The 1153433-nt window shown below is 38.1% G+C and overlaps 3 protein-coding genes across 4 annotated transcripts; 1 reads left to right on the forward strand and 2 right to left on the reverse strand.

Annotated features, from left to right (window-relative positions):
- The first annotated feature begins 174164 nt into the window (after nucleotides 1-174164).
- Nucleotides 174165-176310, forward strand: LOC147004727 (RNA-binding protein EWS-like). Its single transcript, XM_085838166.1, is given in 4 exon segments — nucleotides 174165-174646; nucleotides 174648-175475; nucleotides 175599-175809; nucleotides 175861-176310. Coding segments are annotated over 4 exon segments (1788 nt in total). The 5' UTR covers nucleotides 174165-174181; the 3' UTR covers nucleotides 176145-176310.
- A 176705-nt stretch (nucleotides 176311-353015) lies between these two features.
- LOC110287339 (uncharacterized) lies at nucleotides 353016-353688 on the reverse strand. The gene is made up of 2 exons (XM_021153988.2): nucleotides 353528-353688; nucleotides 353016-353371 (listed from the first exon to the last, which is right to left on the reverse strand). Exons 1-2 carry the CDS (start codon nucleotides 353630-353632, stop codon nucleotides 353138-353140), a joined length of 339 nt encoding a protein of 112 aa, XP_021009647.1. The 5' UTR covers nucleotides 353633-353688; the 3' UTR covers nucleotides 353016-353137.
- An 80958-nt stretch (nucleotides 353689-434646) lies between these two features.
- On the reverse strand, nucleotides 434647-928925 carry Aff2 (ALF transcription elongation factor 2). Of its 2 annotated transcripts, none has more exons than XM_021152989.3 (20): nucleotides 928541-928925; nucleotides 778822-778942; nucleotides 748855-749715; nucleotides 618559-618603; nucleotides 584892-584928; nucleotides 584558-584591; nucleotides 540449-540545; nucleotides 524433-524470; nucleotides 478024-478183; nucleotides 474274-475263; nucleotides 468575-468696; nucleotides 465065-465284; nucleotides 457140-457441; nucleotides 456598-456661; nucleotides 453213-453349; nucleotides 449736-449807; nucleotides 449273-449366; nucleotides 447056-447108; nucleotides 442343-442533; nucleotides 434647-438729 (listed from the first exon to the last, which is right to left on the reverse strand). In XM_021152989.3, the coding sequence occupies exons 1-20, from the start codon at nucleotides 928585-928587 to the stop codon at nucleotides 438608-438610; spliced, it is 3807 nt and encodes a 1268-aa protein (XP_021008648.1). In that variant the 5' UTR covers nucleotides 928588-928925; the 3' UTR covers nucleotides 434647-438607. The 2 variants fall into 2 exon arrangements, with proteins under 2 accessions (XP_021008648.1, XP_021008647.1); XM_021152988.3 differs by having other exon boundaries at nucleotides 778810-778942.
- Nucleotides 928926-1153433: the final 224508 nt, after the last annotated feature.

The following is a 1153433-nucleotide window of genomic DNA, read 5'->3' on the forward strand; positions in this document are numbered from 1 at the left end:
TGAGTGAACTACATTTCCTGTATCCATTCTTCTGTTCTGGGATATCTGTTTTTTTTTTTTTTCCAGCTTCGGGCTATCACAAATAAGGCCGCTACGAACATAGTGAACATGTGCCCCTGTGGCATGGTGGGGCATCTTTTGGGTGTATTCCCAAGAGTGATATAGCTGGGTCTTCAGGTAGATCTATTTCAATTTTCTGAGGAACCTCCAGCTTGATTTCCAGAGTGGTTGTACCAGTTTGCAATCCCACCAGCAATGGAGGAGTGTTCCTCTTTCTCTACATCCTCTCCAACATGTGCTGTCACCTGAAGTTTTGATCTTAGCCATTCTGATTGGTGTAAAGTGGAATCTCAGGGTCATTTTGATTTGCATTTCTCTGATCACTAAGTACTTTGAACATTTCTTTGGGTGCTTCACAGCCATTTGAGATTCCTCGGTTGTGAATTCTGGGTTTAATTATATTGGGAACTAGAAAATATCATCCTGAGTGACATAACCCAATCACAAAAGAACACACATGGTATGTACTCATTGATAAGTGAATATTAGCCCAGAATTTTTTTTGATTGGGTTGTTTGGTTTTTAGGTGGTTAGCTTCTTAAGTTTCTTATATATTTTTAATACTAGCCCTCTATCAGATGTGGGGTTAGTGAAGTTTTTTCCCCAATCTGTAGGTTGCCGATTTGTCTTATTGACTATGTCCTTTGCCTTACAGAAGCTTTCCAGTGTCATGAGGTCCCAGTTATCAATTGTTGATCTTAGAGAATGAGCCATTGGAGTTCTGTTTAGGAAATTCCCCCTGTGCCAATGAGTTCAAGGCTGTTTTCAAGGACTCAAAGGGAGGGACCTTAGATGAAATGGTCTGACAGTAGGGAGAGGGAACTTATAGAGCCCACCTCCCACAGGAAGACAGGACATCAAGTGAGGGATGGGGTTCCCATCCCACAGTCACTCCTTTGACCCATAATTGTTACTGTCCGAAAGAATTACAGGGATGGAAATGGAGAGGAGCCTGAGGAAAAGAAGGTCCAGCAACAGGCCCAAAGTGGGATCCAGCTCAAGGGGTGGTCCTGAGGCCTGACACTATTATTAAGGATATGGAGAGCTTACAAAAAGGGACCTAGCATGACCACACTCCAGAAGACCCCACAAGCAGCTGAAAGAGTCAGATGCAGATATCTGCACCCAACCAATGGACAGAAGCAGCTGACCCCTGTTGTTGAATTAGGGAAGGCTGAAAGAAGCTGAGGAGAAGGGTGACTACTCCTCCCTGTAGGAGGACCAGTAGTCTCAATTGATCTGGACCCCCGAGATCTCTCAAACACTGGACCACCAAACAGACAGCATATACCAGTTGATATGAGGCCACCAACACACATACAGTAGAAGACTTTTGGGTCTGTGTTCATTCGAAAATGATGCACCTAACCCTTAAGAGACTGGAGGCCCCAGGGAGTTTAGAGGTCAGGTGGGGTGGGGGATAGGGGCATCCACATGAAGATGGGGTTAGTTGGAGAGGAGGTGTGGGATGTGGAGCAGTCAGAGGGTGGATGGGAGGGGTGAGGAATGGAATATGGAATGTAAAAAAATTAAAAATTAAACAAAGAAATACAAACTATAGACATATTTGAATAAATATGACTTTACTAAAAATTAGTGAAGTAATTTTTAGAATGAATGAACTTGAGGCTAGAGAGATGGCTTAGAGGTTACAAGCATGCATTGCGTTTGCAAAGAACTCTAGTTTGATGCCAAGCACCCATGCTAAGTGGCTCACAAATATCTGTTAAGTAATTTTTTTTTAGAGAATAAAATAAAATGGATCAATTCTACTGTGTAAATTACATATCAATGAAACCATTAAACAAATACAAATGATCCTGAAGCTATTCTCCTTGAGCCAGTTTCTAGAATTATGGAAAAAAATCAAGGAAGTTTACAATTTGCAGTGTCCAAGTCTGCTAATATCTAGCTTTCTTGTGATAATTTAGATAGTGCCCCCTGACACTCAATCAGCATAACTGAAGTAATCTTGCAGCAGCTTCTGACTTGACTGACCAAGCTATATTTAAAAAAATCTACCACCTTCCTACTATTGTATCATTAAAACCTACATAGCACTATTCCAACTCAAGTGTAAAAACAGTTGAAGCACCATGTAATGTGCCAGTCATAAGGCATGCACATCCTAAGGCCGGGCTGCAGTTTCTGTTCAGTGTAGTCTTTGGTTTTTACTTTCCAGTTGTCAGTCTGTAAAGCTGGCAGTCTGGGGAGCTCTATGTGATAAAGCTCATTTTCTATTGCCTCTATAGAATGTTTATTTCTTTCCATCACCCAGACAGCCTACGCAATCTATAGTATAATTTTATTCTGTCACAGAGCTATCTTCAAAACAATAATGTTTAATGTAGCCACTAAGTGTTCAACATAGTTGAAATTTGTGTATATGGCAGAAGGCTGGGGAGAAGCTATTTTTCAAGCATATACAAATAACAGAACATCTGCAGCCCTTTACCGGGAGAACCTGTTTGCTTTTATTCTGTAGGAGTTTGGAATTAGATCCAGAGAGAACAGTTGAAAAATTTACATTGGAACGAACCAAAATATTCCATAAGGTAAAGTGGGGAAGGCTGAGATGAAATGGAAATTCTCTTTAATGACAAAATGGGTGCTTTCTGCAGCCAGCAGCAGGCATTGCAGGTGCAGGAGACCCAGAGGAGGATGCCAGGTCTTTTCTGTTGCCAATGCAACAAACTGATACTGCTGTTTTCTAGTAAAAATGCCTCCTAGTAAATAGGAGACTTGGTTGTAGGAAAGAATATGCTGGCTTTAGGAAAATCAGCACATACTGTAATCTGAAAACCAAGGGACCTTTATAGGCTGCTTTCTGTTTTGGTAGAGCTATACTGTCTAGTGAAGCAGCTACTAGTCACGTTACACTGTAGAATAGAATTAAAATGAAACAAAATGAAAAATTTACTTTCCCTGTCACATTTGCCAGATTTCAAGTGCCCAGTGCCCACGTGAATTTAGTGGCTACCATTATGAATAGTGTAGACTGAAAACTTGGTCATTGTGAACAGTGTACACAGCAAATTTCATTATCTCTGCAAGCTTCTTTTATTATTCTGCACAGTGCTCTCTCATCTTGGACACTGAAAAATGCTGCTTGGCATTTTGGCTTTACTCTTTTACAAGCAGGGGAACTGTATTTGGTGAAAAATATCCATTTGTGGGATTGCATTTGGGCTAAACTTGTTATTTAGAATGTAGCTCCTAGGACTTGCCCAGACTGCACACTCAGGCCCCAGTTCTCAAACTTGGCTGATTTTAAAATACCAATGGCAAGTCAAGAAAGCGACCACCAGGATTGTGGTGGTTTTGGGGTACAAGGCATTGGGATTTTCTTTGTCTATTTTATTGACTTTAGAAAAGATTTTACTTTTACTATAGACTCAACTGTATAGAAACTGTTGAAAAGCCAGTAGAGAATTCTCATAAATCTTAGCCTCAGTTTACCCTTATTGCTAACATCTGGCATTGTAGCACCTTGTCACAGTTACTAAAGTAATCCTAATAAATTGTTATTACTACCATATACTCCAGATTTTCTTAATTTCTACCTGTTATGATTTTCCTTTCCCAGGACAGATACCTGTTTATTCAGCATACCTCTTTTGGCTTCTTTTGGATGAAACAGTTTCTACATTTCCTTGTCGTTGATGGTCATGAGCGTTTTGAGGACTGATAGTACTCTGTAGAATAACCTTCACTGTGGCTTTTCTGACACTTTTCTCATTAGTTTGAAGCTGTGGATTGAGACGAGTGTTGCAGAAGTAAAATGCCACTTTCCCTCACATCATTCAAAGGAACACAAGTCACTATGATCCAGCTCTGTTCATACAACATGGAGTCCTGTCGCGTCCACTCTTGACCAGCAAGAACGACACGACCACCAGTCCTTCTAACAGCAGTTTATTCAGTCCTGTTTCTTCTTGTTTATATCTCCCCCCCGAGCCCTGGGCCTCTCACTCTTAAATACTCTCAGTTCTTATCCATGCATAGCAGGCCACGCCACCTCACCAGGCACGCAGCTTCAGCTAATCAGGGCAGCAGGGGCATATCTCCATCAAAATGGATTTACCAGTATCCTGGTACACCTGCACAGCTCTCAAGATGTTTGTGGTTTATATGAGGAAGTCAGCTGCAGTCCTTGGCACCTTTGGGACTGCCGCCACACCCGATCCTCACAGAGTCGTTGTTGCTTTCTCTACCCTGAGTCATTGTATGTTCTTCCCTTTTCATGCTGACTTTTTGGGAGAAAGCCACTGTCTCTAGAAGACAAACAAGAATTATTCTCCACTTCTTTGAGGGGAAATCATCTATACAAATTACTTGATTTTCCTGTGAGAGCGACTTGTTTCCTCTCCCATTCATTTACTAAATCATTTGTTTTATAAATACAAACTCATTGGAAATTCATTTTATGCACTGAGATGTATTCTCATAACTAATTGCTTATTTTATCACTCAAATTCCATACTTCTGTATTGTGAATCATTTAAATTAACATTTATCCTTTTGGAATACCTCACCAATGTAAATGAGGATTTTGAACCCTTTTTTACGTTAGGTTGCTACAAATTATCATATCCAGACCAGTTTTACCAAGGAGCCTCAGTTTTCTCAGGTGGAGAACTGTAGGGCACATGGGAACTTGTTTCCAAATAGGTATAAGAAGTAGTGAATTTGAGTGAGCTCAGATCCCAGGAATATCAGAGACTGGCAGGAGTACAACTATTTCCTACATGTCTCTGTACCTGTTCTAGAACATTTAACCATGTCACTCAACTGAGGACCATGGGCACTGGGTCTTGTAGCATAAACATCTGGAGTTCTCCATGCTAATGAGGTATCTATATAGGCCCTGAGTGTTCAGCCAATGGGCTTCTCTTCCTTGAGCATTCTGTCCTGCAAAAGGTATTTAATTCCTGGTTCATCCTGAATAAAGTGTATACATTCACACCCACTAAACCACATTAAATAAACCAGTATGAACAAGCAAGGATTTTCTCTTCATTAAGGATCTCAGTAGGGAAGGCCTCCCTCTTAAAGACTTGCACCTAAAACTCCCAAGGAAGGCTTTCTCCAGCCCCTCCATACTCTCTGCACTCACTCTGAATCAGATTGGTTATGCCTGGCCAGGGCTCTGATTTCCCCTTCTGCAAGGCAGGTGGATGATCTAAGGGGAAGCATGGACCAGGGAGACTGGGATCCTGCTATTTCTCATTTTGGTATGACAAAGGAAAACACAGTCTGTGGACCACCATTACAGACTTCATTCTTCAACCCCTAAGCAGCATGCTGGTGGTTGGTGCTTCCGGCAACCCAGGGGCAAGGCAGGACACAGTAAGGTAGAGAATAACAGTTGAGGTCATGATCTAGACACTGTTTGTTGCTACTAGAGTGTCATTGCTTCTAGATTAGATATCTTAACTGAAAGAAAAAAAAGAGAAACATTTGAGTATATAATAACCCCATATCAAACACATTCATACACATTTTTTATGTATTGAGCTGAACATGAGTCCCTATTGTTGTTCTCAATTCTCCATTACCACACATCTTCTCTTGGTCATCGTCATTGTATACCCTCACATCAGCCATGAGTAAGCTGGTTTCTATCACATACCTCCATATAACTGGTTACTTCTACAGTATATGCATAACAGTATTAGAGTTGTTAATCCACGTCCCTGTGGCAAATACATGCATCAACTAGAGTATATTGCTTACATACAGTTCTTACTATCTTTGTCTTACCAACTAAACTCTAAGTACTTCTTTTAAAACTTACTTAGATCAACCACTTTCTCCTGACCCCTGTTTAGTAAACTTGTTTTATGTATGTGAAATGAAGTCATTTCCATATGCATTTCATTTAAATATATTAGAGCTTATAAATTATTCCTTGAACTTACATAAAACTCATTTTTTATAAAGTTCTATAGGTTTTGAAAAACAACTAGTATTACGTATCCATCATTACAGTGTTATTGGAGATACTTTTGCTTTCCTAAAGGATCCCCCATATTCACCATCTAACTCTTTCTCATCCTAAATTTTTGGAACCCATTAAGCTTCCTTCTGTATAGTTTTACCTTTTATAGAATTTTGTATAAATACAGTTTCTCAGTAGATAGATGCTTCAAATGGACTTCTTTCTGTTAGAAAATATATTTAATATTCGCATACATCTTTTATGCTTGCAGAGTTCATTTACATTTACTACTGAGTAGTAGTTTCTTACTGATGGATATGCCAGTTTTCTGGTTTGGGTGACTGTACATACAGCTTCTGTGAACATTCACACACTGTCTTTTGTTTGGACATACATTTTCTTTTCTTCCTTTTTTCTTTGCATCCCAACTACTACCCCACCCCTTGTGGTCTGCCCCTCAAAAATTTCCTTTCTCACCTCCCTCCCCTTCTCCTGTGAGAGGGTGGGGCTCCTCCCGTATCCCCTCTCCCCCACAGTGGTGCATTGATTCTTTGCAGCTGCCAAGGATGAGGGGTGGGGGTGGGGGTGGGGGACAGGGAGAGTCAATCTCTAGGAAGTCCTGGAGACCTGGGATAGGGGAGGCTCCCAGGATTCAATGTGGGTTACCTTAGCTGAGCTGCCTAACAGTGAACATATATTTTCAAATCAGTTGAATAAGGACCTAGGAGGTCAATTACTAGATTTAATGAAAAAGTTTGTATAGCATTGTAAGAAACTACCAAACTTCAAAAGAGGTTGTAACATTTTGAATTATTAATTAATTAGTTAATTAATTAATGAACATCTCATTGCAGTTTCCTCTTCACTCTCCCCTAGTCCTTCCCTCTACTCTTCCTTTCCCCACACCTTCCAGTCCTCCCTTTCTTCTCACATGAAGAATAAGCTGCACATCTGTTACATATGTGTAGGGGACTAGGTCCAGCCCATGCATGCTCTTTGGTTGGTGTCTTATTCTCTGTCAGCCTCCATGGGCACAGCATAGTTGATTTTGTAGGTTTTATTCTGCTGTCCTTGTCCTGTCTGGCTCCTTGAGTCCATCTTTCTCCTCTTGCATAGAATTCCCCAAGCTCTGACTAATGTTTGGCTGTGTGTCTCAGCATCAGTTTCCATCAGTTGCTGGGTGACACCTGTATGATGACAGTTATGCTAGGCTCCTGTCTGCAAGTATAGCAGAATATTATTAATAGTGTCATGAGTGGGCTCTCTTTCTCATGCCATGGGTCTCAAGTTGGGCCAGTCATTGGTTGACCATTCTCTCAATTTCTGCTCCATCTTTATCCCTACATATCTTGTAGTCAGGAAAAATTGCAGCTGGGTTGTTGTACCTATTCCTCCATTGGAAGACTTGCCTGGTTGTAGGAAGTGGGCATTTAAGGTTCCATATCACCTACTGCTAGGAGTCTTGGGTCACCCTCATAAAATGCTGGGAGTTTCCACTGTACTAGTTTTCTAGATTGTCCTAGAGAGTCCCACTTCCAATTCCAACCACCTCTCCTTCCATCTACCCCAAACTTGATCCCTCCTGTTCCCCTCTCAACCCCCTGTCCCACCTTATTACCTCCCTTTATTCAGCCACCATGTCTATTTTATTTCCTTTTGTTAGTGATATTCAAGCATCCTCCCTTCAGCTTTCCTTAATACATAGCTTCTTTGGGTCTGTGGATTGTGGCATGGTTAAACAGTATTTCATGGCTAATATCCACCTATAAGTGAGTACATAGAATGCTTGTATTTCTGGGAATGAGTTACCTCACTAAGGATGATATTTTCTTTTTCTTTTTCTTTTTCTTTTTCTTTTTCTTTTCTTTTTTTTGGATTTTGGTTTTTCAAGACAGGATTTCTCTGTATAGCCCTGGCTGTCCTGGAACTCACTTTGTAGACCAGGCTGACCTCAAACTCAGAAATCCGCCTGCCTCTGCCTCCCAGGTGCTGGGATTAAAGGCATGCGCCACCACCACCCGGCAGGATGATACTTTGTAGTCCCATCCATTTGCCTGCAAATTTCATAATATTATTGTTTTTAATAGCTGAATAGTATTCTATTGTATATATTAACCATATTTTCTTTATCCATTCTTCTATTGAGGGACATCCGGGTTGTTTCCAGTTTCTAGCTATTATAAATAAAGCTGCTATGAACATAGATAAACAAGTGTCCTTGTGGTATAGGGGGACATATTTTGGGTATATGCCCTGGAGTGGTATAGCTGGGTCTTGAGGTAGAACTATTCCAAGTTTTCGAAGAAACTGCAAAATTTATTTCCAGAGTGGTAGTACAAGTGTGCACTCCCACCAGCAATGGAGCAGTGTTTCCCTTGCTCCATATTCTCACCAGCAAGTTCTGTCACTAGAGGGTTTTTTGTTTTTAATAATTTTTTAAAATCTATTTATTTATTTTTACACTCCATATTTTATTCCCCCACTCCCCATCGACCCTCCTACTGCTCCACATCCCATACTTCCTCCCCACCCCACTCTGTCTCCACGTGGATGTCCCCACTCCCCACCCCACCTGACCTCTAAACTCCCTGGGGCATCCAGGCTCTTGAGGGTTAAGTGCATCATCTCTGAATGAACACAGAACCAGAAGTCCTCTACTGTATTTGTGTTGGGGGCCTCATATCAGGTGGTGTATGCTGCCTTGTTTGTGGTTCAGTGTTTGGGAGATTTCTGGGTTCCAGATTAATTGAGTCTGCTGGTCTTCTTACAAGGTCACCCTCCTCCTCAGCTTCTTCCAGCTTTTCCCTAATTCAACAACAGGGGTCAACTACTTCTGTCCATTGGTTGGGTGCAAATATTTGCATCTGACTCTTTCAGCTGCTTGTTGGGTCTTCTGGAGTGCAGTCATGGTAGGTCCCTTTTTGTGAGCTCACAATAGCCTCACTAATAGTGTCAGGCCTTGGGATCTCCCACTGAGCTGGATCCCACTGTGGGCCTGTTGCTGGACCTTCTTTTTCTCAGGTTCTTCTCTATTTCCATCCCTGTAAGTCTTTCAGACAGGAAGAATTATGGGCCAGAGTTGTGATTTGTTTGTTTTATGTAAGTACACTGTCACAGACTTAATATACACCAGAAGAGGTCATCAGATCCCATTGCAGATGGTTGGGAGACACCATGTGGTAATTGATCAGGACCTCTGGAAGAGCAGTCAGTGTTCTTAACCACTGAGCCATTTCTCCAGCTCTTGGGTTTTTTTTTTTTTTTTAATTTTACCTATTCTGATGGGTGTAAGATGGAATCTCAGGATTGTTTTGATTTGCATTTCCCAGGGTGTTTAATTTTTCTTTAAGCGCTTCTCAGCCATTCAGCATTTTCTCTGTTGAATTCTATGATTATCTCTGTACCCCAGGCATACAGATTTTTTTGAAGTAATACCTCATGATTCTTTCAATTTTCTAGATGTCTTGTTATTATGACCCCCCTTTTCTGATTTTGTTAATTTAGATATTCTGTTTCTGCTTTTTACTTAGCTTGGCTAAGAGTTTGTTTGTCTTGTTGCTTTTCTCAAAGAACCAACTCTGCTTCATTGTTTCTTTGTATTGTTCTCTTTGTTTCTAATTTACTGATTTTTAGCTCTGAGTTTGATTATTTCCTGCCATCTACTGCTCTTGGGTGTGTTTGTTTCTTTTTGTTCTACAGTTTTCAGGAGCTCTGTTAAGTTGCTAGGACAGTCCTTTATGAAGGCACTTGCTGCTATCAATTTTCCTCTTAGCACTGCTTTCATTGTGTCCCATAAGTTTGGATATATTGTACATTCCTTTTCACTGAATTCTAGAATGTCTTACATTTCTTTCATTATTTCTTCCCTGATCCAGTGGTTATTAAGTAGAGAGCTGTTTAGTTTCCATCAGTGTGTAGGCTTTCTGTTGTTTCTGTTGTTGTTGAAGCCCAGCTTTAATCCAAGATGGTCTGATAAGATCCAGGGAGTTATTTAAATTTTCTTGTATCTGTTGAATTATTTTGTGACTCAGTATAATGCTCAATTTTGGAGAAGGTTCCATGAGATGCTGAGAAGAAAGGATGTTCTTTTGTGTTTGAATGAAATGGTCTGTAGATATCTGTTAGGTCCATTTGATTCATAACATCTGTTAGTTTCATTTTTTCTCTGTTTAGTGTCTGTCTGAATGTCCTGTCAATTAGTAAGAGTGGAATGTTTAGGTCTCCCACTATCAATGTGTGATTTATGCTTCAGTAATGTTTCTTTTATGAATGTAGATGCCCTTGCATGTAGGACATAGATATTCAGAGTTTAGAGTTCATCTTGGTAGATTTTTTCATTTGATGAGAATGAAGTGTCTTTCCCCATCTCTTTTGATTACATTTGTTTGAAAGTCTATTTTATTAAATATTGGAGTGGCTACCCCAGCTTGCTTCTTCAGTCTGTTTGTTTGGAAAACAGTTTTCCAATTCTTTATCTGAGGTCAAGTCTATCTTTATTGCTGAGGTGTGTTTCTTTTATGCAATAGAATGATAGATCCTGTGTTTTTGCATCCATTCTGTTAGTCTGAGTCTTTTTATTGGGGAACTGAGTTCATTGATGTTGAGCGATATAATAACCAGTGGTTATTAATTCCTGTTATTTTGCTGGTGGTGGTGAAGTGTGTGGGTCTCTCTCTCTCTCTCTCTCTCTCTCTCTCTCTCTCTCTCTGTGTGTGTGTGTGTGTATGCTTCCTCTTTTTGGTTTTTTGGTTTTTGGTTTTTTGGTGTGGAATTATTTTTTCCTGTGTTTTCTTGGGTATAGTTAACTTCCTTTGGTTGGAGTTTTTCTTCTAGTATATTCTGTAGGACTGTGTTTGTGGATAGATATTCTTTAAATTTATTTTGTCATGGAATATCTTGTTTTCTTCATAAATGGTGATTGACAATTTTGCTGGAAATAGTTGTCTGGGCTGACATCTGTGGTCTCTTAGGATCTACAAAACATCTGTTCAGGACATTCTGACTTTAATAGTCTCTGTTGAGAAGACAGGTGTAATTCTGATAGGTCTGCTTTTATATGTTACTTTGTCTTTCTCCCTTGCAACTTTTAATATTTTTTCTTTTCTTTTTTGCAATTTAGTGTTTTGATTCTTAAGTGTTAGTATTATTTTCTTTTCTGGTCTAGTATATTTGATGTTCTGTAAGCTTCTTATATGTTTATAGGCATCTGTTTCTTTAGGTTGGGGAAAGTCTCTTGTATGATTTTGTTGAAGATATTGTCTAGGCCTTTGAGATAGAAATCTTCACCTTCTCCTATTTCTAGTATTCTTAGTTTTGGTCTTTTCTTAGTGTACTAGATTTCCTGGATGTTTTGTGTCATGAACTTTTGAGATTAAACATTTTTTTTGACTGATATATCATTTTTTTTCTGTTGTATCTTCTATGCCTGAGATTCTCTTTTCCTTTTTTTTTTTTTTTTTTTTTTTTGATTGTCTTGGTGATACTTTTGTCTATCGTTCCTGTTTTCTTACCTAGGTGTTCCAGCTCCAGGATTTCTTTTCCTGTATTTTGTTAAGGAATTTAATCATTTCTCTTTAAAAGCCTCTATCATCTTCATAAGATTGGCTTTAAATGTACCACATTTTCTGTATCCATTCCTCTGTTGAGGGACATCTGGGTTCTTTCCAGCATCTGGTTATCATAAATAAGGCTACTATGAACATAGTGGAGCATGTGTCCTTATTACAAGTTGGAGCATCTTCTGGGTATATGCCCAGGAGTGGTATTGCTGCATCTTCCTGTAGTACTATGTCCAATTTTCTAAAGAACTGCCAGACTGATTTCCAGAGTGGTTCATCCAGCTTGCAATCCCACCAACAATGGAGGAGTGTTCCTCTTTCTCCATAACCTGGCCAGCATCTGCTATCACCTGAGTTTTTTTTTTTTTTTTTTTTTATCTTAGCCATTCTGACTGGTATGAGGTGGCATCTCAGGGTTGCTTTGATTTGCATTTCCCTGATGATTAAGGATGTTGAACTTTTTTTTTTTTTTTTTTTTGGTGCTTCTCAGACATTCGATATTCCTCAGTTGAGAATTCTTTGTTTAGCTCTGTACCCCATTTTTAATAGGGTTATTTGGGTTTTTGGCATCTAACTTCTTGAGTTCTTTGTATATATTGGATATTAGCCCTATATCAATGGAGTGCTACTCAGCTATTGAAAACAATGAATTTATGAAATTCTTAGGCAAATGGATGGATCTGGAGGATATCAACCTAAGTGAGGTAACCCAGTCACAAAAGAACACACATGATATGCACTCACTGATAAGTGAATATTATTCCAGAAGCCCAGAATATCCAAGATACAATTTACAAAACACATGAAACTCAAGAAGAAGGAAGACCAAAGTGTGGATACTTTGTTCCTTCTTAGAAGGGGGAACAAAATACTCATGGAAGGTGTCTTAGTCAGGGTTTCTATTCCTGCACAAACATCATGACCAAGAAGCAAGTTGGGGAGGAAAGGGTTTATTCAGCTTACACTTCCATACTGCTGTTCATCACCAAAGGAAGTCAGGACTGGAACTCAAGCAGGTCAGAAAGCAGGAGCTGATGCAGAGGCCATGGAGGGATGTTCTTTACTGGCTTGCCTCTCCTGGCTTGCTCAGCCTACTCTCTTATAGAACCCAAGACTACTAGCCCAGGGATGGTCCCACCCACAAAGGGCCTTTCCCCTTTGATCACTAATTGAGAAAATGCCTTACAGTTGGATCTCATGGAGGCATTTCCTCAACTGAAGCTCCTTTCTCTGTGATAACTCCAGCTGTGTCAAGTTGACACAAAAATAGCCAGTACAATTGACCCCTTGTCAACTTGACACACAAACACAAAACTAGTAAGCCTCAACCCTTACATTCTTATTCATCCCCAAGATCTAAATAACTTTAAAAGCCCCACAGTCTTTACATATTCTTAAAATTTCAATCTCTTTAAAATATCCATCTCTTTTAAAATCCAAAGTCTTTTTACAATTAAAAGTCTCTCAACTGTGGGCTCCACTAAAACAGTTTCTTCCTTCAAGAGCGAAAATATCAGGGCACAGTCACAATCAAAGCAAAAATCATTCTCCAACCGTCCAACGTCTGGGATCCAACTCACGATCTTCTGGGCTCCTCCAAGGGCTTGGGTCACTTCTCCAGCCATGCCCTTTGTAGCACACACATCGTCCTCTGGGCTCCAGATGCCTGTACTCCACTGCTGCTGCTGCTCTTGGTGGTCATCTCATGGTACTGGCATCTCCAAAACACTGCATGACCCCTTCAGTCCTGGGCCTTCAATTACAACTGAGGCTGCACCTTCACCAATGGCCTTCCATGGCCTCTCACAGTGCCGAGCCTGAGCTGCTGTGTGACCCCTTCATGCCTTCAAAACCAGTACCACCTGGGTGACCCTTACACATTACCAAGTCCCACTGCAGAAGGAGTACAACCTTGCCTATCTCTGGAACACAGCCTCTTTGTGCTTTCAGAAAACACTTCCCAGAAGATGTCACCTCAACGATGCTGGTCTCTTCTTAATCACCGCTAATTTCTTAGCTCCAGCTAACCAGCATCAATAGTCCCAGTAATGCAAAGTGTTTGCTTTAGTAGTTCTGGTATCTTGTTAATCACAGCTGATTCTTCAGCCCCAGCTAACCAGAACTACAAAATCTTCACAATCAAAACAGCAATGGCCCTGAAAAGAGTCTTTAATTTTCCCCCTGAAATTTCACAAACCAGGCCTCCATCTTCTGCACTGTTCTTAGCATTATCTTCCAAGCTCCTACACAACATCTGACAGAGCTCTTAACAACGAATGGATCTTCAAGCCCAAAGTTCCAAAGTCCTTCCACAGTCCTCCCCAAAACATGGTCAGGTTGTCACAGGAATACCCCACTCCCAGTACCAATTTGTCTTAGTCAGGGTTTCTATTCCTGCACAAACATCATGACCAAGAAGCAAGTTGGGGAGGAAAGGGTTTATTCAGCTTACACTTCCATACTGCTGTTCATCACCAAAGGAAGTCAGGACTGGAACTCAAGCAGGTCAGAAAGCAGGAGCTGATGCAGAGGCCATGGAGGGATGTTCTTTACTGGCTTGCCTCTCCTGGCTTGCTCAGCCTACTCTCTTATAGAACCCAAGACTACTAGCCCAGGGATGGTCCCACCCACAAAGGGCCTTTCCCCTTTGATCACTAATTGAGAAAATGCCTTACAGTTGGATCTCATGGAGGCATTTCCTCAACTGAAGCTCCTTTCTCTGTGATAACTCCAGCTGTGTCAAGTTGACACAAAAATAGCCAGTACAGAAGGAGATATGGAGACAAAGTTTGGAGCAGAGACTGAAGAATGACCATCTAGAGACTGTCCCACCTGGGGATCCATCCCATAAATGACCATCAAAACCAGACACTATTGTGGATTCCAACAAGTGCTTGCTGACAGGAGCCTGATATAGCTGTTTCCTGAGAGGCTCTGCCAGTGCCTCACAAATACAGAAGTGGATGCTCACATCCATGGATGGAGTACAGGGTCCCTAATGGAATACCTAGAGAAAGTACCCAAGGAGCTGAAGGGGTTTGCAGCTCCATAGGTGGAACATCAGTATGAACTAACCAGTACCCCCAGAGCTCCCTGGGACTAAACCACCAATCGAAGAAAACACATGGTGGGGCTCATGGCTCTAGCTATGTATGTATCAGAGGATGGCCTAGTCAGTCAGAGGCCCGGGGCAAGGAAGCAGGAGTGGGTGGGTTTGTGAGCAGGAGGAGGGGGGAAGGGATAGGAGATTTTCAGAGGGGAAACTAGGAAAGGGGATAACATTTGAAATGTAAATAAAGAAAATATCTAATTAAAAAAAAAGATTGGCTTTAACATCATTTTCTTGTGGATCAGCTGTGTTTGCATATCCAGGGCTAACTCTAGTGAGGTAGTTGGACTGTGGTGGTGCCATGTTGCCATTGCTCATGTTGATTATATTAAGCTGGACTTTAGTTATCTTGTTGTCCCTGGTCCTGGCTGGCCTCTAGGAATGCACTTAGAGTTGTGTGCCAGGAAATGGAGTGCAGGGGAGTAGGTGTGCTTTATTTTAGAGGGACTTGGCTTGGACTGGATAGGGAGGGGGGTGTTTTACTTGGTTGCTCCTGGTACTGGTAGGCTTACAGGAATGCAGGCAATGCTGAGAGCCAGAGAATATTGTGCAGGGGAAAGGGCAGCATTTGCTGCTGCTGGGTGTGTCTTAAGGGTACTTGGAAGGCAAGGATCCTGGGGTAGGGTCCTACCAGGGGCTAGCAGAGCTCTGGGAGTGTAGGCAGAGCAGTGGGCCAGAAAATAGGGCATACAGGGGACAAAGCACAGCTCACCACTTCTGGGTTTGCCCTGGGGGACCTGGACAGCCGGGGATTTCGGCAAATTTTTAAAATTTCTACCACTAATGAATCATTTTTTTTTCCCCTCTGAGAGAGAACCTCCCAGTATTGCTCAGCCTAGCCTTGAACTCATCATGATTTTTTTTCTTTTTCCAGCCTCTTGTATGTTTGGATTACAGCTGTTTTTCAACATTCATAGCTTGAATGTCAGTTCTTATCAGTGATAAATTGTTGGTGTTTAGATCTCATTCTGATGCTTGTAGTTTTTGAAATCTTAATTCTTTTGATATATAATTTACATAATGTTTATTTTTACATTTTATGGTATAATTCGGTAAATGTTGATATATTTATGTATGTACCTGTGCAAATGTAACCATAGTGATAACATAAGCATTTCATTCCTCTGTCCTGCACTACCATATGTTGAATTTAAAGCTTAATAAAAATGGAAATGTGGCATGTTTTCTTTTTGTGTTTTAACATGTAGAAAACCTTTTTGGCAGTTCGTTAATTTTGTTGTATGGATCAGTAATCACTTATTTCAAACCTTTGTCTTTTCAGTAACATTTTATTAGCATATACTAATTGTAGAAAGTAAAGGGTTTCATTATGACATTTCCATCCATGCATGTAATGAACTGGCTTTGGACTCATATCTTCCTGCTGCCTCTCCTTTCTCCCTTTTTCTTCCACATTCCTAGGAGTCCCCGTTTGTTTTCCTGTCTGTCTTTGTCCCATGTATTAAAAATATGACAGAAAACATGAAGTGATTTTGTTTAGGTGAATAAGGTTATATTTAATTTCATCCATTTTCCTTCAAATGAAATAGTTTCATCCTTCTTTATGGCTGAAAATATTATTGTATGTAGTTTTAAAATGTGTTTTAAATATTTTTATTTTATGTGTATTAAAGTCTCCCTGCATATTTATCTGTGCACTACATACATGCCTGATGTCCACAGAGGCCATAAGACAATGCCACTTCCCATAGAACTAGAGTTACATCTGCTTGTGAGCAGCCATGTAGATTCCTCTACAAGAACAGCAAATTCTCTTAACTCCTCAGTTATCCCTTCAGTTACAATCAATTTTTTTCATCTTTTCATTCATTAATGGACACTTTGGTGATTGCATTAGATATTTTGAATATTAAGCTATTTTTTGTAATATTGTAAATATTTTTTGTAATTGTTTAGAAGTAGTATGGTAGAATCATATGGAAGTTCTATTCTTAATTTCTCAGGAACTTCCAAACTGACTTCTGTAATAGTTGAAATGATTTATATCCCTACTTGGGGAAATAATAATATGGGTCCTCTTTCCCTGAATTTTCACCAACATTGACATTTGTTTTCTTGATGGTAATCATTCTGTATGTGATAAGATGGGATCTTAATATACTTTAATTTATGTTTAGTTTATGGTGGCTAAGGATATAAAACATTTTCATGTATTTATTAGCAACTTGTACTTTTTCATTTGAAAGTGTCTATTCATTTTTACATTGTCCTTTTTATTGTGGATTCTTGTTCTTCTTTTATCTATTTTTTATATTTTAATATGCTTTTTCAATATTAAATCTCAGCTGGATTAATATCTGGGCAAGTTTTTTTCTCCTCATTTTAAGGCTATGCATTTAGTATATTGATTATTGGTGTTTTTTTTCTCTGCACAAGCTTTTAATTTTAGTTACTTGCTATTCTATTGGTCAATTATTTGATTTCCTAAAATATTGGAGGTCTGGTGATAAATCTTTGCCTTTGCTTGGATCTTGAAGTGTTTTTCTTATGCATCCCTCTAATAGTTTAAAGTTGCAGGTCTTATATTAAGTAAGGTCTTTAGTGTATTTTGAGTTGAATTTTGTATAGGGAGAGAGATAGAGATCTAGTTTTAGTCTTCCATGTATAGATACCTAGTTTTCCCAACATCACTGGTTGGAGAGGTTATCTTTTTCAGTGTATTTTGCCATTTTTGTCAAAAATCAGATGTTTGTGACTGTTTGAGATGATTTCTGCCTCTTTTACTCAATTCTATTACTCAACATAACTGTTTTTATGTTGCATATTTCTTAGTATGGCTTTTCCCCTTTTTTATTGGATATTTTATGCATTTACATTTCAAATGTTATCCCCTTTCCTGGTTTCTCCCATCCCATTCCCCCCTGCTTCTGGAGGATGCCCACCCCCACTCCCATGGCTTTTAAGGTGGTTTATAGTCAGGAGTATCTTGGTGAGTCTTTTAGGCCTGTACGAAGGATTTGTGTAGCTGGTTATATGGTAGATTCACTTTTAGATTTAACAGAAAATTGGCCTTTAGTTTTCTTTTCTTGTTGTTACTCATTTTACTTTTTTATCATGGTAAATATAGCCTCACTGAATGAGTATAGAAATGTTTCTGACATTTCCATTTTGTGGGATAGTTTTGAGGAGGCTCAGAATGAATATATCTTTAAAGATTGGCTAGAATTCAGATTATTGAGATAATACAGTTCTGAACTCATGGGAAAATTGTTTTTATCATTTCTAAACATGTTGCTTGTTATTGATATGTTTAGCTTAAAAATCTTCTTGCTTTAATATATGGGACATATTTTCAAAATATTACTTAATTGTTATCTGGATTTCAGTAGTATAATTTTGTCCCTTTAAATTAATATTTTAAATCAAAATATAAAGAAATGAATTTTAATGTCATTTTCAGACATATATGCCATTGCAATTTGTCTTAGTCATCCACATCCTTGTTTGTCCTATTGGCTCTGACCCTTCCTGGTGGTTCCTTCTTGGTCCTGAGTTAGTTCTTCCTGTCATCCTCCTTTACTCTCATCTTTCCCTTAATATCTTTCTATTCCCACTCTAACCTTCAGTACCAACACATGCACACACACACACACACACACACACACACACACACACACACACTCACTCATGTGTGTTTGTATAAGTGTAGACTCAGCACATAAAGGAATGTGTCTTTCTATCGTATTTTACTTAACATAGTAATTTGAATTTATATCCATTTTTGTACAAATTTCAGGATGGTATTTTTTATTTATGTCTCAACAATGCATTGTGTATTAACTACATTTTCTTTTTTAGCCTTTTCCTGATGAACTATATAGGATGGTTCCATTTGCTGGCTTTTGTGAATAAAGTAGCTGTAGCAATAAATATGCTGGTATATCTACAGTATGTTGACTTAGAGTCCTTTAGGTATATACTGGAATAACAAGTAGTGTAGTTGGATCATATGAAGGTTCTAGTTCAGATAATTTTTTAGGTATCCCCACAGTGGCTTAAGTAGTGGCTATACAGTTTGCACCTCCACAAGTAGTATAGAAGAGTTCCTCTTTACTTACTTCACCAGTACCTATTATTTTTTTCCTTGGTTATCGCCACAGTAATTTAAATGAGATGGTCTCCAAGCAGGTTTAATTTGAATTTGTCTAATGGAAGGAGTGAAGGGAAGGGAAACTGCAGTTGGGATTATTGTATGAGAGAAGAATAAATAAAAGAGCTACTGAACACTGTTAAAATTTTTATTGGCCATTTTTACTTCTTTTTAAGATGGTCTCTTCAGATCAATATGCCACTTATTGATTAGATGATCTTTTAATTTTTTTCTATCCATTACATGTGCTAGAAATTAATATCCTGTTGGATGTTTTAGTAGATAAAAGTGTTTTTCCAATCCATAGGATATCTCTGAATTCTTGTAATTGTTTTCTGTTGTGCAGAACTTCTTTTATCTTTATTATCTCATGGGATCCCATTTGTATATTCCTGGCATTATTTTGTTTGCTACTAGAATCCTTTGCAGGATATACTTGCTTATGCCTATATCTTGGAATATGTTTTAGTTGCTCAAAAATTTCAAGTTTGACATCAAAGTTATTAATCCATCTTGAATTCAACTTTGTGTAGGGTGAAAGACATGAATCTAATTTCATTTGTATGCATATAGATATCCAGTTTTCCTTTTCCAGTGTTTTTTTTTTCTTTCATTGAAAATTAGATGGCTGTAGCGTTATGGGTTCACATCTGGGTCTTCTATTTCATTACTATATCTATCTGCTTTTCTCTCAATGACATACAGTTTTTTTTTTTTTTTACAATGGTTCTATAGTGAAGTTTGAGATAATGTGTCGGATAACTACTAAATCTTTCTGATTTCTGTGGCTATCAGGACTTTTTTGTGCATATGTATGACATTTGGGATTGTATCAAGTTCTAAGGTAAAACACGTTAGAATTTTGATGGGAAATGTATTTAAATCACATTGGGGCATAGAACTATTTTTTTTTTGTAATTTTAATTCTGCCAATCTATGAGCATAAGAAGCATGATGGTTATTATTCATTTTCATCCTTAACATGGTTTAGAATCATTTAGGACAGAAACTTCTAAGCATGTCTATGAGATGTATCTAACTTAGGTTAATTGAAATAAGAAGACCCAATTTAACTTTGGGTATCATGGACTGGGGAAAAAGGAGAAAGGGCACTGAATACTGTCATTCATTGTACTTTGCTTCTTGTCTACAGATACAATGTGACAGTTGCTTCAAGCCCCTGTTGTCATGGCTTTCATACCATGATGTTTACACTGAAAAGGTGTAATAGGAAGATTGAAGGGGAAGAACTAGAGGGATACAAAGAAAAGCAGCAAAATAGGAAGTTCTGAAACATTTACTTTGTATTCTTGAACCTTGGAGGAATGCTATGTTGTGTTTCTGGACTCTTACCTTTTCTATGGCTAATGTTGCCTTTCATTATGTATTGAGTAAGTGCCCCAGATCCCTCAGAGCAGCTTTATTTTAGTACCTTCTGTGTACCAGGTGCCTGTGGTTGTAGTTTATGGTTTGACCCCCCCCCCGAGACTTTCCAGTGGGCTCATAACCACTCATAACTCAAGTTCTAGGGTATCAAATGTTCTTTTCTGACCTCCGAGGATACTAGACATGCATGTGATACACATATACATACAGGTAATACACATGCAGGAAGAACAAAATAAATACATATAAAAGAAGCTAACAAGGTAATTTTGACCCCAACTTAATTTGGGGTTACTATAGGTTTAATAATGAATAGCTGGGCGGTGGTGGCGCATACCTTTCATCCCAGCACTTGGGAGGCAGAGGCAGGCAGATTTCTGAATTCGAGGCCAGCCTGGTCTACAAAGTGAGTTCCGGGACAGCCAGGGCTATACAGAGAAACCCTATCTCAAAAAAAAATACAAAAGAAAATAATGAAGAAATATGAACATGAATGAAGAGTTAGTAAATGAAACATGGGCAATTTATCAGTGGCTGCAGAAGGAAATGATTTAATCTCCCCTAGCAACAATTTCCAATTGTACCTCAGGGAGGGGTGAAGCAGTATGAGACACTCCCCCATTCTGTTGACTGTTGACAGGCTCCAACTTGTGAAGGTTTTGTGACTTTAGCCATAGCTGCGTTGAATTCATCAGTATCATTGCCATGTCATGTCCAGAAGACAATACTTGACAGAAGTTTTCCTTATCATTCATTCTTTCCATTCTTTGTTGTTTCTCCTCTATGATGTTTTCTGGGATTTGGAGAGGGTTATATAGAGATCCCATTTATGGCTTAGCACTCAACAGATAGAGGGTTTTGGCATTTTGACCAGTTTGGAGTCACTGCATTAACTACTACCCACTGCAAAAAAAAAAAAAAATATGCTTCTGTGACCAGTGCTGAGAGCAGCACTAATCTATTGGTATCATCTCATAGACATTTAAAAAGGAGTTTAGCAACATGTCCATTTAGCAAACCAACAGAAATAAGTCCTATTTAGGGACTTTGACCTCCCCAGCTTTGAGCTTTTGATTAGATTTACAATATATAATTCTCTTCTGTGGACCAGGCCTGAAATCCAATCAGAAGGAGTTGGTTGCCCCCATGATCTTCATGCTGCTGTTGTACTTCTGGGTACAGATTGTCTTCCATGTTGGTATTGTGTATTACACAGGGTTAACAGCTGGTTAAGACTATTGGTATATTTTCTTCCTTGCCAGCCTACATAGCATCTTCTAGCACACTGAAAGCTATGCACCATGGAGGAAGGTTTCTGGTTTTAATATTTAGTTCTGGTCAGTACCTAAGAGTAATAACAATATTCCATAATATTTTGAGGGCCTCTTCTGTCTTCTTGACCATATCTTGTCAGGAAAGGACTCCACACTTGTCAAAGAGACTTAATAAAACAGCATCTGGAAGCATCCTTATATATCCATAAAATATACTTCTGTGTGTTCAAGTTATTTTTATTTTCCATATAATTTTAAATCAGCCTATAAAGAAGTAGACTTCCATGTTGCTTTTTCATAGTTCCTTAGTTTGGACCACATCCGTCACCAATCCAGAAAATGCCCACAGGGCTGACTACAGTCCAATCTGGTGGGGTCATTTTTCTCAGTTGAGATTCTCTTTTCCAAAATGATTATACTTTGTGTCAAATTGACATACAAACTAGCCAGCACAGCATTCATGTCTTTTCTTCTCGAAATAATGTCTTTTGAGCTAGTTTTTCCTATTTTCTGTGTTTTATAAACCTGATTATGATATATAGTGGTGCATTTTGTATGGTTAGTCTGGAAAATTTTAGGAATAATGTTCACCTGTTATTAAATAAAAATCTCTTTGATAAGTGTGGAGATTTTTCCTGATGTCAGGAAGATACCTGAGTCCCTCAAAATATAGGATATTTATTTATATCATTTTTCAAATTATCAACTGTATAATTTGTATGCTTTTATTTGTGTAACTCTAAAACATCTGTATTAAAATACTTGACTTTGTCAAGTTAGATTATGTGGAATATTGTCATTGTTTATAGAATTCTGGGATTTATCTTATTTGTCAAGAATGTATTCAGTGACCTTCTTTCTGAGGACAATTAGACCCCTGTACTCAAATGTTTTCTTTCTTGTTTCCCTTCTAGTCTACTATTATCCTCTTAGCCATTACCATAGAGTGTTTATTATAATTTTTTGATTAATTTTCCCTTTGTTGTATGTGCTTTAATAAGTAACACTGAGTTGTTTAGCAATTTAAGACATATTTGCTGTTAGTCACTTCCCCATCTGCTCACATACTGCTTTTTGTGCTATTTATATGTCTATATACTTGAGTATAAATGTTTTCTTAATAATGTGAAGATTAAATTTATTATACACACCCACATTGGGAAACTTAGAAAATAACAGAACAATGAAAACCAAAAAATGTAAATTATCTTCATTTCCTAGCCCCAGTTAGAGGCAAATGCCATAAACTGTTCAATATATCTTACTTACAGATACCTTTTATCATAATTGCTCACTTAAATTTTTCTTATTAGTATATATTAATCATACATAATACTTGGTACCATTTTGATATTTTCATGCATGTTTATAATGGATTTTGATCATATTCATCACCCATTTCCTTCTTTTGTTCTTTTCTCACTCCTGCTGATTCCCTTCCTCTTTACAACTAGTCCCTTTTCAATTTTCATGCCTTCTTATTTTTGAAAAATTAATGAGTTTCATTAGGGTTGCTTATAGGACTGCTTCCTTATTGAGCAACATCTATCTCTTATGATACACTGAAAATGTTTCCATTTTTAAATGTTACATTTTATTTGCTTAAAACATGCATAAAATTTTTATTATATTTCAGGAATAATTCTAAGTGCTTTAAAATGTTAACTCACATCTATATCTATGTTACAAATGTCCCCTTTTGGTCAGAAAAGGAAACTGGGACATAGGTTAAATAATCCTCTCATTGTTCTATGGTTACCTTTGTAAATCATGGAGCTGAATTCAAGCTCAGCAGTCTAAACTGTGTGTGTGTGTGTGTGTGTGTGTGTATGAAGTCCTGAGTGAATGCTTATTGTTCACATGAGGATAGCCACATCAAGGACCCCAGTATCTCAGGCCCATGGTAATGGTTAGGTTCCTTCCTTGGGTCAGGTTCAGGGGAATTACAAAGCCTTCTTTTTGTCTGATAATACATGCTGACAGTATGTCCAGGAAAGTATCAACTACAGTTTTCTCCACCAGGATAACGGTAGCCTGAGACAGGTCCCCTACAGAAACTGCCTATTGAGAGTAAATCCTTGTTCAGCTGTATGTAATAATCACATTGAGTTTCTGGACTGCTGGTACCTCTCCATCTGAGCACATGCCCCACCTGATCCCAGATCTTCTATAACTATGTCTATTGTTTCTTCATTCACTGTCTCCCTAGTCTAGTGAGTTCCAAGTCAGGTAGGAGGTGGCTCTAAGTCATTATTTTACTTTGTGGTTCAGATATAATATTGTGGTTGGAATACTTTTACCAAGGGTAAAATTTATAAAGCCCAGTAGGAGTCTCCATTGTCCTATAATTTATAAACTCATTTTTAACTTATTTTTTTAATTCATAAACTTCTTTTCCTTTCCTCACACATCATTGATTTCTCTTTAGTTGCATAGTCCACTCTGTTCAGTCTTGACTGGGCAATAAATCTGAAGATGGGGGTAGAATCGATAGCAATTCTTTGTTCCACAGCTTTGTTCTCACAGACCTGGTAAACTTGAGGTAGTACAAGACTTTATCATGACAAACTATTTGCTGTTTCCTGGAGTTTGGACTTAAAAACAAAACAAAACAAAATAAAACTCAGCATTGAGACTAGAACCCCATGGCCTTGTATGTGATTTGCAAGCACTCTACCAGTATGCCATACCCCCAGCACTCTACCAGTATGCCATACCTCCCTTGTAGCCCACCACCCACCAGAGGGATTAGAAAAGAAAGGATACAGTGGGGACGTGAACCTGTTTAGAAAGGTTCTTTGGAGCAACTCCCATCTGTGTTGTCTGGAAATCAGCAATTCAGTCCAAAGTTTAGCAGCGACAGCTCAATCCACTTGCAAACACTTCACTGATAGACCAGCAGTTCAGTTCAGTAGAGTCAGGTTAGCAACAGCAGACACAGAACTAAGCAGAGACAGTCAGGCCTCAGTCTTGGTTCAAGTCACCAGAAGGGACCAGAAATGATGCCAAGAGAAGTTCGAGGCTGTGCCTTTCTCAGGGAAGCAAAGATCAGGGAAGACTCACAAGCATTGCACTGCTACCTCTATAAGCAAACCTAGCTCAGCCTCCATCACTGTCTATTGAGTCCTATTTATACCCTCAGAACATCATGTGTCCTTCATGTGCCTTGATTCTTCAAGGGTCTTGCCTCAGCAAGTGCATCTGTCTCAGCTGACATCACTCTGCCAATCAACTGGAGCCTGCAGAATCAGCAAGAAGCTGCGGCACATCACCAGAAGTTTGTGTGTGTGTGTGTGTGTGTGTGAGCGTGTGCATTTTTTCTATGGAGTCTTGACAAATGCAGTTCAATTACTCAGTGTAAGGCAGACCAATACATGCATGTTGTTAGCAAAGAATCTTTCATCACGTGTTCTTTCATGTGCTTGCTTTAGCAGAACATCCTTTCTCCTGTGTCTGCTTCAGCCAAATGTTCCTTCATATGTTTGCTCCAGCAAACACCATCCAACTGACTTTACAAAGAACCCTTAAGTTCCCAGCTTAATACAGTTTAGTACTTTAAAAAACACTAAATAATAAATATATGAATGTATAAAGTTTTCCACACACTACCAGTTACAGAACATTGGACCAGAATGGTGCAGGGTTATGGAGAATGTGTTGAGGGAGTTTCAACCTTGAGTAACTCAAACATGAGGACAGCAGGAGGTGGTTATCTCTCCCCCCCGCAACATGGCCATAAAGCCAGTTCTCTAACTGTTGGAGAACCCTGCTATTAAGGTCAAAGCCCCCCATATTCAAATGGTTTTCTGAGCTTGTCACAAAATGGAGGATTTCCTTTTCTCAGCAGGGCTTCTCTTTCTCTGCCCGACCTTGTCTGGAGAGTGTCCCTGCGCACAGGTGCCTCACCTTATCTGAATAATGACGTTTTGCAGAACTCTCTGCAAACACTGCATAACTCAGCACACAAGTCCCACTCTGGCTTCCTGTCTGCATGATAATTAGGTACTATGTTGTGACCAATTAGCCCTTTCCACCAGGACCCTTAAAAGCCCTTATATACCCTTATTTCTGGAACAATAACTTAAGAGTTGTCTCACTGTAGTGATCTGGTCTCTGGATGTCCTTCTGTCACACTGACAGCAGTCTAAACCCTGCCAGTGGCTTTTGCTCCCTTCTTCCTCTCTGACTGTGGCCAATGACCTCTGAGGAGAAGGGAGACCCAGACCCCACCATCAACCGCAGTAAGAATTTGTTACCCTAATGCTTATTACAGAAAAGGTATAACTGCACCTAAAAATTTCACTATTCATTGTGTCACTGTGCCGTACATTGTGTCATTGTGCTATATTGTGAGCATCCATAGAATCCAATGCTCATTAGGAAAAAAATGATAAAAATGTACCAACTGACAATTTTTGAACTTGTATCAATACATTTGTTTTTACTGGAAGGGATGTTTTATCACTGACATTGTCCAGAGTTTTTGAGGCATGATAATGGCAAAAGCAGAGTGAATATATATATATATATATATATATATATATATATATATATATAAAGAATTTGTTACCCTGCCAATTACCAGGCTTCACTCCTTGTTTGACCTTATAAGGGTGTTTTGGACACCAAAGTATGTAGATAGGTTAGATAGGTACTCAGCCTGTGATGAAGCATCTTCCAACACCCTACCCTGGCCAATGGTACATGGCCATACATTCTTTTTCTCAGAGATCTTGGCCACATCCCAAGGGGCATAAATACCCCTTCCCCATAATAAATGAACCATTCATCCCAAGCTGTTCCCAGGTATGCTCATTGCCTGTGCACTCACCACACACTGAAATTATGCACTTCATTCACCCCCACCAGGCTTTCTCTCCCTTGAAGTGGAGATTTCTGATTTCTCTGGAATCTCAGTTATGTCATATGATGTTTTGCTGGGGGCAATCAGGTGAAAGGATGTTTTGCTGAAGCAGCCATGTGCGAGGACATATGATGTTTATAAAGAACATAAATATGACCCCATAGACTGAGGGAGGAGGCTCTGGCATTGGTTAGCCAATGCCACCTTGCTCTGCCCCACTAGTCTTCGCTGACAATGCTCATGTATTGGTCTGCCTTGTATCATGTTGCTGATCTTTGTTTGGCATGACTTCATAGACAGTAACTCTCCAAGGATCTTCTCATGATATTCTGGTGGGTTCTTGCCACTTCAGCAGATTGGGGCTGATTGGCAGAACCTTGTGGTTTCTTCTGGATCGAACTGCCATTGCTGATTCATGAATGGAGATTGCTGAGTGGACTGGACTGCAGATGCTGACTCACATTGGTGTTTTGCTAAAGGACTGGACTGCTGACAACAAAGATTATAATCACCCCAAAGAGCTATTTCTAAACAGGTCCACATCCCCCTTTGCCTTATTAACTCTCTCTCTTTTTTTTTTCTACCTGTGGTGGGTGATGGGCTAGAAGGGAAATGGAATCATTCAAGAACCTTTATTAAAGTAGGTTTTGAAAAAATCTAAGTCTATACTCCCTCCAGTCCAGCTCTGTGCTCAACAGGTCTAGATGCCCCAAGAGGGAAGGAAGCAGATGTAGTGCAGAGTGGCAACAGAGTAGATGCTCTTATAATTTATACATCTAGCTGAAATGTTAATCTATATCAATCTCTCAACTCTCTAGTACTATGTTGTCTATATAAATGGAGGACTCATGACATATGATTTGAGATGGAATCTCTGTGACTTGTTGAAGATGTAATGTTTACTATGATGCTGTCATTTCTAAGATGCTTGAGATTTTTATTTATTTAAGATTCAGTAGTATACTTAATCTTAGGTCAGATGTTTGCTGTATTTATATCAATTATTTGCAAGGACACAGTTTTCCAGAGCAATGATCCATGACTTGTATTTAATGTGGATAGTGCATAAATCACAATATTTAGTGTCCCAAATCTGCTCCATGAATTTGTGTTTGCAAATCATTCATTAGAATGTTGTCTGTTACTGTATGGATATGAAATGTACCCTATAGAGTGATGTGTTTGAACACTTGGTTCTCATCTTGTGATGTTATTTCTAGAAGATTATGAAACATTTAGGAGGTAGAGCCTTGATGGAGGAAATATATTCTTGGTTGTGGGGGACACTTTGAGGTTTTATGTCCTGGCCCTACTTGCTGAGTGAAGAAACAATGTGACCATATATTTCTCTTCTTCTGCTACCATGTTTTCACTGCTTGTTGCCATCTCTTTCCCACCATGATGGATTCTATATTTCTGGAACTGTGAGGCAAAATCAACCTTTTCTCCATTAGGTTGATTTTGACAGGGTATTTTATCACAGAGACAGAAATGAAACTAATATAGAGTCAAACCTATTCATCAAGTGAATTTGGCAGCATAGAATCAACAATGGATAATGCTTACAGCAAAGCAATCCATTAAAGAACTAGTCATTTGGAGAATGACAATCTCATGTATTTCTTGAAACATGATTCCTGATGGAATAATGAAGTGCCTCATTCTTAGATCCAGAAGAGTTTGAAAAACAACAACTTTTTTTAAGTTCTCTCTCTAAAAGACTCAATGGGATCAAGTACAAATTTGGTCCCATTTGAGATGATATAAAATTAGTTGGGCCAGCTGGTTCAATATGCCTCTTTTTACAGGATGGGCCAACCAAACACTTACCAAAAATTCTTTCTTTGTCGAAGTAACCCTCGATAGAACTATATGTACCTCTTAATTGTTGCTTAGCAGCTTAATTCAAAGCCACTTAGCTGCTTTCTTTCCTTAAGATTATTGCTACATGGATGGTTAGCATGTCAATGAATTGGTGTGTATAAAGTATATATATAGTTATGCAAGAACTGTCTTTCATGGTTAAACAGATGACTTAATCTTATTATGCTTCTAAAATCATTCTTACATTCTGATATAAGGAACAAGAGAGTGACAATTCAATGAGCAACTGAGCTTGCTTGGCCTTTAGCAGTTTCCTTAGAAAGTGTAGGAGGGCATAGCATATTTCCTGGTTACATGCATTTGAGAGACCATTCTTGAAATTCCTTATATTGAATGATTGTAATCAGCTTTGTAACTGAGCAAATCTCCAACTCCACTGTATTAATACATTAATTATATTAATTAATACTGTAATTAATACTCCACTGTATTTATTATTAAAAGCAAATAATAACTTCTGAGTGAGTTTTACAAAAGCCGTGTTCTTTTAGATACTGCTATTAATGGAATATGCTAGGAATAGTTTAGATTAGTAATTCTGGAAGTATTAATCTCCACTCAACATCATATATACCTTCTTAATGTGTTTTATTGACTATATTAGCAAACAGCTGTCCAAGAAATTATCAAGATACTGATTTTTAAGCCAGATACCTTTTGTGTAAACAAAGTACTTTTTGTTATTACTTGAAGATTTTACATTATGTATTCATTGTAATTGGTATTGTGTTACATAAGGGCATTTTTACACACATATATATTACATGTTTATTCTTCTCACTCCTGTATTTCTTCCCACTCTTATTAGTCTTCTTAGCTTCCTTAGACAGTTTTGCTTATATTTTCATCTTAAAAGCATATACTATTTGTTTATCTCTCTATATAAACCATATATTAAAGAAAGTATGATGTTTATCTTTCCGAGCATGGATTAATTTATTTAATATGATTATCTCTAGTTGCTTATAATTTGCATATGCCAGAAAGATTTTGCTGAAGGGACCCTGTTATAGCTGTCTCGTATGAGGCTATGCCAGAGCCTGGCAAATACAGAAGTGGATGCTCACAGTCATCTATAAGATGGAACACAGGGCCCCCAATGGAGAAGCTAGAGAAAGCACCCAAGGAGCTGAAGGGGTCTGCAGCCCTATAAGTGGAACAACAATATGAACTAACCAGTACCCCCAGAGCTTATATCTCTAGCTGCATATGGAGCAGAGGATGGCCTAGTCAGCCATCACTGGGAAGAGAGGCCCCTTGGTATTGCAAACTTTATATGCCCCAGTACAGGGGAATGTCAAGGCCAAGAAGTGGGAGTGGGTGAGTAGGGGAGCAGGGCAGAGGGAGGGTATAGGAAACTTTTGGGATAGCATTTGAAATGTATATCATGAAAATATCTAATAAAAAATAATTAAATAAATAAAAAATTTCAGCAAATGACATAAACTTTCTTTTTCTTTATGGATAATATGTTTCCATTATATATGCATATATTTTCTTTACCCAATCCTCTGTTGTAGACTCTCGATTGACTCAAGCTGTTGAGAATAGTACTGTGATAATCATTGGTGTACAAGAATCTCTTGTGAAATGCTTACTTGGAGTCCTTTGGGTAAATGCCCAGGAGTGGTATAGCTGGGTCACATAGTAATTCTCTATTAGTTTTCCTGTGGAACTTCCACACTGATTTTCCTAGTGGCTGTACTATTTTACAGTCCCAGAAACAATGTAAAAATGTTCCCTTTTGTCCATATCCCCATGAGCACTGTTATTTGTTTTCCTAATGTTTACTGTTCTGCCTTGGGTGCTCTGGAATCTCACTGTCATTTTAATTTGTCCAGCAAATTAAATGCCCTCTGAATTTCTGGAAAACATGAATAATGAAGTCAATAGGTAGAATTTGGGATTGATTTATGCTGAGAAATGATTGCTTTTGTCTACTGTTTTTGTATGGGGAGAACTCATTATGAAATTGTCTTTATACAGTGAAGTGGAGTTAATAATATTTATTGGTTGTAACAGAAAGCGGATGCACTCGTGTTGAAGGAACATTGCTATGGAGCATCACATAGAAAGTTCATTTATCTTGCATGTGGAGATCTGGGCCTTGGGTTGGTTTTGTCTCTATTGTCTCTATCTGAAACTCCTTTATGTTGTACACTAGCACAAATTTACCATCAGTGAGGGAACATAATTGGTACATATCTCTGTCTCCTAAAGTGTTGGGAGGAAGAAACTGTCAGGGCTCGCTGGGGCGAATGTGCTCCTGTAGAATGATTTTAAAAATTAAAAGAGAATCAGAAATGTTTATCAAGCTAAGATTCTGTCATTGCATAGGCCAGGTGTGAAGACAGATTCAGAATGCAAAAGGAGATGGTTTCAGAGTTCTGGAACATCTATGGTGAAGGACCTATATGCTTGGGCCTACAGTATGTTACTGAGCAAACATCATCTGGTACAATCCCCTTTCTAAGAAGATAGGCATTTTAATTTTTCCAAAGACAATATTGGGATTGCTTAAGATCACTAAAGAAGTTTAGAGATAGACTAGAACCCTGGGGTCCTGACACCTAGACAGCTGCCTTTACTGTCTAAAATCTGCTGCTAGCCTTGATTATGCTACAGCTCTGAGCAGATAGAACCTTCCACATGTCTTCCAGAAATAGCTCCCGGCCCCCCTTTCCATTCTGAATAAAACAAATTAATGCTAGCCAAATAGGTAGGTACTTGTGGGATTTAGTCACCTGAAGGGTGTGTGTTTACTCTGCCCTTGTGTCTATATATATACACAACTTGGTAGATTTTGAAATAGATGGTTAGTAGAAACTGGCCAAGCCTAGAGAAATATACCTAGTCAGTGGTCCCTAGGACTAATTTTGTTTATTCTCATGAACTACAGCTCCATAAAAGCTTTATTTGATTTAGGTAATGCTCAAAGTTCCTATAGCTTTGTATATAGCTAATGCTCATGAACTGTGAGCAGATGTAAAACAAATGATCAAGATGAACATTATTATTTTTTTAAAGCTGATACTTTATTGAATAAAGAGTGCATGGTTTTGAGCTATTGAGTCAACTTCTACCCTGCTTTCAGGTGACTTCTATGGAACTTTCACTTATTCCTCCATCAAATTTCCCTGAAAAGAGATTTGGCCAACATTTTGGGATACCAAACAGAGCTGATAACTGTGAAGATTAGGAATCTCTGCCACATTAATATATCTTATTATTCTCAGTGAAGAGAGTGACAGTCACTGTGCAGGAAGATACTGTTCATTTTTAATTAATTGCTTGTTGCCAAGTTGAGGCTTTATGTAACGAAGAAGATTCAGGTAGCATGTTCATTTCCTCCTTAAAACTTGACCACAGCAATATTTCTGGAGGACATTTAATACCTTTAATTATCAGTCTACACAAACTTTTCTGCTAGTGGCTACATGATTCATAAGATTTTACAGTTGGGTGCCCTTATCTACCACATGTTATTTGTATGACAGGATAGATAAAAAATGGGGTGCCCTCATTTGCTATAATTTTCTGGAATATTTCAAAGGTTCTCTTCTCTTATGCTTTCTAAAGAAAAATAAAAATCCATGAAGAGATGAATGAGTCTTAATGTTAAATTTCAAGTTTGAAAATGTGACCATTAGAATATGTATTATATATTATATCTATATCTCTATATCTATATCTATCTATCTATCTATCTATCTATCTATCTATCTATCTATCTATCTATGTATATTAGGAATGTTTAGGGGGCTAGAGAGATGGCTTGTTTCTCTTCTAGAGTAAGTGAGTTTACTTTCCAAAACCCACATTTGACCTACTCATGACCTAGCTTCAAGGGATTGAACATCCTCCTCTGGCCTCTGTAGGCATCTGGCCACATATAACATTCATAAACACATGCACATGTACACACACATGCACACACATACACACCTTTTATAAAAAAGAAAGATTTAATGCTTAGCTTTATTTAAACTAGATAAGGAATCTTTGAAAGTATTGGTATACTTTTGTAGCGTTGACATACTTTTATACTTAATATATTTGCTTTTGTTTTCTGACTTTTCTAGATAGCCATAAGAAGTTATGTTTAACTATTATCTGTTCATTTACTATAAAACCATACATAAATATTTTTAGTGGTGTTGTAGCAATTTTCTTTGAATAGCAATATTCCATCTAGGAAGGAGGGAGGGGGCATATGAGACCCAGGAAGTAAACAATTCACAAGTCTCAAGAAACTCCTCTATAACTGCCTTCTTCCTACTGTTGGGTGTTTCATCTAAGGTCCCTTCCTTTGAGTCCTGGGAGTCTCTCACCTAGCAGGTCTCTGGTGCATTCTGGGTGTCCCCCAACCTCCTAGTTGCTGAGGTTACCTGGTTACATTCTTTCTGCTGGCCCTCTGGCCTCAGTCCTTTTCCCTCATCCTATACCAGATCAGGTTCCCTTCTCCCCTCCACTCTCCCTCCACCCTGTCCACTTTCCCTCCCAAGTCCCTTCCTCCCTTCCCATTTGTGATTGCTTTCTTCTTTCTCCCAAGTGGAACTGAGGTTTTTTCAGTTGGACATTTAAGCTTGTTGAGCTTTTTGAATTCCGTGGACGGTATCTTGGATTTTCTGTACCTCCCCCCCTTTTTTTGGCTAATATTCACTTATTAGTGAGTACATACCATGCATGTCCTTTTGGGTCTGAGTTACTTGACTCAGGATGATATTTCCTAGTTCCATCCATGTCAGGATTTTCTCATTCTTAATAGCTGAATAGTATTCCACTGTGTAAATGAACCACATTTTCTGTATCCATTTTTCTGACGTGGGACATCTAGGTTGTTTAGAGCTTCTGGCTATGAACATAGTGGAACATGTGCCCCTGTGGCATGGTGGGGCATCGTTTGGGTATATTCCCAGGAGTGGAATAGCTGGGTCTTTAGGTAATACTATTTCTAATTTTCTGGGGAACCTCCAGATTGATTTCCAGAGTGGTTGCACTTGATTGCAATCCCACCAGCAATGGAGGAGTGTTCTTTCTCCACATCATCTCCAACATGTGTTGTCAACTGATTTTTTGATCTTAGCCATACTGATTGGTGTAAGGTGGAATCTCAGGGTCCTTTTGATTTGCATTCCTCTGATCACTAAGGACATTGAACATTTCTTCAGGTGCTTTTCAACCATTCAAGATTCCTCAGTTGTGAATTCTAGGCTTAAATCTGTACCCCAGTTTTGATTGGGTTGTTTGGCTTTTTGGTGATTAATTTATTGAGTTCTTTATATATTTTAGATATTAACTCTCTATCGGATGTGTGGTTAGTGAAGACTTTTTCCCAATCTGTAGGCTGCCAATTTGTCTTACCGACTATGCCCTTTGCCTTACAGAATCTTTCCAGTTTCATGAGATCCCATTTATCAATTGTTGATCTTAGAGCATGAGCCATTGGAGTTCTGTTTAGGAAATTTCCCCCTGTGCCAATGAGTTCAAGGCTCTTTCCCACTTTCTCTTCTATTAGATTCAGTGTGTATGTTTTTTATGTTGAGGTCCTTGATCCACGTGAACTTGAGCTTTGTACGAGGTGAAAATATGGATCTATTTTCATTCTTTTACATACAGACAGCCAGTTAGACCAGCACCATTTATTGAAGATGCTTTCTCAGCACCCAAGGAGCTGAAGGGGTCTGCAACCCTATAGGTGGAACAACAATATGAACTAACCAGTACCCCCAGAGCTCATATCTCTAGCTGCATATGGAGCAGAAGATGGCCTAGTCGGCCATCACTGGGAAGAGAGGCCCCTTGGTATTGCAAATTTTATATGCCCCAATACAGGGGAATGCCAGGGCCAAGAAGCGGGAGTGGGTGGGGAGGGAAGAAGGGTGGAGGTAGGGTATAGGGAACATTCGGGATAGCATTTGAAATGTACATAAAGAAAATATCTAATAAAAATAAATTTAAAAAAGAAGATGCTTTCTCTTTCCATTGTATATTTTTGGCATCTTTGTCAAAGATCAAGTGACCATAAGTGTGTGGTTTTATTCTGGGACTTCAATTCTATTCCATTGATTAACATGTCTGTCTCTGTACCAATACCATGCATGTTTTTTGTTGTTGTTGTTGTTTTTTGTTTGTTTGTTTGTTTTATCACTACTGCTCTGTAGAAAAGCTTGACATCAGGGATGATGATTTCCCCAGCTGTTCTTTTATTGTGAAGAATTGTTTTTGCTTTCCAGATGAATTTGAGAATTTCTCTTTCCATGTCTTTGAAGAATTGTGCTGGGATTTTGATGGAGATTACATTGAATTTATAGATTGTCTTTGGTAGGACAGCCATTTTTACTGTTAATTCTTCCAATCCATGAGCATGGGAAGTCTCTCCATTTTCTGAGATCTTCTTCCATTTCTTTCTTGAGAGACTTGAAGTTATTTTCATACAGGTCTTTCAGTTGTTTTGTTAGTTACCCCAAGATATTTTTTACAATTTGGAGCTATGGTGAAGGTAGTTGTTTCCCTAATTTCTTTCTCAGCCTCTTTATCCTTTGTATAAAGGAAGGCTACTGATTTATTTGAGTTAATTTTATATATGGCCACTTTGCTGAGGTTATTTATCAGCTGGAGAAATTCTCTGGTAGAATTTTTAGGGTTGCTTATGTATACTATCATATAATCTGCAAATAGTGATACCTTTATTTCTTTTTTACCAATTTGTATTCCCTTGATCTATTTTTTCTTGTCTTATTGTTCTAGCTAACACTTTGAGTACTATATTGAATAGATATGGTGAGAGTGGGCATCCTGTCTTGTCCATGATTTCAGTGGGATTGTTTCAAGTATGTCTCCATTTAATTTGATATTGGCTGTTGCAGTAAATTGATTTTATAATGTTTAGGTATGGGCCTTGAAGTCCTGATCTCTCCATTTTAACATGAAGTTATATTTTGTCAAATGCTTTTTCTGCATCTAAGGAGGTGATCATGTGATTTTTTGAGTTTGTTTATATAGTGGATTACTTTAATGAATTTTCTTATTTTAAACCAACCTTGCATCCCTGGGATGAAGCCTACTTGATCGTGGTGAATGATGGCTTTGATGTGTTCTTGAATTTGGTTTGTAAGAATTTTATTGAGTATTTTTGCATCGATATTCATAAGTGAGATTGGTCTGAAATTCTCTTTTTTGGTTGGGTCCTTGTGTGGTTTCAGTGTCAGAGTAACTGTGGCTTCATAGAATGAGTTAGGTAGTGTTCCTTCAGTTTCTATTTTATGGAATGGTTTGAGGAAAATTGGTATCAGGTCTTCTTTGAAGGTTTGGTAGAATTCTTCACTAAATCCATCTGGCCCTGGGCTATTTGGGGTTGGGAGATTTTTAATGAGTTCTTTTATTTCCTTGTGTGATATGGGCATATTTAGATACTTTACCTGCTCTTGATTTAACTTTGTTATGTGGCATCTGTCTAGAAAACCATCCATTTCATCTAGATTTTCCAGTTTTGTTGAGTATAGACTTTTATAGTATGATCTGATGTTTTTTTTTTTTTTTTTTTTTTTTTTTAATTTCCTCCGTTTCTGTTGTTATCCTTTTTCATTTCTGATTTTATGAATTTGGATCCTGCCTCTTGGCCCTTTAGTTAGTTTGGCTAGGAGTTTATCTTTCAAAGAACCAACTTTTGGTATTGTTTTCTTTGTTTCTATTTGGTTGATTTTGGTACTGAGTTTGACTATTTCCTGCCTTCTATGCTTCTTGGGTGAGTTTGCTTCTTTTTGTTCTAGGACTCTCAGGTGTGCTGTTAAGTTGTTAGTGTAAAATCTCTCCATTTTCTTTACCAGAGTACTTAGTGCTATGAATTTTCCTCTTAGCCCTGCTTTCATTGCGTCCCATAAATTTGGATATGATGTGTCAACGTTTTCATTCAATTCCAGGAAGTCTTTTATTTCTTTCTTTATTTCTTCCCTGACCAAGTTATTATTGAGTGAAGAGTTGTTCAGTTTCCACGTGTATGTGGAATTTCTGTAATTTTTGCTGTTATTTAAGACCAACCTTAGGCCATGGTGAATTCATAGGATGCATGGTATTATTTGAATCTTCTTCTATCTGTTGAGGATTGTTTTGTGACCAATTATAAGGTAGATTTTGGAGAAGGTACCATGAGGTGCTGAGAAGAAGATTTTTGTTTGTTTGTTTGTTTTGTTTTAGGGTGAAATGTTCTGTAGACATCTGTTAAACCCATTTGGTTCATAACCTCTCTTAGTTTCACTGTGTCTCTGTTTAGTTTCTGTTTCAATGACCTGTCAATTGGTGAGAGTGGGGTGATGAAATCTTCCACTATTATTGTGTGGGGTTCAATGTGTGTTTTGGGTTTTAGTAAAGTTTCTTTTATGAATTTGGGTGCTCTTGCATTTGGGGCAGAGATGTTCAGAATTGAGATTTTTCTTGGTGGATTTTCCCCTTGATGAATATGAAGTGTCCTTCTTCATCACACTTGATAGCTGTTTTATTGGATATTAGGATGGCAACTCCTGCTTGTTTCCTGGGACCATTTGCTTGGAAGATCTTTTTCCATCTTTTACTCTGAGATAGTGCCTGTCTTTGTTGTTGAGGTGTGTTTCTTGTATGCAGCAAAATGTTGGATCTTGTTTTTGTATCCAGTCTGTTAGTTTATGTCTTTTTATAGGGGAGTTGAGTCCATTAATATTGAGAGGTATTAAAGAGAGATGACTTTTGGTTCCTGATATGTTTGTTTTTGTAGGTGGCTTTATGTGCTTGTGGCTCTCTGCTTTTGACTTTGTTGTGAGATGCTTGATATCTTGTCCTTTCTTTCGTTCAGGCATCTTCCTTATGTTGGAGTTTTCCTTCTAGGATCCTCTGTAGGACTAGGTTGGCAGATATATAGTGTTTGAATTTGGTTTTGTCCTGGAATATTTTGGTTTCTCCATCTATGTTGATTGAGAGTTTTGCTGGGTATAGTAGCCTGGGCTGGTGTTTGTGTTCTCTAAGAGTCTGCATGACCTCTGACCAGGCTCTTCTGGCTTTAATAGTCTCTGTTGAAAAGTTTGGTGTAATTCAGATAGGTCTACCTTTGTATGTTACTTGGCCTTTTCCCCTTACAGTGTTTAATATTCTTTCTTTGCTCTGTACACTTTCTTTGCTCTATACATTTAATGTTTAACAATTATGTGACGAGAGGATTTCCTTTTCTGGTCCCATCTTTCTTTCTTTCTTTCTTTCTTTCTTTCTTTCTTTCTTTCTTTCTTTCTTTCTTTCTTCCTTCCTTCCTTCCTTCCTTCCTTCCTTCCTTCCTTCCTTCCTTCCTTCCTTCCTTTCTTTCTTTCTTTCTTTTTCTTTTTTCTTTTTTTTTTTTTTGGCGTTCTATAGGCTTCTTGTACCTTTATGCCCATCTCTTTCTTTAAGTTGTGGAAGTTTTCATCTGTGATTTTGTTGAAGACATTTTCAGGCCTTTTGATCTGGCAATCTTTGTTCTCCTCTATTCAGATTATTCTTAGATTTGGTCTTTTCATTGTGTCCAGAATTTCCTGGACGCTTTGGGTTAGGAGAATTTTATGTTTTGAATTTTCTTTTTTGAGACTTGTGTCAATCTCTTCTTTGATATCTTCTACACCTGAGATTCTCTTCTATCTCTTATATTCTGTTGGTCATACTTTCATCCGTAATTCCTGACCTCTTTTCTAGGTTTTCCATTTCCAGGTTTGCCTCCATTTATGTTTTCTTTGTTATTTCTACTTCCACTTTTAGATCTTGGATCGATTTATTCAATTCCTTCACCTGTTTACCTGTGTTTTCCTGTATTTCTTTCAGTGAGTTATTGATATCCTTTTTTTGTTTGTTTGTTTGTTTGTTTTTGTGTTTACGAGACAGGGTTTTTCTGTATAGCCCTGGCTGTCCTTGAACTCACTTTGTAGACTAGGCTGGCCTCAAACTCAGAAATCCGCCTGCCTCTGCCTCCCAAGTGTTGGGATTAAAGGTGTGTGCCACCAACGCCCAGATATTGATATCCTTAAAGGACTCTATTATCTTCATGAGATAGGATTTTAGGACAGATTCTTGATTTTCAGGTGTGTTGGTGTATTCAGGGCTTGATGTGGTGGGAAAACTGGGTTCTGATGATGCCCGCATATTTTGGCTTCTGTTGCTTATGGTCTTGTTCTTGCCTTTCACCATCTGGATATCCCTGGTGTTTGTTGACTGGGTGACTGTATGGAGTCTGCCTCTTTTGTCCCTGGGTTGCTTCAGGACTCTTGGTAGGTTTGTGGCCCTGGTTGTATCAGGCCCTTCCAACTGGGGGCTTTTCATGGGGACAGAGAAGCTGCTGTTCTGTTGCCCTGGCTGCAGTAGATCTCCTGGGAGGCCTTCAGACTGTTGAGTCTTCAGTGGAGCAGTCAAGCTGTTGTCCAACTGCTCTGAGAGCAGGGGATCCTCAACTACTCTGAGTGCCTCAACTGCTCTGAGTGCAGTAGGTTCTCAACTGCTCAACTGCTCTGAGTGCAGTGGGTCCAACTGCTCTGAGTACAGCAGGTCCTATAGGATGGATTGTGATATGGAGGATTCATGGGAGCAGACCAGCAGCAAGAACCAGGCAGAAGGGGTGCAGGGGAAGGAAGAAAGGGGAGTGGTATTCTGGAGGGCAAGGGTTTTGGTGGATGATGGGTTCAGAGCTCCCAGCAGCAGCTCCAGGACTTGGGGGTGGGTGTGGGTATCCTACCTACTGCTCTGAGTGCAGAGAGTCCTCTAGGATATGGAGTCTTCATGGGAGCAGAGCAACCAGGAGTCTGCCCAGTAGCAAGGAACAGTCAGAAGGGCTACTTTATTACTTTCAACTATATTTTTGTATATTTACACATGAGTGCAGATATCTCAAGAGGCTAGTGTTGTGTTTCAGATCCCCTGGAGCAGGAGTTCCAGGTACTTGTGGGCTATTTTATGTCAGTGCTGGGAATCAAACTTGTATCTTCTTCAGGAGCAGTGCACATTCTTAACTGCTGAGCCATTTTTTTCTAGGTCCCAGAGGAGATGTTTTATAAAGAGAAAACAACAGGCTCATTATTTCCTAAGGTCTAGACACAATGAGACGTAGAGCTTCTAGTGCAGTGCAGCTGGAAGAAGATTCTCTAGCTTTACATACAGTTGCTTTAAGATATCTGTTTTTCTTGGAAGTGCAAAATATTACTGTGATTTTCATAAGTCCTCCTATGTCTTAGCAGTGCTGCAGAGAGACTAAGGTGCTATTAACTCATGTCTTCTGTTGTGAACAATAAGTCCGCACCATGTGTTTTCATGGGTCTCTACTGAGCAAAGCTGACTAATTTGGTGTTGAACTTAGTACATACTTACCTCTTGTTGTACTTATTCTCCTCCTTATCTTGGCATAGCCCTTAAGTGTATTTTGAGATGTGACATCCACAAAATGTGCTTGTGTGCAATCCTAAAAGCAGTTTCTTTGGCCAATTTTCCTTAGATTTCCTTACCCATTTCTTCCTTTCTGTACTATTTCATGACAAATGTTTTCTTAAATTACAGCTGATAAATTATCATTTTGTTAAATAATTATTTCATTTAAGTAAGATTACTGTGACTCTGGAACTATTTTGTAGTAATTGGAGTCAGAAAATATGATGAAAAATCATTTTGAGGCTAGAACAACAAAATACATTTTATTTCAGTATTTCTTTTTTTTTATTTTTTTCTTTTTTTGTTTTTTTTAATTTTTAATATTTTTATTACATATTTTCCTCAATTACATTTCCAATGCTATCCCAAAAGTCCCCCATAGCGCCCCCCACTTCCCTACCCACCCATTCCCATTCTTTTGGCCCTGGCATTCCCCTATATTGGGGCATATAAAGTTTGCAAGTCCAATGGGCCTCTCTTTCCATTGATGGCCGACTAGGTCATCTTTCAATACATATGAAGCTAGAGACAAGAGCTCCGGGGTTCTGGTTAGTACATCATGTTGTTCCAACAATAGGGTTGCAGATCCCTTTAGCTCCTTGGGTACTTTCTCTAGCTTCTCCATTGGGAGCCCTGTGATCCATCCAATAGCTGACTGTGAGCATCCACTCCTGTGTTTGCTAGGCCCCGGTATCGTCTCACAAGAGACAGCTATATTTGGGTCCTTTCAGCAAAATCTTGCTAGTGTATGCAATGGTGTCAGCGTTTAGAAGCTGATTATGGGATGGATCCCTGGATACGGCAGTCTCTAAATGGTCCATCCTTTCATCACAGCTACGAACTTTGTCTCCGTAACTCCTTCCCTGGGTGTTTTGTTCCCAATTCTAAGAAGGTGCACAGTGTCCACACTTTGGTCTTCATTCTTCTTGAGTTTCATGCGTTTAGCAAATTGTATCTTATATCTTGGGTATCCTAAGTTTTGGGCTAATATCCACTTATCAGTGAATACATATTGTGTGAGTTCTTTTGTGATTGTGTTACTTCACTCAAGATGATGCCCTCCAGGTCCATCCATTTGGCTAGGAATTTCATAAATTCATTCTTTTTAATAGCTGAGTAGTACTCCATTGTGGAAATGTACCATAATTTCTGTATCCATTCCTCTGTTGAGGGACATCTGGGTTCTTTCCAGCTTCTGGCTATTATAAATAGGGCTGCTATGAACATAGTGGAGCATGTGTCCTTTTTACCGGTTGGGACATCTTCTGGATATATGCCCAGAAGAGGTATTGCTGGATCCTCCGGTAGTACTATGTCCAATTTTCTGAGGAACCGCCAGACTGATTTCCAGAGTGGTTGTACAAGCTTGCAATCCCACCAACAATGGAGGAGTGTTCCTCTTTCTCCACATCCTCGCCAGCATCTGCTGTCACCTGAATTTTTGATCTTAGCCATTCTGACTGGTGTGAGGTGGAATCTCAGGGTTGTTTTGATTTGCATTTCCCTGATGATTAAGGATGTTGAATATTTTTTCAGGTGCTTCTCTGCCATTCGGTATTCCTCAGGTGAGAATTCTTTGTTCATTTCTGAGCCCCATTTTTTAATGGGGTTATTTGACTTTCTGGAGTCCACCTTCTTGAATTCTTTATATATATTGGATATTAGTCCCTTATCTGATTTAGGATAGGTGAAGATCCTTTCCCAATCTATTGGTTTTTTTGTCTTATTGATGGTGTCTTTAGCCTTGCAGAAGCTTTGTAGTTTCATGAGGTCCCACTTGTCAATTCTCGATCTTATAGCACAAGCCATTACTGTTCTATTCAGGAATTTTTCCCCTGTGCCCATATCTTCAAGGCTTTTCCCCACTTTGTCCTCTATAAGTTTCAGTGTCTCTGGTTTTATGTGAAGTTCCTTGATCCACTTAGACTTGACCTTAGTACAAGGAGATAGGAATGGATCGATTCGCATTCTTCTACATGATAACAACCAGTTGTGCCAGCACCATTTGTTGAAAATGCTGTCTTTCTTCCACTGGATGTTTTTAGCTCCCTTGTCGAAGATCAAGTGACCATAGGTGTGTGGGTTCATTTCTGGGTCTTCAATTCTATTCCATTGGTCTATTTGTCTGTCACTATACCAGTACCATGCAGTTTTTATCACAATTGCTCTGTAGTAGAGCTTTAGGTCCGGCATGGTGATTCCACCAGAGGTTCTTTTATCCTTGAGAAGAGTTTTTGCTATCCTAGGTTTTTTGTTATTCCAGATGAATTTGCAGATTGCACTTTCTAATTCGTTGAAGAATTGATTTGGAATTTTGATGGGGATTGCATTGAATCTGTAGATTGCTTTTGGCAAGATAGCCATTTTTACAATGTTGATCCTGCCAATCCATGAGCATGGGAGATCTTTCCATCTTCTGAGATCTTCTATAATTTCTTTCTTGAGAGACTTGAAGTTTTTATTATACAGATCTTTCACTTCCTTAGTTAGAGTCACACCAAGATATTTTATATTATTTGTGACTATTGAGAAGGGTGTTGTTTCCCTAATTTCTTTCTCAGCCTGTTTATTCTTTGTGTAGTGAAAGGCCATTGATTTGTTTGAGTTAATTTTATATCCAGCTACTTCACCGAAGCTGTTTATCAGGCTTAGGAGTTCTCTGGTGGAATTTTTAGGGTCACTTATATAAACTATCATATCATCTGCAAAGAGTGAAATTTTGACTTCTTCTTTTCCAATTTGTATCCCTTTGATCTCCTTTTGTTGTCGAATTGCTCTGGCTAGGACTTCCAGTACAATGTTGAATAGGTATGGAGAAAGTGGACAGCCTTGTCTAGTCCCTGATTTTAGAGGGATTGCTTCAAGCTTCTCACCATTTACTTTGATGTTGGCTACTGGTTTGCTGTAGATTGCTTTTATCATGTTTAGGTATGGGCCTTGAATTCCTGATCTTTCCAAGACTTTTATCATGAATGGGTGTTGGATCTTGTCAAATGCTTTTTCAGCATCTAACGAGATGACCATGTGGTTTTTGTCTTTGAGTTTTTTTATATACTGGATTATGTTGATGGATTTCTGTATATTGAACCATCCCTGCATCCCTGGGATGAAACCTACTTGGTCAGGATGGATGATTGTTTTGATGTGTTCTTGGATTCGGTTAGCAAGAACTTTATTGAGTATTTTTGCATCAATATTCATAAGGGATATTGGTCTGAAGTTTTCTATCTTTGTTGGGTCTTTTTGTGGTTTAGGTATCAGAGTAATTGTGGCTTCATAGAATGAGTTGGGTAGAGTACCTTCTGTTTCTATTTTGTGGAATAGTTTGTGAAGAACTGGGATTAGATCTTCTTTGAAGGTCTGATAGAACTCTGCACTAAACCCATCTGGTCCTGGGCTTTTTTTAGTTGGGAGACTATTAATGACTACTTCTATTTCTTTGAGGGATATAGGGCTGTTTAGATCATTAACCTGATCTTGATTCAACTTTGGTACCTGGTATCTGTCTAGGAACTTCTCCATTTCATCCAGGTTCTCCAGTTTTGTTGAGTATAGCCTTTGGTAGAAGGATCTGATGGTGTTTTGGATGTCTTCAGGATCTGTTGTTATGTCTCCTTTTTCATTTCTGATTTTGTTAATTAGGATGCTTTCCCTGTGCCCTCTAGTGAGTCTGGTTAAGGGTTTATCTATCTTGTTGATTTTCTCAAAGGACCAGCTCCTTGATTGGTTGATTCTTTGAATAGTTTTTCTTGTTTCCACTTGGTTGATTTCGCCCCTGAGTTGGATTATTTCCTGCCATCTACTCCTCTTGGGTGAATTTGCTTCCTTTTGTTCTAGCGCTTTTAGGTGTGTTGTCAAGCTGCTAATGTGTGCTCTCTCTAGTTTCCTTTTGGAGGCACCCAGAGCTATGAGTTTTCCTCTTAGAAATGCTTTCATTGTGTCCCATAAGTTTGGGTATGTTGTGGCTTCATTTTCATTGAACTCTAAAAAGTCCTTAATTTCTTTCTTTATTCCTTCCTTGACCAAGGTATCATTGAGAAGAGTGTTGTTCAGTTTCCACGTGAAGGTTGGCTTTCTATTATTTATTTTGTTATTGAAGATCAGCCTTAGTCCATGGTGATCTGATAGGATGCATGGGACAATTTCAATATTTTTGTATCTGTTGAGGCCTGTTTTGTGACCAATTATGTGGTCAATTTTGGAGAAGGTACCATGAGGTACTGAGAAGAAGGTATATCCTTTTGTTTTAGGATAGAATGTTCTGTAGATATCTGCCAGATCCATTTGATTCATAATTTCTCTTAGTTTCTCTGTGTCCCTGTTTAGTTTCTGTTTCCATGATCTGTCCATTGGTGAAAGTGGTGTGTTGAAGTCTCCCACTATTATTGTATGAGGTGCAATGTGTGCTTTGAGATTTACTAAAGTTTCTTTAATGAATGTGGCTGCCTTTGTATTTGGAGCATAGATATTCAGGATTGATAGTTCCTCTTGGAGGATTTTACCTTTGATGAGTATGAAGTGTCCCTCCCTGTCTTTTTTAATGACTTTGGGTTGGAAGTCAATCTTATCAGATATTAGAAAGGCTACTCCAGCTTGTTTCTTCATACCATTTGCTTGGAAAATTGTTTTCCAGCCTTTCATTCTGAGGTAGTGTCTATCTTTTTCTCTGAGATGAGTTTCCTGTAATCAGCAAAATGTTGGGTCTTGTTTGTATAGCCAGTTTGTTAGTCTATGTCTTTTTATCGGGGAGTTGAGTCCATTGATATTAAGAGATATTAAGGAAAAGTAATTGTTGTTTCCTGTTATTTTTGTTGTTAAAGTTGGCATTCTGTTCTTGTGGCTGTCTTCTTTTAGGTTTGTTGAGGGATTACCTTCTTGTTGTTTCTAGGGCGTGGTTCCTGTCCTTGTATTGGTTTTTTTCTGTTATTATCCTTTGAAGGGCTGGATTCGTGGAGAGATAATGTGTGAATTTGGTTTTGTCGTGGAATACTTTGGTTTCTCCATCTATGGTAATTGAGAGTTTTGCTGGGTATAGTAGCCTGGGCTGGAATTTGTGTTCTTTTAGTGTCTGTATAACATCCGTCCAGGATCTTCTGGCTTTCATAGTCTCTGGTGAAAAATCTGGTGTAATTCTGATAGGCTTGCCTTTATATGTTACTTGGCCTTTTTCTCTTACTGCTTTTAGTATTCTATCTTTATTTAGAGCATTTGTTGTTCTGATTATTATGTGTCGGGAGGTATTTCTTTTCTGGTCCAGTCTATTTGGAGTTCTGTAGGCTTCTTGTATGTTCATGGGCATCTCTTTCTTTAGATTTGGGAAGTTTTCTTCTATAATTTTGTTGAAGATGTTTGCTGGTCCTTTGAGTTGAAAATCTTCATTCTCATCCACTCCTATTATCCGTAGGTTTGGTCTTCTCATTGTGTCCTGTATTTCTTGGATGTTTTGAGTTAGGATCTTTTTGCATTTTACATTTTCCTTGATTGTTGTGCCGATGTTCTCTATGGAATCTTCTGCACCTGAGATTCTCTCTTCCATCTCTTGTATTCTGTTGCTGATGCTCGTATCTATGGTTCCAGATTTCTTTCCTAGGGTTTCTATCTCCAGTGTTGCCTCATTTTGGGTTTTCTTTATTGTGTCTAATTCCCTTTTTAGGTCAAGTATGGTTTTGTTCCTTTCCATCATCTGTTTGGATGTGTTTTCCTGTTTTTCATTAAGGACTTCTACCTGTTTGATTATGTTATCCTGTTTTTCTTTAAGGATTTGTAACTCTTTAGCAGTGTTCTCCTGCAATTCTTTAAGGGATTTTTGTGCTTCCTCTTTATTGTCTTCTACCTGTTTACCAGTGTTCCTTTGTATTTCATTAAGTGTGTTATTAAAGTCCTTCTTGAAGTCCTCTACCATCATCAGGAGATATGCTTTTATATCCGTGTCTAGCTTTTCCGGTGTGTTGGGGTGCCCTGGACTGGGCGAAGTGGGGGTGCTGGGTTCTGATGATGGTGAGTGGTCTTGGTTTCTGTTAGTAAGATTATTACGTTTACCTTTCGCCATCTGGTAATCTCTGGGGTTAGTTGTTATCGTTGTCACTGTTTAAAGATTGGAGCAGAAGCTGTGTTCCACTCACCAGCACTCTCAAAATCCTTTGGCGGGGGTCGTGGGTAGCTGGCAGTACCCCGGTGCTGGTCCAGCCGGAAGAGGCCTGCGGTCCTACTCAGGCCGGTTTTCTGCTTCCCCAACTAATGCAGTCTCAGGTCCCACGCACAATTGGATTGGAGCAGAAGCTGTGTTCCACTCTCCAGAAGTCTCAAGATCCTGTGGAGGGTGTTGTGTGTAGCTGGCGAGTGTCAGCAGACCCTGCACCCTAGCTATGCTGGTGCTTTTCTGACAGGAAGAGGCTTGTGGCCCTATGTAGGCCGGATTTCTCCCTCCCCAACCAAAGCAGTCTCAGGTCCCGCGCGATTGGACTGGAGCAGAAGCTGTGTTCCACTCACCAGCAGTCTCAAAATCCTGTGGCGGGGGTCGTGGGCAGCTGGCGGGTGTCAGCCGACCCTGCGCTCTAGCTACCCAGGTGCTGATCAGGCCGGATGAGGCCTGTGGCCCTACTCTGGCCGGTTTCTGCTTCCCTAACTAATGCAGTCTCAGGTCCCGCGTGCCTATTTCAGTATTTCTTTTGTTTAAATGGTATTATAGACGTCTGAGTCTAATAATTATTCTGACAAGTCAAAAGCATTTGATTCTATCAGGTTTTATGAACCCTTCTGCCCTTTAGTTGTAATTAGCTAAGACTTCTACTTCTATTAGATGAGTCTTTGGACTTTGTGATCTTACTATGTCCTGTGTATTCCACCTTGTTGTTGGGTGTCTACAATCCACTAGTTGACAAACTAAATCAGTGTTCGTTATGGATTGAATTATATGGGCCACGAGAATACTGAAATCAAATGTAGCTCCTGCCCACTAGGAACTCATGATCCATCTGTAGGGATGACTGCAAATTATGCAAATGTTTTTTTTTTTGTATTCTTGGATGGAAGTATAGTAAATAATCCTGAGTGAGGTAACCCAATCACAAAAGAACTCACACAATATGCACTCACTGATAAGTGGATATTAGCCGAGAAACTTAGAATACACAAGACATAAGATACAATTTGCAAAACACATGAAACTCAAGAAGAATGACGACCAAAGTGTGGACACTTTCCCCCTTCTTAGAATTGGGAACAAAACACCTATGGAAGGAGCTACAGAGACAAAGCTTGGAGCTGAGATGAAAGGATGGACAATCTAGAGACTGCTATACCCAGGGATCTATCCCATAATCATCTTCCAAATGCTGATACCATTGCATACACAAGCAAGATTTTGCTGAAAGGACCCAGATATAGCTGTCTCTTGTGAGGCTATCCTGGGGCCTAACAAACACAGAAGTGGATGCTCACAGTCAGCTATTGGATGGATCACAGGGCCCCCAATGGAGGAGCTAGAGAAAGTACCCAAGGAGCTGGGGGGATCTGCAACCATATAGGTGGAACAACAATTAAAACTAACCGGTACCCCCCGGAGCTCGTGTCTCTAGCTGCATATGTATCAGAAGATGGCCTACTCAGCCATCAGTGGGAAGAGAGCCCCCTTGGTCTTGCAAACTTTATATCTCTCAGTACAGGGGAACGCCAGGGCCAAGAAGTGGGAGTAGGGGGAGGGGAGTGGGAGGAAGGGTATGGGGGACTTTGGGGATAGCATTGGAAATGTGAATGAAGAAAATACCTAATAAATTTAAAAAAAAAAGAAGTTCACACCAATGGGGAAAAAAAGAGCCAAAGACCATTGGAGCCAGGGGTTTGAAACTCAGAAGCCTACAGTGGGCACAAAGATAGCGTGTAAAGATAGTGAGAGACTGGTGACATGACTTAACGGATCTGATACTGAGTTTGCAAAATCCATGAAAAATCCTGAGTGCAAAGGTTCTTTCCTGTCTTCCAGCACTGGGGATGCAGTGTATCCAGCACTTCTGAAAACACTGTAAATACTGAAGCACAGGACTTCTACAAGTGAGCCTGTGAGGGACATTTAATATTCAAATAGAAACAATAATCATGGCAGGTGAAGAAATGGATGCCAAATAAAGTTAGAAATAGGTTATTTCCATGGCTATGATAAAGTGAAGTGAAGTGAAATTAGGTGATACTAGACAAAGGATTGCTAAAACTGTATTTATTTCTTTAACAACCACTGGCATTTTAGTGACAGTATTGTCTGCCAGCTAGGTTCTGTGTAAAGTTGTAGATAGAACAGGCTCAAGATGAAAAGAATGCCAATAATTTTCTTTCTTTCTTTCTTTTTTTAATTGGGTATTTATTTCGTTTACATTTCCAATGCTATCCCAAAGTCCCCCACACACTCCCTCACCCACTCCCCCACCCACCTACTCCCCCTTCTTGGCCCTGTCGTTCCCCTGTACTGAGACATATAAAGTTTGAACAACGAATAGGCCTCTCTTTCCACCGATGGCCAACTAGGCCATCTTCTGATTCATATACAGCTAGAGACACGAGCTTGGGGGGGGTTACTGGTTAGTTCATTTTGTTGTTCCACCAGTAGGATTGCAGATCCCTTTATCTCCTTGGGTACTTTCTCTAGCTCCTCGAGGCATTGGGGGCCCTGTGATCCATCCAATAGGTGACTGTGAGCACCCACTTCTGTGTTTGCTAGACACCGGCATAGTCTCACAAGAGACAGCTCTATCTGGGTCCTTTCAGCAAAATCTTGCTAGTGTATGCAATGGTGTCAGCGTTTGGAACCTGATTATGGGATGGATCCCCAGATATGGGAGTCTCTAGATTGTCTATCCTTTCGTCTCAGCTCCAAACTTTGTCTCTGTAACTCCTTCCATGGGTGATTTGTTCCCAATTTTAAGAAGGGGCAAAGTGTACACACTTTGGTCTTTGTTCTTCTTGAGTTTCATGCGTTTAGCCAATTGTATCCTATATCTAGGGTATTCTAAGTTTCTGGGCTAATATCCATTTATCAGTGAGTATATATTGTGTGAGTTCCTTTGTGATTGGGTTACCTCACTCAGGATGATGCCCTCTAGGTCCATCCATTTGCCTAGGAATTTCATAAATTCATTCTTTTTAATAGCTGAGTAGTACTCCACTGTGTAAATGTACCACATTTTCTGTATCCTTTCCTCTGTGAGGGGCATGTGGGTTCTTTCCAGATTCTGGCTATTATAAATAAGGCTGCTATGAACATAGTGGAGCATGTGTCCTTCTTACGGGTTGGAACATTTTCTGGATATATGCCCAGGAGAGGTATTGCGGGATCCTCCAGTAGTAATATGTCCAATTTTCTGAGGAACTGCCAGACTGACTTCCAGAATGGTTGTACAGGCTTGCATTCCCACCAACAATGGAGGAGTGTTCCTCTTTCTCCACATCCTTGCCAGCATCAGCTGTCACCTAAATTTTTGATCTTAGCCATTCTGACTGGTGTGAGGTGGAATCTCAGGGTTGTTTTGATTTGCATTTCCCTGATGATTAAGGATGTTGAACATTTTTTCAGGTGCTTCTCAGCCATTCGGTATTCCTCAGGTGAGAATTCTTGGTTTAGCTCTGAGCCCCATTTCTTAATGGGGTTATTTGATTTTCTGGAGTCCACCTTCTTGAGTTTTTTATATATATTGGATATTAGTCCCCTATCTGATTTAGGATAGATAAAGATCCTTTCCCAATTTGTTGGTGGTCTTTTTGTCTTATTGACAGTGTCTTTTGCCTTGCAGAAGCTTTGCAACTTTATGAGGTCCCATTTGTTGATTCTTGATCTTACAGCACAAGCCATTGCTGTTCTATTCAGGAATTTTTTGCCTGTACCCATATCTTGGAGGCTTTTCCCTACTTTATCCTCTATAAGTTTCAGTGACTCTGGTTTTATGTGGAGTTCCTTAATCCACTTAGATTTAACCTTAGTACAAGGAGATAGGAATGGATAAATTTACATTTTTCTACATGATAACAGCCAGTTGTGCCAGCACCATTTGTTGAAAATGCTGTCTTTTTTCCACTGGATGGTTTTAGCTCCCTTGTTGAAGATCAAGTGACCATAGGTGGTGGGTTCATTTCTGGGTCTTCAATTCTATTCCATTGGTCTACTTGTCTGTTGCTATACCAGTACCATGCAGTTTTTAATCACAATTGCTCTGTAGTACAGCTTTAGGTCAGGCATGGTGATTCCACCAGAGGTTCTTTTATCCTTGAGAAGAGTTTTTGCTATCCTAGGTTTTTTGTTATTCCAGATGAATTTGCAGATTGCCCTTTCTAATTCATTGAAGAATTGAGTTTGAATTTTGAGGGGATTGCATTGAATCTGTAGATTGCTTTTGGTAAGATAGCCATTTTTACTATATTGATCCTGCCAATCCATGAGCATGGGAGATCTTTCCATTTTCTGAGAACTTCTTTAATTTCTTTCTTCAGAGACTTGAATTTCTTATCATACAGATCTTTCACTGCGTTACTTAGAGTCACGCCAAGCTATTTTATATTATTTGTGACTATTGAGAAGGGGACTGTACCTTAATTTCTTTCTCAGCCTGTTTATCCTTTGTGTACAGAAAGGCCTTTGACTTGTTTGAGTTAATTTTATATCCAGATACTTCAATGAAGCTGTTTATCTGGCTTAGGAGTTCTCTGGTGGAAATTTTAGGGTCACTCATATATACTACTATATCATCTGCAAAAAGTGATATTTTGATTTCTTCCTTCCCAATTTGAATCCACTTGATCTCCTTTTGTTGTCGAATTGCTCTGGCTAGGACTTCAAGTACAATGTTGAATAGGTAGGGAGAAAGTGGGCAGCTTTGTCTAGTCCCTGATTTTAGTGGGATTGCTTCCTGCTTCTCACCATTTACTTTGATGTTGTTGACTAGTTTGCTGTAGATTGCTTTTATCATGTTTAGGTATGGGCCTTGAATTCCTGATCTTTCCAAGACCTTTATCATGAATGGGTGTTGGATTTTGTCAAATGCTTTCTCTGCATCTAACGAGATGATCATGTGGTTTTTGTCTTTGAGTTTGTTTATATACTGGATTATGTTGATGGATTTCTGTATATTGAACCATCCCTGCATCCCTGGGATGAAACCTACTTGGTCAGGATGGATGATTGTTTGGATGTGTTCTTGGATTCGGTTAGTGAGAACTTTATTGAGGATTTTTGCATCGATATTCATAAGGGAAATTGGTCTGAACTTCTCTATCTTTGTTGGGTCTTTTTGTGGTTAAAGTATCAGAGTAATTGTGGCTTCATAGAATGAGTTGGTTGGTGTACCTTCTGTTTCTATTTTGTGGAATAGTTTGTGCAGAACTGGGATTAGATCTTCTTTGAAGGTCTGATAGAACTCTGCACTAAACCCATCTTGTCCTGGGCTTTTTTTAGTTGGGAGACTATTAATGACTGCTTCTATTTCTTTAGGGGATATAGGACTGTTTTAGATCATTAACCTGATCTTGATTTAACTTTGGTACCTTGTATCTGTCTAGAAATTTGTCCATTTTGTCCAGGTTTTCCAGTTTTGTTGAGTTTTGCCTTTTGTAGAAGGACCTGATGGTGTTTTGGATTTCTTCAGGATCTGTTGTTATGTCTCCCTTTTCATTTCTGATTTTGTTAATTAGGATGCTTTTCCTGTGCCCTCTAGTGAGTCTGGTTAAGGGTTTATCTATCTTGTTGATTTTCTCAAAGAACCATCTCCTAGTTTGGTTGATTCTTTGATTAATTCTTCTTGTTTCCAATTGGTTGATTTCGCCCCTCACTTTGATTTTTTCCCTCCTTACACTCCTCTTGGGTTGGTAAAGATCTTTCCCCTATCTGTTGGTTGTCATCTTGTTCTTTTGACAGTGTCCTTTGCCTTACAGAAGCCTTGCAATTTTTTGAGGTCCCATTTGTCAATTCTTGATCTTACAGCATAAGCTATTGGTGTTCTCTTAAGGAAAATTTCCCCTGTGCCCATGTGCTCTAGGGTCTTCCCTACTTTCTCTTCTATTAGTTTCAGTGTATGTGGTTATATGTGGAGGTCCTTGATCCACTAGGACTTGAGCTTTGTACAAGGAGATAAGAATGGAAATCGATTTGCATTTTTCTACATGCTGACTGAAAGTTGAGGCAGCACCATTTGTTGAAAATGTTGTTTTTTTCCCCACTGGTTGGTTTTTAGCTCCTTTGTCAAAGAGCAAGTGACCATAGGTGTGTGGGTTCATTTCTGTGTCTTCAATTCTATTCCATTGATCTATCTGCCTGTCAGTGTACCAATACCATGCAGGTTTTCTTTTAATTATTATTTTTTTTAATCACAATTGCTCTGTAGTAGAGCTTGAGGTCAGGGATGATAATTCCACCTGAAGTTATTTTATAGATTTCTTATATGGATTGAGTGGCACTTCTGAATCATGGCTTCATGTGAAATGAATGGTTCAGATATTGGCAGCTCCTGGAGTCTTGAACCCACTTCCCGTTAGGGGGGTTGCTATAGCTTCCTGGAAAGAGGTTGGAGAAACCAAACAGCACCTTTACAAATGGAGGCCCACAGTTTTAGTGGATAATCTAGTTTTTGATTAAAGAGTCATGATGAATAATGACACCACTGTGAATATGACCAATGGTATGGACCTCTGAAGCAAGTATTCTTAGAAATTTCCTAGGAACACCAAATAATTCATTGCAGAAGATCTGTATTCTCAACAAGGCTTTGAAGATTTTCAGGTTCTCTGTGGTCTAACTCTCCTATGTTGGATCTTCATTGAGAACACTGGTGTATGAGAGACAGAGAAATAGGAGGAGGGAGGGAGAGAGAAAGATTTGCATGTGGAATCTAGGATTATTAGTGATCTGTACTTCAGAGATAGTGAAAACAGCCTCCATTCTTAGCACAGCATCCTGGAAACAAGTATAGATTCTAGAGATAGATTAACTTGGTCCTAGATCTAGCTCTGCTGCTTATGAACTGTGCCTCTTGGGGTAAACCAGTACATACCCTCTATGTGTCTTAGTTAGCAGTTATATCTAACTCAAGGATTTGTAATGAAGATTAAATGAACTAATATTGTAAATGCTCAAAGACAGTGTTTAGAATATCAATTGTAATGTTTGGCAGTTAATTTTTGACTGTTCCCTTCGTTTTTATAGTCTGTTCTTACCATGTTAACAGTTTATGTGCTAGTTGGGTTCTATAGAGGAAAGAATCAATATATTTACTAAGAATGGATTGGCTTATGTGACTATAGGGACTAAGAAGGGCGATTGGTCTGTTGTCTGTAAGCTGAAAGCCCAGGAAAGCCAGTCACGTAGTTGAAGTTTAGGCTCCAAGGCTTGTTAAGTCTCAATCTGAGGTCAAAACCGTGAGAACCAACAATTCTAATGTCCATGGCAGTGGATGCTTAGCAAAGTTCTAGCAGAGAGAATAAAACTCATCCTTCCTCTGTCATTTTATTTTATTTTATTTTATTTTATTTTATTTTATTTTATTTGTTTTGTTTTGTTTTGTTTTCTAGCTGAACTAGATAGGATTAGGTGATGCTCATCCAGATTGCAGGGGGCCATCCACTTTATTGAGTTCACCAATGCAAATGATAAGCTCTTCCAAATAAAAAACTTATAAACACACCTAGAAATAATGTTTTACTAATTATCTGAAAATCTCTTAGTACAGTCAAATTGACACATTCAACTATTACTAATCAACTCTTTATCAATTAGGCATCTATATGCATTTCCTTAAATCACACTTAACACCTGAATCAACAGTAACAAGGCAATAGTTAGTTCCTATCTGAGTCATACAAGTATCTTATATGTAGCTGAAAAACACTAATCTCTTCTCCAGAAGAAGGGATAACATCTTTAGTGTTTTACATTCTCTAACATCCTTTAACTTAAATATTGTGACTTACAACTTAATATCTCTTAAGTTGTGATATAAAGTTAGTCTATCACATGTTAACTGATAGAGAATAAGAGAGGAGAGGAAACAAAGCTGTTTTCTTAGTATACATACATGCTCAGAAGCATTCATGGACAAAGGAAGAGAAAATGTTCATGACTATCACAGTACCCATTTCTGTAAGCCTCCTTGTAGCTGGTATTTATACTACCTTTTCTCTTTCACCCATTTTGTGTTCCTGGTGCCTATAGAAATCACTTTAGCATGTTGTGGGTTTTTTTTTTTTAACCTGGTGGAATGACCCAAACTTTACTCTGAGGTTCTATGCTATTTGTCATCCTGTCTGGTTTGCCATGTGATTTTCCAGTGATTAATCTGAGGGCATTAATGATGTCATTAAGGATCCTTTGCACTCAGGACCCACTGTCTTGTATTTCTACTGTGAAGTGAAGTGGTAATCCCTGGAACCCTTATTTTGGACCAGTAATCCCATGGGGTCCCTAGAGTGGCCTAGGGTGATCTAACTCCTTGTTTAATTGAATTGTAGCTGTATTTCCTAGAGAAGGCCTTCTTCCTCTGAAACTATGAACTCTAGGCCAGCAGAGTATAGTTTCAAGAACAGGAAACAAAATGTTTGCTAGAAAATCATGTACACACTGATTCAAAGACAAAACATTATATGTATATTATATTATATTTTATTATGTATATAAAAGAATACACTCACATACAAACAAACACATATGTACGTGCACATCTCTCTCTCTCTCTCTCTCTCTCTCTCTCTCTCTCTCTCTCTCTCTCTCTCTCTCTCTCTGTGTAATTCTAGAGAACCTATCCCAGTCCTACAAAGTATTGCCATCTTTTTGTCATTGTAATTGAGGCTTCTAAAGACCACTCTATAGTGCTTCTGCATGGCTGATAATATGCTAAAACCTACTCAGTCCAGAAGCATAGACTAATTTTTGTATTTCTGTTGCTATTGAGTCTTTTGTTCATCATAAGCAGAGCTGTGTGGGCCATCATAATGTTAAGTCAGTCATTTTATCAGTCCATGTGATGCCATTTTTGTCAGAAGCATGACATGCAGAGAAGGCAAATACATGTCCTATTCAAATAAGGACACAATGCTGATGCTCTTATGATGAAAGCACTTTAACATAATTTACCTACTACCAGATAGTCTGCATACCACCCCAAGTAATGGAATAAGGATGAATTAATTGATGCTAGAGGGGTGAAAGTAAGTATTGTACTAGCTCCTGCAATGGGTTTCCTCATTACAGAAGGCTAGACTGCCATCTCTTAGGAGTATGTAAGTCCAAGTGTCCCAGCCTTTGAGACATTATGCATTTAATTTTTGCATGAGTTCGTAGTGCAAATGATGTGTGAAGTAAGTTCTGAATTTTTGTCACAGTGCAAAATTGTGAAAATCTGGGGGAAATAGCTAAACTGAACAAGCCTTTCCCAAGTCACTATTGGGGAAAAATAATTCCATTAGAAGTGCTAAATGAGGATCATAATGAGATATCCAAAGTCTTGCCAAGTGAATTTAATCACTTTCTGATCCCAACAGCCACACAATTCAACTCCTTCTTAGCATAATTAAGCAAGTGACAATGAGGATACTATTCTAAGACATTGTAATGAGATGCTGAGGGGCCTGAATTCCTATTAAATATTTATTAGATATGCAAGTTCTTTAATAGCTAGAAACAATAGAAAAGGAAATTTCGTTAAGTGAGGTCCATTTCCTTTGAACTTAAACTGCTAAAACTAGAAGCTGCTGGATCACTATTTGTAGTCACCTTTATCTTTCTGGCCTGAAGACTTGGCTAGATTCTATAGTTATAAAACTCCTACGTGAATAGAAGACATCATGAAAGAGACCTTGAGGGTGATGGCATTTTCAGGCTAGGTAATAAAGAAGGAAAGAAGTAGTGAGGTACTAGATTGGAGGTTAGTGTGAGATTTGCAGTCTGCCCAGAACTCATGTTTGAATTTGAGTTACAAATTTAGGAGTGTGTGTGTGTGTGTGTGTGTGTGTGTGTGTGTGAGAGAGAGAGAGAGAGAGAGAGAGAGAGAGAGAGAGAGAGAGAGAGAGAGAGAGAGAGAGGGTGTGACTTTAAATTACTCAGAGCATTGCTCTATACCTACATTCTACTGTACTTTATAAACTAGGAGTGACAGTTAATATATGTAGCCTCAGCTAAACCCAGATGATGTGGTAGAAGGATTGTTTGAATCCAGGAGCTGCGGACCAGCCTAGGCAGCATATTCTGACCCCTTTCTTCCCCTCCCTCCAAATATAAATGGCTTTATTCATAGCTACTTTACAGAATTATTTTGAGAGCTGAATTCAATAATGGTCCTGAAAATGCCTTAGAAAATGGAAAGCACTGTAAACACAGACTAGCGGTTCACTAAATCTTTTAATCCCTAAAGGGGAAATCTCTCCTGGTGCTAGCAAGTTCTTCACAAAATTCTAGCACCTAATTCAGTTGTCACTCAAGGAGAAAACATGTGGAGTTGGCTGGAAGATTGCAGTTCTATTGCACATTGAAAGGACAGCTAGCACACTTACAATGTTCAAGATCATATTTCTTTCCTAACTAAACTTTAATCAGCATGAAAATAAGATGTAGGCCATGTTCAGTGAGTTCTGTGAGTGTTGTCTTTGGCAATGGGAGCCTACTGTCAGTTTGCTGAGAGCAACCTTTTCTGTTGGCATTAGCCAAAGTTGTTTGGGGGGGGGATCCCTGAGACACCCCCCCACACACACACTTGGAAAACAACTTAGTTGAATGCAATCTAGTCCTGCCACTGGAAGCCTTGCCTGGCTACAAGAGATGGCCTATTGTGTTTCTATATCTAAAATTATTAGGAGTCTTCATTAGGATCATATTCATAGATTCCAGGGAGTTTCCTCTACACCAGATTTCTGAACCAACCTTCCAAAACTCTGCCACCTCAACTACAACCATCTTTGCCTACAGTTTCACCCTTGGCCTCACCTCCCCCATTACGTGGTTGACTCTCCCCTTCTATTCCCAATCCACCCATAAAACCTATTTCCCCATCCCAGGGAGAGAGCCATGTCCCCCCACCCATAGACTGCTCCACTTTACCTAACTTCTTTGGGTCTATGGGTTGTAACATAGTTATCATTTACTTAAATGCTAATCTCTACTTATAAGTGAATACATACCAAATTTATCTTTCTGGTCTGGATTACGTCACTCAGGATGATTTTTTTCTAGTTTTATCAATTTGCCCGCAAATTTCATGATGTCATTTTTAACAGCTGAGTAATATTCTATTGTATAATGTATCACATTTTTAAAAAACTCATTCTTCCATTTTGGGACAGCTAGGTTGTTTACAGTTTCTGGATGTTATGAATAAAACTGCAGTGAACATGGTTGAATAAGTGTCCTCGTGGTAGGATGGAAAATCCTTTTATTATATGCTCAGGAGTGGTATAGCTGAGTCTTGAGGTAGATGGAGTCACATTTTTCTGAGGAACCACCATATTGATTTATATACTGGCTATACAAAGTTTTTACTCATACTTACAATAAACCAGTGTTCTTTGTGCTTCACATTCTTGCCAGCATGAGCTGTCACGTGTGTTATTGAACTTAGCCACCCTGACAGATATAAGATGGTGTCTCAAAGTACTTTTGATTTTCATTTCCCCAATGGCTAACAATGCTGAATATTTCTTTAAGTGTTTCTCAGCCATTGGAGTTTTCTCTACTGACAATTTTCTGTTTAGGTTTGTAACCAGTTTTTAAGTTGTATCATTTAGGTTTTTGATATCTAGTTTATTGAGTTCTTTACATATTTTAGGTATTAGCCCTCTGTCATGTATGGAGTTGGTAAAAGTCTTGTCCACGCTATAGGGTGCTGCTTTGTCCAATTGATGGTCCATTGCCTTATAGAATATTTTCAGTTTTAAGTTGTCCCATTTATTAATTGTTGATTTTACCACTATTGATGCTCTGCTTGCTCTCTCTCTCTCTCTCTCTCTCTCTCTCTCTCTCTCTCTCTCTCTCTCTCTCTCTGTCTCTCTCTCTCTCCCTCCCTCCCTCCTTCCCTCCCTCCCTCCTTCCTTCCCATCCCCTTCCTTCCTTCCTTCCTTCCTTCCTTCCTTCCTTCCTTCCTTCCTTTCTTTCTTTCTTTCTTTCTTTCTTTCTTTCTTTCTTTCTCAGATTTAACAATTTGACTTCTGTAGCCATTTCTTCTATCGTATCTTCCACACCAAAAATTCTTTATTCCATCTGTATTCTGTTCATGAAGATTTCCTCTGTAGTTTCTGTTCAAATCCTAAATTTCTCATTTCCAGGATTATTTCAGTTTTGGTTTTCTTTGCTGTTTCTATTTCCATTTTTAGGTATTAAATAGTTTCAATAATTTTCTTCAACTGTTTGCTTGTGTTTTCTTGGATTTCTTTAAGAGATTTATTCATTTTCTCTAACTTGTTGGGAATGATTTTTCTGGATTTCTTTAAGGGATTTATTCTTTTCTTCTTCAAGGACCTATATCACCTTGATAAATGCTGTTTTCTGGGCTTTTTCCTGTATTTCAAGTATCTTGGAATAGTTAGGGCCTGCTCTAGTATGATAACTGGGTTCTGGTTGAGCCATGCCCGTGTTGTTATGGATTGTATTCTTATGCTGGACTCTAGGCATTATATGTCTAGGTGCTAATTATTTGGTTTGTTTTTGTTGGGTGGGTGTTTCATTCCTTGGTTTCTCTTTCCTTTCTGGCATTTTGGAAAGTGTGGATTACTCTATATTGTGTTTCTCTGGCCTGTTCATCTGCTGCCTTCACAGGGATTGCCTGCTGGTGTTGGAGGCTATGATACTGGAATGAATTGAAGGAAGGAAGGTTGGAAGAGGTTTTGGGATCTGTTGGGGAATGAGGTCAGTGAACAATGGAGACAACAGCTGGTTTTCTGTTACAAAGCTTAAAATAAGACTGGAAATGAGGGTTAATATAAGGGGCAGCAGGGAAGGCATAGGTCTACCTTTAGACTACTTGCTGTCCTGAGATAAGGGGGGATTGGCATATTAGGGGCATATTAGGGGGTGCCTGCTGGGGTTGGGATCTGGGAGAAAGCAATAAGTAGGAAGAAGAAGATTAGAGGTGGGAAATTCTGTGGGATCCATAGGATATGGGGGAGAAGGGGTGTGGGGGGGGAGGGAAGACTGCCACAGGTGTTTTGCTGCAAAGGTTGGGATGAGCCTGGGGGAGTGGGACTGGAGAGATAGAGAGGGAAGAGAAGGTCTTTGGACAGTCTACCTATTTTTCCTGCAGGTGTGGCCTGTGGGTTAGCTGAGAATGACTGCTAGATTTGGGGGCTGGGAAAAAGTAAGGAATTGGTGAGGGGAAGGAAAAAGAAGAAGGAAGAAGAAGAAGGAGGAAGGAAAAAGGAAGAAGAAGGGGAGGAAGGGGAGGAGGAGGAAGAGAAGAAGAAGAAGAAGAAGAAGAAGAAGAAGAAGAAGAAGAAGAAGAAGAAGAAGAAGAAGAAGAAGAAGAAGCACCAGCAGCAGCAGCAAGAGGAGGAGGAGGAGGAGAAGCAGAAGCAGCAGAAGCAGAAGAAGCAGAAGCAGAAGCAGAAGCAGAGGAAGAAGAAGAAGAAGAAGAAGAAGAAGAAGAAGAAGAAGAAGAAGAAGAAGAAGAAGAAGAAGAAGAAGAAGAAGAAGAAGGAGAAGAAGAAGAAGAGGAAGAAGAAGAAGAAGAAGAAGAAGAAGAAGAAGAAGAAGAAGAAGAAGAAGAAGAAGAAGAAGAAGAAGAAGAAGAAGAAGAAGGAGAAGAAGAAGAAGAGGAAGAAGAAGAAGAAGAAGAAGAAGAAGAAGAAGAAGAAGAAGAAGAAGAAGAAGAAGAAGAAGAAGAAGAAGAAGAAGAAGAAGCACCAGCAGCAGCAGCAGCAAGAGGAGGAGGAGGAGGAGAAGCAGAAGCAGCAGAAGCAGAAGAAGCAGAAGCAGAAGCAGAAGCAGAGGAAGAAGAAGAAGAAGAAGAAGAAGAAGAAGAAGAAGAAGAAGAAGAAGAAGAAGAAGAAGAAGAAGAAGAAGAAGAAGAAGAAGAAGAAGAAGAAGGAGAAGAAGAAGAAGAGGAAGAAGAAGAAGAAGAAGAAGAAGAAGAAGAAGAAGAAGAAGAAGAAGAAGAAGAAGAAGAAGAAGAAGAAGAAGAAAAGATATGTGGTATTCACAGGCTATGGGAACAAAGGAGGGGTGGGACAGCATCACTTATACACAAGGTCTTATTGTCCTGATAATTTTCAAGTTCTGGATAAAAGTGACAGCTAAGGGCCATAGAAATTTCCAGAATTTGACTATAATAACGTTTCTTTCTATTAAAGAAGAAGCTGGCTATGATGTAAGCTAAGGTTAAGTTTGAATTCAGGTGAAGGAATTTCAAGTCTATAAAGGGGATGTGGATCAAAATTGTGAGTAATCTTTATTGTGAGTAACCTTCCAAGCTGAGGGAATTTGGTTTCAGAAACCATTGCCAATGCCCATACATATAGAAACAGGCTAGCAACAGGAGACCATGTCCTAAATTAGGTGATCTGTTCAGAATATGGGATGTATCAGCATCCTTGGGTCCCTGGAACTGGAGACTTAACCCAACTTAGATGGGAGAAAGGGCTATGGAAGACATGCAGGTTCATTCCAGTGTAATCAAATGTACATTTCCTTGCTTTCTATGTGACCTTACATGAATTGCTTACAGATATAGCTGACACAATCATCTTGTAAGAAAGAATGGAAGAAACGTTTTTCTTAGATAGATGATGAATGCTTAGGATTTCCTCTTGTCTGTAATTAGATGCCTAATAGTTTAGCTTTTCACACAGCACCTAAGTTTTTCTATGTGCCATGCACCTGACAGCGCACAATGCGTATTCACATGTCTTTCAGTTGGGTTGTCAACACTGCTGCTTTGTCCAGGATCATGCTCTTCATTTTATAGATGAGGAAATGTTGGTTAACATATTTGCTTATGGTAACCTAGTCTGAAGTAGCACAGCTACACTTTTAACTTTTAGCCATTATTTTAGTTACTAACACAATTTCTCTCTCATTAGTTAGTTTTCTATTGAGTCATTTATTTACTTACTCCCCCAGCTTTCTTGACATGTAATTAACAAATTATACACACACACACACACACACACACATACACACACACACACACACACACACACACACATATATATATATATGTATATTTATGTATATATATGTATGTATGTATGTACTGGGGCTGCACATTGTAAAATTTCATTTTGTAGTTTAAACATTGGCCCTGTGATATTCAGTGTCTTTCTGTAAAATCGCCACTGCTGCCATCTCTCATTGTGAGCCATAACATATAACCATGTTTGGGGTGTTCTCTATGAACCCTTAAAACGCTAAGAATTATGGCTGTACAAATATTGGGTTTTAACAATTGTGCTTCACACTTAAACCTTTGGGACAGAAGAATAATAAAACAGTTCATTAAAATATTTAGATCAACTGACAGTAGCAATAATTAAATAGTACTAATAGTGTCAAACTGCATTTTAGATTACGATGAACACCAAGGTTATTTTAGGAAAAAAGTATCTTCATTCTTTTAGGAAAAGAGCCTCTGTAGGTAATTGATGGCAGGAGCCAAAGCATTTGGCACAGCTCAAGGACTCTCATGGTAGGATTCTCCGTCTCCTGAGAACCCAAGAGTAGGAGGTCCCAAGAGACAAAACTTTCTAATGAAGATCTTTTCGATCTTGCAGTAATCCTTTTGATATTTAGATGTTGCAGGGCTCCAAGCAGGTACCAAAAGGCTGGAGGAAGTCTGCAAACATTTCTTTACTGCGCAAGTCATAGATTGTCCCACACTGGTGCTAAAGAGAATACCAACCTTTCTACTCTAGAGAGGCTACTGAGAGATGGATATGAGTTGGAACTTGAAATCTTGTGAGTTGATCCTATAACAAGTTACACTGGCCTCTGAGAGATTGTTAACTGGAGCATGTAGTTGGGAGTGCCTCATGGCTAGAAGAGGTTGACTCATGAACACTGTGACCTCATGCTCTACTCTAGATTCTTGCCTCCTGAATCTTGCATTTAGTTTTTAGTATCACCTTGTTATTGTTTGAACGTGAAATATTCTCTAAAAAGGATCATTTATTGAAGATTTGGTCCCTTATACAGACAGTATTCAGAGGTGGGACTTTGAGAATGTGGTTATATAATGAGAGTCCTGTCTTCCTCAGTGGATCAACTCATTGAATTAAAAATGTGAATAGCCTTATTGAGATAAAACTATGAAAAGTATGCCCTAGATGTAGTAAGTTGGCTACTGGGGATATACCTTGTTTCTTACTCCTTTCTGACATTGTTTTTACTACTTTGCTAACATAAAATGAACAGTTTTTAGCACACGCCTTCTGCCATAAGGTTATACCTCACTTTATACCCAAGGTACTGAAATTGTGGGCCTGTGGAATCAAAACACTGAAACCATGAGCCAAAATAAATGTCTTTCTTTAAATTATTTAATTCAGATATTAGCACAATTATGAAAAGCTGAGTGATACTAATATGTATTATGTTATATTATATTATAATACATTGCATACAGATTTATATATTATCTGATTTCTTTATTCAGTTCAAGGAAGCATATGTATCTCCTGCTATCTGACATGCTTGTAAGAGAGCACTTTTGAAATTACGCTCATTTTATCACTGCATTTTAGTAAGAAATATGATAAAAATCAAGTATCACAAAGGGTTTTAAAATAAAATACAGTATTTCTATGTCATATCTTTTCCAAGTCCTATCCTGCTCCCCTAAGGTGTAGATACCACAAATTACTATATATGTGGGTTTATGATCTTTTAACTATTTTAAGCATTGTCTATTGACTCATTGCAATAGATTAGCAAAAGAATTATGGATATTACATCTCAGATCCTGGGAATAGTCACCTTCCTAGGTGACCCCCAATGAACCTTACTTTCTGAAATTCATATTTCTGTGTAATTCACTCCCACATTGTACTAGTGTGCCAAGATTGGACCATGTGACTAGCAGCATATGGTTGAAGTGACACTATGCCACTTCTGAAGTTAGTTTTTATTAAACATACTTAGATTCCACAGTGATATCTCATTTTAGCTTCTGTGAAATCGGTTGTCAGGTCTTGACTCCAAAACAGTCCTGTGGAGAACTAAAATATAAGAAGAAACTTTTAGCTGGCAGTCTGGCTAAAATATAAGAAGACTTTTAGTTGGCAGTCTGCAAGGCACTAAGGTTTCAACAAATATACATGAGAATTAACTACACTATTAGACAAGGTGTCACAGCATTAGGACGGTTTAAAACCACTGCCTTACTATATTATAAATATCTTCCAGTCTCCCATTTGTTTTTTTCTCAGACATGAAACCCATTCTCTACTTTTAATTTTTTTTATTAGATATTTTCTTCATTTACATTTCAAATGCTATCCCCTTTCCTAGTTTCCTCCTCTCCGAAAGTACCCTATGCCCTCCCCCCACCCTGCTCCCCAATCCACCCACTCCAACTTCCTGGCCCCTGCATTCCCCTGTACTGGGACATATAATCTTTGAAAGACCAAGGGCCTCTTCTCCCATTGATGGGCAACTAGGCCATCCTCTGCTACATATGCAACTAGAGACACAAGCTCTGGGGGATATTGGTTAGTTCATATTGTTGTTCCTCCAATGGGTTGCAGACACCTTTAGCTCCTTGGGTACTTTTTTTAGCTCCTTCATTGGGGGTCCTGTGGTCCATCCAATAGATGACTGTGAGCATCCACTTCTATATTTGCCAGGTACTATCATAGCCTCACAAGAGACAGCTATATCAGGGTCTTGTCAGCAAAATCTTGCTGGCATATGCAATAGTGTCTGGGTTTGGTGGTTGTTTATGGATGGACCTCCAAGTGGGGCAGTCTCTGGATGGTCCTTCCTTCAGTCTCAGCTCTGAACTTTGTCTCTGTAACTCCTTCTATGGGTATTTTATTCCCCTTTCTAAGAAGGATCAAAGTATCCACACTTTCGTCTTCCTTCTTAAGTTTCATGTGTTTTGCAAATTGTATCTTTGTTATTCTGAGCTTCTGGGCTAGTATCCACTTATCAGTGAGTGCATTATCATGTGTGTTCTTTTGTGACTGGGTTACCTCACTCAGATCCATCCATTTGTCTAAAAATTTCATAAATTCATTGTTTTTAATAGCTGTGTAGTACTCCATTGTGTAAATGTCTCACATTTTCTGTATCCATTCCTCTGTTGAGGGACATTTCGGTTCTTTCCAGCTTGTTGCTATTATAAATAAGGCTTCTATGAACATAGTGGAGCATGTGTCCTTATTATAAGTTGGAGCATATTCTGGGTATATGCCCAGGAGTGGTATTGCTGGGTCCTCAGGTAGTACTATGTCCAATTTTCTGAGGAACTGCCAGACTGATTTCCAGAGTGGTTGTACCAGCTTGCAATCCCACCAGCAATGGAGGAGTGTTCCTCTTTCTCCACATCCTCACCAGAATCTGCTGTCACCTGAGTTTTTGATCTTAGCCATTCTGACTGGTGTGAGGTGGAATCTCAGGGTTGTTTTGATTTGCATTTCCCTGATGATTAAGGATGTTGAACATTTTTTAGGTGCTTCTCAGCCTTAGCTGAGAATTCTTTGATTAGCTCTGTACCCCATTTTTAAAAATAGGGTTATTTGGTTTTCTAGAGTCCAACTTCTTGAGTTCTTTATACATATTGGATATTAGCCCCTATCATATTTAGGTTTGGTAAAGATCTTTTCGCTATCTGTTGGTTGCCCTTTTGTCTTATTGACAATGTTCTTTGCCTTACAGAATCTTCGCAATTTTATGAAGTCTCATTTGTTGATTCTTGATCTTACAGCACAAGCCCTTGGTACCCAGGGAGCCGAAGGAGTTTGCAGCCCCATAGGAGGAACAACAATATGAACTAACCACTAACCCCAGAGCTCCCTGGGACTAAACCACCAATCAAAGAAAACACATGGAAGAACTCGTGGCTCTAGCTGCATATGTAGCAGAGGATGGCCTAGTCGGGCATCAATGGGAGGAGAGGCCCTTGGTCCTGTGAATGTTCTATGTTGCAGTATAGGGGAATGCCAGGGCCAGGAAGCAGGAATGGGTGGGTTGGGGAGCAGGGGGAGGTGGGAGGGGATAAGGGATTTTTGGAGGGGAAACTAGGAAAGGGGATAACATTTGAAATGTAAATAAAGAAAATATCTTTAAAAAAATAAAAAAGAAAAAAGGGACCATGTTCCAGCTCCAGGAAGCAGCAGAACTCAGCAGCTTCAACCATGTGTCTCTGGCTTACAGTTAAGAGGAGAAGGAAATTACAGGGACAATTGATGCTGGTTAGCTGGAGCTAAGAAATTAGTAGTGATTAAGAAGAGACCAGCATCACTGAGGTAAAATCTTCTGGGAAGTCTTCTAAAGAAGCTTTGTTCCAGACATAGCCAAGATTGTGCCTCATGTGTGGCTGTACTTGGTAATGTGTAAGAGCCACTCAGATTGTACTGGTTTTAAAACCATGAAGGGGTCATGAAGAACAGCTGAGGCTTGGCACTGTGAGAGGCCAAGGAAGGCCATTGGTGAAGGTACAACCTCAAATGCAGTTGATGGCCTAGAACTGAAGGAGTCATGCAAAAGATTTGAGGCCTGGAACCATGAAGAGAGCCTATGAGAGGCTATTGGTGAAGCCTAGTTGTAGTGGAAGACCACAGTGTATTGGAGATGCCCGTACCATGGGATGATCACTAAGAACAGCAGCAGCAGGGAACTGGATCAACCTGAGCTTAGAGTGCTACAGAAGACAGAGCTGGAGAGGTGATGCCAGCCCTTTGGAAAAACCCAGAAGATCTTGTGTTGGTCACAGACATTGAAATAATAAGCTCTAACACTGAAGTTGCCTTAGAGACACTAGGATGTTCAAGGTGCCAGAGTCATGGTCTGTCTGCTGAGGAAAGCTGCTAACAGGGAGTGGCACCAGCCCAGGAGGAAGTTTGTTGCAGTCCATAAAGATGAAAATTGAGTTGGAGATCTGAAGACCACCTTGATATCAGACATGGAGATGCAGTGTTTGGAGTTTGCCCATCTGGTTTCCTGTCTTGCTTTGGGAATTATAGTTAAGTGACTGGATGAATCTCAGAAGTGACTTTGAACTTTGGACTTTTTTTTTTTTTTTTTTTTTTTGGTTTTTCAAGACAGGGTTTCTCTGTAGAGCCCTGGCTGTCCTGGAACTCACTTTGTAGACCAGGCTGGCCTCAAACTCAGAAATCCTCCTGCCTCTGCCTCCCAAGTGCTGGGATTAAAGGAATGTGCTACCACTGACCACTGCCCAGCGAACTTTAGACTTTTAACATTGTTGAGACTGCTATAAACTACAGAGACTTTTGAAGTTGGACTAAATATATTTTTGCATTAAGCTATGTTTAGGTGTGGCCCCCTTGACTCATATGTTTGAACAAGCCTATGGGGGTCAGTGAGTGGAATGTGATGGTTTGCTCAGCCTAGGGAGTAGCGCTATTAGGAGGTGTGGCCCTGTTGGAGTAGGTGTTTCACTGTGGGTGTGGGCTTTAAGATCCTCATCCTAGCTGCCTGAAAGTTAGTATTCTACTAGCAGCCTTCAGGTGAAGATGTAGATCTCTAGCTCCTCCTGCACCCTGTCTGCCTGGATGCTGCCATGCTCCTACCTTGATGATAATGGACTGAACCTCTGAGCCTGTAAGCCAGCCATAATGAAATGTTGTTCTTTATAAGAGTTGCCTTGGTCATGGTGTCTGTTCACAGCAGTAAAACCCTAACTAAAACAGTATCACTCTCATTTTTCATTTTTATATCTTTTTTTTAAGTTTATAACCAATAAGTCCAATTATTGCTGCCCAAATGAACATGAATTTAGCACTGCTCCCTAGAATATGGGCAATCGATGAGATGAAACTTCCTTGAAGAAAACTGACTCTTTCTTCCTCAGTAGCTGTCTACTACCACTGTCTCTCAATTAGGGGTGGAGCTTTATGAGGCCTTCCCTCATCACACTGAACTTTTGACTGATTTGATCCTGTTCAGACAACCATAGCTACTGAAAATTCATGATTGCCGCAGCCCTGTCAATGTCCAAAGACCTATTTTACAAGAATCCTTCCTGACATCTGGTAATCTTTCTGTCTCCTCTTCCAAGATGCTCCCTGTGCCTTGAGTTGAGAGTGATATAGATGTCTCATTTGGAACTGTACACTCTACAACCAGTTATTCTCTGCCCTTTGACTAGTACTGACCATCGACTATAAGACACTTCTTTGATGAGAGGTGAAAGCTCTACTAATCTATGGATCTAAGAAAAAGGAGATAGAAGGCAACTTGATGCTATGCTATTATATCAGAATAAGATAAGTAAGTTCTCCCTTATGGGCCTAGTTCTGCTCCTGCCTTTGGGGGGGGGGTGTTTCAGACACCATTGTGTACTGGGGCAGGGATGAAAGGAAGTAAGCTTCTGTGGGCAGGGTGGGTTAGCAGAAACTCTGTTGGTTTGAGTGCCAGAGAGAAATAGCCTTTTCTAAGACTGTTTTTAGTTTTATGGCTCTCTTTATTTGGGGGTAATAAAAATAAGGACTATATAAACCTTGCAGAGTTGGTAAGGGTCTTCCGGGTGAGTGCATATTGTTGGTTGGTACTGAGATGCTGGGAAGGCTTCATTTGCATGAAGAGGAATTCTAGATGGTTGCTGGACATGTCCTTATAGGGAGAGAAGAAGTTAAACCTGTAATTTGGCCACCAGGCTCTGTGACTACCTCAATGGTGCATGGTGAGGATTGCAAGGATATGTGTATTCGATCATGCAGGCCCAGAACAGGGACAGAGTGATCTCTACTTACTCTTGCCAGTCTCAAGATGAGATTTTTCTGTGGTTGAAGAGGTCTGGACCTTACCCTTGCTCTGGACTGGCTGCCTCAGGAACATGGCTTTCCGGCCCCACACACCCCCCTTTTGTTTTATAGAAGGGAGGTGTCATTGTAGTCATCAGCTTCTATGTTGGGAACAGTTTGGTATTGAACCAGAAACTTATTGGCAGTGATTTTTGTGATGCTATTTCTCTGCCATTTTAGAAATTGGACAAGGCAGGGTTTCAGGAGGAGTAGGGCTCCAATAGTTAGTATGGGGCCAAATAGGGGAAGAAGTCAAGCTACCAGACTCCCTTATGGTGTTTGACCTCCACCGCCACAGGTTTGTGACCAGGTTTGTATTATTTTAGGAATGAACTTCCTTCTGTGGAGCAGGCCTTAAATCCAATCAGAAATCTGTTGATTAGTCTAATAGCATTCATGATACTATTGTACCCATGCACATATATTGACAGATCAGTCATTACTATAACTCTCAGTTCACAGCTGGGTAAGAATATTGATGGCTTTTCTTCCTTAGCAGCCTGAATAGCACCATCTGGTAGTATGGACAACAGGGAGGGTGAAATCTTCCAGGTTAGTACCAAGTCTCAAGAACAAAACATGTGATGCATTTAGCAATAGAGTTTTTCCATCAAGTTCTCATGGATGATCAAGAATGATGACAAAACACTATTGTTGGAGTGTCTGGAAGTTATTTCTAAGACCAACACCTCACAGCAGTGAGTCTTAACTTTCCTAATGCTATAACACTTTAATACAGTTCATGTTGTGGTGATCCCCCAACCATAAAATTATTTTGTTGCTATTTAGTGATTTCATAAACATTAATTTTGCTACTATTATTAATCATAATATAAATATCTGATATGCAGGACATCTGATATATGACCCCTGTGAAAGGGTCATTTGACACCCCCCAAAGGAGTTCTGACACACCAGTTGATAACCTTTGATTTAGTCCATTTCCTTGTCTAGGAATGTCCTTCTTTAAATTGAGATTCCAAGAGGCGCCCCATTATTTCTTGTAGTATTTTTGATAACTGTACTCATTTGTTTGCTCTATGGTATTTATCACAATTCAGAACCACACCTAGCCCTTGTTCTTGTTGTCTCTACTTCTATACGCTAAGCTATACAAAGGAAGAAATCATGTTTAATTTTATCAACTATTTTTCATTTTTAATTTGGATTACAAATTGGAAAATTATAGCTGCATATATTTATGTAGTAAGAAGTAGTGTTATGATTTAAAAATACTAATTGAAAAAGGAATAAACCAATTACCACATCTACCACTTCAAAATCCATCTATGTATCCTTTAGTCTAGAAAAATAAGAAGGGAATCTAAATATTTTGTCAAGGGACAGAGACACTAAATACTGTTTTAAGTAAGTAGGGGATGTGGTATAGTTGCTAAAAGATTGAATCTGTCTCCATATGCTAAATACATTCAAATTAATATCATGGGTACATTTTATCTTGCGTGGACCTATGTGATTTATAAGGGAATGCTGAAATACTTGCTAGACAGCGTGTTAGTCAGGTCTAGTGCTGTATTTTTCAACTTTCTTAAATATAGTACCTTTAATTTGGTTCCTCATGTTGTGGTGACCACCAACATAAAACTATTTTCATGGCTAGTTCATGACTGTAATTTTGCTACTCTTATGAATTATAATGTAAACTCTGTATTTTTAATGATTTTAGACAACCCCTGGGAAAGGGTCTTTCCTCTGTCTTACAGAGAGGTTCTTGAAGGGGTTTGCAGCCCCATAGGAGGAACAACAATATGAACAAACAGTACACCCCAGAGCTTCCAGGGACTAAACCACCAACCAAAGAAAACACATGATGGGACTCTTGGCTCCAGCTGCATATGTAGCAGAGGATGGCCTAGTTAGGCATCAATGGGAGGAGAGGCCCTTAGTCCTGTGAAGATTATATGCCCTAGTGTAGGGGAATGCCGGGGCCAGGAAGCAGGAGTGGGTGGGTTGGTGAGCAGGGGGAGGGGGAGGAGATAGGGGGTTTTTGGAAAGAGGATAACCATAGAGGATAACATTTCAAATGTAAATAAAGAAAATATCTAATAAAGAAAAAATTGACTTCCCATTGTATAGGATGAGAATAATGTAGATTCTTTTCCTTTTCCTTGTTCTTTAAGCTACCTCTCTTTTTTACTAGGTAGACCTCTATTTTTAAAATTATTAGGAATTTATGATCCACAAATCTAGAGAACCGTATGACAAACCTCTACATATTCTCTAATCTGCTTTGATAATTATCAGCCAGTTAGTTTTGTTAGATCTCTCCTATATTGTTTTAAAGCCAAGTTTAGGATATTGAATCATGTGCTCTGTATCATGACATTTCCCAGCATAACAACACTGTTGTAAACCAAATTAAATCAAGTAAGTGTAAAGATACTAGTAATTTCTTATTCTATTATTATAAAATATCTGGTTGACGTTCAGATTTTTGTCATGAACATTTGTGCACACACACACATATACACAATGCAGTTTTCTTCAATTGAATTAAATTCATTATTTTTCCTTCAGATTTTTTTTTAAAACTGTAAGAACACTGACCATATTTTTACCTTCATAATTTATTTGCTGGAGAAATCAAGTGCACTTCCACTAGAAATTCTCAAAATATGGACTTTTCTGTTCAAATCTCTATTGTATAGATGAAGATGTTAACTTGCCCTTTATATTTATTAGTTGATGCTTAAATCTATAGTTTAGATCTGGTTCAAATTAGATTTGGTTGAAGATGAGAATAATATGTAGCAGGTGATTTTGATTAACCCTTTCAGAGTCACATCATATCTAGAATTTTTTTTACAGTAGCAATAATTATTGCTCAAAACCTAAATATATTACTTTACTTGGGGGTCATAATATGGCAATACTCTAATTCTAATTACAACTTCAATAAAGAGAAATTTCTTTCTGTTATTCTATTGCTCTGTGTTATAATTTACATATAAATACAGAACATTGCCTGACCCACTTTGTTTTTGATTTTTGTTTTTATTCGAGACAGGGTTACTCTTGTAGCTCTGATTGTCCTGGAACTCAGTTCTGTAGACCAGGCTGGCTTTGAACTCAGAAATCAACCTGCCTCTGCCTCCCAAGTGCTGGGATTAAAGGCATGTGCCACCACTGCCCGGCTGCCTGACTCACTTTAATTACAAAATAAAAGAGAAATAAATTGGTTCTGTATCATCATGAAATTGACCAGTTTTTAAAATATTAAAATGATAGATTTAAACATGTGTGATATGTATCCTCTATCATGGTTACTACATTTCTTATACTCCAGTTGTTTCATGTATGGCCAGCATGTTGATCATTGATTCATTTTGCTCTGTTCAGAGTTCCTTGATAGTGAGCGTCTTTACTACGTGAATGAACAACATGCTCTAGAGTTATCTTGTATACTACCTTCCCTAGACCTGGAACCAACCATTCCTCTAGGAATCCCTTGTTTCTTTATAAGAAATGGTATTTCATAACCATAAGCTACATTTTAAAAATGTTTCTTTACTAGATTAATCATTGTTTTGGGAAAATTTCAGTATAAGAGCCAGGAAATTTATTTTTGTACCAATTCAAATTCAGGGATATAGGGTGCTTATGTAACTTCTGTCTTGCATTTGTATCTCCTTACTTCCATACTATAAATCAGTTTTCAAAGCCACAGAGGATGGTAAAATAAAGAAATCACACAATTTTCTTTTATATATATATATATATATTTTTAAATATTTTTATTACGTATTTTCCTCAATTACATTTCCAATGCTATCCCAAAAGTCCCCCATACCCTCCCCCCCCAGTCCCCTACCCACCCATTCCCACTTTTTGGCCCTGGTGTTCCCCTGTACTGGGGCATATAAAGTTTGCAAGTCCAATGGGCCTTTCTTTCCAGTGATGGCCGACTAGGCCATCTTTTGATACATATGCAGCTTGAGTCAAGAGCTCCGGGGTACTGGTTAGTTCATAATGTTGTTGCACCTACAGGGTTGCAGATCTCTATAGCTCCTTGGATACTTTCGCTAGCTCCTCCACTGGGGGCCCTGTGATCCATCCAATAGCTGACTGTGAGCATCCACTTCTGTGTTTGCTAGGCCCCGGCATAGTCTCACAAGAGACAGCTATCTATTTCTTTTAACAACTGCTTTAGAATAAGAGTACAAATGCTACTACCACCAATGACTACTAATAACAATTTGAAATTTTGATAGCTTTTTTTGTTCTTAAAACAAATCTCTCTATAGATATAGTATCAAATTACTGTGCTCAGATTTCATACAGAAAAGTTTCTACCTGCTACCTACTACTTATACAAATTATTCTTTTATAGGTAATATTATGTAACTGTGTTTTGGTATTTCTTTTTCTTTTATTTATTTTTAATGTCCTAACACATCTTTTATTTGTTTATAATGATATAATAAACATACAAAATAATGAATTTATGACATTTTCATGAATGTATATGATTGTGATTTGGTTCTATTTGCCTCTATCACCCTAATTTTCCTCCTCCCTCTTCCCTCGTCCCACTGGTCATCCCATCATCACTTTATTGTTTATATATGTATATTAAGCTCAATTACTTGTCAGAAATTCTACATTGTGATTGTTTTCTCTCCTATCATCCATTCTTGGTCTCAATTTCTCCTGTCTTTCTATCCATTTCTCCCCAAATAATTTTCTTATCATATATACATATGTATAATTTATATATGAGGAAAAATATAAAATTTCTCTCTTTTGAGTCTGGTTTATTTCAGTTAGTATGACTATCTATAGCTCTATCATTTTTTTCTGATAATGACATCACTTCATTTTTAATGGATGAATAAAACTCAAGTTTGATTATGTTATAATTACCACATTTTCATTATTCATCGGTTGATTATCATCTAGGTTAATTCTATTTCCTGGCTATTGTGAATAGGACAGTAATAGAGATATGCAAGTATTTCTGTATATTATGAATTGCCTATAAAATTATGAATATACCTATACATGTTAATTTAGATTTCTTGACTTACATAAATAAGAATGGTATGTATGTATGTATGTATATATGTATTATGCATGTATTTCTATATTTTTCATCATTGTGTCTATGCTGTAAGTACCTAGATTTGATATCGTGTCAGGGAAAAAAGTAAAGACTTTTTTTTTTGCTAATATTGTCAGATTTTCATTAGAGGGGTTGTATCTTGTATCCACACAGAATTGATAACATTTCCATAGCCCAGATTCCAATTACCTTCCAATGTCTTGCTTTGGCAACACACAGTTATTCTAGGCCTGATCTGCTCCCTGCCCCGTATCCCTGCATATCACTTGTGCTCTTTTTCTTGTATCCTCTATTCTGGCTTTGTTTGGCTACAGAGAAAGAAATGAGTAGGTGGTTGACATTTTCTATGTGTAAACTGAAAAAAAAAAAAAAAAACAATGACATGAACTCCAGAATATTTTCTGCTTCCTAGTAGAGGAGTTTTACTTTCTTGGTTCTTGATCTCTAGGTCTGTTGTCTTCACATGGTTATTCCATCAATTAGAGCTCTTCTAGATATTGGCTATGGGAAAGTCAAATTAATACATAATTCATTTTTATTACAAATTATTTTAATGTACTTAAAATTATGAATGTACCTACAAATCTTTATAATATTTCTGTAACATAAGATTAAAACTTATAGGACCTTAAACTTACCAAATACATGTGATCTTTTTAGAAAAGACATAAAATTACAAATTGAAAATTATGTGTACTGCTTCCCACCCCAAAGGCCTGCTCAACTCTACTTAGACTTGCCTTTCCTGTGACTCCACCTAGGTCTGTTCCTTCCCACCAGAATCTCTAGGACTTCTCTCTCCTATTAATAAAGTATGCTTATATTCTCTCCACCCTAGAGGAATTCTATCTCCTCTGTCATCTTTCTTCTCTGAGTTTCTGGGTATGAATTTCTCTGTATAACCCCATAGGACTCTCCAAAGTTACCACATCTCATGTCCAAGTGCTAACAGTCTACCACGATTCTCTAGACTCTTCCCCATAGTGTAGTCATATACACTCCTTCCCACACTCTAAGTGGCTTGTTTCTCTTGAGTCTCAATTCCTAATATGTATATGCAGGCCCTGTGTCTTCTGACCCCATAGGCCTCCTGATCACACACCTATATTTTTACCAAGATCTCCTGTTTCCACCTGCCAGTTGACCAGAGCTTACTCAAGATGTAGCAACCAGACTTGAATATCCATTCCAGAAGGTATCTGAGGGTAGGGCCAGCAAGGATGTACCAACTCTTGGAGAGTGTTTATCCATTCAGATAGCAGAGGACTTTCAAAGGAAGAATAGAGATTCTGTATTGTTCAAAAGTACTTTCCTGAAAGAAAACATTGTCTCAATCTTCTAATTCAGTCCTCTCCTGAAAATTACACATGACCACACTGAAATAAGAAGGTGATTTGAGCTAGAGAGAGAGAGAGAGAGAGAGAGAGAGAGAGAGAGAGAGAGAGAGAGAGCTAACAAACTACGTCAGATTCACAACTCTAAGCACACAGGCATCCTCCACAGTGAATACTCCTACAGTAATAGACCTAACTGAGAATGGCCTGGAAAATCTTGCAGACAAAGAATTTAAAAAGAATCATTGTAACTATGTGCAAAGAAGACAAAAAGGGAGCTGAATGAAATAAGGAAGTTAATCCAGGATACAAAAATAGAATTCAATGAAGAAATAGAATTGCCCAAGAACAGCCAAAGGGAAATGATGCTGGAAATGAAAAAAATCAACAAAATACAAACCTCAGCATGGAGCCTTCCAACACAATGGATCTTGTGCAAAACTGTCTCAGGGCTGGAAAGACAAAATAGAGGAATTGGATCACTCACTAAAATGTCAATGGATAATTTTTAAAAATGAAATGAATATGAGAGATCATTGGGAAACAACAAAAATACCTAACCATTCAATTATGGGAAGAAAAGAAGAATACTATAGCAAATGCATGCATATTCTCAATAGATGATTTCCCAAACCTAGAGAAAGAGTAACAAGAGGCCCACAGAACCTAAGCAAATATACAGGACAAGAAAAGAAACTCCTTATGACATATTGTAGTTAAAACATTAAAAGTATAATATACAAAGGGATTTGAAAGATTGAAGAAAGAAATGTCAACTCACTTTAAAAAGGCAAGTCTAATCAGAATAACATTTGATTGTTTGGCAGACACTTTTAAAGCTAGAGGGGCCTGGAAACACATATTTCAAGTTCTGAAAGACCAGAACTGCCAACCCAGAATGTCATACGCAGTACAGATAGCTACTTAAAAGAAAAATAAAAGCTTCCCATGATTAAAAAAAAAAACCGATTAAAGGAACTGATGACCACTAAGCCATTTCTATAGAGGATATTTGTTGTTGGTTTGAGATGGCCCCATAGGCTCATATATGTGACTATATGGACCCTAGTTGGTCAAGATCTTTGGAAAGGATTAGGTGCTGTGGCCTTATTGGAGGAGGTGTTCTAGTAAGTGTAGGTTCTGAGGTTTTAAAATCCAAGCCATTTCCAGTAAGCTCTACATGCCTCCTACTTACAAATTAAGATATGAGCTTTCAGCTACTGCTATAGTGTCAATTGTGGGATATTGTAATAATATATTGTTATTTTCAAATTAATAGCTGTAAAATTATTTTTTAAAAGTTCAAGATTTGAAATTACTGATATGATAGATTATTGGGCATTATTTATTGGTTGTTTATATTTTTAATTCAGTATGTTTCTGCTTTAATTTTAATAATTAACATTCTGCAACCATTATAAATTAAAACATTGAATTGAGAGTGAGGATAAAAATTGTCTATACGTCATCATTGTAAAGACTATGGAAGATAAAGATAGTTTAAATTCAGAGAGGGAGAGAGGGAGGAAGGGAGAAGGGAGGGAAAGAGGAAGAGAGAGAGAGAGAGAGAGAGAGAGAGAGAGAGAGAGAGAGAGAGAGAGAGAGAGAGAGAGATTCAACAGTTTTGTTTTTTGTTTTCAAAACCTGTCTATTCCACTCTGGAAATCATTATCTGACAATCAGTTTTAGTCTTATCTCTTTGGGATTTTTCTGATTTGCATATAGCAGAGAAATTCTTATCTAAATTTTCAGACGAGAATTTTATGAGCCCTCTCTGAAAGATTTTATGACCATTTTGAAACAATCTTAATAAAGTAGATATCTCTGGGAGAAGTTATATATCTCATAAACAGGCAGCTAGTTTTACATTTTTATCTGAATAATTATATTTAAACAATCGATTCATAAAGATAATGGACACTTATTGATTTAAAGAAATCAATGAATTAAAATTGTCTTCTTAATTTATTTTTATGAGAAAATTGACTTAGATATACCTGTTCTTTCCTTTTAATGATTATCATGCTGTGAGGTTTTTACAGTTGTAATGGGCATGTGATTTTATAATCATAATCATAATAATGACTTATAGCATCCTCAATACACTGCTCTGTTACTCACATTAAAATCAATAGCAAGCTCTCTTGGCTTCCCCTCCATAACATAGCTATCACTTTTCTCTCTATTGTATCTGCCATTCTGTCAAGCCACTGTCATCTTTCCTGTCATAGCTGTAGTTCTTGATGGTGCCCTGATTCTGCCTCCCCCATAAGTCTCTTCCATGTGTAATAATTAAGGCAAGCCTCTTAAAATATAAGCTACATTTCATTACTTAAGCAGAAAAAGTTGAGCAGTGCTCCTGTAGGTCCAGATTGAAAGGATGGTCCTTAGAGGACTTGTCTAACAATTACCTGAAGCATTTGTTTACCTGGGCTCTGCTCAAGATCTACTTATTAAACATGTGTCTATATAACACAGAATATTTCATTTTATTTTTTAATATATTTTAATTGAAGTAGAATTTTATCACCACCTTCCTTTCTCCCTTTCCTCTACCCAGCCCTTCCCAGTTATCCCCCTTGAATCTCTCCAATACCCCAACTTTTGAGATAACCTATCTTTAATTGGATATATATATATATATATATATATTATGTTTACATTTTTATTGGTGGTGTGTATATGGTTTTGAAGAGTGACCACTACGCAGAGGACAACAAATAAGGGGGCTCTTCCTGGGATGGGCTAAATCCCCTTTTCACAAAAGTTAGTTTTCTGTTTTTTTTTTTTCTAGAGTAGGGATGTCACAAAATTTTTCACTTTCATATTCACATGTCCATTGATATTGCCATTTTTATGGCCTGGTTTATGGAGCCATCTCTAGAAAAGACTGTTTAACATTCCCAGGTATACTGTCACTTACAATCTTTGATCTCATTCTAAGATGATTTTTCATGCTGTCTGAGTAGTGACTGTAATGTAGTATCCATTGTAACTGTGCTTTCAGGATCTGTTGTTCTCTGTATTGTTCACAGTTGTGATTTTCTGTGGTGGTCTCTATTCACTGTACAGAGAAGCTCCTTTGATGAGGTGTGGTAACTACATTTATCTGTGGGTATAAAAATACGATTTAGAATGTAGTTAAAAAGTTTGCTGGTCTAGCAAAGTGGTCGTAGTAGATCATTTTCGATGTTCCATAACCTTACTAGCCATGAGAAGTTGAGTTTTCTGTACCGGGCATGATTTCCCTTCTGTTGAGTGTTAAGTATTATTAGATATCTGTTAGCTGCCACGAACATGTGAGTGACTCTTCTTGTACTTTTTTTTTTCAAATTTTTATTAGGTATTTTCTTTATTTACATTTCAAATGCTATACTGAAAGTCCCCTATACCCCCCTCCCTACTCTGCTACACACGCACTCCCACTTCTTGGCCCTGGTGTTTCCCCTGTACTGGGGCATATAAAGTTTGAAGATCAAGGGGCCTCTCTTCCCAATGATGGCCAACTAGGCCATCTTCTGATACATATGCAGCTAGAGACACGAGCTCTGGGGGGGGGGGGGTACTGCGTAGTTCATAATGTTGTCCCACCTATAGGGCTGCAGATCCCTTTAGCTCCTTGGGTACTTTCTCTAGCTCCTCCATTGGGGGCCCTGTGATCCATCCAATAGCTGACTGTGAGCATCCACTTTTGTGTTTGCTAGGCCCCAGCATAGTCTCACAAGAGACAGCTGTAACAGGGTCCTTTAAGCAAAATCTTGCTGGCATATTCAAAAGTGTCTGTGTTTGGTGGCTGATTATGGGATGGATCCCTGGGTGGGGCATTCTCTGGATGGTCCACCCTTTTGTCTCAGCTCCAAACTTTGTCTCTGTAACTCCTTCCATGGGTATTTTGTTCCGAATTCTAAGAAGTGGTGAAGTGTTCACACTTTGGTCTTTGTTCTTTTTGAGTTTCATGTGTTTTGCAGATTGTATCTTGTATCTTGGGTATTCTAAGTTTCTGGACTAATATCCACTTATCAGTGAGTACATATCATGTGAGTTCTTTTGTGATTGGGTTACCTCACTCAAGATGATAACCTCCAGATCCATCCACTTGCCTAGGAATACATAAATTCATTGTTTTTAATAGCTGAGTAGTACTCCATTGTGAAATGTACCACATTTTCTGTATCCATTCCTCTGTTGAGGGACATCTGGGTTCTTTCCAGCTTCTGGCTATTATAAATAAGGCTGCTATGAACATAGTGGAGCTTGTAGAATTCTCAACTGAGGAATATAGAATGGCTGAGAAGCACCTGAAAAAATGTTCAACATCCTTAATCATCAGGGAAATGCAAATCAAAAGAACCCTGAGATTCCACCTCACACCAGTCAGAATGGCTAAGATCAAAAATTCAGGTGACAGCAGATGCTGGCGAGGATGTGGAGAAAGAGGAACACTCCTCCATTGTTGGTGGGATTGCAAGCTTGTACAACCACTCTGGAAATCAGTTTGGCAGTTCCTCAGAAAATTGGACATAGCACTACCGGAGGATCCAGCAATACCTCTCCTGGGCATATATCCAGAAGATGTTCCAACAGCTACATGCTCCACTATGTTCATAGCAGCCTTATTGTACTTTTTAAAAATATTTTTATTACATCTTTTCCTCAATTACATTTCCAATGCTATCCCAAAAGTCCCCCACACCCTCCCCCCCATTTCCCTACCCACCCATTCCTATTTTTTTTGGCCCTGCCGTTCCCCTGTACTTGGGCATACAAAGTTTGCATGTCCAATGGGCCTCTCTTTCCAGTGATGGCTGATTAGACCATCTTTTGATACATATGCAGCTAGAGTCAAGAGCTCTGGGGTACTGGGTAGTTCATAATGTTGTTCCACCCATAGGGTTGCAGATCCCTTCAGTTCCTTGGGTATTTTCTCCAGCTCCTCCATTGGGGGCCCTGTGATCCATCCACTAGCTGCCTGTGAGCATCCACTTCTGTGTTTGCCAGGCCCTGGCACAGTCTCACAAGAGACAGCTATATCTGGGTCCTTTCAGCAAAATCTTGCTAGTGTATACAATGGTGTCAGCGTTTGGAAGCTGATTATGGGGTGGATCCCTGGATACAGCAGTCTCTAGATGGTCCATCCTTTCATACAGCTCCAAACTTTGTCTCTGTAACTCCTTCCATGGGTGTTCTGTTCCCAATTCTAAGGAGGGGCATAGTGTCCACACTTCAGTCTTCATTCGTCTTGAGTTTCATGTGTTTGGCAAACTGTATCTTATATCTTCGGTATCCTAAGTTTTGGGCTAATATCCACTTATCAGTGAGTACATATTGTGTGAGTCCCTTTGAGATTGTGTTACCTCACTCAGGATGATGCCCTCCCGGTCCATCCATTTGGCTATGAATTTCATAAATTCATTCTTTTTAATAGCTGAGTAGTACTCCATTGTGTAAATGTACCACATTTTCTTTATCCATTCCTCTGTTGAGGGGCATCTGGGTTCTTTCCAGCTTCTGGCTATTATAAGCTATGAACATAGTGGAGCATGTTCTTCTTACCGGTTGGGACATCTTCTGGATATATGTCCAGGAGAGGTATTGCTGAATCCTCCAGTAGTACTATGTCCAATTTTCTAAGGAACCTCCAGATTGATTTCCAGAGTGGTTGTACAAGCTTGCAATCCCACCAACAATGGAGGAGTGTTCCTCTTTCTCCACATCCTCGCCAGCATCTGCTGTCACCTGAATTTTTGGTCTTAGCCATTCTGACTGGTGTGAGGTGGAATCTCAAGGTTGTTTTGATTTGCATTTCTCTGATGATTAAGGATGTTGAACATTTTTTCAGGTGCTTCTCTGCCATTCAGTATTCCTCAGGTGAGAATTCTTTGTTCAGTTCTGAGCCCCATTTTTTAATGGGGCTATTTGATTTTCTAGAGTCCACCTTCTTGAGTTCTTTATATATATTGGATATTAGTCCCTTATCTGATTTAGGATAGGTAAAGATCCTTTCCCAATCTGTGGGTGGTCTTTTTGTCTTATTGACGGTGTCTTTTGCCTTGCAGAAGCTTTGCAGTTTCATGAGGTCCCATTTGTCAATTCTCGAACTTACAGCACAAGCCATTGCCGTTCTAATCAGGAATCTTTCACCTGTGCCTATATCTTCAAGGCTTTTCCCCATTTTCTCCTCTATAAGTTTCAGTGTCTCTGGTTTTATGTGAAGTTCCTTGATCCACTTAGATTTGACCTTAGTACAAGGAGATAGGAATGGATCAATTTCCATTCTTCTACATGAAAACAATCAGTTGTGCCAGCATCATTTGTTGAAAATGCTGTCTTTCTTCCACTGGATGGTTTTAGCTCCCTTGTCAAAGATCAGGTGACCATAGTTGTGTGGGTTCATTTCTGGGTCTTCAATTCTATTCCATTGGTCTACTTGTCTGTCACTATACCAGTACCATGCAGTTTTTATCACAGTTGCTCTGTAGCAAAGCTTTAGGTCAGGCATGGTGATTCCACCAGAGGTTCTTTTATCCTTGAGAAGAGTTTTTGCTATCCTAGGTTTTTTGTTATTCCAGATGAATTTGCAGATTGCTCTTTCTAATTCGTTGAAGAATTGAGTTGGAATTTTGATGGGGATTGCATTGAATCTGTAGATTGCTTTTGGCAAGATAGCCATTTTTACAATGTTGATCCTGCCAATCCATGAGCATGGGAGATCTTTCCATCTTCTGAGGTCTTCTTTAATTTCTTTCTTGAGAGACTTGAAGTTTTTATTATACAGATCTTTCACTTCCTGAGTTAGAGTCACGCCAAGATATTTTATATTATTTGTGACTATTGAGAAGGGTGTTGTTTCCCTAATTTCTTTCTCAGCCTGTTTATTCTTTGTGTAGAGAAAGGCCATTGACTTGTTTGAGTTAATTTTATATCCAGCTACTTCACCGAAGCTGTTTATCAGGTTTAGGAGTTCTCCGGTGGAATTTTTAGGGTCATTTATATATACTATCATATCATCTGTAAAAAGTGATATTTTGACTTCATCTTTTCCAATTTGTATCCCCTTGATCTCCTTTATTGTCGAATTGCTCTGGCTAGGACTTCAAGTACAATGCTGAATAGGTATGGGGAGAGTGGACAGCCTTGTCTAGTCCTTGATTTTAGTGGGATTTCTTCTCACTATTTATTTTGATGTTGGCTACTGGTTTGCTGTAGATTGCTTTTATCATGTTTAGGTATGGGCCTTGAATTCCTGATCTTTCCAAGACTTTTATCATGAATGGGTGATGGATGCCTTGAATTCCTGATCTTTCCAAGACTTTTATCATGAATGGGTGTTGGATTTTGTCAAATGCTTTTTCCGCATCTAATGAGATGATAATGTGGTTTTTGTCTTTGAGTTTGTTTTTATAATGGATTATGTTGATGGATTTCCGTATATTAAACCATCCCTGCATCCCTGGAATAAAACCTACTTGGTCAGGATGGATGATTGCTTTAATGTGTTCTTGGATTCGGTTAGCAAGAACTTTATTCAGGATATTTGCATCAATATTCATAAGGGAAATTGGTCTGAAGTTCTCTATCTTTCTTGGATCTTTCAGTGGTTTAGGTATCAGAGTAATTGTGGCTTCATAGAATGAGTTGGGTAGAGTTCTTTCTACTTCTATTTTGTGGAATAGTTTGTGCAGAACTGGAATTAGATCTTCTTTGAAGGTCTGGTAGAACTCTGCACTAAACCCATCTGGTCCTGGGCTTTTATTTGGCTGGGAGACTATTAATGACTGCTTCTATTTCTTTAGGGGATATGGGACTGTTTAGCTCGTTAACTTGATCCTGATTTAACTTTGGTACCTGGTATCTGTCCAGAAATTTGTCCATTTCGTCCAGGTTTTCAAATTTTGTTGAGTATAGCCTTTTGTAGAAGGATCTGATGGTGTTTTGTATTTCTTCAGGATCTGTTGTTATGTCTCCCTATTCATTTCTGATTTTGTTAATTATGATGTTGTCCCTGTGCCCTCTAGTGAGTCTAGCTAAAGGTTTATCTATCTTGTTGATTTTCTCAAAGAACCAACACCTCGTTTGGTTAATTCTTTGAATAGTTCTTCTTGTTTCCACTTGGTTGATTTCACCCCTGAGTTTGAATATTTCCTGCTGTCTACTCCTCTTTGTTGAATTTTCTTCCTTTTTTTCTAGATCTTTAAATGTGTTGTCAAGCTGCTACTGTGTGCTCTCTCCCGTTTCTTTTTGGAGGCACTCAGAGCTATGAGTTTCCCTCTTAGAAATGCTTTCATTGTGTCCCATAGCTTTGGATATGTTGTGGCTTCATTTTCATTAAACTCTAAAAAGTCTTTAATTTCTTTCTTTATTCCATTCTTGACCAAGGTATCATTGAGAAGAGTGTTATCCAGTTTCTGCGTGAATGTTGGCTTTCCATTATTTATGTTGTTATTGAAGATCATCCTTAGTCCATGGTGGTCTGATAGGATGCATGGGACAATTTCAATATTTTTGTATCTGTTGAGGCCTGTTTTGTGACCAATTATATGGTCAATTTTGGAGAAGGTCCCGTGAGGTGCTGAGAAGAAGGCATATGCTTTTGTTTTAGGATAAAATGTTTTGTAGATATCTGTTAAGTCCATTTGATTCATAACTTCTGTTAGTTTCACTGTGTCCCTGTTTAGTTTCTGTTTCCATGATCTGTCCATTAATGAAAGTGGTGTGTTGAAGTATCCCACTATTATTGTGTGAGGTGCAATGTATGCTTTGAGCTTTACTAAAGTGTCTTTAATGAATGTGGCTGCCCTTGCATTTGGGGCATAGATATTCAGAATTGATAGTTCCTCTTGGAGGATTTTACCTTTGATGAGTATGAAGTGTCCCTTCTTGTCTTTTTTGATAACTTTGGGTTGGAAGTCGATTGTATTCGATATCAGAATGGCTACTCCAGCTTATTTCTTTAGACCATTTGCTTGGAAAATTTTTTTCCAGCCTTTCACTCTGAGGTAGTGTCTGTCTTTTTCCCTGAGATGGGTTTCCTGTAAGCAGCAGAATGTTGGGTCCTGTTTGTGTAGCCAGTCTGTTAGTCTATGTCTTTTTATTGGGGAGTTGAGTCCATTGATATTAAGAGACATTAAGGAAAAGTAATAGTTGTTTCCTTTTATTTTTGTTATTAGAGTTGGAATTCTGTTCTTGTGGCAGTCTTCTTTTAGGTTCGTTGAGGGATTACTTTCTTGCTTTTTCTAGGGCGTGATTTCTGTTCTTGTATTGTTTTTTTTTTTTTTTTTTCTGTTTTTATCCTTTGAAGGGCTGGATTCATGGAAAGATAATGTGTGAATTTGGTTTTGTCGTGGAATACTTTGGTTTCTCCATCTATGGTAATTGAGTGTTTGGCCAGGTATATTAACCTCGGCTGGCATTTGTGTTCTCTTAGTGTCTGTATAACATCTGTCCAGGCTCTTCTGGCTTTCATAGTCTCTGGTGAAAAATCTGGTGTAATTCTGATAGGCCTGCCTTTATATGTTACTTGACCTTTCTCCCTTACTGCTTTTAATATTCTATCTTTATTTAGTGCATTTGTTGTTCTGATTATTATGTGTCGGGAAGAATTTCTTTTCTGGTCCAATCTATTTGGAGTTCTGTAGGCTTCTTGTATGATCATGGGCATCTCTTTCTTTAGGACTGGGAAGTTTTCTTCTATTATTTTGTTGAAGATATTTGCTGGCCCTTTAAGTTGAAAATGTTCATTCTCATCAACTCCTATTATCAGTAGGTTTGGTCTTCTCATTGTGTCCTGGATTTCCTGGATGTTTTGAGTTAGGATCCTTTTGCATTTTGTATTTTCTTTGATTTTTGTGCTGATGTTCTCTATGGAATCTTCTGCACCTGAGGTTCTCTCTTCCATCTCTTGTATTCTGTTGCTGATACTCTCATCTATGGTTCCAGATTTCTTTCCTAGGTTTTCTATCTCCAGTGTTGCCTCACTTTGGGTTTTCTTTATTGTGTTTACTTCCCTTTTTAGGTCTAGTATGGTTTTGTTCATTTCCATCACCTGTTTGGATGTGTTTTCCTGTTTTTCTTTAAGGACTTCTACCAGTTTGGTTGTGTTTTCCTGTTTTTCTTTAAGGACCTATAACTCTTTAGCAGTGCTCTCCTGTATTTCTTTAAGTGAGTTATGAAAGTCCTTCTTGATGTCCTCTACCATCATCATGAGATATGCTTTTAAATCTGGGTATAGATTTTCGGTTGTGTTGGGGTGCCCAGGACTAGGTGGTGTGGGAATGCTGCATTCTAATGATGGTGAGTGGTCTTGATTTCTGTTAGTAGGATTCTTACATTTGCCTTTTGCCATCTGGTAAATTCTGAAGCTAGCTGTTATAGTTGTCTCTGGTTAGAGCTTGTTCCTCAGGTGACTCTGTTAGCCTCTATCAGCAGACCTGGGAGGCTGGCTCTCTCCTTAGTTTCAGTGGTCAGAGTATTCTCTGTAGGCAAGCTCTATTCTTGCAGGGAAGGTCCCCAGATATCTGGTGTTCCAACCTGCCTCCTGGCAGAAGTTGTGTTCCACTCACCAGAGGTCTTAGGATCCCATGGTGAATCCTGTGTGGGTCCTTGCGGGTGTCCGGAGACTCCACTCGTAAGGCACCCCAGAGCTCGAGTGGACTGGAAGGGACTTGTGCCCCAGCTCAGGCTGGGTTGCCTGCTTCCCTAGTTAATGCAGTCTTCCGTCCCGCACGATTGGATTGGAGCAGACGCTGTGTTCCACTCACCAGAGGTCTTAGGATCCCGTGGGGAATCCTGTGCGGGTCCTTGTGGGTTTCCGGAGATTCCTCTGGCACGGCACCCCGGTGCTGGAGTGGACCGGAAGGCCCTTATTGTACTTTTATAGGTATGGTATCATGCTGATAATTATCATGACTCAAAGGTATTGTTTTGTGTAGGACTGTTTAATCCCTCCCTTTGTCAGCTTGTATTATGTTTTCTGAAACCATGGACATTAAACTGCAGGAAGAGACTTTCAGGCTAGATTCAGCTTTCGTCATCTGAGTCCTATGTCCTATGTGGTATTATTCTAGTATTTAACATTCTGAGAACACTCATTGATAAAAGTGGACCATTCTAAGGATTCAATGAGAGCATTGGTCAAAAGAGTAATATATGAAAGACCTTAAAAATTAATCTTCATTCAGTGAAGAGACTTGGAATTCTGGGACCTGATCACTGAGGACTCTTTCTACCAGGCCAAATGTTTCAAAATTCACCATGCTAATAGAATGCAGTCCAGTTTTGACAAGTCCGTATAACTTGACAGACAAGATTAGAAATGGCCCCAATTGGTAATGTAAACTACCAGAATAAACTAAGCAAATATTATAAAATAATATTATATAATATAATACTGACAGGTGAAGGCATTGTTTCTGTTCCCTTGGAGCTTAAAGTCCCCTCTCTTTAATAATCTAGTTTTCCTGTCACCAAATAAATGCCTTACTCTTCTATCCTTTTTGTACCAACGATGGCTTCTGGTATCTGTGAAAGAAGTCTTAGCGTTACTTGTTCAGTTAAAGATACTTTTCTTTCTAGATAAATATACACTGTGATTTTTAAATCACTACCCACAGCATGCTTTTAAATGTAATATTTATTTTTTGTTCCACATCCCATCGTCTCTTCCAATGTACTTGAAATCACATTCTTTCTCATAACAGGAATGCAGATAGGATATTTGTCCCCATGCCCAGAATAGTAGCTATTTATAAAGCATTAAAAGGAAAGGAATAAGGTAGCAGGGAATGCTATCATGTTATTTGAAAACCATTTGATTTGTTTTTATTCACTACCATGTGTCCAAGCTGGCTCCAAACTTTGGTTCTGGAATATGTTTGTATTTCTGCATGATTTCAGCACATTAACAATACCTACCTTTTTAAAAACATAAGATAAACACCAACCTCATAGAGCCAGAGCCTATTTTCTGTCTGTAGTTTCCAAGATTGAATCATGGTGCTATAAATATGAATACCTCTATTAAGAAATGCACACAGACCAAAATGCTCTGTAGAGCAACTAATGAGATCTTAATAGCTCTGAGCTCTGGGAGCTCTGTGGCCTATCTGGGCTCCATCTTAGACAACTACCTTCAGATCCAACAGCATCCTGAGACAGTAAGATGGAAAGACTTGAAGATCTGTTTTCTCCTAGTCAAGATTTTATGAGTGGTGGGAAAAGGAAGGAAGTTTTCAGTGCCTAATTAATTTATTTTAGAATTAGTTAACATAAATATGTTCATGAATATGTACAGCTGGGTTTGAGACTGTGGGCATTGAGGGGCAAAGGGAATGAGCCCCATCTTTCCTCATTTCAAAAATGCAGAGACTTCTTATGTGACAGAGTCTCTGTCACTGCTTTGCCTTTAATGGAGTGAGCAGATTGCAGGAAGAATATGATGCTGCTCAGTAAATTGAATGACTTTATGAAGATAAATGTTTCCCTTCCGAGGCTCCTTCTTGTCAGAATACATTTAATACTGCCATTCCTTTGAGAACAAAATTCCTGTAGCACTTTGCAGCATATTAACATGTTTTTCTCACCACATGAAATTGCACTTCAAGCAAGAAATAATAATGTTTCTGCCTCCCCTTGTACATTTTTATTACTGCCAATGAATAGGAGTAAATTAACGATTATGGCTAACATTATTCATGGGGACAAATTCCTAACTCATTTTACAGAGAATAATAAATAACTGAATGAATAAGATGCCTTTAATTTCACATGTGAGTTATCGAAGATTCCTCAGAGTAACTGGAGAGAGGCCATCATGTTTATACGCAACATGCAAATATGCATCCATCGCTTACTATCACAGGCTATGCCATGTAATAGTCATAACCCTTCTTTGATTGTGTGGGACTGAATTCCAATTCATTGATTACGTATAGCTATATAAAACACACTCTAATTATACAGCAGAAGAAGTATATTTAGCCTTTACAAATTCTAGATACAATTTTGGTCCAGGTATTTATTGCTTCATTCCACGAACAACCTGAAGACTGGGCAAATCTTGTTCCTGTTAATGAAATTACAAAGCAAATTCCATTCTAATGGAAACTGCCATGCCTGGCCAGTGGCTTTTTAACTTGGAACAGCCTCCAAAACATCCACATTCCAACACAATGACATAATTTGAACACCTTCTTCCCTGTTCTAATGGAATTGTTGCTGTGCCATAAATTGTCAAGGACTTGAAAGGTACAGGTGGCCAAGGTAATAGGGAACAGAGTAGAATACATACCCTTTTGGGATAGTCTACATAATGACCTTCCCAGATCTCCATCCATGTCTGTACTGACACATCTGTACCCTCCCTGCCAGATATCTGTGCTAAGGTGCAGGAGAAAAAGCTGAAGGATTTATAGCCTCACTGGAAGGACACATACTGCCCGGTATTTGTGGTTGGCTGTATAAACAGTGATAGAAGCTGCACCTCTGTGGGGTATGTTAGGTTGTGAGGGAAAATGAACAGCAGCTTGCAGTAACAAAGGAAGGGCAGGGCAAGAAGGCATTCCAGGCAGGCATACACTAGAAATAGGTATACATGGGAAGGAGTGTGCTATGAGTGCTAGGGAAGAGGGCTAAGAGGGGACTCTTCTGTATGAATGGTGCTGAAGAATTCTTGTGGGAGTGGGCATAAAACCAACTGTCTTTAAGAATGCTTGGATGTAAGAAGAGAGGACTGTAGTTCCTCTGAACCCTGAGAAACTAGCAGAATATTTACATAGATGACTGACCTAATAACATACATGGGTATTTTGAGACAGGCTCTTTCTTATCCCATGTTAGCTTTAAGTCTAGCTGAGGATGACCTTGAAATTTGAAATTGCTGCCTCTACCTTCCCAGAACTGGGATTACAGGTTACCCCAGCAATATTTTCCCCCTCTGCTGTTTTCCCCTCGTCCTCTCTTTTCTTTCTTTTCATGCTAGGAATTGAAATAAGGACCTTGTTATGGCTAGGTAAGTCTTTTATGACTAAGCCAAACTACCAACCCTATATTAGAATAATTTTATGTATTTATTATTTATTTATTTTTTCCTTTTCTCTTTAAAAAATATTGCAGACATCCAGTTAGACCAGGATCATTTGCTTTCTTTTTTTCCCATTGCATGGCTTTCCCTTATTTGTCAAAAATCAAGTGCTTATAGTTGTGAGGGTTTATTTCTGGGTCTTCAATTCAATTCCATTGACAAAGGTGTCTGTCTCTGTACCAATAACATGTAGTTTTTATCACTATTGCTCTGTAGTACAGCTTGAAGTCAGGGATGGTGATTCCCTCCCCCACCCCCAGAAGTTCTTTTATTGTTCAAGATTGCTTTGGCTATCCTGGGGTTTTTTGTTTTTTTTTTCATATGAAGTTGAGAATAGCTCTTTCATGGTCTATAAAGAATTGGTTGGAATTTTGATGGGGATTGCATTGAATCTGTAACTTGCTTTTGGTAAGATGGCCATTTTCACAATGTTAATCCTACATATCCATGAGCATGGGAGATCTTTCTATCTTCTGATATCTTCTTTAATTTTTTTTCTTCAGCTGGAGATATGGCTCAGGGGCTAAGAGCACTAACTGTTCTTCCAGAGGTCCTGAGTTCAATTCCCAGCAACCTCATGGTGGCTCACAACCATCTTTAACAGTGATTCAATACTCTGTTCTGATATGTCTGAAGGCAGCTGTAGTGTACTCATATAATTTCTTTCTTCCGGCACTTGAAGGTCTTGTCATACTGATCTTTCACGTGCTTGGTTAGCGTTACTCCAAGATATTTTATATTATTCCTGGCTATTGTAAAGGTTGTTATTTTCCTAATATCTTTCTTGGCCTATTTATCATTTGTATAAAGGAAGGCTACTGATTTTGTGGTGTTTTTTGGTTGTTGTTTTTTGTTTGTTTGTTTTTTTAGTTATTTTTTTATCCAGCTACTTCGCTGAAGAAGTTTATCAGCTGTAGGAATTCTCTGGTAGACTTTTTGGGGTCATGCATGTATATTATCATATCATCTGTGAATAATGGTACTTTAACTTCTTCTTTTCCTATTTGAATACCCTTGATCTCCTTTAGCTGTCTTATTGTCTAGCAAGAACTTCAAATATTATATTGAAGAGATAAAGAGAGAGTGGGCAGCGTTATCTTGTTCCTGATTTTAGTGGAATTGCTTTAAGTTTTTCTCCATTGAATTTAATGTTGGCTATTAGCTTGCTGTATATATCTGCTAAGTCCTTTTGATTCATAACTTCAGTTAGTTTTATTATTTCTCCGTTTATTTTCTGTCTTGATGAACTGTCCATTAATGAGAGCTGGGTGTTGAAGTTTCCCACTATAATGTGTGATTTAAGTTTTACTGTTCTCTTGGTGGATTTTTCCTATGATAAGCACGAAGAATATTTCCCTGTTTCTTTTGAATACTTGGATTGAAAGTCTAATTTATTACATGTTAGAATGGGTCTTCTATGGTCTAGAGAGGTGGTAAGAACATTGAGTGCTCTCCTAGAGTTCCTGAGTTCAAATCCCAGCACCCACATGGTGGCTCACAACCATTTGTGACAGGATCTGACGCCTTCTTTTGATGTGTCTGAAGGCAACGACTCTGTACTCACATTTGTAAAATAAAAAAAAATGTTTTTAGAAAAAGAGAAATAATGTGTCCTCTACCTTGCTTCGTGGGTCCCTTTACTTTGAAAATCTTTTTTCTATCCCTTTATTGTGAGGTAATGTCTTTCTTGTTAGGATGTGGGTTTTTTTTTTTTTTTTAATTTGGTAGAATGATGGATCCTATTTCTGCATCCATTCTGTTAGCCTTTGTCTTTTTATTGGGGGATAATCCCATTGATGTTGAGAAATATTAATGGCTAATGATTGTTAATTTCTGTTATTTTGATGTTGGGGCTGCATATGTGCGTATGCATTAGCGTGTGTGTTGTATGTGTGTGTGTGTTTGTGTTTTTCTTCTCTTTTTGTTTTAATACTGTGATTTTTTTTATTTCGTATGCTTTCTTGAATGTAGTTAGCCTTATTAGGTTGGATTTTTCTTTCTAGTATTCTATTTAGGACTGGGATAGTGTAAACATTTTATTTAATTAGGGTTTTGTCATGGTATATCTTGATTTCTACATCTATAGTGATTGAAAATTCTGTTGGGTATAGTAGTCTTGCTTTACCCCTGTGGTCTCTTAGGGTGTGCAAGATATCTGCCCAGGGCCTTTGGCTTTTAGGGTCTCTGTTGAGAAGTCAGGTATAATTCTGATAGGTGTGATTTCTTATGTTACGTGGCCTTTTTTTTTCCCTTGCAGTTTTTAATATTCTTTCTTTGTTCTGTACATTCATGCTTTGATTATTATATGGCAGGAGGATTTTCTTCTCTGGTCCATTTTTTTGGTGTTCTGTAAGCTTCTTGTACATTTATAGGAATCTCTTTCTTTAGGTTAGAGAAATTTTCTTCTATGGTTTGTTGATGTTTTCTGGGCCTTTGATCTGAGAATATTCTCCTGTTCCTATTATTCTTAGTTTTGATCATTTCATAGTGTTCCGAAGTTCCCAGATGTTTTGTGTCATGAACACCAGATTTTTTTTTTCATTTTCTTTGACTGATGTATCAATTTCTTCTATGGTATTTTTCACACCTGAGATTCTCTCTTCCATCTCTTGTATTCTTTTGGTGATGTTTGTGTCTGTCGTTCCTGTTCTTTTTCCTAGGTTTTCCATCTCCAGGATTGCCTCAGTTTGTGTTTTCTTTATTGCTTCTATTTCTGCTTTCAGTTCTTGGACAGTTTTATTTATATTTTTCACCTGTTTGATTGTATTTTTCTTTTTTCTTTATTTTTATTCATTTCCTCTTTAAAAGCCTCTACCTGTTTGAATGTATTTTCCTGAATTTCTTTAAGGGATATATTAATTTCCTTTAAAGTCCTCTGTCATCTTTATATTTGGAAATAAGATCATCTTCTTGTTATTAAGTTTTATTAGGCTATCCAGTGCTTGCTGTAGCTGGATACCTGGGCTCTGGTGGTGCAGTATTGTCCTGGGTCTTATTGATTGTATTCTTATGCTGTTCTTTATGCATTTGTTTCCCTAGGTGTTGGCTGGACGATCCTGATGCCAGGAGGACTCCTCAGAAAGGCACAGGTAACCTTGGGCCAGACAATGGAGGTTAGGGAACCAGACTTTGCTGGCTGTGCCTCAGGTGGACCCAACTGGTAAGGGATTGGTAGAGCAATGTTTCTATCTGGTTGTTCTTGGAACCCTACAGTTATCCATTGCTCTCTTTCAAATTCATGGCCTCTTTTACTTTAGTTATTGTTTTACACACACACACACACACACACAAATACATACATAAATATTGAACAAGTAGGCTGGTGCTAAATGGCAGTTGGGTGTAAAATCTGTGTCATATCAAACAGAAATAGGGGAATTAGAAAATATGAGGTTTATAAATTTGCAATGAACGTAATTGCATGCCCATTCAGTCCATGGTTGAAATGAATTGAATTGTGGTGGAGTAGTCCTTTTATGTCAACATTACACATGATATAGTTTTTGGTTTTGTGGAAATGTAAGTTAGACATTTAAATTTAATAATATGTAGCAAATTTAAAGGTTTTAAAGAAAAATACCCGTGGAAAATGCCTTTTAAGATTCAGAATGTCATTAATGTCATTCAGTGTCCAAGAAACTTAATACTCAATATCAAAAGTCTTTTTCAATATCTTCAGCCTTGTTTTGTTATTATTGGTTTGTATCAAAGGCACAGATGCTAGTTCTGTGGTCAAGGGTCATTTCATACAAGCTCCTACTTGACTGTCCTGTTGATCAAGCCCTATGCCAGGTCCCAGAGTGCTAGAGATAGAACAAGTATGATGGATGAGAACTAGTTACAGAATAAGTTTCAGTCACAGCAAAGGTGGGCCTTTCTAGTCTGTTTTCTACTTCTTTTATTTTATTTTATATTTTTAAAATCATTTTATTCGTATGAGTGTTTGCTTGCATGGGTGTATTGCACATAGTATGTGCAGTGTACAGAGAGGCCAGAAAAGGGCACGTGAGGCAACATGTCAGTGCTGGGAACTGAACCTATGTCCTCTGTAAGACTGGTACATTCTTTACCTCTGAACCATCTCTCTAGCCCTATTATCTTTATGTTAATATTCCAATCTCACCTAACATTCCAGCCAGTAGAAGACTGTGGAATGTTTCCATATAAACATCCTAATCTCTTTAGGAAGGCTGTCCAATTGCCAGAGAGTCACTTTAATGGGAATTACCTCCTATTCTTTAGAACCAATCACCTTGTACCCCATGTAAATTTTTCCTTGGATTTCTCCTCTATATTTGCCATGTGAGGTCCCTTGTGAGAATATTTTTAAGGGCAGCCATCATACTTGATTTGTCTTCAGAGCTCTGGGACCTGGCAAATGGCTTGATCAAGTGGACAAGTATAACTGAGGAGATTTTAAGAGGAAAACAAGACACATCACATGGTGTATTGTCATGATTATGTCAGTAGATTTTGTCAGTGCAATTTTCTTTTGCTAAGTGTAGTCTTCAACTCTAAAGTGTCCACTGCTAAGTGTCATTTGAATCAGCAGGATTGACCTGCCAGAAAAAGACTAGTTGGTTTCCCTTATTTTCAGAGAAACCCCCTGGGGATTGCTGCTTGGTAGACTTGGTAATTTCCTCAGGGGATCAATAGCTCATCACTTTGTTGTGTCCAGCAGTGTCAGGTACTTTAAAACAGTTCCCAGCTTCCAACATTGTTATCACATCTGTGTTTTCAAGTCACTTATACACACACACACACACACACCTATATCTAAATATTCTTATGTGTCTGATAATGCCTTAAAATTAAGGCACCCATGTCTTTTCAATATTATATTTGTTTTTGTTTATTAATTAATACTAGATGATGATTTTAAAACTATGAGAAACAGACAATATTTTAATAGCTATATATACAAAATATACCTATGATATTTTGATTTTTGTCTCCTTTCCCAGACAGGTTTTTTCTTACCATGTCACCTTGGACATGCTGTGGCATGTTGAAACTTCTTTATTGAATGATTTTTAAAATTTCATAGCTGCATCAATATTTTTGTGCAGGACTGCATGAGACATAGCTCTTACAACCTGAACTGTAGAACAAAAGAAATAATTTTGTCTGTGGAAGGATGTCCCATGGATATTTGGACCAACTGTGCTTCAGTAGAATTATTTAATAAAAGGACTCCTGCAGACTACCTGTCTTCTTGTTAACTCTTTATCTCCTTAGTCTAACATGTTGTACTTAGGCCTGACTTTTATTCCTTTCCAAGACAATATATTCTTTTTCTCTTAGGAAACTCATTGTTTAAATATTTATTGGCTATGTAATGTACTGTGTGGTAGGGTTTGTTCTAGGTGACAGGATATGAACTCAGATTAATTAAATTAAGATGTTTCTGGGTTGAAAAATAAGATCTTGTTAACATTGGGAAATCTTCTCCCCATCCACTTGTCATATTCCCTATTCTGTAGGTCACTACTTTGTCATTATGTTATCCCCATCCCATCCTCATTATAAGCTAAATATCCTCTGGTTCTCATGCCACCTTTTCCAAGCATTGTTCTGCTGTCTGTATAATACCATTTGACTTATCTGTGTTGTCTTTAATAAATGACTCTCTTGTCTCTATCTTGCTTTTAACTATGTCCTTTGTGTTCTGAATATAGGTTTTTATAGGATGGGTTCTTTTTTCTTAATTTATTTTTTTTTAATTAGGTACCCAAAAAGTAACAGAAAGAGACACAGATACAGGTGTAAATATGGATGTACAGATGACATTTATATCTCATAAAACATCAGTATTGTTTGTATATACTATAGAAAATATGTGACATTTATCCTATAACTATCTAACATCTATATATCATCTGCCTAGTTACATAGTCATCTACATGGAATTGGCTTCTGTAAGTATCAGAGTTAGCTTAAGATCTCAAAATATTATCTCCATCCATCCATCCATCCATCCATCCACCCACCCATCCATCCTTCTATCCACCCTCTTATCTACAAGAAATTCTATCTTTTCATATACCTACAGCAAATAAGTATCAGGATAAGCTAAATTTGTCCAACATCTGTAGACCAGAGTCTTGAAGAGAAATTCAGAAAACAGTCTAGAGCTGCAGACACTGACTGAAACTCATATCCACTGGCAACTATATGAGGAAAGTAGTCACCAGCATATGAAATTCTGTGGAATGAGCTATTTGAGATTTCTTCCTAAGGGAAATATCAGAATCCATTAGGGGCTCATTTCACTAGGTAATTCCCATCAAGAGTAATCTCTCTTGGATTAATTTAAGTAACTGATTAGGGAATTTAATTATGCCTGAAAAATACCATTCACCATGCCACCTAGATTAATGTTTGTTTGAATAAATGGGTACAATAGGAGCACCTTACAAGTCTGCTGCATCAAAAAGCATCCTGGTGCTCAATAAATGATGGTTGGGGGAAAGCTCAGTTATTGCTGCAATGAGTATGATTATTTCTGCATTGAGGCAGATCAATGAAACTGCAAAATCATGGAGTCACCGGAGTGTGAAGAAAACCATAGTATATAGAGTCATTTCTCATAAACTCTTCTCGCCCCCAGCTCTGCAATAAGAAGTGACACAAGGCCAAATGGCCAAATTCTTAATCTAATCTCTCCAGCTTCCAGGGTCAAATCCCATTTCATCTGCTGGTCTATTGGGGAACATCTGTCACATCTGAGTAGGAACTTAGGGACATCTAGTGTATGCCCATATTCTTGTACCTCTGCCACTTGGGTTCTGCCTACTGAATGTCTTCTCCAGCACATGTGCTCCCTTTTGACCTATAAAGCCTTTTATGGGAATTACCGTGACCTCATGTGTCTAAGACTACTGTTTCTAAGAGAGCTTAAGCCAGAGCACTGGGTCTCTATCTATGTAAGCTTTCATGCATGTGCTATCTCTTGTTTATTTTTGGCCTCATCTTTTTATCTACATTGGACAGTGAGCTCTGAGAAGGTGGACACAGTATCCTATACTTCTTCATGTCCTCCCCTGAAAGCCTGCATAGAGCAGCTGCTTGACAAATCCAAGAAGCCTTGAAATAAAACAAAGACTTTAAAATAAGCCACCCTCACTCCTTAAGCTGCTTTATTCTGTATCACATGTTCAAATGAAAGACAATTTGTCTTCTAATTAGCTTCTAATGAATTGCACTTGACCTTTGAGCTCTATTTCCAACCTTGAGAGCACACAGTGAATGTGTAAATTCCAAAGCTTGATTTAATAATAAAAGTCACTTGCATTTGTCTAGCATTTTGCAGTCTTCAAATTACCTTGCCTTCCTTTCCCTTATTAGGATTATGGGGTAGACAGAGATCTACCCAACAGCAGAGACAAGGAAACATAATCAGGCAAGTCAAAGGTCCAGCACTGGGATTATTGAGATCATAGGAGGCAAACCAGAGAGTCCAGAGGGGGTGTCAGGAACATGAGATCCAACATGCTTTCTTAAAAGAGAACATGATAACTTACCAGGCAAAAGGAAATATTAATCATTAAGAGTAATGGAAAGTTTAGTTTGGAAACTTTGTGTGGAATGAAAGCAAGTCCCTTATCCTGTTCTTTCGATTTTCTGTAAGTGAGGTCCCTTTGGGACATTTCTCAGTGCTCACTGGGACCTTGGAAGACATTTCCCAATATTTTTCAAAACCAATTTGTGTGTTTTCTGACAGTAGTGCTCTAATTTGCCTGTGGCAACTTCCCTTTCAGTTCTTGGCTCCTGCCATAAATTATTTGACATGTTTTCTTAGAAAATGGCAAGGCTGGGATACAGGGAATGTAACTAGTGAGAGAGAAAAACAATAGTTCTGTTCATCAAACCATTAATAGCAGTCTATTGGTTCATGCACTTACTTGATGATTGGTTTTCATTTTGTAATTTATCACTAGATATCTGTAACTCTACAATGGTATTTAGGGGTAAATAAAGAAGAAGGTGCCATCATTATCTTGATTTTAGAGATATCATAAATGGATTGGCAATCAAGGATTAGGTTTGTCTCTTTTTGTCATGATGGAACCTTGTGGGCAGAGAGGCTCCATAGTTACTTCCCCTTACTTTGTGATGTCCTCCTCAGCTTCAGCCTTGTTTCACTTTCTCCCAAAGACTTATCAGATTACTCAGTCCTCTTCTGAGCCAGCAGGGCCATAGATCACCTACCTGCAGTATGTCATGAAGGATGGGTTCCTATGCACCTTGTGGCTTCTTACAGCTAATGGTCACATGAAACTGGCAGAGCTATGCCTTTTATGTTCATTGTGTAGTCAAGGAGCCTGAGGTACAAGGTGTTGCATATTATGTTCAATGTGACACAGACAGTGTACATGGTACAACTTCTGTGACCTATTTTTGTAGCCCATTTCCTCTTTTGCTCACAGCCTATGCCATGTCTGTGACAGAAGAGGATCTGTGAGTGTTCATTGATGTGTCCTCGATGCCAACTCCTGGCTTTGTGCCTGGAAGTAGATTTATCCAAAAAAAAAAATTAGTCAATGGGAGAAACATAAATTTATCCAGAAAGGGAAAAGTTTGCTGGCGAGCACTTTTGTAGACAATCTGCCAGGTAGAATTGGTGTAACTTTAAGTGATTTTGGAAACATATATTTGCCATATAGCCAGACTCTTGGTCCCAAAGCAGATCACATCTCTACTGGGAGGATTGGGGAGCAATAAAAATCTGGCCTCTTAATTTGACTCTGTTTTGCCTAAGCCTCATGTTACACCATTCATTTAGTCATGTCAAATTCTAAACCACAAGTATGGTGTTGTTATGGTCATTTAAGACATTGAAAACTACCTGCTATCTTGCTTGCATCCATTGTACTCTTGGCCCACATTCAGACACTGGCCCAGCCATAAGTTTGTACAGTGTTTTACTTCTTGTTCAGCATATTTCATTACTGGTTCTTTAAAAAAGTTTTCATTCATGTTAATTAACTGTGTCTAATAATGGCTCTCATTATAGACATTTTCATATTTACCTTATCCATTATCTTCTCTTGGCACCCTCTCCTCAGCCATATTTCTGTAAGCAACTGTAATTTAACTCATTGGAACAGACATGTGCATGTGCACATCCACCCCCCACCCAGAGTGGGGATGGGGATAGAAAGAGAGAGGGGAAAAGAAGGGAGGGACAAAGAGAGTCTTTTTAAATGGAAAAAAGGTGAATTTTACAAAGGCAGTTGCCAAGTGTGATTCAGTGTTTGCTCCTCCTTGAGTCTGTAGCCCTGACAACAGTAAACCATAGACATTTTTTTTTTTTTTTTTTTTTTTTTTTGCCAGCAAGGGATATGGGGCAGATGGTGTACTTCTATATTGGTAGCACTGGAGAGGTCACTGAAAGTCCTTTTGTCCAATAATTTCAAGCAAGTATGCTGTAAGTGTGTGCATTGCTTTGTGCAAAGGCCCATGTGTTGGGGGTATGGTTGGATGGGAAACCAGGGGTAAGGAGAAAAGTTGCATGAGTAATTCATTAGGGACTCAGTGGCCAGAATTGTGGTGTCCTGTGTGCCTTGGTACTTGGTAACCCCTAAACAAAGATAAGGATGTGATGGACATAGCTGGCAGTCCTGAATATGAGGGTTTTCTTTCATGGGAATTGACTCAATGACCTGCATCAGTTAAAAAAATAAATAAATAAAATTAAAAAACCAACCTTCTTCCTTTAGCACAACTCTAAGTCTTGTACCAGGCGAAAATTTCCAGACACTGGTAGAATTCCAAAACAAATCTGAGCTGGCCCCATGAGGGCTTTCACCCTAGAGAAGGTCACCTTTGCAGATTTCTGTACAACAAGCTTTGATGACTGGTGAAAAGCAAACAGAAAAGTAGGACAGAAAAATATTTGCATCTGCTACATTTGTCACACAAATCACAGACCCTCTCTGTTTAAAGAGAGATCAGAACCAGGCTTGCTGAATGACTCTCAGGGAATGAATGGGATGATTTAAGCACATAGGCATCTGGTTTATTTTATGTTTAGTGTTTTTCGGAAGATTTGTAGTACTGGGAATGAAGAGTGCACAAACGCTCGTGGAAGGAAGAGAAAGCTTCAGAACCTCTAGGGAGCATGCAAAGGTAGCCATCAGAGGCTATATAGTTTAAAGGAGCCCATACCTTGGCAGGGTGCCAGGCTCCATCTGGAATTGTTAGCAGAGATAATGATGATGTACTGTTATGAGTGCCTACTGTATACTAGGTTCCATAGTGACCATTTTACATGTGTAATTCTCATTAATTTACTCTGTGAACCTCTGCACTAATGTCATCTGATTCAACTCATGGATAAGAAGCCTAGGCTGAGAGAGTTAAACTGTTTCTTAGGATACATATATACATAAGATGTGGAGCCAGGGTTCAAAATTCTCAGTATGAAAGGAGTTGAATGAGTATATTTTTGCAACACCTCACTCACTAGTATGACATCCTTTACTATGTAAATGAATGCAAATTTGAGAGTTAGTTCTACAAAATAGAAGCTGTGTGATGTTGGCAAGTGGTTTAACTTCTCTGAGTCTCTAGTTGTTTTACTGAAAACGTATTTGCACTTCTTCATAGGATGAATGCAGACTACAAAAAAAGTGAAAGAAAAAGAAAAAGAAAGAAAGAGAGAAAGAAAGAAAGTAAGCAAACAAGCAACAATCTTTTGGGGCTGGTTAAGTGCTCTGTGCATGACAAGTAGGAGAGGTGGTTCCAGGCCCAGGACTCCATAAAATCATAGGAGGAGAGGTCAGGCAGGATTCCAGAAGCCTGTGTTCCCTCTATAGCAAGGATGGTGCAGGTCAGAATCTGTGAGATTGAAGCAATGGCCCTTAGAGACCATATGCTCTCAGCCATGACTGAAGAGGAGGTAACCAGGACCTAGAGAAAGGGGAAGGACCTTTCTAAAGCTCACAGACAAGGAGATTGCTCATTTACCTAACTCCAACAGGAAGTATTCCTTTCAGTGTAGAATTGCATAGTTCTAGTCTCACTGAACTGCATGCATGCATAATAATCAGTTCATAAATTATTACAATGCAAACTGAAAGATAAATGGTCATGGCATTTGTTAATACTGTAAACATCATTTGTTGGCAAACGATAAGCTTTGCTGATGCCCTAATGTATGTATTAGCAGAACAATGCACCACAAAATGTTAACATCTGTCGACACAGTACAAACAATTATAAGTAACTTTCTTCTAATGTAAAAATTATACAATAACAAAAGGTATGGTTGTGAATTAATATGATACAGAGCCTGGTTTATGTGTTCAGAGGCATAAATAATAATTTTACACAGAAAGCCAGCAAAAGTTCTTTTAAGCTCTGCTTTGTTAAATATGACTCTCTGACACCAAATACAAGAGAAAGTCAGGGAATTGAGATGGTTATTAAATCTGACCTTGATCAGATTTTTATTATGTCAGAAAAAAATGGTTCTTAAGAGAGAGAGTTGTCATGGGATTAGAGTCCATCTACAGCGAGATGTTTCCATGGCAACAAATCAAACACCATTTCCTCTGACTCCAGTCTCCTGCTTCAGAAGTATGAACTTAGCATTGAATAATTAGAGTGAGACACAGTAATGTTGTGTAAAGACAAAAAAAGACAGACAGAAAGAAAAGAAACAGAAGAATCAATCTGGAGGCAGTGAATTATTTTTAAATGGCAATTAACCCCATCAATGTGACTGTCTGCAGCTCAGGCTGGCCATGGCAGGTCCCATGTAGGCATTTGGTTTTACAAATTGAAATCACAATGTTTTGTTATACACTACCTTAATAAAAATCTGAAGCTGAACCATAATCCTACCTGAATTAATGAAGACTGCAATTATGGATAACACCGTAATAGAAATTCATAGCTGTGTTTGAGGCTGCAGTGGGTGGTAGCATGTGATTCTGTACCTGAATTCTCCTCATGTTTGAGGGATCTAAAAACATACTTTATGCTGGTGCATGGTTAGTGTCCCACAACCAATGAGCTATCTAAATTCATAGGCTCCAATGTCACACTCCTAAAATCTTGGTTGAAAGCTAAACTGGTGCATACAAAGGCACTTAGAACTTAGGGAGCTTTGCTTGGCTTACCATACTGTCATCTAATTGCTTTAAGAGTATATTGTTCTTCCTTCGGAAATGTCAGGAAATGCATTTGAGGTGCTCATCTGGCGAGGGGCATCTGATGTTCTCTGCTGGGTTGTGTTTTTCTCCAGATGTTTCCCATTTCTTTCAGAAATGTTTCCTACCCACAGGGTGAGATGAAAATCCAAGATCTGCATTTGTGCCAGGAGAACATGTTGTCTTTCCTGTGTCACCCAAGTCATAATGACTGTACTCATCAACAAAGCAAATGTGTCTCATGAAGTCTGTTTCTATAAAAATTCTTGGGGCCCTGGATGTTCCCCAAACACTGATTCATTTCTGAAACTCTTTTATCCCATTTGGGTCTCACCCAATTCACTGTCAGAGACCCATCTACTGAAGTACCCCCTTCACCTTCCATAATAATGTCTAGCTGTGTGAACGTTGAAAAATATTTATGCTGATTTTTGTACACATCAAAGAAATACTGCATAATTAGGCATTTGGAAAAGAAGAACACTAACTTTGAGAGTAATAGTAAAATGCCTTGCTTGTGGCCTAGCCTGAAAGGCTAAACTGGGCTTGTTTTAAAGTAATTTATCTGTTCTTTGCTTGTATTTATTTCAAGGATTTCATTGTCCCTAGCTCTTTGTGCAAACAAGATACAAATTTGTGCTGTTATTATAGATGAAAGAGCCCTGGAAACGTAAAAATAGGAAGCAAGGGAATATCCACCAAGCTTATTATTCCTGCATTTCTTCATCCATTACATATATACAGTGTAGTCACACCTATAAAGTATCCTGAGGTGTTAATCCACACAGGAGTGTAAATTACAGAGTTAACAGAGCATGTTGCTCTCCCATTTGAAGGCTAAAGAATGCTTAAAAAGACTCATTCTCAAAAATGAATATTTCTACCCATCATGTTTAATTGGATAGAAGTGTTAGACTGGCTTATTAGTGGGACCAAGTAAGAGATAATGTATGAGAAGTATTTAATGGTTTATATAATGATGAAATATAATGATGAGTTCATGCTCTTCATTTTCTACACATACTGAGAGAATGCAAACCTAGAGATTCTTTAGCATAATACCCCTCCACACCCCTACTATGGTTGACTGGTGATCAGATAGTAGAAACTGAAGGATTAAATCTTGCCTGTACTTCATCTGGGTTCAGTTATCCCATCTTTAAAATGGTGTTAATGGTGTCTCCCCATCAGGTTTTTGCCAAAAACACAGAAGAGAAAATACAGTGTACCTAGTGTGGGACTTGCCATAGAGCTACATGCATGTTAAGAAGAATACTGATACATTAATTGTCAATTTCATTTTCTTTTTAGACCCTAAAATGAGGGTATAGTTGAGGAATATCAGTTGATGGGTTTAGGCAGATTATTTATATGTCAGCGTAAAATGGGTAGCTTATAAAAAGGCATTGTGTTGGTATGGCATTTAGGAAGAGAAGACAAACATTGATCCCATCTTCACTTTAAAATTTTCTCATTGCCTGGAATGTCTTACACACAAACAGTTAGGTGCTATTTTTTTTTAAATGGAACAGCTACTCACTTAGGTTCCTGGCCTCTTACATTTGAACAGCTTCATGATTTCTTTTATTCCAGGACATGTTAAAAGCTGTCTCTATGTTAATGGTGAAATAGTTACTTTAGGTCCATTCTAGTGCTTTTAATAATAGTCAACAGTTAGAAAGGTGACAAATGAAAGTGTCCCCAAATGAGTAGTGTGTCACAGGTCTTTCATAGGAAACATTTGCAAATGGCTAAAACTGACAAGCATCTTGGCACAGGGGTCAGTTGGCTCTGAAGGATAGAGGATATGATTTTGGAGAACATATGATCTCCTGGAATCATTAGCAGGAGCTAAATATATGAGCACTTCTCCTGAGTAACAAACAACTTCTGGAACTCTGCTCTACCGTAGTGTCTCCAAAATAAATCAACAAAGCTTAGACACTGGTCTCTAAATACTTCCCTCATTTACCTTCTAAGAACTCAAATTTGGATGTCTTGTCATCTGTTAATATTAATCAAGGGTACAAGAATCAACCATGTCAGCCGGGTGTGGTGGTGCACGCCTTTAATCCCAGCGCTCGGGAGGCAGAGGCAGAGTCAGAGGCAGAGGCAGGCAGATTTCTGAGTTTGAGGCCAGCCTGGTCTACAAAGTGAGTTCCAGGACCACCAGGGCTATGCAGAGAAACCCTGTCTCAAACAAACAAACAAACAAACAAACAAACAAACAAACAAACAAACAAAAACAAGAGAGAGAGAGGGGGGAGAGAGGGAGGGGGAGAGAGAGAGAGAGAGAGAGAGAGAGAGAGAGAGAGAGAGAGAGAGAGAATCAAACATGTCCTTCACCTTTGCCCTTGTCCACCACATCATCAATAAATGTAAGAATGTGTCTGCATTACTACACATAGTAGGCTTTTACTTCATGTCCATGTATGTTTTCTCCCCTATGTGGAGCAAAAATGGCACTGAGATACTGGGGAATTTGTTTCCCACAACAGGCTTTAAAGCAGTATCAAATTATTATAGATGGGAAGATACAATTTTTACAAAGCTCATCCTGGGTGTTCCTTCTTTGAAGCAAGGCAGTGCCTTTAGGAGGACAGTGTTGACAATACTAAGGGACTATGTAGGCTAGGCAACTACTCTACTATCTTTGTAGCATGGTCAGCAGGCTGGCATGTTGGAAGGAAGGTTCAACAGAAGGAAGAACATTGAGGTTGAATATTCTAATGATCTCTAAGTTTCATAAGATGCCGGGAACTGAACGTCAGGTTGTTTCTAGTTCACTGCATGCCCTGGGTTGAGTAATGTCCTACTCTTTGGACAATACACTCTCTATATAAGGTTGATAAGACTTGCATTGATGTTTTAAAATTCAGTTGCATTATTCTACTGAGAATCATAGTTTAGGAGCTGAGGGCCACATGTTCTACTAATGTATCAGAAGGAAAATGACTGGTTTAGTGTTGAAAGAGCAGCATTTTGAAAGAGGATTTGGCTGAATATTATGGCCATGTTGTTCTACCTGCCTGTGAGTGCATGAGGATGGGAAGAAGAGGGCCAGAGTTACTGTTTCACCATGGCTACTGCAGTAACTCTAGTTACCCATGCTTTAGTATCAGGAGTCATTTCATTTAACCTCTTTACTGATAATCCAAAGAAAGAGGAACAGGGAAATTGCCGAGGGTCATGCAGGAGGCATGACAAATGGCTTTACAACTCATAAAATGCAGCCCACTGGTTAGCACAGCCACATGGGTAGGCCTCGATGTAGCATGATTCGAGGACCACATGTCCTGAGGACTTCATGCTGTTATGGAGTTCTGTTCTGCTTGCTGCCCTCACATCCCTCTTAATCTAAGAATTGTATGAAAGCTCTAAGTGACTTCCAGCCCCTCACAATAGTGCTTGATCTCTTTCAGGCATTGCTGCTGGAGCAGATTTATGATTCAGTCACCACCCTAGGAAAGAACTTAGAGATATAGATTGTCAGAAATGACTGTCACTCTTAGAAGGCATTTGGAAAAATAGAATTGTTAGTGAAGCTAGGTTGAGATGCTTTTACTACTGGCTCTGATGTAAAACTTCTTAAGGACCAGTATGAAGTTCAGAAAGGCACACTCTTATTAGTTAAACTAGGGAGGTTTTATGGTCAGGGAACAAGAACAATGACAGCACTGGCCGATGCCACTCTCACTGAGGCTGGGCTGGTGATAATTGATTTCTTATACCCATTCTTGCTTCAGCTTCCTGTATGATTTAACAAGAATTGCTGATGAATACATATGCACTCCTAGGATTTAAAGTATATATGATAAGATTACTTTTAACGATAAAATAATTAATCCTTTCTTTATGACCACAAATTGCTGTCTGCAAGTAAGAGAAAGTGACTGAGAAAACTAAGTTGCTTGCTCATACTTTGTTAATCTCTAAGAAGTTGCTTAGTTAGGAATGTGTGTGGGTTCTTGGGAATAATTTGTTTTCTTTACCTGTACTATCTAATATTATTTCTTGTAAAGGTGTTGGGAAACATATTGTTTTTTCATAGTTATTCACTAAGAAAAGTAGAATGCAATCACATTGTAATCTTATACTGCTTGAAAGATTTTGAGATATATAAGCTATTTAAGAAAAAATAAAGTTGTTAGAACTTTATTCCATTCATCAAATATGTATGTATGTATATGCGTAAAGTTTGTGTGTATATGTGCATATGTGTATATGTGGGTATATGTATATGTGTGAAGTACTAGGAGACTGCTTACTGGAGCTTTGTTCCAGTTCTATGTGTGAATGCATATATGTCTGTCTGTATGCATATGTGTATGTATCTATAGGTCTGAAGTTATTAGAGTCTGCTTTTTGCTTCCACCACTTTGTGTATGTGTATGTTTAGGAATTTTCTCTGTTTCCTTTTCTTACCGTTCAGCCCCTAAGAGTTAAAAGTTCGGAGTTTTTCACTGGCCATAGGGAGTGCCAGCCCCAGCGAATCAAGCTTTGTCCCCTCAGAGAAAGGTCTGCTGAGTAACTTCTCTAATCACTGGCTGCCATAGGTTGCAGCCTCTGTTGGCTGCTCTCTGGACTGACCTCGGTCAGTCGCTCTTAGTGCTGATCCCACTCAGACTTCACACCTCGCTGCCAGCCTCAGTTTGCCCCCACCCCACCCCAGATGTCAAAGCAACTCTTTCGTATTCCTGACATTTTTTTGGACAGGAAATAAAGAAGATGTAGGCAAGAGATAGTAAAGCAGTCAGAGATGTCTTCTCTATAACCTAAGAAGGCACAGGAGTACTTGTGACTTCTTTATGTTTATTGATGACCCGTGGCTCCAAAATAAGGGAGTTTGCTGGATTCCTATCACCCATTACCTGTGGATCTGGCCCTCAAGGAGACTGAACCTAAAATGTTTTCTAGACATGGAGAAAAAAACTGGTGAATTCTCAGGGCTTTAGGAACTTTGAGCAAATCCTCCATGGAGTGCTAAGGGGGTGGTTAAAAATATATCTGTCTGCAAGTCTTATCTTCCATGCACCTATACACCTCAGTGATGTTGTACCAAGTTCTGAATGACAGCTGTCTAGATTTTGGAGTCAAACAGCCAATATGTCCATTTCTTTTTCCTGAGGCCCTGTATTGGGTAGGCCTCTGAGAGTGGGTACTATGCACAATGGATATGGCAAGATATAGAAGTGTTTGTACTCTCAGCACTGGCATACAATAAGTCTTAATCTGAAATGCCTATTTGCCAGTCACTAGCCCCCCTCCAATCTACTACCCAAGACAAAACTACCTAATATCCAAGGTACTGAAGGTTTCTTGTGCACTGGGGAAGATATAGTCACATGGGGACACATGCTACCATTTAGTCCTTCTTAATATGTCAACTACTACAAGTTAAGATGGTATCTACTGGCCACTCTTGGCTTTTTTGTTGGTCTAGTTGCAAGCATCTTAAAGAACTATGTGATTTTTGGTTGGTGACGTTCACAGACACCAGACAGCATAGTCTCTGGATCTTGATCATACACGTCAAACCTTCTGTGAAACCTTTTTCTATCCTGTACAGATGGAGTTTGTGGAATATGTGGTTGAGGAGCAAGTCGAGGGTAGGGTGCAATAAGATAGCCTGTTCTCCATGGCTTACCCCTTCCAGTACAAGAGCCAACCACAAAGATTAGTTCATCAAATAAAATAGATAAATGGTTTAGGGTAATAGAGTAATAATGATTATATTGCTCCAATAATAAAAATATAGATGATCTTGGCACCTTCCCGGCCAGAGATAGGTGTCTGCCCGGCCGGAAGGGCTTTGCTTCAGAATCAGTGGGAGCCATCGTGGATCCGGGACTCCACTGAAAGTAGTACAGGTGAGAGTGTGCACTACAGAAGCTAACAGCTTCTGGGACAGGCCAAAGCAACACAGCTTCTGGGACAGGTCCTGTTTTGGGCCTTCTTCTTTGGCCAGGAGGAGGTCCAAACACCAGATATCTGTGCACCTTCCCTGTAAGAGGAGAGCTTGCCTGCAGACAGAGCTCTGACCACTGACACTCAGAGGAGAGAGCTAGTCTCCCAGGTCTGCTGATAGAGGCTAACAGAATCACCAGAGGAACAATCTCTAACCAGAGACAACTATAACAACTAACTCCAGAGATTACCAGATGGCGAAAGGTAAACGTAAGAATCTTATTAACAGAAACCAAGACCACTCACCATCATCAGAACCCAGCACTCCCACTTCGCCCAGTCCAGGGCACCCCAACACACGCGAAAAGCTAGACCCAGATTTAAAAGCATATCTCATGATGATGGTAGAGGACATCAAGAAGAACTTTGATAGCTCACTTAAAGAAATACAGAAGAACACTGCTAAACAGGTATAAGACCTTAAAGAGGAAGCACAAAAATCCCTTAAAGAATTGCAAGAAAACACAATCAAACAGGTGATGGAATTGAATAAAACCATCCAAGACCTAAAAAGGGAAGTAGACACAATAAAGAAAACCCAAAGTGAGGCAACGCTGGAGATAGAAAACCTAGGAAAGAAATCTGGAACCATCAGCAATAGAATATAAGAGATGGAAGAGAGAATCTCAGGTGCAGAAGATTCCACAGAGAACATCTGCACAAAAATCAAAGGAAATGGAAAATGAAAAAAGACCCTAACTCAAAGCATCCAGGAAATACAGGACACAATGAGAAGACCAAACCTACATATAATAAGAGTAGATGAGAATGAAGATTTTCAACTCAAAGCAAATATCTTCAACAAAATTATAGAAGAAAACTTCCCAAACCTAAAGAAAGAGATGCCCATGAACATATAAGAAGCCTACAGAACTCCAAATAGACTGGACCAGAAAAGAAATTCCTCACGACACATAATAATCAGAACAACAAATGCACTAAATAAAGATAGAATATTAAAAACAGTAAGGGAAAAAGGTCAAGTAACATATAAAGGCAAGCCTATCAGAATTACACCAGATTTTTCACCAGAGACTATGAAAGCCAGAAGAGCCTGGACAGATGTTATACAGACACTAAGATAACACAAATGCCAGCCCAGGCTACTATACCCAGCCAAGCTTTCAATTACCTTAGATAGAGAAACAAAAGTATTCCAAGACAGAACCAAGTTCACACATTATCTTTCCAGGAATCCTGCCCTTCAAAGAAAAATAACAGAAAAAACCAATACAAGGACGGAAAACACGTCTTAGAAAAAGGAAGAAGGTAATCCCTCAACATACCTAAAAGAAGACAGCCACAAGAACAGAATGCCAACTTTAACAACAAAAATAATAGTAAGCAACAATTACTTTTCCTTAATATCTCTTAATATCAATGGACTCAACTCCCCAATAAAAAGACATAGACTAACAGACTGGCTACACAAACAGGACCCAACATTTTCCTGCTTACAGGAAACTCATCTCAGGGGAAAAGACAGACACTACCTCAGAATGAAAGGCTGGAAAAAATTTCCCAAGCAAATGGTCTGAAGAAACAAGCTGGAGTAGCCATTGTAATATTGAATAAAATTCACTTCCAACCCAAAGTCATCAAAAAAGACAAGGAGGAGCACTTCATACTCATCAAAGGTAAAATCTTCCAAGAGGAACTCTCAATTCTGAATATCTATGCTCCAAATGCAAGGGCAGCCACATTCTTTAAAGACACTTTAGTAAAGCTCAAAGCACACATTGCACCTCACACAATAATAGTGGGAGACTTCAACACACCACTTTCACCAATGGACAAATCATGGAAACATAAACTAAACAGGGACACAGTGAAACTAACAGAAGTTATGAAACAAATGGATCTGACAGATATCTACAGAACATTTTATCCTAAAACAAAAGGATATACCTTCTTCTCAGCACCTCACGGTACCTTCTCCAAAATTGACCACATAATTGGTCACAAAACAAGCCTCAACATATAAAAAAATATTGAAATTGTCCCATGCATCCTATCATATCACCATGGACTGAGGCTTATCTTCAACAACAAAATAAATAATGGAAAACCAACATTCCCATGGAAACTGAACAACACTCTTCTCAATGATAACTTGGTCAAGGAAGGAATAAAGAAAGAAATTAAGGACTTTTTGGAGTTTAATGAAAATGAAGCCACAACATACCCAAACTTATGGGACACAATGAAAGCATTTCTAAGAGGGAAACTCATAGCTCTGGGTGCCTCCAAAAAGAAACTAGAGAGAGCACAGATTAGCAGCTTGACAACACACCTAAAAGCTCTAGAACAAAAGGAAGCAAATTCACCCAAGAGGAGTAGACAGCAGGAAATAATCAAACTCAGGGGTGAAATCAACCAAGTGGAAACAAGAAGAACTATTCAAAGAATTAACCAAAGGAGGTGTTGGTTCTTTGAGAAAATCAACAAGATAGATAAACCCATAGCCAGACACAATAGAGGACACAGGGAAAGCATCCAAATTAAGAAAATCAGAAATAAAAAGGGAGACATAATAACAGATCCTGAAGAAATCCAAAACACCATCAGATCCTTCTACAAAAGACTATATTCAACAAAATTGGAGACCTGGATAAATTGGACAAGTTTCTAGACAGATACCAGGTACCAAAGTTGAATCAAGATCAGGTTAAGGATCTAAACAGTCCTATATCCCCTAAAGAAATAGAAGCAGTCATTAATAGTCTCCCAACTAAAAAAAGCCCAGGACCAGATGGGTTTAGTGCAGAGTTCTATCAGTCCTTCAAAGAAGATCTAATCCCAGTTCTTCACAAACTATACCACAAAATATAAACCGAAAGTACGCTACCCAACTCATTCTATGAAGCCACAATTACTCTGATACCTAAACCACAAAAAGACCCAACAAAGATAGAGAACTTCAGACCAATTTCCCTTATGAATATAGATGCAAAAATCCTCAATAAAGTTCTCGCTAACCGAATCCAAGAACATATCCATACTGTCATCCATCCTGACCAAGTAGATTTCATCCTAGGGATGCAGGGATGGTTCAATACACAGAAATCCATCAACGTAATCCAGTATATAAACAAACTCATAGACAAAAACCACATGATCATCTTGTTAGATGTGGAGAAAGCATTTGACAAAATCCAACACCCATTCATGATAAAAGTCTTGGAAAGATCAGGAATTCAATGCACATACCTAAACATGATAAAAGCAATCTACAGCAAACCAGTAGCCAACATCAAAGTAAATGGTGAGAAGCTGGAAGCAATCCCACTAAAATCAGAGACTAGACAAAGCTGCCCACTCTCTCCCTACATATTCAACATTGTATTTGAAGTCTTAGCCAGAGCAATTCGACAACAAAAGGAGATCAAGGGGATACAAATTGGAAAGGAAGAAGTCAAAATATCACTTTTTGCAGATGATATGATAGTATATATAAGTGACCCTAAACATTCCACCAGAGAACACCTATACGTGATAAACAGCTTCAGTGAAGTAGCTGGATATAAAATTAACTCAAAGAAGTCAATGACCTTTCTGTACACAAAGGATAACCAGGCTGAGAAAGAAATTAGGGAAACAACACCCTTCCAATAGTCACAAATAATATAAAATACCTTGGCGTGACTCTAACTAAGGAAGTGAAAGTTCTGTATGATAAGAACTTCAAGTCTGTGAAGAAAGAAATTAAAGAAAATCCCAGAAGATTGAAAGATCTCCCATGCTCATGGATTGGCAGGATCAATATAGTAAAAATGTCTATCTTGCCAAAAGCAACCTACTGATTCAATGCAATCCCTATCAAAATTTTAACTCAATTCTTCAACGAATTAGAAAGGGCAATCAGCAGATTCATCTATAATAACAAAAAACCTAGGATAGCAGAAACTCTTCTAAAGGATAAAAGAACCTCTGGTGGAATCACCATGCATGTCCTAAAGCTGTACTACAGAGCAATTGTGATAAAAACTGCATGGTACTGGTATAGTGACAGACAAGTAGACCAATGGAATAGAATCGAAGACCCAGAAATGAACCCACACACCTATGGTCACTTGATCTTTGACAAGGAAGCTAAAATCATCCAGTGGAAAAAAGACAGCATTTTAAACAAATGGTGCTGGCACAACTGGCAGTTATCATGTAGAAGAATGTGAATTGATCCATTCCTATCTTGTTGTACTAAGGTCAAATCTAAGTGGATTATGAAACTCTACATAAAACCAGAGACACTGAAACTTATAGAGGAGAAAGTAGGGAAAATCCTTGAAGATATGGGTACAGGGGAAAAATTCCTGAATAGAACAACAAAGGCTTGTGCTGTAAGATCGAGAATTGATAAATGGGACCTCATAAAGTTGCAAAGCTTCTGCAAGGCAAAAGACACAGTCAATAAGACAAAAAGACCACCAACCGATTGGGAAAGGATCTTTATGTATCCTAAATCAGATAGGGGACTAATATCCAAATATATAAAGAACTCAAGAAGGTGGACTCCAGAAAATCAAATAACCCCATTAAAAATGGGGCTCAGAGCTGAACAAAGAATTCTCATCTGAGGCATACCGAATGGCTGAGAAGCACCTGAAAAAATGTTCAACATCCTTAATCACCAGGGAAATGCAAATCAAAACAACCCTGAGATTCCACCTCACACCAGTCAGAATGGCTAAGATCAAAATTTCAGGTGATAGCACATGCTGGCCAGGATGTTTAGAAAGAGGAACACTCCTCCATTGTTGGTGGGATTGCAAGCTTGTACAACCACTCTGGAAATCAGTTTGGTAGTTCCTCAGAAAATTGGACACAGTATTACTGGCGGATCTCGCAATACCTCTCCTGGGCATATATCCAGAAGATATTCCAATCGGTAAGATGGACACATGCTCCACTATGTTCATACCAGCCTTATTTATAATAGCCAGAAGCTGGAAGGAACCCAGATGCCCCTCAACAGAGGATTGGATACAGAAAATGTGGTACATTTACACAATGGAGTATTACTCAGCTATTAAAAAGAATGAATTTATGAAATTCTTAGCCAAATGGATGGACTTGGAGGGCATCATCCTGAGTGAGGTAACCAGATCACAAAGGAACTCACACAATATATATTCACTGATATGTGGATATTAGCCCAAACCTTAGGATACCCAAGATATACGATACAATTTGCTAAATGCATGAAACTCAAGAAGAATGAAGACCAAAGTGTGGACACTGTACCCCGTCTTAGAATTGGGAACAAAACACCCATGGAAGGAGTTACAGAGACAAAGTTTGTAGCTGTGACAAAGGATGGACCATCTAGAGACTGCAGTATCCAGGGATCCATCCCATAATCAGCTTCCAAACATTGACACCATTGCATACACTAACAAGATTTTGCTGAAAGGACCCAGATATAGCTATCTCTTGTGAGACTATGCCGGGGTCTAGCAAATACAGAAGTGGATGCTCACAGTCAGCTATTGGATGGATCATAGGGCCCCCAATGGAGGAGCTAGAGAAAGTACCCAAGGACCTAAAGGGATCTGCAACCCTATAGGTGGAACAACAATATGAAGTAACTAGTTCCCCCCTGGAGCTCATGTCTCTAGTTGCATATGAATCAGAAAATGGCCTTGTTGGCCGCCATTGGAAAGAGAGGCCCATTGGTTGTGCAAACTTTATATGCCTCAGTACAGGGGATCGACAGGGCCAAGAAGTGGGAGTGGGTGGGTGGGGGAGTGGGTGGGGTAGCGTGGGGGGGAATTTTTGATAGCATTGGAAACGTAAGTGAAATAAATACCCAATAAAAAATTTAAAAAAAGAAAGAAAATATATAGACGTGTTGCACATATACATTGATCATATAGGAACATTAGGTCTGTCAGCAGGAGCACTGGGAAAAGACCTGCTGAAGTGCCCTGGATTCTATGGCAGGAGAACAGCCATCTTGAAGAACCTCAGTGTTCCAGGGAAATCTTCATTTGGAGAGCTCACTGTTTTACACACTCAAGCAAAATAAGACATCTTCATTGACCTTAAATGAGTACATCCCAATATGCACATAACTTGTACATTCATAGGACATATTTAGGACAGCCTTGGGAGGCTCTTATGTCACTAGGAGAAGCAAAACTAAAGGTTCAAGAAGTGCAGATCAGCAAGTGGCCCTGTGTTTGGATCCTTTGTGATATAACCCTATGCAGACATTACATGGTGTTTCCAAGCCCTACTAATAGATGAGGGGCCTGCCAGGAATCCAGGCCTCAGGTTAACCATAGTGTTCATGGTTTTTTCTGCCTTTAGACTTTTGCTCTCATGATGATTTCTGACAGATGTCCTGCTGCCTTTCCTATTGCTTTTTATCAAAGCCTTACTCTGCCAAAAGACCTTCTTATATGACATTTCTTCTGGAGACCATTCATCTACCATTTTTAACTTTCCTTTCTATGTAAATTAATATTATCCTATATTCTATAACTCTTTAAGACCTTGGCAGTTCTATTTGGAAATTTCCCACTGTGTCAGGGCCCTATCTCCTTTATTACACTCTCCACTTTTTGTACGTGAGTACCATGCTTGCCTTGTCTCTAGAATTCTCTACGCACTGACCTGGCTCTACTTAGAGTATAGTATATAATATGATGAACTCTAATTTGAACTTAGTGACTCAAACTCGGGCTGATGGGAGGGGGCTGGGATGGTGTCATTTGTAGTACTTTATTTTCATCCTGTTACCTGGCATGAAACCTGTACATTCTGGTGGAAATACAGCATGGCCAAGCTGTTTTTAGCTAAGCCAGTCCTTTGCTACTGCTTCTTTGAAGAAATAATTGCAAGACTTACACCCTTTTTAGGGTAGGCTTTCATATGTTCTGTGCCACGTCTGTTATATAAATGATTGACAACATGGATTCATGGTTTAATGAAAGGTAGTGTCTCAAGACCTTTTTTTTTTTTTTTTTTTTTTTTTTTTTTTTTTTTTTTTTTTAATTCTGGGGATCTTTGCAAGGTCCAAAACAATTTGACTGTATAAACTCACTGCACTCTATTATTAGAAGGTTCACAGAAAACAAGTAGCCTATCTCTTGCAGTACAATATTTAACAGTACAGGAAATGTATAGGGTCATATAGCAAACCTATGGTATGGTGACTAGAAACACAGGGTCTTTAACTTTGTTCCTTTATCCTGCCTCTGCTTGCTGATCACTCTGCTGGTCAGCCACCATCAAGAATTTATGTGGACTGTTGGGGAGATGTCTATCAAAGGGACTTGGATGTCTTGGGTTCATAAAATTAATAAATTCCTTTCTAATATTTCTATATAACCAATACAATAGGTGAAATCATACATACATATATAGGCAGTTTATCACATTTTATAACTGACTGATATAGAATACAATTTTAATATGTGAAACAAATTGTTACAAATAACTCACTGGATTGTATATTTGATTAAGTGTACATATTGGGAAGAGAGTTAGAATTCTAAGATGGCAGAGCACAATGAAAGAAGCTTCATGGCCAAAATTCTGACTGCTGTCATTGTAGATATGTCTGCAACAAGACTGGAACACTTGGATGATTTTATAGCCTCTACAGACTAGAGCAACCCCTTGGAGCTGCTTTGCACGACATCTACTAATAACAGGCACTTGCTTTCATTCACTCTTTCATTTGTTGAAGCGACCATTAGGTACATGCCGAGCTATGAATGAGGACAGCTACTGCCATGTGAAATCCTCCTTTCTTTAAGCCTGCCTGTGAAATGGTACTGTTCCAGTTACTCCTAAAGACAAAATTCTGTACCTTAAAGGGGCCATTGTAGTGTTATTTATAGCAGTAGTCTGTAGATAGTATGTGAACACGACTGCTGAAATCAGTCAGGGACATTATTAACAGATTATATAGCAATTATAACAGTTGGCTGTGAAGATATGTACAAACATAGAAAATGCTTATGGTCAGTTTAATAGTAGTTTATACAAAGCAGGACTGTCTGGTGCACTGGCATACTCAATAAAAGAAAGTGAGTACCTTGGAAAAGAGCCTGAGCACAGATTCTTCACGATGGAAATGATGACTCGGTTTTAGGGAATGATTCTGAATACTCCCACCTATTTTCCCAATTCAATAGGACATTGCCCAAGTGATTTAAAGGGAAACAAAGCCCAATGTCTGCAATCCACAGACTATAGTGCAGTTTTGGTGTTCTGCCAGCAGATGGAGATGCCCCACTTTCTGTTTTCCAGAAGGCAAGTTCCAGAAGGAAAGCTTTAGTATCTGTCAGAAGGTCTTGCAGATTTTCTGCGTTTTAATTCAAATATCCAGTTATGATTTTTTCCAGTACCCAATGAACCCTGAAAGTTATTTTTGATCAGGCTACATGGCTCCAAGGGAGCAGATCCAAGTTTTATAGGACCTGTAGGGAGCCTCTTTGAGAAAAACAGTTCAAAGTTACAAATGCAAAATTAGATACTGATCTTTGAAAAGGATTTCTGTGAAGATGGCCCATTTAGCCGAGTCTTCATTACTTTCCAAATAATCAATCAATTGCTGGTTTTATACAGTCTTGCCTAACAATGATAGGCATTGCCATGGAAAGTTCTCTGTGGAATTGGACATGTTCATTCCTATCAGGCATTGGTAAACAGTTGTCTTTCTTGATCTTTTCAACATAATGACTAATGTCAGATACATACTCAGTGAATGTCAAATGAGAGGAAACAGACACATAGTAGCAGCCAGGGTAGGACATGAACCTACCTTGTCTAGAAGGGGGAGTTTGATAATGATGCCTCTTTACCTGATTCTTCCTAGACCTCCTCTGGCTATCTGGGTGGCAATGACCCCAAGCAATATTCTGTTATACTTTTAACCTCATAGCTGCCTGATTCAATTAATCTCCAGCTCCCATGAGTTCTGCATTGTGGAGTCTTATTTGTACAAAGGGTTGGACAGCTTAAAAACCACATAAAACATGAAATATGTAGAAGGTATTTTTCTTCAAATTAGGCTTAAATTCAAATTGAAATTGAGATTGATACAGACAAATGGTCAGATATTTTTCAATTTTATTTAATCTTCTCTCATATATTATTATATCTAGACTGCAGTTTCTTTTCTCTCCATTCCTTCCAGCTCACTTTCTCTTCTTCCTCAGATCTTGTAACTTGATGTGACTTATTTGTTTGAGAATCAGTCATATCTTTAATTTACATAAATTGTCCTGTTTCACTTCAATCCTATGTTATATACACAGGTTTATCTAGTATCCCCTAATGCTCATTAATTCTAAACCTTGGCTATTTTATTCTTATCTTTTTATCCATATGACTAGTCTCCTCCCTTCTCACACCCATGGCATCTCCATGTAACAATATGCCACACATTTGTTCTATTCTGTGTTGATCAGCCAACATTGATATTTGGCTTTTATGATTTTTATAACATTTCTAGTGATAATCTATACTGAATAAATTCTTCATTGTTTCATTGTTCTGATTCCCTCTGTATTTAATCTAAGGAAGGCACACACACATACACACACACACAGAGAAAGAGAGAGAGAGAGAGAGAGAGAGAGAGAGAGAGACAGACAGAGACAGAGACAGAGAGACAGAGACAGAGACACAGAGACAGAGACACAGAAACCATAAATTTGATTTTTACTTACATAACTATCCAGACTAATCCCAGATGGGGAGAGAAATTTCGTCATAAGTCATTCAGAAGTCTGTGCTAAATAATTTTTGGCTTTAACAAAAACAGTTAAAAACATTTTGTGTTAACATGGCTATCTCCAACATGTCAAGCAGAATAAAGAAGCAAGCAGAATGCATGTTTGTATTTGTAATGAATTGGGCATCAAACTGGCATACCTTGTGCTCTTTTTTTCACTATGCAGTTGTAGGATGGTCTTGAATTCTTGATCCTTTTTGCCTCTATTTCTGAGTGCTGGGATTATAGGTATGCACCCCTGCACCTATTTTATTTTATAGGGCACAGGGATCAAACCTGGTGTCTTGTGCATGCCAGGCAATGACTCTACCAGCTGAGCTGAACCCCAAGCACTGCTTGTCTTCAGATTTTATCAGCTCAGTCTCAATTACATGGCTGTGTAAAATCACAAGGGGGTGGCTGGGTAATGTTTTACTGGATATAAAAGAAAAATAAATAGAATAGTCAACATGAATTATATAATCTGTTGCATCAAATACAGTACAGCAGGCATTAGATATTCGTCAAAGTCTCATCAGACATTAATTTTTAATATTTTAGAGCAAGTGTATCTTTATTTTTCTCTCTGAAACCAACTTTATAAAAATGACAAAAACAACATTCATTTTGAAATTAAAATGAGGAAATAATGAATCATGAATCACACAGCTAATATTGGTGATATGTATGGTCAAAAATATAATGAAGGTATAGTGATTTTACTAGAGAATAAATATCTTTACAGATCTGGGAGACAACTAGTAGTGCACAAGATTCTATGGAATTAGCAATTTACTGTAAGGGGAAATTGGCAAACATTTGCTGGAGATATAAGATCTGGGTGAATGCATGGCTGTATAAATCTTCCCTAAATATTCCCGAATATAATAAATTGACAGGTGGAATTGAGATGACACAAGAGAACACTCACAGATACTGTATCAATGTAAACTTGCAGCATGTGGGAGAAAAACTGTAGGTGTTAAGCAGCTCTGTAGCAGCCATTCTTCGTGAGCAAAAAGGAAAAGAAAAAAATGTATTCTCTGTATCACACACAAAGCACTCACTGATAAGTGGACATTAGCCCAGAAACTTAGAATACCCAAGATACAAGATACAATTTGCAAAAGACATGAAACTCAAGAAGAACTAAGACCAAAGTGTGGACACTTTGCCCCTTCTTAGAATTGGGAATAAAACACCCATGGAAGGAGTTACAGAGACAAAGTTTGGAGCTGAGACAAAAGAATGGACCATCTAGACATTGCCACACCCAGGGATCCATCCCATAATCAGCCTCCAAACTCTGACACCATTGCATATGCCAGCAAGATTTTGCTGAAAGGACCCTGATATATCTGTCTCTTGTGACGCTATGCTGGTGCCTGGCAAATACAGAAGTGGATGCTCACAGTCAGCTATTGGATGGAACAAAGCGCCCCTAATGAAGGAGCTAGAGAAAGTACCCAAGGAGCTACAGGGAACCCTATAGGTGGAACAACAATATGAACTAACCAGTACCCCGGAGCTCTTGTCTCTAGCTGCATATGTATCAGAAGATGGCCTAGTCGGCCATCATTGGAAAGAGAGGACCATTGGTCTTGCAAACTTTATATGCCTTAGTACAGGGGAACGCCAGGGCCAAGAAGTGGGAGTGAGTGGGTAGGGGAGTGGGGGGGGAGGGTATGGGGGACTTTTGGGATAGCATTGGAAATGTAAACGAAGAACATACCTAATAAATAAAAAAATGCATACAAAAAAGAAAAAAAGAAAACACACCTTGCTATCTTCTCCTGTAAAACTATGAATTTTAGAGTATTTTACTAAGAATCAAAGATTTTCTGCTATCCCATGTCATTGCCCTGGCCCCTCTTTTACAATATATTGTTGATACATCTGGACTAAAAGATTTTTGCTCACTCAAGGATGACTACTAATGAAAGAGGGCAAAGATATCTATGTAAAAACACCGTGAAATTGTGACAAATAATAGGATATAGAAGATAAACTAAGCTTATATAATATTAATATTTTAACGTTACATTGACAAAAATTATGATCTGATATTGATTAAACAACTCAACAAAACTGTCTCTTGTGAATTATGAGTCTAATGAAGAAAATATCAGGAAAATATAAAAATGAGTTTTCTGTTTTATATACAAAGTGGATAACAAATTAAAATTATTACAGAGCTTGTCACTAAATTATAAATAATGGTGTCTGACAAAGTACCATCAGATTTACTGAAGCACCAGTAAGGACTGGTAGAAATAGATGACAATCTTTAGATAATTGAAGAAAATGAAACAGAAATTCTAAAAATGATTGGAGAAAATTATAGAAAGCAAAGTAGAGATAATGTAAGCATATATGTATTTCCTTTTAGAAAAAATTAAGTTACAAAAATATTAGAAAATATGTTAAAAACAATATTAAGGGAGAATTGAATATGAATTTTAAAGGGTACACTATATCTTATGGAATTAAGATTAGTAATCATGAATCCAATTGCGCGCGGGACCTGAGACTGCATTAGTTAGGGAAGCAGAAACCGGCCTGAGTAGGGCCACAGGCCTCATCCGGCCAGATCAGCGCAGGGGTAGCTGGAGCCCAGGGTTGCCTGACACCCGCCAGCTACCCACGACCCCCACCGCAGGATTTTGGGACTGCTGGTGAGTGGAACACAGCTTCTGCTCCAGTCCAATCACGCGGGACCTGAGACTGCTCTGGTTGGGGAGAGAGAAATCCGGCCTACATAGGCCCACAAGCCTCATCTGGTCAGAAAAGCACCGGGGCAGCTGGGGCGCAGGGTCTGCTGACACTCTCCAGCTACCCACAACACCCGCCACAGGATCTTAAGACTTCTGGTGAGTGGAACACAGCTTCTGCTCCAATCCAATTGCGCACGGGACCTGAGACTGCATTAGTTAGGGAAGCAGAAACCAGCCTGAGTAGGGCCACAGGCCTCATCCGGCGGGATCAGCGCAGGGGTAGCTGGAGCACAGGGTTGCCTGACACCCACCAGCTACCCACGACCCCCGCCGCAGGATTTTGGGACTGCTGGTGAGTGGAACACAGCTTCTGCTCCAATCTTTAAACAGTGACAACGATAACAACTAACCCTAGAGATTACCAGATGGCGAAAGGTAAACGTAATAATCTTACTAACAGAAACCAAGACCACTCACCATCATCAGAACCCAGCACCCCCACTTCGCCCAGTCCAGGGCACCCCAACACACCGGAAAAGCTAGACACGGATCTAAAAGCATATCTCCTGATGATGGTAGAGGACTTCAAGAAGGACTTTAATAACACACTTAAAGAAATACAGGAGAACAATGCTAAACAGGCAGAAGACACTAAAGAGGAAGCACAAAAATCCCTTAAAGAATTGCAGGAGAACACTGCTAAAGAGTTACAAATCCTTAAAGAAAAACAGGATAACATAATCAAACAGGTAGAAGTCCTTACAGAAAAACAGGAAAACACATCCAAACAGATGATGGAAATGAACAAAACCATACTAGACCTAAAAAGGGAAGTAGACACAATAAAGAAAACCCAAAATGAGGCAACACTGGAGATAGAAACCCTAGGAAAGAAATCTGGAACCATAGTTACCAGCATCAGCAACAGAATACAAGAGATGGAAGAGAGAATCTCAGGTGCAGAAGATTCCATAGAGAACATCGGCACAACAATCAAGGAAAATGTAAAATGCAAAAAGATCCTAACTCAAAACATCCAAGAAATACAGGACACAATGAGAAGACCAAACCTACGGATAATAGGAGTGGATGAGAATGAAGATTTTCAACTCAAAGGACCAGCAAACATCTTCAACAAAATTATAGAAGAAAACTTCCCAAATCTAAAGAAAGAGATGCCCATGAACATACAAGAAGCCTACAGAACTCCAAATAGACTGGACCAGAAAAGAAAAACCTCCCGACACATAATAATCAGAACAACAAATGCTCTAAATAAAGATAGAATACTAAAAGCAGTAAGAGAAAAAGGCCAAGTAACATATAAAGGCAAGCCTATCAGAATTACACCAGATTTTTCACCAGAGACTATGAAAGCCAGAAGATCCTGGACGGATGTTATACAGACACTAAAAGAACACAAACTCCAGCCCAGGCTACTATACCCAGCCAAACTATCAATTAACATAGATGGAGAAACCAAAGTATTCCATGACAAAACCAAATTCACACATTATCTCTCCACGAATCCAGCCCTTCAAAGGATAATAACAGAAAAAAACCAATACAAGGACAGGAACCACGCCCTAGAAACAACAAGAAGGTAATCCCTCAACAAACCTAAAAGAAGACAGCCACAAGAACAAAATGCCAACTTTAACAACAAAAATAACAGGAAACAACAATTACTTTTCCTTAATATCTCTTAATATCAATGGACTCAACTCCCCGATAAAAAGACATAGGCTAACAAACTGGCTACACAAACAAGACCCAACATTTTGCTGCTTACAGGAAACTCATCTCAGAGAAAAGGATAGACACTACCTCAGAATGAAAGGCTGGAAAACAATTTTCCAAGCAAATGGCATGAAGAAACAAGCTGGAGTAGCCATTCTAATATCTGATAAGATTGACTTCCAACCCAAAGTCATTAAAAAAGACAGGGAGGGACACTTCATACTCATCAAAGGTAAAATCTTCCAAGAGGAACTATCAATCCTGAATATCTATGCTCCAAATACAAAGGCAGCCACATTCATTAAAGAAACTTTAGTAAATCTCAAAGCACACATTGCACCTCATACAATAATAGTGGGTGACTTCAACACACCACTTTCACCAATGGACAGATCATGGAAACAGAAACTAAACAGGGACACAGAAAAACTAAGAGAAATTATGAATCAAATGGATCTGGCAGATATCTACAGAACATTCTATCCTAAAACAAAAGGATATACCTTCTTCTCAGCACCTCATGGTACCTTCTCCAAAATTGACCACATAATTGGTCACAAAACAGGCCTCAACAGATACAAAAATATTGAAATTGTCCCATGCATCCTATCAGATCACCATGGACTAAGGCTGATCTTCAATAACAAAATAAATAATAGAAAGCCAACATTCACGTGGAAACTGAACAACACTCTTCTCAATGATACCTTGGTCAAGGAAGGAATGAAGAAAGAAATTAAGGACTTTTTAGAGTTCAATGAAAATGAAGCCACAACATACCCAAACTTATGGGACGCAATGAAAGCATTTCTAAGAGGAAAACTCATAGCTCTGAGTGCCTCCAAAAGGAAACTAGAGAGAACACACATTAGCAGCTTGACAACACACCTAAAAGCACTAGAACAAAAGGAAGCAAATTCACCCAAGAGGAGTAGATGGCAGGAAATAATCAAACTCAGGGGCGAAATAAACCAAGTGGAAACAAGAAAAACTATTCAAAGAATCAACCAATCAAGGAGCTGGTTCTTTGAGAAAATCAACAAGATAGATAAACCCTTAGCCAGACTCACTAGAGGGCACAGGGAAAGCATCCTAATTAACAAAATCAGAAATGAAAAAGGAGACATAACAACAGATCCTGAAGACATCCAAAACACCATCAGATCCTTCTACCAAAGGCTATACTCAACAAAACTGGAGAACCTGGATGAAATGGAGAAGTTCCTAGACAGATACCAGGTACCAAAGTTGAATCAAGATCAGGTTAATGATCTAAACAGCCCTATATCCCCCAAAGAAATAGAAGCAGTCATTAATAGTCTCCCAACTAAAAAAAGCCCAGGACCAGATGGGTTTAGTGCAGAGTTCTATCAGACCTTCAAAGAAGATCTAATCCCAGTTCTTCACAAACTATTCCACAAAATAGAAACAGAAGGTACTCTACCCAACTCATTCTATGAAGCCACAATTACTCTGATACCTAAACCACAAAAAGACCCAACAAAGATAGAAAACTTCAGACCAATATCCCTTATGAATATTGATGCAAAAATCCTCAATAAAGTTCTTGATAACCGAATCCAAGAACACATCAAAACAATCATCCATCCTGACCAAGTAGGTTTCATCCCAGGGATGCAGGGATGGTTCAATATACGGAAATCCATCAACGTAATCCAGTATATAAACAAACTCAAAGACAAAAACCACATGGTCATCTCGTTAGATGCAGAAAAAGCATTTGACAAGATCCAACACCCATTCATGATAAAAGTCTTGGAAAGATCAGGAATTCAAGGCCCATACCTAAACATGATAAAAGCAATCTACAGCAAACCAGTAGCCAACATCAAAGTAAATGGTCAGAAGCTTGAAGCAATCCCTCTAAAATCAGGGACTAGACAAGGCTGTCCACTTTCTCCATACCTATTCAACATTGTACTTGAAGTCCTAGCCAGAGCAATTCGACAACAAAAGGAGATCAAAGGGATACAAATTGGAAAAGATGAAGGCAAAATATCACTTTTTGCAGATGATATGATAGTATATATAAGTGACCCTAAAAATTCCACCAGAGAACTCCTAAGCCTGATAAACAGCTTCGGTGAAGTAGCTGGATATAAAATTAACTCAAACAAATCAATGGCCTTTCTCTACACAAAGAATAAACAGGCTGAGAAAGAAATTAGGGAAACAACACCCTTCTCAATAGTCACAAATAATATAAAATATCTTGGCGTGACTCTAACTAAGGAAGTGAAAGATCTGTATAATAAAAACTTCAAGTCTCTGAAGAAAGAAATTCTAGAAGATCTCAGAAGATGGAAAGATCTCCCATGCTCATGGATTGGCAGGATCAACATTGTAAAAATGGCTATCTTGCCAAAAGCAATCTACAGATTCAATGCAATCCCCATCAAAATTCCAAATCAATTCTTCAACGAATTAGAAAGTGCAATCTGCAAATTTATCTGGAATAACAAAAAACCTAGGATAGCAAAAACTCTTCTCAAGGATAAAAGAACCTCTGGTGGAATCACCATGCCGGACCTAAAGCTCTACTACAGAGCAATTGTGATAAAAACTGCATGGTACTGGTATAGTGACAGACAAATAGACCAATGGAATAGAATTGAAGACCCAGAAATGAACCCACACACCTATGGTCACTTGATCTTCGACAAGGGAGCTAAAAACATCCAGTGGAAGAAAATAGCATTTTCAACAAATGGTTCTGGCACAACTGGTTGTTAACATGTAGAAGAATGCGAATCGATCCATTCCTATCTCCTTGTACTAAGATCAAGTCTAAGTGGATCAAGGAACTTCACATAAAACCAGAGACACTGAAACTTATAGAGGAGAAAGTGGGGAAAAGCCTTGAAGATATGGGCACAGGGGAAAAATTCCTGAATAGAACAGTAATGGCTTGTGCTGTAAGATCGAGAATTGACAAGTGGGACCTCATGAAACTACAAAGCTTCTGCAAGGCTAAAGACACCATCAATAAGACAAAAAAACCACCAACAGATTGGGAAAGGATCTTCACCTATCCTAAATCAGATAAGGGACTAATATCCAATATATATAAAGAACTCAAGAAGGTGGACTCCAGAAAGTCAAATAACCCCATTAAAAAATGGGGCTCAAAACTGAACAAAGAATTCTCACCTGAGGAATACCGAATGGCAGAGAAACACCTGAAAAAATGTTCAACATCCTTAATCATCAGGGAAATGCAAATCAAAACAACCCTGAGATTCCACCTCACACCAGCCAGAATGGCTAAGATCAAAAATTCAGGTGACAGCAGATGCTGGCGAGGATGTGGAGAAAGAGGAACACTCCTCCATTGTTGGTGGGATTGCAAGCTTGTACAACCACTCTGGAAATCAGTCTGGCGGTTCCTCAGAAAATTGGACATAGTACTACCGGAGGATCCAGCAATACCTCTCCTGGGCATATATCCAGAAGATGTCCAAACCGGTAAAAAGGACACATGCTCCACTATGTTCATAGCAGCCCTATTTATAATAGCCAGAAGCTGGAAAGAACCCAGATGTCCCTCAACAGAGGAATGGATACAGAAATTATGGTACATTTACACAATGGAGTACTACTCAGCTATTAAAAAGAATGAATTTATGAAATTCCTAGCCAAATGGATGGACCTGGAGGGCATCATCTTGAGTGAAATAACACAATCACAAAGGAACTCACACAATATGTACTCACTGATAAGTGGATATTAGCCCAAAACTTAGGATACCCAAGATATAAGATACAATTTGATAAATGCATGAAACTCAAGAAGAATGAAGACCAAAGTGTGGACACTGTGCACCTTCTTAGAATTGGGAACAAAACACCCAGGGAAGGAGTTACAGAGACAAAGTTCGTAGCTGTGTTGAAAGGATGGACCATTTAGAGACTGCTGTATCCAGGGATCCATCCCATAATCAGCTTCTAAACGCTGACACCATTGCATACACTAGCAAGATTTTGCTGAAAGGACCCAAATATAGCTGTCTCTTGTGAGACGATGCCGGGGCCTAGCAAACACAGGAGTGGATGTTCACAGTCAGCTATTGGATGTATCACAGGGCTCCCAATGGAGAAGCTAGAGAAAGTACCCAAGGAGCTAAAGGGATCTGCAACCCTATTGTTGGAACAACATGATGTACTAACCAGAACCCCGGAGCTCTTGTCTTTAGCTGCATATGTATCGAAAGATGGCCTAGTCGGCCATCAATGGAAAGAGAGGCCCATTGGACTTGCAAACTTTATATGCCCCAATATAGGGGAATGCCAGGGCCAAAAGAATGGGAATGGGTGGGTAGGGAAGTGGGGGGCGCTATGGGGGACTTTTGGGATAGCATTGGAAATGTAATTGAGGAAAATATGTAATAAAAATATTAAAAATAAAAAAAAAAACAATATGTAATTCTAAACTAAAAAAAAAAGATTAGTAATTATTTAATATGATCTAGTACAGCTTCCTCAATTTTGTAGAAAGAAAGTAATTTGTGAGTATCAAGACAAAAATGATCAAACAACATAGAACCATAAAGTAAAAACACAGGCTAGCTATAATGACAAGATACACTGTAAAATTTGCATCAAATTTATCATTCAAATAATGAAGGAATATAAAAATACAAACTAATTTAGCTGTAGATATTCACAACAGTAAAAAATAATTAATTGTCCAGGATTTACCATATGAACATGGTATATAATAACCTTAATGTTTAAATCTACTTAATTTATACCTAATCAATAAGGCAAACATTTCAAGGACTCATGGAATAATAACAAGGATAGAGGATATAATTCAAAAGTGAAACACTTTCTGTTTTCCTTTCTTTTAATTGGATACTTTAGTTGTTTGCATTTCAAATGTTATCCATTTTCCTCCTTTCTCCTCTGCAAACCCTATCCCATCCCCTCACTTACCTTGCTTCTATGAAGTTGCTCCCCAACACAAATACTCCTGCCTCTCCACCCTAGGATTCCTCTACACTGGGGCATCAAGCCTTCACAGGACCAAAGGCCATTGATGCCAGATAAGGCCCTCTCAACTCCTACAGTCCTTCCCCATCTCCTCTATTGGGGTCTCTTTGCTCAGTCCAATGGTTGGCTGCAAGCATCCTCATCTGTATTGTTCAGGATCTAGCATAACCTCTCAGGAGACAACTATATCGGGTTCCTGTCAGCAAGCACTTCTTGGCATCAGCATTATGTCTGAATTTCATGTGCTCATGTGGGATGCATCCCCAGGTGAGGCAGTCTCTGGGTGGTCTCTGTTTCACACTTTGTCCCTGTATTTCCTTTAGACAGGAGTAATTCTGGGTTAAAATTTTGGAGATGGGTGTGTGGCCCCTTCTCTTAACATAGGGAGGGGGCATGCCTAACCTCTGGATATGGTCTCAACAGGTTCTCCCTCCCCTTTGTGGGGTATTTCAACTAATGTCATCCCCGTGGGTTCTCAGAGTCTCTTCCTTTTCTGGCATCTGGAACTTTCTGGTTGCTGCCCCCAGTTCTCCTTTCCCCATGCCTACACACCTCCGTTCAATTTCCTGACCCTCTGTACATCTCCTCCATCTCTTCTTTGGTCTTCCTTCCTCTTGAGCTTCATGTGGTTCATGAGTTGTATCATGAGTATTCTGTACCTTTTGCCTAATATGCACCTATCAGTGAGTATATACTATGTGTGTTCTTTTGTGACTGAGGATGATATTTTCTAGATCCATCCATTTGCCTGTGCATTTCATGAAGTCATTGTTTTTAATAGCTGAGTAGTACTCCATTGTGTAAATGTACCACATTTTCTGTATCCATTCTGCTGTTGAAGGACATCTGGGTTGTTTCCAGCTTCTGGCTGTTATTAAATATGGCTGCTATGAACACAGTGTCCTTGTTATATGTTGGAGCATCTTCTGGATATATGCCCAGGAGTAGTATAGCAGGGTCCTCAGGTAGTACTATGTCCAATTTTCTGAGGAACTGCCAGACTGATTTCCAGAGTATTTGTACCAGCTTGCAATCAATCCCACCAGCAATGGAGGAGCGTTCCTCTTTCTCCACATCCTCACCAGCATCTGCTGTCACCTGAATTTTTGATCTTAGTCATTCTGACTGGTGTGAGGTGGAATCTCAGGGTTGTTTTGATTTACATTTCCCTGATGACTAAGAATGTTGAACATTTTGCTAGGTGCTTCTTGGCCATTTGAATTTACTCAGTTGAGAATTCTTTGTTTAGCTCTTTCCCCCATTTTTTGATAGGGTTATTCACTCTGTTGGTCTATGTCTTTTTATTGGGTAATTGAGTCCATTGAAGTTAAGAGGTATTAAGGAATAGTGGTTGTTGCTTTCTGTTTTTTTTAATTTTTTTATTTTTTTGGTTTGGTTTTGTTTGGTTTTTCGAGACAGGGTTTCTCTGTGTAGCCCTGGCTGTCCTGGAACTCACTATGTAGACCAGCCTGGCCTCGAACTCAGAAATCCACCTGCCTCTGCCTCCCAAGTGCTGGGATTAAAGGCATGTGCCACCACCGCCAGGTGCTTTCTGTTATTTTTTATGTTATTTTTATGCTTATGTGACTATCTTCTTTTAGGTTTGTTGAAAGAAGATTATTTTCTTGCTTTTTCTAGGGTATAGTTTCCCTCTTTGTGTTGGTGTTTTACATCTATTATCCTTTGTAGGGATGGATTTGTGGAAAGATACTGTATAAAGATATTGTATAAATTTGTTTTTGTCATGGGATATCTTGGTTTCTCTATCTATGAGTTTTGCTGGGTAGGCATTTGTGTTCTCTTAGGGTCTGTATAACTTCTGCCCAGAACCTTCTGGCCTTCATAGTCTCTGGTGAGAAGTCTGGTGTAATTCTGATATGTCTGCCTTTATATGTTACTTGTCCTTTCCCCCTTACTGCTTTTTAATATTCTTTCTTTGTTTTGTGCATTGTTTGTTTTGATTATTATGTGACAGGAGGAATTTCTTTTCTGGTCCAATCTATCTGGACTTCTTTAGGCTTCTTGCATGTTTATGGGCATCTCTTTCTTTAGGTTAGGGAAGTTTTCTTTTATAATTTTTTTTTTGTGTGTGTGTTTTCTCTTTAAGGGCATCTAGCTTTTTACCAGTGTTTTCCTGTATTTCTTTAAGGGAGTCATTTATGTCCTTTTAAAAGTCCTCTATCATCATCATGAGATGTAGTTTTAAATCATAGTCTTGCTTTTCTAATGTGTTTGGTTATCCAGGGCTTACTGTGGTGGGAGAACTGGGTTCTGATGATGCCAAGTAGCCTTGGTTTCTGTTGCTTATGTTCTTGTACTTGTCTCTCACAATCTGGTTATCTGTGTTGTTAGTTGGTCTTACTGTCTCTGACTGCAGCTTGTCCCTCCTGTAAACCTGTGTGCCTACACTCCTGGGAGACCAGCTTTCTCTGTGAGGAATTTGGGTATGGAGAACTGTGGCACGGGGTCAGCTCTGGGGTACAGACTGAAACTGGAAGGATCCTGTCCCAGGCTGCTCTTGGTTCCTGTGCCCTGATGGCTCTGGGTGGGTCCCTCTTGGGCCAGGAATTTGATAAGAATTTGTGGTCTCACCTGTGCTCTCAGGTGTGTCAGCGCTCCTGGGTGACCAGCTCAATCTGGTGAGATTTGGGTGTGAAGAGCTGTGGCACAGGGTCAGCTTCTGGTAGAGATGGAATCTGGAAGTCTGGCTGCTCTTTCAGATCTGGGTTCAATTCCTAGTACCTCTATGAAACACTCTTGAAAGCAAAACTTAGTGTTATTCTTACTCTTTGGAGAAAACAGGGAATGCATTTCCTAGAATCAGCAAGGAGCTTTGGTTCATTTAGTCCCATGACAGGAAGTCTCCTGAGACTGAAGAGACAGAAAAGGGAGGGACCATTTGTCTACCGAAGGAGTATAAGTAAACATGGACAAATGAGAGCACTGTAATAGCATTGTAGTGATGTTGTGGGAACCATCAATTTCTGTACTTAGGCTTGAGGATTCCATGTCTACATTTCAGAATCTATGGTGCTGGTTGCCTAACTCACTGCATATATTTTTCCACACTCATTTAATATTTAAGCACCTAGTTTCATTTTATAGAATCAATCTAGATTTATGAATGCAAAGGAAAATTAAATTCAACTTCTAACAATCAAAATTTAATCAAAAGATTAGCAGGAACAAGACCAAGATGCCTAGTTTTATCACTTTTATTCAATGTAGTATTGGAAGTCCTTATCAAAGAAATCTGACAAGATAATAAAAAGATTTCTAAACTAGAAAGGAGGAAGCCCACTTGTCATCACATGATGAATATATATATATATATATATATATATATATATATATATATATATCTTAGCAAGACAAAGATAACAAGGAATGGTAAGAATTCAGAGAATTACCAGTATTGGTAGAAATCTACATTATCATTCCTATTGTGAGAAATAGTGTTAAGGCTCTCAAATATTGAAAATACAACTGCCAATGTAATACATCAATCCTACTAGCTGCAAAGGACAATGTATCAAAGAGACTTTCATACTTTTATGTTTGTTTTAAAACTTCTATATTTATTTTAAAACTATTCACTATAGCCAAGAAATGTAAGTAGTGTGTGTCTATCAAATGATGAATGACTATAGGAACACGTGTGCACATGTACACACACACACACACACACACACACACACACACGAACTCTTTTTGGCCATAAAAAGATTAAGTTCTGTCATTTGTGCTAAAGTGGATGAAACTGGAGAACACTATGTCACATAATACAAACCAGACTTAAAAAAAAATAATACTACATGATTGCTTACACATATGGAATCCTAAAAGGTTGATCTCATAAAACTTAAGGGTAGAAACATTGTTAAACCACAGTAAGAAAGAAATAGATATTGGGAAAAGTTGAGTAACAGGTATTGAATATCTAGGAAGAACGATAAATACTGTGTTCTCTCACTCAGTATTATGACTGATGACTATGTTTATTATATTTCAAAAAACCAAGGAGATATTTAAATGCTTTTATCATAAAGAAATGATAAATGTCTGAGGAAACAATGTTCTCAATATAATGTAAACATTTACATAATATATTATCTAACACCCACTTAATAATATTGTAAAGCATATTAGTGTGCTACTCTTTCTCAAATTCTTTTTTAAGTTCAGTTATGAAATAGTAAGCTTCTATATTGGCTTCTCCTGGCCCCATTGTGAGAACTTGCTCTCCATCTTCCCCCTTGTTTTTCCCTGTAATCCCACTCCTTCCTGCTTAAGTCTTTCTGCCTCTAGGGTTACACATCCAGGTCTGCAGTTCTCAATGATTGTTTTACCTCTACTCTCATGCCCCCTCCCTTAACACACCCTGAAGACCTCTTTCTACTTTCCCGGCTTCCATTTGTTCTTTAGATTAACTACACAAAGTAAAAGATTTGAAGCTATGATCCGCCTTGAGAGAGAACATTCAGCCTTTGTCTTTCTGAGCCTAAGTTAAAGTATTTAGGTATACTTGAAATACTTACAAAAATCCAGTAAAAATCTTTTAATAAAAATAAAAAAAAAGAGCCAGGCATGGTGGCACACGCCTTTAATCACAGCACTCAGGAGGCAGAGGCAGGTGGATTTTTGAGTTCGGGGCCAGCCTGGTCTACAAAGTGAATTCCAGGACAGCCAGGGCTATACAGAGAAACCCTGTCTTGAAAAACAAACAAACAAACAAACAAAACAAAACACCAGTCAGGTGCTACTGTATAAATTTTTTTTTCTATTTTAATAGTATTTTTTACTTTATTTTTTATTGGGTATTTATTTCATTTACATTTTCAATGCTGTCCCAAAAGTCCCCCACACGCTCCCCCACCCACCTACTCCCACTTCTTGGCCCTGGCGTTCCCCTGTACTGAGGCATATAAAGTTTGCATGACCAATGGGCCTCTCTTTCCACCGATGGCCAACTAGGCCATCTTCTGATTCATATGCAGCTAGAGACATGAGCTCAGGGGTGGGGGTGGGGGTAACTGGTTAGTTCATATTGTTGTTCCACCTATAGGATTGCAGATCCCTTCAGCTCCTTGGGTACTTTCTCTAGCTCCTCCATTGGGGGCCCTGTGATCCATCCAATAGCTGACTGTGTATAAATAACTTCTCTTTTCACAGTTCAAAAGCAGAGAATGACAGCTTTTTTCCCCTATAAATACAGATAGTACATATTTTATCTTTATAGACCACAGTAGTCTGTTTTATGATTACTTAATTATTCTACTGTAACCCCATGGCATCCAGAAATGATATGTAGATGATAGGTATGGTTATTTAAAATGTTGTAGAGAAAATGAAAGCAGCTAATGGCATGCATGTACGCCTTGGACCATAGTTTAGTGATTCCTGATGAAGAACAGAGTGAGAAAAGAAGGTGATTAAGAAAAGAAGAATGAACTTAATGAGAATTCTGCAAACTTCTTTGTGGGAAACTGTTGAAGGACATGAAACTTGGAATAAATGAAAAGACATTAAGATAGGATGGCTCTACATTAATATGCAATTTCAAAGTGTAAAATAAATATAAAGAATAGCTATACCATTTACACACAAGCAAAAAGTAATATGTAAACCACATTTATCTACCTTCAAACCAACCAACCAGCCAACCGAACAACCAAAAACAAAAAGCAAGACAAAAACCGACTTAAAGTACAAAGCCAGTAAAAAAAAATCATTGACAAGTTGGCCAAACAGACCATCTGACATCCACAAGGTAAAAGAAAAAGGCAGCATCTAGTTCCTCTTTAGACCACAGAAGCATTATTATCATCAAAAATAGACCCTTCAAACACACACAAAGTCACAGAAGACACTCAAGTACTCTTTAAATCAAGGGGATATAAAGAAGAATTAGAAACATTGCCCTAATTTGTGCTGGCAAGCTCAAGCCCATGAGAGATAATAATGCTAATAGTACAACAGTGCCTATGGAGTGTGTTTGGTATGCCTTCCATGGTTTGCAAATATGAACTTAACTTCTCATGGGAATTTGATGCCAAAGCTCTTATTATTATCCACTGAATGAGAAAATGGTGAGAGTAAGAAAGCGCACTAAAGGAAGAAAAGAATTGTGGACAAAATTCAGATTTAAAAGTGGAGGACATCTTGAGTACTATGAATTACTGTTTCTTCTCCACACCTCTCTATAAGCAACTGGGATAGGGTGAACTGGGTAGCCTGCAATGGCAATTGATCATAGAAGGACATGGAATTAGAAGCAGAAATCTTACTTTGGAGAGCAGCTGAGGTTTCTTACCTGCCCACAAACCAGTCATATACATGGCCAGAAATCAGAGGCTCTTGTCTCAGGACATTGCTCTCCCTCAGCCTGTAATGTTCTGCCAGATGACTATACAACTCTTTCTATTACTTCCTTTACATCTACAGCAAACTGCCACCTTATTGGTAAAACCATTCATCTTCTTGCCATTTTAAATAGGAGCTTGGCATGCCCTTCCTTTCATGAAAAATTTACTCATAGGGCTTCTTTAGTGGGACAGAAGCAATAAGCGATATTTAGTTGTGCTATAACCTACCTATAAAATAGCAAGTTAAAAATTCATCTGTAGATCCACAGTCAATAAACCTACCATGAAGAAAAAATGACAAGTCAAACTTTTTAAGTCCTACTTTTCTCAAGTTATAATGAGGTTATACCCAAACAAACAATAAAAGCTGAAAATCCAAGTAAGAAGCCAGTACAAGATATAGTCCATGAGCTCCCATGGTCTGTTATCAGCACATGGCAGCCTAGGAAAGCTAGTGGTTAGTTGCAGACAAAGCCTGAAGCTCAAAGAACCAGAGCGGGGGGAGGGGGACTTAAATTTTGGTGTAATTTATAGACCTGAAAACCAGTATTGACTATGTTTCATTGTAGGAATTCATGCTGCAATTTTGTTTTATCTGAATATTTAACAGATTGATAATGTCTACTCACCTCAGGGGAGGAAAAATGTCCTTTTAAAATAATTAATTTTATTCTTGTCTTGTACATTAACTCTAGACCTCAGGTTTCCTTTCTTCTACTCATCCAGGTCCCTACCCTACCTCTGCTCTGCCTCAGATCCACTCCTCCATTTCCCTTTTAAAAAAATGAGCACACCTCCCAGGGATATTAGCCAAACTCAGCATAACAAAATACACTAAGACTAGGTACAAACCCTTATCTTAAGGTTTCAAGAGGCAACCCAGTGCTAGGAAAGGGGTCCAAAAAGCAGGCACAAGAGTCAGGGACAACCCCCATCCCACTGTTGTAAATTTCCAAAGAAACTCAAGCTACACAACCATAACATATATGAAGAGGGCCTATGTCAGTCCCACGTAGGCCCTCTGGTTATCTGTTTGATCTCTGAGTCCCTATGAGCCCAGGTTAGTTTATTCTGTGGGTTTCATTGTGTTATTGATACCTCTTCCTCCTTTTCTTCTGCAGAGTTAAAGCTCCACTTAATGTTTGGCTGTAGGTCTCTGCATATGTTCCTATCAGTTTCTTGATGAAACCTCTCTCATGACAATTAGGATAAGCAGTTATCTTTAAGTAGAGCATAATCTTACTTACCCAGTCTACTGGTTTAAATGTTGAAGTTTCCCAACAACATCTTTATAAACACACCCAGAAATTATTTTTAACCAACCACCTTAGCCCTTAACCCAGTCAAACTGAAGCTTAAAACTATTGTATGTTTCATTACACTAGACATCATAGTTGCATCATTAATGCCTAAAACAGTGCCTGACACACAAGAGGTTAAAAAAGTGATAGAGAATTTTCAGAAGAGAAAATGCAAGTGAATGCTCTTTTAAAGAAATTATCTGGTTACTTAATAGTGTATAGAATACATTTAATAACTATGTGGCACAGCTTTTATATTGATTTTATTGGTGCCATGTATTTTCACTGGATAGCGATACTGCAATTGATTTAATGGGTCTTCTATTAATGAATCTTTACATTGTTTTCCACAGTATGCTATTACAATACTAATGTACCAGTGAAGAAATGTTGATGATTTCAATAAATTAAGCTAGGAAAACTGAGTATTCCAATGTGGAAAAGATGACTAGTTCCTATTGCCTCACTGCAATAAGAAGTTAACTTAAAATGGATCATTACCTTAGATGTAAAACTATTTTATAAACTCTAAAATAACTAGAATAAAAACTTAAAAGAAAAAAATTGACCTTGGGCTACTCAAATTGTTTAGGTGTGACCCTAAAAGCACGAGCCAAAAAAGAATAAAGGGAAACAAGACTCCATCATAATTGAAAACTTATAGTTCGAGACATCCAGCACCCTCCCAGCCTGAGGACAGTGGTCTGCCCTGCACGGAGCCCTCTACCTCAGGGGCAGGGAGCGCCATCTTGGCTCCGGGACTCCACTGAACTTAGGAACTTAGTCTGCACTGGTGAGAGTGTGCACCACAGAGGCAGACGGCTTCTGGGACAGGCGGGAGCCACAGAGCCGCTGAGGCAGCACCCTTTTGGGGCCGCAAACACCAGGCACCCTAGCAGCCTGAGGACAGTGGTGCACCCTGAACGGGAGCACTCTGCCTCAGGGGCAGGGAGCGCCATCTTGGTTCCCGGACTCCGCCAAATTTAGGAACTTAGTCTGCACAGGTGAGAGTGTGCATCACAGAAGCTGACAGCATCTGTGACCTGTCAAAGCAACACAGCATCTGGGAAAGGTCCTGTTTTGGGCCTTCTTCTTCGGCCAGAAGGAGGTCTAAACACCAGATATCTGTACACCTTCCCTGTGAGAGGAGAGCTTGCCAGCAGGGAGTGCTCTAACCACTGAAACTCAGAGGAGAGAGCCTGTCTCCCAGGTCGGCTGATAGACGGTAATCAGAATCACCAGAAGAACAATCTCTAAACAGAGACAACTATAACAACTAACTCCAGAGATTACCAGATGGCGAAAGGTAAACGTAAGAATCTTACTAACAGAAACCAAGACCACTCACCATCATCAGAACCCAGCACTCCCACTTCGCCCAGTCCAGGGCACCCCGACACACCTGAAAAGCTAGACCTGGATTTAAAAGCATATCTCATGATGATGGTAGAGGACATCAAGAAGGACTTTAATAACTCACTTAGAGAATTACAGGAGAACATTGCTAAAGAGTTACAAGTCCTTAAAGAAAAACAGGAAAACACATCCAAACAGATGATGGAAATGAACAAAACCATACTAGACCTAAAAAGGGAAGTAGACACAATAAAGAAAACCCAAAGTGAGGCAATGCTGGAGATAGAAACCCTAGGAAAGAAATCTGGAACCATAGATGCGAGCATCAGCAACAGAATACAAGAGATGGAAGAGAGAATCTCAGGTGCAGAAGATTCCATAGAGAACATCGGCACAACAATCAAGGAAAATGTAAAATGCAAAAAGATCCTAACTCAAAACATCCAGGAAATCCAGGACACAATGAGAAGACCAAACCTACGGATAATAGGAGTGGATGAGAATGAAAATTTTCAAATCAAAGGACCAGCAAACATCTTCAACAAAATTATAGAAGAAAACTTCCCAAATCTAAAGAAAGAGATGCCCATGAACATACAAGAAGCCTACAGAACTCCAAATAGACTGGACCAGAAAAGAAATACCTCCGGACACATAATAATCAGAACAACAAATGCACTAAATGAAGATAGAATACTAAAAGCAGTAAGAGAAAAAGGCCAATTAACATATAAAGGCAAGACTATCAGAATTACACCAGAGACTCTGAAAGCAGGAAGATCCTGGACAGATGTTATACAGACACTAAAAGAACACAAACTCCAGCCCAGACTACTATACCCAGCCAAACTCTCAATTAACATAGATGGAGAAACCAAAGTATTCCACGACAAAACCAAATTCACACATTATCTTTCCACGAATCCAGCCCTTCAAAGGATAATAACAGAGAAAAACCAATACAAGTACTGGAACCATGCCCTAGGGGAAAAAAAAAAAGAAGGTAATCCCTCAACAAACCTAAAAGAAGACAGCCACAAGAACAGAATGCCAACTTTAACAACAAAAATAACAGGAAGCAACAATTACTTTTCCTTAATATCTCTTAATATAAATGGACTCAACTCACTAATGAACAGACATAGACTAACAAACTGGCTACACAAACAAGACCCAACATTTTGCTGCTTACAGGAAACTCATCTCAGAGAAAAAGATAGACACTACCTCAGAATGAAAGGCTGGAAAACAATTTTCCAAGCAAATGGTATGAAGAAACAAGCTGGAGTAGCCATTCTAATATCTGATAAGATTGACTTCCAACCCAAAGTCATCAAAAAAGACAGGGAGGGGCACTACATACTCATCAAAGGTAAAAACCTCCAAGAGGAACTATCAATTCTGAATATCTATGCTCCAAATACAAAGGCAGCCACATTCATTAAAGAAACTTTAGTAAAGCTCAAAGCACACATTGTACCTCACACATTAATAGTGGGAGACTTCAACACACCACTTTCACCAATGGACAGATCATAGAAACAGAAACTAAACAGTGATACAGTGAAACTAACAGAAGTTATGAATCAAATGGATCTGGCAGATATCTACAGAACATTTTATCCTAAAACAAAAGGATATACCTTCTTCTCAGCACCTCATGGTACCTTCTCCAAAATTGACCACATAATTGGTCACAAAACAGGCCTCAACAGATACAAAAATATTGAAATTGTCCCATGCATCCTGTCAGATCACCATGGACTAAAGCTGATCTTCAATAACAAAATAAATTATAGAAAGCCAACATTCACGTGGAAACTGAACAACACTCTTCTCAATGATACCTTGGTCAAGGAAGGAATAAAGAAAGAAATTAAGTACTTTTTAGAGTTCAATGAATATGAAGCCACAACATACCCAAACTTATGGGACACAATGAAAGCATTTCTAAGAGGAAAACTCATAGCTCTGGGTGCCTCCAAAAAGAAACTAGAGAGAGCACACATTAGCAGCTTGACAACACACCTAAAAGCTCTAGAACAAAAGGAAGCAAATTCACCCAAGAGGAGTAGACGGCAGGAAATAATCAAACTCAGGGGCGAAATCAACCAAGTGGAAACAAGAAGAACTATTCAAAGAATCAACCAATCAAGGAGCTGGTTCTTTGAGAAAATCAACAAGATAGATTAACCCTTAGCCAGACTCACTAGAGGGCACAGGGAAAGCATTCTAATTAACAAAATCAGAAATGAAAAAGGAGACATAACAACAGATCCTGAAGACATCCAAAACACCATCAGATCCTTCCACCAAAGGCTATACTCAACAAAACTGGAGAACCTAGATGAAATGGAGAATTTTCTAGGTTCCAGGTACCAAAGTTGAATCAAGATCAGGTTAATGATTTAAACAGCCCTATATCCCCCAAAGAAATAGAAGCAGTCATTAATAGTTTCCCAACCAAAAAAACCCCCAGGACCAGATAGGTTTAGTGCAGAGTTCTATCAGACCTTCAAAGAAGATCTAATCCCAGTTCTTCACAAACTATTCCACAAAATAGAAACAGAAGGTACTCTACCCAACTCATTCTATGAAGCCACAATTACTCTGATACCTAATCCACAAAAAGACCCAACAAAGATAGAAAACTTCAGACCAATATCCCTTATGAATATTGATGCAAAAATCCTCAATAAAGTTCTTGATAACCGACTCCAAGAACACATCAAAACAATCATCCATCCTGACCAAGTAGGTTTCATCCCAGGGATGCAGGGATGGTTCAATATACGGAAATCCATCAACGTAATCCATGATATAAACAAACTCAAAGACAAAAACCACATGATCATCTCATTAGATGCGGAAAAAGCAAAGACAGCATTTTCAAAAAATGGTGCTGGCACAACTGGTTGTTATCATGTAGAAGAATGCGAATCGATCCATTCCTATCTCCTTGTACTAAGGTCAAGTCTAAGTGGATCAAGGAACTTCACACAAAACCAGAGACACTGAAACTTATAGAGGAGAAAGTGGGGAAAAGCCTTGAAGATATGGGCACAGGGGAAAAAATCTTGAATGGAACAGCAATGGCTTGTGCTGTAAGATCGAGAATTGACAAGTGGGACCTCATGAAACTGCAAAGCTTCTGCAAGGCAAAAGACACCATCAATAAGACAAAAAAAAAAAAAACCACCAACAGAGTGGGAACGGATCTTTACCTATCCTAAATCAGATAGGGGACTAATATCCAATATATATAAAGAACTCAAAAAGGTGGACTCCAGAAAAATCAAATAACCCCATTAAAAAATGGGGCTCAGAACTGAACAAAGAATTCTCACCTGAGGAATACCGAATGGCAGAGAAGCACCTGAAAAAATGTTCAACATCCTTAATCATCAGGGAAATGCAAATGAAAACAACCCTGAGATTCTACCTCACACCAGTCAGAATGACTAAGATCAAAAATTCAGGTGACAGCAGATGCTGGCGAGGATGTGGAGAAAGAGAAACACTCCTCTATTGTTGGTGGGATTGCAAGCTTGTACAATCACTCTGGAAATCAGTCTGGTGGTTCCTCAGAAAATTGGACATAGTACTACCGGAGGATCCAGCAATACCTCTCCTGGGCATATATCCAGAAGATGTCCCAACCAGTAAGAAGGACACATGCTCCACTATGTTCATAGCAGCCTTATTTATAATAGCCAGAAGCTTGAAAGAACACAGATGCCCCTCAACAGAGGAATGGATACAGAAATTATGGTACATTTACACAATGGAGTACTACTCAGCTATTAAAAAGAATGAATTTATGAAATTCCTAGCCAAATGGACGGACCTGGAGGTCATCATCTTGAGTGAGGTAACACAATCACAAAGGAACTCACATAATATGTATTCACTGATAAGTGGATATTAGCCCAAAACTTAGGATACCCAAGATATAAGATACAATTTACTAAACGCATGAAACTGAAGAAGAATGAAGACCAAAGTGTGGACACTGTGCCCCTTCTTAGAATTGAGAACAAAATGCCCATGTAAGGAGTTACAAAGCAAAGTTTGGAGCTGTGATGAAAGGATGGACCATCTAGAGACTGCCATATCCAGGGATCCATCCCATAATCAGCTTCCAAACGCTGACACCATTGCATACACTAGGAAGATTTTGCTGAAAAGACCCAGATATAGCTGCCTCTTGTGAGACTATGCCGGGGCCTAGCAAACACAGAAGTGGATGCTCACAGTCAGCTATTTTATGAATCACAGGGCTCCCAATGGAGAATCTAGAGAAAGTACCGAAGGAGTTAAAGGGATCTGCAACCCTATAGTGGGAACAACATGATGAGCTTACCAGTACCCCGGAGCTCTTGTCTCTAGCTGCATATGTATCTAAAGATGGCCTAGTCGGCCATCACTGGAAAGAGAGGCCCATTGGACTTGCAAACTTCATATGCCCCAATACAGGGGAATGCCAGGGCCAAAAGAATGGGAATGTGTGGGTAGGGAAGTGGGTGGAGGTATGGGGGACTTTTTGGATAGCATTGGAAATGTAATTGAGGAAAATACGTAATAAAAAAATAATTAAAAAAAAAAAGAAAAAAAAAGTATGTTTGGGTTGCAGGACTGGAAAGGCCATTTAGTGGCTGTGGTTGGAATAAGGATGGTGCCTATAGGCCCGTATATTTGAACGCTTAGTCATTAGGGAGTGGCGCTGTTTGAGAAAGATTGGGAGTGGTGGTTTTGGAAGTGTGCCTCTGGAGGTGGGCCTTGCGGTTTCAAAAGCCCACACTTGGCCTGCCTGTGAATCAGGATGTAACTCTGTCACTGTTCCAGTACTATGCGTGCTGCCATTCCCCCTCCATGCTCCCACCATTGTGATAATGGACTAACCTCTCAAATTGTAAGCAAGCCCACAATTAAATGTTTTAGTTTATAAGAAAAAAAAAACTTATAGTTCATTCAAAGGGCATTCTTATCTTTCATTTCTATATTTCCTTTTTTTGTGGCTTCTATATGATCTGACAGGTATAATTTGATTTTCTTTTTCTTTATTAGGTAGTTTCTTCATTTACATTGCAAATGCTATCCCCTTTCCTAGTTTCCTCTCTGAAAGACCCCTATACCCTCCCTCCTCCCCCTGCTCCCCAACCTACCCACTACCACTTCCTAGCCCTGGCATTCCCCTCTACTGGGGCATATAAGAAATGTTTATTCAACAAAAAGGAAATAGTATTGTGATTGAAATTTACTCAAATGCATTTGGTTTTTAAAGAAAGAATTGTATTGTGTCTACAGAAATCATTTTACTTTTTTTATTGAAATCCAAATAATATGACAAATGATTTTGAGGTTTCAGATGAAGTTTTGATACATGTTGTGGCATGCTGTTGTTTACAGTAATTAGATGGTACACTCTGTCCAAAAATAAAGCTGGAAAAGAGGGTTTTTGAAAACAAACAAACAAACAAACAAACACCCAAAGTGCATTCTTTAAAGAATTAAAAGGCAGAGGGGTTATTTGTAAAACATATTCATAATAAATGTCTCATAACTAGAAAATATAAAGAGCTCTGAAATATATGTAATAAAAAACAATGAGACAATTTGTAAAACACATGAAACTGAAGAAGAACTAAGCCCAAAGTGTGGACACTTTGCCCCTTCTTAGAATTGGAAACAATCACCCATGGAAGGACTTACAGAGACAAAGTTTGGCGCTGAGACAAAAGGATGGATCATCTAGAGACTGCCATATCCAGGGATCCATCCCATAATTAGCCTCCAAACGATGACACCATTGCATACACTAGCAAGAGTTTGCTGAAAGGACCCTGATATAGCTGTCTCTTGTGAGACTAGGCAGGGGCCTAGCAAACACAGAAGTGGATGCTCACATTCAGCTATTGGATGGATCACAGGGCCCCCAATGGAGGAGCTAGAGAAAGTATCCAAGGAGCTAAAGAGATCTGCAACCCTGTATGTGCAACAACGTTATGAACTAACCAGTACCCCGGAGCTCTTGACTCTAGCTGCATATGTATCAAAAGATGGCCTAGTTGGCCATCACTAGAAAGAGAGGCCCATTGGACATGCAAACTTTATATGCCCTAGTACATGGGAACGCCAGGGCCAAAAATTGGAATGGGTGGGTAGGGGAGTGGGGGGGAGGGTATGGGGGACTTTTGGGATAGCATTGGAAATGTAAATGAGGAAAATACCTAATAAAAAATGTAAAAATACCACACACACACACACAAAAACAAAACAATGAGTTGTCTCTAGGTAGGCAAGTTTCTTATTTTTAATTATGTGTATATGGATGTGTGTCTGAGTGTGGGTTGTGCACTTACAGGCAGCACCTAGAGAGACTTCTTGGCATTGGGTCCAGTGAATCTGGAGTTACAAGCAATGTGAGGATCCTGATGTGGGTGCTAGAATATAAACTTGGGTCCTCAAGGAATATCAGAGCACACTCTTAATCACTAAGCAGTCTTTCTGCCCCCCTACCTTTATTTCTCAATGGGCTCCATGTTTAGAGTTCCTAGAGAGCTGTTGCAAACACTTATCCACCTTTCAACATGTACATACTAAATATCCGTCCTGGGTCAAAATGTATTCAAGTGAAGGTGATTCAGCACTAGGTAAAAACAATTATGAACTATCTGTTTTTATTCAAGAAGATAGGCTTAAACAAATACATATTTTGATATGTAATAGTCATAGCCATAGGCAAAGTCTTCTAGGCAATTATTTCTTTAGCATTTTCTATAACCAATGAGGAGACATAGGGACCTAGTAACATGAAATATCCACAGGAATATAAAGACAATGTGTCCCTGTCTTCATTTATCAGAGGTGGTTTATGGTACTCATCCTTTGAGTGTAGTCTTCAGAATCCCTGGCTGCCAAAGGAAGCATAGTTTGGGAACAGTAAACTTAAGCCATAGTTTACTTCACTGTGTTTAAAAACCATAAAATGATAAAACATATCCATATTCTTCTATAAACAATAATCAAAGATTCATGAAGTGACACAGGATCTGGTATTTCAATCTTTCATTTGATACCTTTTAGTTTATCCTCACTGTTAGATATATCCTCCACATTAGGCAATGCTATCATCTAGATGATTCACAAAATGCTAAAGATCCAAAGTAGAGGTGTGATTTGGTGGTACAGTGATTGCCTAGCATATGTAGGTCCCTGGATTCTATTCCGTGTTCAACATTAAATAGCAAGATCCATTTAATTCTACCCTCTTATATTCACTTTGAACCCAACCCTTATCTCATTTATGGAAGTAGAAACATCATTTCTGCCATAGATCTTTTTTGTAGTTTTAACAGAATTCCCAAGGGTGGGCAATATACAACTAAATAATTTTATTTGAGAAACAGTATCTGCCTTTTTTCTAGTGAGTGTCTTTTGTGGCTTCATAACATGTCAGAAAACAGAAGAGTAAATCAATATGTACAAACAGAGCACAAGGGACTACTCCTGGTTATAAACCATTTTTACAGTAAGTCAGCCTGGTGAGAGCTGTGCTAATCTCCATTACAACCTTATCACTTCCTTAAAGTTCCACCACCTCTCAACACTGTCATACTGGAGACCAAAGTTCACCATGGGTTTTAGAGAAGAGCAATTATATTCAAATCAGAGACTTTTCATTTGTGCATGTCTTTAGTTTTTCCTTTTTCTTTATCACTTAGTAGCCAGGAAATATATTAAAGCTAATTAACATTCTCTTGGAATTTCAAGTAGATACTACCAAGGTAAAAGGAAGAGGTAGTGAAGATATCATCGGTCTTTGGGGGTAGGCACTGCATATGGTACGTGACTAAGAAAGCATTGGTGTTAAAAATCTGCCCATTCTATCTTGCCAAAAGCAATCTACAGATTCAATGCAATCCCCATCAAAATTCCAACTCAATTCTTCAACGAATTAGAAAGGGCAATCTGCAAATTCATCTGGAACAACAAAAAACCTAGGATAGCAAAAACTCTTCTCAAGGATAAAAGAAACTCTGGTGGAATCACCATGCCTGACCTAAAGCTGTACTACAGAGCAATTGTGATAAAAACTGCATGATACTGGTATAACAACAGACAAGTAGACCAATGGAATAGAATTGAAGACCCTGAGATGAACCCACACACCTATGGTCACTTGATCTTTGACAAGGGAGCAAAAACCATCCAGTGGAAAAAAGCATTTTAAACAAATGGTGCTGGCACAACTGGCGGTTATCATGTAGAAGAATGCGAATTGATCCATTCCTATCTCATTGTACTAAGGTAAAATCTAAATGGATTAAGGAACTCCACATAAAACCAGAGACACTGAAACTTATAGAGGAGAAAGTAGGGAAAAGCCTCGAAGATATGGGTAAAGGGGAAAAATTCCTGAAGAGAAACAGCAAAGGCTTGTACTGTAAGATCGAGAATCAGTAAATGGGACCTCATAAAGTTGCAAAGCTTCTGCAAGGCAAAAGACACCGCCAATAAGACAAAAAGACCACCAAGAGATTGGGAAAAGATCTTTACCTATCCTAAATCAGATAGGGGACTAATATCCAATATATATAAAGAACTCAAGAAGGTGGACCCCAAAAATCAAATAACCCCATTAAAAATGGGGCTCAGAACTGAACAAAGAATTCTCACCTGAGGAATACCAAATGGCAGAGAAGCACCTGAAAAAATGTTCAACATCCTTAATCATCAGGGAAATGCAAATGAAAACAACCCTGAGATTCCACCTCACACCAGTCAGAATGGCTAACATCAAAAATTCAGGTGACAGCAGATGCTGGCAAGGATGTGGAGAAAGAGGAACACTCCTTTATTGTTGGTGGGATTGCAAGCTTGTACAACCACTCTGGAAATCAGTTTGGCGGTTCCTCAGAAAATTGGACATAATATTACCAGAGGATCCAGCAATACCTCTCCTGGGCATATATCCAAAAGATGTTCCAACCGGTAAGAAGGACACATGCTCCACTATGTTCATAGCAGCCTTATTTATAGTAGCCAGAAACTTGAAAGAACCTAGATAACCCTCAACAGAGGAATGGATACAGAAAATGTGGTACATTTACAAAATGGAGTACTACTCAGCTATTAAAAAGAATGAATTTATGAAATTCTTAGCCAAATGGATGGACCTGGAGGGCATCATCCTGAGTGAGGTAACCCAAACACAAAGGAACTCACACAATATGTACTCACTGATAAGTGGATATTAGCCCAGAAACTTAGGATACCCAAGATATAAGATAGAATTTGTTAAACGCATGAAACTCAAGAAGAATGAAGACCAAAGTGTGGACACTGTGCCCCTTCTTAGAATTGGGATCAAAACACCCATGGAAGGAGTTACAGAGACAAAGTTTGGAGCTGTGACGAAAGGATGGACTATCTAAAGACTGCTATATCCAGGGATCCATCCCATAATCAGCTTCCAAATGCTGACACCATTGCATACACTAGCAAGATTTTGCTGAAAGGACCCAGATATAGCTGTCTCTTGTGAGACTATGCCGGGGCCTAGCAAACACAGAAGTGGATGCTCACAGTCAGCTATTGGATGGATCACAGGGCCCCCAATGGAGGAGCTAGAGAAAGTACCCAAGGAGCTAAAGAGATCTGCAACCCTATAGGTGGAACAACATTATGAACTAACCAGCACCCCAGAGCTCTTGATTCTAGCTGTATCAAAAGTTGGCCTAGTCGGCCATCAGTGGAAAGAGAGGCCCATTGGACTTGCAAACTTTATATGCCCCAGTACAGGAGAACGCCAGGGCCAAAAAGTGGGAGTGGGTGGGTAGGGGAGTGGGGGGGGATGCATTGGGGACTTTTTGGATAGCATTGGAAATGTAAATGAGGAAAATACCTAATAAAAAAAGGAAAAAAAATAAATAAAAAGAAAAAAATGCCCGTTGGTTTTGGCATTGATTAAAATATTCTAAATTCACATAGATTTGAGATTGCAGGATTCTGTGATTATATCAAACAGCAGTGAATTAAATGGAAAAATACATGAACCATTTTATATGAATTTAATCTTTATTTAAAATTTTACTAGAAATTTATGATGTTTCTCTTCTACTTAATCTTTAAGAATATTGCTAATGTGTTGAATAAAACTTGCATTGCTCATTAAAATAAATCTATGGTGTTGGTGACACTCTGATAGCACTTTACAAATGTTAGAACTTATTCCAAAGTATTGAAAACACTGGTTGCTAACCACCAACCAAAGAGTACACATAGAGGGACCCATGGCTCCATCTGCATATGTAGCAGAGGATGGCCTTGTTGGACATCAGTGGGAGGAGAGGCCCTTGGTCCTGAGAAGGCTCTATGCCCCAGTGTAAGGGAATGCCAGGACAGGGAAGTGGGAGTGTGGGGGTTGGTGAGCAGGGAGAGGGTGATGGGATAGGGGGTTTTCGAAGGGGAAACCAGGAAAGGGGATAACATTAGAAATGTAAAAAAAGAAAATATCTAATAAAAAAAGAAAGAAAACACTGGGTGCATGGCTCCTGAGGCTGCTATCCAAGAGCAGGAATAACTTCTGTTTTACTGACTTCTGGAGAATATCCAATCTAAAGAACAGAACAATTACAAGAGAAACCTCTTCACCCCAGTTACAGCAAGGGGCCCACTCCAACTAATCTCTGTGATGGTATTCTTTTCAATACTGGGAATCATATCCAGAGCCTCACTACATACCAGGTACATGCCCACTAGTGAACCAGATCCTCTTCATTGTTTGGAGGCAGGGTATATGTAGCCTAGGCTAGCCTTGAATTTATAATCCTCTGACCCAAGCTTCCTAAGTCCTGAGATTTTAAGCGTGAGCCATTACATATGACAGTTTTGATTATACTAGCAAAGATTGTTAATAAATATAGGGGAAATTTTTATCAGTCAATGGGTATAGAATATCTGTCTGGTAAATAGGATCTCTTCCTTGGACATCTGTCTGTATAAGGAACCATATCATTGAACTAGTATATCTCTGTGTTATAAACAAGCAATTATTGTTAGAATATTGTTACTTCTCATCACTTCTGGCCGTTGTCCTTTATTTTTCCCACATATTTACCAATATCTTTAGTACATAGTAAATGCTACATAAATATTCAAAGGTAATATGCTAAGGGAAGAATGGAGTGGGTGCAATGATGGGGAAAAGGAGGGAGAGGCAGGATAGTTGGGAGAGATGTTTAGAGAGAGGGAAGAAGGGATATGGGAAACTTGTTAATGGATAGCATCAGAATTTGGACCACAGAGTTGTCAGATTCCTACTGTAATCAAGCACCTGTCTTTCCCAAAAGGGCACTGAAGAACCCTTCCTGTGAAACTCCTCTTCCTTGATGCCAGACAGCTGCACAGTATCACTGCTCCATTTTACAGGTGAGAAAATCAGATGCCATGCCATAAAATAAAATTCCACTAGATGAGCTTTCTGCAATTGATGCCCATGTTGTGGTGTTGGCAAGGATGCCTATCTTTCTGAACACTCCATTGTCCTTGTCTTATTCTCTTTGTTAGTCACAACTTTTCAGTGTACTGAGTTGTGGATACCATCTCCGTGAGCTCTCAGAACATGTTGACTGACTAGCTAAATTATGCTATTGATATTGGCTTAATTAATACTAATGACTTATTATGAGAATTGCAGATATATATTCATATCTAGAAAGTGTCAGTGACAAGAGAATTAAGGTGTCAGTTTTCATAAAACATGAACAAAAATCTCCTCAGGGTAACTGGAGACAGTTACCTCCTCACTCAGAAAAGAAAATGTCCTTGAATTATATTGGTGCATGCCAGTGAATCATGAATCTCTAGTTTTATTCAGTCTGAGATGAATCTGATGATAGTTAAATGTCACTTTTTACAGCAGCTACACAGTTTTAAGTGAGAAGATTACAAGAAGGATGTAGATCCAGAATGCATGGAGCAGTGCTGTGGATGATTGGTAGCATAACCAGATATCCATAGGTAATATATATTGAGGTAGATGAATGTATACATTAGCATCCTGGGGTTAATTTCACTCTGCAGATAATTAACATGCCATTATTTGGGAAATAAATGTTTCTGCAGTTAAAATAAACATATTTAATTAGCAAAGACAGTCCTGAAGTGGGAAATGAATATACTAATGAAATAAATGGTTGTATAAACTGTTTATATTCCTAAAAGCTAAATACACTGCCTTTAGTTTATTTGTAGGGGAGTTAGATCTAAGGTTGTGAGAACTCATTGATAGGAGCCTGAACTGTCCAGCATGTGCCTTGTGGCAAGCTGCAGATCAGGATTACCCAATCTGTCTGATACTATGTGCTTTTGATCACTGACAGTTCTGCCATGGCTCAATAGTTGATGTTGTCATATGATAAATATATTGCTCTCATGATTACTGAGTTCTGTTCTCAACTGTCTACTAGGTATTTCTACTAGTCTGGCAGCTGAGACCTCCAGTTTACCTCATCAAGTTAAAACTTTGATTTCCTGTTTTGCCAATCTTCTGCAGCCACTTCTGCAGAACACTATTCTGTGGATCTTCTGTTCATTTTTCTGCACATCCTGAGTCCCTTTTGATTTTGGATTTCCTTCCATTCCTACTCATACTCTCTAGCTCTCTATCCTTTCCTTGACACCTTGATCTGCTCTGCATCCCATAATTCTTTTCCACTTCTGCTAATTTCATCCCTTCAATTTTTTTTCTAAATTATATTTTTTCATGACAATTAACCATATGCTCTAAATCTCTTCTTTGTTCCCTTGTCCTTGAATCTTTTGTCCATTTAGTCTGTTACACACTGCTGCCAGGGTGATTGCAGATCCAGTGTTGATCTTATCACCCATAGACTAACAGCTTTTATGAAGTAAAGATGTAGTTCAAATTGATATTAGGATATAGCCCAAATATTTTAAACAATTAATCTAAGTAATTCCCTAATCTGGTCCCCAAGTTCTCTCATTCCTTTGTCCCTGATTCCTGGCTTCTATTTACCTCTGCATACACAGATGGGCTCTCCACTATATTCCAGGGCAACCCCCAAGCATTTCAGTGTCAATGCTTTTGTTCAGACTATTGCTTTGTCATGGGATGATGGGTTCCATGTGTTTATAACCTTGCCTTACAACAGAGGCTGTGGGTGTTTATGGCCATGGATCCTGAGAAGGAATCACTATTACCTATCTACTTCTTATCCAGTTCAGTCAATGTTCACCTACTGGTGCCCCATCAGTAGATGAGGCTAGTAGTGGAGATAGGTGAGGTGAGAGAAGATACCTTTCCAAGTGAAGCAATTCTAGGAGCTTGTATTGAAGATTGAAATTTTCTTTCATTCTACACTTTCCCATACTCCAGTGTTCTTAAATGTAACAGAGGAATGATTCTACCATTATTTCTACCTACTGAATTTAAGACTTTTGCTCCATAGCTCACATTTTTGACTGGTACTTACAGAAAAGTGAGGTAGATCTGCCTGTTCACAGCTAGCATAGGAAAAGTAATTTTCTCATTATTCCCAGGAACAACTCCTATGTTACGTCTTCTCAATCTCACGCTATCACTCTGAGTCTCCTGCTTCACATTAATCTGTGACATTTGCAGACAAAACAGCTGTTCATGTGATTATCCCTCCCCCGGCCCCCATCTCCCACACACAGTTGGATCCTAGCAGCTGAGGTGTAGACTACAGGAAAATTCCAAGAGAGATTCTCTAACTCCCAGATTTCACTGGTGCAGCTAAGCAAGCAAATGACAAAAAATATTGAACACCATCATGGTCAGAGGCTTAGCCTGTGGAAGAGTCCCTTCAAAGTCAAATTGAAGACAGAAATTAGGGTTCAGTGGAATTCATGTATTATATAAATATTTATTAAGCAACAGTGAAATACCAGTTAGTAAATATAAGATGGGATGAAACTGTGAAAAAATAAACATGACTTTTCATGGCACTTATGTCAAATTATCAAGTCTTCACAGTTCCACCTCATGAATAACTGAAGTCCATAACACTACTTATCCCCACTCATTCATTCATCGTGTCAGCGAAGATTTATTGTGTACTTGCTTTTCTGGAACTTAGAATCTAATTAGGAAGACAGATGTCAACCTCATTTAATAAGCATTTTAGACATCCTCAAATAAAAGTCTGTTCAGAGTATACCTTAAGGACTCAAAATGGGGAAATGTCAGAGTTGTCTCCCCTTTCAGGGTCAGTGCTAGCCACAATCAGCAGTCTTGACAGATGAGAAGGTACCCTTCAAGTGCTCAGGAGGCAGGAAAGGCAATGTGGTAATTCAGAGAACAGCCACTGTTTCCAAATGACTGAAAGATAAAGCACATGGTAGCTTTGACTTTTGTCATCTAAATAGACTGAGCTACAGTGTTACCATTTGAGCTGGATGAATTTCTGGAAGAGATGATTTCGCAATGAAAACACAGTATATAAAATATACACAGTATGAACTCAGTTTTGTAATACAGTGGTCAGCTACCTTAAATGTGTGTGTTTTCAAGCAGTTGCATACTTGTGCCAATAAATAAAGGTGAATAAGACTATCTGAGTATGTAGAAAATATTGGAGCAATACAATATGATTGTTGGTATGTTCTTTGATAAATGAGGAGGCAGAAGGAGGAGGAACAATACTAACCAAGTATTATGTCAGTTCTTTGGGGCTGAGAGAAAGGGATTTGAGTTTGGTGCTACCCTATGCTATACAATGTGTTTAAGTCCAGCTTAGGCTACAAAGCATGATCTATCCTGTCTAAATGAAACAAAGCAAAACCTAACTAATTGAGGCAGAAAGATTGTAACCAGAGGCAATGGATGACATCATGTAAATAGTGTCTTCAAAACATAACAGGACTGACACATGTATGAACTCATAGATCAAGGTAGATCATAGATAGGGCCTACATAGTTCCAAGAAAGATTGGGTCCCATCATTGAGATGGGTAAATAGACACACGCCTTCATCCCTATCAAAGAAGTTATCTACCATTGACAACGTCTTGCAAATGAAAAATTAGTTTTCTCCAGGGAAGTCTCACTGGGCATATAAACCACACTTAAGGGTAGGACTCATGCCCAGCAGTAGAAGGCCAACACAAAACAAACTCAGTGGTATATTTGTAGATATTCTAATATTATTTGGGCATTTTAAAAAAGTTACTGGTATTTTGCTTTGTTTTGTTGGTGTGTTTGTGTGTATGTATGTGTGTGTGTGTGTGTGTGTGCATTCATGTGTGCATGTGTATGTGCTTCTGTGCTTTTCTTTTAAAAATTATTTTATTTATATTTTCTAAAAAGAAAGAGAAATTAAGTTATGGAATTGGATGAATAGGGATGTGGAGAAGATCTTGATGAAGAGGGATAGGAATCCATGATCAGAACATATTGTAGGAAAAGATATATTTTCATGAAAAACAGCAGAATAACAGCAGGAAAGAGGGCATTAAGGAGGAAGTATGTGTCAGTTGGATAATACTAGGGATTGTGAATGAGTGAACATATGCAAGAGAGTTGCTTGTAATGGATTGTAATGATGTAACAAAGCCTCCGAAATTAAAATTCTTTCTGAAAATTCTGTTCAGAGAGTGAAGACAGTATTCTATGGGTGCCTTGAGGCTGGAACAAGGACTATCTCTGTGTTCACATTGGCAAACTCCTATTCCATCTCTGTAAAGTTGTGACACCATTGTGAGCAATGCAGAGATTGACTAAAAATCTCTGTCTTCCCAGAATAGCCTAAACTGTGATTCCATGTGTCTATATCTGTATACAGTATGTCATTTTAGTTCAGTGTGGGTGAACATTTAGACCCAGAGTCAGGTTTTGTGGAGAGGGGCTCCAGTAACAGCAGCAGGGATTGTTATGAACCTGACTTCCTGTCCCCAAATGATATGGTTAAGATTAGCTATTCAAAGCCTTGTGTTGGAAAGAGTTTACCATAAGTGTGGTGGTGCTTGCCAGAGTTGAGTGTACTGGAGTTAGGGATATGCTTGGGCTCCTTCCTCTAAGAAGCTTGCAGAAAACCGGCTTTTAAACACTTACTGCTAACCAACAGGGGCTTATGATTACTTGTATTAGGACAATTTGAGTTCAGGGTTCTAGATTAGTTAACTGCTGATTAGCTGGGGCCTTCCAGTGCCTGCCTCTGTTTTGTCACATGTAAAATGGACATAGCTATAGACTCCTTTATGAGTCATTGTTTCATAATTCTGTGTTTTTTCCCTTCTGCTCCTTATTTTTATAAAATCACTCTTGTCATCACTGTGGTGAGTTAATGAACTAATACATGAGCATTGATTAGGACAGAGCTTTGTATATAGTAAGTACTCCATAAATTTTGGCTAAAAAATAGAAATAATGAACAATTTAGACTTGAGGTTCTGCCACTGCTTTGTAATTAGACCTAGAAGAAAGAAAATGAGAACAGCATTTACTCAGTTCATTGTAAGCACTGTTCCTCACAGCCTTTGACGACAGCTGTATTGCTGTTATGTCTATTGTACAAGTATATTCGGCAAGGCTTAGTGATGTGTGTATGTGTGTGGGGGGAACTGAGTGATGTCAGATAGCTAGCAAGAGGCAGAGATAAGATGGAATTCTGGCTTCATGCTAAGGCTTCTTTTGATTGACTTAATTCACATACAAATGGTACCTCAAATACCTTCCTTCCTTTCAGTCACATTTCATATTCACAATGACAGAGAAATGAATACTGCAAAAATGCTTAGTGGATGCTGAAGGGAAACTCTTGAAGGATTTACTGTCTTTTCTACTTTCTTTTGGTTCTTGGACCTGAAATGAAGCTGTGGCTTTCTTCTGCACAGAAAAATCTGCACAGACCTGAATATATAAAGTTTTGTGGAGTGTTTCTTGACATCTGCTGATGTTTTGAAGCCCTCATTTTGCACTCTGCCTTAGATAATGTTCCTAGATGGGGAAAGAAGAGTCTCCTGCCTTAAGAGGCTTGCAGCTGTCCCTTACTGTGCTCTTTTATTCACTTTTACCTTCTAGCAACTTGTATTTCAGAGACAGACACTTTAAAGAGCCAATATACTCAGGATGTCCTTCTTTGGATGTAGAAACACAGGAACTGAGAAAGGCAATTATCTATCTTGGTGCCACGGGTGAACTGCCATATAAGAAGAGGGTGATGACAGCTACTGCCTATAAATCTTTGCTCATGATCTGCTGTGTTACCTGCATGAGCTTATTATAGCATTGCTTCTAGTGTGGCTCTCCTTATTTATGAGCCCTGTACAGATATTAGAAAATATTCCAAAGCCTTCCTAAACTATCTGGAGAGGGATTCACAAAGTCCTTGTGAGGATTTCTGTTTTATACATGTCCCTGTGATGTGTGGCTGGCCTACAGAAGTGAGTTCTTATTTTTCTTTCTCCACCATTTCTCCATTAGAAAATAGTGACTGGTCACCAACAGAGGGAATACACCCTAGTCTACAATGGTGGGGACTTTGAAATATATACCTCTCTAGATTTGACTGGAAAGAAATATAAATAGATTTCTGGATACTCACAATTTGTGAGATGTTGGACAAATATATAGAGGACCCAAGACTCTCCCTTTCAGGGAGAGATTACAACTGAGCAGGCACCCTGGAAGACTAGATAGAATAAAAATACTAAGAGAAGAAACTTCTGGAAATCAGGGGCTAGTTAATCCCACATGAAAAAAAATAGTAGGAAACGTAAGACCCAATCAGCATCCCTATAAATCTGGTGTTAAGCCCTTGGATGGCACTGGAAATGTTGACTCAACCTTTATTGAGTTAATGGGGGAACATAAGGTGTTCAAATCATATAACGTAGGCTACACAATGATGATGTCTGCAGTTCCCTTTCACTCTAGATGTCTATGATCCCATTTGATATCTGTCTCTGAGCCTACCTGTTTAATTACCTGAAAGCAGAAGCATGCAGATTCCTGGACCTCTCCACATTTATGAGTTCTGTATCTGCATTCTACCAATCTGGGATAAAATATTAGGGATAAATTTGTATCAGTATTGGACACATACAGACCTTTTTCTTATCATTTTTACCTAACCAATACAGCATAACAACTATGTGCATAACTGCTTATATTGCATAGGTACCTGAGAAACGATTTGAAGTATAATATACGGAAGGGAATGAAGAGAATATTTCCAAATATTACACTATTTAATATAAATGACATAAGGCTCTCTATGCAAAGTCTCTTCAGTGATTATGAAAACAAGCCTTCATGTATATGAAGGATAAAGGATGGCAATACTTTCTACTTAGTTAACAATTGCCTATTTGTTACCCTCCTTCTTTACAGTCAGGCAAAACAATAAATAAACACAAGCTGAACCATGTATCCTGGTCTCAGGGGCTATCCTTTGGGGAACACTTTTCAGGAATGGTTACTGCCATTCTCAGCTCCTGTATGTCTGCATGTCATGATGAGAGAAGTGTTAGGGGTAAGGGCAGAGGTTGAGCTGTCCTTGCCCAGGCTAGCCTATTTAGACATGCAGCCACTGGGACTTATCCCATTCATGATAAAGCCAACCTGCATTAACACCGTAGGCCACCCACACAGTTCTGTCAGAGGCTGACTGTGTCACCTTAGTGGGGCTGCTGGAGCAGCCTTCCTGGCCCTCCCCCTTTCAGCTAACACTAATGAAAGCTCTCTGGGAAACTAAGCTCAAGGCTAGAGGAGGTCATTCTAAAATAACCTAAGGAAGTTCTTTGAAGATATCACTGCCATGACAGATAAAGGAAACTCGGGGGCTATAGTATGCTTAGATTTTAAAAAGCATCTGACAGTGTTCAGCATCAGAGATGAATGAGGGAGGTAGAGGGTAATAGGAGAGGCTGTCAGAGGGTGTGAAAGTTGAATTAAAAATAGCATTTGGCTGGCCCTTTCGTAAGTATCTTTGAGAGCTCTTTCTCATGAAATGGCTCACGCCTCACCCAGTTTCTCTTGAGCCATGATCCCCCATGAATCTCCTCATTAAGACTGCTCCCTGGGTATGATATTTCATTGTTGATCTTTACAGTTGTTATTTAGTACAATAGCCATAATAGGGATGTTACATGATATCAAACTCTGGTGTCCAATAAATGTTTTCTTCCCCCAGTACCTTTCAAGCATGTAATTGGCATAACCCAACAGATGCTCTCTGGGGCACGACTTCTTAAAAGCCATAGTAGAGTGGGTTCTTGCACAGAAAGATACCTCATGTGACTTTATTCTCCTAGTTACTGAGAAATGTTTCTTTACCTGGATGAATGTAGAAGAGCAGGGCTGGAGTTGTGGCATTATCAGTTGCTAGCTATGTGTCCTGCAACAAATCTCTCCCCTAGCTGACCTTCCTCATCTGCTGATTGATAGGGTCTGCAGCTCCTTTTCACTCCATGCTCCCATCCTCAAGTTTCTCTCTGAGCCTATCTGCTTAAATCACCTGAAGGTAAAAGCATATAGATTTCTGGGCCCCTCCCTAGAAGGTGGAGCCAGAATCTTCAGTGGGTAGGGATTAGAAATCTGTTTGTCTAGCTAGATGCACAGGTGATTCTTATTCTTATTGTTCTCACTTGTGGAGGTTTCCAGTCTTGGGAGCAATGTGATTCAGTCAGTCAACAGGAGCAGTTAGGCAGACCTTTCAATGGACCACACAGGCAGGAGGAGAAACATAAAGGTCTAATGACTCTTCAGATTCATTTCTTTGTTCTTGTTCTTTGAACAGTGTCTAGCTTAGAGCAGGTCAACAAAATGTTTTTGGTATTTGAGTAGCTCTACAAATCTCTTGCATTGTCTAAAATAGTGTTAAACACCAATTTCAAATGGTACAGGCTGGCAGCTTCCATATGCCTTCACCCACCCTGGCAGTGTGGTTTCTTGACTCTGAGAGTTTCTTCTCAGTTTTAGATTGGATCAGCTGGAATTGTCCACAGGCAATTCTGATTATTAAACCGGTAAGGAATATGTTGTTAAAGAATCCATCTGAGTGTGAAAAAATGCTCTTTGCATCTCTCAGGCTTCTGGTTGTTATATAACAATATTCTTAGAAGCAGAAACAACCAGGCAACATGTTTCACAGTTTCATCTCCAGCAGTTCCATTTTTGCCTAGAAGGGGTTCATAAATACAATTGCCATCAGCTCAATGGGCTCCTTTGAGAATGTGCTGATGATAATCATTATCAAGACAATGTATGTATGACATCTGACATTTATTGGGCAGGTTTATTAGGTACAAAGCTCTGTCCTGGGCATGTTCACAAATACAGTGTGAGATATGCTCTCTAAAAGTCTTATATCACACCACTATGGCATAAGTACAGTTGTTCACAGGTAACCATTGGGGATTGTTTTCAAAACGTCTCAGATATTAATATCTGCAGATGTCCAAATCTTTTAAATAAAATGACACAATATTTGTGAAAAACATATGCAGATACCACCCCTCTATATTTTATATCTTCTCCAGATCACTTATTACACTTAATACAATCTCTGTGCTTAGTTAATAGTGACTGTAGTACATTGTTTAGGAAATTCAGAAAAATATGCTCATAGTCCATTAAATGGAATTTTTTCTAAGTAAAAAAATCACTGATTAGTTTAACTCAGGGATCAACTCTCATTCATTATTATATATGAGCTTATACAGTAACATATATATGATCACTTTATATATAGCAAATACACACACACATACACACACAAATGTATGTACTCGTGGGAATGTAAAATCTCTTCCTTCATGCCATGCTCATGTATATCAGCTCACCCAAACAGTTACAAGAAAGCATATACACATAAAATATATACATATTTCTTTCTGCCATAATAGCATGCATATAAACATGTACAGTATCACCATCCTATGCACTCAATTGTATACAGTTTTCCACACAGAAACATATCTCATTAATATGCTGACTTACACATATATGTATATTTATGATCATTTACCCATATACACACAAGCATACACCATACATAGATTGACTATTACTCATACACTCTCAAACATGAATTTACTACTACAATCATACATGTATATGTATATAACTCATATATTGTATTCAACACACACACAAACATATGTAGCCCTTTACAGCAACTCTCAAACACATATATGTATATTTCCGATCATAACCTTAGTTTCTAACAACATACATGCAGTTTTAGACTATTTTAGCCATATACTCACACAATTAAGTTGAACATCCCACAATATTCATCACAGAAATTTATTTCCATTAATCAGAATCAACATAAATGCACATAAATACTTCCCTTATCTACATACTCAAGTAATATACTTGCACACACCCATTCCACTCTAGCACAAATACCTATATAAATGTATGCATACATACTTCTCATTCATACATAAAAAGTATGACATCATCCATGCCCTCATATTCACATGCACATACAAATACACACACACACACATATATATATATATCTTCATATATATATATATATATATACTTTTCCCACAATTCCTTCTCACTCATATGCATACTCTCATTTACACGTACATGAACAAGAAAACACAACATACATTCACAGATTCTTTTTCTCACATGTATCAATACTTTTACATAGCATCTCTTACATAAACTCATACACAAATACACATACATTTTGTACACGTTTGAGACTTTAGTATTTGTAAGGAATTTCCCATACTTCTCCAAAGACACTCATTTCCTTCTGGGTGTTTGTAGGTTCCAAGCTGAGAAGGACAGTATTGTGCAGATAGTGAACTGGGGTTCTCATCCTTCCTCTTTCCTCCTTAGCAAGCACAGGTGATATTTTTGTATGCATCCTGCTGGTGGAGACAGAGGCATATGGCACATCATTGACTATTCAGGTTAGAGCTTGAAGACTAGCCTTCTCACTCTTCCATTTCCATGTAGAGGTTGCTTAGGGCAACAAGTTTCCCCTTCTTTACTTCAGGATGCTAAAAGAGAGTGAGTAACTTGCCATGTTCTTACATTTCTATTTTTAATTACAACTAACTAGGGACCAAAGTGAAACATTTTAGCAATTTAATCTTAGTGTAAAATGGTGTATTTTCAGTTCATTAACTAAAACGGAAATCAAGTGGCTTATCAAAGGTTCAGTTTCACATTTGCATATGGCTCTGGGATTCATGAAGCAGGATTTTCAAAAGCTATAAAACCCCACAACTGTCTCTGGGGATGACTGGCTCTATCATTTTGACTGCAACATTAGAAAATGACATTTGGATGTTAAGTATAATGAGTGTGCTTTCAGCCCTCATCTTTGACATAGACTAACTGAATCTGCAAAGCTAGCTGCATCATATGTCTGTTAAAAAGAAATAAGAGGAAGCTTTAGCTGTGTATTAGTTATCCACTACTGCATAAAAAGTTCACCTCCAAACTTAGTGGCTTATCTTACAGTTTGTATGGAGCAGTCAGATGGATACAGAGTATCTGGGGCCTTCTAGTTCAATGCTTTCAAAAAGTTGTAGTCACGATAGTAGCTGGAGTTGCAGCCATCTCAAGGCCTTACTGACAAGGACCATGTCAAATGGTTATTAGAAACAGAAACCTGCCCAAGTATATGAGGGTGGGATATAAAAAGGCATTCCTATTCAAAGATTGCATTGGGAGCCACCTTGGAGGCCAATTTGTATATTCTTTGCTATAAGGCATGAGAAGGCCTGAGGAAAAAAGGCATCTTCAAAGGTAGATGATAAATATAGTTTTCTAGCTCCCTGTTCAGATTTTTCTCCCTTTTCTCCTGCCAGAACTTCTCTCCATATTCCAAAAGGCCAATGATTTGTTTATGAGAACACAACCTTAATTATTTTTGATCTCCTTAAAAATCTTATGTAGTAAAGGGAGATTGTCTTAGTTATGATTCTATTGTTCTGACGAGACATTATGACAAAGGTAACTTACAGAAGAAAGAGTTTAATGAGGGAAGGGGTTCACATTCAGAGGCTGAATTCATGATGATGGTAGCAAGGTGTATAGCAGCAGGCAGGTAGGCAGGCAGACATGGTATTGTACCTGTAGTTGAGAACCTCCATCTATTTCTACAAGTAGGACACCCACACACACCCCCTGACACACACACACACACACACACACACACACAGAGAGAGAGAGAGAGAGAGAGAGAGAGAGAGAGAGAGAGAGAGAGAGAGAGAGAGAGAGTTGGGGCAGGGGGAACAGTAACTGGGAATGGATTGAGAGTTTTGAAATCTCAAATCCCAATCCTTGTGATGTTTCCCCTCCTGCAAAGTCACATCTCCTAGTCTTTCCCAAACAGTTCAACAAATATATGAGCCAATGAGGCCAGTCTCATGCAACCACCACAGAGACAAATTCAGAGAAAACAGGAGGATACACATGTATTGGGAATTTCGGCTTCTATGAAAAACAGAAATATTATAAGAATATGTTTTCATTTTAACTCCAGGTGTGGGTATGGGTCTACTTCATATTGTCCACAGCAGCTGGCTATGATTTGCCTCGTGCTCTAGTAGGGGTGTGATATTGCCAGCTGGAGATAGTTTCTACAAGTGTGACATTTGGAATTTAAGGAATCTTCAGAGGATATATAAATGCTAGGACCCTGAGAGGTGTGTACATATGGGTGATATATTCATTGTTGGTTAGGTTTGTTAAGTAGTCCTGTACAAAGAAGAAACAACAAAAAGAAATTAGATATCCTGATACTAAATATCAAACTTGCCCCAAGGATCTTGATGACCCTAATCACCAGGAAATAGTCTAATGATAAAATTGCCCCTTTCCCCTTATTCTTTTCTTTCTCCTACCCAGTGTTAGGGACTTGAAATCGTGGGAAAGGGGCAGAGAAGAGTGGAAGAAAAAAGAACCCACAAAGTACCAAAGACAGACTATACACACTAGCTTGTTATGAAGAGAGAGAGAGAGAGAGAGAGAGAGAGAGAGAGAGAGAGAGAGAGAGAGAGAGAGAGAGAGAGAAGTTTTCAAAAATTAAATGCCACACCAGGACAGGACAGAATTGAAGATTGGACATCATGAAAGGTGACTGGGGGCTTCTTTCTGGATTTAGAAGGAAGAGGTTGGGGAACTCATTACCTGAAAGTTAGAGATGTAGATGTAAAATAATGTCCTTGAAGGTTATTTTACTAAATGTGATAGAGTGTATTCCCCCACCCCTGGTTACTTTGGATCCTAGTCAACATTCTCAAATCTTTATTGACTCTTTAAAACATTCTGAAGTTGGATGTGTTATTCTTTCACAGAAACATGGCATGCTGACATGGGCTTCAGGGTGATGTTACTTTATTCTACTTTTGGAGTACTCTGTTTCGCAGTTTGTTTTGAGATTCAAAAGTTAACTATTGGTCCATCCATTCTCATGGCTTGACCTAGTATGGTCATAGATGAGATGTTTTTGAAGATGTTTCATGATTCACTTGTATCCAAACATTTCCATGGAACACCTATTATGTGCCAAATGTTTTGCTAAGCCATTTACAGAGGAAACAGATGGCACAGAAACACCTCTTCTTCCTAGGAATATAAGAAATGGGAAAAGATTCTCAGATATGAGCCCAAATAACAAGAACAGAAGAATACTGTGGCATGTACCAAAACACAGGGTTAGATAAAGCAATGGTTAGATTTTGAGGCAAAGGCAAAATGCTTAAATGACCGTAAGCAAGGAGAGCACACATAATTTTCTTAGGGATAGTTAGTGAAGCAAGCTTCCAGGACAATAGCGTGCTATAAACAAGTGCGAGTATATCCCAGGAACCTGGGATTCCTAGTACGGTTAAGGTGTAGAGTCCATACTTGCATGTGTTAATACAATGGTTAATAGTTGTACAAGTAGGTAGTACTGCCATCCAAAAAACCTTGAAGAGAACAGTGACATGCTTAGAGGGTCTTTGGAAGTTTTTTGTTTGTTTGCTTTGTTTTGTTCGTTTTAAAAATAGAACCACCTGTATTTTGGTGGGAAAATATCTGTTAACTGTCGACTATGCCAGAGTTATAGTTATGATCTGAGTGAGAGATAATAGGTATCTGGATCAAAGTAGTTGAGTGAGGAGTGGGGAGCAAAGACATGATGGGGCAGCATAATCTCACTCTGCTGCTTTAGGAGTCGGTGGCAGATCAAACACGCAAAAGTCAAGAAGTAAAGGTTCTCTTTAAGTATGTGCACATGTAAGAAAGTAGTGGCAAACAGATGAGCAGAGGGCTTGAGTAGAAATAGTCAGAGGTCCAGGTAGTTAACCAGCCTTATTAGGGCAGTGATGCATATAGCCTTGACTGATTTAGTTTGTAAATAAATGAAATATCCACTTTAAATTCTGAGTAAATGTAAAATCAATTCTCTAAGAATTAGAAGCAGCATAATTGTGGGATATACTTACACTGAACTATTACTTGTCATTCATCTACAATTCAATTTTTTAAAATATTTTTTCCTGAATCCTCCCTGATATGAAATCAGCCATGTATCTTTAGGAAGGGACAGTTTAAAATAGCAGTTTAACTACATGGGCTTTGCCTGGTGTTAGACTAGCTGAATTCAAATCCAGTTTCCACTGCTTATTGGTTGTATGACCTTGATAAAGTGGTTCAATGTCCCAGAAAACTCATCTAGAAATTGGGAAGATTGACTTCTTTCTTGACCACCTACCCGGGTGAAACAGCAGCATGCAGCAGTGCTTTGAAACCCACAGGGCATCGTGAGGCACAGTAATGATCCCTAAAGTAGATGAATAACGTTGGCCTCATTAAGAAGCCTGCAGGTTGGTGTGGGATTTGGGGGCTCTAATTAATTCTAAATATCAAATAGTAAGCTGCAGCTTTTCTCTTTCTTTCTTTTGGAAGCTGGCAGGAGTGGGGCGGGCAGGCATTGTCCATGCACCCACCTCGGAGATTTCATCATGTCCTAAGGAGAAATATTCTCTAAACAGCTTGCACTTAATTTCCCTGTAGCTGCCAAGCTGCTGAAACCAGAGCCTCGGGTCCTCCTGGGTACCTGTGTAATTGTCACATTGGCATTCCCCAAATCCATTTCTGCTCTGCAGCTGCCGAGTGCTGGCTGGGGGAGGAGTGAGGAGACTAAGTTCTGAACACATCTCTCTGAAGGGGCAAGGCCCTCTATGCAGGCAGGGCTGTCATAGAACACAGGGATAAGACAGGCACCAGAATCGATCACAGACAGGCATTTGAATGGAATTTGAGGGAAAGGCCATATTTATCAGGAAACAAATAGAAGGGTGGCAGGTTCAGCACAAAAAGTGTATGTCATTGTGATTTCCCTCCAAAGCGGGACAAGCACTTCAAGGCAACCTGAATGACAGCAAGAAGCCAAATTATTACAATTCATATCCCATTTATTGCTTGAGAAATGGAGCAGTCAGTGGAAAGCCAACTCCAAAACAGTGCCACAAAACTCAGAGTAACTAGGCAGATACAAAATCCTTTACATTAAAATTCTCTGAATTCATACCTGCCAAACTCTCTCTCTCACTCTCTCTCTCTCTCTCTCTCTCTCTCTCTCTCTCTCTCTCTCTCTCTCTCTCTCTCTCTGTGTGTGTGTGTGTGTGTATCTGTGTATTGAGGAAAGGGCTATTTGTTTCCTGTGGTACATTCACATAGGAATGTGAGGAATTTTCCTTTTTTGCAGTACTGTGACTTCTCTGCTCTTTAGATTACCTTGGTGATCTGTTCTGGGCTGAAGCATGGGTACTTCTCATTTCACATGCTAAAATTTTGACCCTCTGTATTTCTTATTGTGACTATTTGGATGTGATGCCTTGGAAAAGGTAAAATGAACTCCTAAGAGCAGGCTTTAATCCCATCTTCTGGTACCCTTCTAAGAAAAGATTTGCCCAAAAAAAGTGCACACAGGGAAAAAAATGTGTGGATTCAGGGAGAATAAGCCAAGTCTAGTTCAAGGAGAGAGATCTCAGAAAAACTCATTTTAAGATTTTTAGTTTTGAGATGTGGGAGGAAAAATGAGTATCTAGTGTCTGAACCTCCCAGACAATGGCACTTTGATATGGCAGTCTTACCTCTAAGGCATGGCCCTAGGTGATAAGGGCCATCTATGTTGGCCTCTTTCTAGTAAATTTCTTCCTTTGTAATACAATTTTTATTATATGATTATTGGAGATATTCATGTGTTTTGTTAAATGTATCTATTCTCTTTTCAGCATAATACACACACGTGCATATATATGCATACGTAGTTATATATATATATATATATATATATATATATATATATATATATATATCAAAGGCATGCCTATTTTACCATTATCTAAAGAGGAAATAGGGAATAAGGAGAGATAAGAGTCATCAAGTAAAATGTATATGTGTATATTGTTTAGAACTCCAATCTACACAAATATTAGAAAATATTGTCTATATAATAATAAAGATAAGATTGCTTTGTGTAACATCTATCATATATTTCAAAACTATAGATTTGGTTTTCTTGATCATCTATACATTAGGAATAAAGAGGGAAAAAGCCCATGGATATTTTATACTCATCTATGTGGAGCTTTCTGGTTTCTTATTACAATACACCTTCAAGTAGAAACTTGTGAACCATATAAAGGAAGTAGAGACCTTTTAAAACACCAATTCTTAGTGGTGGCAGGCTTATGTCAGGAAGCATCTAAACTGTTGAATAAAGACAGGCATGATCATGGACTCATAATTGTATCTAGAACTTTCTGGGGAAGGAGTTTAACTTTAAAACATTTATAGATGTATTTTGAAGCTCAATGTAGAATATTTTTTCAGTGAGATTAGTTGCTTCCTTTGAGAAAGTATTAAGAACTAAGTCATGATCAACTTTGAAATCTATGACAGGAAATGGCACTCTATCAAAGGGTTTCTTATATAAGGGAACCTGACCTGAAGTATGTTCTTCCTCTCTCTAGATACATCCAAAAGGAAAAATCCAGTCAAGACAAAAGACTTAAAAATCTTTGTCTTCAGTAGCAATCTTTGCATGTGTACTCAGAGAGCTGCCACAATATGAGTCAAACATCAATGCCAGTATCACGGGAAACACCATGACAGCACCTTCCCCTCTCATTCTGTGCTTAAATACATGTTTTCACTTTGTAAAAAAAAAAAAAATCTTTGCCTTCAATTGGAGTAAGGACAGGTGATGGAAGATAAGGGAATAGAGATGGAGAGTAAAGTATTTTCCGATTTATTTATTAGTTTAGTTCCGACCCCCTGACTACCTGCTCTTAGTTTAAAATTCATTTTTATTTTTAATTAAAATATCATTGTAAGAAACATGCATAAAAACATACAAAAGCAAAAAACCAAAACAAACAAACAAAACAGCAATAAAACAAAAGAAAAAACCTTGCTTAAACAAAGCAAAATAAAACAAAAAGTCCTCAAAAATATCATGGACTTGGAGCAAGCCAGGGAAAGGGTCAAGACCAAAATACATTGCATGAAAAAAATCCTCAATAAAAAAAATATAATTATTTCATTTCTCTTCCTTTCTTCGCTTTGTCCCTTCTCGTGTATTCCCCCTAAATTCATGGCCTCTTTTCCTTTAATTGTTATTGTTTTACACACACACACACACACACACACACACACACACACACACACACACCCTTCACACAGAAATTTATAAATCCTCATAGTGTTGCTTGTAATTATTGGATTTCAGAGCTGACCATTTGATACTGGATAACCAATTAAGAGGCTCAACCCTGGGGAGGACTAATTTTTCCAGATCTCAGCATTCCTTAGTTATTTCTTTGTCTATAGGTGGGACAGCATGAGATTCCCCCCTTCCACATTGGTATTGTCATTGTTCGGTTCTTTTTAAGGCAGTCATTATTAAATTAAGGATGAGACTTCCCTATCATTTCTAGGAAATCTCACAGCAGTTTCTCTGGTCCTCTGTCTTACAGTCCTCAATCTCTTGCACAGTGTTCCCTGAGTCTTAGCTGTAGGGTTTGTGATATAGATGTGTCCATGGGAGCCGGGCATCCTATAATCCATCGTTCATTGATTTTTTGATAAATTCTAATGTTCTGGAATTGTCAGACTGTTGCAAAGAGAAGATTTTGGTGAGGAGTGAGAGCTATACTTATCTGTGGGCATAAGTGTAAGTATTTTGAAAACACTTATGAGTTGTGCTTTAGTTTAGTAAAGTGGTGACAGTAGGCTCTCCTCTAAGAGCCATGACCTCACAACCGCTAGATAGCTGGGTAAGTTTCCAGTACCAGGCATAATTTCCCTCTTCTTGGCCTTAAATCCAATTAAGCAGCTATTCATTACTGCGAATGTGTGAGTGTCACTACTCTACCCTTAAAAGATATCTTACCATGCTGGTCATTGAGATACATAGGATAGACTACTGATTGCTTCCCTCCTTTGGCTGCTTCCATAGCACCTTCTAGTACCATGAAAGCTAATCCTCACCAGACTTTCAGGTTGTTTACAGCTTGGATCATCTTAGTTTTGCATCCAAAGTACCTGGTGTCTACAGCAACAGGCACCACTTTCACCTTCTGGGGAACAGCCAAAGGCAACACCAAAACATTATTTTGTTTTGCAGATCTCTTGGACTCTCCTGATCAACAACTCAAAAGGTGGTTTCTCATGTCTGGTACTAGGGTTTTGTTAGATAGCCTATGGTTTACAAGGAGAGCATTGTTTTCCAAGTGGAAAAACATTATTTAAACTGAATATATATATGTATATATATGTATATATATATATGTATATGTATACATATACATATATATACACATATATATGTATAATTTTAGGTAAATATAAAGTAATGTAATTTCCCTATGAATTTAAAAAAGAAACATCCTTAGTATGGAATTTATGTGAGTACTACATTGTATTTTCGTATCTGTCTCTCTCCCCTCCAGGTGCTCCCATGAAAGTCCAATTTCCTCTCAAATTTATGACCTCTTCTTTAATTATTGTAGTTACTCATAGCATTTAAGTGCAACCCACTGAGTCCATTTACTGTTGTTCTATGTACTTAGGTCTGAACACTTGAGATTGGATAACCTATCCAGGAGCTTCAGCCCTAGAAAAGACCTGTTGTCCCCCTCTCAGAAGCCATTAATTCCCCACCCACATTGGCATGCCAAATGTTGTTGTCATTGTGTAGGTTTTATTTGGGCAATAATATTTGTGAGATTTCATGAGCACAGCCATGCCCCATCATCTAACTCACTGCAGACATCCTAGTCTTATGGTTCTTACTGTTTTTTTTTCTTCCCCAAAGATCTCTGAGCTTTTATTGGTGTTATCGATGTATCGAATGGGGCTGAGCCCCCTGTGGTCAGTTATTCTCTGTATTTTGAGTAGTTGTAGATTTTTGTGATAGTCTTTGTCTGCTGCAAAAGGGAGCTTCTGTTATGATGGATGAGAGCTATATTTATCTATGAGTATAAAGATAAATATTTATAATGCAGTTAGAATTATAGTTCTTTAGGAGAGTGTCAGTCATAGGTTCTTCTCTAGGGTCTGTGACTCACCCGCCAAGGGTATACTGGGGCATAAATTCCCTTCTGTTGAATTGGCCTTAAGTCCAATTACTTAGCTGTTAGTTATCTGCAAGATAGAAGTACCACTATTTTACCCTCAGGGACATCTTGCTATGGCAGTCATTGTTGTGGCTCAGGCTCAATAGCTGGTTAGGACTATTGATTGCTTTTGTTTATTGACAGCTTGCATAGCACTTTCTAACACTAGGGAAGCTATTCATCAGAAAAAAAATGCTTCTAGGTCAGACTTGGTTTGATTTCTTCAAGCCCTATGTCCAAAGTATATGGTATCTTCAACGATAGGATCTTACCTTCAAGTTCCGGGAGGCAACTGTTTGGGAGTTCATTGAACTCTTCTGAGCAACAACTTGAAGGAAGTTTTCTCATGCCTATTTTCCATGCTGGGCACTGAATTATATATATATATATATGCATACATATATAGTGTATGTGTATAATATTTTGAGCAAACTAGAATATGTTTTTCTGGTGTTTTCAAACATTGTTAGTCTTCTCTTTCTATCCTTCTTCCCTCCTCCAAGTTACCCTTCCCTTTTCCCAATTTCTTCTTCATGGTACTTGTGTCCTGGTGTCCTGTGATGTGGAGTCCTTTTTATTTCCATGGTTTCTGCAGTTACTTCAGGTTATATAACCACAGCAAAAACTTTAGTCCTAAGGTCTACAAATAAGAGAGAACATGGAATAATTAGTCTTTCTGGGTCTGGGTTACCTTACTTGGTAAAATATTCAAGAGAACAAATGACTCAATTGGAAATAGATTGAATCTTAACAGAGTTCTCAAAAGAAGAAAAGAATGCTAAGAACTATCTTAAAACATTGTTCAATACTCTTAGAAATTAAGCAAATACAAATAAAAAATACTTTGAGATTTTCTTACACGAGTCAGAATAGCTAATGATGATGATGATGATGATGAAAATAATAATTTGAAATGACAAACAACTGACAGTGAATGGTGGCAAGCATGCAGGGAAAGGGGAATCCTTATTCACTGTGGGAATACAACCACTCTCAAAAATCAATATGGAGAATTCTCAAAAAGCTTAAAGTGATTCTACAATATTACCCAGCGAGAGCATTCTTTGGCATCTACCTCCTACTTCAGAAGTACATAATACTCAACCATGTTTACTTCATAATAGCTAGGAAATGGAAATAGCCTAAAAAATCCCTCAACTGCTAAGTGGGTAATGAAAATGTGATATGCACACACACAATTGAATATTATTCAGATGTGAAGAAAAATGAAATTATGAATTTTTCAGGTAAATGGAGCCTTCACTATTATACCATAGTAGAAGAGCTAATTTGTTTTTGCCACATTTCTCCAATATATTGAAGATGGTAACCTGTAGAACAGAGTGTAGAGAAGGTTGACTAGCTATTCATGTATCCTGTTTTCTCTACCTATGCTCACAGTAAGACTACACTTCTGACCCTCCCCCATTGTTGTCATATGGCTTGTTTCCAGCTAGTTAAATGTGAGCAAAAGTGACATTGTGCCACTTCTAAGCCTGAATAAGAAGTCTTTTGGATTACTCTCCAAACTGTTTAATCTTCTTTAGAGACCGTGCAAGCTCTGGAAGACTGTAGCATGTGGTAGTAATTGCTGAATGTTTGCAGTATTCCAAGATTGTTGTTTAGTGCCAGAGATGTGGCAATGGGTAAATCAGGCATGGTTGCTTGCTCATGTATAAGAATGCTGGTAATGGTGAGGGATAAACAATAGGTAAATGGTTGTACAAATATAAAGACAATTTTAGCTCTGGAAATCACTAAGACAGAAAAGCACATGATATGAAAATGATGTGGTCTATTCTGTAGATGAAGGGATTTTATGGATGGTGCTATGGTTTGTGCCTCCCCAAAAGCACATGTGTTGGAGGCTTGATAACCAGGGTGATTTTGGAAAATAGTACAACCTTTATGGGTATGGGGGACTTGTGGTATAGCATTGGAAATGTAAATGAGCTAAATACCTAATAAAAATGGAAAAAAAAGAAGTATAAGTTAATGGGAGGTGTGAATTGAGCTAACTTTTGTAAGTACTTTTGTTTGATCTGGGACAACTCACTGTACTGGATGGTTTTGTGTGTCAACTTGACACAAGCTGAAGTTATCACAGAGAAAGGAGCTTCAGTTGAGGAAATGCCTCCATAAGATCCAGTTCTAAGGCATTTTCTCAATTAGTGATCAAGGGAGGAGGGTCCATATGGGTGGTGCCATTCCTGGGCTGATAGTCTTGGGTTCTATAAGAAAGCAAGCCGAGCAAGCCAGGGAAAGCAAGCCAATGAGAAACATCCCTCCATGGCCCCTGCTCAGCTCCTGCTTCCTGATCTGCTTGAGTTCCAGTCCTGACTTCCTTTAGTGATGAACAGCAATGTGGAAGTGTAAGCTGAATAAACCCTTTCCTCCCCAATTTACTTCTTGGTCATGATGTTTTGTGAAAGAATAGAAACCCTGACTAAGACACTCACTGAATATTTTTCACATTTATTTTTGAGATTATAATAGCAACATTCCTCTCTTCTCTCTCCTCTCTCCACATCCCCCATCTACCCCTCCCAACTCTCCTTCGAATTAATTACCTCTTTTTCACTAATTGTTATTGTATGCAAATATATTCCTAAGTATAATCTTCTCAGCCTGTATTTTTTTTTTTTTTGGAGAAGATTTCTATATAAACAGCAAGCCTGGAGTCATCCTATGTTTCTTTTTATTATGCTACAACTCAGTTGTTTGTACATATGCATGTGCTCACACCATACATATGTACTCAAGGTGATACAATCAAGGAGTGGCCTTCACCACGGAGCCTGTACAACACAATGTAAACTGGAGTTCCCCAAAGTATAAGCTAAACAAACTACTTTCTCTTTATAAAGTACTTGCTTCAGGTGATTGACTAGAGTGATAACATGCTTAAAAGAATGACAATGACAATAGAGTTCATATATCAAGTATGTGTTGGTATTGGGAAGCAAGTATGGAAGTGTAGGGAGAAGAGCCTTTCAGAGAAGAATAAACAGCATATATATCAAACTAAAAGAGCTAGGGTAGGGGCTGGAGAGATGGTTCAGTGGTTAAGAGCACTGACTGCTCTTCCAGGGGTCTTGAATTCAATTCCCAGCAACCACATGGTGGCTCACAACAATGTGTAATGGAAACAGATGTGTTCTGGTGTGTCTGAAGAGAGCAACAGTGTACGTAATACATACATACATACATACATACATACATACATACATACATACATACAAATAAATAAATAAATAAATAAATAAATAAATAAATAAATAAATAAATAAATATCTAGGGTAGATGTGGAAACTTCTAAGCTATAGTAAGCACTTAATTAGTTGAAAACTTTCTCAATCTCTTTTTGAAGTAGAATCTCTTGTTCATCACTATAAACAAGCTGCAGAAGGGTCTTTAGCCACACTTTGTATTACAGAGATTCTAAGTCAGAGACAAACACAAATGTGGTGAGACAAAACTTTCTGAAGTTATCCCTTGGCATTGTCAGGGTACCATATTAATAATAAACAGAAACTCTTCATTTGGAGCTATTGCAGTTTGTTATATCAGAGCCTGCCCAATGATTATTGATACTAAAAGCCTCAATGGTGTACTATAGTATGCTTTAATAACCTAAATCCATGGGATATTGACAGCATTGACAATAATGATGTCATCTGTCAGGAAGTAAAATAACTGCAGTGCTGCTGCAGCACAGTAACAATGGAAGTTGTAAACTTGACAATGGGAATTAGTTCATTTTCTTTTTTATATAACAGATGTTGTTTGACCTAGAAGAAGGAATAATATTATAGAATTGTTATCAGTCTGAAAGAAAAATAAATATGTCTAAAAATAAAATACAAATAGCAGCTGCTTGAATTGTCTTCCCAATATATCAGAGTTGACAGCGTTTTCTTTTTCAATTGAGTTGGTATTTTCAAGGAGGCATTTGGAGAATAAGATTTTTTAAAGAGCACGTTTACCATTTGTTGCATTTGACCCTTTGCCACCAGGAGGTTTACCAATCTCAGTTTGTTTATAGGTATGGCATAATAATATGTAGATCGTGGGCTGTAGGGAACCTGATTCAAAAGACATAGCATTCATGACATGACTTAATTTTGCTTCTCTTTTTCCTCACTGTGCAACAGTCTCTCAACTTATCCCTGCCAAGATTTTTGATTCATATATAATGACATAATTGTACTCCTGTTGTCCCCTGCAATGGAATCTACTGTTACCCATGAATTTCAGACTTGTGTCTTCTCCTATCTCCCAAGATTATATTGACAGGACTAGACAACTATAAACACCTCATGGCATTTCTAGGCTGGGTCCTATCGCTTAGCCCGCAGGAAGTATTTATTCTTTAAGTAGTTCTTGACTGCTTCAAGCTTTCTTCTAAAATATCCTGAGCCTCAGTGGGTAGTCAGTCACAGCTTCCCTGTCACCAAGGATGGCTTGCTCTTTCGGGTCCTGCTGCTAGCTTTTGCCTTCTTGGGACTCTTGTTAGCAGCAATTTCCTTACTCACATCTGAGATTACTTTCCCCTCTGGAAACATCTGGGTGAATGCAGATACAGAAAGTTATTGTTATACAGAAGGCATTTGCTGTGACATACAGCTCTTAAAATACCTCTAGAATGTATGTATTTTCTAATAATCCTAAATTCAGCATAGCACCACATCTTGCCTGAATTATTTCTCCCATTGTTGTATGTGCACCATCTCTGATTTCTAAATTCACCTTCTAGAAACAGTTTCTAGGTCATTTCTAGAATGGAAATCTAGCCATGTACTGCACTGACTGAATGAAACCTTTCAATAACTTTTCCTTGCTGAGATGATAACTCAAATGTGCATGGTTTTGCTGTTAATTTGCTGCCTGTTTCTGTAGTCTCATTTCTTTCTTATTCACCATCCATCAGAATAATGTTGGTTTAAAAAAAAAGATTAAACATTTACTGTTCTTACATACCTCCAAGATTTTGACCCTGTGTTGTGCCTGTGTAAACTCTCCACCTCATCTCTTTTGCCTTTGTTGAGAAATAGTATCGTGACTGTTTTGCACTGAATAATGGAATACTCTGTGTTATTGCTTGAAGTCCTGAGTGTAAGCTGAATACACTTCAGTCCAGACTTAGATACATTTATTTAGGTTTTTGTTTAAAATATTTAAAGTTCAAATGGGTGTATGCACACATAGAAACTAGCCTCAACTCTAAAATACATTTCTTTTTTTTGTAATTTTTAATATTTTTATTACGTATTTTCCTCAATTACATTTCCAATGCTATCCCCAAAGTCCCCCATACTCTCCCCGCCACTTCCTTACCCACCCATTCCCACTTTTTTGGCCCTGGCGTTCCCCTGTATTGGGGCATATGAAGTTTGTGTGTCCAATGGGCCTCTCTTTCCAGTGATGGGCGACTAGGCCATCTTCTGATACATATGCAGCTAGAGTCAAGAGCTCCGGGGTACTGGTTGTAATATTAAACTACAAAGTCTAACTTTCATTGTGAGTACACATTGGCAGAATGCCATTTTCCCCCCATGTTTGCTAGGTTCATTTGTTAGGATCACTGCCACATTCTAAAAGGTCATCTTCCTAATAATCCTTTGTGTAACTTGCCAGAATATTTAGTGCTTTTTATTTCTCTGGGCTTTAGCCCAGTTTTGGGGAGACGTGTGGGAATTAAATGAGAGAAGATTTTGTCTCACTGTGTTTGGTAGTCAATTCAGGCCTGAGTTAGACCCTGCAGAACATTATGAAACACCACTTCTCCTTCATCAGGATCAGAACTAGGCATTTCTTTGATTTTATTTTATAGTCCACTTCAGCTAGGGAGCCTGGTACCATTCTTTTTTTTTTTTTTTTTCTTTTTTCAATTTTTTATTAGGTATTTTCTTCATTTACATTTCAAATGCTATATCGAAAGTTCCCTATACCCTCCCCACGCCCTGCTCCCCTACCACCCACTCCTGCTTCCTGGCCCTGGTGTTCCCCTACACTGGAACATATAAAGTTTGCAAGTCCAATGGGCCTCTCTTTCCAGTGATGGCCAACTAAGACATCTTTTGATACATATGCAGCTAGAGTCAAGAGCTCCGGGGTACTGGTTAGTTCATAATGTTGTTCCACCTTTAGGGTTGCAGATCCCTTTAGCTCCTTGGGTACTTTCTCTAGCTTCTCCATTGGGAGCCCTGTGATCCATCCAATAGCTAACTGTGAGCATCCACTTATGTGTTTGCTAGGCCCTGGAATATTCTCACAAGAGACAGCTATATCAGGGTCCTTTCAGCAAAATCTTGCTAGTGTATGCAATGGTGTCAGCGTTTGGAGGCTGATTATGGGATGGATCCCTGGATATGGCAGTCTCTAGATGGTCCATCCTTTTGTCTCAGCTCCAAACTTTGTCTCTCTAACTCCTTCCATGGGTGTTTTGTTCCCAGTTCTAAGAAGGGGCAAAGTGTCCACACTTTGGTCTTCGTTCTTCTTGAGTTTCATGTGTTTTGCAAATTGTAACTTATATCTTGGGTATTCTAAGTTTCTGGGCTAATATCCACTTATCAGTGAGTACATATCATGTGAGTTATTTTGAGTTTGGGTTACCTCACTCAGGATGATACCCTCCATATCCATCCATTTGCCTAGGAATTTCATAAATTCATTGTTTTTACACTTTCTCTTATGTTAGCACAGAACCTGTGCTTACTGCCATCACTACACTGGTTTTACGAAATTTCAAATAGGTGTGGCTGCATGTGTCCCTGCTACCTTGAGATCACATTTTGGGCCATCACTAGATCCTGACTGCTTTATTATGGTCCTATGCATTAAATAATGAATACATGGCTTCTTCTCAGTGGATTACAAGCTTGTCCACTATTGTGGGTACAGAGAATAGTTATTGCATCAGTGGAGAAAAAATAATGAGGGTGCAACTTCAAGGTTTTTCAACAAATTGTCCACCCCCTATGTCTGACCAGTACCCCTGGTACTTCTTTCTTCCTTATGAAAATAAGAAAATATACAGAAATGATGAGCTTTGGTTGCTTATTTTAGTGAAAAGTAGAAGATCTGTTTAGGAAATGTGAATTTTTAGGCTTTTTTTCTCCCACCAAAATGTCTTCACAAGCAGACTGGTCTCTGGGGTAATTGACACGGAACAAGATTGCTGTGACAATTTTACCTTCCAGAGCAGGTGAAAAACAGGTACAATCTATTCTTGTTTTATACAAATGTGCTGACCTCCACCTCTGCCTTTGGCCTACCCAATCACAGAAGTGATTCACTTGTCATTCATTTGTCTCTCTACTCTTGGGATTTGCAGAGAGAGGCATGCACATTTGATTGCTAGCCCAATTGCTAAAAAGGCCCCATTCTCAAGCTGTACTTGGAGGCCTATGTACTAGGTGGCTCAGTTTAATCAGTGAGCTGTAGCTTTGGTGTAAGAGGGAGGGAAGCATTGATACATGTTAAGCCCATCTCAGGTAAACCTGCAGCATGCTTCTGGGATATAGGGCTGGGAAAGAATGGTCAGTACTGCAGGGTATGTCTTTTGTTAGCTGCATTGATCTTTATGCTACAAACATTAACCCTAGTATATATGGTATATTTTCTGTGCCAGTGTGGCCAGATGTGCTGTGTTTGTTTTACTCTCTGTTCTCAGTAACTCTTCTTATCTCTACACCACACCTTCACAATCTGTAACCCTTCATTTTTCTAAAAGGAAGGTCCTGTTTCCTTGCTACTTGGGATCTGGAAACAGCAAATTCTCCTAAGCACCTACAATATTGGCCAGTATCTGAGTTGTCTGGAGCTCCAGTGACACTGGAAGCTGCTGGTAGTCTTGAATTGGGGGCAGCATGCCCTTCCATGGTTTTTGTAGATCATCTTCCCTGTCCACCAGTGAAGCCTACAGAGGACATACTTTTAGGTCAAGTTCACCTTTACTTTTGAGATGAAGAGACTTGATAGCTTGGCCTTCTATATCAAAGTGAGATGGAATCTTTCAATATATTCTATGTATTATATATTCTGTTTTCAACAGTCAGGCTCATTATCTGAAAGAATTTTACAGTATTGTGGGGGAAGAGTTGTGCCATCATAATGTCGAGAGTGCCAAATGAAAGGCCTATAGCTTTCTAGTATTGAACAGAATTGTCTTAGTTTGTGGGCCCAGAATCTGCACTAATCATGATCTTCCTTTGTGGAGCTAGAAGTGTTTGACCTGGATCTATAGATAATTATACAGTTGCCAGAAAACCAGAGATGCTGCCCACAGATTTTCTCCTCTCTCTGTTCCCTCAGACCCAAGCCTCAAGGCTCATCCCCAGCACTGCAACAAAACACTACTTGCTGCCTTCCCTTCCCTTGCCCACATCTCCAGTGGATCTCACAGAACATTCCTTTCTAACCTCCTTCTCCATAGTCAATGCTGTATTCTAGCTCCAATTCCAGCAGCAGGCAGTTCAAGCTAAACCACAGGCCACACATGCCAGGAAAGATGATAGGCTGCCCACATACCTGATTTCTGCCAGTTCACCAAGAACTAATCCCTTAGTCTCCTTCCTAGAATTGCAACAGAACACCTGTGGCAACCTTCTTTGCCCTTCTACTCCTATCTTCTGTGGATCCCTTATAGCCTCCTTAACCCCACTTGTTGCTTTGTTTTAGATTCCCAACTCTCTTAGGCAACCCCTGCTCATGCAAGGTCTGCTCCTTTCAGGGCAATAAGTAGACTGAAAGCAGACCCGTACCTCTCCTACTACTCCTGAGATCCAATCCCTGCAATCTTCTTCCCAGTTCTAGAGCTGGAAAACTGCTGTGGTCTTCATTTTCTCACTGACCACACCCACAACAGACCACAAAGACCTTGTCCTCCAACCTTCCTTCCCCCAACTCATCCTAGTGTCCCAACCTCCAACATCAGCAGGCATTCATTGTGAACACAGCACATGAGCAGCTTAGAAAAAGTGGGCAACATGGAGCAATCGTACTCTCTGAAAATCTAGAGAAGAAATAAACACCAAGAAACAAAACACCCACCCAACAAATACAAATCCAGAAAGCATCACCTAGATCTATAATCATCACAAACCAAGATACTTAGCATAAAAACACAGTGACAGTGAGAACAGACAGACGTTGAGAGAACGAGGAGGAAGGCGAGAAAATGGCGTCCACGGATTACAGTACCTATAGTCAAGCTGTAGTCCAGCAGGGCTACAGTGCTTACACCGCCCAGCCAACTCAAGGATATGCACAGACCACCCAGGCATATGGGCAACAAAGCTATGGAACCTATGGACAGCCTACTGATGTCAGCTATACTCAGGCTCAGACCACTGCCACCTATGGGCAGACTGCACATGCAACTTCTTATGGACAGCCTCCCACTGGTTATACCACTCCAACTGCCCCCCAGGCATACAGCCAGCCTGTGCAAGGATATGGCACTGGTGCTTATGACACCACCACTGCTACAGTCACCACAACGCAGGCCTCTTACGCAGCTCAGACTGCATATGGCACCCAGCCTGCATACCCCACTTATGGCCAGCAGCCAACAGCCACCGCACCTACCAGACCACAGGATGGTAACAAGCCTGCTGAGACTAGTCAACCTCAATCTAGCACAGGGGGGTTATAACCAACCCAGCCTAGGATATGGACAGAGTAACTACGGCTATCCCCAGGTACCTGGGAGCTACCCAATGCAGCCAGTCACCGCACCTCCATCTTATCTTCCTACCAGCTACTTCTCTTCACAGCCGACTAGTTACGATCAGAGCAGTTACTCTCAGCAGAACACCTATGGGCAGCCGAGCAGCTATGGACAGCAGAGTAGCTATGGTCAACAAAGCAGCTATGGGCAGCAGCCTCCTACTAGTTACCCCCCTCAGGCTGGATCCTACAGCCAGGCTCCAAGTCAATATAGCCAACAGAGCAGCAGCTACGGGCAGCAGAGGTCATTCCGACAGGACCACCCCAGTAGCATGGGTGTTTATGGGCAGGAGTCTGGAGGATTTTCCGGACCAGGAGAAAACCGGAGCTTGAGTGGCCCTGATAACCGGGGCAGGGGAAGAGGGGTGTTTGATTGTGGAGGCATGAGCAGAGGTGGGCGGGGAGGAGGATGTGGTGGAATGGGCAGCGCTGGAGAGCGAGGTGGCTTCAATAAGCCTGGTGGACCCATGGATGAAGGACCAGATCTTGATCTAGGCCTTCCTATAGACCCTGATGACGACTCTGACAACAGTGCAGTTTATGTGCAAGGATTAAGTGACAATGTGACTCTGGATGACCTGGCAGACTTCTTTAAGCAGTGTGGGGTTGTCAAGATGAACAAGAGAACTGGACAACCCATGATCCATATCTACCTGGATAAGGAGACAGGAAAGCCTAAAGGTGACGCCACAGTGTCCTATGAAGATCCACCAACTACCAAGGCTGCCGTGGAATGGTTTGATGGGAAAGATTTTCAAGGAAGCAAACTTAAAGTTTCTCTTGCCCGAAAGAAGCCTCCAATGAACAGCATGAGGGGAGGCATGCCACCTCGTGAGGGTTGAGGGATGCCACCACCACTTCGTGGAGGTCCTGGTGGCCCAGGAGGCCCTGGAGGACCCCTGGGTCGCATGGGAGGCCGTGGAGGAGACAGAGGAGTCTTCCCTCCAAGAGGGCCCTGAGGCTCCAGAGGAAACCCCTCTGGAGGAGAAAATGTCCAGCACCGAGCTGGAGACTGGCAGTGTCCCAATCCGGGCTGTGGAAACCAGAACTTCGCTTGGAGAACAGAATGCAACCAGTGTAAGGCCCCTAAGCCTGAGGGCTTCCTCCCGCCACCCTTTCCACCTCCAGGTGGTGATCGTGGCCCTGGTGGCATGCGAGGAGGAAGAGGAGGACTCATGGACCGTGGTGGTCCCGGAGGAATGTTCAGAGGTGGCAGAGGTGGAGACAGAGGAGGCTTCCGAGGTGGCCGTGGAATGGACCGAGGTGGCTTTGGTGGAGGAAGACGAGGTGGTCCTGGGGGGCCTCCTGGACCTTTAATGGAACAGATGGGAGGAAGAAGAGGCGGCCATGGAGGACCTGGGAAAATGGATAAAGGCGAGCACCGTCAGGAATGCAGAGACCGGCCCTACTAGAGACCTGCAGAGCTGCATTGATGACCAGATTTATTTTTAAACCAGAAAATGTTTTAAATTTATAATTCCATATTTATAATGTTGGCAACAACATTATGATTATTCCTTGTCTGTACTTTAGTATTTTCACCATTTGTGAAGAAACATTAAAACAAGTTAAATAGTAGTGTGCTGAGGTTTTTGTTGTTGTTGTTGTTGTTGTTTTTGGATTTGTTTTGTTCTTTTTTTTTTTCCTTTTTAAGATGGTTGTTTTAAGACTTAACAATGGGAACCCCTTGTGAGCATGCTCAGTATCATTGTGGAGAACCAAGAGGTTCTCTAATTGTAACAATGTTCATGGTTGTGATTTTTTTTTTAAATAAAATTCCAAATGTTTATATACTGTCAAAAAAAAAAAAAAAACAAAAAAAAAAACACAGTGACATCGAGGTCTGAAGGAGACACCTTCAGAGCCCAGCTACCCTACCACAGGAAACCCAAATATTCCAACATAACTGAAACAAACGAACAAGACAGTAGAAGTCTCTACAGATGAAGTGAATAAGTCTCTTAAAGAAATCATAAGCTATATCAGGGTCCTTTCAGCAAACGCTTGCTAGTGAATGCAATGGTGTCATCGTTTGGAGGCTAATTCTCTAGATGGTCCATCCTAGACTAGGCCGGGGCCTAGCAAACACATAAGTGGATGCTCACAGTCACCTATTGGATGGATCACAGGGCCCCCAGTGGAGGAGCTAGAGAAAGTATCCAAGGAGCTAAAGAGATCTGCAACCCTGTAGGTGCAACAACATTATGAACTAACCAGTACCCTGGAGCTCTTGACTCTAGCTGCATATGTATCAAAAGATGGCCTAGTCGGCCATCACTGGAAAGAGAAGCCCATTGGACACCCAAACTTTATATGCCCCAGTACAGGGGAACGCCAGGGCCAAAAATGGGAATGGGTGGGTAGGGAAGTGTGTGTGGGGGAAGGTATGGAGGACTTTTGGAATAGCATTGGAAATGTAATTGAGGAAAATATGTAATAAAAAAATCATAAGCAAAAAAATTAGTGGAAATGAATGAAAATTTAAAGAAATACAAGAAAACAGAAATAAACAGTTGAAGGAAACAAATTAAAAAAAATGTTCAAGACTGAAAAATGGAAATAGAATCACTTAAAACAAACAAACAAACAAACAAACCCAAACTGGAGAAATTCTGAAAATGACAAATTTAGGAACTCAAACAGAAATGACAGAGGAAAGCCTTATCAACAGCATACAGGAGATGGAAGAGAAGATCTCAGTCGATGAAGATTCGATAGGACACATGGAAAATGTTAAGTCCCCAAATCTCCTGACACAAAAGAATCCAGGAAATCTGCAACACAATGAAAAGAGCAAACCTAAGAATAATAGGTATAAAGAAGGAGGAGAAACTCAGTTCAAAGGTCCAGGCAGTGTCTTCAACAAAATCATAAAAGTAAGCACAGCAAGAAGGAGTAAATGTCATACTTAAACTGAGGACTAAAATCAAATAGAAACAAAGAGAACAATACAAAGAATCAAGAAAACAAAGAGTTGGTTCATTGAGAAAATCAACAAGATAGAGAAACTCTTATCCAAAGTAACTATAACACAGAGAGAATACCCAAATTAAAAAAATATATATCAGAAAAGAAAATGAAGGAATATAACAACATATACTGAAATGTAGAGAATCTTAAGGACATACTTTTAAAACCTATTCTAGGTAAGTTGGAAATTCTAAGACAAATGACTAATTTTCTCAATAGGTCCACTAACCAGAGTTAAATCAAGATCAGATGAACATTTTAAACAGATCTATAACTCCTAGTGAAATAGAAGAAGTCATTAAAAGTCTCTGAACCAAAAGAAAGCCCAGGGCCAGATGTTTTAGCATAGAATTCTAATAGACTTTTTTTAAAAAAATTATAATTAGATATTTCTTCATTTACATTTCAAATGCTATCCCCTTTCCTACTTTCCTCTCCAAAAGTCCCCTATACCCTCCCCCAGCCCTGTACCCCAACCCACCCACTCCTGCTTCCTGGTCCTAACATTCCCCTGTACTGGGGCATATAATCTTCCCAAGACCAATGGTCTCTTCTCCCATTGATGGCTGATTAGGCCATCTTCTGCTACATATGCAACTAGAGAGACAAGTTCTGGAAGGTACTGGTTAGTTCATATTGTTGTTCCTCCTATAGGGTTGCAAACCCCTTTAGCTCCATGGGTACTTTCTCTAGCTCCTTCATTGGGGGTCCTGTGTTCCATCCAATAGATGACTGTGAGGATCCACTTCTGTATTTGCCAGGCACTGACATAGCCTCGCAAGAGATAGCTATATCAGGGTCCTGTCAGCAAAATCTTGCTGGAATATGCAAGAGTGTCTGGGTTTGGTGGTTATATAGGAGATGGATCTCCGGGTGGGACAGTCTCTAGATGGTCCTTTCTTCCATCTCAGCTCCGAACTTTGTCTTTGTAACTCCTTCCATGGGTATTTTGTTCCCCATTCTAGGAAGGAATAAAATATCCACCCTCTGGTCTTCCTTCTTGAGTTTCATGTGTTTTGCAAATTGTATTTTGGTTAGTCTAAGTTTCTGGGTTAATATCCACTTATCAGTGAGTGCATATCATGTGTGTTCTTTTGTGATTGGGTTACCTCACTCAGGATGATATCCTCCAGATCCATCCATTTACCTATGAATTTCATAATTTCATTGTTTTTAATAGACGAGTAGTACTTCATTATGTAAATATATCACATTTTCTGTATTCATTCCTCTATTGAGGGACATCTGAGTTCATTCCAGCTTCTGGCTATTATAAATAAGACTACTATGAACATAGTGGAGCATGTGTCCTTATTACAAATTGGAACATCTTCTGGGTATATGCCCAGAAGAGGTATTACTGGGTCTTCCAGTAGTAGTATGTCCAATTTTCTGAGAAAACTCCAGACTGACTTCCAGAGTGGTTTTACAAGCTTGCAATCCCACCAACAATGGAGGAGTGTTCCTCTTTCTCCACATCCTCGCCAGCATCTGCTGTCACCTGAATTTTTGATGTTAGCCATTCTGACTGGTGTGAGGTGGAATCTCAAGGTTGTTTTGATTTGCATTTCCCCAGTGATTAAGGATGTTGAACATTTTTAAAGGTGCTTCTCAGCCATTCGGTATTTCTCAGTTGAGAATTCTTTATTTAGCTCTGTACCCCATATTTTAATGGGGTTATTTGATTTTCTGGAGTCCAGATCCTTAAGTTCTTTATATATATTGGATGTTAGTCCCCTATCTGATTTAGGATTAGTAAAGATCCTCTCCTAATCTGTTGGTAGCCTTTTTGTCTTATTGACAGTGTATTTTGCCTTAAAGAAGCTTTGCAATTTTATGAAGTCCCATTTGTTAATCCTTGATCTTACAGCACAAGCCATTGCATTTCTGTCCAGGAATTTTTTCCCTATGCCCCTATCTTTGAGGCTTCTCTCCACTTTTTCCTCTATAAGTTTCAGTGTCTCTGGTTTTATGTGGAGTTCCTTGATCAACTTAGACTTGAGCTTTGTACAAGGATATAAGAATGCATCAGTTCGCATTCTTCTGCACTACAACCATCAGTTGTGCTATCACCATTTGTTGAAAATGCTTTTTTTCACTGGATGTTTTTAGCTTCCTTGTCAAAGATCAAGTGACCATAGGTGTGTGGGTTCATTTCTGGGTCTTCAATTCTATTCCATCAATCTACCTGTTGGTCACTATACCAGTACCATGCAGTTTTGTTTTTTTTTTTTAATCATAATTGCTCTGTAGTGCAGCTTTAGGTCAGGTATGGTGATTCCACCAGTGGTTCTTTATTGTTGAGAATAATTTTTGCTATCCTAGGTTTTTTGTTATTACAGATGAATTTGCACATTGTCATTTCTAACTCGGTGAAGAATTGAATTGGAATTATGATGGGGATTGCATCGAATCTGTAGATTGCTTTTGGCAAGATAGCCATTTTTACTATATTAACGTTGCCAATCCATGAGCATGGGAGATCATTCCATCTTCTGAGATCTTTGATTTCTTTCTTCAGAGACTTGAAGTTCTTATCACACAGATCTTTCACTTCCTTAGTTAGATTCACAGCAAGGTATTTTATATTATTTATGATTATTTTTAAGGGTGTTGTTCCCCTAATTTCTTTCTCAGCCTGTTTATTCTTTGTGTAAATGAAGGCTACTGATTTGTTTGAGTTAATTTTATATCCAGCTACTTCACTGAAGCTGTTTATCAGGTTTAGGAGTTCCCTGGTGGAATTTTTAGGGTCACTTATATATACTATCATATCACCTGCAAACAGTGATATTTTGACTTCTTTCTTTCCAATTTTTATCCATTTGATCTCCTTTTGTTGTCAAATTGCTCTGGCTAAGACTTCAAGTACTATATTGAATAGGTAGGGAGAAAGTGGGCAACGTTGTCTAGTCCCTGATTTTAGTGGGATTGCTTCAAGTTTCTCTCCATTTAGTTTGTTGTTGGTTTCTGGTTTGCAGTATCTTGCTTTTATTATGTTTAGGTATGGGCCTTGAATTCCTGATCTTTCCAAGACTTTTATCATGAATGGGTGTTGGATTTTGTCAAATGTTTCTCTGCATCTAACAAGATGATCATGTGGCTTTTGTCTTTGAGTTTGTTTATATAGTGGATTATGTTGATGGATTTCCATATATTAAACCATCCCTGCATCCCTGGAATGAAGCCTACTTGATCATGATGGATGATCGTTTTGATGTGTTCTTGGATTCAGTTATCAAGAATTTTATTAAGGATATTTGAATCGATATTCTTAAGGGAAATTGGTCTGAAGTTCTCTTTCTGTGTTGAGTCTTTATGTGGTTTAGGTATCAGAGTTATTGTGGCATCATAGAATGATTGGGTAGAGTACCTTTTGTTTCTATTTTGTGGAATAGTTTAAGGGGAATTGGAATTATGTCTTCTTTGATGGCCTGATAGATCTCTGAAATAGCTTGTGCAGAACTAGAATTAGATGTTCTTTGAGGGTCTGGTAGAACTCTGCACTAAACCCATCTGGTCCTGGTCCTTTTTTGGTTGGGAGACTATTAATGACTGCTTCTACTTCTTTAGGGGATATGGGACTGTTTAGATCGTTAACTTGATCCTGATTTAACTTTGGTACCTGGTATCTGTCTAGAAATTTGTCCATTTCGTCCAGGTTTTCCAGTTTTGTTGAGTATAGCCTTTTTTAGAAGAATCTGATGGTGTTTTACATTTCTTCAGGATCTGTTGTTATGTCTCCCTTTTCATTTCTGATTTTGTTAATTAGGATGTTGTCCCTGTGCCCTCTAGTGAGTCTAGCTAAGTGTCCCTCCTTGTCTTTTTTGATAACTTTGGGTTGGAATTCGATTTTAATCCATATTAGAATGGCTACTCCAGGTTGTTTCTTCAGACCATTTGCTTGGAAAATTGTTTTCCAGCCTTTCACTCTGAGGTAGTGTCTGTCTTTTTCCCTGAGATGGGTTTCCTGTAAGCAGCAGAATGTTGGGTACTGTTTGTGTAGCCAGTCTGTTAGTCTATGTCTTTTTATTGGGGAGTTGAGTCCATTGATATTAAGAGATATTAAGGAAAAGTTATTGTTGCTTCATTTTATTTTTGTTGTTAGAGTTGACATTCTGTTCTTGTGGCTTTCTTCTTTTTGTTTTGTTGAGGGATTACTTTCTTGCTTTTTCTAGGGTGTGATTTCCATTCTTGTATTGGTTTTTTTTTCTGTTATTATCCTTTGAAGGGCTGGATTCATGGAAAGATAATGTGTGAATTTGGTTTTGTCGTGGAATACTTTGGTTTCTCCATCTTTGGTAATTGAGAGTTTGGCTGGGTATAGCAGCCTGGGGTGGCATTTGTGTTCTCTTAGTGTCTGTATAACATCTGTCCAGGCTCTTCTGGCTTTCATAGTCTCTGGTGAAAAGTCTGGTGTAATTCTGATAGGCCTGCCCTTATATTTTAATTGACCTTTTTCCCTTACTGCTTTTAATATTCTCTCTTTATTTTGTGCATTTGTTGTTCTGATTATTATGTGTCAGGAGGAATTTCTTTTCTGGTCCAGTCTATTTGGAGTTCTGTAGGCTTCTTGTATGTTCACGGGCATCTCTTTCTTTATGTTTGGGAAGTTTTCTTCTATAATTTTGTTGACGATATTCGCTGGCCCTTTAAGTTGAAAATCTTCATTCTTATCAACTCCTATTATCTGTAGGTTTGGTCTTCTCATTGTGTCCTGTATTTCCTGGATATTTTGAGTTAGGATCCTTTTGCATTTTGTATTTTCTTTGATTGTTGTGCCGATGTTCTCTATGGAATCTTCCGCACCTGAAATTCTCTCTTCCATCTCTTGTATTCTGTTGCTGATGTTCGCATCTATGGTTCCAGATTTCTTCCCTAGGGTTTCTATCTCCAGCGTTGCCTCATTTTGGGTTTTCTTTATTGTGTCTACTTCCCTTTTTAGGTCTAGTATGGTTTTGTTCATTTCCATCACCGGTTTGGATGTGTTTTCCTGTTTTTCTTTAAGGACTTCTAACTCTTTGGTTGTGTTTTCCTGTTTTTCTTTAAGGACTTGTAACTCTTTAGCAGTGTTCTCCTGTATTTCTTTAAGTGAGTTATTAAAGTCCTTCTTGATGTCCTCTACCGTCATCATGAGATATGCTTTTAAATCCGGGTCTAGCTTTTCAGCTGTGTTGAGGTATCCAGTACTAGATGGGGTGGGAGTGCAGTGTTCTGATGATGGTGAGTGGTCTTGATTTCTGTTAGTAGGATTCTTACATTTACCTTTCGCCATCTGGTAATCTCTGGAGTTAGTTGTTATAGTTGTCTCTGGTTAGAGCTTTTTCCTCAGGTGATTATGTTTGCCTCTATCAGCAGACCTGTGAAACTAGCTCTATCCTTAGTTTCAGTGGTCAGAGTACTCTCTGTAGGCAAGCTCTCCTCTTGCAGGGAAGGTGCCCAGATATCTGGTGTTCGAACCTGCTTCCTGGCAGAAGTTGTGTTCCACACACCAGAGGTCTTAAGATCCCATGGAGGGTCCTGTGAGAAACTTGGGGGTGTCCAGAAACTCAGCGCACAAGGAACCCCAGTGCTGGAGTGGACCAGAAGGGACTTGTGTCCCTAATCAGGCTGGGTTATATGTTTCCCTAGTTAATGCAGTCTCAGGTCCCGCGTGATTGGATTGGAGCAGATGCTCTGTTCCATGCACCAGAGGTCTTAGGATCACGTGGGGCATCCTGTGTGGGTCCTTATGGGTGTCCGGAGACTCCCTGGGCCAGGAACCCAGGTGCTGCAGTTGACCGGAAGGTGGTCGGATGTCCGGAGCCCAAAAAGGGCGCTGCATCAGAAGCTCTGTGGCTCCCACCTGCCCCTGAAGCTGTCTGCTTCTGTGTGCACACTCTCACCTGTACTACTTTTTGGCGGAGTCCCAGAACCAAGATGGCTGCCGCCTTTCCTGAGGCAAATACCTTCCGGGCTGGGTGGACAGCTGTCCTCTGGCCAGGGAGGTGGTTGGAGGTCTGGAGCCCCAAACAGGCGCTGCCTCAGAAGCTCTGTGGCTCCTGCCTGTCCCAGAAGCTGTCCGCTTCTGTGTGCACACTCTCCCCTGTGCAGACTACTTTTTGGTGGAGTCCCGAGACCAAGATGGCTCCCACCATTCCTCTGGTCTTCTCCTTGTGTCCTGGATTTACTGGATGTTTTGAGTTAGGATCTTTTTGCATTTTGAATTTTCTTTGATTGTTGTGTCCATGTTCTCTATGGAATCTTCTGCTTCTGAAATTCTCTCTTCCATCTCTTGAATTCTGTTGCTGATGTTTCCTGATTTCTTCCTTAGGGTTTTTATGTCCAGAGTTGTCTCCCTTTGGGTTTTCTTTATTGTTTCTACTTCCATGTTCAATTCCATCACCTGTTTGGTTGTGTTTTCCTGTAATTCTTTAAGGGATTTCTCTGTTTCTTCTTTAAGAACTTCTATCTGGAAGATATGGGTACAGGGGAAAAATTCCTGAATAGAACAGCAATGGCTTATGCTGTGAGATGGAGAATCAATAAATGGGACCTCATAAAATTGCAAAGCTTCTGCAAGGCAAAAGACACCGTCAATAGGACAAAAAGACCACCAACACATTGGGAAAGGATCTTTACCTATCCCAAATCAGATAGGGGACTAATATACAATATATATAAAGAACTTAAGAAGGTAGACTCCAGAAAATCAAATAACCCCATTAAAAAATGGGGCTCAGAACTGAACAAAGAATTCTCACCTGAGGAATACCGAATGTCAGAGAAGCACCTGAAAAAATATTTAACATCCTTAATCATCAGGGAAATGCAAATCAAAACAACCCTGAGATTCCACCTCACACCAGTCAGAATGGCTAACATCAAAAATTCAGGTGACAGCTGATGCTGGCGAGGATGTGGAGAAAGAGGAACACTCCTCCATTGTTGGTGGGATTGCAAGCTTGTACAACCACTCTGGAAATCAGTCTGGCGGTTCCTCAGAAAATTGGACATAGTACTACTGGAGAAACCAGCAACACCTCTCCTGGGCATATATCCAGAAGATGTGCCAACTGGTAAGAAGGACACATGCTCCACTATGTTCATAGCAGCCTTATTTATAATAGCCAGAAGCTGGAAAGAACCCAGATGCCCCTCAACAGAGGAATGGATACAGAAAATGTGGTACATTTATACAATGGAGTACTACTCAGCTATTAAAAAGAATGCATTTATGAAATTCCTAGGCAAATGGATGGACCTGGAGGGCATCATCCTGAGTAAGTTAACCCAATCACAAAGGAACTCGCACAATATGTACTCACTGATAAGTGGATATTAGCCCAGAAACTTAGGATACCCAAGATATAAGATACAATTTGCTAAACGCATGAAATTCAAGAAGAACGAAGACCAAAGTGTGGACACTTTGCCCCTTCTTAGAAATGGGAACAAAACACCCATGGAAGGAGTTACAGAGACAAAGTTTGGAGCTGTGATAAAAGGATGGACCATCTAGTGATTGCCATATGCAGGGATCCATCCCATAATCAGCTTCCAAACGCTGACACCATTGCATACACTAGCAAGATTTTGCTGAAAGGACCCAGATATAGCTGTCTCTTGTGAGACTATGCCGGGGCCTAGCAAACACAGAAGTGGATGATCACAGTCAGCTATTGGATGGATCTCATGGCCCCCAATGGAGGAGCTAGAGAAATTACCCAAGGAGCTAAAGGGAACTGCAACCCTATAGGTGGAACAACAATATGAACTAACCAGTACCCCGGAGCTCTTGTCTCTAGCTGCATATGTATCAAAAGATGGCCTAGTCGGCCATCACTGGAAAGAGAGGCCCATTGGACTTGCAAACTTTATATGCCCCAGTACAGGGGAACGCCAGGGCCAAAAGGGGGGAGTGGGTGGGTAGGGGAGTGGGGGTGGGTGGGTATGGGGGACTTTTGGGATAGCATTGGAAATGTAAATGAGGAAAATACCTAATTTTAAAAAAAAGAACTTCTACCTATTTAGCAGTGTTTTCTTGTAATTCTTTAAGCATTTTTTGTTCTTCCTCTTTGAGGCCTTCTACTTGTTTAGCCGTGTTCTCCTGTATTCCTTTATGTGAGTTATTAATGTCCTTTTTAAAATCCTCTATCAGCATCATGAGATATGATTTTAAATCTGAATCTTGCTTTTCAGGTGTGTTGGGGTATCCAGGATTCGCTGTGGTGGGCATGCTGGGTTCTGATGATGCTGAATTGTCTTGCTTTCTGCTAGTAAGATTGTTATGTTTGCCTTTCACCATCTGATAATCTCTGGTGTTAGTTTTTACTGCTGTCTCTGGCTGGAGCTTGTTCCTCCTGTGATTCTGTTAGCCTCTGTCAGCACTCCTGGGAGTCCAACTCTCTCTTGAGTCTCAGTGGTCAGAGCACTCTCTGCAGGCAAGTGCTCAGAGGTCTGGAGCTCAGCTCTGCTTCCTGGATGAAGGTGCAGGCCCAAAAGTGACCCTGTTCCAGAAGGTATGTTGCTTCTACTGCCTGTGTGCTCTCCAGTGCAGACTGGTCTCTTTGGGACCCAGGGTACAAGTTGGTAATCTCACCTGGTCCCATGGACAGAGAGACCTCAACCTGTCTGTTTTATGTCAATAACATAGAGCTCTCTGTTAGTGCTTGAAATCAGAGATCATGATACATCCAGACGGTTTTTTTTTTTAATTGTGCAGCATTGTTTTAAGTATCCTGTGTTTTTTTTTTCTTCTTCTTTTTTTAACATATGAAGTTGAGAATTGTTCTTTCAGTGGATATAAACAATTGTGTTGGAATTTTGATGGGAATCCCATTGAATCTGTAGATTGCTTTCAATAAGATGGTCATTACTATGTTAATCCTACCAATCCAGGAACATGGGAGATCTTTCTATCTTCTGATGTTTACTTTAGTTTCATCATTCATAGACTTGAAGATATTGTCATACAGATCTTTCACTTGCTTGGTTCTCATTGCACAAAGATATTTTTTGTTATTTGTGGCTATTTTGAAGGGTATTTCCCTAAATTTTTTCTCAGCCCATTTATCATTTGTATATAGCAGGCTACTGATTTCTTTGTGTTAATTTTGTATCCACCCATGTTGCTGAATTTGTCTATCAGCTGTAGGAGTTACTTGGTAGAATATTTGAGGTTACTGATGTCTCCTATTATATGTGAATAATGACACTTTGCCTTCTTCCTTTTCAAGGTATCTCCTTGATCTCTTCTGTTCTCTTATTGCTCTAGCTAGAAATTCACGGACTATATTGAATAGATAGGAAGAGAGTGGTCAGCCTTGTCTTGTTTCTGATTTTAGTAGAATTTTATTTTAGTGTTTTATGGGAATCCTCACTATGAGAATGAATGGGTCTCTCATTTTTTTCTTCTGAGCTTTTCCTCCTATTGAGTCTCAGTGTCCACCTTAGATATGAAAGTTTTGCTTCATCTTGCTATATTTTATTTTATCATGTTTGGTTGTTATCTCTTAGAAGCCTATTATTTTCTAGCGAGAGAAATAAATGGAGTGAATCTGGAGGTGGAGAGGTGGGGAGAAACTGTGAGGAAAATAAGTGGTGCAAAACTATAATCAGGATGTATTGTATGTCATATCAATTTTTAATGAATGAAAAAGTTAATTCTACAGAAACAAAGAGCATACATTGCAAGTAAGGATGGTTAAATGGTGCAGCTTTATAATTCTCTAGTTCCTCAGAACATTATATAATCATCTCCAGCATTAGTGACATCCCTCTATCATCCCAGAACTCATCAGGATGAAAGCTGGAAACGTGGCAAAATCTAAGGACATCCTTGACTACATTTAAAGTTGTAGTTTTAGATTCATAGCACAATTAAATGTAATTATATAGAATTCCCACGAGCACTTTGACAGGACATATTTGCAGCCCCTCTCATTATCAACATTCTACATCAGAGTGTGTGTATGTACACATGGTTATTTACCACAATGATATATCACTAGCATTCAAACTCCGTAAGTTACATTAGGGTTTATTCTTGCTAGCATGTATTCTCTGGGCTTGGTCGAGTTATAATGATGTGCATTTGAAAATGTGGTACATTTACACAATGAAGTACTACTCAGCTATTAAAAACAATGAATTCATGAAATTCTTAGACAAATGGATAGATCTGGAGGAAATCATCCTGAGTGAGGTAAACCAATCACAAAAGAACACATATGACATGCACTCACTTATAAGTGAATATTAGCCCAGAAGCTCAGAATACCCAAGATACAATTTGCAAAACACATGAAACTCAAGAAGAAGGAAGACCAAAGTGTGGATACTCCAATCCTTCTTAGAAGGGGGAACATAATACCCGTGGAAGGAGTTACAGAGACAAAGTGTGGAGCAAAGACTGAAGGAAAGACCATCCAGAAATTGCCCCACCTGGGGATTCATCCCATAAACAACCACCAAACCCAGACACTATTGCAGATGCCAACAAGAGCTTGCTGACAAGAGCATGATATAGCTGTCTCCTGAGAGGCTCTGCCAGTGCCTGACAAATACAGAAGTGGATGCTCACAGTCTTCCATTAGATGGAGCACAGGGACCCAATGAAGGAGCTAGAGAAAGTACCCAAGGAGCTTAAGAGGTTTTCAGCCCCCTAGGGGGAACAACAATATGAACTAACCAGTAACCTCAGAGCTCCTTGAGACTAAACCAACAATCAAAGAAAACACATGGAGGGACTCATGGCTGTAGCTGCATAAGTAGCAGAGGATAGCCTAGTCGGTCATCAATGGAAGGAGAGGCCCTTTGTCCTGTGAAGGTTCTATGTCCCAGTATAGGGGAATGCCTGGGCCAGGAATCAGGAGTGGGGAGTTGGGGAGCAAGGGGAGGAGGGAGAAGATAGGTGATTTTCGGAGGGGGAACTAGGAAAGGGGATAACATTTGTTTTTTTTTTTTTTATTTTTTTATTTGGTACCTATTTCATTTACATTTACAATGCTATCCCAAAAGTCTCCCACCCGCTCCCCAACCCACTCCCCCCCCCACTCCCACTTATTGGCCTTGTCGTTCCCCTGTACTGAGGCAGATAAAGTTTGCATGACCAATGGGCCTCTCTTTCCACTGATGGCCCACTAGGCCATCTTCTGCTACATATGCAGCTAGAGACACGAGCTCTGGGGGTACTGGGTAGTTCATATTGTTGTTCAATCTATAGGGTTGCAGATCCCTTTAGCTCCTTGGTTACTTTCTCTAGCTCCTCCATTGGGGGCCCTGTGAGCCATCCAATAGCTGACTGTGAGCATCCACTTCTGTGTTTGCTAGGCCCCGGTATAGTCTCACAAGAGATAGCTCTATCTGGGTCCTTTCAGCAAAATCTTGCTAGTGTATGTAATGATGTCAGCGTTTGGAGGCTGATTATGGGATGGATCCCGGGATATGGCAGTCTCTAGATGGTCCATTTGAAATGTAAATAGAGAAAATATCTAATAAAAATGATGTGCCTCCAATATATATTAAAAAAAAACAGTAGTTTCACTGTCATAAAAATATATCTTGTACATATTCATTCCATTGAAGGAATAACATTTGATTATTTTAAAGTATATTATGGAACAATAGTAACAAATCAAAACAGACACACAGTTTTTGAGTTGAAAAAGCTTAATAGTAAGAAGAAATATGATTTAAAAATATGCTAAAGATCTCAAGAGACATTTCGTGGACTAAGATGGAAATGACCAACACATATATGGACAATGCTCAACCCCATTAATCATTAAAGACAGGCAAATAAAAACATAATGAGTTATCACAAATAGAATGGCAAAGATAATATAACCAGGAATGGTACTGATGTAGACAAAGAAGGTTTTTATGTGCTGGTGGTATCTATGTTAATTACCATTAAGAAAGTATGAGGTGTTTATCAAAAATTGAAAACTGGAACTCCTTGCTGAGTATGCACCCAAATAATAATAAAATCAACATGTTGAAAAAAACACTTGCACTCTTGGGTTATTTGCAGTAGCCAGAGTATGGGATCAACCTAAATATCCATCAGTAGATTAATGGGTAAATAATGAATGAATCTGAACACAAGCTTGCCAGCAGCTAAGCACATATGCATTCTTTTCTCTTGACTATGCATGCCACTAGCTACATCAAGCTCTTGTCACTGTGACTTGCCCACAGTGATGGGCTAAAACTTGAAATTGTAAACTAAAATGGAAACTAAAGCATTTCTCCTGCTACTTTAATTTTTAAGTTATATTTATTATATTATTTATTATATTTATTTGCAGTGTGTGTGTGTGTGTGTGTGTGTGTATACATATATGTCAAGCTCTAAGGATAATTTGTGGAAGTGAGTTTTCTCCTTTTACCATGTGTAGTCTAGAAATCAAATTAGATCATCAGGCTGGTAGCAAAAGGCCTTATCTACTGAAACATTTCATGATCCCCTAGCTGTTTTGCCAGATTATTTTATCATAGCAACATAAAAAATACTGGAACAGTTGTTGAAAGATAATATTAGTGGTGGGTACCATGTGTGATTCTGGTAAGTGGAGCTAAGTGGTAGGGCACTTCTGAAAGTAGAGTTCCAAGGTCAAGGAAAAAACAAGACTGAAATGTGGCTGCATATTTATGGGGAAAGGGAGGGAACAGGAGCCAAAGCTAGAGATGCAATTCAGTGAGAAGAGGAAGGAAGATCTATGAGTAGAACGAAGTAATTCTGCACGATCTGGAGACAGACTGCTTGAACTTTGTTTCTTAATCTGTTGCTTTATCAGCTTATGATCTCCAGAAAATTAGTGTTCCTAAGCTTCAGTTTCTCTAATATTACTAAAACTTACTTAAAGACTAAATAAGTGAATATACAAAAGATACCTGTTACTTAGCAGTATATGCTAGCCATTAGTATAGCTATACACTAAATATTAGTTTTAGTTTAGTAAAACTTATAATACTTAAAAATTATCTTCAGGTGAGGACAGCTGGGTACCATGCCCTTGCCCTGCCCCCTGGGAACCAGGATCATGTCTGTGGCACATGTATATGGGTCTGTGCTGCTTCTAGGGGCCATGTCAAAGCCTTTGGGTTGGGTCACCACCAGGGGCCATGTTGATAAGGGTGGTCTAAGCTGCCACCTGAGACCATGGTGATGTCTGGATCCTTGCTGTCACCAAGGGACACATATGTATCTAAGTCTCTGTTGCAGTTAGGGTCTGTGTTGATGATCATGGTCCAGTTTGTCCCCAGAGGCCATGGAGAAGTCTGTAGTTTGTGCATCAATGTTGATGTCCGTAGGTCATATTGCTGTCAGGGGCCATAATGATCTGAGTGGCCTGCACTGCCACCTGAGGACATGGTAATGTCTGGGCTCAGGCTGCTACTGGAGCTCATGCCTAACTCTATTGGTCCTGGTGCAGCTAAGGTCTGTGTTGATGTCCTTTGTCAATGTTTCCACCAAAGACCATGTCTGTGGTTTGCACTACAGCCTCAAAACATGTTACTGTCCATAGGTCATGCTGCCACTGGGGGGCATATTGATGTGGGTGGTCTACCACTGCTACCTGAGGTCATGGTGGGTCCTTGGTTGGGGCAGCCTCCGAGGGGCTTGTCTGGGTCCACAGTCCTACTGCAGCAAGGGCCATATTCATTGTATACGCTATTGCTAGAAACTGAGGGAAGGGAGGATCATAATCTGCTTTCCTGATGACTGAAGAGCAAGGGGGCTCCTTTTGCAAGAGCATATGACCTATAATAAAATGACAAGTAGTGTGTACTATCCACATCTTTTATTTTCTTTATTCTTATGTAACACACAAGACAGTGACCTAGAGGGGTGATGAAGCCACTTTGGAGGCTTAGATAGACAGATATCCCCACACATGAGCTTCTGGCTGAACATGGAATATGAAAGTGGGGGAACTGAATGGGTGGTACTCACAGCAGAGAGCTTCTGCCTGGGAGCTGCTTCCACAGAGATGATAGTTCATAGGATTAGCCATCTGAAAGAGTAAATAAAGGATATTCAATGTTAATTTGTGAAAGGATTTATTTGTCTGACTTCATTTATTTTGTATGATTTGATTTCACAATGTTTGAACATGTTTATGACAGACAAGGCTAGAATCAACACCTGCTTTAGTTTATGAGATATATAATTGATTTGGATGGTCAAGTGAGTTTGATTGGTCGAAATGGGATAACATGGTTCCATTTGAATGCTGCAATCTTCACAAATGCTGAAAAACAATTATGTGTCCAGAAATCCGCTTCTAGTCTCATAAAAATTAGCAAATGGACAACTGCTACATCCTGGCCACAAAACAACAAAGCACAAAGCATAACAACTTGCTAAGCTGAGAAAAAAAAAACATGCATGGCTTGCCAAGATATACAGATTTGACAGCATGACTTTTAAAAGATTATTCTAAGTATTTGGCCTGAAACCATCAGAATTTGAAATATTAGAAGATCTATCTAAAAACTGTTCCTGACAGTCCCTTTAAAGTTCTATAAACTGGTTTAGAGCACCTTGCCAATTGACCACAAATTTTACAGCCAATGAAAACCCCCAATGAACCAATGAACCCCCCCCTCCCGACCATCTCAGCAAGAGCTTAATTTGTCAAGATTTGGAATTGCTTAGAGCCAGACCACTCTGAGATGGCATTGTCCTTTATTTTTCCTGCTGCATACAGCAGTTGGAATGTGTGTGAGCTGAAAGATTGTTTAATGTTCTCAGACAAGATATGCTGGAAAATTGCCCTTTCTGGGAACTGAAGAAGTATAGAAATGTGAATGGACATGATCTCCATTCTGTTTCTGATTCTATTCATTAGTATCTTTATATATGAATTTAGAAGTCTATAGCAAGTTATCTATGCTTTGCCTCCTGTGCATAATGGATCAGAAGTTCAAAGACAAATATGATATGATTTGTTTTAGAAGTTCATAATTTAACATTAAGTTTAAACACACACATATGCATATATGGTAATAGAACTAGAGTCTAGAATTTGATACAATAGTATGGTATTTTTCACCATTAAGTTCTTCATTTGTTAATTAAGGCATATGAATGGGTGATATGACTTGTAACTGGTAAATGAGTCCTTTGATTCAGCACAATGGCTTTAACATTTGTCCAAAGTGATTTTATACAGCAGCTCATGGATTTTTGTTGCTGAATGTTATTTCAGTGCTTGATGGTATTACATTTTGTTTATATATTGTTCTGGTTAGTGTTAACAGTCAACTTGATACAGCCTAGAATCATGAGGGAAAAGACTCAGATGAGGAATTTTTTAGATCAGACTGGCCTACAGAAATTTCTGTGGGAATTGCCAACTGTGGGTATCACCATCCCAAAGCTGGTGATATTGGGCTGCATAAGAAAGCTAGGTAACTAAGCATGAGCATATGAGCAAGCTACTAATCAGCATTCTCCATGGTACCATCCTTGTCTATGAAGTAAGTTACTTGGTCAGAGATGATGCTTTATGGGATAGCAGCCAGACCTGCTTTCAAGTTCCTTCACTGAGTCCCTTCTGTGACTTGCCTAAGAGATGGACTGTGATCTGAAATTGGAAGCAGAATAAAACCGTTCCTTCTGTGAGTTGCTTTTGGTGGGGATATCTTATCATAGCAATAAAAGTGAAACTAGAACATCCATTAAGGTATACAAAGACATTTGGGTTGCTTTCAAATTGGGGGCTATTTTGAACAAAGCTAATATGAGCATGGAGAAGCTTTTGTGAAATATTTTTTATTAGATATTTTCTTTATTTACATTTCAAATGTTATTTCCTTTCCTGGTTTCTCCTCCAAAACCCCCTACCCCCTCCTCCTCCCCCTGCTCACCAACCCACCCACTCCCACTTTCTGGCCCTGGTATTCCCCTATACTGGGGCATATAACATTCACAGGACCAAGGGCCTATAGAGCAGCTTTGTATGAATTCAAGTTTTAATTGCTTTGGAAAAAATGACCAAGAGTGCAAATGGTAGATCCTGAGGTTAGTATATGTTTACCTGTTTCCAGACTGGCATTTTATTTTATTCTTTTTCTTCATTAATTTGTTTATTTATGCACTTTATAGCCTGCTCACAGCACCTTTTCCTCTTTTCTCAGTCCCACTCTTGTGCTCCTCCCCCAACTACCCCCTCTCCTGCTCCTTGGAGAAGGGGAATTCCCCCATGGGTGCTCATACATCATGCTACATCAAGTCACAGCAGGACTAAGCAATCCTCTCCCACTGAGACCATACAAGGCAGTGCATGCTCTTTGGTTTGTGATTTTGTCTCTGTGAGGCCCCATGGCCCCAGGTTAATTAGCTCTGTAGGTCTCCTTGTGGTGTCCTTGATCCTTCCTGCTCCCTCAATCCTTCCTCCCACTCTTCCACAAGACTCCCCAACTCTGCCAGATGTTTGGCTGTGGGTCTCTGCATCTGTTTCCATCAGCTGCTGGATGAAGCTACTCAGATGACAGTTATGCTAGTCCTGTCTGCAAGCATAGCAGAGTATCATTAATAGTGTCAGCAACTGGTATTGCCCATGGAATGGGTCTCAAGTTGGGCCCGTCATTGGTTGGCCATTCCTTCAGTCTCTCCTCAGTCTTTATCCATGTGCATGGTATAGGCAGGACAAATTTGGGGTTGAAGGTTTTGTGGGTGGGTTAATGCCCCCTCCCTCCAATGGATGTTCTACCTGCCTATATGAAGTGGACTCCTCAGGATCCACATCGTCTGCTGATAGTACTCTCAACTAGGGTCACCCCCAAATACTCCCAGGAGTATATCTTGTCTCAGAACTGTCCTCCACTAATTTTATCTCTCCCAGCCCTTCCCCTTCCCCACACCTGATCTCTCCTATGTTTTCCTCCCCACCCCCTTTCCCATCCAGTTCCCTCACTCCAACTACTTCAGATGTTTATTTTATTTCCACTTCCTGAGTGAGAGTCAAGTGTTCTCCCTTGGGCCCTCCTTGATATTTAGCTTCTTTGGGTCTATGGAGTGTACTATGGTTATCCTATACTTTGTGGCTAATGTTCACTTATAATTACATACCATGCATGTCTTTCTGGGTCTGGGTTACCTCACTCAGGATGATCTTTTCTAGTTCCATCCATTTGCCTACAAATTTCATGATGTCATTGTTTTTAATAGCTGAGTAGTATTCCATTCTGTAAATGAACCACATTTTCTTTATCCATTCTTCTGTCGAGGGATACGTAGGTTGTTCCCAGCTTCTGACTATTACGAATAAAGCTGCTATGAACATAGTTAGGCAAGTGTCCTTGTGGAATGGTGGAACATCTTTTGGGTATATTCTGATAAACACCTTCAGAAAAGTGGCTGAATATAACATTAACTAAAAAAGAAGAAAATCAGTGGCTCTCCTTTATACAAAAGATAAATGGGCCAAAAAAGAAATTAGGGAAATAAGACCCTTCAAAATAGCCACAAGTAATATAAAACATCTTGGTGAAACTCTAACCAGACACGTGAAATACCTGTATAACAAGCATAACAGAGTATCACTAATAGTGTCAGTGATTGGTCCCTAAAGAAAGAAATTGAAGATGATCTCAGAAGATAGAAAGATCTCCCATGCTCATGGATGGGAAGTGTTAACATAGTAAAAATGTCCATCTTACCAAAAGCAATCTGCAGGTCCAATGCCATTCCCATCAAAATTTCAGCACAGTCCTTTAAAGACCTTGACAGAGCAATTTGAGACTTCATATGAAAAAAAAAAATAAAAAAAAAACCAACCAACTAACCAATCAACCAATCAAACAAACAAAACCACTACCACCTCCACCCAGGAGAGCTAAAACAATCCTGTACAATAAAAAGACTTCTGTATGTATCACCATCCCCGAATTCAAGCTGTCCTACAGAGAAAGAGTAGTAAACACTGCATGATATTGGAAAACAACAACAACAAAAAACCAGACAGATTAAATAAAAAAACTCAGATATAAAACCATGCACCAACATTTTCCACTGGTTTGTCCTTTCAAAGTAAAAGTCATAATCCTTATAAGGGCTGACAAAGCTCTCCCTGCTCTTGCCATTTATTACCTACATGACTTCATCTGGCATCACCCTTACTCCTTCTATTTCAATCACAGTGTACTCTGTTGTTCCTTATAGACCCATGCCAGGGCACATACTTGATTTCATCCTCCTAACTGTTGTGGTTTTACTCAGAGACTCCCTTAGACATTCTATTTAAACTGTAATCTTTCCTCTTTCTACTCTAATTTTACTTTTCAGCATTATTCTTTACCACTATACTCTTCACTAACTACCACACTGTTCAATTCCCCTATTAAACTTGTTGTCTTTCCATATCCACACTAGAAAAGAAAAGAAAAACTCCCATACAAGCTGGGATAAGGGGATCATAGATTTGATAATCTATCAAACTGCCAAAATTTTAGTAACTCCTCAAAATATTTTTGAGGAATAACAAATTAATAATTATCTTTGATTCCTTGACAAACTACTAATTACTGCTAAAATTACTATTTATCAAAGGTCTGACACTATATGTAGTATATGTATATTATATAATTTAATTAACCAAACATCATTATAATGTAAATTCTATTATCAACATTTTATAGAATAATACATTTACCATTAGGAATAATACAAAGTGAGAAGAGAGGCAATAATGTAAGATTTGTTAAATAGGTATTTCAGTTCAATATTCTAAGATCTTATTTGTCTCTATTTTATTTCATTCGTGGTTATCTATAAAATAGTTATCATTTTTCTTTTTTTTCCAATGGGAGTCTAAAAGATTTGCAATGAGTTGAATGAGGTTACATGAATTGTTAAAAGGAGCTGTGTGATTTAAATCCAGATAGTAAACATCAAGGCCCAGGCTCTTATCTCTGTGATCTCTGGTGTGATGTCAAGAAGGAACAAGAATGATGATGACTCTTAGGTTTCTGGCCAATTACTGAGGTGGATAAGAGTGGGAGAGGAACAGAAGTGGAACACTTAAAACTCTAGAGCCTACTTTTGCCTATGAAAGATTTAAGATACTTGTGAGACATCCAAAGGGGGATAGAAAGAGAACAGTTTATGCAAGTCTGAAGTTTAGTGGTAATGTCTGGACTAGAATATCAATTTGGAAGCCACGGGGATAGAGTTGGTATTTAAAGCAGTGGGGATGTATATTATCACAGCCTCTGGTGTATTGTTGGTATGAACAGATGTACTATAGATAAAGCCTGAGTGGAGAAAGAATAAATCCCAAATGCATGAGTGAAGTTGCCTCTTGAGAAAAGCATAGGCCAGCCTGCAGGTGATACTGTAGCTACTTCCATGCTGAGTTGGTTATAGATCCTCTGTGTCAACATTGAAAAGCACCTCCCCATTATTTCTAGTCTACTTTTGGGAGCTGTGGTCTGAGTTATCTCCATCACAGTTCCTGTTAAAACCCAGAGGAAGCCATTGATATTAAAGAGTGTCAATTTCAGGCCATTCTACATTTTCAAAGCTGTTTCTCTACTTCATACCAGAGCACTAGGGAGCTACAGACCTGGTCTGTATCATTCTGCTCTCAGTGGAAATGCTTTCCCAGAACTATAGTTTAACATTATACATTTGGATTTTCCTGAGTGTCTCCATAATAGACACCATATGTAGGATATCAGTACATTTCTTAAGTAACATTCCCTCTAAGTATACTATCCATCCATTATTTTGTGTTAGTCCCCTGAAGCAAAGATCTAAGTAGAAATTTTTGTTAGAATACTGAAATAAGAAACAGGTCATTTCTCTTGATAGAATTGTCTACTTGCATCTGTAAGATGATGAAGTGTCTCTAGTCTGTTACTTGTCTGTCCTTGCTTAGTCTTTCAGGAACTACAGAGTGAAATCATATTTACTTTTAGGTTTCTTTTTATTTGAGTCAATAGTCATAAATTGAAGGCAAAACATCACCTACAGATGAGTTGTGGTCAACTAGTGTTGTGTTTTAAAACTCTCTTGTAGCTTTTGGGACTAGAAAAGCTCCATAGTTTCATGAGGTTTCCATCTTCCACTAGCCTTAAACAGTCTGATTCACCCATTTGTGTAACCTGCCTGACTTCTGTAGGTATCATAGTTCAGAATATCTGACTCAGGTCTTCTCATAGAATCATCTGTCCTCCTCTTAACTCCTTAGTCATACTGGCACCTATATTTTCTCTCTTGTTTAAACTGTTTTGATTTCCTTCTATTTGTGTTACATTTAAACTGTATGGAATGTTTCTGGAAAAGTAGATGGTATGTGATGATATAAAAACATTCATAGTCTCTCCATATACTACTGTAAGAATAGTTGTGTCAGAGTATCTATTTCTGTCATGTTATGAGTGAAATTGTGTTGGAATTTATATTAATACTCAGTCAGAATGTGTCTTTGTAGTTCAAGATTATCCAGAGAGCATATGAGATATGGGAGCCCATTTCTGTCAGAGGATGACAAGAAGGTGATCAGGCAATAGATAAGCATGAAGCATATTCTTCTTAAGGATTCTATAATGAAGCTGGAGATGGAAGATTGGGATTGGGGAATAGCTTGAGGGAAATACTATGCCTTCTAAAATGTTCAGTTAAACATGTTGACAAGCACTTCATGGTGAATCACCTCGTGTTTCTCTCTTGTTTTCTATAACTATCCTCAACTCTAAGCTATATAACCAGGTTAGCTCATTCGTATGTCACTGCTTTGTGTGTGTGTACATACATATTTTATTTTTAATTTTGAACTTATACCATTTTATTTCCTTTAGAATGACCAGAACTGCTTAAACCAAAAGACTGAAGAACAAACTTGCCCGCATTTCAACATTTGTTCCAGTAAGTTAGATCTCTTTATTGTGCCACCCTCTGTATTTCTCGAAGACCTCTTTCTCAATTTATTGCAATTATCAAATCTCTTTTCCCACATTTTTTAATTAGATATTTTCTTCATTTACATTTCAAATGCTATCCCAAAAGTCCCCTATACCCTCCCCCCGTATCTCACCTTAGAAGGCAAGAAAAGAGAAGATTGCTATCAAATTAGGGAATATTGTGAAGTGGATAGTAAAGAGCTTTTGGATTAGGAGGCTAAAGGGAGGCTTTAGAATGACTGGCGAGTGATTGATCTCTTTTCTTTCTGGTTACTAGGGATCAGTGGTGGATATCTTTATAACATGTACCCTGCCTACCTCATGAATGTCTTTGAAGTGGCAGGTACAAACAGTTCAGTGTTGGTTGATAATTTTTTTATTACATATGGTCTAAATATCTGAAAATTTCTGCCCACATTCTAGCTGGATGCCTTAAATTATAGAGAAACTGCAGCCTCAAGAAGAATGGATTTCATTGTTGCATCTCTCAAAATATTGATTGTTTCTTCTATCCAATTAAAGCCTGGATTATGTAGTGCTAAGATGATTAGACATAGTATAGAAAAGATCTGAAGTGAAGATTCAATTTCTCCTCACATGAACTTGGGGAAATCATGTTGTCTTTCTGAACCTTCACCTGCCAATTTTGAGAAAAAAAGTGATTGGCTTATGTTTTTCATATCTGATCCTACTTCATAGATGGTCTTAAGGATTATGCAAGAGTATATATGAACATTATCTTCTGTTTATAGCACACAAAAGAAGCTCAACAATACTGAGTTATAATGCTTTAAATATATATTTTACTATTACTTTGGGAATCTAGAGACTGCATTCCTTTTCTTCACAGTATTCTATAAAATAACTGAAAAACTGTCTGTTAAAAGCCATTACTGCACCAGCTAAAAGCCTGGCCACCTCAAGGCTTGCCCATGCTGTGAGTTGAGATCCTTTTCTCTGATTACCCATCTCTGTATTTACTTTATTTTATCAAAGCAATCCTGAAAGTGTAGTGCCTAGTCAGGGGTCTCTGTACACCATGCATGTGAACCAGCCATGATTATTTAGCCCTACTTAAGAGACATCCATTCTACTGAGTCCTCATTGCCTTGTTGAAAAGCTCTTCAGCTGTATTATGTCCTGATAGCAAAGACAATGTCCTGAATTCTCTAGAGAAAGACCACTTGCCAGCATATTTTTAATTTTAATACTTCAATTATCCTCTAGTGCCTTTTTATGGTTGCCATCACTTTCTGCTAATTTCTTGATTATTCTGCCTAGGCAATAGTTGAAGCCAATCTTCTCCTGAACTCCCCATTTTCATATTCCTTAACTGTAATTAGCTTTTATCAGACTCCAGATATTTCTTGTCATAATCCAGTTTTCAAATTACAGACTTACTGGAAAATGAAGCAGCCGTTGTCCTAAGCAGTCCAGGATGGTGGTCCTGAGATGTGCTATTCACTCGTGGAAATTTGGCTTTTAAACTATTCAGTCCCTAACAGGGTGAAAGGTTGGTGGGAAAGCCCAAGTAATATAGACTAGGCTAGTCTCTCCTATCTTTGCCTCTCAGGTATACCCAAGGCAAGAAGTATCATTATCTATCAGAATGAAAATAACACCTATCTCAACTCCCTCACGTTTTTGTTGTTGTTGTTGTTGTTTTTTTGTGGAATCAAAAACTAATTGATGAAATTTTGAAAATGCAAATTCTGTATTTATGCCAGGTTTGCACGGCCATTAATTTTCTTTTTTTTTTTTAATTAGGTAATTTCCTCAATTACATTTCCAATGCTATCCAAAAAGTCCCCAATACACTACCCCCCAGTTCCCCACCCAACCACCCCCACCCCTTGGCCCTGGCATTCCCCTGTACTGGGGCATATAAAGTTGGCAAGTCCAATGGGACTCTCTTTCCAGTGATGGCCTACTAGGCCATCTTTTGATACAAATGCAGCTAGAGACAAGAGCTCTGGGGTACTGGTTAGTTCATAATAATGATCCACCTATGGGGTTGCAGTTCCCTTTAGCTCCTTGGGTACTTTCTCTAGCTCCTCCATTGGGGGCCCTGTGAACCATCCAATAGCTGACTGTGAGTATCCACTTCTGTGTTTGTTAGGCCCCAGCATTGTCTCACAAGAGATAGCTATATCTGGGTCCTTTCAGCAAAATCTTGCTAGTGTATGCAATGGTGTCACCATTTGGAAGCTGATTATGGGATGGATCCCTGGATATGGCAGTCTTTAGATGGTCCATCCTTTCTTCACAGCTCCAAACTTTATCTCTGTAACTCTTTCCATGGGTGTTTTGTTCCCAATTCCAAGAAGGGGCACAGTGTCCACACTTTGTTCTTCGTTCTTCTTGAGTTTCATGTGTTTAACAAATTGTATCTTATATCTTGGGTATCCTAAGTTTTTGGGCTAATATCCACTTATCAGTGAGTACATATTGTGTGAGTTCCTTTGTGAATATGTTACCTCACTCAGAATGATGCCCTCCAGATCCATCCATTTGCCTAGGAATTTCATAAATACATTCCTTTTAATAGCTGAGTAGTACTCCATTGTGTAAATGTACCACATTTTCTGTATCCATTCCTCTGTTGAGGGGCATCTGGGTTCTTTCCAGCTTCTGGCTATTATAAATAAGGCTGCTATGAACATAGTGGAGCATGTGTCCTTCTTACCGGTTGGAACATCTTCAGGATATATGCCCAGGAGAGGTATTGCTGGATCCTCCAGTAGCATTATGTCCAATTTACTGAGGAACCGCCAAACTGATTTCCAGAGTGGTTGTACCAGCTTGCAATCCCACCAACAATGAAGGAGTGTTCCTCTTTCTCCACATCCTCGCCAGCATCTGCTGTCACCTGAATTTTTGATGTTAGCCATTCTGACTGGTGTGAGGTGGAATCTCAGGGTTGTTTTCATTTGCATTTCCCTGAGGATTAAGGATGTTGAACATTTTTTCAGGTGCTTCTCTGCCATTCGGTATTCCTCAGATGAGAATTCTTTGTTCAGTTCTGAGCCCCATTTTTTAACGGGGTTATTTGATTTTCTGGAGTCCACCTTCTTGAGTTCCTTATATATATTGGATATTAGTCCCCTATCTGATTTAGGATAGGTAAAGATCCTTTCCCAATCTGTTGGTGGTCTTTTTGTCTTATTGACAGTGTCTTTTGCCTTGCAGAAGCTTTGCAACTTTATGAGATCTCATTTATCGATTCTCGATCTTACAGTGCAAGCCTTTGCTGTTCTATTCAGGAATTTTTCCCCTGTACCCATATCTTCGATGCTTTTCCCTACTTTCTCCTCTATAAGTTTCAGTGTCTCTGGTTTTAGGTGGAGTTCCTTAATCCACTTAGATTTGACCTTGGTACAAGGAGATAGGAATGGATCGATTCTCATTCTTCTACATGATAACCGCCAGTTGTGCCAGCACCATTTGTTGAAAATGCTGTCTTTTTTCCACTGGATGGTTTTTGCTCCCTTGTCAAAGATCAAGTGACCATAGGTATGTGGGTTGATCTCAGGGTCTTCAATTCTGTTCCATTGGTCTACTTGTCTGTCATTATACCAGTACCATGCAGTTTTTATCACAATTGCTCTGTAGTACAGCTTTAGGTCAGGCATGGTGATTCCTCCAGAGGTTCTTTTATCCTTGAGAAGGGTTTTTGCTATCCTAGGTTTTTTGTTGTTCCAGATGAATTTGCAGATTGCCCTTTCTAATTCGTTGAAGAATTGAGTTGGAATTTTGATGGGGATTGCATTGAATCTGTAGATTGCTTTTGGCAAGATAGCCATTTTTACAATGTTGATCCTGCCAATCCATGAGCATGGGAGGTTTTTCCATCTTCTGAGATCTTCTTTAATTTCTTTCTTCAGGGACTTGAAGTTCTTGTCATACAGATATTTCACTTCCTTAGTTAGAGTCACGCCAAGGTATTTTATATTGTTTGTGACTATTGAGAAGGGTGTTGTTTCCCTAATTTCCTTCTCTGCTTGTTTATCCTTTGTGTACAGAAAGGCCATTGACTTGCTTGAGTTAATTTTATATCCAGCTACTTCACCGAAGCTATTTATCAGGATTAGGAGTTCTCTGGTGGAATATTTAGGGTCACTTATGTATACTATCATATCATCTGCAAAAAGCTATATTTTGACTTCTTCTTTTCTGATTTGTATCCCCTTGATCTCCTTTTGTTGTCTAATTGCTCTGGCTAGGACTTCAAGTACAATGTTGAATAGGTAGGGAGAGAGTGGGCAGCCTTGTCTAGTCCCTGATTTTAGTGGGATTGCTTCCAGCTTCTCACCATTTACTTTGATGTTGGCAACTGGTTTGCTGTATATTGCTTTTATCATGGTTAGGTATGGGCCTTGAATTCCTGATCTTTCCAAGACTTTTATCATGAATGGGTGTTGGATTTTGTCAAATGCTTTTTCAGCATCTAACGAGATGATCATGTGGTTTTTGTCTTTGAGTTTGTTTATATAATGGATTACATTGATGGATTTTCGTATATTGAACCATCCTTGCATCCCTGGGATGAATCCTACTTGGGCAGGATGGATGATTGTTTTGATGTGTTCATGAATTCGGTTAGCGAGAACTTTATTGAGGATTTTTGCATCAATATTCATAAGGGAAATTGGTCTGAAGTTCTCTATTTTTGTTGGGTCTTTATGTGGTTTAGGTATCAGAGTAATTGTGGCTTCATAGAATGAGTTGGGTAGAGTACCTTCTGATTCTATTTTGTGGAATAGTTTGTGAAGAACTGGGATTAGTTCTTCTTTGAAGGTTTGATAGAACTCTGCACTAAACCCATCTGGTCCTGGGCTTTTCTTGGTTGGGAGACTATTAATGACTGCTTCTATTTCTTTAGGGGATATGGGACTGTTTAGATCATTATCCTGATCTTGATTTAACTTTGGTACCTGGTATCTGTCTAGAAATTTGTCCATTTCATCCAGGTTCTCCAGTTTTGTTGAGTATAGCCTTTTGTAGAAGGATCTGATGGTATTTTGGATTTCTTTAGGGTCTGTTGTTATGTCTCCCTTTTCATTTCTGATTTTGTTAATTAGAATACTTTCCCTATGCCCTCTAGTGAGTCTGGCTAAGGGTTTATCTATCTTGTTGATTTTCTCAAAGAACCAGCTCCTCGATTGGTTGATTTTTTGAATTGTTCTTCTTGTTTCCACTTGGTTGATTTCACCCCTGAGTTTGTTTATTTCTTGCCGCCTACTCCTCTTGGGTGAATTTGCTTCCTTTTGTTCTAGAGCTTTTAGGTGTGTTGTCAAGCTGCTAATGTGTGCTCTCTCTAGTTTCTTTTTGGAGGCACTCAGAGCTATGAGTTTTCCTCTTAGAAATGCTTTCAGTGTGTCCTATAAGTTTGGGTATGTTGTGGCTTCATTTTCATTAAACTCCAGAAAGTCCTTAATTTCTTTCTTTATTCCTTCCTTGACCAAGGTATCATTGAGAAGAGTGTTGTTTAGTTTCCATGTGTGTGTTGGCTTTCTATTATTTATTTTGTTATTGAAGATCAGTCTTAGTCCATGGTGATCTGATAGGGTGCATGGGACAATTTCAATATTTTTGTATATATTGAGGCTTGTTTTGTGACCAATTATGTGGTCAATTTTGGAGAAGGTACCGTGAGGTGCTGAGAAGAAGGTATATCCTTTCGTTTTAGGATAAAATGTTCTGTAGATATCTGTCAGATCCATTTGTTTCATAAACTCTGTTAGTTTCACTGTGTCCCTGTTTAGTTTCTGTTTCCATGATCTGTCCATTGGTGAAAGTGGTGTGTTGAAGTCTCCCACTATTATTGTGTGAGGTGCAATGTGTGCTTTGAGCTTTACTAAAGTATCTTTAATGAATGAGGCTGCCCTTGTATTTGGCGCATAGATATTCAGAATTGATAGTTCCTCTTGGAGGATTTTACCTTTGATGAGAATGAAGTGCCCTTCCTTGTCTTTTTTGATGACTTTGGGTTGGAAGTCAATCTTATCAGATATTATAATGGCTACTCCAGCTTGTTTCTTCCTACCATTTGCTTGGAAAATTGTTTTCCAGCCTTTCATTCTGAGGTAGTGTCTATCTTTTTCTCTGAGATGAGTTTCCTGTAAGCAGCAAAATGTTGGGTCCTGTTTCTGTAGCCAGCCTGTTAGTCTGTCTTTTTATTGGGGAGTTGAGTCCATTGATATTAAGAGATATTAGGGAGAAGTAATTGTTGCTTCCTTTTATTTTTGTTGTTAGAGTTGGTGTTCTGCTTTTGTGGCTGTCTTCTTTTAGGTTTGTTGAGGGATTACCTTCTTGCTTTTTCTATGATGTGGTTTCCGTCCTTGTATTGGTTTTTTTCTGTTATTATCCTTTGAAGTGCTGGATTCATGGAAAGATAATGTGTGAATTTGGTTTTGTTGTGGAATACTTTGGTTTCTCCATCTATGGTAATTGAGAGTTTGGCTGGGTATAGTAGCCTGGGCTGGAAATTGTGTTCTCTTAGTTTCTGTATAACATCTGTCCAGGCCCTTCTGGCTTTCATAGTCTCTGGTGAAAAATCCGGTGTAATTCTGATATGCTTGCCTTTATATGTTACTTGACCTTTTTCCCTTACTGCTTTTAGTATTCTGTCTTTATTTAGTGCATTTGTTGTTCTGATTATTATGTGTCGGAAGGAATTTCTTTTCTGGTCCAGTCTATTTGGAGTTCTGTAAGCTTCTTGTATGTTCATGGGCATCTCTTTCTTTAGGTTTGGGAAGTTTTCTTCTATAATTTTGTTGAATATATTTGCTGGTCCTTTGAGTTGAAAATCTTCATTCTCATCCACTCCTATTATCCATAGGTTTGGTCTTCTCATTTTGTCCTGGATTTCCTGGATATTTTGAGTTAGGATCTTTTTGGACTTTGTATTTTCTTTGATTGTCGTGCCGATGTTCTCTATGGAGTCTTCTGCACCTGAGATTCTCTCTTCCATCTCTTATATTCTGTTGCTGATGCTCGTATCTATGGTTCCAGATTTCTTTCCTAGTGTTTCTATCTCCAGTGTTGCCTCAATTTGGGTTTTCTTCATTGTTTCTACTTCCCTTTTTAGGTCTTGGATGGTTTTATTTAATTCCATCACCTGTTTGGTCTGGCTTTCCTGCAATTCTTTAATGGATTTTTGTGCTTCCTCTTTAATGTCTTCTACCTGTTTAGCAGTGTTCTTCTGCAACTCTTTAAGGGATTTTTGTGCTTCCTCTTTAATGTCTTCTACCTGTTTAGCAGTGTTCTTTTGTATTTCTTTAAGTGTGTTATTAAAGTCCTTCTTGATGTCCTCTACCATCATCATGAGATATGCTTTTAGAACCGGGTCTAGCTTTTCAGGTGTGTTGGGGTGCCCTGGACTGGGCGAAGTTGAGTGCTGGGTTCTGATAATGGTGAGTGGTCTTGGTTTCTGTTACTAAGATTCTTACATTTACCTTTCGTCATCTGGTAATCTCTGGGATTATTTGTTATTGTTGTCACTGTTTAAAGATTGGAGCAGAAGCTGTGTTCCACTCACCAGAAGTCTTAAGATCCTGTGGCAGGTGTTGTGGGTAGCTGGCGAGTGTCAGCTGACCCTGCGCCCTAGCTACTCCGGTGCTGGTCTGACCAGAAGAGGCTTGTGGCCCTACTTAGGCCGGATTTCTGCCTCCCCAACCAAAGCAGTCTCAGGTCCCGCGTGATTGGACTGGAGCAGAAGCTGTGTTCCACTCACCAGAAGTCTCAAAATCCTGTGGCGGGTGTCCTGGTTTAGCTGGCGGGTGTCAGCAGACCCTGCGCTCTAGCTACCCAGGTGCTGGTCAGACCCGAAGAGGCTTGTGGCCCTACTCAGGCCGGTTTTCTGCTTCCCTAACTAATGCAGTCTCAGGTCCCGCGTACTTGGATTGGAGCAGAAGCTGTGTTCCACTCACCAGAAGTCTTAAGATCCTGTGGCGGGTGTTGTGGGTAGCTGGCGAGTGTCAGCCGACCCTGCGCCCTAGCTACTCCGGGCCATTAATTTTCTTCACCATTATTATTAACAATTATTTTTACTAAATATACAAAAGCCTTATATCATTATGCTTTCTCCTCCTCCCCCATTCCTGCTGAAATACTTTTCATTTCATGTCATCTAGATTATTAAAGGTACTGTATATCTAGGCTCTGCATGTTAGAGAGGGCATTCAATATATTTCTTTTCCATGCATATCCTCCTTTTTAAGCCTCTCTTTAGATCCATTTCTCCTCCACAGTTCCCATTTTATTTCCACATTTTAAGAGAAAATATGATATTTGTCTTTTTTGACCCAGGCTCATTTTGACTGCAACAAACTCCTGCATCAGATTGATTGACTATAATTTTTGGCATAAAAACAAACCAGTATCCATGAAGTCTAGCCTTGGATTCAGAAGGTCTATATCTGCTCTAGAATGTTATTGTGTGTCTAGGCTTTGACAGACTCCCTTGGCTAGATCTTCCTCTTCAGCCTTCTCTTTACCAGACTTGCCTTACTAGTATTCTTGATGTAATGACTTGATTTCTCATACTTCTATTGACCTAAAAGTGTTTAACCTTCTACTTGCCTCAAACAAGGTGGAACTACTCCTAACATGTACAGAGGTCAAGCTCCAGTTGTCTCTTTCCCATTTCAATTGCCTTATTTCTCTGTCTACTCCACCAGTGTGAAACCCTGGCCAATGCTCTGTCCAGTATAACTCTCCATCACTATAATTTGGTTTCATTATAGCTGTGAGCATCATTTCAAAACTTCCGTGTAACATATTTATAGCATATAATAACTTATGTTCTCTCAAATATACTTACTATATTTCTAGTACTTTTTATGACTAGCTATAATGTTAATTTCTAATAAAAGTTTTTAGTAATGCAATATGAAATTACCCTTGCCTGTCCATAAGCTGGGCAAACACCACTTGATGGTTCTAATAGGACTAAGAAGACAAGCACAGTATCCCCAAATCTATTCTCTATTTTTATTTTTAGTCAGACTCATACAAAATAGGTTGATTTTAGTGACACACTCAGGGTCTCTTGTCTTCAGGAGAGTTGTCTAGATCGTTACAAATGCTAGTATATGCCTGTAAATGGTCTGCACCACGGAGATAGATCTAAGTTATATTTTCTGTTTGTTTTTTTTTTTAATACCATCTGCAACTGGTTTTCCTTTAGTGGTATTTTCTTCTGTTCACTGCAAATCTAGCCAGTGTAAAAATCTTTGAGGTTAAAAACAGTGCAAAACAATAAAAATTTAAGGGAAAAATGAGATTCTGGCTCAGAGAATGAACACGTGGAAGGCATTCCACAGCCCCAGCTACTTTGAGTCATACAACTTGGCCTTTAGCAGTGTCCATGAGTTGTGATGCATCAACTTCCCCATAGTTTCCCAGTGGATTTTCCCCCCAATCCAGAATCTGGTTAGAGGAAAATTGTAGGTCTATAATGCTCATGGCTCAAATTGGAAGGTTAAATTTTGTGCCAGGTTCTCATGACAATGCCTTGCATTTGCAGTTCTTGGAGGCAAGTGAATTGAGATTCGTAAGTCCCAGAGGAATTCTTAGAGCTTCAGGTAATTCTGAGATTCTTGGATGCTAAATAGTAATGCATGTTACATATCCTACTTCAGAATCCATTATTTATGCAAAATGAAGTTCTTGGTAAAGCAGAAGGAATGTTATCATACAATCAGTATTTTTCCCTGTGGTTCTTTCATGGCTGGTAACATATAGAATTTCTCCTTAAACTCAGATTCAAGTTCTAACTTAATTTACACATTATTGAAAACATTACAGAGCATAAATCAGTTCAATTTTTAAAGTTCCTATATGATATTTTGAGAGCAGCCAAATCTCCCTGCTTGTCTGGACTCTTTCCCACCCCTGCCATAGTTCGTGGCAGGCTAAATAACTGTGGAGAAAAAGCAGGTTTTCAGCTGCAGCTCAGATTACTCTGTCACCCTTCCTGCGTGGCAGACAGGCCCCTGCTGACATGGGGAATGAAGACAAGAAAATTACTTCATTATAGTGTGTCCCGATCAATTACAAACATCTAGGAGTTGGGTCCGTCCATCTGCTGCTCTGGCCTGGCCCTAGACACAGCTCTAGGTTATGAAAACAAGGATTATATTGCTTTGCCTCTCTACCCCCCAGGGATTAGCAAGTGAGAGGTTTTCAAATCCCTGTACAGCACAGTTCTTCTGCAGTATGTTTTTCTTGAAATCAGTGTTTTCAAACAGGGAGGCCTTTGGAAATCATCTAATTTACTGCTTCACATCCCAAAGTTTCAGAGAAGACAAAAGGCACTCGCTTGAGGTCAAAGTATTAGTTGATTTTAGAGTCAAGTCTTGATCCTGAAGATCACATCAGGTTTGGACTATTGGAACCTAAGGGATAGTAGTGAGTGTTTTATTTGCTCAGTAAACTCTCTTCCAGTATCTGAATCATGAGAGATCACATATTGTTCAGTTTGTGATTAGGCTAGAGGTCCTGACTTCTAGATGGCTCTAGGTTGAGGTCAGATGTCTCCTGGTCATTCACAATATTAAGCAGATTATTTAACAAGCCATGGAGTTATGATTTCATAAGCCATGAAACATTATTTTAGTCAGGACTCTAAGGGGTAAAGTGATGTACTAGAGGCCACAAATTGTTAGCTAGTACACTTGGAATAATTAGTCATGACTTCAAAGTATGACTTTTATAACTAGAGTGTTATGAAAATCTACTCTTCCTTATATGCAATCCTTGGATTAGATGTTGTTCAAATTTTAAGCATTTCAAATTTCAAAAAATGGATATATTGTGTGTGTGTGACAGAGAGAGAGAGAGAGAGAGAGAGAGAGAGAGAGAGAGAGAGAATTTCTAATAAAAGAAATGATGTTTCTGTAGTGATACATAGAACCATTGACATCATGTAGGAGAAATAATTTGCGGCAAAATGAGGCAGAGAAAAAAAAAAACTCCATGCTCAGAGCTACTTCAGTTTCAACAGCAAAGATAGTTGTCTCAGTACCTATGTTGCCATTTATTATACTGGGTCTCATGTGTCTTTCTGCCTCTTGGTTCTTAAAGTTGCTGCCAAGCTGTGGCCACCATTACTTTGTGCCTTAGAGTTGTAATAGTCTCTATATGGAAGACAGGGTGACAATGGTCCTCTCTTAAAGGTTTGAGACTGGTTGGCATTACAGAGGGCTTTGTGATCTTCCCTATGTTGAAGTATATATATATATATATATATATATATATATATATACCATTTCCCCAAATTCTATAATGTTCCTCTAGAGAATCATTTAGCCTATGCCTAAGAGTTTCAGTTGTCAAACATGTGTTTTATTATTGGATAAAAATATATTGGCTGGTGAGATGGCTCAGTGGGTAAGAGCACCCGACTGCTCTTCCGAAGGTCCAGAGTTCAAATCCCAGCAACCACATGGTGGCTCACAACCACCCGAAATGCGATCTGATGCCCTCTTCTGGTGTGTCTGAAGACAGCTACAGTGTACTTACATATAGTAAATAAATAAATCTTTAAAAATATATATATATATATATATATATATATATATATATATATGATTCAGGTTGCTCTTTGACCATTGTGTCACCACTGACTAAGAGTTTATTTGGAGTCAGGGAGTTTGCCATATACAAATTATATGACTGCTATAATACAAGAAAAAAAGACAATCAAGATGATCATCCAAAGAAGCCCTCTCTGTGGTAAGATGGGAATGGAAGTGGAGAGATAGCTGACATAAGGCAGTCAAAGTCCAATCTTGACTTTGAAGCACAGATCATGTTTGGACCTTTGGATCCTTTCATGGTATCTCAAGAGCCCGTCACACCTGAACTATTAACTGCTTTAAAATGATGTCTTTTGCATCCAACATATTAGCTGGATTTTTCTGTCTGAGGTCATAGTAGTTCATTGTTGAAATGTCTATTTTTTTCTTGTGCCACATTTTGTCTAAGTTTTCAGTGGAGTAGCAGCTAAATGAGCACTGTGCTTCTGTTCTCTCTCCACATAGGAAGTCCTGCATAAAATGGAATAATTTTTCTAAGATCATTAGTCCAGCTTATGCAAAACCAAAACATGATTTTCTTGTCCTCTCTAGTACATTTGTAGCCTCATTAGTACATCACCAAGCACACATACTGCACTTTTACTGTTGTCAATATACTTGATGTCAATATAGTTATAGTTTTAGCATAATAATTATTACATGACATATATAAAGGGATTATCTTTCCCAAGCTATAGCCTAGGAAACTAAAGTCTGGAAGAGTTAAGGGATTTGTCCAAAATTTGACTGGTCAATTTCGACTATGGTATGAATCTGACTCTGAAGGTCCTTTCACTCTTTTGTTTCATTGTGCAGTTTGGGACATCTGTCTCTGTTCTACAATGGCTGAAGAAGTCTGGCTCTGGTCAATGCATATAATAGCTGGATTCATTCCACAGTGTCTTAGAACCATAAGCTTCCTATTATGAATGTGGATACATGTATGCCATGGCTATTATATGGAGAACATAGGATGGCATTTGGGTTTAGTCATCTCTTTCTACCTTGTTTGAGGCAGAATTTCTTTATTTTCACCTTCTGTGGATTCCCAATTAGCTGTCTGCATCCATGTCAGAATTCTGGAGCCTCTATCTCTTGCATGCCAGAGGAACTGGTTTGACAAATTTGTTCTACTACACCTTGATTTTTATGGGTTCTGGGGATCTCAATTCCTCATGTTTGTGTGTAAGTGCTCTATCCGCTCATCCATCTCTCTAGTCCTGTTATTATTATTACTATTATTGTTATTATTATTATAGCAGCAATTTCAAACTTTGTACAAAATTACCTTGTATTCTGACCTCTTTCTCCTATCTCCTGGAGACTGAGGAAGATTACAGATGTGCACCACTATGCCTAACTCATCACATCCTACTGAGAATTAGAAAATAGTAAGGTTATTCCAATATAAAGGCCAAAGAAATAGAGGGTAGAGCAATATGGATATCATTACTAAAGCAGAAATAGCAAACCCCATCCCTTTTGCCTTTTTGTTTTATCTCAGCTCTTCTGGTTTCCATAATGCCCACTCACACCTGTAAAGATAATCTTGTGACTAGGTCTATTGCTTTAAATTTCAATCTATTAAAAAAGACCCTCATAGGTACAGTAGAGATCTTGAGATAATTTTGTAACAGTATTTGGATATCCTTTAGCCCATTCAATTTGGCCCATCCAATTAAGGCCCCTAGTTGTTTTTGCTTATGGCATTGTATAGAAGATATTTTGAGCCAAACATGTAAAATTTAAATTACCATAGTGTCAAATTAACTTTTATAAAGAGGATGCTTGTTTATATTATCACTAACATAAAAGAGTCATTTCTCCTGTCCCTATACCAGAATCAGTTATAATACAGCTTCATGTTTAGCTTATCTGATAAGTTACATTTATTTTCTGTATGTTTCTATATCTATGAATAAAACTGAACGTATTTTTATGCTCACTTTAGGATGACTATCTTTTTATGTACTGCAGTTGTTGGGTTAAGATAATAAATTTTATGAGAAAGGTGGAAGATATCATGTAAAAGTGGTATTTGGGTCACTTCATTCTCTGTGCTGCTTCCAGGACTTTGGCATTCGTCACTGGGCTGGGACAAGAAAGTAGGCTTAGACAAGGATAACAGTGACTACGGGGCTTTGTTTACTAATTTGCTGAATTATTTCCTCATGTGATCCTTTTGCTTATTACTCAGTTTAATTACTTTCTTGTGTGATCTCCTTGTTTACTACTTCGCTTGATGCCTTTGTCTTTGATCTAACAACTGACCATGTGTTTTGGATGTACCTAGAATGATATAAAAGCAGGCTGGAGGGAAATGAAGCTGCTTCAGACTCAGTACGGGCTGGAATCATCTTATACTTTTGGATAACTCTTTTTCTTTTTCAATCCTCACTCCCTTGCTTGAGACCCTGTTGACTGACTGAGCTGGTTTGTTTAGCCTGAGAAGGATATTACTCAACTAAGGCAGCCTGTGCATGCTGCTCTTCTGTCACAGCACCACATATAGGCCAGTTCTTCCCTCTCTGATCCCAAGTGGCAGGTAGGAATGCAAGAGTTATATTAAATAAGATTTAACTAAGAACCCATAGAAGTTATCTAAAGTTACTGTGAAACTATGGACAAGTTGTTAATATTTTTATAATCAACTCATTGTTTTGTGGAATGGCAAGACATGAATGAGTGTTCTCACTTTGGAATGTTCTTATAATTACGGTAGTCAGAAGAAATACAAGAGGCTCAGTTACATTTAAATTTCAAATGCATAACAAATAAGTTAATATGTGTATGTTCAAAGTATGTATTATCCTAATCTATTTTTTTTTTTTGCTAAATTTGGCAACTATAGTAATAGTGCCAGCTTTTCAAATACAATTGTATTCCCATGTTGGTTTCCCTGAGACTCTGACTTCTCTTCTGAAAATGGGACAAAGTGTATCAAAAGGTTGTTAATAGGGATGCAATGGGACAATGATAACAATACTTCTGAATATTAGATTGTAGTATCAGTCTTTATATACAGTATTAGTGAATGCATAGTGTGGTACATGTACATCTAGTATCATAGAGGAATGTGCCTCTCCTTTTCTTTGCCCTTTCCATTCTTTGGGAAGTATTTAGAAATCAGTAGATTACACATTCATTGAAGGCTGCAGTGTCATACAATGAGTTGTCAGTATTCTGTCCAATACAAATACAGCAATGTTTGATATTTTGTACTAAATAAGCACTTAGGTTTAAATATATCTCTTTCTGTTAAACCGATATTTTAAAGAAAAAGTCTGCACGGGGTAATTATTTTCCTCAAAGAGTGCCAGAAATACATTGCGGCCTCCTTCCTGCTTAGCAGTGTGTAGTAATAAAAGGTCTATCACCCTCAGAATGCTTATTATGGTGACAAATCACTAGGAAAGGGGGGAATGATTTAGTACCTGCTCAATCCCATTTATTCAGATCCTGCACATTCCAAATCTGGGACAAGCTGCCCTGTTTGGAGGGCAAGTGGGAAGTAGTGGTTTGGAGGGAACAGTACTGGGTCAGTTTTCCACCTGGATATCATTTCCAAATTGCAGTTAAGTAATTAAATTTTTTTATTACTGAAGTTTGATCATCTCCCTCCCACTACCACCTCTCCCCAAATAGGAATTCTCTTGTCTTCCCATCCAAGTAAGCCCTGCTATAACTTTAAGAGCATGAAAGCAAACGTGAGGAGGAGGTCAGTGTGCAGGGCAGCCAGCAGGTTTGATGTGTCAGTGGGTAAATGATGGGATCACATCTGGAACAGTTTGGTGAATAAATAAAACGTGAAAGCTCATATATCACTGCCCACCTTCCGATCTGTAAGGGAAAGAGCAAAGAAATTCTCTAATGACCTTGTAAAGCACATAAAAGATATTGAATAAACTCTAGAAACTTTGTGGCTAAAAGTGTCCATATTAAGTAATGGACTTCAGAGTGGAAAAAAGCTTGAAATATAGGAGGAATCTTCCTCATAACGTGGTATTTTATTTTATGTTATTTATTTGTCCATGCTTGTATAACTCTAAGTAATGTAATTCAGATTTTAACTCAGTGTTGTGGTAACCTTCTTCCTTCTGATATGTTCCCAGAGGAGTTTTATATTTACCCCTAGGGAAGGCTATTTTTGATCGTTACAGTGTTGACTGCTGTATTTTGCTATCTCCAGGCACCATTAACTTTTTGATAATTCCAGTGCCATTAACATTAAGATATTTTTGAGATAAGATGTAAAGGAAATTCCATATTCCACATGTGAGTCAGGATTAAAGTCCAGCATCCTCAGGACATATTTAGGAAGGGGTTGAGGGCTGACAGTGGCATGTCCCAGCTCTGTCAAGGAACTTTCATATTAATACCATTTACTTAAAAAGATCATCTATGTGAATTTCATAATACACATCTAATTGTCGAGCAGGTAGTTCCTTGGCCATTGCCTCAGAAGCTCCTAACTTTCTGTGTGGCCTCAAGAAAAGCCACTTCTTTCCTTCCCTCTATTATCTCAGTTCTGGCTGCTGAAAACAGGAGAATTTTCTTATGGTATTGAGTGACAAAGAGAAGTAATGCTCTTCCCCAATTCCCTTGGTGATGATACAAGAGAAGAGACTGTTGAAACATAAATTTGCTATTTCCTATCATTGAAAAAAAACATGCAAAACAAAAACAACCACATATTACCAGGCAGTTCTGTGGATAGAAGTGTTAATTGAGAACAATGGTCATATTTCAATCAGTACAATTCAGAATTGTTAATTCCAGTTGGTATATTGTGTAATATCTTACCTAATGTTACATTTATTGGACCACTGTTGTTTCATGACAAGTCTGAAGACAAGTGGGGCCAGCCACCTACCTTCTCTGTCTCTATTCCCAGCTACTGACTGCCTTAAGGCAACTTGCAAGCCACCTACCACTTCACTCTCCCCAGTTGTTGCTGTGGGGCTACTTCTTGGCAGTAATCTCTATCCTCACTGAGGATAGAGATAAATGTCCCAGGAAACTAGTTCTGGCCTTTTGAAGAGGAGAGTGTGACTTTATTGTTTCCCTCTAATTTCATTCCTCCAAACCTTAGAAAAATGACTGACTTGGAGGTGAATGTTCTGACTGGCAGGTCTCTTCTTAGTTGATGTGGAAGGATTCAACAATGTTACAATGAGGCTCATGGTCATGGCTTTTAGTAGTTTTTCTTTTGTATGTATTGAACACATCTGCAAATACTCAGTTAAAGATGTAATTAGGCAGTTTTTCCTTAAATAACAGATGGTCAGTAAGTCCTATAATTGTACCAAAACTTGAGTATTTACAGGTGTATTCTGGCTATCACCAGCACTGGACTGCCTTGGGAACCACAGTAAAACCCAGATTGAAAATTTGGCAGGGGTAAGTTAATGAAATACTCTTCAGTTACCATGTTGCCTATTTTCTGTACTTTCAAATGGGAAACATTTATAATCCTTTCCAAGCACATTTTGTCACTCTGTGGTCCCAGAAATTGTGTGTCCCAGAAGTCCTGGAATGGGAGCCTGCATTCTGATGCTGGTTCATGGAGTTGTGGTCCAAGTAGTAAAAGACAGTTCTCTGAATTTCAAAAGAATTGTGGCTGGGACAAGATCTCCTCTTGTATGTTAGCCGTTATGGACTCATTAGGATCCCCCATTTGTGTTTACTTGGGAAGCAGGATAAAGTTGGAGTCCAACTGTGGGGTGCACTGATTTTGAGGTCCATATTTGGGTTTGGTAGTCATCAAGCATTTGATTTAGGAGACAGTATTGTTCGTCTGAAACTGTTAGGCAATAAGAGAGAGGGGCAGGGAGAGGAGAGAGGGGAGAGAAGGGAGGGAGGGGAGAGGAGAGAGAATAGGAGAGGGGAGGGGAGAGGGGAGAGGAGAGGGGAGATGGGAGACAGGAGAGAGGAGAGGGGGAAGAGAGGAGAGGAGAGGGGAAAGGGGAGAGGAGAGAGGGGAGAGGGGAGAGAGGGGAGAGGGGAAAGAGGAGAAGGGGAGAGAGGAGAGAAAGGGAGATCTAGATTGAAATTCTACCCCTGTTTCTGACAGCTTTGTTACCTTGGATAAGGCATATGCTTTTTTTTTTTTTTAACTTGTTATCAGAAGTGGAGGTAAAACTGTCTTTCATACTGAGCTATAGAGATTGAGATGATTTTTGTAATGTTTTGTGTACACTGAACTATGGTACCATTCTTTATACACAGCCATCCCTTTCTCTTTTACAGGGACTGTGATTTCATATTGACCCCGTAAATATGTCTTCTATATGGAAATGATAATGTTTCTGTCCAGATGAGGAAATGATGTAAAGAAAGGTACATATTCATATGATTGCATACATAGATATCTATGTGTTAAACTAAGTCATAAACAAGACATCATTTATTAAATTAAAAATAAATTGAAGATTTCTGGCTATCAGATAGGAAGAAATATTCTCTGAGCTTTAAATTAGTCCCATGGCAATGTACTTGTTCTTAGTGTGACTGAATATGATGTCTAGACTCAGAAAAGAAGGAAATGATAGTAAGTGGCAGGATGACGATATTGGTAAGATTAGTTCTGTAAACATACAGACTTTAGTGCATTCTTCCCATGTACCTCAAAATGAGCAACAATGCTAGAAATCCTTTAACGAGTTATATTGGTGTCATGTTCTTTCCACACACCAGGGGCTTTGTTCCTTGCCTTTTCCTTATACATTGAAGACTAGAACTCAGCCCATACAGAGACATATATGACTGAGGATATTCGGCATATATGAATGAGGGGCTGCTAGACTGTTCAGGGGGGTTTCATGTTGATTAAGTGATGGTACTCTTTCCTTGAGATAAACCCATAATTGGCATATGATTTAGAAAGGTGGCAGGGCCAAAGAAATGGCTCAGCAGGTTAAGGTGTCTGATAATATGCCTGATATCCTGGGTTTGATCTTTGAGACCCACTCAAAATAAACAAAACATTTAGAAAATCCCTGAACTGTACTTTTATGTTGATAAGTGTCTGTGAAACTGTTCAATTCTGGAAGGTAATCTGTGTAGAATAAGAATGCTGCTTAATTTTGGAAAAGTGATCTTACTTTAAACAGTGACCTAGTATCTGAAATATATGGTGAAATCTACAGGCCACATTATAAAACCTTTAAATGGATAATATAAAATATATGTCATGAAAATGGAAATCAATCTGTTTGAAAAATATTTATAGAAAGTTTTACACAAACTGGTGTTATACTAACACATATATCTTTACGAATAATTTATAAACAAGAGCTTTCATTTGAGAGTAGTAGTTATATGTGACATTTTGACATATGTTCAGCAACTCTAATTTGATTTGCAAATATTTCTGTTACTATATTCTGTTACAAGTACTATTCCCACTTGTTTTACCCAGGAGAGACATTGAGACATTTCCCTCCAATATCTTAGCATCATGATAAAATACCAGATAATCTTATTCTCTTAATTCGTTCTATTAGATACACCACGCAAAATTAGTGGGTATTTTTGAGAAAAAAACCCACAAAGTATAGCATACTCATGTGTTAATTTCCCGTAAACCTGCAAAACAAGCAATAAAATTTCAGTCTTCGTTTTTTTGGGGACAAAACATGGAAATTGAGGTAAGTGGTGATATGACTGATGGATTTTTTTTTATAGATGTCACAAAATTGCTTTTTTTGAAATAAAGAAGAATATCTTCCAAAATTATGATATTTACTTTTAGATCTGGATGCCAATGATACACATTTGTTTGTTTTTATAAAGCATAAAAACATAAGAAATATTGTCTCTAGTAAGAAGCATTGGATTTGTTAGCACATAGATATTAAGGAAAACTGTGTACTTAAGAGGGATCCATCCTATAATCAGCCTCCAAACGATGACACCATTGCATACACTAGGGTCCTTGAGGAAAGGACCCTGATATAGCTGTCTCTTGTGAGACTATGCCGGGGCCTAGCAAACACATAAGTGGATGCTCACAGTCAGCTATCGGATGGATCACAGGGCCCCCAATGGAGGAGCTAGAAAAAGTATCTAAGGAGCTAAAGAGATCTGCAACCCTGTAGGTGCAACAACATGATGAACTAACCAGTACCCCAGAGCTCCTGACTCTAGCTGCATATGTATCAAAAGATGGCCTAGTCGGACATCACTGGAAAGAGAGGCCCATTGGACTTGCAAACTTTATATGCCCCAGTACAGGGGAATGCCAGGGCCAAAAAGTGGGAATGGGTGGGTAGGGGAGTGGGGGGAGGGTATGGGGGACTTTGGGGATAGCATTGGAAATGTAAACGAGGAAAATATGTAATAAAAATATTAAAAAAGAGAGATGAGACTATTTTTTGATGTCTTCTGGTTTTTAAAAGTCTTAGTTGCTTACGTGGGCTGCTGAGTAAGGGGTTTGCAAGTTTGAGATCAGCCTGTGTCTTCTATCACAAAACAAAAGGTCTCAGGTGCATGCTCTTCTATATCAGAGAAGGCTTGTCAAATATACATGTGTCTAGTCTTGAATTCCTGGATTTGGGAGACTCAGACTCGATTACACATTGTCTGACTTCCCAGGTAGATTGCTATGGCCCATAGGTCATAGTCTTCCTTTTCCCAGGAGAAAAAGACTGATCTGACCTTAGCATGATAGTCATTGTCACCGAAACCATTCTAGACCTTAAACTATGGCTTCCACTCACCCACAGGGCCAGCTACCTAAAACATGTTTCTCCTAACACCATGTGGGCTTATTGCTTTTCAGAAAAATGGTATCTTCAGAGTCCCTTGGGTTTGAAGCAGCAGAGAAACATGTTTCATGCATACTCAGATTTCTCACAGCAGCAGGGGGATTGATGGAAATATGGCCAATCAGATCAAATCTGCTTCTCTTAAAAAATATGACTGGGAAGGAGAAGGATTATGCTCACGAGAACCATACTTGTTATGTTCTGTTACAGTGGAAACATTGTCTTGGTCAGGGGTCTATTTCTTAAAACATTCCCAGAACTTTAAATTTTGAAAGCAAGTAAAAGGGGGAAGGAAAGTTTCCTGTTAAATTCTGCCAAGGCAAACACATGGCCCATCCCCTAGAAACTAGAAATCATAGGATCTCACAGACAGTCCCATGGGGATCATCACAGGCCCAAAATGAAAACCAATTGTTCATGCAGAATGTGAGAATATGAAAAGCAAATGTGGTACTTTCCCCCAATGCCTGCTGACCTTGATTGAGATGATTTATTAAAGCACCAGCTAGGGGACAAAACTGATTTTAGCAACTGGCTAATTTCATGTTTATTTGTTGATAAATAAGTCAATCCCAGACAAAGTGTACTTATCATATTCTATGAAGGTTTCATTTATGGAGGAATAAACATCAGTCATTTAAAATATTTGGTTGAGTTCAAAACAAATCTTCTGTTGCTGTCTGTGGCTGGATGTCAGAATTATATGAACTAATTTCCACAAGGCACACCCCCTTAGAAAAGTGACTTTGGAAAAGTATTTCTCAGGAGAGTTATGCTCAAGTAGTTATCCTCTAAAAGGAACCATTCCAAATGACATTCCTATTCTAATATGCCTAGTAATCGGGCTAATTAATCAACCAATGTTCCTCATCTCAAATTGAACTATAGTTTCTAACTAGAATCATCTTTGCCTATTGGGAACTGATTGCTAAAAGAATGACATGGTCACCACATTTTATGACAGTCATTGTAATTCTTACTGGTCACAGGCTTTGCAGAATCCTTGCTTATGTTGTTACTGCTTGTTGATACCAAAACAGTAACATAACTACTGTGAAGGCTGATTCCCTCCTAAACCCTGTTTTCTGACATGAATATTGTGGGAGACTGTGGTTGCCAGAAATTTATTTATTTATTTTTTACCTCTTAAAAACTTTAGTCCTTTTGCATAATATTAAATACTTGTTACAGTTTCCACACCTTCCTTTCTTCCAAGCTGCAGCACTGCCATCCATTCACTTCCTTTTGTTTCTCTTGAAACATGGGCAGTCCTTCCAAAGATACCAAACAAATATGGGACATCAAGTTGCAGGACTACTGGCCATCACCCCTCCTGTTAAGGCTGGACAAGGCATCCCAGTAGGAGGAAAAGAGTTCCAAAAGCAGTCAAAAGTGTCAGAAACAGCCCCTGAGCTCACTGTGCACACAAGTAGACCAATGTACACAACCATAACATACATGCAGACTAGCCTAGGTCAGACCCATGTAGGCTTTCTAATTGTTGATTTAGTTTCTGTGAGACCCTATGAGCTGAAGTTAGTTGATTCTGTGACCCCCCCTCAGACTCCCTTACTCCTGAACTCCATCTAATGTTTGGCTGTGAGTCTTTGCATTTGTTCAATCAGTTATTGAATGAAGGCTCTCTGATGACAATTATGTTATGCTTCTATCTATGACTATAGCAGGATATCATCAGGGATCATTTCATATATATTGTTGGTCCTGTTTGGTTCTATCCTGGGTTTCTGGGTTATCCAGCCTCTGGTTCCTGACTCTTCCAGCAGTGTCAGGGGTGAGCTCCCTCTTGTGACATGGCTCTCAAGCTGAACTTGTCAATGGTTAGCTACCCTCACAATTCTGTGCCACCTTTACTCCAGCATACCTTACAGGCAGAACAAATTATAGGCTTAAGGTTTTGCGGTTGGATTGGTGTCCCAATCTGTCCACTGGAAGCCTTTCCTGTTACAGGAGATGGCTGGTTCATGTAATGAATCTCCCATTATTAGGAATCTTAGCTAGGGTCACTCTCCTAGATTCCTGGGAGTTTCCATTGCACTAGATTTCTAGCTCATCCTTAGATGCCCAAAACTCTCAATTCGAGTTGTTTCTCCCAGTACTCTCCCCCTCCATCCTCCCCACATCTGATCCCTCCTGTTCCTTTCTACACCTGCCACTAGTCCTTTGGAGATAGCTATTCTATTTGCTCTTCCCAGAGAGATTCACATGTTCTCATTTGAGTCCTCCCCCCAAGACCTGTATGAGAAGAACTTCAAGTATTTGAACAAAGAAACAGAAGATATCAGAAGATGAAAAGATCTCCTGTGCTCATGGACTGGTGTGATTATCACTGAAAAAAAAATGGTCATCTTACCTAAAACAATCAACAGATTCTATGTAATCCCCATTAAAATTCCAATACAATTTTTACAAACCTTGAAAGAACAATACTCAACTTCATATGAAAAATAAACGAACAAAAAATAGGATAGCTAAAACAATACTGTTAAATGAAAGATTCTAGAGGTATCACCATTCCAGATTTCAAGTTGTACTGCATAGGTATAGTAATAAAAATGTATGATATTGACATAAAAATGAGACAAGCTAATCAATGGAATCAAATTAAAGGCCCAAACGAAAATCCACACACCTGGAAAACCAATTTTTGATAAAATGGCCAAAATTATGCAATGGGAAAAAGACAGCAGCTTCAACAAAAATGCTAGTCTACCTGGATGTCAGCATGTAGAAGAATGCAACTAGAGACATATCTACTACCTGTTGCAGGAAATATTAGTGGACTGGCAAGTTTCTGTGCTACCACTGGCAACTCTCTGCCCCAGCACAGTCCTGCTACTTCTGTCTCCAGCTTTGCCCCTGCAGTGACTGGTCAAGTTATTCCCAGCTCCAGTTTGTGTGTCTGTGGAGCAGCTAGTTACTTCTCAGCCCTAAACTCCTGTGGTCAGCACTCCCACATTCCAGTAATCCAATAAAACAACACTCTCGAAGATTATACTTAACCAGTCATATAAAATCAATAAATTCTCAATTCATAAAATGCCCATACAATAACTTCTGTGCCAACTGATAATAATACAAGCTGCCCACCTAGATTAGACAATTTACCCCAATCATTTTATCCCTATATGATAACATATCTACCTGTGGCTATTTAAAGCCATGCTGGTTCTGGATCATCCTGTCCATCTGCCTCCATCTTGGCTCTTTCTTCTCTCTCCCCCAAGGTGTTCTCTCTCTCCCTCCTCCCTCCTCCTCCTCCTCCTCCTCCTCCTCCTCCTCCTTCTCTCCCTCTCTCCCTCTCTTCCACTCTCTCTGTCTCCCTCTCCCTCTCTCCAACACTTAGCTCCACTTTCATTTTCCTAATCCAATCACAGGCCTCCTGCTGCAATAATATTTTAATGTTTTTGGGCAGGGAAAATCCTGCCATAATCACCTTACATAAAACTCATGTTCAAGTTCATCAAAGACAAAATGAAACCAGATATACTAAACATGATAGAAGAGAATATGAGGAATACCCTTGAAAGCATTGGCACAGGAGAAAATTTCTTCAACAGAATACTAATAATGCAGTCACTATGATCAACAATTAATAAATGGGACATCATGAACCTGAAAAGTTTCTATAAGGCAATGACACAGTCAATATTGTAAAAGTAGCTTTTATTTGCCAGATGTAAAAGTCATCTCAGAGGCTTACTGCTGAACAGGCTCACCTTTTCTATTTCTTTCTGAACTGTTGCTGGCTAGTTCAACTCAGCTGTTCTGGGACAAATTCCTCTCCAAGCTGACTGATTCAAACTGGCTTCTTTCAGCTTCTGAGAGACTTGTTCTGCTTGCCCTCAAACTAACTCTGACAATTTGTTCTAATCTTCTGGCTCTTTCTCATTCTCTGGCTTATCCTGCCTTCACCTTTGTATAGTTTGTTCTCTCTGCAACCTGTCCCTGTAAACTTTCCTGGTAAAAACTGCCTCTGAACTCTACAAACTGAACTGCCACAAACTCAACTCCATTGCACTACCTATCAACTGCCTCTTTCTCCTTTTGCTGCTTTTAAGTAGCCTTTCTTTCATGTCTGTTCTTGTAAGAGTTGGACTTATCCTATCTCTGACTCATTCTGTCAAATATTTCTCTGATTGTCTCTTCATCTCTCAAACATCATTGTTTAGGATTAAAGGTGTGTAGAAAGGGAATGTTTATATTTTAGCAAGAGGAATTAAAGGTTTATCATTTCAGCCAGATCACACAGACCTGTAAGGTCTTTGGATATTATCCCTTGCCAGAGCAGCCATAATGCCACATTAAAATTTTTCTACACAGTAGGACAAAATGGCAGCTTATAGAATGGGAAAAGAATTTTCACCAACCCCACATCTGATAGAGGGCTAGATTCCAAAATATATAAATAACTCAAGAAATTAGACATCAACAAACCAAATAATCCAAATAAAAATTATGGTACAGCTCTAAACTGAATGTTCACCAGAGGAATCTCAAATGGCTAAGAAACCCTTAAAGAGCTGAAGGGGTCTGCAACCCTATTGGTGGAACAACAATATGAACTAACCAGTACCCCCAGAGCTCATGGCTCTAGCTGCATATGTATCAGAAGATGGCCTAGTCGGCCATCATTGGGAAGAATGGCCCCTTGGTATTGAAAACTTTATATACCCCAGTACAGGGGAATGCCAGGGCCAAGAAGTGGGAGTGGGTGGATAGGGGAGCAGGGCGGGGAAGGGGAGGGTATAGGAAACTTTCAGGATAGCATTTGAAATGTACATAAAGAAAATATCTAATAAAAAATGTTCAGCATCCTTAGCCATCAAGGAAATGCAAATCAAAACTATTTTAATATTCCATCTTACAATTACCAGAATGGCTAAGGCCAAATCACAAGTGACATCACATTCTGGTCAGCATGTTGAGGAAGGGGAACTCTCCCCCACTGCAGCCAGACACTTTAAGAAGAGACAGCGGAAAAAAAAAAAAAAGAAGAAGAAGAAGAAGAAGAAGAAGAGACAGTGAAGAACACTGCTTACTGGCTTGCTTCTTTATACAACATGGACCTGTTTCTCACTCGGGTGTGACAGTGTCCATAGTGGGCTGTGCCCTCCCATGTCTCATTAATAAATAAAATTCCCATAGACCAATTGGATGGAGACAATTTCTCAACTGAGCTTACTTATTCCCAAGTGATTAGTTTATATGAAGTTGATAAAGACTAAGCAACACACCTGTCTTGTCCCAGGAAATGCCCTTCCCTTAGTAAATAGAAAAGATCTGCATATTTCTTAAAATAGTTTCAAACTACTCTAAGTGTAGTATTTAGAGGAAAGCCACATCTTCTCTTATTTTCACCAAAGCTATAAACTTTGTTGAAGACTTCCTCCCATTGCAATTGTATATCCAATGATTTCTAATAGACTACAGCACATTAAGATGAGGGCCTAGGAGGAGAAACAGACTCAGAGAAGAGAAAGGTCTTACTGAAGATTTGACAGCAAGTCAGATGCAGAGATGGGGTTGGACTCCTAGCCTGTCTTCATGTCCTTTCCCCATTCTCCTAAACTATTTCTCATCCATATGAGAATACAGAAATTTTGCCCAGCTTGTCTGTGCAAGGTAAAAAGCCATCATATCTTTGCCTCTAAACTCACCCCTATCAACCAAGTATACCAGTATTTAGCTAACATCCTTTTTACAATCCTTAATAATTTGATAATTTGTATATTTTTATATTATGGAGTGTGGATTGAAGATTTTTCTTACATACCTTTTTTAAGATTATCATGCTTATAGACTGAAGAGTTATGTACAGGCTGTTTGTTCCATGGCAGTTGGTCCTTCAAGTAGATGTTCTTTTATATCATCCATATTCAATTATTCCCACTGACTAGGCATAAAGTTTATTATTTTCTTATTTTGACAAAATAACCTCTGTGTTCTATCTACTGTCTCCTTTCTACCATCCTTGCCTTTTAGCATCATTAGATATCTCTGACAATTTTCATACAGCAAGTCTTCCCTCTTCAGCCTCTGGAGGCTGAAGCAATCATTCAAAAGTATACTCTTCATCTCTACAGTAGATATGTATTGGAAGATTCTTTGTTTTCCTAACAATGACCACACTAGAGTATTCATTAGGACAAAAAGGGAACAAGAAACATGGTCGTTTTGTTTACGAATTTTGTAACAAAGTTTCTATACTTCATGAATTGACTATTGGTGAATAAGAGTTGATCAGTTTGATCATAGCTATTTGTTAATTATATTAATATTCTATACCTAGCTCTGTGGAGTCAATGAGCATGAGAGATGAAGTACCTTCCTTAGGTAAGCTTCCTGATTATGGATGAGACTAGAGAGTAACAAATGAAAACATGTGGAAAGTGTCACTATAGGTCATATAGATGATGTAAGAAAATGGATTTATCTATATTTGGGGCCAAGTGGCATTCAAACTGAAATATGTATGAGCTTCATGAGCACAGTAGAAAGGAGATATTTAAGATAGAAAAAACTGCATATAAGATAGTTTCAGTGTCAGAGATTGCATTGAAGGACCCACGATAAAGGATTTAGAGCAGCAAGGTGTAGAAAGATATGAAACTGAGGAAATTTCCATATTACAGTCTGGTCATTATAAAACTTAAAATGGGATGAGAATTTGACCAGAGACAAGGAGCAAAATTATGGAGTATTATAAGTAAGGATGTGACAGTGTCAGATGGACCTATAATCAGCTCAACTCCTGTTGTATTCTTCACATGGTTTGTTTGAGTGACTGTGCATGCTCCCTGGGTCAACATGTTGGTGACCACCTTTGTTCTATGAGCTAACTTCCTGATCTTTAATGTAGCTACTATTTGGCTTTCTTTCCTTTCTTTTTCTTTTTCTTTTCTTTTCTTTTTCTGTTTCTTTATTTCTTTCATTGAAAATATTTTTTTGTTATACAATGTATTCTGCTAATGGTTTCTCATCCCTCTGTACCTTCCAATTCCTCTCCACTTTATGTACCATTCAGATACACCCATTTTCTGTCTCTTGTTAGAAATCAACAAATATATAAGGTAGTATAAGATAATATGATAAAGCTGGGTGTGGTGGCTCATGCCTTTAATCCCAGCACTCGGGAGGCAGAGGGAGGCAGATTTCTGAGTTCGAGGCCAGCCTGGTCTACAAAGTGAGTTCCAGGACAGCCAGGGCTATACAGTGAAACCCTGTCTCGAAAAACCAAAAAAAAAAAAAATGATAAAACAGAACCAAACCAATCAGAAAAGTACAAAACAAACAGAAAATAAAACAAGATAAAGTACAACAAACAGATACAAGCATAGATACCCACTCATTCACACAGTTGGACATCCCACACATGAACTGGAAATCAAAATAAATATGCATGGACCAGTGGGTTAGTAAATTAATAAATAAATGTGAAAATTAAAAAAAATCCCTGACATGATGCTATGATACAAGAAATCTCCAAAGATGCTGTTGAGTTTGTTTTCATTGGCTATTTACTGCTAGACATGTAGCTTACCATTAAGAGTAGATTTTTTTCCAGTGAGAGTACCTTAGAGAAAACTAATTTTTTTATTTGCAACTGGTTGTCAATTGTGGATAGATTCAGGGTTAGCAATGGGGACATCATGGTTTCTTTTAAGTGGAGAGATCATTTACCTCCACTTTACCTGGTCTTTTCTAATGATTCAGCTTTAAAGAAGCTGCTTTCCTATGGTTGTATTTGATGAGATTCTGCTCCACAATGAAATATTATGGCTTCTACCTTCTTAGTTTGTCTTTCTTCCAGAGTAGTGCATGGCCCAAGCTGCATTCAGCTTTTTCCTTTACTTTTTATTTTTTAATCTTCTAATTCTGATTACCTCAGACTTGCCTATTAATGAAAACTTTAACGGTGTCAGTTCTATCTACTGACTGCATTTCCAGATTTGTGATTGTCTGGATATCTTTGTTATTTGTTTCCATATTCAATTGGACAGTTTTGATTTGTTCTCTTTGGGCAAGGATGTTGCTTTGTGGTGTTTAGAAATTGTCTTTCCATTTATCCTGTCTTCTCAATAAGTGCTCTGGGCAATATTCATAGCAATTTTCATAGTTACATTGAAAAATATTCACTGCCCAGACCTCACTCTATATTTTATTTTGGTTTTTGTAGGGGCACAAAGCAAAATTGATGGTCCAGAAACACAGAGTTGTGGTGGGATTGCTTTGGCTCCTGAAAGCCTTGCTGGCAGAAAGCCTGACTTTGGCCATTAACAATCAGCAGAGGCTCTTATAGTCCTTGAGTTTAAAGTTTTCTGGTAATATAAAAAACACAAACCATTAAAATATACTTATTGTTGTCACCTGTATAGAAAAGCTTCAGGAAGAGCTAGACCACTCAGTAGTGGTGAGAGTGGTTTGATGCATTTTAGTACATCCACTTAAGATACCACACAGCCTTCAGAATTATATTGATAATATAGCAGGAGGCAGATCAGTCCATGATAAGTGCAAGGAGTAAGCTATGAATTTATATGCACAATAATCATAGGTGGGAAAGCTCAGTGGATTTATGGAGTAGAGCAGAAATAGAATATAAAAATGAACACAATTATCAGCCAAATGCCCAATACATTACAGCTGTGAGGTATTCCATGCATACTTTTTCATTTACTACTTACAACAATGCTGAGAGTTCAGCAATACCATAATACATATTCTGCAGATGAGTTCAACTGAAGCTCAGTGAAGCTAAGTAGCTACAGATCACATTTCTAGGGAAAGGAAGACTCAAGAACCAATAACTGAGTGTCTCCCAACTGTGATTTTATTTGACTCACTCACTAATAAAAGAACTAGTATATTATTTTGCTTTCGCTTTTTATCATGGTGTAATTCCACTCATTATGAAAACATGGAATAATAGAAAAAACAAGAATATTTTAATTTTGATTTAATTTTAATGTAAATTTTGATTTTTTTCCTCATCTCTTTTGAATAAGTTTTTCTAACCTGTATACATCTAGTGATTAAATATATAAGCCCTTAGTATAAACCAGGAAGGAAGGAAAGAAGGGAGGACAGAGAAGGAAGGAGACAAAAAGGGAGGGAGGGAGAGAGGAGGAGAAGATAGAAAGTAAGAGGTACAGGAAGGTGGAGAAAACTTTACCACATGAACTCTTTTAGAAATACTTGGCAATTTTGGATGGACTTTCCACCCCAACTTTTGTCCTGGGTATTCTGTTCCTTCTTTGTTCCATTTTCCCATGACTAGTTTTACTCTCATAGTTGTTAGGAATACACAATCTCTTGTGCACTTAACACTACTACAACCATACAAATACATGCCTATTGTTGTCTTCCATGTTTAGCTCATATTTGAGTGGTCATATATCCTCAGTTGGTCGTAGGATTTTATGCACGCCTTCCCTATACATGCTGGCGTTTGGTCTGGCTTTATCAATAGGAATTAGTTTAATGCTATGCTCATTTAGCAAAACAAAATTGGTAGGTTTTTCACTATAGCCTATGATCTGTCTAGCCATAGTTCTTTAACCTATAATGGTATTAGATATGGGTTTTACCTTGTAGATGGAACCTTAAATCCAACCACAAAGTGATGTTCATGTCACCAGAGCACCAATGTATTCATCATTCTATACCAGTTATTGCAGTTTCCAAGCTTCATAGCTTGGAGAGATTGGTGATCACTTTTTTCCTTTCAACATTGTGCATAGCACCTTCTAGTAGTTTGAGATAGCTATCCAGTAGGTATAAAAGTTTCAGGTTAGTATCACCTTGATTTCTACATGTTTTATGGTTTAAGTATGTGATATCTTTAGCAATAGAGTCTTAATCATCAAGTTATGGAGAATACCCAATAACGTTGACAGTAATTTTGTAATGTTTGAGGATCTATGGGACATCATTGGCCAACAACTCCAAAAGAAATATTTCGGGGCAGCTGGGGCGCAGGGTCTGCTGACACTCGCCAGCTACCCACAACACCCGCCACAGGATCTTAAGACTTCTGGTGAGTGGAGCACAGCTTCTGCTCCAATCCAATTGCGCGGGACCTGAGACTGCATTAGTTAGGGAAGCAGAAACCGGCCTGAGTAGGACCACAGGCCTCATCCGGCTGGATCAGCGCCAGGGTAGCGGGAGCGCAGGGTTGCCTGACACCCGCCAGCTACCCACGACCCCCGCCGCAGGATTTTGGGACTGCTGGTGAGTGGAACACAGCTTCTGCTCCAATCCAATTGCGCGGGACCTGAGACTGCATTAGTTAGGGAAGCAGAAACCGGCCTGAGTAGGGCCACAGGCCTCACCCGGCCGGATCAGCGCCAGGGTAGCGGGAGCGCAGGGTTGCTTGACACCCGCCAGCTACCCAAGACCCCCGCCGCAGGATTTTGGGACTGCTTGTGAGTGGAACACAGCTTCTGCTCCAGTCCAATCACGCGGGACCTGAGACTGCTCTGGTTGGGGAGAGAGAAATCCGGCCTACATAGGGCCACAACCCTCTTCCGGTCAGAAAAGCACCTGTGCAGCTGGGGCGCAGGGTCAGCTGACACTCACCAGCTACCCACAACACCCACCACAGGATCTTAAGACTTCTGGAGAGTGGAACACAGCTTCTGCTCCAATCCAATTGCACGGGACCAGAGACTGCATTAGTTAGGGAAGCAGAAAAACGGCCTGAGTAGGACCACAGGCCTCTTCCGGCTGGACCAGCACCGGGGTACCGTCAGCTACCCACGACCCCCGCCGCAGGATTTAGAGACTGCTGGTGAGTGGAACACAGCTTCTGCTCCAATCTTTAAATAGTGACAACGATAACAACTAACCCCAGAGATTACCAGATGGCGAAAGGTAAACGTAATAATCTTAATAACAGGAACCAAGACCACTCACCATCATCAGAACCCAGCACCCCCACTTCGCCCAGTCCAGGGCACCCCAACACACCGGAAAAGCTAGACACGGATTTAAAAGCATATCTCCTGATGATGATAGAGGACTTCAAGAAGGACTTTAATAACACACTTAAAGAAATGCAGGAGAACACTGATAAAAAGGCAGAAGACAATAAAGAGGAAGCACAAAAATCCCTTAAAGAATTGCAGGAGAACACTGCTAAAGAGTTACAAATCCTTAAAGAAAAACATGATAACATAATCAAACAGGTAGAAGTCCTTACAGAAAAACAGGAAAACACATCCAAACAGATGATGGAAATGAACAAAACCATACTAGACCTAAAAAGGGAAGTAGACACAATAAAGAAAACCCAAAATGAGGCAACACTGGAGATAGAAACCCTAGGAAAGAAATCTGGAACCATAGATACGAGCATCAGCAACAGAATACAAGAGATGGAAGAGAGAATCTCAGGTGCAGAAGATTCCATAGAGAACATCGGCACAACAATCAAGGAAAATGTAAAATGCAAAAAGATCCTAACTCAAAACATCCAAGAAATACAGGACATAATGAGAAGACCAAACCTACGGATAATAGGAGTGGATGAGAATGAAGATTTTCAACTCAAAGGACCAGCAAACATCTTCAACAAAATTATAGAAGAAAACTTCCCAAATCTAAAGAAAGAGATGCCCATGAACATACAAGAAGCCTACAGAACTCCAAATAGACTGGACCAGAAAAGAAATACCTCCCGACACATAATAATCAGAGCAACAAATGCTCTAAATAAAGATAGAATACTAAAAGCAGTAAGAGAAAAAGGCCAAGTAACATATAAAGGCAAGCCTATCAGAATTACACCAGACTTTTCACCAGAGACTATGAAAGCCAGAAGATCCTGGACGGATGTTATACAGACACTAAAAGAACACAAATTCCAGCCCAGGCTACTATACCCAGCCAAACTCTCAATTAACATAGATGGAGAAACCAAAGTATTCCACGACAAAACCAAATTCACACATTATCTCTCCACGAATCCAGCCCTTCAAAGGATAATAACAGAAAAAAACCAATACAAGGACAGGAACCACGCCCTAGAAACAACAAGAAGGTAATCCCTCAACAAACCTAAAAGAAGACAGCCACAAGAACAAAATGCCAACTTTAACATCAAAAATAACAGGAAACAACAATTACTTTTCCTTAATATCTCTTAATATCAATGGACTCAACTCCCCGATAAAAAGACATAGACTAACAAACTGGCTACACAAACAAGACCCAACATTTTGCTGCTTACAGGAAACTCATCTCAGAGAAAAGGATAGACACTACCTCAGAATGAAAGGCTGGAAAACAGTTTTCCAAGCAAATGGCATGAAGAAACAAGCTGGAGTAGCCATTCTAATATCTGATAAGATTGACTTCCAATCCAAAGTCATTAAAAAAGACAGGGAGGGACACTTCATACTCATCAAAGGTAAAATCCTCCAAGAGGAACTATCAATCCTGAATATCTATGCTCCAAATACAAAGGCAGCCACATTCATTAAAGAAACTTTAGTAAAGCTCAAAGCACACATTGCACCTCATACAATAATAGTGGGAGACTTCAACACACCACTTTCACCAATGGACAGATCATGGAAACAGAAACTAAACAGGGACACAGTGAAACTAACAGAAATTATGAATCAAATGGATCTGGCAGATATCTACAGAACATTCTATCCTAAAACAAAAGGATATACCTTCTTCTCAGCCCCTCATGGTACCTTCTCCAAAATTGACCACATAATTGGTCACAAAACAGGCCTCAACAGATATAAAAATATTGAAATTGTCCCATGCATCCTATCAGATCACCATGGACTAAGGCTGATCTTCAATAACAAAATAAATAATAGAAAGCCAACCTTCACGTGGAAACTGAACAACACTCTTCTCAATGATACCTTGGTCAAGGAAGGAATAAAGAAAGAAATTAAGGACTTTTTAGAGTTCAATGAAAATGAAGCCACAACATACCCAAACTTATGGGACGCAATGAAAGCATTTTTAAGAGGAAAACTCATAGCTCTGAGTGCCTCCAAAAGGAAACTAGAGAGAGCACACATTAGCAGCTTGACAACACACCTAAAAGCACTAGAACAAAAGGAAGCAAATTCACCCAAGAGGAGTAGACGGCAGGAAATAATCAAACTCAGGGGTGAAATCAACCAAGTGGAAACAAGAAAAACTATTCAAAGAATCAACCAATCAAGGAGCTGGTTCTTTGAGAAAATCAACAAGATAGATAAACCCTTAGCCAGACTCACTAGAGGGCACAGGGAAAGCATCCTAATTAACAAAATCAGAAATGAAAAAGGAGACATAACAACAGATCCTGAAGACATCCAAAACACCATCAGATCCTTCTACCAAAGGCTATACTCAACAAAACTGGAGAACCTGGATGAAATGGACAAGTTCCTAGACAGATACCAGGTACCAAAGCTGAATCAAGATCAGGTTAATGATCTAAACAGCCCTATATCCCCCAAAGAAATAGAAGCAGTCATTAATAGTCTCCCAACTAAAAAAAGCCCAGGACCAGATGGGTTTAGTGCAGAGTTCTATCAGACCTTTAAAGAAGATCTAATCCCAGTTCTTCACAAACTATTCCACAAAATAGAAACAGAAGGTACTCTACCCAACTCATTCTATGAAGCCACAATTACTCTGATACCTAAACCACAAAAAGACCCAACAAAGATAGAAAACTTCAGACCAATATCCCTTATGAATATTGATGCAAAAATCCTCAATAAAGTTCTTGCTAACAGAATCCAAGAACACATCAAAACAATCATCCATCCTGACCAAGTAGGTTTCATCCCAGGGATGCAGGGATGGTTCAATATACGGAAATCCATCAACGTAATCCAGTATATAAACAAACTCAAAGACAAAAACCACATGGTCATCTCCTTAGATGCGGAAAAAGCATTTGACAAGATCCAACACCCATTCATGATAAAAGTCTTGGAAAGATCAGGAATTCAAGGCCCATACCTAAACATGATAAAAGCAATCTACAGCAAACCAGTAGCCAACATCAAAGTAAATGGTGAGAAGCTTGAAGCAATCCCTCTAAAATCAGGGACTAGACAAGGCTGTCCACTTTCTCCATACCTATTCAACATTGTACTTGAAGTCCTAGCCAGAGCAATTCGACAACAAAAGGAGATCAAAGGGATACAAATTGGAAAAGATGAAGTCAAAATATCACTTTTTGCAGATGATATGATAGTATATATAAGTGACCCTAAAAATTCCACCAGAGAACTCCTAAGCCTGATAAACAGCTTCGGTGAAGTAGCTGGATATAAAATTAACTCAAACAAATCAATGGCCTTTCTCTACACAAAGAATAAACAGGCTGAGAAAGAAATTAGGGAAACAACACCCTTCTCAATAGTCACAAATAATATAAAATATCTTGGCGTGACTCTAACTAAGGAAGTGAAAGATCTGTATAATAAAAACTTCAAGTCTCTGAAGAAAGAAATTATAGAAGATCTCAGAAGATGGAAAGATCTCCCATGCTCATGGATTGGCAGGATCAACATTGTAAAAATGGCTATCTTGCCAAAAGCAATCTACAGATTCAATGCAATCCCCATCAAAATTCCAAATCAATTCTTCAACGAATTAGAAAGTGCAATCTGCAAATTCATCTGGAATAACAAAAAACCTAGGATAGCAAAAACTCTCCTCAAGGATAAAAGAACCTCTGGTGGAATCACCATGCCGGACCTAAAGCTCTACTACAGAGCAATTGTGATAAAAACTGCATGGTACTGGTATAGTGACAGACAAATAGACCAATGGAATAGAATTGAAGACCCAGAAATGAATCCACACACCTATGGTCACTTGATCTTCGACAAGGGAGCTAAAAACATCCAGTGGAAGAAAGACAGCATTTTCAACAAATGGTGCTGGCACAACTGGTTGTTAACATGTAGAAGAATGCGAATCGATCCATTCCTATCTCCTTGTACTAAGGTCAAGTCTAAGTGGATCAAGGAACTTCACATAAAACCAGAGACACTGAAACTTATAGAGGAGAAAGTGGGGAAAAGCCTTGAAGATATGGGCACAGGGGAAAAATTCCTGAATAGAACAGTAATGGCTTGTGCTGTAAGATCGAGAATTGACAAGTGGGACCTCATGAAACTACAAAGCTTCTGCAAGGCTAAAGACACCATCAATAAGACAAAAAAACCACCAACAGATTGGGAAAGGATCTTCACCTATCCTAAATCAGATAAGGGACTAATATCCAATATATATAAAGAACTCAAGAAGGTGGACTCCAGAAAGTCAAATAACCCCATTAAAAAATGGGGCTCAGAACTGAACAAAGAATTCTCACCTGAGGAATACCGAATGGCAGAGAAGCACCTGAAAAAATGTTCAACATCCTTAATCATCAGGGAAATGCAAATCAAAACAACCCTGAGATTCCACCTCACACCAGTCAGAATGGCTAAGATCAAAAATTCAGGTGACAGCAGATGCTGGCGAGGATGTGGAGAAAGTGGAACACTCCTCCATTGTTGGTGGGATTGCAAGCTTGTACAACCACTCTGGAAATCAGTCTGGCGGTTCCTCAGAAAATTGGACATAGTACTACCGGAGGATCCAGCAATACCTCTCCTGGGCATATATCCAGAAGATGTCCCAACCGGTAAAAAGGACACATGCTCCACTATGTTCATAGCAGCCCTATTTATAATAGCCAGAAGCTGGAAAGAACCCAGATGTCCCTCAACAGAGGAATGGATACAGAAATTATGGTACATTTACACAATGGAGTACTACTCAGCTATTAAAAAGAATGAATTTATGAAATTCCTAGCCAAATGGATGGACCTGGAGGGCATCATCTTGAGTGAAGTAACACAATCACAAAAGATCTCACACAATATGTATTCATTGATAAGTGGATATTAGCCCAAAACTTAGGATACCCAAGATATAAGATACAATTTGATAAACGCATGAAACTCAAGAAGAATGAAGACCAAAGTGTGGACATTGTGCACCTTCTTAGAATTGGGAACAAAACACCCAGGGAAGGAGTTACAGAGACAAAGTTCGTAGCTGTGATGAAAGGATGGACCATTTAGAGACTGCTGTATCCAGGGATCCGTCCCATAATCAGCTTCTAAACGCTGACACCATTGCATACACTAGGAAGATCTTGCTGAAAGGACCCAAATATAGCTGTCTCTTGTGAGACGATGCCGGGGCCTAGCAAACACAGGAGTGGATGTTCACAGTCAGCTATTGGATGTATCACAGGGCTCCCAATGGAGAAGCTAGAGAAAGTACCCAAGGAGCTAAAGGGATCTGCAACCCTATTGTTGGAACAACATGATGTACTAACCAGAACCCTGGAGCTCTTGTCTCTAGCTGCATATGTATGGAAAGATGGCCTAGTCGGCCATCAATGGAAAGAGAGACCCATTGGACTTGCAAACTTTATATGCCCCAATATAGGGGAATGCCAGGGCCAAAAGAATGGGAATGGGTGGGTAGGGAAGTGGGGGGCGCTATGGGGGACTTTTGGGATAGTATTGGAAATGTAATTGAGGAAAATATGTAATAAAAATATTAAAAAAAAAAAAAAAAGAAATATTTCTGGCACTGGGCCTTTTGCTTTTAATCCTTGGTATTTAGTAGGGGTGTTTGTTGCTTATTATAGAGTATCTTAGTCACTGTTCTATTGCTGTGAAGAGACACCATGACCAAGGCAACTCTTATAAAAGAAATCATCTATCTGGAGGCTCACTCCTTACATTTTCAGAGACTTAGTCCATTATCACTATTGTGGGAAGTATGGTGACAGGCAGGCAGGAATAATGCTAAAGAAGTAGCTGAGAGTTACATCCTGATCCATGAGCAAAGATATATATATATATATATATATATATATATATATATATATATATATATATATACATACATATATATGAACACTTAGACCTGGCATACCTAGCTGTAAAGTCACAACCTACCCATAGTTACATACTTCCTGTAACAAGTCCACACCTTCTCTATCAAGGCCACACCTCCTAACTCTGTTCCTTTCAAATAGTGCCACTCCCTGGTGATTAATCATTTAAATACATGATCCTATGAAATCATTCTTATTCAAACCACCACACAGGGCAAATCCATTTTAATCCTATCTATCTATCTATCTATCTATCTATCTATCTATCTATATGTATGTATGTTTATATATGTTTATATGTATCTTTTTATGATAATATATTTCTATATGGACTTTTGAAAGGTCTTTATTTATTAATCTCTCTATTACATTCTCAAATCTGCCCTTCCACTAGTAACCTAATTTAACTATTTCTTTTTTTTTTCATTATTCCCCTTTAATCTTTTATACCACTGTGTTCCATCTACTGTTCCTTAAAAGGGACCTCATGGCCCTTTACTAATTTCCTCACCTCTGTGGATATTTCAAATGAAACACACTGTTATTTAGAGAGTGTCAAGGCCATTGTATATATGCTATTTTGAGTTGAGATTCTATACTTCTAGTCAATGCAGGCTAAAGAGTCAGCTGAGATTAACAAGAGACTAGCATCTTTGAAGTGAAACCTTAGTGTTACTATGACTATTGATACTTGTTAGCAATGATTAAGAGCACACCAGCATCACTGAAGTGAAATCTGGGAAGTATTTCCTAAAAGTAAGCACACAGAAGCTGTCAAGCTTGTTACCTGAACTGGCAGCTGAACTTGGTAGTGTAAGACTCACCCAGATGGTATTGGTTTTGAAGACATGGAAGGGTCATGGAGAGCATCTGAGGCTTGGAACTGGGAGAGACCAGGAGAAACCATTAGCAATGATGCAGCCTCAGTAGCAGCTGAAAGCTCAGGACTGAATGGGTCATACAAAATAGTCAAAGCTTGACACTGTGAGAGGCTAGGAGAAGCTATTGGTGAAAGTGCAGCCCAGTTGCAACAAGAGACCCCAGCATTCTGGAGGTACCAGTATTACAGGATTACCATAAAGTACAGCATCAGTGGTGGAATGGAGCTAATGGGAGCTGAGAAAAGTTGTGTGTGCTACAGAGGGCAGCTCCAGAGTGACCCAAACTCTTTGGGTGAGTCAAGAAATTAATATTTCTCAGATATTGGACTTTGAGTTATTTACACAGTTGCAGTTTGGTTTTGGTTTAGGTCAGATTGTGACTATACCCTGGTTCTTCTCTCTTGAAATAAAAAAGTATTTAACTTACTTTTGATTTCACAAGACTTCAAAGTTGGGAGACTATATCTTTAAGGAGATTTTAGGTTTCAAAAGGGACTTTGGATTTTTAAAGAGTTTGAGTCACTCCATTGGAGAACTTTATGTTAATTAAAAATAATCCAAGTAGGGAACAAACATTTTCCAGTATCACTACTACATTCAATGCTTTTGAAAAATTGACCTCATAGAAGTTGAGCATAGACTAATGGTTACTAGAGGCTGAGTGGAAGAGCAGACAATGGCAAGAAACTGATCAGTAGGCACTGTTGTTGTTACATAGGAGGAAGAATTTCTTGCAGTGTGTGACTCTAGATAATGAGTGTACATATATTTAAAAAGCTAGAGGAAAGCAATTTGAACAATTTCCCATAGAGAAATGATAAATGTTTCTGTAAGCATATTTACCATGATTTCTACATTATGTTATATACATGTGCATTGAAATATCACATGGTATTCCATAAATATATAGTTTTCTCCATTATTTATTTATTCATTTTGTAGTCTGATATCTTCCCCTCCCTCCTCTTCTCCATGTCCCATCTTTACACCCCTCCTCCTATTCCCCATCCTGAGGTGCAAGGGTTGCATGGGTACCCATGTACCCTGGTACAGTAAGTGACAGAAGCAAAAAGTGTATCCTCTTCCACTGAGGCCAGACAAGGCAGCTCAGCTATAGAAAAGTGATTCAAAGGTCCACAACAGAGACAGTCCCCGCTCCGATTGTTAAGAGACTCACATGAAAAGCAAGATGCAAATCTGCTACTTATGTCTAAGTGGTCTAGGTCCAGCCCAGGCATGCTCCTTGGTTGGTAGTTCAGTCTCTGTGAGCCCCCATGGGCCCAGATTAGTTGACTCTGTAGGTCTTCTTCTGGTGTCCTTGACTTCTCTGGCTCACTCATTCCTTCCTCCTCAAGCTCCCCCTATTGTTTGGCTGTGTGTCTCTGCATCTGTTTCCTTTGGCTGCTAGATGAAGTCTCTCAGGAGACAGATGAGCTAGGTTGCTGTCTCAAGCACAACAGAATATCATTAATAGTGTCAAGAGTTGGCTCTCTCCCATGGGATGGGCTCAAGTTGGGGCAATCATTGGTTGGCTGTTCCCTCAGTCTCTGCTTCATCTCCATCCCTGTACTTCTTGTAGGCAGAACATATTTTGGGTAGAAGGTTTTGTGGGCAGGTTGTTGTCCTTATCCCTCCACTGGAAGTCCTTCCTGGCTACAGGGTGGCCTCTTCAGGCTCTGGGAGAGAGAATTGAAATCAGTGAAGTGGAGTCAGCTCTGAGATGGGGGAGACTCCCAGGAATGTTTGGGGGTGACCCTATCTGAGGCTTCTAGCAGCAGGATCCTGAATATGAACAGTTTTAAAATAAGCTGTAAGTAAATATAGCCATAAACTCTGAACCTCAAATGCCTGTGTTTGTCTTTAAATAGCAAAAGTCCACAAATTCAAGTAGAACACATAGAAGTTAAGTGTTTAGAGGAAAAAAAATTCCCTGATATCTGGAGGTTGGCTCATTACTTATTCATAGTTAGACCTTGGTGTTATGTTAGAAGAATTTCACATTGCACCAACTTACTATAAGGCCATTCTGTAGCTCCAAATCTTAGCATAATGAAAAGCAAGAATATTGTCTTCAAAACCACCCAATGAATCCAATATCCAATTATCCGGGTAACTGTGCCAGCTTTCTACGGTTACTATTTTTGTTATTTATTTATTTATTTATTTATTTATTTAAGTTTTTCTGTTGTTCTTTTTCAAGACAAGGTTTCTCTATGTGGCCCCTATTCTTTTGAAACTCCTTCTGTAGAACAGGATGATGGCATTGAACTCAGAGGTCTTACTGCCTCTTGCCTACCATTTTCTGGCAGTAAAGGCATGCAACACCACACTGGCTCTGGGAAAATTGACAGTATTAGCCTTTCCAGAGCCTGTCTGCTCTTCCCTGAGGCACTTGGAAGCACAGGAAGCAGACCCTTCCCACATGGCCTTCCCAAGGCCCTTACTCCATTATTACCCCAGTCTCACTCTCTATCTAGAACACCTTCCTGTGACTGATAGCAGCAGCTATCAGGGAAAAGAATCAGTGTTGGAACCAGTTTGCTGGCTTTGGTTCCCAGCATGTTTCATCCAAACCCATGTGGCTTCTATTAGAGCCACTTTCTTTATTTAAATTCAGTTGTTTTTCTTTTTTTTGGTTCTTTATAAAAAGTTATCATAAACATTGTTAGGATTAGGGCTGGTGAGATGGCTCAGCGGGTCCTGAGTTCGAATCCCACCAACCACATGGTGGCTCAAAACCATCCTTAACGAGATCTGACGCCCTCTTCTGGAGTGTCTGAAGACAGCTACAGTGTACTTACATATAATAAATAAATAAATAAATAAATAAATCTTTAAAAAAACCAAAAAACATTGTTAGGATTAATTATGACCTTTGCAAACATGTATAGCATTTTTATTTGTTCTATTCATCCTTCCTACAGTACCACTACACATCTTCCCTGCTTCCTCTTCCTGGTCCCTTTCATACCTCAAATAGCTCTCTTCTGTTTTCATGTCGCATTACCTTCTGTTTACTTCCTTCCTTGAAATCTTTCTCACTGTTCCTGTTCTACTTTCACAACTTACACACCAAACACACACACACACACACACACACACACACACACACACTCATAAACTCTCCACATGTGTGAGAAACCATGCTGTATTTGTCTTTCTGAGTCTGGCTTATTTCACTTAATTGCCTTTCATTCTACTCATTTCCAAGAAAATGTCATGATTTCACTTGTATTTATCACTAAAGAAATTCTAGTGTGTGTATTCCACATCTTTATCTAATTATCTTTCATGGAAATAAGACCAGTTTCAGTTCTTACCTATTATAATAAATAGTAAAGGCATTTTGATTCACAGTCCTCTGGGTATGGGACCAGAGCTGGTATAGCTTGATATATATGCTAGTTTAACCAGTACTATATAAAGCTTTCCTCTTTCCTCACATCCTCTTCAGCAGTTATTTTTTAATATGAGAAACTTTCAAAAATATTTAATTTGCATTTCCTTGATGTATAACAACGTTTAACACTTTTTCAAATATTTACTGACGATTCATATTCTTTTGACAACTTTTTATTGAGTCCCTTAGCCCATGTATTGATTGGATGATTTGTTTTATTCACATTCAAATTATATCATTCTTTAATACCTTGTCTGATGTGTTATTGGCAAAGATTTCCCCATTCTATCTCTTCACTCTGGTGACTCTTCCTTTATTGTACAGAAGCTTTTAAATTTTTATATTAGGCCTTTATTCAATTCTTTGTATAATTTCTTGTTGCTATTTGGGTCCTTTTCAGAAACTGCTTACTTATATATGTGTCTTGAACTTGTTGAGGTTTTTTTTTTTTTTCTTTTACTGTTTTATGTATTTTTCTCTAGTGGTTTCAAGTTTTAGGGTCTTAATGTCTTTGATACATTGTGGATTGTTCTTTATATATGATGAGAAATAATGATTCTGTGCATTGAGCTTTCACTACTTTGTGCCTTAATAATTGTTATTTCTTGCTTTTCGCTAGTTTGGGCTTTGGCTTGTTCTTGGTTTCCTAAATGATCTGAGTCCATATTTTGCTTCTTTGAGATTTCCCTGTTTTCTTTTCTTTATTTCTTTAAGGTTATATACTTTCCTGTCAGAACTGCTTCAACTGTATCCCAAAGCTTATCCTTTCATTTTCAGTTTATTCTAGGAATTTTATGCCCCATTTTTTCAGTAACTCAGTCATTATGCAAGAGTATATTCTTTGTGTAAGTGTGGTTTCTCTTCCTATTAGTTTCTAGTCTTATTCCATTAGACTGATAATGCACAAGAAGGTATCTTGATGACTTGTATTTGTTAAGACTTGCTTTATGGCATAGATAAAGTAATGTCTATTTTAGAGAAGGTTCACAGTCTACCAAGAGCTTGTATTCTATATGTGCAGAATGGCATCGTCTACAGATATTTGTTAAGGCCATTTGATTTTTAATATGATTTAACCCTGGAGTTTATTGATTTTGAATTTTGATAACCTATCTAAATGTGCATTCACACACCTTTATTGTATCTGTACTTGTCACAGTTTCTATGCCTTCTAGGATTTTTCTAGTTTATAATTTGAAACATTATGGGTTCATTCCTAGATGTTCTTTGCTAGTGTGTTTTTCTCAGGAAGTCTATTATTGGATGGACTCTAATGATCGGGACTGTCTTTCTTCATATAAGGCATTCTTTAATGTATCTTCTATACTTTTGGCATTATATAATCAACTGCCTTAGTGTTTGTTTGGCTGCCTATTTCCCAATTTTTTAATCAAATTTAAATGATAGGTTTACTGGATAAAGTGATTTTGGTTGGGAGTTATTTTGGAGGCATTAAATATATTGCCCCATGCTTTCATGGCTTATAGGATTGCTGGTGAGAGGTCTCATGCTATTTCTATATTTTTGCCTTTGTACAGAATTGCCTTGGTTTCTTTCTGTTTCTGTTATAAAATGTCATAATTAAAAAAGAAAAACAACTTAAAGATGAAATGGTTTGTTTGGTGACAGTTAAAGGCCAAAGTATATCATGGTTGAGAAGTTATAGCAACAGGAGCTTGTCACAATGAACCCACAGTCAAGAAGCAGAGAGCAGTGTATGCCTCTTAGTACTCAGTTTGTCTTCTCCATTTATATAGTCCAGTATTCCATCCATGGAATAGTGCCACTCATAGTGTCTTGAACTTTCCACCTCAACTATTTCCCACCAGCATGTCCAGAGGTCCTTCTCCCAGGTGATTCCAGAATCTGTTAAATTAATAATTAAGAATAACTAATCATCAGCACAAGTTTGTGTTTTCCCTTATAATTTTTTAACATTATTTATTTGCTTTACATTTTTGGCATTTGTTCATAACATACCATGGAGAATTTGTTCTCTAGTTATGTATAGAGAGACTTAAATGCATTATATGTGGTTATCCAGTTCTTATTTTAGATATGTTCACTAGAAAATATCTGTTGACATTCTATTGAATGCAGTCCTATGTCTTTAGTGTTCCTCTCAACTGCTTTATCTGTCCAATAGATTCCTGAATTTTTTTCTCTTCACTATGTCTCAGCATTCTTGGATATCATGTTTATGTTCACTTGTGATTTATTTGATGATTAAATTTATAATAGTATTTTCTTAATATTGTCAGGCATGCTTGCTAGTCTTTCTTCTCTTTCTCATATGCATTGCTGTTCCTTTCTACTTTGATTTATATCTTCAAGTTCAGGTCCTGAATATCCCCAGTGTTTCTCATCAGGAAGTTAGAGACAATATGTACCTGCTTTATAAGATTGCTGTAGAGATTATATTTGATGGAAACTGTCATTTTTTATTCTGATGCAATAATTTTATAGTTATCTTAGTAAGAGCATCAGGAAAATGGAAACAGTGTTAGAGTCACTTGGTTTAGCTGGCAAGTATTTATACTACTTTAATGAATGTCTTCTATTTCTTTAATCTTAGTCAATGGTTGAGACATTCTTGTTTTGGCCATAGTTGCTGGTTTTCTCTAGACATGTTTACCTCAGAGCAGTGTAGGGTACTAAAGCACCAAACATAGAAATCTGTGGATTTATCAACAGTCAAAAGCTGGTGGTTTTTTAAAGAATTTAATTGCCCATTCTTATGATGAAGATGATGATGTGGGAAAAGTAATATGACTCAGTTCCTAGAATGCTGGCATAGCATGCATAACATCCTTGGTTTGATTCTCTGTAGTAAATGCAAAGCAACAGTGATGATGCATGAATATAACCCAAGCAATAGGGAGTGGAAAGGCAGGAGAATCTAATATTCAACAGTATTCAAGGCCAGTCTCAACTACGTGATGCCCTGTCTCAAAAACGAAAACAAAAACATCCAAGGTCTTAATTTTTATAGCATTAAAATGAAAGCATCCACACATGACATTTTAAAATATTTGGTTTTTATTTAATAATGACAAACTGTTGCCTGTTTTAGCTTCTTGACTAGGAGGAAAGAGTTGGGCAGCATGCGTGCCTCATTTGCTATGGTGATCTCTGCTCTCCAGAGAACATTTTTTTGTATATGTATATAAAAAGGAGAAATATAAAAACAGCTTTTAGTAACTATCTATTGTTTTTTTTTTCAAGTAATAACTATGATGTCAACTGGTAAAGCATGAGTTGAAAGTTACTGGTGTTTTATAGACTGGAATGGCAAACATTGTTTTAAATTGTTACGAAGTTTTAAACTTCAAAATATTGTGCAATATATTATCACTCAAATAATACTATCCTAGAGCAATTACTACAAATAACCCCCCATACATTTCCTGAATTAAAATGTACCAGTAAATTAGAAGCATATTTATACCCTGCTCCTTCCTCCTAGCCTTGGTACTAACCCTTCTTCTTAATTTGCATTAAACATTCCTTTGTTTTTCTGTTCAGCATTTCTGATATTTCATGCATCTACGAGCACTAAATTTTTTGATCGTTTTCTATTTGAATGTTAAATGAAATCCCCCCCCCCGAATTTCTATTAAATGCTTCTTTTATTCATCTTGTCTTTTTGGAGATGTCCTATGCTGCTGTTTACTTTGATAGTTTGTCCTTCTTTTTTTAATTTTCAAATTTTTTACAAGATATTTTCTTTATTTACATTTCAAATGTTATTCCCTTTACTGGTTTCCCCCATGAAAATCCCCTGCCCCCTCCTCCCACCCCCTGCTCACCAACCCACCCACTTCTGCTTCCCTGTCCTGGCATTTCCCTACACTGGGGCATAGAACCTTCACAGGATCAAGGGCCTCTCCTCCCATTGATGACCAACTAGGCAATCCTCTGCTATATATGCGGCTGGAGCCATGAGTCCCTCCATGTGTACTCTTTGGTTGGTGGTTTAGTCCCTGGAGCTCTGGGGGTACTGATTAGTTCATATTGTTGTTCCTCCTATGGGGCTGCAAACCCCTTTAGCTCCTCCATTGGGAACCCTGTGCTCAGTCCAATGGATGGCTGAGAGCATCCACTTCTGTATTTGTCAGGCATTGGCAGAGCCTCTCAGGAGCCAGCTACATTGGGCTCCTGTCAGCAAGCACTTGTTGGCATCCTCAATAGTGTCTGGGTTTGGTAACTGTATATTGGATCCATCTCCAGGTGGAGCAGTCTCTGGATAGCCTCTCCTTCAGTCTCTGTGCCACAATTTGTCTCTGTATCTCCTAGCATGGGTAATTTGTTCCCCATTCTAAGAAGGTATGAAGTATCTAAACTTTGGTTTTCCTTCTTGAACTTCCTGTGGTCTCTGAATTGTATCTTGGCTATTCAGAACTTCTAGGCTAATAACTACTTATCAGTGATTGCATACCATGTGTGTTCTTTTGTGATTGTGTTATCTCACTCAGGATGATATTTTCTAGTTCCATCCATTTGCCTAAGAATTTCCTGAAGTCATTGTTTTTAATTTCTGGGTAGTACCCCATTGTGTAAATTACTACATTTTCTGTATCTATTCTTCTGTTGAGGGACATCTGGGTTGTTTCCAGCTTCTAACTGTGATAAATCCAGTTGCCATGAACACAGTGGAACACATGTCCTTGTTATATGTTGGAGCATCTTTCAGATATATGCCCAGGAGTGGTATACCTAGGTCCTCAGGTAGTACTATGTCCAATTCTCTGAGTAACCACCAAACTGATTTCCAGAGTGGTTTTACCAGCTTGCAATCTCACCAGCAATGGAGGAGTGTTCCTTTTTCTCCACACCCTTGGCAGCATCTGCTGTCACCTGAGTTTTTGATCTTAGCTATTCTGACTGGTGTGAGGTGGGATCTCAGGGTTGTTTTGATTTGCATTTCCCTAAGGATGACTTAGGATGTTGAACATTTCTTTAGGTGTTCAGCCATTCAAATTTCCTCAGTTGAGAATTCTTTCTTTAGCTCTGTACTCCATTTTTAAAATATGGTTATTTGATTCTCTGTAGTCTAAGTTCTTGATTTATTTGTATATATTGAATATTAGCCCTCTGTCAGATGTAGGATTGGTAAAGATCTTTTCCCAATCTGTTGGTTGCCATTTTGTCCTATTGACAGTGTCCTTTTCCTCACAGAAGCTTTGCAATTTTATGAGGTCCCATTTGTCAACTCTTGATCTTAGAGCATAAGCTATTGGTTTTTTGTTCAGGAAAATTTCCCCTGTGCCTATGTGCTCAAGGCCCTTCCCTGCTTTCTCTTCTATTATTTTCAGTGTATCTGGTTTTATGTAGAGATCCTTGATAGTTTGTCCTTCTTCTATGTGACAGTATCCTCCTTGAGAATTTTGCCTCACACGGTGTGTGAAGTCAGCACAGGGCAAACCATGATGCAGCTAATTTATCATATGAATAAACTATAATTCATATATTCATTGTACTAGTAAGAAGCCATTTGGTTATTTTCAGTTTAGGTCTTTTTGGTGTGCTCTTGTGAGTATTTTGGATGATAGGTCTTATAGTACAAGTGTTTGTAGGAAAAATAAGAGTATAATTGCTGAATGACAGAGTATATTGGGTTCAGATCTTCAAGTATTGTGAGTCAAATGAGGAATGGTTCCCATAGGCTGTGTCATTTCAATACTTGGTCCTCAGTTGTTGGTGATATTTTTGGAGAGCTCTAAGAAGTGCATCATTGCTAATATATATATATATATATATATATATATATATATATATATATCTCACTATGGTCAGGCTTTGAGACCTTACCACCTCACTCCATTTCCAGTTCATTCTTTCTGACTCCTGCTTACAGTTGGAGATGTGAGATCTCAGCTCTCTGCTCCAGCTACTGTGACTGTTGCTTGCTGTTAAGCCTTTCCAGCATGATGGGACTACTCTCACCTCCCTGCAAGCATTAATCTATAGAAAGCTGCCTTTAGCCATGGTGTTCTACTAGAGCAACAAAAAAGTAACTAATAGAGCAAAAAATGTATATAATAATATATATTTTCCAATATGTTTGTTCTTTTCTTGCCTCCAGGTAACAAAAGATTTGAATATACAAAGGATTTTAGAAAAAAATCCTGTGAGTACTAAAAGTGAGGTGTATAAAAGTAGAAGCCTTTAATGTACCTTAACGCAGGCCTGGTCTTGTGAAAATAGAGAAGTTTAATAGCACATTTTTATTCCTGACAGTAGAGTAGCATAACCATGCTACTTCTACCAGAAAAATATGGATGTTGCTGGTTTTCAGCATCATCCTGACAATACTGTCAGACTTTTTTTTTTTCTTTTGGTTTTTCGAGGCAGGGTTCCTCTGTATAGCCCTGGCTGTCCTGGAACTCACTCTGTAGACCAGGCAGGCCTCGAACTCAGAAATCTGCCTGCCTCTGCCTCTCGAGTGCTGGGATTAAAGGTGTGTGCCACCACTGCCCAGCTATTGTCAGACTTTTAAAATGTGCACTAATGTCTTGTATGTGAAATGATATAGCATTGTATTTTTAATTTTCATGAATTATTTAAATTATCATCCAGTATAATCCGTTTAATTATGGAATTTTACTATGTTTGTGCCATACATAGTCCTAAGTTGTTCTTTTTGCCCTCTGCTGTGCCTCGTGTCCTCTTGTGGTGTCTTTCCTTTTTGACTTCATGTCACATATATTTCATTATCCTTTCTTCACTTTCTCTCAAGAACTCATCATCCTCTTTCATAAACCATTTCTAGTTTCATGACCTTCACACACACACACACACACACACACACACCAATACACATTCACACATACATATGTTTATTGAATTCTTTTGTAAAGTTTTTTTCTCTGGAATTAAAATATTTTTGTAATTGATTTATAAGAGCCTACCATGTGTTTTGGGTAGTAATGATTTATAAATAATATATGTTATGAATAGTTTTACTATACTTATACCCCTTTTCCTAATATGCGTTTACATATTTTTATAAGTTAAATATGGAGTTCCATGTATTTGATTTCCTAATCATTTTCATATAGCTTGTGTCTTTTTAAAATTGTACATTTTACCCACTTAGAGATTCTAGTGCTCTAATACTAATGTCTTTATCAAACCTTGGATACTTTTAGAGATCACATTTAGGCCTTTCCTCTGCCTAGGGCATTTTTTAGTATGCTCTGAAACAGGTATTCAATTTTAGAACTTCGATCATGTGAATAACTATCATGTCAATGCTATACTTATTAAATTGTATTCCTCCACATGGCACAGAGAGCTTGTTGTGTCTTGTAGCATTTTAGTATATGTGAGATTTGCATTTGTGAATCTCTATTCTGTTTCAGTAATACATTTACACCATATCAGTTTTACACTCACATATTTTAACTTAAATTGTGCCTTGATATTAACTGGTAAATCTCCCATTACCTGTTCATTTTTATGAATGTAGACTATGTTAAGAAATTTGCTCATTTTATAAAATGTTGAAGTTTAGTTTTATTTTCCCTGAGGGAAAAGTTTAGAGTTTTTACTTGAATTACTATGAATCTACATATCAATTTAGAAAGAATTAAATCATTACAATATTCAGACTTTTTACCCAAGAAAATAATCCACTTTATTACTTACTTTGCCTAAATGTGTTTAAATTAAATTTCTCCATAAACAATTTATATTTTTCCTTAGTGCTTTCAGGTTAGAGTTTTAAAAACCAATTGCACTGTTAAGATTATTTAGGAAATCATAGTGTTTTTACTTATATAACTGAAAACTATGAATATTTATTATAGCTAACATTAGGATGCATTCCATTTTTAACATGGAGTTTCTTTACATTGTAGCACAAGATTCATTAGAGCTCCACATGTAGCACAGGCTTGCCTCCAATGAGTAATGTCTCTGTTTCAGTCCAAATGCTAGAATTACAAGTATATGCTCTAACACATTCCATTTATAGATAGTAATAGTTTAGTCACACAATTTTAAGTCATCTGTGCAGTGCAATGTACAATGCAGTCCTCATTAAAAGACCATTGAGGATACAGTGAGATTATTTAGTGAAGATGCTTGCTTCTAAGTCTGATGATCTGAGTTCAATCCCTAGAACATACACACAGTGAAAAACAAAAACAACTCCTGAAAGTTATACATCTTACCTTCTTCCTCTTACCTTACCTGCTATGACACATAGATACTGTGACACTCATACTCGTGTATGTCTGTGTGTGCACACACATACTTACAAGTAAATAGATGTAATTAAAAATAGCAATGGTATTTTTTACAGAAGTATGAAAAATACTAAAAATCACACAGAAGGACTAAAGACTTCCCAATAGCCAAAACAATGTTACATGTAAATAGCTGTGCTAGAGACATTGTTATTACTGATTTCACAACATGCTGCAAAACCATAGTGACCAAAACAGCATAGACCAACAAAACAGAAGAAAGATCTTAGAAATAAATCTATACATCCAGAGCCTACTGATTTACAGTAAACATATTAAGAATGGATAAAACTATTGTAAGAGTGAAATGACTGTGAAGGCTGCTGCAACGTAGTATCTTTTTACACAATAGGGCTAGTGCACCAATGAACTCTCAATAGCTGTGGTTGCTCATATAACACACAAGACCATAACCAGTCATCACACCAGCATCGATGAGAAGGGCTCACAAAGTCCCACCTCTAGTTGTAGAGATAAAGGCAGTTGCAGCTACTAAGAGACAGAGAATTCATTTGGGACAAGTCACATATTAGGTTAGCTATGTTCCAGTGGTCAGTACTACATGCATGTGAGTACAGACAACACTAATTAGACTCAAATAGAGATATATATGTATGTGTGTGTTCATATGTGGATATAAGTATATACATGTATATACACATAAAGATGATATATACTTATTAGTATATATCAGACATATGTGTGTGTGTAAATTATATATAATTAGAAGCTAAAAAGAGTGGTTCCGGTACTCCACCGAAAGTAGTCTGCACAGTTGAGAATGTGCACTACAGATGCTAACAGCTTCTGGGACAGGTGGAGCCACAGAACTTCTGAGGCAGCGCCCTTTTCAGGCTCCAGACATCTGGCCACCTTCCCGGCCAGAGGACAGGTGTCTGCCCGGCCCGGTAGGGCTTTGCCTCAGCATCAGTGGGAGCCATCTTGGTACCAGGACTCCGCCTAAAGTAGTCTGCACAGGTGAGAGTGTGGACTACAGAAGCTAACAGCTTCTGTGACAGGCCAAAGCAACACAGCTTCTGGGAAAGGTCCTGTTTTGGCCTTCATCATTGGCCAGGAGGGAGGTCTGAATGCCAGATATCTGTGCACCTTCCCTGTAAGAGGAGAGCTTGCCTGCAGAGAGTGCTCTGACCACTGAAACTCAGAGGAGAGATCTAGTCTCCCAGGTCTGCTGATAGAGGGTAACAGAATCACCAGAGGAACAATCTCTAAACAGAGACAACTATAACAACTAACTCCATCATCAGAACCCAGCACTCCCACTTCGCCCAGTCCAGGGCACCCCAACACACCCGAAAAGATAGACATGGATTTAAAAGCATATCTCATGATGATGGTAGAGGACATCAAGATGGACTTTAATAACTCACTTAAAGAAATACAGGAGAACACTGCTAAACAGGTAGAAGACCTTAAAGAGGAAGCACAAAAATCCCTTAAAGAATTGGAGGAAAACACAACCAAACAGGTGATGGAATTGAATAAAACCATCCAAGACATAAAAAGGGAAGTAGACACAATAAAGAAAACCCAAAGTGAGGCAACGCTGGAGATAGAAATTCTAGGAAAGAAATCTGGAACCATAGATGCGAGCGTCAGCAAAAGAATACATGAGATGGAAGAGAGAATCTCAGGTGCAGAAGATTCCATAGAGAACATCGGCACAACAATCAAAGAAAATGGAAAATGAAAAATGAACCTAACTCAAAACATCCAGGAAATCCAGGACACAATGAGAAGACCAAACCTACTGATAATAAGAATAGATGAAAATGAAGATTTTCAACTCAGAGGACCAGCAAACATCTTCAACAAAATTATAGAAGAAAACCTTCCAAACCTAAAGAAAGAGATGCCCATGAACATACAAGAAGCCTACAGAACTCCAAATAGACTGGACCAGAAATTCCTCCCTACACATAATAATCAGAACAACAAATGCATAAATAAAGATAGAATATTAAAAGCAGTAAGGGAAAAAGGTCAAGTAACATATAAAGGCAGGCCTATCAGAAATACACCAGATTATTCACCAGAGACTATGAAAGCCAGAAGAGCCTGGACAGATGTTATACAGACCCTAAGAGAACACAAATGCCAGCTCAGGTTACTATACCCAGCCAAACTTTCAATTACCTTAGATGGAGAAATGAAAGTATTCCATGAGAGAACCAAATTCACACATTATCTTTACACAAATCCAGCCCTTCAAAGGATAATAACAGAAAAAAAAAAACCCGAATACAAGGACAGAAACCATGTCCTAGAAAAACCAACGAGGTAATCCCTCAACAAACCAAAAAGAAGACAGCCACAAGAACAGAATGCCAACTTTGACAACAAAAGTAATAGGAAGCAATAATTACTTTTCCTTAATATCTCTTAATATCAATGGACTCAACTCCCCAATAAAAAGACATAGACTAACAGACTGGCTACAGAAACAGGACCCAACATTTTGCTGCTTACAGGAAACTCATCTCAGGGCAAAAGATGGACACTACCTCAGAATGAAAGGCTAGAAAACAATTTTCCAAGCAAATTGTCTGAAGAATCAAGCTGGAGTAGGCATTCTAATATCTAATAAAATCCACTTCCAACCAAAGTCATCAAAAAAGATAAGGAGGAGCACTTCATTCTCATCAAAGGTATAATCTTCTAAGAGGAACTATCAATCCTGAATATCTATGCTCCAAATACAAGGGTAGCCACATTCATTAAAGAAACTTTAGTAAAGCTCAAAGCACACATTGCACCTCACATAATAATAGTGTGAGACTTCAACACACCACTTTCACCAATGGACAGATCATGGAAACAGAAACTAAATGGGGACACAGTGAAACTAACAGAAGTTATGAAACAAATGAATCTAACAGATATCTACAGAACATTTTATCCTAAAACAAAAGTATATAACTTCTTCTCAGCACCTCATGGGACCTTCTCCAAAAATGACCACATAATTGGTCACAAAACAAGCCTCAACATATACAAAAATATTGAAATTGTCCCATGCATCCTATCAGATCACCATGGACTAAGGCTGATCTTCAACAACAAAATAAATAATAGAAAGCCAACATTCACATGGAAACTGAACAACACTCTTCTCAATGATACCTTGGTCAAGGAAGGAATAAAGAAAGAAATTAAGGACTTTTTAGAGTTTAATGAAAATGAAGCCACAACATACCCAAACTTATGGGACACATGAAAGCATATCTAAGAGGAAAACTCATAGCTCTGAGTGCCTTCAAAAAGAAACTAGAGAGAGCACAAATTAACAGCTTGACAACACACCTAAAAGCTCTAGAACAAAAGAAAGCAAATCCACCCAAGAGGAGTAGATGGCAGGAAATAATCAAACTCAGGGGCGAAATCAACCAAGTGGAATCAAGAAGAGCTATTCAAAGAATCAACCAATCGAGGAGCTGGTTCTTTGAGAAAAACAACAAGATAGATAAACCCTTAGCCAGACTCACTAGAGGGCACAAGGAAAGCATCCTAATTAACAAAATCAGAAATGAAAATGGAGACATAACAACAGAATCTGAGGAAATCCAAAACACCATCAGATCCTTCTACAAAAGGCTATACTCAACAAAACTGGAGAACCTGGATGAAATGGAGAAGTTTCTAGACAGATACCAGTTACCAAAGTTAAATCAAGATCAGGTTAATGATCTAAACAGTCCTAATATCCCCTAAAGAAATAGAAGCAGTCATTAATAGTCTCCCCCCCCCCCCAAAAAAAAAAGGCCAGGACCAGATGGGTTTAGTGCAGAGTTCTATCAAACCTTCAAAGAAGATCTAATCCCAGTTCTTCACAAACTATTCCACAAAATAGAAACAGAAGGTACTCTACCCAACTCATTCTATGAAGCCACAATTACTCTGATACCTAAACCACAAAAAGACCCAACAAAAATAGAGAACTTCAGAACAATTTTCCTTATGAATATTGATGCAAAAATCCTCAATAAAGTTCTTGATAACCGAATTCAAGAACACATCAAAACAATCATCCATCCTGACCAAGTAGGTTTCATCCCAGGGATGCAGAGATGGTTCAATATATGGAAATCCGTCAACGTAATCCAGTAAATAAACAAACTCAAAGACAAAAACCACATGATCATCTTGTTAGATGCAGAGAAAGCATTTGACAAAATCCAACACCCATTCATGATAAAAGTCTTGGAAAGATCAGGAATTCAAGGCCCATACTCAAACATGATAAAAAGCAATCTACAGCAAACCACTAGCCAACATCAAAGTAAATGGTGAGAAGCTGGAAGCAATCCCACTAAATTCAGGGACTAGACAAGGCTGCCCACTTTCTCCCTACCTATTCAACATTGTGCTTGAACTCCTAGCCAGAGCAATTAGACAACAAAAGGAGATCAGGGGGATACAAATTGGAAAGGAAGAAGTCAAAATATCACTTTTTGCAGATGATATGATAGTATATATAAGTGACCCTAAAAATTCCACCAGAGAACTCCTAAGCCTAATAAACAGTTTCAATGAAGTAGCTGGATATAAAATTAACTCAAACAAGTCAATGGCATTTTTGTACACAAAGGTTAAACAGACTGAGAAAGAAATTTGAGAAACAACACTCTTCACAATAGTCCCAAATGTTACACAATAATCCCAAATGTTATAAAATACCTTGCCGTAACTCTAACTAAGGAAGTGAAAGATCTGCATGAAAATAATTTCAAGTCCCTGAAGAAAGAATTTAAAGAAGATTTCAGAAGATGGAAAGATCTCTCATGCTCATGGATTGGCAGGATCACTAGAGTAAAAAGGGCTACCTTGCCAAAAGCAATCTACAGATTCAATGCAATCCCCATCAAAATTCCAACTCAATTCTTCAAGGAATTGAAAGGGCAATCTGCAAATTCATCTGAAATAACAAAAAACCTAGGATAGCAAAAACTCTTCTCAAGTATAAAAGAACCTATGGTGGAATCACCATGACTGACCTAAAGCTGTACTACAGAGCAATTGTGATAAAAGCTGCCTGATACTGGTATAGAGACAGACAAGTAGACCAATGGAACCAAATTGAAGACCCAGAAATGAACCCACACACCTATGGTCACTTGATCTTTGACAAGGGAGCTAAAACCATCTAGTGGAAAAAAGACAGCATTTTAAACAAATGGTGCTGGCACAACTGGCAGTTATCATGTAGAAGAATGCGAATTGATTCATTCCTATCTCCTTGTACTAAGGTCAAATCTAAGTGGATTAAGGAACTCCACATAAAACCAGAGACACTGAAACTTATAGAAGAGAAAGTAGGGAAAAGCCTCCAAGATATGGTGTACTGGTTAGTTTTGTGTCAACTTGACACAGCTGGAGTTATCACAGAGAAAGGACCTTCAGTTGAGGAAATGCCTCCATGAGATCCAACTGTAAGGCATTTTCTCAATTAGTGATCAAGGGGGAAAGGCCCCTTGTGGGTGGGACCATCTCTGGGCTGGTAGTCTTGGGTTCTATAAGAGAGCAGGCTGAGCAAGCCAGGGGAGGCAAGCCAGTAAAGAACATCCCTCCATGGCCTCTGTATCAGCTCCTGCTCCCTGACCTGTCTGAGTTCCAGTCCTGACTTCCTTTGGTGATGAACAGCAGCATGGAAGTGTAAGCCGAATAAACCCTTTCCTCCCCAACTTGCTTCTTGGTCATGATGTTTGTGCAGGAATAGAAACCCTGACTAAGACAGATTGGTACCAGCAGAGTGGGGTATTCCTGTGACAACCTGACCATGTTTTGGGGAGGACTGTGGAAGGACTTTGGAACTTTGGGCTTGAAGATCCATTCGTTGTTAAGAGCTCTGTCAGATGTTGTGTAGGAGCTTGGAAGATAATGCTGAGAACAGTGCAGAAGATGGAGGCCTGGTTTGTGAAATTTCAGAGGGAAAATTAAAGACTCTCTTCAGGGCCATTGCTGTTTTTATTGTGAAGATTTTGTAGTTCTGGTTAGCTGGGGCTGAAGAATCAGCTGTGATTAACAAGATACCAGAACTACTAAAGCAAAAACTTTGCAATACTGGGACTATTGATGCTGGTTAGCTGGAGCTAAGAAATTAGCGGTGATTAAGAAGAGACCAGCATCGGTGAGGTGACATCTTCTGGGAAGTGTTTTCTGAAAGCACAAAGAGGCTGTGTTCCAGAGATAGGCAAGGTTGTACTCCTTCTGCAGTGGGACTTGGTAATGTGTAAGAGTCACCCAGGTGGTACTGGTTTTGAAGGCATGAAGGGGTCACACAGCAGCTCAGGTTCCGCACTGTGAGAGGCCATGGAAGGCCATTGGTGAAGGTGCAGCCCCAGTTGTAATTGAAGGCCCAGGACTGAAGGGGTCACGCAGTGTTTTGGAGATGCCAGTACCACGAGATGACCACCAAGAGCAGCAGCAGCAGTGGAGTACAGGCATCTGGAGCCCAGAGGACGACGTGTGTGCTACAAAGGGCATGGCTGGAGAAGTGACCCAAGCCCTTGGAGGAGCCCAGAAGATCGTGAGTTGGATCCCAGACGTTGGACGGTTGGAGATTGATTTTTGCTTATGATTGTGACTGTGCCCTGATATTTTCCCTCTTGAAGGAAGAAACTGTTTTAGTGGAGCCCACAGTTAAGAGACTTTTAATTGTAAAAAAGACTTTGAATTTTAAAGAGATTGAAATTTTAAGAATATGTAAAGACTGTGGGACTTTTAAAGTTGTTTAGATCTTGGGGATGAATAAGAATGTAAGGGTTGAGGCTTACTAGTGATGTGTTTGTGTGTCAAGTTGACAAGGGGTCAATTGTACTGGTTAGTTTTGTGTCAACTTGACACAGCTGGAGTTATCACAGAGAAAGGACCTTCAGTTGAGGAAATGCCTCCATGAGATCCAACTGTAAGGCATTTTCTCAATTAGTGATCAAGGAGGAAAGGCCCCTTGTGGGTGGGACCATCTCTGGGCTGGTAGTCTTGGGTTCTATAAGAGAGCAGGCTGAGCAAGCCAGGGGAGGCAAGCCAGTAAAGAATATCCCTCCATGGCCTCTGTATCAGCTCCTGCTCCCTGACCTGTCTGAGTTCCAGTCCTGACTTCCTTTGGTGATGAACAGCAGCATGGAAGTGTAAGCCGAATAAACCCTTTCCTCCCCAACTTGCTTCTTGGTCATGATGTTTGTGCAGGAATAGAAACCCTAACTAAGACATATGGGTACAGGGGAAAAATTCCTGAATAGAACAGCAATGGCTTGTGCTGTAAGATTGAGAATCAACAAATGGAACCTAATAAAGTTGCAAAGTTTCTGCAAGGCAAAAGACACCGTCAATAAGACAAAAAGACCACCAACAGATTGGGGAGGGATCTTTACCTATCTTAACTCAGATAGGGGACTAATATCAAATATATATAAAGAACTCAAGAAGGTGGACTCCAGAAAATCAAATATCCCCATTAAAAATGGGGCTCAGAGCTGAACAAAGACTTCTCACCTGAGCAATACCGAATGGCAGAGAAGCACCTCAAAAAATGTTCAACATCCTTAATCATCAGGGAAATGCAAATCAAAAGAACCCTGAGATTCCACCTCACACCAGTCAGATTTGCTACTATCAAAAACTCAGGTGACAGCAGATGCTGGCAAGGATGTGGAGAAAGAGGAACACTCCTCCATTGTTGGTGGGATTGCAAGCTGGTACTACCACTCTGGAAATCAGTCTGGCAGTTCTTCAGAAAATTGGACATAGTACTACTGGAGGATCCCGCAATACCTCTCCTGGGCATATATCCAGAAGATGTTCCAACTGGTAAGAAGGACACATGCTCCACTATGTTCATAGCAGCCTTATTTATAATAGCCAGAATCTGGAAAGAACCCAGATGCCCCTCAGCAGAGTAATGGATACAGAAAATGTAGTAAATTTACACAATGTAGTACTACTCAGCTATGAAAAAGAATGAATTTATGAAATTCCTAGGCAAATGGATGGACCTAGAGGGCATAATCCTGAGTGAGGTAACCCAATCACAAAAGAACTCACACAATATGTACTCACTGATAAGTGGATATTAGCCCAAAAACTTAGAATACCCAAGATATAAGATACAATTTGCAAAACACAGGAAACTCAAGAAGAATGAAGACCAAAGTGTGGACACTTTGCCCCTTCTTAGAATTGGGAACAAAACACCCATGGAAGGAGTTATAGAGACAAAGTTTGGAGCTGAGATGAAAGGATGGACCATCTAGAGACTGCCATATCCGGGGATCCATCCCATAATCAGCTTCCAAACGCTGACACCATTGCATACACTAGCAAGATTTTGCTGAAAGGACCCAGATAGAGCTGTCTCTTTTGTGACTATGCCGGGGCCTAGCAAACACAGAAGTGGATGTTCACAGTCAGCTATTGGATGGATCACACGGCCCCCAATGGAGGAGCTCGAGAAAGTACCCAAGGAGCTAAAGGGATCTGCAATCCTGTAGGTGGAACAACAATATGAACTAACCAGTAAGCCCCCCCCCCCCAGCCTGTGTCTCTAGCTGCATATGTATCAGAAGATGGCCTAGTTGGCCATCAGTAGAAAGAGAGGCCCATTGGTCGTGCAAACTTTATATGCCTCAGTACAGAGTAACGCCAGGGCCAAGAAGTAGGAGTGGGGGAGTGGGGGAGTGGGTGGGGGAGCGTGTGAGGCACTTTTGGAATAACATTGGAAATGTAAATGAAATAAATACCCAATTAAAAAAAGATTCTTAGCCTTTGAGTTAGAGTTTTTTTTTTTTTTTTTTTCTATGTGAGAGAAAGTTGGCACTGGAATGAGTCACATGGGTATAAGCATTGTATCCTTGAGACAAAGAAAGTGGGCTCTGAGTTCACCTGCTGTGGAAAAAGACAAGATGGCTGCTCTGAGTCAGAGAGCCAGATAATGGAGGCTGCCTACATCTTGGAGCAGATATTGATTAAACCTTAAATTTATAAAATTGGGATTATTTGCTAAAAGCAAATAGATTTGCTAAAAGAATAGATTTGTATACAGATTTTGTCCAAATCACGTAGGGAATTTCTCCCATGGTAAAGAACTAGGATAGGGAAAATTCGTCACTGACTCCAAGTAAGGAGGACAGTAATAATTACCTGCTATGAACAGGTATTAATTAATAAACGTCTGTGGCTCCAGGTAGAGAGCCCAACAGATAAATGGTATAACAGGATGGCTGCTCTAGGCAGAGTGCTTAACAAGTAAAAACTACCTGCTTCCTATAGGCAGATATTAGTGAAAGTTTGAATTAATTACTTTAAAGATGGTATAGAGATATACTGCTCTAATAAATCTTACAGGATACTCAAATTCTGTCTAACATGGGAATTTTGGGTTTAAATTCTTGTTTGACCAGCTGTCTGCTTATAAGCAGGTATAGATAGAAGTGTGAATCAATTGTTTTAAAGATGCTATAATAAGGTCTGCAAGATAACTAACTCATACTCTCTAAAGTGGGCTTCACGGGAATTTCGGGTTATTATCCTACATGGCAAAATAGAAAAGGCCTAAGAATAGGCACATACAGTATTTAATTTACTTTATTTGTTTTGAATTGTTTTAATTTTCAGCATAGGTATTATTTTGAGTTTTGTGATTATATTGCTCCTCTGGGAGAGAGGTAAAAAATAAAGGTTTTTCTGGTTACTGGCTCAAGGATATGCTGATTTGGGAGAAAGGTTTTTTATCTTTGCAGTTTTCAGAAAAGGTGATTAGCATCTATACACCTTCCACAGTACTATGGATCAGATTTGATAGAGGGAGACCCCCAGAGGACTAGATTCCAGAGAGTCAAACAAAAAAGTTTTCTTGATGATGCTAAAATTTTGTTTTTGAGATTTGTAAATTACAGAATAAACAGCCTTGGTGAGTCTCATTGTCTTCAGACATGCTGAATTGACCTTCTTGAACTCCTGATGTCTTGGACTTTCAGCCAGATCCAGTCAGGACACAGACATCAGAGACTAACATAGTCGTTGGTGTGGCCTTCTTAAGACCAACCAACTCTCCCATTTTCCCTATCCTTCCCCTCCTCTTCAAAGGTATCTCAATGCCCATATTCAGGTTGAAAAAATTATGAAGAGTTGTTGTCCCAGTTTCCTGGGCTTTGGGACTATAGTTATTCTAAGGTTACCTTTCTGATGAATTTAGAAATGGTCATAATTGGAACAGGGATTTGGTAGAAATCTTTACAATAGTTACTAAATTGAAGTCATAATTTCTTATTTTGGTAGAAAATTCATTTTGATGCTAAAATCAAGATTTTCATTGGTATAAATTACTTATATTGATACAAAAAATTTAAGGTTTGGACAAGGTTCGGACCCTGTTTTTCTATAAATGCCATTACAAACTGATCTGAGATGTTTAAGTCTGTGAGTTAAGGGCCAAATAGCAAACTCATGGCTCTGAGATTATTGTTATGGTGTTTTCAGATTTAATTATAAATAGCTGAGAGTAGTTAATGGACAACAGTCCAGGTTACTTCACATAGATAGTTGGTTTTCAAAAATGTCAGAAAGCCACAGAATGTGACATTTAATGTTATTTATTCATTTGTTGTTGAGACAAATCTGCTCCTAACAGCTTCTGATTCATGAATTCAGAGAAGCAGCTGAGCATCTATACCTCCAAGTGAGGTAGTACATTGTGGCTAGGTGGTCACTGGGCAGAAATTGCCTATCTGTCCTGCACACCTGTACAGTTCTTGAGAGGAACACGTTTCAGGATAGGACAGCTCAGTTCTGCAGATACAAAATAAGCGAGTCCTTAATAATTCCCATTTTTCAAGGTCTGTCAGATTATCCCTGAGCCATAAGACTGAAGAGTGATGCTCTAACTTACTGACTTACTCTGGACATATAGGTAGGCAGCTGTCTCTACAACTTGTCTCAGTTCTGGAAGCTGTCTGTGTTAGGCTTCCTATATTTTCAGATGTTAGTCATGCTCAGGTTTCTGACGGGGTTGAAAGACTACTTATAGTCTCATAGTCAACCCAGGTTATTTAACATTGAGAGAACATATTTGAGAAGATAGTTTTCAGACAGTATACAAAGCTAAACCAGGACATAACAGATATGGGTTTAAGTTTGGATAGATGAGAGAGGATTCTATTTAATTGCAGACGATGGACTGGATGTTAGGTGTATCTTATACTTTATAATTTATAAAATGGTAATAGTTGTGCTCAACTTATATTTTGGAGAAAAGTTTTTTTTATTTGTACAGAAAGAATGAAATGTAGCAGAATTTTCCCCAATTAAATGAAATATTAATGCAACAAGCAGCATGTGATTGGACAGGGAAAAGGGAGGTAGGGCTAAGAGTTTTAGAGACAGGGACAGGAAGAAGGGAGAGGGAAAGGAAGGAAGATGGAGGAAAAGAAAGATGATTCAGAATTCACGTGGTTTTAAATAACCACAGGTGGCTATGCATAACATATAAGGGATGGATAATTACAGGACTATTTGTCTTATCTAAGTGGGCAATTTATATCAATATTAATTAGCTCTGAGTAAAATTGTGTAGACATATTGTGGGGTGAGAATTTACTGATATAAATCTGACTTATAATTTACAAGCCTCTAGAGTTTTGATTTTACAGGGTTACTGGGATTTGGGACCGCTGACCACGGGGTGGACTATGAATGTGAGCAGAATCTGAACTGCTATCGGTGGTTGCATGGGGCAAGCCATGGAGGCAGCCAGGGTCACCGGGGCAGGGAGTAGCTGGGTATAGGTAGTGATGGTGCATTTTTACAAACATTTCCCGCAACACTATACCACTCAAAAAGTAGTTTCCTTACCCTTTACAGTCAGTGGGAGCAGATATCATGGATTTCCACATGGTTTCTGGAGACAGCATAGACCATAGACATCCACATGGTCTCTGATGGCACATGCCATGGATCTTAGGGTGGTCTCTGGTGGCAGTACAGATCACAAGCATCAACACAGCCCTCTGCTGTAGCGTGGGCTATGGACACCATCATGGTCCTTAGCAGCAGTATGGCCTACGGACATCAACAGGGCTTCAGGTGAGAGCAGAGATCATGTGCATCCATATGGTCACAGACATCATCATGGCCTCTGGATGCTATAGGACCAAAGACATCCACATGAACCTCTGGCTTCAATATGGCCTGGGGCAGTGGACCACAGGAGACAATGTGCCCTCTAGGGGCAGCACAGGCCAGAGGGTTCTGTCGAGAAGGTCCAGTCCAGAAATTGAACTATATTTCATCTCAGACATCCTATCATTGCTCAGAACCAAAGTGATTGTGCAGCTGGGCAGCGTGTTGGGAGGCTGAGTCTGTGCAACCTTCAGGCTGCTACACACCACCCTGTTTGCCTTACTCAGCAATGACCTATTCGTCTGCCACATCCACTACCGCTTTCTCTTCAAGTCTCTAGTTCCACCTCTCTCCATCAAGTACTCACTGCTCTACTTGGTTTCTTCATCTTTTCCATCTCTCCATCACATATTCATTTATAGTAGTAGCATCAGAAACTAGTGTGTTACTTAATATACATTTTGCCCAAACTGCTTGACCTGCAAATATTAATCGCTGAGTCATTGGTCTGGTTCAAGATTTCTGGTTTCTGAAGTACCATAAATACTTGACTATTGCTGAGACTCATTACTGATATCCTACCATTGCCTAGAGTTAAGGTGATGTTGCACCTACACAAGTGCTGAGGCCCTGTACCAGGCTACTACACATCTCCCTGCCATCAGGGCAAGTAGCCCTGTGGGTCATCTGCATGACCATTGTACTTGCAGCCCACTGGTTGAGATGCAGCAGCAAAGGGTATGGATTCATCATTCTCCACCCACAGGGCCATGTGCCAGCATCATTCTTTCCAGTTTTGTGAGTCCATCGTTTCTTTTTAAATTTATTTACAGTCCAAATATTGTCCCCCCCTCAGTCCCCCACAAAGAATTTTCACCCCATTCCACTGCCTTTTGCCTTTGGGACAGTGCTCCACCCTGCCATTATCCCGATTCCCTGGCACATCAAGTCTCCACAAGATTAGACGCATCCTCTCCCACTAAGGCCAGACAAGGCAGTCTGTGCTACATATGTGCTGAGGGCCCTGGATCAGTTCATGTATGCTCTTTGGTTGGTGGCTTAGTCTCTGGGAGCTTCGAGGAGTCCAGATTAATTGACACTGTTGTTCTTCCTGTGGGGTTGCCATCCACTTCAGCTCCTTCAGTCCTTCCCTAACTTTTCTATAGGGGTCCCTGGGCTCAGTCCAATGGTTGGCTTTAAGTATCTGCATCTGGCTCAGTCAGCTGCTGGTAGAGCCTCTCAGAGGACAGACATTCTAGGCTCCTGTCTGCAAGCACAACATGACATCATTAATAGTGTCAGGGTTTGGTGCCTGCCCATAGGATGGATCCTAAGGTGGGCTGTTCACTGGATGGCCTTTCCTTCAATCTCTGCTCCATTTTTATCCCTGCATTTCTTTTAGACAGGAACAATTCTGGGTGCATGGTATGTACTCATTGATAAGTGAGTCTACCTTTAAAATGCGTCTCCCCATAAGATTTGCCTCCCCACCACCACCACATTAGTTGTTCCAAAGCTACTGTGGGCTATACAAACTCATTTTCTGTGCTGAATTAACCTTCAGAGTCTCCATGGATCTCTCAGACTTCTGTGAGCTCTACTTATTAACATTTGTCAAAGATTTCATAAGACATGATATTGTATCCAATAAAGAACCTAATTTCATGATGATAAAAAGGGGCACATTCATTAAGAGCACATAAGAATGCTAAGTATGAGCCTAGTAACCATTGCAAAACTCAAGCAAGAGAAAGAAATTTCAAAGAGAAGTTACACAATTCATAGTTATATATTTCAACATTCCTATGTCAATAACTGACAGAGCCAGTAGACAGAAAATCACTTTGATTATTGGGGTTTGAATAGCACTCTCATCTAATCTAACCTAATTGACATTTATAAAGCTTTATACTCCATGACAACAAAATACAGATTCTTCTTCAGTGTACACAGAATACTTAACAAGGTAAATCATAATATTAGGTCATGAGTTTCAACCATTTAAATTATGTTGTCTGACAAGAACAGAACTAAATTAGAAATCTGTGGTAGAAATAGAACTGGAAAAATCTTCAGCAATGTGAAAGTAAATAATATCCTCCTACATAGCTGATGGGTTACAGATCAAACAAAGGATTATGAGACACATGGAGTTGGTAAGGATATTACATAAAAGGGTTTTAGATAAAGTTATAGTAGAACCTAAACATAAATATATAAGCATTAGAAAAAGTCATTGTGAATTAAATTAGTCTGAATATTGAAAAAGTAAACTAAGAGAATCTAGCAGAACTAAAATCAAGCAGAAAAATTAGAACAATAATGCCTGAATAAGAAATTAGAGAAATAGAAAAGAATAATATTAAACTGAAATGGTTCTTTGAGGCTGGTAAAATGAATAAGATCCTAGCCAGCTGATGGGTCAAAAGAAAAATGATTAATTAGGAATGACAAAGGTGACAAACATTCAAAGTTCTATTCTCAAAATACAATGGCTTGTTTAAAAAAAAAACTATAGATAATATAAACAACACAATGTATATTAAACAAATGGAATTTCTTTCTGTGTTTTTATTATTGTTATTATTAGTGTGTGTGTGTGTGTGTGTGTGTGCATATTCAATATGGGGTGGCATATAAAAGTCTGAAAAAGTGCGGGGAGGAGTTTCTTTCCTTCTATTTTGTGCTCTGGGGATTGAACTGAATTCTTGAGGCTTGCATGCCAAATATTTTTACCTGCTGAGTCATTTTCCTGGTCCCAAATGGAGTTTATAGTTAGTAATTTGTTAAGATTTAGAAAGAAAATGCTTGAGCTGGAGATGGAATTTAGTCGCATAGTATTTGTCTAATCTTTAGCGCCATACTATAAAAACAAATCTAACAAGGAAAAAAAATAGATACAAAATGTCCCCTGAGAGGTTACTTGCTAAGGACTTGAAACCTTTAGAAGGTGGTTCAACCTTTTAGATGTGGGGTGTGCTGGAAGGAACTAAGTTACTGTGGCAATTCCCACCCCTCTCCTTCCTTCCCCCTCTCTCCCTCTCTCATTTCTACTTTGCTTTTCCTTTCTTTCTTCTTTTCTCTTTTCCCTACTTTCTCAAATTGGTATGTTAATGTGATATACTCCAGACTAGAAATTCATGACCCTCCTGCTTCATCCCTTTAAGTACTGAGATTACAAGTTGCATGAGCCAGGCCCAGCCTACAAAATGTGTGAAAACCATATAATAGTAATTTGTATGAACTCTTTAAAAAATTGAAGAGGGACTAAATACTTTCTAACATATTTAAATGATATGAAAATTATCCCAATGACAAAACCTAACAGGTATTACAAATGAAATTAAACATTATCTGTTGCATGTAAAATGCACAAATTTTAGTCATATTCTCAGCAAATTTGGTCAAAAATTATATAAAATTGTAATACATTGAGACAAGCTGAAATCCTAGAATTAGTCTAACATCTAAAAAACAGACATATGCTAATGAGATATTAAAAAATTATTACCTCATTACATGCATAAGAAGCAACTGACCAACTGGTTTGCTAAATCTATATATAGTAAAGTGGAGGTTTTCACTGGTATAACAAGAAAAGTAAGAAAAATGAAAGGTAACTAGATGTAAAATGGAAATTTGAATCTTTATTTTCCCATGTTTTTGTGGGAATGGAATCCATGTAAATGGTCTTAGAACTAAAATGTGAATTTAAGAGATGCAAGATGCATGTGCAAAGATTCGTGACAGTACTTTGCAGTAGTAAAGACAAACCAAATTGGAGCAAAAAAAAAAAAAAGCAGTATTGTTTATGATAGCATCAGAAATATATGGGATTACATTTTGCAAAACATGAAAAACCAATTTGGGTATATTGTCATCATAACAATATTAAGCCCTCTAGTAGTTTCCATTTCTTTTGTTCCTTAATTTCTTTTCACAATGCACTCCAGTTTTCACAGTACATGTTCTGAAATCCTTTTGTTAGATTTATTCCTAAGTATTTCATTCTTCTTTATACTATTTAGAAATGGAATTTCTTAATTTCATTTTCCCATTGTTCATTGCTCATGTAGAAAATACAATTGGTTTTTGTATATTGATACTGTACTCTACAAAATTACTAAGGCATTTATTATCTCTAATAGTTTTTTATGTTGATTCCTTTCAGTTTTCTGTATGTAAAATCCTTTTATGTTCAAACAAGGGGAGTTTTCGTTTCATTTCTTCTACTCCTTTCTATTTTTTCTTTTTCTTTTTCCTTTTTTTTTTTTTTTTTTTTTGGTTTTTCGAGACAGGGTTTCTCTGTGTAGCCCTGGCTGTCCTGGAACTCATTCTGTAGACCAGGCTGGCCTTGAACTCAGAAATCCGCCTGCCTCTGCCTCCCAAGTGCTGGGATTAAAGGCGTGCGCCACCACACTCGGCCCTTCTACTCCTTTCTAGATGCAATCCTCATCCAATGTGGGATAGAAGTAGGGATAGTAAGCATACTTGCATTGTACTTGATCTAAGAAGAAAATTATTGCTTCTCAACATTATGGACAATAATACCTGGGTTCTTTATGGATAGATTTTTATTACGGTGATGAAGCCCCATTATATCCCAAGTGTCTTGAGAATATTTTTTCACAAAATGTACTATATTTCACATTTTACTCTACTACTCAATTCATACACTGAAATTCTAACTCACAGTGTAATGATATTAAGAGACTGACTTTTGGGAAAGCAATTTAGTCACAATAGTATAGCTCACTTGTCCCTTGATAAAAGAAAATTTAGTTTCCTTTTTAATTAGATATTTTATTTATTTATATTTCAGATATTATCTTCTTTCCTGGTTTCCCCTCTGAAAACCCCCATCACCTCCCCCCTCCCCCTGCTCACCAACTCACCCACTCCTGCTTCCCTGTTCTGGCATTCCCCTATACTGGGGCATAGAGCCTTCATAGGACCAAGGGCCTCTCCTTCCATTAATGACCCACTAGGCCATCCTCTGCTACATATGCAGCTGGAGCCATGAGTCCCACCATGTGTACTCTTCAATAGGTGGTTTAGTCTCTGGAATCTCTGGGGGTACTGGTTGGTTCATATTGTTGCTCCTCCTATGGACCTGCAAGCTCCTTCAGCCTCGTTGGTCCTTTCTCTAGCTCCACAATTGGGGACCCTGTGCTCAGTCCAATGTTTGGCTAAGAGCATCTTCCTCTGTATTTGTCAGGCACTGGCAGAATCTCTCAGGAGACAGCTATATTAGGCTCCTGTCAGCAAGCTCTTGTTGGCATCCACAGTAGTGTCTGGATTTGGTGTCTGCAGATGGGATGGATCTCCAGATGGGACAGTTTCTGGATGGCCTTTCCTTCAGTTTCTGCTCCACAATTTGTCTCTGTATCTCCTCCTGTGGGTATATTATTCCCCCTTCTAAGAAGGACAAAAGCATCCACACTTTGGTCTTCCTTCTTCTTGAGCTTCATGTGGTCTGTGAATTGTATCTTAGGTATTCTGAGCTTCTGGGCTAATATCCACTTATCAGTGAGTGCATGTCATGTGTGTTCTTTTGTGATTGGGTTACCTCACTCAGGATGATATTTTCTAGTTCCATCCATTTGACTAAGAATTTCAAAAATTCATTGATTTTAATAGCTGAGTAGTACTCCATTATGTAAATGTACCACAATTTCTGTATCCATTCCTCTGTTGAGGGACATCTGTTTTTTTCCAGCTTCTGGCTATTATAAATAAGGCTGCTATGAACATAGTGGAGCATGTGTCCTTATTACTTGTTGGAACATCTTTTGGGTATATGCCTAGGAGAGGTATACCTGGGTCCTCAGGTTGTACTATATCCAATTTTCTGAGGAACCACCAAACTGATTTCCAGAGTGGTTGTATCAGCTTGCAATCCCACCAGCAATGGAGGATTTTTCTTCTTTCTCCACATCCTTGCCAGCATCTGTCACCTGATTTTTGATCTTAGCCATTCTAACTGGTATGAGGTGAAATCTCAGGGTTGTTTTGATTTGCATTTCTCTGTTGACTCAGGATGTTGAACATTTCTTTAGGTGCTTCTCAGCCCAGGATAGGGAAATCTATTCTCAACAATAAAAGAATTTCTGGCAGAATCACCATCCCTGACCTCAAGGTGTATTACAGAGCAATAGTGATAAAACAAACAAACAAACAAATAACCAAACTGCATGGTATTGATACAGTTGACAGGCAGGTAGATAAATGGATTAGAATTGAAAACCCAGAAATGAACCCACATACCTATGGTCACTTCATCTTTGACAAAGGAGCTAAAACCATCCAGTGTGGGGGGGGGGAAGACAGCATTTTTCAACAAATGGTATTGGCTCAACTGGCAGTTAGCATGTAAAAGAATGCAAATGGATCCAATCTTATCTCTTTGTACAAAGCTCAGGTTCAAGTGGATCAAGGACTTCCACATAAAACCAGATTCACCGAAAGTAATAAAAAAGAAAGTGGGGATGATCCTCGAGCACATAGGCACAGGGGTAAATTTCCTGAACAGAACACCAGTAGCTTATGCTCTAAGATCAAGAATTGACAAATGGGACCTCATAAAATTGCAAAGCTTCTGTAAGGCATAGGACACTTTCAATAAGACAAAATGGCAACCAACAGATTGGGAACATACCTTTACCAATCCTAAACCTGATAGAGGGCTAATATATATATATATATATATATATATATATATATATATATATATATATATATTCAAGAAGTTAGACTCCAGAGAACCAAATAAATGTATTCAAAATGGTGTACAGAGCTAAACAAAGAATTCTCAACGGAAGAATACTGAAAGACTGAGAAGCACCTGAGTTTCTTTTTACTATGTAAAGCTGAGAATGCTCAATGAGAAGATGGCAGTGTGCAACTAGAAGATCCCTTGTGTGAATTCTACTGTACAGTTATTCATATATTGTAGTTTCAAACATATGTTTTTCCAGGAAGAAACACATTTATTGTTTATAAGCTACTTAATATGTGGGGTTTTGTTATAGCAAACCAAAACTTTTAAAATATAAGATTTTTTGCTTTTTTTTTTAACCTAGTGGGGTCCTATGTCTATGTAGATGACTGTGATTTTCTTTGTTTATTATATTGCTAGGTGTATTACATTGATTTGAAGTGTGCTGTGCACTCCTTTAAGTCATCATTATTGGTTGTGCTTTGCAATTTTTTCTATATGCTGCTTTATTAGGTTTACTAGCATTTTCTGTAATTCTTCTATCTACATTTTTCTGGTTATGTATCATCTACTCTCCCTCATACATGTCACTTCACTTGCTGTCTGAATTTCCTCACCCCTTATTCTCCTTTCAGCACACTGTCACAATCATGCTACTGTACTGAAACTGTCTTTGACAAGATTATCTTTAGGCTAAGGTGTTTAAATCCAAGAAATAATTTTCAGCCCTTGTATTACTTGATTTCTCACCTGCTGGACAGAGCTGACTACATTGTCTCTGGAAATGTTTTCTTTCTTGAATGATTATTACACTACACCATTCTTCTTTCCCTCTTATATTAACGGTTGAATTTCTTCAACTAATTTTTGACAACTCTAGTTTGTTTTAGTTTTCTTTAATAACTATGTAGCTACTTGAGAATTTTGTACAATGTGCTTTGATCACATACACTCTCTCTCCTTCACCAGAAATTCACCCACTTTGCCATTCTTGCATCTGTCATTCCTGTAGCTCCCAGGGTTCATAGCTGGGTCGATTGCTGATTATTTCTTTTCCTCCAGTCGTGTGCACAGCATCTTCCTTGACTATGAAAGCTAGCAAATAGTCATGAGGCTTCCAGGTTAGTATCAGCTTCATTACTACATGTTTTATGACCCAAGTTTGTTAGGGCTTCAGTGATAGAGTCTTGGTTCTTGAAAGTAAACAAGAGCATTATCTATAACATGTATTGTTTGTGGGAGTTTATGGTACTTCAGTGGCTAACAACTCCAAGAAAAATAACTAATTTCTGGCAAAGGGATTTTAAAAATGTGTCTACAGTGTCTTGTAGTAGCCTTGTTGCCTGGTTATAGGGTAAATTCATTTTAACTATGTGTGTGTTTGTGTGTGTGAGAGAGAGGGGGGCAGGAAGGAAGGGAGGGAGGGAGGGAGGGAGGGAGGGAGAGAGAGAGAGAGAGAGAGAGAGAGAGAGAGAGAGAGAGAGAGAGAGAGAGATGGATGTCTATCCTGGAACTCACTATGTCAAACAGAGTAGCCTTGAACTAGATTCACTTGGCTCTGCCTTCCTAGTTCTGGGATTAAAGGCATGAACCACCTCATCCTGCAATTTTTAAAATTAAAATACAATTACAACATTTTCTCCCTTCCCTTGCCAGCATACATTCCCTCCCATGTTTCTCCTTACCTCACAAGTTGATTGCCTCTTTATTGTTTTCTCTATTAAAATGAATTTATTCATGTTTACTCTGGAAGTATATGTAATACAACATTGATTGCTTAACATTTTTTAAGAGTTTCATTTTTTCCACATTTTTATTAGATATTTTCTTCATTTACATTTCAAATGCTACCCCAAAAGTCCCCTATACCCCCCCTTTGCTCCCCTACCCACCCACACCCACTTCTTGGCCCTGGCGTTCCCATGCACTGGGGCATATAAAGTTTGCACGACCAATGGGCCTCTCTTCCCAATGATGGCCGACTAGGCCATCTTCTGCTACATATGCAGCTAGAGACACGAGCTCCAGGGGGTACTGGTTAGTTCATATTGTTGTTCCACCTATAGGGTTGCAGACCCCTTCAGCTCTTGGGTACCCTCTCTAGCTCTTACATTGGGAGCCTGTGCTCTATCCTATAGATGACTGTGAGCATCCACTTCTGCATTTGCCAGGCACTGGCAAAACCCCACAGGAGACAGCTACATCAGGGTCCCTTCAGCAAAATCTTGCTGGTGCATGCAATAGTGTCCACGCTTGATGGCTGACCATGGGATGGATCCCCAGGTGAGGCAGTCTCGGGATGGTCCATCCCCTCATCCCAGCTCTTCCAAACTTTGTCTCTGATTGTCTCTTTATTATTCTCTCTCTCTCTCTCTCTCTCTCTCTCTCTCACACACACACACACAAACACATATACACACACACAAACTGCTAAGTCTGGTTAGCCTTGTTTGTGTATATATTTTCAGGACTAACCACTTGATATTGGATAAAAATTACTTAGGGGACTCATCTCTGGGGAAGTCTAATTTTCTCCTTCGCAGAACTCCTAAGAGAATTTTCTTCTGCATAGCATGCTTATTGGTGTTGTCACTTTTTGTGTCTTCTTCAGGAAGCCATATTGTTGTGGTATTCATGCCATTTCAGGCAGACACAATCTCACAGCAGACTTCCTGGTACTCTGGCTCTTATAATCTTTTCTCTTACTTCCCCAACATACCCCAAGCATTAAGTGTTCCAGATACTTCTACTATAGCTGGGCACCTTGAGATCAATTATTCACTGCATTTTGACCACTTCTATTTTTTGTAATGGTCTTCAGCTGCAAAGAGACCCTTCTTTGATGAGTGGTGAAAGTTACACTTATCTATGGTATAAGTATAAGTTTCAGAATGCAATTAGGAACTATGTTGGTCTAGTAAAGTAGCAGTGCTAGATATTCTTCTAAGATCTATGATCTCACTAGCAGCAGTACTTGGCTAGATTTTTAGTACTAGCCATGATTTCCTTTCTGTTGAGCAGACCTTAAGTCCAATTAGAGAGCTGTTGGCTACCATTAAGATGTAATTGCGCATATTGCACTTTTGGGTATATCTATGGTGATGGTCATTGCTATGGTTCATAGGCATCCGAGATAGATCACTATAGATCTATTGATCGTTTTTTTACCATTGGCTGCTTGCATAGCACCTATAATATTTTGAAAGTTAGACTTGAAACTTCTGAGACATGTCGAAAGCGTGTGATGTCTTCATCAATAAGTACTTAACTTTCAGCCTCTGGAAGGCAACTGTTGGAAACCACAATAGCCTATATTATTTTGAGAGTCTCTTGAACTTCCCTGACCAACAACATTAAAGGAGGTTTCTCACATCTGTTTCTGTTTTCTTTGATAGATACATATACTGGCTGGTTTTGTGTATCAACTTGACACAAGCTGGAGTTATCACAGGGAAAGGAACTTCAGTTGAGAAAATGCCTCCATGAGATCCAGCTGTGGGGCATTTTTTCAATTAGTGATCAAGCGGGGAGGGCCCCTTGTGGGTGGTACCATCTCTGGGCTGGTAGTCTTGGGTTCTATAAGAAAGCAAGCCAGGGGACGCAAGCCAGTAAGAAATATCCCTCCATGGCCTCTGCATCAGCTCCTGCTTCTAGACTTGCTTGAGTTCCAGTCCTGACTTCCTTTAGTGATGAACAGCAACTTGGAAGTGTAAGCCAAATAAACCCTTTCCTCCACAACTTGCTTCTTGTACATGATATTTTGTGCAGGAAAAGAAACCCTGACTAAGACAAATTGTTACCAGCATAGTGGGGTATTCCTATGACAACCTGACCATGTTTTGGGGAGGACTGTGGAAGGACTTTGGAACTTTGAGGCAGAAGATCCATTTGATGTTAAGAGCTGTGTAAAATCTTGTGTAGGAGCTTGGAAGATAAAGTTGAGAACAGTGGAGAAGATGGAGGCCTGGCTTGTGAAATTTCAGAGGAAAGATTGAGGACTCTTATCAGTGCCATTGTTATTTTGATTGTGAATATTTTGTGGTTTTGGTTAGCTGGGGCTGAAGAATCAGATGTGATTAACAAAATACCAAAATGACTAAAGCGAAAACTTTGCATTACTGGGACTATTTATGCTGGTTAGCTGGAGCTAAGAAATTAGCAGTGACTAAGAAGAGACTAGCATCATTGAGGTGACATCTTCTAGGAAATATTTTCTGAGAGCACAGAGGCTGTGTTCTAGAGATAGACATGGTTGTACCTTGTGCTGTGGCTGGACTTGGTAATGTGTAAGAGTCACCCAGGTGTTACTGGTTTTGAAGGCATGAAAGGGTCATGAAGAGCAGCTGAGGCTGGGCACTGTGAGAGGCTATGGAAGGACATTGGTGAAGGTGCAGCCTCAGTTGCAATTGAATACTCAGGACTGAAAGGGTTCATGCAAAGGTATTGAGGCTTGGCACTATGAAGAGAGCCTATGAGAGGCTATTGGTGAAGTCTAGTTGCAGTGTTTTGGAGATTTCAGTGCCATGAGATGACCACCAAAAGCAACAGCAGCAGTGGAGTCCAGGCAGCTGGATCCTAGAAGACAAACCATGTGCTACAAAGGGCAGGGCTGGAGAAGTGACTCAAACCCTTGGAGGAGCCTAGAAGATGGTGAGTGGATCCCAGACATGAGACAGTTGGAGTTTGATTTTGCTTTTGATTGTGACTGTGCCCTGATAATTTTCCCTCTTGAAGTAAGAAGTTATTTTAGTGGAGCCCACAGTTAAGAGACTGGATTTTTAAAAGACATTGAATTTTAAAAGATATTGTGTATTTTTAAGGGATTGAAACTTTTAATATGTAAAGACTGTGGGACTTTTAAAGTTATTGAGATTTGGGGGATGAATAAGAAAGTAAGGGTTTCCTTTCCTCTGTTGAGGGGCATCTGGGTTCTTTCCAGCTTCTGGCTATTATAGATAAGGCTGCTATGAACATAGTGTAGCATGTCCTTCTTACCGGTTGGGACATCTTCTGGATATATGCCCAGGAGAGGTATTGCGGGATCCTCCAGTAGTACTATGTCCAATTTTCTGAGGAACCACCAGACTGATTTTCAGAGTGGTTGTACAAGCTTGCAATCCCACCAACAATGGAGGAGTGTTCCTCTTTCTCCACATCCTTGCCAGCATCTGCTGTCACCTGAATTTTTGATCTTAGCTATTCTGACTGGTGTGAGGTGAAATCTCAGGGTTGTTCAACAGAGGAATGGAAACAGAAAAATGTGGTACATTTACACAATGGAGTACTACTCAGCTATTAAAAAGAATGAATTTATGAAATTCCTAGGCAAATGGATGAACCTGGAGGGCATCATCCTGAGTTGAGGTAACCCAATCACAAAAGAACTCACACAATATGTACTCACTGATAAGTGGATATTAGCCCAGAAACTTAGAATACCCAAGATTTAAGATACAATTTGCAAAACACAGGAAACTCAAGAAGAACGAAGACCAAAGTGTGGACACTTTGCCCCTTCTTAGAATTGGGAACAAAACACCCATGAAAGGAGTTACAGAGACAAAGTTTGGAGCTGAGATGAAAGGATGGACCATCTAGAGACTGCCATATCCGGGGATCCATCCCATAATCAGCTTCCAAACGCTGACACCATTGCATACACTAGCAAGATTTTGCTGAAAGGACCCAGATATAGCTGTCTCTTGTGAGACTATGCCGGGGCCTAGCAAACACAGAAGTGGATGCTTACAGTCAGCTATTGGATGGATAACAGGGCCCCCAATGGAGGAGGTAAAGGGATCTGCAACCCTATAGGTAGAACAACAATATGAACTAACCAGTACCCCCCAGGGCTCATGTCTCTAGCTGCATATGTATCAGAAGATGGCCTAGTCGGCCATCAATGGGAAGAGAGACCCATTGGTAGTGCAAACTTTATATGCCCCAGTACAGGGGAACGCCAGGGCCAAAAAGTGGGAGTGGGTGGGTGGGGGATTTTTGGGATAGCATTGGAAATGTAAATGAAATAAATACCTTATTAAAAAAATCTTGGGAAAAAAAGAAAGTAAGGGTTGAGGCTTACTAGTGATGTGTTTGTGTGTCAAGTTGACAAGGGGTCAATTGTACTGGCTGGTTTTGTGTGTCAACTTGACACAAGTTGGAGTTATCACAGAGAAAGGAGCTTCAGTTGGGGAAATGCCTCCATGAGATCAAGCTGTAAGGCATTTTCTCAATTAGTGATCAATGGGGGAGGGCCCCTTGTGGGTGGGACCATCTCTGGGCTGTAGTCTTGGGTTCTATAAGAAAGCAAGCTGAGCAAGCCAAGGGAAGCAAGCCAGTAAGCAACATCCCTCCATGTCGTCCGCATCAGCTCCTGCTTCCTGACCTGCTTGAGTTCCAGTCCTGACTTCCCTTAGTGATGAACAGCAATGTGGAAGTGTAAACTGAATAAACCCTTTCCTCCCCAACTTGCTTTTTCGACATAATATTTTTTGCAGGAATAGAAACCCTGACTAAGACATTACAATAAATATTATAATATTTATAAAATTATAAATATAAATATTATGGTTCTTTTGGAAAGCAATATAATCCCAAGCAACATGACATATATATATGCAGTAAATATAAAATAATAATTCTTTAAGGCTTTCCTATGCATTATTGGTATTATTTATCTTCTGGCCTCTTTCTCTTCTTCCCAGTTACTACTCCCTCCATATATACAATGAAATATTATTTAGTTGCAAAGAAACCCAAAACCATGAAATTTACAGGGAAATGAATGAGGAGGAGAATATGAGATTTTTATATTTGTAATGCTTATTATTAAAATTATATATTTAGCCTGATTGTTCACCCCTTAGTTGAATCTAATTACTCCTAAAATGAAAATAAAAACAAAACAAAGTTCATATGCATGGTAGATACATGGCCTGATCAGTAAAGTTCCAGCCACATAAGAATGAGGCAGCCTGCAGAGCATTTTTGGAGTTAGTGATTGATGGGGGGTAGAGCCCAGCCTGTTGTGGGTGATACCACTCCTGGCAATGTGGTCCTGGATTCTATAAGAAAGCACGTTGAGCAAACCATGGAAAGCAATCTAGTAAGCAATACCCATTTATGGCTTTTGCATCAGTGCCTGCCTTCAGGTTCCTTCCTAGTTGAAGTTCTGTCATACTTCCTTCATTGATAGACTATGATATGGAAGTGTATCCAAATAAATACTTCCCTCCACAAGTTGCTTTTGGTTATGGTGTTTCATCACAGCAATAGGAACCCTAAGTAAGACACAAGTTGGTACCCAGACAGTGGGGCATTGCTGTGACAGAACTGACCATGTTGTTTTGGGAAGGATTGTGGAAGGAATTTGGAACTTTGGACTAGAAAATCCATTGAATATTAACAGTGCAGATGATGGAGGCTTAGCCTCTTAAGTTTTAGAGGGAAGCAAAGACTCCAATGGGGCCTTTTTGTGAAGCATCTGTGCTGTTTGGCCAGCTGGTGCTGAAGAATCAGCTCTGATTACCAGAACCACTAAAGTACAACCTTTGTTTTACTAGGACAATTGATGTTGGTCACCTGGAGTTGGGAAATTAGCAGTGATTAAAAAGAGAATAGCATCACTGAGGTTAAATCATTTGGAAACTGTTTCCTGAAAGTCAGCACACAGAAGCTGTGTTCCAGAAATGGCTAAGGTTGTACTGCATGCTGGCAGCTGAACTTGGTAGTTTTAAAAACAAAAACTCAGGTGGCACTGGTTTTGAAGGCATGACAGGGTCATGGAGAGCAGCTGAGTGTTTGCACTTAGGTCAGAAAAGGCAATTTTGAAAGTATATTTTCAGTAGCATTTGAAGGCCTAGAACTGACAGGGGTCATGCAGAGAAGTTGAAGCTTGGCACAATGAAGAGTCCAGGAAAGGATATTGGTGAAAGTATAACTGTTGTAGGGTAGAGCACAGCATTTTGGAGATGTCAGTATTATGGGATGACCACCAAGAACAGCAGCATCAGTGGAGTGGAGTCAGCCAGAGCTTAGAAGACAAGCTGTGTGTGCTGTAAAGGGTGGAGCTGGAAAAGTAATCTAAGTCTCTATGGGATCCCAGAAGATGAGTGGATCCCCGACACTGTATAATTTGTTACTCACACTGTTTTGAGTTGGGGTTTTGCTTTGATATGATTGTAACTGTGCTCTCGTTCTTCCTTCTTGAAGTAAGAGGGTATTAACTTAATTTTAATTTTCATAGGAGCCACAATTGAGACATTTTGAATTTTTAAAAGATACTTTGGATTTTCAGAGACTGGTTATTTTAAAGAAACTGAACTTTTAATGTGCTTGAATATTTTAAGACTGTGACAGTTTTAAAGTTATTAATGTTTCTAATGTGTGATCTTGGGGATGAATGAGAAAACAAAGCTTGTCACTTAACAATGTCATACTTGTGTGTCAAGTTGACAAGGGGCCAACTGTGCTAGCTAGTTTTATGTCAGCTTGACACAAGGCAGAGTCATTTGGGAACAGGGAATTCTAAGTGAGAAAATGCTCCCATCAGATTGGCCTGTGGGCAAGCCTTTGGTGAGTTTTCTTGATTGATGATTGATGTGAGAGAGCCCAGCTCATTGTGGGAAGTGCCACCCTGGGCTGGTGGTCCTGAATTCTGTAGGAAATCAGGCTGGACAAGCCACAGAAGTAGGCCAGTAAGCAGTACTCCTCCATAGTCTGTTTATTACCCCCTGTCTCCAGGTTCCTGCCCTGTTTTGAGCTCTTGTCCTGATGTCCTTTGATGATGAACAGTGCTGTGGGAGAATAAGCTAAATAAACTCTTTCTTCCCCCAAGTTGCATTGCTAGCAGTATTTTATCATAGCAATAGTAACCCTGAGACAAGGACCCAAGTTCAGATATCCATCACACACTAAAAAGCCAAATGCAATGTGTTGACATGTGCCTATAATTTTGGCATAGGGGAAACAAAGAGAGGATCACTTGTGGTTGCTGGCCAGCCTGTCTAGCTGGATTGGTCCGCTCCAGAGTCAGTGATTGGCCCTGTAAGGTGGCCTAATGCCAAGAAGGCCAGCAGTGGATGTTAGTAACATACAGTGTGAATTTACTTTACTATCATAGGTTTTTGGTGGTATTTCCCAGTGAACCTCAGCGAATCTTCCTTTGCCACATAACTTTTTGAGGAAAGAATTTCAATGCATTCATTAGTTAGTTTCTAAAAAGTAAAATAGGAGACCTCGTACAGTTGCCTGGAAAGCAACAACAATGACCAGTGATGACAATTCAGTCTTGAACCCATTCCTACAGATATGAGGCCTCTGACAGGTGCTCTTGGGGGCTAGGCTATTTATTCCTGTGATACTTTCAGAAGACAGAATTCAGCCTCAGAGTGCTATGCCATCCAGCCTAGAAAAATATTTATCTCTTGGCACCCCAGTTCTCAAAGTATGGGTGTGATTTATTGTTAATGATGCTCCTATTATAATCTGTCATTTTCTTGGCCATTGTACTTGAAAGCTTCTCTGAGTCACTGCCCTGCATCTGAATCTCTCCAGACACTCCTCTGGGATGAATTAAACATTGATGGTCTTTAGGCCATGAACTTTTTGCTTCTCTGTTCCAGTAGTGATATTTCACAGATTTGGGGGTCAAGTCCATTAATCAGCTGATGTCTGATGATCTTGGCAGGATCTAGCACAGCTAAGAATAAGAAAACTGTGTAATGATGTAGTCAGAGGAGTAATTAATGCTAAAGAAATGACCTTCTTCATATTTTTGAGACATGTGCTGTTTGAGGTTAGTGATGCATTGGTAATTGTTGCTTTGGAGATAATATACACTGTGTGCCTGGATCTTTGATAAGATAGGAAAGACCAGAAGATTAGGGTGTCATCTTGATGGTGACTCTTTCCATGTGCCAGAATGCTTGCCTGGCAGTGGGTCCAGAGCTTTGCTGCAAGTTGATTGACGATCAAGGCATCAGTGCTTTGTACGTTTCCCGAGGGGAAATCCTATTAGTGCCTGTACTCCTTTTAAATGCCAGGCACAAACTGTTGTCTTTTCCACGTATTATTCAGTAAATGTTTGAGACTAACATCACCAGGTAGATGCTTTTTCTTCTTGTTTAGCTAGTACTTTTTAAAATTTAATTTTGTCTTTTACTTATTTATTTTTATATCCCAATCACTGCTCCACTCCCAGTCACTCCCTCAAGAAAGTCATTTCCTATCCATGGTTAAAGAAAAATTATACAGTCATACCAGCAGATAGAGAAAAATGAAAAAAAAAAATCAACAACCATTTAGGCTTAACCTCAACAAACTAAGAATGAAAAGGAAGAAACTCCTTTAACTTAAGGGTTTTAAGACAAGAATGTTGAGAACAGGGCAGACAATGGAGGCCTGGCTTCTGCAGTTTTAGAGGGAAGCAAAGATTCCTATGGGACCTTTTGTGTCAAGTTATCTGTGCTGTTTGGTCAGTTGGTGCTGAAGAATCAGCTCTGATTAACAAACTACCAGAACCACTAAAGTATAACCTTTGTTATACTAGGATAATTGATGCTGGTCACCTGGAGTTGGGAAATTAGCAGTGATTAAGAAGAGAATAGCATCACTGAGGTTAAATCTTTTGGAAACTGTTTCCTGAAAGTCAGCACACAGAAGCTGTGTTTCAGAAATGGCTAAAGTTGTACCTTGTGCTGATAGCTGAACTCAGTCGTGTGATATTTTTTCCTACTCTTTTGAATATTGTGCTGAAAGTCTTAGGAAATATGATAAAATGAGAAAAGAAAATGAATCTATAAGAGTGGAAAGGAAACAATAATTGTCTTCCTTTGCAGAGGTCTGATTGTCTATGTAGACAATCTAAAAGAATGAACAAAATGCTTATAACTAAGGGGTTGTAGAACATAGTGTTGATATAAACACTCAACCATTTTCCTATGTATCAATAATGTAAAAATAGAACTTAACACTAAAACACATTGATTATTTTATAGTCGCTCACATTATATACATGTCTTATATATACAAGTTCAATATGAGATATTGAATATAGTGAAATACTCAGTACGTATGTGTGCTCCATGCACAGGAAGACTTAATATTGTCAACGTGTTAGTTCTTCCCAATATTGTATGCTCAAAATGGCCTCAAGCAAAGTTTGAATGAGTGATTTTTTTTTTTTTAGGCTTTCAAAATACTGAATCTACAGTTGTTATGGAAAGACTAAAACTCCAGGATAATGTGATAAATTATAATACAAAGTATATAAATTGAATAACATTTTCAGACAAGTTATACTATCCAACTTCAAGGCTTACAATAAAATTAGAGTTATTCAGATAATGTGATATTTTAAAAGTGAGACCAACAGATCAATGGAGCAGAACACAGAACCCATAATAACATATATACACACTACACTCATACATGTGTATATGTTCAACTGTTTTTTTATGAGTTCAAAGGCACTACAATATGACAAAGATAATATTATCAAGAACTACTACTTGAAAAGATTAATGTCTTCATGTCAAGAAACAAATCTAGATACTGACCCCGTACTTCTCACAAAACATTAGTCCAAAATGTATATGATAGACCTGCATGCCAAATTATATAGCCATGTTGGAACACTGGACAGATTGTTTTAAAATTAACTATTATTGTCACTGTGATACCCAGTGAACCAGTTCAAACAAAATGTGTGTGTGTGTGTGTGTGTGTGTGTGTGTGTGTGATTTTTTCTTATGGACATTCATTTACCCAACCAAAGTAAAAATGAGTGTTCATAGGCGGGAAAAATCATATACACAAACAAATATTTTTGGCACTTTTGTTTAAAGATGTAATTTTTAAAACAATCAATGTATCTTTCAGTAGTTACATGAATAGTATATTCAGATTATGTGCTATTATTCAGTACTAAAAAGAAATGAGCCAAATAAAAGAATCAGATTAGTTGAGAATCAATGGAAGAATGGACAAAGAAAATAGGGTATATTTGCACAGAGGAACTTTACTCAACCATAAAGAATGAAATTTTGTTATTTACAGGGGAAAAGTGGTTGGAACAAGAGAGCATCATTTTAAGTGAAATGAGCCAGGCCCATAAAGACATCAAAACAAAAGAAAAACATGGTGATTTTTGAGAAGTGGGGATTGCTTTGAGTCAGACAAGAGGGAATCTTTGCTTTGGGCATATCCTACACTCTAGGGCAGAGGAGACATCTGCAGGAGGATGCCTGCCCTAGAGAGGTGGTACCTTGCATCAGGCCATTAGTGGGTGGCTTACACTAGTCATAGCCACCACATTGTACCTGCTCCCAAAGTCCAGCTGCCTTCCTGTTCATATGTATGTGCAGTGTGAACTACGCTGACATGCTTATAAACTTCCAGTAAGGTTTCCATTTGGGGACAGTTCACAGTGTTGAGGTCACCTTGACAGTGTAGGGATGTAGAAGGAGAAGAGGAAAATGAGATGGATGGGATAAAGAGTGATAAAATGGGTGAATATGATCAAAGTCCATTATATGCATGTATGAAAATGTTAAAATTAGATGTTTTTTCAGAAGTGGGAGGGGGAATAAAAGAGGGTAACAGGGTGAATATATTCATGATGTATTGCCTACATATGTGAAATTGTTAAAAAAAAAAGGTATTGGAAATGAAAAGTATAAAAATACACTGCTACTTTTGTGGCTGGATGAACACCATATCTGAGGTTTTCTGAAGGTAATCTTATTTTCTAAGAGCATGAAAGACTCTTATTAAGCCTTTGGAAATGTAAGTTTGAAAAGTTCAGGTTAGACTTGATTTTGATTTTGAAATAGTAAACATAGCTGGGCAATGGTGGCACATTCCTTTAATCCCAACACTTGGGAGGCAGAGGCAGACAGATTTCTGAGTTCAAGGCCAGTGTGGTCTACAGAGTGAGTTCCAGGACAGCCAGGGCTACATAAAGAAATCCTGTCTCAAAAAAAAAAAATTTAAAAACCCAAAGGAAATAGAAAACATATTGAAAACATCAAAAATTCTATTGTAGTAACTTTTTGTTTACACACATGTATATTTGTATAGATTTGTGCATATAGATGCACATTTGTAGAGGGCAGAGATTATCCTTGGGTACTGTTCTTCATGAGATATGCACATTATTGTTTTTGAAACAGGGTTTCTCACATTTTTTTGAAACTCACCAATTAGGCTAGACAGGGTTGCCAGTGAACACTAGGTATCTGCCTCTTTATGTATCTCTCTAGAGCTGGAATTATAAATTTATAACATCGTGCATGGCTTTTTAATTTTTGTTTCATTTATTTTTGAGATGATAATATAATTAGATAAGTGCCCTTCCCTTTTTCTCTCTCTAAACCCTCCATATGATCCTCCTTGTTCTCTTCCAAATTCCTAGCTTCTGGTTCCGGTCCTGAGTATCAAATTCACATGTTATGCTTGCATAGCAAACAGTTTATCAACTGAATGATCTTGCCAGATCTTATTTTTTTTTATCAAATATATTTAGTGACAAGTTTGACTATAGAGATTTTGTATTTGATCATATTCATACCCTATTTTTGTCTCTTGTTCCCTTTCCTCTCCTCCCAATCCTCTTCCTCTTTCCAGCTATCTCCCTACTTCTGCAACCACTACTTACAGATTCTTAGAAAGGATACGGGCCTCTTGAGCCCTTCTAACCTGGTGAAACTTAACTATCTTTAAATCCTCTGGGAGGAATGGGGGGGCATAATGAGCGATTTCCCAATCCCTGACAGTGCTGATGGGCTCAGTCTTATGCTGGCCTTGTGCAGGCTCTCAGGAAATCAGGGAGTCTTTAGTAATCAAATAAATTAGGAATAGATTTAGGAGGAAGCTTGACGAACATTTTATTACAGTTTCATAGTAAAAAGGGAGGCCAATCAAACTATCAATCTTGGTTGCTGCCTTGAATAAGGAGATGGAGAAGGGAAAGAGCGAAAGCCCATGTTCTTTTACAATACAGCTTGGGAAGCAGTGATATCATGGGCGCTAAGTGGAGAGCACAGAGCTTCAGAGAATGCTGAGGATGGCCTAGAACATTGAGGAAAAGAATGCCTAGGCTTTGGTCAGTATCTGGAAGAAGGAACCCAAAAAGAAGAAAATGGAAAAGGTAGGCTTTTCAGTTAGGTTTTAGAAAAATAAGTAGACCATCTACTGTAAAAATCAGACTTTAGGGAAACTCACAGTAACACTAGTCTATGGATATAAACACCAAAATATTTAGAAGGTAATTTGATAGGGACTTCATATCATTTTAACTAAACAATTATGACTTACACAGCCAGATGTTGACAGTTCTAGTGGTGAATTCTTTGGAAGAGACCTCAAGTCCAATGAGAAAGTATTTGGTTACCTTCATAACAGTCTTGGCCTCTATTCTAGCATTTCCCTTGCCAGGTGATAATGTTGCATTCATTCCCATAAGGCTCCATACTTAAGATCGTTTGTGCCAGTTCTTTCCAAGCAGTCTGCATAGACTTCCTAGCATTATGTATATAAGCCAGCAGAGGGGAAGTTTCCAGTTTAATTCCAACTGCACTTCTCTTTGTCTTATGACAAAAGCATGCATTGTCTTTAGCAATGGTGTCTTATGTGTAATTCTAGTAGGGAACATTGAGTAGGTACTGATTGTTTTGAGAGCCTTGGGAAATGCTGACTATACTTTCTTTAATCTATCCATCTGTCATTTAATACCCAGGTTGATTCCATTTCTTAGCTACAGGGAATAATACTGCAACAAGCATTTGAGGGAAGAAATTAATTTGACATACTGATTTTCCTTTTAACATGTACCCTTTAGTAGTATAGTTGAATCATATTATAGTTTCATGAGAAACTTCAATATTCTTTTACTTTTCAACATTTATTTAGATCTGTCATCTGCCAATTTAAAAAAAAATATGTTTTTCTTTTAGAATTTTTTACAATGTATTTTGATCACATTCACCCATTAACAAAAACAAACAAACAAACAAAAACTAGCCCAATTTGTGTTATCTATATACTCACTGGAACATGGTCAAACTCTCAGTGGCCTGCCCCTTAAATAGTACTGAGTCTATCTCTTCCTGTACCCCAGCCAGGAGCCATCAGTTGTGTAGTACTTGTCAGTATCCCCATCACAGGTTTTTAAAAGAGTTCTCATCAGTGGCTGCTTCCTGTCTAGGCTGTTACATACTGGGAGATGGGGTGGGGTGGGGTGGGGGTTATCACAAGCCTTTCATGTACCTCCCTTTCAATCATTGATGTCACAGCAGAAACAGGCTCCTCTCTCGTCACAGACAGCAGTGGGAGCAAGGATCATGGGCCTCTATATGGTTTCTGCAGAAGGCACCCTGAACAATGTTAACATGGTCTCAAGTAGCAATACAGACAGGCCAAGATCCATATTATCTCACCACCACCACGCCAGGAGGCAGTATAAGCAACAGATATCAGCATGGATTCAGGCTGCAGCACAGACCCTAAATATCTGCATGGCCTTCTGTGGCTACAAAGGCCATGGATATCAAAACAGAACCCTGCTACAGTAGGAGCACAGACCCAAAAATAGTTCTTGGTGGCAGGATGCACCTGGCTATCACCAAGGTCTCAGGTTAATATGAACAATATGGTCCCCATTGGCAGCATGGCCTACAGATGTAAACTTGGCTTCTGGCTGCAGCACAGACCATAGATATCTGCATAGCCCTTGGTGGTAACATGGGCTACAGACATAACTCCAGTAAGACCTCCTGGTGAAACAGATATGGTCTGTGTTGACTTCTGTTGTGCCCCTTGGCTCATTTCCACTATCTCTCTTGTTCAAGTTTGCTGAGAGCATGCAGTCAGGATTGCTGAGAGCTTATATGTGTGACTACCCTGTTGAATTCAGAAAACAGGTTTCTTGAAGTCATCTACCACCTCTGACTCTTGCATAATCTTTGTACACCCTCTTCTAGGAATATTCCTGAGCCTTGGGAGGTGAATGTTCTATGTGTGTCCCATTTGGTGCTGAGCACTCGGCAGTCTCTTATTCTGTGCCCTTTCATTAGTGGTGGGGGACATAAACTTTCAAAAGAGTTACATCAATAATGTAAAGGATGTGCTCTAGCTGCATTCATATCAGAATTTCTTCTGTTTTGTCTGTTTAATAATAACTATTCTTATTTGTTTGACATGCTTTTTCATTATGATTTTAATAGGCATTCCCATAATTATTTAAAACATTGACTAATTTCTTTTCATTGTTTTTTGGGGGGCACATAACACAAGGCATAACACCCTACTTTCTCTCTTCCACAGATCTACTCTTCTGTTTCCAAAAAAAAGCAGTCCTCCCTGCCTAATTTCTACTTTTATTTTTTTTCACACAACTATCTTTAATATTAGAATTTCACAGACAAATTACATATTTATACTTTTCTTTCTAAACTCAACTGAATATCTCAGCTAATATAACTGGCAAACAATACTGTTTATTCATTAGACATTAGAGACATGTATTGAGTCTTTTCCTTCTAATAGATTATTTAATTCTTTTTTTTTTAATTTATTTTTTATTAGGTATTTTCCTCGTTTACATTTTCAATGCTATCCCAAAAGTCCCCCATACCCACCCACCCAATCCCCTAGCCACCCACTCCCCCTTTTTGGCCCTGGGGTTCCCCTGTACTGTGGCATATAAAGTTTGCAAGTCCAATGGGCTTCTCTTTGCAGTGATGGCCGACTAGGCCATCTTTTGATACATATGCAGCTAGAGACAAGAGCACCGGGGTACTGGTTAGTTCATATTGTTGTTCCACCTATAGGGTTGCAGTTCCCTTTAGCTCCTTGGGCAATTTCTCTAGCTCCTCCATTGGGGGCCATGTGATCCATCCAATAGCTGACTGTGATCATCCACTTCTGTGTTTGCTAGGCCCCGGCATAGTCTCACAAGAGACAGCTATATCTGGGTCCTTTCAGCAAAATCTTGCTAGTGTATGCAATGGTGTCAGCATTTGGAAGCTGATTATGGGATGGATCCCTGCATATGGCAATCACTAGATGGTCCATCCTTTTGTCACAGCTCCAAATTTTGTCTGTGTAACTCCTTCCATGGGTGTTTTGTTCCCATTTCTAAGAAGGGGCAAAGTGTCCACACTTTGGTCTTCGTTCTTCTTGAATTTCATGCGTTTAGCAAATTGTATCTTATATCTTGGGTATCCTAAGTTTCTGGGCTAATATCCACTTATCAGTGAGTACATATTGTGCGAGTTCCTTTGTGATTGGGTTACCTCACTCAGCATGATGCCCTCCAGGTCCATCCATTTGCCTAGGAATTTCATAAATTCATTTTTTAATAGCTGAGTAGTACTCCAATGTGTAAATGTACTACATTTTCTGTATCCATTCCTCTGTTGAGGGGTATCTGGGTTCTTTCCAGCTCTGGCTATTAAAAATAAGGCTGCTATGAACATAGTGGAGCATGTGTCCTTCTTACCGGTTGGGACATCTTCTGGATATATGCCCAGCAGAGGATAGGGGACTAATATCCAATATATATAAAGAACTCAAGAAGGTGGACTCCAGAAAATCAAATAACCCCATTAAAAAAATGGGGCTCAGAGCTGAACAAAGAATTCTCACCTGAGGAATACCGAATGGCTGAGAAGCACCTGAAAAAATGTTCAACATCCTTAATCATCAGGGAAATGCAAATCAAAACAACCCTGAGATTCCACTTCACTCCAGTCAGAATGGCTAAGATCAAAAATTCAGGTGACAGCAGATGCTGGTGAGGATGTGGAGAAAGAGGAACACTCCTCCATTGTTGGTGGGATTGCAAGCTTGTACAACCACTCTGGAAATCAGTCTGGCGGTTCCTCAGAAAATTGGACATAATTTCTACTTTTAAATAGTTTTTGTTGTCGTTGTTGTTGCTATTGAGTTGAGTTCTTTCTATATTGTGGGTGTTAATCACTTTACAAATGGACAATTTGCAAATATGTTTCCCATTCTGTAAGTGACCTCTTCCCTCTGTTAACTGTTCTTTTGCTGTGCAGGAGTTTTTCATTTGATATGGTCTTACCAGTTAATTTTGCCTTTTAAAAGTGTTTCTGGAAGTCTTGTTAAAAATGTTTGTCAAGGTCAATGCCCTGGAGTGTTTCCTTGCCTTTTCCTTGAGGTTCTCATCTTGAAGTGTTGTATTAAGTGACTTTGCATATATAGATAGGCCAGAGATAGAGGTCTAGATTTTTCTTCTACATATGAACATGTCAGTTTCCCCAATACTGAAATATGAAATATCAATAAGATGGGATTAAATCCAATGACCACAAATAGGTGAATGGATAAACTGAATATCATATGTATATACAATGTATTTTATTCAGCTCTAAAGACAAATAAAATATGCCATTTTCAGAAAAATGAATGGAACTGGAGTTAATCATGTTAACAGAAATAAACTATAATTTTCTCTTTCTCCTCTCTCATACACATAGCAGGCAAGTAGAAGGGAAGCCACTTAGGAAATAAAAGAATCAGGAGGAGGAGAAAGGGAGAAAACCATGGAACTAAGGCTGAATATAAGCAAAATACAAAGCTCTGAAGAAGTTATAATGAAGCTCATTATTGTATACAAGAACTATATTAATAAAAGAAAAAACAGAAAAATAAGTTTTTTTTTTAAACGTAAAGAAAAGGCATCTCTTTTGCTGTGGATGTTCCTGCTGCTTTATTAAAACCAGTTGAATATAAATATACAGATATATTTCTGGGTTCTCAATAATTTTTCATTGGCCTATATGTCTGTTTTTAGGCTAGAATCTTGCTTTTTGGATTGCTATAGCTGTGTAGTTCACTTAAAACTAAGGTATTTGGAGTTTTCTTGTTTGTTTTATATATTTTGTAACTCCTTTCATGGGTATTTTGTTCCCTATTCTAGGGAGGAATGAAGTATCTACCCTTTGGTCTTCCTTCTTCTTGATGTTCTTGTGCTTTACAAATTGTATCTTAGTTATTTAGGTTTCTGGGCTAATATCCACTTACCAGTTAGTGCAAATCAAGTGACTTCTTTTGTGATTGGGTTACCTCACTCAGGATAATGTTTTCTAGTTCCATCCATTTGCCAAATAACTTCATGAATTCATCATTTTTAATCACTGAGTAGTATTTCATTGTGTAAATGCACCGCATTTTCTGTATCCATTCCTCTGTTGAGGTACCTCTGGGTTCTTTCCAGCTTCTGGCTATTATAAACATCACTGCTATGAACATAGTGGAGCATGTGTCCTTATTACATGTTGGAGCATCTTCTGGGTATGTGCCCAAGAGTGGTATTGCTGGGCCTTCAGGTAGTACTATGACCAATTTTCTGAGAAAATGCCATACTGACTTCCAGGGTGCTTGTAGCAGCTTGCAATCCCACCAGCAATGGAGGACTGCTCCTCTTTCTCTACATCCTTGCTAACATCTGCTGTCACCTGAGTTTCTGATCTTAGCCATTCTGACTGGTGTGAGATGGAATCTCAGGGTTGTTTTGATTTGCATTTCCCTGATGACTAGGGATGTTGAACATTTCTTTAGGTGCTTCTTAGCCATTCGAATTTCATCAGTTGAAGAATTCTTTCTTTAGCTCTGTACCCCATTATTTAGTAGGGTTATTTGGTTCTCTAGAGTCTAACTTCTTGAATTCTTTGTATATATTGAATATTAGCCCTCTCTCGGATGTAGGGTTGGTAAAGATCTTTTCCCAATCAGTTGATTGCCATTTTGTTTTATTGACAGTTTCCTTTGCCTTACAGAAACTTTGCAATTTTAGTCTCATTTGTCAATTCTTGATCTTAGGACACAAGCCATTGGTGTTCTGTTCAGGAAAATTTCCCCTGTGCCCATATCTTCGAGGCTTTCCCCACTTTCTCCTCTATAAGTTTCAGTGTATCTGGTTTTATGTGGAGTTTCTTGATCCACTTAGACTTGAGTTTTGAAAAAGGAGATAAGAATGGATTGATTTGCATTCTTCTACATGCTGACCACCAGTCAAACCAGCACCATTATTGAAAATGCTGTCTTTTTTTTCCACTGGATGGTTTTAGCTCCTTTGTCAAAGATCAAGTGACCATAGTTGTGTGGGTTCATTTCTGGGTCTTCAATTCTATTCCACTGATCTATCTGTCTGTCACTGAACCAGTACCATACAGTTTTTTTTAATCACAATTGCTCTGTAGTACAGCTTGAGGTCAGAGATGGTGACTCCACTAGAGGTTCTTTTATTGTTGAGAATAGTTTTTGCTATCCTAGGATTTTTGTTATTCCAGATTAATTTGCAAAATTTCCTTTCTAACTCAGTGAAGAATTGAGTTGGAATTTTGATAGGGATTGCATTGAATCTGTAGATAGCTTTCGGCAAGATGGCCATTTTGACTATGTTAATCCTCCCAATTCATGAGCATGGGGAATCTTTCCATCTTCTGAGATCTTCTTCGATTTCTTTCTTCAGCGACTTGAAGTTCTTACCATACAGATCTTTCACTTCCTTAGTTAAGAGACACACCAACTTATATTATTTGTGATTATTGTGAAGGGTGTTATTTCCCTAATTTCTTTCTCAGCCTGTTTATCCCTTGTGTTGGCCATTGATTTGTTTGAGTTAATTTTATATTCAGCTACTTTGCTGAACTTGCTTATCAGCTTTAGGTATTCTGTGGTGGAATTTTGGGGGTCACTTAAGTATGCTATCATATCATCTGCAAATAGTGATATTTTGAGTTCTTCCTTTCCAATTTGTATCCCTTTGACATCCTTTTGTTGTCTAATTGCTCTGGCTAGGACTTTGAGTACTATATTGAAAAGATAGGGAGAGCATCGACAGCCTTGTCTAGTCCTTGATTTTAGTGGGATTATTTCAAGTTTCTCCTTATTTAATTTGATGTTGGCTACTGGTTTACTGTATATTGCTTTTATTATGTTTAGTTATGGGCCTTGAATTCCTGATCTTTCCATGTCTTTTAACATGAAGGGATGTTGGATTTTGTCAAATGCTTTCTCAGCATCTAATGGGATGATTATGTGTTTTTTTTTTCCTTTGAGTTTGTTTATGTAGTGGATTACATTGATGGATTTCCATATACTGTACCTTCCCTGCATGCCTGGGATGAAGCCTACTTGATCATGATAGATGATGGTTTTACTATGTTCTTGGATTTGGTTGATGAGAATTTTATTGAGTATTTTTGCACTGATATTCATAAGGGAAACTGGTCTGAAGTTCTCTTTCTTTGTTGGGTCTTCATGTGGTTTAGGTATCAGAGTAATTGTGCCTTCATAGAACAAATTGGGTAGAGTACCTGCTGGTTCTATTTTGTGGAATAGTTTGAGGAGTATTGGTATTAGGTCTTCTTTGAAGGTCTGATAGAACTCTGCACTAAACCCATCTGTTCCTAGGCTTTTGTGGTTGGAAGACTATTAAGGATTCCTTCTATTTCTTTAGGGGTCATTGGACTGTTTAGATCTGATCATTTATATGATCCTAATTTTACTTTGGTACCTGGAATCTGTTTAGAAAATTGTCCATTTCATTCAGATTTTCCAGTTTTGTTGAATATAGGCTTTCGTATTACAATTAAATGAATTTTTTTCAATTTCTTCAGTTTCTGTTGTTCTATCTCCCTTTTCATTTCTGATTTTGTTGATTTGGATACTGTCTCTGTGCCCTCTGGTTAGTTTGGCTAAGGGTTTATCTATGTTGTTGATTTTCTTAAAGAACCAGCTCCTGGTTTGGATGACTCTTTGAATAGTTCCTTTTGTTTCTACTTGGTTGATTTTAGCTCTGAGTTTGATTATTTCCTGCCACCTACTCCTCTTGGGTGTATTTGCTTCCTTTTGTTCTAAAGCTTTCAAATGTGCTGTCAAGCTGCTAATGTATGTTCTCTCCAGTTTCCTTTTGAGGCACTCAGAACTATGAGTTTTCCTCTTAGCACTGCTTTCATTGTGTCCCATAAGTTTTGGTATGTTGTAGCTTCATTTTCATTAAATTCTGAAAGTCTTTAATGTCTTTATTTCTTCCTTGATCAAGTTATCATTTATTAGAGCGTTTTTCAGCTTCCACTTGTATGTGGGCTTTCTATTATTTTTGTTGCTATTGAAGAACAGTCTTAGTCTGTGATGATCTGATAGGATGCATTGGATTACTTCAGTCTTCTTGTATCTGTTGAGGCCTGTTTTGTGACCAATTATTTGGTCAGTTTTGGAGAAGGTACCCTGAGGTGCTGAGAACAAGTTATATTCTTTTGTTTTAGGATGAAATGTTCTATAGATATCTGTTAAATCTGTTGGTTTCATAACTTCTGTTATTTTCACTGTGTATTTATTATCTGTTTTCATGATCTGTTCATTGTTGAGAGTGGGATGTTGAAGTCTCCCACTATTATTGTGTGAGGTGCAATGTGAGCTTTAGTAAAGTTTCTTTTGTAAATGTGGGTACCCTTGCATTTGGAGCATAGATGTGCAGAATTGAGAGTTCATCTTGGAAGATTTTACCTTTGATGAGTATGAAGTGTCACTCCCTATCTTTTTTTATATCTTTAGGATGAAAGTCAATTTTATTTGATATTAGAATGGCTACCCAGCTTGTTTCTTGGGAGCATTTGCTTGGAAAATTGTTTTCTAGCCTTTTACTCTGAGGAAGTGTCTGTCTTTTTCACTGAGGTAGGTTTCCTGTATGCAACAAAATATTGGGTCCTGTTTACATTTCCAGTCTGTTAGTCTATGTCTTTTTATTGGGAAATTGAATCCATTGTTATTAAGAGATGTTAAGGTGATTGTTGCTTCCTGTTATTCTTGTTAGAGGTTGAATTATGTTTATGTGGCTATCTTCTTTTTGGTTTATTAAAAGATTATTTTCTTGATTTTTCTAGGGGCTAGTTTCTGTCCTTGTGTTGGAGTTTCCCCTTTATTATCCTTTGAAGGGCTGGATTTGTGGAAAGATATTGTAGAAATTTGTTTTTGTCATGGAATATCTTGGTTTCCCTGTCTATGGTCATTGAGAAATTTGCTGGGTGTAGTAGCCTTGGCCGGCATTTTTGTTCTCTTAGGGTCTATATAACATCTGCCCAGAATCTTCTTCCTTTCATAGTCTCTTGTGAGAAATCTGGTGTAATTCTGATAGGTCAGCCTTTATATGTTACTTGACTATTTCCCTTACTGCTTTTAATATTCTTTCTTTGTTTTGTGCAATTGTTGTTTTATTATGTGATGGGAGAAATTTCTTTTCTGGTCCAATATATTTGGAGTTCTGAAGACTTCTTGTATATTCATGGGCATCTCTTTCTTTAGGTCAGGGAAGTTTTCTTCTATAATTTTGTTTGAAGATATTTACTGGCCCTTTAAGTTAGGAATCTTCACTCTTTTCTATACCTATTATTCTTAGGTTCTCTCTTCTGTCTCTTGTATTCTATTGGTGATGCTATAACTCCTGCCCTCTTTCCTAGGTTTTCTATCTCCAGAGTTGTCACCCTTGGTGATTTCTTTATTATTTCTACTTCCATTTCTAGATCCTGGATGATTCTGTTAAATTCCTTTACCTGTTTGGTTGTGTTTTCCTGTAATTCTTTTCTTTTTTTTTTTTTTTTAGGTTGTTTCGAGACAGGGTTTCTCTGTATAGCCCTGGCTGTCCTGGAACTCACTTTGTAGACCAGGCTGGCCTTGAACTCAGAAATCTGCCTGCCTCTGCCTCCTGAGTGCTGAGATTAAAGGTGTCTGCCTTGTATCTCTTTAAAGAATGTTTGTGCTTCCTCTTTAAGGGTTTCTAGCTGTTTACCTGTGTTCTCCTGAATTTCTTTAATGGTGTTATTTACATCCTTCTTAAAATCCTCTATCATAATCATGAGATGTTATTTTAAATCCAAATCTTGTTTTTCTGGTGTGTCCATGTATCCAGAACTTGCTGTTGGGGGAGAACTGGGTTCTGATGATGCCAAGTAGCCTTGGTTTCTGTTGTTAAGTTCCTGTGCTTACCTTTCATCATCTGGTTATCTCTGGTGTTAGTTGGTCTTGCTGTCTCTGGCTTGAGCTTGTACCTCCTGCAGTTCTGTAAGCCTATGTAAACACTCCTGGGAGATCAGCTCTCCCCTGGCAGAACCTGTGCACAGAAGGTTGTGGAACATCCCCAGCTCCCCAGTGCAGATGGGAGCAGGAAAGACCCTATCCCAAATGCTCCACCACTCCTGCAGCCTGTGTTCTCCTGGCTGGTCCTGCCTTAGACAGTCACTCCTGCCTTAGACAGTCACCTAAGAGAAAATAGTGATCTCACCTCTGAGTCAGGGAGTCAGAGCACTTTCTGGATACCAGCTTTTCCCTGGCAGGACCCTACACAAAGGACTGTGGTACAGCCCCAGCTCCTGGGTGCAGATGGAGGCAGAAAGGACCCTGTTCCAGCTGTTCCGCTGCTCCTGTGGCCTGTGCGCTCCTGGCTGGTTCCACCTTAAACGGTCCCCTGAGTGGAAATGGCAATCTCTCCTCCTCTGTGTGCTCTTATGAAAATTGTCTGGTATCATTAGAATGAGGGAAGAATGATTCAGGATTGTTTTTGAGACATGAGTGGTAGATGTCATGTACATTGATTCTTCCTTTATACAGGCCATTGTGAATCTCTATGCTCTGCATCATGTCTACCACATCAAGCACTTTGTAGAAATAACTTGTTTTATTTTATTCATTTTAATCCTTCTTGGAACAGAAGCAATTTAGCCACCTTTACTAAATTTGAATTCATGTGTCACGTGAGATTATGGGAATTGGCTAAGTATGTCTGAAGTATCTAGTATAGAATATCAAAAAGATAGATTGAAACTTCGAAATAGATGTGGATGCTCACAGCCAACCATTGGACTGAACACAGGGACCACAATAGAGGTGTTAGAAGAAGGACTTAAGGAGCTGTAGGGGCCTTATCTGGCATCAATGGGAGGGGAGGTCCTTGGTCCTGTGAAGACTTGATGCCCCAGCGAGAGGAATGATAGGGCAGTGAGGTGGGATTCGGTAGGTGGGTGGGGTAAGGTGGGGATGGGACAGGGGATTTGCAGAGGGGACTTCAGGAAAGAGGATAACATTTGAAATGTAAATAAATAAAATAACATAAAATAAAATTTATTTTTATAAAAAGACATAAACTATTATCTAGAAAATTCAGGCATACCTTGCCATATTCAAACTCCATGAGTTCAAGTTTAAAGTCATCCATATCTAATAGTCATAGGTATGAAGAATCAGCAGAGACAATCTGACATCTTCATTTTTACATTTACATGATAATTAGTTTGACTGAGGGAACATTTTATACTTTATACATATATCAAGATGTAACATTTAATAAGGATGGAAGTAAAATATTTTATGATGGCCTTTTTAAAGCAAATATTTGAAAATATAAATTTTTTAATAGGAAGTTTCCACACAACACTATGATTATAAAATTAAAGTGGATTAGAGTTAACTAGAGTTAGCAATAATGGCAATAATTGTAATAATATTTATACAATGTCCAGAAGTATTCCCAGTGCTCAACAAATATGGACTAACTATAAATATAAAGTTACAAGATTAACAGCATTTCAGTGAAGTGATTTTCTTATCTTCATTTAATACATGATAAATACCAGAGACAAGGAGTGGTAACTTACGTCAAAACTCAAACTGTGAGTGAATAGAAGTTAGAAATTGACTCAGCTTGTTTGATTCTCACCTCAGGAGTTAAACTCACCACCACTACACTACTCTATAATAACATCATTACAATTTACAACCATTGAGTTTTAACAAGAGCTTTATTATATAAAAACTGACTTCTATCTGCCCTCCTTTTTACCAGAACCTGATAAATAATGAATTAATTAATGCAATTCTCCGTTTTCTTTCCAAAACTATTATTTATTAAACATCCTTTTGATTTAACTATAACTTTCACATGTTTCTTTTCCTGATTCTAACATATTTTCTTATATTTATTGCCATATATTTATTATTCACTTTGATGAAATGCAGCATTAAGAAAGCCCAAAGTGACTTCTATATAAACTTTTGGAGTCCAAGAAAGCATACCTGAAAATTAGTTTGTTTTTTGCCTCTATTCACAGAAGCTTGTTTGACTGAGGATATGTAATTATTTCATTATCTCATGATCTTCTAATATTTAATATTATTGATATAAAGTCTTGTATGAATCTAGTTGTTGTTCTATATGTAACTTATGATAGTATTTAGTGCTTTTTTTCTTTATTATCAGAGTATGAACATTTAACCAGTAGGGTGTGTGTGTGTGTGTGTATCTGTTTGTGTGTATTTGTGTATCTTTTGCATTTCTTTTCATGCTTGTCAACCTATTATAGCTGAAATTTCATATGTTTCCTTGACCCTGGAATTATATTCTCTCATCTTAAATTATTTTTCCCAATGTATTATCTTTCTCATGTCCTCTTCTAGAACTTTTACTGGAGACAGAGTCACAATTAATTACCCAACATTCATTCTGGCATCTCTGTAGCTACTTTTATCTATTGCTCATAAGCTTGGATACCCACTCTGGGTTTTTTAGTTCATTTTTTCCTAGGAATTTCATAGCACTCTGTTCTACTTGTAGTAATTTTCCTTTGTCTTTTATTAGCACTGCTTTGCATTTCTTATTTTCCCTTATCACATGTTTTCTGTGTTTTTAGTGATACTTCCTATAGCTCCTCTTCATTTGGCCTCTTTTCTTCTTTTCTATTCTGGCTCATTAATTCTCCTTATTTACTAAGGACCTGCTATCTTAAGTCAGAACTCCACATATTCTTTGGTCTTACAGTAGAGTATATCATTTATGCTGTGTTGTAACCACTGGGGGATTATTAGGCATATTAAATATAAGAAACACATACACATAACAATCATAGATGTTATTAAGTTGCTCCCCATGTATTTTCACACAATTTGAAATTCTGAAAGCAGTTTGGTATGTGTTGTTATGCAGACAGTTTGGGGATTTATATCCTACACCGAAAGAGCTCCAGAGGCAGCAATATGTAGCCTCTGGAGAGTGGGGCAAGTTCATTCTAGGTATTTCAGACTCATTATTGGAAAGGAGATGTACACTAGAGGCTATACTGCTCCAGGGGCCGTATTAATTTATATTATTGCTCTCTCCATTGTGCCCTAGCCATACTATGTTTGTTAATGAAGAATGGGGAAAATAACCCATTATTCAGGGAGAATGTACTCATTATTCTCTCATCGTTATTTTTGCCATTATATATATATATATATACATACATGCATATACATATATGCATATACATATGTATATGTGTATATATACATATATATACATGTGTATGTATATATGTATATGCATATATGTATATGTGTGTATATATTTCATATATATATATATGAAATTTTAAACAAAGGCACATTGTGGATTGTGGAGGAATTTCAATCCAGCAACATGGCTACTCTGGCAAGGGATCAAATCCAAAGAATTTCTAGGTCTGTGTGATATGACTGGAATGTAGAAAACACCTTTAATACCAGGAGGCAGAGGCAAGCAGATCTCTGAGTTCAGGGCCAGCCTAGTAGAGAGCACATTCCAGGTAAAGAAAAGCTTAGGTCCAGGTATGGCTGTACTGCCTTTAATCCTAGCACTCAGGAGACAGAGACATGGAGGTATCTGGGTTCTGTTTAGTCATTTCAGTTCAGTGAGGGGAGTTCAGTCACTTCTGTTCAGTTCATGGAATTCAGAGGAAGGTTGTTCATGCAGAGCAATCAGTGAGATAAGCCAGATTGAATCAGTCAGTTTGGAGAGTTTAGGCCAAAACAGTGGAGTTGAACCAGCCAGCCAGAGTTCATAAAGAACTAGAAACAGTGAGCTTATTCTGCAGTAAGCCGCCAAGATGACAATTACGTCTGGCCAATAAAGCATAGTTTTATAGTAGATACAAGCAGAAAGCCAGCCACATACATGAATTCTTTCTTCAGTAATGGTTGAAAATAGTTTTATCTACTAGTAAAAACCACCTAATCAGTGCTTGCATGGTCATTCTTTTAAGTGTTTGTATTTTATAATCTTTCATTTCTAGTATAACCTACTATGATGTTCATTGTAGATGAGAAAACTGAAGCTCAGGTCATTGCGTTGTTGTATTCCTCCAGCTGGTGGCATCAGAGCTAGAAATCCAGGCAGTTGAATTCAACTAAGTCTTGGCATACTACCTCCTTGTGGCATTATTCTACATCACCTTTTCACATGACCTTGAGCCTTGGTCTGGAGCACTTTCAATTGAAACCAGGGTCTCTGGAAGCATGGTTTATAAATGCTCACCTTCATCTTTTATCAGCCTATCCCATGAAGTCAAAGCACTAGTCAGATGTGGACCAATGCAGCCTCGTTCAGTGGAATGTTTACTGCAATAAAGATGTCTTGTATGAAATATTGTATGGATTCAGTTATAAATTCTCCTCATAAAAATCTGTAATGGTTAGAAACAATTTCTGAATTTAATATCATTAATAAGGAAATAGTCATTTAACCAATGCTATACTGTCATTTAGAAAAGATATGACTACCTTTATCTATTGATTTATGGACCATACATTCATGTATGCACTACTTTTTAACTCTGTCACACACCTCATAAAGTGAACAGGGCCAATTCACAAATGATGAAGCAGTTTTCTCCCTTCCCAGAGGGACTCTCTTTCCTGCTGAACAGATGCAGTGCTTTAAACCCCACAGACCATCTCTTATGCATTCACTTTGGGCTGGGGTAATATTTTCCAGGTTGCATTCAAAATTTTAGTTGTGTTTTTAAAGAGTGACCTGCTATATTAACAAGTGGGTGATACAATTCTTAAAATAGAAACATGTCTTTTTGGATAAATTCTGCCATATCTTAGCTAAGTATACATGTTCCTGGAGAACACAATTTGATTTTTCTGTATTTTGTGCTTAATTTTTTCATCACTTCATTTCTCTTTATCGTCTATATGATTTTTAATTTCACATCTCCCTTATTTGAGAATTACAATAATATATGTTCTGGGGAATAACAATAATCATTCAGATAATACATCTGGTCTTACTGAGGGACAAAATGTGCAGGATATGGTGTGTGTGTCTGTGTGTGTGTGTGTTTCTGTGTGTGTGTGTTGAATAAGATGGTTTCCTACAAATTCTGGTCAATATTGGATGGAAAAACAATAAACTTTATGCTTTAATTATCTGGAAAAGGCCGTCACTATGCATCAGTCATATTTATAGATTAGAAACTGGGGAGGAAAAGGTCCCTAGCCTGGAAAAGGTTAAAATAGATTGGAACCAAAAGAATATGGCTAAAGGAGGTTTTTTTTTCCCTTTGAGACTTAAATAAACTGAAAAAACCTGCCCTTCACTTAGATGGATTGAATCCAGGTTTTCTCTTAAAAAAAAAAAAAGAAAAGAAAAAGAAAAGAAAAGAAATTGGAGACCTTCACCTCAAATAGCAAAGGTCTCATATTGAGCCTTGTGTAGGTGGGATCAGGTTTCCCTACTTGCAAACAAGATTGAATTGGAAACCAGCCTGAACTGATCCCCTATCCCCATTCCACCTCCTACCCCCATTTGGAACTTAACCCAAGCAATAATGTCAAAGTTTCAAATCTTAAGTACAACTAAGCTATCATAGCCTTCCCCCAGCAAGAGAAAACGGTGTGCTCCCAATCATTTTTAAAAATAGAGCCAGCTAAAATAATCTTGAACTTGAATTTGCAATCCACTAAGTAGATAGAGTATTGTGTCAGTTTCACCTTCCAAAAAAAAAAATGTGTTTGAGTTCATTGGGTACATGGTTTTCATCTGTATTGGTCTGAATAAAAAGAATTCAGATTCGGAAATGAGAGAATTTTATTCAACAGGGTGGGGGAAGGGCAGACCTACTTTCAGTGTGTGTGTGTGTGTGTGTGTGTGTGTGTGTGTTATACAGACAGTGTGTACAGAACAGGGATAGTGTGATACACATTAAATCACTTACAATCAAGTTAAAATTGACAACAAAATAACTTGTCACTTAGCCTTTAATTTTAGCAGAAGCTAATTATATAGTCGAGGGGGTACTCTCTCTTACATGTTTACTATGCAAACACTACATTTTAATGCCTTCCCATGCAGCACAAAATGTTCATTTATCCAGCACTCAACTGCCACGACAAAAACCACTTTGGTACAAAATTTCCTGAGGGACACTCCCTACGACAAACATCATGGTGATTACCTCATGTTTTTAGCATCTGGAAGGCACATGAAAATTTTCCAACATGAAATAAGCCTTGGGGCTTGGGTGCAATAAGTGATTTGCTAAGTGAGTTTAACTGTTCAATCTATGTGACTACAATGTTGGTACAATTGTGTGCCATATTCGGCTTTTCTCTTTCCTATTCATTGCTCTTGGTGAACTCCGTGTAGCTATGTTTGTTCTCAAGAAATATGTTATCTTGGATTTGTATTAATCTGCCTTCAAAAGTTTGACTTTCTTTTGTGGAGGCTAAATGTCTTAACAAGCAGAGCACAAAGCTGGTGAAAATAGAAACATACAGAACAGAAGGATTCAGGTTGAAAATGAGCAACAATTGGATCCCACTTTAAAGTGGAATTTGAAATATGAGGTGGTATTTGCTTGTGGATGGGGGTGGGAGATTAATCTTCTCCAAGTTTCAAATTAAAAGGGTTACTTGCAGTAAAGAAAGGTTCAAGGAAAACAAACTCAAACTGCCATAAATGTGAAGCAAAAATATTCTGAGTAGTAATGAGAGACATTTGGAAGTAATAGTGGTGTGTGCTTCCTGAGCCTTGGTTGATTCTACAAAAGCAACCCTTTCCTCTTTTTTTCTAAGACTAAGCCTTTTGAACTTTCCTAACTCTATTCATTTGTGTTGATCCAGTTTTTCAAGGCTAAAAAGGCTGTCTGGGTGAAACTGACACTCATTTCTAGGCATAGATTATGTTTCCTAAGCGAATTACTGTTTTCCTGATTCCTCTCCACTGTTCTTCCTCACTGATGAGTCATTACACTGTGGGTTACCACTTTAGGTCATCCAAGAAAGTCTCCATACATCACTAAGACCAATATCTGTCACGTTTGAATGGCCCTTGTTTTGAAGCCTGTGATCTGTTGTTGGGATAGTCAGCACCCTTTGACCTTTATGGTGTAACTCCTTCTATAAGACTGCCTGTGTAGCTTTAGACTCTTGATTAGACAGAGTGATTAAATCTCCCGGATATGTTCACTTACATTTAATGTTTTTGGACATTAATTTTAATGCTCACTAAGTGATTTGCCTTGATAAGGTGTTAAGTGACCTAAACAGATAGAAAATAGCCCAGGGACATAAAGCAGTCCCTGTGTGTATGTGTGGGTGGGTTGGGTGGGGGTGTCACTGTTACAGTTTGCATCTATTTTCACTTTAGGAGGCTCCTGACTTCTTGGTTTCTGGAAAGGTTGTGAGTGAGTGGCAGCATAATGTGAAAGGGCAAAGTGACGGCCAAATGTGTGAGCATAATTCACAGTACAGACCTCAGAAATTATTGGGAGAAACATTTCATTTCTGAAAATAAATCTGGTTTGCTACTAAAATAACAAAAGCAATTCCCCTAAAGCAAAGCAATTCCATACATGATTATTTCTTTTCATGGCCAATGCCAAAGAAAGCAATAGACCATTTTTAATCTCCAAAATTGGCATGGTTTCTGTGACTTGCTTTTCAGAGACAAGGATTTCATATTCAGCTCATGACTGAGCCTGTGGTACCTGAAAATCACATCTCAAGATGAAAATGTCAATTGATCCTCAATAACTAGTGGTGCTAGAGAAAAAGTAAATTTTAATCTGTGATAGCTCTGCTTCCTGAAGTCATTATGATGCCATCAATATATATTAAAATGCATGTTAAAATAAAGATCACCAAGAAAATATTTTAATTCCTATTTAACAAGATCAGAATCAATCCCATAAGAGCCAATAATGAGCTTGGTGTGATCTAGCTAATGAAATCTACTAATTTGACAAATTCTAGGAAAGGACCCTCAACTAATTACTATGAACTTTTTTCACATCATAAACTTCTTTCAGAAGAAAAAGTTAATAAGGCATTCCCATTTCCAACTTAGAATAGGTTTTACAGTTATCTAAACACAACTTAAGTTTTCTAAATCTATGATAATAGTATATGGGAAGTAGATCATGGGCCTGTTTGGTACTCATTTGTGATTAGGTTCTAATGTTACCAACAATGGAAAATGTAGGATTATTACAGAAAGTAGTATATAAAACAAGTGTGATAACTAAAAATAGTGTCTAAAGGATAAATGTGATCTCTCTCTCTCACACACACACAGAAATAGAGGGAGGGGAGGGGGAGAGAGGGGGGACAACTAATTGTATGGTAGAGTTAACATTAGAATTTGGTGTGAATTCAACTGTCATGAAGCCAAAATGAAGGAAAAGCAAGTTAACAGAATTACCCACTTTGAGCAAAGGGGTGAAGGAATGGAAGTTGATGGTATATGGAACAAATGCAGAAGGAGGCTAGAGTAACCTAGTCATCAAAGGGATTGTGTAATGTAAGACTGGGAGAGTAATTTGAAGGATAGCCCCAGACTAACCTTGAAAGGCCTAGCTAAAGAAAAAGTCAGTTGTAACTTTCACAGCCATTTCCTCCTCCAAATTATGGTCAAATTCAGTCAGAGGATAAAGATTAGCAAGACATAAGGTAACCTGTTAGGGTAACATGTTTTTAATTTAGTAGTTATTATTAATAGGGATAGATGTACCCTAAAACAAGTTCCTACTCTGTTATATATTTTACTTTAGCAGAGATTTAAATTATCAGTTTATGTTTTTTTCTGTAACAAAATGTTGACAAAACGAACTGCCAACTAATGTTTTTTTCACAGTTGTACTGTCAAACAAATATTCATTCAGTATGCCCTCATTTCATGTGGCATGCATTCATTTGCCAGGTCTTGGGATTAAAAATAGCTGAAGTTGTAGAAAGTAATAAAAACATGCCTTATACCTCAAGGAGATCACCTAATGTATGGGCAGGAAGTAGAGCACTCATTCCTACATGGAAGTTAGTGTGTATGGTGAGGGAGGGGTTTCCAGGTTAATGTAAGTGTGCCAGCAAGGTAGAAAAATATGGCATATGTTTGCGTAGGATGAAGATTCTCATATGGAGGAAAACATGACCTGGATCTTATCCCTGTGAGAATAGTGCTTCAACATGTGTAAAAGCATTTATGAAGAGAGAGCATCAAGCTGCCATAGCAAGAAGGCCCAAATGAATGTTCAGCCCTGCTGAGTCAAGACCTGTATAGTTTAGAGAGGTCATAGATGATACCCATGAGATCTTTGAGGTTGGATGAGAGTAAAGGTAAGACAGAATTGGGTGAAAGTGAAGCCCAGCATTGTAAAAAGCAAAGCACATAGCTTTACTTTTATCTGGAAGCAAGATTCATCCTCCTATGCATTATCAACTGCCCAATGAGGGATAGGAACACAGACTTATAGAAGACATTGTTACTGATGTCAATTTCATAATGGGTTGAATCAATCACCAACCTCTACTTAGTGCTAAGTATTCTGTAGAAGACCACCTCTTCCATATGCACATGGCTACAGAGTGATGACTAACGGTCAGATTTACTGTGAAAATGGGGTCATGAACTCGGTGCTTTTTCTCTTTTCCAGTTTACTCACCACATACCTCAGACTGTGTTCTGTTTCCCCAACCCTGCTCCCTCAGCCACCACAGGGGAACTGATGCCAGTCTCTGCTCAGTGTTTGGTTGCAGTTCTAACTAATTGCAAGTGGCAGAACTGAGATTGGGTCTTGAATGCTCAGAAACACATCAGTTATTTGATGAAGTAGGTAGAATTAAGTGTTGGACATTTGTGACCTTGTCTGCAAGGAAGTTTGTAAAAGCAGGCCTTGTATCTGTTGGTGAAAGTGGCCACCAAGAGTTTTTTCTTGCTGCATCTGCTCTTGACCTAAATGAAAAGTTAGGCAACAATTAAAAACAATTACAGTCCCAGCCAAGTGGATTTTCTGAGGTTGGGACTGAGGCCTGTTGATATAGAGGGGTACTCTCCAAGATTTAAGCAAGACCAACAAGTATAGAAGGGTCACTGTGCTGTTTTTTTCAAGTGTCACCTTGAAGTCACACTGACAACATTTAGAATTAAACCTTTTCTTACGGATTTACTAAGGATAATTGTTACATACAATAACAAATTGTTGTTATGTTGTTCTATCCCAGCATCAATTTCTGAATTGGAACAGGTGTTTATATCACTCAGACAATTTCACATGATCCATGTAAATGGCAAGGAAGCAGGTTGTCCACATCACATATTTGTAGTAGATGAGAAGTGGACAGTCCTTGACTTTGCTATTCTTACTCATTGAGCACTTATGATGGTTACATAGTTATGCACAGTATTTAATGATCAAAACAGCATTTTGAGGCAAGCAGTTTTACTTTTACAGTGAAGAAATATGAAAAAGCCTCAAAGAAGCAACTGTTTTGTAATCATATTCCCATTACATCAAGTTCATATAGAAAGTCACTATTTTAGTATAATAATTTAAAAAGCTTTAAATATTTCTGTCTACTCCCATCATAATATTTAATTTGCATTCTTGCCATGTTGTGGCTAGAGACAGAGATTACCTTACCATCTAAAATGCATGGATTGCCATCACCTTCATTGTTTTGTTTCTTGCCTCCCAAACTGATTTTCTTATCCTCCTTAACTGGTGCTTTATTATTATTTTTTTATTTTTATTTTTATTTGCAAGACTAATACTGTCCCGAGGAGAGAGTAGAACAGTAAAAAGGGGCCAAGAGGAAGAACTTTGGAAACCAGGGAATTTTGGAGTTCTTGCTCTGGGTAGAGGGATTTCATGGAGGGGAGACGGTGTCACTGTGAAAAAGTATTGGTCTTGATAGACTTCTGTACATATTCTCTGCTATCCTATCCTGTTTTTGCCCAATTCCCATATTTACTTTCTATTTCCACTTGTAAACAATAATTTAGTCTCTTAGTAAATATCCAGACAAAAAAAGACCTCTGACAAATAAGCAGAGAACTTGTTGGAAAGAAAGAGCCAAAAACACCACACAGAACTCAACCTGGAACACCTATTCTTTTAATCATTGTGCTTTAGCCAATTGAGTTAAATTAGCCTACACATCACAACTTACCCTAACACTTACTTGTTTCTTTGCATCAAACTCCGAATGAATGGATCTGATCCTTGGGTATGCTGTAGTCAGAACTATGGACTGAAAAGGTTCAAATGTTAAATGGTTTATTCTTTGCTGGAAGCATCTTTTGAAAAGGAAAAATGTTGGTAATGTTTGCATCTATGACTCCTGATCTCTTTCCTAGGTATTTCTATCTCCAGGGTTGTCTCCCTTTGTGATTTCTTTATTATTTGTATTTCCATTTTTAGATCTTGGATGGTTTTATTCAATTCCTTCACTTGCTTGGTTGTGTTTTCCTGTAACTCTTTAAGGGATTTTTGTGCTTCCTCTTTAAGGGCTGTTTACCTGTTTACCTGTGTTCTCCTGAATTTAAGGGAGTTATTTACTTCCTTCTTAAAGTCCTCTATCATCATCATGAGATGTGATTTTTAAATCCAAATCTTGCTTTTCCAGTATGATGGTGTATTCAGGACTTCTTGTCGTGGGAGAACTGGTCTCTGATGGTGCCAAGTAGCCTTGATTTCTGTTGCTTAATTTCTTGAGCTTGCCTCTCACCATATGGTTATCTCTAGTGATACCTGCCCTTGCTGTCTCTGACTGTTCAAAGCCTGTTTCTCCCGTGATCCTGGTTGTGTCAGAACTCCTCAGAGTTCAGCTGTCTGTGTGATTCTGTGATCCTGGGATCCAGGGATCCTGAGATCTTGGGTGTGTCAGAGCTCCTGGGAGTCAAGCTGCCTCTGGGATCCTGAAATCCTGGAGTGACCAAGCTCCTGAAATCCTGTTGTGCCAGAGCTCCTGGGAGTCAACCTTTCTCTGGGTGTTGCAGGTATATGTGGGAAGCCAGAGGCCTGGGTTTGCTCTGTGCACAGGTGCCAGCTGGAAGGAACCCACGCCTCCTCTGGCTGGGCAGTGATTTGTGTTTCCCTGGTTCCTGTGGGGGCCCAGTTAATCTGGGTGCTGGGAAAGATGTTGTGGCCTCAACTATGATCTTGAGTGTGTCAGAGTTCCAGTGCTCCTGGGTGTATCCGATCTCCTGAAAATGGAGCTTCCTCTGTGATCCTGTGATCCTGGGTATTTTAGAGCACTCGGGAGTCGGTCTTCCTCTGGATGCTGTGGGACTGAGTGTGGAGCCAGAGCTCAATGTCTCACAGGGTACAGGTTCAGACCAGAAGGAACCCATGCCACTGGCTAGGTGGAAGTTCCTGGGTCCCTGGATCCTAGGGGACCCAGTTACTCCGGGTGTTCGGGCAGATGTGGCTTCTCCTGTGATCTTGGGCTTTTCAGAGCACCTGGGAGTTGGGCTCCCTCTGGGTATTGTAAGAATGGTTGCAGAGCCAGTGTCCTAGGTCTGCTCCCAAAGGGAGTTTTAGAAGGGCGTTGAGCCTGAGAAACATTGTTAAAATGATCCCTCCAATGTAAGTGGTCCTAGATAACTAGCTGTTTTGTTGGGAGAGGGACCCTTCCATGAATTCTTTGCCCTCATGATGTAATTGCCTTCCACAGTTCCCACCTTTTACCACCTCACATAGGAGATTAATATTTCAATTAAAATTCTGAGGAACTGTAAACACTGAGATAATAGCAGTTAGGAAACAAGACGATTTCTGAAAAAAAAATATATCTGGTACATTTTCTGTGATGGAATTATTGCAAGGCAGACTAGGTAATGGCAAACAGAAAAGAGGGTGACAATTAATTTGGGGTGAGTCAGAAAATGGAACAGTCACCCCTGGCTATGAGAAACAGAGGAGACTTCATAGAGGAATTGACCTCTGTACTGTGTCTGGATAGATTAGCGAAGGTTGGGATGCATATGCATAGGGTAGGAGCACAATGGATTAGATAGTGGAAACAGCTGAAACAAACAACTGTGGCATAGGCATCTGTTAGGTACATTGGGAAACAGCAAGTAGCTAAGCAGTAGGAGAGGCTGAACAGCAGCAAAGTGGAAATATCATATGCTAGAGTGTCTGAATCTTCAGGAGGGGTGGCATCAAATGCTTGAACAAAGCCGTGGAACTCTTGGGCAAGCAGTGTGAATTCTTTTAAGCTTTCATGATTCAAATGAGAAGAAAGACAAATAAACAGAGCAGAATTTCAGGCTAGGAGCTTTACTATACATTCTACTGAGTGGAAGAGCATGGGAGAGGATCTGTACACTACCTCAACAAAAGATAATGAGGTGCTGAGAATAAGAAAGCACAGAGACAAGTGAGTAGATGAAAATTTACATGAGACAGACACAAAGCAGAAGTGTGGTGACTCATGACTGTAACTTCGACATTCTGTGAGCATGAATCACAAGGATCATGCATGTTCAAAGTCAGCTATGGTTTCATAGTAAGTTCTTGACCAGTGTGAAATATAGAATGAGACTATGTCTCAATTGCAGCAGCTCATTCCAAACAAAGACAGAGAAGCCATAGAATACAGTGGTGGAGTAAGAAAACACAGAGAATAAAGGCAAGGAAAGAGATAGCTATGATTTCAGGCATGTGGTCAGCAGAAAGGGTAGGATGTTATGCTGGAGTGGAACGAGGCACAAATGTAATACATAAGAGCCTTGTGCCTGTACAAGTTGGCTTCTACTACTTAATGGGAAACAACAAGCTATTAACACTTGGGTGAATAAATCGACTAATGTGGGCTAGCATTTTCATTTTCAGAGCCCCAGTTGTTCTACCACTGATGATATTCTAGATAAAATGCACATGATCTCAGTGCTCCCTAGGCTTTAACATACACTGTGAACATAATTCTGCATCTTTAAATGAACATAAAGCACTTTCTCACCTCTGGCCTTGTCTTGGTTCCATTGTTAATATGATAGGCCCAGTAAAATGCTGTCAGAGCAACATGAAAGATATTGTCAGAAATGGTTGGGGGAAATGTGTGAAGGAAAGAGGTATTTCCTTTGTCTTCATGTAACTCTTTAAAACCTGTGAAAGTAGCAAGATGACTGTATTCTTCAATGAGCCTTTGATAAGGCATTAGGAAGCTGGCATGGTATCTCTTGATGGGCCATTACTACCTGCTTTGGATGCTGAGGACTTTCATCCACTGCAGAGTATATTAATGAGGCAGGAAAGGCCTATCGGAGAAATGAAACCATCATCTAAGCATGCCTTTTTGCTTTGTTAATCATCCCTTCTTTCTTTTTTCTCCTTTACATTTCAAAAGTTGGTCTGAGTACAGTGGAGCCTGCTGGGGTTTCAGGAATAAGAAACATACACTATTGGCTCCCACTGGGCTTTACTGAAGATTTTTTTTTCCTAGCACATGCCGGGTACAGTCATTTTGATGTTTGCCACTGGGTTGCTTTTCCAGGTGCTTCCCTCCCCTTTTTTCTTGGGCTCCAAAAGGTAAATGAGGAGTCTGTGGCCACATTTAGCAATTGGAATAGAAACAATGGCTTCTCAAAAGGGATGCCCACAGAACAGCGGTTTGGAAGGTAGTTGTGCTGGCATTTCTGGGAGCAAGGAGAGTAGAGCTGTGCCTGGCGCATTGCTTCAATCAACAGAGCTTTGCCAGCATTCAGGAGACTTTTAACTGCAAGCCTCTGTATTTATTTTATATGAAAGGGGCAAGAAAAGAAGTCAGGATCATTCCTCAGATGCAAGTCACTAGGAGGCCCTGCCTGTCTTCTGCACAGAAGTCTGTGTTAATCCGTAAAAAATTGATTTATGTCACTGCCAGTTATGTGCTCATGTGGAGACGGGAGCAGGCCCCATGGAGATGAAGGGCTGCTCTTCATGTGATATTCCTCTGTGAACTTAGCACAGAATTGTCCTCATCTCCTCATCTCCCTTTGGAGAAAGACAGAGTCTAGGTGTGTTCAGGAATAGTGTTTGCTTAATGATGCACTTAATGAAAGTCTTTGATCAATGATAATTTGTGGGTTTTGAGTAGAGAAGGCCTGAAAAGTACAATCATTTAGCTGGTAACTATTTTCTCGGGCAGGAGAGTGTGTAAATCAATGCTTCATGTCTAGCAATCTAAAATAACATGACAAAAATATCTGGATGGCTAAATGCTAGATAGACCAAAGCTGTGGACAAAGCTGAGTAGGGGTGTGTAAACCAAAGTGATAGTTGACAAAGTCGAGATGAAAAGTGGGACAGAGGAACAGTTTGTGACATGATCCTAAGGAGAAAATTGTGCAGCAAGTACACTTATACTTACCGGAATCAACACGTTTGGAAACAAAGATAAAAAGGAACAATGTGGAGATCAAAACAAAAATTAAATTGTCTATAAAGAAGACATGGAAATGGGAAAGTGGAGCAGTAGCAGGAGGGGAATTGCTGTGGCAAGGAGAAACACTGGAGTAGAAGAAGAACGAGAGGAATGATCCCTAACAGTAACCCAGCAGGGCTTCTCCATGAGATGGGTGCAGAAAGGAACTATGATCCCAGCCCAAGGCCTGATTGCCACTTCTACTTGACAGAGAATCCTCTGTTTCTTAACCTCAAAGGACCATGTGGTGCACAGACAATGTGGCATCTTCCCATCAGCTACACAAGCTTGCTATGTTCTCTATTCTCTGGCACCTAGGAGACTGCCCTCCCTTTGCATTCTGCAGTTTGCATTCTGTCCTTCGCAATACAAAACAATCACTCCCTCTTTCTGTCCTTTTGAAATCCAGAATCACAGTGTGAAACCTGCATTTTGGAATGCCATACACTGATTCCAATACAGCTTTGCTATGAGTAATGTGGCCACCCCACATGGGAGTCACTGACCTACCGCATCTTCAAAAGGATAGAAAGAGGCAATTAATATGAAATTTTATTGTCAGATTAAATAAAAAGCTACAAGGTAATGAATTTCACTGTGATGTTTTGTAACTACACACACATACACATACATATGTATATCAGCACACTTACTCTTAGTTTAGGCTTCACGCTTTCTCAGTCCTACTAACTCATCTGGCTATCCCTCTTCTCCTAAGTACCCATGTGACATACTCCATTACCTTCTCTTATTCCATTTATCTTTCATTAGTCCTCTCCTTCCCCTCTCATAGTCCCCTTTATAATTTCAGGTCCTATTTACAGTCATCCAGATTCCACATAAGAAATAAACCATGCACAATGAGTTCCTGGCAAGTATGGGCTATAAATGGAGCCCTGTCATTACACAAACGAGGGAGAGGGAGGGAAAGAAAAGAAAAGAAAAGAAAACAAGGAAACCAAATCAGCTTATACCAAGAGCCCTTGCTTGCTCCATCCTCAGCCTCGAAATCTAGATTTCTCTAAAACTCTATTCCACATGTCACAAAGAGCTCTAGCTAGATCCACTGTGTATATCTGTAAAGGAATAGGAATGATAGAATGAATCTATGTGCATGTGTATATGTATATTTATTGTTGTTAATGCATGTGTGTGTGTATATATACATATATATTCCTAAGTACAATCTGCTCCATCTGTATAAGGTTATTTGTATGTATGTTTTCAGAGCTGACATTTGGTATTGGAGAAACAACTGCTGTGTTCCTCCCTAGAGACGACTACTATCCTACTGTCAGCAGTCCTTCATTGCTATAGGTCTATGTCTAGGGTCGATTAGCCCTGGATTTGTCCTTCTAATCCACTTTAGCATGTCTATCATGTTGGTGAGAATGAAAAAATATATGATTAGGGAGGCAAATCAGGGTAATCAATCCTAGACATACATATGTATGTATACACACACACACACACACACACACACACACACATATATATATATATATATATATATATATATATATATATATATATAAAGTTCTGACATTCCTAGGAGACACAATCATACAGTGTATTAGTTAGGGTTCTCTAGAGCAGTGGTTCTCAACTTTCCTTATGCTGCGACCCCTTAATATAGTTCCTCATGTAGTGGTGGCTCCTAAATATAAAACTATTTTTGTTGCTACTTCATAAGCACAATTTTGCTACTGTTATGAATAATGTTGTAGATAACTGATATATGACCCATATCAAAGCGTTGCTTGTCCCTCAAAGGAGTCAGCATCCACAGGTTGAGATGTTCCATAGGGACAGAATGTGTTAATTTAATTTATTAGAGTGGCTAACAGGCTGTGGTCCAGATAGCCAAACATAGGCTCTCTTCTAGCAGAACAAATGGGAATCCAGCAGTTGTTTAGTTCATAAGGGTGAATGTCTCAGCCAGCTGTTAGTGAAAGTTAGACATCCAAAGAAGTAGGTGCTGCTAATGCCAGAGAAGCAAGAGGGAGGGCAAGCAAAGAGAAAATACTTTCTTTTCCATTTTATTATATAGGTTGCTGGAAAAAAAAGCATGACCCAGATTAAGGATGGATCTTCCTACTACCACAGATTCAGATTGCAGGTGATCTTTCCACTTTGATTATTCATTTAAAAAAATTGCCACAAGTATTACCCAGCCACTTGGGTTTTAGCTATAGTCAAATTGACAACCGAGATTAGCCATAACAGCACCTAAAAAAACCTGTCATATTATTTTTCAAAATATTCTTTTCTCTGATATAGAATAGCTGTAACTATTAATGGGACAGAGTGAAACAACTACAAGCATGCAATAAGCAGCAATCATTTCAGGTTAATTGGCACAATCAGTATCTCAGATATCTGTCATTTCTTTGAACTAAGAACTTTCAAAACTATGCAATTAATTAGTGTTAATATCACGTTCACTATGGAATATAGGACATTAGACGATATTGCTACTATCAGCATTGTTTTTAGAGTTGCCAGCAATTCTAGTCAGGTACAAATAATTAAAGATGGAGAACCTGCAGAGCAGAGAGAGAGAGAGGAAAAGTGTTGCATATGGCTGTAGTTTAAAGAATGAGTCATATTTTGTAACTACTGGGTTTGAACTCTAAAGTAGTGATGTTTCTTATTCATTTAAGTCTCTCTTCCTCTCTTTATCTAGACAGTCTCAAGTATTGTAAACTGGCCTTGTCCGAGTTAGGGTTTTATTGCTATGAAGAGACACCATGACCAAAAAGCAAGTTGGGGAGGAAAAGGTTTATTTAGCTTACACTTCCAGATCATAATTCATTATTATAGGACGTCAGGACAGGAATTCAAGCAGGACTGAAACATGGAAGGAGAAGCTGAAGCAGAGTCTATGGAGGGATGCTGCTTACTAGCTTATTTCCCATGGCTTCCTCACCTTACACCCTTATAGAACCCAGGACCACCAGCCCAGGAATGACATCATCCACAATGGGCTGGATCTTCCTCTATTGGTCACTAACTGAGAAAATTTTTTACAGCTGGATCACATGGAGGCATTTCTTCAACCGAGGCTCCTTTCCCTCTGGTGACTCTAGCTTGTGTCAAGTTGACACACAAAAATCATCCAATGGAGGTCTCAAACTTACTCTGGAGCCACGGATGGCCTTGAATTCTTGGTCATTCTGCTTCCACCTCTCTAGTGTTGAGATGCTATATTTGTGCCAGTATATCCCACTTTCATCTACTTGAACTAGGACTAGGCTGAAATATGTTTGGGCTTGATCTGGAAATTAAAGGTTAGATAAACACAAGAATTTTGTTACCCATTTATTCTATCAAGTAGAAAATGAAGCCCTAAATATTTCTATACAATAGAACTATTGTTTGTAATAACTCTTTTTAACATGTTCCTGTAAATATAAATTCCACTGTTTTAATTTTTATAAGGTTTCCTTATTTTGTAAAATATGTTTTAGAAAAACAAACAAAATTAAAAACAAAACAAAACATTGTTTAAAAGAGAAGAATTTTGTTACCCAAAGGCAAAAGTGCTATGTCTCATGTCTACACTGGGTATATAGGAATGACATAGGAGCTAGGCCTATCATCTTGCTCAGAAAAGTCTGCAGTTGCAGACCTTTAATGATTGTGTAAATTAGAAAAAATATCATTGCGGTTGGCTCAGCAAGTAAAGGCATTTGCTGCCAAGCCTGGGCCTGAGTTTCATCCTGGTATCCCACATGGTAGAAGGAAATAACTCACTTTCCAAAGTTGTTCTCTAGACCTTACACATGTAAACACACACATTCACAAGCATGATAAATAAGTAAATAAATGTAATTTTAAAACTCACAAAATTGTGAGCAGCAAAGCAAAAAAAATCATTAAAAAATGTTTTTTGTTTAGCATGTTGCCTCTTACATGGGTGAACCTCCCTTTCCTAAGCCATATAAGAAAGGTGGTGATAATCTTTGTTTTTAAGAGTTCTCATGAAGTTTAAATGCATAGCAATGCCATTGTAAAGAGAGAATGCAAATATACAGAGAATCCCTGTTAGTTGATGTGATAAAAAGCCCAGAGAACAGATATATAATCCCCAAAGAAGAAATGGAATTATACAAATCCTTCCCCCACTGTGAGTTCCCCTCAAGCAAAGTTCTAGTGCACATAGCTTTATCTCTGTATACTTTGCCAGAAATACCCCCATGTGAGTATACGTGAGTCAGTCCTGATAAAGAAGGGGGCAAAGGAAAGGAAGAAGAGGTAAATGAGTATCAAAGCAGAAGTAGAGGCTAGGTTATTGAAAAGGACCTGGAGAATATATGGGAAGACAATAACATGACTGTTAAAAATCACAGTACCTACTTAAAAATCCCATTGCCTTAACATATTGCTTGCTTATGCTACATCTAATACAATTAAAAAGTCAGTCCATTCTGTTTGAAATAAAAGCAACAAAGGCAGAAAGCCTTTGTAGAATCTGACAAGACAGAGGGAGTAAGATTGCCTGTAAATAATTTGGAATAAAAATGAATGAGTTATTTTCCCCATTACATTCAGACCAATTTAACTACACACACACACACACACACACACACACACAGAGGAATGTCAATACATGTGGCATTTACTTTCCAAGTGACAAAAATATTTGAATCTATCGCAAGATTTTATTTATATTTGTTGTTTTGTTGTGTGGGGCACATGTGGAGATCTGAGGACAATGTGTAGGAATCACTTGCTTCCTTCTACCACATTTCTACCATACCCCGGAAGTTTGAACTTTGGTTGTCGATTGATGGCAATTGTCTTCATCTGCTTACCCATTGTGTGGGCTTTTATTCTTTACAAAACAAATGATTGTACATACAAAAGCAAGAAACATTGGTTTGAAGATGTCAGTGACAAAAGTTAATCTATTCTTTGGGGTGGATGTCTGAAATTTTGGGAAAGGCCTAGAAGGTTGAAGTTAATCACATGATTTTAGATAAGATGACATTTCTTTTGCATTGGCCTATTTGTGTATGTGAACATTTGTTTGCATACATGCTGCATAATATACAGGGAAGGTCAGAGGACAATTTGAGGGAGTTTGTTTTCTCCTTCTGTCTTAGTGTTCCCAAGATTGAACTCAGTTGCAAGGCTTGGCAGCAGGTGCTCTTCATCCACAGCTATTTAAGGTCAAGAAAGTTTGTGAACTTACAAATATGCAAACGCAGAAAAATACATTTATTTTCCTTTTTAAAATAATATTTAACAAAGCAAACAAAATGAACAAAATATAGAAACTTTTCCTTGGCCTGCTTGGAGGGTAAGATCAAGGGAACTAATCTCATTATATGCAAGTTTTAGTGATCTGTCTTAACTACTTTACTCTTGTGAAAGTAGAAGGAATTGCTGAACATTTTCTGCATTTTCTGTTGTCTCACAAGACCATCTTGGAAGTAAAGCCTGTCAGCTGCTGACTTCAGCATATGCATAGACAATTTTGATGGCTAATTTTATATGTCACCTTCTTTGAATCAGAGAATCTCTAGATAGCTGACAAAATATTATTTCATGTGTATTTTGTATTTGGGGAGTGTTTCTGTAATAGAGAAATATTTGAATCAGTAAATTGAATAATGAAAACAGACCTTTTCTGTGTGAGTTAGCACTATCAAATCTATAGTACACAGAGGTGGGAGAAGGATGAATTTGTTCTTTGCTTGAGCTGGGATATCCATCCTTTCTTATCCTTAGATAGCAGAAGCTTAGGATATCAGATACTTTGAGTCAGACATGGATCTTCATGTTTGGATTACACCGACTTCACAAATTGTCTTAAAACTGTATTTTGATGGCATATTATAGCATTCATTTGCTCCTGTAACTTTATAGTCCGATACCTCATACATTCCTACATCTTTGCATATCTTGCCATTTGGTTATCTGAGAAACTCTAATATATATGTCATCAAAGTTTGTGGTTGATGAAATATTGTTCAATTAATAAAAGATATCAATATTTGAGTCTTAGAAATGTCTCAAACAGATGGAATTGAGAGTGAGATATGTCTAAATTTTAGGGACCTGATTTATGGTTGATACTTTAATGCCAGATCATGATTTAAGATTGAAATAGCATATATTAACACTTTGAACTTGGTGGCAAATGAGGGATAGATTTTTGAATTAATGCTTGGCAAATATCACTGACATGAAAAGCCCACTTGTACCCATTCTCATGGGTCCCTTGCTCTAATGAGCACTACTGAAGAGATTATTTATAAAAATGTATGAATTTTTAGAGTGTCACTAGGATGATTAAAATTATATATAATTCCCCTTCGTGGGTAAAAACTTCCTGTAATGGCAAAGTTAAATTCTTAGTACAATTAAAACTAAAAATTAAAAATGCTACCATGGCTAGTTTTAATTTTGTGGTTGCAAAATTGATGACAGGGAACTCTGGCATAAAATAAGATGCCATGAGCACAGTCTACCCCATCTCTCCTACTTAATACAGACATAACCTTTCTAACCTACTTAGGACATTGAAAAGCAAATAGTAGAAAATTGAAGAGGAAAACTCAAATGAAAATACCAGAAACTGGTGGTAACTCTGCCATTTTTACCTCTGACACTAGTCTCCATCCCTGAGCACATTATAACCCAGAACTAAAGCTGGACTTCAGAAACCTAGTTTTTATTTAGAAAGCAGTAAGCTAAATGAGAAAAAAACATGGAGAGAAAGTAGCGAAATTTACCAGTTCAGTTGTTTTTTCCTCATTCTTTTTAATTCTTACCACCTTAGGAAGATAAAGGTAGTGGTGGTGCTGATGACAGTGATAGTAGCAGAGCTGCAGACACCTAAATTCTGAGAAAGAAAACTCTCACTTATTCTAAAGGGGCTCTGTACTGGCTAGTTTTGTGTCAACTTGACACAGCTGGAGTTATCACAGAGAAAGGAGCTTCAGTTGAGGAAATGCCTCCATGAGATCCAACTGTAAGGCACTTTCTCAATTAGTGATCAAGGGGGAAAGGCCCCTTGTGGGTGGTGCCATCTCTGGGCTGGTAATCTTGGTTCTATAAGAGAGTAGGCTGAGCAAGCCAGGGGAAACAAGCCAGTAAAGAACATCCCTCCATGGCTTCTGCATCAGCTCCTGGTTCCTGACCTGCTTGAGTTCCAGTCCTGACTTTCTTGGTGATAAACAGCAATGTGGAAAACGTAAGCTGAATAAACCCTTTCCTCCCCAACCTGCTACTTGGTCATGATGTTTATGCAGGAATAGAAACCCTGACTAAGACAGGCTTTATAGACACTGGAATCTAATAAATTGAGAAAAAATATGATTCAGGTGAAATTAGAAAAAAACTGTTTTTTAAATACATGTAAAATTTGAAAGTAAGAAATATAGTACTGCTTTGTTTAGTTTTAAATGGGGTAAGAGAAAGAGGCAGCCTAGTAAGATTTTTTACACTCTTCTGAGATGGAAATCTATTAGTTCTCAAGAAACTGAAAATTTAAATAAGTATGTTGATCACTAAAAAGAAAGTATATAATCAAAACCATGAATGATAAATTAGCATGCAATGATAGTGACATGAATAACCCTGAAAGGGAAAGAAGAGTAAAAACAAATGAAAAAAATACGAAAAACTTGACTATAAAAATTCCAGATAAAACAAAATAAATGTTACACTAGAAACCAGATCTGTCTAAAGTTACATTAAATGCAAATAATTTGAGCACCAATTAAAATATAAAATAAATATAAAGTATAAAATAAAAGGATAGTTTGTTCCTCCTTAGTATGGGGAACAAAATACCCATGGAAGGAGTTACAGAGACAAAGTTTGGAGCTGAGACAAAAGGATGGAACATCCAGAGACTACCCCACCCAGGGATCCATCCCATAATCAGCCCGCAAAGCAGACACTATTGCATTTGCCAGCAAGATATTCTTGAAGGGTCCCTGAAATATCTTTCTTGTGTGAGGCTATGCCAGTGCCTGGCAAACACAGAAGTGGATGCTGACAGTCATCTATTGGATGGATCACAGGGCCCCCAATGGAGGAGCTAGAGAAAGTAACCAAGGAGCTGAAGGGGTCTGTAACACTATAGGTGGAACAACAATATGAATTAACCAGTACCCCCAGAGCTCGTGTCTCTAGCTGCATATGTAGCAGAAGATGGCCTAGTCGGCCATCAGTGGAAAGAGAGGCCCCTTGGTCTTGCAAACTTTATATGCCCCAGTACAGGGGAATGCCAGGGCCAAGAAGTAGGAGTGAGTGGGTAGGGGAGCAGGGCAGGGGGAGGGTATAGGGGACTTTCGGGATACCATTTGAAATGTAAATGAAGAAAATATCTAATAAAAAAGTAAATGTTACACTAGAAGCCAGATTTGTCTACAGTTACATTAAATGCAAATAATTTGAACACTAATTAAAATATAAAACTTGTCAGAATAAGCTTAATCTACAGGACCCAGTTATAGGCTGTACATAGCAAAGTTACTTGAAATATAATGACCAACTCCATGAAAAGTAAAAGCATGAAAAAAATCTGTCATCCATCATTAACCAAATGAAAGTTCAAGATGATAAATGAATATCGTATTCATTTGAATGTCAAGCAAAGGAAATTATCAAGGATAAAGAGAACTGTTAAAAAGTAGTAGAAAAGTTTACTTGCCAAGGAGAAATGCAGATAGAGCATATACACTGACAATAGAGATTTGTAATACAGGAATCAAACCATGAGAGGACTGATAAGTTGACAAACTTGTGTAAATTGGGGTTTTAACTCTCTCCTCTACCAGGAACTGGTAGAATTGGAAGACAAAATAATTGTTGAAGATAATCAAGGTAGTCAAGAACTGAATGATGACATCAATCAAAATGTATTGACTGACTGACTCTCCAGCCTGTAAGGCATATGGCTACTCTTTATAGATGCACACAGAGTATTGAGCACAATAGATGAAATTCCAGATTGTAAAACAAATCTTACCAATTTTGAAGGGATGGAATCATACAGAATACGTTCTCTAACCACAAAACTCTCTGTGCTACAAAACAATGAGTGGAACATGAGTACAAAAATATTCCAAATGCTTGGAAATTGGACAGTATACTATTAAATTATTAATGAATGAAGGATAAAGTACTGAAAAAATGTAATTTGAACAGAAATGTAACTGAAGGACTATAGCTCTATGATAAATAAATTGTTTAGTCTGCACAAACACAGAGGTTAGATCTCCAAAACTACCACCAAAACCAAAGTCAAATCTTGTGAAATGGAGCTGAAGTATAGATTACAGTAAAATCTGAAATTTTCTCATGTAAAAATACAATGTGAGAGATGTCTCATGTCAATAATACAAAGTCTCACCTTGTCACACACATGTAAAAATAAAGATATATGTGTGTGTGTGTCCCCAAAAATCTGTAATAGGGCAATTAAAAGTCTGTAATTAAAAAATAGGGCAATAAAAATATTTTAAAAAATTAAAAAAATAGGGCAATAAAAGTCTGTAGTTGGGCAATAGGATGCTCTTGATCAACAGGATAGCATTACTTGAAAGTGAAGACTTTATGAGCTCAGAAGAGGGTTGTTCTTGATAGGATTATGAGTCTTCACTCTCTCCTTCTCTCTCTGTATGACTGGCTTGAAGTGTGACTGGTTCCTATATGAGCTTGTGTCATGATAAGTGATTATTCTCCGTCACCACCACAATTGAGTCAGTGCCCGTGCCATGCCTGGGAACCACTAAAACTGTGAGAAAATTCCCCATTGTATCTTTTTAAATTAGTTGTCTCATGTATTTCATTATAGTTCCATAAAGCTGATTATACATACATTCATATAGAATGTTCACCTCCAAGAAAATTAAATTGATATAGCAAAACATTTACACTTATTATAAAAATAGGACAGTAAATATAAAAGTTCTAAACAAAATGCCATGTTCATGCATTAAGGGTGTTAATTCTTCCTTAACTGAGTTTTTAATGTAACAGAATTCCAATACAATGGTAGAAAAGGCTTTTAAAAAAATAGCAGATTTTGTTTGTTTGTTTGTTTGTTTGTTTGTTTTGTTTTTCAAGACAGGGTTTCTCTGTATAGCCCTGGCTGTTCTGAAATTCACTCTGTAGACCAGACTGGCCTCGAACTCAGAAATCTGCCTGCCTCTTCCTTCAGAGGGCTGGGATTAAAGGCATGCACCACCACACCTGGCAAAAGCAGATATTTTTGTAAATAGACTAAAATCTGTAAAGAAAGCATGTATGCTATAAAGACATTTCCAGACAGAAATCCCTCAGCATCCTCGCCCTATCTTATTTAAATAACAATCAAATGGACAGTGTAGGAGTGGCTGATGGAAGATGTAGGAATGGCTCAGCAGGACAGAACACACAAGAAAAAGGGACTTTCATACAATTATAGCCAGTTGAATTTTTAAAACTGAATTTATTGAGGTATAATTCATATGAATGAAATTCACCCATGTTGTATATATTTTAGTAAATCTGATCATTTGTAAAATTTAGAAAGTTTTTATTACTTTAATAAAATATCTCAATCCTAAGCAGCCAATTTACTTTTCTTTAGATTTTTCTTTTTCTGGTCGTTTTTTATAAATAGTATACTTTAATAGCTTTGGGGGCTTACTGATTTTATTTCGCATCTTACACTTAAAACAATATGCTTAGCCAATTTTATTGAATACTCACTCACTTTATGAAAGACATGACAAACTAGGTTCCCAGTGACCCATAAGAGACATAAATATTATGGTTCAGTGGGTAAAACAAAGTAACCACAAAATGATACGAATAAATTCATAATTTCAACTGAATATTCTAATGATCTGGTAATAGGACTGGAAGTCAAGGCAAAGCTTCTTTGAGGAAGTCGCATATAACTCAAAGTAAAAACTAGTAAACTCAACTCAATACAGAGCAGAACATGTCATATAGACGGAATGGGCTTTCCCCATTTAGTCAGAGGAGACATATTGTTATAAGTTTCTGAGAAAATATTCAGAGAAGAAAGAAGGATTCTGAGACACCAGCCTAGGACAAAAGATATTTTCAGGTTATATTAGATCTATTGGAAAACCAATAGGAAACCACTGAAGTACCTTAAACAGGTTGTGGAGGGAAGGTGAGTGATATCACACATTTGATTAGGAACACACGTTCTCACTGCAGTGCAAGGAATGAATTGAGAGTGTCACCAAGAACAACAGGAAACCAGTTAGGGGGTCTTCTGAACTTTATGTGTTCCTTTGGGATCTATACTGCATGCAAAATGGGTCTCAGAGAATGGTCAGCTGTCACATACTAACCTTTAGGGTGCATTTTCCAAAGTCATCTAGCATGGTTGATTGAGGGAAAAAATAGTGTATACATCCAGGATAAGAAAAAAAATCACAAGCCCTTTTACATGTTATTGGTGTGAATGCAAAATTGGTACATTAACTCTGGGATACAGGATTTGCAATGCTTTATGAAGTCAAATCCTTACTGACATGGAGTAGAGGGGAACAGATTTTTCCTTGGGTAATGTTAAATGTTAAACACCATTAAACACATGCTGGATGCTAAGAGGTAAGGTAACACCAGGCAAATGTTAAACACCATTAAACTATGTTAAATTCACTAGTAGTGTTAAGACCCAGTTCTTTACACTTCTGTTGTGTTCATTTTCATGTAAATAAGCAAAGATGTTGGAGTTGGGGCAGTCAAACTAGTTAGCAGCTGTTAAATTTTCCTTCCTGCCCCTGCTGCCTTAAGCACGTGCCTATTAGTCTATCAGTCAAGTGGGCCACCTTTAAGCACCACTATCCCCTAATACTCCAAGAACCCTGACACAGCTGTAGAGTGATTCACAGTAGATTGTCTTTGCTCCTGAGTGCATAGCTTCATCTAGGATTGCTTCAAATAGTTAGTAACAGACACTTTGTTATAAACCTCAATTAACTGTCACAAGGCAGTCATTTCTCCTGAGGCCAGAGAGTAAACACTTTTTTTTATTAGATATTTTCTTCATTTACATTTCAAATGATATCCCCAAAGCCCTCTTACCACCCCTCCCCAACCCACCCACTCCCACTTCCTGGCCCAGGCATTCCCCTGTACTGGGACATATGATCTTTGTAAGACCAAGGGCCTCTCCTCCCATTGATGGCTGACTAGGCCATCCTCTGCTACATATGCAACTAGAGACACAAGCTCTGGGGGTACTGGTTAGTTCATATTACTGTTCCTCCTATAGGGTTGCAGACCCCTTCAGCTCCTTGGGTACTTTCTCTAGCTCCTTCATTAAGGGTCCTGTTTTCCATCCAACAGATGACTGTGAGCATCCACTTCTGTATTTGTCAGGCACTGGCATTGCCTCACAAGGGAGAGCTATGTGAGGGTCCTGTCATCAAAATCTTTCTGGCATATGCAATAGTGTCTGAGTTTGGTGGTTGTATGTGGGATGGATCCCAGGGGTGGAGCAGTCTCTGGATGGTCCTTCCTTCCATCTCAGCTCTGAACTTTGTAACTCCTTCCATGGGTATTTTGTTCCCCATACTAAGAAGGAGCGAAGTATCCACACTTTTCCCAACTAGTCTAGCAGAAAGACTAGACTTGCCGGATGCTAAGAGGTAAGGTAACACTGACTCCAATTTCAATGTTTGTGATTGTTTCTAAGGGATGAGGTTGTGATTGGCTCAAACAAACCACTTGTTTTGTTCCAAAACAGTGGCTGTGGGCCATGATTGGTTCAAATGAATGACTGGTATTGGTCAAAACATGTGGTTATAATTATTCCAAACAAAAGGATGTTACAGGTCAATGCAAGTATCTCAGACTCTGGCTGAGAGGTTGTGATGGTTAGTGTTAATTGTCAATTTGACAGGACCTGGAATTACTTACTAGACATGCCACCAGGGGTACCTGTAAGAGGCTATATTGATTAGGTTAATTGAATGTGAAGAAACACAGGAAAGTGGGCAGCATCGTTTCCTGGGATTGAGTCCCAGGCTGTACAGAAAAGGAGTGCTAACACTGCTCTCTTTCTACCTATAGGTGCAATCTTACCAGCTGCTGCAGTTTCCTGTTGCCTTGACTTCTTCCCAGCCATGATAGACTAGTCCTGCAAACTGTGAGCTGAAATAAATTCTCCTTTCCTTAAGTTGCTTTTGTTGAAATATTTCACCTCAGTGACAGGAAAAGGAACCTAATACAGAGCTGTCCCACTGGGACCTGATAACAGAGGTCTATGAAAGGAGGGCTGCAGTGAGATAGAGTACTATTTTTTTTTATTACGTATTTTCCTCAATTACATTTCCAATGCTATCCCAAAAGTCCCCCATACCCCCCCCACTTCCCTACCCACCCATTATTGGCTACCACTTCTGGCTGCCCACTGCTGCCACTTACTGCTTGCTAAGCACTGATGGAAGTGAGATCTGTCAGAGAAGAGCACTTGAGCATCCCCTTGCCTACTCACAATTTTATTCAGGTAGTGTTAAAGAACCCTCAGTTAGTTGATGGGTGACATTACTAAATATTATTTAGTCAGCTCTGTTCTTAGAGAATGGAAAACAACCTTTTGTAAAACAAACAAACAAACAAACAAGCAAACAAACAAAAACCTGCACAGCACATGGTGATTGTATGAGTATATTTATAATCACCAAAGGCCAGAAAAAAACAAAGATCATTCAATGAGCTATTAGTTAAGCAAATTATAGTATAATTATACAGTATAATACTAATACTACACAGCTATAAAATGGGAATCTGATTGTGAAACAGGTTTGGGTGAATTTCAAAGTCATGTTGAATGAAAGAAGCAAATACCAAAATATTATCTACAGTATGATCATTTACAAAAACAATACTGCTGTAGGGATAGTGACCAAAGAGTGATAGTCAGGGATTGGGTAAACTAGAGCAGGAGCCAGGCAGGGAGTGATATCATTAAAAAATTGAAAGAAGGGAGAATTTTTAATGAAGTGGTATATCTTTCAATATCCTGATTTTAGTTACACAGATTTCTATGTTAAATTTCTTATATTATTTTAAAAAACAAAGTAAGACATTGGGTATGTGAATAAGCTGAAATAGAGATCTTGAAACTCAAGTGACAAAAGGGTGACGATGGCTGTTTATATGATAGTTATTACCAGAAAGAATAGCTTGTTCATTATTTTAATTTTGTTAGTGATTTCAAATCTTCTACTGTAAAAATAATGGTCATCAACCTCTTTGGGATATTTTCAATAAACTTGGAGTAGACTTTGATAAAAACCATCCTGAGGACTCTAAGAGAGGCTATATGATGCTCAGTGTCCCAGAAACCAGAGCATATGTCTCTCAGAACATGAACTGATATGTAGCTCAAACTACCACTTTTCTTCCCAGAATCTTTAAACAGATATGTATGTCTTTTTCTCAGGGTTCCAGTCCTTGCTATTAGTCTCCTCCTGGAACACAGAATTACACCCTGTTGGCTTATTCACAGCCCTGCCAGAAAGCATCCTGCTTAATAGCAGGTAAACACAGTTGCCTGACTATAGCTGCTTCCTTATCAGAGGACCAGATTTCAGAGCAAATTAATAATATCGAATGATAAGCATTGCTATTTTTTAAGTCCAATTACATGCTATAAAATGGGCCTAAAATATGACTTTCTTTCCTGATGAAAGTCTTAATTAAAGTGATGCATTTTAACATACTTCTGCTACATGACATAAATTATTTCTTGGCACCTCAATTTTTGTACCCTTCCCTTTAATAATCTTTCCCATGCAGTGTTAAAGGAGAAAATTGGTGATTAATAAAGGGGTGAACAGGTGGCTACACTGCTTCTAAAGCATTAGCAGTATAATAATTTCTTAATTATTATTATAGTCTGTAAGGGATTAAATACACGCTGATACATTTCTTTCTACTTCTGGTGCCCACTAGCTACTGGAATTCTGTTTCAGTTCCAATAATTAATGGGAAATGAGGTATCTCTATCCATTTTCTTCCTCCTCTTTTAGTCTCTTAAGTAACCATCGTGTCACATTTGTGATGCAAATGCTGCAGCAGTCCATGGAATTTTCAGCAATATGGGAGACTGCCTCTCAGAAAGCCTTGAAGAACTTTTGGGAAATTAACATTTTACTCCCAAAAGCGGAATTTTCTCTATGCCTTTGAAAGAAGCAGATGAAAGCTGCGTAATTGCTCTGTTTTCATCAAGGTGAAGGAACCAATGAAACATTCAATGTATCAGACAATGGAGGGGAGAATAAGCTTGTCTTTCCGTAGGCGGCTGCTGTCTGTGAAAGGGTGCTAAATGTACAATTAGACACAGAGTACCTGCCATCTCTGTAATAACCACCCACTTTGTGGGATAAGTGCCCTGCCTGTCCAGATAAGGCTTGTGTTTGATTAAGGGAATCATTCAGTGTAAATGCTGGCCCTTGTAGCCAATCAAAGCCAGAGTCAGTCTATCCATTATAGACCTGTCAATCATGTCTATTTGCTTATTAAAGTTCCTTTAGTGAGCCCAGTGGCTTCCCTTTGGTATGCTAAGTAGCCCCAAACCTTGCTAACATCTTAGAGTGAAGTCACAGGCCTTTGAATGACTCTGGAAGAGTCTACAGGCCTTTCCCAATTTACCATTGCATTTTGTTCCAAAAGTTTGTTTGTAAATCAGTTGTTTGGAAGTTGAGAAGCATTTTTCCCATGGAAACAATGTTACAAATGGTGGGAAGTTTCCCAGACCAGTCCACAAAAGCCTATTTAACCGAGAAGATGGCTGGACTATGAAGCCTATTGCACTGGGGAGCCAGCCACCATCAAGATGACTGTTTCTATGGGAAAATGCTCACTGAAGCTAATTGTGGATGCCAATAGCAATTTCCCAGCCATGTCTAGCCTCTGGCAGCTGGAGTCAGGACAACCTATATCCCTCTTTCCTTCAGACTAGTAAGATGGGAAGATGGAAAATCCTGTGGGAATCAAAGAGCCAGGGTATAGGAGGGGTGGGGGTTGGGCAAGAGATTTCTGAAGAGAATTGAGTGGACAGATTAACAAATAGCAATGGGTGGCTAGATAAACTGCACTTTCTGATAAAGATATATTCAATAGAATTAGAATATAACCTTTGAAAGTATTTCTTTCTTGGAAATGTCTCTTTTAGCTGTATCCTGATATTACAATTTGAATGTGAAATGTCTCCCCGACAGGCTCATGCATTTCACCACTTGATCCCTGATTAGTGGCACTATTGGGAAGAGATTAGAAAGGTATCACTGAGAACAGGGGGTCATAAATGTTATACACAGCCTTGTTTTGGTTTCCTTTTCTGCAGCTGTAATAAAATACTATGACAAAACTAACTTGAGGAAGAAAGAATTAATTATGACTCACAGCCAAAGGTTCTATCATGATGAAGAAGGCAAGGTAGCAGGAACATGAAGCAGCTAATCCATTGTGTCAACAATCAGGAAGCAGAAAACAGATGGATGCACACTGCTGCTCAGCTTCCTTCACTTATAACGAATTGCAGACTTGACTGATTGTGTCTTTGGTTGGCTATATAGGCTTCTTAAATAGTTCGAGGTCCCAAGCAGTGAAGGATGCCACTCATACTCATCAGCAGGTCTTCCCACCTCAATTAAAACAATCAAGATAATCACTCACAGGCATGCCTACAAGTCTAGTCCTTGGCTGATACTAGATTCTATGACGTTGATAATCCTATCACAGAACCCTACTTCTAACCCAACCTCTTTCTCTCTGCTTCCTGGTCCACAGAGCCACCATGAGTCCCAGCCACAGGTTTCCCCCACTATAAATTCTATCAAGCTTTCCTTGCCACAATTGACTGCACTCTCAAGCTGTAAGCCAAGATAAATTCTTCTCCCTTAAGAATTTTCTCCAACATTTTGTCACAGTAATAGGAAAGTAACTAATATACCCACATGATGGCTAGGGTGACTTAAAGCAACTGTGGGCCTCATGGAAATAGTTGAGGATAGACCTTCTGAGATTCAGCCACTCAATTCTCACACACTGTCCATAACTAATAACTCTGGTTATTAATATTAAGTAAACCATATTCCAAATTATTATTCCCAGATTCCAAAAGAAGGGCATATTTAAAGTGTCAAATAATGTGCAATTATTTTTTGGAATCACCACACATATTCAGAGGTAGAAGTCTCAAGTCTGCTATAGACAAAATTGGTCATTACTGAATTTAGAACTTAGGCTATTGGCTATATAATTTGTAGAGAACACCTGAAAAAACAAGTGCCAGGTTAATGGGTAGACTGAAAGAGCATCACATACTATTGTATGAGATGTGTTTGCATGTGTGTATGTGGGGGGGTGACTCATACAGCCATCAATGACCCATCAATGATATGTAACTGGCAAATGACAAGACAGCATAAAACTCAGAGTAAGTTGTTGTTTAGGTAGGGTCCCTAGGCTGAAGTATAATTGTGTCACATGTAAAAAAGGCTATTTTATCTTGGGAAGATTTTGTTTTGTTTTAAGTCTTGAGTGACTGTGTTGCCTAAAAGGGTCCTACTATATTTCTCTTAGTTCAAATAAAGCTGTTAGATGTACAAAATTTACTTTCAATGGTATGAGATGATAATTTTTGATTGTCAGAGAGGTTAGAGAAGATGCTTTATTTGTGAGTAATTCTTTGATCATCTAGGAAGTAGAATTTAGCGATTATGCTGCTTGCTTGCATTACTGCCAAAGAAAAACTATTTCAGAGTTTGTCTGTTGTTCCTTTGTGAGTAAGCTGCACAGATTACTCTGACTTTCTTTGTTGTTTGTTTGTTTGTTTTTATTTTGTTGTTTTTCTGTCTTTACTGTATAGTGTGATGGGTTTGCATGATTTTTTCTTTCTTTATCCCATGTTTTGCCATCTCTGTGTTTCTTCATCCTTCTATGTCTTCCTCTGTCTCTTTGAGACTTTATCTTTTTCTCTCTTTTTCTACACACACACACACACACACACACACACACACACACACACACAGAGTATGGGGATCCTCAGATCAATGTACTTGTATATTAAAAAACTGTACAGTTTTCTACTCAATAAGTCTTTAAATAAGCAGTTGTTCCTGTCTCTGTACTCTTTCTTTTGGATTATAGTAAAATGAAATTTATACATTATTTTTTTCTTTACTTTTCTTTTATTGAATATTTTCTTTATTTACATTTTAAATGTTGTCCCCTGTCCCAGGATCCCCCTGGAAGCCCCTACAATATCTCCCATCCCTCTGCTTCTATGAGGATGTTCCCACACCTACCCACACATTCCCACCTCCCAGCCCTCAAATTCCCCTACACTGGGGCATCCAGCCTTCATTGGACCAAGGGTTTCTTTTCCCATTGATGCCCAACAAGGCCATCCTTGGCTAAATATGCACCTGGAACCATGGGTCCTTCCATGAGTACTCTTGGGTTGATTGTTTAGTCCCTGGGAGTTGGTTGTTTAGTCCCTGTGAACTCTGGGGGGTCTGGTTGGTTGATATTGTAGTTCTTCCTATGAGGTTGCAAACCTTTTCAGCCCCTTCAGTCCCTTGTCTAATTCCTCCATTGGGGACCCTCTTGGGGACCACGTGCTCAGTCCAATGGTTGGCTGAGAGCATTTGCCTCTCTGTATTTGTCAGGTTCTGACAGAGCCTCTCAGGAGACAGCTATATTAGGCCCCTGTCAGCAAAGTACTTCTTGGCACACACAATAGTGTTTGGGTTTGGTGAATGTATATAGGATGGATCCCCAGGTGGGACAGTCTCTGGATGACCTTTCCTTCAGTCTCTGCTCCACACTTTGTCTCCATATTTTCTCCTGTGAGTATTTTGTTCCACTTTCTAAGAAAGACTGAACCACCCACACTTTGGTCTTCTTCTTGAGGTTCTGTGAATTGTATCTTAAGTACTCCAAGCTTTTGGGCTAATATCCATTAATCAGTGAGTGCATACCATGTATGCTCTTTTGTGATTGTATTACCTCACTCAGGATGATATTTTCTAGTTCCATGCATTTGTGTAAGAATTTCATAAATTCATTGATTTTAATAGCTGAGTAGTACTCCATTGTGTAAATGTACCACATTTTCTGTATCCATTCCTCTGTTGAAGGATATCTGGGTTCTTTCCAGCTTCTGACTCTTATAAATAAGGCTGCTATGAACATGTGTCCTTGTTATATATTGGAGGATTTTTGGGGTATATGCCCAGGAGTGGTATAGCTGGGTCTTCAGGTAATACTATATCCAATTTTCTGAGGAACTGCCAGACTGATTTCCAGAGTGGTTGTACCAGCTTGCACTCTCACCAGCAATGGAGGAGAATTCCTCTTTCTCCACATTCTTGTCAGCATCTGCTATCACCTGAGCTTTTTATCTAGCCATTCTGACTGGTGTGAGAATCTCAGGGTTGTTTTGATTTGCATTTCCCTGACTAAGAATGTTGAACATTTTTTTTTAGATGCTTCTCTGCCATTCAATATTCCTCTGCTGTGAATTTTTTGTTTAGCCCATTTTAATAGGGTTATTTGATTCTCTATAGTCTAACTTCTTGAGTTCTTTGTATATGTTGGATATTAGCCCTCTATCTGATGTAGGATTAGTAAAGAAAGACCTTTCCCAATCTGTTGGTTGCCATTTTGTCCTATTGACAGTGTCCTTTGCCTTATAGAAGCTTTGCAATTTTCTGAGTTCCCATTTATCAATTCTTGTTCTTAGAGCATAAGCCATTGGTGTTCTGTTCAGGAAATTTTCCCTTGTGCCCATGTGTTCCAGGCTCTTCCCTACTTTCTCCTCTATTAGTTTCAGTGTATCTGGTTTTATGTGGAGGTCCTTGATCCACTTGGACTTGAACTTTTTACAAGGAGATAAGAATGGATCAATTTGCATTCTTCTACATGCTAACTGCCAGTTGAACCAGCACCATTTGTTGAAAATGCTGTCTTTTTTCCACTGGATGGTTTTAGCTCCTTTGTCAAAATCAAGTGACCATAGATGTGTGGGTTCATTTCTGGGTCTTCAATTCTATTCCATTGATCTACCTGCCTGTCACTGTATCAATACCGTGCAGTTGTTTATTTGTTTGTTTGTTTGGTTTTTTTTTGTTGTTGTTCTTTATCACTATTGCTCTGTAATACAGCTTGAGGTCAGGGATGGTGGTTCACCCAGAAGATCTTTTATTGTTGAAAATAGTTTTCACTATCTTGGGTTTTTTGTTATACCAAATGAATTTGCAAATTGCCCTTTCTAACTTTATGAAGAATTCAGTTGGAATTTTGATAGGGATTGCACTGAATCTGTAGATTGCTTTTGGCAAAATGGCCATTTTTACTATATTAATCCTGACAATCCATGATCTTTCCCTCTTCTGGGGTCTTCTTTGAGTTCTTTCTTCAGAGATTTGAAATTCTTGTCATACAGAACTTTCATTTGCTTGGTTAGAGTCACCCATAGGTATTTTATATTATTTGGGACTATTGTGAAGGTTGTCCTTTTCTCTATTTTCTTTCTCAGTCAGTTTTTCCTTTGAATAGAGTAAGGCTATTGATTTGTTTGAGTTAATTTTATATCCAGCCACTTTGCTGAAGTTGTTTATCAGGTTTAAGAGTTTTCTAGTGGAATATTTAGGGTCACTTAAATGTACTATCATATAATCTGGAATATTTAGGGTCACTTAAATGTACTATCATATAAACTGCTAATAGTGTTATTTTAACTTCTTTTCCAATTTGTATCCCTTTGACCTCCTTTTGTAGTCTAATTGCTCTAGCGTGAACTTCAATTACTATATTGAATACATAGGGTGATAGTGGGAAGCCTTGTCTAGTCCCTGATTTTAGTGGGATTGCTTCCAGCTTCTCTCCATTTAGTATGATTTTGGCTACTGGTTTGCTGTATATTGCTTTTATTATGTTTATGTATGGGCCTTGAGTTCCTTATCTTTGCAAGGCTTTTAACATGAAGGGATATTACATTTTTTCAAAATCATTTTAGGCATATAATGAAATTCCCATGTGTTTTTTTTCTTTGAATTTGTTTATGTAGTGGAATATGTTGGTGGATTTCCATGTATTGAACCATCCCTGCATCCCCAAGATGAAACCTACTTGATCATGGTGAATGATCATTTTGATGTATTATGGGATTCAGTTTTTGAAAGTCTTCTTGCATATTTTTGCATCGATGTTCATAAGGGAATCTGGTCTGAAGTTCTCTTTCTTTGATGGGTCTTTGTGTGATTTAGTTATAAGCTTAATTGTGCCTTCATAGAATGAATTGAACAGTTTCTTTCTGTTTCTATTTCGTGGAATAGTTTGAAGAGTATTGGTATTAGGTCTTCTTTGAAGGCCTGATAGAACTCTGCACTAACACCATCTGGTTCTGGGTTTTTTTTTTTGGTTAGGAGACTTTTAATGACGCTTCTATCTTTATTAGGGGTTATGATCCTGATTTAAGTTTACCACCTGATATCTGTCTATAAAATTGTCCATTTCCTCTAAATTTTCTGATTTGGTTGAGTATAGGCTTTTGTAGTAGGATCTGATGATTTTCTTGGATTTCCTAGGTTTTTGGTGGTATGTCTCAGTTTTCATTTCTGATTTTGTTGATTTGGATACTGTCTCTGTGCTCTCTGGCTAGTTTGGCTAAGGGTTTATCTATCTTGTTGATTTTTTCAAATAACCAGCTCCTGTTTTGGTTGATTTCTTTGTATTGTTGTTTTTGTTTCTACTTGGTTGATTTTGCCCCCGAGTTTGATTATTTCCTGCAGTCTACTCCTCTTGGGTGTTTTTGCTTCTTTTTGTTCTAGAGCTTTCATGTGTGCTGCCAAGCTGCTAATGTATGTTCTCTCCAGTTTTGTTTTTGAGGCACTCAGAGCTATGAGTTTCCTCTTAGCATTGCTTTCATTGTGTCCCATAAGTTTGGGTATGTTGTGCCTTCATATTCATTAAATTCTAAAAGTCTTTAACTTCTTTCTTCATTTCTTAATTGACCAAGTTATCATTCAGTAGAGTATTTTTCAGCTTCCATATGTATTGAAGTCCAGCCTGACCTGTAGTGATCTAGAATGTATTATTTCAACTTTCTTGTACCTGTAGTGGCTTGTTTTGTTTGTTTGTTTGTTTGTTTGTTTGTTTGTTTTGACTGATTATAAGGTCAGTTTTGGAGAAGGTAAAATGAGGTGCTGAGAAGAAGATATATTCTTTTGTTTTAGGATGAAATATTCTATAGCTATCTTTTAAATCCATTTGGCTTATAACTTCTGTTATTTTCACTGTGTCTCCATTTAGTTTCTGTTTCCATGATCTATCCATAGAAGAGAGTAGTGTGTTGAAGTCTCCCACTATTATTGTGTGAGGTGCAATGTGTGCTTTGAACTTTAGTAAAGTTTCTTTTATGAATGTGGGTGCCCTTGCATTTGGAGCAGAGATGTTCAGATTTGAGAGTTCATCTTAGTAGATTTTTCCTTTGATGTGTATGAAGTGTCCTTCCTTATCTTTTTTTGATAACTTTTGGTTGAAAGTCATTTTTATTCAGTATTAGATTGGCTACTCCAGCTTGTTTTGGGGGACCATTTGCTTGGAGAATTGTTTTCTAGCCTTTTACTCTGAGGTAGTGTCTGTCTTTTTCACTGAGGTACATTTTTTGTATGCAGCAAAATTCTCGGTCCTGTTTATGTATCCAGTCTGTTAGTCTAATATCTTTTTATTCGGGAATTGAGTCTATTGTTGTTAAGGAAACGCTGTTATTACTTCCTGTTATTTTTGTTGTTAGAGGTGGAATTATGTTTGTGTGGCTATCTTCTTTTAGATTTGTTATAAGAAGATAGTTTTCTTGCTTTTTCTAGCATTTACTTTCCCTCCTTGTGTTGGAGTTTTCCATCTATTATTCTTTGTAGGCCTGGATTTGTGGAAAGATATTGTGTAAATTTGTTTTCGTCATGGAATATCTTGGTTTCTCCATCTATGTTAATTGAGGGTTTTGCTGGGTATAGTAGCCTGGGCTGGCATTTGTGTTCCTTTAGGGCCTGTATAACATCTGCCCAGGATCTTCTAGCTTTCATAGTCTCTGGTGAGAAGTCTGGTGTAATTCTGATAGGTCTGCCTTTATATGTTACTCAACCTTTTTCCCTTACTGCTTTTAATAATCTTTGTTTGTTTTGTGAATTTGGTGTTTTGATTATTATGTGACAGGAGGAATTTTTTTCTGGTCCAGTCTATTTGGAGTTCTGTAGGCTTCTTGTATGTTTATGGGCATCTCTTTCTTTAGGTTAGGGAAGTTTTCTTCTATAATTTGCTAAAGATATTTACTGGTCCTTTAACTTGGGGATCTTAACTCTCCTCTATACCTATTATCCTTAGGTTTGGTCTTCTCATTGTGTCCTGGATTTCCTGGATGATTTTGGTTAGGATCTTTTTGCATTTCAAATTTTCTTTGATTTTTGTGTTAGTGTTTTCTATGGTATCTTCTGCACCTGAGATTCTCTCTTCTGTCTCTTGTATTCTGTTGGTGATGCCTTCATCTATGACCTCTGATCTCTTTCGTAGGTTTTCTAACTCCAGGGTTGTCTCCCTTTGTGATTTCTTTATTGTTTCTATTTCTATTTTTAGATCCTGGATGGTTTTGTTCAATTCCTTCACCTGTTTGGTTGTGTTTTCCTGTAATTCTTTAAGGGATTTTGTGTTTCCTCTTTAAGTGCTTCTTTGTTTACCTGTGTTCTCCTGTATTTTTTTAAGGGAGTTATTTATGTCCTTCTTAAAGTCCTCTATCATCATCATGAGAAGTAATTTTAGATTTGAATCTTCCTTCTCTGGTGTGATGGTGGTGTATCCAGGACTTGCTATGGTGGGACAATTATTGTTCTCACGATGCCAAGTAACCTTGGTTTCTACTGCTTATTTTCTTATGCTTGCCTCTCATGGTCTGGTTATCTCGGGTGCTCTGCCCTCACTGTTTCTGACTGGACCCTGTTTCTCCTGTGATCCTGGTTGTTTCAGAACTCCTCAGAGTCCAGCTGTCTTTGTGATTCTGGGATCCAGGGATCCTGAGATCCTGAGATCCTGAGATCCTGAGATCCTGAGATCCTGGGTATGTCAGAGCTCCTGGGAGTCAAGCTGCCTCTGGGATCTTGAAATTCTGGTGTGACCAAGTTCCTGATATCCTGTGATCCTGGGTATGTTAAAGCATCTATGATCTTGGGTGTGTTAGAGCACCTGGGAGTCAAGCTTCTTCAGGGTATTGTCAGACTGGGTGCTGAGCTACCATGCAACTGCTAGGGCACTGGCTCAGAATGGAAGGAACCCATACCACTGGCTGGGTGAGATTCCTTTGTTCCTAGACCCTGCTGGTCCCAGTTACTTCCAGTGTTGGGGCAGATGTTGTGGCCTCCTCACCTATGATCCTGGACATGTTAGAGCACCTGAGTGTTGAGTGTTCTCTGTTTGTTTTGGGACTGTGTGTAGAGCTAGAGCCCAAGGTCTAGGCTCAGGGCACCATCTCAGACAGAAAGGTTATGTATTATTTTCATGCTAGTTTCCTCCATCTCTGGGATTTTTTCTTCATTTACTTTTTCATGCTATTTTTTAGATTTTCTAAAAATATTTTATATTAATTTATGCTTGTGTGCTTAGATGTCATGCTTCACTTGTTTAAGTCTTAGGACAACTTGTGGGAGCCAATTCTCTCTTGTGAATTTCAGGGTTCCAATTCAGGTGCACCATTTCTTTTATGCTACAAAACATTGAAATTCATGCATAGTGAGTCATTTATAGTATATAATATGAAGAGTACTTTGAGTTGAACACTGGAGGTTTACTCAAATTCTGTAGATCATGTCTTTAGTAACTACTAGAATACTGACATCATAAAAAAAAAAAAAAAGGATTGATTGTCAGCAGATAATAAGCCAAAAGAGAAGCCAAAATTAGGTCCTGGAAACTTGAGGCTCTAATTAACCTTTAAAAGATTATTGTATTCTCCCTATTGTGGGCTTGAAAAGTTCAAGTTTTCCATTCATTGATAAGGGTATATAATTGGAAGCCTGTATAATTCTTGGGCCCTTCAACCATGATTTTAAAATCAATTATGCTAGTTGTTTTCATTATCACTCTGAAAAAAATACCTTTGTGAAAACTTGTAAGAAGGGAAAGGTTTATTTGAGCTCATAGTTTAGAGAATGCAGTTCATAATAACTGGAAAGGCAGGGAGGATAGCACAGTTCCATATCTGGTAACCAGATCTCATGAACCATTCTTGTTCCTATCTTAGCAAAAGGGGAAGTAGAGATCTTAGAGACCATAACCAGAAGAGAATGGTGTCTTCAAGGGTTCCTTGGGGTAATCTATAGTCAGCCATCTAGGATCCATGTTCCAATGGTTCTACAGTTTTCTAAAGCAATGGCAACATTTATGGACCAAGTCTTCAAACAAGTCTACAAGGGACATTTTATATTCATACTATGACTCTAGCCTGTGAATTACCATCAAATAAGCAATGATAGATACTTTTTGAAATTTAAGGTCAAAATATTGTGGGGAGATGTTAGTCCTCCTTCTCTACATATTTATTATTCCCTTTCACTTCTCTGAACATAAAAAATTTCATAATCAAAATTCCCTATTATATCCTTGTCTTAGTTAGGGTTTTAATGCTGTGAACAGACACCATGACCAAAGCAAGTCTTATAAATGACAACATTTAATTGGGGCTGGCTTATAGGTTCAGAGATTCAGCCCATTGTCATCAAGGCAGAAACACTGCAGCATCCAGGCAGGCATGCTGCAAGAGGAGCTGAGGGTTCTACATCTTCATCTGGAGGAAGCCAGGAACAGACTGGACACCTTCAGACTGCTAGGAGGAAGATCCCCAAACTCACCCCCACAGTGACACACTTCCTCTAACAAGGCCACAACTTCTACTAGTGCCACTCCCTGGAATGACCATATGCAAACCATCACAATCCTGCATTATAAAACTCTTCATTTCCAGGTTTATTTCCCAGAATTCCAGTCAAATATAGGTCACATTTCAGAGGGTTTAAGTAGGTGTGATGGTTTGTATATCCTTGGACCAGGGAGTGGCACCATCTGGAGGTGTGACCTTGTTGGAAGAAGTTAGACCTGGTTGGAATGGGTGTGTCACTGTGGGTGTGGGCATAAGATCCTCACCCTAGTTGCCTGGAAGTCAGTCTTCCACTAGCATCCTTTAGATGAAACCATAGAACTCTCAGCTTCTCCTGCGCCATACCTGCCTAGATACTGCCATGCTTCTACCTTGATGATAATGGACTGAACCTCTGAACCTGTAAGCCAGCCCCAATTAAATGTTGGTTTTTTTATAAGACTTGCCTTGATCATGGTGTCTGTTCAGAGCAGTAAAACCCTAACTAAGACAGTAGGTATTCAGATAGATCACTCAATAGTAATTTTATGGATTTTTCTAACTAGTTACCCATCCCACAGCCATACTTAAAGAACCTTGGTCAGACGTTCATGAGTCCCAGTCTTCTTATGAAGTAACTAAATGGAGGTTGGTAATGAATAATAGCCAGCATATGATGCTCCATGATTTCTACTCCTCAAAGGGCTTGGATGGTTTTCCCTACTCACAAAGCCAACCTTAAATCATAAATGCTGCTTGTTTGTGATCCTGGCAAAATTGTATAGGAGACTATCAATCTTTTATTAAGTCTGATTTGTATCTTTCCCTATCATATATTAATCATGCCCTGCCTTGTAAATTTTAGAGAGAGCCATAAAACAAGAGATATTCTAGTAATATTGAGTCAAATATCTATTGGCACCCTTCTATGTGTTAAAGGAGCATTAAGGACACAGTCATTGGTGAACTAGCCCCACTCTGTGGCACTATATTTTAGGAAGAGAGATAAATAATAATCTATTAAAATGTAAAGAGATGGTGGCAGGTATCTATAAGGCAATATCTATAAAGTGATTACTAGTAATTTACTAATATAGGGTTATATAACAGAAAATCACCATGAGTGAGAGCAAGGGTAAGAAGGAAAGGGAGAGCAAGTGTTTTATGTGCTTTATGAAATAAGTTGAGCATATAAGAAATTCACTAGGGCTTGATCTCAGAATTGGTGTGAGATGGTAGGAAAGAAGAAGAAAGGAAATGGGCAAAGGGAAAAGTTAAGCTCTGATCATTCTTCAGCCATGGATTCATCTGAGTTCATCAGAAGACAGACACCCCTTGTGAGGTCTTCTGTGTTGTAGCCAGGAGATGAACATTTTTACACTCATATTTACTTGTTGTTGAATGAAAGTTTTTATAGGAAAGTGATGATTACAAGTATGGGCACTTCTTTCCAGGAAAAGGCAATTTTCAGTTAATTAACCACTGAAAGCTATGAGCCTAGTAACTTCTCTAGAAACTAGGGGAGTAAATCCTTCAGTCAAAAAAGCTTTGGTTAGGGAATCCTAACTACATAGATGCAATTTGTTCATATAATAGAAGGAACAGTTTCAGAGCTCTTGGGGTTACATTTTCTGAGGATTATTTCGAAGAGGGAAGCTAATAGTGCAAACTGTATTCCCCACTCCTGTAGCTATTCTTCAGGATTCAATTGGCATTGTCCATCTCTTTCATGTAGCTTCTTTTCTAGCGTCTTCTTGCCCTCAGCTAATGCCTCTACTGGTTTTGATGACTTCACAAACAGGTGACAAGCCTGAGATCCTGATCTCTGAAGTGTCCAAAATCCTAGGTACCATTATATTTACAGATCAAACTAGCTCTTGTAAATTGAAAATAAAGATTGGGCAACCAACTGGGCTATCAAAGTTGCACACAAATTATTTCCTATCTTTATTGGGTGATGTTTTCCTTTGTGTTTCCTTATGGTTGGAACCAATCCCTTCCTATTAGCACACAGTCACTCTTCTTGACTACTTATTCCATTGAACATGAATCAGGATGTGTCTAGGCTGCATTTTCATTTTATACTTCAATAAAAGAAATCTTTCTGTGCCTCTAGCAAAAGTGTTTTTCTTTTGATCTTGTTTTTTTCTCAAAACAAGGTAAGGTCTCAGTATGTCACCTGGGCTGGCTTTAGTTTTCCAGTCCCCCTCACTCAGCTTCCTAAGTGATGAAACTATGGATATGTGACACCATGCCTGGCTATATTTCCCCTTTGAGAATCCTGACCTCTATACTAACGGATACAAAAAAAAAAAAAAAAAAAAAAAAAAAAACAAACATAAAATCTTCCAGACATCACTATCTTCATAAAATAGGAAATAGGTTCTTCCAGAAGGGACACTTATACCTTTATCCTTTGAGTTTATATCCAATGTATTGTATTTTTCAGGCACATAACAAACACTACATACAGGTCTTAATATATAATGAACACTACATGCTGGAAGAAAGCCAAAGGAATCATCTTTGAGCTGTGTATTCCACTGTACTTGCAAGGGCCTGTACTATCACTGTTAGGTGGGCACCTTTCAGCTAGTGTGGATGTGTTAAGACAAATGGGCTCTATAGAATGATAGAGCAACTCATCTACTACGAAGTAACATTAGTTCGGCACAATATTACGTACAGTCTCATGTCAGTGAATCAAACATTCTTATGCTCTCTGAGAGCATTTCTGGAAAATATGTTATTCTTATGAAAATTAATCACTTGTTTAATGATTCACTCTCTCTATTTAGAAAAATTCCAAAGTTGTTTTGCTACCAAGTCATTGGTTATTTGCACAGGGTATCATTGAAGACTGCGGGTCTCTTTCTCTCAAGTTACATATTCTAGTATAGCAGCAGCTCAGCCTTGGTGAGTGGGAACCAGCTGCCTGTACCCTGGACTGCTTGCTGCCTGCCCCTACCTGCCCTTGGGGGTTTGGAATGAGGTGGCACAGAATCAAGGGCACAGACTCTGAGAGCAGGTGCAAGGTCTGGACACTGCTGCAAGCTCTTTTGATACCCTTCACCTGTGCTCCATTGGTCCCAAGAAAGTATCTCTTCTAAACAACAGTTCCCAATTAGCTGAAATTGTCTGCATCAGCAATCCTGGGTCTCTCAGGCAGTCTTCAATTAGGTCCCCCTGCAGGAGATGCCTTTGCAGCTGTGTAGCCCCTGGTGTTTTCATAGAGGTATAACCAGTCAAATGTGTTTTAGTTCTCTACCAATCCTTGTATTACTTTAAACCTCAGAATATTTTCTTTTTTGCATAAAACAATTGGCCAAATGCATCACTGGACTAATTTACTTTCACAGTTGTCTTTTAAGGTCACCCCTGAATGAGCTAAAGTACAGCCATGGTCAATTTTTAACTTGCATCCACATATGAGTCAACTCATCTGCGAAATAGTCTTGATTTCTCCTTTTATATAAGCTTCTTTTATAATGAATCTGGTTAGGCACCTAACCTGATGGACTAAAAGAATACAGCCCCAACTCCACGATCCCTTAATGACTACTATCAAACACTTCTTTTCTACCAAAAGCTGAAGAGCATGCAAGGTTCTACTTTATATTTAAGAGGTTGAATAATTACCCAATATACATGCTATCGTCCTGTGCTTTCAACCCCATACTTGTTTATAGTGATTCTACTGTTTGAGCTTGCCATAAACCCAAAAGACATAAAAGTGAAATGTGAAAACCTATGAAAACCAAAAGAATTATGACCCAATATATGCTTGTTTTTATATTGCCTATCTGAATGACTAGCATTTCTACCTTGATCAATGTGGATTCTTTTGTTTTTATATAGTTATGAGACTTATACTAAGTGTTTTCAGTGTTCTTGCTAGGATGCTACTCCTGTGTTTTTTATGAGTGCTCCTATAATAATATCATTTATACAACCCTATGCTCTGCTTCTCCTGATTCTCTGATGCAGTATTGTGAAAGGTGAGTTACATGTTTACTGACCTAGATAGTTGGTTTATTCTAAATCCAGCATCTGGCTTGAGGTTAAGTCCCATTCCTTCCACAGGAGCCAGCCAGGCACTGTTGGGGCATAATTTCACTATTAGACCCTTACCTAGAAAGGGAGGTGCATAAAGGCTGATTCTGATGTGGCACATGTCAGTTTAGAGGAGTTACTTTGCACCATCCTTCAGAATGGAAGGAACATTTGTGGCAAAGACTGAAGTATAATGAATGTATCAATGGAAGGAGAGGTCCTTTGTCCTATGAAGGCTCGATAGATGCTCGAGTGTAGGAAAACTGAGGGTGGGGAGGTGGGAGTGGGTGGGTGTATAGAGGAACATCCTCATATAAGCAGGGGGAGGGAGGATGTGATAGGGTGTTTCGGGAGGGAGGGAAGCTGGGTAAGGGGATAACATTTGAAATGTAAATAAAAAAATAACCAATAAAAAATAAAAATAAATTAAGCATTAAAAAAAGACTGCAGTATATCCACAGATGCAGAAGGCTTAGGTGAGGACCGACCATTCCGTATTTGAGGGTATGCAACGCTAGGTATTCATTACCTATGATGTGGTATTCCATCCCGTTTCATTTAGATACCTGGCTTTTACCTCATAGGATTGGGAGTTTAAGCTTCATTGGAGTTCTCTCTTTGTTGGTTAGATGATTAATTTCTAGGCCTGGGCAGCTTTCTCTCCTTCCTGAATGCAGGAGACAAATTCCAAGTTTTCATTTATAAGAGAGGCTGTCCAGACTTCACACTTATCTTCTGATGCTGATTAACTCATTGTCTTTTGTTTCATATCAGCAAAGCACCAGTCATAATTTATAAAGCTCCCTATTTCTATTCTTCCTCATGAATTCCCTTCCCAATCAATGTGTTGTATCTCCGTTTCACATGTAAAAATGTTAACAATGAATTGTCCGTTTTATAGATTCTTGTGCTACCTCTCCAGTGAAGAGAGTCTCAGTGCCAGTTACATGGCAGATGGTCCAGCTTCAGGATGTCATGCTAATGATTGCCTTTTCAGTCTACTACTGCCAAGATTAGCAGTTTGAGTTAGTTTGGGCTCTGAGATGGAAGGAGTATACGAGAATGTTATCAATGAATGCTGTTAGGATCAACATCTATGGAAAAAAAAGAAAGGAATCTGGATTGGTCAGAGAATTGGGACTGTTACTAGTTCTCATGCTAGGCTTTAGTCTGCCCTTGGGAATTACCAGATCTGAGAAATCCTTGACAGTTCCCCATGTTTCAGGGAGGTGGCTGTGTCCTTAAACTTTACCCATAATGAGCTATTGGATATAGACGATCATTGGAAATATACAGTTTTTCCAGCCAAGGTCAGGTGCCAACAGGTTTCCAAACAGCTACAGAAATGAGCTTTTCAGTTTCTTAAGGCAAATTTAAATAGAAGAGCAAAGCATTCACATGGAAGGTGCCTTTGTATAAGATTACCTAACAAGTTGGTGAAGTCTTTTAAAGGAGTCCTGGATATCAAGAAGGAAGCAGTACTGTGCATGTTTTCAGAAAGAGTGGCTTAATTATGAAGTCTCAGATCTCCGAGGAAGAGGAAATGCAATTTATATAAAGAACTGAAAGGTCAATGGTTGACACATTATGTGAAGAGAAAAGGAGTACACTATGATTAACCGTGGAACAGGGACTTGTCAGGCAGTAACAAAACTTTGTTTTCTTCCCAATGGAGTGGGTGGATCTTAGAGGCCTTTCAGCAGGAGATAATATATGGTTAGATTGACTGATTGATTGATTGAGACACTGTAGCACTGGATATTGCTATGTAGACCTGGTTGGCCTTGAATTCACAGGTATCCTCCTGCCCCTGCCTCCTTCCCAACTGTGCTAGACTTGTTTTTATTAAGATAGTAATAGACACAGTGTTAGGAATAGTCCAGTTAGCCCTAATTTTTTCTGTGCTTTAGAATAACCTGAGGAATCATTACAATGTATTGTTGTCTGGCTCCCGTTTTTAGACTTTCTTTAGTCTGAAGTTGTGTGGAGGTCACCACAACTATGGAAGTCAACACAACATTGGAAACTGTGTTAAAGGGTCACAGCATTAAGAAGGTTGAGAATCACTGTGACTAGACAGTGAGAGAGAGCAAACTAGGAATAGTATGGACATTTGGACATTTGCAATGCCCCCAGCCATACACCTTTACAAACAAGGCCCAATTTCCTAATTGTTCCTAAATAGTTCCTGCAACTCGAGATTGAACATTCAAATACATGAGCCTATGGGAGCCATTCTCATTCAAGCCACCACAGTGAATAAATCACTTGTTCTATAAGGACCGGAGTTCAGATCCCTCAAACCCCACATATAAAAGTGGCCATAAAACATGTGAGTTTAATGGCTAGGTTCACTTGTCCTAATCTGTGATTTGTAGGCCAGTTAAAAAAGTATTAACCAGTCTTTTGTGTATTTATATATGACTTTTACCTGTGTGATCTTTTTAGACATATTTTTCCCAATTTTTCTTATTTACTTTCCCTACATTTTAAAAATGAAATTTACTTTTAAATTTAGAACATAGAACCACATGTCTTCATGGTGTGTCATGTAATGCTTCATAATGTTGGAAGTTGCATTGTGACTAAGACTAAATGTGCCTACCTCTTCAAACTTGTATTATTTGTCATAAAGATCTTCAAAACCTTTTTCTAACTGTTAAAAGACATAAAGCAACATTGTTATCAAGAGTTACCCTAAGCCGGACAGTGGTGGCACATGCCTTTAATCCCAGCACTTGGGAGGTAGAGGCAGGCGGATTTCTGAGTTCAAGGACAGCCTGATCTACAAAGTGATTTCCAGGACAGCCAGGGCTACACAGAGAAACACTGTCAAAAAAAAAAAAAAAAAAAAAAAAAAAAAAAAAAAAAAAAAAAAAAAGAGTTACCCTATCCTGCAACAATGTATAACAGCTTGTTTATTGCTATCTGCAACTCAGACCCCACTGATTACTTTCAAACCTACCCTACTGACCTCACTCTCTTCAGACTCTGACCACTAATAGTCTCCCTTTAAGTATTCAATGCACTGTATTTCTATTAGTAAGATTGTTGTGCATCAAGTTATGTGGGGCACGATTAACCAGATATTTACTCAAAATTGTTTTGGACTTACCTATGAAGATATGTTTTGGTGAGTTTAACATTGAAATCAAAGGAATTTGAGTAAAGAAAATTGTCCTCCAGAATACAGGTGGGCCTATCTAATCAGCTGAAAGCATAGATGGAGGACAAAACAGACAGGTATCCTCTAAGAATTAACAAAAATAATGCCTCACCAGCCAACTACTTACAATTCTACAGAAGACTACATTCACACTCAAATATTAACTCTCCTGATCTATAGGCTGTCTATAAACACTGAAACATTTTAACTTCCAACATGAGCCTGTTTTGTAACAGTAAATATATCTGTATAGAAATGTGTATACTTTCTGTTATTCCTGTTTCTTTGGAGAATGCTTTTATGGTATTCTTTATTTGCTATAGGTTGCTCTACCTTATCCAAAGTTAGAATAAGAAAAGTTCTCCCCGTGTAGAAACATATTATTGTTCCCTTGGGGGCCTTATTGTTTCATTTAAAATGTATCCTCTAGACCAGGAGCTACATATATTCAAATACTAAACTCATTGTCTTTTAGCTGTATGCTCTGAGATGAACTTATTTTGAATATGGGTTAAAAGTCAAAAGGGCCTCACACAGTGCCCATGAAGAGTGAGTGAGTTAGGATCTTTAAGAACATGCACAGCCCATAGTAGGTTCTGTGAACTATTTAGAATGTTTATAGTTGGGCAGTAAACTGAGTGCTGGGGCAGAGGCAGTGAAATTAACTGAGCCAGCTCACATCCTAAACTAGGCAGTACTACTACTTAAAAATCCTTTGCTACCTGTAGACAGGAATTAATTAAATGCATAAATTAATAAAAATACCAAATAAAAGCTCCCTCGATGATTCTAATGTTTAATAAAATTTAGGAAAATATGCAGTAGATCAGAGAGGCCAAGAGCAAAAACTGGAAGACCAATTAAAGAGGCTATAATAGGATTCTAGGCAAGAGATAGTGTCAGCACAGGCAAGCAGAATGTTACCAGTGGTAGTTAGAATCAGTCATTCTTGGCCACATTGCTGACCTCTTCCTCCTCCACTATAACACCGATGCTTCTTTTAGTGCAGCTCCTGAATTAACCAAGGTTGTTTATGTTTGCACTTGTTCTGCCATCTATTTGGACTCCTTGCACCACATCTTTGGAAGGCTCTCTCCCCGGCACATGCACTTGTGACTGGAAAACCATCTTTGCAGCGGCATTTCCTTTCAGAGTAGTTTTACCCCCAGCTCCACTTGTTTGATCCCTAGACCTCATACCCTCATGTTGGTACAATAATATCTCGTCACTTCCTGATATTTTATGTCCTCCTGCTCCCTATCACAAACTCAAGTGGAAACTTCAGGAGCAGTATGGTTTTTGTTTTGTTTTCTTTTCTTTTCTCCATCGTGTTCACCCTCTCTCCTCTGTTTCAAGATTGGATGTGTACCCATTATCTGGGAAGCTTCTGGCATCCCTGCTCGCTGATATGATGAGATTTATCACCATCACTGCAGCGCTCTTCATGTATGTGTTCCAGTGCCATGTAAACCAGAAGGATGAGATGACGAATGAGTGTGTCACGCCTGAGGTTAATTGATGTTCCTGGTCTGCCTCTGTTCATGCTCCCATCTTTCATCTCAACACTCCGAGCCCTGATTCTCTTCCCTTTGGCCTTGGGTGCCTGTATGTTTATCTAAAGTATATTGATATAGATTAGAGCCTTTCAGAGCCATATCCATAACTAAATGTTGACACCCAACCTGATTAAATTTTGATTCACTCAGTAATTCTAGGATACAATTTCTTCTAATCAGTGTCTATGTGCTGGAATTCCTGACTTAGGTCTGCTCTATGGCATCTAGTTTTTATACTGTTTGTTTATACATTTCACCTCCTGAGACTACCATAGAACTATGTGTGACTTCTTGTGTTTATAAGCTTAAGACAAGTGATGAAACCATTTCTCAAGTCACCTTATGAGTCAAGAGGAAATTGGACATTTACTGAGGTTCTGTGTGTGTGTGTGTGTGTGTGTGTGTGTGTGTTTTGTGTGTGTGCTAGACACTGTTAGGTGGTGATATATGCTATTCATCTAGTTTCCTAAAGACTCTGTGACTTACATGCCATTTACAAATGAATAAAATGAAATTTAGGGAGATGGAATAATCTGCTGCAAGTTTCACAACTAAGAAGTTGTAGCATCTTTGGACCTTGAAAAATGCATATTTAGCAAATATGTTTAAAATGCTTTACAAATAAGAGCAGATGATACATAAAGCTGGGGTCAGCCAGTATCTAATCCCAGACTCCATTCATATAAGAAAATATCTGGAGAAGCACTAAGATCGTGTAGCAGTGACATTAAGGAGGTCTTTGTTTTGTACATACAGATAAATTATATTTGCAGGAGCTATACATTTTGCTTGCCACATAGTAATGGAAAAACTGGAATGGCTAAAATTCAGATTAGATTAGATTTTAAATTCTGTTTTTATTCCAGCATTTATAATAAAAATATCCTCTATGGATATTTGAAAAATTAGGCATGTATGTGATGATTACCAAATATTTATATATTGCACAATTGTTAATTTTGGAGTGTTATTATTTATCCCAATTATATAGGGGAGGATACAAGGCCTCACCATGACAGAGTGAGAAAACTAGTGAGAATTGGACTTTCAACCTCAGCACACTTGGATCCCTAATTGTGACCAGTGTATCTCATTTATTCATCTTGTGTTAAACATTTGGCATAAATTCTAAAGATGCTAAAAAAAAAAAGCATGGTTTTACAGAATGAGGAATATTGGTCCAGAGCTCAAATCAATTGGGTTCCTTTCTTTGAGCCTCACTGGCCATATTTCTCTGCTACCCTACCACAATATCAAAAGATAATCAAGTGACATTTGATGAATGAGATCAGTCAAGTATGTTCTTCTTCTGTAATTCTGGGCCCTTCTTTCATCAGACATTAGTAACCAACCATACTACTAGCCATACTAAGAATTGTGGGCCCCACACTGTACAGAACTGAGCAGTCCAGTGGTGGAACCCAAGGCCCTGTGAAGTACATTGAGTATCTGATTACCTCTAGTTTGTGTGTAAATATTCTCACCCTCAGGGTGGTAGTCAACAGTCATAGAAGACATGGTCTCTATGGAGTGAGTAGGTCAAACATGGAGTTTACGACTCATAAATGAAGCTCACTCAAGAGAACACACTCACTTTTTTGCCAATAGGATACTAAGACATTATTCTGTAACACAAAAGGGGTCAAACCAGAATGTTATCATGTTGGCAACCTGATTTTAGCCTGCAAGCCTTCAGAGCACACTGAAGTCATTTATATTGTTTATAAGCTACACCATCTGAGGAATTTTATTATGGAAGCTAAAATGGACAAGAGTGGCTTCATAGTTCATTACTAGTCCCTCTGCTTGTGCCTCTCTCTACCCATGGTTTGACAAAGGCCTATAAAGTACTTTCAGTTGTGTTAAAAGGCACAAAAATTCAAGTGGCTTTTAGATATGTTGCTAGACAAAGTCATAATGTTCTCATTAAAATAAGGAGTAGTATAGCCTAATACATGATGAAAATGGTAAAATTAGAAAGGTGCTAGAGACTAGCCTGGGTTTTCTTTTCCTTGGTTGTTGAATGTCATTAGCATAATAGAAACCTATTGCAACCAGATGTGCAACAACTGCTGGTATCACTCCAAATAATTGATTATCATTCAGTTACAGTAAAAAAGAAACATACTATGAAACTTACCTCCTTACTTTGAAGTATACAGTATAGGGTTAAGCAATTATTATTGAGTAGCAGATTTTGGAAGTATTTTATCACATCAGGCACTGATGCTCACATGCCTTTTCTCCCTGTGAGTTTGACTACTTTAGATGTTATATGGGCATATTTTCCATTATTTACCTTTTGTAATTAGCTGATTTCATTTATTATAATTTCCTTTAGGCTTACCCATGTTGTAACATGACAGAGTTTGCTTCCTTTAAAGGCTGAAAGGTATTCTTCTGTGTATATTGTATTAATTTCATTTCTGTTCCTGTCACTAAAGTATGTCACAGAAAAAATTAAAAGGAGGATCACAATTGTAGAGGCTTTCAGTCCACCACTGCAGGGCAAGCATGGCAGAGCACTTTTATTAAAGTGGAAATTTCTGTTTTCTTGTATCTGTGCAATTGGAGTGCAAGACTGAGACATTTCAGCTCACAGCAGACCAGAAAACACAGAGAGCAGGCTGGAACTTGGAGTGCATAATTGTTAAAGACCTGACCCTGATGTCCTACTTATGCCAGCCTGTCACAACTCCCCCAAGCTCCCACACCTTTTATAATAGCACCACAAGATGGAAGGCTGTTGTTTACTTCAGGCTACAGGCTATAAGTTACATTTCAAATTCAAACCATACCATACAAATGACAGATTTTTCTTTATCCTTCTACTCATTTATCTGGTGATAAACATTTTAGATTGTGTATACTTTTAATGATGTTACAATAAATACCTATCAATTCCATGTTCTATGGATTAATATACAGAAGTAGGATTATAAGGATCAAATTATAATTCCCTGTTTAATAGTTTGGGGCAAAACTTCACAATGTTTTGTGAAATGACTGCACCAATTTACATTCTAACCAATAGAGTACAGGGATTACCTTTTAGCCACAGCCTCATTAATAGTTATCTTCTGTTTAATTTTATGCTTTTTATGCAGTCTTTGTAACAAGTGTGAGATAAAATAGCTTTTAAATCACATCTTAATGTCGCATTTTTGGTGTAGGCGTGGGCCTCTATCCTTGCAGAGAAGAACTTTCAAACATCAGTACAAGCATCACAAGATGTAGAGGCTTTGTTTGTTTTTGACAGGAAATTGTATTTGGCTTTCTGTGTTCTCAGTTTGAAGCATATTTGTTTAACAGGAAGCATGTGTACTTATTCATGATTAGAATCTGTTGCACTACAGAAAATTCATGACTTTTGAGAGTTAGTATGTCTGATGAGAGAAAATTTAGATGAAGACTGGGCATAGCTACTAATCCAGCCTACATTAGAGATCATTGATGACTGAAAGCTGTCAGTCTTCTCAATTTAGAAGACTTGTTCTTATTAAGTGTAAATGGTGAAATTAAAGATTCACAAACTAGCCAGGGGACAAATAATAGAAGAAGGATTAAAGCACCTCCAAATTTGACCACTGCCATCTTTTACATGGCAGATGGGCTGATACAGCATTAGCTGAGAGCAAGCTTTAATCTATGTCCTATGAGATCAAGGCCCTCACACTATGTGCCATCAATAAAGGATCAGAATGTAATTTAGCTAGTGTTCTTAAGAGCACTGCCTGAAATGTAAATAAAGAAAATATCAAAAAAAAAAAAAAAAGCAATGCCACATGTCAGAATTGGAGTGCCTGCCATAGTATTTATGTTACCACTGCACAGCCCATTTATTATTATGGTTCAGTTAGAAACACTAAGAATAGGCAAAATCTATTTTGTACCCAATTTACCAAGTTATTTTTCAATCCATTCCTAAAACTGCCAAAGTACGAGAAGGTGTGGGCATGCTGGCGTGGTTTGGAATGGCTGGGCTGCAAGCCACTTAGGAAGAGCACTCCACTACTCACCCTAATCTTTAGAGGAAGCTTAACAGAGGAAAAGGTGATACAAAAGACACTCCTGTGTAAAGTCCTATCAGGCACAAAATGCCCCTTTTCTTTAGTTTCTACTCAGAGACTCTAAAAGGAATATATGATGTAGTTTCTTTTCTGCTTGGCAGGCAAGAGATTATTAAAGGAGGGATGAAAGGAGCAGGTCTGTTGTGCCTTCAGTTTACCATCTTCCAGAATATGGGCTCTCCATGTTGGAAATCAATTTTATCAGATCTTCACGTCTATTGGAGTACATAGAGAAAAGCAGGGTTTCCAAAAAATGTCTATCTGTTTCAGCAGATCTTTTTATGGGAAGAAAGTGAAGTTTCATCTTATAAGCATATTTTGCTTATCACCTTTTCTTCATGTGAACATTTGAGGCAAAATCTCATCCAGTTGTTGTCAAATCCATTACAATTATAAAAGGTCAAAAGGACATCTTGATGTTCTGACAATGTCCAAAGCTTTTCTTTCCACCTGGAGGGAAAGAACAACAGCAAGCTCTGTGGGTCATGGCTTTATTTCAGAACTTAGAAGTCAAGAGTATTCAAAAACTTCAACTCTAGCAAGTAACCCATATTGACTATTAGAGGGATAGCCTGTGTTTTAAAATATTGGTTTAATTGTCAAGTGAAGGAACTAGATCCATATGAGAGTTCCATATGCTAGCAAGAGGCTCTAGCCACTAATTTCTTAGTTTGGTATGCATACCAGATTTGGAAACTGCAGTGACCCTGCAAGAAGACCTGCTGGAAGTGTCCTGTGTAACATACATTTGTTTTTTTCTCTGTGTCTTCATGTGGTCTCCATGTGAGGTAGAAGTCATGCAATTGCTTGCATCTGAGAAGTAGCACTGCAATAAGAGTCACAACATTTTACTTAGCATTCTAACCCTTACTATAGGAATTCTGATGTCAGATGCCTGAGAGAAAAGACAAAACCCATTACATAATACGGAAGGCTACCATAAATGAAACCCTGACTCTTATTTAAAACATTATTACAAATGCCAGGATTGCAACGGAAGATTTCTGAAAAGAGTTATTAGAGCCATCTAAGATATTGGACCCCTCTGTGCTTGTGTATGACATGTATGGTGATGGAATCATTTCTGGCTATATTTAAGTTTTCAGTTATTACAGGAGATACAGTGTATTCATGTCTTATCCATATAACATACTAGATAGGATGGGTTTCTGGAAATGGAGGAAAGGCATGGTGGGCCTCACCTCAGGTCTTCTGCTCTTAACAAAAAGCCAACAGTATTGTGTGTCCTCACCTGAGAATCCAAACATTTTGTTTACTGAGGTTTCCAAGTATGTGCAACGAAGCATTCATTTCTGAGGTCTGCTGTTTGCTCACCCAAGATGCATTGCACTACTTAAACATTTAGAAGGCAGAATAAAACAGATCAGGGAAGATGAAAAAATATTGGAACATTGGGGAAAATATTTGTAGCTCAGAGAAATGTGAAATATTTACAGCTTAGAAAGCTGTTATTTATGTTTGAAGACTTTGAAGAATTTTTGGAAACAGTATTCTAAAACCTAATATAAAAATATGAAAAAAGAATCTAGAAGGTAACTCATAAAACAAATATTGAATTACTCTTTACCCATGTTAAACATTTATTTATTCTTTCATTTTGTGGATGTGTATGTGTGAGCAAAGTGTCATGGTTTGTATGTAGAAGAAGACAATTTGCAGGACTCAGTTATCTCCATCGACTGTTTGGGCTCTACATATCAAACTCAGATCATAACTCTTGGAGGTAGATACTTTAACCCACTATGCCCTCACACTGGCCACATTTACCCATATTAAAGTTGTTTGGAGTCAGTGAGAAGGTTCAGTGGGTTAAGGTGACTGCCTCCAAGCATGACCATATGAATTCCTTCCCTCAGAGGGAGCCACATGACCGGAGGTAGAGAATGACTCCCACATATTGTTCTCTGATCCCCATTGTGCTGTGTGTGCCCCTGTACATACTAGCATGCACAAAAATGAAACAAAAATAAAGTTGTTTAATATTATTAAACTAAGTACAACAAACTGAATATCTATATTTCTCTGATAGATAAGGAGATTGTAATAGAAAGTGAAGCTATTGTGACTATTTTGGGGGGAAATGCTGAATCTTTCATGGGTGGATTAGTACTCTTATAAAATATGGCACATAGTGTTCTCTATCCACTTCCAGCATGTGAAACACAGTGAAATGTAATATCTTTACACCAGGAGACTCCAAATCTGCTAGTGACTTGGTCTCAAATAGGACATACTTCTACCAGTGAAACAATTTCTGTTGTTTACCAGTCACCCAGTTTATGACTTTGTTGTGCAACCCAAGATTCAAAATGGAAATTTAAAACCTATCTCGAGGAAGAGAAATTGTCTTAAAATGGACAGACTTTAGAATTAGGTAAGAACATTAAAGTACTATAAGTGCATTTCACATGTTAGAAGACTTTTTAGTAGAGTTATAGAAAATCAGAAGGAACATGTACTTATAGAGATGAAAACTACAGTGTCTATGATAAGGAATGCAATGTGTGGGATTAATAATCAATTATACATGACAGAAAGGTCTGTATTTGAAGCTATACCAGAAGAGCTATATCCAATGTAACATTGTATAGGAGTCGCTCACTCTGATCAGGCTTATGAGAGGTTTATTCTGGGAATTTAGGGTTGTTTAACCATTTGAATATCAATCAGTGCATAAAAAAGCACTCCAAGCAGAGACATTTATCAGGTGATGAATACAAGGGGCTTTCTCCAGTCAGATAAAGCAGAAGCATACATGGTAGTGAGAAGTCAAAGCTTAGTCAGAATTTTTTAACCTATATTTTCTCACCAATTGAAAACACAACATTCCAAAATGAAGGAAGTATTTCTGTACATTTCCTTCTCAACAGAACACATTTTCTACAATACTCATAAATTTTATAAATGCTCAGAAAATAAACATAGTCCAAAAACACTTTTATTGATGCTCTTACAAGGAATTACTAATATAAAATATAAGAAAATAAAATCATAGCCAAAACCACTTTTACAGTTTAAAAATCCCACAAGTTACAGAAACTCCAATGGAAGAGTTAGGGGAAGGACTGAAGAAGCTAAAGGGGATTGTAACCCCATAGGAAGAACAACATCAACCAACCAGACTGCCCCCCAGAGCTCCCAGGGACTAAACCACCAACCAAAGAGTACACATGGAGAGACCCATGGCTCCAGCCTCTTATGTAGCAGAGGATGGCCTTGTTGGACATCAATGGAATGAGAGGCCCTTGGTCCTGTGAAGGTAGAGGAAAGCCAAGGCAGGGAGGCAGGAGTGGTTGAGTGGAGGATAGAGGGGTTGCGGAGTGGAATTCAGGAAGGGGATAACATTTGAAATATAAATAAATAAAATAACCAATAAAAATGAAAATCCTACATGTAATGGGAATACTTTTGCTTGCTTTTGTAGTAAATGTTTTTTCCCCTCACATAAATATTCTGTTCCATTTCCCTTTCTACTCCTCCCAGTTCCTCCCCACCACCACTCTCATCCAGATCAACTACTTTTCTGTCTCTCATGTCTGGAGCAACTTGGTATCTATCTCTTGGGTGGGGAGGGGCACCAAACCCTGACACTATTACTGATTCCATGTTCTGCTTACAGACAGGAGCCTAGCATGGCTGTCCTCTGAGAGGTTCTACCAGCAGCTGACTGAGACAGATGCAGATACTCACATCCAACCAATAGATAGAAGTTGGGGGCCCATGTGGTTGAATTAGGGAAAGGCTGGAAGAAGCTGAGGAGAAAGGTGACCCCACAGAAAGACCAGCAGTCTCAACTAACCCAGAGAGATCTTTCAGACACAACACTACCAACCAGGCAGCATACAGCATCTGGTCCAAGGTCCAATGACACATATAAAGCAGAGGACTGTCTGGTCTGGCCTCAGTGGGAGAAGATGCACTTAATTCTTGAGAGACTTGAGGCCTCAGGAAAGGGGGAGGAGTGGTAGTGGGGGAACACCCTCTCCAAGGCAATTGGAGAGGAAGAACAGGATGAGGAACTGTGGGAAGGGTTCGGGAAGGGGGAGCAATGACTAGAATGTAAATTAATAAAATAAATTTTAAAAACTCAGGCTTGTTAAGGACAGTAATAAAACCAAATATAATAAGAAAACAAAGACTAACACATTGGAATTAAACAAAACAAGCAGAAGGAAAAGATGTCCAGAGAAGGTGTTCTCAATTCCTTTTAGCTCTTAACACATTCTGCCTTCTCTTCTGTTGGGTTCCCTGACCTCTGAGAGGAGAGATTTGATCTTTAGAACTGTGTGTTCCTAGGTCTCTTACTCTTTTGTATGTGTTCTCATTTGCTGCAGGAGGAAGCTTCTCTAATGATGGCTGAGCAATGTGCTGAGTGATAGATAAGTATAGCAAAATGTCATTAGAGTCATTTTATTGACTTTTTTTAAAGAACAGTAGAATTTGGTTTTACCCTAAGTCCCTGGACTATCTAGTTTCATGTTTTGGGTCACCCCAGCACTGTTAGGTATGGGTTCCATATTGTAGAGTAGGCCATATGCCAAATATGATGTTTTGTTACTCACAGCATTGAAGATCAAGGGCTTTGTAGCTACGTTTCATTTTTACTTTTCTCTTTTGGTATCATGCAGAGTACCTTCCTATACCAAAGATGCTAGGAAGATATCTACGTAGGCATGATATCTACTTTTCTATATACAGTGATTTGTGTGGTATTGTCTTCAGCAACGGGTCCTTCCTGAATGGTTCTTAATTGAAGAAAGATGTCATATCAGCACAGATTGAAACATCAATACAGAAAAAAGGATCCAGCCAGGGCTGTCTTTCTCTGGGCTGTCATAGTCCTGCCATTATTTAGAATGTGGTTTCCATGTGAGATGCCTTTGTATCCTACCTCAACTTAAGGCCTGTAGGCTAGAAATGTGCATACAGAAGCCACCACTGCCTATTCCCAGCAAGAGGAACAATGAGGGAAGGAGGTAGTGAGTCCTATCAGCCAGGGCTGGACCACTGCACAACAGGGCACATGATCTCACTTCCTGAATATAACCAGTTTTTAGAAGGAAAATCACTGAAACATACTAAGGCAAAATATACTTATTCATATATGAAATAACACAAATCACAGCAAACATTCAGAATTTAGACCAACGGAAGACTGGGGGTGGTATTTAATCACTAGCATCCTTTGGTGTTAAACACTGTGAGGAAGATGGGCATAATAATAGCAGGGCCACTTTCTTCTGCTCTGTTCAGATCACAAAATTCTCCAGAGAGCATCTGCCAAGTGCAGTCCATGTTCACTGTTCCCATGCTCTGTAAGCCATGCCCCACTCTGAGCTGCTTAATGACAAAGTGGGTTAGAGCCGCACCAAACCCCATCATTGTGTCTTTGTGGTAGATTTCAGTGGGCTGAGGAGGCTGCTGGGTTTGAGGGCAGTTCATTCTTTCCATCTCAGGATCAGCTGGTTGCCAGCTGAGGTCACTGCCAGCTGAGGCCACCACTGCCAGCTGAGGTCACTGTCTACCTTTTGTGCAAGAGTTGTCGTTGTACATGTGATACATATACCTCTCTCCATCTGGGTTTCTCGACCTCCTACTGGTCCAACCTGTAAGGGGAAGTTTGTGTGTATTGCCATGCTGTGACTAAATCCTTATTGTTAGCCTTCCTACTCAGATGGGAAGGTGTCTTGGGACTCAGAAGCCCAGAAACCACAGCTCTGAGGGGGAGAAGGTCTACCTGCTGTAGAAATTATTTAATCCGTACCTGGGGTTTGTACCCTGCCTTAGACCAATTATTTCCTGGATAAAAGACACACACCCCCAACCTTTATATTTATACCAAGCCTTAAACAGCACAAGGGCTGGGCAGATGACTACCCTCTATACTGTTAGAATCAACTTTCCTATCGATAACCTGAGTTATTACTTAGTATGTTTCACCTGGGCTGATCTTAACTACAGTTGGCCAGCCCTCAGGGCCATGTTTTTATGACTCCCAATCCATGGAGCCTTCCCTTCCTCCTCCTCCAACTTCTTTGTTTTATCATGGTTCTTCTCTGACCCCAAGCCCAGGAAACCTAAACCCCACCTGTGTCTCTTTTGCCTAGCTATTGGCTGTTGGCATCTTTATTTTCCAATCAGAAATAATTTGAGGGCCGAGTCAGTCTTTTGAGCCTATGTACAGACGCTAGGCATTGGCATTCCAGTAGACAGTAAGACCAAACCTCAACATAGCCGAATGAAAGGGCACCCTGAGACACAGCAGCCCAGGAACCACACAGCTCTGAGGTGGGACAGTGTCTCAATGGAAAAGGCATCCTGAGACACAGGGGCCCAGGAACCTTACAGCTCTGAGGTGGGACGGTGTCCCAATGGAAGGGCATCCTGAGACACAGGGGCCCAGGAACCTTACAGCTCTGAGAGGAAGCCTCCTCAGCAGAGGCCCTGCAGCTCCCAGGGAGTGTGTCCCCAGCTGAGCTGAGCAGATGAGGAGCTCAAGTCTGCCCCTTCTCTTTGCTTCTTCCCTTTTTCTCTTCACTGCTTCTTGTCTTCTTCAATGAGAGAGTCACAGCAGGCAGCAAGTCTCATGAAAGAGATTTATTGGATTTATTGTTCCTGGCTGTGGAGTCATGGATCCAGGAGTGGCTGCCTATTCTTCCAAGAGGGAGCAGACAGCAGGCAATTGGACAAAGGCCATTGCTTATTATATAGGGGTTGTTGCTGCATGGCACTGTCTAAGGTAGAGATTTCCAGGGTGAGAGGGTTGGTGGGATTTCAAGTACTGAGATTGGGGGAGCTCAGGGATTGACGGGCTTTTCTGTTCAGGGATTGGTAGGTTTCTGTGAGAAGTTCAGGGATTGGTGGGTTTTAGTATTCAGGGATTGATGACTTTTGTTCAGACTTTCACCTAAAACTACCATAATCTGGGGAGGGTCCTGTTGGGGGCTGGAGATGGACTTTGTGGCAGGTACAGAGGCTGGAAACACAGTTATGAGAATTAGGGAGGTCTGGGAAGCAGGTCCTGCCTGCTGGAGCTCTTCAGGCCTGGCCTCTTTCCTGCCTTGAGGGTTTACAAAGTTTACAAAGTATACAAAGTTTACAAAGGGCTTCCATTGAAGGAAAAGCCTTTCCTGCCTCTTAAGTGGCCTGAATAACCAACACTTAGCTCCTACATCTGGTTCACCTTAGACCTTCAATCTCAGAGGACCTGCCTCCTTCTCTTCCTATATGTTTGTATCCTGCTCCACACTCTGCAAATGCTCCACCCTTCCCAACCACCCACCTTCCTTGTCCTCCCCATTTCTATTCCATTTCCCCTCCTACCCATACCCCCTAATCCTCCTTCCCTCCTGCTCTCACACCCTTCCTAGCCTGACCCTTCCCTATTCTCCACTCCCCTGGCTCCCATCAGAGAACACAGAGACAGGCAATCACTCCTAAGAGCTTGATTTTATTTCATCATCTGACCACCAGGGGCTGCAAAGTTGCTGTCTTCACAGTTGCCTACTGGTCAGGGTGGAGACCTCTGGATGCTGATAGGTGTTTCTGAGGTCTCTGTCCTCCATCCTGCTTCACTGGCTATCCAGGTCATAGCTTGTGGTGCTGCTGGTACTGCTGTCCTCGCTCTTGTCAAGATCATACTGTACATCCTGGTTAGGCTTCTCATTTACGCGATGGTAAAGGCATAATCTTTGTGGTTTTATTTCTTTCTTCACCTTAACCAAGGGGGTCTGAGCTCTTGGGGGGAGTGGCTTTTTCACAATGGCTTGATTGAATATGTTCATAAACACTGGTTTCTTAGTTACCTGGAAGGAGATCACAGGGAGGGATTGGCTTGGAGAAAGAAAGTGGAGATGGGGAGGAAACAGGAGCTCATGGGAAGAGGGGTGAGGTCTCTGGGTGAGTGTGCTGTGAGGACAAGGTAGGGAAACTAGACAAGGACTAGAGGTGGAGCAGCTCACCTTGACATTATATTTGAATTTCTCATCCTTCTTCACAGCTTGGGTGGTGGCACTTTTTGATTCAGCCATGTGATATTCTTGTAACTTTGTATTTATTAACCCCATTTCGGTGTTTTACTAGAATTTAGCCAGGACCTTCAGACCCTTTACTGAAATTTCTCTTGCTGGATAAGGAGTAGCCCTGCCCTTGCATTGTTTGGTCAGGAAGCCACGCCCCTACCTAGTCTAGCCCTGGTGGGTGGGGGAAGGGCTTAAAAGGCACAGAGTACCAATTTGTTGGCCCTATGGGGAAGTATGGGCTAGGTGGTCTGGTTAAGAGAAGAGAAGCATTTCCTTAGCCTCCTAGGGTCTTCCATACTGCCCTGCCCACCCTTTCTCACTTCCCCAAGTGAATTTAGGAGGGAGACAGGGCAAAGAGAGAGTGTTCCTCTCTACATTTCCCATACACATGAGAGTCAGTGGTGTATTCCGTGTTCTCCTGCTCTTCCTTATTCCGTCCCTCTGGTGTGTGTGTGTGTGTGTGTGTGTGTGTGTGTGTGTGTGTGTGTGTTAAAGTGAATGTACTTCTCTGTGGAGATGCGCTTCCGTGCCTTTCCCTTGACATTCTCTCTGGCGTACCTCTATTGCCTCATGTAGTCTGCTTATGATTCCTTGGTTTTTGTTTTCCAGTGAAAACTCATTGCTTTTATCATGTCACTATGGGTAGACTCTCTGCATTGGGACTCCTATTCTTATTTCAAGTCTGAGGGTCATGTTAGTGCCCTACAAGATTTGGGATTTGTGGTGTGTTTGGGGAAGGAGATGGTAGTGAGCTGAAGCAAATATTCACATGCCAGAAGTTGGCCATGCTGGAAATTGTGAGTGAAGACTAATGTGCATTCACGGGGAAGAGGTTTGCACAAGCAGAGGTGCATGGGCCTCCGGGGTAACAGTGTTCTCCACCTGTGCCAGTAGGAACCAGGGTCTTTTCTTGCTAAATTTTATTGCTCTCTGTTGACATCCTACCTTCCTTAGAGCCCTTCTCACAATTGAGACACTGGTGGATTTAGTTTTATGAATAGCTCTAACAGGTTTCTTTTTTCCTCCGTAGAGAACAGTGTAATCTTATCTTACTCATGTATCACCCAGTATATAGACTCAGTCTCCCATTCACCTTTTCATCCCAGTAGAAAATGGGTCAGCTACAGGCACTATATTACTGAATATCTAGCATGTTCAGCTGCCTGAGGTCTTCACCTTTGTGAGTATTTTGTGTGTACTCACTTTCAGTATGTCCTCCTGGCATGCTCAGCCAGCTTTCTTAAAGCACCTGAGAGAGAGAGAGCTTTAGTACAGGGGTGGCACTGGTCACAATAAGCTGGGCTCTTCCACATCACTCAGCAGTCAAGAAAATGTACCACAGACCATTTTTGTAGAAGCATTTTCTGAATTGTCTTTTCTTCCAAAATGACTCTGGCTATGTGAAGATAACATAAAACTAGCCATCACGGATGGTGGAGCACGCCTTTAATCCCAGCACTCGGGAGGCAGAGGCAGGCGGATTTCTGGTCCAGCCTGGTCTACAAAGTGAGTTCCAGGACAGCCAGGGCTACACAAAGAAACCCTGTCTCGAAAAACCAAAAAAAAAAAAAAAAAAAAAAGAAAAAACCTAGCCATCACATGAAACATCCAGAAACCATTCTAGTACTTGCCACACATAGAATGAAGTTAAAAACTGTCTCCTGAGAGGCACTGCCAACAATTGACCAATTCAGATGCAGATGCTTACAGACAACCATTGGACTGAGCATGGGGACCCCCAATGCAGGAGATAGAGAAAGGACTGAAGGAACTGAAGGAACTGAAGGGGTTTGCAACCCCACAGGAAGAACAAAAATATCAATTAACGAGACCCCCGAGAGTTCCCAGGGACTAAACCACCAACCAAAGAGTATACATGGAGGGACCCATGGCTCTAGCTGCATATGTAGCAGAGGATGGCTTTATCTGGCATCAATAGGAGGGGAGCCCCTTGGTTCTCTGGATGTTTGATGACCCAGCATAGGGGAATGCTAGGGTGGCGATATGGGGGTGGGTGAGTGGGAGGGGGTGCACCCTCATAGAAGCAGGGGAAGGGGAGGTGATAGGATATTTGCAGAGGGGAAACCTGGAAAGGGGAAAACATTGAAATGTAAATCAATAAAATAACCAATAAAAACGAGTAAGGAAGACACAAGGAACATCTGAGCATGGTACAATTCTTGTGTTTGATACTCCAGCAGTAGATTAATAATACTGTCAAAATTCACAAAAATTACAGCATAGGGTATGAATATTAAACTAACCTAAAATAATCACTTATGGAATTCTGCATTTTGATTAGAAGAATATGATACAAATGCTTATTGTGTTTATCTCTTTTCCTTGACTAGTTTGGTGGGAGGCTGTTGACTTCAGTGACTTTGAAAACGAGTAGAATCTTAAATATAATAACAAAATGAACTGTGCATAAGCACAGTGTACTACTTGGTTGTTTTCCACGGTATGGGGTCAGAGTCCAGACATGTTAGATAGACATTTTAAAAATAAGTTAATAGATAGAGAGTAGAGGGAATTACATTTTCTCACTGTTGATGCGGGAAGAACTTTGAAAGCAAGCTAGAATGACCATCATGGTCTATGTTTGAGCCATAGACGACAGCAAGAATATGTGTAGCTTTATGTGTATACATACACATATGTTACACCTTATGCCTGGATAGATATAGAGAATGTTACTGTACTAAGTATATATATCAGTTTTAAGACAGAATTATGTTACCTTTTAATTTTTTTTTCTGAGAAAGACTAAAAACAGTAACAGTTCCATAGCAGCATAGATTACCCAGGACATGGTTTCTAGTACTGTTTTGCAATGAAAGAAATTTGAGATCCTTAACAAAATAGTGGATTACAGTTCTGGAGAAGGAAATATAGAAGATGAGCATAGAGCATCTCCTAAGGAAAGAAAAGAAGAAAGTGATTAGAAAACAAAAGGAAGAAAACATATCAATGTAACCTGAACAGTGGCAAGACAGAAACAAATTGATTAACAAAATGCATAAAATAATATTAGGCTAGAACTCAAGCAAAAAACAAAACAAAACAAAAAACCTAAAATCCATGGTGATAAAAACAAACAGTTGGAAGAGTAAGTAAATGCAAACAGACAAATCTTATATATGAAATTAGAATAATTTATGCAAATATATATTCAAGTGTGAGGAGCGGGTGTGGCTGCAGCCCCAAGATGGTGCCCAGGACTGCTGCCAAGTCTTATGACTGGCACCTGACTTCCTCATATCCCTCAAGATAGCCACATACCTTGAGCTGCATTGTGCAGATGCACCACGACATAAGATCGGATGATGTGACGAATGTAGTCCTGAGCCAATGAACTGTGCCTACGTAGACTGGGGTGAGGGGGAGTGGGCTGGAGGGGATAAAGGGGGGTGGCCGAGAAAGGTCGGGGCATTCTTTTTCCTGCACATTGTGAAGTTCCTGAATAAACTGCTTTGAGAAGGACATCAGTTTCGTTGCTTCTTTTCTGCTCTTCTTTTCTGCTGGTCAGAGATGGTAGCGACAAGTGGTGGAACACTTACGGGGACGTGACTAGTCCAGAACTCTCAGCAGTCAGGGTAGCCAGCTGGAAAACTCCCAGGTAAGTGGGACGATTCAAGTTCTCGGTTAGAGACTATTAGGTTCCTGGATTAGGGACTATTGAGGTTCTCAGAGTGAGACAAAGTTACACACACATATAGTGCAGTGATCCAAAAATTAAAAGAAAAGCAATTGGTTGTAGCCCCGGAAAAGGTTCAGAAAGGAAAAGTGGTGAATTATTTAGGAACAAAAATTGATAGTCAAGTATCTCCCCAGAAAATTCAGATTTGGACGGATAATTTGAGGACATTGAATGATTTTCAAAAGCTATTGGGGGATATACAGTGGGTACATCCCTATTTGGGCCTAACCAACAAACAATTACAACCATTATATGATATTTTACCAGGAGATATAGAATTAAATTCTCCCCAGCAGCTTACTGATTCTGCCCGAGTAGCATTAAGTTTGGTCTAAAAGGGTATTCAAACAGCAGCATTAAAGAGAAGAGATCTGTTCAGTCCTATTATTTTGTGCATCCTGCCCTTGGAGACCCAGCCTACTGGAGTCCTCTGGCAGGGCGCCCCTTTGTTAAGGATACATCCCAAGATTTCACCTGTAAACATCTTGTCTTATTACCTTGCCTCGGTAGCACAATTGGCCTTGATTGGCCTACAACAATGTATTCAATATTTTGGCATTCCCCCTCAGGAATTGATTATTCCATATAATATGAAGCAAATAGAAGTATTATCAGCTACTGTTGATGATTGGGCAATTTTGAGATGTAGCTTTATGGGAAAGATGGATAATCATTTCCCTAAGGTTCCCATTTTGCAGCTGATTAAAGTTCATCCAGTTGTTTTTCCACGAATTACTTCTTGAGTGCCATTGCCTGATGCCCCTTTAATTTTTACAGATGGGTCTAAGACAGACTGTGGAGCATATTTGGTCCATGGCTCCACGCCAGTAACTTTACGGTTTCCCCCTGCTTCTCCCCAAGTTATTGAGTTGCACATTGTTATAAACGTTTTTGAATTGTATTCTGAATCTTTTAATTTAATTTCAGATAGTCAGTATGTGGATAATTCGTTAGCAGTGCTGGAAGTGGTGGGGAAGGTGAATTTTCGATCCACTATAGGGAATTTGTTAAATAAATTGCAATCCTTAATTTTAAATAGGAGTTCTCCGTTTTTTGTCCAACACATTTGAGCTCATACAGGTTTGCCTGGCCCTTTAGCAGAGGGCAATGATTTGGTTGATAAAGCTGCTAGAGCTGCTTCTGCCTTTTTGATTCAAACACCTGTAGAACTGACTCGTGAATTTCATTCACAGTTTCATGTGAATTCCAAAACACTTTCTTCTCAATTTCATATTACTAGAGCAGAGTCAAGGGATATTGTTATGGCTTTCAAAGCCTATGTCCCCGTATTGCCTCAGGCGAGTGTGGGTGTAAACCCTTGCAGACTGCTTGCCCTCCACATTTGGCAAATGGATGTGTCTCATGTTTCAGAATTTGGTAAAGTGCAATTTGTTCATGTTTCTGTAGATACAGCCTCTGGGGTGTTGTTTGCCTCCCTGAATACTGGTGAAAAGGCATGCCATGTCATTGCCCATTGCTTTGAGGCATGGGGTGCATGGGGTCAGCCCAGAGAGCTTAAGACTGATAATGGACCTGCTTATACTTCAGCTTCTTTTGTTTCCTTTTGTAAAATGATAGGTGTCCACTTGGTGCACGGTATACCCTACAATCCTCAGGGCCAGCGCATCATTGAAAGATCCCATCGCACTCTGAAAGGGTGTCTAATAAAACAGAAAGGGAGAGTAGCCTCTGGCGCTACTCCTAGGGAGAGATTAGCCATTGCTCTCTTTACCTTGAATTTTTTGAATAAAGATAAAAATGATTTGCTGCAGAACGGTTTGCCAATCCCGAGGCATTCTACAAAAGCACAGTCATGTGGAAGGATGTTCTGAGTGGATGATGGCATGGGCCCGAACCTGTGTTGGTCTGGGCAAGAGGGTCTGTTTGTGTGTTTCCACAGGATCATCGCCAGCTGCTGTGGGTTCTGGAGCGATTGACGAGGGTAGTTCAAGATGGATGGAGGTGCCCTGATGAAGCTGCTCCTGGGGGTGATGATACTGCCTGTAGTGATGACTGAAGATCTACGATGGGCCCCCTTTTGTAGGGGTGTTCGAGATTCACTGCCCCCATGGACTGGCTGCTAGTCCAGGAAAGCTGGGTGGGCCGTGAAAAAATATTTTACCTTTTCCCCTTATATTAGTACCAGTCATAATCAAACATTTTCAGGGTTTATTTGGACTTATCAAAATCCAGTCCAGAGAGGGGCAAGCAATCCCTTTAATGTTTGGCTGCTGTGTGGGATAAATTGGAAGTTGTACAAATCTTTCTCCTTTGAGTGTGTTGATGGGTGGGGTGTAGGGAAATGCTAGCTTTTATTGGAATGGATCTGTATCATTTGAGTCTTCTGTTATTCAATTTGCTTATGGGAAGAATGTATTCTTTAAAGCCACGCCTGTATGTGTTTGGCCTCCTTTAGTATTTTTAGTTTATAATGGTAGTTATTTTGATGATGTTGTAGAAGGTAAGGAGGATAGTTGTTTTTATAGTATGTGTTGGAATGCTTCTATGTTTTCTTTAGCTATTGTGACCAGAATGCCTAGAGTTGTACCATGGCCTGTGCAGATTCCTTCGGTTATGACCTTGTTTAGACCCAAAAGGGATTTTGGGATAGTCCATATCAATTCCACTCAGGTGGAGGTATCCGTGGTGGAAGGACTTGCAAATTGGATTGCCACCGCTATGTCACACCTAAAGGAATGGGCCAGTATTGATGGATTGGCACTGTGCTGCATGCTCATCAGTGTCCTGGCCTTTTGGTGCATCTGCCGCATGCAACATCGCCATTGCAGGGCTCAAGTTCTGTTGATACAAGCCTTTGCAGATGTGGAGATGGGACAATCTCCTCAATTGTGGCTTGGCATGCTAGGGAAGTAGTCAATGACAGGTAAGACTCCCTGGATGTGTTACCAACCTAAGACAGGGATCAGACCACTGCTGTCTGTCTCCCGATGACAGGTAAGGAGCATTGTTGCAGGGGGCAACCTAAGACAGGCATTCTCTCTGCCAATTTAAAGAATAAGGGGGAGATGTGAGGAGCGGGTGTGGCTGTGGCCCCAAGATGGTGCCCAGGACTGCTGCCAAATCTTGTGACTGGCACCTGACTTCCTCATATCCCTCAAGATAGCCATGTAACTTGAGTTGAATTGCACAGATGCACCACAACATAAGATCGGATGATGTGACGAATGTAGCCCTGAGCCAATGAACTGTGCCTACGTGGACTGGGGTAAGGGGGAGTGGACTGGAGGGAATAAAGGGGGTGGCCGAGAGAGGTCGGGCATTTTTTTTCCTGCACATTGTGAAGTTCCTGAATAAACTGCCTTGAGAAGGACATCGGTTTCATAGCTTCTTTTCTGCTGGTCGGAGACGGTAGCGACATTCAATTAACTAAAACATTGACTCCCCACTCATTAATGTTGTCCTTTTAAAAATGTCTTTCTTATGTAGAATATGTGTGTTTGTGGTGGTGGGAATAATGGAAGAATGAGTTTTGTTGTGGTGGAAAACCCTGATAGACACTGCTTCAGCCAGGTAATCGAGGGGAACATGAACAGCAACATGTCCTTCTGAGAGCTGATTCCATTGACAAGGTATAAAGAAAACAGAACTTTTCCTCCATGATCTTCTTTCTCAAAAACTTGTAAGTCCAATCTGATTGTAAGAAAAAAGATATTAGACAAATTCTAGTCAAGGGTCATTTAACAAACTTTCTGAATTACTTCTCAAAACTGCCAAAGTTGTTACAAGGGAGTCAGTTCTCTCAAAGCCAAGAAGAACCTAAGCAGACAAGAGTACTGAGTGCATCGCTTCTCGGCCTTTTGGCTAAGATCAAGTGAAGAGTACTGAATGCAATCTTGCATGGGGTCCTGCTAATTAGAGTAAAACTAAGGATAATGGAAAAAGTCTGCACTTAAATGATAACAGTGTATTGATAGTAACTCATTCATTGTGACAATTGTGTCACATTAATATTAACCATAGGGGACATTTTTGTGAAGTGCATGAGTACTATTTTTACTATGTAATTTACTCCTAGAACTGTCTACTCCATTAATATTATGCTACTCTGAAAACCCACCTGCTAACTAAAAGAAGCAGTGTGAAATATGCTCAGGATATACTGATGGACTTGGTAGATAAAATAATGGATTGGGCACAAGGTTAGTAGTGTAAAAGGCAGCTTCAATTTTTGGCTGGATTTGCTTAAAGTCACAAAGGGCAACATTGAGATGAATTGTTTAGAAGTGAATTCTGTGATCATTAGATATATCCAGGTAAATAAAACACTTCAGATATGCCACCCCATGTATAGAGATCCTGGTTAGATTAATCTGTGCATGACCCTGCTACCTCTGTCCTATTTACAATACTCATTGGAAAAAAATTAATTTTCATTTTTAAGGCAAAAGAAGAGTTTGTACAGAAAGAGGAGAGAGAGGGAGAGAGGGAGAGAGGGAGAGAGGGAGAGAGGGAGAGAGAGAGAGAGAGAGAGAGAGAGAGAGAGAGAGAGAGAGAGAGAGAGAGAGAAAGAGAAAATGAATAAACAAAAACTTCAGAAGATAGACCTGGTGACTTACACATATGGAAGCTAACATGTAGAAGGAGGTGGCATCCACATGAATATCTAGGCTATCATGGCCTCTGTAATGAGTTTGAAGTCATCATGGTCTATATAGCAAGATCTGTTCTCAAAACTACAAAACAACCAATCAAACAAAAGAGATAATAAATTCTAACAAATTCTGTATAAATCTAAATTTCAAAAAGCACTCCACAGATATAGCTGTTGCAAATCTAATTTCTCCATTTGAATGTTACTGAGATGAGAGAAGACCACCAAGGTTTTGGAGATTTAAAATGATTATTTGAATAATGTTGAAGTTTATACAAAAGAAACTAAGAATTACAAACATATCTTTTTGTTTTGTTTTTGTTTTTTGTTTTGTTTTTCGAGACAGGGTTTCTCTGTGTAGTCCTGGCTGTCCTGGAACTCACTTTGTAGACCAGGCTGGCCTTGAACTCAGAAATCTGCCTGTCTCTGCCTCCCAAGTACTGGGATTAAAGGCGTCTGCCACCACTGCCCAGCACAAACATATCTTTCTAAGTCTGTATAGCCCCTGTTTTTCTCATTTCTGAGTTAAAGGAAGCAGAGAAGCCATTTTTTGCATGTTGATCAATAGAAATGAAGATTCTGTTTCTGAATATAGTTATTCATGTATAGCTTGCATTCTTTCCCCAGGAAGGAAGCAAGGAAACTACCCCCAGCACGTGGCCTTTCAGACCTGTGGTCTTTCTTCACTACCTGTGGTCATTGTGTGAGTAACAGAGTGATTGATTCTTCGCCTCTAGGACCCCCTTTCTAGGCCATTACTTGAGTTGCCACAGGATAAAGGATGGAAAAGGGTCAAGCCAAGCTTTTCTAAGCAAATGTCTTCCAAGTATTATCTTTCTCTTTCATTGTCCCTTCAAAAACTTAGTAGAGTCATCACTTATCACAACCTATTGCCATCCTTGCTCATATTTCTTACAGGTTTACTGTAGGCACCTTCTAATTGCAGGTGAAAAAACTGAAACTACCAAGTGAATGGTGGGCCATGATGATATACTAGCAGGTGTGGTGGCAAGAGGATAAAAAATAATGTGAAGTCATATTTCTTGATCGCAGATTTTTGTGTATTAGGGACCCAGGACAGAATATTCGTTATAACCCCAGTTTGCATCTGGGAGCTAACTAGGTGATTAGAAGAATAACAGAAATTCAAGAACATCCTGGTCTGCATTCTCTGTAGTTTGAGAGTAAATGTAGTAGACAAGGTCAGTATATTTGTATTTTCTCCCTAACTCAAAATGGGCAGTAGATGAGAGAGAAAATTATTTCAGTCAGTTATTTGGAAAAAAAAAGCCTAATTATGATTGTTTTTATTTTTATTTTCAGGTGATTTTATTGGCACTTAGACAGCCTGAGGTCTACAAGCCTATAATTATCCAGAAAACAGATAAGTCGGTGTTTTCCTTAATTATACAAGAAAAAAAGGGGAAGGGAATTGTGGAGGGTTTTATTTCAGGCTGAATTTTTATCCAATCTAAACTGCCTAAAATTCCAAGCCATTGCCAGGCCTGTGGACTTAGCAGTCTGAGTTTTTCTATTTGATTTTTGCCTTCTACATCAACTACCAAACCAAATGGAACTGGGAATTACCGCACCCACTTTATAAGCCAATTTGTATTATAAAACATTTGATTACTTAAATCTTTTTTCATGGAAGACACGAATACTTTACCTTTTTGTACTGAAAAATGCCATTGAGCTGCTCAGCCACTGCCATTTGCTTTTGCTGCCATAAAATCCTGATTCAATGAAAATGGCACGAAATTGGTCTTAAAAGATGATTATATATCTCAGCTGAATTTTGTATCGTCTTCACTTTGTACAGTTATATCACTACTTAGTAGGCATTCAAATGGAAAAGGGTATTTATCAAGTGAAGGCAAATCAAGTTATATGCTAATTTGGCAAAAGTAAATTTGTTTTTTATGGTAAGTGCATGCATAAGTCATGTATTTTGAGACAATATACAATTACAAAACCACAAATTTTATGGAAGTTTAAAATGTCCACCCTTGTAGAAATAATTTCTAATTTTAGATAGGGAAAGATACTAAGTAGTCCAGGCTATGGAAGGGCCAAGATCCCATCAAGTCAGTCAACCTGAGAAGGCTGCATGAGCACTTCCTCTTGCTGATAGGCCTCAGACTATGCACATCTCAGTGGTTACCATGATTGTCATGAGTAGATCATCTGTTTCAAGATTCTTGAGTAAATCTTACTGTTATTGTGTCTAATGAAAGAAGGCAAATTCCTATTTTTGTTAACAATCATCACCAAAAGAGAAAGAATAAATAAATAAAAGATGGAGTTCTGTGGAAGATAAAACAATAGCCTCTTCTCTAGAACCTGTAAATGTTACATGTGAATAACATGACTGTGTGTGTAGTGTGTTTTAGCTCAATGAACCTTGCAAATAGTATTATATAATTAAAGATCTTCAGATGGGACAATTATCCTAGATTGTCCTTCCTTGTAATTGCATATATTCTAGCTTATTTTCAATTGCTCTAACAGAAAACTGTAGATGGAATAATCCACAGGGATTCAAAGCCAATTCAAGATTCTTAAGGGTACAATGACCAAGAGCAAGGTATCAGTAATATTTTTGCAGAAGGATCTGTTTCTTGCTGTATCACACAACATGACAGAGAGGGGATCACATGGCAAGATAGAGCAAGCATGTCCCAAAGAGCTGAATTTTAACAATATAGCTTCCACTAGTATGGGCCATTCATCCAGTGATGCATGAATGGCCCCACCTTTAAACAGAAAAAAACTGTAAGTGTGAGGGTTAAGTATTATAGTGCATGACATTGTGGGTACACATTCAAGCAATTTCTTAATTTTTAAACTGTTGTCCCAAATAGCTGATGGACAAAGATACACATGTGCATATGCCTGCATGCACACATGTGCCCCCCCCTTATAAAGAGAAAATAGACAAGAGGACATCTATAATATGCAATTAGTGTCATTTTCAGAAATATTACTTAAGTGAAGTTTCCTTTTTCTGAAAAAAATCATGTTAGAAACTCTTTTGTTAAGATGTTTATATGTGTGGTTGGACTATACATTCTTTAGTCACTGAGACATCCTAATCTAATATGTAGCAAGAGTCTAAAAGCTAATCAATAATGGAACACAGATCTGCCTATGGAAATATCCAGGCCTCCTAGTAGAGGAAGCTGCACAAGACAGCAAGCCTCCAAAGGCAGTTTCAACTTGATATTTATTTTATGATGATTCAACTCTATGTGTAATTCTTTGTATTGTCACTTCCAATTAGTTTTGGAACAAAAACGCCAGGGAAATGAGTTACTCATTTCAAAAAATGCATTCATATTTGATAAATAGCTTACAGATTAGAGAGAAGATGTTTACTGAAACCAGGATTCAAAGCTTTTTTTCTGGCAATCAGAATAAACCACTAGATTAAGAATGACAAATCTGCATTGCCCAGATCATCTGAAGGTAATTGGACAGGGTTAGGCTGAGTTGTCTATGGAAGCAAGAGTGTTTTAACATGTTTGTGCCTCATATACAGCTCTGAGAAGGCTGCAGCCATTTCTTAGCTCCATGTTCAATCATAGACCAAGGGGAATAAAGAGTAAACAAGGGTCTCTTCTGATTTAATGGACAAGACTCGCCTTCCACTTTCAGCATCCTGTGTGTATATTACTTAATTGCTGAAAGTTTTTTTTTCCCCCGAGTTCTTAATTCCTTTCCCACTTCTATGGTACCGTGCAGGCTTGGAAACTCAGAACATTGTGTGTGTGTGTTCTATGCTCTGGGTCCTATAAAATGAAATATCTCACATTATCTGTGTGTTCTTTATTAATAATATGTTCTATTATTTGACATAAATACTTGTTGAAAAATTAGCATGTTTTATTCACTCATTCATTCTTCATTCTCGCACATACTCCAGACATTCTTTTTGTTAATCAGTTTATTTATTTGTAAATATGGAGAATAGTTATAGCCTAATCACTTCTTAAAGATTTCACTTACTAATGTTACAATGACAATTAAAATTCAAGATCAGTTTTGGAAAAAACATTCAAACTATAGCGATCATTTGAACACCCAAATAATCCTAATATGGGGGATGCTGGTATGAAGCCATATTATTTCTCCAAATAAACTGGTATGGGCTGACATATATTGGTCTGGCTGGTACAAAGTTGAACAGTTCTCTGAGGGGGGAGTGAAGATGATTGTAGGAAAGATAGAAAAAAAGGTCCAAGAGACAGATAATGGGAGGGCTGCAGGTCATTACTTCTCCAGTAGCAAGTGTATTTCTCACAGGCTTCTTATAATTTAGTACCATGGGAAGCAAAGACACAAGCTAACAAAAACAATTTGATGAAATATACACATAAGACATTTGTTCCAATCAAAAAAAAAAAAATCCTGTATTCTTTCCAGCATGGTCAGTAGAATCTTCAGCCCCTCACCTTGAGCCTCAAGTGTACTTCCTCTTATCATTCCATGCCTCAGCAGGCTGGGCAGTCTGCCAACAGACCCTGAGCTGCCTTGACTCTACCTGGCATTCTCTCTCTCCTCTCCTCTCCTCTCCTCTCCTCTCCTCTCCTCTCCTCTCCTCTCCTCTCCTCTCCTCTCCTCTCCTCTCCTCTCCTCTCTCTCTTTCAGAGAAGCTGGCAAATGGCTCCTGACACTGAGGGAAACCACGGTTTAGTCCAGGCAAGAAATTGTAGAAAAGCAAAAATGATCTGAAGTCTGTAATAATGTTAGAATGTCCCACCAACCAGAGTATACATGGGCCAGTCCATGGCTTCTACTATTTATGTAGCAGAGGACTGTCTCATGTAGCATCAGTAGGAGGAGAGTCACTTAGTCCTGTGGAGGCAGGATGCCCCAGTGTAGGGGGTTGCTAGAGGGATGAGGTGGGAGTGGATGGGTGGGTGGAGGAGCACCCTCTTAGAGGCAAAGGGGAGAGGGATGGAATGAAGGGTGCATGAAGAGGGACTGGAGAGGGGGATAACATTTGAAATGTGAAAAGATAAAATGATTAATAAAAAATATGTCTGGAGTAGGTGAGTGAATGAAGAATGAATGAATGTTCAAGAACTGTGAGAAAATGTATTTCTGTGCTTTATAAACTACTTCTATCAGGTAGTAGATTACAGCAGTGCAAGATAAATCTAAAGAACTGCAGGGGCTGCATTTTTAGCTGTGGCATACAGAAAATATCCAGACCTCTTTGAATATCTAGTTCATTGAATTGTTGTATTTAATGAGCGAAAACATGTAAAGAATGTGTCTGCCATTGTTTGCTATGTCTTCCATGTGACAATATTTTTAAATGAGATGTTAGTTTAAATTATTTGACAAAATTAAGAAATAAATAGTAGTTAAGATTGGATTCCTTTTAGGCACAACTTGGAGTCTATGCTAGCTAGTAGGTCTATTATATGCCCATGTACTGCCTTTATATATTTACAGTCAACTAATCCAACTGGTGTGGAGATAATAATTCCTTAAGGAAGAAGCATTCTCTATATCATGCAGATGATGCAAAAGAAATCTGGGTTTTTGAAGTACTTTTTCTAACATCTGCTGCTATCCATGTTTATTGAAAGCTTCTAAGTGGCCAGCAGTATGGGTAGTGGGAAGACTGACTACAGTGTAGTTTGAGCCATATTCCTGTGTTCAAATAGTGTTACGTCCTCTTGTATCCTCAGAAGCTTATTGTATTGATTGAACTATGTTCAAATATAATGACATTTTCATAAAATATTGGACACATTCATTAATGAACAGCATATTTAGATAGCAATAGCAAAAATATATTATGGTCTTAATTCTATGCACCGTGATTTGTGCTTTACACACATCATCTCCTTGTTTCTTCACAAGAACACCATGAGCCTGATATTTTTCTTATTCTGTATATTAGGAAATAGTAGTAGGAAGATGAATTATTTTGAAATCACATTATCACTAAGTAGAAGACTGGGGATTTGAAACCTGGGTTTCTAGATACCCAGATTCCCCAGCTTCTACATACTACTGTCTTTCTCAGTGGCACTACATGGTTTCTAAGGACAAGGCTCAAACAGAGGTTTTCTCATAATATCATCCCATTGACAGATGTATCCAGTAGAAGATCTAGACAAAGCCTGCCTTTGTGAAGTACACAAACCTCCTGGGGATCCATTCAATGCCAAAGAACTTTTGAGTAGTCCTCCTCCTTAGCAAATAAATCTCATTGTTGGTAAGCACTGAGGCATTCCAGTTTTACTCTATGAGGCTATTCTCTGCCTTTCAGGGGGAATTGACCATTTAACATGCATACCATAGGTTCTTCTTTTCAACTTAAATGGGAACACAGTAGCTTCCATGTTAAGTCCCTGCTACAAAACTCTGATGACCTCTAGCTCTCACCGTAGATCATGTAGATATTAAGCACATTGATCATTGTGCTGGGGATGTTGCCTTCCCAACTAAGCAGTTGGTATGTCATGTTATTAATAATATGTTAATTGGAGGGAAAGTCTTCTATAAATACAAAAAGGTCAAAATGAGATTTATATGTGGCTTCCAGCTTTATCTTATTGTCACTCCATGCTTTGTTTAGAAATCAAATTAGCATTAGTCTGAACATAGAAAGATCCAGCAGGATCCATTAATACTGGCGGGATCACTGCAAACCTTATGAGTCTGTGTTTGATTAGGATTATAGTATATTATAAGTAGTTATATTTATGCTTTAAAATGTGGTATGTTTATTAAAAAATTAGCATCTTAAGTATTCCAAGTTTATAGTGCTGTAGTATTAAGTCTTGTTACAGAACCAGTCTGCAGAACATTCCCATCTTGCAAAACTGAAATCCACCAAGCAATAATATGCATTTAGCCCTACCAATAATTCCTATAACTCATCATTATGAATGTGCCTGTCCTAAGGACTCCATAGAAACAGAAATCTGCTGTATTTTGTCCCAAAATTTGCCTAGTGTAATGTTCTTAAGGTTGATCCATACTGTATTATATGACAGATTTTCCTTCTTTTTGAGTTTCAAATAATATTATACTTGTAGATAGACATTTTATTTATGGGTCAAAAGACATTTGGGTCACTTCCACCTCTTGGCTATTGTAAGTAATACAGCTATAAACATGGCTATGCAAATATCTCTTTGACATTCTGTTTCTTGTGGCTATCTACTCACAGGACTGAGATTGCAAATTAATGTAGCAGTTGCATTTTGTAAACGTTTTTAAGGAACTTAAAAACTTAAACACTGTACCATTTCATATATTTTCATTGACAAAATAGAAATTTCAGTTTTGCTGTATCCCCTTTATCATCTGAGGTTTCCTATTTAATGGGTAGCAACCATCCTACTAAGTATGAAAGTGCTTTTATAGTTTCAAATTGTATCCTTATAATAATTTCTTATACACTTTACAGGTAAAAATGACTTATCTTATACAGTATTATGGAAACAATAAGGAACAACATACTCCATATACTTAGTAGCAGTTACTTAGTAGCACTAAGTAAACTTATTAGCATTTAGAGATTTGGAATCATAGAGAAAATAACCTTAGTAGTGGCTTACTTCAAACTTCATGTGTATTACGGAAGTCCTCACTTTGATGTACTTTATAAATTATCTAAAAGGAAGCAACAACTTTCACTTCTGTGGGCATAGTATTATACTATTATTTATATCTGCATTGTGTAGTATGTGACTACCTTCAACTAATTATTTACCTATTCAAACAGTACTTTTCACTCTGTACCTCTGACCAAATATTCAGTAATGGTCTCTTCAATTGATCTTAGGGCACCGAGAATATATGTGTGTGTGTGTGTGTGTGTGTGTGTGTGTGTGTGTGTGTATGGAATCTGGTGTCATAATGCTAAGGTTCGACCTGTACTTAATGTTGTAATTTGGTTTATGACCTTGGGCAAACTATTCCCTTTATAGCTGGAGTTCAGTTTTTTCTCTGTTAAATAAAGATTATAGCATCAGCTTCATAACTTTGTTTTGAGAAATAAATTAGTTAACCTTTGAAAAAGTTTGCCCAAGTATTTATAATAGTGTCTGAAGCATAATAGAAACTCAGATATTTTAACTCTTGGTGTAGCTATATGGACTGCTATTACTATTTTACATTTCATTAAAGTTATATGTCCTAAGTAGTGTATCCTAGCTTTACTTTGTCCTAGCTTCCAGTATCTACCTTTAAAATATGTCAATTCATAGACTATTGAAACCTGATAGTTTATGTCCTTGGTATTTGTGTTTAATGGTTCAGGAATACAGACTTCTGAATTAATACTCCTGAGTGTTTTACAAGATTGATTTTGTTGAACTTAGAAAAAATCTGGGTATGCTAGAAGATAACCTTTGCATTCTCTCAAAAATAAGACATAACTTTATTTAAATTCTGTATGTAATGAGGCAACAATGGAACTAGTTAGCACAGGCTAACAAATAAAAAGCCCAGTACCAGAAATGAGTTGCTCTTTAGGACATGTTGGCCAGTGAGGTCTCATAGATACTCAAAAACAATACGGGCTATTGGTAATGCTTTTAGTTATTGTAAATAATTTTATGGAGACAGCTTCTGGGACAGGCGGGAGCCACAGAGCCGCTGAGGCAGCACCCTTTTGGGGCCACAGACATCCGGCACCCTCCCAGTCGGAGGACAGTGACCTGCCCTGCAGGGAGCGCCATCTTGGCTCCGGGACTCCTCCGAGCTTAGTCTCTACAGGTCAGAGTGGGGACCACGGGGGCAGACGGCTTCTGGGACAGGCAGGAGCCACAGAGCCGCTGAGGCAGCACCCTTTTGGGGCCGCAGACTTCCGGCACCCTCCCAGCCGGAGGACAGAGACCTGCCCTGCAGAGAGTGCCATCTTGGCTCCGGGACTCCGCCGAACTTAGTCTACAGGTCAGAGTGGGGACCACAGAGGCAGACAGCTTCTGGGACAGGCGGGAGCCACAGAGCCGCTGAGGCAGCACCCTTTTGGGGCCCGCAGACTTCCGGCACCCTCCCAGTCGGAGGACAGTGACCTGCCCTGCAGGGAGCGCCATCTTGGCTCCGGGACTCCGCCAAGCTTAGTCTCTACAGGTCAGAGTGGGGACCACGGGGGCAGACGGCTTCTGGGACAGGCAGGAGCCACAGAGCCGCTGAGGCAGCACCCTTTTGGGGCCACAGACTTCCAGCACCCTCCCAGCCGGAGGACAGAGACCTGCCCTGCAGAGAGTGCCATCTTGGCTCCGGGTCTCCGCCGAACTTAGTCTACAGGTCAGAGTGGGGACCACAGAGGCAGACAGCTTCTGGGACAGGCGGGAGCCACAGAGCCGCTGAGGCAGCACCCTTTTGGGGCCGCAGACTTCCGGCACCCTCCCAGTCGGAGGACAGTGACCTGCCCTGCAGGGAGCGCCATCTTGGCTCCGGGACTCCGCCGAGCTTAGTCTCTACAGGTCAGAGTGGGGACCACGGGGGCAGACGGCTTCTGGGACAGGCAGGAGCCACAGAGCCGCTGAGGCAGCACCCTTTTGGGGCCGCAGACTTCCGGCACCCTCCCAACCGGAGGACAGAGACCTGCCCTGCAGAGAGTGCCATCTTGGCTCCGGGACTCCGCTGAACTTAGTCTACAGGTTAGAGTGAGGACCACAGAGGCAGACAGCTTCTGGGACAGGCGGGAGCCACAGAGCCGCTGAGGCAGCACCCTTTTGGGGCCGCAGACATCCGGCACCCTCCCAGTCGGAGGACAGTGACCTGCCCTGCAGGGAACGCCATCTTGGCTCCGGGACTCCACCGAGCTTAGTCTCTACAGGTCAGAGTGGGGACCACGGGGGCAGACGGCTTCTGGGACAGGCGGGAGCCACAGAGCTGCTGAGGCAGCACCCTTTAGGGGCCGCAGACATCCGGCACCCTCCCAGTCGGAGGACAGTGACCTGCCCTGCAGGGAGCGCCATCTTGGCTCCGGGACTCCGCCGAACTTAGTCTGTACAGGTCAGAGTGAGGACCACAGAGGCAGACAGCTTCTGGGACAGGCGGGAGCCACAGAACCGCTGAGGCAGCACCCTTTTGGGGCCGCAGACATCCGACACCCTCCCAGCCGGAGAACAGTGACCTGCCCTGCAGGGAGCGCCATCTTGGCTCCGGGACTCCGCCGAACTTAGTCTGTACAGGTCTGCTGACAGAGGATACTCAGAATCCCCAGAAGAACAACCTCTGAACAAGACTATACCTCTGGACTATAACAACTCCAGAGATTACCAGATGGCGAGAGGTAAAGGTAAGAATCTTACTAACAGAAACCAAGACCACTCACCATCATCAGGACCCAGCACTCCCACTTCGCCCAGTCCAGGGCACCCCAACACACCTGAAAAACTAGACCTGGATTTAAAAGCATATCTCATGATGATGGTAGAGGACATCAAGAAGGACTTTAAAGAACTACAGGAGAACATGGCTAAAGAGTTACAAGTCCTTAAAGAAAAACAGGAAAACACAACCAAACTGGTAGAAGTCCTTAAAGAGAAACAGGAAAACACATCCAATCAGATGATGGAAATGAACAAAACCATACTAGACCTAAAAAGGGAAGTAGACACAATAAAGAAAACCCAAAATGAGGCAACACTGGAGATAGAAACCCTAGGAAAGAAATCTGGAACCATAGATGCAAGCATCAGCAACAGAATACAAGAGATGGAAGAGAGAATCTGAGGTGCAGAAGATTCCATAGAGAACATGGGCACAACAATCAAGGAAAATGGAAAATGCAAAAAGATCCTAACTCAAAACATCCAGGAAATACAGGACACAATGAGAAGACCAAACCTACGGATAATAGGAGTGGATGAGAATGAAGATTTTCAACTCAAAGGACCAGCAAACATCTTCAACAAAATTATAGAAGAAAACTTCCCAAATCTAAAGAAAGAGATGCCCATGAATATACAAGAAGCCTACAGAACTCCAAATAGGCTGGACCAGAAAAGAAATACCTCCCGACACATAATAATCAGAACAACAAATGCACTAAATAAAGATAGAATACTAAAAGCAGTAAGAGAAAAAGGCCAAGTAACATATAAAGGCAAGCCTATCAGAATTACACCAGATTTTTCACCAGAGACTATGAAAGCTAGAAGATCCTGGACAGATGTTATACAGACACTAAAAGAACACAAATTCCAGCCCAAGCTACTATACCCAGCCAAACTCTCAATTAACATAGATGGAGAAACCAAAGTATTCCAAGACAAAGCCAAATTCACACATTATCTCTCCACGAATCCAGCCCTTCAAAGGATAATAACAGAAAAAAACCAATACAAGGACAGGAACCACGCCCTAGAAACAACAAGAAGGTAATCCCTCAACAAACCTAAAAGAAGAAAGCCACAAGAACAGAATGCCAACTTTAACAACAAAAATAACAGGAAACAACAATTACTTTTCCTTAATATCTCTTAATATCAATGGACTCAACTCCCCGATAAAAAGACATAGACTAACAAACAGGCTACACAAACAAGACCCAACATTTTGCTTCTTACAAGAAACTCATCTCAGAGAAAAAGATAGACACTACCTCAGAATGAAAGGCTGGAAAACAATTTTCCAAGCAAATGGTCTGAAGAAACAAGCTGGAGTAGCCATTCTAATATCAGATAAGATTGACTTCCAACCCAAAGTCATCAAAAAAGACAGGGAGGGGCACTTCATACTCATCAAAGGTAAAATCCTCCAAGAGGAACTATCAATCCTGAATATCTATGCTCCAAATACAAAGGCAGCCTCATTCATTAAAGAAACTTTAGTAAATCTCAAAGCACACATTGCACCTCATACAATAATAGTGGGAGACTTCAACACACCACTTTCACCAATGGACAGATCATGGAAACAGAAACTAAACAGGGACACAGTGAAACTAACAGAAGTTATGGATCAAATGGATCTGGCAGATATCTACAGAACATTTTACCCTAAAACAAAAGGATACACCTTCTTCTCAGCACCTCATGGTACCTTCTCCAAAATTGACCACGTAATTGGGCACAAAATAGGACTCAACAGATACAAAAACATTGAAATTGTCCCATGCATCCTATCAGATCACCATGGACTAAGGCTGATCTTCAATAACAAAATAAATAATAGAAAGCCAACCTTCACGTGGAAACTGAACAACACTCTTCTCAATGATACCTTGGTCAAGGAAGGAATAAAGAAAGAAATTAAGGACTTTTTACAGTTCAATGAAAATGAAGCCACAACATACCCAAACTTATGGGACGCAATGAAAGCATTTCTAAGAGGAAAACTCATAGCTCTGAGTGCCTCCAAAAGGAAACTAGAAAGAGCACACATTAGCAGCTTGACAACACACCTAAAAGCACTAGAACAAAAGGAAGCAAATTCACCCAAGAGGAGTAGACGGCAGGAAATAATCAAACTCAGGGGTGAAATCAACCAAGTGGAAACAAGAAAAACTATTCAAAGAATCAACCAATCAAGGAGCTGGTTCTTTGAGAAAATCAACAAGATAGATAAACCCTTAGCCAGACTCACTAGAGGGCACAGGGAAAGCATCCTAATTAACAAAATCAGAAATGAAAAAGGAGACATAACAACAGATCCTGAAGACATCCAAAACACCATCAGATCCTTCTACCAAAGGCTATACTCAACAAAACTGGAGAACCTGGATGAAATGGAGAAGTTCCTAGACAGATACCAGGTACCAAAGTTGAATCAAGATCAGGTTAATGATCTAAACAGCCCTATATCCCCCAAAGAAATAGAAGCAGTCATTAATAGTCTCCCAACCAAAAAAAGCCCAGGACCAGATGGGTTTAGTGCAGAGTTCTATCAGACCTTCAAAGAAGATCTAATCCCAGTTCTTCACAAACTATTCCACAAAATAGAAACAGAAGGTACTCTACCCAACTCATTCTATGAAGCCACAATTACTCTGATACCTAAACCACAAAAAGACCCAACAAAGATAGAAAACTTCAGACCAATATCCCTTATGAATATTGATGCAAAAATCCTCAATAAAATTCTTGCTAACCGAATCCAAGAACACATCAAAACAATCATCCATCCTGACCAAGTAGGTTTCATCCCAGGGATGCAGGGATGGTTCAATATACGGAAATCCATCAACATAATCCAGTATATAAACAAACTCAAAGACAAAAACCACATGGTCATCTCGTTAGATGCGGAAAAAGCATTTGACAAGATCCAACACCCATTCATGATAAAAGTCTTGGAAAGATCAGGAATTCAAGGCCCATACCTAAACATGATAAAAGCAATCTACAGCAAACCAGTAGCCAACATCAAAGTAAATGGTGAGAAGCTTGAAGCCATCCCTCTAAAATCAGGGACTAGACAAGGCTGTCCACTTTCTCCATACCTATTCAACATTGTACTTGAAGTCCTAGCCAGAGCAATTCGACAACAAAAGGAGATCAAAGGGATACAAATTGGAAAAGATGAAGTCAAAATATCACTTTTTGCAGATGATATGATAGTATATATAAGTGACCCTAAAAATTCCACCAGAGAACTCCTAAGCCTGATAAACAGCTTCGGTGAAGTAGCTGGATATAAAATTAACTCAAACAAATCAATGGCCTTTCTCTACACAAAGAATAAACAGGCTGAGAAAGAAATTAGGGAAACAATACCCTTCTCAATAGTCACAAATAATATAAAATATCTTGGCGTGACTCTAACTAAGGAAGTGAAAGATCTGTATAATAAAAACTTCAAGTCTCTGAAGAAAGAAATTATAGAAGATCTCAGAAGATGGAAAGATCTCCCATGCTCATGGATTGGCAGGATCAACATTGTAAAAATGGCTATCTTGCCAAAAGCAATCTACAGATTCAATGCAATCCCCATCAAAATTCCAACTCAATTCTTCAACGAATTAGAAAGTGCAATCTGCAAATTCATCTGGAATAACAAAAAACCTAGGATAGCAAAAACTCTTCTCAAGGATAAAAGAACCTCTGGTGGAATCACCATGCCGGACCTAAAGCTCTACTACAGAGCAATTGTGATAAAAACTGCATGGTACTGGTATAGTGACAGACAAATAGACCAATGGAATAGAATTGAAGACCCAGAAATGAACCCACACACCTATGGTCACTTGATCTTCGACAAGGGAGCTAAAAACATCCAGTGGAAGAAAGACAGCATTTTCAACAAATGGTGCTGGCACAACTGGTTGTTAACATGTAGAAGAATGCGAATCGATCCATTCCTATCTCCTTGTACTAAGGTCAAGTCTAAGTGGATCAAGGAACTTCACATAAAACCAGAGACACTGAAACTTATAGAGGAGAAAGTGGGGAAAAGCCTTGAAGATATGGGCACAGGGGAAAAATTCCTGAATAGAACAGTAATGGCTTGTGCTGTAAGATCGAGAATTGACAAGTGGGACCTCATGAAACTACAAAGCTTCTGCAAGGCTAAAGACACCATCAATAAGACAAAAAAACCACCAACAGATTGGGAAAGGATCTTCACCTATCCTAAATCAGATAAGGGACTAATATCCAATATATATAAAGAACTCAAGAAGGTGGACTCCAGAAAGTCAAATAACCCCATTAAAAAATGGGGCTCAGGACTGAACAAAGAATTCTTGCCTGAGGAATACCGAATGGCAGAGAAACACCTGAAAAAATGTTCAACATCCTTAATCATCAGGGAAATGCAAATCAAAACAACCCTGAGATTCCACCTCACACCAGTCAGAATGGCTAAGATCAAAAATTCAGGTGACAGCAGTTGCTGGCGAGGATGTGGAGAAAGAGGAACACTCCTCCATTGTTGGTGGGATTGCAAGCTTGTACAACCACTCTGGAAATCAGTCTGGCGGTTCCTCAGAAAATTGGACATAGTACTACCGGAGGATCCAGCAATACCTCTCCTGGGCATATATCCAGAAGATGTCCCAACCGGTAAAAAGGACACATGTTCCACTATGTTCATAGCAGCCCTATTTATAATAGCCAGAAGCTGGAAAGAACCCAGATGTCCCTCAACAGAGGAATGGATACAGAAATTATGGTACATTTACACAATGGAGTACTACTCAGCTATTAAAAAGAATGAATTTATGAAATTCCTAGCCAAATGGATGGACCTGGAGGGCATCATCTTGAGTGAAGTAACACAATCACAAAAGAACTCACACAATATGTATTCACTGATAAGTGGATATTAGCCCAAAACTTAGGATACCCAAGATTTAAGATACAATTTGCTAAACGCATGAAACTCAAGAAGAATGAAGACCAAAGTGTGGACACTGTGCACCTTCTCAGAATTGGGAACAAAACACCCAGGGAAGGAGTTACAGAGACAAAGTTCGTAGCGGTGATGAAAGGATGGACCATTTAGAGACTGCCGTACCCAGGGATCCATCCCATAATCAACTTCTAAACGCTGACACCATTGCATACACTAGCAAGATTTTGCTGAAAGGACCCAAATATAGCTGTCTCTTGTGAGACGATGCTGGGGCCTAGCAAACACAGGAGTGGATGTTCACAGTCAGCTATTGGATGTATCACAGGGCTCCCAATGGAGAAGCTAGAGAAAGTACCCAAGGAGCTAAAGGGATCTGCAACCCTATTGTTGGAACAACATGATGTTCTAACCAGAACCCCGGAGCTCTTGTCTCTAGCTGCATATGTATCGAAAGATGGCCTAGTTGGCCATCAATGGAAAGAGAGGCCCATTGGACTTGCAAACTTTATATGCCCCAATATAGGGGAATGCCAGGGCCAAAAGAATGGGAATGGGTGGGTAGGGAAGTGGGGGGCGCTATGGGGGACTTTTGGGATAGCATAGGAAATGTAATTGAGGAAAATATGTAATAAAAATATTAAAAAAAAAAAGATATTAAACCGAATCCACAAACTAATCACAAACACGTTTGGCTTATAACATTCCCAAGCTGGCTTTATTTTGTAATGATTTTTTTCTCCTCAAGTGTGAACAATTGTTCAATCTTCTAGAATTAATACCATGTGAACTACAAAACAAACAAACAAAAAAAAAAACAGTTTTTTTTTTTTAGAAAGGCCATATGCATTGTGTTCGGCCCAGACCCATCTTTGATTGCCTGGGAGTCTAGGGCTCTTCCAACCTTTCTGCTGCCCAAATCACATGTCTCTGTGCAAGAGTTTCTAATAAATTGCTTTTTCCACAAAAAAAAAAAAATAATTTTATGGTAAGAGTTTCTTGAAGAGTTACCAGATATTTGAGTCGTAAAACTTGGAGAAATCAAGCTGGTACTCACCTGGAAGCTTCATCCCTACTGACTAGCTTTCATAATGCTAGATGATGCTGTGCACCCAGCTGGATAATTAACGTAATACTTAACCATCTTACTCAACTGTGAACCCTGCAAGCTATAGTATTGAATGGTCTTTTAAGGAATACCCATTGGTACAGTAGTGGCACAGAGTACATGGGAGCAACCAACCACTTTCTGATTAGATTTAAGTCTCACACCATAAGTTGAAATCCATACCAGGCACTGTTATCAGGGCATAAAATTGTGGCTAGACAGATCATAGGCCCTATAGGAAGATCTACTATGATTCCACTAAATCATCATAGAATTAACCTGATGCCTAATGACATATTATTTACCAATAGTAATCTCTTAACCCTCATCAGAAACATTACTTTTTGTGGTTTATGGCAATTAACACAGAGACCCACAACAGGTCAAAGTGCAGAGAAAAAGAGACTGTAGAATGTTCAGCCCTGAGTGAGTTATCTTCATAGTACATATTATCCTCTAAAGGCTCAGGGTTCATTGTGGTAGAAGCGGTAGAAATATTGTAAGATCCATAAGTGGTAGATGACTACAAGAAAACAATATTAGAGGGGTTGTTTGGCCCCACCTTGCTCTCTTTAAGCTGTCTTGCTCTCTATCTCTCCTTCTCTCTCTCTTTCCCTTCCTAACTCCCTCTCTCTAAGCTTTTACCTTTCTTACTCTCTAGCCTTTCTTCTCTCTCTCTTCCCCCTTCTCTCCTTGTGGCCATGGCCAGCCTGTCCCTCTCTTTCTACCTTCTCTCCTTTCTCCCTGCCTTTCTACAATAAAGCTCTAAAGCCATAGACTGTCTCTGATCATGAAGGCCCTCTGTGCTTGACCAATAGGATAGGCTTTCTCCTCCCCCCAGAAGGCCTTCCTATGCTGCATTCAGGGATCGGACTAAGGACTCTCGCCTGTGTGGGAGCCACCCAGCACCCCCTTTTCCCCCATGCCCTCTTCCCTTATCTTGGGGCCAAGTGCCGCCCCAGGGCCCCTATTCTGTACTCAGCTCCTCCACCTTATCCAGTGTGGGATGCTGGAGACTTGAGAACCTGGTACCTGGGGCTGCCTCTTTTCCACCACCCACTATGTGGGGTCAGTGGTTTAACACAGCCAGATGCCACCCCCCCACACACACGGGCCATGTGGAAAGCGTCCAGCAGTCCTCCTGCATCCTGCCTGCCTGCCCAGAGCACCAAAATCATAGCAGGATGCAGGCACTCTCCTACTTCCCTCTTCACATACACCCACACCCCGCATCAAGCATTTATCCCTAACTAAGGCAATTGATAGCATCTGAGAGAGGGAGAACCTATTTTCTTCATAAGTGTTGCCTTGTGTATACAGGCCACACTCCAATGGAAGGCCACACTTCAAGAATGAGTATACAAGTAGCACAAACTTTACTTGATGTGTTAAAAATCATGGGTGGGTAGGAAAAGAATACTAGATTTGGGAGGAATTAATGTAGGAAGGCAATATGATCACAATATACTGTATGAAAATTTCAAATAAATAATAAAGTAAAGAAAAATAAAACAGAACTTATAAGACAGGTATTTGTTTTATATTGCAATCCTCAAGCTTTTATTAAGGTCTAACTTAAGTGATTCAAGCAATATATAAGAAAGGGTGCCCTATGTTCACTCTCTAGCTAGAATAATGGGTAACAGATGAGGATCACTATGTTATGGGGAGCCCACTAGAAATGATCACTGAAGACACAGTTTATAGCCAAATGAAAGTCTTTATTTCAGTTGGCCCAGACTAAACTTAGGTATTCAGGACCCAAGCATAGCTCTGGTCATTTAGATCAAGACCCTTTTAAAGTCAAAAAACACATCCTGTTATCTTGCTCAGCAGCTGCAGGGGAAGGTTTTGTGCAAGCAAGCAGTTTAACAGAAGCTAAGTTAAGTTGTTGGTGACAGGGGGAAGCTAAGATAAACATATGGAGGAGGAGTTTTCCACAAGTGGGCAGCTTAACAGAGGATATGGTAAGTTAACTGGAGTATCTTGATCTCAGTTTCTTAGAAAGAACTTTGGAATTTTCCACAGGATTATTCATCAATATCAATTTCTAGTTAAACCTGAAATGTCCTCAGCAAAAATACAAGGTGAAAGAACCTCTGAACTCTCTTGCCCTCTTACAACATTGTTTCTCTACCCTTAATCTATATTTAATAACTCCAGTGTTTGTGACATTTGGAATCAGTTAGGACATCATAGGAATATAAGTTTTTGACTTTAGGTATTGGGCCCTCAGAATTACTTTTGTGAATCCATCAATTTACATGGAAATCTGCCTTTGTTGATAGACTAAATGATAAAATCATGATAACTATTATGTTAATGATGATCAGTTTAATATAAAATACTCAATTTTTACCACTACTATTATCTATCACTCAACAGCATCCTTTAACTCCATCTGCACACAATTCATTTGAATCATGATTTTGCCATTGGAGAAATGATATGGATCATCCAAATTTGTGAAAGATTCCTAACATAATATCAAGTATATGGTGATATATAACATTTAAAATCCTACAATATGTCAAACTTGTACAGTGTTATATGAATTAGCTCACTTAATTTTTACAACAACCTTACATGGGAGAAAAGCCTTATTGGAATAGTGTCATCAGCTTAAAATGCAAAAATAAAAGCAAAAGGAAAGAGTTTAAGAAACCTGACTTGAGTACATATAACTTCTAAATAGTTTTACACCTTAATAGGTGCTATAACTATGTAATTATATAACTGTATAGGTAGTATAATTGACCACCGCCCACAATTTTTAGACAGGATGTTGAAACTGAAGGACTCCTTAGTGATCTTATATACATTCCTTTTGCCCTGATAGAGACACTGAGTCAAATGAAGAATAACTGTTTCAATTTGACCCTGGGGATGAAGGGCAAATCCAGGACATTATCTTAGAGCCTCTGATTCTCAGAGTGCAGACTTGGTGTTCTGAATATGATCACTGCTTCCTATGGATGAACAGGAAGATACAAACCCTTTCTAGGCTTTTTTATCTGCCTTTCTTTTTCTCAAAAGGGTGCAGTTGTCATAGGACACAGCATAGTCCTATGACATACTCTCTTCTCTGAGCAAAATAAGTGAGGACATTTTCTAAGATCTCACTGTGAAGATTTAGTAACACATTCATTTTCAAAGGGCCTTTCATTTTTAAGATGTTCTTAATTTCTGATTTCTTACTCTTGGCCCCTCACTATGGGTTCTGTGGCAAGACTGACCTTGTGTGGGCTCAGGAGGAAGAATTGCAGGTCTCTCAGAGAAGAGCAGTGGTGCTTCTGGGACCTACTGGCAATCTGAAGTGACAGAGATGAAGAAGGCAAGAACAGTTTACCCTTCACAAATATGGATAATTACACAGAACTCAAAGCAGCAGAGAGATTAAGAAAGTTCAGCAGGAGTCTTGGGAGCTTTCCGAACTTTTGAGGATTTATCCATAATGAACCTTTACCCTTTTGCAGTTCATCCTCAGCTAATAAAAGGAAATCAATTGCAGTTATAATCCTGATGAGTTCTCCAAGAAAGAAGCTAACAGGACAGATCTTGCGATGTGTCTGACCTTGGAAAACGATCTAAATAAGGAAACACATTCATTCTCTTTAGACAGTATCTTCTTGGCAGGCTGCCTTCCTATTTGTCATGCATGCAAATGTACCACATTTCCAGGTGAGTAAAGTTTTTTTTTTCTTTCTTTTAGAAAGGGTGGAAGAGAAAGCAGTGCTGCTCTGTGTTCTGATGCCAGCATTCAGGAGGGGTCCAAGCTGAGAGTTTGGCAGAGACCTGTCTGGACTGCAGGTGAAGTCATACTTTTCTAAATCAAGGGTATACCAATATGAGAACAGTTTATTGCTTTTCCAATCAGCACATTCAGGCTCAATAGGCCTGAGATTCCATCTCAGACCTAATCTTTCTGGCTGTCTCATCTGGTTTCTCTAGAAATCCCTATTATTTTAACCTGTAAAATAAAAATTCTTTCAGTAGTACTATGAAGATTATTGTTACTTATAAAATTAAGTATAAGGCTCACAGAGACTTGAAGTAACAGGGTGGAGGAGATACTCAGGGGCCCCCACCTGCTCAGAGGAGAAGGGGATGGGTGAAGGATTGTGGAAGGGAGTGACCAGGAGGGGTGCAGTGAAGGAGATGTGAAATGAATAAGTAAAGATTAAATAAAAATAAAATCAAGTATAATGCATATGAATCGAGTGCTTATTATGCACTAACCACTTGTCTCCTGCATTATGTCATTAAATTGTCTCCACACTTCTAAAAGTAAGGCATATTTAAGCAAAATTCTACAAAATTCAAAATACTTAATTATTTTAAGCAATTCAAACTAATATGGACGATGATGGTAGGATCTCTACTGAGGCACCCAAACTTAATTTTTTAATTTTACAGATGACAAAACTGGGGCACATAAGAATAAGCATTCTAAGTATAGATGCAAATCTTTTACAATAGAGAGGAAGAAGTAGTATTCATTACATAAAGCTATTGTAATATACATAAGCTAAACTAATGTGTATAAACTTAGCACAATGCCTAGGTAGAACAATGGTTAAATATATTAATGCTGCCATTCATAGCAAGTCTTTGCTGAGTTCAAGGTTGGATGCACAGTTTTCGAAACACAATGCTAAATGAAAACAGGCTCTTAAGATGGCTCAGAGGGCTCAGAGAATTAAGGCACTTGTCACTCAAAAAGCTTGACAACCTAAGTTTGATCCCTAGAACCCACATAAAGGTAGAAGGAGTGCATTTCATAAAGTTGTTATTTTGGTCTATCATGTGACTTCTCCATTATGCACACAAGATAATTATAATAGTTTAACAATAACAATAATAATATTTTTTATTTAATACAAAAACATAGGCTTGTTTAATGTGAGTGGGAAAGTGATTTTGAAATTATAGAAATGTAACATTTTTTTCTTTGTGATGTATCTTCATGTGCTTTTAATGACATAACTTTCAAAGTTCAAAAACTTTGAAAATAAGTACAAACCCTCAAAGAGGTCCAGAGGACCCCATGATGCCTCCTGGATGCTAGCTTTCTATTCACAAGCTCTAAAACATAAACAGTATATCCCAGCTTATATCATCTGTTTCTCCCTATCCAGCCACTTCCTTTTATGGCATACTGCAGATCTCCATGGATGGAAATATCCACTACAAGATACCCCTAATACCTGAATCACAGGGGACCAGAGACTGATTTCTGCGTAAATGCTGATGGGCTATAATTCTATGTTTTCTCCCTGATCTTCTACAGTACCTGACTCAGATGCTTGGGCCCTTACTAGATAGGAAGGACCACTAATGGTCCTAGTGATGGTTGTAGGAAGAGGCCAGATGATGCCTGGAGTACTAGAGTCAGAGGCATGGGTAGCATTTTAGGGAATTGTGGCAGAAGTGCTTAGAGTTGATGTCACATAGCTATCATTCTACCTAATTTGACTTATAAAATGCAAATCGGAAGAAAAATTATTAAAAATTTTACAACAATGACCACAGAGCATTAGGCAAAGCTCAGGTCCCTGAGTGCTAAACTTGGATCCTTGGTTACATTCCATGAATCCAGCACTTACTCAGCATACCCACTGTATATACATTGGTGATAGTTGCAAAATGTTCCAAGCTTCTAACATACCCATGAATCTTCCTCAGGGTTATAAAAAGGACAACTGTGAGTTTCAGTTTGATATGAAAAGTAATTCTTGGGCCATTCCTATAATAAAAATTATTAATATAATAAATAAAATTATATATAATATAATATTAGTATAACATCATAACTAATAACATTTTGTACAATGGATTTCTCTTTTTTGATGTATATTTTATTTCTATAAACACTGCTCGTTTCTGATTAAAAAATAAGTAACAATAAACTGCCCAGAATGGTGCTTCATACCTGTGGTCCCTACACTCAGAGGACAAAGGCAAAAGAAATTACAAGTTTGCAAGATGCTGTCTCAAAGAGGGGCGGGGGATAAAGAAAACAAAAATAAAAAAGAAGTTATTACCAAACCAAAACCAGAATTTATGTCTGCTTCATCATCTACCCCATCTCATGCTAATTGTTACTGGGATTCTGTTATTACAAGCTCTGACACAAGAATATATAAAATTCTACTTTTCAATTCCTATTACTATGACTATTTCTCAGTTCTTTGAGTGCTTAGCATATAGTAATTAGTGCAAGCACTATTGTGTTTTTACTTAGAGAAAGCCAAAGTTTTGAGAATGAGAGACTATAGTATACTCAGCCCTAATTAGAGAATATGTGCTGCAACCCTCTTTCAAAGATAATAGATCATTGTGGAAGAAGAGATGGGAAGATTATAAGAGTCTAGGGTAGTACCTAGACTTCTAAATCTAAAAAGAATGGCACTTATCTCTCAGGGAATACTCTTGCAAGCCCCCATTCTGATTAACCATATAAAAGGCTTGAGAGATACACTCTAAGAGGGCATGCTGTAGAGTTTATCTGGTTAATATAGTTAAAGTACTCAGAAGATATAATGTGCTGCATTAATCCTACATTCCATTATTGCTAATAAAGGCTCAACCTTCATACATCGGAATATCTAGAAAGTGACATTTGATTCATGACGAGTCAAGAGTGATTTAAAATGTTGACCCTGGCTCTAAGCATAGCCAGAGTGTTATGTGAATCATATAATGCAATAATTGCTATGGTAACCACTCATTTATATTAATTAGAGGAGTAAATAGAGTTCTGGAATACATATTCCAGACTAATGCCGAGAGCATAAGTAAGATCTCCCCATTGAAAGGATTAATTGATGCACTTGCCTTGTAGAAAAATTTACTTCTTTCCCTCCATAAGTATATTTAGTCCATTTAAAGCAATTTTCTTTTACACTCCCTTTCCCTTCTGCTTTGCTCTGCCTCTGGGATTTCAATGCAATTAGCCATTTGTGTTGAGGAAAAGAAGACCTTAATATGCAGGAAGCCTGAGAGTATTTTAATGACTAAATAAGGGCAACAAATGCTTTTGAAGCTTTGGATACTACAGCAATTCTCCTATAAAGTGCAAAACGTTAAAGGCAATGTTATCAGGTGACTTTAAAGCTATCATTTGGAAAATATGAAGACATATCTATTTTGCATATATTGAATTCTTAACTTTGTCAGGGGACAAAGAAACAAATATAAAAATCCTCTAGCAACAATAACATGTAAACTAGACAGACCTTTCCAGTCAAGCACAGATTGGCTACGTCCTTGTCAAATACAACTTCCACATGTCTTTATTCTGTCTTCCACAACCTAATTCTCTATAACTCTCTACTCTAGCAAGTTCAGCTGTGGCACATCATGTATTTGTATGAACCTCTAGCTCCTATAAGATAAAAGGATAAAGTCTTGAGGTCCACTCTCTCACCTAAAAGATGGGGTAACAGATAAGCTAGTGAACTTATGTGAGACTGTACTATAAATCAGTGATAGACTTTGTGCAGTGGGTGCCTGTGACTACCATGGCCAGCAGAATCACAATCTGCAAGAGCCAAGAAGGCAGTCTGGTTCAACATTGTTAAGTAGCCAGTGTTGGCTAAAACTTCAGGAGTCTGACCCTGAGTAGTTGACCTTAGGTATATTTAAGCACAGTACAACTTGGTAAAAATGTTCCTGATGATAATTTACTCAGTCTTATGTTCATAATAAAGTAAGTAATCTAAATAAAGGTTGGATGTGACTACACTGAAACTCTTTGTAAAGTACATGTACCTTCATTAAGAAAAGCAAGCTTACAATCAGCATCTGAGGAAGGTTCCTGTGTGGTCTCTGGTTACCAGGCTATTAACCATGTCCACCACTCCCAGCCTTCTGGGAGGATTGCAGATTATGCAGTCCTTCCTTTGAAGGAACAAACCTATGTGTTTAACAGTCCAGGTTCCTTAGGGCTTGTCTTTAAGCACAAGCTCATTTGTGCCTCCTACAGCTTAGGGCAATAGACTGAGTTTCCTGGTTCCTGAGCTAAGGCTTTCTCTGTCATTTTATGAAATCTTTTTTGTCATCATTAGGTAGATTCATGTCAAATTCTGCTGAAACTTGCTCCACACCACCATGAAGAGATGGCCATTTGATTGTATTTCCTTATTTCTGTATCTGAATCCCCTGATAATATAAATTATCATTGATGTATTACATGATCTACATTTATTGATGTAGAGAATTATTCATTCACCATTTATTCAATGGTGTGATGGCTAGCTTCAATTGTCAACTCGACAAAACATAGAACTTTCCTTGGAACAGAGTCTCAGTGAAGGATTATCTATGTTGTTTTGGCCTGTGGGCCTGCCTGGGGAAGGACTTGTCTTAAGTTATTGAGGTAGAAAGACCAAGCCCTCTGTTGGCAGGACTTCATGAACTGTATAAGAGTGGAGAAATTGGAGTGAACATACATAATCAAGTGAACATACATAGATTTATTTGTCTCTGGCTCCGACTTTGTGGATATGGTATAACTAGTTAATTCAGGTTCCCCCCCACTGTAGCTCACCTGCAATATTGGAGGTTTGATATTAAACAAACCCCTTTCTCCCTTAAGCTGATTCTTTTTTTTCTTTTTCTCTTTCAATTTTTATTAGATATGTTCCTCATTTACATTTCAAATGCTAACACAAAAGTCCCCTATACCCCCCCTCCCTGCTCCCCTACCCACCCACTCCCACTTCTTGGCCCTGGCGTTCCCCTGTACTAGGGCATATAAAGTTTGCAAGACCAAGGGACCTCTCTTCCTGATGGCCAACTAGGCCATCTTCTGATACATATGCAGCTAGAGACACAAGCTCTGGGGGTACTGGTTAGTTCATATTGTTGTTCCACCTATAGGGTTGCAGATCCCTTCAGCTCCTTGGGTACTTTCTCTAGCTCCTCCATTGGGGACCCTGTGTTCCATCCAATAGATGACTGTGAGCATCCATTTCTGTATTTGCCAGGTACTGGCCTATACAGAATACAGTCAGCTATATCAGGGTCCTTTCAGCAAATTGTCTGGGTATTTTGTCACAGTAACAGAAATGAAACTAAGACAGATGATATGATAGCCTTCGTTGTCAAATTTATGAGATTTAGAATCACCATGGAACCATATCTCTGAGTATGAGGCTATTTCCAGAAATTTTTAACAAATAAGAGGACACTAACTCTGAATTTGGGTGGCACCATCCCATGGGATAGGATTCTGGACTGAATAAGAAGTAGGAAGTGAGTTAACTGTACAGATGCCGTGTAACCACCACCACATACCATTGCTGACATGCCTTCCCTTTCAGGGTGGAGTCTATATCTTCAAACTATGAGCTAAACAACAGAAACCAAAAACAAAAATCAAAAATCTTTTCTCCTTAAGTTGCTGTTGACTGAGAATTTTGGCAACAGCAATGAGAAAAGGTAATAAAATGGATTTTAGCCACAATATTTTCCAAGTGACTTAGTCCCTATGCCTTACCCTAATGAACTATCTAAGGCTGGGTTATATTGTGAAGAAAAGAGGCTCATGTGCATATATGATGGTGTTCTTGTTAGAGTTGCAGTATTTTGTGAGACATTATATATTACAAGACAGGGTGTACATGCATTTATATCTTCCACCCTGCTAAACAGATAACACTAATTGAATCCTCTAAAGGCCTCTCCCTGAAGCACTATAGTTAGATTGGATTTTTACCATCTTGATACCTCATAATGGGGATTAAGCTGATATTCATGAATACTTGGAGCCATGGTAAAAAGCTGTGTAAACCCTATAGCTCAGATAAGTTTTTCAGAATCATGCTGGACTCAAATGGCATTTAGACAATGGTAGAGATTAAACACTGAGCCACAAACTTTGAAGAAATGTTGATTATTTTTCTCCTTACTCAAATGCCTAGGAATGGCTAAGGCATTGACTATTTGTTTGTTTGTTTAATCTTGTTAATTTTCTCTGAATATTGCTATGCACTGACTTCTCTGTATTAACTGGTCAAAGAAAAGCAAGCCTAATTTTTCAGAAACTGCACAATGACAAAGTTGTAACAGGAACACAGCTCAAATTTGATAGGATTCTTTCAGGAACTCCCAGGGGAAGTATTTCAAAGATGGCAGGCTAGTGTATGCTGCAGTAACAAAAAGCCCCAAATCTCAGTATGATGCATCAAACGTTTATTTTTAACTCATGATATATTTTCAACATGGATCAGCAGAAAGGCTCTGCTGATTGCTTATGCTTAGAGATTAAAGCTAGTAGAAGTTCAGCATCAATGTGTGAGCTCATGTTCACCTTACCAACTGTAAGACTGTAAAGCAAACTGCATCAAAATTTAAAGGTGACACATCCAGTCTCAAGGACAAACTGTACATTTTTCTAAACTAAATATTTTTTATTAAACTAATAAAATTTATTTTAAAATATGTAACTCAGTCGCTTCTCAGCCTTTTGGCTAAGATCAAGTGTGAAATATACAACTCAGCATTGACATTTTTATGTCATCAAAATAATTTATAATAGCTAAATGCCCCTTAAATATACATCATATCCTCTGAGTCTAAAACTAATAAGCACTTTTTAAAATCTATTTGTAACATTAAACATGATAGAAGTAAAAAAAACTTTTATGAACTCTTCTATGAGAGAAAATTGTAACAGGTTTCTGATTAGACAGAAACTGTTCCACTTCGAAGGGAGATTATGCAGTGTAAGAGTGGCTTCATAGAATGAATTGAGCAGTGTTCCTTCTGCTTCTATTTTGTGGAATAGTTTGAAGAGTATTGGTATTAGGTCTTCTTTGAAGGTCTGATAGAATTCTGCACTAAACCCTAGGCTTTTTTCAGTTGGGAGACTTTTAATGATTGCTTCTATTTCTTTAGGGGATATGGGACTGTTTAGATCATTAATCTGATCCTGATTTAACTTTGGTACCTGGTATCTGTCTAGAAAATTGTCCATTTCATCCAGGTTTTCCAATTTTGTTGAGTATAGCCTTTTGTAGTAGAATCTGATGATGCTTTGGATTTCCTCAGGTTCTGTTTTTATGTCTCCTTTTTTCATTTCTGATTTTGTTAATTAGGATACTGTCCCTGTGCCCTCTTGTTAGTCTGGCTAAGGGTTTATCTATCTTGTTGATTTTCTCAAAGAACCAGCTCCTGGTTTGGTTAGTTCTTTGTATAGTTGTTTTTGTTTCTACTTGGTTGATTTCAGCCCTGAGTTTGATTATTTTCTGCCCTCTGTTCCTCTTGTGTGCATTTGCTTCTCTTTGTTCTAGAGCTTTCAGGTGTGCTGTCAAGCTGCTAGTGTATGCTCTCTCCAGTTTCTTTGTGGAGACATAAGAGCTCTGAGTATTCCTTTTAGCACTGCTTTCATTGTGTCCCATAAATTTGGATATATTGTGCCTTCATTTTCATTAGATTCTAAAGAGTCATTATTTTTTTTTCTTTGACCAAGCTATCATTGAGTATTGTTCAGCTTTCATGTATATGTGGGATTTCTATTGTTTTTGTTGCTTTTGAAGACCAGCCTTACTCTGTGGTGATCTGATAGGGTGCATGGGATGATTTGAATCTTCTTGTATCTGTTGAGGCCAGTTTTGTGACCGATTATATGGTAAATTTTGGAGAAGACACCATGAGGTGCAGAGAAGAAGGTATATATATATATATATATATATATATATATATATATATATATATATATAATTTTAGGATGAAATGTTCTATAAATATGTTAGATCCATTCGGTCCATAACTTCTATTAGTTTCACTGTGTCTCTGTTTACTTTGTGTTTCCATGATCTGTCCATAGATGAGGTAGGGTGTTGAATTCTCCCAATATTATTGTGTGAGGCACAGTGTGTGCTTTGAGCTTTAGTAAATTTTTTTGAATGTGGGTGCCCTTGCATTTGGAGCATAGATGTTCAGAATTGAGAGTTCATCCTGGTAGATTTTTCCTTTGATGAGTATGAAGAGTCCTTCCTTACCTTTTATAACTTTTGCTTGAAAGTCGATTTTATTTGATATTAGAATGGCTATTCCAGGTTGTTTCTTGGGACCATTGGCTTCAAATTTTTTTTCCAGCCTATTACTCTGAGGTAGTGTCTGTCTTTTTCCCTTAGGTTTGTTTCCTGTATGCAGCAAATTGCTGGGTCCTGTTTACGTATTCAGTCTGTTAGTCTGTGTCTTTTTATTGGGGAAGAGTCCATTGATGTTAAGAATAGTGATTGTTGCTTCTTGTTGTTTTTCATGTTATTTTTATGTTTGTGTGTTTATCTTCTTTTGGGTTTGTTGAAAGAAGACTACTTTCTTGCTTTTTCTAGCATGCAGTTTTCCTCCTTGTATTGTTGTTTTCCATCTATTATTCTTTGTAGGGCTGGGTTTATGGAAAGATACTGTGTAAATTTGTTTCTCACATGGGATATCTTGGTTTCTCCATCTATGGTTATTGAGAGATTTTTCTGTGTGTAGTAGCCTGGGAAGGTGTACTGGCTGGTTTTGTGTGTCAACATGACACAGCTGGAGTTATCACAGAGAAAGGAGCTTCAGTTGAGGAAATGCCTCCATGAGATCCAACTGTAAGGCATTTTCTCAATTAATGATCAAGGAGGAAAGGCCCCTTGTAGGTGGGACCATCGCTGGACTGGTAGTCTTGGTTCTATAAGAGAGCAGGCTGAGCAAGCCAGGGGAGGCAAGCCAGTAAAGAACATCCCTCCATGGCTTCTGCATCAGCTCCTCCTTCCTGACCTGCTTGAGTTCCAGTCCTGATTTCCTTGGTGATGAACATCAGTATGGAAGTGTAAGCCAAATAAACCGTTTCCTCCCCAACTTGCTTCTTGATCATGATGTTTGTGCAGGAATAGAGACCCTGACTAAGACAGAAGGCAATTGTGTTCTCTTAGGGGGGGTATGACATCTGCCCAGGATCTAACTTCTTGAGTTTTTGTATATATCGGATATTAGCCCTCTATCAGATTTAGGATTGGTAAAGATTTTTTCCCAATCTGTTGGTTGCCGTTTTGTTCTTTTGACAGTTTCCTTTGCCTTACAGAAGCTTTGCAATTTTATGACGTCCCATTTGTCAATACTTTATCTTAGAGCATAAGCTATTGGTGTTCTGTTCAGGAACTTTCCACCTGTGCCCATGTGTTCAAGGTTTTCCCCCACTTTCTCTTCTATTAGATTCAGTGTATCTGGTTTTATGTGGAGGTCCTTGATCCACTTGGACTTGAGCTTTGTACAGTAAGATAAGAATGGATCAATTTGCATTCTTTTACATGTTAACTGCCAGTTGAACCAGCACCATTTGTTGAAAATGCATTCTTTTTTTTCCCACTAGATGGTTTTAGCTACTTTGTCAAAATCAAGTGACCATAGGTGTGTGGGTTCATTTCTGGGTCTTCAATTCTATCCCATTAATCTACCTGCCTGTCACTGTATCAATACCGTGGAGTTTTGTTTTGTTTTGTTTTGTTTTATCACTATTGCTCTGTAATACAGCTTGAGGTCAGGGATGTTGGTTCACCCAGAAGATCTTTTATTGTTGAAAATAGTTTTCACTGTCCTGGGTTTTTGTTATTCCAAATGAATTTGCAAATTGCCCTCTCTAACTTTATGAAGAATTCAGTTGGAATTTTGATAGGGATTGCACTGAATCTGTAGATTGCTTTTGGCAAGATGGCCATTTTTACTATATTAATCCTGACAATCCATGATCTTTCCCTTTTCTGGAGTCTTCTTGGATTTCTTTCTGCAGAGACTTGAAGTTCTTGTCATAAAGAGCTTTCACTTGTTTGGTTAGAGTCACATCAAGATATTTTATATTGTTTGTGACTATTGTGAAGGATGACATTTCCCTAACTTCTTTCTCAGCCCATTTATCCTTCCAGTATAGGAAGGCTGCTTATTTGAGTTAATTTTATATCCAGCCACTTTGCTGAAGTTCTTTATCAGCTGTAGAAGTTCTCTGGTGGAATTTTTGTGGTCATTTAAGTATACTATCATATCTTTTGCAAATAGTGATTTTTGACTTCTTTCTTTCCAGTTTGTATTCCTTTGACCTCCTTTTGTTGTCGAATTGCTCTGGCTAGAACTTCAAGTACTGTATTAAATAGATATGGAGAGAGTGGGCAGCCTTATCTAGTCCCTGATTTTAGTGGGATTGCCTCAAGTTTATCTCCATTTAGTTTGATGTTGGCTACAGGTTTGCTCTATATTGCTTTTACTAAGTTTACGTATGGGCCTTGAATTCCTGATCTTTCCAAGACTTTTAACATGAAGGGATATTGGATTTTTTCAAATGCTTTTTCAGCATCTAATGAATGCTCATATGTTTTTTGTTTTTGTTTTTGAGTTTATGTACTCGATTACATTGATGGATTTCTGTATATTGAACCATCCCTGCATCCCTCAGATGAAGCTTACTTGATCATGATGGATTATCACTTTGATGTGTTCTTGGATTCAGTTTGTGAGAATATTACTGCATATTTTTGCATCAATATTCATAAGGGAAATTCATCTAAAGTTCTCTTTCTTTGTTGGGTCTTTATGTTGTTTTCATATCAGTGTAACTGTAGCTCCATAGAACAAATTGGGTTGTGTTCCTTTTGTTTCTAAAACTCAAGTCCAAATGGATCAAGGAACTCCACATAAAACCAGATGCACTGGATCTAATAGAAGAGAAAGTGGGGAAAAGCCTTGAGCACATGGGCACAGAGGAAAAGTTCCTGAAAAGAACACCAATAGCTAATGCTATAAGAATAAGATTTTATATGCCTCAGTACAGGGGAAAGCCAGGGCCAAGAAGTGGGAGTGGGTGGGTGGGGGAGTGGGTGGGGGAGCGTGTAGGGGACTTTTGAGATAGCATTGGAAATGTAAATGAAATAAATACCCAATAAAAAAAGAATAAGAATTGTCAAATGGGACCTCATAAAATTGCAAATCTTCTGTAAGGCAAAGGACACCCTCAATAGGACAAAACAGCAACCAACAGATTGGGAAAATATCTGTACCAATTCTACATCTGATAGAAGGCTAATATCAAATATATATGCAAAGAACTAAAGAAGTTGGACTCCAAAGAAGCAAATTTCATAAATTCATTCTTTTTAATAGCTGAGTAGTATTCCATTGTGTAAATGTACCACATTTTCTGTATCCATCCCTCTGTTAAAGGGCATCTGGGTTATTTCCAGCTTCTGCCTATTATAAATAAGGCTGCTATGAACATAGTGGAGCATGTGTCCTTCTTACTGGGTGGAATATCTTCTGGATATATGCGCAGGAGAGGTATTGCTGGATCCTCTGGTAGTACTATGTCCAATTTTCTGAAGAACCACCAGATTGATTTCCAGAGTGGTTGTACAAGATTGCATTCCCACCAACAATGGAGGAGTGTTCCTCTTTCTCCACATCCTCGCCAGCATATGCTGTTGCCTGAGTTTTTGATCTTAGCCATTCTGACTGCTGTGAGATGGAATCTCAGGGTTGCTTTAATTTGCATTTCCCTGATGATTAAGGATGCTGAACATTTTTTCAGGTGCTTCTCAGCCATTCAGTATTCCTCAGGTGAGAATTCTTTGTTTAGCTATGAGCCCCATTTTTTAATGTGGTTATTTATTTTCTGGAGTCCACCTTCCACAAGATACAAGATACAATCTGCAAAACACATAAAACTCAAGAAGATCAAAGACCAAAATGTGGACACTTTGCCCCTTCTTAGAGTTTTGAACAAAACACCCATAGAAGGAATTACAGAGACAAAGTTTGGTGCTGAGACAAAAGGATGGACCATCTAGAGACTGCCATACCTGGGGATCCATCCCATAATCAGCCTACAAATGCTGACATCATTGCATACACTAGCAAGAGTTTGCTGAAAGGACCCAGATATCGCTGTCTCTTGTGAGGCTATGCCAGGGCCTTGCAAACACAGAAGTGGATGCTCACAGTCAGCTATTGGATGGATCACAGGGCCCACAATGGAGGAGCTAGAGAAAGCACTGAAGGAACTAAAGGGAAGGGCAACCCTATAGGTGGAACAACAATATGAACTAACCAGTACCCCGGAGATCTTATCTCTAGCTGCATATGTATCGAAAGATGGCCTAGTTGGCCATCACTGGAAAGAGAGACCCATTAGTCTTACAAACTGTATATGCCTCAGTACAGGAGAACACCAGGGCCAAGAAGAGGGAGTGAGTGGGTAGGCAAGTGGTGGGGAGGGTATGGGGGACTTTTGGGATAGCAATGAAATGTAAATGAAGAAAATACCGAATATAAAAAAAAATCTAAAATAAATGGGGAGCAGAGCTAAACAGCGAATTTTCTTTTTATTTTTCCATTTTTTATTAGATATTTAGCTCATTTACATTTCCAATGCTATACCAAAAGTCCCCCATACCCATGCCCCCCACTCCCCTACCCACACACTCCACCTTTTTGGCCCTGGCGTTCCCCTGTACTGGGGCATATAAAGTTTGCAAGTCCAAAGGGCCTCTCTTTCCAGTGATGGCCAGCTAGGCCATCTTTCAATACATATGCAGCTAGAGATAAGATCTCCAGGGTACTGGTTAGTTCATATTGTTGTTCCACCTATAGGGTTGCAGTTCCCTTTAGTTCCTTGGGTACTTTCTCTAGCTCCACCATTGGGGGCCCTGTGATCCATCCAATAGCTGCCTGTGAGCATCCACTTCTGCGTTTGCTAGGACCTGGCATAGTCTCACAAGAGACAGCGATATCTGGGTCCTTTCAGCAAAATCTCGCTAGTGTATGCAGTAGTGCCAGCGTTTGGAAGCTGATCATGGGATGGATCTCTGGATATGGCAAACATTAGATGGTCCATCCTTTCGTCACAGCTCCAAATTTTGTCTCTGTAACTCCTTCCATGGGTGTTTTATTCCCATTTCTAGGACGGGGCAAAATGTCCACACTTTGGTCTTCGTTCTCTTGAGTTTAATGCATTTAGCAAATTGTATCTTATATCTTGGGTATCCTAAGTTTTGGGCTAATATATACTTATCAGTGAGTACATATTGTGAGAGTTCCTTTGTTATTGGGTTACCTCACTCAGGATGATGCCCTCCAGGTCCATCCATTTGCCTAGGAATTTCATAAATTCATTCTTTTTAATAGCTGAGTAGTACTCACTCCATTGTGTAAATGTACCACATTTTCTGTATCCATTCCTCTGTTGAGGGGCATCTGGGTTCTTTCCAGCTTCTGGCTATTATAAATAAGGCTGCTATGAACATACTGGAGCATGTGTCCTTCTTACTGGTTGGGACATCTTCTGGTTTGCTGTAGATTGCTTTTATCATGTTTAGGAATGGGCCTTGAATTCCTGATCTTTCCAAGACTTTTATCATGAATCGGTGTTTGATTTTGTCAAATGATTTCTCAGCATCTAATGAGATGATCATGTGGTTTTTGTCTTTGAGTTTGTTTATATACTGGATTACATTGATGGATTTCCGTATATTGAACCATCCCTGCATCCCTGGGATGAAACCTACTTGGTCAGGATGAATGATTGTTTTTATGTGTTCTTGGATTCAGTTAGCAAGAACTTTATTGAGGATTTTTGCATCAATATTCATAAGAGATATTGGTCTGAAATTCTCTATCTTTGTGGGGTCTTTTTGTGGTTTAGGTATCAGAGTAATTGTGGCTTCATAGAATGAGTTGGGTAGAGTGCCTTCTGTTTCTATTTTGTGAAATATTTTGTGAAGAACTGGGATTAGAATTTCTTTGAAGGTCTGATAGAACTCTGCACTAAACCCATCTGGTCCTGGGCTTTTTTTTTTTTTTTTTTGGTTGGGAGACTATTAATGACTGCTTCTATTTCTTTGGGGGATATAGGGCTGTTTAGATCATTAACCTCATCTTGATTCAACTTTGGTACCTGGTATCTGTCTAGAAACTTCTCCATTTCATCCAGGTTCCCCAATTTTGTTGAGTATAGCCTTTTGTAGAAGGATCTGATGGTGTTTTGGATTTCTTCAGGATCTGTTGTTATGTCTCCTATTTCATTTCTGATTTTGTTAATTAGGATGCTTTCTCTGTGCCCTCCTGAGTCTGGCTAAGGGTTTATCTATCTTGTTGATTTTCTCAAAGAACCAGCTCCTCGATTGGTTGATTCTTTGAATAGTTCTTCTTGTTTCCACTTGGTTGATTTCGCCCCTTAGTTTGATTATTTCCTGCTGTCTACTCCTCTTGGGTGAATTTGCTTCCTTTTGTTATAGAGCTTTTAGGTGTGTTGTCAAGCTACTAATGTGTGCTCTCTCTAGTTTCTTTTTGGAGGCACTCAGAGCTATGAGTTTTCCTCTTAGAAATGCTTTCATTGTGTCCCATAAGTTTGGGTATGTTGTGGCTTCATTTTCATTGAACTCTAAGAAGTCCTTAATTTCTTTCTTTATTCCTTCCTTGACCAAGGTATCATTGAGAAGAGTGTTGTTCAGTTTCCATGTGAATATTGGCTTTCTATTATTTATTTTGTTGTTGAAGATCAGCCTTAGTCGATGGTGATCTGATAGGATGCATGGGACAATTTCAATATTTTTGTATCTGTTAAGGCCTGTTTTGTGACCTATTATGTGGTCAATTTTGGAGAAAGTACCATGAAGTGCTGAGAAGTAGGTATATCCTTTTGTTTTAGGATAAAATGTTCTGTATATATCTGTCAGATCCATTTGTTTCATAACTTCTGTTAGTTTCACTGTGTCCCTGTTTAGTTTCTGTTTCCATGATCTGTCCGTTGGTGAAAGTGGTGTGTTGAAGTCTCCCACTATTATTGTGTGAGGTGCAATGTGTGCATTGAGCTTTGCTAAAGTTTCTTTAATGAATGTGACTGCCCTTGTATTTGGAGCATAGATATTCAGAATTGATAGTTCCTCTTGGAGGATTTTACCCTTGATGAGAATGAAGTACCCCTCCTTGTCTTTTTTGATGACTTTGAGTTGGAAGTCAATCTTATCAGATATTAGAATGGCTACTCCGGCTTGTTTCTTCATACCATTTGCTTGGAAAATTGCTTTCCAGCCTTTCATTCTGAGGTAGTGTCTATCTTTTTCTCTGAGATGAGTTTCCTGTAAGCAGCAAAATGTTGGGTCTTGTTTGTGTAGCCAGTTTGTTAGTCTATGTCTTTTTATTGGGGAGTTGAGACCTTTGATATTAAGAGATATTAAGGAAAAGTAATTATTGGATCCTGTTATTTTTGGTGTTAATGTTGGCATTCTGTTCTTGTCGCTGTCTTCTTTTATGTTTGTTGAGGGATTACCTTCTTGTTTTTTCTAGGGCGTGGTTCCTGTCCTTGTATTGTTTTTTTTGTTTTTTGTTTTTTTTTCTGTTATTATCCTTTGAAAGGCTGGATTTGTGGAAAGGTAATGTTTGAATTTTGTTTTGTTGTTGAATACTTTGGTTTCTCCATCTATGGTAATTGAGAGTTTGGCTGGGTATAGTAGCCTTGGCTGGAATTTGTGTTCTCTTAGTGTCTGTATAACATCGCTCCAGGCTCTTCTGTCTTTCAAAGTCTCTTTTGAAAATTCTGGTGCAATTCTGATAGGCTTGCTTTTATATGTTAGTTGACCTTTTTCCCTTACTGCTTTTAGTATTCTATCTTTATTTAGTGCATTTGTTGTCCTGATAATTAAATGTTGGGAGGAATTTCTTTTCTGGTGCAGTCTATTTGGAGTTCTGTTGGCTTCTTGTATGTTCATGGGCATCTCTTTCTTTAGATTTGGGAAGTTTTCTTCTATAATTTTGTTGAAGATATTTGCTGGTCCTTTGAGTTGAAAATCTTCATTCTCATCCACTCCTATTATCCGTAGTTTTGGTCTTCTCATTGTGTCCTTGATTTCCTGGATGTTTTGAGTTAGGATCTTTTTGCATTTTCCATTTTCTTTGATTGTTGTGCCAATGTTCTCTATGGAATCTTCTGAACCTGAGATTCTCTCTTCCATCTCTTGTATTCTGTTGCTGATGCTCTTAGCTATGGTTCCAGATTTCTTTCCTAGGTTTTCTAGCTCTAGCGTTGCCTCACTTTGAGTTTTCTTTATTGTGTCTACTTCCCTTTTTAGGTCTAGTATGGTTTTATTCATTTCCATCACCTGTTTGGATGTGTTTTCCTGTTTTTCTGTAAGGACTTCTACGTGTTTCGTTGTGTTTTCCTGTTTTTCTTTAAGGACTTGTAACTTTTTTTTTTTTTTTTGGCTTTTTTGAGACAGGGTTTCTCTGTGTATCCTTGGCTGTCCTGGAACTCACTCTGTAGACCAGGCTGGCCTCGAACTCAGAAATCCGCCTGCCTCTGCCTCCCGAGTGCTGGGATTAAAGGCGTGTGCCACCACGCAGTAACTTTTTAGCAGTGTTCTGTATTTCTTTAAGTGAGTTATTAAAGTCCTTCTTGATGTCCTCTACCATCATCATGAGATATGCTTTTAAATCAGGGTCTAGCTTTTCGGGTGTGTTGGGGTGCCCTGGACTGGGCGAAGTGGGAGTGCTGGGTTCTGATGATGGTGAGTGGTCTTGGTTTCTGTTAGTAAGATTATTACGTTTACCTTTCGCCATCTGTTAATCTCTGGAGTTAGTTGTTATAATTGACTCTGTTTAGAGATTGTTCTTCTGGTGATTTTGTTACTGTCTATCAACAGACCTGGGAGACAGGCTCTCTCCTCTGAGTTTCAGTGGTCAGAGCACTCTCTGCTGGCAAGCTTCTCCTCTTTCAGGGAAGGTGCACAGATATCTTGCCTTTGGACCTCCTCCTGGCCGAAGAAGAAGGCCCAAAACAGAACCTTTCCCAGAAGCTGTGTTGCTTTGGCAGGTCACAGAAGCTGTGTTGCTTTGGCAGGTCACAGAAGCTTCTGTGGTGCACACTCTCACCTGTGCAGACTAAGTTCCTAAGTTCGGTGGAGTCCCGGAACCAAGATGGCGCCTACAGCTCCTGAGGCAGAGGGCTCCCGGCCTGGGCAGACACCTGTCTTCTGGACTGGAGGGTGGTTGGATGTCTGTGGCCCGAAAGGGTGCTGCCTCAGAGGCTCTGTGGCTCCTGCCTGTCCCAGAAGCTGTCCTCTTCTGTGGTGCACACTCTCACTTGTGCAGACTAAGTTCCTAATTTCGGCTGAGTCCCGGAACCAAGGTAGTGCCCGCTGCTCCTGAGGCAGAGGGCTTCTGAGCCAGGTGGACACCTGTCCTCTGGCCGGGAGGGTGGCTGGATGTCTGCGGCCTGAAAAGGGTGCTGCCTCAACGGCTCTGTGGCTCCTGCCTGTCCCAGAAGCTGTCCACTTCTGTGGTGCACACTCTCACCTGTGCAGACTAAGTTCCTAAGTTCAGTGGAGTCCCAGAACCAAGATAGCGCCCGCTGCTCCTGAGCACGAATTTTCAATTGAGGAACCTGAATGGTCAAGAAGCACCTAAAGAAATGTTCAACATCCTTAGTCATCAGGGAAATGCAAATCAAAACAACCCTGAGACCCCAACTCACACCAGTAAAAATGGCTTAAGATCAGAAACTCAGGTGACAGCAGATGCTGGCGAGGATGTGGAGAAAGAGGAACACTCCTCCATTGCTGGTGGGATTGCAAGCTGGCACAACTACTCTGGAAGTCAGTCTGGTGCTTTCTTAGAAAATTGGACATAGTACTAACTGAGGACCCAGCAATACAACTCCTGGGCATATACCCAGATGATGCTCTAACATGTAATAAGGACACATGCTCCACTATGTTCAAAACAGCCTTATTTCTAATAGCCAGAAGCTGGAAACAGCCAAGATGTCCCCCAATAGAGGAATGGATACAGGAAATGTGGTACAGTTACACAATGCAATACTAATCAGCTATTAAAAACTATGAACATAGTGGAACATGTGACCTTGTTATATGTTGGAGCATCTTCTGGGTATATGCTCAGGAGTGGTATATCTGTGTCATCACAGTAATACTTTGACCAGTTTTCTGAGGAACCACCAGACTGATTTCCAGAGTGATTGTACCAGCATGTAATCCCACTAACAATAGAAGATTGTTCCTCTTTCTCTACATCCTTGCTAGCATCTGCTGCCACCTGAGAAGGGGATGATATACATAGGGTCAGGAAATTGAACAAAGGTATGTAGCAATGGGGGATGAGGAACTGGGGATAGCCACCAGAAAGTCCCAGATGCCAGGAAAGCAAGAGCCTCCCAGGACTCAAAAGTGATGAGATTAGCTCCCAACAAAGGGGAGGGAGAACTTGTAGAGACCATATCCAGAAGTTTGGTAAGGCCTCTAGTTGGAGAAGGGGGCCACCCACTCACCTCCAGATTTTTTATCCAGAATTGCTCCTGTTTAAAGGAAATATGGGGACAAAATGTGGAGCAAAGAGCAAAGGAAAGGCCATCCAGAGACTGCCCGACCTGGGAATCTATCCCATATAGAGACACCAAATCAGATGTTATTGCTGATGCAAGATCCTGACAAATACAGATGTGGATGCTGGCAGCAAACCATTGGATTCAGCATGGGGACACCAATGGAGGAGTTAGGGAAAGGACTGAAGGAGCTGAAGGGTTTTGCAGCCCCATAGGAAAAACAAAAATATCAACCAACCAGACTCCCCAGAGCTCCAAGAAACTAAACCAGTAACCAAAGAGTACACATGGAGGAATACATGGCTCCAGATGCATATGTAACAGAGGATGAACTTATCTGGCATCAGTGGGAGGAGAGGCCCTTGGTCCTGTGAAGTCTAGATGCCTCAGTGTATGTGAATGCCAGGGCTATGAGGTGAGAGTGTGTGTGGGAGCAGCCCTGTAGAAGCAGCAGGAGTGCAGATGGGATAGGGAGTTTGAAGAGGAGAAATCAGGAAAGGGGATAACATTTAAAATTTAAATGAATAAAATATACAATAAAAAAGAGGAAAAAATAATATAAAATTATTAAAAAGGAAATCACAGGTAATCACATTTCCCAGATGCTTATGGTATGTATTTAGAAGTATATCCATAAAATTTTATCTTGTTTTGCATTCATTTTTTAGGTCTAAAAATATATTATCTAGTTTTTTGTTTGCATCACTACTTGTTTTCCTCATAGTGGCAATAAAGGAGACTATTAAAATAGCATACAGAGTAAAACCCCTAACTTCTTTTTCTATTCTTGTAATAAGGGATTTTTAATATTGAGTTGCAGGAAATTACAAATTGTCATATTAGATAAAAATTCTTTATGATTTGCTGCAAATATATGAGCTGCTTTGTTTATTGATTTACCATTTTTTAAATTCTTTATAAATGAAGGGAATTTCATCATAGTCCAGACTATAATAATGTTGTCTCCTCCTCCTCTCCTTCCTCCTCTCCCTCCTCCTCTCCCTCCTCCTCTTCCTTCCCCTCCTCCTCTTCCTCTCATCTCCTCCTCTTCTTTCTCTTTTCTCTTTGTTTTTTTGAGATAGGGTTTCTCTGTGTGTAGCCCTGACTGTCCTGAAATTCACTCAGTAGACCAGACTGGCCTCAAACTCAGAAATCCATGTTCCTCTGCTCTCTGAGTGCTAGCATTAAAGGTGTGAACCACCAACCTGCTGTGCTGCTGCTTTCTAAGATTTTGTTCCTAAGACCTATTGCCTATCCCAAATTGTGAATATATGTATTTTATGACTTCTATTCTTTTCTATCAGTTTATTACTTGTTCTCCAACAATTTACATATTATTAGCCATGTAATTAATCTATTATATATCTATAATATTTATTTTGGAATTATCCACTAATAACTTTTCCATTATTTCCTTAGTGCATATAAATTCTTTAGGTCTTAGAGCTGCTCTTTTTATGATTTTATTCATGTGCATTAATATCTTTTATGTACTTATTCTAGATTAATTTGTAAATATTATCCCCCAACTTAGTAATTTTATCTTTACTTATTTCTAATTTGTACATTTTTAATATTGAGTTTTATTTTCATCTCTAAAGGGATACACACACACACACACACACACACACACACAAACTCACACACATACACACACTTTCACACACACACAGATGGATAATTTCTAATTTCAACTATTATTTAGTATCTGATTCAATAATTACTTGCCTATTTCTTGAATTATGCATTCCTTTGTCATTTTCAGCATAAACTTACTTATTTAAAAGTTTCAGCCTAGTGATTTTTCATTAGCAATTATACAACATCCTTGAACCTCAAATCTATGATAGATTTCTTTTCTCTTCTGTGATAGTGGAAACATTAAAATGCAAGTATATAGTAGCTTGACAAAGCGCTATTTGGGTAATGTGATTGTTTTTTTTCCCCATGACCTTAGATGGGTTGTATATAAGCTATATCCCATATACAGTCAATAGCAGTTTGTTTTAACTCCTAATCATAGTGGAAGATCACAATCATGGGACAATTTATAGTGACTCAATATATCAGGAAGTTCAGTCCATAGTCACCTGGTTGTGTTTATGAGCCTCTGTGAAGGCAGTATATCATGGCAAAGGAAAGCTTGTAACCTCTGGCAACTAAGCAGGAAAGAACAAACAGGAAGGATCAGGGCAAGATATACTCTTCAATGATATACTTCTAATGACTTAGTCCTGCTAAACAGTTATCACCTGCAAATAGTCCATTAATGAATTAAGGGCCCTCATGATTCAGCAGCCTCACAATAAGGGTACCAGTTGCAGACAAAGACTTGAATACATATGCCTTTGGGAGATGATTTCATACCTAAACCACAATAGACAGGGAGGGAGAAAGGGAAATATGACAGATCATGACTAAAATCATAAACTATAAATGCCTTCTTGATTAGAATTTCCCATTTTTTCATGGAAAAATGTACTTCATTTGTTTGATTTTTTTTTTTTAGGTATTTTCCTAGTTTACATTTCCAATGCTATCCCAAAAGTCCCCCATAACCACCCCCCCTATCCCCTACCCACCCACTCCCCCTTTTTGGCCCTGGCGTTCCCCTGTACCGGGGCATATAAAGTTTGCAAGTCCAAAGGGCCTCTCTTTCCAGTGATGGCTGACTAGGCCATCTTTTGATACATATGCAGCTAGAGACAAGAGCTCCGGGGTACTGGTTAGTTCATATTGTTGTTCCACCTATAAGGTTGCAGTTCCCTTTAGCTCCTTGGGTACTTTCTCTAGCTCCTCCATTGAGGGCTGTATGACCCATCCAATAGCTGACTGTGAGCATCCACTTCTGTGTTTGCTAGACCCCGGCATAGTCTCACAAGAGACAGCTATATCTGGGTCCTTACAGTAAAATCTTGCTAGTGTATGCAATGGTGTCAGCGTTTGGAAGCTGATTATGGGATGGATCCCTGGATATGGCAATCACTAGATGGTCCATCCTTTCGTCACAGCTCCAAATTTTGTCTCTGTAACTCCTTCCATGGGTGTTTTGTTCCCATTTCTAGGAAGGGGCAAAAGTGTCCACACTTTGGTCTTCATTCTTCTTGATTTTCATGCGTTTAGCAAATTATATCTTATATCTTGTGTATCCTAAGTTTCTGGGCTAATATCCACTTATCAGTGAGTACATATTGTGAGAGTTCCTTTGCAATTGGGTTACCTCACTCAGGATGATGCCCTCCAGGTCCATCCATTTGCCTAGGAATTTCTTAAATTCATTCTTTTTAATAGCTGAGTAGTACTCCATTGTGTAAATGTACCACATTTTCTGTATCCATTCCTCTGTTGAGGGGCATCTGGGTTGTTTCCAGATTCTGGCTATTATAAATAAGGCTGCTATGAACATAGTGGAGCATGTGTCCTTTTTACCAGTTGGCACATCTTCTGGATATATGCCCAGGAGAGGTATTGCAGAATCCTCCGGTAGTACTATGTCCAATTTTCTGAGGAACCGCCAGACTGATTTCCAGAGTGGTTGTACAAGCTTGCAATCCCACCAACAATGGAGGAGTGTTCCTCTTTCTCCATATCCTTGCCAGCATCTGCTGTCACCTGAATTTTTGATCTTAGCCATTCTGACTGGTGTAAGGTGGAATCTCAGGGTTGTTTTGATTTGCATTTCCCTGAGGATTAAGGATGTTGAACATTGTTTCAGGTGCTTCTCTGCCATTCGGTATTCCTCAGGTGAGAATTCTTTGTTCAGCTCTGAACCCCATTTTTTAATGGGGTTATTTGATTTTCTGGAGTCCACCTTCTTGAGTTCTTTATATATATTAGATATTAGTCCCCTATCTGATTTAGGATAGGTAAAGATCCTTTCCAAATCTGTTGGTGGTTTTTTGTGTTATTGACGGTGTCTTTTGCCTTGTAGAAGCTTTGCAGTTTTATGAGGTCCCATTTATTGATTCTCGATCTTACAGCACAAGCCATTGCTGTTCTATTCAGGAATTTTTCCCCTGTACCCATATCTTTGATGCTTTTCCCTACTTTCTCCTCTATAAGTTTCAGTGTCTCTGGTTTTATGTGGAGTTCCTTAATCCACTTAGATTTGACCTTAGTACAAAGAGATAGGAATGGATCAATTCTCATTCTTCTACATGATAAGTGCCAGTTGTGCCAGCACCATTTGTTGAAAATGCTGTCTTTTTTCCACTGTATGGTTTTAGCTCCCTTGTCAAAGGTCATGTGACCATAGGTGTGTGGGTTCATCTCTGGGTCTTCAATTCTGTTCCATTGGTCTACTTGTCTGTCACTATACCAGTACCATGCAATTTTTATCACAATTGCTCTGTATGGTGATTCTACCAGAGGTTCTTTTATCCTTGAGAAGAGTTTTTGCTATCCTAGGTTTTTTGTTATTCCAGATGAATCTGCAAATTGCCCTTTCTAATTCGTTGAAGAATTGAGTTGGAATTTTGATGGGGATTGCATTGAATCTGTAGATTACTTTTGGCAAGATAGCCATTTTTACTATATTGATCCTCCCAATCCATGAGCATGGGAGATCTTTCCATCTTCTGAGATCTTCTTTAATTTCTTTCTTTAGAGACTTGAAGTTCTTATCATACAGATCTTTCACTTCCTTAGTTAGAGTCACACCAAGGTATTTTATATTATTTGTGACTATTGAGAAGGGTGTTGTTTCCCTAATTTCTTTCTCAGCCTGTTTATCCTTTGTGTACAGAAAGGCCATTGACTTGTTTGAGTTAATTTTATATCCAGCTACTTGATTGAAGCTGTTTATCAGGCTTAGGAGTTCTCTGGTGGAATTTTTAGGGTCACTTATATAAACTATCATATCATCTGCAAAAAGTGATATTTTGACTTCTTCCTTTCCAATTTGTATCCCCTTGATCTCCTTTTGTTGTCTAATTGCTCTGGCTAGGACTTCAGGTACAATGTTGAATAGGTAGGGAGGGAGTGGACAGCCTTGTCTAGTCCCTGATTTAGGTGGGATTGCTGGAAGCTGGAAGCAATCCCATTTGTTTGATCTTTATGTGTGATATTGAAGTAGTGATATATGTTTCTGTAATTTTCTGTGTTTCCAGTGTTTGTCATGTCATCTCATATTATTCTATAATTGCTCACTTCTATTTGCATGCTTCAATCCTGAATATCATCATCTTCATGTATTAGTCTTTCTCCTGTATGTATTGAATGTGCAACAATGTACTTTCTCCTTCTGTACCCCAAAGTATCACAGAGTCAGCTTCAGAAAATGGTTAATAAATTATTAGGTTAGTGAATGAGTGATCTTTGGTCCCTATTAAATATATACCATGGAACTACACTATCTTTGACTGTGTGGAAGGATGTACAAATGAGTAGCTACTAGTATTTTAATCTTCTTGGGCACTAGTGAGATAGGTAGAAGCTGAGAACCCAGTTGATTGTGTCTCTGTTTGTCTTGCTGACATGATTCCATCACTTAACTGTGCAGTGTTTCTTGGACCTTGATACCTGGGTAACCACAAAAGAAGAGATCAAATTTGCTGAAAACTTCCACTGTGGGAATAAAACCAAAGTATTTCCTATTGAAATGAATGTCTCTTATTAAAACAACTAAAACTGAAATTTACTTTGTATTATTTTCTAATGCATGATAGCTGATATCAGAAACTCCAGCATTAATTGCTGGGGACATTAATAACTATAGTCTTATTGAAACTTTAGAGTTCTTGAAGATTCCAGGTCAATTCAGTATTCTTAATGCTTTTCGTTGTGTTTTTGCTCTTACAATCCTGCATCCTAGCATCCTATAAATCTGGAAACTGCTCAGTATGTATGCTGTCAATCATTAGCTATTATTAGTGATCTATATGGCATATTTCATAGAACAATACCTAACAACTGTGAAGGAAAGGGACATCATGTAGTCAATCAAAGTTTGACCTAACACAATCAGGGAACACAAATCAAGCTTAATATCTCTCTTCCCACTTCCATTCTTCCCCTTGTTCACAGAGTTAACAGCCACAGTCCTAGATCCTCTACTTTTACAATGGCCCTTAGACTTTTGGGGACTTTGTGGAGAAGTCAGAATCCACTGTCAGGACCAAGAAGTGAAGAATCAGTTTTGCAGAGCAGAGATTAAAAAAAAAACATACAGTGTTTCACAGAGAAACCCATCTGTTTTGTGTTTCTTTTTAACCTGTGGCCTCTCGGCATTTTGATATCTTCACCTGCTAGAGTCCCACTGAATCACAGCTTTTTTTATAGCTTTAATGAGCTTGCTGGAAAAATAAGTGGTAGGATACTATTTGGACAGCTTGCTCACTCCAAAATTATTGAATTCACATTTTTAAATAATTTAATTTTTTAAATTATAATATAATGTCACCATTTCACCTTCCCTTTCTTCCCTCCAAACCTCTCCCATGCACCCTCCTTGCACATTTGTTACCTCTTTTTGTTTAATTACTGTTGGTGAAGGTACCATTGAAACTTCCAAAGGAGGCAACCAACAGTCCTACCCAGCTGTGATGCCTATGAACCACAACAGCAACCAACATTGCAATATAACTCCAATGCTGCAATAGAGACATACCTACCTTGGTAGTAACCATCTACCTTCTATTTGAAATTTAACTGCACAGACACATACAGAAATAAGAAGTTGTATATTGTTTCAGTATGAGTTGCTGCTGAAGAGCCCTCACAATGTGAGTGACAGCAGTAATGTTTCTTCTCCCATTCTAGTCACCAATGGTGATAAATAATAAATAAGCAGTTATGCTCAGAGCAGCAAGATGTGAGGCCTAAACCCTTCCAGGACCTGCACATGTACTTATGGCATAGCAAGATACCATCTCAGTGCCCCTTCTTTCTCTGTCAGATCATCTGAGATCTCAGGCTTGCCTGTGAATTTTGTCATGCATATTCTCACCAAACATATCATTTAAACAAGCACCAACAACAATAAAAAAATCTTTACTTGAGGCTCCAAATGGTCTAGGGCACAGGTCAGCCTCTCTGAATAGCCACTATCAATGTTGTTCTCTTTTTAATTAATTAATTATTAATAAGTTTCAGAGATTGATTTTTGACTTCCACTATGTGGGTTCTGGGTACTGAAGTTGGATTTTCAGGCTTGGTGGTGAATACCTTTAACCATTAAGTCATCTTGTCAGTCCCCTTAATCTCTATTTCAGGGTATAAGATGGAGAGGATTTATCTAAGTTCATGCCTTCCATGGTAAATGGAATCAGGACCTGGACAGGGTAAGGATGAGGAGTCTGGCTTGGCATGGACAGACCAAAGTCTATAGGGTAAGAGCAAGGTTCACAAGGAAGGTAGTATAGTCAAACTCAAGAAAGTAAAGAGGGTGTATATAGTGAGCAGGTGCCTAATATAGTAACGTGTGTTCTTGGAGTTATATAGCTCTTGGCATTCATTAATTCACTCGTTTTATTGAACTACTAGCCACATGTCATGCTATGCCACAGTGACTGTTGTTGAACAGTCTTTCTTGTGGTCACTGCACCTATTCCCATGGTGGGTTCCACTAAACACAAGAGAAGAACTTCCTGTAGGTTACTGTCTCTCTGTGTACAACTTCTCTTTCTTCTATGGCGTCTGTGAACTTCCCTTCAAATGTAAGATTTGTTTTTGGTTGGGACTCTCATGCAAGGCTTTCTATACAAGTGTCTCAGAATAGCTATGCCTCATTCCTGTTCACTACAACCTGCCCTTCAGGAACAGCTTTCTCTCCCTGAGAGGCCTGCTAGTGCCATTTCCTCTGTCAATAGACCTCATTAGACCAGCATAGTAAGTATCTTAAAATGAAAAGTGAAATGGCCTTTGCAAGAAAAAGAGTGGGATTTTCATGTTTCCAACTGAGCTCCCATTTAGTGGGCAATTTGAGGACCTCTGCCAATACTCCCTGCAGAGGGGGCTCTGTAAATGCAGCTTTTGCTTATCTTTGAAAGTAAAAGTGTTTCAAAAGAGATATAACCCATTCCTACACATACAGGGACCAGGACAATGGACAAATGGGCTTCAGAGCTGAGTGGCCACCTCTTAGTGAACCTTGTCATCTTTCCCATGTTTAGTTCTCCTCCCAAACCTTTCACTTGTTCAGCAAATATTAAACAAAGAAGGCCTACCATGTATCACACAACACCAGTTGTCAGGAATAGAGCAATGGACAGAATTCCCTTCTGACAGTTTTCAGGCTGGAAGGTTTGTGTAGTTATGGGAAGATGCAATTCTATGCATATCAGGGTCTGGCGGAAGGCTTTAAAAGCAGTGATGGAAAGCTACAGTACAACGGTGACATGAAGGAAGGGAGATCTGCAGTCTCATAGTTTTCTCTAGAGCTCTTAGAGAGTCTGAGGTGGTGACTGTCACTGTTGGCCCTTTCTGGAAATCGACATCTGCATACACAGTACAAAAGCCACAATGGGTCATTTTACTAGGACTGGGGACAGTTCACACAAAAACACTAAGCTACACTAGGTTTTGCCTTTTCACTTCCAAACATGGGAAGTTACAACAACAACAAACAACAAAATCAGTTGCAATTAAGAATGTCCTTGCTAATGTAGAAAAACAAGTATTAATTCAATTAAGCCTCAAACTTGGCTGCATTAGCTTCTTAAATCTGTCATGAAAATAGGAACTCTATAGAGCCATTCTGCTGGAGTGTGCTGGAAAAGCAGCACAAGTGGAAATGATTGGGAGATGAAATGCCTGCTTCCTTGTTCTCCAATCCCATTTTCACTTGAAAGAGGAAATACTGTGATAGTGTCAACTTGAGTATTTACTGACATTTTCTTTAAAAGAACAAACTAAGTCTGCCACCTCAGGGAAAACAATGAGTGGAAGTTTGTTTTCAGTGATTAAAAACTGAATGTTCAGGGAAAAGTGTGTGGGTTTTTTTGTTTGTTTGTTTGTTTGTTTGTTTGTTTTGTTTTTTGTTTTTAAAACTTGGACCCCTACACCCACAGTAAGCTTGACAGTTCCCTGATGCTTAAAAAGACATTCCTGCTCAACATTTCAGATCTGTGGTAATTTTTTTAAAAAAATCTTTACAGTATTTTGTAATGAATAGTTCTATTCGTATGTTCTAAGTGCTCAAATGCACAATGCTATAAAATAATGACTATTTAAAAGACCCTTCTAGACCCAGATATAGCTGTCTCTTGTGAGACTATGCCGGGGCCTAGCAAGCACAGAAGGGGATGCTCACAGTCAGATATTGGATGGATCACAGGGCCCCCATTGGAGGAGTTAGAGAAAGTATCCAAGGAGCTAAAGGAATCTGCAACCCTATAGGTGGAACAACATTATGAACTAACCAGTACCCCAGAGCTCTTGACTCTAGCTGCATATGTATCAAAAGATAGCCTAGTTGGCCATCACTGGAAAGAGAGGCCCATTGGACATGCAAACTTTATATGCCCCAGTACAGGGGAACGCCAGGGCCAAAATGGGGGAGTGGGTGGGTAGGGGAGTGGGGGTGGGTGGGTATGGGGGACTTTTAGGATAGCATTGGAAATGTAAATGAGGAAAATACCTATTAAAAAATAAAATAAAAGACCCTTTCAAAGTGCAAGACAACTTATTTTATATCCAAGTACACAAATTCCATTAATATTTTTAGATATTTATATTTGCCGTTATTTCAAAACCCTTTTCTTTTTTATATTTTTATTTTTATCAAATAAGAATATTTGCAACTATTGAGAAATTATATTAAAATTCATTTTGAATAAATTTGAAATGCATCGATCCAGCCTAAATCTAAATTTGTAGAGATTAATCATGAGATTTGAAGACCAGGTCAAGTTTTTTGAACGGTATGACTCTTGGATGAATGTGAGAGCTTATACCTCTGCCTCTCCCAAACTACTGCAACTCCCCGGGCTACACATGGGTGGGAGAGGGACTGCTCAAGAAAGAGGAAAACTAAAACGAGGTATTTTCCTTGAGTTCATGAACATGAACTCACTTTGTAGGAAACATGCATTACTGAGCTACCAACATTCATACTAACCAGGCTCATGAAGGTGAGAACAAACTAGCGGAATCTGCATAGAAAAATATATGTGAGTGTTTCTTCATCGCCATCAGGATAGAATTTATGTTGGACCTGGCAATTCATATTAGCTTTTTTTCTGGCTTGAATTTACATGTGGAGTGTTGACTGTATAGTTTGCACAGTAGTACATACCAGGCAAAATATACTGGTAAATGTCCTGTATAGATAAGAAGAGTAGCTTATGTACTTCCTTCTGTACAGATACACATAAGTAACTATGGTGGGACTTCGTGGTTCCAGGTTCTGCTATGTGAAATGCTGGAACTCTGGTAACAAGAATTTTGTAATTAAAGTCATGAAAGTTCCAGTGAACTTTAAAATGTTAGTGCAGAGCCATAAAGACATTGGCACACTTGAAATTTGAGTTGCGTTCGATAGGGCAGCAATAGAAGACTGACTGACACCCGTAGGAATTTGATCAGTTGAGAATTATGCCCCCAGCAATCTACACTAGTGAGCATTGCCAGATTAGCCCAATTCCTGACCATTCTTCCAACTGACTGTTTCCAAATTAACATGAGTATGTGATTTTTAATATCCTCCTCAGCATGAACTTCCTGCTTTATAATCTTAATGTTTTCCATATGAGGGAGACCTTGATCTTTCCATCTTTCACTGTAGACTAACTGGATTTGAACAAATTTTTAGAAATCTTCATGGGAGGTTAGGCTTTCTGACTTCTCATTCTGTTCTCAGAGTCTTTTTGTAACTAGCCCTCTTTGGTAATTGTCTTGTTTGCTTAGGAGCGTATTGGCTGTTCTCATTTTTACATTCATTGTGGCCCAGGAATTAGTATAAGGGATTGGACCTTTATGCACTAGTTTAGGTAGAGTTGTCACTCTCAGAATTTACAGTACAAGAGACAGCAAAGCAGTTCTAACATTTACATGCCTCTGAATAAAATTTGGGATGGAGAGAAGTCTTAAGATAGTATTTTTTTTCTCTAAGTGTGATCTAATGGTCTGCTAATCTGGGAAACCTTCTGGAGAGGCATAATTTTCTCTTTTGAAAGTTATGGGCAACAGAGCAGCTTTGGGGACAGGATGGAGTGACTAGGCAATAAGAAAGGTGTCACCTCACACAGAGCATTCTGATAATTTAAAAGGAGATGAAGAATACCAAACACCTAAAAAATGATGAGGAAACAGCATGGGAGATGTATATTAGATAAGACAGAAGGCAGTTGGAGATGACAAGAGTAGAGAGGTATATGCCTGCCAGTTAGAGAGGTGAGGGAGTCTGGCAAAAGCTACAATAGAGTGAGAGATGGGGAACATGGAGTTTCTTGGGTTAAACATTTTAGTTTGAATTTTGTGAAAAATATTTCCTGGAACACTGGAACATTTCATTCTAAGATGTGTGTGCCAATGTTCATAGACTTCCTTTCTATCACAGTGGGTGGACAGTCTGTACTTGTATGTCAGGCCAACCCTCCTTTTCTTTTTCATTTGATCCTCTCCCCAGTCATCCTCTTGACCTACTTTAGCAGCAGTTACTACCTGATGTTCTAGATATATGAGTTGATATTGTGTATTGCCTATCTTTTTCACTGCTGTGAACTCTATAAGAGCAAAGACATTTTTGTCTTTTTGTTTCAATTGTGTACTCTCAACACCTAAACTACTCGTAGCACAAAGAAAGAACTCAGAAGTGGATGATTGATTAATGGTGCTAATAGTTCTTCAACAACAGTCATAGTTAAATATCTGTAGGTATCTGAGAACTAACAGTATGCTGTATAGCTTTCCTCCAGGGACTTTTGGAGTGTTTTAAATATTAATATGCTAGCAAAAGAAGCAGGTGTCTAAGTTCATGGTGAATATAGGGGACAATGAAAGGAATAGATGGTTTATTGATCTATTTTAAAGGTAAAACTGGCAAGACTTTTAATGGATTTTATATAAATAATTATGGGTAGAAGAAAAGCAACATAAACATTGTGGTGTGTGTGTGTGTGTGTGTGTGTGTGTGTGTTTTGACAACCCATGTTGATTGATTTTTGGCCCATTCATTGAAGCTTTCCAGAGATTGGAAATTGCATTGAGAAGCAACAGATATCTGAACAACAGGGCAGAAATAGGGTCATGCCAGACTTGTCAAGTCACAGGAAGATTTCTGGAGTGATAGCAAGCTTTTGAAAGATTTTAAATGGAAAATGGCATAATAAGATTTGAATATTTAAAAGATAGTTGGTGCGTATACAGAATGCATTGATTTTGGCAAGAGTAGAAACAAAAACAGGAGCAATTCCAGGGCCAAATGCTCCTGGTCTTGTAGCTTGCCAGTCAAGTTCCAGTCAGACCATCTGAGCCATGTTTAGATCTGACCAATTCAACCATCATGCAGTCCATTGTTCTTCACAGTTTCCCACATCAAACACTGATTGTAATAAATTATTCTCTACATATTTCTGTGGGATGAAAGAATAGACCCCTGTCCCCAGTACCATTCTTGGCACTGATCCCTGGATACATTACCATGGATACATCCTCAGGACAGCAGGTCTGCAGGGGTAACTTGACCCATATTGGTTCATCAACATTGTGATGCCATCAGTTAAAGCCTAGTCTCACTTTACTATACTTCCATAAATCAAAACCTGTGATCTATAAAACTAAGAAACAAACAAAACGAACAAAACATTCAACAAACTCCACTGGAAGAGACTATGATGTTATGATGTAGCCAGAAAACACTGGAAAAGGTGTGCCTAGGCCACTGGACTTTGTGAATGTTTGAACTCAGGAGGTCTATCAAAAGGTGTGAGGTGAAGATGGTTCCCTTGTATTCCTGGCTAAGATGTAGGCATGAGCCTGACTAGATATACACATGTCCCAGAGTCCCAGTTTATCAGTGCTGAAGAAACAGCATTTAAAGAACACATATCCTTTTATACATAAACAAAGAAACTGAAGTACAAACATGAACAAGTTGCTTGTCTACATGGTGTACAGTAGGTTGCAAGGCAGTGATGAATGCAAATAGGACAGGATAGATGGAAAGAAAGTGTGAAGATCTGCCCCTACATTTGCAGACTTGCATTTAGTAGCTCTGCTCTGAACTCCCCACAAGGCTCACTTGCCTGATACATACATTGAACTCATCATTTTATTTCATCCCAAAATTCTACAGTTCCCTCCCATGCCAGATTGATGCCCTTCCCTCCCATGGGCAAGAGTGACATTTCAAACACAACAGTTTCAGACCAGCTCCTGTGGACTCAGTCCCTCAGTCCCTTGTTGCATAAAGGCCATCTGAGAAAATCAGCCTGATTCCAGAAACTGGAATTCAATAAGATGAAAAAAAATATCCCTGCCTGCTCCAAAAGTTTACACCTGAGCAAAAATAAAATTGTATCCAAACAGCAAACCTGCTAGGCTGCAAGTTTAATAAGCTATTAAACGGCACCATCTGAATCCTGCAATCAAAGCAAAAACACTGGAAAATAAATCAAGAGAGATAAGAAAAGATTTCACATTGTTAAAAGTTTATGCTATTTCTGACTTCCCCAAATGTTACCATTAACCTGGGAGTTAATCAGAGGTTTTCATTTACCTGTTGTTCAGAGCCATAATGAGCACTTTAACAGGGTAAATAAAAAGATCTAAAGAAGCAATAAACTCGAATGTCACAAGTGGCAATCATCTACCTTGTGAAGCTCATGCATTACAAAGCATAGCACAGCTGGAAACAAATGATTCCAGAGAACACTGTAAATAACCTCCAAGCCCACTCCTAATTAAAGTGAAGCCCCATTTTCTCATGGGCATTGAATATATGAACCAATTAAGGAAATATCATTTATTTCCTGAAAGGGCCATGTCTCCTTTCTCTCTTTTTCTCTCCCTCCTCCCTCTCTCCTGTGTCCATTCGGTCTCTGCTATGTTCTATCTTCCTTCTAAACTATTTTCTACCAAAGTGCTGGACCCCAATGTTCCTGAGCTGCAATAATGAGACAGTCCTGCTTTAAGCAAATTTTGCACCTGTAACCTGCAGAAATATAGCCATAGCATTTGAAAAATTACCTCCACACTGCACAGTGCCATGAAAATTTATCTTTGAGATGATTTTATTGCATGGTTACCCTAGGCAATTAAATCAATAAATCTTAACTGTCAGGAAGGTTGGCCCCGTGCCAGAAATAAATGAAATGCGCGAAATCAGTAAATAAAAGGTTCCTGACAACTCATTCCAGAAATTATTTAGCAGTTGCAGTTGTGTGTGGGGGTGGGGGTGTGTTTCACTCCTTGGCCTTTATTGACATCTTTTCTGAGAAATGATTATGCTAACAAACACAATGGCTCCACTACAAAGAAGTCAGAGTTTGTCAAGCCATAAATTATAGTCCTTGAAAAGCAGGAAGGAAATACAGCCACATGGCCAGAAGTGGTAGACTTGGAGCAGTTTGGGCTGGGGACAGGTTAGGGAATAGTTCTCTGATGCCTTTGAGAGGGAACCAGGCACTGTTCCTTGCCTCATGCTTTGTCACAACTCTATCTAGCCTCAGCACTGATAGGAATCACCCTCTCCTCAGGGAGTTCCACTGGCTTGCCTTGGATTATGTTATGTATATGATTTCTAGAACATTTCTTCAGTGCTGTTATCATTCAGGTGTGCTCAGTCATAGGAAGTGAGTTGTTATCTGTACTATGTAAATGAGAAAAAAAAGGAGACCCAGAACAGTTAAGTGTTGAGACGGCAGGCAAGTGGAGCCAAGGCTAGCCTTGTTAGGACCTGCCACACAGTACCTGTATTGCTTTAGTGTGCCTATCTTGGGCTCTGGGAGGAACGAACTTACAGTGTTTGAACTCATTTGCTGTGGCCAGGATCCTTATTGCCTTTCTTTTTGGAGCTCCTCCCTCCTGTTCTCAGCTTACCTTCTTTTAGTGAAGCTCCTCTAATAATCTCCTTTCATAGTTAACAATGGCTAAATGGCACTTACATGCTGCCTGTGAGGGTCATAGGACTGTTTGAGAGCTAAGGGAGAGTCTGAGCAGAGGTTTTGGCCTTTCTTTATTTCCTTCTCTTATCTACTGTATGCTTCCTAGATTTCCTAATATCAGCCCATTACTACCTCCTCAAGTGGAGCCTTTGTCATCTAACTGGGCCCTGCTAACACAAAAGCTTAGAGAGCAAGACAATTTCTTTACCGTTGTCTCCTTACTTGCAGTTTTACCTTTTTTTTTTTTTTTTAACTTTTCTGAAGAATAACTTTGTATCCTACTGGACGACAAGTTCCATGAGTGCAGGGAACCTTCATCCTGTGCACATAATGGCCAATTACCAAGTGATAAATGAGGAGAAGTATTTTAATTTGCGAGGGCTGTCACATGAAAGCATGTGACCTTAAACAAAAGAAATCTTCTGTTTCACAGATTGGAGATGAGAAGGCTACGATCAGTGGCAGCAGGCTCATTCTTTCTGAGGGCTACAAGCCAAGTTTCTGTTCTAGGTTTCTTTCCCTAGCCATAACCACGTCCATATGGCATTGTTCCAGTATGTAATAGGTCTTCAAATGTTCTCCCCATGTTGAAGGATATCAGCCATATTAGGTTAGGACACACCTTAATGATTACATTTTTTACTTGATTATATTGATAAAGACACTATTTTGAACACAGTTGCATTTTGAGGTATTAGGAATTAGAACTCTATCATATTAATTTCTAGTGGGGAGATATTAGCCTGTAGATAGGAACAACTGACCTCGGGACATAGTTTCATCAGACTTCTTTCTAAAAAGCCTTTAGAATTATTATTATTATCATTATTGTTATTATCATCATCACCAGCACTGTGATCATCATCATCATTATCATCATTTTAGTGCAGAGGTAGTGTGAGTGGCAGATCCATTCTCAGCTTGCTCCTACAACTCCGAACACTGAAATATAATCAATCCTTGAGAGGATCCCAGATGAGCTGCATGGCTCTATCATCAATGGAAGAAGATAGCTAGAGTAACCCAAAGATGTGGAACAGCTTGGGGCCCAATCCCTTGCCATCAGAGGGAGTGAGAGATGTACCACTGCAGCCAGGGTTGAGGCTAGACACATAGCCTCCGATTTGGGCATCTCTAGGTCAAGGCTTGTTCTCCTTTCCATGTTCACACATGTAAGCCTTTCTCCTACTGTTCAGACAGTTCTTTATCAGCTCTCCCTAGGTCAGAAAGATAGAGACTGCACTAGATTTGGAGAGTACTCATGGGATAATATATCTCAGAGGACCCTGAAGGGTGAGGGAAGGGAAAGTCTTTCACAAGTGTGAAAGATATCTGTAGAATATAGGTTCCCCATCAAGAGAAAGATGGAGTTCAAGGAAACAGTTTAAGAAACCATCAGTAGCTCAATGGGTGAAGGTGGACAGAAGTTGGAAGTGAAGGCCCACAGGAATGATGTGTAGCCCCTCAGAGATTCTCATGTTATCTGGGGAGCAGATCTCACATCTTCCAGGAGGGCTTAAGAAGCAATCACTAGGAAAGAAGGTTGCCCTTGGCAAGTCCCTAGGCAGAAAACACTGAATCATACAGGGGGCAACAATAGCTGTATCAGTAAGGAAAGTGATTCTGATTTGAAACTTACCCATGAGAACACCAGGGCCTTTGGGGGATCCAAGAGATACTGGAAAGCTGTCAGCACAGCTATTCTGTAATCCCTAGAGGGTAGGAATGGTGAATTGTTGAGAAGATATTCCTCCTGCTTGCTCATTAGTTCTCCTCTTCAAGCTTCAACTAATACACATCTTTGTTTTTTTTTTTTTTCATAATTCTTGCTGGCAAGTTCCCAGGGCAAATAATTCCCTATCACATCATGAGCACTAAGGTAGTTATTTTCAAATTAATGGTTTGAAGCAAAATAAAAGCATTGTTATTGAACCAGAGGCTGATAGATGGCAAAAGCACAGTATCTAATAACTAAGTGCAGACTTTGCAATGACAGCCATAAGATTTCAAAATAATAATAATTTGCATTTCTATAGTACCTTTTGTCTGACTAATGAGCTTAACAAAATTAATTCATTAATTTACTGTGGTCCCATAGACAGCAAAGAAGTAAAGGTTGCTTGACTAATTTCACACCTGGCAAATCTAAGGCAGGGAGAAACAAGATGTTGGGAGGTTATTGTTCCTGAGGCTTTAGGTTCACTGTTGCAGCAGTGATCATGGGGAGAGAGAAAAGTCTTCTAGAGCCTTGCCTAAGTGATAAGAGGTAAGCAGGAGTTTGACATGGACCTCAATATTCTTGTCCCCTCAGGATATATACTTGGCTATTACTTCTCGTGTGGCCAGACCTTATGAATAGGATGAATATCATGTGTTTGGTGGGGGTACTGTAGGCATTGTGTGATATTACTTGGCATGGGATTTTACAAAAGAAACTAGTGCTGGCAATCAGTTTGACTCGAGTTCACTGAAGTTGAGATTATTGTGGCTGGGTATAATTACAGCAAATTATTATAATTTGCTATAATTAGGTGAGTTCTTCAAAGGAATATCTAGAGGGAAGATTCCACTTTCCATTGGCATTGAAGAAACCAGGTGATAGGAGTCCCATAGCTGCAAGGAAATGCCCTTGGAATAATCTATGTTAGCTTTGAAGCAGTCAGAGCTACTCACGAGATCATAGCTCTGTCCTACACACTGACTATAGCTTTGAGAAGAGCCTGGGTTATTATGCAGCTAACTGATGCTGACTCTTGACTCATGAAATCTGTGAAGAAATAAATGTACATAATGCTTTAAGCCGCTGAGTCCATGACACTTCATTACTCAGCAACAGAGGGGCAATATGAGGCATTAGACACATGCCTCACAGATTTTTGTGCTTTGTACTCTGAGCTGTCCCCAACTAAAGGTTATAATCTAAGAAGGCACTGGCTTATCTTAACTCAAATGGAAGAACAATTTGTTCTTGACAGTTAGGTTGGTAAAAAAATATCATTATTTAGTGAGATGACAATTGCTGTTGGTAACAACTTTGACAAAAATTTTAGATGATGTTCAAGAATAATTGGAGTAAGCCTCAGTGTTTGGATATGACTTCTTGTAGTGGTTTGAATATACATGGCCCAGGGAGTGGCACTATTAGGAGTTATAGCCTTGTTGGAGTAGGTGTGGCCTTGTTAGAAGAAGTGTGCTTCTGTGGGCTTGGGCTTTGAGATCACCCTGCTAGCTGCCTGGTAGTCACTTTTCTCCTGTTTGTCCTCGGAACAAGATGTACAATACTCATCTCTCTCTCTCATCTCTCTCTCTGCCTGGATGCTGCCATGCTTCCTGCCCTGACGATAATAGACTGAACCTATGAACCTATAAGGCAGTCCCAATTAAATGTCCTTTATAAGAGTTGTCCTGGTCATGATGTCTCTTTAAACAATGGGAACCTTAACTAAGACAGACTTTGGTACCAGGTACTGGGGCATTGCTGTGATAGGCCTGACCATGCTTTTCTTTTGGAAGAATGTGGATTTGGGGACTTTACATTTGGAAACCAGTGGAATATTTTAGGTGGGGCTTAATGGGCCATACTAGTAGGGATATGTAAGAGGATTATTCACAATACATATTGTGTGGGGTTAAGTATTTGGTGGTAGCAGGACATGGTGTCTTACCCCTTTAATCCCAGCACTTGAGAGGTAGAGATTGCTATATCTTTGTGAGTTCGAGGCCAGCCTGGTTTATGTAACCATTCCAGTATAGCCACAGCTACCTAATAATGGGGCTCCTGTCTTAAAACAAACAAACAAGAGTTTGATATTAGAAGAATTACACGAAAGTCATATATGCATACCAGATATTGACCATAGTTTCATAGATATGTAAAGCTGTCAGGCTCTAAATAGCTGAAACTGTCCCTATCTGGGCTAAATTTGTAGCAATTAGCTTTTAGCTTGAGGCCAATGGACTTTAAAGTTGTAAAGAACAGTATAAGGTGTGATGTATACTGTCATTACTGTTGTGTGTTCATATGTGTAATTGTCCTATTTTTGTAAAACACAATTTTTTGTAGCCATATACCTCCTCTGGCTTTTACACTCTTTCCACCTTCTTCAATGATTCCTGATCATTGGGAGGAGACATGATATAGATATACCATTTAGGGCTGAGCATTCTGCATTCCAGACAAAATTGCACCATGGGGATGGGCGATGTATACCAAGTTCCATGTTCAGTTAAGGAGATATTGGCAATTGATAGCTTCTGTGGGGTGAGGGAGTCAGTTTGATTAAAGGGTTTGGCTCCTGGTATGTCAGCCACACTCCAGTGGAAGGCCACATATTCATAAGTAAATGAGCAGCACAAATAGTCTTGGGGGTTTAAAAAAAAAGACACAAAAGTTGGATTATTTGGAACTAGTCAGTGAAAATGGGAGTAGTTGGAGGAGGAAGGTGATCATAATCAAAATGCATTGTATGACATTCTTGAAGAGCTAATAAAAATGAGAAACAAAAGAAATAATATAAGAGCCAATACATATTAAGCACTAAGAAATTCAGTATAAGATTTGCCTCTACGTTTAATCTGTAACGTTCTTTCCTTCAAATGATTTAGCCCATTAAAGATGAATGGAAGGGCTTTGTAAATGAATCCCTCTGGCAGATGTTTCTTTCCAGCTCTCTGAGCCATTGGTGTGCCCTGAGAGTTGGGAACTCTATGATAGCCACCACTGTCTTTTATTCAAGTCCAAGCATGCTATTGGAGAATGCCTCTAGATATACAACCATCCTTGAACATTTCCCCTCATATTTATGGCATGCTTCAAGGAAAATCTTATTGGTAAAATAAGAATATGATCAGTAGATTGTCACTGAGGTAACTCTAAATCTTCCTGGAGAGTTACAAAAAGGGGAAAGGAATTCTCTTACCTGGAGAAGAATATAATATGTTGGTGTCCCATAGGATATTTTCTCTAGAGAGCTAGAAGAACCTTATGGGAAGTGCCCTGGGAAGGTATGTGGGTCGAATAAGTAATGGGGCTTGTATCTGATATCATCAGAGCAACAATTCTTAATCTTGGTTTCATGTAAGAACAAACAATAGAACTTTAAAAGTTACTACCCTCAAAAAGGCCAAGAAACCTGTGGCTAGATAGGCCATGGGTCCTAGGGGAAAACCTGCTACCATTGTTGTACTAAATGGAGATAACATTTAAAATGACCTTTAATGATGTATAGCTAGACATCGAGCAGGACATCTTTCAACAGGTATGAGCGAAGATTTGTCTTACACTAGATGACAACTAACAAAGAGATTTTTAATTGGTCATCATACAGAGAGTAGGAGACTTTGGAGTGCTCAGCATTAAATGGGATGTTTATATCACATCCTTCCCATCATGTCTCAGGGATCTTGTGGAAGAAGGGTCAGAAATATTTTAAGCATCTGAAGTTATGAGTAACTTCAAGAAAAGAGTCTTTTCCAAACACAACAGGATAGATGCACAGAGGAACTCACAACATTTGTGACAGCATGCATAAATAAGACTTGCACACGCTTAAACTGGACAAAATCCCAACATGAAGGAAGGGAAGTAGGAATGAAATCCTATCCTAAATGAGGAGCAGCTGGAAGCTGATTTATATTGAGAAAGGCAAAGTCAGTTTACTTAAGGGTGTTAATCCACTAAGCTCTAGGGCAGGTACTGTGACTAGAAGTACTTGGTCAATACAAACTGAGCATTGTGCATAATGAGTTTAAACAGAGATGAAAGAAGAAAAGGAAGGAGAAAGGGAGGGAGGGGAAAGATATATATATATAGAGGGGGGGGGGGGCGGTTATTTGGGTAGGAGGTAGAGGATAATCGTTATGGAGTTAAAGTAAGAATGAATATGACCAAAACACATTGTGTGAACTTCACAAACAATTAATAAGAAAATATTATTAAAAAGAAAATGTTCTAGAATTGAGAAATGATAATTCATATACAACTTGGAGACTATGCTTAAATCAAGCAATTGCATATTTTTAAATAATATAATTTATGATATACAAATGAGACTTTAATAACATTATATTGGGGAAATAACTACTGATGTCAGACACCTCTGACCCAGACCTCTGGACTGAGAATCACTTGAACAAGGCTTACATCTGCATTGTAAAAATGCTCTTTAGGGTATTTTCTCAGGATGAAGAGGCACTGAGCTGTTATATTTTCCTTTCTAAAGAAAAGAGAACATTGTTTTCCAGGTATAGGACAACTCCATGAAACTTCTACAGTATGAGGTTCCATGTCTTCTAGAAAACACTTGTCCTTCTGGTTCCATCTGCACTCCATAGCTAAAGCTATGCCACAGCTCTCCAAATCCTAATCCCACCTGAAGAGAACTGGTCTCCCAGGAGTGCTGTCATTCCTAAGACCACAGGTGAGACCACCACTTTTGCTCCAATACCTGGCCAAAGAGAGACCCACCAGGAGTGCACAGAGCACAGGAACCATGGAGCAGCAAGTCTCCATTTCCACCCCAGAGCAAACCCAGTGACAAAGCTCTCCACACCAAAATCTAGGAAAAAGATCAGGAGTCATAGATGTAAGCATCAATTAGGGAATATATGTGATAGAAGAGAGAAGGTGCAGAAGATACCATAGAAAACATTGGCACAACAGTCAAAGAAATTGCAAAATGCAAATAGCTCTTAACCCCAAACATCCAGAAAATCTAGGACACAATGAGAAGACCAAACCTAAGGATAATAGGTATAGTTGAGAAGGAAGATTTCCAACTTAAAGGGCCAGTAAATACCTTCAACAAAATTATAGAAGAAAACTTCCCTAACCTAAAGAAAGAGATGCCTATGAACATACAAGAAGCCTACAGAACTCCAAATAGATTGGACAAGAAAAGAAATTCCTCCTGTCACATAATATTCAAAACAACTGTACTGGCTAGTTTTATGTCAACTTGACACAGCTGGAGTTATCACAGAGAAAGAGGCTTCAGTTGAGGAAATGCCTGAATGTGATCCAACTGTAAGGCATTTTCTCAATTAGTGATCAAGGGGGAAAGGCCCCTTGTGGGTGGGACCATCTCTGGGCTGGTAGTCTTGGTTCTATAAGAGAGCAGGCTGAGCAAGCCAGGGGAAGCAAGCAAGCCAGTGAAGAACATCCCTCCATGGCCCCTGCTCAGCTCCTGCTTCCTGACCTGCTTGAGTTCCAGTCCTGACTTCCTTTAGTGGTGAACAGCAATGTGGAAGAGTAAGCTGAATAAACCCTTTCCTCCCCAACTTGCTTCTTGGTCATGATGTTTGTGCAGCAAAAGAAACCCTGACTAAGACAACACCAAAGGCAGAAAACAAAGAAAGAATATTAAAAGCAGTAAGGGAAAAAGGTCAAGTAACATATAAAGGCAGACCTATCAGAATTACACCTGACTTCTCACCAGAGACAGTAAAAGCCAGAAGATCCTGGGCAGATGTCATACAGAAATGCCAGCCTAGGCTACAATACCCAGCAAAACTCTCAATTACTATAGATGAAGAAACCAAGATATTCTGTGACAAAAACAAATGTACACAATATCTCTTCACAAATCCAGCCCTACAAAAAATAATAGACAGAAAACTCCAACACAAAGAGGGAAACTATATGTGATGGTTTGTATATTCTTGGACCAGAGATGGCACCATTTTGAGGTGTGACCTGGTTGGAGTAGGTGTGTCACTGTGGGTGTGGGCTTAAGATCCTCACCCTAGTTACCTGGAAGTCAGTCTTCCACTAGCAGCCTTTGGATGAAGACGTAGAACTCTCAGCTCTGCCTGTGCCATGCCTGCCTGGATACTGCCATGCTCCCTCCTTGATGATAATGGACTGAACCTCTGAACCTGTAAGCCAGCCCCAATTAAAAGTTGTTTTGTATAAGACTTGCCTTGGTCATGGTGTCTGTTCACAGCAGTAAAACCCAACTAAGACACTCTAGAAAAAGCAAGAAAGTAATCTTCTTTCAATAAACCCAAAAGAAGATAGCCACACAAACATAAGTCCACCTCTAACAACAAAAATAACAGGAAATTTTCAACATCCTTAATCATCAGGGAAATGCAAGTCAAAACAACCCTGAGATCTCACTTCACACCAGTCAGAATGGCTAAGATCAAAAACTCAGGTGACAGCAGATGCTGGCAAGGATGTGGAGAAAGAGGAACACTCCTCCATTGTTGGTGGGATGCAAGCTGGTACAAGTCTGGAAATAAGTCTAGCAGTTCCTCAGAAAATTGTACATAGTACTATCCAAGGACCCAGCAATACCACTCCTGGGAATGTACCCAGAAGATTCTCCAATATATAGCAAGGAAACATGTTCTACTATGTTCATAGCAGCCCTATTTATAATAGCCAGAAGCTGCAAAGATCCCGGATGTCCTTCAATAGAGGAATGAATGCAGAAAATATGGTATATTTACAGAATGGAGTACTACTCAGGTATTAAAAACAATGGCTTCATGAAATACTTAGGCAAATGGATGGAACTAGAAAGTATCATCCTGAGTAAGGTAACTCAATCACAAAAGAATACACATGGTATTCATTCACTGGTAAGTGGGTATTACCCTAAAAACTTGGAATAACCAAGACAGACTTCACAGACCATATGAAACTCAAGAAGAATGAATACCAAAATGTGGATTCTTCAGACCTCCTTAGACGGGGGAACAAAATACTCATAGAAGGTAGAGGGTGGGAGGGGCTTGCGAGGAAAGGGTAGGGGGAGGTGATAAAAAGGGGACAGTATCAGGTATTGGAGGAGATAGGGATAATATACAGAGGGTCAGGAAATTGAATGGAGGTGTGTAGCAGTGGGGGGTCTGGAACTGGGGGTAGCCACCAGCAAGTCCCAGATGCCAGGAAAGCAAGAAGCACCCAGGACCCAAGGGTGATGGTATTAGCTAAAATGACCAACAAAGGGGAGAGAGAACCTGTAGAGACCATATACAGAGGTTAGACAAGGCCCCTGGTTGGGGGAGGGGACCACCCATTTATCTCCAAATTTTTACTCCAGAATGGCTCCTGCGTAAAGGAAATATAGGGACAAAGTGTGGAGCATAGACCATCCAGAGGCTGCCCCATCCTATATACAGACACCAAACCCAAACACTTTTGAGGATGCCAATAAGTGCTTGCTGACAGGAGCCTGTTATAGCTGTCCCCTGAGTGCTGACAAATACAGAGGCAGATTGGACTGGGCCTACCATTGGAGTGAGTGCAGACCCCCAATGGAGGAGTTAGAGAAAGGACTGAAGGAGCTGATAGGGTTTGCAACCCCATAGAGAGAATAAAAATATCAACCAACTAGAGCTTTCAGATCTCCCAAGGACTAAACCACCAACCAAAGAGTACATACACATGGAGGATGGAGGAACAAATGGCTCCAGCTGCATATGTAGCAGAAGATGACATTGTCAGACATCAATGGGAGGAGAGGCCCTTGGTCCTATGAAGGCTTGATTCTCCAGTGCAGGGGAATGCCAGAGCAGTGGGGTGTGAGTGGGTACGGGGGAAGGGGAGAACCCTCATAGAAGCAGGGGAGGAGGGACAGGATAGGTGGGTTCTGGAATGGAACCAGGAAAGGGGCTAACATTTGAAATGTAAATACAAAAAAATATCCACTAAAATAAATAAATAAATAAATAAAAATTTAAAATTGTACTATAGAATACAGTTTGACCATATTTCACTACTTTTTCCAGATCTGTGCCACATCCCTCCTCACCCAAGTTCATTCATATTTTCTCTCTCTCTCTCTCTCTCTCTCTCTCTCTCTCTCTCTCTCTCTCTCTCTCCCTCTCTCCCTCTCCCCCTCTCTCTCTCCCTCTCTCTCTCTCTCCTCTCTTTTTCTCTGCCTCTGTGTCACCATTCCTCTTTTTCCTTCCCCTCCCTCCCCTTCCTCCCCTCCTTCACTACTTCACTACATCTTCCTCCCTCTAGCCCTCTTAATAGTGAGTCCTACAATCTACAATAATGACCAGGCTTGGCATGACATGCTAACTGGTGCAGTAGTGGCAGGAACATTATCAGAGTAACCAGCCACTTTCTGTTAGGCTCAAAGTCCTATTCCAGGATATGAAACCTATACCTGGCAACATTATCTGGCTCAGAATCTATATCTAGATAACTCATAGGCTCTAAGGGGAAACCTAATACTATTATGTTGACATAATATTAAAATGACTCTTAAGGATTTATTGTTGTGCAAAACAAATGGTCAAAATTCAGATAAGAGACAATAGAATATTCTTCCCTGTAGAGAAAATATATACCACATCTCCTTCATGAGGTAAAGGAGGTGGTGATAGTGGTGGAAGATGAGGAGGAGAAGAAGGAGGAGGAGGAGGAAGAGGAGGAGGATGAGGAGAAAGAAAGAAAGAAAGAAAGAGAGAGAGAGAGAGAGAGAGAGAGAGAGAGAGAAAGGAAAAAGAAGAAAGATTATTAGAGCTAGAGGCAGTAGATGACTACAGAGACATTATATTCTGAACACAGCAGAGTAGCTGCAAATATGAACACAGAGAAGGTGGGAGAGCATGTTCACTCAAGAGCTATGTAAGCTCAAACCAGACCAAATCCCAGCATGGAGAAGGGAATTAGACAAACTGGTCATAGTGCTATTGGAAATTGTTAGCTTCTGAGAGGACCTTCTCTAAGAGTATGACCTTCGTAAGTCAACCAACTCTCCAGTGAAAGACCATGTATCCAAGCCTATTGGGGCAGCAAAATTTGTCTTTGAGGAATTTTAAAAATAGGATATAAGTTTGATGGCTAGCAAATGAGGTAGATTTGGGAAGAGTTTGGATAGAAGGGCTAAAATAACCTAAATACATTTTATAAAATGTTCAAAGAACTAATTGAAAAATGGAAATAAAGAAAGGGGGTGACAAAATATTCTTCCCAAGCTCCAAATGTGTTTCCTGGAATCATGTAGAAAGCACTTTCAGCCTTTTATGTGCTCCACCTGGCTATGAACTACCCACTTGTGGCATATGTACAGCTGTAGCTTCAACCTTGAAACTGCCCTCCCTACTCTTAGACCTATAGAGGATTAATACTGTTGGTCTTGATAATGGCAGTGTGTCAAACGAAAGATTTGGGGGAATAAACTCCTCCATGTGGCTGACAGGAAGTGTAGGATGAGAAATACTAGTCTGAATATCCGTGGAAAGGCTTATAGAAGATCCATTTCATAGAGGAAACTAGAAGGCAGAGAGGTTAAGTGTCAGGTCGCAATAACCTGCTCTAAAATCCTGCCCCAAAGCCTCAAATCCTGTATGAGTTAAGCAGGTCAAAGCATATTATTAAAGCTCCATAAGTTCATGCCCTGACGATCATCTCAGACTAAGTGGCTGGCCTGCAAGGTGGGGCCTTTGCTTTTTTTTCTTCCAAGCTAAAGAGAACTCATGCCACTGAGTCATACCTGAGTTGCAGGATCCTCTTGTGCCTTGATCTCAATCTTCACTGAAGAATGCATTTCTGAAAGGCTGTCCCAGTGCCCATCCTTTTATCATCAAAAGATATCACTTCCTAAGCACTCAAAGATCCTTTTTACTTTTGTTTTTATAATGAAAGTGATACATAATCCGGGTTCAAAGTTCAAATCCTTTGCTAGCACGCAAGGTACAAACGTTCGCTTTGCAACTTTTGACAAACAGCTTAGCCATGTTGTGTCTCCACATTGCCTTCTAACCAAGAAACATATAATACTTTCTACTCCATAAGGCCATTATGCGGATTTTATGTAAAAATGTGTGTGAAAGTGCCAGGAGAATGTTGGGCTATTAGTGTCTTTATTAGTGATAATAAGCCCTGTGGAGCAGATCACTTCATTTACCCTTACAACTTGACTTTTTTTAAAATGCCATTTTGCATATTTTCCTAGTTTTCTATGTACATGCATATTTTATACATACATAATAATTTGTGGCATGTATTTTTGAGATGAGTAAGACATAATATCACGGCTTGAGAAAAATATGTACTCCATTTAGCTAAATTTACTAATGTAAAGATTTCTTTGTTTTGTCACAACAAAAATTCATATTTGTGAGTGTTGTAGGTTTCAATTAATAGTGGTAATCCTCTATAAGTTTTAAACACATTCAGGCACATGAGGTTCATACCTAGACTATCATTGTTATTTTGCAATGTCAAAATATTTGTAGAAATCAAATGTAGTGCATTGTCCACTCACAGGAAACTCAGCTAAAAGATTTGTTAATGTCATATTTATTGACAGATATTACATGCTATATTATCCTAGTATTATGATTTCTCATTTTACACTGCTAGTTACTATAGTCCATACGTGTGGAATTTTGTGGTACCCAAAATATGCTTTTTATCTGTCTGGAGGATATTAAACATTTTGGTGGAAAACATTCTAAATTATATGGCATGTGCTTCTGACTGAATATAAATGTAATTTCTTCGTGATAACTTGAAATTAATCTTGTGACGTCAAATCACTGTTTATGCTTCCTTTTCAGGCTTGCAGCTACATGCCACTGCAATAAATAGACACGACTGCTTGACCTTTTGAGTTTTTAGATTTATTTTATCATTTTTACCTTCTCTTTTCTCTGTGATAATATTTTATGGCCTTATGCTTTCAAAAAAATACTTTTGCTCTTTTACTAAGAACCCAGAAAACAAACAAAAAATCTTTTTCATTTTTTTCTCTTAAATGGGAGTTTGCTTTATTGTTCTAGTGTCTATCTTACAAAATGAGTTAAATCTGTGAGTTATTAATTTTATAATGGTTCTTGATTTTATTATTGAGGTAAGTAGGAACACTGGGTTTGTCTTGTGATAAAGAGATAGTACTAGGGTACTGAAGGAGGGTGGTTCTGATGCTAAGGTCCTGATTCTCAATTCATTCTTGATTTGTCAATAAAGAAAGCTGGGGCCAATTGCTGGGCAAAGGTATAGATGGGACTTATGGGTCCCAGGAGGAAAAAGTAGATGCAAGGAAGGAGGAGTTTTCACCATGTTTTGGAAGGAGGAGAACACAGCAGCCATGTGAGGTTTCAGAAGGACCTGGGGCCTGTGGCCTCTACAGGTGGGTGGTCAGGGATGTTTGGCAGGACCTATGTGGGACTAACCATTGAAATTTAGGGCAGGTGGAGAGATGGAGATTAAAATGAATAAGGGCAGGCTTTTCCAAGTGGAGCCAGCAATGCCCAGCAATTCAGCCAAGAAGGCAAGTTGTAAGGGAACAAAGTGTGTATGTGTGTCATTTATCTGAGGACCCAAGGAAGCCACATGGGGGCTGCTAGTGTGTCTCACCTCCTGGAGCTAAAGGCAGGTAGAGAAAAAGGAAGCCCACTGGGGCCTGCTAGGCCAGCCAGTCCCAGAGCTAAGGCAGTAGCTTAAACCTACACGAAACAAGATACCTATTGTTGAAAAAGTCTGTAAGCACAGTAATGTACATGTTGAAAATGAGGTTTTCATAAAAAATTGATTTTGCATTTTTAAATAATTCAGTGCATTAGCAGACTAGTTAGTGCCTTTATGAGAAAAACCAATGTACTGTGTAGCCAGTACCACTTTTCCAGAGCTATCTTGTTGAAAGATAATAAAGCACATGAAAATGACTGTATATAGAGTTACTATACAACAAAACAAAACAAAAACAAATACATGCATGTCAAACATTTAATATGCAAAGCTGTTTGCATAGTTTATCCATATAAAGCACTCAAAACAAGATTTTAAAAGCTAGATAACAGCTATTTCATTTATTGACTGATGTTAAACAAGTAGTTGAGCCTATGCAGAATATCAGAACTCACTGAAATTCTGTTGAGACAAGCATGCTGATAAGAACACTGACAGTTGGTGAGCCTAAAATAAGTGCAAATACAGGCATCCTGCACCTATGAAAGAGTGGTTCAAAGAGGATAATTGCTAAAGCCAAAAGGGCACTTCCTTAATTAACATTGCATTTTAATGGACACATGGAAGGCCATCAGTATGGAAGAGGCATCTCTTGGGGTCAGGGCCTCAGGAACATTTTCTTAGGGGCTAGGCAAGGTGGCTATTTCTAATGGTATATTCCTTTGTTTGCTTGGAAAGTGCCCAGGCTAAATATTGACCTCATAAATCAGAGTAGCAGCTTGAAGCAAAAAATATTCCTTCCATGAGTGCTTACCTCTGTGTTGTTAGAGCTGAGATGGACTTTGTTTTTCCTCACGTGTTCCTTTACCCATTAAGTTACTCTTGGAAACTGTGTTAGATTTGGAATGAGTTCATTCCCTAACAAAGGCCAATAGAATCCATTTGATTGAGCCATGATATTATGACAGAAGCTTCCCAGGACAGAGGTTTTATTTTGAAATGCTTCCTCCATATAGTAGTACAGCCATTGCTGCCTGTAACTGGAAATAATGGTTTTCAGGAAGGAAAAGGTAAAAATCCCATGGACATCATCGACATCCAGACAGATATAACACATGCACACACACGGGTGCATGCTATTTGTGTAATTATGGCTTAACACAACATTGGTCTAGAGGCATAGTCATCAGTGCCTTCATCATACAGAAAATGCATAGGCTGACACATTCTCATTTGTGTCTTGCTTAATTAATGGAAAACAAATCCTTGTAGTTGTATATACAATATTTGTTTTAAAAATATGAATGAAAATGTCACTTCTTTTCCCTTCCTGGAGGAATGAGGGAAACGTTACAGAGTCAAAATTTCACTTGTAACATGTTCGAAGAACCTTTCTGGGAACATGAGATAGTATAACTGTGAACACAGGATAGGAATGTGCCTCTTATTTATGAACACAGGCACTATAGAAGAAAAAGAAGATGCTCCTGGCAACTCTCGTGGGTGCTTATAGGTTTCAAGTACCTTACTGTAAGATAGGTGGAATCCTTTACTTAAACTACATTAATCCTTGCTGGGTATTAGAAAACCATTCTTTTGCAAAACTAGCTTTCTCCTTCTTACCACTAGTTCCCATGGGAGGTAGAAGGACAAAACAAAAAGGGAGAATTCTCTTTTTTGATAACCCATCAACATTTGTCAAGATTGCATTCCTGGATGATATGTTCCCTGGCGTAATTCAAGTTTACTAATGAGTCTATTTTCAATACTTTAAAGGGGAAGAGGGCTTTGCCCCCGAAATGATTCTTCACTGAGTAAAAACAACCCACCTTTCAAAAAAATAAAAGAGGGAAAAGTAAATGAATATATATATAATCTCTTGACTGAAGTGCTCTGGGAAATTGAAGAAAGATTTGTTATTGTATTTACAATGGTTCCAGCAGCATCTAAAAATGTTTGCTGCTGCCAGGCTCCCAATTAAAGTTCATCAAAAAGTCGTGATATAAGCAACTTTTTTTTTCATTTGACAGCAACCCTTCTACTTTTTCCAAAAGTGTGTAATAAAGGTCCAAATGTAGACAAATTATTTCAGCATACACACACACACATGCACACACACACACAATCTCACAATGTAAAAGTATAGTTTTATAATACAACATGTCTTTCCAGGTGACACATCTTAAATCAGGACATATCTATTTTGATTAATTCTTTGTGTCTTAAAATCATGATCAAGTGCAATTCAGAAATTCACAATGAATTTACTCTGCCTTTGTTTTTACAGAGAAGCAGCATCAGCAGCAATCCCATTAGGAAGTGCTTAGAGGAAAGGGAGGAAGAAGGGGAAGCAGAAAGAGAGATCAAGGAAGAGGGGAAGGCGGGAGGGAGGAGAGAACGTGAGACAGATCACAATAAACATGGCCTTAGCCATAGGCCATGACTGTAAGGACAGAGAAGATACAAGCTAGTCTCTTTCCTAGAAGATCCTATGTATCACTCGTGAAATGTGCAAAGGAAACAGTTTTTGGTATCTTTTGAACCAGGGTCCATTTCTGAGTATTTTCTCTCCGTATGTCTCAAATTTAACATGTTAATTTTATAGATGACAACACGACATCAATAAATCTTGAGAAGCACTATTATGATGAAAATAAAAACAGAAAACAATAATCCATAGCATTAAATAAATACCTAGCATTTTGTCTCAGAGATTTTCTTTTCTAATATCTAGAGTTTGGAATCATCCAGGAAGAAAACTATTTGACATATCAACTTTACACAGGACCAGTCTCATTTGTAATATTCATGAGTGAGTATGATTGATTAGCAAGGATGGATCTGCAGTATCATCTGATGTTAAACACATTTTTAGGTCCTTGTAGCCATGAAAACCAGTCTGTTGCCTGTGACATACAGAGTCCCTGTATAACTGCAATGCCGATTTAATGGGACTCAGATGTTATCATTCTCTGGCAGGAACAAAAGTTGCAGGAATATCATGAAGGGACACAACATTCATTCTCTAGCTGCAGCAATAATTATAGAGGCAAATGACACAAACTCTGAGCAAAAAATGCATCTCTTCCAAATTGTGCACTGGTGTGGATACAGACTCAGACAGAATATAGCAGTGTTTAAAGAATAGGATATTAAGTCAAAGTTCTTCAGCCTTTCTTCATGTGAAGATCTAAATGATTATAGAAGATGTGTAAACCAGGGAAAATTAATTATTTGAGAGTTTCTACTTACTCTCAAAATGATTAGTGTTAGAGGTCTAATAGAGTCCTATTCATGTTTAACAGAAGCTTCGTTTCCTTAGAAACTGCATTTTATGTCTTCTTGTTACTGACTGTAGTTTTCTTCATAACTGCTGAAAAAGAACTGTCATTTTAGAATCATGGTTATGTTATTGCTTCAGGAGATACTCTGTTTGGATTCAAAGGTAGAACAAGGTATAGAGACTTTTTAACAGTGAACAAATGTTAAAGATTTAACTGAAGTAAAACTTTGATCAACAATGTGCATATGACAAGATTACTGTTTCCATATTACAAAAAAAAAAAAAAACAAACACAAAAAAACCCCCAAAACAATTAACTTTGTGCCAGCTCCTTGCTGGCAGGTCCAGGAGAGATGAGGGAGGTCCTGGTCCAGCTGGGGTCTCTGAGCTGGAAGTCTTGTCGAAGCAGGAACTCAACTTTATACCATCAGCCTCTCAGTTATATAAGTTTGGAACACAGGGAGGGGGATTTTTGGTGGGGTAAGATGATGTAGGAGGCTGGGAGAGGTGACAGACAGACAGGGTATGGAGTGACTGCCAGGGTCAATGGCAAAGCTCTACATGAGCAACAGTGGGGCAGAGGCAGGACCAAACAGGACTTGCTGAGTCACCACAATATGGAAGTGACTGAGACAGGTCTCATAATTCAAGCCAGGCTTAGACTCTCCCACAATGCTGCAGAGACTCTAGTTAGGCTCAGGTTTGTCCTCAAGGCCCAAACCAGCCAAAAAGGGGCCCAACAACTTTGGATTGTGCTTCTCCACAAAGACCCTGTAACTATTTTATCTAATTTACATTTTAAAATTAGAAACACTGCTTGGTGATTAAAAACTAGTATTGATAAGGTACATTTTTTATTTATAGATGACTTATGGTAGCTTTGTTTTTTAAGTATTAGTCTCACTTCCATATTGTCTTTGAGATACAGAGCCAAAGCCTTTGCACTGATCTATTTGTGTTCAACTCTTTTTTTGTTGGTTGGTTTGTTTGTTTGTTTGTTTGTTGAGACAGGGTTTCTCTGTGTAGCCGTGGCTGTCCTGGATCCCACTCTGTAGACCAGGCTGGCCTTGAACTCAGAAATTTGCCTGCCTCTGCCTCCCAAGTGCTGGGATTAAAGGTGTGTGCCACCACTGCTCATCTGTGTTCAACTCTTGATGATTTCATTCTGTCTAGTTAACTCCAGATTAAAAGTCAGATTTCCAGAATTCCCCATACCCCTAGGGCCTCATCATCAATCAGCTTTACTGACAGATTGTTTCTTAAACTTGTATAATATATTTTAGTTATTAAAGTAGATGTGGACATGAGTATCCATATAAACAAATGTATGAAACATGAACCCTCTTTTTTTGTGTCAAGTAATGTTCTGGGGCTAGCTTGCTTTGGCTCACAGGAAATGATAGTATTCATCTCTCTCAAGTTAGTTTTCAGTAAGGTCACAATTGTTAAATTTGGTTTCAGTATGTTGTTGGACTGTAGACTATGCAAATTGGAAAATACTATGAATGAGGTGCATTGTATTAGGTAGTTGGTAAAGTTGGTACACTAAAGGTCCCAAGACCATCAAGCCATGCTTTTGAAGTTTTCTGAACTTTGTTTTCTTCAGTGGAAGCCCTGAAGAACCACAGAAGGATCTGAGCATATGGGATGCATTTGGTTCTTGTCACCATATTGGGCTCTACTTTGAGACATGCCAGTTTAGTAGCTACATAAATGATACAGGATAGAGCCAACTCTGTAAAACACTGGAATCACCTCTGGATATGATAGGTAGTTTCCTGTAGTGAAGACTGATGAATCCATGATTTGTCCATATGAACATGTTAAAAGCATCCACCAGGCCATTCTTCAGAATGTTCTGCATGGTACCACTGACAGGCAACTGCTCATTGGTAAGCAGGCCCGGCTTTGCTGCTGCAGCATCCCACCACCAACCCGTTAGCCAATTCCTTTTGCTTTCCCCTTCCCTTCTCAAAGTCTGAGACAGTCAAACAGCCAAGAGAATTGAGGTCACTGGCAAGAGTTTGCAATTTTAAATGATTTTTATTAAACACCGATAGTCTACACTGCACAGTTAATGAAACAGCAAAGCTCCAATCTCAGAGGAATGATTGACCATGGATCTGAAAAGCAGTTCAGCGTCCCCTAACCCGGTGTGAGCACTAGGAATGATTCTTAACAGTTTATGTCAGAAGCAGGATGGGGCATGAACTGCAGTCTGGCCTCCAAGGGCTTCCCCACCCTCCACCCCCCACCCACACCCCCCTCTGCCCTCCCCACAATGCAGTTTTCTTTTTGTTAAAAGATTACAGAGAAAAATGTGATGCTCTTGGTACAGAGGGCTTCTAGATTCATGAGGAGGGGAACGGAAAGGGAACTATCACTTTCTCTTTTGCTGGAAATATCAGATAGTAGGTTTAATGTCTGAGACCAGCCTATCTGATTAGTCCCCTGCCAGGGTAAATGCTGATTATCAATACACAGATGCCATTTCTGTCATTGGAGTTTGCTAACACCAAAGAGAAAATGAATCAGAGTTTAATTATGACAATAAGGCTGTGCGAGTGGAAATGCGAAACAACAACAGCAACAAGAACAACGATGACAAAGAATCAAGTCTGCCAGTTGGAACACAACACTGACAACTGGCTCAATATTTTTCCCCACAGAGTTGAATTTGGGGGCACTGAATCACCCATTTTTCTCAATGGGGTAGCAATGCTTCCATAAGCAAGCAGTGTGTTGCTTTACTGAGTACTCCTACCCAGGGATCCAGTTCAGTTCTCCCACCTGCTGACTCCTGCAGGTGATCTTTATTATGTCTGTTGAGAAGGAAGTAAGGGCTTCACCCTCACCACTTAATCGAGTCTGCCTTCAAAGTGATTTCAAATTCAAACTCTTTAACTTCAACCTCCGGGATCCAACTTTGAATAAACCAAAATCCAATTTTGATAGCTTCAGGTACAGTAGAACTAAACTATCATCTTTCCAATGCAGACAAATTCCAATGCCTTTAACCATCCATCCATTTGGAAACTCAGCAAAACACATTTTAGGCAATGGCATCTAATTTTGCTACCTTTGACTAAAGATTTGGATCTTTTCATTTCACTACATGAAAGAAAAAAAAAAAAGAACGAAAGACATCTCAATCTTGTCTTCAAAAAGTCACAGAAGCTAGTCTGCTTTCGCCAATTATGTCACCTGAATATAAAACTACTAGTTTTTCTCAATGAGATTATTAAGTAATTAACAATCTATAGGCTGGCTAACAGCATGCTTACAGGTAAAATCTACCCCAAGGACCACACTATCAAACTCTTTTCAAATTAATCCTACCTACAAACTCAGACAGTAATATGACAAAACCACTAAAAAATCCAAAGCTAATTAAAGATACTAAGCCAAGCCAACATCATAACACAAACTTGTCAGACTCTCTGTGGTTGGAGCTTGTGTGATAAATGAAGGCATAGTGCTGGCCCTACCTGGGTCATGTTGTAGGGCTGTGATTGTTTCTTGTATTTGTTTGGGGGTTGGGGGTAAGACTGCCTATTACTCTGCCCATCACCACACCTCCGTAGGGTTGTTAGGATGTGGCTCACCAAGCCTCCTCCAACATCCAGAGGCACAATCTGTTGCTGCCATCCATATGTCTCATATCCCTCCCACTTAACTTGTACTCTGAAAAGATTCCCTTGACAACATCTTCAATCTTTCAATCCTGCAGATAGCTGAACACCTATAATGCACATCACCATCTGTAGCATGATGACTAGAGTGCTTAGAAAACAGTACCAAATCTTAATGAGGAGACCAAAGACACCTCATCTCCAGGGATGTGAAGGTAATTCATCCTCCATGTTTAACTTCTTTCTAAGCTATGTTGTAAGCAGGTCTATTAAATAATCAGGTGATAATCCAGAATTCTATTATCGCATTTGATTATCATACTGCTGACATGGCACTTGAGACTCAGCCACCACAGATGATAGAGCATTCTCTTGACTCCTTGTAATGTACACGAAGAAAAGATGAGTTGCTGAAACTAGAGTAACAAGTCTTTCATCTATGTGACAATATGCTTGTTTCTATGGACAACTGATCCTACCACTCTAATTTCTATTTCCTGGAGACTTAACCTCAAAAGAATCCGTGTGTAAATCCATGAAGCCTTAGGATTGTGGAGTAAGTTTAACTTACACGTCAAACTGGTAGGAATCATTATTATTAAGCCAGGAAAGCTTCCTGATACGCCATGGAAAACAGAACTTGAGTTACTGCAAAGTCATCAGCTCATTTTATTTTCATGTAACACCCGTTTAGGGTGTTCTCTCTTTCATATTTTCATTTTCCTCATTTAAGAGGCATAGAAAAGATTTAGATTTCATGTGTGTGTGTGTGTGTGTGTGTGTGTGTGTGTGCATATGTAAGTGTTGTTGCTGAAACTGTAGGCTTAAAGCTCAACCATATTGGGAGCATAAAAAGTGTAGGCTTCAGCTGCTGCAGTACACTCATCAGCCGTAGAAACAGCATGGCTTTAGCCATTGGAATGCAACTTTCATAACTTTATTATACCATGAAGGGCCTTAAACTCAAATATGATAAGAGCAGAACTCAAATCTGGCTCTTTTGCAACTAGGGAAGTACCTAACTTTTACAATGAGAATACAGAGTGATTGCCTGAAGTTCTTATCATAGACCTGCATGACTTGCTTTAGAAATCATACAAGTTTGCAATTTTCATGTACATATCTATTATTTATCTGGTCATAACTCAGTGAATAGAATTCAATGATTCAGCAGATTAAAGGTTATACAGAATTATATGCCAGCAGGCAATTACAAGTAACTAATGAATGTATAGTGTTTACTATAGCTGGAGATTTTTTTTTTTCTGGTGAGCTGGAACACTGAAGATGATATTTACAGGGTGAATTTTAGGGACATAAGATGAATGTAGAGGATCATAAGGAGAGATAGTCATAACTCATAAGGAAATGCTGCAAATTAGGTGAACTGTTCCCAAAAGTCAAGAATCTTTCCAAGGATCCTAAGGTGAAGCACTACCTAAGATTTTCACTTTATAAAAAGAAAATTAAGGTATTACTTACAGAGTTTAGTGTTTTCTTTGGAATTTTCATGTAAATGACTTATACTAATATAAACTTTAACAAAAAAATGACTGTATTTTAGCCAAGATCTTTTGAATGAGATAATAAAGGAAAGTTGAAAGAAAAATATCTAAAAAATAGAAGAAAATGTGGATAATATTTGGAAAGTCCAGACAGCAAGGGCACTAGGAAATAAATTGTGCATTGTTAATTTTAAGAAGTAATAACTTGACTTTTGATTCCACGGATTTTATATGCATATCTATCAAAATATAGGAAGTTGTAGATTTGCCAAGGCATGGATTTCTGGGAGGACAGCTTTCAGTCAGGTCTGATTTCTCAAGTCTAAGATAAGTGTGAAATTTTGATGATGAAGTTGTGCATCTTGCAAAGGAGACTTTTGTGCAAAGACAATCTCAGGTGAGGAATTAAGTTTTAAACTGTTTATACAAGATGATGTCATAAAGTTATCATTTCTCCTTTTCCTCACCATTAAAATATTAGAAAAGTATAGGTAACAGGGACAGAATGTTAACAAAAGAGTCTTGTGGTGTGTCATCTCAAGAGTAGAATACTTAAGCTTGTGTTTTGCTTGCTACCCTTGAGTTTATCCTGTGGTTAGAACATCAAATCTGTGGGTTTGACAATGGAGGTTCTCACCTCAAGATTTAGTCTGTGGAAACCCAAAAATTGTTTAATCATGGATTCTGAGATACATTCTTTTCTGGACCCAAGAGTCTAGTTTGGGGAATGGCTACTGCGGAGGTCTCTGCAGGTCCCTTGTTCAGATGCATGTTAGATGATTCTTTGAATTCTCGGGGACCTGTCATCATCACATGTGCTTGTCATTCTTTGTTTTGAATTGTGTGGACTTAACTCAATATTGTAGGGATTTTCATTCCATACAGCACAAAAATAAGGAGATATGAGAAATGCATATCAAATATTAAAAAATAAAACATACACTTCTCTCAAGTTGTAGTGTCCACTTACAATGACTTCAGTTTTTCACAGATATCAAAAATGCATAAAAACAAACATAATGAAAGAGAACTTTCCCAAATGAGTGTAGTTCCACCAGTGACCATTAAGGCACTGGTAAAGGATGAGTGCTGATTCGAGAGATGGCAGAGTGCCCACTACAACAAATGAGCATCGATGCGTAGCCAACACAGTCCCTGGCGAACATAGCGGACAAGATTGGTCATGCTGCTGTGCTGGGTCAGAGGCCCCATCAGTGTATCCAGATCACCAAAGAATTCTGAAAATCAGAGTAAAACTAGGTCAAGCCTTTATTAACATCATAAAACTACACACCAGATTAAAGTACCAGATTGTTGTATTACTCAATACTACAATCATGTGGACATTAAAAGACGTACTCATTTGTTCATCCATCTGCTCATCTACTCCTTCATTCAAGAAAACTTTAAAGGACTTATTAGGGAACCTAACTAATTAGAAAGAGTATAGGAAACTCCAATAAGCTGAGCAGAAAATACAACCATTGTCATCCAACATTAAATAAGTGTCATGGTAGAGTCTGAGGTAGGAAGTCTTGGAACTGATTTTGTAGGGGTAGAAAATGATCAGCAAGTATCCACCACATGACATGATTACTTCTGGCTGACCTGAGAAATGGGATAGTCCTGGGGCTACATTACTAACTACTCGCCTATGTGACTTGAGTATTAAAAGGCCTGCTTTGGGGAAGTGTATGTGGGGAAGAGTATATGGTGTCTGAAAAACTCCCTAGGCACCCCTTTTCCCACTTGACTTGTCTGACACTTTGTCTCAAGAAGTCTTACTGACATTTTTTTTTCTTGTTAGCCCCCCCCCCCCAGGAAAGGCGTCCTCAGCCTTCTCTAAGAAACCATGCCTGTGCTAGATGAAGACGAGAAAGCCAAATACATACAGAGCAGGGGTGGAACTGGAAGCTGTTTTCAAGTGGCTGAGACACCCTCTGCCTTCTTAGAAAGCAATTTCTATGCATAGATTACATGTACTTGATTGCTCAGCAGATGGGATTTCACTGAACAGTGCATTTATTCTTTATGTTTTATAGAACATATGGGCTTCTTCTCCAGGTATCAACTTCATTTGATTATGTGATACTTGTTAACCTGAGCCATTCAGTAAAAGGAATTTCTGCTGACAATGGAGTAAATTACTTCTGGCATCAAAACTTTTTTTTTTTTTTTTTGGTAACATAATACTAAAAAAAAATGTTAAACAACTAGTCTTTGTTGAATGAATGTGAGCCTTATATGAGCTAAGACATCGCAGAAGATTCTGTACAAAGCTGTCTTTGGCACTTTAAATCAGACTGCCAAGTCACTATTTTAACAACTACTTCAATAGGGTAATATATGTAGCTGGGGTATCTAGGGAATAGGACTTTCTGATTAAAGGGCAGAAGGTAGATTAACCCATTGGCCTGTTTCAGGACCAGAACATTCTATAACAAACTATCTTTTTCTGCAAGAGTGGGCATGCAAGAATGGCAAGGATGAAGGCTTTCTACCAAAAGAGCCAACACTGTTAATCTCCGTGTCACAGCTTTTCATGAGTGGGATGTGAAGTGTTTATCCAAAAAGAAGCTTCTGAGTTATGTCACTTCTATCTATACACGGTAGATGTTAGAACACTCCTCACATCCGAGCAAGTCATAAATGACACATCTGCAGAGCTAAAGGTGGTAAGCACAACATTCCACATTAGAGTATCTTCCTAGGCCACTGCAGAGCCCAATGGCACTATCATCACCATGTATTCTCTCTGTTGCTACAGTGACAGTGTTGTTTGGATTCAATATTAGGCAAAGAATTTAGCAACTCCTTGGCAGGCTATGCTAATGATGAGATTAGCACTATTTCACCCTAGATTCAGCATTGTCATCATGCTGCTCCTGGAAAATTCTGCCATTAACTTAGAAGAAACTTCTTGAACAGATTTTGAACGTGAATGCAATTATAAAGGAAATCCATAAATATTAAATTTCCCTCAATTACTGATACACAACAAGACTTAATAGAACCAGATAAACCAGACATATCTCATATGCCTAGGTCTTTGTTCGCAGGTCTAAAGCCTTTGTGGGGGCATAGTTGTCTAGGCAACTTGTATCTGGGTTTCTAGAAGTCTAGGAAAGCAGACTGCATAAGAAATTCCTTTGTTCAGATAACTGAGTTCAAGCCTTTTGCCAAAGGTCTCTAAACACCTGTCTTAAAATATGTTTTATAGGGGCTGGAGAGATGGCTCAGCAGTTAAGAGCACTAAATGCTTTTCCAGAGGTCCTGAGTTCAATTCCCAGCAACCACATGGTGGCTCACAACCATCTGTAATGGGACCCAATGCCTTCTTCTGGTGTGTCTGAAGAGAGCAACAGTGTACTCATATAAATGAAATAAATAAATATTTTTTTAAAATAATACTTTTAAAAAATGTTTTATAGATAGGAAGAGTAGCCTATTGGTTTCAACTCAGATTCTGAAATCAGATACTTTGACATTTTCCTCCTGCTTCTGGCAAACTTTAAGAGTTTTGATGTAATAGGGAAATGTTTAGGCTCAAATATACTCAGTGTCTTCATCTATAAAACCAGGACAAATGGAACAACAAACAACACATAGCATAGTTCATGGGACATAGGAGTTAGTATATACACAGTTGTAAGGATGTGTATATATTCTCAGGAGGCAGTAGAAGTTGAGAGCTGGGTTTAGAGTTAAGTCTATGTATCAAGTAATGAAATGAGCTTTGATAACCATGGAATTTTGTCTATGTGTTATATATATATGCATGTATTCCTATGCTTGCATGTTTGTTAGGGAGTACACATGTGTTTATGTGTATGTAGAAGAGTTTGATGTGTGAATTGTCTTCTGCTATAAATCACTTTCCACCTAAATTTAATATGTTTTTATTCTGCCTGTCTCTGTGTGTGTGTATATGTCCTGCATCCTTGAAACTCATACTGCTCTGGATCTAGCAAAACCCATGTCCACCCCAAGGAACTTAGATTCTGGAGGAGGCTAATTGTTTACTATTGCTGGAAATATTTCTATTACTCTAGCCTGCTTGTAACCTCTTTCAGGTTTGATTCTAATAGATCCCCAGAAGTCTCCACCTTGTTTGCAACTGGCAATTCTGTAGTTAGTGGGCTGAAAGGGCAAGTGAATGGACAGAGTAAAAGTGTGGTATTGGTTTTACTTCCCAATGACATTAGGTTGGTGAGGCTTTATGTTTGAGTCTAAATGATGGCTGAGGTCATAGATAGCGGCACAAGTCATCAATGATTATTGACCCTAGTAAAGCAGGGTCTTCTTTCCATTTGTTATGTAGCACATCTCATGCCTTCCCATAAATAGAACCTTGGTCTTCCTGTCAGGGTGTGAAGAAATTCCAGATGAACTTTAGTTCTTACTTACAAATGCAAACTGTGTTGTCATGTATTCATCTGTAGCTGATGAGTATAATGAGGGTACCTGACCTTAGTTCCACCTCACCTTTCAAAAAACAAACAGTAGCCAAGGGGACCTTAATTAAGTTTTGAATCACTCACTACTTTTGACTTAGCAATTATTTCTCTATGATCCTTGTCTCTGAGTGAAATTCTGAAACTGTCATTTGCAAATACATTACAGATTAGATTAGTTTAAGCTTTAAAGGAGAATAAATATTTAGGACTTGAATCAACCCAAGTGTAAAAATAAGTTACAGTGTCAGCCCTAAACTAACTTCCTCTCACCTCAGACATAGAAATCAGAACTGAATAATATAAGGCCAATAGGCACAAGGGACCTAGTCCTTCAAAGCAAAAGTGACCAACTGCATCCTCATCCTTAGGCAAAGAATAGATAAGATCATCATACCTTTATTGTCTCTTGTCAGTTTGTCAGCCATATCCCAGTGTTCATAGCCCCGAAGCACATTACTGGTAATATTCACATGGCTAGCAGCCATATGGTGGATGCGCTGGGGAATTGTGACAGGGCCATTGTTACAATTCCCCATTGAGTTGATGGGAGAGACGTTGTTGAGAGACACTGGGGATGGAGTATTCCTGGAGAATGGAGAGAAAAAGGTCAGGTTAAGTTGGTAGGAAAGAGTGACAGCAGGGTTTTGGATACATACAGCATGGAGGATCCCTTGTCACACTGGGTTCTCTTTAGAATACCACTAGCCAGAGAAAAGTTTAGTGTGATAACGATGTGTGAAACTTCATATGAATGCCCACATCTCTTTGGTTCTTTTCAGACAAGATCCTACAGTTTCAGTCAATATCAAATATTTATTCAGAGGATCTAGTGTAGGAGAAACATATTGGCATTGCAGGTCTCTATCATCTGACTAACCTACCCAAGTCTATATATAGTGCTGGCTCTAGAAAAACGTATCTTTATTCATTTTTCTAACTTAAAAGCACTGAGGTCCTTACTGCCTCTAAATTTGGAGAGCTCTTGTGTACAATGCTGTTTTTTTTTTTTTAAATAGAGAAGAGAAATGGAGAGAAGGAGTGGGAGGGGAAATGGTAGAGAGAGGGAGGCTGGGGTGGTGGGAGGGAGAGAGGGAGGGAGAGACAATTGGGTAAATATTTCTTTGACATTAATACTACTTACAAATGCGACTCTTATATATATATATATATATATATATATATATATAAAACAATGTTTAAGAAAAAGAAACCACTCGAAGCTTTGATGCTTTCTCTACCTGCTTTAGAATGGTAACTGACAGAAGACATGATGTACAATATTGGTCTATCTTCAAAGTGTTTTGTGGAAACCACAGTGACAGGTCATTACAAATACAGTTGCCACAATAAACCAAGTGCAGTTTGTCAAAGCCCTTTGAGGTACAGCATTGGAGAAGCTAGAAAGAAAAGTAAGACTTCAGGAATTTTTAGGATATATAACATAGATGGACTAGTAATTGATGACTTTATCATCATGGTATTTTATAAGGAGGCTTCAAAGTTCTTAATTTTGACAGTTCCAGTGTGTGGTCACATTTTCATTGAGTTCTTTAATATAAGTAACAATGAGTTACTTGTTGGGTACACATAGCAGGGAGGTAATGTTTTTCAGGACCTGAGCTTAGGATAGCCTGATACAGACTTGCCTAGAGACAGGACTGAATGCATGAGCAGTCACAAATGTATTCACTGGGGTCATTTTGAGGGAGTAAAACAAATAGGCATCCCTATGTAGCAATACATTCCTGTAGTTTCAAATACTTGAGAGGGGAGGGTATAGGGAACTTTCGGGATAGCATTTGAAATGTATATAATGAAAATATGTAATAAAAAATAAAATAAAAAAAGAAGTGAAGGTTGTTGAGAATAGAGAGTTGAGATTAGCCTAAGCAACAAAATAAACACAAAAACAGTAGAAATGAGTCAGAACTATGTTTAAGAGTCTGCTTTTTAAAGGAACCTCTTGTCCACCCCAGAGCAACATCAAGGGGCCCTATATCATGCTCCATGGCTCTAGTCCTTTACCAACTTTTATTATTGGCAACTTGGTATCTCCAAGGTGGCTGTGTTTCTCAGTCTATACCTGCTTAAAGCAGAGAGACACGTACATTTGATTTGGGAAACAGGTCACATATACCAAGATGCTGAAGTGCTATTGATAAGCTCTGTGAATAATTGAAGCTGAAATCCTCTTTTTCAGACACATGTAAATTGTGCCTATGATCACGAGAGAAAGTTCAGGTATTTCTGTCAATGGAGTCTATTTTATAGAGTGTTCTGGTCTTGGTAGAAAGGTAGATCTTCAAATCTGCTAAGTATTTGTGTGGTATAAGAACATGTGAAGGTTTCCCAACTATGTTTATGATTTCTGAGATATTATTCCTAAGGCAGGGATGGGATATGGGGATTTCCAAGCCAAGGAATAAGTAGCAAACAGGGCTAGTTAGTGATACATTTTTTTTCTGTCTTCATTGGTCACATGTGCTATTTTATAATTTTTCTCTTTGGTAATTATAATTAATTCCTAAATGCTAGCTTATCACTAGAAATTCATACATTCTCATTTGTAATCCCTGGAGATTACAAACTGCCAGGAGATACATATTAAAAAAGTAACTCTAGGTGCTAGAATACTAAGATGTCATAATTCTAAACCCATCTTAGCACAAAATTGCCATGTACCACCAAACATGGCCCTTCTAGTTGACAGAACTTAATTTTCTACAATGTTTTCTATCATGTCTGTAAGTCACAAGGAAAAAAAGAACACATGGTCATAGTTTTGCTTAATAGTTCTTGAAAGTCTGTTTGTTTGTTTGTTTGTTTTTTATCACACATAGAAGCTTAAAAAGAGTAAGTTTATAGACTTAGTGAGGAGAATCACAGTTAATGCAGGCTAAGAAGAAGAAGATGACATAATTTGAAAACTGGTCCAAAATCCAGTTATTTACACAGGCAGAATAAGTTGTGATGTTCTACACACAGTGGAACAAGTACAATTTTATATGAACTTACTGTATGTTTTATAAGAAGGGAATTGTAAGATTACCAGCAAACATAGGAAGTATATATTTAGGAACATGGCATTCTGATTATCCAGATTTGATCATTATATATATTTTATATATGTATCAGTTCATCACATTGCTCCCTTGACCTCATGGGGAATACACTTCCTCCCATTTCTCTTTTCTCAGAAATTTCATTTCAGATATTCCATGGCTTATTCACAATTGTACCACTGCTTCCTGTCTTGTCCCAGTCAATTTTTGACGTTTTTCTCTTTTTAGCTTCTTCCATGAGATTAACCATAATATAATATAATATAATATAATATAATATAATATAATATAATATAAATATTAAGAGATTGAACAAGGAAATTGAAGAAGAAACCAAAAGACAGAATGACTGCCTATGTTTATGGATTGGTGGAATTAATATTGTGAAAATGGCCATCCTCCCAGAAGTAATTTAGAGAACAATGTAATCTGCACTGAAATTCCAACTCAATTCTTCATAGAAATTGAAAAATAATTGGAAATTTCATTTAGAAGTATACATACACACACACACACACACACACACACACACACACACACACACGCACGCACACACACACACTGCCCACCCCATCCCACCTCATACCACAGCATAGCACAGCATGACTGTCAACCTAAGGGAGTGCACTTTTGTTAGACTGAAGAAGCATTACATGAGTCTTTTAATGTGACCTCACAAGCTTAGAATGTGTTTGAGCTCTTCCATTTCTGAATTTAACACACACACACACACACACACACACACACACACACACACACACACATACACTATTCCCAATGATTTTTTTTACAAGCTGCTTACCTGACCTTGCCCTTTCTTTGTTCCGTGCTCAGAGAAAATAGCTTTCTCTAGGCCTTTCAGTGGTTATTTTTATTTTCTAAACTTCCAGAGAGAGAAACCATCTTTCCTTTTGCTCATCAGTGTAATAGTAAGACCTAATTCAACCATTGAAGTGGTGCTTTCTTTCAGCACAGTAATTGAGCTAATGTGTAGTTCTTAATGGATTTGTTCCCTTGCTCTGAATGGGTTTATGATCTCAGGGTAGAGTTCACTGGCCCACACTTTTGGAGTACATTTTGTAGATATTTATAGAGTGACAGTTGAGGCTATTCTACTAATGAGAAAGGTATTTTGATCAGAGATGCAAGATTTTTGAGATGATAAAAATTGGAAAAAACAGGTATGTGTCCACTGACATCTATTTTTTCTTCCTATACAGACAGGAATGAGCTTGGAAGTGATGGGTTACTTTTGAAACTAGAGCTGCCATGGCTAGTCAGGAAAGTTGGCAAAGGCACATTATGGAGACAGAGTGGGGTTCATTCATAATTGCTCTCTGTAAGGATCATCTCCTCTATGGTTCCAAGTTAGCATAAAACTGGCCCCTTTCATTTCAAAGGGAAAAGGGCAAATCTAGAAGGAGAGTGGCCTCAGTTCTATACCAAGAGTCTCCTGCAGACTCTCTCTGTAGTTTTCTGAAGTCTAGGGGGGATGTTAGCCGATAGGACTCTAAATAAGGCTGTAAGTCTGGGTCTATCCATGAGGTCTTACGTCAGCATCAGAGTACATTCTTTTCTATTTAGGTCAAGGTGTTTTAGTACTGATATAAAAATCTCCATGAATGCCCAGATAATTGGCTGACTAAGTACCTTCACATTTTTAGCTCTATTATGCCTTTGGTTTTTATTAAACATCACTTACCATATATCAATGAATATTTCATTGACTTTTCATTACCAAGTGAATCACTGACAAATCATTGCAGTGGATTTAACTTTATCCCGCCTTCCAGAAATGGTATGTTGCTTGCCATCTCATTAGCAGATATTTTATGGCCATAATTTAGCTTATAGATCTTTAAGGAACCACATCATTTAAAACTTTTCTGTCTTTCCAACAGCTGAAACCTGGCTAGAATTCTGTGTGCAGAAAACTGACTGGAGTCTTGAAATTGTCCTTCACTCTTGAGCAATCAATGCAAAATATGTAGGGTCTATCCACTCATTCATTTTCATGAAAAGGCAATTTTTCGTAGCATACTTACTTTCCATTGCCTACCCAAGGAGATGGTATCTGAGTAACTTTTGAAGCATTTTGCTGAAAGAGAGAGAGAGGGAAATAAGGACATCTATTTTGTGTTTATTAATTCAGAAACAGATGTAAGTGTGATTTAGAGTACATTAATATTGATTGCAGCATTTCGGGATGCAGAGCTAGAATGTATGTGCACATCAGCACACCACGACGCACACTCGATGAAAATAGCTGGTTAGGATAATTAGTGGGCTCCAATCAGGACCATGAAAGTCACTTGATGAAAGATCTTATATACTAAAAGGCCCAGTGAAATCAGACTCAGTTCTCCAAGAAGTGGTTTAATTATCCTCATCTGAAATTTATTCTGCAAAACAAGCCCTTCAGAGAACAAGTAAGTTTTTCTTTCACCTTTAGCATTAGTTGCAAACTTTTTCCATGGGATACAGGTTTGGCTGTAATGTCTGATATCTAAGGAAGATGTCAGAATCAAGCAATACATTTTGCTCACTTGTTTGTTTTCAGGACTCATTGTGATTTGTGGTAATTACATGCAAATTTTTATGGCTGGCTGTCTTCTCTGTTTAGCAATGCAACTAGTCCAGGGCTGCATTGCAAAAGAAGTTGGAATTCAAAACCTTCTCTTGTTTCTCTGTCAGAATATGTCTGATTTATAGCACCGGCTTTGGCTTCTTGTTTTTGTTTGTTTGGTTTGTTGGTTGGTTTTGGTTTTAGTTTTGGTTTGTTTGCTTGGTTGGTTTTGTTTCTGTTTTGGTTAGGTTTTGATTTTTTTGTGTGTTTTGTTTTCTGGCCACACCCTTTTGGATGAATGAAAAACCTGATATTTGGCATATACCATGACAGAACAGGGATCCAGCTGATTGTGACCCCAGTCTGAGTCATGTCTTCTCATGGCAATTGTTGCCAGGCTGGTGGTTTTCTACTACTCTCTGGTCTCCAGTCTAGCCCTCCTTGCAAAAAAGAATTTGAAAGTAGAGTCAACCTTTGCTAGAGTTAGTAGAATTCAATGCTGCCCTGGTGTCACAGACATAGAGTGTATTTAGAAGACTTGATTCAGTTTTAAACCTAAATGAGTGCAAAATATTCACAGGCTACCTAGCATCTGTTTGGTGTTTTCCAATTCTGTCACAAGGCACAGAGGACAGCTATTAGAACCTTGGCTATCAGGGAGATGACAAGGCCAGCAGCATGAGAATTACTTGGAAAGCTGTTAGAAATGCACATTCTTAGACCTCAGCCAAGGACACTTGTTTGGGGAACAGGACTTGACAGTCTGGTTTTTACTGTTTGTTTGTTTATTTCTGGGCCCTCTAGGGATTTTAGAAGTTGAGTGAAATTCAAAATCTACCTTTCTACAGTATACTGTAACATGGAACTGAGGAACTCTTGGATATGATCCCCCTTCACCCACATGAGCACGAGCTTTATGGTATAACATCCACATCACATAGTAACTGGGAATTTTGTTCATAATCCCAGATGAATCACAGTGTTGGCATGCAGACATACACGGGTACTCATGGGCTACTTGCTACAAGGTCATGATCCAGTTCACTTCAGACAACTGCTAGGTGCAATGTGGCCTAAGGAAAGGAGCAGTGAACTACCTCGATTCTAATCTCTAGCCAGTGTGAAGCTATATTACAGCTAATCCTAGTACCAGACCACTTCTTGGATTTTAGGTTTATTCATTTTCAAATAATGATATTGTGTTTTGTGGTTACCTTTTTCTTGTTTATTTGTAAACTAAAAGCAAACCAAACCAACCAAACAAATAAAAACCAACAACCTCAGCTCTCTAGAGGATGACTTCATCTATTTATTTTCTTTGGTAATCAATGCAATTAAATTCCTTAAACTGAAATGATTGCACACCAAGAAGGGACATAAACAGATGTCCAATATGGCCATGGTGACTTCTATCACAGCTAAAGGATTTCTTGGCTAGATTTAAATGAGACTGTGGACACAAGTTATGATCAATTTCCCCTAATTGTAATCAAGAGGCTTCCATAGGCCATTTGTACTACTGTGTACCTTCTCCCTTAGGAGTCAGAATGTTGTGTGGCCAGCTAAAGGGAAAGAGATTAGGTCAATGGCAGTATCTATCATCTTTTAGTTGTCTGACATCTGGTTAACATGCCCAGCGTGTTTCATTTGGCCTTTGGTCACCGTCTACCTATGAATCATACAAAAGAAGGCTTACCTTAAAATATTCCATCAGTGATCTGGAGTACTTCATAGCATGGTCCTTCTTCAGTTTAAACATCCTCAAATAGAGAAGTGACAAGCATCGGTAGCTGGGTGAGGATAAAAGGATTAAATTAATGACAGTGCCTCTTGAAGACCATATACTGTTAAATACAAAAAGTCATATTTTGCAGTCACTCGTCTAATCTCTGAGTGAGATTAGACTGAGGAACATGTGTAAATAAAAACACTTATAAAATAAAGGTGGAATTATTAATATCCCATTTTGATAAGGGTATAAATTGCAGTGGGGTTGAGTAGATGTTTAGTCAGCAACTGAAGAAATCCATTAGTTACCCGTTAACAGTTCACCAGAAAGCCAAAATAATGAGCTGAGGTAAGCTGCTTAAGTTGATGTGGAGTGTTCACATCCCTCTGCAACATTTCAGCAGTTTTCTTGTACCCTCTGTGCAACTCACCATAATACGGCTAGCTTTTTATCCCCATCAGAAGCCAAGGGGCTTGCAAAGTTCTTCAGTCTCATTGCATACCTTTGAAATAACATAAAGAAATACTTTAGTGGAATCTGGATTACCTTTCAAAATTCTGATTGCCAAAAATGAGTTAGGCTCCTCTTCCTTCCATTAAAGGTGGAGGCCATAATGGTCCTTTCCTCAAATCATATACAAAAGGATTACCCACACAGTATTATAGAACCTGATGTGACATCAAGAACTGAACTCTACAAAAGCCAGTTTAATTGTGGACTCATGTTTTAGAATGATGTTGTAAAATTTGCACGAGTTTCTGGCTATGTATAAATACTGGCTGGGAAAATATCGTTTCTATGAGCTTGCTAGGTAAACAATATTATTGGTTGTATATGCAAGGTGGGCAAATATGTCAGTTTCACATCACTTTATGACAGATGAAGCAATAAATAATAAAGAGCTATGTCTGACGTTGGCTAGGGAAACCTCAGTCAGGTATAAACTCTTTTATAATGGCTCAAATTTTCAATGTGTTCTTATAAAAAGTGTGCATTCATGCATTCATGCATGTGTGCATGCTTCATATGGGTGTGTGGGTGTGCACATTTGTGTGTTAAAGGAGGGCTGACTGCACAGCATTTTAAGGTCTAAGCAACTTTACTTTATGGGACTTCTATATTTTGCCTTTCTATTCTCTTTAATTGTTACTGTTCCATGCTGCAGTGATAAAAGATCAAGTGTTCCTTTTTTTCCTCTCTCTCTTGTTTTTTCTTTGTTCCTTCTAGTTGAGCACATCTCATTCTGAGCATTCAGAGTCTTGAGAATCAATTCATTGCATAAAATCATTGTCTGAGATTTAATGCAATTTCACAGGTACTTATAGGAGAATAAGTAATTGAGTTCACTGTGTCAGAAAAAATGTGAAGAGCATGTGCAGGCTGCCTGGGTTATCCCTCATTTATGGAAGGCGACTCAGAACCTGTAGTGTCCTCTTACTTGCTACTTATAGCAGCCTCTCCAAAGCACCAGAGCCTGGCTCATCCCACTCAAGAGTTCATACTCCTCAGCATGTCATCTGCCCTGCTTTTATGGCAACTTCTCAGAATCTGTTGAATGGGACTTACATACTTGATGCAGGTACTTTCTGTTGTTACAATGGTGAGAACTAGGGCTTTTATACTGTAATATATCTGACTTTCTTTAACAGCTGGATTACTAAAGTGTCAAGTCATTGTGGTACATTCTTGTTTTCACAAATACATTTCTATTGCTGATTCCCAGGGCTCAGAGCAACTATAATTATTTGAAGGGAAAAAATAGGACTCTTTCTCTGTAGCTAGAACATCATTGGGAAGAGAGCAATAAAAATCTCTTCTACATAATATGTACTACTAAAAACTGTGTTCATATTGCAGTCATTCCATAATTGCAACCACATTGGAAAGTTACTAGAAAGTGGAATTTCAATTGCTGAAATGGGCCTGAAGACCTAGTTTCTTTCAACTCATTTTATTCCCCAAAGAAATTCCTCTCGTTAAAAAATATAAAGAAAACAGAAATGAGTTCTTGCAAAGTTGGGGAAAATTTGAAATTAAAAAAAAAGAAGAACATTCTTGAATATGCCAATGCCAGTGGCCTGGTTATGATACTTAACTTCAGCTACAGAGGATATTACCATTGCAGAAGATTTGGTGACGAGTACACAGGAATCCTTTGTATTATTTCCTACTACTGTACCTGAAATTATAATTGACTCAAAATGAACCTTAGAATATTGACATTGGAGAGACTTTTCAAAACTTCTCCATTGCCTTTTACCAAGGTTCCATTAAAACACATTTCTTTGAGCACTAGTGTCTCATGTAATGAAAACTATAAAATTATTTTATGAATAATTAAGGAAGAAATAAATACTGTTTAATGATTTACTTCATGCTTTTACAACGGAGTAACATTTAGTGTTTACCTTGTTAATTTTAAGAAGTGTTATTCTTAAATGTGAGCATGTCTGTACAACTTTATGTACACCATGTGCTTCATTCATGAAGTCCACAGAGGCCAGTAGAGGGTGTTAAGACCCCTAAAACTGGAGCTGTAGGCAACTGTGAGCCTCCATGTGTGTGTGTGTGTGTGTGTGCACGCGCGCGCGCGCGTGCGTGCGTGCGCATGCACGCATGCCTTTGCAAAAGCAGCAAGCACCCTTAACTTTTAAACCATCTCTATAGCCTCTTCTTGTGGACAAACTTTGTGGAGAAGGAAAACATCCATAATGTCACACTTCTCACAATTACAACTTCAATTTTAGTTCCTTCTGCTTTAATTTAGATATACACACATTTTTCATTTTATAATTTATATAGAGTTCTGCAGCATGATTTAAGTTGTTTGAAGTACTAGAGATCAAAACCAGGGCCTCCCACATGACAGGTAAACATCCAACAATGAGCCTCAGGCCTTGATTTTACATTAATACAATTCCACATTTTCATGTTACTGTTTAGGCTTCATTATTATTATGTGTCAATGACTGCAAAGCATTTTTGAATGTTCAATGATATAATAAATTACTCTTTTAGTATTTGTTATACAACTGTGATCTTAAATATTGACTTTGGGTTAGAACAATGCCCCTTTCCAATTAAAAAAAAAATCCTTTCTTTACTTACTTATTTAGTGTAGTATGTTGGTAGGTTATAAGACAACTTACAAAAGTCAATTCTTTCCTTGCTGGATGTGGGCCCTTAGGATCAAATTCAAGTTGTCTGTCTTGGCATCCATCACTTTTACCCAACAGAGCAAACTTACCAGTGCCTCCTTCCTTTTATAATAATCTAAAGAGAAGGCGTTAGAAAACATAGCTCTTGGGGGCTGCCTCTGACTCTGTTGCCTGCCTGTGGATCCTGTTCCCCTACTTGGACTGTCTGGTAGGCCCTCTGTGGGAGAGGACATGCCTAGATCTGCTGGGACTAGATACGCCAGGGTGGAGTGGAATACAAGGGTTCTCCCCTTCTCTCCTGCAATAGGGTGGGGGGATGTTATAAGGGTGGGACTGGGAAGAGAGGCAGGAGGGGGACTGTGATCAGGAGGTAAAGTAAATAAAAATAAAAGTAGAGAAATAAAAGAAAATATGGTTCCTAATAGAAATCTGGAGAGCACAAATTTGTTTTGAATAGGAAAGTCAATGGCAAATTGATAAAATGATTATACTTTACTTTCACCTGTGACATCTTCATTTTAATTTTATGAATACTATAAATTATGATACTCACATTATAACCTCTGAAGGGGATAATTTACAAAACAGTGTCCATCAATTATAAATATTCTATGGCATTAATAAAATGGCAGGAACTAATTTCAGTGACTTTTGGACACATTAATTGTGGAAATGATAGTTAAGCAAAAAGTATTAACAGCTTCTGTTTAAGATTAATTTAGGAAAATGATTCTAGGAAAGCCATTTACCTGAGGAGCTCCACAGTCTCAGAATACATGGTATATGGGGACTTTGCTTCCAGAGGATCACGTTCCATGGCATTGCCACATTCAGTGAAGGACAAGGCTGCATCTGCATAATTCACAGCTTTGCCAAATTTCTCAAACTGAAATAAGAAAATGACTGTCAACATGATACTCTTTTTTTCTCCTTCATATAAACAAATAATTCACAACTGTGTATAATTTTTGTCACCATGTTTCAGGGAACACTTATCATTTGGTAGAGGCACTTTGGGTTGTTACCACTGGGAGACAGGGGGTACCTAGAAGACAGAGACTAGAGTGCTGCTAAGCACGATGAAATACAAGAGACAGTCTCTGCAATGGAGAACTAGATGTTACAGATGTCCAAGCTGAGATATGGAGATATGTCAACACTGATACAGAGAGATGGCAGTGCACAAATTGGTCTTAATGGTAAAGGAGCTGATTGAAGATTCTATTGCCCTGACACTATGGCTGGTTGAGAAAAGAGAAATGCAGCCAACGCATCAAAATGGATTATGGCACCATTGTTGATGTACCCATTACTTTTGGGCCAACTACAATCTAAATGAATGCCTTGACTAGTTTCTAATCAGTATATAGAATTGGCCAGGTATTGGAGTGTCATTTCATCAGAGCTTGCAACTAAGCTCTGCTTTTGTTTTCTTCATAGTCCATTTCTTTCTTTAGAATGTTATGAGAATATCAATCCCATTATAAGGTAAAAAGTAACAGGTCGAAAAGGGAGAAGTTCTAGGATGACAGTTGACAATAGCCACATCATTTTCATTGGAAATGATGGGTTCAGATGGTGTCAAAAATATAGCACTGTTAAATATTGTACTTTAGTAATATTTTACTGAAAAAGTTTTTAGCCCTGATAATGATTATGATTAAACTGGCTTAGCCATACTGATTTCTTTTTCATGTGTAATGAATATTATATATGACACTTTCATAGCAAGGATTTTATTACAGGATTTTATGTTTTTAATTTTTGACAGTTGGATGTAAAAAAATTCACTAATACAGAACTTTATGTAAAACAACTATAATGCAGATTTAATAATATCAATTTTGTATAGCTTTTATCAAAATATTGTGAATGCAATTGTGAAGAATTCAATTTTCAAAATGGCAGAATAGCTATCTCTGGAAAAGAAATAAATATGACTACACAATGATTAGTTACAGGTCTTAAAGAATCTCTTATTGTAAATGACTTTACAATAATGTTCTTAAGCTTTTATGTACTGACGAAATTCTGTGATTTCTGTAAGCCGTTGTACAGAATTACCATTTCCCATTTATTCAACTTGCTCTTCTGGAAACTGAAATATATATATATATATATATATATATATATATATATATATATATATGTAAGCTAGTTTCTTTCTCTTGTTCTTACTGATTTCTTTGTGTCTTCAAGCTTGCATGTAAACTACTTCCCTTCTATTTTGCATTATTAGATAATTTCCTTATGTCTTCAGACTTCAAGTAGCTTTCCCTCTTAGGAATTAATTTATACATCTTGGGTTTTAAAGGTGAGTTATCATTAAACATTATTAAGGTGTAACCCATCTCTTTTCAAAAGGAAAAGATACTGAAATCCAGAAAGACAATTACATAGCCACGATGTCAGTAATTTCCATTCACAAACTGAGAGGTTTAAACTAGAAACCTGTTTCTAACAGGAGGATAGATAAAAGCTCAAAGAAAGCATTATCCTTCTGAATATATCTCAACCTTTCCCCCCATGATCACATTCTCCAATATATTTCTAAAACCATTTTTATATACTAACAGTGAAATTTTAATAGCTCAAAACACTGAGTATTATGTGGTTGCTTTGAAGGGCCACAGCTCTATGCAATAGATGGAATTTTCTACTTTACCCTAAGAATCAATTTTTGCCCCCATGGAAGCAGTTGCCAGTGATGTTACTTATCAATCATATTTTGGGGATCTCTGTACATTTGACTTTTTTTTCCAGTTCTTCAAATTTTCACCTTCATGGTCTTACTTGTGCATCCTTGTCTCTATATCATCCCATGCACCACCTTGTGAAAGGGACATTCATATACTTCCTCACTTTGATCTTAGAGAGGAAACACCCCAGAGCACTTCTTAAATATCACAGAGTTGACAACATTTGGAGAAAACCTTTGGCCTTCCAGTCAGCAGCACTGTCACCCAGTAGCTTTTAAATTGCTGGCCATAATCCAGTGATCATAGGTAAAATCCACCTGGATTCCTTCAGAGGCATCCTCTAGCTTACCTTAATTTTGTCTGCAGTGGTGTGGGAAAATTATTTACAGGGGAAAATTCATAGCACATAAAGGTTCCCTTCAGAAAATAGGTACACAACTTGAACAGCAGAGAGAAAAAACGATACAGATGCAATGGGCAGAAGGAGTTGATGCTGGCCATACACTAGCTACAGTGCAGAGCCTGATAGGATGCCCCATCACTGCTTTTTAAGTGCCAAATGTAGTTAAAGGCTGAAAGAACATGATGTACAGCTTAAGGATGATATTTTTACTCCCTGTAATGACACTGAACTGATTCTTCCAATAGTTATGAGATATAGAAAGTTATGAGAAGCCTATCTCTAAGTCTGTCTGTAGTACCATAGCTCACAAATGGTTGCATTTTGAAGTCAGTCGGGGATCTTTAGTTATTATGGCTGGGTCTCAGTCCTGTAAATTCTTGTTTCATTGGTTTTGGATATAGCCTGAGGAACATGTGGTTAGGAGGATCAATTAGGATAAAATTTTCAACATAATCAGCTCATCACTGGTTTACCTCAACCAAAATCCTGAGAGATAGATGGGAATTATTTCATTAGAAATTAAAATGATAGCATTGTCTTCCTATGATCAGTATAGGAAAGCCTGGTTATTGGCCCTGCTCTTGGAGCATTGGCCCAAATACAACAAGAATCTGAGATTTCTAGGGAGACTCAGGTTTTCTTAAATCAAAATTTGAGACCCATTCAGTGTCACTCAACACCTTCCACCTTCACACTCCAGACTTACATTATAAGACCCAAAAGAAACTCCCATCATATCCAGAGCATTTTGAAAAGTCATTTCAACTTATATAAAAGACTATGACAAGGGTACATGTAAGAAAGCGTCTGAACTTGGGTTAGAAGGAAAAAGGTGACAAAGATATAACACAGGAATCAAGTCATGATACTACAGAATTCCTAAGCTCTTATATCTCTATGTAAGAGCAGCGATGCTTTAAAAAGCTCTGGGTAGTGCTACGTTTTTTATTTTGCCCTATTTGTAAAATATATTCCTTGCCTTTGTTTCAAAAATCATATTTAGAGAGCGAGACAATGAGAAGAATGACTTACCAGTGCATCAGCTTTGTGTTTCAGCTTCTTAGCCTCTTGCATGTAAAAATCAGCATTGTGAACACTAAAGAACAAAATAAGCTCTTTTACAAATCAGCAGTTCATCTTTTAATTTAGAAACTGAACAGTACAAATATTTTTGACTATTCATTTCCACATGGTGCCTTGAAAAATACAGATTGATATTGTTATATATTGCCCAAACATATTATATAGAATCTATCTCTCTATCTCTATCTTTATCTCTATCTCTATCTCTCTCTATCTAACTGAAGTCATGAGTAGGAACGAATAAAAATAGACCAGAGGAGAGAATCTGCCTTAGGAAACAGGAAAACGACTCAGGGTTAAAGTAGGCTAAAGACATTTATTACTGTTGATGGAGGTATGTGTGTCCAATGGGTTTTCCTTTAACATTATAGGGCATGATATGAATGTCTTATATAGGGTGACACATACACGACTCTAGAAAATCCATCCTACCCTCACCCCAATCACAACTCCCAAAATGAGTCTGCAATTATCTGGGGGGGACAACATACGAATCATCAAATGTGAGCTTGGGTCTCCGGACATTGGCGCTACTGCTGGACAGGAGGGGCAGGGCTGCCCAGGATGTCATCTCCAGGTGACTGCTATCCATAAGCCCAGAAGTGATTGTAGGGGTGATGCTAGAAATAGTAGTGGTAGTGGTGGTGGTAGTGGCTGTAGCAGTGGTGGTGGCAGTAGCTGTGACAGTGGCAGTGACAATGGCAGGAACAGTGGCCGTGGCAGTAGCAGTGGCAAGAGCCATATTGGCGACAGTAACGGTGGCAGAGGCAGCCTTTTTTGGAGCATCTCCCTCCTAGAAAAAGGAAGACAAATAGCTTCCATTAGGCCGGGCTTTTTAAAACCATTTCTTCACAAATTCTTTGAATGTCAAGCACAGTAGGAAACACAGCATGAAAAAAAAAGAGAGAAAGAAACAACACATACACACACAGCTTGGAGATGTATATGAAGGTGATAGTATATTTCATAAATTTTGTGTATCATCAACTTTTGTTTTCTTTTTTTTTTGATTTTTAATATTTTTATTACATATTTTCCTCAATTACATTTCCAATGCTATCCCAAAAGTCCCCCATAGCGCCCCCCACTTCCCTACCCACCCATTCCCATTCTTTTGGCCCTGGCATTCCCCTATATTGGGGCATATAAAGTTTGCAAGTCCAATGGGCCTCTCTTTCCATTGATGGCCGACTAGGCCATCTTTCGATACATATGCAGCTAGAGACAAGAGCTCCGGGGTTCTGGTTCTGATGACACTAAACAGTAAGGTAGCCAGGTTTTATGATTATATATAGTCCATAATCATAGACTGCCATGGTAAGCGTTTAAATATAGAAGAGAATATGAAAGGGGAGGAGAAGGAATGATAAACAGAGAGAGAAAGAAGAAGATGGAGAAAGAAAGAGAAGTGAATGGAGGAGGGGGAATATTAGAAGATCTGGCACTGTTCTTCAATAGTCAGTGTCCTGACTGACAGGAGGCTGACATAGGCTTTCTTCCTTATGAGGTCCTTGACTGTTATCAAAGTGAATGGAATGATATTTTGAAGTTTTCGGAGAGTAAAACCTCATTTGCACCAGGTCACATACCAAGTGAATAAGAGACTTGTGAGAGTTTTGATTTGAACTGGCATTGCTGTAGAAAATGATGGAATTCAGAAAAAAGTATGAGTTAAGAATTGTAACTATATATTCACACAATGTCACAAGACTAGTACCATGTTCATGTGACAGACTGTTTTTCTCCATCTGGCAACTGTGGTCAATCCTGACTTTTATATCTCTGATAATATTTTCCACAGTGTCACTTTCTCATTAAACCCTTTATTAGGTAGTGTCTCCTTAAGATTGATGTGCCTCAAGGTTTGTCCCTCAGTTAACTTCTTTCTTGATCCAATTTGTCAAACTTGCATATGTTGATGGAGATTTAGCAATGAACAATGATTCCAAAATGGAAATATCAACCTTACTCTTTGAAGGTCTGAATCTGCAATGACCACTTCTGAATACCAAAATGGCCCAAATTTCTCTTAGACAATTAATAGGAAGAACAATTCTTTTTATTTAATGACAAAATGGTATTTCCTCTCACCACATTGGAACTTGCAGTTGAGTTTGCCAATTCCTGTGGTTGTCTCCAGGTTAGGGATATTGCAACAGCCATAGTTGGAACAAATGCCTTTTCCACTAGCCAAGCTGCCTCATGCCTGTATCCAGATGAACTTTCATGTCTCTTGTACCATTTATGAGCCTGTCTCTCTTCCTTGTAAGATATCAATCTCCAGCCATTTCATGTTCTCCTTTAAACACAAGTAGGTCTCATTGCCCACCATAGATTAGAAGCTATTTCTGGTTTATGACTCTGCCCCTTTCATCAGTACTCTTAGAATTTGCTGAGTGTGTCCAGATACACAGGAATGCATGCTTGCCTTAGCTAAAGATTTCACTTTAAAGATAAAAGCTAAGTATGGTATTCCTTAAATCTATGAAAATCAGTCTTTTCCACTTGATCCTTGACCTTCATAGATATCAGATAATTTTTACTACCTAGTCTTATACAAATGTACAAAATGATATATATCTATAAATTCTTATGCTGTATACAGAAAAATATTTCAAAGATCATAGATGTACATTTGAGAAAGACTCTTGTACCAGCTCCATGTCTACACTGTTAGGGTCAGACTGACCCAGATCAAACAGTAAGCTTAGCTTAGAACAGTGTCAGTTGTTTCTATGAGCAAGATCTGTGACATGAACCTTGAAGCACAAATATACCACACATATGGCATTGATATCAGCACAGAAACATCTAACTGGAAAATATTAGATACAGTCATAATTTTGAAAAGTATATGAACATGAACTATGCTTACAGGTCAGTTCATTTTAATCATAGAGGCAGAGGGAGGGAGGGATCTGAGTGGGAGAGGACAGGGGAATGGAAAAGGGGGGCAGGATAAGGTATGGGGGGACAGGAGAGAGGCCCAGAGGGCAGGAACATGAATGGAAATATGCAGCTGCGATGGGTGTGGGTATGGAAGGAATCTCTAAGAAGTCCAGGGGACCTGGCATGGGGGACACTCCTAGGAGTCAATGTGGGTGACCTTAACAGAAATGACCAACAGTGGGGATATGGAACCTGAAGGGACCACCTCCAGTAGTCAGACAGGACCCCCAGTGGAGGGATGGGGACACCAACCCAGAATTGTTCTTGACTAAAGGAATTGAAGGGACAAAAATGGAGTAGAAACTGAAGGAATGGGCTGACCAGTAACCAGCCCCACCTTGGGATCCATCCCATGCACAGGCACCAATCCCTGACCCTATTCCTGATGTTATGTTGTGCTTGCAGACAGAAGCCTAACATGGCTGTTCTCTGAGAGGCTCTACCAGCAGCTGACTCAGACAGATGCAGATACATACAGTCAACCATTGTAGTGACATAGGGGACCATATGGAAGAATTAGGGGAAGAATTGAAGGAACTGAAGGGATGGCAACCCCATAGGAAGACAAAGAGGGTCAACTAACTTGGACCCCTTGGAGCTCCTAGAGACTGAGCCACCAACCAAAAACCATACATAGGCTGGTCAGAGGTCCCAGACACATATGTAGCAGAGGACATCCTTGTCTGGCCTCAGTGGGAGAGGTTGTGCCTAATCCTATAGAGACTTAAAGCCCCAAGGAGGGGGGATTCTTGGGGGTGGACATCCTCTCAGAGATGAAGGTGAGAGGGAGGCAGGAAGAACTCTGTGAGGGGGGACCAGGATGGCACAACATTTGGGATATAAATAAATAAAATAATTAATTAAAAAAAGAAAATTTGAACCATGAGAAATTGATTGTTTTTTTCTGGTGAGCTAGTCATTCTTTTTAAGAAATGTTTCCTCTAATATTAGATATATCTTATTTTACAAGGAAGAGTAAATAATGCTATACAGCTTTTCACTAAGGCATATCCATTTGAATGAATAGATTCCAAATAAAGATATGTTGGGGGGGGGGAAGAAGGGCAGAATTTGGGATGTAAATAAATCAAATAATTAACACATACAAAAAGAGATCATCCCATGGTCTCTCTCATATGCAGAAACTATTTAAAAAGTGGCCTGAAATAAAAGAGTGACTATTAGTCATTGAGAAGGGGGCACCTGGAAGAAAACAGGGTGGACATCACCAAAGTATGAAATTTGTTTATATATAAATTCCACATGAAAGTCATTAATTTTTTTAGTCCATAAGTACCTTTGGAAAAAGGATGGATACCTTTGGAAAAAACATGGACATTTGAAGAACTATGTTTAATATATACTGAATGCATTATGTATTTGTATCCAATAACCACATAAAACCCCATAGTCATGTACTATTTTGATTTCCTGTATTAATTAAAAATAAATTCAATTTACATGTCAAAGTAAAAAAAAAGAAAGAATTCAGGTAAGTGTTATACAACATGAAGGATGCATTTCCAGGACAAAGTATACTGATATTTGTAACATTTCCCTAGTAATTTTTTATTTCTTATGTATCTGACTACAGTTTCTTGAAGCATTATCTTTACCATAATAAAATTTATAACATTTGCTTATATGTAACACAATACAAATCATCATTTTTAGAAAACCGAATTGTTTGTGACAATATGCTAGGCAGTACAAAAAGATAATTCCCTTGATATGTCCCTGCTTTCCAAGATTTTGCAGTAGAAGAGAGTGAATATTCCAGGTTGGATATATATTGGTCATTAACATTCTTTAGTGAGGTTGGGACTCACCATTTCAATAGCTCATATTCTTATACTTGAAAAGGAAAGTGACATTGTTTATGGATATTGAAATTATATCATTCCATAATCTATGCTAATTAATTGAGCTGTAGTGCAGAACACACAAAGGACTGTAGAGTTGTTTAGCTTAGAGACAATTCACATTTGAAAATCTGAATAGTGGAAAGCAGCAACTTGGGATTTCTATTCCTGTTTAGTGACCTTGGGCAACCTTGATTTCTCCTATTTCTTTGGTTCACTAGAACAGCAGCTGCCAGCCTGTAGGTCATGAACTCTTTCACAGGGATCACTTAAGACCATCTGCATAGCAGATATTTACATTACGATGTAAAACAGGAGCAAAATTATAGTTATGAAGTATCGAGAAAAATAATTTTATGGTTAGAGTTTAGCACAACATGAGGAACTGCATTAAAGGGTTGCAGCTTTAGGAAGGTTGGAAACCACTGGTTTAGAAGATCAGTGCCTACCACATAGGAGTTTCTGTGTTCAGTATTATGGCAGTGCCAATTCCCACTCTCAAGATATCAAGAGATCTAACAAAGGACACCCAGGGCCTTTGGAATAATAGAGAGTTTGAGTAGTTCTATACAGAGACATGCTTGGTTCTTCTGGGCCTATTCCTCCCTTGTAACATTCCCTTGGAAAAGTCACACTAGTTAGTTGAGCTGCATTAACTTTTTTTTTTTTTAACTTTCTTTTTTTTTAAATTGGGTATTTATTTCATTAACATTTCCAATGCTATCCCAAAAGTCCCCCAACCGCTCCCCCACCTACTCCCCCACCCACCCACTTCTTGGCCCTGGCGTTCCCCTGTACTGAGGCATATAAAGTTTGCACAACCAATGGGCCTCTCTTTTCACTGATGGACGACTAGGCCATCTTCTGATTCATATGCAGCTAGAGACATGAGCTCCAGGGGTACTGGTTAGTTCATATTGTTGTTGAACCTATTGGATTACAGATCCCTTTAGCTCCTTGGGTACTTTCTCTAGCTCCTCCATTGGGGGCCCTGTGATCCATCCAATAGCTGACTATGAGCATCTACTTCTGTGTTTGCTAGGCATAGTCTCATAAAAGACAGCTCTATCTGGGACCTTTCAGCAAAAGCTTGCTAGTGTATGCAATGGTGTCAGCGTTTGGAAGCTGATTATGAGATGGATCCCCAGATAAGGCAGTCTCTAGATGGTCCATCCTTTCATCACAGCTCCAAACTTTGTCTTTGTAACTCCTTCCATGGGTGTTTTGTTCCCAATTCTAAGAAGGGGCAAAGTGTCCACACTTTGGTCTTTTTCTTCTTGAGTTGCATGCATTTAGTAAATTGTATCTTATATCTTGGGTATACTAAGTTTCTGAGCTAATATCCACTTATCAGTGAGTACATATTGTGTGAGTTCCTTTGGGATTGGGTTACCTCACTCAGGATAATGCCCTCCAGGTCCATCCATTTGCCTAGGAATTTCATAAATTCATTCTTTTTAATAGCTGAGTAGTACTCCATTGTGTAAATGTACCACATTTTCTGTATCCATTCCTCTGTTGAGGGGCATCTGGGTTCTTTCCAGGTTCTGGCTATTATAAATAAGGCTGCTATGAACATAGTGGAGCATGTGTCCTTCTTACCGATTGGAACATCTTCTGGATATATACCCAGGAGAGGTATTGCAGGATCTGCCAGTAGTACTATGTCCAATTTTCTGAGGAACCGCCAGACTGATTTCCAGAGTGGTTATACAAGATTGCAATCCCACCAACAATGGAGGAGTGTTCCTCTTTCTCCACATCCTCGCCAGCATTTGCTGTCACCTGAATTTTTGATCTTAGCCATTCTGACTGGTTTGAGGTGGAATCTCAGGGTTGTTTTGATTTGCATTTCCCTGATGATTAAGGATGTTGAATATTTTTTCAGGTGCTTCTCTGCCATTCGGTATTCCTCAGGTGAGAATTCTTTGTTCAGCTCTGAGCCCCATTTTTTAATGGGGTTATTTGATTTTCTGGAGTCCACCTTCTTGAGTTCTTTATATATATTGGATATTAGTCCCCTATCTGATTTAGGATAGGTAAAGATCCTTTCCCAATCTGTTGGTGGTTTTTTTGTCTTATTGATGGTGTCTTTTGCCTTGCAGAAGCTTTGCAACTTTATGAGGTCCCATTTGTCAATTCTCGATCTTACAGCACAAGCCATTGCTGTTCTATTCAGGAATTTTTCCCCTGTACCCATATCTTCAAGGATTTTCCCTACTTTCTCCTCTATAAGTTTCAGTGTCTCTGGTTTTATGTGGAGTTCCTTAATCCACTTAGATTTGACCTTAGTACAAGGATGGATCAATTTGCATTCTTCTACATGATAACAGCCAGTTGTGCCAGCACCATTTGTTGAAAATGCTGTCTTTTTTTCACTGGATCGTTTAGCTCCCTTGTCAAAGATCAAGTGACCATAGGTGTGTGGGTTCAACTGTGGGTCTTCAATTCTATTCCATTGGTCTACTTGTCTGTCGCTATACCAGTACCATGCAGTTTTTAATCACAATTGCTCTGTAGTACAGCTTTAGGTCAGGCATGGTGATTCCCCCATAGGCTCTTTTATTCTTGAGAAGAGTTTTTGCTATCCTAGGTTTTTTGTTATTCCAGATGAATCTGCCGATTGCCCTTTCTCATTCGTTGAAGAATTGAGTTGGAGTTTTGATGTGGATTGCATTGAATCTGTAGATTGCTTTTGGCAAAATAGCCATTTTTACTACATTGATCCTGCCAATCCATGAGCATGGGAGATCTTTCCATCTTCTGAGATCTTTTATTTCTTTCTTCAAAGACTTGAAGTTCTTATCATACAGATCTTTCACTTCCTTAGTTAGAGTCATGCCAAGGTATTTTATATTATTTGTGACTATTGAGAAGGGTGTTGTTTCCCTAATTTCTTTCTCAGCCTGTTTATCCTTTGTGTACAGAAAGGCCATTACTTGTTTGAGTTAATTTTATATCCAGCTACTTCATTGAAGCTGTTTATCACGCTTAGGAATTCTCTTGTGGAAATCCTCAATAAAGTTCTCACTAACTGAATCAAGGAATACATCAAAACAATCATCCATCCTGACTAAGTAGGTTTCATCCCAGGGATGCAGGGATGGTTCAATATATGGAAATCCATCAACGTAATCCAGTATATAAACAAACTCAAAGACAAAAACCACATGATTATCTCGTTAGATGCTGAGATGCATTTGACAAAATCCAACACCCATTCATGATAAAAGTATTGGAAAGATCTTGAATTCAAGGCCCATACCTAAACAAGATAAAAGCAATCTACAGCAAACCAGTAGCCAACATCAAAGTAAATGCTGAGAAGATGGAAGAAATCCCAATAAAATCAGGGACTAGACAAGGCTGCCCACTCTCTTCCTACCTATTCAACATTGTTCTTGAAGTCCTAGCCAGAGCAATTCGACAACAAAAGGGGATCAAGGGGATACAAATTGGAAAGGAAGAAGTCAAAATATCACTTTTTGCAGATGATATGATAGTATATATAAGTGACCCTAAAAATTCCACCAGAGAACTCCTAAGCCTGATAAACAGCATTAACTTATTTTGACTTGACATGGTATTTATTCTAAGATACTTACATTTATAGATATCCCTTTGAAAGTAGCACAGAATTTTCCTTCACTTCTTTTAGGTTTGCTAGAGGTGATTTGTCCAGCCATGGAAATGTTTTTGTCCTGACCGAAGAGCCCATTGTTGCCACTGACATTTCTGCGACGTGGAGGGTCCTCTGCCAGTGGGGAAAGTGCAGGAGGGTACAGCTTTTCTTCTTTTTTCCTGTTTGCTCTCCTGGATGAATTTCTGTGGAAACAAAAAGTGTTGAGTGCCATAAAGTCTTATCTTGTTTCATTTGCAATTTTCATCACGATTATGGTCTCATCAGCTAAAGTGATGCATAACTTGATGATTTGATACCTGTTTGGATATAATATATATATTTATATATAAACACAGAAAGATACATAGAAAGAACTGGAAAGAATCTTGCTACATACATATGGAGATATGTACATGCATACACCTCCAAGACTCTTTCTGTCTGAGAAGAATTATATGACCAATATAGATACTTAATGAGAGTGCTACAGTATATCTGAAACCTATCAAGATTATTGTCAAATAGCTATCTTATAAAAAATATAGTGTAGACTTCAACCCCTTTATTTTTCATGATACTCTCTTCTAAGACTTAACCAAATAATCTAGCAATAAATGGTACAATAAACAATACATTCCACATTTAAAAGAAATATGCTTATACACTAAGAAATAAAATTACACCCTAAAGACTAGTGTAAAACATTATAAATTGGCTTTAAAAATGCTGTATGCCAATGCCAAGATGTAAACATTCACTCACCTTAAACTGTTATATTGAAGTGCTGATTACAAAAAAACCTACTTAAAATATTCTTTGGTGATATTGACAAGAGACATATGCAGCACTAAAAGTACCCCGTGCTTTTAAAGTGATTTATCTGCCCATTAAATGGGCACCATCAAACAGACTGAGACTTCAAATAAAACAAAACAACTAAAATCTTATGCTAACTGCTTTACATGGTAATTGGGTCATGGATTTTCATTTTAGTTACTGTCTTGAGCTAATCAATGAAGATTACTTGAATTTTAATCTTTTCTTGGACAACTAATATTGCACTGTGCAGCCATTTACGTTTCATGATTATTGACTTCAATTTTCAATAGCAAATTAAGTCAACAAGAATTTATGTTTTCCTCTTGGTCAATTTCAGTCAGTGTCTAGATATATAGATTTGCTCTATCTCAGAGCAACAAATCAAGGATGAACAAGCATTCAGGTGGTCTGATTTCCTGAAAGAGAAATCAGTGCAACTACTTGTTCCCTTTTACTGTGTGATACAGCTATGCTGATTATAGTAATATATGCCCTCTTCCTCATATTTTGTCTCATTCATGTGGCTCTATTTTATTGCCATTTAGTGAACCTTTTTAAAAGTGAAAATATTTCTACCATTATCTTGAGTGACCAAAATTAATATAAAACATTTTCTAACTATTTTTGAAATTTCTTTGAAATATTGGCCATTTTACTATTGTAAATATTGATACCATATAAAATGATAGCGAACATATGGACCAACAGTTTGTTTTTTTTTTTTTTTTTAGATTTCTTTTGTGTATCAGTGTATTTGTGTCTGTCTTTATATAAGATAGAGGACAGTAGATCAGAACAAAAGAATATTGCTATGGCTTGGTCAAGTTTTGAATGTTGTGAGGGACTCAAAAGAGCTTCCTATGGATTAATGGGGTAACTCCAGTTGTCATAATAAGATATACCATCTTCATCAGGTTTAGCATATTCATTTAGAAAGGAGAAGATTTTCTCTTAGGAGTTTTTAAGGATTTTAAGCAAAGGGTCAAAGAACAAGAAAACAGATAAAGATTGCAAGAGGGTTCCCAAAAGAAGACCCCTAAGGCACCAGTCTTCCCATCTTTCTTCAGTTCCAAGGACTTGATGTTGACAAGCACAAGAGCATGTTAAAGTCTCTATAGCTGAATGATAAATTCTCCCAGGGAAAAAGTAATTTCCCACTTACTGTAAGAACAGAGTACATATAAAGTCTGTGTACCAAAAATACTATTTTCTCAATTGAGAGTTACTTTACTCTTGATAGTGACTCTTCTATAAAATGGAGCAACAATTCCCTGGTAAGTTTGCTTAGTAAAGCATTGAAGGTGTGGCACTCGTTCACTACCCTGTGTTCTCTCTTTTATCTAGGTGCTATGACTGGGCCCAGTCTGGGAACTAAGGAGGGATAGCATCACCCCATGCCATTTTATCATTCCTCCAGGAATGACTATATTCGAGCACCAAGGTCTGTTTTTCCCCATATACCTGGTCTACACTCAGCAAAAGGGACTCCAGTTGCTTTATTGGGTTTCTTTTTCTGAGAACTATGTTAATAGATATTTTAAAGACAGATACATGCATATGTCAAAATATTAAGTGATTTTTAGAGTGAGGGGCATGCACCTTAGGGATCAAATGTTACTTTGAGGAGCAAGTGTAGCAATAAGGAGGCTGTTTCTACCTTTCATTTCAAAACAAGAAGCCAAACACATTCAAGCTGCTAACTTCTTTCCTACATCTGATCTGTGGCAGATTGATGCCGTATCAATGATGTTAAATAGTAATCTGTGAAGTCAATTGTTAGCTGCAGTTGTCCAGATTGCCTCTCTTCTTTGGGCTGCTAATAGACACCAAAACTGGGCTTTGATAGGAATAATTTCCAATGTTGAATGAGTTTATTGCAATAATTACACAGATAGAATGTCTCGAGTAGCTGACACAGTTGTTAGTTAAGTAATATTTATAAAAGCAGAAAGGACCCCATTATAATGTTTCCTAGAAACAGAGGGTTAGAGTTCCCTGGAGGAAGATGATGTTCTTTGACTAGGGAAAGGACTAGAATTCCTCCTGTTTAATTTTGAAAACTTGCCATAGAGAAAGAAGGGAAAGGGAGGTCAGTTTGTTAGAATCAAAATGTATCTCTACCAGGCCTTTCTCAACACAGAACTGCCCTCATGGGGTAGAGCACAATTTCCTAAACATGTCATTCTCCTCTCTCTGTAGAGGCAGGTTCAAGGACCACTCTTGTAGCTTTGTATTAACACTAGGAAATGACATTTAAAATAGCATCCTATCATGATAAGGGAAATTGTCTAGTCACCATCAGGACTGAATCTTGTCCAAAAGCAGATTGATCTCATTAAGATGATGTATGTTTTCTGATATTTCCTCCTTTTAATTCACTTTTATTTATTTTTTTGCTTGGTGCAGAATGTTCCCTGTGGTTAATTGTGATGACTATTCTGAGCTATAACAAACAAATGGTTCTTAAAAGCTCATATTCACCCTAAATATGATAGCCCATATTCTGTTTTTAATTCATGTTAGACCCACTTGCCAGAGATTGTTGTCAAGCTTAGTTTAAGCCACTCTTGATTCTTGCCTGACATTCTAATGAGACAGGAATCCCCCAATATGTTCAAACATGGTATTAAAACAATCACACAAGGACCAGGACACTGAAACAGGGAAAACTTACTCTCTATTGCTGGGAGGCTTGTGGGGCGGAGCTGGTGAGATGCAAGGGGGAAGCAGGCAGATCGTAGTGTTGTCCTCCAGGCGCTGCTTCTTCTCAGGGATTTTCTCTGCAGTTTCTGCTGGCTTTTATGGGGAAAAATATGCAGAGCTTCAAATACATACAACATACATCCCGATAAGTCTCTCTCTCTCTCTCTCTCTCTCTCTCTCTCTCTCTCTCTCTCTCTCTCTCACACACACACACACACACACACACACACACAAATTGAATAAGACAGTTTGCTTCTGGTGGGGAGATAAATGTATACCTTTGATCATACAGAAAAGCAATTAACCTTTCCTAATCTAGTCCTACCAAGAAGTTGGTGTAAACTTTAATGTAAGTACCTGATTAATCTGAAGAGGCAACCTCCTGTAGCCAGACAAGAACCCCATTTGGAGGGATAGAAACATCAACCTACCCACAAAACTTCCAACCTCCAATTTATCCTGTCTACAAGTAATGCAGGCATGGGTCATAGAGCAGAGACTGAGGGAATGGCTAAACTATAAGTGGCCCAACTTGAGACCCATCCCCTGGGCAAGTACCAATCCCTGACAGTATTAATGATACTCTGTTATGCTTGCAGACAGGAGCATGTTGTTCTATGAGAAGCTTCACCCATCAGCTGACTCAGACAGATACAGACACCCACATCCAAACAGTGGATGGAGCCTGGGGATTCTTATGGAAGAATAGGAGGAAGGATTATGGGCTCTGAAGGGGATAGGAACTCCATAGGAAGGCCAACAGAGTCAAATAACCTGGACCCTTGGGGCTCTCAGAGTCTGAACCACCAACCAAAGAGCATACATAGGCTGGATCTAAGCCTCCCCAAACATGTGTAGTAGATGTGCAGCTTGACCTTCATGTGGGCCCTGAACAACTGGAACAAGGCTATACCAAAACCTGTTGCCTATCTGGGATATATTCTTCTAGCTGGGCTGCCTTGTCTGGCCTCAGTGGAAGAGGAAGCACCTAAGCTCTTAGAGGCTTGAAGTGCCAGGGTGGAGGGATACCGGGGGGGGGGGGACCCTACTCACTCAGAGGAGAAGGGGAGGATGATAGGGGAAAGATTGTGGGAGGGGGTGACCGAGAGGGGAGCAGTGAGTGGGATGTAAAGCAAATAAGTAAAAATAAATAAATAAATAAATAAATAAATAAATAAATATCTGATTAAAGAGTGTATGGCACAGGAACCTTATAACAAAAGTGAAGAGAATCTATAATTAACATACACTTCTCTCATCAACAGTGCCCTTACACAGTGATAGGAAATGAACATTGTAACCTCAACATGACACGAATCCTGTTTAAACAACATGAGGCTTGTGGGTGGCTTATAAAGGCTGTCTATATAATCAACAACATGTAAGTGAAAGGAACATGTGTCAAGCCTTTAGTTTTTAAATGTATTCATTGCAGAGGCATATGTTCACTCTGTACTGTTCTCATCAATAAGAAAGAAGAATCAAACCAGGTCAAGAGTCCCACACATGGTACTCAACAGTTCTGAAATCCTTTCATTGGATAGATTAGTGCAGGACTCACTAAAGAACACTGGGAATTCTCTTCAGGACTCACCTGCCTCCTAGAATTGATTTGCCTTCAAGCAGCCCCTTTGAGGCAGCCCCTCCAACCACACAGATCGTTTCATTTCCCTAGCACTCTCCAATTTCTTGGTATTCTCCTGTCTTCTTGTATCCCTTTGTTGCCTGGGAAGGACCTACTTCTCAATATGCCCCTTTGTTGCAGTCTTGTAGAAGTTTCACCCTTCTCAATGATTGACAGTCTTCTTGATGCTCAATGTCATGCTGCTACTCCACCACTCCTAGCAATTTCCCAGGAATCTTGTCTCTCAATACCATACAGTCTCCTAGTACTTTCCTGCCTCTTAGTGGTCCCCAAGTTTTATGGTTTCTAGTCCCCTAGATTTCCCCAGTCTCTTAGTTCTTAGGTACCCCCAGGTCATTCTTCTAGTACTGCCCAGTTTCCTAGAAATTGTATGCATCCTAGAACTCCCTAGTCTCTTGGTGCAGCATTGTCTCCTTATTCATTTTATAGTCTCCTAGGACCTGCCTGTATCCTGCTGCTTCTCACACTCCTGGTGCTGCCCAGTATGCCAGAGCTCCCTCCCTTGTCTCTCACTGTTCTAGTTCTCTTAATATGGCCCAGTCTTCTACTGCTCCCCACTCTCCTAGTGTTCCCCAATCACTAGTACTTGAATCTCTTACTATCTCCTACTTATCCTGCAAAAATTGCAAAGACTGTTAGCTCCCGCCTGTCTCTGTACACTCCACTCTCCAAGTTCTTGGCGCCAACTTAACCCTAGATCCCTAGTGTTTCCTGGTTTTCCAGGATATGCAGTCTCCTAGAACACCCCAGTAAACTAGCATACCCATGTTCTACCATTTGCCCAACCCCCAGAGTTCTGCATGTAGCCCGTTGTCACTGTTCACTGTCTAGTAGCATTCCTACATTCCCTAGTTTTGCCAGCATTTTGTATTACCTGTCTTCACGCAGTCTTCTCAGGGGGCTCACCACTTTCCTAGACTTTTTGTCTTACACAATCCCCAAAGTTCCAAATATATTCTTTTCTCCTATTACTCCAGCCGTTAATTAGCTCAAGTGTACAACCGCTTTTGAGTCTACAGTGTGTTTGGCTGAAAGATCTTGTAGAATCGAAGTTGTCCCTAGCTATCTTGTATTGTCTGGAATCTATAGTATCCCTTCTTCATAGCTTCCTCAGTATCCTGGCATTTCTCCTCTTTTAGTATTTCCTATCTCTAGTGATCCCATTTGCTAGGGCTCCTTACCATCCTGGTATCTCATAATCTCCTAGCATGAGGCAATCGTCAGTCATGCAATCATCACCTGGAACTCCCCTGTCCCTGAGTGCACCAAATGGCCTAGCTATATCCTGTCTTTGAATACTCATCTGTCTCCTAGCACTCCCCTGTCTGACCATTACCATGTATCCCAGCTCTCTTGTGCCTCTGAGTACTCCCATGGCTTTTAGAACTTCTCTGTGAGTGTTCTCATGTCTCCTTGCATGAGCCTCTCTTTGAGTTATCCTATATGTTCCATCGCTTCTCTAATTCTGATTACTATTCTGTATACCAGAACTTCTCTGTCTCTGAATGCTTCATGTATTCTAGCACAACTCTGTCTCTGAATGCTCCCCTGTATCCTAGCATTCATATGTCTCTGAGCACTCCCCTGTCTCCTAGCACTCCTCTGTATCTGAGTGTTGCCCCTATTTCTAGGAACTCCTCTGTCTCAGTGTTGTTCTGTCTCCTAGCACTCCTGTGTCCTTGAGTACTACTCTATCACCAAGCACTCCACTGTCTCTGAGTGCTCCACTGTCTGCTACCACTCCTCTGTCTCTGAGTGCTCCCCTGTCTCCTAGCATTCCTGTTTCTGAGTGCTACGCTGTCTCCTAGCATGCCTCTATCTCTGAGTCCTACCCTGTTTGCTAACACTACTCTGTCTCTGAGTGCTACCCCATTACATAGCACTCCTCTGTCTCTGAGTGCTCCTATGTTTCCTAGCACTTCCCTGTCTTTGAGTGCTACCCTGTCTCCTAGCACTCTTCTGTTTTTGAGTACTACCTTGTCTCCTAGCACTCCCCTGTCTTTAAGTGTTGACCTGTCTTCTAGCACTCCTATCACTGAGTGCTCCCCTGTCTCCTAGCACTCCTCTGTCTCTGAGTGTCCCCTATCACCTAGCATTCATCTCTCTCTTGTGCTCTCATGTCTCCTAGCGATCCTTGATCTCTGGATGTTCTTCTGTTTTCTAGCACCACCTTGTCTCAACACTACACCATCTCCTAATACTCCATATTGTTCTACAGCTCCTGTTTCTCTTGTACCTCTCTCTCTCTCTCTCTCTCTCTCTCTCTCTCTCTCTCTCTCTCTCTCTCTCTCTCTCTCTCTCTCTCTGTATTTATCTACTGGGTGGTGGTCTAGTTGGCCTGGCATTCCTTAGTGTTCCACCATATCAGTGTAACTTTTCTTCACATTTCAGAACTTGACAGTGTCCCACAGAATCTCAAACTTTGTGTGGTATTTCCTACCACCCTTCAGTCTTATAGAACTACCCAGTGTACAAGAACTTCCTTATTTCAGTGTTCCTACTTTCTACTGTTGCCTATGTCCTAGTGTTCCATAGTCATCTGGTACTTTAGCATTCCCAAGCTCTACAGTCTCATAATGCTCTTTTGTTTTCTAGGGCTCTACAGTCTCCCACTAATCCCTGACCTCCTAGCACTGTGCTGTCTTATTGCTTCCCAGTGTTCCAAGGCTTCCTCAGTTCCTAGCTACTCCTTATTCTCTTGCATTAACTTATTTCATAACATTCCTCTATATGGTCACATTCAGTCTTCTATAACTCCCTATTCACCCGTCACTCTCACCCATCAGTCTTCTTTCTTCAGCACTTCTCAGACTATCCATGATTCCATTGATGCCTTTTGTCTGCCTTTCCCCTGTGTTCTCATACCTTTCTTTCTCATATCACATCCCTGTCTCCTGATATTTCACTGTTTTTTAGGTACCTTCAGTCTCTACTTTTAAACCCCCTAATTACAGGGGCATGAAGTCATTTAGAGCACCTCATTCAATAAGTCACTATTGTCTGTAGGTAATCTGTCTTTTGCTAAGCAACGGGAGCAATAACCACATTCCAGACAACTCCTGCTAGAGAGAAATGGGGTGTGGAGATGAAGAACAGATTAGGAGTCACATCTCTGGGCTGCTATGGTGCTATGAGGAAACAGCACCACAGAGAACTTGATTCTGAAAACCTATTCCAAGGTGAGATAAATCAGAAAGAGTTTATTAGATATAAAATCTATATATATTTTAATTTGTCAAGTTAATTCTAGAGTTCCTCTTCGGGTGACCCTATGTGAGCCTAGAATTGATACCAAGGAATCTGCAGATGAAAATTTCACAGAGTAATCCTTTCAAGTAGGGACATTAATCCTAGAAGGTATATAAAACTTTAGTGTGGTAGATGGAAGGATACCCCAGGATAACTGACTTATGAATGCATTAAAATTTGCCCAGAGAAATGAGCAAATGCAGAGAGGTAACTTATGGGCAGAGAGGTAACTTGCTAATGCTGAAGTGGTAAACTGTGAGCAATAATATAGGAGCCATTGACAGTAGGAGCAATCTAAGATACTTACTCCAGGAACTGCATATTATAGCAAAGGGGTTTGTTTGTATTCTTATTTCCTATATATCATAATTTCTCTTATTCTATATCAGCTACCCTTACCAATGGCTACCATACACCCTGATAATTCCTAACACCATGATCATATGTCAAACATTTCATTCCTCTTAGAAAATGTCATTTCTTTTTTTTTATTTTTAATATTTTTTATTACGTATTTTCCTCAATTACAGTTCCAATGCTATCCCAAAAGTCCCCCATACCCTCCTCTCCCACTTCCGTACCCACCCATTCCCATTTTTTTGGCCCTGGCGTTCCCCTGTACTGGGGCGTATAAAGTTTGCATGTCCAATGGGCCTCTCTTCATCTTTTTACCAAAGTTAGCAATCCTCTGTCATTGTTCTCTTTAAAAAAAGACTTCAGATAACTTTAGTAGCCTCTGCTCAAAACCACATGGCAGACTCCATTGGGCAACTCACCTTGTGCTTACGCTTGCCCTTAGGGGCTGGTTTTTCCACAGCTGTGGCAGCAGTTTGACGCTTGGGTTTAGAGGCAGTCTCCTTGTAGTCTGTCTTTGCAGGTGCTACTGGGACTGAATTTTGGCCAGGTATTCTAGAAAGTAAGTTGAGGTCAATCTTCACCCAGAGGTTTTTTGGATTTTCATGATCCCGTAGAGGGGACAAAAGCTCAGTTTGCATGGCAGGAGGTGGGGAAAAAGCTGTCTCCTCATTGCTGTTGGATAAGTTGTTGCTGTTGCCATTGGTCAAGGTGGTAAGTGTCAGGCTGGCATTAGAAGTTTCCTTGGATTTAGAAGTAATGCAAGGTGGCAGTACTTTGATCTGTAGGGTCTCTTCCTGGTCTGTGTTTGAGTCAGATGTAGATGAATCTGTTTCAATAAATTCCCGGGACTTGGGGACAATCTTCCCAGGCCCTCTATATTTCTTCTTCTCAGTGGCCAGAGGGACATGAGGCCTTGGCTCTTTCCTAGGCACTGGTTTGTGAGCAGTAGCTTTGTTACGGCTTCGTGGTGGGTCAGGAAGCTCTACACTTCCTTTATCTTTGGGAGTGCTGTTGGTAATATTTGGTTTGGGCCAGGTAAACTCCTCAAAGCTGGTGTTTTTCTCAACTTTTTTGGGCTGTTTCTTTCCAATTGTCCTTTGAGAAACTGTATCAACTGATGTTGACAGCTTATGCTTCAAGGCCTTTGTTTCTGGAGTTTTCTGTGTGGGCCTTGGTCGAGCTTTCTCCCTAATAAGACTAAGGAGAGGTCTTTCTTTGGGTACAGCCACAGCCTGGCTAGGGTTTGGTTTCACTTTGACCTGGACCTCCACCGGTTGTATTATGGGAGGAGGCAGAGAAATGGTCTCTGTGGGTGTCTCATTTTGGCCACAAATAAATGACTTGTTCTGGGACGTGACTTTGTTCAGCCATTTGTCTAGCTGCCATTTGTTGGTTGAGGGTGGCTCGGGCTGTAAATTGAGAAACAGCAACAAGGATACATTTCACACATGTAGAGACTTTATAGGGACTTTCTGTATAGTGACTACACAGCGCTAAGAAATTCATAGGTGATGTGGGCTGGAAACAGATTTAGTAGATAGAGTACTTGCCCACTATGCATGGAGCCCTGGTTCCATTCTCAGAACCACAGAAAGCAGGAGTGGTTGTAGAGGATGATCAAATGTTCAAGGACAGTTTTAGTTACATAGCAAGTTTGAGTTTGAAGCTATTTTGGGCTCCATGACACTTTGTAATCAACCAACTAACCAACAATAAAACCAGACTACCTTGGACTTTAAGTGACAGTCCACATACACAAACATATACACATTCATTGAGAAATAAACTTTCAGTGAAGATTAAAAGAGTGATTTGTTTTCCCCTGTATCTGACTAGATCAAAAGCATATAACTACAAATCAACCAATGTTTGTTTGTTTGTTTTTAAACAGTAGTTTCTTTCTCTCTTTCTTTCTTTCTTTCTTTCTTTCTTTCTTTCTTTCTTTCTTTCTTTCTTTCTTTCTTTCTTTCTTACAGTGGTGCAAAGAGAAGGGCAATGGCTGCTTTTATCCCCCCTTTCTTTTTCTTTAATTGGGTATTTATTCCATTTACATTTCCAATGCTATCCCAAAAGTCCCCCACACGCTCCCCCACCCACTCCCCCACCCACCCACTCCCACTTCTTGGCCCTGTCATTCCCCTGTACTGAGGCATAGAAAGTTTGCATGACCAATGGGCCTCTCTTTCCACTGATGGCCGACTAGGCCCTCTTCTGATACATATGCAGCTAGAGACACGAGCTCTGGGGGGTACTGGTTAGTTCATATTGTTGTTCCACCTATAGGGTTGCAGATCCCTTCAGCTCCTTGGATACTTTCTCTAGCTCCTCCATTGGGGGCCCTGTGATCCATCCAATAGCTGACTGTGAGCATCCACTTCTGTGTTTGCTAGGCCCCGGCATAGTCTCACAATAGGACCCAGATAAACACTAGTTTCTAACATTCCTTCGAAAATATACTCTCCTCTAGCTACTAACTAAAGGACTCTTCACAAGGAGATGCTTCAGACTGTAACCAGGAGCTCCTGAGAGAGAGCTCTGTTCCCAAAGGCTTTTGCTAAGAATCATTGATCCACCAGGAGCCAGAGGTTATGGTATATATTCCTAAGAAGAAATCTAAGTGAATCTCAAGTGTGTTCAGAAGGAAAATTTCCATTTTCAGAAATATTAGGGTGTACTACATGATGCTGTAATTCACTGAAAACACTATTACCTTTGTGTTTTTACTGGAGGGTGAAATAAATTGATTCCCTTAAACCACTATTCTTTCCTAAATATATGGGCAATAGTCAATTTATGGGGATGTGTATGTAGACTTTGGCATTCACTATGAATCAATAGAAATGATATGTCTAATTCACATGCTTAATATTCAACTCTGATTTCTACCAGTTAAAATAAAAAGCCACCATTTTTATTAGAAGGGCTCTTTTTCTGAAAGCCCCCAAGTATGTGGCAACAGTAAATAGAGAAGGGCAGAACTAAAAATTAATTAAGTAGCTGTGATCCCTGCTGACAGAAAACAATAGCAGGTGACTATTAAGGAAACTCTCTCAGGTGCTACTCTTAGCAGTGTAGTGCTAGGGTTAAAAGCTAGCTCTGGCAGTATACTGACCTAGGTTTAAGTCTTTGCTTTATTACTGTATCTCTGGGAGTTCTTGGGTTAGTTTTGGCTTAAATTCTCATAAACATACATTGTCACCTATAAAATGTCCTATAGTATAAGATAGTATTGGGATTTTAGTAAGAGTAAATGAGAAAATGTAACTCAAGTGTTCAGCACAACATTTGCTTTTTTTGTTTTGTTTTGTTTTTGTTTTTTCGAGACAGGGTTTCTCTGTATAGCCCTGGCTGTCTTGGAACTTACTTTGTAGACCAGGTTGGCCTCAAACTCAGAAATCTGCCTGCCTCTGCCTCCTAAGGGCTGGGATTAAAGACATGTGACACCACGCCTGGCCTAACATTTGCTATTTTTAACAGCAATAAAATGTCTACTGCCTCTATTATTCCTTTCTGGTTATTGGGAACGAAATGTGTAAAGAGCCATGAGATGTACCTTGTACCATATGCAGTCTCAGGGAACCAGAGCACTTAGTCAGAGGACCGAAAGGGAAAAACTAACTAATGGAAGATTTCAGAGTTATTGTTGTGGTGTTTGGGGTACATTATTATCTGGTACATGATGTAAATTGAAATAAAGAACATGTGACTTCTTGAGTGTTGTTTTCCCTTTAAAGAAAGGGATATTTCTGAAGTCCTCCTTGCTTAGTATCCATTTGCCACTTTAATAACTTTAAAGCAAAGTAGGGTTGGATCTTCAGATCTACAAGTGGGTCTTGACTGACTTTGTTGGTTTGCTTAAAAAGTAAGTTGCAAGCTTCATCATTCCTATACTAGTTTTATGTGGGATGAGGCTTAAGGCTCAGAGTAGCTTGGTGACTCCCATAGAAAATCTGACATACAGCAAGCAACCTGTACAACTTAGAGTCACACGAAAAAGATTTATATATGTTGGGGCATACACAAATATATGTTTGAAAGAAACAGTCTTATCAAGTCTTTGGCTACATTTCTGAAGTAGTTATTGTAGTAAAGTACTTCAACTGGTGATGCATCTGGCATGTACCTTATACACCAGAACATAGATGCATCCTAAGGCTTTGACAACTCACCTCTGGAGTAGCCACTCTAGGAGCCTCATTGGATTCGCTGTCAGTGGTACTGCTTTCAGTGTCTGAGTCCGATTCTGAGCTACTCTCTGACTCACTGGAGCTGCCAGACCCCACATTGGTTTGCGCTGCAGGTGTAGACTGTGGTGTGGCCAAGAGTGAGCTGAAAGAAAAATGACATCATTTATTACCTCATCGAGTCTCAGACTTGAAAGAAACAGCCCGGTTCAATATAAAGACTTATGATCTGTGAGCTGCAGGAAGAGTAGATTACAGGATTCTCACCTGACAGAAACAAAATATAAGGCTCCAAGAGCCCAGTGTGAAGGCCAATGCCAAGTGTTTGAGTCGAAGCAAGCACCTTGGCCCAGCACAGTTCTTTTTCTTCTGGGAAACTCTTCCCTTCTTCAAATTCCATATAAAAACTTTCAACAGAGATTTCATATCTTATGAACACAGACTAAAAGCTGAGATTCAGAGATTTTATTGTTCCTTTTATTTATTTCAGTTAATTTCTCATTTTCTGTTGCTATTTTATAGACTTCCACCCCAACTTCTTGTAGTGTAGTCCAATGTAGTCATATTTCTAAAAATTGGCAACTTCAATTTTTCTTTTATTGGAGGAAACTGAGGCCTAAGGTCTAGAAGGGGCTTAACTTCAGATCTGGTATCATGGTGCCCTGGTTCCTTCAAAGGATAACATCTGTACTCATTACATGTTATTCCAAGGGTCCAAAGGTATGGTTCTCAATTTCTGTCTGTTGGGTCCAAGAATAAAGAAATGAGAAAATGTACTTCTTTGCAGTCTTCACTATCATTTTTGAAATGCTTTGAAATACTTATTAAGGAGAAAAGATCCTGAAGAAACATCTACCTCCAATGCTTAATTTTTAAATTTTATAAAGCTGATCCAAAAATGTATTTGCAAAGCTACACCATTTGCTACTCTGCCTTTATTGGGAATCAACACTTCTTCACCAATCTTTTACTTTCTGTGTATTGTACAAAATCAACTCCAGCTGTCTCATCACATTCTGGGGCATAGCATTGGTTATTGGTTTTTTGTTTGTTTGTTTGTTTGTTTGTTTTTTGGTTTTTGTTTTTTTTATCCTTTTAACCATTGTTTCTATGGATTGAGTTCTTCTTTACTTTGTCTTAGGAACTGTGCAAAAAGCAATAAACAAAGAGACAGACAGACAGACAAACCTTCAAGGAGGATTCTAATCTTAGTAAATCTCTTTAATCTGGTCCTCTTTTGAAGATCAATTGAACTCAATGCAGGTTTAGGAATAGTGCATTTTTCCTATGGAACTAAGTCTGATTCATTCTGCTTGCTCTACCTCCACCCTATGCTTCTCAAACACTGCAGCAATTTTCTTGGCTTCTTCAAGTCTGAGGCAAAACTTCAAACAAGTGGTCATGCTCTGACATTGGGGGTCACCTAATTATCTGGTCCCATCTTTAAACCTAAGATACAGTCATTTCAAAAATTCTCTCGTGCAGAACTCTAGAAGTGTAGACTGTTATTCCTTGCCTGAAGCTGTATCATTTCATGCTCCATCCCATACTATCAACAGAGCCTCGTTTCCAACATTATGTCTCTCATCACTGGGCTATATCTTTCCTCCCCTGCTGCTAGGGAAGGTGATCCTTTATAGGGCAACACAGGCTTCTCATCAGTTACCATTCAGCACAGAGAACCTTTTTGCACTACATGTAACGCCAATCTCTAAAGTCTGGTCTTTTAATCTCCTAGGTAGACATTTTCTTTCACAGAGCAAAGACTCATCTTAAGTTGTTACCTGCCAAGCAAATGCTATCCGCAAGTACATTCTCTGCCAACTATACCAAGAGACTAGAGGAAAGCACAAGAAATAGAGGGGTTTATCTCTTGGGGAAATGTGTGTGTGTTTCTGTTACAGGGAAAGGGAGGAAGCCTGTAACTCAGTGTTCTTATTTTTCTGCATTTCTTTATAGAATTCCCTGTAAGTGCCAGTAATGACTCTATACTTATGCAAAGTACATTTTAAATTGAATCAATTGGTGTTTTATCTTTAGTTACTAAATAAAGATTAAGAGAATATATCTAAGTGAGATTAGTCCAGAGATTAAGCAAATTTAGCCTTAATTTCCCTCAAGTAAAGTTTCAAATATAATTTAGCACATCTGTAATGCTAAGAATACTGGGTGGTGGATTGAGGGATACAAATCTAATTTGGATCCAAAATTATTATTTTCCAGTAAAAGGCTGGTTCCTAATATTCATTCATATATGAATTCATTTTGATTTCTGGTAAGAAGCTGTTCAGCCTGAAAACTGAAAACTACTAATACTACTATAATCTACTGAAACCTGGCTCTGGATTGACTTGGGGATATTTTGGATAGTGTTCCCATTTACTGGATTACTTTTGAGCAACTTCTGTTTCAGAGCCACCACTAAGTTAATGCCCTTAAGATAAAATGCACTAATGTAAGACACATAAAGCACAGCTATTTTCCTTACCAGAATCAACTTCCTCATAACTAAGAATGCAAGCTCCACAATATTAGTAGGAGACGGTGTGAATGTGTATGTTTAAAGTAAGTATGCTTTATCCAAAGCCATTCTGAGGACAAGTGCATTTTCAAATGCAGATTTTTAAACTCTCCAAATTAATATGTTGAATGTAAGCCATACATAAATATCTACAATGTGCTCAATCAGATCTCAATATGAAACTCAATATTGCTTCAGTAACCTTCACAGTGTGCTTTACATTAGTTTAGGTCAAGGATGTCATCAAATGAATTTGTCTCAAACTTAAAAAGAAAGTTCTAGAACTTTCTGAATTTCAGAATCACAATTAAGCGATCATGAACATTGATAGAAATCACTACATTCATTCTGCTAAGTAATGGAAACAATATAAATGAGTCTAAGCCTCACTTCCTATGTACTCTTCCCAGAAACAAAGGAAGCCAAGACTGAAATATTATCTTCAAAATAGAACAAATATCAACATGAGGGTAATTGTTTCAGGCCCTGACTCTGTCTGGAATCTACCGTGGAACTTTCACATCAACAAAGCATCACTACATTTCACTTAGTTGGTTGCTGAAAACTGTTAGTTGGCCAGCTAATTTCCCACTTCTACTACATTTATTTTCATATGTCATTAATTTCTTTTTAAAATGTATACTACACTGACTGTGAATGAATCCAGCTAATGCAATTCTTGATTCTACATAGAAGATGAAGTATTAATGCATAATTTATACACCCCCATTTACCAAGGCTACATTAAAATTATTTCCCACATATCATTTATTCTCATATTTACATAAACTACATTTCTAAAGAATGCTAGTGGTTCCAACGTGTGATATTAATATCACTAACATTTAGTACATGAAAGTAACTGTTCCATATTCTGTACTCTACAACTTAATTCCTAATGGAATATAACTTCTCAAAGGACACAGGTTTGGAACAACTTTAAAGTCGACTGTTGAATCTTTCATAGATCGGCTTTGCTACTGTATTCATCAGTGAGTCAGCCTTACTCAATGAAGCAAGGCCTCATTTTAACTCCGATCTCATTCATTTTTGTCTTCATCATTGAAGCACAGACTAGAGGGGGAATTCAAGACTCAGGAGAAAGAGCTGTGTAGGCCACTGGGAAGGAAATTTGGGAGGCATTAAAATGACTTCTTCAAACAGAATTGTCTCTGGTCTAAGGATCTTGAGTGGTCTGAGAGAAATTAAAGAATTTAAAAGATGGTCCATCTACTGCATAGTATATTCTAGACACAAATACATTTATGATATTATTGAATAAACATTTCCAGAAATGACTTGGATCAATTTGTGACACCATAATTAATGAGTAGAGGCAAGAAAAGCAGAGGCTGGATACAGTATTGAAGAAACTTGGACTATTTGATGGAAAGACTTCTGGGTAGAAAGTAGGTAGACCATAGGATGAATGCATTTAAGAATCCAAAGGTCTGTCCGTTGAAAAAGGGAGTGACATAAAGAATTCCCTCCAAGATAACATGGGAATAGATATGTAGGCATCTAGTGGGGGAATATTTCACTTTGATATTTTTTAAATGTTACTTTTTCCAAATGTTGAAGTAAAATATTCTCTGCAATTCAGTGACCAGGTAGCAAAATGGCAATGGAAACTGTGATAGTAAGATTGCAAGTATGGGTATGGAGTGGGCTTGAATGCTGTTTAAGGTATCTTGTTCAAAGGTTCTAATCTTCTAAGAACTAAAGTGTTTAGGTCTAAGATAATCTCTCAACTGCACTTCATCAGTTATATAACCTTTGTCAAACTGGAGTATTAAAATATGTATTATTGAAGAGCTAGGTTTTTAAAGTTATTCACTTTACATCCAAATATCAGACCCCTCCTCCCAGTCTCCCCATCACACAGTCCCTCCCCCAGTTATCCCTCTCCTCCTCTGAGAAGAGGGAACCCTCCTGGGTATCCCCCCACTCTGGCGCATCAAGTCAGTGCACTATTAGGCAGATCCTCTCCCACTGTGGCCAGACAAGGCAGCCCAGTTAGATGAACAGGATCTGCAGCAAACAACAGATTTAGGGACAGCCCCCAGTTCCAGCTGTTCAGGACCCACATGAAAGTCCAGCTGCACATGTGCTACATATGTGCAGAGGGCCTAGGTCTAGCCCATGTGTGTTCTTTGGTTGTTGGTTCAGACTCTGAGAGCTTTGAGCCCCAAGGGTCCAGGTTAGTTGACTTTGTTAGTCTTCTTGTGAAGTTCCTATCCTGCAAGAGCAGTTTTATGGCTTAGGCTTTTCATTTATTCAGGTTAACAGGTTTCAGAGAGCCAAACATTTGTATTAGTTCTCTTCAAGTATGCTTCTGATTCAACTGCAAGTTCCTTTCAGAAGGAATAAAAAAAAAAGTGGACTAATTAATTTGCTTAATCCAATTATGTGGACATCAAAAAGAAAATTCTGAATTCTTGAATAGGTAATATTTTTGTAGTAGGAAACGTAAATAGGAAATTTTGACAAGAAAGTCCTGGAGATACTGATATTACCCACAAATGCCCACAGAGCCAGAGCTTGCCAAAGACATGCAGCATTACATAGATTGCAGGAGAAACTCACATTATTTTTCTTTTAGTTGAGACGTGTGTAAATTTTGCCATCCTACTTTCCTAATTTTAGAAGGATCACATGCCTGTCTACCAGCCAATTTTGAATAATTTTATATTTGAGTTCATAATTAAGTTGTGAAGAGATCTCTACTTGATCTTACCTGTCTTCCCTAAAATTTTACTTTATACATTTGAAAACTAAAATTTAGTTTATAAAACTCTGCATTTGAGAATTCCAGGAATGCATTTGCTTCACCAAGGCTAAGTCACTAGCAGCAGACCTTCTGAAGGGCGGACGTTTTCCACAGAGCGAGAACAAACCACTTTCTATCTATTTGAAGAACTTTGAATCTTCCCTTATGCCTCCCAGGCTCCCTACCTTAATCCATTTGTCCAGTGGAAAGGATACCAAGAGTGGGAAACATTATAGAGGTTAAGCAGAAACATAATGTATGGTATAGGCAAAAGGCAGAGTTGCTCTGGTAGGAGTAGATGAAAGAGCAAGAGAAAATAGGATGGCCCTTGAGCACCACTTAAAGGCAAAATAGCCTATACACAAATATGTATCATCAAAATGAGTATATTCTTTGAAAATATTCTGATAGTATTGATAAGCAGCCAATTCATGTCCACTTGTGATCTGTGTCATACTCTGACACAGTTTCAAAGATACATTTTTTTCCAACATGTATATACACAATACTTAATTTGCTATCTGATCCTTGGGTTTACAATGAAGTCTGATCCACACATATACTTACTGTATACTACAACTTTTAAATCTGTGAATGACTGGAGAGGTCTGTGATTGGCAGAATAATAACAGATTCCCCAATAACATCCACATCATTATCCATAGAACCAGTGAATATGTCACTTTAAGTAGTCAATGGGAATTTGCATGTATCAATAAATTAAAGTTCTTGAGATAAAATATTATCCTAGGTTATCCAGATGAGCCTGATTCCATCACAGGCATCCTTCCAAGAGAAAGAAGAATTTGAAAAACTAAGTAAGGCTGTAGATATAATGTGAGAATTTGATCTGTTGGCTTTGATAATGGAGGAAAGTCAAGGAATGTGACAGGCTCTAAAAGCTGGGAATCAACCTTAGTTTAGAGCCATCAAGAAGACTGAAGATAATAAATTGTGCCAATAGTATAAATGAGCAAGAAAACTATTTATCCTTGTAGGTTTCAATAAGGAATGCAGCTCACACCTTGATTATTTTTTTTAACCTAGTGAGGTTTATGGCCAAGTTTTGAGCTCCAGAACTCTGATAACAAACTTATATTGTTGGAAATAATTTCCTGTGGTATGGTATAAACTACTAATTTAAGGTAAGGAAAAAATACAAGATCCTAATACAAATGAATAAAATATTGACCACAGCAGGTTATACTTTAGCACATTTTTCTCTGTTTATGAAATTTCCTTTTCCTTCAAAGTCTCTAAGCAAGGCCACCTTGAGAAGCATGAGAGTCACCTGATGAGCAGCAAAGCAGATTCAGGAAGCTGTTCATAGATTATTGTCATCAAGAAAAGGCATGAGTCAGTCATGGTAACTACAAACCAATCTTTTGAAGCTGTCAGAAATGAAAATGGCTGGCAATGTCTGTTTTTCCTCATTTACTAGAAGCTGTGTCCTTTCTGAAGAGATGGTAATGAAAAATTGTTGTAATAGCTTTTCATAATTTCATTTACTTAACAATCAATCAGATCTGAGCTGTGATTTTAGTGAACTAACCAGATCAAGATCTTTGGGATTTTCTTGCCTGGACCAATTTTCAGTCCACTTAAATAGCTACAATTCTCCTGATAGCTTTAGAAAGAGTATACTGTTATAACCAGGAAGAGTGTGAGGTTGGATACCAGAGTATCTGATCTGGTTTTAGCGTCTGACCATTATGTTACCATAGGCTAGACACTCAACCATTAAGTCTCACTTTTTTATCTGTAAGTTGAGAATAATATACTACATAGATTTTAAAGAGGACAATGTGAGCATTTGGGAGATATAATTCTTTAAATTAGTGCATCTCAAACTTTATTGTGTATGGGAATCACCCGGAGACCTTGTTAGTGTGCCAGTTTCTATTTAAGGAAGCCTGAGGCAGGATCTGATTTCTACATTTCTAATGGAATCCCAATGATATCTATACTGCTGGTGGACTCCATGGAGATCAGCAAGGCTAAAATCTACTCATGGCTAATCATGAAATAAGCTATTGGAAGAAAAATAAGATAATGTGTTACAAATTTGAAAATATATGCTAAAACACAATGTTGGTATCATATATGCATTTCCATAATTATTTTTTCCACCATTAATAACAAAAAAGCTGGCTATTTTCTGTAATTTATTATATATGCTAAAATTTAAGCTCTTAGGGTGTGTGTGGGTGCATACACGCATGTGGGTGGGTGAAACCCATGTTTGCACAAGTAGAGGCCAGAGATTAGCACTGGGTGTCCTTCATTGCTCTCTATCAGGGTATATCATTAAACCCAAAAGTAGTTTACTTGGATAGACAGATACCCTGGGCATTGGGCTCTACAGATCTAAGTACCTGTCTTTGTCTCAACACTTGCACAGTTGCCTAAGCATAGGGGTTGGAGGTATACACTGTATTCCACTATAGCCAGCTTTTTATGTAGCTGCTATATATCCAAACTCAGCATCTTATGCTTGTATACCAAGTACTTTACTTACCGAGTCGTCTTTTTAGCCTCTCTTTGCTTTTCCCCCACCCCCTTTAAGCTTTCTTTAAGCAGTCATTGAAGAGTTTTTATTGGATACCTTCTAATAAGAAGGGACTTCAGTTTGGAATTTTCTTTAGGCCTATATCTGCACCAATATTTGTCAAAATTTCCCTGCATCCCTTTTAGTGCATGCCAGCACTTACACACTATACCGCTTCCATTTTACAGTTATGAATACAGATGCTCACTATCCAATAATAGCAACACGAATAATACTTTAGAAACTTAACAAAATACACAAACATGAAAAAATGAATTCTGCCCCAGGACAGTACTCTAGGAAGTCTAACTAATGTCTGCTAATGGCATATTATATCTTAAAAGCATCAATATATGTGTGGCATTTTAGGTACATTTTGCCTTTAAAGATTGAGTTTAACAATGGGAACAAAGGAAGCAAGCAGATGTGTTTCCTGAACCCTAAGATCTTGCTCTCCTCCAAGGTAATGAATGATTGTTTGGCAGCTGGTACTCATGAAGAACCTAAGATAGGTCTCCAAGGGTCTGTATACCATAGTCAAAGCCTTCCATTAATGAATTATATCTATCACAAATCTTAGGTGAAGTAAGGTGAGTATTTTGACTGGGTGATCTTTGTGTATGAGTCACTGTGCTTCTTGAACTGGTTTGGAAATAGAGCCAAGCTACTTTCCAGGAGATCCCATAGGTTCCTGATGCCAGATTCCATGAGAAAACACAAAGCACACTGAGACAGCTCAGGTACTCTGGAGACAGATTTAGGATGTCTCGGCACAGGCTGCAACCTTCTGCCTGCTTGATATCTCCTTTCTTGTTGCCTATCAGGCTTAGACTTGCGGTGAAATTGGGAAGTGGGCATCCCTCTTTCACTTACTCTAGACTGTTTTCTTCTCAGATGTCTCTCAATGCCAATCTCTTTATCAGTGTTGTTTGTCCTGTGCCATATCACATCTGTTATCTGACATATCACAGGTTTATACTGTAAGCTTCTAAGGCAAGAGGTTTTCTAAACTACGCACTCCATAAGAAGCTTAGTGTGTTTAAGAAACCATAGTATAAAACAGTAAAGATATCTTCTCATAGATCTCTGGAAAAAACTGTCTCCAGAAGCATCCTCTGCCTGTGTTATGTGTAGGCACTTAGCCTCCCTATTGTACCACACCCCTGTGGTCTCAGCAGGTTATTGTCATCATCAGATTAACAAGACTAGAATGATTTTTATTAATTATGGGGCACTTGGTACTTTCTAGCAATTTTACTCCAATGGCCTTGTCACTTATAACATGGGATTTCATGGCCACAAGAAGAGGGAGCAGATATCTACCAATTTTGTCAATGAAGTTCCAGAGCTTCTTTGTCATATGCTTGAGGCCTGGTGTGTATGTGTGTGTGTGTGTGTGTGTGTGTGTGTGTGTGTGTGTGTGTGTGTGTGTGTATGTGTGTGTGTCTGTGTTGGGGGAGGAAGTGCAAAGGGAATGTTATTACTTTGCTACTGGGCCAAAAATATCAATTCTACCTTGAGAAGATGACAGTGATGTGAAGTGTACTATATAAAGCATCCTTTTAATCATATCAAATGATACTAGGGCTGGCTGTGGTGACACATGCTTTCAATCCCAGCTCCACAGAGGCAGAGGTAAGAAAATATTTGACTTCAATGACATACTGGGTTCCAAAATGAGATTCAGGCCAGCCAGTCACATAGTTGAACCCAGTATCAGAAAAGCTAATGCTAATATTTTTTAAAGGGTAACAGGAACTTGGAGTTAATCCCAATATTTCCTTTGGTAAATTAATGAGATAAATGGCTAAATGTTGGTGTTTAATATACTGATGGGCCATACTTCTTTTTGCTGAGGAATATTTTGCTGCATCTAATTCAAAGACACATATAAAATTTCTAAAATAAAAGGCATCCACTGAATGTATCTTATTTCCTACTCGTGTCTGAAATATCTTGCAAAGATAAGCATTAAAGATTCAAGTTAGTGGCAAAAATGCAATCTGAAAATCACTATTTCTAGCTTCCACAAGAGTCAGTAATACAATCCATGGGTATGATTGCAGAGAAAACCCTAGTGGCTGAAGACTTAGACTAGGCCACTAGTTCTCAAGAAAGAAACTGTTGCTAACTGTCCTCCTTCAACAAAATCACATAAAGATTTTGTGAACAGTTAACCAGTTTGACTTCCTCAGTAGAAACTTCTTTGTGCTCAGAACTATCAGTAACTATTTGTTCTTCTAAAATTAGTGCTTAGTGGCATGGGAAATCTTTAATCTACATAATTCTTATTTCACATAATGATATTCTTTATCTATTTTCAGTCTGCACTCCCTGATAGACCAAAAGCTGTACTCAAGTAGTTCTGTTTCAGTTCCATCCACAAAATTCAGCTTATTTAGAAAGATATTTTTTTCATGTAATTGGTAGTTATGGAAACTGCTTTCAATAGGTCACTGAGCATACATATGTTCATGAGCGCAGGAAATAAATGTTATGCTCCTTTCTGAAAATGTGTGCTACATGCAAACACACTGTCCTCTTTTAATTAAAACACAAAATTCCATTATTTTACTTGTATGAACCATGGGTTCCTCTCATATTTTGATAATTAACCAGTCTAGACAGCACTGAGACTGATATTAACTGGTTTTCTAGTTGATGCCTTTTCCAGGGCAATAATTAATTTGCTCATGGAGTAAAAAATATTCCATCAAGTTGAGATTAAATATGAAGTTGAGTTGAAGTACCTTCACAAAAGACAGGACTCTATCCTTCAGCTCACATGCATTGCTAGATATGACAGACACTTCCATATTAATAAAAAGAAAATATTCCTTTCCCATAATCAATTGGCTTGAACGTTCATCCTAACATGTACTATAATTCACAAAATATATTACTAAACAGAAAATATATTACTAAACCAAAAGAGAGAGAAATCCTAACAGTTTCACATCTTACACCTTTTGCACAATAAGAGCCTTCTTAGAAAAATGAAAGAAAAAAAAACTGACCATTTTGAAAGGAATTCCCTATATGTGTTATTTTGAGTGACAACAAAAGAAAGAGTAGACCATTAGTCCCTTAACACAACCTGTCTGAAAATTTTTACCTTCCAGTTAACACATCTCCCTTCTCATCAATGCTAAATTAGAGGAGGTCAAGTACAAAATAGAGAAGAAGGGACCATACTTTCCCCAGGCTTGTAGAGCTCATGTGATCCTGTACTCAACCCACTTTTGCCATTAAGAAGAAAAGTCTGTTCAAGGCCATGGGAGATAAGAGAGCTAAGTATAAGCATCCTTCTTTCTTCCACTAGTGGAATGGCTGTGCTCACAAGTAAATCTAGATCAGTAACCACAGAAAAGGCAAGCCTGTGTCACCAATGAATACACACAGTCAATTCCAAGCTGACTTTAAAAGAAATGGAAGAAAAAGGCATTTCAGCAGGAGCTAAGGCATTTCACCAGGAACTACTAGGAACTACTAGGAGATTCGATAAAGGCAAAGGTGCTAGAAGTAATAAGGTCAGGGTGGTTGGTTTTATTGTTAAGAGATCTTTGTCCTGCAGAGGAATTCCAAAGAATTAGAGATATTAGAATGAAAAGGATTTAAATAGGCAATTACAAACATCTTTTGAGTTTAAGCAAATGATAATTGCATTTGATCACTTCATTAGAAAAAGCAGGGAATCATGTTATGAGTAGAAGGCACATACCCTTTGTATAATGTTATCAGCAAACTAAAATGATACAGGCTCTGCATCAGCTAAGTTCAACAATTACACATTCTAGGCTTTGCTTCAGGTGGACTGTGAATGTCCAAAAGAAGAAAATTATGCTTGCTTACAAGCCCTGTAAAATATACTCTCAGTGTGATGTGAATGACTATAACTTGAAAGTATGTTTATCAAAAATCTTAGTAGGCTTTTCATGAGTCCTATACTATTTTTGCTTTATAGTGATAAAAGGTGGATATGCTACTCTGCCAAGGGAAGTTCAGGTAACAAAATATGAGACAAATATTTCCTAGAAAGTTCTTACACTAAAATATTTCTTTTGTCTATAACTACATTTCAATGTGTATTTTATATCACTCTACCTAAATTCAGGGTGTTTACATAATAAATAGTATGAATGTGGGCATTTATATATTGATGGTTTTGTGTGTGTGTGTGTGTGTGTGTGTGTGTGTGTGCGTGTGTCTGCATGTTTGTATTTAAATAAACATATATGTGAGGAAATATACAACTATTTACTAGAACCCAGTACATCTGATACAAAGAATTAAGTAATTTCAGCATTAGTTTTTGTTTGCTTGATTTTCCATGTTAAGAACTTGGGCCTCACACATAGTAGACCAATACTCTTATCTTTGAATTATATCCTCAGCCCCTAATTAGAACATAAAAATATATGACTGGCTAAGCAGGAAAAATAGGTTTTAGAAGAAGATCTCCACATGATGCACATAGTATTAATTTTAAAAATAATATTACTATGATTTGGATAAGGGCTGACTTATTGACTTCTATAGCACATACATACACAATTAGTCATTAATAAGCCGAGATATTATTGTCTGCCAGTATTTATATCAATCCCAATTTGGGTTCTAGCCATGTCTGCATTATTAACATATGTGGCAATATATATTAGTTAAACATATTTTAATCATATAACAAGCTAGCATGAAGGGCTAGGGTGATGGTTTAGTGTTTTAGAACACTACTTTATTTTCCAGAAGACCCAGATTCCATTCTCAGCACCCATATGGCAGCTTATAATCATCTGTAGATGATGTAGATGATCAGGGGATCTGACACCCTTTACTAGTTTAGGTAGCAACCAGGAGTGCATGTGGTATACATATATGCAGGTAAAACACCATACACATAAAATAGGAAAAAATAAATCTGTTTATAAATTCCAGAATGCAGGAGTGAAGGAACTCATGAGGTCCTACCCCTAGATGAACTATAATTGCCAGGAGAGGCAGAGTCACTTTTGGGTTTGGCCACTGGTAAGTCATCCATGCACAGTAGTGATGCCACAACAATGTGTATATGAGCCACAAATCAGGAAGACATGAAGTTGGAAGAGATATGTGATAGAGATTCTCAGGGAAGCTTGATATGGAGTGAGGGGTGGCTATAATCACAATACATTGTGTGTGTACATATACATGTGTGTGTGTGTGTGTGTGAGTGTATGAAAAAAATTTAAAGAATAAAACTTTTAAAAGGCAAAAGGTCTGAAAGAACTGCCAATGGAACTGTGTTTTCAGATGTTGTTGATGACTCACCTCACCCCCAGTTAGTCCCGGCACTAAGTAAAGCTAGCAGGCTTGGTAGGGCGGACAAATATGTTTTTATGGCATTGACCAATTCTTCATTTAGATGACCTCTTTAATCTTTTAGCTGGTTTTTAATCTTGTTAAAAACAAGGTTTCCTTCTTTCTTGTCTGCCTCCTGAGCCTCCTTTCCCATTCTTCCCACTTCTTCTCCATTACTTTTTGGTATCTTATAACAATCACAGCACTCAGTAGAGTACTATCTACAGTGGCTCAACTTTATTTCTGATTACATTACAAATTGATTTGGAAAACTCTATTTCTGGAGTTGTTTCTCTTCTTGTGAATTATTAGAACCTTCATATAGGAAGATTTCCCCCCTCTAAATCTCTTCTAAATCTCTTTTATGCCAACAAGATAGTGGTATGAAAAATAATTCCAGAAATAAAAGATTTAAAATCTTTTAATATCTGTGTTTCAAATGATATTTAGTTAACTCCTTTTTAAAATGAACAGAAAGAAAGACTCCAACGTCCTATAATTTGCATGTTATTAATGTTGTTACAGAAGGGCAAGAAAGGGCATGACTTCAACAACTCCAAATAAAACCCAAGGAGGTTTTTAACCAATGCTTCTCTGCCTATGCTATTTCTTTAGAGATTGCATCTTTGAGAACTCATTATGCATTAATTGTATATCTAAAAATATATCTGCAACAGGAAAACAAAGCAACTTTTGCTTTGTGATTTTACTTTCCTTTAATGTGATGTTTTATATACTGAGGTTTATTCATTTGTTGGTAGAATGGTTTTTATGAGATGTGATTCAACATAGATTCTTTTCTAGTATCATGTTTTATAAAGATATGGGGAATGTAATATAAGTCTGATACAATTATGGTTGTGTGCCATGCAAGATGATACTGTAAATATACAGAGAGTCTGAAAAGCTGCTTAGCAAAATGATTTTAATATACATGGCAGTGTGAAAATGTAAGAGGAATCTATAATGACAACGAAGATTAGCCATTTGCTCTCTAACCTTATTTACAGAAGCAATCAGAGGTATTCAGGTCGAGTTAATGACCCTGTCTCCAATTAATTCAATTGTCTACAAACAGCACTGGTGCAGTGGCTGTCTCTAAGTCTGCCTCCCAGTCTCAGAGGGAATACATAAGACTCCATTAAAAGTGACAATAATAATGCATTTATTACTGAAACGCTATTGTATTATAAATAAATTCCTCATGTTAAATTATGCTCCATGCTTTAACAGAAATTCAATTACTGAAATAATAAAAAGACGGTGTATTTGCCAAGTGCTTGGACTATAATTTGGCTGCTTAGTTACCAATGGTTGGCTGTTTTGCAGGGTTTTTTTTTTTTTTTTTCTTCACAGACTATTTCTTTTGAGTAAATGCCAGACTTTTTCATACAAATTTTATGAACAAGATGGAAAATGAAATTTTGAGCTTTTGAATCCAATTATGAAAGACATAACTAAATCTATTATTGAAAAAAATCTAGTAAGCCCTTTGTGCCGCTGTTCAGAGCTGTCTGGTAATTGAGGTAAGCACAGGTGCTGCTCATTATGGACCATTGTGCACCATCTGAATTCTGGGAACTGTGGAATTCAGATGCTTTAAACTCTGTTTGTGTGAATAACAAACAGGCCTGATTCTGCACTTGTTTGTACAAGCTTGTACACAGCTCATTTGGGACATCGAAGACACCTGCTTACCCCTTTGGAGCCAAAACAGTACCATTCATGTTCTGGCTATCCTATTGATGATAATTTTGCAAAATCAACATATTTTGTATGTTCTCTTCATTCCTACCATTTCTTCCATCGTACAACAATACCAACATATAGTTGTCTTCAGTCATAGGGAAGTCAGTTGAATAAAGCTACTTTAATTAGTCAATGACAAGAGGAGATACAAAGTTGTACAATATAGCCAGGGGGAATATCAACCCAGTGCTTACTGTGGAATGTTGCTTCTGACAGACAAGCTGATGTTCTGTAGTGGGTCGAGGATGTGTGTGTGTGTTCTTGCACACGGGTGTGTTCACACACATGTGCACATGTGTACAGTGCACATGCTCATGTGTGCACATGGTTAAGGACTAGAATTTCCTTCTTTCCTTGTTTTTTTTTTTCCTTCTTGAAGGTTCTCATATGTGTCTTTACAATGTCTAATCATGTTCATTAGATGGGTTATTTGGAAACAGAGAACCTCATAATTATAAAGTCTCCATTCTGGTTTTCCGAATACAAAGAAAAAAAAATTACTCATATCAGTAATTTGTAAAGTTCTACTCTCATCCCATAGGGCTAGAGTTGGCCAGAAGTGGTCAATTGTACTGGCTTAGGAGGAAACTAGAACTCATGCTGCTGTTCTGAGCTGCTGAGTAAAGTCATATTATCCTGAATGTGCAAATCCTACCATAGCTTCCCAGTGATCCTACTTCAATAATTCAGAGAGTTTGAATTTTCTGTTTCTCTGGCAGGTTTTACCTACTGGACAACTCCTGCCCAGAAAACATGTGGTCATGTTCTGTTGTAGAGCAAAATAGATATTTAGGTTACTTCTGCCAAATGCAATTCTGGGTCTCCTCAACTTCAGCTTGCCATTTCCACAGTGATTGAAGATATGAAGCCAGACTTTCAGATCCTATAGTCATTAAGCCTTATGATTGGCCTGAGTTTTCCTGGAGAACTCAGGAATTAACTTTAAAGTTGTAAGTGTGGGGAGTCATAAAAGACACTTCAGACACTTTGTAACACTGGCTGTGATTTTGAAAGCTCTAGCAGAAGACCCCATAGTTAACATGAATTCTACCTATTTAGCTATGCTTGCACTCCAAGGTCCCAGAGAAATCTCACACTGAAGAGGAGCAGACAAAGCACACCCACTGCAAAAATGTAATGGACTACTACCCAGTATACTGCTCATATGACACCTAGTTACAGTGCTGTTTATCTTGTCAATCAGATAAATGTTCTGGTTTTGATAGTATCTACTAAAGATAGTAGAAATGGAAATCAACCAAAGTAAGTTCCTACATTTCAGAGAATGGATATGACTAATAGAATTTGACAGTGCTCCATAGCATGCGTGGATTGGCATCTTACATTTTCCCTTCTGGTTATCACACAGAAAGGCAAAGCTCTGCAGGAATATAAATAATTTGGAAACCCTCATGGACAATATTCTACTGTGTCTCATTTGCACTTAAAGAAAGCTGCCCTACGGATCTTGTGTACTTTTAAGATTTATCTGAAAGATACATGAAGAAGACTTCCAGTCAAAAATGTACATATTTAATGGAATTAGATCTCCAGGCAAGAAGATGTCAAAAGAAAAGGCAAAATATTAAAGTGAATGCGAAGTGTTCCTCTCCACAGCTATCCTGCTTTGATAAATATCTTCTGGGATGCCACTTACTAAAAAATCATAATTTTACTGAATGAAAAAAAAACCCTGAAGTATAAAATATACTCTCTTTATTGCTGAAGTAAATTGTTGTTTTCACATGTCTCTCTGAATTCTGCTTTTGTCAGCCTGGAGCCTTGATATTTGTCTTTAGACCTTCTTTTTTTTTTTTTTTCCAAATTATTCTTATTGAAAACATAACAATTACTGTGAAACACTGAAATTGCAGTGAGGGGCAGAATTGGGGAGCTATGTTGACTGCAAATCCTCATTTACCTTCTCGCCTCAAGAATGAGCAGTTTCACAAGGGATCCTTGTCTCTGGAGCTGTCTGGCTTCTGAGAGCTGCTGGAAAGCCTGCAATGTGCCTATATGGCTTTTCTCATGAGAACCCCAAGCACCAATAGAATTGCCTCCAAATATATGCTGCAGATGTAGAAAGGGATGGTAGGAATATGATATGATATTTGGGCTTTTAAATGTGTAAAAGTGTTTAGGTTTTAGATTCATATGTATGCATGCACATTTGTGTATATGCACATATGTGTAGGGGAAGTGTCTCTAATTTTAAAAAAATTCTATTTTATCTTCAAGTGTCAACAACCTACAACTTATAAAGAGAAATTCTATATAATAATAAAATACTTAATATTTGTATCCCCCTTGAGTTGGAAGTCTGTGTTGAGACCTAATAAGTCAGTGGGATGTTACACATAGAAAGCTTTTTTCAAACATGGTTCTCTTAGCACCAATATTATTTACATTATACCCAATACTAATAGTAATGACACTTCATTCCACCCACTTCCTCATATGCACTTTGACTCTGATCAAGGTCTTGGAGCCATTAAGCGGCTGGGAAAAACAAGCCTGTTTTGGAATTTTCTTTGTTTTTGTCTGTCAGCCAGTTTCCCAACCATATGTGTATTTTCAGAGGGATTTTCAGATTATCAGAAAACAAGTACTAATAGCTTTAAACATATGCTTTCATCAAATTATTTGCAGACTTCTCAATGTATTGCATTGATGATTGAAGACACATGTTAGCTAGTTATTCTTCAGTTAACAGTGATAATAATGATGATGGTTATGGCAATAGCTGCTGCTTACTAACCTCATACTGTGTGCTATACACTATAAGTACTTTTTATGATATTTCACTTAGCTGGCATAATAGATGCACAGACTGTTATTGCTCTCATTTCACACGAGAGGTTGGCAGTTTAGAGAGGTTAAGCAGCTTCCTTTAAGATGTGAATGAGTGTCATTCTGATAACAAAGGCAGTGAAAGTTTACTACTGAGTTAGAATGAGTTGCCTCAGGATTCTAATACACAACTTAAAGATGATATCCATCATTGTTTTTTAAGTTTCTGTTTTTGTAAATGCAGTTTTTAGAGGCAAATGCTGACTATATAAGGATTTCATAGACTTGTGGTTATAAAGGACGTTGTAAGTTAGTAATCTATCTCTGTACTATCTAAAGAGGATCTGAGGTTAATCAGTATACTCAGAATTTATTAATTTCAGAAACTGATCTCAATAAAAATCAGTTGCAACTATTTTGCTTTGTAGGGAGACAGGAGCTGATGCATACAGAAAACTTGCCAGGGAAAATATTATGCCCAAGATAACCACTTTTTAATTTTGAAACATGGTTAATGATCATGAGATGGGTATTTAGTTGATTATAATAGTTTAAATACATGACATTGATTACTTGTTATCTGTTGTTATATTGGAATATGTAAGCTTCAAGCCTACATATTTTTATATGTCCATATGTACGTATAATCTATAGGAACGATACAGTTATTTTTTTTTAGTAATATCTCTTTTTGATCATTATATATGTCCATGTTTGGCAGCCATTGGTTTGGGTCATGATAGTATATTCTAGACTTATGGAATCACATCAAATAAATGACCAGAAAGGAAAAGGAATGGGGAAGCACTGGTTAGGGTGAGGAAAATGGCCTTTTATACTTTAGACATTCACCACTCCTAATAGAAAGCAAAGCAAAACAAAATACCATCACTAGTAGTTATTATTCATTTATTATATTTATTGACAAAAAACTTATTCAATATTTCCACATTGTCTTATTTCTATTATGCAGTTGATAGCATTTATAATAATCTAGTCAACAGCAAATAGTATCTTTATACTTGGGCTCATCTTGGTCTAATTCATGGCTTCATCAGGCTATTTACACCACATCGAATTAGTTCATCAATACGTTTGTACTTTTCTTCCTGGCAATATTCCTACTCCATCCACTTTTAATCACACTCCCTTGTTAATGACCACTCCCTGTATGCCAAAACTATTGCAATATACTACATACTGTGTTCTTTAGTTTTATCCCATCCTTTCTCCAGTTATTTATTGATAGATTTAGTGCGATCCTACTATGCCACAAGTTAAATCATATCTTTCTTCTGCTCCAAGTTCTCCAATATCTTCCAACTCATTCAAAGCGAAAATCTTTTCAATTGCTCCTCAGCTCCTCTACAATCTGATTCACAGCAAACTTTCTTATCTCTTCTCTCAATATTCTTAGCTCTGCTCACTCTGTTTTAGTTACACCCTTTCTTTACTGTTTCTAGGGCACCTCAGGAACAACTGGGCCTCAGGGTTTTTGCATATGATGTTTTTCTCTAAAGCTTACCTCCTTACTTTGTAAGGCTTTGCTCAGATGCCAGTTCCTAGAGAGGCTTTCCAGCACACCCCAGCCCTCTCTAGCACTCAACTGTGATTTCGTTCCCTCTAATAGCACTTATCACATTCCAATATAAGTTGTTATTACATACTTGTGTTGTTCATCATTTGTTTCAACACAAGAGAATATAAACACTGCTAGGGAAGAGAAGCAGACCAAATGTCAATATTTTTAGCTCCTAAGAAATTACATAGCAGGAATGTGATAAATATTTACTAATGCAATCTTGAATGACTAAGGAGACAGATTCAAAATGATTGACAAAGCAAACCACTAACAACAGATTGTAAGAAGTGTGCATGTATTGAGAAAGTACTCCAGGCTAATGGCTAATCACTTTTTCTAAAAAAATCTGTTTTTTTAAATATTTTTTTTAAAATTTATATGAGTACACTGTAGCTGTCTTCAGACACAGCAGAAGAGGGCATCAGATACCATTACAGATGGTTGTGAGCCACCATGTGTTTGCTGGGAATTGAACTCAGGACCTCTGGAAGAGCAGCCAGTGCTCTGAACCATTGAGCAATCTTTCTAGTCCCTAATCACTTCATATAAATTAACCGAGCCTTCACGTTGTTTAGAGAGATAAAAATTATGTTATATGTGTAGGAGGCTGATGTTGGGGATCAGGTAAAAATGCTCCAGTACATACTTAGATTAAGTTCTCAAGACATCAAGGCTCAGATAGCATAAGAAAGTTTTCCTAAGATTACACAGCTAATTAGTTAGAAGAGCTGGCAGCCAAATCCAGGTCTTCCTGACTCCAAAGTTCTTTATCTTACACAAACAGGAACAATAGTGTGGCAATCCTCTAAGGCCTTGTCTCCTCCTACCCAACCCCTAACCCTAAAGAGTAGCAATGGACTTTCACTATGATTGTAGTTTATTGCAAAGACAGAAGAAATCAAGAGGGAGCTCTCTTAGATGACTAATGTAAAAACTGGGAGAATTTCTTAGGACATGCTCATGCTGAAGCTAAATGGTACCTCTAATCTCATATGATTTTATCTTTGGAGGCAAATCCAAATACATAAAATATACACTGAAAATTTCAGAGAGATACTTAGAGAACATGTCAGGTATTCATTACCCCACTTTTCAGAAGAATACACTGAGGCCCAGACTTGATAAGAGTGACACACCAAGTTAGCGAAAATTCTCTCAGGAAATTATTTGCTTCTTAAATCCCAATAAGATCTGCCACACGTTTGTCATTGGCCTAAAATACACTTCATCTCTGTAGCAGCAGCATCAACAGAAGCAAAGAACACAGAACTAAAGCTGCAAGTAAACTAAAGCAGCAGATGAACACCCATATGCTTGACTCTCAGGCTGAGCTGACTGTGATTGCCACTCTTGTTGGAGTGGATATTTTCCTTAATGGCCTTCTCCTCTAGTGCTCAGTCAGTCAGAAGAAAGGATTTTCTAATGTGCTTTCAGAAAATGAACCCCACCCACTCCTGGTGTGATACAGTACAAGATAAAAACATGTTTCTCAGCCATTCTTTACCTTGTTAATGATCACAGGTCAAAACCAAGATCCTTTCCTTTCTCAGCTGTAAAAATACATTTATTTCAACAATGAAATCATTATAGATGATAACGATGATGCAAGGCATGTAAATTGGAAGATCCTAGTTTGTATGATTGTGTTTATTATGGCTACCACTTAATTAAAGAGACATTTATTACTGTAGTATTCTGATAAATGGTTTACAATTATTAATATAACCTTTATATTTTTTACTCTAAAAGGCAAGGATATTACTTTAACTATCAATGTACTGCAATGAGTAGATACTGTATCAAAAATGCAAGTCACACTCCTGTCTTGTATATGAATTGCATGTGCCAATCTTAATAAAGCCACTTGTAAAATGCTTGTGGTCTTTGATAAAATGAATCAAATCTATTATGCAAGATGCATTTGCAGTTTGCAAAACAAGCAAATAAAACAAAAACAAAACAAAACAAAACAAAAACTCCAATCATTCATCAACTCCAGTTCTGAAGGCAGGCAGCAGTAACAGCTGAAATAACTCTGGCTTAGTGGTCAGAGGACCAGAAAAATTCTGTTATCTAAGCCTCTATCAGCTGCAGGTCAGTGATTAGCAGGTGATATGACACATCTTCATTCCAGTAGCCTCAAAGAGCCTCTGCTCTATTTGCCATGTCTATAGGTGGTTTGGGACCAATGTAATTGAAATTCAAAGGTCAGGATGCTAGTGGTGAACAGAAATGGAGGACAAAGCTCCTTGAAACACAGTAGCTTGTGGGCCAGGCACTGTTGTAAATTGTACTTGGCTACTTGACATGCATAGTGGTTTTCTACATGCAGAGGACATGCTAGGGCAGTGACTGCCACATAGTTCACAATGATGCTAACTGATCTAGAGACACAAAGGGCCCCTGTTAGACTGAGAAATTCTATTTAAGCATAGAGATAGCAAGTACCCTGGACTCCCATGCTTTTACTTTGGAATATGAGGTTTTTCAGATTCATAAGACACTCTCTGATCTATATAAGACAAGGCATATAATTATCTGGTTTAATCTACCCCTTTGACTCATATATGATGACCATAAATTTATGCTAAGCTATGGATTCAAACAAACTGTGTACATCATTGGGAAAAAATAGTTACTCTTTGCACCTTGACTTTATAAGAAAAATCAAGAAATATCATCACCCCCTTTTACCAAGCTCAATATGCCAGGGAAAAAACTGATGGCTCTTTAAAAACTTGACTAGTTCAAGGACACAGCATGGTGAGAGTCAGAGTCAGCAGTGTCAGAATGGTTCAGGTTTGTCTGATACCTGGTTTTTCACATTACAGCTCTGCTTGAGGCTGCAATGCTGCCTAACACACAAAGGGAATGCTGACCCAGTGAAATGGCTCCTGGCCCCTAACGTTTATACACTGCTGGGGTTCAACTCATTTTATAGTGCCTTCTAGAAGCTGAAGATAGGTCCCAAGGAACATGCAAATGTCTTTTAGATCACTCTCTCCCTCTTTTTTTTTTTTTTTTTCCTGGCTTTGGTTGGTAGGCCATGAAAGGGTGCAACATCCACTGAGCCTCAGGAACTGGGCTGGCCTCCAGTTCTACTGACACCCGTGACCTATTTGGCACCTTTCAGGAATGGATTTATGGAGCATAGGGATTCTGAAAAACATAGAAGTAGAAATTTCTTTCTGGTCACAGAGAAGCTACTTAAGCTAATGAGAACAGCACCTACTGCACTTGGCTTTTCCTTTTGAAGAATGCACTTCAGTGAATCTCAACCAGGGCAGAAACACTATGACTCTTCCTTTAGCTTCTCTCCAACCTAAAGGCACTTAACATCAGATTTCCTTATAATAATAAAAAGAGGTAGCTTTACTTTTGATTTTTCTGAAGAAATACAGGTTGAATACAATGGCATTTTATTTCATATTTTCATTCATAGTATGCTATCCCTTAAAGAGAAATGCTAATTTAAGGGAAAACAAAAGCTATTTTTCTAATTTAGATGGAAAAAAACCCTGGATAGCTTGGGTATTATTTGCTTGTGATCAACAGCAAATCATAAAGATTCATGTTAAAGGAATTACAATCTAATTACTTTTCTCACTGTTTGGTGAGATTAATTTAGAATTGCAGCAAGACATGCAGAATTGCATGTAGCCAGAAGATCCACCAGTTTCAGTGTTCATTATGGATAAATTTATAGACTAATTCTCAACATTGCAATGCCAAGTGTGACTATGAGGTAAAATATGAATTATGTGTGGCTCTGTCAGTACCCAATTCATTAAATTGGAAGAAGAGTCTGAAAAGAACCTCGGTAGAATAACCATGCTACTGTGAGTTTGATTCTCAACTACTAATAAGTCACCTTTCTGAGTTCAGTGTCCTCTTCTGTAAGAAGATAATAAATTCTTAAACAGCTGCTAAACCAATTAGTGGTGGTGGATCTGAATTTGTGGTGCTCAGCAGACCCTCAAAATAGATTGACATTATTACTACTATTATTCTCTGAAGGCTGGCTAGGTCTGTAGATCATGAAATAAGGGATGTGGACCTTGCCTGACAGCCTGGGATACCAAGTAGGGTCTGCTTATGTGTGACATTTTGGAGTCTGTGTTAGAACTTGAAAGCAGTGTTATGCTTTCATTCATTCAATTTTATAACATTCCATCTGTCATTCACAAAATTCTTTTGAAAGGTAGAAAAGAAGCATACTGGCTTGATGTCCAAAATTGTTTCTGACAAGTGGCTAAATGAATCAAAGAAGCACTAATTGTTCAGAGTTAATAAAGACTTTTTGGCCTCAAATAATTGGTGTTTGTTTGGATGGAATGATTATAGTTATCACAATCTCTCTATATGATGTGATTTGGCAGAATTTTCTACCTTTTACAAGTTTTAAATCCCAAAAGAATTGACAGAAAAAGCTATAACTGCAAATTGGTTTGCAATCTTCCTCTTTCTTCCCAGTAAGTCCTGTATTATGAACCTTGCTTCACACAAACTGCTTGTGACTTTTATGGCCCTTTTGTGATCTAAATGGCTATCTCATAAGATATTCCATTGCAGCTTCTTTTTCAATTGCTTTTACTGTGAAATGCCCTTGTGGAGAGTTCTGGGGACGATTTCACACTTATGGTATTGATTTGCTAAACCTGATGATAGGTTTATATTTAAGATACAGTATTGCATATGAGCAGAGTGAGAAACTTATGAAAAACAGAGCTCAGGCTTCCATGATGACATGGTGGAAACCATTTGTGTGTGTGTGTGTGTGTGTGTTTAAGACTACAATAAGAATTCCTTATTATCTTTACATTTATTTCAGAAATTCAGCATATTAAAATACTACTGAAAATGACAGTTTGTCCTGCTGTCCCAACATTGCTCAACTCTTATGAAGTACAGGTTACTAGTGAATGTATAAAGCCATTATAAATATCATACAACATAATGTTGCATAATCTAGCATGTTATAATATTCTAATGTTGTCTTATATTCCCACTTGATCCATCTCTGAAAGTAGGGATGAACACTTTTCATGATGTTCCATGAGAGAGAAGTCAACATGCAGCTGGGAACTGGATTTCCAGATTCCAGTTTTCTGGTGACTGAACTGCTTTTTAGTGTTCGACATGAAAACCAAATGGAAGAGAATAGTTGGCAGTCACTTAATCTCTCCAGTTCAGATTCTAGTTATATACACTTTCATTCAGCCTACAGAATGAGAACTAGGGTATTTGATATTTGATATTTGCAGCATTATAATGTACTGTAGAAGAAGAAAAGGAAAGGAAAAAGGAGAACTATGCAGAAATAGGAAGTAGAGTAGGCAGGCATATGTAAGAGAAAAATTGTGAAGATGAGAAAAAAAATGAAAGAATGTAAGGAATGGGCTATTGTAGAAGGATTATTTGTTTAAATGGGAAATTATGAAGGCATCCATTTTTGCTGCTATAAAATTTTTCCAACACCCCATGCCTTGAACCTTGCCTCTACCATATTTCCTTGTTTTGAGGAATTTCCTATAATGTTCACATTCAAGTTGCCAACTTCTATTTAGAATCTATACTAGTTCTCTGTATAAAATGAAAAGATCCTCATTCATTATTCAAAAAGTTAAACAAATTATTCAAATTTATAAATACTCAAACACAATCACTAGAGAGAATGAGTTCTTAGTCTCACAGGGTTAGAGAATCTTAAAATATCTGGGAAAGAATGGCTGTGCATAGGATACCAGCTGAATACTTTGTGTGCTTTTCAATTAGATTATCAGGGGAGAATACATAAACTTTGCTTTCCATATGACTGTGACATTAACACTTCTATTCTAATAAGTCACAATATTAAATCTACTCATTTGCTTCCATTCAAGTAACAAAATTCAATAAATATGGATTCAAGGGGTGTGCAACCTTTAGTCATTATGAAAATGAAGAGACCATTGCAATTTGGAGTACCATGACGTGGGAATGTGTGCATTACTGTGAGCACCAAGCAAGATTGACGTTAGTGAAAATACTATACAATTATGATCTGTAAATTCTACTTCCATTCTGCATTATCAGTGTGCTATGTCTTCATTTAGAAATCATACTTATCATTGATGGCTATTTCTATCTCAGCTGAGCAATGAAATTGATTTTCTATAGATCATCAATAAGAGTGGCAACTTATTTTTCTGCTTTGAAGGGTGAAATCAACCTCATTGGGCTGAGAGGTTCTCCCTCCTAAATTGTACCACCAGCTGACACCTATCATTGATGGGGAGCTCACTGAGACTAGGGTGATGTAGAGTATGAGAATTTCTACTCAGCCTTTTTATCTCATCAGAGGAAAAAAAAAAAGCATGGAACTGTGAGGTTTTGATGTGGCAAGGTTGTTTTTGGCAAAGGCACCAACACATACTGTGTTGTTTTCTTTTATAATACAGCAAGCTTAGAACTAAAATGGAGTGTGGTTCAGCCTTGATGTCTCTTACCCCTTAGACTTAAGCTTGATATAATGAACAATGAATTCATGGGTAAGAGCAGAGCTGCAAGATCAGACAGAAAGTAACAGGAACATCATTGCCACGGAAAGGCAGCTGGCCTTTGTTTCTTTCACTCTAAAAACCTCCATACAGCTGACTCAATAGATAGATATTTATCCAGAAAATACCACATGCAAGAATGTTTACATACAAAAGGGAATTTAATATTTATTGATAAGCCACAAAACAATTATACAGAGCATTATCTCTCCTTTCAAATAAGGAAATTATGGATAAAAATAAAAGATTATTCAAGGCTAAAATCTAACTGGTTTTTGAATCCAGGTGGTTTACCATGTCTGGAGTGTTGACCATTTAACATCCTGTAGACTATCCACCATGGAAATCAAAATCCTAGGGAGCACTCATAGCCATACTGTTTCAAGTGCATTATATAGATCAACATATCTAACATCCACCACAATCCTATGAGGTTTATTGTAGTATAAGTGTCATGTTACTTCTGAGAAAATGGAGGCAAATAGAGGTGAACCAACTTGGCTCAACTAGCACTGATGAAGTTATCAGAGCTGGCAAAATCTGAGAACATTATCCCATGCCTTTTGTGATCTGAGTTCTTTGAAACTCTTACTAAGGTCCTGGACACCTGAGCTCAGGACCAGTACCCAGTATTATGCTATGTAGGTAACTTCTTAAGAAACCTCATCTACTGATGTGTGTGTGTAATGTCCTATGGAATTACTATCTTGGAAGCTGAGGTTTGTTTGTTTGTTTCTTATAGTCATTCATTAAAACAAATATCAATCCCTGTGTGCTCATCACTGAATCTTGATATGCTAATTTAGAAGTTCAATTTATATTTTTTTTATTTAAAAAAAACATTTTTCAAATACACACTACTTCTTTAAGATTTGGGATTAAATAACAAATATTCTCAAATCTCTCCTACTAACAGACTGCCATACATTAGTGGATGATGTCTCATAGATAAGACATAAATAGAACCACATGATATTCCCCTTATTTTGATTCAAGAATGAATGGGGCAAATGGAACAGCTGCTCTTAAAGCAAAATCTGGAAATAATTTAATTTAAAATCATACAGGCCTAGTTTTTAATCACTGTGTAATGGGGTTGTCAGATGTGTATGTGTGTGAAGTTGTCTTGTTGTATACATAGATTTATTGCATAGAATTGGACATAATGTTTAGATATATTGGGCTTCCATGAATCTTCTGGAAATTTTCAAGATAGAGGTGGAACACTGATATTAGAACTTATCATAAACAGTGAGAGCAGTCATTACACAATATTGTTAGAATCAGCAAGATTTGTTCAGGGTGCTGGCTTGATTTTGGAATTTAAAATGATTATACTGGTTTGAAATCTACATGTAAACAGAAGCATCTCTGTATCTGAGTGGCTTCCTTTCTATATATTATCAGTTTTAGTACTCCTCTAGGTGTGCACCAGCTTCATATTTTAGCATCTCTTAAAGCATTAAGAAGAGTAGAAATGACATACATTTCCATTTATTATATCAAGTCATGCAGAATACTTTCCTTGGTAGTAGTACTAATTGGCTGGCTTACCTCTGTTTTATAAATTGAAGCATTGTTCATCTAGTAGAGAGATATAAAACCAATAATCTCTCCAGTAATCAGAATCACTTTTCATGCCAGAAAATTGGTGTCTGCTAAAGGCAGGGAGGGCAGAGGAAACGAATAAAAGGGGGAATAGATTTTCTACAAATTCTACTACCATAGTATTTTCTTTTTGTTATTTGAAAATTTTAATCACTATATTTAGAAATTAGGTTCCTGACACAAATCACAGCACATGTAATAAGAGATTTGTATAGTTTGACTTTCCATATTTGTTCTTCCATGGGCAATTCTAAGAAGAGTTGAAGGTCATCCAACATCAATATTGAATTCACTTACTTTTTAAACATAATTTGATAGTTTCAATTGTTAGTTTTTGATAACCATGACCAAACACCAGAAAAGAACAACTTCAAGGAGGAAAGATTTATTCAATGGTTAGTCAGTTGCTCCATTGCTATGAGTCCTTGGCAATGCTGAAATTGCATGCTGGAAGTGTACTTCTACAGCATCCTGTAAGGAGTGAGACAAGCAGGTAGGGGCCAGGAGCAACTTAAAAGACATGCTCCTAAGGAGCTTCTAGTAACCTACTTTCTTTAACAATGCCCTACATCCTTTAAATAGCTATCAAGATGTAATTCCATAAATGGATTAATCCTCTGATTATGTCAAAGCCTTCATGGTCAAATGACCTAATGACTAGATCCACCATCTGGGGAAGTATGTTTCCAACATACAAGTGTTCAGAGGAAGACTGCAACTCCTAGTCATTCATAAGAAGTCGAAAATATAGTTTGGTCTTATATATTTGCTATTAACTGCCAAGGTCTATACTTTAACTCCATTTTGATGAATTATTTTCCAAAAAAGTTACAAATCCATAAGAAGAGTCCTCCAACCACTTTTTCTATACCAAATATGGTGTGTTCCTTCTACTGGAGCCCAGTTACACACTAGACCAATGAACGTATGCAATCAGATAAATTTTGTTCGGGTTTAGAGTGATTTGAGATTCTGTTGGTGTGAGTATTTGGTGCACTGTGGATTCCATCACAGCAAACACAATGTTGCCAAAGCAAAGATCATATCCATATGACATGGCAAACAACTATGTGTTTTCTCAGTAGTCAAAGTGTCTTTTCAATCCTCTATGCTTTGTCTGTGAAACTGCATTTAACTATGCTAATATATACTTTGATTTTCACACATGCTCTTACTTTGTCTATGATATGTTTAGTTTTACTTACTAGGAAGCTAGATACCATTTGCTATGCTTATGGTTTTGTATTTCTGAAAATAGTACTTGAGTTTATTACACTCAGAGCTCACACTGTAAAGCTGACTCTAGAGACAACACTATGGGATGATTTTATTAGCAGAAACCATCTTTTACTAATTTCAAGAGTTAAACTCCTTGTGTCAGGCTTATTAAATATAAATTTTCTTTAGATCCAAAATTATAAATTTTGGTAGAAATAGTGTAATGGTATTAAAATATAATTTTGTCTTTCCAATATAGATTATGATATTACAGATTCAATTCATCTTAATAAATTTGGATTTGAGACCTATGTTCCACATAGGTTTGAGTATATGAACCATCAATGTGCTTTATTATTTTAGAAATGCCTATATACATTATATGTGGTACCTGTATATCAATGAACACAACACTACCCATAGGAGAATAATGCCTGAACAATGCCAACCAATTGCTTGCTATAGTTTCAAAAATCTGTCAGTGAAATCTGTGCTTCTCATAAGAAATATGTTCTTCCGCCCATGGCTGTTGAACCCCTGCAAGACAATGAGCTGCTCTGAGTTGGAAGCAAGAGGATATACTTTGGCAAAGAGAAAGCATTGAGAAATGAATAATGAATGCCATCTCCTATTTGCTGGCGGGGAAGGATAGGGGTTGGAGGGATTTTTCACTAGTGATTGACTTTGAGTGTCAGGCAGAAGGTTGGAGAAAAGGGATGATAGGTGGGAAATAGAATTAAATGTCTTTGTTTTGCTGAGGATATCTTGATAATTGGGAAGAGAACAGGGATGTGTGAGGGCCTGCTAATAAACAGCACTTGGGTACCAAAACCTCTTGGCAAAATCATTCTAATGTCTGAGAATGAAAAAGAAATTCCTTAGACATGAGATCATTTCCAAGTTTTTGCCTTTAACAGAGAAGAAAAGAGAGATCAAGATGAAACAGATTCATTGTATTTCCAAAAACCAAACCATACTCCATGAGGACCAAATGGTGCCGAACTTGAATTCGTTTTTAGCTACAAATTAACACCTCTCAAGAGCTTCATGGTTTTGAGCCATTGATTTTTGATAAATCCTGATTGGCAAATGTGAGAACAGATGGAGGTGTGCCAGATGGTTTTTCCAGACATGTTCAGGTCTAACTGCCAAACTTTGGGCTGTCTAAAACTGAGAAAATGAAGCAATCCTTTATTCTTTTTCTCCTGGCTCTGGGGAAGTTGCTATCTGTGCCCACTATTCTATGTGCAATACCATCAATTTGAAAAAGAATCACTGATTCATCTTCTAGGCCAAAAGAAATACACAAATGAAGGGGAAACAGAAAGTAGCTTCCAAAAATTAAAATATGCTGGGAAATATCCATTATCAGTTATGCAAGATTTTATGAGAAATTGCCTGAATCCTTTGAGCCAACGGTGTTTACAGTTACTGCAATGAAAATTCTAATTTTGTGCTCTAATGAACACAAAACGATCCATATTCAACCTTGGCAAAACTTATAATGACTATGTAATTAAAGTGACTTTGCCATATTAAAATATTTTTTAAAATTATAGGAAGCTGCCAAGATATAAGAACATGGAATTTGAAGCCTTAGATATGTGGTATGATAGCCAACCCCCTTCCCTATATTTTCCAAGTAGGCGGAACTGTCAAAAAATGAAAACACCACCCACACTTAACACCACCTTACTAAAATGTGATAAAATACATTGGATGCTTTTGACAATGAGCCATATAATATATAGTCATTTTAAGCCTCAAAATACATCAAGTTAGCATTTACTTTTATTTCAATATTTTTCAATACGCTTAAAGTGATATCAAATTCTTCCTAGCTATACAGTTGAGATATACTGAAGCAAAGCTGCCTCCAGCCTGTGATATCCCCTTGTTAGAACTAACTAGTCTTTATCACTTGTGCTAAAACACAGAAAACATCTTGCCAATTAAAAGAAAGCAAGCACTATATATAACATCATTCCAGTTCTGTGAAATAGCCAGAAAAGGCAAGTCTATGCAGATAGCAAGTATATTAATAGTTTGAGCATGTTAGAGGAAACTATTAGACTATTTAATGACTAAACTGTTCCCTCTGGGGATGACAGAGATGCTTTAAAATAATTAAGATTGTTGCTAGAATTGGTAAATATACTATGTGCTATTGAATTATATATTTCAAATCTGTGAATTGTATGGTATGTGAATTTTATCTGTGTTAAGCTGTAGATGTTTGTACTGAACAAATTTTTGAGAGAGGGATAGACATTACAGAGTGTCTACAGGGATAGAAACTACAGAATCTCCAATACTAATTAATGTATTAGCCTAACTAAACCATAATGCTTCGATGTAAGCTCCCTTTACCTGCTTATAGTGAGCCTATATTTTAATGACTTTCTTTGCTGGACCATTATCTAGTGTGGCAGTTCATTTGGTAAGCTGGTGAACCTTCTATTATGTGTCCCAGAGCATCCATATGCCAAAAGCAGACTAGGTAAAGAAATGTTTGTTTCTGGTAAGTGCAGATAGAGTCACATAAGAATTTTTTTTTAACCTAACATGCTGGTGATTTGAAATCACTCACACAGCCCACCACTGTTTATTCTTGTATGTCTCAAAGTGGATTCTGATATGTCATAGGCATAAAGTTTTGTGGTCAAATGGCTTATGAGATACTACAATTGACAGTTGTTTTCCTTCATTCAGATATATAGTGTATATTATTAGCACGTTAGGGTCCTAAAATCAGCTTAGGGGTAAATTTTCATGTAAATAATTTCCATATTTATTTAACAACTATACACTGAGAAACAAATCTTTTGGGTTCAGACTCCATCTTAGAGAACCTGACCTAAGGTTGAATCAAATTAACTAACAGGCCAGTGCCTAGAAACAGTTTCCAGGCTACCCCCCCCCAATAAAACCCATTTCTACCAGTTTCTAGGTGAGTCCCCAACAAAACCTGCATCTAGCACCAGTTTCCAGGTTATTCCCCAACAAATCTGTTCCCCCAGGTTATAATCCTGCCTCTGGCACTTTGCTTCCTAACAACCACCAATCAGGAGGAAAACAGAAGTTCAGTTTATGGTTTGGCTCACAACACCAGCCAGTTATGTTAACAGACATAAGGGCCCCCCAATCAGATGTTTACCAGGTGGGATTTCCCCTTCTTTCCTCTATAAATACTTGCCTGAAACTAGGCTCAGGGATCCACCTTTCTGCTGTCTCAGGGTTGTCAGGGAGCCCAAACTTCAGCATGAATGAAGAGACCCTGATGTGATTGCATAATAATTGGCTTCTAGGTGGTCTTTTGGGGTTCATGAACGTTTCCTGGCACAACACTACCATAAACACACAGATACACACACAGATACACACATACCGAAACACAGAAGTGTGTGCTCATGCACATAGACATACAAACACACACAACAGGCTCAGATACATGTGAGCACATGCATTGTTTTATCTTCTAAAAAATATTTATTATTTACTGAAATACTTTGTACAGGCTTGTTTTGTGTGCCAATTTGACACAAGCTGGAGTTATCACACATAAAGGAACCTCCCTTGAGGAAGTGCCTCCATGAGATCCAGTTGTAAGACATTTTTTCAATTAGTGATCAAGAGGGCAGGACGCATTTGTGGGTGGTGTCATCCCTGAGCTGGTAGTCTTGGTTCTATAAGAAAGCAAACTGAGCAAGCCAGGGGAATCAATCCAGTAATTAATATCCCTCCATGGCCTCTGCATCAGCTTCTGCTTCCTGACCTGCTTGAGTTTCAGTCCTGTCTTCCTTTGGTGATGAACAGCAATGTGGAAGTGTAAGCTGAATAAACCCTTTCCTCCCTAACTTGCTTCTTGGTCATGATGTTTTGTGCAGGAATAGAAACCCTGACTAAGACATATTTCAAAAACATTTTTCATGGATCTCACTGGCTGTAAGGATGAACTAATTAATAAAATTCGCTGAGTGAAAAGGTAACCATGATAAATATTATCTGAGCCCTTTATCTTCCTTAACAAAATTTTAATCTTGACAAAATAAACACTGATATACATTGCTGAAATATATAATTTTATTTCGTTACTCTCTATGCCTAGGGGCGGGCTGGATTATTATAGCAGGCTAAATAAACAAGATGATTTTCAATCAAGAGACTTTAGGGTTCCTAGATCTCATCACACAGGAGTTTTACAGAACAACAAACCTCCATCTCTGTAGTGTATACTAATAAAAAAGCCTTAAAGAATTTCGGATCTCAAAAGTATGTTGAGCCACCTCCCCCCCCCCCCCCGACTAAATTGTTTTCATTTGGGTAAATTACCAAAAGGGTGGTTTAATACCTACCTATGAAATCAAGGAATGCAACTGGATACTTGTAAGAATTAGGCTTAGCATGATTGTGTTTAAGTTCTTAGAAATGTTGAGAACCTAATATTTTGTACAAATAGCATAATGAGAACTTATCATCACATTGGTAATCTTGTTTGGTCTACTTGATTACCAAAGGGGTTAGAATATGCATCACGTTGCTTCATCTTAAGGGAATTTGGTATCTTTCAATTCCTTAAAAAGGATTCTCTCTACATGTGGTATCTCCATTAATCAAATTACATTGATTAACCAGAGAATTTCTTTCCACAGACTTGTCTAACATTACAGACAAAACCACAAATTTTCAAAACTATTTTGTCTTTATTACTCTTTGACTGTATTATTCTTATATGAAAAAACTGTATGTATGTATGATTGTTAGAAGAAAATTGATTTCAAGGATCATGTTTCTGAGTGTCCCACATTATGTTTTCAAAGGAAAGACAAATTCAATGTGACATGAAGTTTCATTATGAAGAAACTGTTACATAGAGTGAGTCTGGTTATTGAAAATTGAAATGAAGTGAGAAGAAGCTAACACCAATGTGTATGAGAGTTTTCTTTCTTCAAATGACACAAAGAACTCAATATATCTAATCATCTCTGTTATGCCCCCTGGGGACTGAGCTATAGTGATATTGCACGAGGTAGCTTCTTGATTGCTTGCAACCCAATTATTAAGTCATATGTCACTTATATAAGTAGATAAAACCTTTGTATGACTGCTAGATCTTGGAAATTGGTTTTTATTTTCTCTCTTGGCTAAAGTAAATAATATTAGTAATCTAGCCATGAAATTCAGAATATAAGAGGACAAGCCACTCACTCAGTATAGACTGAGATTTTGGCTTTTACATCCACACATGAACTACTTCAAACCTAGAAGCAGCCCTCAGTCACATCATCTCTGAGCATATTTTCTTATGCTCCAAATGTCCTAAGCAGAGAGACTTTTAACAGGAATTCAATGGGGAATTTTTTTTAACTCCTTCTGTGTTATGCAAGAAGCTCAAGGACTAGATTCAACTTATAATTCTATGAATTCTTCAGTGTTTTTTGGTCTTATCAAGAAAGCTATGTCTTCTGGGTCCCTTGGTAGATGATTCTCCCAAGCTTGTAGAATGAATCATCTTTTGACTATCTGTTCTTTGGCTGCTAGAGGTAATGTCACCCAAAGATTATCAGAATCCCTCCTGACATCAAGCATCTTTGTCATTTTCCTCCCTCTTCTCCAAGAAGCTCAGTATATTCCCTTTAGATATTCTATGTTTACACCTGGATTTTCAGAGGTGTGGCAAATTTAATTTTTTTTACCTTGGTGAAATGTGATACACAGCACCACCATAATGACTCTGGATAACTTTTGTAATAAAAACTCCCATATAAGCTTGGCTTGGTGGCACCAGCACTAGCTTAGTAGCATCAGCGTTGAGGAGACTGAGTCTGGAAAATCACAATTTTTAATTCAATCTGGGCCATATATAAAGGCTAGTCTCAAAAACAAAACCAACATGAAGCAAATCCCAATGGACAGACAATGATTGATGGATGAGCCATGCCTATATTAGAGTGAGGGCTTCATTACTAGATATGACCATTCATCCTATCCTCTCTTGGACTTTTACTGTAATTTCCTCCTGTCACTTGAAATTATTTAGAGAAGTAGGTCATTATGCAAAAACAGTTTTATGGTAAGCATTTGAAGTAAAAGCTACAGTGATCCCTATTATTATAATAAAATATTTAATGTGCATTTTAAGAACCACACTTTGATTGTTGACCTACTAGACCATAAGTCCTCCAAATAATTCAAAGTAAATTTTACTAATATGACTAGTTTTTACACCCTGCTTGAAGGATTGCTAATGAATGAGCTACCTGAATGAACAGAGACATTGCAAATTCCAACAGTGCTGGCCTGGATCGTATGCCACTGTCACCAGAAATGAGTTCATCCCTATGCAAAGATTTCTCTGGAGTTATGCTCCTCGCCCAGAGGTGATCTTCCAATAAAATCAGCTTTCATTATTACAAGCGTAAGGACAACCCTTGAGGGAAGAAATCACATAATCCAACTCTAAAAATTGTTATATGGAGCAAAATTTACTTGGTGGGAGTTTTACATTCTGAAACAGTATTGCTTTTTTAGTATCCTTTGTATACATTAGTATTAAGTGAGCACATTTGCCCCCATCATTGAAATATTACCAATGGTTTGATTGCTTACATATTCATAACAAAAATGAAAGAAATCTTGTTTAGTTTCATAATCCTACAGAGTAATTTCTTAAACCCATGTAATGAGAAATATCTATGACCAGTGTGTCAAGTCTGAATGAATAGCAACTTCATTTGTCCTGATTATTTTGGAGTTATACAACTTCTGTGACTATCAGTCAAAAAAAAAAATTCTGGAAACTTTCTTCCCACTGTGATGGTGTACTGTGACAGGAAAGAGTAGGTAAGAAGGAACTCTCGGACTCTCTGACTCCCAAAGGGAAGCACAAGAGTATGTGACCAACCCTGTTCACTTCTAAGTGTAAAGATGGCTTTTGAAAAATAGGAACTAACTATCATCTATCATTTATATTTTCATGGTTTCTTTTTTGGTTTCTTAACTCATGTGATAAGAATTTGCTTTGGTATTCTTGGAAATACGTAATGATATCAAGCAAAAATGAAACTGCCCATATGTAACCGCCATCCAAAATGGGGACAGCAAAAGAATCACCTAAAATGGTTACAGCAGTAATGAAAAGTACTTACTTGTATGCAACTTGCATTCTTGTGGAATGGCAATATTGTGGTTTAAGTGGGAAATGTCTCCTATAGATACACGTGTTTGAACACTATGTCCCTAGTTGGTGGTCCTGTTTGTGGAGCTTTTGGAACTTTTTAGGACAGGAGTATTGTGGGAAGAATATGTCACTATTGGCATGCTTTAAGAGTTGATACTTTGCCCCACTTTCATTTGCTCTTTCTGCTTCTCTTATGCAGTCTAGATCTTGTCTCTTAGCTTCCATTTCCTGTTGTCAGGCCTTTCTTAGCATTATGGACATGCCTTCCTTGGGAGCCTTAACACAAAATAAATTCTCAGGTTTCTTTTGGTTGTGATAGTTTTCAAAACAGCTAGTTATCTAGCACCATTTATGTTGGAGGGATCATTTTAACAATGTTATTCAGGATCAATTCTTTTATAAAACTCCCTTCTTTAGGTATTCTCTCTTGCAACAGGAGAGAATCTTATTTTGAACTAACAAGCACATTACTCACAATGATCATACATTCCAATATTCATTGTTCTGATTCACGATCTTGGACTAGTTTTCAGATGTTAAAATCACATTCTAAATTCTGCCAGCTATAATCAAAGACCAGAAGAAAATTATCAGACACGGTTTTGATTGCACTTTCCTTGATGCTCCCTCAGCAGGTTCTGTACTGCAACAGTGTCGCTGCAGGGAGCTCTCAATTGCTCTCTGCTCTGTCACTGCTGAACAGCTCTCATTTGGGTGTTCATTGAAAACATTATGCCATATTCATGTCACTATGTAAGCAGATCATCTACAGGATTTAGAAGTGATAGTTCTCTTACTTTTTAAAGTGTTCTTCTCTACAAACTTGTTCTACTCATGTTAAATCCCTTCTTGAAATGAGGTAGGTAGTTAAACTACATATGAGTATAGTGTATGTATGAGGTATATATTGACATCCATATACCCAAAGTAAATCCAGTAGCAGGTCTAATTTTCTTATTAACTACACTTGTATCATTTTGTAAGTACCACATGCTAATAAATTACATGTTTGGAACAATGCATCACTGTGTTAAGTAAGTTCAATTTCAACCTAATTTATATTGGAAGTAACAAATATTTCAAGGTAGTAGAAAAGAGATGTATAAGGCATATTTCTACATATACAGTTACTTACAGATTCTCAGGGGCTTGTGCTACAGTGTTTGACAATGCAAAACTGGAATCAATTGGAATCAATATATGCCTGCCATGACTGTACCTTATAATGCTTTCATGTATGGATATTATCACATACATTATGAACCTGCTCAAAGATTAGGTAAGAAACCCACCCATTTTTCTGGAATATTCTTCAAAGTATATGGAATCTACCTATAAGTATATGGTATATAGAAGAAGCAAAAGTAGTTAAAACTTTGTTAAGAGGAGAGAACTGAGAAGAATATTTCAGGGGTTGGGAGATTAATAAACATTTTTGACATAAATGTAAGGACTAGACTTAGGATCACTAACACCAGTGTGACAGCCAGGTAGGTACAGAAACTTGTCTATAATCCCAATCCCAATACTAATTTTTCTCTGCAGACTTTTGGGTAAATATCAATTCATGTAGAAGTTCTCTAGGCATCTGATCCCTTATAGCTTCATGCATTCTTGATTGATAATTTATTGACTTCCTCACATTTTCTTCCATATTGTTCAAATATATTTTAGTCATTACATATAACAATACTATTTTAGCTCTCAAAAATAATTTTTCAATAATTTGTCCTCCTGGTGGGGACAGAGGTTCCCATGGCAAGCTGGTTAGCTAGAAAAGTCAGATCAGCAAGCTTTGAGTTCAAATGAGAAATGCTGCATTAATATATAAGCTAGAGAGTGGTTGAGGAAGACATACAATGTCAACTTCTGCCCTCCACCTGCCCCTGCACACACATGGACATACAGTTACATGCATATTCTTACTCATACATGTATGAACTTACATACATGTAAGTATGCATAACATATACACACCTACATCCCCACACAATCACACCCAGATCCACACCCCCCACATCCCCAAAACCTGAAATTTTCATTTAGTCATGACTGTCTTTTCTTCCCTCATTCCCAGCAAACTTCTTTTAGATTTATGTCACTATCCATATAAACATGTATGACATGTAAACATTGGACTTTAACGGTATGCAGTCAGCCACTGTTGTAAATTCTTCAAATGAAAATGCTCTCTTAGGGAAGATCAATTTTTTTTCTCCAAATATGGTCTTTCTGGATAACTGTTATTAGTTTAGGCCACAATTTTAAGAAAGCAGAAACTGTTTCCTGGTTTAGTTTTTGGTTAAAATGACTCATGTCTATAGTTCTCAGTCCTGTAAAAAGTAGTCAACTATAATAAGTTATCACCACAAGCTTTTAACTTTGAACACACTGATTTAGTCATCGGAGCTTTGTGCTATCATAAAAACATGCATTATTTCCATAGGAATAAAAATAGCCCTACTATGCTTGTGCTTTTTTCAGATAAAAATATATTCAGAAGAAAAATTATGTCTATGGAAAAATTATTTTCGAGAGCTAAAATAATATTGTTATATGTAATGACTAAAATATATTTGAACAATATGGAAGAAAATGTGAGGAAGTCAATAAATTATCAATCAAGAATGCATGAAGCTATAAGGGATCAGATGCCTAGAGAACTTCTACATGAATTGATATTTACCCAAAAGTCTGCAGAGAAAAATTAGTCAGATATAATCAGATTTGATATCTATGCTTTGGAAGCCATTTTAAAAAGGGTACCTTATAACCATTCCTTAACTTTAACCTATAACTTTGTAAAGTAAATAAATCTCTTCCAAGTCGTCTTCATTTTATCCACATTTCATTGTTCTCCACTCACACATCAAATGTAGAACACACATTTTAGGATTTCAGCACCTTGACATTTATTACTACTCATTTCTCTCTTTGCTCTAACTCACAAATGGTATCTTCAGCCACTGTAAAAAAATGTCCTCTCTCCTAAGCAGTCTCTGAGTAGCAGACATTGCTTAAAGCACAGCACCTGCTTTCTTCTTTTAGTGCCTTTTGAAAGTGTTATTCTGCTCTCTTGAGTGGCTTGTACTCCTACAGTTTATCAGGGGACTCCTGCTGTGACACTGAGAGCTGCTTCCAAGCAATTGCTCAGTCCTTCATGTGTACCCCACAGGATGCTGTATGAACTTCACTAACAGACTCAACCTGTTAACATTTCAGTGGAATGATTTGTGAATTTCCTTACCAGACTGTGAGGACTGCCTAGGCCATGATCTTGTCTGACTCATCCCTCTAGAAATTGTGTTAGGCATATGATAGGTACATAATTGACATTTGTTAAAAGAACAAAGGTATGTGGCTTGCCTGAGTTTTTAACAGATCAGCTATGTGACTCTGGATTTTTGACAATTTTCTCAAAGATCACTGATTGGGGTCTGGAGAGATAGCTCTATGGTTATGAGTGTTTGCTGCACAGTTATGAGAAGTGGAGTTCAGATGCTAGCACTCATGTAACAAGCCAAGCATCCTACAAGTGTCTCTAACTACAGCTCTGTGGGATCTAATGTCCTCTTCTGTTCTATGCTTGCACAGGTACATGTTCGTGCACATATGATCATTCAGGCACAAACACATACATAAATAAATTGCATTTCTAAAAGAGAAGATAACAGAATGGCAATTTCAAAATATAATTTTTTGGTGTAACTGATGAATTTCAAAAAGACTCATTTGAATAACACTGCATGGAATTGTCCATTCCTGTCTGTACTGAGAACACGAATGAGCATGACAATTGAACTAGGATATAGACCAAGGAAAAACTCAACACACCATCTTCGTTTCCCTTTTGTTGACTTTCAACATCATTAATTCTATAGATGATGCAGAGTAATATACTCTTAGTGTCCCAGTAGATTTACTGTAGATAATGTCTCTGCTTTATGAGTCATGGTGATAAAAATGCCTAGGTTACTTTTCAAAGCCTTGGAGGCCACTCTTGCTGAAAGCACTGACTCTTCATTTGGTTCTTCAGATGCCCAACAGTGACTAAAACAGGCTTACAAGCTTTTTAAAAAATGTATTAGTTATTTTCCTTATTTTCATTTCAAATGTTATCCTCTTTCCTACTTTCCCCTCCAAACCCCCACTATCCCCTCCCCCCTCCTCCTGCTCCCCAACCTACCAACTCCTGCTTCCTGGCCCTGGCATTCCCCTGTACTGGACATAGAACCTTCACAGGACCAAGGGTTAAAACCTTAAGTTCTCCGTCATATCATATAATATCATGTTTCTTTTGTTACCTTAACTTTTTTTCATCAGAAGCTGTCTGCTTAACTCTACCACGAACATATTTACATTTAAAAATTCCCTAATATCTTTTCTTTCCTTTGAAGGTTAAAGATGTCAAGATAATAATAAGAGTTTTTAAGATGTACAAGGATAATAAGAATAAGTATAGTTTCACATCTCATCCCATTCCAGATTATCAGCCACATACTAAATGGTCTGTAGTCATCACACCTAAATCCTCTATCTTTCCCCCTTTGTCTAAGGACAAAAGGTGGTCAAGTCTTTGCTGAATGACAATGGTGCTTTCCAGACATCAGCATCTTCCTGTTGTGCTGACATCCTGATGAAATGTTTTCTCCTTCATAAACTTATTACTGGATCCTTTTTATGTGCCACATATTTGATCTGGGTTTGTTAATAGGACCTTTAGATTGTTGTTGCTTACAAAATGTAGCTTAATTTCTTTAAAACATCTTGCTTTTACAACTTTAGGCTTATTTTGAAGTCTTACAAATTTAGAAAAAAAAAAAGATGCTTTCTGTTTTTATTTCATCTTTGTGTTGATCAGGATGTTAATTTGCTGCCTAAAGAGATATGTTTTATAAATCGTTTGGAAAGGTGTGGTGATAATAATGGGCAACAAAAGTGCACAAATCTTCAAAATGTATTCTTTACAGATATAATAAACTCCACGTAACTAAATTTGGTCTAAATTTCATCAACCATTAGCTATTGCCATTTTGGTACTAATTTTTGAAGAAAATGAACATCTATTCAAAGTTATATATTTTGATTTTAAATCTTTAAAGTAGTCATAGACATGTAAAAATCAGTGTATTCTTTCCTGAATGGTAGTGGCCACAGTGTGGCTGTGGAGAAGCATGGGCTTCTGAGCAGTTACTTAGCAGACTTTCAGTTGTCTCCTCTGAGCTTGTGCCTGTAATTTCTCTTAAATTCCAGGGGTGGGGTAACCTGGAAACTTGCACAGCTTTTACTAGTTGTGAGGATGAATTCTGAAAGCTTTTGCATCTAATTGCAGCTATTTTACCCTGAAAAGATACATATAGTTTTACCGTATAATTTTAGATAGCTGTTTAGAGAAATATTTTTTTTACTGTCTTATCATTAATTGCCTATAAACAGAGATGTTTAGAGATTGACTAGATATTTATGATGTAAACTGGTGAGGGTACTTTGCTATTAAGGTATGAATGGACCAGGTAATAGTAAGGTATGAGTGGAGCCTGCCTCTCTGCTGTGGCATTGGAGACTATAGGTCTTTGCCTATTGGCATTCAGAGGGAACCATACCTACATGTTTCGTATTCTCACTGTGGTATGCACCAGAGGATGTTTGCAATCCTTAGAAATGGTTTATAATATGACACTAAAAGAAATACAAAAGATACTTTGTAGCTTCGTGATTTGGAATTTTCTTTACTTTCCATGAGACCTTTGAAGATAATATACTTAATTCAGGAGTTCTCATTAAAGACTGGGTATGAATTATTAGGGCACTGGATTTTGTAAACTATCAATGGAGACAAGGGCTCTGTATGGCCACTTACTTAAATTAATATGGATTCATCTTCCCATTCAACATCCCATGATATATTTTCCAAAGTAAATATATCCTCTGGCCAAACACATTTGGGAAACTTTTGGTAAAAAACAAACAAACAAACAAATAAAAACTCAACTGAACAGTCTATAGGACTTCTCTGATCATTTATTATATGCATACACACAGTAATATCTCACCTATGTGCTAAACCTCCAACATGCCGTAATCATATTGTTCTACAGATAAACCCCCAAGATTAGCGTTTGGCAGAACCCAGTTGAGAACCCATTGTCTTATCACTGTGAATGAGGGTGATAAATCCATTTCATTTCTATATATCAGCAATATGCATGCATGTAAAACCATTCAAAATGAATCTCTGAAAACTTATATAAGGAATCATTTCAGAGTATCAGCCCAACATACGGAGAACCACAATTATTTTCAACCTTACAGATCTCTTTTAACATATAATTATATAGGTTCTTGTCCTTTAATTCTCAAATGTGGTGTGTAGAAATGATGGATGGGAATATAGTCATGTCTGTGCACAAAACCAAGCAGACTTTTTAAAAACTATAATTATATGGGTTATTACTCTCCAATTCTCAAATGTAAAATTTAAAATGATGGATGAGGATTTATGTGTACCCCTCTGTGTATAAATATTTGATATGTATAGTGATTGTAGCACATGTACATGCTACTTCAAATAGGATTAAAGATGATCTAGAATGAGCATATTTATGAAACACATTTTTAAGCTTCTGCTTTTATTAAGATCTGGAGGACCAAATAAATAACTTTGCTGAGATGTGAAGCAAGAAAGGAATAAGTTCAATTTCATATGATAAGTAATGTCAGCCTCAGGACTTGAACCCTGGTATATTAATACTTCCTTGTTGTTTAAATGACTAAAATACCAATTAATTGTTCATGTTCATTAGAAGATAAGAACTCTTTAGTGCTATTTGACTCTACCAAGCTAATTTCTTTCACTTGAGTTTTCAACTTTGTCCTTCTTTATCCACACACAACTGGACAGTCAGAATTGCTTATACCCCGAGCTACTCCTCAAACCAGCATCTTAGACCAGTAGTCTTTACACTTTGATGCAAACATTTCTCCTTTACCCTTTCCACCCCTAACTTTACCAATGCTAAACTCTCTCCTAAGAGCTCCCTCCTTGCTTTATCACTCCCTGCATAGCAGAGGCATCCAACACTCTATCTTCTATTCAGTTCTTTACAACAGGATTTTTATAACTGCTACTGGATTGTCTACTCCTCAAGAATAAGACTTGTGTCAGATTCACTCTTAAATCTCTCAACATCTATCCCAATTCCTGGAATTCTTCCAATCTTAATAAAATACCAATTGCATGAAATAATAAATAACAGTACGAACAGTGATCAAGAAAAGCTTTCTGGGTATTTTCTTTTTCATTTTCAATAATGAAACCACCACATCTATAAGATAGATCAGTTTCCAAATAAAACTGTAATTCCATCATCCCAGTTGATTTTGACTGATTTGTGAAAGACAACCACCACATTCTGCAATGTTGTTAAAGTGTAAATGTAGGAAAAAATTTTATGCCTTCTCTCTTTTTCTCTCTCAACAGATGTCAACCTCAGTTAGATACAACTTTGCTTATTAGTGCATGGATTTTAGCCAAAAGCAATTCACATTTTTATAAGAATACTATCACATATGTCTTAATAACAGAAATGTAATGTTTTTTTTTTCAAAAATATATGTGATAAGTCACATATGGTGGGAGAAATCTGTACATCTCTCAGGCCTTGTTATTACAATGACAATCTTGGGAATGATTGGTGCAGTACTTTAATATACAAGTGAAAGTTTCTTCTTCTAACGCATTATAGAACTCTAGTTTTACTACACCCAATCAAGTTATGTTGCTACTATGGTTCCATTATCTAGAGAACTAAACTGGACATCTCTTAGCCTGATTGTTGATCTTAGGAACAACCACTTTGAGGCTTACTCTCAGAAGTAATATTTATAATATTTAATGGTCAAGGTAAGGTCATTGTTATACATAGGGATTATGCATTTACATTCCTTAGCCATGTATATCTTTATTCTCCTTTATATGGAATATTTACAATTGTGGAACATAGTTCCCCCACAGTGATGGAAAGAACATACACCCATGAAGCTATTGAAAATAAATTGAATGAATAGCTGAGAAATATTGAGGGGTTAAACTTGTAAAGAGGAAACTGATCAAAGTTAGTAGACACCCAATAATGCCTCATTAAATGTCTACTTATAGTCTAATATCCTCCAAAGTAAAAGGCTTGGTAGTTTAACCTATAGTGTCATTAAAAGTTGTTCTGCCTTTTCCTACCTGTCCAACTACTTTCCAAGATAGTGAACTTGTAATATCTATACTTACATGGTAAGCATGTGTCATTCTACATAGTATATGGTCTTTGTTTTAACTATTCAACTTTGCCACGGCAGTATAAACACAAATACAAATAATATGCAAATGAAGGAATGAATCTGTAGTCCAATTACAATTTCATGTGTACATAATGATATAGGAAAGTCATGTTAGTTTTCACGTGTCATGAAATATCCCTATTATATTTTGAATTTTTCTAAATATTTGCCAAGTTATATACAAAAGTACTATATAAAATCTCATCAAACATTCATCTTCACAACTCTATGTTTATATTTAAGTTGTTATTGATGCCACTAGACTTGAACTTCCACTGAGCATGCACCGAAAATTTGTAATTCATGTTCCAATAATGTAACCAAATGCTCATTCTAGCTAGAGACTCAAAGAGCAGTACTAAGATGAAAAGCATCTAGAGGAAGAAGAGCATCATTTGGACATTTTTATCCATGACATAAATAAGAGTAGCAGGGAGTAGATGAGGACACAGTTACAACATACAAGTTCCTATTACCTAATGGTGGCAACCTACTAGACTAGAGTTAACAGCTTTGTTAAGTCTCTGGGCAAGCTTCCCAGAAAGACCATTTTCTAAATTATGTGCAATCCACTCATTCATACAGAAAATGTGGCCCAAGTTTTTTGGTTTTTTTTTGGGGGGGGCGTGTAGTGCACTGTATAGAACCCAAATTTATTGACAGTCATTAGAAATGAAGATCACTGTATATTAAACTTTAAAAACTGTTTTGTTGTTATTATGCCAGACAGGTCCCACTTCAGGTTATTAGACTCTGATATAATGCAGTCCCATATAGAGAAAACGGGCTCTTCTATCCATGCAGTAATGAAGCTTGAACTCCTTTCATGTAGAAAGAGTTTAAACTTGGAGCAACTGAGGACAAGATTTATACTCCGACAGCCCTTGGCTTACCCCTTGTGACCTGAAGCATACATCTGTATGCAACCATACTGGAGAGAAGGGTGTACTCTGATTATGGGGGCTGGGGGTTGGCCCCTAATGGACCAACAGGGATTAATCCCAGGCATCATTGGCACCATTTTCTAATCTGTGGAAGTGTACAGACACAGGCTTACAGTGGAAGAGCTATCAGAGTATACAAATGGAAAAGTAGCCGGGGTTCAAAGAAGTTTCTAACCTCAACCATACAAGATTAAAAGCTCATCTACTAAACTGGCTTCCATATGATCAGTATACCATAATACATTCCCAATTATAGAGGGCCCTGGAAGGACTACAGGGAGAGATTTTGTCAGCTAGGTAAAATGAAACGTAAAAGCACAGTATAAATAAGGTACCTCTGGAAAATCAATCAGGGTTTTAGACTTAAGGGTATGCTAAATACTACCTGTATGATCTAGAAAAGCTAATTCTCTCATAGAAACAACTTTTTTATTCTTGACATAACTAATGCATTCTACAAGAACTATAAAAAAATCAATGTGTGCTCCATTTCTATATTTTGTACTAGCTATAATGGAAGTTTGCTGGCATAAATTAACACATACTTTTTAGACATGTGATGGTTCTAGACCTGTAATAAATCAGTAAATACAGCAAGTCCTTCCTTAGCCATGTCCCTGACCAGAATGTTACAAACCAAAATGACAAGACAGCCTTTCCTTTTATTTTAAAAATCTTCCGTCTAGAAAAGACAGGATGCCTAACATGTACTGTATTTAAACTAACACTGTGTGTCTTATTTATAATTTGCATGTCCTACAAAACATTTTAGTGACTAGTCTTTGTTAGCAACCACACTACATACCATTGAGTTAAATCTATTTTTATGAGCTTTTCATTAAATCCTTGATGCTAAGGTGCTGCCCTCCCCACGTGGCTTGCGATCATCTGGCACATGTTCAGGCATTTACATCTCTTTCATAGGTCCAAGGTTTGCAATTAAAAATGTAATCTTTTTAGCATGAGAAAAAACCCAAAGGCTTGAAGTAGTATGCATTGAATATGATTATAATAGTATTTGGCAGCTATTCATGATGGCACATATTAATTTATGTAAACTGTGTATACTTGGGGCATTTCCTCATCAGGGACACACGGAAAAAAATATGAGCTGGTCCTTGCTCATTGGTGGGTGATTTACCCATGTGTTTTGTTTTTGTCTTTAAATCACCATGAATAGAGATTAATGCAAAATACAAGTCATTTATGACCTTATTTTTCCCCATGCACAGAGTTCATTAAAATTAACATTTCAACTAGCCAAAATAATAACTTACTTCACAGGATTATTCTTAGGTTTTGCCTTTTCAACAGCCTGCAAATAGAGAGAAAAAAATGCAATTAGACAACATTAGCAGGCATAATCTTTGCAACTAGTAACCAAACAATAAGCAGTATTAAATTAGAAATTTTTTTTAGAAACATTAGAAGTGAATTAAACAGGCTCCCATGGATAAGCAGTGACACAGAAAACAATTTTCTTCCCCAGGGATGTAGTTACTTGTCTAAGTGCTCAGACACAGATGGCCATTGTCAGAGCACCTGGGAAAGTTCAGCAGGAGCCATGCGAGTTGGTGGGTGCACAGGCAGCTCCTCCCTTCCTCACCTTTTACTCTAACTTTACCCCAGGTGGGCCTGATTGGGTTGTAATGACAGCATTGGGGGAGGAGGGCAAAGAAATGGTTGTTCTATGGCAGGGGACCATTAACCTTAGCTTTCTTCTTGACACCCACCCACACCTGCACCACGAGAGAAAGGCAAAAAAATGTTCATTTTCAAAAGTACTTTTAGCAGTAGACATTACAAAAGGCCAAGGAATTCCCAAATACCGAGATCAATTTCCTCCCCTTGGAACCTTTAGGAAAATATACCCCAAATCTCAAAATGAGGAAATTTCTGGGCCTCATGGCCTGAGTCACCTTAGACATGGAGACTGGTTCCAGTTTATTGCTGAACTCATTGATCTGTGTACGGTCCATTTATCATTCATGAAAAGAGCTAGTGATCTTCACAGTATATTAGAAGAAACAACTCAGATCATCTGTCAACAGCTCTCTTATTTCTGTTTCCCTCTCCACAGGGATTTCATCTCCTTCGATTGTTCTGGAATTAAAATGTTGCTAAGCAACACAGCTTCGGGCACTGATGTCAGAATGGCTACAGTCTATCAAACTGTTTAAACACCTGGAGGGCCTAAGTGATGATTTTTTTTCCATATATCTATCTGTAGCATAATTATGTAATCAGAACAAGACTTGTACTCTACTAGACTCTTTCAGGCTATCAGAATAACATTTAATATAGAGAGCAAAGAAGCAGCAACTTGACCACCTTCAGGCTTGTTCAGACAGTTTTAAACAATATCCATTAGGGGACCTTGTTTGTGAATTGTGAAGTGGGTAGAGTCCACAGGAGAGGAACAGTGCTGTAGATTAGAACACCGAGGCAATCATTTTAACAGTGCTACTCTCATGCTGCACTTGACATTGTAGCTGATCACCAGTGAGATTGGATCCTCTATGCCAAGTCAATGCATTTAATAGCAGCATACAGTTCCCAACGTTCATACTTTAGTGTTGGGAATCTAAGCCCTTCTTATTTAAGTCTCAGTGTCTGTCACTATATAAAAACATCTGTTAATACTTGGGCACTTACTTTGCCTTGATAGGCAAAAATCATTTTCTTACTACCTGTGCCTGAATTTGTTTTTTGGCAAGTTCTAGAAGAAGACAGTTAAGAAATGGGCCAACAGGTGAAACCGAGGAAACAAGAACTGTCCTGGCTTCTCCAAAGTCACATCTAAAGCATATCAAGGGCATGTGAGACCATTCCTATGGCAATCCCTGTAGACAAAAGTTTCTAATACTGTTCATCATGGATTCTGTCAGGTCAGATAGACAAAAGAAGAGACAGATGCTGTCAAGAAGTGCAATGATGATCAGTAACCTTCCCTGTGGTAGTTCTATTTGGTCTATATCAGTTTGCAAAGTCCCCTCTGCCCCAGTTTCCCTCTCTTCACACTTCCTTTCCCCTCCCCTCTCCTTTCCTTCCCCTTCCACTTGCTGTCCCTTTCCTTTGTGCTCTTTCTCCCTCCCCTTGCTTTTTTCATTTCCCTTTCCTCTCACTTTCTGTCACACCTCCCTCCTTCTGTCTTCTCCAGTTTCCTGCCACCTCAAGTGTGTCTGGTAAGGAATAAGGTGTAGTAGTCAGATGAAAATGCATTACTATGGAAATCATAAAAATTCACTTTTCATAATTAGAATGCAAACAAGTCTGTCCTTGAAGCTGTAAGTAATCATAACATAATAGGCACTGTTCCAGTAGTTTCTCTTGCTTGATGTGCTAAAATGAGCATGGTACAGGCAGATGAGGTAGAAGGGAGAAATCAAACTGACAGTGCTTTGATTTGGAGACACCGTTTTTGAAAATGTCTTCTCCCTCTTGTTTCACAACTGTTAATTATACTCAGTTATTTTTCTCTGATCAGAAGAGTGTTATAGGCTGGGTTCTTCCAAACATATGCCATTATATATAGCCATTGGAAGAAAATAACTTCATTCAAATTATCTTTTCTGGATTGCTTGGATATCGACTAGAAATGTCTTATGCTTACTTAGAGGTTCATGTTTCCTTTGAAAGGAACTTACAATCATTTCAATGTCTCACAGTTAAAGCCAAATACACTCATGTCATCCTGTGTGCTCATCATGGGGATTTTCTAAACTAAATGGTGACAGGGAACCTATGTCAGATGAGATATGACTCACAATTTATATTCTTCACATTTGCTACAATTTGACTTTGTTATAGGCATACTATGGGAGATTGTAATAGTAAGAAGATGTGGGGAAATTTTAAGCATTTTGGATGCAAATTATGCACGCCTTTAAGGCATAAAAGAATTACTCTACAAAATTTACAAGGAGAAAAAAATTCTTCTTTGAAACAAGCAAATATAAAAAGGCAATCTCACATTCCAGATACTTTTGGCAGGATGTGAGACATGTAAAAGGAGGTAAATTAAAAGAAAATGACGTACTATAATTCACCAAGCATTAAGAAAGTCACAGCTAAATTTAAGTTTAAAAACATACATTAAGCTAATTTAAACTGATTGGAAAAATGAGTAGTCAATAGTTCAGTTATGTTGCTTTAATGTAAAATGTCTATTTGCTTTTAAAAACCTATACTCTTATATTGCAACATATTTTTATGACATGATATATATCTCAACAAGGAGGGCATTTTCATGTAAGGAAGAATAATGAAATAATTTGAATCTAGAATGACATGATGGGAGTTAGTGTGCTGTACAATAGTGTCCAATCTCTTGACATTGTCAATGTGCAAATGTATTAGATCTTTTTCATAGCTACCTTGAAGTACATGTAGCCCCTGGACTGTAGGTTAGACCTACCTGTTAGTAGAAGAATAAATTACTGGAAATGCTAATAAGCTAAGTTGTGGTTCTGGTTTTGCTACTTATGGTATTCGCAAGAGATTATAACTCTGAACTCCAGTTTACTCCTTTTGAGAATGAAGACAATCATTGCCACCCTTTCTATATTAGTGGCTCTTGTCAGCATTCAACATTGATGGCTGTGCTCAGAAATGTCAGTAGGCTAAGAAAATGCCTGCATAGCATTTGTGAATGCTTTCTACAAAGGAGTTGGTGAATTGAGGTGAATGGCAAGATTATTTGTGAATTTGCTAAGTAGTGGTCCGGTCCCAAAATCAACTATATGCAGTTACTGCTATGGGAATAAGAAATAGTAGTATGCTGCTGTCTCCATATCAGGAATAACTCTGAGATAAAAATAATGCCCCTGTCTAGAAAGGAGCATTAACAGAAGACTCTGGGTTACTGAGACACACCTAAAGTGAAGCAGGAGGTGGCCTTCTACCATTGTATACATATGAATCTTCCATGATTTTTAGAACTTGATGGCATAACACAGTACTTGAGGTAGGGGTGCGGGTCCCTTTCCCTTCCTTTCTTCCACTCTTTCTCTTAGTGAAGCCTAGGATGATTGATTGATCCTTCCTAATCTTTGAGCTAGACTCCTACTGCACCGCCTAGTCTGGCATCAAACAAGTGATCTCTCTGCTTCTGTCTTCCAAATGCTGTGATTACAACTTCATACCACCATACCTAGCTCACTGAATCCTCACTTTCAGGCTATCCATCCTTTAGAAATCCCTCCTTCTACAAACTCATACCACCATGGATGATCTTCACTTTCACTAACATTTTATGCAAAGCATATTGAAAAAGAACCGTATGCCAGGGAGAAGGCACTTCTTTTATTCTAAGGAGTGTTTATTATCTGAGTCATAACTCATTACCAGTATTGTACTATCCACGTTATCCTGCTAAGCAACAAATTTATTTCCTCAGGGTGGAAGATGCAGACAGGCTTACAACTGCTTATTCTTTAAATTTCCCTTCTTAAAACTAAGAAACTTTCTTCTCTATTTTCTATAGAGAAACCACGAATTGCACTAAAGCTAAAATGGATCAGGGACCATACTGTGTCACAAGAAGCACATGATGTGGAGTTCTTACCACAGAAAGGAAGAAATGAAGGGCAGTAAGTGGCTACCTAGTGAGCACCATCTACCACAGCGTACATAACATACTGAGGAAGAAAATGCTCCATGTAAGCAACTTAGAAAATTTGCTGGTCATTTTCTCCATAATGGGAAAACTTCTTCAAAATACTTTAGAGTAATTTTGACCTTGTGGTTGTGAAGAATTACAGTTCTTTTCCATTAGACCATAGAGAATTTAGAGAATTTTTGGAGGCTTTTCAGAAGGAAGGCCTGAATAGTTACATCCAGACTTGTAGTTATGCATCTTCTATAAATTATAGAAAACAAAGATAATGTGATATATCCCCTTTATGTTGAGGCTGTCAAAGTGAGCACTCAGATGGCTTGGAGATATTGTCCCAGTGGACTCATTTAATAATGATATGTACTCAGGTACTGCTTTGTTCTGAAATAAATAATACTGTTAGCCAAACCTAAAATATTACATTAGTATTTCTGTGCATAACTTTTACTTTCTCACTTACATGCTTTTCGCTGTCATTCTACAAGCATGTGTGCCTAAGTTGAATTATTATTGCTTCTCAGTAAAAAGGGAAAATTGAATCATTCAGATAATTTCAAATAACTGCACATTAGGCAATGCACCACTAAGACAGAAGATCAATAATTTTATTGGTTTTATATTTTTTATTGTTACCCCCTTTTTCTCTCTCAACTTTTCACATAGTTGTGCTGCATGACACATTTATGCCCCAACCTAGAGACATACACTGGTAAATTTCATTGATTACCTTAGTTCAGCAAAGCATGCCTTTATTGACAATTGGACTCATCAGCAAGGAATTCAGGTGGCTTCGAATCAATGCCTACAGAACTAGCTAAATCACCTGAAAAGATGTACACTGAGAACAGTTGCCCAAATATAACAATGTATTTCACTTGGATGAGTAAAATAAGAAAAGACATTGTGTCCTGGAGACTGAAGTTTTAACTAACATAAAGTATACACAGTCTGGAGGAAAGAGTAAGAAAAAATGTCACTCAACTTGTATAGAACCTGGACTCTTAGCCATTTCCTGACTTTACATCTAGGGCCTAGGAAGATGCCACTTATTACTGTACTTTTAGTGGAACCTGGAAGCAAACACGAAAGCTGTACCATATGTATAAGGAACAGGGATAGAATTTTGGAGCAAAGATAATGTAAGTTTGTGTTCTTTTGTATACTTAAAATGCTTATGCTTTTTAATCTTGCTATAAGTAAAAGCTAAACATAGAAGCCTAAGAAGGAGATAAACTCTGTTCCATACAGAACATGATCCACCACCATGTTTAAAGCTTGTCTTGAGGCTTTTCTAGCAGATGGTCAATACTTGGTGAAAGTGTAGGGTAAGAACATGTTTGACACCTATACCAACCATATTTTGCATTCAATAGTCAATAAGCATTCAGTTCAAGATGCTTGAATACTGAGTTTTGAGTATGACAGAGTGCCCTGAAGGAATACAGTCTCCATATATGTGGAAACAAATTTCTTGGTAGTTGACATAACTTCTAGGCTAATGTGCATGTGCTTTCATCCTACTATTAAACACAAGACTCTTATTAACATTGCAAAGAGGGGCTCTCAGTAGTACTTCTATCCCACTTGATGTCAGAAATAGTTTTCTGTACTTTCCTCTTCTGGCATTTACTGCCATGCTTTTTGCTTATTACCTCTTGTTATCCTGTGGTCCCTGACTTACTGTTCATTATTTCCTTATTCTTACCCAGTTTTATGCTCTTTTGCTAGAGGAATCTTTTAGAGTCCAATTTGATCATGTTACTCTCCTTTTGAGAATCCAGGATGGGGCTGTAGCTTAGAACTAAGCATATGCGAATCTGTGCTTTCGAGTCACAGCTGACTAAACAAACATTGCTCCATATCACATATCACCATCCTACCCTAATGCTTAAGACTCTGCCTATGGTCATTGCTGATTAAAAAGCTGCCCTGTGGCAGGGCTGACTTGATTCTAATTATATTTTAGTAATATGGCATCTAGTTTTCTAGTGCCTTTACAAAGATGATGTGGTAGTAGGATTGAGAACTATATGCTTTCATAAAGGCTTATTCCCTTACACTGTCCCTTATGTCAGCTAATGATTTCTTCTAAAGCTTAAATTTTGGCTTATTATAACTAAGTGGAAAATGCATTGTTATTTGTGAAGAACCATGTCTCTCAATTAAAGTCATTTTTTGATACTAATCTTCTAAGGAAGTACAGAGACACTAGGAAAGATAATCTCAATATGGTCTAGACATGTTCATTTTCCCATTAGAAGAGGCAATGGAAGTGGCACTTAGACACTCTTCTCCTGCTGTTTATGGCTTGAAAACCTCAAGTTTTCTTTCTTTCAACCAATCTGAGTCCTCTTTTCACCCATACTAAAGCAACAATCAAACAATGGCATATGGCATTTCCACAGAAGACAGTCAGTACAGTAACAGAGACTTGCTCTCTGTACCATGAGTAAGAAAAAACTCAGGCAATGTGTTTATAGTAGACAGCAGACACTCAGTGTTTCTGATTTTCCAAAGCATACATCAGTGCTCATGCTGCCAATGAAATAACTTTATCATTTGCACACTAGTGTGATCAGTTTTTCTGTTCCTCAAGGTGAAGAGGCTACATCAATTTTTAGTCCATATATTTACTGAGGGAATTGTAATCAGCTTCCATATTGGAAAGATGAGGCAACTGAAGTGAAATTTCTTTTTCATTTTCAGCTCTAACATCCTGTATTTTAACATGCATATGCATGACTCAGAGCTAAATATGGAATCTGTCTATCTCCATTAGAAAAATAATAAGCTTGAGTGTATTGGTAAATTTTTAGTGAAATGATCTAAAAACTCGTTGTAAATATATTCTTTGAGATACCAGTGTGCTTCTATACATCTGGTAAGTTCTTTTTATTTTATTTTTTTAACTCTACTGAGCCTCTTGTACTCTTAATGGCTAATGTTAGAATTGTAGTTATCTGGAATTTGTACAGCTCTGTTATATACTTAAAATGCGTACAATCTTTACTCTTGCTATAAATAGAAAAGTAAACACAGAAGTCTAAGAATGAGGTAAAGTCTCTTTCCATTCATAACATGATCGATCACCAAGTTTAAAGCTTATCTTGTGGCTTTCTTGCAGATGGTCAATACTTGGCAAGAATGTAGGGTAAGAACATGTTTGACACCTATACCAAAACCTCAATTACTTTCATTTCAAAGCCAGCATATCCATTTAAACATCTTATATCTTTAATTTGGAAATATTTTATTACTAGTATTTATGGGAGATATTCATATTTCTGTAATATAGTCTAGAATTTTGATAAAAATCAAAGCTTGGAAACTTCCCATAAACTCAGGCACATGTGGTACTTTTCCCAGAGCTTGCTTACTAATGATTCCAAGACACAACTTCCAGGCTTCACCCATGCATTGAGACAGAAGTTGGGAAGATAAAGCGTTTTAAGAAAAATAGTGCAATTGAATTCAATGGAGTACGGTGAGAGCAGAGACATGATGATCACTGCTCTTTGGCCACTTTCTTCAGCTTAGGGTCAGTGACAAAAGGACTATGGTTATGTCTCTTCCTTCTGACACTTCACTTCAGATGTGCATATAGTGATCTGTAGCTTCTCAGAGGTGGCTGATACATCTATTGCCATAAATTTGACAGAGACAAATATGTGCTGTGTTTTTGTGGATGGAAAGTCCATGATCATCTTGTCATATGTGAATGTAATCTATTCAGACACTAAATTTTTTTTTTGTTTCAGCTTGGATCTAGGACAAGCACTTTACCATCACAAATATCTAATTTAAATTTACTATGAAGAAAGTATCATGCTAATCAAAAAAGTATTGGATTTGCAAAAAAATGTCCATAGATGGACAATTTTAAAAAATATTATGGACAATAGCTAGAACATGGTCATTACTGATGATATGACAAACACACCATGTAAAATTGTTGTACTCCTATGCCTCTTTGCATGCTCAAGACATTCAATTATATAGGAATATCAAGCCAAAATATTTGGTACTAAAAATGGAAACAACATAATTACAATGAAAAAAATTCAGCATATGGGTTTCTAAATAGCCACAGACTTGCCAGAAGCATATTAAAAAATCATACTATACTAGCCTTAAGCAGTTTTTTTTTATTAATCTAGTCTCTATGCTAATACAACCAAATGGGAAACACAATCTTGGGAATATGAAAGCCAATGTTATTCTATTAACCTTGTATGTTATCCTATTTACTTTCCTGTCTTTAATGAATAAATTAAAATGTCCTGTCTTTCTCTAATTACTGGGTAGTTTTAGTATGACAATGTATGGATTTTATTCACTTACATTCTGTAACCTCAACAGCCCCAACTCTATCATTTTGTGGACATTTCAATGAAAGGCAATGACAGATAAACTGTTTACATTAAAAGACTCTATTAAAGTTATTTTGCACCCAGTTTCAACCTAATCCATCTGCTGTTTCTCTAGCTCTGACAGGCTGACCTCTCTTGCTGTGTCTGCCTTATTGATGTCATTACAGAAGAGGCCTTCCCTAGCCTTTCTGCTGATAACAAAGTAAATGGAAATGTGGTGAAACCTTTGGGAGGTAACAACTTGTTCAGCACGATGAGGGAGAACTGTGGCCACAAAACAGGAATGATTATAGCAGGAAAGAGTATCTGTTGTCACAACTAATATATTCACTACAGCATCTCAACGCCAAAAGAACCAGCGGATAGCATGAGTAAAATGCATTGCATTGCTTCACTAGCAATTTTTCTATATAAAAACAGGCTTTCAGTTTAAGTTGGTTAATGTATTAGGGAAATTCAGTATATGTGTAAGCAGCTCATGTCAAACCTGCAAGAATGCCCAGAGTTTGCACTCTTAACAATTTTGTGACATTTGAAAGTATTTAAAAAATAGCAACATAGCCAGAGGTAGCCCAGAAACAAGCAAAAGGTTCATATAAAAAACTAAAATCAAGAATCAGAATTTAAAAGCAAACTTTTATATGTGTGAGGTTGTTCTAAATCTACAAAACATGACATAAAATAATGAAGTTAGGGTTAAGACATAAGAAAATATTTTTTCTATAAAGCTGACATGTTGGAGATAGAGCTATGCCATCATATTCTAGTTTAAAAAGTACACAAGATCTCTATTAACATGCTTTGAATTGGGTATATGTTTCAGAGTATCAGGATAGTTCTTCATAACTAAAGAAATTTGGGTATGTTGGAACTACTTAGATAATATATCTAGATATTAGAATGCCTTTGTTCTCAAAGAAATTTTGAATTGTTTGGCTATTTTTTTTAGAGAAATTAAAACAAGCTAATAGCAAACTTTTTTTTTTCAGAATATAGACCAATTTGCCCCTTTGGAGAATATTTTCAAATTATATACCACATAATTTATTATAGATTATATATTTTTAAAACCCTAACAAACACACAACCCCAAGGCTTAGCTACAGTTCTTTGGCTAATCTAAGTCATTAACCGAAAATTCCAGTCATCTTAAGCGTTTTGAACTTCTAAGTGGGCTAAATGAAGTCTATGGTTTCAGTCTGATTCATATTAATAAAAAGATAATATTACTGTTAAAATGTCTTAATGGCAATTTCTAGAAGCAAATGTGTGTGTGTGTTTTGTGTATATTCTGAGGTGAGTTGGGTTATGAGAGAGCCATGTCCTTATCTGAGTAGGTTTCAGATACTGGGCATGACAGACCATCCTGCATCCAGAAGATAGCAGACTACAAGCTTGGAGCTAGGTAAGTCAAAATACTGTCAATGCTATCAATCAGTGAAATAATAAGCAGTGATTACCTGGCTCTATGAACATATACTGGGCAAGTTTTAGAGTCTGCGGCTGTACATTTGAAAAATCTTTAGAACCAGACAGATTCTAGAGTGCTTAAAACTTTAAAGATAGCAATTTTAATAATATTGTCAATACAATTCTGTTGTTTAAAAAAACAGTTGAGACTGATTAGCCTGCTTATATTGAAAGAGAAGCACAGTGTCTATATCTTTAGATCTTTTATTGAACTGCAAGCACAGCATCAATAACGGCTTCTCAGCTGTAAATGAAAATTGATTTCGGGTTTAACTCCTCATTTTCAGGGGTTCCTTTAATCCCAAGAAATGTAAGAAGACAATTTTAACAAAAAGGGAAACAGAAGGTTTAGTCCGGGCCATGCAGAGAACATGGTATGTCCCCATTCATATGCAGCTCGTCACCTTGACTGAACACCAGTGAGCTGACCACAGCACCATTGCTTGCCCTGGCTGACCAACTTGAAAATGGAAATTCAGTAAGCTTTGCAAGGGGAAGTTCAGAGGTGGAAATATATCTGTAATGTCAACACTCTCAGATGACAATTAAAAATTCTGTCAGCTGGGTGATAGACATCAAAACCATTCCATTGACATCTACCTGTTTTGTCTTTCTTTCTTTCTTTCTTTCTTTCTTTCTTTCTTTCTTTCTTTCTTTCTTTCTTTCTTTCTTTCTTTCTTTCTTTCTCTTTCTTTCTTTCTTTCTTTCTTTCTTTCTTTCTTTCTTTCTTTCTTTCAAGCACTATATTGCTACAGAAATGTTGACATAAACACTAAATACAAAGCATTGTTTATTATACTAATGCTGTTCTGGAACTTTCTAATGTTCAATATGAACTCTCAGTGGTATTTAAATCTTATTTGGAATTATTTTCTGAGGGAAACAGTGGAAATATGGCATTGCTTAAGTCTTTAAGACTATTTCTAAGGGCAGAGAAGGAGCTATTTCAGAAAAGGAAGAGACAAACTGAATTCAATATGTGTGATTCAACTGTCCATCTATATCAATTCTTGGAAGAAAAACTTCCAGAGATATGTAATTTTCTGGAGGACTTGATATAGTGTCATTGATGACCTTATTCCTGGAAGTACTGACTTAAAAGTTGTCAGGACTCAGGGGAGTTAAGGTCATCCACTCTTGACAGATATCTTTAAATGTCAATTAGGACATTTAATCTAGTTCTTAGTAAAGCCTATGGGCACCTAAGCCAAAAGAAAGAGTAATATCTATTCTCTTGTATATCTGAGAGAGAATTTCAGTTAATGCTAAATGAGCCACAAGGAAGGATAACTACATACTTGTCATACTTACAGTTTTCCGAATACTTTCTCATAGCTAAGCTTTGTCTGATCCTCACAACACTACTCTAAATTAGACAAGACTATTTTATCCTAATTTACTTGCAGGAAACCTTAGACTTCGGGATGTTTGGCAATTTCCCCAAATGTGATATAATTAGTATGTATGAAGTAGGACTTATCAGGCTTCTTCATTCCAGAAACTACATTCTTAATGATTACACTTTTAATTTCTCATGGCCAGGCACACACAGCTAATAAACATTAAGACAAGACAGATTTTTTTTTCATTCAAGTTTGCCACATGTTGGGTATTTTTCATGTGCCTAATCCAGCAGTTCTTTTTATCTTCTCATTCTTTATAAGAAAGGAAAAGTGGAGAGACCTAGCATTTCAAAGCACTCTAGACATTTTAGATAATCAGATGTAGCCATAACAATGTTATCATGTAAAGTGATGAGTACCTGTTATGCCCTAAACTTTAGTGTTAAGTTCTGTGAATATGAATTGGTCCATTTTCTTTCATTGAATATACTATGACTAGGTAGTATTGTTATCTTTATTTTATAGGAACTAGATCTTTTGCTAGAATTCATTCAGTTTGAAAGTGATAAGACTAAAGAACCCACATGGTATGCACTCACTAATAAGTGGATATTATCCCCAAAGCTCAGAATACCCAAGATACAATTCACAGACCACATGAAGCTCAAGAAGAAGGGAGATAAAAGTGTGGATGCTTTGGTCCTTCTTAGAAAGAGGAACAAAATACTCGCCTGACAAATACAGAACTGGATGCTCACAGCCATCCATTGAACTGAGCACAGGGTCCCCAATGAAGGAGCTAGAGAAAGTACTGAAGGAGCTGAAGGGGTTTGCAGCCCCATAGGAGGAACAACAATATGAACTAACCAGTACCCCAGAGTTCCCTGGGACTAAACCACGAACCAAAGAGTACACATGGTGGAACTCATGGCTCCAGCTGCGTATATAGCAGAGAATGATCTAGTCAGTCATTGGTGGGAGGAGAGGCCCTTGGTCCTGTGAAGGCTCTATGCCCTAATGTTAGGGAATGCCAAGGCCAGGAAGCAGGAGTGGGTGGGTTGGTGAGCAGGAGGAGAGAGAAGGGGATGGGTGGTTTTCGGAGGGGAAACCAGGAAAGGGGATAATATTTGAAATGTAAATAAAGAAGATATCTAAGAAAAAAAAAGAAAAAATATATGTTACAAAAAATTATGGAGACAAGGTGTGGAGCAGATTCCAAAGGAAAGGCCATCCAGAGACTGCCCCACCTGGGGATACATCCCCTATATAGTCACCAAACCCAGACACTATTATGGATGCCATGTTCATTCTGACAGGAGCATGATATAGCTGTCTGTATCTGCCAGAGCCTGACAAATACAGAGGTGGATGCTCATAGCCAAGTAGACTGAGCATGGGATCCCCATGTGGAGGAGTTAGAAAAAGGACTGAAGGAGCTGAAGGGATTTGCAACCTCATAGGAAGATCGACAATATCAACCAGCTAGATTCCCCACAGCTCCCAGGGACTAAACCACCAACCAAGGAGTACACATGGAGGGACAGATGGCTCCAGCCGCATATGTAGCGTAGGATGGTCTTTTCGGGCATCAATGGGAGGAGATGCCCTTGGTCCTGTGAAGACTCGATGCCTCAGTGTATTGACGTAGAGGAAGTAGGGAAGTAGAGAATGGGGAGGTGGGAGTGGGTGGGTGGGGGAACACCCTCATAGAAGTGGGGGAGGGCGATAGCATAAGGGGTCTCTGGGAGGGTGTAACCAGGAAAGGGTACAGCATTTGAAATGTAAATAATGAAAATATCCAATAAAAAAAGACAAAAAATACATCTTTTCGGCTTCAAGACTGTCCTCACATGTATTCTTTTAGAAGTGTCTTAGCATGGGTACACCATCTTAGAGCACTGTGAATCCATGTCAATATCCTTCAAAGTCCTGATTAAGAAGCAAACTGCATTAGGAATGTGGTGTTTCATACTCATGAAGTTGCTGGAGGTAGAATGGTCCTAATAATGAGATAAATGACTAGAGCCATATTATCTACATGGCACCGTGTTATCCAGAAGAAAACCATGCCTGTGGTTCCTTTATTAAAAGCTAACATAAAATTAAAGGGAGACCCAGTGTTTCTACTTCTTTTTCATGCCAAAAAAGAGGCAATATAAATGTCAATGAAAATAGTTGGCCTTAAGTACACTAGCAGTAAACAATAGGCAAAAGGCAGAACTGACTAAAATATCGCGAACAGATGAACAGATAAAATGTGCTTCGTCATAAGATATTATTTTGCCATAAAACTAAATAAAGTGTTACTATATGGTACAATCTGAAATAAGATAGAAACAAATCATTGTAGTAAGTAAAGAAGCTAGATATTAAAAAGGTCCTGAAGGGGTCTGCAACCCTATAGGTTGAACAAGAATATGAACTAACCAGTACCCCCAGAGCTCATATCTCTAGCTGCATCTGTAGCAAAAGACGCAGGGAAGAGAGGCCCCTTGGTATTGCAAACTTTATATGCCCCAGTACAGGTGAATGCCAGGGCCAAGAAGTGGGAGTGGGTGGGTAGGGGAGCAGAGCAGAGGCAGGGTATAGGGAACTTTCGGGATAGCATTTGAAATGTTTATAAAGAAAATATCTAATAAAATAAATAAGTATATAAAAAGTAAAAAATAAAAAGGTCCAACATTGTATCATACCATTATAGGAAATTGGCAAATGTATAAAGACAAAAAGTAGATTAATGGGTGATCTTCAGTGGCTAAGTGAATGGAGGAATGAGTATACTTCATGTGTATTGAGCTTCCATTTGGGACAATGAAAATATTTTGGAGTTGGTGATGGATATACAAGTTTGTCAGTGTACTGAATGTCACTAAACAATGATTTTATAGTTCTTCATTTTATGTTTGTATAATGTTTAAAATAATAAAAGGAAAACAGTTTTAAGTCATATATTCTTGGAAAAGAATGCTAAGCTTCATAAATCCTTAGTTCACCAAATGTTGCCATTAATGTCAAATAACTATAGCTTTCCAAGTCTCTTACCTTGTCCTCAAAATTCTCCCAACCAGCTCATCTGCAAACACTTTCAATCTTTTAAGTACTTCCTGTTCCTCAAACTCAACTATATTACTTTGCTGTGTTGTGTTTCTACCACTTCAGATCTCCTAGTCAATGAAATAACTTTAGCCTCATGAGGAAAGGCAAGTCTGGTCAGAAGGCAGCAGGCCATAGGAGCTCCCAATTTATTATTCCTGAGCATCCACATGTATTAGCATTTTATATAATATGAACAAATTATCTCAAAATTGCAGATGATTCAGCCAACGAGTCTGATGCCATTTCTTAATATATTATAAAAATAATCCTATGAATTATAAAGCAGAACTGCATTTATATATTCACATAAAGAGGAAATCAATGTGCAAAATTTACTCTCTGTTATTACTACATTCTTCTCTAAACATTTCCATTAAAATTTAAGGTTGCAGCTGTCAAAATCCATGATGTAGAATTTTTGCTTTGGTTTTGTTTTATTTACAAATGTGATGCTTTTGTTATTGGCATATTAAATGCAGAAAGCAGAAATGATAGACATTGCCAATGAAGTGTGTGTTTCACATTTATTATGCAGTCCACACTCACGTAGAAAAGGGACTGCTTGTACTTGGTAAATGCACAGCAAGCACCTCAGAAATAGCTGTGAGATTGTCTGAGTGCATATAGTACTCTTCTTGTGCTTGTTCTTGATAGACTACCAAAACTTAAAAACATGTAAGATTTATATAGCATCAAAATTGCCTTATGTACTCCATATTGTGTGGCATAATAACTAGATAAACTGTACATATAGAAAACAGTACAAGGATCACTAATATTCCATATCATTGCTGATATAGGGACTCAATAGTGCTGGTTTACTTTTTCAAACCAAGATGTCCAATCTCATCAGAGATTATTAAAGAAATCATATTACAATCATTTCTTCTGCGGAGAAAGTACTAGAAATTATTCAGAACAGAAGAAATCAAGGCCACCTGAAAGCTTTTGTTGAATGCATGATGCTGCAACATACAGGGTATTCATTCTCAGCTCCACTATGCAATGGTATGTCTGGGAGAAGAAAGACAGCGGTGACATTTACACCCAAATTAGTGCCTGGAAATGTTAAGCTTCACCCTGGAGTCACCCAATGGACATGTCACTCAAATGCAGCAAGTAGTTAAAAAGTCAGAAAGACGATGCTCTATTGTTTATTGATGAGCAGTATTTGTGTACAGAAAACACAGTGAAATTATATTGGTTTTGAAAAGCTCAGCATCTCTCTGCTGTAGCTTTAATGAAAATGGCAGTTGATTTCATCTGTTCCCAAACACTGCTCATCTTTGTTTTTTTTTTTTTTTCTGCAAAAGGAAAAGGTTGTGTTTATGAAAGCTATTCTAGTCCCTTGTGCCCCACCCACTCAAGCTCAATGCAAAGCTCTCAGCCCCTCCTACCTGGTAAAGCTCGTTGGCTGTGCACTGTGTGGTCAAGGTCTTCACAGGCTCAAGGTCATCTTCATCACTGCTCAGCTTCAAGTCATCCTCAAGCATCCTGAAGTAAATCAGAGTGGCATTTGTGTTACAAAACGTCTTGTCTAAATTATCCTCAGATTCACCTTGCAATGAGAATACAAATATTGTTACTAGAATCTGCAAAAGTATAGAGGGAACCAAGAGTCTTTCAGCTAATTAGATATTTGAGCTCTATAGTTATGTCAAAACTTCACATATCTTCTATTGCTACCTTACTCTAAATCAAGGTACAAATACATGATTTCATCATCTCCAGAGATGGCAGAAATCTATACAAAAGTATAATAAATGTACTGGTCAAGCACTACAGGGTAATGGGGGATTGCTTCTCTATAGACCAGTTATTTGACTTCTAGACAGGAAGGTGGGCAGGAACGGTAGTACTGCTAAGCTGATCTGGGAACTACTGGGAAAGACTGTTGGGGTTCTCCGGATGACAGAGGTCAAGGAAAACATCACTGCCTCTCTGTATGGGCCACACAAGATCTGGGCAAGAAATGGCAAGTAATTAACCTTTTTCTATATGTTCTATCTCTTGCTGTAAAATATGATCCCAGAGATGTAAGCCCATTTTGTGTATAAGAAGTCTTTCTTTTCTAAAGCAAGGTACTTGGAAAATATAAGAGGTCTAGATATTGGTGATGAACTAGCAATTTCAAAATTGTTTATGGGCCACACAAAGCCTTTATTTTTGCCAAGAGTATTAACTTGAATGCCATATGTCACTACTATCTTCAGGTTGGAGCTAGAACAGGATGGACAGCTTATTATCTTAAAATTCCAGTTACTTATCCTTCAATGACCAACTTGTGTTTATCTTTTAATTTATTAAATATGACATTAGACCTTATCCTCATGATGGAAGTAGAGGAAATCTCAGTTATTCTGGAACAGTTCCCATCTCCCAGGCATGCTCTGCTCCTTTTTTTTTTCTTTCCTTGATTAGCATAAAGCTTAACTCTAAAGCCAAAATTCTATCCCTCAACTCTGGAAATCATACACTGTACCCTACCATGGCTCATTCAGGCTTTTATTCTTTTATAAAAGTTTTCTAGAAATAATATTCTTAAAAAAGAATCTCTCTACTTATCAGTGAATGCATATCAAGTGACTTCTTTTGTTATTGGGTTATCCCAGATACATCCATTTGACCAATAATTTCATAAAGTCATTGTTTTTTGTTTGTTTGTTTTTGTTTTTCGAGACAGGGTTTCTCTGTATAGCTCTGGTTGTCCTGGAACTCACTTTGTAGACCAGGCTGGCCTCGAACTCTGCCTGCCTCTGCCTCCCAAGTGCTGGGATTAGAGCCGTGCACCACCACACCTGGCTAAATTCATTGTTTTTAACAGCTGACTAGTACTCCATTGTGTAAATGTACCACATTTTCTGTATCCATTCCTCTGTTGAGGGACATCTGGGTTCTTTCCAGCTTCTGGCTATTATAAATAAGGCTGCTATGAACATAGTTGAGCATGTGTCCTTATTACAAGTTGGAGCATCTTCTGGGTATATGCTTAGGAGTGGTATTGCTGGATCTTCTGGTAGTACTATGTCCAATTTTCTGCGGAACAGCCAGACTGACTTCCAGAGTGGCTGTACAAGCTTGCAATCCCACCAGCAATGGAGGAGTGTTCCTCTTTCTCCACATCCTCACCAGCATCTGCTGTCACCTGAATTTTTTTATCTTAGCTATTCTGACTGGTGTGAGGTAGAATCTCAGGGTTGTTTTGATTTGCATTTCCCTGATGATTAAGGATGTTGAACATTTTTTCAGGTGCTTCTCAGCCCTTCAATATTCCTCAGTTGAGAATTCTTTGTTTAACTCTGTAACCTATTTTTAATGGGGTTATTTGAATTTCTGGAGCTTCTTGAGCTCTTTGTATATATTGGATATTAGTCCCCTCAAATCACAAAAGAAGTCACTTGATATGCAGTCACTGATAAGTGGATATTAGCCCAGAAACTTACACTACCCAAGATACATTTTGAAAAAAAAAAAAAAAAAAAAAAGGAAAAATCCAGAAGAAGGAAAACCAATGTGTGGATACTTCATTCCTCCTTAGAATTTGGAACAAAATATCCATGGAAGAAGTTACAGAGACAAAGTTTGGAGCTAAGACGAAGGATGGATCATCCAAAGACTCCCCCACCCAGGGATCCACCCCATAATCAGCCACCAAATGCAGACACTATTGCATATAGCAGAAAGATTTTGCTGAAAGGACCCTGATATAGCTGTCTCATGTGAGGCTATGCCAGTGCCTGGCAAATACAGAAGTGGATGCCCACAGTCATCTATTAGATGGAACACAGGGCCCCTAATGAATGAGTTAGGGAAGATACACAAGGAGGTGAAGGGGTCTGAAACCCTATAGGTGTAACAGCAATACGAACTGCATATGTAGCAGAAGATAGCCTAGTCAGTCATCATTGGGAATAGAGGCAGCCTTGGTCTTACAAACTTTACATGCCCCAGTACAGGGAGCACCAGGGCCAAGTAGTGGGAGTGGGTGGGTAGGGGAGCAGTGCGGGGGCAGGGTATAGGGAACTTTCAGGATAGCATTTGAAACGTAAATAAAGAAAATATCTAAAAAATAAATAAATAAATAAATAAATAAATAAATAAATAAATAAATAAGAATCTCTCTTTCCAGAATGTGAGGAGCATCTCCTAGGATCTGAATTCTAGGTCAGGCTCTTTGATGCCTAGACTTAAGCATGTCTGCCATTCTTTCTTTGTAATATGGTGGTGGAGGAGGGGTGTTCCCTATCTCTGGCCTTCCAGAATAAGGAAGGACTGAAGGCTTCGGGCCACAGAGTCAGCTAAGCAGGTTGCATAGGGTTTCATACATATTGAAGTGACACTCATGGCATAGTTTTCCACAGTGTTTCTCTCATTCCCACCAGTCCTAAACACTCATGTGGCTGACAGGGTGCATTTGATTAACTTCCATCTTCTTTATAGCATCTTTCCAGAATGGACAGAGTCTTCCAACTTCATTTTGGAGACAAGGAAGGAAATATTCAGATAGGTGAACTACTTTCCTCCAGGTCACACAGCTAATTAGTATAACATCAACCCTAAAATTGCCATTTCTGGATTCTCCTCTGTGTTATGTATGTGTAAGAAGAAACATAAAAGGGGAAATGAGGTTTCTGATTTTATTTAGCATGAAATGTTATTTTAGAGGACTTATTCAATTGTTGGAAAAGGCTTCATGCCACGGTGGGCATGTGATAATTCTCCAAAGAAAGCATAGCTATCCTATCCCCAATGGAGACATTGAGGTCTACACAACAATGACCACAACTAATATTAAGGATGGTTGGTGAGAAGGGCAATTATCTGAGTTGGTTTTAGATAAACTAGTTTCACAGGATTTATGACTTCTGCAAATAACTAATAGCTGTTTCCAATATACTTGAGGAGAAAATATGTATCTTGACATTTCTTTTAAAGTTTTAGATTTGTGGCTCTAAACACACATCTCAGGAAATGATGACTCTATTAATTTTATGGATTATAGAATCAAATACATTTAAACTATCTGCACCTCTAATTGTAAAATTGGAAGTGTGTATGCATATGTATGGGTTAAAGTATGTTGAAGTGGTCAGCATAATGAATTACCCAAGATTCATATATTCATAGTGGCCAATTTTCTATGTCAGGTGTAATGCTCAATATTTGATCTGTGGCACAGAATTCAATGCCTACAAGAAGCTTATGATGAAAATCTGTTGCTAGTGACACTTCTTAAATGAGGTTTAAAGATGTTACAAGATGTTCTTATGACTACATAACTAGAAGCCATGGAGGCAAACTTGGGACCCAACCCATCTGCAGCCACCATTTAGGAGTACATGTTTTCCTAGAGGACACAAATTATAAAGAATGATACATTAAATTCTATCAGACACAAGAACAAAATGAACTCAAAGACTATATTAACATAAAATGACCACAGGTTAATAGGTTTGGGCACATTGTCTGAGTAATTATGATAGCTAAGGCATGTGTACATCCCTTGTTTTACATACTTTGGCTGTGCAATGTGAAGTGAATTACAACTGGAGCTAGTAGTACAGATACTTTACAAAATCATAAAATCCATTTCGGAAGATGTTAGCAATCTATGAATAAACAATGGTAATTCAGGAAATGTCTACTAGCACCTCAATGTTAGATATAGAAATGGGCTCATGATCTTTATGTTACTTTCTTCAGGGGTAGAATGAGACCTCTGGGACAGAGACCCAAATTTGGGTTATTTTACTTCCTAAAATACAGCCTATGATTTTATCATGGAAATGAAATGTTTGCAATTTATAATTCTGAAAATAGGCAGATGCTAATACAATTTTGTTCCTTAGGACTTTTAAAGAGATTGTTATTTTGAAGTTATCCTGTGCTTTCCAGTGTCTTCTATCTGCTTCTCTTAGGGATGTGGGGTAAGGGGTTGCTTTACTCAGATTTTAGACTTTAAACTAAGTTTAAGACCCACATCCTCTGGTCCATCTAACTATTTTAGGATCTTCTGATTACTTAGATTATCATTGCCATACTGAGTACCCAAGAGCTGATGGCAATCAGAGTAAGATCCTGATAGCTTTAGTTGCATCCCACAGCTGGGCTTGGGATAATCACATCGTCCAAAGAGTCATGGGATACTTTGGGACTTTTGCTTTCTCATCAAAGTCTCACTCTGTACCATCTTCTGGAATAGTAATTTGACTCCTTGTAGCTCTGTTCCTTAAAGGACTTTTCCTTTTAACAGTACAATCTTGAGGGACTATGAGCAGTTTCATATTACTCAGGGAACAGTATATTTGTCCTACCTAGTGGTCTACATTGGTTTGTAAAAGGTAGAAAAATAAAAAAGTGGTGATATTTTTTTCAGAGTATCAAGTTTGCTTTCCCAGGGTAAAGGTTTTGTGGCTTTTCCTCATATCTTATGAGAAAGAACTTTATCTAATTTCTGAGATTTTAAATTATATGTTTCCGATTCAATGATTATCTCACTGGGGTTTTTGAGCAGTCTCAGTTTGAGGACCATGTAAAATAGTAATTGGTTTGGAAATGAGTATTATGTTTTATGAAAGCCTCAAAGATCTGTCAAGTGGAGCTCTAGGGCCAAGTCCCTCATCCAAGGCTAAAAGCCTGTGTCTGCCCCAGATATTGTACCTATCATGTACATGTAGACCTGGGAAAGACTATATTCTATACCTGATGGATTGCTACAAATTGCAGAAAATAGGCATCTCCAAATATTTTGATGGCTTAGCATGAGAACAAAGCGTTGTCTCCTAGATACTGTCTAGTCCAGACCTTTCTATGTTTCTGTACTGATGAGCAAAGAACTGGTTTTTTTAATGACTGAGAGAAAAAAATCATTTCATTACACAGGAAGATTGTATAAAAATCATTTTTCAGTTTTTAGAAATAAAGTTTTATTGGCCTAAGCCATCCCCATTCATTATGTATTGGTTATGGTTGCTTACACATCATAATGGTCAGGTTGACTAGTTGCAACAGAGATGAAAACAAGTAATATTTATGATTATTGGGAAAACGTTTTCTGATCTTCCACATTAAGTCAATGTTTTCTACATTCTTAAGAAAAAAAACATTCTTCCTATATGAAGTGAAGTCTTCCCCCCAAACCTCAAATAAAATTATTTAAAATCAGGATTTCCTTAGCCTCAGAAAGAGGTGGAACAGGGTTGAAATGAATTCATGCAGTATAGTATCATATTATGGAAATAATTATGGCTTTATATGTATGGTATAGGATTTATTAAGAAAGCCCAACCTTGTTACTTAGCATCTTTGAACCTCAGTTTACTCTTTTGCTCAATGGGGAGAAAACATGTGTCTCAGAGATGTAGTTACCATATGATTAATAAATTATTTCACCTTCTTCTCCAACTCCTTCAGTGCCATCCACTGCCTCTAAAAGCCATGACCTCTTTTCTTTTATTGATCTGTCTGTCTTTCTCTCTCTCTCTCTCTCTCTCTCTCTCTCTCTCTCTCTCTCTCTCTCTCTCTCTCTCACACACACACACACACACACACACACACATTATAAATACATAAATACAAACTGCTGGGTACTTTTAGTGTTGTTCATATGGATATGTGTTTAGAGCTGACCACTTGGTATTGGATAACTGAATAGGGAGATGATCTCTGAGGAAGATTAATTCTCCTCCTCTCAGAAATCATTAATTCCCTGCGTAACTTCATCTATATGTGGGCTCTGTGAAATTTCCTCATTCATGTTGTGATGGCAACTGGCATCCTCATGTAGGTCTGTCTTGGCCAACCATATTGTTAATATTTCATAGGTGCAGCTTCATGTTATATACGGAAGACATAATCTTGCAGCAAATGTCTTGTACTTCTGTCCACACAAACATTCCACCCCATCTTGTTCAACTCTCCCTGAAACTTAGAGATTAGGGGTTGTATCATAGAAGTATCAATTGTTCTCTGTATTAGAAACAGTTGTAAATTTCTATAATAATCTTCATTTACTACAAAGAGAAGTGTCTTTGATGCAGGATGAGAACTAAACTTACCTATATTTTTAAAACATCCTAAACAAGATAGATGGCCTTCCATTATTCATTGGAATGTGCAAGTCATCTAGAAAGAATTTCTTATGCATCACATTCATCCAAGTGACATTGTCTTCATTCATACATTTAATGGGCATGGGAATTTTGGAGGAGTTTTCTTGAAACAAAGAATATAGGGTGAGAAGAAGAAAATTTTATTAAGAAAAATCTCTTAGATCAGGGTGGTTACAGGCCAGGTAATAGAGGATAGTAGTAGGTTTCTACTCTCTAATTTGAATATCTAATATCTCCTCCTTACCCTCCTTTTTGGCAATACTCCTCTCTCAGCCTCCCAAATGCTGGGTTTTAGTCATTAACCATCAGACTCAGGATAACTGCTCTTGTGCTCAGATAATATCCTCTAGGATCTTTGATTCCAGGTGCTGCACTGCTTGTAAGACTCACTTGATTCTTTGGAAACAGGCCTGAGTAGCTTTATTTTCATTGGAAAGAAAATTTCATTTGAAAAAATCCACCACTTCGGGATTGTCCTCAGACTTTCTTAGGTTTCTCAGAGCCCCCAGAGCTGATTAGAGAGAAGAAACCTTTGTGCATACCTCCAAAGTACCTCACGCTCGGAAGGTACTTCATCACTCATCTCTCCTGATCAGTTTCTAATTATTAACGGATTATGTAAAGAGCTCCTTTGTGGAGCTGGTCTGTTAATATCCACCTAACCAACTCCTCAAAACAGCTGAAGAATTTAGTTGCTGTTAAGGGCCCTACAACTCATGTCTGCTGAAAGCTGCTTCACCTAAAATTAAGCTCATTGGTGGCTGGGGCCAATACTTTAGTTGCATCGGCAAATTCAAAGCCACTGACAACTGAACACTTTAACTTGGGATGTTTCTAGAGAAAGGCTGCAGTTAAGAGCTGTTTACCTGCATTGATATAGTAGGCAGGATTTCTTTTATGCTGATGCATAAAGAAATTACATTTCATTTCCGATTGTTTAAGCAACATATTCAGACGTGACAATTTAGGTTCAACTAAATTTTAACAACAGTGTTGCTCAGTTGTTTATAAAAATTCCACCAGATTTGATGCTCAGCTCTTTTTTCTGCCAATAAAAGTGACTCTTTACACTTCAAAGTACAAAGAGGTAAATTGCCTCATAACCCCATAACCCACATTGGCAGGACTTCGACTCTCTGCAATGCTACAGCTGGCATATGTTACCTGTAACACATAGTGAATATGCATGTGTATAAGACAGAACAATGTCAAGACAAGACTTGGCTGATTAACTTAGTAAAGCCACAAATAATTATTTTCACTCTTAGACTGTTTACTACTTACATGATGAAAGATAGGAAGAACACACCTTTTAGATTCTTGAATCCACATACCCAAAGGGATGCACCAAATTCCAAGTGCCTCTAAGAAAACTTCAGAGTGAGTTATAGAATAGTCTGTAGCTGGGCTCTTCTGAATTTGAGCTCAGCAGATTTTTATGTGGCACTTCAAGGACAGGACAGGCATTGTACCTCCTGAGAATCTGAGAAGCCATAGAAAACTGTCCTATGACATCCTACCACAGGAGATAAGACAGCAAGTGGGAAATGGCCCTGAAGTGTTTGTCTTCATTCTCTGAGAAGGGAGGATCACTAAGTGTTCCACTGAGATTCAGATTAACTGCAGCTCAAGTTGCTGACTATGCAGCCTGTCTGTGTACCTTCAGTTCCCATTGTTGTATAGTAGACATGTTTCCCACATCAACTTACATCCATATCAGTTGGTAACTACATCTTACTGGACCTCCCTTGTATATTCATGCTAAACATATCTGATATATATATCAGGGCAAATATGATGACCATATTTATGTTCTAGCAAAAACTAGAAAATTTATTACTATATAGGAAATAAGATCTAGTAGGTTTGTTTTTCTGTCAAGGATGATATATATGAGCAAAGATGGCATGCAGCACCTCTTCAAGCTCACGGATATATACTGGCAAGAATTAGCCAATATTCCATTACCGTAGCTTACCAACATTCCTTTCTGAAAAAGTATTTCACTGGTACTATGGTTTCTGAACATAGTAAAACTCCTGGTTTATGAAATCACCTTTGTCTGCAGTCAGATAGACCCAAGCTCAAATATTCACTAGCCAATTGTTTTTATTCCAACCTCTTGAACTGTTGAGTGCCTACATGAACTGGGAACTGTGATATACCATCTTATAAGATAGTTGGAGATATTAAATAAGCTATTCAGTATCAAACCCTTACCATAAAGGAATTGGCCAATCCTCATTATTTCTTGTGATTATTGGTTCACAGTATTTCAGTTTAAATTATAGTCAATACATCAAATAGGATTCTGTTTTTTAAAAAATGAGTTTCATGTTCAAATAAAACCTGTTACACATGAAAAATTTATGTAAATTATTGTTCATACAGAAGTGTCTCAGGATTTTCCCTGTCCAATTACATTAGTGCAGAGGAGGTCTGTGATTGGACAGGGAAAAGGCAGGCAGAGCTAAGAGCTGCAGAGACAGAGATCATCTCAGGATAGGAGGAGAAGGAAGATGGCTGTGTACATGATTCCATATGGCGTTTACCAGCCACAAGTAGCTAAGATTTCACAAGGTTAGAAATATTGGGATAAAGCTTGTATCATTATCAATTGGCTCTGAAATTATTGTATTTGCATCTTGTAAATTGTGATTTTATTGATACATAAATCTTATTGGTTAATCTTAAGCTTTAAGAGTCTTGATTTTTACCGGGTTACTGGGTAATGTGATATGCAACCACAAGGTTGGCAGTTTCTTTTAGTTACTCGAGTGTGGGATCACCAACTACATGGGTTTATGGCTGAGGAAGTACTAGCGGCTCCCAGGACAAGTGAGCCATATGCGGATGGAGCTAGCTGGAGAGAGTTGATGGCAGCAGCAGGAGCACAGAAACCCCCAGAGAGATGGCCTGCTTGATTTTTAACATTTCCGGAAACACAGAAGGAAACTTTATATTATTTCCTCAAGTCTTTCAATCTTAAAAGTCTAAGTCTATTCAAAATGCAACTGAATTTTAGACCACAAAATATATTAACCAACCACATTTCAATAGTTTTGTTGTTTTATTTTGTCATTTTGATTTTAAATGTTATTATTCTTTCATATATTATGTTCTGACCACACTTTTCAATCCCTTCTTTCCTTCAGTTCTGCCCAAACCTCCTGTTGCCCCCAAATCCACTCTCTGTCATTTCCCTTAAGGAAAGAGCATGACTCCCAGGGATATCAACTAAGCATGGCAATTGACTAGGCACGAATTCTCACATTAAGAGTGGATGAGACAGTCTGTTAGTCTATGTCTTTTTATTGGGGAATTGAGTCCATTGATATTAAGAGATATTAAGGAAAAGTAATTGTTGCTTCCTTTTATTTTTGTTGTTAGAGTTGGCATGGCATTCTGTTCTTGAGGCTGTCTTCTTTTTGGTTTGTTGAGGGATTACTTTCTTGCTTTTTCTAGGGTGTAATTTCCATTCTTGTATTATTTTTTTCTGTTATTATCCTTTGAAGGGCTGGATTCGTGGAAAGATAATGTGTGAATTTGGTTTTGTCGTGGAATACTTTGGTTTCTCCATCTATGGTAATTGAGAGTTTGGCTGGGTATAGTAGCCTGGGCTGGCATTTGTGTTCTCTTAGTGTCTGTATAACATCTGTCCAGGCTCTTCTGGCTTTCATAGTCTCTGGTGAAAAGTCTGGTGTAATTCTGATAGGCCTGCCTTTATATGTTACTTGACCTTTCTCCCTTACTGCTTTTAATATTCTATCTTTATTTAGTGCATTTGTTGTTCTGATTATTATGTGTCGGGAGGGATTTCTTTTCTGGTCCAGTCTATTTGGAGTTCTGTAGGCTTCTTGTATGTTCACGGGGATCTCTTTCTTTAGGTTTTGGAAGTTTTCAAAAATTGGACATAGTACTACCGGAGGATCCAGCAATACCTCTCCTGGGCATATATCCAGAAGTTGTCCCAACCGGTAAGAAGGACACATGCTCCAGCCTTATTTATAATAGCCAGAAGCTGGAAAGAACACAGATGCCCCTCAACAGAGGAATGGATACAAAAAATGTGGTACATTTACACAATGGAGTACTACTCAGCTATTAAAAAGAATGAATTTATGAAATTCCTAGGCAAATGGTTGGACCTGGAAGGCATCATCCTAAGTGAGGTAACACAATCACAAAAGAACTCAAATGGTATGTACTCACTAATAAGTGGATATTAGCCCAGAAACTTAGTATACCGGAGATATAAGAGACAATTTGTAAAACACATGAAACTGAAGAAGAATGAAGACCAAAGTGTGGACACTTTGCCCCTTCTTAGAATTGGAAACAATCACCCATGGAAGGAGTTACAGAGACAAAGTTTGGAGCTGAGACAAAAGGATGGACCATCTAGAGACTGCCATATCCAGGGATCCATCCCATAATTAGCCTCCAAACGATGACACCATTGCATACACTAGCAAGATTTTGCTGAAAGGACCCTGATATAGCTGACTCCTGTGAGACTAGGACGGGGCCTAGCAAACACATGGAGGAGCTAGAGAAAGTATCCAAGGAGCTATAGAGATCTGCAACCCTGTAGGTGCAACAACATTATGAACTAACCAGTACCCCGGAGCTCTTGACTCTAGCTGCATATGTATCAAAAGATGGCCTAGTAGGCCATCACTGGAAAGAGAGGGCCATTGGACATGCAAACTTTACATGCCCCAGTACAGGGGATTTCCAGGGCCAAAAAGTGGGAATGGGTGGGTAGGGAAGTGGGGGGGAGGGCATGGGGGACTTTTGGGATAGCATTGGAAATGTAATTGAGGAAAATATGTAATAAAAAATTCAAAACAAAGAAATGTAAATGAAGAAAATATCTAATAAAAAATGAAAAAAGCAGGCAAAAGAGTCAGAGACAGGCCCTGCTCCCACTGTTAGGAATCCCAAAGTAACACCAAGCTACACAAGTATACAACACATGCAGGGGTCCTATCTCAGACTCATGTAGGCTCTTAATGTTTATTTTCATGATAGCATGCCATCAACAAACTAAATGATTAAACCATATGGTCAAATCAAGAGATAGGAACTTATTTGATACAGATTCAAAATGCTTCCTGGTTCCTACTTTCTTAAAAAAAAAAAAGAGAGATCAAGAAGGAAAAAGTCATTCTAGACAAGGAATATGTAATGGCAAAGTAGGCACCTAAACATTGGTTTCCATAAGTATGTCCACATTTGCAATGATGCTTGAATATATATTTTAAAATAATTGGAAATTTAAGTGTTCTGATTCATTTGTTATGCAGAAAAAACAGATTAATATAACCCATTGATAAAAATTCCACCAGTTTATATTTTTGTGGTTTGTACAGTTCAGAGAATGGTCTACCATAGCCATGCTTTTTGTTTCAAATAAGTGGAAGCAGCTGATACTGAAAATAACAATAGACACAGAATAACTTATCATCAAATTGATATTTACAACATTCAGGTGAACTCAACTAAGGAAACCCTGTTAAAACTGTCACCTAAGTGAAACTTGTTTTAAGCATAACATTCTCTGTATACTCTCCATAGACTGACTGTCAATAGTATTTTACTTCTAATATTATTTATTATTATTATTATTATTATTATTTCATAGCAATAAATGAGAGAATATTGAACACAGAAAATAATAGCATCTAAAAGAATCACAAAAGGGATCATAGTAGTTTGCTTTTTCTTAGCCTGTCTATATCACTGTAACTAGAAAGGAAAAATACAATCAAGGATACCAAAGGCTCAGAGGGCAGAAACAAGAGCAAACTTAACAAGCTTGCAGCAAATACATCTGAAAAAAGAGAAAGAATATTCTATCTCATTTAGAGGAAAACAGGCTAGGAGCTGCTGGGCAGACACAGCAGGCATTAAGATCCAGCATGGCCTTCATGTTGTCTCCTACATGTAGAAAACAACATATTCCCTCAATAATAACAAATTCAACAGACTGGTGAAATTGAAGCAGTTGTTGATATGTGCTTTGCAGAAAAGGACTTCAGCATAGAGAGAAAGCAAAAATACGTAGCGTGATGATTTAGTGCAAGACAGTGGTTTTTAATATCCCTTGATCATGAGAAATTCTTGAACCCTTTCCCCATCTGTTGGGCCTTACCCTAGTTCCAAATTCTTCATCCGATTGGTTAAAGATGTATCACTTTATCCAATGAATAAATTGGCTTTGAGACTGCTACTTTTTCTGATCATGTACTCAGGCACTTAGCATGCTGCCTGCAACTTTCCAACTGTTAGAGTTCTGAGACCAGCAGGTACCAGCCCATAGTTAGGGGAGAGGAAGGGGCCTAGCTCTTCTTGCTCATCTGTAACTCTGAAAAACCTCACCTCAAACTGAAAATGGACACAATGGTTTATTTCTTACATGCCCAAGCAAGCTGATACATCATTGTTTCTATCTGTTGCTCCTTCACACTGTCTGGCACCTGGTTTCAAGTTGGGATTTGTGTTTTCTTAAGACTTCTCCCTGGGATCCTGCAAATTCAGATAAGACTTAACTTAGGCCAAATCAATCACTTGGCCAAGGGACCACCCCCTAGATAGGCAGGCTCACCTGAAGCCATTCTGAAGAGATAGATGAAATAAGTAATTATCGAATTAGAGGCTTAGGGTTTCATCAAGACCAAACCACCCCTAGGCACGTATCATAACAAAAATTTACTGTTACTAGAGACTTCAGAATGTCTGCATATGCTAGGTGAGTGTGAAGAAAAAGAAATGGAAACATAAAATAGAGAATAATAGCCAGAAGTATTTTTACAATCAAAGATTGCTTGCCTGCCAAGGGCCAATTTTCCATATTCTTTTAAAACTAGCCAATTATGGAAGACTGTGAGGTCAGCTTCCAGACAATGTAAGACACATTCACCACCTGCATTAGAATAAAAGCCTAAATCTGCAAATTCATCTGGAACAACAAAAAAAAAACTAGGATAGCAAAAACTCTTCTCAAGGATAAAAGAACCTCTGGTGGAATCACCATGCCTGACCTAAAGCTGTACTACAGAGCAATTGTGATAAAAACTGCATGGTACTGGTATAACGACAGACAAGTAGACCAATGGAATAGAATTGAAGACCCTGAGATGAACCCACACACCTATGGTCACTTGATCTTTGACAAGGGAGCAAAAACCATCCAGTGGAAAAAAAGACAGCATTTTCAACAAATGGTGCTGGCACAACTGGCAGTTATCATGAAGAAGAATGCGAACTGATCCATTCCTATCTCCTTGTACTAAGGTCAAATCTAAGTGGATTAAGGAACTCTACATAAAACCAGAGACACTGAAACTTATAGAGGAGAAAGTAGGGAAAAGCCTCGAAGATATGGGTACAGGGGAAAAATTCCTGAATAGAACAGCAAAGGCTTGTGCTGTAAGATTGAGAATCAATAAATGGGACCTCATAAAGTTGCAAAGCTTCTGCAAGGCAAAAGACACCATCAATAAGACAAAAAAACCACCAACAGATTGGGAAAGGATCTTTACCTATCCTAAATCAGATAGGGGACTAATATCCAATATATATAAAGAACTCAAGAAGGTGGACTCCATAAAATCAAATAACCCCATTAAAAATGGGGCTCAGAACTGAACAAAGAATTCTCACCTGAGGAATACCGAATGCCAGGGAAGCACCTGAAAAAATGTTCAACATCCTTAATCATCAGGGAAATGCAACTCAAAACAACCCTGAGATTCCACCTCACACCAGCCAGAATGGCTAAGATCAAAAATTCAGGTGACAGCAAATGCTGGCGAGGATGTGGAGAAAGAGGAACACTCCTTCATTGTTGGTAGGATTGCAAGCTTGTACAACCACTCTGGAAATCAGTTTGGCGGTTCCTCAGAAAATTGGACATAATACTACCAGAGGATCCAGCAATACCTCTCCTGGGCACATATCCAGAAGATGTTCCAACCGGTAAGAAGGACACATGCTCCACTATGTTCATAGCAGCCTTATTTATAATAGCCAGAATCTGGAAAGATGCCCCTCAACAGAGGAATGGATACAGAAAATGTGGTACATTTACACAATGGAGTACTACTCAGCTATTAAAAGGAATGAATTTATGAAATTCCTAGGCAAATGGATGGACCTGGAGGGCATCATCCTGAGTGAGGTAACACAATGACAAAGGAACTCACACAATATGTACTCACTGATAAGTGGCTATTAGCCCAAAAACTTAGGATACCCAAGATATAAGATACAATTTATTAAACGCATGAAACTCAAGAAGAACAAAGACTAAAGTGTGGACACTATGCCCCTTCTTAGAATTGGGAACAAAACACCCATGGAAAGAGTTACAGAGATAAAAGTTTGGAACTGTGACGAAAGGATGGACCATCTAAAGACTGCCATATCCAGGGATTCATCCCATAATCTGCTTCCAAACACTGACACCATTGCATACACTAGCAAGATTTTGCTGAAAGGACCCAGATATAGCTGTCTCTTGTGAGACAATGTCGGGGCCTAGCAAACACAGAAGTGGATGCTCACAGTCAGCTATTGGATGTATCACAGGGCCCCCAATGGAGGAGCTAGAGAAAGTACCCAAGGAGCTAAAGGGATCTGCAATCCTATACGTGGAACAACATTATGAACTAACCAGTACCTCAGAGCTCTTGACTCTAGCTGCATATGTATCAAAAGATGGCCTAGTCGGCCATCACTGGAAAGAGAGGCCTATTGGACTTGCAAACTTTATATGCCCCAGTACAGGGGAACGCCAGGGCGAAAAAGTGGGAGTGGGTGGGTAGGGGAGTGGGGGGGGGAGTGTATTGGGGACTTTTTGGATAACATTGGAAATGTAAATGAGGAAAATACCTAATTAAAAAAAAAGAATAAAAGCCTAGTGTGCTTGCTAGCCCAGTTTGGGTCATGGCACACAATCAAGCATTAAAGCACACCCTCATTCTATTGACACTCATGATTATCTACAAGATTCATAAATACAGAGATGCCGGTTAATGTAACTGAAAATTTGATCTCACTGTTTTAACAAAGTAAGAATTGTTTTACAAGGGGCTCCACAATGTCTCCACTATATTTCCCTAAGTAACCATCTAAGACATGTATTCCCCCAGAGAATTTAATGTTTATGCTGAAGCACTTGGCTGCAAGGCCATTTTTGCATTGGGCTGTAATACAGAAGAATTTTCTGAACATTTTGAGTAATGGGACTGATATAATTTAATGGCTCCTTCTGTGCATGTTAAATGAGTTGCATGATATATTAAGCTTTTGTAGGAGACTTGTTTACACTATAAATTGTAGTACATGGCATAATCACATTGAAGCAGAAAGCAGCCATGTTGAGTCATTCTGGCCATCTCTTTCCAAATTCTACCTCAGTGCAAATGAATTCTGTGACTCATCAACACAACTTAAGTTTTTCTAAGTGCAGTGACCTTTTTTTTTGTGCTGCATGTAAGGCTAGCATCTTAGTACTGTCTCTGAGCTCTACAGAAGGACTGATCAGGTGGTCTGAGAAAGGTGGGTTTTCTGTGCCGAGTGCAACGCTAGCATCTTAGTACTGCCTCTGAGCTCTAAAGAAGGAGTGACCAAGTGGTCTGAGAGCATTGTCAAGATAGGGGGTAGTTTGCTAAAGAAAAGTGACATTGGGAGATACGATTGTGCTACTGCATTAACAGAAGTCCAGCTTTCTAAATTCAATTGACATCCCAATAATGTTCTAAACTTTGCTGTAACCTGATAATTCCATCTCTGTTCACTTTGAGGTAAGAACTATGTTTTATTTTGGCAGGTTAGTGGCTTTTTAAGAATACAGAAAAGACAGCTTACTTCCCCTGGTTCTCTCCATCATAACACTTTATCAGGACACAGCCATACTTGCACTTTGATCTAGGACATCCTAACTTCCAGAACTTTAGGAAATATATGTTTATTATTTAAGCTTTCTGTGTTCATTCCTATTGTCTTGAACTAAGGCAGACAAAGAAATGGCCAACATCACTGGTCTTCCGAAAACAAGCATAAATTGTAAAACAACACAAATGCCCATCAGCTGATGGGTCCATAAACATCATGTGTTTTATTCATACAATAAGATGTTTCTCAGTTATAAAAGGGGATGTAGTTCTGAAATATGTAACAAGTTAAAGAGACTCCCCCAAAGTCATGATAAGTGAAAGAAAACCACCTATTGAATGAATGTGTATGAGTGTTTTGTGTGTGTGCTTGTGTGCCTGTGTGAGCATGACCACATATTAATTGACTATATTTAATGTAAGTGAACAGTTAGACACAGAAAGTCACAGGGCTCAGGTAGTCAGAAGATGAGTGGAGGTAAACCAAGGAGTGGCCACTAATGTTAGAGAGATTCTTTGGGCTGTTAAAATGGAGTTGGAAAATGGTGCTGGTTCATCCTGCATGAATATACTAAATAGCAATGAATTATACACTTTCAAGTATTGCATATCAAAAAGGCTGCTTGTAAAATTCCGACTCACAGCTGGCCAGGACAGGGAGGCGAGCTAGAATGTCAACTCATACATTCCAGCTGCCATGTGCCTGATCTCTCTACTTGCTGCCGTGCATGACGGAGATTGGCAGATAGTCTCAGATGCACTCTGACATTTATAGAGAAAAGTAGAAAAAGAAGCTACTTTGCCCACATAATATTTCTCTCTCTCTATTTTTCTACATTGAAATTGCAATTGATGCAGCCACCACAAGCCTCACTGAGGGAAAAAAAAACAACTTTGTCCTTTCTGAGTAAGATAAAGCATTGCATTAAAGATGCAGCTGTTTGGATGGCATGCATACCAAGCCAAGATCTCATCCACAGAGACTCCTCTACCCTTCTTCACTTTAGAATCTTCAGACCTGAGGCTAATGATGAAAGAAATGTATGCAATCACTGGTCCCTTCTAGGCAGTACCAATTTCTTGTGCCTATGCTCAAGAAGCCCTTCAGGCAGGCAAACATTGAACACAGACTGACAACGCTCATGAGCTGCTTTAATTGAACCTCAGGGCTGAGAAAAGGAAACCTACATTTTAGCAGAGAGGTGGGATGAGGTTATGGATTTGGCAGTTGTACCAAGGGATTCCCAGAGCACAAGTGAGACAGGCTTGCTTCTATCTCAGCACAGCAAAGGTAGCTGTCTGCCCTGGTCTTCGGTGTGGCTGCCTGGATGGTAGCAGTTTCTCCTAGTCTTCCATCAGCTAATCCATTTTCCAGGCTGTGACACTTGGAATTATGTTGCCCTACTCCTATGAGGGTCTAGCACTAAGAGTGTAGCCCCTACATGAACGCAAACTTCACAGATCCCATTTAAATTGAGTTCCTTGAGCCTGAGAGATAGATCATTTGTGTTTAATCCTCTCCTGATTGACTGCGCTAACCTTCAGTCTCATATTCAATATCGTAAAGCTGTCCATGATGTTCTTTTTCATGTAGAGCAGGTTCCTCCACAAAGACATACTCCAAAACCCAACAACTGTGTTTTTAGTTATTATCAGCATTGTAAACTCTTTGCCTGCCTTGCAACTCTCTACAGACATTGTTGCCACCCCACCCCCACACTGCAACCCAGCATTCCCAGATCTGGACAATGGAAACAGCCAAGGAAATTTGAGGGATGATGTCTTGTCCACAGTCCTCCTCTGTGACTATGAAGATCAGAGTGCCTTCAGTCTAGGACCAAGTAAGGAACACTCAATTGCCCTCTTGGTTTGCAGCTCATAAAGTTAACATGGGTGTTTCCATGTCTTCTTCTTGACTTTGGTTATTTTTAAACACCCACTCACTCAGCATGGCCAAATCAGCTTGTAACTGTCTGCCAGACTTGAATCTGACAGAGATAACTGCTGTTGTTTAATAAAAGCCTTCATTCTGCCCATTTAACTTACCTCAGTTTGACAGCTTCGCAATAACCATCTTCTTTTGAATGAAAACTGATTTAGTGAACAGAGAATGTAGGACAGCATCATGATCTATCTCTTGGTCTCCAGTGGGTTCTCTTGGCATAGTGTGATACCATGAAGCCAGAGAATGAATTCCCACAAGGAAAAAAATGATGGTCCGAATCCAGGAACAATTAAGAACATAATAGAATAGAACTGTTTACAAAGAATGTGGGATGAACTCCTGCAAATATTGTCTTTACGGGGGAAAGGAAAGTATGTCATTTTCTCAGAAAATTTCATCAATTACCCAAGTAGTGCTAAGGCAGGCTTTTCTTAACTGAGTAACTATAGTAACTGCTATTGGGTAATTACCACTTGCAGATGCCTTGAAGTTAGCTCCTTAACCCCATGTCATTTTGAGAGATTAGGGAAGAAGGAAGGTCATGGGGGATTTGGAGACAGGAGAGGGGTCTGTGATATGTAACTAAGTATCTGACATAATCTGAGAGTCATTAGAATTTGCAAATTTGGGAAGCAGTATTTTCAGAATTTGAACTCTGCTTTCCACCTTCACATATTGAGTTCCAACCCTCTGTACCTTGCAATATAACCTGTTCAGAAGATGGGGTTTGAAGGCTTTACAGTAGGCTCTAGGACAAAGAAAGGGACAGGCATACAAGGAAGATGTGAAGAGAAACAGGGAGAAGACCGCCATGGGCACAAGCCTAGAAAAGAGGAGTCAAACACATCCTTGCCTCACAGCCCTCATAGACAGTATATCCTATATTAATGCTTTGTTTTTTAGATTCTTAGCCTGGAGAATTGTGAGACAATATATCCCTATGATTTTGTACATCCCAGCTTGTGGTTACTACATATAGATCTAAGTTCCTATGAGTATTAGTTACTCTTCTATTGCTGTAATAAAACAACATGACCATGGCTTATACAAGAAAGGCTTTATTTGGTGTCTACAAGTTTCAGGGTGATAGAGTTCATGAGAGTGGAGCAAAGGCATGGCAGCAGTAATGGCTGACAGATCACATTTCAACAACAAGCAGGAGGCAGAGAGAGCTCACTGGAAATGGCAAGAGTAATTTGAAACCTTAAAGCCCATTTCCAGTGACATACTTCCTCCAGCAATACTGTACCACATAATCTTCAACAAACAGCCGCCAATAGGGAAACAAATTGAATGGGATTTAGAACATCAAATCAAAGTACACTGTATGTAGCATGTGGGCAGAGGGGAGGAATTACACAGTTGAGGCAATATGTTTATATCTCAAAGTTTGCATCTCAAATAGCTATATTTTTAGTCTATCTCCCATCCATATCATTACATATAGAACAGAACATTTAAGGATATGATATAAGTGTTTAGAGAAAACAGCAACTAAACTGACATACAGATAGTATGATCGATTTTCTTAAGTAAAAAATAGTTATTTTTTAATGTAAGTCAAATAGACTTCTTGAGTTGAAATCTCATCAAAACCCCAATTCATACCCCATGCTACTTTTCACCCCTTTTGAGAGACTGACATAGTTTAAGAGATATTATTATATTATATTATATTGCTTTTAGAAACTTATTTACTTTGCTTTCATCTTTGCTAATTATAAAGCTGGGTCTTATTCCTAGTTACTTATGCCAGTACCATCTCATGGTAGCTCTTTCAAGTATGTGACATTTTAAAACTTAATCATTCTTGGATCATGAGTTTTGTCCTCTAGAGAGATTAAAGTGCCTCTTTAAACATTCTGGACCAAAGACTTCAGAGGTAGTGTTGAGTCTCACAGCATGATGGACCAAGTACCAGAGAAGATGACATAAGGAAAAATCTCATCAGGATGATCACTGTGAATGCTGAAAGTATGGGCTATAATTTAGCTTGTCTTCTCCCAAGCAAAGGTGAAAGAGAAAGGGGAGGCAGGGGATGTTCTGAGTTTCACTCCTCCATTTCTTTCCCTGCAAGCTTTCCCCTTCTCCCTGCTTTCCTTCCCTCTGCCCACATGCACAATTTTCCTTTCTTTGAGCATGCCTCTCCACTCCCTAGTTGTGTAATCTATGGTCCTGACTACACTAGCTACATCTTCAGCCTAGCATATTCCTATGAGTTAATCTTCCAAATCTAAGTCTGCCACAAATGGCTCAAACCCAAGCAAATTAAAACTGATCTGACATTGTCTTTCTGTTATTTATGTCTGTTTACATGTATTCATTCAGTCAGTCCGTCAAGCTTCTCATTTATATGTATCTAGCTAAATATTATTAAATTTTTAAAATGTATCTTTTGTGGATTTCTTTAGTATGTGTGTATGAAATTATTATTATAGTAAAATACATACTTTGTACAATTTATTGCTTTAAAAGTGGACTGTACAATGCTTTTTAGTGCATTGACAATATTGGTCAATTATCACCATTATCTAGTTCTAGAACATTTCATAATCTTAGAGACATAACTTTTTAACTATCTAAGTTTTAGCTATCACTCACCAAATCCCTTTATAGCTTCCTACACTCAAGTCCTAGACAATCCCTAATCTGTTTTCCATCTATGTAAAGTAGTCTATCCTAGTAGACATTTTAAACGAATGAAGTAGAGTCTGTGTGCCTTTGTGTCTGGCTTCCTTCATTAAATGTTCTGTTTCTGGTTCATTTACACTGTGTGAATTTCATTCTTATGCTTTGATTTTTGTCTCCTTTTTCTATGCTTTAGATGTTTGTGCAACTTCTAAAAAAATCACATAAAAACATAATCCTCAATGCATTAGTATTACAAGACTGGGACTCTTAGGCTTTAGACTATTGGGAATAAAAGCATGCATAGAATTGCAGATGTTTCTCAATTCATGATAGTTTTTCTTGATAATCCCATCACAAATACAAAATATTTTAGTAACAAAACATTTACTATATTGAAAATAAGAGATATAAATAGACATTCTGAACAAAATGGTGGGGTTGGAAAACACAGAAAATACTATTTAATAAATACCATAGCAACACAATATCAGTTGTTTGCAATTTAATCTAGTGGCTGAATAAGAGATATAGCTTGCTGTTATAGCCAAGCATGTGAAGAAAGGTATTGCTACCTGGGGAAAATATCAAAATCCAAAATTTGAAGTATAATTTCAGTTTCCATTGAATATGTATTTTTTAATAACATCATAAGGCTTTAATGGTTAATTGAACCCACTGTAAGTCTGTTACCAATGGCAACACTTTATAAAAAGTTAAGTGAAAGTAGTTAATCCCTTTGATTTCATTTAACATAAGAGAACACCTTCTTTCTCCCTGGTGGAGGATATAGAATAGAGGTGCTAACTTGAAAGCAAATAGCAATTCTTAGCAGATACTAAACATGCTACAGCCTTGATATTGGACTATCTATCCAGCCTCCAATTATGAAAAATATATTCTACTCTTCATAAATTACTGTTTAGGTATTTGACAGAACTCAAAGAGGCTGAAACATCCCACAAATGCCACTGTATCCATACATTACCAAGCAAACAAAATTTGGAATTATTTCAAAATTTTACTTACCATTTTTTGTCAGTCACTCAATTCCTTTGATGAGAATTCATACTAATGTCCTCTAGTCTGCTGCTACATATTTCAAGATTTCAGTATCTCTCACCTAATCCAGAGTGATATTTCTAAAACATGACTCTTGACTAGTAATTTTCTTGACTATGATACTTTAAGGGTAGCAAAGGCTAAGGCTACTAAAATCAGGGTTTTTTGGGGGAGGATATATGCAGATTAGTGTGGCTCTAAAGGAAGCAGTGTCTGGGTCATCTAGAGGAGGTTGCTAGAAAGTCCCCAAAATGGGGCAGTTGGATGCTAGCTGTTATTTTGATATGCCAGGGTTATTTATGATCTTCGCTGAGTTGTAGTCTCAACATAAGAGTGTGCTGATTACCAGGCTTGCAAGATGCTGTGGAAAGAGGTGAGAAGAACTTCATCCAGCTTTTTGGGCTCTGACTGAACTCATATGTCCATTTGTGGGATGTCCTTGATTGAAACAACTTGCCTGGAAAGGCACATGATACATGGGGGCTGGGAAGAGATTCTAGAATATGGACTTGGACTCACAGTAGCTAGGAGATATGCTCTTTGTCAAGGAAAGGTCTATCTAACCTTGATATTTGAACTATTCATATTGTATCTGGATTGATTTTTGCTTGAGGTAGACATGCCAGGATTCCTTCAGTTAGGAATCATTGTGAGCAATTCTAAGAGCCATAGAAGACAAGGTTTCCAAAGCACTGTAAAAAAACCTGACATCATAACCCATGGGGAATAAAAAAAGTATGGACAGGTGTGAGCAAGCATAGATTCCAGATCACCAACTTCCTATATTTCTGTATTATGTAAATATATAAGACCCTTAGAATCTGTGAATCTTTTCATACCTAAAATGCTACTGTTCACTTTAAGGAAATATTGTTCAGTTTATCTGTATACACATTGCTGATTGTTGTTGCAGAATTAAAAATATCAATTATAAACTTGAGATTTCTCACACTTGTAGGTTTTGATGGTTATTCGTTGGTGGTATTTAATTTTATAGAAGCAATTTCTTTGTCTTCCTGACAGAAAGTAAAAGTGTTTGGGGGAGACTAATCTAAATGTAAAACCCTTTCTAGGCTCTTCAGGAATGATTGTCAACATGGAACATTAGAAGGGAATCTGGCATGTTGCTAAAAATAGCTTTAACCCATCTGATTTCCATATTAGTACTCAATTGAATAAATGTAGACTAAGCATTTTGGCATAATTCCAAAGCTTAAAATTATAGAAAAATTAGAATTTTCAGAAACTTAAAACACATCTCTATATAGGCTTGTATAATATTTATTAGAATGTAGCTACAGGCTGCTTCTCCATCATGTATATGCTTCAGCACCCAACACATGAGTGATAAGTTATAATAATATACTTCTTTCCCCAAGATCTCCATATTCTCTGTAGATTGCTAATTCCTCAGGAAGTTAATAGTAGTTTTCCATTTTGCCATTATTGGTGCCAGTGCCAAACATCCTCTGTGTCCCTGGCTTATGCTAACATCTAGAATTTACTGTGATTGTTTTTCTCATGCTTAAATATGGCTTCATTTCTCCTATTTTTGGACCTGCTTTTTGAATCAGTAACAGACTAACATAAAAGTGCCTATAATTCTATCACATTGATTGTTTAGTACTAACTATATATTGTTTTCTTAAAAACAAAAGCCAATGTATACCCTAGGAAAAGAATCTTTTATCTCTCTTTTTATTTATATTTCAAATGTTATCCCCTTTCCTGGTTTCCCCTCCAGAAACCCCCTATCCTATCACCCATCCCCCTGCTCACCAACCCATCCACTCCTGCTTCCTGGCCCTGGCATTCCCCTACACTGGGGCATCGAGCCTTCACAGGACCAAGGGCCTCTCCTCCTATTGATGACCAACTAGTCCATCCTCTGCTACATATGCAGCTGGAACCATGAGTCCCACCATGTGTTTTCTTTGGTTAATGGTTTAGTCCCAGGGAGGTCTAGGGATACTGGCTAGTTCATACTGATGTTCCTCCTGTGGGGTTGCAAACCCCTTCAGCTCCTTGGGTCCTTTCTCTAACTCCTTCATTGGAGACCCTGTGCTCTGTCCAGTGGATGGCTGTGCATATTCACTTCTGTATTTGTCAGGCACTGGCAGAGCCTCTAAGAATCTTACTAAGCTGACAGCTTAGACAAGTGAAGACTTTTTTTTTTTGCTGGGGGGGGGGTTACAAATAATTACTGAAGCCTTAAAAACACTAATTTACCTAAACTGAGTCATGTCCTAAAAACAACTCTGGGAGTCAGCAAGGGAAGTAGCTACAGGAATAACTTTGTCAATTCCTCCCTGCCAGCAAGATAATAGTGCCAGTTAAGGGCCCTCTTCCTCCCCCTCCCCCCTTCCCTCTTCCTCCCCATCTCCCTCTCTCTCCCCCTCTCAGTCCCCCTCTCCTTCCCTCTCTCCCTCTCCCTCTCCCCTTCCTCTCTCCCCCCTTTCCCTCTCCCCTCTCCCTTCAATCTCCTCCCTCTCTTCTTCCCCCTCCCCTCTCTCCTCCTCTGTCCTCTTTCCATATAAATTGTACTCAAACTTCCAGCTCATTTTTCAAGGGACTGAAATATCAGACAACAGTTCACTTTAGTCTCTGCTAATGGAGTCTCATAAACTTGTAAGAAGTTCTGAATATTTCTCTTCCTAGTCAGCTCCAATACTAATGCCTACTCTAATCTACATTCATAGTTATCTCATTGTGACAAAGAGATGCTTTCATGAGGTCTGTGGCATACTGGCTAAGAAAAGAGGTGGCAAAGATAAAGCACAGAGACACAGGCTTCTTGCTTATCCCATATTCTGCACGATGCCTCATTTTTTTTTTTAAGTAATGTATTGTTGCTCAAATATATGGCTTTTGTTTTGTTCCTAAAAAAATATCTAGTGGGGTAAAGGACAGCGAAAATGGTTGCTGTTTAATTGAACCTATTCTATGTACACAGTGTGCCCACAAAGGCATTTGGTGATGCAAATGCAGGTGGTCCTGCTGTTTCTTTCTCTCTTTATAAAGTGCCCTTTCAATGCTTGTTTGGGACAGGACAAGACCTTAGTGACTCCCAATTTTTTTTTTATTCTGTGTGGGCCTAAGAGGACTCTCATTATTCCAGAGTAGCTTTATAATGGCATGTTATCATAGGCAGTACCTACTCTAGTCTGCCTTACTTTGAGAGATCTGCAGAATTCATCACAGACTGGGAAGACCATTTTATCTGGCAAAGTAGTCCTTTAATTTGGATGTTCTCCGAATTCTATTATAAAGCCTTTGTCCTTTCACCTCAAAGTAAACAAACACAAGCATTGATCTTTAGAGAGATATCAAATTTTACTGTAAAACACATTATTGCCCTATCATTTTCTTGAGTTCTCTAATAAAGTTATTTCACATTATTCAATTTGTGACCTGCCTTGTGCAGTGAAATGTCATGATTCTCAGAGTGAGTTAAGAGTCTCACAAGAAGCAGAACAATAAATTTATTTAAAGCATGATAGAGTCCTGGCTGCTAGCAGACTGTAAATTGTTCTATTTTAAACATTTGAATTGGGCTCACTTAAAATACAAGGGTATACTTCATCAGCATTCATGTTTTTCCCTTGACTTTTTCCAATGTTTCACCCATCATCTGATGAGAGAGAACTTATCAGGACAAATTACAGTTAATGGTACCTAATGATGCCTAAATGCAATGGACTTGTTTCCTGACTTGTTTTACTTTTGTATTACATGGACAACCATCATGCTGCTTGCAAAAATATCTCCCATCTCAATGGTAGATAATATAAAGTGTGATCTGGTTTATAAAGCAATCCTTATAAATTTATATTTATGTTTTATTTGATTCTCTCTATTAGCTTGAGCTAGGAATGGATTATAAAATAAATCTCACAGCAACAATTTGCCAACCTGTGCTAAATTAATCTGCACAAGTCTACATCTGTGTTTCTAGGACTCTGGAATGGATACTGATGAAAATAAATTTACTTATACTGTAGTACTTATAGAATTTGGAGGATTTAACTTTAAATAACACCTAAGTTCCCAGGGGAAATAATGTCATCTACACTGACCCTACTCTCTTAACACTGCCAGTTTTCAATATTAAAGCAGAAATTGAAGATGTGAAGAGGTCTTTTCATCTTTGTCAGACCCAAAGTAATCCACTTGAATCTCCAACGAATAAGCACTGGCTGTTGTTAAAACACGACAGATCAGTTGCCTATTTGAAGCCAATCTACTCAACTTTGAAGTAGGCCAAGCAGAAGCATGACATGCCCTGATTTCTCTACTTAAATCTCTTTGAAAACAATATTCCTTTTCAACCACACAAAAAATTCCCGTGATTTGTTCCTAGTGTACTGGGGATTCACAAAGCATTTGAAGTATAGTGAGTATATATTTTTGAGACTTTCCTTGCTACTGCTCCTTGTCAATTTATTTTTTCTCTTGGCTTTCATCAAATCCCAGCCATAGTGCATAGAGTGCAAAGTTAGGAAATGTCTACCCCAAGGCCATGCCTGTCTGGGGCTGACTTGCTAGTGGAACCTTCTCATAGAGCAAGCAAGAAGTTCCAACTTGTAAAACATGATTGCCATTTTTCATTGTAGATGAAATCCTTTCTCATTTAGCCTCTTATATTTCCAGCTTCATTGCTCCCATTGCCCCCTCTTTCCTTGGAATGAAGAAAGATAGAGCATCAAGAGGAAGCACTGTTCACACTAAGTGGCATTGTGATGACCTTAACTATATAAACTAAACTCACATCTGTATTTGCTCTTTGGTCTGTCCTCAAATATTAAACATGAATATAGATTTGGCATACATAGTAAAATTTTATTGCTGTTCATTTAAGTGGTTTTAAGCATGTAGCTTTTGCTACTGCTTATATCACATTTCAGTTTGAGTTTCCCAAACCTCTATGTGTAGACAATTCATCTGCCATGTTTTACAAGTGTGAAATACAGCTGGAAAGCCATTTCTTAACCCAAGTATCCATGGCAATGCAAGGTGGGTTTGTTATGTGAATGGTGATTTTGGATAGATTTGGTGTGTAACTGTTGGCTACTTTTGTTCAGCATTTTCCAACCTTGCCTAGGAAGAATACAGTCTTATAAATGACAATTTCATTCTAGCCTTCTAGCATTTTATATTTATATTTTCTTTATTATATGAATCATCGTTCTACAACCAAGTTTCATAATTAAACATACCAGACTGTAAAGAAAATGCTATTTTAAAATGTTTATAAAATGTATAAAGTACTGATAATTACAAATGAAAAAAATCCACAAAAAATTAAAAGTTAATCCCAGAAATAACATTTTCAATATTTATTTTTCCCCACAATAAACAGTAGGTTTTAACAGTCTAACTATAGCTACTAGATAATTTCTTTCTACACTCCTAGGATTCATACTGCTCTATTGAGCTTACATCAGAGATAAACACTAAGAAAAATATTTTATTGGCAAAGAATTAAGCAGTCAAGTAATGAGAACTTATTCCATCTCTTTTACTCAATAAATATTTTAGGTATTTTCCTATCCAATCAACTAATTAATCTATTATCAGCTTCAGATGTAAATGAGGTAAAACAATAAAAATTATGAGTTGCTTGTATATTGTCTTCATTATTGCAAAATTTGTCCAACATTAATGTTTAAGCCAATAAAATAATTAAAGTGATAATTAAATGGAGTACCATGTACACAAAACACTCTTTGCTCTAAATAAGTAGATTAGAATATCTGCTCTCTTATGTTAGATTGGCTACTACATAAATGTTCCTCAAATAGGAGACTGTCAAGACAGTGCTGCAATGAAGGACACATTCTTGGCCTGGTTAAAGTGAAGAGCTGGGTGCTCAGAGAGAGCTACATGAGTTCTGCTTTCCTCTTTTTAAAAACATCTTTTCTTATTAGATATTTTCTTTATTTACATTTCAAATGTTATCACCTTTCCTGGCTTCCCCTCCAGAAACCCCTCCCCCTGCTCACCAACCTACCCACTCCTGCTTCCTGGCCCTGGTGTTCCCCTACACTGGGGCATAGAGCTTTCACAGGACCAAGGGCCTCTCCTCCTCCCATTGATGTTCCACAACGCCCTGCTACATATGCAACCGGAGCCATGGGTCCCTCCATGTGTACTCTTTGGTTGATGGTTTAGTCCCTGGGAGCTCTGGGGATACTGGTTGGTTCATATTGTTGTTCCTCCTATGGACCTACAAACCCCTTCAGTTCCTTAGGTCCTTTCTCTAGCTCCTCCATTGGGGACCCTGTGCTTAGTGTCTGATAAATATAAAGGTCGATGCTCTCAGCCAACCTTTGGACTGAGCTCTGCATTCCTTAAACTGACAGGCACACACCGAAAAAGCACAGAGAGATGGGAAACTGGGAGGCTCTGATTCTGTGCAATGCAGCAATGTCTCACTACATTTCAAATTCTCTTCTAACTTGTGTTTTTCTTAGTTTCATGTTAGGGGAGTAGGCATTCAAATAGCCCATTACTGTTCCTGCACAGGGTAGGAGAAGGCAGTTCTGAGCTGGCCTGGGAGGCTGCAGCATGCCAAGTGGAGAAGACATAATTTAAAGTGGGTGACCATGTGTTAAGATTTGAGAGTTGACTTCATTACCACAATTTCAATAGTACCAGCATTCAAAATGCTCTCAAAAGTCACCAGGATAATACTACTATTATCTTTCTTGGTGGTATCTCGTATAAAAAACCTGCTAAGCACATCTAGTTCTAAGCACATCTAGTCCTTGGTTTTAGAAAAAAAAAATGGCAGCAAATTATCTCCTGAGAATGTGGAGTGAGAAGGCTGCATTCTTTCTCTATTCTGCTTGATTTTCTCCCTAGCGAGGGAAGATGCTCAGGAGCCAACAACCAGAGAGACAATGTACAGTTGCAGGTGGTCTGGCAGGGAGGGAGAAAGAAAGAAACAGAAACAGAAAAAAGGCTTTTTATAAAAGAAATCTTCTGGGGGAAACTTGGTAGGATTTCAGAAAACCCTCCATATTATCAGTACAAAAATGAAACTCCTTGAGTTTTGAATGCAAATTGACTGTGATTTCACTTATCTGCCTGAATAGAACATTTGATTTAAAACAGACTCTCTAGTCGGCCATCAATGGAAAGAGAGGCCCATTGGACTTGCAAACTTTATATGCCCCAATATAGGGGAATGCCAGGGCCAAAAGAATGGGAATGGGTGGGTAGGGAAGTGGGGGGTGCTATGGGGGACTTTTGGGATAGCATTGGAAATGTAATTGAGGAAAATATGTAATAAAAATATTAAAAAAATAAAAAAATAATAAAACAGACTCTCTGAGAGCTAGGGGAAAGGTGAATGAAGGTGGCAAGATAGGGATCAATGAGTGATACACTCTAGGTGGATACCGAAGCTACACAAGAAGAGAGAATTCACAAAGATGCAGTCAGCAACATTAGTATGGACCTAACTATTCCACAGGATTTTGGTAGGTATTCTGGGGAAAAAAAATTCTATGGGCAAATCAGTTTGGGAAGTATTTCACATTCTACACCCATCCTCTGGTAGAAACTCAGTGAACATTAGCATATTAAAGGGTCAAAGAATTCCTACAATGAAAAGACTTGTTAGGGTTTGTTTTATTTATTTATTTTTGTTTTTATTTTTGGTTTTGGTTTTGGTTTTGTTTTGTTTTGTTTTGTTTTGTTTAACTCACTGCTCTCCAAATGTATTGTATCAAAATTCTTCTTTTGGAGGGAGGAAGAAAAAAAAAAACAACAAAAAACAAATAGTATTTCAAAGTAACCATTTCCTGGCTAGACATTTAGCAAGTATTAATGTGGGCATTTTATCTCTAAAATAAATTTGTCATGTACATTGACATAACTGACTGTGAAATGAGGTTATTTCTTTCCCTCTGATTTTACTTGCCTCAAATATTCACATCATTTGTATGGCATAAATGAGACAACACATCCAGAGCTTCTAAAGAAAGACATTTGGTGTTAATAAGGGGTGAGTCTAAGACTACTAGATAAAACTTCCCCATTGGTTCATGCCCAGGGGTCAGTCTTCTCACCTTTACTAGCATCTGAAAACACAAACATAAATCCTTTTTATTTGAGTCACAGATAAATTTTAAGAAGGTAAAGTTTTGAAGGGGAAAATTAACTGAGACAACTCCATTTATGAATCTGAAAGTTCTTTATGAATAAAAAAATCCCAGGATCAACCTTGGTATAAGCAATTCAGAATCATTTTTGATAAAATTTTAAATCTGTATTGCACACGGAAAGGGAAAAATATGTTAAGCCTAGTTCTAGGGGTGAGAGCCTTAAATGCTTGGATTTATTTTAGGGGTACAGGTATGAGTTTCTCCAAGAAATCATAGAAAAATAGAGAATAAAAGCATCCAATCTCAATAGCACAAGAGGAGTCCTGCCTGATTTGACCCTTTCTCCAACAAAGATAGGACACATTCGTTTTAAAAATGATACTAGCCATCACTCAATGTAAGATATTATTCTGAAAGAACAAGTCATGTACTCTGTCTTCAAGAGGCACTGCACTTAGAATTCCTGAGCTGAGCAGACAGACATCAAGTGATGCTGTATAACTTAGCCCTGCTGAGCTTCTAGTGGTGGTTTGCTTGAAAACAACTCCACGTAAGCTTTGTGCCTTGGCTCCAAGAATTCATTAGAGAGGGTTTGTGTGTTTTGTTTTTTGTTTTTGTTTGTTTGTTTTTGTTTTGTTTTGTTTTTGAGATGACACACCACCCTTCTTGTCACAGATCTGTGTATTTTACAGTGGCTGCCATATCCTGCACACTCAAAATTGCATCCCATCTCAAAAGGTACTCCTGAAAACTAGCCTAATTTTCTCAGTAATTTATTGTTCGATTTTCCAGCTTATGCTATGTGTCCGAGAAGAAGGCAGACTTAAGAAGGGACTGAAGGATTAGGTTCCCATGAGAACAAGAACAAGGCCGTGGTTGATTGACTGCTGCTGAAATAGGGCATTTTGCTAATTATGAATGAGCACTATGGAACTACCTCTGAGGCAGCCTGTGGCATCTCCAGCTCCACTTGTGTTAACAAAAACTGGTTGAATATAAATAATTAATATTAATGATGAAGAAACTATAAACCATGGACTATTTTATATAAAATAGTGTTTGTTTTTTATCTTATGCAAGCAAGCATTAATTTGTACAATAGATTTGTTTCTGGAAACTACAAGTAAATTGATGTTTTGAAAACTAAGGCAGTTTGTAAACACATGAGAAGATGGGCTTAGAATTTACAGGAAACCTGTGGCAAACTATTTTCAAAGTGAAGTATTCTTTTTAAGGGTGAAAAAGTACTTATTTATATATTTGAAAATGTATGCTAGAATCTTTGTGACAGCTTTGTGTCAAATGGAAAAAAAAACCATGTATATACAGCTTTTCTTTTTCTCTCTCATAAAATTATGCATCATAATGATTCAATAACAAACATCATGCAGTCAGTCTACAGCATAAGAGGGTAGGCACATGCATGTGTACTTTCTCAGATTGGTTTTCAAACAGACATTTGCAACAGTTCATCTGCTTTATTGTTTGCTTTCTATTAAAAAACCAGTGCAATTCTACTTATAGGAAGCTATGCTTCCAAATCTTTGCATCAATGGAGCGCTGCCACTGTGGAATTAAACAGCGTCTTATGCTATATGCTAAAACTTGAGAAACTACATAATGACTTTAGAGCAAAAGTGTTCTTAAATGTTTACAATGTGCATAATAAGGTATCGCATCTATCATCTATCTCTCTCTTGTAGAGCAGACCTCATCAATTTTTCTACATTGAATTAAGAAACAATAAACATTAATTTAGATATGATTTAAAAAACCACACTACTTTAGTTCAGACCTATAATTTTTAGTGAAAGCAATAGAAAGGTGCATGCTTAAGAACAGCTATTACTCAATCATAGTTTAATGGGGCTTTTAGGACTTTTACAGAAAAGAACACTCTAATTTGTTTATTTACACTAGTATGCTTATTCTGCTTGTGACTTCAGGCTCGTAATAAAGCTGTCAGTAGTGACTGCTCTGGGTGTGAAATGTCAAGTTATATGGTAGGCTAGAAAGATTTAATTGAACCTCTTTTGATTCTACTCTACGAAGTTAATTTATGTCATGTTCAGAATCAAATTGCTAAAGACATTGCTTTGCTCAAAATCATTATCTTCTAAAACTACTTTAGACCTTTACTTAATATGCCACTTAGCTAAATTTCTTACTGTGTACTTTTTCTAACTAGAGAAGAAAAGCATATCCTATTGGGCCTAAAGAAAACATGCTAAAATACACACAAATATTTTTAAACAGTGTACATCCACTTTATGGCAATAGACTCTTTACTGAGTACTTAGGAATAGGGAAATAGCACCTTAGTGGATTATTTTTCATAGTTCAGTCAGCAATGTGTTTACTATGTCAGTTTCAATTATGCACTTATATATTTTGATATACAGTGTGTTCTACAGTGTATGTCTTTGGAGATTCCATTCTTATTTTTAAAGCCTATTTAAATATGACTTTATCTTTCCTCCCAGCAAAAAGGGAGCTTATTTCTCAGGGGCTCCTAGTCAAGCCTGATAATAATTAAAGGCAGAATCAGAAACAGGGACAGATGTGTGGAATCAGGAACAATATGACAAGGCAAGGGGACAGACTGATTATTTCACAGAAGGAAGCTTTATTTGGACTTTGTATTCAGATGATTTCCCTTATGCATTTAAAGATGATTGTTTACCTCATTAGAAATTTGGCAACTCTTATTATGATATTTCAAATGTAGTCATTCACAAGTATATGAACCAAGCAATAAATTATGGCTCAAAAATGATTACAGCAGTGGGATTAGAACACAAAATGTTTGGTCAAGTTATTGTTCTCCTCGCTTTTTGCTTATCTGCCTGTGTTATCTAGAAGAGGTACTGCCACCATCCAGGACAATTGAGTTCAAGTGGACTCTGTGTTTAAAAACTGTATGAGCAGCCAGGAAGGACAGGTTACAAGAGCTATTTTAGAACCAGTCAAACACAGGAAAAGTCATGGAATCATTGTTACGAACTATAATAATTTGAGATTTAATACATGAACATTAGTTATTCGACAGTGAAGTGTGGGTGACAGCAATGAATGCATACCATTGAATTGTAACCAGTTAATTTGATAGTGGATATGAAACATGCGATATCAAACCTAGCACTTAATTTGTCTTATCTTTTATTTTAATACAACCAGGAAATAATAGTAAAATGTCACTGAGAAAAGAGAGGGTCTAAAGCAGAGATTCTCAACCTGGAAGACCCCTGGAAGTCTAATGACCCTTTCACAGGGGTTGCCTAAAATCATCATAAAATACAGGTATTTACATTGTTTTTCATAACAGAAAATTGTAGTTATGATGTAGCTTTGAAAATAATGGTATGTTTGGGTGTCCTTTCAACATGAGGAACTGTATTAATGGGTCACAGCATTATGAAGGTTAAGAACCACTGCTCTAAAGAAACAAAAACATGTTGCCTTGGAGCCCTGGAACTAGGGATGCATTTGCAACTCAATGCAGAGGCTTCAATTCCATGTTTCCTTTGGGCAGAAAGGTATAATGAAAATCGTAAAATTACCATTTCTCAGTTCTTCATCTTCTTGAGAAGTAAAATGTATCATATTTCTTTTTTTATTTCTCAGACTTGGAGACCAGTCATAGGACTTTATACTACAGGGGCATCAGTGACTACATCTCTTGAGCAGAAAATCTGTCAAGCTGCTTCTCCACATTGTACACGTACCCAAATGCCTAGACACAGCAGTCTGTGCTTTAACTGTACCTGCCATTTAAGTCCTTGGGATAGTGAACTTTTCCTGGGATACACCTCCAGCAGTACCTTTTCTATGTTTACATCTTTACTCTGCATTTTGGCTTCCTGCCACCATGAATACTGAACAACATGGTTCTTTCTGAATAGCATAAATTGAGCTGAAGTTGATTTAAATTTCATGGAGAAAAGAACTTGCTTCAAACTGAAGTCAATCCCTTTTTTAAACACTTAAAAAAAATCCACACATATATAACCTTTGTTGTCTCTCCCTAATACACATAAACTTAACATTTTAATCATTTGACACATGGATTATTTTCATTAAGAGGCTGTCCTTGTTGTATGCCATCTATTTATTTTCAAAGTTCACAGCAACTGTGCACTTCTAAATTTCTTAGTGACTCTGTCAGGGTCTAATTTTCAAGGTACAGTTACCATAGCTACAAGCTGGAATTTTAATCTACTAGTAAAGGGCAAGTCAGGTCACTTTTTAGGTCCTCTTCAATCTCAGAAATAAAAAACACCATGCAAAACAATGAAGATAAATGTAGGCCCAACTCTAACTACCATTCATATAACCATGAACTTATATAAACTTGTAAAAATCACATGGTTATGCATTTTTTAACTCAGATTATTCTGCAAGTGCTTGAAGCTTCATTATATTAAATAATCATTCAATGTGACTAATAGAATGGGAATGTGTACTCTTTGTGAAAAATGTTTAAATATTTAGAAACATGCTGGAAATATATAACCGGATGGGTGCGGGGGTAGCACATGCCATTATAGATTTAAATCTCTTGTCCTTTGACAGCATTACCAGCTGATCCCCTGATTGCAAGCACTTTGACACAACACTTGTAAAACATGATGTTGAACAGCAAAAAGAGCATAGGACTGAGCCACTAGCATTACTACTATCTGTGAACTTGGAACCTTCACCCAACCTATCTGATTCTAGTTGACTTCAAAGCCTGTACATGGACTTATCTGAAAGCAATGAAGCCTCCAAAGAGTCTAAATAATGTATCATATTTGCTTGTTTTTTTTTTTCATTTTTAAAGAAGAGACAAATGCTAAGAAAAGCACAGAGTGAATTCAACTGGGTGTGAACAGAGAGGACTTAAGAGAGGTCAAATTTGAGTGACTCCCAGAAGTAGAGGCCATACCTCTAGACATGAAGAATTTAGAAATGTTCAAATGCAACATTACAAACACTGTATAACACTAAATAATAACAGTTAATTAAATTGTAACCTTATATGGGTGAGCTAATACACCACAAGATGTTTGAGTTCTAAATTCAAGAGTCTTAGAGTAAAATTTCAGTTCCCTTAAAAAGTAATTCTGTGATTTCTGTGAGATGAATTTCTGTGATTTTTCAGAAAGTCATTTAATTTCTTTGAGATGAAATTTCCTTCTCCATAAAATTTGTTAAATCATACCTACCTCTCAGAATATTATGAGCATACAGTGTGATTAAACATGAACCTGTGAACCTGTAAGATGGCTTAGTACCTCTGTACTAGGTAGGTTTGACTTCCACATTACCAGCAGCACTAATTATGTAAACATGCATGTTTGGACATCTCAGAGACCTGGAAAGACAATCATTGGACTGATACTGATTTGATTATATCAACATCTTGTTACGTTGTGGTTAAGAAGAATTATTCTACATTTGTAAACTATTTGTCACAGTGCATGTAAGTTAGTAGGTAACCAGAGAGTTAGATGTAATTATTTAAGCACATTACTGATATATAGTTTATTTTCTTTATTTTTAAACTATATAACCAATGAAATTTACTTTCTGGAAATTTCTGGATTATTGTTTTTGAATGTAGGCAACATTTTGCAGAATCAAGTAAGTTAAAAGATTAAGTAAGGAGGCTAGTGGAGTTATTGTCCATAAGTCGTTACATTCCACCCCTATACTCATCATTCCTTTCAACACCACTCTTTTATGTCTGGTTCCTTCATCAAAGACATGACAGGGCCAGGAAGCAAGAGTAGGTGGATTGGTGAGCAGGGGGACGGGGAGGAGATAGGCAGTTTTCAGAGGGAAAACCAGGAAAGGGGATAACATTGGAAATGTAAATAAAGAAAATATCTAATAAAAATAAAACAAAAAAAAGGATATGGCAGTGCAATAAAGTATTGGCCTGCCAAGTTACAGATATAGATATCCCATGGGTAGCAAATACAATCCTATTTTATTCTCTTGGCAGCCTCTTTGTGGATGTAAATCAGGTAGCTTTGAGAATTTTCTCTTTTTGAACTCACTGTAAATAGAAATGGATTAATCACACAGACCAGCATTTTTTTCTGATTTTCTGACTGACTTCCAGCTATAATTGTGCATGCATATGTGGTACTCTACCCAAGCTGCTCCCCATTTGTCAGTAAAACTTGAAGGCTTTGGCACCTTTAAAAAAAGGTGTCAAAAGCAAGGCCTTTAAGCATGGCATTCCCAATAGTGCCCTGTGATGCTTGATAGGATGGGAAAGCAGAACAGATATTCTAGAAGTAGGAAAAATAGATAGTTCCTGTCATCTGTCTAGCCTCAGTTGGATTTTTCCTCCTCTCCTTCCTCCTCCTCCGTTTCCTCCTTCTCTTCCCCCTCCTCTTCTTTAATTTCTATTCTGCTACCATATTTTTTTTCACCTGGGATTGGAAGACATTAGAATTCTGATTGTTGAGTTCTGGACTTGTAGTCATCTGAGAAATCTGGGAACAAGGCAGACTATTCTAATGGCCAAATATTGTCTTCACATCTACTCCTGGCTACTCCTTAGGAGAATTTGAGCAGGTATCTTGCATTCCCATGTCTGGTCTCTTCCTACATGGTCTTTAATAAAACTGCTCTAATTACATTTTCTTCCTTTGGTTTTTGAAGACAGGGTTTCTCTGTGTAGCCCTGGCTGTCCTGGAACTCACTTTCTAGACCAGGCTGGCCTCGAACTCAGAAATCTGCCTGCCTATGCCTCCCAAGTGCTGGGATCAAGTGTGCTCCACCACTGCCCTGCCACTGCTCTAATTACTTGCAGAAGGCTAATAGAATGGATGGAAGTGCTTTAAAATTATCAGTCACAGATCACATTAAAAACATCTCTGATACTGTATTTTACAATCTAGTAAGTGAAAAAGAGAGATGAATGTATCCACAATCATCTTACTACATCAGACAGCATTCACAGGCCCTCATTCTGGAACACAGAATGTATGTGCATGTGTGCAGCCAGCATGTATGTGTTATCACTATACTCCATTTAATTATGCAACTAAAATTATTTTAAATATTGACTCTTAATAATTTTGTGTATACTAACAGTATTATTTACTTCAATCCTAGTTACAATTCAAAACATTGGTGGAAACTCTAAAATATGTCACTATGGTTGATAACAGATGGGAAATCTTTTTTTAAAGTCTACGATGAGAATGTAAAGCAATTTTCCAATTATCAAACAGGTTGCGAGGAATGAAAGGCAATGATTAAACATCTCATAAAGCAGGCCCAAGCACTAGTTCCATATTTGTTTTGCTTTAATATGAAAAATGGAGATTTCCAGAGAGAAATGTTGTTTGCATCACATGCCATAACAATCCATCTTGTGTGGATTTTTCATGGTGATATAAGTCCCTTGCAGGCATGGATCCTTCAGTCTCACTGTAGGGGACATTTTACAGTCTTTGTGATACAATCTGTCTACAATGTCTGAGATGAAGAAGCATCTGCCTCCAGAGTTTCCCATTAGCATGCATAGTAGAAACAGTAGGTGGAAGACTGAGCTCAACAGTAAAATGAAGATCCCTGATTTCAATTAAATTGTTAGCTACCATAAAGGTCTAAATTGAGATTATGCCTAATTCTTGGACAAGGAACATCCTGACTTCAAATGGCTACTTCCAAAGTGCCCAAAGCTAGGCTTTAATGTAAAAGGAGCACATGCGTGGAGTCAGGTCCATCATTGCCCTTTGCAAGAGTAGCTTTGGGTAAACTTACTCAGTGACTCTGAACTTTGGTTTCTGCTTTGGTAATTATGGTCAACACCATGGGCTTGTTGTACATAGAAAGACTGAATGGAAAGACCTGGCACATATTAGATACTCCATAAGTATTAACTGGTTGAGTTACTAGTGTATAATTTTTCGGAGACTATGAGCTTATTGAGAGAAAGATGGGTGGCATTTAGCCTGAGTTAAAATATGTGACCCAGAGATACACATAGTATGTGTTATGTGTTGAAAACATATTTGTTGAAAGAAATGGAAGCCCTAAGAGATGAATGAATGAATGAATGTAACTGAAGTAGAAGAGGTACTCAATTTTTCTCAGAGAGAGAAATAAAAAAGTGTATTTCTAACTATATAGACATCTCAAAAATCCATGTAAAATATTCAAAGGCTATGATAATGTTGGACCTGTGAACACCACCACAGAAATAAAACGTGATCTTTCAAGTACATTAATGTCTGATGGTGAAAGTAGAAACCTCTAGCTCCTTTTAAAGGATCCCCAGGTCTCAGTCTTGGCACCTATCAAGCCACAACAGCTTTAGCATGTCTTGATGTGAACATTCCAAATGCCAATTTTGCTTGTTGAAACATTAGCCAATATACAACCTTCAATAAAAAATCCTCTTAATGTCTGATTGCTCTTCTTAAGGAACTCATGCTGCTTCATTTCAAACTGTGAATTACCTTTAATTCACAGCTTGAACAGACTGCCAAATTTTGTTTTCTCCTCCCAGGTGGCTGTTCCTGATGCAGTGGAGAACTTCCAAAAATATATTAAGTCCTTTGGAGAGGTTGGCAAGATGTGAGACACAGGCATACAAGACAGGTTAAAAGCAAGTGTTAGCATTTAAAATAATGTTTTGCTTTGTTTTTTTGTTTGTTTGTTTTAGCTCAAAAATCTGAATGTCTACAACTACTGAAACTCACTGAGGTTACCAGATTTTTCACAGAAATAAAGTGTTGGATTAACTCAAAGTGATTATTAGCATTGCTATATGTCAAGGACCAAGTCGTGTGGTTTGATTAAGCATTAATCAGATTAGAAAATAATATTTTTTCTGCTATAACACAGCTATGTTGCTACCAAATTTCATCCAAGTAGCAGACAAAATACCTACTTAAGAAGGAATATCTGGAATTGCTAGAGACTGTGGGTTATTGCTGTGCAATAAGGCAGAGCAGTTCATAAATCTCAAATCAAATCCTCAAAGGAAGCATTTTTGATGATGAAAGTTTTAGCAGGAGGATGGTCATAGCTATAATGAATGTGAGGGTGTTTTTGTTGTTCAATTGGTGAAAATTCATCTAAAAAATAATGTTTTGTTTCTATCGGTTAAAACATTCTGAAAGACACATTCTCATAAACTTGCTATTCTCTATGGTAATGAAATCTTCATAACATTTAGAGAAAGTTTAGAGATGATGATAGTTGAGTTAAATAAAGCAATTTTTCAGTTTTGTATCTTACAAAGCAAAAGGGTATAATTTCTTGTGGGGCCCATTCCTACCAGCCAGCTCTGCCAGTTTCCTTAAAGGTTTGTATCATGATATAAAAACCAATATGCATGCATGCTCTCTCCTATATACTCCTACCTCTCCCTTTCCTTTCTTTCTTTAACTATTTTTGACAGAGTTTCATTTTGCCCAGGCTGGCATCCAACCTTGATCCTCTCACTCTTACATCCTACATTCTGAGATTATAGGCATGTGCCAACAAGCCTGGACAAAAGATCAAATTTGTTGTATCAAATTCCTGAACTCATCAGATCACAATGTAAAAGAACAATCCATACTTGTAGAAAGTGAGGAAGAATTAAATACACAGGCTCTTAGCCTACTTTCACATTGTTTTATCTGAAAAACAGTGCTACCTGAATAGTTCTCTGGAGCCCAAATGTTCCTTTGAGATAAAGGTGCATGGTTAATTTATCTTCCAAGTGGGCTGAATAATTTTTAGGGACAGAAACTGTATTATAGCTTTGGGAAAAGGATAAGATCATTTTGACAAATAAGCTCAAAACACAATGGTCATTATTTAAGGTTTCTGTCATTTATGTAATAGCATAGCTCCCTTTCCTACTACCTAGAACTACATGCATGTGTTTATTCATGCAATACACATATTAACTACACATATGGAAACTGTAGACAGACACAGTAAATCTGATTTCACATTGCCCATCATCAGGTCTCTGGATTCATGGTTGGGGTTTTCAGACACATAGTCAACACTATAAGCAAAGGTACTGGTTTTATGGCAGGAAAAAAGCACCGTGATTATATCTGACTTTATATTGGGGCCTGTATGGAAACTCTCCAGACATTGTCAATTACAATGTCTTAAAACATAGAGTTGCTTGGATAAGAGGGTTTCTGGATGGTTTCCAATTGGGCAGAGTCCAAATGCGAATAACCAAGTTTAACAAAGGAATTTGATATTTGGAGTTGCTGTCTTCTCAACAGTACTCACAGAAAACCTGAGATCAAAGGCTAACTGAATGGACAAGTATAGGTTCATGGAACCCATTTAGAATTCTTTTTAGGGAAACTGAATATATTTAATCTGTTGTTGATGGTGTGGTTGTTGTTGTTGCTGTTTTAAATGCTTCTCCAAATTCAAATATAAGGAGGCAAAGAAAGGCAAATAAGAATGTAGTAGTGGAAAGTACTTGATGATGTATGATGATTAATTTGATGAGGCCATGCAAAGAAAATCCAGGCTTTGTTTTCTCCTCTATTGGCCCTTAATAGGTTCCTTAAGAATCTGTAAAGTAACATGATATCTGGTGTCCACTGAGAGACTGAATCTAGTAACTGATGTGTATATATATATATATATATATATATATTACATGATACTCATGTTAAATATATAACTCCCATATTCATGAAAAAAATTGACCATCTAGCACTCATGCGTTTTCCTCTTTGGGTAACAACAAACATTTCTGTAAGAGATTAGAAGTGTTATATTTAGAAGATATGAGTCAGAGTATTTTAATGATTATAACTCAGACTCTCTGAGCACTGGCAGTGGGGGTGGCTGACTGCTGGGTCTTCAATTCTCTAAAAATTATTAAGGATTAAAGTTAAACACTAGTTTATGTAGTTAGATTTAATTACTAAAGTGTATACTTATATTTAAAATCTAACAAGCTTTTGCGGGGTATATATGTGTATACACATTTTCTCATTGAGTTGCTTAATTTCCTTTAAGAGATTCTTTGTACTTTAAAATAAAGATAAATTTCATTGTGACTTAAACTCACATCTTCTACATCCAGTGCCCTCCCTTCCCCTCACCGCACAAACAAAATGCCATGACTACAGTGGAACAGAGACTTCTAAATTCTCAAAGTCAGATTTTCTTGTCTAATGAAAATTTATAGATTTAATTGGAGCAGGTATAAGCACTATATGTCAAGAAAGTATAGCAAGTATACCTACTTCTCCAGAAGGCCAATTAAATGTTTGGGTTTACTCAAGGCAAGAGTAGCAAATGACAAGAACAAATAGTGAACCTAGGTAGTCACAAGCCTGCACTCAAATGCATAGAGGTGAATGATCACTGGATCAGTGCCCACATATGCCGTTCTTATAAACAATCCATACTTGAATGGAAGATCTGCATCTTGTCAACCAGGGAAAGCAAATCAAGCTGAGGAAAATGAATAGACTATCTCAGCAATTAAGGGATTCTGTTTTCCAAGGCTCTAATCTCTTGCTGCAGTACTAAGCAGTAGGTCACATTCCTTAGACATTTGCTGACCTTGAATAGATGTTTCTCATAGCTTGCTTGTCTTAAGAGTTACTTTTGACCAACTTCTAAACTTTGGCAATTAGTCTATACTCAGAATGTTCCTAATCACCTTCAGGATTACCCTGCCAAATGGAAAATCCTAGAAGTTTTCTTAATAGTATACCAAGGTAAAATATGAGAAAAAATGATAATAATAACAATAAGTGAAATGATAAGAATTTGAAAGCTAAAATAAAAATAATTTAATTATGGCTCTGCCATCCTTTGTACTAAACCAATATCTTCCCATAAGAAGGAAAGTTTCTAGATACAGTCTGATGGATAATACTTGGAGGAGGCTCAATCATAAAATGGACTTAGTACCCACAAGTCTTACTGATATTTACTACTGAGAATTTTAGTCTTACCATCTTCACTGTATGCTCTGCAGTAAATGCTATTTTCTGAAATGCAGCCTCCAACTCTAAGTCACATTTGATACATTTCTTTGTGTTAGGTATAGACTATCAGAATATTTAAATCTCTGGCCTATTCGGTAAACAGCATATTTCACAATGGAATTATAGCATACAAGCTTTAGGAGTAAGATCATATTGCTATTAAAGTACAATTTTATATTCTTCCTTGTTTGCAAACTTGTATTGACTTCCTGAAAATGTGTTTATGTATCTTATTATTTTTTGTAGGAAGATGGTAATTTAGGAGTGGCAATAAGGAAATAAGATCTGTGGCTCATTCATAAAAACAAAAGGGGCAGTTAATGTGATTAATGTAAAAATATGAAATGCACAATATCAGAGACAATTTGATTCCAGCATGCCCATTAATGTGACCATTACATCAAAAACATGGTTTTATTCCATTTTTGTTTTGTTTTGTTTTGAATTGTGAAACCAAGGACTTTTGGTTGTTAAATTTTAGCTTTTAATCACAAGGTACAGGTCAGTTGCAAAAATCAAACACAAACAACAATAACAACAACAACAATGAAGGACTGGTGTTTAGGTCAGTGATTTGAGGATTAATTACCACACTGCAACAAGAAGATAGAGTGGAAGTACCACTGGCTATGTCAATGTCTCAGTCGACTTGGAGACAGTCCCAGTTGTTTTATGCAATTATTCATGATCTTCCAATAGGTGAGCAATTCACTTCAAGTGTGTCATTAGACCACTTCTGTGTCATAAATTATTTCATTTTCAAAAATTTCAAGTACATACTATTACACAGAAAAGTCAACTTCCATTTTCTGTTATTAGGAAAGAAGGAAGTTATGACAGAAACGCTCCATTGATATACACTTGGGCAAATGGATATTTAAAAAATTCTACAATAGTTAATCTGAGGAAATTGGTTTTCTATAAACTCCTCTTCTGGTTGACATTAATAAAAAATGAAGACAATGCAGAATGAATTGCAAGGCTCTGACTTCTAAACATCACCCTTGGACTCTGCCATATTTTTCTCAGCCTTCTCGACTTTTCTTATTTGGCTATAACACAGAGATGACAGATCATCTACAAACAGTGGAGTCTTGCAAGTCACATTGCTTTTCTTGTCCATTCTTTGTCCTTGCTAGTAGCTGGACAGGTAGTTGTACTGAAGTTATGTGAAGCTCAATACCCCATTACAATGTGAAAAACCAATGTTTGGACTGTTTTCACTAAAGTAACAGTTGTTTTCAGGTATTGACCTGAAATGCCTACATCTTAGATATCCTATTACACATTCATTTTTACTCTTACTTGCTGACCACAGATACTTTGGTATAAATGATTGTGTCTACTGAAGATGTATATTTGCCATCCTTCCCCAGGAGGTAACAAGTACTAGGAGGCAGAAGAGATAATTCTGTCACAAAGGTGAACCTTCATGAATGGGATTTGTGTCTTTCTAAGTGCTGTTTCAGAGATGCTCTTGCCACTTCTATAATATGAGGCTATCTCAACAGATACCTCTGACGTTACCTCTGACTTCCTAGAATCTAGAACTGTTAGGCACCCATTTCTTCTACTGATAAACTGCTCAGCTTATGGTATATATGTTATAGTAACTGGCACGTACAAAGGGAATGAGAATTTGATTACTGCCTCACTAACTTGAAATAGGAGTAAAGTTTCACAGTTACAAAGAAAAAAACCAAGGGAACAGCACCTCAGCACTGTAGTTTGGGAGGACAAATACTCACGACTTGAGTGGTACTGACTTTGTGGAAGCTCTGCTGCTTGGGTCACTCCACTCTAAATAGAATGGACACAAACAATTACTATTCATGCTCTTACTCTCAAACAAGTATCACAAGGAAATTATTTTCTAAGCATGCAGCCCTCCTGGATGATTTCATAGCCTTCTGTCATAATAATGGATGAAAAATAGGAACAAGAACAATCAATCCCAATGTAACCTTTCGTTACCATCATTCCCTTATGTCTTAATAGCATTAAGCAGAAAAGAGGGGAAGAGTAAGGGAAGTGAGAATATGGATGGTTGGAATATGGATGGTTGGCATAAAGAAGGAATTGGAAAACAAACCCACTTACTTTGTAAGGTAAATCCTGGAGTCAGATGCTGAGATTCCTGTAAGGAAGACCATACAATATAGACATCATTAAATGATATGGGGTGAGGGGAGTTATCTGTTATTTATTAGGATATACTACTATTATTTACAAATAAAAAAACTATTTAAAATTATATTAGCTAAACTTCTCTGTGTGTCAGTATTTGTACCTACTAGCCAAGGCTGCTGCAACAATTTTAGAAAGAATGCCACCTTATTATAATTTAAAGTAAGGTTCATGTCTATTTGGAACTGTACATTTCATGAGAACAAATGAGCTATATATGTAAAAGTCAAGTGTATAACATCACTTAGCTAGGCAAATGATGCCTCTTAGAAAGTCAAGGAGACTTGGTTCAACCAAATACATAATCATGTTTCTTTGAAAAGTGCAAACATGATTATAATTAATAAATATATCTAGTTTCTTCCTTGGTAAAAAGTCTTTTTTTTTTTTAATGTGAAAGTTTTAACTTAGTTCAACAGAGGTGTTCACCAAACTTTATTACAAGCCTGTTGAGGTAGAAGAAGTAATTTGAAATATGTTAGTAGACTATATTATTGAAAGGATTTAAATTTTATTTGAAAGTACCTTTCACAAAATTCATTCACTGTTTTGAGAAATCTAGACTTGCACTTATGAGACTCGCTGGGAACACGGCATACCTGTGCAGATCTTGGCAAATTTGGCATGAAAAAAGCATTAAAGTAATGCTCAGAAATAGTTTGAATGAGAATGCCCCCTGTGGTCTTTGACACTTTAAAATGTCGTTCCCAGTTGGTGGTGCTGCCTTGGTAGGTTTAGGAGGTGTGACCTTGCTTTAGGAAGTATGTCTCTGGAGGTCGGCTTTGAAGTTTCAAGGTTATGTGTTATTACAAGTTCACTCTTTAAGGTTGAAGATAAGAGCTTTCTCTCATCATTCATACCTGCTTGCTGCCACACCTCCTTGTAATGATGTTGAAGAGATTTTATCCCTCTGGATCCATAAAGTCCAAATTGACCCTTGCTTCTGTTAGTTTCCTTTATGATATTTTATCAGAGCAATAGAAAAGTAACAAATATATAAGGTTGTACACAGTACTGTATGTAGAATATGCAAGGACTGTGTATAGAATATGCAAGGAGCAAAACCAAAGGCAGTTAGCTCAAGTAAGTTTCCTGGTTTCATCACTATCACTACAAAGAAAGTAAATATAAAATTGCCTTTATCAGAGTCTCTGCTTTGAGTAATGTGTTCATTGGGGTTTATCTTACCCTACACAGAAGAAAAAAAAGAGCACAACATAATTTATCTTTAAAATATAAGCGAACAACCATATGGCTCTGCTGTGCTTTATGTGAAAGTCAAGTTTTCAGTCTATTGGACCTGTTTCACAAGAAGTTTGACTTCTGTGATGATTACGCTATAAAACTACAATCAACCAAGCTAAAGACTGTTACACTAATTCTGCTTACATTTTACTGCTTAAAGGCTTCAAAAATTGAAAGAAACCTGCTTTTTGAATACTTTCGTTTGGTACTATAAACTTTGCCAAAAAAGAACAAAACCAAACAAACCATGGACTGGATAGGTTATTGGCCAGAGGAAGGGAACCATTATAGTTTAAATAAACTAATATACCACCAAACTGATTCTAAATATCTATGTTTATACCCACAGAAAAGTGTCACTTTCATCTTTCCTTAATTAGAAAAGCTTCTATTTGTCATGAATGGAGATAAATGCAGAGTCTCATGGCTGACCGAGATGCTGAGAATAAGTGACAGGTGAATACTCAGCTTTAAACAAGCTTTAAACATTTATGCCTCACTCTCTAAGGTACAAGAAACTGCAGAAGAGAATGAACTATTGTAAGAGACAGAAGAGAGAGAGAAAGGCTATGAAATGCTCTCTTCAAGACACTGCACAGCTATTGCATGCATGATCTCACAGAAGCCATGGTTGCTTGCACTGGGCCTGCACAAGATAGGGTTGTCAAAAGCCAATTGTGGGTTGTGAAGGGGTTTATGGAACCTGTCTTCCATGCTGAAGCATTGGCAGCTAATGGGTTTTAGGGGAGAGATAGACATTGTCTTCAAGAATCCAAGGAATAGCTCTTAAACCTGTGTCTACATAGAGGGGGCTTGGTTAAAATCATTCGGTCAGAAAAAAAGAAAGGCATGTTTGTGGGTAAAGGACCTGTAGGGAAGAAAGGGCTTTGACATATTTGGAAGGAAAATAAGGGAATTGAGGGCTGGTCAGAGTAACTAGAATGTAGTATATACACATATATCTGAGATTGTCAAAAAGAAATGTAATTACTAGAAAGGAAAAGTCATGGAAAACATAACTGAGCAGTATGTTACCATCCAGGATGACAGGTTTTTATTACATTTCCTACATATATACATTGTACCCTTCTCATATTTACCTCCTCACTACTACTGTCTTTTGTCCCTCTGTCACTAGAGAACTAACTGCTTTTTGACAAAAGTTCTCTAAAGTATTGAACCATCAGCTCTATCCCTTAGGAAATTACAGATGAAAAGGAAGAGAATTTGTCTGTACAGGTCATATCACAAGAAGACCAATACGTTGTAAAAATAAACAGCATAAGAGTCCATGGAAAATGGCATAATAAAGTCAGAACTTAAAAACCATACAAGTCTGTGTCCCTTTAATGGGAGGAAAAAAACATTCTTCTCTGTGTTCTGATCCCTCGAGGGTACAATTGCTGCCTAATACAATAATTGGTGCTGAGAATAGGACCAAAATTATGAGGAAAAACTGTAGTGTATTCAACATAACCTTGTAAAATGGCAGGAAAATATTAATTACACTTCAAAATAATCCCCATCATGTGGAGTCTCTGAAACTATCAAATAATTTCAATTACCCAGGACATCTCTCTTACATAAAAATGAGTTACTATTTGTATCAGCTTAATTTGAAACTAGTATTACTATTTGGTCTTTCTCGAAAGGATTTTATTACAAAGATGCAGAGCAAGTGTAGACTTGTATATCATCAGGAAATTAAACACAGGTTACAAAGTCAAACAAAACAAACATATGATAGGAGAGTAAAACACACAGTCTTTATATTTGTCTTGTAAACTGGTTTTTAAAATGGCCTTTATACTCACACAATCAATTGCTTCAGTGCACTGAATGTAGTGATGCATGAAGTAAATAAGTGGATGAAGTCATCCCACAATATTGAATAATCAATTTTATATATTCTTGACGTTGATTTTAATGCTAATCTGGATAAATCATTTTTAAACAAGATATACAAGTAAAGAAAACACTTAAATTTTGCCAATGTCATTGTATATAAATACACAACTGTAACTGTATATACCATCATCCTGGAAAAAATCCACTATGTCCATACAATAACTGTTATTATATGTAGTTTAAAAAAGTCATCAGACATGAATCTCAGTATTTCTTTCACAGAAATACTATATATGCCAGTACATAACAAGGCCAAGCTATATTCACAGACTTATGTAAAGCTCTTTTTAAATAACCACCTGTATATCAACAATATGATCTGAATTGCATAGGATCCAGCTTTAGAGTATCAGTTAATTTTTCTCACAGAGGGCTAGCCAGTAAATATCTTAGGGGTTTGCACACATGTTTTTTTTTTTTTTGGCTGTGTTCTGAAAATGCTTGATTCATAAACATATTACTCTCAATAATGTGTTATTTTTCTTTTGATTTCATTTAGCATTTCAAACTGCAAATATCCAAGGAATCCACTGCTATCTCTGTTCTAGAGGTCGTTTGCCTGTGCCAACCTTCTCCCAAGGATATTGTTTCTTTCTTAGTTCTACTTAGCATGTGTTTATTCTCTTCTTCATGAGGATTTACTGCAATTGGTCAGCAAACTTTAACTGAGATTTGTGTGTGTGTTTATTTTCTTTATTTTTTGAGTTTTTTATTAGATATTTTCTTTATATACATTTCAAATGCTATCCCAAAAGTTCCCTATACCCTGCCCCACCCTGCTCCCCTACCCACCCACTCCCACTTCTTGGCCCTGGCATTCCCCTGTACTTGGGCATATAAAGTTTGCAAGACCTAGGGGCCTCTCTTTCCAATGATGGCCAACTAGGCCATCTTCTGCTACATATGCAGCTAGAGACAAGAGCTCTGGCTGTACTGGTTCATACTGTTGTTCCACCTACAGGGTTGCAAACCCCCTCAGTTCCTTGGGTGCTTTCTCTAGCTTCTCCATTGGGGGCTCTGTGTTCCATCCAATAGATGACTGTGAGCATCCACTTCTGTATTTGCAGGCACTGGCATAGCCACACACGAGACAGCTATATCAGGGTCCTTTCAGCAAAATCTTGCTGGCATATGCAATAGTGTCCGCGGATGGTGGCTGATTATGGGATGGATCCCCGGGTGGGATAGTCTCTGGATGGTCCAACCTTTTGACTTAGCTCCAAACTTTGTCTCTATAACTCCTTCCATGGGTATTTTGTTCCCTATTCTAAGGAGGAATGAAGTATCCACATGTTGGTCTTCCTTTTTCTTTTTTTTTTTTTTTTAAATGTCATTCAGTATTCTTTTTTTTTTCTCTTCTTTTATTTATTTATTTATTTATTTATTTATTTAATATTTTTATTACATATTTTCCTCAATTATGTTTCCAATGCTATCCCAAAAGTCCCCCATAGCGCCCCCCACTTCCCTACCCACCCATTCCCATTCTTTTGGCCCTGGCATTCCCCTATATTGGGGCATATAAAGTTTGCAAGTCCAATGGGCCTCTCTTTCCATTGATGGCTGACTAGGCCATCTTTCGATACATATGCAGCTAGAGACAAGAGCTCCGGGGTTCTGGTTAGTACATCATGTTGTTCCAACAATAGGGTTGCAGATCCCTTTAGCTCCTTGGGTACTTTCTCTAGCTTCTCCATTGGGAGCCCTGTGATACATCCAATAGCTGACTGTGAACATTCACTCCTGTGTTTGCTAGGCCCCAGCATCGTCTCACAAGAGACAGCTATATTTGGGTCCTTTCAGCAAAATCTTGCTAGTGTATGCAATGGTGTCAGCGTTTAGAAGTTGATTATGGGATGGATCCCTGGATACGGCAGTCTCTAAATGGTCCATCCTTTCATCACCGCTACGAACTTTGTCTCTGTAACTCCTTCCCTGGGTGTTTTGTTCCCAATTCTAAGAAGGTGTACAGTGTCCACACTTTGGTCTTCATTCTTCTTGAGTTTCATGCGTTTAGCAAATTGTATCTTAAATCTTGGGTATCCTAAGTTTTGGGCTAATATCCACTTATCAGTGAATACATATTATGTGAGTTCTTTTGTGATTGTGTTACTTCACTCAAGATGATGCCCTCCAGGTCCATCCATTCGGCTAGGAATTTCATAAATTCATTCTTTTTAATAGCTGAGTAGTACTCCATTGTGTAAATGTACCATAATTTCTGTATCCATTCCTCTGTTGAGGGACATCTGGGTTCTTTCCAGCTTCTGGCTATTACAAATAGGGCTGCTATGAACATAGTGGAACATGTGTCCTTTTTACCGGTTGGGACATCTTCTGGATATATGCCCAGGAGAGGTATTGCTGGATCCTCCGGTAGTACTATGTCCAATTTTCTGAGGAACCGCCAGACTGATTTCCAGAGTGGTTGTACAAGCTTGCAATCCCACCAACAATGGAGGAGTGTTCCTCTTTCTCCACATCCTCGCCAGCAACTGCTGTCACCTGAATTTTTGATCTTAGCCATTCTGACTGGTGTGAGGTGGAATCTCAGGGTTGTTTTGATTTGCATTTCCCTGATGATTAAGGATGTTGAACATTTTTTCAGGTGTTTCTCTGCCATTCGGTATTCCTCAGGTGAGAATTCTTTGTTCAGTTCTGAGCCCCATTTTTTAATGGGGTTATTTGATTTTCTTGTGTTTTGCAAATTGTATCTTAGGTATTCTAAGTTTCTGGGCTTATATCCACTTATCAGTGAGTACATATCAAGTGACTTCTTTTCTGATTGGGTGACCTCACTAAGGATGATATCCTCCAGATCCATCCATTTGCCCAAGAATTTCATAAATTGATCGTTTTTAATAGCAGAGTAGTAAGTACTCCATTGTGTAAATGTACCACATTTTCTGTATCCATTCCTCTGTTGAGGGACATCTGGGTTCTTTTTAGCTTCTGGCTATTATAAATAAGGCTACTATGAACATGAGAATTTTTAACTGTCTTTGTAAGTTTATAGTTTCATAAGTTACTTAACTTGAAAAATCACACACACACACACACACACACACACACACACACACACACACATACACATATGGATGAGGAAAATGAAACTTAAAAGACATCCAAAAAGATTAAGCAGCATACAGTTGGAAGAATTAGATTAAAGGCATCCATGATTGTAGTCCTGTCCTTTGGATGAGCTCTGTCATAACTAAATACCAAAAAACCAAAAGAAAAAAAAAAACGCCAACCAAAAAATCCAAAAAACAAAACAAAACAAAATAAAAAACAGGTTCTCAGACAGTAGTATCACAACTTTCTATTAAAAGAACAACTAAACAGACAAAAAAGGGAATCACTGTCTTATGCATATTTAATGGAGACATCCACAGTTTAGAAGATGTATTTTTTAGTGAGTACATACCATGCATATCCTTTTGGGTCTGAGTTACCTCACTCAGAATATTTTCTAGTTCCATAAATTTGCCTGCAAACCTCATGATGTCCTCTTTTTTAATGGCTGAATAGTATTCCATTGTGTAAATAAACCACATTTTCTGTATCCATTCTTCTGTTGTGGGACATCTTTTGGGTATATCCCAAAAGTGATATAGCTGGGTCCTCAGGTAGAACTATTTCCAGTTTTCTGGGAACCTCCAGATTGATTTCCAGAGTGGTTGTACCATTTGTAATCCCACCAGCGATGGAGGAGTCTTCTTCTTTCTCTGCATCCTCCCAAACAAAAACCTGAGTCTTTGATCTTAGCCATTTTGATTGGTGTAAAGTAGAATCTCAGGGTTGTTTCAATTTGCATTTCTCTGATGACTAAGAACTTCAACATTTCTTTAAGTGCTTCTCTGCCATTCGAGATTTCCTTTTGAATTCTCTGTTTAGCGCTATACCCCATTTTTTTCATTGGGTTGTTTGGTTTTTTGAAGGTTAGCTTCTTGAGTTCTTTATATATTTTGGATATAAGCCCTCTATCAGATGTGGGGTTAGTGAAGAGATTTTCCCAATACGTAGTTTGCCAATTTCTCCTATTGACTGTGTCTTTTGCCCTACAGAAGCTTTACAGTTCCGTGAGGTAACATTTATCAATTCCTGATCTTAGAACATGCATGATATGCACTCACTAATAAGTGGGTATTAGCCAAAAAACTACAGAATACCTAGGACACAATCCACAGAACTCAAGAACATTCATTAACAAGCCAAGGGGCCAATGTGAGGATGCTTCAATCCAACTTAGGAAGGAGAAGGAAATAATCACAAGAGGCAAGGAGATGGAGAGACTTGGGTTGGAGAGTGGAGGGGGAGGGGAAAAGGGGACCATGAGCAGGTATGGAAGGGGGACAGGAGAGAAGCCCTGGGAGCCAGCATAATGAATGGAAACATGCAATCTTGGGACATGGGAGGTGGGGGACCCTCTAGAAAGTACCAGAGACTTGGGAGGTGAGAGACCTTCAGGACTCAGTGGGAGGGACCTTAGATAAAATGCCCAACAGTGAGGAGAAGGAACCTGTAGAGTCCACCTCTAGTAGAATGACAGGTCCTCAAATGGAGGGATGGGGTTGTCATCCCACAGTCAAAAACTTTGACCCAGAATTGTTCCTGTCTAAAAGAATTGCAGGGATAAAAATGAAGAAGAGACTAAGTGAAAGGGAGTCCAGTGACAGGCTCAGTGTGGGATCCTCTCAAAGGGAGGCCCCAAGGCCTGACACTATAACTGATGCTATGATGTGCTTGCATAATGTCTGAGAATAATGACATCTTTCAAGGCAGATGTGACAAAAACAAAACAAAACAAAACTAGTGGTGATAAATTGTTACTGCAAACTGCTGAAGAAGTTATTTCGAATCTTGTCAATAGATCTGTAGAAGAAAAATATTTGCCCATGTGGTATCCTGGTTTATAAGGATTAGTCTGTTAGTAAGCAAGGACTGAAGAGGTGATGTAGAAAAATTGAAACAAAATGAGATGAATGAAGAGTATAGCCTTTCTTAAATTCAAAACCATAGTTCAATGATAGATTATTTATCGCGTGTTCTTTAGGGGATGATCTCTGTTTCCTTAGCTCTAGGCACCATTTACTTGCACAGAGGTAGGGCCCCAAGAGTAAGATATTGAGATATTGAGATATTGAGATAGTGTTGTTTTAAAGACTCTCTCTCTCTCTCTCTCTCTCTCTCTCTCTCTCTCTCTCTCTCTCTCTCTCTCTCTCTCCATTTGTGGTACTATTATGAGGGCAACAGAAACTTCAGAAACTTCTAATTATTTTTAAGGCACCAGAAGACCAGTGTTATTTTTATAATCATAGATCCCACTAGAATATTGGTTCAACGAATACAATGAAGTTAAAGGAAAAGAAACACACACAAGGGGGAGTATCCTCATAGAAGCGGGGGAGGGAGGATGCGAGAGGGGGTTCCAGAGGGGAAACCTGGAAAGAGGGTAACATTTGAAATGTAAATACATAAAACATCCAATAAAATTTATATTGCTAAAAAGAAATTAAAAGAGCAGGAATATTAATTGTCATAACCAGAAAGCCTTTTCCCATACAACTGAAGTGAACCAAGTCTGGGCAATATTAAAAGCATTGCGGTTCAAAAAGTAAAAGGAACACACACACACACACACACACACACACAGAGAGAGAGAGAGAGAGAGAGAGAGAGAGAGAGAGAGAGAGAGAGAGAGAGAGAGAGAGAGCTCACCACTGCTGAAATAGGTCAGATAGCTCTTGTGGAAGCAGCTGGATCTTCCCTCTACTTGTGAAGCTAAACACCTGTCTCACAAAAATTTCTACCTAGTGATAATAATTTGCAGACAAAGGGAACTCAACTCTTCCTGTTTAAGTGTAAGAGGCTTTCAGCTTTGGAAGACAACAAGTTTATTTGTTCCCCTGTAGCATGTGTCTCTTTTCCAGGTTAAGACATTCTTAGCCTGCTCATTTATGTTTTGGAAACTTTGAACTTTTCTTCCAAAGTTTCAGCCTTGAATCTGTCACTATCTTAGATGCTCCCAAGGCAGGAATCCTGACTGCCTGGGGCTTTTTTACCTCTTAGTATTCTGTTACAGGTATGGTATAATAGTTCCAAGAAGGGTAGCCCCTCACCATCTGCAACCTGGATGCTCTGATAGTCTTTATGCAGCCTAACAGGTAGTGACAAGATGATGTGCATGCCCTTCATTTTCCTCTGCACAGTTGAGGCAGTTAAATAATATTCCTTCATCTACAGAGAAGTTTACTATGGAATTGCTGCCTTGTTTTTTCCATGCCAATCATACAGTGTATCTATAAGTTCACCACTTCAAACACACACACACACACACACACACACACACACACACACACACACACACAAATCCCTACAGTCTCACAACCCTCTGTTATCAGCAGGCACACTTTCTCAGCTCTTTCAAACACTCTTTTGAAAAAGAAGTGCTGTTCAAATCTTGGTCAAGTCTTAGGGCTCATAGCCAACATGCTTTACCCTAAGAGCAGGGATAATTAAACTGCATACCCACAAATCCAGCAACAGAGAGATAAGTTTTGTGAAATAGAAGGGAGTCAGCATGTGTAGGGTTCTCCAAACATTTTTATATGTAAACACTAAATATAAAAATCATTGTAACGGTGGAAATAAAGAATGGTGCTGGGGAAGGGTGTACAAGGATTAGTTTGTGAATATCTTTTTAATAAATAAGTTACATACGTCTTCTTTTCAGTCTTTACAGGTAACAACATTAGTCATTTCAAAGATAATATTAGTAATAACTCTCAGGTAGCACTAAAACATATTTTTCTCTTATAATTACCCAGTTCAAAAGGAGCCTTTGATGTATGAAGAGCTGTAATGCAAGGAGATACTTCACAGCTTCATTCACAGCAGCTCTGCTGAAGCAGAATTTGTAAGTATTATTCTGACAAGCGCTGACACAGATAGAATTCTCCCCAGTACTATTTAAAATGGGGGAGGTAAGTACATTAAACATGCACACAAGGTTTAGAAGGGATGCTTAACCTACTTAGAAGATAGGCTCTTTCCAAGTGTTTTCGACTTGGGCATTTGTATCCAGTTGATAACATTCATGACAAATGACAAATGCTGCTTATATATTCATCAAAACTTGCCCCAAAGTAACTCTATATGATAAGCATTTTCAGAAGAATTCTAATTACTTTGTGTTTTTTTTTTACAATACTCACTGATCTGTTTAAAATGCATGTGGTTTCCCTGATTACAGCTGCTCTCTAAAATATAATCATTTAAATTCTGCAACGAGATAGCAGGAATGGGGAGGTTTTGTCAAAGTGTAAGATGTTTTTGTTAGGAAAAAGAAGTTGTGGAGCTAATTTTGTAGAATACTAACATGTTATTAATAATATGGAGTAAACACAAACATTGTTAAGGTAGTACATGAGATGATATTGATTCCTTTAATGTTTGATGATCATTCCACAAGGCTATATTTCACACACACACACACACACACACGTGTGTGTGTGTGTGTTTGTGAAAATGAAAAGAAACAAATAAATAGAAGTTCCTATTTTGCCAAAAGTTGACAAAGGAGTGGTAAGTCCTACCCCAGAAAAGAAGTCGTAGCTCTTTACATCAACTAGTTTAATCAGAGACATAGTTTATACCTTTTTACCACTATTTTCCAGGGGTTACTTTGAGTTATCGAAATGTGTTTCAGGTAGTGCAAATATTAAAATCACTTTTCACAGGTACACCATTTCACCTTGGTGTATTTATACTCTATATGCTAGGGATCAGATTATCTTGCATCACATAGTTGGACAATTCACAAAGAAGTATATACACCATGGCACTTTCAATTTGAGCTGATTCTTTGTATTTGAAAATTTGAAATTTCATGCAATAGCTCACTGAGTCTATGTTGCCACAGACACATTTGACGAGAGTAGGGGCAGTGTAGTTCAAACATAATTTTCTGAAAGTTATTTTCAGTAAGAAACATCAGAGCAAGCTCTTTTACTTCTCAAAATAAGTTAGATGAATAATGTGTTTCAAGCTCACAACAGACTTTCTATTATTCATTTTATTAACAATTGAAAATTATGAATCTTTCATTGTGTCCCATAAGTTTGGATATGTTGTGGCTTCATTTTCATTAAACTCCCAAAAGTCCTTAATTTCTTTCTTTATTCCTTCCTTGACCAAGGTATCATTGAGAGGAGTGTTGTTCAGTTTACACGTGAATGTTGGCTTTCTATTATTTATGTTGTTATTGAAGATCAGCCTTAGTCCATGGTGATCTGATAGGATGATTGGGACAATTTCAATATTTTTGTATATGTTGAGGCTTGTTTTGTGACCAATTATGTGGTAAATTTTGGAGAAGGTACCATGAGGTGCTGAGAAGAAGGTATATCCTTCTGTTTTAGGATAAAATGTTCTGTAGATATCTGTTAGATCCATTTGTTTCATAACTTCTGTTAGTTTCACTGTGTCCCTGTTTAGTTTCTGTTTCCATGATCTGTCCATTGGTGAAAGTGGTGTGTTGAAGTCTCCCACTATTATTGTGTGAGGTGCAATGTGTGCTTTGAGCTTTACTAAAGTTTCTTTAATGAATGTGGCTGCCCTTGTATTTGGAGCATAGATATTCAGAATTGAGAGTTCCTCTTGGAAGATTTTACCTTTGATGAGTATGAAGTGCCCCTCCTTGTCTTTTTGATGACTTTGGGTTGGAAGTCGATTTTATTAGATATTAGAATGGCCACTCCAGCTTGTTTCTTCAGACCATTTGCTTGGAAAATTGATTTCCAGCCTTTCATTCTGAGGTAGTGTCTATCTTTTTCCCTGAGATGAGTTTCCTGTAAGCAGCAAAATTTTGGGTCCTGTTTGTGTAGCCAGTCTATTAGTCTATGTCTTTTTATTGGGGAGTTGAGTCCATTAATATTAAGAGATATTGAGGAAAAGTAATTGTTGCTTCCTATTATTTTTATTGTTAAATTTGGCATTCTGTTCTTGTGGTTGTCTTCTTTTACGTTTGTTGAGAGATTAACTTCTTGCTTTTGCTAGGACGTGGTTTCCGTCCTTGTATTGTTTTTTTTTTTTTTTTCTGTTATTATCCTTTGAAGGGCGGGATTCATGGAAAGATAATGTGTGAACTTGGTTCTGTCATGCAATACTTTCATTTCTCCATCTAAGGTAATTGAAAGTTTGGCTGGGTATAGTAGCCTGGGCTGGCATTTGTGTTCTCTTAGTGTCTGTATAACATCAGTCCAGGCTCTTCTGGCTTTCATAGACTCTAGTGAAAATATGGTATAATTCTGATAGGCTTGCCTTTATATGTTACTTGACCTTTTTCCCTTACTGCTTTTAGTATTCTATCTTTATTTAGTGCATTTGTTCTGATTATTATGTGTCAGGAGGAATTTCTCTTCTGGCCCAGTCTATTTGGAGTTCTGTAGACTTCTTGTATGTTCATGTGCATGTCTTTCTTTAGGTTTGAGTAGTTTTCTTCTATAATTTTGCTGAAGATATTTGCTGGTCCTTTGAGTTGAAAATCTTCATTCTCATCTACTCCTATTATCCGTAGGTTTGGTCTTCTCATTGTGTCCTGGATTTCCTGGATGTTTGAGTTAGGATATTTTTGCATTTTGCATTTTCTTTGATTGTTGTGCTGATGTTCTCTATGGAATCTTCTGCACCCGAGATTCTCTCTTCCATCTCTTGTATTCTGTTGCTGATGCTCGCATCTATGGTTCCAGATTTCTTTCCTAGGATTTCTATCTCCACTGTTGCCTCTCTTTGGGTTTTCTTTATTGTGTCTACTTCACTTTTTATGTCTTGGATGGTTTTATTCAATTCCATCACCTGTTTGGTTGTGTTTTCCTGCAATTCTTTAAGGGATTTTTGTGCTTCCTCTTTAAGGTCTTCTACCTGTTTAGCAGTGTTCTCCTGTATTTCTTTAAGTGTGTTATTAAAGTCCTTTTTGATGTCCTCTACCATCATCATGAGATATGCTTTTAAATTCAGGTCTAGCTTTTCAGGTGTGTTGGGGTGCCCTGGACTGGACGAAGTGGGAGTGCTGAGTTCTGATGATGGTGAGTGGTCTTGGTTTCTGTTAGTCATGCAAACCTTATATGCCTCAATACAGGGGAATGACAGGGCCAAGAAGTGGGAGTGAGGAGGTGTGGGGGGTGGGGGAGCATGTGGGGGACTTTTGGGATAGCATTGGAAATGTAAATGAAATAAATACCAAAAAAAGAAAAGGAAATTATGAATCTATTGTTCTATTTTTGCTACACCTGAGATAAGAATGCCCATGAATGCTTACATAAGTACATAGCGATCTTTTGCCTGTCTGTTACCTAGAGATGAGTACCTTCTCAAAAAAAGTCAGAGTTTTTGAAATTAGATCTAATGCTGAATAACTATATTTAACATAAAGTGTTATGTTATCACTTTCCATGTACGTATACACACACACACACACACACACACACACACACACACACACACACACACACACACACATGTGCATGCATTTAAGATTGCTTGGGCCTCCATAAAAAAGATCTATTTTCTTTAAATCTCTGGACTCCTTTGCTTCTCCTTCAGAGAGACAAAGCAGCTATTCATATATCTATTAGATCTCTAAGGATAATCAATATTCTGTGAAATAAGGTTGCTTACTTAAATTTTTATGCTTCATTGGAATGAATGCTTTTGTTTAGTTCCAAAAACATACTACACTATGTATCTCTCCCCTCTGTAATGTAGAGTAACATGGTTAATGAAAAAAAAAAAGAGCTAAATATTGATGTTTAACATTTTAGTGCTTGAGAATGTATTTCATGAGTGCTCTGCCATTCTGATAACAGGCAAGACTTCAAAGTTAAATTCAGGAAAAAATCACAAAATACTCAATCTTCTACCACATTAGATATATCTTGGCTCTTTGACTCGGACTCCAAGAAACTGGAACAATTTGTGGGTAGCCCTGATTTACCCAGTTAAGACATAAAGGTTGGGTACCCTGTAGGCAGAGTGAGAAATGGTGTTATCTGGTCTTTAGGCTCTTCCTGCCTCATTTTTATCCCATGTTATCAGAGAAGGTTCCATCTCAAGTAACTAGTATATTGTCATAAGCCTTGTATTCTGCAGAGTTGATTCTTTAATTTCTAGTATGCAGGTACTAGTTGACAAACTAGTACCTGCATACTAGTACCTGCATACTAGAAATTAAAGAATTAATTAAACAAACTAAAGAGACAATATGTAGGATCATATACATTTAACAAGAGGGCTCAGAGGCTCAATGGAAAAAAAAAAAAACACGAGGGGAGCATGACCATAACGATGTTGACCAAGTCCAGAGACAAAATTGCAGTGTCTGTAATGGATTCTTTACTTTTGCCTTAGTAACTTTTAATAAGTAGACATTATATATTGATCCCAAGATACATTATATATTGATCCCAAGATACAGACATGATCAAGTTAAGTTCTTTTCCTAAAAAGCTTATCCTTCTAGCAAAAATTGCCAGGAACACAGGAGCAGGAGGAAGTCATTGCATGAAACACTTGCAAAGGCTTTATATCATAGTGGGTATGTAAGAGAAAAATGTGTGTGTGTGTGTGTGTGTGTGTGATATTTTCAGAAATGTATACTACATCTCATATGTTAACTATTTAAATAATGAAATAATGTGTTGATACTACAAATATTAAATTTGTTATCTTCAGGGAATTCAAACTGATGAGTTAGTTATAAGTTTTCAAACAATATTTTACTAAAATTAGATGATAGTAGCACTGCTTATATTACATCGATAATATATTTCTGTTATAGCCGGAGGAGCTCAAAAGGCAAGAATTGGATGAAAAGAGCTACATGTGTGATCCTAGTCAAGTTGTTTGCCCACTCTGAGCCAGTTTTACCATTTGTAACAAGAAGGCCATGGCTTGCACAGTCTAGATTATTTTTTAAGTACCTGTGCTATTAATCTCTAATTTGACATGCTTTGGTTATGCTTTGGCATGGAAGAAGCATGTAAGAGATTTAGAAAACATATAGTTTTACAAACATTGAAATATTCTCACTCCCAAGCCCACAGTCATGGCTCCAGTATTGTTAATATGTGCTGTTAGACCTATGCATCACATCAGGCCATGTAAGCTCTGCTCAGAGCTGAAGAGATAAAGAGGTATCCATTCCCACATTTTCTTTTTACTGCGATATCAAAAAATATACTCAATGCAATTTTGGAGGTATTTACAAATTCCTGTGGTTAAGAGTAATAAATGTGAATAACCGAGTATTTTAAGATAGGAGAATAAATCCACAAAAGTAAAGATTTCTTTTCATAAAGATTTTGAATTAAATTACTCTCACAGCCTCTGAGATGCTTCGGGTTTATCTATTCTTTTTACTTTTAAAGGAATTTACTCCCTAAAAGTAACATACATCATGACCCTTACAAGTCAACACAGCCTAAGGATGCACAGATACTAGGTTTTGAAATCCTGAAAACATGGTATCCACATGTCTTGTTTATGTGAAAGAGAGCTTCACTTTGACAGGCACAATTGCCTTTTTTTGCTAGTGGGCTCCTCTCCTGAGAGAAAGCAATGTGTAGCAGAAGGTGCTACCTTACCATTAAAGTAAATGACATAGTCTCTGTATCCATGGGCTCTGAAAGTTCTCCAGAGGCAGTTAGGCCTTTAGATCTCCAAGAGAAAGGGACAAGGGCATTAGGATTATCAGGAGTGGTAGCCCAAAGACTCAGCCCTAGAAGGACAGCAGATAAATCAGCCTCCAGTTTGTTATCAGTTGGGAACTGGTTTGTTGGAAGCTGCCAGTCCCTGATAGGAAAGAGAGGCAGAAGCATTAGCACATTATCTGTAGCCACCTTATGGCTACTCACAGGAAATGATGCAAAGAGCTAGGGCACACTGGTAAGGGACCTACTAAGGGCAAGACCCAGGTAGCTGCTGGGGTGAGAATTCATGGAATGACTGGTTTGTCCAGGCTTCCACTCTCAGTGTGGTACCTCCAAAAGATTCCAGTGGATCTTCCTCTGGAAGTTGAAAGCTTTGGGATGATCATTGCTGTAGGAGGGAACAACTTCCTCAGTGTCCATGAATTTGGCTGTTCCACATGACACTTCTCATAGAGAGAAGTAGGGCACATGAGAGGATGTCCTAGCATCTTTCTTCTCTGGCCATTCTCAGGATAGATGTTGCATTTTCCAGAACAAGTGAACTTGGTGTTAAAGCTTTCATTCAACATATACCATATTAATTAGCTCAAGGTCCTTTAAAACCCACATAACTCAAATTTGTGCATTGATACCACTCAAGAAACATGATCCTTTCAGGAATAGTGGGGAAACTGGTATTGGCATAGAATATCTTGGCATCATCAAAGCAATTGTCACATAAATATCTTGCAGAATAGGATAGAAATGTGAAAAACCTGCATTAGTATGCACCATTGTAGAAGGAGATAAAACAAATATCTAAATAAGCAAGTTCAACCTAGAAGGAAACTCTCCACATGTTTTTCATAAGGTACTTCTCTGTGTGGTATACCATCTCCACCCAGGGTGCCATGTCATTGTTATCCTCAAGCAGAATTATTGAGGTGAATTGCACAGAGCCCTGGTCCTGAGTCATTACAAAGAAATAAGCAGAACACTACAGCCCACAGCTAGATGTATGGTAAGGGTATGGAACTGTTAACATTTTCTGAAAGGACAATGAAGATTCACTGTATTCTCATCTGAGATCTTATTCCCCACATCTTCTTGTGCTAGCTGCATTTGGTCATGTGTGTGTGGGGGGCGATGGGGAGAATGCTAGGGTATATATCTTCAGTGGTATAGATGAGCGTGAGTTGGCTGTAACAGAAGTGAGATTGCTTGATGATTTAGCTACCTTTGAGTTTCCAATGCTCTTGTACATAATCCCTATAACTTCATTGGTTCTCTAGTTTGGACTAGGATAAATCCCTTCTTTGTTCTATTGGTGCTTCTCTCGATAAATAAATAATTGTATCTTTGTATCCCAAGGGAAAGTCACATCACATCCAGTTCACCAGTTTCCTAATAATAACAGGCAAATACTAACACTATGTTTTAAAGGAAGTTCTTTTAAAAGTCTTATAGCATTAAATTCATAGTTTACGGAGCATGTACAAAGTCAATATATCAGAACAGAGTAATCAGGTTGGGAGTGATCCTGAAACTGCTATGAAGCCCACTGGATGATTTTTATTAGTAGCAATGAAACAAGTATAAAAGACTACATTATTTTGGCATAATACATAGTATAGTCACATAAAGATTTTAGTTGACAACTAATTTTAATTGTAAATATTTTGGCAATTGAGAGAATGCATGCCATTCTTAGGTGACATTTATTACAACCCTCACAATGTAGAAGATAATAATTCTGCTGGATACCGCATGAAAACATAACGTTCAACACTGGAGCATTAACCCAGGTGTGCCAGTTCTGCAGAAGCACAGGAATACTACATACAAAGGAGAGATGTTGTCAGAAGAATGTTACTGTCAGAAATAAGAGCTTTGGGATCTGTTTTGTGGACCAGGAGGACCATTAGCTCTATGGATGCTAACAGGAAACAGAAACTGGTTGCACACTTTTAAAGGGCAGCAATCCCATAAGTAGGCAGCTCTAATTTTTACCTTGGCCCCAAATCAGAAATGTCTTGGTTCTTTCTTGGCCAGAGGCCAAGAATATCAGAAAGTAACACTCATTCCTAATCTGGTTTCTTGATATCTTTCTTCTCTTTTATACAACCTAAATAACCAGCCTTACCTGGAAACTATACAAGAGGATTTGATTGAAGTTAAGACTCACCAGGAGTCCCAACTGTTGGACTTACCAGACTGACCAGCTCATATCCCTGTATCTCACAACAGTTATGATTTAAATCTCAGAAAAAGAACCTAGCTAGCAGCTTGGTAGATTTGCTCCAGTGGCCACTACCTTATTTCCCTGAGCTCATACCTGTAATTTTATAAAACTCTTTTCAGAAGAACTCATCTTCCTTCCTGCTGTTCTTTCATTTCTTGAGAGAGAGGGGGGGGGGAGACGGAGAGACAGACAGACAGACAGACAGACAGACAGACAGACAGAGATCCCAGAAGCTACTGACACGGGGAAGTTCTGGTGGCCACTGATTTTTGTCAGGCACTTTAGCTCTCTAAACTATATACATACCTGAGGTGGAAAAGTTGGTGTCACACTCAAGGACTCCCTCTCCCTGTTTTACTGTGAGTAAAAGTCATTAGTGGAACAATTTTGTTCCAAACCAAGAGAGAAAATCCAATCCTGTGAGCCCTCCAACCATTGAATTGTCTATCTTAGACAGCAGTCAATGAGCACTCTGTCATTTAAGGTGGAATGTTTACTACCTTGAATAACAGAAATGGAACTTATTTTAAAAAAAAGAAAGAAAGAAGGAAAGAAAGAAAAGGTAAGTAAGTAAGAAAGAAAGAAGAAAAGGTGCAACATAACAAGCTGACTATTCTTTATCTCTGTATAGTAAGCAATATGTAAAAGAAGACAAGTAATTGAGTGTGTCTATCTGCTCCCCTCAGCTCTGTGTGTGTGTGTGTGTGTGTGTGTGTGTGTGTGTGTGTGTGTGTGTGTGTGTGTGATATAAACATTAGATTGTGGGCTAAGTGGGTGTCAGGGAAGGAGGGGAATGGAGAAAGCCCATGTCCATGGCTCGAGCTCCTGTGCTCTGGGCAGGCGGATGTGGGTAGGCTACCACACACTTTCCACTCAGCCTCGGGTGGGCATCTAAACCACTGGACCCCACTCGATGGGGGGTGGACAAGGGGCAGCCCCTGATACCAGGGGGCCCAGGGCAACACTTCGGCCCTTGAGTTAGGGAAGAGAGGGCAGAGGGAGAGAGGTTCCCATGCAGGTGAGAGTCCTTAGTCCTGGCCTTGACTGGAGCACAGGAAGGCCTTCCATCAGGAGATTAGAAAAGGCTTGTTAGAAGAAACCCTATCCTATAGTGTATGCACAGTGGGTCTTGATGAACAGAGGCAATCTATGGTTTTAGAGCTTTATTCTAGAAAGGCAGGGAGAAAGGAGAGAAGGTGGGGTGGAAAGAGAGAGAGACTGGCCCTGGTCAAGAGGAGAGAAGGGGAAAAGGAGAGAGAGAAGAAAGGCTAGAGAATAAGAAAGGTTAAAGAGAGAGAGACTAAGATAAGTAAAAGCCTAACAGAGCAAGGGAGAAAGAGTAAGAGAGAATAAGGAGAAAGTGAGAGAGAACAAGGAGAGCATGCGGAGAGAGTGAGTTGGGGCCAAACAGCCCCTATTATGGTGGGCTAGGTAATTGGGAGGAGTTTAGCCTGAAGGTCAGAAACTTGGGACATTGTCCATGTGACTACTAGCCATACACTTCTATTGTGGGGGCTGTGGAGGCAGTAACTTCGACAGGAGCCAGGGTTCCAGGAGACATGAGGGAACTCCTACCATCCCATGTAGGTGGGAATTATCACCACCAGGTTCTACCTGGGTTCAGACCTCAGCGCGACTGGAGAATAGGCTGTCCATGTATCACCCATTGCCCCACATTAGATTACCAGATTGGCCAAGAAAATTCATTCTTTCAGAATCAGGGTTGGGGAGGCTGTAGGGGGAGAGCCTGCTGCCTTTCAGTGAGGCTGCTTACATCTTTTCTTTTTTTAATTTATTTTTTTAATTAGGTATTTTCTTCATTTACATTTCAAATGCTATCCCAATTTGGCTGAATGCTCAATTTTTTGAAAGTCCAACAACAGTGGAAGCACGGACTTCCCTGGGTTTGATTGCTAACCATTCCTGGCAAGCCTGTCTGCTGGTCAGATCAATGTCCTGAACTTGTTTATAGAGATCTTAAGATAGCCTCCAGAGATTGGAGCCCTGATTCCTGTGCATGCTGGCAATGAGGAAGTAAAAAATCAAGGGTTACATTAAACATAACTTCCAAACCGTGACATGGCAACAGCCCGTACCCAATGAAATGCACCATAGAAAAGAAGACTAATTATTTTAAAAGTTAAAACAAATTTATGCTTTCACTGACTTGTTACTAAAATTCTGGCAATACTTCTTCAAATAAGTCATTGATGACTTTATTCAAACTCTTTGGGGCTAGAAAGTATTTCAAGAAATGTGGAAAATTTATCCCATTGGCTATAGAGCTGTGCATAGAAAATGTGTAGCTCATATAAGCTTCTTTTATCCTAACAACCCTCAAACCAGGATCCTGCAGGAAAAGAGACTAATTCTAACTCACACGTGGGAAACATGATCATCAGTGCCCCACCACACGCATTGTTAGATAATCAGACCATGCTTTTCCCTGATAAAATCAGTCTTACACCGAATGTAATAAGAACTTTTATGATAAGGAATAGAGACAGTCAGTGAAACTTATTTTGTTTTTGTGTTTCAAGACAACATCTCTCTGTGTAGCCTTGACTATCCTGGAACTTACTCTGGAGACCAGGTTGGCCTCCAACTCAGATCTGCCTACCTCTACCTCCTGAGTGTCGGTGCTACTACTTTTGGGCCACTGGTTCTTACACATTCTATACTCATACACCTCAAAGAAACCTGTCTATAGACAATGATAACAGAGTCAAAAACGACATACCGACATAATGGATGGCATTAATAATCCTCACTTACTGCTGCAAGCTGCATTACAATAGTCATTTGGGTAAGATGTTTGATATGCGTAACAGATGTTGGTATTGTAAACTTCAAACCTTATCAGAACACCTGTATACATTATATTGAACTAGTCAGGGTAGAAGACTACCCACATCACTAGGAACTGCCATTAGACTGTACGATGCTCAATTGTTTGGTGTCTGTGATACAGGTAAAAATGCACAAGTTTGAGGGGTAGAAATATAAGACCTGGCCAGTGTGAAACTAGTTTTATAAACATTAGGATTAAATACAAATCTAGTTAGTTTCTTCTCAGTAGTTAGTTCAAACATTTGAGGATTGATAACCTAGAACTTGTCTTAATCCTAACATCAAAGTCCTACCACTGTTAGTTTTCACACCACTACCATCACGTGTGTAGCTCTTCTATGTCTATTATTTTGTTATAAACTATGCTGAATGATTAGCTCTTAAAATACAAAGACTCAAGCAACTCTCCAAATCTTTCATAATTATCCCGTCATGCTTCTTTTTCACTGTAATCAGTTTCTAGGTAGGATGCCGTGCTTTATATCCTCATGGAATGGGTAGCTTCTTTATTGTTGCCCTCCAGTTGCTGCTTTATGTGCAGTTCAGGCAAATCAACAGAAGAAACAACATACCTTCATTTGCCTTTCCCCAAGCAGTATATTGAATAATGTACATTTAATCTCATTCATTCAAAATATCACATGTTGACTGGATACTTCCTGGAGGCATCTAAGAACTAGCAGAATGGAACCGGCCTAGGAGCAGAGTGAAGCTGTGCAGCAGTAAGTAGAATATTAGTATTTGGAATGTATGTTAAGGTAATGAAAATTGATAGTTATCATTCAAAATAGGAAAAAAAACTGACAGGTTTTACAACATGGAATTTATTATTATGTTGGCTATCCAATTGTTGCTAGAGAGTTGCACTGTACAGAGACAGCAACAGAGATGTCCTTTAGGAATCTACCTTGGAGTATAAGTAGAAGGTATTATTAGTGAATGGCAACTGCAAGCCAAGGGCAGAAATGGAATTCATTTCCTGCAATCCACAGTACAAGGCTTTGCCAGATATTTGTGTTCCATTACTAAGGGCTTCTGGAGCTTTTCAAACATGGTAGCTTTCTTGTAGTTAACACTTACCACATTAAGAAAAAAAATGGTACTGAGGAGTTCATGACCACTGCTTCTAAGGAGCAAGGCTCACTTGCTGTTGATGGTGGGGGAGAAGTAATAAGTATTTTCATGTAATGAAGCCTCCAGTGAATAATTTGGCTGTGGCTTTGCTCTCTCATTATTACTGGGATCAGTAAAAAGAAAGCACTGGCTACAAATACAGAGTAAACTCTATCCAGCACCTTTTACACTGAAGTTTCTTTCCTCTGAAACAATTTCAATCTTAGAATCACAGCAGCCAGGGTACAAACAAAATTGGTTTGCTTCATTCACATGAAATAAATTAATATTATCAGGAGATGTCAGTCTGCTGAACACCCATCCCTCCACTAACCTACAGACAACCCAGTAAAAATAACTAACAGCACTGGAATCTTCACCATAGCCTGAGATAACATCAAATCCCTGTGAAAGCCCCAAGTGAAACTCATTCACCCCCCCACCCCCCACTGATAACTTCAAGTCCCTAAGTGGCTGAGTAGTCCAGAATGCCTGGGCAGCCCCTCTGCATTTTTAGATCCTTGTTACCCTAAAATCCCTCCAAATCACAGGGGATGCCTAGCAATTGTGTGTTATATTAAGAGCAGTAACGAAGCAGCACAAGTGAGAGAAAGAAAAGATGCTTAATACTCCAGGGACTGGCAGCATGGACAGAAAACTTGGTCCCATAGGGATGCTATAAATCTTCAATCCTGTTTCAAAACCAGGAAAGAAAAATCCTTTCTTCCAGATGTTTGTGATACTGTCTAAGCAAGGAGTAGCTAGCTGCTATGCTGCTCCTGGAAATGATAGTTGTGGAGACAGAATATATCAAATGTTTGCTAAACATATGGCCAGTTTGTTCCATCCCCCATTTTTTCTTTTTGAGCTAATTCCTCTTTCTTTCTTTCTTTCTTTCTTTCTTTCTTTCTTTCTTTCTTTCTTTCTTTCTTTCTTTCTTTCTTTCTCTCTCTCTCTCTCTCTCTCTCTCTCTCTCTCCTTCCTTTCTTTATTTTATTCTTTCCTTTCATTTCTTCCTTCCTTAATTTTTCCTTTTTTCCTTCTTTTCTTTTTTTTCTGTGCTGTATAGCTAGGGTTAGACATCAAGGACTCACATACACTAGGCAAACACTGCTACTTTAGCACTGACAGACAGTCCCAAAAGACTGAGTCTTGTTTTTATTTTATCATTGTTGTAGGGTTTTTGTTTGTTTTAATGTAAAAGGTGACAACCTCACATAGGCCTTATTACAAAAGCATTTTTTATGAATACTCACCCATTGACATCTTCAAGAGTACCTGCATCTGGCAAGGCATTTTATCACACTGAGGAAGGAAGGAATCCACCTGACTCTTTTCATGACCACCCAGAGTTTCTTAATTCCCTGTGAGAATTCAGCATCCATAAATATCTCCAAATCCTCTGTAATCTCTGTTTTCAGTCTATGCCAACTCTGGAGTAACCAGATCAATACTTTTACTTCCAACCATAAATTTACTAAAGTACCAAATAGAAGATTAAAGAGGAACAATGTCAAAACCCTCACTGGGAAGGTTCTAGAAGGCAAGTACGAGATTGGGATGGAAGTAAATAAATAGTTCACAGAGGGCTGTCTTCTCACACAGAAACCTTTCTCCAATCCAGGATTCAGGTTGTTGTGTGTAATTACTTTGTAACTCTTGTTGAACAGTCAATTGTCAGCCAGTGGTTTAGTGCTGGCCTTGTAGCTACACCTTTTCTGCCAGTGATAACATATATCAACCCCACCCCCATCACAACACCCTTGCCAGTTCCCCTTGTTTATCCTGTCTCTTCTACTTTCCTTCTACTTTTACAAAGTCATTGTAAAACTATCTTAAGATAAACAAACACTTGGTAAGGAATTTGCAAGCAACCCAGAAAGACTATTTTGCAGCTGACAAAAATCAACATGGCTAGGCTCAGGGATAACACAAGTGAGAGAAACTGAAAAGCTGTGATGTAACTTAGGGACGTTGTTGTGGTTTAAACTTAGAATTACACAACAACACCAGCACTATTAAAGCAATAGGGATGACTACAGAGGCATCTAAGTTCCCAAAGCATTTGCTATGGAACCATTCAGGGCTGAGTTTGGATTCTCAACACCTACATAAGAAAGTAATGCATGATAGTGCCCTAGCCCATAAGCCTGTACTTCTAGTGATAGGGAGGCAGAGACAGAATCCCTGGGGCTTTCTGACAAGACAGTCCAGCTACATCAATGATACCTAGGTTTAGTGAGAAACACAGTGCCAATGAGGCAAGGCTGAGAACAACTGAGAAAGATATTCCATGTCAAGCTCTGGTGTCCACATGTGTACCTGCATGTACACTAGCATATACATGTGTATATACACTTGATGTTTATATATATATATATATATATATATATATATATATATATATATATATATGTGTGTGTGTGTGTGTACATATATATACATATACATACACATATACATATATGTTTGTCACCAATTACCCTTTCTTATATGATCAAGATATCAGTGGACTATGATACATAGTCATATAAGTAGCTCTGCTATGAAATTGCATTTTGTTATGTATGGTCCACTTATGAATACCAATTGTGTTTGGTATGGTCAATCTTGTAAGTTGCTTTCCTGATTTTGTACCATGGGATTTCTTTGTTAACTTTTTTAGTTTTTCTGTAGTTCACTGAGTCAGGGGCTAAGTCCCCAGTAGCTGCATAAAACCAAATTCTACAATTCCATATCCTTATGCAGAATACTTAATGGACTTTGGAGCCTGATTCCATAGGTGAAGATCCTGGCTCTTCTCACTTCTGGTTAACTATGGATTTTGCAAATTCACTTGAACTCCAAGTGCTCCAGTTCATTATCTCTAACAGGTAGATGATTTGAGACTTGCTTCCAAGCATTAGTTTGGTGATTCTTTGTATATGTGAAATGCCTATAATAGTACTAGGCACCAAATAACTAAAACAAAAACCTAGCTAAAGTAAATGTTTGGTAGTATTGTGATTGTACTTTGAATTTCAACCAGCATTGATATACAATCCTGCAACAAGAAATAGTTAAGTTACTGATGTTTTTGAGACATCCAGGATGTCACATATCTTTTAATTAGTGGCCTCTGGGTAATGAGATATATATGAAGATAACACAACATGTTAGTGGAAACTTGTCAAAATATAGTATATTTGTCATCACTCAAAGCATTGGCAATTACTCATATTCTTCTTTGATTTTTGCTTTCTTTTTCTGTCTTTTTTTTTCCCCCTCAGCACCCCAGATTGAACCCATGGCTTTACAGATCCTAGACATTTTCCTGGAGTTTTAAAGATTTTTTCTTCCTTTTAAAACTTCTGGTTTCATTGAAATCTCTGATTTTCCCCTGAGTACCTCTTACCTTTGCTGTCTCATTCTGAAACATGGCCTGGAATTTAAAAGGACTCCAGTTCTCTCACCCTTCTAGTGATTTATTTGTTAATGTATGTGGAAGCAATATCATATGTTGTTAGGTGAGGAGCCAAGAAGTTTTCATTTGTTGAAGTATTCTTTTTATGTTTCTCACAGTACTTTATCTTGTTCATTATCCAAGATATATTTACTGTTAAGCTAAATTGTAAATACATAAAGTATAAATGGAGTCTTTTGAACATTAAATATTACATTTCGTTGTTTTATATTTTAAAATGTAAATGATTTATAAGTATCCATTCCACATATTTATTTTACAGAAATAAATGTTTCCTGATTGCGTTATCTATAAGTGAAACTCTCTCATTATGTGCTGACAATGCTCCCTCCAGATCCAAAGATTGTAATGAAAACCCTAGCAGCAAACATGGAAATCTCTTTTTTGCCTTGTTGGCCAGGGATTTTCAAGAGTCTCCCAAAATATCACAGGATACTGCAATTGTCCTTGGTTGTTACCTTGCCCTCCAAAAAGTGGAAGGTGAGATCCTATTGCTGAAGATTCCATGTACTTCTGACCCAGCACACAGAGGACCCTGAGCTGAAACTGACCTGATTAGCCTCCTCCCTGAGGAGTAGCTTTCATATGAGAAGGAAGGAAGCAATCAATGGTTGTACCCAGCTATGATGCTTATGAACCACTAAAATAACCAGCATGACAAGGTAACCCTATAGGTACAGCAGTGACATGAATACCTTGGCAGTAACCAGCAGATCTCTAATTGGACTTAAGACACACTAAACAAGATGGAAATCATGCATGCCACTGAAAACCTAGCCAACTACTCACAGCTTGTAAAACCCTGAGAATTTTGGAGAACCTACAATTGTCACTTTCTTACACTAGCATAGTCCTTAACTATATTCTGAATATTTGTCCTTATTTTCGCAGGTAAATGTAGTCCTCAATTCTCATCAAGGAAACTTCTCTTTGAAACATATGGAGGCCACTACAGAACTACAACAATCAAAATGCACACCCACATCTCCCATACCTGGGGCTCAGGGACAATTGCAGAAAAGAGGGCAGAATGATTTTAAGAGCCAGAGGACCAGGCACTTTTCTGTGACACTGTGTCTCCTAACAATGTCAGAGGCTACACACATAAAATCTCACCAATATGACTGCCTAACGTCAGTGGAACAAGAGTAATAATAGCAGACATGGCAGAGTAGACAAGGGAAGGATCGTGAGGTTTCAACCCTATACAAAGAACTACAGGCAACTGAGAAATGTGGGGAGTGGGAGAAATAGTCTTACTGAGGAAAGAACACAATTAGCTACACAATAGTAAATGGTCAGCCCTGAAAACACACAAACAAGTAACAATCTCCTTTTTTTACTGCCCTATGCCCCCTATAGTCTTTCAAATTCATCACCTAATCTTCTTTAATTATTGTTTTTAGACACACACACACACATACACACACACACTGTTATAGCTAATGGCTAATCTTTATTGTCAACTTGATTGACTACATTTAAATCAGTTAAAACCCAAGCATCTGAGCATGTGAGGGATATTCTTAATTGCATCATTTGAGGTGGAACCCTAAATCTGGGTCATACCTTCTGATAACAGTCCACATTAAAGTACATGTAAGAGGGAAGGTTTGGCTTGATGGCTTATCCTTGGTATCACTGGCAAGTTCATTTATTCTGTTGCTGAGATATTCCTTGGCTGATAATAGAACCCTCTTTGTCAAGCCAATGCATTGTTTCATTGCCTTTTTCTGTATATCTAAGATACAAAAAGCAGGTGTAAATTTTACACATGGCGTAAATTCTCCCAGGCTTTCATTCAGTTCAATGGAAAATAATGAATCACCATATTCATGAAAAGAAACAGGTTGACGGAAAACAGACTTATTTTTATAGCTCACCTAAAATATATAGGGACTCATATATCTACTCAGCTATTTTAAAAGGACTACTCTTGCTCCCTCCCTGTATAGCTAAATGCTCCGTTGCTAAGTTACTGGTATTTGACATCATCTCTTTCCTGACATCTCCCCATGTGTGACAGGTTCTCATGATTCACTGAGCCAGTCACCTCGTTACTCACATTACTCACTTTCCCAATGACGTCTGTAAAATAATTTAAAATTCACCTCATATGCTAGCTGTAAACCCCTAGATTCCACATGAAAATATTTCAGCTGCTTGCCAGGTTCTGGGTGCATTGGGAAGCACATTGGAGAGCTTACCTTCATTGTACACATAATAGTTTTTATAATTAAATTTAGCATCTTCCTTCTAGGTTAGCTTTGTGTTAGAGAAAAGGGGAAATGAATACTGGGAAGCAAATAATGGACAATATATGTTATGGGCTAATTTGGTTCTATGAATAGCTCACCTCATATGTGCATGGTTTTTATTAAGTCCATTAGAGGTTTGAATTAGCTTCAGAAAAGTTAGTACTTCATATAATTCACTCAGTCAAGGGTATTTTCACCTGCTGATAAATTTACATATTTCACAGTGTCATTAGGTAAGAGCTAGTTGTCAGATTAAGTAGGGGTAAAATCATTAGTTCATTTATTTGACTCTATCAATGTTAACATTAATTATAGTCTTAATTATAAAGCAATTGTTGTCTTCATTAGACGTGCTATTTATATAGTATTTCAAGAAACGAGAATTTTAAAAGCCCATACCAGAATGGGATAGATACTTTTAGAGATGTTCCAGAAGAATTAATATTTAAGAGAATTATAGAGAAAATATCCTACATGAGTTCAATTTCCAAACTATTTACAGACTCATTTGGCAGGATATAAAATCAATTGACTAATTATTGGTTAAATTTGTAAAAGAAATTTTTATGAAAGGTACTGATTATTCTTTATAATTATGATAATACAACCAAATTTTCTTTCAGGCATAATTGTCTGACCAATTTTGTTCCCTGATTCATTTTATCTCACTCATAATATCAACTTTTTTTACCAACCCTATTAAAAATTAAAAATAACAAATACTGTATATGGCTATCTTGTAATTATTTGGCAAGTTTGTTCCATGATAAAACTATAAACACAAATATAAAACTAAGGAGTAGAATTGCCATAATTTATTATGCTGTGAAAACGCAGATCAGCTGTAATCAAAAAGTGGTGCCTGGGTAGGTGTTTACCAACCTGATCCATATGGCAAGGGAAATTGTAAGAAAGCACAGTTTATCAAATACAGTTCCTAAATCCTAGATAGTGAATTCAGCATTTCTCATAAACAGTGAATTACCCTTACAGATGTTTGCCTATGAAATTATCATCTACAGAAGGTACTTTGCTAGGAAACACAATCTGTTCAGCATCAAATCTAAGAGAAGCATGCTATCTGCATTTTTGACTCTAGAAAGGATTTAATTGATAGTTTGTTGACATTTTATGCAAATTCTTGCTAGATACAAATAAATCATATTGTTGCAGAACAAATAATCACTGAACATCCATCCTTAGCTGGTAGCATTTAGAGCATGCTATTCTCATTGGCTTAATGCTCCCAGAAATGATGAGTCTATGATGCATAAAACCCCGTAGAGCTCAGAAAAGAAGCTGCTGGTGTTGCCCATATTATTACTTACGAGCAGTCTAGGAATCCCTGTTTGATAAATGAATTGTAACCGCAGAATTTTATCACTGGGTAGAGCTATTGTTATTTTTTATTTCTGTTTGCACTAGAGAGTAGCTTGACTCTAAAAGAGCAAATGGCACACTGATAGAAATAAGTATATAAGGTAGGATCTAGTTTACAAATGGCTGATTTATTTTTTTTTAATTTTTAATATTTTTATTACATATTTTCCTCAATTACGTTTCCAATGCTATCCCAAAAGTCCCCCATAGCGCCCCCCACTTCCCTACCCACCCATTCCCATTCTTTTGGCCCTGGCATTCCCCTATATTGGGGCATATAAAGTTTGCAAGTCCAATGGGCCTCTCTTTCCATTGATGGCCGACTAGGTCATCTTTCGATACATATGCAGCTAGAGACAAGAGCTCCGGGGTTCTGGTTAGTACATCATGTTGTTCCAACAATAGGGTTGCAGATCCCTTTAGCTCCTTGGGTACTTTCTCTAGCTTCTCCATTGGGAGCCCTGTGATACATCCAATAGCTGACTGTGAACATCCACTCCTGTGTTTGCTAGGCCCCGGCATCGTCTCACAAGAGACAACTATATTTGGGTCCTTTCAGCAAAATCTTGCTAGTGTATGCAATGGTGTCAGCGTTTAGAAGCTGATTATGGGATGGATCCCTGGATACGGCAGTCTCTAAATGGTCCATCCTTTCATCACAGCTACGAACTTTGTCTCTGTAACTCCTTCCCTGGGTGTTTTGTTCCCAATTCTAAGAAGGTGCACAGTGTCCACACTTTGGTCTTCATTCTTCTTGAGTTTCATGCGTTTAGCAAATTGTATCTTATATCTTGGGTATCCTAAGTTTTGGGCTAATATCCACTTATCAGTGAATACATATTGTGTGAGTTCTTTTGTGATTGTGTTACTTCACTCAAGATGATGCCCTCCAGGTCCATCCATTTGGCTAGGAATTTCATAAATTCATTCTTTTTAATAGCTGAGTAGTACTCCATTGTGTAAATGTACCATAATTTCTGTATCCATTCCTCTGTTGAGGGACATCTGGGTTCTTTCCAGCTTCTGGCTATTATAAATAGGGCTGCTATGAACATAGTGGAGCATGTGTCCTTTTTACCGGTTGGGACATCTTCTGGATATATGCCCAGGAGAGGTATTGCTGGATCCTCCGGTAGTACTATGTCCAATTTTCTGAGGAACCGCCAGACTGATTTCCAGAGTGGTTGTACAAGCTTGCAACAAATGGCTGATTTATAAAATTTATAATAAGCGATAATATTCTTGTGAAGTGCCAAATACACCTGTGCCTATGTAGCTTGCTTTGTGCGACAAAGTAGTTTTATGAAAATTTTTTTCGTAGGTGGATACGTTCTAGTATGTTTAAAGAACATTGAATATGAAGAATTTAATTTGTACATATTTTGTGAAAATATATGCATGATGAATGTTGTACATAATTTATAAAAATTATGCCTTTAAAGGTTTCTCTGAGGATTCAAATAAATGTATCACATGCTACCCAGATATTATTAGTAGTACTTCTTTTATCATGAGTAGTATACTTGCTATTGCTGTCTTTATTAACAATTGAAATGAAACATGAAAATATTCTATAATGCCAAGAAGGAGGAATTTCTGTCATTATGGCTTGTTCAAACTCTTTTAAAGTTGTTAGTGTTTTCTCTTTGAATCCAAGAAATGTTAGCCAGTGTATGAAACATTTTTTAATATAATTTTTAAGAGATTCTCAGTGAAGCCTGGTGGTTACAGGGCAGTTGACAGCTAAGAATAGTGCAGAGACCACTAGATTTCAACAACAAAGAAAACTATGATTTACTCCACTTCTGCCTCCTGCAAGACCCACCCTTGCTTGTAGGGTTGGCAATAAGATAGACTGATGGTGTCATACCTGGCTAATGAAAAATCTGTCCTTGGGTTTTCATATATAGTAGGGAAAAGAAGATCAGAGAGGAAGGAATGTTAGAAGAATGAAAAACAAAAATATACATAAGCAAATAGCCTGTACAGTGACTACTGTCAGAAAATAGTATGACAGAAATGTGTGAAAGGAATCAATAGAGGGAGTGGTTGACAGGAGTGGGAGGGAGATAAGAGATTGTGGGGGATAAGAGTAATCAGAATGCATTATATACAATGTTTATCAAATTGTCAAAGAACAAATTTAATTAATAAAATTCCTTCACTAGGGGGTAGGCAGTGAGGTAGATTAGATAAACAGACTAATGCAGCTCCTAAGGAAAGAAATGCCAAGAGCAACTGGGAGCCAATTCTTTCTCCTCAGGGGGCTAGAGCCACATCTTCCAGCTACACAGTTATTTTACCTATGAGAGATGAATCTGCTTTTAAATCAATTTAGTTTGAAAACCACAGAAGGATTCAGGAGGAAAACTGAGAAAAAGAAAAGTTACTTTGTGTTTGAATCAATTTAGTTTGAAAAGCACAGAGGGGTTCACTGGAGAAGCTGAGAAAAAGAAAAATATTTTTCCTGAAGAAGGACACAACCTAGAGATACCAGGGTCCTGAAATCAGCAGCATGGACATGTGAATAAAAACAAGTCCTAAAGTATGCTCTGTTGTGACATGCAGTGTTGTCTACAACAATTTAAATACAAGTCATAAGATTTTAGGAATAAACTTCGAAAAGTTAAGTCTTGTTCCATATATAGGGAATAAAACCTTTCACTCTTCCATAAGAGAACTTCTGTTCATTTATAACACTACTGAAGAAAATAAATCAAACGGAATTCTAAACAATCAATGCACCTTCTAAAACAAAACCAATCAACCAATGAAAACAGAAAACAAAACACCAACTTTCCCTAGGTTCTCTTCCAAGAGCAGAAGGACTTTTGTTACTTTTTCAATTGCAGCTACTTTTTATGAACTTACTAAGGCTACTGGCCTTTTTTCCATGCTTAAGTGAAAGGCTGCTGTTTCCCTAAGTGTTCAGACTCTTACAGGTGTTCTCACTAATTCCCTCACTGTCACTGTATGACACACTTATGCACCAGGCTGGGATGCCTGAAGGAGAGAATTCAATAATGACAAGTTAGATGGTGACTCTTAGATGAATATGACATTCTGGATATAAAGAAAAAGCCCTGACTGATGCAGTTCATCTATGCTTGCCCCTCAGGGACCAAGAGTAGACCAAGGTTACTATGCCCACTGAGTAAGCCATTTCTTTTACTCTTGCCTTTCTTTAAACATGCTGGATGATAACAAGGAAGAATTGTAGGGAATTTCCAGTACCTACCCAATGGAACAAATAGCCAAGTTCCTAGGGTGTATCATGCTTGTAGATTTCACTGTGACTGTTACGGCTCCTGTCAATGCCCAGGACCCAAAGGATAGATACTGAACAAATTGCTGATCTCTTTTCTTAAAAAGTGGCCACCATATCTTCAGTCTATAGAGTATCATCTCCAATCAAACAGGTAAGACTAATTTTTTTAATTCTCAAAAGCACGGTCCTTTGGCTGAAGCAGATTCAGAGATAGCAGGCCAAGGTGACTTTAGTCAACTCAATGTTCTTCACTATTCTTTGGCAGCAGGTTGGCATGGATGGCTTCAAACACTAGCCTGCTGAGAAAGCACTTACTTAACTAGGACCCAGGGCTTTAAGAGAGTCAGTTTGATGTTGTTAACTGAGGGAAAGGGGTTACTAAGTTTCACTGAAACACACTTTGTCTTCTTTTCTGGGAAGAAAACTTGCATGGTTTCCACATGCCTATACCAGTCATCATTTTTCATAATAATGAGCATTTATATACTACTTGGCAGTTTACAAGAGAATTATGATAAAATATTTGACAGACAAGGAAGTGAGATTCAGGAAGATGAAGTCATCTGTCCAAAGGCACAAAGTCACAAAAGTGGCAAATGGCAAAGCTAGAGCAGGAACTCCCTCCTATTATTCATCTTCTTTAAATACTATATTACCATATGATTCCAACTGGCAAAGATGATAGGTAGATACATTTTTCTCCCTTTCTTGTGGTATTTTCAACTTTGTTCTTCCTCTAAGCTTCTCCCATTCTCCTAAGTAGGACTGTCCATACAAGCCATGAATGGTCAGCCTGATCATGCTCCCTTCACAGTCTCTATAACTATATTGCATTGCCAGTGTATTCAAGTCCCAAAGAGGTGCCAATGAGAGTCCAAAACCAGACATGTGAGGTGAGGATTAAGGTATGGTGTGTGAATAGGGAATGTTTCCTAAATATGGTGAGAGGCATCATTTTTTTCCCCAGAATTCTAAACTATGTCCTAGACCAGCTAAGAAATAACCAGAACATGAATTACTTTAGAGTGCAGAGTGATGAGAGGTAAGAAAGGAAGCAGGTGATATAAGCAGATCTTGGGTGTTGAGTGCAAGAGTACTTTCAACAATTTAAACAGATAGATTGCTTTGTTGTTAAATGACACAGAAATAAAAGTTCAAACTCACCCGCAAGATTTCCTCAACACAGCTTGGATCACTGGTAAGGCTTACCTAAAATAAACAAAATATAATAAATATAACCAAGTTAAACTCAGAAAAGTTTAGTGTTCACTGTCAGATAAGCCATCATGACAGAAAAAAAAAAAAAAAAAACCTAACAACTTTATTTTCCCTATTAAATGCAAAGTACCAAGGTCTGAAAATGGCTAATCTTGTGTTACTCTAGCAAATCAGGGAAGCCAAGAAAGTGATGCCTTGCTCTTTCACATGCACTGTAGGACTCTTAGCTGGTTTCTTCCCCTTCAGGTTTATGCAAAATAGGAACCTAACCTTGTGATCTCCCACCCTTTCAATCCTGAAACATAGTTTTGTATATTATTACATTTGAAGAAGAAGGCTATATAAAGTCAACGATTAATTCAAATTTCCTTCAATTTGGGCAGTCATAACCAGATGCCTATTTTTATTTTAAAAATTCTTAATAATAATAATAATAAATAATAATGTTTACCTCATGAAAAGTTTCCCTTCCCTTCTCTCCTCTTTCCACCTTCCCCTTCCCCCATCAACTCCTCCTCCATTTCTCTTTGCGAAAAGGCAGGCCTCCCAAACATAGCATATCAAGTTGCAGTAAGACTAGTCACTTCCCCTCATGCCTACATATTTTTTAATACAAAATAAACTGTATTCCTGTGAGCATTGGAGATTTGCCTTGGCATTTAGAGGAAATCTCAAGCAGATAGTAACTGAATACCATGCGGCATCTTTCTATCTCTCTCTGTGTGACATTTTCTTAATCAATCAAAATCCAACCTTAACATCAACATGCTGAGGACTTGCTGTATGTCAAATGACATTTTTCGCCCAGGGCTTGGCAACCAGTGAATGCGATGAGGCAGACATCACCATGAGATAGCAGTTAACTGTGGTGAATGGTGAGGAGCCTGCGAGTAGAACTACCACCTGGCACCATGATACTTGTGCAAGATCTGAGCATCTTCTAAACATCCCCACCTCTCCTCTTCACACCTTCACTCTCTTCAGGATAAAAAAAAAATCCCATTACTCATGTTCTGGGAAGAAAAACAGCAGTTATCTCTCATTAACTGCTTTGAGGGATGATGGGCAAGTCCTGTACTGTGAACACTATTACAGGATCTGTGAACCCGAGACCTCTTGCAACACTGGTTCATTATTATGCTCAGATTACAGATGAAGTTAAGAATATTTGAAGAACAAAGTTAAAGCATATTCGAGGAAATTAAAAGAGGCCTGTAACACCATATTTCTTTTCAACCTCAAAAATGCACGTGATATCATGTAAATCTTCAAGTATTATAAAATTCATTATTGAATAGCCATTGATTTTTGACCATAATTTATTGAATGTCTTCTACGTGTAAGGTCTCAGTTTTAGGAAGCATAAGATCCTAAGTAAAAGAGGCATGCTGAGATGGTGACCAATAATGAGGTTAGCTACCCTGGATTGACACACATTTTCAAGTTACACTTGTTATTCTAGTTTAATTATTATCTGTATTCCCTTTCATATTAAACATTCTCCACTTTGAATGACAAGTTATATAATCATTCTTCCTAATGCAATAACATTTGAATATAGGATAAAGAGACACTACAAATAATGGCTCAAAAATTGGCTAGACACACGCTATAAAGCACCTTAAATTATAGGTTTTATATAGGGGCTCAACAGTGATTGGCCTAATGTAGTTCATTTATTCTTTAATTTATTCAAGAAATACTTTTGAAATCTATTTTGAATCAGGCTGGCAATTGGCAGAAATGCAATAGGAAGAAAAAAAAAGGCACATTTTTTCTTCCTCATTGCTCTATAAAGGAGAAAGTTCCATGTATATCCATATCCATATGCTTATCACATGTGTACCTGGCACAAATGGAGGCAAAAAGAAGGTGTCAGATCTCTTGGAATTAGAGCTATGATGCTTGTTAAAAGTGACAAATACTCTTAATTGCTGAATCATCTTTCCAGCTACTACTTTAGATTCTGATTTTTAAATGAACAACTAATGATAGTCCACAGAATGTATATTTTCTGGTCTAACATATTATTCTACAACTTAAAATTCTTATTGGTAATTCATAGTAACAAAAAACATAGCCACTAATTTCTCAGTGGTACAGCAATTGTAGTTTTCAAGATGATTCTTAAATTTTCAATTAATACCTTTCCCAAACACAAATATCCCAAGTTGTAATGAAGATTTAAATTGTCATTGTTGTATAGTGTCAGAGTTAATGCTACAGATTAATATCTGGCATTAAGCTCTCCTCCCAGTACCATTGCTTAACTTTTTTACACAAACATATCAATATTAATTTTGAAACTAAAGAGGCCTAAACACCAATATTTACCAACAGAAAGAGTACTCTCCTGAGTCAAAAACTTGGGTTAGAAACCTTGATGTGAGGCATATTCAAAGTTTCAGCATTTATAACTATAAAATAGAATTTAATGTAAAGTAAAAGTAATAGGGACTGATCCTCTTGAAACTCTGGTCCTCCTGTGTTTAGCAAGTAAATTGAGAGATGCTATGACCCCTCCTCTTCTGTGATTTCTCTTCTATTATGAAAAGTGCATCTGATAGCTGCCTCATGCCAGCTGCAAATATCATTGCTCCTCCTGGAGTTACAGATGTTCATTTCTTTCTGGAAGGAAATTATGTCAAGAAAAAGAGATGTGGACACGGAGGACTGCAGAAAGTCAGATAATGACAATCAGAGTCAGAGACAGTATCATTGAGGACTGAGAACTTTACAGGCAAACCTTTATGTAGCCACACACAGATTTTTTTTTTAAAGAACATCTTAGAATCTAGTATTTCTCATGAAGTCACTACTTCTGCAAATTTATCTAGCTTAGTCTGAAAGCTGGTTTCTCTACAAACAACTCAAATGGAGCTGCAAGTGCTTCTTAAGGAGTAAACACTTCCTAAGTGTCTGGAAAAGCATTGGGCATGGGAGCTTACAATGACAAGTGCTGTGAGACCTGATCTGTATCTCAGAGTTAAAGGTCTAGATGGGACAGGAAAAAAACAATTAGAAACCCACTGGGACATACATGTGAAGATAGCCTTGACACGGGTAATAGAATCTCATTCCTTCACAGTCTGCCTATTCATCAGGTCTCCCATTTACTTCTTTAGACAACAAATCCTGATTGAGCTCACACTGTGCTCAGGATGGTGTACAGGGATAGGGGAGGGACTTAAAGATGAAAGACAACATCATTCTTACATTGAAGACTCCATGCAAATAAAGAGCCAGAGAAATTGTCTGTTTACAGAAGAAATAGACAATAAGTTACTGGAGGACTCATTTAAGTACCAAGGAAAGAATACCTATTAGTACTCTTCTGGTATTCTACTGGTATTCACTGACAGAGCCATATCCAACAGAAGCTCCCAGCCTTGAGGTCTGCACTGTAGTCCTCGAGCCATACAGGAGTTGTTGGGCCACATTTTGGCCCTGGTTTGGCCCTTGAGGACAAACCTGAACCTGGCTCTAGTTTTGAGACCTGTCTCAGTAACTTCTGTATGGGGATGACTCAGCAAGTCCTGTTTGGCCCTGCCTCTGCCCTGCTGTTGCTAATGGAGAGGTCTGTCATTGGCCCTGTCTGTCACTCCATACCCTCCATCACTCTTTCCCACCTCCCTACCCCACCAGAAATACCCCTCCCGTTGTTCTATATAAGCCAGAGGCTGATGCCATAAAGTTGAGTTCCTGCTTCAACAAGACTCCTGGTTCAGTGTGTTTCTTTGGGGCCATTGACACTTGCCATTCCTCTCAGGCTCAGAGAGACCCTGGCAGGACTGGGACCTCTCTCCTCTCTCCTGGACCTGCTGGCAAAGAGCCAACAGGGAGTGTGAAGTGCTGCAGCCACATGAGGCCACTTAAATTTCTGAGCCCCCTGCAATGCAGCACCACTCTGGTGTCACAGTACACTTTGGAAGAAATACACACTAAAATCAAGGTTAGAATTTGTCCTCTCAAACACTGTCTCAGGCAAAGCCACCTACACCTTTCCTAGGAGTTCTGGAGAAGTAATGGTAGTACTGGGATTAGAACAGCCACATTGTTGCTTAGGTCAGGAGCCACCATCTTCTCTTTCTGAATCCACTCTTGAGTATTCAAATAGTCCACAAATCACAAGTTAGTCATTCAGAGCTGCAGCATGCTTTCAAATCTCCCATCTCCATCCCTTCCTTCTAGAGTAGAAAGTAACTATATAAGGATAACATACAGGGGAGGCTGTGCTCTTACTCCTGACCCTAGAAGACCCTCTTGTGCTAGGCATGGATAAGATCCCCTGAGAGCCAGGGACGGGAGGCATATATCATCAAGCAAGTGGCACGTAGAATGATAATGTTCACCATAGCCTATCCTCTGAATCTAACCATGTAGGCAGCTATTGCATGTAGCCACAGAGAGGCCACATATAGATCATCTGGCTCGTGATTCAGGCATATCTTATGAAATAATTAGGGTACTTTTAAATCATCAAATATCAAACTAACTGCAGCAACAAAAAATGAATTGCATAGGAGGTTTTAATCATTTTGGGATTAATCAGTTTGGATTAGGGTAATACAAGATATCAAAAATATCCTGATTGTGGCATTGGGAGACATAAGCAGTGACTAGAACTAATAGAAAACATGGAGATTAGTGTGAAACATTAAAAGAATAAAGTTTATCACATGTTTAACCCATAGGAGTTTGGTGTGTGCCTCTAAGTGCATTATTGCTAAGGGAATGTGTGGGGAGAAAGGTAGTTTGGGTTTTTGTTTGTTTCTTTGTTTTTTGTTTTTGTTTTTTTTTTTTTTTACCATAAATCATCCCAAGGTTGTAAAACAGTAGGTGGCAATCAAAGCCTACTATTCTGCGAATACTCTACCTTTGTAAAGATTTCTCAAAGTAAAATATAAAACTTGTAAATTTAATTGTAAATTAAATAACTGGCTCAATTAAATAATATCTACACTTGACACTGATAGCAACTTTCAAACGAATTCCATTTGTATTTTCATTAACAGATTAACCACATTTATCCTCATAATTGAATTATGCGTTACAGAAGCCCCTGATAAATAATAAAGTAATAAATAACAAAGTGAAAGTGCAGGTTATAATGTTCCTAAATATGAGCCTTGGTCTATTCAAATTCTTAATCTCCATCACTGGTCATTTGGAAACATGGGAGCAGCAGCCTATTGTTTCTTATTTGTATTTGCAGAGTCTTTGATTTCTCCATCCAGGGAGTCCCAGGTTCCAAAATGAATTTGGAAAACTACAAACTACACACACATTAGGATCTATTGCTGTCCCTGTTTCTTGCATCATCTTAATCTATCCCTAGTTTCATTTGCACTCAAGAGTTTATGATTAAATGGGAGCAGTTAATATTACATAAGCTGCAGACAGACGTTCTTGGGTAATATGACCTTAATCAAAACAACAACAAAGATGTCACAACAGTTAGATAGCACTGCCAAATCAGCTCATCTTACAGTTTTATTTTAAAACAGAAAAACTCCTGTGTATCCACAGAATTGATGCTTACTTTAAAGTATGGTTCTTGGAAAAAGGCCATGAATTTGAAAGAGATCATTGGAGAAGGAGGTATACAGGAAGAATTTGAGGGAAGGCAGAGAAGGATGTAATTATAATCTCAAAACCAAGAAATAATAAAAATGCTGCTCCTGGACAATTTTTCAGGATGATATGTGATCAAAATTCTCCATGTAAAATAGGCTAATAAATACCATACTATTCTCTCTATAAAAAGAAAAGGACAAAGAGCAGAGTATGAAGCTTAAAGGAATTCAACATATGCCAAGACAAATACAGAAAATGACTGCCTAAAATCATACAAGAGACTACAAGTAAAATGGAAAAGGTGGTAATAAGCTTTTGTTCATTTTCAAATTGCATGATTTTATTTATTTATTAGATATTTTCTTTATATACATTTCAAATGCTATCCCAAAAGTTCCCTATACCCTCCCTCTGCCCTGCTTCCCAACCCATCCACTCTCACTTCTTGGCCCTGGCATTCCTCTGTACTGGGGCAAATTATTTACTCTATTTTTTGGAATCTCTAAGGTGTCTTTGAAGTTCAATTGATTTTGATTCAAATTCCAGTGCTGAAACTTGTTTTATGACCGTGGGGGAAAAATCACCTGAATGTGTTTCCTTACTTACCTGAGAACAATTAAAATAAACTGCTTTAGGAAATTCTGTGATGTTGAAATGAAGTAAGGTATATCAGGGTACCTTAGCCCAGTAGTAGGTTCATTCGCATGTTCATATTCTAAGTCCCTTCTGTGGCTCATAAGGAGGAGGTGCTGTTATAGGCTTGACACTGTGACATCTTCTGAATGTTGCTAATTAATCATTAAATCCTCTTCAGGGACCTAGTTCATAAAGAGCTTCAGGTTGTTGATCCATCTGCTGGCTCTCACTGAAGGTGACAAAGGAGACTAGAGACATGGACTTAAGGGGATATGACAACAGAAAATAAGAGGAGTGGTTGGCAGGATGGGAAAGGGTGATCAATGTGTTTCATTATGAAGATGTCTCTTCACTGATTACATTAGGTATGGGCAACAGCAGAATGCATATGTAGAAAAGGCCATCATCAGCTAAGAGTACCTAATGGCATACAGAATTTAAAGTGAAGAGTACTTAATTCCATGGGTTCTGAATAGCCATTAGCTTGATGTTCATTTACATGTTTTAATAACTACTTTCTATAAAAGAGGGAGCTATAATCAGGAGGGTGTTCTGGTATGGTGTGTGTGTGTGTGTGTGTGTTTGTGTGTGTGTAATAGACTTTTTCCAAACAGAATAATAAACTAGGAATATTACTATAACAAATCAAGAATCAAGGAACAAGGAATGTCTTTATGCAAACTTTATATGCCCCAGTACAGGGGAATGCCAGGGCCAAGAAGTGGGAGTGGGTGGGTAGGGGAGCAGGGTGGGGGTTGGGAATAGGAGACTTTCAGGATAGCATTTGAAATGTATATAAAGAAAATATCTAATAATTATGACTTATCACTTGAAGTGACCTATGGGTTCATTCTGGTTGTGGCTGCTACCATTGCCAATACTCAAAATGTGTTGTTTCCTCCTCTGGCCAAATTCTCAAGTCCAAAATCACACACCAATATTTTCTGTAATTTTACCTCCATCTAGGCTCAAAATTTGAGCCAAATTCTCATAGACTGTAGGCTTCCTAGATTCTGACCCATCGTGCTTGCTTTTCCTTTGTTGTGCTCTCCTCTACTTTGCTGTTCTGCTATACAAGGAAGGCTATATGGAGGGGGAGAGTGGATGGAGGGAAGGTGAGAGGGAAGTGATGATCATTCTGATATTCTATATGTTAATAATCAATATTTTATTTTTAATATTTCTTTTATGCTTTAAAATTTTGATATAATTACATAATCTCCCATCACCTTTTTGACTTGCTCTTTTTAAAATTTGTTGGTTTTTTTGTTTGTTTGTTTGTCAAGACAGGGTTTCTCTGTGTAGCCCTGGCTGTCCTGGCACTCACTTTGTAGACCAGGCTGGCCTTGAACTCAGAAATCCGCCTGCCTCTGCCTCCCGAGTGCTGGGATTAAAGGCATGCGCCACCACGCCCGGCCTCTTTTTAAAATTTATGACCTTGTTTTTCATTAATTATTATTACATGCATATATGCTTATGTATATGCATGTATATTCCTAAATTTGACCTTCTCAGTCTATATGGTGTTATTTGGTTTAGGTTTTGGTTTTTAATTAAAAAATATTTTATTTATTATTTTATTTATTTACATCTCAAATGTTGCCCCCTTCCAGGTCTCCCTTCCATGAACCCCCCCCCATCCAATCCCACCTCCCCTTTGCTTCTACGAGGGTGCTCCTCCCCCCACCTACCCATTCCTGCCTCATCACCCTAGCGTCCCCCTATGCTGGTGCATAGAGCCTCCACAGGACCAAGCCCCTTCCCTCTCACTGCTGCCAGATGAGGCAGTCCTCGTCTACATATGTAGCAAGAGCGATGGACTGGCCCATGTATACTCTTTGGTTTGGTGACTTACTCTGTGGGAGCTCCAAGGGGTCTGGTTTGTTGATACTATTGTTCTTCCTATGGGGGCACAATCCCTTCAGCTCCTTCAACTCTTCCCCTAACTCTTCCATAGGGGACCCTGGGCTCAGTTCAATGGTTGGATGTAAGTATCTGCATTTGTTTTAGTCAGGTGCTGGCAGAGCCTCTCAGAGGACAGCCATACCAGACTCCTGTCTGCAAACACATCTTGGCATCAGCAGTAGTGTCAGGGTTTGTTATCTAAACATGGGATGGATCCCAAGGTGGGGCAGTCTCTGGATGCCCTTTCTTTCAGGCTTTGCTCCATTTTTGTCACTGAATTTCATTTCCTTTAGACAGGAACAATTATGGGTTAAAAACTTTGAGATGGGTGAGTGACCCTGTCTCTCAATTGAGGCTGTGTATATCTACTGGAGGTAGTCTCTTCAGGTTCTATTTCCCCAATGTTGGATGTTTTAGCTGTCATCCCTATTGGGTCCTCCCTGGTGTCTGAGACTTTCTAGTGGTTCCTCCCTACTGCCTTCCCCGTTCCTCACCCCCCCATTGCTACATATTTCTATTCATTCTCCTGACCCTCTAGACTTCTCCCTTGTCTTCTCCCATACCTGATCCTGCTCACTCTTCCTCCCCCTCCCTTCTCCCACCCAGGTCCCTCCCTCTGCCTCCTGTGATTATTATGTTCCCCCACCTAAGTGGGACTGAAGCATGCACACTTTGGCCTTCCTTCCTGTTAAGCTTGTTAATTCTGTGAGTTGTTTCGTGGGTATTCTGAGCATTTGGGCTAATATCCACTTATCAGTGAGTACATACCATATATATATATATATATATATATATATATATATATATATATATACACACACATATACATATATATATACATATATATATATACATATATACATATATATATATATATATATGCATATGTTGTATTTGTTTTGGATAAGTCACTAATGTGCTCATTCCTGGGAAAGACTATTTCAACAATAATTATATACACTTAATATATGATCATCAACATGAAGCATAAAATAATTATATTTTATAATATGTCTTGGTTTTCAAAACATTTATTGTTCTAAGATACAAAAAATTCTGATTTGTTCAAAGATAAATGTGAAGCTGGCACTAAGGTCTTTTGGGAAATTTCCAAAGACACTGCCACAGATCCTTGATGAGGTCTTAAATTAACTACTTTAATCACAATTACAAAATGAATTTAAAATTTTATATCTTTAGTTTCATTCTTTCAAAGTCCTTTAGGAAAGAAATGTCTTTCTTGGACTTTGGTGGCCATTCACCCTAAAAAACGCTATGCTCTTTTGCTAAATACATAATTATTTAAATGCCTATTTTAGAATAAAGATGCCCAATTTCTCAGTATAATCTCCCTGAAAAAAACATGTAAGTAGGACTGATTTTAGAAATGGTACACATGCACTCAATAAAAAATGTGACAACAGAATTTATTTGATAGAACATGGCTTCACTTTCAAAGTAACCTCCAATGAACTTGGTGCCTTATTGACTCTCAAAAGCCTGCACTTAGGATTGTCTTAATTGCCAGTGGATGACATCGCAATTCCACAGGAACAGTTACAATTGCTCTTCTCTGACAGTGATGATCCTAAAGAACAAGCCATGTGCATGGGAAACTGAAACCTCGCCAGCTCCCCTATTATTTATAACTCTAATTAAAACACTTTTATCTATTAATGCCAAGTGACACTGCTAAATATATTCAAGGAAGTTCACATTTGTTCTATGCTTCTGAAATCTCTTAGATCTGCGTCTACTTACATGTGCTTTAACTGCTCACTAAAATGAGCCCATATCTAAGAATAACTTACTTCCATTAAATTTATAAATCTCATTAATTAATTCTACATCTCCAATGGTGTAAAAACCAAACTCAAATGCAAGATCTAATTAAAGAGAAGTATAAAAAATTGTTAAGGAACAACACTGAGATTGAAACACAGAAGTAACTGTTTAGCCTCAAATTAATGAGGTGCTATGCTAAGCAAGCATGTCCATTAATCCCTAATGAGGATTTTAAACACATTAAAACTTCCTAATACAAAATGTTTGCGGTCCTTTTATCCAATAACAAATAAGCCAATAATTTTCTGGCTCTAAATGACACTATTAACTGTCACGGCATGTTTTATTTGACAAATCCTCCATTCAAATACTGTAAAACCAATTAATTTGCCTGCTGTGAAATATATTTCTCGATAGCTTCTATGTGAGTTATTATTTTTTCTTTGTAAAGCAATGTAAATTGAAGGCCTACGTAGGTGTTTGGTTTTGTTAAAAAAAAAAGCCACATTAGCTATAGGTTGTCAAATCTGTTGCATTTCAAGTGAATTAAAAGCCAACCTTCATTTTCAGGTCATCAATCATAGATTGGTCTCCAGATAAGTAAACTGCCTGAGAGTAATACTTTGGTCAACATGAAGATGGTCTCATGTTTGATAAAGAAGAGTAGGCAAAACTACTACTTTGTTCAATTATAAATTATGATTTGCAACCTGGTCCTGATCCTTCTTACTTTGTTAAGTCAACTGGAATGTTCTTGGAATTTTCCTTCTTACATACAACCTCTCTCTAAACATTATATATTGTCTAACTTTATACAATTATATACACAGTTACATAATATCTACAATATATTACTTATTATATGTTATATGTAACATATAATATGCAATATATCATATACAATGTACAATGTATATGGTCTAATGTATAATATATAATACATAATAAAGATATCACATGTCATATATCATATATGTCTTTTGCTGGTTTTTCATTGTAGTAGATTCTAGTATTTTTAAAATTACTCATCTAATTTCTTAAATTCAGGAGCTTACTGTACCTATTGCAAGTATTTATAGTTTCTGTAGTTTTGAATTGTAGCCATGCCTAGTTTTATTACAGTATCATTTTATAAGAAATGTAAGAAATTATTTTATTTTTATTTATTGCATTGGCCCAACATGTGATTTGTTTTGGAGAAATTGCCATGGACTGCTTAGAAAAATATATACTTTTGTAATTTTTGGATGGATTTTTATAGACTATATAATATCTTAAATAGTTAAGTTTTAACTCTAAAGCTTCTTTATGGATTTTTAAAAAACTGGATGACCTATCTATTGATGAGAGTTGGGTATTAAAATCACTCACTATTAGTTTGAATACTATTATTCTTAATTAAACTTGGTGCCCCTGCTACTCAGTGATTGAATACATATATATTTATTCTATTTCATTGATAGATTTTTGCTTTTATAACATAACTATTTATTTATCTTTTTATTTATCTCATTTGGCTAATTTGGTTTAATGTCTATGTTGTCAGATAATAGCTTATCTATTACTGCTTTTTAAAGTTGCTTATAATATTGACATCCATTCTTTTAATTCAAGAAATTCTGTGAATTTGACAGTGAAATGTGTTTACTGTAGGTATCAAATAATTAGATCTTATTTATAATATCCTGTACGTCACTTAGGGTCTTTTATCTGGAGAAGTAAGACTATTTGTATTTAGTATTACTATTGACAAGCACTTGTTGATTCCTGTAATTTTGTTGACTTAGTTATCATTTATTTCTTCCCTACCTTCTTTATATTAATGATTTGATGCTTTGCTGAGTTGGGTATGAGTGAGATGTTTTTCCAGTTTTATTTTATATTCTATCTCCTCATCCTCTTCTTCCTGCTCCTCCTCTTTCTCCTGTTCCTCTTTCTCATCCTCCCTTTCTTCTTCTCTTCTTCTGAAATAGTCATCTCTCATACAATACATCCTGACCACAGTTTCTTCACTCTCTACTCCTCCTTGCTCCTCCCTATCTCCCTCTCCCCCAGATCTAGTCCCTTTCTATCCTCTTTATAAAAGAGTGGGTCCTCCAAAAGAGGACAGCCAAAATAGTACTAAACAAGATACAATGTGACATCTATTCTGCTCATGAAACTTTTCCTTTCCTATGCTCTTATGAAGGACATGAATGACAGGAACCTAGCATGGCTGCCCTCCGAGAGGCCCAACAAGCAGCTTAAAGAGTTTGATGCAGATACTTGCACCCAACAAATGAGCAGAAGCTGGGGCCCCTGTAGTTGAATTGGGAAAAAGCTGGAAGAAGCTGAGGAGGAGGGCATCCCCATGGGAAAACCAGATCTCTCAGACACTGAGCACCAACCAAGCAGCATACAGCAGCTGATATGAGGCCTCCAACACATATACAGCAGAGGTTTGCCTGGTCAGGCCTCAGTGAGAGAAGAAGCACTTAACTCTCAGGGTCTGGTGTTGGGGGTGGGACATCCTCTTGGAGGCAGGCAGGAGGAGGAATGGGATGAAGAACAGCCAGAGAGTGGACAGGGAGGGGGATAATGACTGAACTGGAAAAAAAAAGCTTAAAAAATTAATCCAGAATTGTCCCTGTCTAAAGGAAATGCAGGGACAAATATGGAGCAGAGGTTGAAGGAAAGACCATCCAGTGAATGCCCCACTATGAGATCCATTCCATCTGCAGACACTAACCCTTGACATTCTTGCTGATGTCATGATGTGCTTGCAGACAGGAGCCTGGTATGGCTGTCCTCTGAGAGTCTGAGCCTGGGGACCCCAATGGAAATCTTGGGGGAAAGGGCTGAGGGAGTGAAGGCAATGAAACTCCATAGGAAAAACAACAATATCAATGAACCAGACACCTCAGATCTCCTAGGGACTAAACCACCAATCAAAGAACATACATGGGCCAGTCCATGGCTCCTACTACATATGTAGCAGAGGACTGCCTCATCTGGCATCAGTGGGAGTGGACGATCTTGATCCTGTGGAGGCTTGATGGCCCTGAGAAGGGGAATGTTAGAAGGTTAAGGTGGGAGACGATGGATTGGTGGGGGAACACCTACTTAGAGGCAATGGGAAAGGGGATGGGGTGGGGGTTTAATGGAGGGGAGATCAGGAATGGGGGTAATATTTTAAATGTAAACAATCTCTTTTCTCCCTCTTTTGTTTGTAAGAGTCCCAGACATATCTTTAGCAATATTGGCTTGTTTTTAAGTGATTCATTTTAGTTTTTGCTTCTCTTGAAATACTTTTATTTCTCTGAGTTTTAAAGATAACCTGTTTTTTTTTTTGCCACAGTATAATTGGTTAGTAGTTATTTATATTTAGCACTTGAAATATATCATTCCACGGTTTCTTGTCAAACTGCCCTCTAAATTAGTATCTCTATATACATAGATTAGCATAGCTCTCAGACATCATCAGAGAAGTTACTTTTTTTTTTCGGTTTTTCGAGACAGGGTTTCTCTGATAGCCCTGACTGTCCTGGAACTCACTTTGTAGACCAGGCTGGCCTCGAACTCAGAAATCCACCTGCCTCTGCCTCCCGAGTGCTGGGATCAAAGGCGTGCGCCACCACGCCCGGCTGAGAAGTTACTTTTTTCTTTCAGTGGAAGGTAGCTCATGTAGAGATTCACAATTGATCAAAGTGCAGAGAATACGTGTTTGTGGGAGTGCTCAGTCACACATGGGAAGTCTATATCACCCTACTCCTTCAATAACTCAGAGAACATAATGAAAGAAGGAACAGAACACTGGGTAAGAGCTAGAGGAAGGGATGAACCAGGGTAAAATAATATCTTCTGGACATGTTAAGATCACTGTATTCATAAATTTACAGATGCTATTGTTGCCTACACAGTTCAATTTTTAATAATGGGAAGATAATAACAATTTAGATGTTCTTTAAAGAAATTATATGTGAATCCCACAGCCAATGTGCCCCAGTCACATGAGAGATGTTCACTGAGTTACAGATACATTGTTGCCAAAGGCAATAAACACATAGTATATCAATTGCTACATCAATAAACTTGAAGCCAAACCACGTAAAAATGACTCTGTTTGAAATGATTATCCTGAAGAAAATGCATGATGATTTCCAAATCTTCCACTGTTATCAAAGATTGATCATATGTTAAGATGACTAGGAATCATATGTCTTTTCATTATTTTTACCTGTCATAACAGATTTTTACCTTATGTGAATCAACTCAAAACCTCAAAGTTTCAGTACCATAGCATGAATTCTTTTCACTAGACAAATGTTGAAATTATAATTCAAAGTTCAATTTAGTTTTACATATGTTGCTTCAGTAGTTTTGGCAGCCTAGAGCAGAAGATAGAACCCTGGTTTCTAGTGAAATTGCTTTCATTGTATCTCAAATGTGGGCAGTGAAAATTCCTCATTGTTATGGCAATCAATTGATATTGCATTCAATTAATTTCCTTCTAGTAACTATTACTTTGTTTTTGGAAGATTTTCTTTAGCTTACTTGTTTACTTGCTGTTGGACCCCATTAAATACTGACATGAGGTGACATAAACATATTGGAAGACAGAAACTCCCTTCATGGTTTCCATTTATTCTCATTGTTGTCAAAACCAAAAAGGAAATGTGGTAAAGACATGTACCTGGAATCTGTAATAATTCAAGCTTAATAAACCTACCACCTAAAGATGTTATAAAGTATTATTTTAAGTTCTTTAGAATACCTTTTAAAGTTCTTCCTCATCCAAAGGATTATCATAAAGATATAGATGGCATAACTAGTAATGCTTAGATTTCATTTAGTCAGAAGTCTGTGCTTGATGACATTGTTAAAAAATAATGATGACCATACTAATTAGGAATTATGTATCCTGATATACAAATATCAAATGTGTTACACTAACTTTTAAATGATTTGCCTTTTTTAGATCTGTGCACTAAAAGTATGATCTCTTCAGTAGATGGCAGTTTTAGAGCATCATCTACTATATATTATCTAATGATTCAGTCTCCAATGGACACAATTAAGAATCTCAGTTTCTCCTCTCTATAATCACGGCCAAATCCTAAAGGAAACCTTTTAAATCTTTAATATGAAGACATTAGCCCTTAAATACAGCACCCCTATGGCATATGGAACAGAATAAGGTTATTTATATAAGTGTATTATTAAATATGTCTATTTCTGCTACTATCAACCACCATTTTTTTGGCATTTTAAAAAGTCATTACTAGATCAATACATGCTTCTTTGTCTTTTCTTTGCTGCTATTTTTACTGTTTTATTACAACAATTTCTGAAAAGACAAAGACCATCCGATAAGTTTCATCTTAAGATGAAAAAAAATCAGGACTTCAAATGGTTACATGATTTTCCTGTTTTATGGCTAGTCGTTGATGAAAACTAGCCTTTGAGGTTTAAGCTACCCATAATTGTCTCAATGCCATGCTGTTGAGTCTAAATATGAGTTTTTCCATGAAATTTCCCTTAGAGTCAATGGCATTCACAATCTATGTTCAAGAACAAGTAAATATTTCAACCTAAGATGAGATGTTTCACTGCTATTGGGTAAATAATATCTAACTCTTTGTGATATTTCCACAAATTATCAAAACACAAGATAAAATATTGATGTTCCAAAATGAGACTTACAAACTGGCACATGGGAGAATTGCTAAGTAGAGGGCTACTGCTTTTAAAATAATGATTCAGAATACACCTTGGAGACTATCACAAACAAACCTAAGTTCTTAGGATAGTACTGTTTTCCTTATGTTGGTACCGCAGTCATTTATTCTTTCTTCAGCTTTTGTTTCCCAACTATAGGAAATTTCTATAGAAGCATTGATAATATACATGTCTTTCTCCCCAAACCCATACTCAGAAGAATTATAAATCTGTGGTAAAATGGGTTTTTTGTTACTGAGAAAGTGACAGAGAGGTACTTACTCACATCACTTAGCACACAATAAACTATTTATGGCTTCTTAAAGAAATGAGAAGCAACCCAATGGAATTGACAAGGGCAAATGTTCCATAGTAAAATGCTAGTTACTTATTATAAGGCATATAACTCCCCCTAAAGAATGGCCTTTTCACTTGACATAAACCATTAATGCTCTGACTGACAACTGCTAAATCTGATGGAACAGAGTAAGGAGAAGGACTAGGTCATTGATGAAATAATTCTAACAATTAATGTATCATCTTTTTCATGCAAACTGAACATTACTGGTTCATTTGCATAGACTACTCTTGAATTGCTTTTCTAGTTAAATGAATGTATTTAGCTCATACACTCTTGTTACAAAATGTCCCTAGGAGTTATACATTCTAACATTTTACTCTGGGAATCATTTTAAAGAGGACATCAACAGAGAAAGAGGTGAAATATTTGTCCAAAGACACAAAATGATGTGAGTTGAAGACCTAAATACTATTTTTCACACATCCACTTGAAAAATTCCCAAATTTTACCCTTACACACACACACACACACACACACACACACACACACACACACACACACACACATTGTTTTTATGATTCTTGTGGTAGGATATTCACTACTTCATGGTCCTATTAGTTCAAGTTCCATTTACTTCAATTTAATTAATTACATCAAGAAGCTTCACCTGGGTACTTTCTCTAGCTCCTCCATTGGGAGCCCTGTGATCCATCTAATAGCTGACTGTGAGCATCCACTTCTGTGTTTGTTAGGCCCCGGCATAGTCTCACAAGAGACAGCTATACAACATTATGAACTAACCAGTACCCTGGAGCTCTTGACTCTAGCTGCATATGTATCAAAAGATGGCCTTGTCGGCCATCACTGGAAAGAGAGGCCCATTGGACATGCAAACTTTATATGCCTCAGTACAGGGGAACACCAAGGCCAAAAAAATGGGAATGGGTGGGTAGGGAAGTCGGGGGGAGGGTGTGGGGGACTTTTGGGATAGCATTGGAAATGTAATTGAGGAAAATATGTAATAAAAAATATTAAAAAGTAAAAAAAAAGAAGCTTCACCTGAACTGCTTTTGAGTAGAAGATTTGTACCCCATGTCTCCAAAAATTTAAGCATTTGTGGTGACTTATTTATTGTAACATTATGATGAAAAGGAGTCTTTGATAGAAATATGGAAGCATAAAGAGGCACTACATGAAAGATGGGCTAGAAAGTTGGATCTGGAATTACAGGCCATTGTGAACTGCCTGAGTTGAGTGATAGGAACCAAATGAGGTCCTCTTTAGGGACAGTAAGCACTTGGAACACCTTCTTCTCTTCTCTGTGGGCATCTATAATATAGTACACATACCCAAACACCTTCAATCATATATTTAAAAATGAAAGGGAAACTTTAAAAAATAAGTTACAGAAAAGAAAAAAGGTCTTTTGTGGTGCTTGCTGTCTTGATACTCAATAGTATATGTTTTATCTTTATTCAACATTTTCCCCAAAACTGGCAATTTGAATCTATGTTTGACAGAACTAGGGGATAGCCATAGAGTTTTTGGCTGTATATTACAATGAGGCAAACTGAAGAACTGGGAGATTATAGTCTCTGTCTTGTCTTCCATAGTATTAGGTGGCATCTAAACAACTAACATAAACAAGGCAATAAGAGGAGGTCATATAATGTTAGTGAATTAGATATATGAAGAAATTACATGAATAAATACATTTTGTAAATGGTGAAATAGGTGCAGCCACAATAGTACTTGTTAATTTCTGAGATTTGCATTTGAACAGCGATGAATTTCTCATTCCTCTAGAGGATATTTGGTGTCTACTTTCAAATGATGTCTATGAATTGCTTTTCTTATCTTTCTTTTTCTTGGCTACTCAAGTCACAAATGTTGCCCTAGCACAGTCTGTAAACAGGATAGCCATTACATTATTTACTTTTTTGTTGATATGATTAAATACTGACAAGAAGCAATTTAAGAAAAAAGGATGTGCTTTGGATTACAATTTGAATGGATACAAATCATAATGCCAGTGAAGACACAGAGGCAGGAGCTAGGAAGATGCAATCACACTGAACCCACAATTAGGAAGCATAACAAGAACAAGGCAAGGGCCTGGCTACAAAACTGCAAGGCCCACCTCAGTGACTCAGTTTCTCCTACAAAAATCTACCTTTTTAAAGCTCCACAACCTTCCAAAAGAGTACTACCATCTATTAACAAAGTGTTCACATACATGAGCCTATAAGAGACATTTCACATTCAAAGCAAAATGGTCCCTCCCTTTGTAACTCCCTACTTAGTGTCATATATTCTGAGAGCCAAATCATGACGTAATTCCGGCCTCTAGATATTGTCCATAGGGGTTAATGAGTATTTAGTTGTAGCTTTCTTAAAGTAACATAAAATTCTATATGGAAACCTTCCCATTATTGGAATTTATATTTGAAGAAAGAAATTGTAGACTGAGTTAGAGCTAAGGAGAAATGAAACATATTTAGGTAAAAGAAGATCCCTATTCCTTTTCTATTAAAACAGCAACATAAACTATTTCTTGCACATAGATGATGGGCCAAGTCTGTTCTTTGTATCCTTCTTAGCTTTGAGTAGACCTTTCCCAGCCTTGAAAAGGCTGAGCAGTTTTCCCAGCCTTGAGCAAGCTAAGCAGACCTTGAACATTCACCATGACAGGTCTTATCAACCTGGACAGAGTCATCTGTCTTGGCTGCAGTTGCAGATTCCCATGGGAACTTTGATGTTTTGGCTGCCTGTGCTGACCTTGCTGCTACAACATACTTCATCTGAAGAAGGGAATGGGTTTTGTGTTTTTTTCCCTTTATATACACACAGCTTTTTATTAAACTTTGAGTCTTTTTCAGAACTTTTGTCTTAGCTTCATCCTTCTCTTGCCCCCTTACCTTATTTCCAGCCTCCCTTTCAGGTAAACCCAGTTTGCCTGTGGCTGCTGGATGGCTATGTTTCTTCATCTTATTTACTATGACAATCTGATAATATGACCATTATTATCCCCATTATACAGATGAACGTGAGGTTCGTGGAGATTATATAACATTTCCAAGCTCATTTAAATCCAATGTGATAAATCTCATATAAAATGATATCTCCATTACTTTAGGCCTTTACAAATCTGGTAGCCAATGATAAAAATAAAAGTTGTGCTTTATTATTATTTTCATTCTATAGATTCATTTGTCTTAGGAATAAATGATAACATAATGAACATGACAATAGAAAACCAATCACTGAGCCTACTTTGTCTCTTGTACTGATGACCATGAAACGACTTATATGTAACTTTTCAGGATAAAAAGATACCATGATCATTTTCTTTCTTTTGTAACAACTATGGCCAAATACAATCTCTTCAAATCAATCTATACATAAACTATTATATTGAGCTCAATGAACTATTTCATAAAATATCAACAAAAATCCAATTAAAACAGTCAAGGAATGATTTAATTCCATTTTCCTTTCATGTAAGAAATGAAATCAAATTAGGAGGAAAGTGTTCAGGCTGTTGTCTAATGGCAAGTAATGCAAGAAAGAGTCAATGTTTAAAATTTTGTTTATCTTTATTTTCACATTATTTATTGTATGTGTATGTGTGTGCATGTGTGTGTGTGTGTGTGTGTGTGTGTGTGATGGGTTTGAAGGCTATGAGGACCAGATGATAGTTTGTTGAGTTGGTTCTCTATTATCATATTGAGTTTGAACTTGAGCTTTCAGTCGTGATGCCAAATGCCTTTATCATCTGAGCCATTTTGCTGGCCTGAATATTTAAAAAACATAATTGGCCTGCTGTGGGTTTTTATATTTGAAATTGTAGTCTTTGCATGAACAAATGTAATATGCACTTATGAATATAAAAGGAGTTAATACAAATTGACCCACAGTTGTCAATCTAGTGGCAAAAAGGGCCTTTTAAATTTTTTCCCATTTATTTTCAAGATATAAAGTTTACTGAAATTTACTAACTTGGGAGCAAACAGGGGAGATGAACTCCTTAAAAAGGCTATCTTCCCTTACATCTGGAATAAACATAGTGGTAGCAGGCTACACACTAGTGCTACTTACTGATTCTAAAGGTTACATTTTTCATTAGTTCTGTCTAATGGGTTCACTAGTGGTTAGTTGGTTCCACTAGTTTCAAATGGAAGGTTTCAAACTCTATTCTTCCTGGCATTGGCCTTGAAATATATTTTGTTATCTACTCTTGTTAAAAATGTTTCTTCAATCTTAAACCAAAGGTAACCTTTTGAAAACCAATTCCTTTGTCCAGTCAAGGCATCAATAAAATTACATGTTAGATAACTAATTTGAAAATGAATATTTCAGATAGACAGATGGCTTAGCTGTTAAGAGTACTGACTGCTCTTAACACAGGTCCTGAGTTCAATTCCCAGCAACCACATGGTGGCTCACAACCATCTGTAATGGGGATCTTTTGCCCTCTTCTAGTGTGTCTGAAGACAACAACAGTGTGGTCACATTACATAAAATAAATAAATACATAAATAAATAAATACATAAATCTTTTAAAAAAAGAAAATAAATGTTTTCCATAATGGACCTTACTATAAAATCACAATATACCATACATTAAGAAAATGAGGTCAAGGGATTGGAGAGATGGCTCAGTGATTGAGAGCACTGGCTGCTCTTCCAGGGGGCCCAGGTTCAATTCCCAGCACCCATATTGTGGGTCACGAAGTGTTTTTAACTCCAGTTTCATGATATATGACACTCTTTTTTGGCCTCCATGTGCACCACTAATGAATGTGGTGTATAGACATACATGCAGGCAAAATATCCATATTCATCAAATTTAAAACAATGAAGTTGGAAACCCTTAATGAATTGATTATACTTAGAAGGTTGTAGATGATTTGAAAATATTCTATGACCACTTTTTGTGGATGTGAAGACCTTTACTTTTTTTTTTTTTCAGAATACTCCATAACTATTTGATTGTCAGATTTTTAAAAAATTTTTATCAAACCATGTTTTTAGACAGGTCTTTTGATAAGTGGCCTCAAACTTAACATCTTCTTTGTTGCATGCCTAATGTGCTGAGATTAACAGGTGGCCCCACAATGATTGGCTTTCTAGGCATCTTTTGATTATGCAAAATTTACCATTTGGGGCTCAACCTTCTCTATTCTGTGGTTCATATTTCATCAAATTTTATCTCTTTGTGTACCTCTGTTGAATCATTGCTGCTCTCTGGGATATAGTCTTTTGACTATGAAACAAAAGGGTCTGTTTCTCTCTACAATCTGTTATGGCTTCAGAGTTATATGCTTATATATAGCTATTGTTCCTAAGGTCCCAAGGAGATTTCTGGGAAAGTAATCATCTTTGGTAATAAACGGTATTTCTATTCATTTGCGGTATTGCAATGCAACTGGAATGTGGGTATGTTCAGCTAGTCAGAAAGTAAATAGGAAAACTTGGTCTCCCTATCCTTTGACTACATCAATTTCCTACTAATTTCCCAGGGTCTAGATAAGACTGCAAAAGACAGGATTTTTAATTGGCTAAGATAAGGCATGAACTCACATTTTATAAAATTGACAGACAGCATCTCTGTAGAAGTAACATGGTCTTAGGATTCAATTTAAAGTAATTTATGCCAAATAACAATCATTTCAAGAGAAGACAGAAAAATAATATTCTTGCTCAGATCTGGTGGGAAGTGCACCATAATAGCTACGAAATGCATAAGGAAAGTAAGCTGTTCCAGGAAGATCACTCCTTCTCCTCAACAGATTTAAGTGCGTGTCATAACTTAGTTCAGCTTCTTTTTTAACTCAGTTACATAAATGGGCACAATAATCTAGTCAAGCATACCCATACAACACAAGCAACTAATGTTCATAAGTTGTTTTTATTCACAAAAATAAAAAGCCAGAGTAAACATAACAGCTTAACATCAGGAACTAAGCTAAATAAGTTGTTTTTAATGACTGCTGTTTTCTCTACAAAGCCCTCTACATAACTACCAAAATGGCATTAGCCTGCAGAATGCACAACTGATGGGAGTTACTGAGAGCATTGAAGCGGCTGAAACAAAGAAGGCCTCATTACCATGCAAAGCACAGCATCCTTCAGATGTGATGAGAAACGTGACTGCATGACAAACTGGTCCTGAGGAAATTTCAAAATATGACCACTCAAGCAAAAAGGAGAGAACAAGAGGAGGACAGTGGGAAGATGGGCTAATCCTGCACTTAGGCTCCCACATATATGCAATGGTCTGCTGACCTGCAGATACGTCAGTTTTATATTAACAGGATCCACACAGACACAGTTCTTGATATGTGGCTCTGTGGAACTGTGGAAAATAGAGAAGTTAATGGAAGTAAAATTTTTATGTTTCCTTTTTATTGTGCTGGATCCTTTATTATGCATTTTAACTCAATATACTATATTGCTTTACAGTATGAAACCAGTTGTAGCCTCTGGATAATTGTAAAAATATAGCAGATTCTAAAGTTCACAAATCCTTCAAAGCAATTCATCCATGAGTTGTGTTGCCAAATGCACTGAAGCTGTGGCTAGTAAGGCTTTATAGAGCTCATCAATGACAATCTAAGCATCAACTAAGAATGCTCACTTCGGCACCTAAAAATGAACCAAGTACCCTTAACTGATATAAAGTCCTTCTTCTTCCAGATAGTGTGCTAATATATATTTACAGTTCTGGAGGGACAAGGTAATTGAGAAAGAGCTTGCACATTCCTAAGCTCAAATCAATATGACTCCCTAGCTCCAGAGTCACTTTATTGGTGATAATACCTTTTATTATAGTGATTAGAGATCCCACATCTTTTAACAACTGTCAATACAACAATCATGTCTCCATATCTCTGTGATTTACAGCAATTGATACAATGTAAAAAAAAATCAGTGATTATCAAGTAGACTTTTCATGTTACTGATTTTCTGATGTATGTCATCCTAATAATAAGTGATGAACATTAAGTAATTGTTAGAATAGTGAGACAAACAGCCAACAAAGGAATCTGAACTTGGTTATACAATTACTTAATTGTACCAATAAACTGAAAATATATAATAAAGAACAAAGTCAACGCAAACATTAAGTTTTCTAAGTCTCTGAACAAATGCACATTTTCTGCTTCCTGACTGCTGTGTATTTCAACCTAGCTATGATATAATGTAGTAATTGGGAGGTTTTCACTCTTAAAAATGGCAATAAAAGTATTAAGCATTAAAAAGTTATTAAGTATTATTTTCACAGTTTCATATATTGGATTACTAGCCCAATCATCTAGATATGGGAATCTGATCTCATATGTCAATAGAATCTTTACAGTGGTAATTAGTTTAAAATGAGATCACTAAGCTAAGCTAATCTAATATGATTTGGATCCTTAGAGAAGCATAACTTAGACAAAGATATATGCAGAAGAATGATGATATGAAGACACTGCAAGAGTTTAAGATGGCCGTCTTAACACCAAGAAGAGATCTAGACCAGATCCATATCTCATAGCTATAAGACAGAACCAACTCCGATTGCACCTTGATCTTGAAATTCTAGCAACCAGATTGTTTGTTGGGCACATGTTGTTTAAGGCACTCATTTATTGTCTATTTCCACATCTAAATGTGAATCTACTGATGCTGCTGATTCTTACCTTCATTCATAGGCATCATGAACACTAGAGTATATATATATTCTAAAATAATAAATATATTTATTGTGTAGGAGTGTGAGGAGGAGCCAAGGTATAATGTGCACACGTGAGTTGCGAGTCCCATGTCCTATATACAAACAGATCTGTTGTTAAAAGTCTTTAGATGTACATCCTTTACCATCCCAACACACATCTTCTGTTCTTTCTTTTCTCCCTCTGGATCAACAAATCAACATGCCTGGCTGCAAATAATCATTTTTAGATTACCAACTGCATTATGAATGATAGTCACAATAATAATAAAAATTATAATGGTTTAACTATATCTCTAAACATAAAGGAAAAATTTACCAGCTCAGAGATTTTGTGCAAATGTGACTTAAGTATATTTTAATGTGATTTTTATTAATTTCATTCAGTTATATACCTTAAACTTGAGTCCCTTCATGTAATACTGCAGTCCATACTTAAATCACTTCAGAGATGTGGTACTTTAAAATGACATCAAAACAAAGCACTTTAAATATAGTGGCAAAACCCTTTAATTCCAACACTTGGGAAGCAAAGACAGATGGATCTCTGGGAGTTTAAGTCCAGCTCAGTCTACATATAGTAGTTCTAAGCCACCCAGAGATGCATACTGAGAGCTTGCCTGTCTCCAAGCAAGCAAAACAAACATAAAGGCAATATTGTGTTAGATGGCAACACCTTGACCATTGGTGAAGAGAATTTATGGTATGATACAGAATACATGAATGGTCTCCAGAGAACCTGAAATCATTTTTACAATTTTGTATGTGTATCTACATGAATTTGTGGTAAGAGATTCTATCGTTTTCTTGAAAATGTCAAAGCTATTAGGATGTATCAGATCTTAGAAACTCCTAGTGTATGGGGACAACTGGGCAGAATATTTTAATTTGGCCAGCTTTGAGAAACTTGAAGGCATATCTATAGCATAACTTTTACCAAGTGAGCTATTAAATTGGTTGCTGACACACAAAAGGAAAGAAGACGAACATTTATCAGACTTGTAGCTTTGAATTTTGTCCTTGTGCTTCCTGCCTAAACCACAGGCTGACAAACACAGAACTGAATGAAGAGATTAGGGAAAAGCATGAATGTGGCTCCAGTTTCCTGTTTGGTTCCAGCAACATAAACCATTGAAATGTTCCAGAAGGCACATAATTTGTTTCTTGTCATTGAAACAGAATAGCTATCATGAACTGAGTGTAGTTAAATGAGATTTCTGAAACCATATGGATGATAAGAAAAGACAGGATTAAAATACCTGACCAAAAGCTAATCTTTCTAGGCAAGGGAACCTTCAGCAAAAGGAACTAAGCTCTGCATGATTCTGTGTTTAATGCAATGTGTGACTGAATGCAAGCACCCAGGAGCTATATTCTATGCCTTATTCTGTCTGGAAGAAATGAGTGGGCACAGGACATGCAAAAGGAAAAACAACTGTATTCATTCAAAGAACTGATTGTTCCCCAAATGTATATGTGGCTCCCAAGGGAAAATCTCTGCCAGATGGACCTGCACTAACAGCCTGTGGCTTTGTGTGTGTCAAGCACTTATATCTTTTTCTGAGAGGGGCTGCCCCTGTATGGAGATAGTAGGCTGATCGGGAGCTGCTTCTGCATGTGTAATTAGTCACGGTGCACCTGTACCTAACTGCATTAACAATTAACACAATTACACACACAATTGTGGAATTGCCCCCACTATTTGAATAATTAGTGAGCTAACAACATGATTTGCAGGTGCAATTGAGCAATTATGTACAGTTCCAAAGTGGAATGTGCATATTCAGAGGCTTGGATTGAAGCCCATTACTAAATCTTGTTCCAAATGGTCAAATTAATTTTATTATTAGAAGGAACAGTACTCAGCAAGAACTATCTAATCCTGATGTACTGTAGCATTGGGCAATAGGAAATGGTTCATCCCATCACAGTATTCAGCTCTAGGGTTGCACCAACACAGGCAGTCCAGCCACATACCCTTCTGGTCTGTAGATTTGTACCTTCTATTTTGCCCCTCCTTCGTGCATCTGGGTGCGCTTTTCAATCTGCTCTTCTCCATCATTTGAAATGACTCCTTATAGTTCCTCCTAACTAAGTTCCCCTATTTACTTTTGTGTTAAGAAATGCAACACTTCAGTATAAGGAGTTGAATGCATATATTAATTGAGGTGCCTACCAAAAGAAAGGAGGAAACCCAGAGAGGCAGGAACAGTGACTGAGTGCCACTCACAGCTACTCATTGTAGAGGGCAAGCCCAGGAATACAGCACTGCAGGCTACTGAAAGCAATGGCTGGCAATTCTCCTTCTCTGGCATTAGAGAACTTTAATCAAACTATTTTGCATTCTTTTCCCATTCCGGCTATTACAGTCTGCTTTGGCCCTGAAAAGGACACCCAGTGAAGATTCAAGTTCCAGATGTATACAGTGGCAAAAACAAGCAGGTTCTGGAACATTTGTTGTCCCAATTATAGAAAGTTCACCAGTTCCAAAGCACATATTATCCAGGCATTGATTCACCTCTGATCTCAGAGGTCTCTTGAAGAGAAGCATACAGTCTCAGGCAAGTCTCTATACCTTGATATAAGTCATTCCCTGACTCTAGCTAGCTAGCTAGCTTAAATGTCTTAGGTTGTTGTTACTTTTTAAAATGAACTCAAGTCACTTTACTCTTCCATTTAGTCATTTCTGGGTGGTTATGATGTACATACTGAGTGACAGAGTTCAGGAAATAAGATATGTGGCCCTGCAATATGAACAGTAGAGTATCCGTATGCAGAATGAGCCCACTCTTCAGACTATCATTTAGCTATTAAGTACTACTGACAGGGTTTGAGCAATATTTCTTTGTTGCTCATCTTCGTGTTGATGTTACTTTATACTACGGAGAGACAAATAATGACTTCATCTACCATCTAACAACCAAAATCCAATAGGAAGACTTGAAAATAAAAATAAAAACTAGTCTTTTTGAAATCATGAATTTACTTCCTAACATAAAAAAGGAATGAAGGCTAAACTGGGGTTTTAATCCAGATTCTAGAATGCTTATAAGCATGCACCCTGTTTCTTATGATACACACCAGGAAAATGATAGTGATAGAATGGAAGCTCTGTGAACCATTCTCTCAAGATTCCATATCACTGGAACTTTAGAAAAGTATCTTTTATTCCAACTTAGTGTCATATTTTACAGTTCAGCTGCATGAAAAATTACCAAGCATGTTGAAATAGATTTCTTGACCCACGTATAGCTACATTAAATGGTGTAATTCAAGGCAATCTAACTAAATTAACACCAATTAGACAGGCTAAATTAAAGGGCATGTTACTAATAAATTTTATGCTAAACATACTACTGATATTAAGATAACTAAAATATATAGTGAAATAAAATATTCTCTTCCGCTTAGTTTATTCCAAGCAATACCTAAAAGCTTTAAAATGAAATATATAAAGTAAAACTTTCATTTTCTTATAGAGAAATGGAAAAATGCAAATATTTTTTATTAGCAATGGGTTCTGATTTGTATTGCACATGTTAGTGTGATTTTGTAATGGAAATTTAAGAACAACTCCTCTCTAGGGAACCTAGTATCCTAACCTCTGAAAGGCAAAGGGCACACTCAATGATTTGCCAATTTATTCTTGATCCAATCTAAGGTAAATTTAATACAGCATTAGAAGTAGCACATAATTTTTGGTATCATGGTACCTAGATTCCAGTCATTCTCTATTTGAGTGGAGCTTAAATAAAATTAGTTATATCATTATAGGCTTTGTAGGACAGAATCTACACACACACACACACACACACACACACACACACACACAGAGAGAGAGAGAGAGAGAGAGAGAGAGAGAGAGAGAGAGAGAGAGAGAGAGAGAGAGAGGACATGCAAATGACATCTGTTTATGTGACGAGGAAATCAGAGAGAGAATGACAAGTCCATAAATCAAGGTATGGCAGCACATGCATGTTTATGTACACATATAGAACTTACAAAAACAGTTTACAAGAAATTTTTATCTCTGAGAGGCTCTACTCAGCAGCAGACAGAGACAGGTGCAGACACTCACAGCCAAGCATTGGACTGAGATCTGGGATCCCTGTGGGAAAGTTAGGGGAAGGACTGAAGAAGCTGAAGGGAATGGCAACCCCATAGGAAGAACAACGGTGTCAACTAACGTGGACCCCTCAAACTCCCAAAGATGTACCACCGACAAAAGCATACATGGGCTGATCTAAGGCCCCTGGCACATATGTAGCAGAGGGCTACCTGGTCTGGTCTCAGTGGGAGAGGATGCACCTAATAATGTAGAAATTTGATGTCCCGGGTGGGTGATATACCATGGTGCACACTCTCAGAAGAGAAGGGGAGGAGGGATGGAGAGATGAACTCTGTGATGGGGGACTTGGAGGGGGGCAACTTTTTGGATATAAATAAATAAAATAATTAATAATTATAAAAGAAAGAACATTTGAACCATGAGAAACTGATTGTTTTGCGGGGCTACTTAGTCATTCTTTTTTCTTTTTTTTTTTCAATTTATTTCTTATTAGATATTTTCTTTATTTACATTTCAAATGTAGTCATTCTTTTAAAGAAGTGTTTCCTTTGATGTTAGATATATTTGATTCTACAAGGAAGAGTAAATAATGCCATACAGCTTTTCACTAAGGCATATCCATTTGCATGAATAATTATTTCAAATTAAGATGTGTTGATTGTGCATAATTACAATGAATCAAGCAAAAGACCTGAACACAGTCAATAAAAATTCCTCTGCAGGTTTCAGTCCAATAAAGTCTACTTCACTCTTTTGGGCAGTCTAAATGTTCCAAGAGTTCATTCCATGGTGAAATACTCACCGACTTTCATTTTCTCTGCTAGCTGGCTAAATAACAAGCAACAGCGTTGGACAATAGCAATATTGTACAGCCAGTATTTGCTAAGTTACTTGTGAACTTCAGTCCTTTTTTGTCATTCTGGGCATAGTGGAACACATCTCAGCATTCAGGAGGCAGAGGTAGGAGAACTTTTGTGAGAACAGTTGGCCAGAACAGTTTATATAGTGAGTGGTGCTATATAGTAGGAGCCTATCTCAAAAATACAGAAAAAAAAAAAGAAACAAAACAAACATCAGCATGTTTAAGTATAAATAAGATGGAGAAAGTGATTCTGGAATAATTATACATATTCTTCCAGAATAATTATAAGTATTTTAAATATTAACCATCAGTAATATAAGAGCAATAGCCAAGTTATTTATAGTTGTTGTGAAACACGTATAAATACTGATATAATTAGGAAGGAATATATGACACAAAGTCAGCAAAGCAGGAAGGAATATATGTTTGTTAAAAAAATACATCTCTAAAAACATAAAAATCTATGGATCAATGAGTTGCTAAATCCACATATTTCAAGACTTTATTTCTATGCCATTCTGTGCTGATTGAAGAAGTATGTAGTAGCGATGTCATGCTAAAAATATTAGTACTAAACATAAATTAAGTGTTTAGTCATGGATGGCAACTCCTCGTGAAGTTCTTGGCAGTGTGTACTCTTTATTTTAATTTCATGACATTTGTTATTTATTTTTCTTTGACTCATTTAAAAATTTTTAGGAAGAATTGTAACATAAACCAATAATGTAAAGTGAATTAAAAATGGAGAAATTGCTTGGTGATTAAGAGCTTTTATTGTGAAGGACTCAACTGTGGTTTGCAGAGGCCACATAGGGTGGTTCAATGAGCACAACATTCACATGTTTATAATTCACAGATACATATACACAGAAATAAAAGCAGTAAAATGAAACCTATAAGATATGAATAGATATATGTGTAATTTCTAGCTATTAGTACTACCAGATGCCTTTGTAATAACTATGGGTGAATAATAACTGTATATAAAGAAACATGTCAGAAATGATAGAGTTCTCTCAAAAGCTCAAGCTGACCTATATGAAATAACTTTAAGAGAAGCTATCTTCTCTATTACAAAGAGATCTCACTGTTCTATGGAATCTTAAAAATAAGAGCTATATTTTTTATTTAAACACATTTTTATTAGATATTTTCTTCATTTACAATTCAAATGCTATCCCGAAAGCCCCCTATACCCTTCCCCTGCCCTGCTCCCCAGCCAACCCACTCCTGCTTCCTGGCCCTGGTATTCCCCTGTACTAGGGCATCACCAAACCATTGACAATGTTTCCTTCTTTCCTGGTTTTGTGTGTGTGTGTGTGTGTGTGTGTGTACAGCAACTTTACATCTCTACAGCACACTCATCATTTCTGTTTGTCATTTTGATTAATTATCGTCCTTATTTTGCATTTTGTGTTTCCAAGATGAACCTCAATTCTACTTAGAAGATTACCCTCTTTGAAAGTGCTTATAAAGTTGCCCTGTCTTCCATTTGGTAATCAGAGGCTGACTAGTAAGAGCCACAAATAGTCTTCTTGGGAGGGTTACTTTCTTCTCATAAATATTTGGGAAAATATATCGCAAGCAATCATTGTAACTTTCATATTCGTATATTATTAACATATTATTAACAATATATTTATTATTAATATATTAATATTCGTATTGTTATTTTTTAAGAGGAAATTTTCTTTCACCTTTAAATAAAAAGGATATTTATTTAAAATTTAGGAAACAGATTAAGACATACAGTACTAGATTTAATAATGTGTGTGGTCCTCTAATGGTTTTTAAATACTCATATTTTTTCACAGTAAAAGACTACTGTATATAATCAGTTACTTCTTGAGCAGTGAATGCATGTTTAGTTATTGTTGTACTCATTCAACTCTTAATTTTTCCCCACAGGGTTATAACTAGGTCTCTGACAATGCAAAACAAATAAGGTACCTGTTTTCTTTTTTTTTATTAGATATTTTCTTCATTTACATTTCAAATGCTATCCCCAAAGCCCCCTCTACCATCCCCACACCCTGCTCCCCAACCCACCCACTACCCTACTCCTGCTTCCTGGCCCTGGCATTCCCCTGTACTGGGGCATATGATCTTCACAAGACCAAGGGCCTCTCTTCCCAATAATGGCCAACTAGGCCATCCTCTGCTACATATGCAACTAGAGACAGGAGCTCCGGGGTACTGGTTAGTTCATAATGTTGTTCCTCCTATAGGATTAAGTTTCTGGGCTACATTGGACTTGCAAACTTCATATGCCCCAATATAAGGGAATGCCAGGGCCAAAAGAATGGGAATGGGTGGGTAGGGAAGTGGGGGGGTATGGGGGACTTTTGGGATAGCATTGGAAATGTAATTGAGGAAAATATGTAATAAAAAATATTAAAAACTTTAAAAAAAAGTTTCTGGGCTAATATCTGCTTATCAGTGAGTACATATCATGTGTGTTCTTTTGTGATTGGGCTACCTCACTCAGGATGATATCCTCCAGATCCATCCATTTGCCTAAGGATTTCACACAATGAATTCATGAAATTCTTAGGCACCTGTTTTCTTAATCCCATTCTAGACTAAACATTTGCACTTCTTTACCGGCTTCAACCATTTGGAAATCAGTGCAGTTTTCCTTCAGATGGTAAAAGGATTGCACAAACAGATATTACAATGATCCTTCATAGAAAATTTAAAGATATCAATTTTCACACTCAAGAATTGTGGGGGACTTGTGCAAAAAAAGTAATTGAAAATACAAGCCACATCTATAACAATTACATGGTGTTTTACAGCCCCAGTTTTAAACTCATCAAAAGCATCATTCTGCCATTCTTTTCTCTTGGATTCCAAATTTCAAATAAGCAAGCTGCTTTCAGATGCTTCTATTATCCTTTCTTCATGGCCACACACTGTGGTGCATAAAGGATGAGAAATCAAAGTTGTCAGCCATCTGAGAATTTTAATGTATTAAACATCATTTCTAAATACATTTCTATTTCATTTTAAAAAACAAAACATGAGTGACTTGGTTTAAAGAAGTCAGTCTGGTTCATTAACCTATAACTGTAAAAAAGCAAGAGTCAATTACATTGCCACATCAGATGTGTGTTGAGATAATTACCCTAAAAAGAAGATGTAAGTGTGTCCATAAAGGCAGTGAAATGTGACCTATTAAATCAGGCTCTAACCTATTATGGGTCAAAAAACACATTTGTAAGGCCAGCAGTCTCCTGACTACATCTAGTCTTGCATGAATTCTGCAGGTGTTTTTTTGCAAGTAAACTTTCGATCTGTTCTTTCATTTCAAATTGGAGTCCTGCCTTTCTACATTCACTTTTCCTTACTGTGATGTGGATGCAGATATATTCTTCACAGAATTAATTTTCTACTTAAAATTGTATCATTTGAAATCAATTGGCTTAACAGGACATAACATCAGGACAATTAAATGAGCAATCTTCGTTAAATGACTGATTTTGGTTCCTTTTCCTGTAAGTTCTCTTCTTGTTAATACTGTGGAACACTGATTTCCATCTGCAAAAGCAACTTTTTTTTAAAGAAAGCAAATAAATCAATGATCAAATTGAATGAGCACCACCTGGTATGAGAGGAAAACTACTTGCTACTGCCTATACAAGGATTACAGCCAACTATTTCATGAACAAGTTAGTAGAGAGGTAAAAAGAGAGCCTCTATTCTGAAAATTAGCCAGGATAGAATATGTTCATTACTAGTTAATTTAAGAAGAGTCTACTGTCTTGCAAATAGAGATGGAAAAGCCAAACACATGGCTATAAAGAATAAATGTGTTTCTTGTTACTGTCTCTGGAAGCATTCTACAAATTCATAGCATTCATTCAAACCAATACTTCAGTGCTGAGGATGTAGTATTGTGGTAAAGCAATTCTCTGTCATGTGCAAGGCTTTAGACTCTATCACGGGTTCTCCAAGAATGTTTGTTATTCTCTTGGCTCAGAGGATACAAAGACTTATGTATATTTTAATTCTGTTTGGTAAGATAAAACACCATCCATAAGTTTAGAGAACCCTAAGAAGTATTTATAGGACTCAGTATATAATTAACTCATACCCAATGTTTATGATTGAAAAGGACTACATCACAGGACCTTAGAGAAGAAATATATGCCTCCATGTTTGTGTGAACAGTATAGTTTTAAGATTTCTTTGGTCTTTAAAGGTTTTATTTCAAGGCCAAGATCCCAGAAGTCATCTAGGGACTAAACTTGCAAGCAAGCTCTTTACATTCAACTTTAATGTTGCTATGTCAAGTCTTCTCTGTGCAAATAAACCTACATTTCATAAACTACAAACTCAGTGTGCAACAGAGAAGTCTTAATAAAGAGAGACAAGGATGTCTCTCTGTCTAAAAATTTTGTATTCTATATAGAAGACAGAGAAGCTTTCTGTATTGCATCTTTTCACATGTTTCATCCAAGACTTCACATGTTCTTTCAAAAACATCTGAATTCTTGCCAGACTACAATAGCCATGACAATCTTTTCCCATGTATTCCTGTTGACCTTGTAACATAACTAATAACCAGTTTTAAATCTATGTGAGTTTCCACCCATTTGCTCAGGTGCTTATTATTCTGCCTTCATTCATACTTTTCCCTGTTCTTTAAATCATACTTGCAAATCCACTATTATGAGCTGTAATGACCACTCAATGTTTAGCCTTAATTTCTTCTCTTGCTCTTGAAGTCTTTCCTTATAACCCTGCATGAACTTAATTTGGCCTGTAAAAGTCAGAATTATACTTTAAACTATGAATATTTTTACAGTTTTCATGCTACAGGTAGGCTTTCCCTCCTAATCTGTAAGTCATATAAATGTAGGTCTACTCTAATCATGATTGTCTGGTACAATTTATGATTTCTATATCATATCTCATCAATATCTAGCATGATATATTAGGTCATTTTCTTGCTACTGTGACAATATACCTGGAAAATATCATCCTGAGTGAAGTAAACATGTCACAAAAAAACACACATGGTATTCACTCACTGATTAGTGCATATTAGCCCAAAAGTTTGGAATAACCATGATTCAATTCACAGACCACTTGAAGCTCAAGAAGAAGGAAGACCAAAGCGTGGGGGCTTCGGGCATTTTTAGAAGGGGGAATAAAATACTCATGGGAGGAAATACAGAGACAAAGTGTGGAGCAGAGACTGAAGGAAATCATGCCCCTGCTAGAGCCCAAGGCAAGTCATAGTCAGATGCTATGGACAATCTTATTCAGACCTGACCCATAGGACTAAAATTAAAACATTCCTATGTTTTTTAAAGAAACTGAAATCCAAAAACTGTTGCTACAGGTGGGTTTTTCCATATCAACTGAGTCAACCTGGAAACTTTCTCATAGGCATATCCACAGGTTTGTCTTTTAGGTGATTCTGTCAAATTGCACACAGAACTAGTACATAACTGGCACTTGGAAAATGTCTATTACTGTATGGATGCATGACAATGATGAAGCAGTTGGAAATCTGGGGATTTTTCTGGGGATATGGGCCATTATTTTGTATCATTAATGAAATAAGGTCTACATTTAAAAAGAATTCAACTGATTTAGAGGGTTGTTGGCTTTCAGAAAGTGATCAGATCATGATAACTCTACCTTCATAAATGAAGTAATACATAGGTAGATACATAGTATGATGACATCATTGGAAGGTGGTAGGAGATTTTGGAGATGGAATCTAGTTGGTGGAAGTGGGTTTGTGTTGTTTTTCTATGTTACTCTAACAATTGTGAACTTGCTCTTACATGCTTCTGAACGTCTGCTTAAAACTCTCCCTGAAGTTAAGTCAACCTGAGGAAAAAAGCAACCAAATCTTGGGGATGGGGGCACGTCTTAATTTAAGACTGAGAGTCAGCTTAATATTTCCAACCAACATACCTACCCAGTGACATGTTGAGTTGGGGAATAAATGACTGTGCATTTTAAAATTGCCCAACAGTTTATCAGTAGGACCAGAAAGGACATTACTGTCAGTGCTGCCTATTACTCTGTCACCATAGTTTCTTCTGTCACAGGCTTGCATCCCTGCTGCTCATAAAAACCTCTCACACTTCACACTTGCTGGCAGCATTCACGCTTCTATAGCTGCCTTTTATCTCATGTATTCAAAATAGCCCCTTAACAGGAAAGCTGCACCTTGCTTTCCACAAAGCAGGGACGATTGTATAGACTTCTATAGCAACTCCTTTTTAAATACAAAAATCAAATTTATCTATTTTTAATATGATTTTTATCTATCAATTTCTTTCTAGTAAAGTCTGCCTCCATTCAGTTGAGAGAGATGAGAAGCCACCCAGATAACCTCAAGTTCATTCCAATAGGTGGACACACACTAGTTGCATAAAAGCTGAGCTCCTTGGCCTCTCAGGATATCAGTGTTTTCATCTTTAAATGGAATAGAGCATCATCTACTTCAAAGTACTCTAGAGAAAGAATTAAAAGAGAAATTTGGGGATAAAAAATAAATGGTACCGTGACAAAATCTGATTCTTGATCTTGATTTTGATCTTCATCTTGTATCGTCATGGAGATGTATTCAGGGCACAGGTGACACAGATGGCTGGGAGAAATCCCATGCCTTTTCATGACAATTATTATAGCAAAAAGAAAAAAAAAGATGTTTCTGTAACTTTTTGCCACAGCAAATACATTTTGGTTACTGAATCCAAAGGATGCTTTATAGTCTTGAACTAATGGCTTAGAAAAGGTTTTCCACCATCAGAAGTTATTATTGCTTTGAAAGTGAATGGTCCTATTAACTTACAAATATATGCATATAGATGTGGGTGCTCATGTACATTTTGGTCTTGTTTGAAGGAAAGGCTCTAAAGATTTTTTGTAAAATTGTCAAAAGCAGCAGGAGTGGTAAACAAGAGGCTTACAACTCTGAAGACCTGGAATTGCAGTAAGGAGGTACAAACTGCACTTAATTAGCACACATTTCCAGGTAACCTAGGTGTATTCAAATATGTAGGGGCAAAGAGGTTCAGCATACTACAGGTGCATAGATCACTGTGTTTGTATTGATAGATGTTTTAACAGCCATAGGAACAAGAACAGGTTATTATCTACTGCCAGCACTGAGAGGGGTCTCAGAAAAGGACTTGGAGGAACTAGGAGAAACTTGTATAGCAAAGGGCCAGTTTATATAGGCTCTTATGGGCTGAAATAAAAGTTCATTGGGAAGAAAGGGTAAAGACAGTCAATTATTCCAAAAAGAAAAAAAATATCAGAAAGAAAGCATTACAGCAGAGAAAGACAACAGGTAGCTTCTCAAATGCCATATCCATTGCTTAGAAGTCATATGGGCACTCTATATTCTTGTCAAATTGGGGCCACTGTTTACAATTCTCCAGCCAGGGATATTACACCCAGAAACACCGACTTGAAAAACCAACTAAACAAGCAAACAAACAAAAAAAAAAAACCTTAATTCTTTCTATACAATAGGAGGAATTTCCTGACTTCCTTTGTAGAAAGTTTAGAAGGATAAATAAAAGAAATAAAATTGGTTTCAATGATATCTGCAAATATAAAACACTATATAACTCTGAAATACTGCTCATTAAAAAATCATTAAAAACCCTTCACCTTCATTACAAGCCAAGTTGTGAAAATAAAGCTGTCTTATTTCATTAAGAATAACCAACTGAGTCGAGAATGTCAATAATCATCCTCTATGAAGATGGCAGTAATTTACTTGTCAGCCCTTTTAACTTGTTAGCAAATTAGTTTATTTAGCATGCAGTTGCAACGATATGATGAAATCACAGGCTTTGGATTACCCTTTGCTCTTACAACAAGGGTTGGGTTGTTTAGGGCTTCAAGAGTAACTGCCCTAAAATGGCCTATATTTGAGTAGAATCAAGTGAGCTCACAGGAGTAAATCTCTTTCAATTGAAAACTTTCTCCTGAATCCCTTGTTGGAAAGGCTTTGTTGATATATTAAGAACAGAAAATTTTGTTAAATGACCATATTGGTGCCATTTATTACATTATAATTATATTATCCTCCTTGATTAAATTTTTCTTAAGGTATTTTGATTCAAGGACTTTTTAAAACTCTCTTTGACTACAGTCATTTAAGGTATATCCACCAATCAAATTAATGATACAAATAGGGCTTATGATAGATTATTTATCTTATTGTCATTATTTTATCCAGTTTTATATTTATTATTATTTATATATATATATTTTTAATTTTCAATTGTTTTATTTATTTACATTCTAGATGTTGGTGGTTTTGTCCCTGGGAGCTCTGAGGGTCTGGTTAGTTGATATTGTTGTTTTTCCTTTGAGGTTGCAATTCTCTTCAGCATCTTCAGTCCTTCCTCTAACTTTTCCAAAAGGGTCCTGACCTCAGTACAATGGTTGGTTGTGAGTATCTGCATCTGTCTCAGTCAGCTGCTAGTAAAGATTCTCAGAGGACAGCCATGCTAGGGTCCTGACTGTAAGTCAAACATGGTATCAGGAATAGTGTCAGGGTTTATTGCTAACCCATGGGAAGGATCCCAAGTTGGGCCTGTCATTGGATGGCCTTTCTTTCAGGCTCTCCTCCATTCTTGTCCCTGCTTTTCTTTATACAGGAACAATTCTGGGTCAAAAATTTTGAAGGTAGATGGGTGACCCAATCCCTCTACTGGGGGCCCTGTCTTTGTACTGAATGTTCCATCTCCCCAATGTTGGCTCTTCCTATCCCTGACTCTTCACAGCTGCATTTTCCATTCATTCTCCTGGCCCTCTGGACTTCTTTCATGTCTCTCTCCATAACTGATCCTGACCCCATTTTCCTCTCCCCTCACCATCTCCTCTTCCACCCAGGTCCCCCTTTCCCTCTAATTTTTGGAACACGGAACATCACCTATTCTATAAAGTATTCTTGTTTAATGCTATACAACGTAGGAGTGTCATTTCCATGATTCATACTGATAACAGTTGTATCAACCCAAATAATTCAGCTTTGTAAAAAGATTTGAATTGAGATGGCATCTTAAATATCATGATTCTTAAAATCTAATGAAAGTTACTCTTGTCATTGAACTATGACTTTATACCAAGACCTATCAATTGAGCTCAGGATATAAAACAAAATAGGAAGGACAAAGGAAGTTACTATTACCTATATTTTAAGGTAGATTTCTACTTCAATATGTCTTTTGATATTTTTCAGTACTGAGAAACTTGGAGAAAACAGTAAGCCAAGAGGAAATATTACAGTGATCAGATACAATGAAAAATGACTGCAGTATCCTACATAATCTTTGATAGATCAGAATCTTCCTTGGATAGGAAAGAAACCCACAGCTTCACTGAGCCATCACTTGCAATGTTTTGATGAACCCTGGCTAGTAGGATGTTCAATGTTATCCTAAACAGAAATCCTGTATGCTGTATAATCATGTATGTATACATGTTGTTTTTGCAGAGAAAACTCTTTACTTGCAATTGGGAAACAAGCTTCAAAATGAATTTCCATTGCCTAATCTAGGCCCATGTCTCTTTCCAGAAATCCATGTATTTCCAAAAAAAGATGAAATTAGGAATTTCACAATTCATAATGAAGTAAAGTACCATATGATGGAATCAACTTATTTGAAATAAAGGAATTTGGCCTATAGGGTCTCCGGAGATTCATGAAAAGAACTTAAGAAATTGCTGATACTGAAGAGATCAAACCACCTTAGGAGAAACAAAAGTCAACATGAAACAAAGAAAATGAGAGAGAGAGAGAGAGGGAGAGAGAGAGCGCAAGAAATTAAGAAAAACAAAGGACACAGGGGTGAAGTACCTATTACAAAGTAATGAATTCTGAAGCTCTATCAAAATCTTAGATTTGCTGATCAATAGCTCATGCTTCTCTCAAATGCCAAGATCACAAGAGATGTCAAGCAATTGAAGAGTCTAACTCTAGTGCAGGAATTAGGAATAAATATTTCAAAAGGATCTGTCATCAGGAAGCAACATTTCCCTGTTAGTAAACCCATTCAGAACTGATAAATTGGACTTCCAAGGTGAAACAAAAGTATTTTAAAACATATGCATGTATGAAATTACCAGCATTTTTTGTGTTTGATGAATGAAGATCTGGAACCTGCATTTTTATGTGTGTAAAAAGGGGAAACAAATGGTATATTTTAAAACTAAAATCATATTTAGAAAAAAATAGACTCAAAAAGAAACCAACAGGATTACAACTAGTTACTGTCAAAAGAAATTAACACCCATCACCTTAGTAATACTATTCAATTTGTACTGTATTTCTAAACCCATTTACTGCTAGGACCTTGAACAAACAGACAAACAAATTTGCATGTCCATAGTTTAATTACTTAAACAACACATTTTATGGCAAAACCCAGAATTCATCAGAAGTCTCATGTTTTAATGCTAATTCTAATTAGAACAAGCATTGCATTTTGTATGCTTTCCAATTATACATGAGAAAAGTCAGCATAAGTGTCCTCTCTTATCATAATTATCTGTTTCTAATTTCAATTTTGGCTATGACTTTGCACTCAGTGATGTAAATGTAACTGTTCCTGTCAGATGAAGATTAATTTAATTTAAGCTTTCTTTGTTCTAATTATATATTCTATTTCTGCTCACTATGCAAGTTTCTTTCTAAGACACATCTGTATTTTATCATAACAATGAAGAGTTTCTTTGGTATTGAAAAGACCCCCACAACATTTCTTTTTGGCCCCATTATGACAACTTTTATTAAGCCCATGCCAATGGATTTTCCAGCTGACTAGTATACAGATTAATGTGACTATTATTTGAATACTAAAGCATAAAATTTTCTTCAATGAAGTCCCTAAAAGACATCGTTCTAATTACTTTTTCTGCTACCAGAAAAACACCATCACTGTTCGTTTATTTCCTGAGTCAATTCCTTTTTGTGGGCATTGAGAACTTTGCTGAAACATTTCAACTGATAATCACTTTGCATGGAGTAGCAAAAATCAAGATTTACCAGTCAGGAATTAACCTTCTTTTTCTGTAGGCTAATTTACAACCCTGTCATTCCAAAAGTTGCACAGGTGAAAAGTGAGAAAAAGCAAGATAACACAAGTAATGTCAAAGTTGAAAGTTAGTGGGACATGGCATTACAAAAAAGAATTGATTTCAGAAATCACTTTTGAAAGCTAAACCGTTAAACCAGGCTTAACATTCAATTAGCATGTTCAGCATGTGTCTAAGAGTTGGAAGTGGTTTTTTGCCATAATAAAAAATACCAAGCTGCAAATGTGGAATTCAACTTTTCTAAGTGTCCAACACAATGACAACACATCAATCTTTTACTAAAAATTGTCAAGTCTAGATACTTTTTGTTTCTAAAACACATTGAAAGTTTCAATACTAAAATGGTTTTTTTCAGTCAACATTTCTTGTTTTGAGAACAGCCATGGTACATTTTCCTTTAAATATAATGTAATTCAACAAATGATGCATGGAGTTTGTTACAGTAATGACTTTCATTGGCCTTGTCTGTGAAGGTCAGTTAGCATTTACCACATAGAGTCTTCATAGTTTATATTCTCTATACATACGTTAAAGAAAAGATGTGACAACTAATAACAACAGGATGAGATTACATGGAAGAAATGAAAATGGTGGGATGAAACCAAGATTAATAACCCAGGCGCTCTTTTATAAGGCCTTCCCAGATCAGGCATGTCATACACTGGTCACTCAGTTTCCTGAAAGGGACTCCTGAGATTCAGAAAATATATGAATTCAGCACAAGCCAAGTATGTACTAAGGTTTAACTCAGGTAGAAATCTATGAGACTATAATTTTCTAGATTCACAGGACATAGCAGATTATACATGTTTAAGCAGTACCATGATAGTAGATACCCTTGGAAGCACTTTGTTGCTAGAGAAGCTTTAGGACAACTGTAATTACTCTACTTCTCAATAATATATTCATAATTCACTCTGAGGCTCATCACCTATACCTAAATCCTACAAAGATCTGCCGTACAGTAGACAAGATGCTCAGCCACAAGGCAACCACAACAGAAGGGGGAGGTTGACTATATGCTACGAGTGCTCCATTCTGCTCTATACATGGATGTAGAGTTCTCTCTGGCTCTACAAATGTTTATTGAAAAAAAGTTCAATGAGATTCAATTTTTTTGTAAGTAGTTGATCGTACATAAACACTCAAAATGATGATATAAATAAGTATTTCAATTGTTGTCACAGCCACAAATAAAATATATTTGTATGCAGCCAACATAACATTGTGCCTGATAGTCACAGCAAATCCATGAAGTATTATGGAAGCATAAAGTTCATTTACACATAAGGAAAAAGAGACTAACATTCATATGTACAAAACTATGGTTGTTCCACAAGTTTCTTCAAATGCCATAGATAGATAATATGAGAGGAGTTCAATGTAGGCAAGTGAAACTTGTACCTTCTCTTGGCCATTACAAGTGTTTCACAGTTGTAGTTTTGATATTCAATGTCAGGTTGGCTACTACAGGAATATTATCAATCTAAACAGTTTCTGTATTCTAAAGAAATAACTTGATATTTTAAAAAAGGCTGTATAAATTATTTATTGCCCTAAGAGTCTATTCAACAGAGTTCTTTGGCTCCTTTGAAACTGCTTCAAGGGTTCAAGTAGATGAAAGAGCATCCCACTACTTTACACATAGAATGTTTCTAATTGGACATACTGGTTTAGCTTCTTCTCAATAAGGCTTGCCCACTGTCTCCTAACCCACTGAGACAGCTGAGGTAGATCATAAAAGAGTGAGTACAATTTTTTAAAATCCCATTTTCCTATAGATATTTGATAATGCCTGAATGCCAATGGATTTTTATGAGAAGTCACTAAACTAGACACAGATGGAAGGTTGCAATTTTTGTGATTTCTTTCAGAAGATGATGTCTTCATTTCTTACACTGTTTTATGCAATCAGGTTGTGCAGGCAAGAATCATAACCCTTTGAAAGGAGACCCATAGAAAACTGCAGGATAGTGTGATTCAGTCTAGTTTCACAGGATTCAAGTGGTGTGCAACTGTTTCCATTGATACCTAAAGCTTGTTTGTTCTGTAGCTTATCTATTAAATCTGCCATAATAGGTCTTAGCTTTGGGGTGAATTCTTCTTCTAACCTGATAAAAATCCCAACTATGGCAGGGATATTTGAACAAAGAAGCAAACAAACGTTTATGTTTCAATGTATTGTTTTTTAACTTAAAAGATTGCTTGTTATTACAAAAAAAAACAGTAAATAGCCGTGGGTAGACAAATTTGGTAGAAATTGAATAAGCTTAAGAGTTGAATTTTCAATTCTGTACCCTGTCTAACTGTGGCTCAAAGCAAAAAGCTCAAGAAAGCATATTTAGTAAATCTGAGGGGCACTGCAACTGACATTAGTCAGTTGCTTCAAAGTGTCTCTTCTAACATTCCCAAGAAGCTGATACAATTAGTGAATTCTTTGGCCACACAATGATTTTCCTTCCAGGCTGAATGTGGCTGAGGTTTACAGACACATTTCAGGCATTTTTCTAATTACAATCTGTTGGTGAAATGAACTGCAACACACAATTGATCCCTAAGATGACATAATGATCCAACTTCGATACAGAAGTCTCCACCCCACTTCTCTTGCTATGAGTTGGATCAGTACTGTTCTCTTACATGACATTTTGTGGTCACAAAAGTGTGAGGTGAGAGAACTACGTCAGCAAACATCCCATTTGAAATGCTTAACTTCTTTGGAATAATTTGTGTATCCACCATCATGTGAAATTTTCATATCTCAGTAAAAGTTCTTGAACTTACTTCACAGTGTTCTTGCAGAGCATATCTCTTTCAGGATTTCCTGGATTTATTTATTTATTGATTGATTGATTGGTTGATTTTTAGTTTGAAAGAATTCACTGAGTCCCCAGAACCTTCTTAAAACTGAGTGGTTTATGGTTTTGTAAGATTTTTCAAGGGCCATTAAAAGCTAATGGAATGGCTTTATCATGGAAGTTTAGTTTATCATTATCAAGGCCTTCTTCAGAGTCTAAACCCAATGCTAGCTGACGGAGAATAGAAATTTTTTTATAATAAACATTTCAGAATGACATTTAAACTTTCAAAATAAGCAAATATTCAAAAGTCATACTCCTTATTTCTGTCAAGAAAGAGGGGGCTGGCTGTATTAGCCTTCTGTATTTCTGCTAGGATTTTGTCACAGTGGCATTTCCTGCCTAGAGGACAGTTGGAATACATGCACCAATATTCTTAAAATGTTCACACCCATTGATTCAATAATTGTAATCATAAAATTTTATGTGTTGAGGATAAATTTAGATGCTGATAACTGAGTCATGCAAGTGTTTCATGCTCTGATAATGCTGAGGTCAAACACATGGCTCACCATGAGGCTTTGCCCTGCATAGATCATATTAAATAAAATACTGCTAATGTGTGCTTCTAAATAATAGCAATAAAAACCTGAAATAGATTACTCAAATATTTCATTACTGCCACTTGACATCCACTTACTATGAATCTATTTTTAATGTACTATTAGGATAAAATGTTGAAAATTTCATATTTTAATAAAACTACTTATTTTGAGTTCAGACTCTTGATTTCTAATGTTAGACTACTGGTTTTATTTCCAGCTTATGAAGTACAGAGATGCATAAGAGTTTTATTTTAAATTAGCTTAAAAAGAGAAAAATGAGTGAGAAAAAATGTTTTATAAAAGTTTTAAGGCTTATTTAATAAATGTTCTATTCAGTTTCTGTGAAAAATAAGGTGGATGTATGTTTTTAATCTTGAAAATAAATAATGTCTTCTATTTCTAAAATACTTATTAAAATTTCCTTCCCACGGAGATCAACAGGAAGATTTAGTTTCCCTTTTAAAGTGTCAGTTGCTTTAACATTAGTTACTCTCTCTTTTAAAATCACTTCCTAAGAACCAATTGGCATTCTAGGCTCTTAGAACTTAGTTTTCACTATTATTTTCAATTTAATAGGTATGCATGGTGATTTGACATTCAAACATTGATAACGTTCTTGCTCTTACAGAACAGAAGGCAGTAAATATTTTTGTAGGGGAATAGATTGCATATCTTTTCAATTTTATGGGCCCTATGTTATGATTTTAAATACACAGGAGTAGATTTTAAAACATGAAACAACCATAGAATATATGCAAATAAATTGGAATGCTTATATATTGTAAATCTTTATTTATAAAAACAAGTACATATGCTTTGTGAATCCATGGTGTATACTGAATAAAAGTTTAGTATAATACTGCCTACATTCAGAAAGTTATACACTGAAGAAAACATTGTTGTCAAACCAAACATTCTCCAAATATATCCAACAATTACACTTACGCCACTGTATACTGTCCCTCAAAATAGTCTGTGTCATATAAATCTAGTCATCTTCAGAGTGGAGAAGTGTTCCCTGATAAACATGTTTCATTTAATTCATATTTAAAATCCAAAATCATAATTTTGGTTAACAAACTTCGGAAGGTTTCTGTATTATTCAGGCATGGTGAATAATGACTCAGGCTCACTACCATTGAAACATTAGAGGGTCAATTCATAAACTGTCTTTTATTCTTGTTTCAAACAAGTTAATTATTTGCTGATTACAGGAGATGCCAATAACCATTATTAAATGAAATGTTCTTATTTTTAAAGCATCAAATTCAGAATTTTCACACTTCACTAGTAAAAAGGACAGGGCATTTAGCTGTCCTTTATAGAATCATTAACACATCTCACTGCATCAATTTGCTAACTATTCTTATGAAAACTCTAGCAAACTCCATTTATCAACCAAGGCAACTCTATTTAAAGGTAAGCCCACATACATCACAGATCACCTTTTGTCATGAGTACAAAATTTTCCATGATCCCAACTAATGCTTCAGGAGAGCAGTATTACCCCCATTTTACAAATAATGATAATTAGACTCTGGACACTTAAATAGTTTTCACAAGTAGAATGATACAGCTCCTGCATATAAATTCTGGAGTTATATTATAAAATCTATTTTATTCCAACTATATACCCTACATTGTTCCTTAATAAGAGAGGCTTTTATCCCAGGACCATATCAAGCCTATCTATAAAGGTTTTAAGAAGTCAGTAACAAACAACAACAACAACAACAACAAAAACAAACAAACAAACAAACAAACAAAAAACAAAAAAAAAAGAGAAGAAGTCAGTAACTTCTAAGGAGGACTGGAGTACCCACACTTTAGTCTTCTTTCTTCTTGAGTTTCATGTGTTTTGAGAATTTTATCTTGGGTATTCTGAGCTTCTGGGCTAATATCTTCTTATCAGTGAGTGCATACCATGTGTGTTCTTTTGTGAATGGGTTACCTCACTCAGGATGATATCCTCCAGATATATCCATTTGCCTGCGAATTTCATGAATTCATTGTTTTTAATAGCTGAGTAGTGTTCCATTGTACAAATGTACATTTTCTGTATCCATTCCTCTGTTGAGGGACATCTGGGTTCTTTCCAGCTTCTGGCTATTATAAATAAGGCTGCTATGAACATAGTGGAGCATGTGTCCTTATTACAAGTTGGAACATCTTTTGGGTATATGCCCAGGAGTGGTATTGCTGGGTCCTCAGGTAGTACTATGTCCAATTTTCTAAGGAGTTGCCGAACTGACTTCCAGAGTGGTTGTACCAGCTTGCAATACCACTAGCAATGGAGGAGTGTACTTCTTGCTCTACATCCTCACCAGCATCTGCTGTCACCTGAGTTTTTGATCCTAGCCATTCTGACTGGTGTGAAGTGGAATCTCAGGGTTGTTTTGATTTGCATGTCCCTGATGATTAAGGATGTTGAACATTTCTTTAGGTGCTTCTCAGCCATTCAATATCCCTCAGTTGAGAATTCTCTGTTTAGCTCTGTATCCCATTTTTAATAGGGTTATTTGGTTCTCTGGGGTCTAGCTTCTTGGGTTCTTTGTCTATATTGGATATTAGCCCTCTATCAGATGTATAATTGGTAAAGATCTTTTCCCAATCTGTTGGTTGCTGCTTTGTCCTATTGACAGTTTCCTTTGCTTTACAGAAGCTTTGTAATTTTACTAGGTCCCATTTGTCAATTCTTGATCTTAGAGCATAAGCTATTGGTGTTCCATTCAGGAAATTTCCTTGTGGGGAATTGGGCTATGCACAGACAGGCTAGTCTCCAGTTGAGCTGAGGTCTGAACCCTGGAAATGGTGATAATTCACCTAAATGACGTGGTAGGCGTTCCCTTATGCTCCTGGAACTCTGGCTCCTGCCTAAGTTATCGCACCCCATAGCCCCCACAAGAGAAGCATGGCTAAAAGTCATGTAGGCAAGGGAAAAATTCTGACCTTCAAGCTGAACTCTTCCCTAGTTACCTAGCAACAGTAAAGACCATAAAAGGGGCTATTAGGCCCCCACCTCCTCTCTCACTCCTTTGTTCTCTTACCTCTCACTCCTCTCTCCTCTTTCCTTTCTCTTTGTGTTCTCCTCTCTTCTCTCCCTCTTACTATTTTTCTCTCTAGTCTTCTCTCTCTCTCTCTCTCTCTCTCTCTCTCTCTCTCTCTCTCTCTCTCTCTCTCTCTCTCTCTCTCCCTCCCTCCCTTCTCTCTTTCCTCTGCATTTTTATAATAAAGCTCTAAAATCAGAGTGTCTCTGTTCATCATGATCCACTGCACTCACTCTCCTCAGTGTTGGTAACCTCTTCCCTTATCCCTCTCTCCTATAACCCTGGTGGCTTTAGCAAAGTAGCTCCCTGTTTCCCAGGTAGGGCTGCCCCTTTGCCAACTCCTGAAGAGTGGGTCAGAGGAGTGCCAACCTGGTGCTGAGTGGAAAGTATATGGCAGCTCTCCTACACCTGACAGACCAAAGAATAGGTAAAACTCTGGTAGAGTGTGGGTTTTTCCTTTCCCCTCTTCCCCTGGGCCCCCTTTTTAGTTCCTAACATTTCCCCCTGTGCCCATGTGCTCAAGGCTCTTCCCCACTTCCTTCTCTATTAGTTTCAGTGTATCTGGTTTTATGTGTAGGTCCTTAATCCACTTGGACTTGAGTTTTATACAAGGATATAATGGAACCAAATACCCATGGGAGGAGATACAGAGACAAAGTGTGGTTCAGAGACTGAAGGAAAGACCATCCAGAGACTGCCTCACCTGGGAATCCATCCCATATACAGTCACCAAACACAGACATTATTGTGGATGCCAACAAGTGTTTGCTGACAGGAGCCTGATATAGCTGTCTCCTAAGAGGCTCTGACATTGCCTGACAAATACAGAGGTGGATGCTCACAGTCAACCATTGGACTGAACACAAGGTCACCAGTGGAGGAGTTAAAGAAAGGCCTGAAGGAACTGAAGGAGCTTACAGTCTCATAGTAGGAACAACAATATGAACCAATCATATTAGCACTCAGATTACTCAGGGGCTAAACCACCAACCAAAGAATACACATGGTGGGACTCATGGCTCCTACCTTCTGCATATGTAGCAGATAATGGCCCTGTTGGACATCATTGGAAGGATAGGCCCTTGGTCCTGAGAAGGCTCAATGCCCCAGTGTAGGGGAATGCCAGGACAGGGAAGGGGGATTGGTTGTTTGGTGAGCAGGGTGAGGGGGGATGGGATTTGGGGTTTTCAGAGGGAAAACCAGGAAAGGGGATAACATTGGAAATGTAAATAAAGAAAATATCTTTAAAAAAAAAAAGGCTAGTGACTGTAAACAGTAGACCTAGGTAGTGTTTCACCTTAGCTATTTGACCTCACTGATTTTCCTTAACTGACCAATTAGTTCAGGTATTCAACTGAATATTTCTTTCAGGAATGTATTTAAATGTTTCAAGCAGAAGTTAGGAAGAATCCTATATTATAACTTAGTAGTCAAACGTAGGGATGGATAGATGGACATGTAGATACTGGATAACTTAATATGTGATAACTTCAATGATACTTAGAGTTTTATTATTAGAGAATCCAAATTGTGTCCTGTCCTAGTAAGATCTGTCAACTTGCCACACCATCTGAAAGGAAAGCCTCAACTGAGGGATTGCCTAGATCATATTCTCATATGTGCGTGTCTGTGAAAGATTGTTAATTGTAAATTGATGCAGAAAAGCACTACCTATGGTGAATAACAGCAGTCCTTGCACAAGTGGGCCTAAGGCTATATAAGAAAGCTAACTAAGGATGAACCTGCAGATAACTTAGTCAACAGGCACTATTCTCATATTTTAACTTCCCTCAGTGGAAGATTCTGACCTGGAAGTATAAACCAAATATTCTTTCCTCCCCATGTTGCTTTCTGTCAGAATATTTTATCAGAACAGAAGAGTTGAGACTAGACCATTCCTCTTGCCCAAAGAGAGGCCCAATCACTGTAATGTTATGATTACATCTAAGAACACCTGAGCATATTCAATGGTCCTTTGTGTATGTGATTTGGTACATACAGGTAAATACCTGACAATACATGATTACCCTTAGTAAAGTACCTGTCACTCCCTCATCAGTTTGTGACATAGTGTAACCTGAAAAGGGACCAATCTACTTTCTTGTTGAGAAGAAAAAAACACATGATGATCTAGAAATAAGTATCAGAGTTAAGGCTCTGATTGACAAAGACTGGAAAAAATTAAAAATGCTTTTCTGTAATTGAACATCTTACTTAAGCACAAAACAATCCACTGCCTAAATGTCACAAAGATTTCAAAACAAAACTGATTAAAGAAGATTTAATCCTCATCAAGCTATGGTTGGATGTATAAAATGGAAAGAACTGAGAGGATCTGGGAGTTGCTAGTTTGAGTGTAGGTAAACTTGATGCTAATATCCTGAGCAAAATAGAAGGGAAGTTCCCAGGAACAATTTATTTATTTAACTCTGAAAACCCCTAAATCACCAGAAGTATAACCATCTTTGCAACTAATAGAAAAACTGCCCTCTGTGAGAATAGGATCCCAATAGACACACCCACAGCTTTATCTGACTTGTGCGTAGATCACAAAGGTCTTATGGATTAGAGCCTTAGTTTTTATCTCCCTGTAATGTTTTGTACATTAAAACTAACTTTCCTATATAGCTCAGAATTGTGGAGTACAGGAGTCATGTGGGTAGTGTTTATCTTATTGTATTATAGTACATTTGAATTGAGTAATAAATGAACAGGAAAGTGAAGGGCTGTAAATCATAAGAAAATGCCATTTTCAACACTTTATACAACCCTATTCAACATTGATTAATTGTTCATCTACTACCATATAATCACTAACTAAACAGTAAATGAATTTTATAACACGGATGTATCCCGCTGGCTTTGGTAGAGATAAGGAGAAGCACTATTACAAGAAGGAACAAAGACATAAGAAGGAACAAAGATATAATTTTCTTCATTAATTGTGATAAAGGTCAATGTTTGAATCAATAAACAGTAGGTGAGTCTTTAAGTCTAATAAATAAATCTTCTTCCTTTTTTATACCTGCTCCAACTACCAGTATAGTTTGAAATTTAGGGATTTCTGATATTCTTCACTGATAATCCCAATTCTGTCTTTTAAAAGACTTATTTTAGTGGGAAATTTACAAAACTCAAAAAGGAAAGAACAAGTGTCTCAGAACTTATGGCACTGAGTACACCCAGGTATACTCAATATGTGATTTGATATATCTGTGCATTTCTAAATCTAAAGCCACAGTCTTGATGGTTTTTATTGTAGAAAAGTAACTAAAAATAATGATCAACTCAACAATCCTAGAAAGTATAGATATGTGGAAAGGGAAAACAATGCCTCAGATTTCCTTAGGAGTGTAACAAGATAACCCAATTAGTGATAATTAAATGTTTAATTGATGGTTATCAAAAGGAAAAAAACTGTTGCAAAGCTTGGCATTGCAGGGTCTATTATATTATCAATATATATGATATATCATTTTCTTATAGACATATTTAGAATACAGCTTTGCCAATTTTGTTGATATTGGAACTTATAATTTTGAATTCTGCTTTCCTGATTTATTCTTAATTAGAATTTACTATAAGATCCTGATCCAAGACAACCTATGCCGACTTGTCACATTGTCCTTTCGTATGCAAAAGAATATTGCCTAAATATAAACGATTTCAGATTCTGTATTCTGAATAACTTACCTAAACATATGATGTAGTAAGACTGGGAGACTATGATTTAGGCAGATGGAGTAGACCAGTAGCAGTCACTTCTACTGAGTGCAGATATAACCAATAGGTATTAGACATTATGCCCTATCACTTATGAGGTTTTATGGTAAACTTTTCCCTTAAGGACTTTGGCTGACATCTCAACATCAAGCTATCTTGTCAAAAACAGTGATGAAAATTGCCCCATGTTACCCAGTCAAACACAGAATGTTCATAAGAACTGCAGGAAACTAAAATGATGGCAAAATTATTTCCCCTAAAAAGATATTATATGGGTGTTTTGTCAGCCAAAGAAATCAGAAACTGCTACATAAAGAATGTGTCAGAATAAGTTTAATGAGATAAATGAAGATGCACCAAAGCATGTAGCACAAGATGCATATTTTATAGTATTGGCTGAGCCAATATCTGTCCCATAGTCCATTTGGTTATTGCCTCAAAAATTTCTACCAGTGATATATAATTGCATTTAAAGTATACTCCATAGTATATAATTTTCCCACCAAAACTTAAAAATTAACCTCAGAACAGTCAGAATAGTTACAATTCACAGATCCTTTTGAAGAATTTAAAACCATATTATCAACTCCCAGAGGTAGCAAGTTTTCTGAAACAAAAAGTAAAGAGCATCTTTCAAGGATTTCAGAAAAAAATCCTCAACAAATTACTCATATTGTAAAATGTTGAGTGATTCTGGCATGACATCATTTCATTTAATCCTATTTCATTTTCCCCAGACAAATAGCTATATCATAACATCACCCAAAGGATTTATGTAGAACTTACAAAACAGTATGTCTTATAAATGGCTGCTCACATATTCTCACTTGACCTAGGCATCCATGCTGAGAGAGCAGATGTGTCCCAGGAAATGGGGAGGATAAGCTCTATTATGACTTTGGGAGGGTTTTTATATTGTTAAAATCGAGATTTAGGAAGTGTAGTTGATATCTAAATTTTTTTCAAGTCAATAAATCATTGCGAATAAATCAAATCAATAAAAATCATTGTGAAGTCCCTAGAAGAATGTCAGATACTGTATTTAATAGGATAATTAAAGCAATATAATGCCAATTCTATAATTAGGAACATATCTAAGCATGTAATATACACTTTTTCTTCAATGCAGTTCAAAAAACCATGAATTAATGTCAGTGTTCAATTAGGGTTTTGACTAGATAGCACTGCCATATTAAAGAAATGGTATTATCTACCACAAAGTTTAAATTAAAAAAAATCCAAAGCCCCAAATGGGATATGTTCCTATATCACTACTTAGATTTTCACATGGCATAATTAAATCAGGGATGTGTTGTGACTAGTTCAATGCAAATATGACCACGACATTCTCTCACTTGAAATCCAATTTTTAAAATTAGAATGCTATTTGAGAGTACAAATAGAAGTGCTATAGTTGGATCATTAACATGTTGTTTGGCTCCCCAGTGATTTTGCTAACTTGCTCCTTTTTCCTCCCATTCTCACTTCTTCTTGTCTCTGTTGTCTCCATGAGCATTGACAGAGTAGGCTGAAACTCTAACAGTGGATGGTGGCAAGACTTTATAATGTTCACTCAATAATTGGTTTTGTCTCTTGTTAGAGGCAGATATGGCAAATAATTGGAAGAGAAAATTAGTATGATATTTCTGACAGTGGGTATAGCACATATGAAATGGATAAAAAGTTTGTAACCCCAAGTTTATATGTTAAAATCCTCATGGCAAAGATGCTGTTCACAGAGAGTGGAACCATTAAGAAGTGATAATAAGCTCATGAGATAAGATACTCTGTGAATAGGCCTATTGATGTTTAAAATACCCCCAAAAGCTGCCTTGTCTGTTCTATTACGTAAGAAGACAGTGAGAAGGCTCTAACTTTGAATAAGGAAGATAGTCCTTATTCAAGTTTGCACATCAAGTTTCCCCACACTATAAATTGGACTTTCCAGCATCCTGAACTGCTGAAACTTCTATAAATTACCGTTTATGATATATTGATATCGTAGCTTCAATATATTAATATAACTTCCATAGAGACTGAACAAACAACTTGTTTCAGAAAAAAGCAACCAGCTAAATTATTTACAGAGTCCAAAAGAAACACAGACACACACACACACACACAAACACACACACACAGACACACACACACACAGAGGGGGGAGAGAGAGAGACAGAGACAGAGACAGAGAGACACAGACACAGAAAAAGAATGCATATGTAGATTAGAGGACAATGTACAGGGGTGGTTTTCTCTTTTTACCATGCAAGCTTCTGAAAGCTTCTGGAATGAAAGTCAAGTTGTCGTGTTTGGTGGAAAGTGCCTATATGCCTATAAGTGCTTGAGCCACTTTGCCAGCACAGTACTACCGTTTTTAAGCACCTGATATTTGGCCATCCAGGATAAGATGGATTCTATAATTAAAAAAGAAATCCCCCAATCCTGCACATACACAGATGGTACTTACGGTAAATATCCCCAGAAAACAAACTCTATTAGAAACTGTTCAATACATCTTATGTGTAATATACTTTTGACTCTACTAATGCCATCGTAATTATATGTTCTTTGCCATGGTCAGCAGGATGTCTTAAAATTGTTCATAATTAATTTACATAATCTGGCAATTCCATTTTGCTCTTGAATTACATCTTCTACTAATTCCCAAAGATAATACCTTGGTTATAAAATAGGGCCATGGCCTAGAATGAAGGAAGCAGCACATACATGCACACATTTTAGTACACACACACACAAACACACACACACACACACACACACACACATGATCCTATGGAACTAGATGGATGATCTTTTAAGCTCACCTCAGTATTGGCATGACTATAACAATTTCCTAGAGAAACTAGTTCTTTACTTTAAATGTTACATAATGTAGGTAAGGGATTATTATTTTATACTGGAAACAGTTTTATCTCTATGTGGATTTAAATGTATGTTTATGAGCTGAAGTATTTGGAAATAAGCAAAAATTTTTATGTTCAGCTTATAGAATGAAAACAAACTATTGCATTTGCCTTTTTATGGTAGCTTGATAGATACATAGTTTCTAGCTGCTTATGGGAAGTCTGAAAAAGACATACTATGGTCATTAAGAATGACAATGTAAGGAATCTTGTGACATGTGACATAACAGTAAGTTCTAGTTTAAAGACTAGCCACTATTGTTTAGTGTTTATTATATACCATATTCTGTGCTCAGTCCTTTATCATTTAAAATTTTTCCAACTACCTATGAAGAACTATAATTATTTCCTAGTTTCAAATGAAGAAATGGAAGCTTAGTAAATGTTCATCAACTTTGCTGAGTTTACTCAGCAAATACTCAGCAAATGTTATAGAATTTAGTTTTCAATCCAAAACTGGCACAAAGGACAGCTAGATGTGCAAGAAGGGAATCTAGAAAAATGACATAAGTTGAAATGCCTGCTCAAGTGACTGAGGCTTTGAAAATGAATAAATATGATGAGTGACAAGGACAAAGGTTAAAACACTGAAAGGCTGATCCCTTCTGATGTGGATAGAAGAGAAAGACACAGCACAAAATGGGTGGTATGTGTGCTGACACAATTCAGTGCCATGGAAAATCTTCAAAATGAACAGTGTCATATGCTATCTCCTCTAAAGAAAATCAAGAGAAATGAGGTCTGACAAAGAATCGTTGCTTTGGAGGCCCATGGACCAATGTTAAGATGGAGGTACTTGATAATGATAGTGGAGAAAAGTGCTGGAAATTGCGAGAGAAGCAACAGAAGTGGAAAAACCCTTGTTCAAATTCCACATGATGTCTTCATTGCTTAGCTACTAATTAGCTGGCATACTTGAGCCTCCTGTCCCTCATTACAATGCTAACTACCTTACATGTCCTCTTAGGTTTCAGGAAAAATCATCATGCTTTATTAGAGCACGTCTTGTCTGTCCGACAGAGATTGAAACACCTGCTTGATCAGTTTTTGACACTGCTCAGTTGCTCCAACACTCACCACACACTGTTCTTACCAACAGTGTAAAGTAGCCAACTTGGCCTTAAGAAGCATTCTCTTCACAATAGATATAATTATTATGTTAATAAAGATTAAATCCACTGATTAATGCATACTCTATGAAGAGTTCAGAAAATATGTAGTAAAAACCTGAAAGAAAAAAAGAGACTTTTTGAGACAATTTCAATGACACTGAGAGCAAGATAAGAAAGCACAATGTATAAGTGAATATGATCAAAATACACCCCTCCATCTCTCCCCCCTATGTGTGTGTGTGTTTGTGTGTGTGTGTGTGTGTGTATAAACTGTCAAGGAATAAATTAAAAATGGTTTTTAGAAGGCAAACTGGAAAGCCAACATGGGTTTCATTAGTTTGAACAACTCTTAGTCAATGAAATGACTACATCTCAGTAATCTCAGAAGTGGAAAGTAATCTCAGAAGTGGAAAGCCAAAACAGCAGCAGTTCTATTAAGGGAAACAAAGAGATGGAGATATATTGGGATGTCAGCTGCATAATGGGGTCTCTCCTCTTAAAACTCTGTCAAGTGCATATTTTATATTTCCTCTGGCAGGTAGAACCAAAACTGGGACAGACTTTCCCCATGCCCAAAGGATATTATTCTTGGCAATAAAGAATCTTGAAATTAATGAGCTGTCTACTTGAGATATACCATTAAAATGTATATGAGAAAACCAGTCTATGCAAACTCCATTCCCTCAATCAGTAAACACTGTCCTGGGAGTTAACTCAACATTTAACAAAAGTTCCATTAACTCTTGCAAACCACCGTCATCTCAGTCAGCTGTGAAAGCTGAATTTGTTCCACCCTCTCTCTGCTGTGCCCTGCAAAAAGTAAGCACTTTCCCAAGACACACATGGTTGTTTCCATCAATGTTTCTCTTTCCTCACTGGGGTGCTTTCTGTGACCTCCAGATAACAAGACAGGTCCTGCCTGAAGCAAGGGAGGCACCCATGCTCTACAAAAGATGGATAAGTGCCTGCGATCATTAGTACCACACTTACGGCTTATATTGGAAAATGAAGAAATGCTAATGAAATTGCTTTTATGGGCTGACATTCATGGGTGGCAGAAAGGGACATCAGAGAATGACTACAATATTTGCTCTTCTGAGTATTAAAGCTTCCAGACAAGCTCAGTGACAAAATGATATGAAAATCACATACTAATACACTTACAATCTCACCCAAGTGGTAAAGGTCACTGGGCACTTGTTAATCTTGAAGGGGAAATTAAAAAAATAAAAAACTTACTATTTGCCCCCAACAACACTCAAAGCTTCTCGGAAATCATATTCATATACTTAAACATTAATTTACATACTTAATTTCTGACAGGCTGACAAACACAAGCCTTCTCCCCTCTTAGTGTAAAGTGAGAAGTCACTTGTTATTCAGTGTATCCGTTACAGTGGTGGTGCCGCTAACGGTATTTTATATAATGTGCTATCTGCAGAAAGGCAGATAAGAATTTGATTTAACATCCAATTAAAAGCCGTCATTGAAAAATTACTTCAAATAAGCCTTTTCTTTTCTTTAATCAGTCTTCAATTCAAGCCTTCCTTGGACCTACTGAACCAAGCATCAGGACTCATGAATTTTGATTAAAAAATTTGAGCCCATTTCTAACTTAAGCAGATTTTTTTTGTTGCACTGTTTGATAGAAATTTAATAAATCTATGAATCCTAGCCAGCATCATTTATCATCTTTTTTTCCGCAAGACTGGCCTATTATACCTAGGCAGTAAATTATGAGGGAACCAGCAAACCAAAACTTTTCAGCCCGTTACTGAAGAAGAGATATAATCACTTGCATTGAACCATATAATTATAGTAGAATATGAAGCTCTGAAACATTAGGTCCTGTTTTGAATATGTAATGCCCATGCTTGGAGAGGTTAAAGATTCCAGCTGATCTAATACATTTCACTGTAGCACTATATTAAAGTATTTTTATTAATGAAAATAACAGAAAAAAGTAAAATAAAACAAAAACAAAAATGCTTGTAAATAAGAAACCTGAGAATTGATGTTGGCTTTTAAAAGACAGATGGAAAGCCAAAAGCTGTCAACCTGGTATGTGACAGCTAGATGTCTTGTTATAAAGGTTTAGGTTGTGTTATTTCCATCTACTCCTCAAACTAAAATAATTCTTTTGTTTTCTTTCTAAAGAGATACATATTCAAGATTTTACATATATCCCATATGGCACTTTAGTGTATGGAATATATACTACTTTGTTTGGTTCATTCAAAAATGTTTCTTTGAGCCTGTAGGGAACACATAGTATGTTTTGCTTTGAACTACAATTGTAAAAAAGACAGGTAAGCCTAATTTTAATACCTTTTAAGTAAAAAGTAATATGGAAAGTTTTTGCACAGTGCACTGTGAAGGACACACAGAGTTCAGAGAAAGCTTCCTTACAACACTGTCATATAAGGTAATTATTGAAAGGCAAGTAAGAGTTTCTAAGCAGTAGTGCATGTTCTGCTCCTAATAGCTTTTATTTATACCTGGTATCTTAGAGGATGGTCCAAGAATACTTCATGTAGGATTCACAGGGAGAGGGTCACAGTGAAAAACATAGTTGAAAAAGATTATCATAGTTGAAAAAAGTGGATCCAGCAATACCTCTCCTGGGCATATATCTAGAAGATGTTCCAACCAGTAAGAAGGACACATGCTCCACTATGTTCATAGCAGCCTTATTTATAATAGCCAGAAGCTGGAAAGAACCCAGATGCCCCTCAACAGAGGAATGAATACAGAAAATGTGGTACATTTACACAATGGAGTACTACTTAGCTATTAAAAAGAATGAATTTATGAAATTCCTAGGCAAATGGATGGACCTGGAGGGCATCATCCTGAGTGAGGTAACACAATCACAAAGGAACTCACACAATATGTACTCACTGATAAGTGGATATTATCCCAGAAACTTAGGATACACAAGATATAAGATACAATTTGCTAAACGCATGAAACTCAAGAAGACTGAAGACCAAAGTGTGGACACTTTGCCCCTTCTTATAATTGGGAACAAAACACCCATGGAAGGAGTTACAGAGACAAAGTTTGGAGCTGTGACGAAAGGATGGACCATGTAGAGACTGCCATATCAGGGGATCCATCCCATAATCAGCCTCCAAATGATGACACCATTGCATACACAAGCAAGAGTTTGCTGAAAGGACCCTGATATAGCTGTCTCTTGTGAGACTAGGCCAGGGCCTAGCAAACACAGGAGTGGATGCTCACAGTCAGCTATTGGATGGATCACAGGGCCCCCAATGGAGGAGCTAGAGAAAGTACCCAAGGAGCTAAAGGGAACTGCAACCCTATAGGTGGAACAACAATATGAACTAACCAGTACCTGAGAGCTCTTGTCTCTAGCTGCATATGTATCAAAAGATGGCCTAGTCGGCCATCACTGGAAAAAGAAGCCCATTGGACATGCAAACTTTATATGCCCCAGTACAGGGGAACACCAGGGCCAAAAAGGGGGAGTGGGTGGGTAGGGGGAGTGGGGGGTGGGTATGGGAGACTTTTTGGATAGCATGGGAAATGTAAATGAGGAAAATACCTTATAAAAAATTAAAAAAAAAGAAAAACATAGTTAAAAAAGATTACATTCTGTCTCAGCAAGATCACCTTATATCGAATGAAGCTTTTCACTCTATAAATCAATTTATTTGACCTTGTAGTTCTTGATCACCATGTCAGTCATTTCTTACACTGGAATTCTTTCTTTTTAGGGTAGGCCAGTCCTTTGCATATTTCTATGTTCTGTATAGTCTTGTAGGATGCCAATCATCACCAGTCTCCAGCAATGAATAGGACTACAGTATTATGGGAGTGGGTGGGTAGGGGAGCAGGGTAGGGGGAGAGTATAGGGAACTTTTGGGATAGCATTTGAAATGTAAATAAAGAAAATATCTAATAATAATAAAAAAGAAAGACAAAAAAAGAAAGAAAGAGAAGGAAATATTCAGAGCAGCCTAGCTGCTGTGTCTCCCTTTGGCTGGATTCTAGCAGAATCCTGGTAAGCCTCTATTATAGAACATAATAGTACCATTGCTCATATACTCTTCCCTTCTACACAATATAGGAAAGAACAGGTAAGTATGAATGGATTGATGAATAAAATCCTTTACTGTAGTCTTAACTTCTTACTATGCTGACTTTTATGTTCTGGTGATTCCTTTCTGGAAGACAAAATTCCTAGCTAAACACTATAAGCATAGGTTTTAGATGCTCCAAAAGATGAACAACACTTATCCCCTTAGAAAATCAAGCAATGATTAATACTATATAACTAAAAGGAGGAATTCTGCTTAGCTTTACAACCTGTGTTCTCTTATATGTAGTCTCCCCCAAATACTCATGGCAAAAAAAGAGGTAAATGATGTTAAAAAATGGTCACAATAAAAAGGTTTGAAAGAGAAAAAAATTAAGTCATAGTCAGGGGGATAAAGTACCATCTCACAAACATAAGTTAATATTCAAAGAAGGAAAGAGAATGGTCCGTGAAAAGCTTGCAATGGTTTAATATTAATTGAGAAGAAACACCCATATAATAGAAGACCACATCTTAGAGCATTACCATTATGCATAAGGCAGTAAGTTCTACCCATAGTTTTCTTTTAGCATTTTTAAATTAACAGACTACATTGCTTGCTTATGTTTATTTTCCCTCTTTCAGTTATGCAGTATGATTGTCAGTCTTTAGTACAATGTAATATTAATATGCATGTGAGCCCTTAGGTTTTAAAGACATGGGAGCTTGATAAATACTATTACTCTTTGAAAAACAGCTCAGTCACAAATCAATTGATTGAGCTGGAACATTATAATGTGATACGATTTTTTAAAAATCTCAGGTCCATAGGATTACTAAGGTTTATAGGGAACCTCGAGTATAAGCTTAAAAGCAAATATTACTTGGAACATGAGATCCAGAGAAAGCATGAAAATGTAAACTTAGGAGCAATAAAACCTAACTAAAAAGCGAGCTGTAACAGAAAAAAAAAAAAAGGACTAAACTCTGCCAAGAAACCATAAATTGGAGAAAAATCACGAAAGACATGAAAATGAACACTAGAAGAACTAAGTTTGGGGAAATTGAATACAGTACAGCCTAGAAGAGGATTCAAATAATATTTCTGAAACTAAGGGAAATGGTTCGAAGAACACATAACCAGGCTTTTTTGAGGATTCAACAAGTAACGAAAATGATCTACTGGGATTTTCCTAACCAGCCATCCCACTCTTGTGGAAAAATAACCATCAGTTTTCCTCTTTTCCAACATAAATATAGTTCTTAATCTCTCTACCTGAAATCCAGATGTAAGGTACCTAATGGTGTAATGTTAGAACTAAAAGTGTAGTGTGTAAAGATAATTTTGCCCCATCTTTATTTCACTGGTCCCCAAAATGTGGCTCAGTGAACTCTGAGAGCAATGTATGATTGCTCTACTGTAACGTGTCATAGCCTCAGTAAACTGAAAAGGGAATGATTGCTTTGATTTTAGAGCTTTCTGTGACACTCTGTCTTAGTCAGGATTTCTATTCCTGCACAAACACCATGACCAAGAAGCAGTTGGGGAGGAAAGGGTTTATTCAGCTTACATTTATTTCCATGTTGCTATTCATCACTAAAGGAAGTTGGGACTGGATTGCAAGCGGCTCCAAAAGCAGGAGCTGATGCAGAGGCCATGAAGGGATATTCTTTACTGGCTTGCTTGTGTCCCCTGGCTTGCTCAGCCTGCTTTCTTATAGAACCCAAGACTACCAGCCCAGAGATGGTCCCACCCACAAGGGGCCCTCCCACCTTTGATCACTAATTAAGAAAATGCCTTACAGCTCCATCTCATGGAGGCATTTCCTCAACTGAAGCTACTTTTTCTGTGATAACTCCAGATTGTGTCAAGTTGACATAAAACCAGCCAGTACAATTGACCCCTTGTCAACTTGACACACAAACACATCACTAGTAAGCCTCAACCCTTACTTTCTTATTCATCCCCAAGATCTAAATAACTTTAAGTCCCACAGTCTTTGCAAATTCTTAAAATTTCAATCTCTTTAAAATATCCAATATCTTTTAAAACCCAGTCTTTATACAATTAAAAGTCTCTTAACTGTAGGCTCCTCTAAAATACTTCCTTCAAGAGGGAAAAATATCAGGCCACAATCACAATCAAAAGCAAAATCAAACTCCAACTGTCCAATGTCTGGGATCCACTCACGATCATCTGGATTCCTCAAAGGGCTTGGGTCACTTCTCCAGCTCTACACTTTATAGCACACAGCACGTCCTCTAGGCTCCAGATGCCTGTATTCCACTGTTGCTGCTGTTCTTGGTGATCATCTCATGGTGCTAGCATCTCCAAACATTGCTGTCTTCCTCTGTAACTAGGCTTCACCAAATCTCTCATAGGCTCTCTTCATGGTGCCAAGCCTCAGCTCCTTTGCATGACCCCTTCAGTCCTGAGCCATCAACTGCAACTGAGGCTGCACCTTCAGCAATGGACTTCCATGAGCTCTCACAGTGCTGAGCCTCAGTTGCTCTTCATGACCACTTCATGCCTTCAAACCAGTACCACCTGGGTGACTCTTACATATTACCAAGTCCAGCCACAGCACAAGATACAACTTTGGCTATCTCTGGAACACAGCCTCTGTGTGCTCAGAAAACACTTCCCAGAAGATTTCACCTCAATGATGCTGGTCTCTTCTTAGTCACCGTTAATTTCTTAGCTCCAGCTAACCAGCACCAATAGTCCCAGTAATGAAAGGTTTTTGCTTTAGTAGTTCTGGTATCTTGTTAATCACAGCTGATTGATTCTTCAGCCCCAGCTAACCAGAACCACAGAATCTTCACAATCAAAACAGCAATGGCCCTGATAAGAGTCTTTAATCTTCCCTCTGAAATTTCACAAGCCAGACCTCCATCTTCTGCACTGTTTTCAACATTATCTTCTAACCTCCTATACAATATCCCACAGAGCACTTAACACTGAATGGATCTTCTAGCCCAAAGTTGCAAAGTCCTTCCACAGTCCTCCCCAAGACATGGTCAGGTTGTCATAGGAACACCACACTCCTGGTACCAATTTCAATCCCTTTAAAATGTCCAAATCTCTTTTAAATTCCAAAGTCTTTTTTACAATTAAAAATCTCTTAACTGTGGGCTCCACTAAAATACTTTCTTCCTTCCAGAGGGAAAAATATCAGTGGAGAGTCACAATCAAAAGCAAAATCAGACCCCAACTCTCCAGTGTCTGGGGTCCAATTCACAAACTTCTGGGCTCCTCCAAGGGCTTGGGTCACTTCTTCAGCCCTGTCCTTTGTAGCACACACCTTTTCTTCTAGGCTTGAGCTGCCTGTACTCTACTGCTGCTGTTGTTCTTGTTGGTCATCTCATGGTACTGACATCTCCAAAACACTGCTGTCTTCTGCTGTAACTAGGCTTCACCAACAGACTTTCATAGGCTTTCTTCATGGTGCCAAGCCTCAACTCCTTTGCATGGCTCCTTTAGTCCTAAGCCATCAATTGCAACTGAGGCTGCACCTTCACCAATGGGACTTCCATGGCCTCTCACAGTGTCAAGCCTCAGTTGCTCTTCATGACCACTTCATGCCTTCAAACTAGTATAACCTGGGTGACTCTTACATATTAACAAGTCCCAAGGCAGCATGAGGTACAACCTTGGTTATCTCTGGAACACAGCTTCTGTGTGCTCAGAAAACACTTCCCAGAAGATATCACCTCAATGATGCTGGTCTCTTCTTAATCACTGCTAATTTGTTAGCTCCAGATAACCAGCATCAATAGTCCCAGTAATGAAAAGTTCTTATTTAGTAGTTCTGGTATCTTGTTAATCACAGCTGATTCTTCAGCCCCAGCTAACCTGAGCCACAGAATCTTCACAATCAAAATAGCAATGGCCCTGAGAAGGGTTTTTAATCTTCCCTCTGAAATTTCATATGCCAGGTCTTCATCTACTGCACTGTTCTCAACACTATCTTCCAAACTCCTATACAACATCCCACAGAGCTCTTAACACAGAATGGATCTTCTAGCCCAAAGTTCCAAAGTTTTTCCACAGTCCTCCCCAAAACATGGTCAGGTTGTCACAGGAATACCCCACTCCTGGAACCAACTTGTCTTAGTCAGGGTTTCTATTCCTGCACAAACATCATGACCAAGAAGCAGTTGGGGAAGAAAGGGTTTATATTCAGCTTACATTTCCACATTGCAGTTAATCACTAAAGGAAGTCAGGACTGGAACTCAAGCAGTGTCAACTTGACATAGGCTGAAGTTATCACAGAAAAAGTAGCTTCAGTTGGGGAAATGCCTCCATGAGATCCAGGTGTAAGGCATTTTCTCAATTAGTGATCAAGGGGGAAAGGCCCCTTGTGAGTGGGACCATCTCTGGGCTGGTAGTCTTGGGTTCTATAAGAAAGCAGGCTGAGCAAGCCAGGGGAAGCAAGCCAATATGGAACATCCCCCCATGGCCTCTGCATCAGCTCCTGCTTCCTGACCTGATTGAGTTCCAGTCCTGACTTCCTTGGTGATGAACAGCAGTATGGAAGTGTAAGCCAAATAATCCCTTTCCTCCCCAACTGCTTCTTGTTCATGATGTTTGTGCAGGAACAGAAACCCTGACTAAGACACACACTAAAGATGATTTCTAATACCTTCTACAGATGGAAAAAATGGAATAATTGAACTAATAAAGCTTGCTTTTTCCTTTCCTTGTCAACAATGTAAGTGCCAGAATATGGATGTCATTGATAAATCTATTTTTCATCCAGAAACAAGAAACTGGTTTCTTACATGAAGGTTTCAGGTAAACAATTCTACTCTAATCAATAAAAAGTTGATTTCAATAGTTTTTGTTTGTTTGTTTGTTTGTTTGTTTGTTTGTTTGTTTTGGTTTTTCGTGACAGGGTTTCTCTGTATACTAGCTGTCCTGGAACTCACTTTGTAGACCAGGCTGGCCTCAAACTCAGAAATCTGCCTGCCTTTGCCTCCCGAGTGCTGGGTTCAGTAGCTTTTAAAAGATATTGGCTTAGTATGTTGAATTCATATATACCAATAGATACTATTTACTTGCATTCCTCACTTGTTTGTAAAATAAAAAAAACTACAATGAATTTAATTTTTTATGCAAGTAGAAATAACAATACTTTCTGATGCTCTAATCCTTTGATGTGTTCAAAATTATAATGTTGATAAGCCTAACTAAGCCACAACAATGACCCATATTCGGTCATTGTCATCTGTGTCATCTGAGTTCATAAGGAATGTTGAAATAAGTTTTAGTGTGTTAGAGATTTTTTTTTAAAGGCTATGATATTAAGATGGATTTGGGTAGAATCTTGTCTCCATCCTTCACTGCATGGTTTTAGGAATAAGGCTGATAACGGTTCCAGTGGGATAAAATATTAACTCTTATTTCATGGAATTCTTTGGAAGTTCAAGTAAAATGAAGTGCCGAGTGTGTATATGCCTGCTAAGTTTCTTATTTCTTCATCCTGTTAGTTTAGTTCTAGTCCCCAAAGGATGGACAAAATATTAGGCTACAATCATATAGTACAAGAGCCAACACAGTGTCTGCTGCAAGAATGGAAATGTTAGACAATACTGATAGCAAAGGACACAGAGTAAACAACTCACCATAGTCCTACATACATATAAACTGTCCTAGGATATCCCCACAGTGTGAGCAGAAATACAGGTTCTGTCCCCAGATTTTGATTCCCTACCATGCCATGAAAAGTCATCAGGAAGTCCAGCCAAGAGGAGTTCTTTTGTAAGAATTCACACCACCACATGAAAATATCTTGGGTAGGTGTTGGTCTCCTCCAATCAGATTATAAGCCATGTACTATAAAAATGGGCTAGCTGTATCTTCTTCAATCAAACTAACATTTGATCAAACCAACTGTCAGATTAAGGTGTTAAACTATGCTTATGGAGACTTTCTGAAAGCTACAACTTCCATGCATTAATTATATATCCTGATAATGTGTTCTTCAAATGATTTGGTAACTAACTGGCAGCATTCCAAAAGAATATAGGTAAGTCCTACAGACATACACGAATCATGGAGGTATGGCTTCGACTTTGCTAACATATGGAAAAATGTTATTAGTTAAAAGTGTTTTTCCCTTCTTTTTCATTAAAGATATGTTATAAGCTCCATGTCACGGATCATAGAAAATTCTACTAAGCTCCATTTCCAGAATACTTGCAATGTTTATAATGTGTAGGAGATCAATTGTAGTATTTATCAGAGATTGATAGATAGATTGATGGATGATTGTACAAGACAAAGATGAATACACTAGGTTAAAATAGATATAATGCACTAGGGAAGAAAATGCTTTAACATTTAGTTCCTAAGATGACATTGCTGGTGACATGGGCATTGTATCACAAATATTTTAATGAATAAATTAATGACAATGTCACTCATCCACAAGCAAATGCCTTTGAGAGATAATATAAAGCAGGGAGGCAATCTGCTGCATGAGTAGTCAAAATTAGCTACTTTTATTAATTTATTCTGAACAGTTCATTAATAGGAAAAAGACAATGAACTTTACCTTCTGAGAAAACCTCACAGGTATAATAATAATTATCATAATTGTTTCAGGATAACCACACTCAATGATGGGAAACTAATTGCATCTCTAAATCTGAGTCAGTGATAACTTCTTGACCAAAGATCAAATTGTTTTGAACCTAGTTCTATTTATAAAAAGGGAAAAGGAAGCCACAAACATGTCACTGGGTGTTCCTTAAATAGACAAGTGGGCTGCAGGGTTATAGAATTCTGCCTGCTTCTATTGACAGATTATTAACCTAAACAACTGTGTATTCTCTGATAGAAATACATTCTAAGTTCCAAAGACAAAGTTCCAAATGATCATCCCTTTATATTTTTCAAATAATGAATGCATTCCTATAGAAATTAGTCATTCGTGTTAAGTCAAGTACTGCTACTTTGGTTCAGGTTTTTAGGATTTGTCTTTTTTTTTAAATATTTTTTTATTACATATTTTCCTCAATTACATTTCCAATGCTATCCGAAAAGTCCCCCATAACCTCCCCCCTACTTCCCTACCCACCCATTCCCATTTTTTGGCTCTGGCGTTCCCCTGTACTGGGGTATATAAAGTTTGCATGTCCAATGGGCCTCTCTTTCTAGTAATGGCCAGCTAGGCCATCTTTTGATAGATATGCAGCTAGAGTCAAGAGCTCCAGGGTACTGGTTAGTTCATAATGTTGTTGCACCTACAGGGTTGCAGATCTCTTTAGCTCCTTGGATACTTTCTCTAGCTCCTCCATTGGGGGCCCTGTGATCCATCCAATAGCTGACTGTGAGCATCCACTACTGTGTTTTCTAGGCCCTGGCCTAGTCTCACAAGAGACAGCTATATCAGGGTCCTTTCCGCAAATGCTTGCTAGTGTATGCAATGGTGTCATCGTTTGGAGGCTGATTATGGGATGGATCCCTGGATATGGCAGTCTCTAGATGGTCCATCCTTTTGTCTCAGCTCCAAACTTTGTCTCTGTAACTCCTTCTATGGGTGATTGTTTCCAATTCTAAGAAGGGGCAAAGTGTCCACACTTTGGTCTTCGCTCTTCTTCAGTTTCATGTGTTTTACAAATTGTCTCTTATATCTCAGGTATACTAAGTTTCTGAGCTAATATCCACTTATTAGTGAGTACATATCATTTGAGTTCTTTTGTGATTGTGTTACCTCACTCAGGATGAATGCCCTCCATGTCCAACCATTTGCCTAGGAATTTCATAAATTCATTCTTTTTAATAGCTGAGTAGTACTCAATTGTATAAATGTACCACATTTTTTGTATCCATTCCTCTGTTTAGGGGCATCTGGGTTCTTTCCAGCTTCTGGCTATTATAAATAAGGCTGCTATGAACATAGTGGAGCATGTGTCCTTCTTACTGGTTGGGACATCTTCTGGATATATGCCCAGGAGAGGTATTGCGGGATCCTCCAGTAGTACTATGTCCAATTTTCTGAGGAACCACCAGACTGATTTCTAGAGTAGTTGTACAAGTTTGCAATCCCACCAACAATGGAGGAATGTTCCTCTTTCTCCACATCCTCGCCAGCATCTGCTGTCACCTGAATTTTTTATCTTAGCCATTCTGACTGGTGTGAGATGGAATCTCAGGGTTGTTTTGATTTGCATTTCTCTAATGATTAAGGATGTTGAACATTTTTTCAGGTGCTTCTCAGCCATTCAGTATTCCTCAAGTGAGAATTCTTTGTTTAGCTCTGAGTCCCATTTTTTAATGGGGTTATTTTATTTTCTGGAGTCCACCCTCCTGAGTTCTTTATATATATTGGATATTATTCCCGTATCTGATTTAAGATAGGTAAAGATCCTTTCCCAATCTGTTGGTGGCCTTTTTGTATTATTGACGGGGTCTTTTGCCTTGCAGAAGCTTTGCAGTTTCATAAGGTCCCATTTGTCGTCACAGTCAGCTGTAAAGTGTATCTATAGCTTGACATATTATTGATAGAGCCTGCCATATGCACACTGAAAGCAGAACTCTTCTCTATAAGGGATCTGACAAACTCTCTTGTGGGTCTCTTGCAAAATGGAGCATCATCAGAAAAAAATAGGGTACTCAAAAATTGCTATATCTCTAGGTAGTGTTATTGAAATGATCTGTAAGAAGCACTGACCTTAGATAAAGAACTCTGAAACCTGGCTGTATGAATAAATCTTCATTCCTACTGGAATACTTCTAGAATAAAGTTTAATACTGGTGCTTCTCTCTGCTGTCCCTTGGCTTTCTGAGGCCATACAACCATCACAAAGTTATATTTCCTACAATGAGGAATTTCTAAGTTAACTTATTGGTTTGAAGTCCTAGGAATAGTTTTACTTATTCACTTGCTGATGGCAGAAAGTAGATGCCCTCTGGCTCTGGCCATTTTTGGTGTTTTAGGCACTGCTAATGTTTGTCAAATAGCAACAGATGTTTTGCATGCCCTATTTCTGGCCAGATTAACATACCGTAATACATGTGAATATCATGAATGTGCACTTCTGCCTGTTTTGTGAGGATAAAGGAAGTATAAAATGACTTCCTCAGATAAAATGTCATCTAAACAATTTGTGAATTTGGCCCATCTCTTTTGTCCTCTACAGAACCATGAGGTAACTGGCCAAACATTTATTCCTTTAGGTTTTTATCATCAATATGAAAAATTAAACATTGTTTTGTCATTAGCCCTTGAGCCATGGGGGAAGGGTGCTGCTAAATTCACAAATTTCTTACTTCCAACTGTCTATTAAAGATAGACTGGAAGCCTTTACTTATGAGGATAAACTCAGAGTTGATGGAGACATCTTCTAATCCATCCTAAAAACTCAAGCATCTTTCTTAAAACAACTTTGGAGATTGTAGTTATTTTGTAAATTTTATGAATAAACTGAAAATGGATCAGAGAAGACTTGTAACCAAAGGAAAGCCCCTAGCAATTGTTCCCAATTTATTATTTTGAATATTATTTGTATTTAAAATATTTAGCATTTCAACCTGTTGAGTTTCTAGAAGATCTTGAAGCACTTTACAATAAATATTAGAAACCTTATTAACGATCACTTCATCTCAAGAATATACTAGCACTTATACAAGTATATACATTCTTATGAGGCAATTACCAGTGATGACAAGAATTATTTTCCTTCTTTTCAATTGGTTAAAATGAAACCTATGGATATTAAGCAATTTATGCAAACCATACAATGACTGTGGCATAGTCAAAGCAAAATGGAGAGCTGAAACAATTATGTGGCCAGACCAAGCCAATAAAAACAGTTAAGTGCCTTTTTCCTATCCATATGCATTAGCAAACTCACTTTCTGCATTGATTGGATTCCCCAGACAATTGTTTTAATGCCTCTTTTGGTCACAGATCTTCATTCACCTAAACAATTTCAAAAGCTCCTAACCCATTTGTGTTAGTTACTTTTTGGTCATTGTGACAAATATCGGACAAAAGGATACCAAGGGAGATGGGTTTGTTTAGTTCACTTTGAAGGTATGGTGTAGAATGTGTAGCATGTAAATAGCTGAGGTAGTAGTGAAAGGAACATGAGGCAGCTGATCACATTATGTCCAGAGTCAAGCAGGAATAAAAAATGTTGGTCTTTAGATAACTCCCTTCCTTTTATTCATCCATGAAGCCCAAGTCATGGAATGGAACTACCTACATTCATAGTGCATCTTTTCAATTCAATTAAGTAGAATATTCATAGTGAGTCTTTCCACTCATAATTAATTTCTGATAAGACCATATTAGACATATTAAGAGTTGTATGTACTACAATATTCTAAATACCACTAAATTAACAATCAGGACTATCATGAGTCAATCCCTTGTCAACTTGACACCCAAATATATCACTTTCAAATCATAACTTTCACTTTTGGTACTCAAAGAGTAGTGGCCATATTATTATGCAAAATGAATTCAGTCCAATTGTTGAAGTCACTATAGTATTTAACATTGAAAACACTATTTAAAGGTTTAGTGTTTTTTCCTTACTCAATACCAGCAGAAAGAATGGAAACGGGTAACCTTAGGAAATAGGAGGTTGGGGGACTCAAAAATGCCCCAGAGACCTGGGAGGTAAGACTCTCAGGAATCAAAGGGAGGGACCTTACATGAAATGCCCAATAGTAGGGAGAGGGAACTTTTAGAACATGACTCCAGCAGAAATATAGGAAATCAAATGACAGAGGGGGGTTGCCATCCCACAGTCAAAACTCTGACCCATAATTGTTACTGTCTGAAAGAACTGCAGGGATGGAAATGGAGAGGAGACTGAGAAAAAGAAGGTCCAGCTAAGGACCCAAAGGGGGATCCAGCTCAAGGGGAGGTCCCAAGACCTGACACTATTACTGAGGCTATGGAGTGCTCACAATAGGGACCTATTTTAACTGCCCTTCGAAAGACCCAACAAGCAGCTGAAAGAGTCAGATGCAGATATTTGCACACAACCAATGGACAGAAGCAGCTGACTCCTGTTATTGCATTAGGGGAGGTTGAAAGAAGCTGAGGAGGAGGGCCACCCTGTAGGAGGACCAGCAGTCTCAATTAATCTGGACCCCTGAGATCTCTCAAACACTGGACCACCAAACAGACAGCATAAACCAGCTGATATGAGGCCCCCAACACACATACAGTAGAGGACTTTCAGGTCTGTGTTCATTCAGAGATGATACACTTAACCCTTAAGCAACTGGAGGCCCCAGGTTGTTTAGAGATCAGGTGTGATAGGGGGGTGGGGAGTATCCATGTGGAGATGGGATGGGATGTGGAGCAGTTGGAGGGTGGATGGAGTGTGGGGAATGGAATATTGAGTGTATTCCAAACTTTATAAAAATTTAAAAAAATCTATTTCCACAAGAAAAAAATAAGTTTAGTCTTTTCTGAGACTCAGGGCATTCTCATAACCGTGAGTTCTTATTTTAAAAAAGATATATTACAATGGCACAGAATAAATGTCCACATTTGAAAAGGGATGAAAGGAGGAACAATAAGGAATGGCTAGGCCAAAAGAAGACTGAAAAGCAGCAGGACAGACACTGAATCCTAGAGATTTATGTCCATTATCTGGATCTTTGATAGAATTCAATGGCCGGAGATATACCCTCACCTTTAGCCTTGCAGTTTATAGCACATGGGCCCTTGCTCTTGGCCCAGATACACTCCGTGCTTCTAGCTTTCCTTGGTAATTAACCCATGATTCTGGCATCTGCAATCTGAAATCCTTACTACAACCAAGCATCACCTTCAAAGTTTCCTAGAATGGCCTCTTAGAACCTTTTCCCAGGGAAATTGACCCTCTTATTATATTTGCCTGGCTTGAGAGACTCTCTGAAACAAGTCCCTAAGACATTCTCAGTCTTGCATTTTCTGTTACTAGAGAATTAGTAACATGGGGGTGATGCTTTCAAGTTGCATTGAGATGCAGTGTAGTCCCTTTCTAATGTAGCTGTAGTGGCTTCTGTTGACCTTGGCAGCTCAACATGAGAGAATACTTTCCCAAGCAGTTGCTTTAGGACTAGGGCACAGGGAGACTAACCCCTACATTAGAAATTTCATTTCAGGATCTTTCCTTTTATAACAATTTATACTTTCACAAGTTGGAGCCTTCAGTGAGTCTTGCTCCAAACTAGTTTCTAATGGACAAACTGTTAAACAAAAGATTTCTCTTTAATTGGTATTAATCTCTTTAAAAATTATGGCTGCTTTCCTACACCTGCCCTCTTTGCATATTTAAACTAAACTTTGCTACTTTCTTCCTATTTTCTCTCACTGGCTGAGACCAGTGTGCAGTAATTACCACACAGCTTGAATGCTGTGCTGTCTTAGGATCTCTTCTGACAAAAAATGACTGAATTACTTTTGAATTCTGTTGTATTCAACATTTCAGGACACAGACAGAATGCAGCCATTAGTAGTAGTAGTAGTAGTAGTAGTAGTAGTATTTTGCCAAGGTATAATGTCAGTGACCTTTATGTCAGTTCCTACTAGAGTCACTGTATCCCTCTGAGGCTTTAAGAGCTTTACCACTGTTTGTACTCTTTTGGGCATTCTAATTTTCTAAAATCCCACCAGTATTCTTGGGCTTTTCTACCGATGGATATAAACTACTCCATATTTGCCCTTCAAACAGGTTTGAAATGAATAAGGACTATATGGTCAGACCTATCAGTGTCAAACTCTGGCTCCTGGTACCATTTTTCCATATTAATTTTTTGGGTGTTTTCATGATAAAATCAAGTTAAGGAGGACTCACAATGAAATGGTACAATCAACTGTATTATGGAAGGTATGGTACTGTGATGGCTCTAGGTCTGGTGGATGGCATGAATGTGAAGTATCTGATCACACTGAGTCTATAGACAGAATTATTGATACTAATAATGCTTGTGTTTCATTGACTGTCTTGATTTCACTCAATATATGTTCTTCCACTTTATGCACTCTTAGAATCTAGCCCATGTAGCCATTCTGAGCACACTCAAAGTAGGTCTTTCCTCCTCAGTGAAAATTCTCTGGTAACACTCTTACTAACATGCCCAAAGGTGTGTCACCATGATCATTCTAAATTCTATCAAACTGACAATCAAGGTTAACAATTACTCCAGCTGTCTTTATTTTACCTATAGAGTTTATGCTCTGCTCTCCACCAGAATTAGAAGATTTGAACATATACTTGAATCTATCCACTTTTCACAAACTTAAACAGAAAATAACCTACTCACTGTGACATTTAAATCTTCTATCAACTGGGGTCCACTTAGGCTTATCTCTTTTGATATTCCCCAAGGAGACTATATATTATTCTCTTTTGTGTCTTTACTATTGTTTACTCAGTAAAAAATGTCCTCCATCCATATTTCACTATTTTTGTCATTACCATTCTTCTTCAAAGTCCAGCACAAATAGTGCATCCTTTATTATACATTTTTGCCTTTAAATCAGAATTATAGTAAGCTTTTCACTAACCCAATATATCATTTGTTGCTCTGTTCTACATGTATGTAATTCTACTTTATTTACATTTCTGTATATACTCATTTTTGGATCTATCCCATGAGGCTATAAATTTCTGGCAGGAAAAGACAATGTTTAATTAATCCTCATGTTTCATGCATACTACAATGATTAGTATCATGTTTGGGCAACAGAAAAACATGTAAGTGCCATGTAAATAGACATATGGAGAAGAACAAACATAAGCAGAACTGTTCAAGCCTCTGAAGTCACTAGATTTAACCTACTGTTGGAATCTCAAAACTGTTTAGTGAACTAATATGGACTTACTTTTCTGTCTTAGTTATTGACAACCCTCATGAAGTCTATATAGTGGATTTTACAATGTCATCCATTCCCAAATAAGTGATTACTTTACTATACATCTTTTTCACTTATCACATTGCTAGACCTGTGTGGATGGAGGTTTAGAGGCCTAGTATAACATAATACTTACAAGCTACTGTCAAAAAGCAGTTTACTAATGGATCTGTATTCATGTGCACATTATTAAAATATACTTTAATGTGACTAGAACATTTTCAAACAGCTGGCATATTCATCTGAAAAAATAATTAGTTTTCAATGAAAATTGCTTTTTATTACTCAGGAAAAGTCCCCCAGTGACTTTTAAGGATCTGCCAAGTAAAATTTCAAAATGAAAATAGAGAATCCCTGATGGCTACTGGCCAAGTGGAATGAAAAGACAAACACACTGATTTGTGCCAAATCCTACACACACTGTACAGAGGCAAATAGAAAAGTTCCCACCTGGTTTTAATTTAGCATAAGATGGCTCCATGTCCATCCCAGCCCTACAGAAGACTGTCCAATGGCCAGTGGCCTATTGATTACACTAGCTCTATCCCCTCTGACCTTATAGCTAGGAAATGAAAATGGGTTCAGGAGACAACAGTGAATTCTTTTATAAGTCAGCCTTTCCCTGGGAAGACCAATACCTAGAGAGTTGTTACATAGTCTAAAAGAAAGTACCCAGGAGAATATGCTTAATGAGGTTGAGAGAATAGCTCTGTTTAAAAAGAGACCTGCATGTGACTCCTCCCCTTAGCTAGTTCTCTAGAATTATGTGATTAACTATTTTAGCGATGAATAATAGTTGGTTAGGCTCTGACAGTTTATGGCTTAACAACATCTTTCTTGTCCCAATGATCCTTCTAAAACATACATCTACCAACATAGCAATATCATTAATTTGCTTTCCTTAACAAATATACGAACTTCTTATGAAGTACTCTATTGATCTTCGTACCAAAAATTGAGGAATACATACATAGAAACATCAACTTTGAAAAGTTGGGCCTCTTAGAACACAAGCAAATCACCAGCTAGGTTATCTCCAATGTCAGGAGCTTTATATATGCTGAAGCAAAGGATAGGCCGATAATAAAATAGTTATCATTTCAATGAGAGGGGGGGAAAACCCACTAACAAAAAAAAATACCAAGCAAAAAACCATAGAGTGTCTTCCATATTTCTTTTCAATGTAAAGTTACACTGTAGACTCAACCTGTGCTGCTTGCAATGTCTTAACCACTAGTGAAACTTTGGTTTTTTCAAGAGCCCATGGGTATCTTTGGGAGAGTATGCTTCCTTTGCAAGTTCTTACTAACATGATACCTGATACCTGATAGAATTTCAGGTCATGTGCTAAAATGCAACCAGAACTGGGATATTTCTAAATTAATGCCTCACACTAGCAATTAAAGATTCATTCAAAAACAAGAGGAACGTTCTTACTCTACCTTTCTAGGATAAATATGTTTTTCCTAGAGCATATGAATTCATAAAGAATAATAGATTTTTGCCTCAGCCATCTCTATATTTAGAGCACATTGATCCTGACATTACTCTTTCCTCTTCTCCATTAGTCTTCCTTCTATCATCAGATTGCTTTTGTTTTATACTTCATGTAGAAGAGACATATAACAAAAGACAAATACTAAGGGATCAACAGTTGTAAAAAGATGCCTTTTCCTGAGTCAAGCTTCTGATATCTGGCCACCACATTCCATGTGACTTACCATTACCAAGAACCAGAATGACTACAGTTTATTATAGCTATTACCTGTAAGAATCAGCTACAAGTAAAATGTTAAAATTTTAAACAACTCACTATTGTTGCTTTTCTGCTTCCTATTGCCATTGTACTTTCCATTTTAGCCTGATGTCAGGAGCTTTCTTACTCTCCCAGCAGTAGTTCAATACATTTTATCCCTAAAATATACAGTCAGAATAGGAAAATTTTTTTCTATTCTTGGCTCAATTCATCCCTCACATCTGAATAATTGTATTCAAATCAAATTTGTAGACTAATAATGTATTACATGCTTTTGCATCACTTTTCATTGATAACATGGTGTAGGAATATCTGTCAACAAGTTTGGTCATACTATTAAGAACAATATATGTAAGTCATCTAACCTAATACTTCCCCCAAATCTGTCATATATACATGAGATATTATTCATTCATAAGAATATTTTGTCATTTTCCACTAAATGAGTATAACTGAACTTAACCATGCCAAATGCAATAAGAGAGATTCAGAAATATAATCACTATCCTTCCCAACCACCTGTGGAATCCACACTTTTAAGAAATGAGAGCAGAGGTCAGGCTGTTAGCAGGAAAGAAGGGGAACAGGTACAGGAGAAAGGGAGATAAGACAGGGTGGCAGGAGTATACCTACATGAAAGATTACAATGCTAATTTATATTATAAGTATATAATAAGTATAAAATAAGGGAACTATCAAAATATTGTGGCTAGAATTAATATTTATATTGCTGCTATCTTTCAGATTCTGGGCTGGAGAGATGACTCAGGGTATAAATACAGTTGATGCCAAAGTGGATTACCTAAATTTGATCCTTAGGCCCTACATGGTAGAAAGACAGAGACAACTCCTGAAAATTGTCCCTTGATCTCTACAGATGAACTGTGGTGTAAATGCATTCACATCAACAATTCAGTTAGAATAATGAAACTTTTTAAAAATTTACTCTGTTAGTCTTATAATAAGGATGCAGATATCCATTTATCATTTGGGGATGGTACTTCCAAAGTATGAATTCAACACAAGACACTCAGAGGAAAGGAGGAATAGAATATATTTGATTGTTACACTTCAAATATGTATCCTGGGATCATCTGCTACTACATGGGAGGACCCAATATCTGCAGTCTTCTAAAGGACAGAGGCACAATAATTATAAGTCTATGATATACTATACAATGTTTGTGTGTACACAGCTCAATGAAAATCGCAAACATTGGATATTTTCATTATCTTATATTCATATTCCATTTTGTAGACTAGAAATGGGGTGTGAAAAAACTGTCCACTTGCTAGTGACCTATTCCAACTTCTCTAGAATATTCTTGGCAATTAGCATGACTCTGCAATTAACATGAGTAAAATTTCTTCCTTATCATGTTCAATGTCCCCAGCTAACATGTCCAAAAATGAAAAAAGAGGGACATTCACACTTCATTACAATTTTGGTTAAAGAACAATAAAGGACAGGTGACAAACCCAGCTGGAAGGCCTCTTTTTCATTTTCCTGTGACCACAAATCAGACATCTTGGGCTCACAGCAGGATAGGCTCCACTGGCAGTAATTGGCACCATCTGTAGCTGTCAGAGCACTGGCTGGCATTCCAGCATTTCATCTTTCTAGTCAAGGCATTCATCACTAGTCCAAAACTCAGCCAGCTGACACTGAAAGATGAACTTGCATTGATTTGCTTGGCTAAACTTATCTGAGCTTCAGTTGGTACTGAGAATGCTTGTTTAATAGCTATTTCCATTCAATATATTTACAAGGTAGATTGTGTACTGAATATTATCTCAATTATACTTAATGTACTCTTAATAATTATGGTGAATTAAAACACTTAAAGTATTCTATATGAGCTATGTAGATTTCTGTTAAATGCCAACACATGGATGGTGACATAAAAACTTCTTCATCTTACATCCAAGTTACACTAATGACTTCCATTGCTAAAGGACTTGTGCAATGTAGAGGCAATATTCCCTCCTTAGTAGCTGCCAAAATACATTAGAAGGGTGTCATCTTTAAGAAAATGATAAGGAATGAGATTAGTGCAAATAGACTCTACATTCCAGCCCGGAACAGTTTCTTACTTTATCATCCTGGACCAGACTCAGCATTTAGTATAGCAGGTAGAGAGAGACACAAACCCAGTCCTTCTCAAATGTTCACTATGTGATGGAGTAGAGAATTGATTTAATTCATGATCGGGATGTTCCATGATATAAAACAGAATAATGCTTAATTGCTGTTTTATCCTCATTAGGAATATTCTGCACTGTTAAGTAACATTTTCTTATTCACTGCATATAATCGTTTTCACCTAAATCTAAATTCATGTGATCTTCCTGCCTATATATATATATATATATATATATATATATATATATATTTCTTCTTCTTACTCCTCACTCTAGATCAAGATGCATTTATCACTGTTTGAAGGACATTAAAAGATACAAGGGAATAATGGCTTCTTAACCTCTAGTGTCTGTGGATATATAATTATGTGTGAATATGGTCATAAAAAGTATGGTTCAGTTGACATATACAGAAAACCAGCAGTATCAAGAAGTAACTATAGGAAGAAGAAACAGATAGAAGGAAGGTAGAATGAGGTATAGTGGTCTCTGAATCCTATATGAGTAAGGTTCTTAAAAGAAGACAGAAATCTGGACCAGGGCATATAGAGAGGATGATGGAAATTGAGGATGGCATGCCTTCTGCTGCAAGCCAAAGAACATACTGGGATACAAAAGTCTAGAGGAAGTCAAGAAAAACATTCCTCTAAGGGTTTCAGGGGGACTATAGCTCCTTTTTTTCACATGGATTATTGAACTCAAACCTTCAACACTGTGACATTATACTTTTCTGTTCTTTAAGCCATTTTGTTTATGGTGCTTTTATTTTTATTTCAGCCCCAGAGAATGTATAAATTAAAACATTAGAGAACCTACATCCTCTGTGAAGCTTCATTCAAGTCTCGTCAAGCCCGAGATTATCTTGACAAGTCAGAAATTAAGTACTATTGCAAAATCCTTTGACTCCCTCAATTCCTGTTTTTGCATGAATGGTACCAACCTACTGGCAGATTGACCCACATAAATAAAATGTCTAATAAGACAATACTAATAACAACTCCCAATTATCAAGAGATTCCATATATTAACCACTTCAAAGATTTTGTTTAGGCACTCACAAATGATTTTAAATGCATTTGATTTATTTAATACTCAAGATGATAGTGAATCAGTACTTAGTATTATCACCATGACATATGTGAGGAAGCTGAATTCCAGGTAAGGGCTTTTCCCAATGCCATATACATAATAAATATTAAAGCTAGTTCCATTCAACCCCAAAACATGTGCTTTTCATGGTTATGGTCAAGATACTATTTGTTCATACAAATCTTTTCTTGATAGTTGCCCAATTTTGTTCAGATTATTGCTACTTCTTTTGCATAGTTTGGTTCAGAGTTTAGAAAGTCTTATTCTCGTTGAGAAATATACACTCTGAAGCAAGTCCTTCTAAATGATCAGATGAAATAATGAGATATATATATATATATATATAGATAGATAGATAGATAGATAGATAGATAGATAGATAGATAGAGTCTGGGAGCAAGGGGACAATCTCATAATATGGATGGAAATGAACAATCTATTAATGAGTACGTAGGTGATTACACATATATTTTTTTTCTTTTTCAGCTTACTTGGAAACATAAATTAAAGATATAATGATGGTGCATGGAGTTAAGAAAAATGAAACTTCCAGAACTTGCCTTGGAAAGTAGCACAAGTGATAAATGACAAGTCTCACTGAAATATTCACTCTCTTAGTTGACAATGTAAATAAGATATTCTTCTGTGAATAAAAATGTGCGAGTCAGAACAGCACAACAAATATTTATATAGTTATTGTCAATATATTATTAACAAGTATGTTTCCATCTTTTAGGGAGTAATTGATGACAACATTAATATTTAATTTTATATATGAGGAGACAATCGTGGGGAAATAGTAAATGAACTGCTTTGTCTATTACTGTTATCTTTGATACTCATGAATACATATGTATGGGCCCAGAGTGCAAAAAAAAAAAAAAGAAATATTTGACAAGGTTTATAGATAGAAGATTAAATATGTGTATATGTGTATTAAATATGGATATAGATGGATACATGATTGAGGAATAGAAGACAGGGCGTGGGCAAAGTGTGTGTGTGTGTGTGTGCGTGTGTGTGTGTGTGTATGTGTGTGTGAGAGAGAGAGGGGGGGGGAGAGAGAGAGAGAGAGAGAATTCACATGTGTAATGGCTTAAAAATTCTCTGGAAAATGGTGGTATATTTTTAGTTTGTCCAGCAACAACTACTCCAAAACTTGAAATTGAAATTACTTCAAATAAGAATTCAGCAGTCACTTCAGCTAAATTAATTATTATATTTGAATCACTGTGTGCCCATATTTATAGCCCCCTGCATAAATGCAGGCAAGCACTAGTTATTGTGGCTAATCTTTAGTTCTTATGTTTCAGTAACTAAATATTAATAAGAAGCCTTATCTTATGGAGTGGTTTTCAGGATCTGAATGTGTAAAATGCCCATTTTCTGTCTTTCAGTGAGTGACATATAGTCTCACTTTGGACCTTGCCTTGGCCTAGAAATCACTGTTTTCCAGCCTCATCCTTCTGAATGATTGACTGTATGCATGTACCAACATGCTTTGTACTGACTGTATTGTTAAGGACTGCTATCTGTTAATCATCTGAAGTACCCTAGGATTGATGGTATTTAATAGAACATTAAGACTTTGAATAATTATGTGCTTATAAATGGTGGAGGAAGCTAAAAATATTAAGGTCATATCAAAATTTGCAGACTGCAAATTTCAAGATATCTTTGTTTTTAATTGCTGAATAGTATTCCATTGTGTAAATGTACCATATTTTCTTTATCCATTCTTCAGTTGAGGGAGATCTAGGTTGTTTCTAGAATCTGGCTACTATGAATAAATTCGCTATAAATATAGTTGAACAAGTGTCTTTGTAGTATAGTGGAGCATCTTTTGAGTATATGCCCAGGAGTGGTATAGGTGAGTCTTGGTGTAGAACTATTTCTAATTTTCTGAGAAATGACCAGATTTATTTCCAAAATTGTTGTACAAGTTTGTACTCCCACCAGCAATGGAGGAGTGTTCCTCTTTCTCCACATCCTCGCCAGCATCTGCTGTCACCTGAATTTTTGATCTTAGCCATTCTGACTGGTGTGAGGTGGAATCTCAAGGTTGTTTTGATTTGAATTTTCCTGATGACTAAGGATGTTGACCATTTCTTTATGTCCTTCTTGTTCATTCAAGATTCCTCTGTTGAAATTTCTGTTTAGATCTATATACTCCGTTTTTAATTGGTTTATTTGATTTCTTGATATCAAATAAATAAATTTATTTTCTTGAGTTCTTTAGAATAAAGCTTTTTTATACTAAGTATCCTGTCATATATATATATATATATATATATATATATATATATATATATATATATAAAATCAGATATTTTCTTTATTTACATTTCAAATGTTATCCCCTCTCCTAGTTTCCCCAAGAAGAGAGGCTTTCCTGACTTTATATTGCTGTGACAAGTACCTTAAAACCTTTCAACTAAAATAAAGAAAGATTTATTTTGGGTTACTGTTTCAGATGCTTTAATCTGTGGTCATTTGCTCAGCTGCTGTTAGGGCTCAGGTGAGTTAGAGGATCATGGAGAAGGACATGCTGAAACTAAGTTTCTCTCCCACTATTCCTTAAGAAGGACAAGTCTCTTCTGATTCTTTGGACATGGCTGGTTTTGAATATATATTAGTGGAATCACATAGTATGGTACATTTCATTCTGACTTTTCACCTAGCCTCCTACAGTGAGGTGCATACATCTTTTGGTATATATTAATATTTCATTCAGATTTCATGGTGGATATTTGATGTGTTGTTACTTTTTGGAGACTATGATAATGCTTTTATGCATCAAAAAGTTCTGTATGAAAACTTACTTTAAATTTCCTTGTACAAGGGAGTAATTATCAGATCATATAATAATTTTGCATTTAATTTTGTGGAACTTTCATTTTTCACTATTCTATGTATCATAAAATTTTCTTACTGACTATTGTTTCATTTTTGCTTTACTGTTTCATCTCCCTCTAAAATATTCCCACAAGGACAAGAACATAGTTTGTTCTTTTCTTTGATGGATCTTCAAGGTCTAAGCAGTGCCTAGAACATGGGACTGGCCAAGGACTGTTTATGAATCACATTAAAAAAGAGAAAAAATGCAGGAGACATTTCATGGAGAGAAAAGAGAGGACAAGGAATAATTGACTATTTCTAAATATTTGACAAAAGGATTTCCTGCACTTAGATTCCTCCATGGGTGTAATCCCACCACAAAGCATTGCAGTAGATAAAACCACCCACAGTGATTCCAGAGAGAACCTGGCTATAACTCTGAATGCTTACCATGACCAAGTACATGTATGGACAATAATGGTAAGACTAGAGACACTCCCTTTCCTCAAAGGCCAGCTCTGTAGTCAGGAATAAGAAGATAAGGAAATAAATGCGCTCATCCTGCACTGGATATGGGTTTGCATAGGATGGCATTTTCTTTCAAATTGGATGTACTTCTCTGGAGACTTCTCTGGAGATAGTAGGAGTAGCATTGAAATTCATTCATGACAGTAATGTAACCAAGAGCCAAAACCTGGGAGGGAATGTTAGTGTCCATCAGTGTGGGGATGACTTGGTTATTGGTACATTATAATTGCTAGGGATTTTATTTAATTGTTCAGAGGCCCTATATTAAAACTACTATAACACATAGATAATTGAAAAAGTTACTTTCCATAGCTTAATATGAGTGTAGGGCTATTTATGTAAGTATGGGTATAAGCAAAACACTATCACTAGGTTTGTTAGGAACTTAAACACAAATGGAAGTAGATGAGGGAGAGAGAGAGAGAGAGAGAGAGAGAGAGAGAGAGAGAGACAGAGACAGAGACAGAGACAGAGACAGAGACAGAGAGACAGAGAAAGAGAGGCTTATCTGGAAGTTATCGATTCAGAGCACTTTTTATCTATAAAATCAGAAAGGACAAAATCTTTAGGCAAATATAAAAAGAAAGGGATTAGTTGATATTGGTCATATTCCTATTGGGTTGCCATACCCTTCAACTCTGGGAGGGGGACAACATTTGGAATGTAAATTAATAAAATAATTTTTAAAAAGAAAATGAATCTCAGGCTTAGTAGAAATGTTTGTATTTACAAATAATATATTTCCATATTTTCTGTGGAATCAAACCAGGTTCAAAGTTATGAAATAATCACTTCTTTTGTGGAAACTGGGATATATGATCACAGTTAAACATTTGGTATTCCTATAGTGCAAAGCAGTTGCTTTTGAGCTCAACTCTGCTAGAATTTCTCAACATCTCACCCTGGCATTTGCTGTTATCTTTAGGATTCTTGTTTGTAGAAAGACTTTTGCCACTGAAGAATCTGTCAAGTGATATTTTCCTAAAATCATTTTGATGATAAAAGTAGTAAACAGAAATCATGGAGGAAAAAAGGCTCTGTTTCTTATCTCATTTTGTGGTAAGCCTTGTTTTGCCATCTCTATGACCCTCATTTATAAAACAGTAATAGGGAGGTCTGCCTTGTGGCTTCTGCTGGCAAGATTAGTAACATGATGCTTGAGAAGTAACAATGTGCTGCATCTTAGAATCAAAGGATGTATGCTGTCTAACATGGTCATACAACACAACAAATTAAAAATATAGAATATTTCAGATGAAAGCCACAGATAGTGAGCTTCTGCAGTAAAAACAAATGCTAGGATGGTGTTTGTAAATGCATGAGCTTGAGTGTTTCTCCCTCTCCCTCTCCCTCTCCCTCTCCCTCTCCCTCTCCCTCTCCCTCTCCCTCTCCCTCTCCCTCTCCCTCTCCCTCTCCCTCTCCCTCTCCCTCTCCCTCTCCCTCCCCTCTCTACTTCTGTGTGTGTGTGTGTTTTATCTACATAATTGACATCTAAATCAATGATGTAGCTATGTTTTATATCTTTTTTTTTTCTAGTGAGCTGAACAAACAATTTTATGACTAGGCTATTGACTATTAAATTCTTCCATATGAATTCCTGATGTCTATATTGAGGATAATATTGACCTCAGTTAAGATCTTGTATCTTTGAAGTCCTCCAATGTGGATATATACAGATTTGTAATTCCTGATAACTTTGTGCTACAGCCATGGCACATGTCAGTTCATTTGAAGATGCCAAATTATTTCCACACATACAGCATCCTCTGTAGTAGGCATTGCAGCCACTGACTGTGACAGAATATAACTGTTGGGACTATTTCTGAATTAGTGTTAAATATCTTGAAGCAACAAAAATAAACCTAATCATGTAGTTTCACATTGACTTTCAGAGCTTACTACATTAAAAAGCCCGTATTATCAACTAAATTTACAAAGTAGATATGAAACCATTTGTTTGACATAGAAGACCAGGTCAAAAGAATATTTTGCAGAATTAGGGAATGATTTATTAGACAAAGACACATATATTAGATCTTACTTCTCACAAATAGTGGCTCATATATTTCATCTTCTGGGTAGCACAACAATTAATCGAAAGTTTACATGTTTTTTTTTCATACAAATAAAATAAATGTGCACAACTCCAGTTAAATGTACTATGAAAATACAATGTTCTCATAGAAGTTTTTACTAAGCCAAGCATAATTTACAGGACTTGAGTCACACAGCTGTTTATATTGTAGCAAGTAATTTAAGAATATCCTGACCCAGCTGAAATTGTTTAGCTGTAGTAGTACATGGGTCACAACTAATGACAATGACATCAATTAAAGTCGTACTTATTTAAAACATGTTTCCTTGTATATGATCACCATGAGATTCACTACTTTACATTTTCATACTATTAAAGGAACCATTATTATAGGAATTCTTAAGCAGACCAAGATTAACATATTTAAATTCAATAGATTCGTTCTGAGACATACTACTGGAAAATATCTCTTAAGACATAAAATGTCCCCTTTCTTACATTTCTGAGGAGCCCAATTTATCAATCTACATAATTGTCAACCTTCTCTATTTGTGATGCGACTACCTCAAATTGATTTTTCAACTTAAGTCAATCCCTTGGCAGTGATTTCAAGTATATCCCTGTCAATGGGATGAGGGGACACCTAAAGTGCCTATAATCAGACTGATTGCAAGTGCTTTGAAATATTTTTTTCAGACATTTTCCATTTTGCAAAAAATAGGAAGCACTGTAAATTATATAATAGAAACATATCTTATGAAATCTATTATTAATTATATAAATATTCCAGTGCCAGATTAAGAATTCCTGTGAAGGTACTAGTCGTATGACATGTAAATTTTATGAAATACTATGACTATATCAAGGGAAATGAGTAACCATGATCTAATTTTGAATGCACTGAAATATCTCACTCGAGCACATTGCCTATGCTAGTGAAAACCATCCAGTTGTCACTTAGTATAGACATAGGGCCCTTGCAAATGATCTACAGGGTGCTCCTGACCCATTCTACCAATTCCAAACCAAACTAACATTCATTCTCCTGTCTCATCTGCTGCCATTGACCCTCGTCTATGTTAGAGTCTCCCTGAGATAGCTGACATTTTTTGTAATTGTGTGTACTTACTGCTGTCCTTAGCTGGAAGGCTGTCCCCCATGGGATTTCTGCTTTGCTTCTTCACCTTGAGGTTTCAGTTTAATAGCTATTTTCATTTGCCCTTTCTTACAAGAAACTCAGCTCTTGGATATAATTGTTTCATTATCAACTCCACAAAAAGAAAGAAAATGAGCCCTTATGCAATGCCTTAAACAATCACTGTATTTAACAACCCTATTCATTACCATACATATTTTATAGTTTATATGTTTATTTTGTTAAATAACACATTCTACACATGGTTATAGAAGGCAGGTTTTATCATGTTTTATTCAATAATGTGCACCTAATAACTACAAAAGACATTATGAATACTTACTGTGTATAAATATGAAAATATATCTCTTTAAGTGAGATAATTGAATATGAATTTATGATTAGAATCATTTAAAAGTCATAGCTGATATTTCTTTCAGAGCAGAGTTCTAAACCAGAAGGAAAGTCTCAATGGAGGAACAGGAACAATGTGTTCTTTTAAGGACCTTTCAATTTCCACGAAAAAGAGTGAACTTTTTCAGTGTCATAAGGATAGTAAATTCTAGATTCTAAAGAAATATACATGATGCCATGCTTTGAAACAAGAATTTAAAAAATAAGCTAATATTTAAATGTAATCTCTATTGGTTATGAAATGATATATCTAAATCATCAAGACTCCTATTGATAAACAAGGGTTCTGTGTTTCCAAGTCATAGTAATTCATCGTATGGCACATTTGACAACTATTACAACAAAATAGGCTAAGGCTGCTCTTCTAAGTGGGGATGGATGTGAGTGGGATTGAATTTCTGAAACCCTTAACTTTTTTATTATGTGTTTATGGTATTGGAATACCAGCAAGGAGATAGATAATTCTTAATAATGCCTTGAAAATGTAGCTCAGTGCACGGGTGGATGGATAATCAGCACCATAACTACCACTTCAATCTAAAATTATGTATGATATTGAAAGAGAAAGCTATGAAAACACATACTTCACCAAATAGTGGCAAGCCCTCGAACAAATGCTTCACAAAGTCATCAGAAAGTGACATAGAACAAGTTTCTCTATAAGGAAGCATATGTCAAGTGCTATGAAAGGGACAGAGTACATGCTACACTTTAAATAGTAGTACCTAAGCTCAGTTTGCTGGAGTGCTCCCACTTAAAGTTATTAATTGTGACAAATGGCTTGAACTCAATAAAAGGGATATATTGGATAAAAGGGAAAGTGGAATATTGTCTTCATTAACATAAAATCTTTCAGGTTTTCTAATATACTTCCTAAAGAGAATGGGGGAAATGCCTCAATTTTCACCAAATTTTTATAGTTTTATAGCAGCCCTGGATATGCATGAATTTCAAAATACATTTACTTGAAATTTCATTATATGAAACATTTATCCCACGAATAAATTAGAGACTCTGAAATACAGTGCAATAAAACGTTTGCTGATAGAAGAATTTTTATGGGTGAAATAGTGTGAAAATTAGTAGCATTAAATATGATTCCTCTTAACCTAGACTAGTCCTACACACAATTATTTTGACATGGTCTGTCATACATAATAATTTAGCTTTTCAAATAATGCTACCAATAGGGGTTGTAACAATTCTTATCAGAATTTCAAAACCCATGATGATTCACAGAGTAAGGAAAATGCTACTTTATCAATCTGTTGTAGAAAATAATTTTCTCAGAGCTCAATTAGATTGAATAATTTGTTCTGTCTTTAAAAATTATGTATGATATGCTCTTGCAAGAAAATAAAACCATTATACATAGAGAAAACATCTCCATCCCTCTTTACTCAATTGGACATGACTATGCTGTCTAAATTCAACAAATGAAGCATTTCAATGATAATATTTGACTGTGGTTGACACATTTAAACACATCATAATGCTGGTAATTTCATCAGGTGCAATTCATTATAGAAGCAAGTGATTTCTAAACAATTGAACAACATAGAAAAATGACAGTCAGTATGTAGAGTATTAAAATGAGTATAGTCATTATTTTCAAAACAGATCATGATTATAGGCCATCTAGTCAATTGACCGGAAGCCAAGGTCAAATCTTATCATGTGTAACTGTTATGATTTTGCTTATGCAAATAAGTGTGAACTGCCTCCAAGGGAAATGACATACATGTAAAACAAATAAAATAGTTGTTTAGATTTAATTATGCAAGAAAGAATAAACCTACTGTGGAAATGATCCATGAGGAGATAAAAACTACCCTCATGTAATTTTCAAAAAAAAAAAAAAGTCATGATGGATCTTAGTTTCCAAAACATAAGTTTGCAGTGTTCTGTTTGAAATGATAGAAAAATTTTGGAGATAGATAAGGATGATGGTTTGCAACAGTGTATATATTTTCTTCGATTGGATTGTAAACTAAACATAGTTAAAATGGTATTATTGGTGGATGATTATTTTGAGCTAGGAAACCATTAATGCATTTTATAAATTCCTAAGAGTTTTATAATTTTATTCATTAAAATTATAAAACATTTATAAATTAAATATTTCCATTTGTCTCAGGTAGAAGGTAGAGCACAGACCCAAAAGTTATAAATGTTTTTCTCTGAACAATATTGCCTGTGTGATGGATGGAAATTTCTATCAATGGAGGCAAAGAGGTATAGTTCAGAGAATCATTTTGAAAGATCCATTTTATTGCTCCACAATATAAGATAAAATAAAAGTCTTACTTGTCTCCAGTTCTGTTGAGTCATTATTTTATAACAAGTTAAGTATACAAGAAGAATAACTTGATCAAGCTATGCAGAAGCCAAAAGTATAATTTATAATTGTGATCTTCCTTTTAACTGATAGAGAGATGGCTCAGTGGTTAAGAGCAATTACTGCTTTTAAGAGGAACAAGGTTAGATCACCAGCACCCATAAGCAGCCCACAACCATCTGTAATTCCCACTCCAGGGTATCGAATGCCCTCTTTTGAGCCATAGGCATGCATGCAGTGAACAGACATACATTCAGGAAAACACCAATACAAATAAAATCAACTTAAGCTGATCTTCTGGAGTGCTGATTTTTTAAAAAAATTTCTTAAAATAATAAGAAATAAGAAAACAAGATTTTTAATGAGCTTGAGTGAATTATAAGAATATGATAAATTGAGAAATTTTATATAAGATTAGGTATAATCTCTATGAATATATATTTAGATCACCACTTATGGTCATGATCAGTGATCTTAGATTGGTTATTGATGATTAAAATTGAAAGAATCTGTCATTTGACAAACTTGACAACGAATATCTAATTAAATAAACTGCCCATGGTCAACCATGTTTCTTTTTAATGACTGATTTTATTTTATTTTTATGCATTCTGGTATTTTGCTGAATGTATTTCTATGTACTATGTTTGTTTCTGATCTCCATGGGAGTCAGAATAGAGCACTGAATTTCCTGGAACTGAAGATCCAGATGATTATGAGCCAGACACCATGTGGGTGCAAGGAACTGAACCTGAGTCCTCTGCAATGGCAACAACTGCTGAGCCCACTCTCTCGAACTGGATTTGTTTATTTTAAACAACAGCACCCTTTGCCTTTAAAATAATCTAAGTACTATAATGCTTATATTACAGACAAGAGAAGTGAAGCAAGATAGACAATGACGATTTCTGAAGTCAGAGAATATGAACTTGTGGAATAAATGGAGAAATATTTCTCATTCTGTCATACGACACTGTGTGTGTTTCTGTGTGTTCACATGAATGCATGCGTGTGATTTTAGAGTTTCACTAAGAAACATACTGTAAAGAGGAATTGCCTAAGTATATATGTTAATATTTATTGACTGAAAAATGTGCTCGACACTATTAATGATATTGAATTATATGATTTTATCTTTATATCATGATACAAGAGAGCTGACACAATTATTATATATAGGCCATACATAGTATATTGAAAAGTTTCCCCCTGGTTGATATTCACAATAAAGAAGCAAAATCATGATTTTATAAATATGCTTTTATTTAATGCAAACCAACATGGGTATGTACAAGGCATCTTTTAAAAATAATCATTCTCATCTTATATTTTACTATTTGGGTTCAAATTAGTAAGCAAGGCAGTTGTTTCTTCTAGCCTATTTGGCTAACAAAGCCACTCAATACAAACATTTGTTATTGTAAAAGTTAAACAAGTACATTGCATCATAAAAATATGATCTCAAGTAGTTCATTCACATCATATTATCACATGCCTAGTGTTCACCTTCAGAGAAAAGTAACCTTAAGATTTCATTTATGTTGGAAGAAAAATGGCCAAGTAATGTACTAGAGAATTTTTCTTGTTGCCTATGAGTTTCCTTTTTCCAAAATTTATTGGTTATTTTATTTATTTACATTTCAAATGTTATCCCCCTTCCCAGTTTCCCCTCTGGTAACCCCCTATCCTATCGTCCCTTTTCCACCCACTCCCACCTCCCACCCTGGCATTCCCCTACACTGGAGTATCAACCCTTCACAGGACCAAGGGCCTCTCTTCTCATTGATGCCTGACAAAGCCATCCTCTGCTACATAAGCAGTTGGAGCCATGGGACCCTCCATATGTACTCTTTGTTTGGTGGTTTACTTCTTGGGAGATCTGGGGGAGTCTTGTTGGTTGATACTGTTGTTCTTCCTATGGGTTGCAAACCCCTTCAGCTCCTGCAGTCCTTTCTCTAACTCTTCCATTGGAGACCCCATGCTCAGTCCAATGGTTGGCTAGGAAAATCTGCCTCTGAATTTGTCAGGACCTGAAAGAGCCTCTCAGGAGACAGCTATATCAGCCTCTTGTCAGCAAGCACTTCTTGGAATCAGCAATAGTGTCTGGGTTTGGTGTCTGTATATGGGATGGAGTGTCAGCAGATGATGGCAAGGATGTGGAGAAAGAGGAATACTCCTTCATTGATGGTGGAATTGCAAACTGGTACAACTACTCTGGAATTAAGTCTGGCAGTGTTTCAGAAAATTGGACATAGTACTACATGAAGACCCAGTAATATCACTCCTGGGCATATACCCAGAAGATGTTCCCAACACATAACAGGACACATGTTCCACTATGTTCATAGCAGCCTTACTTAAAATAGCCAGAAGCTAGAAAGAACCAAGATGTCCATCAACTGATGAATGGATACAGAAAATGTGGTACATTTACATAATGGAGTACTACTCAGCTACTAAAAAAATAAATTTATGAAAATCTTAGGCAAATGGATGGAACTAGAAAATTTCATCCTGACTGAGGAAACACAGTTGTTGGTATTCTGTCTAAACTCCACCCCCACAGTTCCTGGCAGCATCCAGGTATGCTCCTCCCCACAGTTACCTGGCAAGTGAGGTAGGTTTGGCCCAATATAAAAGGGGCTGCTTGGCCTCTCCTCTCTCTCTCTCTCTCTCTCTCTCTCTCTCTCTCTCTCTCTCTCTCTCTCTCTCTCTCTCTCTCTCTCTCTGTCTCTCTCTCTGTCTCTCTCTCTGTCTCTCTGTTTCTGTCTCTCTCTCTCTTTCTCTCCCTCCCTCCCTGCCTCCCTCCCTTTTGCCCCTCTCTTACCCTCTTATGTTCTTGCCTCTCACTTGCTTCTTGCCCCCTTGCTCCACATTCCCTTCCCCCCTCTCTCCACATGGCCATGGCTGGCCCCTACTTCTCTCCTCTCCTCTCTGCCTTTCTCTGCATCTACTACTCTCTTAACTCCCCTCCCCATGCTGTAAATAAACTCTATTCTATACTATACCAGTGTGTGTCTGGTCTCTCAGGGGGAAGGGAATGTTTTGGCATGGGTCTGCTGAGGCACATCCTTCCCCCAAACCCCATCAGAACATAATCTTATAGCTCCTTCTCTTTTTTTTGATCACAACAGCAGGTACAGAAGAGCACACATGGTACACACTCACTAATAATTGGATATTAGCCTAAAAGCTCTGAATAACCAAGATACAGACCACATGAAGCTCAAGAAGAAGGAAGACCAAAGTGTGGATGCTTCAGTCATTCTTAGAAAGGGGAACAAAATACTCACAGGAGGAAATACTGAGACAAAGTGTGGAGCACAGACTGAAGAAAAGGACTATGAATTTCAACTCAATTTAGTTGATCAAAGAACATGAGAAAACAGCTATTACTTATAATCTTTAACTTATACTTCAATGTTATGTATTGTCTTTAATGGAGGGACTAGGATACAAATTTTCAGTTTATAGACTCTTTTATTACAGGAAACAACTTTATAAGATGGTTCAAATATATTTATGCACATTTGAGTTTCATCTATGTAAATTTACAGATGACCTCACTTCTAGCAGCTCAAAGATATTTTTATTAATCATTTTATTGGTTTACATTTCCAATGATATCCCTCTTCCCGGTTGCCCCTCCACTCCTAGTACCATCTCCCATCTCTCCCCTTCCCTTTGCTTCTATGGTGGTGCTCCTCCACTTATTCACCCACTCCTGCCTCACTGCTGTACCATCTCCCTGCACTGGGACATCAAACCTCCGCAGGATCAAGGGCCTCCCCTCCCTTTGATGTCATATAAGGACATCCTCTGCTACATGTGTATCGGGAGCCATGGATCCCTCCATGTATACTCATTGGTTGGTGGTTTAGTTTCTGGGAGCTCTAGGTTGTCTGATTAGTTGATACTGTTCTTCCTATAGGGTTGCAATCCCCTTAAGCTCCTTCAGTTCTTCCATTGTGGTCCCCTTCAGATGTTCCATTGTGGTCCCTAGGCTCTATTTGATGGTTTACTGTGAGTGTCTATATCTATATTGGTCAGGTCCAGATACTGTCTCACCTAGGGAACCATCATATCTGCAGACTCCAAACCCTGACACTATTGCTGATACCAGGGATCTCTTGCTCACAGGAGCCTGTCCCTGAGAGGATTTACCAGCACCTGACCAATACAGATACAGATACTCAAATATATTTTTTAAAAAGCTAATTAGCAGACCATTTGGGAATGAAGGGTTAGATCATCATTAAACAAATACGAACAAAATCTCAGATACAGAGTGGTAACAGTGATAAGCTAAGAATGGTAAAAATTGAAATCGTTTGAAAAACACTTGAGATACTTCAGGGTAATACCAATAATATGGCTTGTTCTTTTTATTTTATGTTTCTACCTGCTTTCTATTTAAAATATTTCAAATTCCTTCCCCTCAGATGTTACCAGGGAAATTTTAAGGGATCAATTTCTGTATTGTATTTTTTGAAGAGGTGATGAGCATAACAAAATCTTAATATTGACATTAGATAAGTATCAATTAATCAATCAATAAAGCTAGGTGCCATACACAGCAGAGTTGACTAAATGTATATACTGTACCACAAAGGAACAGTTTAGAACCTGGGTATGTTTAAGTTCTGTGATCTCGGGGAAGATTCTGTGATCTTTTTCAGATTCACTTTCAACATTAATAACACTGGGAAGATAACATATTTCACAAAGAATCACATACACACAAAAAATAAAATGAAGTGTATAAGATAATATGCTTCAAATTTTAGCAAAGAATAATTATTTAATCTCCTTCTCCCACCAAATGAAATGGTAAAAAGAAGGTCAGGAAGTATGAGGTATGTCTAAACAGTACAATACTTGACATAAAAGCTCTGAATACAATACCCAGCATATTACAAAATTTTAAAAGCCACATATTTTATTCTTTCTTTCATTGCTTCTTTCTCATTTCTTTCTTTCTTTGTTTCTTTCCTTCCTTCCTTTCTCTCTCTCTCTCTCTCTCTCTTTTCTTTCTTTCTTTCTTTCTTTCTTTCTTTCTTTCTTTCTTTCTTTCTTTCTTTCTTTCTTTCTTTCTTTCTTTCTTTCTTTCTTTCTTTCTTTCTTGAAACAGGTTTCTCTGTGTAGCCCTGGATGCCATGGAAACTGCTCCACAGACCAGACTGGTCTCAAACTCAGAGATCTGTCTGCCTCTGCCTCTGCCTCTGCCTCTGCCTCTGCCTCTGCCTCTGCCTCTGCCTCTGCCTCTGCCTCTGCCTCTGCCTCTGCCTCTGCCTCTGCCTCTGCCTCTGCCTCTGCCTCTGCCTCTGCCTCTGCCTCTGCCTCTGCCTCTGCCTCTGCCTCTGCCTCTGCCTCTGCCTCTGCCTCTGCCTCTGCCTCTGCCTCTGCCTCTGCCTCCTGAATGCTGGAATTAAAGGTGTGAGCTACTACTGCTGGACAGCCACAATATTCTGATTCCTGTAATAGTATAATAGCTTATTATTCTCTCAATGGACAAATCAAATGCCTAATTATAATATATAGAATTTTCAAATATACAGTACTTTCATAGACAACTAAAACAAATTAATGTGTTAAAACTTGCACACATTTTAGTCTTCAATGAATAGGTAAAACTTAATAAATTGTATCTCTAGGGATCAGATATGGCTAATAGTAGAATGGTTGTCCTGGCAATGACATGTGTTAAGGCTGGTAATGTCCTGACTTAAATTTATAGCACTAAAAGAAAAATAGATGTAGAGATATATAGACACATACACAGAGACAGTAATAGAGAGAGACAGAGAGATACACACAGAAAGAGACACAGTGAGAGTTATACTGATATAGTAAGAACAGTTACTGATCTACCCACTCAAGGGACTTTCTAACCTTTCTTTTGAACACTGTGACTGGAAAGATTTGCATGCTGTCCTCAGGGTAAGACTTCAAAATTGGTAGGCCTGAAGCTTTTATGAATGAAAAAAGGAATCAATTACTATAGAGCTGGATAGAACAAGCTTGATTTTCCTTTTCTCCATTTAAGTTATGATGGACACTTTACTGTTCCCTAAGATCTCCAACTTGGGTTCACATGGTAATGCCAGAAAGTCCACTTAACTTCTCTCTGACCCATCTACATGGTGGCCCTTTTAAATGCAGCACCAAGCCCTCAGTGAAATTTCCACAGTGCAATATTTAAATTATAGATCTACCTGCAGATATCATTTTTCTTTTGCAAGATTCAATACTCTGGAGGATAATGAGTCTGTTTGGTGTTTGACTCACCACATTTCAAGAAAAGCACCAGGAAGCAAATATGAGACCATGCCTACTCCAAATCAACATTGTACAATGATTCCCGAGAATAGCCTTTTCTAGTGAACTTCACTCCCAAATACTTATAAAATAACTACCATACAAGCAATATTCCCCTTCTCTCCACAAAGTTAGTTTAATACCATTCTGTGTTTGCTTGCATTTCTTTGGCCCAGTTACTACTGGGCAACATACTCAAAGTGACTACAAAAAATTTCCTATTTCTAAGCCATGTAAGTCAACAGTTTTAAGTAGAAGAAAATTTAGTGAGGAGGTTTATGTTATAAAAAAAAAATGAACATTAGTTGTGAGAAAGTCCATTAACCAATTCTAAATTAAAGTGAGATTGAAATAAAATTATAGTACAGCATGTATAAAAGAACATGTGATATTCACATGGATACCAAAATGAATCCATTATCCTAAGTACTCTTCCAGTAATAGCAAATGAATTCATAATAATGGCACACTTAAGATCAAATGAAATCTAAAAATATAAATGTCAAAATATCTATATATGGTTCAGCCTTATAATTTACCTTTCCATTGCACTGCAAATACAATGTCAAAATGAATCTATGCAAAGGATTTTAGTCTAATACTTTTGGCTTGTGAATCAGGCTTGATTATAATAAATGGAGATTTATGTAAATCAGAGGGACAGATGATAAATTTCATGGCTTGGTCATGGCAAAGATGGCAAATTTCACAGTAAGTTTCAGGCTGATGTACATATACACAACCACAAATATAATCAATTCAACTGCTAAGCAAATTATCCTTCATGGCTGAAAATCAGGGTATGGTTGTACCAGAGTTTATTCCCATTAAGATACCCTGAAAATTACACCCTAAACTAATGAATCTAGAAGGTTTTCTACTGCAGAATAGTGATAGTCTATATAGTTCTCAAATAATTTCACATTTTTATTGCTACTTGTAAAAATAGAAACTCATAGGTAATATTTGAAAATAATGATTTATATTTTAAATGTGGGGCCTCATTGAATTTGCTTTAATGATTTAAATATCACATGAATTTCTTTAAACTTTTGTCACTTATCATTGGTGTAAAATTACCAAATTATGAGCATAGTTTTCTAATTAAGGAAGAAATGGGTATTAGGTAATATGAGACAAGACAAAAGGCCCTAGATGTTTTTTGAGTCTGTTGAAGGAAAGAGCTTGTTACATGCTAAAACTGGCAAGTGTTCAAACAGGCCTTCAAAGAAATATGTAACATTTTTCATACATTAGTTCATACTCATCAAAATGCTCATAGCACATCACTAAGAACACAGTTTTACTGCCAAATATCACATTCTTAAACTTAGGAGGCCAATTAATTGCTATTGCTAGCATTACGGGTTTTTACAGTTTCATAGACTATTCCAAAGCAACTTACCATAATGGTATAGGCACATGTTCACATGGGCACAACACACAGACACAGAAACAGACACACATAGACATGCACGCATAAACACACACACAAATACACAGGCAGGAACACATACTTCATGTCATCTTAGCTAAGAAATAAAGATGCTCAAAAAGTACAACAGACAAGGATTGCAATGATGAACTGAAGGGTTTTTTTGTTTGTTTGTTTGTTTGCTTTTTCTTGGATATTTTATGTATTTACATTTCAATGGTATCTTCTTTCCTGGTTTCTCCTCCTAAAATCCCCCATCCCATCCCCCTCCCTCTGCTTCTATGAGGACCTCTATCTCCTACCTACCCACACCCACCTCACCACCCTGGCATTCCCCTACACTGGAGAATCACAGGACCAAGGGCTTTTCCTACTATTGATGTCCACAAGGCAATCCTCTGCTACCTATGCAGCTGGAGCCATGGATCACTCAATGTGTACTCTTGGGTTGGTGTTTTAGTCCATGGGAGTTCTTGGGGGATGGAGGTGGATCTGGTTGGTTGATATTGTTCTTTCTATGGGGTTGCAAACCCCTTCAGCTCTGTCAGTCATTTCTCTAACTCCTGCATAGGGGTCCCCATGCTAAATCCAATTATTGGCTGCAAGCATTCTCATAAGTATTTGTCAGACTCTAGTAGAGCCTCTCAGGAGACAGCTATAATAGACTACTGTCAGCAAGCACTTTTTGGCATCCTCAATAGTGCTGGGTTTTGTATCTGTATTTGGGATGGATCTCCAGGTAGGGCAGTCTCTGTATGGCCTTTTCTTCGGACTCTGCTCCACACTTTGTCCCTGTATTTCCTTTAGACAGGAGCCCTTCTGGATTAAGAATTTTGAGATGAGTTTGTGGCTCCATCCAACAAGGCCCCCAACCAGGGGCCTTGCCTAACGTTTGGATATGGTCTCTACAGATTCTTTATCCTCTTTGTTGGGCATCTCATCCCTGTTGGACCTTGGGAGCCTCTTGCTTTCCTGGTATCTGGGAAATGCTGGTGGATACCCCCAGGTCCCAATCTCCCATTGCTACACACACCTCTGTTCAAATTCCTGACCCTCTGTATATCATCCCAGTCTCCTCTAATACCTGATCCTGTCCCCCTCTTTCCTCCCTTCTCTCCTCTCTTCCTCCTAAGACCCTCAAACCCTCTACCTCCTGTGAGTATTTTGTTCCCTATTCTTAGAAGGACTGAAGCACACACAATTTGGTCTTCCCTCTTCTTGAGCTTTATGTGGTTTGTGAATTATATCTTGGGTATTCTACGTTTCTGGTTTGATATCCACTTATCAATGAGTACATACCATGTGTGTTCTTTTGTGCTTGGGTTACTTCACTCAGGTTGATATTTTCTAGTTCCATCCATTTGCTGCAGAATTTCATAAGTTCATTGTTTTTAATAGCTGAATAGTACTCCATCTTGGAAATGTACCATATTTTCTGCATCCATTCCTCTGTTGAAAGGCATCTGGTCTTTTTCAGCTTCTGGTTATTATAAATAAGGCTGATATGAACATAGTGGGCCAAGTATCCTTGTTACATTTTGGAGTATCTTATACTCAGGAGCGGTATAGCTGGGTCCTCAAGTAGTACTATGTCCAATTTTCTGAGGAACCACCAGACTGATTTCCAGAATATTTGTACCATCTTGCAATCCCACCAACAATGGAGGTGTGTTCCTATTTCTCCACATTCTCTCCAGCATCTGCTGTCACGAGAGTTTTTTACCTAACCGTTCTGACTAGTTTGAGGTGGAATCTCAGGGTTGTTTTGATTTGCATTTCCCTGATGACTAAGGATGTTGAACATTTCTTTAGATGCTTCTTGGCCATTCAAGTTTCCTCAGATAGGAACTCTCTGTTTAGTTCAATTCCTCATTTTTAATAGGGTTATTTGGTTCTCTGGAGTCTAACTTCTTGAGTTCTTTGTCTATATTGGATATTAGCCCTCTAGCTGATGTAGGGTTGGTAAAGATCTTTTCCCAATCTGTTGGTTGCCATTTTGTCCTCTTGACAGTGTCCTTTGCCTTACAGAAGCTTTGCAATTCTATGAGGTCTCATTTGTTGATTCTTGATCTTAGAGCATAAGCTATTGGTGTTCTGGTCAGGAAATTTCCCCTGTGCCCATGTGTTCGAGGCTCTTCTACACTTTCTCTTCTATTGTTTTCAGTGTATCTGGTTTTAAGTGGAGATCCTTGAGCCACTCAAACTTGAGCTTTGTACAAGGAGATAAGTATAGATACAGGTGCAGTCTTCTACAGGCTAAATGCCAGTTGAATCAGCACCATTTGTTGAAAGTGCTGTCTTTTTTCCCCTGGATGGTTTTAGCTCCTTTGTCAAAGATCAAGTGACCATATGTGTGTGGGTTTATATCTGGGTCTTCAATTCTATTCCATTGATCTACCTGTTTGTCACTGTACCAATACCAAGCAGTGTTTATCAGTATTGCTCTGTAGTACAGCTTGTGGTCAGGGATGGTGATTCCACCAGAAGTTCTTTTATTGTTAAGAATAGTTTTCGCTGTCTTGGGTTTTTGATAATTCCAAATGAATTTGCAAAGGGTCTTTCTAACTATATGAATAATTGAGAGAGAATTATGGTGGAGATTGCATTGAACCTGTAGATTGTTTTCTGCTTTATTTAGTGAATTTTACTTACTTTTGAGCCTTATAAACTCTAATAGGTAGAAAGATTTTTCATCCCCAGAAAAAGTGTGATGGGACATTTTCTAGTCAATGGAAGCAGCTTCAGAAGTATAGCAACATTGTAGGGTTAAGTATAGGTTACAATTTGGCCTGTGGTTTATACAAAGCTAAATTACAATCTTAAAAAAATAATTGAATCTTTGGATGTTCTTTCAAAACAAAAGCGTTAATATTTTTCTGCAGTTATGTTCCCAAACATTCCTTGTTCACAACTTTTCCAGGAAGAATCAACAAATGGGCATGGTCACAGTAGTTTTTGCAACATGAACAAATAATCAGAAATCTAAGAAGATTAGGAGTACTTCACTGTCAAGGTCTTGTCTCCTTTAAGAACAAGTGGTTGTCCTGTCAAAATGGGTTTTCTCCCCCACTTCAGATATAGTTTCCTATTTTGGATAATCTAAAGTTCAATACTCTCTTGGATAACTTCACCATATTAGACACCTCACATATTTAATTAAGCTAAGTAGAAGGAGAGGCTATCTGGGGAGACAGCCTGCTTGCCCGGACTTTTTGCAAAGAAGGCAGGTTTGAACAGAGCATCAAGAAATAGAGACTTGGCAATTTTTCAGTTCATCTGTTCAATGAGAGTGGCCAAAATAGATTATTTTTGTCTGAATCATGAAGTTTGGCTGTCTTTGTCAAAGAAATGACCCATAGAATTGTCAAATCTCCATTTCACCCAGTTCCACAACCCAGATATGTCACCAGTATTTTGAGGATCTCATCACTTAACCTGACATCATTCCCATTTGTTAAATAAAATGAGCAGTAACTGGGATCAGATCCCATTAAAAAGCAATAGAAAACCTTCAGGTGGGATCCATAAATTACTATGTACTTATGCTTGAACAGAAAACACACTGGCAAAACCAAACACAAAGTGTACTACTAATTTCTCCACATTGGATTGAATATAGTTAATACTTACTGTGACCTTCTTTGGAGTTATTTTTTTAATTTTTAATATTTTTTATTACATATTTTCCTCAATTACATTTCCAATGCTATCCCAAAAGTCCCCCATACCCCCCCACTTCCCTACCCACCCATTCCCTTTTGGCCCTGGCATTCCCCTGTACTGGGGCATAGAAAGTTATTTTATGAGTAATAAGTTTTCTTAGGAAACACATGTCAAGGGAGATGCAAAGGCAGGAGACCATGGCTTTTCTATTTTGTACTATCAATTCCAGTACACCTTCTAAGGACAAATTGTGAATGTAACTGAGCTAAGTTTCTAGAAGCAAATTTTATTTTGTGAAGGCCCTAAGTACAAAACCAGTGTGAATGTTCATCATTATCTACTAAGAGTCCTGACTTGCCCTATCATTTCTACCTCATTCTGACTTTGTTATGATAGTACTTAGCAACTAGAGAGATATATTCAAAACTCTTCTATCATTGCCACCCATCTGGCATTATAGGCAACCTTTTCAAGTCCCTACTCTACATTTTCATTGACTGCTCTATGCAGTATTAGTCATATTGTAGCAGCTTCCTCTAAATAAATGTGTCTGCAATCTGACTGGCAGTAGTATCATAAAATAGTACAGATTGTGTATGTTTGCATGTGTATACACTTTTACCCATTCACACATGCACACTTATGTAAAGATGTGTGCACATACATTGAACATGTATAAACATACTCACTTGCTTGCTTTCTAAATACCTTTGGAGAGAAATAAATGTACATTTTTCTCATAGTGAAGAGCTAGGATTTATTGCTATCATATACGATCCAATCTATCTGTGTCCTTAGTGTAGCTGGTGGCTACATAGAATCTGGTCAGCAAACTCACTCGTGACATGTTTACTAAAATACTAACGTGGCTACTTCAACAGGAACACTAGTGTTATACTCATCTGAATAGAAGAATATTCAATGTTTGCACACAAATAACATGGTGCACTGTAAAATAACCCACAGGAAAGATTTTATCATTTCCTCACATTGCTATCAACTGATCTCCCTCACTGAAAAATAAAATTCAAGAATTCAAAAAGGAGCTGGGCAGTGGTGGCACACGCCTTTAATCCCAGCATTTGGGAGGCAGAGGCAGGTGGATTTCAAAGTTCAAGACCAGCCTGGTCTACAGAGTGAGTTCCAGAATAGCCAGGGCTACACAGAAAAACCCTGTCTCGAAAAGAACAAAAAACAAAAAATAAAAAAGAATTCAAAAATACATATCTCCTTACCGTGGCTTTAAAATTTTTCAACCTTATTTTAAATACTATACAAAGGTAAAATGTAGAAGAAATACTAGAACTTGGATGATTCATAGGTTCACTTCAAATTTAATATTATTTCTATCTTGAGAAGAAGCACTACATCTGTAAAATTTTCAAAGTTTCAAGCACAGTGCAAAAGAACTGACTACATTATTATCTATTCAGTTCACATAGTTTAACATTTGTTTATGCAAACCATATAATTGGAAACTCTGTCCGTTTTCTGCTTGTGCTAAGTGTTCTGTGTATAAATACTTTTTTCATAGTAGATAAATAGGGTTTTTATTTAGGTCTTATCACATTCATATTACATATTCATTGATTTCTAAACTGCCTTAAACAGCTCTGTAGCTGGGAAACATTATGAATGCAGTTTTGGCACCTTGGTATTAAATTTGCATACCAGGTCACGCGTCACTTGACATACATGCAAAATTGCACTGCGGCTATTTTATTACAAGCTACAAAAGATATTCAGGAACTGCATATAACATCAAAAATAAATTAAAATGGATCAAAGACAAATAAGCCACCTTTTTATTGTTTTGTGATGCCTAAAGCCATTTAGACGATCTAGTCAATAAATAAAAGTTAGACTAACAATTTTCAGTCTTCCTAGTTGTATACTGTAATTACCAAAGGTTAACACAATTTTTCTTTATAACATCAGGACTGAATTTTGTAGTAGTTAAGAGTTTAATATTAAATCTACTCTATTATGACACCAGCAATGACATGTGTACTCTAGATACTCCTGTGCATACTTGTCACCATAATAAAAGTATGCTTTGTTGAAATATTCAGCTTTTGCCCTTCTGAAATGATCTGACATTTATTAAAATGTATCAACATCCCATTATAAATTACCTGTTCTGGTATTTTGTATTTAAATAAATCAACAAAATATTTTAGGCTAACTCTATGATATACTGTAGAAACGAGGAATGCTTTCATTATTTCTAGATACACTGAAATTTTTTAAGTATAAGAAAGGCTCAGACCCATAGACTTTATTCTTGTGCCTTACATTTATACACCACTACTTCTAGTGCTTTAAAAATCCAATAGCCTAATATGCTTAAACATAAAGATGATTCATCACACTGTCAAAAGTCACAATTGTAGGCTTACCTACATTAATTTGTCTGAGGAGAGAAACTAGAAATAAGAAAAATTTCTACCCATCTGGAGAAGATATTAAAATAGCTTTTTTATATGTAGAGAAGAGAACATAGTAAGAGAAAGTTGTATAAACAATAACCTAGAAAAGAAGTGTGCCTCTGGAGCTTGTGCTGTCAATGAATGACCCAGAGTATCTGCTGTAGATGGAGAAGCACTATCCACCTTTGATTGCTGACTTAAAACAGTAACTCACAACCTAGAATGATTATACTCTAAAGTAAGAAGAAACCAAATTCATTCAAGTGGGATATCATGATAGTTAGAACAATAAAAAAGTAACTTTTGCCTAAGAACCTATAAGTGTATTTACAAATGTTTTACCTCAAGGACAATGCATATAACTAAGATGTACAAGTGGATTTCTAGGACATACATCTCACAGAAACCATGCATATATAATATATCCTTTGAGATGGCTCATTTGAGACTATGTAAAGGGATTTAGGATTCCAGAGATATTTGAAAAGAATCTGTACAAATCTTTTACAAAACCTTTAAGTTTTTCATATTTTTCCTTAAACTGTAATATTTACCTTAACAAGACCTATTGTGATTGCCTTACTTAATCCATTGAACATGTAAAATGTTAAGACATATAGGTATGTTAGAATGAGTCTAATATGTTTTCCATATGGCGGAGACGTGAGTCTTTAAGGGTTAGAAGATGAACTATGAGAGATGAAATAATGCCTTCCTTAAAGATGTTCACACCTCAACTCTTTGATCCTCTCAATAGGTTATTTTACATAACAATGTGATTAAATAAAGGCTCCTGAGATAAAGATGTTGTCTTGAATCCTACTAGCTCCATGTAATGAATGACACAGGCTCTTCAAAATGGAAGAGACAGTAAAGAGAGTCAGTGGGAGAAAAGATAATGTAACAGAAAAAGCAGAAGTATATGTGACACCAGAAGCAAAAGTCAGAGAAAAATTTTAAATGCTGTATTGGCTCTGATGATAAGGAAGAAATCACATATCAAAGTAAAAAGAGATAGAGGTTAGAATGCCACTAGAAAACAGCCCTGGAGTTTGTTCTAATGCATTGTGTTTAAAGAGTTGATAACACAGGGGTTGAGAATTTAGCTCAGTGGTCGAGTGCTTGCCTAGCAAGCACAAGGCCCTGGGTTTGGTCCTCAGCTCTGAAAAAAAAAAAAGTTGACAACATCAATAAGTTAGGACTGAGGCAGTTGAATAAAAAAGTATTACTTATTCTTAGAAATAAGTGAAATTTTGTTTCTTTGTTTTGTGGAATGGGTGTGTATTTCTTTTGGGGGGACAGGGTTCGAGACAGGGTTTCTCTGTGTAGCCCTGGCTGTCCTGGAACTCACTCTGTAGACCAAGCTGGTCTCAAACTCAGAAATCTGCCTGCCTCTGCCTCCCAAGTGCTGGGATTAAAGGCACATGCCACCATGCCCAGTGGGTGTGTATTTCTAATGAGGATGTGTATGTAAGTGATTACACAGTGCCAGGAGGTTAGATTTAGTTTGTGTTTAGCATAAATTCTCTATTTTGAAGAAAAATATCTGCTGGCTAGTGGGGTGGTTCACTTCTGGATTTTGCCTTGCTCCTTAGATAGACCACCCCAGATAATGATTTCTAATCAGGATCACTTTCTCTCGACCATGCTTTTTAAAAGAAACAAATTTATTCAAAGCATCATTATAGACAACCATGTGAAATTCCCACATTCTCAGCAGTCTGAGAAATGTTTAATTTATGTTTATGTATTCTTATTCAAAATGTTAGTTAACAGCCTGTAGGGACCCAGTAATAGGACCTTTTTTTCTTCTTTTTTATGTTTATTAGCTACATTAATGACTGTTTCTGCAATTCCACAGCAAAGACTTTTGTTAATGAACACCAATTAATTCTGAAATGATTTTAAACAAAGGGTGATGAGAATAACCAATCAACCATGACAGTGAGGAGAGCAAGCAAGCTGTTGTGGCCCAAATTTCCTGTGTTGATTATTTGCTGTCAGATGGTATTGTTATTCCTCAAGCCTGTCTTCAGATTCCATGTACATGAGTTCTCCTGGAGTGTCATTATCTCAGTCATACTTGGGGTCCTTCCTCCAGTGACATACAGTTTGTATTTAGTAGATCATGTACAGAGTTGGGGAGGGTAGAAGTAAAACCAAGTGCAAAGAAAATTAAGTGTCCATGTTAAATGGCAGCTAAATTGTGCCTTAGGATGCCTCAATTTCGTGGTTCAAAACAGATGTTCAACTTTCAATGTTAGAAAGCAACACATTCTCAAAAATTGACAACTATAATTTTCTTAAGCACATTCTTTATAATTGATAACATTAATACACACACACACTGTGCACTTTTCTTTTTTTACAGAAAACTTTTGTTATTTTTTTGTTTTTATTTTTTTCCTTTTTAAAATATTTTTATTAGGCATTTTCCTCAATTACATTTCCAATGTTATCCCAAAAGTCCCCCCATACCCTCCCCCCCACTCCCCTACCCACCCATTCCCACTTTTTGGCCCTGGCGTTCCCCTGTACTGGGGCATATAAAGTTTACATGTCCAATAGGAACAAAACACCCATGGACGGAGTTACAGAGACAAAGTTTAGAGCTGAGACAAAAGGATGGACCATCTAGAGACTGCCATATTCAGGGATCCATCCCATAATCAGCCTCCAAACGATGACACCATTGCATGCACTAGCAAGTGTTGGCTGAAAGGACCCAGATATACCTGTCTCTTGTGAGACTATGCCGGGGCCTAGCAAACACAGAAGTGGATGCTCACAGTCAGCTAATGGATGGATCACAGGGCACCCAATGGAGGAGCTAGAGAAAGTACCCAAGGAGCTAAAGGGATCTGCAACCCTATGGGTGGAACAACATTATGAACTAACCAGTACCCCGGAGCTCTTGACTATAGCTGCATATGTATCAAAAGATGGCCTAGTCGGCCATCACTGGAAAAAATGTGCACTTTTCTTTCTAGAGCTAAAGCATCAACCCTTCAAACATACTGAGGCTGGTTCAGGTAAAGTGACACCAATGTGTTATTTGTAGATGGAAAATACAAGTTTCATTCAGAGTAGTTACAGAGTTTATAGACTTCACTTCCTCCTCCGTATCTGATACCACAGAGGTTCCATTCAAGTTTAAAGACATTAGTGCCAGAGAACACACAACTGACTTGAAGGTACTCTTTAACTAAAAGAACATTCTTCATAAAACTTAGATCTTGAGGAGGCGATTCCTAGCCAACTTTATAGCTTTCCATATTTAGGCACTTCATTCTTTTAAACAATTGTAATTTTCACAGACATTCATTCCATTGAAGCAATGAATTATTTGTAGACAACCTAATAATCTCCCTTCCCTTGTCAGGCAAGATCTATGGACTTTGGGATTCACATGTGTGAAAGATGTAATACTGTGTCTATATAAAGAACGTAATGGCTTTTCAAGTGGCTTTATCCAGAAGGCCAGAAAAAATCATCACATCATATCAGTTGAAAATGTGTAGTTATACAATTCACCTATGTGAAGAATCTGCTGAAAAATGATAAATAATATAGCATGGCAATTTCTAAGTTAAACACCTGTTATATGTATCAATAGCAGTATTGCTTCCAGCAGATGCAGGGTATGCATATTTGTGTAGATGCTCATTTAGTGTCATAAATGACTGAGATCTTCTCTGACCTCCTACTTAGAAGAACTCATACATCCTTTTCTAGAAGTGTTTAATATCTACACAGGACTGGGTCCCCATTCTTGGAATTATCCTTCTCCATCAAGAGCTACCAATACATGTTTGTGACAACTTTCCTCGAGGCACAATTTATTGGTTAATGCAGCAGTATAAAAGCCTGACACTTGATCTTATCTCAGAGCAACATTAAAGTGTTGTCCCACTTTCTAAGCAAGGGTTTCCTCCCAAATGCAGTCCTGAAGAAACTTTCAATATAAATAAATCCCCATATCCTAGTCCAAAAACCAGTCATAGCATTACTAGTAGCATCTTCTGACTCCTGAGATATATTAAATGTAACCAAAGTAAGCAAGTAGGAAACATATTTATATGCCAAGTTTAGCTACCTGTGTACAATTATGTGCATGCATTAACTTAAATGTAGTTTAAACTTCCAAGAATTTAACAGTACATGATTCTTAGTCATTTAAGATTAATCTACCTTATTAACAGGACCCTATCTCTCTCTCTGAATAAGACAAGGATATTGAAACAGCACAAGTAATGGCAAGTCAAATTATCCAGAATGCTGTGTATAATTCATAGGTCTTATGAAAATAATCTATAGTGCTGATCATACACCATGACCTAATTACTTACCTAGTTACAAGACAGGATAAACCCAAGACTTTTTCTTTGAGGTTATTAGAAAAATAATAGAATAGTTTTTGGCAAAACCATGTATTCATTTTTAAAATATTCTAGACCAAGATTCCAAAGACTATCATATGATGTTATAATTTGTAAATTTCAATGAATGTTAAGACCTCAATGAAACCATAAAACATAACATAAACAGAAAACAGAGAAACAGAAAACAGAGAAATCTAATCTTTGTTTTTCATAAACCTATGTTGTTGTAGCTGATCTAATTCAATTCTGCAGAAGACTATTTCTAACACATCAACAAATTAGGCAGTAAAGAATGTTTTGTAAGATACACACACACACACACACACACACACACACACACACACACACATACATATATAGTCTTTGATTATGAATCTCAAGAACAGTTGTTTTTAGGTAAGGTGATTTTTCCTGTTAATTTTATTTATTAATAATTGGCATCCCCTGTAGCTAGGATAGAGGCCAACTTTCATTGACTGGCAATAGTTGTCTGAATGGCTGGGCTGAGGTAGAGTCTAAACTGTAATTAAGATCAGTGGGAACAAATCCTGCAATCAGTTACTAATGTCTCCATCTTTACTAGCCAGTTTACTGACTGTAAGTCTAGTCTACCTTGCAATACACAAATGTTCAGTCTCATTGCACATAACTATCTGCAATTCAGTTGAAGCTTCAAATGTTCCTAGCTATGGTGGGGTACTTGTTATCTTTAATACTTTATAGCCTCTGTATGTTCTTTGTAATCACATCAAAAATTCCCTCATTGTTGGCTACTTGGTCAATTCTTGATCATATTTATGATTTATCTCCTAAGTTAAATCTCCTGGAAAATGTTTCATGTTCTCTCTTAAATAAAATTAGTTTCTTGTGGCTCATGGGTTATATGTCTTTCATTCAATTTATACTATAACAATGTTTTTCCACCTCTAATCATTTTTGAGGATAGTGATCACAACTATCACAATATGGGATAAATAGAAAATAAATATTTTTGTCATTGATCAAAGGAAGAAATATATTTTAAAATCTAGAGGCTGAAGAAATGTACCAGTAATTAAGAGGATGTACAAATCTGCCAGGAGCCCCATGTTTGGTTCTTAGCACCTACATCAATCTGCTCACAACTGTCTGTAACTCCAGATGCAGAGGGATCCAATGCCTTTAGCCTCCACAGGCACATGAAGTTAATACACATATATTCACACACCACCACATACACAGGAACATAATTAAAACAATTAATATAAATCTTAAAAGAAAAAGTTATATACACTTTATTTTATCCATTGGGGTAACAGGTTCAGAATGTATTTACAGTGCTAGTCAACTAGTTAAAGAAGATTCTCTTAAATTACAACCCTTAGAATTATATAGTACCAGCACTAATAAGACTAGAATGCCATATTCTGTTACAACTAATATATTTCAGAGACATATCCAGGACTGTGTTTGAGCATACTCTTTCTAGTTCTCAAAGTTTTTGATATCTGACTTCAGTGTGTTTTAAATTATATCCATTCATTTGGAATGGATCTATTTAACAAATTTAAACTAGTTGATTTAATTATCTAACTTAAATGGTTGTAAGTCCTATTTTCTCAATGATATCATTGGAAATAGGAAATATATTATTACTATGTCTGAACACTAAAAATCAAACTGCTTCAAAACTGTTCAATATTAAACTATCCAGAGTACTGGTTCATTCTATACAGAGTACGATTCTACTTATTCTGTGTCAAACCCATACACTGAATGCTTATACCCCTTGTGGCAAGATCTCCTATGATGTTTCCTACTTTGTGGATAAGATAAATAACTCCAAATGACATGATTATATCCAGAATTGTGCCTCCCACCAAACTGCTCTAATTTCTGGAACATCAGAATGTGACTGTTGTCAAAGACACGATCTTTAAGAAAATAATTAACATTAAATGAAACCATTACAGCAGGCCCTAATTTAATTTGACTAATGTCCTTATTAGAGAAATTTAAAACAGACATACTACAGGACTAGGGAGGTGCTCTAACAGTGAAGAGCACTGGATGTTCTTCTAGAGGACCCAAGTTTCATCCATAGCATCCATCTGACAGCTTACAAGTGACTAAAACTCCAGTTCTAGAGGATCCAATGCCCTCTTCTGACACTCAAGACAGAAGGCATGCAGGCAAAAGATGCATATAATAAATATTTACAAACAGACACAGAGAGAGATAGAAGATCATGAGAAAGCCAGGAAAGAGAGTCTCAGAAGAAATCATCTCTGTTCACAGCATGGTTTTAGACTCTTGAAGTCCATAATTATGAGGAAGTAAAACTTTTGTTTTTGTTTAAGCCACCAAATCTGTGATGATTTCTTTTGGCTTCTCTAGAAAAATGCATATAAGTAGGTAGTGTCATGCTGGGTGCCATGGAGTTGGTTTGGGGCTCAAACTGAAGTAATTTGGTTTTGGAGCCTGTGCCATTAAGTTCTAATCTTTATTGAATCTTAAATGGAATTTACAGCTGTAATTTGCTAGAGCTGGTAGATCATTGCTAATTGGGATGTTATGAAAGAAAACTACAGTAAGAGTCAGGGGGAGGGATGAAGGGATGGGGGAGGGTGTTCTTTGGAGGGGGAACCAGGAAAGGGGATAACATTTGAAATGTAAATAAAGAAAATATCCAATTAAAAAGGTCAGAAGGAGCACACTTCTAGTGACTGTGCTGCCCATTCTATTGCTTCTAAGGAATAGGGTGCTTCTCCATCCTTTCTCTTCTCTGGACTTCAAATTCACTACATTTCTAAATCAGGGGCTTCAACTAGGAGTCTAGGATAGCCTACTCATTTGTTTCTTTGGTTCTGTGACTCTATGATCCCCACTGTCAAAGAACAGGTTATACTAATCAGAAAGTTGAAAACAGAAAGAGCTATTTGCCAGGTATTTACTTTCTTCTTTGATATTTACTTTCCAAAACAAGAATATTTTCTAACCAGTTGAGGTATCTTCTTTTCAATTATTTTTTATCTCAACTGGTGAATCTATCTAGTTTTCTCACAGTGACAATCTGTCATTGAAAATTTTAGTATTGGAATCAGTCTTTATCCTTTGGCAGAGCTATGAGCATATGCATTTCATTTTCCCTGACACAAGAAGTCTAATGATATCTCAGGTCTATTGATTTAAACATACTTTTCACTAGCTAAATTGTGAAGCCTAGCTGAAAAAGAAAGCCAGTTCTTTTGAGACCATTTTAGTGCCATACTTCACATTAGTATGCTGTTTACACACACACACACACACACACACACACACACACACACACACACACACACACACACACACGGCAGAGGAGGAAGACAGAGATGGTGGAGAGGAAGAGGAGGAGGGAGAAGGAGAGATGGAGACAGAGACAGAGACAGAGAGACAAAATTAAAGATTATAACCGGTGCTGGTGAATCCAACACATTAGAAAGAGAACTGTCTATTGATAATTTATCTCTGAATAGACAAAGAAATGATGAACAAAAATCATCTGTGAGGTAACAAATATACCCAGTTCAGCCAAATTGTTTCTGAGTATCTATGTTTGTTTTCCAAGTGAATCAACTAAGAGGACCTAAGGGTAAGGCTTCTCAAATACACATACAAAAAATGAATGTTTAGACTGTATCACACAAATATGATATTCTGGCAATAGTCGCACACTAGATCATTAAAATATGTTTTGGTTCCAAGAGAAAAGAACATGCCTAGGGTCTGACGAAACAATTGACATTAACAGAAGATATTTATTTATGGACCTTAGAATACTCTGTTGCTGCTGGAGCAAGCAGGCCAGTAGAATTTATGAATTAGAAAAAAAAAAGTTTACTGCTCCAAATGGCCTTAAAACACTCACATTTAAAGTCTATAAACTCTGTGTCTTCGTGACTATTAGGATGTTTTCAGTGGAAATATTTTTTATTTGTACATCGTAAGAAAGTCTTAAGCAGGAGGTGGTCTCCTGGAATGTAAGCATCTGAAAGACAAGCCATATAGCTAAACTGTATGCCCACAGATAATCTATGTTCAAACAGAAAAGCCAGAAATTCCTCAGAATATGTTTGGCTTTTGAAAGATCATCTTTAAAAGGTAACTCAATTGAAAGGCATGTACTTGTAATACTTACTATGACTAGCCTAGAAAACTAATAGAGCAAGAAAGGTCACAGTTATTATTAACTGGGACTCTACATAAATGCTAGGCACTGTGCTAGGTAGGTGTGAGGGAAATACTAGGAAATGAACTCATCTACACTTCCTACCTTCAAAGAGTTTCCAGGTTACTGCAGAAGAATCACTAACAAGCAATTAAATTCCAATGTGAGACATGCTTAAGTAGAGCACATATTACACATGGCGGAAACACAGAAGTGTGGCTCTCACTTTAAAGTCTCACTGGAAAATGAGAAACATAGAATGAGACAAGACGGTGAGAGAGAATATTGGCTCATTTATACAGTTGGAAAACACTAGATGAGAGGATGTTGGGACAAGCTAGGAAGTAGAGTAAGGAACAGGTAAAAAAAGTTTTCAAGACCTATGACTTCCTTGTCTAGAAAGTTGTAGCAATAAAAACAGTCTCTGGCTGCAACATAGAAAGTGCAGGGGCAGGGTGAAGATGAAGTAAGAAAAACAGGCAAGGAAAGATGCTGAGGAAATGAGAAAAGGAACATGAAGGTTCTGGAACAAGTAGTTCAGGAAAGAAATATCTAGAAAGCAACATACAATACAAAGAACCAGCACATAGTAGGTCCCTAATATAGGAAAAAGGAGAAGAGAAAGAGTGCAAGGAAAGAAAAACCAGACCCTATGGAAGTTCAAATTCTTTACAGTGATAGTTCCTTAGCTACTGCAAATTCTTGAGCATCAGTATCTACTAAACAGCAAGCATCCCTACAGTCTTCAGTTGTGCTATGAAGAGAAATATGCTCTTTAGAATGATCCCAGGAAGTGAAAGAGACATGTGTGCTGCTTGTTTCCAGAAGAATTAAACAGAAAGGAAGCCAGAGACTTAAGGATAATGAGCTTTTACCTAAGTACCAATATCATCTTAAGGAGCAAACTAAATATGTAGAAAACACTAAATATCATCAACTAAATGATATTTGGAAATATGCCTTTCAACATTATTTTCTAGTATGAAAAGTGCCACTAAATTTCTGTTGCTGCCAAATCAACATGTTGATTTGAATCTGAATGACTCTCATTCAAAATAAACAATGACAGCTCCATGTGAAAATATTAAATCTTTGTAATACAAATAGGTTCCTTTGGATCACCCAAAAATTCAAAGTTATGTCAAAGTGGAAAAAATTACTGCTTAAATACATAGTCTTGGCCACATGTTGGAATAGTTCCCACTGAAATGTGGTCTCACTTGGTCTGTTTTTAAACATGGAAATCATAGAATATGAGAATGGATGCTTGTATTTACTTACCCTCTGTTCCTACAAAAATGCTGATACATGACAACAAAACATAGAAAATGCACACATCTAAATACAGCCAAGAAATTCCCCTGCTCATCCCCATTGAAACAAACAGAACCATTAGAGACAAGTGTCTCTATGAAGACAAACACACAAAAAGAAGTCAAGTTTCACAGATTTCAGGTTCTCTATTTGATGAAGGCATTTTTGTTCCTATTTGATTATATATACTCCTCTTCTTTTTAAATTATCCTTGGCTGGGAGCAGTTTAACCAACACTTGATGAAAATTAACTCACATATACAACCTAACACACAGTGGTGGATGCCCACTCACTATGTACTAGTGTGTGTGTGTGTGTGTGTGTGTGTGTGTGAGAGAGAGAGAGAGAGAGAGAGAGAGAGAGAGAGAGAGAGAGAGAGAGAGAGAGAGAGAGAGAGAGAGAGAGAGAGATGCGTTTCAACAAGTATACATTAATTTCAAACTGGCAATTAGAATTCAGAACTTAACTACTTTATTATCTTAACATATAATAGAGATAATGCTTATGGAAGAATGAATTGTAATAAGACAAAGGTTAAAAGATGGCAATTTTAATTAAAAGATAAATATTTCCATTGTTTTCCACAACATACCAATGCAATAATCATATGGCTCTTTCCTTCTACGACATGGGTCCAGGTGAGAAAACTAAATCTACCTGACATTTCACATTTTCAGTCAAAATGATTTTATTTCTATTTCACAAAATAATTGCAAGTAAATTTTTATTTAGCTTACAAATGCTTGGTTTTTTTTATTTTATTGATTATTTTATTTATTTACATTTCAAATGTTGTCCCCCTTCCTGGTTTCCCCTCTGCAAATCCTCATCCCATACCCCTTCTCCTTTGCCTCTAAGAGGGTATTCCTCTGCCCACCTACCCACTCCAGCCTCACCCCTCTAGCATCTGCCTTCACTGGGGCAACAAACATTAACAGGACTAAGTGCCCACCACATTGACGACAGATAAGGCTGTCCTCGGCTACATATATAGTGGAAGCCATGGACTGGCAGATGTATGGTCTTTGGTTGGTGGTTTAGTCCCTCAGAGCATTGAGAGGTTCAGTTAGTTGATATTGTTCTTCCTATGCCTGTTTTGCACGCCAGTTTGCACCATGAAGCTCACTTTAAAACTTTGGTGCTCTGCTCCAAAGAGGCGAAGTCAGGTATAGAGGTGGCCAGGTATTATGTTGTTCAAAGTTGCTGAAAGCCTATTTTATATTTATTTTTGCATATGTCTCTCTGTGTGTGTGTGTGTGTGTGTGTGTGTGTGTATGTGTTGCATGTGCATTTGTGCATAAAAACATGCCAAGGTGTGTGAGTGGAGGCTGCAGGACAATTTCCAGAAATCAGTTCTCTCCTTCCACCGTGTGAGTTTCAGGAATCAAATTAAGGTTATCAGACTTGGCAGCCATCACCTTTATCCTCTGGTCCCTGTTGCTGACAGTTATTTTAAGTAGTTTCAGGAATTTGTGCTTTAAATGGAGGGCCCAGGCTATAAGTGTAGTCTCTGATCATTAATTTATGCATGACTTCTTTATCTGTCAAACTTTCAATATATGTGTTCAAAGCCACTTTAAAGAAATGTATGATATCTGTCTACAAAATCTCTTTGAGTTTCCACATAATAGTACATGACTATGCACAATTTGAAACTAAAGACACAAAGTTAAAGATAACCAATTCTTCCACCAGAATTAAAATTGTTTGGCCCTGCTAAATACAAGGAAATCAGCATTCAAAAGCCTGTTTCTTAAGTGAGAATCATTCTGATTAGTGAAGGGTGATTATACTCATTATTTTATAACCATAGTGACCATACTCTTAATAAAAATAATCTCCATAGCTTCCTTTACATTGATAATACCCTTAAATCTCTTATTGTCTTCCAAAACTAAACTTCTAAATTGTTGACACACCTAATTCATTTAACATATCAACACAGACCTTCCCAGAGTAACTTCTGAAGAATTTGGTATACCTGGATTTAATGTATACCAGAAACAAATTTAGTTGGATATTGAAAAGTCAAACAGAAAGCATGGTTCTACTGGGTAATATGTTTTATAAGAAGAGATACCCTAAGTATATTTCTAATTATCCATATCTAGTGCTTTGAAAAGAGTGTCATAGGGCTTGTTAAGAGAAAGATTGTATTTTATGGAAGACAGTCTATTTGAGGAATCATAGAATTTAAATCTGTACTTAATACTTCTTCAATACATAGGTGAAAATAGGACCTAGATACATACCCAAAGACATGCCACTCACCTAATACCAGTACTAAATGCACATTGGCAAAATTACCATAATACCAACTTGAAACCACTCCAAGCTTCCCAGCTCACAAGAATTCAATGAAATCCATACTAGTAACTCTAGAAGTTTATGAATATCCAAAGCTAGAGCTCAAAGCATGATGGTTTAACTTCAACTGTCAACAATTCAGTAACTGAGTGCAATGTAAAATTACTCTTTCATATTCATAAGTACTGAAAAGAATATGTATTTTGATTGAACAGGCAAAAACATCTAGAGGGCTCTACTTCAGATATTTGAAATCACCATATACATATAAGACAATTTACAATTTATACAGCACTTATACATCTAGAACCATGGGAAAACTTCTCTGAACTTCTTAAAAACCAAAGTAAATTGAGGATTATTTCTCCCTCTGACATACCTGAGATGTACTTAAAGGTTTGACAACTAGATGTAAGTTAGTCAGTATATAAGTAACTTGCACAAGACTCATGAACCACTACCTAGAATAGCTAGATGGTAATAGTTATCTCTGTTATTCTTCCCACTAGCTCACCAGGAATGCAGTTTAGTATACATCACATAACCTCCTCCATTCTTGATTCTCTAGAAAATGTTTCCCTCTAATAATGAAAATGGGAATCATATGATTTACAGTTATTATATATCACTCACTGTTCTCTGACACAGTCTTCAAATACACAATACTTACCAATTGCTATTTACTCAAATCACCAGCATTTTGGATTTTCTCAAGTAAAAGCAAGACAAAATCAGCTCACTTCAATAGCAATTTAGGAAGCGTCTTATAAGTGTACAATACAGTATTGAGAATTAATTTTGGCACAACAAATCACAAGTATTTTGTTCTTTAAAAATAGATTTCCTTTCTCATGTAAACAACTATGCTTTGGTTAAAAAAATAGTATATAGATCCTAATCTTACTGTATCATTAGATTTGCTTAACCACCTACCCATACATTCGCCCATTCACCTTCTTTTCCATGAAACAAATACCTACTGGTTGCCTCATTTCTGGCAAGACCTCCTTGCTGCTCTCCAGGTCTTGCATTTTGCTTCTTTCTCAGAAGCAGGCTGGTCTGACAATCTTTTATTTCTCTTGAAACCTGGGAGGCTAAGGTTCACATGACACTTGACAGGTACCATGGTAGCAGGGTGGCTATTCGCACTTTCATTCCAAGGACTTTAGATGTCAAGAGCAAGCTTAGCCCACATGGTGTGTGTGTTAAAAGTGTATTCAAATAATTAAGCGTTTTATTTTGGAGAAAATAACTACAAAGCAATGAAAAGCTCAATAGAAGGGCTTTGTGTATATAATGAGTATTAATTCCACCACTTTGCTTAAAATTGGGTTTGCATATTTTTAAGCTTAGGAACCAACATGTTCACAGTATACAAAACCAATCTGAGTCACCTGTATAATGACCAGCTGAATAACTTGATTTTAAAGCTAACCACCCACTGTTGCCCTACTTTAATTTCCATATCAAATGTCATGTTTATAAAGGGACCTACATCATCACTTTGTATAACAACTGCAGTATGTGTCATCTGCTGCAACCCTGTTTTTACATATGATTGCGTGCATGCATATACACAAGTTTCTCTGTAAATATATATGTTCCTACACGAATTTTAAAAATATTATTGTTGTTCAATGAAATAGAATTTCATGTTATCCAGGCTGGCCTTGAAGTGCTGATCTTGCTGCCTTTACTATACTACTGGTAGGAATGGATGGTGGACCATAAATCTCCAGCTGTTCATTAGTGAGTCAGTATAAACCATGGACTATCCATTTTTAAATCCATTAGCAGGGTTGCAGAAGAAGTATGAAAGCCTGAATCCTGCTAATAGGGAGACTAAAATAAGATACCACTAATGTCCAATTTATAACATTCTAATATTCCTGTACATGTACATATCCATGCATGTATCCTTAACCCATTATGATCAATACTATGCTAATTAAACATTTCAGCTTGGTTTTTGATTGGTTGTCTTATTCTAAGAATTCAGAGTGGGCTTATATTTCCTCAACTAATATTTCTCTGAACATTCATAATTTTTAATATTTTGAGGTTTTTTTTAATCCAAATTGATCTGCTGGGTTGGGCAGCATGAGAAATAACAGCTCTCAACAACAGTCTAGCGATGTAGACAATTCCTTTGTCCTTGATGGAAATACTTAAAAGTATGGTAGGTATTGAGAATAGAAAAATAGGTTTAGTGTTTGACAATGTGACTAAATGATTCCTATTAATACATTCAGTGCCATACTCACTGAGAGGTTATTGTTATCTATATTTAACATAGAAGAAAACAGACTGTAAGAACTTGAAATTTGCCCAAAACAAGCAGCTAAAGGAAGTGACTTGAGCTGTGAATATGACTCTGACTCTTGCCCAAGTCCTTGTTCAAGAATGATGTGAAGCATCAGTGCACAGTCTCATAAAGAACCATAGACTATCTTCAGGAAGTCTAAAACAATGTTTCCATAGCTCCACTTTTTCTAAGGAGAGGAGCTAGATAACTTAAATGCACTTTGAACAGTTCTAAGACTCCATACATTTATGAAGGACCATGTCTTCTTCTACTGCCTTTATATAGTTTGGTGAGGTTCAATACTTCCCTACAAACATCATAGATCTATTTTCATCCTATCTTTTTCTTAGCCTGCATGTATAACTTGTTCATATATGCTCCACTGGCATTGAAACCCTGATAATTTACCTTGCTTTGGTGCTGCTGCTGATGGTGGTGGTATGTTTGTATTTCTCCCTATAATACTTAAATTTCTTAAATTGAAATTACAACTATTTTCAGTATTATCTCATTCAAATATATAGTATAAAATGTACATGTAATAGAAGTTTGACAAAATCCTACTGGTATGTTGATTTGTTCACTTAGCAAGTTGTTGTACTTAATAAAACTCCTTAGTATGAATTTTGGTGAAGTTCAAAAGATTCTCTAGTCAACCAAAAATCCCAGATAAAAAAAGTCTTGGGCATATATTCATCTTATATTTTCACCTTGTTCTCACACTTCCACATACATATTTTATTATGATTATTGTTTAATTGTAGTCATATATATGATGACCATGAGATTCATTCAGTTACCAAATAGAGTTAATGAGAATAGATGTAACCTTAACTGTAACTGAAATCAATGAAAAATTACCATGTCTTTTAACAGTTTTGAGCCCTAATAAAGTTTAGAACTATATTATGCATATTGATGTGCTCAATATTAATAACTGGATGAATGAATAAGTAGATCAATTTTTCCAGAAAATTACTTTTGTTGTTCACAGTGGCCAAGAAAAGGCTAGCGATATTGCTTTCATATTTAAGACTACTGATTTCCTTGGGGATATGAGTGCTTTTTCAGCATTACAGTGCTTATGGTGTTTATAAACTAGTTTTGACTTGTATATATGGAAGGAAATAATCACCTGCTGAGTTATAATTGAAATCAGATGTCACATAAATGATGCTCAGAATTTACAAATATGCCTCCTCTAGTGAATGGAAGTGATAAAGCTTATAGTTGACTGTCATATAACCTTGGGCTTTACATATTCAGGAAGGCAGGTAGCAAAAAAAGAATGAGAATTAGACTAAGACAGCATTCAAGTTTGTGCTAATAAAATTTTAATTGATTGGTCATATGCATGGGGAGTAGGCCTCCCATTTGCCATCAAGAATGTTACAGTTGTACAGGATGCCATATAATCAGCTAAGAATCCATTCCATTTATCTGGAAAGTCATTCTCTCATTGTTTTTTCATTCTTCAAGATCTTCTAAATGCTACATGATGAAAAATTAAAAGAAAAATTGAAAATAAATAAGACTCCTTTAAAAGCATGCCCTTTTTTTCTTTTCTTTTCTCTTCTTTTCTCTCTTTTTTTTGGGGGGTGGGGGAGGTTTCAAGACAGGCTTTCTCTGTATAACCCTGGCTGTCCTGGAACTCACTCTGTAGACCAGGCTGGCCTAGAACTCAGAAATCCACCTGCCTCTGCCTCCCAAGTGCTGAGATTAAAGGCGTGCACCACCACTGCCCATCTAAAAGCATGTTCTTGAGACATCTTTATCCCACTTAAATTTTAAGGTAATTATAATACCCACTGCAGAGAAAGTTAATACTAATTGTTGAAATAAATATGGTTTATAAATTAAATGGCGATCCAAAAAATGAAGTACAGAATAGTAGTAAAATAAGCATAGTTCATTCTAGCTCTAGTACCATATCCTCTTGATTCATGAAGATGGAATTTTAGACACCTATTAGTTAAACCTTTTTGACTTGTACCATTTTGAATTTACAATTGGATTCTTATTGAAATTAACATGAATCTCTCCTTAACAGTGAACAAGTATGGTCTTTGTTAGTTTTTATATAGCTTTTATATGGATGTGATTTATATGTATGTGATTTTATGATTTATAAATATATTCATCTACCTATATAAATTGATAACAAATCATTTTGTAATTAAAAGTAATAAACAAGATCCACCTTTTCAGCACTTTTTTCTCAATGCAATGTCTTTCAGTGTTCTAAAGTATTACTATGTAAGGCATAAAAATATTATCATAGGTTTTGATGAACTCTGTTTCAGAAGTGAACTGGGGTTTACATAAACAAAGCCACAGCTTTTGCCCCCACCCTGCTTTCTTCCCCTTCTTCTCCCTCCCTCTCCCACTACCCTCTCTCCCTCTCTCTCTTTCTTTTCCTCTGCCTGCTTGCCTATCTTTCTCTTTGTCTGTCTGTCTCTGTGTCTCTGTGTCTGTCTCTCTCTGTCTCTGTCTCTGTCTCTGTGTGTGTGTGTGTGTGTGTGTGTGTGTGTGTTTATATGTGTGTGTGTGAGGCACTGGCCTCAGTCTTTCAGTCATGTTACCCTTTAATGTGTAATTCCAAGAAGGTTCCAAAATAGGCAGCAGCTAGATATTATTGTCTTTAGTTAAACTTTCAAATGGCACTAAGGTCTAATTCAAAATACAAATGTGAGATATTTTCTTAAATGACTGGACTCATGTTTCCAAGAATATAGTAAAAAAGAACTAACATCTATAGATTTAAAGTATGGAAAAGTCAAGTGTCAAGTTCTACTTATTTTTGAAGCACACATTTTAAGGTCAAGGTTCTATCTGTGGCCCTGAAAGGCTTTCCAGCATAAGTAATGTGCAGACCAAAAGATTGAAAATGTGTTGTTAATGAGCCAGTAAACGTGTGAAGTTCTTCCTGTATCAAGATACTTTCACTGCATAAATGGGGCCATTGTTATCACCAGTATTGCCACCATTCCCCAGGCCCCACTCAAAAGAAAATGATTACTCCATTTTCTAGACATAGTCCAATTTCAACTGTGTATTAATGAATACGAACTATTACGTAAAGAGTTGACTTTTATCTACCTTTTAACTAACTGCATGGATTTGGGAATAGAGTTCTAAAATTTTGATTTCATAATTAGTTACCATAAAAGGATTTTAGTAAAACCTATTTGGCTTCTGTATTCTCCACTGTAAAAAGTGACAATTTCTAAACTCTTCAGGCTTATAGTTATTAAGTATAAGAAATGTATACACATTAAAGAGAGAATTTCAAAAACACAGGAGTGAATTAGCAAACTTAAGCAAGCACATTATGATTAATTTCCATATATTAGAAAATCACAATCCAACAAACTGCAGACTCTAAAAATGTTACACACTCAATTGTATTGTTTTGTCTAGCTTCTACTACCAAAACTCATAGACCTTACTGGAATTCAATGACCATAATTACAAAATATATCAAGCAATATTTGAGATAACATTGTATACTGTTGGGTAAAGTAACCCTATACTAACTCCATCAAATTCCAAGGACATGATTTATCCCACAATTTTCCATCAAGTGGGTTGAGGCTCAGTGCAATGGTACCACGAGTCTTCATTCTAAGCCTGTACCTCTTGCTGGCAGCTTCAGTCTAAAGGAGAGAATGCTAGGAAAAGCAATAGCAAAGGTCACAACTATCACTAAAACAAAAAGCCTTCATGGTCATGGTTTTCTTTTTTTCTGAAATTATTCAATATAATTTCTTATGTTTGTAAACTCCTATAAAATTCTCCTGAGATGAGTTATTAGTTTCTCATGGTCCAATAAAAACTGTCATTTGTGGGTAATAAATCCTTCATGGATGCATAAAAATAATCAAGTTAATTTGCACATAGCTTTACACAAGAAGTACCATGTAACCATTTATATAACAATATTAATACCTATGACATCATGATGGTATGGTAATAAAAAAGATAACAATGAAAACTTACCTGCTTTTTGAAGATCTGAATATAAAGAAAGAAATCTTGTGTAATGGTACTATTACCTTGTACAACCTCAACATCCTTTTATATCTCTCTTCTAGCTTGCTCTTAATAGCCTACCTAATTGGCTACTTGATCCTATTGAATCAACCTTAAAAGTCTACCTCAGAAATGGTCCCAGTTCAAATTGCTAACATTCTTTCCTAGCATATTGCAACAGCTTATTGACTGATCTGTTTCTAGTCTTAGCAGCCTTAAGAGGCTTCTGACATTCTTCCTCCCATTCTCTTGCCATTTTCTTCCTAACATGACTTTTCTAAAGTCATCACTCACCAAGCTTCAATTTGATATCTTCAAATGGATTAAAAATTTGCCTTATTACCAAGAACTGGCACAGTACTCTTGATTTTTCCAGCTATTTCTCCTCAGAACTCTTCTAAAATTACTTCATATTATGAGTTTCCAGCATCATCAAGCCCACTTTTAAATTGTTCTGAGTTTGGATCATGAAAATGTCACAATGTTACTTTACCCAAGACCTAGCATAGATGTTATTTGGAAAAGCCTTCCGAAATACCCCAGAAATTCTTAGACACTCTCTCTGCTCCCTCAGAAGATTAAAAACCCTCTTTTCCAAATTTCCTATGTATTTTTTTTTTGCCATCTTGTTGCTATGTTTTTGAATTTAAACTATCAACAAAGAGACGTTATGCCGGGCGTGGTGGCGCACGCCTTTAATCCCAGAACTCGGGAGGCAGAGGCAGGCAGATTTCTGAGTTCGAGGCCAGCCTGGTCTACAAAGTGAGTGCCAGGACAGCCAAGGCTACACAGAGAAACCCTGTCTCGAAAAACCAAAAAAAAAAAAAAAAAACAAAAAACAAAAAACAAAAAACAAAAAACAAAAAACAAAAAAAGAGACGTTATAAAGCCAGGATTCTATTTCCTAGCATAGTATCTAAAACAATAGGCACTTAATAAATGTTTCTTGAGTGGATGAAAAACAATAAAGCATAAAAGAAATGTAGGGTTTTATAAAACAGTTGTTTAAGTAGTCTTCCTACAAGTGCACATAATTCATGGGATAAGAATCCAACTGAAAATTTGAAATGTGCCATTATACTCTATGTTTGATCTTGGACAAAATTTTCCATATTATTCAAAAGACTATTTTAATCTACACATATCCAAGATACATTGTGGACTCAGACTAAAGTCAGTACTGTGAATCCATTTTACCTGTTAACCTTGAGTGAGAAGGGAAATTAGGTTTTTCTGTCTTAACAAGAATCTGAACGCTGCATTTATTCCAATAAACAATCATAACTACAGAAAGACCATTTGGATGCCTTAATTTGAAGGAGAACATTATTGTCAGTTTCTTGGGTAGACTGTTAGGGCTGCTCAGACAAAAAAAAAAAAAAGAAAGAAAGAAAGAAAGAAAGAAAGAAAGAAAGAAAGAAAGAAAGAAAGAAAGAAAGAAAGAAAGAAAAAAAGAAAGAAAAAGAAAAGGAAAAAGAAAATCACTTGAATAACCATATATGAAGTCCTGGATGAATACAGACAAAAAGATCAAAGGACAGTTGTACTATCAAGACAGTGCCACTTTTTTACCCAGCTCCAGAACTTATTACTCACAAGCTATTCCATCTGAACAGTGATCCCTGAAACTATGTGATATGGCAGCCAATACTGACCTTTTCAATAAAATTGCAATACTTTTAAAATTCCATTATGACCCCCATTTGAAAAGTGAGCTGCTATGGTGCCTTTATATCACAGGAAGCTGGGTCTTTATGCAGTTCATTTCAGGTGGCTAAGATACACTTTTTCCATCAACACATGCATTACTCAAAAGCCTTACTTCAACTTCCCTTCATCCTTAAAGCCATTAGCAAAGAAGGTCTTTTTTTCCTACCACTCTTTCATTCTAGACCACCTAAGAGCATAGGTATTCTTATTCACACAGGTATTTTATGAAGTAGACAGCTCATCACTTTCCAGCATTCCTTTTTACTGTGCGATTTCTCTATTTATTATTTGTAAAAACAAATCAGTGACTCTACCTATTCCTAACTAAGTACATTTATCACCCACATATAATATATTTGAGGAGCTCAAGCATTTGAGAGAAATATTATCCCCTCAAATTGCTTGTACTTGGGTTCAAATTTTACTAGTCCTTCATATGTACCTAGATTTATCATAATAATGTTGGGATTTGGGCCACAAAACTCTTGGTTGTTAGATGTGCTATTTAGACATACTGTTAAAGTTATCCCACCAAAGTGGCAGAACCTCTGAAACCCTATGAACCAAAACATGTCCTCTAACAAGTTGTGTCATATGTTACTCATTTAAGATTATGGCAAAAGCACAGCTTCTTAACATATTTATAAATGAAAAACATGTGATTGTAACCTGTTTTCATGAGAAAAACTGCTCTTTTTGTATGTTCAATTCCAGACTTTTGAAATATAAACCCCAGGGAATTTTCAGTTAGCCTGAATTAAGCTCATTCTCTCCGTGCCCCATATGTGTAACAAAGAAGATAGTTTTAGAAAAGTAACCAATGTGTGTACATTACTATACCTTCTACTAAATCAAAGACATGGAACTTTGTACCTAGATTTCGGGTCCATTGTCATTAGAAAATGAAACTTAGTTGCTTGGAGACTTGGTTTTTCCTACGTGAAAAGTGAATAATGATAATTTTAGGTCCTGTTAGGAGTAAAAGAAGATGAGACATTATATTACAAGGAATAGGCATTGTTACCCATATTATAAACTCAATTTGGTAGTCAAAACTACTCCTTAGTCATCAGGGAAATGCAAATCAAAACAACCTTGAGATTCCACATCACACCAGTCAGAATGGCTAAGTTCAAAAGTTCAGGTGACAGCAGATGATGGCGAGGATGTGGAGAAAGAGGAACACTCCTCCATTGCTGGTGGGATTGCAAGCTTGTACAACCAGTCTGGAAGTCAGTTTGGAGGTTTCTCAGAAAATTTTACATAGTGGAAGATCCAGCAATACCTCTCCTGGGCATATACCCAGAAGATGTTCCAACTGGAAATAAGGACACATGCTCCACTATGTTCATAGCAGATTTATTTATAATAGCCAGAAGCTGGAAAGAACCCAGATGTCCCTCAACAGAGGAATGGATAAAGAAAATGTGGTACATTTACACAATGGAGTACTACTCAGCTATTAAAAACAATGAATTTATGAAATTCTTGGGCAAATGGATGTATCTGGAGGATATCATCCTTAGTGAGGTAACCCAATCACAAAAGAAGTCATTAGACATACACTCACTGATAAGTGGATACTAGCCCAGAAACTTAGAATACCCAAGATACAATTTGCAAAACACAAGAAAATGAAGAAGAGGGAAGACCAATGTGTGGATACTTCATTCCTCCTTAGAATAAGGAACAAAATACCCATAAAAGGAATTACAGAGACAAAGTTTGGAGCTAAGATGAAAGGATGGACCATCCAGAGACTGCCCCACCCGGGGATCCATCCCATAATCAGCCACCAAACCCAGACACTATTGCATATGCCAGCAAGATTTTGCTGAAAGGACCCTTATATAGCTGTCTCCTGCGAGGCTTTGCCAGTGCCTGGCAAATACAGAAGTAGATGCTCACAGTCATCTATAGGATGGAGCACAGGGCCCCCAATGGAGAAGCTAGAGAAAGTACCCAAGGAGCTGAAGGGGTCTGCAATCCTATAGGGGGAACAACAATATGAACTAACCAGTACTCCCAGAGCTCATGTCTCTAGCTGCATATGTAGCAGAAGATGGCCTAGTTGTCCATCATTGGGAAGAGAGGCCCTTTGGTATTGCAAACTTTATATGCCCCAGTACAAGGAAACACCAGGGCCAAGAAGTGGAAGTGGATAGGTAGGGGAGCAGCACTAGGGAAGTGTTTAGGGAACTTTCGGGATAGAATTTGAAATGTAAATAAAGAAAATATCTAATAAACAAAAGACAAAAAACCCTACTCCTTTTTAAAATATTGGTTAATTAAAGATTATTTGCTTTCATAGTAATTATAAATAGTAAACAGACTCATAGCACCCATAAAAATTTTATAACTCATATCTAGAGCCCTTTGTATTTACTCTTTTAGTGGGATCAATATGGTTATCTACCTACCAATTTTTCTTATTCTTTAACACAGAATGATGGTACCCTTTTTTATGGCTGTCTCAGAAAGTACTGAACTAATCAATGTATCCAGTGATAACAGGATGATTTGGAACACACATTACAAAGATTTATCATGTCACTGTATACTGAACCTGTACAAATATTTTCTTGGATGAAAATAGATATTTTCTATCTGCCATTTTTTTAGTGAATATTAACAAAAGGAATACAAGGCTTTGATGATTCCACAGCTTATTGCTTTTGGATGAAATACAGAATATACCTATTATTAAAAAGTTGAAATTTAATAATGCTCTAGGATTAATTTCAAATGATTACCAAAATATACTCAGTTTTCTCATATTTGCCTAGTGTCAGTTACTCCTAGATTATTGTAAAAGGTGGTAATGAGGAGTATAAAGGGCGACATGGCCTCATTCTGTCCCCATGTGGATAACCTTGGAAAACTGGAAAGGACTGGCTAATCTTACTTTACAAACAAAATTGAGGTAGGCTTACCTGACAAAGAGGAATGTACTTTCAGTGATCTAGAGATGAGTTGAATTCACCAAGGAACCAGTGTAATCTTGTGTGACAGGAGGTCCAGAAAGGTAAAAAGCACTCTCAAATTCAAAAACCAAGACAATTCAGTAGATCCCATATGCCACCATAAATCATTGAAGTCATGCTTTGTGACTGTATCACATATTCCCTCATAGAAATATTTGCTTTCAGTTGTCTCATGAGGAATCACTAAACTGAATAAATTGTCATGTATTAAGTTTTATCATTAGCAATGGTGATCACTTACATTTGTAAAACACACTTGAAGTTGTATTACAGAATGAGGATTAAGTAATTTTTGACTTATTTTCAATCACACACACAAATACTAGCAATGACAACAGATAAAAACAAATAACACCAAGAGTAATGTATAGAAAGTAACAGTCTAGCTGCATATGTATCAAAAGATGGCCTAGGTGGCCATCACTGGAAAGAGAGGCCCATTGGACATGCAAACTTTATATGCCCCAGTACAAGGGAACACCAGGGCCAAAAAGTGGGAATGGGTGGGTAGGGAAATGGGGGGGAGTATGGGAGACTTTGGGGATAGCATTGGAAATGTAATTGAGGAAAATACGTAATACAAATATTAAAAAAAAAGAGAAAGTAACAGTCATGTAACTTGGAGAAATGAAAGGCTGATATGGCTAACAGTTTCTCAGGAGGCTGCCGGCTATATTCCAAAGAAAATGTTGCATATGAGAAAACAGTGGGACTTGGAGAAACAAGAAAGAGAAAAATCAGGAAAGCAAAATGGTGTTAATGCCAGTGTTTCTACATACCACTGTTTGATTAGTTCTAATGGCCAAATGAAGGACAAAATGAATGAGCAGCGGGCATACACACTTTTTCTTGTCAAGAGCTTTGAGACATCTTACAGAGGAAACGTTGCAGTTTAGAAAAGAAGAAACTCTATAGGTGGAACAACAGTATCAACTAACCAGTACCCCTGGAGCTCGTGTCTCTAGCTGCATATGTAGCAGAAGATGATCTAGTCAGCCATCAGTGGAAAGAGAGGTCCATTGGTCATGCAAACTTTATATGCCCCAGTACAGGGGAATGCCAGGGCCAAGAAGTGGGAGTGGGTGGGTGGGGGAGTGGGTGGGGGAGCATGTAGGGGACTTTTGGGATAGCATTGGAAATGTAAATGAAATAAATACCCAATAAACAAAGAACATAAAAAAAAGAAAAGAATAAATGTGATTTTCTTTCTTATAAGGAAGTGGAGAACAAACACAGGTGACTCAGAACTTCCTGGTGGAATTGTAAAATACATCATAAATTAAATAGACTTACATCACTTTCCTCCTTCCCTTTCCTCCTCCAAACTCATCCCATGGCCTTTACTCAAAACTGATAGTGTCTTTTGCGTTATCATTGCTACATATATCTATATGTGTTTATGTGTATACACAAATACATAATACTACCTACAGTGTTTATTTTTGTTGGTGGTATATACACACACACACACACACACATATATATATATGTGTGTGTGTATATATATATATATATATATATATATATTATCAAGGATTACAATATTATATTGGACAACAAATAAAAAGGCTCAATTTGGCTTTTAAGAGTTCCCTGATTATCCATTAAGTCAGAGAATCTGAAGTATCTAGTGTATAATTTTATTGTGCCTGGTTGCCACACTGCCTATACATTCAAGGTAAATATTATTATTGTTTATTGTTGTTGTTATTGTTGTTTAGCTCTATCTCCTCCAAACCTTTAGTTGTAGACAAACATGTCTTTCTCCAGAATGTTTAGCATTTTTATTATCTTCCAGTTTTGTATATGTCATTCCCTCTATTAATGATATGAATGTATATGATGTGACATCCAGATTTATAATTTGATTTAGCATTCAAGACCAAGTTCAAAATCTTTCAATCATTCTCTGTGAAACTTTGTCTAGATATTCCCATATTCCAATGCCTTATAAAGCCGTCCAATTATTTTAGGAATTTGTGTCAGCCTTCTCACCTCAGAACCCCTTTCCTCATTACTGAAACACAGCAATACTAAATGACTCCTCTCTCTGTGTCAATGTTCTCACAAGAAAAGCAGGCTATTCTTTAATATCTTGTTCAGGTGCTCTGCTTTACTGGCTTCATTTAGCTTCAGCAAACACTAAAATTAGGCAAAACATGAAATGATGTGTTTGGGGAAATGACTGTAAATTCCGCTAAGAATGAACAAGTTAGAATGTTTCATCCAAAAACATAAAACAACAAGCACACATGTATGAGGAAAAAACATTCTGTTTTCTACACATCTGTGCACACATGTTAATGTTGAAAAGTTTTTCACATCTTGAATGTGTAAAGCCATATAGAGTGTCCCTATTCTGTTCTTGTAAGATTTATATTAAGCCACTTAAAGCTGAGTCTCAATCCTTATTTACTTCCCTAAGAATAGACAATAGTCATGTGATACAATCCAGATGTGTATTGCAGACATATCTAAACTGTCATTGGCGAGATCCCAGTATTCTTGATAATACTCACAGAAGGGATAAAACTTTACCATTAATATCATGGTAACTAAAAATCAATATTATTACAATTCTCACTGAACAGGAAGAGGCAGAATCATGAATGTGAACAAAATTTTACAGCGAGGTGAAAAAAACTACACAGTCATTAAAATATATCAGTCCCATTAAACTTCTGTCCAAAGCTCTGAGTTGTTAGCCAACTGGAGCTTTCAGTGACCTTAATCACAGTGCACAGAAGTGTGTGAAGCAAATTAGGATGATGTTACTCTCTGTTAGTGCTATACTCTCAAATGTTATTTGAGACACTTAGCATGTCATACCAGATATCTCATTTGTAAACTCACTTGATATGCACTCACTGATAAGTGGATATTAGCCCAGAAACTTAGAATACCCAAGAAACAATTTGCAAAACACAAGAAAATCAAGAAGAAGGAAGACCAATGTGTGGATACTTCATTCTTTCTTGGAATAGGGAACAAAATACCCATGGAAGGAGTTACAGAGACAAAGTATGGAGCTAAGACGAAAGGATAGACCATCCAGAGACTACCCCACCCGGGGATCCATCCCATAATCAGCCACCAAACCCAGACACTATTGCATATGCCAGCAAGATTTTGCTGAAGGGACCCTGATATAGCTGTCTTGTGTGAGGCTATGACAGTGCCTGGCAAATACAGAAGTGGATGTTCACAGTCATCTATAGGATGGAACACAGGGCCCCCAATGGAGAAGCTAGAGAAAGTACCCAAGGAGCTGAAGGGATCTGCAACCCTATAGGTGGAACAACAATATGAACTAACCAGTACCCTCAGAGCTCATGTCTCTAGCTGCATATGTAGCAGAAGATGGCTTAGTTGGCCATCATTTGGAAGAGAGACCCCTTGGTCTTGCAAAATATATGCCCCAGTACAGGGGAAAGCCAGGGCCAAGAAGTGGGAGTGGGTGGGTAGGGGAGCAGGACTGGGGTGGCGGGTATAGGGAACTTTAGGGATAGCTTTTGAAATGTAAATAAAGAAAATATCTAATAAAAAATAGAAATAAAAATAAAGAAATTGACATTGCAAAAAATTACGAAGGTATCCACATGAGCATATTTTCATCATAATGCAAAATGTAAAATAAAAAGGAAAATACAATAAAATAAACATTTGTAACAGAATCATGTATAAATATCTATTTATTAGCAATTCCATTTTTAAGAAAACATAATTTGCAATCAGCTTTCAGTTTCTATTGCGTATAAATTAAGCTTTTACTGTTTTCAGACACATTTTCTAGAAAGTTTTTCTGTACTCAACTATATAATACATTACTCTTCTTTGGGGGCATAAAATGTTAATAAATTTTTAGCATGGTGTTTTTATTATTTGTGTAAATGTTAAGTCCCAATTGGACAGCTGACCTTTTGCCATAAAGTTGGTTGTACATTTGGTCTTCTTAATGTAGTGTAGAAATTTTAAGAAGTGAAGAAAGGTTTTATAAACCAGAAATAATTTTTCCTAATAATTATAGACCTAAATTAACATGGGTGCACAAGCACACACACACACATACACACACACACACACACACACACACATGCATATCAGGTTTTTTAAAAAATTAAATTTGTGCGTTTGTAAAGATTCATATCTGATTATTTGTGTATCTCTCAGTTTGAGTGGGATGAATACTATCATTTAATTTTCCCTGTTCCTTAACCAGGCCAAATAAACTTCACTAATGTATGTCAGCACTGGTCACTAAAGTCAGGGAAAGGACTACAAATGCTTAGACAAATACTGAAATAGCTGTGTAGATAAGAGTTAGTAATAATTCAACGTAATACTGCAACCCATCAAAGATAGCTGTACTGACTAGGGATCCAGAACCCAGTGACTGAAATTCTTGGCGACTTGAGCTGGAGCTGAATTCTGAAGCTAAATGCTTTTGAAAAGTCCATGTAATTGAGGAAAATACGTAATAAAAAATATTAAAAATTTAAAAAAAAGAGTTAATAGGGTAAATTTTCAGAATTCATCAGTTCCAGCCCCATAAATTCCATTAGGTTCAAAGCTCCACAATGTTATATCCTGTCTATATGCATATTCCAATTTATAGCCTCCCATGTTCTCTGTTGGGCTCTCTAAGATCTCAATTTCTTTCCTCCTAATTTTGGTTCACATTGCCCCTCAATTCTGTCTATTTCCTTGATTTTAGGGCCCTAAACTTCACTCTTTACCCATTTGAAATCCTTCGAGACCTCTATATTAAAATCACACTCTTTTCACTGATCCCTTATTATGACTTTATTACAGCTGACCCATTTTTATAGAGAAAGCTCAACCAGAGTCAACTTGAACCATCACTAAGGCTGCATACACATGGCTGCTCCTTGAACAATCATATCCAGAGATGATGCCAGCTCACTCAGAAAATATACCTCTTGTTCAGTGTGTTGCAGCATTGAGGAAAAACCATGAAGTTATTTCTGTGCCTGGGTCAGCTATTTTGTTAATTATAAGAGTGAGGCTTACAATAGAATGGATACCACTGGGTGGGTGACCTGACACTCTGTTAATGAGTTATGGAACAGCCTAGCAGACTGCTTTATGGAGCAGTACTACTTGTAGGTCAGTCCTGAATAGTGCCACTGCAGTGTAAGGAGAGAACAGTAGTAGATACTAAGACAAGGTAGGGTTCAAAGGATATTTCAATTCCGTATTATTGTTCTCTTCTTTCAAAGCATGTCCATATTTAGTTCTTTTATATTAAAACTCAATATTAAGACATGCTTAAGAAATTAAGATTAAGATTCCTTAATGAGTACATAACAATAGAAAAGAGTAAGAAACAGGCAGGAAAAAAATACAATTAGGTAGAACATATTTTCTACCAAACACTTCCCTTTGTACCAGAGAGAAAAAGTCAAGTCACAGTGTGAAGAAATTTAGATATGGAACTAAGAACACTGGACTTTTTTTTTTTTATAGTAATGACAAAGTATTGAAGAATCAAAAGAAGGGACTGACTTGCATAAAGAGAGGACTGTTTGGAAGAGATGTAAGATAGAAGGGAGGGATTCTGTTTGGAGAGGTACCAGCAATCCCCAGAAAAAGGCATTGGGTGTAGAGAAGTGGTGACAGATCAGAGAGATATGTAAGTGCAACCTGGACAAGACTTCATGAATAATACGAAAATAAAATCACCTCAGTATGAGACAATATCAAAACACAGATTCACAAAATGCAATCATATGCCCTAGGCCTCTCTTTTCTTGTATTTGTACAATTCACCAAAGTCATCATCAAGATATATACAGAGAATGAAGGAAAGATGAAAAGCTAAAGTATGATGTATGAGCTTATTAGCTCATGCTTCAGTAATTTACCCAGCACTGTCTTGTAAACTCTAACAATTCAGGCCGCTACCTTATAACTCTCAATGATTAAGAATGTTAATTGGACATGCAAACTTTATATGCCCCAGTACAGGGGAACGCCAGGGCCAAAAAGTGGGAGTGGGTGGGTAGGGGAGTCGGGGGGGGGAGGGTATGGGGGACTTTTGGGATAGCATTGGAAATGTAAATGAGGAGAATACCTAATTATTTATAAATAAATAAATACATAAATACATAAATAAATAAATAAATAAATAAATAAATAAATAAATAAATAAATAAATGAATGTTAATATGGTTTCCCCTGTGTTTTTTCAAGCTTCTAGTGACCAGTTACAGAAATCTAACCCAAAAGTTGTGGCTTCTTAGAAACTATATGCTTGAAATGGCAGTGGGCAGCTGTTTACATGAGGTCATCTCAGGAGCAGCCTTACATACATCCTCCACTCAGGATCCATAAGGACTGTCATAGTCATTACCTGTTTGTTCGTAAGAGGCTATGGTCCCATTGGACTTCTCACTTATAGGCAATGTTTCTTGAGTTAGACAAAGTATTAGTCATTTTAACCACAGTGAGACTTGGTTAAACATACAGCAAGGATAGAGGTAATTTTAAAAAGGGCTTTGGGGGCATCTATGAAAGAACGTGGCATCCAAAAGAAGACTGGGGCATAAGAAGGTAATATCAGTACCTTGCCAAATAATACCCCTCTAAACAGACTTGCAAGAGTTCATGAAAGAAGTGTTTTAAATGCCTCATAGTGCTAGGCCCTGAGGATTGTGGTGTGTGTGGTGTGTATTTGGAGCACATGGGAGGAAGAGGTGGAAGGATTAGGAGTTTAAGATCATTTTTCTTTTCTTTGTGAATTTGATGCCAGCCTTGGCTATGTGAGTTCCTGTTTCAAAGGAAAAAAGTAAGGCATTCATTCTAGAAAATACTTTTATGTTCTGCATAATTTTATTAAAGGTTAATTTCCTAAAATCATTCTATAACTACCCTATTTCATTCACTCAACCCAATCATGCATTTTATCATTACAAATTATGGAGGCTTAACTAAACTTACAGTGTGTTACTTAATTGGATCACAAGTTACCATATATTAAGTATCAAACTCAACTTGAAGACATCCATGCACACAACCAAGTAAGAAAAGCGAATAGGTTGCAAGTAGTTGACAAGAGAGAATAGAAAATCCAACTATGAAATAAAAAAAAAAAAAAACTTTAAAAATTACTTACTTCACTTGTTTGCAGGATTGTGAACTTTGGCAGTTTAGTCTTTGAACTGACTGCACTGGGTTTCCCATCCAATAGTGATCCAAAGGAGAGGTTTCCAAAACTGTTCTCAAATTCAATGGAAGGCTTCAGTGTTGGAGAGATGTCAGTTGCCTGGTCCTGCCCATCCATGGGCCTTACATATGCAGTTGGCTTTTGTTGTCCCATGCTTGTTTTGCAGTAAAGCCCTGGTGGGAATGTTGGGACTGAAAGGCCACTGCTGGGAGCTAATAAAGATGAGGCAACTAGGGGAGACCCAGGAGCCTGCACTGTAAATTCAGATTCTTCTGGTGAATTAGACTGAAAAATTTCTTTGAAAGCATCTTCTCCACCTGAATTAGGGTTATTTTCTTCCTTTGCAGATGGGTTAGATTTTTCAACTGTACCAATTTGGGGTTGCTCAGCCGGGTAGACAAAGAAGTCTTCCAGTCTAGTTTGAGGTGGGTCTTGTGTGGATGTCTGCATCTTGTTTGGTTGACTGCTGGTCTGGCTTGCTTGTGCAGGGCTAGTGTTATGACTATCTCGTGGCCACTCAGATTTTGATTTTCTGTTGCTGTGTATTAGAGTGGAATTCAGTATTACGACTGAAGGTGGAGGCATCTGTGTTGAGGAGTGGGTAGTCTCCTGGTGAGATGGGATCATTCGATTTTTTTGTTCTGGATAAAAGCTTGCTTCACTTTTGCTGATGGGAGTTTGGGATGCAGAATTCTTTGGGATGCCCACCAGATGATTCTGGCTGGAATGGTTAGATATCAGATCCTTCATTTCATCATAACTTCCAAGAGTGTTCTGGACTCGGTTGGCAAGGGCGTCCCCTTTGTTTGTCTAAAGTAACAAAAAGATGGGGGTGGGAGGAGATAAAATTAATAGATGTCTGCTTCCTAACATTAACACTTCAAATAGATGCCTTAGATAGACCAATAAAGAAAGCTTTTTAAAATCACCAGACTGTCATGTAATTTCATACTTTGTGTGCTAAATGAGGAAAACATAAATCTTACATTGAAAAGAAATTTGGATCCCAATAGAATTTCTCACAGATCTTCAATGAACAGTTTTCCCTTTCATATGGAGACACACACATACTTACATACATACATACATACATACATACATAAGCACACACACGTGCGTGCAGACACACACACACACACACACACACACCAAGATAACCCCAAGCCATACTGAATAATAAAAGAACTTCTAGAAGAAGTATCACCACCCCCAATTTCAAGGTTGTAGAATGGCATTGCTACAAAAACAGACACATTAATCAATTTAATTTGATTGAAGACACAGACATAAATCCACACTGATGGATACTTGATATTTTTAATAAAGGAGCCAGAAATATACATAAGATAAAAAGACATCATCTTCAACTAATAGTGCTAGTCAGATTCTATGTCTGCATGTTAAAGAATCCTATTAGATTCATATTTGTCACCCTGCAAAAAAAAAAAAAAACTCAAGTCTATGTGGATCAAAGACCTCAACATTAAACCAGATACACTGATCCTGATAGAAGAGAAAGTTGGCCCTTGATATTGCTAAGATCATATGCCTCAGTACAGGGGAATGCCAGGGCCAGGAAGCAGGAGTGAGTGAGTTGGGGAGCAGGGCGGGGGAGAGTATAGGGAGATTTGGGGTTGAAATGTAAATGAAGAAATTATTCTAATAAAAAAAAAGGGAAAAAGAGAAAACTTTGGAAGTAGCCTTAAATTCATTGCCACAGCAGAAGACATTCTAAGCAGAACACCATTAGCACAGGTTCTAAGATCAACAATCAATAAATGGGACCTTGTGAAACTGAACATTATACAGTCATTCAGATAAAACAGTAGCCTACAGAATGGGAGAAGGTTTTTACAACTATATACCTGCAAGAGGACTACTAACCAAAATATAATAAAGAACAACAAATAAAAAACTATAAAGAAAGCAATTCAATTCAAAATGGAGTACACTGTTGCTCTATAATACCAGAAACAAAGGGAAAGAGGGGTGGGGTGGGGGGACTTTGGGAGTGGGCCTAGTAGGGGACACCATTTGAAATATAAATAAATAAATAATTTATTTTTAAAATGGGGTATAGATCTAAATAGAATTATCAAAAAAGGAAACTCAAGTAGTGGAAAAACACGTAAATATGGGTTCAACATCCTTAGCCACTTAGGAAACACAAATGTCAAACTACTTTGAAATTTCATTTTAAAATGTCCAAATGGCTAAGATCAAAATCACAAGTGACAGCTCATTGTGGTGAATATGTAAGGTAAGGGGAATTATCATTTATGCCTGGTAGGTGTGTAAACTTGTACAGTCATTATATAAATTGGTGTTGTAGTTTCTCAAGAAAATGGAAATGTATATACTTCAAGATCCAGCTATACAACTCTTGGTCATTTAAGCAAAGGAAGCTTTATCCTACTATAGAGACACTTGTCCAAACATCCTGTTCTTTTCATAAGAGCCAGAAATTTGAAACAATGTAGATGTCACAACAGAAGAATGGATTTTAAAAAGTGTGGTGCATTCAAACATTGTAGTATTAGTCAGATGATTAAAAAAAAAGAAATCATGAAATTAACAAGTATATGGATGGGATTAGAAAAAAATCACTCTGAGTAAGGTAACCCAGACACACATGGTATGTATTCACTTGTATGTGAATATTAATTCAGTGATAACCCTGCTACAATGCATATGAACAAAGTGGTTAGGTGTAGAGTAAGGGACTGGGAATGACAGATAGATCTTCCTAAGAAAGGGAAACAGAAGAGAAAGTTATGTATGAATGAGGATAGAGAGTGGAATGGGAGAATCAATTAGAGAGAAGCAGAGATGAAGGAGGGACACAAGGAAGGGAATACATGGAAAATAGCTAAAACTAAGGGCCATTTTAAGGATAGTATAGAAACCTAATATAATAGAAGCTTCCTAAAATATACATATATGAAGGAGACCTAAATGAAATCACTAATTGGTGGGGGTAACAGGGAACCACGGGGCATTGCTTCTTACCAAATAAAGCTGTCAGGATTGGGATTGAGGTATATATAATTGAGTTGTTGGACAAAGGAGTCCCATAGAAACCCCCAAACAATCCAGGCTATTGCCAAGACTCTATGGAGCTCTCCTCAAACTGATGGCAAGTTGACATTACTGAAAATATGATCTAAAAGACTCACTGAACTTGGAAGTTGAGCTGTTGCATACATAAAGCCTTTACCTTTAAGAGCTAGCATCCTTGGTATAGGAAAGAGTACTTCATACTACCAAAGTGGAGGCATAAACACCAACACAGACACAAAAACCCTTAAATCTACAATGGTGTCCTCATTGCAAGATAACTAAACAATGTGCAATTTGATTGAAGGCTTACTCCAGGAGAGAAACCAGTACCTGATCCTGCTGGAGTAACAAAGAACCTAAGACTAGATACAACTAAATACTTCTGTTTTTTAAATAGTATCAATTTAATTACTCCAAATGACATTCCACACACTTATAAATCAGTGCCCTGCCCAACCATTATCAGAGAAGCTTTCTCTTACAGAAGAGGAGGACAAATAATGATGTTCATGGTCAGGTTTTACGCAGAGAATGAGAAACTTTGGAACATTTAACTTTAAAGGGATATCTCAATCAAATTCATCATCTTAGGGCTCCATCAGAAGTGGAGGTGGAAAGAGTGGAAGAACAAGAGGGAATGGAGGATACCATGGACACACAGCCCTTTAAACCAACATGATCGAAGCTCATATGAAATAACAGAGACTGAGGCAGCATGGAATCTGGAGGGGTCTGTACCACTAGAACTGAGAGAAATGGACCCAGACACCCATCCATGAGTAATTCTACAAAATAACAACAAAAGAAACACAAAAACAGAAAACCCCACTAATTGTGGGTTCCATGAGATAGACTGATACATTGTACATTATAATTAAAGCTATTTTCTTACTGGTAGTTTGATTACAAGGAATGTTTGACTTGTGTGACATATCAATCTTTGCAATATATTATACCATAAAATGCTATGCCTGCTTGATAGAGAAATCAGTTAAACTATGCTGTCCTCACTACACAAACTTTAAACAAGGCAATGGATTAAACAACAACTAATTGAGCTAACTTATGACTAACATGGGTCTAATTCCTTTTCATCAGAGAACTGTATAAATTACTGGTGTCTGCCTACTCATTCTGGGGGCGAATGTGTTTACACATTGATGATTCATGCTCATTTACTTTGAAATGCTGCATTGTTCATCAACAGTGACTCAAGGTCTCCTGTGTCTTTCCAGTGAGTTAGAATTTTCTTCAGGAGTTTAAATGTTGCTTAAGTAAATCAAAACAAAGTTATCTTTTCAAAACAATGTTAGCCTAATGTGTAAGAGTAAAAGAGTCAACCAAATATCTATCTTTGGATAATCAACAGCCCATCTCTATCATATCCTTGTAGGATATGCTAATCTCAAAAAATGTCAGGTTGTTATTTTATAAAATAATTAAGCTCATGCTTATATTTTTGTAACGATGAAGCAAGTCTTTTATGACTTAAAATATGAACGGTAGCTATATACATGGAAATAAATCTGATGATTTCAGTTGCTAATTCTCAAAATTACCTTTTATGATTCCCTTTACATCCAAATAGGCTATCAAAACAAGTTGTGTAATTCAGAAAATCAAAAGATTTCACTATGCCTAGGTAGTACTATTATGGACCCATACATTACAAAGAGCAAAAGCTATCATTATCCTAGGTGTCATTTGGCAATGGACCATTAGTTACAGAAGACCACATTTTATGTGGTCTTTATGCCATAGAAGCCATAAGCATGCTCTCCATGCACAAAAGTAGAAAGCAGCATGGTCCATGAAAGATAAATGTCCAACATTGAAAGTACTTCATATGCCCTTGGTATTTTCTGCTCAGGTTATACAGGTGGTATACTTCTTATTCAAATCTCAGGTATTAGTCTCTACCTAAGGATATATGACTCTATTGTCTTTGTATATGAAGATGGGAAAATATGAGGAAGAATAAGGGATACAATATTAGAATGGGAAAATACAAGGAAGGATAAAGTGTGATGTATTAGAAATGGATGATATCACCAAGGGAAGGGAAAATGGAATGAGAAGATTGGGCTCAAATAAAACATTTGGAGCATAGACAGAAGCAAGAAGAAAAGCCAGGAAAGAACACCAAAAGGAATAATCAGAGAGAAAATCAAACGAGGAACCTTGGCCTCATTATTGGAATATATTTAATTCATGCCATGTGTTAATTCTTAAGACACTTGTAAAAAAATTAGGGCAGTTAGAGAAATCTGAATTTCAAAGATTATACCAAAATATGCTAAATATATGCTAGGGGATTTCTGTGGGGGATGGAGATCATTAGGGGTTGAATAAATACAAGTCAGTTTTAGTTTCCTTCTCCTCAAGAACATTTTACATTGCATCATATGTAACCTTGGTGCTGAAGTAGTGATTAAACAATTAACATTTTATATAATTCTCAGTAGAATAATTGCCCTGTTTTCAGAAGCACATTTGAAAGGCATATTTAAAAGATATAGGTGGGGAGAAATCATTTTTATTCCCTAAAATTCCCTAGGTTTACCATTTTAATGGCAGAAATTACTTTTTAGCAAAGGCAAGAGTAAACTCTTTGCATCTAGCAATTTCCTTCAACCGACTTACACAATGAGCCATTTGGACAGCAGCCAAAGTCAGTATGCCTATTCACTCCCCAAATAGAAAACAAAGAAAATCCATTGCCTTAAAAATCCCACCAAGAATTTGATGTAAGTCTGAAATATTTTCAGAGAAACAATCTATCTCTCAAGTCATCTAATTATATGCTACAAACACAGATACTTGTCTATGATCAAAGATCTGAATCTACCAGCAGAAACAAAGAGATGTAATTTCCAGCTCAAAATATGATTGTTGTGCTTTATGGATTTAGTAGAAGCAGATTTCTACAAAATAAGCATATCCTTTCTTACTACAGAGAGCAGCATAATACCTCTTGCCATGGAAAGTCACCCCGCCCTCTGAGTCCACATCATAAGGATCCGAATACCTTATACCTCATTTCCTTATAAGTGAGCTAGTAAATAGCCTGTTGTTGTTTTGATGGTATATAGAAGACATACCTTTGTTTTTCTCAGTAGGTAGATCAATGTCTAACTCTTAATGATTCTTCATTGATGTTTACCTATTAGACTTGCCTTAGTTGTCAAGGCATGCTAACACATTAAAAAAAAAAAACTCAAGTTTTAAAACGTTTGGAACATAGAGAATTTCTAAACTGACAAATATCTGTCAGTATGATGTCAAAATTATTGGAAAATTAAATATTTTCTCTAAATAAGCCCCGAAAATATGCAGTATATGTAGTAAAGGTGTGCTTGCATTTCCTGTCTTAACTCAAGAGATAAATCAGAATCATCTTTATATCACCAAAAAGTGCCACAATGTCTACATCAATTGTTTTTTAATGAGATATTTATTCCATGTATATTTACAATGCTATCCCAAAAGTCCCCCATACCCTCCCACACCCACTCTCTCCCCCCCCCCCCCACACACACACACTCCTACTTCTTGGCCCTGGCATTCCCCTGTACTGAGGCATATAAACTTTGCACGACCAATAGTCCTCTATTTCCACTGACAGCCGACTAGTCCATCTTCCAATACATATGCAGCTAGAGACAAGAGCTCCGGGGTACTGGTTAGTTCATAATGTTGTTCCACCTATAGGGTTGCAGATCCCTTTAGTTCCTTGGGTGCTTTCTCTAGCTTCTCCATTGGGGGCCCTGTGATCCATCCAATAGCTGACTGTGAGAATCAACTTCTATGATGGCAAGGCCCCGGCATAGTATCACAAGAGACAGCTATATCAGGGTTCTTTCAGCAAAATCTTGCTAGTGTATGCAATGGTGTAAGTGTTTAGAGGCTGATTGTGGGATGGATCCCTGGATATGGCAGGCTCTAGATGGTTTATCCTTTCCTCTCAGGTCCAAACTTTGTCTCTGTAGCTCCTTCCATGGGTGTTTTGTTCCCAATTCTGAGAAGGGGCAAAGTGTCCACACTTTGGTCTTCGTTCTTCTTGAGTTTCATGTATTTCTCAAATTGTATCTTATATCTTGGGTATTCTAAGTTTCTGGGCTAATATCCACTTATTAGTGAGTACATATCAAGTGAGTTCTTTTGTGATTGAGTTACCTCATTCAAGATGATGCCCTCCAGGTCCATCCATTTGCCTACGAATTTCATAAATTCATTTTTTTAATAGCTGAGTAGTACTCCATTGTGTAAATGTACCACATTTTCTGTATCCATTCCTCTGTTGAGGGGCATCTGGGTTCTTTCCAGCTTCTGGCTATTATAAATAAGGCTGCTACGAACATAGTGGAGCATGTGTCCTTCTTACCAATTGGGACATCTTCTAGATATATGCCCAGGAGTGGTATTGCGGGATCCTCTGGTAGTACTATGTTCAATTTTTTGAGGAGCTGCCAGACTGATTTCCAGAGTGGTTATACAAGCTTGCAATCCCACCAACAATGGAGGAGTGTTCCTGTTCCTCCACATCCTCAAAAGAATCTGCTATCACCTGAATCTTTGATCTTAGCCATTCTGACTGGTGTGAGGTGGAATCACAGGGTTGTTTTGATTTCCATTTCCCTGATGATTAAGGATGCTGAACATTTATTCAGGTGCTTCTCAGCCATTTGGTATTCTCAGGTGAGAATTCTTTGTTTAACTCTGAGACCAATTTTTAATGGGGTTATTTGATTTTCTGGAGTCCACCTTCATGAATTCTTTATATATTGGATATTAGTCCCCTATCTGATTTAGGATAGGTAAAGATCCTTTCCCAATCTTTTGGTGGCCTTTTTGTCTTATTGCCAGTGTCTTTTTCCTTACAAAAGCTTTGCAATTTTATGAGTTCCCATTTGTAGACTCTCAATCTTACAGCACAAGCCACAGCTGTTCTATTCAGGAATTTTTCCACTGTGCACATATCTTCAAGGCTTTTCCCCACTTTCTCCTCTATAAGAATCAGTGTCTCTGGTTTTATGTGGAGTTCCTTAATCCACTTAGATTTGAACTTAGTACAAGGAGATAGGAATGGATCAATTCACATTCTTCTACATGTTAACAACCAGTTGTGCCAGCACCATTTGTTGAAAATGCTGTCTTCTTTCCACTGGATGGTTTTAGCTCCCTTGTCAGAGATCAAATGACCATAGGTGTGTGGGTTCATTTCTGGGTCTTCAGTTCTATTCCATTAGTCTACTGGTCTCTCGCTATACCAGTAACAAGCAGTTTTATCACAATTGCTCTGTAGTACATCTTTAGGCCAGGCATGGTGATTCTACCAGAGGTCCTCTTATGCTTGAGAAGAGTTTTTGCTCTCCTAGGTTTTTTGTTATTCCACATGAATTTGGAGATTGCCCTTTCCAATTCGTTGAAGAATTGAGTTGGAATTTTGATGGGGATTGCATTGAATCTGTAGATTGCTTTTGGCAAGATAGCCATTTTTACTGTATTGATCCTGCCAATCCATGAGCATGCGAGATCTTTCCATCTTCTGAGATCTTTAATTTCTTTCTTTAGAGACTTGAAGTTCTTATTATATAGATCTTTCACTTCCTTAGTTAGTCAAGCCAAGGTATTTTATATTATTTTTAACTATTGAGAAGGGTGTTGTTTCCCTAATTTCTTTCTCAGCCTGTTTATCCTTTGTGTAGAGAAAGGTCATTGACTTGTTTGAGTTAATTTTATTGCTCTGTAGTACATCTTTAGGCCAGGCATGGTGATTCTACCAGAGGTTCTCTTATGCTTGAGAAGAGTTTTTGCTCTCCTAGGTTTTTTGTTATTCCAGATGAATTTGGAGATTGCCCTTTCCAATTCGTTGAAGAATTGAGTTGGAATTTTGATGGGGATTGCATTGAATCTGTAGATTGCTTTTGGCAAGATAGCCATTTTTACTGTATTGATCCTGCCAATCCATGAGCATGCGAGATCTTTCCATCTTCTGAGATCTTTAATTTCTTTCTTTAGAGACTTGAAGTTCTTATTATATAGATCTTTCACTTCCTTAGTTAGTCACGCCAAGGTATTTTATATTATTTTTAACTATTGAGAAGGGTGTTATTTCCCTAATTTCTTTCTCAGCCTGTTTATCCTTTGTGTAGAGAAAGGCCATTGACTTGTTTGAGTTAATTTTATATCCAGATACTTCACTGAACCTGTTTATCAGGCTTAGGAGTTCTCTGGTGGAATTTTTAGGGTCACTTGTTTATAGTATAATATCATCTGCAAAAAGTGATATTTTGGCTTCTTCCTTTCCAATTTGTATCCCCTTGATCTCCTTTTGTTGTCTAATTGCTCTGGCTAGGACTTCAAGTACAATGCTGAATAGGTAGGCAGAAAGTGGGTAGCCTTGTCTAGTCCCTGATTTTAGTGGGATTACTTTCAGGTTCTTACCATTTACTTTGATGTTGGCTACTGGTTTGCTGTCGGTTGCTTTTATCATGTTTAGGTATGGGCCTTGAATTCCTGATCTTTCCAAGACTTTTATCATGAATGGGTGCTGGATTTTGTCAAATGCTTTCTCAGCATCTAAGGAGATGATCATGTGGTTTTTGTCTTTGAGTTTGTTTATATAATGGATTACATTGATGGATTTCTGTATATTAAACCATCCCTGCATCCTTGGAATGAAACCTAATTGGTCAGGATGGATACTTATATTGATGTGTTCTTGGATTTGGTTAGCAAGAATTTTATTGAGGATTTTTGAACCAATATTCATAAGGGAGATTTGCCTGAAGTTCTCTATCTTTGTTAGGTATTTATGTGGTTTAGGTACCAGAGTAATTTTGGCTTCATAGAATCAGTTGGGTAGAGTACATTCTGCTTCTATTTTGTGGAATAGTTTGTGAAGAACTGGAAATAGATCTTCTTTGAAGGTCTAATAGAACTGTGCACTTATCCCATTTGGTCCTGAGCTTTTTTTTTTTTTTTTTTTTTTTTTGGTTGGGAGACTATTAATGATTGCTTATATTTCTTTAGGGAATATAGGACTGTTTAGGGAATTTAGGACTCCTTAATCTAATCCTGATTTAACTTTGGTACCTGGTATCTCTCTAGAAATTTACCATTTCATCCAGGTTCTCCAGTTTTGTTGAGTATAGCCTTTTGTAGAAGGATCTGATGGTGTTTTGGATTTCTTTTCATTTCTGATTTTGTTAATTAGGATGTTGTCCCTCTTTCCTTTAGTGAGTCTGGCTAAGCGTTTATCTATCTTGTTGATTTTCTCAAAGTACCAGCTCATTTTTTGGTTGATTCTTTGAATGGTTCTTCTTGTTTCCACTTGGTTAATTTTGCCCCTGAATTTGATTATTTCCTGTAGAATACTCCTCTTCGGTGAATTTGCTTCCTTTTGTTCTAGAGATTTTTGGTGTGTTGTCAAGCTGCTAGTGTGTGCTCTCTCTAGTTTCTTTTTGGAGTCACTCAGAGCTATGAGTTTTCCTCTTCGAAATGCTTTCATTGTGTTCCATAAGTTTGGGGATGTTGTGGCTTCATTTTCATTAAACTCTAAAAAGTCCTTAATTTCTTTCTTTATTCCTTCCATGACCAAGGTATCATTGAGAAGAGTGTTGTTTAGTTTCCACATGAATGTTGGCTTTCTATTATTTATGTTGTTATTGAAGGTCCATGGTGACCTGATAGGATGCATAGGACTATTTCATTGTTTTTTTATTTGTTGAGGCTTGTTTTGTGACCAATTATATGGTCAAATTTGGAGAAGGTACCATGAGGTGCTGAGAAGAAGGTATATCCTTTTGTTTTAGGATAAAATGTTCTGTAGATATGTTTTAGGTCCATCTGTTTCATAACTTCTGTTAGTTTCACTGTGTCCTTGTTTAGTTTCTGTTTCCATGATCTGTCCATTGATGAAAGTCGTGTGTTGAAGTCTCCCACTATGATTGTGTGAGGTGCAATGTGTCCTTTGAGCTTTACTAAAGTTTCTTTAATGAATGTGGCTGCCCTTGTATTTGGAACATAGATATTCAGAATTGATAGTTCCTCTTGGAAGATTTTACCTTTGATGAGCATGAAGTGCCCCTCCTTGTCTTTTTTGATGATTTTGGGTTGGAAGTAAATTTTATCAGATATTAGAATGGCTACTCCAGCTTGTTTCTTCAGACCATTTGCTTGGAAAATTGTTTTCCACCCTTTCATTGTGAAGTAGTGTCTGTCTTTTTCCCTGAGATGGGTTTCCTGTAAGCAGCAGAATGTTGGGTCCTGTTTGTGTAGACAGTCTGTTAGTTTTTGTCTTTTTATTGGGGAGTTGAGTCCATTGATATTAAGAGATATTAAGGAAAAGTAATTGTTGCTTCCTATTATTTTTGTTAACATTGGCATTCTGTTCTTGTGGCTGTCTTTTTTTTTTTTTTGGTTTATTGAGGGATTACTTTCTTATTTTTTGAAGGATGTGGTTTCTGTCCTTGTATTAGTTTTTTTTTCTGTTATTATCCTTTGAAGGGCTGGATTCCTGGAAAGATAATGTGTGAATTTGGTTTTGTTGTGGAATACTTTGATTTCTCCATCTATGGTAATTGAAAGTTTGGCTGGGTATAGTAGCCTGGGCTGGCATTTGTGTTATCTTAGTGTCTGTATACATCTGTCCAGGTTCTTCTGGCTTTCATAGTCTCTGGTGAAAAATCTGGTGTAATTCTGATAGGCCTGGCATTATATGTTACTTGACCTTTTCCCCTTACTGCTTTTAATATTCTATCTTTATTTAGTGCATTTGTTGTTCTGATTATTATGTGTCAGAAGGAATTTCTTTTCTGGTCCTGTCTATTTGGAGTTCTGTAGGCTTCTTGTATGTTCATGGGCATCTCTTTCTTTAGGTTTGGGAAGTTTTCTTCTATAATTTTGTAGAAGATATTTGCTGGCCCTTTAAGTTGAAAATCTTCATTCTCATCTACTCCTATTATCCAAAGGTTTGGTCTTCTCATTGTGTCCTGGATTTCCTGGATGTTTTGAGTTAGGATCTTTTTGCATTTTGCATTTTCTTTGATTGTTGTGCTGATGTTCTCTATGGAATCTTCTGTACCTGAGATTCTCTCTTCCATGTCTTGTATTCTGTTGCTGATTCTTGCATCTATGTTTCCAGATTTCTTTCCTAGGGCTTCTATCTCCACCGTTGCCTCACTTTGGCTTTTCTTTATTGTGTCTACTTCCATTTTTAGTTCTAGTATGGCTTTGTTCATTTCCATCACCTGTTTGGATGCCTTTTCCTGTTTTTCTTTAAGGACTTGTAACTCTTTAGCAGTGTTCTCCTGTATTTCTTTAAGTGAGTTATTAAAGTCCTTCTTGATGTCCTCTACCATCATCATGAGATATGCCTTTAAATACAGGTCTAGCTTTTTGGGTGTGTTGGGGTACCCAGGACTGGCTGAGGTGGGAGTCCTGGGTTCTGATGATGGTGAGTGGTCTTGGTTTCTATTAGTAAGATTCTTATGTCTCGCTTTTTGCCATCTGGTAATCTCTGGAATTAGTTGTTATAGTTGTCTTTGGTTAGAGCTTGTTCCTTTTGTGATTCTGTTAGCTTCTAACAGCAGACTTGGGAGACTAGCTCTCTCCTGAGTTTCAGTGGTTAGAGCACTCTCTGCAGGCAAGCTCTCCTCTTGCAGAGAAGGTGCACAGATATTTGTTTTTCAGACTTGCCTCCTGGCAGAAGATGAAGGCCCGAAACAGGGCCTGTCCCAGAAGCTGTTAGCTTCTGTAGTCTACACTCTCACCTGTACAGACTAGTCTTGGTGGGATCCAGGAAGAAAGATGGCTCCAGCGGATGCTCCATCAAAGCCCTCCCAGGTGGGGTGGATACCTCTCCTCTGCAGTGATGGTGCCTGAATGTCTGTAGCCCAAAATGCGGTCTGCCACAGAAGCTCTGTGGCTCCAGCCTGTTCCAGAAGCTGTTAGCTTCTGTAGTCCACACTCTCACCTGTGCAGACTAGTATTGGCAGGATCCAGGAACCAAGATGTCTCTGGCAGATGCTCTGGCAAAACCCTCCTGGGCGGGTTGGCTAAATCAATTGTTTAAGCATGCCTCATGACAGGAATTCTATAGGAGATAATTTAAGGTTGAGTTTACAGTCCAAGCTTTCTAAGTTAAAAATTGAATGAAGATCTGCAGAGTTTGCATAACATATATGCTGTGGTTATAAGTAGGAAACACTGTGGTCATTCTTATGCCAAATACTGGTTATGAGTCAAAGTTAGGCATAGACACACAGTCATAGATACATAGCCTCAGAAAATCCACTATTTAACAACCACCAGATACTTCATAGTTCAGCACAGGTGGCCAGGGTCAATTTTCTATCTCCTCACCATTGGAGAGGTGACTGTTATTTAGTATTGTAAGTTCTCAAAAATTAGACATGACATAGAAAGCCTAGTGGAGCCTGAAACACGTCTCTCTATGCCTACATTATCTTCTCTCATTATGCATTCTAGCAACTTGTGGTGTACACTAAATGTTCCTTTTTTCCCTCCAGAGCTTTAGCAATCCTGTTAAGGAGGAAGATAATCTCAGCAGACTTGATCAAAAATTCTAAACACTTCAAATATGAACTTGAACTGTTTCAATCAATTGTAGACTTTTTAAAGTATCACAATACTTCTAGTTCTACATAATTGGTTGATTCCTTAAAATAACCCGTGTAGTCATTTTTTTCTCAGTAATCGCAATCTCTCTATCATCAAGAAAGTGCATTTCACAAGTATTTTCAAGCATGAATTACATGTCTGCTTTGTGGCTCATGACTAACAGCACTGCTTCATTTAAGCTTTCTGCTTCTCATTACTTTAGGAAATGCAAAGTTCCTTCAGTTGCTTCTAATGTTATCTACAGTAGGTAGTATAATTTCATTGCCAGACTAATGTGCTAAGAGGCTATTGTACCATACTATTTCCTTTTAATAAAATAAGCAAAAGAATTCAAGTTTTGAAGTTCATTTTCTTCTATTTTATTGTAGTGTAACTGAAGTATGAGATTTAGTAATTTCCTTTTTTTTCCTAATTCTGATATTTTCACAGTTAATCTCTCTGGACCACGAGTTGCCATTGCTTTCTTTATGTATAATAATGACAAGAACTATAACCTTATATACTTTACAGTTTTTAAGGCAAAGTGTTTCAAGCCAATTCATTTGATCCTCACAACAAAAATTCAAATAAGTCTCAATCGGCCTTGGTCTTCACCTCCTTTAAGACAAATGTACTTGTATAAGCCACTTAAACCTTTCTGTACTCCAGTTTCCTCATTTTTATTGAGCCATGAAAATCTTTAAAATAGCACTAGTAATAGTAATTGTAGTAATAATAATAAGATTCATTTTTAAAAGGAGGACTAATGTACAAATGTTATGATAAAACCCAACAACTTTTTGATTGGGCTTAAGTTCTACTCCATGAGATGTTCAATGTTCAGACAGACAAGAACTTGAGACAACATAGGTCATTCACCTACAAGAAAACCAAGCACTAAAGCATAATTCTGCTAAAGGAGCATAGAATAAAATGATTCCTAATGATAGACTGCTAGTAAACCCATAAATCATTGTCTCATTCAACCTTCATTAAAGAAGCTTCTCCTTCTAGTAGATGGTAAGTAATAAGAAGATCCACAACTGGACAACATGCAGGAGAATGTGAGCCTCTGGAATTCTTAGTCTTGAATGGAATGTCTTCATCAAGCCACTCCTCTCCTTCAAGTTTCAGGGCTTCATGCAGAAGAATATGCAGAAAGGAAGAGCTAGAGGGGATAAATGACTCCAAGAAAACAGTGTCTTCCAGACACTGTACATATAGAATCACAGATACTGTGGCATATTCACAAGCTCTGCAAGGTTCAATCCATATGGGGTCCCAGTACCAAGATGGAGATGTGGACACTGGGACCTAGTCCTAACCAAGAATCTATCTGCAATTGAAGCCTACTGACAAAGGCAAAGTAAGTATTCTGCAATGGGAATCCTACTGAGTATATAACAACAGTTTATTTCAGTCCCCAAGCCCAGAATTAGTTAGTTGGACAACACAAAAATGACCTCAATGGTGTTGTGTAGACTTTTTGCATCACTTTGCTTTGCTTTGGCATTTTCATCTAATTTATCTTTTACTTGTTTTTTTTATTATTATTATTATTGTTTTGTGAGTTTTTGCATCTTTCTTGGTTCCTTATTTGTTTTTTGGGTTTTTTGTTTTGTTTTGTTTTGTTTTGAAAGAGAGAGAAAGAACAAGAATCTGAATAGGTAGGTGGAGAAAAACTAGAATGAAATGGAGTAAGAGAAAACATGATCAAAGATATTGTATATTTTTTGTTAAAAAATGATAGCTAGGCAGTGGTGATACATGCCTTTAATCACAGTGCATGGGAGGCAGAAGCACACATATCTCCTGAGTTTGAGACCAGACTGGATTACTGAGTGAGTTCCGGTACTTTCAAGGGCTACACAGAAAAACCTTGTCTTGAAAATGAAAAGAAAAAGCCCTGAGCTGATCCTGTGTCACGGTGCTCCATACCCAAATACCACCAGGACAGAGTTAGTCACATAGGAGTGCCAACACACCTGTGAGCACAGGTAAGACCACCACTTCAATTCACATTTTTGGCCCGAGAGGGACTAACACAGGTCCATCAGGACCCAGGAACCAAGGAGCAGTCTGGGACAGGATCCTTTCAGTTTTCCTCTGTACCTCGGAGCTGACTCTGTGCTACAGCTCTCCATACCCAAATTCCTCCTGGAGAAAACAAGTCTCCCAGGAGTACTGACACACAGGCTTGCAGGAGGGATAACCCAAAACACCAGAAAAGGAAGACTAAGATTTAAAACCACATCTCATCATGATGATGATAGAGGACTTTAAGAAGGACATAAATAACTCCCATAAAGAAATACGGGAGAACACTGGTAAAAAGTGAGATGCCCTTAAAGAGGAAACACAAAAATCCCTTAAAGAATTACAGGAAAACATAACCAAACAGGCGAAGGAATTGAACGAAACTATCCAGGATCTAAAAATGGAAATAGAAACAATAAAGAAATCACAAAGGGAGACAACTCTGGAGATAGAAAACCTAGGAAAGAGATCAGGAATCATAGATGCAAGCAACAACAGCAGAATACAAGAGAGAGAAGGGAGAATCTCAGGTGCAGAAGATACCATAGAAAACATTGACACAACATTCAATGAAAAATGCAAAAAGCCCCTAACCCAAAACATCCAGGAAATCCAGGACACATTGAGAAGACCAAGCCTAAGGATAATAGACATAGAAGAGAGTGAAAATTCCCGACTTAAAGGGCCAATAAATACATTCAACAGAATTATAGCAGAAAACTTCCATAACCTAAAGAAAGACATGCCCATGAACATATAAGAGACCTATAGAACTTCAAATAGATTGGACCAGAAAAAATTTACTACTGTCACCTAATAGTCAAAAAACCAAATGTGATATAGGGCCACAAGCCTCTTCCGGTCAGAAAAGCACCGGGGTAGCTAGGGCGCAGGGTCGGCTGACACTAGCCAGCTACCCACAACACCCACCACAGGATCTTAAGACTTCTGGTGAGTGGAACACAGCTTCTGCTCCAATCCAATTGCGCGCGGGACCTGAGACTGCATTAGTTAGGGAAGCAGAAACCGGCCTGAGTAGGGCCACAGGCCTCATCCGGCCAGATCAGCACAGGGGTAGCTAGAGCGCAGGGTCAGCTGACACCCACCAGCTACCCACGAACCCCACCACAGGATTTTGAGACTGCTGGTGAGTGGAACACAGCTTCTGCTCCAGTCCAATCACGCGGGACCTGAGACTGCTTTGGTTGGGGAGGCAGAAATCCAGCCTACGTAGGGCCACAAGCCTCTTCCGGTCAGAAAAGCACCAGGGTAGCTAGGGCGCAGGGTCGGCTGACACTCGCCAGCTACCCACAACACCAGCCACAGGATCTTAAGACTTCTGGAGAGTGGAACACAGCTTCTGCTCCAATCCAATTGCACGCTAGACCAGAGACTGCATTAGTTAGGGAAGCAGAAAACAGGCCTGAGTAGGACCACAGGCCTCTTCCGGCTGGACAGGCACCAGGGTACCGCCAGATACCCACAACCCCCGCCACAGGATTTTGAGACTGCTGGTGAGTGGAACACAGCTTCTGCTCCAATCTTTAAACAGTGACAACGACAACAACTAACCCCAGAGATTATCGTGATATAACGTGATAATCTTACTAACAGAAACCAAAACCACTCACCATCATCAGAACCCAGCACTCCCACTTTGCCCAGTCCAGGGCACCCCAACACACCGGAAAAGCTAGACACGGATCTAAAAGCATATCTCCTGATGATGGTAGAGGACTTCAAGAAGGACTTTAATAACACACTTAAAGAAATACAAAGGAACACTGGTAAACAGGTAGAAGACAGTAAAGAGGAAGCACAAAAATCCCTTAAAGAATTGCAGGAGAACACTGCTAAAGAGTTACAAATCCTTAAAGAAAAACAGGATAACATAATCAAACAGGTAGAAGTCCTTAATGAAAAACAGGAAAACACATCCAAACAGATGATGGAAATGAACAAAACCATACTAGACCTAAAAAGGGAAGTAGACACAATAAAGAAAACCCAAAATGAGGCAACACTGGAGATAGAAACCCTAGGAAAGAAATCTGGAACCATAGATACCAACATCAGCAACAGAATACAAGAGATGGAAGAGAGAATCTCAGGTGCAGAAGATTCCATAGAGAACATCGGCACAACAATCAAGGAAAATGTAAAATGCAAAAATATCCTAACTCAAAACATCCAAGAAATACAGGACACAATGAGAAGACCAAACCTACGGATAATAGGAGTGGATGAGAATGAAGATTTTCAACTCAAAGGACCAGCAAACATCTTCAACAAAATTATAGAAGAAAACTTCCCAAATCTAAAGAAAGAGATGCCCATGAACATACAAGAAGCCTACAGAACTCCAAATAGACTGGACCAGAAAAGAAATACCTCCCGACACATAATAATCAGAACAACAAATGCTCTAAATAAAGATAGAATTCTAAAAGCAGTAAGAGAAAAAGGCCAAGTAACATATAAAGGCAAGCCTATCAGAATTACACCAGATTTTTCACCAGAGACTATGAAAGCCAGAAGATCCTGGACGGATGTTATACAGACACTAAAAGAACACAAATTCCAGCCCAGGCTACTATACCCAGCCAAACTCTCAATTAACATAGATAGAGAAACCAAAGTATTCCACGACAAAACCAAATTCACACATTATCTCTCCACGAATCCAGCCCTTCAAAGGATAATAACAGAAAAAAACCAATACAAGGACAGGAACCATGCCCTAGAAACAACAAGAAGGTAATCCCTCAACAAACCTAAAAGAAGACAGCCACAAGAACAGAATGCCAACTTTAACAACAAAAATAACAGGAAACAACAATTACTTTTCCTTAATATCTCTTAATATCAATCGACTCAGCTCCCCAATAAAAAGACATAGACTAACAAACTGGCTACACAAACAAGACCCAACATTTTGCTGCTTACAGGAAACTCATCTCAGAGAAAAAGATAGACACTACCTCAGAATGAAAGGCTGGAAAACAATTTTCCAAGCAAATGGTATGAAGAAACAAGCTGGAGTAGCCATTCTAATATCTGATAAGATTGACTTCCAACCCAACGTCATTAAAAAAGACAGGGAGGGACACTTCATACTCATCAAAGGTAAAATCCTCCAAGAGGAACTATCAATCCTGAATATCTATGCTCCAAATACAAAGACAGCCACATTCATGAAAGAAACTTTAGTAAATCTCAAAGCACACATTGCACCTCATACAATAATAGTGGGAGACTTCAACACACCACTTTCACCAATGGACAGATCGTGGAAACAGAAACTAAACAGGGACACAGTGAAACTAACAGAAGTTATGAATCAAATGTATCTGGCAGATATCTACAGAACATTCTATCCTAAAACAAAAGGATATACCTTCTTCTCAGCACCTCATGGTACCTTCTCCAAAATTGACCACATAATTGGTCACAAAACAGGCCTCAACAGATACAAAAATATTGAAATTGTCCCATGCATCCTATCAGATCACCATGGACTAAGGCTGATCTTCAATAACAAAATAAATAATAGAAAGCCAACCTTCACGTGGAAACTGAACAACACTCTTCTCAATGATACCTTGGTCAAGGAAGGAATAAAGAAAGAAATTAAGGACTTTTTAGAGTTCAATGAAAATGAAGCCAAACTTATGGGACGCAATGAAAGCATTTCTAAGAGGAAAACTCATAGCTCTGAGTGCCTCCAAAAGGAAACTAGAGAGAGCACACATTAGCAGCTTGACAACACACCTAAAAGCACTAGAACAAAAGGAAGCAAATTCACCCAAGAGGAGTAGACGGCAGGAAATAATCAAACTCAGGGGCGAAATCAACCAAGTGGAAACAAGAAAAACTATTCAAAGAATCAACCAATCAAGGAGCTGGTTCTTTGAGAAAATCAACAAGATAGATAAACCCATAGCCAGACTCACTAGAGGGCACAGGGAAAGCATCCTAATTAACAAAATCAGAAATGAAAAAGGAGACATAACAACAGATCCTGAAGACATCCAAAACACCATCAGATCCTTCTACCAAAGGCTATACTCAACAAAACTGGAGAACCTGGATAAAATGGAGAAGTTCCTAGACAGATACCAGGTACCAAAGTTGAATCAAGATCAGGTTAATGATCTAAACAGCCCTATATCCCCCAAAGAAATAGAAGCAGTCATTAATAGTCTCCCAACTAAAAAAAGCCCAGGACCAGATGGGTTTAGTGCAGAGTTCTATCAGACCTTCAAAGAAGATCTAATCCCAGTTCTTCACAAACTATTCCACAAAATAGAAACAGAAGGTACTCTACCCAACTCATTCTATGAAGCCACAATTACTCTGATACCTAAACCACAAAAAGACCCAACAAAGATAGAAAACTTCAGACCAATATCCCTTATGAATATTGATGCAAAAATCCTCAATAAAGTTCTTGCTAACCGAATCCAAGAACACATCAAAACAATCATCCATCCGGACCAAGTAGGTTTCATCCCAGGGATGCAGGAATGGTTCAATATACGGAAATCCATCAACGTAATCCAGTATATAAACAAACTCAAAGACAAAAACCACATGGTCATCTCGTTAGATGCGGAAAAAGCATTTGACAAGATCCAACACCCATTCATGATAAAAGTCTTGGAAAGATCAGGAATTCAAGGCCCATACCTAAACATGGTAAAAGCAATCTACAGCAAACCAGTAGCCAACATCAAAGTAAATGGTGAGAAGCTTGAAGCAATCCCTCTAAAATCAGGGACTAGACAAGGCTGTCCACTTTCTCCATACCTATTCAACATTGTACTTGAAGTCCTAGCCAGAGCAATTCGACAACAAAAGGAGATCAAAGGGATACAAATTGGAAAAGATGAAGTCAAAATATCACTTTTTGCAGATGATATGATAGTATATCTAAGTGACCCTAAAAATTCCACCAGAGAACTCCTAAGCCTGATAAACAGCTTCGGTGAAGTAGCTGGATATAAAATTAACTCAAACAAATCAATGGCCTTTCTCTACACAAAGAATAAACAGGCTGAGAAAGAAATTAGGGAAACAACACCCTTCTCAATAGTCACAAATAATATAAAATATCTTGGTGTGACTCTAACTAAGGAAGTGAAAGATCTGTATAATAAAAACTTCAAGTCTCTGAAGAAAGAAATTATAGAAGATCTCAGAAGATGGAAAGATCTCCCACGCTCATGGATTGGCAGGATCAACATTGTAAAAATGGCTATCTTGCCAAAAGCAATCTACAGATTCAATGCAATCCCCATCAAAATTCCAACTCAATTCTTCAACGAATTAGAAAGTGCAATCTGCAAATTCATCTGGAATAACAAAAAACCTAGGATAGCAAAAACTCTTCTCAAGGATAAAAAAACCTCTGGTGGAATCACCATGAAGAACCTAAAGCTCTACTACAGAGCAATTGTGATAAAAACTGCATGGTACTGGTATAGTGACAGACAAATAGACCAATGGAATAGAATTGAAGACCCAGAAATGAACCCACACACCTACGGTCACTTGATCTTCAACAAGGGAGCTAAAAACATCCAGTGGAAGAAAGACAGCATTTTCAACAAATGGTGCTGGCACAACTGGTTGTTAACATGCAGAAGAATGCGAATCGATCCATTCCTATCTCCTTGTACTAAGGTCAAGTCTAAGTGGATCAAGGAACTTCACATAAAACCAGAGACACTGAAACTTATAGAGGAGAAAGTGGGGAAAAGCCTTGAAGATATGGGCACAGGGGAAAAATTCCTGAATAGAACAGTAATGGCTTGTGCGGTAAGATCAAGAATTGACAAGTGGGACCTCATGAAACTACAAAGCTTCTGCAAGGCTAAAGACACCATCAATAAGATAAAAAAACCACCAACAGATTGGGAAAGGATCTTCACCTATCCTAAATCAGATAAGGGACTAATATCCAATATATATAAAGAACTCAAGAAGGTGGACTCCAGAAAGTCAAATAACCCCATTAAAAAATGGGGCTCAGAACTGAACAAAGAATTCTCACCTGAGGAATACCGAATGGCAGAGAAGCACCTGAAAAAATGTTCAACATCCTTAATCATCAGGGAAATGTAAATCAAAACAACCCTGAGATTCCACCTCACACCAGTCAGAATGGCTAAGATCAAAAATTCAGGTGACAGCAGATGCTGGTGAGGATGTGGAGAAAGAGGAACACTCCTCCATTGTTGGTGGGATTGCAAGCTTGTACAACCACTCTGGAAATCAGTCTGGCGGTTCCTCAGAAAATTGGATATAGTACTACCGGAGGATCCAGCAATACCTCTCCTGGACATATATCCAGAAGATGTCCCAACCGGTAAAAAGGACACATGCTCCACTATGTTCATAGCAGCCCTATTTATAATAGCCAGAAGCTGGAAAGAACCCAGATGTCCCTCAACAGAGGAATGGATACAGAAATTATGGTACATTTACACAATGGAGTACTACTCAGCTATTAAAAAGAATGAATTTATGAAATTCCTAGCCAAATGGATGGACCTGGAGGGCATCATCTTGAGTGAAGTAACACAATCACAAAAGAACTCACACAATATGTATTCACTGATAAGTGGATATTAGCCCAAAACTTAGGATACCCAAGATATAAGATACAATTTGATAAACGCATGAAACTCAAGAAGAATGAAGACCAAAGTGTGGACACTGTGCACCTTCTTAGAATTGGGAACAAAACACCCAGGGAAGGAGTTACAGAGACAAAGTTCGTAGCTGTGATGAAAGGATGGACCATTTAGAGACTGCCGTATCCAGGGATCCATCCCATAATCAGCTTCTAAATGCTGACACCATTGCATACACTAGCAAGATTTTGCTGAAAGGACCCAAATATAGCTGTCTCTTGTGAGACGATGCAGGGGCCTAGCAAACACAGGAGTGGATGTTCACAGTCAGCTATTGGATGTATCACAGGGCTCCCAATGGAGAAACTAGAGAAAGTACCCAAGGAGCTAAAGGGATCTGCAACCCTATTGTTGGAACAACATGATGTACTAACCAGAACCCCGGAGCTCTTGTCTCTAGCTGCATATGTATCGAAAGATGACCTAGTCGGCCATCAATGGAAAGAGAGGCCCATTGGACTTGCAAACTTTATATGCCCCAATATAGGGGAATGCCAGGGCCAAAAGAATGGGAATGGGTGGGTAGGGAAGTGGGGGGCGCTATGGGGGACTTTTGGGATAGCATTGGAAATGTAATTGAGGAAAATATGTAATAAAAATATTAAAAATAAAAAAAAAAACAAAAAAGAAAAAAAAACCAAATGTACAAAACAAAGAAAGATTATTAAATGCAATAAGGGAAAAAGTTCAAGTAACATATGAAGGCAGACCTATCTGAATTACACCAGACTTCTCATCAGAGACTATGAAAGCTAGAAGATCCTGGGCAGATGTTACACAGACCCTAAGTGAACACAAATTCCAGCCTAGACTACTATACCCAACAATACTCTCAATTATAATAGATATAGAAACCAAGATATTCCATGACAAAAACAAACTTACACAATATATTTCCACAAATCCAGCCCTTCAAAGGATAATAGATGAAAAACGCCAACACAAGGAGGGAAACTACACCCTAGATAAATCAAGAAAGTAGTCTTCTTTCAACAAACCCAAAAGAAGATAGCCACACAAACATATAAATAACATCAAAAGTAACAGGAAGCAACAATCACCATTACTTAATATCGCAACATCAATTCCCCAATAAAAAGACATATAATAACAGACTGGATACATAAACAGGACCCAGAATTTTGCTGCATACAGGAAATAAACCTCAGTGTCAAAGACAAAAGGATTGGAAAACAATTTTTCAAGCAAAGGGCCCCAAGAAACCAGCTACAGTAGTCATTTTAATATCAAATAAAATCGACTTTCAACCAAAAGTTATCAAAAAGGATAAGGGAGGACACTTCATACTCATCAAAGGAAAAATTCACCAAGGTGAACTCTCAATTCTGAACACATATGACTCAAATGCAAGGGCACCAACATTTATATAAGAAACTTTATTAAAGCTCAAAGCACACATTGCACCTCACATAATAATAGTGGGAGACTTCAACACCCCACGCTCATCAATGTACAGATTATAGAAATACAAAGTAAACAGAGACACAGTGAAACTAAAAGAAGTTATAGACCCAATGGATTTAACAGATATCTATATAACATTTCATCCTAAAACAAAAGAATATTCCTTCTTCTCAGCACCTCATGGTACCTTCTCTAAAATTGAACATATATTCATATTCGGTCACAAAACAGACCTCAACAGATATAAAAAGATTGAAATAATCTCATTCATCCCATCAGATCACTACAGATTAAGGCTGGTCTTCAAAAGCAACAAAAACAAAAGAAAGCCCACATGCACATAGAATCTGAACAATGCCCTACTCAATGATAACTTGGTCAAGGAAGAAATGAAGAAATAAAGACTTTTTAGAATTTAATGTAAATGAAGCTACAACATACCCAAACTTATGGGACACAATGAAAGCAGTGCTAAGAGGAAAACTTGGAGCTCTAAGTGCCTCCAAAATAAACTGGAGAGAATATACACTACCAGCTTAACAACACACCTGAAAGCTCTAGAACAAAAAGAAGCAAATACACCCAAGAGGAGTAGGCGGCAGGAAATAATCAAACTCAGGGCTGAAATCCACCGAGTAGAAACAAAAAGAACTATACAAAGAATCTACAAAACCGGGAGTTGGTTCTTTGAGAAAATCAACAACATAGATAAATAGATAAACCCTTAGCCAGACTAACTAGAGGACACAGAGGCAGTATCCAAATTAACAAAATCAGAAATGAAAAGTGAGATATAACAGAAACTGAGGAAATTCAAGAAATCATCAGATCCTACTATAATAGCCTATACTCAACAAAACTAGAAAATCTGGATGAAATGGACAATTTTCTAGGCAGATACCAAATACCAAAGTTAAATCAGGATCAGATAAACCATCTAAACAGTCCCACAATCCCTAAAGAAATAGAAGCAGTCATTAAAAGTCTCTCAACCAAAAAAAAAGCCCAGGACCAGATGGGTTTAGTGCAGAATTCTATCAGACCTTCAAAGAAGATCTAATACCAATACACATCAAACTATTACACAAAATAGAAACAGAAGGAACACTACCCAATTCATTCTATGAAGCCACAGTTACACTCTGTATTCTCCCTTGGAGATGGAATAGTTTCTGTCTAATCAGGAACCTGACACAATTTCCTTACATAGAGGACTTCATAAGAGATTATTTTCTACTTCTATCATGTTTAATGTCCCAAACAGATTATTAAAACTGTAAAAAAAAAATAAAAATAAAACAAAGAGGGCTGAGGAAAGAGTAGAAATTGGTCAGACTTTTGTATCTCTGGGAGAAGCCATATTCCCAGAACAGAGTAGACTCCTGGGATTCTATGGGGATGACCCTAGTGGACATTCCTAGCAGTTGGGGATATGGAGACAGATGTAGAAGAGGATATCAAAACCGACCCAGAAAAACTTCAACCCAAAATTTGTCCTCCCAATAAAACGTTCAATTGCAGGCCCAACTTGAAACCCATCCCATGGGAGATAAACAACTCCTGACACTATTAATGATACTTGATATGCTTGTAGACAGGAATTTAGCAAATTCATAAGAGGCTTCATTCAGCAGTTGATGGAAACAGATGCAGCGAGCCTCAACCCAACAATAGGCACAGTTCAGGGAAGAGTGTGTGAGCCATAGAGGTTAAGGACACCACAGGAAGACTGACAGAAAGTAAACAAATCTGGCCTAGGGGGCTCCAGAGACTGAACCACCAACTAAAGAGAATGTATTGGCTGGACCTAGGCCCTCTACATATTTGTAGCAGATGTGCAGCTTGGTCTTCATGTGGGTCCCGTAACAATTGGAGTGGGGCTGTGTGGGTAATTGCAGGCTGGTATCCAGTCGAGCTGAGGTCTGAACCCGATGGTCATAATTCACCTACGGTGGGCGTTCCCTCATGCTCCTGGAACTCTGGCCCCTGCCTAAAGTACCACCTCCCACAGCCCCCACAAGAGAAGCATGGTCAGTAGTCACATAAGCAATGACCCAAGCTTCTGACCTTCAGACTAAACTCCTCCCCAGTTACCTAGCAACAGTAAAGTCCATAAAAAGGGGTGCTCAGCCCCCACCTGGCTCTCTTACTCTTACTCCTTTGTCCCCTCACTTCTCACTTCTCTCTCCTCTTCCCTTTCTCTTTGGCTTCTCCTGTCTTCTCTTTCTCTCTAGCCTTTCTCCCCCACCCCATCTCTCTCTCTCTCTCTCTCTCTCTCTCTCTCTCTCTCTCTCTCTCTCTCTCTCTCTCTCTCTCCTACCTTCTCTCTTTCCCCTGCATTTCTATAATAAAGCTCTTAAACCATAGGGCCTCTACTCTGCTCCTTCAAGTTCTGCTATGCACTCTGGTCAGTGTTGGGAACCTCTTCCCCTATTCCCTCTTTCCCACAACCCTGATGGCTTTAGCAAAGTAGCTATGGGGGGGTCTCCAGGCAGGGCTGCCCCTTGGCCACTCCCTGAAGAGTGGGATAGAGGAATGCCCACCCAGGGATGAGTGGATAGGATAGATAGCAGCCCTCCCATGCCTGACTGACCAGAGAACAGGTAAACTCTGGCAGGGCATCTTTTCCCTTTTCCCACTTCCCCAGGGCTCTCCCCTGGGGCCCCTCTTTATTTTGTTCCCAACAGGGCTGTCTCAGACTCTGTTGTCTTTCATCAGAACTCTTTCCCCTAGCCGGGTTGCCTTGTTGAATCATCAGTGGGAGAGAATGTGCATAGTACTGCTGCAACTTGAATTGCCAAGGCAGGTTTGTACATACTGGGGCCTTTCTCCTCTTTGAGGATGAAGGGAGCGAGCAGGTAGTGGAGGAGGGGTATAGGAAGGTGGCACTGGGAGAAGAGGAGGGAGGAGGTTGATTTAAATATAAACTGAATAAATAAACAAAAATGTATCAAAAACCAAAAGGGAAAAAAATAAAATGAAAAGAGAAGAAAAGAAATAATAAAAACATAAATGTAAACCAACAAAAAAGCAGGGAAAACTATGAACTAGACAAATTATGAAGTTCTGAGGAAACAACTAAGTTCTTAGACAGAAAATTCCTCAAAAAATATTGGGACAATTTGTATCCAACTTATAAGGATTAAAGAAATACATATATAGGGTTGGGGATTTAGCTCAGTGGTAGAACGCTTGCCTAGCAAGCACAAGGCCCTGGGTTTGGTCTTCAGCTCTGAAAAAAAAAAAAAAAAGAAAGAAAGAAAGAAAGAAAGAAAGAAAGAAAGAAAGAAAGAAAGAAAGAAAGAAAGAAAGAAAGAAAGAAAGAAAAAAATACATATATAAAGCCCTAGTATATAGTAGGGACATATCACTTCCTCACAAGTGTTTTTATACTCATAAAGTCATGCCATATGGCTCCATATGTCTTAGGCCCCTTTCAAATCATCCTTGTCAATACCATAGCAAAAACTTGACTTTCAAAATCTCAAACTACAAATATCCCTAGGAAGAAAGTTCCCACCAAAAACCAAATCTTAAGAAAGTCAATATTCTTTCTATTGTGAATATGGCACAGTCCAAGAATAGAAATAAATTAATAAAGAGTTCTATATTGTTCATCGTGTCAAGAAAAATCAGCAAGTGCAAAGGAATGGACCTATTATTGTCTAGTTATGAACCATTGATAGTATTTGACATATTATGAAGTCCTGTCTTTAGTTTGGTACAGAAAGATTTATGGAATTCTAGTCCCACTGCCACAAAGCTGATCTTCAATTTGATAAGCATTTCCGTTGTAACCCAAAAATGAGTTTTAGTGTGTCCATCATTTGAACAATGTTTTGTGAAACAACTTGATGGCTGTCGCTGCTACAGACATTTTTGGATTCTCCAAGATCATGATGTCCTTTCCACATACAAGATAAAGTTCATATTATTTACCATTTTCTGTGCATTCTCCAAACACTGGCAATTGTTTGCCCATAATTTTCCTATGGTCATAAATTATACTTAACCATTAGGTTCAAAAACAAATTTATAGTCCTTATAGTGCCTGACTCCCTGGAGAAACATTAGTAGCAAATCTGTTCACCCAGAAAATCTTTTATTTCCTTGGTTCTCATTAAATGGGTTTTTTTGTTTTTGTTTTTTGTTTTTTGTTTGTTTGTTTTTCAAGACAAGTATTATCTGTATAGCCCTGGCTGTCCTGGAGCTCACTTTGTAGACCAGGCTGGCCTCAAACTCAAAAATCCCCTTGCCTCTGCCTCCTGAGTGCTGGGATTAAAGGTTTGCACCACCATGCCTGGCTATCATTAAATGTTCCTTAAAGCAAGAGCTCTGCCTGTCAGTTTTCTTTTCAGCACCCACTCAGTTCTTACCACCCTTTACTTCTTATCTTGATATCACCCTTGGTACTGATAACAGTATCCAGTCTCACAAGCTTCCATGTAACCCTCAAATCTCTCCCTTGACCTCTCCCATAAGCTCCAGATGTAGGTCTCCAATGCCTTTTCTATGTAATTTCATTTGTATATCAAATACAACATGGTCAAACCTGAATTATTTTTTTCACTACAAGTGTCTATGTGGCTTTCTTCCTAAACTACTTACTGATGATAACCACCATATCTTCAGGTAAGAAACATACAAAACAAAATACTCTATCCTTCTTATCCTATATTACATTTAGTTAGGAATCTTGTCTTATCCTTTCAACCTCCATATGTTATTATAAATCCATCCTGTCATAAGTTTCTCTTAGCAAATACAATAGCCCCTTAATCTTCCTCTCTCCATTTCTATCACCAGTGCTCATCATGACACACTCTTGTCACAAGAATTTCCCTGAATATTCTGTTTTTATTTGTAAACTTGTCTAATACACTTATCAGCACATAGTGGACCTTCAAAATATGTAAATTAAATTAACCATATATATGTGTGTATATATATATATGAATATACACATTTAAATATACTACATAAATTGGATCAATTAAAATTGGAAAATGCTGTGTGTATATGTGAATTGCTAAATATTTGAAAATTAGTGCTTTATTATGTCAGCCTTCCAGAACTTTAAAGGTTCAAAAGTATCTAAATCAAGAAGTCTTTACTCATTCTTAACAAAGCAGCCAAACTCTTGACTTATTAGCCACCAATGCAAACTGTCAACTTTATGCCAAAGTAGACTCTGAACTTACTCTATATTTGTCGAGGACTTTGATTTTCTAGAAGCCACTGTCCTTTAAATGATACCCTCCTTTAATAACCTCTTGAATTTTCATTCATTTATTGCTTTTATTGGTTTAGTTTCATTAAACATTACACTATTAATAAGTTTTACTTAAACAACAACAACAAACAAAAACCAACCAGTTGCCAGTAATACAATAAAACTCCTCCCCTCTAATCTCTTTCTAGTTACCTCTAATTTCTACCACCAAAAGAAAGGTCAGATATAGTCATCCAAAAATAAATAAATACTTGTAGCCATAGATATTGATCACTCATGGAGCTACATAGGAGGCTGAATGCCACTGGAAAAATCAATCTTACTTCATTCTATCCTCTGGTTGAACAATCTACCTAACCCATGCTTATTAGCCTTGAGGAAACATGATGGGCTTTTTTCCCTTGCCAAGAAGCCAAGGATTTTCAAAAACTTATTAGAACTACCAACCATGAATCTTAAATTAAACTGGAAAAAAGGGACACCAATTTTGCATTAGATGACACTGATTGGGAAGATGAGCAGTGCTATCCACTGGCATTCTAATAATGTCCACAAGGGTTGCTCAGCTAAGCACATAAGAAGCATAAAAAGGATAATTCTTATAACAAGGGTAGGGCTGTGAAGGGATCTTTGAAGGCAAAAAGTCTTACAAGTCAGCGAATACAAATTTTGTTCTGGCACACATCTTTTGAAACTTTTAACTGCACCCCAATGTAACAATATTACTTGTAAAATAACTTTTGTGGCCTAAAAATAATGTTAGTGTAAATAAGCAAATTCAAAACAGTAGCAAGAAAGTATTGTCCAAAAAGGTAAATTACATACATATTCAGCTACCTTGTAGGGCTCCCCAAAAAGATCAAAGCCTGAAGAAAAGAGATCTTCTTCTTGCTGAACTTCTTGATTCCTTCGTTCCCATTCCCTTTTTTTAAGTGCACTACGGTCTTGTTCATAGTGACTGACATGAAAAGGAAAAGACAAACAGAGAAAATATTAATTAACCATGAAGAAATGTAGATCTCCCTTATTATCCCTAAGAAGAAAAAAAAGATGCAAAATCAATTGTCCCCAACAGATCTGCATTGTATTGGCATGTTGTAAACTGAGAATTTATTGATACATAAATCTGATTGGTTAAATAAATAAATACTTAGAATTCCTTTTTGATTACATATATATATGTATATATTATATATATATGTGTATATAATATATATATTATATATATGCTTTACAGCACACTAGGAGCATAAGATTTTTTCTTTTCTTTCTCTCTCTCTCTCTATCTTTTCTTTCTTTCTCTCTCTCTCTCTTTCTTTCTTTCTTTCTTTCTTTCTTTCTTTCTTTCTTTCTTTCTTTCTTTCTTCTTCGATTTTATCCCCCCTCTCCCAGTCCATACCAGACTGTTCCACATCTCATACCTCCTCCCCACTCCTTGTCTCCATGGGGATGTCCCCACCCCCACTCCCAGAGCATAAGATTTACATGCAGCATAAATAAATTCCTGTTTACATTTGGGTCTTTTCCACAGGGTATCTGTTTATGAACCTGAGAGTCACAATTACAACTAGCTAGCAGAATATGCCCACTGATATTATAATAGGATGGACGTTATAAGAGTAACACTTATGATAGAATGATTAAAAGTGGGAATCAAAGATGTATATCAGTATACAAGTGGAGTTAGTGTTTCTGAATGCATCATAAACTCCAGTGCCTAGTTAACTCATTCACTTAAAAGTACCATAGTCGTCATCTACAAAATAAGGGCCTTGAGCAGCAGTTCTTAACTGGTAGATCATGGCCCCTTTGGGGAGTTGAACAATTCTCTCATAGAGGTCACCTAAAACCATCCTGAATATCAGATATTTACCATTCCTAACAATAGTAAAATTACAGTTATTAAGTAGTAATGACCATAATTTTATGGTTGAGGTCACTACAACCTGATCAGTTGTATTAACAGGTCTAAGCATTATGAAGGGGGAGAACCACTTGTCTAGTGAATTAACTATATACTTTAATATATAAGGATTATGTGATGCTACTACACTTAATCTTTCACTCTTCATAGGAACCTTTGAATTGTCAAACTCAGTACTTTAATGGATGGGGATATTGTCAACATAAACCACAGTAAGTTTCCACTTTAAATTGATGACATTTTTAGAGTATTAAACTGCACCTCTAGCTTTCATAATACATAATATGTATAGCACATAATTCATGAGGGGCACTCCTGAGTATGTTCTGTGAGTAATATCAGTGTGACCCCCCATCTGAGGCCAAAAACCTTACATAATGTGGTACCATGTGTTCAATATCCATGTTGAAGGCTGATTTGAAATCAACCAGGCATAGTAACAACTTGCAGTCCTTTTACTGTGGCATGGTTCTATAACCTCAATACCAAAAATAGCCACAAGTAATAAAAGAATATTAGTTTGTCAGAAATGTACCAAAAATATGCACATGGTGGAATGGAATAATAATTTCAGCTAGTATTTAGCATTGTAAAGGTAGTAGGATTTTGTTTTTGCAATAGAGAAGGACATTAATTTCTTTCCATAGCAAATGATTTTCAACACAAAAGCAAGAATTGAAGTCTCCTGCTTCTGAGTAAATGTGAGCAAGATGTCAGTTTCCTAGCTATCTGTTCATTTTTTGCACCTGACAGCTCAAAATGACAAGCCCATAGATCACATTTAATTCTCCCATGAAGAAAACTGAAGTGCTTTGGTCTCTTGGCTTTGCAAACTACCTTCTTTCTCCTCTGAGGGAAAGACATAATTAAAACCCTGAAGGCAAAAAGGGAGAGAGAGAGAGAAGAAAAGGAAATGTGCTTTAAGTTGCATGACAGCCCTTCAAGCGGCCAGCAATAAGGGCACTTTTGGAGCTTTAGCCCTAGCTTTGATTTGTTAGGAGGCTCTTGGCTGCATTTTGTATCAGTTCATTAGCTACCAAATTCCAGATGCAAATTTGAATAGCAGATTGAGCGTGCACACGGGCGTTATCTGTTGCAGGCAAAACTCCCTGCTGCATTTTTTAACACATCTAACAAAGAACAGTTAATTCTCATATCTCTGGTGAGAAAGAATTTACTCTCCACAGACTTCCACTGCTCTTGGACAGCAACCAAATAGGTTCAACTTTTTCCTTTCAAGCCCAGCATGGTGTTGTATTGAAAGTTTCACACAGTGAAGTCTAATGAGTAATGGACTACACGGTGATGAGGTTTTCAGTGTATAACGTCACTGATTTCTGACTGAAACCAACATTACTAATTTGAAGCACCAGCTAATTAAAACCATAGCTATGTATTTACCCTCTTGTTATACCTACTGCCGTTTATAATTATGAGGCCCTCTTTATCTACTCAATTAAAGTTCTTACAATTCATGCAGGTTGCATTTGAACCTGTGAACCCTGCAGAGACTGCAAGAAAGTCTGTCTATCCCCTGAGGATTTGATGCATCTTTATTCTTGGACTTTTCTTTTCCTGTGGGAGAGCAGCTGTGGAGGCTACATAGAAAGGAGGCAAGGATCCCATTGATGGACAGGCTGAGTTTACTCAAGGAGACAAGGACAGGCTGAGTCAGTCTCATTAACAAAAGAACCCACCTTCCTATTGAAAAGTAGTGCCCAAAATCTCAACTTGATGGTTCACAACTCTGATCAAGATAGGATGTTTTCTAACTTTTTCCTCCTAGACATAATGATATTAATTATACCAGGATGATATAAAAACTCTGACCACTTAAAACCAAATATATCCTTTGGTTAATAACTCAAAGGCTTGTGCCCATTTCTTCTATGCTTTGGGACCTTATGTCAGTCATGTCCTAGCTGATGGGAAAACGTAGAAAAAAAGTGGTTCCTAGTAAAGCTTCTGCTAATTCCTCTGGTACACAGCATGATGATGAGACAGCTCTCTCTCTCTCTCTCTCTCTCTCTCTCTCTCTCTCTCTCTCTCTCTCTCTCTCTCTCTCTCAGGGCTTTTTATATCTTTTATATGTTACCCATCTTCATCCCTCTCAAGTCTACAGTAGCAGATAAATTCCATTTTCTTATACAGGGCAAACATAAAACGAGGGGAGCTGTCCCGAGCTTTAAGTGAGTGTCTAGGAAGACCTGAACTTCATTTCCTCCTCTCTTCATGTTGAAGTCATTCCTTCTCCAATCTTTTCTTTCTCTCATACACTCTCCGAAGCTTGTCCTTAGATCTGATCTCAAATGTAGGTAACACTCATTTTGTACATTAGAAGCCCCAGGTCCATTTGTGAAGCAATAAACCCAGGACACATGTAGATTCAATGAGATCTGGAAAGTTCAATTATGCTATATCCATTAGCTCACAGTGGTAGTTCAGTTGGTAGACAATGCAGACTTCTCTTTTAGAACAGGAGCACTAAAGCAGGGAGACACTTTAGCAATCATCTAGTTGTGTTGCCCTCATTTTACAGATGAAGAAATTGAACTAAAAAAGGTAATGGGCTCCACAGCAGGTTCCAAGCAAAATTCAGAGCATAGAAGCCAGGTTTTCACATTTTCAAAGTAGCTCTCTCTTTCTACTACTCAAAGTTTGACAGCATACTCCTGTTTCCAGCATACTCAAGAATAAGTGAGTCTTCTTTATACCCATTGGCAAACTTTCTTTAAGACTGAATTGCATTAGAAACTGTCAAGAGGGAAAATGTTTAGAAATTTAGTTCAGACCTAAATATAGAAAAAAAAGACATATTTGTTTTTATATCCAAATGGTCAGAACCTAAAATGATTATAAAAATTAAGTTCATATGCTGCAAGAAAGGCTGGGATTGGTAGAATAATAACCAATTTAAGTATGGTTTGCTTGAATATTTCATGAAACTTAATAACTCTTGTTTACTTCATTTAACTATTTTACAAAGATACTTGAAGAAGCATTAAAAAGGGATAATAATTTTAAATGTTTAAAATATATTAAGTTAAAATAGTGTTGTGTAATATAGGTTTGGCTGTTGTCTAGTATGACAGTAAAAAGCACCTCTATACTAACATTCTTTCATTTTCTTAGAGGAATGGCCAGTGAACATCCTTTGGTTCCCTCTCATCTTTACTTTGTAAAGCAATAGTTGCACCAACACTACCAAAAATTATGGTGGGAGAATCTTAGTATTTCAGTGTAGGACACTTTCTGAAAACTGGAGTAGAGATACATTGTACCCAGAAGGCCTATAGAAGCACTCTCTGGGGAGAACAGCAGAACTTTCCAAAGTCACCTGTCTGGCCTTTCATCTATGTCAACTTATTTTTCTTCTAGTCTCATGTCTTCTGTTTCTTCCTTTCATTTTATCATGCATACTACATTTATTGAAATGCAGTTCATATCGTGCAATTTTATCCATTGTAACTGCGTGCACAGTGAAATGACATTTAATATAGTCACTGAATTGTAGGACCGTTGTGGTATATATTCAGGAAAGGCTTGATCAATCACAAAAGAAACTGTGCATCTTCTAGAGATCACTCTGCCCTACAAGTCTTTAGCCAATAAAGATCAAGAGCTTAGAACTTTTTCACTTTGTCTATTCTGAATATTTTACCTTTACTGAATGATAATATGTGATCTTTTACATTTTGGTTTCTTTATTAAGCCTAACTGTTCAAGAAATGTTCATGTTGCATTGAGCAGTACCCAGTTCTTTCTGGAGTTGAATACATTTCACTTCATGTGTGCTGATGGCTTTATACTACTTCTTAAAATGGATCAACTGGCACATTCTTTTTTTTTTTCAAATGTTTATTTTTACTTTATTTACTTATTAACTTTACATCCTTCTCATCCCCCTCTCAGTTACCCCGTCCCACAATCCTTCCCCATCACTCCTTCTCCTCTGAGCAGGTGGAGTTCCCCTGAGATATTCCGCTACCCTGGCACTTCAAGTCTCTGGGAGGCTAAGTGCATCCTCTCCCACTCAGGCCAGTCAAGGGAGCCCAGCTAGAAGAAAAAACCCCAGTACAGGCAACAGATTTTGGGATAGCCCCTGCTAACTGGCACATTATTAATGGTTTAATTGTCATTGTCCATGTTTGCCATTAGCTTGTTTTTAACATATTAAAGACAGACGCTTTTAAGTCTTTTCTCTCAGCCCAGGAACAAACACAAAGAAGTTTCTGTATATATGTAAGCTACATGTACAGCCCCTTGGGAACCTCCAAACAAAGCTATTGTCAGGGATTTTGGTTTCTCTCCACAAAAGAACAATAAAGACCTATTGTTGAAGACAACACCTACACTACTTACTGAATCAAGAGAAATCAAGCTTGTGCCTACATAATGCCTTCACCCCTATGGACTGGTAGTTATGGTCCACGTAACTACATATGGTCTAATGACTACCAAGGGAGAAAGCTAAACATCAACTCAGTCTCAAACTCTGTGATCTACAATGGTGTCCTGCCTACAAGATATACTGATATAGTAATTGTAAAACTATTGTGGGAGTATCCAACCAATATCTTATTAGATTTATGACATACTCCATGAGATGTGACCCATCCCTGACAATGCTTAGATGTCCAAGAATCTAAGAATAGATAGGCCAGGGATCTACTGGAAACCAAATACCATTTTCCTGTTAAGGAAATACAGAATTGAAAAGGATTCTCAAAGACATTCTACTGTACTCATAGATCACTTTCTTGCTCAGTCATCAGAGAAGTTTCTTTCTGCAGCAGATGGGAACCAGAGACCCACACCTAAACAATATGCAAAGAGAGGAAGATCTTGAAACAATTCTAAGTGGGATGTCTCCATCAAATTCACCCGCCCTCAGGACCCAGAGAACGCTGAAGAAAAAGAGGCAGAAGAATATAAGAGCTAGAATGTATGGAGTACATCAAGGAAACAAGCTCTACTAAACACCGCCGAATGAATGCACATATGAACTCACAGTCTGTGGCAGCATGTACAGGACCTGCATGGGCCTGTGACAAATGGGGTTCTAAAGCTGAAAGGAAATGTAGATATGTACCCCCATCCATAAAGCAGAAGCGATCTCATGCAGTTTTATTTTTTAATGAGAGCGCGTGAGGTTGGGGAGATGTGGGAGGAGTCAGAGAAGAGAGAGTAGGGCAGCAAATGTGATGAAAATCCATTATGTGCACGCATGAAATTATAAATCTGGAAAAAAGAAAAAATAGCACGGGGTGTGAGTTTTAGACAAAATTATTTTGATGGGCCTAGCAAAATTCCAAACGCATAGGGACTACAGTCTCACACATGACACTTTATAACAAATGGCAAATATTAAAGCTACAATAATAGTTAAAACATTTACAAAGAGTAAAAATCTAAAAGGAAGCAAATAAAAACCTGACATCTACTAAAAGAATAACTTTTGTTTTTTCTGGGAAGAAAGGCTTAAAGCAGGGTGCTATCCATTGAAGATGTCACAGGGACTCTTTCAATTACTAGATGCTTTATCAATAATAAATCATTTACTGTTCATAAGCCTGGGCTTCCTAGTACATAAAGTTGGAATAGTGTTTATGTTCTCTTCATTCAGTTAGTGCAAATGTTGACACACTAGTAATAAGACTATTGATGGTTGCTCACAGCTAATGGACAACATCACTGGCACACTGATCATGCTTTACCTTTACCATACAACATTTTATTACATAGGCACCTTGTAATGATATAGGTACAATTGGTAAGGTAAAGATAACAATGCTTATTTAAAGATAAAAAACTGGGGGTGAGAACATTTTTGTCCTTATACTACCTATATATTTAACCATGATCTCTGAAATATCAACACCAAATGATCATTAAATGAAGTAGTTCACAAATCAATATCAACCCAAATGTCCCCAAAATATAAATATTAATTTTCTTTTTCTATAACTTGGTTCTTCAGCTTGATTTCCCGTAGAAATAACCCAGGAATAGTGTTCTTAAGCTGTCATGATAAAATTACATGTTAGATCAATCTTATTACATTCTTCAGGGTGAATCTCAAGTACTTCACATGCAACAACTTCTGGTACTTTCTGAGGAGATAATCATTCATAAATAAATGTTTGTATTTGATTCATTTATGTGTGCCTAACTCTAATAGACTGGACCTGAAACAACCGTTTATTTCTGTATTACAAGAAAGCAAATCAAAGATCACGCATCTTTGGGGAACTAAAGGATTCTATTATGAAAAATTCTACTTTGTTGATTGAAGAAATGCCTTCAAGGCAAAAGCAGTTATTACAAAAATAGACTTGTTACACCGAGAAAGAACAATAATAGGAACTGAATCCAGAAGCAACTATCTGAGCCAAAAGATATTCATCTTCTCAGTAGAAAAGAGCACTTGCAGAGTCACATGCAAACATGAGTTAAGCCCTACTCATACTTCAGACAAAGGACAGTTCATCCAGGGCTACATCTTAATCCTGAAATCCCTACAAAATATCCTGGCTTATAAAAGTACTCTTGGAATACAAGTGGCATAGATTCTTTTTAGTAAAACAAGCATAAGTGATTACTCAAATGAATTTTGATCGTCAGTGATACCATAAGAGTACAATAAAACTCCATTATTTAATGATTTCATTTTAATAGAAATGTCATCTTTCTTTCTTTCTTTCTTTCTTTCTTTCTTTCTTTCTTTCTTTCTTTCTTTCTTTCTCTTTCTCTCTCTCTTTCATTCTTATTAGATATTTTCTATATATACATTTACATTTCAAATGCTAACCTGAAAGTTCCCTATACCCTCCCTCCGCCCTGCTCCCCTAACCCACCCACTCCAGCTTCTTGGCCCTGACATTCCCCTGTACTGGGGCATATAAAGTGTATAATACCAAGGGGCCTCTCTTCCCAGTGATGGCCAACTAGGCCATCTTCTGCTACATATGCAGCTAGAGATAAATCTAATATTCAAAGGTTGTCACTTTTTTACAATAGTACTCACCACATTAAGAACTTTGTAGAATCAGGTTAAAATGTCTTCTGAAGACAGTCTCTTCAATGAAACAAACTAAGGTTTTCTGTCCACATTACAATTACTGTCTAAAAGGTAGGGTCCAATAACCAACATCATTTGATTGGGATGTCTCTTCCTGATGAAAAAAAAAATGTTGCCTTTGTTCTCTTGCAGGCAAATCAGAATGTGTCCCATATCAGTTAGCATATCTTTGACTTTCTGACTACTCCATAAAACTTATTGCTTCTCCCCTCCCATATGCCCATATCCCTCTGTAAGTGGCCTCCATTACACAATAGATGTTGGAGAGTCTTTAAGTTTCCTTTTTCTTGGGTTATCTGTATGAGTTCTGCTTTTGTATCAAATCACTTAAAAATACATTAGAGCTAGCTTACTCTATAAAGTGAGACTTCACTATAACACTAATGGCTCACTGACTCATTAGTAATAGAAAGCAAAGACTTTTAAGCATCTTCCTCACAGCACGATCAAACCATGAGAGCTACAAGCAATTAGTTGGCATGGGAGTTTACCAAAATACATCTCAAGGAACAATAGGAGGCTTAAATGAATACTATAAGCCAAATAAGTAAACAAATAATCAGATAATAAAGTAAACCTATTAATTTATATATTTGTAGATTGTTAACAGGTTCCACAGTTTACACTGTATTATGATATACAATTAAAACTATGTAAAATATACATAATGATATAAAGCACTATTACTTCTACTCCTGTCTTCTACTTTGTTTCCTATTACTAATTAGAGGTAACAGCTTATTAGAACCCTGTTTCTTTATGTTTCCCTGTATTCTACATGTGGTTTTCAGAGTCAACTTGAACTTATTTATAATTCTCTCTTTAAACGAATCAGAGTTGATACTGTGATTTAAGGATCTGTTAGATCTAAATCTTGATTTACTTTAAGATTATGTGTGTCTGTTCTTTCTAATCAGCAATGGTTGCATGGATCCTGGGCTAATGAATCATAACAGAGAAACTGGCAGACTTTGAACACTTGTAATGACTGTAAAGTACACTGTGGACTGTTTGAATTCTGACTTGAGGCAGAGTTCAGTTTGTGTATTCTATGGTGCAGATAGTTTATGAATCTATGCTGTTGCTATTTTCATGGTTAGACTTATTTTGGTTGCATTCAATGGCCTTCCCCAACCTTGCTGGCCTGGGGAATTAGGCATAGTACTCTGCTTTGTATCCCTAACATGGTTGGTCCTCTGCCTTTATCTCAGCATGTTCTGCCTTTTGTTACCTATCCTAAGTCCATACCATTGGCACCTGCACCCATTCTACTGCAAATCTCTTTCTTTTGAGTTTAAAAATATTACATGAATTAGTTCCTCTCCATGCTCATTAAATATTTTCCAAGTTAAAATCGTAATATAACCTCTGGGCTTCTCATAAATGACTATTTTAAAAGGTGTTTTATTTTCACTTAACTATAAGTAAGGCAATTTCAATGACTACTTAATTTAAAACAATATTTTCTCAGAAATAGTATTCTTAATTACTTTCAAACTGAGGAAATTAATGCCCTTAAGGAGCAGTTTATAATTGACAATTTTAAACTGACTGTTTTCATGTCTCACCAAACCCTTTGATCCACAGGCACTCACCAAATTTACCCAAGCAAATTCCACCCCCTGCAGGCCTACCCTTTGGCCTCTGTCTCTTTCCTTGAGGCACCCCCCATAGAGCTCTGACTTAAGCATGAAACCAGAAGAGGAAAACTCTATGCAGAGTATGTCTGCTCTGCTCTCTGCAACTTATAACCCAGGATTTGTTTTCACACATGAGCCTATAGGTGTGACCTTTCCCTCTTGCCCTGAAAGATGGCTGACAACAATCAGGACATTCTCCTACTGTGAGTTGAATTTCAACAAGGTATACACACATTTCCTGGCCCTCAGCATCTCTGAAATGACCTTAATTGAGAATAAGATGGTTTAAATATTAATTAAGAGAATACCATACTGGAAAAGTGAGAATTTATAAACATACATAACTCTCATCCTTAAAAAAAAAATTGGCATGTGCCTGTAATCCAAACAATGGAGATGTGGAAACAGGAAGATGGTAAGTTCAAGGCCATCATTGCCTGCTTACCAAGTTCAAGACTCTGTCTCAAAAGCAAATGGAAATAGAAAAAATGCAGAAATGTTAATGTAGAAATATAGAATTCTATATGAAAATGAAAATGGAAATTGAGGTGATGCTTCTACAAGTCAAGAGAGGCCAAAGATGGACCACAAATTATTATAAACTTCTTTACAACTACCAAAAAGAATGAAACCAACATGCCAGTGCCTTGCTTGATTTTTAGAATTCCAGCCTCCATAACTAGGATATTAAAAAAAAGTGTATTGCTAAAATAGCAATAGTTGCAGTGACTTGGAATGATTACTCTAGCAAATGAATATAGTCCAAGACACCCTGACTACATTTTAAAGCCAGTTCTCTTGGAATCATCAGGGAGGTATAGACAACCTAGCTTTAGGAGTGACCTTTGTACTTCACATAGCATTTTATCCACCCTGTCCTCTCTGATCAACTTTCTTCTGGGCTTCCAACTCTAATCTCCCATTCAGGGTCTGTCTCCAAGAACTTGAGTTAAATGAAACTGTCACCAGGGAAGAATAATGCATTTCTGCTTCCCATTTATCTGGAAATGTGCCAAGTTCAGTGTTCAGCTTTAAATACATATTTTTTAACTGACTGAATGAACAAATGACAGGCATATTTTTCTGCCCAAGTTCAATGAGACATGTTGATGTCTATCCATTCATACGTTAATGAATGACTTTAATCCACAAACATTTACTGAGGATGACTATGTCATGCCCAGTGCCATGTTAGGTTCTCAGGGCAGGGGCCAGGGGATGGAATAATAAAAAGTTTCAAGAAATGTACAGCTGAGAAAGAAAGTAAAAACTATTCCAAAATAACATCAATGAAGGGTATAGTTTCCAATTTATTGAGGTTATGAAGAGAAATCTTAAAGCTCTTTGACACATAGCTCTTGAACAATGTGAGAGGTCACATACTGCATGTGGCTCATACAAATATTGTAAACCAAGTGACACCAAAGAAGAGCTTCTGGGACAGATGTGGAAGAATAAAAAAAAAACAGGGTATATATATATATATATATATATATATATATATATATATATAGGCACAACTAAGATCACTCCTAGTGAATATTTATTGGATGTTTGGTGACAATGGCCTAAAATCTTCTGAGAAAAATAAGTTTCTGTTCTTTGAAAAAGTTGAAAGATAGTAGTTTGATCTTTATAAATGCTTATGTTCATCTTCTAACTACACTTGAGATGAGAGGAATATATTTACAAGAAGAAATGGACAACTATGATAAGCATGTAAATAGTAATCTCATAAAAACTAGTAGTAATATTCAAAGGGAAGTATTTACTGTTTCCTTATTATAGCACACTGTCTCTCAATATGATTAGGTATCAGTCTCAGTTATCCAAAACTGGTGTGAAATAAAGCATTTGTGCTGTTATGCTTCATTGATGTCAGCTAGGGGAGCATGAAAATCTTCATGAAAGTGGGTAATTGATGTGTAAATCAGAGCTCAATCACTCTGTAATAGAAATGGCCCCACTGAAAATATGCTTGTTGAACAAAATCACATTAGAAGACAAAGGGAGGGTGGGAAGTAGGGAGAGTATATAAGGTTTGTTTATTAAAAATTATAATCACTGGCAATTTGAGCAATCTTCCCTTCAACAGAAGATATCAGAAATGCTTGTAAGTAAGTTGTGACCAATATATTGCACAAGTTTCATTTTGTCCTGATGAATGATTTCTGTTTTAATGAAATGAGTGGAGGCTCTGTCTAGGTATTTAAAACGCAAATTAAAACAAGATGATTATTTGTGAAACATGACACATGTAAACAACGTCAGTGACAGTGGTCTGGTTAACAGTGCTCTCCCCCCATAAATAGGCTTCTTATTTTTATGAAAGTCTGGTTTCTGCCAGTTTACATTTGCTTTCTGAAGAGCACTGAATAAAAGTGGATAATATCTTATAATTTGATACATTAATACATTATATTTTAAACCAAAATATTTGTTTAAATTACTAAAGAACAAGTACTTATTTTTGTCAATATTACAAACATTTTCTTTAGTACTACTTTAGGTGTGTTTAGTGGAGGATTTTTCCTCCCATCTAGTGTAGTAACTGAAAAACAAAAGACATCTCTATATCAATATGCCCACAGTACTTTAAATAACAATCATTAATATCATTTAATATGAAAACATAGGAGGTCTTCATCCACCCACCATTTCTGATTTAAAGTCAAAAGCAGGTTTGTGTTGTGCTTCTCACATGGATCTTATAAACTTTTTACATCTAGTGCATAAGCCACTCTTGAACCTCAGCATCTCACATGCACACTTACATTCTTGGTAAAGATATTGTAAGTGGTGATACAGGAACAGTGATGCTGTCTGGGAGCTTCATTGAGGTTGTCAGCTCAATTTTACATTCAAGTATTGTGTATGTTGCTGTAATCTATATGTTCTCACCTTAAGAAATATGTCTATGCCAGGACCATTATCAGCTAGCAGTGAAGTGGGAAGCAAGACACAGAAGATTGAGGCTTGATTGATGAAGGCTATATTTTATCTGTAATAGTTTAGTTTTGTTTTTTAAATAGGTTGTCTTGATCAAATGTTACCAATTTTATTAGAACATACTTGAGTATATGAGTAAGGGGTGTGTCAGGATTTTAAATTTTGCTTCTCTTTCAAAAAACACTGGATCATTTACATTTTATGGCCTTTATACCCTTCCTTGATGAGTGAGATATAATTTTAGTTAGACTTGTGGCAATTCTGAAAAATAGGAAGATAAAAACTGCACCTTCCTATTTTACAAATAAAGCCTCCAAGATTCAGAAAGGTGAGGTGACTGTGGTTCTCTGTGACTCTGGCGATGAAGAGAAAGTAAAGCTTGAGAGAAAAGTCTCTTAGCCCTGTGCGATCTTCTCTTTATGACGCAACCCTTTTTACTAATCACAAAACCGATTCATAGTTTATTCATTCAGAACATGGGGGAAGTGTTCCCATCCATGTGTTAGAGCAAAGACACCTCATTTTGAGGGTTTGGGCAAATGGCTTTTGTAGCTCATTAGTATGAAATGGCTAGTATAAAAGGTCACAATGCCCCATTCATAGTAAGGAGGACATTGTGTGACAGAAAGACCTCAGACAGTTACAAATTGTGTAACCCTGAGTATGTCTCCAGACTACTGTGAGGCTCAGGCTCCTACAGTTCACATACTCCTACTCTCAAAGTATTAAAAACAAACTCTTCTCCAAAGAACAAAATCAAAGAGGACAAGATGCTATCAAAAATGACATTGCTTAGGCAACCTCAAGAAGTGATCAGTTACTAGTTTGAATTTAAACAAACTGTAAACATAAATTGTCTTTTGGTGTAAAAAATTTAGTAGTATGCAAGAAATTAGCCAAGGCATTAATTACTTTGTATATGAACACATATTGCAATGACATTTTTCAGGTATCTGTTAAACAAAAGATACACAGTTCACCTATTTATACTTTTAAAATTATTGCTAGTATAAAATTTAAACTCAAATATGTGACATATCTGTTAGCTCTCATTGTATTTATTCTCAGCAGAGCAGATTTAAGAGGACTGTCCATGTGTACTTAACAAGTCAGACAGAGCTTAAGTAATTCTGTCCCTGTGCTCTACCTCTAAGTGACAAAACATTTTTGTGTGTGTGTGTGACTCTGGATCCATTGTAACAGTGTTTGGTCCTCTTTTCTTACTTGCTATTTTCTTCTCTCTGTTCCCTCAATTCCATTTTCACCTGGATTTTGGATGCATATGTCAGTGTTTATTTTCATGACTGCTGAATTATCTAGTTGGAACATTGTGTTTTTGATCTTATAATACCTGTGGTGTTGAGCTCTGCTTGTGTAATATGTTTAATATGCTTGTAACCAAATGCACCATATGGAGGCACTGCACTGTCTTTTATGACCAATGCTAAGATTCAGTTGAATATCAGTGGTTCATAGAAAACTAGAAAAACAAAATAGACGAAGTAGTTGCTAAATATCATTGTCGCAATATTTTAATCCACATCACATAGAGTACGTTGGTATCTCAGAGACATGAATACTCTTTGAAATAGTACATGATTCTAAGCACTAGCCCAGTCTTGGTGCACTGTATTTGACTCAGGAATTTCCCTCGTACAGAAATTACAGAGAACAAGTAAGTAAATGGAACAATCTATGACAACCATCTCTAACTTGAAACATCCTGTAGTTGTGAAGTGTTTTATGTCTGTTTTGTTGTTTGCTAGTTTATTTTTTACTTTTTAAACACAAGATAATGTATATGAGCTGGGAATAATTCTGATTCACAAAAGCCACTGCTAGTTGGGTTTTTCCTATACATCTTCCACATATACTTCACACATTACTTTTTAAACCACTTGGTTTGCTGATATTTTCTTGAAAATTTGCCAGCGAATCCGTAGCAAAGAGCAACTGTGTCTTTCAATACAAAACAACCATTGATTATCACATACTGTTCAAGCCAGATGAATCAGCATCCTAAAAAGGATGAACCATTTTTATTCACATGCTCTGATAAATACATTCATTTGCTGATGGGAACCATGGCATTCAAGAGCACAGGCCCGCATTCTGCAGCACTTCATGCTTATTCCTTAGCACACAGTGTGCTCAACAACAAGAATGCAGTCAAACGAACAATTTCCTGTGATTAGGTTATTTTCATTTGTTAATTACAGATTCAGTAAGAACTGAATGTGGGAGCTTTTCAAATATCAGATACCCATTGATCCATAGCCCTCCACATGTTCAAGTAATACTAGAAGTCTAATATAATTTATTTTGACTTACAGCATTGATTGGCTATAAGGATTATACTCCAATAAATGATGGTTCTAACATTGAATCTGCCTATAATTGCTTCCATTCATCGTGATGTATGATCTGAGGCAGACTGGGAAGAAAGGAGATGATCTACTTCAAGTTTCAGCTGTTTCAAATTCCACAATGTGTACCTAAGTTAAAATATTGAATACCATGCTGACATACATGGTGTGCTACACTTGATGTGTATGCCTCTAGTATGTAGATTCATGCATATTTATGGTCAGTGGCCCCAAATGCGCTTGCCTGCCTCCATGAAAGAGATAAAAAGGTTTTACACCTTTGGGGAAAGTTAAGACTCCTTAGTAATGAAAAGTCCTCTATCACTCTTTACTCCACCTTAACGTGCATGGAACTCTCTAGCTATGATTATTTTCCCTATCCTCAGTGATATATAGAAAATGCATGTCTTGACTGATAGCTTGTGCAGTGATTATACACCTGTGACTCTTATCCTTTGGTACCTCCTCAAGTAAGTCTTGTACAACACACCACCTTTCATCTGGAGTCTAGGCTTCTGAGCCTCTCTTAGCACTCCCCAGCATTCTACAGTTCCTTGTTAACCACACTGATTCTTATTTGGTAAAAGTGTTTTCTTGCATTTTTCCCAAATAATTGATTAATTCCTTGAGATGGATATGTCAGGTTCTTTGCTTGGACTGTCAAATGAACATAAATGTGATGGCTTCTAAAGATATAAATCTATGGTCCTTCAGTACTAAAGGTTAAAGGCCTCAAAAATGTCCTGTATGGACTGAAATTGCGGTGCTAACAGAAGTGCTTTAGAACTTCTATTTTCTTGTCTTTTACAGATTCGTTCAGAACTTCATCATGAAGTTCTCGCTTTCTCTGTTTTTGTTTATCTCTTTGCCTTCTGTTTCCTTCTCTCTTTCTCTGTTTCTCCCTCCTTTTGTCATTACTTCTCTTCTTTATCCTTATGATCTCTTCTGATTGGGATCTTTGTAATTACTCTGGTTGCATCAACACAGTGCATCACAATACTATCTGCTCATGATCCATAACTATCACATCAAAAAAAAAATCTCAGCCGGGCGTGGTGGCGCACGCCTTTAATCCCAGCACTCGGGAGGCGGAGGCAGGCGAATTTCTGAGTTCGAGGCCAGCCTGGTCTACAAAGTGAGTTCCAGGACAGCCAGGGCTATACAGAGAAACCCTGTCTCGGAAAAAACCAAAAAAAAAAAAAAAAAAAAAAATCTCACTTTGCCTCTTAAGGTAATAAACATACAAGTTTTAGAAATGGGACATAGATATCTTGAAAAGGGTCATTATTTTACATAAACACAGACACAGCAGTTTGTTTGATTCAGTTCTATTTTTGAAAACCATTGTATGACATGTAGTAGAGCTTAAAGATTCTTACTGGAATGAAGGAACTCAAAACAGTGATAACTTGGAGCATTAAAATATCTAGAGATTCACTGTATACATAAACAATGTCCAATAGGTTGAGACTAGGTAAAACCTAGGGGCTTATGTAATGTCATCACTACATGTCTCTCATTTAATAATTGCAAAAGATGGCTTGAGCTGTTTTAGCTCTCCAAAGAAGAATTCTCTCAACAGTAAGTATTTTCAAGAACCATTATGTCCCTCAGATAAGACATGCACATGAATGTGAGTTAAAGGAATCGGCTTTATACCTGCTATTTCTCTTTATCCAACAAAAGAGAAAATAGGTCTTTAAGGGATGGAGACAGAGGGAACGCCTCTGCTTATATAAAAGATGATAGTTATTGTTGCTTTGTAAAGCTAAATAAAAAACTAATAAAGTAACCCTAAGGATATTCTATTCATATTCCAGAATCTTAAGAGACTGATACAACAGATTTAAATTACCTCAAACATCTAAATGCTCCGTTTCTCAAAATAACTGGGGCAATGCTCTCCCCCTTAATTTTTAGTTTGATGTAGTATGAATTTCTTAAATGATCAATAAAAATATTATGTTGGAAAAAGGATGGATTTATCACATTTATGTAATACAGTAGTTTAAAATCAGTGGCTACTCATTTATATAACCTTACACATCAGACCATTAATTCTCTTGATTAATAAGGTGGTTAAGTGACATTACAACAATGTAGATGACTATATATCTTCCACGTCATTATACTTCAATCCAGAATGGAAAGACAGAAGAAAAACTGAATAGGAAAGCTAACGTCAATCACAGAGTCTTTAGAATGTATTTAGATCAAATCTATCATTTTTCTACTATACAGAAGATCAAGTACAATAAGGGGAAGGGGTGCCCAATGTCATCCAGCTAGTTAGTGACATGACTTAGAACAGAAACGAGGTCTCCTGACTCTTCCTTCAGTATCCCCACCCCCCCCCACCCGCCCCGTGCCAACCTTCAGGTTTCCTAACCTCTATCCAGGGCTTTTAGCTGATTGCCTCATGAGAGAAATGAAAGGTGGGAGAAAAAGTGAAAGAAGCATTCTCCCAGTCCTGTGGGTTTAAACAGGATGTTGAACAGATACAATGAGTTTGAAAAGTTTCCTTTAAAATGCTCATGAATTACTAAAATCTAAACAGGACTTAGTGTCTGCAAGCAATCCACTTTGTGTGAAAAGGCTGTGGTATTTCAGACTGTGTGGGATTAGTTTAGGAAAGAAATAACTTGGAAGTCCTCCAAGGAAAGCCCATAGTTTGGCACAAAGCCGAGAGTTATTAAATAAAGAAGGATGTGGAAACTAAATGGCCACGTGATTGACAGAATCCTTTCTTTGTAACGGGTTGTCTTCATGTTATCTTGTAGGCACAACCTGAGGCTATTAAACCAATGATATGGCTGAATATTGGCACATACTGAATGCTAATGGTATTTGTATATGCATACATGCAAATGTGCATCTGTAATTCATAAGAGTATCAGAGTACAAGAGGCCACAGGAAACACACAGTTAAACTGCCCAACCCCCCCCATTCAGCATGAAACATTCTTTCTGACAAGTGGATGGGTCAACTCTAGGGAGCTCACTACCTCACAAGTTGGCTAAAATGGTGTCTTGTACAGCTAAAACTGGGCAAGAAGGGACATTTATTTAGTTTTTCCCCATACAAGCCGAAGTCTTTAAAATACCCAGAGTTGCATATGCTGCTATTTTTCACAGCTGTCCTAGAACTAAAGTTTTAAGTGTTTTGAAAGGAACTAAATATCACCTACTTGTACTGTTCCTTCCAGCTGGCTCTTGAATGCTCTATACACCACTGTTAACAAGAAATTTAGTAATGCTAGATCCAGGATGTCTTCTATTATTTATATATGTATGTACAAGTAGTTAACCTCAGATAAGCACTTGTGGGTTTCTATCTACAAATGATATAGCCCTGTGGAACCTAGGTGAAGATGTGACATTTCTTAATGAAATGTAAAGGTGGCCAGAATCACAGTGGAGTTACTTATGTCAACACTAACCAAGATTAGCAAAGCCTTAAGGTATGAACTGCCTAAAAGTATCTACCATGAGACACTGCTAGAGAAACAAGCTTATACAGATGCTGCTGTAACCTCATACAATAAGATTTTAATAAGAACTTCTGTCTAATTTGTACAATTATTAAGATGGATAGCAACTTTTTTCTATTTTTTATTACATATTTTCTTCATTTACATTTCCAATGCTATCCCAAAAGTCCCCCCATACTCTCCCCCCCACTCCCCTCCCACACTCCCACTTCTTGGCCCTGGCGTTCTAATAATACTTATTATTGTGACCAGTAACTACTGATTTAAGAAATGTAATGAAGTCATCCTTTTGTCTTTATAATGACCTCTTGTCGCATCTACCTTCTTGAATATGCTCAGGTTTACTAGAAACATATCTACTCCTCCTACACTGCTCGGTTTTTTTTTTAATAACATTGTAATGATATATTAAGGAAATATCACTTTTTTGAAGAACGTCTTTGATTTTCTATTTTAATTCTATATTATCTCTACAAAAGAATGATACATTGTGATATTTTATGTCTACATTTGAGATCCTTTGACCACTCTCCTCCCTATCTCCCTCCAAATAGCTAAACATATCCAGTCTGCTTAAATATCCATCCCCTACTATTTCCTTTTCAACTTTTATGTTCTTTTATATAAAGAGTTCACATATGAGAAAAAAACATGATAAATGTCTTTATGAGTCTGGCTAATGTTTAAACCTTAATATGGTGATTTTCAAATCCATCAATTTTCTAGTTTTGTGGACTTACAGTTACCATCACTCTGGCGGTTCCTCAGAAAATTGGACATAGTACTACCGGAGGATCCAGCAATACCTCTCCTGGGCATATATCCAGAAGATGTCCCAACCGGTAAGAAGGACACATGCTCCACTATGTTCATAGCAGCCTTATTTATAATAGCTAGAAGCTGGAAAGAACCCAGATGTCCCTCAACAGAGGAATGGATACAGAAATTATGGTAAATTTACACAATGGAGTACTACTCAGCTATTAAAAAGAATGAATTTATGAAATTCCTAGCAAAATGGATGGACCTGGAGGGCATCATCTTGAGTGAGGTAACACAATCACAAAGGAACTCACACAATATGTATTCACTGATAAGTGGATATTAGCCCCAAACTTAGGATACCCAAGATACAAGATACAATTTGCTAAACACATGAAACTCAAGAAGAATGAAGACCAAAGTGTGGACACTATGCCCCTTCTTAGAATTGGGAACAAAACACCCATGGAAGGAGTTACACAGACAAAGTTTGGAGCTGTGATGAAAGGATGGACCATCTAGAGACTGCCATATCCAGGGATCCATCCCATAATCAGCTTCCAAACACTGACACCATTGCATACACTAGCAAGATTTTGCTGAAAGGACCCAGATATAGCTGTCTCTTGTGAGACTATGCCGGGGCCTAGCAAACACAGAAGTGGATGCTCACAGTCAGCTATTGGATGGATCACAGGGCTCCCAATGGAGAAGCTAGAGAAAGTACCCAAGGAGTTAAAGGGATCTGTAACCCTATAGGGGGAACAACATGATGAACTAACCAGTACCCCGAAGCTCTTGTCTCTAGCTGCATATGTATCGAAAGATGGCCTATTCGGCCATCACTGGAAAGAGAGGCCCATTGGACTTGCAAACTTTATATGCCCCAATACAGGGGAATGCCAGGGCCAAAAGAATGGGAATGGGTGGGTAGGGAAGTGGGGGGGGTATGGGGGACTTTTGGGATAGCATTGGAAATGTAATTGAGGAAAATACATAATAAAAAAATATTAAAAATTAAAAAAAAAAACAGTTACCATCACTGATCCTCAGTGACCTTGAATAACTCATTTAACCTTTCAAACCCAGTTTCTTCATACACATACAATGCTGTTGTTATCAGAGAGATAGCTCAGTGGGTAAAGGCACTTGCTGCCAAACCAGATTATTTTATTTCTATCCCCAGAACCCACATGTTGAAAGAGGAAATGTGACTATGATAAGTCACATTTCCTCCATATATACATAGAAGTACATGTGTGCACATGTGCATATACTCATACACACAATAAATACATGTAAATAAATTAAGAGATGGCTCTTATACCAGATATTTTACAGAGTACTATGCAAGTCTAACATACTGATATTTCTTTAATAGAGTCATAGATTTGCAACGTCCCATACCTTCTATCTCTATGGCAAACTAGCTCCAGAATTTTGCAGGGAAGGCCCCTGGAAACCCCAGTGACTTCACTATCATCCAACTAAGTTGATGGCATAGAGCACAAGCCAGCTTTCCTCGAGTAGGTAACTTATGGCATAATCAATGATAAGCCAATAAAAAATAAGTGTGCCACCCTGAAATCTAAAACTCAAGGGAATACAAAAAAAAATAATATACTGAGCTGTGTTCATACTTCAAAATCCATTGCTCAGATTGCTCCAGTATTAGTATTAAATAACCCTCAAATTTCTGAGTGTAATTCTAAGTAAAAAATCTATTCTATTTTGAATTCTACACTCTCAATCTGTTGCCTCATATAAATATTATACTATATAATATGTAAATATTAAATTTTTCTTTAACAAGTTGAGTTATAGTCATTGGAATTCTGCCAAGACTCTAACACTTTTTCATTATTTCCAACGAAAGACCAATTTAAGAAATGCAAGCCAGTTCCAAATCATTTCAAAATTTGGCTTGATGTCAAAGAAATTTTAATGAAATTCTGCTTAAGCATTAAACATGAAGGTATTTATTTGATTATTAAGGCAGCATTCAAGTTCAATTGAAATTAGTTTTGGGTTTCCCACTGCTGTGTTTAAAGGCCAGTGAAACACAAAGTGGTAGCTGCTTTTCAACAAATACTTCTCATGATGTAGGCATTTAAATAGACACTAAGAGATATCAACATTTATATGTGTTTGCCTGGCCTCTTATTATTTGGTCATGATGCCTGCATGTTGTTTTACCTGAAGACACAGCTATACTACTACTGGGCATATACCCAAAAGATACTCTGACATATAACAAGTACACATGTTCCACTATGTTCATAGCAGAGTTATTTATAATAGCCAGAAACTGGAAACAACCCAGACGTTCTTCAACCGAAGAATGGATACAGAAAATGTGGTACATTTACACACACTGATAAGTGGATATTAGCCCCAAAGCTCAGAATACCCACAATACAACTCACAGACCACATGAAACTTAACAAGAAGGAAGACCAAAGAATAGATGCTTCAATTCTACTTAGAAGGGAGGACAAAATAACCAGTGGAGGTAGAGAGAGGAAGGGTCATGGGGGGTATAGAAGGGGGGAAGGGAGTCAGGATCAGGTATGAGAAGTGGCAGGAGAGAAGTCCAGAGGGTCAGGAAAATGAATAGAAATATGTAGCAGGGGGATGGGGAAGAGGGGAGCCACCAGAAAGCCCCAGACACCAGGGAAGCAAGAGGTTCCCAGGATCCAATGGGGAAGACATTAGCCAAAATAATCAATCAAAAGGAGATAGAACCTGTATAGACCACCTCCAGTAGATAGCCATGACCCCCATTTGAGGGATTGGACAACCCACCTAACTCAAAATGTTTAACCCAGAATTGCACCTGTCTCAAGGAAATGCAGGAACAAAAAAATCATCAGACACTGCCATCCAGAGGCCACCCCACCTTAGGATCCATCCTATCAGCAGTCACCAATCCTCAACACTATTGCAGAAGCCAGAATCTTTTGTGTAGAGGAAGGCTACTGATTTGTTTGAGTTAATTTTATATCCATCCATTTTTTGAAGTTGTTTATCAGCTGTAGGAGTTCTCTGGTAGAATTTATGGGGTCACTTATGTATATTGTCATATTGTCCACAAATGGTGATATCTTGACTTTCTCCTTCCCAGTCTGTATCCCTTTGTCCTCTTGTTGTCTAATTGATCTGACTAAAATTTCAAGTACTATATTGAACACATGGGGAGAGAGTGGGCAGCCTTGTCTCTTACCTGATTTATGTGGTATTGCTTCAAGTTTCTCTCCATTTAATTTGATGCTGGCTATTGGTTTTCAGTATATTGCTTTTATTATGTTTAAGTACATGCCTTGAATACCTGATCTCTCCAAGACTTTTACCATGAGGGGTGCTGTATTTTGCTAAAGGCTCTTTCAGCATCTAATGAGATGATCATGTGTGGTTTTTTTCTTTGAATTTTTTTATAGCGTATTATGCTGATGGATGTCCATATAGTAAACCATCCTTGCATTCCTTAGATGAAGTCTACTTGATCATGATGAATGATCGTTTTGACGTGTTCTGCTATTCAGTTTTAAAGAATTTTATTGAGTATTTTGGCATTTATATTTATAAGGGAAATTGATCTGAAGTTCTCTTTCTTTGTTGGGTCTTTCTGTGGTTTAGGTGTCAGCATAATTGTGGCTTCATAGAAGGAATTAGGTAGTGATCCTTCTGTTTCTATTTTGTCGAATAGTTTGAAGAGAATTGGAATTAGGTCTTCTTTGAAGGTCTGACCTAGAAATCTGCACTAAAACCATCTGTCCCTGGGCTTTTTTTGTTTGGGAAACTTTTAATGACTGCTTCTACTAGGAGTTATGGGACAGTTTAGATGGTTTATCAAAATGCAAAAAGCTCCTAATCCAAAACATCCAAGAAATTCAGGACACAGTGAAAAGACCAAACCTAAGAATGATAGGTATAGTGAAAGACCCACAAAGTGAGGACTCCCCCATGTTTTGACTCAGGAGAGGCGACACGCCAAATCACTCATGAGAAATGGTCTTGATGCAAACTGCAAAAGGTTTATTCGGGAAAGACCAGTGCACTGGGAATGACTCATATCCCATACAGGGGTAGAGGAGCTGACCCCGAGCTCAAGGGGTAAGGGGTTTATAAAGGTAAAAACCACAAACACCTGGCATCCTGGAACAATGGGGCAAGTTCTACCCCCTGCCATTAGTGAGGGCTATTTTGGACACAAGTCTAGGGGCTTAAATAATTTTTCACTCTTTCTCAGGATCTTTCAATAAAAGAGAACAAAGATTGCCAATTCAGAAGGCCAGTAGACATATTCAACAATATCATAGAAGAAAACTTCCCTAACCTAAAGAAAGAGATGTCTATAAATGTACAAGAAGCCTACAGAACACCAAATAGATTGGACCAGAAAAGAAATTCCTCTTGTCACATAATAATCAAAACACCAAAAATACTGAACAATATAAGAATATTAAAAATGGTAAGGGAAAATGGTAAAGCAACATATAAAGCCAGACCTATCAGAATTACATCAGACTTCTCAACAGAGACTCTAAAAGCCAGAATAGTTTTTTTAAAAAAGATTAGGAAGGCTCGAGTGAAGGGGAATGCTAGGGTGGTGAGGAGTGGGTGGGTAGCTGAGGGAACACCCACATAGAAGCAGGAAGAGGGGAATGGGATAAGAGGTGAGGGAACACCCACATAGAAGCAGGAAGAGGGGAATGGGATAAGAGGTTTCCGGAGGGGAAACAAGAAAGGGGAAAACATCTGAAATGTAAATAAATAAAATACCCAATAAAAAAGAAAAACAAGCAAATAATTTAAAAACTAAAATAAAATAGATTTATTTATTCATTTTATTTATGAGTACACTGCAGCTATCTTCAGACATACCAGAAAAGGGCACAGATCCAATTAGAGATAGTGGTGAGTTACCATGTGATTTCTGGGAATTGAACTCAGGACCTCTGGAAAAGCAGTCAGTGCTCTTAACTGCTGAGCCTTCTCACCAGCTCTGAACTAGAATCTTGCTAAACAACAGGGACAATAGGCCAGTGAAGAACAGTAAGGATGACTATGCAGAATGACACCAGCAATTTTCTTTGACATTCTATCTAGACACATGAGTGAGGAATTTGTAGAAATGCACCACACTGGGTGACTGGAAACATTAATGGTTACAGAGGTTGCAGGAGAGGTTGTAGGTCTGTCAAGAGCATTTTTTTTTCCTGTGGAGGGAATTGCACATGGGAAATATTCTAATCTTTTCAGACATGGGAAGAGATTAGGGCAGTGAGATGGGGCAAGTTGTCCTGCATCAGGGAAATACAGTTGGAGGTAGAATTTGGGTGACCTTTAACTTTTTTTTCCCTGTAGGAATGAGGGAAGTCTTAGAAGTAAACAGAAGAAAAATATTTCCCCCAAATGATCTATGACTAAAAGACAAAAGCAAAGGCAAACATGAGTTTTTATTTCTCCCCTCATTGACCCAGATAATACCAATTAAATCATCCTGATGTGGACTACCTTAAACTCCAAAGCCTGTTAAGGTACTTCTATAAATAATCTTCTATAATCTTTATAATCTTCTATAAACTAGCTATCTATTGTAACTTTTGGTAGAAATCTTCCTCCTTTGTCAAAAAACTTCACAGACATCAACAAAGATTTGTAATAAAATAAAATAAAATAAAATGGATTTACAATCCTGACTAGACAGGCCCTTGCAAATCTCACAAGAGAAGCCATTTATGGGCAGGTCTGAGTTTTTAAGGACTGGAGAACATTGGATGGTTGAACTTCAAGAGAAACAATGAACTAAAGGGTGGTCTATGGACATTTGTCAAAATAAGCAAGTGATGGCAAAAAGACATAAAGCTGAAAACATAGAGCCTTTTTCTTTACGTTTCTAAATGGCAGTCAGAGCAGCTGTTCTTGCTGACTCAGTAGATTGCCCCACCTGGGGATTCATCCCATAAACAACCACCAAACCCAGACACTATTGCGGATGCTAACAAGAGCTTGCTGACAGAAGCCTGATATAGCTGTCTCCTTAGAGGCTCTGCCAGTGCCTGACAAATACAGAAATGGATGCTCACAGTCATCCATTGGACGGAGCACAGGGTCCCCAATGAAGGAGCTAGAGAAATAATCCAAGGAGCTGAATGTTTTTCAGCCCCTTAGGAGAAACAACAATGTGAACCAATCAGTACCTCCAGAGCTCCCTGGGACTAAACCACCAAACAAAGAAAACACATGGTGGGACTCATGGCTCTAGCTGCATATGTAGCAGAGGATGGCCTAGTTGGTCATCAATGGGAAGAGAGACCCTAGGTCCTGTGAAGGTTCTATGCCCTAGTATAGGGAAATGTCAGGGCCAGGAAGCAGGACTGGATGGGTTGGTGAGCAGGGGGAGGGGGTTGGGGATAGGGGGTTTTCAGAGGGGAAATCAGGAAAGGGGATAACATTTGAAATGTAAATAAAGAAAATATCTAATTACAGAGAGGGAGAGTGAGGGAGATGTCCTAGAGCAGGAAGAGTCTGCCTCCTCCACCCATTGACTCAGAAGTTACCTGCTGATGTACCTAGAGGTAAGGAGTGAAACCAATTCCCAATCATTTTAGGAAGGCCCTGCCATGTAAAGTTCAGAGTTTCAGCTTGATAAAGACACTGTCAGTCATGCGGACTGGCAAGTGCACCATTTTTCAAAAGCCTCCCTGCTCTTTTTTAAAGATCCATTAATCACTTCCCAGGGCACCTCTTCTTGCAGTTGATCTGTTTCTACAGCCTCAATCATCAAACCCTACCAATATGCCTTCTCTCTCTCTCTCTCTCTCTCTATATATATATATATATATATATATATATATATATATGTGTGTGTGTGTGTGTATTGGGATTTTAATTAAATTGCAAATTTACATATTACCAACTGGAAATGAATAAATAACTTCAGCTAAAAGAAGCAAATTAATGATGCAATTAATCAAATATTTGGCTTTTTAAAGTTTTGATTCATTAAACTAATAATTTACCATTCAAAATCATGAATGATTTATCTCAACCCTTTAGTAATCCAAGTTGTTGTTCTGTTCATAATATCAGGAGCATATAATATTTACAGCTCAAAGTACACAAAGAATTTAGTGGGTCCTCACCCCTCATGTTATGAGTGAAAAAACCTGAGACAGAGGGGATATTACCTTCCTCACCGTATTTCACTATTCCAATAACTCTTACTACAAACACATACACAAAACCCACACAGTGTGAGCATATACACATACATACACTAAAGCTCTTCTAAACTCTTGCAATGTATTTATCATCCAGTGAGGCCAATTAACATTGTTTATATTGTTTCTATTACCCTTGGATAATTATTTTAAAAATGGATATATTGGAGGAAGTGGATATTTCATCATACCTAATAAGATCACGAGAAAAAAGACCAACAAACATTACACTTAGGTGTATTGAAATTCTCATTTCTGTGGGCACTGTCATCCAATGGGTCAAAGAAAAAGGAGAATTAAACAAAATTATAGCTTACTAAAAGGTGCATGTTATAGATGACCCTAATTTATCCTTTAAGGCAGAATACAGATGTCCAGTATAGCCAAACCATTATAATAGTCTAGAGAAGGTGTCAGAATCTTGATGACATTACCCCTATATCTTTACAGAAATTAGTATATCTCTATTAGCATTGGGACTGTATTTTGAAAGGCATATACCATAGTGTACTGGTTGGTTTTGTGTGTCAACTTGACACAAGCTGTAGTTATCACAGAGAAAGGAGCCTCGTGGAAATACCTCCATGAGATCCAGCTGTAAGACATTTTCTCAATTAGTGATCAAGTGTAGAAGGGCTCATCCCTGGGCTGGTAGTCTTGGGTTCTATAAGAAAGCAAGCTGAGCAAGCCAGAAGAAGCAAGCCAGTAAAAAACATCTCTCCATTGCCTCTGCATCAACTTCTGCTTCCTGACCTGCTTGAGTTCTAGTCCTGACTTCCTTTGGTGATGAACAGCTATGTGGAAGTGTAAGCTGAATAAACCCTTTCCTCCCCAACTTGCTTCTTAGTCATAACATTTTGTGCAGGAATAGAAATGCTGACTAAGACAAATAACTACATTTCCTTGCCCCCAAGTCACTACTTTTCTTGCCACATTCACACAACCATGAAATATTTTTACAGTTTTACTTATTATTAGTGCAGATTTGTGTATACGATGTGTGTAGATGTGGCAGGTATGTGAATGTGTGGAGGTTAGAGAACAACTTTCAAGAGTCAGCTCTCTTTTTTCCACTATGGGTTCTGGAGATGGAACTTTGGGCATCAGATACTCATGGGAAGCACTTTTAGCTTTTGGGCCATCTTATCAGCCCATTGAGACATTCATGATACTAACTCAAGGTACACAATATAGGAAAAAACTTACTATGAAGCTTTCTAAAAGGCCAAATAAAACAAGATTATTGGTTAGTTAAAGCAAATATTTGAAAAATAAATTGCTTCTTCACAATTACTCTTATCAACTCATGCATACAACTGGATTTTAATAGACTCTACATTTTTATGTTAAATTATTCATTCAGAGGTTGATAAAATACATATCAAGCAGAAACTGCCACCAGAACCACTTTTAAATATTCAATTCATCTAGGTTACATTATATATAACACCACTTCACACCAGTGTCACTACTAGAAAATAACAGGCACCAGCTCTAACATGATCCTCTGGACTCTCATTCATTGCCTCTCTTCTCCTTGGTCCTTCCACCCTCAAGGAAGAGATTTTTAATTCCTTCTCTCTTTTATGTGCCATACACATTCATTTACCCACATTGCACAATCCCAAGACTTTGAAGAGAATACTATACAGAACATCAAATCATTACTGTATGATATCAGCCACTCCCCCCCCAACCAGTAAGAAGGACACATGCTCCACTATGTTCATAGCAGTCTTATTTATAATAGCCAGAAGCTGGAAAGAACCCAGATGCCCCTCAACAGAGGAATGGATACAGAAAATGTGGTACATTTACACAATGGAGTACTACTCAGCTATTAAACATAATGAATTTATGAAATTCCTAGGCAAATGGATGGACCTGGAGGGCATCATCCTGAGTGAGGTAACCCAATCACAAAGGAACTCTCACAATATGTACTCACTGATAAGTGGATATTAGCCCAGAAACTTAGGATACCCAAGATATAAGATAAAATTTGCTAAACACACTAAACTCAAGAGAACGAAGACCAAAGTGTGGACACTTTGCCCCTTCTTAGAATAGGGAACAAAACACCCATGGAAGGAGTTACAGAGACAAAATATGGAAGTGTGACGAAAGGATGGACCATCTAGTGATTGCCATATCCAGAGATCCATCCCATAATCAGCCTCCAAACGCTGACACAATTGCATACACTAGCAAGATTTTTCTGAAAAGACCCAGATATCGCTGTCTCTTGTGAGACTATGCCAGGGCCTAGCAAACACAGAAGTGGATGCTCACAGTCAGCTATTGAATGGATCACAGGGCCCACAATGGAGGAGCTAGAGAAAGCACCCAAGGAACTAAAGGGAACTGCAACCCTATAGGTGGAACAACAATATGAACTAACCAGTACCCCAGAGCTCTTGTCTCTATGTATCAAAAGATGGCCTAATAGGCCATCACTTGAAAGAGAGGCCCATTGGACTTGCAAACTTTATATGCCCTAGTACAGGGGAACGCCAGGGCCAAAAAGGGGGCGTGGGTGGATAGGGGAGTGGGGAGGTCGGTATGGGGGACTTTTGGTATAGCATTGGAAATGTAAATGAGCTAAATACCTAATAAAAAATAGAAAAAAAATTAAAAAAAAAAGAAGGTTGGAAAGCAGAAGGCCTAACTACCTTACCATCCCCCATTCTCACTCTGAGAACAAACAGTCTACAAAACTAAGAGAAATGATGCTCTATGATAATTGAACCTGACATCAATATCCTTTCAGTTCAGGATGTCTGGGATTAGCAATCAACACACAATATTGACGGGTCTGGTGTGTCTATCTCAGCAACACTAATTTTCCCCCAAAGATAGAAAATTTTAAAGGAGAAGTCACATTTTTAAATTTACTTACCGTTTCTTAGACTAACATAATATAAAATAAAATGATCAGAGCTCATTAATATAACTCATGTGCCTCTGGTTCTTTTCAAGTTATAACTGCAATAATTAGCTATGAATGAATTTCCCCAGTAATTAAATGACTGATAGGGGTTAAAAGCCCTTTGGTTTTGCTATGTGTCATCAGTTCCCGTGTGTCTGTCAGTAATTCCTAGGAACTGCCCTGCTTAAACAGGTCATTGGTGATATTGGTCTGTGGTATTTAAATTGAACTAATGTGTTTTCCTTTTGCTTTCTAAGTAAATCAGCATGGCTAAAATTTTCTCTATCTTTGATATAAAGACATTCTTCCCGTGGAAGAAAGAAAAGTTTGATTCTTTTCATTCCTATCACACTAGTAATAGAGAAATGAAAGGCAACTAGCACCTGAATTCTTTGACAACCATCCAGCAGAGTGGAGGAAGAAACAGATAACACTATATCAGTAAATGAAGCAGCTTCCAATTGGTAGGAAGCCAGATGTGACTGATAATGTGGCTGATTTAGAAACATGTTTTATTTTGTTTTGTTCTTCTCTCAGTGGAAAAGGGTAACCAGTCTTCCCTGTCTTGTTTCCTTCTACCCCACTGACCCTTGTAGAGAAAGACAAGTCAAAAGTCTCCATACTTTAGTACATCTTTCCCTGAGAATATAACAACTCTACAAGTCACGTTAGTCTCAAGGCACACCATCTAAGCAGCAACATTGCATCTCTGGAAAATCTTGCAACATACTGCCTAGAAGCTAGTATCAAGTTAATGATAAAGTTTGGCAATATGGCTTACAGTTTCAAGTTATCTCTCCCCTCTGCAGAGTACTCAACCCTGTGTTCAACAAAGTATGCAGAAAAGTAAATTATTAGGACAAAATCTGCAAAGACTGACAGGTCCCTTCTATATGCAAAGAAATTTCACAGATGCCTGTGAGATAGACACACCACAAGAGATACCTTATGTGATTAGGATGGAAAGGCTGAGAACAAGGGAGAAACTTGAGCTAATAATTAGGGATTCTATGTGATGGGCTGGGATTCCTTATATTCATTTGTATTTTTTATCAGCTGAGGGCAAAAGAGATTTTATACATCCTTTTGCAATTTTAACTCCCTTCTTAGAGGCCCATTGGACACGCAAACTTTATTTGCCCCAGTACAGGGGAACGCCAGGGCCAAAAAGTGGGAATGGGTGGGTAGGAGAGTTGGGGGGAGGGTATGGGGGACTTTTGGGATAGCATTGAAAATGTAATTGAGGAAAATACTTTTAAAAAAGTAAATAAATTAACTTCCTTCTTGAATACATAATACTCTTTTTTTGTTTGTTTTGTGTTTCCCTGTAATTTACTTATTTATTTACATCCCAAGAACTGCCCCTCTCTCTGTCCCCACCTCACCTAAGCCCTCTCCTATACCTTCTCTTCTGAACAAAATTTTAAGATTCAGATCTTCTTCAAATACAGAATTAACTGTCATTTTATGGGGGCAAAGCAATATTTGACAAAAATTTTGGTTCCCATCCATCTTTATACAATAGTAAAATTGTTCTTGTATCAAATATTATTTGGGCACTAAAAACAGATGTAAAGAGAGATGCAAGTGATTTCACTTATTCAGATAATCTGTTCTTACTTGCCTTGTAGTAATTGTTAGTCTACAATAAATATAAGAGGAGGATGTAAAATCAGTTGAAATCCATTCTCTTATTGTTGACCTGTTAAACATGATATCAATACATATAATGACAGTCAATACATATAAGAGGTATATTGATGCTGAGATGTGAAGTAAATATATAGACAATACAGTCTGTAGCATTGTGGAAATGATGGTACAAGCTCATGTCCTGAGAAAGCCTCAATATATATATGAAATATGCAAATAAGAGCTTCTTTGACTTGATACAGTGTATGGTGTATAGTGTGTATTGAAATCCATCAATATGTAAAATTAACACAAAGCAATCAAAAGTCATTTTAGAAAAATTAGAAGTCGTTTTAAAACAAAACACACTGACATGAATATAGTTCAATGCATAGAAGAAGACAAAGTTTCATTGTAAAGGGGAGGAATTTAATGCGAAAACTGGCTAGCTACAAATTTAGAGGTCGGGATGGAAGAGGGAGTGCAGCCTGTAAAATATGTGATGATTCAAAAAGCTTCAGGATTAGAAATGTCATCACTCAACAACTCAACACTAAATCACAAATTATAAAGGCTTGTTTCTTTTTTAAAAAAGAAATCCTATGCTATGTTATTGATTACTAAACTACATTGGCCAGATCTATTGGTTTTCAAAATGTCTTACTGATTAAATGAAATATGTGATAGCCGCCAAATTGCTCTTACAAAAAAATCACATGCTAGCTTACCATACACCTTCCACTGACCTTGCAGAGGGAAACTGATAATGATTTTGCACACTTGAATCATTTCTAACAAATGCCTGTGTGATTAACCTCTTTGCCACACTACCAACTCACACTGTCCCCAAATGCTTAAAGTGTAATTGATGTGAACAGTTAGTGACAATGAAGCTGAAACACTAGGAGCATGATTGTCAAATCCCATGCTTAATGCAAAGACTAAGTGAGTGAACATAGGGTAGGGATGGGGAAAAAGTGATATGAAGACAAAAGTTAGACAATGTTGAATATCTAGCATGGACTGGAAAATGGTATAAGTAAACCATTCCCATTTTAGTTAAGGTTTCTATTTCAATGGTTAAAAACCATGGCCAAAGCAAGTTGGGCAGGAAAGAATTTATGTGGATTACACTTCCTCATCCTTGTCTATCACTGAAGGAAGTCAGGACAAGAATTGAAGCAAGACAGAAACACAGATGCAGAAGCTGATTTGGATACCACAGAAGAATTCTGCTTATTGGCTTATTCCTTATGGCTTGATCACCCACCCAGGACCACCATCACATGGATGATCCCACCATCAGAATTTGATGATCTTTCCTGACACAATGTTGGGAGAGGAACAGAAAAGCAATGTCAAATAAGAAGTAAGAAAAGGTTTGTCATATTCAATTTGTACATTAATTAACTAAGGATGAGTTATGTATATATATATATATTCAACAAATATATATATATATATATATAACAAATATATATATATATTTGTTAGTTTGTTTTAGTCTTAATCCAGAGAGTAGACTCATAGACTGGTTCTCTATACATTAAACAGCTAGATGAAATGGTAATTTAGTAAAAGAAAAAATTATTTTTACAAATATGTGCTTTCATCTAAATATTAGATTCTGCATAGACAGAACTTTAATATAGGTAAGTAGAAAATATAAATTAAAATTCTCCATTATTGGGTGAATTGTTACTTTTGGTTGAGGAGGGTGGAAAGGTATTTGGTATGCATAAAGCACTTAGAGACATTTTTTTGTGATGAATATTTTAACACTCATTCTATCCATACATATAATGCAAAATTAACACATAACTGTCTTAATTTGGTTTATTTTATATACAAAAGAATAATGGGCTAAATGGTTTGGGATGGATGCCATATTTATCCTTCAAGGGAGAAAAACACGATGATTCAAAGGCAGCTAAGCCAAGAGCACTGGGTCTGCTCATGAGTAGAATAGATGTATCTTGTCTCATAATATTTTGCCTTCTTGTCCTGAAAGATTCCCTAAAGACACAAATACAAAACCCATGGAAAAACACAAAATAATTCATTTTAATTTCACATATAGTAATTTTCTTTCATGGGCTCTATTACAGAGGTAAATCTTTGAAAACTTTAACCATCACAGAAGACACTATTTTCATAATAACTCTTAAATTTCAGACACATTTCCTATATGCCAGGATGCCAGTTATGGGAGACTCTGAATAGTACATCAGTTAAGGAGATACCAACTCAAGGTGATTTCAACAATCTGCTTTCTCCAGAAAATTCTTAGACTTTTGTGTGTTGCTACCTTTAGCGATTCCGTTTGTTTAGTATTTATTCTCATAATTATGTTTTACTGAGACTGAAATGAATTTGACTCTCTCAGAATAGAAATCTCAGACAAAAGCAACAGGCATAAATTGTTCTGGGTGACATGAGCGGATACAGTTGCTATGCATGTCCAAGAATTGATGACAAAATATTTAGAGCTGAGCAAACCTTACATTAGGTGACATGGGTAGACTTTTGAGAACAACAAAAAAAGAAATCACAAAATCATTTCTTCTACAGTTTGAAAAGAATCAAATATCCTGGAAAACAGAGTATGCTTTTATGTGAAAGAAAAGTGATGGCAAACATTTGTGTGGAAATTTAAGGTAATTGGAGAAGCAAGAGGAGAGAGGAGGGAAGAAGAGGGGAAGCAGGAAGATCTAAAAGAAGAGGAAAGAAAGGGGAAGTAATAACAATATTTAAGGCATATCTTTCTGCAATAATCTGTATTCTGTTCAATCTGAAAAATTGTCACTCCAAATTCGGCTGTTCAGCATGGCACAATATGAGCTTCATCCTGGCCAAGCAAGGACCTTTCCTCCAGGTGGACAATGGTCATCTATCTCATTTCTTTAACCTGAAAGGACATGCCTTTCACTTGAGCATTCAATTCAACACTTTCTAAATTCCAACAACATTATGGATTTCAGGAAGGCAAAGCTCATAAAATATAATTTGTAGGTATACTCTACTTTATATGAGACTTGTTCTTACAGAGTAATATGTAAATTAAAGTAGTAGGAATGAGTTCTCATTAAGCTTAGTTTTAAGTGATTTATTTTCCTTACTAGTTGATAATAAACTGACAAATTGTCCTGACACTTATCTATCTGTGAAGGCCATTCAGTAGTTACACTAAGTTGTTAAATATTTTATTTAAAGGTAAATATTCAGGTTTTGTTATGCCAAGTTTTCCTATATGTCAGCTATATTCGCTATATTACTGTTACTTAGTAAATGAATTAATGTCAAAATATTGGATTCTGTTTTATATGAATGTATAAATTAATGAAATATAGAACTCTCAAATTCAACTTTAAGGACAAAAACTGAGGTGCAAAATGTTGAAAGCATATTACCAAGACTTTTGTGGTTTTTAAATTTTATTTATTTATTTATTTATTTATTTATTTATTTATTTATTTATTTTATGTATGAGTACACTGTAGCTGTTTCCAGACACACCAGAAGAGGGCAACAGATCCCATTACAGATGGTTGTGAATTACCATGTGGTTGCTTGAGATTGAACTCAGGACCTCTGGAAGAACAGTCAGTGCTTTCTCTCTCTCTCTCTCTCTCTCTCTCTCTCTCTCTCTCTCTCTCTCTCTCTCTCTCACACACACACACACACACACATGATTTTTAAGATTTTAGTTTTTATTAAAAGGATCTGGCAATTTTCTTAGCAAAAGTAAGGCCTTGAAGTAGAAATTTCCATGTTATTTAAAGCATATGAGAGAGAGAGAGAGAGAGAGAGAGAGAGAGAGAGAGAGAGAGAGAATGGGTGACAACAGGAGAGCAGAACAGGGGATTCATAAGCTGCACTGTGAGAATAAAACTGTGCTGGGATTGAGATTTCCAGCCCAAACTCTTGGCCTTAATTTTGTATGGGATGGAGTAGCATGGAATACCAAGCAGCACTAAATTACTTTGGGCAGATAGTGAAGCTGAAGCACATCTCTAATTGTTATTCCCATTATGCCTTTGGTAGTCTACTGAAACGGATTTAGTGAGAAAGGTCTCTTTTGCTCAGTCAAAGATGTCAACACTTAGATGAGCATTTTGTACTCATTTTCATCCAGTCTACATTCTGTATCCATTTAATATTCTTTACACCAACCTTCTCACAAATCCGCATCCCAGTATATAACGAGAGACCTATTTCTTAGGGCAATTCCCACCAAACCCTCCTTAAGAATGCTTTCAAGATTTTGCACCTGCAATTGGCTAATTGCCAGCACAATAGACCACTTGAGCTTACAAAATTAAGGATTTAACTATAAGTGGGGAGCTGCAATGATAAATGAAAGGCTGAATTCACACTTCTAATTTCTATGGCCTAATATCTCAGGGGATGAAAATGGAGGCAGGTCATAATGAAGCCTAGAAGCGATCCTTATGGTCACCATTGAGTCTCTTGGAAACAGCCTCTCCAATTTAGAAACCAGAGTGAAAGACTGTCTTGAAAACTGTGATGTGATCATTATTAGAATCTCAAAAGGCAGTTCAGACACAAATAGAATGGTTATTTTGTAACTTCTCGGAAAGATTGACTACTTTCCTGTCCCCTCCCCTCCTTTACAGGAGCCAATGACAAAAGACAAAAGAACCAAAGAATGAGTTCATGGAGGGCACATTTTCAGAGACTCAAAACAACCTTAGAATTTTCACCAACTGCTTCATAAATATCGGCACTTCAGTTATTTCCCCTTATTAATCAGAAAATTCCCTTGAACAAAATATTCTGTCTCCACTTGGATCACCAATGTTCCTTCCATAGGAACACACCACAAATCCAAGCTTTAAATAATTCCTGTGTGTAAGATTCATCTGGTAACCATGTCTTCACTTTATGTTGGAATCCCTATATATATATATATATATATATATATATATATATAATGATGAGCTTTGAAGCCTCATCATTTGCTCATGAGTCTGCATGCACTTTCGAGGTTGGCCATAGCCTTAGTGGTATCAGGTTCACAATATTCTTTCTGTGAAGCAATATATTTCCAGTAGCTTTGACAGGATACACCAAACTTGGCTCTTTCATAGTAAGAGCATCCTTAGAAGAAATTTCAAACACTATGTCTTGCAAATACAAAGGGTAAGGAGACATGGATTTGGTATTAGAGGTTTAAAACATATTAAGTTGGGATGGGGTTATCTCCATAAATAAGGATCTGTTTCACAAAGACTACATGTGTGAACTGAAGCTCAAGGAAGGTCTCTTCAAAACTAGAAAAGGTGTCTGGATTACACAATTTATTTGAAATTCTTTATGGCTTAACATTGTTTTCCTCCAGATAAGCTGAATCAAACAGAGATAGTGTAGGTAAATAGTGAGTTATAATAGCATGTATAAACAGTGAGAGGAAGCCATGGAGCTTTAGTGATTGGCAAAGCTGAGGTTTCTAGGGCAGGTCAACTGGTAGATAAAAGGGATTTCTATGTGCAAGCTAAGAAATTAAATGTCAATATATTTAAATAGCATAAAGTGCTTGATTAATACCATAGAAAAATAAAGCCCAGAACAAAGGCTTGCAAAACTAATCCCTATTTATTTGCATTGTTATAAAAATACATATTTCAGGCTTACTGAGAACTAAATAGTGAGTGGTGAACCTGCCTCTATGAATGATATGGCTGCTGATTTTAAGATTGTAATTACTTGGACAACTAAGACCTACTGACATATAAAGATAATTAACTAAATTAGATACCTTGTGACAACTGCTAATAAGTGATAGTAATTTTAATGACTAGGGAACTCCAAAGAGGGAAGTATTTGCAAGCTGAATTTAAAAAACAAAGCTTTATGAGAGGCATGAAAATGGAGCTTTATTAGGTGGAGAAAGGGAACAGTGAGGTTCAGGGAGAAAAGTGGACCCAGCCGACCACAGCACAATGCCTGACTGTTTAAGACTGTCTAAAGATAGGAAAACAAAGGAAGGTGGATTTTGGAAAGTTAAATATGTGTAAGGAAAGCATAATGGATGGTGTAAGATGCGGACTATGAAGTTCCAATTTTACCCAATTGGCAAGGGCAGAAGCAATGGTTGCCAGATAGTACAGTGCTCTGTACTTGTGACATGCTGTTGAATGGGTTCAAGGAGAATGGATTATAAAGAATATATGTGCTCGAGTAACAACATAAGTGAACAATTAATAAAATGAGGTATCATAAGACATTTCCAACTTTTCCAATGTTGCACATTTCAGCTAACAGGTGGTTGTTAATCACTTTATTCACACAGAAACTGTGGCCAAAGGAGTTTGTGAAGATGTGTTACTAGTCACTGAAGTGTGCTGTTGTTTGTAGACGTTTTACCTTGTCTTTTATAAATGACAAAAATGAGTCACAAAGGTGTAAATTGCACACGTGATATATATATATATATATATGTGTGTGTGTGTATATATATATATATATATATGTATGTATATGTATATATTCACATCCTAATCTCCTAGACCTGCTTAGGCATATCAGTCAACTCCATTAAGAAATGAATCTCAGCCGGGCGTGGTGGCGCATGCCTTTAATCCCAGCACTCGGGAGGCAGAGGCAGGCGGATTTCTGAGTTCGAGGCCAGCCTGGTCTACAAAGTGAGTTCCAGGACAGCCAGGGCTATACAGAGAAACCCTGTCTTGAAAAACCAAAAAATAAAAAAAAATAAAAATAAAAAAAAGAAATGAATCTCGAAGATTATCCTAATTATCCCAACTGGATCCTGTGTGAATATACAATCCTTATCAGGGTGTAGCTGGAGGTAAGAGTGAAAGAGTTAGACATGAGTCAAGGGCAGTAAGTCACAGGGAAATGGGGAGAATCGTGATATGGATAGCCTCTAGAAGCTGGGATGGTAAAGAAAGGGATTCTAGAGCTTCCACAAAGATTGCTCAGCCATTTTTCTATTTCTGACCTCCAGACCTACAAGAGAATACAGTTGTGTTGTATTAAGTCACTAGCGTGTATAATGATTTGTTATAGTAGCCCTAGGAAGGAATAGAGCACATGTGTATAGAAATGTATTTTTCATCTTCATAGACTTACTACTCTGACTGCCAGACCATACTGCCTGAATTTAATTTTTAATTTTGACAAATTGCACACAAGACAGCAAGACATTGAGAGCCATCTAGCCAGAAGTAGCAGGCAATATGCCAGCTTTTCCCAGGAGAACACCTTTCAAATTCCAAATGCCAGTGAAAAGTTTTACCTTCCAAAATCACAACATACTTGGTGCTGTCATTTGTAATCAATTACAAAGCTACATCACAGGACTCCACCATAGAAAATATTACACTGCATAATGCAATAACCGTCTACCCAGTGCTTCCTTTATCTGTTAAAACACTTGAGTATGAAGCCCAAGCTCCAGTGTGCCAATATTCATGAGTGACACTCTAGCTCAGCTTCCTGCCTGACCCATGGTGGCATTATATACTTTATGAATGCTCCTATCTTCTATGTTGTTTCTGGAACATTACATTGGAATAGTATTTGAAAACATTGGACTGAATAACAAGAATTTAAAACAATGTAATTTTAATGATATTCCTTGCCTTCAGTGTTTGCCAACGTAATTACTGAATATGGTATTCCTTTATTTAACATGCTCCCTAAATTAACTTTTAAGGGAAATTTATTGATTCTGTGGAGGAGAAATAAAGTATGTGAGGAAGATATTTTATTCTATCTCTTACCCAATAAAAAGTAGACTTTGGAAAAGCAGACATGACTGTGGGCAAACATCCCAATAGAAATTAAATTATGATGGCAGGAATTCACCTGTGTGAATCAATCCCCAGATGACTCCATGAATCACTGCTCTGGCCAGTTACAAAAAAGAAAGTAAGCGTACAACTTTCATGTAATTTTGCCCACTCAGAAGTAAAGTGAAAAATAGAAAAGTATGAATGACTCTTCCCTCATTCAATGCCAGTCTTTCTCGACAGTCTTTGTTGTTATTTTGGTTGTTCTGGTATACATTAAAAATTTAGACATTCTTTAATAAGAAACATTAAGAAAACAAATATCACGTACAAGAGCCCTTACAATATTCAGTATTAAGTTGCTAAGTGATAAGCTATTATATCCTCTGTCACTTAATCGTTTACCATAAAGATTATTAATGGTAGGAAGAAGATTAATAATAATACTGCTAATGTGTTCATAGCATAAACCAGCAGGGCATGCTCCAGTATGTGTGTTCTCCAAATCTTACAACAATCATCCGGAACAATTTTGGCACAGTTGGATTTAGATTACTTAGCCTTGAATTTGTGAGGTGTCATAGAAAAAATAAAAGGAAAACCAAAAGCTTTCTTATATTCTGCTTCCCCCTCCCTCTCAATTCCAAAGGACAAGCTGGTGGGAGGAGAGACAAAGAGCAGGCCACTGAACTCTGAGAAAAGTTTTATCTGTGAAGTTAGAGGCTCACTTGCCACTGGCTTTCCACCGCAGTGATGGTTCAGATTTCTTGACAATCCTCATCCTTACAGGTCTCAGGATCAGTCAGCTGAGCCAGTCACCAGGGCCATATCTGATGTCCGTGTCTCAAGATTCAGGCTTTTAAAGGGATCCTGTTCATTATTTTCCTACCTCTACTGCACATAATGGTTTAGAAGGGTATGTGGCAAAGGAGAAGAGTTAGCAAGGGAAGTGCTTTAACATTTTTGCTTCCACAAGGAATTGAAATGTTCCAAACAAGGCATGCTAACACTATCTTGATTAAATCTTATTTCAGATCAAAAGCTAAGAAAATGGAGCAAACCCTTTATAATCTAGCCAGTCACTTCATCCACATATTCAAATGGAACACAAATGAAATAATACCTTCAGAAGCACATATGAGTACATTCAAAGCTCAATGTAACCTAACTAGCACAGAAAGCAGGTGTTAACACTAGTCCCCAAACCACATTTCCACAGGATTTCAAAAATTTATAGCTTGTTATAAATTACACCAAGGCCACATATCAAAGAGAGAAAATCACCCATATTAAATTAATCAGAGATTTTAGAAAATTATACATTGCACATGGTTGAGCATAATCCATTTAATGTTTCAATGTTATGGAACATTTGCTTTATAAATAAAATATGAAAGTGATTAAGCTCCCACAGACCCCAAGGAATATGACAAATACACATGAGAACTCCCTAAGCCCTGGATTTGTATCTCTGCATGTTGGTTAGTGGGAAAAACTAAAACCTAAAAATTCATAGAACTGAACTAGATCTCACAAGCTTGTGATGCTCCAAAGGAAAGTCAATTTCAGCATGAAAAAAAGGGAAATTCAATATCCTAGCACCTAATACTTTGATTTCCTACAGCAAAATTCAAACGTTACCCTCATCTCTGAAAGCTCAGTTGCAGCTTTCCTTTAATGGAAATTTAACTGTAAACCGAAGGCAAGTTTGGCTGAAAGACTCTCGATACTGCACTAAACACTCCTGTTGTTCAAAGCACACACACACACACACACACACACACACACACACACACATATATATATATATATATATATATATATATATATATATATATATATGCCATTATAAACTAGGACTGAATTTCAGGATCAGAATATAAAAGAAAGACTTTGAAGATGTCTGCAGAACAGATTAACATATTTCAGCAACTCTTACCAAACACTGAAGAAAAAAATCAACCACCCCTCCAAAAGCAACAACAAAACTACCAAATAAGTCTCAGCACTCTTCCCAATCAAGAAATTGTGCCAAAGTCACCAGATGATGATGATGTTGCTCAGAATCTGTGTAATCCCCTAGCTGTTCTTTTTTAGTTTCCTAACATCCTTCCAATTCCTGTGTAAATGTTAATTAAAGTGAATTTTGCTTTGAAAACTTTTAATAGCTTTATAGTACCATCTGGAAAAAAATCATTGACATTCAGTGACACAGGAGCATGTCAAGGGTTGTAAATCCGGGAATATGTTTTGTCAGCTTGATAATCCAATAACAGACCATGGCTTTCCTGTCAACTTTTCTCATCAAATGGCAGAAACAAAGGGAGGTCAGGGTGACTGCCACAATACTCTATTACCTCAGTATGGAGACTAGACTACAGCTGTAGGTAGACTTTGGAGACCTGTAATTCAATTGCCTCCTTTCATTAAGTATTCCTTTAAGTGGAATTTTAACATGCATTTTATTAATTCTTTGAAAATTCCATAAATGTATACAATGCATTTTAAACATATTCAATGTTTTGTCCTCCCTCTGAGTCAGCCTCCTGCCCCAGAATTTTGAAAGAGGACAAGGCATTATTATCTTCACACAGAACTCATTCTGATTGGTCAAACTACACAAGGAAAATAGGAAAGGCACATTTGAAGTTCCAAATCTCTTTTATGCTTGATGAACTGGCAAATGTCTGCTAAGTACATTCACATAATATAGGCGGTCTGAGAAGAAACAAAGAAAGAAACTTTTTAGACCTGTTTTGAAAAATTTGTTCCCTTATGCTTAAAAACAAACTCGAGTTTCCATGTTATGAATGAGTTGGTACAAAACTTCTAATGATAAGAGACATGGTTTGTATCAGACCATACACCCATGACTTTTGGGGGGATTTCTAAGGTGCTGCATTCGGGTTACCTTTGTATATAGCCATCAAGATCTCAAAGTATAATGAACTCTTCTAGGGACAATTTACGATCCTGTGAAACACTGTGAAAAGTGAAAGATTTGAGTGAAATTTCCATTTATCAGCTACTTACTAACAAAATGAGCATAAAAAACAATTACTCCATGCCTAGAACATTCAATTTCATCATTTTGAATTACTCAACCCATAGCAGGATGGATCTCAGTGTTCTTTATAATTTTTTATTTCTGACATCTTCCTCTCTAGATCCTGACCATGGTGCTTGGCACACAGTTACTTATAATTGACATTTAAGACAAGAGAATTGTATGATGCTCATAAACTGAATCAAGTGAGCTCAGAGTTAATACTTCTAAAAGGGAAAGGTTGCTTGTTTTACTCTTCCTAGCCCAAGAATTAAATGGAGAACGTCCTCACTTACATAGTACTGTAAGAAAACTGTAATCTCCCTGCCTTGACACTTTTCTCTATGATCTCTTTGCTGTTCATAATCTTGACCCAGAAGTACTAAAGAACCATCAAAGATTCAGTTGCATTCAGTCTAGCTTTAGTTTTATGTGATAAGTTAGAAACTGGTAGGTCCTACATTGTATAAAAACCCGAAAACTTTGGCATATGCTATCATGTCTTCAAAACTTGGGAACAAAATGGAGAAAACACAGCCTGTGTAAAGCAGACCTTTAGAAAGTTTTGTGGCTCTATCTAATCATGGACTTTATCTGTAAAAATTATTTTCTGTTAAAATTATGCTTTCCCATTTTAATTATTATAAACTTAAGGAAGATAATCTTGATATTATGATAAAATCTAATTTCACCTCAAACATGAATCCACAGACTTTACTACCATCAGAAGATCTTGCCTGCAATTATACTTTTCCTAGTAATAACTTTCAATTTCATTCATCCCTTCACTCATATAATGGCAGCATTATGACACATGTATGAATTTTATTGTAAACGTAATAATTATACCATCCATATTCTATCATCACCTATCATTTATACAATGTAAGTTCATGCTGATAACCTATTTATAGTCTAATTCCAGATGTTTTATTCTACCCTTTCCACTTTGATTATTTGTAACTCATTTGCCAATATTGAGAAACCTGCACTTGGTGTCATTTGTTCATATATATTTACATATTATTTACACAATAAAAGTCACATATCTGATCTATTCTAATATGCACATGGTAAATTTATAACTGTTTAACCATTTGGACCTGCTGCTGCTGCTTTTGCTGTTGTTGCTGCTGCTGATGTTGGTAGTGGTAATATTGATGGGGGTGGTGGTGGTGGTGGTGGTGGTGTGTGTGTGTGTGTGTGTGTGTGTGTGTATTTCCATTATAGCTTTATTTCTTTCATGAACCATGGTATTTCATCAGTTTTCTAAATCAAGCAATACCAGTTTTATCGATGTCCCAATTTTGCATGGATGTTTGAAAAGTAGATTATTGTAAATTTTACATTTCTTTTTCTCCATTGGTTATTTCTTCTTTGACATCTCTTATTATGCAGTTTTCTTTTTTCTCCTTAAGATAGTTGAGTTCCTCTATTTACATTTTAAAAGTAGAACCTTGATGCACCAATTAGATTAGCCTTTCCTTTTACTCATTCTAAATTTTACTATTTTACATTTTCATCTTTCTTCTTTCCTTTGGTGAACTTTGTTATTTTTCTATTATTTATCTTGCATATTTTCTCATTCATTTTCATTTTTTTCATTGTTATTAATGACAGTGTTAATTATAATGAATTTTATTCTGGTAAGTGCTTTTAATATTCTAATATTTTATGTAATATTTTTATTTCAATTATAAGTTTATAATTTCAATTTGCAAGTTTTAATTTATTCAGGAGTTGCTTAATACCAACCTCTTAAATTTTCTAGATGAAAATGATTTCCTGTATTTATTTTGTTGATAATTTCTAGTTTTATTTATAATTAACACATAGTTGTAATTTTCTATTTAATGAAAGAATACATGTAAGTTATTATCCAAAATATGATCAATTTTTACTAATGTATCATCCTATACAAAATTAGTTACTAATTTCATCCATCTGCATGCTCATTTCATAATGTAATTGCTTTTAATAACTCAGTAATATTCCACTGTATAAATGTACTGCATTTTCTTTATATATTCTTTAATAGAGGGACATTTAGATTATTTCCAGTTTCTGGAAACTATGAATAAAGCTGCTATGAACATAGGTGAACAAGTGTCCTTGTGGTATGGTGACCCTCCTTGAACTACATGCCCAAGAGTGGAATAGTCTTGATATATCCCAAATTTTCCAAGAAACTGTCATATTGATTTCCAAAGATGTTTTACAAGTTTGCACTCTGTATTGGCTGGTTTTATGTGTCAACTTGACACACACTGGAGTTATCACAGGGAAAGGAGCTTCAATTGAAGAAATGCCTCCATGAGATTCAGCTGTAAGGCATTTTCTCAATTAGTGATCAAGGGTGGAGGGCTCCTTGTGGGTGGTACCATCCCTGGGCTGGTAGTCTTGGGTTCTATAAGAGAGCAGGCTGAGCAAGCCAGGGGAAGCAAGCCAGTAAAGAAAATCCCTCCATGGCCTCTGCATCAGCTCCTGCTTCCTGACCTTCTTGAGTTCTAGTCCTGAATTCCTTTGGTGATGAACAGCAATGTAGAAGTGTAAGCTGAATAAACCCTTTCCTCCCCAACTTGCTTCTTGGTCATGATGTTTGTGCAGGGATAGAAACTCTGACTAAGACACATTCCCACCAGCAATGAAAAAATATTCTTCTTTATCCACATCATTTCTTTTTTTTGTTGTTTTTGTTTTTTGTTTTTGTTTTGTTTTGTTTTCAAGACAGGGTTTCTCGGTGTAGTCCTGACTGTCCTGGAACTCACTCTGTAGACCAGGCTGGCCTTGAACTCAGAAATCCACCTGCCTCTGCCTCCCAAGTGCTGGGATTAAAGGTGTGTGCCACCACCACCTGGCCTATCCACATCATTTCTAATGTGTGCTATCACCTGAGGTTTCTTTTTTTCTTTTATCCATTCTGATGGACATAAGATGGAATCTCAGAGTTGTTTTGATTTGCATTTCTCTGAATGTAAACCCAGAAAGGCAAACATTGTATGTACTCACTTATAAGTGGATATTAGTCATAAAGGACAATGATCCACAGACCTAATGATGTTAAGTAACAGGATGGGAACAAGGAGGGCTCAAGAGGGAACACCTGAATCTCCCAAGAAGAGGAAATAGAATAGTCCTCCTGGGTGGGTGGATGGGTGGGTGGGGATAAAGGACTGAATGAGGGAATCACTGGGGATAAGAACAGGAGGGATCAAGTAAATGAAGAGAGTACAGGGATATACAACTGGTATGGAGGGGTGCATCTCTGGAACAAGCTATAAGTTTGGAATGGGCAATGGAGACTCACAGGAATCTATGGGAATAACCCTAGCTAAGACTTATAGCAATGGGCTATGGAGCCTGAACCAGCCAGCGCCTGTAAACAGGCAAGACTTACAATAGTGTAATTGGGATGCCAACCTAGTCACAGAACATTTGATCTACAATTTGTCCTGCCTACAAGATGTACATGGATTAAGATGGAGCAGAAATTGAGGGAGTAACGGACCAAAGACTGGTCCAGCTTGAGACCCATGCTGTGAGAGGGAGTCCACCTCTGACACTGTTAATGATATTCAGCTATACTTGAAAACAGAAGCCTAGCATAACCATCATCAGAGAAGCTTAACCCAGCAACTAATGGAAACAGATGCAGAGACCCTCAGCTTGGGGAATCCTGCAGAAGAGAGGGAGGAAGATTGCAGCAGACAGGGGTCAAGGACACCAAAATAAAACCTATAGAATCAACTAACCTGGACCCATAGGGGTTCATAGATATGTAACCACCAACCAGGGGATATATACAGGACTGACCTAGGCCCTCTGCATATATTTAACAAATGTGCAGCTTGGTCTTCATGTGGGACTCCTAACAGCAGGAGAAGGGGCTGTCACTGATACATATTCCTGCCTTTGGTACCCTTTGTCCCTCCTGGGTTGCCTCATCTAGCCTCAATAAGAGAAGATATGCCTAGTCTTACTGCAATGTGATATGCCAAGGCAGGTTGATATCCATGGGGGAGGTACTCCCCTCTTCTGAAGCCTAAGGGAGGAGTGGATGGGGTGGGGAGAAGAGATGGAGGAAGGACTGAAAGGAGAGGACAGAGGGGAAACTGTGATTAGCATGTAAAGTAAGTAATGAATTAAAATTTTAAAAAGTTAAAGTCTAAATACTATTAATTCAGGAGACCCTTCAGCCAAGGCAGTTATTATGTATAAAGTACAAAAAATAATATAAAGAGAATTGGATAAAATCAAGGAAATTATTTCCTTATTTTAAATTAAGTGCTATTTATGTATATAGATGCATTTCCATATACTGTTATGCACACCATATCTGTACAGGTGCTCATGGAAATCAGAAAAGGGCGTTGGGAGCCCTTGGAGCAGGAATTATAGGCAGTTGTGAGCACCTAGTATGTGTGCTGGCAACCAAACTTAGGTTCTTTGAAAGCATACTGAGAAAAACCACTTTAAGTCAGAAATGAAAAATTTAAAATAAGAATTAAAAAGAGGGGTAGAGATATAGCTTAGTGGTTATGATCAATTGCTGCTCTTGCAGAAAACATAGGTCCATTACCCAGCACCCACATGGTGGCTCACAATTGTCTGTAACTCTAGTTCCAGACAATCCAACACCCTCTTCTGACCTCAGCCGGCACTGCATGCACATGGTACATATAAATACATACTGACAGGCAAAATACTCATGAGATTTTTCTTCTCTTTGCTCCCTCCAAAGCCTCCCATATACACCTCTGTGCTCTCCTTCAAAATCATTCCCTTCTTTTCATTTAATAACTATTGTATGTATATATTTACACATACATACAAATCTATTCCTATATATAACTTATCTGTTCTGAATGTTCATTCTGTATGTATGTAGTAACTCACATAGAATTTTAAAAGCATTTTTAAGTGTAAAACTCATTAAGAAAATAAAAGTGAATTATAAAATTCAAGAAAGAAATATAAAGAACAGAATTATCTGAAAATTAGAAAATGAGATAAAAGTACACAAAAGAAAATAGATTTAAGTGAAAATTGATTTCCACTGATTGAAAAAAAAAGGCAAAAACAATCTGAAAGAAAGTAATGGAAATGCAATAAAGACAAAAAGAAGTAATATTTATATTACTAGTCCCTTGAATGGCAAAAGGAATCTAAGTTGGATTATTATTTAAAATCCTACTTAAAGAAAAGATACATGAAATGAATAGGACCTCATATTATATCTCATATATATCTAAAAATATAATAATAATCAGCAAAACTACTAGAAAAATATTGAAAAAACTCCCAGAATCATTGACGAAAAAACAATTTATATAGGCAAAATAATTAAACTTGCATTAAAAATTTCAAAACCAAGACATCAATGATGAATCATTGGAAAAAAGTAAGACTTCTGTTCTATGCCCCAGTGTAGGGGATGCCAGGGCCAGGAAGCAGGAGTGAGTGGGTTGGGGAGCAGGGTAGGGGGAGAGGATAGGGGATTTTCAGAGGGGAAACTAGGAAAGGGGATAACTTTTGAAATGTAAATAAAGAAAATATCTAATAAAAATAAATAAACCAGAAAAAAAGCAAGGCTTCCAATGAATTAACATGTAAGTGACCTATTGGTTAAATTAAGGCTACTGAGAAATAACTGTTTTCAACATACAAGAACTCAGTGAATGCTACACTCCCCACTTCTCTTTGAAATTGATTCAGTCTTTTGTGCTCTCTGCAATGTTTGTGTCAGAGTAGAGGTAGTGACTGATAATTTGAGAGGTTTTGGTCTGGGTAGTTTCCTATCCTTATTTTGTTACTTCTTAATGTTTGGAGTCCAGTCTACCGCATTGTGGGAGCAAGACAATGTCAACAAACACTTCCTACACTTGCTATCTTCTGTATGAAGAGCTGCACATTTAATAAAGAAGCAGCTGCCACTGCTGAACGATGAATCAATACTGGTAAGCTGACATCTGAAGACTGCTAAACGGAAGCTTTTCTTTCCCTCTTGCATTTACAAATAAAGTGCTCACTGCTGGACTAAAGCCTGTTGACTTGACCAGAAAATATCCGAGACCTATTTAAATGACAGTTGAAGAAAATGAGATTGTCTTCTGGCCATTACTCCCTATTGCTAATAATAACAACATCAGATTAGTGGGTTTAGGCCGGTGTAGGAGCAATGTACTTCCTGGTCCCTTCTTAAAGCAGATATTTCCATCTGTCTAACCAGTGCTCTTCCCCATGCACATATATACTCTTGTGTGAGCCTAAGTGCAATTCCTAAAGGGTCTTTCATAGAGGCCATGGGGACTTTCTATTTACAGACCTATTCAGATGCTCAGTTATTGCTGTTGAGCTCCATTTATGATTTTTACAAGTGTAACTATTCCTCCAGAGAATTGCTACTAATGTTGAGTCGTGGGATTTAAACCAAAAAATTAATCCCAAGTGATAGAGCTTTACAAACACATTCCATTTATCAATTAAATTTCATTTGCCATCATTTCAACTCACCAACAATATGTCAAGTTTAGCAATGACTAAAGTTGTAATGGTTGATTGCTTTAGGGGAGGCAGATGTATGGACAAACGGCCATAGCATGCCACAATAAGGGAAGATACCTTTATTATTATTTAACATGAATTTTGAGAGTTTGAACACCAAACATGATTTCAAACCTACTTGCCAGGTTGAATGAATGTAAATATTTCTAAAGTTTTCTCATAAATAACCATATGTAATTTCCTTTTTGAGCTTTTGGCACTTTAAAAGCCCTTTTATAATTCACACCTATGCTACTTAAGTTAATAGCTGACCCTTTCTCTACAAAATACATAATGGAAGCTTGAGTGTTTCTGTAATCCGATAAAGCAGGAGGATCACTACACTTAGTTCACTGTTATCTATTTTTTCTTCATGATCACAACCATTGCCTATACTTTGTGCTAGCTTTGCTTTTCACAATAGTCTTCCTCATTTTTAACTTTGGCCCAAAAGGTTTCAGTACCATAGCAAACTTCTTGCCAAGCAAAACCACTGCAAGCCAAAATGCTCGACATGAATTTTCAACAAGGTTAGAATGAGTCTCTCTCTTTCTCTCTCTCTCTCTCTCTCTCTCTCTCTCTCTCTCTCTCTCTCTCTCTCTCCCTCTCTCTCTCTCTCCCCTCTCTCTCAAACTTCAAAACTAGAACTTATCAACACATGAAGGAAACACCTCGCATGCATCCTTTGTCCTTCCTTACCCATGTTTCAGTGTATCCCACTGGTGATTCTGGGAGAAATCCAAGGATACTTTTATGGGAAAGATGCATTCAACTGTCAATTTATGTATGCCATAAAGTCAGTAATGTATCCTGCAGAGGACACAATTTATCTTCATTCCCCAGGGTTACAATAAGTACATGACTACATTTCCTTCAGCAAGCCCAGAGATGCTAGAGCAGCAGTCATTATTTTGAAATAAACCAAGAGCACCTTTAATATTCAACAACTATTCAACTATTATTATTGAAGAGTTGAAATTGAAAGAGAATACTTTAACAAAGCAACACATTTTAAAGGAACAGAATTATTTTAGCTAAAAGGCAGGAAATATGGAATGAATCTGATTGTTTAAGGCATAACTCAGGAAAATGATGATTTTAATACTTTTTAACTATATTTTTATTTTTGAAATCATAATATAATTACATCATTTCTCACTTCTTTTCTTTCCCCCAAACTTTACTATATCCCTCCTTGCTCTTTTTCTAATACGTGGCTTCTTCTTTTTTTCATTAACTGTTATTTTTTAGACACACACACACACACACACACACATATCTATATATACTCCTAAATTCCTAAATGGAGAACTACAACAGACAATTTGGTTGGTCAGTCTTTCAAGCTTACAATGCACGTGTTTGTATTTGATGTAAATGAAATTGCTAGACGCCCACTCTATTTCATCTACTGTCTTGTTTAAAGTTGCCTGTGAGACAGATAAGTTCATTTGATACTGTATCTTCTTAATATGACCTCAATCCTAACTCCAGCATTATTCCCATCTTGAAAAAAAATAGCTTGTTTTGATGGCTAGTCCTCCCAGTATGCAATATGCAGGCAAGGATAAGTGAACTACAGGACAGTGACACCTCAAGTACCAGCGCTTTTTCACCCTGCCAACTGGTCCTGGCACAAGAAACACGTTGGCCATTTTGCTTTGTTTGTGTTTGTGTGGACTGGATTTTTCCAGTTCCCAGTCTGTAGTTGGCTAGGCATAGAGAGGAAGTTTCAGAGTTGGCAGAAAACTATGATCATGGCTAAACCCTAACACATGTAATTTTTCCTCTTTCTTAGACTTTAAAAATGAGGCACTGTACTACTCTGTTTCGATTTTGTTTAAAAAATTCTAGTACCAAAAAAAAGAACTTTCCTATAGGACCAAACTTAATCATAAGAAGCATGACCACTTGAAGACATTTCACACCCGGATGTATGTTCTATTCAGAGTGTAAACAATCATTAATCCCCCACAACACCTGTGAAAAATGTGAGAACAGCATGACTGATTAAATAACCTTCTAAAACATACAGTAATGTTGTCACTATTAATATAGGAAACCTTTATACTGGTGTGAACCATTTCCTGTGATCAAAATCATTTTTCCTCAGTTCATTCCGGTGTAAAATGGCAAGATTTTCTGATGAGTAGGAAGGCACATGACCCAGTGGAAGCAGAGCAACTTCACTGGACCTTGTGCCTTCTGCCTCCTCAGGGTGGTGGTTATCTCATAATAATCATGTACCCCACCTTATTGTGACTTATTGCTTAATTAGCTACCACATAAAACATAGCTCTGTTTGGATCAACTTTATGTCTAATATAATTGCCCTGAATTGCAGTTCTGAGAATGAAAAAATAAAAAGTGGTTCAAATCACTACATATATTTTGTTTGATTAATCATGAAAAAAATCATTAAGGGATTAAAGGGAAGCCATTTTACTCCTGCTGATCATGTTCAGCAATTTGAAATTATTTTATGATCCTGATCAATGTAATTAATGAGAATGGCTGTTAATTAGTTACACTAGCAGGTGGGCCATGAAGAAATGTATTCGCTTAATAATATCAAAGAACAACATGTGATTAAGGGCTCCTGTGCTAATTTTACCTGGCTTAGAGAAAGCAAATTCCTGTCCAGCTCACCCTGTATGTTCTTAACATCACCTCACTCCCTTCTTGGGGCACCTCTGCTTCCCTGTCCTTTTGTAAGGTCTTTCCTAGGGCAGCACACAAAAACAGCAGGGTGTGAGATTGTAAATGCAAGAAAGGAATGTGCAGCTGCAAAGCTCTGCTCTCTGTTTGAACACCCAGCAAGCAGAAGTTTCTGATAAACTCCAGGGAGGCACTGACCACTTCGCATTGACTAACTGTGCTGTCACCTCAGGAAATAGGAGAATTCATTCACCCTCATCTGCCCTATTTGATGTTATATGCCCTTTTCCAGAGAGTACTGATCTGGTACTCTTAGGGGAGCTGCTGCTGATACACAGATAGGAAGACTAAACATTCTTTACCAAGTGATTCATTAATAATGCTCACCTTTTATCAAAGATTATTCTGTGCTGTCACAAGATATCACGTTTCCCAAGAAGTTAATTTAACATACATTGAACTCTACAAATTTTGATCATGCAAAAATATAGATAGAAAAATATTAAGAACGATTTCAATAGTCTCCTAGCTAAACTATTTAGTCATCCCAAGTAAGTGACAATAAATACATGTTTATATAATTTCCTTATGTATTTGGATTTCACTAAATTCTAACTGGTATTTGAGATCTGTACCAACACATCACTAGTTGGCCTAACTAAGGGAGCTGAGTTACTAAAGAATGAAGAAAATTTGTATTCCCATGGACAGGAGGAGATGGGAATATAGTAGTCCCACTGTATGCTTTTTATAGGCTAAATCTCAAGTGTCTATTGTATTTGGGTTAGCTCCATTGGATTTACAAGCAATTAGGAGGAGAGACCTGGCTTGATGAAGGGGTCTTTGTGCAACTTTGCAGGCTTCTAAGCTAGACACTCTCTCTAGTGCACAATGAAGTGGTCAGGGGCAGGGTTGTGGAGCCTGGAGGTGCACTTTGGTATTAGACTGCTTTTCTTGCAGAATTCAAAGTCTGATAAAGGCTCTGCTTCTCTGGTAGCAGCCTTCATTTTACAACTATCACCTGCACAGTAGGAGCTTCTATTACTACTTTGTTCATTTTCATTTTCTATCTCTGGAGAGTTAATTGTTGCATTTGCTTAGGGAACAGTGGAGGTGTTTAGAGTATTCTCAAACTAACCTTTACATGTGGTGTTTGTAAAACCAACTAGCTATGAAAGATTCTTTAACACAAACATAAACATGAAAGCCAAATCTTCGGCATGACTTTTTGAGCATTTGACACCATTGATCTGAATAACATATTTAAATTGCTCTCCCTTAATTTTTCTGGCTCAGGTGTTATTTGTTAACTTTGTGGAAGATGGGCACTTAACATTCTTGTTTTTTTCTTTTGATACTATATGTTGAGGTATTTCTCAGTCTTCTACCTTCCAAAAATACTTACACCAAAATTAAGCTCATTTAATATATTTTTTTCATTTGTCAGAGTCATGTCCTCAACTATAATTCTTCTTTCCTTAACATTACTTTGATTTAATCATCATAATTGGCTTTTATTATTTAGGTGATTATTTTCCGTGGTCACTAATACAAATTCAACATTTATCAGTTTTATGAAACCTATCAAAGCATTCACATTCATAGCTCTCACATTCATAGCTTCTTTATGAGCTTCATTCAGAATTCTGACCTGTTTCAGTCTCAGGTCCTCAGCACTGCAACTTTCCTTTGTCTTCTTTCCTTTGTTGGAGCTCCTTGTCCCCAGAGACAGGGTTTCTTCCTTGACTCATTCCTTTACTTGGTGACAAAATACATTGTGCTTATTGTAAAAGGATTATTTAGAGAAAATTTTGTGAGATATTGAGTGTTTAAAATGGTTTTCATTTAAACAACTTGATTTACAATTTGGCAGTTAGGCTAGAAGTTGTTTCCCTTCAGTGGTTTTCTAGCTTCCAGGATTGCTATGAATTCCAAAGGCATTCTTTCTTAATGCAGCCTGTTCTCTTATTCCCTCCTGCTTTCCCTTCCTGAAAGCTTGAAGAATTTCCTCTTCAAATCCTTTTTTTCTTAAAGGTCACTAAGATTGCTGGCTCCCATTCTGGGGAGGAAGGCTGATGGTACCTACATTTAGCTATTTGCATATGCATGTGTTAACTTACTATCCTTTTTCCTGGAAAATATTTTAGGACAGTTTGTTTCAATCTAGTCAAAAAATAAAGGCCAAAGGAGAGTCTCATAGGAGTTAGGAAATAGTGTACAAAGCAGGAAAGGCAGCCAGCTTTCCACCAATAATCCTTTATATTCCAGGCCTTTCACTCCCACTTCTGGACATAATCTGTTACCATGAATTTTTAAACTTCTTGAAGACTCTTACAGTCTGATTGGTGCTTAGATTTTTCTAGTGCTAGTTTAGGATTTGTATTTTTATAGCTGCTTAAGAAGTTACCTTTTTTGTTTGATTGGTTGGTATTGAATTTTTGTTTGTTTCTTTGTTTGAGAAATCTCACATATTCCCAGTCCTTTTGAGTTACTCCTTAAAACCAAAAAGGACAACAAAACTCAAACCAACCAAACAAACAAACAACTTTATTGAAATTGAGGGGAGTACGATGGGGGGGGGGGGGTGATCAGTCTACAGCTGAAAAACATCAACCATGTCTCTCTCGACTCAACAATCAATCTACTATATGATGCTGTTAGCTCCAAAAACTAAGAAAGAGCATCAAATTTAGCAAACATAAACTGGAGACCAACCAGTCCTGAGGATGTTGTCACAGATGAATTTCTGAATCGATTCCAGACTCAGGCAAATCTGATGGGCACCTCTATAATTTCCCATGCTATTGTAACCAAGGTAGTAGAACCCATGAATACAAAAGCTAAGTTTGCCTCCTTTGTGCTGGTTTATCTACATCTCTTCCACTTTGGCCATTCTAAAGCCTATTTCTCTGACTGCTACCTTCACTAATACACTCCTTTTGTGTGCATATTTATGTGCAATTCATGGACTGTTATAATGTATCAATTCACTTAACTCCTACCCATGAATATTATTGTGACGGTCATTCTTTTAAAAATTATTTTTAAACTAACATATAAGTTTCATTTTGAAGCTCAGACTGGCCTTGAATTCAAACTGCTTTAAATCCCCCAGGGCTAGAATAACAGGCACACCTGGCAAGGACGCTAGTGTTAAAAAGAAACTTTGGTAGCCTTGGGATCCCATAGAGCTTTCCCCAAATATACTTGTAATGAGATTTCTAAAGTTCCACTATGTAGTGTATGGGGAGCTCTACATCAGGCTTGGGACTTCCCACAATGTCAGATTTGGTAAATAACAATAAATTTACAAAAATGGCCATTTCAAAGGCTGAATTTACCTGATAATCTCAGTTTTCTTGGTAATTTGGCTGAGGCAAATGCATTTTTAAAAAATTCAATCTTAATTACTACTATAACTGTCATATGACATGACATAGTAAATATCTATCTGCCTATATATCTATCTATCTAAAATGAAGAAGAAGAAAAGGAGGAAGAGAAAAGAAAAGAAACAAATACAAATTACAGAATAACTATAATATTGCTGATTTTTTTTTCTCAGAAATACCAGCATGAAACATTTTCTGGAGTCTATGATGGTAAACTTTCATAGCCTAAGTCACTTTGGAATCACCTAGAAAAGATACCTCTGAATGTATCTATGAGGATGTTTGCAGACTGGTTTCACTGAGAAGGGAACACCCACCCTGAATATATGTGGCACCATCCACTGGACTGCCATCTTGGACTGAATAAAAAGAAACACAGGGAATCCTGCTAAGCAAAACCTGTACTTCTCCTCCACCTCTCTCTCCCTCTCCCTTGCCCTCCTTGAAAAAAATTAGCATATAAGATATTACATATCATTATGACATTTTAAATGAAGTGTGGTTTAGTCTTTTCTCTGTCATTTTCCTCAACCCCTTGGTACTCTTAGTTCTAATTCCCCAGTGTAACTTCTAATCCCCACCACCACATTTCTCTTTTCTTTTTTTAGGTCTAATGTGTCATTTTTAAAATAATTGATAAGAACTTAGAATCTGGAGCTACTGTCACCATATTGATAACTTGCAGAGCCACATAAATAAAATCAGTACTTTGAGCCACAGTTTCCACATCTTTAAAATGGAAATAAATATATTACTGAAACCTTTGGAGATTCATGTGGAAACTAAAAAGTGTTTATAAGATACTCAACATAGTGGCACGTAAATCAGGAAGTCCTGCATAAATACTTCCATTTTCCAAAAAATAACATAATTTTGCGCTTCTTTATGGCTTAGTCAAAATACCATGTTTTTTTTTTTAAATGTATCTATTTGTTAATTCCTAACCAAACGTATTTCATAACTTGGTTTATGTGAATAGTGATGGAAAAACAATAGATGTCTAAGTATCTCTATAGTATCCTTCTTAGAATCATCCAGGTATATATCCAAGGATATTATTATATCTAGGTCATATGGCAGTTCTATGTTTAGTTCTATTAGAACCCTCTTTAATTATTTCCATAGGTGTCATATTAATTTACTGGCCATGCTAGTTTACAGTGTATACCAAACAACCAAAAAAAAAAAAAAAGAGCAAACAATCCTAAGCAGAAAGAACAACACTTGGGTATCAGAACACATGACTTCAAATCACATTATAGAGCTATCATAAAAAAAAAAAAAACAACAACAAACAGAAAACAGTCTTCACTGACATATAAACAAACATGTAGACCAAAGCAATAGAATATAACTAATGCACAGTGTTACAGTCATTTGCATCTGGCAAAGTGTTAAAAACCTATGGTAAAGAAAAGCCAGCACCTTCAACGCATAATGGTGGGAAAATAAGATCCCCTCATGTAGAAAAATGAAGCTAGATCTATATCTTTCACTTCTAGAAAACTCAATGCAAAATGGATCAAAGGAAAACATTAATATAAGAGTTAAATATCTGAAAGTGTTAGAGAAAACCCTAAGAACAACATCTTAAGTTGGCATGTATTGATCCTTAATTATTATTTTGTCTCTCACTCATGGGCTATATTTTTATTTGTAACACATAATATGTTAATAATATATTAGTTATAAAACATATTGAATTAAAAAAGTTACAAAAATTGTTCCCAAAGACAGTTGTTTGACAATTACAGGAAATGCTGCTTTAAAGAAATAGCAACTTGTCAGAAATCTCTAGAAATGAAGATGTCAAATTTCAGCTATGGAGTTGCCAAGCTATCCAGAATTCATGGGGAGGTTATTTTTGTGAACAGCCTGGACTCCCCTGAAGGGTTGGCATAGTAATCATTTTCCAATACTGTGGGGCAACCTGAGCTGATGACCTACATTATTTAGGCTTATGGGTTTCTAAGCAAGAATTAATACAAAAAGGAGGCTGCAAAGAGAGGCAAAGGAAAAAGTAAAAACAAACCATGGCTATTTATTAGAGAATGGGATGCCAAGAAGAGAAAGAAGGTTGCTTTAATCAAAAAGGTTTCAGAGAGGAAGCTGACTGCACTTGAGAGGGCATGGAATGAAGACCAAGGTTACAGTGATTTCTCATGAGGCATATGTAAGAGCTCAGGTCCAATGCCATATACTACAACACCTTATGCCATATACCACCTCAGGATTCTCAGGAATAGGCCAGTAATACGAGAAGGTATAAGCCAGCCATATCACTAAAGGTCCATCTACCAAACCAAACACCAATCTCAGAATCAGAGAATTTCAAATATCACAGATTTTTGTGAAGATAGATGTGGGGTTTTATGCTCCATAAATGAGCATTCATATTAAAATTTGTCTTCAGAAAAATCCTGTTTCCTATTAGCAGGACCTGGACTTACCCATACTTCCTACCTATGGTTAAGACAAACATGATCTTGTTTAGAACATGAAAACAATATAAAATGGGCAAGAGAGAGAAATACTGAAAAGGGGGGGTGGGTAGGCAATCTTTATGCCAGGAACTTCTTACATAGTAAACCAGAATTTGTTTCCATGAATCATGTCTCATTCTTACGGACTTGCCCCAAGTGTTTCTTACCTGTGAAACCTGCTCTAAAACTCTCAAATCTGTAGCCAGGACCTATTGGCATTTTCAGATAAAAGACACTTGGCATTGCCCAGCTCCTGAGCACATTTTCATAATCAGCCTGATCATGGTTTCATAGCAGCTGCTCGATTGATGTTGTTAGACAGGGAATAAAGAGGGATGCCAAGAGTGTCCTCAGATCTGACATAACGAGGCAAACATCAGTCATTTGGCTAAAAAGCTCATAAAGGCTCTATGAGCTGTGACCCAGGTGTCTGTCTTAGGCAAAGGTAATGAGGAAATGAAGCATTGCAAGCCTTTCCCTTCAGCAAGATCAAGGTCTGTGAGCTGCATTTTCAGTAAGTAAAAAATTAAGAGGAGGAGAGGAAGAAGAGGAGGCAGCCAGTTAAAAACCAGGCTTTAATCTGGCCTGGTGAAAATGATACATCTGTGTTTTGAAACAATTGTTTGAGAGGAAACTTTTCTTTAAGGGTTCTATTTTATTTGCTAAATGTGCTCAAGAGGACATAAAATTAGTACTTGAAAGTGATTACTTCTATGAAAAGCAACATTATGCACAGTGTAATCTTCACTTTCTTAGAAAAGAACATTTCTTTGTTAATGGTGCAATAAACCTAGTTCATTCCATGAAAGACCTGATCATGGCTGGAAGCCATTAAATAAAGGACTTGAATAACAACATAAAAGCTTTAAAAGTGGCCAACACACACATGACTTTTGTGGGTAGGGTATTTAAAGCACTTTTACAGTGCTACATTTGATCCATATTGACGAAAGCAGCGACTGAGCCTTTATTAGTTTCATGTCTCAGGTGGGTAGGATGAAATGGAAAGACGGGGAGAACCAGTGTGACAGAGAGAAAGAGACAGAGCTACTTTTACAAGATAATTCATTTAAAGCCCTACAAATAACCAGTAGTGAAACTAGGCCTGCAAACCAGGTCTATTTTAGAATTCTAACACTCTTGACTCTAGTATTGAACTAGAATGCTTACTCTTAAGCTTGCAAGCACAGTCAAATGATTTTTTTTTATTTTCCCCAAATTCAAACACTGCCCAAGAAAGTTGACACAAAGGAATAATGATGTAAGAGGAAGTGGGTACCCTCAATTTCCTCCTGTTTTTACTAGGGACAGGCTTTCGGTCCTCTGATAGCACTAAAAGTGGCAATAATAAGAATACACTCATGAGGAAAGCTTTTGAATAACAATGGTTAATATTTCATTGAAAAAACAAGCTCATTGCTAAAATTGATAATGCCCATACCACCTAGATAGTATCAAGAATAATTTGAATACAAACAAAAAAACACCATCTAAGTGTACTAGAGAGAGGTGTTTCAAAATAAATTGTACCATCCAACCAAATTGTTCTGGACAAGTGTTTTCTGAAAAAAATTTTCATGTTTTGAATTGATGTGTGTCTCTGCATCTGTTTCGATCAACCGCTGGATAGGTGGAACTCAGGGAATCTTGTGGAAGAGTGGGGGACCTGATGGAGGAACCCAGAGTGGTCAAGGACACCTCAGGAAGACCAACAGAGGAAATTTCTCCTACTCCACAATAATAGAGAATGTGAAGGTGAAAAATGCACAACCACTGAGGTCATTGGAGCTCCAGAAATTAATGAGGAAAGGAAGGCAGGAGGAAGGAGCCCTAAAATCATATTGAAGACATGGGCATGTAAAGAGCTCTCTGGGGACCACCCAGAATTAAGAGATAAGTAAATGCTTACTCCATGGTAAGGGTGAATTGCTATACAAGAAGAGGGCTAGACCAATGGGACGCTTTGGTAGGGCCCATTGCACAATATGATCTTTAGACAGAAAAGTGTTAATTGTACAGTAATAGTTTGTTGTTTGCTTTCTTGTTTTTCTAAGAACTATTAGCTTCATTTGCTCCTCAAATACCAGAAAAGCTCAAGAGTAGATCTCTCTTCTCAGTGCCAGATCAGCTCTCTGTGCAAGGTAGTAATATATTTTAATGTTGTTCCAACTTCAGGTTTGTGGGCAAAGATGAAGAGATAGCCATACTAACAGAGGACTACATTCATGCTTTAGAGGTGGGTCTTAACATGGGAGCTTCTTTGTGATAGCCTTGAAATGTAATCCACTGAGTAACAAGGCTTTAGTTTTGCTAAAAAAGATCAACTATTTTGACATTTGACTGTGTCAGGCTTCCATGTCTTGGTAGGTTTCCTCTCTAATTTGGCCTTTGCAGTTTACAGTCACATAAATTAAGAGCTATTGAACAGGAAGACTTTTGTTTCCTTCTCTGATTATCTGCCTTATAGCTGTACTATTTATATTGGCATTTTTTTTCAGCGTTTACTTTCCTGCAATGTATTTGGGGTAACAAGATTGCTATTTAGAACAATATATTAGGCTGATAGAACAGTGCCTACTTTCTAAGGAGCTGGGAGAATTTTCCTAAGAAAGCAATGCATACCCTAGAGCCATATGGTTGGCATACTAAATGGTAGACAATTACAGTGCTCTGCAAACTCACCAGTTAGCAGTTGTATTGAGTACACAACAGTAGAAGTCTGGTGCAGTAAGGACTACTTATTCCAAAATACATCATATGCCAATATGCAAATAAATAAATTTTCCTTTCTAAATGTCGTCAGCCAGGTGACTTTTCAAGGCAGATGCATTTGTATTTTCTGGAAGCTTTCAAAGAGGAACTCTCTGCATCCTTGGTTTCTTGTATCATTCCTGGAAGTTCAAGATCCATTTTCTAAACACTGCATGGAATAGCCCTTTGGGAGAGGATATTAATGAAGAGATGCTCTCATGCCAGCACCTACTCTTTCAGAGTGCAAATGATACAGTCTGTTTGGAACAGCTTTTAATTTCTTATAATTAACCTTGCCAGAATTAACATCTACTGCTTCAGTGACAGCAAATTTAAAAAAAAAAAATCACATCAACACAGCTAAGTGAATCTCAGTACGTCCATGCCCTAGCCACCTTATATTGAAACAGATAAATTCTAAATGTGTCACATTTACTGCCTTGTCATTGCAATGAGACCTCTCGGGCTAGGTATGCTTGGGTTCCTTTCCACCCCCTCTTGTTATGAGTGCCAGCCTAGTTCAGTTCTTAACTGGCCACACTCCAAACAGATCCATGGCAGGGTTTCAGTTTCTTGTATTCAATGACAGCGTGGGGCTCACCTAATGTGTACTGTGGTCACAACAAACTTAAACCTGAGAATGTGGCATTCCTGCAAGTTCTAATTCTAACCCTATGGATGGAACAACCAAGAGGTCTGATGATTCACTTGATCTAGCCTTACACAAGTCTTCTCGAACAGATTGGGGTTTGGGGGGAAAAAAAAAGGAAGATGACAGTGACAAACAGGTGACCAAATGTGACATTGTCCTAGCAAGCTAGTGCAAATTTGATAGTTCTGTTTTTGTAGCACTATTTTTTTGTTCAGTGCAAAGAAGGTGCAATATTCAGATCTGTTATGGAAGAAACATTTCACTGAAGAATTCATCTGCTCAATCTGTTTGTTATGAGTTCAGGGTTCAGAAGCTAGTGCCTTTTCTGTTCTCCTTCTTATCAGAAGGACTAACAAATTAGAGACCTGCTGAGGTGAAAACAATTAAGTGAATCTAGGGCCTCAGCATGTTCTGTGCATGAGACTCTTAAGGAAACAACACTAAAACTACATCACCTTTACAAGAAGTCCTTTCAGTTGATTCACATAATTCTATTAAATTTTCTACATGTATATTATGCATATCCTTGAGGAAGTAATGGAGCAGGCTATTTTCTTTCTGTTAAAAATCTACCATCAGCATCCAAAGGCCATTCTCTAGCCGGATGAAAGCATTATTGTTAATAGCACATGGATATTATCCTGAAAATGAGATTGGGGACTGCCTAGTGAAGGAAACACAAACTCAGTATCTTAACAATCAAGAAGCCCACACAAAACATTTTCTATACACAAAGTATATGTGGGTTCCAGTAAAGTATGACATCTGAAGACACAGAGAATGGACTAATACCTAACAGAAATGCTATTTAAGAAAACATGAAAATGGATACATTTCCAGATCAATAATTTGGTTTTAACAGATGTACATGTAACTGAGTTCTGTCTCATTTGCAAAGGTACTTAGGGCCAGGCAGGTATGCAATACAGGTCTCCTATATTTTATTACATAGTCATATTACCTTGGCCATGACATAAAGGTAATGTTAGTATGATGTTTCCTTTTAAGAATCCAACTCAAAGTTTCACTATAAGCATTTTTCAAGATATACTACTCTCATACTCAAGTGCTTTTTCTAGGAGCAATTAGCCCCTCAAATTAATGTTTGGAATCACCTTTTAAGATTCAATTATGAAACTTATAACATATTTCATGCTAGATGTTACAAAATCCTGAAGTTGTCTAAGACACTTTGCGTAATAAAATATCCATATACAAAATGCATGCTTTTTCAACATGAGTAATATATTTAAAGTAATTTTCTATTGCTCACTCAATTTTAGAGTGGTTAGTACTTTCTGGCTTTGAGAACACTATCATAATTAAGATAAAAGTATTACTCGTCTTGTACATATCCTCTAAAATATGGAAATTTTGCCTATATAAAGTTACAGGCTTTTTAAATGTATAAATGATCTCTGCCAGTAGATTGTCTCATGCTGTGAATTACTAACAGAATAATTTTTGTAGGAAGCTTTAGTCTAAAGTCAGCTGTTAAACACATAGAGAAGCTATAGTTATAAGTACAAGGAAAACTCCAATCCTGTTTATGACTGGATCTAGGAAGATTCCAATATAGAGATCTTTTGTGAAAGAAAAGAAAGAATCAGGCAATGAGGTGAGAAGAAGGAAGAAAAGAAGAAAGTCTGTATGAAGCATGTAAACTTTTGCCAAGGAAATTACTCTTTTCAAGTCATTTATCCCAATAGTTGAGCACAGTGATCCAATAATTTCTAGAATATTTTGCCTGCTCTGTAAGTCCAAGATTCAGTGACTTAAAATGCCTCTTTCATTATATTTATAATAATATTTATATATTATATATAATAAAACAGTGCTTATGATATATGTAAAGTGTTTGCAATATCATGCCTCATTAGTCCAACATATGTGCCATTCTCCAAACACTGAAGAATACTTTGTTTCAAATATTTAAACTGTACAGAATGGTGTATATTTGCTTAATTTGTAGACTGACAGCTCAAGTTCAGAAGGTTTACTAAACACTTAGCAGAACTCTAGATCAACATTTGCATATTATCTTCTCATAACAATGTATGCTTATGAGGGAAAGAAAGCTATTGATACCTAAACCGAATGTACAGAGAATATTAATTTCTCAAGCTCTAAAAGCCTAAGAAGCATTTCTGTCATTCTCTTTTTTTTAATATATATTTTTTATTACATCTTTTCCTCAATCTGTCATTCTCTTAAAAGCAGAGTATAACGCTTTACCAACTAACCATGCTATATAATTTAAAGCTTGTTAGAGTATGTTTGCCAAACTGGAACAAGTGCGCAATAACTGAGTCCTTACCTAACACCTGTAAAGAAACAAACACACTTTTAGGGCCAGCAGGATGCCTCAGTCTTTACAAGTGATTGCCCCACAAGCCTCTTCACTTGCATTAGGTCCTCAGAACCAGATAAAGATGGATCAGGAGTAGGCAACACAAAGTTGTTTTCTGAACTCCACATTTGTGAAGTGGCACACACACACATTATTATTATTAACAATAATACTTTTTCTTGTACCTGAAAACATTATAAGGTAACATGCATTTATCAACTAACCTTATGTACACATAATTTTAGCTATTAAGACAATCATACATGATAACAGAGGTGACCAAGTTGGGAAACTGACATTCATTTACTCTTACCATTCCCAGCCTTCTTGTCTCAGTAATATAGGCTGGGTGAGTGATACTTAAACTGAAGTAAACTCATATAAGTAAGCTTCATAGTATAGACATGTACTAAAAAAATTAGTAGCTCCATATTACCTACAGAATGAACTTTAAACCTTGATTTGATACCAAGAATTCACTTAGAAGCTGTAAAACTGTCGGTAAGTTTCTAAATATTCCTGTGCTTCATTTATCCATCAGTAGCAAACTGGAAATAGTAGTAATAGCTATATCACAAGGTTAGTGAAAGGAATAAATGGACTAATATATGCAAAGCACATGGAACAGTATCCAACATTCCTTAAGTCCCATGTAAGTGTTAGCTTCTATAACAAATTCAACATAGATTTTACACTTTACCTTCCACTGCTTCCATCTCAAACATTCCAAACCAATAATGTTGGCTAATTCCCTCTTTTGAAATTATCTCATGTTTTCTTACCTTAGAGATTTTCTTACTATAAATGGAAAATACTTGCTGAGAGCCATTGCATTTTATGCATTGTGACAAATGGTGCACAGATCACCTTCTTTAAGGATCATAAGATATTCAGATGACAGCTACTATTGCCTTTGTGTTTTTCAGAGTAAGATAACTAATGATTGAGAGGGATAAGGGAGTTTACTAGAGTTGCAATGGTTAATAAATCCAGAAGTCACACGATGAAGTCCAGGCCTAAGTATGGCTCTGGGTACTCCCTGCAACCTACTGAAACATCCCCCCTATGATTCTACCCATTGGCTTTTCAGCTTCTGCAACAAGGCTCATTCCGTGAATTCACATGGCCTCCAAAGAACTCTCAGATCCTAAGCTATCCTTAGAAAACCCCCTATACTTGCTGCTCCCAGCTCTTGGAGTTCTTGAGTAATGAATTTTTAGAGCAAAGTATGTTCTACTAGAAAGCCATTAATCAATCTTTTAATATCCTGGAAGATAGCTTTTTTTTTTTTTTTTTAATTCTGAAAGGTTTGACTTTATCTTATACCAATCTGGTTTGTATCTCCCATTATATCTTCTGATACTCTTTAAGGTCAGGGACCAAAATCAAGTTTCTTTTATGCCCTACATAGTACTGGCACAAAGCAGCTATTTAATTTTAAAGTCATTTTTGCTTTAGCCCTCCAGACCAATAACTAGGTCAAGGTGACTTTGGCTCCATACTTAACAGCTGGTCAGCAGACTTAATAAAATTAAGGTTTTATTTTTCCATTTTTCCTTGATTACTCAATTATTACATCAGTCATTTCTCGATTTCTCTTCTTTGGATGCTACTATTTCCTTTAAATCCGTGGTACTATATTTTGAAAAAAGTTCCTTATATCCTCATCTTTGGAAATAAATTTTAAATAAATAAAAAGTAGAGTCTTATTGTATAAAGAGGATATATTCAAAAAGCATGCCACAATTTCATTTTTAAGAAGGAAAAAAATACAGATGAGGAATCACAAATCTTTAATGAAACCCAAAACAGAAATAAATTAGACTGAACTACCACCACTGCATTGGAGTGTGTGGGATAATCAGAACTAAGAGCTAGCCCAGGTGTTGTTTACTCTTTCTTTCTAAACTGAATGTCCTTAGACTAAAGGCAAAAAAGAATTTAGCAAGTGGTATGTACTAGTTGGTAAGCTTCCTCCATAGCATCATTGGTTAGTAATGCAGAAAACAATTTATATTGTAGAAATGAGCAAGTAAGTTAATATATGCTGGATAATAGGGTCCAGGGTTCTCAATGTTAGGAAAGTGAACTATAAATATGGAAAAATAAAAGGTAGAATGGAATCTGTTGTATTGAATGGGAAGTAAAGGTGTGAATAAAATTTTGTGCTTTCCAATGTTTGCCCCTGATTATCAAACCATATATGAAAGAAAAACTGAATTTATATATTTATGTGTATGTGTGTGCACTTAGCAGTAGCAAGCGGCACATTCAGTGCTGAAATCTTGATTTTTTTCAACTACATTTCCACTGAAAATGCATGCTTGGAAAATAGCTGATTCTATGCTATAATAGGGAAAATACAGGATGTTCTGAGAATAAATTTCATATTTTAGCAAAATAAAAAGAGTTACCTAAAATGAATAATGGTAACATGTCAAAAAGGCATGGGACTACCTTATGGAGACTGTCATGAGACAAACAGTTAAGAAGTTGAAAATCAAAATCTATAATGACATTAAAGCACTGAATAAGAAAGTGATGAAAAGGAGGAATAGGAGCCAAGACAGAGAAAGATGGAGGAAAATCAGAAACCATGAAAGGGAAGAAGAAGATGGGAAGGAAAGAACAAAACTGAGCATGGGGTCCCCAATGGAGGAGTTAGAGAAAGGACTGAAGGAGCTGAAGGGGTTTGCAACCCCATAGGAACAACAAAAATATCAACCAATCAGAGCCCCCTGAGCTCCCACCAACCAAAGAATACACATGGAGTGACCCATGGCCCAGCTGCATATGTAGCAGAGGATGACCTTGTAGGGCATTAATGGTCCTCTGAAGGCTCTATGCCCCAGTGTAGGGGAATACCAGGGAAGGGAGGCAGGAGTGGTGGGTGGGTGGGGAAACACTGTCCTAGAAGCAGGGGGAGAGGGATGAGATAAGGGAGTTTAGGGGGACCGGAAAAGGGGATAACATTTGAAATGTAAATAAAGAAAATATCCAATAAAAAGTAGATTAAAGGGGAAAGCCTGAGGTTAAGGAAAGGAGAGAAGAGGATGGGAGAAAGGAGCCACTCTGCCTTTACTGTGGAAATCTAACAGAAATCTCAAAGGAATTAGGAGATTCTTTTTTTTTTTTTTTCAGTTCTAAGGATGCCAGCATTAAGCTACAACCCCAAAACAATGGGATTTTGAGACAAGTTACCAATATAAAGTCCAGCCTTGTGATCCTCCCAATCCCCACCTCCAGAATGCTGGGATTACATGTGTGTATTACCACTTAAGGCTGGTATGGTGAGAGATTAAGTAATTATTTACAAAATACTTTTTAGTCTGTTTACTTTATAATGTGGCATACTTGGTATAGATTTATTTACAGACTCCAAATGTAAATGGCAATCATGAATCCTATGGGATCCTATGAACTTTGGGTGTTAGTGATGTGCTAATATAGGTTCCTCACCTGTGGTGGGAGACATTAGTAGTGAGAAAAAAAATATATATGGGAAATTTGTGTACATTTGTCAATGGTGCTGTGAAAATCAAAGTGATCTAAGGGTAAAGATGTTTATCACATGACATATGCCACAATAAGCGGTTTAGGAGAATCATCAATGAATGGGAAAACTACTAACAGAAGCCCTGTATGTATCTGCTTTCTGAAGATTCAACTCACACAGCATATAATTGACCCATTTAAAGTATATAATTTAGTGAGTTTTAGTGTATCAACAAGGTTATGCAATAATTGCCATTAATTCTAGATAATTTTTATTACCCCCAAAGGAAAACACGTGCTCATTAAGCATTTGTTTCCCATCTGCCTTTCTCTACCCCATAGCGATCATTAATCTACTTTCTGTCATGGTAACTTTGCCTAATGTGAACATTTCATAGAAATGGAATTATACATTTTGTGGGGGTCTTCTGGCTAACTTCTTTTACTTCCTGTATTTTTTCAAACTTGTAATACATAATATGACAGTATTTTTCAGCAAGTAAATAATGTTTATTGGATGGTGAAGTCACAAATAAGCTGATAGACATTTGTTGTCACTTTTCATTAGTTCTTCCATGAACATTCATGTCCAAATTGTGGTGGGAGCAAGTCCTTCATTATGGTTTTGATTTGCTTTCCTGGATGGCTGATGGTGTTGATATAGCTTCATATGTTTTTTAGCCATTTTTATACCTACATAATTTTCAGTAGGTTTGTAGGTGAAGTTTTGATGAGGATCAAGATAATAGCCTCTACAAATCATAACAAGATACTTAATAATTACAAAAAGGTTTATACCAAGTTTAAAAGAAATTTATTGATTAATGTATGAATGGATAGATGGATTATTGTATGTATGCATGTACCTCATAGTGCATGGATAAAAGTCACAAGAAACCCTTGGGATTGGTTCTCTCCTTCCACAATGTGTGTCCTGGGGATTGAATTCAGGTTATCAGGTGCTTTTACCCTCTGAGCCACCTCAGAGGCCTGAAAAATACTGACTTCATAGAAGATAAAACTGGTACATAGCACTTTAATTAAGTGATCAAAATGAGCATCACCAGTAACAGGACAATCAATACTATGTATATCCTGACACAGTATAATGAGAAGAACACAAGTTCACTCTCCTGCCAAGAGAACTGAATGTGAAGGTAATCTCAAGAAACATTAGACAAGCCCAAAATGAAGGACATTTTGCAAGATAAACTGGCTTCTGATGTTCCAAAGTATCAAGGCCGCAAAATAGCAAAACAGACTGAGGAGCTGTTCTAAGTTAGATAGTCATAAACAAATGGTTTAATGACCCCTAATTTTTTTAGTAGAATTCACTGGAACAATTACCAAAATTAATTAATTAAACCACTTAATTAATTAAAGCATATTTAGATAAATCTTCCAATATCAATGTTAGCATTCTAATCTTGATAGATATATTGTACTTAAATAAAACATTTTGTGTTCTTAAGAAATATTCAATGAACTGTTGTGAAGTAAAGCAATAGCATGTCTATGACTCCTTAGCAAACAATTCAGGAAAAAATGTGTGGGAATGCATATATGCATGCATGCATATCGTTTTGAGAAAGATTTAGAAAGCTATGTGGTAACATATTAACATTTAAGGAAGATGGGGGAGGGGTATATGGAGAGTCTTTGCATCATTCTTGTAAGTTTTCTAACGGACAACATAAAAACAAAAAGAAGATAAGCTTTAATAATAAGATACAGTTGTTCTTTCTTGGTATTCACATTTTATTGAACATCAACCCTTTAATCAGAGATTCCTGCTTCTTTCTTTAATGAAGTAATAAATTGCAAGCAGGTTTTATGTGTAATCTTTGTCACTTCTACAACTGTATTTCAAATAAGTCATTATTTTAACAATAGAGAATAGTAGATTTTTAATTTTTTCCATATTATATTTTGATTTGAATTTTTTAAATTTGGGGATTTTTTTTTTTACCGAAGTGGATCTTTTACCAAAGAAAATTCCAGTTCCAAGGATAATTCCCTTGCTAGCATCACAAAGCTAAGCTTGAAGGATTCACTGGCTTATCACCAATTGCAACCATCTGGCAAGTGGGAAGCACTAGGCTCAAAACCTCTAGTTATGAATGGAAAAGTAAATCCAGGCAGGTCTAGCACTTCTCTGAGACATAACTAAAGTGTTACAGTGTAACTTTCTTAGGAAAGCACCTTGATTTTCAATCAACAGAAAGGCTTGTGCTCAGTTTGCAAGCACAGAGTGACTTTATAATGGGAAAGCTTGTAGTAACCCAGCATTGCACTGTTAAAACTTCAAACCCATACACTGTCTCTGAACTAAAGGTGCTCTTCTTGGATCCAAAGAGACTCAGTTTAGTGAGAATACAGGAAAGATGCTGCCCTGCCTTCCCTTTCACTCCTAGTATTCCAGGCTGAATTCTGACACTGTGGCCTGTCACAGTTGTTTACTCTTAAGGACTCTTCATGTTTTATATTGTGTCTTTGGTCACTGGGCAGACTAACTGCAGTGAAGCCTGGCTGGAAGTTAAGTGACAAGATTCCAGTTTTTATATATTGCATTGCAGTGATTTCTCCTTCATTTTATTTAGTTTAGTTTTCACTGGAACAACAGAAGATTCTTTCTATAACATTGTATTTAACAGAACCAACTTGGAATGGCATATACATGAGGCCATAAATGATTAATAGCATCATTTAAATGTATTGCTATTGAGTACTCTATGTTGATTGTAGCAAATAGCAATGATAGCTTTATTTTTCAAAACATGTATAACAGTGATATACATGCTTCTGATGAAAGCATATTATTTACTAAATTAAGTAATGCTTGGCCTTACATTGAACTCAGAGAGAATTATACATATGCAGCTCAGGTAGGATTTAGCTACTTATTGGTGCAGGCACACATTCCAGTCTTATTTACAGATAAGCTATATTAAGGACAACTGGAAACTGATATGGGCACTTTATTCAGCCATCTAAGCCATTAGTTATAGACATATTTGGATTTTCAGTTCAGCATATAGAAAATGGCTACAATGCTTAGTTGTCACAAACCTTTTCATTCAAACTACTGTTTGGTTTTATATGTAACTAGATCACTGCAAGGGTGTTTGCATTCCCAATCTTCTGCACATTTTCTATAAGTGCATGAGGCATCAGAGTATTTTCCATGTGCTCCCAGACATGGCTGAAGTGGACAAGGCATAAGCCTGTTATCAAAATCTGCAAGAAGGGTTTAATGGCAGGGCCAGAGTTAGACATAACTGAGCAATCTAAGTCAAGGTATGATCTTACCACCCATCTGGGCTTCCATGTCTCCTGGAAGATTCTCTGACAAGTGGTAAATTTCTTGCCTGTAAAGACAAGCTCCCCCTTCTGGCTGGACCTGAATATAGGCTTTTCTTTTCTCAGTATGGGGTTATTAGTGGGATTTCAGTATCTCCAGGCCATTAAGTCCATAGTCTGATAGCCAAAAGGAGGGGCACAAGTGTCTCTCTTTCCTTCAGGCAGTTGCACTCAGTGTACTTTGCAATATCTTGTTCTCCTAAAGAGAACATATCTATAGGTTAAAAAAAATTAATGACAAGAATACAAAACAAGAAGTTGAAACAGATTGAAGATCTTTAGAGTTAATGTGGATCCAGTTATCACTAGGAACATTCACTGGGCAGATGCTATGAGCCTGATACTTCATAAAGCTCTTGGAGTATGAAATACCATATGTTCCTTGTCCTCAAGAACCTTAGCATTTCCAGGCAGTAGAGAGAAACACGAAAGCACAGAACATTTGGTTCAAGATGGATATGTATCACAAAACTGTAAGGGATGACCCTAAAATATACTCCTCAAACAAGTAAACCAGTAGAAAAAGATGATTACAGAGAAGGAAGATGCTGTGAATCTACAAAAAGAAACAGGGGAGAGCAATATTAACAATGACATCCTAAGGAATAAACTAGAGACATAAGATAGCAATCCCTCATAAACAGGTAAACTTCAGGAACCGAAGTTTTCAGCTTTGCAAAACCTAAAGCTCAAGAAAGATAATGTATGAACAAGTACATCCTATTGCAGATATTTGGAATTTTCTGACTGAGTCAGTTCACAAAATGATTAAAGGCTATGAGCTCAATTAAGTGTAACACATGAACAACTAAAATGAGTAAGATAATGTGCCAGCTCAGGACCCAGAGAAAGAATTTGAGGCTTTTGTTGAAGCATCAGTCCTTTTGCTGGATAATTCCGAAAAGCACAGCCAAGACGCTGCAGCTTATCAACAGATGGAAGGACACTGGCCAACTATGCAGTTGGAATTCTAATGAAAGCACACACATAGCCTCAGAGGAGAAGCGTAGGTGGTACCTGATGCACGTGGGACATGGTACTTAGATGGAAAAGGCTTTTGAAGGAAAATACAATAACACCTTTGAGTGTGCTTACCAGAAAGCACCCACGGAATTAGAAAGAGAAGGCAGGACTCCCAGACTGCTGAGAATGCAGTATCTTGGGCAAAAGGGAATATACAACAAAGCATCCCAAACATGGGATAGTATCCATGAGATGGCAATTTGTTGTGAGCAACTGAATTTTAAATAGGCAGCAAACAGCAGATATAATGAACACAGGTCTGGCTTTCTTTTTCCTTTTCCTCTTGTCTTATTTGTTAATGGTATTTCTAATCACCCTTCATCTGTCCAGGATGGCAGAGAGTTGAAAGCCTGGTACATTCAGTGGTTTGTAGAATAAACCTGAGCAAATAACAGCCTAGCATGGTTTATGAAACCAGAGGGTTCACACTTTATAAATATCTTCCAGTTATTCTGATTCTTTACACGTACATTATTACTGAAGACTGGATGATAGGTTTTTGCTATTGCCTGGTTGACTACACACACACACACACACACACACACACACTTCTCCAAGGTAATGACAATATTGATTTTGAAGAGAGACCTTTTTTTAGACAAGTAAAAGAGCCATAAAAGTGGTCTAATAGAGCAGTTCTAGAAACATCATATTAACACTCCTGCTTTTTTCACCACTAACAATTGTCCAAATGCACACACAATCCCTACTTTTTAATAGGATCAGAGGTTTGCATTGATATTAGAAAGCATATGATACCTTAGAGATACTCAAGACAGTGAGTGGTCTGTGCGATTTTATTGTAAATTAAGTTCTACATTTTCTCTTTAATAAAAAAGTAATAACCTTTGACAAAACCACATTCGATAAAGCAAGAAAATAGAAGCTTACATGTGAAAACATCTCAATTAAGTAGAGAATTCAAATATAGAGCAAAGGGACTCTATTAAGCAATTCAAACACAAAAATATGAAAATAATTTTATCATGAAGCATGGATTAGTTTCACATACCTATAAATTCATATTCACTTCACTAAACCAAGGGAATTGTGGAAAACGATTTTGTCTTTGGGGGATAGCTACCTCTTTCAGTTAAATGTAATATTCAAAATGTGCCTAATTCTTATAATCCAAATGTGTGACACTGCTTGGGTTTCCATGACTACTGCTCTAAAAACCATATTAATTATTCAAGAGGTCCATGCCATTCTCCCTGTGTGCCCTAAGGAATGATGGGAACGGCAGCATGCCGTTATAAAGGGAATTGCTGTTAAACAGATTGCATGACTAAATCTAAATAGGAAACTTATTCTCTTTGAGTACTGAACTCCATCATGGATAGCATTAGGCTGTATTATTTAACCTCATGAGAACCAAAATGAAATAAGGAGATGCAAGAAATTTGCTTACATTTAATATCACAAGTTTGTTAAGTAAGTATAGTTGCACACTATTCAATTTTAGAGGATTTTATTTAATCAAATTGGCTCCCTTACATATAAACCTGTTCATTCCAAGACACTTGCCCCAAGGCAACCACTGTAAACCAGATAATCAAGTTATTAAGACAAATTGTGAATATGCACCCAAATGTCATAGTCTCCGATCCTAAATACAATGGGAACCAAAATGCATGCAGGCCATTATTTTTTAGTCATTATAAATATTATCAAAGCAGAAGCAAATAGGTCTGTCTGTGATCAAACAACATATACCCTGTTACTGATTTTCTGTCATGTTGAAACCCACAGTTTTGATCTCATAGCAGAGTAATAAAGAAAAATCATCAGTTCAGTTCCACAGACCGGAAAGAGAGCTAAAGGCTATATACTACTGAGCTCCCTCCGAAGTCAGAGAAACATAGATTTCCATTGATTACTTGCAGCATTCTAGTATTAGGTAATAATTACATAATAAAATAACCTGTTTCTTTTGTTCAATTTGGGTAGATAAACTCTTGTTTCTATTTATACTTTGCATTTACTAGATGTAGCTTTTGCAAGGAGACACAAGTGTAAGTTCTAAAGTTCAAATTTGAAATGTCTTTAAGTTGGACATTTAAAGAAAACCATGTTCATCTTGGATTTCTACAATTCTGAATCATTACTTATTATATGCTTACAGAAAGAAGAAAAATGGTATATTTTTCAGAAATAAAGGATCTGAGAAAATTCAAAGTAATTTGAATACACTGATTTTTTTGCATAATTTTGCAATCAAATTTCAAAACAATGTGATAAAAATTATACCCTGCAGAAATGTAATCACCTGCCACAAATGATAATGAAGTAATAATCAAATGATATGTACCAATTATCTAAAACATAGTGAACACTTTATTTGCTAATTAGAAGGAAACATATTACATATTGTAATTATTATTCAATATTTAGTAATGCAATTTCTTCATAGTTAACTTGTGAGCTTTTTGTGAATTAAAAGTTGATAGAAAGAAGTGAAAAACATGATAAATGCTCATCCCACAAATAAACAACTTTTATTATTAATTATTCTTTCCATCAGCCATTTACCACCCAGACTGTCAGAAAGGTAATTACAGACAGAAAGCCACTTGCAAAATTTGTTTGGTGAGATTTTAGTTTAATTTAATTTAATTTAACAACTATCGAATCTGCTAGGCATTGGCAAAATATTCAACATAATTCAGGACCAAAAAAAAAAAGTATGCATCTTGTTCACTAAGGTATTTTGATGAGCCCGACATTGCTTGCATTAATCAGTGACACATACATACATATTCACTATCAGAATTGTGTGTTTATGTACATGAGTATGCATACTATCCTAAAAGAGGCAGATAATAGGGCTATTTGTACAGCAATCTCAGTCTCTATTTCATAATCCCTAAAATGAAAACTATAATTGGCATTCCTTTGCTTTTTTCAGAGGCTTGATTTCCAAGGTTGAGAAGGACATGATCCAGTACCTGAACAAAAATGGGTATTACCACATTACAGTAGATGGATAAATGCTGAGGGTAAAACTACCTAGCACTAAATTGTCCACTTGTCATTTCTTCTTTAGCACAATGGAGGTAGACCAGCATTCCAAATTCAGCTTACCATCCCTGTCCCAAGATATAACATCCTCAGTTAAGTCTTCTACCTACATCAATGTGACCCAAACAAAAATAAGTAAGTTTCTGAGATATGAGATGATTCTGGCACTTTTCTTAAGAGAGATTTCCAGGTCACTGAGTAGGATCAAAGCAATTGGACCTAGAGCAGTGGTTAAGGCTGATACCTACCTACAAGAGACCATAAACTGTAATGAGAAATCCATTGACTTTGATTTTGTAGATATTCACATAATTCTCTTCAGTCAAATCCATTCACAACGTGCTAGCCCATTTGTCACTGGAGCAGAGGGGCTGAAAACTATGAATATAGCAGATCATTTCATATACATCAGTAAATACTGGCTTTATTATATAGCCAAGAATAAATAAGGAGTTATAGAGGACCAAACTTTTTTTTTTTTAATGAATTGTTAGTATAGGTACCAATTTTCAGGAACTATCCAAGAATAAAACCATTTTGTGGTTTTGTTGTTTTTTGTTTTAACAGGATCCCACTGTTATAGCCCTGGCTGGCCTGGCACTTGGTCAACCTGAACTTGAACTCAAGAGACACCTGATTGTTTCTTCCTTCTGTGCACTGGAATTAAAAGCATGTACCATCACAACTGGCTCTCTTGTTATTAAGTCCTAAAAGAACATTTCAAACTCTTTTTGGATGATTTAAGTAATCAAAATTATGATGCTGGTACAGTAACTATAGATTGGCCAATCTCTATTATCTCTCAGGTAAGTTTGGTATTTATTTGCTCAAAAGAATGCTGCTGGTTTATCCTATTTCCTCCTCATCAAAATGTACTGAGATATTCATAATAAAAAGTATCTCTCTGAGCTTTTTTTTAAATATTTTATTACGTATTTTTCTCAATTACATTTCCAATGCTATCCCAAAAGTCCCCCATACCCTCCCCCACACTCCCCAACCCACCCATTCCCACTTTTTGGCCCTGGCGTTCCCCTGTACTGGGGCATATAAAGTTTGCATGTCCAGTGGGCCTCTCTTTCCAGTGATGGCCGACTAGGCCATCTTTTGATACATATGCAGCTAGAGTCAAGAGCTGCGGGGTACTGGTTAGTTCATAATGTTGTTGCGCCTATAGGGTTGCAGATCCCTTTAGCTCCTTGGATACTTTCTCTAGATCCTCCATTGGGGGCCTTGTGCTCCATCCAATAGCTGACTGTGAGCATCCACTTATGTGTTTGCTAGGCCCCGGCATAGTCTCACTAGAGACAGCTATATCAGGGTCCTTTTAGCAAACGCTTGCTAGTGTATGCAATGGTGTCAGAGTTTGGAAGCTGATTATGGGATGGATCCCTGGATATGGCAGTCTCTAGATGGTCCATCCTTTTGTCTCAGCTCCAAACTTTGTCTCTGTAACTCCTTCCATGGGTGATTGTTTCCAATTCTAAGAAGGGGCAAAGTGTCCACACTTTGGTCTTCCTTCTTCTTCAGTTTCATGTGTTTTGCAAATTGTATCTTATATCTCGGGTATACTAAGTTTCTCTCCCCGAGCTTTTGGAGTGTTACTTTTTAGTTCACTGTCAAATGAGAGCATGGCACTTAACAGTCATTTCTTTATTAAATCAATATTATTATTTTTGGAGTACACAAAATACTCCACAAGTACCATACTTTAGCTTTACTTTACAGAGAATAAAATTTTAAATATATGTATTATTAAAGCAAAACTTGGTTCCAAATCTGGAAAATAAAAAAGCATTAATGTTGCCCCACATTGTGAAAATGAGAGATATTAGCCTTAAATGTTTGCTGTTAACTTGAAGGGCTTTTTACTGCAAAGTTAACCTTGTTCCCATTTTTAATAAAAAAAATACATAATTGAAAATAAAGATGATGTTGGCTGCAAATGTTCTACTGTTAATGTTCTTTGCATGCATACAGTGCAGATAGAAATTTTGTTTCTAATGTCATTTTAAAGAGCAGTACTGAGTACTGCGTTTCAAAAACAAGCAGTGTTTGACTTCCTACAATTTCAAGTTCTCATCACTACATGGAGCATTTCCTCCAAGTGTGACCTTAGTTCAGAGCACTGTTTTCATGTGGTCTACTTTACTGACAGTACTAGAGAGCAGGATCCTTCAGGCTCCAGGAAGTAGGAAGGAATAAAGCTTCCACCACCAAAGCCAGGATAACCTGGGGTGTTGATTGTCCCTGATGACTGGCCCAATATTGAAGCATTTCTATGTATGTTTTTATTCTTTCAGGAAACTAGGTGATTCATACAAAATAGAGTGATTAATGTGTTCCATCATAATTTCCCTAACGATTTGTTAAAGTCTGTCTGCTATTTAATATAACCATGCTGCAGCAATCCTAAATGCCAGTGATAAAACACTCCTCCATGGGGAGAAAATTGTTGGTCTTGGTTGTAAACAATGATCTAGTTAATGAATCAGTGAATCATTTGTGAGTGATAAAGATAGCAAGTGAAAAGTGGTGTGTATCTGACAGCATTATAGAGCTATAATACATATACAATACTGTTCATCATTTCAAAGTATATAATTTCCTAGTCCTTATATATTCATAGACATGCAAGTGATGAAAGAAATGCTGTATCTATTAGCAATTACTCCATTTTCTATTCCTTATGTCTCCAGACTCTTAAAAACACTCTATAGAGTTTCCATTCTGCCTATTTAACATAAATAGGGACATACAATATGTAACATTTTGTGTCTTTTTTACTTACTATAGTATTTTCAAGGTTTGTATATACTGCAGGTTTAATTGGTATTCTCTTCCTTTTTGTGATTCAATAAACTCTAATGGATAGACAGGTCATATTTGTTTACCTATAGGTGACACACGTTTTGAAGTTACTCTCATTTTTAGTTACTACAAATAATGTTATAATGAATAGGTTGGTACTAGTTTTTATGTAGACCTGTATCTTTGATATATGCTGACCAGTAGACATTATTGGGTCATCTAGAGAAAGTACACAAGGAGCTAAAGGAGTCTGCAACCCTATAGGAGGAACAACAATATGAACTAACCAGTACCCCCCCAGAGCTCCTGTCTCTAGTTGCATATGTATCAGAAGATGGCCTAGTCGGCCATCACTGGGAGGAGAGGCTCTTGGTCTTGCGAAGATCATATGCCCCAGTACAGGGGAATGCCAGGGCCAGGAAGCAGGAGTGGGTGGATTGGGGAGCAGGGCAGGGGGAGGGTATAGGGAGCTTTGGGGATAGCATTTGAAATGTAAATGAAGAAAATATCCAATTAAAAAAGGATGGCATTCAGAGATTTAAAAAAAAGAAATATTGGTTCATATGGTAATTCCATGTTTAAATACTTGATGAAACACCAACTTGTTTTCTGCAGTGGCTGCACTGTGCATGGGGATTTTCACCTTCCAACAAGCCAAGTATGTCAAATTCTCTACTTCCTCACTTTTAAATGTGTATATTATGGACAGAGTCACCCTTATGAATATGAAGTAATATGCCACTATGGTTCTTATTTTCATATTCCTCATAAAATGGTAAATGTCATTTTGTATATTTGTGTGTGTATGCTTGTGTGTATTCTTTGTAGAAATAGCTATTTGTATACTTTCTCCATTTTAAATTAACTTAAACATGAGTGATAATTATTCAAAGTAATCAGAGTCACATCAGAGATACAGTTTGCAACTATATGACATTGAGTTCCCTGATAAAATGATAGGGCTCCACACTCAACTATTATTAGTTCTTAGCACCTTGAGTTGTTGTGAGTATTTATACTACTCTGTATTTATACTACATTTCACTGGAAAGAGAGGCTTTTTTGGTACAATTTGTCTGTGTATGTAAACATAGATGTTCAGAAGGCATTTTGACAGTACATTAATTTAATCATACACGAGTAGTAAGTTCCTCACTATGGCCTGTGACTACCTAGTAACATTCTCTTTTTGTTAGATGTATAGGAACTTGTCTTTGGCTCTGTCAACAATCAGTTGTGAATGGGGTTAGGGCTCATGGTACTTATCCTTTCCTGGAACTATTGCCTGTTCATGATTCTGAGAGAAGGGAAGTTATTATCCACAAGGTATTTGCCCACTGGTAAGCCCACAAAGTTCTAGTAGATACTTCCAAAGCCATGGTCACAAAGATGGCTCGACATAAATTCAGGATATTAGAAAACAAAATCAAAGGACATGAATGTGGAAAACGGATGATGGGAGGTGGGTTGACAAGGATTGGAGGTGAGAGTAATTACAATGTACTTTATTCACATAGAAGAGCATTAAAGAAGTTCAATTAATAACAACAAGAAAAATAAAGGATATGTTGAAGGCCTAATCCTCAGGACCCTGTAATGTGACTTTATGTGGAAAGAGGATGATAGAGAAGTGCTCAGACTAACATTAGGTCATCAGGTTTTAACTGAATAGATCCATAACTGCAGATTAGTGTTCTTGAAGAACTCGACATTGAAATCAGACATGAGCAGTCTAAAAGGGAAGACAATGTGAATACACAAGAAGACAGGAAAGGATACATGATCTTGCCCAATGCTAGGATACTGATATGGAAAGCATCTTTCCTGGCACATTTAATGACAGCACAGACAGTGTTTCAATTTTTGACTTGTACTCTGCAGAGAGACCATAAACTTTTTATTGTTCTAAGCCACACTCGTTCATACGATTTTATTTTAACAGCCCTAACACACTGTTATAGAGCATCAAACACTATGAAAAGGGAGAAATTCCTGTCTTCAATAGAAAGAAGAGTTGCTACTTGTCCACTGACTGCTCCTGTCACATTGGCCCATCCAGATAAATTGAAAAGGAGTGATGCATAGAATAGTTTCCACACTTCTTCTCTAAAGATGTTCATTTTGATCTTATTGAATATGAAGACATTTCAGGTTGTGTGCATAGTAGCTACAAAATTAGAATTGTTTGTGCCAAAGTAATGCATTTGTGAATCCAATAAAGCAGTAAATCATCCGTATGGGTCCATAACTCACCCATAACTCAGTCAAATAGTGAAGAACATTTTATTTATTGATATGAAATTCCATCATCACCATAATATTGATGATGGTCTGTAATTTTGTAGACATGGCTATAGTATACAGTTAGTGGGGGTTCATGGTAGGTTTGATAAAGATGTCAATTTGAATGTTACAGATCAACAGAAATATAGAGCAGTTCATTTTAGTTAATAGAAATTTTACTCTATCTCAATCCAAAATCAAGTCAAATACCAATAAAAGCAATTAAGATAGCCTTTTTTCAGAAAATAGTGTATATAAGATCAAATTTGATTCTGTCATAGAAAACCCAAGTTTCTTAATATTTAGTTAATTGAAGGATGCAATGGGTTCTGTATCCCTGGTGATAAATTTTTGGAGTAAATTGTGTTGAGGGATTGTAGGATATTACTGATTATGTATGTGTCACTTATTTAAGGAAATTTATTTCCTTTCTGCCAAGCTGTACTTTAGCAAAACTTTAGGTCTCACTTAATAGCAGAGAGGTGAGAGCCAAAAGCTTGGTAAAAGGAAGGTACTAATACAGATGCTTTATAGAAAAGAGGAAAAGGAACAAGCCTCATATTGCACACTTCTCATGTCTTGAGTTTTCTTATCTATGCTTGATAGAAGCTCTCTGATCCATTATCTTCTTTCTTCCCTTTCTTATCATCACCCCCATCACCATCACCACCATTCTTTAACACAGATAAAGAAACTGAAGTCACAGAGGGGAAGTGATTTATTAGAACTCACACAGCTAGTTAAAGGGGACCCTATAAGCTACCATATTGCACACCACTCCCTCTACAAGTCAGTTTCCAGGATATCAAACAGCTTTTAACACCTGGTCACAAAATGTAGTTCTCTTATACACATTTGAGTTAGCATCTTATTAATGTCACTCTGTAGTGTTCATAACTTATACTGTGTGATACGTGTTCCTTCTATTTTATTATCCAGTTCTCTTGTGTCTTGTGTTTTCTTGTGACATATTTCATGTCTGGGAAAGTTCATATTTCAAAATGACTCATCCTGCTCTGCCAACTGCAAGCAAAAACTGCAATAAATACTTTCTTGTTGATCAAGGGTACATATTTGTGAGCAGGAAGAAATACTATCTAAATTTGTGTCATGTTTTAAACCACCAGCAATTAATACATTGAGATGTCAATATACTGGGTTGTTTACTTACAAAGTAAATGTCAAGCAAAGAGAAAATTCTTTTTTCTATGACTAGCTATTCTTTCTAGCTTCTGGGACTTGTCAGATTGAAGCAAAACAGGCCTGCCTCATCCTGTCTTACATATGACCTCAACTTCATTTAAAAGACAGGAGAGATCATTTTAGAGTTGTAGTATTGATTAGGCTTTAGGAAATCATTCCTCTTAGAATTTGATTGTCTTAGCCAATATCCACTTGTGGAGAATGTTCCAGCTCTGAAAATTAAATGAAAATGCTGACATTTAATTCTAATTTCATTATGAAAATATTTTATGGAAGTAGGCAGATGATAAGGAAAAAATCCTGGTATGAAGTCTTAATTAAGGCTTAAATGCATGCTTGGAAGTGTTTATCTGTGACTTGGGTGCAGACACACCTAGCACAGCTGCATTCAATGGCAAGGAGTACACTTAGAGGCCTGCTGACATCTGATACTAAGTTTTCTTTCTGTTTACCTTTTTCTTCTTCTTTTGACAGGAGATTCCAGTTCAGAGCTTTTCTGGCTCTGTGATGCTGAATGACTGGACTGCAAACCTGCTTTGCACAAGAAAAGGCAAGGATTTCCAGGCAGCTCTTCCCTACTGCCAATGACATTAGAGAGAAGCAGACAGAGGAGTTTCCCCAGCACTTGGGCCTTGTACTCAGGTCCTCTAGCAGGCTAGGGCCTGCTGAGCAAGCCTTACTAACATGTGGACTTGGAAGAACACCTTTCTCCTCCTGATTGCTACTTGTTTCTATAGAAACAAGAAGGAATGTGTTCCTTTGCTAAAAATTTCCCCTAAATGTTTTACTAGTACTGTATAAAACATTTGTAATTTTTGCTATTACAATTCTCCATTAAGAGCATCATTTAACCGATCAAAGAACAATAGACTGTAAAAAGATGAGTGGAAATGTCATTGAAAAAAAAAATCCTATCTGCATAGTGTGTGAAGTATCCATGGTAGTCCATCTCTCTTCTGACACTTTAAGACTTAAGACTCTAGTATTTTAGTGTAAATATTTGAAACAATAGTATATCAGAGAGTTAAAAGGGGTCAACAAGGCATTTACTCACCCAGGGGCTGATTTTTTTAACATTGGAATACTCCAACATTTACAGTATTTAAATAAACTTTGCTCATCAGTGTCATCATAAATTATCCTAGACGACTCCAGAGCTCTTTACCACCGGAACACAAGTCACAGCCTAAATTCCTGTGTGACTTTGCTTCCAGATAATGGCTGTGCTTCCCTGCTTTATTACTGTGTGTGTCTCTCTCTCCAGGGATCACATTTGTTCAGGAGTTGTGAAAGCTAGTAAATATTGTATCTGTCTTCTTGTAATCACCAAGCAAACAGACTTGCTTTCTATCACATAAACTCCCAGAGCTGTTAGGTCCTGAAAAGGGTAGAATTAGGCTGGCACTACAGAATTAGGAACAAAGGTGTATGTGGTATAAATCAAGACTAAAACCACTAGATAGCTCATGAACCTACTTCTATATTTTTTTCATTTATTCCTGTATTAGTAAATATTGATTGAGTGCCTACTGTTTTCCAGCTACATGGTTCAACACTCCAGGCAAGGTGAAAAACTGAGCAATAAAACTACAGGCTTTGTCTACCTGGAGTCTGTAGTCTATCATGGGAGACATGTATAACACACATAATGACACAAATAATTAATGAACTCCAAAGAGTAAGAAATGCTGTGAAAAAAAATACCATTGGTGCCTATTAGGGAGTCTAATATAGCCTGGAGAATATCAGACATATAGTAGTGATTTTCTGAGAGTTTCCCTGTACATAAAACAAACAAACAAACAAACAAACAAACAAACAAAAACCATAAAACCCTACAATGCAGTATTTTACTTAAGGCACAATTAACTTGAAACTTGAGCATATTTTCTAAAATCATAACACTGTTGGATATTTTAACAACTGAGTGTTTCAGCATTTGGGGGTGACTAGCTTTTCTCCATAAATTAACTAAAGACTGGGGCATTGCAGCTCATGTGGTGTGTAAACTCATTCGAAGTTGAGAAGAGAGTTAACTACCTAATTGCCTAACTACCAATATATCTGCCATAAAGTAAATTCTTCACTGCAGATCTGCATTTCTTTGCTCAGACTCAAGGAGACAACCAATGTCAAGTAGAAGCAAATGTCTGAGAGGTGATGCTACTCTCATTCAGAATCACAAGCCCATATCATAAAATAGAAATATTTGGTTTTTTGGTTTTTTTGTGTGTTTTTTGCTTGTTTGTTTGTTTGGTTGGTTTGGTTTTTCAAGACATGGTTTCTCTGTATAGCCCTGGCTGTCCTGGAACTCACTCTGTAGACCAGGCTGTCCTCGAACTCAGAAATCCACTTGCCTCTGCCTCCCAAGTGCTGGGATTAAAGGCATGAGCCACCATCGCCCGGCGATATTTGGTATTCTTAACCTACCACTTTTGATATGTAGCAACCAGTTCATGCTTTTATTATTTTTAAACTATGTTATTCAAAACCTATAATTCTTGGAAGAAATTGACATATGGTTAAACTAAGGACATTTCCAGTGGATAGTTGTTTCGAAGGTAGCCATACTTGGATTTGAGCTCTGATTATACCATTTAGCAGAAAGTACACTTAGGCAAAATAGTGGGTGGTGCTTCTGATGGTTGATTTTCATACATGAAATAGTAATCTACTGAAAACAAGCATTACATGAAATAATGCATATAAACTATTTGCCACAGTGTCTTAAACTCTGTTAAAGAAAATTACTCAAAAAATATGCACATGCATTTGACAAATTGTTTCTCATTTTGAATAGTACACATGTAGGCTTACATATAATTCCAGTATAGCATATATATAGCATTTATATATAAATGTTTTTACCTCTAATCATCTTACAGTTTGAATGAGATGCATAACTGTTGTGCAATGAATTATTGTTGAAAATAAGAGTAGATGGGTGAAGTTCATATTTAAATTTAAATTTTTAGAGGTTTATTTGTTTTTATTTTATGTGTCTAGGTGTTTTGCCTGCATGTATGTCTGTGTAGTTTATGGGTGCATTTAGGAGCAAGACGTGGCACTGGATCATGTGAAATTGCATTTACAGATAGATAGTTATAAGCCACCATGCAGGAGTTGAGAACTCAACCTGGGTCATAAAAGCAACAAGTGTACTTAATCACCGGGCAGCCTCCTCAGACCATAAATTAAAGAAAATGAAGATTTGAAAGCTATGGTGATTCTTTGTTACCATAGTATTTTCAATGGGATTTTAACTGCATTGACAAAAGTTTGGACTTTTCTTTCTTTGAACTTCCTTACTGACCAGTGGTCCCAATGTTTCTGTTGACTGGATACAAACGTGATGAAATAAAAATAAATGCAATTAAGTGTCATTCTTAAAGCCATAACATCTTGAATAAACATATACAGAACTACATTATTTTCCCAACCCCTAAAGTTGCTTTTAACACCTTAAGATGAAAAGGGCTTATCACTATGAGATTTAGTTTTATCACTATTAACTTAAAATGGGAAAAGCTAAAGATATCAGGCAACTCATATGGTAAAAAGTAGCATATTTCTATGACTATGCATTTAAGTCATAATAGGCTAATGACCTTAAATTTTTCTAGCTCTATTTCTTAGGAATAAAAATGAAATCATCTACTATAAAATATTTGTAAATTTTTGCTACTAATGAATGCCTAAGAGGAAATACTGAGTAACGTGTTTGAAAGTTGTTTTTTATAACCTAAGAAGACAGAATATAGAAGAGGCAGATTTTGTATCATAAATACATATTTTATAAAAAGATAAATTATAGAATATTCCTCCTAACACAGAGATATTCAGTCCTGGGGTTGGAACAACAATATGAACTAACCAGTACTCCCCAGAGCTCAGGTCTCTAGCTGCATATATATCAAAAGATGGCCTAGTCGGCCATCATTGGAAAGAGAGGCCCATTGGCCTTGCAAACTTTATATGCCTCAGTAAAGAGGTGGCTTTTTAACTATGCATTGCAGATCACTGAGCCTCTGGCAGTGTAGAAGGTACTGGGAGCTCCCTTCTAGTCCATCAGAAGGACAAAAGGAAAGGAACAGACAACAGAAAACAATAATCAACAAAGAGAAAAGGTGTCAAATTACATAATAAGAGTAAAAGAAAGAAGGGGCATATGGGGCCATGTCAAGATGTCCCCAGAATGCAGTGCCAGATAATGCTGATGCTTTATTTTCTCTAATGAAGTAGAAACAGCTAGATTCTTTAGAAGAAAATAGCTTTTTCTGCAGACACTTCATTGCTTCTATTGCATCACAGGAATGAGACAGCTCCTCTCTAATTGCATAGACAGTTTGGACTTCCTTTTGTTAATAATTTCTTTATTGGTTACCAAATATAGCCTAATGATGGCACATTTGTCACCCTAAGTATCTCAGACACAAGACGAGTGTGCATTTATCTAGGACTGGATTCAATAATCATGGAGAGTTGAAAATATTATGCTACTGCAAGACGAGTAAATGTCTCTATAGGTTTGTCAAATCTTTGCACAGTGAGAGAAAATTATTTACAGCATGTTATGTTTTTATTATATTCTTCCTAATCTATAGGAAGGCCTTTATTTTATTTACCTTTTTATATCACTAGAATAATAGACACTAGAATAATAGGGGGAATATGACACAGTATTCTGTCTACCATAAGTAGATTTCAGATTCAAGCATCACCTAAAATTGAGTCCACAAATGATATACATCCTACAATGGAGTATGTGGAATGAGGAATAAGCAAGAAGCACAGGAGTGTTGCTAATTGCTTGATTTGATATCATTTTACTGTTGTCTCATTCAAAATAGAACTTTCTTAGCAAATATGAGTTCTTTGTCTTAGAGTAGCCATTTCAAGAGAGTCTGCAGTTACAAACAAATAAAATATAACAAATGACAGCAAAACCTAGGGCACCATATTCAGCCTCCCTTTCAGTTCTATAACACACACACACACACACACACACACACATGCACAAGTACACACAACACACACACACACAGCAGGATCAGAGAATCTATTAGTACCTGATACACTTTTAACCTATCAGGAGCTCCACTTCTTTTCCCCTTCTACATTCAGCAGCCTCTTCTAACTTTTCTTTCTCTATAGGTTGTTCTCCACATAGTAGTCAATTGACTAGAAAATGTCTTTCAGGTCATGTTTTCACACCTCTGTAATCTCTTCCAAAAGCAAGCCATTCAGGTAAATTGGAATTCAAATGTCTTATCTAGGTCTTTGAAGTACCCACGAATTTATGTCTATTTTCATAACCTCATCTTCTATAGCGTTACCCTCTTCAAAGGATCTTTATTCCACTATCTTGTTGAAATCTCTCCCTGAGATTCACACTTGGCCAACCATTTATTATTCAGATCTCAGCTAAAATAAACCTATCTCAGACCAACCACGCTAATGGAAACGTTTTTACTTCTACTTCCATAATCCTGTCTTGCTATCCTGTTTTATTTTCTACAAACCACCTCTTGCAATATGAAGATGGATTGTGTCCTTATTAATTTTGTCATAGCTTCCCAACCATCAGGAACATATGCCTCATGAAAATCATTACCAACTTCACCTCTGGTCTGTCAGTGCAGCTTAACACTGAGCTTTCTGCCTATACTTTGCAAGGGATGGAGGGGGACCATGTAAGGTGGTCAGACAATTACCGACAATTACATCAAAATCAAGTTCTAAGATAGCACAGCCTGTGTATACCTGCTATAGCAAGCTGAAAGTTAGCAAATGTGGTTAAAAAAGAAATCAGCCAGAGTAGTCATTTGACATCAGAGAGGGTGGCATTCACTGTTACTTATGTTTCATTAAATTGCTAAAGAGAGTGAGACTAGTGAGAAGTGTCCAACTCAACATATTCATTAGCTTTCCCCCTAATTTGGTATAATCATCCCCCAGTGTCTTATAGGTAAGATTAAAATTCAAAGATCCTGAATACTAATCATAAATTTTTTACATGCAAGGAACCATTACACTATTGATTTGTTTTTAAATTTGAAGTGGTTGTGGATATTATATATCATGCCTTAATTGGTTTTATTTAGATTTAATTTTCTCCAATTAAAAGATTAAAGGTTTTATCCTAAAATGTTCCATTTTAGTTAAGTGCAACTTACAACTCTGTCATCATCATCATCATAAGTAGAAATAGATTATGACTCTCAAAAGCAATATAAAATACCTTCTTAAATAGCTTAACTACAGTAAGCTGGTACATGCAACCTAGGTTTACAAGGGCTCTAGGGTATTTCATATGTCTATTTGGAACCAAGGTAAGAAGGAAGTTACACCATAGACATTCTGGTTTAGCAGAGGGAAAGTGGAATATAGACATATTAAAATGAATCTTGAGCAGCCCACAAGATAAAGAGGTATTGCTTTAACTGGGAAAGGACCACGCCCCTGCAGGAAACTACTTAGAGCACACTGACTGCTACCACTTTGCACAACATCATCACTGTTCTAAGACTTTGGAAGGTTGCAGAAAAATCTTCTCGATTTCCATAAGCAAAGAAGTGCAAACAATGCTTGGGAAGGAGTTTTTAGGAGCAGGCTTTATCCTTACATGGCTATTTGGCAAATTGTAGAGTGGGTTTCAACAACATACTTTGAGCAAAGGACAGTCTCTGGTTGGTGATTGTAATGAAAAAATGTTCTAGAACCAATTAGGGCTTCTCTCTAGGATTTCCAGTTCCCAAATGGAAGGTCAAGATGGACCGGCTGAAGGTTATATTTAGGAATGCTAATCTATGAATGAATTTAAAAATCTCACAGTTATTTTTATTTTCTCATTTAGTTTGTTCATTCATTTTACTGTTGTCTTGAACAACCAGAAATTATGTTTGAGTCTCCAAATAACCTTTCAAGACCATTGAATGTGCAAAGAACAAGAAGAGAAAGATATGTTCTTTATTCCAAAGGAGTGATGCTCTGTGGATAAAGGAGGCTGCTCCAAAAAAGAATTACCGTCACATGACTTCAGCTGGAAGGAGGTCTACAAATTACTTCAGAATCTCTGTCAGGAATATATTCTAAGACCAAGAGGGATAGGACAAGGAGGAATTAGAAAACAAATAAAGAAACATCAATAAAACAAACAAAAACTTCAAAGATAGCAGCAGAACTGAACTTTGAGAGACCGTGGGCTGTCTCACTCCCTCTTTCTCTGTCTCTCTCACACATACACACAAAACACACATATACACTCACACATATACATATGGAGGTAAACATACAAACCCAATCAAGAGAAATGTAATTGAATGGAATATTTTAAAAATCAAAATTAAGGAATTTGTTAGGGCTGGCTTTGAGTGTTTGTTTGTTTGTTTGTTTGTTTGTTTGTTTTGCCCCAGGCTCCAGTTTAGGTCAGAACTGCACTGTTGCAGATTCTGTGCCTGTTTAAATGTTCATCCTTTGCTCATTGGAGAGAGCTGAGAATGAAAGAGAGCATCCTTCCCCTCCTCCCAGTTCCTCCATACCTCCTCGCCTATCTGGATCCACTCCCTTCTGTCTCTCATTAGCAAAAAAAAAACAGGATTCTAGGAGATAACAACCAAACATGACAAAATAAAATATAAAAAGATAAAACAAAAACCATCACATAAAGGATGAAGAAGGCAATCTAACAGAAGGAAAATAAAGCCAAGTGTAGACACAAGAATCAGAAATCCAATCATTCATACACTCAGTGGTTCCATAAAAATACTAAGCTGAGAGCTATAGTATGTATGCAGAGGACCAGGGGCAGACACGGGTAGGCTCTGTTCTTGCTGCTTCACTCTCTCTGAGTTTTCATAGAGCATCCAAGAGGCTTGTCCCTGCCTCTCAACAACTATATAAGATGCTGGGTAGTTGTTATTGTTTTCACTCAGTGAAGTCAGCACTTCAGAAAATAGTCATACTCAGTCATCAGAAAGCTGAATGGTGTTCATTGCTATTTTTCGCCCTTTCACTAAATTAATGCATTTGGTACAGGCAAATCAGTTTTCTTTAGTTGAGTAAACCTAATGAGCCGGTGCCAGTCTCTCTGAGAATGAGGGGAGAAATATTTGCAAGAATTCCAAGTTGTAACTTTTACATTTCAATGTCATTACCGAAAGGTCATTTTATTTGAAAGTTTTAAAATTGTCTCTAACACATTTAGAAATTGCCATGAAAGCATACATGTTCTCTGTTGCTTCTCAATAGTCATCTTGCTGTGAAGAAGAAGGTGGTACTGGGAACCAAGCTTAGTGACAGAGCAGCCATATAGATAGGTCTGTATGTGACAGATGAGAGTACTTCCTCTCTGCAGAACAACAGACTTCTGATTTCAAAGGTTCAGCATGCTAAGCAGGGAAAACACTTAGCATCCTCCACCTCTCGATTCGTCATCTCACTGTTAGAGCACCTATCTCATTGATTTCAGTCTGAATTTATGACATCATTTGTTCCTCATCAGAGCCACTTGCCTGCAAAAGTCTACCAAGCAAAAGTAAAATATAACCTAAATGGACCAAATAAAAGGAGAACAGAAAAATCAAAGAAATAAGGTCTTCAAAAAGCCACTTCTTTCGCTTGGAGTATTTCATTCATTTAACAGAGATTATTTTGTTTTGTCATGTTTTTTAAAAATGTTAAAATGGTCCCTTTTATACCTCCACCAACTGGGTATGCTTGGAAACAATAAGCAGGTCCCTAGTCAGATCCTTCTGAGTTTAAATACCTCCTTGTCTTTTATAAGCTCTGCATTTTGGTCAAGTTACTTAACCTCTCGGTGCACAGGTCTCATGCCACTAAAAAGTTATGTGTACAGTTGTCACAATCACAGATAAATGAATTAAATCATCATCACTGTCAAGAGCTCAAAACTCTAAGGATAAAGATATTTAGATAGAACCAGCTATGAATACCCAAGGCCACACTTAAAAGTGGAAGATGAAACTGTTACTGTTTAGGTCCCATGACACTCTTAAGTTAAGATGAGTACATAGATACCCACTGTAAACAGAAGCAAGCTCAAGCTGGATAGGTAAAGTTCTGGACATGGGAGTTTAGTGTTAGCCACTTTTAACTTTATTATCAATGCTGTAAAGACACTTCAAGGTAAGCCCAAGCTATTTCTAGCAAGTCAACTTCCTGACTTAGCATCATGATCATTTCCATTTGTCTAAATTAATCTGTCTATTTTTGAGATTCTACAAATAAACAGAAATATTCAAGAAGATATTCCCTCTGAAATGCAGTCTTTTAGAGGTTGCCTTATGTGAAAAAAGGCTAATTGGATTCTGAATTAAACCTATATGAAACTCAAATCTTTTCTGGGGGAACAAAAATGGACCACCAGAAAATCACCTTGTCCACACAGGGTTAATAAGGAAAATGCTGATACAACCTCAAGTATGGTGGCGCCTGGAACCAGGGCTATAATTAATCTAAATGTACTATAATTACACTAAATGTTACTTCTGTAGAATAGTTCCAAATCATGTGGCTTTTTAATGCTTAGATAACATGCAGTTTATTTTCATTCATGATGTAGGCATGATTTGCTAAAGGAATATTAGGTCTGGAAGCAATATCTTAATCAAATCAGAATTTCTTCTGTAAAACAAATGTTTGCCCTTTGAAAAATTAGCAGTATCCAATGCCTGAGGCTAGAGATGTGAAACTGAGCTGGAACCTTATGGCTGGATCTCCCTCTGCCTCTGGCTTCCAGTCATTTACAAATAGGCAACTGTGTCAGTTCCTACCCACACACCTACACTTGCTATGGTCATGAACCACCACAACTACACCGAAATTACACCCTGATAACTCTCCATTTGAAATGAGTTGTAGGAAAATTCACCTCATGTGCTTTATTCATGAACAGAAAACGGGTTCCTTCTGCAAGGTACTCACTTAAATAAAACCTAATAGAAAGCACCCATAATTTACAGGACTGCTCTTATGTGCATAACTTGATGAATAAAAACTGAATGAATATTCTAGGACAGAAAATTCAGACTCTAACATATGCAGAAATATTTCTCATGGTGATTTGGATAGCTCACAGGATAAATAAAATGGACTGGGAAACCTTATGGTAATTGGCTTTTGGCTTTCCTCTCTTACTGCTGTTTGCCCTAGGGCTTTGGGCTTAATCAGTAACTATTATAAGACAGCCCAAATCTTGACAAACCAAAGTCTAGTGCTCAAACAGAGGATAACATGATATATAGCAAAAATTTGAGAAAAATGTCTGTATTTGAACTGACCTTAGAAACATTTTAAGCTCAAAATGCAGATGTATCTTTTAAATATAGATAAGTGTACAGTTTACTTTTCCTCTTTATCACACACAGTGATGATCAAGTGCTTCGATGGTAAATGAGGAAAAACAGAGAAAGGGACAATGAATTAAGCACAGATTCCAACAGAGACCATAATCTTCTCACTGCCTTTGCATATCTTTTGCACCAAGTGCAGCTCCACCACTGCAATTGACTAAGTGCTCTGTTTTCAGTCATTTTGAGCTCCATCCCCAAAACTGTAGACTACTGAGAAACTTACATAAAGTGTAGGTGACAGGGGCCAAGAGTGTAGGAGTCAAAGGATCACAGACTCAGAAATGTGAAGAAATCGTGGGCCATGGAGTCAAACTCACTACTTTATAGCATGGGAGTGACGGGTCCAGAGGACATAAGTGACTGGCCAAGATCACAAGCAAATGATAGCAGAGAGAGATCAGGCATCATTACAGGCCAGAGATCCTTCTATTGAAGAGTGAACAACCACTGGTCAGTATGTGTTGACTTATGGGATGCTTTGGGTAAACTAGATTGAGAGCTGAAGCACAAAGGCATAGTCCAGTCATTTAACATGTATTTGTTAATCATCTATTCTATCCCAACCCCTGATGCCATTGTGCATGGAGTTGTGCACGCTTGAGATCCCAGCACTCAGGAGGGAGATGCAAGGACATTATGAACTTAGGACAAACTCCAACAATGTAGCAAGACCTTGTGTTGAGAGATAATAGAAGAGAAGCAGCACTAGGAAGAGGGTGAAGAAGAAAAGCCTCTGAAGCCTCAAAAGCATTATCAAAGCACTTAGTAAGGTTAGAGTAGGAGAGGCTAATACTGCAGGCTACCTGATCTTAAAAAGTGAAGTATGTCTGGTAGAACATAGCACATACACACTAAACCAAAGTGTCTTCATGTCTCCCACTACACCTGTGACAGAATAACTGACATGGGTCTCCTTCCAATACACAAAATATTCCAAATATTAATAATTTTAATTAGTAATACCAAATACATAGTGATAGATTTAGACCATTTTCAGGAGCAATAAAGCATATAGTGTGATTTCATCCTAATCCTCTACCAACCTCCAGTCTACTTTCCCTACAGGCATAGAAAAATGTGATTTCAACATCTCATTCCTTCTCCCAAATATACCATGGCTCTCTCATGTTGGCCTCCACTTATAATAACAAAACCCCTTATGAAGAAGACATAGCCGGGCGGTGGTGGCGCACGCCTTTAATCCCAGCACTTGGGAGGCAGAGGCAGGCGGATTTCTGAGTTCGAGGCCAGCCTGGTCTACAAAGTGAGTTCCAGGACAGCCAGGGCTATACAGAGAAACCCTGTCTTGAAAAACCAAAAAAAAAAAAAAAAAAAAAAAAGAAGAAGACATCAAGATTTGGAGTGATATGGGCTGTGACTAACTCATTTTCTGCTATATTGTCAGCAACTAATCTAATAGCTGGAACATGATATATGTCTTAAAATATTTGTTAGATAAGCTAATGAAACAGTCATTGCAAAACTGTTTAAAGATTCTGTTTAATGTTTGTCAGCTATAATAAACATGCATTATGTTTGGTGAGTGTCTTAGTTAGGTTTTTACTGCTGTGAACAGACACCATGACCAAGGCTACTCTTATAAGGACAACATTTAATTGAGGCTGGCTTACAGGTTCAGAGGTTCAGTCCACTATCCTCAAGGTGTAACATGGCAGTGTCTAGGCAGGCATGGTGCAGGAGGAGCTGAGAGTTCTACATCTCCATCTGAGGGCTTCTAGCAGAATACTGGCTTCCAGGCAGCTAAGATGAGGTTTTATAGCCCACACCCACAGTTACACACCTACTCCAACAAGGCCACACCTACTCCAACAGGGCCACACCTTCTAATAGTGTCACTACCTGGGCAGAGCATATACAAACCATCACAATGAAGGATGGAGAGAAGACTCAGAGAGCCAAAACCATTCACTCAATTTGACTACTAATCCATGTTATTTGTTTGTTTGTTCATTTATTTATTTATTATTCTTTTTCATCCCACTCACTGCACCCTTCCTGGTCAATCCCCCACCAAAATCCTTCCCCGATGTCCCCTAATCCATATTTTTATCATTATTATTTTCTGTCCTTTCTCATCATTTCTTTGCCTTGTGAGTTCTTAAGCATTGATCTTTGGAAGTTTACTGTCCTAAGAACTATGGTATAATTCCATCAAATGATATGCAGAAAGACATTCTTCCACTGTCTTCTAGGCTGTTATAGAGCTAGACTAATGTTATTGTCCTTCTTGTGGGAATACCCATAGTGTCCAATACTTACCAAAGAGAGATAATTTTGTGACTGTGTATTTTATGGACTGTATTGGTATGTATATCTGCATACACGTGTGTCTATAGGTAGTTTGCTTGTATGTATGTGGAGGGAAGATGTTGATATTGGTGGTCTTCCACTCAATATCTTTCTCTTCATCTTATTTGATATAGTTTCTTAGTTAACCTGGAGCTCACCAAATTGACTAGGTTGGGTGGCTATGTAAGACCTGCTTGTCTCCCACCTCCAGTTCTGAGGTTGTACATAAGCAACAGTGTCCAGAATGCTCAGGTCCACTTGTTTTGACAGCAAGGATTTTAAAAACTGAGATAACTTTCTAGTCATAGTAATGCATATTTCAGGCTTGATGTTATAAGGTGGAAGAGGGCAGACAAATAACAGCTTGGAATGAAAGAATGAGGGTCAGTTTGTAGTTCCTGTCTTCAGACAACCAGGAAGAATCTGCCTTACACTAACTGTGACTGTGACTGCGTGTTCAGTGCAGCCAGAAAGAATCCAAGGGGAATAAGTATTTTGCCTGAGTACCTGTTTACACAGTCACAGAGTTCACCTTTTTCCTACCCTTTTCAGAGATAGCCAAAGACCATTCTATGTTCTATATTGCCAAAGATTTGCAAGCATTAACATTTGCACCAGATGAATTATAAATATACTGTTTTTAAAAGAATTATCACCAAAAAAAATTCTTATTATAACATTTGTGTTGCATGTTGAAATAATAATGAAAAGGGCACTAGGTTAAAACATAATATTAAAGTTGATTTCATGTGTTCCTTGATACTTTTATTAGCATGGCTACTAGAAAATTTTTTATTGTAATTGTGAATAGTATTATATAACTATTGAATAGAACTGTTCAAAATTTGTTTTGAAAGATGATTACCTGGGAGGATGCAATTATACATACTAATTGAACTGAGCACCTAAGCTCTGTACATTTCATTTTATATTAGTTATGGTTCAATTTTTAAAATAATCACACACACACACACACACAAACACACACACATACATGAGAGGTTACATTATAGAAAAAAATCCTCCATTTATCCTCATAGAATGTGCTCCAATGTAGATGGGAGAACCCCCTGAGCACTGCGCAAATTCCCAACCACTGTAGGTATGAGGTATGATTCCCTATCTGACCTCCAGAATTATTGAGATCTTATTTTTTTCCCCCTGTGGCTTTTTTTTCTCTCCACAGTAACAAAGAATCCAAGTGAAGCTAAAACCTTTACTGACTTAGATATAGTTGTCATAACAGAATCAGCAAGTAAAATATGGTCCAACATCTACATACATAGACAAGAAGGTTGTTGTAAAGAACCCGTGATACAGAAAATTCAGACGCCATGAAGCTTCTCTTTGCATTTTCCCAGACTGGAGTTTTTCTTTTACACAAAGGCATATATATGTACTCTGAAGCTAAGATCCACTTCGTAATACCAAATTAAATTATTCAACTGAAAAACAGAACAATAAAGTGAGCACGCCACAAAACATAGCAAGTGGCCTAAGAACATTGCTCAGAACTCACTGAAAAGCAAAGACCATTAGAAGTTACACCTCTATTCTGCTTACCTTGCAAAAGACACCCTGTCAAATGTAGCCACAGGTGGGAATCCAAGGGTAGGAGATTCTGTCCAGGAATCTCCGGAGGCAGACTGAATCCTCTGTATGCAGGAAATCTTGTCTCTACTCATGTCCTTGGGCCCCATTATCTCCTGGCCTCTAAAGTCACTAGCTACTCATGAGGGACAAGCAGGAAAGCTCTCTCAGCTTTCAGTCAGTCCTTAACTTTCATTAGAAGTCAGTCAGTAGGTGTGACACACTCACATGCCTGACCTTAGTTACTCAGTCTCCAACTGCTTCAGTGGTCAGAGATAGTGAGTGACTCAAGGCCTCTACCATAGCCCACATTGTTAGCATAAACTAGCTGCAGTGGCCCAAGGTCTCAGGTATACAAAGATACTCTTATCAGACAAAATATTCCAAGGGTCTAGAGGTTGCCTTCCTGAAGCCTAAAGGAGATTAGCACTTTTGTGCTAACTTAACCCTTTATTACACAGAGGTATTGCAGAAATGAAGTAGTGAGTCCCTAAAACAGAACTCAGAGCCACAATTCCAAAAATTACAGGCAAGGAGCACCTCTACTGTTGTCTGACCTCCTTTGTTTTAAAAATCCAAAAGAGAGTTTACAGTATAGGAAAAGAGGCTTTGTGCCTAAAACTAATTAACAATGCTAATTTTTCATTATCAAACATACACATAATAAGTGTGTGCCAGAACATAGGAGAAATTTTTTGTTTTTTGTTTTTCTAATAGGGAAAGAATTGATGTGTTGTCAGTAATTTATAATAAGAGAAATTCCAAAAACCCTCAATGAAGGAGACAACCTCAGATCCCAAAGGCCACATGTGCACTCAGAAGTAGGAAGAAGGAGTCACAAGGATCCCCTGGGCTCACTAGCTAGCTCACTTAGCCTACTTAGCAACTCCCAGGACAGTCTGAGACCCTGTGAACAGCTCCTGAAGGACAACACCTGAGGTTGCCCTCTAGTCTCCCCATGCTTGTACACAGTTGCAGACATGTACCAGTACAAACATGGATACTCCATAGAGACATGTACACATATTTACCACATGTGCACCTGCACACAAGAAGTGCAGGTTTAATGTGTATGCGAATTTTTGTTTGTATTTATTTATTTATTTACTCACACTCCAAATGCTGCTCCCCCTCCCATACCTCTATCATACAGTCCCTCCCCCAACCCTTTTCCTTTCCTCAGAGTGGGTAGACCCCTTCCCTGGCTATTCCCCTGGCCTGGAGCATCAAGTCTCTACCAGATTAGGTGCATTCTCTCCCACTAAGGCCAGACAGGGCAGTCATGAAGACTGAACTGCCTGTCTATTGCTTATGGCCCAGGGATGTTGATCCAGCTTTTGTATATTCTTTGATTAGTGATTCATTCTCTGAGAGTTCCAGGGGTCCAGTGTTAGTTGACTCTGTTGGTCCTCCTGTGGGATTCCCATGACTTTTAGGGCCTTCAATCCTTCCCCCAACTCCTTCAGTCCAATGCTTGGCTGTGAGTATCTGCATCTATTTCAGAATGCTGCTGGGTAGAGCCTCTCAGAGGACAATTATGCTAGGTTCCTATCTACAAGCATAACAGAGTGTCATTAATACTATGAGAGATTGGTGTTTGCCCATGGGATGGGTTTCAAGTTGGGCTGGTTATTGGTTGGCTTTTTCTATGGTCTCTGCTCCATCCCTGCAATTCTTTTAGACAACACTTATTTTGGGTGGAAAGTTTTGTGGATGGGTTGGTGTCCTTACTCTTCCATTATGCATCCTGCCTGGCTATAGGAGGTGACCTCTTCAGGTTCCATAACACCACTTTAGGCATATCACCTAAGGTTACCCATCCACCCATGCTGGACTGTACAGCAGAGAGATGATTACGATTTTTGGGATTCTCCTCTATCCTAGGTCTCTTGGACTTCCTAGATTCTGCCTCTTCCTACCCTCACTCCCACTCACTTCTACCTACACCACTGGCAGCTGCAGATTTCCATTCATCCTCTTGGCCCTCAAGCTTCTCTTCTGTCTCTCCCTGCACCTGATCCTGCCTCCACATTCCCCTCTCCCATCCTCCCCATCCTCCCTCTTACCAAGTTTATTTAAGTGTTTTTTAGTGGGAGCTAAATTTATCCTAAACCTCCATGCTGATAACACTTGGCAATGCTTAAAGACATTCTTGCTTGTCATAACATTGGGGTAACAAGTGTTAATTATATCAAGGGTCTCGAGGCCATGGTGCACAGGACTGTCCCCTACAAGAGAGTTACTCTGTTCCAAACATCAGTTATGCCAAGATTGAAAATTCCTAGTTCACATACATACAATCCTTAAAGAAATATGTGAAAATATAGAAAAGAACAAAAACTGAAATAGTCTATAGCCTCCTCATGTGTTAATAACAATCATGAACAGTGTAGTTTTTGCATTTCTCCTATTTTTCATCATGCACATATATGTATATACTATGTTTAGTTCATATAATATCATTCATGCTATTATTTTATTTATTATAAGAATACATAAAAATAACAAAGGATAGTATAAGAAAAATTAAGATTTCCAATAGGGTAAAAAAAAAGAAGAAAAATATAATCACAGAGTACCAAACCTGATGTCATTCTTCTCTTAATGTTTAATGTTTGAATGGTTTTCTGTTTCGGGCTCTCTTTGTGACATAAGCTGTATAAAATATGTGAAAACTTATTCCCTTCCTCCACAAGGAGTCTTAGGCATTTAATATTTATCATCTGCAAATCTATATTACAAAGGTCTTGATTCCAGGATTGGATTTTTTCACAAAATCCACACAAACTCTCCTAGGTTAACATGCCATTTGTTCTCACTCTAACATTTTACCAACACTGACACATTTTACTTAACTAAATCTGAATCCTGTCAACTCTCATTCCAACCAAAATGCAGTCATAGAGATAAGAAACACTCCTTTGGGGGCTAAACAATAGCAAATATCAATATTTCCTCGCTAAAGGACAATCTCTGAGGACCAAAATTATATAGAAAAAGGGTGAAATATTTCTTCAGTTCTTGAAGGAAGCTATTTGAAAATGCATAATAAACTATAAGGCCTACTGTTTTCAATATCCATGACTGGGAGGTAGCAGCAAGAAGACATCTTCTGTTTTTGATGCTGTCAACTTATAGACTAGTTCAAGAAATGTAAACTTGAAGAAAGCAGTATAAAAGGCTGGTCAATCTAGATTATGGGTGTAAAAAAGCCCCCAGCACAAATCCAACCAAGGACCTATTGTCTTATGGTTTGCTTCATCCACTAATGAAGTCTGTGATTACCATCATCCAGTTTTGAAGGCAAATGCTCACTAATCCCTCTTTAAATCTCACGCTGGAGTGTACAGCAGAGAGATGATTATGATGCACTCCAGGATCAGAGCACAATGCAGATTCTTAGAGGCTCAGAGAGATGAACGTAGGAATTGGTGTACAAAGGCTGTGATTATTTAGCTAGAAGAAGTGTGGATTTAGGAGAGAATTAATATTTCTTTCAAATATAAAGGGTGTAGTGTGTAGTTGTGGAGACTCTACAAACTGAACAAAATATTTCCTCTGGAATGTGAAACAATTAGTCAACCTCTAACAGACAATTTTTGGGGGTCTTGAATGTCTATTTCCTCATCTACCCCATAGTTATGTGATTAGATCTTACTTGCTGTTCAATTAATGCATTTCCAATAAACCTTCATTGTCTTATTTAACAATTTGTTGAAGCTCTGATAATCTCAGGTAAGGGGATTGATACAGAAATAACTGTCATAACCCTACCATCATGAATGTGAAAATGGATTTTCAGAGTACCATTGGAAATCAACTACATTTTCATTTTAAGCTAATTACTGTGAAAGAATAATTCAGATGAATTCCAAAAGTGTGCCTTAGCTATTTGATCCCTATGTTTTCATTCCAAAAAAAAATTTAAAAAATCATAAAGACCGAAACATTTATACCAATGTACTGTAATGTGACATCTTTGTAAACAAGAGTTATATCTAGCTAGTATATATCATAGCATAAATATAAATATAAATATAAATGTAAATATAATTTTTATTCTCTTAATTCTATGAATCATTTTGTTAGAATTCACTCAAACTATTAAAGTTGTTCCCACCTGATGGAAATGCCCATCTAGAAGACTAGAACAAATGTTAGGTTCAAAAGAGGAAACAACTGTTTATGTAGTTTTATGTTTAGGTATCAGTGAGTATCACTACTGTAGAAAACTCCAATATGCAGATAAGGAGAGCTCTGTGTGCCATAGTGATAGAGGTTCTCAGTGAGATTGCAGTGGTTTGTTTGTTTGTTTGTTTTCCAGTACCTCCAACACCGAACTTTGGTGGGAGCTCCCTGATTCAACAACTACAGATGGTGAGAACAGGAGTTGATCTGATTCCTACTCATGAACTGGCAGAGTGGGTCATAAATCCAGCACAATACTTGCTGAAAGTATTTTAGGAGACTACACCTGACTTATGGTGGAGAGGTGGCTCAGATGAACTGGCCACTTAACACTGCAATGCTCTGCTTAGTACATGGCTTCCTCTTAGTCAGCAGGAAGTGTACAGGGATGAATGAGCTTGGTACCTAGAGTAGTAGAAAGTGATAGTAACAGGAACAAGAAGAGATATAAACTTTCTTCAGTACATAATTAGGTAGACAGGTATGACCAAGGGTAAGGACAATACTTCCAGCTAAAATGCCAACCTCCAAAGAAAGGCTTTTTCGTTGTTTAAATTTGATTAAGTTTCAATATCTTGCAAAGCTATGAACTGTAAAGAGACCTGGGAACAGATTAAGACTATAAACTATTTATATCATTGTTTATTGTTTGGACTTATTTATTAGAAGCATTTTGGAGAGACTGTTCTGAAAAAGTAACGTATTCACAGGCCTTGCTTTAAGGTGAAAATCAAAGCATTTCCTTCATCCCTATGAAATCCAAAACCATCGATAGAGATTCTTAGACACACTAAAGTTTGGCAGCCAACCTCTTATGATAGATTCCTAACATGAATCCTAATCAAATACATATTCCTTATTTTAGAATTTTAAAAGATATTTGTAGCATATAAGAGCATTTGTAAGCTCATAGTAATTTTGCATTGCTACTGTGTTATTCTAACACAAATTCAAATGAAAATATTCTGAGGAAAATTTGCTTGGTCTAAAAACACAAAGGTATTTCAAATGTCTGCGTTTACAGGTACAAAGCCATTGGTGAGACTGAAGCACTGTTTTAGCTTGCTTCATGACTGCACTTCTTAGCCTCAACTATTCTAACCACAGACACCCAGAACTAGCAAGCTCTATGCTTGCTTACTTTCAATACCTCCCACTGTATATAAAACATACTTGTCATCCCATGCTGAAGAACCAAGGTTGTTAGCAGTATGGCCACATGTTGTCTCAGGCTCTTTTGTGTTCTCCCCTCGTACTATTTTATTCCTAAAGGAAGTCAATCCCCTGTATTTTCAGCTAGCCAGTAGCCTCTTCCTTGTTCTTATCACACAATCACCCAAATGATCTGCACATTGTTCCTTAGGCATTTTTTATCTCTCTTCCAATCAGACTGTCACTGCACATCTCTTCATGTACAAAATCAACAGCAAGGCTACCTGGCCTAACACTCCCGGAAGGGAGGACTACATTAGTTGTCTCGATGTCATATTCCCCATAGGTCTCCTAACACTTGAAAAACATTTAATTTATTCATTTATTGAAAAACATTTAATTTATTCATTTATTATTATATTGTGTGTACTTATACATGGTGTGGAGAGTCAGACACAGTGCAATGTATATGTGGTCAGAGGACAAACTTTCCAGGAAAGTCAGTTCTTTCCTTCCACCATGCATTCTAAGGATCAAACTCAAGTCAGTGTGCTTATGAAGAAAGACTTTTACACACCAGGCCATCTTGCAAGGCCTCATAAGGCTTAATTAAATTTACTATGGTTTTGTTGCTGCTGCTTTTCTGTTCATTTGTTTCTTTGTTTGTTTGTTTTGTGGGCCTTTGTTATTTTCTTGACTTTGATTCTTGGAAAGCAAGATCAACATCTTAGTCACTGCTCAATAAATGAATGTGTGGTATCATTCAAATAAACATGAACAAGTTAGTGTTAAGATGATAACAGACTACAGCAAAAAGGGCAGTTTCAAACAGCTAAAAACAATTCTAAGTAAAATTCTCAATATACCTGGCCTGCAGTGAAGAAAAACTGAGGCACAAGTTCCTAAGACTTAGCTTATCGTTGATTATAAGACTATATTGATTAAACCTATTTTGTGATTAGAAGCATAGATATTCAACCATCTATAGGATCCTCATATGGAAAAATAGAAAATGATTAATGTTTATATTATTGACATGTCACAAAGCACCAACAGGAAAACAACATTATCCAATGATGCACACTGAGTTTCAAATGTAGGTCTTACATCATGGTTATTCTGTTGTTGTTCTTTCCTTGAAATAGCCTTGCTAGGTAGCCAAGGACAACCTCAATTTGCAGATGCTCCTGGCTGGTACTCCTGAATGGTGGAGTGACAGCCCTGTAATACCATGCCTAGAAATATGTTCTTTATGTATATTCTTTGCCTAGAATGGAGAAGGATACCCAAAGCATGGATCAGTCTAGTCTAAGAGCTAGAGATTCCACTGTTGCACAATACTTTCTATGAAAAGCAGTTTTATTTAAAAGATTCATTTACTTATATTGTGTGTGTGTGTGTGTGTGTTTTCTGTGTGTTGTGTGCATGGGTGTTACCTGCATGCACGTATATGAACAACACAAGTACACTACTCAAAAAGGCCAGAAGAGGGAATTGGACCATTTCCTTTGGAAATGAATATACAGATAATTGCTAGCCATCATTTAGAAGCTGAGAATCAATGGGTCTTCTGGAAGAAGAGGCTATGCTCTTAATCGCTAAGCCATCAATCTTGCCACACTTGTGTTCTTGAGTCTTGATTCCTCTTACATGTGTTGTCATCACCACTGTAATATGTATCAAAATAGATACTTAACTTTAAATTAAGTAAGTCATTCTGAGGTCCATTTATGTTCTTAGTACATAATATAAACAAAACATTAGTTGGGTTGTCCGAGAGGGCAGGTGTAAATCTGTCCTCAAGTCCATTGTAGTAAAGGATGCAGAAACATTACTTCTCTTAGTAATTCTGTTTCTTTTAAAAATAAAAAAAGAGTCAATGCAACATTAAAAATGTACAAAGATGAAAGAAGCTTTAGTAAGATATCCAGGTTATATTCAAAATCAGGTTGTTTTTTTTCTGACAATATTTAGGATTGTTAATGATTCTTGTTAATATTTTATGTATAGGAATATAATCAGCAGTGCTGTTATTGTTGTTACTGCTCTTATTCTTTTGTCAGTAAATGTATTTCTATAAACATAATTTAATAGATTAATTGGAGCATCAGAGAGATGGTTCAGCAGATATACATGTTAATTGACAAGACTGGTGGCCTGAACTTGATCCTCAGGACCCCACATGGTAAAAGAAGAGAATCAGCTTCCATAAGCTGTCCCCTGACCCTCACATACATCTGCATTCACATGCACTTGTGCTTCTATAAGTGCATGCATACACTCACAAATACAAACACACAGTGAGAGAAAGCAAGTAAGTAAATGTAATTTAGGAAAAAAAATGAAGATTTTTTTTTAAAAATTCATGTCAATACCCCAAAATTATATTCTACTAAAATATTAAAAATATCCACAGCTAGCAACTTTGTGCCAGGTCTAAGTCTACTTGATGTTCCTCTCCATAAAACCACACCAATACTTATATCTAATTGTGGTCCTACATCCAGTGCCCTGAATCAGTCTGTGCCAACCTCAGCATCCAGGCATAGAAGAGGACTCTGTTGCATTCCCACAAATTACAGACTCCTCTCACATGCCACATCCAGACTCTCCATCCAGCCATGTCATTGATACCTTAATATGGTCTAGCCAAGTTAGTCTATCTGATGGTCATCCCCTCCATGAACCCTCTGTAACACCCAAATCAACCCTCAAAGCTTCAGGCTTGGACCAGGACATACATCCTACATACCAACCTATCCCCCAAGTCCATCAGTACTTATTCCACCTAAGTCACATCCAACCCTCAGGTCCAATTTCACTTGCACATATTGTTCTCTGTCCCAGTCTTCTGTGTTTATATCAAGCACAGAGCTAATATAAGTTCACATGCCTAGGTATCATTGCAAAAGTACAAATTATATGAAAGATTAAGGCAGTATCCCTTTCCTCAAATCCACATTCTATAAAAATATTCTTTAATATGAATACCTAAATTGACCACAGTAGACATAATTTAAAAGAATAATCATAAACTTCATCAAACAAAGTTAAAGAACACAGAAATGAATCTTTAAAGAGCATGGTCTTGAGAATAAATACTCAAGATATGCCAAAGAAAACACAAACATAAGGCTAATGGAAATTAAGGAGCTATTCCAGAATTTCAACATGGAATTAAATGAAATAATAGAAAACTTGAAGAAAATTCAAGCTGAAATGAAGATGGAAAAAAAAATAGCCCCAACTAGAAAACTGAAGGGAAAGCTTTACAAGTAGAATTAATAAAGCAGAAAGCAGAATATTAGGACCCAAAATAAAGTAGAAGTAAAAAACTATGCCAAACAAAAAACAAATATGAAAAAACATAAAAGCATAAGGAAGAAACATGAAGGAAACATGAGACATCATAAAATTATAGGAATAGATATCAAATGAAAATTTCAAGTCAATAGCATAAGAACAGAACTTCAGCAAGATCATAGAAGAAAAGTTCCCCAAAGTAAGGAAAGACATGCCCATACACATAAAAGATGTACATTGAACACAAAATAAATAAGACCAGAAAAGAAAGTCCCCATGGCATATCTTAGGTAAAACTATAAGCATACATTATTGTTTTTAAAAGTGTATTTAAAGCTATAAGAACAAAATGATAGGTTACATATAATGGAAAACCAATAGATTAATAGTTAATTTCTCAGTGGAAATTTTAAAGACAGAAGAGCCAACCTAGACTACTGTACCCAGTAAAACTACCTACCATAACTGAAGAATAAAAATAGTTATTCCACAGCATAAATAGCTTTAAAATTTATGTCTAACAGACCAAACTTAAAGAAAGGGCAGAAACAATATTCACGCTAAATAGGGGAATAATAACAACCAAACTTAAGTAGAAAGAAAACAAACGAAGCAAAATTTACTAAAACACAAAGTATTACTGAGAAGACAGTAACAGAAGTCAACAATACAATGACAGCAATTAACACACAGATTTTTTTGTTGTTGTTGTTGTTGTTTCGAGACAGGGTTTCTCTGTGTAGCCCTGGCTGTCCTGGAACTCACTCTGTAAACCAGGCTGGCCTCGAACTCAGAAATCCACCTGCCTCTGCCTCCCAAGTGCTGGGATTAAAGGCGTGCGCCACCACTGCCCGGCTAACACACACATTTTAATAAAAACTTTAAGTATTAATTGCCTCAACTCTCCAATCAACTGGTATAGGCTTGCTGAATGGAACAGGAAACAAAATCCACCTGTTGTCTACAAGAAACTCATCTTTGTTTTAAAAGGCAGTGCTTTAGGATGAAGGAATGAACAAACATACTCCAATCCAATGGGACCAGGAAGCAAGCAGACATTGTTATACTAATATCTGACAAAACAGACTTCAAATTAAAACTAGTCAAAAGAGTTAAAGTAGAGACACTTTATTCTAATCAAGTGAAAAGTTAACAAAGATATTAGTATCCTAAAGATATAGTTTCATAAAAGTGAACTGCTGTAAAGAAAGACACAGACTGACATCAAATGATGATTACTAGGTGATTTAAACTAATATACAAGTCATTTGGACAAAAACTAAACAGAGTAACATCAATTAAATGACATGATACATCAAATGTACATAACAAATATCTACACTATTTTCTACCCAAGCACTAAAGAATGCATACTCCATATTTTCTGTATCCATTCCTCTGTTGAGGGACATCTGGGTTCTTTCCACCTTCTGGCTATTATAAATAAGGCTGCTATGAACATAGTGGAGCATGTATCCTTATTACCAGTTGAAACATCTTCTGGATATATGCCCAGGAGAGGTATTGCTGGATCCTCCAGTAGTACTATGTACAATTTTCTGAGGAACCACCAAACTGATTTCCAGAGTAGTTGTACCAGCTCGCAATCCCACCAGCAATGGAGGAGTGTTCCTCCTACTCAGCTATTAAAAACAATAAATTTATGAAATTCTTAGCCAAATGGACTGATCTGGAGGATATCATCCTGAGTGAGGTAACCCAGTCACAAAAGAACTCACATGGTATGCACTCACTGATAAGTGGATATTAGCCCAGAAACTTAGAATACCCAAGATACAATTTGCAAAATACATGAAACTAAAAAAGAAGGAAGGCTAAAGTGTAGATACTTCGTTCCTCCTTGGAATGGGGAACACAATACCCATGGAAGGAGTTATAGAGACGAAGTTTTTAGCTCAGACAGAAGAAAGGACCATTTAGAGACTGCCCCACCCAGGGATCCATCCCATAAACAGCCACCAAACATATACCAGCAAGATTTTGCTTATAGGACCCTGATATAGCTGTCTTTTGTGAGACTATGCCACTGCCTGGCAAATACAGAAGTGGATGCTCACAGTCATCTACTAGATGGAACACAGGGCCCCCAGTGGAGGAGCTAGAGAAAGTACCCAAGGAGCTGAATTGAGTCTGCAACCCTATAGGAGGAACAACAATATGAACTAACCAGTACTGCCCAGAGCTGTGTCTCTAGCTGCATGTATCAGAAGATGGCCTAGTTGGCCATCAATGGGAGGAGAGGCCCCTTGGTCTTGGGAAGATCATATGCCCCAGTACAGGGGAATGCCAAGGCCAGGAAGCAGGAGTGGGTGGGTAGGGGAGCAGGCGCAAGGGGAGGGTATAGGGGACTTTGGGGATAGCATTTGCAATGTAAATGAAGAAAACATATAATAAAATAAAAGAATGCATACTCCATTCAGCAGCTCACAGAAGCTTCTTGAAAATATATCCCATCCTGGGACATAAAACAAACCTTAATAAATTCAGAAAATTGAAATAACTCTGAGTATACTATCTAATAATCTAATAAAACTTAAAATTGACAGCAAACAAACCTCTAGTAAATAGACAAACTCATGGAGATTAAACAACTCACTACTAAATTATGAATGGGTGAAAGGAGAAACCAAGAAAGAAATAAAAATTCCTTAAATTAAATGAGATTACAACACAGAGAGAGAGAGAGAGACAGAGACAGAGACAGAGACAGAGACAGACAGACAGAGACAGAGAGACAGAGGCAGAGACAGACAGAGACAGACAGAGACAGAGAGACAGAGATAGAGAGACAGAGGCAGAGAGACAGAGGCAGAGACAAAGGCAAAGACAAAGAGAGACAGTGTATACTTGGTCCAAATGGAAAGCAGAAGGGAAGGCAGAAGGGGGAGGGGGGGAGATACAGAGACAGATAGAGAAACAGACAGACAGACAGACAGACAGACAACTAGAAAATAAACTAATTTGTTCTCTTGCTTCCTCAAAACAAATCATTTGCCAACTGGGACATTTTTATAAAAATCATGAGTACACATGGAAGAAGTTATGGAAGTAATTCAAATAGTACATTGACAAATTAACTTCAGTGGATTTTATTTATAATTAATGGTGGTAAACATTTTGTTTAAAAAGAAAACAAACTAATGTGATTTTATAATGAATTCAGACAGCCCATGAAATACAACACAACTCCTCATACAGGTATGTGCTGGTGAGGTCTTCTTCATTTTTCACTGGGCTTTCATTCCTTGTTCAATTCCACAATTAGTGATCATTTACTGAGTTGAAAAGTTACCACCTCATCTCAAACTGCAACAAATTACCATTTTAAACTGGGCTGACCTTTTCCATGTTTTCTATCTTTCTAGAGACACCCAGGGGAGGTAATTAGGTATTGTGGCATAAAAAAGTTCTATCTTCATGAAACAAAGAGGTCAGAAAATAAAGCAGTGATGCTCATGGCAACTGCACAGGACTGGTTCACTCACTTTCACCACGTTAATAAAAAGACCAAATTAAGCTATACAGATAACTGAGCATTCAGTGAAACATCTCAAAATGTCTTTAAAACTCAACAGTATCTGCCAAATCGTATTTTTGCATGTTTATCAAGAGAGACAGAAGTGCACTATCAAAAAAAATCTCACCATAATAATTAGAGTTATAAAATAACATTAATAAAATCATTCTATATCTTGAAGATACAGGCAGTTCCATCTATTCTCTATCTGCTGTCTGCTCTCTCCTTCAGTATGCCACCAGGAGAAGAGTTTGGAATCTCATCATCCAAGAGTTAGCCTTCGTGTTTGACAATTACACTCTGACTCTGAACATCCTGCTCTGAGTCGACAATGTATATATCTGTAAGATGAGGAAGACAACACTTGATTCCTAGAATAGCTCTGGTGGGTGAGCAAACAGATGTAAATGTGGGGATTGGCCCTAGGTAGGAACTTAATAAGCTCAGCTCCCTTTTCTTTTGCAAAAGTAAAGCAGAATGACATCACCTTTACTCATTCAATATACCTAGTGCAGTGACTATGGAGCCTCGCCCAAGGATATGTAACCAAGAGGATGGCTTCTTTGGTCTCAGTCATCCAGGCATTCTCATTATCTTCTAATAATGCAGACTAAGAATCGGGATGTCTGTGCTGTCACCTCAAATTAGGCATTTCTCACAGGTTATATCAAGTGAGGCTTATGCAGCTGATCTGTGGATTCCACTTTAGGTGCCAAGTTCTACCACTTAGGGGCCCCTACTCTCAGACTTCACTGTGCTTTCTCTAGTATGAAACGTCCTCAGCAAGATCTTGTCAAGCTCATGAAAAATGGCAAGGCCATCTGGTTCCTTTAACAGATTTTCTTACAGTTCTGCCATTGGTGATCCAACCTGTGATATGGAAGACAACGCTCCAAATTTCACATGTGTGCATTCACTAATGATGCGCAAATGGCCAAAGGCATCACAGACTGTAAAGAAGAAAAACTCTTAGCAAGTGACACTTTCCTGTCATCTACTATTTGAACAAATCTACCTTGTTTCTCCTATGCTTTAGAATTTATCTGACCCAGCAGACAGGAAAATATAAGGAGAAATCGTCTTTTTCTCCTCCCAGACTATTTCCTTCTGTTATATCACTGCCTTTTTCTGACAGTCTTTCAAGCCTATGAACTTGTGTACACATGATTGGATGATAAGTCAAACGGTCTGTCCAGCAGCCAGCCTGACGTTAGTAGGGGCATCATACATCTGCTTGTTCTATTTTCAAATAGCTAAGAAGCCACACCCTGGTACAGAGGATAAAAACCTGCAGTCTCTATTTGTACCTTTAAACATTTATGATCCATTCACACTAGGGTTTGAATAAGCTCTGCTTAGTGATGGGAGAGGTTCTTTTAGTACATAAAAGGTGAAGCACGACACCGACCTTACCATTCTTCTAAAGGAGATACTTAATTAACAGCTACTTTGGAAACACTGGATTTCTGAAGGTTTAAACCTCTATCTTTGAGAATGTTTGGGGATGGAGTAAAGCTACCCATAGAACATGTTTCCTGGGTCTTTATGCAATGATAATACTAATTCTCACTGATAGAATTTCTTCTTTTTCTTCAGAATCTATACAGAAAAGTCACACTAAGCCCCCCCAAAACTGACAAAAATCACTAAGTAGTTATGACTAAGCAGATATTTAAACACCATTTGCACAGACTTTGTTCAGACTATAACACAATTCATACATTTTTCAAAAGAACTGTGCAAACCAGAAGTCAGTTTCACTTTTATAACAAAGAACATACATGGAACAAACACAGTTTATGTTATAAAATCTCAGTGGTGTATCTAAAAGGGTGATCTGTCTCCACACATCTCCTAGATAATCCTCATTCCTCCAGTAACACAGCCTTACTAAGCCTTGGTTCACTTATCTGTATAATAGGAGCATAAGGTGTTTTCACTAAGGAGTACAAAGGAGCTTTGTGAACTTTATAGCATTCTTTCCCTTATGCATATTAGAACATGTCACCTGCTGTAATGTGGTTTGCTTAAAAGTGGCCTGATGTATCTGATGAGCACAGATACTTTCCTAATGTTAATAATATGATATGTTGGACTGACTAAAATTTCAACTATGCTATTCACTCCCCTTGGAAAATTAATGAATTAATGAATCTTTAAAGGACAGTGAGGGAAGCCTTAAAAAGAAGATGCCTTTTTGAGTAAGGAGAGAAAGTAGTGTATTACAACTTAATGGCTTCAGAATAATGATAATTTCCCTATTTTCTTCACTTGCCTTAGCTCAGCTAATGGCTTCATTAACAGCCACACTCCCTAGCGAATAATAGAGGTCCTTGTCACATCCATCATAGTCACGTCACAATAAAACCAGTTAAATACAATCTAGCTCCCTATCTCATGCCAATCATCATGAGGAATCAGAATTAGGCAAATAGCCCATCAGAAAGCTTATATGTTAAATTCTTTTTAACAGTAAGCACACAAGAGGCTACTGGCAATAAAATGTTAACTGGACTGTACGTCCCTTATATGAATAGATAACTATGACAACACTCCAAAAGCTGCAAGGATGAGCTGTTCTTTATTACAAGTTGAACCACAATGTCTTTTTATTTCCTTCATTTTACTTTAATCAAAGTAACATATTTTCTCACAATTAGCACAATCATGTCAAATCTGCAATGTCATATCATAATCTAAAATGTCACTTCATAAAATCAAGCTGTTTGAATGACTGAGTGGTTTCTTTTCTAAAGCATCTGGTGTAATTGAAAGATCTTAAATTTTTACAGTTATTTTTTCCTTTCCCATCTCAGCTGAGGAGAGGGAAACCAGCGTTTGGAGGGCAGTTTAGGTTTGCCAGGGATGTCAATAGTTTGTATTAATCAAAGATGCTAAATGTAGTTGAGCCACAGCTTTGCACTAGATGTAACAGCATTCAGGAAGTTTCATAAGCAATCTCATTGCCTGCATTTTGCATTCTTCCTGAGCAAAAGCTGCTCCTGGAAGTTATTCTATATAAGGTGCTACATTCCTTCATTTAGGGGGTCACCAGAAAATCAGTAAGTATCCAAAAGCAATAGCTAACATAATGGCTCCCCAAAGGCCTGGAATCAACTGGGACAGCAACTATCAAAAAATGCTTCATTTATTCCCAGGAAGTGGTGTCTGCTCATGGAGAAGCTAGGCTAATGGAGAAGATACTAAAGAATACTCTGCTGTGGGAAGTGGAAACTCAGCGCCTGACATACCACCAGTGTTGCTTTTCTTCCCTATATTTTACTACTGCATTATAATGAACTTTAATGGAACTCCATATTTAGATTCAGAGAAAATGAAGACAAGGGAAAGTCAATCTTTAACTGGTCTTTGTTCCTTCTGATCCTGTTATCTTTACTCCCTTGGCACACAGCTCATTCCAGATAACGATGTGTCCCTTTAGTTTTAAGGCTGCAGAAGGTGTTGTGTGCTTGCTGCCTCTCTTATCCCTCCCTCTGGCAATGTGGATATGAAGCAGCTGGACCTGGAGAGGGTTTAGGTATTTCATTTTTCACTCTCATCTTGAAATATTGTTTATATTTAACATTTCTCTTTATTAACAAATGTAATATAGAAAACCCTTTGCAGTTCTCTTGAGTGACCCCAGATTAAGGAAAGAACATGTATTTTCTGCAGATGCCTTACAGTTATTTCTAATTAAAACAAGTTGGTATTTAAGGCTAGCAAAATAGAAAAAAAAATGATGCCTTATACCAAACAAATTAGATCATGTCTTTGAAACAAGGGACATAGAAATACTACAATAGTATAACTTTCAAAGATACATTATCATATTCGCTCTTAATTAATGCAAAGTGAAAAGCAACCTTTGAAACTATGGGGGAGGAGGGAGCAAGGGAGAAAAGAAATAACCTGAAAGTGCCTGTGTCCAAAATGTGGCCTACGGAGGTAGAGTGTACTTCAAGTTTAGAGAAGTTTGAATGGGGAAAAGAGAGAGTTCTGTGGGAAAGACAGATATAGGACAGAATTCTGTGTATTCATATTGCTTCCACTTCTTATATTCAGGAAAATTAAAATAAACAGATACCACATACTAAATCCCTAAGCTACACCAGGAATTATCATTTGCATATGTAGTAGATATCAGTCCCCTTATGTTACAGAAGATGACTCTTAGAAGCATAGTTTTGGAATCCCTCACACCTCAAGTTTATCTTGAACTGTGTAATATTGAACTGCTCAGTAAACCACAAAATACCATATATAAAAATAAGGAGAATAATTCTTACCTTCATAACATTTAAAAGAGAAAGAGCAAGTAGCTATGGAAACAGGGCAGATAAGTGCTCAACAAGCTTTACATTGTTCCATCCTCTTGTAACCTCTTGAGACATCCTAGGTTTAAAGGTTGCTAAAAGGGTAACGGAAAATTACAACTCTGTAGTCTATCACATACTTATTGGAAAATTTAAAATATACTGATTATCAGAGTACAGGTCAATGAAGCACCAGTAAGGAACATGATTAATAGAACACAGCAATCTGAATACAAATTTATGTAGATAGTTTGAGTTGCTATTAAGGGTATACAGTTCAGTGAAAAAGGGAAACCAATGAGATTGAACAACACCACACCTGGTTTGCATCTGGAGTCTGTCATTTACTTATCTATGTGACTTGTGTAATCTCCCCTGGCCTTGAATCTTGCCTTGGTAAAATGAGGACTGTCTTCACTTAGTGTTCTTGTAAAAACTAAATGAGATAACACAGGTGAAAGACTTATCACTAAACCCTGAACCTAGTAAGAATTCGAGAAATGATTGATATTTGGTCCAACGGGTTATTGTCTTTTGGAATGCCATTCTTGAGAAATCAAGTCAGGTGAGTAAACCAATAAGCTTTACTTAGACTATCAGATGCATCCAGACAATGCTTAACCAGATCTTTGAGCCACAGTCTCTATTTTCACAAGATCAAGTAACAACTCATGTCTGTACTAAAACTGAGGCCAAACCTCTTAAGATACCCTTTGACCTTACCCCTTCAAGAGTGGTGTAACAGCAGCAGAATGGACTCTGGCTAGGAGCTTCTTAGAGAGCTGGTGTCTCAGCTTCAAACTTGCACTGTAGGCATATATTTGTTAGGAAAGTAGAAACTTTGATGTTCCAGTGTTGCTGATTATAGCACAATTGAGCATAATCCCAGGAATAGAGAAAATGCTTAGCACCAAGTCTCATTGAATTGGCTTGATTTTTTTCCCTGATAGTTACTAGATTAGAAGCAGTAAGTTTCCTTGGATTTACTCAAATATCAAATATATAAGATTTTTTTCATTTTTATTTTATTTTGCTTTGTTTTGTTTTTTATAGTGGGAGGGGGAAAGGTGGACATAATGACACTGAGTATATATTTGGAGGTGAGAAATATTGGTTCACATCTGTGCTACTTTCTTAACTTGCATCATTACAAACTACCAACTCCTTGAACATCTTAAATGGCAACACAAGGGCACAGGTATCAAGGCTTGCCTTTCAGAAAATGCATCATTTTCTACAATAAAATGGGACAATATTTAATCTTGATACTCCTGACGGTAGCACCTCCTATAATCCTTAAGCTGCTGCCTTACTCTAGGCTATCAATACCTTATTTCTGGAAAACAGAATAAAGGGACACCCTCATTATCTTGATATCCCCAAATGAAACCAAGCTTGCAGGAAGCAGGAAACCAGCAGCCTGGTGAACAAGCAACAAACACACACAGCAGGGGGTGCAGGAACAGTAAATAGCCCTGAGCTTAAAGATCTGCAAATCAACTAGAACCTTGGTGAGCTGTTTTCCTTAAAGTGCAGCAGCAGCAGCCAGAGGAGCTACGATTATATAAATATTAGCTAAAAAGAAGAAAATGCTTGAACAAACCTGAAAAAATTTAGATAGAACTAATCCACCCTTCTTTTCTATTCTTTCAAGTGGAATCAATGCTGGGCATGCTTTCTCAGAAACTTTTCCTTAACTATTCAAAGAATCTTGGCAAAACTCAGCTCATTTTAAAATTTAATGTGACCTAGCACCCAGCAAATGTTCCATGAGTGGGTATGTCTCTTTGAGTCTAAGTGTCTTAGTTACTTTTTTTTTCATTTTATTTTTTTTAATTAGGTATTTTCTTTATTTACATTTCAAATGTTTATCCCAAAAGTCCCCCATACCCTCCCCCCCCCCACTCCGCTACACACCCACTCCTACTTCTTGGCCTTGGTGTTCCCCTGCATATAAAGTTTGCAAGACCAAGGGGCCTCTCTTCCCAATGATGGCCGACTAGGCCATCTTCTGATACATATGCAGCTAGAAACACAGCTCTGGGGGTAGGTACTGGTTAGTTCATATTGTTGTTCCACCTATAGGGTTGCAGACCACTTTAGGTCCTTGGATACTTTCTCTAGCTCCTCCATTGGGGGCCCTGTGTTCCATTCAATAGCTGACTGTGAGCATCCACTTCTGTGTTTGCTAAGGCCCCTGCATAGTCTCACAAGAGACAGCTATATCATGGTGCTTTCAGCAAAATCTTGCTAGTGTGTGTAATTGTGTCAGCGTTTGGAGGCTGATTATGGGATGGATCCCCGGGTATGGCCGTCTCAAGATGGTACATCCTTTTGTCTCAGCTCCAAACTTTGTCTCTGTAACGCCTTCCATGGGTGTTTTGTTCCCAATTCTAAGAAGGGGCAAAGTGTCCACACTTTGATCTTTGTTCTTCTTTTTGACTTTCAAACACATGAAACTAAAGTGACTTTTTAATATGCTGCATTAAGACACCATGACCAAGAAGAAAGCGCTTATTTAGAGCTTACAATTTCAGAGGCTGAGTCCATGACCACTATGGCAGGGAACATAGCAGCAGGTACATAAGCATGGCACTGAAGCAGTAGCTAAGATCTCAAATCTTGAGACTGAAGCATAAGGCAAAGAAAGCTAGTTGGGAATGGAATGGGCTTTTAAAACCTTAAAGCCAGCCTCCAGTGACACACATCCTCCAACAAGGCCATACTCCTTAATTTTTCTCAAATAGTTCCACCAACTGAGACCCAAATATTCAAACAGATGAATCTATGTGGGCCATTCTTATTCAACCCAGTTCAGTAAGGAATACTTCCATCAACACTGTTCGTTTGGAGTGTACTTGCTTTCAGGCTACTAAGAAATCTTTTCAATTTTTAATTACTGTTAGAAAACTTCACTAGCCAACTTTCAGAGTATTTGGGGGCTGAGGTGAAATTCAGATTTTAGCATTGCAGATCTGAAAGTTGGGCCAGCATACAAAGCCATGTGTGGCTGAAAAGGAGATAACAAGAGTATGTGAAGCCTAGATCTTTATTTGGAACACTGCATAAGGTTAGGTAGTTCTGAAATGGCTGGGTCTGTGAAAAGACACAGCCTTCTTATCCTTCATTCTACTTCCAGAGTCACTTCCATACATCCAGGCCACACTGAGAAATTATCAACAGCATTGTAAATTTTAGTTCTCAAGGTTGAATATAATCAAAATGCATCATATACATGTATGAAATTGACATAATGAAACCCATCATTATGTTCAGTTAATATATGCTAGTAAAAAAACAAAAATAGTTCTCATCCTCAAATGGATATAAGTTTATTAATCTCTATCCCTTCTAGAGAGTACTCCAAAGGCAGCTGGAAGGTGATTTTAAATAATTTAGTAAGCAAATATACTGTTCTGCTGTTTAAATAACACCAAAATGAATTTCTGAAATATATATATATATATATATATATATATATATATATATATATATATATTCTTTCCAAATAGGTACTTAACATATAAGTATACTCAATGAAAAAAAAAACCTGTCTTTTCTGAGCACACTTTAAATTTAATTAAATATTTACTTAATTAAAATGCAAATATTATAGGGATCTAGCAATAAATGTTTACAGCAGACGGAGGAACAGCCCTTAGAAACTTTGGCAAGGGTAAGAACACTTTCAATTGCATGATATAGATTTAGATTTTGTGGTGATGGGTAAATATCTTTAAAAATCTATTGGATTGATCTCTTTTAAATAAAGTGTAGGTATCATGATAGCAGTTCAATATTCACATATAGAAATGGCAGTTGCTATCATTACAACTACTAATTAGGTCACTTCAATGATATTCTCTTTGCTTAAAATTAAGTTCTACAGAATTTTAGACAGCAAGGTGAAAATACAAACAAAAGGTTGATGTGAAATAATGTTTTCTATGAAAATACTGATTATTCTCTTGACAAAACCTCCAATACATTTAGTTAAAATTACTTTTAGTCTATAATAAAATAACTAATAAATATCTATGTTCATTTTTCATTGCAAGTAAGGGGAAGAGTTGTCATCTGAATCAATCCCTCTTACTACAAAGCCACATTTGTTATCATTTTTCTGCTCAACAGCACATGATGTTGGTGGTAGAGCCATGCAAGTCTATTAAGCAAGCATACAGGAAGACTGGGTATATAATTCAGAGAAAATCACCACTGAAATGAGTCTAGGATAGACTAGACAATTCTATAGAGATTTGAAGATCTTAACTATTAAATACTAAATATAAATAGATAAAGCATTCTTAGTTATGTTTTAGTTCTTGAAAAAATATGGGGGGGAAAGTGTTTTTAAATTTTGTCCTTATTAATATAACGTGTCCCAAGAGCAACAAATAGCCTCTATTAACTGACTTTTATGTGCTGAATATAATTTAATCGTAACAATCTTGCAAGGTGGATTCTGATATTTTTCACAGGCTTGAAAACAGGTCTAAAGCACCACGTGCTATGGCCATGGATTTAGAGCTCAGCTGATGGAAGTACTGCTTCTGAAATAATTGTGTGGTGTCAGGGGCGTTATTTACTAGGCATAATCTTGCCATTGATATATCTTTTACAGAGTCCAAAGGTCTTTCACATATGTACATCATTTGATCTTTGCAGTACCCACAGAGAAGGGTAACCAGTTAGCATTTGAACAAAGTGCCTAAAGTCATGAATGTGGTTCTCAGCATATATTGTCAGTGCCTGAGCCTTGTGCTGGCCCAGTCTTGCAAGCAACTGACCTCATTTTTCCTCAGTGGATTTGCCAAGGAAATGGAATATTTGGCAAAAGTAATTGTAGAGAGAGTATCTTATAAGCAAAAACTGTCAAAAAAAAAAAAAAAGCCTAGTGCCATTAACCTGAGGCAGGTATAGAAGGTGGCAAACAGCAAAGAAGAAGGATTCTGGGAAATAGTGAGAAGGAGATACTTAGGCTGGAACTTTGAGGTGATGGAGGGATGTAAACCCTGAACTAGGGATAAAACAAAGAGGAGATTCACCCCAGATTTGATATCTGAAGATTCACCCCAGATTTGATATCTGAAGCTAAGGAAAGGCAACTAGCCATGTGGAAGACAGAGAATAGTTTGAACGGGTTAAAAAAATTACAAACTAGTTGGGGAATGAGTCAAAGCTTATGGCCTAAGCATTTATTAGTAATAATTAGTCTCAAAGCCATCATTCCTGGAGCAGGGGCTTGGAATGAAAAATTGGATTTTGGGAAGTAATGATGATAATTACAATTCAGTATGACTTGCAAAAGAAAACCAAACCATCTAGTGAGCTGTATTTTTACTATAAAATTTAAATGAGAAAGTCTTTCAGGAGATTTATAATTAATTAGAAGGCAAAGATATTAAATAATAAATACTGAAGTTAAGGATTTAGTCTTCAAATTTTTCAGAGTAATGATATGTTTTAAGCCGAGTCTAATGAAAGTTAGTTTGGAGATTATAGAAAACATTTATGAAGTCAGTAAAACTAATCAACTTCTAGATTTGTCTTACTAAAGTTCTTATTAGAAAGATAGCACAGATGTGACCATAGTAAAATTTGTGTAACTGATGTGGTTTGAATGAGAATGCCTCCCCCCCCCCCGAAACTGATAGATTTGAATGTTTGGTCTCCAGTTCATAAAACTGCTTGGAAAGGATTAGGTGGCGTTGACTTGTTGGAGGAGCTGTGTCCCTAAGGGCAGTCTTTAGGTTTCTTTTTTTTAATTAGATATTTTCTTCATTCACATTTCAAATGCTATCCCAAAAGTCCCCAATACCCCCCCCTGCTCTCCAACCCACCCACTCCTGCTTCCTGGCCCTGGAATTTCCTGGTACTGGGGCATATAATCTTCGTAAGTCCGAGACTCTAACCATTCATCCTCAGTACAGTCATCCCCAGTGTGCCTCCCTGCCTCCTGATTGCAGATCAAGATATGGGCTCTCAGCTATTAATACCTATCCTCTTACAGCCATTCTTCCCACCATGATAGACATGGATTCTAATTCTGCAGAACTCCAAATCAAACTCTTTCTTCTGGAAGTTGTCTTGGTTTTGGTGTCTTATAACAGGAGAAAAAAAACAAAACAAAACAAAACAAACAAAACAAACCCCCCCCCAAAAACACACACACACACACACTAAGGCAGTAACAGAGTCTCTTTTTGGGAAGATCACTTGCTATGATCTTATTTTATTTCCAAAATTCATTGCCAACTAGAGAAACTAAAATGAAATAGATTGCCAAAGCCTGGCATGATCCACTCATCACTCCATTGCCATGTTCTCACATTAAAGCTGTTACTTCTCCAGCAAATTATAATTTATGTACTCTTTAACACAGTAATTTGGAGTAAAAGGAAAGGTTTATTCTTCTTTCATAATAATTGTGCCAATGTGTTTCACCTTTGCATCTGCAAAATCCCATCATCCTCTGACAGAGAGTTGATTGGACCTTCGTTCTAGTGACCGCCCATAGAGTATGACTGCAAGTTTCTGGTGTCTAGAGACATGTGCCAGGATAAGCTTTTGTAGATTTAGCCTTCTGTAAAAACTTCATTGGAAACTGTCGGAGATGGTCACCAGATGTTACCACTTCATCATTACCTAATATTTTATAGCATATGAAGACAATGTTCTCTTCATCTTGAATATTAATATATTTTTCTCCCCTCCTCCCTTCTCTTCTTCCCTGTCTCTCCCCCTCTCTCATTCCCCTATGACTATTTTCATCTCTCTTCCTTTTCCCTAATCCCTCTCTCCTCAGTAATATTTATAGACAACAAAGTTATTTGGAAAAAGAACAATTGTGTGCCATTCAAAAGTATACACAACTGGTATTACCAAAGTAGGGCCATATTTAACATGCACACAAGCAAACATGGAAGAAGTATCTAAAACACAATTACCTCCACATATTTTGCTCCAAAGTGTGAATAGGATTTTTTTGGCCTCTTAATAAGTTCTATTTCTTTCAATTATTCTGTAGCTACATCTCTCCAAGTGATTTCAACTTATCATTTGTTGATTTATACATCTATATAACTTTCATAAATATTGTCCTCTTTTATAGATAGAAGCTCCATTTTTTTTTCTAAATAAACTATCATAGAGCAATCCCTTGATTGTTCTTCCAGTGTTTGTGTGGATTTTGGTTGTATGCATATGGTTAAATAAATCTTACGGAAATGCACAATAGTGTCATCTACAACCAATTACCATCAGCAATTGCTTTGTAAACACTCAACAATGAAACAATTTATTTTAGTGAACCGAGTCTCTTTCAGTCCAACATTAAGTTAAAAAATAGCATGGAATCCACCTCAACCACAGTAGTGCTTAATTGCTACTCAATTTGCATAATTTATACAAATTAATGTAGACTCAATAATTAGCATTTTCATATGGTTTATTGGAATCTAAAAGGCACAATAGTATGGTCTGTTAGTAATCTGAACATGTTTAAACAATATGTTTTGCGAGTCACTAGCATCTTAAGTTAGCCTTGCACAAAACTGGATTCAAGGAAACATACAGATGCCAGTTCATATGCTTTGCCTGTGCTGAGTTCCTGGATCTAGATTTCAGTGGTATACTTTCAGGTGATGATAATGACATGATTAAAAACCACCATTAAAGAGTGTTAACTCTTATATAAATAAGATGGGCAAATGCTATTCCAACATTTAAGTCTTTTTAAAGGAAAATTCGTGATATCTTGTAAATGCTTATTCTTTCCACATGTATATGTAACTATTGTAATGAAAACAAGTAAAAAAAGTTGTGAAGAAATCCAGCTAATTTGTACAGATTTAAAATCAGCTTGATCGCTTGTAATATGAAGACAGACATCTCTAATTTACTTTGTAGAAAAATGTTGTGTAGCCATTATATTTCCAATCATTTTAAGAATAGAAAATCCCTCTTAAACTCTTATTTAGCCACTTATAATTTTATGCCATTTAACAGTCTACAGGTGCTTTCATATGCACTGCCCTTAAGGTTGTCAAAACAACTCCACTGTACATGGGAACAGACTGAAGCTAAAAGAAGTATCCCATTCATTCCTTTGCCCCAGCAGCACTCAATGTAGCTTCCCTAAAGATGAAATCTCATGTTCTAGAACTCTAAATACTTTCCTACTGCATCTTGACTGTAGAAATGGCAAATTAAGCATATAGTTCCAACCCATTCCTTACTCTCCATTTTACCTGAATACTCAAGATTTCTGGAAGAGGTTATTTCATTTAATTTTGATCAATACTAAATTTAATTTCCTTCTTTTTAAAGTTAAATATTTAATCCTCACAAAAAATAGGGTTTTCAGAAGACTATCTTAGATACTGAATAAGGAGAGTACCTCAGCACCTGTGTTTGCCCCCACATCTCCCAATGTGAATTGAATACCATGTCCATACTTTTGGTATATACTTCTTTATGCTTATATTTTAATATACCTTTAGTGACAAAAATCTATTTTAATGCATAGAGGCTATATTTTTTTCTGAATATGCTACCCTTGAAATAATTTCATGGCCATTGTTCTGTGTGTGAAGTGCCAAAAAAAAAAAAAAAGACAAGAAGGAAAGAAAGAAAGAAAGAAAGAAAGAAAGAAAGAAAGAAAGAAAGAAGAAAGAAAAAAAGAAAGAAAGAAAGAAAGAAAGAAAGAAAGAAAGAAAGAAAGAAAGAAAGAAAGAAAGAAAGAGTTAAGGCAAATTTATTATTATTCATTTGTAATTCTTTTCTGTTTTCATTGTTGTCAGTCTTCACAGCAGTGAGTTATTGTATTGCATTGCAGAGGTATCAAGCTTTTGCTCAATATAAAAGATTGGATGAGTATAAATAGGTAGTGCTAAGCTTCCAGTGTTTCTGTAAAGCTAGCATATCTCTAGGCCTTGATTGTTACAAGCCAATTTATCTTACACAAAGTCCAGTTCATCCATTTACTATGCATGACACTGATTTACCTTCTAAAGTCCAAGCTTCCAGCCTTTGAAACTGAACATATCCTGTGCTAGTTGTCAGCACCTGCTGGTGACATAGAGATTTGCAGCTTAACTGTACAAGACTATGTAAGCAGCTTAAAAAGAGGAAGAGGCAATTTACAAGCCCTGCATTGGATTTAAATGTTTAGAATTCGTTCATATGGAAAAAGGAAAGCATGGAAGATTAACTGATAGTCACTTCAAGGTCATCAAACTGTTTCTAACTTGGAAAATGTTTAAAAATCAAATAAATAAAAGTTTGCTGGGCATTTTCATGCTATAAGTTTATGTTGTAATGTCACTCATATTTATAAACTCCAGCACATCTCAGGCATAGTATCATAGTATAATAGCAGTAGTTACTAGATAGCTAACATCTAGTCTTCAAATAAGAAGTGAGAAACTTTCCCACTTATGACCTGATAGACCTGATAATTGCAACACTTAGCACAGTAGCTGATATTTCCTTACTATTTAATGTAAATCAAATACTAGCTTAGGGTACGCTGATGATAGGAAATCTTTCATTGTTCATAGCTGCCTTGGAAAGTCATAGGTATCATTAGTGCTACATACCAGACACTCTTTTAAGCCCTTTCACATAGCAATATGTCCAGACAATACAAATACCCTTTCTTTTAGGCTATGAAGGGGGAGATGTAATAATGAAGGTAGCACTGAGACTTGAGTGAGACTTGAGTGGCTCCAGGACCTGCTTACTACTCATTTGCTGTTTTCTCATCCTTTCAGCAGTACTAAGAAAGTAGCTATGTGTTTTCATTCTTCAAAACACAGTTAAAGAAAATGTTCCCATTTTCTTTTCATCTCTACAGCCATCTGGAAATGTTTAGTGAATCTAGGTGGATTTTTAAGTTACCTCATACTTTAGTCTGGAAGCCTGGGTGTGATGGTACTAGAAACTTCAAAGCTGGTTTTCATATGGTAGGAACATTTCTACCTGTGTAATTATACCTCCAATCTCATTGGAGGAGCTGTGTACATCAAAAGGTTGTTAATAATCATTTTGTACTGAAGACAAGAGAATAACCACACATCCAATTTATCACTTTCTAGACCTCAGTTTTGATTAGTTAACAACCACTAGCTTTCAGAACAGGAATGTCAATACCAGCACAATCTACTCATTTAATGATTAGCCAATTGTTGATGATATATATGAACACGTTTGCATAAAAAAAGCTCCATTTCATAGGCAGAGTTAGCTACATAGTCTCTCAATGTGTTTGCAACAAGAACTGACTGTCTTTAGTCATTATTTATAAAACATTTTCAGTGAATAGGAGGACTTTTGAGTCATGCATGGCATTGTTTGTCCACCTATCAAAAGCCATCCCTGAGGTAACAAACTAAATATTCTAGCTGTTACATTGTCCCATGCTTCTGCTTATTCTCTTCAAATGTACAACAGGTCCACTGCTTTCTAATGGGTTCTGTGTAATCACTGATGTTTGGTGATATTTCAGAAATGAAAATGAAATGGAAATTTCTGGTTTCTTCAGAGACTCAGTGTATCATGTGATGTTTTTCCTGGAAACTGTCTTATGAGTACATGTTTTGCTGAAGCAGACATGTGAGAGGATGTTTTGTTGAGAACAAACATGTGGTACTTTTCTGGAAGCTGTCATGTGAATAGACATGTGACAGTTCGCTGAAGCATACACTGGAGAGGACATGTGATGTTTAGAAAGAATATAAATATAACCCCAGAGACAATGAGAGGGTGCTCTTGCATTGGTTCACCTTGCAATGCTTTACTGGTCTTCCCTGATCTTCCCTTGTTGTGACTTAGAAAAGTGCCAAAGAACTTCTTGTGGTATTCTTGTTGCTTCTTGCTATTTGCATGAACTTGTGTCAAATTGACCCGTGCAGTTTCTTCTGGATCAAACCACTGCTACTGATTCATGGTTGGTGATTGCCTATTGGACTGGACTTCTGCTACTGACTCATGTTTGGAATTTCTCCAAAGAACTACTTCTAAAGATGGCCATATCCCCTGTTTCCCATTAACCTTTTTTTCTCCCCTACTTTTGATGGGTGGACTAGAACAAGATTAAAACATTTAAGAACCCTTATTAAAATAGGTGTTAAAAATCTAAGCCTACATGGAAACTTAAGCCAAATTTGTATGTGTGTAATTTGAAGCTATTAATCATAACTTAAGAGTATAGAAGGAAATGGACTTAATACTTAAAGGAAGATATTTTAAATGGTTATATCAACATTAATCCTGATATTATTTCAATCACTTGCAAGTTATTCTGTGTATAGATATGCTCAGATAAGTACATTTATTATATTATAATATTACTGTGCTTAGAAATGGAAATAATCAACTGTAGAAAATCGAAACATAGGATTGACTTTACTAGTTCCAGACAAAAGTATATATATATATATATATATATTATATATAATATATATATAAAAGTATATATATATAAAAGTATATATATTAAAGTATATATATAATATATATATAAAGTATATATATATATTATATATATAAAGCATATATATATTATTTGCCCATAATATATATATATATATATATATATATATATATATATATATATATTATGGGCAAATAATGTCTACAAAATCATAAATTTATCAACCCTTTGTTTGTCCCCTTATCTTTCTTTGCCAGAGGTAAACTTAAGAAATATGAATTTCTATAATTTTTGCTATCATCCCCAGTACACACTGTCATTTGTGTCTGGCTACTTTAGATTTGTTGGAAAAATTGAGTCTGCAATTACAGAACACTACCTATCGCAACCAGTAGCCCTGTTTTCTCTAACCAGCTAGATAGAAGCAAATGGCCACAGGATAGCTAATGGAGAATGAAGAAAGAGATATGGAATTTCCCATCAGTTATTTTTCTACAGATAAGAAAATAATAAAATCATCAGAAGAAGGTCATGAATGTTGATGAATCAAGATCAGCATTTGAGTAGGGCAGGTAAGATGCCCTCTCTTATGGCTTAACAAGGTCCTGTTTCCTCTTCCAGAAGATGACAGAAGCAAATGAGTATAAAGAGAAGGATAAGGAGGGACATAAAAAAAAACCTTCTTATTTCTTTTATTAACTATTTTTGTTTTAAAAGAAACCATACTTTTAGAAAATTTCCCCAAAAATTACAGAGAAAAAGTCTACTCCCTTTACATATTGTCAAGCTATAGACATGATAGCTTCTTGTCTTTTAAACTGCTAATGTGCATTTACTGAAAAGAATTGAGCATTCCTCCATATAACCACAATAAAATACAGCACATAATGGTGATATTCTACTATTATCTAATCTCCTTACTTAAAATTTACCAGCTGTCTCAATAATACCCCTTCTATCAACAAGAACACAAAGGAAAGGGAGAAAAGATGTAAGATCCAGGATCCAATGTGGATGATCTACAAGTGTGCCTTTTATTTGTTCCAATATCTCTTTATTCTCTCTTAACCTGGAGCCTTTCTTTAGCTCTCTGTTTCTTGTGACTTTGGCATTTTTAGAGACAGAAAACTTATTTTACACAATGCTACCTGATATTTCTGCCTGGGTAAATGGGATTGTGTACTTTTTGGAGAAAGTACAGGGAAGTGATGTTCTTCTGTCCTTTCTTTTTTTTATCAATATTTTTTATTACATATTTTCCTCAATTACATTTCCAATGCTATCCCAAAAGTCCCCCACACCCTCCCCCACCACTTCCCTACCCACCCATTCCCATTTTTTTGGCCCTGGTGTTCCCCTGTACTGGGGCATATAAAGTTTGCATGTCCAATGGGCCTCTCTTTCCAGTGATGGCCGACTAGGCCATCTTTTGATACATATGCAGCTATAGTTAAGAGCTCCAGGGTACTGGTTAGTTCATAATGTTGTTGCACCTACAGGGTTGCAGATCTCTTTAGCTCCTTGGATACTTTCTCTAGCTCCTCTATTGGGGGCCCTGTGATCCATCCAATAGCTGACTGTGAGCATCCACTTATGTGTTTGCTAGGCCCTGGCCTAGTCTCACAAGAGACAGCTATATCAGGGTCCTTGCAGCAAACGCTTGCTAGTGTATGCAATGGTGCCAGCATTTGGAGGCTAATTATGGGATGGATCCCTGGATATGGCAGTCTCTAGATGGTCCATCAAGGTACACTTGAGGCCATTGACTCTTGTTGCTGAAGATGGTGACTTTGATCACTTCGTGGAAGCTGTGCCTTCTTGATAGGTCTACTTTCAAGGATTTGTAGCTTTCTCTTGCAAGCAATATCTCAGTGATGTGAATGTACTTCAACACTATATTAGAGTTTTGCTATATTTCAAATTTCTTTCCACTTGAGAAGCCATGCTTGTAATAATTTTTCATATTAGCATATTTGGATGGAGCAAATACGCAAGCATATTATGAATAAAATATATAATTTTGTTAGTTGCATAAAGAACACCCAACAATAACAATAGAGAAAATTTTAAATTTGCTATCATAGTATTTCAATAAATATATGGATTGTAGCTACAGATTTAAAGCATAGATGTGTGTGCATGTATGTACATTTGTTTTGCATTTTCCAAAACTTCCTGATGACAGTGTTTAAGAAGTGATACCCAGACCCTGAACTGTACAGATTTCCCCACATCTTATTCTTTAACTACCGTTTCCCTATAAAACAGAATCAGAAATTCAAAATAAATATTCTAAGACTAAAACAAAGAACTTTTAAGATTAACACAGAGTACCATGATCTAGAAATAAACATTGTACTCAAAGATCAAAAGGATGCATATAGCAGCCTAATTGAAGTTTTCCTATTGCTCAAACTTGGGGTAATAGTGTTAACAAAAATTGAGATTCTAATATTAGATATTACACTTACATTTTATAAAACTGGTAAAGGGCCCACCAAATCTTTGTGTATTGATTTTGAAAAATTTGTACTTGCTTTCTTGCCTAAATCTACAACTATCTCAAACTATAAAATAAATAAATCATGGTAAAAATGTGTACGTATCCTTTACAATGAAAATATCCTCCTTGGAGAACTAAGATTTTTTTTGTGGGTGTTTGAGCAACTGTTAACTTTATTCATCTTTCCTATTTGACTTTTGCCATTGCCTTCTTGTTCACTGATAATCATTTTTCCCTGGGAAACAGGTCCAACAATGTTTCTAAACTGTGTTTAGTGTATTTTGACGGTGCAAAGTATTTGAAGACCTGAAATATACAGTGGAGAATGATATCATTTACATGTAGCTTGAGGGATTCCCAGATGACTTAGGTATCATTTTAGCCTACTAACATTACATTTGTATACATTGTGTGTGTGTGTGTGTGTGTGTGTGTGTGTGTGTGTGTATACACATACACAACATTGGCAGTTTCCTTAGTTCATCTTCAAAATAGATAAGTTAATCAGAAAGTTCTTCCTGTATTGCAGATTTCACAGCTCACTTGCCTTTTCTAATATTTCAAATCATTGCTGTGCTCCATGTTTAATAATGCTATAAGATTTCTTTAAATATCTTACTTCATTAAATATCTCTTGTTATAGGCAAATAAGGGTGAAGCCTAAAGCTAAAATCATAATACATATTTATGAAGTCTTCTGTTCTAATTATTTAAACATAAACTATTTATAAATAATATAGCCATGTTGCACAGTCTGACTAACAGTGCCATTATTTTCTGAGAGTCAGCTCATTCACTAGGCCGAGATTATCACCACATACGTGTATAGTGGTAATTTAGTGATAAGTGTTACAATTTTGTTTGCTCTTATAAGCTTTAATATCAGCCAGACCTTTTTGATTAAAGTCAATATTAGCGATGCAATATTGACTTTGGCTGGAGTTCAGATTTTAAATGTTATATCAAAGCTCTTTCAGTGTCTTACACCTGATACTGGAAAAGTTAAAAAAAAAAAAAGGAAGTTTTCATACATGCCACAAACTTTCCACAAGATATCTCTGTGTCCCTGTCTCTGTCTCTTACACACTCACACTCACACATGTTCAGAAATGAAGATTTTTACATACTTGCTTATACAGTTGCCAGAGTCAATGTGAAGAAAAAATCAAAATATCACCAGTTATTTTTCCTAGTAGAATCCCAACATCTTGTTTTCCATTATAAGCTACAATTATGAATGTAGTACACACATTTTTAACTGTCAATTTACCTTCCAAAAATACTACAAAATTCAACTGACCTAATTTATCACAACCTGCTCCCTTTAAAGAACACTTAAAGGGGAGAAGAACACATAGCATTTGTCAAACAACTAGATTGAGTGCTTTATCGGTGATGACTCCAGTTGGTGATGTGGCAGTACAGTCCTGAAGAAAAAGAAAGGAAGGTTCCACTTTACAGGACATGCACACTGCTATTGCCTGCTCTTTGAATGGTAAGACATGTGTCACCCAGGTATATAATCTCTTTGTATTTATATATGAAACCCTACTAATGGAGGAACACTCTTTATACCTGACCTTTTAGTCCTAAGTTTGTCCAGACATTGTCTCTGCATATTCTCTAGAAATGAGACTATTCTGTAATATATTTCTGCTACCAGATCTTAATGGAAATCAAGTATCCAGATCCACTATGCATCTGTATTTATGAAAGTGTTCAAAATGGGCAAGGGGTGGTGCTAGGAACACATCTAAACTCTAGAGTCAAGTTAATGAATAAGAGTGACACCTTAAAATAATTTCTTTTGGGAATTTCTTATGGCACATTTAGATAGATAGATTGTAATATTTGGTTCCTAGGGATATGTCTATCTAAAGGACATAGAAGAAGTGAGAAACAAACACTTTTTTACCTTCCCTAAACAGAATCTATTCTGGAAAACATCAAATCATAAAAGTCCTTATGAAACAGTATTTAGAATGGGAAAATTCAAAATGGAAAGGCCAAAACGACATCACCTAGAAAACAAATAAATAGATAAGTAATAAACAAAACTAAATAACAGATAAAATAATACAGCACTTCTTTGTCTCTATTTTAATGTTCCTTCCTCACATTGGACATATACTTTATAGTCCATGGGTTAGCAGTGAGATACACATTATTTTCAGACTACCTCCACATGCACCCATATTTATGTACTCTTACATGGACTTCAAGAGAAGGGTACACAGTACTGAGGTAGGTAACAGTTTAAATGGCAAGAAGCTTGGAGTCCAATGCTTTGAACAGGAATAATACTGGTTCATAACAAAGAGCTTCTTTGAAATTATCAGCCTGAGTGGGGCACTTTCCACCTTTCCAAACAAGTACTCAAACTCCTTTCTCGTTTTCCATCCCTTATCTCTACCCAAATGATTACCCTAAGGAATTTGTCATTACTTTCTCAATCTGTAGAGTCTGGATTGAAGGACTTTCTGGAGAAGAGACAAGGTTGAAACATCTGCTATGAACAACATGAAAGAGAAAGAACAGTTATAATTCACTTTGCAACTTGCCCAATTTTAAAACTGCCAAAGAAAAAAGATTAATATTTGGAAATTATTTTATGAGCAGGCATTCCAATTTTTTTTGCGTGAAATCAAACACAGTAGGCTTCATCTTTGATCCTAATTTCAAAACACTTCTAATAAATGGTTCATAACATCTTTATCTGTGCAGTAAGAGAGCTATTTTCACTTGAACTACACAGTATATAATTGAAATCAGAGTTGTAAATTACACAGCCATCTGTCCTTAAGCTGTCACAAATCATACATGGAAGAGCATATGTATAATGAGAATAGACTGACAAACTTTTTAGAGTTTACATGCTTCTGAGTTAATTAATCCTTTATCCCACACATTTCCCAGATTCTTTAACAATATGTTTGATGAATTGGTGGATGGTTTATAATGTCACTGTTACAAATCCAAAGAACACCATGTAATTGGCCATATCTTTTTAAAATGAAAACAATGTGTGTGTACGTATATATTTATGTACTGTATGTTATATATAGAATGTTATTGTATGTATACACACACACACACACACACACACACACACACACACACACACACACATATATATATATATATATATATATATATATATATATATATATACTTGTAAGTATGTATTATAGAGAACCCATGCCTATAAGCCTCATTCATTTTTCTCATCTTGTTGTCAATGTTTAAAGTGGATATTAGCAGTTACACTTTAATATTAATGGAGATTTAATTGAATGTACAACACCATTTCATCCCACAAAAAAAGAAGTATGGTGTAATACTTTCAGCACTTTTATGACTATCAGTGACTTCAGAAGAGATGTATGTTATCTGTGCCCCAGTTTCTCCTTTTCTTAAATGTACACCCTTTACTATAGAGTTCAGTCATAGGAGTCAATCATATGTTAAGGTATTTGAATTGTTTTCAAGTGAACATATGCAAGCAGGCCTAAGTAAGAATTAGAGAAAGTATCTATGTGATAATATAAATATATTACTTTATAAATAAAGTAAATAATCTTTATGAGTAAAATAAAATTTCTTTTTTTAAACGCTGTGACAGCATCTGTAATTCTACTTGTTGTGACTCTGTCTAAATTTCTATCAATTATCAATTGTTAGTAATTGTTGTGCAAGTGTACAAGAAACTGCCAGAAACTATAAAACCACAATTGCCTGAAATTCATTTAAAGAAGTATAACTGGCACTAAATGGAAATAGTAAAATAGTGGTGAAGAACTGAAAAGTTTCCTTTTCAGTTCATAATATGTTCCCCAAGCAGGAAAGAATTGAAGTTATATTCCAAAGCAGTGCTTCTCAATCTGTAGGTTGTGACTCCTTTGGGGGTTGCATAATAGATATCCTGGATATCAGCTATTTACACTACAGCTCGTAGCAGTATCAAAGATAAAGTTACAATGTATCAACGAAGTACATTTATGGTTGGGGGTCATGACAACTTGAGAAACTGCATTAAAGGATCACAGCATTCGGAAGGATGAGAACATCTGCTCTATAGCCTTTCCCCACCCCTCCTTTGCAGGGACAATCCATGCCTGTTTATATGAACAAGAAACCCCCTTACTCCTTAATAAATAGGGCAAGGAGAATTTAAATCATGTGAAATTGCCTTTATCATCAGATGGACAGGAGGCAAAAGCTGATCAATCTGTCTCACACAAATGCATTCTACAAAGCTCTCAAGTGCTTCTGTGACAGCCCACACAATTAAATATAGCAGCATGCACCTGCAATCCTTGGAGAAGTAGTGAAGATTTTAACTGAAGTAGGGGCAACCAATGTCTGTCATTGGGAAAAGTGGCTAGCACACATCAGTCATGATTTGACTATTTCGCATCAGAAGTTTTTCAGGGCATACTTTGAAAAAGCACATCATGGAGTTTGTAAGAGCCCAAGGCAGGCTGGAACACACTGATGCACAGTACAGCCAGCTGTATGTCCTTGTGCAGCCATCAGACAGGAGCCAAAGGCTTTTGCTCTTTAGCAGTATGATGACAAATTTTGACCCTCTGGCAGAGGTTTTATTAGGAACCCTTTCTCCTTTGTTGTCCTAAACTGGCAATGGCATGAACTCTGTAGATCACTGATGTGAATAGAAAGCATAGCAGTGGTCTTGCAGAATACCAGGCCCATTTCACAGGTAGCATGACTTTTAAATGCAGTCAAGACTCCCAGATAGACCTTGCCTGTTTACATTCTTTCTTTTCTTACATTGAATTGACATACATATGTGGTATATAAATGTGTTTATGATCAAGTGTAATTTAATCTGAAATATTCATTGTAAGCCCATGTGGCCCCAGATGAGAGAAACTATATGGTCACTTAGCCCTCGGCATTTACATCAAGACAAACCCAATGTGTGGTGACATACTAACATAGAAATCCACAGATAAACTCACATATAAGTATACAATGTAACAATGTAATTTGCTTGTACTGTGTTCTAAATATTATAAGACCATGGGGTCTATATCCTAATAATGTAAACAATAGTATATAAAACTTGTTACTTTAAAAAGCAAATCCTTTTTGTAAAACTGTGGCAATTTCTTTTCAGTTTGTAAAACTATCTTGAGTTACTCTTAAAGATATCTTTAATTCTAGTCATTACAAGAGATTTTTATTGAGTTTGTACTTTAGTCTTTCTAGTATCATAACATGCAAAAATGGCCCAAAAACCCACCCACTTTATATTCTTTTCAGAAGGTTTTTTGTGATCCATTGACACTTATGAATGGAACTCTGGACAGTTTTCCTTAAGCCAAACTCCCGTGAAGAGGAAACACGTTATAGAAGGTTTCATTCTAAGTGCACTTTCAATCCATAGTAGGCCATGCACTGAGAAATGAACACCCTTTATGCTTTGCTAGTCTGACTTCCACATAAAGACCTCTTCTTAGGGCCAGTGTCTAGAGTTGTCAAAAGGCTTTGTAATTGTAACCATAAACAAATTACTTTAGGAAACAGGCCAGAGCCACTAGCCACAATAAAGGAGCTTGTTCAAGCATGCTCTTGATTACTGTATATCAGGTTCCTTATTAAATGGCGGGGGGGAACAACTGTAGGTGAAGGGATTAACATTTTAACAGAGATTTAATGACTAAAATAGAAGAATGATAATCTCTAGTTAAGACATTATTTTCTTCTTACAGATGACAAAGTAGAAGAATGGTCTGTCTTAAATGACAAGTTCACTGAACGTTTGGTCAACAGGATAAAATTCTCTGTTCTATTAAGTTTATTTGAAAATATATTTGATTGCATCCAAAGCAGAGACAGCTGAGCCAGTACTAAGCAGAACCAAGAGAATATGACCTGCTAAGTAAGCATAGTAAGGCCAGTACAAAAATGTAGGAGCCTGCTGCCTACCACCCAGGACCCACTGGCATACTCTGCTTAAGCAATTTTTTAAAAAGGACTCAGTCCTGTTGGGTATTTTGGTTTGTTTAGCCTCAGTAAAATCAGACTTTTTGATGGGAAGTAGAGTGGGGGTAGTGAGGGAAGTTTTTAAAAGCTGATTTTTAAAAACCCATGCTTTTAGAACATCAAATGGCTCTACAAAACATTTTGATGATTTAAGTGTAAATGAATCAGAAACATATGGATTACATTTCCCACCACATGCACAGGGGTCTCAAAATTAAAGAGGGGAAAGAAAGGCTTCAGGCAACATGCATTTGGGGTTTTGCTAAACACAAAAGCATTTGAAAAGTCTAAACTACGGCAGGCCCACAGTGCAGTTGGGTGTGTCCATCATGGACAGTAACATATTTTATAGGTTTTTAAAATATTAGATAATTAAAGGTCCATTCTTTAATGCATCTAAAATGTAAGCTTGTGTTATATGATTTTCCCTTGTAAGGACACAAGTTCTGAGGGCAGCTGGCATTGATTATTTTATTGTAAAAAGTAATGGTTAAAATAAAATAATGGCATAATTTTTAGACAAAACAGTCTCCAACCAGGTAAAATGGTTAACAGTTTTTTTTAAAAAAGCATATTTGTATATATTTTAAAAAAGAAAGTTGGGAGGGACTATCATGACCATGTATCTTAAAAGTTCATTACACTATAGTCTAGAACTTAAAGAGTAGCAGATGTACATATGCATGCTACATGCATATACATGTGTGTGTATAGGCAGATGTGCATATAACATATTTATGTATGCACATACTTGTAAGCATCATTACTAATAAATTGCTTTATCAAGTCTCCAAATGGACAATTTTAATGTCATTAATTGATACTAAATTCATATATATATGTCCTAGTACACAGGTCCAATGAAGAGTTCAAATTCTCTAAATTTGTAAACTCTCTCATTTTGTCTCCTTTCATTTTGCATGTAATTTCCTTCATATTTGTGTAACTCTTATGTCTACATGACTGGAAGACATTTACTATAAATGAAACTGACTCAGAAATCGTTGTAAATAATTCCACTAGTAATGTTTTCAAAGACTGTAATATTTATTCCAATGTGTTGTGACAAAGAAGAATAAGATGCTTAAGTTTTATTCTACAAATATGCAAAAGTAGGTAGATACGAGGGAGATAAACATATCTTCTCCATTATAAGTTTATAACCATCTGAATTCATAAGTTTCTTCTAAGAATAACTTTCCTCTCAGAAGCATGTCAATCTAAGAAGCAATCAGATAAAGGAGGATCCTGTGTACAATGTCAGGGCAGTGACAGTGAGAAGAGAAGTCAATAGCTGCGTTACCAAAATTTACATAGGTTTCTGTTATAGTGCTACTAGAAGGTGATAGTAATTAATAGGGTCTATCTACTAAGCTCCCAAATGAAACAAAATGTCAAAAGGAGGCTATATATAGATGCACAACTCTATTTTTTAAAAACTTCTCTTAATAAATTAATTTGTATTTGTATTATTAATTTTATGGTTTGCTAAATTTTATACTACAATACTCTTTTTCTTATTTTCTACATAAACTCCCCCACTGGGCAAAATATTAGAAGTCATTTACTTCTAAAATTTAAACTGAATTTAATATGATTTGTGCATTCTTTTCTGATCAGTTCAAACACTAGAGTTATGAGATGTTAAAAAGCATTATTAAAAATTCAGTAAATGAAATAACTCAAAGTCATCTGGTTCAATCTTTATCAAATGCCCATCTTCTCAACAGTGTTCCTGATAGGGTCATCCAGTCTTAAACAAAAGATGTATATTCGCCGGGCGCCTTTAATCCCAGCACTTGGGAGGCAGAGGCAGGCGAATTTCTGAGTTCGAGACCAGCCTGGTCTACAGAGTGAGTTCCAGGACAGTCAGGGATACACAGAGTAACCCTGTCTGGAAAACAAGCAAACAAACAAACAAACAAACAAACAAAACAAAAACAAAAACAAAAACAAAAACAAAAACAAAAAAGAAAGATGTATGTTCACCTCCACATTAAACACTAGTTAACGTCCATTCAAATAGAAATGGATCAAAAATCTAAAGCCAGATCTTTCTTTCTCCATTAAAGGTCAGTGCTTTGGGCAGAGCAAAGAGAATATTGATTTAACAAATTGACACATGGTTATGTACTGTCTCTCCCACAGAAGACAAGCACCATGGCAAGGATACATTACAAATATAACAAAGCATGGTCCAATTAAATACAATAAAATCCTCATCACAAATGTCCTCATCTGTCATCTACACTTATCGATAAAATAGATCTCTGGAAGAACTCACCCCCTTTGGCAAAAACTCAATATTGTAAAGTTGGATTCATGGGTTTTTAATAATGTATTGATAACAAAAACAGAAGAGATGGCTTGTTGAGTAATGACTGAAAGACATTATAGTAATTGACATTGCCATAAGGGCTAGATTTTTTTACTTCAGAATCCTCTTATGCAACAAGTTTTTAAAAAGTGAGCACTAGACACAGACAAAACCATTCAAGGCAACATTGGATCAGCCTTGACTCCTGGCAGACATAAAAGAAAGCCAGATGCCCTGTGCCACGAGTTTCAACATAGGATTGATGACGCCAGCCCTTTTGGAATAGAATCTTTGGAAATGGTTTTCTGTGGTTCCAAACAATACTCTCTCATAAACTGACCAGTCACATAAATTTCAACTATGAGTTTACTTACCTAGGTAGTGGTTCCTAAGGGAGCTAGGAAGTCTGGGATATCTCTTTATTTTTATAATTTTTATTTATGTGCAAGTGAGTGTCTCTGTGTGTGCACACATGTGTGGAAGCTAGAAGAGGGTGTTGAATCCCTTGGAGCTGAAGTTATGGAGTGACTGTGAGTCCCCAAGTGTGGGTGACAGATACCAAACTCTAGTTTTCTCTGAGAGCAGAATGCCCTATTAACCTCTGAGGCATCTCTCCAGCCCCACAAGATACCTGTTTCTTTCTTCACTTTAAAGTGCCATAAATTGCAACCAAAAGGATTCTTATGCATGGCCTCAGGTAATTTAAAGAAATATAGGACATCTGACAAACTTTTGTTGCTTTTAAATTATTTAGTGTCAGGGGCATTCTCATAAGACTTACTGTGCTATAACTTGTATCTGGCCCTTGATAACCACCCACAATATGGGTAATGAATAAATCAATGAGGGGATGACCATTCTCATCCTTAGGAGGTATTATACTTGGAATTTCACTTTTCCTAAGTACAGACTATCATTTACCATACATATAATATTAAAAGAGTGTCACTCCTTGAGGCTGTAGTGTCAGAGTGGAATGGATACTCATCACTTCGGAAACACAGCTCATATAGCTTCCAAGTAATAGCATTTTAAAGATGTACCTAATGAGCAATATCTCAAAATATATCTCTGGGAAGCTACATCATAGTATGGTGTTTTAGCATCAGTATTTATACACTCTTTTGTCTATTATCTACCTTTGTGATTTTGAGCAAATGTGTCAGTCTTTCTGGACATCAACATCAGAACAGCAGTAGTTATCATGTGTACTCTCACTGAAATGTTTACAGGGTCTGAATGAGGACATTGTATAGATTAGTATCTGGTATGTAGCAACTCCTCAATTGTGGAAACCACTATTTTCTCACAAATTATACACACACACATATCTCCATCCCTCAGGAGGCATCAGGACTTGGCATTAGTCAACTGATTTTTTTTCCTGTTGCAATTAAAGAGAAGACAATATGGAAGACAATATGCTTCCCTCAGAGAAAATAGAGACCTGATTCTTGTCCCAGGTTTAGCTGAGCACTTGATACTTATCTAATGGAGTAAAGAAGAACAAAGGAATTTAAGCAAAGAGAGTGAAAACACCTTCCAACCACACACCTCCAGGCCCGTCCTGCCCCACCCCCATCCAGTCTCTCCAGACATATTTTTCCTGAGCAAGGAAAACACAAGTGAATGCAGAAGGTGTACCTGCCCCCAAAGCTTGGGGAACCAACTTGAACTAAAGAACTTAGGTTATTGTGTACTGCCTTCAGAGCACAGCTGAAATAAAGAGCTTGAAGCTGTAAGACACACACACACACACAGACACACACACCACCCCAAACTGAATTTCTTTCAGAACTGCCCAAATGAAAAGAAATCAGCTGCCTGAGAAGTAAAAGCTGAATGCCTAACTGCTGGTAGGGAGAATGAAAAAGGATCTGGCCCACCTCTGAACCTCCTTAATGACCTTTACAGTTTGAAAGCTCTACAATTCTCGCTGTTTTTGGAACAAGGCTTCAAAAACACTGATGCCATGTACATTGCATGAAAATTGAGCTACATGGTTTCAGGATAACTGATCCTAGATTTTTCTTGCTTTTATAACTTTTATAGTTTTCATGTTTCCGTTTTTAAATGGAAAATTATCATTATAGAAAACTGGTTAGCAGAGAGTCCCAATTCTCTTGTAATATTATAATGATGGAGTCCATAACATCAGCACTGTAGCTAAAAAGCTTGGTGATCAGTTGTCTATGAAAATTCAGTCTTAGTGTTACACTGGAAATATAAACAAGTGGATCTTAATTTGCCACAGCAATACAGCTGGAATATCCAGTGCTTTCAAGTTTAAAAATTCAACAGTTTGAATTCAAGATTCCTCTTTGTTTTGTTTTTAATTGATGGATCATAAATCAACATGAGTCATGGTTTTTTTTACCTGAACCTTAGAATACAGTGAGGCAATTTGCAAGACAGTAAAGGCTTCTGTCTCTTGAATGTTATTCCCCCTCTTTTCTCCCAGTGAGGAAATAGAGCAATTTGTTCATCAACTCTTTAGAATCAGCATATGAAAGGTAAAAATTGCTTATTTTCTTTTAAAATAATGTTTCATTTTGTCCAATCCCCTCAATTATTCAGCATAGGCTGCTCCAATCACTACAACCTTTTAAACATTTTCCTCAAAAAATGAACAAACAGTGTTTAGCAAAAAAATTGTTAAATGAGTACAAAGCAGTGATGCTATTTTTCCTCTTTCAGATACCTAATGTCAGCATCCAACAAAGGGCATACAAACTCTGCAAGTATATCAGAAATATAAAAGATGATTAAAAGGAGAATGATGAACCAGAACAAAGATGCTGATGTACGTCTAGCTTCACCCAATCTCTTTTTTGAAATACATAAGGACACAAGTGAAACAGTGACCACAAAGGTGTTTATGAAAAGAAATGTCAAGAATTTATGAGATAGTGAAAGAGGTGAGTAGGTGATGGGGAAGGGAGGGTTGTATATTTTAGGAAGAACAGCAAGGCTTGTCTACAAGGGATTTGAAATCCACTGAGAGCTTTGTTCACAAAGGAGGCAGGAGCAACACATTAAAGGATAAACACACACGCACACACACACACAGAGAGAGAGAGAGAGAGAGAGAGAGAGACAGAGACAGAGACAGAGAGACAGAGACAGAGAGAGACAGAGAGAGACAGAGAGACAGAGCGACAGAGACAGAGAGACAGAGAGACAGGGACAGACAGACAGACATGCACAAAGACACACAATCAATTCAACTTACAATTTTCCCCACTTCCTACCCTTAGCACCAAAATGTACATTCACTGCTAAAAAATTTTATTTTTGAGAAGAAAATTATAGAAAAATATGTACAGGTGTGAAAATGCATGAAAATATACATTTGCAAAGATATATTTTATGATCTATTACCTATTTACAGGTCACCAGTTCTACAATAGAAGACTCAAATTCACATGTTAGTTCAATCACAAAGATTCCCAGAATGTAGAGAAAAGAAGACAGATCAGACACAAGAGGACTTGGCATTGCAAACTCTCTTCAGTTTTGCTCTCTGGGTGTTCAATTTTTTGTTTCTGGTGTTTACACTTCTGTGGTGTCTGGTTGTCATCACTGCTAAGCAAATGTGTTCAGATAAAAAATAAGAATCACAGTGACCCCAAGACCTTGGACTATTTCTGTGAAGTCTTGTAGGCATAGTCATCCCCCCTTGAATTCCTATATAATCATCAACAAAATAAAAATGGCAATAATAGTGTGAATTAGTCAAAGCTTGATGAAGATTTATTTATTTTTTTGATGAAGATTTATTAGGAAAGCCGTTTCCCATCTTCTGACCTAAAGTCCTTCTGAGAAATGCCATGAGCCACAAAGTTTCTGACTTGTGTATCATTTATGATGCCCTTGGGAAATAGGCTCTCCCTAAGAAAACCAAGGCCCAGGGCCCCATAAGGTTCTCATTACAGACAGGAATGTACCAGGCCAGATGCACTGAGAGTTGTCAAGCTTTGTGAACTCCCCCCTAAAGAACCTCTCGTAAATTTTGCAGAATATATTGCTTTTCCCTGAATTTTTATGATTATGTTCAAGTTAAGGAAACTTACCCCATGCTTCCCATTTACCTTATGTTTTAAGAGTTATGTGATGTCTGTGAACTTCTACGAACTTTTTCAGAATCATATTTTTTCTATTTTAAAATATAAACCCATGTATTTTCATGCAAATATTAATGCAATAGCCTTTCATTTTTAGTATGTGAACACAAGTTAGACATATTTCAAAGTTTTTAAAAAGGACACACTTACCTTTCTTTATCCCATTAAGGTAATGAATCTAATAAAAGATGGAAGTAACATGTGATTAAAGTATAAAAATGACCAGGTCCTGGTATTGCAGTAGTCATATTTCAAGGGAGAAGAAAAACCTCAGAGGGGTGCATGCCTCTTTAGCAGCCACTATCATGTTTGCAGCACAAGGAAGGCTCCACCCAACTTGGAGTCAGGGGCATTGACTGCACCTAGGCGAAACTTTGCGGTTTCTGATAATTAAGTTTATTTTAGTTATTGTTGTTGTTGATTTATTACATTTGTTTTTTAGTAGTATGCACCAAATGTCAAAATTGAACATATAGTAAGAATGCAGTGTCAAATATCTGTATATATGGTGATTCTTAATATTACAGTCAAAACTAGAGTTTTTTTTTTAACACCCCAATAACCTAGAGGAAGGGAATGGACTCAATAGACTGTTGTCATCAAGTGAGATAGCAGATAGGAGACTTAAAGGTTTTACTCTACCAATAAGCACTGGGGATAGGAATATGTTACAAAAACAGGTGTAATCCTTGTAAAAATCAGATTACGAGAAAAAGACAAAATCACAACTTTATTCAATGTGTCATTTATCCTGAGTGACTAATGTATTATTTGTATGAAGTTAAAATTGAGCCTTGAGAAACTCTGAAATAAATCAAATGCCATACTTTATGTAATTTTAACAGATAGATCCCATTAGGAGTCTATTATGCACAGCTGTTGGTTAAAATCATTGACCAACTTCCTTATAAATTAATCAACTGAGGCAATGCTGGCTTTGCTGTCATTGTTTGCTACTAATCTACATTTAGAGTTCACTTTAACTTTTCAAGCCATTTGAGTTCATCAAATTTATCTTTTTGTTCAAGATATATGAGTCATAGCAACTGTTTACAAAAGGCTTTGTGGCAGAATGGTGTAATGAGTGCATTTTTTCAATGGCATTAGTGTGAGCATTGGTACTTCATTGTAACTCCTGAGTAAGATGCTAATCAGAACCCAATAAAAGTGGTCTTCATCATGTTTAATGGGAAGTTTTATAATTTACAGTCAGAATTTATTTGCACAGTTGATGCTTAAACTGTCGTATAACTTAAACAAACAAACAAACAAATAACCCAAAGAGTCTAATTGTAGCAAAAGAGATTTACTTAACATTTTGCCTTTTAGGGTGGTAGAGGCTGCCATGGGCATGTCATGGCTCTTGGACTTTTCTGCAGGATCTTTAATTTATGCAAGTTCTTGATCTCTAGTTAAAGTCCCATTAAATACTTACTAACTGCTTTCTGAGTATATCCTCCAACATCTGGTTTATTTAGCCAGGTGGGGGTTTTAGAGACACTAAAATTCCTAGACAGTCTCATTACCTTTTCTCTGTCTTGCTGTCTTCTAGACATGCATGCTATTGCTTTAAATTTTGGACTGAGAAAAGAAAAATATTTAGGGGATTCTAAGCACAGCCTTATTACTGAGACATCATTTATCAACTACACATCTGTAAAGGGAGGTGGCAGTAGGAGCACGGGCTTCGTTTTCAAGAAACCTGCATTGTAATTAGGCTTCTGCAGTTTACTAACTCGGGAATTTGTGGAAGTTAGGTGTGTCTCTCTCTGATCTTCCACTTCTAAGGCAGTGAAATGGGGGTAAAAGCAGTTATTGTTAGGATGTTTGCTTAGTGAAGTGATGCCTACAAATGACATGACCTAATGAAATGTATGTTCTTGTGCTTTTTGTTGACCATGAAAATATCTTAGAGTTCTTAAGAATTGAAACTTGGAAATTTTTCTGCACATCCTTAAGATGAAACTGTCATCTGAGTCCTCCAGAGGCATAAATAGACAATGTGTTCCATCTAAAAATATATATTTGCAAAACCCAAATCCTAGGTTAGCCTCTCAAGAAGGAAAAATATAAAAACAGCGTCTGATTCAGTTTGGAGAAACTACTCAGCAGAAGTTCAAGTCATGTTTGACTCCCTTTGTACTGCATAAACCTTAATTCAGTGATTGTGACATGCTAAGACACTTTTAACAATGGCACATCATTCCCATAGTATAACCTTTATTATTATTAAATTTAATTTCTGTGAGAATGTCGTACAAGAGTCCTACATCTCCAACTCCTCCTGTGACTCCTCCAAAATTCATGCCCTCTTCTTCAGTTTTAGCCATGAAACTACAGGCCCTAAGAATATTAGGTAAAAACTCTTCCACTGAGCCTTAGCCAAAAGAACCTTATCTAGAATTCTGAATACTAACCCATAAAGTACTGTGACAGATCATGGATATACTTGCACAATCTGAAGAAAATAGTTCATATAAAATGTACAATTATAAAACTGATAGACTAAGCATATTTTTACACAGCATTTTCTTACCAACAATGAATTCTCAACAGTCTTTGCAAATGAGATGTATATAAGAAACATTTTCTTTATAGCAATTCTACAAAAAAATACCTACTGAAAATGAAACAACATATCTCTCTACTTCCTTATACCTACCTATAAACTGTCAACTTTTCTGGTCTGTTAAAATTAAGTTTTACACCTCTGAGTTACCCCCTCATAAATTTGACCATATAAAGTAGGATGTGAGTTATTGTACAATAACCCATTTATATACACAACAACATATAAATAAACACCTACTGTGGATCAGTTACTGTTTTGTGTACTAGAAAAACGCAGAGTACAGCACTAAAATCCCTAACCTAATTGATCTCAGTTCAGATGTTAGAATTGTGTTCAAGTTTACAGATCACTGTAAACTCTGGCAAGCCATACAACAAAGAAGAGTAGAATCCTGAGTCTTGTTGGAGTAGATACCATGTTAGTTATGCTTCATATTTGATTATGAGTTTAAACACAAAGATAATTTATAAAAACTTCAAAATGATCAACAAAAGCATCATCACCAGACCACTGCGAAGTCCCTCAAAAAGCAGAAGGGAATCATTGGGGGTTAGGAGAATAGCTAAAGACTCACTAGATTCTATATTAAGTCCAAATCTACATACAACACACTACTTCAATTTAACCTGGGGCAAATCACTAGTCCTTTGCGATCTCATTTGTACTGTGTAAAATACAACACATATCAGAGCTTATCATACAGTAAATTAATATTTTCACTTTTACTCTCAGTATTAATATTAGTGGTAGCAGTATTCCTATCCCACCCAGATTTACAATTTTAAAGAACTACCTCAATGGCTGACTTAATTTAATAAATGCATGATGCTCTCTACTTTGAATCAAGAAGTAATTGTTACTCTAGGCAGCATTAGAAGTGTAGAAAGAAGAGGCAAGTTCTTATCTGACACAAGAACACAGGTGAATAAAGACATTAAGAAAGTGAGACTGTGTCCTGCAGCCAAGACAAAAGTGTATTCAGTGCAGTATGAGAACACAGAAAAGGGAAATTTAGGACTAGTTGGAAAGGGACAGTAGCCTGAAGAATGCTCCAACGTGGTTGCTCCATAGATATAAAGCCCACATGTGAAGGATAAAATAGCTAAAGAATTATTTGGTGTTTAATTAGTTAATCATAAACACATATGGAAGTAGCAATCAGATGGTATGCTAGCATACATTTTAGGGAAAATAAAAAAAAATGCTGAGAGTAAAATCCTGCTACACATCTTCTAAATAACAGATTACATCATTTTTCTTAAAAAAGGAGAAAGGGAAAGGGAAGCTATGTATCTGGGAATATCTTAAAGGCTACGCTCTATACATCTTTTGAAAACAGTTATTTGGCAAGTTAGTTGCCCATTTACACACATTTATTTTAATTGTTTCAGGAAAACAAATTTTCATTTGGTATTTCCTAGGATAAGTGCATCTATGCTTCCACAGCTCAGACAGTCAAAATAGTTTTTATTAGTTTTGTGGTCATCTCTCCTCAAATTGTAGTTGGTGCTAAGGAGAGTTTGCAACTACACAACAAAATAAAGCACTGGCAGCTGGGAGATAAATGTGAGCCAAAGGAGGTAACTCTTAAGTCCACAGGCAATCATTTCCTGTTGTGTATTGGATGCTCGAGGCCTTCTAAATAACACAGTTTTCTACTTTTCTATTTTTGTTTGATTGTTTGATTAATTTTGAAACAGGGTCACAAATCTGTTGCCCAGGCTAGCATTGCAATCCCCCTGCCTTAGGATTATAGGCATACACCACCAAGCCTTGATAGTCACATCATTTCTCCCCGTATATTGTTAAAAGCACTTAAAGCATTTCATGAGCCGGATGAAGATTGCTTCACCTACAGTAGGTCTTTGTAAATTCCTCTTTGACTTACAAGCCTGTGCCACAGTCTTTCTCTACATTTAAATCTGCATTCCAGTGTTACCTCTGTAAACCCATAGAGGCCATTTACATTCTCTTAATCTGCTGCTAAAACTGATACTAACTCTGTGACTGGGAAAGTCACTTTACTATACTGGGTCTCAGTCTCCTCGTCTGTACTATGTTGATACAAGACCAGAGAATTCTAAGGAGCCCCCTAGCCTTTAAACAGTAGGTTCTAGGAATTGATTAATGCCTATGCACCAGAGCCAAGCATTTTGCCAGCAAATAAATAATAGCTAATTGATGAGACCTCTCCATGCACTTCATCAGAGACATCCATCATGCCGAATCTAATTTAGTTACTGTGGCTGTGCCGACCTGGCATGAAAACAATCAGTCCCTTTGGAAAATTAATTTGTTCAAAAATTAGTTGACTGACATCCTGGAGAGGGAAATAAAGCCCATGCGATTACAGTTTTTACGTCGTTCAACAGATAGTTAGGTTATTCTGTGCATGCTGCCTCAGTCTGCAGGTTAGACTGACCTCATAACATGCTCTGAGTGGCTAGTCTGATCAAACCAGAAATCCAAAGATGAAGGAGACATCAGAGTCCCAGAAAACTTCTTCCAATGTTTTTAAAACCGAAACTACAGTTTCAACCCTGCTATAAGACAAATAGTGCGTTATTTCTGTTTTGTTATTGTTTACATTACAAAGAAAATATTTCAACTCTGTTTCAAGGAGATATGCTGCCTACCAAAAGAAATATTCTAACTCCAAGAATAGAGTATAATAAAGGTCACCAAAAGAAACATTATCTGTTCCTGAGAACAGCTTTTCATGGAGAAGGATAAATGATGCTGAGAAATACTCTTTGGAAATCTAACAAAACAAACCATTCTTCATTGCATAGAAGTGATTTTTTTTTTTTTTGGTTTAGAAAAGAATACTGAAGAATAAACAGATGAGTGATTTTGAGCCTACAATGAAAACAATTTCTTTAGCATATTCCCCATGGCTTATATGCCATCACTTGCCTACTGAAAGGCAGAATCAAAGACTACATTAAAACACTAGTTCATATTCTTTTTTCAAACAAGACATAATGAATAAGCATATTTTTTAAAACTCCTTAACCTAAGCAATTTGTAATTAAAATCAGGCTCTGTCTATATTACTATTATCAACTCTGCTTAAACTACACAATTTTATTTAAGCTCATGGATAATTTTTCTCAACTCAGTAAAGTTGGTAGGTATTAGTAGCTAAAGTTATTGAAAAGATTTACTTTAAACAAATCCAACAATTCAGAGCATCACCTTCCCTACAGTGTGGTGTGCCTTGCTTTGATCAAGCATATAAAATTTCATTGAAGCACAACATAAAAGTTTAGCATAATATGAAGCCAGTGCTGGACCTTTGTTTAGCAGACATGATAATTTATGGTGTAGATCTGCAACAGTTAAGTAGAAAAACAGCTTTCTCATGATGAAATACAAGTCATAAAAGGTGAAACTCAAGGAAAGCTGATGGAATCCCAACCCTCCGATCACTCATCCCTTCTTCAGGTTTTTGTCACACATTCTTTAACTTTCTCCATACAGATTGAGAAACAATAACACTGACTCCTTTAACTTTGTGCTTTAAAAATTATTCCTTCATATTTTTTCAGTGCTAAACATATCTTATATTTCATAGAAATTATATGTTTTAAATTGCACCCATAGCACAGCTTCTATTTTTATCTTTCCTATTAAGTTTTTGTGTAACCATTACTTTGTCTCATTATTTTTTGCAAAAGGGATCAGACTGCTAACAGACCTGACAGAAGTAAGAATAATTAAAACACTACCATGCAGGCTGAGGTTAGTATTATCTCATGGACTTAATATTTAAGCAAGTACTTTTGAAAGATGCACATTTGCATGGATCAATCTTTGAGCCAAGTATGGCTCTGGTGTAAATCAACAGAGGGTTCTTCAATACCTCCGATGGGAAGGGGCAGTGCTAAATGATGCAGATGGGTGATATACAATCATTTAGGAAGCAATGATCTTAAACATAAATTCCTTAATGTAGCAGTTGTGAGGCAGTGAAAAGTACAAGGAGCACATTTCATTTAACCATTCATTTGCTGGGAAAACTTCAGCAAGTCACCTAACTAACCCCCTGAACTTCCATTTTCTTCCCTTGAAAATGGAGTTAATTATATCAATTCTTATAAAGCCTCAAGGTTACTGGAAGGATCAAAACAAAGAACAGATGTGATAGATTACAAAGCTTTGACAAGAATTATTATGAACTTCCTACCCCCACTTGGGAGCTGCAAATAAACCAGAGAAATGTACTGTGGTCATCTTTATGATCAATATCAAATTTAAGAAATTTGACATTCAAAACATGTGGCCAGTGTTCAATGATTTCAGCTTTTAAACTTCAGTGTTCACTGTTATATATGGCGTACCTATATGCATACAACAACTATAATTTAAGTAGTCCATACTTCCTAAAAATGTGTTGATATGCTAATCCTCATAAATGTCCATGAATGCATTTATGAAAGTACTAGAAATGAAATGATTGATTATGGTAAAAATATTATATACATACATAAAATTGTCAAAATAAAATCCATTATTTTCTACAACTAATGTATGCTAAGAAAAAAAGAAAAGCATGTGAAGAGATTGTTCTTTTTTTAACTAACAGAAAAAAATCAGTGTTCCATAGTGGTCAAGTACATGGTGAGTGCACAAATGTATTTTTCTTATGTAAGTGTAATCTACACAATTCAACCCATTTGATTTAGTGAGCTACATGTCCTCAAAACACACAATAAATTAAGTCAATGAGGTTTTGTGGAAGGGCACCTGATATATATATATATATATATATATATATATATATATATATATATATGTATATTTCATAGAAATGGATTTCTGATCATATCCACCAGGCTGTGTGTACTTGGATAAGGTGTATATCCACCCGGTCTAGAATCAAGTCTGCTCATCAGAAAAATGGGAACAACTCTGGCAATTTCCAACTCACAATGATAAAAGGATCTGTCTTATGGAATAGCAATGAACTTGTTGGAAATACTCTGTCAAAATGTCCTTGAGGTTCACTCAATCTAGGATGAAACCTGACCTGCATTACTAAATAGCTGACATCCCTGAAAATAACTATCATCTTAGGCCATTATGTTGCAGAAAGTTGTTGGAAAGATTAAGTGAGGTGGAGTACTGAATGTATGAAGTATAGAGCTCCCCCAAATGAATGAACTCTCAAACTGCAATAGGGAAGATTAACCTGAGTTCTACTGCAGCTGAAACACAGGCACATGTATATGCCCTCAAGATATTTTCTTCAAGTTCAATTCTTGATTTCATTAATCTTCATCACACATTCTTTATGCATTTACCAGTAAGTATGTTTTTTTTAAAGTTACTTTTCCTCTATCTCATAGGCACGACAGAAAGATAAAATTAAAAGAGAAAAATGTAATCACGGAGTTGTTTTGTCTACATGAGAAATTAATCTAGTGTATGGCGATTGACCCCTTTGAACTATGACCTAGAGTTATAAGCTCTTAGACAAACAGCTTTGAGATTGTTCTACAGATGATAATTTCATTGGACTTTTAGAATTTTTAAACACGTGTAAATATTGCACACAAGAAATAGTCACAGCTACGAATAATGGAGATAAAGGTTCAACATATTTGAATCATTTCTATCCAACATTAATTAACATGTTTTAATACAATATAATCTTTATCCATCTATAAAATATTTAAATGCTTGGACTGTCATAAATGCTTATAATGACTGACACATTTTAAGGCAGTCATTTTCTATCTTGATTTGTGTATTTTAAAGTTGTTAAATGCTTGACTGAACCCTAAACAAAACAATTCATGTATCATTAAACTGATTTCTAACATGAGATAATTTTCTTCTTTTTCCAATAGCTGTGATTTTTAAGATTATCTCAGACAGCCTTGATTCTTTGCAGGGATATCTGGAGGTTGTAGAGGGGATCTTATCAAGAGCAAGTATTACCGCTTTTAATCTCTCTTCCCCATACATTTCTTTAAAACTCTGTATACAAAATGGTCTACTGAGCGAATACTCAAGCATTCTAAAGAAGACATACCACACTAGGCAAAAACATGAACTATAGAGAGTTTCTTTTTAATGTACCACTGAGTATAAAGGGGAAAAGATCAATGGCTGACAGCAGAGAACAGAAGTTCTGACAACCTACAGACCTTAAAGAAAATGAGACTCCTCCCCCTCATAGTGTTGTCCTGGTAGCCCCAGCATGAGAAAAGTTTCACCCCCTCTATTTCCCACATTTTCCCATCCACAACCAGTCCTGTTCTACTCTTCTGGTCGACTGTAGCTAAGGGAGCCCCAGAGGACCTGTGTGGAACACAGGAGTGGGTGGAGGCAGATGGGCTGCTGTGGTACAAGCCATGCCTGGCTGGAGCTGGAACAGTTCACTTTTGTCTGGAAAGCAGGTCCCCTCCTCCAGCCCCCATGAGGTCCAGAAAACTTGGGAAAGTGTTAGCTGCTGGAGCAGGCCCTGGGGGTTGCCTTCATCCCAAATAGAAGAAGCCTGGCTGGCACATGGCCCCTTCTCAGCCTTGACAGCCTCACATAGACCTTTGAACTTTCTATTTATATAACAGTTTAGTGAGTTTAAGTCTCTTCCTGTATAACTGCCCGTTTGCAAGCTTGCCTCTAATTAGGCTACTTGTGAGACATCATATAAAATCTACAAACAACTGATGCAGTCCTTTGCCATGAGAATCAGGCCAGTATCACAATTTCTTTAAAAAAATAAAAAACAACTACTTTTAATATTTGGGGTTTGCTATCATGGGAGTTTTTACATTTCTGTTCTTAAAAATTATCTCTTTATGTTTTTAACCAGTGAACACACACATGCACACACACGCGCGCGCGCACACACACACACACACACACACACACACACACACTGTATTTTTTAATAAAAAGGTAACTGCCTCACAAAAAGAAATTTGGCATACTACAAAGAGGTACCATAATGTTATGGAGGTAGGTGCTTACAGGATAGAAAACCTGTACACTTTGTAAGCTTTTACATTTATATTAATGACTTTGCCATTGCTGATAAAGACGTCCAAATCTAGTCACATGATCTCCAGATTCCTCAAGAATTCGTTTACTTGTTTAACAAGGACAAATCTATGGGATGATTTAAAAAGCAGGAACTATGCTTTCCTCTTCCTTCCTTCATATTTTTCCCTTCTTTTAAAAAGATAAAATGATGTATTTAGCAGACATTAGCATCTGTGCCTTCCTTTCCTTTCACAGAATGGTTCATATTAATTTCCAACTCAGGTGAACACTATTCATGCATCCAGAAATCCTAAGGAACTTGAGCTTTGCCCTTTAATGGGGTCCAGAGCATGACCCATTAAGCTACCATTGCAGTTTGCAAAACCCAGTGATACATTCTGTAAGGCATATGAGCACTCCCAGACACTGCACAGACCTGCACAATGCAGCAGCATTCATAACCCTTCTTTGGAGTGCATATTTGTCCTAAGTATGTTTATCAATGTGCATTCAGTTTGTTTTAAATTTACTATAGCCAAGTGTTTGTAAATAATGCATATTCCTGTGTATGTGCAGCCATTCTTCATTAAGCTTAGAAAATTGAGTTGGGGTTTAATTTTTTCAGCTCTCCTGATGAATTTATTGATAGGTATCTACGTAGAGTTAACATAGAAATAGTTTCAAGCTTGCTGTTCCACAAGTGAATAGGGTCAATGCAAATGAGCTCTTTAACTTTTATGCCTTACCCCTCATTTGTCTTTCTACATACATGAGGTAGTGCATATCATCGCTTTAGCCCTCTAGTTATTTTCATGAAATGGAAGTAAACATATAACAAACGTTATGGTTTGAAGGATGTATAGGTTATCATTAAGAATGATGTCAAGCTTTTCAGTTTATGGACCATGGTCGTATTTGTGTTTCTTTTCTCTATGGAGGTACTTAAAATACAGAAGCGCAACCACATTACAAATATTTAAAATACAGATGCAGATTCATAAGAAACCTTGCCATTCACAACCAAGCAATGAGAAGGAAAATTGCGTGGTTCATGTATACAGAAAGGGAAGGCAGGCTTTTCTATTTTATGCAGATATGTTATACCATTCCATCAGTATTTTCTATCACATCTACCAAATCGGTCAGCATGCTCTAAAATGGATGTGTCATAGTTACAGATCAGGAGGAAAATGGTTTTGTATTTTTCTTAAGAATAGGAATTTCTAAAGGGAAACAGGCACACATGTTCCTAAAAAACAGAAATTAAGCAGAAAGGTTCACATCCCCTTTAAATATTCAACTACACATGTATAATATTAAACTAGAATTAAAACAGTAATATATGTGAATGTGTGTGTGCAGAAACGTAATTCCTAGTATATGCCTAAATTTTCAGCTAAGCCTTTAAATCAATTATAGCAATGTCTATTAAATTAGCAGTGTTACCTAAAGCATATATTAGACAAATTGCATGCAGATAATAATGATGTGGTTATCAGTTGTCAGCAAAATAAATTACTATATCCGAGTAAATGTTGCATTCAGAAATATAGCATTAAATTGAGCAGAAATTTCAGGAATTTTTAAAATTTTAGCAAGAACAGATTCTTTAACTATAATGTTTTCCTCACAACTAATAAAATCCCACATAGTTTTTTAAATGTCTATAGATAAATACTGATATATTTGATGATTTATTTGGAATTTCTATAACAAAATGTAAGGTATCTTGGGTTTGCAGCCAAGCAGTCACGAGTGGCATAATGAAGCTATTGGCCAAGCATCTGACCCTTTTTTAAAGAAGGAAATTGCCTAAAACATGACATTGACAATGGAAATCCCTGCAAAAAAGGCACAGCATTCATGGCCAGCAGCTAGTAGTCTGAACATTGCAAACGATTTCAAACTGTTGGTGGGCACTACAGATTCTCCTCACTACATTTAAAGGGCAAGAGTGCCACTTGAAGTCTCTGCTCCTGTGGCTGCCTCCTTCCTCATCTAAATACTTGGGCATGGGCGGGGGAACTGGTACATTAAAATATTGTGACTTATAAAGAACGATAATGTTTATAGTAAATGGTGAAGTTTTTCTAAAGTTATTAGATCTGAGGAGCAGTATGCATGTGCGCCTGTACATCAACACAGAGAGAAAGAACTTTCTGCTCCCCACCCCCACCACAGTCACCTTTGCACCATGTTTCAGGATCTCTCCGCAACTTCATGGTATTTTGTTTAAAGCAGGCTAAACCTGGGGATTCTAGCTGTGTGTCCAATACACAAACCTAAGGCTGCCTCCCACTGGGAAGCCAATGGGGGTTCAGAGGCGAATTAAATGTTCATTGACTTCGGAGCTGAAGACTTTAGGGGCCAACTTCAAACACCCTTCCACTTGAAAGCCAAGCGCTAAAGGCAACTGGGCTGGAGGTCCCTAGTGCAGTGGCCCCTGAAGACACTGCTCTGAGAAGAGGAACTTAGGCTGGATAGGCATTAGGTTTTGGACCCATGCCTTTCTGGGTGGGGACTGAGGTGGCAACAGCGTGGGCGGTGGCCGCTGAGCAAGCTGAGGGTGGCCTCTGGGTACCTGGCTGTCGCTTTTTCTCCCGCCACTGGCTGCAGGCACTGGCAACTGGAAAGTTAAAGCATTTAAGACTGGATCCTACCCAATCAGCTACTGGTGAGAAAAGACCCCAGGAGGTTGTTGTGCGGGTGGGTGGCACTGAAGCTGCTATGGGCCGGCTGCAACTCTTTAGACTTGGAGTGCAAAAGGGATGCTCTTGCCCACATCTTTCCCTGTCCCCGCACCTCCCCCATCCCAGCACCCGACCAAGGAGTCACTGAAGCCAAAGCTAGAGGTGTCTGGGAGCAAGTGGGAGAGTGTCCGGGGCGCCCCCCACAACAGCTCTGGCTCCTCTTAACAAAGGCGAAAAGCCCAGACCAGACCGGGGATCCCGCTCATCAAAAGAGAAGGGAAATTTTAACACCTACCACTGCTGCTCCAAGTCCCAATCCCTGAAAAAGTCGAATAGATCCATAGCGGCGGGGCGGCGGCGGCTGGCGGCCGTCTGTCCCTGCTCGCTGCGTGTCGGCGCGGCTCTGAGCTGCGCTGCTCTCTGGCTGCGGTCGGCGGCGCGGCTCTCTGGCCCTCCTACCCGGTTAAAAGTGCTGGGGCCGCATAAGCGGCAGCGGCGGGCGCCCGGGGTACCTAGTCCTGCGCTCCGGAGCAGTGGCGGCAGCGGAAGCGATGGCACCGGGCAGGCAAGAGCCTGACCTCCCGCTCTGGTCCACTCGCTCCGCGGCTGCCCGCTTGCCCAGCGCGTCCGGGCTGCGGTGGCGGCCGCTTAGAGCTGGGGTCGCCTGGGCCGCCCGCCTGGCAGGCTGCTGGCGGGTGGCGACGGCAGAGGCGGGGGCGAGCAAAGCAGTGGCAGTGGCGCGGCGCGGCAGCCGGGGCGGCAGCAGCGGCGGCGGCGGCGGCTGCACAGGCGGCGGCGGCCGAGACAGCATCACACACTTACACACTCACAGGGGGCGGAGCCTGGACAGCTCGAAGCCGCGACATGGAGCAGACACGTTATCATCCTTGGATCTGGCAGGGGCTAGCCCCGCCCGCCCTTGCTCCTGGATGCCCCCCACCCCCTGTCAAAATCAGCTGATGGGGACAGTTGCAGAGCTGAAGACTCAGACCCAGCCCAGGACCCAGAGGAGGTCCTGGGACCCAGACACGGGAACACAGAAGGTGGTCTCGCTGTACCAGAATGTGTAGACTAACAGAATGGGACACCCTCACCCCAACCTACCACTGGGATGTAGTATCTGCCATCAGGAAAGAGTGCACAAACTGCTGCAAGGAAGGGCTAGCGCCCTGCTGCCATTGCCTGTAGTCCCTACCCAGACATTCTTTTCAGATCACTGGATCAAACTTTTGCGTCCCCAGCATCCCTCTGGGCTGCATCACGGGGCATGTGTGTTCAGGGAGGACAGGGCGGTCACCTTCACCATTTCTGCGGTGCTGCGCATCCCAGCCGAGTTCACGCTGCAATATCCTCTTAGGCTGAAGGAGTACTGGTCCCTCAATAGGTCAGCAAGCTCTGGGCCCTGGATTTAGTAAACTGCAATGGGAGGGATAAAGGGCGTCCCCTTGAGTGGTCCTTGGGATAAGTGGTCATAGTACTAGTTTCTTCCAACCTTAAGCTTTGGGCGAAAACCTCCTGCATTTTCCTTCTCTGAGAAACAGGAAAACCGCTGGGTGTGTGCCCACTATCCCACGCACCAGCTGCTTTTCTCCCTTCTGGCTTGAGAACAGTCTCTGCACGTGGAGGGCTTAACCACACCCCTCTCCTCCTTTCAGCTTGTCCTTCTAGTCCAGGAAAGGATGAATCCATTCCTTTAGCGAGTTCCTCAAAGGAAAAGTTTCCTCACCTACTCAAGAGAAAAAAAGATGTACAGGATTATAAAGGCTTGTTCAATTTGGAGTCCCAGACATCTGAATTACTTTCCTACTGTCCTTACAGGGAAGGTGCAGTATTGGCACTGTGCTGAAATCCTAGGGCTAGAAGTGAGCAGAGCAGTACACAACATTGACAGAACCTCCTAGCCTCAGTTTTCCCATCTGTACAACTAAAAAGTGTTACCCTAGTGGGCATCTGGCTTATTCTGATCTCTTTCCTTTTCCTATTTGAATATTTGTTTTTAATCACCTCACACACTCAAAATCATCTAGACAGCCTTGCTTTTTGATCTTGATGAACTAAGAGTCCCCACTAGGTCATTTGCTCAAGATCTAACATCTCTCCTGGAGGGGAGGGGAAAAAGTCAGATTGCAACCTTAAACCAGAGAAGCTGTACACCATATAACAGAAAGAACCACAGCTCTATCTTTGGATTGCTTACACCCAGGGCTTATTTATTTATTTATTTATTTATTTTGGTAAGGGGAAGAAAGCACATTGTTGGCATGGAGAAGTAAAGCTCCAAGATGCTACAATTTCTGTATTCAGTGGGACTTTACCCAATGTGTAGTTTGCATGAACCCAAGTCTTCTACAGATACTAGTGAACTGACAGAAAATCAACCAATGGACAGCCAAAGGGAGACCATGTTTCAAATCAGCTTGTTAACTGGTACAGGTTGTGTTAAGTCCAATAGGATATGGCTGCTACTACAGGATTTAAAAATGGGAGTTACAACGTTTAAAAATAGTGTGAGTGGGGTTACACATTATCTGTGTTCCTGTTTATCTTCTGTTCTAGATTGTGAGTCCTTCCTGCGACAAGAAATGTCCCATTCCAACTTGTGGCCTTCATACATTATGCCCTCGGTAAGTGATGCTCCAATTCTATTTGATTGCTAATAATGATTGTCACCATGGGTTAATGCTTGATCTGTTTAAAATGCTTATGCAAATCCAGAACATCTACAGTTAACATTTAAATGGGGATTATGGTCAGTTGCTACCTATTTTATTTTCATTAGAGGGAGGGATCTGTTCACTGGGGAAAGACATACAAGCAATATTCTAAATAAATTCTCAACAGAAATAAAGCTGCTCCTTTAAGAGTTTCAGACACCATCACCCCACTGGTGCACTTTCTTCCCAATCAGCAGGGGGACAGAGCAGAAGCAGAAGGAGCCAGCAAGAGGCACCACTCTGAACAGAAGTGCCTGCGGGAAGGAGAGAAGAGACAAGTGGTGCTGGCTGCTGCTTCAAAGAGGGGCAGGGGCTTTCCCTTCCTGAGATCAAAACCAAGTTAGAAGGCATGGAAGCAGCTCCCCTCCCCACCGCCTCCTAACAGAGAGGAGACTAAAAGAGGCAACACAGAAGAGGCCAGGCTGTCCCTGATGCCAGCAGCACAGGTCCAGCACACACTAAGTGGGGGAAGCTTTGTTATCTTAGATCTAAGGCTAGTTTTCTCCCTTAGTACTAGACTTGCACAACCCTGACTCTGATAGATGCTCCCTGGAGTCAGGGCTGCCTGCAACTGTCATGCCAACAGCAAGACCATCTAGTCTCTAGGAGGACAAGTTACCTTTGTCCCATTCCACTTATTGGGCCATCTTCCCCAAGGTAAAAAGGGTCCTCAGCTGTTGTCCTGGATTTGATAGGTAAATCGCCTTAGTTCTTCCTGCTTCCCTGACCTAGCAGAGCCTATGTTAGGCCACAGATTCACAGTTGTCAGTTCATTCAGTATTTGGAATCTGCACACTCCTTCTGTTCTGCCTTATCCTCCTCTCTATTAACATCTGTCATCTCGACTACCTTGTACATTGTACCTCACTAACCTTCCCCATTGACCAAATCATCAGTCAAAGGGGGCCTGCTAGGATGGCCACTGAACAGCCTCTGCAGGCAGCACAAGATCAAAAGTGAGACTCCAGATCTCAATCCATGTAAGTAAAGCAGAAATTATTTTTAACAGGTGTGACTTGAGAGAAATGCTGATTCTAAGATCTTCAGAAGGAAATTTTCCCCTTGAATTACTTTTATAGGAGTTTAATTCAAAGTCTCCAAGTACTAATCTTCATTTCAAAGAACCTGAAACCGTCCATTCCTACAGTATTACTAAAGGCATTGTCACACAGATTCTGATAGTGTCTAAAACTAAAATTAATTTAAAATAGTTTAACCATGCATGTCAGTTTCCGGAAAGGAACAAATCGACATAGTGTGATATATGTTATTGTGTTGTAACTCGGATTTCTACATTTGCTTCTGACATGGCATGCAGTAAGGCTGACTTATTTCCTAGGAAGAAATTACGACTTGTGTTAGTTCATATTAGTGAACCTGTTGAATGTAATTCCATGAATTACACTGGGAACATCAAGGACCTCTATGAAGGAGAAACTTGGTGCTACCTTGAATTTAGAATGGGTCAACATAACTGATGCTGGGGCAATTTCCTCAAATGTGTAGCAACTTCCAGAATAATCCATGTTAAAGGAGCACTTCCATGATTTTTGTTTGGTTAGTTGTTTTGTTTTGTTTTGTTTTTGTTTTTTGTTTGTTTGTTTGTTTTGTTTTGTTTTGTTTAACTTCCAGATTTCTGTACTTGTTCAAATCTGTGTGTTCACGAAGTACAGACTTCAAGGACAGAGACAAAGAGACTGTGCAATGAAACAGTGTTGGGATCTAGTGGGCCTCCCAGGGTTCATTCAGCCAGACAGTGATGGTGGTTCATGAGTTGATTTCAACTCTGCTCAGGACAATTCTCTAAAACAGCGATGATGCACCTAATAAATATACATGTGGGTTTTTCCCACCATTCTACTTTGTACTTTGGATCTCAATCATGTATTATAATTGAAAGTCTTTACCCTTGGGCTTTTTGGTTATCACAGAGAATGACCTGATTTCACAGCTTTTCCAAAGTTTCTGGCTCTGGGTTCCTGCTGGGTCTTAAATATCAGACACAATCATACCCTTAATGATAGTTGAGAGGTGATGCCATTGTGATTTAAATTCAGATTTTTGTAATTCCCTGATCATATTTAGCATAGCAGTAAAACAGATTAAACTTGATTGTCTATCCAGGCACTGGTCTAAACATATTTTTTTTTCTTCATTTACTCCTCAATGTGATTCTCTAATGTAAGTATTGCTGTTAAGTCTCTTGCAGAGAGTAAGTATTTACTCAAACTCACAGACTTCACAGGTGCTAGAACCAGGCTTTATACTCAGATTTACTGGCTACCAAATCCTTGTACTAATACCGACTTAATGGAGGATTTCTATCACTATAATTATGGAAGGCATGCAAGGCATTATTTTCATTTGACAGCCAAGAAAACCCAGGCTAAGTGCCTCCACTAAGGTCACATAGTTGCACAGTTGAGTAGCTGAGTCTCAGATATGATTCTGTACTAGCCAAGCCTAGTGTTAATTCTATTTGCTTTATGTTTATAGTCTTAAAGCCTAAGAGTTTGGGAGTATAGTTGTGTCATCAGTTAGCTGTTACATTAAAAAAGAATTCTCATGATGCAATTTCCTGGATCTCAACTGTGGCTAAATCGCAGGAATCAGTTGGTTGAGCTAATTGTTGTGTTAAAGAAAGTTGGTGTGAAAGGCAACAGGAAGCAAGCATATAGTGAAGCAATTCTTGCTTCACCATATAAGGAGAGCAAAGCATGTCTTTTTCCTCAAGATTAGAAACCTGGAGCTAGAAAAGCTTTTTGGTAAACTTTTGAGGAGCACTTGGTGGTGGGTGCTCTATAAGCCACATCCATGGGGAATTATCTTTTACATAAGATCACAATATATCTTAAGTAAAAATCCATAGTTATATCTCTCCGAACTTACTAGAGAATCTATTTCCTTATAGAGAGGGCTGGTAGTGATTTAAGTCTGGTGTTCTATGGCATGTAGATTTGAGGAGGTCCCTGCCCTGAAATAGATTACACACTATAATGATTATGCAGGCATTATGAAGAGTCAGTCACCTCTGTGACCACATCAGTGATTTTCATTCCTGGCCATGTAGAATAACTTCTCTCTGTCCTGGAGCTCTCTGATCAATGATCCTTGGCTGCCCTGCTCAATCCTTTCAACAGTGTGGCTACCAGAAGTCCTTTTACTGATTATACTCCACAGAGATGCAGGCTGGTTTTGGAGGCATGTCATTTTCATAGTTGTCAGTGAGGAAAACTATTGTATATGAAAGTGCTTTGCAAACAGCAAAAGCCCCAAATCAATGTATGTTCTTATCACTTTTAGAGTGCGCATCTCAGAGGCTTCTCTGCAGGTGAGATCAGCAGTGTTCACTGTACTAGCTGTGTTTGCAGGGCTTTCCTAGGAATATTTGCCTGTTTGTAAAAGGGTTTACAAAGTAGGAGTTCCAGTATCTGACAATCTGGAAGTTTGATATTTTAAACTAGTAATTTATTAAGGACTATAAGCTTCTGTACATTTGATAACCACTTTTAGAGGGGATGCCGATGGTTAGTTTTCACATTAAGATAAACAAGTAGTTTTAATTCAGTGTTTTTGTTTGAGTGATCTTGGTTCTAAATATAATTAGAAATATTTATGTGTCTAATAAATTTCTGATGGTGAAAACCTTAGGAGTAGCCATAGTAGAAGTAAAATGAGTTCCTAAAGTGACCACATAACCACTTCTGCCTTGTTTCATTTGTAGGAAGCAGAATTTATTAAACTATTGAAGTTTTAAATTATTCTAGAAAGCTTTGATGCTGGGCTTAGGAGTGATTGTCAAAGATTCAAGTAGTCTGTGGTGCTTCATGGCATGGCAGTGATCCTCAGCCATGGGAACTGTTGTCTAATCAACTGACCTCCTGGTCATTGCTGTCCCTAAGAGACCTGGCTGTCTTGTTACAAGAGAGTTGATTCCTTCTCCTTTCCCCACAATTGAACCATAACAGAATAAGAAGAGTAGTGAACCTCAAATGCAGCAGTGACATGACTGAGAAGGCCTTCTGTCTCTTGCCCAATGACCCCATATAGGATCCTTTTGCCTTAAGCCTGAAACAATCTTAATGAATCCACTGCCTTGGTATTCCATGACAATGTTACTGGGGCCTTGCTGTGATTGATCTTGTGGATGCCTACCCATGTCGAATCTGACCATCTTCTTTATATGTTGTGAGACATCTAAAGGTTGACTCAAGTCCAAGTTCCTTCCTAACCTGATAAACTATAATCTAAAATAGGTTCATATCACTTACAAACCTGTACTTCATGTTGTCACACTTGGTTTGCATAGAAATAACATTTTCTGATGTTACTTGGCCATCTTTTATAACTTTACCTGCTAGATCGTGATTTCTTATTTCTTACACTCAAATTGATCAACAGAATGATTTCTACAAACTCTTTTTCTCTGCCACTGTCCAGTGTTATTTATCAAAATCACAGCTCCATCAGGATTTTTTTTTTGATTGCCCATATACTAATGGAGACATAAATGACTCATTAAGACCTTTGGGAACTTTTATCAGATCCAGTCCTCTTATTTTCAAAATCATGCCATCTTGAGATCATAAGCCATTGTGCCCTCTACCACTTTATATCATTAAATAGTTGTTACTCAAACCCTTAAGAAAAGCTTTCTTCTTTGAGAAGAACATAAATTTACCTTAAGAGTCTGTGAGAACCAAGTTGATTTATTTGAGGATTAATAATCTGTCTAGGCCAGATTGTTGGTACGGTGGTCTATGCCTTTAATACCATAACTTGGCAGGCAGAGGCAAGAAGATTTCTGTTTGTACAAGGCCAGTCTAGTCTACAAAGCAAGTTCCAGTCCAGCCAGAGCTGTTATACAGAGACTTGTCTTGTAAAAGAAAAAAAAAACATAATAATACCCTTAGTAAATTATTATCAGCAAATGTCCTTTAATCTCCAACAAGCTTCAGACTAAGGACACCTTTGTCTCATACTACTGCTTGGAAATGTGTAGGCTCTAAATAGAAAAGCACGTAACCAACCTCAAAGTGTGGACACTGTGCCCCTTCTTAGAATTGGAAACAATCACCCATGGAAGGAGTTACACAGACAAAGTTTGGAGCTGTGAAGAAAGGATGGACCATCTAAAGACTGCCATATCCAGGGATCCATCCCATAATCAGCCTCCAAACGCTGACACCATTGCATACACTAGCAAGATTTTGCTGAATGGACCCAGATATAGCTGTCTCTTGTGAGACTAGGCCGGGGCCTAGCAAACACAGAAGTGGATGCTCACAGTCAGCTATTGGATGGATCACAGGGCCCCCAATGGAGGAGCTAGAGAAAGTACCCAAGGAGCTATAGAAATCTGCAACCCTGTAGGTGCAACAACATTATGAACTAACCAGTAACCTGGAGCTCTTGACTCTAGCTGCATATGTATCAAAAGATGGCCTAGTCGGCCATCACTGGAAAGAAAGGCCCATTGGACACACAAACTTTATATGCCCCAGTGCAGGGGAACGCCAGGGCCAAAAAGTGGGAATGGTTGGGTAGGGGAGTGGAGTGGAGGGTATGGGGGACTTTTGGGATAGCATTGGAAATGTAATTGAGGAAAATACATAATAAAAATATTTTAAAAAAAGAAACTACTAAGCATGTTGAACATTTTTCAGGTGCTTCTCTGCCATTCGGAATTCCTCAGGTGAGAATTCTTTGTTCAGCTCTGAGCCCCATTTTTTAATGGGGTTATTTGATTTTCTGGAGTCCACCTTCCTGAGTTCTTTATATATATATATTGGATATTAATCCCCTATCTGAATTAGGATAGGTAAACATCCTTTCCCAATCTGTTCGTGGTCTTTTTGTCTTATTGACGGTGTCTTTTGCCTTGCAGAAGCTTCGCAACTTTATGAGGTCCCATTTATCGATTCTCAATCTTACAGTACAAGCCATTGCTGTTCTATTCAGGAATTTTCCCCCTATACCCATATTTTCAGCCATCACTGGAAAGAGAGGCCCATTGGACTTGCAAACTTTATATGCCCCAGTACAGGGGAATGCCAGGGCCAAAAAGTGGGAATGGATGTGTAGGGGAGTGGGGGGGGAGGGTATGGAGGACTTTTGGGATAGCATTGAAAATGTAAATGAGGAAAATACCTAATAAAAAATTAAAAAAAAAAAGAAACTAGTAAGCAATATGTGGAAAAACACAGTCAACTTATTTAAAGCCAGGATTTTTTTTTTTTTTCGGTTCATGCCTGTTAAGGCATATGATAGCATAATATAAACTCCTAAGAATTTGAGCATTCTTAGAATGAATTTTTTTATAAGTGCCAAGAGAGTACTTAGTTAAAACAATAAAATCAAAATAAAAAGCCACATCTTTATAGAGAGAAATGTTCTTTCCCTATTTTGATTTTCCATTAGTTTCATTAATAATGTGTTTTGACCAAAATGGTATCATTTGTACAACTAACATGAGGTCTTCTTTCAGTTTACAAGCCATCTTCTCCAATCCTCTCTCCAATATTATTTCCTTTTCTATTTTTTGTCCATTCTGATTGGGCTCAAAGCCAAGGCCTTGGTCACATTAACCAAACATTCTACCACCAACCCATGTCTCCAACCCCCATTTTTCTATTTCCACCAGGAGAAAATACTATGTTTATTCTAATTTTCTGGATTTTGGTAATACAAGTGTTTCACATAGGCCAGATGGAAACTATATTCTATATATGAAGCAGGCAAAAAACTTGCCTATTTTCATTCATTTTTCAATTCACCATAGCCAAAACTGTCACAGATGAGAATCTTTTGATCTGAAAGGGGAAGGAAAAATATAAAACATGTACCTCTCTCTTCCTGCAATTTTCATGTGCTTCACTTCTAGTCACTGAATTGGTTTTTTCATGAAAAGCACATGTAAATAAGCAGTTATTTCAACTCATTAACCACTATTAATAGCCTTTCAAGTAGCTAGTTGGAAGCTTTGCCACGTACTCACTAATGTAGTTTCCAGAAATTCAATGAAACAAACATGACAAAAACTTTCTGCTAGATTTGTGTCTATACTTAACATTTTTAAGGTTGACCAAGCATCAAGACCATTTATAGGAACAAAAAGTGCATAGTCCCCATGAGCTTTGTAAGGAGAATGTAAAGTGAGTAACATCTTTTTGAGGCTATTAGTCAAGGGCCTTGTGTTCCTCTGAACCATTAGCCAAACTTAAGTCAGTAAACAATATAATTAAAAGTACACCAGACACTTGTGCTGTGTAAATGATCTTTCTATACAAATGGACATAAGATATAAAACTTTTCAAATAGATTGCATTAGAGTTTTCAAGTGATAAATTGTATACTTCTTGGGTATATATGCAGTATTTTGAACTATAAAAATAAAACATATATAAAAGATGATGTATCAGCACATAAATAGTAATAATATTGAGTGACCCATACAGTACTGGACATTGTTGGAAAACTTCTAATTTTTAACAGTAATATATATGAGCATAGACATTTAGAACTTAAATATCCTTGAGGATTCTGGATATCAGTTGGGGTATTTTTCAACTGAAAATATCAGAAGTGAAAAGAAAAATAAGCATTATGAAGTTTAAAAGCTTTGGAATCTGTGACTGGATAGATAACTCAGAGGTTAAAGGCATTTGATGTTTTTGCAAAGGACCCTGGTTTGATTTCCAGCATGTAAGTCTAGTTCCAGGGGATCTGACACCGTCTTATGACTTCTGAAAGTACAGGCATGCACAGAATACAGACAAAACACCCTTGCACAAATAATCTTTATAAGAAACAGAATAAGATTTCAAATGTATGTCACAAGCATAGGGCCTCTGTACTACTCTACTAAACTTCCTCTCTGAAAAAGGCACCAGTATATGATGTCAGCAAGGTTGTGGTGATTGAATAAATATGGCCCCCTTAGGATCATAAATTTGAAAGCTTAGTGACAAGGGAGTTGCACTGTTTGAGAAGGATTAGAAGATGTAGTCTTGTTGGAGGAAGTGTGGCCTTGTTGGAGGAAGTATGTCCCTGGGAGTAGTAAGCTTTGAAGTTTCAAAATCTAATCCACACAAAGACCCAACAAAGAAAGAGAACTTCACTTGCTGCTGGGGCAGACCCCTAGTTGTTCTACTCCCATGAAGACTCCATATTCTGATCCATGCTCGAGGACCCTCTGCACTCAAAGCATTTTGTAAGAAACACCCCGCCCTGAGTTCTGGGGTTACTGCTCATAGCACACCAAATAAATGGGACCAGACAAGGACATTTTCTTGTCACATAATTATCAAAGCACTAAATGCACAGAGCAAAAAAAGAATATCAAAAGCTGCAAGGGGAAAAGGCCAAGTAACATACAAAGGTAGATCTATCAGAATTACATAGACTTCTCAACAGAGACTATGAAAGCCAGAAGAGCCTGGTCAGAGGTCATGCAGACTCTAAGAGAACACAAATGCCAGCCCAGGTTAATATACCCAGCAGAACTATCAATCAACATAGGTGGAGAGACCAAAATACCCCAGGACAAAACCAAATTTAAACAGTACCTATCTACCAACCCAGCCCTACAGAGGATCCTGGAAGGAAAACTCCAACACAAGGAAGATACCTGCACCAAAGAAAGGACAAGATATTAAGCATCTCACAACAAAGTCAAAAGCAGAGAACCACAAGCACATAAAGCCACCTACAAAAACAAACATATCAGGGACTAACAGTCAACTCGATTTAATATCTCTCAATATTAATGGACTCAGCTCATCTATAAAAACACATAAGCTAACAGACTGGATACACAAACAAGATCCAACATTTTCCTGCATACAAGAAACATACCTCAGTAACAAACAGGCACTGTCACAGAGTAAAAGGATGGAAAAAGGTCTTCCAAGCAAATGATCCCAGGAAACAAGCAGAAGTTATCATCATAATATCCAATAAAATAGGCTTTTAAAGAAAAGTTATTAAGCATAATGAAGAAGGATATTTCATATTCATGAAGGGGATAATCCACCAAGAGAAAAATCTCCATTCTGAGTATCTATGCCTAAATGAAAGAGCACCAAAATTCATAAAAGAAACTTAACTAAAACTCAAAAAGCACACTGAACCCCACACAATAACAGTGGGAGATTTCAATACCCCACTCTCACCAATGAACTGGTCATTGAAACAGAAACTAAACAGAGACACAGTGAAACTAAGAGAGGTTATGACCCAAGTGGATTTAACAGATATCAACAGAACATTTCACCCTAAAACAAAAGAATACACCTTCTTCTCAGCACATCATGGTACCTTCTCCAAAAAAGACCATATAATTGGGCACAAAACAACCCTCAACAGATACAAGAAAACTGAATAATACCATGCAACCTATCAGATAACCATGGCCTAAGGCTGGTCTTCAAGAACAGCACAAACTACAGAAAGCTCACATACATGTGGAAACTAAACAATTCTCTACTCAATGACAACTTGGTCAGGGAAGAAATAAAGAAATTAAAGACTTCCTGGAATTTAATGAAAATGTTGATACACCATACCCAAACTTATGGAACACAATGAAAGAAGTGCTAAGAAGAAAATTCATAGCATTATGTGCCTTGGTAAAGAAACTGGAGAGATCTTACACTAACAACTTAACAACACACCTGAGAACTCTAGAACAAAAAGATGCAAACTCACCCAAGAGGATTAGAGGGCATAAAATAGTCAAACTCAGAAACCAGCCAAATAGAAACAAAGAAAACAAAACAAAGAATCTGCAAAACCAAAAGCTAGTTACTTGAGAGAATCAACAAGATAGATAAACCCCTAACAAAACTAACTAAAGGGCCAAGAGTCAGTATCCAAATTAATAAAATCAGAAATGAAAAGGGAGATATAACAACAGAAATAGAGGAAATTTAAAATTGGGGACAAGACAAGGATGCCCACTTTCCCCATATCTATTCAATATAGTACTTGAAGTATTAGCTAGAATAATAAGACAACAAAAAGAGATCAAGAGGATAAAAATTGGTAAACAAGAAATAAGGGTATCACTATTTGCAGATGATATGATAGCATACATAAGCGACTCCAAAAATTCTGCCAGAGAACTCCTCCAGCTGATAAACAAATTTAGCAAAGTGGCAAGATATAAAATGAACTCAAATAAATCAGTAGCTTTCCTTTATAGAAAGGATAAACAGGCTGAGAAAGAAATTAGGGAAACAACTCCCTTCACAATAGCCACAAATTATATAAAATATCTTGGGGTAACTCTAACCAAACAAGTGAAAGACCTGCATGACAATAATTTCAAGTCTCTCAAGAAAGAAATCAAAGAAGATCTCAGAAAATGGAGAGATCTACAATGCTCATGGATTGGTAGAATTAACACAGGAAAAATGGCCATCCTACCAAAGGCAATATATAGATTCAATGTAATCCCCATCAAAATACCAACACAATTGATCATAGATATGAAAAGAACAATTCTCAAATTCATCTGGAAAGGCCAATACCAAGAAGAGTGAAAACAATTCTTAATAATAAAATAAAAGCAGCCAGGAGTGGTGGCGCACGCCTTTAATCCCAGCACTTGGGAGGCAGAGGCAGGCAGATTTCTGAGTTTGAGGCCAGCCTGGTCTACAGAGTGAGTTGCAGGACAGCCAGGGCTACACAGAAAAACCCTGTCTTGAAAAACCAAAAAATAAAAAAATAAAAAAATAAAAGCTTGGAAATCACCATTCCTGACCTCAAGCTTTACTACAGAGCAATAGTGATAACAACTGCATGATATTGATACAGAGACAGACATGTACTGGTATAGTGAGAGACAAGTAGACCAATGGAATAGAATTTCTGAAGACCCAGAAATAAAACCACACACTTACCATCACTTGATCTTTGATAAAGATGCTAAAAATATACAATGGGAAAAAGAAAGCATCTTCAATAAATGGTGCTGGTCTAACTAGCAGTTTGTATGTAGAAGAATGAAAATAGATCCGTATTTGTCACCATGTACAAAGCTCAAGTCCAAGTGGATCAAGGACCTCAACATAAAACCTGATACACTGAATCTAATAGAAGGGAAACTGGGAAAGAGTCTTGAACTCATTGGCACAGGGGGAAATTTCCTAAACAGAACTCCAATGGCTCATGCTCTAAGATCAAGAATTAATAAATGGGACCTCATTAAACTGAAAAGCTTCTGTAAGGCAAAGGACAATAAGACAATAAGACAAATCTGCAACCTACACATTGGGAAAAAATCTTCACTAACCTCGCATCCAATACTGGGTTAATATCCAAAATATATAAAGAACACTGGGGTTGCCATCCTACAGTCACAACTCTGACCCATGATTGTTTCTGTCTGAAAGAATTACAGGGATGGAAATGGAGAGGAGCCCGAGGAAAGAAGGTCCAGCTATAGACTTAAAGTGGGATCCAGCTCAAGGGGAAGTCCCAAGGCCTCACACTATTACTGAGGCTATGAAGTGCTCACAAAAAAACGACCTATTGTGACTGCCCTCCAAAAGACCCAACAAGCATCTAAAAGAGTTAGGCAGATATTTGCACCCAACCAATGGACAAAAGCAGCTGACCCCTGCTGTTTAATTAGGGAAGGCTGAAAGAAGCTGAGGAGAAGGATGATCCTCTAGAAGGACCAGCAGTCTCAATTATTCTGGACCCCAAGATCTCTCAAACACTGGACCACCAAACAAACAGCATACCCCAGCTGATATGAGGGCCCGAACACATATACAGTAAAGGACTGCCAGGTCTGTTTTCATTCAGAGATGATGCACCTAACCCTCAAGAGACTGGAGGCCCCAGGAAGTTTAGAGGTCAGGTAGGGTAGTGGTGGGGCACCCACATGGAGACGGGGGTTAGGGGAGGAGGTGTGAGATGTGGAGCAATTGGAGGGTAAATAGGGGGCAGGAAATGGAATATGGAGTGTAAAAATAATTTAAAAAGATAATAAGAAATAAGTCTTGTACATGGGGTTGGTATGTTATAAGACAAACTTCATATATTGCTGAATGGATGGATCAACTAAATAAAACCCCTTTAGCAGAAAGAAAGAGAGGGAGGGAGGGAGGGAGGGAGAGAGGGAGAGAGAGAGGGAGAGAGAGAGAGAGAGAGAGAGAGGAAGGAGAAGAAGAAGGAAGAAGAAGGAAGAAAAAGAAGAAGAAGAAGAAGAAGAAGAAGAAGAAGAAGAAGAAGAAGAAGAAGAAGAAGAAGAAGAAGAAGAAGAAGAAGGAGAAGAAGAAGGAGAAGAAGAAGAAGAAGGAAGAAGAAGAAGAAGGAAGAAGAAGAAGAAGAAGAAGAAGAAGAAGAAGAAGAAGAAGAAGAAGAAGAAGAAGAAGAACCCTCAGACTAATCTCAGTTATGAATATTGATGCAAAAATATTCAATAAATTTCTGGAAAACCAAGAACACATCAAAACCATCATTCACCATGATCAAGTAGGTGTCATCCTAGGGTTGTAGGGGTGATTCAATATACAAAAATCCATCAACATAATATACTATATAAACAAACTCAAGGAAAAAAGCCACGTGATCATCTCATTAGATGCTGAAAAAGCCTTTGACAAAATACAACACCCCTCATGTTTGTTGTATTGGAGAGATCAAAAATTCAAAGCCGATATCTTAAAAATAATAAAGGCAATATATATCAAACCAACAGCCAATATCAAATCAAATGGAGAGAAACTTGATGCAATCTTACTAAAATCAGGGATAAGACAAGGCTGCCCACTCTTGCCATATCTATCCAATATAGTACTTGAAATTCTAGCTAGAGAAATAAAACAACAAAAGGATATCATTGGGATACACATTGGCAAAGAAGTTAAGGTATCACTATTTGCAGATGATATGATAGTATACACAAGCGACCCCCCAAATACCACCAGAAAACATATACACTTGATAATCAACTTCTGCAAAGTGACAGGATATAAAATTAATTCAAACAAATCAGTAGCCTTCCTTTGCACAAATGATAAACAGGCTGAGAAAGAAATTAGGGAAATGACACCCTTCACAATAGCCATAAATATTATAAAATATCTTGGTGTAACTCTTATCAAGCAAGTGAAAGATCTGTATGACAAGAACTATACATCCATGGAAAAAGAATTCGAAGACCTTAGAAGATGGAAAGATGTCTCATGCTCATAGATGGGTAGGATTAACATAGTGGAAATGGCCATCTTACCAAAAACAATCTACAGATTCAGTACAATCCCCATCAAAATTCCAACACAGTTCTTCAAAGGTGTGGAAAGAGAGATTCTCAACTTCATATGGAAAAACAAAAAACCCAGGTTAGCCAAAATAATTTTCAACAATAAAAGAACTTCTGGGGGGAATCACCATCTTTGACCTCATGCAGTACTACAGAGCAATTGTGAAAAAAAAAAAAACTGCATGGCATTGGTACAGAAACAGGCAGGTCTATCAGTGGAATAGAATTGGAGACCCAAACATGAACCCACATACCTATGGACACTTGATCTTTGACAAAGAAGTTAAAACCATACATCAGAAAAAGAAAGCATCTTCAATAAATGGTGCTGGTCTAACTGGTGGTTTGTATGCAGGAGAATGAAAATAGACCCATACTTATCACCCTGCACAGAGTTCAAGTCCAAGTGGATCAAGGACCTCAACATAACTCCAGAAACACTGAATTTAATAGAATAGAAAGAGGGAAAGAGTCTCAAACTCATGGGCACCAGGGAAATTTTCCTAAACAGAACTCCAAGGACTCAGGCTCTAACATCAACAGTTGATAAGTGGGACTTCATGAAAAGCTTCTATACTGCAAAAGAAACCATCAGTAGGATAAATCAGCAACCTACAAATTGGGAAAAGAAATCCTCACTAACGCTAAATAAGACAGGGTGCTAATATCCAAAATATATAAAGAACTCAAGTTAACCTCCAAAAAACCCAAACAACCAAGTTTAAAAATGGGATACAGAGTTAAACAGAGAATTCACAGCAGAAAAATCTTGGATGGCTGAGAAACACTTAAAGAAATGTTCAAAGTCTTTTGTCATCAGGGAAATACAAATCAAAAGGACTCTGAGACTTCACCTCACACCAATCAGAATGGCTAAGATCAAAAACTCAAGTGACAGCATATGTTGACAAGAATGTGGAGAAAGAGGAATACTCTTCAATTACAAACTGGTACAACCACTCTGGAAATCAATCTGGTGGTTCCTCAGAAAACAGTTCTATCTGAAGACCGAGCTACACCACTCTTGAGCATATACCCAAAATATGACCTACTATACCACAGGGACACATGTTCCACTATGTTCATAGCAGTCTTATTTACAAGCTGAAACAACCAGATATCACTCAACCAAAGAATGGATATAGAAAATGTGGTTCATTTACATAATGGAATACTATTCAGCTATTAAAAAAATGAGGACATCATGAATTTGCAGGCAAATGGATGGAAACAGATCTTGAGTGAGGTAACTCAGACCCAAAAGGACATGCAAGGTATGTACTCACTGATAAGTGAATGTTAACCAAAAAGTAGAGAATAGCTAGGATGCAACCTACAGACCATAAGAAGTGTAACAAACAGAAATGCCCGAGTGAGGAAGTTTCAACACCACTTAGAAGTGGGAAGGAAATAATCACAGGAGGTGGATGGAGGGACCTGGAAGGGAATGGGAAGAAGAAGTGGAAAAGGGGGTCAGGGTCAGATATGTGGGGGAGGGGAGGGGAGAGAAACCTTGAGGGCCAAGGTAATGAATGGAGATAAGCAGAATGGGGTGGGATGGGGAGGGACCCTCTAGAATGTACCAGAGACCCAGGAAGTGAAAGACTCTGAGAACTCATTGGGTGTGACCTTAGCCAAAATGCCCAAAGTTGGGGAAAGTAAACTCGAAGCATCCAGCTCCAGTAGATAGACAGGGCCTCTAGTTGAGGGAAAGGGTTACTAACCTACAGTCAAAATTTCTGACCCAGACCTGTTCCTGTCTAAAAGAATTGCAGGGCCAAGAAGTGGGTGTAGGAGGATAGGGGAGTGTGTGTGTGTGGGGGGGGTATGGGGGAATTTTGGGATAGCATTGGAAATGTAAATGAAGAAAATACCTAATTAAAATAAAATTTAAAAAAAAAAAGAATTGCAGGGACAAAACTGGAGAAGAGACTGAAAGAAAGGAGGTCCAATGATCGGCCCAACTTGAGATCTATCTCGTGTGTGCATGTGTGTGGTGGGGTCAGGCACCACAAAGGCCTGACACTATTACAGATGCTATGATGTGCTTACAGACAGGAACCTAGCATGATTGTCCTCTGAGAGGCCCTACCAGTAGCTGACTGAGACAGAAGCAGATACTTACACTCAACCTTAGGACTGAAGTGGGAGACCCCTATGGTTGAATTAAGGGAAGCACTGAAGAAGCTGAAGGGGAGGATGGCCCCATAGAAAGACCAACAGTCTCAACTAATCCAGACCCCAGAGAGCACTAAGAGACTGAGCCATCAACCAAGAGCTTACATGGGCTCATCTGAGGCCCCTGGCACAAATAGAGCAGAGGTCTATCTGGTCAGGCCTCAGTGAGAGAAGATGTGCTTACTCCTAGAGAGACTTGAGGCCCCAGGGAAAGTAGAGACCTAATGGCAGGGGAACACCCTCTTGAAGGCAAGGGGAAGGAGTAATGGGATTAGGAACTGTGGTGGAGGGACTGGAACTCTTCATTACAGTCATTATCTGAAGTTTTTGCTTCGTAGGTGTGGTTGATATGTTCTTCAGTACATAATTACCTATAAGTGATACATCTTCATTGTGAATAATGGCTCTTTGTACTAATATGCATGGTGTTCCATTTTCTATCACTTCTTTTCAACATGTCCATTTATTTGGATTTAAGTAGATTGATTATAGACATGAAGATACATATTAGTACAAAAACATAATGTGATTAGAGAAAATGGATATTATATAATAATAAATACTCAATTCTTTATGAGAAAAATCCTCTTAAGCGTGGACTTTATAATGAGACTTGAAAATGCATAAGAAAATATTAACTTGAAAGAAAAATGAAACATGCCCATGTTAGAATTGGGGACTTCAATACTCTTAAGAACTGATCAAAAAAAGTATGCAGATAATGAGAAAGTATACAGCTGGCCTGAACAAGACTGTCAAGCCACTTTAAGTATTTAATGATATTACTATGTTCTATCTAATAAGAGAATTGTACACAGAGCATTCTCAAAGGTAGGAACTATTTTCTCTGATAGATAATTAAGTTTTGTCACTGTGCTGTTTTTTCCCATAGCTTCCAGTAATATAAGAATATTCCTTCTTCGCCTTTCCCATCTCTACCTTTCTCAATGACAATTACTAATTTTCATTTTAATCACTTCTCGTATCTCTTGTAATATTCTATAATGACATCATTTGTTATTTTCAGTCATTTATTAACATTTACAAAGTCTATTTGATGTTCTTTGTGTTACTCACAGTATTTAATTCAACTTTGCTGTTTGTTTTTAAATTTATGACTTAAAATTTTCTAGCTTTAAGAGTTGTTTGCATATATTTAAACATCTTTTTTCATTTTCTTAATGCTTTGTGAATAAATATGAGGAATGTTCCTCAATATAAAATGTTGTCACCTTTTTCAGTCATAACCTTTAATTTCTCTCTTCTTTGTTTTATGTTTATGGTACTAAGCAATATAATTTAATGCCACCTGCTTCTTGACTGTAATCACTAAAGTGGTCAGTGCTTAGATTTTGAGTTTTCCTCCAATATTGGGATTACACTTCTCCTTTTTTCTTGGTTGGTGTTCTTTCTGACTATTCAATTGCCAAGTAGTCATTCTGCTTCTTTTCAACTCTTTTCTCTCCATCCTACGGGTTACACATTTTGAAGGTCATTTCTTTTTGCCATACATGCCTTTCTATATTGTTCCTTTGTTTAAATAGGATTCAACCTCTTTAAACCATGTGTGCTTCCCTTTAAATCATATACAACTTTAATTTCTCTGTAATTCTTATACTATTATGCTAAAACTATTTCTTTATAGATTTTCAGATTTAGAATGTACTGTCTTTCCGGTAAGAGACTTAAAATAGACTTAGAATCTTTTGCTTTGTTTTCTTGTTGTGTCTTTTGATTGTTTGATTGATTTTGATTCTCCATTCCAGATTTATTTCCTGATCTGCGATTGTCTACCACAGACACTTCAAAAAGACGTGTGGATGAGGATCAGGGATGCTTACACTCTGGGAATTGAATTATCACTTACAACTAATTTAAAATTTAGACTTCTGTGCCTCTGCTAAGGGTATTGTTTTCATGTGGAGGAATCTTCCATTTCTCTTTTTTCCATTAACAGGCTGTATTAAGAAGCAGGCAATTATGTGGCAAATTTTGTCAGATACCTGATATCTGTTTGTGTTTATTGTTTTAGGAAAGGCTTAAGTACTCTTTTGCTTACAACTTGCACTAACTCTGTTATGTTAAATGAGAAGTAATAAACAACAAATTGTTACTGTAATCATATATATATATATATATATATATATATATATATATATATATATAATCAAGGTAGAAGGACTGACCATTAATCATAGAAACTTCAAAATTTAGACATGATAATTATGTCTAGCAAAGATTCCACAGATCCCTCCTTTAATTATAGTGTGTTAAAGCCTTTGCTTTCCTCCAAGATACAGACAATGGCCCCAGTGTGGGGGAAGTCCAGGGCCAGGAAGCAGGAGTGGGTGGGTTGATGAGCAGTGGGACAGGGAGGGGATAGGGGGTTTCAGAGGGAAAAGCAGGAAAGGGGATAACATTTGAAATGTAAAGAAAGAAAATATCCAATAAAAAAAAGAAAACTACTCTCCACCTTTTCAATAATCTTGTATTGTATGTGATTCAGATTCTTTCCAGATAGACGTACCTAATCACTAATGAATATTATTTGAAAGTACAAGAATATTTACTGTTAATAACAATATATCTGTATCAAGTTTGTCTCATAGTTCAGCAGGTATTTTTATATTCTCAAGGATTCACAGTTTCAATTTCTAGTATGCTAAACTCCGACTTTTTGTTATCTTTTATATTTCTGATGGAAATGTTTAGATTATGTCATCTCATGATCACAATATGGTTGCTGTACCTTAATATATTATGTATACTCTCTACTAGGGGAGAATAAAGCACATGTATCCTGCCACCAGGGAATCCATACACATTTTTCTGCGTTAGCAACAGATTTTGATCAAATCTAGTTACAAATACCTAGCTTTCCAATATTTAAACACAACACTGAAAAGGGAAATTGAAAACGGCTGTTAAATTTGTCAGCCATCAATGGCTGCCAATGGTTCCTGTATAGTTGTCATTGAAAGCTTTAGCAAGATATTGAGGACTTCCAAAATAATGGCAGTTGTCAGCACTTCATGACACCTTGCTATAACTAAGATAGTGAGTTTCAAAGGTTTCCTCATTCTTATTCTTGGTCATACTTACCTTACATATGGCTTAAGGAAGGCTTACAAAGCTATGTTCACATACATGGGTGTTTTGAAAGGTAGCATGGGATGGTCAGTGAAAGTGTTCAGAGTTCTACACAAGGCATAGTCTAGTCACAGAACTCTAAGACTACTGAGACATATGTGGTTTTGAAGTTCATTTTATTGTTGTTTTGGATTTTTATTATGTTGCTATTTTTTTAAACCAGAATTTTGGCTGAAGAACTACAATGTATCTAAATAGAATTATGGAACTCAGTTCTCCAAAGGCCTTTTCATAAATTTCTAACTGAAAAATGTTTATATGGAAACTGACTCTGGAAGAACCATGAGCGTACAACATTACTAATCCTTCCATTTCTCATGACAAAAGAGCTATCTCCTTGTTTATCTGTTTGACTTCAGTATAAAGTATGCCAGCTGGCAACCTCATAAACTATAAACATTCTATAGTTATTAAACAACAACAAATCGTATTTTACTCATAACATAGAGATAAACAAACAACAATTTCTTCATTCTCTTGGGAGAATAGCAATAACCTTTCTCAACATTTATCTGGAATTTTATAGTTTAGAAAGCTATTTCATTGGCTCCTCACAAGAAAAAAAAATGCTATTCTCAAATTTAATATGAGAAATGTGGGCTCAGAGTGATTGAGGGGAAGGACTTATCTAAAGTCGCCTGGATGTTTCCTGAAAGTATCAAGGCTTGTCCTTAAGTTCCCAAAGTCTTCTTCTACTGCTTTCTCTCCTTTCAAGGTATTTCTGGGACTACTTTCAAGTCTAGGTTTCTGGAACAGAATGCCCTTACTAGGATGCATTCCCACTGTGCTTAATAAACTTGAAGATGAACAACTGTGATTTAACTGCAACTTCGGTTTCAAAGGAATTAATCAGCATTAAATGTACTGTCTAACTGCTCTTGTCAGTAAAGACACTTTGTCATTCTTTTGAAGATCCCATTCTTTTTCATTACAATATGGACATGGACAGTTCACTGATACCATGTCCAAAGCCTATAGCTGATTTCCCAACTGCACAATCTTAAAACGATTTGTTCTTATAAGAAATGTCAACAGATAATGAGAAGATCTTTGAGATTACAGTCATGTATCTACATAAAGTCAAGAAACCAAAGTAAATATACTCTACTGGTCTAATTTGTATTTTGTCCTCCTTAGTCCTCCGAAGCATAAGCAGTGTTTGGATTAAAAAACTATAACAACAAAACATCAAGAAAAACTGTCATTTTAGTATTAGTTATTGATGACACTCAAATGAGATATTGAGATTTAATATAAATAAATAAATAAATAAATAGCACATCCTGATTCTACAAAGCTTGTGAATCTAGACGTTTAGCTACTAAATAAAGCTTGGTGAACATAAGGAAAAGAAAACGTTAAAGGCTCTCTATCAGGCACCTTTTCATTATCACATATCAAACTCCAGTGTAGTTGTGGCCTCCAATTCCTGCACTGTACCTCTTGGAGTTCACATTTACCTTGTCTCTAATTAGTAAATTGACTCTTAGAACTGGGACTTACTTCTTTTTTTTTTTTTCACATAAGTGCATTCACTTTAATTTTCTTCTGAGTAACCCAAGATCTTTTAAAATTATTTTAACCTACCATTTGTATATGCTTTACTGTAAAAAATTATCAATAGTGGATAGATTTGAGGCAGTACAGCATTAAAGGTACAGTCACCAATGAAGATGTAAATCAATTAAGGAACTGTCTGTTTAAATCAAAAGGCAGTGCATGGCTTAGCTGCCCAAACAATTCCGGGATTAAGGGTTTAAGGTATCTTTGTTCCAAGGACACACCAATCTTTGGATTAAGCTTTCTCTCAAAAACAGTATCCAAGATGTTCTTAGAGATTTCTTGTCACTGAGGGTTTGATGCCTGACATATTTATTTCATACAGTGAGAACTAACACCATGTGAAAAGAGCTAAAATGAGTGTTATCTAGCTCCATTCCTGGCAATGAAATGACTCTGCCTTGTTTTTTTCTGGGAAACCTGCCAGGTGAGCACTGAAAGGCTAGTCTGGCTGAGGTGATTGCTCTGGCAGTGAAGTTGCTTCTGACACATAGAAGTGACTTGTTTAAGATCTGGATACAAGGTGTACAATGTATGTCCCTTCATTCAATGGGGACCAACTTGGTCCTGCTTTATTGAAATCCAGATTTGTGCACTCCCTCCAAATTCTCAGAAAACAGAGTACCTCTGCAGAAAGATCAAGTATTGCCTTTTGATGAAAAAAACCTGATTGAAATTCTTCCTCTATCACTGGCTAGTATTGTGAGCTTAAGTAAGTTACTTAGCCTTCATCAGTTTCAGAGTCTCTAATTTACAAAGTGATCATAGCATCAACTATTGCATAGATTTTAAAAGAAGCAATTGTATGAGCTTTAAGTATAAGTATATAAAATGTATGACTTATTTTATTATAAACCATTATATTTTCTTTTTATTGTTTCTTGTTTGGCTAGGTAACAGGCTCATCTTTTCCAACAGATAACAGGACCTTTTCCACTTAGCACTGACATTCCAGCATCACGTGTGTCTAATTATCAGTAAGTATCTTCACTTAAAATTGGTTCCTTTACTTAGCTTGTTTTGCACTACTATAACTGAATATATGAGGCTCATTCATTTATTAAGAGTAGAAATTTATTTTCTCACAGTAAGCTACTTTGTTTTTATAATTTCTGGCTTCATTGTCAATTTTACATGTTTGTATAATGTAATCTGGTCATTTCCACATTTTGTTAGCCTCTCTTTGTCTCTTCTGTCTTCTGCCAAGACACTTCTTTTTCCTAACAGGTCTCCTCCTGCCTTCCTAACCTGATTTTACTTAGAATTACCTACATGAGCAGGACGGGGAGGTTAAATGGTGTATTTGAGCTTGCTGGATTTCTCAGTGTACCAAGTGTTCCTGAAGGACCAAATTCTAGAGATATTTGTTTCAGTCTATCACCTTGCTATTTCACTATAAATCCCTTTTCACTAAATAAAAAAATCTTTCCAAAAGCAGTGACTTTGCCCATCAAACCAAACACTATGGAGATGCAATATTATTCATAGAGCTCATTCACTGGAAAGACAACCATTAATATGTAAAGAGCTACGTACTATGGTACTATGCTCATTCCACAGAGTTCACTTAACTGAAGCTATTGTACCCACAAACATATTGATAAAAGTTTATATTTAAATGCAAATGCAAGCGAAACCACCCAGTTCTCAGGAATTAGTAACACACACACACACACACACACACACTATACTTTGATGCAGTTAAAAAAAAAAATTCAGAATGAACACGATGTAAGCCCCAGATCATATGAAACCTAAGAAGGAAGACCAAAGTGAGGATACTTCAGTCCTACTAAGAAGGGGGAAGAAAATAATAGGGAAAGTAGATGGAGGGAGGGATCTTGGAGGGAGAGAGGAATGAAAGGCAAGAGGGGGGATAGGATCAGGTGTGGGAGGAGACATGAAAAGTACAGAGGGTCAGGAAATCAAATGGAGGTATGTATCAGTGGAGGATAGTGAACTGGGGTAGCCACAAGAAAGCCTCAGATGCTAGGGACCCAAGAGGTTCCTGAGACACAACAGGAATGACATTAACTGAAATACCCAACAAAGGGGAGACAGAACCTGTAGAGACCAATCCAGTGGATAGATACAAGTTTGAGGTATGGGGTCACCCACTCATCTCAAAAATATTAATGCAGAATTGCTCCTGTCAAAAGGAAATGCAGAGATAAAGAGTAGAGCAGAGGTTGAAGGAAAGGGCATCCAGAGACTGCCCCACCTGGGGATCCATCCCACATGCAGACACCAAACCACTATTGTTGATGCAAAGAAACACTTGCTGACAGGAGCCTGGTATAGCTGTCACCTGAGAGGCTATGTCAGAGCTTGACCAATACAGATGGCTATCAGCCAACCATCAGATGGGTACCCCAATGGAGGAGTTATGGGAAGGACTGAAGGAGCTTAAAGGGTTTGCAACCCCACAGGAAGAACAATAATATCAACCAACCAGACACCCCCCAGAACTCCCAGGGACTAAACTACTAACCAAAGAGTACACATGGAGAGACCCATGGCTCCAGCTGCATATGTAGCAGAGGATTACCTTATCTGACATCAATGGGAGCCTCTTGGTCCTGTGTAGGCTGGATGACTCAGCATAGGGGAATGCTAGGGCACTGAGCTGGGAGGGAGTGGGTGGGTGAGTACCCTCATAGAAGCAGAGGGACAGGGGAGGGGATAGGGGGGTTAACTGTGAAGAGGGATAACATTTTAAATGAAAATAAATAAAATAACAAATAAAATAAAATAAAATAAAATAAAATAAAATAAAATAAAACATTCCAATATGGAACATTTAAAAATAGGCCAGTTTTGTTTCTTTAGCTTACTGGCTAATGGTCTAAAGGTTCTAAGAAAAGTTATATAGATCAGAAGGGAGAGAGACTGATCCAAGCTAACATGAATCAACACAAATATATTATCAGAGACAAAATACACGGTTTGTTTTATGCCCGATGTAATTGGAAATTGGTTTCTTATAGTTAGGTTGAAATGTAACAGCCACCTTAATACAGATAGCACATAAAACATTGTGTCTGTCTCTCTCTGTCTCTATCTCTGTCTGTCTCTCAATCTATCTCTCTCTCTTTCTTCCCTCTTTTTCTCTTTCCATCCCTCTTTCTCTCCCCCTCTCTCCCTCCGTGTGTGTGTGTGTGTGTGTGTGTGTGTATGTGTCTGTGTGTGTGTTTGTATGTGTGTGTGTGTGGTGTGTTTAACTTTCTGAATGCAAGGAGTAAGCAGTTATGTATTAAGAATAGCATAGTGGGTCCAGCCTTAGTTGAGACTTCTTCAGATAGTAAAATTTCATTTTATTTTAATTCATAAATAATGGGATTTTTTGAGCCTCCACAGGAATTTTGTCGACATTTGTCCACATTACCAAAAATGCAACACCAGATGATGCATTTTGGCACTGCATTTAATCTCCATTTGAGAAACAGAAAATTGTAATAGGGACTTGGCAGAGGCGTATGTCTGTGTTTCTACCCATTGTATCATCTTGTTCATCTCTGGAGCTCTCAAAGACATCACTTCTCCTAGGCTGTGAGAAAATGGTCTGACTTTCTATGAGGCTGATGATTTTTCATTGCCAATTTCTTCAGGACCCAAGAGTATACTGGTCAGTTATATATGGCACTGTAACAAAATTACTAAGCTGTAACATAGGAGGCTAACAATCTCCTAAGTTTTTTTGAGGGGTCTAATAACCCCTCAAAAAAGTGCTTTCCTAAAAGCCTAATTGTCATTCTTGGTTTATTTTAACAAGGGGATAGTTGTAAGTCTAATCTTCGAAGGAATTAGGCATGAGTTTTCAGCCATTAGAAATCACTAATTCTTATTACATGTATTACATGTAAGTACACTGTAGCTGCCTTCAGACACACCAGAAGAGGGTGTCAGATCTCATTACAGATGGTTGTGAGCCACCATGTGGTTGCTGGGATTTGAACTCAGGACCTTCGGAAGATCAGTCAGTGCTCTTAACTGCTGAGTCATCTCTCCAGAAACTTAGGATACCCAAGATATAAAATACAATTTGCTAAACGCATGAAATTCAAGAAGAACAAAGACCAAAGTGTGGACACTTTGCCCCTTCTTAGAATTGGGAACAAAACCCCCATGGAAGGAGTTACAGAGACAAAGTTTGGATCTGAGATGAAAGGATGGACCATCTAGAGACTGCCATATCCAGGGATCCATCCCATAATCAGCTTCCAAACGCTGACACCATTGCATACACTAGCAAGATTTTGCTGAAAGGACCCAGATATAGCTGTCTCTTGTGAGATTATGCTGGGGCCTAGCAAACACAGAAGTGGATGCTCACAGTCAGCTATTGGATGGATCACAGGGCCCCCAATGGAGGAGCTACAGAACGTACCCAAGGAGATAAAGGGATCTGCAACCCTCTAGGTGGAACAACAATATGAACTAACCAGTACCCCGGAGCTCTTGTCTCTAGCTGCATATGTTTCAAAAGATGGCCTAGTCGGCCATCACTGCAAAGAAAGGCCCATTGAACTAACCAGTAACCCCCCAGAGCTCGTGTCTCTAGCTGCATATGTATCAGAAGATGGGATAGCATTGGAAATGTAAATGAAATAAATACCCAATTGAAAAAAAAGAAAACAACAACAACAAAAAAGAAATCACTAATTCTATAGGGAGTCAGTTGAGAATACTCACAAAGAGCAGAAGACCTAAGTTTAGCCACATGGAACTGTCCAGTCAAGCATATGGCAGAAATCTAGTCCTCATGTGAGGGCTGTCCTCTTTATGGTTATCACATAGTCAACCATTATTTTATGGGACAACTGTGTTGGGGCTCATGCTTACGTAAGGAGTGATCTATGTCAATGGATAAACTAAGAAAGAATAACACAGAAGTTCTTACTATGAACTGGTCTCCTCATGCCAGGTTTTTGTTGTTGTTGTTGTTGTTGTTAATTTGTTTTGCTTTGGTTCTGTTTTGTTTTGTTACAAAATATTAAAGGATTATGATAATGGTCATAGGCTCACTATTTGCTTTAATTGAAAGATATGCATATAAGGTAATGAAAATCTTTCCATTAAGGGACTGAACACTGGCATTAGAACATTTTGTATAGAATCAAGTTACTTTTGTGTGGAGTAAGTTTTTTTCTGAAAGCAGACATCACAATAGAACATTTGAAGAGGAGGGATGGGAATTAACATTTAATTACTTTCTACCCTGTAGTGATGCTTGAAAAGTAGGGCAGGATACTGATTGTGAAGTATTGTGCTACCTTACACCCTGGGGCATACATGTTATACTGCACTCCTCTTCATTGGAACAAGCAAAGGATGTCATTACTGAAATAGAAAGAAAATGAGAGCCAAATCCATGGCTTCAGAATTTCAAGTGCTGAGATTTAGGAACTCTAAGCATGGGACCAACCCAGAGAGCCCCTTCACCAAGTCGCTCAATGCATGCCTTTTTAGGGACACTGTGATGTCCTTATCAGAATATGAGCATATCAAACAAGCTGCATATGCAAGTCCCACCTCCACCACACACATACTGTGTGGCTGCTAATAAGGTTCATCACCCCCTTTTTTACCTCAATTTCTTCATCTGCAAATGCTATAAATTGCAGTAGCCATATCACTGAGGTATTCTGAGAAGTTTGTAATGTTTTAGAGTACTGGTAATATGAGATCCTATTCAATGCATAAATGTTAGTCATGAGTGGAGGAAAGGAAAAGTTAAAGTGGCTGTAAATGCACAAGAAAAAGATCTCTGGAGCCTCATGCTAAGTAAGAGGAAGTTAGGATGATAAGAAATGCAGGCAGATGCTGGGATTCTAGTAACTGATGGGCTTTGACTTGTAATTTTCAGAAGATAGATTAGGCAATAGTGAATTTCACAGTGATGTCCCAGTAAGCTCTTTGTTGCTCAGGGGCAATAGATTACAAATCATGAGTAGCCCCAAGGTTGAAAATACAAAGGCAGCCTCATAGTCACCCTCATCCCAACCAGTAGGAAAAAGTAATTGGGTACCTTCCCATTCACCACAAGTAAAACCTAAAGCTACGAAACAGCCAAGGTGAGGAGAGGACAGAGGGAAAAGGGAAGGGAAGAACAGCAGCGTCAACTTGTCTGAACATGCTGCACCCAGATGACTTGTCCCCTCTAAACTCTATGTTCAAACTGAACATCACAGTGTCTATATTAAGAAGTAAAGTCTATGAGAGGCAATTAGGCTATGCAAACTCTGTTCTCATAGGTGATAACAATGCCTCTGGAAAAGAGCAATTTCAGCTGCACATATAGCTCAGCACTTTAACATATCCTTCCTGGACCATAGTTCTAACACCTACTCACTAAATGAAGAAGGGTCTTGGCAGAAGACAGAGGAGACAAAAAGAGGGTAACAACTTGTGGAAATGACCAGAATGCATTATATACACATATAAAACTGACAATGAAGTCAGGAACAAGAAAAAAAAATTACCTGATGCCAGGTGTGGGCTATCTCCTTTCAAGTTGTTGATCGGGGTAATACAAGAGACCCCCTGCCACCCAAATAATACAGGCTATTGCCATTGCTTAGTTGTTTTCAAGAACAGGAGGGCAAAATCCTTTGATGAAGACATAATTCACTTTATTTATAAGTTTGGTAGAAATCAAGCTGGTACTGAGTTGTAAACTTCCCCCTAGCTTTCACAGTTGGAAGTATGGCAGTGGAAATGAGAGAAGTAACCCAGACCTACAAGAATATGCATAGTATGTACTCACTGATAAGTGGATGTTAGTCATAAAGTAGAGAATGCCCATGATACGCCCCACAGACCCAAACAAACAAAACAAGGGAGGCCCAAGTAAGGAGGTTTAAGTCCCACTTAGCAGGGGGGAACAAAATAATCATGGGAGGCAGAGGGATAAAGGAAAGTGGGTGGGGGTGAGAGGGGGAGGAGGAGGGTGGGTGACAGGATCGGGTATGCAGGGGGCAGTAGAGTAACCCAGAGAGCCAGGAGAATAAATGAAAATCTGCAGCTCAAGGGGGTGGGAAGGTGGGGGCATCTCTAAGAAGTCCCAGTAATCTGGGATGGGGATGGGGGTTCCCGGGAGTCAATGCGAATGACCTTAGCGGAGATGCCTAACAGTTGGGACATGGAATCAGAAGAGGCCATTGCCTGTAGCCAGGCAGGACCCCTACTGGAGGGATAAGGACACCAATCCACCCACAAAACTTTTAACCCAAAATATTCCCTGTCTAAAAGAAATTCAAGGACAAACATGGAACAGAGACTGAAGGCCTGGCCAACCTGTAACTGACCCAAACTGAGACCCATCCTATAGGCAAACAGGAATCCCTGACACTATGTTATGCTTGCAGACAGGAGTCTAGAATAACATTCCTCTGAGAGGATGGACCCAACAACTGACTGAAACAGATGTAGATACCCACAGCCAAACACTGGATGAAGGTCAGCAACTTTTATGAAAGAGTTGCAGGGTGGGAGGATTGAAAGCACTTGAGGAGATAGGAACCCCACAGGAAGAGCAACAGAGTCAAATAACCTGGACCCCTGAGAGCTCTGAAACTAAGTCACTCATCATAAAACATACATGGGATGGACTGAGGTGTCCAGCACATACGTAGCAGATGTACAACTCAGTCTCCATGGCTGCTTTGCCTAGCCTCAGCGGGAGAAGAGGCACCTAATTCTGCAGAGACTTGATGCTCCAGGATGGGGGGTACCTAATGGGGCACCACCATCTTAGAGGAGAACAGGAAGGGGTTTGAGGGGAGGGACTTTGTGAGGGGAACCCGAAGAGGGCAGTGTTTGGGATATAAATAAATTAATTAATTGATTAAAAATACAATAGTCACATTGAACCATAAATACTGAATACTACAATAATAACTACACAGTAAGATATACCTAATGGTGCATTTGGAAACTAATGTCTTTGAGGTTAGCTAAGAGCCATATCATTGGACTGAAAACTCACACAGTTAGACTCTTGACTGATACTGTAAACCTAGCCAAGAACTCATGGCTATGAATTTCATAGTCTGCAGGGGCATACTCCTATTATTTTTATAAATGAACATAATATCAAAATGTCTTCTAAATACTTATCCTTATATGTCTAGAATAGTGTACACTTTACTCCTTACCAAAGAAGCCTCTTTTCACTGTGAACAAAGGCATTACAAAGAAAAACAACTGCTCAAAGTGCAGTGAGCAAGTAACTGCACAGGGCTCAGCCCTCAATGGCACATCTATATCCTAAATTTTCTCCATAAGAACTAGCAAACATCAGAGAAGAAGGTGTAGAAATATTGGAAGAAAAAACTGGGGCATGTATCTTCTGGACATGGCAGGGCTTCAGAACCTATAACTTAACTGCAGTTGTGTTTATCTGTGATCAAGCCATCATTCCAGCATGTGGAAGGGAGAGTCTCATGAGATCCCACCAATAACTAAATGCTATTGATGGTGCTGTTGGAGGAGGAAGAGTCAGTTTTCTTCAGAGATATATCTCTTGGTAGGCTTCCATGCTCTAGTGGATAGCCCCATAACATGCATATATGGACAATACTAATTGTATATAAGAAAACCAAGAGGAATATAGCAGAAAATGGCCTATACTGCCATCATTGGGAAGAGAAACCCCTTGGTCTTGCAAACTTTATATGCCCCAATACAGGGGAACACCAGGGTCATGAAATGAGAGTAGGTGGGTAGGGGACCAGGGAGCGGGGAGGATATAAGGGACTTTCAGGATAGCATTTGAAAGGTAAATGAAGAAAATATCTAATAAAAAATTGGAAAAGATGAAAACCAAGACGATATAAAGTATGGAAAGGGGAACATTGTAAGATGGGTGTCCATATGTCCATATCAAAGAATAAGTAAAAATTTCAAAAGAGAAAATGTATTCATTTCATCATAACAATATGTCATACATTGATTTCAGATCTTGACTTCATACTTTCTAGATCCCTTCTGTTTAGGATATCCAATTGCAACATTTTCTCAAGGTGTGACTCTTACCCTCTTAGGAAAATTTTCCACTTACATGAACTTCCTTAAGTTTCCTCTAATTTATCCTAGAACTCCTCTTCCCCTTACCTATCTTCTCTACCATCTTTATATTCTGATCTTCCTTTCATCTGCTTCTCATTTCTATTCTATCACTGAGTAGTGTATACATGTTCTATATATGCTAGGATTTTCAGTTCTTATCAGCATTGACTCTTCCTCAACTTCTGATAGGTTAACTTTCCTTCTTGAGGATTTCTTTTCCTTTCATTTGGGCAATCTCATTCTGAAGTTTGCCTCTCTTACCTCCAGAAGGTTTCTTGTTTTATTTTTCCATACATGCCTTCCTTCCTATTCCAATACTTTATAGTGCCACAATTTTATGTTCTTTATTAGGATTCTAAATTTAAGAAGAAATAAACTTAACTTCAGAAAACTCCAGGTAACCTCTAGAAGTTTATGCCATATTGTGCATCTGTGCCTTTGTTTGTATAAAAGGATTCATCTTATCCATTAGCACTCAAAGAGGCCTAAGAAGTCCACTCTACATTTTTTCTGTGGGCAATTTCATCATCTTCCAAAACTGAGTACCTAATTGTGTACCAAATACCAATCCTTCACTTGATGTCCTCCCAATCTTTAGTTTTTAATTATACCTCATGTTATACTATATTATTGAATACTAGTTTGCATACCCTGTATAGATTCCAAAACCAAGAGAGACTGACTTTACATGCTTTCCTTGCCAGGTACCCATATGGTAGTTTTATTCAAAATTGTGCAAGTATTCCCTACAGACAAACTCAGTGCTGTAAGCACATGGCATATGATGGTCGTGCTTTTTATTTGTCCCCTGGGGTATTGTTATTGGATTTTCAGGCTGCATCCCTACCATGCCAAAGGGCAAACTGATCTTGAAGCTTCTTTGTTTTACCATTAGGTTCTCCATGGCATTATCCAAAATATGCTTTCAACATTATGACCTATTATTGACCTCCTTCACGAAGTCTCCTTGCAAGGAAGTTTCACTTGCAAGTTCTGACTACATTAATTCTGCTTGGCATTGTCTAACCACTCTAGTGTTCACTGATACTACATTCTTATGGGGGACTACATTCCTTATTATTTGTATTACACTGTTGTCTCTGAGTGTAAGTCAATTACTTTTAGAATTATGCCCTAATATTTTATTGCTCAAAATATGTCTCATGGACCAAGCACATAGTCAGTTGCTTGAGAGCTGAATAGAAATGCAAAGTCTCACAAAATTAGACCTACTAAACTAATCTGCATGCTAACAAGATCAATATCATGAGCATTAGATTTGGGAAGAAACAGCTATATTGTGTATTTTTAGTTGTTAAAAATTATAAGTATCAGTCTCTGAAGGTACATTTAAGGTACTTTTAAGTCATTTTGTGTGATAGGATTTTTAAAAAATCCATTATGGCTTTTTAGAATACACACACACACACACACACACACACACACACACACACACACAGACACACTGTATTCCCACTATATTCCTCCCAGTAAAAGCAAATTTAGTCTTCTTTGAGTTATTTAAATTATTAAATAAAACCATAAGTACATACACCTTGAATTAAAAGACTTTTTTTTGGCAGTGATAACTCCTCTGATAGATAATAAGCTCCTTGAGGACAGGGGAATTGTTTCATTTCTATACTCTTGACAGTTTCTGGCAGAACTCCTGACACTGAGTAGCTAACAATAATAAACTATTTGTTGAATAAATGAATAAATGGGTAATTTTACAACAAATACACTTGGATTATGGAGTTCACTTGAAAAAATGTGATAGATAATTGACCATGGGTCATGCTGTTCATAATTGCAATGTTTTTCTTTTTCAAGCCAAATATTAATTATCTAAGCTAGTCATGCTGCTTCTTAATGACTTTTAAACCTGTACCACCATGAATACAAGACTGCATGAATTTTTAACAATCTCCAAGTAGTTCATAATTAAACATCAAGTGATTCAACTCACTGAGTCAATCAATGTTTTTCTATATAGCTTAGTTTTCCATCCTTTAGAGATAACCAAGAACAATACTAGCAAGATAACAAGGTAACCAAACCACAGCAAAAGCGTTTGAGTATCAGAAAGTCTTCTGTATTTAGAATGGTGGCCAACCTGGACTACACGGCAAGAGCTTTATTACAAAAACAAAAATAAGAGGAAAAGTGTTTGTGTCTGGATAACTAGAAACAAAAGGGAAATGTGTCAGTAGTCACTATAGATAATCAATATACTGACTCATCAAGTTCTAGATGAATCACAGTTGTTTTAGTTACAAATTTTATGACTTATGGCTCTTGTTCTCTATGGACACAATAATAGAGATAAACATTGAAAGAAAATTAAATGATTCAAACAATTTTTACAAAAATTTAACGTGTTACTGGTCTCTTGGAGATGCACAGTGATCTTGAGACAGTAAAAAGAACATTTGAACTCTATTAACTGGAAGTGATTTTGGAAAACTTCAGTGTAACGTCTCTTCCATTATAGTTATGATCAGATATAGTCACAACCATTGTCAAACACTGTGATGAGGTCCAGTAAAAGCTATGGAATGTATGACACTGATTAAATTTTGAGCCTAAAGGGCATGTTGTCATTTACACTAACCCCTCAATGATCAGTAGTGATTTTTCTGGCTCTATGAAAACATATAGAAGCTAGGAAGTGCCCCCAAACTGTCTGCATGAGGTGTGACAAATATAACTAGTGTGGCAAGGACACTGAACATTACTATTCATATCTGGACAATGGAAAAGAAATAATACTTTGTGATGATTTAGTGAGGTAAAAACATGTCGGATAAAGTCAAAAGTGTGTTATACTTATACAGGATCATTACCAAGAGAGGTCATGGGCTTTAGCATTTTGAAATCAGGATCAGTATATGTGATAAAAATTAATTATATGAAATTATGGGCAGATAAACGATAATTAGTAATACAACAAAGTATGAGTAATGACTAAACAAATGATTGTCACTGAAATTATCTTAAGTGGAGTATAGAGAGAAGCTTTAGAGGTCAAGAGTGCTTGCTGCTCCAAAGAACTTAAAAGTTTCCAGGACCCACATTGGGTGGCTCATAATCATCTATAACTGCAATTCAAAGAATCTGAAACCCTCTTTTGAAGTCTGCAGGTACCTGCCTGAAGGTGGTATACACAAACTTAGGAAGGTACACACACACACACACACACACACACACACACACACACACACACACACAAATAAAAGTCTTTTAAGAGGATGGTCTAAACACTATGAACCAACCAGTACCCCCAGAGCTCCCAGGGACTAAACCACCAACCAAAGAGTACACATGGAGGGACCCATGGCTCCAGCCTCATGTTGTAGCAGAGGATGGCCTTGTGGGACATCAATGAGAGGAGAGGCCGTTGGTCTTGTGAAGGGCCCCAGTGTAGAAGAATGCCAGGACATGGAAGAGGGACTGGGTGGGTTAGTGAGCAGGGGGAGGGTGGATGGGATAGGTGGGGTTTTGGAGAGGAAATTATGAAAGGGTATAACATTTGAAATGAAAATATAGAAAATATCTAAGAAAAAAGAAAAAGAAAGGAAAATGACATTTTTCTAAAAAAGTGTTTTCATTATTGTATCTAAAGTTTCACATCAAATAAATGTGTATTTATGAGTTGATAACATTTTATTATAATCTTTATTGAATCTAACCACCATGGAAATCCTCTTTGTATTCAGAAATATGATCTTCATAGAAAATTTCTCTTCAGCTAGACCCCAGATACTGTATTGTCACTTACAAGAAAAGTATTAGGTGTCATCTGTCATCTTTTTCTAGCCTCTAAAAAAATTATACAATGAAACGCTTTCAAAAGAAAATATACTTGTGCTCCCTAATTCTTACCCCTTTACATCAGATGTCAATAGTAGGTATTCAGGAAGGGTTTCATCAAATTCTGTTTACCACCACTCTTTTGTAACAAAATCTTTGTTAATGTACTAACCATGCCTTACTAAAATTGGATCAGAAGGAAAAGTAACAGATTTTCTCTAGAAATTTGAAAAATTCTGCTTATATCCACATACTTTTAATTAACATGTTCACATCAAGTTGTTTGTTTAATTATGCCTTAAAACTTCTAGCTGTAACAGGCACGCCTAATGCTCTTTGACCATTAAGAGATATCAAGTATCTATTCTCACTATCATGGAGTTTCTATCTACACAGGCCCTTAGCCTTACTAATTAAGAATTAGAGGCCACTTTCACAAACTTTGTAAGATAGACTTGATGGATAGACTTCTGTCAAAGTACCTACTTTTTTTTTTTTTTTTTTTTTTTTTTTAGAAAACTGCTCAAATGATGTGGCTTGATCGTTACAAACAAATTTAATTACTATAAAAAAGCTGAAGTACAATCACATCACTAATACACGTACAGGAAAATACAAACTTGCACGTCCCTCTAAAATTAAAAATAAATGTCTGACACATGAAAAATTAAATAACTTCCCACCTATACTGAGGAGAAAAGTCTACCAACTAGAACTAACTCTACCATTGGCATGTTCAAAAGGATTCCCTCACTATACCCCTCCCCACAAAAAACAACATATAGCCATATTTATCTCCCATTTAAAACTTGTCAGTAGTTATGAACAATGGTGCATGGCTATGTTGCCTCTATTTGGGAAGCTAAGGTGCTTGAGTTATTGAGACAAGTCCAGGAAAATGAGATCCTGTCTGTCTCAGAATACAAAAGAAAAGAGACACAAAAGTAGAGAGATTATAAAAATTATAAAAATCTAGTAGCTATCCTCTCTGTGATCTTATGTTCTCATACGGTCTATGAAACTCTTTGTGACATATATCTAGTGTACATACAACCTGTCTCAGTTGTCTGACATTCACATCCCAAGTTTTTTAGCCAGAAAATTGTGTTTGTGGTTCATTTAATGTGCCAAACGTTATCCCCTTAAGACTCTGTCCATACCTGTTACCATTGATTTCTATTGCTGAATACAAATTAAAGGCTGAATTCCCTGAGTCTGTGATGAACATGCTGTGACTTTCCTATATTCTTTCCTATATGCTCAATTTACAATTTAGCAATAGATAGATAGATAGATAGATAGATAGATAGGACTCTTTATTAATCATGATTCTATTAATAATAAAAATGAATTAAATAATTTTGTAGGATGTTGCCAGGACAGTTTAAAGAGTAGACTAGGATATTTGTATAATTTAGGTAAGTAACAGTGAGAAGCCCTTGAAGTTTGTCTACTTTTTGAATCAGTGAATGAGAGAACACAAGTATTGTCATTTGTGACTTTACTAAGTTCAGAATATATATCCACATTTGGGTCTTCTTTAATATCAAAATTATAAATGAGAATATTCTTAAAAGCATGATATGGGAGGATTCCAAATGAGTTGGCCCTATGAGTCCCAGGTTTTATCAAATACTTGGCTTCTGTTTTTACAACTGGGAAGCCATGAAACATGAAAATAACATGTAAATAAAGGATGTTCTAAGCATGGTAATGAAACTTCCTCAGAGCCAAGAAATATGGCACCTTATTGTCTACATTTTGGTTTGGTAGCTCCTCATACAATTCCTTTCATATAAAGTAATGGATCCACTGATTTTTTGTGTCATGAATGTTACATGAAGGTTTTGTTTTGTTTTGTTTTTGTACATAAGACTCAGCAATTTTGGCATGGTCAAGCAGTGGAAACACACAGCTGAAACTTATGAAACTACCCAATTATTTTTCTTCTTGAAAAAAGACATCTATGATTATTAAAAAGCAAACCATGTCATTTGGTCTCAAGATAAACTGCTGAATCTTGGACAAGTTTCAGTGTTGTATTGGAGTGGGCTGCAAGACTGGTTAGATGCAAAATTCCTTGCACATCCCATTCAAGAGCCAATTTTGGAAGTTTGACCTTTAATATTGTGGATGATTTCTAAATCAGAAAATTTAAGAAACTTTTGCTTCTTTTTTTCTTGAGCTTCGTGTGGTCTGTGAATTGTATCTTGGCTATTCCGAGTTTCTGGGCTAATATCCACTTATCAGTGAGTGCATATCATGTGTGCTCTTTTGTGATTGGGTTACCTCACTCAGGATGATATCCTCCAGACCCATCTATTTGCTTAAGAATTTCATAAATTTATTGTTTTTAATCGCTGCGTAGTACTCCATTGTGTAAATATACCACATTTTCTGTATCCATTCCTGTGTTAAGAGACATCTGGGTTGTTTACAGCTCCTGGCTATTATAAATAACACTGTTATGAACATAGTGGTGCATGTGTCCATATTTCATGTTGGAGCATCTTCTGGGAGAGGTATTGCTGGATCCTCTGGTAGTACTATGTCCAATTTTCTGAGGAACCACCAAATTGATTTCCAGAGTGATTGTACCAGCTTGCAATCCCACCAGCAACAGAGGAGTGTTCCTCTTTCTTCACATCCTTGTCAGCATCTGCTGTCACCTGAGTTTTTTATCTTAGCCATTCTGACTGTGTGAGGTGAAATCTCAGGGTTGTTTTGATTTGCATTTCCCTGATGACTAAGACCAAATTGTGGATACTTTGGTCCTTCATAGGAGGGGGAACAAAATACGCATGGAGGGAGGTACAGAGACAAAGTGTGAAACAGAGACTGAAGGAACGACCATCCAGAGACTGCCCCACCTGGGTATCCATCCCACAAACAACCACCAAACCCAGACACTATTGTGGATGCCAACAAGAGCTTGCTGACAGGAGCCTGATATAGCTGTTTCCTGAGAGGCTGACACATACAGAAGTGGATGCTCACAGTCATCCATTGGCCTGAGCACAGGGTCCCCAATGAAGGAGCTAGAGAAAGTATCAAGGAGCTGAAGGGGTTTGCAGCCCCATAGGAGGAACAACAATATGAACTAACCAGTATCTCCAGAGCTTCCTGGGACTAAACCACCAACCAAAGAAAACTCATGGTGAGATTCATGGCTCTAGATACATATGTAGCAGAAGATGTCCTAGTCCGTCATCAATGGGAGGAGAGGCCCTTGGTCTTGTGAAGATTATATGCCCCAGAACAGGGGAATGCCAGGGCCAGGAAGCAGGAGTGGGTGGATTGGGGAGCAAGATGGGGGGATAGTATAGGGGACTGTTGGGATAGCATTTGAAATGTAAATCAAGAAAATATCTAATAAAAAAGAAATAGCATACAAGTAGCATACTTTGCATTTGGATTTAGGGCATGATAGATATGAAAAGGCTTGAACTCATATTTACATTTTATAAATTTTTGTACTCTTCAATCCAGAGACTCCTTTATTATCCTTTCCCTGGTCTGAACTTAGGGAAGAAGGGTTTATAAATGTTGAAACTGTAGCCCATTATCATTAGCATAAACAAGTCCTTTTCCTGTTTTATTTATGTATTTATTCCCTTTTATTTCTGCATGATTTTCTATTCTTATGCCACTTTAAACTCAAGGATAATTTTTATAATGCATTAAATGTCATATTTTTGTTTATATAAACTTGTAAGGTATAGAGTCATTCTGCACATATATTTTTACCAGCTTTACTGAAGTATAATGAGTAATAAAATCACATATATTTCTAGTGTACAACATAATGTTTGATATATGTATACATTGTAAAATGATTACCATAATTATGCAAATTAATGTATTCATCATTTCCCTGAGCTTCTCACATGCACATATTTTCATTTATGTAAATGATGTGGTATTATATGTAGCTTGCAATTTTCTGCATTTTGCTGAGCACTTGGTAGATCCATCTGGCTTATTACTTACCATTGTGTAGTGTCCTACTGTATATTTACTTCTCCAAAATGTGCCAATCCACTCCTCCACTAACATTACCCAGAGCATACCTAACTCCCTATCATATGGGTCTTGTCAATATGGCTATTAACATCTTTTTGCCAGTTACTTGTTAACCTATGTGGATTATTTTTGAAGCAGCAAGTTCAGGAACTGAATTCTAGGCTAGGTAGAGTATGTTTAACTTGTCCAAAACTACCTACCACATTCCAACATGGTTGCCACTGCAAAAAAACTTCCTGACCCCATGCATCCATGAGAATTTACCATTGTTCATTCTTCTGAGTTTACCTGTACATTAAGTATCTCATTATTACTTTATTCTATGTTCTTCAAATAACTAATAAATTTGTGTATCTTTTCAAAGTTTTTCTAATCTTTGAATACTTTTCTTCTTTTCTAGTAATATTATCTAACCAGAGAAACTAGCTGATGATATACAGCATTTTATGTCCAGCTCTGACCATCCCCTTAAAATTCTATGCACACACATGAAAGTTTGCTCTAGAATTTCTCAAAAATCACTTGTTTTCTAATACCAGCAAACAATACTATTATCCACATAGTCTCTCAAGTCAGAAAGCTAAGAACAACTTTTATTTAGGGTCAAAGGCAGCTTTCATTTCCCTTTATTTCATCTACCAGTAAGCCACAATGCTTTTATTTGTAAAATTTATCCCTTTTTATTTATCCCTATTCCTACTCTCACAATATACTGTGCTATTAATTGCATTGAGTTTACCTATTAGTAGTATAGAATTTATCCATCTGCTTACTGCTTTAGGACTTGTCTGGATCCTCTCCCAAGTTATTATTTACTAGAAGCAACAACCATATCTGCCTTGATTACTATTTGATCTCCAGATCCAGTACAGGTATTCATTAAATATTACATAATAAAAAATGTCTTTTATTTTTACTTGGCTCTATGGGATGATAATCATGCACCAATAAATAGCTATAGGGTTGCTTGACCTGTTGCCCTATATTGTGAAGACATACAAATAACTTAATAAAAAACCTCAGCATTCATGTCATTGCTATACAGAGATAGAACTTAGTACTTAATGCTTGTTTTGGTACCATGATGTTTTGGTAAGGTATCTAGTACATAAAATACTTTCAATAGGTAGCATTAAAATTGATAAAATATGAAGGATGGTAAGTATATGGAAAAATAGCTTCTCTGTGGATACATGGCTTTGCACATGTTACATAGATCTGTTTGTCAGACAAGAACGGACTCATAAATTTGCATTGTTTCAAGTTCCCTATATGACTGAGCTGCACTTTGAGAAAATCCACACTACAGAGATTGACTCAAACAATAATCTAGGACAAAGAGTGAAGATAGAGTTTGGAATGGCTAGCATTGGCTTTAGCAATAGCCAGAGATTTCGTTTTAGACAATAAGAAAAGGAGAGACTAATCCAGAGACAAAAGTAGCTTTCCTGAATCACAGACTCTTCTAGGTCAAATACAAAGTCACTTAGAGTCATATAGCTTGAATGTTTACATCTTTGAAGGCATTCTTTTAGAAACCTGGCTAGAAATATCTCCATATAAATGTAATTAATTTGTTCATTAATTTTATAAGCTCCTGAAATATTTTTGTACTGAGAAATTATTCTATGAGGACTTTGAATTATTAAATTGAGGACAGGGATTTTTAAAAAGAAACAAATGTCTTTATATTTTAACTATGATCCTAAATAAGATGATAATCTGCTCAAAGATATAAAACTGAGAAAGAAATATACACAAATAAAACTACAGAATATTATCAAAATGGTAGGTAATGGCTATTAATAATGAGAGACAAACCATTTGAAACTCCAATGAAGTAAAAATTATGATATTAGACAAGCATCAATGTTAGAAAAAAATTCTAGAATACATATCTTGACCCAAGACTTCAGAAAAACCAGAATGGTATCTGAGAAGGAATCTTATACAGTATTTAAATGGTGTAATAGATGCAATAAAAAGAAGAAATGAACGAGAAAGCAAAGGTGAAGCATCTGCCAGGGATGAAGACTTCACTCGCACTGCTGTTCTGTTTGGCTTAAGGTCCAAAAGCAAATTATTTATAGTCTAGTTTCTGAATTTTCATTAAACCTCTTAATTCCAATTCTGAAATTTTAAGCTTAGAAGATTTTATGATGGGATATTCAAACTCAGTTATGTTTGTTGACTCTACCACCTAAGATTATACAAAATCCAAAGGATTTATGTAGTACCAAAATACTGAGGGGACTTTATTTCATGAGACTTTCGTTCTGGTGTAAATATTATCCTAGCCTTCAGTAGCCCTTCACACTATTGCTTTTCTATGTTGAACCTTCAACAAGAAATCTCTTCTATGTGCCACTTATAGTTATGTACTTCCAAGCTCTCCAATGTTCTCAACAGTATAGAAATATGTTTAGCTTGCAACATGTACACCCCCAAGGAAAGAAATGGCCAAGCCAGATAAAGTACAAAGAGTCAGGTAGACATGAGGAAATATGTAAAATGAGACAAGGTTATTATATAACTATATATTTATTTATTTATATTCTTACCTTTTCCATAATTAGAGCGCTAAAATTCCAGGATGTAGAACTCTGTTGTATCCTCCAAATTGTGGTCAGAATCTCTTCAAAATTACTGAGAGGGAAACTGCATTCATTCATTCATTCATTCATTCACTCTTGTTTCATACTTAGGTAGTGTATTTTATAATCAGTATTCAGCTGTGCTTCATTATGCTTCATGACTGTAATTTTCATACTAAAATGACATTTGAGTTGTATTGTTAACATTTGCTATGTTTAGAATTAAGGCTGTAGAGGTCTACGCCATCAGTGAACTTTAACTGCATAATACTGTTTTGTTCAAACTCAGTTTAAACAATTCATTAAAAATAACAAGGACACATGGAGGGACCCATGGCTCCAGCTGCATATGTAGCAGAGGATGTCCTAGTCAGTTATTAATGGGAGGAGAGGCCCTTGGTCCTGAGAAGGCTCTATGCCCCAATATAGGGGAATGCCAGGGCAGTGAAGTGGGAGTAGGTGGTTTGGTGAGCAGGAGGAGGACAGATGGGATAGGGGTTTCCACAGGGGAAACCAGGAAAGGGGATAACATTGGAAATGTAAAGAAAATATCTAATAAAAAAAATTAAGCAATGATGTTTAGAGCCCTCTCTGAGAGCATGACTCTTCATGGAAGGACACTGAATATTTATAAAGAAATGGATGAGTTATGCAATATCACTTTTCAATAATTTAAATGAATCTAATAAACACATTATGAATAAAAAATAACAAGTTACTGATAATGTACACACAGTGGAACTTTGATGTTTCACTAATTTCCTAGCATCATTTCCTGATGCCAAGGACTTCAAGCTTCCAGCTCTGGAGCCAATAAACAGTGAGCTAAACATTCACGCTTCCTCTCAGAGATGAGAACAAGCCTGGTGCTACACATGAGAAATAAAGAGATTATTAGAGCTATTTTGTGCATTTAAGACTTTCTAATAAGCCCAGTTACTGAGATTTGGCCAAAGTACCCCATAGGTAATGACTGATTAGGGCCTCTATTACTTTTGAGATCAACTCTTACTATGCAGCCCATGCTTACATGTTTGATGTGGAAAGCTTTTATGGAATATTTACTTTCAAAAGCAAGTCTACTACAGGGCTGACTAGGTGTCTCAACAGGTAATAGTGTTTGCTATCAAGCCCAAGGACATGAGTTCAAACCCAAGGACCTACATGGTAGAAGGAGAGACATTAATTAATCTGCAAAGCCATGTTGTAGCATGCAGAGTTGAGATCATGAGATCATACAATCATACACACACACATACACATACACACAAACCCCATAATAAATAAATAGATAAATAAGTATATAAATAAAAACTAATAAGGAAAAGTATATCCTTTAAAAAAAAATGAGGGCCAGCCGAAAATATTTAATAGATAATAGTTTACCTGTTAGGTGAATTTCTTTCTACCCCGGTATGACTCATCTTTGGTAACAACCTTAACATTAGTATCTTAATTCTCTGGCAAATATAATTCAGCTCTATTATAGAATGAGATATATACTCTCAATTTATATCGTGTTGGTTCAAACCTCCCAAATGGCTCTAATCAAAGAAAGGAACAGTAAAGATTTTATTCTTATTAATTTAAGTAATGAGAGTAAGTTCCTAGTTCAAGAAAGCTGTCTAATATCCTTACAAAAAAGGATTAGGGTAAAGATATGCATAGAAGGAAGATCATTTGAAGACCATGAGAAGGTGGCTGTGCATAATCAAAATCAATAGCCCTTGCGAGAAGTCAGACCTGCTAGACATGTTGATTATAGATTTCTAGCCAACAGAGTTATGAGAATATAACTGTTTGGGCCATTTTGTTGGAGCAGGTTTGGAGCACTAATATTTATGCCAGTAATTGGATATGTAGTTTTCATTTACTTTTTTAGTTAAGGAAAGGCTTTAAAATAAGTTTTTCATTGAAATATAATTATATCATTGTCTACCTTGTCTTTGCCTTTCCTCTCTCTAACCTCTTCTATGCCCTCTCTCTCTCTCTCTCTCTCTCTCTCTCTCTCTCTCTCTCTCTCTCTCAAATCAGTGCCCTCTTTTTCATTATTATTGCTACATATATGTTGATAGATGCATAAATATAAAAACACAAACTGATGAATCAGTTTTTGCTGTTTGTTTTATATGATTTCAAAGCTTACTACTTGTATTAGATGAGTAATTGGGGGCTCATCCCTGTGAGAAGCTAATTTGTATTCTCTCAGTAGTTATTAGTTCTTTGTCTATGGGTGGGGCTCTGTGAGATTTTTCTCCTTTCCACATTATCATGCCTTTTGATATTGATATGCTACTTGGGTTGACAATGTTTTTATTTTCACAATAGCTATAGACTACCTAACAAACCCCAGTACCAGTCATGAGAAACCTTGATTTGAGTTGTTGGTTAAGGTAATCAACATGATTCTTAGAACAATAAAGGGTATTGCTGTGGCGCTTGGTTGACTGTCAGAGGTTGAAGGTAATGAATTCCTCTTGCTAAAAATACCATAAACTTTGGATAATTTGAGATGGATCTGATTTGAAAGCTTCCTTCCTATGAAATATGTTTTAAAGTACCAAAACATATTATGTAAGCTGTCAAGGGAGGGATGCAACAGATAGTTCTATCTCAACAATGACAAGCCTGACAAGATACAAGTAAGCTCCAATAGTAGCACTCACATGATGGGAGTAACCAGTGGCAGTCCCGTTGGAACTAAAGCCCATTCAGTAAGAGGGAATTCATGTCTAATACTAGAAACCTAGCCAGCTATCCAGGACTAGGGAGGTAATGCATCTTAGAGAACCTTTTAAAGGCACTTTACTAAACCAGCATAACTCCTAACTACAGTCTAAAACTTATAATTCCAGGCTTCGCCTCTGCCAGAGCCTTACAAATACAGAGGAAGAAGCTCACGGCCAACTGTTGGACTGATGGAAAAGTTGGAGAAGGGAGTGAAGGAGCGGAGAGGGCTTGCAGCCCCATGGAGGGAGCAACAGTGTCAACAAGCCAGACTGCCTAGACCTTCCGGAGAATGGACCACCAGCCAAAAAATACACATGGAGGGACCCATGGCACTGGCCACATATGTGGCAGAGTATAGCCTTGTTGGATATCTGTGGGAGGAGAGGCCCTCAGGCCTGAGGGTGTTCAATGCCCCAGTGTAGGGGAATGCCAGTTTGGGGAGGATAGGAGTGGGTGGGTGGGAGAGCACCCTCATAGAAGCAGGGGGAGGGGGGATGGGATAGGGAATTCCAAAAGGGAGATCTGGAAAGGAGAAACATTTGAAATGTAAGTAAAGAAAATATTCAATAAAAAAACAACAACAACAACAAAAAAAAACAGGGCTGGAGAGATGGCTCAGCGGTTAAGAGCACCGACTGCTTTTCCAAAGGTCCTGAGTTCAAATCCCAGCAACCACATTGTGGCTCACAACCATCCATAACAAGATCTGATGCCCTCTTCTGGACTGTCTGAAGATAGCTACATAGCTGCAGTGTACTTACATATAATAATAATAATAAAAAACCAAAACAAAACGTATTTTTACACAGAGAAAAAAATGTTGCTTTCACCCCTCATTAAAGAATAATCTCTTTATAGCAAATGGAAACCATTACAGGAAACCACAGCTGGATGCAATGCAAAGATCAAGGCATCATGAGGAGTCCAGGGTCAACAGGCACATCTTCAACACAACTCTTAAAACATAACTCCTACATAAGAGGGAAGTGACAAGATTATAAGAGCCCATAAACCAGGAAATCTGCTGTGAGACAGCGTCTGCTAGAAATGGCTGCCTAAGAAACACCTGAACACAATACAGAATTTAGCAAACACCTTCTATTGGTCTAGCACTTTCATCATCACTGTATGTAAAATAGTAAGTAAAGAAAAAAAAAAGCATCCTTATCTTAAAATGAGGACAAAAGAATGAAAGCACCTAGATTTTGCTCCTTACTGATATATAACCTTAGGTTATCAGCCTTTCTTGTGCTTCTATTTTATATATCTACAAAAAGGTGTATTGTAGTAACACATTTTGAACTTGCTATGAATAGAAGTATTTTAATGTATAAAATACAATAGTATGTGGAAAATTAGAAATCCTTAACTCTTATTATTTCAGTTCTGGCCCAGATGAACAAAAATAAACGCATTAACTAATTCAACATAGTCATGAGTGCTGTGAAAACTATAATGCATGTGGCAGACTGAAAATGACAAGAACAGGAAAGAGCTTTTAAAGGGGCTATCAAACACAGTCTAGAATATTTATTAGTCAAGGACAAATTCAATTAAATTGGACAAATTTCATTACTGTTATAAAGGAACTGAAGGAGGACGTTAAGTAAAGATTTCTTTAGGCAGAGGAAAGAGGACTGGACTTGGTATTGGGAAAATATTTGACATGTTATAAGAACCATAAAATATTAGAGTGATACAGTAATATGTGAAGTAATGAGAATGGATAAAATCGATTAAATCAGAGAAAAAGTCTCCTGATACAGAGTTTGACTATGAGTCAACTTTGCCTCTATAATCCCTGATAGAGTAAAGATGTTTTTGGGCCCATATAAACATACAAATTGCTAGGACTTTTCCTTTAGAAATTCATATTGATTAATATTCATTAAATAAAACATGTTCCTTAAGGTACTAGAGATATAACAAGTATCAAAACAGACAAAAATAGATCAATGGGGCTTATCTTCTTGTAGTCAAAGATAAAAACAGGTGTTTTTGAAAATGATATAGTACATTAGATATTGACACATGCTAAAGGAGAAAGAAATTGTAACCTCATAGGAAGGATTGGAAATAACAAGGATGCATTTTGGTTGCATCAGTTCTGGTTGGACATACACATTTTTGATTTGTTAGTAGGCAGATGGTGGGTGGTTAATGTGATGTGGTGTAATTGGCTTAGATCATCAGATGAATGAACATAGACTGAGAAGTCCAAACAGTACTGTGAAGATGAGCAGGAACCAGCAAAGAAGACCAAATGGTAGCAGTCAGTGAATGAGAAGAGAAAGCCAGGCTTTTCAGTACCCTGGTTATTAAGTAAAGAACATATTTCCAGGAGAAGAGAATGCCAGCTGTGTCAACAAGCTGTTGCTAGGTCAAGTAAGATGATGACTAAAACGTGACCATTAGCTTTAGCACAAATAGTTCATCAAGATGACAGGCAGGAAGATATGTGGGTCTCATAATAGCAAGAGTTTGAGGAAGCTCTTGTCCAATTGCTTCAATTTCTCGGTGAATAATAGGAAGCTGGTTTGAGTTAAAACTAAAGCTGGGAAGGAGATGGAAGCTTAGTGTGTAAGACAAGGTATGGATAATCAACTTCGAAAATGTAAGAGTTGCAAGGACATGGAAAATATTGTATGACAGGCAAGCTGCATTAAAAATCCACTTGAAATTCATGGTCAGGACTTTTAAAGTGAGTCTGGCAAGCATAGTTGCAGGGTTTCCCCAAGTCATGCATAGTAGTCTGAGTACAGTCCCAAACAGCATAGATAGAGATCGAGCTTAGATTGTAGATTTTCTCAGCAGAGTAGGAGGAGGTCAGCAAGTTAACAATATATATAGGAAGCAATTATAACAGTGCTTATTTGTGGCATTGAGGAAGAAAGAGGGAAACATCAGATGAACAAGAAACAGGGGCGCTAAAGCTGAAAAATGGTTGGAGACAGACTATAGAGAGATTGAAGCATCGAAATAGCAAGTGAAAGAGAAGAAAAATGAAACTGACATTGTAGGGTTTGGGCTTAATGGAAGTAATAAGTGCCATGAAGGTGGTTTGAGGGAACATAACCTCAGAAGAAGAAGTCAAAGAACAGAAAAGGCCAGAGTGTTAAAAGATCCATCCACCAATAATCACTACAGAAATATTATTTGGAAGACTGATACTGAGATGGGAATGAAAATATTCACAGCAGAGAAGTAATTAAGGATTGGAAGAAAAGAAAAGATGGCACAAAGGAGAAACTTAAACTCTGGCAGATATTCTCTTGAGGATAGTTTGCAAAATCCTCAATGTAACTAAGGCCCTAGTATAAATTAATATCTAGCTATTCTTTTATGCATTTCACTTCCTCTTCTGCCCAAGAATTGCTTAACTCACAGTACCAATCTAGGAGAGCTCTGGTGTGGTGTAAATTTTGTTTGTTCTGCCCTGTGTGCCATGTTTTTAGAAGAGATCAAACCTGATCAGAAATAGAGATTTCTTAGTTTGAACTTCATTTAAAGGGTACAGAAGTTTTCTTTGTAGACCATAAGGCTATTAAATTAACAGGAAACCAAGACATTGCTCTTTATGAATGAAATATCACGAACAAGGTAAGTAGAAACATGTCAAACTCCACTTTGTGTGATGGAAGAATGTAGAAGTCATTAACTTGATCATACAGTCATTTTGAAATAATTATCAACTACCTTCAACATACAGTAGCAATTGTAAGAGTTACTGGTGAGGTGGGGAAGAACCCTGAGATGATCAAATTTGCAAGTCAGCAAGGGAAGATGGAATAAGTGAAGAAGTAAGCACATGTACAAGTGTAGTTCAGAAATTTATACAGTTTGTTAAATGATAAAACAGAATCCGGAAGACATATAAAGTTTTATTTTATATGTTCAGTCCACATCACTTTTACAATAACCATATATATTTGACATGGTTATCAAATTTTAGAGATTAAGAAATTGAGGCCCATGTAGATTAAACTATTAATAGATTTGACAGTTTTTCTGTGTGTGTGACCTTCTGTTTCTTCCCTTGGAAAATAATAACATTGCCAGCATATGGCTGGTTTTACAATAAAGGGGACTGTTATGTATGAAGGACTCAAAAGGCTTCTTGGGACAGAGTAAATGGTGATTGTTATACTCATTTATACCATGGCAAAATTATTGTTTGGAAAGATTAAATATGGACACTAGTATATGTTTTGAATAAGTATAGCTATTTAATCAGCTTGTGCATTTGTCTGAGGGACAAGACAGCTCTCTTGTATGATTTCTATCCTGTCCAAAGGCCATGTCCTATGCCCCATTGCATTTCTGCACAGGCAATCAAGACTTAAACATGGGGTAAAAAATACATCTAATTTAAGTTCCATTCTCTATGTTTAAAGATATTCATCAAAATGTATTGAAGAATTAGGACATGTGCAGCATTAGAGTGTGGCACAAAATCACAATGAAACAACTATTGGAGAAAAGGGCATTCAGTAACATGAGAAAAAAGTGAGAAATAAGCAATATGTCCCTGTTTCTCATCACCAGATTTCTTACAGTATTTCACAGTGGTATTACACTTTCTTTGGCTTTTATTTTCTATAGAGAAGAATCATGATATATATCCAAACAACACATGGTTAAATTAAATTAGATACAAAAGTCTCATTTTAAAATTATAACTTAGCCTCCTGAGAGCTGGTATTACAGGCCTGCACCACCATGCAATGGGAAGGCTAGTATCTGGATTCCAATAGATAAGATGTGAACAACAACAGTCAAAAATTGCAGTCCCCTTCAGGTAAGCTGTTAAATGTTGGCTCCTTCCCTACACATTAGCCTGGGCATTTATAATTGTAACATGCTAATTGTTCATGGACATTAAGTAAGCTCTCTAGCACTGCTATGCTTCCAGCACAAAAGAACGTAGTGTTAACATTCTCTCCTGTGTACAATAATGAGGCACACCCATATGTACTCCTCTTCATAGGGAAGATTTTCTCACACAGGGCTACTACTCTGACCAGTTTCTACCAAGCAAAGCTAACTATGTTCTCCCTTCATATGCTTGCCCCTGTTACTATACACATGTCTTTAAATTTTATATCTCTATAGTCTGCAAGCTCCCTGAAGACAGGGACAAAGCTAACACCTCTCAAGTTCCTTACAAACTAAAACAAGCTCTGAGAGAGTATAGACAAGGGTAAGAGGGCAGAAGATTGGGATGGGCAGAATAAGTGAGAGTCTGTGATGTGGTCATCCAGATGTATGGATGTTTTAACATGCTACTTCCAGGTATGTCAAGATTTGCAGCAAAACAACCTCATGAAATTTCCTGTGAAAAGAGAATCATCCTCAATGCAAAGTGCTATACTGTATATGAGTTACTTAGTTGTATCATTTCCCTTTACTCATTTTTTTCCCTTGGAATAAGAGGATGCAGTCAAAGGCCATCAGAGCTCCCCAAATGTAGGAAAGATGGGCAGCAAAAAAATATCCACTATGATTCAGAAGGCCTGTATAAGAATTTTCACTCTTTTTCTGACCCACGATTTTCTCCAATTCAGTGGAAATACTTTTTTTTAATTTTTAATATTTTTATTACATATTTTCCTCAATTACATTTCCAATGCTATCCCAAAAGTCCCCCATAGCGCCCCCCAATTCCCTACCCACCCATTCCCATTCTTTTGGCCCTGGCATTCCCCTATATTGGGGCATATAAAGTTTGCAAGTCCAATGGGCCTCTCTTTCCATTGATGGCAAACTAGGTCATCTTTCGATACATATGCAGCTAGAGACAAGAGCTCCGGGGTTCTGGTTAGTACATCATGTTGTTCCAACAATAGGGTTGCAGATCCCTTTAGCTCCTTGGGTACTCTCTCTAGCTTCTCCATTGGGAGCCCTGTGATACATCCAATAGCTGACTGTGAACATCCACTCCTGTGTTTGCTAGGCCCCGGCATCGTCTCACAAGAGACAGCTATATTTGGGTCCTTTCAGCAAAATCTTGCTAGTGTATGCAATGGTGTCAGCGTTTAGAAGCTGATTATGGGACGGATCCCTGGATATGGCAGTCTCTAAATGGTCCATCCTTTCATCACAGCTACGCACTTTGTCTCTGTAAGTCCTTCCCTGGGTGTTTTGTTCCCAATTCTAAGAAGGGGCACAGTGTCCACATTTTGGTCTTCATTCTTCTTGAGTTTCATGCGTTTAGCAAATTGTATCTTATATCTTGGGTATCCTAAGATTTGGGCTAATATCCATTTATCAGTGAATACATATTGTGTGAGATCCTTTGTGATTGTGTTACCTCACTCAAGATGATGCCCTCCAGGGCCATCCATTTGGCTAGGAATTTCATAAATTCATTCTTTTTAATAGCTGAGTAGTACTCCATTGTGTAAATGTACCATAATTTCTGTATCCATTCCTCTGTTGAGGGACATCTGGGTTCTTTCCAGCTTCTGGCTATTATAAATAGGGCTGCTATGAATATAATGGAGCATGTGTCCTTCTTACCGGTTGGGACATCTTCTGGATATATGCCCAGGAGAGGTATTGCTGGATCCTCCGGTAGTACTATGTCCAATTTTCTGAGGAACCACCAGACTGATTTCCAGAGTGGTTGTACAAGCTTGCAATCCCACCAACAATGGAGGAGTGTTCCTCTTTCTCCACATCCTCGCCAGCATCTGCTGTCACCTGAATTTTTGATCTTAGCCATTCTGACTGGTGTGAGGTGGAATCTCAGGGTTGTTTTGATTTGCATTTCCCTGATGATTAAGGATGTTGAACATTTTTTCAGGTGCTTCTCTGCCATTCGGTATTCCTCAGGTGAGAATTCTTTGTTCAGTTCTGAGCCCCATTTTTTAATGGGGTTATTTGACTTTCTGGAGTCCACCTTCTTGAGTTCTTTATATATATTGGATATTAGACCCTTATCTGATTTAGGATAGGTGAAGATCCTTTCCCAATCTGTTGGTGGTTTTTTTGTCTTATTGATGGTGTCTTTAGCCTTGCAGAAGCTTTGTAGTTTCACGAGGTCCCACTTGTCAATTCTCGATCTTACAGCACAAGCCATTACTGTTCTATTCAGGAATTTTTCCCCTGTGCCCATATCTTCAAGGCTTTTCCCCACTTTCTCCTCTATAAGTTTCAGTGTCTCTGGTTTTATGTGAAGTTCCTTGATCCACTTAGACTTGACCTTAGTACAAGGAGATAGGAATGGATCGATTCGCATTCTTCTACATGTTAACAACCAGTTGTGCCAGCACAATTTGTTGAAAATGCTGTCTTTCTTCCACTGGATGTTTTTAGCTCCCTTGTCGAAGATCAAGTGACTGTAGGTGTGTGGGTTCATTTCTGGGTCTTCAATTCTATTCCATTGGTCTATTTGTCTGTCACTATACCAGTACCATGCAGTTTTTATCACAATTGCTCTGTAGTAGAGCTTTAGGTCCGGCATGGTGATTCCACCAGAGGTTCTCTTATCCTTGAGAAGAGTTTTTGCTATCCTAGGTTTTTTGTTATTCCAGATGAATTTGCAGATTGCACTTTCTAATTCGTTGAAGAATTGATTTGGAATTTTGATGGGGATTGCATTGAATCTGTAGATTACTTTTGGTAAGATAGCCATTTTTACAATCCATGAGCATGGGAGATCTTTCCATCTTCTGAGATCTTCTATAATTTCTTTCTTCAGAGACTTGAAGTTTTTATTATACAGATCTTTCACTTCCTTAGTTAGAGTCATGCCAAGATATTTTATATTATTTGTGACTATTGAGAAGGGTGTTGTTTACCTAATTTCTTTCTCAGCCTGTTTATTCTTTGTGTAGAGAAAGGCCATTGATTTGTTTGAGTTAATTTTATATCCAGCTACTTCACCGAAGCTGTTTATCAGGCTTAGGAGTTCTCTGGTGGAATTTGTAGGGTCACTTAGATATACTATCATATCATCTGCAAAAAGTGATATTTTGACTTCTTCTTTTCCAATTTGTATCCCTTTGATCTCCTTTTGTTGTCGAATTGCTCTGGCTAGGACTTCAAGTACAATGTTGAATAGGTATGGAGAAAGTGGACAGCCTTGTCTAGTCCCTGATTTTAGAGGGATTGCTTCAAGCTTCTCACCATTTACTTTGATGTTGGCTACTGGTTTGCTGTAGATTGCTTTTACCATGTTTAGGTATGGGCCTTGAATTCCTGATCTTTCCAAGACTTTTATCATGAATGGGTGTTGGATCTTGTCAAATGCTTTTTCCGCATCTAACGAGATGACCATGTGGTTTTTGTCTTTGAGTTTGTTTATATACTGGATTATGTTGATGGATTTCCGAATATTGAACCATCCCTGCATCCCTGGGATGAAACCTACTTGGTCAGGATGGATGATTGTTTTGATGTGTTCTTGGATTCGGTTAGCAAGAACTTTATTGAGGATTTTTGCATCAATATTCATAAGGGATATTGGTCTGAAGTTTTCTATCTTTGTTGGGCCTTTTTGTGGTTTAGGTATCAGAGTAATTGTGGCTTCATAGAATGAGTTGGGTAGAGTACCTTCTGTTTCTATTTTGTGGAATAGTTTGTGAAGAACTGGGATTAGATCTTCTTTGAAGGTCTGATAGAACTCTGCACTAAACCCATCTGGTCCTGGGCTTTTTTTAGTTGGGAGACTATTAATGGCTGCTTCTATTTCTTTGGGGGATATAGGGCTGTTTAGATCATTAACCTGATCTTGATTCAACTTTGGTACCTGGTATCTGTCTTGGAACTTGTCCATTTCATCCAGGTTCTCCAGTTTTGTTGAGTATAGCCTTTGGTAGAAGGATCTGATGGTGTTTTGGATGTCTTCAGGATCTGTTGTTATGACTCCTTTTTCATTTCTGATTTTGTTAATTAGGATGCTTTCCCTGTGCCCTCTAGTGAGTCTGGCTAAGGGTTTATCTATCCTGTTGATTTTCTCAAAGAACCAGCTCCTTGATTGGTTGATTCTTTGAATAGTTCTTCTTGTTTCCACTTGGTTGATTTCGCCCCTGAGTTTGATTATTTCCTGCCGTCTACTCCTCTTGGGTGAATTTGCTTCCTTTTGTTCTAGTGCTTTTAGGTATGTTGTCAAGCTGCTAATGTGTGCTCTCTCTAGTTTCCTTTTGGAGGCACTCAGAGCTATGAGTTTTCCTCTTAGAAATGCTTTCATTGCGTCCCATAAGTTTGGGTATGTTGTGGCTTCATTTTCATTGAACTCTAAAAAGTCCTTAATTTCTTTCTTTATTCCTTCCTTGACCAAGGTATCATTGAGAAGAGTGTTGTTCAGTTTCCACGTGAAGGTTGACTTTCTATTATTTATTTTGTTATTGAAGATCAGCCTTAGTCCATGGTGATCTGATAGGATGCATGGGACAATTTCAATATTTTTGTATCTGTTGAGGCCTGTTTTGTGACCAATTATGTGGTCAATTTTGGAGAAGGTACCATGAGGTGCTGAGAAGAAGGTATATCCTTTTGTTTTAGGATAGAATGTTCTGTAGATATCTGCCAGATCCATTTGATTCATAATTTCTCTTAGTTTCTCTGTGTCCCTGTTTAGTTTCTGTTTCCATGATCTGTCCATTGGTGAAAGTGGTGTGTTGAAGTCTCCCACTATTATTGTATGAGGTGCAATGTGTCCTTTGAGATTTACTAAAGTTTCTTTAATGAATGTGGCTGTCTTTGTATTTGGAGCATAGATATTCAGGATTGTTAGTTCCTCTTGGAGGATTTTACCTTTGATGAGTATGAAGTGTCCCTCCCTGTCTTTTTTAGTGACTTTGGGTTGGAAGTCAATCTTATCAGATATTAGAATGGCTACTCCAGCTTGTTTCTTCATACCATTTGCTTGGAAAATTGTTTTCCAGCCTTTCATTCTGAGGTAGTGTCTATCTTTTTCTCTGAGATGAGTTTCCTGTAAGCAGCAAAATGTTGGGTCTTGTTTGTGTAGCCAGTTTGTTAGTCTATGTCTTTTTATCGGGGAGTTGAGTCCATTGATATTAAGAGATATTAAGGAAAAGTAATTGTTGTTTCCTGTTATTTTTGTTGTTAAAGTTGGCATTCTGTTCTTGTGGCTATCTTCTTTTAGGTTTGTTGAGGGATTACCTTCTTGTTGTTTCTAGGGCGTGGTTCCTGTCCTTGTATTGGTTTTTTTCTGTTATTATCCTTTGAAGGGCTGGATTCGTGGAGAGATAATGTGTGAATTTGGTTTTGTCGTGGAATACTTTGGTTTCTCCATCTATGTTAATTGAGAGTTTGGCTGGGTATAGTAGCCTGGGCTGGAATTTGTGTTCTCTTAGTTTCTGTATAAAATCCGTCCAGGATCTTCTGGCTTTCATAGTCTCTGGTGAAAAATCTGGTGTAATTCTGATAGGCTTGCCTTTATATGTTACTTGGCCTTTTTCTCTTACTGCTTTTAGTATTCTATCTTTATTTAGAGCATTTGTTTTTCTGATTATTATGTGTCAGGTGATATTTCTTTTCTGGTCCAGTCTATTTGGAGTTCTGTAGGCTTCTTGTATGTTCATGGGCATCTCTTTCTTTAGATTTGGGAAGTTTTCTTCTATAATTTTGTTGAAGATGTTTGCTGGTCCTTTGAGTTGAAAATCTTCATTCTCATCCACTCCTATTATCCGTAGGTTTGGTCTTCTCATTGTGTCCTGTATTTCTTGGATGTTTTGAGTTAGGATCTTTTTGCATTTTCCATTTTCCTTGATTGTTGTGCCGATGTTCTCTATGGAATCTTCTACACCTGAGATTCTCTCTTCCATCTCTTGTATTCTGTTGCTGATGCTGGTATCTATGGTTCCAGATTTCTTTCCTAGGGTTTCTATCTCCAGTGTTGCCTCATTTTGGGTTTTCTTTATTGTGTCTACTTCCCTTTTTAGGTCTAGTATGGTTTTGTTCATTTCCATCATCTGTTTGGATGTGTTTTCCTGTTTTTCATTAAGGACTTCTACCTGTTTGATTAGGTTATCCTGTTTTTCTTTAAGGATTTGTAACTCTTTAGCAGTGTTCTCCTGCAATTCTTTAAGGGATTTTTGTGCTTCCTCTTTATTGTCTTCTACCTGTTTACCAGTGTTCCTTTGTATTTCTTTAAGTGTGTTATTAAAGTCCTTCTTGAAGTCCTCTACCATCATCAGGAGATATGCTTTTAGATCCGTGTCTAGCTTTTCCAGTGTGTTGGGGTGCCCTGGACTGGGGGAAGTGGGAGTGCTGGGTTCTGATGATGGTGAGTGGTCTTGGTTTCTGTTAGTAAGATTATTACGTTTACCTTTCGCCATCTGGTAATCTCTGGGGTTAGTTGTTGTTGTTGTCACTGTTTAAAGATTGGAGCAGAGGCTGTGTTCCACTCACCAGCAGTCTCAAAATCCTGTGGCGGGGGTCGTGGGTAGCTGGCAGTACCCCGGTGCTGGTCCAGCCGGAAGAGGCCTGGTTTTCTGCTTCCCTAACTAATGCAGTCTCAGGTCCCGCGCGCAATTGGATTGGAGCAGAAGCTGTGTTCCACTCTCCAGAAGTCTTAAGATCCTGTGGAGGGTGTTGTGGGTAGCTGGCGAGTGTCAGCCGACCCTGGGCCCTCGCTACCCTGGTGCTTTTCTGACCGGAAGAGGTTTGTGGCCCTATGTAGGCCGGATTTCTCTCTCCCCAACCAGAGCAGTCTCAGGTCCCGCGTGATTGGACTGGAGCAGAAGCTGTGTTCCACTCACCAGCAGTCTCAAAATCCTGTGGCGGGGGTCGTGGGTAGCTGGCGGGTGTCAGCCGACCCTGGGCTCTAGCTACCCTGGTGCTGATCCGGCTGGATGAGGCCTGTGGCCCTACTCTGGCCGGTTTCTGCTTCCCTAACTAATGCAGTCTCAGGTCCCGCGCGCAATTGGATTGGAGCAGAAGCTGTGTTCCACTCACCAGAAGTCTTAAGATCCTGTGGCGGGTGCTGTGGGTAGCTGGCGAGTGTCAGCCGACCCTGCGCCCTAGCTACCCAGGTGCTTTTCTGACCGGAAGAGGTTTGTGGCCCTATGTAGGCTGGATTTCTCTCTCCCCAACCAGAGCAGTCACAGGTCCCGCGTGATTGGACTGGAGCAGAAGCTGTGTTCCACTCACCAGCAGTCTCAAAATCCTGTGGCGGGGGTCGTGGGTAGCTGGCGGGTGTCAGCCGACCCTGGGCTCTAGCTACCCTGGTGCTGATCCGGCTGGATGAGGCCTGTGGCCCTACTCTGGCCGGTTTCTGCTTCCCTAACTCGGAAATACTTTCCAAGAGCCTGACTGAGAATACACATTTTTTGTTGCATTCAAAGCCACCAACATCATTTCATGCAATGTGTCTCTAAACATACACATTAATTGGCATAGCATCTTTTTGAATCCCCGAGAGCTCTCAAACACTGGACCACCAAACAGGCAGCATACACCAGCTGTCATGAGGCCCCCAACATACATGCAGTAGAGGACTTCAAGGTCTGTGTTTATTCAGAGATAATGCACCTAACCCTCAAAAGACTGGAGGGCCCAGGGAGTTTAGAGGTCAGGTGGAGTGGGGGTGGTGGTGGTGGGGCATCCACGTGAAGACAGGGGGGGGTGGGAGGGAGGTATGGAATGTGAAGCAGACGGAGGGTGGACCAGGGTTGGAGGGATTAAAATCTGGATTGTAAATAAATAAATAAATAAATAAATAAATAAAGGACAAAATATAAAATTAAATTTGAGTTGTACCATTGTATAGTGGTTTCTTTCTCTCTTTTTTTCAAGGCTAACCACAGAATCTTCAAGGCGTTCTGACAGAAAGTGATAGTGTGAAAAGCAGTTCTTTCCAAGTGCCAACAGAAGCATCTGCTGTGAGTTCCCCCCACCCCCGTCCCGGTCACAAGTTAGGAAGGCTTTACCCCAAAACCTCAAATGTATTCAGTGTTTCACGTTGCCATGGACTAGCACTGCCTCAGAAATGACGTCTCAGCATGGAGTCTTCCCATGTTATTGCACTCTGAAAAACCATCAATGTTTTTGGTTATTAATCTAAGCAAAGTGACTGTGAAAGCCAGTCCCAGACCCAGAGGAAGAGATCCAATGGGGATAATTTGATTGGAAACTACACTTTGAATCCTGACTCTCTTTTCTCCATTTTAAAAAGACTTTACAAAGTAGATGTGCAGGGCTTTTGTAGTAGATTTTTATTGTTTAAGAGAATATAAATTAATGTTCAAAATGCATTTAGAAATGTTTACTGTATCCAGAGCACTAGATATAAGCTCCACAAAGCAAGAGCCTTCTGTCTCACCCATCTTTACCTAATCTTGGAAGTTTCTGTTTTGTATATCTGAATACACAGCATATAGACAAAAGAATAATTCAAGCAACAAAGAATCAAGCCGAAGAAACATAGAAAAAGCCTAAGACAAAGTATTTTATCAGTATTGTATCAGTGTAACTATCCATTAATCATCTGGATCATTGTTCCAAAATCTCTGAGGCCTGGACAAGTAAATCCATTAAAGGCTAGGGTCACCACCAATAAGACAAAATGTAGATGATCTGACCCTTTCTCTTGATTTTGTAATTGCTGTATCATCTCTGAGCAAAATGAGTGTAATTCATCCTTTAAATGTGCAACTTTGGTGATTTTTTTTTAAAGCCCATCACTCAGTGGACTTAATTATATTCCTCGGTACTACTCAATTCAAGAACATTTTCATTGCCTAGAAAAGGAAACCCTGTTACTTACTAAGGAAATTTTCAGTATTCATTGTTTCCTACATAATAATTGATCTTATGTTGAAGGATTTGTCTGTTATAGACATTTAATAAAAACATAATTATGCACCATGTGGCCTCTTATGCCTTACTCTTCATGTGACATAATAGTTTCAATATTCAGTTATACTGTCAGGTGGAGTAGTATTTCATGCCTTGTTATGTATGGACATATATACTGAATAGACACACTGCATTCATTTATCCTGTGATATCCAACATGCCTATTGTTGGAATTTGGGTTGTTTGAATTTGGTGGACCATTATGGATCATGATAATACAAGCATTTGTTATGTGGACACCTGATTTCTATTCTCTCTTTAGTGTGTATCCAGAGCAGGCATTAATTGTAGCCATGGAACAGGGGAGACAGGATTTAGGGGAAGAACATGCTCACACAAGAAGTCACTGGCAGAGGCAGACTTCCCAGCCATGACTGTGCCCTTTCTCATCACAGTCATCTTATTGAGAAATCCGTGTTAGCATTTTAAAAATATTTCTTCCCAGGGAATTAGAAAGAGTATATAGGGTAAGCTGTCATATCTGAATAGTCTACGGTTGATGAGGGCCTGTCAGCAACTGGTTGAATAACTGCACCTACCTAACAGTAACAACCTATTGGAAGTGAATGTATAGTTCCTTGGGGACCCTCACTCATTTAGCATAGGTTGAAAAGTAGACAATATAACCATTGACTCTTCTACCTAGAGGAAGTTAAGTTGCTTCCATTTCTGTCAGATACCCCAGAGAAGCATTGAGCACTCTTTTTCTTGGACATTCTCTCCATTCCACCGACTGCTATCATTGCTGAACTTGAACACTTGAAGGAGAAACAGCCTGAGCTAAGGCACCAATTTCTTTGGTGTAGCATGACTTACTTGCAGGGGCAAATGTCCATTGGGGACTTATTTTCTAGGTACCAAGTACTGATTGAAAGCTTAGTTAACTATGTATGAAATTTTAGCTCTCTCAATTAATTGGGGGCATTAAATTATGGCTGCTCCAAAGAGCAGAAAAGTCTTTATGAAAATTGAACCCGTTAAAGGGATCTCTCCCAGGCTAGTAGCAATAAACTGCAGCAGCCTGCAATGATGATGACCTTTAGCAAGAACAGCCAGCTTCCCTGTCAGTGGAAAAGTATCAGAAGCCTATCTTTGAGGTCATACAAAAAGATCGGGCAAAATGCCAATACAGTTAGGCTATACCAACTATTAGTTAGAAAATCAATTAGTTGTTTAATCAGCACTCAAGGTAAGTCCCTTTTTTTTTTCATTCTTATGAAAAATATCCAATTCCTATCGTCTGTTTCCTCAGAGTTAATATGTTGAAATTGTAACTTCTCAAGGTTAGAATGAAAAATTACACATTTTTAGAAGGTGACTATGACATAACAGCAGAGTTCTCATAAGTGTAATTGGTACCTTTATTTTTTCAAAAAGGACCCCCAGAACCCTTGTGAGGCCAGGCTAGAAGGTCACAGTAAACAAACTTTCATTAAACACCCGATATGCCAGATTGATTGTGTGGACTCCCCAGCCTACAAATCTGTAAGAAATAATTGTGTGCCTTTTAGAAATCTATCTGGTTAAGCTTAACATGTCAAAATTCTGTAGTCCATCATTCTGGAGAACGAGGGAAGATGATAAGAAGTTCAAGGCCAGTCTGGGCCACATAGCAGGACCCTTTCCTAACGAGTATTAAAATCTACCCTTTTGTGGTTTTTGTTATGGTGGTCAAAATTCAGTAAGACACTAATAATAAATATTTTTTTCTGTGCTAATCAGTAATGTTTGCCTCTGAAATCAATTGATCAGTTAAGCAAATGTCAAGTACAAACTATGTAATCAACAGGCAGTTTGAATCAATGAACCGATAATGAAGCTAAAGAAGGAAATAGAATATATTCTGGAAAGCTGGCAATGAGCATAAGCCAAATTCTACAAATTTTTCAAAGTGACAGTAGTGACTGCATGGTAATGAGCTAGACAAATACAAAATATGTATTCACAAACAACAGGAAACATTAAAATATGAGGATGAGGATAGGGTCATAAAAAATTAGAAAATACCATTTTTGAGATGGTCTTAAAAAGAACCATGTAAAGTCAGAAGTTTATGTGACATTAAAGTACTCAGGTATGAAAAAAATAAAAAAGTGTTTAACATCCTTAAACATCAAAGAAATTAAAGTAGAAACTACTCTAAGTTTCTACAGCATGCCAAACAGAATGGCTCTCATCAAATGATAAAACATGTTGACATGGATGTGAGGGGCAGAGAACCCTCATGTAATATAGGCAAAGGCGCAAACAAATGCAGCCACTTTGTAAATAAGTATGGAAGGTTCTCAAAAAATTAAAAATAGTTCTATCATATGACCCAGCTATTGATTGTGCTCCCATGTGTATTACCAAATGATTCTGTAACCTACTACAGAGACAATAAACCCATAGGAATTGCAAGGCATGAAATGATATAAGCATGGGAGTATAAAGAAAGTGTAAGCAAACAGAAAAGCAGCCTCAGAAGTAGATTTTCTTAACCTCTCAAAAGATATTTGGTCTACATAGCTCATAGTTTTTGAAAGGTATCTTTAGTAGAATGTGATACATGTACCACTCTCTTAATAGTGTATGTTGAAGTTGCTTTTCTCAAGTATGTGCATATAAATATTACTAGACTGATAGCTGTATGTGCAACACCATTAAACAATTCATACTGTATGTATACATTTTTGGAGATTATATGCTTGAACCATATAATAAAAACCAGATATACAAATGATTCATGATAGTAATATTTGTATCATATAGTATTAAACAGAATGTTATTGGCTTTTGTTTAAAAACTACTACTTTAATAAATGAAGAATTTCAAGATTTTGTTAACAGAGTTGTGTGTGTGCCTGTATAGTGTAGAGTATGTAATTGTGTTTCTGAGTGCAGTGTATTTAACACTGTGTGGCACACATAGTATATTTTTTCTTTATATATTCTGATACATTGTGTTTAACTGACAGAGGACATTACCCAAGGAATGGATTGTCTCTAACCAGGGTCACTGAAAGGAGCATGATCAGGGAGGAAAGGATCTGTAAGTAGACACAAGAAGATTCACTAACCTCAAAAGAAAACTTCCTGAGGATGAAATACGAAACCTGGAAAAATGTATATCTTAAGGTGATCTTTTTATCAGCATGTACCCTGTGTCACATAGTATTTGAAGAGTTTTATATGATAAAATCCACTTTTTTCACAAAAGCTATTTGACACCATTGTACAAACAGAGAAGTGGAATCATCCAGTACAGGTGGGGAGCTCTTCAAGACTCTAATGATGTCAACCCTGCCTTGTCACCATTGGGGAGCTCTTCAAGACTCTAGCGATGTCAACCCTGCCTTGTCACCACTGGGGAGCTCTTCAAGACTCTGGTGATGTCAACCCTGCCTTGTCACCATTGGGGAGCTCTTCAAGACTCTAATGATGTAAAACCTGCCTTGTTACCATTAACTTTGAGTGTCATCATAGCTTTGAAATGAAAGAGTGTCAGAAATGGAGAATTAACATTTCAGAACTAAAACCAAAGTCCTCACTGAAATTTGTAGTATATGCAAAGAACTGGAAGAGTGTTATCATGACAGAAAAAGAGTACATTAAGGAGGAAAAATATGAAACATGAAATAAAGTCCAAGAGAAACACATTGACGTTAGCACTCAGCACCTTGAAAATTATAGGAAAAGTTTGGATATCATTTCAAGAAAAGAGAAACATGTGGGTAGTTTTTATAGGTTTACAATATTTTCTGTAAAAATGTGGTGACACTGTTGAAATTATTTTGCAACAAACTATGACTTGGAGATTAAGTATTTGGGTATGAAGAATGAGAACATTACATGATGTGTAAGTTTTCACAGGCACAGTCTTGGGTATAGTGGTGAATTCCACTGAATAGACACAAATTAAGAAGGGTAGATGGGGTGGCTTCCTAGGGTTCTCTGCAGATATTTTGGACAATGTATCTGGGTTTTTTTGTAACTCATGCCAATGGAGTTATGGGCCAGTTAAAGTGATATAAAAACGCTTTTCATGTCCCATAATCCTTTGAGTGGTTGACACTAAGCCTGTGACTTGATATGATGACACTAGAAAATGACATGCAGAACACCTTAAAGAAAAAGAACAATTGTTTTACATTCAATTTATGAAATGTTGGCCTAATTTGTGCCCTTGGAGTATCTGTGACAGACAGTAATCAAAGCCATGCTATCAAGACAGAATCTTGATAACTACAATATCCAAGGTTCGGTAGTGGAGAACTGGGAAACAACCATCTTCCAGAATGAGAAAGGAAAAAGTCTAGATAATAGAGCTCTAAAAGTACCGGAAGTGTAGGATCTATGCAAGTAGTGTACTCAAAGCCATAGAAATTCTGCTAAAGAGGTAAATAATATGAAGGTAGAAGTCTTGTTGGATCCTGAAACATCCCAATAATTGGTGGTCTTGATAAAACTGGAATTCAAAAGGAACAGTATCAGGCATGCAGCCCATTTGTTCATTTGGTATGTTGCAAATAAGCAAGACAGTGCTTTAAAGAGCATGTGGGATTCACAAGGGCATTTTCTTTCTTTCTTTCTTCCTTCCTTTCTTTCTTTTCTTTCCTTCTTTCTTTCTTTCTTTCTTTCTTTCTTTTTTTGATAGAAGACACTTGAGAATATAGAAATGCTAATAGAAATAGTGGAGAAATAATAGATAATGTGATTAGCTAACACATGCTGGGCACTGGCTAAGCACTTTTCATGCGTAATCTCATTGAAGCCTCACAGCATCCCTGTAAGATGGTGCTTTTATTATCCCTATTTCACAGTTGAAGGCATGGGGGAGCAGAGGTTTGAAAGGCCTGCCCATTGTCTCACAGATGATAAGTGACAGAGCTAGACTACAAGCCCAGGAAGCAAGAGATAAAGAGGCTAAAAAGACAAGTGTAGGGTTGACCACAAATTTTCAAATGCCCCAGAAGTGGTGATGCTCTCCACAGTACTAGTCTTCGACAGCCCACTTCTCAGTGCTAACAGCAGGTGAGGAGCAACACTTGAGGCATAGACATTCAAACATATGGACTCTCTGGTGAACTGTTGAGGGAGACGTTTTATGATGGTCTGTATCTTGATGTAATATAACGCCTGATTTTAGGCTGAATGTGAAAGGATGGACTGGGGTAAGGCACCATAGGAAAATAAAAAAGTCTCCAAACAGTAGGCACAATAATCAAAGGAACAAACGCTGTTGAGAGCCCACTTAAGCATGGTACCCATGAATTTAAAGTAGAACCAACATACTGGGTTGTGTGAATTTCTCCAACAGTGAGCAGCTGTGGATGGAATAATAGCACCTAACTTAATTGAATAGTTAGCATGTGTGAGGCATTGTGCTAAGTACTTTACATGTGTTATCTCATTAAATGTGCTCAATAACTATGAAAAACATTCAAGTGCTGGCTTGAAGAAGGCTTTTAACTCATATTATTTCAAATAAAGCTGGGATTTTCTTTTCCTGACATAACCTCTATCAGAAAGTCCCACTGACTCTTTTCTAACACTTTTTGGATTGGTACCTTCTCCTCATTCCCAGAGACACACTTCTGGTCAGTCTTTCTGACCCCAAGCCTAGACAACTGAAGCTCCTCTCCTAGTTAGTCTTTCATCTCCAGCACTGTCCTGTTCCAGTGCCTTTTTCACACAGCCACTAGAGTCATCTGCTCTATGGACACTAATATCTGTTCAGTGCACTGACAATATGCGACTTCTCAGTAGCAATTCTTATATGGCACATCTATATTACCATATTCCCCAAGGAGGGTCCCAGAGAACATCAGAGGAGAGGGCATGAGGAAGAGCTTCATGAAGCATTTTCATGCAGATATTTCAACCACGAACACAAAACAACTGTAGATATCTGTTCAAGAATGAATCCACAAACTATCCATTGTGCATCGAGGTGATGCCTCTGAAGCCATGCTAGGTTGAGGGGTAGAATTTTTCATAGTATAACCATAGGGAGATCGTATACAAAGAAGAAGTAGTTCAGAAGGAAAGGAAGGAGGATAACAGTGGATAATTTGTGTAGATATAATTATAACACGTTGAAAACATATATTAAACTGTCAAAAGTAAAGAGAAAAATAATATATCTATCTAAATGTGTTGTCAATTTCTTTATAATGACAAAATTCAAGAAGTTTGTATTGATATTCAAGGTCCCTATGCAAGTTATATGACTAAATTTTAGTTAAGGCTATTACTAAAAACCAAATAAAGTTATAAAAAGAGAATTATTGGATTGAAAGAGCACTATGATTTCATCACTCTTAGGTTCAAATATATATATAATGGCTTCTTAGTACATCTTTAATCAATTACCAAGTTTTCACATTAAGATTCAGAACCCAGGCTAACAGAAACACTGAGTAAATAAAGGCTCTTCTCACCAAGGCTGATGACCTGCTTTGAACAGCCAGGACCCATGTGGTGTAAGGAAAAATCAACTTCTGCAATCATCCTCTGATCTCCATATATGCACAATGGTATGTGTGTGTGCTCACACACACACACACACACACACACACACACACGTGCATCCACACACATACACAAGCACATGCACATACAAAAACTTAACAAATTAACAAATGAATAGTGTAGTAAAGAGTTTACAATATTTAGAATACTTTATTAACTAGTTTCACTATTCTACATCAATATTATCACAATGACTCTTTTGAGTATAGATCACTCATAATTTTTGAGTAAAGCAACCATTTTTTTTTTTTTTTTTAGTAAAGCAGAGATCACTCATAATTCTGAATCTAATGGGCTCCACAAGTTCATTGCATGGCTTTTAAATGTGTGGAACCAAAGAAACTCTAAAAGAATTAAGTTTATATCTTTCTCCCAAGCGTAGACTATTGTATTTCTGTTCACTTACAATTCAGAATTAATTGACTTTCGAAGTAAAACATCTGAGTTCTTTTGAGTCATAGACTATGAATTTGGTTAACTTTACCAGACACTGTCAATCAGTTTTTCAAACTTTTAGTAATTACTTATAATCCTTCCAGCATTGCACAAAAGGTCTAATTGTTCTACAACTTTGTCTATTCTTAATAATGTCAGCCTTCATAATTCCAACCATTCTTCTGGGAATGTAGTAATATTACATTGTGCTTTTAATGTGCAAGTCACTAATGACTAATAATATCTTCTCTCAAACCCTTTTCACGTGTTTGTAACCTTTTTTTAGTCTTCTTATAAAATGAATACTTAAGTATTTTCCCCAAATTTAAATTAGTGTGTTGTCATAATACTTGTGTTGCTATACTAAAATATAAAAGATGGTAACTTTATAAAGAGCAATGCTTTATTTGTTATGAAAATTTGATGGCAACAATTCTAAGTGAGTTGAAACTTAGGCTCAGTGTCTGTTGACCTGCATGTAGTCTTTCACCTGCATTTAGTGTTGGTGACAGAATCAAATGGCAGGAACACATACAAGAGAAATCACAAACAATCACAGGGAGCAAGAAACTGCCCTCAAAAAGGCTAAATTCACTTTACAACAACTCTCACAGGCACTAATATAGTCCTCTCAGAACTAACCTAGTCTATTGATAAAATTATAACCCATGCGTGAAGATGCATGCTTCATGAACATCCAAACCAGTGTAACAGCTTTACTACTTAATAAATACCTATAAAGTCCCCTATACTCTGTTTTCTTCTCTCTCTCTCTCTCTCTCTCTCTCTCTCTCTCTCTCTCTCTCTCTCTCTCTCTCTCTCTTTATAGCTCTGTGGCAAGCAATTGGTGACCAACTCATGTAACACATACACCGAAGTTCTATTCCAAATGTGTTCCCTCTTTCTACGCCCACCTTAATGTTGTAGCTCAGGCCAAAGTTGTCTCCTGTCCAAGGTAATGTAACATCCTCTGAAGTTGCTTCTTTACTATTAGAATCCTTTTCTAATTAATTTTCCATACAGAGACCACACTGATATTTTCTAAATGGAATTTGAACATGTCAATTTTCTGTTGACAATATACATCAATACTTTTCTGTTTTTCATGATAGAAACTTTAATTTTTAAACATACTTTTGAAATACTTGAAGTCCTTTGTAATCTGGTTCCTCATTACAGCTATTACTTTCTCTTCCACCAAGTCTATTTTCCAAATTCTTCAATCAACCACACTAATTTTCTTAGTTCCTTGAATGGGTTGTATGCTTTCTTCCATTTAGGTCTTTATGCATGCATTCTCTGTTTCCTGATTACCTTTCACCAGTACTATTTCTAAACTGTGCTAATTCATATTCATCTTTAATCATTTACTATGACTCACCTCCTGTGTGCATTCCCTTGAATCATCATGAGTAAGCTGAATGACTCTTCTAAGTGCTCTCATGACACCAAATGTATGCTTCTATTTCACTGTATTGTAAATACTCATTTAGGTTTCTGTTTCCTCTGAGTAACCATTAGCATCTTACATGCAAAGCCTGTATCTTATTTTGTATCCTCAGCTTTCACCACAATACCTGATATATGGCAAGTATCCAATAAGCAGATAAAGTAAGGAACAATGCATGAATAAGTGAATGAAATCATATTCAGGGATATTTCTACTATTTTGCAGAATGGAATTATGATGCTGAAAAGAACTGACTCTTGTCACTGGCACTAAGACTATAGTCGCAATTTTCTCCAAGGAATTTTTGTAATATTTTTCACAAAGCTGAAATAAAAGCAACATAGCTTTAAACTCTAGCAGTTCAAGGAGCCAGCAAGACTGTAGTGGCTATTCTTGGTTGTCAACTTGACTATATTTGGAATGAACTACAATCCAGAATTGGAAGGCTCACCAGTGACCCTTATCTGGAGGCTTGGAGATCCTTATCTGGATCTTGGTATGGAGATCTTGAGACATAGTGGCTATGGATTCCAGAAGATTAAATCTCCGAGTTTAAAGAGATTTAATCTGGGCTACACCTTTCATCTGGGATTAAAGGTGTGGTGCAACACACCTTTAATCTGGGCTACACCTTCTGCTGGAGACAATATAAGGACACTGGAAGAAGGGAGTCTAGCTCTTGCTCCTTCGCCTGCTGGCCGTGTGAGACCGAGTAACTGCTAGATCCTTGAACTTCCATTCACAGCTGCGACTGAACCATTGTTGGGAATTGGGCTGCCGACTGTAAGTCATCAATAAATTCTTTTACTATATAGAGACTATCCATAAGTTCTGTGACTCTAGAGAACCCTGACTAATACAAAGACCCATTGAAAAAAGTACTGCTTGTTGAAGAACTTTTCTGAGATAACTCTAGAAAGTTGCCTACTCAAGGAATAAAGAGAAGAGGGCAAACACACATGATGTTGCATTCATGGAAATGTCATAACATGTTGACAGATGGGATGTGAAGAATGAAGCACACTGAGGTGCCAAAAGTTACTCTCTTCATCCAATAGGTCTACCTCCCTTAACTGTTAGACAGCCCACAATTAATCACTATATGGAGAAAAAGACAATACAACCTTTAGCATTGTACAATCAATCTCCAGAATGTCCAGGCATCTGCTGGGATAATGGAATGACTGGATGATTGGAAGTGATTCAGGACCATTGAAGTGCATTAAAATGCATGATGGCCCTTCTGGTTGGCGCCAGCACCGGGTCACCTTGGGCGCGGGGTCAGTGGACATTCCCAAGTTCCCTAGAGGACTCTCCACGCAATCTTAGGACCACCAGTGAGTGGAACACAACTTCTGTTCCACTCCAATCGTGTGGGACCTGAGACAACATTAGAGAAGCAGAAAACCAGGCCTGACCAGGGTCACAAGTCCCTTCTGGTCTCCACTAGCACCAGGTCACCTTGGGCCCGGAGTCAGCGGACACCCCCAAGGTCCCTAGAGGACAAATTCTGAGGCAGACCCCATTTCGGGCTCCAGACATCTGGGCGACTTCCTTGCCAGAGAAGAGGTGTCCGCCCTACCCAGGAGGGCTTTGCTGGAGCACCAGGGGAACTCATCTTGGTTCCCGGATCCCTCCAAGACTAGTCTGCCCAGGTGAGAGTGTGGACTACAGAAGCTAACAGCTTCTGGGAAAGGCTGAAGTGACACAGCTTCTGGGACAGGCCCTGTTTCAGGCCTTCATCTTCTGCCAGGAGGCAGGTCTGAACTCCAGATACCTGGGCACCCTCCCTGGAAGAGGAGAACTTGCATGCAGAGAGTGCTCTGACCACTGAACTCAGGAGAGAGCTAGTCTCCTAGGTCTGCTAATAGAGGCTAACAGAATCACAAGAGGAAAAAGCTCTAACCAAAAACAACTATGACAACTAACTTGAGAGATTACCAGATGGCGAAAGGCAAACATAGCAATCTTACTAACAGAAACCAAGACCATTCACCATCATCAGATCGCAGCACTCCCACCTCAGCCAGTCCTGGGCACCACAACACACACAGAAAGCTAGACCCAGATTTAAAAGCATATCTCATGATGATGGTAGAGGACATCAAGAAGGACTTTAATAACTCACTTTAAGAAATACAGGAGAACACTGCTAAAGAGTTACAAGTCCTTAAAGAAAAACAGGAAAACACATCCAAACAGGTGATGGAAATGAACAAAACCATACTAGACCTAAAAAGGGAAGTAGACACAATAAAGAAAACCCAAAGTGAGGCAATGCTGGAGATAGAAAACCTAGGAAAGAAATCTGGAACCTTTGATGTGAGCATCAGAAACAGAATACAAGAGATGGAAGAGAGAATCTCAGGTGCAGAAGATTTCATAGAGAACATTGGCACAACAACCAAAGAAAATGCAAAATGCAAAAAGATCCTAACTCAAAATATCCAGGAAATCCAGGACACAATGAGAAGACCAAACCTACGGATAAGATGGTGTAGATGAGAATGAAGATTTTCAAATTAAAGGGCCAGGAAATATTTTCAACAAAATTATAGAAGAAAACTTCCCAAACCTAAAGAAAGAGATGCCCATGATCATTCAAGAAGCCTACAGAACTGCAAATAGACTGGACCAGAAAAGAAATTCCTCCTGACACATAATTATCAGAATAACAAACACACTAAATAAAAATAGAATATTAAAAGCAGTAAGGGAAAAAGGTCAAGTAACATATAAAGGCAGGCCTATCAGAATGGGCACAGGGGAAAAATTCCTGAATAGAATAGCAATCAATGGCTTGTGCTGTAAGTTCAAGAATCAACAAATGGGACCTCAGAAAATTGCAAAGCTTCTGTAAGGCAAAAGACACAGTCAATAAGACAAAAAGGCCACCAACAGATTGGGAAAGTATCTTTACCTATCCTAAATCAGATAGAGGACTAATATCCAATATATATAAAGAACTCAAGAAGGTGGACTCCAGAAAATCAAATAACCCCATTAAAAATGGGGCTCAGTGCTCAACAAAGAATTCTCACCTGAGGAATACCGAATGGCTGAGAAGCACCTGAAAAAATGTCCAGCATCCTTAATCATCAGGAATATGCAAATCAAAGCAACCCTGAGATTCCACCTCACACCAGTCAGAATGGCTCAGATAAATAAATCAGGTGACAGCAGATGCTGGCAAGGATGTGGAGAAAAAGGATCACTCCTCCATTGTTGGTGAGATTGCAAACTTGAACAACCACTGTGGAAATCAGTCTGGCGGTTCCTCAGAAAATTGGACATAGTACTACCAGAGGATCCCCCAATACCTCTCCTGGGCATATATCCAGAAGATGTTCCAACTGTTAATAAGGACACATGTTCCACTATGTTCATAGCAGCCTTATTTATAATAGCCAGAAGCTGGAAAGAACCGAGATGTCCCTCAACAGAGGAATGGATACAGAAAATGTGGTACATTTACACAATGGATTACTACTTAGCTATTAAAAAGAATAAATTTATGAAATTCCTAGACAAATGGTTGGACCTGGAGGTCATCATCCTGGGTGAGGTAACCCAATCACAAAAGAACTCCAATGATATGTACTCACTGATAAGTGGATATTAGCCCAAAACTTAGGATACCCAAGATACAAGATACAATTTTCAAAACACATGAAACTCAAGAAGAATGAAGACTAAAGTGTGGACACTTTGCCCCTTCTTAGAATTGGGAACAAAACACTGATGGAGGAGTTACAGAGACAAAGTTTGGAGCTGAGATGAAAGGATGGACCATCTAGAGACTGCCATACCCTGGGATCCATCCCATAATCAGCCTCCAAACGCTGACACCATTCTAACACTAGCAAGATTTTGCTGAAAGGCCCCAGATATTGCTATCACTTGTGAGACTATGCCAGGGCCTAGCAAACACAAAATGGATGCTCACAGTCAGCTATTGGATGGGTCACAGGGCCCCCAATGGAGGAGCTAGAGAAAGTACCCAAGGAGCTAAAGGGGTCTGCATTCCTATAGGTAGAACAACAATATTGAACTAACCAGTACACCTGTAGCTTGTATCTCTAGCTGCATAAATATCTGAAGAGGCCTTAATCGGCTATCATTGGAAAGAGAGGCCCATTGGTCTTGCAAACTTTATTTGCCTCAGTACAGGGGAATGCCAGGTCCAAGAAGTGGGAGTGGGTGTGTAGGGGAGTGGGGGGAAGGGTATGGGGGACTTTTGGGATAGCATTAGAAATGTAAATGAAGAAAATACCTAATAAAAATGAAATTTAAAAATGCATGATGATTCAAAATATCAGATGAATGTTTTTACTTCAGTAGGATCCCACCTGTGAGCATGAATATTTAGGATTGTAAAATATAAAATAAAGACTCAAAGATTCATAGCCTGATTCACTTACTATCAACACCATACTTTATTAATTTAATTCATCTAATTCTTATGGAACTCCTTTGAGATTACATTTTTTATTTGGGAGATAAGTTATCAAACAAGAATATGTCATATATAATTTGATTTTAATTAGATCAAAATCAAGTAAAAAGTGTAGAGAGTAGTACACATTCAGAGAATAAGAGAATGAACAAATGATATTAATATATTTTCTCTAGAACTAGTGAAACTTTTAATTCAAAAGTTTTTTAAAAAATAAGAATTTATTGTCTCACATTAAAAAATGGAATTTAGGTAGGTTTCAGGGTTGGTTCATACATATCTCAACAGCATCCTCAAAATTCCAAGCAGTCTTCAACTTTGATTCAATCTTTAAGGTTAGTATTTTTCATGGAACAAGATATTTCAGCAATGTGCTATATCATGGAAGATACAACAAAAGCCAGAGAAAACTGGAGAGAAAATCTCCTGCATCTTTCATAAAGACAGAGGAAGTATTTGCTTTGATATAAATGAGACTTCATTAGCTTCAGGGTCCCTCAACTTATGAAATCTCTAGAAGAGATTAACAATTGGCTTGCAAATCATAGGATATTCTCTCTGTTTGTCTGTCTGTCTGTCTGACTCAGTCTGTCTTTCTCACTCTCTTTCTTCCTCCCTCCTTCCTTCCTTTCCTCTGTCCCCCTCCTCTCTGCGTGTGTGCCTGCCTCTGTCTGTCTATCTGTCGGTCTGTCTGTGGTACATACACATGAGATGTCAGTTCATGCATGCACATACCAAGGCCAGAAGAAAAGGACATCCTGTGAGTCCCTCTATCTTTGTCTTATTTACTTGAGGTAGGGTCTCCCATAAAATTTAAAGCTTGCCATTTTAACTAAGTTGACTAGCCAACAACATTCTGTGATCTGTCCGACCACTGCCACTCTACAATGTTGGAGTTTAGGTATACATATCTAAATCCAATTTTTTTAACATGTACTGGAAATTCAGACAAATTCTCATACTTTGATAGCAAGTGTTCTTACCTACTGAGTCATTTGCCAAAACCAAGATATTTTTGAAAATATAAAATAAATATTTAAACTACCTTCAGCTAAAGCCACATTCTCTTATCATGCTTGAACTCTTTACCCTCATACTGCCCTGTGTACCAGATAGCACTGGAAAGATTACAAAATGAAGGCACTAGACATAGATCATATCATAGTATGTTATGTGATCTACTATGAGAAATACCAGATATATACAATATTGTAGAAGAAATGCTTGAGATATTCAGAGTTCATCTGAATATGGTTAGAAGAATATATAAACTTATATGGCATGTTTTAGTTTTCATTTATATTAATCATAAAATCTTTTATCACTACATAATAGTTATATTGCAAAATCCAGTAGAAAACCATGGATTGTTTGATGATCCATTTGGTGAAGGAAGATTAATCTGGTAAAAACTATATGCTATAAATTGATAAAATTGAGAAAAGCAGAAAAAAACTGAATTTACTACTACTGTGAGTCTATTTCTTTAATTTCTTTATAACTGTTGTCAATTCAAACAGTTATATCTGTACATGAAAATCTAACAAGCCTTTGTTTCTTCATATATGTAATAAGTTTCATATGGTTTTCCCCAAATTAGACAGCAATCCTAAAAATTTAATATTACTAATGATAAATTGGGATGATGAAAATAATATTCCTAAAATTTGATGTGTCACTCTATAGAAAATATTATAAAATTATGACCAGTATAAGGAGTGGACAAAGAATGTTAGTCAAAAAATTCTAGGGAAAAAAAAAAACAATTTGGTAGGCATTTATAGAAAAAATGACTTTTGACAGACAGATTTATAAGTGGTAACTTTTGGCTTAACCTCTCATTTTAGGTATAAGGTATTAGGCACAGTTTTATAAACACTGTTTGAATTGTTTTTCCTAAAGGAGTATGTCCCTCAACTTATTAAAAAACTTTGGTTCCTACTCCTATCCAAAGCAATGCTTCATTAGGCTGCAGCTCCTGTCTTATGCCACCAAAGTCTTAATAAATTACTTTTTAAGTTTTACATTCTCATATATAAGCTACTGTTTCTCTCACCTTAAAGATTAAACAACTCACCTTTTATTTTCTCCCTCCAGCTACTTCCTAAATTCTATTCTTCTTTTATTAAAAGAAAACACTCCCGAATGAATAGCTGTGTCTACTATCTTCATTTATTCCTACTTAGTTCTCTTTTATGAACATTTGAAACAAACTTAAACTTCCCATGACCTAACTGCTATGGCTTCCAAGTGACCAATTCTAGTGTATTTTTCCATTTGTACCTCACTCAGTATTTCCAAAGTCATTGACAAAGTCTATTCTCCTGTAAACAAACACATCATTTGACTTGCATAAAATCTTATTGGAGAGTTTTGCTTTTACCTTTCTAGCTAGTCCTCATAGTCCTCATCTGCTTGAAAGGAAAACGTGTGTGTGTGTGTGTATAAGTGTATAGTATATATTTCATATGCATAAGATTATATATCTATATATATAATTATATAAGATTTTATATATAAGATTATATATGATATTATAAATATATATATAAGATTATATATATTATATAAGATTATATATGTGTGTATGTATATCAGAGAAACAGAGATGGTAAGAATGAATATATATATATACATACACACATATATATACATATATATATATATATTCATATATATGTGCATGTTTTTCTTTAATCCTAAGTATATAAACTAGGACTTCTTAAATATTTTTTTTTAAATAATCACTTACACATCCATATGTAAGCACTCAGTTTTCCTCCAACTGCAGACAGTATCAACTCATATTTTCTAGTTCTAAAATATAAAACATGATCTATACTTATATACATATACATATGACTCTCAAATTTTTGCCTTTAATATATACGTATGCTTTGAACCTCCAGAACCAACTGCCTGTTTGACACCACTATCTCTACTTCTCATTAGCTTGTCAAACATTCCCAACTGAATTCCTGACAACCTTTTTTTCATTCAATATTCCTCCCAACCTCTGGTTTATCCAGTATTTGTTTACCTCATTTAGAGCAATTTCAATTTCCAGTCTCTGAAAATAGTCTCTATAATATCCATTCTTCTGTTTTAATTCACATTCATTTTATCAGGAAATTCAATTAAAAACACTTCAAAATATGTCCAAAATCTTATAGCTTACAATCATGTCAGTGTCTCTATAGCTATCATCTTTAATGGTGATCATTGATGCAATGTGGATCTTCTTATTTATTCCCTAGCTCCATTGCAACCTCTTACGAGAATGTATGCTCCATTAGAGCCAGTCCTTGTTTTGTTCACTGTTGTATCACCAGACTGTAGAAGAGTAACTAATATATAGAAGGTAAAATGCAGAGAATTCAAAATTCCAATTCGATATTCAGCAGCTGCTAATATAGTATTGAGTCTTATCCTTTAAGAAATGATTAGGCTGTTCTATCACACTCTGCCATTATGAATAGGATTATGTGTCCTCATAAAAAACCATCAGCCTCTATAAATTGCAGTATTCAAAGAGGCATATTTAAAACTGTGTCAAGATCCTCATCAAACAATGGAGCCTGATGCTTTGTTCTTAGATATCTAGCTCCCAAAACCATGAGAAATAGTTTTATATTGTTTATAAATTACTCAGCTTGTGACAGTTTGTTAACACATTGCAGGCTAACACAGAAAGTGTGTAAAACATCTCTTCAGCTAAAAAAAATGAGTTTAGTTTTATGCCCATTCTTTAAAAATTTGTATGTGAAATATACAGACATCCATTTTTTAAAATGGGTTTGTTTATGGTTAGGAAGTGTTTGTTCTCTGTCTCTATGTGTGTGTCTCTCTGTCTGTCTCTGTCTCTCTGTCTCTCTGTCTCTGTCTCTCTCTCTCTGTGTGTGTGTGTATGTGTGTGTATGTGTGTGTGTGTGCAAGGCATGCATTTAAAATTAAAAGACAACTTTCAGGAGCCATTTTTCTCCTTCTGCCATGCAAGCTTGAAGAGTCATGTGCCTGTTTTCAGCCTGATCAGCAATCACTGTTACCTCCTAATCCATCTCAAGATCCCACACCTTATCTTTTGATACAGAGATTATCACTATTCCCTTAGTTTATCCATTGGTTAGCAAGCTCTGGAGACCCACTGTTTCTGATCTCACTACAAACACATGCCACTGCTATTACAATTAGCACTCACTGCCATGCCAGATTTTACATGGGTGTTGGGAACCCCAACACAGCTTCTTTTGATTGCACATCAAACATTTTAACCAACTGAATCATCTCCCTGTCAAGGCACACCTACTTTCAGAATAGTGTCATCAAAATGTTCCTTTAGTATATAGACCTGAATGGCTCAGGTGTAAGTGCTTGAAGGCAAGATTTATGCTACATAAGCAATCTGTAATCTCTGCCACATGGAAAAATGAGATGGGATAATAAGGAGGATGTTTCAGATAATATGATAATGTAAGCAGTTATCAAAGATCTGAAAGATTAGGGAAACAATATGATCCAGGGGAAAAGATTTCCCAAGCAGTGGGAAGAGCTATACCAAGGTCTTAAAATAGGTAAGACTTTTTTTCTTGAATATTTTATTAATTTATTTTTTACACTCCATATTTTACTATCCATTGTCCACTCTCTGACTGTTCCACATCCCATACCTCCTCCCCACCCCCTGTCTCCATGAGGATGTCCACATCCCCCACCCAAACCTGACCTCTAAATTCTCTGGGGCCAACAGCCTCTTGAGGGTTAGTTAGGTGCATCATCTCTGAATGAACACAGACCTGGAAGTCCTTTACTGTCTGTGTGTTGGGGTAAGTAAGACGTTTTTGTATGTGTGTTTGAAATGGCAATTTGGCCAGAGAAGAGAAAATAAAATGTATGTGTCAGATGAAATGAACTTAAACCTGAAAACTTACACTGGCCCATCTTCAAGCCTTGTATACTGAGTTCATCCATGTGAAAACACACAAATCAGGCACTGTTGGTTGGGTTAAAATTATTTTTCCATGGTTTAAAAGAGTAATTTTATCTGCTAGATGAAAAATACATTGTAGAAGTGTCCAATAAAAAATCCAAAGATCTATTTACTAGCCTTGCTAGGAATGATGGTATTCCACACTCCCTAGAATTAAAGTATAGTCCTTTCCACATTGACAAGAAATACCTATGACAATTCCCCTTAAATCATAGTCTCTCAATATGCCCTCCGAAAGCAAATTCTCCTAAGAATCTCTTGCATTTCTACTTAGTTCAGTGTTTGTGACAACCAGAGCCATATTATGTAACATGCAAGCATTTGCTTGAAGATAATTTCTCAATTTTCCAGTTTTAATAACCTCACTTTATCCTTGGACCTAATAGTTTGGTGTTCTTTAAAGACAGTGGTAAATTTTGATAAAAACAATGCCTTCATGAAACTCGCAGGCAAGTGGATGGAACTAGAAAATATCATCCTGAGTGAGCTAACCCAGACACAAAAGAGCACACATGGTATGTACTTACTGATAAGTAGATACTAGCCCAAAAGCTCACAATGTCTACTATACAACCTATAGACCATATGGAGCATAGAAGGAAGATCAGGGTGTGGATGCTTCAGTCCTGCATTGAGTGGGGAACAGGATGATTGTGGGAGGTAGAAGGAGAGTGGTACAAGGGAAGGAGAAAGGAGGAGAAGGAAATAACTGTGGCAGTATCTGAAACTGGAGGAGATGTGAGAGAGGTACAGAGGGTCAGGAAATTGAATAAAAATAGGTTGCATGCGGAATGAGGAACTGGGGGTAGCCGCTGGAAAGTCCCAGATGCCAAAGAAAACTTGAGGCTTCCAGGACTTTAGTAATGCGCAGAGAACGGGGAGATAGAACCTGTGGAGACCAACCCCAGTAGATAGGCATGACCAGGTCGAGGGATGAGGTCACTCACCCATCTCAAAGTTTCTTAACCCAGAAATATTCCTGTTCAAAGGAAGAACAGGGACAAAAAAAATGGAACAGAGACTGAAGGAACGGCCAACCCGGAATGGCCCTACCTGGAGATACATGTCTGCAGACACTAAACCCAACACTGTTGCTATAGTTAAGAGGTGCTTGTGGACAAAGGTCCTCTCCTCCCATTGATGGCTGACTAGGCCATCCTCTGCTACATACGCAGCTAGAGCCATGAGACTCACCATGTGTGCCTTTCTGTTGGTGGTTTAGTCCCTGGGAGCTCTGGGGTTACTGGCTAGTTCATATTGTTGTTCCTCCTATGGGGCTGCAAACCCCTTCAGCTCCTTGGATCCTTTCTGTAGCTCCTTCATTGGGGATCCTATGCTCAGTCCAATGGAATGCCAGGGCCAGGAAGCAGGAGTAGGTGGGTTGGTAACCGCAGGCGGGGGGAGGGCTGAAGGGATAGGGGCAGGGTGTTTTTCAGAGGGGAAACTAGGAAAGTGAATAACATTTGAAATGTAAATAAGAAAATATCCAATAAAAAAAAAGAGAGGTGATTGTGGACAGAAACCTGGTATGGCAGTTCCTGGGGAGGTCTGGCAAGCAACTGACTGATACAGATGCAGATGCTTGGAGCCAACCATCAGACTGAGCTCAGGGAACCTGGTGGGGGTAATGGCAGAAGATCTGGAGGAGTGGAGGGGGATTCCAACCCCATTGGAAGAATAACACAGGCTGGCCTGACCACCTAGTTCACCCAAAGTCTAGACCACCAACCAAAGAGTGTACCTGGAGGAATCCATGGCTTCAGATACAAATGCAGCAAAGGATGGCCATGCCTGACAGCAATGGAAATGGAGGCCCTTGGTCCTGGGGAGGTGGGTTGTCCCAGAGTAGGGGGATGCTGGAGCAGTAGGGCAGGAGAGTGTGAGTGGATGGGGGGGCACTCTCATATAGGCAAAGGGGAGGGGGGAGGGCAGATGTGGGATGGGGGTTGGTGGAAGGGGTAACCTAGAAGTGGGATATCATGGGATGGGAGGTTGGTAGAGGGGGTAACTGAGAAGTGGGATATCATTTGAGATGTAAACAATTGGAATGATAAATAAAAAAGAAAACATATTAGAAAATTCCAGAAATGCATACTAAAGAACCCACTCACCATCCACTTATGATATAGATCCTAGTCACTGAACAACATATCACTGATTAAAATATTTTATGTGTTTTGTGGCTATATATTTACACACATATGATCTATCTATCTACATCTATCACCAAGTTTTGCTAATTTTTATTTTATATCAGTCATGTGGAATTAATATAGTTAACATAACATTTTATGTGAGCAAAAAACAAAGAATGACAAAGGAACAGGGCATTCATTTGGCAAACAAATGACATGGTTTAACTCTAGTTTTCTGCTAATATAAATTGATACAAGACTCAAAATCTTTACTTAAAAATATCAATTAGACCCAGCCAATATATGTTACAAAACCATTACCTGGAGTATAACCTAATGTCATTTAAAAATCTATAAAATCAATCTAATATGATATAGTATCACTACCATTGGAATCAATCATTCATATAATTTAAATATGACTCCCAGTAATATCAGTGAAGTTAGCTTGTTAAAAATAGCATTTAAAATAACAACCCTCCAAATGATTGAATGTAGGCTCATCATGAAAGAGAGAAGCCCCACTGTTCTGATTAACATAAAGGAAAAAGAGTTAATTGGTCCCAAGTGTGCATGCATGCCTATCTACTGAAACATTTCTTGCTACTGTTCTTTTATTAATAATTCAGGATGTGAAAAACTAAGCCTATCTATATTTTACAAAATACCTGAGATAATTCTTTCAGCCCTTTGGCATTGTTATTCAATAGTGAATTTTAATTCTCTATAAGAGAGCTTCTACTCTTTAGCATTGTAGGTGCTGCTCTCACAAAGATCTTTGATTTTTTTCAGTGAGTCACTTTTACTACTAAGAATGCCTATATAAAATTCCCAATTGTATAAGGCTTCTACTGTGTTATATTCTTAGAATATACCAAAATGTGAGCCATAATTAGCTAAAAGGAATCTTTAGATACTTCCAAAATGGAAAATTCAATAATTTTGTTAAATAGAAAAAAACAAAGGATTAGTGAGTTTTCATCATCATGATTTGTTACATCTGCCACTGTATTCATCATACATGTGCTTATAAAAGAGATGGGAAATCTCTTTAAAAGACAGAGTAAAAATATTTATTAACCGTATCAGTAATATTAGGAATATTTATTTCTTTAAGAACAAACTACTCAAGACTTTGTTTTTATTGATTTATTTGATGCTTATTTATTTATTTATTTATTTATTATTTGAACAAGTGTGTGTACATGTTGATGTCATGGCATGAGTGTGCAGATCAGAGGACAACTTATAGAAGTTGGTTCTTTCCTTCTACCATGTAGGTTCTGAGGATCAAACTTAAGTGTAAGGCCTGTAATCAAGTGCCTCTATGCATCCAGCCATCTCTGTGGGCCATCCTCAGAAATTCCTCAATAGTCTGTCACTGACTCTGTTTTCTAAATAATCCTAATTAATGCAGTCCATTATATTTTAGAACCTGCACTAAGGCACTTTATGATCTTTTAAAAAATTTCCTCTGATTAAAAAATTAACACCTCCCCCCTCCAGGCCCTTGACCAGAAACTCCCCTGAAAGCACCCACAACAGCGATAAACTGCACCCCATACCCTGCACTCCATTTCCTACTTCACAAATCTGCCTGCTTTCCTGGAGGCCTGCCAGACTCAGGGACACCAGGTAAGCCCTCATCCAATCACTTCCAAGCCCCTGCCTGCCAAGTTCTCTGAAAGCGCATCCAAAAGCAGTAAATTGCACCCCATACCCTGTAATCCATTTTCTCCCTCAAAACTCAGCCTGCATTCTTGGAGCCTGCGATCACCAGGAACAACCAGATAAGACACTGCACCAAGCCCCTGGTCATCATATTTCCCCAAAATACACCTATCATTCTTAAACTGGACCCCATTTTTCAGCCCAAAACCTAGCCTCATTTCCTAGAGTTCTACCAGCATCAGGGACCCCCAGCTAATCTAGAACTAGGGATCACAGAGGCAAGTATTACACCCAAAACCTCAGAGCCAACACAGGCCACAAAAACCTCCGGAGAAACAACCTATTGAACCTAAAAACTAGCTATTTATCACAACTCCAGGCCACTTAGGCCAGTAGACAGACATGAAACAGAAACCAAGGGAAAAACATCCAAATCCCACATATCCAACAAAGATCAACTCAGAAGTCATCATCTAAACCTATCATAACTACAAAACCCAGATAGATAAAGGCTATCATAAGAATAGAATCAACAAGAGCCAGGGCAATTTGACACCCCCAAAGCCCAGCAATCAAACTACAACAAAAGCAAGCCTAGGGTATATTAACATAGCTGAAGCACAAGAAAATGATCTTAATGCAGTCTTATGAAGATGATAGAGAACTTTAAAGAGGAAATGAGTAAATTCCTTAACAAAATATACAATCAAACAGGTGAAGGGAAAAATAAAATTATTCAAGATTTGAAAATGAAAATAGAATCAATAAAGAAAACACAAACTGAGGAAATTTTGGAGATGGAAAACCTAGGGAGGAGAACAGGAACAACAGATGTAAGCATCACCAACAGAATACAGGAGATGGAAGAGAAAATGTTAGTTATAGAAGATATAATAGAAGAAATTGATACAACAGTCAAAGGAAATGTTAAACCTAAACAATTTATGAGACAAAAACATCCACAGAATCTGAGACATATGAAAAGACCAAACCTAAGTATAATAGGAACAGAAGAAGGAGGCGATTCGTAGCTCAAAGGTACAAAAATATTTCTAACAAAATCATAGAAAAAAATTCCCTAACCTAAAGAAAAAGATACCTATAAACATATAAGAAGCTTATAGAACACCAAATAGATTTGATCAGAAAAGAAGATCATCTTGCCACATAATAATCAAAACACTAGATGTATAGAACAAAGAAAGACTATTAAAAGCTGCAAGGGATAAAGTCAAGTAACAAAGGCAAACCTATTAGAATTACACTGGAATTCTCAACAGACACTCTAAAAGCCAGAAGGGCCTGGGCAGATATCTTGCAGTCTCTAAAGGACCACAGATTCCATTCCAGGCAACTATATCCAGACAAATTTTCAATCACCATATAAGAAAAAGACAAGATATTCCATGACAAAACCAAATTTAAACACTATCTATTCACAAATGCAGCCCTACATAAGATATTAAAAGGAAAATTCCAACCCAATGATGTTAACGACATGCAAGAAAACACAGAAAATATATAATTTTATACCAGCAAAACCAAAACAAGGAAATGGTGAATACACACACATGAGTGGGAGCAACACATTAAAAGATAAAACACACACACACACACACTACCAACAACAACATCAAAATAGTATTGAACATTAACATCTCTCAACATCAATGGACTCAGGGGTTAGCTCTCTCTGAGGAGTTCAAGTTGGGCCAGTCCTTGGTTGGCCATTCCCTCAGTCTCTGTTCCATTTTTGTCCTTGCATTTCTTGTAGGGATGTCCCCTTTTCTCCACTGGAAATCCTGCCTGGCTACAGGAGGTGGCCACTTCAGTCTCTATATCCGCTGCTGGTAGGAATCTCAGCTAGGATCACCCTAATAAAACCTCCCACATCCCAGGTCTCCAACTAGTCCCAGATATGCACCCCACTGATTTCCATTTTTACTCGCAGCAGTGTCTAGCCCCCCCTCCGCCTACACCTGACCACCATCCTGATACCCTTTCTTATCCCCCACCCCTTAAGTCACAGTTCAAATGACACTTTCTCTAGAAAGATTCTTTGACTACTTAGAGTCAAACTCCTTCAGGATGGATATCCTCTCTGTCTTCACTCTCCTTACTTCTCCTTCATACCTGGGACAGACCCTGTATCCTAGAAGAGTGGTACATGCTTATTAACTTAACTGAACCACATTATTTGTAGCTATAGATCCTTCAAAGATAAAAAGTGAAATAAGTTTTGATTTTGAAAATATCAAATACTACCAATGCTAACCCAGAGAAAATCAGACAAAATCTATGTGGATCTTTTTCTGAGATACAATTGCATCATCCAGGTTTCCAAGATGGAATATGGTTGTTTAGATACTTACCAGAGTCTATCTCAAACTAGCTTGCTTCCCCTTGCAGGGAAAGGAACATTTTAGGAAATTATTGGAACTGAGCAAGAATTCCACCACAAATATAGGAAACGTTGATTAATATTAGCTTCTACATACGCAATTATGTTATTTTTGCTTTGTCCAAAAAAATCCATCTCCAATATTAAAGCATTTTTGCTTTACCTTGGAAGTCAATCAGTCATATCTAGACCAATGTTTAGTGTAAGCATAGTAAGTAAATATAGATATAATGTAGCTCAAAGAAGATGTTGAGTGTCAGGAAATATAATTTGATTTCTAGCTCTAGCACTTCTAGCTCTATGACCTTTGGATCTATCACTGAAGCTTTTGAATCTTTTACAATTTTTGTTTTGTTCTTATGAAAGGAAACATTTAATTGGGGCTTTTCCCCCTCCCTTTTACCGTTTTAAAGGTTTAGTCCATTATCAATATGCTAGGAAGCATGGTGGCATTCAGGGAGACATGGTGCAGGAAATTTAACTAATAAGTCTACATGTGGAGCCATAGGCAGCAGTAAAAGAAAATAGACACCAGGCCTGGCTTGGGCTACTGAATCCCTGTATAGCCCTTGCTGTCCTGGAACTCACTCTGTAGACCAGGCTGGCCTCGGACTCAGAAATTCACCTGCCTCTGCCTCCCAAGTGCTGGGATTAAAGGTGTGTGCCACCATGCCCGGCGGGGCTACTGAATCCCTAAAGCTCACTCCCAGTGACACACTTCCTCCAACAAGGCCACACAGCCTAATCCTTCTCAAGTACTGCAACTTCCTGTAGACTAAGCATTCCAACATATGAGTCTAAGGGGACCATTCCTATTCAAAGCACCACTACCGAGAAATGTTATTCACAAATATTTATGCTGTAGGTGCACATTCATTTCTCCCCCTTTTATTAAACATAGATTTCTTTCTTATAAAATAATCTAAATGCAGTTCCCCCTTCCCCTACACCTCCAAGGTCCTCCCCATCTCCTCTCTCATCTGGAACTACTCTGTTTCAGTCTCTCATTAGAAAAGAACAGGGTTCTAGGAGTTAGCAACAAAGCCTTACAAAAACAAAGTATAATAAGATAAACAAACAATAAAAAAACCTCAATTAGGGAGAGGTGTCCACCCCGACCGGGAGGGCTTTGCGACAGCATCTCAGGGAGTCATCTTGGTTCCAGGATTCCTCCAAGACTAGTCTGCTCAGGTGAGTGTGTGGATTACAGAAGTTAACAGACTCTGGGAGAGGCAGAAGCCACAGAGCTTCTGAGGAAGACAGCTTTTCGGGCTCCAGACAACCAGGCACCTTTCCTGCTAGAGGAGAGGTGTCCACCCTGCCCAGGAGGGCTTTGCAACAGCACCTGGGGGAGCCATCTTGGTTCCCTGATGCCTCCAAGACTAGTCGGCACAGGTGAGAGTAGGGACTACAGAAGCTACACAGATTCTGGGAAAAGCCCTGTTTCGGGCCTTCATCTTCTGCCAGGAGGCAGGTCCGAACTCCAGATATTTGAGGAGAGCTTGCCTGCAGAGAGTGTTCTAACCACTGAAACTCAGAAGAGAACTAGTCTCCCAGGTCTGCTGATAGAGGTTAACAGAATCAGGAGAGGAACAAGCTCTAACCAGAGACAACTATAACAACTAACTCCAGAGATTACCAGATGGTGAAAGGCAAGCGTAACAATCTTACTAACAGGAACCAAGACCACTCACCATCATCAGAACCCAGCACTCCCACCTCACCCAGTCCTGGGCACCCCAACACACCCAGAAAGCTAGACCCAGATTTAAAAGCATATCTCATGATGATGGTAGAGGACATCAAGAAGGACTTTAATAACTCATTTAAAGAAATACAGGAGAACACTGCTAAAGAGTTACAAGTCCTTAAAGAAAAACAGGAAAACACAACCAAACAGGTGATGGAAATGAACAAAACCATACTAGACCTAAAAAGGGAAGTAGACACAGTAAAGAAAACCCAAAGTGAGGCAACACTGGAGATAGAAAACCAAGGAAAGAAATCTGGAACCATAGATGTGAGCATCAGAAACAGAATACAAGAGATGGAAGAGAGAATCTCAGATGCAGAAGATTCCATAGAGAACATCGGCACATCAATCAAAGAAAATGCAAAATGCAAAAAAGATCCTAACTCAAAACATTCAGAAAATCCAGGACACATTGAGAAAACCAAACCTAAGGATAATAGGTACAGATGAGAATGAATATTTTCAACTTAAAGGGCCAGTAAATATCTTTACAATTTTATAGAAGAAAACTTCCTTTACCTAAAGAAAGAGATGCCAATGAACATACAAGAAGCCTAAAGAACTACAAATAGACTGGACCAGAAAAGAAATTCCTCCCGACACATGATAATCAGAACAACAACAAATGCACTAAATAAAGATAGAATATTAAAAGCAGTAAAGAAAAAATTTCTAGTAATGTATAAAGACAGACCTATCAAAATTACACTAGACTCCTCACCAGAGACTATGAAAGCCAGAAGATCCTGGACAGATGTTAAACAGACACTAAGAGAACACAAATGCAAGCCCAGCCTACTATACCCAGCCAAACTTCCAATTACCATAGATGGAGAAACCAAAGTATTCCACAACAAAACCAAATTCACACATTATCTTTCCATGAATCCAGCCCTTCAAAGGATAATAACAGAAGAAAAAAAAAACACTACAAGGACAGAAACCACGCCCTAGAAAAAGCATGAAAGTAATCCTTCAATAAACCTAAAAGAGGAGACCCACAAGAACAGAATGCCAAATCTAACAACAAAAACAATAGGAAGCAACAATTACTTTTCCTTAATATCTCTTAATATCAATGGAATCAATTCCCCAATAAAAAGACATAGACTAGGAATTTCATGAATTCATTCTTTTTAATAGCTGAGTAGTACTCCATTGTGTAAATGTACCACATTTTTTGTATCCATTCCTCTGTTGAGGGGCACCTGGGTTCTTTCCAGCTTCAGGCTACTATAAATAAGGCTGCTATGAACATAGTGGAGCATGTGTCCTTCTTACTGGTTGGAACATCTTCTGGATGTATGCTCAGGAGAGATATTGCGGAATCCTCCAGTATTACTGTGTCCAATTTTCTGAGGAACTGCCAGACTGATTTCCAGAGTGGTTTTACAAGCTTGCAATCCCACCAACAATGGAGGAGTGTTCCTCTTTTTCCACATCCTCGCCAGCATCTGCTGTCACCTGAATTTTGGATGGACCTGGAGGGCATCATCCTGAGTGAGGTAACACAATCACAAAAGAACTCAAATGATATGTACTCAATGATAAGTGGATATTAGCCCAGAAACTTAGTATACCTGAGATATAAGATACAATCTGCAAAACACATGAAACTGAAGAACGAAGACCAAAGTGTGGACACTTTGCCCCTTCTTAGAATTGGGAACAAAACACCCATGGAAGGAGTTACAGAGACAAAGTTTGGAGCTGAGACAAAAGGATGGACCATCTAAAGACTGCCATATCCAGGGATCCATCCCATAATCAGCTCCCAAACAATGACACCATTGCATACACTAGCAAGATTTTGCTGAAAGGACCCTGATATAGTTGTCTCTTGTGAGACTATGCAGGGGCCTAGGAAAAACATAAGTGGATGCTCACAGTCAGCTATTGGGTGGATCACAGGGCTCCCAATGGAGGAACTAGAGAAAGTAACCAAGGAGCTAAAGAGATCTGCAACCCTATAAGTACAACAACATTATGAACTAACCAGTACCCCAGAGCTCTTGACTCAAGCTGCATATGTATCAAAAGATGGCCTAGTCGGCCATCACTGGAAAGAGAGGCCCATTGGACATGCAAACTTTATATGCCCTAGTACAGGGCAACTCCAGGGCCAAAAAGTGGGAATGCAAGGGTAGGGGAGTAGGGGGGAGGGTATGGGGGACTTTTGGGATAGCATTGGAAATGTAATTGAGGAAAATACTTTATATATATGAGATAGACTAACAGACTGGCTACACAAACAGGACCCAACATTTTGCTGCTTACAGGAAACCCATCTCCGGGAAAAAGTCATACACTACCTCAAAGTAAAAGGCTGGAAAACAATTTTTCAAGTAAATGGTCTGAAGAAACAAGCTGGAGTAGCCTTTCTAATATTGAATAAAATTGACTTCCAACCCAAGGTTATCAAAAAAGAAAAGGAGTGGCACTTCATACTCATCAAAGGTAAAATCTTCCAAGAGGAACTCTCAATCCTGAATATCTATGCTCCAAATGCAAGGGCAGCCACATTCATTAAAGAGACTTTAGTAAAGCTCAAAGCACACATTGTATCTCACACAATAATAGTGGGAGACTTCACCACACCACTTTTATCACTGGAGAGATCATGAAAACAAACTAAACAGGGACACAGTGAAACTAACAGAAGTGATGAAACAAATGGATTTAACAGATATCTACAGAACATTTTATCCTAAAACAAAAGGATATACCTCCTTCTCAGCACCACATGGTACCTTCTCCAAAATTGACCATATAATTGGTCATAAAAAAAGGCCTCAACCGATACAAAAATACTGAAATTGTCCCATGTATCCTATCAGATCACCATGAACAAAGGCTGATCTTCAATAACAACATAAATAATGGAAAGCCAATATTCATGTGGAAACTGAACAACACTCTTCTCAATGGTACCTTGATCAAGGAAGGAATAAAGAAAGAAATTAAAGACTTTTTAGAGTTTACAGAAAATCAAGCCACAACATACCCAAACTTATGGGACACAATGATAGCATTTCTAAGAAGAAAACTCATAGCTCTGATTGCCTCCAAAAAGAAACTAGACAGAGCACACACTAGCAACTTGGCAACACACCTAAAAGCTCTAGAACAAAGGGAAGCAAATTCACCCAAGAGGAGTAGACAGCAGGAGATAATCAAACCCAAGGGCGAAATCAAGCAAGTGGAAACAAGAAGAACTATTCAAAGAATCAACCAAAGGAGGAGCTGGTACTTTGAGAAAATCAACAAGATAGATAAACCCTTAGACAGACTCACTAGAGGGCACAGGAACAGTATCCAAATTAACAAAATCAGAGAAGAAATGGGAGACATAAAAACAGGTCCTGGAGAAATCCAAAACACCATTAGATTCTTCTATAAAAGGCTATACTCAACAAAAATGGAAAACCCTCAATGAAATGGATAAATTTCTAGACAGATACCAGGTAACAAATTTAAATCAGGATCAAGTTAATGATCTAAACAGTCCTATATCCCCTAGAGAAATAAAAGCAGTCATTAATGGTCTCCCAGCCAAAAAAAAAAAAAAAAAAAAAAGCTCAGGACCAGATGGGTTTAGTGGAGAGTTCTATCAGACCTTCAAAGAAGACCTAATTCCAGTTCTTCACAAACTATTCCACAAAATAGAAACAGAAGGTACTCTACCCAATTCATTCTATGAAGCCACAATTACTCTGATACCTAAACTACAGAAAGTCCCAACAAAGATAGATTACTTCAGACCAGTTTCCCTTGTGAATGTCGATGCAAAAATACTCAATAAAATTCTCCCTAACCATATCCAAGAACACATCAAAACAATCATCCGTCCTGATCAAGTAAGTTTCATTCCAGGAATGCAGGGATGGTTTAATCAATGTAATCCATTATATAAACAAACTCAAAGACAAAAAGCACATGATCATCTCATTAGATGCTGAGAAAGCATTCGACAAAATCCAAAACCCATTAATGATAAAAGTCTTGGAAAGATCAGGAATTCAAGACCCAAACCTAAACATGATAAAAGCAATCTACAGCAAACCAGTAGCCAACATCAAATTAAATGGTGACAAGCTGGAAGCAGTCCCACTAAAATCAAAGACTAGACAAGGCTGCCCACTTTCTCCCTAACTATTCAACACTGTACTTGAAGTCCTAGCCAGAGCAATTTAACAACAAAAGGATATCAAGGGGATACAAATTGGAAAGGAAGAAGTCAAAATACCACTTTTTGCAGATTATATGATAGTATATATTAGTGACCATAAAAATTCCACCAGAGAACCCCTAAACCTGATAAACAGCGAATTAGCTGTCCAGTGAATTAGCTGGATATAAAATAAACTCAAACAAATCAATGGCCTTTCTGTACACAAAGGATAAACAGGCTGACAGAGAAATTAGGGAAACAGCACCTTTCACAATCTTCACAAATAATATAAAATACCTTGGTATGACTCTAACTAAGGAAGTGAAAGATCTGTATGACAAGAACTTCAAATCTCTGAAGAAAGAAATTAAAGAAGATGTCAGAATATTGAAAGATCTCCCATGCTCATGATTTGGCAGGATCAATATAGTAAATATGGCTATCTTGCCAAAAGCAAGCTACAGATTCAATGCAATCCCCATCAAATTCCAACTCAATTCTTCAACAAATTAGAAAGGGCAATCTGCAAATTCTTCTGGAAGAACAAAAAACCTAGGATAGCAAAAACTCTTCTCAAGGATAAAAGCACCTCTGCTGGAATCATCATGCCTGGCCTAAAGCTGTACTATAGAGCAATTGTGATTAAAAACTGCATGGTACTGGTATAGTGACAGACAAGTAGACCAATGGAATAGAATTGAAGACCCAGAAATGAAACCACACACCTATGGTCACTTGTTCTTTGACAAGGGAGCTAAAACTGTCCAATAAAAAAAAGACAGCATTTTCAACAAATGGTGCTGGCACAACTGGCAGTTATTGTGTAGAAGAATGTGAATTGATCAATTCCTATCTCCTTGTACTAAGGACAAATTTAAATGGATCAAGGAACTCCACATAAAACCAGAAACAATGAAACATATAGAGGAGAAAGTGGGGGAAAGCCTTGAAGATATGGGCACAGGGGGAAAATTCCTGAATAGAACAGTAATGACTGGTGCTGTAAGATCAAGAATGGACAAATGGGGCCTCATAATATTGCAAAGCTTCTGTAAGGCAAAAGACACTGTCAATAAGACAAAAAGGCCACCAACAGATTGGGAAAGGATCTTTACCTATCCTAAATCAGATAGGGGACTAATATCCAATATGTATAAGGAACTCAAGAAGGTGGACTCCAGAAAATCAAATAAACCCATTAAAAAATGGGGCTCAGAGCAAAACAACGAATTCTCACCTGAGGAATACAGAATGGCTGAGAAGTACCTGAAAAAAAAAATGTCCAGCATCCTTAATCATCAGGGAAATGCAAATCAAAGCAACCCTGAGAATCCACCTCACACCAGTCAGAATGGCTAAGATCAAAAATTCAGGTGACACCAACAGATTGGGAAAGGATCTTTACCTATCCTAAATCAGATAAGGGTCTAATATCCAATATATATAAGGAACTCAAGAAGGTGGACTCCAGAAAGTCAAATAACCCCATTAAAAAATGGGGCTCAGAACTGAACAAAGAATTCTCACCTGAAGAATACCGAATGGCAGAGAAGCACCTGAAAAAATGTTCAACATCCTTAATCATCAGGGAAATGCAAATCAAAACAACCCTGAGATTCCACCTCACACCAGTCAGAATGGCTAAGATCAAAAATTCAGGTGACAGCAGATGCTGGCGAGGATGTGGAGAAAGAGGAACACTCCTCCATTGTTGGTGGGATTGCAAGCTTGTACAACCACTCTGGAAATCAGTCTGGTGGTTCCTCAGAAAATTGGACATAGTACTACCGGAGGATCCAGCAATACCTCTCCTGGGCATATATCCAGAAGATGTTCCAACCGGTAAGAAGGACACATGCTCCACTATGTTCATAGCAGCCCTATTTATAATAGCCAGAAGCTGGAAAGAACCCATATGCCCCTCAACAGAGGAATGGATACAGAAATTATGGTACATTTACACAATGGAGTACTACTCAGCTATTAAAAAGAATGAATTTATGAAATTCCTAGCCAAATGGATGGACCTGGAGGGCATCATCTTGAGTAAGGTAACACAATCACAAAGGAAATCACACAATATGTATTCACTGATAAGTGGATATTAGCCCAAAACTTAGGATACCCAAGATATAAGATACAATTTGCTAAACGCATGAAACTCAAGAAGAATGAAGACCAAAATGTGGACACTGTGCCCCTTCTTAGAATTGGGAACAAAACACCCAGGGAAGGAGTTACAGAGACAAAGTTTGGAGCTGTGATGAAAGGATGGACCATCTAGAGACTGCCGTATCCAGGGATCCATCCCATAATCAGCTTCTAAACGCGGACACCATTGCATACACTAGCAAGATTTTGCTGAAAGGACCCAAATATAGCTGTCTCTTGTGAGACTATGCAGGGGCCTAGCAAACACAGCAGTGGATGCTCACAGTCAGCTATTGGATGTATCACAGGGCTCCCAATGGAGAAGCTAGAGAAAGTATCCATGGAGCTAAAGGTATCTGCAACCCTATAGTTGGAACAACATGATGAACTAACCAGTACCCTGGAGCTCTTGTCTCTAGCTGCATATGTATCGAAAGATGGCCTAGTCGGCCATCACTGGAAAGAGAGGCCCATTGGACTTGCAAACTTTATATGCCCCAATATAGGGGAATGTCAGGGCCAAAAGAATGGGAATGGGTGGGTAGGGAATTGGGGGGCGCTATGGGGGACTTTTGGGATAGCATTGGAAATGTAATTGAGGAAAATATGTAATAAAAAATATTAAAAATTAAAAAAAAATCAGGTGACAGCAGATGCTGGTGAGGATGTGGAGAAAGAGGAACACTCCTCCATTGTTGGTGGGATTGCAAGCTTGTACAACCACTCTGGAAATCAGTCTGGTGGTTCCTCAGAAAATTGGACATAGTACTACTGGAAGATCCCTTAATACCTCTCCTGGGCATATATCCAGAATATGTTCCAATCCTTAAGAAGGACACATTCTCCACTATGTTCATAGCAGCCTTATTTATAATAGCCAGAAGCTGGAAAGAACCCAGATGCCCCTCAACAGAGGAATGGATATAGAAAATGTGGTACATTTACACAATGGAGTACTACTCAGCTATTAAAAAGAATGAATTTATGAAATTCTTAGGCAAATGGATGGACCTCGAGGGCATCATCTTGAGTGATGTAACCCAATCACAAAAGTACTCCCATGATATGTACTCATTGATATGTGGATATTAGCCCAGAATCTTAGAATACTCAAGATATAAGATACAATTTCCAAATCACATGAAACTCAAGAAGAATGAATGAAGACTGAAGTGTGGACACTTTGCCCCTCCTTATAATTGGGAACAAAACACCTATGGAAGGAGTTATGGAGACAAAGTTTGGAGCTAATACGAAAGGATGGACCATCTATAGACTTCCTTACCCAGGGATCCATCCCATAATCAGCCTCCAAACGCTGACACCATTGCTCACACTAGCAAGATTTTGCTGAAAGGACTCTGATATAGCTGTCTCTTGTGAGGCCATTCTTGGGCCTAGCAAACACAGAAGTGGATGCTCACAGTCAACTATTGGATGGATCACAGGGCCCCCAATGGAGGAGCTAGAGAAAGTACCCAAGGAGCTAAAGGGGTCTGCAACCGTATAGGTGGAATAACAATATGAACTGACCAGTACCCCCAGAGCTTGTGTCTCTAGCTGCATATGTATCAGAAGATGGCCTAGTTGGCCTTCAGTGGAAAGAGAGGCCCATTGGTTGTGCAAACTTTATATGCCTCAGTACAGGGGAATGCCAGGGCCAAGAAGTGGGAGTGGGTATGTAGGGGGGTTGTGGGGGAGGGTATGGGAAACTTTTGGAATAGCATTTGAAATTTCATATGTATATAAAGAAAATATCTAATTAAAAAAAGAGAAAAAAAAACCCTCAACTGTATCAAAGTTGGACAAGACCAACCAATTGAAAACTGAAAGAGACCAAGATAAGGCACAAAAATCAGAGACCCACTCATTTATATATTCAGAAGAATTGAATGCTATAATTCAAACGCCGAGTAACTGCTACAGAGCTGTGTAGGCCCTGTGCATTCTGCTTTAGTTTCTGTGAGTGCATATACATTTTGCTCAGTTGTTTTAGAGGGCCTTGTTTTCCAGGTGTCTTCCATTTAGCATTGTGAAAATGGTGAATGATATACCCATGCTTTTCAGACATGTAATGAATGACAAATATAATAAATAAGCTTCAATAACTTAGTTCATAATATATATATATACCCATTTATATGTGTATATATGTATATGTGTATATATATATACATTCATGGAACAGAAAGGCATTATGTATGAATTAGTTCAACATCCTGGTTTTGCAAGTAAACTGAAAGCTTTAAAAGGGAAGTGTTTGCATATGGGATGGTTCCCCAGGTGTGGCCGTCTCTGCACGGCCTTTCCTTCAGTCTCTGCTTCACTCTTTGTCCTGTATTTCCTTTAGACAGGAGGAATTCTGGGTTAAAATTTTGAGAAGGGTGGGTGGCCCCATCCCTCAACTGTGGGTTGTGCCTATCCTCTGGATATGGTCTCTATAGGTTCTCTCTCCCCTTTGTTGAGTATTTCAACTAATGTCTTCCCTGTCGAGTCCTGGGAGCCTCTTGCTTTCCTGGCATCTGGGACTATGTTAGTTGGTGGCTAACCCCAGTTCCCCATCCCCATTGATACACAACTCTGTTCAATTTCCCAATCCTCTGTACATTGCTTCTGTCTCCTCCTACACCAGCCCTACCTGGGGATCTATCCCATATTCAGGCACCAAACCCAGTCACTATTGTTGATGCCAAGAAGTACTTGCTGATAGGAGCCTGATATAGCTGTCTCCTAAGAGTCCCTGCCAGAGCCTGACCAATACAAATGTGGATGCTTGTAGCCAACCATTGGACTGAGCACAGGGATCCCAATGGAGGAGTTAGGGGAAGGACTGAAGGAGCTGAAGGTATTTGCAACTTATAGGAAGAACAACAATATCAACCAACCAGATCCCCCAGAGCTCCTAAGGACTAAACTACCAACCAAAACATGGAGGGATCCATGGCTCCAGCTGCATATGTAGCAGAAGATGGCCTTATCTGGTATCAATGGGAGGAAAAGCCCTTGGTCCTGTGAAGGCTCGATGCCCCAGGGTAGGGAAACACCAGATTAGGGAGGCAGGAGTCAGTGGGTGAGTGGGGAGAACTCTCATAGAAGGAAGGAGAAGGGGAGGAGATGGGGGTTTGTGGAGGGGAAACCAGGAAGGGGGATAACATTTGAAATGTAAATAAATAAAATAAGCAATAAAAAAGAGAAGTGGTGGGGCTCAGAACTGAACAAAGAATTCTCACCTGAGGAATACCGAATGGCAGAGAAGCACCTGAAAAAATGTTCAACATCCTTAATCATCAGGGAAATGCAAATCAAAACAACCCTGAGATTCCACCTCACACCAGTCAGAATGGCTAAGATCAAAAATTCAGGTGACAGCAGATGCTGGCGAGGATGTGGAGAAAGAGGAACACTCCTCCATTGTTGGTGGGATTGCAAGCTTGTACAACCACTCTGGAAATCAGTCTGGCGGTTCCTCAGAAAATTGGACATAGTACTACCGGAGGATCCAGCAATACCTCTCCTGGGCATATATCCAGAAGATGTCCCAACGGGTAAAAAGGACACATGCTCCACTATGTTCATAGCAGCCCTATTTATAATAGCCAGAAGCTGGAAAGAACCCAGATGTCCCTCAACAGAGGAATGGATACAGAAATTATGGTACATTTACACAATGGAGTACTACTCAGCTATTAAAAAGAATGAATTTATGAAATTCCTAGCCAAATGGATGGACCTGGAGGGCATCATCTTGAGTGAAGTAACACAATCACAAAAGAACTCACACAATATGTATTCATTGATAAGTGGATATTAGCCCAAAACTTAGGATACCCAAGATATAAGATACAATTTGCTAAACGCATGAAACTCAAGAAGAATGAAGACCAAAGTGTGGACACTGTGCACCTTCTTAGAATTGGGAACAAAACACCCAGGGAAGGAGTTACAGAGACAAAGTGCGTAGCTGTGATGAAAGGATGGACCGTTTAGAGACTGCTGTATCCAGGGATCCGTCCCATAATCAGCTTCTAAACGCTGACACCATTGCATACACTAGCAAGATTTTGCTGAAAGGACCCAAATATAGCTGTCTCTTGTGAGACTATGCCGGGGCCTAGCAAACACAGGAGTGGATGTTCACAGTCAGCTATTGGATGTATCACAGGGCTCCCAATGGAGAAGCTAGAGAAAGTACCCAAGGAGCTAAAGGGGTCTGCAACCCTATTGTTGGAACAACATGATGTACTAACCAGAACCCTGGAGCTCTTGTCTCTAGCTGCATATGTATCGAAAGATGGCCTAGTCGGCCATCACTGGAAAGAGAGGCCCATTGGACTTGCAAACTTTATATGCCCCAATATAGGGGAATGCCAGGGCCAAAAGAATGGGAATGGGTGGGTAGGGAAGTGGGGGGCGCTATGGGGGACTTTTGGGATAGTATTGGAAATGTAATTGAGGAAAATATGTAATAAAAATATAAAAAAAAAAGAAAGCATTAAAAAAAAAGAGAGAGAAGTGTTCTATATTAAGTGGTAGATCTGGCTGTAGAATCAGTGCTGGCTTTAACATTTTTCTTGGTCATCATAACATACTTCATCCTAGGTACAAGAAGGAAAATAGCAAATTACCTCTCAGAACCTGTACTAGATCATTTGAGGTGTTGACTTAGTGACTCATCCTAAAAACAGACGTCATTTTCTTGGTACATGCTATTTTCTTCCCCAAAATCACTTCTCTAGACTTCACTAAGAACACGTTCATTCTACTGAGTCACTCTTGCCTTGTGGCTCAGTGAGTCAGGACCTTATCTCTCCACATCAGAGGTTCAATTTGTTTTTAGGAATAAGATGAAATATAAAAAGAGATGCAGAGGCACAGAGAAGCCATTGCTTGCCTATCCTTGGGGCATAAAGTAATTTGAATAGAAGAGCACTAAAGAGGGATACAATCATTAATTTTACTGCAGTATCCATTCCTGCTGTGTAAATAAATTTGTAAAAACATGTAAAGACTATAAGCTTATATATAAAATGGCCAAGCATTGATATTTGTGAAGTATAACAAGATTATCTGTCAGAAAAATGGGGGACCTATACTCCAGTATTTATCCTACTAGTAGAATACCTAATGTCAGAAACTTTTGGTCTTATCTCAGGGATTTATCTATGGTGACTAGTTCTTCCAGCTTTGTAGGACTGAGTAAGATTCAAATTTGACAGACAAGGTGTGGGAATTTAAATAGACGAATAATCTAAAATTCACAGTTGGAGCCAGATATAGTCAGTTTAGCTAAATAATTAAATGTTGTCTTTATAACTAACGTAATTTAGTTTCTTTTATAGATGTGTGTCCATAATGAATAGCAAAATTACTTTTAAGTGAAAAGACCCATAGTACTGAGAGGCAAGGGTAGGACTCGATGTTCCAGGGTGAGGCGATACCCAAGGAAGGCTCCAATTCCCTAAGGAGAAGGGGAGGAGGCAGTTGGGGGAGGAATTTGTAAGAGTGGGACTGGGAGGAGAGGGGGTTGTGATTAAAATGTAAAATAAATAAAACAGAAAAAAAATTAAATTTTGTACACCCCCCCCAAAGGCAAAAGAATCGATAAATGCTGAGGTAAAGAGTTGTCGTTGCCTGGATTTAAAATAGAAACAAAGTTTCTATTTGATAATAAATTGAGTCCACGACACAAGGTCCTTACTTTTGTCACCATAAGTCAGCTCATGCACAAAATGAGATCACAACGCTTACTACATTGTCCTGTTGTAAAGGCTAAATGAGACCAAATATAGAATAGGTCAGAGGTCAGACCAACAGAAACTGATGGATAATTTGTTAAAGTGATAATATATATATCATACCATGCTATATCTAATATAAACATGTAAGATATTATTATAAGTATATATAGGTTCATGATAAATCTGTGAAACCACCCAAAACTTAATTACTTAACTACTATGTGAAACCCATTATACTGTCCAAATGTTCATTGGTAACAGTTTCCCCTACAGCTGTGCAAGTGATGAGCTGGGTCAGTAGTAGAAGGTTTCCTTTAAACACATCTGCATTGTATGTTATTGTCAACTTCCTCCATTCTTTTCAGTTTGATAGTTTGAACTCTATCATTTATGCTCTTAAACTGGTCAGAGCATCAGACCATTTGGTGAAGGTGATGAGCATTCTGAAGTGCTTTACAATCAATATAAGTGCTTTTCTCCAAAGCCCATGTTTTTTTTCCCCCCAGATAATTACCTTGACATCATTAGACTTAATATGTGAACTATCAAGAAACAGAAAAATAATTTCTCTTCAGAATTTATTTAGGGGATACATTTAGAAATATCTAATATTTAATGAAAAAGAAGAAATAAATTGTCCCATACTGAATATTTTGAGGAAAATACAAATACATAGATAAGTAACTATCTTGTTTGTTAGAATATTGTGATGATTGTATATGCTCAGCCCAGGGAGTGGCTTTGTTGGTGTAGGTGTGTCACTGTGGGTGTGGGCTTTGATACCCTCATCCTAGCTCCCTCGAAGTCAGTCTTTTGCTAGCAGTCTTCAGTTGAAAATGTAGAACTCACAGCTCTGCCTGTTCCATGCCTGCTTGGATGCTGCCATGCTCCAACCTTGATGATAATGGACTGATCCTCTGAACCTGTAAGACAGTGCCAATTAAATGTCCTCTATAAGATTTGCCTTGGTCATGGTGTCTGTTCACAGTAGTAAAACCCTAACTAAGACAGATATTATACCACTAAAATCTCATTCACATATCTACATGCATAATTAACATATGATTGAGTTTAAGGTCTCTGGAACATCTGTGGGTTTCCTGTCTAATGTTGACAGTGGAATAGAAATAATTGTATAATTGAGTCCCCCCAAAAGACCACATTAATTTGAATCCTCTCTGAAACTAAAAATTCTGCTTGATCCCCAAGAAGATTCCCTCTCTTCTAGTCAGAGGAGTTAGTTTATTGCTTATTTCATCTCCACCTGAGGGAAATGCTTTCATTTTTTCAAAATTGGTGTAGTTTTACACTATAATATTAAGTGAAATAAGGACTTGAAAAAATAAATTCAATTTTCTCTTATTTGCCAATCCTAGATTTTTGCATAGATGCCCCCACATATTATATTTATACCATATATATGGTATAATATGATGAATATATGTATATAGTATGAAAGGAAAAGATAAACTTCGGGAAAGGAGATGAGTATCAGGATGAAAGAAAAGGAAAAGAAAAAAGAGGTGAATATAATCAAAGTACATGATACACTTGAAAAAATGTCTATGACTCTACGAAAACAAGTATTATGTAGAATGAACATACACCAGTAAAGAAGAACATGAAGAAAAATAAATACATGCCTTCTACATAGCTGTTAGAAGTGATTTCGGCATTTATATAAAACAAAGGCTAGAAGACTGCAAAATGATTGTTAAGTGAAGCTATGGATAGCCATTTTAGAACTTGAGTTGGTATGCTAGTACATTTTTAAAATTTGAGTATATTTAAACTGGAAGTAGCCTGAAAGTAAAAGAATGTCTTGAAAATTTAAGGTATTCAAATGAAATCCAAATCACACTTTGGTACTTCCATTGCTCACAGAAACTTCCATCCTTCTACTTAGGCCATTGGCAACATGCCATATTTATGGGGAAAGTGCTGGTTTACAAAGTGTCAGTAGTACTCCATTGTGTAAATGTACCACATTTTCTGTATCCATTCCTCTGTTGAGGGGCATCTTTCCAGATTCTGGCTATTATAAATAAGGCTGCTATGAACATAGTGGAGCATGTGTCCTTCTTACCGGTTGGAACATCTTCTGGATACATGCTCAGGAGAGGTATTGCTGGATCCTCTGGTAGTATTATGTCCAATTTTCTGAGGAACCGCCAGACTGATTTCCAGAGTGGTTGTACAAGCTTGCAATCCCACCAACAATGAAGGAGTGTTCCTCTTTCTCCACATCCTCGCCAGCATCTGCTGTCACCTGAATTTTTGATCTTAGCCATTCTGACTGGTGTGAGGTGGAATCTCAGGGTTGCAGATATAGCTGTCTCTTGTGAGACTATGCCAGGGCCTAGCAAACACAGAAGTGGATGCTCACAGTCAGCTATTGGATGGATCACAGGGCCCACAATGGAGAAGCTAGAGAAAGTACCCAAGGAGCTAAAGGGATCTGCAACCCTATAGGTGGAACAACAATATGAACTAACCAGTACCCCCCAGAGCTCGTGTCTCTAGCTGCATATGTATCAGAAGATGGCCTAATCGGCCATCAGTGTAAAGAGAGGCCCATTGGTTGTGCAAACTTTATCTGCCTTGGTACAGGGGAACGCCAGGGCCAAGAAGTGGGAGTGGGTGGGTGGGGAAGCCGGTGGTGGACTTTTGGGATAGCATTGGAAATGTAAATGAAATAAATACCTAATAAAAAAATAAAAAAAAAAACAAAAAACAAGAAAACCCAAAGTGTCAGTAAAATGCCAAATGCCAGGAAGTTTTTATTGCTAACACTACATTATATAAATAAATGGATTGTTAAATAACAGCAAATTTAGTAGATTAATTAGACTAAAGACATTCCAAAGGAAGAGTGGTTTCTGGCAGCAAGAGATATTGTCAATCAAAATTAATTAAGAAATTATATATTAATCAATAATGTTCTTAAAAATACTGTAATGACCTTTGTTACTCTGTTTAGGCATAAACAAGATAATCAACCATGTTACCTATCTGGAGATTAGGTCTTTTCCAATTAACTTGGTTTAATTAACTCTCAAAGGTACTGAACTAAAGATGCCCCAGACACTGTACTTTATTATTAGAATTGGAGACCACATTGAATTTACTGTAGTTTTTAACCATTACTATTACATTTACTTATTATAAAAATATACTTTAAAATTTAAATCCATGTTCATAGAAAAGAATTATAGAATAAAAAGCCTATAAGTGCAATATAGACAATTGAAATAAATGGAAATTAAAGACTCTTGGGATTTGTCTTTGTTCCCTCATTAGGGACCTTTGGAAAGGAAGCAGTCAATTTCTGATAGCTACATGGAGCTATTTTAAGCAGGTAGTATTAATCATTCTTCTATGTATTGCTCTTCTTTCTGACCTCACAAACACAGTGTGAATGGATGGAAAAGTCCTGAGCTGACAATCAAAATACATGGAAAATTCCTCATCAGACTCAATCTGTATTGATATGCTTTCTTTCTGCCTTGATAATAAGAGGAGGCAGAGTCCAGCCTTTTGGTTAAGCTCTATTTGAAGTGAATCTATTCACCGTCATTTTCATCCCCATGTTTCCCATAGAGCTGTCACTTTTTCCAGCACCAGTGTCTATCTGTGTCTTTTCCATCCCTCTTCCCCTCCCATCCCTCATCCACTGGTTCCTTGTTCTTTGTCAATACAACGGTTTTGGTCTTCTCAGTAAGTCATTGACAACATAAAATGTTTCTCATTGTGATTTCTGAATGAAATGTTCCCTTCAACATCTCATACATTTGATCACATGACCTATCTGGAAGCTTTAGGAAGGAAGAGCTTAGAGGAAGGGGGTTACTGGAGGCCAGGCTGTGTGTTGTTACCTAGCCTTGTTCACACATTGGTCTTTGCTTGCTGGTGTCTTTGGAAGTAAATAGGCAGACTCACTTCTGCCAGTATACCACTCCCACTGCTATGCCTTCCTGTCAGGATGAGCTTTCAAACTAACCTTTCTCTCCTAAGTTTCTTGCCAGATATTTGATCTTAGAAAATAGAAAAATTACTAATACATTCCAAGAAAGTTATCCTTACCTTCTTACTCCTTGAGAGATTTCTCTGTCTCTTTGCATCCTCTTTCACAATACATCATAGCTCAAGTAGCTCTTGCTTTCGATGTAACCCTAAAGCTACTCTCATGAAGGTCTGGATGACTTTTGAATCCAGAAGGCATTTCTCAGTTCTTGCCTTATTTTTGTTAATTGAGGTAAAAGTAAGACTCATGCCTGGACCTAGCAAACACAGAATTGGATGCTCACAGTCAGCTATTGGATGGATCACAAGGCCCCCAGTGGAGGAGCTAGAGAAAGTATCCAAGGAGCTAAAGGGGTCTGCAACCCTATAGGTGGAACAACATTATGAACTAACCAGTACCCCCCCAGAGCTCATGTCTCTAGCTGCATATGTATCAGAAGATGGCCCACTCTGCCATCATTGGAAAGAGAGGCCCGTTGGTCGTGCAAACTTTATATGCCTCAGTACAGGGGAACACCAGGGCCAAGAAGTGGGAGTGGTTTGGTAGGGGATTGGGGGGGGAGGGTATGGGGGACTTTTGAGATAGCACTGGAAATATAAATGAGGAAAATACCTAATAAATTTTTTTTTTAAAAAGACTCACATTGTAAAATAAACAATTCTCTGGTGTTTAGCACATTCAGGCACACAGCCATCACCTTTAACTTAAGGAAAAAAAATGACCATCATACAACATTAAGCAGTTTTTCTCCATTACTTCCCCATTCCTAGCCCTGATAAAATACTTTCTGTCTCTGTGAATGTGTCTATGCACTCATACAATCTGTAGCCTTTTCTGTCTGCTTGCTTCTCTAAGGATACCATTTCAGGATCATACACCTTGTAACCTTGTAATATGTACCCACTCTTTTTGTTTGTTTGTTTTTGTTTTTTGTTTTTTGGGATTTTTGTTTCTTTTGTTGTTGTTGTTGTTGTTGTTGTTTTTCGAGGGAGGGTTTCTCTGTGTAGCCCTGGCTGTCCTGGAACTCACTCTGTAGGCCTCAAACTCAGAAATCTGCCTGCCTCTGCCTCCCCAGTACTGGGATTAAAGGTGTGCCCCACCACTGCCCTACAGTACCTGTTTTTTTTTTCTTTTAGTTTTGTTTTTTTCTTTTTTCTTAGGTATTTTCTTCATTTACATTTCAAATGCTATACCGAAAGTCCCCTATACCCCCCCCCCCCGCCCTGCTCCTCAAGCCACCCACTCCTGCTTCCTGGCCCTGGCATTCCCCTGTACTGGGGCATATGATCTTCGCAACACCAAGGACCTCTCCTCCCATTGATGGCCGACTAGGCCATCCTCTGCTACATATACATCTAGAGACACAGCTATGGGGTGGGGTACTGGTTAGTTCATATTGTTGTTCCACCTATAGGGTTGCAGATCCCTTCAGCTCCTTGGGTACATTCTCTAGCTCCTTCATTAGGGGACCTGTAATCCATCCAATAGATGACTGTGAGCATCCACTTCTATATTTGCCAGGCACTGGCATAGCCTCACAAGAGAGAGCTATATCAGGGTCCTGTCAGCAAAATCTTTCTGGCATATGCAATAGTGTCTGGGTTTGGTGGTTGTTTATGGGATGGATCTCCGGGTGAGGCAGATGGATCTTCCTTCTCAGCTCTAAACTTTGTCTCTGTAACTCCTTCCATGGGTATTTTGTTACCTACTCTAAGAAGGAACAAAGTATCCACACTTTGGTCTTCCTTCTTGAGTTTCATGTGTTTTGCAAATTGTATCTTGGATAGTCCAAGTTTCTGGGCTAATATCTGCTTATCAGTGAGTGCATATCATGTGAGTTCTTTTGTGATGGGGTTACCTTACTAAGGATGATATCCTCCAGATACATCCATTTGCCCAAGAATTTCATAAATTCATTGTTTTTAATAGCAGAGTAGTACTCCATTGTGTAAATGTACCACATTTTCTGTATTCATTCCTCTATTGAGGGGCATCTGGGTTCTTTCCAGCTTCTGGCTATTATAAATAAGGCTGCTATGAACATAGTGGAGCATGTGTCCTTATTACAAGTTGGAACATCTTTTGGGTATATGCCCAGGAGAGGAACTGCTGGATCTTCCAGTAGTACTATCTCCAGTTTTCTGAGGAACTGCCAAACTTTTTTCCAGAGTGGTTGTACCAGCTTGCTATAAAGAACTTAAGAAGATGAACTCCAGAAAATCAGATAACCCTATTAAAAATAGGGTACAGAGCTAAACAAAGAATTCTCAATGGAGGAATACCGAATGTCTGAGAAGCACCTGAAAAATTGTTCAATATCCTTAATCATCAAAGAAATGCAAATCAAAACAACCCTGAGATTCCACCTCACACCAGTCAGAATGGCTAAGATCAAAACTTCAGGTGACAGCAGATGCTGGTGAGGATGTGGAGTAAAAGTATTTGTTCTTTATTCCTTTTGGGGACTAAATAGTATTTCATTGTATCAGTTTAGTATATTTTAATGGTTAGTCCTCTTCTATTGACAGCTATTATTTTTTCTCTCACTTCTGACTGCTCCAATGCAGCAGTTTCATCCTTACTCTTCTGTATCATTATTATTATCATTATTACTTATCTTATCATTTCTTACTTTAGTCAGCACACATTGCTAACTAAACTCCCAGAGACTCCTTCATTTATTTTGTAAGACTAATATGAAACAGAAATATTTGGAAGCCTGAGTTGACACCATGTTGAACAAACCTGCAGAGCAGTTTGTGTTCACTCCTGTTATCCAACTCCCTGTGGAGAGCCAGATCAGATGGCAGAGTGAAAGATCTAGAACCACAATCTCCTTGTAATATTATCCCCTATACAGCCCATTTTCTACCTTCAAATCAAAGATGCTCAATATCAATCCAAGGGGGAAAGAAGTCAAAGAATATGTGCCCAGTGACAAAACAATTGGTTCCTTTGCTTTTTCATTTTTCAATCTATTGCTTTGTTGTCAGGACAGCATCAGTGTGAAATTTTATCAGCAGGTAGAATGTTCCATCTCAGCATTCATGTTTTTGTTATTTTCTCTTCTCCTAAAACTGACTCTCTTTGGCTAAAATATACAATCAGTCAACATTGACTCAAAGGACTGCACAATTTACATCTTAATAAAAAGTAATATGTCTCCTTGCAATTCTCTTGAACATAACCTATTCTGACATATTTTTTGCCTTTTGCTTTCCATTTAATTTTTATTTTTTCCTTTGTTATTTTAAGCAGCAACAAAAATTGATGCTTTGCATTTCATAGGGCATGATAAATTGGACAGCATTATATCAACAGTTTCTCTTGGAGTTCCAACCCTTTACCAGGGTCTAAATGGGACAAACCATTTAAAATCATTGTAAATATCTCCTGAGAAATATATTTTGTTATGAACAAAGCTAACTGGATAGCACTCAATCAACTTTTAGTTACCATTTATTGTCTATCATGTTTTCTCACAGAATCCATGGCCTATATAGACAATAGTGAATTTAACATATTGAATAGAAATTCTGTTATTTTATTTCTACCCTTTTGCACTTTGAACTTCCAAAGAACATGTGTTGTTCATCACTAGATTTCTCATAAATGCTAAGAACAAGAGCAAATCAATACATCCAAGTATAAGTATCAAACAAGTAGTTATTGAGTGCTTGCCATATGCCCAACATCATTCAATAAAGAACAAAAGACAAAATACCTGACTCTTCTAGTGTTCACATTCAGAATGGTTTTTGAGTGCTGAGTTTAGAAAATTAAGAGGAAAGTACAATATATCATATGTTGAGTATTGATAAGTTTCATGGACAGATGTGACATGGATGAAAGAGAGGAAGTGTAGAGAAGAGCAAGTTGCACTTTCAAAATGATCATAAGGAAGGTCATACTTATATCATTTTGGTAATGGCCACAATTATATGCATATATATGTGTATCAATGGGGATACTTAGAGAGATATTGGGAAATGTTTGGCTGTGATATAGGCTAATTGCATCTCTAAAATGGGCCTAGTGAGAGTCTAGATGGTTACTCCATGAAGGTATGAGTATTCTGTGGTGTGTTCCTATGAGAGGTTAATCCCAACTATAATCACCTGGAAAAATGATTCTTTGGGCATGCCTGCAGGACATATTGATTAGTTTAACTGAGGTGCAAATACACACCCACTGTGGACAGTGCTTGGATCCTGAACTGTACAAAAAGGGAAATTAAAGCTGAGCACAAGCATTCATCATTTACTGCTTCTTGGCTATGGATGCAATGTGACCATCTGCCTTAAGTTCCTGCAACCGTGACCTTCCCATGAAGATATTTGAGCTGTGAGCCTAAACAAATTTCTCCCATAAGTGGCATTATCAATTGTTTTATCACAGCAATTTAAAAGTAAGACAATCTCTCATTGAACTCTCAGTATGTTGACTAGGGTATGGTGCACATGGTAAAAACATATGGTATGTATGGAATGAATGTAAATGGCTTCCATCTCATGATAGTAAACAGCCCCAATGTCTCAAAGCAGGTAGAGCACTTTTTTATTTGAAAACTATTAATTTTATTAATTTGATGAAAAGTATATTTGTAGTATTACATGATGTTTTTATATGTAATAGGTAGTCTGAAATTAATATGATTGCCATATGTATCTAATATGCATATCATTTTAATTAACACACTTAAAGTCTAGTATTGATGTTCAAGAGTACAACATAATAACTATAGCTGCCATGTTCTGTAATAGATTTCAAACATCTTTCCATCTAGCTTGCACTTTGAATACTTTGACCAATGTCAACCAAACTAACTTAACCCTGTCTTAAGTAGAGCTTTGATTAAGTTGATGGGTTCTATTAAGCTGATGGGTTCATAGTATTTTGATTCACAGAAACACATCATTCATGTGAAATAAATATATATGTTTTTCCTGTACATTTAATATAAAAGTGATAGGCAAAACACATTGGAAACACTGGCATTATCACAAACATCCCTTAAATCTATTTTCTAACACTTCTTTATATTTTTTTTAGAAACAATAGGGAACTGTTAAGTATTATGCACACATCTGTTAAATCAAAGTTGCCGCTTAAAGGTGTCAGAGGTAGATGTTTCATTCTTTGAGCTAAGTGGAAAATCACTCCCTTCTAATTAAAGACAGGTAGTGATAGAAAGCTTTTTTGATTCTTAGCACGGGGATGTGCTATATGGATTTTCTCTTTAATTAGTTCTAAAAGTCAGTGCCAGGAATGGAAGGAATGCTTTTTGGCACCTGTGGAAGTATTGCCCTAGGAAGACCCTGACAATGAGCCCCTTGGAGCAGCTATCTTTAAAACCTGAAAGAGACTTAGAAGTGTATCGACTCTGTACTGCTTCGCAGTGATCATCTTGCATTTACGTCACTTGTTCCAGGTTTAGTGATACATAATGCATAACACATACGTATCTATACCCACCAAGTTCATAGCCTACTAAACTGTTCAAGAAACGTAATTAGGGGAACAGTTTACAGATGATATAATGGTGTTTCTACAGAATATCTAGGAAAGACCCAGAACATTCAAACAAAAGGTTTTTTTGTTTTTTGTTTTTTGTTTTTTTTGTCAATCTGCTGAGGATTAAAAAACTTAAGAGGCTTTTATAGAAATTCAAAATATAGCCGTAAATAAAGATAATCATATATTAAACAAACTTTCTATAGAAATCAATTTTTTATACTTCATTTACCTTTTCTCTACTCTTCTGGTATTGGTGTTTTGGGGAAATGTTCAAATCAAACCACAAACACCTTGTCATTTCACTTTATATCTTATGATTCACCTTTTTTTTTTAAATCAAGGCATTTTTATTAGGTATTTTCTTCATTTACATTTCACATCCTATCCCAAAAGTCCCCTATACCCTCCCCCCACCCTGCTCCCCAACTCACCCACTCCTGCTTCCTGGCCCTGGCATTCCCCTGTACTGGATTCACCTTTAACTTGACAGAATAATATGGACATAACAATCATCTCACTTGATTCAATTAATAATAGGAATGTCTTCTGAAGGGAAATCCCATTTGAGCACATGCCTAGAGGACATGAAATGCCAAGTTGTAGGAAAGCAGTGGGCATAGCTATTGATGTTTCTGGCTGTGAGAAGAATACTATCAGTCCTGGAAAGGACCAAGAGTAGAAACTGTCTCTTGTGGGAAACCACAGGCACCTCAGTGATCTGAGCATAGCCAAGCGAATACAAAGCATGGGTGAATCTGAGCCAACACTCTCAGTTATACTATTTTGCTTAATCTTTTTACTATAAGACTATGATAGGCACAAATAATGATCCCTAGACAGTGGAAGGAAGCTGACAGATGTTGGGTGAATGGCCCATAATCCTGCAACAAAATAAACAAAAGAGAGGTGTTGTGAAATCAGGTTCATCTGGTGACCTGTGTGCTTACTAGGAACCATCCTAACTGCATGAAGGTGTGTGGTGTTCTGTATACAATTATCTCTAATCAGTTAATTTGCTAACCAATATCTTGAGTGATGGTTTTGCCAATCTATTGCAGCAGCAATGGTGGCAACATAGTTCTGAGAACTCCTGCATTTCCCTACTCTAGAAACCCCAGTATTTGCTGATGCAGATATCCTAAGGTAAGAAAAGCCTAATTATTGTGTTTTTATGAGAACTGAACTTTGAATTTAATTAACAGATTAACTTATTCCCTGTTGCCAACAGGCAGTGTTCTCAATGAAACCAAATATTATGACAATTGCCAAGTTTATTAGATGTTCATTGTGTGAATGCTAAAATCTATTTTATAGAGAATTTCCTCTGAATAGTTTCTCTTTCAAGCTGAGGCTTTGGATTTCACAATATAGTGCTGCATTAATTTGGCTGTATTGTAATATAGAAGGCATGTATTTAGTTTAGGTTTCTCTTTTAAAAAGTAATATCTGAAAACCTGGAAATCTAAGACATTTGTTTGTATTTATGGAATTTCTTTGCTTCCTTCCGTTATCACTGCAGTGGAATCATAGAAAGGGAGACATAGCATGGTAAGCCTACTTTATTACCGCACCATGTACCAGCAGGATATGGTGACTGAAGGGGTTTTTGGCTCCAGCAAAACATGGGTAATTTTTCTAGTCTCCCCAGTGACAGGCTACCTCAGCTTCACATTCAGTTTGTCTCATTGTTTAGCTGTCTATATTTTGGTAAACTGCACATTTCCATCCTTCAGTTTCCTCAGCTGCGACAAAGTGATGATTGTATGGTTCTGTACCTTAGTGATGTGGCACTTGCCTGGTAGGCATGGAGGCCAAGCATCTAGACACATAGCTGTGGTAAGAAGGGATGGAATGCTTGTAACAAAGACGTTAGCCTTTATCAATTCCTAGTGTTCCAAACTAGACAAGGACATTTTGTGTTTGTTGAAAATAAAAGGCTGCAAAAATCTGCTATACAGTTATGAAGCAAATCATAATTTTATCTGTTCCTTGCATACATGAGAGAGGAAAGGAAAACTACAAGTTGGTCATAGTCATTGTCTCAACTAAGTTATAAGGCCAGCCAATACAGGTAACCCTAAACCTGTTTTATCAGTACCCCTGAGTGCTACCTGGACAATCAACAATTCCACTCTTAGGAGTTCAATTGACTGGGCTTCTGAGAAGAGTCCTAGAAAATCAGCTTATCTCTGAAGCTATGGAATACTGTCCTGGGTAGATAGTCAGTGAGGATGGTAAGACTTGCCCACATTTAAACTAATGTTCACAGCCTCAGTCCAGGATAGCCAGATAGAAAATAGGTCAACTGTAGAATCTTTAGGTTGCCTACTAATGATCTATGTTGGATAGACAGGCAGGCACGCATGTATGCACTCATGCAGGCATGCACACATGCCATTTAAGTTTTTTTCCTTTTAAAAAACTATTTTTCGTAGAGAATAGAGTGTTATAATAACAAGTTATATAATCCAAAAGTAACTTATTCCACATTTAGGGAGAAAGGAAAAGAAAAATAGAAGTCAGCGAAACAAAGTGAGAAATTAAAAAATGAAGCCAGGTAAAGTTGCTCATATCTGTAATCACACTTATGAGTCTGAAGCAGGAAGGTTGCTGTAAGTTTGAAGACAGAATAGAGTACATAGAGAAATCCTTGCAAACCTGGGCTGCATTATGAGACCATGTCTCAAAATGAAAGAAATATGATGGGTCCAATAAAAGAGGATGGAAGGGGATTGCAATCCCATAGGAAGAACAACAATATGAACCAATCAGTACCCCCAGAGCTCCCAGGGACTAAACCACCAACCAAAGAGTACACATGGAGTGACCCATAGCTCCAGCTGCATATGTAGCAGAGAATGGCCTTGTGGGACATCAGTGAGAGGGGAGGCCCTTGGTCCTGTGAAGGCTCCATGCCCCAGTATAGGGGAATGCCAGTACAGGGAAACAGGAGTGGGTGGGATGGTGAGCGGTGGGAGAAGGGATGGGATAGGGCGTGTTCAGAGGTGAAATGAGGAAAGGGCATAACATTTGAATTGTAAATAAAGAATATATATAATGAAAAAAAGAGGATGGAAAAAAACAAAACACATGCATGTGTACTATAAAAGTTAGGGAAGGAATCTGGACAAAAAAAAATGATACAAGAAAGTAAACACACAAAATATTCTGGGAAGAACATCAACATTAGACATGGAAAGTTCTCATTTTCAAATGTTCAACTTGTACATCTTTAAAATGGGGAAACTGAAACCTACCTTCCTGTATGTAAGGGACACTCACCACCTTCTTCTCTATCCAAGAAATATCTAGACAAAGTTACCAATTTGTAGGTGTACAGTTTGGACAGAATGAGGACTCCTTTTAAAATTCATGCATCAAATGGTAGGTTCATCTCTGACAGTTTTTGATCTAGAAGCAAAATCTCAGATAACCTAATATGACCAGACCATTATATATTTTCCTTTGTCCTTCTCTGGTTGTAGGTTAAGTTCTTTGTTTTGTTTTATATTGTATTGTTTTTTAAGAGAGAGTTTCTTTGTATAACTATGACCTTCCTGATACTTGCTCTGTAGATCAGGCTGTCCTAGAAATCAGAGATTCTGTCTCCCTAGTGCTGTGATTAAAGGCATCAGGTTTTCTTTGGGGAGCCTTGGTTGTCCTAGAACTTGTTCTGTAGACCAGGCTGGCCTCAAACTCACAGAGATCTGCCTGCATCTGCTTCCTGAGTGCTGGGATTAAAGGTGTGTGCCACCACTAACCAGTATAGGTTAAGTGCCAATGGAGAACCAAAAGTGAAACTGGCTCCATGGAAAACCTAGAAATAATGGTCATCTATGCCCTACTGACCTGATGGAAGCAAAGAAAGATCTGCATCTTCTGTAACACTATCAGAATACTAAAATGGAAACCTGATTTTCTCTAAAATAGTGGTGCTTTCTAGTTTTATTAAAGGAACACTTCATCCTTCTGGGAACCCATGCTGGTATCATGCAGCGATGATCTGTCCTGCTTATAGATAGTGAAGTTGAAAAAGAAGAGAAAATTCAGAGAGAAACACCTCTTCAAAGTGGCTTTGAAGGAATATATATATACATATATATATATATATATATACATATATATTACTTTCACAATTTAGACAAAAACAAATATATAAATACTTCTGAATATAATCTTGACGACGGTCATTGTATCCACAAACACATTTCTCCAGTGAGTTTATTGACCACTAATTCTATCTTCTAGTTCTAATTCTACATTAATAAACAACTCAGACTGTCACATAAAACCATTTGTCTGGTTCAAGCTCTAGCTTATGTAGCGCTAGTTCATCTTTATTAATTTCACAACTGTATTCCAGTAAAAACAAGATCGCTATCAATTTGTTTGATGTCTCTTGCAAGCTGCAATAGGACATTATTAATTTTCTTCTAAGACCTTTCCCCTCTAACCAAAGGATATAAACAGAGTTGTTCTAAACCATTTACTATGTTTTGTCATTCTTTGCAGAATAATTACCCTAACCTAGCTACAAGAGCAAAGGAGGACATAAAAGAAAAGACTGTCAGGGTTTACGTCAAAGATCAGTTTAAATTTCCAACACATGTCAAAAATAATATTTAGGAAAAAAGGCACACCCAGAAACTATGTTATACTGATTTCTACCAGATTCAGAAGGTTAATGGGGCAGACCCCCCATTGAGGTTCAGAATGAAGACCTAGACATCTGGCTGTATATGAATGAAAAAATGTAATGCATTAAGGGGTATAATTTTTCTTTTGACAAACTATTAAAAATTAACAAATGTAATATGTTTGCAGCAGTCAATTGAAAACTGAATATTGGAATTCTCTGAAAATATCCCTGTATGAAAATAAAGTAATATCAATGACAATTTCCAATTGCCCTACTAATTGATAGTGAGGAGTAGCCAAATCTGTTAGCCAATGGAGGATGGATCTAACATTTGTACCTAAGCAATCAGGTTCTCTACTACTGCTGCCGCTGCTACTACTACAACCAGCAACTACTACTACTACTACTAATAATAATAATAATAATAATAATAATAATTATTATTATTATTATTATTATTATTGTGTGTGTAAGTATATGTTCCTGATGTATATTTGGGTGCCTGTGCCATGACCCACATGTAGGGGTCAGAGAACAATCTTGCAAAGTATGTTATTTCCTTCCACATATATTTGGGTTTCAGGGACTGAACCAAAGTCACCATATTTATTCAGCAAGAACTTTTACCTGCTAAGCCATCTCATTACTCTAATTTTATGTTCTTGAAGCTCAGATTTGAAGCTGTGGTCTATTGAAAGATAGTACCCACCCTCCCACTAACCCAAAAGGGTATATTAGGGAACAGAAGTTGTAGATAAGAAAAGTGCATGTTCAATTGATTAGGTAATTAACTTTGCATCTGGACCACAGTTTCTCCTCCACCTTTTCCTCTTACTCCCTCACCTGAACCCCCTTTCTTTCCACATGTTTCCATCTGCTTCTCTGTTTCTCTTCAGAAAATGGCAGTCCTCCCATGAATATCAACTGAATATAAACTTTCAGTAAGACTAGACTCATTTATTGAGGCTAGACAAGGCAACTCAGTAGGAGGAAAGGTTCAAAACAGCAGTCAACAGAGTCAGAGACAGCCTCTGCCCCCACTGTTGGGTCTCACACAAAGACTAAGCTACACAACTGTAACATATATACAGAGGGTCTAGATCAGTCCCATGCATGCTACCTAGTTAGCAGTTCAGTTTCTGTGAGCCCCTATGGACCCAGGATAGTTGATTCTGTAAGTTTTCCTGTGCTATTCTTGATCCCTCTGGCTCATAAAATCCTTCCTCCCTGTCTTCAGCAGGATTCCCAAAACTCTGAATAATGTTTGGCTGAGGGTCTTTGCATCTGTTTCCATCAGTTGCTGAGTGAAGCCTCTCTGATGACAATTAGATGAGATGTCAATAGATGAGTACAGCAGAATATCATTAGGCACCATTTCTTTACTATTTTGTTTTGCAGTTTGTGTTTGGTTCTATTCTATGTCTCAGGGTTATCCTGCCTCTGGTTCCTGGCCCTCCAGGCAGTATCAGGAGTGGGTACTCTCTCATGGCATGAGTCTAAAGCTGGACCAGTCGTTGGTTGGCCCCTCCAACAATTTCTGAATCTCCTTTACCCCAGCACATCTTCTAGGCAGGACAAATTGTAGGTCTAAGGTTTTGTGGCTGGGTTGGTATCATAATCTCTCCATCAGAAGTCTTTTCTAGTTACAGGACATGGCTACTTCAGGTTCTGCATCTTCTATTGTTAGGAGTCTTAGCTATGGTCACCCTCATAGTGTTCCACTCCTATCCACCCAAGATGGGGAGAGAGCTTCATATCATAACAAAAATGTTCTGAGAATTTTTTGTTTGTTTATTTGGTTGTTTGGTTTGGTTTTCCTGCCTGCTCTCATTAAAACTTCTAAAATTTGTCTAAATAGTCCTGTTACGGAATAGTTGTTGGTTACGATCATCTGTTTCAATAAAGAGATTCTCAAAAGTATATAATTTTTACAAGGCACTTTTTAAAATTGAGCTATGTTCCCCAAAGCATTAACTCCTGGCATTAATGAATGGGACTTTATTTGGAAACAAGATATTTGAAGATGATAAGTTAAGATTAAGCCATGTTAGGTTAGATTGAGAACTGAGTAATGTTTCCACAAGTCAAGATAGGCTGATTATTACTGGCCACACACTGGCTGAGACAAGGAAGGTAAACTCACTACATATTTCTTGCAAACAACTAAATCTCAGATTTCTAGCTGCTTGAATTACCAGTGGGACAATGTGTGTGGTTTGCTTTGGTTTTTGTTTTTTGTTTTTTTATTATTGGATATTTTCTTCATTTACATTTCAAATGCTATCCCAAAAGTTCCCTATACCCTCGCCCGCACCCTGTTCCCCTACCCACTCACTCCCACTTCTTGGCCCTGGCGTTCCCCTGTACTGAGGCATATAAAGTTTGCTAGACCAAGGGTCCTCTCTTCCCAATGATGGCCAAATAGGCCATCTTCTGATACATATGCAGTTAGAGACACAAGTTCTGGGAGTACTGATTAGTTCATATTGTTGTTCCACCTATAGGGTTGCAGACTCCTTCGGCTCTTTGGGTTCTTTCTCTAGCTCCTCCATTAGGGGCAATGTGTTCCATCCAATAACTGACTGTGAGCATCAACTTCTGTGTTTGCCAGGCACTGGCATAGCCTCCCAAGAGACAGCTATACCAGGGTCCTTTCAGCAAAATCTTGCTGGTGTATGCAGTGGTGTCTGCTTTGGTGGCTGATTATGGGATGGACCCTCAGGTGGGGCAGTCTCTGGATGGTCCATCCTTTCTTCTTAGCTCTAAACTTTGTCTCTGCAACTCCTTCCATGGATATTTTATTCCCTATTCTAGGGAGGAATGAAGTATCCATGAGTTGGTCTTCCTTCTTGATTTTCTTGTGTTTTGGATGTTGTATCTTGGGTATTCTAGGTTTCTGGGCAAATATCCACTTATCAGTGAGTGGATATCTAATGAATTCTTTTGTGATTGTGTTACCTCATCAGGATGATATCCTCCAGATACATCCATTTGCCCAAGAATTTCATAAATTCATTGTTTTTAATAGCTGAGTAGTACTCCATTGTGTAAATGTATCACTTTTTCTGCAACCATTCCTCTGTTGAGGGACATCTGGGTTCTTTCCAGCTTCTGGTTATTATAGTGTTGTTATAAACATAGTGGAGCATGTGTCCTTATTAGCAGTTGGAACATCTTCTGGGTATATGACCAGAAGAGGTATTGCTGGATCTACCTATATAGTACTATGTCCAGTTTTCTGAGGAACCAACAAACTGATTTCCAGAGTGGTTGTACAAGCTTGCAATTCCACCAGCAATGGAGGAGTGCTTCTCTTTCTGCACAACCTTGCCAGCATCTGCTGTCACCTGAATTTTTGATCCTAGCCATTCTGACTGGTGTGAGGTGAAATCTAAGGGATATTTTGATTTGCATTTCTCTGATGATTAAGGATGTTGAACATTTTTTCAGGTGCTTCTCAGCCCTTCAGTATTCCTCGGTTGAGTTTTCTTTGTTTAGCTCTGTAACCCATTTTTAATGGGGTTATTTGAATTTCTGTAGTTCAGTTTCTTGAGCTCTTTGCATATATTGTATATTATTCCCCTATCAGATTTAGGATTGGTAAAAATCCTTTCCCAATCTGTCGGTGGCCTTTTTGTCTTATTGACAGTATCTTTTGCCCTACAGAAGCTTTGCAATTTTATGAGGTCCTATTTGTTGATTGATCTTATAGCACAGGCCATTGCTGTTCTGTTTAGGAATCCCCCCCCCCCCTGTGCCCATATCTTCAAGGCTTTCCCCACTTTTCCTCTATAAATTTCAGTGTCTCTGGTTTTATGTGGAGGTCTTTGATCCACTTAGACTTGACCTTTGTACAAGGACATAAGAATGGATCAATTCGCATTCATCTACTTGATAACTGCTAGTTGTGCCAGCACCATTTGTAGAAAATGTTGTCTTTGTTCCACTGGATGGTTTTAGTTCCCTTGTCAAAGATCAAGTGACCATAGATGTGTGGGTTCATTTCTGGGTCTTCAATTATATTCCATTGATCGATCTGTCTGTCACTGTACCAGAACAATGCAGTTTTTATCACAATTGCTCTGTAGTACAGCTTTAGGTCAGGCATGGTGATTCCCCCAGGGGTTCTTTTATCCTTGAGAAGACTTTTTGCTATCCTAGGTTTTTTGTTATTCCAGATGAATTTGCAAATTGCTCTTTCTAATTCGTTGAAAAATTGAGTTGGAATTTTGATGGGGATTGCATTGAATCTGTAGATTGCTTTTGGCTAGATAGCCATTTTTACAATATTGATCCTGCCAATCCATGAGCATGGGAGATCTTTCCATCTTCAGAGATCTTCTTTAATTTCTTTCTTCAGAGACTTGAAGTTCTTATCATACAGATCTTTCACTTCCTTAGTTAGAGTCATGCCAAGGTATTTTATATTATTTGTGACTATTGAGAAGGGTGTTGTTTCCCTAATTTCTTTCTCAGCCTGTTTATCCTTTGTGTAGAGACAGGTCACTGATTTCTTTGAGTTTATTTTATATTCAGCTACTGTGCTGAAGCTGTTTATGAGGTTTAGGAGTTCTCTGGTGGAATTTTTAGGGTCACTTATAAATACTATCATATCATCTACAAACAATGATATTTTGACTTCTTCCTTTCCAATTTGTATCCCCTTGATGTCCTTTTGTTGTCGAATTGCTCTGGCTAGGAATTCATGTACTATATTGAATAGGTAGGGAGAATGTGGGCAGCCTTGTCTAGTAACTGATTTTAGTGTTATTGCTTCCAGCTTCTCACCATTTACTTTGATGTTGGCTACTGGTTTGCTGTATATTGCTTTTATTATGTTTAGGTATGGGCCTTGAATTCCTGATCTTTCCATGTCTTTTATCATGAAGGGGTGTTGGATTTTGTCAAATGCTTTTTCCGAATCTAATGAGATAATCATGTGATTTTTGTCTTTGAGTTTGTTTATATAGTGGATTACGTTGATGGATTTCCCTATATTAAACCATCCCTGCATCCCTGGGGTGATGCCTACTTGGTCATGATGGATGATCATTTTGATGTGTTCTTGGATTCACTTTGCGAGGATTTTATTGAATTTTTGCATCAATATTCATAAGGGAAATTGGTCTGAAGTTCTCTTTCTTTGTTGGATCTCTGTGTGGTTTAGATATCAGAGTATTTGTGGTTTCATAGAATGAATTGCCTAGAGTACCTTCAGTTTTTATTTTGTGGAATAGTTTGAGGATAGTTGGAATTAGATCTTCTTTGAAGGTCTGATAGAATTCTGCCCTAAACCCATGGGGTCCTGGGCTTTTTTTTTTTTTTTTTTTTTTAGTTGGAAGATTATTGATGAGTGCTTCTCTTTCTTTAGGGGAAATGGGATTGTTAAGATCATTAATCTGATCCTGATTTAACTTTGGTACCTGGTATCTCTCTAGGAAGTTGTCCATTTCATCCAGGTTTTTCAGTTTTGTTGAGTATAGCCTTTTGTAGTAGGATCTGATGATGTTTTGGATTTCGTCAGGATCTGTTGTTATGTCTCCTTTTTCATTTCTGATTTTGTTAATTAGGATACTCTCCCTGTGCCCTCTAGTCAGTCTAGCTAAGGGTTTATCTATCTTGTTGATTTTCTCAAAGAACCAGCTCCTCGTTTGGTTGATTCTTTGTATAGTTCTTTTTGTTTCCACTTGGATGATTTCTGCCCTAAGTTTGATTATTTCCTGCCAACTACTCCTCTTGGGTGAATTTGCTTCCTTTCGTTCTAGAGCTTCTAGGTGTGCTGTCAGACTGTGAGTGTATGTTCTCTCTAGTTTCTTTTTGTAGGCACTCAGGGCTATAAATTTTCCTCTTAGGACTGCCTTCATTGTTTCCCATAAGTTTGGGTATGTTGTGGCTTCATTTTCATTAAACTCTAAAAAGTCTTTAATTTCTTTCTTTATTCCTTCTTTGACCAAGGTATCATTGAGAAGAGTGTTGTTCATTTTCCACGTGAATGTTGGCTTTCTATTATTTATGTTTTTATTGAAGATCAGGCTTAGTCTGTGGTGATCTGATTGGAAGCATGGGATGAATGCAATATTTTTGTATCTGTTGAAGCCTGTTTTGTGATTAAATATATGGTCAATTTTGGAGGAGGTACCATGAAGTGCTGAGAGGAAGGTATATCCTTTAGTTTTAGGATAAAATGTTCTGTAGATATCTGTTAAATCTATTTGTTTCATCACTTCTGTTATTGTCCATGTGTCTCTGTTTATTTTCTGTTTCCAGGGTCTGTCCATTGGTGAGAGTAGGGTGTTGAAGTCTCCCACTATTATTGTGTGAGGTACAGTCTGTGCTTTGAACTTAATTAAAGTTTCTTTAATGAATATGGGTGGCTGCCCTTGCATTTGAAGCATAGATATTTAGAATTGAGAGATCATCTTGGTAGATTTTACCTTTGATGAGTATGAGGTGCCCCTCCTGGTCTATTTTGATAACATTGGGTTGGAAGTCGATTTTATTCAATATTAGAATGGCTACTCCAGCTTATTTCTTTGGACAGTTTTCTTGAAAAATTGTTTTCCAGCCTTTCACTCTGAGGTAGTGTCTGTCCTTTTCCCTGAGGTGGGTTTCCTGTAAGCAAAATATTGTGTCCTGTTTATGTAGCCAGTCTGTTATTCTATGTCTTTTTATTGGGGAATTGAGTCCATTGATGTTAAGAGAAATCAAAGAAAAGGAATTGATACTTCCTGTCATTTTTGTTGTTAAAGTTGGGAATCTGTTTTGTGGTTGTCTTCTTTTAGTTTTGTTAAAGGATTTCTTTCTTGCTTTTTCTAGGGTGTAGTTTCCATCTTCGTGTTGGTGTTTCCCTTTATTATCCTTTGAAGGTCTGGATTTGTTGAACGATATTGTGTGAATTTGGTTTTGTCATGGAATACTTTGGTTTCTCCATCTATGGTAATTGAGTGTTTTGGGGGGTATAGTAACCTGGGCTGGCATTTCTCTTAGTGTCTGTATAACATCTGTCCAGGATCTTCTGGCTTTCATAGTCTCGGTGAGAAGTCTGGAGTAATTCTAATAGGCCTGACTTTATATATTACTTGACCTTTTTCCCTTACTGCTTTTAATATTCTGTGTTTATTTCGTGCATTTTTTTGTTCTGATTATTATGTGTTGGGAGGAATTTCTTTTCTGGTCCAGTCTATTTGGAGTTCTGAAGGCTTATTGTATGTTCATGGGCATCTCTTTCTTTAGGTATGGGAAATTTTCTTCTATAACTTTGTTGAAGATATTTGCTGGCTCTTTAAATTGAAAATCTTCATTCTTATCTACTCCTATTATCCATAGGTGTGATCTTCTCTTTGTGTTCTGGATTTCCTGGATGTTTTGAGTTAGGATCTTTTTGCATTTTGCATTTTCTTTGATAGTTGTGTCCATGTTTCCTATGGAATCTTCTGCACCTGAGATTCTCTCTTCCATCTCTTGTATCTGTTGCTGATGGTCACATCTATGGTTCCTGATTTCTTTCCTAGGGTTTCTTTTTTTTTCTTTATTAGATATTTTCTTCATTTACATTTCCAATGCTATACCAAAAGTCCCCCATTCCCTCCCCCCCACACTCCCCTACCCACTCACTCCTACTTCTTGGCCCTGACATTCCCCTGTACTGAGGAATATAAAGTTTGCAAGACCAATAGGCCTCTTTTCCCACCGATGGAGGACTAGGCCATCTTCTGATACTTATGCAGCTAGAGACACGAGCTCTGGGGGGGTTACTGGTTAGTTCATATTGTTGTTCCACTTATAGGGTTGCAGATCCCTTTAGCTCCTTGAGTACTTTCTCTAGCTCCTCCATTAGGGGCCCTGTGATCCATCCAATAGCTGACTATGTGCATCCACTTCTGTGTTTGCAAGAACCTGGCATAGCCTCACAAGTGACAGCTATATCAGGGTCCTTTCAGGAAAATCTTGCTAGTGTATACAATGGTATCAGAGTTTGGAGGCTGATTATGGGAAGGATCCCCAGGTACGGCAGTCTCTAGATGGTTCATCCTTTCGTCTTAGCTCCAAACTTTGTCTCTGTAACTCCTTCCATGGGTGTTTTGTTCCCAATACTAAGAAGGGGCAAAGTGTCCACACTTTGGTCTTCGTTGTTCTTGAATTTCATGTGTTTTGCAAATTGTATCTTATATCTTGGGTATTCTAAGTTTCTGGGCTAATCCACTTATCAGTGAGTACATATTGTGTGAGTTCCTTTGTGATTGGGTTACCTCACTCAGGATGATGCCCTCCAGGTCCATCCATTTGCCTAGGAATTTCATAAATTCATTCTTTTTAATAGCTGAGTAGTACTCCACTGTGTAAATGTACCACATTTTCTGTATCCATTCCTCTGTTGAGGGGCATATGGGTTCACTCCAGCTTCTGGCTATTATAAATAAGGCTGCTATGAACATAGTGGAGCATGTGTCCTTCTTACCGGTTGAGACATCTTCTGTATATATGCCCAGGAGAGGTATTGCAGGATCCTCCAGTAGTACTATGTCCAATTTTCTGAGGAACTGACAGACTGATTTCCAGAGTGGTTGTACAAGCTTGCAATCCCACCAACAATGGAGGAGTGTTCCTCTTTCTCCACATCCTTGCCAGTATCTGCTGTCACCTGAATTTTTGATCTTAGCCATTCTGACTGGTGTGAGGTGGAATCACTTGATCTTTGTCAAGTGAGCTAAAACCATCCAGTGGAAAATAGACAGCATTTTCAACAAATGGTGCTGGCACAACTAGAGGTTATCATTTAGAAGAATGTGAAATGATCCATTCCTATCTCCTTGTACTATGGTCAAATTTAAGTGGATCAAGAAGCTCCACATAAAACCAGAGACAGTGAAACTTACAGAGGAGAAAGTGGGGAAAAGCCTTGAAGATATGGGCACAGCGGGAAAATTCCTGAATAGAACAGCAATGGCTTCTGCTGTAAGATTGAGAATCGACAAATGGGACCTCATAAAATTGCAAAGCTTCTGTAAGGCTAAAGACACTGTCAATAAGACAAAAAGGCCACCAACAGATTGGGAAAGGATCTTCACCTATCCTAAATCAGATAGGGGACTAATGTCCAATATATTTAAAGAACTCAAGAAGGTTGACTCCAGAAAATCAAATAACCCCATTTTAAAAAATGTGGCTCAGAGCTGAACAAAGAATTCTCACCTGAGGAATACCGAATGGCCGAGAAGCACCTGAAAAATTTCAGCATCCTTAATCATCAGGGAATTGCAAATCAAAACAACCCTGAGTTTCCTAGGGCTTTTATCTCTAGAGTTGTCTCCTTTTGGGTTTTCTTCATTGTTTGTACTTCCATTTTTAGATCTTGGATGGTTTTGTTCGATTCCATCGCCTGTTTGGTTGTGTTTTCCTGTAATTCTTAAGGGATTTTTGTGTTTCCTCTACCTGTTTAGCAGTTTTTGCCTGTAGTTCTTTATGGACTTCTACCTGTTTAGCAGTTTTCTCCTGTAATTCTTTGAGGGATTTTTGTGTTTCTTCTTTAAGGGCTTCTACTTGTTTAGCAGTATTCTCCCGTAAGCCCTTGAGGGATTTTTGTTCTTTCTCTTTAAGAGCTTCTGCCTCTTTAGCACTGTTCTGTATTTCTTTGAGTTATTAATGCCCTTCTTTAAATCTTTTACTACCATCATGAGATATGATTTTAAATGTGTCTTGCTTTTCAGGTGTGCTATGGTATCCATGACTCGTTGGGGTGGGCATACTGGGTTCTGATGATGCCCAGTGTTCTTGGTTTCTGTTAGTAAGATTCTTATGTTTGCCTTTCGCCATCTGGAAATCTCTGGTGTTAATGATCAAGCTGTCTCTGGTTGGAGCTTGTTCCTCTTGTGATTCTGTTAGCCTCTGTCAGCACTCTTGGGAGTTCAACTCTCACCTGAGTTCCAGTGTTCAGAGCACTCTCTGCAGGCAAGCTCTTCTCTTGCAAGGCAGGTGTTCAGCAGTCTGGAGCTCTGATTCACCTCCTGAGTTCTGGGGTCAGAACTCTCCCTATAAGCCAACTCTCCTCTGGCAAGGAATGTGCCAAGGGGTCTGGGTCTCAGCCCCACCTCCTGGCTGAGGATGAAGGCCTGAAGGAACCCTAACCAAGAAGCCTCCAAACCCTGACACCATTGCATACACTAACAAGATTTTTCTGAAAGGACCCTGATATAACAATCTCTTGTGAGGCTATGCTGGGACCTAGCAAACACAGAAGTGGATGCTCACAGTCAGCTATTGGATGGATCACAGGGCTCCCAATGGAAGAGCTAGAGAAAATACCCAAGGAGCTAAAGGGATCTGCAACCCTATAGGTGGAACAACAATATGAACTAACCAGTACCCCCCAGAGCTCGTGTCTCTAGCTGCAAACGTATCAGAAGATGGCCTAGTCGGTCATCAGTGGAAAGAGAGTCCCATTGGTCTTGCAAACTTTATATGCCTCAGTACAGGGGAATGCCAGGGCCAAGAAGTGGGAGTGAGTGGGTAGGGGAGTGGGGGGAAAGGTATGGGGCACTTTTGGAATAGCATTGGAAATGTAAATGAAGAAAATACCTAATTAAAAAAAAACAAAGAAGAAGAAGCTCTGTTGCTTCTATCACCCATGTGCTCTCAGGTGATCAGGAGGTCCTGGGTGTGCTAGGGTCCTGTGGCTTGGAGAGTCCTCTGGAGCCCTAGATGCCCTCTGCTGGGTTCACGCAGAAGATGGCAGTGCTGGCCTGACCTGAATGTATCCCAGCCTCTGGTTGGGTGGGGCTCCTCCATCCCTGTTCCTGCTGGCACAAGACCCTTTGCGGAGCTGATGTTGCGTTCCACTCATCCGTAATCCCGAGGTGATCCCGAGGTTCTCAGGTGTGGAGAGCACTCTGGACCCCTTAGTGGCCTCCGCTGGGCTCAGAAGGAAGATGGCAGTGGGGGGGGGTGACCGTTTGTTTTGTTTTTATGTATAGGAGTCAAGTGTTTTATGTCAGTTTTTCTTTTCCATTTGTCCATATTTGCTGTTTTTTATTTATCCTTTTCTCATACAATACATCACCACTGCAGTTTTCCCTCCCTCCTTCACTCATTCCATTCTACTCCCATCTTGTCTCTTCCCCAGATCCACAACTCCTCTGGAAAAGAACAGGTTTCCCAGTGATATCAAGTGAGCATTGCATAACAAGATACAATTATACTAAGACAATGCATTTAAAAAATAAATTCTAAATCACCAAATAGGTAGTCATTTTGTAATGTAAACCTTTAGAAGTAAATATAGACAGTACTACCTTGGCTTAACTTATGGAACACAATTACTTTTCCATTGAATAATGTTTAGCATTTCTGTTTAAACAATAGACAGTAGTCTATTGTTGGAGATGGCTCTGTAGTTAAGAGCACTGCTGGTTCTTCAAGAGGTCCTGAGTTCAATTCCCAGCAACCACATGGTGGCTCACAACCATCTATACATAGATCCAAAACCCTCTACTGATGTATTTGAACACAGTTACAGTGTACTCATATAAATAAAATAAATCTAAAAGAAGAGAATAGAATACTAATATTATAAAGTTATTGTTAGGTTGTATGGCCTAAATAATGCCTTACACACTTTTTGTGCATAACAACAATAGGTAAATATTGGCTATTATTAATGAACGCAATCCAGACAAATTAGTATTCTATCTCCAATGGTTAGTTATTGAACAGCAGAACATGTGGCTAATTGCTCCAGTTAAGCTCTCAAGATGTCTCAGGAAACCTGACTTGTGGACCAAGTATACCATTTTGGTAATCAAATTGGACATTATTTTGATCAGATTTACTATTTTCAAACATAACTGAGAAAAGTAATCAAGGGAAGTAGAGACAGAAATTAAATAAAGGTTTCAGAAAATTCCAACAAATGAATTTAAATAATAACATTTAGGGAGAGCATTAGGTGACCCAATGTTTCACTTTGTTTTGCATTCTTTGGCCTCATTACCACCCTTGGTGACTGTCCTGCATACTTTGAGGTAGCCTAACATGTAGAATTTCTACATTCCTAGCTTTTTGTCCAGACCCATAGCATTGGTAACATTTTTTTTTTTAACCTATCAAGGTAAATGGCCTTCTAAATTGAAATCTTAGGAGTCTCTAGTATAAGACAAAGCTGTAACTTGAAGCTTTTTGGTATTTAAAATCAAGGATAATAGTAGCAATAAATAAAACAAACTCTTAGCCAGACTGTGGTGGCACATGCCTTTAATCCCAGCACTCGGGAGGCAGAGGCAGGTGGATTTCTGAGTTTGAGGCCAGCCTGGTCTACAGGGTGAGCTCCAGGACAGCTGGGGCTAAACAGAGAAACCCTGTCTCAAAAAAACCAACCAACCAAACAAACAAACAAACAGACAAACAAAACCAAAAAACCCACCCAAACTGTGTATGTGCATCTAGAGGAGGTTTCAGCTCAATGAGAGTTCAAGAAGACACAGACAGCTTTTGTCACCTCAATGAGTATCTCTGGTATAATGACCATACTGCTTTGAGGATTGAAGGGCATTATAACTCAGAAACCATTTGAAAATCCATTTAATTACATCAAGCCCCATGCCAAGCAGTTATAAACCCAGGCATTAAAAACTAAAAGTGTATGTGATTTGAGATCATATTATCATGAGTAAATGGAATTCCTTTGCTCTTCTGTAATATCAAAATTGTCTTCATTTATTTGAGATTGTTTATTTATTTCTCAGAATAAATTTATTATGCAGAAATTTTTCAGTCAAATCAAATTCCTGAATTTCTAGTTCAAAATTCTTTTAACTCTTGCATCAGTAGTAATTATAACATTGGTGTTTCTGTAGAGATCCATTGTAGACAGCAGAGACACTGATGTTCATCCAAGCAAAGAGGATGGTCTAACAGCATCTTAGGCTTCCCACACACTGCTGTTTGCACCTTTGGTGTTATAAACTGAATGCTAATTAGGCCTTACACTTGTAATTAGATGGTTTGTTCATGCTGCTTTAATGTTTTGTTTTGTTTTTTTTCTTTTCCAAATTTGGCTTCCCAGTTGCCACTTTCCAGATGATTGCCTGAGTTTTTGTGACATCACTGGTAACTTCCTACAGCCTCCATCAATGTTATCTGTACATTAGTTGAATGAACATTCTCCAGAATCCAAATATTTTTTGTGTTTACTGAAATAACTCCCTAAACTTGTCATGTTCTTTCTATATCTGATACCTCCTACTATACTTGTAGTATTTTCTCAATACTGCTTTCAGAGGGGTGATTTTAAAATGATAATGAGCCCATGGACCTTCTGTGTATAGATTCCTCCAGTAGCTTATCATTTCACTCAGAATAAAAGTCAACATTCTCCAGGATTTCAGATCTATAAGTCTTAGATGCCTTTGACCTTCCAGTTCTCTGGCTTCCCTAAGACTCTCCCATTGTTTTCTGTTTGTTTATTTGTTTTTGCCACCTTACCATTCTTTCTTACAAATTCCTCTATTATTGAAAAATGCCCATGCTTGAAGGTCACATTAGAAAACCAATAGTACAAAATATCTTCTTGTAGATACATATATGACAAATCCCTAATGTATTTATTCCTGGTCTTTATATCCCTATACACAACCCTCTCCTCCATTATTTGGCTATTTTCATAAATGACAATAACTATGACAGAAAATGAACAGATCATGGAAAGACACACACACACACACACCAAGTCTACCTAAAATTGATATGCAAGCTTAACACCATTCCTACCAAAAGTTTAGTCGAGTCGTTTTGTGCTTAGAGCTAGTGATTGATTCTAACACATATATGGAAAAGTAAAGGATGATCAGAAAAACTTAGAAAAGGGAGAGACAATTTAAAGAAACCATTATACACTATTTTAAGATGTATAATATACTACAGTATATGGATTGGCAAAACAGAAAAAAATTTCAGAAATTGACCTACACAATTATAGCCAAGTGACTTGTAACAAAGTTACAAAGGCAGCTTAGTAAAGATTGTCAGCCAAACACAGGTTAGAGAAGTTGTACACACACCAGCACAAAACCAAACCACACATAGAATTTACTCCAAATGGAAAACTGCCTCAATATAAAACATTAAAACATAAAATGTTATGAATAAAGCTTAATTATAAAATAAGAAATTGGAAATTGGACTTTATCAAAATTAAAAACGTTGTACTTTCAAGAAAATGAGAAAACCCGCCATAGGTTGAAGAAAAATTTGTGTAAGCAAATATTTGTAAATATGTAGCCGGAATTTATAAAGAACTATTAAAATTCAATAAAGAAGAAGTAATAAGCCTGTTTTCAAAAGTACAATGAGCTCAAACTGAAATTCCACAAAAAAGGCTGTATGCAAATAATCACAGGAAAAAAATGTTAAATATTATCACCCATTTATCAGATGCAAATCAAAACCTTGCTAAGAATCACTACATAGCTAATCAGAATTCATTGCTGGTGAGAATGCCAAATGATATAGCCACTTTGAAAGGCAATTTGGTTAGTTCTTATAAATTTAAACACACATTTGCTATACAGCCCAATGAAACAATTTTTAAGGTATTTACTCAAGTAGGGTGAAAACTTATGTTTACAGAAAAACCTGTATCTTCATGTTTACAGTATAATAATTGTCCAGAACTGAAAGTGACTGTATGGCTGAATGGTTAAAGAAAATTAAATGGAATATTACTCAGGGTTAAGAGAGAGAGAGAGAGAGAGAGAGAGAGAGAGAGAGAGAGAGAGAGAGAGAGAGAGAGAAGCTGTTAATCTATGGGACCAAAAGGACGAATAGTAAATGCAATTTCTTAAGTAGAACCGTCTATGTAGATTAAGAAGAAACAAACATTTCTTAATTCCTTCTATAGGCCATTTCAATGGGAAAACATTTAGAGATAAAATATTAGTGGTGTTCTAAGATATGGGGGAGAGGAATTAACTACAAGTGAGGGTACACAATTGATTTTTAGGGCAATAGAATTATCTCTATGGTATAATGGTTGACACAATGATGGAATGTGTGCTAAATGTCCTTTGAAGTTTAAACTATGAAGATCAAACTTTATTATATACAAATTTTACAAATCTAACAAGACCCCAGAAAAATATGAAGGAACATAGATTTTGATGTATGAATCTCACCATTTTCCACATATGTGATATAATCTCACAGTTAAAAAAAGAAAGAAAGGAAAGGAGATAAAGGTAGTAGACTTCAGTAATTTTGGAAAGCAGTAATTTTTGAATTATAAAGTTATTTTATGTACCGTAATTGGTAAATCAGTTTCTCATAGAGGTAAAAGAATAGTACAAATCAAGAGAATGGTTTATGCCAAGGATCAGATTTCTCACAGTTAAAAAAATAACTCAGAAAACACCAAATTGATTTCCAAAGTTGTAGAAGTTTGCAATCTCACCAGCAATATATGAGTGTTCCCCTTGCTCCACATCCTTACCAGCATGTGCTATCCTTTGAGTTCTTGATTTTAGCCATTCTGACAGGTGTAAGTTATGATCTTGGGCTTGTTTTGATTTGCATTTCCCTGATGACTAAGGGCTTTGAACATTTCCTCAAGTGCTTCTAGGCCATTTGAGATTCCTCAGTTCAGAATTCTCTGTTTAGCTGTGTCGTCTTTTAATTGGGTTATTTGAGTTGTTGGTGTCTAACTTCTACCTTAAGACCCAACTATACCACTCCTGGTCATATATCCAAAAGCGGCTCCATTATAACACAGGGACACTTGCTCAACTATGTTTATAGCAGCTTTATTTGTAATAGCCAGAAACTGGAAACAACCTAGATGTGCCTCAACAGAAGACTGGATAAAGAAAATGTGGTACATCTACACAATAGAATACTACTCAGCTATTAAAAATAAGGACATCATGACCTGTGCAGACAAATGGATGAAACTTGAGAATATCATCCTGAGTGAGGCAACTCAGACCCAAAAGGCCATGTATGGTATATACTCACTAATAAGTGGATTCTAGTCATAAAATGCAGGATACCCATGCTACACTCCATAAACCAAAAGAAGCTAAATAAGAAGAAAGGTCCAAGCAAGGATGCTTGAATCTCACTTAGAAGGGAGAATAAAAGTGTAGTCATAAGAGGCAGATAAAGGGAGGGAACTGAGTGGGAAGGGGCATGGGGAGAGAAATGAGGGTTTTCAGGATCATGTGTGGGGAGGGACAAGAGAGATGGAGAAAAGTCCATGAAAATGAATACAAATCTGCAAATGTTTGGGATGGTGAAGCGGGGTTGGAGCATGCCAGAGACCTGTGATAGGAGAGGTACGCAAGAATCAGTGGGGGTAACCTAGACTGAAACTCACAGTATTGGGGATATGGAACCTGAGGGCTCAATCTCCTGTAGCCAGGCAAGAACCTCAGTGGAGTGATCAATCCACCCACAAAACTTTCAACTCAAAATTTATCCTGTCTACAAGAAATGCAGGCAAGTGTGGGAACTAAAAAGGGGAACAGGGGGAGGAGGGGAGAAAGGAGGATAGCCCATGTCCGGCCAGAATTCCTCCTGTGCTATGGGCAGGCAGACACAGAAGGGCTGCCAGACGCTTTCCACTCGGTCCCAGGTGGGCATCTAAGCCACTGACATCACTCAATGGGGGGTGTACAAGGGGCAGCCCCCGAAACCAAGGGGCCCTGGGGCAACACCCTGTGCCCAGGGATTATGGGAGAGAGGGCTTAGGGAGAGAGGTTCCCACACAGGTGAGAGTAAGCACAGATCTATGGTTTTAGAGCTTTATTATAGAAAGGCAGAGAGAAAGGAGAGAAGGTGGAGAGAGAGAGAGAGAGAGAGAGAGAGAGAGAGAGAGAGAGAGAGAGAGAGAGAGAGAGACTGGCCATGGCCATGAGGAGACAAAGGGGAAAGGGAAAGAGAGAAGAAAGGCTAGAGAGGAAGAGGGAGAGAGAGGAAGAGAGCTGAGAGAGGAGAGGAGAAGACAAAGAGAGAGAGAGAGAGAGGATTGAGAGATCAAGGAGGGGCCAAACAACCTCTCTTAAAGTATACTGCTACCTTTTCTGTTGCTAGGTAACTGGGAAGGATTCTAGTCTGAAGGTCAGAAGCTTGGGACATTGCCTATGTGACTATTAACCATGCTTTTCTTGTGGGGGCTGAGGGGGCAGTAATTTCAACAGAAGCTAGGGTCCAGGAGACATGAGAGAACTCCTTCCATCCCATGTAGGTGAATTATCACCACTGGATCCCGGGGTTCGATCTCAGCTCAGCTGAAAACCAGACTGTCTGTGTATAGCCCAATGCCTCACAGGCATGGGGATGGAGCAGAGACTGAGGGAATGATTAAGCAATATCTGGCCCAAATTGAGACCCATCCTTTGAGCAAGCACCAATCCCTGACATTAATGATAATCTGTCATCTTTCAGACAGTAGTCTAGCATGGTTGTCCTGAGAGGCTCCACAGCAGCTGACTTAGAAGGACACAGATACCCACAGCCAAACATTAGATAGAGCTTGGAGACTCTTATGGAATTGTTGGGGGAAAGATTGTGAGCTCCTCAGAAGATAGGAACATCACAGGAAGAACAACAGACTTAACTAACCTGAAACTGGTGATCTCAGGCTTGAACTACTGCCATGCACTCTGGTCGAGTCAGCTTGACAGGCTGAAGCTTGGAAGCTACACACAAGGCAGAAGAGTTTCACGAAAATTCACTCCTGGAGTCTGGCGTTCTCTCTAACCCATACATTAATTTTCCATTCCCGCATTAGTCTAGTGTATGGATCCATGTGCTCTCTTTTAGTATTATCCTATTATAAGTGCCTTTTAAGATTGAATTCTGACATAGCTAAAGCCTTTGACAGTGTTCCAACAGTCCTAGAAAGTCCTTGAGCAAGACCATGGGCTTGGAAATTCAGTAAGAATGTTGCTATTCAGTGACATTCAGAATTGCCTCTGGTACTACACTATCACTTATAATAAAAGCTAAGTCACTGCCCTACACAGGAATTTACCATGACCTAGGAAGAAGGAAGTTTCAGACCTAAGGAGAAACCAGAATAGATACTTAGAACTATAGCTGAGTTACACCCATACAAACGTATTTACAATGGCCTAGGGGGAAGGTGGACTATACAATAGACTAAAATAGGAACTATAGCTAGGGCACGAAGCCTTTGACCCTGGCTTCTTTTTTTTTTTTTTAATATTTTTATTACATATTTTCCTCAATTACATTTCCAATACTATCCCAAGAGTCCCCCATAGCGCCCCCCACTTCCCTACCCACCCATTCCCATTCTTTTGGCCCTGGCATTCCCCTATATTGGGGCATATAAAGTTTGCAAGTCCAATGGGCCTCTCTTTCCAGTGATGGCCGACTAGGCCATCTTTCGATACATATGCAGCTAGAGACAAGAGCTCCAGGGTTCTGGTTAGTACATCATGTTGTTCCAACAATAGGGTTGCAGATCCCTTTAGCTCCTTGGGTACTTTCTCTAGCTTCTCCATTGGGAGCCCTGTGATACATCCAATAGCTGACTGTGAACATCCACTCCTGTGTTTGCTAGGCCCCGGCATCGTCTCACAAGAGACAGCTATATTTGGGTCCTTTCAGCAAAATCTTGCTAGTGTATGCAATGGTGTCAGCATTTAGAAGCTGATTATGGGATGGATCCCTGGATACGGCAGTCTCTAAATGGTCCATCCTTTCATCACAGCTACGAACTTTGTCTCTGTAACTCCTTCCCTGGGTGTTTTGTTCCCAATTCTAAAAAGGTGCACAGTGTCCACACTTTGGTCTTCATTCTTCTTGAGTTTCATGCGTTTAGCAAATTGTATCTTAAATCTTGGGTATCCTAAGTTTTGGGCTAATATCCACTTATCAATGAATACATATTGTGTGAGTTCTTTTGTGATTGTGTTACTTCACTCAAGATGATGCCCTCCAGGTCCATCCATTTGGCTAGGAATTTTATAAATTCATTCTTTTTAATAGCTGAGTAGTACTCCATTGTGTAAATGTACCACATTTTCTGTATCCATTCCTCTGTTGAGGGACATCTGGGTTCTTTCCAGCTTCTGGCTATTATAAATAGGGCTGCTATGAACATAGTGGAGCATGTGTCCTTTTTACCGGTTGGGACATCTTCTGGATATATGCCCAGGAGAGGTATTGCTGGATCCTCCGGTAGTACTATGTCCAATTTTCTGAGGAACCGCCAGACTGATTTCCAGAGTGGTTGTACAAGCTTGCAGTCCCACCAACAATGGAGGAGTGTTCCTCTTTCTCCACATCCTCGCCAGCATCTGCTGTCACCTGAATTTTTGATCTTAGCCATTCTGACTGGTGTGAGGTGGAATCTCAGGGTTGTTTTGATTTACATTTCCCTGATGCTTAAGGATGTTGAACATTTTTTCAGGTGCTTCTCTGCCATTCGGTATTCCTCAGGTGAGAATTCTTTGTTCAGTTCTGAGCCCCATTTTTTAATGGGGTTATTTGACTTTCTGGGGTCCACCTTCTTGAGTTCTTTATATATATTGGATATTAGTCCCTTATCTGATTTACGATAGGTGAAGATCCTTTCCCAATCTGTTGGTGGTTTTTTTGTCTTATTGATGGTGTCTTTAGCCTTGCAGAAGCTTTGTAGTTTCATGAGGTCCCACTTGTCAATTCTCGATCTTACAGCACAAGCCATTACTGTTCTATTCAGGAATTTTTCCCCTGTGCCCATGTCTTCAAGGCTTTTCCCCACTTTCTCCTCTATAAGTTTCAGTGTCTCTGGTTTTATGTGAAGTTCCTTGATCCACTTAGACTTGACCTTAGTACAAGGAGATAGGAATGGATCGATTCGCATTCTTCTACATGTTAACAACCAGTTGTGCCAGCACCATTTGTTGAAAATGCTGTCTTTCTTCCACTGGATGTTTTTAGCTCCCTTGTCGAAGATCAAGTGACCATAGGTGTGTGGGTTCATTTCTGGGTCTTCAATTCTATTCCATTGGTCTATTTGTCTGTCACTATACCAGTACCATGCAGTTTTTATCACAATTGCTCTGTAGTAGAGCTTTAGGTCCGGCATGGTGATTCCACCAGAGGTTCTTTTATCCTTGAGAAGAGTTTTTGCTATCCTAGGTTTTTTGTTATTCCAGATGAATTTGCAGATTGCACTTTCTAATTCGTTGAAGAATTGATTTGGAATTTTGATGGGGATGGCATTGAATCTGTAGATTGCTTTTGGCAAGATAGCCATTTTTTTTTTTTTTTTTTTTTTTTTTTTTTTTTTTTTTTTTCTTTTTTTTTTTTTTTTTTTTTTTTTTTTTTTCATTTTTTTTTTTTTTAATATTTTTATTACATAATTTGCTCAATTACATTTCCAATACTATCCCAAAAGTCCCCCATAGCGCCCCCCACTTCCCTACCCACCCATTCCCATTCTTTTGGCCCTGGCATTCCCCTATATTGGGGCATATAAAGTTTGCAAGTCCAATGGGCCTCTCTTTCCATTGATGGCCGACTAGGCCATCTTTCGATACATATGCAGCTAGAGACAAGAGCTCCAGGGTTCCGGTTAGTACATCATGTTGTTCCAACAATAGGGTTGCAGATCCCTTTAGCTCCTTGGGTACTTTCTCTAGCTTCTCCATTGGGAGCCCTGTGATACATCCAATAGCTGACTGTGAACATCCACTCCTGTGTTTGCTAGGCCCCGGCATCGTCTCACAAGAGACAGCTATATTTGGGTCCTTTCAGCAAGATCTTGCTAGTGTATGCAATGGTGTCAGCGTTTAGAAGCTGATTATGGGACGGATCCCTGGATACAGCAGTCTCTAAATGGTCCATCCTTTCATCACAGCTACGAACTTTGTCTCTGTAGCTCCTTCCCTGGGTGTTTTGTTCCCAATTCTAAGAAGGTGCACAGTGTCCACACTTTGGTCTTCATTCTTCTTGAGTTTCATGCGTTTAGCAAATTGTATCTTATATCTTGGGTATCCTAAGTTTTGGGCTAATATCCACTTATCAATGAATACATATTGTGTGAGTTCTTTTGTGATTGTGTTACTTCACTCAAGATGATGCCCTCCAGGTCCATCCATTTGGCTAGGAATTTCATAAATTCATTCTTTTTAATAGCTGAGTAGTACTCCATTGTGTAAATGTACCATAATTTCTGTATCCATTCCTCTGTTGAGGGACATCTGGGTTCTTTCCAGCTTCTGGCTATTATAAATAGGGCTGCTATGAACATAGTGGAGCATGTGTCCTTTTTACCGGTTGGGACATCTTCTGGATATATGCCCAGGAGAGGTATTGCTGGATCCTCCGGTAGTACTATGTCCAATTTTCTGAGGAACCGCCAGACTGATTTCCAGAGTGGTTGTACAAGCTTGCAATCCCACCAACAATGGAGGAGTGTTCCTCTTTCTCCACATCCTCGCCAGCATCTGCTGTCACCTGAATTTTTGATCTTAGCCATTCTGACTGGTGTGAGGTGGAATCTCAGGGTTGTTTTGATTTGCATTTCCCTGATGATTAAGGATGTTGAACATTTTTTCAGGTGCTTCTCTGCCATTCGGTATTCCTCAGGTGAGAATTCTTTGTTCAGTTCTGAGCCCCATTTTTTAATGGGGTTATTTGACTTTCTGGAGTCCACCTTCTTGAGTTCTTTATATATATTGGATATTAGTCCCTTATCTGATTTAGGATAGGTGAAGATCCTTTCCCAATCTGTTGGTGGTTTTTTTGTCTTATTGATGGTGTCTTTAGCCTTGCAGAAGCTTTGTAGTTTCATGAGGTCCCACTTGTCAATTCTCGATCTTACAGCACAAGCCATTACTGTTCTATTCAGGAATTTTTCCCCTGTGCCCATATCTTCAAGGCTTTTCCCCACTTTCTCCTCTATAAGTTTCAGTGTCTCTGGTTTTATGTGAAGTTCCTTGATCCACTTAGACTTGACCTTAGTACAAGGAGATAGGAATGGATCGATTCGCATTCTTCTACATGTTAACAACCAGTTGTGCCAGCACCATTTGTTGAAAATGCTGTCTTTCTTCCACTGGATGTTTTTAGCTCCCTTGTCGAAGATCAAGTGACCATAGGTGTGTGGGTTCATTTCTGGGTCTTCAATTCTATTCCATTGGTCTATTTGTCTGTCACTATACCAGTACCATGCAGTTTTTATCACAATTGCTCGGTAGTAGAGCTTTAGGTCCAGCATGGTGATTCCACCAGAGGTTCTTTTATCCTTGAGAAGAGTTTTTGCTATCCTAGGTTTTTTGTTATTCCAGATGAATTTGCAGATTGCACTTTCTAATTCGTTGAAGAATTGATTTGGAATTTTGATGGGCATTGCATTGAATCTGTAGATTGCTTTTGGCAAGATAGCCATTTTTACAATGTTGATCCTGCCAATCCATGAGCATGGGAGATCTTTCCATCTTCTGAGATCTTCTATAATTTCTTTCTTCAGAGACTTGAAGTTTTTATTATACAGATCTTTCACTTCCTTAGTTAGAGTCACGCCAATATATTTTATATTATTTGTGACTATTGAGAAGGGTGTTGTTTCCCTAATTTCTTTCTCAGCCTGTTTATTCTTTGTGTAGAGAAAGGCCATTGATTTGTTTGAGTTAATTTTATATCCAGCTACTTCACCGAAGCTGTTTATCAGGCTTAGGAGTTCTCTGGTGGAATTTTTAGGGTCACTTATATATACTATCATATCATCTGCAAAAAGTGATATTTTGACTTCATCTTTTCCAATTTGTATCCCTTTGATCTCCTTTTGTTGTCGAATTGCTCTGGCTAGGACTTCAAGTACAATGTTGAATAGGTATGGAGAAAGTGGACAGCCTTGTCCAGTCCCTGATTTTAGAGGGATTGCTTCAAGCTTCTCACCATTTACTTTGATGTTGGCTACTGGTTTGCTGTAGATTGCTTTTATCATGTTTAGGTATGGGCCTTGAAGTCCTGATCTTTCCAAGACTTTTATCATGAATGGGTGTTGGATCTTGTCAAATGCTTTTTCTGCATCTAAGGAGATGACCATGTGGTTTTTGTCTTTGAGTTTGTTTATATACTGGATTACGTTGATGGATTTCCGTATATTGAACCATCCCTGCATCCCTGGGATGAAACCTACTTGGTCAGGATGGATGATTGTTTTGATGTGTTCTTGGATTCGGTTAGCAAGAACTTTATTGAGGATTTTTGCATCAATATTCATAAGGGACATTGGTCTGAAGTTTTCTATCTTTGTTGGGTCTTTTTGTGGTTTAGGTATCAGAGTAATTGTGGCTTCATAGAATGAGTTGGGTAGAGTACCTTCTGTTTCTATTTTGTGGAATAGTTTGTGAAGAACTGGGATTAGATCTTCTTTGAAGGTCTGATAGAACTCTGCACTAAACCCATCTGGTCCTGGGCTTTTTTTAGTTGGGAGACTATTAATGACTGCTTCTATTTCTTTGGGGGATATAGGGCTGTTTAGATCATTAACCTGATCTTGATTCAACTTTGGTACCTGGTATCTGTCTAGGAACTTCTCCATTTCATCCAGGTTCTCCAGTTTTGTTGAGTATAGCCTTTGGTAGAAGGATCTGATGGTGTTTTGGATGTCTTCAGGATCTGTTGTTATGTCTCCTTTTTCATTTCTGATTTTGTTAATTAGGATGCTTTCCCTGTGCCCTCTAGTGAGTCTGGCTAAGGGTTTATCTATCTTGTTGATTTTCTCAAAGAACCAGCTCCTTGATTGGTTGATTCTTTGAATAGTTTTTCTTGTTTCCACTTGGTTGATTTCACCCCTGAGTTTGATTATTTCCTGCCGTCTACTCCTCTTGGGTGAATTTGCTTCCTTTTGTTCTAGTGCTTTTAGATGTGTTGTCAAGCTGCTAATGTGTGCTCTCTCTAGTTTCCTTTTGGAGGCACTCATAGCTATGAGTTTTCCTCTTAGAAATGCTTTCATTGCGTCCCATAAGTTTGGGTATGTTGTGGCTTCATTTTCATTGAACTCTAAAAAGTCCTTAATTTCTTTCTTTATTCCTTCCTTGACCAAGGTATCATTGAGAAGAGTGTTGTTCAGTTTCCACGTGAAGGTTGGCTTTCTATTATTTATTTTGTTATTGAAGATCAGCCTTAGTCCATGGTGATCTGATAGGATGCATGGGACAATTTCAATATTTTTATATCTGTTGAGGCCTGCTTTGTGACCAATTATGTGGTCAATTTTGGAGAATGTACCATGAGGTGCTGAGAAGAAGGTATATCCTTTTGTTTTAGGATAGAATGTTCTGTAGATATCTGCCAGATCCATTTGATTCATAATTTCTCTTAGTTTCACTGTGTCCCTGTTTAGTTTCTGTTTCCATGACCTGTCCATTGGTGAAAGTGGTGTGTTGAAGTCTCCCACTATTATTGTATGAGGTGCAATGTGTGCTTTGAGCTTTACTAAAGTTTCTTTAATGAATGTGGCTGCCTTTGTATTTGGAGCATAGATATTCAGGATTGATAGTTCCTCTTGGAGGATTTTACCTTTGATGAGTATGAAGTGTCCCTCCCTGTCTTTTTTAATGACTTTGGGTTGGAAGTCAATCTTATCAGATATTAGAATGGTTACTCCAGCTTGTTTCTTCATGCCATTTGCTTGGAAAATTGTTTTCCAGCCTTTCATTCTGAGGTAGTGTCTATCCTTTTCTCTGAGATGAGTTTCCTGTAAGCAGCAAAATGTTGGGTCTTGTTTGTGTAGCCAGTTTGTTAGTCTATGTCTTTTTATCGGGGAGTTGAGTCCATTGATATTAAGAGATATTAAGGAAAAGTAATTGTTGTTTCCTGTTATTTTTGTTGTTAAAGTTGGCATTTTGTTCTTGTGGCTGTCTTCTTTTAGGTTTGTTGAGGGATTACCTTCTTGTTGTTTCTAGGGTGTGGTTCCTGTCCTTGTATTGGTTTTTTTCTGTTATTATCCTTTGAAGGGCTGGATTCATGGAGAGATAATGTGTGAATTTGGTTTTGTCGTGGAATACTTTGGTTTCTCCATCTATGTTAATTGAGAGTTTGGCTGGGTATAGTAGCCTGGGCTGGAATTTGTGTTCTTTTAGTGTCTGTATAACATCCGTCCAGGATCTTCTGGCTTTCATAGTCTCTGGTGAAAAATCTGGTGTAATTCTGATAGGCTTGCCTTTATATGTTACTTGGCCTTTTTCTCTTACTGCTTTTAGTATTCTATCTTTATTTAGAGCATTTGTTGCTCTGATTATTATGTGTCGGGAGGTATTTCTTTTCTGGTCCAGTCTATTTGGAGTTCTGTAGGCTTCTTGTATGTTCATGGGCATCTCTTTCTTTAGATTTGGGAAGTTTTCTTCTATAATTTTGTTGAAGATGTTTGCTGGTCCTTTGAGTTGAAAATCTTCATTCTCATCCACTCCTATTATCCGTAGGTTTGGTCTTCTCATTGTGTCCTGTAATTCTTGGATGTTTTGAGTTAGGATCTTTTTGCATTTTACATTTTCCTTGATTGTTGTGCCGATGTTCTCTATGGAATCTTCTGCACCTGAGATTCTCTCTTCCATCTCTTGTATTCTGTTGCTGATGCTGGTATCTATGGTTCCAGATTTCTTTCCTAGGGTTTCTATCTCCAGTGTTGCCTCATTTTGGGTTTTCTTTATTGTGTCTACTTTCCTTTTTAGGTCTAGTATGGTTTTGTTCATTTCCATCATCTGTTTGGATGTGTTTTCCTGTTTTTCTGTAAGGACTTCTACCTGTTTGATTATGTTATCGTGTTTTTCTTTAAGGATTTGTAACTCTTTAGCAGTGTTCTCCTGCAATTCTTTAAGGGATTTTTGTGCTTCCTCTTTATTGTCTTCTGCCTGTTTAGCAGTGTTCTCCTGCATTTCTTTAAGTGTGTTATTAAAGTCCTTCTTGAAGTCCTCTATCATCATCAGGAGATATGCTTTTAAATCCGTGTCTAGCTTTTCCGGTGTGTTGGGGTGCCCTGGACTGGGCGAAGTGGGGGTGCTGGGTTCTGATGATGGTGAGTGGTCTTGGTTTCTGTTAGTAAGATTATTACATTTACCTTTCGCCATCTGGTAATCTCTGGGGTTAGTTGTTATAGTTGTCACTGTTTAAAGATTGGAGCAGAAGCTGTGTTCCACTCACCAGCAGTCTCTAAATCCTGCGGCGGGGATCGTGGGTAGCTGACGGTACCCCGGTGCTGGTCCAGCCGGAAGAGGCCTGTGGTCCTACTCAGGCCGTTTTTCTGCTTCCCTAACTAATGCAGTCTCTGGTCCCGCGCGGAATTGGATTGGAGCAGAAGCTGTGTTCCACTCTCCAGAAGTCTTAAGATCCTGTGGTGGGTGTTGTGGGTAGCTGGTGAGTGTCAGCCGACCCTGCGCCCCAGCTGCCCCGGTGCTTTTCTGACCGGAAGAGGGTTGTGGCCCTATGTAGGCCGGATTTCTCTCTCCCCAACCAGAGCAGTCTCAGGTCCCGCGTGATTGGACTGGAGCAGAAGCTGTGTTCCACTCACCAGCAGTCCCAAAATCCTGCGGCGGGGTTCGTGGGTAGCTGGCGGGTGTCAGGCAACCCTGCGCTCCCGCTACCCCGGCGCTGATCCGGCCGGATGAGGCCCGTGGCCCTACTCAGGCCGGTTTCTGCTTCCGTAACTAATGCAGTCTCAGGTCCCGCGCAATTGGATTGGAGCAGAAGCAGTGTTCCACTCACCAGCAGTCCCAAAATCCTGCGGCGGGGGTCGTGGGTAGCTGGCGGGTGTCAGGCAACCCTGCGCTCCCGCTACCCTGGTGCTGATCCGGCCGGATGAGGCCTGTGGCCCTACTCAGGCCGGTTTCTGCTTCCCTCGACCCTGGCTTCTAAGATTAAGTGAATCTTAGGTGGAGCCCTTTTTGACCCCAGTTGTTAACAATGAATTCTATCCCAGGTGGTTCCTGTTAGACCTTCTGTGTTTGCATTCCTCTGTTTTATGTAAGAATCCAGTAACCTCTTTGCACCTTGTGAGTGTGTCACCCAACTTCCTTATTGTCTTCTGTATAAAAAGTTTGATGCTCGATTTGACAAATTACATTCAGATTCTACACAACCTCTCCTGTGTGTATCTGTCTGTTCATCCAACGCTTTGCTTACCCATGACTAGAGAGACCCGTTCCACGCAGACAAAGGGATCCAGGGGGTCTGCGGCAACCTACTAACCAAAAACCATACATGGGCTGGACCTAGCATACCCACCTCAAACATTTGTAGCAAATGTGCAGCTTCTTCTTTATGTGGCTTTCAAACAATTAGAAGTGGGGTTATCCCTAAAGCTGTTGCCTGTCTGTGGAATGTGTTCTTCTAGTTGGGATGCCTTGTCTGGCCTCAGTGGAAAAGGATGCACCTAGACCTGCACTGACTTGATATGATACAGTGGGGAACATCAAAGCCAAGGTTTGCCTCCACCCTTTCAGAAGAGAAAGGGAGAGGGGATGTGAGGAGGGATTAGAGGAGGGGGGTACCAGGAAGGGGGCAACAATTGGCAATTGGAATGTAAAGTGAATAAATAAAGAAAAGGGGGTGAAAAGAACTTAAAGAAAGGAAAGATAGAGACACCAGAAAATAAATCCTGTGTTGCTGAACCAGTCAGAAATATAATTATGAACATATATAAATATATATATGATATATGTATGTTAAATACATACAGAAGTAAATATATGCATTCAAATACACTAACATAGATTACTATTTATATACTTCTACTTTAACATGCATATATATATATATATGCAGAGAGAGAGAGACGGAGAGAGAGAGATTCCTTTATATGTATGAATTATAAAGTAAATAAATAAACCTAATAGAGTTCAGCACCTCACTACTTTTTTGCTGAAAACACTAGGATATATGCTCAATAATTTTCAAGTATATAATTCATTACTGAAATCTGATTACATGCTTGTGTTATCAAAAAAGTATTCATCCTCCCTAATTGAAATTTTGTCCCAAACCTCCCCATTTTCTCCACCCCCATTGTTCCCTCTGCTTCAATAGTTCAAGTTCTCCATTCCACCATAGAAGTCAGATCAGCTAGTATTCATATTTATTTATTTATTTATTTTTATTTATTTATTGGTTGGTTGGTTGGTTTTTCTTTTTTTTGGCTTACATTTCTTTTTTTTTTAAATATTTTTTATTACATCTTTTCCTCAATTACATTTCCAATGCTATCCCAAAAGTCCCCAATACCCTCCCCCCATCTTCCCTACCCACCCATTCCCATTTTTTTGGCCCTGGCGTTCCCCTGTACTGGGGCATATAAAGTTTGCATGTCCAATGGGCCTCTCTTTCCAGTAATGGCCGACTAGGCCATCTTTTGATACATATGCAGCTGGAGTCAAGAGCTCCGGGGTACTGGTTAGTTCATAATGTTGTTCCACCTATAGGGTTTCAGATCCCTTTAGCTCCTTGGGTACTTTCTCAGGCTCCTCCATTGGGGGCCCTGTGATCCATCTAATAGCTGACTGTGAGCATCAACTTCTGTGTTTGCCAGGCCCAAGCATAGTCTCACAAGAGACAGCTATATCTGGGTCCTTTCAGCAAAATCTTGCTAGTGTATGCAATGGTGTCAGCATTTGGAAGCTGATTAAGGGGGTGGATCCCTGGATACTGCAGTCTCTAGATGGTCCATCCTTTCGTCACAGCTCCAAAATTTGTCTCTGTAACTCCTTCCATGGGTGTTCTGTTCCCAATTCTAAGGAGGGGCACAGTGTCCACACTTCAGTCTTCATTCTTCTTGAGTTTCATGTGTTTAGCAAACTGTATCTTATATCTTGAGTATCCTAAGTTTTGGGCTAATATCCACTTATCAGTGAGTACATATTGTGTGAGTTCCTTTGTGATTGTGTTACCTCACTCAGGATGATGCCCTCCAGGTCCATCCATTTGCCTAGGAATTTCATAAAGTCATTGTTTTTAATAGCTGAGTAGTACTCCATTGTGTAAATGTACCACATTTTCTGTATTCATTCCTCTGTTGAGGGACATCTGGGTTCTTTCCAGCTTCTGGCTATTATAAATAAAGCTGCTATGAACATATTGGAGCATGTGTCCTTCTTACCGGTTGAGACATCTTCTGGATATATGCCCAGGAGAGGTATTGCTGGATCCTCCGGTAGTACTATATCAAATTTTCTAAGGAACCGCCAGACTGATTTCCAGAGTGGTTGGACAAGCTTGCAATCCCACCAACAATGGAGGAGTGTTCCTCTTTCTCCACATCCTCGCCAGCATCTGCTGTCACCTGAATTTTTGATCTTAGCCATTCTGACTGGTGTGAGGTGGAATCTCAGGGTTGTTTTGATTTGCAATTCCCTGATGATTAAGGATGTTGAACATTTTTTCAGGTGCTTCCCTGCCACTCGATATTCATAAGGTGAGAATTCTTTGTTCAGTTCTGAGGCCCATTTTTTAATGGGGTTATTTGTTTTTCTGGAGTCCATCTTCTTGAGTTCTTTATATATATTGGATATTAGTCCCCTATCTGATTTAGGATAGGTAAAGATCCTTTCCCAATGTGTTGGTGGTCTTTTTGTCTTATTGACAGTGTCTTTTGCCTTGCAGAAGCTTTGCAGTTTCATGAGGTCCCATTTGTCAATTCTCGATCTTATAGCACAAGCCATTGCTGTTCTATTCAAGAATCTTTCCCCTGTGCCCATATCTTCAAGGCTTTTCCCCACTTTCTTCTCAAATGAGTTTCAGTGTCTCTGGTTTTATGTGAAGTTCCATGATCCACTTAGATTTGACCTTAGTACAAGGAGATAGGAATGGATCGATTTGCATTCTTCTACATGATAACAACCAGTTGTGCCAGCACCATTTGTTGAAAATGTTGTCTTTCTTCCACTGAATGGTTTTAGCTCCCTTGTCGAAGATCAAGTGACCATAGGTGTGTGGGTTCATTTCTGGGTCTTCAATTCTATTCCATTTGTCTACTTGTCTGTCACTATACCAGTACCATGCAGTTTTTATCACAATTGTTCGGTAGTAAAGCTTTAGGTCAGGCATGGTGATTCCACCGGAGGTTCTTTTATCCTTGAGAAGAGTTTTTGCTATCCTAGGTTTTTTGTTATTCCAGATGAATTTGCAGATTTCTTTTTCTAATTCATTGAAGAATTGAGTTGGAATTTTGATGGGGATTGCATTGAATCTGTAGATTGCTTTTGGCAAGATAGTCATTTTTGCAATGTTGATCCTGCCAATCCATGAGCATGGGAGATCTTTCCATCTTCTGAGATCTTCTTTAATTTCTTTCTTCAGAGACGTGAAGTTTTTATTATACAGATCTTTCACTTCCTTCGTTAGAGTCATGCCAAGATATTTTATATTATTTGTGACTATTGAGAAGGGTGTTGTTTCCCTAATTTCTTTCTCTGCCTGTTTATCCTTTGTGTACAGAAAGGCCATTGACTTGTTTGAGTTAATTTTATATCCAGCTACTTTTCCGAAGCTGTTTATCAGGTTTAGGAGTTCTCTGGTGGAATTTTTAGGGTCACTTATATATAGTATCATATCATCTGCAAAAAGTGATATTTTGACTTCATATTTTCCAATTTGTATCCCTTTGATCTTCTTTTGTTGTATAATTGCTCTGGCTAGGACTTCAAGTACAATGTTGAATAGGTATGGGGAGAGTGGACAGCCTTCTCTAGTCCCTGATTTTAGTGGGATTACTTCAAGCTTCTCACCATTTATTTTGATGTTGGCTACTGGTTTGCTGTAGATTGCTTTTATCATGTTTAGGTATGGGTCTTGAATTCCTGATCTTTCCAAGACTTTTATCATGAATGGGTGTTGGATTTTGAAGAATGCTTTTTCCGCATCTAACGAGATGATCATGTGGTTTTTGTCTTTGAGTTTGTTTATATAATGGATTACGTTGATGGATTTCCATATATTAAACCATCCCTGCATCCCTGGAATGAAACCTACTTGGTCAGGATGGATGATTGCTTTAATGTGTTCTTGGATGCGGTTAGTGAGAATTTTATTGAGTATTTTTGAATCAATATTCATAAGGGAGATTGGTCTGAAGTACTCTATCATTTTTGCATCATTCTGTGGTTTAGGTATCAGAGTAATTGTGGCTTCATAGAATGAGTTGGGTAGAGTTCCTTCTACTTCTATTTTGTGGAATAGTTTGTGCAGAACTGGAATTAGGTCTTCTTTGAAGGTCTGGTAGAACTCTGCACTAAACCCATCTGGTCCTGGGCTTTTTTTGGCTGGGAGACTATTAATGACTGCTTCTATTTCTTTAGGGGATATGGGACTGTTTAGCTAGTTAACTTGATCCTGATTTAACTTTGGTACCTGGTATCTGTCCAGAAATTTGTCCATTTCATCCAGGTTTTCAAGGATTATTGAGTATAGCCTTTTGTAGAAGGATCTGATGGTGCGTTGGATTTCTTCAGGATCTGTTGTTATGTCTCCCTTTTCATTTCTGATTTTGTTAATTAGGATGTTGTCCCTGTGCCCTCTAGTGAGTCTAGCTAAGGGTTTATCTATCTTGTTGATTTTCTCAAAGAACCAACTCCTCATTTGGTTGATTCTTTGAATAGTTCTTCTTGTTTCCACTTGGTTGATTTCACCCCTGAGTTTGATTATTTCCTGCCGTCTACTCCTCTTGTGTGAATTTTCTTCCTTTTTTCTAGAGCATTTAGATGTGTTGTCAAGCTGCTAGTGTGTGCTCTCTCTAGTTTCTTTTTGTAGGCACTCAGAGCTATGAGTTTCCCTCTTAGAAATGCTTTCATTGTGTCCCATAGGTTTTAGTATGTTGTGACTTCATTTTCATTAAACTGTAAAAAGTCTTTAATTTCTTTCTTTATTCCATCCTTGACCAAGGAATCTTCGAGAAGAGTGTTATTCAGTTTCCATGTGAATGTTGGCTTTCCATTATTTATGTTGTTATTGAAGATCAGCCCTAGTCCATGGTGGTCTGATAGGATGCATGGGACAATTTCAATATTTTTGTATCTGTTGAGGCCTGTTTTGTATCCAATTATATGGTCAATTTTGGAGAAGGTCCCGTGAGGTGCTGAGAAGAAGGTATATCCTTTTATTTTATGATAAAATGTTCTGTAGATATCTGTTAAGTCCATTTGTTTCATCACTTCTGTTAGTTTCACTGTGTCCCTGTTTAGTTTCTGTTTCCACGATCTGTCCATTGATGAAAGTGGTGTGTTGAAGTCTCCCACTATTATTGTGTGAGGTGCAATGTGTGCTTTGAGCTTTACTAACGTGTCTTTAATGAATGTGGCTGCCCTTGCCTCTCAGAATTGAGAGTTCCTCTTGGAGGATTTTACCTTTGATGAGTATGAAGTGTCCCTCCTTGTCTTTTTTGATAACTTTGTGTTGGAAGTCAATTTTATTCGATATCAGAATGGCTACTCCAGCTTGTTTCTTCAGACCATTTGCTTGGAAAATTGTTTTCCAGCCTTGCACTCTGAGGTGAAAGTGTCTGTCTTTTTCCCTGAGATGGGTTTCCTGTAAACAGCAGAATGTTGGGTTCTGTTTGTGTAGCCAGTCTGTTATTCTGTCTTTTTATTGGGGAATTGAGTCCATTGATATTAAGAGATATTAAGGAAAAGTAATTGTTGCTTCCTTTTATTTTTGTTGTTAGAGTTGGCATTCTGTTCTTGTGGCAGTCTTCTTTTAGGTTCATTGAGGGATTACTTTCTTGCTTTTTCTAGGGCGTGATTTCTGTCCTTGTATTGTTTTTTTTTTTTTTTCTGTTATTATCCTTTGAAGGGCTGGATTTGTGGAAAGATAATGTGTGAATTTGGTTTTGTCATGGAATACTTTGGTTTCTCCATCTATGGTAATTGAGAGTTTGGCAGGGTATAGTAACCTGGGCTGGCATTTGTGTTCTCTTAGTGTCTGTATAACATCTGTCCAGGCTCTTCTGGCTTTCATAGTCTCTGGTGAAAAGTCTGGTGTAATTCTTATTGGCCTGCCTTTATATGTTACTTGACCTTTCTCCCTTACTGCTTTTAATATTCTATCTTTATTTAGTGCATTTGTTGTTCTGATTATTATTTGTTGGGAGGAATTTCTTTTCTGGTCCAGTCTATTTGGAGTTCTGTAGGCTTCTTGTATGATCATGGGCATCTCTTTCTTTAGGATTGGGAAGTTTTCTTCTATTATTTTGTCGAAGATATTTGCTGGCCCTTTAAGTTGAAAATCTTCATTCTCATCAACTCCCATTATCCGTAGGTTTGGTCTTCTCATTGTGTCCTGTATTTCCTGGATGTTTTGAGTTAGGATCCTTTTTGCATTTTGTATTTTCTTTGATCGTTGTGCCTATGTTCTCTATGGAATCTTCTGCACCTGAGATTCTCTCTTCCATCTCTTGTATTCTGTTGCCGATGCTCACATCAAAGGTTCCAGATTTCTTTCCTAGGGTTTCTATCTCCAGTGTTGCCTCACTTTGGGTTTTCTTTATTATGACTACTTCTCTTTTTGGGTCTAGTATGGTTTTGTTCATTTCCATCACCTGTTTGGATGTGTTTTCCTGTTTTTCTTTAAGGACCTGTAACTCCTTAGCACTGCTCTCCTGTATTTCTTTAAGTGAGTTGTGAAAGTCCTTCTTGATGTCCTCTACCATCATCATGAGATATCCTTTTAAATCTGGGTCTAGATTTTCGGTTGTGTTGGGGTTCCCAGGACTAGGTGGGGTGGGAGTGCTGCGTTCTGATGATGGTGAGTGGTCTTAATTTCTGTTAGTAGGATTCTTACGTTTGCCTTTCGCCATCTGGTAATCTCTGAAGCTAGCTGTTATAGTTGTCTCTGGTTAGAGCTTGTTCCTCAGGTGACTCTGTTAGCCTCTATCAGCAGACCTGGGAGGCTGGCTCTCTCCTTAGTTTCAGTGGTCAGAGTATTCTCTGCAGGCAAGCTCTAATCTTGTAGGGAAGGTGCCCAGATATCTGGTGTTCGAACCTGCCTCCTGGCAGAAGTTGTGTTCCACTCACCAGAAGTCTTAGGATCCCGTGGGAATCCTGTGTGGGTCCTTGCAGGTGTCCGGAGACTCCTCTTGCAAGGCACCCCGGTGCTCTTGGATTGGAGCAGAGGCTGTGTTCCACTCACCAGAGGTCTTAGCATCCTGTGGGGAATCCTTGTCTGTGTCCGGAGACTCCTCTGGCAAGGCACCCCGGTGCTCGAGTGGATCGGAAGCTAGTATTCATATTTATATTTCTGGTTAATTTCACTAACATAATGGACTGTAGTTCTACCATATTGCTGAAAATGACAAGATTGCATCTGTTATAAATGTTTAAATACCACAGTTCTATTGTATGTTTTTGGACCCAATTTTTCACATTTATCCATGATTATCTACTATTGGACACTTAGGTTTACTTCCTATCTTAGATACTTTGAATAATGCTGCAATAAACATGAAAGCACAGATATCTCGTTAACATACTGACCTCAGCTCTGTGATACTAGATCCATCTTTACTTTTCTCAGGAACTTCTAGGTAGTTTCCTATGATGATTGTGTGGACAGTTGTAGAAGATATCATACTGAAGCTGTCTAAATCAAGGTTTTATCTTAGCATTTTGATACATCAGATTGACAGGAGGGAGACCTGCAGTCATGAAAGTTTCTTTTATAAATTAGGAACAGTGAAGTGGAGCCATTCCAACAATATAGTATAGCAAAAGTTACATGAATGTGGTAGTTTTCCCCTCTTAAAATATCTTACTATACCTATATCCTTTTCATTGTGTTTATATGAAGTTGCACAATGAATGTGCAAGAAACTAGAGGTTAGGGCTTCAACACTGCACTTGAAGAGGGGCACTCTTCTAAGCATAGCAGATCTGATAATATGAAAACAGATTTCCATGCCCTGCCCATATTCTAGCACCAATTTTTCCAAAGTAAATGAGTTTGCCTTTGTGTTATCTATATTTTAGCACTAAGCAGTGTTACCTTCCACCAGCATGTTGCACACCATCTGTTTCCTAAAGCAAGTCTTGTCTGCTATGAGAAAACTGGCAAGCATGATTATGAAAGTTTGCATTACGGATATTAAATGTTCAAATATTAATTTGTTCTGAAATGCTTACCAAAGTTATCAGTATGTTTATTACAACCTTCATAATTATAGCTAATATCCACTAATGAAATCAACAGGATCATATTTTACCACAAGTTATATGGTGCTTAAAGTAAAATCTCCTATTTTCTTCCTGTGTCATTTTGTTCTTCCCTATTAGATCAGTGAGCCATATGAGATTTTAAATATTAAATAATGCCATGCTTAATTGACAAAATATTTTTTAAAAAATCATGCCAGATAACATCACATAGTCAGGAAGAAAGATGCTTCAACGTGTAATAATACAAAAATAATAAAATGAACCAGTGATATTGATGATGGGAAGGTATTTTGCTGAGAGAAAAAAATTTTGATGGAAAGATTGACTGTAAGTAGGTATATTGCAGGGGGTGTGTATACTAGTTCTAAAAAATTAGAATTTCTATGTTTGTATCTAACATTATTCATTACTTCAAAACCAATACTTCCCATATTTCTCATGTCCTAGACAATGAGTAATATAGACTTCTCAGCCTCTCTAAGGAAATAATGGCTGGCACTTCTTGAACACATCTCAGCTGAGCACTGCCTGCATTAGCTTGCTTATACAAGATGCAGTCTTAATAAGCAGATCCCATTATTTTCTCTATTTTACTAATGAGAAAACTAAAGATGACAAGTTTTGAACACTGTTCCATTATCATGTAACTAAGCAGTAGAAAAATGGGGGATTTAATCTCTGCTGTCTCCAAATCACATTTTTGACCACTATATTATCCTCCCCGTGCCCCCACATTCTCATGTAAACAATGCATAAAGTATGATTAGACACTTGAGTAAGAGTGATTCAATAATTTACTTGGAAAAAGTATAAAAATCCAATGTTCTGTGGAAATAGGCAACAATACCTAGAAGCTAATTAAAGGAAAAGATACATCTCACTGTCCACAACATCCAAGCATCTAGAGGTTTTGTTGATTGAATTCTTTTGAGATGAGAAAAGCTCAGAGAAACCCTTTATTGTTTGGTATCTTCAACTACCAAATTTATAATATTGTTAGAAAGTATCACATTGTTTTTGAAATTATCATTAAGGGAATATTTTAAAAAGTTGTCTTACAGTACATAACACCTGTTCTCTTAAAAATTTACAAAGGAACAATTCAAATTATTTTCCATCTGACCCCTAAGCAATAATGTCTGGGACAAAAGAGGACTAGAGCAAGATCCTTTTTACAATCTGATTCTTTATAGTATTTGAGTGGGGAACAGAGAAGGATAGAAAGCCTTTTTCTTTACTAATTTGGAAGAAGAAAGCCAAATAATTGTCAATGAGCAAAGATTAAAAAAAAATATATGAAGGAAATACTTACCTCAGACTCACATGCTAGTTTAGGGTGTTTCAAAAGAAGCAGCTACAACACACACCTATGGGTTGAAGCAACTTAATGTACAGAAAAGTGGAAGATTAACAAATTGTGACATTCCTGCTATTTGCGTCTAAGCTATTGTTAAATTTTTCTACTGGCAATGGGCACAATTGGTTAGATCATGTTCATCTTGAGTTTGCTTGCCACTCTTGCAAACTTTTCTGTAAGAAAACTTTCTCCAAATTATTGAAGACATTTTTACCAGTGACCAAATGTAAGCATGCCAAGAAACACCTTATCAGGAAGGCATATACATCTGAATGCTTAATAGTGTCACAAATACATGTTGGACAAAGCAAGAGCTCTGCCTCACTTGATGCAAACATTTCTTATCACTGAGGGATATGGTAAATAATCGACAGCAGCTGTTTATTTGTGAATCAGCACTAGCCACACAAGCTAACTCTTCTTCCAATTCCAAGTCTTTTCTGATTTTCACTTTCCAGTTCACACAGCATGGCACTGCTTCTGATTCTGTCTGTTGCCGTAGGAATCAACTTTCATATCAATATGTAAGTGGCACCGACTCACCTTCTAGTGAGAAAAAGGCTGTCAGGACATCCTTCTTTCCAAAAGCATCAGATACTTACACAGATGTTCCCTGCAGTAGAGAAATATGGACACCCAAAATTTTCTGGTAACTTAATTGTTCACAGCATAAGCTATGCATTTTTTCCCATCTCCATGAAACCATGTTCAAGTAAAAATATGTAGAAGCATTATACACATTTCTATTCATAAACATGGAAACTAATGCATAAAGGCATTTTAACTAACCAAACTTCCCATGGAAAGTTAGAGATATTATTGTGCAGAGGTTCTCAAACCTCCTAGTGCTGTGGCCCTTTAATGGAGTTTCTCATGTTGTAGTGACCCCCAAACCATAAATTTACTTTCATTGCTACTTCCTAACTGTAATTTGGCTACTGTTATGTATAAAAATAAAAGTATCTGACATGCAGGATATCTGATATGTCACCCCTGGGAAAGTGTCATTCCACCCACCTTCAAAGGTATTGTAACCCAAGGATTGAGAATTGCTGATCTTGAAATTCATCTTTAAAGTATTCAGTTAAGTTTCATTTCTCACTTTAGACTGATTCTAGAGCACCTACCTGTTAAAGGGAGAAAAAAACAACAGGTACATTTTTATAGACTAGGTCAGATATCAGGAAACTATTGCAAAATATGACCTTTTAAGTACCTTTTAAATGAAGTGTTATCAAAATACAGCTATAATTACACACTTATGTATAATTCCTGATTGTTTGTACACTGTAACAACACAGTTGCTATGGTAGAAACTATTTGGTTGCTAACCTCAAAAATATTTATCTGGCTCTTCAAAGAATTAAAATTGACTATTTTCTGGCTAAAGACATAGATTCAGAATTTCCACATCCTGAGATCAGAATTCTATCCCTGCAATTTTGAAAGTATGTTACCTTGGAAATTTGCTTAACCTTCCTCAGCTTCAAGTTTCCTATATGGAATGGATAATGGAACATATTTTTCTCTTGCTGTGATAAGAATCTATGACCAATAAAATTATGGAAGAAAGGGTTTATTGGGACCTTCCAGTTTTAGAGGGTTAAGAGTTTATAACAAATCATGTCGGGAAACATGATATCAGCTAGGCGGACATGATGCTAGAACAGTCCCCTAGAGCTTAAATTACAAGGCAGAAAGAGAGGGAGAGACAACATAGACAGGGATGGAACTGGGGATGGCATAGGCTTTTGAAACCTTACTACCACCATCAACCCTGCCCAGTGACATACCTTCAACAAGGTTACACTTTCTAATCTTTCCCAAACAGTTTCCACAAACTGCAGACCAAGTATTCAAATATGTGCACTTATGAGGGCCATTCTCCTTAAAAATCACTATACCTTAGCAAGCCACCTCATTTTCCTGAGCCTCAGTTTCCCCATATGGAAATTAAATAAAATTATGGCAGTTATACATGGGTGTTATTTATTCTATATTGAGGGGTGTCATTTATCCTATATAGAGGGTATTATTTGCTGGTGGGACTGCAAGCTGGTACAACCACTCTGGAAATCATCTTGGCGATTTCTCAGAATATTGGACATAGTACTACTGGAGGATTCAGCAATACCACTCCTGGACATATACCCAGAAGATGCTTCAACATGCAATAAGGATACATGCTCCACTGTATTCTTAGCAGCCTTATTTATAATAGCCAGAAGCTGTAAAAAACCCAGATGTCCCTCAACCAAGGAATGGATACAGAAAATGTGGTACATTTACACAATGGAGCACACTACTCAGCTATTAAAAGCAATGAATTTATGAAATTCTTAGGCAAATGGATGGATCTAGAGAATAGAATCCTGAGTGAAGTAACCCAATCATAAAAGAACACACATGATATGCACTCACTGATAAGTGGATATTAGCCCAGAAGCTCAGAATTCCCAGGATACAATTCACAAACCACATGAAACTCAAGAAGTAGGAAGACCAAAGTGTGGATACTTCCATCCTTCTTAGAAGGGGGAACAAAATGCCCATGGAAGGAGTTACAGAGACAAAGTGTGGAGCAGAAACTGAAGGAATGACCATCCAGAGACTGCCCCACCTAGAGATCCATTCCATATACAACCACCAAACCTAGACACTATTGTGGATGCCAACAAGAACTTGGTGACAAGAACCTGATATAGCTGTCTCCTGAGAGGCTATGCCAGTGCTTGACAAATAAAGAAGTGGATATTCACAGCCATCCATTGGACTGAGCACAGGGTCCCCAATGAAGGAGTTAGAGAAAGTATCCAAGGAGCTGAAGGGTTTTGCATCCCCATAGGAGGAACAACTTTATGCAATAACCAGTACCCTCAGAACTCCCGGGGACTAAACCACCAACCAAAGAGTACACATGTTGGGCTCTAGCTGCATATGTAGCAGAGGGTGGCCTAGTCGATCATCAATGGGAGGAGAGGCCCTTGGTCCTGTGAAGGTTCTATGCCCCAGTATAGGGGAATGCCAGGACCAGGAAGTAGGAGTGGGTGGGTTGGTGAACAGTGGCAGGGGAGAGGATAGGGTGTTTTTGGAGGGGAAACCAGGAAAGGGGATACCACTTGAAATGTAAATAAAGAAAATATCTAATAAAAATGTAAAAAAAAAAAAAAAAGAAAGTAAGAAAAAAAAGGAAAGGTGTTATTTACAAAAATCAAACATACGCTTGGAGCCCCACATGTGGTGATGTATTTTTCAATGGTAACTTTTGGTACTAGAGAGGCAGATCAGTGATTGCCTTGTCTAACTAATTTTCTTATGTATTACCTGTAAGGTGCCCTCAGCTGGACTGAGCTTTACCCTGTTCTTGTGCAAAAGCTCAAATGACAAGGCCTGCCTGTCCCTCCTTCCCATTCCTCCTGAAGTTCTGCTTCTTATGATAGAAACTACTTCTGGTTTGGCATCTGAGCTTGATTATCACTAGTCAGACCTTTCCTATGATAGTTAAAGACATGACTGCTGCTTCTGCTTGGACACTGTTGCTATGCTTGGGATTTTTACCCTCAATGGATCTGAGCATGCAAGCAAGACACAGCCTCTAATGATAAGTAGAAGGTGAGAATGATAAATTTAATGAAGGAATGGGACCCAAGCCACTCTGTGTGTGTGTGTGTGTGTGTGTGTGTGTGTGAGAGAGAGAGAGAGAGAGAGAGAGAGAGAGAGAGAGAGAGAGAGAGAGAGAGAGAGATATTTTGTCATGTTTCTGTTGTTTAAAGATACCCAAATCATATGAGGTAACTGACTATTATGCTTATATGAAAATGAGTTATCCTACTGTCCTAACAAAGATGGTATCATGGCTTGTAGGGAAAGGTAAATAAGGTCACTGTTCATCTTGATGTGTGAAGTGAAAAGGTAGGAAATATATTTTTTGTAGATATTTTCTTTATTTGCATTTCAAATGTTATTCCCTTTCCCAATTTCCCCTCTAAAAATCCCCATCCTCTGCTACATATATAGCTAGACCCACAACTTCCACCATGTGTTTTCTTTGATTGGTGGTACAGTTCCAAATAGCTCTGGCGTACTGGTTAGTTCATATTGATGTTCCTCCTATGGGGCTTCAGACCTCTTCAGCTCCCTGGGTATTTTTCTGGCTCCTTCAAAGGGGACCTTGTGCTCCGTCCAATGAATGACTGTGAGCATCCACTTCTGTATGTATTTGCCAGGCACTGGCAAAGCCTCTCAGAAGACAGGTCTATCAGGCTCTTGTCAGCAGGCTTTTGTTGGCATCTGCCTAGTATCTGGGTTTGGTGGTTGCTTATGAGATAGATCCAAAAGTGGGGCAGTCTCTGAATGGTTGTTCCTTCAGGCTCTGTTCCAAACTTTGTCTCTGTAACTCCTTGCATGGGTATTTTGTTCCCCATTCTAAGAAGGAACAAAGTATCCACGCTTTGGTGTTCCTTCTTCTTGAGTTTCATGTGTTTTGCAAATTGTATCTTGGGTATTCTAAGTTTCTGGGTTAATATCCACTTATCAGTGAGTACATATCACATGTGTTCTTTTGTGATTTGGTTACTTCACTCAGGATGATATCCTCTACATCCATACATTTGCATAAAAATTTCATACATTCATTGTTTTAAATAGCTGAGTAGTACTCCATTGTGTAAATGTACCACATTTTCTGTATCCATTCCTCTGTTGAGGGACATCTGGGTTCTTTCCAGCTTCTGACTATTATAAATAAGGCTGCTGTGAACATAGTGGAGCATGTGTCCTTATTACAAATTGGAACATATTCTGGGTATATGCCCAGGAGAGGTATTGCTGGATCTTCTGGTAGTACTAAGTCCAATTTTCTGAGGAAAAGCCAAACTGATATCCAGAGTGGTTGTACCAGCTTGCAATCCCACCAGCAATGGAGGAGTTTTCCTCTTTCTCCACATCCTCGCCAGCATCTGCTGTGTCCTGAATTTTTGATCTTAGCCATTCTGACTAGTGTGAGGTGGCATCTCAGGGTTGTTTTGATTTGCATTTCCCTGATGATTAAGGATGTTGAACATTTTTTCAGGTGCTTCTCAGTCATTCTGTATTTCCTCAGTTGAGAATTCTTTGTTTAGCTCTGTACCCCATTTTTAATAGGGTTATTTGATTTTCTGGAGTTCAACTTCTTGAGTTCTTTATATTGGATATTAGTCCCCTATTGAATTTAGGATAGGTAAAGATCCTTTCCCAATCTGTTGGTGGCCTTTTTGTCTTATTGACAGTGTCTTTTGCCTTACAGAATCAATGCAATTTTATGAGGTCCCATTTGACTATTCTCAATCTTACAACACAAGCCATTGCTGTTCTGTTCAGGAATTTTTCAAGGGTTGGAATTATTAAAAGCGTCCTGGGTTCCTGACATGGTAGTATGAAGTTAGTAGTTATTGCATAAGTTAAGTCACTCACCAAGCCCGAAGTTCTCATGATCAAAGTCACATTTTTTTCGAGAAAAAATTTCTATAAATATTTTATGGGAATACAACATTTTGAAATATGCTGAATCATCAAAAAGAATTTTTAACTTGATTAACCTTTATCAATTTTATCTATGAGGTAATAATTTACAATTGTTCTCTTTAGAAATGTTGTTTGTAAGTAAATTGATCCTTTCAATTAATTTTTTTGCCAATATAACATGGCATTAATCTCCTTATCTCTAAGATGCAGAAGAAAACAGTAGGTACCCCAGTGTTATTGTGAAGGTTAAATGGGCACATGGTTAGAATAGTGTGGGGCACATGGCACATGTTTAGCTGTGATGACTCTAAAGACGTGGATAAGTTAGAGCATTGAGCCAGGATTGATAGTCTTAAGTACATTCCAGACGAATTTTTAAGTGCCTTTAGGGTATTTGGGGGGAGTAGGTAGTACATGAAAATTCTATCTTGATTTGGGGGGGATTTATATTTGTTTTTGAGAATAGCTTCCTGGCTTCTTTTTCTTCCCTACAGACACATAAATGTCAACTGACCATTCTATACTCATATAAGCAGGCTCTACAACTTTGAAAATTAGTATTCTCACACCCTACCCCAAGTACACAGAAGATAAGCACCTTTATCTTAACTTCCCCCTTTCAGCTATAGGGTATATACAAGGTATACAGGGAAGCTGTTCATTCATGTCTGCATCCCAGGAGTAATGAGTAAATCATAGATGATATATTTTTATCATTCAAGAGAGTTGGCTTTCAGAGATGCTAGGAATATAAGATTTAGTTAGTACAGCTGCGTATTATCTCCATGGCCCTGTTGCTCTTAGGCTCTCTGACTCCAGACATGTCCCTTTCAGTGTTGGAACCTCAGTTTCCTCAGGAACAAAGTGAAGTAATGTTAGTACCCATATGTGATGATTAATCTCAGCTGTCAACTTGAGATTCAGAAACACCTGACAGATGCTCATATGGGTATATCTGTGGGCAGTTGTCTTGATTAGGCCAATTAAAGTGGGGAGACCTAACCAGTATGAGTGATAGTGTTCCCCAAGTGAGCCAAATAAATTCTTTCTTTCTCAGGATGCTTTATGTTATCCTGGCAACAGGAAAATCACCAAGACAACACATTACTTTGATGGAGAAGATACTCATAAATGGGAGAGTGAGCTGTATCAAGTAACCACTCTCTCTCATCCTTATCATAATAAGCAGAATAACTTCTCCTCTAAGTCCTTGTCTTTTCAGGATGAAATGTACAAGTCTAGACCTCTACCATGTGTCTAATTATGAAGCAAATGATAACATGAATCTAGATAAACTTGAGTCCCAATTCATTTGGAGAAAGTTGGGTAAATTAAGGGTACATAAAATTTTAATAAAACAGTGTCTTTGTGTATAATCAAAATCATGCAGCATTGAGATGTGAGTTGAAAAATACCATTTTAATAGCCTGTAGTCCTCTTTGAGATTCCTATCTACCTACTATAACATTGGAAACCTGATATGACCCATGCTAAGATACATGATACACACATCACTCCAGTTAGGAGAAAGACTGAAAAAGCCATGACCCATAATTCTCAGGGTGTGTCACACTATTGAATAAGTTATTCCTTGAGCTCTATGTAGCAATCCAAAGAGACCACTAGGGATGAGTTGTTCATAGGATTGTGTTATTCACTTGTGAATGGAAATCCCATACAATATCAGTACTGTGCATGTATGTTAGCTATATTGGACTGTCATTATAAAATACCACAGTGAAGGTTGCTTAAGCAATAAAAAGTAGTATTCACTCAGTTTTGCAGTCCAAACGTCTGCAGGATTGGATCCCATTGGAGCTTGCTTCCTTGTATTCTAAATTGACAACTTTGTGTGTATGATACTGGACTTCCCATTATACATACATACTGTGTCCTAAGCTCTGCTTACAAAGACTCCTGGCTGGCTGCTTTAGGTTCTCTCTTACTGACCTCTTTTAATAAAGATCCTAATTCCTCTCACCCATGGCTTCTGTACCTGTAGATTTAAACACTGCAGTCTTGAAAATAGTGAGGAAAGATGTTTCAATACTGAACACATACAGGCATACTTTTCCTTTATTACTCATGAAAGAGTACAGAAGAATAACTATTTGCATGGTATTCTCATTTCATTCGGTATTATAGGTCATGTAAATATTAACTACACAGAGGGAAGTTGTCTATGGGTCACAGTAAAACATGCCATTTTATACATGGAGAAGTACATTATTAGTACTTCTGCTATCATCTGCTGAATAGGCTACTGCTTTATTATATGTATTAGGTTGAAGTGATCAAGTCTATTGTTACTTACATTTCCACATGCAATATTCCTGAAGCTGCAGCCACTAGAGTGAGTGGGGTCTGAGTGGGACTTATACTAGACTGCCCTTCAAAATGTGATTTCCTTTCTTCTCTACTCTGTTTGCCAAAATGGATATCTTTTTATATATTAATTTATTTATGTATTCACTTTACATCTGGATAGCAGTCCTCCTCTGAGGTCCCCCTCACATAGCTCCTGCCCACTCCACTTCTCCTCTGAGAAGGCAGAGCCCCCTCCTGTCATCTCACCCTAGCACAGCAAGTCACTGAAGGGCTAGGTGCATCCTCTCCCACTGAGGTCAGTCAAGGTGATCCAGTTAGGGAAATGGGATCCACAGGCAGGCAACACATTCAGGGACAGCTCCCACTCCATTTGTTGAGGACCTGCATGAAGACCAAGATGCACAGCCACTACATGTATGTGGGGAAGTTAGGTCCAACTCATGCTTGCCCTTTAGTTGGTGTTTCAGAAGCCTCAAGGGTCCAAGTTAGTTGAATTTGTTAGTCTTCTTGTGAGGTCTCTATCCCCTCTCTTTGAGGTCCCTCAATCCTTCCCCAATTCTTCCACAAGACTTTCTGAGCTTAAAGTGTCAGCTAGAGTCACTCCCACAGACTCAATGTGGCTTCCCTCTTTCCCAAGTCTTGGATACATCCTAGAAATACTGTTCCCTGCCTGCATGCCTCTGATTTCCAGTCTCCCTGCCTCCCTATGCTTGATCCTCAAGCCTGTTCTCCTCCCCATTTCGTCTCCATCCTGTTCCCTCTCTCCATCAACCTCAGATCTCTATTTTATTTCCTCTTCTGAGTAAAATTCATTACCTAATGACTCTGCTATCATCTTACTTCATTCTAGTTGTAAAATATATACAAACCCATGACTTTGATATCACCCATCCATGACAATTTTTTGACCCATTTACTCTGAACTACAACTTACTATGCTTTGCTTTAGTTAAAAAGTGTATGTGTATTGGGTGTAGCTACACCTAAAGAACGTATGAGCATTTCAGCACAGTCCAGATTACAAACACTTTAATATCATTCTTAGACCATGATACTGTTTATGGTTCTCAGTTTGGGATTTGAGAAATGTGGTCACTGTAGAAGTCATATCTCTTTACAGACATATGCATAATTGTGTATAAATAATGTACCTCCACAGATTCATAATGAATGATAATTAAGATATTTACATTGTGCACATGTGCTCTCAGTCTCAAAACTCCAATTCAAAATGCCAATTGTCTCTTAACAGAAAAACATAACAAATCTTTCTAGAACTTTATGACAAATGTTTTCCTTTAGTTTTATGGAACATAAAGAGAGAGGAAGGATAATTGTTGGAGATATCACACATGCTGAATTTTTCCAAGGCAGGGCCAATTTTAAAATGTGGATCCCATTTTGGAAGTTACAAAAACCAATCTTTGTAATTGCAAGCACTCATTTAACCTTGAGATTTGGTTAATTCACTTTTCTGAATAAAAATCCCCATTTTCAAAGAAACTGATGGGAACACAACAGAATGAAGATTACTTTCTGTCTTTTCCTGACAATTGTTTTCTGTTATCTTTTTCATTCTCAGCTACCTCCAAGGATGAAAGCTCAGAATACTTCTAGCTATAGGTATGAATAAGATGTCAGGAAAGGTTCTATCATTAATATGCATCCTATTTCCTGCATTGTCTTTCAGGAATTCTAACCATCATTCAGCTCTGATAATCTTACTATTGACTGCTTAGTTAAGTGGTGATAAGAGAATAAATGTCTACTTTTCAATAATGAAAGGTAAAGGACATCCTATACTATATAATTTATGAGATAATGTAATAAATGCAGTAGGTTCTGTTTCTGTATGTCTGGTGCGTGGGATGCAGTGGGGCAGCAGCAGAATAGGAATAAAGACAATTAAAATAAACATTTATACTTTTGTGATACAACATTTTAGTAGAAAATTCAGATATACAACAAAACTAATAGCCAAATGTCTTTTAACTATGAAGATAGCCCCTTCCTTTCTTTTTCCCTGGTGCACCATGGTTAGGTAAGCATGGGCTTGAGGTATGTCGTTCTCTGCCCTTGTGAATAGCATATACCTAAAGGAGCATCTACCTTCTCAGGAAACATGGGATATTTCTGAAATTTTCCATAGCTCAGTGTTGCATCAATACTACCAGCTGCTCCCTTATTCTGCCTCATGATCCTTCAACTGTACACCATTGCATGCACCCCCATCCTTCCTACTTTAATATCAAATATTTGAGAACATGACAATCTAGACCACAAGAAATACTCAGCAGCTACCTAGTTCAGACAGTTTAATGAAGCTGGAAGCATGTTTCGAAAGCAAATGTCACAGAAAACGTCAAGAAATATAAGGTTACCTCATTAGGCCTAGAAATGTTTCTCCTCAGGTTTATTTGGCTCCTGATTCCTGTCAAGCTTGAATAAATGATAACACATGGTTGTTCAAGTTTTTCCTGTTGTAAATTCAGGGAAGATTACTAAATTTAGAAAATGCAACTGGCACAATGTAGTTGATTGTGACTAGTGTCCGTATCAATTGAGGTATTATTCCAGATGAGTCAGAACTCTGGATACAATAAAGAATATTTGCCAAAATTGTCATATTAAGGAGTTTGTTCATTTTTTATTTCTTTTTTATTAGATTTTTCTTCATTTACATTTCAAATGTTATCCCCTTTCCTGGTTTCCCCTCCAAAAACACCCTATCACCTCCCCTAACCCCTGCTCCCTAACCCACCCATTTCTGCTTCCTGGCCCTGGCATTCCCCTATACTGGGGCATAGAACCTTCACAGGACCAAGGGCCTCTCCTCCCATTGATGACCAACTAGGCCATCCTCTGCTACATATGCAGCTAGAGCCATGAATCTCACCATGTGTTTTCTTTGGTTGGTGGTTTACTCCCTGAGAGCTCTGGGGGTACTGGTTAGTTCATATTGCTGTTCCTCCTATCAGGCTGCAGACCCCTTCAGCTCCTTGGGTAATTTATCTAGCTCCTTCATTGGGGACCCTGTGCTCAGTCCGATGAATGACTGTGAGCAACCACTTCTGTATTTGCTAGGCACTGGCACAGCCTCTCAGGAGACAGCTATATCAGGATCCTGTCAGCAAATACTTGTTGGCATCCACAAAGGTGTCTGGGTTTGGTGGTTGTATATGGAATGGATCTCTAGGTGGGGCAGTCTCTGGATGGTCATTCCTTCAGTTTCTGCTCCACACTTTGTCTCTGTAACTCCTTCCATGGGTATTTTGTTCCCCCTTCTAAGAAGGATCAAAGTATACACACTTTGATCTTCCTTCTTCTTGAGTTTCATGTGTTTTGCAAATTATATCTTGGGTATTCTGAGCATTTTTGATTTCTACCTATATATCTGAATTGAAAATATATATGTGTTTAACTCTATGTATGTATATTGTGCAGTTATATACATAAAATAAAAATGACAATCATCACAATTTCTATATCTTAACTCAAATATTTCAAGGAAGTTTATTATGTATCAACTCTATCAATTTTTCTGGGAGGCAACATATACATAAATACTTATATACATACATACGCACATATAACATATGTATCCATTTGTATTTATTAACGAGTGCTTTATAAACCATATTTACCTTGATTTTAAAATTCACCTTGGCTAATATATATATATATATATATATATATATATATATATATATATATATATATATATGATAATATCTTGCACCTTATAATATCTTTCTTCTAAGAGCTTAGTGTATTTAAAAGTTTTGGGGCTAGCTAGAAAGAGACACTATCACTCTGAATTTGTAAAAGCAAGAATAGAAAAATAGATGTTGAGTTACACTGACACACACTAAATTAGTGAAAAGCCAAAGTCCACTTTCTCATTCCAGAGGTTTGACAAGAACCAGTTCCTACCACAAACTCAGTTTTAAACTTAAGAGTCACATTCTCAGATGAAAAACTGCAACAAAGAAACAACCATTTCTTTCATGACCTTAGCTAGGAGAAATTTAATCCAATTGTTTTTTTTTTGTTTTTTGTTTTTTTTTTTTTTTGGTAAAATGTTTTAAAAATAAATTCTGATTCAACTCCTGTTGGCTCTGTTTTTACCATGTATTCTGTATTCTTGGAACAATAAGAAAAAGTGGATTCCTGGTCGGTAAGAGCTTCTCAAATATTGGCTGTAAAAAGGCATCATCTTGTTGATGGGAAATATGCTATAAGGCTGGGTGACAAAGAATTTACCCAGCACTCCCACAAATTTCTTCCAGAGTTCCTTCAAGTCAAGGAAAATTGGTTTGTTAGACATGACTTTTTGTCAAACCATGGATTTCATGAAAACCATTGCAAGATTTGTTTGTTGGCCCTAGAAGAATAAGTACTTTCTTTGAACCAGTTCCTATATATTCTGAAAAGGGAGCATCAATGTACCAGGACGTCTGGAATAAAAGGATACATGAGCAGAAAACATGTTGGTAATCATTAATGTTATGTGCTGTGTACCTATGTTCAGAAACACTATAAAACATAAAGCCATATTGAACTCCTCACCTTTATAATGAACTGAATAATCTAGAGTAATATTAAATAAAATGTGTGTTTGATTCTGTTGGTATACAGACTGAACTCAGGACCATATATAAGGATGTAAGTTGCCTAGCACTAAAGCTGCACAAGAGTCCTCTCTTGATAGGGTATGAATTCTTCATTAACATACAAGATAAACACATGGATATAGTCACATTTTCTTGACTTGGTGCTGTAAAATAGAGATTTTTTTATTAATTTAAATCTATTTAAAGACGCAAAAATTGATATCTCATAATTCAAGTAAGTGAATAGCTGATTTGGCACTAAAATTCAGGTTTCTTTATTCTAAGTTCCATGTTTTTCATTTCTACTGCACTTTTTTCTTTTATTAAAAATAGATTTTTATACCTACATTCTGATTACTTTTCCTTCTTCTTAATCTTCCCAGGTCCTCCCTACCTCCCTTCCCATCCATATCCACAATCTCTCTGTCTCTGATTAGAAAAAAAAAATCATTCCAGAGGAATGATAAAACAAAACAAACATATAGGAATAGGACAAATTAAACAGAACAAAAATCAAAGAAAAAGACGGGGGAGCCACAGAGCAGCTGAGGAAGCACCATTTCGGGCCACAGACATCCGGCCACCCTCCAAACCAGAGGACAGGTGTCCGCCTGGCTCGGAAGCCCTCTGCCACAGGAGCAGCGAGCGCCATCTTGGTTCCTGGACTCCATCGAACTTAGGAACTTAGTCTGCACAGGTGAGAGGGTGCACCACAGAAGTGGATAGCTTCTGGGACAGGCGGGAGCCACAGAGCCTCTGAGGCAGCACCCTTTTCGGGCGGCAGACATCCAGCCACCCTCCCAGCCAGAGGACAGGTGTCCGCCTGGCTCAGAAGCCCTCTGCCTCAGGAGCAGCGGGCAATATCTTAATTCAGGGACTCAGCCGAACTTAGGAACTTAGTCTGCACAGGTGAGAGGATGCACCACAGAAACTGAAAACTTCTGTGACCTGCCAAAGCAACACAGCTTCTGGGAAAGGTCCTGTTTTGGGCCTTCTTCTTTGGCCAGGAGGAGGTCCAAATGTAAGATATGTGTGCACCTTCCCTGTAAGAGGAGAGCTTGCCAGCAGAGAGTGCTCTGACCACTGAAACTCAGAGTAGAGAGCCTTTCTCCCAGGTCTGCTGATAAACGGTAACAGAATCACCAGAAGAACAATCTCTAAACAGAGTCAACTATAACAACTAACTCCAGAGATTACCAGATGGCGAAGAGTAAACATAAGAATCTTACTAACAGGAACCAAGGCCACTCACCATCATCAGAACCCAGCACTACCACTTCGCCCAGTCCAGGGCACCCCAACACAACCGAAAAGCTGGACACGGATTTAAAAGCATATCTCATGATGATGGTAGAAGACATCAAGAAGGACTTTAATAACTCACTTAAAGAAATACAGGAGAACACTGCTAAAGAGTTACAAGTCCTTAAAGAAAACAGGAAAACACAACCAAACAGGTAGAAGTCCTTACAGAAAAACAGGAAAACACATGCAAACAGGTGATGGAAATGAAGAAAACCATACTAGACCTAAAAAGGGAAGTAGACACAATAAAGAAAACTCAAAATGAGGCAACGCTGGAGATAGAAACCCTAGGAAAGAAAACTGGAACCATAGATGCGAGCATCAGCAACAGAATACAAGACATGGAAGAGAGAATCTCAGGTGCAGAAGATTCCATAGAGAACATTGGCACAACAATCAAAGAAAATGGAAAATGCAAAAATATCCTAACTCAAAACATCCAGGAAATCCAGGACACAATGAGAAGACCAAACCTACGGATAATAGGAGTGGATGAGAATGAAGATTTTCAACTCAAAGGACCAGCAAATATCTTCAACAAAATTATAGAAGAAAACTTCCCAAATCTAAAGAAAGAGATGCACATGAACATACAAGAAGCCTACAGAACTCCAAATAGATTGGACCAGAAAAGAAATTCCTCCCGACACATGATAATCAGGACAACAAATGCACTAAATAAAGATAGAATACTAAAAGCAGTAAGGGAAAAAGGTCAAGTAACTTATAAAGGCAGGCCTATCAGAATTACACCAGATTTTTCACCAGAGACTATGAAAGCCAGAAGAGCGTGGACAGATGTTATACAGACACTAAGAGAACACAAATTACAGCCAAGGCTACTATACCCACTCCACTTCACTCCAGTCAGAATGGCTAAGATCAAAAATTCAGGTGACAGCAGATGCTGGCGAGGATGTGGAGAAAGAGGAACACTTCTCCATTGTTGGTGGGATTGCAAGCTTGTACAACCACTCTGGAAATCAGTCTGGAGGTTCCTCAGAAAATTGGACATAGTACTACCAGAGGATCCAGCAATACCTCTCCTGGGCATATATCCAGAAGATGTCCCAACCGGTAAGAAGGACACATGCTCCACTATGTTCATAGCAGCCCTATTTATAATAGCCAGAAGCTGGAAAGAACCCAGATGTCCCTCAACAGAGGAATGGATACAGAAATTATGGTACATTTACACAATGGAGTACTACTCAGCTATTAAAAAGAATGAATTTATGAAATTCCTAGGCAAATGGATGGACCTGGAGGGCATCATCCTGAGTGAGGTAACACAATCTCAAAGGAACTCACACAATATGTACTCACTGATAAGTGGATATTAGCCTAGAAACTTAGGATACCCAAGATATAAGATACAATCTGCTAAGCACATGAAACTCAAGAAGAATGAAGACCAAAGTGGGGTCACTGTACCCCTTCTTATAATTGGGAACAAAACATCCATGGAAGGAGTTACAGACAAAATTTGGAAGTGTGACGAAAGGATGGACCATCTAGTGATTGCCATATCCAGAGATCCATCCCATGATCAGCTTCCAAACGCTGGCACCATTGCATACACTATCAAGATTTTGCTGAAAGGACCCAGATACAGCTGTGTCTTAGTTAGGGTTTTACTGCTGTGAACAGACACCATGACCAAGGCAAGTCTTATAAAAAACAACATTTAATTGGGGCTGGCTTACAGGTTCAGAGGTTCAGTCCATTATCATCAAGGTGGGAGCATGGCAGTATCCAGGCAGGCATGGTGCAGCAGGAGCTGAGAGTTCTGTCTTCATCCAAAGGCTGCTAGTGGAAGACTGACTTCCAGGCAACTAGGGTGAGGATCTTATATCCACACCCACAGTGACACACCCATTCCAACCAGGTCACACCTATTCCAACAAGGCCACACCTTCAGATGGTGCCACTCCCTGGTCCAAGGATATACAAACCATCACAAGCTGTCTCTTGTGAGACTATGCCAGGGCCTAGCAAACACAGAAGTGGATGCTCACAGTCAGCTATTGAATGGATCACAGGGCCCCAATGGAGGAGCTAGAGAAAGCACCCAAGGAACTAAAGGGAACTGCAACCCTATAGGTGGAACAACAATATGAACTAACCAGTACCCCGGAGCTCTTTTCTCTAGCTGCATATTTATCAAAAGATGGCCTAATAAGCCATCACTTGAAAGAGAGGCCCATTGGACTTGGAAACTTTATATGCCCCAGTACAGGGGAATGCAAGGGCCAAAAAGGGGGAGTGGGTGGGAAGGGGAGTGGGGGGGTATGGGGGACCTTTGGTATAGCATTGGAAAAGTAAATGAGCTAAATACCTAATAAAAAATGGAAAAAAAAATCAAAGAAAAAGGACAAGAAACACATATTGACACAGAGACACACATATTAAGATATCAGGAATCCCAGAAAAAAATGCATTAGACCCACAATATATAGACAAAGGAACTGTAAAGTAAATAGATAGATAGATAGATAGATAGATAGATAGATAGATAGATAGATAGATAGATAGATGCTCTGCCACAACTGTAGAGGAATTTTAATCCAGCAAAGACCTTCTAGGTTTATGCAATCCAGCTGGGATGATGCTTGCTTAATTCATCTGGCTGTAATACAGACACACCCTTAGTACACATCTCTAATTTCTAACAATGAAGGTAAGGTTAGATTGTAGAAGGAATCAGCCATGTTTGAAAATGTTGAAAATGATGTCTAATTGACTAAGTGACCAATCAGAGAAAGATTTGACAGAATGAGTCATGGAATATATCCAACTCTCACAAAAACAGACAGGAAAGGGGGGCTAAAGAGGAGTTGAATTTGATTAGCTCAGTTAGTTTGGAGTCAGTGCAATACCGTGGAGCTGAGTTCGTTTGTGAGTTTATGCACTTCAGTGCAGGTCAGCAGAGGCAGCTGAAGCCACAGAATAAGTTGTCAGAAGGTTAGAATACATTTACAGAATAAGTCTGAGGCCAAGCAGAGAGCAATTCAGTGAGAAGCTTAGAGAAGCCAGAGTGAATCAGTCAGCTTGTAGAGGAGTTTGAGGCAGAGTCAAAAAGAACTAGAAAGGGTGAGCTTATTCATCAATAAGCCTCTGAGGCAATAATTACATCTGGTGAATCAAAAATACCTTTGCATATATTATGAAACTATGAACCTCCAAAGATGCCATTGAGTTCATTTTTTGCTGGCTATCTACTGCTGGGCATGGGGCCTACCCTTAAGAGTTGTTTTCTTCCCCTGTGAGACTCAATTAGAGAAAAGTTATTTTCCATTTGCAAGTGGCTATTAATTGGGTTAGTGATGGGACATGTGTTGACTTCTCCTTTCAGCTCTTGGACCCCATCTGGTACAGACACATACAGGCCCTGTGCATGCTACCTCAGTCTCCCTGAACCCATATGTGCATCTGTCATACTGTGTTTAGGAGGTCTTGTTTCTTTGGTGTGCTTTTTACCTTCTTCATCTCACACTCTTTCTGTTTACTCTCCCTTAGAGTTCCCTGAACCTTGAGGTGGGGGAGGGAGTGAATTTAAGTGGGGACATCCCATTTAGGGCAGAGCATTCCAAGGCCTCTTACTTGCTGCATGTTTTCTGATTGTAGGTCTCTGTATTTGTCTCTATATACCCCAAGAGTAAGCTTCATTGATAATGACTGAGCAAGACACTGATCTATGAGTATAGAAAAAATGTTATTAGGAGCTGTGTTACTTCTGCATTCTTTCAGCAAAACAGTAGTCTTTGGTTTTCCACTAGGTCCCTGACCTATCTGCGCTTAGGTTCTTGACGACCTGAACAGCATCAGGTATGGGTTCCTTCTCATACAGTGAGCCTTAAATAAAATCAGATATGGTTGGTTACTCCTCCAGTCTTTGTGCCTCCAGTGTATCGATGTATCTCTTAGGCAGGACACCATTGTAGATAGAAAGGGTTTATAGCTGGGTAGGTGTTTACCCTTCTCTTTTGGTAACATACTGCATCATTTACATATAAAGGAAAATAAGTCAGAGGAGACACAAAGTGTTGATGTTTTGCACACATGAATTTTGAATATATTCAAGCACTTGGTGGCCTAGACAAATATCTCATAGCACCACAAATTCAACTCATTCTCTACTAATTTATTAGCCTATTTTCCTTGGGTGTTTGATACAGGATTTCTTTGTGTAGATTTGGCTGTCTTGAAACTCATTCCGTAGTCCAGACTAGCCTCGAACTCAGAGAGATCCACCTGCCTCTGCTGCCCACATTCTGGAAATAAAGGCATGCATCACCACAGCCTGGGTATTAGCCCCATTTTAAAAATGTACTTGGTTGCCTGTCATTTTTTTTCCCATCCCAGTAAGTTATATCAAGTTAGAATCTTGGAATTATTCTGTCTTTATTTTTTCCTATCATGCTCCACTATCCAACAAATTAACTTTAATGATACCATGTCCTTCAATTTTGCAATTAGCATAAATAAATAAATTTCCTTCCTTATGTGACCATCCTACAGATTCTGATACATGCTCATACTTAGGAATCGCTTGTTTAAGGTTTGGTCTTAAGTCAGACACAGATGAAGGAAAGAAAGGCTTAAATCTTCTTGAGGGCAGTGATACTGGAGTGTATAATAAGACGATTTGTAAATTTACTTTAACACTTTCTGGAAAATCCTCAACATTTAGAAATGTTTGGCAGGAAGGACTCATATTAATTATAGCCACTTACAAAGAACACTTACTTTTTTGACCAATTTAAAACACCCATAATTAGGCATATCTTATTTTAACACTGTAACATGTTTTATTTGATATAATACTAATTTTTACATGTGTGCTCAATTTTCACAGTTTATCATTCATGTACCAAGACCATCTGCTTCCAACTTAGAAAATTAGAGAGACCCTGTGAAAATATTAACCCAATCAACCTGAACACATGAAGACAGTAATTAGCAGCTTCATGGACTCACATGCAAGTAGGATTCAGTTTAAGCAAACTTGTAATATCAAATCCTACACTTAATGCCAATGGTAATATTCATATCTCAAAATGAATGCTCACATTGCAATAACTTAATCATAATAGTGGCCATAGTGTGTTAATTCAAACCTCTACTATTTGTGTGTGTGTGTCCATAATTGACAATTATAAGCATACCTATTACGTAAGTAAGGGCATTTCTACACTAGCCTCAGAATACTGATAGGAATTCCCTGGGAAACTCAAGGGCATCATTTGAAGTCCAGATTATTCTGAGTACTGTTTCAAATCCAAGTCTCTTTCTGGAGATTTCTAACTGATGCCAAAAGAAGCTTCTGTTATCAAAGCTAGAGTTGCTGGCAAGGTACGAGTGTGAGAATCAATTGCTAGCACTCTGGGAAGGAAAGGATCTTATTATGGTTCTACATTCAATCGCAAAAATGTTATTTTAAAGAAATATTTATATTATTAAGGAAGGCAGGACTATATAAATCTTGGGAACGGAATTGTCATATAATGAAGCTATTGCTCAGAATACTGATTAACCCACCAGGTCAGTCAATTCATTCTGCCCACTTTATAATGATAAATAGCTCATGAAGTGTTCTGTCTGGCAGTGCCTTTCCTTATTTATAGTGTCTTACATAATCAAATGGGAAATCCCTTGTCTTCCATGTGAAATTGATACTCAATTACGTGGTCAGCTTCAGCCCTTCTGCCCATGCCTTTTAGCCAAGCAGCCTTCCTTCCTCCTGCATACCAGTTCAGGTTCACAGCAAACCATCTAAATTGCATTTGGAAAGAAGTCCTTTGTAGTAGATCTTCTTGAATTAGACCCCCAGATTCTCTTAATTCTTATGCAGTCAGATTTGATTGTATTATCCTGAAATTAGCCTTATAATAAAAAAATAGAGATTGAAAAAAATGTTATAAAGGATAGGTGTCAGGCATAGAAAGGGACTATGATTCCAGAAGTAGAAACATTGTATACATGGTTCTCCTTCATTGATTCTTAAGCTTGAGGAGATAAGTCCAGGAGCTCTATGACTCTGATGAAAACTGGATCCTTCATCGTTAGCAATTTGTTCATATATACATATGGCGCTTCCCATCCAACTTTGCTGAGTTAATTAATTTCTAATGCTGCATCTATTAAACGCAAGGTCAAAGCCATCAGCAACCATGACTACCTATGTATGATTCATATGACACTGCTTTGAGAATATTTTATGATTGCTGAGATTCTTCTGGGGCTCTTTCTATATTCTAATTCTTTTCAGGCAGAATCTTTGTCTCCCCAGTGCTCTCTCTATCTCCCCCTTCCCTCCCCCTCTCTCTGTCTTAGTAGTGAATATGATCAATGTGCTTGTGCCATGTTTATCTGTACAGTGGTTCACTTTTCACCCTTTCACATGTAAAGTACAATGCTACAAGTAAAAGAGTTCAAACTCTGGAGTTAAGAGAATTATCAAAGCTCTGACAGGGTGTTTTACATCAGATTATTTAATTCTCCCAAGCCTTAATTCACAATTTGTAAAATAGGCTTAATAATGACTTCTGTGGAGGATTGATTTAAAGATATGTATGAATGAAATGTTGGCTTACAAAAGAACTTTGTTACCTCCTTTAGTCTATAATTGATTCTGAACAAACAGATGTGAAACACAGAGGAAACAAATGAGGTTAAAGTACACTCTAAGCAAGTACTAGTGGTCACTCACATGAAGCCCTTCCTCACTAAGGGCATTCATTCCTAGGGCTAAAAGCACATTTCTCAGGTTTCCACAGTGAGGAGGTAATAGCTATTGCTGTCATCCCTGATACTCTATTTGAAATCAATATGGTTTAGACAAAGGGAAAAGGCCACAGGCTAAGAGGTGGGATTTTTCACTTCTAATATAAGGTCTTGGCCTTTTATACCACAAAGAGTGGCAGCAATTTGTCATACAGCGAATACTACCTGCTCAATTGCTCCAACAGGATTCAATTGACTTTAATGATTACAGGGTAAAGAAAAACATCTGAAGAATAGCAGTAGGGTAAAGAGGGAAGAAAGGAAATGCGAACCAAGAAGATATAAACAAAAAAAAAAGAAAGTATTTAATGGCAGTAGCATTTCCTCCTTTGGGCCCGAGGGGACCTTGGTCACTAATTCAACTGGTATAAACCCTCGGGGCATAGTCATCATAATTATACCCTCAGAAAGTAAGAATTTGACACAAAGCAGATAAACAGAGAAAAAATGAATTTATTTTGGAGGGTATGCTAGCAAAACACACACACACACACACACACACACACACACACCAGGAATGATGTAGTAATTATACGAAGTTCAGGGAAAGGAAGTCTTTGCTTTTGTGAGGAATATAATCATTGATGTGAGTGAGATTTCAACCTGAATCAGACAAATACTGTGACAAGCAAGCAAGGAGAAGAAGGTTGGCTTTGAGGTTGAACTGTTGAATCTTAAGTGAGAAGGGGAGTTTGCTTCTGGTCAGTTGAAGAACATGTTTTCCTTGATCCTTCACTAGGCCTCAGGCCTCAGGCTATCTGTCATGCAAAGTTACAACCACTGGAAAGCCATTCAGTATGCATCCACTAGATATCAGAGTTCATAGCCCACAATGTACTGAACATTGTATGACACAAACTCATTACATCCTACGGTGTCCTTAAGGAATAGTTGCTTCTGTTCCCTTCATTTAACACACATGAGCTGTATGTGGGATCCAAGATCCATATCTTGGTCACAATAATTGACCTCTTCACTGAGTACCTCCCTGATGCCAAGCTATGGAACCTTTTGGTGACTTTTCTGTGGGGTTGGTAAGCTGCTTACAAAGAAAAGGCCACAGCATGTGACAAATGTAGGCAAGCATCAACAATGTGAGAGATATAAGGAAGAAGTGGAGTTTCATCATCTAAGAGGACAAAAGCTGATAGAAAGAGAAAGAAATACTCTACAGAAACACGAGGGACCAAACAAAATAAGATATAAGATAGGTGGCTGAATCTTTTTTCCTTTTAGAGAAGATAGTGTCTACAGAAGACACCAGGGTGGATGCTTTAGCTCATATTCTATTTATAATAACCCAATACCCAAAAGCTGTATGACTTGGGGTGGGTATAGTGGACAGGGAATTTACTAAGAATCCACCAGACTGAACCTGGGCATAAGATGTGGGGTCGAGAGTAGGTCTAGAGCCGGGCGTGGTGGTCCACGCCTTTAATCCAAGCACTCGGGAGGCAGAGGCAGGCAGATTTCTGAGTTCGAGGCCAGCCTGGTCTACAGAGTGAGTTCCAGGACAGCCAGGACTATACAGAGAAACCCTATCTTGAAAAACCAAAGAGAGAGAGAGAGAGAGAGAGAGAGAGAGAGAGAGAGAGAGAGAGAGAGAGAGAGAGAGAGAGAGAGAGAAAGAGAGAGTAGGTCCAGAGGCTAGAGGTGACATGTTGCCTGGAGTGAACTAGGAGGGGCAAGAAAATGCTTGCATTTATGTTCCTGCTACATGTGATGGATATGGGTACCCTGGTACAAAGCATGGTTAAAATCAGCATTGAGTTCCTAAAGAGCAAGGATGAGCTGGGAGGGAGAGCTGAAAGAGGCAGCTCGAGCTGATGGTTTTGCGCCAAGATCTGGGGCTCACATCAGAATCTTAGAGTAATGCAGCTTTGCATAGTGAGGAATAGAGAATGTGTGCGTGTGTTTCCACACCCTCTCTGTGTGCTCTCTCTCTCTGTCTCTCCCCTCCCTCTTTCTGTCTCTCTGTCTGTCTCGGTCTGTCTCTCTCTCTCCCTGCCCCCCCTCCTTTCTCTGTCTTCCTGAAAAGCCACCAGGATTATATAATGTGGCTGTAACAATAAAGTTCTCAAATTCCAGTAACCCCCAAAAGATTTCATATCTAAACGCCATATACATTTTAAGTACATGACCTCTTAAATATCTCACAATGGGGAATTATTTCAACACATTAAATCTGGGGGAAATTCAAGCCAGAATAACTCTGCAGTAGTGAAGATGGAACAGGTAAAAAAAAAAATAGGAGCCTCCAAGAGATGACTGGTCATCAACAAGAAGAAAGGCAGAACAGAGCTTGAGGCCATGGGCCTAGCCATGTAAGTAATATGAACAGAAGGAATTAAATAAGAGTAGAAGCTAATGAAAGATAGGAAAAGTAGAGAGAGAGGGGGAGAGAGAGGAGGCTAAAAGAAGCACAGAGAAAATCATGTCTCTAAACAGGCAATAAAAACAACAAAAGAACCAAGGAAACTCCACATATAGCCTATAAGACTTAAAGAGCAAAGAAAGGGAATGTCATTTCACATGAGAAACAAAGCTGGCTACAAAGAAAGAAAAGCATTATGCCTGAAAAGACACAGCTTGCATGTATCCTACACTGCACCATAGCTACATACCACAGAAAAACAAGTTTTCTGCTCTTACTATGTGATATAGTTGAGACTGAGTAGGGATATGCATATAGAGAGGGACCAGAAATACATCCTGCATTCTCAGCTCTGTAAACAATATACGTCATTCTTTAGTACTAGAATTGAGAGATTCTTGACTGGAACCAATTTGTTTTCCCAGTGAACAAATAATCACACCCAGTGTGTGTGTGTGTGTGTGTGTGTGTGTGTGTGTGTGTGTGTGTGTGTTTATCCACTTTGTGTTTAAAAAACATTTAGGGTAAAAAGACTATTTTATTGGATATTTTATTTATTTACATTTCAAATGTTATCCCCTTTCCCCTCTGGAAACACCCTATCCCATCTTCCCTCTCCCTGCTTCTATGAGGGTGCTCCCCCATTCATTCACCCACTCCTGCTTCCCTGCGTTGGCATTTCCCTACACTGGGGCATCAAGCCTTCACAGGACCAAAGGCCTCTCCTCACACTGATGACAAGGCCATCTTCTGATACATATGCAGCAGGAGCCATGGGTCCCTCCATGTGTACTCTCTGGTTGGTGGTTTAGTCCCTGGGAGCTCTGGGGGATCTGGTTGATTGATATTACTGGCAAACCCTCTCAGCTCCTTCGGTCCTTTCTTTCTTTCTTTCTTTCTTTCTTTCTTTCTTTCTTTCTTTCTTTCTTTCTTTCTTTCTTTCTTTCTTTCTTTCTTTCTTTTTTTCTATTTTGGTTTTTCTAGACAGGGATTCTCTGTATAGCCTTGACTGTCCTGGAATTCACTCTGTAGACCAGGCTGGCCTCGAACTCAGAAATCCACCTGCCTCTGCCTCCCAAGTGCTGGGATTAAAGGTGTGTGCCATCATGTCTGGCTTCAGTCCTTTCTTTAACTCAGCTATTGCATACTCTGTGCTCAGTCCAATGGATGGCTGTGAGAATCCACCTCTGTATTTGTCAGGCTCTGGCAGAGCCTCTCAGAAGACAGCTATATCAGGCTCCTGTCAGCATCCACTTGGCAGCCACAATAGTGTCTGCATTTGGTGACTGTATGTGTGATGGATCCCCAGGTGGGGGAAGTCTCTAGATAGCCTTTCCTTCAGTCTCTGCTCTACAATTTGTCTCCATACTTCCTCCCTTGAGCATTTTGTTCCCCCTTCTAAGAAGGACTGAGGCATCCACAATTTGGTATTCCTTCTTGAGCTTCATGTGGTCTGTGAATTGTATCTTTGGGTATTCTGAGCTTTTGGGCTAATATCCACTTTTCAATGAGTGCATACCATGTGTGTTCTTTTGTGACTGGATTGCCTCACTCAGGATGATATTTTCTAGTTCAATCCATTTACCCAAGGATTTCATGAATTCCTTGTTTTTAATAGATGAGTAGTACACCATTTTGTAAATGAACCACATTTTCTGTATCCATTCCTTTGTTGAAGGACATCCAGGTACTTTCCAGATTCTAGCTTTTATAGATAAGGCTAGTATGAACATAGTGGAACATGTGTCCATTTTATATGTTGGAGCATTTTTGGGGTATATGCCCAGGAGTGGTATAGCTGAGTCTCAGGTAGTACTATGTCCAATTTTCTGAGAAACCTCCAAGCTGATTTCCAGAGTGGTTGTAACAGCTTGCAGTCCCACCAGCACTGGGAGAGTGTTTCTCTTTCTCCACATCCTTGCCAGCATCTGCTGTCACCTGAATTTTTTATCTTAACCATTCTGACTTGTGAAGGGTGGAATCTCAGGTTTGTTTTGATTTGCATTTCCCTGATGACTAAGGATGTTGAACATTTCTTTAGGCACTTCTCAGCCATTCGGTGTTCCTCAGCTGAAAATTTTTGTTTAGCTCTGTACCCAATTTTTGATAGGGTTATTTGATTCTCTGGAGCCTAGCTTCTTGAGTACTTTGTATATATTGGATATTAGCCCTTTATTGGATGTAGAGTTGGTAAAGATATTTTCCTAATCTGTTGGTTGACATTTTGTCCTGTTGACCTTGTCCTTTGTCTTACAGAAGCTTTTCAATTTTATGAGGATCCATTTGTCTATTGTTGATCTTAGAGCATAAGTCACTGGTGTTCTGATCAGGAAATTTTCCAATGTGCCCATGTGTTCAAGGTTCTTCCCCATTTTCTCTTTTATTGGTTTCAGTGTATCTGGTTTTATGTAGAGGTCTTGATCCACTTGGACTTGAGCTTTGTACAAGAAGACAAGAATGGATCAATTTGCATTCTTCTAAATGCTGACCTCCAGTTGAACCAGCATCATGTGTTGAAAATACTGTCTTATTTTTCCACTTCGTGGTTTTAGCTCCTTTGTCAAAGATCAAGTGACCATGGGCATGTGGGTTCATTTCTGCAACTTCAATTCTATTCCATCTATCTTCCTGCCTGTCTCTGTCCCAATATCATGCAGTTTTAATCACTATTGCTCTATAATACAGCTAGAGGTCAGGGATAGTTATTCCCCTAGAAGTTCTTTTATTGTTGAGAATAGTTTTCGCTATCCTGGGTTTTTTGTTATTCCAAATGAATTTATAAATTGGTCTTTCTAACTCTATGAAGAATTGAGTTGGAATTTTGATATGGATTGCATTGAATCTGTAGATTGCTTTTGGCAAGATGGCCATTTTTCTTATATTAATCCTGCCAATCCATGAGCATAAGAGATATTTCCATCTTCTGAGATCTTCTTTGATTTCTTTCTTCAGAGACTTGAAGTTCTTGTCATGCAGATATTTCATTTGCTTGGTTAGAGTCACACCAAGGGATTTTAGATTATTTGTGACTACTGTGAAGGATGCCTTGTCCCTAATTTCTTTCTCAGCCTATTTATCCTTTGAATAGAGGAAGGCTACTGATTTGATTTGTTTAAGATAATTTTATATCCAGCTACTTTTATGAAGTTTTTTTTTTATCAGATTTAGTAGTGCTCTGGTGGAATATTGGAGGTCATAAGTATAGACAACATACACCTGGAAGCTGAACAATGCTCTACTCAAAGGTAACTTGGTCAAGGAAGGAATAAAGAAAGAAATTAAAGACTTTTTAAAATTCAATGAAAATGAAGGCACAGAAATTTATGAGACACAATGAAAGCAGTGCTAGAAGGAAAACTCATAGCACTAAGTGCCTCCAAAATGAAACTGGAGAGAGCATACACTAACAGCTTGATAGCACATCAGAAAGTTCAAGAACAAAAAGAAGCAAATACTCCCAAGAGGAATAGACATCAGGGAATAATCAAACTTTGGGCTGTTTGATTTGCATTTCTTTGACCACTAAGGAAGTTGAACATTTCTTTAGTTGCTTCTCAGCCATTTGAGATTCCTCAGTTGTGAATTCTCTGTTTAGTTCTATATGCCATTTTTCATTGGATTCTTTGGTGTTTTGCTGACTAACTTCTTGTGTTCTTTGTATATTTTGGAAATTAGCTCTCTATGGGATGTGGCATTAGTGAAGATTTTTTCCCAATCTGTAGGTTGATGATTTATCTTATTGAGTATGTCATTTGCCTCAGTAGGGGTATATCATGACTGCCCTCTGAAAGACCCAACAAAGCAGCTTAAAGAATCAGATGGAGACATTTGCACCCAAACAATGGACAGAAACAGCTGACCCCCGTTGCTGAATTAGGGAAGGCTGAAAGAAGATGAGGAGAAGGGTGATCCTGTAGGAGGACAAGCAGTCTCAAATAATCTGGACTCCTGAGATCTCTCAAACACTGGACCACCAACCAGACAGCATACACCAGCTGATATGAGGCCCCCAACACACATACAGTAGAGGACTTCCAGGTCTGTGTTCATTCAGAGATGATGGACCTAACCCTCAAGAGACTGGAGGCCTCAGGGAGTTTAGAGGACAGGTGGGGTATGGGGTGGAGACAGGAGTGTGGGGAGGAGGTAAGGGATGTGGAAAAGTCAGAGGGTGGATGGGGGAATAAAATATGGAGTGTGAAAAAATAAATTAATTTTAATAATCCTTATGGCTGAAATCAACCACATAGAAACAAAAAGAACTATGCAATGAATAAAAACAAAACAAAACAAAACAAAACAAAAAAGCAGGAGCTGGGTCTTCGACAAAAATCAATAATATAGATAAAGCATTAGACAAACTTACCAACTAACCAGAGGGCACAGAGACAGTTTCCAAAATAACAAAATCAGAAATAAAAATAAAAATGGAGACATAACAGAAACCAAGCAAATCCAAAAAATCATCAGATCCTACTACAAAAGCCTATACTGAACAAAACTCTAAAATCTGAATGAAATGTACAATTTTCTAGACAGATACCAGGTACCAACATTAAAACAGGATCAGATAAATCATCTGAACAGTCTCATAACACCTAATTGCATCAGTCATTAAAAGTCTCCCAACCAAAAACAGCCCAGACCAGATCGATTTAGTGCAGAATTCTATCAGACCTACACAGAAGACCTAATACCAATACTCTTCAATCTATTCCAAAAAATAGAAACAGAAGGAACACTATCCAATTCATTCTAAAAGACTCTTTCGATGTCGTTGCACAATTTTCTCTTCCTGGCAGCAGTATAGTTCCAGCTCTGCGTGTTTGTCAGCATTTTGGTTGTTTTTCCATAAAGTCCTTAATTTAGTCTGACTGATCTGTCATCATATCCAAAGAACTTTGGAGGGTTAAGGATGTTGTGTGGTAGAGTGATTATCTAGCATGCCAAAATCCCTGAATTTGATCTCAAGGACCACAAATATTTATTCATGAGAAAGTAAAAACAGAAAATAAATTTGGAAATTCAAGCCTTTTTGTCTCCAAAGGTCATTGTCTCCCTGAGGACAGAAGAACATCTAAAGTCCAGTAAGTCAGATCCTTGAAAACCTGAAACTAGTCTTCTGTGAAGAACTAAAAATTGCTAATTTTTATATCTGAATTTATTGGGGGGTATCTTAGGACATTATCAGTTAGAAAAATAAAATACAGTATTGATTGCTTTAGTTCATGTAATCACACTTGTGAGTGAGATTAAGAAGCAATGTCCCATGACCTGACCCTTAGAATACATAGAAAAGTATTTAAAGGGTTTTTTGATAAAGAGAAATATCAGCAGGTAGTGTCAACTGTGTGATATGAAAATATGCTAGTGTTAAAAGCAGCAGTGAACATGCCAAATATCTCCAACTTGTATAGAAGAATAGCAAAATGAAATCTACTTTTAAATATCTTCTGAGAAAACAAATTTATAAAAACAATAAGGTAGACTGTCAGAATTGCCAGGCAAGAGAAGTCATAAGAACAGGTGATTTATAATCACATGAAAATAATATTGAGTTTTGTATGTTACAGATGTAATTCAAATTAATTTCTCCAAAGATATAGTGGATATATAAAGACTATCTGTAAATTCCCATTAGAGGAGGGCATAATATAATGTATTGTAATAGAGAGGATCAGTAAAGGCAGTGTTTCCTTGCTGTCTAAGATGTCAGATTGGTCTAGGAACAGAGAAGAAAAACTGTCATGATTCAAAAAATTTGCCTCCAATACTCAATCATAAGGATAGAGCTTGTGAAATGATAGTGTCAGGGAAGGAAACTATTTAAGGAAATCTGCAGCCTGGTGCTATTGAAGGAGCTTTCCCACTCAGACGAGAATTAATGTTTTTCTGTATGAGCTTTATAAAATCAAGGTGTCCATCATCATGAGTCTAAGAATGCTCCTCTCAATATTGGACATAACATTTATTCCACATAGTTATTGGGTTGATTAGATGATATAACATCTGTAAAGTATTCAGTTTGTGGCTTTGTTCCTTGCTGTTCTTTCCACTTAGAACTTCCCCTTTCCCAAGATTTTTTATAACCTGGGACCTTATATCCTCAAATGTTACTTTCTTAATGACACATTCAGTCTTCATCCTCCTTAGTGTTGCCTGACACTGCTTGAATACTTTTATTCTTTCACTTTACATCATATCTGACATAAGCATCACCAGTTCAGGGTTTTTACCTCCATTTTCATGGTGCAAATCTAATCCTCTATATAGGACCTGGCACAGAGCAGTAACTTAAAAGTTTCTTGAAAGAATGGCTTTTCATTTCTTGAAAGAATGGCTTTATTTAAAGTTAACATATATAAATGTTCAGTGTTAAAGGCCAGAAAAGTTACAATAAAATTTGTGGGGAGTGAAAACTGAGGCAAAGCCACTAAGACATTTTCTCAATGTGCTGCCTGCAGACCTACTGATAGGGCCTGCAGTTGAGTAGAGCTAGAAAAGGAATGGCCTCATAAACATAGAGGAGACATCCTATGAAATAATATCCAAGTTCTAGGTAATTTGTTCTTTGTTTAATCCTCAAAACAGTAGTTCAACAGCCTCAAAGATGAAAATAGATAAAGATACAGAGACAGGCAAAGCTACATACTCTTCCCTTACTCCCTCAAGAGTATGTACAGAGGACAGAATACTGTAGTGCTGGCCGATTACATTGAAGAGACATCCACCAAGCCTGTACTTGTGGCATTGGTTTGCTTTCTTTCACATCACTAGTTCATGAACTAAAGGTTTGTCCCTCTGATCTTCATAAATTAACTCATTAACATATGCTGTGAGGATATTTCTTGCTGGAAACTCTCAGAGTTAACTAGGATGTGGTCCTCATGATACTGAGAGAGAGAGAGAGAGAGAGAGAGAGAGAGAGAGAGAGAGAGAGAACACCTGCTGTTTTGTTCTCTCTCATCACATGTTCACATGTGTTCTCAGAGCATGATCGTGCAATTACAAAAGAAAACAACCTTCTGAAAGCCATGAAGAGAGTAAAACCATCACCTAAGCCTTTCCTTACTAACATATTGATCTCAGATTTTTAGTCTTTAGAACTGTGAGAAGAAAGTTTCTATCATTTAAAGCACTGATTCGCTGGCATTCAAAGAAACACAATTAGAATTTAGCACTCACAGCAACTTTTTGTCTATATAGCACAGATTTTAGAAACCATATTATTTGGGTCTAGTTCCTTGCTTTTTAAACTTTCAGAATTGTACTTTGCAGAGTTTCCTGGGGCAATCTTCTGTTTCTTCATATTTAATAAAGGGCATCAGAATTTTTTACTTTAGTCCATATTGAGAACTCCTCTGGTCAAGCCTGACCAGGCACACAGCACAGTTCATGAAGATGATATGTTATAGTATATGGCAATGGCAGAAATGAAAGGCATCTTGAGTTGGAAACATCTACATGAAGTTAAGTAGTAGGATTCTAAATTGGTTGAAAGAAAACATAAAACAAGCAGAAGATCACCCATATTCAAGTTTCAAAGGTGTGAAGATTTTTACAGTTCTCTAAAGGGGAAAATGACTCTAAAAAGGAACTAGTCTATGAAAATAAAAATGTCAGAAAAGAAAAGTATCATTTGGAGGATTTCAGAGTTTTCCATTGGAAAATTATAGGAGTAATCAAGCATGTTTTGAGTGTAGCTCTTCATATGAAGCAGGACCTTGTGAGATGGACGATTCAGTTGACCCCTCTACTTGGTTATTAAATACCAAGTGGACAACTCTGAATACACACATACACATACACACACACACACACACAAACACACACACACACACATGCACACACAGGCAGAGACAGATTCATACAAGCTACAGGAACACAGGCACAAGCACACACATGCACACATGCATGTACACACATATACACCCATGTATGTATGTTCACACAGCACTAACGATTTAAAAGTATATATGTAACAGTAATAAAGAAAAAGAGACCATGGATTTGAGAAGTTGGGTGCATGTGACTAGAAAGAAGTTGTAGAAAAAAGAGAGAGGGAAAGTCATTTGAAATATTACTTTTAAGAAGATAGATCCCTGTGTAGTGCCTACCAGCTGCTTTCACTTCCACTTGTCTTCAGATTACAGAAATGCTCCTGGCAATAGTTCACTGCTTCATTGACAAAATGCCCAAGTAAAGGTAGAAATTTGGATTTTATTCTCCACTTTCTCACCTACTATACATTTAACCTCTTTAAACATTATTATTGTCAACTTATGTGTATGTGTGCATACATATTTCTGTCTATGCACAGTTGTCCTTGTACATATATATGCAGGTATGTGGTGGCCAGAGGTTGACCTTGGCTGTATTTCTCAATCACTATTCACTTTTATTTTTTTACTATTTCTTTTATGTTTTAAGATTTTAATATAATTACATCTATGGCCCTTCATTTTCTCCCTCCAAACCCTCCTTTATACCCTGTTGCTCTCTTTTAAATTCATAATCTTTTAAAAAATTAAAATTATATACATGTATATACTATTGCTGTGACAAAGCACCATGATTAAAGAAACTTGGGGAAGAAAGGGTTTATTTGGCTTATACTTCCACGGTGCTGCTCATCACCAAAGGAAGTCAGGACAGGAGCTCACACAGGGCAGGAACCTGGAGGCAGGAGCAGATGCAGAGGCCATGAAAAGGTGCTGCTTACTGGCTTGTTTTCCATGTCTTCCAAGCCTGCTTTCTTATAGAAAACAGGACCACCAACCCACAATGGGCTTGGACCTCCCCCATCAATCACTAATTAAGAAAATGCTTTGCAGCTAGATCTTACGGAGGCATTTTCTCAATTGGGGTTCACTCCTTTCAGATGACTCTAGCTAGTGTCAAGTTGACAAAAGACTAGCATATATATAATATATGCTCTCTCTCTCTCTCTCATATACTGGCTCAGTCTGTGTAATGTTGTATATATTTTCAGGGCTATTTTGTATGGATAACCAATTGGTTTCTTCCCTGGAGGAAATTTTTTCTCCCTGTCAGGATTCTATAGTTGATTCTATAGTTCTTTGTGTAGGGTTGTGGTCTCATAACCCTTTGTCCACTTTAGTGTGTCTACTGTTATTGTTCTTGTTCAGTTCATGTTTAGCCATTCATGTTGCTGAGATATTATGGATGTAGTTTCTGATATTACCAGGAAACAATTTCACAGCAAATCTCTAAACTCTTGCTTTTACAGTCTTTCCATTCCAATTCTATAATGTTCCCTGAACCTTAGTTGTAGGCATGCTTTGTAGATAAAGGGACCAGGCTCTACAACTCTGAAGTTAACTGCTTGTACTTTTCTGTAATTCAGACAAGTTCTCTCAATGAACCTCACAATCGGCAACACTAGATGGTAAGCAAGACCCAGAGAACCTCCTGTCTCTGCTTCCCCACAAGGATTACAGGCTCACACAAAGCAGCTTTCTGCTTAGAACTCAAGTGTACTCATTTCTAGCATAAGAAAAATAATATTATCTGCCCAAGTTGCTTAGGATCACATATAGAAAAACAATCACACACGAGAAGCAGCCATAGGTCTCATACAAAGAATAACAACAAACACAAAAAAGCAACCATTATAAATGATTTGTATTTATGAAACAATATTTTTGCTAGTAGTATTAATCATTCCCATAAATACTGCAAAATTTCTCAAAGTGTTGGATGGGAACTATGTGCATCTAGAATGGGCCACATGAAAATTCAAAGTCCTAGGACATGGATTTAGTTCTACCAAACTTGAACATAGTGAGGAGACCAGTGATATTTTATATCAATATCTATGTTATCCTTGGAAGGGTTAGGGTTTATATGTACTGTTCTGTTTGCTGTTGAATCTGAACTTTCACTTATATTTTGCATTATTGTAGCACTACAATTTCTCCCTCTTCTTTGATTTTATTCAATTATTTTATTCAATTCCTTGAATATTTTTCTTTTATACATTTTCTGTATACATCACTTGGAAAGGAGATGTGACTTATCTGCAATGTGCTAATAGTATAAAGTCAAAAATCACTAAAACATTGTCATTCGAAATAATAAGGATTTGCAGGAACTTGATAATTCAGCCTTGTCATTTAAATAGCAAGCCGGAAACATGAAGTTGCGGTAGATCAGATTTCCTGATTCTTTCTCTCAGCAAATTGGCATTTTCCATTGCAAAAAAACCATTCACAATTGTAGAGCTTTGACACATTTTTGTTTTAGGAATTTAAGGTAGTTTTTAGAATAGCAAAAAAAAAAAAAAAAAAAAAAAAAAGCCAAGAGCTAGGGTTTAATCCCTTTCCATTCCTAAATCATAGTGGATCTGTATCCATATTTTCTTCACTGCTATGAGATAGGGAAAAATGAGATAGAATTTAGTAATTAGTCTAGTCAAATGATGATCTAAAGCTAGTCAAAACATGATGTGCACACTGGCTTTATATATTCCCTTGGCAACTCCAAACACATTGCTACATTACTACATTAGAGTCTTAATAAAGATTTAAGGAGCATATTGATTGCATATATGATATGGGATGTAATTCCATATGCTATATGTGAAGGTTGGAAATCTGAACTGCTTTTCCATGTTGAAATCATATTGACAATGATACATAGATATTTAAAAATTTTACATATTAGCAAAAACACACTGTACTGGCTATTTTTGTGTCAACTTGACACAGCTGGAGTTATCACAGAGAAAGGAGCTTCAGTTGAGGAAATGCCTCCATGAGATCCAACTGTAAGGCATTTTCTCAATTAGTGATCAAGGGGGAAAGACCCCTTGTGGGTGAGACCATCCCTGGGCTGGTAGTCTTGGGTTCTATAAGAGAGTAGGCTGAGCAAGCCAGGGGAGGCAAGCCAGTAAAGAACATCCCTCCATGGCTTCTGCATCAGCTCCTGCTTCCTGACCTGCTTGAGTTCCAGTCCTGACTTCCTTTGGTGATGAACAGCAGTATGGAAGTGAAAGCTGAATAAACCCTTTCCTCCCCAACTTGCTTCCTGGTCATGATGTTTGTGCAGGAATAGGAACCCTGACTAAGAAAAGTTGGTAACAGGAGTGGGGTATTGCTGTGACAACCTGACCATGCTTTGGGGACGACTGTGGAAGGAGTTTGGAACACTGGGCTTGAATATCCATTCATTGTTAAGAGCTCTGTCAGATATTTTGTAGGAGCTTGGAAGATAATGTTGAGAACAGTGCAGAAGATGGAGGCCTGGCTTGTGAAATTTCAGAGGGAAAATTAAAAACTCTTTTCAGGGCCATTGCTGTTTTGATTGTGAAGATTCTGTAGATCTGGTTAGCTGGGGCTGAAGAATCAGCTGTGATTAACAAGATACCAGAACTACTAAAGCAAAAACTTTGCATTACTGGGACTATTGATGCTGGTTAGCTGGAGCTAAGAAATTAGCGGTGATTAAGAAGAGACCAGCATCATTGAGGTGACATCTTCTGAGAAGTGTTTTCTGAAAGCACAAAGAGGCTGTGTTCCAGAGATAGCCAAGGTTGTATGTGGTTTCCCTTCCCCCACCCTGGAACCTGCTTGCTCAAGGGTGGAGTTTCCTGCTCATTCATTCTGCCACGCCCACAGCTGGACCCTGTCACTTTGCTGCTTGGAGGCACACACGTGTTCGTCCTGCTACTGGACCCCGAGTTACTTGGCGGGAAATTGGGTTCCCTCCCCCTTCCTTTATAACTGAATGTTGGAATTAGTAAAGGGGGGCCTTGAACATGAAATCGTCTTGGCCTCGTTCTTTCTCCCGCCCCGTATAGCTTCCTCTCTTTTCAGCTCGAACTGCCATCCTCAGTTGAACCGTTCGCATTGCGGACTGCAGGTCGGGAAGGGAAACCACAGTTGTACTCCTGCTGCAGTGGGACTTGGTAATATGTAAGGGTCACCCAGGTGGTACTGGTTTTGAAGGCATGAAGGGGTCATGCAGAGCAGCTGAGGCTCAGCACTGTGAGAGGCCATGGAAGGCCACTGGTGAAGGTGCAGCCTCAGTTGCAATTGAAGGCCCAGGACTGAAGGGGTCATGCAGTGTTTTGGAGATGCCAGTACCATGAGATGACCACCAAGAGCAGCAGCAGCAGTGGAGTACAGGCATCTGGATCCTAGAAGACGACACGTGTGCTACAAAGGGCATGGCTGGAAAAGTGACCCAAGCCCTTGGAGGAGCCCAGAAGATCGTGAGTTGGATCCCAGACATTGGACAGTTGGAGATTGATTTTTGCTTTTGATTGTGACTGCCCTGATATTTTCCCTCTTGAAGGAAGAAACTGTTTTAGTGGAGCCCACAGTTAAGAGACTTTTAATTGTAAAAAGACTTTGAATTTTAAAAGAGATGGATATTTTTTTTTAATTTTTAATATTTTTATTACATATTTTCCTCAATTACATTTCCAATGTTATCCCAAAAGTCCCCCATAGCGCCCCCCACTTCCCTACCCACCCATTCCCATTCTTTTGGCCCTGGCATTCCCCTATATTGGGGCATATAAAGTTTGCAAGTCCAATGGGCCTCTCTTTCCATTGATGGCCAACTAGGCCATCTTTTCATACATATGCCGCTAGAGACAAGAGCTCCGGGGTTCTGGTTAGTACATCATGTTGTTCCAACATAGGGTTGCAGATCCCTTTAGCTCCTTGGTTACTTTCTCTAGCTTCTCCATTGGGAGCCCTGTGATACATCCAATAGCTGACTGTGAACATCCACTCCTGTGTTTGCTAGGCCCCGGCATCATCTCACAAGAGACAGCTATATTTGGGTCCTTTCAGCAAAATCTTGCTAGTGTATGCAATGGTGTCAGCGTTTAGAAGCTGATTATGGGATGGATCCCTGGATACAGCAGTCTCTAAATGGTCCATCCTTTCATCACAGCTACGAACTTTGTCTCTGTAACTCCTTCCCTGGGTGTTTTGTTCCCAATTCTAAGAAGGTGCACAGTGTCCACACTTTGGTCTTCATTCTTCTTGAGTTTCATGCGTTTAGCAAATTGTATCTTATATCTTGGGTATCCTAAGTTTTGGGCTAATATCCACTTATCAGTGAATACATATTGTGTGAGTTCTTTTGTGATTGTGTTACTTCACTCAAGATGATGCCCTCCAGGTCCATCCGTTTGGCTAGGAATTTCATAAATTAATTCTTTTTAATAGCTGAGTAGTACTCCATTGTGTAAATGTACCATAATTTCTGTATCCATTCCTCTGTTGAGGGACATCTGGGTTCTTTCCAGCTTCTGGCTATTATAAATAGGGCTGCTATGAACATAGTGGAGCATGTGTCCTTTTTACCGGTTGGGACATCTTCTGGATATATGCCCAGGAGAGGTATTGCTGGATCCTCCGGTAGTACTATGTCCAATTTTCTGAGGAACCGCCAGACTGATTTCCAGAGTGGTTGTACAAGCTTGCAATCCCACCAACAATGGAGGAGTGTTCCTCTTTCTCCACATCCTCGCCAGCATCTGCTGTCACCTGAATTTTTGATCTTAGCCATTCTGACTGGTGTGAGGTGGAATCTCAGGGTTGTTTTGATTTGCATTTCCCTGATGATTAAGGATGTTGAACATTTTTTCAGGTGTTTCTCTGCCATTCGGTATTCCTCAGGTGAGAATTCTTTGTTCAGTTCTGAGCCCCATTTTTTAATGGGGTTATTTGACTTTCTGGAGTCCACCTTCTTGAGTTCTTTATATATATTGGATATTAGTCCCTTATCTGATTTAGGATAGGTGAAGATCCTTTCCCAATCTGTTGGTGGTTTTTTTGTCTTATTGATGGTGTCTTTAGCCTTGCAGAAGCTTTGTAGTTTCATGAGGTCCCACTTGTAAGAGATGGATATTTTAAAGAGATTGAATTTTTAAGAATGTGTAAAGACTGTGGGACTTTTAAAGTTATTTAGATCTTGGGGATGAGTAAGAATGTAAGGGTTGAGGCTTACTAGTGATGTGTTTGTGTGTCAAGTTGTCAAGGGGTCAATTGTACTGGCTATTTTTGTGTCAACTTGACACAGCTGGAGTTATCACAGAGAAAGGAGCTTCAGTTGAGGAAATGCCTCCATGAGATCCAACTGTAAGGCATTTTCTCAATTAGTGATCAAGGGGGAAAGACCCCTTGTGGGTGAGACCATCCCTGTGCTGGTAGTCTTGGGTTCTATAAGAGAGCAGGCTGAGCAAGCCAGGGGAGGCAAGCGAGTAAAGAACATCCCTCCATGGCTTCTGCATCAGCTCCTGCTTTCTGACCTGTCTGAGTTCCAGTCCTGACTTCCTTTGGTGATGAACAGCAGTATGGAAGTGTAAGTTGAATAAACCCTTTCCTCCCCAACTTGCTTCTTGGTCATGATGTTTGTGCAGGAATAGAAACCCTGACTAAGACACACACTATATGTCAAATTAAGTCTGAATCACTTATGAGTGTTTAAATTAATGTATTTATATTTCAAACCCATCTTCAGCCATTGGAAACCTCTTATAATCCACAAGAACAGGGTTGATCCAAGCTACATCTGACCTAGGCCAGTATTTGTTACCTAGGTCTTTAAAAGGCCTCTAAAAACCTCAATATATATTTTATATCTCAGGCCAATTAAATTCAAGTCATTGGGACTGGGGGATAAGCATCAACATTTTAAGACAGGATTTAACATTAGATTCACATAGTATACAACATACTCATTTAATATATGGCATTGAATTTCTGTCATACACACACACACATACATACACACACACACACACAAAGTTATACAAAATCCCCATTACAGCTACAAAGCCTATTATATCTCATACCTATTAATAGTTGTTCTCCTTGTTTTCTAATGTTCACCTTTCAACATTTGAGGGCTATTTTCCTCTGTCTCTACATTTGTAAAATTTAAACATCTCAACTAAGTAGATTAAAGTAGTAATATGTAGCCTTAATCTCTGGCTTCCCTTGGGCATATATATTTTTAAAATATCCCTAGATGATTCCAGTACTGACAGGGATGATTTACAGAGATTTTAAATGTAATAGTTTTTGTTCCATACTTCATCTTAGTTTATATGCATCTTTGCTTACTAGACTATGTGATCTCTGAGGGACAGGACCACATCTTTTTGTATTTTCTAAACATTTATCCCTAATACACAATCCATATGGTAATTTTACAATCACACAATCATAATAAATCAATAAAGGTTTTCTTACCCAATTTAATGAGTTTATTTATCTATTTTTATTGGCATTCATGAAGTAAAAAGTTATTAAATTCTTTTTTTTTTTTTTTTTTTTTTTGGTTTTTCGAGACAGGGTTTCTCTGTGTAGCCTTGGCTGTCCTGGAACTCACTCTGTAGACCAGGCTGGCCTCGAACTCAGAAATCCGCCTGCCTCTGCCTCCCGAGTGCTGGGATTAAAGGCGTGCGCCACCAAAAAACTCTTAATAGAGCCTTATCCAAAGCTTACTTCCTATATCAGGGTTGCTCAGAACTTCATATATGGTTTAAATATCAGAATAAAGAAATTCTATATTTTCTTGGATCTTAATGTCTAACAGTGGACTCAATCATATCACAAAGAAGTGGCAAAGCAGGGACATTTCAAATGGCATTAAGTAGTCTGTGATGGGACAACTAAAGCAATGAAAGTAATGTGGACAGGGGGAGAAGTGGGCCATTTTAGACATCTGGGACCAGAAAGCTACTTCTTCAGATTGATTTCATTAGTAGACACTGATACAAATTCATCTAGCAGACAGAACGTACAAAGTACAGAGAAAATTGTTAACCAGCAATTTACAATAATGAAGACATTTTTTTTGAAACACTGCTCAACAATAAACAGCATAATGGGGAGAAAGAACTTTGGCTTCAGAACCCATGGCAGATTTCTTTCAGTATGTCACTGTCAGGGGCAGTAGAGATGAAGTATATGATACCCTCTTTTAAACCTAAATGACCATGACCAGTTCAGTATAGGAGTAAACCTGCATTCCCCTAGGATATAAGAGCATAGATCATTCATAGGACAAAGACATTAACAGGACACTTGTACCAGTATTGTACAATCTAACTCTTTGGTAAGTGAAACTATGGGTAAATTTTCCATTTTTCGTTATCAATAGGTTTTATAACTATTACAACTTATCAGGGATTTGATGTTATTAATTATGCCTCCCAACCAACTCTATTTCTTTATTGTCAGCCTTCTATAAGTTGCTAATTCTTTAGCAATAAGCAATTAGATGAACCCCAGACTCCACCATTCTTAGAATTCATGCCAGGAACCTACACACTTCTTCAGTATTAATGGAATTTTTTATCTAGAGAAAAAAGATACATTGGTGAGATTGATGAATTTTAGTAAAATCCATTTTAAGGTTAAAATTAAGGGTGATAATATAAAGTTTCTGTTCTCTGAACTCAAGATAGGAAAGTCTGTATGTTCCCACCTCAAAGTTCAAACAGTGCACAGGACTCCTCAGCAATGATTTCAAACTATTGATTACAACAAGAGGGGTAGCTATTGGGAGGTGGAGCTATATTAATATCAACCTTTTTCCTCTGTAATTTACCATGAGTCAATGGTGCTGAAATCCCAGACTGCTTGAGTTAAGTCTCCAAGCTCCCGTATGTGACAGAGTTCTTGATAAAATGCTGAGCTCTTACAAAGAAAATAGAAATGAATAACTAATCACTACAGAGTTCTTTGTACTCAGTGAGGTCAAGCAAAAAACAATGACATAAAATTCCAAATGGCTTGGAGTATTGGACATCAGACCATTAATTCAGAGACTACATGTACCATAACTTGCTTCTGTTTTCTATTTTTCTACCATACTATAATGCAGATGTTCCTTTTATATTAATTTCTTGTTGGCCTAGTTCTTGGTATTTGTAATAACAATTGTTTAATTGGCCTTGATTTAATGTCTTTTTTTTTTTGTCTTGGACAGCTGTTTTGGAAGGAAAGAGGCATGCAGAAAGGAATTGTATTCCAAATTAGAGGGAGTTGGACGATAGGGAGAGACTTGGAAAGACAGATTGTGATTGATTAGTGAGCAAGTGACCAGAGGACACAAGGACCATGCTTATTGGTAATAATACAGGGCACTGAATTTCATAGGAGGAGAAAGGGGAAAAGATGAAGCTGAAACTTACTGTGCATGAGATCAAAGCAATGGAACTAGAGATGTGAAGTATCAGCCTCTGATAAAGGCACCAATTTTTCTGTAATTACTTCAAAGACAGTTTTAGAAAATCACAAGCAACATGTTATCTAAACTAGCTAAAATATTTTTAAAAGGATAAGGCTGAATTTGTGATTATTTTACTCAATTATATAACCTATTAATTAAAATTCTCTTGCTATCTCTTCTAATAAACTAAATCTCTTTAAAAATTGAAGCTTCTTTTATTTGTTTTAAATGTAAAAAGTATATTAGAACAACTATAACATTCAGGTAAAGAATATGACCTAAAGGCTGCCAGAGGATCATCCAGGGACAACCAGATGTCTAAAGGCAAGCATAAAAACACAAGAAACAAAAGCCAGGTCAGTATGGCACATTTAGATTACAGCTATCCTAAAACAGCAAGACCTGGATATCCTAACACAACCAAACCACAAGAAAATTTGACCTTAAATCCAGTCTTATAAAGATGATAGATTCCTTTACAGAGAAAATGAATAGATCCCTTAAAGAAATAGAGGAAAATGCAATCAAACAGGTGAAGGAAAAGAATAAAACTATTAAGGCCTGAAAATGGAAATAGATCAATAAAGAAAACTCAAACTGAGGGTACCCTGGAGATGGAAAACCTGTGGAAGAGAACAGGAATTACAGATGCAAGGATCGCAAAGAGAATATAAGAGGTGGAAGAGCAAATCTCAGGCACAGAAGATAAGATAGAAAAAAAAAACTGACACATCAATCAAAGAATATGTTAAATCTAAAAATTCCTGACATAAAACATCCAGAAAATCTGGAATACTATGAAAAGACTTAACCTATGAATAAGAAGAATAGAAAATGGTGAAAAGTCCTAGCTCCAAGGAAGACAAAATATTTTCAACAAAATCATAGAAGGAAAATTCCCCAATCTAAAGAAAGAGATGCCTATAAACATACAAAAATTTTCAGAACACCAATTAGATTGGGAAAGAAAAGAAAATCATCCAGATAATCATTAATCAAAACACTAAATCTACAGAACAAAGAAAGATTATTAAAAGCTGTAAGGGAAAATAGCTAACACCCAATAACTCACAAAGGCAGAGCTAAACAAAATTACAGCCAACTCCTCAACAGGGCCTCTAAAAGCTAGGAGGACCTGCACAGATGTCTTGTAGCATAAGAAACTGTAGATGCAATCATAGACTGGTACATCCAGAGAAACTCTCAGCCACCATAGATAAAGAACAAAATATTCCAAGACAAAACCAGATTTAAACAATATCTATCCACAAATCCAGCCCTACATAGGATAGAAAAAGAAAAACTCCAACAAATTACAGGAGGTTAATTACATCCAAGAAAACACAAGAAATACATAATTCCACACCAGGAAATACATAAGTATATGTCAGCAAAAACAAAATAGGGGAAGGAAATGAACACGTATACACTAGCACAACCAACATCAAAATAAAAGGAATTAACAACCATTAGTCAGTAATATCTCTCTACTTCAGTGGACTCAGTTCCCCCAATGAAAAGACACAGGCTAACAGAGTGGCTGCAAAAACAGAATCCATCATTCTGCTGCATACAGAAACACACCTCAACAACAAGATAGACATTATCTCCCTGTAAAGGGCTAGGAAAAAGTTGCCCAAGCAAACAGATTCAAGAAGCAAGCTGGAGTAGCCATTCTATTATCTAATAAAATATATCTTAAACTAAAACTAATCTAAAGAGATATTCAGGGGCTGGTGAGATGGCTCAGTGGGTAAGAGCACCCGACTGCTCTTCCGAAGGCTTCCGAAGGTCCAGAGTTCAAATCCCAGCAACCACATGGTGGCTCACAACCATCCGTAACGAGATCTGGCGCCCTCTCCTGGAGTGTCTGAAGACAGCTACAGTGTACTTACATATAATAAATAAATAAATCTTAAAAAAAAAAAAGAGATATTCAGGAAAGGCACTTCATACTCATCAAAGGAAAACAAAATTATGTCTGAATTCTCAACATCTGTGCCCCAAATACAAAACTCATCCTATGAGGCCACAGTCATCCTGATACCTAAACCACAAAGAGACTCGACAGAGAAAGAGAACTTGAGACCAACTTCTTTTATGAAAATTGATGCAAAAATACTCAATAAAATAGAAACAGAATCCAAGAATACATAAAGAATATCACCCACCATGATCAAGTAGGCTTCATCACAGGGATACAGGGCTAGTTCAATGTAATCCATCATGTAAACAAACTGAAAGAAAAAAAACACATGAATATCTCATTAGATGCTGAAAATCCTTTGACAAAATCCAACATCGCTTCACGTTAAAAGTGTTAAAGAGATCAGGGATACAATGTGCATATCTAAACATGAGAAAAGCACATTTCAGCAAGTCAATAGCCAGCATCAAATTAAATGGAAAGAAAATTAAATCAATTCCATATGGAAAGCAATTCATATGGAAAAACAAAAACAATTGAACTTCTGAAGGTATCAACATCCCTGATTTCAAGCTGTACTACAGAGCAATACTAATAAAAACTGTATGGTGTTGGCATAAAAACAAACAGATTGATCAATGGAATCAAATTGAAGACCCAGAAGTAAACTCACACACCTATACTTGATATTTGACAAAGAAACCAAAACCATACAATGGAAAAATGAAAACATCTTCAACAAATGGTGCTGGTCTAACTTGATGTTTGCAAGTAAGAGAATTCAAATAAACTCATACATATCACCCTGCACAAAACTCAAGCCCAGGTGAATCAAAGACCTCAACATAAAACCAGGCGATTAAATCTAATTGCCAAGAAAGTGGAGAACTGCCTTGAACACATTGGCCCAGGAGACGAATTCCTGAACAGAACATCAATAGCTCAGGTACTAAAAAATAATTAAAAAATGGGCCTCATGATACTGAAAATCTTCTGTAAGGTCAAGAACACCATCAATAGGACAAAACAGCACCCTACAGACTGGGAAAATGTCTACATCAACCCTACATCTGACAGAGGACTAATATCCAAAATATATGAAAAACTCAAGAAATTAGTCACAAACAAATCCAATAACCCAATTTTAAAATGGAGTAGTGTTGCGGCCTGCCCGCAGTCCACAACATGAACGGTTCAACTGAGAATGGCAGTTTGCTGAAAAGAGAGGAATCTAGACGGGGCGGAAGAAAAAATGGAGCCAAGACAACAAGTTTTGATCAAGGCTCAATTTTACTATTTTCAGACACTCAGTTATAAAGGAAGGGGGAGGGAACCCAATATCCCTCCAAGTAACTCAGGGTCCAGTAGCAGGACGAACACGTGTGTGCCTCCAGGCAGCAAAGGCAGGTTCCAGCAGTGGGCGTGGCAGGACGAATGAGCACGTAGCTCCACCCTTGAGCAAGCAGGTTCCAGGCTGGGGGAAGGGAGGCCACATTTCTTCCCATTAGTTAACAAAACAAAAATAAAAAAGGGGGTGGCCTGAGGCAGAAAAATTATCTATGTTCAATAGTTCTGCCTGAGTTCTTAGGGCTAAAGAAAAAACCTGTTTCCGTGGGATTCCCTAACTTTTCTAATGGTAAACTGTATCTGGCTAAGACTGTCTTAAAAGCACTGAAGGAATAGCAGCGCTGGGCTGTAGGCTCTGACTTTATAATGCTAATTAGTACTGAATAGGTAGCTACCTGTTTGCATTTTAAGTAGGGCGTTGGAACCCTGGCTGAGTTTAACTAAACAAATTTAGAATAACACTGAGCTGATAATCCTCCGCAATTTTGGGTGACAGGCAGGGGAAACAGTGAGAAGGGGTTAGACCAGCTCTTTAGTACAAGGCCAGTTGGCTTTTTTTTTTTAATTTGGGTGGGAGGCAGTGAAGGGCCTGCCCTTACGACAGCAAGGTCTCCAACCTCTCTCCCCCCTATTAATTAAGTTTAAATAGGCAATGCTTAACAGAGGTGATCAAATGATTCTTTTCATCCATAGATGAGTGGGCCTTTAACCTTGACTTGGGTGGACATTGACCTGATTCCTCCCGTGAGTATTATAACAACTCACATCTGTGGCTCTTGGTATCTTTTGGGGAGGGGAGGCAGAGCCTTAAGTATTTTTGGTTTTTAGCTGGAGTCAGATACCAACCTCTTTCAAATCAGGTGTGTCGCACAGGGAACTCAGAAACGGTCAAGCTGGACCTTCCCTCCGCAGTAATCTCCTGTGCCAAGCGGTACCCATACTGTATTCATATGATTATGAATCAGTAGCGCAATTCTGAGTTATGCGCGGTCTTATATGAGACTTGTCAACCTCAGATTTAGCAAGGCCTAGACAAAAATTATGTCAGTATTAACACCATTAATTTTGGTTAAAATAGGAGCTGAAAGTCTTTCCTCTTCATCCCTGTTATTCCCTAGCCTGAGGAACTAAGGACACCTTGCAGTAACAACAAGGGTGAAAAGCCAGAGGCCAGCTAAGGGACTAAGCCCATCTCTATCAAAATAAGAACTAATCTCTGTAAATATATATGAAATTTCTATTTCCCTAGCTCTCCTGGTAAATCTAAATCTTATCTTAGACTGAAAAGCCACATGCTGGGATGTCCTTGGAAGGGAGATTAGCAGTACCACCTGTTTGCTCTTAGGGGCGGAGAACCGGAGAATGTAGATTGTCCTGCTTGAGAAAAGGAAGAATTCTAAACAATGAGAGTGTAGCAATGTAAATTTTCTGTTTGGAGAAGTCAAGGTACTTTATTTAGATGCAAATTGTAAAGCTAAAGTTAATCTGGCCTCTTGTAGGGGATTTGGCTCAGAGGAAAACAGTGTTTTTTGGGAGCTTCCACTCTCAGTTGAAATCTAAGCACAAGAGGAATTTTAGTCTTTAGAATGATACTTACGAGAAGAGACAGAATCTGTGTTTACCTGACGAATTAATCTCTCTGGCAGCCACCGTGCTTCATCTTTATTTCGTGAAAAAACACAAACCGAGCCTCTTCCCCAGATTAGAACTAGATCTGGACCCTTCCATTTATTAGTCAGGGCGTCCTTCCATTTTACCAATGCATAATAATTAGAAGTAACTGGGTGCCAGTGGCGTTCCGTTGCAGACTGAACTTTAATGTCAGTTTGCAAAAAGTTTAGGACAAATAAGGTGAAGGCAAGATGAGCCTTTGGTGACTTTGGGGGAAATGCTCTGAATTAACTTTGCTAGGTAATTTAGAATATAGGAATCTCTAATAATTGAACTGAATATTAGACCAGTCTAAGATTGAGTTAGAATGGCTGGTCACACTGAAGAAGAGTGAAAAATCATTATGACTCTATTAAATGACTAATTTTACTAAGTCTGAATATACAGTCTCTGATGTACTTTTGCCATAAAGTTAAAAGGCTAGAAGCTAGTCTAAACTGGAAAAATGACAAGCAAGGATTTAAGGTAAACTTTTCTTGAGACGCATTAGTTAATAAAATACTTTCCACTTAGGAAACAATATATACTGAAAGATTAAAACTTTTGGCTTCTTGTAAAGAAGCAGAAACAACAAACATTTTTCTTACATAATGTAAAGCTATATTAGCCATACGTAGAGGCAAAATTTTCTAGTGATTACCAGTTTACTAGAAGCAAAAATCTTTGAATTTAAGCAATATTTTAAACATCTGAATAGATCTGTAACACTGTTAAAAAGAAATTTTCTTGAACACAGGGAAAAACTTTTTTAGGCATTGTTTGCAAAACAAAAGAAAGGGCCACAAGCCGCTCTGGGACTGTCCAGAGCCCTGTATTGACTCAAAGGTAAAATACTTTTTAATCTGAGCATTAATCTTAAATTTGCAATCAAACTGCAAGCTGCAGTCAATGGAACAATGGCAGTTTTAACCATAATTTTTAAGTTTTTGTGCAAGGTTAGGATAATACCTACAACTTTGGGAAAGCAAAACCTATGTTTAAAACAATTTATCACTGTTAAAATCAATATTAGAAGCATTACTATCATATTACGAAGTTTGGATATCAATTAATACCTATGAATAGCTATTAAAGCAAGCTTTAACGCTTTAATAAAGAGGCATTGCTTTATATCTTATCTTAAATTTTACTATTTAGGATAGGAACCACATTAATCATTATCTAAACTAGAAATATCTTAAGAGACTCAGCCTCTGAAGCTTAATCTCAAACTTTAACTCGCTTCAGGGCCTCACCAACTTTCTCCCAGGTTCCACAATCTATCCTTTCTTCTTCTTTGAACCATGGACAACAGCTATCTATCTTATCTAAAAGATTTCTGACTTTGAACCCTTCCTTCTTCCACCTAAGCAGCTTTCTAAAAAGCTGCGGCACACCGCCTGTCTCCCTATCTAGTTCCGATTAACGAACTACTGACCCCAAGCAGAAACAGTGTTGGGTCAGCACTGATTCAAACTTGATTCCTATCCTACCGCATCCTCAGCAACACTTTACAAAACTGAAATTTTAGGCTAGCGCTAGCATGTGTACCTGTCCGTTGCTCCGATGCTCCTCCGATACGAAGATCCTTTCCTTTCTTGTGGAGCTCCACACAGCAGTCGTTTCTCTTAGCATCTCTCTGCCATTCTTCAGGTCCCTGTTCGGGCGCCAACTGTTGCGGCCTGCCCACAGTCCACAACACGAACGGTTCAACTGAGAATGGCAGTTCGCTGAAAAGAGAGGAATCTAGATGGGGCGGAAGAAACAATGGAGCCAAGACAACAAGTTCTGATCAAGGCTCAATTTTACTATTTTCAGACACTCAGTTATAAAGGAAGGGGGAGGGAACCCAATATCCCGCCAAGTAACTCAGGGTCCAGTAGCAGGACGAACACGTGTGTGCCTCCAGGCAGCAAAGGCAGGTTCCAGCAGTGGGCGTGGCAGGACGAATGAGCACGTAGCTCCACCCTTGAGCAAGCAGGTTCCAGGCTGGGGGAAGGGAGGCCACAGAGTAGTGATAAACAGAGGATTTTCAGCAGGGGAACTGTAAAGGCCAAGAAACACTTAAATGTTAAACATCCTTTGTCATCAGGCAAATGCAAATCAAAATGACTCTGAGATTCCACCTGATATCATTCTAAATGGCAAAAACTCATGTAATAGCACATGGCTGGTGAGAATTTGGAGCAAGGGGAACACTCCTCCATTACTGGTTGGAGTGCAAACTTGTACAACCACCATGGAAATCCATTTGATGGTTTCTCAGAAAATTGGAAATAGTTCTATTCCAAGACCTAGCTATACCACTTCTTGTCATATACCCAGATGATTCCCTACAAAATTATAAGGACACTTGCTCTACTATATTCACACCAGCTCTATCCATAATAGCCAGAAACTAGGAACAACCCTAGATGTCCCTCAACTGAAGAATGGATTAAAAAAATGTGGTACATCTACACAATGGAATACTATTCAGCTATTAAATACAAAATTATGATGGAATTTTCAGGCAAATGGATGTAACTACAAAGTATCATTCTGAGTGAGGTAACCTAGACATAAAATGACACTTATAGTATGTACTGATTTATAAGTAGACATTAGCCATAAAGTATAGGATAACCATGCTACAGTCTACAAACAAATAAACTAAGTAATATAGAGATCCCAAGGGAGGATTAGTAAATCTCCCTCAGAAGGGGAAACAAAATATTCATTGGAGTTGGATGGAGAAAGGAAACTAGATGGGAGAGCAGGTGAGGAGGGGAACGGGGATGGGGATCAGGTGAAAGGATAGAATGGTAAGGAGAATGCTAGTAGTGAGACTGAAGAAGAACGAAGACTAAAATATGGACACTTTGCCCCTTCTTAGAATTGGAAACAATCACCCATGGAAGGAGTTACAGAGACAAAGTTTGGAGCTGAGACAAAAGAATGGACCATTTAGAGACTGCCATATCCAGGGATCCATCCCATAATTAGCCTCCAAATGATGACACCATTGCATACACTAGGAAGATTTTGCTGAAAGGACCTAGATATAGCTGTCTCTTGTGAGACTATGCCGGGGTCTAGCAAACATACAAGTGGATACTCACAGTCAGCTATTGGATGGATCACAGGGCCCCCAGTGGAGGAGCTAGAGAAAGTATCCAAGGAGCTAAAGAGATCTGCAACCCTGTAGGTGCAACAACGTTATGAACTAACCAGTACCCCAGATCTTTTGACTCTAGCTGCATATGTATCAAAAGATGGCCTAGTCGGCCATCACTGGAAAGAGAGGCCCATTGGACACGCAAACTTTATATGCCCCAGTACAGGGGAATGCCAGGGCCAAAAAAGTGGGAATGGGTGGGTAGGGGAGTGAGGGGGAGGGTATGTGGGACTTTTTGGATAGCATTGGAAATGTAATTGAGGAAAATAGGTAATAAAAAATATTTTTTAAAGAAAAGAAAAACAGTTGAGGGAATTTCTGGGACTAGCTGGAGACCTAGGATGGGGGACACTCCAGGGAGAATCTGGGGGTGACCCTACTAACTAGTATATGGCAACTGAAGTGGCCACCTCCTGTAATGATGTGGGACTTCCAGTGGAGGGAGGGGAACATCAACCCACCCACAAAATCTTCAACTCAAAATTTGTCCTGCCTACAAGATGTGCAGCCATAAAGGAGGACCAGAGTTTGAGAGAATGGCCAACAAATGTCTGGCCCAACTTGAAACCCATCCCATGTGAGAAAGCCAATACCTGACAACTATTAGCAATACTCTACTATGCTTGTAGACAGTAACTTAGCTTAACTGTCTCCTGAGAGGCTTCATACTGAGTTAGATGGAAATATATGCAGAGGACCACAGCTAAACATCAGGTAGGGCTGAAGGAGTCTCATCATAGAGTAGGGAATAGAATTGAGTGAACTGGAGGGAGTCAAGGACACTGGATCAAGGACAACACAAGAAGACCCAAAGAGTCATCTCTCTTGGGCTGATGGGGCTCAGAGAGACTTAACTACCTACCAAAGAGTATTTATGGGCTGGACCTAGGCCCTTACACATTTATAGCAGAGGTGCAGCTTGGTCTTCATGTGTGCCCCCTAACAATTGGAGAAGGGGCTGTCTCTGACTCTGTTGCCTGCCATTTTATCCAGTTCTCCTAACTGGTCTGCCTTTTTGGGCCTCAGTGTCCAAAACACTTTAGCTAAAACAGACAGGTTAATAGGGATATAGTTTTTACGTTTCAACTTTATGTCGCACAATCCAAAGAGCACAGCATTAAATAATTGTATCTCTTTGTCATTCTAATAAGCGTTCTATGTTTGATATTTAAAGATTTGGAAATATGTAACTGAATTTTGTGAGACAATTCTCATATATTTAGAAATATATGTTTGCATACTTATACAGATATGCATGCAATAATTGTTAATAACAAAATAGTCCATAAACTTGAAGGAGATTGTGAAGAGGTATATTGGAGGTTTGAAGTAAGAAACAGAAAAGGAGGAAAGTTGTAATTATAATATCAAAAATCTTGGTTGGCATAAATATGCACATCCTGTTTAGTGAGATTCTTTACTGTAGAGAAATTCCTTAACAATATATTCTTTGGTGAAAATAAGTTAAAAAGATAACTTCTGTTCCTGGCCTTTGACAGCATTTTAACTTATGGTCAAATTCATTCCAATCCATTCTCAAAGATTGATATTTTTGATAGAACAATACACAAAACATTTTGTTCTTCATTCTTCCCAAAGAACTATCTCCTCTCTGCTAGAAGCTAGAGTTCCATAGATGAATCATGGGGTTCCTACTCTAGAAGAGCGACCCCTTACCGTCCCTTCCAATCATCACCCTAACCTTTGACTCTCTTAAGGTATGTAAACCCATAGGTGACAATAAGCTTTAAAAACAGGAAGCAGAATAAGTAATTAAAATATTCTTCAAATGGTAATATAAGTCTTAGGTCTTAATACAGGTTCAAAACAGTGGAAAATACTGCATCTTAATACTATTAGCCTTCCCCTAATCTTCTGTGTATAATTCTCAAAGAATACAAAAATAGTTTTAATTATTTCTACATTAATTTTAAACTCTACATTTGGTACAATGTGGGAATTAAGAAGCAGGGTTTTGGAGCTGTCTCTCTGGGTTCATATCTGCTCTATTTTAAAGTTACCTCTATTTACACACTGGGAAAAAATGCTTTACCACAAAGAATTACATGCAATATAAAGTGGATTAATATGTATAAATATCTGTAACTGTCTCTGATATATAGTAAACATACAGCTTGTGACCATCATCATCAGTAGTATTTCATCCCTCATTGGCTTGCTCATGTATAGTTACTAATGGTCCTTTCTGTTTATAGGATCACCACCATTTCTTCATGAACCCCGGGGCCCATTTTCTTTAGCACTCACTATCCTCTAGTGTGCTATACACCAAGAACAGGAAAGCTGGAGTTTAAAAAATAATCCCTACCAGATTCCTGCACTTAAGAAGCACCCCTTCACTTTGTCTTTTATCATTATTCTTTCTTTCCCTAGAGAGATATGCCAGCCTATAAATTATAATGTGGGTACAGAAATCTCATGAATTAGTGCCATTAATTCCTCATCTGTGACATTCCCTGGCTTTCCTTCAACTCTACCTCACCATGTTCAACAAAAATCTACCCAGAAAAAATACATATTATTACTACTTCCTTACAATGTTTAAGCTTTGGAGACACCCTAAATAAAACAGAAATTCCTACTCATGGACTTTATATTTTAGTATAGAGAGAAGGATTTTTTTTCATGTTCAAAAGTTAGGCATTCTAATGGAATCAAACCATAATAAGGAGTTAGTGAATGTAGTTATTATATAAATAGCATGATCATCATGGAGCTCAAACAGAACTTGAGACATGAGTGAAGAAATGCTGCATACAGCACTAATGACAACAAGGTGGAAAGGGGAAGGAACAGAGGCTGAGAGAAGATCCAATGCCAAAGCCCTGAGGAGAAGGCTTCTACGTCCAGAGACAGTTAGATGGACAGGGTAGTTTAAATAGCAAGAATAGCTGAGGGGCAAGAAAAGTTCATAGATATAATGAGTAGCTGGATCATGCTACTGTGGAGAATTTTACACTGTGGACATAGAGGCTTTTAAACAGAGAGGGATTAGACTGAGAATCATGTATTTTCCACTCGTAAGTTATAGGAGTTGTGTAGAATCATGTTTTTTTTTCCATGTCATTTTCAGGCATGCATGCAACCTGCTTCGTTGGATGCCCACCTTCCCTTGTCCCTTCTTGCATCTTCCTATTACCTTGCTCTTTTGGGTCTCCTTTCCCTTTCCTCCTACTCCCTCTTCTAATTGTTGACTGACCTAGTTTGCGTTTTCTTGCTGTGAGTAGGTGCCATGACTATCGAAATTCTTATAATGAAAACATTTAACTGGTGCTGGTTCAATTTAGAGGTTTAGTACATTATCTTTATTGATAACATGGTGGCATATAGGCAGACATGGTGCTGGAGGAGCTTAGAGTGTGATATCTTGCTCCCCAGGCAGCAGGAAGAAAAAGTGAACCACTAGGTCTGGCTTTAGCTTCTGAGACCTCAAATCACACCCACCCACCAGTGACACACTTCCTCCAAAGAGGCCATACCTACTCCAACAAGGCCATACCTTCTAATAGTGCCACTCCCTATGGACCTGTCCAGACTACTTTCATCCAAACCATAAAACTTAGCCAAATGTTATCAGGATCTCTATGATAAGACTAAAGGAGAGGAAATAGGAGCAGCAAGGTCAGAAAATAGCAATGTATGGGAGCAAATACACAGCAGTACACTTGAGAACTGATGGTGACAATGAGCCAGACTGGTAAAAGCAAAATATGGGTTGATAGAGTAGGAAGCATATTTTGAAGGAACAGTCAAACAGGTCGTGAAAATCATCTGTATGTGATGTAATAGGAGAGAAATTAGAGATGACATCAGGGTGACCAGGGTGGATATGAGGTATGAGTGAAGACATGCAGTGTGTAACTTCATGAACAATGAGAATTATCAAATAAGCTTTGAGTAGGGAAGATCAAGTTTTCTTTTTGTAATCCACTGCACTAGAAATGAGTTTTATCTATCCCAGCAAAGGCACCAGGTACTCAGTGAGACATGTGATGACTTTCAGGTTACATTGTTCTGCAGGTATCATGACTGAATGAAATCCTGTCCCTAGCTCCAATCTGTGAATTTAGCAATGAGGTGCAGGTACAATAGGAAAAAACACTAAACACAGCTTTTGTGACAAAGATAAAGTCGTTTAAAATTTGAGTCTCACTTTCTTTATCCATAAGAACGGGAATAGTAAACCTTGGCAGCTTCCCTTGCATGAATATAAGCCTGTATACGAGAAAAAAGTCTTATAATCTTTGCATAGAAACACAAAATATCATGCTACCAAGATGTATAAGCTACAGAGCAAATACCTCACCTTGACTAATGGGGTGCTGCTTTTGTGCTGCTTAATGTGGAATCCTATCCCTAATGGCTGATTCCTCACATTTCTGCACATTTAGACCTTTGTTTTAACCAAAGGATGCATAGTATTCTCAAGGATCCTGGAGGTTTAATTAGAAAGGAAAGAGCTATATCAGGGTCCTTTCAGCAAAATCTTGCTAGCACAGTCAGCTATTGGATGGATCACAGGGCCCCCAATGGAGGAGCTAGAGAAAGTTTCCAAGGAGCTAAAGGGATCTGCAACCCTATAGGTGCAACAACATTATGAACTAACCAGTACCCTGGAGCTCTTGACTCTAGCTGCATATGTATCAAAAGATGGCCTAATCGGCCATCACTGGAAAGAGAGACCCATTGGACTTGCAAATTTTATATGCCCCAGTCAGGGGTACGCCAGGGCCAAAAAAAATGGGAGTGGGTGGGTAGGGGAAAGAGGGGAGGGTATGGGGGACTTTTGGGATAGCATTGGAAATGTAATTGAGGAAAATACCTAATAAAAAATATTTAAAAAAAAAAAAAAGAAAGGAAAGAGCTTATAAGTGTCCTGCCCTTAACTATCTGTCATCTATAGACAGCATCTAAATAACACAGGGTGGAAATCAGACTCAGTAACAAACCTAAAGATCTGTTCAAAGTAGATAAAGGAAGTGCTATTTTTCTCCCTTAAAAATGTACATTCTGTGGCTCAGAGCTGAGATGACTTACTTGTGGTCACAAGTGGCAGAGCTTGTTTGTTTGTTCACCATTTTATAAACTCTTTGCAGATTTTTCTTGCAGGGATAACTTATGACCTTTATTCATGATAATAGCTGGTTGTGTATCTGAGCATTTTCCTGAAAATACGTGTGAATCTGCAGGATTCTTACTTCCAAGCAATAAAAAGAAAGGATTTTCAGTATTAGAAAAAGTATTACGATTACACATTAGTGTTTCATCTTCTTTTGGATGTTGAATGAGTATCAGACTGGGGATACAAGGGCCACCATGGCTACCTGACCCACAGAATGAAACTCAAAGATGAACCTGTTCCCTATGACTCAGCCAGAGACTAACAGAAATAACTGCATTTAGGTCTAATATGTCATAGTGAGATTTCAGATGAAACCACAGGTCAGGAAGTGGTGTCTGAAGCAATGGAAACTCATAAAAAAGAGCTAGCAGCATTTCCTGTGTATAGGTGTGTGTAGATGTGTATACAACACAGTGTTTGCACATATGCTTAAAAGAGCAAAGAGGGATGGACATAAATTGTCATTGAGTGAAATAGCTTTATTATATTGTTTTACCTTAACTCTTTCTTCTCTGCTGTGACCTCAGATTTTCCAACTTTATGGACACACTCTCTAAATACAGCAAAAACTTTTCTTCTTGGCTAATCATTTGAATATATGCAGCATGTAACTTCATGACTAATGAGAGTTATCCAATAAACCTTGAGTTACCTCCTAATAGTGATACTCCCTATTGGCCAGTGGGAGCTATTTTCTTTCTATTTTATTAGATATTGTTTTTATTTACATTTCAAGTGGTATCCTCTTTCGTGGTTTCCCCTCTGAAAATCCCCTATACCCACTCCCCCTCCCCCTGCTCCCCAACCCACCCACTCCTGCTACCTGGCCCTGGCATTCCCCTACACTGGGGCATAGAACCTTAACAGGACCAAGGGACTCTCTTCCCATTAATGAACTCACTAGGCCATCCTCTGCTACATACACAACTAGAGCCATGAGTAACACCATGCTTACTATTTGGTTGGTGGTTTAGTCCCTGGGAGCTCTGGGGGTACAAGTTAGTTCATATTGTTGTTCCTCCTATGGGGATGCAAACCTCTTCAGCTCATTGGGCACTTTTTATAGCTCCTTCATTGGGGACCCTGTGCTCCATCCAATGGATGGCTATGAGCATCCACTTCTGTATTTGTTAGACATTTCCATAGCCTCTCAGGAGACAGCTATATTAGGCTCCTGTCAGGAAACACTTGGTGGCATCCAAAATGGTGTTTGGGTTTGGGGTTGAATATGGACTGGATCCCCAGTTGGGGCAGTCTCTGGATGGCCTTTCCTTCAGTTTCTGCTCCACACTTTGTCTCTGTAACTCCTTCCATGGGTATCTTGTTCCCCCTTCTAAGAAGGATCGAAGTATCCACAATTTGGTCTTCCTTCTTTTTGAGTTTCATGTGTTTTGTGAATTTGTGTCTTGGGTATCCCGAGCTTCTGGGTTAACATCCACTTATCAGTGAGTGCATATCATGTGTGTTCTTTTGTGACTGGGTTACCTTACTCAGGATGGTATAATCCAAATCCATCCATTTGCCTAAGAATTTCATAAACTCATTGTTTTTAGTAGTTGTAATATTAAAATGTACCATTTATTCAAAAATTTGTGAGTTTTTATTTTAAAACTCACTTGGGCTTACAAAATGTTTACTATTATTCAAAATAAAGCATTGTGGTTCAGAAAGATTATGTAATACTCACCAATTCATGTAGCTTTCAAATGTCAAATATAATCTTAGATCACATATGAAGACATGTATTCCCTTAAACACATTTGAAATAGACAAACACAAAAAGATGAGTAGTACTCAATTGTGTAAATATCACACATTTTCTGTGCCCATTTCTCTGTTGAGGGATATCTGGGTTCTTTCTAGCTTCTGACTATTATAAATAAGGCTGCTATGAAAATAGTGGAGCATGTGTCCTTCTTACCGGTTGGAACATCTTCTGGATATATGCCCAGGAGAGGTATTGCGGGATCCTCCAGTAGTACTATGTCCAATTTTCTGAGGAACCACCAAACTGATTTCCAGAGTGGTTGTACCAGCTTGCAATCCCACCAACAATGGAGGAGTGTTTCTCTTTCTCCACATTCTCCCAAGCATCTGCTGTCACCTGAGTTTCTGATCTTAACCATTCTGACTGGTGTGAGGTGGAATCTCAGGGCTGATTTGCATTTCCCTGATGATTAAGGATGTTGAACATTTCTTTAGGTGCTTCTCAGCCATTCGGTATTCCTCAGTTAAAAATTCTTTGTTTAGCTCTGTACCCCATTTTTAATAGGGTTATTTGTTTCTCTGGAGTCTAACATCTTGTGTTCTTTGTATAGATTGTATATTAGCAGTCTATCTGATATACGATTGGTGAAGATCGTTTCTCAATTTGTTGATTGCCTTTTTGTCTTATTGACAGTGTCCTTTGCTTTATAGAATCATTGCAATTTTATGAGGTTCCATTTGTTGATTATTTATCTTACAGCACAAGCCATTGGTAGCCAAGGAGCTGAAGGAGTTTGCAGCCCCAAAAGAGGGGCTAACAATATGAAATAAACAGCAACCCCAGAGTTCCCTGGAACTAAACCACCAATCCTTTTTAGTCTTTGTGTAGAGGAAAGCCACTGATTTGAGTTATTTTTTTTATTTAGGTATTTTCCTCATTTACATTTCCAATGTTATTCCAAAAGTCCTCCATACCCTCCCCCCAACTCCCCTACCCACCCATTCCCACTTTTTGGCCCTGGAGTTCCCCTGTACTGGGGCATATAAAGTTTGCTTGTCCAATGGGCTTCTCTTTCCAGTGATGGCCGACTAGGCCATCTTTTGATACATAAGCAACTAGAGTCAAGAGCTCCGGAGTACTGGTTAGTTCATAATGATGTTCCACCTATAGGGTTGCAGATCCCTTCAGCTCCTTGGGTACTTTCTCTAGCTCCTCCATTGGGGGCCCTGTGATCCATCCAATAGCTGACTGTGAGCATCCACTTATGTGTTTGCTAGGCCCCAGCATAGTCTCACAAGAGACAGCTATCCAGCCATTTTTTTGGAAGTTGCTTATCAGGTTTAGGAGTTCTCTGGTGTAATTTTTAGGATCATTTATATATACTATCATATCATCTGCAAATAGTGATATTTTGACTTCTTCCTTTCCAATTTGTATCCTTCAATCTCATTTTTTGTCTAATTGCTCTGGCTAGGACTTCAAATGCTACATTGAATAGGTAGGGAGGGTGGGCAGCCTTGTCTAGTTCCTGATTTTAGTGGGATTGCTTCAAGTTTCTCTCCATTTAGTTTGATGTTGGATACTGTTTTGATGTATATTGCACTTACTATGCTTAGGTATGGGCTTTGAATTCCTGATCTTTCCAAGACTTTTATCATGAAGGGTTTTTTTCACTTTGTCAAATGCTTTCTCACCATCTAATGAGATGATCATATGTTTTTTTTTTCCTTTGAGTTTGTTTATATAATGGATTACATTGATGTATTTACTTATATTGAACCATCCCTGGGATGAAGCCTACTTGGTCAGGATGGATGATTGTTTTGATGTGTATTTGGATTCAGTTTGTGAGAATTTTATTGAGTATTTTTGCATTGATATTCTTAAGGGAAATTGGTCTGAATTCCTCTTTCTTTGTTGGGTCTTTGTGTGGTTTAGGTATCAGAGTAATTGTGGCTTCATAGAACGAAATAGGTAGATTATCTTTATTTTTATTTTATGAAATAGTTTGAGCTGCAATGATATTAGGTATTCTATGAAAATCTGATAGAATTCTGCACTAAACCCATCTGGTACTGGGCTCTTTTTGGTCAGGGAACTATTAATGATAAAAGTCTTGGAAAGATCAGGAATTCAAGATCCATACCTAAACGTGATAAAAGCAATCTACAGCAAACCAGTAGCCAACATCAAAGTAAATGGTGAGAAGATGGAAGCAATACCACTAAAGTCAGGGACTAGACAAGGCGGTCCACTCTCTCCCTACCTATTCAACATTGTACTTGAAGTCCTAGCCAGAGCAATTAGACAACAAAAGGAGATCAAGGGGATACAAATTGGAAAGGAAGAAGTCAAAATATCACTATTTGCAGATGATATGATAGTATATATAAGTGACCCTCAAAATTCCACCAGAGAACTCCTAAACCTGATAAACAGCTTCAGTGAAGTAGCTGGATATAAAATTAACTCAAACAAGTCAATGGCCTTTCTGTACACAAAGAATAAACAGGCTAAGAAAGAAATTAGGGAAACAACACCCTTCTCAATAGTCACAAAAATATAAAATACCTTGGCATGACCCTAACTAAGGAAGTGAAATATCTGTATGATAAGAACTTCAAGTCTCTGAAGAAAGAAATTAAAGAAGATCTCAGAAGATGGAAAGATCTCCCATGCTCATGGATTGGCAGGATCAATATAGTAAAAATGGCTATCTTGCCAAAAGCAATCTACAGATTCAATGCAATCCCCATCAAAATTCCAACTCAATTCTTCAACGAATTAGAAAGGACAATCTGCAAATTGATCCGGAATAACAAAAAACCTAGGGTAGCAAAACTCTTCTCAAGGATAAAAGAACCTCTGGTGGAATCACCATGCCTGACCTAAAGCTGTACTACAGAGCAATTATGATAAAAACTGCATTGTACTGGTATAGCAACAGACAAGTAGACCAATGGAATAGAATTGGAGACCCAGAAATGAACCCACACACCTATGGTCACTTGATCTTTGACAAGGGAGCTAAAACCATCCAGTAGAAAAAAAGAAAGCATTGTCAACAAATGGTGCTGGCACAACTGGTGGTTATCATGTAGAAGAATGCGAATTGATCCATTCCTATCTCCTTGTACTAAGGTCAAATCTAAGTGGATTAAGGAACTTCACATAAAACCAGAGACACTGAAACTTATAGAGGAGAAAGTAGGGAAAAGCCTCGAAGATATGGGTACAGGAAAAATTCCTGAATAGAACAGCAATGGCTTGTGCTGTAAGATCGAGAATTGACAAATGGGACCTCATGAAATTGCAAAGATTCTTCAAGACAAAAGACACCATCAATAAGACAAAAAGGCCACCAACAGTTTGCGAAAGGATCTTAACATATCCTAAATCAATTAGGGGACTAATATCCAATACATATAAAGAACTCAAGAAGGTGGACTCCAGAAAATCAAATAACCCCATTAAAAATGGGGCTGAGAGCTAAACAAAGAATTGTCACCTGAGGAACAATGAATGGCTGAGAAGCACCTGAAAAAATGTTCAATATCCTTAATCATCAGGGAAATGCAAATAAAAACAACCCTGAGATTTCACCTCACACCAGTCAGAATGATCTAATATTCAGATCAAATATTCAGGTGACAGTAGATGCTGGCGAGGATGTGGAGAAAGAGGAACACTCCTCCATTTTTGGTGGGATTGCAAGCTTGTACAACCACTCTGGAAATCAGTCTGGCGGTTCCTCAGAAAATTGGACATAGTACTACTGGAGGATCCCGCAATACCTCTCCTGGGCATATATCCAGAAGATGTTCCAACCAGTAAGAAGGACACATGCTCCACTATGTCCATAGCAGCCTTATTTATAATAGCCAGAAGCTGGAAAGAACCCAGATGCCACTCAACAGAGGAATGGATACAGAAAATGTGGTACATTTACACAATGGAGTACTACTCAGCTATTAAAAACAATGAATTTATGAAATTCCTAGGCAAATGGATGGACCTGGAGGGCATCATCCTGAGTGAGGTAACCTAATCACAAAAGAACTCACAGAATATGTACTCACTGATAAGTGGATATTAGCCCAGAAACTTAGAATACCCAAGATATAAGATACAATTTGCTAACCGCATGAAACTCAAGAAGAATAAAGACCAAAGTGTGGACACTTTGCCCCTTCTTAGAATTGGGAACAAAAACACCCATGGAAGGAGTTACAGAGACAAAGTTTGGAGCTGAGACGAAAGGATGGACCATCTAGAGACTGCCATATCCGGGGATTCATCCCATAATCAGCTTCCAAAAGCTGACACCATTGCATACACTAGCAAGATTTTGCTGAAAGAACCCAGATATAGCTGTCTCTTATGAGGCTATGCTGGGGCCTAGCAAACACAGAAGCGGATGCTCACAGTCAGCTATTGGATGGATCACAGGGCCCCCAATGGAGGAGCTAGAGAAAGTACCCAAGGAGCTAAAGGGATCTGCAATCCTATAGGTGGAACAACAATATGAACTAACCAGTACACACACACACACACCTCCCCGGAGCTTGTGTCTCTAGCTGCATATGAATCAGAAGATGGCCTAGTTGGCCATCAGTGGAAAGAGAGGCCCATTGGTCCTGCAAACTTTATATGTGTCAGTACAAGGGAATGCCAGGGCCAAGAAGTGGGAGTGGGTGGGTGGGGGAGTGGGTGGGGGAGCATGTGGGGGACTTTTGGGATAGCATTGGAAATGTAAATGAAATAAATACCCAATTAAAAAAAGAACATGTTCAGCATAAAGGACTCAGTATTATTTAGAGGGGCCCTGACCCTGGTCTTCTTTACCTAAGTAGATAATAGAGTTGAGTGAAAGAAAAGGAAACAAAGATGAGTATGTCTCAAAAACTTGGAAAAGCTGGTCAGATGAGCAAAGCCTTCTTGTATAAAACAGGTCCAAAATTTCCCAGCTAAGAGCCAGCACTACAAGTTAAAATATCCTAATAATGCCCCCTGAATGTGTGTGGTCATGTAGTGTATGAGTGTACCCATGTGTGTGTGAATATGTGTGTGCATGTAGTGTATGTTTTGCTAGGGACATGACTGCCTTATGCATGCAAGCCAAGTGCCGTGCCATTGCACTATACATCCTTTCGTTTCCTTTCAACTATGCTTCACTGTGTTGCCCAGGCTGGCCTTGATCTCCTGGTCTCAAGCAGCCATTTTACATCATTTTCTCACATATGAAGGATGGAAAAAAATAATTGACATAGTTGAGAACGAGCTTAATATTTCTTTGATTATACTTGTGATTATTGAAAAAAGATTTGCATTGTGCAGTGAAAGCCAGTCCTGTTCTATTTATGCCATAAAATTCTGTAAGACAAAACCTTCCAGCCTCCTAACTGGTGTCTCTCTCCCATTCTGATATGAGTCAGGTGATCCATTTGATTTGCCATGTGACTACCAAGTTTAAGCTTCTCTGAAAATATCATTGTTCTTGTTGACACGACTGTTGTGAGGATCCAATGAGATCATAGGAATTTGAAGCCATTATGGGTGTTCAGCACACTAGGGCCTCAGTTAGTGACAGCTGCTATTAATTCATATTGCTGATTATTTGCATTATAGCTCAACCCAGTAACCTGTGAATGAGTAAAGTCTCCTAATGTTATTAAATATCGTCAATCTTTTCCAGCCTAATAGTTGGTGCTTATGTCTTATTCCTGCCCTGTTCCAATTGCTTGCTGCACCAAAACATCTCATCTCAAAATCCTGTTCTGGCTCCCATACCATAAGAATAAAGGCCCCATTTTTCCTGAGCCCTCTAAAGTTATGTTTAGCCCATTACCTCTGATTGTTCAACTTCAGCTGCATTTTTCTCACCTCTCTCCAGTCTCTTCCTGGCCAATACTGAATAGGCAGAATCCCATGATTAGACCCTTTGCACTGGCTGTCTCTTAAGCTAAGAAAAAGTGAAATGTGCACATATGTAGTGTATTTTCCTATTTCTCTGAGGGATATGTTAAAAATAAACTTGCTTATACTCAAAAAAAAAAAAAAGAATTTGTGTGGCCTCCAATTGCCACTCTGAAGAAGACTGTGCACTTTACTTGTGTTTTGTTTTGTTTTGTTTTTATTTTTACATTTTAGGATCAGAAATTTTAAAATTTATTGTTGCTTAATTTGTACACAGTATAATCTCCATTTGAGTAAGAAACTGGTGAAATGTAGTATATTAAAGAAATATTCATATGACTGAAAATTTCAAGTTAATGCCATGGAAATTTAGAATGTAAGCTACTTAAATTGGTTTTTAAAATATAGAGTTCAAGGAAATTTGTATCTTAGTGGGTTATAGAAACAGTTAACATGAGTAAGACTTTGTTTTTTTTTTTTTTTTTTTTACAGTTTGAGTGTTGTTATTTGATAGTGTCTCACTAGGTAGCTCTGGATGTCCTGGAATTCACTATGTAGGTCACTCTACTTTTGAATTCCCAGAAATCTGTCTGCCCTAACTTTCCAAGTTCTTGTGATTAGAGGTATGTGCCACCATGCCTGGCTACAAAAAGAAGACATTTTATGGTGATCTACACTATTTTCATTTGTAAAATAAAATCTTTCCACTGCACTTCAGCTGTAATGAATTGGTCTATTTGTGGATATCTGAGGTTTTTGTTTGTTTGTTTGTTTTGTTTTGTTTTTTGAGAAAAGGTTTCTCTGTGGAGCACTGACTGTCCTAGAAATAACTCTATAGGCCAGGCTGGCCTGGATCTCTATGACTTACCTGCCTCTGCCTCCTGAGTGCTCAGATTAAAGACATGTGCCACCACTGCCCAGCTAATAATATCCAACATCTTAATGGAGTTCAAATTAAATGTTATGAGCTAGGATAGAGTTTCTAAGAGAGTGGCTTTCAAAATTTGAAATGGAAACACACAAAGTTTCACAAAATATTATTTCTCTTAACCACATTAAATTTGCCTTGATATTTTAAACTTTGGATTTTATTGAAAAGAAAATTATAGATATGACCTAAAAAACATATTTCATGTTTCTCTTGGACAGTTTTCATGCCATACTCCACAGATACAAAGAAGATAAACAAGAAGGAAGGCCAAAGCAAGGATGCTTGAATCTCACTTAGAATGGGAAATAAAATAGTCATAGGAGACAGACAGAAGAAGGTAACTTGATGGAAGAGGTAAAATGGGGAGGATAAGGTGTGGAGAGAAACAGAAGAAAAAGCCAGGGTGCCATGAGAATAAATAGAAATCTGCAACTGACAGTAGTGGGAAGGTTGGGGGACTCTCAAAGACATGAGTGACAGAGACCTGGGATGGGGAGGCTCCCAAGAATCAATGGACATGACTATAGCTGTGACTCAGACCATTGAGGATATGTGCCCTTTACTTAAAGGCCTCTCTATCCCTTTGTCTGAACTTCATTGTCTCCTCTGTAACTTATAAAGAACTTCCATGGATGTTAGGGTAGCCTTCTCTGAAGAGCATCTTGCCTGTTGATCCTCTACGTATACACTTTCCAGTTGAGACATGGATTCCCCTCATATTATTCTGCTGTACTTCCAGCTCATGAATCCATCAAATTTCACTCTCTCCCATTTTCTTTCCATGGAAATGTGAATACATCTTGGCATGAACACAATCAGGAGGTCACAAGGTTGTAATCCTTCCAGTACTAGGAGCATGAATACATGACAATCTCACCTAGTGCATGAGTATGTGCTTGTGCAAGTGAACACATGTCTGAGTGTGTGGGTGGAGGTCACAAAATGAAGTGTGACTGACACATCCTGTGCCGTCAGACTGACATACCACGTGATCCACAGAACACATCCTTGTATGAGTATGCAGAAATATCTATGTACATACACCCACACATAAATAATACATTGAAACAGATAACCCTAGCTGATTTAAATCAATGGTCAGCAAAATTTGTCTGTGAAGATATGAATAGTAAGCATTTTCAATTTTGCAGGTTACATTATTTTTGTGTTCACAGATAATATGTAAACAAATAGGCATACTCATGTTCCAATAAAATTTTATTTACAATGGTAGAAAGTTGGCTGGATTTGTCTGGTGGTCCCTAGATTACTGACCCATTATGGGGATTAAAGAATGTATATTCAATGGAATTGTATAAACACCCACTGAACAGAAAGATTCTTGTATAAAGATGAAAAGCCATTCAAGACATACAAAGAGAAGTGAAGAAAGCCAGTGCAAAGTGCTCTGTATAGATATAAACAGACTATATATGTGTATATATGAGAAAGAGGTCTACAGGAAACAAGCAATAAACGATTGACAGAGAGATAGCTGCCTCCAAAAACATGGGAGGTAGTAGTAATGAGCGACAGCCATAGCCTATATTATGGTTCCACAATTCTGATAAGTTTTTTTTTAAGAGCAAGCATGTATGTTCAATCAGAAAAGCATCACAACTATTTAAAACAGTATGTGTGTGCTCTAAAAGCCATAAGGATCTATAAAAGTGCTTTTATTATTTAAGTTTTTAAAGAAAACTATGTCCTGTGGATATAAACCATGTCCTTCTCTCTTGATGCTAGCTAAGTTCTGTGATGTCAAGGGTTGCAGTTCATTCTTTCCATCCAAGTATCGTCATCACACATGCAAAGATGTACAAATGACACACAGATATACATAAAGATAAACACAGGGGAAAGGGCAGGAAGAAAGAAATAGAGGGGATAGAGAGAAAGAGTGGAGAGAGACAGAGATAGAGACAGAGAGACAGAGAGGGAGAGACAGATAAAGAGACACAGACAGAGACCAAGAGACATGCACATAGAGAAAAAAGTAGATGGCCCAGGAATATATATCCACTGGGTCTTTAGTTTCTATTGCTTAAAGACTCTCTAGATTGGCATTGAACCATGGAGTTTGTTTTTAGAAATTGTTAGAGGTCATAGTTTCATACAGACAGGACAAGTAATAAACTCCATTCCACTGGTGTTTATTGGAAATGTCAGATTGCATTACAAAGGTGTTTTCTGTTGCCCAAGTTACATCTATGTCGTATTATATTTAAAAACAACCTTTCAGCAAGTTGACATAAAAATATACATAAAATAAAGATCTAGAGTGTTTGATGGTAGGAACATAGAAGACGTAGAAATGTGTTTATTTCTAAACCAAGGGCAATGGGGTTTGTTCATTTTCACCAATCCACCTGACAGGATAGATGCTTCCCTATGCTCTTTACTGGCTCATTTTTAAAGTTAACTTACAATATGGAGTCCTGCTCCTACAGGGGCAACTTTTATTTTCCTTTTAAACTTATTTATGTATTTATATCCCAAATGCTGGCCCCTCTCCCAGTCCCCCATCACAGGGTTCCTCCTCCTTCCCCCCTTTGCCTCCAAGACAGTGCCCCCTCCCAAGTATTCCCCCTACCCTGGGGCATCAAGTCTTTGCAGGACCAGGCACATCCTCTCTCATTGAATCCAGACAACATAACCCTCTACTACATGTGTGCAGGGGATCTCAGACCAGCCTGTGTATGCTCTTTGGTTGGTAGTTCAGTCTCTGGGAGCTTCCAGGAGTTCAGGTTATTTGACATTGTTGGTCCTCCTATGGGGTTGCCATACCTTTCAGCCCCTTCAATCCTCCCAATAGCTCTTTCATAGGAGATCCTCTGTCCAATGTTTGGCTGTGGGTATCTGTATCTACCTTAGTCAGCTGCTGGTAGAACCTCTCAGAGAACCGCTATGCAAGGCTCTTGTCTGCAATCACAATATAGAATCAGTAATAGTGTCAGAGTTTGGTGCCTACTAATGGGATGGGTCTCAAGTTGGGTTGGTTACTGATCACCCATTCCTTCAGTCTATCCTCCAGATTTTTCCCTGTTTTTCTCTTAGACAGGAAAATTTTGGCTTCAAAATTTTATAGGTGGGTTGGTTGCCCATCTCTCTACTGGGTTTCCTGTCTGGCTACTGCAGGTAGTGGTCTTCTTAGGTTCCATAGTCCCACTGTTGGGCATTTCAGCTAAGATCACATGCATTGACTCCTTGGAACCTCCCCCAACCCAGGTCTCTCTTACACTAATCAGAATGGCAAATATCAAAAACTCACATGGTGAAGGTGTGGAAAAAGGCAAATATTCCTCCATTTATTGTGGGATTGCAAACTTGTACAAACACTCTGGAAATCAATTTGGTAGTTTCTCAGAAAACTATAAATAGTTCTATCTGAAGACCCAGTTATACTAATCCTGCACATACACCCAAAGGATGCTCTACCATCCCACAAGAACACATGCTCCACTATATTCATAACAGCTTTATCCATAATAGCCAGGAACTAGAAGCACCCCAGATGTCCATCAACTGAACAATGTGTCCAAAAATGTGGTTCATTTACACAATGAAATACTATTCAGCTATTAAAAATAAGGACATCTTGAAATTTGCAAGCAAATTGATGGAACTAGAAATCCTGAGTATGGTAACCCAGACCCCAAAGGACATGCATGGTGTGTACTCACTGATAAGTTGATATTAGCCAAGAAGTTAAGAATAGACAGGATATACCCTCAAATCTAAAGAAGACACACAAGAATGAAGGCACAAGTGAGGATGTTTGAATCAATCCACTTAGAAGGGAAAACAAAATAGTCACAGGAGGAAGAAGTGAGGGGCCTTGGTGGGAGAGGGGAGAGAAGACTAGTGGTCAGTATCAGGTATGGGGACAGACAGGAGAGAGGCCCAGATGGCCAGGAGAACGAATAGAAATATGCAGCTGCTAGGGGTGGGGCTGAGGGGTGAGGAGAATCTCTACAAAGTCCCAGAGGCAACTTTTCATTCTATACTCCTCCCCACCCCCACCCCCTTGAGAGAACATGCCCAGACAACAATACACTCCCTAAGTACACTTGTAGAGCAGATACCTTGGCTGGTTTCTATTCATAAGATACATTGAATTCAGTAGGAAAAGGCACTGAGCTTGGGAGTCAGGGCACCTAGACTTTAATCATGTGTGTTCTAGAGATGTGTGAATCCCAACACACACATTTTTTTTTAAAAAATGACACTGACTCCTAGGATGCAAGTTTCATTACCACTAAAAGGGAATCCTTTTCCCCATAGATTGCTATGCAGACTGAACATTCCTCCTAGAACAATGTGAGTTCTCAAAAGGATGATGGTCAAATATACTCCCACAAGTTGTCTTCTAGCCTTCACACATCATCTGTGTACTTGTATGCTTATACACAAGCTTACATATATGCATACACATAGAGAAACACAAATACATACATATATACATACATACATAAATTCACCTAAGTTTACTGCCTCATTTATCTCTCATTAAAGAGAAGTAGCTTTTTGGTCATAATTTCCTGATAAAAATGAAGAGATAGACCCTGAACCTAGGCCACACAGAAAACATATAAGATGAGAACCACAAAGAAATCTGCCTTCATTTTTTCTCGGTTCCTTGGATTAAACTCATAGATAATCTTACATCTCTACCCTTAACACTGGATAAGGAATCAGAACCAGACCTGGTCTGGTCTTAGAGGAATCTAGATGTTGTAAAAAATGCTGTTGCATTGCAGACTCAGCTAATTAACACCCAATAGGATAAGCAATTTGAGCAGATGCCTTTAAGCTTCCATAGGGATAGATTAGTGCAGCTCTCAGACATCAAATGTGTGTGTGTGTGTGTCTATGTCTGTGTGTGTCGGGGTTCATTTTGTGTGTTGTATAAACAATCTGCTGTAAAGAGTGCTCCACATTAGTTCCTGATTGGTCAGTAAATGGCTGGAACTTATGACCTGGCAGGGAGGATAGGAAGGCAGGACTTGGAATCAAATGAAGGGTCTCAAGAGAGACCACGTGATGGAAGAAGAGAGAAAACAGAGAGGAAGAAGTTGCCATTAGACAGACATGGATAAGAGAGATGTACCCTGAGGACATGATGATGGAACAAACGCATCTGGGAAATATCAGATTGTCAAGTGAGGGGCACTTGTACAGGTTTTAACAGGTGAAGTGATATGTATAGCTCAGAACCTGTGCAACATAGTGCCTACAGCTTATAAATAAATTGCATTTTCTCTATGTCATATTCTTGGGAGCTACACTGGCAAAAGTTGGGTAGAAAACCCCAGTAGATATTTAAGAGTAAATGGGAGGCATAGCAACCTCCAGAAGAACAATTTTGTTTAGTGTGTGTGTGTGTGTGCAGTGTGTGGTGGTTACACAGAAACTCACAAATGGTTAAAATATACAGAGTGTCTATGGGCTATTTAGCCATAAATCTGACATTTATATCATCCTTTCCTTACAAGGATCAAGTTCCAATATGGAAAACAGGGTTTAAGAACCAGAAGTCAGAGGAGAAACAGTGTCTTCTAGATATACCATGATTATAAACATACATTTTTACAGAGTACTTTAATAAATGTTCAACCTCTCTGCCCACAAGAGGTAGTGAAAGAGAAAAGCTATTAAGATATAGGGAGGGGCTGGTGAGATGGCTCAGTGGGTAAGAGCACCCGACTGCTCTTCTGAAGGTCCAGAGTTCAAATCCCAGCAACCACATGGTGGCTCACAACCATCCGTAACGAGATCTGGCACCCTCTTCTGGAGTGTCTGAAGACAGCTACAGTGTACTTACATATAATAAATAAATAAATAAAAAAGATATAGGGAAAATGGGCCTGTTTAGCAATAGTTCTTTGGGGACTAGTTCAATATTTTTTGTCAGCAGTTCATTCCTCTAGCAAACACAAAATATAAACCAGCCACAGAAGTACAATCCTCTTGGCAGGCAGAAGCTATGCACAAACCAGCAGCTGTAGTTCAATCCTGAAGAAACTACAGGGCTCACCAACCAGCCCAAGGACACTGAAGCAGCAAGAAGCTGCAGGAACCTCATGAGCATCTCCTTGGTGAGTTTCTCTCAATGGCAACTGTACTGTCTGGTTTTGTGTGTCAACTTGACACAGGCTGGAGTTATCACAGAGAAAGGAGCTTCAGTTGGCCTCCATGAGTCTCAGTGCCTCCATGAGATCCAGCTATGGGGCATTTTCTCAATTAGTGATCAAGGGGGAGGGCCCCTTATGGGTGGGACCATCTCTGGGCTGGGAGTCTTGGGTTCTTGAAGAAAGCAAGCTGAGCAAGCCAGGGGAAGCAAGCCAGTAAGAAACATCCCTCCATGGCTTCTACATCAGCTCCTGCTTCCTGATCTGTTTGAGTTCCAGTCCTGACTTCTTTGTGATGAACAGCAATGTGGAAGTATAAGCTGAATAAACCCTTTCCTCCCCAACTTGCTTCTTGGTCATGATGTTTGTGCAGGAATAGAAACCCTGACTAAGACAGCAGTATTACCAGAGTTTGAGACCAACAATGCTATGTAAGGCAAACCAATACATGAATGTCCTTAGTGAAGAATAGCTAGGCAGAACAAACCAAACCAATGCTCCAGCACCCACTGTCTGTGGAGTCATATTTATATTCCGTCATCCAGGAACCTTTCACATGTCTGCTATAGCAAAACATCCATTCACTGGGTCTGCTTCAGGAAAACATTCTTTCATGTGTCTGCTTTATCAAGAAATCCATTTCACCTGTGTGCCCCAGCAAAACAACATTTGGCATAAATGACTTTGCAAAGAAACTAAAAGTGTCCACTTCACATGACCAATGTACTTATGGGGTCAGATCATCTACTGTACAAGCCCTGCACATGCTATAGCCAGTAAAATCCATACTATCGAGGATGAAAGGCTTCACATGTCCCTTCCATTATTGGAACAGGTATTAAAAATTGATGGCTAGCTTTTGAGGAACAGAGAGATAGTTTTATGCAGGGGTATGACACATGGTAGGTTGACTAAGTCTTCAATGGATGAGCCCACATACCCAGGAGTATATGGATAGCACAAATTAGACTTGGCAGTTATTTAAACAAAAATGGGCATAGAAGTAGACTAGGACTGGAGAGGTGGGATTGGATCAGGTCAGAGACTGGAAAAATTGGAGGTGGATATAATCAAAATACATTGTATTAGAGTCTCAAGTGGAAATAATATTTGTTAAAAATAAAACGATGACTATGCTTTTCAGCATTTTTTAGTTTCCTGTAGTTCTTTGTGCAGGTTGAGGTGACCTCAGCTTTCCCCAATTATTCTGTCTGCTTTTCCTAGGGAAGAACAATTCCATCAGTTATCCAATCCAAATCGTTAGCCTTGCAAGCATGCATTCAAGTAACATAAAGACTGAATAGGTTGAACGTGTGTGTGTGTGTGTGTGTGTGTGTGTGTGTGTAAGAGCAATGAATGAAAAAGGAGGCAATTAATTTTAAAGAGAGCAAGGGAGCATCCATGGGAAGGCTTGGAGGAAGGAAAGGGAAGAGGGAAATGATGTAATTATGTTAGAATCTCAAAAACCAAAATAAAATACAAGAAATTGAAAAAGATGATTCTATGAGGTGTCATGAAGAGGAGCAGAGCTAGTATCACCCACTTTAAAGACCCCTCACTGATAGGGAGGTCTTGATCCTAAGAAAATAAAATATTTAATTAAAAATCTCTTTAGAATTATCTCCATAGGAAAGGAAAATATTCAAAATGACAATTTTACTTATGAAAATGATGTCTCTTTCCCTTCATTCAGACTGTGCTGTGTTCTCATCACTCCAATTTCCAAAGGAAAAATAATTACCCTAGTGGGTTTCTAACATATGTCCTACATACACAAGAAGATCCCAGGGCAAAGAATGACTAAGTGCCAAGAAACAGATGGTCTATGGGGTGTTCCAAAAATAAACAGGCTCATGTTATCATGGAGTGAAAGGGCACTGTAAGTCAGGAGACCTCAGTTTTGTGGTGACTCCGCTAAGCAGCTTCATGTACAACTGTGCCTGAGTCATTCCTCTCCTCTGAGCCCCAGGGGCTGTGTCAGTCAAATGAAACCCATGAATTGGTTTGTCACTGAAGGCTTCTTCAGAAAACTATAGTATTCAATAATGCCTCATGTATGCTACTTAATCATGGACATTTTATTAAAAACATTGTTGCTAAATTGTATCTTGATGCTATTCTTGTTACTACAAAGGCATTAGAACCAGAACCACTAGGCAATGGCTGTTTTGACTTAGTCTCCTCACAGTGTTCTTCACCTGTTAGCGTCTTCTTAAAGCTTCAGATTAATAATGTCAGTTTGATTTGACCCCCAAGTAATGTAGTACCCAATAAATAAAATTTCTTCTTTGCTATTGCCTATATAAAAATACCCAGAGACTAGAGTGAGGTAACCCTATCACAGAAAAACACACATGATATGCAATCACTGATAAGCGGATATTAGCCCAGAAACTTAGAATAGCCAAAATACAATTTGCAAAACACATAAAACTCAAGAAGAAGGAAGACCAAAGTGTGGGTATTTCATACCTCCTTAGAATGGGGAACAAAATACCCATGGAAGGAGTTACAGAGACAAAGTTTGGAGCTGAGACAGAAAGAAGAGCCATCCAGAGACTGGCCCATCTGAGGATCCATCCCATATACAACCACCAAACCCAGACACTATTGCATATGCCAGAAAGATTTTGCTGACAGGACCCTGATATAGCTCTCTCTTGTGAGGCTGTACCAGTGCCTGGCAAATACAGAAGTGGATGCTCACAGTCATCTATTGGATTGAACACAGGGTCCCTAATGAAGGAGTTAGAGAAAGTACCAAAGAAGCTAAAGGGGTCTGCACCCTATAGGAGGATCAACAATATGAACTAACCAGTACCCGCCCCCCAGAGACCTGTCTCTATTTGCATATATAGTATAAGATGGCCAAATATGGCCATCAATGGAAGGAGAGACCCTTGGTCATGTGAAGATCATATGCCCCAGTACAGGGGAATGCCAGGGCCAGGAAGCAGGAGTGAGTGGGTTGGGGAGCAGGCAGGGGGAGGGTATAGGGAATTTGGGGGATAGATTTTGAAATGTAAATGAACAAAATATCTAATAAAAATGTGGGAAAAAAGAACCAATTAAGAATATGGGCTATTTGATAGGGATATAGCTCAGATGGAAAAGTGCTTACCTAACATGCATGAATCCCTTGGTTTTATGGCTGTCTCCTGACAAATACAGAATGCTCACAGCCAACCATTGGACTGAACGTGGGGTCCCTGTTGGAGGAGTTGGAGAAGGAATTGAAGGAGCTCAGGGGGTTTGCATCCCCGTGGGGAGAGTAACAATGTCAACTGGCCAGATGCCCCTGAGCTCCCGGGGACTGGACCACCAGCCAAAGAGTACACATGGAGAACCCATAGCTCCAGCCACATGTGTAGCACAGGATTGTTGGACATCAGTGAGAGGAGAGGCCCTTGGGCCTGAGGGGCTTAGATGTACCAATGTAGGGGAATGCTAGGGCAGAAAGGCAGGAGTGGGTGAATGGGTGGAGGAGCACCCTCATAGAGGCAGGGGGAGGGGGAGGGGATAGAGGGTTTTCTGAAGAGGTGACCTGGAAAGGGAATAATATTTGAGATGTAAATAAAGAAATTATTCAAAAAAAATAGCATGGCATAAACTGTGTCAATGCATGCCTGTAATCTCAGCAGTCTAGAGATGGAGGCAGGGGGATCAGAAATTCAAGGATGTTCTCAACTATATAGCAAGTTCACAGACAGGTTGGGCTGCAAGAGATCATGTCTCAAAAAGCAAGAATATGTGAGTATATGTGTAAGCATTAATGCAGAGGTACCAATCTCTCCCACCCCCCCCCAACACACACTCACATACACACAAGGAGTGACCAACCTGTCTAGCTAAGTGTCACAAACTGCCTGAAAATTGTGTTATGATAAATAAAACAATAATAAGACAACTCTTATGTCAAAGGTTAGGATTTTCAGGTTCTTCCCCATTTCTTTCCAAGGAAATTTCACTTCCCTTTGTATCCTCAGCCAGAAAATTAAACAGGTACACTCTTTGAACTACACAATGCTAAACAAGCATCTCTTGGCCCCACATGCTCACAGTCACCAGACCAGATTTCCCCAACAGAGCAGTTCTTGACCCTTCTCTTCTCACTTCCCAGTGATAAGCAGGAAAGTGGCTATATAAAGGCACATAGTTTATTTTAGCTTCCCTCCTCCCAGTCTCTGGAGTTTCTGCAGCATGAACTTTGTGGTTGATTTCAACAATAATTCCATTGTTGGAACATTGTTGAACATTGTTTAGTTCAGAAGAAAGACTTCTCTAGAAGTCCTTCCCTTGACTACTGTTAGCTTTCCCACTTTCCTCTCTCTCTGCATCCAGATTTTCCTGTTTTCACTGTTTCTTTTCTGATAATTGTGGCAATCTGAGCATTAAAGGCTGCTTCAGATCAATCCTAGGAATGCATGTTTGCTCATTATATACCACTAAGATACATCTCCAGCTCATTGACAATCTGAAACTTCCAAGATAGGCCTATTTTTTATTTTTTTGGTGCACCCAACCACTGGCACTATGAGCAAGCAGCACAGGAGGAATAACACACATTTATTGAACACTTCTTATGTCTGTAGTGCTCTGTTAAGCCTTCCCTTTCAGTATCTGGCATTTTTCTTATCAGCTCCTATGAAACAGACAAGCCAGATTTTGCAGTTTGCATAACGTGGTCAAAGTCACATAGATAAAAAGCACAGAAGCAAATTTCACTGCTGCATCTGTATAGAGACCAAACTACTTACTCTTCACGACTGTATTATATGGTCTCAAATCGCATCAAACTATATAGCCTAGAAAATACAGCCCACAATATTTTGATTTCATTTTATCAGTTGGCTAAATTAGTAGTCTCAGTCATAGTGAAGTAGTTTTCTGAATGAAATCCAAAATCTTAGGAGTAATCATAATTAGAACCACATGAGATCTACAAAAAAAAAGAATTATAAAACATTATTGAGAAATACAGACAGAACAGTTGAATAATTAGAAACAAGTATCATGTTCCTGGGTTAGAAGACTGAGTGTGCTAAAGGAAAAAAAAATTCTTTGAAAAATTATAACTTTAGTTGAATTTTAACCAAAATATTAACTGGCCTCCTTTGGGAAACTGACAAAATAATCCTAAATTTTAGAAGAAAAAAATGCATAACATAGTCATAGAAAATGTTGAAAAGACTAGTAATAAAAGGAGTTATTTCCTATCAGATATTAAATGTTTTATTTATAGCCACTGCATTTGAAACGTATGTTGTAAATCTATCATTATTAAAATGCAAAGGCAGAGAAACAAATATAAACCCAGATCAACAAAATTTCATTCATCGTCCATGCTCATTTTATTATGTACATGAAGCCAGTGTGTGATAAAGGAAGTACTTCAAATCACAGGGTAAGAAACAGAATGCTAACAAATGATATTGGTACATGTAGTTATCTAGAGAAAATAAATTGAATCGTTTATTGTGCACCATAAAGTAAATTATAAATGTATTATTGAGAAAACTGTTTAAGAAATGTAGGCCATAAAATGGAAGAAAATAGAAGTAGATATTTATCAAATCTCTAATGGGAATAGAAATTTCTAAGCTGGAAATAATGGAATAAATAATTTAAAACATTAATAAACTTGACTTTATATAGATTAAAAGCCCCTATAAAACAACCAAATCACCCAACCATCCCATAATCAAACTTAAAGGGCAATCTGAAAAATAACGAAAAATTTCACAACAAATACAGCAAAGCGTTGGTATGGTTTCAATAAACTTGGCCCATGGGAGGTGGCACTATTAGAAAGTATGGCCTTGTTGGAGGGAGTATGGCCTTGTTGGAGGAAGTGTGTCACTGTTAGAGTGGACATTGAGGTCTCTTCCTATGCTGACACTCCACCAGTAAGGAAGAAATCCTCATCCTGGCTGCCTTCTTATTAAGATGTAGAACTTTCAACTCCTCCAGCACCATGTCTGACTTCATCACTGGTATACTTCCTGCCATAATCATAATGGACCGAACCTCTAAAACTGTAATCCATCCCCAATTAAATGTCCCTTATAAGAGTTGCCTTGGTCATGGTGAGAATTATTAAGTAGGGAAATATGTGAGAAAAAAGAAAGAAAAGATCCACCTCTTGAAATGCTTGAAAGCTGTGGTGAGACATGCACGAATATGAAGCACACACAGTTACAATAACTGCTGTGATAGAATATTTAATGAAGCGCAAATGAGACACAAGACAGGCTGTGGTCAATTTTATTAAGATGTTGGCACTCAATTGCAACAATGGAAATAATGTTTTGCATTGTTTTGAAAGATAAGTAGATATGTGCCAACTGTATGGAAGATGAAATATAACTGTATTCCAGAAAGAGAAGAAAAGGTAAGCAGACATGCTAGGTTATGCATATGTGTGAATGTACGTAGGGAATGTGCTACTTTGACTGGGGATGAGACGTTTAACTAGAACTGTTCAAACTATAGGATTCTGAGCCAAAGCACTTTACACTTTATACCTCATTTTCCAGAAAATGAGACTAGGAATTATATTCAAGCAATACCGTGAAGGAATAATCACTTTAGAAAGCAAAATGACTTAAGGAAGAAGATACATTAAATAACAAGACTGGAGGTCACAAGAACAATAGGGAACAATTTGAGCTAGGAATTATAGGACTCATTTAAAACATTAGCATTAAGTTAGAAGGCTGTAATTCACAAGATATTTAAGACAGCTCATACAAGAGGAAATCCAAGTGACCAATGCTGAACACACATGGAATTTTATCAATAATTAAAGGCATACATTTCAAAATAACTTTCCAAATTATTACAAAAATCTAATATTTTTATAATAGTAAATAATACTGTCCATATTGAGGTTTAACACTTTGAATATTGTTTTAATCACTACCTATGTCAAATTGCATGAAAATAGTTTTATTACTGATGCTACCCCTCTAAAAATTTATAATGATGCACGTAAATGCTTAGATTCCTACATGTAGCCAACACATGAATCTACTACTGTTACTAGGAATAAAGTCTAGTAACTATTTTTACATCAATGAAAAAGGTATATATTTTTCGCACCATCTTGCTGTAGACAACACATTTTGAGTTGTGGAACATGGAGAAATTTAGTTGGTACTCCCCTGATAACTTCATTTGTACTGGCCGACTTTCATCATGCTCGAAGGTGCAATGCAGGCTACAAGAGAAAAAGGTATTCATTAGCCTTGCCCAGCTGTGAACCATGCAACCTACAATAGTGACTGCTTTGTCAATTAATACCCACTTGTCTAACATCTCGGATGCTTCTAGCTGTATTTATGTTCCACTCAATAAAATGAAATCATATGTGGGACAGCCTAATGTTATTATTCAGTAAAATGGATATATTTTTAAACTGGCTTCTAATTACTTATGGTTATACACATACAGATTACTGCATCTCTCAACCATCATCAGAGAAACTTCTATTTGCAGTAGATGGTAATTAACACTGAGTCACACCTGGTCAAAATGCAGAGAATAAGAATGTTTTGTGGAATGCTCAGACGTTAATGGGGCATCTCTAAACATACCTCTTCTTCCCAAGACTCAGGAATCATTGTGAAAGATGGGTAGAAGGACTTTAAGAGTAAGATGTGGTAGATGAATACAAGCAAAACAGAATTTGCAGCAAAGAGTTTTTCTACAGTACATAATAATGTATAGTAGTTATGACATCATGCATAAGACCTTTGCAAGCTTAGGCCATCTCAAATCCCAGCATCGAGAGAGGAAGTAGAAAGGGAGTTGCATCCCTAGCCAAGAAAGTATTGGTAATTGATAGCTGCTGGGAGACAGAGAGTCAATTTTATTTAAAGATGGTGCTCCTAGTAGGTCAATCATTCACCAATGGAAAGCCACATATTCATGAAAATATAGGGAGCACGATTGGACTTGATCAATGGAAAAAAGCTGGGATGAATTTGTAAAGAGTTGGGAGAAGGGTATAGATATGGTCAAAACTAGTTTAAAAAGGTAAAGAACCAATAGTAAAAAACTAAAAAGAAAAATATTCAAATTGTTCCAGCCCTCACAAAAGTTAACTTCTATGAAAGTCAACTTCTGTTTTTTTCTTATTTTTTATTTTATTTTATTAGGTATTTATTTCAGTTACATTTCCAATGCTATCCCAAAATCCCCCCCACGCTCCCCAACCAATTCCCCACCCTCCCACTCCCACTTCGTGGCACTGGCGTTCCCCTGTACTGAGGCATATAAAGTTTGCATGACCAATGGGTCTCTCTTTCCACTGATGACCAACTAGGCCATCTTCTGATATATATGCAGCTATAGACACGAGCTCCGGGGGGGGGGGGGGGTACTGGTTAGTTTATATTGTTGTTTCACGTATAGGGATGCAGATCCCTTTAGCTCCTTGTGTACTTTCTCTAGCTTTTCCATTGGGGGCCCTGTGATCCATCCAATAGCTGACTGTGAGCATCCACTTCTGTGTTTGCTAGGCCCCAGCATAGTGTCACAAGAGACAGCTATATCTGGGTTCTTTCAGCAAAATCTTGCTAGTGTGTGCAATGGTGTCAGCGTTTGGAAGATGATTATGGGATGGAACCCCGAATATGGCAGTCTCTAGATGGTCCATCCTTTCGTCACAGCTCCAAACTTTGTCTCTGTAACTCCTTCCATGGGTGTTTTGTTCCCAAATCTAAGAAGGGGCAAAGTGTCCACATTTTGGTCTTCATTCTTCTTGAGTTTCATGTGTTTTGCAAATTGTATCTTATATCTCGGGTACTGAGATTCCACCTCACACCAGTCAGAATGGCTAAGATCAAAAATTCAGGTGACAGCAGATGCTGGCGAGGATGTGGAGAAAGAGGAACACTCCTTCATTGTTGGTGGGATTGCAAGCTTGTACAACCCACTCTGGAAATCAGTCTGGAGGTTCCTCAGAAAATTGGACATAAGTACTACCGGAGGATTCCGTAATACCTCTCCTGGGCATATATCCAGAAGATGTTCCAACCCGTAAGAAGGACACATGTTCCACTATGTTCATAGCAGCCTTATGTATAATAGCCAGAAGCTGGAAAGAACCCAGATGCCCCTCAACATAGAAATGGATACAGAAAATGTGGTATATTTACACAATGGATTACTACTCAGCTATTAAAAAGAATGAATTTATGAAATTCCTAGGTAAATGGATGGACCTGGAGGGCATCATCTTGAGTGAGGTAACCCAATCACAAAATAAAGTTAACTTCCTAAGGAAGATACAGATGGTAAATTGCAATTGAAATAATTTGCTTGATAATAAATGAAGAGCAAGTATAATGATGGAAACGAATAAAATATAGAAGGAGATTGAAAACACTAAAACACCTAATAGAACATATCTCTAAATAGGCATTTTAAACAGTTTTTCAGAAGAACTTGCATTAGGTAAATAAAGACTAGGAGAAAGGGCAATCAAGGCAATTGAGTAATTAGTTTCAATGCACTGAGAATGAAAAACAAGGGGTGTGTCTGATAACAGAAAATGTTTTGAAGTACATACTGAAAACAGGACAGGAATAGTAGGAGGCAAGATGAGAGTTGAGCAAAAGTTTTATCAACTAATATCTTGTAGACCTTATAAGGGAGTGTAGATTTTATTC

The sequence above is a fragment of the Mus caroli genome, unplaced genomic scaffold, assembly GCF_978045245.1.
Source record: "Mus caroli unplaced genomic scaffold, Mus_caroli_1 scaffold_5, whole genome shotgun sequence".
Taxonomy (NCBI): Eukaryota; Metazoa; Chordata; class Mammalia; order Rodentia; family Muridae; genus Mus; species Mus caroli.

Coding starts and splice junctions, on each gene's coding strand:
- LOC110287339 (XM_021153988.2), bottom strand. CDS start 353,632: ATGGGGTTAATAAATACAAAGTTACAAGAATATCACATGGCTGAATCA. Junction 353,372..353,527: donor AATTCAAATATAATGTCAAG/GTGAGCTGCTCC, acceptor ATCTCCTTCCAG/GTAACTAAGAAACCAGTGTT.
- Aff2 (XM_021152988.3), bottom strand. CDS start 928,587: ATGGATCTATTCGACTTTTTCAGGGATTGGGACTTGGAGCAGCAGTG. Junction 540,546..584,557: donor AGCAGCAGAGCTTCCACAAA/GTCAGTACCACT, acceptor GATTTACTTCAG/GATGCTTGAGGATGACTTGA. Junction 438,730..442,342: donor ACTGACAAGAGACAATAAAG/GTATGATGATCT, acceptor TCTGATTTTCAG/AATTCTTTGGTGATCTGGAT.